The sequence below is a fragment of the Plectropomus leopardus genome, chromosome 1 (assembly GCF_026936395.1).
Source record: "Plectropomus leopardus strain MGB_pleo_1.0 chromosome 1, ASM2693639v1, whole genome shotgun sequence".
Classification (NCBI taxonomy): domain Eukaryota; kingdom Metazoa; phylum Chordata; class Actinopteri; order Perciformes; family Serranidae; genus Plectropomus; species Plectropomus leopardus.
Genome location: NC_142176.1, coordinates 21,733,576 through 22,644,628, shown reverse-complemented (window position 1 = coordinate 22,644,628; position 911,053 = coordinate 21,733,576). Strand labels below are relative to the sequence as shown.

General features: G+C 39.9%; 14 protein-coding genes, 2 long non-coding RNA genes and 1 pseudogene across 35 annotated transcripts; 10 read left to right on the top strand and 7 right to left on the bottom strand.

Moving 5' to 3' along the window:
- Positions 1-1,185: 1,185 nt before the first annotated feature.
- Positions 1,186-23,059, top strand: mtmr10 (myotubularin related protein 10). 2 transcript variants are annotated; one of them, XM_042491433.2, is made up of 16 exons: positions 1,186-1,733; positions 3,857-3,917; positions 6,361-6,497; positions 7,283-7,355; positions 8,641-8,783; positions 12,213-12,306; positions 12,968-13,115; positions 13,802-13,889; positions 15,213-15,301; positions 15,592-15,722; positions 15,877-15,946; positions 16,461-16,531; positions 16,854-17,026; positions 17,115-17,285; positions 17,867-18,049; positions 19,368-23,059. In XM_042491433.2, exons 1-16 carry the CDS (start codon positions 1,677-1,679, stop codon positions 19,977-19,979), a joined length of 2,301 nt encoding a protein of 766 aa, XP_042347367.1. In that variant the 5' UTR covers positions 1,186-1,676; the 3' UTR covers positions 19,980-23,059. The 2 variants fall into 2 exon arrangements, with proteins under 2 accessions (XP_042347367.1, XP_042347280.1); XM_042491346.2 differs by having other exon boundaries at positions 1,187-1,733; positions 19,365-23,059.
- Positions 23,060-26,685: 3,626 nt separating this feature from the next.
- Positions 26,686-40,579, top strand: atxn1l (ataxin 1 like). The gene is made up of 3 exons (XM_042491225.2): positions 26,686-26,814; positions 29,446-30,654; positions 32,983-40,579. Exons 2-3 carry the CDS (start codon positions 29,569-29,571, stop codon positions 34,453-34,455), a joined length of 2,559 nt encoding a protein of 852 aa, XP_042347159.2. The 5' UTR covers positions 26,686-26,814; positions 29,446-29,568; the 3' UTR covers positions 34,456-40,579.
- A 1,301-nt stretch (positions 40,580-41,880) lies between these two features.
- Positions 41,881-65,815, bottom strand: znf821 (zinc finger protein 821). Of its 5 annotated transcripts, XR_015776634.1 has the most exons (7): positions 61,318-61,735; positions 53,984-54,115; positions 53,722-53,840; positions 51,699-51,794; positions 49,477-49,643; positions 45,428-47,216; positions 41,881-45,369 (listed from the first exon to the last, which is right to left on the bottom strand). XR_015776634.1 is itself a non-coding variant. In XM_042491023.2 (6 exons), the coding sequence occupies exons 1-6, from the start codon at positions 65,677-65,679 to the stop codon at positions 46,262-46,264; spliced, it is 1,473 nt and encodes a 490-aa protein (XP_042346957.1). In that variant the 5' UTR covers positions 65,680-65,815; the 3' UTR covers positions 41,881-46,261. The 5 variants fall into 5 exon arrangements, 4 of the variants coding, with proteins under 4 accessions (XP_042346957.1, XP_042346887.1, XP_042346732.1 ...); XM_042491023.2 differs by lacking the exon at positions 61,318-61,735 and adding an exon at positions 65,676-65,815 and having other exon boundaries at positions 41,881-47,216; XM_042490953.2 differs by having other exon boundaries at positions 41,881-47,216; positions 53,722-53,837; positions 61,318-61,739.
- Positions 45,017-58,664, top strand: LOC148190411 (uncharacterized). Its single transcript, XR_015776639.1, has 3 exons — positions 45,017-45,154; positions 57,137-57,204; positions 57,862-58,664. It is a non-coding gene; the product is annotated as an uncharacterized LOC148190411 (long non-coding RNA).
- Positions 65,816-65,822: 7 nt separating the features above from the next.
- Positions 65,823-90,422, top strand: ap1g1 (adaptor related protein complex 1 subunit gamma 1). The gene is made up of 23 exons (XM_042490684.2): positions 65,823-65,962; positions 72,748-72,951; positions 73,083-73,207; positions 74,191-74,332; positions 74,475-74,571; positions 76,095-76,171; positions 77,805-77,900; positions 78,346-78,426; positions 78,515-78,613; positions 78,697-78,752; positions 78,851-78,964; positions 79,433-79,573; positions 80,705-80,759; positions 80,991-81,113; positions 81,242-81,331; positions 81,454-81,578; positions 81,728-81,832; positions 81,975-82,116; positions 83,266-83,392; positions 83,588-83,692; positions 83,875-84,035; positions 85,355-85,453; positions 85,594-90,422. The coding sequence occupies exons 2-23, from the start codon at positions 72,751-72,753 to the stop codon at positions 85,693-85,695; spliced, it is 2,463 nt and encodes an 820-aa protein (XP_042346618.1). The 5' UTR covers positions 65,823-65,962; positions 72,748-72,750; the 3' UTR covers positions 85,696-90,422.
- Positions 90,423-91,802: 1,380 nt separating this feature from the next.
- On the top strand, positions 91,803-150,831 carry phlpp2 (PH domain and leucine rich repeat protein phosphatase 2). 2 transcript variants are annotated; one of them, XM_088077759.1, is made up of 20 exons: positions 91,803-92,140; positions 93,792-94,013; positions 99,072-99,355; positions 107,745-107,878; positions 122,229-122,419; positions 123,820-123,945; positions 128,859-129,013; positions 131,399-131,545; positions 132,133-132,363; positions 133,722-133,924; positions 134,085-134,145; positions 134,890-134,985; positions 135,688-135,843; positions 138,701-138,901; positions 139,001-139,163; positions 139,276-139,406; positions 139,638-139,751; positions 141,145-141,339; positions 141,488-141,719; positions 143,014-150,831. In XM_088077759.1, the coding sequence occupies exons 1-20, from the start codon at positions 92,093-92,095 to the stop codon at positions 144,304-144,306; spliced, it is 4,383 nt and encodes a 1,460-aa protein (XP_087933885.1). In that variant the 5' UTR covers positions 91,803-92,092; the 3' UTR covers positions 144,307-150,831. The 2 variants fall into 2 exon arrangements, with proteins under 2 accessions (XP_087933885.1, XP_087933890.1); XM_088077764.1 differs by lacking the exon at positions 91,803-92,140 and having other exon boundaries at positions 93,673-94,013.
- LOC148190410 (uncharacterized) lies at positions 113,033-116,617 on the bottom strand. Its single transcript, XR_015777469.1, has 3 exons — positions 116,132-116,617; positions 113,239-113,337; positions 113,033-113,133 (listed from the first exon to the last, which is right to left on the bottom strand). It is a non-coding gene; the product is annotated as an uncharacterized LOC148190410 (long non-coding RNA).
- A 1,600-nt stretch (positions 150,832-152,431) lies between the features above and the next one.
- Positions 152,432-155,990, bottom strand: marveld3 (MARVEL domain containing 3). 2 transcript variants are annotated; one of them, XM_042486897.2, is made up of 4 exons: positions 155,604-155,990; positions 154,231-154,496; positions 154,059-154,156; positions 152,432-153,311 (listed from the first exon to the last, which is right to left on the bottom strand). In XM_042486897.2, the coding sequence occupies exons 2-4, from the start codon at positions 154,488-154,490 to the stop codon at positions 152,701-152,703; spliced, it is 969 nt and encodes a 322-aa protein (XP_042342831.1). In that variant the 5' UTR covers positions 154,491-154,496; positions 155,604-155,990; the 3' UTR covers positions 152,432-152,700. The 2 variants fall into 2 exon arrangements, with proteins under 2 accessions (XP_042342831.1, XP_042342823.1); XM_042486889.2 differs by having other exon boundaries at positions 155,506-155,609.
- A 1,293-nt stretch (positions 155,991-157,283) lies between these two features.
- usp10 (ubiquitin specific peptidase 10) lies at positions 157,284-185,486 on the top strand. Of its 4 annotated transcripts, none has more exons than XM_042490405.2 (15): positions 157,284-157,573; positions 166,282-166,350; positions 167,360-167,405; positions 167,826-167,885; positions 170,119-171,339; positions 174,411-174,502; positions 175,035-175,144; positions 175,231-175,289; positions 176,850-176,953; positions 177,395-177,494; positions 178,518-178,698; positions 180,319-180,484; positions 181,193-181,337; positions 182,798-182,863; positions 183,477-185,486. In XM_042490405.2, exons 1-15 carry the CDS (start codon positions 157,553-157,555, stop codon positions 183,662-183,664), a joined length of 2,628 nt encoding a protein of 875 aa, XP_042346339.1. In that variant the 5' UTR covers positions 157,284-157,552; the 3' UTR covers positions 183,665-185,486. The 4 variants fall into 4 exon arrangements, with proteins under 4 accessions (XP_042346339.1, XP_042346261.1, XP_087933875.1 ...); XM_042490327.2 differs by having other exon boundaries at positions 170,116-171,339; XM_088077749.1 differs by lacking the exon at positions 167,826-167,885 and having other exon boundaries at positions 157,285-157,573.
- An 8,660-nt stretch (positions 185,487-194,146) lies between these two features.
- On the top strand, positions 194,147-215,104 carry crispld2 (cysteine-rich secretory protein LCCL domain containing 2). Its single transcript, XM_042490209.2, has 15 exons — positions 194,147-194,334; positions 197,413-197,760; positions 199,551-199,669; positions 202,302-202,434; positions 204,748-204,863; positions 205,293-205,393; positions 205,873-206,067; positions 206,153-206,213; positions 206,330-206,396; positions 206,489-206,619; positions 206,750-206,793; positions 206,911-206,983; positions 207,423-207,498; positions 209,282-209,412; positions 213,235-215,104. Exons 2-15 carry the CDS (start codon positions 197,485-197,487, stop codon positions 213,284-213,286), a joined length of 1,575 nt encoding a protein of 524 aa, XP_042346143.2. The 5' UTR covers positions 194,147-194,334; positions 197,413-197,484; the 3' UTR covers positions 213,287-215,104.
- A 24,683-nt stretch (positions 215,105-239,787) lies between these two features.
- Positions 239,788-249,710, bottom strand: hnf4b (hepatic nuclear factor 4, beta). Its single transcript, XM_088082070.1, is given in 9 exon segments — positions 239,788-239,878; positions 239,880-240,036; positions 241,392-241,580; positions 242,495-242,595; positions 242,722-242,837; positions 243,509-243,615; positions 245,067-245,163; positions 248,812-248,979; positions 249,693-249,710. Coding segments are annotated over 9 exon segments (1,044 nt in total).
- Positions 249,711-304,016: 54,306 nt separating this feature from the next.
- zfhx3b (zinc finger homeobox 3b) lies at positions 304,017-626,001 on the top strand. Of its 4 annotated transcripts, XM_042489953.2 has the most exons (15): positions 304,017-304,200; positions 368,509-368,613; positions 412,704-412,738; positions 434,518-434,590; positions 462,757-463,124; positions 526,003-528,519; positions 528,888-529,467; positions 533,719-534,215; positions 560,574-560,805; positions 594,207-594,314; positions 607,279-607,415; positions 607,953-608,153; positions 612,017-612,140; positions 612,668-618,259; positions 619,216-626,001. In XM_042489953.2, the coding sequence occupies exons 6-15, from the start codon at positions 526,039-526,041 to the stop codon at positions 620,964-620,966; spliced, it is 11,703 nt and encodes a 3,900-aa protein (XP_042345887.2). In that variant the 5' UTR covers positions 304,017-304,200; positions 368,509-368,613; positions 412,704-412,738; positions 434,518-434,590; positions 462,757-463,124; positions 526,003-526,038; the 3' UTR covers positions 620,967-626,001. The 4 variants fall into 4 exon arrangements, with proteins under 4 accessions (XP_042345887.2, XP_042345952.2, XP_042346035.2 ...); XM_042490018.2 differs by lacking the exons at positions 304,017-304,200; positions 368,509-368,613; positions 412,704-412,738; positions 434,518-434,590; positions 462,757-463,124 and adding an exon at positions 476,091-476,772 and having other exon boundaries at positions 533,722-534,215; XM_042489873.2 differs by lacking the exons at positions 304,017-304,200; positions 368,509-368,613; positions 412,704-412,738; positions 434,518-434,590; positions 462,757-463,124 and adding an exon at positions 476,092-476,772.
- Positions 626,002-629,897: 3,896 nt separating this feature from the next.
- On the top strand, positions 629,898-818,886 carry LOC121942405 (uncharacterized). Of its 6 annotated transcripts, none has more exons than XR_015776608.1 (13): positions 750,375-751,470; positions 752,385-752,529; positions 754,657-754,732; positions 757,255-757,348; positions 778,412-778,523; positions 781,744-781,904; positions 797,729-797,899; positions 798,008-798,229; positions 809,962-810,053; positions 810,349-810,429; positions 810,718-810,827; positions 816,938-816,999; positions 818,042-818,886. XR_015776608.1 is itself a non-coding variant. In XM_088077715.1 (5 exons), the coding sequence occupies exons 1-5, from the start codon at positions 629,972-629,974 to the stop codon at positions 708,966-708,968; spliced, it is 324 nt and encodes a 107-aa protein (XP_087933841.1). In that variant the 5' UTR covers positions 629,898-629,971; the 3' UTR covers positions 708,969-709,074. The 6 variants fall into 6 exon arrangements, 2 of the variants coding, with proteins under 2 accessions (XP_087933841.1, XP_087933836.1); XR_015776607.1 differs by having other exon boundaries at positions 752,180-752,529; XR_015776602.1 differs by having other exon boundaries at positions 752,177-752,529.
- LOC148190409 (uncharacterized) lies at positions 720,411-721,258 on the bottom strand (annotated as a pseudogene).
- A 9,001-nt stretch (positions 818,887-827,887) lies between the features above and the next one.
- Positions 827,888-893,354, bottom strand: dhx38 (DEAH (Asp-Glu-Ala-His) box polypeptide 38). Its single transcript, XM_088077688.1, has 27 exons — positions 893,075-893,354; positions 890,969-891,297; positions 890,525-890,730; positions 890,021-890,179; positions 889,462-889,624; positions 888,795-888,913; positions 888,634-888,710; positions 888,374-888,529; positions 888,096-888,257; positions 887,808-887,915; positions 886,481-886,605; positions 886,208-886,345; positions 885,866-886,052; positions 884,362-884,547; positions 884,019-884,159; positions 883,135-883,245; positions 882,449-882,565; positions 882,223-882,330; positions 881,995-882,107; positions 876,422-876,630; positions 874,103-874,257; positions 872,548-872,703; positions 872,071-872,205; positions 871,445-871,570; positions 871,252-871,347; positions 869,866-869,987; positions 827,888-828,994 (listed from the first exon to the last, which is right to left on the bottom strand). Exons 2-27 carry the CDS (start codon positions 891,292-891,294, stop codon positions 828,913-828,915), a joined length of 3,783 nt encoding a protein of 1,260 aa, XP_087933814.1. The 5' UTR covers positions 891,295-891,297; positions 893,075-893,354; the 3' UTR covers positions 827,888-828,912.
- Positions 893,355-895,741: 2,387 nt separating this feature from the next.
- cyb5b (cytochrome b5 type B) lies at positions 895,742-900,673 on the top strand. Of its 2 annotated transcripts, none has more exons than XM_042485966.2 (5): positions 895,742-896,191; positions 897,824-897,952; positions 898,585-898,611; positions 898,738-898,766; positions 899,122-900,673. In XM_042485966.2, the coding sequence occupies exons 1-5, from the start codon at positions 895,991-895,993 to the stop codon at positions 899,210-899,212; spliced, it is 477 nt and encodes a 158-aa protein (XP_042341900.1). In that variant the 5' UTR covers positions 895,742-895,990; the 3' UTR covers positions 899,213-900,673. The 2 variants fall into 2 exon arrangements, with proteins under 2 accessions (XP_042341900.1, XP_042341893.1); XM_042485959.2 differs by having other exon boundaries at positions 899,119-900,673.
- A 5,220-nt stretch (positions 900,674-905,893) lies between these two features.
- LOC121945105 (adenosine receptor A2b) lies at positions 905,894-910,404 on the bottom strand. Its single transcript, XM_042489133.2, has 2 exons — positions 909,396-910,404; positions 905,894-907,496 (listed from the first exon to the last, which is right to left on the bottom strand). The coding sequence occupies exons 1-2, from the start codon at positions 910,195-910,197 to the stop codon at positions 907,201-907,203; spliced, it is 1,098 nt and encodes a 365-aa protein (XP_042345067.1). The 5' UTR covers positions 910,198-910,404; the 3' UTR covers positions 905,894-907,200.
- Between the last annotated feature and the right edge of the window lie 649 nt (positions 910,405-911,053).

The window sequence follows — 911,053 nt, the reverse complement described above, 5'->3', positions numbered from 1 at the left end:
CTTGATAATTTAATGTAACCTTCGTTTGAAATCGCTTTATTATGCCTGTAACCTACGTGTGGCCTATATTTTCTTGTTTGACTCAAAGATGTTTTCCTTAGTTTGCCACGTATAAAATTGTAGTTTTATGTCGGCAATCAAAATGATAGTGTTGTTACTGTAATTTTTTTAGTCCCAATACGTTTCTATACCTGTATTTTGTTAAAGTTAAAAAATGACTGAATCATTCATCGACGGTTATCGAAGCACACGCCTACTAATATTCAAAAATCCAAATTTCTCCAAGAATGACCAGTATTAATTTAATTTACTCATTATTCCGGCTAAATTTTTTTCTTTTTAAACTGCCCTCATATACCATTTTTTAATAATCAGATCAAGATAAAAATCTTAAAACAATATCAAACTGAAAAAAATTCAATATGTAATGAAAGTCTAAACAAAACTATCACTTTATGAAAATCGTATAGCTTCATTACATAACTAATTAGGCAGACCCCTGTGCATGTTCATGTTTGTGCCTATTTTATTTTATTTTGTTATGGTATTTTTTTTTATCTGTCTGTCTGGTTCGTACCCACTTGTCACATCCTTTTAATTTGTAAAATTTCGTATTGACCACTTAATGTACGGTTTTCAAAACTGTTAACAAATGAGTTAATAGAAAAAAAACCTTTTTAATGTGACATTAGTTTGAAATTGCTCTTTTGTGCCTGTACTGATGTGAGGCCTGCATTTAAGATAGTTTCCTTGGTTTCATACATATAAAACTGTAGGTTTTAGTCGGCATCAGTCCAATTAAATACATGATTACGGCGTTGTTATTGTAATTTTGTTGTTTCGACTAGTTTCTGCACCAGTAATATGTTAAATAAAGTTACTCATAAAAAAAAATCACTAACAGACCCTGACCGCTCACGCCCGTGGCCTCTAATCCGGTCATCTCATGGGAGTTGTAGTCCATGGGTGGTGTACTTTATGAACGCTAACAAAACAATCACTGTTTTATATTTCAAATAACAAGGTTATCGATATGTTCGATAACGTACAGCAGTATGTGTCAATTCGGCGTATAATATGTGCAGAGTACTCCGGTGTCATGCGTGAACTTGTTAGCAGGGTTGATGAAAGAAAGTCTCGGTGCAAAAATATAGCTGAGCAGCTGAGCCCGGAAGTAGGGCTGGACCTCAGCTCTTTATAAACATGGCCGTTGAGCCCTTTTCAGCATCAGGTACTGCGTTGGCTGAATTAGTTAGACAATCAGGAAGTCACTGAGGGTAACTAACACAGTAACAGGTGGAAAGAAAATGTAGGCACACAACGGGCGACTCTTAATTTTTTAGTTGTTTTATGTCTACGTGGAGACGGCGTTTATAAACTTCATGTAGTAGTTTATGCTAGCAAGCTAACCGAGCTAACGCCGACGTCTCAGCGTTAACTTGTGTCAACTTTTTTCAACCAGCTAGCTTAATCTGCTACTCGACTGCTTATCGACATGGAGGAGTGCCGTCGCTCGCCCAGACTGTCTTGATGAATATTTTACACACGGACGTGTCGGGTCTACTCAGCTAAGGGCTGTCCTAAACTTTATTGAAGGCTCCTTTTGGGTTGTTTTTTTCCACTGGCAACAGCCAAGCGCCCGTTTATGAACATCGAAGAGAGGGCGGACATAAACAATGTTTTCTGTCAAACCCATGAAACCCACCTTCAAGTGTTATCTTCCTCCTGTGCAGGTATGTGTTTGCTTATGGCTGATAACAGCAAAGTCAACTTTTCACGGTGTATAGTCATGATACAGTGTTAAATAATTTGAATTAATTTAGACTGAAGTTGTCTTGACTGTTGTGTGGCGGAAGGAAAGTTGATATTTGATGTTTGGTCGAGATTAACCCTTTGAAATCTGGATCGACATCCGGTCATTCAGATGCCTTTCACAAGCATTTAAAAAGCTGAAATGTCAGCAAATTGGTCTGATTTCTTACAAAAACACGAGGGAAAAGACATTCAGCAGTTTGGCAAGAAATGTGTCGCAAAATGCAAGACATTTGTAAAAGGTTAAAAAAAAAAAGGGGGGAGAGGGAATAATTAGATAATATGTTTTAAAAAATACGGGAAATTTTCAGAAAATTGTTAGTACAGTAAGAATATCTGTTTTATTTTATCATTTTGCACCTTTTTCCGGTTAATTTTCTTGTCATTTTTTTACTTATTTCTTGCTAATTTTTGGGTTAGTTTTTGGTTATTTCTTATTTCCTTTATCCATGTTTTGAACAAAATCAAGCGATTTTTTTTAAGGTTTCAAAGGGCTAAGAGAGGAGATTGCCCGAAATCGAGGTCAGTCTGTATGTGGCCTCATGACTTGCCACCAAATAAATAGAATAAAATGAAATAAAAATTCAGAAATGTTTTGCCAGATTTCTTATGGTCTGTGTCTGTAAAGTTACATCAAGTGAAATACCAGTGGTCAGAAGTAGCAAAAGTTTTCTCCCTACTCATATTTAATATGGAGAATTGAAACCTGTATGTAGAATCTAATTCTGTTTTGAAAAGGAGTGCAAGAGCCCAACTATAATTTGGCATCCAATGGGCTCCTATTTGCCTTGTCTTGCCTACAGGTGTGTGCACTTCTCTAGACAGCTGTTTGCTGACAGACGCAGGTGCACCAACCTAAACAAAATCAGTATTTATACTGGCAAGGTCAAGACTGGTGTTGAAAAGTGAATTGTGCAACATGTTTATATTTCCATTTGGTTTTTAAAAAGTAATACATCAATTCATGTATCCTAGTTTAGAGTGATCATCATATTGGCATACTAATTACTTAAAAATAGCAAAATGTAAATTAACATTACACTGATGACCCATATTTGTGTCCAGGTACATGCTTCCAAGATAGGATTAAATGCACAGCAAACACTGCATATTTATGAGGCATACCAATGATGCACTTAACCCGGATTTTGTTGTAATATATGGCCTTTACACTCTCTGAGGGTGGTGTACTTAATTTTGGGGTAGTTCCAATGCTTAACAAGATATGCTCTAACCATTTCATTTCATGCTTCATGTCCTTGTCTCTGGGTATGGTTTATTTTTACTGTGTACTCCAGCACAATGGATTTTGAATAAAACAATAACTTTTGAGGTTAATGTGTTTTTCGTTTTAATTTATGGATATTCAAACTTATACAGCTACATAGGTAGGAATGAGCTGTGTAGAAACTGTAGACCTTTTTACAAATCACCACAAGTGTAAAAGAACTTCTTGGCTTTTACCTCAAAGACTCTTTAAGTCAGCACTTTAACCCTGTAGTCATTCATTCACTGGATATCTGTGTACTGGAGTAGAGCCAACAATGAAAAACGTATAACTGTGTGATACAGTGACAGCCTGTAAGTGTTTGCACTCATGGGTTGTCACTGTATATGCAAGTGTGAGCAGTATTTGGGGATACATTATTAATAGCATTAGTTGACTGCTGTGTGTCTTTAGCTCCTTCTCGCTCTGTAAACAGCTTGCACCGGGCCTGTCATTGACTCACTGCATATTGCAACAGTTATGCAGCATTTATTCAACAAAACAAATCATAACAGCAGACAGGATGTTCAGTGTGGTCATATGACCGTGAATCTCTGCTTGTTGGGAATTTGCAAGTCCTATTATACAAGTTTCTTCTTTTTTAAAAATCAGTTTTACACTTAGAAGCATTTTATATTTCATGCTTTGTTTACAACACAGGGGCGCATTTGAGTAGTAAATTTCTAATCCCTCCACCTTACACATTATTGTCAGTATTCATTAACCATCTGATGAGTTAGTGGTTAACTAACCTTGGTGTTTATGTTTTTTCTATAGACTGATGTGAAGAAAACTATTGAACCACCTATTAAAAAGTTGGAGCCTAAGTTACTTCAAGGTAAGTTTATTTTATGCATTATCCAAAGAATAGATCACATAAAAGGTTAGCTAATGCTTGATACATAATTAGATTCAGTGTCAGACAGCATCACTGTAAGGGCTACAACTCAGTTACTATTATTATGTTTGACACAGCCCAAAGTAAGTTGCAGTACGAGGTAGAAAAGAGTGCAGATATATAGAATGCAAAGTGTAATTGTTTCTCAAAAATCAATACATTTGTCAATTGGCACCACCCTAATGTAAACCATTAGAGTGCAGGCACTATAACAGGCTGTTGTTGAATTGTTTTCTTTGCTTTTTTTTTTTCTCACAATGCAAGTGTATTCTCTCACAGGGATTTAGAAACATCACCCTGCCAGTGATATTTGCACAATCAACAGTTTAGTGCCCTTTGCAGCAAACTTCCTCTCCGTGTCTGTGGTGTCTCAACTTCTCAGTTGTAAAAAATCACCACTTTGCAGGAAATACCTGCTTTAAAACGTTTAAATATGGAGTTCTTAATTATCCCAAGCTGTGCCAATCAATGCACATTTACCATTCATGGCACTTAAGTCTGAAGTGTAGTTAAATTAACTGGAGATTTATTCTGGTTCAGGTTGGAGCAGTTGATCTGGGAGCCTCACGGGAGTGGCTCGACACACCCTTTGAAATGTGACGTTGTGTTTTTTGACGTAAATATATGGTTATGTCCTCTATAAAAGAGAGAGAACTCTTACAGTAGTTGTTTGTCAGTTTTACATCTTTTAAGGTTTAGCAGAGCCAAAAAAAGCTTCATCTGCAAACCTGCTGTGCTTCAGTGCCGTGTGTTTTGTTGAGGTTGAATTTTACATGAGAATTTTAATTGACTATAAATGCCTGGAAAAACAAACTTTCCATCCATTCCCAGGCAGCATTTACCACTTAAGGGTTGTCACTCCTTCAGCACGGTGATTTTGTAGCCCGACAGACGAACAAGTTTCATGACCAGCCTACTTGTTTTTAACTTACTGTGCATCTGCTCCATGCTGCTTTTAGGCAGTCCTTTGATGTTAGTGGGTCTGTAGGACTCCACCCTACTGCCCCAGCTCTCATCTTTTAAAAATCCCTGGGGCAACTTTTTATAGCGACATTAATCGTTTTCTGTACATGTTAAAAGATAAGGGTCATGTTGCTCATAAAAGAAATGAAATGAAGCCTTGTTTTTCTGAAGCTTAAGTAAAATCTATAATGTGGCTTGCATGTAGAAGAACTGAAGAACTGACTTTGTTTGTGTGGGATTTTTTGCCTGACAGAGACTCCCGAATAACGTAACTTCAGCTTTTTGACATAATTTTGCTTTTGGTTTTTGCGACGAAGCCTTTCTCAACCATCCTACTCTTACAGAAAAGCGTTACAAATGAGATGTGAATAAGTTACCACAGCTTCCAGCTTGGTTGCACACCTATAGAGATGGAAAGAAAATTCAGTGATGTGCCATACAGTGTCTGCTTTGCTTTTGGAGAATCACAAAATGTATCACTGGAGTTGTGACAGGATTATAATCCTTTGATTTGCACTGGGTAGACGGGCTCAAAAGTGATGTGTACAATTTTCTGTTAGCCGTAAGCATTTTAGGATTATCCAGTATTATTTAGGAAGCTTTTGAAGCGTTTCCATCATTCACTTTCCTGCCCACTGATATCTCTGTCAGACGAGTTGAACTTGTTTTTACCAATAACTGGTTTTGATGTTAATGTAAGCACATTGAGAAATGTCAACCTGGTGACATAACAGTTTTTTCGTTACAGTATTTATTGTTGTTCCTGGCAGATTGTCAGTATTCATTTTCAACAATATTGTCAAGACTAAACCCTTTTACATTTATCATGATTTTGGTTTATGAAACTCCTCAACTGTGGGGTCTACATGAAGGAACAACAGAAAAGACTCGGGAGCAAAACGCAGAGCAACTACTACAAAAAAAAGCATCAAAACTATGATTGAAACTTTAGATCACAACTGTTACAGCAAGTAAATGTAAAGTTCATGAAACAAAAACCTGGATATTCTGCTGGCTTTATTGCACAACAGTACATATGTAAATTAGAAGTTCCATCAAAGTTTCTTTTTGAAAACTTAAGATATTTTAACATATGTGTACATGTTAGTGATAATTTGATACCAGTAGGATTTGATTTCATTATTTAGATAACAGACGTAATAATGAAAGGCTTAAGTAGTGATGAAAGCCTTAGCTTTTGTTTGAGCTTGAGGAATTGAATAAAGGACTGCACATGCCACTTTCTAACATTGTTTCAGGTTGACGTTAAAGTCATGGCAGAAAGTTAAGTGCTTGTGTGTTGAGAAAGTGAAAGCCAAGAAAATTGATCTTAATCTTCATTTTATTTATTCTTCCTTGAACTGGTAGACTGCAGGTCTTTTGCTTACATCTTTTTTTTCTGTCATTTGTTTTTCACCAGGGGAGATCGTAGTAAATGAGGTGAACTTTGTGAGAAAATGCATCAGCGCTGAAAGCAGTCAGGATGACCTTTGGGGGAAGTTGATATGTACCAACTTTAAGGTCTCCTTCATCCCTCAGGATGCTCCCTCTAAGCAGGTATTTGTGTAGTCTGACTGTAAAGCAATCAAACTGTGCTCTCTTTGTATTTAGTCATTCTTAGAAGCTGTAGTCAAAAGATTCAGTGTAATGCTTTTGGTTTGGTATTCTGTCAACACAATACCATAGCTGTAAAAAACAAACACATTTTTAACTTCCTCAAACTGCATGAAAGTGTCAGAGTTTTATCAGGCATTAAATAAAGAATGACCTCTAATAGCAACAGTTTCAGCTTTATATTTGTAATGCAGGATGATCAGCACCTCGCCAGGCTGAAGCTTTGCTAAGGTGCTGGAAGCATCAATGAATCCAAACTGATGCAAGAGATTTCTGCACTTACATCTGCAGTGTTTCACTTTATAGAGACTGAAAGTTCAAAAAAGAGAAACAGATCTACAGCAAGTGTGCAGAAATCTCTTCTTTCAGCTTTATATTTGTGAATTTTTTTGGTTCCACCAGCATACTGCTGAATAGCTCAAATACTTGTATTTTCACAGCCATGTTTGTATGTGCAGTGCAGCTGGCAAGGAGGAAGGAAAACTTGTGTACTTTCCTGCGGTACATTGTCAGTGATATCGCACAAGAAGTGAAAGAACAGACGTCATTTCCAGCTATGTGGCAGATTGTTGCCATAATAACAAAATGGAACTTGATCATTACTCAGTCTGAGGGAGTCAGCTAGATCTACTCTACAGTATTTGAGAAGATAATATTTCAGTGTTATGGGTGTCCTATAATGCCTACAGTATGTCACACACATTTTTGGTTCTTTGCCTTTCCCACAGAAGTCTCAGTTGTCCCACCTACTGCTCGGAGAACACGACATCCCCCTCACCTGTCTGGAGCAAGTAGTAACAGGTATATCTGGAGCAACATAAAACTTGTGGCAAACCCTAATTTTTACTATAAATTCTGCTGTTTTGCTATTCATCGGTGGCAGACATTCACTGACTGACTTCCATATGTGGAATTCTTGTTATCAGAGCCCAAATATTTATCTCTAACTTAATGCTTTTGTCTCATCAGTAGTCAGAAAATCCCAAATTATTAATTTCCTAACAGTATTAAAACAGAAAAAATGCAAGCTAATGTCAGCATTTTTAAAGGTGTATTCAGCAGATGTTTCTGAATCTCCTAATTAAGATCTTAATTAATCAACAGTTTCAGAACAAACATCCTGACCCAGTCATTTTACATGAGTGATCCACAATCAGGATTAAAGTTAGATGAGTCCGTCATTAATCTTTGACAGCTTGGTTGACTCGTGTCGTTTGTTCCTGGTCAGCAATCTGATAACAAGTGATGTCACAGCTAAGGCAGTGTTTAGTGGCAGTGCGGCCTGGCTGGGATTAGCCTGTTTATATATCTCATTGCTGTCGATTGCTGACAGTGCGAGGGCAACAGCCCAGAGCAAGGTTTGTTGTATTACAGTGATGAAGCATGAGGCTTTGTTTTACCCAGCTTGTTTTTGACCTGTCTGAACTTGACCACTGAAGACAACATTATTATTATGGGATGTGCACCAGTGTAGGAGCATGAAAAAGCCCTTGTGCCGATTGATATCAGTGAAATCAAATACCAGTATGTTTTGATTACACTGATAAGTAATATTTTGGGCAAGACAGCTTGTGCTTTCACACAACATATAATCTTCACAAGGGTCATGTAGTCAAAATCTGAAATGATATTTAGTCTTATGTTGATACGAATAAAGCATTATAATACACTATACTGAATCCCCCTAATTTGCAATACCCCATTTACTACTTGGCTTAAAACTTGATACTTGATGGCATATGTTTTAGGACAAGGTCATCGGCTAATGCATGATGTTTTGATGGATAAAGACAGAATGGTAATTATTTGGTTGAGCCCCCCTCTAAAAAGCCCCCCTCTAAAAATAAAAAAATTAGTTTTGTTTATTATCATACAGTTTTTCTGTAATTAATTGCAAAGTGTTTTGCAAAGTCTTGTTTCCGTGATCTATCTGACCTAAACTGACACAACTCAGAAACACATTGTGAAATTCTGAAAATTGCACAGATGTTCAGAGGGGATGCTTTAACATTCAGTGTTACATCACAAAACATTGCCATCTTAATTAGAGGAAGTTCTAGTCATATTTTGTGTTTGTTCCTCTCAGTAAACGATACAAAGGGGAAGAAGAAAGTTTTGGGTTCGAACCAGAAGCTGAAGTTCAACCCGACAGAGCTCATCCTCTATTGCAAAGACTTACGCATCATAAGGTTCTGCTTTGATGAGGCTGGGCCAGAGAGTGCCAAAAAGGTGAGTGATGTTTGGTTTTATATCACATCCAGTCATTTGATGGTGGTCTCTTTAGAGCGGCTTTTAAAAACGTCAGATTAATGCTTGTCAGATTCACATCAACTTTAGGTCCAGGTGAATCATGAGCTGACTGAATGGAAATGGTAAAATTAATATATAAAATGACAAAAACAAAATTCTGACTTTGGCAACGTCAGTGGTTGCATAAAAAAAACATATTCTGGTGCCCTAATTCTCTCATGTGTACGACCCAGGGACAGTAGCCCTCTCTCATTTTCAGGTCATAACATACCAATGCTTTGTCATGCTCCTTTGCGTGTGATGCCAACGCCGAAGGTCGCCTTTAGCATTTTTGAGACGCACCAGACTTTCAACAAACTCCAATATGAGCCAATCCATGGCAATATTTGATGCTAGGAGCAAGTGAAGTAGTATAAAGACAGGGAATGTCCACGTAGGCTTGAAGGGAGGGGTAGTGAATGGGTCAAACAAACGTAGGACTTTTTACCCAGATGACCATGTTAAAACAAAAGTCAGTGCTCCTTAAATGTAATGTTACTTAACTTACATATGGATGTCTTGTGTGAAACCAAAAGCAAGTGTTGTTGTAATGTAACATTACATGTGGGTGTCACATAGTTATTTAGCTTACGTGAATACTTATTTATGTAATGTTGACATCTTACCGTAACCCCTTTAAAAAAACATCCTTCAACTGAAAACATGTTGGAGTTTTTTCTTTAAACCTGATCATATGGTTCTGGTGCCTACACCAATCCATGATGGTTTCAAATGTTAACCACATGGCATGTGTTTCACTGAGGTGACAGACAGCTTTGTGCACATTCAGATGCTAAAGGTTGCTCTTAGCGTCAATATGAGATGCAGAGGGGGTGCAACAAATCATGGTTGTTTGATAAGCTGGAAATTAGAACAGGTTAGGGACACTGAGATAAATGGGCTGAACATAATGCACCAGTTTTTACCACAATCAGGTCATTTTTGTGCAAAAATAACTTGCCATCACAATAATTTAAAAGAAACACACTAAGATTCTTCACATAGTGGCTTTCACTCTTAAGGTCACACCTACAAATGACTAATTTCTCAGTAACCATTTATTCCCCTTTTCTCAGTTTCCCCTGCCCATTTCACCGTTAGCTGTTGCTGACCAAACTTTTCCTTTCCTGACTGTGTGAACTCACTACACGCATGCGTGCACACACACACACACACACACACACACACACACACACACACACACACACACAGTTTCAGCACTATGACCACTTCCTCACTTCCTCAGCGACAAGGATATTTATATCATACAAACATTGATGTGCCACTCTCTCACCCTTCATCTGAACAGAAACGACTAGCTTCTCCAAAGGCATTTTCAGTGTGGCCATTAGCCAAACAATGAATAAGAGACATTGAGAACAATGCTCATTCAAGGCGAAGGAAACTGAGAATGATCCTTATTGTAGGAACAACTGGCAGCATGACTGTGACTCATCTCCTGCACAGAGAGATTAGATGGACAGATGTTTCATCCTTCAGATTAGAGCTCAGTGGAGGGACTAGTAAATCAATACAATTTTTTTATAGTAGCCATAGATTGAAAGTGATGTGTTTTCAATTAACAATGCAAATACCTCTATATCAGTAATGTCTCCATATATCTTTGGATGACTGCTGGTGTTCTCAAAAGATAGTTGGACACAGGGGATATTAAAAGAAGTCCTTGCATGTAGAGGCTTTCCCTTTAAATCCTGCTAAAATTATTTAAAAAGCACATTAAGTATGGCCACCTATCTGTAATGCAGCCTTTAAGTCCAGGAAAACAGTCACTTCCTTGGTTACATTAGTCAGTTGTGTAGTGAGTTGAGCTGTTATGGTGACTAGCAGTCCTTTAGGCTTTGACTGATTTTGCCAAGACTTTTAAATCATGTTTAAGGGCAAATAAAACAAACCAGGAACATATTAGACAGAACTGGTAGTGGCTAGATGATAACTTTAGATTTACTAAATGCTTTAAAAAATCTTAAAAGGCATTGAATTAGTAAGGCTGTAATTGGTCTTAAAATGTCTTAAATTAATTTTTCAACAGTCTTAAAAGTGCAAAGACATAAAAGGCACAATTTCATAATGTTTTTTCTGACTTTGCATTGTTAAGTCTCAAAATAATAAGTAACTTTAAAAAAAAAAGATGAAAAAAGTCACAGACTAGTGTTGCATGTTTTATATTAAAGTGAATATTTGGGCAAATATTCGCTATAATCCTAAGTAATTGGTGTCAGGTTTTTCTTCCTCCTCTTTTTCTCCTTCTTGACACGACTGACAGATCCTGCCAGGCCGTGGGAACATGTGATTGCTTGATAGGTGTATTTAATCAACTCAAATACAGCCAACAGTAACTAAACAAACATTTAGCACTCTCACGCTCTGTAAGCACAGATGCTGCATTGTGGTATCTGGAAATAAAATCCTGGAAATAAATATTTGTGAATTATGTGCACAAAGGTCTTCAGGAGCTGTTGGCTCCTTGTAGTCTCACTACTGGAGTTAGACAGCTGTATATCTCTTTACAGTGTGCCAATGAAATGTACATGAATGTGAATGTACAAGTCTGATCTCCTCTCATGTCATCTGGGAGCAATTTTTGTGTAGGTTTTGGAGGACTTGGAGCAGCACAGCACATACCTGCAGCACATTTGGCTCACAAATGGCACTGCATTGAACAGTATTATGACCACAAGTCTCCATTTAATTTATTTTAAAACACAGATTTCACCTTATTGTATGTACTCTGCCGCGTAGAAACAGAGTAGGGAAGGATGATACGTATGGGGCCCTGAAATAGAAATGAGTCTGCCCTCCCTCACTCCTCGTACGTTTATTTATGGACACCATGTATGTAATTACAGTGTGAACCTAAAACGGATCTCAGTTCTTTTTCCTTTTTTCTCTTTGTGACATATGGAATTAACCCAACCTATAATAGCTTATTTTGCCATAGGAAATTACAGAGTTGGGAGCAGCCTTGTCTGCACACACACACACACACACACACACACACACACACACACACACACACACACACACACACACACACACACACTTTTTTCTGTGTCCTCTCATGTTATTCACAGCTTTACTACTGAATGGACTGCTTTGTGTGACTCCAGTGGAGCCACCGAGAGATTCAGTCCAGTAAACCCAGAGCACTGTAGGCTGTCAGTTAAACATTTGCTTTCCCTGGTTTCACTTGTTCTTGTTTGTGTGGTCAAAGAATCGGCCTCATTTTAGCACTCGGAGTAAACCTGGAGACTGAATAGTTAGATAATGTTTAACTGATTCTTTTATTCAGCTGTACTTGTATTGTACTGTACTGTATGTCTTATGAGTGTACTTCTCTTTTTATTCTAGGTTTGCCTTGCTATTGCCCACTATTCACATCCAGCTGATCTTCAGCTGCTGTTTGGCTTTGAGTACCAAGGGCGGCGATACCATGAATTTAAAAGTATGCATACAACACACCATATTTCTTCTGTTGCATCTTAAAGACACAACATGTTTTTAGAAACTATTATCGTTCCTATATATCTATTTATAAGGAAAACACAAGTTAATCAGCATTTCTGTAAATGTGGCAGTGTTTGTCATCAGGCTACTTTTCAACTAATTCTTCTGGCATTAAACCACATTTAAAGGCACACTATGCACGAGTTGTTAGTTGCAGTTTGCAGGCAGTATTGTAAGGTTAAGTGAAAGCCAGCACCAGATTTACAGTTGCTCGCTGCGTTTGCATTTTTTGGCACAGTGTCCATGAATTTTGTAGCTTCCTTTTGAATGTGTGCACCTTATGGTCTGGCACCTGGTCGCTACCTTTTTATAACCTCCTTCCTCACTTGTGTGAATGTCCATAACACTGCAGAAGAAAATTGATAAAATACAGACAAAGGACAGAGTCTTTGCAAATAAATACACCATCATACACTTCAAGTGGGTCATAAGTGATGATTGAGAGAGATTATTTTTGTATGAATGTATGCATTGTTTTTTTGTTTTAAATCCTGCACAGTATACTTTTTAAGAATTCTAACTTCCAGATTTGACAAACCATGTTTAATATAGCTGCATTACACTCCAGAAATAATCTCAAAGTGTGTCTGTATTTCCAGGGGAGCGAGTCAATGGTTCCACCCCTCGGGGAGGATTACGGCCCCCCATTTTTGACCGTCCATCAGACTGGGATCGGGAGATCAAGAGAACGGGGGCATCGGAGTGGAGGGTGTGCTCCATCAACGAGAGTTATGCCATCTCACCAAGGTTCTCAGCTCATGTTGTTTGTTATTGGCAATTTGTGATGGGCGTCAGAGGCAGAGTACGTCTGTCGCTCCTCCAGTTGGCCTTAGTTGTTACAGACACTCTAAATTTCACCCTTTACTCATACCTTGTAGATTTTGGCAAGGCAGTATATTTACACTGTTAGTTTTTTCTTCTCTTCATGAGGAAAAATCTCTCTGAATGTCTCAGTGTAACATGCAAGGATATTTTGGACAATACATGCCATTCATCTGAGTTCAGTGGTGACATCATGGTGGGTTTCAAAGTAAGGATTGTACAGTTGTTTTATGTGGAATTTGAGAAAAGACTGAAAATTGCATAATGGTAGCTTGCACCAAACTGTACACCTCACATGGGGCTAAAACAATACTTACAGTACGCTCTGATTCAGTTTTCCCTCAATCACAAAAAACCTCAGTGCTAAAGATACTCACCAGCTTAGATAATTGGGACAGACACAGCAAAACAAGTGCAATTCGTATGAATTAGATGGGCATGAGTGATCCAGTGTTTAGTCAATGGTTATTTTCTGCTTTAGGATGTTACTTTCTGACTTTAGAAGTTGTGGGTTTTCTTATGTTTTACTGTTTTTTTTTGTGTGTGTTTTTAGTAGTGTGTTGTGTTTTAGCTCTGTGTAACACCAGTCTTTCCCCAACTCTTATTTTTAGTCTTCCAGAGTACATTGTGGTCCCAGTTTCTCTGGCAGATCAGGACCTAAAGCAATACTCCATATTCTTCACTGATCAGCGCATCCCTGTGAGTTTTCTGATTTCTCCACTAACAGTATACTTTAGGTATGCACAGATTGTGAAATTCTGGACTGATACTGAAACCAATGTTTAAGTCGACAATTTGGCTAACAACCAATCCAGGTACAGATGTTTTTGTTGTTCAAGTTTTTTCTTGTTATTTTGTGCCAGGGAAAAAAGGAAATCTTCATTATAAAAAACATAACTGAACTGTTTCAAAGGCATTCAGCTTTCCAGGGTCCCCACAGTCATGGAAAACCTGGAAAAGTCATGGAATTTCACAATCACATTTTTCCAGGCCTGGAAAAAAAAGTGGAATTAATTAAAATCATTGAAAGTTTTGGAAAAGTCATGAAATGTTGATGTATATAATGAAATTGAAGCAGTAATCTTCCACTGGCAGCCTTCCACATAATGAAACATAACAGCAAATTAATTTTATGCGGCTGTTGTTGTAATGTAGCTCTAATCAATGTGTGATAACATTTTGTTTACCATGACATATGTTTCATCATTTTCTGCCTCGGTTCGTCTCTCCCCTCCTGCATGCCTGCTAGCTGAAATTATTTTGCATAGAGTTTGAATCTGAAATGTTTGAAAAACACCAGGCAAGTAGGGTAAGAAAAAAAACATCCTTGAAAAGTCATTTAAAAGTTTGGAAATGTTGTCCATGAAAATGTGTGTGAACCCTGGCTTTCAATGAGCATAAATTTAACTACAAAATTATGAAACAACCTTGAATATAACCTTTTTCCACATGATAAACATAAGATATAAAAGCAATTATACTATATAAAATATCTGTTTCCTATTGTTGTAAAAACCTCAACAAATTTCTCATTCAAACAACTGCATTTATTCAGGTGTCTCACCAAAAAACAAATTTTACAATATTACATTGAACGCACTGTGGTAACAATAAATCATTTAGTGAGTTTACAGCGTCCCTTTGTCCTGACAGTGTCCTGGAGAAGATCTGTTTGTCCTAAACAGGCTTTCTGTTGTCCTCAGGATGACGGGATACCATAGTTCTCAAGCCCTGCTTTTTAACCTGCGAATAATTGATGCGACAGAACGGAAGCACATCGGCCACTCCCACCTGTGAATGTCATCTTATTTGCTGATAGGCCAATGGCAATCAACAGCCGATCCCAATGTTCAGACAATAAGTTTGTGCATCCCTAGTGTGTTGGTTGTCAAGCTTTGCTTAGAGATACTTTATTTATTCCTTTTAGTTATTAATTAACTGTCATTTCCAAGTACCGTCCAGTTTGATTGATCAGAGTATCCCTTTATTCACCCACTGATTTATTTCTGTCCTTTTTCGTAGCTCTGGTGCTGGAATCACCCAAATGGAAGTGCTCTTGTCCGCATGGCCACCATAATTGATCCGGTGCAGCAGAAGAAGATTGAACAGAGGTATGCCAAAGTCCTCTACTGCACTCAGATTCAAATCATGCGCTAAATGTGCAGTTTCTTCTCTCTCTCCTTCACACTGAATTTCAGTAGCAGCCTACAGATGTTTAACTGCAGCAGTAAAACAAGAAAATGTTGAAATTTGTCGTAATATGTTTCTAAACATTTCTCCCTTTTAGTTTTTGTTAATTAAGCCTGTTATGGTAATGTGCTAATAGATGATGTTTCAGTGTGATGATGCTGCAGCTGTCCTCTCTGACCCAGTAGTCGATGTCTGTCTTGTGTTGCGGTAGGGTCTTCACTGCCATTACAAAAAGCCACCCACAGCGCAGTGAGGTCGTCAGGTCAGATCTGGACAAGTGTCTGCCTAACATCCAGGACATCCAGAGTGCCTTTGTTAAAGTCAGGCAGATCTGCGTCATAGGTGAGCCTGTTCAACAGTAACAGTAGGTAACCACTGCAAGTGTTTCCCTCTGTGTGAAATATTTCCCATTGCAAATTTCTCTTGAATGGAAAATAAAAAGATTCCTTGACATTTTGTAGGTGTGCAAGTGTTTGACTGTTTTGATTGTGTGCAGATCCTTTTGAGGAGTCCGAGGAGAGGTGGCTCTCATCTGTTGAAAACTCACGATGGCTGGAGTACGTCAGGTTTGTAAACAACCTGACACTGCATTATAGCTCTTTATAAACTTTATAAACATCTTAGTTTACAAAGAACCAAAATTAAAATGTTGTGGTGGCTTTCACAGAATTTGTGTTCCCCTCATAGTTCCTTCTGAAACAAAACATATCTGCATAAATATTTCGGATTGTTTTTTAAAAGTCTTATTGCATGTACTCTTTGTAATTTGTTGAATATATTTGTTGATGTTGTATCTGCGGAAGCACACTGTATATCTGAATTATTTTTATGTTGTTTTTGTCTAAATATACATCATGATTATTCAGCCTTGAAATCAAGAATCAAGGATCTGGTGGTAGCACTACTGTCACGTGCTTGCCTGGGCCACAAGCTCAAAAAACTTTAAAAATGCCATGATTTGAAAATTATGAAATTTAACTCTTGCCAAGACGCTGATGTTTTTCTTTAGTACACAGCATAAAGTTATGTTTGCTAAGCTGGTTAATAGAAAAAAAGTTATTTTGTTCTGTTTGACTGAAGGGCTTTCCTGAAACACTCAGCTGAGATCGTGTACCACCTGGATGGAAAGAATGCTTCAGTCGTTCTTCAAGGTAAAACTCTCTCTCTTTGTAAGTTATCGCTCATTTGTCCATGCGTTGTTATCAAATCAAGCCTCACAGTTCAAGCCAGGGAGTTGCAGAGTAACAGCGTTTTCCTGCGTGACGAACTTAACTTTTGAAATTCGTAGTCCATCATTTGTGATATTGTACATACGCTTACCTTTAAACGCACATTGCAGCCAAAGTGCATTTCAAATGTTATGGTCAAATTGGAGTCATTACCATATTACAGCCAAAGTGTCCTTGAAATGACTTTCCTTGCAGACACCTTGTTGAAGCTTTTGGTTTCTCTGTTTTTTTTCTCCCTGTACAGAGGAGGAGGACAGAGACCTGAACTGTGTGGTGTCCTCCTTGGTGCAGCTCATGTTGGACCCACATTATCGCAGCCTCATTGGCTTTCAGAGTTTGGTGCAGAAGGAGTGGGTGATGGCTGGCCATCGCTTCTTGGACAGATGCAACCACTTAAAGAAGAATGACAAAGAGGAGGTATTTGTCTGACAGTGAATAACCGACACCACAGATCTAATCGAAATGCCAAGGCACTTATGCTTCTTATTTATTTTTCCCGGTCAAGTCCCCGCTGTTCATGCTGTTCCTGGACTGCGTGTGGCAGATGATGAACCAATACCCAGCAGCATTTGAGTTCACAGAGGCCTATCTGACGGTACTGAGTGACAGCATGTGGATTCCACTCTTCAGTACTTTCCTCTTCAATTCCCCCAAACAGCGTGCTCAGCACTTGATGGTGAGAGATGCACACGTATGATTGTATATTCATTCATGGTGTTGGAGCTTGATAAATATATTTATACCATGAACAATATTGTGCATCAAATGCACCAGATTCCACCAAAATCCTGAACATATAGATATATTTGAATCAATTAAATTATAACATTTTGCATATACTGAAGTTGATAAAGTAAAAACAAACACAAATGTGTACACACACAAAATTTATTTGTGCTTGTTTAAAAGTTAAATATGAGATCTATCAGAATGTGTTTATGTTAAAAAAAAATCCAAACGTGTCTGTCAGTGTTCCAAGAAGAACGCTACATGTTATAATTTTAGGTGATAATGTGCAACAAAGCAACGTGTTTCTGTGGTCTCGTCACATGTCGGAATCTATAATTTTCTTCCATCTGTATCAGATAATTGACGGGAAAGAGCGCAACATAATACACACAGATAACAAAACATTTAGCTTGTGGTCAGGAAAGTAACCATTGAATTTGACAAAAGCAAATTTTGGCAGTTGAGTTGTGTTACTGTACACAATGAAAAAACTTCCAGAGTATAAATAACCTTGTGTTTACTCTGCAGGACTTTGCCAAGAATAAAGCAATCCCTCAAGGTGAAGACCAGGTTGTGTATTTCCCTCCTGTGTGGGACTGGTCACAGCAGTTCTCTACCAAAGACCAAACCCTGTTTAACAACCCCATGTATGTAGGCAAAGGAGCGGCCTGCGTCCAGAATGGAGAAGTGAAAACCTTCAGACGCACAAAGGTATACAACACTCTGAGCTTTTTATATGAGCGGTAGCAGCATGTTGTTTAAATGTGCATGCATGTCAAACACCCAAATTTCAGTAAAGACTTTCAACCTTAGTTTAAGAGTTTTCAGCCATGTTTAATGAGGGCGCAGGGTCTGTAGCCCTTCCTAGTTTTTAGTGCGCAGTGACTTCTTAAATGTCTGCACCCAAAGCCATCAGAAGAAAAAGTATCACACTCTGGTTTTGTCTTTTGGTAATAGAAAAGGAACTTACAGGGTGTCTACAGGTCCTTACAAAGTCTTAAAATGCCTTGAATTTAATTTTATAAAAATCAGACTGTTAACGTCATTAGTCTTAAATTTGTCTCAGTGAGGTTTTAAGTGCCACAAATGTTTTATCAAATTTTTATAAATTATTTGTAATCTAAAATAATTATTTTCAGAAGAAGTTGAACTCTTCTGCATGAATGCCTACTTTTCTGATGCCACAAATCATTAAACCTACCACTGAACCTAATACTTTCTTTTACTTTATACTTGCTCTTGTCTGTTGGCAAAATTTAGATTATCCTGACTCACTCGAATAACCACATTCCTACATAAAACCTTCTTCTGCACGACACCACGTATACATTACTTACCTTTATACTTTCTTGCTATGCTTGAGTAAGAAAAGGGGATTTGTCCAAAAACCAGGCTTAAGTTATATTTAAAAAAATGATCTGGAAAAGGTTTTAAAAAGCATTAAAGCAAAGTGTCGGGATACCTGAGGACACCCTTATTTACTAATTTTACTAGTTTGTTAGCATAGTTTGTGCTTTCCTTGTCTTACAGTGTAGCTGTAAGACAAGCTGTCACTGTGATTTCTAATCAATTTAAGGCTCTCACCACACCAAAGCCTTTGAATTTACAAGGTCAAATTAAGATCACAAATGTGTAGGTATTTTTTAAATGGTTCACCTCAACCATATGCCCTTTTACAAGCTGGCAGATATGACTATTTTCATCTCTATTTTGCTGAAATCTACACAATTTTTGATAGAGTTAATGTTTAACATGACAATTTCATCCTTTCAGCAGTTCTGACTACTGCTGCTAAGATTTAATGGGCAGCTTTTTTGTTTTTGTGTCATCAGCATCTTCAGCAAATGCACAGAAGGTGAATTATTACACAGAAAATAAATGCTTTTTTCTTCAGTCACAGGTTTTAGGATATTGACTTGTAACGCAGGTGGTGATGCACTAATTTAAAAACCTGAACCGAGTGAGCTTCGGTCAGCTTGTGTTAGATTATTCTCACTAAACATGATAAATTGTGTCCTTCCTCCAGCAGAAAACCTACAGCTCCACGTTGCGAGGAACACCTGCATCTCTGCGCAATGGACTGAAGGGTGCAGAGGATACACTGCCCCGACGGGGCTCTCTGGTGTCGGAGCTAAAGCCTTATTTGTCACCAGTGAAAGATGAAAGTCCGTCCGAGCGCTTCTTCAGGGACTGGTTCTCTCGACCAGCTGACCAGCAGGGCCTCCTGATCCCTCTGATCACGCCCTCACACATGGCTCTCTGGAAGCTCTACTTTCTGCGCTGGGTTCCTGAAGCCTGCATTCCCAGAGGAGGCCCCATCACGACCTACCACAAGCTCTCCCAACTGGTCGATGAAATTGAGATACTACAGCGCCAGCTCAGGCAGTACAAGGGACCCAGTCCAGGCAACACGCCACTCCCCAGTCCCAGTGGGCCCCTCTCAGACCAAAGGAGGATGTATTTTAAGGCCAGTTCCCCACATGACCCCCTTACACCTCCAGACTTCCTTACCTCCTCCTTTCCTTTCACCCCAATGGGAAACCTGTGTCGCCGCAGTATCCATGGGACCCCCATTAGCAAATTTCTGAATGGAGCGAGGATCTGGCTCTCCACAGAAACTCTTGCTAATGACACTCTCTGAAAATGTAGGGCTGTAGGGCTCACTTTTCAGAGCTCAGCGCAGGTGTGTGTAACAATTAATCAACTTATTTTCTATTACCTCTTTCTTAAATACCAAGGAGGAAAATGAGAAATAGAAAAGAAATTAACTTCTGATTTTGAATTATTTATAAGCTAGAATTTGCACCGTTGATGCTGCATCGAAATCTGAGGTAATTTCTAAAGTGAAGCGTCCTCTACAGGACCAAATCATTATTGTCCATTACAGCTGAGGAATTCAGATTAACCAAAGCGCATCCTCCTTATTGGCTCGTAAGTTGTTACTGTGAGGTCTCCTGTGACTGTGAAAGATCATCATACTTAATGCATTTTTATATGGATGTATTTCTTGTCTTTCTCAAGATTAAGTTCAGATATCTGCTCTTTTTTGCTGAGCATGACCCACACAAAGAGAGCTTTTGCAGATTTTAATACTGAGTTGAGGGCACATTTTAAAGCTATAATTGAAATTGAACTATCTAAGTGTGTTTATCAGTGCTGTCAGTTTAGTTGTCCTTTTGATGAATTCTCGTTGGTCAGTAAGTTGGTCCCCCGCTGTAATGGAAGTGAAAAATAGGAAAACTTGAAATTAGAAAATGCCCATTTTACTGCAGCAGCAATGATGCCTTTCACTGAACACTGATTTTCAAGTACTCAATTTGTTTGTACTTTCCAGGAAAAGTAATTGACAATGTTAACTAGTTTTTATTTCAGAAAGAGGAACAGAAAATAACACTGCTAACAAATATTTTACTATTTGGTAAAAAACAAAGAGGATCTGGTCTGGTTGAATGTAAAGAGGCTTTTTTTTTTCTTTGCACAAACTTAATGCTTTTTGCTCCAAGTGCCCATATTTTAATGGCTGTGCTGGGGTTTCACTGTAAGCAACAAATAGTGTGATTTCAGGGTCTTTGTAGATTTACTCTATTTTTGAAGCAGAGAAAAGGGCCTTTATTTTTAGTATCATGAAGCGGGTGACACTGAGAGGGCAAAGTGGAGCTGTGAGGACTTCAATCTGTGGTAGATATTTCCTCTTCTCTTTTTGAAGGGGTTTTGTTAAACGTTTATAGCCTTCTGGTAAGGCACTGAGGAGATGCTATTAACAGTGGCTGAATGATAAATATTTGAAAGAAAAGGGACAGACAAGGGCTTTGAGTCAAACCAGTCTCTAGTTTAGTACATAGTGAATTTCAGGCACTGAAGTTGCTGATTCAGTGAATCAGACAGTGATGGGTGGATGACAAGTGACACAGTTTCAGGGCAGCTCATGAGAAAATATCAGCAATCAATCATCTGGATAGCAAGTGTCAAAAATACACCATGTGTGCAATTTTGACAGTAAAATGACAATAAAGGTCAGTTGTCAACTATAACTAGAGGCTATTTAAGGAAAAGCCGGATGTTTGTACAAAGGGAACGGGCAAACATACTGTATGTAGCTATAGCAATATTTGCGTTTGCAGTAGCAGTTTATTCTTTTATCCAGACGATGCCACTCTGCAGAGAGGAATGAAATAACACAGTGAAGTTAACGTACTTCCAGTCAGGATAGTGATGGTGAGATTTGTGCATCAACAGGTTTTTATTGTGCAATCCATTGATTGTATATTAAGATGGACGATGCATCTCCGCTGTTCAAAATGAAGCCAAAATATCCTCAAATCAACTGTCGCCATTTTGTGCTGGTGATGTCATTTGGAGCCAGAATCTGCACAGCAGCAGCAATCATGATATCAAGTTCCCGCACATACACCTGTCTGACCACTGTGAGCAGTGCCAAGTGAATGAGATCACACGATTGGTGCACACGGCAGTCAACCATGACGCCAAAATCCCTTTTTTATATCATTAAATAAAAAGTTAAAACCAAACTTCATAAAAATGAACACTTGAACAAGCATCAGCATGATAAGAACTACCTAAAATGACAGAAACCATCTTTGGAAAGAATGTATTTGATGCATTTTTTGAGTTTTTCTTTGATGTCCCATATGCTAACCTGGAGGGGGCGGGGTTTATGGCCTATACTGCAGCCCCTCACCACAGGGCTATCAAGATGTTTTGGCTTCATTTTGGGGAGCTGTCATTTTGTCCATCTTTATTTACAGTCTTTGGTGCTTTCAGAGAATTTTCTAGCGAGCTAAACGCTGCAAAGACTTTGTCATTTGGACGCCTTTTAAAATATCTGCCTGGGACGTTTACTACCTGCTAAACAAGAGACTGGTTTGAGACACATCCAGGGGAATGGATCAGTCATCCAGTACCCATTTAAAACTGGTGAGAAACTAGCACTGTGTAATATCCTTATGTCTTAAAATAACAGTACAGCATTTAATATCTTTGTAGTTTTAAATGTAAGACCACTGGACAGACTTAACATCTGTCCAATCACAGGGGAGCATCGACCCTTTTGACCCGTTTCCTGTAATATCCTGATAAACTCGTGATTCTTTGGCAATAACTAGTTCAGGTGTTTTTTGATAATAGATGTGTTTAGTGTGAGTGCAGATCTGCTCTCCCAAATGCTATTAATTGCACATTTTACTCAATATATAGGATAGTTTTAAGGTGGTTGTTGGATATAATTTTGGCAAATATTATAAATACTGTATATGCTTGAAATCTTACAATTAATATTTTTGAATAATGGTACTAAATAACTTTTATCCTTGATTTAGTCTATTTTCTGGAGAGATATTTATATGACGTGTTCTTCCACTAATTCAGAGTGTTGCACTCTGCTGTAATTGCATGATGACCGTGCTTCCTCTGCGGCACAGTTTGATAATGATGAGCAGCAGATGTATTTATTCAGTTATGCAAATGTTCTCAACGAGGGATGCAAGTGCTACTGTACATCCCCTGTGCCTTTTTGGGAAGATTGACGATTTTTGTAACTATAATCTAAATCTGTTGACTTACTTTAGATTTCTAAGACTGTTGACTTATCAGTTCTGTAAATCTATTTAAATTCAGTGGTACTGCACTGAAGCTATTTTTCCTAACAGAAAATAAGGCTCAACTGTGTACCAGTAACAATCATTACATTATTTTTCAAATGAATGTGCGTTCTGGTTTTTATTTCACTGGGTTCTGGCTCAAGAAGCCACTGACTTCATCTGTTTATCTCTGATGGTACAATATTAACAAAATGTTATTTTAAGGTGGCTTAGTTTTATCATCATACGGTGTTCTTGCAACACGAGTTAACCCTCATTGATGGCTGATTGAAGATCCAGGCTGTGCCCCCTTCCACAAAAGCCCCCTCAAACGCTTTCTTAAAACTGTGATGTCAGCCTCACCCAAGGACATCACATATGGAGTCTCAACTTAGTCCTACAGAGCCTCGTCTCCACCCTGGAGACCAACTCCCTAACACCAGCAGCATCCAACTCCTGACAAACCACAGCCTTTCTCCGTGAGGGGGCTAAGTTAACCAGGAGTGGCTCCAGATCTCTGCAGCGAGGCCGACTGTGCTTTGCATGCGACTGAAAGGTGCCGGTTAACATTGGTCAAAAACATGATTTTATTTCTAGTGACTGATTGCTGCTACCACCCTGAGAACCCAAATCAGTGCTCTGGTCCCCTTTTCCAAAAAGTCTTCATTAGACCTGTCAAAATAAATACCTTTGTTTGTCGAAATATTGTCCTAAAAAATAGCAATAAAAAATATTATAGTCATTTTAAAAACATTTTATGCCACTGATATTATATAATGGTATAATAATGTAAGTATGACTTTCAAAGAGCAATGAATGGTTAATTTGATCAGAAATGATAGTGAAATTTGTTTGAGCTTTTTTTTTTTCTTATTTGGAATAGGAGCTGTGAAAAGTAAAAATGTAGTCCCTGCGTCCAAGTCTTGTAGTGGTTGGGAAAATCCTGCTGTTTTTTATGGCATCATATTGGCTAAAACATTGGTGCTATTCTTATGTAAACAAACACATGTAAATACAAGGGAAATTATCATTGGACTTGGATATGACCTCAGTCATGTCTTGTTCTGCTGGAGCACAACATCGTAGCTGGAGCACTGATGTCCGCCCTGGAGAGGTGGGATGCAGGTTTCATCTACCACCAGACTGCTCAGAGGCCAGTCTGAGCTTAGCCATCAAAGATGCATCGCAGGCAGCAGAAAGAAGCAGCTAGTAGCTTAAGACGAAGAGGCACAACCCCTGCAGGTCCTCAATGTGGCAGAACAGGACGAGACAGAGAAAGGTGTTTCCGGGACACCGCAATTCAGTCCTCCAGAGGCATGGTGGGCTCCCCAGGGAGGATGCTCCCTTAAAAACTCACTTCATTTTTGTGTTCACCATCAACACAAAGGCTCTCGTGTAAGTGCTTGCACAGAGGATGTTGACATTGTATCCTGTTTTTGAAATCTGCCAAGTGAAGAAAACACAGCTGTTGGTTCCTCAGCCCAGCACACCTGCTGAACAACATCAGACAGGGAGAAGGAAAAAATGACAATAAGAAGAAATGATCTCCAAAGGCAAATTGACACAAGAATCATACACAGTTAATGTTTGTGGTTAATTTCCTCATGCTCCCTAACACTACATTAATTTACACAGAACCTTTAGACAAGAAACATTTATAGTTGCCGTCTTTGCAGAGGTGTGGACTGATGTCAGACTCGACTCACAAATTTAAATGACGTAAGACTTGAGAAAATCAAAAAAGACCTGCAACTCAGCTTAGCCCTAAACACCAATGTCTTGTGACTTCACTTAGACTTCAGCCTTTTGACTTCAAAATACTTGATATTGTCCCCAAAGCCAGTTCCAATATGAGATGAGTTAAAAAAAGAAGGGACAGAAACATGCAAAATTAATTTTGTTTTGGTTGTTAACTTGTTAAACACTAAATGTTTACAACTTGGATAAAAGTTTAAGATTACAATATGAAGTGGAAGAACCATGCCACTGAAAATAACATATTTTAATCTGCACATCCTGTTTAGAGTTCACATCATGGTCTATTGCATACAGCACACTGTACATGAAAGCAGTAAAAGTATTGGTGTAATAAAAACATTTTTTATTGTAGCATCTCATTAACCCTCTGAAACCTGAGAAAATTACTCTGATTTCTTTCAAGAACATAAGAAAAAGGCAATTAGCAACTTTATAAGAAATTACCCCAGAAATAGCATTAAATGAGTAAAAGTTACAATAACTTTTTTTCAATGTCTTCAGTTTTTTCTTGTCACATTTTACTATAAGTTTTGCAGTTTGCATGACATTTCTTGCCACGTTGCTTTTTTTTTAATGTTTTCAAAAGAAATCACACTAGTTTGCTCGGGTGTCCAAGGTCTTAAAAGCATGTGAAAGGCATCTGAATACAGCACATGAAAACCTGTTATCAATCCATGTTCAGAAGGGTTAAACCCCACCAGTGAGCCATGTGCAATACCAGGGCTCTGGAATAGGAAAAACCTAAGTGAGATGAAAAAGTTATCAATGTCAGTAATCAAACTTGTGCTCTTCCTGCTGTGACATGTACAAACTGTTGCTGTGAATAAAACCTTTCACTGCTCCGCTTAGGGCCCCTAATGGCTTTGACCGACCATGACCTTTTCCAGGTGTTCAGGTGTTTTCACTTACTGTATCTGCTAACCAGATAGTCAGAAGCTTTTTGATTGTGTTAAAGCTAGACAGACCTTTCTCAAAGTAGAAACTTCTTATGGAAGGAAAAACACAGGTGTTACTAATATCACTAAAGATGGCTCTGCTCTACTCAGTGAGTGTGGCAGTGAGCAAGCATGCAGCATACAAGGATACTGAAACCAAAGCAGCTAAATGAAGTTTAGCAGTCATTGATTAAATTATTTGCACCTGTATTGTTCTGACTGACATGTCCTCTGTGAAAAAGGCCTATTACCAGCCAGCCAGGCAAACTTCCTTGTGCTTTGCTGCATGCCAATTGTTTTTTTTTTTTTTTAATCTACTAACTGAATTTGCACCACTTAGGTACAAGCTGAATCACATTTAAGACATCCTTATTTTAGCTTATGTTAGCTTATGTACTCACATATTGCACATACATAAATTTGAATAAATAAAGTGTGACAATGGATTTGTCTGTGGTCTACTATTTTCTGTGCCAAATAATTCAAGATGTCAACTAAATGGTTATGGACATGTAGGCACAGCAATGAAAGTGGATACGTTTCTGTCATGATTATATTATATTATAGCCTATTATAGCCTATTTTTTTTGTTTTGTATGCAAATTCAGAAAAGAAGGCTGAAGATAAGCAGCTTTGTGAAAAGTCACAAAATGAAATCCCTTTAGTGCACAAGGCTCCAGCTCCCCCTACTGTATACAATCTTCAATGTACTTTTAATGCATTTAAACGAAATAAATTATAATTATTATTTTTATTTAGTTTTATTTATGTACAATGGCATTTTGTGTAATTGAATAAGAGCTGTTCATGGATTTGCAGTATTTTTCACTATCTTTCACTATCTTTCTCCCAAAAAGCACGTGACCTGTGAGTTTGCTATGAAATGGCATCAAGAATATTAATTTATATTTCTATAATAATTAGACATAGGACAAAAAACGAAGCATATGTTACCAAGTTACTCTTAGTGTACGTGCAAAGCGGTGCAAAGGTGCAAACTCGCGTGCTTGACATTTGTACATGAAAAAAAAAACAGGAAATTGGATAAACTTAGTGACGTCATTGGTGAGCGCCTCTGCTGGCCTTCGAAATGGGCTCGACTCCTTAGCCTTGATTTCTTCAATTGTCCCTTTCGCATATCAACTTTTTTTTATGAAGAAAAGCCTGTTCGCGATGACATTTGGAGGTACGTCCACACAATGAGACAAAGCAGAGACAGCTTTGATAAGCGCTGCCATGTTAGCTGTGTGCAGATGTGAGTGGAGTCAGTTCATGCAGCTAGTTGTAGCTGTGTTAGCCGTGTGGCTAACTAGCCGGAACCTTTGGGCTGGTGCCCAGTTATACTGATAACCAAACTGACTCATACAACACTATCTACCGAGTGAACTTAACGTCTACGTTTAGTGATAGTGTACTAAGTGTCATGTTGTTACTTTTCTGTGTTTACGGGGAAATGATGACTCCAAGTCGCTAGCTAACTTTAGCCAACTCAGCCACTAAGCTAGCTAACGGTACACATAGTTACTGTGGAGTGAAGTGCTAACTAGAAGAAAACTCTCATCTGTTGATAAAAAACATAAAGCAGACGTTTGCTGTCTAGTGCTATTATGGGTTTGTGTCAGAAAGCAGTTTGACTGGGTTTACAGGACAACTGGTAAGTGAAACCAGAAACCCACTCGAGTATGAATCATGGAGTGGTGTAAGAAAAAGAAGCTGCTTCAAGCTAAATTTATGATGAAGTAGGGACTGTTCGCTATTTATGAGAGGGCAGGGGGTGGTGCAAAACGGAGGGCCACTTTTATTAAGCATTGGGGAGGGAGTTATGTTTTCGGTTTGCCTTTAAAGAGGGACATTCAACTTTAAATGGTCGTATATTTTGTATTTAGTTCAAACACCCCATAACCCCAAACATTCATTAGTGGGTTTGAAATAGGGGTCAACCTGTGGGTTTATCAGGGCCTGATAATTAGTAATTAATGAGACCAAAAACCAATATGCATGTACATTAAATATGAAGATGTTCCTGTTGAAATTGTTTCATATAACAAACTCCAACACATCACTTTGCTGCAAATGTTTAATCAAAACTGAAACTTTCAACATCATTTACTGCAAGTTCAGTCAAATTTTAAACAGAAAAATGAATCAGTAAATGTTCCTCCCATGCTGACATTTTCTTTGCATGTATTGCAAACTGCCCTCCCTGGTGTTGGTTGAGTGTAATTGGCACACTTTTTCGAATAATTTTTTATTATCGGCGATCATTAAAATAAATTGCTGGTATAGATAATCAGCTAAATGCCAAATAGTGGCCCTGGCCAGGCCTATAATCTGTTGACCCCGAGTGCTTAAATCTCTAAAATCTGACCATTTATCATAGCCGGAAGCTGCAAAATGTATAATGTAATAAATTAATGCAATAAATGTGTGTATATATAATTACTATTGTTATTACATTTTAACAAGAAAATTTGAAATAGCAAGTTGTCATTAGCACATAGGGCTGGTAATACTTCTTTAGATGGAACTGAAAACAAATGAATGTGATGTTTGTCGTTGTTGGTCATTAAGTTAAGATAAATGAGTAACGACTATGTGCATAGATATACTGGCCCTGTTTGTCACTTTAAGATAATATAGGAGTGCTGATTATATTTTCCATTTATCATATTATCAAGATGGTGTGGAGTGACAGCATAGTGTTTGTTTTTTTTTTTGTTTTGTTCTCATGTTTTGTCTCTTGTATTTTTTTCTCTTCTACTTGTTTGCTCCAGACACATATCTGCGAAAACTGTCCCATCGTTCCTTATCCATGACATCTGTTTGCATGCAGTAGTTTCCATCATTTAACTCTCCACATTTTTAGTGGAGGAGTTTGAGGCTCCTTCCAACACCTCAGAATCATTTGGGCAGAGGTTATTAGGCCAGTTTTTAATATTCTCTGTGATTTTCTTAACTTATCAGACTATTCTAGCTGTTCTGTTATTTGCCTTCAACCAATTTGTCATTAAATCCTCATTATTGATGATTATTTGTCAAAAATCTTCCCAAAGCCAGAGATGATGTCCTTAAATGTCTTGTCTTGTCCACGACCCAAAGATATTTAGTTTACTGTCATAGAGGAGTAAAGAAACCAGAAAATATTTACATTTAAGAGGCTGGAATCAGATAATTTTTGATTGTTTGTAAAATTAGTTGGCGATTTGGTTAAAAATTGACAGCTAATGGATTAATTCAATAGTTGCTGCATATACATTTAGAAAAAGCAGCAGTATATCACATATTGTTATAAATCAGTTTTAGACATAGTTTGTACAAAAGTGCATGCAGACAGACTTGTCATACTCAGCAACATGAACGTGTTGGCTATCTAGATGTCAAACAGCCAAATAGCACAACAGTTCAGAGTTCAACTATGATCTGGAAAAGGACACACACTTTCTCAACAGAGGGAATGTCCTTGGTGAGAAAATCATCAGTCCTATATCTCTGGCAGGTGAAGGCTGTTTTGAGCCAGTGTAATGGTTTAATTTTCAAATATTCTGTCAAAGAGACAGCCAACAACATTCCCCAACAATATCTGTCTCTACACGTACAGATGAATGTGGCAGCACCATTGATGCTTTCCATTTGTGGTTTAGCATAACCGAACACTATCTGTCAAAGACCGTAAATAGTTGTATTACAAATCTGAAACTAAAGATTTTATAATTTAATTGTTTTCATCTAATTTGACATGTAAATTAATCATTTTAGCACCAGAGTGATGAGGCAGACTAACATTGTGCTTACAGATGTGTCCTTGTCCTTGTTCCAGGTGAATCGGCAGACGAGGTCAGCCAGGTGATTTCAGAACTGGTTCCTGTGCGGGCTGACTGGCTTGCAAGTTTCTGTTCCTGTGCAGTACAGTAAAAGCTATTTGCTTGGTCAGAGGATTGCAATGAAACCAGCTCAGGAGCGAAACCAGGAGTGCCTGCCTCCTAAGAAGAGAGACCTCCTAGTTAGCAACAGCAGTGGAGCTGGAGGGACAGGAGCAGGTGGGGCTGCAGGAGGAGGAGGAGGAGGAGGTGGCGGCGGCGGCGGCAGTGGAGGTGGCAGTAGTGCTGGTGGTGTTGGAGAAGATGAAGTGGTTTCCATCCAGAACTCTGCAGCCAACAGTGACACTCAGGGAGGGACCCCATCTGGAGAGTGGCTGCGAGCTCAGCCAGGGCTTCATTATGGAGTGGATAATTCGGATGGCATACCAGCAGTGCCAGTTGACCAGTACAGTATGCTCTACAAAGTGGCTCTTCCATCTGTTACCTACTCGCCTACCAGTCTTCACCCAGTGTTAAGCCACATCTCTCCAGCCTACACTGTACACTCTCCTCTCCTGCAGCATCCAGGCCTTCCCTATCCTCCTCTCGGTTACGCCCAGATCCCTCATTCCTCTCTCCAGTTTGTTAGTTCCCCTTATGCAGCGGTACCTTACGCTCTACCCCCTGGCTTTGTCCCGGGATCGTTGATCTCTCCCTCAGGCACCATCCCTCAGCCCCATGCTGTGTCCCACCTTGTTCCTTACCCATCTGTCATACAGGAAGGTGTTGTTTCTCCACCTCCCCAGGCCCAGGTAGCTGCTCATACCTTTGCCAAAGTTGCCGCATCCAGCGCTGTCCCGCTGATGCTGCCTTCTGAGCAAGCTGCCCAGCAGCACCTTGGTACTGTCGGAGTCCTGCCCGCAGCAGAGCTCAGCTCTCGAGGATTGCCAGTCTTCTATCACCCTCAGGGCGCCAGGGCTGCCGCCGCCTCCAGAGACCCCCACGGTGCCCAGCAGGAGAACGAACCAGAGATGAATGGAGGCGATAAAGAGCAGGGAGCGAGGGAGGTTGTACTCGACTTGGCCTACACTGCCAGAAATGCAAGTCTGCTGCAGGTAGCGCCTAACGCTGCAGCCCAGGAGTACAGCCAAGACAGAGGCGCGCTGCACCGAAGGCTGGAGGAGAGGAGCTCACCTGGCCAGCGCAGCACTCCAGACAGCGACCTGGAGGTAAGACACAATGACAGGGTTCCTGTGGATCCTTAAAAAGCCTTAAAATGCATTAGATTCATTAATCTAAAAATAAGACCTTAATTAGTATTAAAATCTCTTAAATCAATTGGGAGAAGGAAATTGCATCATTAAATCTCAAAATAATAATATCTGGGTTTTTTTTTATTTCCAAATTTAATGTCAGGCTTTTCAGGATAAAGGAACCCACAACACTCATATACATTTACCACAGCCAATGAAATGAAAAATGATCTAAACTCTTTCAAGGCAAAGGAAACTGATATTTTAATAACGTAATATGCATGTTCATTATTTTCCATGTGTTCCACTGTAGAAAGTTTTATTTTAATTTTTTTTTTTTTTTAACCGTTTTAAGTAGATCATCTAACTTTTGAACTTGACCTAAGAAAATGTTGGGTGTTTGAGTCAACGTTTGGGCAAAATTGTCCCTAATAAATAATTAGGGACAATAAATAAAAGATCCTAAAAAGTAAAAAAGTATAGAAAAAAGATGAATTGTTCATTTATACCCTTAAATTTACTTCCTTAAAAGTTTTTCCAGTGTACACATGGGAATGAAAATACCCTTGTTAAGTAAAAAAAATGATACAAAGAAAATCATCTTCCAGCATGGCAAGTAGCAAGTAGGCATAGAAATAAGGAATAGAATATCTTTATAACCTGAAAAAGACAGATATATGTCAACATGATAACTCTAAAATTGAACTGTTACAACACAAGGTTGTAGTGTGTTAATTTATCTGATCAATCACTTTAATAGACATTTCAGTGGCCTTTACTATTATTAAATACGAGTTTGTCTGTGTATTAACTGTACACCTTTTTACCTCATGAAAGTCTCAATCCCAGGTGTTAATATTAGACTCAACTTCCTTCCTTTATTATGTGTATTGTGGGTCTGTGGGAAATTGAGCAATCACTCTCACACACAATTGCCACTTTGTGCCAAAGCTATGTTATTAGTGGTAACCCGGACATGCTCAGTGAAGCTCTCAGTACCTCTTTGGTGACGGTGTGCGGGGGAAGGAAGAACGTTGGTTCCAATAAGTAAAATAGTTTCAGTCACCTCATAAGCGCTGTATGCTACAGTGGAGAAAGACAGTCGATTGGCCAGTCATAGCACAGCACTGGCCAGCTCCAACAACAGTGTGATAGTTACACAGTAGTACCTCATAGACTCTCAAGCATTTCTTTCAGATTTTCTTTGTTTTTAGACAGATTTTGTAGATTGGGAGCTGAGTGTTGAGTCTGGGGCATGAGTAATAGTGATACTCGTGGAGATATACATTTCTTGAGAAAGTGAGAAGTGTAGGGTTAGGTAGTGCAATGATGCCCAGCTGGCTGGAAATCAGCGAAGTTCCCCTTTAGTTTTATTGTCTTCTGTCTTCGTTAGCCAGCTGATGTGAGGGTATACTTTTACACTTTGATCTGTATGTTAGGCAATAGCTTCTAACTATCTTTGTCTTTTCAACCTGTTTTTCCTGCTGAGTCAGTCTCTCTGCTTCTCTTTGAAATTCTTTGTTTAATTTTCCAAAAATGAGGTAATATTTCCTCAGGGAGTGCAGTTAAGTTGACAATGTTGGCTCCTTGCGAGCTCCAACAGCTTGACAGACCATCACAAAGGGGCAGGGCTTAGCGAAAGGGTCAATTAGGAAGTCACGAAAGGTTTTTGTTGTCTCGCTTTTCTTAAAAAATCTTCTGTATCTTTATCTGTTGGATAAGTTGATGAGAACAGTGATGCTGGGTCACACATAATGAGAAATTTTGTATTGGAGGGTGTTTGAGGCTTGAGTGATGAGATGTTTAACCTTGTGAAACCTCAGCAAATTAGTTTTGATTACTTTAAAGAGCATGAGGAGAATGCAGTGAACAACAAGACATGGCCCAAAAATGAACATGAAATTAGTAAAAAGTAACAAGCAAACTGCCTGAAAATTAGAAATTGAAAGAAATGTAAAAAAAACCCCCCAAAAACAAACAAGAAAATGACACGTATTTATCCCTATTTTTTATTATCTTATTCCCTTTTTCTAAAAATTCCTTTTCAGGTAATTTTTTGTCACATTTTACCAATATCTGGTAATTTGCAGGACATTTCTAACCCCCCCATGTTTTCAGAAAAAAATCAAACCAATTTGCTCAGGTTTTAAAGGTTTAAAATGTATTTTTTTTCTCAGCCACACAGACATTTCATACTCATATTCTGTAATTCAGGCTGCTGTGTCAAAAGCCATTTTTTAATTACGTATAATTGTGTTTCAGCAAAAGCAGGACTAACATTTAATTTCTTTAATCATCTTCCAGGTGCAGCAGGTGGTTGGTCGTTTGGCTTCTTCTAGCCACGGTGGAGTGCGGAAAGAAGTCTCCTTTGCTCCCTTGAACCTCTCTCAGGGTGCTCAGAGAGCCAGAGATGTCCATGGAGAGAGCACAGGCGTGGTTTCCGGCCGGACTGCGTTCCCGACCCAGACTGTGAGTTACACTGATCCCAGAGTGACCGGTCTCCAGCAGCAAACAGGACAACCAGGACACGCTGTCATGCTTGCCAACGGGCAACCAGTTCTTATTCCCCTGGAGTATCACCTGCAGCATCAGTCCCAACCACTGCAGCAACACTACCCAGGACAGGCGAATGATGCCTCAGCCAGCCATGCCTCAACCACCATGGCCTCTCCTAACCCAAGCTTTAAAGCCTCTGATTCTTCAGCCAGAGTGTGCCTCGTTGAAAGGGCGGAGCCAGCCACAGCTCAGCAGCAGCTCCCCCAGCAGCCTCCTGTCCAGCCTACAGCAGATGTGACTCAGGCCGTAGCTTCAAGCCTCGCTCCCGCCTCGGCTCCCTGCAACCCGTCACACTTCATGAAGGGAGCCATTATCCAGCTGGCTACTGGGGAACTGAAGCGTGTCGAAGACCTGCAGACTCAGGACTTTGTGCGGAGCGCCGAGGTGAGTGGGGGTCTTAAGATTGACTCCAGCATGGTGGTGGACATCCGTGCCAGCCAGCAGAGACCGGGTCTGGTGTCACTTCACTTTACTGTGGGGGAGCAGCAGAGTAAAGTGACCATCGATGTGCCTCCGGAGCACCCCTTTTTCGTGTTCGGGCAGGGCTGGTCGTCCTGCAGCCCTGAGCGCACAGCCCAGCTCTACGGTTTGGCCTGCCATCATCTGCAAGTAGGAGACGTGTGTGTGTCCATCACCCTACAGCAGCAGCTTCAGCCACAGCAGCAGAAACAGGCGCAGCACCATCCATCACAGCAGCAGCAGCAGCAGCAGCAGCAGCAGCAGCAGCAGCAGCAGCAGCAGAATCTGTCCAGGACTTTGAGCAAAACCACATCAGGACCTGGTCATCAGCTCATGGGGCCTCCTGCCCCTCAGCAGTCACGGCCTCCGTCTCATTTCAGGCTAGACCGCATCCACAGAGAAAGACAGAGGGATGGGGAAAAAGATGCGCCTGATAAGGACGAAGCTACGCATTTCGGGGTTGCTGGGCACTCAGAGTCGCCCATCAGACCAAGTAGGACCTTAGCAGAGCATCCGAGGAGCCAGAGCAGTTACCACTTGCACACAGAAGGCTCTGCTTTTGCAGGGGCAGGGATGGGAGCCATGCAGGCTGCGCTAGGTGCTTCTCAGAGGCGCTGGTCCTCACCTGGCCTCCAAAGATACAGTATGAAGGGAGACGAAGGGCAACGCCCTCAAATAAGCACCTCCGGCCACATTAGGCCATCTTTCATCCCCCAGGAGGTCAAACTGTCCATCGAGGGGCGCTCTAATGCAGGGAAGTAGCATCACATTTGGTAGCATCTATAGAATAGACTGCCACGAGTAGGAACGAGTCTGACAAGGAGAGAAAGAGGGAAAAAAAGAGTGCGAATGTAGCCTCAGAATGTTTGAGATTTTGCACACCTAAAATATACAAAAAAACAAGATCTTTGTCTATCTGGTGAGAAGTTCTGGTTTGGTTCAGTTGTCACTCAGCCAAAGGATACGAGCCTGTGGTTTCCCAGCCAGCTGAGGTCTGACGGGGACATTACAAGCTGAGTAGAAAGTATGTAGCGGATGAAATGCCTACCATAGTCCTTGCACACTGCATTACTCTTCCTCCCTCGCTCCTCTGTCGCCACTTCCTCATACCCACACTTGGAGGTTATTATCGCATTCAGAACACCCTTTTGACCAAACCGTCTCTTTGGGAGACCAAGGACTACGAAGAATGTGTTTGTAGCACAGTGAAGCTACCAACTCTGCAGGTTCTGATGTATTTAAAGGATCACAGCCAGTGATCTTTAATCTCCTCCATTTGTAAGATCCTGTTTCCTTCAAAAGCATTTACCCAAAAAAAAGAGAGGAGTTGCTGACAGCAGCAGCTCCTGCAGTGATGTTGGCACTGTTGACGCTAACTGTCAGTGTATGTTACATTATGCTTCTACGGCAGGAGTCTGAAACCTCTGCTGTCGGCTGAGATACTCTCTCCCCTCCTTCCTTTTCAGGAAGCCGCTCTGCAAAGATCCTCTCTCAGGCCAAATGATCCACGTCCCACTTGTCTTACAATCGAAATAGTGATAAACCAATCAGTGTGTATGTTCAGCAATCAGTTACCACTCTGAAAAAAAAAAAAAAGAAGTGCTCATGCCCTCTGGTTTGGGCTCTAACGTGTGAGTGTGTTTGCGTAAATGCGGTAAATTGGAATAATCCTTTGTTCTCTATGATGACTCGAGATATCTTGCATTCCAGTATCATCAGTGAGAATATCCATCACTTCGCGTTTAACGTTTCCTTCCTAGAGAATCACTTCCCATCCTGAGCTACTCCCTCCCTCCTTCTTGCTATACCTCAAAGCTTTCCCGACCAGTCTGGTGACTTTAATGCAATTTTAGACGGCGTAATTAATGGAGGAGGCACTGGCTGGTCATCACCAAAGCCACCTGTGGGAATGAGACGTTATGGTGTCACATCACCGGCTGCGGGCCACTTAAAACCTCAGAAGAGTGGAAGGGCCTCGTAGTTTGCCTTGTCGAGAGAAACCCCTGCGTGTGAGTGAATCAGTGACGAGGGGTTCTCTTTTGTCCTAGTTACTCTTTGCTCGGTTCCCAAATTAAAGCAATAGTTCTTTTTACATTACGCAGCTGTACCACTCTCCCCCAGGAGTCTCTCCTCTTGGGCTGTTTTATATCTGAGGTGTGAGATGTGACCCCCGACCTTTAAAGGCAATGCACTATTTTGCATTTTCAGTGATTCTTCAGTATTTCTACACAAGCAATGCATGACAAATTTCTCAAGAAATCATTGTAGATGAAACTCTTTGATTCTCTATCTCACTGATGATATTTTATCTTTTACTCAAGTGCATCTCCAAGAAAGGCTTGACTCTAATTAAGTTCTGTTTTGTCTAACGTACACAGTCCTTCGCTTTTGTACTAGGTTATACTTTATCCAGTGGATCTTATGATTGTCTCGTGTTGCACATGGAAAATGTCACTCATTGATTTCACACTGACCTTGTTAATAGGAATCACAGTACAGTAGATGTTTTTTTTGTAATGAAGGGAATATGTTGAAGTATTGTTGTTGGTGTTTTTGTGGCGAGAGAGAGAAAAACAACTGACTTGCATTTTTAACTCTGTTTACAAATTAGCCAAGATGAATGCTGCAGTTTCCTCCTTCTGACAGATTTTTATCTTTTGTCACTGAAAAAAAAAAAAAAATCCTAAAGGATGAAGTTGAAATTAAGTGCAATTAGACCACATGTCAAATCATTCAGAGGTTTATAATCAGACGGCATTCCTCAAGCAGACATTCCCATGAAGATGTGTAAATCACACACTTTCTTTTTTTGTCTGTCGCAGAGCTTTGGACTTACCTCTCGCAAAACATTTAATCACTTTTGAATATTTCATGCATTACCCTATATCTCCAGTCATTGGATCAGTTTGTTACATGGTTGTCAATTTTCTGTCGGACTCGTGTGTTGGTGCAGTCCATTAGTCCCTCTTCAACTCTCCTCACTCTCGTAACCTCTCAGGGGTCACTGAGAATACAGTGAGGGAAACACAGCGACCTGAGCTGAGGAGACTCTCATCTTCTGTTATTGTCATTACAAGAGTTTTAAAGGACAGGTTCACATTTTTCCAAGTCTGTCTTAAAGACCCCCTCCAGTGAAAATCTTAAAGCTTTAATGTTGTTAACATGTTCATATTGTGTTTTTTATATGCTGAAAGCCACACCATGAGTGACATTAGTCCGTCAACACCTCGGCTGAGCATTTTGGCCTTGAAACTGCAGTATAGTCATTACAGTCGCGTAAACACAGATTCAGACTTCCAGGGTTTGAACCAATCCCGTCAACTTGTGGGGTATCAGAGGGAGAAGCCAGGTGTAGCTAAGAATCAGTATTTTGCCACTCAAGTTTCACTTAAACTTGTCAAAGCTGGGATACAAGGTTTATTTAACATTAGCAACACATTATTTGCCATTTGATCATGCAGTCGAGCTGAAGGCTCATGCTATCTACTACTGTTGCCAGGCAGAGGTCTGAGTATATTATGTACAGAGTCAGTGTTGAGCAGGTACGCTCGAGCTGCAGGCAGTTGGCTGAGGGGCGGACTAATGTGCATGTTCATAGCTCCGCACGCACTAAATGAGGCAAAGGTGTAGAGTATCTGAGCTATTTTAAGCCATTAAGGTGTGACATATATAATTTTGTTGAACAGAGATGAGAGTTTAATGCTCAGGGAGAAACTTTAAAACAATTTTCCCATGCCCGTAAAGGTTTATTGGTCTCAGTAATCACTCCTCCTGTTCATACTGACTGAATAAAGATTCTCTCTCCATGCTATCGCTATGTAAGACACTTTGTCCCCCATCTCATTACTTAAATTTCAATCACATAAGGAAAGGATCTTTTAATCAGTCCCTGTCAGACTGTCTAAAATGACTGATTTCAGGGCAACTTTTGTAAATAATTGCAACGCATGTTGTGATCTTGTAAACTTTTTTTATACCGAAATTTCAAAGCAAGTGAAAATTGCAAAAACAGATTCGTTTTTTTTTTTGTGTGTGTAATTAAGTTTGAGTTTGTAATTGATACTAGACCAAAATTACCACTAACCCTGCATGTTTGTATTAGGACTCACTTGACTCTTTCAGCACTCATGGAGATCTGAATGCAACAGCCTCTGTCATGGTTATGTGTCTTTATCTGTTGTCAGTGCATTTCAGCCATTCTCCGGGTGTCTTTTGCAGTAGTGTTTGTCAATCATAACTTTTGTGTATCACCATAACTTTGCACGGCATGCAAAAAAGTTTACCCACACTTTTGTGCAGAACATCAGGGAATTGCCTTGCACGGCCTCTTTACTCTTAAGCATTAATTTTTGCTTGTAAATGTGAAATGTTAATGTTGCTCATGTCTGCATCTAAACATCCATAAACAAGGAAGCGAGTTTGGTGACTGTTTTGATTGGTGAAACTCATGGGAAACTGCTATGGTTGGTCAAATATGCAGAAAAGTTGCTATGTTTGGAGAAAATTGCAAGAATTTAAAGGGATTGGTTGGATGAGTTAATTATTGCGATTGCAACATCCTGGAGGGGCTGCATAATGACCAGAAAGGTAAAGAGGAATGATACACTGATTATTAACCCTTTAGGTGCACATATGGAGTGAGAAGTGGAAAAATGTGAACCTGTCCATTAAAATGCTTTGCGATGAGAGTTTCAAAAACTAATTTTACTACAGTTAAGAACACATCTTACCATCAAAAGCTCACCAAATTGAGTCTTTTTCATGCTGTAAGCAATATACATATTATACCTGAAAACATTTCATGTAGTCTTGGCATTTTCTATGCAGTAAACTCAGTATTGTACCCTTCATTGTCTTAAGCATGGCTCTCTGAAGCAGTACGGCAGGTTGGGCTGATGCAGTCATTTTGCGCTGATGTCTGGTTGTTTGATTTTTGGATTTTTGCTTTAAATTAACTTTTTTACAGGAATACAGTACAAACCAGTATTTTGCTTTTCTACTTTCTAGTTTTTGCTCAGTGCTCCCCATCTTCCTGTGTATAGCACATTGCTGACTCACAGATTAGTAAACTTAAATTGTCTTCTCACAATGCCACATGGTCGGAGCCAAATCACTCGAGACGAGTGTCACTCAAATTTTCATGTGTTTGTCGGGTAATTTTTTTGGCAAGCCACATCAACATTGCATTAAAGGTCAAGATGCATTTGATGGGATTTTAGCGGTGCAAGCAGTGCCACCTGTGGTTTTACCTACTGTTGATTCTCACAGCAAACCATCCTGTGCTGCCATGAGCTTTATTCTTTGTGCCCTCTGCTCTGAGCAGTGCGTGCCACGTTACGCAGGAAAGCTCTTCTACAAAGATGTCCAATGAATCTTATTCACATCACTGATAGTCTGTTGCTGTAAGTACTTGCACTAAATGCCCTCCTTTTACAGTGTTTTGAACTTAAAACTGTTGGTAAATTGAAGAGTTTCAAAATGTAAAGCACACAGAATCATGGAGAAATTGCAGGTTGTGTGTTTCTGTAGATATTTGTATTTTTTTTTGTATAGATAGCTTTGATGATGCTTGTCGATAATGCCTTAAATTCTGCTTTGTACAATGTGTGAAATTGAAACAGTGGAATAATGCTTCTGGTCGACTCGGTGTTCCCTTTTCAGGCTGAACAAAAGCAAATTAGAAATGTCACGCTTCAGAGCAGAAATTCATATTCTTAAAGGGTGACGGTGAATTCTCTTTGGGCCCTAAATGGTTCAAATCTGCAACTTTGTGTTTGTTTGGTTTTGTTTTTACTTTTTATCTTTTCAGTTACATTTTTAATACACTCTCTATGCTCACACTTATCTTTTAAATCCTGTTTTTGTTTTCCAGTGTGTGGAAGTGAAGTAAATGGAATCTCTTCTCTGCACTTTTTCACAAGACGATGCCAAGAGTGTCAGCAACGGAGGGCAATCCATTAATTCCACACATCCGTTGTTTTTGTTGTTGTTGCACAAGCTCAGTAGTTTATTTTATCCGTAAATTTAATGGGTTGTGTTTGGTGTCTTGTGCTTTGTCCCAGTCTCTGATCGACAGATTTGAATAAACGGAGACAGACAAACGAGCTACATTAATCTGATAGCTTTCCATTGGTGAAAACGTAATGGTTTATTGTTTTGTGATGTTGGCGGTTGGGATTTTAACTCCCCGTGTGAACTACTTCCTGTTGTTTGATCCCGTATTGAACTGCAAAGGTGAATTTAGGATGATTTTTGGCCTCGCTGATATCCAGTTAAATCAGGAGAAACAAACGGTTAAAAGTTTTAAAGAAGTCTGTGTATTTTCAGATTTAACATTGTACTTTTTTTGGCACAAGGTGACACTGCTTTTTATGTGACGTGCAACTATTGAAAAATTAAACAAAAAACAGCAATTTTTTTTGAACATGCCTAAATCTGCAAAATATATGCAATGATGTAAATGTAACATTCAATCCTCAAGTATAATCCAGGTTGTATGAACTTTGTATAGTGAGTTTTAATATCGTATGGCCGTACCAATATGTATTGATCTTTATCAGAAGCCTTAGAGTTGTCGACCGAAAGTGCTCCCTTAGAATACCCTACACCTACCTGACTTTAACAAAGCATTAATATCTCTATTTTGTTGCATTTTTATTTGTACCGTTTTTGAATAAAATAGATTTGTACTGTATATTTGTACCTCTCTGTGAACTACTTAGGGCGGTTTTTGTTTTTTTGTTTTGCTGTTTTAATTCTATGTACTTTAAGGACACAAAGATATTGTATTTTTATTGTTACAGCTAACTTGGAGACATTGCATTTATCATGTTTGTTAAGTAAACACAATATAATATATATATACAAATATAAATATAAACTATTATCCAACTCGTGTGCTGTGTTTCTTTAGTTGCATCTATGTATTCAGTTTTTTCTCTGTAGTTGTATATAGATAGCTGTGGAAGACGTGCTGAGATCTTTAAAGTGAGAGTACTAATACCTCAGAGTAACAGTACACTTTTACAAGTTAAAAGTGGAGGAGCGAATTTAAATACTTTATGAACTGTTTATGTAATGTAATAATCTTTACAAGTAAAACATGTTTTGGAAGTCATATCTTAATCTTTACAGGAAGCTCAGGTACAGCTGCCAATGCAGTGGGAAACTGTTGAAGCCAATAATAGTCCCAGTAACCCAAGTCTTATAGGAAACTAAATATCTAATGATGAAATTTAATCACTACTAAAATTGAATTACCACTCAATATATAGAAATATGAAAGATTTTATGTAGATGAATTTGTGTTTTTCTTTTTTTTTTTTTTTTCTTTCTCTGGTTTTTGAAGTGATGGGTTTAGGGTGTTTCTCTATTTTAGATAAACTACATCACTCAAAATGATCAAGTTACTCAAAATCAAATTCTAATCTAAAAATTCAAGTAAGTCAAAGTAAAAAAATAAAATAAAAAAACAAGTCACTTGAACTGTATGAGACAGCATAATTCGAAAGAATTTTTTGTGTTTCTTTTATGTCAAAATTTGAGCAAAATTGTGGAGCTCCTAAAGTCCAGAAAGGTGATATTTCAATAAGCGCACCATCATTAACTGGTTCGACCCATTTATTTTCTTATGAATAATTATCTTGTGGGAGCAGTTATAATTTTGTGTGCACAAATTTAAAAAAAACTAAACTAAAGGGGCTCCACAAAATTTAAATATACTGAAAAAATATTGGAGATTTTAAAGTTTGAACCTTGAATTTTTGAAATCCATACTCTTACAATGAACTTCTCAAATTGTCAGAGTGAAATTCAACCCACAATAAATTCAGAGGGATGGTTCTGAAAGTGAAATATTTAAATGCTATACATTTTTGTGCTATTTAATTTTAAACAAAACCAAGTGTTTGGTATTGACTTCATTTCACAATTAGGTATTTCATCACTTATTTGTTTTATATTTGTACAAGTACAGAGGATAACACACCACACTGCCTCTGCAAGACCTGCAGCATACAAGGACGCCATAATTCTTCTTCAATATTTTCTGTTAAAACTCCACCTCCTCATGTCTTTTTAAAAGAAGACCCCTCACTGTTAAAGAAATGTGTGTGACACTGTATCCACTGAAGACACAAATGTATTTGCGTGTATAAAACAAAGGAGGAGAGAGGTGACACTGGACACTACCATTATAGTAAAGTCAATGTTTATTTCCACATTCTTTACCAGGTTTCATCGTGGTCTGTACATCTGTTAATCCAGTAACAGAGGATGGCATTCCTAAAGTGCCATCCAGTCAGAATGCATTGATATCGCAGCAAGCATGAATGTTCTCAATAGCAGTTTAGCTCATTCATTTGGCCTTTATCAGAGAGATTTGTTTTGTAAACATGGACATTGAGAGGAAATCCTGATAGAATTAATATAGAAAGGCCAACATTTTTTAACAACATTTTTCTTTTGATTAAACTGTAGAAAACAGGCAGGCATAAACTTACAGTAGAACACAAGCTCATATTGAACCATTCTAGGACAAGTGCAGTTTCACGACATGCAGTGCTTACCTAATCCGCACTGAGAGCGCTGCTTGTAAAACACCAGCAACACCCCAGAGCTCAGAGTACGTCCTTTGCAATAATATGTCAGACCACAGACGCCGCAGTTTCCTGTCGCATTGGTCCACTGTAGGACAAAGGGGATCACAGCAATTTCAAAGAGCAACCTCTGAGAATACCCAGTATTCATATTCTGAGAGAAGAGAGAAATAAATGACACCTGAAGCCTCTGTTGAGAACACCGATCTGCCCTTGGTACAGTATGTCATGAATAGGATGGCAGTGAGACCCTGTTGCTTTCATGTGCTGAACTAGGAAGAGAAAACACATCTCTGGAGACAAAGCGTCTCTAGAAAAGTCACACAACTGCCCAAAACGGTTGCTATCAAATCACATGATAGATCACTAAATGATTCTTATGGACCAGGGTGTTGTCTCCAGGCTCTGAGCCCTCTCACTGAGTTAAATTGCCTGAGAAGCTAAACTCTTTACATTGAAGTCCGTTTAAATTAAAGTCGCATTCTGCATAGTTTCAGTGGAAAGTGAATTAATTTCCCATGGAATAAATAACACATCTGTTGCATAGAGGTTTGATGCACTCCTAGAAAAGCATCTGAGGATGAAACACAAAAATAATCCCTTTTTTTTTCTCCCCTTTTTTTTTAAAAATCTGCTGGAACAAACAGCCAGGTAGATTGACTCTCGTCTAGGAGTGACTCAAACAGAACCAGTACTTGTCCTTGTCTCTGATTTTCTGTGAAGAATATTTCAGAAACTGCTTATTGACACTGTAAATGTTTGCATCTGGAGAAGTGAAGTCAAGAAAAATTGGAGGTAACCTTGCAGGCAGGAAATTAAATGAGGGATATCCAGACATGGCCTCTAATTTAAACATTAAAACAACTTTATACCACCGACTGTAACAAAATAACCCAAAACATTTTCACAAGAAAAATATATTCACATCATATTGCATAAATATGTGCTGGAATGAGGTTAATGAATATAGATAAAATCTCTCTCCCAGTTTGGGCTGCATGTGTCATAAGATTAGCCCCAGTGCTCAGTAACGGATGGGAATTAAAAACAAACAGTTTAAAATGAGTTCCTCTGTCATATAAATCAATAAATATCTTTATCAATTCTGCTGACAGAGGATAAAATCAACCCCAATTGAAGTGGTTCAGGTCACATACACTGAAGGTACTGCAGCTTTACAAAGCATGTGAATGCTACACAAATTGCATGCAGAGGATGCATCATCTGTGTATGATCCTCTAAATAATAATAATACTAACCCACGTTCATGTTGTGATTTACTCCTCGCGAGGAAAACAAATGTGTCTTTGCGGGCAGAATTCAAGTAAAGTATCATATCATGAACTGTTTCATTGTGACCACTTAACGAAACATTTTAGCACAATATTCCTTAATGTGATGAGCCCAAAATATATACGAGGTAACTAATGTATTGTACAGTACAATAACAGCAGCACAGACTGAAATTTTTATGAGCCAAAGAAAAGCTCTGTAACAGAAAGTAAAAAAGAAACGACATTGGCAATATATTCGGAGTGTAACGATGTAGGGAAAAGAATTCAAATATTGGCAAAGAGAATGTAAAGAGGCGAATGCATCGAGTTGTACAACTCAAGAGGTGAGAGGAGGAATGTTGATCAGCACTGGGCGTGTTCAACAGGACAAAACATTCATTCATCTGTTAAAGGTCCAGCAGGTAGGATTCAGAGGCATCTATTGGCAGAAATGGTGTATGAGATTTCTGTATTGTCACCGTGCTGAATTTTTATACAAACCATGATCATCTGGCCACATTTCTAGCTGCATCCAGGCACTGTCTAGCTTCCTCATCTTCTTCTTACAGTTCTTGTACTCGCACAACTGACATTACATCCAGTTACTACTATTAGGCTACTACTGGCAGAACGCTACTAGCACAAACACAAGGTGTTTTTGCAACTACAGTATCAGAGATTGTGATGTCTATTATGATTTAAATCGTAACTGCTGCCTTATGTTAGACACAGCGCCACACACTGACTTCAGTGTTGATATGCTATTATGAAACGGCACAAGGCTACACAGAGGTGACTGACTAGTTAAAGCAGCACATTTTTAACTTAAAATATTTTTTGGGGTTCTGACTGTATATATATATATCTATACCATATATATATAACTGCTGCCTTATGTTATATATATGTGTGTGTGTGTGTGTGTATATATACACAGTCACAACATATATATATTCAAGAGTTAGTTCCGACCGAGCAATTTGATTGATCAGAGTCACTTCATGAGTGCTCATATGCAGTACAACACTAAGACTTTTAACTCTGCATGTATCACTCCGCTGCACGGCTGTTCTGAACCGTTAATTAGGCCTACATTAACGGTCGGTAGTTTTCTAACGTTACTGTAGGTTGTAGTGTTACAGACAGGCCGACTGTGTGTCCCTCTGGAGTTGCCCTGTAGTGGAGGGGGGGGTTTTAGGTTAAAGAAAATAAAAGGGAAGCAGTTACTGTTCCGTCCCGTTTATTGTTTTATTAGTTATCCAGTTAGGCGAGCCCAGGACTCTCGGTTAAATTGGTGGCGGCGGTGTCCTTCAACAAGCTGCTGTGAGGACTTTTCTGTGCAGCTGTTGTTTTTAGCTTAGCTGCCTCTGCATAGCTAGCTGCTAACCCCGGCGTGGTGCTTCAAGACTGCGCTCAACAACGTTACGAAGATGTGGCGCGGAGACGAGGAGCCTTTTAAACCCGGCACGGGATGTTTGACAGACTCTAAACCTGGTCTAAACCTCATGGTTGACCCGCCCTCTCCCTTCACCGGCGACGGGAGCCAGAGTTTCCTCAGCTGGAGGCGGCGGAGACTGCAGTTATGAGCCGGTAAGGACTCTTCCTACTCCTCCGCCTCGACAAGTCCAGAGACACACACAACATACAACCTTCTGCTCCAAGTTAAAAGAGAAAGTTTTGTGTTGCTAGGCAACAGCTGTCACTTCCAGCGATTAACTAAAAAAGTATTGCTGGACTGACTTGTTTTTATCTATATTTGGAGCGGGTCCTCTTAAACAAAGTCAGTCATGTTGTTCTACAGTAGCCTAGAACAGACAAGTTCAATGCTGGCTCTAGATAGAGCCTTTGGCGTTTTTTTATCGCCCACCGCAGTGGCCAACAAGAGTTTAATTTCTGCAACCTCAACGCTAGATCCCACTTAATCCTACACACTGGACCTTTAGAAACATAATAATCAAACCTGGGAAACACATGTGGAACTGGTGTGTTTTTGTGAATGTTTGTGCCTCACTGAAGGGCCTCAGTAATAAATGCAAACGCAAATTGTGGAAAACAACCCGCATCCTCTGTAGTAGTGTACAGTACATGTAGAGCTTTGGAAGCTTGGAGTTGGAACGCAGTAAGCCACAAGACAGAGGGCGCGACCACGGCGCCAGCTGAGGTAGTAGAGTTTGACTGAATATGAACTTCCCAGGGACCCACAGCGGCAGCTTGAAGAAAGAGGTGTAGCTACCGGTAAACTCGAGTCACTGGGCTGGCGGAGTGGACCAGAAGGGAGGGGGGCTGTGGCTACAAAGTCCCCACTCCTGTCACTGAAGGTCCATGTGCAAAAACTTTTTTTTTCCCCCGAAAAGGAAGTATAACTGCTCCTACTAGAATGAATTGTGTTAAATCTGCTAGCCCACTGACGAACAGATAAATCTCTTTACAACATGCTTTTATGTCATCATCCATACAATATGAAACATTCTCAACCCTGTTCCCAAGGTTTTCTAGACTGTAATAAATTAGAAATTGGAGTAGTTTTTGCTGTATTTAACAAAGCAGTTTGTCTGTGAGGCTGTTCGACACAGAAGAAGCTGGAAGTAAAACCAGCGAGGAATGGTTCACTGTGACCATGGCAGTCTGATGGCAGAGCGCAGAGGTTACTGGTGCTGCTGGAGGCCAGTTGCCCCCCCCCGTAGTGGCCTGGTCCCATCAGGGCAGCTTCATGAACAGACCATTATCAATGGAGGGGACAGGCATGGGGCAGGGGAACTGAAAGAGACTCATGTCTGCTGTGAGGGCAGCCATGGCAGCAGGATCATGCTCTATCTGTGTCCTCAGAGCAGGGTCGATCTTCTCCAGCCGTCGCTTGATCCTCTTCGCCTCCCTCTCACGGATAAGCCTAGCTTGCCTCTTCTCTGGTGTCTCGTTGGCCCTCTTCATACGCATGGCCTCCCTGTCTCTCTGCAGCCTGCGTGCCCGCTGTTCCTCTGATTCCTGCATCCTCTGCATGCGCTTGGCCTCGCGGTCCCGCAGCCTCCTCAGCTCCCTCTCCTCTTCTGTCTCACATGCCCGTTTGTTCTTCTTTGCTGTGCGCTCACGCTCTAGACGTTGCAGACGGGCCTCCAAGGGTTCGTTCTTCCTGCGCAGAGCCCATTTTCGCATTGGAGACTGGGCCTCTACTAGCTGCTGATAGGCCACGCAGCTGTTGCACACCAGCAGCACTCCGGCAGGATACACCGGCATAGGGCTGAGGATGTCGGGGATGGGAGGAAAGCCTGAGGAAGAGGAGTTAAGAGCATCAGGGATAGATGCCAGTGATGGCCCTTCAGAGAGGAGACTGTCGGGCAGTGAAGGAAAGGAGGGCCCTTGGTCAGAGCCTGTGCATGGTCCCGGGCCATGACACGGTCTGGGGCCTTGACAATGGCTCTGCATGTGGCCTGGTCCCTGGCAGGTACGATGGGCCTGACAAAGGCTGGGGTTGGGGTCAGGTGGTTGACAGGGGCGAGGACCCTGACATGAACTGGGACTGGGGCCCGGTCCGTGACAAGAGCAAGAGCCCTGGTCTGAGCTGGTCATGGGGCTGCTGGAGAGGGACATGGAACAGGTGTCCCTCCCATCGGTGACATCCATCCTGGTTGTGTCGAGGACATCTTTAAGCTTCTCCCTGAGAATAGACACAGTATTGATTAGCTGGATAAATTAATATGTCCCCTTAGACCTCTGATGCATTTTCTCCCTTGTTAATCTGACCTCCTGATCTCCACATCCTCTCGTGTAGATGTCTTTTTCTTCCAGGCTGTAATTTCTCATTACTGCCTACTGCCCCCATTCTTGAATCATGTCAGGTTCTTACCAATTTTGCAGTTTTTTTTTCTTCTCATGTATAAAGGACAGTAGTTTTAAATGACTGAATCAAGAGAGAAAGAGACAGGGGCTGTGAGGGTTTTTTGGGGGGCTGTGACTGAGAAAGGGAAGTGACAGCGCAACGGTGTAATATAGCGGAGAACCTGGGGGGTAGAGAGAAAGTGCAAGCCAGAGAGGAACTGGAAATGAGAAAGAGATAGAGGAGGGCTGCAAAGCAACTTTGGTTGGAAGAGTTTCCTTCTGCCTCCCCAGCAGTGAGAGAGATGCGTGTAACATAAAGTGAAAAGCAGTGATCATCATCCGCGCGCCACATTTCCATGAATGGCATGACAGTGCCCACTAGACACACTGAAGGGTGAAGCGTGCTCAGATGAACCTGACATGTATGCAGTGACAGACTATTAAAATAAGGAGGAGATTAAGAAGGAGAAGTGGTGTGAGGAAACCCAACAGCCCTTGGCCTGTAGTAAATGTTTTAATATTAGAAGATATACTATGTATTTCTTTTACAGTAGGAATCCAGGATTTTGTTCAGGTTCGGGCCCAAAACGGCTGCCATGGCTCGGGCTCAGGCTAGGCTTGGACAGAAACTGTATGGGTTCATGTATGGTGGGACTTGATTTTTTGGGCCTGACTTTAACTTAGTGATTAATTCATGATCCAATCTTACTGTCCATACTTAATGTAAAAGTTGAACATTGTGTCTTAGCTACAATCACCAGTCTTTTAATACTTTTAATTGTATTCTTGTATGCAAATAGCCAACAGCTTGTAACCACAACCTGGTCTGTATGGTCACATATTCTTAGACAACAGTTAATTCTGGTTTCATGTGTCAAGCTGCTTTGATTGACATGATTTGAAACTACGTGTCAAGTGGGGGAAAGGATGACTCATTTCATCTTATTTCTCTGGCCCACACCTTTAAATCCACCCACTCCACCGAGTTGAACGAGTGTAATGAGTTGACAATTTTGTCTGATATCAGACAATTCATCTTACTCATTTCCGTAACTATTTGTTTCAGAGATGAGCATATCACTGCGTCACATCACCAGCGGTTAACTAAGACAGGAGAAATACACCATGGGAACCAAAAACATGCCAAATGCTCTGAAAGTTAATTTATTCACAGTTAAACAGGTTTTCACACACAACTAAGCTGTAGCTTTTGTACATCTGTGCTCAATTTCTACACACTTATGGTGTTTTACTCACGGTAACACCTGATTCTACCAACGATAACAGCTCATGCATTTTTTTCTTTTTCGTTGCTTTTACATTAAGGCTTCTCACTATGTTTCTCCTTCTACTGTCTCCTGACCTTGCCAGTGTTGTTTAAATGTGAAACGTAATGGTCGTTGCTAAGCAACATGCTAGTTTATTTCCATTAAATCTGTCATTGCAGTACTAATTTTATTCATCCCTCATGTTTTGCATCCTGCCTTATCTCACACTTGAAGAACCACAGCTCCATTGTGTTTCAGTGTGCTGTATGTAAGACATATTTTCATTTTTAGACTGCACAGTGCTCACCCTCTGATGGGTTTGATCACCTGGTTGGATGTACAGTCAGCCTAAATGTTTGTATTTTGATGGATCACATCCTACAGTTTCTGATTAATTTCTTAGTCATTCACCACACTCTTGCCAAATTCATTGATGTCTTAGGAAGAATTAGACTCGAATACTAAAAATTGTTTCTCCAGCTGAATCAGTGATGTCAGCTGACTTTGTTGAATAAAAGGATCTGTTGCAGGATACCGAACAACCCTTGGATTTTCTTTTAAATGTTTAATGATTAATCAAAACAACCGGAATATGATCAGTAACAAAACATGTAAACAGTGTATCTTATACTATCCATTTATTATGATCATTTTTTAAATTGCCCTTTATCTACTTAAAAACTGTGGATTCAGCTGACTTAAACTTTTTTACTTAATGGTGCTGTGAGTATATATATTTATATAAACATTGCATTATACTTCTTTCTTTAAACATTAAAGCAATGTGCATTGAAGACTTAGGACAAAAGATACAGTAGAGATGAGCCGAACCTGTTAAAGTTGTTGGTGTCTGTAAAGCGTGCACCACAGACAGCGCAGTTGGAGAGGCGGTCCTCAGAGTGGATGAGAAGATGCCGTCCAAGCGAGCCAGGCGAACTCAGGGCTCGCCCACACACTGGGCACACATAGCTCTTGCTATTGCTCATCATAGTCGTGTGCTGTTAAAGACAGATAAAAAAAAACAGGCTAAAGACAAAAAAACTGGACAAAAGGACACATTTAAAAGCACAGTTTTAACATGAATGAACTCAAAGACCATATCTTCTTAATTATAAAATACTGATACTGAATAAGCATGTTATTATTATTAGCAACAGTATCATATCAAATTTAATGACTGCTAAAAAATAATAATCATTGCTGATGTTGTGGATGTAATGTGTAGTTCTGAGCTTGTTATAAGCCTGTTGATTTAGTATTTTTTTTTTTTTAAATAGAAGGAATGTTTTAGAAAAAGCAGGTAGCATACATAACATTATTTTGTTATCTAATGCATTAAATTGAATACTAATGCCATGCGAGGAAATCAGCACCAGGATGAGAAATACTTTATTGATCCCCAGGAGGGAAATTGTGATTTGTTACAGTCACCCTGATAAAAAGCATATAAAATAATGAAAAAGTAGAAACAAGAGATATGAAGATAAGGAGTATGTAAAATATGAAACTAAAATATGTGCATTATGTAAAATCTTTAACACCACTATGTAAAATATTATATAAAATATGTATACATGGCAAGTATATAGAGTGTGTAAAAAAAAAAGTGTTCCTTCCAAGCAATTTGATTGGTCAAGAATCATTACATAAGTGTTAATATACAGTACAGCGTCACTGGGACTTCTTACGCTTGATGTATCACTCTGCTTCATAGCTGTTCTAAACCATTAATTAGGTCTACATTAATGGCCGGTAGTTATCTAATGTTACTCTAGATTGTAGTGTAACAGACTGTTCTGGAGGCCTACTGTGTGTCCCTCTGGAGTTGCCATACAGCAGTAAATGAAAGTAATGGCGGGCACTTCCAATATTTTGGGGGCTCATACATGTGTGGGAGTTTTGGTTAAGGAAAATAAGAGGGCAGCAGTTGCTGTTGAAGCTGTCACACCATCTTCAGTCCTATTTATTTTTTTATTAGTTATCCAGTTAGGCGAACAAAAGACACTTAGTTACATTGGCGACAGTGGTGTTCTTCAGCTAGCTGCTGTGAGGGCTGTTATGTTATCTTCAGCACGTGACCTGTGGCCTGTGGCCTTGTGCCTACAACCGAATCAAAGTTGTGATGACATACAATATAACAGCATGACCTCGAGTGTGATATTGCTTGAGTATAAAACTAATATATACACTTCAAGAAATATAAAAGTATGTACATTGTCCTACAATCTACAACACAATAAGAATACAAAATATGTACAATATGTGCATCATATGTGAAACATAAATTCATGTTTTGACAATATATTATATGAATTGATATTAAACGACAGGACATTTCAAATATTACAAACAAGTTGAGAAGCATTCAAATGTGGTCCCTAGTGCAAAGAACTAGCTATGCCATTAATTACCACTGTAACAGTGAAAACTGACAATGTTGTGTTTCGTGCCTCTCTCCATACATTCCACACCAATTAACAAGGCAGACAGAGTTGTAATAGCTCAACATTACAGTGACAGATTGCACACTTGTATTTCAGCAACTATAAGTGCAAGAACCACAAACTGCCTGACATTTGCAAAAAAATACATGCAGTGTTGATTGTGTGAATTCTGCAAATGCTGAAGTAAGGTATAAATCAGCTGCTGAATGTTAAGTGAGACCTCACAGCCATTGGTGAACACACATACAGTGAGAGTGGAAGGTGTGGATTACTGTAATATGAAACATAAACAGCCATTTTTAAGACAGCATAAGTGGTCATTTAGCTTCAGCAAATCTATAATCATCTTAAAGATATCTGGCACTGAATATGATTTTTTGACTGTAAGACTCCTATAAATGACAAAAGTAAGCAGTCAATCAGACAAGTCAGTACCTTTTCCCTCAACCTGCATTTCACTGAAGCACTGAGTCTGAAAGCTACTTAGTGGGTTTAAGAGGTGATGACCTTCCTCTAGCTTATAAGAAACAGACTGCAATAAAGGATCTAAAGCTGCTTTGTTTTTACGGTTCTGTACTGGATTAGGGCAGGTGAGACAATGTCACTCACCTGGTAGACATGGGAGATGAGCTTCTCAGGGCTGCTGAAATCCAGCGTGCAGAGAGGACAAACAAAGTTGTTGCTGTCTGCCCCTTCCTCGCTCTCCTGAGGAAAACAAAGCATTGTTAAAACACATTTCAGGAGCCAAACCTACATCGCGACATCAAGTGTAATCAAACAAACTGAGACAAGGCAAAACTGATTATTAACATCACATGATAGGTGCTTTCAGAATAATACTCAACACTAATTTTTTCCTGGGTCTTAGTCACTACTCACTCACGTTTCCAGCTGGAGCATTTCTGCGAGTGGTATATGGTGATGTGTCAAGTGTGAATGAGCAAAATTCTCACAAGCCCCAGTGACTCACAAACAGTGCCATGATGCTGTGTGCTGTCACAGATGTGAGTCACACACAAGCTGAAATACAGAACATTTTCAAACAGAAGGTCCTGGCACAGAGCATATTGGCTGATACCAGGGGTGTTCTGTTCAATCCCAATAAACTGAAGTACTTGCTGTTTTCTTAATTGCGTAGGGCTTTATGTATTTTGGTTGACAAAAGTGACAAGTTGTAAAACCCCACAGATGTGCTCAATCATTACACGACAGTGTTTTGCTGCGGAACAAAAATACCTTGTTTATCTACCAAATTTTACTCACTTGACAAAAATCTCAAGGTAGTGACATTTTCAAAATAGATGTTTAACAAGCTTAATAAACACACATTTAAACCTGGGCAGACAAAAACGATGATCATATGAATGTTAAATATGCTGTATATCTCTGCACTGGAGTACAACTAGTTGACACCCACTTTGTGTTTGACAGTTTTAACAGATGAGCTGATGAAAAGGAAACAAGATACAAGAGATATCCGTACTTCCTCTTACTGTTGACCCACACAGTAATTCAGTCAAATCATCTGCAATTTTTCCCAGATGTAACATATTTCCTGTGAATTTCCAGTTAGTACAACATAGTCTTGTCAGAAATATCAATGTATCGATACATATTGATTCTGAATATTTAAAATGGTTTCAAAATGCATTTTTCATATTGATACTATCGATACAACTTTTCAGCTCTCTCTTCTCTCCTGCACCCCCAAAAGCTCCACCTACTCTCACTCACTCACAGCGCTGACTTCTCGTCACTTGTCTTATTTTTTCTAGTTGTGCGCACACTTTTGTGGCACAGGTTTGTTTCGTTTTTACTTGTACTTTATTGCTTTTTGAACGAGGCTGTCTACTCCCGCTTACAATGAAAAGAAAAGTCATTGTTATGTTGTTATAGTCTTATTATATTTATCTTTTAATAAAATGTTTACATTTTGTGCCCTCAATGTCAAATTTTCTGCAGTATCAAAAAATATTGAATAATGATACTTTTCAAGATATTGTATCAATCAATCGATCAATCCTTTTTTCCAGACTCAGGGTCCATATAAAAAATTAAAAGACAAAACATCACATGCAATAAATAAAATAAAATCATGTCATAAAAATAACTCAATCAATGCCAACAAATATATATTTCTCTTGTATTTCCCCTGTAAAAGCACTTTAAATTGTATTGTCTACTGGTGCTACATAAACAAACTTGCCTTGCCTTGATTAAATCCATTAAAACTGCAGCAAATACTACAGTGGCATAGGCTTCTAGGCTGAGTGGACATCTGTAGCCACATAAATATTCACACCGACTGCTGCTGCCTGTTTCACACACAACTAGTGGTTGAGAGTTGGAGAAAAACCCTCTGGTTATTAAGTTTATCATTTTCACAGCCCACACAAGTCGTGCAACATGTTCCAAAATGAAACTGGGCACCTACACAGTGACGCAGGGCAGATCCATGTCAATAATTTATCTCTGTGGAGTCTTGTTTGTATGTTAACAACAAACCACCAACTTCACAGTACTTTGGCTTGTAGTGTAACATTTAGGCAGAGGTTGAAACTATTTAAAGATGAGGTAAAGTATTGGGAAATAAATAAACAATGTCACTACGAAAAAGAAAAGCGGCACTCACCTCTTTGACTCCCGCTCCTTGTAGGCGGCACTGCGATCTCTTGGTGGTCATGTGGTCGTCAGCGGAGGTGTTGGAGGATGAGTCTTCACCGTGGTTGTCAAGGTCACTATCGCTGTCTTCTATGGAGGCAAACACAGCCCTATCAATACAGACAGACAACAGAACACAGAGCAGGGCTTACTCTCACTAACACCCCTCAGTCCGAGGACGTCCCATAGAGTCCATCAAGCCCGCCCGCCGGTCCCATCCCGACATCCTGTACCTGAGATGCTATCCTGCTCTTGTACTTCCTGGGAGTTGTTGCTGCAGCATTCACTGTCTTCGGTGAATTCGTCCCTGCCATCCATGTTAGTAGCGTGCTGAAGTCCTGTGATGCCTGAAGTGTGGAATGGCCCTGGAAACAGAAGGACAGAGGAGCAGTCAGTAAGACAAGTGTTTCCACTGAGTGGGTGACAATTAGGGGTGGCAAATATTGCAGGGTTTTTTTCTTATTTTTTTTGATAATGATATTCTTGATGATATAAAAAAATACAGAAAAAACATTTCATTTTTAATTTCAAGAATATACAATTGCAACTAAATAAGTGTTAAAGTTTTAAATGTTAGCATAAATTAAACAGTTTGCATTTAATTTTTTAGTACAGAGCTGGTGGCATTTTTGGTTTCAGCCATGCTTGTTGCCTTGCATAACAGTGCCTCATTATCTCAACAAGTCGGAATATTGCCATTATAGTGATATTATTAATTTTTAATCATAATAAAAATTATACTGATTTATTGTCAACGACAGAATGGCAGACCCCTAGTGGCAATTAAGACGATATATGAGATATGATTTTATCATACTGTGGAATCTATCCTCTGAGTGTATTGGAATAATTTTGGCAATGTTGCATTATTTTTTTGTTTTGCATCACACCTTCATATGTCAGGTATTTATATTGAACAAAATTTAAACAACACTTTTTCAGTCTTATTTTACACAGGTTTAAGTCAAAGATCTAAGACTTTTTTTTAAAGTACTCAACAGATATATTTCCCTTGGATTTTAGTCACAAATTTGTTAAAATCTTTGTTAGCGAGCACTTTTCTTTCTCAAAGATAATCCACCCATTTGACAGGTGTGGTACATCAAGATGCTGATTAAACAGCATCATTACAGCACAGGTGCCTTGGGATGGGCACAACGACAGGACTCTCTGAAGTGTGAGTTTTTAAGGGAGCGTGTCTGTGATCTTAATGTTCATTTCACCATCATAACACATCCCCATGTCGTTTTCCTAAATTTGGCAGTACATTCAGTCATTTACAATGACAAACTGCTGCCAAGAGCCTAATGAGGACCACAAGCACACAGGCGACTGTGGCTTAGAGGTAGAGCGGGTAGTCCTCTAATTGTAAAGTCAGCGGTTCGATCCCTGGCTCCTCCGGACAACATGTCGAAGTATCCTTGGGCAAGGAACTGAACCCTAAATTACTCCCGATGCTGCGTCATTGGAGTGTGAGTGCGTGTGAATGATTACTGAGTAGCAGGTGGCACCTTGTACGGTAGCCTCGGCCACCAGTGTGTGAATGTGTGTGTGAATGGGTGAATGTGACAATGTAGTGTGGATGCGCTTTGAGTGGTCAAAAAGACTAGAAAAACACTATACAAGTACGGTACAGTCCATTTACAGATGAGCTTCCCTGAATTCCCTGATTTCTGAAGATTTGTGCAGAAATTCTTTGGTTATACAAACCAGTTGTTTCATCAGCTGTTCCTGTTTGCTGTGGCCAAATATTTGAGAGAAATATATCAGTTGAGTTCATTAAAAAAGTCTTAGCTCAAAACTTAAACCTATGAAAATGGGCGCAAAATCAAAAGCATTGCATTCAAATTTCTGTTCAGTATAATTTGCTGGATAGACCAAATCCAGATATTTCTCTGTTTTCTATCCATTAACAATCCAACAGGTTGTCCAGAACATGTATTACGTGACGATATACATATGATGATGATAAATCAGAGTTGGATGGTGTAAAACCGTACAATCGTTGTTTTCAAAAGTCCTGATATTAGTTGCTGATATTCCTACAAACAAATGAATCAATAACAAAATGCCTGCAAGTCAAGTTTGCAGATGAAACTGGTGCAACAGGCTGACGAACTGGAAAAACCCCCAATGATTTTTATGTTTGCAGACCGTGAGAAAGGAAGACGAAACATATCTATCAGGTTTTACAATTTGGAAGACAGTTTTTGTAGAACATCGTATTGTAATTTCCTGCATACCGTGAACTACACAGGGAGAACATACATGTCAACAGTCAACAGACGCTACTGTGACTGTCCACCATGGTGGCACGGCCGCCTCTTGAGGAACTGATGTCACAAATAATTTGCTTTTTAAAATGTTGATTCATGATATCTTATATAGAGCTACACATGCCTATAAACGAAGTCTGTTTAAATACAAAAATCTCCTTTTCCCCCATACATTGTATCAAGCATATGAGTGGTTTATCTCCATAGAAACAGCATCTACTGTCATCAGAGTGCACCAAAAGATGATATGAATTTTTCAACACTGGTGCATTCGCCTATAGCTCAGAGTTCAGGTTTTGTTCACAGTAACACACATGAAATGTTTCCAGGCCTCTGATTTAGAACATTTTGTTGTTTCATTAGCACATATATGATTAGCACAATGGCGATAAAAGTGAAACCTGTGATACAACACCACAACAACTCCAAAATGATAAATTAATAACAATTCTACATTTCTCTAGAGACTTTTGGGCTCCACTCAAGACGTGGATGATAACCACTTCTCCACTATCACACACTGGAACATAATGAATGCTAAGTCGGCGAGGCGAGCCCACTGACGTATACATGCATGCACATTAACTTCATTTGCATCCCAACCCCCACTTTTTCACATACATATACACTCACTGATACATGCTAGCTCTGTTCGACAGCCATGCTGCAGTCCCATGGGGGAAGCAGCCTGCACTCTTTTCCTCTAGCTAACTGCCTTGCTACCCAGTAGTGTGTTTCTCTCTCTCTCTCAGTACCACCCACACACTGAACAGCCTGGCTCGCCCTCTGTCCTCCCTGCTTGTATGAAGCTCTGACTACTTCCATATCTATAGCATCGGCTCTGAGGGGGAGGATGAAGCTTCATACCATGACAGCCCATATGTGGCTCACTTAACTCCTTGTGATGCCACTCTTTGTTTCATAGCTTTGCTGGTTCTGCAAAATCCCTTCACTTTTCTTAACACTTGACCCTGTATTTAACTGCCAACACTGGAAAATTTGTTTAAAGCTCCTCTGGCATTCATACACAAGAGCATCCCACTTCTAAAAATTAATAATAGCTTAAAACCTAATTTTCTTTTCTTATGTGTGCTCTCTTCATCAACACAGATCAGAGATCCTGACTTTGGTTACTTGAGACTGACAGAAGTAATTACAGCCCTCGTCACAATCCTGAGGTACTGCACACATGCGCGCGCGCGCGCACACACACACACACACACACACACACTCTCTCTCTCTCTCTCTCTCTCTCTCTCTCTCTCTCTCTCTGAGGAAAACAGAGGTATTATCTTGAGGAGGTTTGTCATTCTACTGTTCAGCTGCTGGCGAGAAGTTAGTATGTGAATACAGTTTGGGCACTTTTCCCATTGAAATCAAAGCATTCATTAGCACTGGTAGAGTGGGTCAGAGTATTGAACTATGAACTACTACAACAAGCTGGCTTCACGGCACATAGCCAATGATTGATGTGTGAGAGATACCCATCCCCCCACTGTGAGGGCTCTGTCTGTACATCTGTCTCTCCTCGCTCCCTCGCTCGCTCCCTCCCTCCCTCCCTCCCCATCCTCCCTCCCTCAGTCTCTGCCACTGTGATGTTATCTCTGAGTCTGTGTGTCTGTAGGCAGGAGGTGACGCAGTGTCTGACTGAATCCAGACAAAGAGACAAACTCATCAGCCAACAGACACACAGAAGAGGGAGAGAGGAGGGGTGGGGTGGTGGAGGGGAGAGCGCGCAAAACAAAACAGACAAAAGATAGAATGCCAAAACTCTACTCAAACACCAAGCAATGGGGGTCCTGTTGAATTCAAAACCCCCTCCTTCTCCTTTTCAGCCGCCGTCCCCTCCAAAAACACACACAACACCGTCTGAATCTGCAGGAAGTGCTGGGGCCCCTGTCTTCCATCCACACACAGGAGAACGTGGACGGTGGGCCTAACGTCTGATCAATTCTCACTCTGATTAACTGGTTACCTAATATTACAAAGAAGAAGGTGAAGTGATTAACCAGTTTCTCTTTGTGGAAGACTTCCTTTAGTTAGTTTGACACTTGATTGGATTGAACTTATCCCAATAATCAATAATCTCAAAAGAAAAGTAATATTTACATACTTTAGACTTTCGATCCGGCCACAACACTACACTGTCCCTGTTAAAGCAAGCGGCAATCGCAGATAATCAAGAAACATTTGTGCTGAGTTAATTTGGGAGAACGTTTGGGAGAAAACATCTTATTTTTAGCTCTTTCCAAAGCAAGTTCTGCTACTTGACAAGAACAGATGTATGAAAAACTGTACTTTTTATATTAGATGCAAGTTCAATTAACAATAATTGTCACCTCTGTACCACCCAAACATAGTACATGTACACTTAATTATCTGAAAAGTTCAGAAATAACCTGCACAGTTCTTAAAGTCAACTCTTCAACAGTTATTTCTACCACTAAGATTTTCTTTTTCACAGTAAAATATGCCCTCATACTGATGTCTATTTACTGTCATTCTGAAGGACATATCCACTTTTCTTCATAAAGCATGCGCCAGCTCCAATTCTAATTAACTTTTACATAATGCTGTTTTTCTTGCTGTTGTTGTACATCAAACTCAAGGAGGAACACAGATAGCTAGACAGACAGCACTGTTGTATTATTGTCTGGAATTCCCTGTGTGTGTGTGTGTGTGTGTGTGTGTGTGTGTGTGTGTGTGTGTGTGTGTGTGTGTGTGTGTGTGTGTGTGTGTGTGTGTGTGCGCGTGCGTGTGTGTGTCAGCCTGCCTGCCTGTCAGACTGTCTCCCTGCCTGTCTGGTCTGTCAGTCTGTCTTTCTGGTCTGACCCTCTCAGGGGGGACAGCTCTGTGCATGCAATTCATACCTCACAAGAAAAGGCAGGTAAAACTACCAAGGCAAAGCTGAGGCAAAGTCGTTGTACAAAACACTGTGCCTGAACTCACACTCCAGTGACACGGCAGGAGGTATGGCTTGTCAAGTATAAAAAATGTTTCGGCATTTATCACAGCACGAAGTGTGCTAACGTATGCCAACACTACATTGTATCAGGCCCTCCTGAGGGTTTTCAGCTCCGTCTCTGGACTCTTGAAGAAGTGTTACAGAGCAGCAAATGAGCTCATTAGCTCACAGGGATTATTGCAGTCGCAGGATGCATTTCAACGCCAGTTTAGACAAACTATGTTTAGAAAGGAGGGCTGCAGCATACATAACTTCAGCAGATTACACTGGGCAATCCCCTTCTGTGGACTAACGCGTACTGTTTCAGAGGTTAGCGTGCTGTCCACCAAAAAAATGGATCTGGGGTAAGAAGGCCAATGTTAACCTGGCGCGCCAGATGGTTGGATTTTCATGTGATCTCATGCCCCACGCTTCTCGCGTGATCTCGTGATATTACGATGAATCTAGCGGCTGTGCACGGTTAAGACAATGTGCCACTCAGAAACACTCAATATGGGGAAATGTGTATGAATAGGCTTATTGTACCAAGATATACTGTAGATATCTCATTCTAAAAAGGGAGAAAACAGAAGACAGAAGCATCGATTTTAGCGACAACTGTTATTGTAACGTACAAGGCAACTGCACATATTTTGAGTAGCTGAGGCTTTTCTTCGTTTTTGCTGATAATGTGCCTTAATGTGCTGATAATGGTTGTTGTCATCATCAACTTATCTGTTGAAATATTTTAAATTGCTTATTTTATACAACAAACAGTCCAAGAAATGTAAAAAAAAAATAAATAAAGAAAAAAAATGTCACTAATTGATTAATCAACTAATTGTTTCAACACTACTGCTCTGCTTTGTTGTCATCTTGTTCTGAAGCTGAGATGTCAGAGCAAACTGAATTGACATCATGCAGTGTGTAATAGAAACGCCTGTCCCCTATGATCATCATTACGCTAGTACTGATGAGACTTCTGAGACGTATTTTTGCTCAATTAATCTGCAGAAATGACATCGTAAAACAAAAGCCAGAAGCCAGAAACGTGGTTAGCTGCAAGCCATGACACACAGACTGACTCCAGGAAGATACTACCATGGGGCTTCTTGTGAATCAGTCTACTGGGAAAACACGCAAAAAGTGAGAGAAATTACAAGTTGACAAACATGCCACCAAAAGTTTGCACGCATTATCAGTTTCAAAGGAAAGATGTCTACATAAGTATGTCACAAGACTGTCTGCGGCCTTGGGCACTAGATCAAGGTGATGAGCAACACTATAAATATACTGATCTATCTGAGTTTGTCAAAAGTAATGACAGCTGTGTTTAAAACCTAGATCGACATCGGTTTTGCTGACGCCTTTCACAAGCCTTTAAACAATTGGGACCTGAGAAAATTGGCTTGATTTTTTTTATAAACATAGGAAAAAGGTAATGAACAACCGGGCTAGAAATGTGTGGCAAATTTCAGAAAAATAAAAAAATACAAGTAGTAAAGGGTGAGAAGAAATTGTCTTGAACATTAGCTGCAGAGACATTATTAGATTTTCAAAAGTTGGGAAAATGTCCAAAAAACTATATTAATAATTCGTATATATTTAAATTATGCTACAGAGAAAAAAATAGGATTTTTAATTGAATTTTAGCACTTTTTCTTTCTTGATTTTCTCACTTCTTTATTTCTTTCCCTTTTTTTTGGCCTATTTTTGGGTAATTTTCTTGTAATGTTTTAATAATTTCTTATTCATTTTTTAGCCATTTCTCGTTAAGCTGCTCCTGTATTTTGGGAAAGAAAGCTAATTTTCTCAGGTTTCCAGGAGTCAAGTAACGGCATTAAGTGTTGCTGTCCACTTCAGTCTCCACTGTTCTCATGCATGTGTAAGTAAATCAATACAATAACTAAATGGGCCATTGTGATATAAAGACACATAATTTTAAAAAATCATCGATCTGTCAATAAAGCCTTGTGCTATATTCTCACATAAACTACAAACCAGAATGAAAGCGAGATATTCATCCCTAAACTGACAAGAAAATTGCTTTTATGAAAACTCAATCCTTAAAAATGATGACACTTGCCTGCAGCTGCTAATATGAATATGAGTATGTGATGGCATGTAATGAGCAATCCTGTCTTTGGTTTAATACATCTTCATGCATCTGCTATAAGCTACAGCGGACATCAAGGAAAGCAAAGGAAACGCTGTTAATACATGTGGCCACAGAAACGACAATAATTCAGCACATTTTTGTCAAACGGCCAAAGTATACATGGATTATAGACGTGACATGGATAAATAACGCGTGAAATAGCATTAGGACAATACCTGGAATACCTACAGTCAACTTTGAAGGGGTTGGTCTGTTTTCGCCTGGACATATTATTGCCCACTCCCGGTAAAAAACCTGGAATCTCCTCCAAACCCCGCACGGTTACCCTGAGATCAGTCCAGGTGTTTTCCGCGCTGAGGGGACAGATGATGAACGAAATAATAATAATGTTTTTTTTTTAAAAAAAGCGTGATCAAATCGTCTGCTCGATCAGCAGAATCGGGGTAAGAAAATAAAAAAAAAACGTGATGCATAGGGTCACATTCTTGCAGCCGTTAAAAAAAATCCGTCTCCGGTCGATCAGGGGGGTTAAAATAATGTCCAAGCCCGAGCACAGAGACACCGAGCGGCCCCGAGCTGCTCCGATCCCGAGCCGCTGGCACCCGTGCACTCACTGCAGCGCTGCACGAGCTCAGCTGATCTCTAACGTAAAAGCAGAGAAGCTACACCGAACAGGATTGTGGGATATGCAGGGACGATGTGGAGTTCAGTTGGTGTGGGAGAAAACACGACTGTGTAGAGATCCCTCACATTTTCCACATATAGGCTATCTAAATCTAAATGTTTTTTTATTTTATTTTTATAGATAAGTGATATATATGAGTAGTCGAAATATAAATTCTTCATATATCTGAGTGTTACTTTGCTGTTACCCAATATTTAAATTTGAACTTGATCTCGTTTTTATTTCATTTTTATTCTGTAAATATTTTAATCTCAAAAGCACTTACTGCTTAAACTTGAAAAGTGCTATATAAATAAAGATGATTGTTTACGTAATAATAATAATAATAATAATAATAATAATAATAATATGCCTGAGCTGATAATTCTGTGTAAATATCATGCATTCTTTGCTATTCTTTGTCTAAAATAATCAAAAATAATGCAAATTAAAATAAGTCTATTATGATGGTATTAAGATGGATAACAGTAAGTACATCATTTCATCATTCTTATTTTTAATAATTATTTTCATTGACTAAAATAAACATTTTTCTCCTTTACGGAGAAAGGAGTAAAGTCGTTGAAGTATGTTACTTATTTATGTTAAATAAATTGTCAAACATAAAGTAAAGCAGGCCAATATATACCAACACCATATCTATTAAAAAAAAAAGCCAATATCCGTTCAACAGTTATTTTTGGACTGAAATCCAGTTATGTGCAGGACATTTTACACTTGAAAAAAACGTAACAGTGCTCTCTGGTGGACAAACTACGCAATGGCGACACTGTTTCTAAATAAATGACCACATACCCATCTTTGGCATTTCTGTGCTGCAATATTTTGTCACTTATCAACTGTAAATATACAAATATGGATGTACTGTCGCTGGGATGCGCTTATATCATCAGAAGATAAGGCTCTAGTGTTAATAAATATGATTCTATGAAGCAGGATGGATTTTTAATGATCAATTCAGCCAAATCACAAAGACCGTGTCTGCAGATCCAATGAAAACTGTTGATAGCATGGATTATCCATAACGAAACATTGTTTCTGGAAAGTCACATTGCTGTTTTTGCTTGAAGCAACAAAAAATAAATTCCTCTCCTCTCCAGTAAAATATTGTTTTGGGATGGCGACAGAAATCTCAGAGCTGGATGAGGCAAACCTGGGCACATAACAACAAAACCATCAACATGGCTGTACCACCGGGGATATCTAAGTAGAAATGCTTTTGAATTTTAGTGAACAAACCCTTTAGGTTGATGTTCCAGATCTGACACAACAGTTATTTGAGTAACTTTGCATTCTTGCTGTGTGATGCAGGCCTCTAAAGCAGATAAATGTTGATGGGAGTGTTGTTTGCTCACCCAGATGATAAGCCTCTGGGCTGGCAGCTCAAAAATGTGAAAAAGTGACGTTGATGGGTGTGCACTTGTATAAACACTGGTGTAATGTTGATTCATGAACTTTGAAGTCTACCGTAAGACTGAGAATAGTGCTGCGTATGGTTCAAAAAATTGTCTTGAGGAGAGACAAAAGAATAACATTGTCCAAAAGGAAAGGCCACATTAAACTAATACGCTGATCTTGAGAATTAGCATCAAATTATCTGCTTTCAACGCTATGCAATATGTTTTCCTATGGTATTTAAATAACCCTCTTTATTTTTCAGCCACAGTCCACAGATTATTTTTGACACTCTTTATAATTATGAGTACCCATTTGTTTTGAAGCCCTGTGATGATTTAGTAGATTTAGATGGGATAACCTCCTACCTCCCTTGAGCCTGAACAGGAATACCAAATATCAATGTATGAATTCATTTCTTAAATAAAGGCTGATTTATAAGAAATATTTACCTTAAAGGTAAGGTTAATGACATCCAATATCTTTCACTACAAACTATGTTTTAACATGTCCTTTAACCCTTATTTCAAAGCAATACTTCGTGCTGTAAAATTGCCCATCACCACAGAAGCTCCCTCTTTTTTAAAAATTCTAATCCTAAATTGAAACATGATAGGAACGGCAGATCAAAACAACAGAAATGTCACTGATGATTAAAAATGTTACGGCAAGTTAATGTTAGAATACATAACTAGATACTTCCAGGATAACTTCAGTGTTTCCATATGACATGGAAACAGCTGGAAGTGTGTAATGAGGTAATTTCCACCTCTGATCCAGTAGAGTCCCTGTTCAGTCATTTTATCACAGTGAGGGTGTGAATACATGAACAACAAGCTCAATCAAAATCTTTTCATCATATTAACGTCACTTCACTTAATCCTGGAAACATAAAAGTGGCCTTCTTTAAGACACATCTAGATATTTTGGGCCATACTATTTAATGATATACAGTGGGAGAGAGCATGGAAATTTTAGATTAAATACTGTATAAATAGCAAGTTTGAGAAATTATCTTTCAAGATATTACATAGAATTGATCCGAGTAAAGATTTAAGCTGATTACTGATGATTAATAGAATTTTTGTGGGTTGGAAAAATAAAGTAGTTGTCACTTATTTTTCAATGCACTTACACCAGATTTTTTTGTATTAATGTCGCCAACTTTCTAAAAAAAAAAACCCCAAAACATTTAAGATAAATATTGAAATAAATATATATAATGTAATTTTGTACTGTAGAAATTCATAAGACAAAAATGGTCAGACACTAAACCAACTGTCCTGCACTTTACTATCGACTTTCAGCAATATAGCACCCTGTTAGCTAAGATTAAGAATTAAAAAAGCTTTTAAGACATTTATTAAATAGCAATAATATGATGTAACATGACATTGTGTAATGTGAATGTAATTTTATAATTTAGTTTTAGATAGACAGACCCATATTTGGCATTTTGCTGTTTATCTGTGTCAGTATTTTATTTTAATGATTACCAATAAAATGAATTAATAAATAAGTGCAAAAAGGTGTCAACATGAGAGGAACTTTTACTTTGTAAAACCTCAGGGAGTTATTTTTATTTATTTATTTTGTTTTTAAAAATTTCACTTGACTTGATACAAAGACTTGATGGGAACTTGCTGTATATGTCAAATGTTTCAGTTCTGACTAAACACTTGCTTACGGCGTTTAAAGTTTTGTGTTGGAGTTTGTTATATCCCAAACTCTAAATATTGACAGAAAGATTGTCATTTTTATTTTAAATGCATATTGGTTCTAAATATCAGTTATTGTTCTCATTAACTACTAATAATCTGTATCGGCATCTGCCCTGAAAAACAAATATTGGCCGAAACCTAGTTTGTTTTGTCCATCTGTATCTTTATGATCATTATTTTTGTAATGATCTTGTAAAAAAAAATGTAAGTTAAACATTCAAACTACGAAGAAATCTGACTTTTGAAAAATGACCTCACGTTTTATAAAAGACTCAATAAGACTTAAGACCAAAGCTGACGTTATCTAATGTTTAATAAACTGATAGTAAACCCAGCCTACAGTATAATTTGTTGGACAGGACAGTAACAACGCTAGGTGGCGCGCCGCACCGCTGAACTGCTAATGTCATAACATTTCATGTAGTCGTCATCACTGACTGCCACGAGTAAACGGACCGCAGCACGACATTGACAGGGTAAAAATGTATTCTTCCGCAGGGTTAAGAGAAAATATGCCATCTCAACAAAATAATCTCGTCGTGTCATGAAATTTACGCCGTTTATATATCAAGTGACAGATGACATAGCGTGATGCTCAGATAGCCAGCATGGTTGAATACAATTATTTAGAGTCGATCACATTATGAGATCAACGAGATACCGTTAGTTAGCTAGCTGGCTAAAGATAACAAGCCTCACGTTAGCCCTTTATAGTCAATGCAAGAGCGATTGACAAGATCACTAGCTAGACAGCAGCTATAAAGAAGGCATAAATGAGCTATTACCCATGGTGTCCAGTGAGCACTGGCATATCAGGTGGGAGTCTCGGGCAGTGGCACAGACTGAAGAAGTCCTCTACAACAGGCTAACGTTTCTGTACTGTACGGTGATGATAAACTTCAGCTCTCCAGTCCGCGCTTCTTTCACCAGCCTCTGGGATATGTCAGTGTAACCCTCCGCCTGCGGTAGATGTGCTGAGGCTGGAGTAGCCACCATTTTGCATGTCTAGTGTGTTCCTCCCTCCATTGCTAATAGATAAGATTCCAGGTATTTTCTGGCGTCATTACGGCTAGTAAGTATATTCCAACAATAATATGTCGGCAGAAATGCGTGAAAATGTCTTTACGTGTGACTAATCGTCAGTGGTTTGTGTGTATCTACGTTGACAACTCTCACTGTGGCGCTGAATAGGAAGTCGCAGCCCTCAGTGCACCGGGGTTGTGCCTGTCAGCGGCTAAGTTAGCTAGCACGGTTGGTCTTGTAGTGTAGCCTTGCTAACTACCTGCTGAGCTAGGGATGTTAAGCTCAATAGCCATTTAAGTGCCGTGGCCATAATCGTCGTGACAACACGCAATGCCAACTTTATGTTTTATATCTTTCAAGCTAACTACCCAAACGAGCTGCTTACAGATTGCCATTTAGTTCAGGCGGTACTCGGACCAGGTAATAGAGAAGTGGTCAGGTAGCTAGCTAACTCGCTAGCTTGGTAATCCAAATGCTTCAAGAAGGCCTAAACTGCACCATGTCCTGATCAGTCGGCGATCAGATTCAGGTGTCATGCCAAGCCCGTGATGGCCTATCGTTTCAGCTCGACTACATTGCCTAATGCTGTTACTGTAAACCTTCATTTCATTAAATGATGTCAGCCAAGGTGAAGCTACTGCTGTAGTGTCAACCCAAAATGTTGCCCTTTCACTGAAAATACCATCAGTGTTAGCTTGTTGTTAGCTGACTCTTGCTAAGAGTAATTTGCGTAAGCTTTAACATCACGCATTTGACGTTTACCTCAAAGCTTTGTAATGGCATCAGACTTTGCTAACATTTGATAAACATCCTCCAACGCGTCAACGTTGCATTTACATATCCAGGAAGCTAACGACGCTTAGCTTAGCGTATTAAGGACGTGGACTCGTTTTTGCTACAGTTTCTTAAGTTTGTTACTTTGTGTTGACATCGTTTTTAAGAAGAAGATTGGAAAGATAACGTTAAGGTACACGCCTTTTTCATAATGCATATACACAGTGTTAGAAAGACCAGTCTTCATAGAAACAGTTTATGGGTTAACGTTAAGGAAGTCAGCCATTAGTAGGAAGTGATCAAATGACGCACAGTTTGGGTGATTCCTGTACATTTTTGGCACATCCCAAGTGTTGTGGAAGATTCAAGGCGTGCCAGTCCCCAAATAGACAACTATCTCTTGGGTAATACTGACTGTTTGACGGATTGTCTAATGTTAAGCTATGGTGAGGAAATATCCCGGAGTCAACAGAATCCAAAGTTGCCCTTTGATGTTAAATAATTCACTATGATTTAATCAGGAACATTATGCTTGAAACAAGACAGCTATGACCTTAATTAAAACCACCTAACCTTTAGATCTGCCAACAGTGAATTTGTGACTTTGTGGCATAATACTTACTTTAGCAGGTGCATTAAGTAGAACTTTGTTTAGCAGTGAGTTCAGCAGTTATTAATCACACAATATTAAAATATTATAGCAACAAATTTAAACTAGGTATTGCCACTGTGTTTACAAATCAGTCTTTCGTACACTGAATTAAATTAGCTCTGGGGGGTTTCTGAACACTCTCAAAAAGGGTGAAGTGAAAAGAGTTATTTGCATTATTTGATGTTTGTACTTATCATCTCTTTGATTTCCAATAATGACAGTTTTCTTGATAGCCAATCAAAGTATATATTTAGCTTCACCTCTCTATTGATCACGTTTGACTAGCACAGTCGCTGATTGTTATTCTCTCAGATTTTTCCTTTATTGTTCACTTCTCACAGTAACAGCAACTCCACAAAGTGAGTTAATGTTTGTTGCTTTGCTTTGCCTGCTGGCTAGTTTGCAACCCAACAGTTTAAACACAACTGTTTGTGTAGGTTAACTGAGACTACATTTTAGAACCTTTTTATTTTGGAGTGGAGAAATGATAGCTTGGGCTCATGACATGAACTGTTTCCACACCGCTAGTTCCTAATTTGAACTCAATGATGCTGCATTTGATTGTTGGTTTGAGATCTGTTGAGCAACTGCAGAGTCTCCCACTGGTTCAGCCATTAAGCCACTGTTTTTTTTTCACATATACCTACAAGTAATTTCACAAACCTTTAACAGTGTCTTGAACGGACTGAGAATTTATATACATTAGCAGACTGTGGCAGGAGGAGGAAAGTGCGTGGCAGCAAATAGTTTTATTCACATACAAACTAAGATTAATCAGTTGTTCTGTACTGAAAGAAGAAATGATAAATTCATAAATTTGAAAAAAAAATTAAGTTGTGTTCAACTCTATTTGGGTGGGCTACCCAAAAAATGTTTACATGTGAAACACTTATTATAATGTTTTGACTATTGAATACATCTCATATGTTCTGCAAAAGGTACAGGACTAAACATTTGAATGTAGGAAGCAGCATACAAGTGTAACATTTGTTCAAACTGATACAATACAGGTTTGATGTCATTTTCACTCTTGCATGTTTGCTCCTCCTTGTGTATGTATGTAGAATTATCAATTATTTATGGCTGCAGAGTTAATTACTTAGAGTTGGTGGTATAAGAAGGATTAGAGTGGTCTGCTTAGATAGTGTTTCATTTCTTACATTTGAGTGCATAGCTGAGCACAGAGAAAGAATAAACAGACAAAGTGCAGGTTAAAACAGCTTGGCAAATTGAGCAGGGAAAACGTTTCTCCCCAGTGGTGCTTTTGTATATCTTGCATCTGTCTGATGATCTTTCTGTCTAGTTTCACTGTGCAACTTTCCCAACAAAGACAGTAGACGTGGTTATTGAATCTTTGCTTTCACTTTCTTACAAAATCCTCATGGGGTTCAATAATCTAATGTATAATTGTGTTTTTTGTCTTAATTCTTCTAGTTTGATGTCTCAGCCTTCAGGTTGTCTGCTCCCTGTGGTACAAGGGAGGTGTGGCATGCTTTTTGCTTGTTGCTGGTTGTCAGGCTTTGAAAGATAATCTGTGCGGACTCTCCAACTCTCGTGAGAGTGAATGCTTGTTATGAACATTTCACAGTACATGTAAATTATGCCGACATAGGAAAGATGTTAATGATATTGCACAGTCTGACACCAAGTTGAGTTGAGTTGAACCATGCAGTGAAAATGAGGAATAAATGACCCATAGTGTTCGTCAGGTTGTTAATGGCTTAAAGAAATTTAGAGATCTTTGGGGTATCACTCTGAGATACCTTGGTATGGGGCTCCTGTAATGTCTAGTGACACAGTGTTTTCTGTTGGTGGTGTCTTTTTGTTTTTTTATTCAACTTTTTGGCGCAGGGTGTGGACCAGCACCTTTTGTCATTGTCACACTTTGGCCAGATATCCCCAGGTGCACTGAGCAGTTTCATCTGACAAAATCTGTATGGGCTGTGGTCGCTCATCTGTTTGATCACAACCTTGATCTGTAGTATGGCTGCACAGCAGAACAGTTCCCTTTTTGTCTTTGCTGTAAGGTTGAGTAAAGCTGACCTTGGTGAGTGAACCTGAGGCTGTTGCTGCCCAACTATTGAAAAAAGCTCTAGACTCTCCATCCTGCAGTCTTTCTAATCCACCTACCAATACCTTCCTTTAAGTTTTGTCCTTTAAATTAAGTACACAGCTCCCTGAAATAGGAACAGCATAAAAAACTAATGCTAATTATGGATTTTATGTGTAAGATAATGTGTCTGGATAGTAGAAGAATTTGTCGTTGTACTGCAACTGCAAAAACAAGGAATATAATTTAATCGGCTCTCAGCAGAGGTTGGCGTTACTTTCTTTAATGTGTTCACATTTGATTAGAAGCACAGCAAGAGAGGAGAGTCATGATTTATAGAGCCCAACACTAGGACCATTCAGCCAAGGTAATTTAAATGGTGTTAAAGACGGACAGTAGTTCTCCAGCTTTATTAAAGTGTGGCCTTGCCCGACCACCCTCCCCGTTTCCCTTTGATCACAGTGAATTCTCTACAAACCACTACCTTATGCAACAAAGGATGCCCTCATTCCCTCTATGTCTGGATGCTTATTTCTCTCAATAGCGTGGCATAGTTTCAAAGAATTTCATTTGATCTCAGCAGCGATAGTTAATGATTATAAAAGGTATGGTTATTTTCCTCTTTTCCATTCAGATAATTAAAACCTCCACAGTATACAGGTCTAAAAAGCGTCAGGGCAAGCAAAGTGTTTCTAAGACAAATTTAAAGTTCACATTAGGTTAATTTAAAGCTCATTCCTCATGGTCACCTAATCTATAAGTGCTGGCATTGGTGTCATGTGGGAACAGGAGCTGGAGTTGACTTTCTATGTAAGGCTCTCTGGCAATTAGCCAGCTCAGGACCTAGCAAGATTTCCACAAGTCTTATGGCTGGGCTCTAGGGAGAACAATAGCAGCAACACTTCTGGATGAGATAAATGGTTACGACACAGCTTTATGTTTAACAATCTCGCAGAGCCACAACACAAAGATGTCTTTGGTGTTACACTGCGATTGAAAATCGTAGGGGAAAAATCTGCAGGCTAATAGAAAGCATCTAATCTCTCCTTTGAATTTTTTTCTCTGATGCTTAACATGATAGCAATCCAGCTGGAGGAAATACTTGCTCAACTATAAAATAGATATAAATATGCATTATTAAAGCAGCATGTGTCAGAATTCACAAAATCTTTCAGTGGTTTAGTAATTTATATTGGAAAAGCGTAAACTATTTGGTTGTGACATATTTTGCGATTACTAAAATCCTCTACCTTGGATAATAAAGCCAATGGTTTATAAATACTTTTCAATGCAGTCTCTCATTTAAAAGAGATTCATTGTGTGTGAGAAAAAGTTGTGCATCAGAGCAATGCAGTTCACTAGTTCATCACATCACACAACTTTTAAGGGTAATTTAAGGCTATATTTACAATGTCCAAATACTTTTGTTTCTGTCTATCAAAGGTCCGCTTCAGCACTAGTTAGATGGAGAAAATGGATTTGCTCGACGAGTAATTACCATCGCTTCTGTAGCTGTAGCAGCTTAATTATGTACCGCATGCTACCAGATAAAAGGCTCCATGAGGTGGGAGACAAAATTGTACCTCTTTCTAAGAAGAGGGGCGCCACTAATAATGTTCCAGTAGGATTAGAGCTGAAATTCAGATGTTGAGAACCTGCATGTCAACATTCACTTTCAAAGGTAACAATTGACAGTGCTGCGGAGGTTGTACAGAAAATCCAAAGAGAACCAAATTGAAACTTCTTACTGTTTTTCCACTGGCAATTTAAAGACGTAATTTTCATCAGATAAACCACAGATTTAAAAAGTTCTGTCTCTTTGTTCTCCATGTGTTACGTGTTCTGCCCCCTAGTTTTCCTGAGATATTCAGAATGGCTTTAGTTTGTTAAAATGTAAGCTACTTAAGAATCGCTGACACACTTCCTTTTATAGAAAAAAATGTTTCTCTCAGCTCCGTCCAATAGTTTGTTCATGCTATAAATTCTGTGTAAAAGGTCTCAGATATTATGCTGAAAACACACCGAGTAGCCATAATAATTACATTTTCCTGAGCCCGGGATACATCTTCATGTGTGTCAGGTGGGAAAAAATTCTTTGTAACATGGTCAACCTGTCACACGAGTTACAAGACTCTGTCGGCAGGTATACTGGCTAAAAGTGAATCTATCCCCAAGCTGCAGCTTGAAGCGGCCACCGCAGCTTTCCTTAGATGTTGCATGGCAGCTCCCTGCAACCCGCACTTCACCACTGCTTGTTGTGTTTTAAATGTTACGTCAAGGATCAAGGATTTTTTATTGTCATTACATCCATGCAATACATGAAAAGAACCAAATTAAGTACTCAGGTCTCGATGATCATGAAATAATAACGTTATAATAACCAAAACACAAGGTGAGCAAATTAGCATTCAATAAATAGTTAGTAGTGCTGCATGCAAACAGTAACATTTTTTAAAACAAAAATCTTAAAAACCAAGAAATATTTATCAAAGTGACCCGAGGAATATAAAATATAGAATGTAATATAAAATATAAATAAAATGTTGATATTTACAATACAACAGAATCAGGAATGCTTTGATTCATGCCATCACCTTCCCTATGTACCTCTTTTGAAGAAGTGAGCATAGTGTCTGTTGGCGCTATTATTATTATTATTATTTATTTATTTATTGTAAATGGGAGTTAATTTGGGTGTTAATAGTACATATGTGCATGAGAGAATTTATTCACACAACTAAGTATGTGCTTATAAATATTTAAACCTCTTCCTGTGGCTTAAAGCTTGTGTGCTCTCAGAAGCTTCTCCGCAAGGGAATGGAATTTCACCTGCCACTCTCTTCTGCTGGCTGCTGCACTTTTAATACTGTTTAAAATACGCATCTCTTAAAGTATTAGTCATCTGTTTGCCTCCTTATGCCAAATATTCATCATATCATATTTGTTTATAGTGCTTTAAGAGTTGATTTGTCTCCTAAAAAAAGACAGGCTTTTAGCCGTTATTTGACTCTTTTAGTCTAAGTTAATAGGCTTTTTCAGGCATAAGAAATCAGGTCATTTGGAGAAATCTTGAAAACCATGAAATGGGTTACCATGCACTGCAATAACTTCCTAACTGTAAAATTTACATTTAAGTGCAGCTGGTCAGCAATCAAATCTCCTCTACATCCACTGCGTAATTATGAACCAAGGCTGACACATTTTAAGTGTAGCTTATAAGTGATGTAAGATGCTACCGTGCGACACACTTTGTTTTTCTCAAATTTTCTTTGTCAGAGGTGTAACTTTCCTGTTTTTGTCTAGTCTAGTTTCAACCCCAAGGCAATTTGTTAAAATTTATTTTCTAAATGTTTTTCAGAGAATGCCTGCTCCGATCAGACTGCGGGAGCTGATCCGGACTATCCGGACGGCACGGACCCAGGCAGAGGAGCGTGAGATGATCCAGAAAGAGTGTGCTGCTATCCGCTCGTCCTTTAGAGAGGAAGACAATACATACCGTTGCAGAAATGTGGCAAAGCTACTTTATATGCACATGTTGGGCTACCCAGCACACTTCGGGCAGGTATGTTTGGTGATCGTGGAAGATGATGGGATTGGCAGAACTAATTGGAAAAGCTTTTTGGATTTCCAGTGACTATTGTTACAAAGCTTACATATTTGGACAGTTTTGTGACATGACCACTTGTTTTCCAGCTGGAGTGCCTGAAGCTGATTGCGTCCCAGAAGTTCACTGACAAACGAATAGGTTATTTGGGGGCTATGCTGCTGTTGGATGAGAGGCAGGACGTCCACCTACTAATGACAAATTGCATTAAGAAGTAAGTGGAGGCAAGATCCTCAGTGAATATATATATATATATATATATATATATATATATATATATATATATATATATATATATATATATATATTTTTTTTTTTTTTTGCTGTTTTGTTTGCAGTGCGCTGTTATTTGATTTTGGTAAACGATTAAATTAATGACCTGTGCTTTAAAATTTCTCTCCAGCCATTGATTAAATCTCATGTCTGCTTATCAATATTTCACATTTAGAAGTTTTTTCCATGGTGAAATAAATCCCATCATGACATAAAATGACTGGTATAACTCTACAACTCTGTCACATTTAGTGTGTTTGGATTGATGAATATACAAATTTATCCAGCCCCTGAGTCCCTTATCTGTCGCTCCATTTTTCCTGTTCAAATTCACTCCGCACATCAAACACACAAATCTCTGATGGTAAACAATATAAGCAATAGATAACGTGACCCAATGTTATCAAATAATGATAATGTGTTTTCACTCTTAGATGAACCTTGTTTTTGATCGCCATCTCTGACAAGTTGAAGTGAAAGTGAAACTTATCTTGGAAAATATCTATTTGTAGCTCTGCCTGGCATCTCCTCTGATACTTAGTTTTGCCCTAATGTTATGGAAAGCGTCATGCTGCAAGTCAGCAGGATTGGTTCCTTAGGTTTGTGACTTAGCATACCCTGTAAGTCAGAAACCACAATACTGAGACTGTCATTGATGCCCTGCAGTGCCAAGGCGAAAATGGTTAGCCATGACATTGACTGCTTATTTGGCTCGTGATGTCTTTTAACATATCAAAAACACCATATGGACATTTTAAAAACATGTTAAAAACTTGATTTTCACTGGAGGGGGTCTTTAAAATATGAACAGATGGCAATTTGGAGCCCCAAAATCTGGCTTACCTGCAGCCGTCGTCCGAAAATGTTCTTGTATCTATTTGTCTGTTTTTCCATGGCTCATTCAACGCTCTTCTCCCAACGCAGTGACTTGAATCACAGCACACAATACGTCCAGGGTCTGGCCTTGTGCACTTTGGGCTGCATGGGCTCCTCAGAAATGTGTCGTGACTTGGCTGGGGAGGTGGAGAAGCTGCTCAAAACATCCAACTCCTACTTGAGGAAAAAAGTAAGCCTCTTGGTTGTCATGTTTGAATGGATACTTTAAGGGTTTTAAATCTGTGGTTGATTATTCTTGAAAGAATGCTCATGAACAGTTCCACTTTGGTTGGACCGATCGTTTCCTCATATGTCTAAATATTTGTTGACAGGCGGCGTTGTGTGCAGTTCATGTCATCAGGAAGGTTCCAGAACTTATGGAAATGTTCCTTCCAGCCACAAAAAACCTGCTGAGCGAGAAAAACCATGGTAAGTGTAAACGGTTTTTCAGGATGCAGTTGCTGGCTTGCGGGGGAAGTGTGCCTGTCCTACACAAATGCAGACTTCGTCCTATTTCCTGCCACTCACAGTGCTTTCCTCTGAACAGCTGGGCAGCTCTTGTCCTTTTTGCCATGTCCTTTGCAGAGGAGAGTGGAATTAATGAGTCTGTCATAAACTCTGGGGCTTGTGTGTACCCCACTTAGAGGAGATGCAGTGTGTCACAGGAAAAAAAATTGTAACAGCTCTGAAATAACTTGATCTTCTGACATCGTGTGCCAGTGCAGTAGTGATGATTCAGATAAGGTCATTTACAGAAAGCACAGTGTCTCCATGCTATTTTATTGGACATTATTGTCTGTCCTGCAATGTACACCATTGTCACACCATTACACAAGATGGTGTGACAAGACACAAAAATATCAATCAAGCTTTGTTAGGAATTGCTAGCATATATGTAAATAAATGATCAAACATCGAAGTAAATGTTGGATTCGTAATCATCACACATAACCTGCGTATGTATAATGTGCTATTCACTGTAATATTAACACCCGACCTACATTTGTTCTCTGAAATGTAAGAATTATGAAAAGAATTTACAGACTTAGATAATGCAAAGTGAAAAACCTACTACAAACTTTAAACATCATATCAGGGCATAACACATTTCTGACCCCAGCACTGCTTTCCACTGCTGTCATTCATATGATGAGTTTTCAGCCTTGTAACATTCAGAGAAGTTCACTAGGAAATGATTAGCCTGCATGATAAACTTATAGTAGATTTAGTAGAGTTAGTTATTATTTTAGACAACTGACTTTGGCCCCTGTGCGATTGGCCAGCCTGGATAATGACACAAACAAATACAAGAGCAAGGACGGCTTATTGGTTCATGTTTTGTAATGAGCATAAATCACATTTATAGCAGCATGGCAGTCAGATTACCTCTTGTCTGTCACTTGGCACATCCAGTACATAGATGTTGTGAAAGCTGAATGATTGAGTATGTTTGTTATTAAGTCAGTGTTCAGACTAACAAAAGCACTGCATGGCAATAACACATGTTCATATATTTCAAAGAGATCAGTGCACTGGCACAGCAGGATTGCCAAGTTGAGCTTGTATCAAAAGTATAAGGCCTGCCTCTATAAGAACCTGCACAGTTTCTGTCCAGACCTGACCTGATGTGTGTATGTACAGTCTCTTTCTCACACACGCAATCTATCTCTCTCCTCATTGTCCCATCACTCTCCCTGTCTCTCTATTGCCCCCCACCTGCAGTGGCTTTGGCCATAGTAAGCCTTCAAACTCATGCATTTGTTACTAAAACTGGCCCTCCTGAATTGTTTTTTATTGTACTGTCTGTTCCCACAGTGCACCCACCAACATAGTCCCTTGAGTTTTTAGGTCTGAATGCCCAATAACAAATGGGTCATGTAGAGAACAAAACTAAACAAACTCTTGTCAGAAAAAAAATATTTATATAACTTTTACTTTGTCTACTCCCTCAGGTGTTCTTCATACATCAGTTGTCCTCCTCACTGAGATGTGTGAAAGAAGTCCCGACATGCTGGCCCACTTCAGAAAGGTACAAACAGATTATTTTGCCTAAAAGACCTTAAAGTAGTTACTAAAGCATTTGTCTTAAGCCCACATCACATTTCATTCTCCTTTTGCGTACACATTTCCTTTTTGGTATAGCTAAGCTTAGACAGACATGTTAAACTTTTGAGGCTTGGATTGTGCTACAGGTTTGCTCTACATTCAAAGTATGTCTCAATCTTTTATCTCCTACCACTGTCTTTTCCTCTGTATTTCAACTGCTGCTGTACCTCTCCTTCTCTAGTTGTAAAACTGTGCCAGAAGCACCATCCCTCATGCTCATGATCTTAACATTATTTTAAGCTCTCTGAAAGTGAATGATTTCCAGTTTCCCCTCCCTAACATCTACCTCATATTTTTTCTGTCATTTGTCTTTGTTACAATTCCTGCATTGTGTTAGAATGAGAAGGTAAGAGTACATTCTGATCTCATAGCTGGTGCATGCTGTAAATAGTAATCACTCCTCACACTCACCTCAGACGTAACCAAATTTGTGTTGAGTAATTTCATGTTGTGTTTTTGTTTCTAATTTTAATTTCCTTAACTTGTACAGTGATCATTACTATGTAAGTGTTTTGAATATTATAAAATAATATTTTGGTCCATTTGTCAGATACATTTCTCACTGTTGTTTTCAGTGTCATTTTGCCTAATTATGCTACTCATTTGATCACTATTTATTTAAAAGCAGTTGGGTCGGTGTGTTTTCACGTAATTGCCACAGGTGTTTCCACCAGGAATAGACGACTTTCAATTTATCTGTGTCACTGTTAGAGGGTAGCTTCTTTACGTCAGTAACTTTCTTAGGTCCCCACTCTGGCATTTTGGGTTGCTTATTTGTCATAATATCTATAGCAGAGGAGAAAATGTAGATTATTTCATCTCTGAGCTCCTGGGGTCTGAAACGTGTGTACTCTGGTGCAACAGAAAGACAGGAAACAGGCCAAAATAAAACTAAAAGTGAAAAAAGTAGGCCCTCTAACAAATACAAACCTGTTTTATTTACATGCTGTATCTGTATGCTAGTCACCGTTACATCCAAGAGTGCGAAGAGATGACAATTTTATATAATCCTTAAATTTAATGATGGATAAGACATAAAACGGTTTCCCAAAGTGTTGGAGTGTTTCTTAAAGGTTACATTTTCATAAATTGTTTTAGAAAGCATTGAGAGATCAAGAGTACGTAGATTAGAAAATTGATCACTGTGACGTTTCCTTTCAGAATACAGTTGCATTTTGTTGGCATTGAATTAAACTCTAGTTAAATGTATATTAGTTTAATTAGCATCATTCAGGAGGGAAAGAAGTGTGAATGTACATTTTGTTTTTCTTTCAAAGCCAAATGTTCTAACCCAATGTTTTTGTGTGATCAAGGTTTTGATTTTCACAACTTCAACAATTTGGCTATTCAATCACCTAACTTCCAACTATAATACCTCAATGAACAAAAATGCTCTTCATAAGAGTTTGGCTGGCTGGCTATTAACTTGAAAAGTTAATTAAGGATTAAGGACAATATTATTTAAATGTTAAAGAAGAAAAGTAGAAAATGTGAGAGATCTACACAAAATGCTATGACGCCTCTCCTTTTCTGTTGTGTTGTTGGTCTTTTTATAGCTGGTTCCACAGTTGGTGAGAATCCTGAAGAACCTAATCATGTCTGGATACTCTCCTGAGCATGATGTGTCAGGCATAAGCGACCCTTTTCTGCAGGTAAACCACTTTTTTTCTGTATGCAAGTACCCTCTACTCGAAGTGCATATTTTGATTTGGGTGGACATGCTGTACCATACTATGGGCAACCATGATCAGAACTCGTGATGTTGGCATGACATCAACTGTGTTTCATTACAACAGAAACATCAGAGAAAATAAAAGGAATATTATAGCTCTTACATCAGTGCTAAAATGTCCCAATCTTGGTTTAGATATTTTTTTAAATCGGAGGGTTAACAGTCAGAATTACAAAAACAAAGTATTTAAAGTACACCTACAGCCAAAGCAGGCGAAGTTGTGCCAGTTAAAAAGAACCAAAATAACAACAGACCAGCAGCAAGCACTGAGTGGGGCAAAAGAAACCAGCATTTACCCGTGAGCGTCAATACGTTAAATTACACTTGTCAAGTGAACTGACGGCACTGCTGCTTTCTGTCCCCAGGTGCGGATATTGAGACTACTGCGAATTTTAGGCAAGAGTGATGACGACTCCAGTGAAGCAATGAATGACATCCTTGCACAGGTTTGAATTACATGTAATCACAGTTCTTGGCTAAAATCTTCTCAGAGTGAGTGTTATTTTGACATATGCATGGTATTTGTACTCACAGGTTGCAACAAACACAGAGACAAGTAAAAATGTAGGCAATGCAATCCTCTACGAGACTGTATTGACCATAATGGACATCAAGTCTGAAAGTGGACTGAGGGTGAGTTAGTTGGATATAAAAGAAAACTTAATATGAGCGTTGTCATTTTTATTTTCTTGCCTAAAATCCCTTTTATTTTACAGGTCTTGGCCATTAACATACTAGGTCGCTTCCTGCTAAACAATGACAAAAATATAAGGTAATTCATTGCTCATATCACTTGATCTTACATGCATTGAGTCATCAAAATGTTATTGTCAATTCTTGATAATATCTTTGAATTAAACGCCATTCCAGATACGTGGCATTGACATCTCTACTAAAGACGGTACAGACAGACCACAACGCAGTGCAGAGGCATCGGAGCACCATCGTGGATTGTTTAAAAGACCTGGATGTGTCCATCAAGAGGTGATTCACACTGTCCAAATTACTTTAAGTGGAAACTGACAACTTTTCAACATTTCCCCCTGTAGCGTTTCCAAGTGATATTATTGTTAGAGACACTGTTGCAAAAACAACCAGAATGCTCTCTGTTTTCTTCAGAGCTGTCTGCTGTTTCTGTTATTGGGTATGGTAACTGTAAAGAACTTACATCGATACTCTTTGATAACTGGTGATAGCTACTGATAGCTACTTTTAGATGCTCAGTTGTTATCGCACTTTCGTTGAAGCTTAAAATGAAGATGATGATGAAAGCAAGGCGTGTAGGGAACCAATCTGAACACAAATGGTGTCATTATTCTACAGCCATTTTATTGTGCAATTAGCATGTACTTCAAAGCAAAACAATGTCTATTTCTGTTCTTAACAGTTTTACGTTTCTCACTATTTAGCCTTGTTTTTTCTGACCTTTGTCTACTTTTCCTTGTTGTGCAGACGTGCAATGGAACTGAGCTTCGCCCTGGTTAACGGCAACAACATTAGAGGCATGATGAAAGAGCTGCTCTACTTCCTGGACTCCTGTGACCCAGAGTTCAAAGCAGACTGTGCATCAGGAGTCTTTCTAGCTGCAGAGAAGTAAGGCACTGAAACACAGACCACACTGGACAGTACACATGTGCTTGGCTGTTTTGAAATATTTTCATGCACATTCTCTATGACTTTTGTAATCTGTTAAAGCTCAGACACATCAAACTGACGTCAGAAAGCTAGTGGCAATGAAAGCCGATTGTCACACCACCTTAAGTTGCCTGTGACTCAGCTAAAAAGTTGCACATGAGCATGCTGCAAAGACTACTACCCATGGCCAACCAGCACCTACAATCTTAGCCTGCGTGAGAGGAAATAACTCTCCAGGAAGTCTTGAACCATCATTCAAAAAGGGAAACCGTCATGATGCTGGTTAGCCAGTTAGCACATTAACAACACAATCCGATGTTGAAAGAACAAAGCATATTTACCGTGCTCTAGCCAAAAATAACACAAACCATCAGGAAATGTTTCTGGTAAAGAGCTCAATGGCTAAAGAAAAATAATCTTACCTTACATACCAAGTTTTTTTCAGTCTCACTCCCTCTTGACTCTAGCTGTTTGTTTACTTTCCTTGATTCTGTTTTGCCTCTTATGCACTGAGCTGAACTGTCAATTCAACTGGTTTTGTCGTCTCAAATCGATCGAATCAAAATGCTGACTTGGCTGAAAAAAAGCGTCGAGGGCCAATGGTGCAGGACATGCTGCAAAGATGATATCAACCGATGCTCTCTGATGGCGCAAAATTAACTGACAGCTAATCATTGGCTTGGTGTGTCAGGGCCTTAAAGCTGTAAAAAAGATTTGTCTTTCTTTGCAATTTAAAGGCAGAGGTCCTAGTTGCTTGAACCTGTTATTAGTAATTGTATATGCATGAACTCGAATTCATGTAGATTCAATGTCAGTTATGTTTGTTAAAAGGAGTTACAGAGTACAGTATATAACATAATCTGACACTAAAAGTTTGTTTGTGGTACCACAGTGGGTGGGGCGTGGCTAACATTGAAATGCTGTATGATGATAAAATGAGTGATCCATCGTCTGACAGACCATGCTGATACCATTTATTTTCTGACAGCATTTATCTCCTGGCTGTATAGAGTCTAAATAAATAATGTATGTTTGTTATTCATCTGAAGTCCTTTGCTGGGACTAATCAGTGTGCAATTTGTGTTACAGGTATGCACCGTCGAAAAGATGGCACATAGACACCATTATGAGAGTCCTGACAACAGTACGTGTATTACAGAACCACTCCAGTGCTTCTAATGCTTTTGATTGTTTCTTGGAATTAATCCTCAGTGTGCATAATAATACAATTATTACCCAGAGTACCTCTAACGATCTAATCAAATCTGGTAATAAACCTCCTCAGCCAACTCCTCTTTAGTTTTACTGGAAACACACAACTAACTATTTGAGATTCATTTCCATTTCTCATCGACATCTCGGCTCACCCTCACAGGCAGGGAGCTATGTGCGAGACGATTCGGTTCCCAATCTCATCCAGCTCATCACCAACAGTGTGGAGATGCACGCTTACACAGTACAGAGACTTTACAAGGCGTTGCTGGATGACATCTCACAGGTCAGCACTTCTGGTTTGGGTCATAATTACATTTTGGACATCTCCATCTTTGAAGAATACACTTGTAGATTTTATTAATCAATTCTCTGTTTGTACTGTATTTCATTGTGTTTCTCTGTTTTCTGTAGCAACCTTTAGTGCAGGTGGCGTCCTGGTGCATAGGAGAGTACGGGGACCTGCTAGTTTCTGGACAGTGCGAGGAGGAGGAGCCCATCCAGGTATTTCAAATACCACACACACATAGACACAAGCACAGACCAAAGAGCACACTATGCACAAACTTCAGACCTCAGAGAAACTCTACATCAAGTGTTTTTTTTCCCCTTCCTTTTGATCTCAGGTGACAGAGGATGAGGTTCTGGACGTACTGGAAGGCCTCCTGGTGTCCAACCTATCCACACCTGTGACCCGGGGATATTCCCTTACTGCTATCATGAAGCTGTCGACTCGCTTCAGCAGTGTCAAGTGAGTAATAATCCTTCACTCTGAAGCTTTGAAAACATTTGGGTTCTTGAGTTAAATGAGTTGGGTTCTTTGAGTTATAAAGCTTACCAGTCATTGCCAATGTTACTTTTCCCCCTTTCTAACCTGCAAAATTTCAAATTTTGTTTTAGCCGAATCAAGAAGGTGGTTTCGATATATGGCAGCAGCATCGATGTGGAGCTTCAGCAGAGAGCTGTGGAGTACAATGCGCTTTTCAAGAAATACGACCACATGAGGTGAAACTGCATTAAACGCTACAAAAAATCACATCACCATGACCACATTTTACCAATTAGTAGATAATGGATATCCTCCAGTGGTTAAGTTTGGTGCATCTTTTGTCTCCCTCCTAATTCCCTGCTTGTTCCCTGACTTTAGGCCAGCTCTCCTAGAGCGAATGCCAATTATGGAGAAAACTGCTACAAATGGCCCCACAGAGATTGTACAGACAAATGGGGAGGCAGAGCCCTCTGTGGTGGAACCAAAACATCCACCACCTGTCACCCAGCCAGCCAACCAGGTGAGGGCAGTTTTTTTTACTTTATTGAGAAGGAAGTAGCCACTTGGTTTAAGTCACTAGATTTACAGTTAACAATATACTTATTCACACTATTTTTTTTATTTCTGTGATGAACTAGATAAAATTAACTTTTTTTTTCTTTTTTTTTCAAATAACAATGATTAATTATGATTTTTATTGCTATTATTAATTGATATTGTGTATAAATAGATATTGCAGGTAATTTATTTCCTGATTCCAGACCTTGGATTCTACCCACTTCACAAAGGCAGTGGCAATGGCAATTTTATTTATATAGCACTTTTCATTACACATCAAAGTGCTTTGCACTGAAAGGCAACAGGAGAAAATGCGAGAACACAAGAAGCATAAAAATTAAAATAAGAGTACAGTATGAGCATGAGTCATCAACATAAAAATATTAGGTGAATACAAAAACAAATGTTAGGTGAATACAAAAAGCGACCATGTGATTGTCAGCTGACAAAACAAACAACGATGTTGGTCTACATGACAAAAGTCACGGTAGATTTCCTAGTTGACAAATAATTGCCCACATCGGCAAAAATATTCACAATATGATTTTATTTAGGCCTGAATGTCATTCAGCAGTTCGCTGTTAAATCAATCTCCCTTTATTTGTGTTTGTATTGTATTACAAGTTGGTGGTGATGTGTATGCTGCTCAAATTCAGTGGCGGCTACAGTACACGTCAAATGGTGTGCAGACTCTGCCTGCTTGGTGCATCGCAGGAACATGCCAGCGTGGAAATTTTGTGGACCCACAGCTGACAAGTGATGTGCCAGAACCAGTGTAGACTAATGACCACAATGGCAAGCGCTATATAACAAGATAGACACTGCTATCGAAGCTATTCTAGATCAGTTTGTCTTCTCAATATCACCCAACATTGTGGTTCACTTTGCTCCACTCCACTCTGAAAACCACAGTAAAACAGGCCTGTTGTCATGGCTACACATCACTGTGGACTTACAATGATGCTAAATTGGTTAGGTCGAATTAAATCCACCACCGAATGGAAATCTGTTAAAACGGATGCAGTGTTGGACTGATGGAAACAGGGTGTAACAAGTTGAGTATTGTTATATCAGGCATTTTCTCATGTTCAAATGTTGTCTTATTCCCCAGGCTAATGATTTATTAGACCTGTTGGGTGGTAATGATGTGGTGCCAGTAATCCAGACCACGGTGCCCACCAAGCCTGCCTCAGCTGGAGGAGAGCTGCTTGATCTGCTGGGTGACCTCTCGCTAAGTGGTAAGATGCTCTCTTTAAAGCTGTCTGTTACCCCTTTTAGAGCAAAGCAAGGACCTTGTGTTTGTCACCAGTGTGAATGTGATGTCCGCAGTGGGCCTGCTCCTGTTCAGCAGTAACGTAGTGCTGGCACTGTCTGGTTTTGATACAAAAAAAAGTGAACAGAAACCCTTGTGTGTTGTTATCCCCTATTACCAGGTGGCCCAACCCCTGCTCCTGCTCCCTCTGTGCCCCCTTCCCAACCTTCTTTCCTCCTGGATGGCCTCTCCTCACAGCCCCTGTTTAATGACATTGCAGCTGCAGGTGAGTCTTGTTGTTCCCCTCGACCTTCGGTTCCCAGATATACAGTAATTTGTGGTCTTGTCCTTATGTATTAAAGCACTTGTGTTTTCTTTTATTGGATTACCATGACACATCCAATGAAATGTAAGTTGATCATATTTCTAAATCGTTTGATGGTCTGCTCCTCTGAAATCTCTGTACAGCTATTCCTCCTATGACGGCGTACAACAAAAATGGTCTGAAAATAGACTTCACATTTGAGAGAGCTAATCCCAACCCAAACATTGCCGTCATCACCATCCATGCTTCCAACTCAACAGAGGCAGATATGACAGACTTCGTTTTTCAGGCTGCAGTACCAAAGGTAAGCGGGCACAATCTGACTGTGATGTTAAATTGCTGAATTAAATATAATATTATAATATTAAAATATGTTCTTCAGCATAACTGTTTTCATTAATGATGAGTTTTCTGTGTAGTATTACAATGTAAATGTCTTACAGCTTTGCACGGGTTTTGCACTTCAGATTTAATAACAGACAGTGTCATTAATGTGTACCTCGTGTGTGCAGAACCTGCATTAATGTACATTTAGGATCTGTAAGCTGAAAGCACAGTTAACTTTTAAAAGAATACCAGGGGAGATTAATAATTTATTGAATAGCAATCTCTTTGGCGTGTTAAGTTTTACTGTCTACAAAAGCATTAAGCTGTACTCTGTAATTTTTATGAAATATTTTTTGTCATATTTGCTGAACTGTCACTGTATTCACACAATACCGGAGACAGCTAATCTGTAATAATAGCATGTTCCTCTGCCTCCACCTATTGCTTATAATGGCCTCACCTTATGTGAATGAAAACAACCAATCAGGGCAGAGGAGTCTCTAACGCAGCTTTCAGTTATGTCAGTCACTGTTTGTGAACTGTGTTATACTGACAAAGTACAGCTGATTAAATATGAATCAAGATTTTTATGCTGCATTGCCTATTTCTCACCTCAGATGTTTTAAGAAATATATTTAGGTGTACTGTTTAGCTGTAAAATGAGAACGTTTGTGGCCGAAGAAAACTTTCTTACACAGCTAAAGTATTATGCTGTTTTCCTGAAAAGTGCTGCTATTTGCATTTTTGCTCTGCCGTGTCAGAGTAGCACCTGTGTCTGTAGTCTAGAATTTGCATCAGATTTTTTGGCCTAAATAGTTTTCAGAATTCTAAAACATTAAACCGCAAAAAACAACAAAAAACCTCTGGAAGCATAGCTTTGAATAAGCTATTGCAGGCATCAGTACCCAGCAGGCAGCCATGAGATACTGCTGCCTCACTGCATTACTGTCTGAGTCCCACCATCAGTAATGGCGCCTTCCTGAGCCGGAGTTTGGCTAGACAGTAAAATAAAATAAGTAAAATACTGTCATGGAGATCTGGCAGCGATGATGGATAAGGCAACAAAACACACTTTAAGTGACATTTATTTTTCTGCAAAACCTATTTTACAACCACCATTATCTTAGCGACAAATTAAAAAATTACAAGTGAGGCATTTAAATTTGAAGGTCCATCAATTGTGGTCAGTGTACGATCAATGTGAGCATCCCTGTTTTACACTGCAGTGATGACCCCATTTCTTCTTGGGTATCATCAAATTTTCATGTAACATACTGTCCCCTCTCTGTTTGTCAGACATTCCAGCTGCAGCTCCTCTCCCCTAGCAGTAATGTTGTCCCAGCACTCAACCAGGGAACTGTCACACAGGTCATCAGAGTCCTCAACCCACAGAAGGTGAGTTTGTCCTGCACAAATTGTGTTTCATTTCATTCTTTTATCCTTTGGCGCACTCTTGGCACACATTACAAACCTGCGCAGTCTCAAATGCAAGAATTTCCTCCTTTATAAACACGATCATCCTCACAAAATTTCAGCAACAGCTACGAATGAGGATCAAGCTGACGTACACCCTCAAAGGCTCACCTGTGCAAGACCTGGCTGAGGTTAATAACTTCCCCCCTCAGTCCTGGCAGTGATGAGCTGCTTCTGTTGCTCTTAAAAGCCCCGACCAAGGGAACTATGAAAACGATTTTCCTTTCACCTCCCTCCTTTCTTCCAACGGATCCCCCTGTGACGTCACTGCAGTCCGCTGCCCTCGAGTTGCATGGGAAGCAGCAGAGCATCTAACACAGGAGAAAAATACAGATGTTACGAAGACCCTATTGACTATTGACATCACCAGAATAATTGGGAAAACATATCAATCAGTGAACTTTCTCTTTTCTTTCTTAATTGGTTTTCATGATGTCTTTTGTGTAGTAGTACTACTTTCCACATACACCCTCCGCCCAGCACCATTACCACCCACAAAAGCACATATGCACACCATTTACTGTGGCACACTTAACCTCTCATGTCACTGTAGAGAAGAAGTGTCGCCTACACTGAGCACTGCAGTAACCATAGTTTTATTTTAATTTATAATTAAGCTAAAATGCTGTTGAAACACTTTGCTCCATTGATATTTATAATTGGCTTCGCATTCAGATTTTTTTATATGAACCTTTAGTCCGAATGATGGCAGCAGAAAAAGCTTTGGAAGGTCTATTTAGTGCAGTCATAAACTTCCTGGTAAACCCCTCTTTTTTTTGACTCTCCACATTTTAAGTGATATAACTTGTCAGAGAGTTGTATTCATTTTGAATTACATTAATTTGCTTAAAGCATGTTTGAGCATTGATAGGATCACAGTCACACCTTGCCTCAAGCTCAGAGGGGAATTTCTGGCTCTGGTAGTAGGCCTCTTTATCCTATGTTTCTATAGGAAGTAGTCTACATTTGTTTTTTTCACAATAAGAGCATGAACTCATCCAACACGCCCAGTTTGATCATCTGTGGCTGTTTTTCAGAGAATGTGCTCAGATTTTCCCGCACAGCTCTCCTGAAATCATCTCATCTGTAGCTTTAGTTTTAGATCTGTACAGTAAATTCAACGGTTAATTGCTTTGCATAGTTTGAGGAGGTTCATTCATTAGGATGGATAAAATCCAGGCCTGAACTTTATCTGAAGACAAGCTGATTGCATTGGTGTTGGAGATCTACATTAACACTTTTTCTGCATCTGTGTCCTCACAGTCTAGCTTGCAAATTTAGACACATTTCAGAATTGTTTAACCTGGTTGAACTTAGTCACCATGCACATACATGTAAATGAAGCTTGTTATGAATGTAGTTACATGCACTGAATGCTTTTTTCCCCTCAAGTCTGCTTTCTCATGGCTGTCTTCTTTGATGGGGACGCTCATCTTATTGGCACTATTTTTGTGAAAGTATGTTTTATTTCTGCAGTAATTTGACTTAATTATTTATGCCTGATATCAAAGTGATGTGCCTTTCTGACTTGGCTAGATAAAAGCCCCTGAACTATTGAGTTCTGTATGAGCTTCGTTTGTAAGTCTGCTTGTGTGCTGATCGTGTTTTCAATCTGAGGGAAATGGTCTTGATGGATTTAAATTGGTATCACCTCATTTAATAAGTTTTTCACTTCTATATCTTATAAAATGTTAATAATCAGTCACCCACTAATACTGGCCGACCTGCATGTCCACAGCGATGTCTTTTTGTCTTTGTTTTGAAAAAAACATAAATTATAGCCACATGATCCTGATTGTTTCTTTTCCTGTACCATTTGGCAGTCTTACCATTAAAATGCATATTGGATGTTATCAATAACAAATCCTAAAAACAAAGCAAATCTCAAAGATTATGGCAGCTAATCGATGTAAACTTTTCATAGGCTGGCATCAAGTGTTTTTAAACAGTATAAATGCTGTTTTGAAGTGAAATCTCAGAAAGATTCCCCCCCCTGTCAACAAATGAAGTGTGAGTTTGGATCAGTTGGTGAGGTACTGGGACGGGTCGTTCTGTGGTGACTGTTAGTATGATTTCTTGGCTCTCGTCTTCTCCAAATCAGAATTCTGACCATGCTGTCGGGGACAGTAACCTTAATACCTCACAATGATCTCTCTTTCTGTTAACTTTTAGTTGCAGTAGATCGACAGCTTTGTTTAGTCACGAATTGCAATCAAGGGGAGCATCTCCATGAGAGAAACTAATGGTAGTTTGTACATCTCATTACTTAACAAGCTTAGCAGCCCTGCGACGCTGTGTTGAGATCCTCAGATGTTCAATCAGGCTGTATACTTCTTTTCACTATGCTTCACTATCTTCTTACTTCTGTGACCAAATCAGAGAGACTATTAGCTTTGGAAATATTTTTGAGCTATGATATGTGTATATGGAGAAAATTATTTCAGTTTAACTTTTTTCTGTTGTTGACAAATGCTATATTGGCTTTTTTCTGTACATATTGAGGGCTTTTACAATTTTGTCTCTTGTACTATCTTTCATCCTTTTTTTAGATACCATTTTCTAAAAATTCCAATTATTCACAATGTATATTGTCTAAATGGATCTAGTCAACATCAGTCTATAAAGACTCCCCTGTATCATCACTCATTCATTGTAAAAGATATATGATCTGCTGCCTGTACATTGTATATAGTTGTAAAACAAACAAAAGCTGATCAAATTAAATAAAACCCACATGAAGACTTAAAAAGATTAGCTAGGAAGTATAATTGTATGCATATATGTACAAAAAAAAGAACCTTAATAGGATGCAATTGAGCTGCATTTGATTTACTATTCTTCATACTTCATTCATGATCGGATGTGTCATCTTTACTTCTTTTACAAAGATGGTAGGCTACTTGTTGGGTTCCTTTGGATGCTGAAATGAGGTTTGGATCTATCAACAGATGTTGTCTGAATGATGTACTACTGAGTAACCTAAGCACAGTGCTGCACAGCAGCAGAAGTGGCACCTTGCTTCATCTGCTTCCCCGCCCTCAAACGCCTCATGTATCCACGCCCTCTTTCGGAGAGGAGCAGGTTCCTCGCCACTGATGTAACTTCCCTCTGGCCTGGGGTGGTTAGTGTTCTGCACTCTTGACAATTTGATCTATTAAACTCCCTTCAACCCACAAATTGATTCTTGAAATGATGCCTTGTGTTCTCGGTGTGTAAGCGCTCACAGTTGCTGGGTTAACCGCGTTCTCCCTAAAAGCATCATGTCTCAATCAAGCAAGGCCACTACTTGTGCTACACTAGGAGATTTTTTTAACCTCACTGTGATTTGTTTTTCCCTGTATGGTCAGTAGGTTTAAATTTGATTAGAGTTTTGTCTGGACAAGACCTGCTAGAAGTTTTATTAAGTGGATCCAGAGATGTTGGTGCAGCAGTGTCCCTCCCTGGGTTTGAACAGTGCAGGGCTTTCTTTTTGCTTCCTCACTTTGTGTCTCTTATTGCTGATGTAATTTGCCTCTGCATGGCGCACCTTTTAGTTTCACATTGTAGTCACCGCTACAAAAGGCAGGGCTGTTAACACATCATGTCAAATTGATCTGAGCCCTCATGGTTTTAAATTCAACTTCATGGGAATCTTGGCAGGTAATGAGGAAGGAAGGCAATGGTTTGTTTTTTTCTGTTAGGACCTATTTCATTTTGTATTTATGGAGTGCTGCTTTTTTTGGCTCTAAGACAAGCCTGTGCTACAAACTAATAACCACAGGGGGGAGCTGTGCAAAATGGAAGGCTGACGGGGATGGGAAAGGAAGTTTCATACATCTGTTCCTGAATGTTTTTGTTGGTGTTGTTTGTAATGTCTTATTCAACCAGTATGTACCCTTGTTAATCACATCTGATCAGTTCTTTCAATGAAAAACGTAAATTCATGCAGTTTAAAATGTACAGATGGAAATGAACCCAAAATAAGTGCTTTGGACTCTGTAACTTAAAAGGAAGAAAAGAAATGGAAGAAAATACCCATCAGCGATGTGATCAGCGTTTGAGGTGATATTAGTGTGAGTGAGGATGTGTGTGTGTATGTGTGTGTGTGTGTGTGCGTGTGTGAGCGAGAGAGTGGGACAGAGAGAGAAAATAGTCATGCTTGAGAGAGTGTGATGGTGTGCGACATGTCTTTTATCTAGATAGGACATGACTTTTGGCTGCAATTTCAACTTTCAGCTTCTGAGCTGCATGTGAAAACCAGTGTAAATAATGTCATTTCTACTCTTGACCTGAGACTCTTTTTGAAATGCAAGAAAAGTTCAAATTATAAAAATCTGTCACACCACGTTCATGGGTCAGTACTAACATGTACAATAGGAAACTGTTCAGATAGTACTCACACAATACTGTTAATGTTTTTAAGAGTGATGAAAGTGCACACACGTCATTTGGATTAATTGGATAATTGATTTTGTTTTTTTGTTTTTTTTATTTGTTGGGGTGAATTCAGTGTGTAAAGGGCTTGGAAGAGCATCTGAATTTGTCACCCATGTTCACTTTCCCTGTTGAATCAAGAAAAAAAAAATGCATATATTGTATTTTGAAAACAAATCTGTTTGTAACCCCCCCAGGCCTGTCCTGACCGTAAAACATTATGGTGTCTGATTTGTTAGGGGAGGGTGGAGGCATGAGGTTCACTTTTTTCCAGTCAAGTTTGACATGTCGAACTGAATCCCAGTTCCATGACTTCAAGGTGAGTGTGAATGTCAGACTGAAAGTATGAAATGATGATTAAAGATGAGAAGCTGTAAACTATTAAATGGGATATTTTCAATTTATGCTGTGTATTCTTGTCTTTGGGTTGGAGAAAATGATCAAGCGAATAAAAAGTCAAATAAAAATCTAGCTCAACTATGGTAGTTTGTTTTCTTGGTTTGGGGGTGTGGTGGAACAGTCTGGTCCAATAAATATGAGTGCTGGGCTCTTTTTTTAGGGATGCGAGTAATGTGAATATGAGATTATACAAATTTGTCAAAATCTATTTTTACATCAGTGTGTACTTTGATTTCCTCTGCATTCAGATTGTTTTTAATTAGCCAGAAACAAATATTTTTTGATTATTAATGAATATATATGTGTGTGTGTGTGTTTATGTTGATTTTTCTATTTTAGGATTGCTATTAATTGATCAGAAAAATTATTTATGAGGGACTAAAATTCAAAAATGTTAAAAGCACAATTAGTAGCCCTGCAGCTGCTATTTTAGTTTCACTTCCTAAGAACGAAACAAGGATCCATCTGAACTTCACCATCACCTTCTTAGCACAAGTCTTCTCTTGCAAATGTGTTATCACTTTTTCGTTGGTTTCACACATTTTTAACACCCTTTTTCAAAACAGTTAACACAAAGATCTCACAGAAAGACCCCGAACTCTAATGGATTCACTGTGTTGGACAGAAGAAACCTTTTTATTCTCAGCTGATAGAAATTACTTGCATAATTGTGAATGTCTAATGTGTCAAACTCCTTTGCATAACTCTTCAATCAGCAATCAACCTTTATCTATCCATAAAACATGCCACCTCTGTGTTATTTGCAAGCATCAATCAAAAAGGCCAAAGGCATGTCAAAATTAACAATGAATGTAATAAAGTAAGTGATGTAAATGTGTCTCTTTTTCAATAGTATTTCATCAGGTCTTTTTCGAAAATAGGGCAAAGTGCATTTGCAGAGTGCAGCGGGGTTTGTTATCTCTAGTAAAATAATCTTTGGAGAGAAAAATACAATTCATGCTATGCAACACTTGCTTGCCATTTTGGCATACCTATGCACAATATTAACATATGGCACAGGTGAATAACACAACTTAAGATTGGTATTGATTTTGTATTTTCTTGTCTACTGTGTAATGTTTGATTGCAAGAATGTGTTAAATTGTGTTGATTAATGGAATATTTGCAACAACAAAAAAGTCATTGTGGCCAGCCTCTTTTAATTCAGGCCAGTGTGTGAACTGTTCTGAAAATATAACCTGTGATATAACCTGGGAAGAGCTTTGTAAGGTTGAGTCTCTAACAGTCTTTCTTCCATTGAAAACATCTTGACACAGCAAGAAAAGCACACTTGAACAGAGCCATGATTAATGTTATCATTGTCACCTGTGCTTCAACATACCTGCTGAACTGAGCTGAGAATCCAGAATTAAAGGTAATTATGAGCAGGCGTGTCAGTGGACGTTCCTGACTCTTGATTAGGCTAATACCACCTGGATTTTGCAGCACTTAGTTTAAAATACATAAATTGTAAAAGTAAAAGGGAAATTGCAGGAGCCACCTTTAACTTTATTTTGTGTGAGTGGTACAGTTCACACAACACATATGCAATTAATCCTATTTTCACAAACTAATTGCAACTTAGTGAATCATTTGGGCACCTGAGGGGTTGGCAGTCCACCCTTGACAGTCGTCTGTTGTGCTTTCTGCAGATCTGCCCTTTTATTGATTTCTGCCTGGATATCATGAGCAGTTGTTTTTCCCAAATTATTTACCAATCAAACAAAAAAAAAATGAACATCCTCCAACATGATTTTGGCTGGATTGTTGGTCCCACTGGTGCCAGTTGTACCGAAGGTAAGCTCAAAGGAAATTCAGTAAAGTGATTTAGAAGTTTTCTAATTATGTTAGCGGTGTGTTTGAGCTAAATTAAAGTTACTGAAATTACCCTGTGCTTTGTTAATGTTGTTAAGTGTTCAATGAAACATAGCTGTATGATAGGGATGAAAAAGGAAGGCTAAGCTAGTGAAAAAAGCTAATTCAGCTAGCAGGGTATGTAAATTAGCTTAAAGTTAGCTAACATTTAGCCATAAGCAGCTAACTAGCTAACAACTAAAGGATATCCCAAAATATTCCAGTCTTGGATAAGATTTATCATCATGCTAGTAGTGTAACAAGTAAATTAAAGCTACAGAAATTAGTCTGTATTGTGTCAATGTCCCTTGCATAATGTGTCCATAAAGGAATGCTAAAAAAAAAGGCTAAACTAATGAGTTTGAACCTGTGCTAATGCTAGTTCATGTTAGCTAACATTTAGCCATAGACAACTAAATTCAAGGAAAGCCTGCTGTTTAAATTTACAACACTCTTATGGGTATTTTAAAATAAGACACTCTTTGTTAAGGTTTTGGGAGGTACTATATATTTCTTTACAGTGGTGGAATACAATTTAGTATATTTACCGGAGCACTGCACTTAACTGCACATTTCTGGTACTTGTACTTTTTATACCATGTTATACTTTTGACCCCACCACAACTCAGAGGGAAAATATTGTACTTTTTACTTTACTACATTTATGTACACCTTGGTTACTTACAAACTAAGATTTTTGCTTTAAAAAAGATGCTGTGTTGAGATCAATTACATTATCAAACCGTTTATACAAGTACAGCTGCAAGGATTAGTTGATTAATTACCTGAATGACAGAAAATTATTTGTCAACTGTTTTGATAAACATTTTTTTCTTTCTTTTTTGTTTGGGATGAGTGTTTTTTTTCTGTGCGTTTCACTTGTAACAGATTATTTTCACCAAGTGGTATCAGTACCTTAACTTAAGTAAAGGATCTGAGCGCTTCCTTCACCACTGTTGCTTTATTCATAGTTATTAAATAATTTACCAGCTTAACAAAACGTTCACCAACGTTAGCCAACGTTTCTTTTGGGTCGCCAGGTCACAGGGAAATATAAAGGTCCAGTTATTTCACTTCTAATAAGCTTTTAAGTAATCCTCAAAACAACAGTAAATTATTTAAGCATATTAAAGCCAAGTTAAAACGTATTAATAAGAAAATAGCATTTAATATTGATGTTAATGTTACATCTATTGGTACCATAGAATATTAAAAAAACAAACATTACACACTTATATACAGATACAATCCACACATTTTAAAAGTTAACGCTGTGAGGACCAAAAACACGCCCTCAAAAGGCATATCGTGATTTTTCGTTATAAATTGCATCAAGTGGTAAAAGCCTTGCCTTATGATTAATGTAATACGCCTCTCCCCTCAGAAAGGGGCCGTGGCTGATGAATAATAAATACCCTGAACCCGCCCCTTTAATGTTTATTGATCAGCTCTCCAGCAGGCCTATCTGACAGCAGTCAGATTCAGTCTGGATATGGCGTCGCTGCACCGACACGGGATGAATTTCCACCTCTCCGTGGGAATTTGCCAGTCGCGTACCGGGACGGCACTACTTGTTTTTTGTCGCTGTTAATAGGGATCATACATGGCGATGGAGGACGAGGATAATAACGCAGCGGTCGTGGCGACTAACACCCAAACGGGCATCAAGAAAGGAGGTGATGTCGGAGATAACGGGGCTTGCATAGACAGGCAGCCGGACACGGTGGTACACCAAGCGGGGCTGAATCAGACTGCAGGTCGCGGCAGCCGCAGTGTTCCGGGAGCTCATGCTGCAACGGGGATCCGAGTGCTAAAGGCAAGTCATAACGAGAGGATTTATTTGCTTGTGATGCAGTAGGTGATTCAAACAAAAATATCTCTATATTGTGTTTCATGTCAAGGTTTTTCTTACATTGCAGTTGGTGATTCAAACAGGGCAAAGTGCACAAGAATGAAAACGCATCCTTGTAATATTATGTAATGGCTGTGATATCCAGTGATTTATAATCTCTGGTTGATGATTGATCTGTGGATGATTGCCACTCAGTGAGGAATGTACCAGAGCCAATTAACATCCACAATACACACACACACACACACACACACACACACACACACACTGTAGGCTGTTTGAGCTTTTATAGGAAGGCCCACTGCCGAACAGCTCTTGACATTTTAGGGCAAGACACATCATTTGTAATAACATATAAGTCCCTGAGGTAGCTGCTCACAAGGCAACGACAAACACATACACACACACACAGAATTTCAGCTGTGCCATTCAATTAACTTGCATGCATTACTCAGTTATTGTATTTAAAGGACTTGCACACATCAAAATGATAAAATAAGATATGTCACCCTGTTACAAAATGCATCATACTGGAAGTAACATGTTAGTTTTTCTTCAGATTCGATTTAGTCCTATGATGTTTCCACTAACGAATACTTGATGTAAAACCATTCACCCATAATCCAGTCACTTTGAATGAGCAATGCTTAAAAGTCTTTTTAATGCCTGTTAACATACAATAGATAATGAAGTTGCATTTTTGAGTACCAGTGAAGAAAAGCACCCAATTGTGTTGCTTTAATTGGGCCACAACCAAACCCTACTTTTCTGCCTGCCTTTGCTAAAATATGACCATGTTTGTTGATTTTCTGAAGCACAAGATGCAGTTTGTGTTACAATTACATCGTCATGATATCTACAAGGGACTAACTGTAAAACTGAGCCACGGCAGCCATCATTCATTGACAAATCTGGTGTTATTTCATATACAGTATATTTATTTATTCTTTTCTGACTCAGAGCAGTTTGACTGAATATGTGTGCTCTTATTCAGCGCTGCTTCACATTCACACAGCAACACGTATCCTCATCTGGGAGCTGCCCAGCGTGTCTGTAGTTGACTGGAATGACCACTTAGTGATTTCACAGCAGCAAGCAGCGGTTCAGTGCTTCACCCAGACATGACTTGATATTAGCTGATGAGGAAAGGGTATGTCAGCTCACTTTCACTGTGGCCACAGTTTTTTCAACAGGTGTGGAATTTAAACTAACTCCTCAACAATTACGTCCCTCCTCTCTAACCTCTGGAGTAATGCTACTCCAGTTACGACCTTTTTAAGGAATTAAAATAAGCAAACGCCATTTCTTGATGACAACTGTAAGATGCAGTTATAGGAAATTGAGAAGTTAAAATAAGATGTTACAGAAGTATTTTACTCATAGAAAGATGGTCTTTTGATAAAACTGTGCGGATAGTGCGCATGAGCACTTCCAGTGGCTGACCAACGCGGCTAAGCTTGGCATCGTGTTTACAGGAATCACGTGCACTCTTGTTAAAGACTGCAGCGTGAAAGACATGGTCTGAGGAAATGTCACAAAAGGTCCTGGCCTCATTTAGGATCCAGGCTCATATTTTTGTTTTTGGCCCTGATGGTCGCCTGTGGGACTGGGCATCTTTGTGAAGGCAAGTCTCGGCGAGAAGAACCGGGCGAAGGTCAGACCATGGAGAGTAAGCCCATGAGATTACGCAGGGTGACCGACTCCTTCTGCTGACGCTCAAACTCGTGGGTTGTTGAATCCACAACTGGACCAAATAGTCCTGTGGTTTTAACCGGCACATTGAGCAGCCTGCTCTTTTCTTTCTTCAACATTTGTGTCAGAGTGATGACTGAAAACCTCATCACAGATCCTGCCTTTTGGGCAGCTCCTTTCGCCATAGTAAGGCAGAAATCTGTCAGTTTAAGGAGCTCCAGATGCGTCTCCACAGTGGCGTTTCCCTCTTGCTCCCGGAGCAGATGAGCTTGGTAGGCTTGCAGCAGGCATATAGTATCTAGCAGTGCACCAGCCAGGCCCACAGCCTTGTATGATTTCTTGGCTAAGCTAGCAGTTACCTACATGGCTTCAGTGGAGGCTGGGGCTTCTGAGTTGTTAGGTAGGGGCACAGGTGGGCGGCCACTGACGCAGGGGCATGGACAGATAACCTACTCCAGCTCCAGATCGAGAGTGGCCCATGCACTACACGCCTGGGCAGGGGAGCGGGTCTTCTGCAGATCGCCCCAGGAAAGCCGTAGATCCTTTGTCAGGTCATCCAGCACCAGGAGAGGTGGAGTCGGAGTGGGTACCATCACTGTGAAATCAGCCCCAGCTAGCATGGAGGGAGTTAGGGTCCCGCCTACCTGATGGTAATGACCTTTTGTAGAGGCAGGCTTGGTTGGCACGAGAGGCTCATCTGGGACATCCTGCCTATTGTCTTCCTCATCTGAGCTCCACTGAGCTGCATGAAAATTCCTCAGCTCTTTGTGGTTAGCACATGCAAAGTCTCCCTGCTCTCCCTGGCCTGAAAGCTGAGAGCGAGCTGCAGGGAATGGGCGTGGGGCGGGCGTTGCCAGAGGCAAAATGGCAGCTCCCTCCTTACCTGCAGTATCACCTGCTTGTACGCTTCTCAGCTGTATAAGGACCGTGGAAAAGGCTATCACTTTATTCAGTGGATTCTGTCTGAGACAGCATAAGGCATTAGTACGAACTTGAGTTTGAAATGAAGCAAAACTACAACTACCAGAATGCACTGCACCTCACCAGACTAATATGAGCTCTTGCTGGTGGGTGACATAATGTAAGCTATTTTGTTTTGACTCAGTAAACAATGTGGCCAACATTTTTAGGGGGGATAGCAAATGATCTCAAATTATGTAAAGCTAACATAAGTTTCTGAAAACATTTTAGACAAGATAAGACAACACAGTAAGAGAAGCTTATCAGCACTGCTTAGTTTTACCGTTTGATCAGTTTTAATAGTTATAGACTGTGTTTTTACATGTTACAGAAAACAGTATGACACTCACTTCCTGTTCACAAATTCTTTTATTACAGCCAAAAAGTGTGCTTATATATGTTTCTGAAGATATTTTAGTTAAGAAATAGACAATACAGCAACAGAGTCGTTAAGGTTCGATCAGCACTGCGTAGTTTTACAGATTGATTAGAGTTTGGTCTGACTATACTCTTTGTGTCCGTAATAGCAGCCATACGAAAATGAAGAAGTACAATCTGTGGTTTAAGCCCTAAAGCCAGTGTCTGCTGGATAACGTGTTTCATGTAAATGAAAAACTGTCGGTCTGTTGTTTAGCTATTCCAGCATCAAGCCCACACAACTACAGCAACTGAAACTGGTGGTCATACAGTTTCCCTTTACTCACTGAACTACTCTTTCAATGGCATTTTCCAGAAAGACCCTAGGATTTATTTTGAGTTAATCTTCCTTCACAGTCAGAGGCAAATTGGTCAAAGGCTTACTGAATGTCACAACTGAATGAGGTGAGGATGACAAAATTTTCAAACAATGTTGGTGAAGTCACAAAGCTGGATGTTCTTCAGACTTGTGCTGTCATATCCTATCTATACATTTTCTAAATAGCTGGGGTCAGTGTGCATCCTTGACAAACTCCATTAACTATAAATGTACTGCCGAGCCTACAAACAGAGTAAAATAGTGATTTGATATCTTGATATCTAAAATAGTGATTTGATACCACCAGCTGTCTTTCAAAGGCAGCTGGTGTTACTGTCATTGCATTATTTTAGCACAACATCAGTCCTAATAAATGTCAAATTTAGATTTAATAGCATGATAGCATAACTTTCAGGAAAGACATTAGGCTACTTTACATCTGGTTAACATCACCACAAGTGATTAGGACAAGAGAAAACAACGACAGCATGATATTCTGGTTCCTGTTAGTAATGCAGTCACAGAGTCCATCCTCGGGAAGGAAGGGAAAAGAATAAAAAAAAAACATTTAAGATTGTTCTTAACATTAAGGTCAGTGCTGCTGCAACACAGAGAGACAGGCTTCTCAGATAATGTGGAGTCCACAAAGAAAAACAGTTTCAAGTGTCTTCACTGGAATTACTCGCTACATGCTTGCTGATAACTTTATATTGATTACAGAACATTGATTACAATGTAGACGAAGGGGTGCTCCTTCACGACTACAAATACAACTGCACCAGTTTCCAGCAGTGTCACCTTCACTGAAACTCCACTGCGTAGTTCTCATTTCAGTTGTGTACTGGTAGGAAAGTATGCAGCAACAGCACTGTTAAAGCAAAGTGTGAAAGCATCCTGCTGGATATCAGGAAATGTGGTTGCAGTCAACTGAACGCTGTTAATAAGGAATAAACACATTTTGATGGCAAAGAGATATACTATGCAGGATTGTAGGTGACGCTAGCGAAAGCGAAAGTAAAAGCCAACCTAGGATTCACTCGTTTGCTGTTTTGCCTCACTATAATTAGGTTGTGTCTCTTGGATGCCTGCAGCTTATAGTCTGGCACCTGGTCGCTACCTCAGCTGAGCACTTTGGGATACACGCCCATATAGGAAGAAAATACAGACAGAGGACAGAGTCTCTGTAGAAAAAAAACACAGCATCAAACTTCTAGTGGGTCAGGATGAAATCTGTATTGTCGAAGGCTGTAGTTGAGCAGTTGGGTGTTTTCGTGTTGAAATCCCTCAATTCCTTTTGTAGCACCACCAATCTGCTGTAAATTCTGTAATGGCCCCGTGGACACTTATACTGTTTCAGCATGTTTCATGTTTGTCCCAGTTTTAGTTTAATAATATTTTATGTTGCAGTGCTGATCTAAAAGTCTCTAAAAGCAGGCTTGATGAGAGATAGTACACCATTGAAATTAACCTGTAACTACCAGTGCAGATGTTGTGTTGAAGCCTATAGCACTTCTGGGAGCGTCATCAGTACATTTTGGACCACCCTCAAGCTATTTAGGCTGCCTGAGGCAGTTAAAAGTGCTGATATGTATCTGATGTTAATTTGTGTGTTAAAATGAATCTTTCTGTGTCAGCAGCGCAACATGAAGCGGAATGGGAGTCGCGGCTGCGTGACGAGAAAGACCAGATTTGGATCAAGAGAGCGGGACTGGCTAAAGGGAGACACCCAGCGGGGCTGTGTGTGTCTGTATGGGGGGACAGTGGACCCCCAGCCTCCTGCCTCAGGCCCACAGGCCTCCTCCACCCCTCAGACAGACCTGCAGTTGGTGCTCTGCTCCACCAGTACCACCGTGGAGGAACTATGTGCTCAGAGGGATGGACAGGGACTCTATGTTCAGCTGCATGGAGACCTAGTCAGGTAAATAGACACTAAGATAAGTTATCAAAGTTAAGCTATTCTTTATCATATACTTTAGGCTAATGTGTGTTTTGCATTAGATAGCATGCCCAAATATTGGAAGCAAGAGAGGCGTGGCCTTTTTATACATCCACTGGTGTAACCACAGTGACAGCGTCTAATGTGACATATAGCATACTTGTCTGCAGCACTTTCTAATCAATAACAATGGCTTAACATTTACCCTTCCTGTTATATGGGGTCTGATCTTGTCTGCTGCTGGCAGGGTAAAGAGCTCCCTGAACTCATTGTTTTCCCAATTTGCGAATGTTTTTGACCGTTGTTCTTCTGCTTTGAGGTAGACGCTATCTGCTGCTAGCTGCTTGTTAAATCTCAAGCCTTGAGTTGTTGAGCCGTGCATAACATGTCAAAACATCCCACCCCTGCAAAGGTCCCGTTCTGCTGGCTATCCCTTTTACACAGACACAATTTCAGTGCTGTTACTACCCCAACTGCCAGCTGAAAGGGTAGACAACTCTGTCTCCCTATGCCGGGATCGTACCTTTTATACAGAAAAGTGAAAAAACTGTGTGGTTTTCCCACCTTAAACAGACAGTGTAAAGGGGACTACAGGGATGTGGTTTGAACCCGCTTCAGTTACTCTGAATGGGTCCACACATGCATCCAACACTGCAGTGCTTCATCAGTGTCTTCATTGGATATATTCAGTACTGAACTGCTGTGCACACCAAAGCATCATATCTCACAGCATAATGTGTAATCATGTACAAACATGGTAATGCAGAAAAATGAAAGAAATTAATGACTGGAAGCTTAAAAAGATGCTTTGGGTTGCAGTTACATGAGTATAGTGCAAGTGAAACATGTTGTACAGCTGGTTTACAACGCTGCATTTGTTAAAAATGGAAGCACATCTCTTCAATCAGTCGTGCAAAAACACAGCTGAAATGGGTGTGATGATGTACAGAGAAAAAAGCAATTTAGAAGCAATGCAAATTTGAATAAATGTCCACTTCTCTTCCCTACATATATAATATAAAATACTACACTCGATATCCTGTCCGTGAAAACCATAAACAGAATGTCACCTTAATTAAGCTTGACTCAAAGCAAAGAAGGCAAACACAGCATTAGGACCTGCTGCAATTTCTCCAACATCCCAGACTCCCACAGCGCCTCAGTCGGGATATGCTCAGGGCACATGACTGCATGCTTCTCTCAGCTCTATGAGACACACGTATGTAGACAGAAATAGCAAATGACCCCTTGATTATCTGTGAAAGGATAAATAGCTGCTTCACTGATCCGTGACCAGGAACACATCTGGGCTGTTCCTCCTTTGCTCTCCTGGAAAAACTTATGTGTAGATGTTAGACAGCAGAATCTAAAATAAACAACAAAAAAAAACAGCTATAGCTGAAGTCATGGCGGCGTATAGCATATTCTATTTGAGCCTTCCTGTCTGTTCAGTTTTAATTTTGTGGGACATTGAGATCAGATCTCACAAGGCATGTAGGGTATCAGCTAAAATGCTAGAAGGTGCGTCCATAGTGGAGAATCATAAATGACTGTGCTTGTACTATTAATGGCTGGAAGATCATGCCATGGATGTGCTGCAGATTGTGCTGTGAACATGACTGGGGGTTATTGGTAACTTTATAGGCTGGTAGCCAATGGTGCGATCAACTAACAGCATGTGAACCAACTTTATTATATCTATGCTGATTAAAAGCTGTAGACACTGCAGAGTCATGCAGGCTGGTAATAAATGAAAGGCTTTTTGGTAAGCCAGTGGCTAGGCAATGTTGGTTAAGTTTACATTCCAGTTGTACAGCCAGGAAGTGCAACCTACAACTAGGTGGCTTTAAATGAAATATTAAAGCCCTCATCATCCCAAAACAGGGTATTGGCGACTTAAGAAAACCAGGATTTTTGTTTATGTAAAGGAAAATTCCATTCCTACAGAGAAGCAGCACATACAGTAAAGTGAAGTGTGAACCAACCCTTGGAAACCTGGATCGACATACCTTTTCTTGTGCTGCTTTCAGATACCTTTCACAAGTATTTAAATCCTAATTAAAACCTAATTAAAGGTTTAATTTCATTCAGAAACATAGCAAAATAGGCACTGAGCATCTTGGTAAGAAATGTTGCACAAAGTGCAAGAAATAAGTCGATTTAGAACAATATTTCAAAAACGCTAGGGAACATTTTCTAGAAAACTATATTCATAATTATCATAATTACATATTTAAAATTACATAACAGAATAATTATGATTTTTCAAGCACCCCTTTTCAGGTAATTTTTTACTTTCTTTTCCTTCTTTTTATTTGTTGGTTTTTTTTGCTGATTTTCAGGTCATTTTTATGTACTTTTTACTAATTTCTTGCTATTTTTTTTTTGGCTAATTTCTCTCTAAGTTGATTTTTGCATCCTTCCAATGTTTTTGAAAGACATGAAGCCAATCTGCTCAGGTTTCAAATGGTTAAATGCACTGAATAAAAAAAAAAATGTGTAAGTGCATGGAATCTACATGAGCTAGGACTCCATTTATGTTTGAGCTTAAAGAGGCTTCAAATTCTATAGTTTCTCTCCTTTGTGTAATCATGTTTTAGAAACTATACATAAATGTTGTATGTGTAATCGGTTTTGTTACTGTGATTGATAACAGCTGCTTGTACTGTACAAAAGACCATCTAAAACATATAAAGCTGTAGACAGCACTGAGCCAAGCACTAAAGAAGGGTTTATAAGTAAGGACATGATGGAAGCTTTTTTTGTGATTTTCTTATTATAGCTTGTAGTAATGTGCTGCGTACAGGAAGATGTGGTCTGAGTTTTTTCCTGCTTAGGAACAGCGTTTTTTTTTTTTTTTCAGTCAGACAAACTCCCTGTTATGATAAATTCACTGAGCTGATGGAGTTGATGGGAGACATCCATTCTTCCATTCATCCTCTTTTGAGCTACTTATCCTGGTCAGGGTCACAGTGCCAGCAGGGCAAGCAGAGCAGTCCGGTGTTCTTTTTCCCAGCAACAGGCTCTTCCTTTGGGGATCCCTAAGTGCTCCCATGACAGATGAGATATGTAATCCCTCCGACATGTTCTGGGTATGCCCGGGGTTTCCTCCCACTTTGTCATGCCCAGGCCACTTCCAGAGGAGGCTCCCAGACTTCTTAGCTGACTCCTCTAAGAGGAGTATGCTGCTTGATATCATGGGCTTCCCAAATCACTGAGCTCCTCCCTCTGAGTGGGGCCAGCCGCCCTGCAGAGAAATCTCATCTCATCTGCTTGTATCTACAATCTACATAGTTAAGAGACCAGACCAATTACAAGGGCTGAATATTGTTTAAAAATGTGCAATACCAGTAGCCTTAAAGCGATACCAATATCAGCAGAGTACTTAATTTGATACCCATAATGTGAATGTACCCACTCCATCAAGTACACTAGGGGTCGACTGATATTGTTTTTTCAGTGCCAATACAGATCATAAGTAGTTAATGAGACTGATAACCCATATAAGGAACTGATATGCATTTACAATAAAAATGTCAATATTTAGAATTCGGAATAAAACAAACTCCAACACAAAACTTTGTTTAAATGCCGTAAGCAAATGTTTAATAAAAACTGATACGTTCAACATCATATACAACAAGTTCCCAGCAACTTTTTTTTTAATAAAGTCAAGTGAAAATTTAAATAAAAAAATCTCCCTGAGGTTTTACAAAGTAAAAGTTCCTCACATGCTGTCACTTTATTTGCACTTTTTAATTATTTAATTGTACCGGCGATCATTATAATAAAAGCAGATACAGATAATCGACAAAATGCAAAATATCGTCCCAGGCCGATAATCTGTCGACCCCTAAAGTACAACGCACTCGACCTCACCACACCGCAGATTGAATGCGTTGTAGCTACTGCTGTAAGAGTGTGAGCACCAGGGACAGTTGTGAGAGTCTGCCTCGCAGCACACACACAGTGAAAAGATTAACTGTTAGCATCACATGGCTAATGTTATCTAATGGTTATCAATGGGTTTAACAATAAAGTAGAGTCTTTTTATTGTCACTGTGAGTTTGTTGGGGCCGTTTAACAGTTTGCTTGTGGATGTTAGCAGCTGTGGCTGCTTTAGCTTTTGTTATCTGGGCGGACATTGAACTGACCATTTGCTGTGAGGAGAGCAGCTCTAAGAGAGTAGAAACATGTCTCGAACAAAGTCAATTTTATCCTGATTTGTTTGTCTAAAAAAATGCCATTTCAGTGTCAGAATGTTTAGATGGACCGGGGCCTGTGACAAATGTGTCCAATATTCACTTCAGTGACCATGGGACTAAGGGAACAGTCATAATCTGTACTCTCGTTCACTTTTCCCATTGGAATGAATAGACTGAGGACTGCCACTGGTCTCCCTAAGGGGCGGGGCAGTGGCGAAATCATCGTGACACAGATACAATAAATGAATCTAAAGCGGGCTTCAGTGTTGGAAATTACTTTTTTGTCCACCTGCCACTCAACAGATTACTAATGTGTTTTTTGCTGGTGAGTGAAGCAAATCTAGAACACTTGCTTGTGTTAGCAGTATGTAACTTGTGGCTGGTGCTAATTTCCAACCCTGGTGGGCTGTCTTGGTTTATCAGTGGTCTCTGCCGAAACCCAGCCCTACCAGTTGCAAAGAATACCCCTGTGATTGGTTCTGAAAGATCAGACTGACCCTTGCGAAGAATCAGAACACAGCGCCAGGTGCGGGAGTCAGGTTAGTGGCCCCAATGGCTTCATCAGGCAATATACTAACAAGTGATGGAGGGCCTTTTTCTTGTGAGTGGAGGTTGGGTGAAAGGCCTGTTGGAAAAGGGGAGAGGTTTGAACAAATTAGGCATTATGAACGTGTGCAACGGCAAACGGCTGATTAAGGATGTTTTTGATGATATTTTGTTACATTTGCTTTAAATTCAACCTGTAACCTGCAATAACTGCAAGATTCAGTTTTACAGATTTTAAGCACATCATAACATTAAGCATCAACCAAACACCCACTGTAGCAGCCATTTAAAAAAAAAATATGTATTGTGATTTGGATTGTAAATTGTAAAATTTGATCCATTATGGTCTGATTATTGATTTCACAGGAGGCACCTGCCAGTACGGTACATGGATAGCAGGTAATTGATAAATTTACACAGTTGAGAATGCCTTGCTTCTTTTGCAAACAACAGCCTCCTTAACTCAGCGCTCTGTCTCCATGGTAAGAAACTGAAACCTTGCTAAATGATCTATGATTGCTGAGGCATCATATCTCCTGCCAGCTAATAAAAATGTAAAACACACAATGATTAAATTCAAACACACTTCTCTGATTTTTTTTTTTGTAAACCCAGTCAGTTTTTGTAGACCCTGCACATCCGCACCCATTTTCATTTGTTATTTTGTCTGATTAGAGTTCTACTCAGATTGATGTTGAGTGGAACCATGCCGGGAATTATTAGCACAGACTAATAATAATTGTAAAGGTGTAAAGAAATTGTCAGTCGACCACTGTCTGTACACACAAACACAGTCCAGAGAGGAATAATCAGCCAAATAAGTGAAAACACCTGTGTGGATACACAGCATTGTTTCTGTAAACCCCACCTACCTCTGTTACAGGGGAGACCGGGTATGTCTACAGTAATCCGAGGGATACATTTCCATAGTTTGCTGCATAATTTACCTTCCTCTCTGAGGACAGATGAACCCGCTGGGTGGCATTTGACAGAGATTTAACAGCTTCTTGCTGCATTGCCCAAGGTTGGAGGATTTGTGAATAAATGAGGCATATCTGTGTTAAGTGTAAGCGTCAGTGTGAATGGTCAACAGGGACTGAGTCTCCCTCCTCTTGCTGCCTGCTAGAAGCCGCATAAATCATGTACTGACGTGTTGCGGCCACGGCTTTCTGAAATCAAATCATACAGGCAGTGATTGTCAACCGGCAGCCTGAGTGCCACGTATGCCCCGCAGAATGTTAACAGGGTTCCCATAATCATTGAAAACCTGGAAAAGTCATAGAATTTCACAATCACGCTTTACAGGCCTGGAAAAAGTCATGAAATTAGATAAAATCATTGACAGTTATGGAAAAGTCATGGAATTGTGATGTGTGTAATAAAATTACAGTAATTGAATAACAGTAATCTTCCATGGAAACCACATGGTTTAATGTCCCGCCATGTGATGGCAAATTTATTTTCTCTAGCTGTCAATATAATAATGCATAACAAAACGTCATGAGCTGAGATTAGGTTTGAATAGAGTTTGAATGTGATATGTTTGAAAAACGCTGGGCACATGCAGCAAGATTTTTTTTTTAAATTATTGTTGATCCTTGAAAAGTCATGAAAAAGTTTTGAAATTTTGTCCTGAAAATGAGTGGAAGCCTTGTATTCATTGATTAAAAAATGTGAGGAGGTAAGAAATGTGTTATGGTATTTCTGATATCTAGCTTTTCTTCTTCCTATATTGAAGCAAACCCCAAAACAATAAAGATTTAAATACGATTATTAGGACTGATTTACCATCGCCCTTTTTATGTGGGATCCACCCACGGGTACTAAAGACGTTATAAATCTATTTGTCATCTTATTATTTGCAAGTAGTAGTGATGTGTCAGAAAGTGACAAAGCAGTTTTCTCAGTAAGTTATTAATAGCCTAACTTACAGAAACATTGAGTGTTATTGTCCACCTTCTCTTCCCTTCTCTCTGTCCCTCTCCCTCTCTCTCTCAAAGATACACACACACACACACACACACACACACACACACACACACACACATACATGGGCTCTGGCTTATACACACATGGGCTACGGTGCTCAATCCCAGTCAACTCGGCGGTGTGGACACATTGAATGGTCTGAACCCTGGCAAATATCTTCCTGCAAGAATGGGGACAAACTCATGGCTCTCAGTTAACATTTTGTTATATATATTTGTTCACATGTTCTTATTTAATGTTTAATTTTAATTTTAATTTTTATTTAAATAGTTTTATTATATTACTAAACAATTATAACCTAAATCATTAAACAATAACAGACTCCTTAGATCTAAATACATTTTTGTATTTGAAAGTCCAGCTCCCACAGTGTCTGCCTGGAAAAATTCTGGCCCTCGGACAAATGTGGTTGATGACCCCTAATATAGGCTGACAGAGTGAAATGACTTTTGGTTTGGACATGGCTACTGATATTTGTTTGCTGACTGTGCTGAGGGGATGTCAGTGATGTTTCAAAATTCAAGCATTTGCCTTATTTACTGTAAATGTTACTCTATTAATCAAGTTTTCTCTGTCACTCATCATGTAAACAGATACTGATATATCTGTAAAAAGCTAGTGTCAGCTGTCAAAATTTATGGTCACTGACATTAATTCATCATAAATGTGCATAGTGAAAATGCATTTAAAGTCATAAAAGTGGATGACTCAGACTATCAGTTGAACAGTTAAGTAATGACTAGCTTTTCGGGAAATGACTGAGCATGAGTGAAACTCAGCACTTTGTTTGGACCATTTCCAGCTGATCAGATTGGAAGTGAAAGTGTGAGTTGCATTTACTGTTTGCAGCCAGAGAGTATGTGAGAGGCATCTTTTATCAGGCTGGGTAGCAGATTTCAGGGTTGATGTTCAACCTGTTAGGTGTCAGCGGGAACATCCTTAAAGTGATTATTAGTGGGTCATGATGATTTCCTCAGTTAAAGTTTGATGCACAGTTGGAGGAAAAAAAAATTATCATACATTTCAGAAAATGTATTTGGCTTTTGTTGAGAAAATAAGCAAGTATATATAGTTCATTTTGCTAATCATAGTGAGGAATGCAGGTTTTAACATGAGGAAAAAAACTGCTACTGCCCATGCTCCAGTTATGTGAGGCATCCTGAGGGGAGCAGATGCAATGCGATGATTACTCATTTATGTACTACTCTACAGAACCAAACCACTGAAGCTGCAGACACAGTACCAATCACATTTTTGGATCTTGCAAAAGTTAATTTTTCTTCTTTTATGATTCGGTAGCTTTGTGGCGCTAAATTACCACCTGGTGCTCTGTCAGGACATTTTTTATTTCAACAAAAGACCAAAAACAGCACTCACACCACAGGAACCACACTTCAGTTCGTGGCAGTGGCGCTCTCATCTCCGCCAGGTAATCTACCATCAGAGCTGTTTGAAATTTGTAACGCTGTATATTCATATTTTTAATGCTGCATATTTACACCTCATGACTCTGGAAGAAGAGTTTTTCTCTCAGGACTCTGTCTGGTCTCTTCTGTTATCCCGTACGAACTGGTCTAACTAATTTGTGGCAGGCATTGTTACACCACTTTTCCTTTTCTTTTGTCCTGTAGGAGGCTGGACCCCTCTGAGCGTCCGCTGCAGATGGTGTATGACTACCTGGCAGCAATGGGCTACACAGAGACCGTACGAGTGCAGCAAGAAGCAGCCAACTCAGACCTCAGCTGTTTGATCCGTTTCTACAGTGGTGAGTACTGACCCGCAGGGGCCATCATCCCAAATCTTTACTATCTGCTGCAGCTCAGTGGTGTCTGGCAGGAAGAAAACTGACCTGAAGGCCTAAAAACAGGCTGCAGCAGGTCAAACACTCCAAAATGGTTTTTATCACATCCTCTTCTGATCTTGTGTCTGTGTGTGTGCATAAAAGTATGTGTGCTCTCAGCAAGGACAAAGTGAAGCCAGTTGTTGTTTGAGGTTCCCTGAGAGTGATGCCTTTCTGAAGCTGTGTCTTGTACTCAGTATAGCATGGGATAACACAAACACACGCCCACCACGGCCTCATGATAAGTGACTGACCATCCGTCATCCTGTGGTGATTCTCTGTCCCCGTGTGGGCTGCCTTTCACCTGCTGCTGTCAACATGCTCCCATGAACCCAAGACAGAAGTGACTAAGTGTCCCTGTGTCAATGTGATATATTAATGCAGTAGCAAATGGATGTGACGTTTTGGACAAATGTGTATACCTGCATGTGTCTTAAAACAGCTCACAAAAACCCATAGACATAAGTAGTTCTCCCCGTTTCAGTCTGTGCGTCAGTCTAATGATACTCTTACAGTAGCAGCATTAAGGGATTTACCATTAAGGCTAAATGGTGAATGATCTGTAATGCGTTTACACTTGATCAAGCGACTGATGTTCCTGCTGAGTCAGTGGAACTCCTTCTGTTTGGAGTCTGAACTGCTCAAATGCTGCAGGAACACAGGAACAGGAAGAGTGAGCAAACCACAGCGTCTAAAGGGCTCACATGTAATTCCTCCCACAACCCTCCCTACATTGAAATGCAGCGCTGCCACGCTGAATATGAATATAAGCTAAATACAAATCTCAGCAGCTTTGTATTGAAATTCTCTGGAGAGAATGTGAAGAGAGCATGCAAACTGCACAGAAAGGCTGCATAGCACATTTGATTTAAGTGTGATAGTCACTTTGCGTTCACACCGAATGCGAAGAAAAACTTTGCATTGCGTTTTTCACTCATATTTGGTCGCTTGTTCATTTTTGGAGCATTTTGAAACTCGCGAAAATCCGTCCTCAACAGCTGCGGTTGTGTTTATGTTATGACACAGGTGTATGTTCAGAGCTTACCATGTAACTTAATAGCTTTGCTCGCTGATCTCAAGCCCTTCAGGTCCTTATTTGTTCTGTCTCTGTAAAGCTGAGTGAAGCTTGATGTCTCATTAATGTTGAGAGAATATCAACAGACAGGCTATTGCAACACAACCCCACTCGAAATTTTCAGTCAAGTTGAAAAATTTGAACTTGCACGAAGCGGCGAGATAGGCCTTATCGCCTCCTTCGTGTCCATTGTGCTGCCTGGTCTGAATTTGCGTCAGTCAGCTTCTTTGCGTTGACTTTTAATGTAAACATGGCGTGTGAAACGCTCACACCACATCCGGTCTCCGGATCCTTAATTGAGAAGCATAAAATTTTAATCCTAGACTTATGTGTATCATGTTTTGCTTTATCTTTCATAAACACTACACACACATGCACATCGGACCAACTAGTTGTGCAACCCGACTAGAAGACACAAGATTAGCGGCTCATCCCAAAACTGCCAGTCTTATAATAACCAATGAGCTGTTTAACCCTTTGAGACCTGAGTAAATTGGCTTGATGTCTTTAAAAAACATTGATAAACGGCAACATGCAACTGAAGAAAGAACGACCCAATAATCAGAGAAGAAAAATGTAAAAAGTAAATCAAAATTACCTGAAAATTAGAAAAAAAGAAAAGTAAAGTAAATTAAAAAAAAACAAAACACAAGGCCTCTTGACAAGTTGATCATGACCTTTTCCCCCTTTTTTCTAAAGAAAGCAAACTAATTTGGTCAGATTTTGAAGGTTTAAATGCTTGTGAAGGTATCTGAACGAAGCACAAGAAAGTGATGTCGATCCAGGTTTAAGGGTAACTGTAAAGGTAATTCAGGAAATACAATTTAAATGAATATTTCTTAGCTTATTTTCATAAATTTGAGATGCACATCTCCACAGTTAACATGCTCGTTAGTAACTAGAGGTGTAATAAAACATCAGTCTGAATCAATATATTGATTCAATGATCAACGATCCAGTATCATTGATGCAAAGCGCAAACATCGATACATATTGTCATCTTTAAGGTATTTTGAAATTCCCATACCATGTCTGTGCCACCATTTCCATCCAAGCACACCTTCTTCCTAAACATTCAAACAGTGCCAGAGGCCTAGTGCCAGGCAGATAATGGTAAGCAGCCAAAAAAAAGACAATAAGAATTTTTACTGATATCTCATATCAATTGCAGGCCCCTGAACTGAACAGAATAGAAACTGAAACATAGCAGACTTTGGGATATCAGCAAATATTGTCTCATTGTCCAAAGAATCAATGTAATATCATATAATGATGAAACATGTGACTTGTATTTTTGAAGCACATGATTGAAGCAACTGTCAAATTCCACCTGGTGCAGAAGAGAAAGCTGACGCATATATTTAGTAGTTAAGTTTAAAACATTAAAAGATGAAATGATTATTCTTCTCATTATATTATTATATATATATTTATCATCCAACACCCATGGTCCGACCCACGTTTTTTTTTTTTTGTTCACCTAAAACTGAACTGAAAATAAAATGAAGACAAAATACCACCCACAGAACACCTTTTTTGTGGGTCTCTCACCTGATACAAGACACTGCACAGATAATCATCACTCATCAAAACAGAAGTAGCACTGTTATGGTTTTCTGACTTTTGTGAGCCTCTTTAGAATGAGGTACACAACTTTCTCTTCTTGTCTGCTTGTTACAACTGACATTTGCTTGTTTAGCTGTCGGGTCTTTAGCTCACTGTGCTGCCTCAGTCTTATTCCCCGGCTCTGTGTGTCCAGTGGAAGCTTTATTGTTGTTTCCCTCTCGCCAACATGAGAACTGGTCAGATCTTGGCTACTATCAGTAGTCAGGCCACATTGGTCAGAGTCTAGCCAGGCCCCTTGGAGACTTCCTGCCTCCTTTTGTCAACTCATGGGAAAAGAGGACCAGAGACCAGGCATGACTGGTACTCTGGCGCTCTTGATGGATTGCCAAGGCTGAGAGCACAACTTCATTTGTCCGTTTGCTGCCCTTAAAACTGAGGAGGTAGTGAGCAGTAACTGTTTTGGAGCATAGCTCACAGGTTGTTGTGGTTGTGCTGAATTATCTCAGTGCCCCCCCCCCCCACTCTCCTGCTGGTGTTCAGAAACTCTCCAGTCATACAGCTTCACCAGTACACCTCAATTTTTGGCTGACACAAGGTAACTGGTTTTTCATTCCCACCCACAGTGCTGTTGTAGGTGGGCTGTGATGCATTGTTGAAACACACAACAACAGCCTTGTTCTGAGATCCCTCTCCCAGGTGCTTGCTTGTCTCACAGCTGTTGTCAGGGGTAATGATCTGACTAAGCAGACGAGGGAAACTGTGGTCCATCAGTAAAGACTACAGCCTCTACAAAACCACCTGATGTGGTGCACTGCATGTGTCAGCCCTGCATTTAATAGGCTTTGAGTGTCTACACACTGGTTTTCAACTTGAAAGCGAGATAAACCTGAGGGAAAGCAAGCTGATTAAAAGGGTATCTTGCCATGTAGATAATTCTGGTTTTATGTACTGAGGTCTTAAGGTATCTCTCTAAGATTTCTGCCACCACCACAGTACATCTGAGGTGGATTTATTGTTATTGTTATTATTGTGATTAGTATTTAAAAAATGAATAGAAGCATGTCTTCCTGCATAAACAATGTCTCGATTACTCAAAATAATCTAAATTATCCACAGACCACATTGGTCTTCTAGGAATGTTTTTCTGCCAAAGAAATACTCCCTCTGAAAGTATTTGATAACGGAAATGTGTTTTTTTTTTTGGGGGGGGGGTGGGTTAAGCAATTTGGGTGAACTGACCCGTAACAATATTACAAACATACTTCTGCCACGAAGACTTTATATTTTCTGTTGATTTTCCCATCTTCTTTCCTTGTGAAATATTGAGACCCTTTCCCACTAGGACAAAAAACTTACTAACACCCACTAACTTCTGGCTTTCTCAGTTCTAATCTGCATGCACTCCTGGTACAAACAACTCTGAAGTTATCATGGATATTTACACCTTCAGTCAGCTTCCTATCCGGCAGTGATAGGTGATGATGGTAGGCTTGGGAACTGGAGGGTCGCTGGTTCAAGTCCCTGTACTGAAGCAAGTGTAGAGGCTGGACTGGCAGCTGGAAAGATGCCAGTCTACCTCCTGGGCGCTGCTGAGGTGCCTTTAAGCAAGGCACCAAACTCCTAGACTGCTACAGTGGCACCGTACTGTGGCTGACCTTGCGCTAACCCACATGATTGCATTCGTGTGGTGTGTCGTAGACTGCCAATGTCTGATAATTGTGTGTACTGACAAATACAGAAATGATGCTCTGATTTTACCCCCTCTGCCAGTACGAAGCAATGACGCACCCATCTCTGTCCAAGCAATGCTTTTATGGTTCAAAATTTAGCTGAGAGTGAAACTGAATACGTAAGAGAGACAAAAAGCAAAAAGCGTAACCACTGTAACATCACTGTCACTGATCTTCATGCTGCTTTTTTTCTGTTTACACACTGCTTGAGAAACAGTACCATGCACCTGCTGCCATACAGCTTTCCACTGTTTCCCAGTCGATCCGTGATGTTGAACATTACACACCAGTTAAAAAAAAAGACGGGCTTGCTCGTGCTGTTGCTCTTTACATGGCTCTCTGTTGGCAGTGGGAAAGCAGTCTTTTTCCCATTTTTTACATTTTCATTGCATTTACAAAAACCAGCATAAATGTGTTAACTTTAGTTGAAAACGGATTTTTAAATTTTCAGGCCACCAGAAATCATGCAAATGAATCAGTCTGAGGAGGAAATTTGCTCTTTGGTTAAACCTCCTAATTCATAGGCATTCAACCAGAGGCACAGGGGTGCAAGGAGACATGGGCTTGTTATGAGACAGTGGTCTTCATGCAAATAGAAGAGCATGCTTTGATTTTATGTGTAGGTGTGAACATTTGCTCATTGGCATGTGTGTGCATTTGTCTGTTTTATGGCCTTATTCTCTCTCAAGCCACTGAAGTGTTTCAAAGTACAATGCAGTAGGTAATTTATTAAACTTCATCGTCCTCGTGTTTGTTCAGGAAAGTCATCTTGAATCTTCTCCACCCTCCTGCTTCTCCCACACACCCTCCTGCAGTGGTGCACAGATGAGATGAAAACAAACATGGAGAGGGGTGTAAACATTTCTAAATGCTGACTTAATAAAAACGCTCCTAGTGAAAACAACGGCAGAGACCTGAGGGCCAGTGGTTCTCTGTTTTGGCCCATGCAGCTGCAGCACAGACGAGGCCTGCTTCAAGCTCTCATGAGCCCTGTTCCTCCTCTGCCGGGCCCACTGTCAGAGTAAAAGGAAATAAGTCATCTGCAAGCAGTGTGAACTCACCTAATAAGTTATTGATTTGGGTAGTGCTGATTTACAAGGGGAAATTAAACTTAAATAAAGACTTTGGGTGTCCGAATCTGTGATGACATGGATGGTGAACCGATGTCTGAAACTTTGAGGCCCAGTGGTTTATCACTGAGTCAAAATAATCATGTCCTTGAGGAACACAAAGATTAAAATCACAGTGAATCACCAAGCACAAGGTACCCCCCTTATTTATGGTATAAAGGCAGAAAGAACTGGTTTACAGAGACAGAAAATGGTGAAGCTGTCAGATTTAAGACAAAAATGAACCTCTGTTCAGATTGGGGTTCCCACAGACTTGCCCTGAGCAACAGAGCTCTGCAGAGAGCGAGCACTCGGTGGTTTCCTGACAGCTTCTCGTAACATGCTGTTTCCATGATGGAGCTCCGTTTCTCCCAAGGATTTCCTCTTTCTTATTTCAGACCTGCAGACTGTCTCTCAACCAAGACTCATGGTCAGTTTTCAAGGCTCACTGCTGCTGAAAAATGGCCATTATTTTATTGTTCTGTTTTAATGTCATCTGCACTCAAAAGCAGTATTTAGCTGTGCATCTTCCATCTGTGTTCTGCACAGTGCAGACTTGCTATATTTGTTGTCAGAAATGAATTTCTTGCACAAAGTTTAAATAAGAGATTTTTTTTAAATAGAGGTAAACACGGACCACCAAGAGGAGGCATCTGGGTGGTGGGTTGAATTTGAATTTGCTGCCAAAAAGAGCTTGCTGTTCTGAGTGAAATCAGACTGTGTTTCCGCCTCCACTGACCCCCTACTGCATGCTAACGCAATCTATGCAATCTTGAGCAAGACAAAAAAGCTCTGGGATACAGGGAGTATTGTGTTCTTCCGAGTGCTGGAAAGTTGCCTTGAAATCATGTAAATTAAAGCAGTCTCAAAAATGTATCCAGATCAAGGAGATCAGGAAAAGAGAGACTAAAACTGTTAGACAAAAGAGATGAAAATTGCAAGAATGACTTTTTTCTTTTGACCATAAAATAGAAGGAAGTCACTTTACCTGTTTTGCAGTAATTTTCTTCTTATTCCACCTACAATGATGAATCATTTTAAATGAAGCATTTTGTGTTGCTCTTTTATTCTTAAGAGGTTTACTGGAGAGCAGCTACTTTGAGGCTCTCTTAAGTACAGACATTCTTGGAAAAGTAATGGTGAATTTTCTGACATACATTATGTATGCTGTCACCCAGTTAATCAACAACTGTTCTGAATAATACATCGCTACTCTTGTTTATCATTCTAATTAGGGCTGTACCTAACTATTATTTTATTATTCATTAATTTGCAGATATCTCAGTTAATCAATAATAAAGCATCTAAAAACAGCATGTGTTCATCACAATTTCCTCAAGTTCAAGGTGATGCCCTAAATGTCTTATTTTGTTTGACCAACAGATAGATATTTTTGGAGAATATTATTTTAGATAATTTCTTATTTGAGAGGATGAAAATATCTTTCTTTTTTTTTTACTAATTTGCAAAATAGTTGCAAATTAATTTCTTGTCAATCATCTTATTGAATAATAAACTTACTGCTGCTCTATTTTCACTATTTGATAATGCATGTGATATTATTTATATAACTGTTGACAGGGCGTAGCACCAAATTATGAGCCCTATGCATGAGCAGTCTGTGTGGGCCCCCTGTCCTCTCTCTCTTGATCCATGTCTCTCTCATGCACCTTTAGATTTTTTTTTTTTTTTACAAAGTCAGTTTTCTTTTTTCCCTTCCCTTTCTTTCTTTCCTTCCCTTTTTCTGAGAAAAACATGACAGTGTAATCCATGCTCCAGCAGCATTAGCAGTCACACTTGGCTTTAGCTGTGTTTAGAGATGAGTCTTAGTGCAGGGGTGGACTAAATCATATTGCCTTCAAGGTGTGAGAGGGGCCTCAGAAAGCTTCCACTATTATTTTTTTAATCTTTTCTAATCATTTCAATCTTTCAGCAGATTTTTTTCAGCCAATTAATTAAAAGCCATTAATTTAGTTGTAACAAGGATTCCTCAGGAAAAAAAGTTGCTAATGAAGCAAAACTTTTTATTCCAGGCTTTTGAAGAGCCCCTGATCATTTCCATTTTTTTACCCCCACTATGACGTCCCTGTCCATTCATAGTTATAGTAATGGGCATGAAGACATGAAGTTATCCCCCCCCCCCCTTTTTTTTCTTAATACTCCAATTTTTTATTGATTTTGAATGAGTTGGTACATGACAGGTTGATTGATAATTTTGAAAAAAAAATAGGCTGTGGAAGAGCACACAAAAGTCATATTTCAGGGTTTTCAGACAGTGTAATATAATTCCTAAAATCCCCCCACATTGGTCACTTGACATGGTTTCTGTCATGGACAGCGTGGATTCATATGAGGCAGCTTTTGGCATATAATAGACCCATTCTTTTATACCTGAGTATTGGAAATCAACTTCAACTCAGCTGTAGTGACTGCGGCCATAACAACTGGCAGTGAGTTACCCCAATTCTATTCTTTTATAAGCAGCTACTTTGAACAATAGCCTCTGTTTTAATAAGTCCTTTCTAGCCTTCCACGTTCAGCCTTCATCTCTTATTTTTCGTCTACCAGTCACATCCATCGCACACCTTTCATATTCCTCTTAGTTCCTTTTAGTTCCACCTCTCTCCCCTCCTATCCCTCTTTCCATCTGTTTCTCTGTCCATTTTTATTCTTCACTGATAATGGAGCAGAATCTGACCTGTCGCGACCTCGTTGCTCATCTGGCATGCCGCGTGAAGTGAGATGTCACTGAGTTTGCTGGCAACTGAAGTCTGCAGCCAAACTAAAGATGAACAGAGGAGAGACAAGAAGCCATACAGTCAACTCTCTGATCTGTCACTTGTCACACTGTCCCTGTGGTTTGGCAGTCTCCAAGGAAGCCGCTTGACACGTTGATGATTAGTTTGGTTGAGGCAGCACGGCCTCGCTCTCTGTGGCTCTGCTCCTCCAGACTCCTGTAGCTTGGACAAAAACATCCTGCAACAGAAAATGGTGTTACGCAACATCTACGACCGTGTCACCAAACCCCTCTGGAGCCACTGGGAATGGTCAACATTATTTGTCATCGGTGGGATGAGATTGATTTGTCCAGCTTTCCACAGAGCAGCCAGAGGTTGCTGGAGACAGTGTGGAGGTTTACCAACTCAGATTGGACTTTGATTTTGTGAACAACCTGTTTCCCTAGCAACTAATAGCCTCACAGACCTTGAGGGATAGCATGTGTGTTTGTTTTAAGAGTTGGCTCTTTATGGCTGGGATTTGTATGATATTGCGTAAATAGGCCAATGATTTTCAGATGGGTGGTTCTTTTGATATGGAAGTACTAAAAGCAATGTGTTGTGTATGTATGGATGCTTCTACGCTCACATCCTGTATTGAAGTGTGCATTTTTTGTGTGCATTTATCACCCCTAGCTCCAACAGACAACCTATTTCATTGAGGTATGATGTTACTCATTGACAGTTTTGTTGGCCTTATGGTCTTCTGTCAAAATCCCTACCTTGGACATTTTAGCTTCGGCATCATCTATTGATTATCAAAATAGTTGTTAGTTTTCTGACCGTTTCAGCTCTACTCCTTTGTGAGTCAAAGGTACTTAAACTGTACTCCAGCTTAATCATTCAAGTGAAAAGAATATTTATTTCCACAGAATGACAGTGTATGTGTGGTGATAACTAAATCATATTATGATGAATATAAGGATAATACTGCGAATTGTAATTATTGTGGCCAGGATAATCGTATCATGAAATTTTAATATGCCTGTTGTTAGACGACCAGTGTCATAGAAATCCAGAATAAAAAGAATAAAAATGTAGTGTGATTTTAAAGAAAGGAAGAACATGCAGGATATTATAAGATATGACTTGTGATAAAATACAAGCTGACTTTGGAAAACTTCAACCAAGCAACTTCTAGCTGGTTTTAGGGTTGTTGAGGAATTGTTTCTCGCAATATGGAGGATTGACAAGCTCGGCCAGACGGTGTTACCACCCTGCAGGTAGTGCTCTTAAGACTGTAACCCCCTGACAGCATAACAAAGCTAAGTGTGCTTGTTTCTGGTGATATGTTGTGAAGCCAGTGAGAGCATCTTGTCAACCTGTGTCAGTTTGTAGAGAGTGGGTGCGTGATGACGAGTTTATTGATGTGTGCATTGCAGTGGGCGAGTGTTTTGCTTAATTACTTGTTTTAATGATTGTATTATTTTTGGTTTATTCTGATTTACTCTCTCCACTGTCGGCTGTATTCTGTAAACATTTAATGTTGCTGACAGTAAAAATACTATTATACATATTTGTCTTTTTTTGTATATGGCACATAGAGAAGGGATTTATTTGTGGATTCTTTGCATGGATTTAAGCGTCACTCCATAATAGTTATTCCTTTAGCAGTGATACACAGTCAGCAGTCCAGTACAGCAGGGTATCAGTGGAAATCAGAATAATACTTTTTTTAAAAAAACTTATTTTATTGTGAAATGCGGTGATAACAGAACAAGTCCGGGCAAGTGCAGGGGCATATAAACAGACAAAAGATATATTATATGAAGTGACACAAAGACATGATATAAAAGTACAAACAGAGTGGGACACTGAGAGAGTGGAATTAAACAAAAACAAAGAAAATTAAAAAGGGGATAAAACAAGAATTCAATTTGATGTGTAAGCAGGACAAAAGGCAAAAAAGGAGATCTAGCATAAACTGCATATACAGATGGGTAAATAATATTTTTTGGATTCCTTTCTTAGAGGAATATAAACATGTCTTCCAACAAAACTCAAGTTCAGATATTTAGTCATTTAGTAAACACAAGCAGCCATACAAAAACTTTGCCTCAATACAATACAGTTTAGAATTTTAGTGTCGTCAAAAAGTAAGTAAAGAAAAGTAAAAATCTGAGCAAAATACAGACAGACAACTTTCTGTACTACAAACACATGACAATCCATGCCAAAAATGCATTATGGTTTGATATTCAGGTCATGTTATTCCACTTCCACATATTACCCATCTCTGACCCTGTGAGGGTTTTTGTCTCTAATTTTCTCTTCGAGTGAGGGGACGCCCAAGGATCAGTCACTGCTATTGATCTGCCAGCCAGCCAATTTGTTGTCAGAAGCACTTGACTTGTTCATTATCAGTTTCCCTGGCGAGGAAAAACATGAGCAGCCTTTCATTTCATTTGGATGCCCTTGTGAAGTGAAAGGGAAGGTGGAGAGGAAGAACGAGTCAGACAGGACGAGGAAAAGAGAGAGCAGATTGCCAATGAGAGCCTCTGAGTGGGAGGCAGCATAAGTTGGTTTGAGGAAAATTTAACAACAGAGGACAAGAGGCTGAGGCAACGTCTCCTCTGTGCTTATTTGACCTGCCATTAACCTGAGTGTACTTGAAGCCTGGCAGAGGCAACAGCACTGCTGTCGGATGTGTCCTTCAGCACTGGCCAGCTGAAGCTGCCTGCTGTGCAAGTTGGCATAATTTAATTGAAAAGAGTGAAATTTAATGTGACAAAACCCTGACTCATTCATCAATATGACTGATGCTACTGCTAGGTTAGGACAGCGATGGAGAGAGAGAGAGATTAAGAGAGAAGGAAGGGATAGATACATACATATTCACCAACACTGACGGGACACCTGGACAGTACCTGCAAGTTTGATCTATAAAGAGAGGTAAGAAGTGTTGAAAGAGAAAAAACAGAAGAGCGCTGATCCTTATTTGCAAAGATAAATTGAGCTACTCTGACTTATACCCCTTTCCGCCTAAAATTAGTGCATGCACACAGTATTTTCAAGCATGGGTAAAACCGCTAAATATAGGTACAGTAGAGTATATTCTCACTGCCAGTGAACTGACCGCTTTCTGTCAGCTTTTGGGTGCGTGTGTGGGTTGTTTTGTTGGTGTGTCTGTGCAACATCCAGACAGGCAGGAGAACAGGTGAACAGTTGACAGCAGCAGGGACAGAGGTGTTTGAAAACTTTTTAGTGGTTTCTTCTCTTGATATATCTCTCACTTATTCAGTATCTCTTTCAAACTTGGTGCAGATCGGTGTTTTAGTGCTGCTTAGGAGGAGATGGACTGTAAATTATGACGGTGCGTTATTGTATCCCACTGGTTAAGGGGCTGAAATTACCGTGTTTACCTGGGTGTTGTGTTTCCATCAATGCCGATCAGAGCTGGAGGCCATAAAATCCCATATCTACTGCAGAGTCATTTGACATTAAAAAGCTAGATGTTGGGGTGTCGGTGGATCAGTGGATAGAGCAGGCGCCCCATGTACAGAGGCTGAGTCCTCGCTGCAGCAGTCGTGGGTTTGACTCTGGCCTTGGCCCTTTGCTGCATGTCGTCCCCTCTCTCTCCCTCTTTCATACGTGTACCCTGTCCTATTAGATAAAGGTGAAATAGCCAAAAAATATCTTAAAAAAAAAAAAAGAAAAAGCTAGATGTTAGCAGGTGCTGTTTTTTTGTGCAGTGGGAATGAGGCTTCAGAGTTCTTCACTGGCTCAAATTGAAGCCCAGACCTGGGCCATATGTGCATCTTTCATTGAGACACTATGACTTATACTTCTCTTTAAGCTTAAAACTGAAAACGGTCCATGCCCATGTCTTCAGGGCCCAACTTGACTAAATCTGATTGATACTGTCAGACTTGGGGCCTCATTAGTGATACATATCCTAACTGCTTGTCCTATCTTATGTTTCAAAAACAGGACAAATCCTATTACAGAGGCAATTTGTAAAATCATGGCTGTGTCCTAACCTGTCTCAGACCTCCTATCTTATCTTAAAATAACGGTATACTAGGCAGTGCTTTCCTAAAAACCAATGTATAGACTCATACAAAAGTAATTTCTCTCAGTCATCACTCATGATGACCCACTGGAAATGTGTGGTGGTGTATTAGACTCTGCTCTCTCTGTATTTTCTTTTTTTCTTCTAATTTTGTTCCCGCACACAGCACACACATGAGGTTGAGACTTTATTAAAAAAAAAAGATAGCAACCAGGTGCCAGACTGCATCCAAGAGAATGCTAAAAAAATTGTGGACACGGTGCTGAAAAATGCAAATCAGGTGAGGCAAAACGCCAAGCGGATATAGCCCATCCCGAAACAAGAGTGAATCTGGGGTTGGCTTTTAGAATCACTTGTGACCAACAATTCCTGCATAGTATACATATAAGAAATTATAACAATGCCTATAAATTTGATTATTCAATCAGCACACAACATACTGCAGCACCAGAGTACAGATAGCTAGGGTGACCTCTGTGAGGTTGCGTGAGATGTATGATTTTAAAGACAGATATGCAACTTCAGTCTGGAAGTCACCCTTGACAAAAAAAAGTGCATTTGTCATCTATCTTACCCTCCTAGTAGGCTTCTCCATAGCTGTACATAGCACGTCGATTAAATTAAAAAGTGAGTTGTCACCCATTAACGTGCGGTCCAGGAACCTAAAAGTGTGACCATGCAGTTTGACATGTCTTTCAGTCATTATATTTCTCTGTTCATGTTGCTTGCCATCCTCATTGACATTGCCATTGAAGCTGCAATGATTATTTGATTAGTTGTCAATTATTAAGTTAATCTGCAACTAATATGATAATTAATTATTGGTTTGAGTAATTTCTTAGAGAAAAGAAGGTGGAATTATCTGATTCCAGATAATTAAATTGTGAATATTTTCTGGTTTCTTTTCTCCGTTTTGACAGTAGGCTAAATACTTTCAGGTTGTGGACAAAACATGACATTTGAGGACTTCTTCTTGGGCTGTTTTTTTTTTTTTTTGTTTTTTTACCATTTTCTGACATTTTATAGCAACTAATCAATTAATCAAGAAATATCTGTCAGAATAATTGACAATGGAAATAATCTTTGGTTGCAGAGCTAATTGCCATACAGACATGACAGAATTATTTCAAAATTTAGGAAAAAGTCTCTGTCATTATAATCCAGGTTTCCTAACTTGTGAAATCCCTTTGTTAGAACAGTTATGTGATAGCTAAATTTCTATCCTAAGATAAGATAGGATTTTTTTCCCCAAAATGCAGTTAGAGATTTTGTCACTGTAATACCAAAAATTCTAAATGTAAGCCTAAACTGAGATGAAATAACATTTAAAGCTAAAGAAGTTTCTGTAATTAGGCCCCCAAAGCTATATTTTGGCTTTATTTAGCCTTCTCCTGACTGTTTCCTTACTGCACTCTGTCTTTTTCCCACTGCTCACTTGATATTGAGTATCTGCTTGCAGCACGTGAGAAACATGAACATAGATGATTGGTACAGCCAGAGAGAAAAAAAAATTAAATCCATAATATTTGAATATGACCAAATCCAGAATGTGTCCCACAGTTCCCAACAAAGAATAGGGTTTCGCTTCGGCTCCAGTCATAGCAAAACTATACTGTATTATACTGATAATACATAATTATATATTTTAAACGAGATTAATGGAGAAACTTTCTTCCCCTTACCCTAAGATCAAACTTACTATTGCGCAGTGCGACCTATCCACAGTATATGAGATAATAGGGCAGTGTCCATCTAAAGTGCTGATGTAAGATCATTTCCTGGAATTACTAAGCGAAGGAGCTGACTAAACCGTAGGTGATGTCATAGTGACCTGTGAGTATCTATATGACTTCATTTTCTGGAAGATTGCAGCTTACATGCAACTGCAGAACATTTGCTGTTAATTAGGTGAATTTGTTTATCGCAGGAGGCTTGGGGGTTTCTTGTGCACTAGATCAATGTCTGTAGATCTACACTAACCTCTGTGTGTGGGCTTTTCCCTCCAGAGCGTCCAGTGAATGCAGACCAGCAGGAGCGGACGCTGCTGAAAGGCGTATTCAGCGTCAGGAAGGGCAAGTCGCAGCTGCATAAGTGGGCTGAGCGGCAGGTCATCCTCTGCGGCACCTGTTTAATCGTGGCCTCCGTCAAAGACAGCCTGACTGGGAAGATGCACATCCTGCCCCTGGTGGGGGGAAAGGTGAGAGTTCACTGTCTGGAGATCAGATAACCTGAAGAGGTGCTAACCTTTCACTGTCCTCAGGGTAGAGAACACACTACAGGCTGAGAGCAGATACACTGTAACAACACAGCTGGGTTGGACGGCTGCATAGAGCTCATCAGTTAAAAAGATGACTCACCACTGTACATGCAGACCAAAGTGTCATCTAAAGCAATGCAATCTTGACTCTGTGCTATGTAGGTCACAGAATATATACAACTAAAGACAATACAACGGATGCTTTTAGGAAACCAATTAAATTAGCTTTTTGTTGGCCTTTGATGTAAAATGGCTCTGAACCTCTGATTTCAAAGCTTTGAAGCAATAGACAGTGATGATTCTTTGTGCACATTACCACGCAGACACTAAAAATTAAAAGAACCTGTTCAAACTTTTAAAACTTCTTACGTTTTTTTAAAATATATGTGCAAATAAATAAACTAGAAATAAATTGGGACCCTAACCTTGTTTCTCGGGGACTGCCCATCATTTTGACAACCAACTTACGAAGCCCTGTCAGTCCATAAAATGTCCCACTGGACTGATTTCCCATTTTTGCAACAGCCCATTATCCCAAAAACCAATGCCAGTTGCTCCACAGTCCAGTCCAAAATATACACTCCCTACAGTTCTACAACCCAGTCACAAGAAATAAATGTTCACATTGTATGCTTCTTTAAAACATGGATACATTTCATTTTGTAGTGTTCAAACTTAACGTTTCTCAACAAGGCTGTGGTGAACGTAAAGTTTAGGCAAAAAATACTACTGGGTTATGTTTATGAAAAGAATATGTATTAGCTTAACACACTCATGTTTGGTGAAAAAGCAGAGACAGTTAAAAATACCCAAGATAGGTAGCTTCAACGCCACTGGGAATCTGAACTGAACTGCAAGGAGTTTGTATTTTTGGAGGAACAGGACTTTGCAGCACTGGGACATTTTTTAACTACTGACGCTTGTAACTATGGCATGGCACCATTTCCTCTCACTTTGTATCAACTGAGGGCGATATTTTCCCTTAATAATTAATTTTTTATGGAAAAAAAGATGCAGCTTACATTTCTGTGTATGTATTTTCTAGTGGTAAACCTCAATTGTGCATTCACAATCAATTAGTTAAAATACTTTCACAACTGTCCTCACTCTCTCTGGCTCACACACTTGAAGTGAACAAGTTTGCACATGTAATTTCAAGGGTAATTATTCATGGAAGAATGGTGAGATGGATAATACTGTCTAATGTATAATTGTGTTAAGATGACTGAAAATATATTTCTTTTACCCATATTTTTCAACAATGAATAACGATAATTATTTTGTGATAGCGTTATCTCCTCCAGTGTTCCTCCTCACTGTATCTGTGTCTTTGTATTGAGGTGGAGGAGGTGAAACGGAGGCAGCACTGCCTGATGTTCAGCTCAGCCGGATCACAGGCCCAGACATACTTTGTCAACTTTGACACACTTGCGGACTACCAGCGATGGCATCGGCAGGCATCAAAAGTAAGCAAGAGACAAAGAGTGTGTGTTCCTGTGCGTGCAGAACACAATATGTGTCTCCCATGTTTTCTCTCAGCAGCGTTTTGTTTGTTTCCAGTGAGTCCCTCTGGGCTTGTACTTAAATCAGAGATTAGATGTTGGAACAACAGTTGCCTTCTGCCTGTTGAGTCGTCCAATCAGAAACCGTTGCCTCTTTGAGTGCGTCTGATTGGCTCCACAGAGGCAGACTCAGCACTGTCTGGCATTGATTGAACAGCATACCTCTATTCACATAGTTTATCTTTTTCACTTCTATCCGAGTGCACTTCTGTTGAGTTTTATTTTTTTTCCACAAAGGCCCTCAGCAGTAGAGTCTTTGTTATATAAATCACTGTGGATTAGAGGATGCTAAATGACCCAATCACATTTAAATATTTGTGCTGAATGGTGTGTGTCTTTCAGAGAATCTATCCAGGTATTCACAGCTGTTATTAAAAAAAACAAAACAACAACATTGTTTCTGTTCTGCTCAGCTTGCTTTGTCTCTAATATCCTAATTAATGTCTGTTGTACTGCAGCTCCTTCCTGGAGCTGAACAGCCTCTGTGAGAGCCTCCACTGAGGCAGAGCCAGCATACAATTAGCCATGGAAGGAGAAAGCCAACAGAAAAAAAAAGAAAGAAAATCCAATTAGTTGCAGATTCATGCTAAGTCCAGGATCTCTCTCTACCATGGTGGTATGGATTACTGGGTTAGAGTAGCCTGTTAGTGCACTGTGTTTAGGCTGAGACTTAGACGAGAGGTTTCTATGGAGACGGGGGACGATGACTGATGAAGGTTTTTGGTGGATTTGGGCCAGTGTTTATGCTACATTGCATAAATCATAAGAGTGTGTGTCAGCAAGTACAGTTGTGGTTGAAAAATGCACTTGCAGGTCAGGACTTAGTACTGGAGTACAGGGATACAATATAGAGCAGCATTTCAGAATGTTTGTATATTTTTAATTGTAATGTATAATATAAATATAAAAATATGTTAGTATAAATACATTTATAGGAAATCAGAATATGTGGGATATACTGTAGGTTCGTTACATTTTTTAACTAATTATGCATACATTTTACAGTTAATTTGCAGTTGGTACAGTTTATTTTGCCACAGCACATTGTAATTGAATCAAACTTTAGGCATGTCTAACACAACAGTTTAACATTTACATTTGAAATTAGTTTATCCCCATTTTTGATCCCCATCTGTTGCTGTTTCGCAATCTTTTTTTTTTTTAAATTCTCCCCTTTATGTCCTAGTATGTTTGGGACTTAAAGTGGCCGCTTTTCCGCAATTTGATTTATTGGAATGCTAGATGGTGTGAATCATAATGATTTGTGCAGTGTTGGTGGTCTTTGTTCCCTGCTCTCTGTCTAGACGGCGCACTGGTGTATGAAAATATGCTATTGAGGAAATGTGCATTTTAATACACCACAAAAGAAAAAGTAGCGTTTGCTAGACAACAGTCACTGAAAAAGAAAGTATTTTCTTTAAAACAGGGGAAAAGTGACTGCTGTGTTAATATGTCATTTATGGTCTATGCTATTGTGCAATGAAAAATGCAATATGTGGCCTTTTCTGTTGACACAGGCTATAACTTTGGTGTGGATTCTGTATATAAGAATGTAGATGGTGTCAGCAAAATCCAGCCAATCACAATTTTATGTGATTTATTATGTGTTAAAGGGACAACTAACCCCAAATCAAATTAAAATATAAACAGCACTACAGGTAATGTAATGTAAAAAATGTATACTTTTTGTTTGGGGATTACATGTCTAGTCTTGACACCACATCAGCTAAAACTGTGTGTGCAGTTAATTAATTCAGTGAATAATATTTATTGTGTAACTAATTATTCAGTAATCATCACACCAGAATAAGGACACCCTCTACAGTTTTGAAAAAGTCAGAGGCTGCACAGCAGAGGCTAAAGTACTGCAACATCTCATCTCCTCTGTCAGTGGCATCATGAGGTTTTCAGTGTGACAGCTGACAGGACTGGAGATGTCAGTCAAGTGCTCCCAAAACTGGCTGGACTAGATATTCCTGAGGATTTTTTTTGAGTGCGGTAAACATGTTTTGAGGATATTTAGTATGATGTTAAACTGTGATGATGGCATATACACATCAGTAGGCAAACGAGAAACACTCAGAAATGGGATAAGTTTAGACGTGGTCAGCTGTGCTAGTTGGATAAGTTTGTGCACCTCACAAAAGCAGAGTGTCCTGGTTTCTTAGCTCAGTAAGAAATGATCAGATTGTACAGTATATATCAATGATTAAATTTAAGATATATATTTTTTTGGGGCGTTTTTGCCTTTAAATGATTGGACAGCACAAGTGTGAAGGGGGGAGAGAGAGGGGGGAGATGACATGCAGCAAAGGGCCTAGGCTGGAATTGAACCTGCAGCCTCTGCAGTGAGGACACAGCCTCTATGCATGGAGCGCCTGCTCTATCCACTGAGCCACGAGGCAGCCCATATTAATGATTAAATTTATGTGATGACTTATTGATAAAGGATTGAGAGAAACACAGTCACTGGTAAAATCACTGTACCTGCATTCATCCTATTTCATTCCTTTCCAAAACCACTGTCTTCTTTCAGTGTCCTCTATGCTCATCGTCTTTCTCGATCCCATTGCTTCACAATATTTCACAGTCACGATGTTTAATTACAAAGCAAATCATCTAAAACAGCAAAATTCTTTCGTTTTCTTTCATCCCCACTCAAATTCTTCTCTGTCAATATGTGTCCGTCGTCCCACTTTCACATCATTTAATTACTATTGTTAAAGAGGAGATGTTGTTTTTTAAGGGGCTGGCAGATGAGTAGTTTTGTGGGAGATGAGCAGTTTTGTCTTTGTCATCTCTAAAAGCAGTGACGTAATGTCACGCTCTGCTGAGCAGCCGTCCCATTTTCTGGGTTGCTGCACAGTGTGCAGCCCTGTAGTTAATGGAGGAGACTGTCCTCAGACTGGACTGGACGAGCACTGCTGGGTAGCCTGCAATGATGGCTGGCCTGTAAACAATCATCTCTGGGTTGATAGAGGGTCTGTGCAGCAACATTTTGTACAAGAGAAATGTGACACAAAGCTGTGTAAATGTACATTAACAGCAGTGAGAGTAGACTGAGATTTGAACAATGCTAAAACAAGCACAAAATCACACATGTAGATGCAATCACACACTGCTCCTGTCATACTCGTGAGGACATTGTGTGTCTTGCATTCAGTCCCTGGGGGCTTACTCTATCTTAGCCTACAACAAAACAGTTCAGCAGCATCACAAACTACAGCCTTTAAGCATTTTTAAAAAAAAATAAAATAAGCGCAACTAATAAACCGGCATCTCAGTGTATGTCTACATGATTGGTTGGACTAACTGCCTTATATTAAGTGTATCTGTCGCTCTCAAATTTAATTCATGACGACTGTGTTTCCCTTGAAGATAAACTTCATTGAACTGGAAACTGGGGCATTGTCTGTCTGAGGTAATGTCTTGGCGAGGCAGCTGGCTGCTTGCGTAATGTGAGGCCAATGTAGTCGCTTCCTCTGTCTGTTGTCGCAGCTCACTTAACTCTGCTGTTGGATGTATTTGAACTTGGACTTCACCACAAGGTGTGAGGTGTAAGGTGGTGGCCACCTGATTGTGTTGCTCAAATGCTGGAAGGATTGCAAGCCTGCAAGAAGGAAAGGCGTTTTATTATTTTGATATGATGAGGCAAGGGAGATTGATTGGATTAGGTCGATGCTGATGGAGAAGTCCAGTAGGTGATTTGAGGGGGGACAACATCCTCCTTGTTAACAAAATGACCACAATCTGCCCCCCTCGTTAACCTGCCATTCCTCTCCATCCCCCGGGGTCCGAACCCAGATGCTGTCCTAGCTAGACCCAGAGCTGTAGCAGATAAATTATGGATTATTATATTTTGGTGGAGCTTTTCTATTTTAACGTGCGCAACATTTGTAACACTAGATTAGCGACCAGAAAACTCACAGCATTGTTTAAAGGTACATTTTGTAAGATCTGGACATAATTTTAATTTAAACATTCAAAAAATGAACTAACCCTTTCAACAGAGGGTGAAGAAGTAATACCTTTGATGTTATGTCAAAGATGCCCATGTACTGTTTTGCAGAGATATCCAGTGCTAAGCAGCCAGGGATGGCCAGGTTTACCGAAACATATCTTTGGTGTAACTAATGACATCACAAACTATAGGCTTACAGTTATTTAAAAGCTAAAATACTTACCCCAGTTTGGTTGGACTGGGTGGCTGGATCTTACAAAATACACCTTTAACCCTTTAAAACCTGGAGCAACATCACTTTTTTTCTGCTGCTTTCAGACACCTTTTACAAGGATTTAAAACTTTGAGCAAATTGGTGTAATTTCTTTCAAAAACATCGGGAAAAGGCAATGAGCTACTTGGTTCCACAAAATTACAGATTATCAACAACAAAAAAAGGAAAAAATGTCCACAAACTATATTTATTATTGAAATTATATATTCAAAATATGTTACAGAATATATAGTTTTCTTTTTAAAAGTTTTAGCACTTTTTTCTGTTAATTTCCTTTTTTTTTGTTTTTGTTTCTTTTATTTCTTCTTCTTTTTTGTGCTAATTTTCATATAACTTTTTACTGATTTGTTGCACAATTTTGGGTAATTTCTTGTTAAGTTGCTCGTTACCTTCTTCCCTGTATGAACAATGCGATATGATGTAATGCCTAAGTACGTAAAGTTTCTTTTCTTAACTCTGTGTGTGTCTGTCTGTCTCTCTCTGTGTGTATGTGTATGTGTTTGTGTGTGTGTGTGTGTGTGTGTGTGTGTGTGTGTGTGTGTGTGTGTGTGTGTGTGTGTGTGTCTGTGTGTGTCTGTGTAGGTGGTGTCTCAGACAGTCAGCTTGGTGGACCTGTCCTGCTACAGTCTGGAAGTAGTGCCTGAATATCTGTTTTACAGTCAGGATATCACCCACCTCAACCTGCGACACAACTTCATGAGCCTGCAGGGGCCTGGAGGTCTGCTCAACCTCCCCAGGTAATCACACATCCTTAACATGAAGAGTTTTACACAGGCATTTTCTAACAGGGGGATTCACAGTAGGAGTCCATTAGTTAGCAGGGATCATGGCCATGCGGTGGAGAGTGTCTTCCCTCTGCACAAGAGAGTCTCTGGTGCAGGTTTGGGTGCTATTTTGTAGCTGTGCTCTAGCCTCAGCACACAAACTCTGTTTTATAGTTTATTTTCTATGAGCATGCAAACAGTGATCCACAAGATGTGCATTTAATTTCTCTCTGCGCACCTTGTGCTGCTGCAACCTCTCATTTGTGTATTTAGAAAGAAAATGCATCAATAAAAGTCTGTGCTCTGACCAGTGTTGTGACTCACGGCAGCCACCTCCACTCCTCACAGCACCTTGGGGAACAGGAGAAAGGTGGAGTTAATATGGCAGATCTGACTGTGCATCTGCATGATATCACTTTATTTATCACAGCCCAGTCTCTTTGAGATGAATTGCAAATGCTGTACAAACACATTCATCAGAATTAGGATCTATTTCTATTTAAATTGTAAACAGCCAGCTGATACCTCAGGAGGTGTCGACGTATTTGATGAATGAACAAACACACTCTTTAAACTGTCTTCTTTTAACGTAGTAGATGTATGACTGGCCAATCTAACTCTGGTTACATCATACACTGGTAATACTAATACTACCAGTGGGGTGATTTGAATCTTTTTCTGCATGAACAATGTCTTTTCTTGCCCGCTGAGACACTTACTGATTTTTACAGCTGCTTTCAAAGCCATCTTAATAACACTGTGCAAGCCTGGAGCCCAAATAACATCACAAAACTCCCACAGTGAACTTGTGGGGAATGAATCTACAGTATCTAAATTCCTCAAGGATTGGTGTTCAGGCTCAGCTGATAGTTAGTTTCACGTTTCTTCTTTTCATTCAGATTTGTTGTCCACTGCATTCAGACACAATAAGTAGTTCTGCAGGCAAGACAGTGCACTGAAAATGTGGACCACTGACCAATGTGGTCTTATGTTTCTTTTGTTTTAAACTACTTTTGATGGCTGTTTAGGGATTAAATGAAATGCAAGCACTCTCTTTTTCTGTACGTACCTTTTATCTGGCACTGAAACTCACAGTTTTGCACTGGTCCAGTTTTGCAAAGCCTCCACCACATGCACCCGCAAAGGTCTGGTCCGGACTGAGCTGTTACCCGCAAATATCTCCAGCTCAAATCCCGACCCTGCCCCGGCCCCTTAATATATGTCCCGCAACCTGCAATTAACCCTTTGAAACCTAGGGCAATATCACTTTTCTTGTGCTGCAATCTTTGAACCCTGAGCAAATTGGTACAATTTCCTTCTAAAACATGGGAAAAATAACATAAGCAACTTGTGAAGAAATGTTTTAAAAAATAAATTGATTGAGAAAATTAATTTTAAAAAGCTAGGGAAAAATATCTTGGGGAAAAGAAAGAAAAAAGATTGGGAAAACTATATGATTATCATGATTACATAGTTAATGTTATGTTTTGGGTTTTTTTTTTTTTTTACACTTTTGACAGGCCATTTTTTCTCACTTTTTTCTTCTTTTGTTTTGTTGCTAATTTTCATGTAATGTTCTTGTGGCTTTTGTTTTCCTAATTTCTTACTAATATTTGGGTCCCTTCTTCTTTCGTTTCTCATAGCCTTTCTATATTTTTGATAGAAATCAAGCCAATTTGCCCAGGGTTCAAAGGGTTAAACACACAGGCTACACAGTGACTTACGTTGCAGTGCTTTATGCTTGTGGCTGTGTGTCTAGCCTGCCGCTTACAAAAGTTAATTCTTATACAAGCAGCAAAGCCACTGACAATGTTATTCTCACAGTCTGATTATACCAAACCTCCCCCAAATGTCCGACTTGGCCTTCGACGTGGCTGTCAGATCAATGACGTCCCATTATTTGGCCAAATGTGAATCTAGAGGTTGAAGATTGTTTTTGCAGGTAGTCACCAAAAAAAAAAAAAAAAAAGCTAGAGGCTGATGAAGCTTAATAATAATAATAAGTATATTAGATGTTGAAAATACTGCACAATCATTTACATTTCTTATTACTCTAGAAAAAAAGATTCATCTGCAGCTTGCCAACATTCAGTGTGCTTGTACCTATTAATTTGTTTATATAAATATGTTTTTTTAAATCAAACCATGCTGAAATATGTTAGAACAGTGTTCGATCTTAGCAAAGTGACATCAGACACATCCAGGTATTTCACTCTATGCTGGTGTTTGCTCACTGTTACCACACATCTCCTTTCATGATATACGTGAAAATTAATAAGGCAAATGAATATAGTCACACTGAATATAGTCAGTTTGGTAATTTTTTGAGGTTGTCCATTCTGTCCCTTCTCTCTTTAGGTTTTCTCAGCTGAAGAGCCTGAACTTGTCTCACAACCGTCTGGGTGTGTTCCCTGAATGTGTATGTGAGATCCTTACCCTGACTGAGCTCAACCTCTCCTGTAATAGTCTTCACACCATCCCCGTGCAGATAGGCAACCTTCAAAGGTGTGACACAGTGACACACATACACTACATGCAGTTCAGATCAGATCTTTATTATCCATCAAGGGGAAAATTGATCAGCAGTAAAGTTAAAATAAATAAATAAATAGACATAACATACAATCACAGCAGTAACACAACAACCATGAGGATAAAAGAATAAAAATAATAAAAAGAATAAGATCTTCCTGTTTAAGTCACCGTTCAAGCTAAAACGAGATCCAAATTGAGTGCATTAATTGCACAGGGAATTAAAGCCTGTTGCTTCTAACCCTGGGGAACCTGTATGTCCGCCCAGAAGGGAGAAGAGAAAGAATATACTCTTCTCCCTTCTGGGCGGACATACAGGTTCCCTAGGGGAGGGTGATCAAGGCTGACCAGTTCAACCTTTGGAGTTAATGGCAGTACATAAATACAATAGTTAGGATATGCATGAACAAACAGTTCACAAAAAAATATCTTTGAGTCACATGAGGTAACCACAGTAATTAGTAAGTAAGTTCATCCTGTGGAGCTGCTTAATGAAGGATGCTACTATTTATACCACTCTTGAAGTAAAAAGTGACTGTTTCCTCCTCTCCATCTTGCAGCCTGCAGACGCTTTCTTTGGACGGAAACCACCTTATTTCCCTGCCTGAAGAGCTGGGTGGCCTGTCCCAGCTCAACAGCCTCGGGCTCTCCTTCAACAACTTCCCTCACATCCCTGCTGTGCTGGAGAGGTTGAGTGCGGTGGACAAGCTGGCCATGGCTGGGAACAGAGTGGAGAGTCTGGAGTTGTGTACTCTGGCCAGAATGAGCCACCTGAAAAACATCGACCTCCGGTAAGAGGCCAGGCAGTAAATAAACAGCTTTCTGCCTCAGCACTTCCTTGGCGTCTTCCCTCTCTTCTGTCTTCGTTGAATCAATGTTAAAATATCATTGTAATGTAAAGGGGACCCCTAAACACTCTCAATCATATATATATATATAATTTAATAATTTTATAATAATTATAATATATAATTTTATATATAATATTTTTTTCCTTCTGGCATTGGCAGAAAGATAAATGACACAAACACTAGTCTGGACCTTAGCGATTCTTCCTTTCCTCCCCACTCCTCAAAGCCTCACCTTTTTTATTAAACATTTATTTATAGACGCCAGGTTTGTTGAACACAAATACCTTTTTCTCCTTTGCCCTGCCTCACATCTGGGAGCCACCTCTCACATATTTTCTGACCTGTTAACACCGACCTCAGGAACAGCTGGGGGATAAGTGTCTTGCTCAAGGGGAGCTATTTGGTGGGTAATGAGTGAACGCGCTACTCATTGATTTTTCCTACCAGTCTGAGGATCAAACCAGCAACCACTGCTCCACCCACAGCCAGCTAATAATTCAACCTTGGGAGTTAAGTTGCGGTTTGGCAATGGCAGACTATATTTATAAGGGCAAGGTGCATCTGTGGTGGATTAGCGGGCTGGCAGCTCTCATAAAAGAGGAAGTGTTGTTTATTAACAGAATGGATGGGGTCAGGGAGAGCCTGGATCTCAGCAGAATTCTTTACTTTTTTCTGTCCACCTTGGTTTAAAAGGTAGAAGGCAAAACATGGGTAGACAAGTTTTACAGAAAAGTTAATTAATGTTTTCAATAAACAAAGGGAAAGACAATTGAGTAGCTACAGTTTATCTTGATGTTGATGTTAGATTATGTTAGATTTTCAATGAAACCTGAAGGATTGATATATGTCAACTGTCATTTCCACACTGAATGACCTAAAAGATTGCTGCTATACCTCTTAATATTTCACATGCTCATCAGAATAAAAGACTTAAGGAAAATACCATATTTTTTCTGTATTTTGGCCTAAGACAGAACTGCAGTCACATATTACGCAATCAAAAATTTAGGGGACACATTTGTACTACTATTATTCATTTCTATATTTCACAATAATTGTGACATTTTCTCAGTAACGTCTAGTAGTAGGACATTTCAGAGTTTCTTTACTGTATGGTTATATTACTGTGGGGTTCCCATCTTTGTCACCTTTTTCTTACCCCTGCTTATATATATATGACAGAAAATAAGGAAAAGTGTAATCACTAGCTGGCTATCTAACATTCATTCAAGACCTCCTCCTGTACTTAGCAGAATAACCACTGATATTTCATCTCTTGTGCTCCCTGTTAAATACAGGTTGAATGGGCTGCGCTTGGTGAAAAGCGAGAGTCTGGAGGCAGTGAGCCAGGTGACCCAGCTGGACTTAAGAGACAATTGCTTAGGCTCACTAGACCTGAGCTCCGTCTGCAACCTGGAGACTCTGCACTGCCAGCGCAACCAGCTGGGGACACTCACACTCAGCGGTTTCACACTGCGCATGCTTCATGCCAGCAGCAACCGTGAGTCAAACAGAGCGTCAACTAGCTGATGTTATTGCCTCACTGAATGTTTGTCTGTATGTTCAGGCCCATCTCCCAAGTGATGCACTCATCTTATGAACGCACACGTATAAACGGGCCAGATGTTTAGCTGCTGATTGCTGCTTTTTTCTGCCCGCAGGCCTTACAACAGTCAACATCTATCCCGTCCCTAACCAGCTGACACACATGGACCTATCGCAGTGAGTTCTGGCTGAGAATAAGAAGTTACTGTGGTCTCTGTATTCACAGATTTATTTTTTCAACAGAGGCTCTGATGTTTAAAAATAGTACCTTTATCTTAATACTCATTAATATAGTTGTGCACGGTGCTTCATGGAAGTGTAAATTAATTTGAAGATTGAACTGGATTATCGATACCCAACAAAAGCAAATACTCTGTGGAATCTATTCAGTGAAATGCATGCAGAAGGTAAAGATGCTAAATAAATGCAAAAAGGCCCTAAAAAGTAATCTTTAATGCTAAATTGACCTTTCCTGTTAGATACATGTCTACCTTTCAGGATGCATCAGTAAAAGATTTGAGAATTTAAAAAAAAAACCTCACACAGTGAAATATTTTACTCTACATACTGTATTTTTTGTGATACATGTTCATAACCTGCTGTCTGTAGGCCTGATTTGGTACAGTAAACTTGCAGTAAGTCAGGGGTTAAATAAGTCATCTTCTTTTTTCAAATAACCTGCCAGTTTTCTAGTCAACCTCCAGCACTGATTGTGGACGCTTGCTGAATGTATTTAAATGCAGATAGAGAAGGTTTTTATACTTAAATAACCCTAGAGCATATTATTTTGGCCTCCTGTTTGCCACAGTTACAAAACTGTTAACTCATCTGCAATATTAAAAGCAAAATGCCAACTCCGCTCAGTTTGTGTGTTTGTGTGTGTGTCTTTCTATGTGTGTGACTGTGTGTGTGTTGAGACAGGAACCTTTTGGAGTACCTTCCAGACTGGGTGTGTGACTGCAGAAAAATTGAGATGCTGGACGTCACGCACAACCTCCTGTCTGAGCTTCCTTCCAGGTCACTGACCTTATTCTGTCATTAATCCCGCACCTTTTCTGTTGAAATTTTACTTTTATGTTGCAAAATTTGCATGTGTTCATCCTTGAGTAATAAACAGTTTGTGTCTAGAATTAGAAGATCAGGTGTCACATTATACATGGTCATGCTTTTTTACTGCTCACTCTGTTACCAAACTGTTTTACATAATGTCCATCTTAGGCATTTGTTCTGGTCGTGGAACTGTGGAAAGAACAAGGCACAAATAACAGCTGGTATCATTCTCTTTATAAAAGACAGTATCCGTGTCTTTTGGTGGCAACTGTAAAATATTGCCTTCCTATAGTGCTTGGCTCTGAGTCCCCATCATTCACTGCCAGCCCTCGACTCTCTACACAGGCATTTGCATTTGAATGAGACGTCAGAAAAGCTTTTGCAAATGAGATAATATTCCTCTATCCACTGTACCCACTCATGACTTCTGTGATGTTTCAGGAGAAAATAAAAAGCCGCTGTGCTGGTCTGTTCAGGCAGCCAAGCTGAAAAGGTCATTGGTGGATTACTTAGCATGGGTTGCCATTTCTTCGAATCCCCCCCCCCCCACTCCCCAACCCCCCACCCCACCCAGAGACGATGTTCTTTGGTTTGTTGCCTTTTTGTTGGTGTGTTCTTTTTTTCCTTGTCCTAATCTGGCTCTCTAATGTCTCTTCTGGCCTCCGACAGACTGCTCAACAGCTTGAGTTTGAGAAAGCTGCTGGCGGGGAACAATCGTTTGCAGAGAGTGCCTGACCTACTTGACCACATCCCTCTGGAAGCCCTGGACCTCCAGCACAACAAGCTTGCCGAGCTCCCCGAGAGTCTGTTTTACAAGGCCTTAAAGTGAGTCTCTTCTCTACGGATCTTTATGTTTCCTTTTTCATTCTGTCCTCGAGACTGACTCATGTCTTAAAGCAGCTGGTTACTCTGCTTTGAAGCGCTAACCTGCAGTGTGTTCCCTGTTTGGTCGCAGTTGACAGTTATCACAGCTCATCGTTTTGGGGATGAATTCTCGATTGTATGTAGGGATTGTGGTAAAGATCAGTAGAGCATTCCAAAACGTAACTGGAGCTTAATTTGCCCTCCTATTTCCTGTGTGGTAAATCTCTTAACACCCATTAGCAGTTCAAATGGCCTAATGTACTTTACAGTCTCTAATGCAGAGACATAATGGCAGCGGCTGCTGTGTGCATGATGGGTTTCCTGATATGCTGTCTGAGAGCTCAGGATTGATGGAAATGATATATGGCTATAGAAACTAGGTTAATAATAAAGTGACACTCAGGGTTTCCATGGTCATGGAAAACCTGGAAAAGTATTGTGATTTCACAATCACATTTTCCAGACCTGGAAAAGTCATGGAATTAGTAAAAATTATTGTACGTTTTGGAAAAGTCATGGAATTTTGTTGTGTGTAATGAATTTTTTTGTGGATAACCTTCCACAAAATGAAACATAACAGCAAATTTCATTTCTGTAGCTGTCGCCGCACCTTAGTTCTAAAGTGCATCGATGTGTGACAGTGTTTCGTTTACCTTCACGTACATTTCTTATTTTTTCTACCCACGTTCCATCTCTATCTGTCCTTATGCATGTGAGCTAACTGAAATTATGTCTGAAGAGAGTTTGACTCAGATGTGCAGGGCTAGTGCGAAAAGGAAAAAAAAGATATTATTGGTCCTTGAAAAGTCATGGAACATTTATTCATGAAAATGTGTGGGAACCCTGGACACTTTTCACATATTTCTGGACACACATAATTCCAAAAAGCCTCCAGGCCAGTGAAGTGTCAACCGTCTTGTAATGGGTGTGGGTTGCAGAGATATCATTGCACTTTAATAATGTTGGACTCTGTTTTCAACAGCGTGACCAGGTTTACTCCCTCGTGTATCACAAGGACAGGTTTTAATACTGTTCAGTATGTCATACGCATAGACAGTGACTTACAACATCAATTGCATAAGAACCAGTGGAGCTCAAATGACACTTCCTCCTCTTGGTGCAGGTTCAACAGCATATAGATCAATGTTCCACTTGCAGAGATGAATTACAACAGTCTTTGTTTAAAAGTATCCTCTTCAGTACAATGAAAATAAGAATGGAAATGAGAAGAGAAAAATCAACCTTTAACCCGCAGCTCAACAATCTACATTTATCCTTCCATTTACATTACAGCATGTCCTATATTCTGTACATAATAGCTGGCTTGCACTTTGATACTACACCAATACTGTGGGTGCAACTATTGTTAGAATAGTTTAATACTAGTCATGCTGCTACAAACACCTTTACTGAATTTCATCGTCATTGGAAATTATTTTGTTTACTGATTTTGTGAATTTGAGGTGGTAATTTGTAAGCTTTCCAATAAATATTAAAATTAACCCCCACTGCCTGCTCTTAGTCATTGTCCCAAAGTACTTTTAACAAAATAAAAGCACAAATACAAAATAATCAACTATTTATGTGCATAACTTTACAAACCTTATCTAAAAGCTGGAGTGTTGGACTTTTCTATTTAAATGAGTGCCTGTTGCATTCAAGTCCTTACCAAAAGACTTCACACGGTGCTGATTAAGCATGTGGCCACCAGAAAAAGGTCTCTATATTTTGCAGCATACTGGCGTTGTGGTGTCTGTGGCGACTTTCCTGCACTTGGAACACGGGAAGTGATGCTTTTTACACCAGCCAGAGTTTAAGGGAGCATAGCGTTAGCATTAGCAGGAGGCGGCGAGCCCATAGCGACAGAGGAGCAGCTTGGAGTGAGCGTCTGAGGAGGCGTCTAGGAAAAGTTTCTGGAGTGGCCCCAGATAGAAATAGAAACTCCATGTTCAAAGGAAGTATTAAAGTCAAAATAAGGAGCTCACCGGCAGGCATACCACCATAAATGCATTGACGGTGGTGGTGTAATAACTCTTACTGCCAGAGGGGGGAGACAAAACTTTTGCACCACAGCTTTAGATCAAATTATATGTACGATTTCTTTATAATTCACTTTGTTGCAGTGAAACTAATATTGTTATAAATTATTTTTTCCTCAGTAGAGATATCAATACCACAGAAAAGATGGGAAGAACTGCACTGATCAAAAAAAGTGACTGTAATAATCTGGACCGTCCATTTGCTCACATTTAATTTCTGCCCTAAAATGTTTTCTGTTTGTACAAAGTTACATTTGATAACATTATTTGTTGTGCTTTTTAACTCTTTGAAACCTGAGCAAATTGGTTTGATTTATTTAAAAAAATGAAGAGAAGGCAACAAGCAACTTAACAATACACAGCCCAAAAATTACAAAAAATAAAAAAATAAAAAGAAAAGGGAATACATCACAAAGAAATTACCTAAAAATAAGCAGGAAAAAAAACAAACAAGGGAATGACCTTTAAAAAAATGCTTAAAATGGAAAAATGGAAGTTTTCTTCTTTCTTATATTTTTTCTGCAACACAATTTTAGATATGAAATTATTATGATTTTTTGGATAATTTTCTACTAATCCTCCCCCTTTTTTAAAATTCATTTTTAGGTAATTTTCTTGTCATCTTTTATTCATTTCTTGCAATTTGTTTTTGAAAGAAATCAAACTTATTTGCTGAAGTTTCAAAGGATCTAAACGCAGTACAAGAAAACTGATGATGATCCAGGTTTCAAAGGGTTAAAAGTGATGTATCTATTGTTTTTGTATGTCATCCCTCCCAGCTTAAAATACTTAAATGTGTCAGCCAATGCCCTGGAAAGTATTCCTCCCAGCAGCCCGTCAGAGGAGAGCCTCAGCACACTGCAGGAGCTCTACCTGACGGGGAACAGCCTAAACGAGAACTGCGGCGCTCTGTTGGTTGGACATCAGAACCTGCGGGTGCTTCACATCGCCTACAACCAGTTGCTTTCCTTTCCAGCCAGGTGTGTTGGGCTTTCATGTAAATTTAGCGTTCAGAATATTTTTTGTTCCACTTGTTTAGATAATTGTATTTTTTCCTTGTCATGTCTGTGTGTCTTTAGTAAGCTTAGTAAACTGGAGCTGCTGGAGGAGCTAAATCTAAGTGGCAACAAGCTGAAGACTATCCCCTCCACTGTGTCCAGCTGTAAGAGACTGCACACCCTGATAGCACACTCCAACCAAATTACTGTCTTCCCAGAGATCCTCAACCTGCCTGAGATCAAGGTCAGACTTGTTCTGGTTTTATGTGCCTGACAAGTGTGTGCGTGTGTGTGTGTATATGTGTTCAATTACGTTCAGCCTTTATCAGCTCACAATGTGTTTTGTACATTTGTAGCTTGTCGATCTAAGCTGTAATGAGCTGACTGAGATCCAGCTGCCCGACTCGCTGCCTGCCACTCTGCAAGAGCTGGACCTGACAGGCAATAGCAGCCTGATGCTGGAACACAAAACCCTCAACCTCTTCAGGTGAGTCATAAAACCCAGACCAGTTTAAAATAGTTACTGCTGAAATTTGTCAAGCATGACAAAAAAAAGCACTTACACTTTGGCTTAAGATTCTGTAGTTTTCTGGTCAAATACTGAAAGGAAATCTCATAAGTAAAACATGTAAGAATATAATATATCTGTTTTAGGAAATGGTTTACATATGTGTAGCTTTTTCCACAATTCCTTCTACTTTATCTTATCTGTTTTTAGTCACATTACAACCCTGAAATTAGATCAGAAATCCACCACAACAGCAGGAGACTCACAGAGTGCCTCCACTCCATGGAACCATGGTTACTCTGAAATGAGCGGTCAAAGGAACAAGTGAGTGCTGATTTGTTTTGTTAGTTTTCATTGATTGTTTGTGAAAATAAAAATTTAGTTTTCTTCAACTGCTGATAGTATTCATCTGAATTGCCATTCAAGTAAATGAAATGAATACATGGGTACTTACTGACTGCATTCAAATGCATAAATATTCAATGTTTTGCACTTTTCCTGAAAAACACAATATTCCTTGTAAGCTGTTTACATGGCTAATAAAAATGAATGTTCCACTAACATTTCTGTTTACATACAGCCATGCATATTCTGATTAATGTCCCCTAACATGTTGTTTATTATATCAAAATATAAAAAAGCGTAACAGTTGTCACTTGTGCCATTTTGCTGATATGTATCAAAATGATTTGCACTGGTAGTGTACTTGTGCAACTGTATGAACATCTCCCTCTTTTATCCCTTCAACCACCTTGAAAAGTTTTGCAGTATTCATGTATATCCAAAAACCTATCAATATCCAAGTCTTTCATAATGATAACCAAAAAAAAAATGTGGGATTTTCTTTTGGGCAACATCTCTACTTTAACTGTTGGTCAGTTGATTTGTGTACAGCATATATATGACAACACGCAGAGCTGCCCTTAACAGGAAAGAGGCAGTGTGTCGCAAATTGCAGTACAAACCCCGACTGAGATGCATATTCTGAATGTGCTGTATTCATGTGCAAGGAATGCTTCTAAAACTTGAATAACATCAGCAAAAATCACACCATCATCACCAATCATTTTAGATTAAGGTCTAAAATAGAATATCCAAACAGAATATGCTGTTTACATGAACTGTTGAAAATTTGCGACATTTTTCATATTCTGAATAACTGTTAAATATCTGTATGTATTTAAATATAGTCATTATTTAAACACAGATGTTTTACCTCAGTGAGACATTTAATTATTCAATCAATCTCTTCCCTCTATATGACGTTGTGAGCGTTACCTTTTGTCCTTGGCTGTTACGCACAGAGTCACTCTTTAAATCTTGCTTTGGTGTGTTGGATGTACTGTACCAACTGTCTGTTTGGATGTTGCTCTACAAGCATAGAGCAGGTGTCTACCACTGAGTCAATATCTTAAATACTGGCAGGCACCAAACACTGGCATCAGGGCAGTCAGTGCACCTTTTTAAGAGTAGCTGGTGATGCAGAGCCTCATAATTCTATTGGATTTAATATCTGAAACAATGTTAAGTTAGTCAATTTTGAGTGCCCAGTAAGCCTGGCTGCTCCTCCAGCGTCATGGCCACCACAGGGGACCACATAGTCTTTTATCAGATGTGGCCTCTTAACCAAGAGCATGCTGAAGTATGTATGAGGTTTACTTGTGTATGGAAGGCACTGGGTCATCTGTTTGTAATGTGGATCTGTTATTTTGGACAGGTTGTGTGTGTCTGTGCTGGCTGTAGACCAGTTTGGAGACGGTGTGGAAGCATGTTATGGTATCTTTGATGGAGACCGCAATGAGGAAGTGCCTCGGCTGCTGCAGTGCACCATGGGAGATGTGCTGTGCGAGGAACTGCAGCACTCCAATGTTGATAATGTGTATATGTGCAACACTTTCCTCACCTCGCACAGGTAAGACAGAATTTTTTCTAAATTTTAGCTATTATTAATACCTCTTTTTGCACTTGCAAATTAACAGATAATTGCGCCCTTAAAGCAGATTCATAAACCAGTGAAACCAGTGACTTTAGGCAGATTTGTTTATTTTTGTGTTGGACAGGAAACTAGGAATGGCTGGCCAGAAACTGGGTGCATCTGCCTTGCTGTGTTATATTCACCATGAGCCTTCAGATCCAGGAGGGTACTTCAGCCTCACTGTGGCCAATGTCGGTACCTGCCAGGCAGTGTTGTGCCGGGATGGCCGACCTGTTCCTCTCTCAAAAGTTTACAGTTTGGAGAACTGCACTGAGGAGATGGAGAGAGTTAAATTAAGTAAAGCCATTATAACTGAGGTAACACATAGCATATATGTATGTTTGATTCCTGTTTCAGATAGAGATGTAAATCCCCACTTAATCATGATATGATACTATATCAATTCTTTGGAGAACTATACGATATTTGCCGATATCATTTGCCGAAGTCTACTTTGCTACAATTTCGATTCAAGTTGATTAAGAAGGCTGTGACTGATGCAAAAGGACATTATGTGCCCATTTAACACAATCTGTCACAGAAGAAGCTGCAGTCCCTTTCTTTTTTGCTTTTGGCCATAAATGATAAAAACATTTCATTAATAATCATAAATAACTGTAAGCGGTAAAGTGCAGCTACGTTTACTTTATATTGACTTCATTTACACACATCAAACAGCACATGAAATAAGTTACCTTTCATGGCTTTCTGCCAGAAAGACCTTTCTATAAGAAAAGTTTTCATTTGAATCCAAATTTTGATCTTTTTCCTAAAACTTTCCTAAAGCTATCTGACTGAAAGCCGTAAAGGCAGATTTTCTCAACAGCCATCAAACATTGAGTAACAAGATCATTTAACAAAAGTATAAAATTTGGCTCGATAGTAACTGTCAAGGTGCACAAACAAAACAGATTTTGCTAGTGACACAGTAAACACTTAACACTGCATAAATCAGCCTAGCAGCCAGCGGAGTTTAGCTCAACAATTTATATGCATTATTATTTCCGCTTTTTCCCACTCACCGCTGGTTAAAGTCATTGCATCTCCTTGTAGAACAGCACGGTTGAATTTCAGGCTTCATGCATGTTTTTTCAGCCTTACATTGTTGAAACAGAGCAGCTCATGTTGCTTTGCAATAGCAAGAAGCTATTTGAGTGAGATGCTCAGCCAGGCAGGTATGTTGTCGTTAATCCCATAATGTCATTGTTTACATATGACATGTGCTCTGTCTGTTGACCCTTATTTTCTCCAAAGTCCAAAATATTTCCACACCGTTGACTTATTCCCAAGTCAGTAATGTTGTCCTCATCATCTCTTTCTTAGCAGCTTGCCATCTGCCTGCTGCTGTTTGATGGTGAAACTGAATTTTAAAACAAAGGCACATCCTAAAGATGATGCTATAGGCTGATGTTTATACTTTGCATCAATGTAATTGCATCATTAATCACTGAATCGATAAATTGATCCAGATCGCTGGATCGTTACATCCCTAGTATTAGAGCCATAATGTCGACCTTTTGATTGAGTTAATATGCAGCTTCATATTCAGGAGTATGTATTTCATAAAGCGACACACTCATTTACAATTCTAATGGCACTTCTGTTTTACAGGATAACAAAGTGAGTGGAGTGACATGCTGCTCTCGCCTGCTGGGCTGCTCTTATCTGTCTCCCTGGGTGCTTCCAAAGCCCTGGGTGCACACTGAGCCTCTCTGTTCCCAGGATGAGTTCTTGATCCTGGGGAATCGAGCGCTGTTTGAATGGGTCTCCTACCAGGAGGCTGTGTGCACCGTACAGGCTGTGCGGGATCCTCGCGCTGCTGCCAAGAAGCTGTGTTCACTCGCTCAGAGTTACGGCTGCAAGGACAACATCGAGGCTGCAGTGGTTTCCCTGCATATTGGAGAGGACAGCTGCACCTGCGAGCCACCTGTCTCCACCACTGAACCACGGGGTCCCCCTCCCACCCTTGTGCCTGTGCCTGTGACCGTAACCCCAGGCCCCAGTGACCCAGCCACCTTTTCATCCAGTAGTGGTGTTGTCTCAGAGTTCAACAGTGAGACGTCAGCGTCAGAGGTGGGCAGCGAGGCGGGGTCCACCGCTTCAGACGAGCACCCGTCCTCGGGCCCCGCATCCCGCCCAGAGAGACGCTGCAGCCTCCACCCTGCTACCACACTGTGTGGGATCATGGTGCCGGGCTCAGTTGGGGCAGGAACACATCCTGGCCTATTCCAGCGGCAGCCGTCCTCTGCTACATTCTCCAGTAACCACTCTGACAACGGCTTGGACAGTGATGATGAAGCTCCGCTTGAGGGTGTAATCTCCAATGGCAGCAAGTTAGAGGTGGAGGTAGACATTCACTGCTGCGCTTTCCAGCTACGCTCAGGGGCCCCTGAGAGCCCCAAAGACTTGGACCTTGAAAAACGAGGCTCTGACTATCCCAATGGCAAAATGCGCAGACAGAACAGCGTGGTGGTTTCTGCCACAAACGGCTGCCTGCTGGCTGTATGTGGGAGAGAGATCGCAGACCTCAAAAAGTCTCCTTCCACATCCAGTTTGTTTGGGAAGAAGCTGTCCAACGGCTCTGTCGTAGCCCCTGAGGACAGTCATAATCTCATCGAGGTGGCCCTGGAGGCTCCTAAGAAGAAATCTGGCTACTTCACTGCCCCAGCACAGCAGGACCCAGAGGACCAGCTCATAGTGCCTCCCAGTCTGGAGCAGGAGGTCAGGGAGCAGTTAAGAGGCCAGAGCCCTCTAGTCTCAGGCCCACCATTACAATCCATACCCCCCTCCTTAAAAGACCCCGTGTGGGATCATCCACACCCTCCTGCTTTTGCCTCCAACCTGGTCCCAACTCCAGGCCCGGCCCCCATCCTACAGCAGGAAGTCTACGATACCGCCCTCTAGAGGAGGGGGCAGCACAGCGCCGTGTGGCTGAAATTCTGTGAATGTGCCATTCCAGGGAGGAAGAGGAGATTTTTGTCATACGTGGGGGATATTCCAATTCAAGTTGCCATTCAGATATTTTGTGAGGACAAGACAAACCTATAGGACCTGGATAGTCACAAAGTGACCATCAATATGATGTGAAAAAAGGGTTTCTGTGTACGGTTTGCGTATCCAAGAAACATGGGCAGCCAAAATCCCACTTCATAACATGTTGTTGTGAAAAGCACGGCTGGCTATCACAGACCAAAACAAGTCTGACTTGAGATGGGATACCTCATGTGTTTAAACATGTCAGCAACATTTCCCTTTACTTGGACAGCAAGCAATCTAGAGGGTGTGTATTGTGTTCAGTGAGGTCGAATCTCCTCTCCAGAGGCTCAGTGGTCTCTCAGGTCCTGGAGAGAAGCCCTGTAACTGAAACTTGAAAAAGTGCCTACTGCAGACGACTCAGCCTAGAGCTCCCCCACATCCAGGCTGTGTTTGGGGACGTGAGCTTGTTAGTTTAATTCGGAGGAGGGACAGTGTCTCCAAGAGACCAGCACTGGCACCGCTTCTGCTTTCCTCCTCTTTCTGTGGCTTACAAAGGAAATCAGACAGTATAAATGCCTGCAAGGCACATAGGACTAGAAGATGTGAAGACAAAATAACGGCATTTACATCACCAGAAACGCTATGGTTGGATTTTATTTTTAGCATTCCCACACAGTATGTATAGAATCTTCTATATAGGATAAATTAATTCCATACAGTATAGTACACACGCAAAACTAGCAGCCAGCTGACGTGGTGTGCTTGCGCTGCTGACACCAAGATTGAAAAGTATTGCCATTTAGCGCAATACATTTTGAATAGCTGTCAAAAATATCAAAGTCATTCAACTGTACAGAGCGGATGTGTTGTAGAGTTCAAAAATCCTATAAAAGTATAATCTGTGACAGTGCATGATCAAATGATCTCCTTAAAAACTACATAGGAAATTTTCAAAAGTTTAATTTAAATTTAGTCAGTTTTATGGTGACTGGACCCTGGGATGTTTGGATATCATTTTATTATATGTACGAACCAGTCAAGACACAAAAGTAAATTATTAATTTCATGGTGTACTGTCAAGAGATGAAGGATAGATACAGTATTTGTATGTACTGTAGGTAAGAAAATATGTCCACTGGTACTAAGATTGTACATTTTAGTATATCCAAACTTTGGGCGCTGCTACCCTTTTAAATATATAAACATCCATCCATGTTCCTACAGGCAGATTCAGTTATTGACATTTTTTACATCTTAGCAATTTTTTCAGCTTTGCTCTGTAATGCACTGCCCACACATCCACATGACTTACAGGGTGTGTTATTGTGGCCAATTATAAACAGAACCAAAACCCTATTTTCTTGCGCAATTTGGAATGTGCACAAAAAATGCCAGAGTTTAAACCACAGTGTTACAAGTACACACAGACATTTGGGGCATAAAAAAGTATGTCTTGCTATAATTGAACATGGTTTTAGGATCTTTAAAGTTAGGATCACAGAGTTGATAAAATAATTATCAGTGCAGCAGCATTACAAGCTACTGCAATAAAAAAAAAACACACACACACACACACACACGCAAACACAATAAGTAATGCATTGCATTTTATTTCTCATTAAAGGAATACTTCACTCCTTAGTTAACCTTTTGTGTTCAATTACTCACCGTGTGTTCTGCTGAATTGATGAGGAAAACTTTGTTCTTGGATGCCTCCACGGTGAACGAAGAATCCAGAAATGGAGAAAATTCTTGATTATTTAATGTCATAGGGGTCCGTATTTAACAACAGCAAAACTATACCAAAACATGTTCACAAACTCTCACTCAACTCTTGCAGTATGATCAGTGTCATTTATCCAGTCATACGCTCAGTCCTTTTTAAACAGACAGCTCTTTCAGACCAGGAACGGAAAAGAGAGTGAAACGTATCTATGCTTGCTTTAAAGCCAGACTCTATTTAACCTTAACACACATTTTCAACCTCAGTGAACATGGGAGCTGCTGATCTACTGCTGCCTCAGATTGTTTGTGTTGTTATTATTATCTTTTTTTTTTAAGATGTTTTTTTTTGTTTTTTTTGCCTGTAGTCCGATAGGACAGCTTAAGAGTGAAAGTTGGAGAGAGAGGGGATGACATGGAGCAAAGGGGTGCCTGCTCTATTAACTTAGCTACATGGGGTCCTAGTTTGTCTGTGCTTTGTGTGAAGTTGGTGAATCCCAACTAACACAATAACACTAACTGATCGAGGCAGCGGCAGACCAGCAGCTCCCATCCTCAGCACAGTAACATTCCTGTTCTTGTCAGTGGAGTCTGGCTTTGAGTGAGAGTTTGTAAAGAGATGTTTAAATGTAGTTTTGCTGTTGTTAAATGCGGACCCTTATGACTTTTAAGCATCAACAATTTTCTCAATTTTTTGGAGTGTTTGTTCATCATGGCAAATGAGAAAAACAGCTTTTGTCACAAAATCAACATACCATGTGTTGTGTAATTGATATACAAACGGTCATTTGGGGGATAAAGTATTTCTTTAAGTCATATATAGTGCTATAGAGACAGAGCGCATTTAAGCCCCACCCCCACCGGGAAGAAACAATCCATCGCTCTCCATTGACTTTGTATTGAGTGAAGGTGCCTCTGTGTCTTTTCCGTATGCTAGCAAACAACAGGAAAATACTTAAAAGCTGCTTTGTGATGGGATACACTACCAACAATGTAAAGAAGTATGGAGTATCCGTTTGCCCAATCCTGAACCTCCCCACCTTGTGCCAAAATGGAAAGAAGCTCTCCTGGGGCTGCTGTGCTTATAAGAAGGCCAAAGTTGGGTAATTGCTCATATCAGTGATTATGACATTAGGTGTACATTTTTGGTTGCCACTCCGAGTCGGTAGTGGTGCATTTCTGGCATTCCACAGCTGTTTCATAGCTGGACTTTTCAGTGTTCCCTTTTAGCCTTAAAGTAAACGCTACTCAGTATATTTTTAAAGTGAAGGAGAGGCCCTTTGTTTCTTGCCACTCTTAGGTTCTGTTTGCGACTGAGGTCTTTAGCTCCGGGGTTGTTTATTAAAGCAGCCCCTGTGTCCTTTGCTCCACGGGAATGAGTGAGAAGTCAGTGATGAAGCCTTAAGTGATGTGTGAGTCTGAATCTTTTCTTTGCAACTTTTTGTCTCGCACAGTTAAAAGCACTTTGTACATATAATAAAAAATAATGATGTTCAGAGTTTTGAGTTAAATATATGAGATATTGTTCAACATAGTGTGCTGGGATTATTGTGGCTTCCCCCAGTCCAACATATCACGTCTTGTCTAAGAATACATAGCCAACAGGAAGGATGATAAAGTGACATAATGACAATTCATTTTACAACATTCCCTTTTTTTGGTGTGTCTTTAATATTACAAACATTTCTTATTTAATCAAAGTGGGTTTTGTTTGCTTTCTTTACAGAATTATATTTAAAAGTTCAGTGTGTAGGTTTTAGTAAAATATATTGGCAAAAGTGGAATTTAAGTAATTATAAATAGTTTTACTTTTTTGTGCAGAATCACTTAAAAAACAATTATTGAGTTTTCATTATCATAGAATGAGCTGTTCATATCAACACAGAGAACAGGTCCTCATCCATGGAGGTTGGTAAACCAAACGCTGGTTCTAGATCTGGCCGGTCGCACTTTTGCATTGGCCAATGCAGTTTGCACCCCTCCACAATGAGAGCGTCGGAAAACAATTTTTTTAAACAGATCTGCTTTATTCTGTGTTTTTACCAACATAAATCACATGTTCCTTTTGTTTTGGAGAGGAAGAGACCCCTGCGTATAATTAGGCTCCCAGTAAAACGCCTGAACAATTAACACTGAAGGAATTCTAACCAGGAGAAGTTTCAGCTGGTTGCAATTTGCAATCCGCATTGATAGATGTAACTGAATTTCCCTAAATATTTCATACTAATACTTTAAATTTTCAGCACCATACACACCACAATATATGTTCTTCACTTCTCTATCTGCCAACATTACTCTTAATCTAAATATAAATGAATCATTCAGCTCAAGTTTGGGATTTTCTTTTTCTAAAATTAAAAATGGGAAAACATTATTTATGATGATGAGGCTAAGAAGTCACTTTATTGATCAGACTGTGCAGTGTCTGAGATGCCAAACACCCAGGACTCACACACAGTGTCAGGGGTCTGGGCTGATGGCAGGGAAACATGGAAGGGCACGACAGGTGTAACCTGCCACAGGAGGAGTTAGAAAAGCTATAAGACAGATTATGATTGTGCATTATATTACACATGTGAAACAAGTGCGAAGACTGAACTGTTAAGGATGTTTGGAGAGGAGAGACTGAACTTTCCTTAGAAACAAAAAGGTGGGAATTCGCTCATACAAATATGCAAAGTCTCAACTGTATATATATATTCATGTATATCAGATCATCCATCACTTAAATCTACAAGAATCCTATTGCTCAATATTTCTGAAAATGAATAATGACTGATGTATGTACGTGTGATGTGTGTAATATGGGACTGTGTGTCTAAGTTGCATTGCTCTTATTTTCTGTCCCTCTCCTTGACTCATTGACAGTGTACTTTTTATTAGTTTGGACAATTACTGTATATAAAGATGGACAACATATCTCCACTTCCTCCCACTGTACAAAAATGAGGCCAAAATATCCTGGATGCGGACCATAGACTTTAATAATAACTAGACAGTGGACCAAAAATGGCCCCTACTCAATCCATTCCTATGGAGTCGCTCGCCTGGCTCATACACCAAAAAAAAAGTTCAGCTTCCAGATTAACTCCACGGTATGCGACCCACTGAAAATGCTCAGTAATGTTTCTCCAACTTCACAACATAGCAATTGGCACACACAGCTGTCAGTCATGATGTAAAACCCCATTTTTTATAGCATCAAATAAGTAATTAAATCCAAACTTATCAGAAAAACAAACACTTGAACAAACATCAGTGTGATAAGAACTATATAAAATGACCAAATGAGACCAAATTTGGCCCAAGTCCCATCCCTTAACATGGAGTGGGTGGGGTTTATGACCTATACTGCAGCCAGCCACCAGAGGGCGATGGAGATGTTTTAGCTTCACCTTCAGGGAGCTTTCATGCTGTCCATCTTTATCATACAGTCTGTAGTTTGGACTGCATTACGCTGCTACTTTTAGTGCTCCTCAAAATCACCTCAGTCAGTTTTTTATAAAGTTGCACACTAATTGTACATTCATGCTGTCTGTCTCTTGGCTGATGCCACATACTCACCCACTGTCCTGTCTGATTGATATACATTCCCAACATGATGTATCTTTGAATAACGACTACGATCAGTAGACTAATCAGTGTGCGTGTACATATGCCGACTGTATGCGTAGATGCAGGAGGAGGGAGCACGGGGTACGGTGCATTGGTGTCAGATATTCCCTTTAATTCTTTAGTGGAGGGGGTCCAGTAGTGAAAAACTCATAACACCGTTTGTGCACCAAAATAGAGGATACGTGTTCATGATAAGGCTACAGTGTCAGTGTTTCGTTTTGTTTTTTTAAAAAGTGCTGATTCATTTTTTTTAACTATAAGGGATCATTTCCTCTCTGCACAACTTAAAAAGCCCCTCGTACAACTATGTTTGCAAAATGTCCGTGTTTGTGTGTAAAATGAAGCTTAAGTGCACACGTTCAGTCAGTGTATGCATGCCCGTGTGAGTAATGGATTGACTGTAATTCTGCGTGGGTTTGGTGAATGAAACTGATCCAAGATGCTCCAGTTGTTTAACATGTGACCAAAGTAGCCATTGTTTAATCTCACGGTTCCTTTCTGTACATTATTTTTGAGAAACGCTTGAATATTTTTTTTCTCAATGCCAAGAAGCTGATGTTTATTTTTGTACTTCATTGTTTCATGCAAATTTATATTTCCCTCTCCACTACAGAATTTAAAGTGATTGGGGTTCTACAAAAAACTGTCACTCATCATGGTACTTTATTTTGAAGGTACTAATTAAAGCTGTATTCAGTGTTGAAAGCATGCCCTAAATATAAATCAGAAAAGCTTAGAGTACATACAAAATGTGATTTATTTGTACAAAATGGAGCATATCTAATATTTTGAGTTTTTTATGCTAGCATGCAGATTAATGCTAAAATTGAGTTTTACGTTTATTAATTAAAAGTTTCATTATTTAGGAACAGGACTAACAATGAGCACTTTTGCTGTGTATCAGGCAGAATTGTACTCCCCTTGAACTGTGAGAGTGGAAGATGGTCGTTATTTTCATTTGAAATGCTGCTATCATTAGTTTTGAGCAGACGAGCTGTTTTTAAATTAACTTTAAGCCAAGTAGCAATAAAACTTTTTACTGTGAATTTTTTTTGTCCAGTGTCCATTTTGCTCACCGTTTTTATGTTTTCATGCCAATAAATATTATCAAAATGACTCTTTTCGATCAATATAAGATAGCATGTTTACAGCTTATTTTTCCATTATCTAATAGAAGGTTATCTAGTCGTATCAGTGCGTCCTGGTTTAATTCATTGCATGTTTGCCAAGCCTGGATGAGAAGGTGCGACTATGTCAAGCCAAGTGTAAGTATTTAGGATAAATTCGCATTAATAGTTTTCATGAATAGACTATGTGTCCATCACAGATTTTGCTGATGCAGATATAGAGAAAATGCGTTTTGCGTTTTTAGCAAGCAGCAGCAGCCCTGCACGGGTCAGGTGTACAGGTGGAGGCTTTTCTAGGATTCGGGGGCATTCAGGGCCTAGCCCAGACCTCTGTTAGGGGGTCAAAGGGATCCTCCCCGTGCACTTTTAAAAAATAAATCAATAAACCAGCTCTGTTTTTGTGCTCGCACCTTTTTTACAGTTAAAATTTCCAGTGTGAATCATATTTTCAATGTGAATTAGAAAATGGTCGGCGTGCCACCTGGCATCCTGTCGCCAGGGGCGTTTCTAGGGAGTGGCCTGGGACGGCAGGAACCACCCCTGAAATCTGATTGGCCACCTCAGGTGCCACCCCATTATGACTGGCTCTTTGCCCAGTCACTTTGAACTGTTTGACAGTAAACTGAGTGTTTTTCTGCAAGTGCAATTCAGTCCTGAGAAACAGTAATGTACCTAATTAGTGTCTAGCCTGACTTATTTTACAAACAAATGAACTGATACAACTGTTAAAAAGTATGTTCACATATAAGTCAGTGCCTCACTTGGGCCACCCCAAAAAAGAAAATCTAGATACACCACTGCTTATTGTGGAAGCAGTACTCAGATTAAGAAAACAAGTTAATCATAAGAAACAGAGATCCCAATCTAATGTGGAATTATGGACAATCAAGTTTCATGTGTTACAGTCATGAGTGAATTCCTAAACACAGTAGATCTGCCATCTATTGGTGAAGCTCAGAATGACACCCTGAACTTACGTATGATGATATAAGTAATCTTAAGTGTGACAGAAGTCCTGATGTCTCATGTTTTCCTTGTAAATAATGTAAGACATTTAGGTAGGGGTAGAGTTAGACTCTTTGCTTCTTTCAAGTAGAGTCTGTGGAGGAGCCATCATATCACTTATTGCCCCCATGGAGACAAGCAAAGACAAAATAAAAACAGTTCAAAGCAGAGGACGCTTTGCCGCACTTGTATCCCCTGGTTTGGAAACGACATTTGACACTGATAACTGGATATTTTCCTGTCAAGATTAATAGTCAATTCAGTCTAACTTTCTGTAGCAAAGATTCAACTGACAGGATTAAATATCAATAGATTGAGCTTCACTCGGACAGCACAGCGATCTAAGGAACGCATCATAATTTCAATATGTACCTTAAAAGAAATCTAGGTCTATGAAACCCTAGCGGACTGTACATATATGACAATCTCATTTTTGAAAGACTGTCAACTTGTGGTATTCTTGGTTGCAAGTTGCTGTGTGTGTCTGACACCCAAGTGACTCATCTAGAAAAAGGTGAATAGATATTATCTAGGAATTCCTTCCTGCATTTACTTTGAAAGTATTTTTATGAACAAAAAAAAAGCAATATTAAAGTGGTTTATTATTGCTACACATTTATAGAAATTACAAAAAGGCAGCACAAAGGTATGTAAACTTGTGATTGGAATAAAACAGTATTACACAATATCCCATTAAAAAAAAGTATAAAAAGTGGATTAAAAAAAAAGCTGATTCACAAATCACATTCAACAATTGTGAATGCACAATAACACCAAATATGACAAAAAACCTTCCATGTATTCTGGTCACAGGGATTTCCACTTTTGCTCAAATATATTGAGGAGAAAAGCCTTAAAAATTATTGTCCTCATTTGTTCTTTGCTTCTTCAGCTCCCGCACTGATCTGAAAGCTCTGACAGCTAAAACTGCACCAAAGATGAACACAAACACCCCGAGCACCCCAAACAGACCTCCTGCGATATCTGCACCGTGGAACTGGCACTCAAAGCCCTGGTGCCCTTTGCTCTTGTACATCTGCTCTCTCTCCTTGCAGATGGGATCGTTGTAAGTTCCCTGCAGCTTAATAAAGTAGAAGGCCAGCGCAGGGATGTAGCCCAGGCCGATCAGGAAGTTCAGCAGAGCCTCCGCTAGCAGCACAGGGGGCCAGCGGTAAGGGACCCTGAAAATCCCCAGAGCAAGCATGGCCAAGGCGTACACCATCAAAACCCCACCGCAGGCCATGGTGAAGACATATGGCGGCCGCGAGAGCTGATGGAAAAGTCGGTCCAGCTCTTTCACCCTCTCTGCATCGGCTCCAGTGAAGGCATTGGCTCCTCCAAAGTGATAATAGTAGATCCCACCGAGGCTGGCCAGGTCACGGTAACCCCCGTTGTTGCTGTATGGCACTCCGGCACAGATGACGATAAGCAGATTCACAAACAGCTCCATCAGCTGGCACAGACCTGGGAGACAAGGGATAAACACAATACTGACTTTTTTAAAGCAGCACAGTTTGACTAGAGCTGAAATGATGAGTGAATTTGTTCTTATTGATCAACAAAAAAGCCAAATATTTGCTGGTCTCAGTAAAGGCCCACTTTTAAATGGCAGTTCTCTTTTTATGCTGCTGTCTTTGCCAGGACGTGTTTACAAAGAGTTTTTGAATCTCAATAGGAATATTTCTGGTAAATAAAGGTTATGTAAAAGACATTTAAAATGTATAACACATGTTAAATAGATTATTTTTTTTAAAAAAAAAAGAAAAAAAGGACAAAAATCATTTTAGATTTTGTATTGTCATTCTAACAAATTTTAGAGGTTGTAAAAGCTGACCCAGTGATTGCAGTGTTGGCATTCAGAATCGGACCTGTTTTTTTGGCCCAATCCTACGGCTCAGCTGAGTTGAGCAACCATCTGTGGCCCAACTTATTTCCTGCAGCATCCTGAGTTCGGGCCAGTGCTGGGCTAGATCATTTTTGACAATGACTCTGTGATGACAGTGTCAACAGCCGGAAATAAAACAGTTTATTTGGCTCAATTCTGGAGTGTCTTTAATGCCAGATCTCAGTCGGACGCAGCCCACTTATTTCTTCTGGCTTGCAGAGTTCAGGCTAATGCTGGGTCAGGTCATTTTGGCTACCGGGGGAGGAGCATGCGCTTCGACTGTAACCAACATTTCCTAGAAGAACCCAAAAAATAAATATACTTGCCTCTGCTGGTTAAGATGTATCTGAGATTGTAGAGAGCTTGTCGGTGTTTTCGCTCATAATACTCCCCTTCAGAGTGGTACTCTGAAGTCTCTCTGGACCTACAAGGAATTAATTATATTTTTACAGGAAGTCGTGACAGTGAGACTTGTGGATACAGTGTGCAGTCCCTTACAGTCTCGAGGGTCCTTCATGGTCTCGGTCTCTGTAAGCAGGTGGCACATTGTGGGAGGCAGTTGTCATGTCCCTCTGTCTGTTTTGTCTGGTCCTCCTGTCACCAGCAGAGCCTCTCTCGTCCAGGTCTCTCGGCTTTTGGTTACGACCTCTGTCATCGTACGACGCGTGGTCTCGACTGTGTGAGTAGTCCCTGTCTTTGCTCTTATACTCATCATACGCATCACTCCTCTGGTGCTGGTGTCTCCCCCTCTCTGGCATTTTCCTCTGTGTACAAAAGAAGATTATATGGATATAAATTCTATTACAGACCGTCATAAACAAAGTGGATCATTGGCTTGTGTCTCTGTAACTGCCACTGAGGACAGTAAAGCGGCGTGAAGGATTATTTAATGGAGAATAATGGCTGACTGGGTGGGTGAGGTGAAGGACCAAAGACAGAAGTTTCCTCATTCCAAAAGTGACTAATAAAAAATATGTGATGGTAATTTAGGGGACCACAGGAATTCCAGTAGGATTAATGCATTTGACCATAGGCCACAAAACTAAATTAATATATCAATTAATCAGACTTAACTTGTATAGCACTTTTCATCCAAACAAAACTGTAACACAAGGTGCTTCATACAATAAAACAATACCAAAAAAGGTAGGGACATTTATTATTATGGTAGTTACACATTTGAAATTGTTAAACAGAATTATTATATTTTTTAAGCACTTCCCTCAGGTCATTTCCTTGTTTTTTTTTTGTTTTTTTTTTTTAAACTTTATCTTCTTCTTCTTCTTCTTCTTATTATTATTATTATTATTATTATTATTATTATTATTACTAATTAATTCTCAGGTGCCGGTTTTTGGGGTCATTCTTCTTTTGTTGCTTATTGCCTTCTTTGCATGTTTTTGAAACAAATTAAGCCAATTTGCCCAGGTTTCAAATGGTTAAAAGTCCCCTAATAAAAGATTATTTGGGATCTCTGGATGCTTCATAAAATAAAAGCAAATCTGCCAGATAGCCATGACCAAGACCATTAGGAGATTTAAAAACTAATAAAAGCGTCTTAAAATCAGTTCTGAAGCACGCTGGAAATGAGACTTTTCCATTGTTAGGCTTACATATATCTTTATGTCAAAAATGAGACCGTCTTGTGAGAGGCCAAACATTCACAGCAGCTCTCCTTTCTGTTTGCTAAATTCATTCGTGTTTTGACTTCATGTTTTACTGAAGTAAAATGGCTCATGATTAATAAAAATACACAGCATTATTATTTCCTACCTTTAGACTCGTTACACGGGGTGATCTTGCTTTCGTTTATGCCGAGAAATAAACACACAGCCCACCTTTTCAACTTCCTGTGTTTGAGGTTTCCTTACCTGTGCTGTGCCACGCCCACTGGTGTCGAGCTCATTTGTGTAAAAAATAATAAAATTTCTATTGTTGATATAACATTTTTAGGCTTCTTTTCCGAAGCTTACAGCTATTTGATGTTACAGCGTGCTGGACGTATATATTATGTATATGCAGTTTTATTCTGTATTGAATTGTAGCCTAAGCACTTTATTATTATTAGTTATGACAGAGTAAAACAGACAACTGCAAATATTCGGCTGGTCAGTTAGCCCCAAATACATCAGGACACTTGCAGCTTCACTAGAGTTCAATATGGAGCGCAAAGTGAATGAAAAGTTGTTGTTGCAATCGTGCTCAACTTCCAATAACAAAATTTTGCGATTCATGCCCCAACCCGGACGTGAACGCATAGAGCGCACGCGGCCACGCTTCAAAGGTGAAGCTCGTGGCAATAATCCACGGAATTACTTCCAGCGTTTCCACCAAAACATGGGTAATTTCAAAATAAATGTCTCTTAAAAGTGATAACCGTGTCAATGAGTTCATTCTAAGACCCCACACCCTGACATTTAACGAGACTCAATGACTTGTTTCCGTAGATTCATGTAATTCAAGTAATGCCCGTAACACAATTATGAATTTTCTATTTCAATTAATGAGCTCAGTCTCTAGCTTACTACTGGTTGGGAAAAGGCACAAGCTACAAGAGAAAGAATTTCTGTCTTTCTTTCCCTTTTTTAAATTCATTTTTTAAATTTTTATTTATTTTTAATTTTTTTTACAGCCAATCTGGATTTCCTGCCAATTTCAACTGACGACATAATAGTTCAGTTTATAGACTCAGTTGTTGATCGTGAAGTTTACTTTTCACTCTGCACCATTGCACTCTTGTTGTCTTACTGTATTGCTGAGGAGTAAGTAGTTACATGTAACTAGTTAAAATCAATAAATGTAACTGTAATCAGCTTTATTCTGGCATCGTCTATTTCCAGACATTGTTCAACTGTATTGCACAGTTTAAAAGATTTTCTAGAAAGGTAATAAAAAAGTAATCAAATTATATGTTCCATTACTTTGATGAAGTACATTATTTATTACTTCTTACTTATTATACTTTTCAGCTTTGCTGAGGTTTTTCAATTGTTATGTCTATTAATGTGCAAGTACATTGAGATTCCTTTTATGTGTTCACAATTACCTGGCCGATAAAGCTTTTGGCATATTTCTAAATTAATGTGATTTATAAAACTCCAACACAATGAATCCCACGGCTTCAGAATAATAATAAGAAAATGATTTATTGACAAGAGGGTTCTCGCCATAAAGGAATTTGTTTTGGGTTTTAGTGCATACAATAAACGTAAAATCAGCGTTGGGTAGATTACTTTGAAATGTAATAGGTTACAGATAACTAGTCACCCAGATAAAAATATGTACAATTTAGCTGTTTCATAAAAAGCTGCAGGCAGACGGTTTTGTGCAGGATATGCAAACATATTAAAATTAACAATTACAGTACCCACTATAGTGAGACAATAACTGCAAGGAAGTTCTTTGTGTTTTGCTCCAGATGCATCCAGAGGTCACAAGCCACATCACTGGAGGAGATTGTCTATGGTGAGAGATCTATTTTATTGTGAAGTTTGGGATCAAACCACCACCGGAAGTGTTTATCACTATTCCTCGCGCTCACGCTGCCACTACAACTAAAAAAAAAAAAAAAAACAACCGCGCGCTGGGTTGGCTAGCAAGCGAGGAAGAGGCTAGACAGAAATGGCGGTGACGGCAAGGCGAGCAGCATGAAGTGCTGATGCATTACGTGGATCAAAACTTACGACTGCCAAGACAACGTTGGAAAAATGACAATGACGTCGAAGTAGGACACCTTTTGTGACGGCCATTACGCACCTACAACACCTTCCCGGGAGAGTTTTCATCTTGTCAGCGGAGGAGAGAAAATCTCACCGGGAGCATGGCTTCTTACAGCAACCAGGTAGCTAAGCTAGCTGGCTAACGTTAGCCTGCAAAACAACTCCTGCTGCACGCCGTGTAACGTTATTTATAGACCCGCGACCGCCCCTCATTTGTACAACCTGCTGACCTAAACTAGTGCCACACTGTAGTAGCCATTTGGCCATGTGCGTGTTGTTATTTCAAACATCTGGCTAGTCGTGTCATTGAAAATGTTAGAAGTGAAAAGTGCTTGCTAATGCCCCCCTAAGCCTCATTGAAACACCACACCAGCATGGTAGCTAACAGGCCCTAGGTCCCCCCATTCAAATGAGACAGCGGCACTATCTGCTGCAGTTTGTAACATATGACAGCCACCTTTGGGTACATGACACGAAAGCGTGCTCGATCTGGTGTTAGTGGCACTTTGGTGTGAGATCCCATTTAGTGTCATGTGTTATTTCTCTGGGTAAAAGCGACACAGAAAACTGCTGCGTGTATGCATGGCCCACCTGCTCTGTGCTGCGACAGGCCTTCCCCGAGCGCATATTTTCATAACTGGTAATAAATGCACATTAGTTCTGCTCTGGGCACTTAGGAAGCATACTAACGAGTTTTTCTGGAGACTTTTCGTGGGTGAAACTGCTGTTTTCAAGCAGTTGTAAGTCAAGATATACCAATGTTCACTTAGCTTGTAGCAAGCTAACAGCTTTGCACAGATGGTGTGGTTATACTTTGCAGGCAGTCCGCTAGCTGGTTAGCTAAAATCAAATGCGACAGTGTGGGCCTTAGTTGACAGCGAATATTTATTTGGTATGGAAACAAGTAAAGGAAAGGATTGAGTTTGCACACAGAGAGGGTGTTGTTACACCGCCAGTCTGTGCAGATTGTAGATAACTTGGCAAGTTAGGTGTCATTTCTGAGGAAGTTAGCTCTCATGTGGGAAGGCCCATTTTGCAGTCTAGCTATGCATGCAGAAACATGCCAGATCCGAACTTTCTAGATTTTGCGTGAATTAAAGTTTAACTTGAGACAAAAATACACAGAATAAAAAATCATTTTAAAACTATAGGGGGACTCGCTTCACCGGGTTCGGACTCAGGCTGACAGTTCAAGAACTGAAACATAACTGACGACCATAGGAAGGGAAACCTCGTTCAGGACTTATTTGAGCATGCTTTCACACTTTCTTCCTGGCTTCAAAACTGAGTGTTTCTATTGGTTCACTGTTCAGCAAAGTGAAAGCTTCTGTAGAAAACCCGCCTCAGCTTCTTTTAAACACAACTGTCAGCTCTTTGGCCTGCACATACACGTACCCATTGATATTGACTTATACTTCCATGATGGGAGATTTGTTGTTACAGTCTGTATAAATGTCAAAGAACAAATAGTTTAATATATAAAGGTTTGTTTGACACACATGGCTCTACATTAACGGTTACAGGCCAGATTTCTCAGCAACTGGTTTTGGACCCCTGTCAACTATTTCATTTGGTACAGTTGCCCCATTTGGCAACTGTGTTTCCATTGTTACAAAAACTCCCTTTAATTGCTCACCGTCTGTGTAAACTACTCTTCAGAGGTGATGCTGCCACATTGTTTTACAGTGTAAAAAAATGACAAATATGTAGATGAGTGCAGACAAAAGTAAAAGTCATTGTCAAGATCAATCCACATGGAAGAAAAGTGGATGAACAGGCGGTGCAGCCAAACAGTCAGGGGCAGAGCAAGACACACCAGCAGCAAAAACAGCATTTCTCTTCAGAGTATGAACAAAACAGGTCATTCTGGAAATACTTATCAGTGCTGTTTTGTATCTGCAGATGAAAAAACAACAAAAAAAAAAACCAACAACCCAGATTTAATCTGACAGCTCAGTACACCAGTGGACGTCAATATCCGGCATGTTAGTACGTTGTCTTGCAAATGTGCCACCTACAAGTAGCACTGCCAACATCACTTTTTATTATATTTTCTCCAATTTAGAAAGCTGAGCCACAGTGAGAGATTTACTGGAGAAATTATGTCAGTGATATATATATTTTTCCTTTTTCCTTTTTTTTTTTTTAGCAATGGTTTTTTACACAAATTTAGTAAGACTTATTGCAACACTGACCTACAGAGTTGCAGTAATAACTTTAGGGAACACTAAATTTTCTGACACTCAAAAGGCCATTACAGAATTTTAGTTAGACAATACAAAATAAAACATTTTTTCAAAACTGCCTTGTTAATGTCACATTTAAATAAAAGCATGACAACAGTTATTTGTTTACTTTGGCTGTTTGGTTTTGACAGTTAATTATGAAACAGTTCGCCACTAGTTTGTGCTGACCAGGTTTAGATGTAGGTACGGATTAGGGGTGCTGTGGTATGAGACTTAAACGGTACAATAACCATCTCAGAAAATATTGTGATACCACAGTATTGCAGTATTATTATCAGTATTATTATGAGCCGCTTAAATGAATGAAAACAGAAGTTTCTTTGTTTGTTTTTAATCAAATATTTTCTAACTATTATGGGAACCTGAAACCTATTTTTAAAAATAAAAGTATCTTCAAAAAGTCTCCCTTTTGAAAATAACTAAAATAAAATTGAGATTTTCCATCTAGTTTGTTTTTTTTTTTCCAATACTGTAGATAAGCAAATGTATGTGATATAATAACCGTTAATTTTCATACCATGGTACACCTTGAAACCTGTATATTGCTGCAACCCTAGAAACTTTAGAAAACAAACTACTCAAATGTCCTCAGCAAGTTTTAGACACATTGTTTTATTTCAGGCATCCAGATGCTGTGGCGCTTGTTGCCTGTGGAGTTGAAACATGTTATAGCTCATGCCTCAGAAATATATTGTCTTCCAAGAACTATTAAAAGCACAAAAGAACCATACATTGAAATCAGGTGGCATTTCTCATTACACTGAACATGGCAGCTGTAGTTTATTCCTCTCAACTTATCAAATTAGGAAGTGTATTCCCAGTACATGCACATTGATGTCAGCCTGACTTGGATCTGCTCTCCAGAGACTAAAAATGCAGTCAAGGGGAAGTTTCAGAATAAACCACGTCGACTGTGTTCATTGTAATAAGTTACCCAAGGGGATGGTTTAAGTGCTTTTAAAACTTAAAACTATTATTGGGAAATCCTCTTTCTTTTTGTAACGTTTCTGTTTAGTTCAGCCCAATGTTCAGCCAAAGCATAAATCTGTGAGTGGGATAGTAATCCTCGCCATGTCCCTTTGGGGAAAATTCCACACTGAATGCAAACAAATCAGACGATCATCAAAGTTGCCCAAAGTTTTCAGCTTAGTCATACCAAATGCACACAGAATGTAAATACGCTAAGCAATGCTCTTGAAGTGTAGCTACAAATTCAACAGTATTACTTCACTTTAGTCATGCAATTTAAAACAGGCTACAAACTGTAATATACAGAATATCTTAACAACGATTGCTTGGATTGATATTAAATTTGGTGCAGAGCTTCATGGCCCAAATAGTATGAAAGATTTTTGTGGCTCCCTGATTTCTTTTTTTTTCATCTGGCCTCATTCACAAGTCAGATTTCCCACTTTTCCAATGCGCATTATCAATGCGACCTTTGTAAAATCTGTATGTGGATTCCCAGGAGATTAGCATGTTACCCTGAGTATGTCCCACCAACAAGCTAAATGTTAACATTTTACCTGTCCATATTTAAGAATCCTAAAGTGCGAAATACTATCATGTGTCTTAAAAAAAATCTTGCAGTACACAAAGTTAGGGCTGCAACTAATGATTATTTTCATCATCGATAAGTCTACTGATTATTTTATCAGTTATTTATTCAGTCTGTAAAATGTCACAAAATAGTGACAATTCCCTGAGCTCAAGGTCTTGAAATGTCTTGTTTTGTCTGACCCACTGTCCAAAACCCAAAGATAATAAGAAAAAAACTGAATCCAGAAACAGTGGCTTTTGGGCATTTTTACTTGTAAAAACTGACAAAACAATAGATTATTAAAATAGTAGCTGAATAATGTTCTTTCGGTCAACTAATCTTTGCACCTCTACACAACATTGATTATGCACACATCGCACAGCCTTCAAATTAACTTAAAATTTGAATGAGCGCCTCCAGAACAATTTTAAAGAAAACAAAATATTATTACATATATACAGTAGAACATGTTGCAGCCCCCGCAGTATCATTGTTTTATCGTTTTATGGCTTATAGCTAACATATCAGTAAATGAAGTTGTAACTTGTTGAATTGCTGAGCAGTTGCTTTTGCACCTGTCTTCCAACAGAATAAATTGCAAGGATTCCTTTCTTCCACTGTCATACTACTCTCTATTTCATGCTTTGTAATCTTCACGTCACCCGATTACTACATTACACCAATATGCAGGCACAGGCATGCTCCGGAGATTCATTGAAAACTAGCCTGTCCTTATTTGTAGTGGCACTGCAGCATTTTCATGCTCAGCCAAGTTGTCCATTAATAACTCTGCATACCAGTTTAAGAGAACAACCCAGTAGTGTTGGCTCTGTCTCCTGTTATGGTTGGAGTACACAGGTTGTTTGAGCAGAGTTGCAGAGTTTAGTTGGGGTAGGGGGTTGGTTATTTGTAGGACACAAAGTCTGATAACTGAAAAAAAAATGTCTTGATACTTGAAATTCTAACTTTGATACAATACTTTGAAAAAATACTGATATTCAATAAAATTTGCAAGACAACAGGGAAAATAGGGCATTCTTTTTTTGCAGATCCTTAAAAATCATTAAAATTCATTAATATAAAAATATAGCCTTTTTTGGTATTAAAATGACTTATCTATATATCAAAAGTCGTAAAAATGCGTAGACATGGGAAGTAGTCATTTTTGGTTTTGCATTTGGTTTTTTTTCAGTATTTTGCTGACTGTAAAATTAGTCTTAAGTTGTATTCAGAGTGACATTAAAAAATCATTGAAAGTCTTAAATCTAACTTGAATTAAGCTGTAGTCATCATGTAAATATAAAAAGGTTAAAAATGTAACATCGATGACTTTTATTTTCTTGGTTAAAATCAGAGAAAAGCAGAATGACTGAAGTAAACGGGAGACTGGTGCCGGTGTATTAAAGCTACAGCAAACAACTATTGAAAATTTTTCATATATTATATTTTTTATTATAATTGATCAATATTTTTGACAACACTTTTTGGAAGTCAAATATTTAAACCTGTTCATCTGTTTAACTTACCTTAATATTACCTTGGTGTGTATTGTATGATTGTGATACATAAAGTTCGTTCCTTTGTGCGTCAGGTGTTATGTAGAAGATTGCTGCATTGGGTTAACTGTAAAGATTTACGTTTTAACCCTTTGCTACTTGTTGGTAATGAACAGATGTGACCTTTTCTTGCCCCTAGAATCAGTTTTAGGGGTTTTCTGTGTATTTTGTACTAATCTGTTTGTAGAAAGTTTCTCTTTGATGATTTTCTGTGGCTCATATCTGTTGGTATAATCAGTTAGAGTTAAGAAATATCTCAGAGGAAGTACCAATCATTTATTTACTAAAATCAATCTGTGGTCACTTGTTATGTGTCGTCGTACTTGAAACTTGTGAGACATAGTATCACTTAAGTCAGGACATTTTAGTAGGGCTCATTAAGAACATGCATATCATATGTTAATACCCTTCCAGCTCTGCCCTTTGTTACGCCAGGCCCTTCCTATAGCCCCGTTGTGTGTGTGCGCATGTAGTGTCGTCACTAAACTGTGTTGAAATCATACAGATGGCTAATTTGTTGTAATCCTCAGTCCAAACGAACAGCAAGGGAAGCTTAGTGTGGTACGTGTGGCACGCCTGCGGAAAGAAGCAAAGGGACATTCTTTCTGTTGTGATTGTATTAGCCATCCTGAGGCCGTTGGATTACGGCTGGCTGTTTGTCGCTTGTAGTGCCATTTCAGCAATGTGGGCCCTCGCGTGGGGCCTCGTTTGCAAAGAGTTACATATGCTTTAGCTGCACTTTCTTTTCTCTGTGCCTCCCCTTTCACGTCCCACTGTTTATTGCGCTGAGAGGATTTAACGGCATGGTTAGTGAGTTCATTTCACCTTTTCTCTGTTGCTTTGTGTTTTCCGTGCCCAAGTGGACACTTACGTTCTCCCTGAAGGTTTCATTGTCATTTGTCAGGGGTGTTTGCACAACTCTAGTTAATTATATATATATGAAGTATTTAATAACTATCATATCATTAAGGATTAACAGTAAAAGACAGTACTCTACATAAATATGATTAATGAGAGAGGAGGGCAGCGGGATATTGCATCCTGCTATTCAGTTCTGTCTGGAGCTCACCTTTGTAATTCTCCCTGCATTTACCACTGTTAATGACTGTGCCAATTCCTGTTAATCGGCATATCAATACTCCAGTAATTGAGGTTGTCCACACAACCACAACACAACAGACTAACCTGTGAGCACTTCACTCTGATAAAGTCTGAACTTGACGCCCATACGTATTCAGAGTGCAACATTAATGTTTTTTTTCCACTTACCTGGTTGGGCAAGTAGGTCTTGCAGCTCTCAACAATGATGAGAAGGCAGTGATACAGCTCACTCAGCTGCTTGACAAGCTAAATTTTATTGATAGCCACAGGTAAGTGATCTATCAGGTGTATAGGTCACCTCTTTTTCCCTGTTCCCGAATAATGATCGATTAATAGATTTCTCATGATTTGCATACTCATACACATAGTAAAAGGGAAATGTTGCCATTTTATTGCAGCTCTGTTTTATCAAAGTGTGTGCAGATGGGCAGTTTTTGAGCACATCCATCAGCAGAAGTCCACAGGGTGATGCTCGAGCGCTGCTCATGCACACACTGAGATAACACAGAGCTGGTGGAAATTTAGCACAGTGTTCTTAAAACTTAAGGCCTCAATAAACCCCTTTAAATTGATATCAAAAATACAGCTGCCCCTGATATTAGAAGACTTCAGTCAGAGACCCCCTCAGGCGACTGAGTTTCCTTGAAGTTGAGCAGTTGTTTTTCTGTTGTGTTTTTTTGTCAGTCATTGTGCATTGTACTTCTGGGGATCTTTCCGCAGCCAGATTTAGCAGCAGACTGAGCGCTCTCCGTGTTCACGTTGTTCTCAGGTACAGGGTGAGTCTGGAAGAGAAACGGAGGCAGCTGCCCAGAAGAAGAGAGGCTTTCCAGGTCAGGCTTGTCCGCAGGAAAGCTGCTAAGCCTTGCAGCAAACTTTTCCCAGTGGCCACTCGCAGTATTGCACAGAGAAAAAAAACCTGGCAGCCTAGAAAGCATTTTCCCCATAAGTCACCACTGTAAAAAAGACGTCTGTAAAACTGTAAAACAGGACACCTCAAACTGCAGAGGAGGTCAATTAGAGCTCTTTGTTTTCTGAATTCTTCAGCCACGGTGGTTTCATATTTGTAAAATCCTTCAAGAGTCGAGAAAAGCGATTTAAAATTCTGTGATGTCATCACAATGTAAAGTCTTTGAGGCAAGCGGGAGAAACGCTACTGCGCATAGTCAGCGGGCCACATACCACCGAACTAAACCTGGAAGCTAGAAAACTTCATTGGTGTACGCGCCAGACGAGCAACTCCATTGGAATGATTAGGCGCCATTTTTGTTTTTTCTAAAGATATTTTGGGTGACTTTTATTGCCTTTATTAGAAAGGAGAGATGTAGCGTGAAAGGGGGAGAGCGAGAGGGGATGACATGCAGCAAAGGGCCGGGGCCGGACTCGAATCCGCAGTCGCTGCGGCAACGACACAGCCTCTGTGCATGGAGCAAATATGGCATATGCACTATGTCGGCAAACAATGCAGTTGGCATTTAGCATTGTTGCCTTACCAGTTCGTGTGCAAGCATTAATTTGACATTTCCAGAGAAATATAGTTTTTCTCTCAGCCAGGTACTGAAAGAAACTCAAATAACTACAGTTTTTGTCAATGCAGTATGACTAGACTGAGATTAATTATAGTCAGAAAGCAGGTTATCCCCACATAAGTATAAGTAGTTTACAAAATAACAATCCCAACATAGCACTCCCCCAGTAAGTAATAGTTTTGTTTGTGCTGTAACAGAACATACATGTCAAAGTTGCTCTGAGAAATGCTGCACAGCTCAGTGTGCAAGCAATCAGTCACCAATACTGCTGTCGTAAGTAATTGATTCATTGTTTAATTATTGACAATTTACTGCTGCAATTCACATATTCAGCTGACGTAAGGAGAACTAGTTAACAGAGACACTCTCTGTTTGGATCATGTCATTTTAAAAATCACACGTCAACTCAGAAACCTACTTCACTAAAGGCTAACAGCCCGGTAATCAAATCTGAGCTGTTGGTGTATGTGGTTTATGTATAACACTGCATGACTCATCACTTCATGTTGTGCTTTACCTTTGCACAAGCTAGCATTGCGGTCATGGCAGGGTGATGACTGACTCCAGTAAGAGCCCTTGTACGTAGATATCCGGTGACAGCGCCCTTTGAATCTGGTCCAGTTATGAGGTGGAAGGCCCTGTCCTGTTTATGTTCCACTGCGTGTATCATTTAACCTTTCCCCTGGATCTGAACTCTTTATTTTGATGCAAGATGTTTTGTGACTCCTTTAATGGTTGTTCAAGCAATTCAGTTTCCTCATTATGAAATTGTACAACAGTAGGGAAAAATATATTTATAGAAAACTGGATTTTTAAATATTGCCTTTCTTTTAAACTAATTATATTGATTCCTTCCCACAGTACATCTTCGGGGAATTCAGCCCTGATGAGATCAATCAGTTTTTTGTGACTCCACGATGTTATGTCGAGGTAAGCAGCCGGATTACAGTTTTGTTTTCACATTAATACATTTTCATTGCATTAGCTTCTTTGACATGAAGCCTCAGGTTTCATGGGAAATGTAACTTAATTCTTACACTAATCCTAATATACTACAGAGGCTCCACGTTGGCCAAAACATGCTATTACAAAGGTACCACCATTAAGTGATGATTGTTTTTTTGATGCTCCATGAAGCCCCTTCTGAGATGAATGCTATGTCTAAATGTAATTGATGTAATTGGTAAATAAATGTCATTTTTTTTATCCTTTCTATTTTCAGTGATCTAGATAATTACTTGCATATCACCCACAAAATGACCCATGTAGATCAAGTTAGTCATGCTGTTATCTTGCGTTTGTGAAGAAAAGATTTCCTTGCATGCCTCCACTGAGATCTACTGATTGATTGGGGACCACATTTAACAGCAACAAAACTACATTCAAACACTGTTTACACGTTCTCACCACTACTCATGCAGTATATTTCAGTCTCATAATCCAGTCGCATGCTCAGTACTTCACGAACACATGGATTTTCACTAAAACCTTACTTTTTAAAACTGACCTGAAAGTGAAACTACGTTCTCTTCAAGGACAGACTCCAACACTAACTTTTATTTGTGAAACTGCATGTGTTTGAAGAGAACTGAGCATGTAACTTAAAAAAAGTGAGACTTGGATGACACTGCACAAGTTGTGTGAGAGTTTGTAAATAGATGTTTTGACATAGTTTTGCTTTTGTTAAATACATACCCCAATTAGTAAATCAATATGTTTGGCGTTGTCTGTGCTAGAAAAACATTTTTTTTTTCACAAAATTCAAGGTAACATGACATGACTGATTGATATGCAAACTGTCAATTTGTGGGTGAAGTATTCCCTTAACTGGTAGTCAATGCTTCATGATGCTTGTAAATGTAATTCCTCAATACTGGTGGATTTTTTAAATTTGCTGTTTTCTTTTAAATTCCTAATTTTGCCATTTGCCTCCCCACAGCTTCCTCCGTTCAACGACAAAGTCCCGTGCGTCAGTCAGTCTTCTGGTATGTACATCTCCTATAAAGTCGATCGCTAGATAATTATTTTTTTCTCATGAAATTTTTTAAGCAACAAAATATCCTCCCGTGTATATGGAGCTGACTATTCTCATGCTCTTAGTCAAAGCAGGTCTTAAAAATGTATGACTGAAACCCAGGCTAAACTGACCTGACTTTCTTGGCAGGGAGATGCTTTTCATGTGATTATGTAATATACAGTATTTATACATACAGTATACCTTTATTGTTTAGTATGGATTACATATATATATGCACATCTTGACATTTTCATTATTTTAAGAATACGTTTTAATTTTTTACATCTCGGGCCACCAAATTAAAAATGTAATAGCAGCCACCTGTCTTTGAAATGGTACCAGTTTGCACATGACATTTGCCTTACCTTGATTTGTATTGATTATTTAGGAAGTTACTGCACTCCTGCTGTACCTTATATTATGGAGTCTATGGGACTGCAGGTTTGCGGTGAGTTGAGGAGTCTGACACCCTGTGGCTTGACTAGCTGTTGTACGTTTGCTGTAAAACTCAAAATCCAGGTTTCAAAAACTGGTGGCTTTCTTAAACCTTGCGCCTGTATTCTTTCTCTTGCCTGTTGGTAAAATCTGTAGAGCTTTGCATGCTCAAGATACTGTGAAGTATCTTATCTTCTCTTGCATATAATGCATTTTCACCACTGCAGGGCTCCCAGTTGAATACCTATTGGATTGAATTCTCGTATGATTTAACAAATCACGGCTTATTTACTAAGGGCATAGTGGTGGTTGTATGTGATTGCTAACATGTGTGTACATATTTGAGCCTTGCTTTGTCAAGGTTTTACTGCTGAATGCATTTTACAGCCATTTTAGTGAGATTTCAGTAACACTAACAGAAGATCTTCTAATCCCAGTAGAGGAAGTAACTGCTGTTTTTATACACTTTAACCCCTGCAGAACGTCAGGGTTTACAGTTTGGGTGAACAGCCGGTTGTGTCATGACAAAAGCCACTTGGATGATTTTTCTTATTTGCACTTACTAATGTTTCCTGTTTGTTCACCTTTTTTCACTTTGCGCCTCTGCATAATAATTTACTATTAAGCTGCCTTGCAACACATTTTAACTGAACAATGAAGTTTTGAAATGATGACCTAATTTGTTTGTGCACACTTCTGTTCTACATTTAAGGGAGTAAGAGACACTTGAAAATGGTAATATAAAAATGTACTCCGTTTTTAAGAAGTTATGTTTTTTGATGTACAAACTTGATGTTCAGTCCATGATAAAAGTATTCAGACCATTTGACTTCTGACATATCTCAAAAATATATATTTGAAATTCATTCCAACTTCCTGAGCATTTCTCAGTAACATATTAGCTTCCTTTGTGATAATATTGGTACACCGACAAACAGACAAACATTTTTCTTAAAATCATATGTTCAGATCAGATGTCTTCATCATAGCAGGTCATCAGACTGCATGAAGTATTTGGGACATTCGCATTTATGGTAAATTTACGGATGACATTTGAATGTCATTTTAGGTCTCATAAGAGAAAAATAGTAATAACAATATATATAATAACAACATAATAACAATATATATAATTTTGCACCCTTATAGTTTTAAACCCTGCCAACACAGTTAAAAAAGTTGTAAACAGTCTAGAACTAAACTTGGCCATCTGTTAAAGAATATTGTTAGAATATTTAAAAAAAAAAACTTTGTTAATGTTTGAAGGTAGGTAAAGCCATAAATGAATGAATAAGGTAGGTCTGTTATGTCTTGTAGTGTGTCATCATTTGTCTTGTTCTGCTTTGTTTGTACACTATTTTGCAATTAAATGTGCGCAAGCCTACCTTTTGTTAAATGATTTTAGATGAAATGTTAATTAGTAAAAAGTTACAATAAGCCGGTGAGCCTTGTTACTGCCATTAGCCCACATTAGTAATAAGTACTGAACAAAACAGATAATAAATGTAGAATATTTTGCTTTTGTGGTAGTTTAGCTCAAAATAAATGTGTTAAATTTAATAATTCAATACATTTAAATTGATTTCTATACATTTCACCTTTTATTGAGTAAAACATGCATTATTAGTACATTTTGGGCTCATAAAATGTGCCAGTCATTTTAGAAAGAAACTTTGAATTGTCCATAAAATCAGTTTTCATCAATACTTTCCACCAGTCTCGTGGTTTTTTTCCCCATCAGAACCATCATTGAAACGGTTTTAACAGAAACTGCTAATAAAATCAGGGCAGTTAACAGATTATCTTTCACCACATAAATTTATGTCACTGCTTTCCAAGTCTGCCCATTCGATGGTTTTCTGCCACTCAGGAAATGAGACAAACCCTAAAACTAAATTGTCTTTTTCTGCCTAACTGTAGTTACCCTGATTCTGGATATGTAAGCAACATTCCTGTGATCCACATAAGTCCAGAAGGAATGTGGTTCAGTTGAGCACAGACACAACAGTAGTTGTTGGAGCTAAAAATAGGTCCGTCAGGATTTGTTTCTTTTTAGTTGGATGTCTGATCCTGCCAGACAGCTCCCATGACCCCTTTTGGGTGATGTCTTAGTTGTTAAAAAATAAGGACTTTGTAACAAACTCATCAGCAGAGAGTAAAATACAACAGTGTGTGTTTTTATATTTAGGCTGTATTTGAAGGCAAAATTGTGTGTTTCTAATTGATTGAAATGTCATCTGCAGCAGAAGACTATCAGCGCATTGAGTTTGGTGTTGACGAGGTGATGGACTCCAAGCCTGTCGGGGTGAACGATCCTTTATTCAAGGTGTCGAGCACCCTCAACCCCCAGGCTCCAGAGTTCATCCTGGGCTGCCAGCCGGCCCAGAAGGCCCAACAGACGGCTCCTCCAGCAGCTGATGTCCCTGATGGAGCCGACTTCAACTCGCTGGACGGCCCTGACTCAGAGGCCTCAGCCATGGACAATCACCAGGCCTGCCAGGACATGGACGGACTCCCTGGCAGCCTGGGACAGCGAGAGAGGAAGAAAAAGAAAAAGCGGCCGCCGGGGTATTACAACTACCTGGAGGGCAGCAACAGCAGCGGTGCAGCAGATGGGACGCCTTTGACAGCACTTGTGAACGGACATGCAATGGGCGGCCCACACCACAGTGCTGAAGATGTGGACGGTAAGGCGTTGTCGGGGGCTGAACTTTCCACCCCCGCACCTGTCTCAACGGTAACATCTACAGCTGCTGTGGCAGCAGCCAAGTTTGCCCCCTCACCCACTGCCAATCAGAGGACTTGTGATAGCCCTGATGACTCTTCTTTGGACTTAACAAGTGGAGCTGCCTCTTTATCAGATGGCAACAATGCAACTTCCTCCTCTTCATCCTCCTCTCAAAGCAGAGGGATGACAGAGGGACCGAGGACTGCAGATCAGCAGCCAGATCATTTGGCTCCACAGAGCCCTGAACTTTCAGATACTCCACACAGCCCCCGCTCCAAATCCCCTCTTTCTCCTTCAGCTGCTGTGGCCACCCCCTCTGTCGCCACTTCCATTACGACTACTGAACTGGAGGGAAGGGAGCTAGCAGACAACGGGGTGGCCAATGGGTTAGAGGAGACTGATACTCCCGTCAGTGCAGACGAACACAAAGAAGACTGTGAGAGTGGGGAGCAGGCTCAGCAGGTCTCCCCAGACTCTGCTGCCCAGTCGGTAGTGACAGAGCAGGCCCACTCACCTGTGATTCCAGCTGCACCTACTGCCAACCTCCCCAAATCTTGGGCTAGCCTCTTCCACAACTCCAAGCCTCTGCCTGGGAGCCCTCAGGCCTTTGTGGAGGTAAAGAATGTTGTGGAAGTTGTGTCTCCTTCCCTCGCTACGCCAGAGCAGCCTGAGAAAGTTGGGGAGGTCAAAGAAGGCCCTGTCCATGTTTCAGAGGATCCTATGGCCCCTAAACTTGCAGGTATTATGTGAAGATGCTCATTGTGTATCTTTAAAACAAGCCCGTCATACCTGTTTTCTGCTGCTTTTAGCCTAAAGAGTTTTGCTGCAGAAGTACATTGCTGTGAAATTCTCTTCCCCTCCACTTGGTGGCAGTGTTGAGACAATTGTACTGCATCTGCTGTTTGTGTTCCTGTGTGAGTGTGAGGTTTTAAACACATGGTGTTTTGGAAGAGGAAAAGTGACTAGTGACCAAACTTCATATTCTGCTGCTCATTATCCTGCATATCATATATATTAAGCTTGAGCTGCTCATCTCAATAACTCGTTGCCACAGGTTCATGTTATTAACATGTTGCTCTCATGTTCAAGAAATTCAAAAAACGAACACTAGATGGTGGTAAAACATTGACAATAGCTGTCTGAGATCAAGCCATTAGTCACATTTGTGTCACTCAAGTTACCACACTAACCAACACTATTATAAGTCAGCCTTTAAAGGCGCAGGTGGGTGATTTTCTTTTACTCTCGAGGCATCTTTCTTTGGACAGTAATCCTATGTGTAAGAGTGATATTTAACCCCTTTTTAACTGGATTGACATCACTTTTCTTTTGCTGCTCTCAGATGCCTTTTGCAAGGATTTAAACATTTGAACCCTGCAAAAATGGGTTTGATTTCTTTCGGCAATGTGGGAAAAGGCAAGAAGAACCTTATTAAAAAATGTACTGTGAAATAGATTTAGAAATTTATTGAAAATGAGCAGAGGAAAATTGTCCAGAAAACTATATTCTCAATTATCACAGTGGTAATTGAAAGTTATGTAGATAATTATTGTTATTTTTACGCACTATTTCCCTGTCATTTTTAAAAAAATTTTACTGTCCTCCTGTTCTTTCCTTTTTTTGTGCTAATTTTCTTGTAACTTTTACTAATTTCTTGCTTTTTTTTGTCATTTCTTCACAAATGCTCTTTGCCTTCTACCATTGTTTTCGAAAGAAATCAAGCCACTTTGCTCAGATTTCAAAGGGTTAAAGAGGGACATGTGGCATCTTCTGTGCAAATGTATATTTCATATTTAATGTCATGAGGTGGTTAAAAGTGCTCGTTGGACCATTACTTCAGGGTGCAGTTTAGATACTATAATGTGTGATAGTTCACTTAGCATTACCGAATTGCCAAACTTCGCTTTTAGCTGTAATTTAGATGAAATTTGACATGTTGAATAATTTTAGTAATCCTAGGGACATAATAGCCCGTCACAAACAACACAAACTGGCACACATGCCGTAAAGTCTGCAGAGTTGCAGCGTCAACATTCATTCAAATGAAACAGTAGACTTTTTGCCAAAAAAGAAGAGTATTTCTTGAAACATCTCATTGATCAAGTCAGGCTAGAAAATAAACTGAGGCCCAACAATTATGGTTTGGCTTCATGTGAAGAAGGATCAGTTGCAGCGAACACACAAACGAGCACAGTTTAGTGTGATTTGAGATCTCTTCAGGGTTCATTTAAGAACTTGCAAACAGTTACAGGAGTATTTTGCCCCACCGTGTAAAGTCATTCTGAACTATTTGTTTTTGGCTATCTATCTTTTAAAAGCAGTGTGCAATATTTGAGTTCCGTATGTACTAGATCACCTGGATTGTGATGCACGTATGCATACATATGGGTTGCTACACAGTTGAAGGACATTTACCACAGACCTCTTTTGTGTCTGTCTACCCAAAACACGTTTTCAGCACATTGTCTTGTTTTTAAGGTGCGTAGCCTCTAGGGTGATATGCACATTATTATTTTTACTGTCACTATGTGTTCCTATTAGAGATGTAAATGTTACCTATGCATGCAAATGAACCAGAATACCTTGTGGCTGTATCTTTATCTGAAGATCAAGATTTTCTTAGCTTGACGGCCATTAGTCAATTCTAGATATGTTAAAGCACTAGAAAGGCTGAAATTACATATATTGAAAAGAACCAGTGGGTCGTATTGACCCTCAAGACTCTTAATCAGCAATGAGATTACAAGCAGATGAAAATTTTCTCCGCTATTCTGAAAATGCGCCTTACCAGTATTTATGCCTCCGCACTGGGAACTGCCAAGGTCGGAGCCATTGTGTTTTTGGGTTGTCAATCCATCTGTCTGTAGGTCCGGCCCAATATATATTTTTTTTAATTTAGCAAAAAACATCCACTTAGACTGAAGGATGGACCGATGCGGTTTTGGTGGTGATTGGTCAAAGTTCAAGGTAACGGTGACCATGTCTGTCTCATTCTTGTGAATGCAATATGTGAAGAACAGCACATTTAATGGAATTTATTCAAATTTGGCACAAACGTTCAAGTGGACTCAAGAATGAACCTCTTAGAGTCTGGTGGTCTGGAGCGTCCAGTAGCTCAGTTGGTAGAGCGGGCGCCCCATGTACAGAGACTGTGTCCTCGCCGCAGCGGTCGTGTGCTCGACTCCAGCCTCGACCCTTTGCTGCATGTAATCCCCTCGCTCTCCCCCTTGCACACTTACTCTTTCCTATCCATCAAAGGCCAAAAAGCCTCCCAAAAATATCTTAAAAGAATCTGGTGGTCAAAGGTAAAAGTCACAATGACCTCTTACTTTGTGCTGATGATGCAATGTGTTTTGGGAAAACTGTAGTTAGATTGTTACCATATAAGTACTTTATGTACAGTCGGAAAGATGCATAAGATTGCACATCTTGATGATCTATTTTTGTTGCCTAATGTGTGTATGTCACTGGATTAATAGTCACAGCTGCAGAGATAAAATGAATGATTTTCTTTCCATGACTCGGTTGCATAAAACTAAGTCCACGTTACCATGGGAGCTGTGTTACTGAATGACAGTCTCCCTTCCTAGGCGTGGTACAGTAAGCTCCTGCTCTTATTCCGACAGTTTCTTGTGTTGTTGTCACAAGAGGTTGAAAGAGAAGAAGGAACATTTGTTGTTTGTTTGGTATCTGCTGTAGTATTCACTGCTGTATCAGAGTGCTAAACGCTAGAAATGATGTGTTTTCATTGTTTGTTTGTGATGTCGAAGCTACCATGTTTAAGAACATTGTGTCTGTTTGAATCCCCAGAACTTATTGAGAATGTGAAGTTGATACATAAACCAGTGTCTTTGCAGCCGAGAGGACTGATCAACAAGGGAAACTGGTGTTATATCAACGCTGTATCCTTTCACTCTGCTTTTTGCTGCACCTACCCCTTCAATAATGTGTCTACACATGTGTATGTTTTGCTGCGGGTAACGTAGCTAGATCTGATATTGGTGCAAAGCCAAGTCGCACAAAAGATAAATGGTGTCACGTCCACGGCAAGCTGGTATGTCTTTAAAAAATACCGTGCCATTGTGAAATGTAGTTGTTTGTCCGTGGCAGACACTTCTGAATGAGTTTCAGCTCTGCCAGGAAATTTCCTCTGAAGCCAGGAAAATACAATTTTTCTTTCGAGGAAAGCTCAAAACACGCTACTTAAGACCAATTATGTAAGAGGTTTATGGAGACTGCTGAAAATTTTGATTCAATTCGATTGGAAAAAACAACTTAAAATCTGAAATAGAAAAAAATCGTAGTATTCAAACTCTACAAAATGACACCAGGGGTTCTTCAAATTAGATCGAGTGGTATCAATTTAGGAATATTACAGCAGCATGTCAAAATTTCTCCTACATGCCGTTTTCCTCCCTGACTCTGAACACTCAGACCCTACAGGCCCTGATTGCGTGCCCTCCCATGTATCACCTGATGAAGTCCATTCCTCTGCATAATGAAACGCAGAGACCGTGTACCTCCACACCCATGATGGACAACTTGTAAGTAGCATTTCTTCAAGCTGAATTCATTGTGCCAAAGTATGTTTTCCTCAGAGACATCATAATTGTTTCTTTGTTTCTGACAGTGTAAGGCTGGTGAACGAGTTCAACAACATGCCTGTGCCATCTAAAGCCAAACAGCAAGGTAAGACGTTACACCAGGGGTGTCAAACATATGGTCCACGGGCCAAAACCGGCCACTTAAAGAGTCAGGTCCAGCCCAGGTGACGACTTTGCACACTTAAAAACGATGCACAGGGTTCCCACAGTCACGGAAATCCACAGGAAAAGTCACATAATTCACAATTGCATTCTCCAGAAACGGAAACGTCATGGAATTAGTAAAAGTCATTGAAGATTTTGGAGAAGTCAGGCAATTATATAGTGTGTAATGAAACTGCTACAGTTACCTTCCATAAATAACCTTCCACTTATTATAACTTAACTGCAAATTTATTTTTGGAGCTGTTGACGTAATGTAGCTCTAATATGCGTAGATTTGTGTTTACAAGTCAATGTTTGGCATCACTTACAATTATTCTTATTCCTCCCTCACTCTGTCTCTCCCTGTATGCCAACAAGCTGATATTATGTGCGAAGTAAGTTTGAATCTGATAAGTTTGAAACATGTTGTGCAGTTGGGGCAAGAAAAAATAAGTTATGGGTCCCCGAAAAGCCATGAAAACATTTTGAAATTTTGAAAATGTGTGGGAACCCTGGATGCACATAGTGAAGGTTGGGGAACAGTAAGTAGCCTGCGTCATGTAAAATGCTGCTTTCGAGGCTTTTCCACTGTGACCAGAAAAAACATAAACATTAAAAAAAACATTAAATACTTGTGGTTATATTTAAAGGTTCAACATTGTGCAAAATGTTGTTGTTCAGCAGTTTCAGTACAAAAGACTCAATCAGACATGTGTCTTGAAATGATACTGGTATAATCCTGTTGCTATGGCATTGCCAAAATTTAAGATTTATAATTTGTAGGGCTGGCTGATTCATCATCATAGATTACGGAAATACGTTGATTTCCAAAATGTGTGTCATAATATAGTAAGCTGCACCTGGTCTAAGCATGGATTCCTCTGTTGAGCAAGCTCCAGCCCATGACAAGTGAGAAAACAACATAAGAAAATAACTTTTTAGATCGTAAAGATTGATTGAATAAAGATTATTTAAATATTAAGACAAGTTTTTGTTTTTTTATTGTGGTAAATTAATCGTCATATTAACTAAGTAATAAAAATATATTTAGTCATGGATAACGTAGTTGTTAGAAATTAGTCGTGAGATTTATCAGCGAATAGAAAAAGTAACTGTCAGATAAATAGAGAAACAAAAAATTGTTTGGTGGACCACTAATAAATGGTTTCTATGGCAGCGGATAACTTAACCTGCTGCCTGAATAACTCTAGTTTGATGCGGTGATGTCAGCATTACTTCACTACAGTGGAAATGTATGGAAAAATGAACATGCAATGACAGTGAGTTGAAGACTGACCAAGACATTTTGATGAAGTCACGCTCATTTTTTCCTAAGACATCTCAGGCTGTTCATTATCAGTTTTGTATACGCAGTGGTTTTACTGGTCCAGCCCACTTGAATCCAAAATGGGCTCTACGTGTAGCCCGTGAACTAACCAAACACATTTGGTTTTATTTTCTGTCCTCATCACTGATGTGTGATTTGAATCTGTGTCCACAGCTGTTGGTGATAAGGTTATGAAAGACATTCGGCCCGGTGTACCTTTTGAACCGACCTACATTTACAGACTCCTCACTCTCATCAAGTCAAGTCTCTCTGAGAAGGTAAACTATGCTGCCTTTTGAATCAATTCACATTAACTGCATAGGTGTTGCAGGTTTTTTTAATGATCACACTCTTTTAATACATTTCCTCTGGAACATAGCGTGCTGGAAGGGAATGTCCTTTTCTTTTTTACACATTTTTCAGTTCAGAATTTGACAGCTCACCTCAATAAAGGCTGCTGATGCGTTATGCATGCTTAGTCAGTTCTGATACAATTTTTAAGGAATGAAATTACATAAACACACTGAGATTGTTATCTTTGTTAAATTTAATGAAGCTGACGCTCATCCTGTCTGGCTTGTTAAACATGCGTCCCAGTCTGTTTACCTCAGTGAATGACTGTGCATGCACATTCATAATAAACCTGCATTTTATTCGACAGTAAGCATTCTTGGATGAGTGTTTTAATTCGTGCTGATGTCCTTGTGCTTTACTCGCAGGGTCGACAAGAGGATGCGGAGGAGTATCTTGGCTTCACTCTCAACGGACTGCACGAGGAGATGCTGGCTTTGAAAAAACTAATCTCGCCTCAGGAAGAGAGTAAGCATCTTTTACCTCTTCCGTATCCAAACCATTTAAGATAAGATCATTGCAGATGTCGTTTAATTGGATCAGTCTTCTTTGTGTATAAGGTACAGAGCCAGTTTGTAGTATTCAGGGGAATATACTGGCAGAAATGGAATAGAATATAACAAGTGTGTTTTCTTTAGTGTATAATTACCTGAAAATAATAGATTTTGTTACTTTTGAATGAGCTCTTCATATCAACACAGGAAATCACCATGTTGCACCCCCATGCTCCAAGAATGGCCCAGAACAGACAAATCAAATACTGACTCTAGATATGGCCGTTTGTGTTTTCGCATCAGCCGCTGTCTGTGACGAGCCGAACAGCGTCAGAGAAACACTGATTTGTAACATGAAACTGCTTTATTCAGTGTTTTCACCAGTTTTAATCACATGGTCCGTTTGTTTTGGAGAGGAAGAGACCTCTGTGGATAATTTGGTTCCTGGTAAAAACCTCCTGAAAAAACAGAAATCTATCCAGGAGAAGTTTCAGCTTGTTGCACTGTAGTCCTCACCACTAGATGCCACTAAAATCCTACGCACTGTGCCTCTAAAGATGATTTCTTGTGTGAATTACTTTGTGCATTATCAAACTGCAACAAAGATCAAGTATCTTGTTGAGCTTGTGAAGTTTTTGTGCTGTTTGTTGGTTTATCCTGACCAATTTTTGTATTATTTACAGAAGGGAGAAATATGTCTTTGCAACAGAGCAGATGTGACCTGACACACCTAATGTTTCTCAACAGTCTCAGACTATGATAAATATTCACTCCGCCCCACAAATACCAATGTCACCTTTAATAACTTGTTTACACTTATAAAATTAAACCTCTGTTATAATGCAGTGATTGTAGTGTCAGTTAAAGTGCTTTTGTGTTTTCTGCAGCTTTAAAACCAACATAAATTCAGGAGAAGAGTAATTTTTACGTACTTAAAGGCTGTTTGACGTGATCATTTGACCTCTAACATATTTTTTCTTTGTTTTTTTTTGGACAGAACCTCCCACACCCAACGGCCCAGAGTCCCAGCCAGGTGTGGAGGAAGATGTTGCTGATAAGGAGGAAGAAGGTAGTGAAGACGAGTGGGAGCAAGTTGGACCCAGAAACAAGACCTCCATCACTCGCCAAGCTGACTTTGTCCGCACACCCATCACTGACATATTTGGTGGGCACATCAGGTACGTTGACAGATCGTTGTGAAGATTTGTTTCAGAAACACATTTTTATGTGAATTGAAATAGAAAGAGTTTCTAATGGCCGGTGAACGTGTGGACTGATTTCTGCATGTTTTTTTTCTCCATAACATTCTCTCCAGGATGGTGCTATAACTAACACAAATTCAGCTGGTCCTTGTGAATTTTACAAGACCTTGCAATTTTGTCCAAACACTATTTAAAACTGTTTAAAACTGGCAAAAACTTAATTGTAGAGCAACGTGCAGTATGTTGATTTGCTCAGCCCATCCTTGTCCCTCCTTCTCTTTCGTAAAGTGAGATTGGTAATCAGCAATTAGCTTGCTCTGATAATGCAGTGTGCTTTTGTGAATAGTTGAATCTGAGTATATACAGAGAAAGATGCACATTTTTGTGCACGATCTCTCGTCTAATATGTATACATCATAGATGCATTATTTTTAAATCACTTGTATAAAACTAAGTCCACGTTACCATGGGATCTGTGTTCCTGAATGACAGTCTCCCTTCCTAGGCGTGGTACAGTAATTTCTTGCTCTTATTCAGACAGTTTCTTGTGCTGCAGTCACAAGAGGCAGGAATAGCAGAAGGAACATTTGTTTTGTGATTCGGGACTGATCTGTAATAATATTACTCTGATAATATCAGTATGCCACAGTGTTAATATAACTGAAAGAATGCTCTCAGAACAGAAAAATACTGAAAGGTTTTCATTGTTTGCTTGGGTTGTTTATTATTGGTGCATAGTTTCTTAGAAATTTCATAACAGAGCTTTATGCTCCTTTTGGATATGGCTTCTGTTTCCAGTTAATACGTCAGCCTTGAGAGATAATTGTCATCTTCATGCCCCCTGCGCTGCTGACGCAGATTCCGATTGAAAGTTTCTGACTTCTGTTCACGGTGGCATCACAAATCAGTCCGCCACCAGCCATTTCAAGCTTTTGTCCAACTTGCACCACAGTCCTTCAGCATAACAGCTACCGTGGGCCGCTTGTGGTCAGAAGTCTGGACAGCAAGACGTGGGGCACACATTCACAAACAAAGGTCTTAACTTTCAGACAAATTGGAAAGAACCTGTGCGGGTGTAGCCTGCCTAAATAATATGTTCTGTGAGGTTCTGGTCTGGCACAGTCCTGGTCTACACAGTGTCTTAAAGGATTATTTTCTCAGAAATGGTTGCAACCAGAGAGACATGGAATACAGGAGTGTATGTTTACAGAGTGTGGTGTGTACGCCCACTGAGGCTGGCTCTAACCCATGAGCTGTTCAGGCACGAGTTACAGTATTTGGTTTGTGATTCACTGTTAGTGTTTGAAAATAATGTTTCCCAATTAAAGTCTTTACAACATCAACATTCGCCCATCAGAAGTAGTAAGAATATTAGATGTTTTTTTTTTTTTAACTTTCAGATCTTCCCAGTCATGTGTTGCAATCAGGACATGTTGCTTGAAACAATAAATGGTTCGCTTGTAAAAACCAACTTTTTAAGCAAATGAGTAATTATTTTTGTATGAAATTATTTAAACGATAACCTAATGGTTATTCCTATTAACCCAATGTCTTGTATCTTTTAATATCTAACCTTCTATTTTGTTTTTTTCTCAGATCGGTGGTTTATCAACAAAACTCTAAAGAGTCGGCCACTTTGCAGCCTTTCTTCACGCTGCAGCTGGACATCCAGTCAGAGAAGATCCGCACGGTCCAGGAGGCCCTAGAAACCTTGGTGGCACGTGAATCTGTCCAGGGCTACACCTCTAAAACCAAGCAGGAGGTATGAATAAAGTACACTATCAGCAGCTATGTTTTAGTTAATTAGTGAGCATCACATGTTAACAAATTACAAAAAAATCAGAGAATTAAAATGCTCCTAATAGTTATTTTTGTGGTCTTGATTTTCGGGGTGTTTGTCTGTTATATTGAGATAGATTTCCTATTTGATTTACTGTCATTGAAATGTGTCTGTTGACAGCATGTGCATTAATGGTTTAACATGCAGAGTAACAGGCAAAAATACATATTGAAACAATGGATTTTCTGTGACTATCTTTTATTATTTCCTTGGGTCTGAGAACACAAGCCCTCACACCTAGAGAAGAAAACACTTCACAACTGGTTCAGGGAGCATCTGCTCTACAGCTGTATTGTGGGCATCTTTTTATTTTTTACATTTGTTTTTGTAACAAATCATTCTGGTCTTTCTCATTTCTGAGACAGTCAGTTTTGGTCTGCAGCGTAGCTCTAGTCTTCTGTATTTTTAAAAGCCCCAAAACTAAATGATTTTAACAGCCCTACAAGCTGTTTTATTTATAAACAGTTTGTCTTGTGCTTGTTTTGTTCTCTTACCTGTTTTGTTTAGCAGAAGATTTAATGGCTATTTTTATTAAGTCTGCACAATACGCAAATATTTTAAATATTTTATCATTATCAGCGACACTTTTCTGATTGCTGGTCTTTCTCGTCTTTTTGTCCTCGTTTTCAGATCGAGATCAGTCGGAGGGTGACTCTGGAAGAGCTGCCCCCGGTGCTGGTGCTCCACCTCAAGAGATTTGTTTTTGAGAAGACTGGAGGCTGCCAGAAACTGACCAAGAACATTGAATACCCCGTTGACCTGGAAATCAGCAAAGGTATGGACCCAAACTCTACCGAGCACACCAGGCCTTTAACTTGACCCATGAGCTCCGAGTGATTACAAAAGTGTAACGCTCACACCAAGTTCATCAACAGTAAACATATAACTTGGTGCAAGTTTACCAGCAGAGGAAATTCTGTTATCATACTGTAACTTCACTATCAAAATGTGGCCTTTTTTAAGTTATGCACCTAATCATGACAGCCTTTTTGCATGTAAGCAAGATTCCTTGATGAGGGACGAAATTATGAAACGCAATTAAACATGTTTCTCATTTTATCTGAGGATGAATAATTCCATGAGATGGCCAGAAAAACCTCAACTGTTGGTACGATTTACAATCTAAAAGATGGTTCTCCAGAGAAGAACATAGTAAAAGAAGACAGAGTGGTGTGTCTTTTCTCCAGGGCAATGAGCTCTCTGCTCAGCTTGTGGGAGTAAGTCATGAAAATGACACAACATTATGCTCTGATTGAATCAGGTTGCAAAATCATTATCTTGCGTAGCTTAAGTAAGAGATTTGTAGACATCTTTGGTGGCTCAGAATGAATCAGGGTGAAAATGTTGCAGTGAAGTTTTGAAACTGTTTTACCGTTTTGTATTATGACATCTGAGCCCTATTATGATGTACATTGCACTTTACCAACATGTTGCAACACATGCTATATTTTATCAGAATTTAAAGGTATACTACACAGGAGTACGCAGGTGCATAGACTCATACGAAATGAATCCTCCTCAATCATCTCATATTAACCATTCAAAGTGTGTGTATTTATATGCAGAGACTCTTCCTCTGCCTTTTCCTTCTTGTTTTTTGTGGGGTTTTTTTGTAGAGAGGTCAGTGGTTAATTGTTAATCGGATAACCCCTGAGAAAAAATTTGACTAGTTATGCATGTCAGTGTTTAGGTTAACTGTGCTCCTCTTCGCTTTACTGCACTGCACACCAACCAGGTCTGATGGGAGCCAGCTAGCAGCATCACTAATTTGGTGATTACCAAAACCCTCCTGGCCTGAAAGCTTTGCTTGGGTTATTCATCCTGGTGAATAAGCAGCGGTCGGAGTGACGCAGTAACAGGAGGGAAACACCATTTGATGGGGGAACACATTTCAATGCAACGCAATGTTTTGGGTTATGAAGGCAAAATTAACAGAAGCTGGCATCCATAGTTCGGGACACAGTGCGCAGGTAAAGTCTGGATTTCATAAAAAAGTAGCAACCAGGCACCAGACTGTAGCAGCATGTGTCTGAGGGGAAGCTATGAAAATGGCTGACACAGCACCCAAAAACACCAAAACAAACACTAATACAGCGAGTTTAGGGTTGGCTTTCACTGTTTTTGGCAACACTGTGCAGTAAAGTTACCCAACAATTCCTGCAGAGTATGCCTTTGAAATGCCTTTAAACTTGTTGGTCTCATCAGTGGATTTTCCTAATCTTGATTTCCTTTCAGATCTCTTGTCCTCTGGAGTGCGGGGCAAAGTTGTGAAAGGCCAAAGAACTTACAGGCTCTTTGCAGGTGTGTTTGTGTTTTGTTGTTCATATACTTCAGTCACATTGTTAAATCTGCTGCGAGGGACGTTGTAATCTTGTCAGTTTCATAACATATTGTCATTGTGGGGGTTGTTAATTTACCATGATGTGGCCCAAAATTACAGTGCTGTGTTGAACCTGAATACATCTGGTTGACAGTCGTCCTTTCATTTCACATCAGGAAATACTTTGGGATCATAATCAATGATTAAAATGTTTTTGGAGAAAGTCTTTGTTTTTCGTAGTTTTCCAAGAAATGGTTCATCCACAGCTGCAGTAAAAGCTCTTTGTAATTAATCATGAAATCATCTGTTGAGCTCTCTTCCTTTTTTTAGTCCCACAATTTTGATTAATGAGTTTTTTCAGAGCCAAAGCATCGAGAGCAGCCAATTTTATTTTGGTGTATAGAATCATTAAAACAGTCACAGTATCCATTATTTAAGCTGCATTGCACAGCATTGTGGGTAAACCTTCAGGGTAAAGTGTTCATAGTAAAAGCTGCTGACATTGCACAGTCTGACTTTGGTGTAAAAGATGAGTAATGCCTTTTAAATATAATATTTCTCAAATGTGTTTTCCTTGTCTCTCATCCAAACCAGTTGTCTATCACCATGGGAACAGCGCGACAGGCGGTCATTACACCACGGATGTCTTCCACATCGGTCTTAACGGCTGGCTGCGCATTGACGACCAGACAGTGAAGGTCATCAACCAGTACCAGGTGGTGAAGCAAACTGCAGAGCGCACCGCCTACCTGCTGTACTACCGCCGCGTCGACCTGCTGTAGACACACGCATACACATCCCAACACACGTGCAAGAATACCCGAATATATCCACCAACGCACACAAGACATACATGCTCCAAATGCACTCGTTGACAGGACAGTACATCTCCACACGACACAAACACACATATAAAACTAATGAACAGGAACACTGCCCAACTTGTTCTCTTGCAAGATTTTCCTCTTCTTCCCTCCTGTACCCGCTTTCCTGAGAACCAGCTTTTCCAACACCTTTTTCCTTGTCTCTTTTTTCTTTTTGGAGGAAGAGAAACAAGCTGCATTCACAAAGATTTCCCTGTGACTGCTCTCTCTTCTCTGTGCACCACTGCTGTTTTTTTTTTTTGTTTGGTTTTGTCCTTTTTTTGTTTTTACTTTTAAAGCAGCGAGGAAAGGACTGTTGAATAGTCAGAGGTGAGGTTGAGGTTTACAGGTTCGGACCTGAGACTCACCTCAGACTGAGCCCACAGCGCGGCTCAGATAGCAAACAGTGGACTCACACACAGGAAGAACTATCTACCACAGGCTGCAAGTGGACCGCTGGGGTAATTTGAATAACCTTTTTAAGGAAATGATAGAGTTATATCAGTGTTTGCCTTTTGTCGAGGGGGAACTGTTGGCCTAATGTATTTGCAGCAGTTTAAAAGCCTGTCTGAATTTGCCCTCGTGCATTGAAAAGACCCAGCACCAGCATTTATCATGAGTCTCTCCTCCCAAGACCAGATTGTCTTCTTTGCCACCAACACAAACTCACCCATTTCCTCACTTTTACGATGCTTTTAAATCTCGGTACAACTTGAGCCATCAAAAACGGGGGGGAAAAAACGCTGAGGTGGTACATTGAGAAATGAACAGCTTCCTTGTTTGAGAGATCCTTGTTATGGTATCTGGGTTTAGATTTAGAAAGACTATCTAAAAATAAAAAAAAAAAATATTAATGCGCTTTAGAATTTAATAACAAATATGCTTCTGTGCACAAAGTATAAACTGATTGATGATTACGATATGACAGGCAAATGCATATTTTGCAAATATTTAGATGAAAATGTAAAAAAAAAAGGGAAAAAAGAAAAAAAAAAAACCTAGCTGACTGAAAACTCGTTTGGGTCCCAAAGGGCTGTGCTAGTTTTTAGACTCAGTTATTGCACTGGAGAGATGGCAACCAATCAAGACAGATTCCACTGCAAAACCTGCCCTTGTTTACTTTGTACATTTCCTTCTCTGTCCATTCTTTTTTTGTCTTTTCTTGTCTAAAGGTTCCACCTGTGTATAGGTGGCTTATCAGTGTAGTTTTTGAGCCACACCACCCCTCTTACCCCCCAACTCAGCAGAAAGCGGGGGCTGCCTTAGGTTCAATGTGTGATGTTTTTCCACTCAGTGTACAAATCTAACCCTAATCAGGCGCCAACAGCAAGTCTAATGTCTGTGAGGAGTTAGGGGAATGTACCTGACACCTATGTATTTACTCTTTTGTGGTTCAGCATTTCCTCCTAGTCGAGGGAAACTGAGCATTGAGGGGAAGTGGGACTACATCTGTGCTAAGCTCTGCATAAAAAAAACAAACCTGGACATGTGCACAAAAGGAGATGGTGTTTGCTTTTGTTGAAGATATTGATTTTTTTTGATCATTCATTGATTGTGATTTAGTTTTGAGTTACTAAAAGTTGTTTTTTTTTCTTCTTTTTGTCATTGATCATTTATTAGATGTCCCCATGCTCTCGCTCCCTTAAGAAAAAAGTATGCTTGCATTTGAATTGGTGTTTGAAAAGAAATTACACAGGCTAAAGCACAACAATGAATAAAATTGAACTAGTTCTTTGCTTGATATTTATTTCCATTTTTCTCATTTTCTCTTTTTCATTATTTTTTTTTTTCCTGTTCAGGACCCAGTTCATTCCAACCACCAGTGTCAGAATCTCAGTATTAACACTTTCAAAATGTAATCAGCTCAAGTATTCCTACACAATTTCGGCTTGTGTACTTTCTTCATGAAAGGCCTCTTTTTTGTTTCCTGCATAGTTAATAGAAACAAGGTACACAGGTGAGAGGGTGGTTTTCCCACATTTTACAGCTTCAGATTAAAGAGATGGTGCAGTGTAAAAACATTAAGTATTTAACTTAATTTAACACGTCCCTCACGGTGCTTGGCTGTAAATTCACAACGACTGATTTGTTACAATTTGAAGTGAATATTTTTCATACTTTCACATTAAATTATTTTTAGCTTCTATGTAATTTAACATCATTATGTGGTGCAATTGAGAAATTGAATTTTTCATGCAGCTTTCAAAGTGAGAAACCTTCCCCAGGTAAACCAAAGGACAACATTAATATAGGCCCCTGCTGCCTTTCCTCCACTATCTGTTCAAACTTTATTTTGCCTTCTCCATCTGAGGTCTCGTTGCCATGTCTGCGACTCATTCCACACAGAAAACGGAGGCATGCCGTTTAGACAGCAAACACATCTTCTAACTTAAACCATAGTTCAGTTGTGCTGCTGGCTTTGTAGTCATTTCTGCACAAATTGTGACATTGTTGATTTGCATATTTTTCTTTTCCCCTTTTTGAAGAATGTTTGGGAGTTGGGACTTTGAACGGACACCTTGAGCTTTCTGTTGTACAGTTTTATCTCAGTCTCTCATGGCTGGTCAGGAAATGTGCTGGTGAAATGCTTCAATAATGTCTCTCTTTTCAGTATGTGCTCCTAACACTATTGTCTGCTGGGAATTGTTGGGATATTGACCTAAAAAACAAAAGAAAAAAAAAACAAAATCTATACTGTCTTTTAATTTTAAGCCTCCAGCATTCTATTTTGTTAATTGTTCAATAAAGGATTGTGCAAAAAGCAGTTTGCTAATGAAGTGTAGTCAGAAGACTACTTGGCTTTCTTATAATACTGAAAACATCTGCAGTCTCTACACCCTGGACTGGCCTACAGAACAATGTGCACAATAAACCAAAACAACAAAACGATCCACCGAGTCTTGGTGTACCACACGCTGCTAATTGCTCTCTTGTTCCTGCATGTCAACATATAATATGTGTAGTATTTGTAGTATGTTGTATCTCCCCCTCCTGTGGTCTCGCTGGCGGCCTCGGTGCCCACACTGCTCTCTTTAGGGCCGTGGCTGAGCTCGCCTCTGTTTGCTTTAATGGGAAGCAGAACCCATCATTGAAAAATTCGCTGTGTAAGGTTGTTCTGCCCTTTAGTATTCCTTACTATTTATTCCTCCCTTTCTATAGCTCGGCCGTCCGCCGAAATGTGGCTTTGCACTCAAAGTTACAATCAAGAGAAGTATTTTCCTTGTTAAACTCAGAAGGCAACTACAAGCGATCTTTTTTTTTTTTTTTTTTTTTCACAGGCCCACAGCCTGAAGGGCAAATTACATGTTTGGACATCCACTGATAGACCACCTGCACTCCTTCAGCCATACGTTAGGCATGCGTGTGTGTTAGCCTGTTCCTTGTGGGCCTTTTTGAGGCCTCTGAGCATGTAGGACATATGTATTTTTCAGCATAAGCCAGTAATTTTAATGTTCATAGTATTGCAGCATAAAACATGTAGCAACAGAATGGGACTGCGTGCTAGTTTTCTGTAATATGAGCAGGTAATTGTGTCTTTTAGATAATTAAAGTGCAGAGGATCAAAATAATTAGAGTGGAGATGACCAACCCAACAGAGTGAAAGCTGGTGCAGCAGCAGATGAAAACAATGGGGCCTTGTCGCATCTGTATGCTTCTCTGCTCCACAACCAATGTATGAGTCATGTCTTTCAATGGACAGGAGACGGCCATTAACCGCCGTGCTCAACCGAGCAGCAACCATACAGTTCAGTATCAGGACAGCCGAGTGGTGGAGCATTGAGATCTACTTCACCTAAAGGCAGATGGACACAGACTTCAAAAACACTCATAATGAAGTTACTCGGATTTGGAAGGGATTCAGAGAAAGACTCAAATTTCAGTCACAAATTAGTTGAGATCCGTCTTTGTTGGCACGTCTCCTTTTCCACGGTAACACATGCATCTGACAGGCATGACATATCGAGATCCTGAATAACCCTTTGAAACCTGAGAAAATTTGCTCGATTTCTTTCAAAAACACAGGGAGAAGGCCATGAGCAACAAAAGACAAATTTGTAAAAAAAAAAGTACAAGAAAATTACCTGAAAAATATTTTTTTTAAAGAAACAAAAATTATATGTAATCATGATACATTTTTCCCAAGCTTTTTTCTTTTTTCTCCATTCTTCCTAGCATTTAAAAAATATTTTTTTTAATCTACCTTTTTCTTGCAACAGTCTTATGAAGTTGCTGATTGCATTTTTTCCCATGTTTTTGATAGAAATTGCACCAATTTTCTAAAAGTTCCATGTTGTGAAAGGCACCTGAAAGCAAGAAAAGTGATATCGCTCTAGGTTTTAACGGTTTAAACAGCATCTTTACGACACGGATTTGCCTTTGGATGGACACGATAAAAGGCCACTCTAAAATGTGCAGTTTGATCACACAACACAATGCCTCAGATGTCACAGTTTTAAGGAAATGTACCATTGACATGCTGACTGCAGGGATGTTATGCAGAGCTGTAGCCCATGAGTTGAATGTTGAACAACGACAAGACATCTCCACTGTTATTTAAGTTAATTTGGCAGTACATCCAAATGAACTCACAACTGCAGCTCAGGACCATCTCAGGACCTCCACATCCAGCATCCTCACCTGCCAGATCGTCTGAGACCAGCCTCTCGAACAGCTGATGCGACAGCTGGTTTGCACAACTAAATCATTTCTACACATACTGTCAGAAACTGTCTCAAGGAAGCTTATCTGAATGCTCATAGCCTTCGCCACGGCACAGTAGCTTGTCATTGTAACTGACTTGTCCAGTTTTGGGGGTGTACCTTGAAATAAATAGAAACGACACTGGCGATGTCTGATCATAGTGAACATTGAGTTCAGGGACAAAGGCTCTGGCAAACATTCCTGCAGTCAGCATGCTAATGGTACATTGCCTTAAAAATTGTGAAACTTGTGGCATTGAGTGATCAAACTGCACATTTTAGAGAGTCCTTTTACTGTGACCATCCCAAGGCACACCTGTGTAGTAATGATGCTGCTTAATGAACAGCTTGATATGCCACACCTGCCAGGTGGATGTTTGTCTTGGAAAAGGAGAAATGCTCACAGTTTTTCAACAAATTTGTGACTGAAATTTGAGAGAAATACACGTATTGAGTGCATGAAAAAGGTCTTAGATATTTCACTTAAACCTGTGAAAAATTAGACCAAAAAAAAGATGTTTTATTCAAACTTTTTTAAGTGTGTTTTTTCCCAGCTCAGTGCAAACCCTTGGAACCTGGCAAGAAAGTCACATAATGGAACACGCTGATGCCAAAGAGGTAAAATACAGCATAGCACTCAACAATAAAAACCTGTAACTGAAAAACACTAAAATACTACATTTCAAAAGTTAAGAGTCCACCACTAAATTCATGGTAAACCCATATTTTTTTGTCATTATGCAATAACATTAAAACAGCAGTTGAATTACCTCTTTTTGATATGTTACACTTGCAATTTCTTGCAAAGGTAATGGGATTTTACAGTGACATTTTCTTGGTTTGGAAAAGTCATGGAATTAGTGACAATTATTAAACGTTTTGGAAAAGTTGTTACATTCTGTTGTGTACAGTAAAATGATTACAGTAATCTCCTGTGGGTAACTTTCCATGTAATGTCACATAATGGCAATTTTGATTTCTGTAGCTGTTGATGTAACGTAGCTTGAATATGTGTTGATGTGTGTCATCTTGTTTACCATCACTTGCGTTTCTTATTTAATCCCCATCTTCTGTTTGAATCTGATATTCTTGTTTACAATTTATTTTTTTAAATTAAATTTTTAACAATTAAAAAAATTGACAAGAAAAAATGATTTAAAAAAAAAAAAAATTTTAATTACATTTTTATCAAGAAAATCAGAAACTGAATCTGATATATTTGAAATGCACCAGGCATGTGGGAAATGAAATAGAAAATTAATTCAGGTTCCTTGAAAAGTCATGGAAAAGTTTTTAAATTTTATCCATTAAAATGTCTGGGAACCCTGAATTTAGTGATATAATTATTTCAACAATTATCCATGACTGATATATTTTAAAATTAATATTTTAAAAACATCATGTGCCCCCTGCAGTACTACAAAGTACCCCAAGGGATATGTGAGGAGGCCTGAAAAAAATCTTTAAATTAAACATTTTAGGAGGCAAAAAAAAATCACTCCTTAGTGGGACTGCTTGTGTCCAAACAGAGGGTTCACATGAAGATATATCTTAATTTTAAGGGTTTGAAAGCCAAAATACACAATAGTGGCACTTTCCTCCTGCGCACTGTAAATAGCAGTTACTTCTGCCATGACTGTTGGCGCTGAAGTTTCTTGGTGAAACTGCTGGCCTTGAAGCTGGAATGTGCGGCATGTTTGCCGTCTTTGCCAGTCCTCCATTCAAGATGTTACAAACCGCTAAAGCTCCACTATGTAGGCGTCTTTATCCAGCATGCTCATCTTGTGTTCCTGTATTTGACTAATCTGGCCTTCCACCGCCTCTTTATCCTCGGAGGAGTGATCTTTGTGCACTTCCTGTTCCGTTTTGATCTGCCTCGTTCACCATATGGTCTTTTCATTCAGTCTCCCCCAGTTCTTCCTCCTCTGAATCTCATTTTTGTGCGTCTTGTTTAGAGGTCCACCAGTGCTCTACAGTTTCTGAGAAAAGTAAACATTATGGCAACGGGAGTTTCAAGGACCTCCACAAGCCCCTGTCCAAATAAACCACCTCTCGGATTTGGGTGTGGAGAACAGACCTGCAATGTGTGTCTGTGTGTCTGTGTGTGTGTGTGTGTGTGTGTGTGTGTGTGTGTGTATGTGTGTGTGTGTGCAAATGGTGATTCCCCTTAAGTTTCACAAAAAAAAGAAAAAACTCCAGTCCCACCTGCTCAAGATTATATAATGCCAAGAAGTAAACAGAAAGGGGATGTTTGAGTTTTGTAATCCTTGTGTTGTCCTCAGCTGAGACCGATAAAGAGCTGCTGGTTTCCAGTTTCCATTTGGCCCTCCATGAATTATGTATCCGTATTGATGCCACCGAGAAGTGAGTAACACTTCTGAGAAGAAAACCCTCTGTTCCTTGGACTCTGGAATACAGTCATCAACTGTGAGTAACATGATTACGAATGTTTGTCACACGGGGATGCTTAGGATCGGGAAATGCAGATTGAAGTTTTGTCATTTGAGTATTTACCAAAACCCAAAAATTATTATCCTGAAAATCTATTTAGTCATAACCTGGTCCGTTGTCTGAAAATAGTATTTCCCAAAGTACAAGACAGGTAAGGATGTACCTCTGATTTCCCACCCATTCCTTTATTTATTCATCTGCCCCCTCTCCCCTTCATCCCCTCCTTCTGTCTTTTGTTGCAAGTAACAAAGATGCTTAGGGAAAATGTAGTGGAGTAAAAGTGAAAGCTCAGAAATACAAAAACTCAAGTAAATATACTCCCCAAAAATACTTATGTACTATTAAGAAGTAGTAATACTTTGTTACATTACACTGCTGACTACAGCTGCCATAATTTCACAGGAACTTTAGTTACAGTGCATTTATAGAATCTCTGTCATGGTACATTACCAATCCCATAAAGAAAATGATAGTGCTGAAATAAAGACTTGTCCAATATCCAAAAAACTATACAACGCAAAGTATGAGTTATCCAATAAAGAGGACTGATGGCTGTTTTTTTGTTGATGGAAACCAAGGCAGAATATAAAGTATTTCCAGACAGTGTGCTGCTAATATAGATTGACCCCATGAGGTCATCCTTTGAGCTCCATCTTGAGTTTTTCATGTCTTGTCTCTCAGAAATGTAATTGCTAGTCATCTACTCTGCAGGACGTTAAAGACAGACAGCTGATGCATGACGGGCCAGACTTCCTGTCGAACATGTATTTTGACTGAGTGCAGAGCCCAAACTGGCATTCCTCCTGAGTGGCTGTGCTCTTGTAAATATCTGAGATGTTTCAGTCTGAAATCAAGCTCAATATGGAATAAAATGTTAACTATTTTAGCACATAGCGCAGGAGAGGAGATAGGAAAGTGACACGTGATGATCCCTGTTTTCAATGCAGGAAATCTTTGTTCTCCTTTTAATCCTCCTATAATTATATGAAGCACTTTAATACTGATAATACATGTTCATGTGATGAAGGTGATGTTTGGCTATCCGCATTTGGGGCTCTCAAATACTTTTATACCGTGTTCCCTGAAACAGATTAAGTTTGACCCCAACTAAGAAAATTGTAAAACTTTGTTTTAAATGTGGGCTGTACGCGTGTGCTACAGACTGATGACCTGATGACATCACTTACAGTCAATGGTATTAAAAATAAAGGTGGAGTCCACAATTCAGGAGAAAGGTTATGGGTATTTGAACTCAACACCCAAACAGTCAGTGCTTCTTCAGAAGCTCTGTTTTATTGCTCCTTTCTGCTCCCACTGCCTTTCTCTTCATAAATTCATGGCTTTCCCCCTCTCCTGCACGATGCTGAACGCCCCCTGTTGTTGATTGACTAGAATGTTGTTATAGCTCAATGCTAGCAACTTTGTTTGTTTCCCATTTACAGAGCAACAGGGGTGTTTGAACGCTGGATTTATTTTTCAGATAACACAAAGAAACAAACAGCTAGCGTACCATGAGGAGATATTTACTAAATTTGACAACTGTATCGAATTCAAATCGCTGATTGCACCTTTAAATGTGCAGAATAGTAAAATTATATGTAATATGGTGTTATTTTTCCACTTCCCCCCCTTTCATCTGGATAGATTTATGTTTAGATAATTTGTCTGTAACGGCAGCTGCAACCAACTCGAAAAACATCAGGATCTGATTACTTTGTTGTGCAACTTGTGTTTGGTTGGAATGAAACTCTGGATCTGGTAAACAAATATGCTGAAACAACAAAAAAAAAACAAAACAACAAAATCTGCTCTCATTTTCACAGAGATGGTTTTGTAACTGCTTCATGGATCTTTTTAATGTGTCACAAGTAGTAACACATTTTTCCTCTAAATTATCATGTTTATCAATGTTCATACCACTGTTAAAATAAGGCAATCAACAGTGTGTTGTAACAAATAGCTTTATTAACACTCAATGAATCATTCACTTATAAGCCATTCATAAGAGCAACCTCTGGGCTGTCAGATTGTGGAAACACTTCATAACTTTTTAGACATGTTGAATGCGTATTTTTAGAGAAAGAGCTGCAGATGATCTGTAAGAAAACCAAGACAAATATCAGCAAAGGTAATGATTACAACCCTTAATTCATGACTTTGTAATTTTACTAAGTGGCTTATTTGAAATGATAATGGTTAATGGAATATCTACAAGGCACAGGTTTTGTTTCAAAATTTGGAGGGGATCATTTGGGGGGACCTTTGACAGATTTTGTGCATACTGGTGATTTGTGATACAGCTACTTACACATTTTTTAATGGGGGAGACAATTACACATGTTCTAAATATTGAGAGGGAGGACGTGTAACACCCCCCCCTTACAAAAATAAATAAATAAAACTAAATAAAAATAAAATCTACAGGTATGAGTATTTTCGATACATTTTAACTGGCCTGGCCAGAACCTGAAAATATGCACAAAAAGGAGTAAAAACAAAAGTAAAACGACCTGGAAAAGTGATGAAATTGATTTACATATGCATGATGAAGTTTTCAGGACATTTTCCCTCGTTTATTTTTTTCGAAAGTGCTTATTGCCTTTTCCCCATGTTTTTGAGAAAAAACAAACCAATTTGCTCAGGTTTCATAGGGTTAAATAGCTTGTGAAAGTCGTCTGAAGGCAGCAGGAGAATACTGATCTAACTCCAGGATTTTAAAGGGTTAAACATTAATAAAGCCATTAGTTTCAACTTATTGAACACTTTATGAAAGGCGCCTTATTAAAAATAGTAAATCAACCCAAACGATAATAACAACAACAGATTTTTAAATTTTAGTTTTAGTGATTTTCGTGATTTTTCGTTTAGTTTTAGTGGTTTTCGTGATTTTTTAAAAATATAGTTTTAGCGATTTTCGTGATTTTTCGTTTAGTTTTAGTGGTTTTCGTTGGGAATCCCCCCTGCTGCTCCTGTTGAGTCTGTTGTAATGTTTGTCTGTCGCTGGTTGTGAATATACATATCTGGGTAATAACTGTCACCGGTCGTGATCCAGAGATGGTGATCTAACTGCTTGCCGCTGACTGGGCTGACAGCATCGAGATTTGTAGTTTTCTTTCTGACATTAGGCTGCGCGTCAGCGTGCGCTCACTGCGCGCGCTCTGCCAAGAACACAGCCTACTTCAGGGAGGCTGGCGCGAGGGTGGGGGGACGGGGGGAGTGAGGAGAGACAGTAATTTTTTCCTCTGGTCCTGAGGGGTCTCCTTCTCTATATAAGGCACTGTGAGCTGCTCAGGAGTTACACAGCTCCTGTGTGCTTCAGGATCACCGCCAACAAGCTGTAGTCCGCTCCACTCACAAGGGAATAATAGCTCTGCAGTCCAGCGCGCGGAGGAAACTGCTCCCAAATACTCAACTGGATACTGAGAGAGAGAGATAGAGGTGAGCAACATGAGACAACACACACATTTATTTGCAACATGTTGTGGCAGCAGTTTAACTTTAGAAAGGCCATGTCTATTGTCATATTTCACCTCCTTTATAATGCACCTTGCAAAAATAAGTTGATAAACAGTGAAAAAGATACACCTTAGGACTTTGTGAATTAAGCTAAACCCGTTTTACTAAGCCTATTTAGTTTTTTCATATTTATTGATTCACTCAGTATGACAACATGAACTTATGACAGGAGCAACTCTTGTCTACCTTCAGTGGAGTTACAAACCATACCACAAAAGAGGCTACTGGCAGGACACTGCCATTCATTGTGAACCAGCTGATTCACTGAGCAAATGTCAATGGGAGAGAAACATTATGGAAAATAGCCTTCTGTAAATATACAGGCAGTACGCTTATGAGCAACACCATAAAGTATTTTAAAATGTAATACACTGTATAAATAAATGACTTGTTTTGACTTAAAAAAGTTAGTGTCCCGGCTGCCTTAAATTTTTAAGTTGACTGAATCTGAGAGGACAAGTTGACATGATTTTGCAATAATTCAACTTGTTTTTTCAAATAAAGTCAAAAACAGATTTTTACAGTGTAGATTTTAAGTTATCAGTACAATAATAACCCATATTTCAACCCCCTTAGAGTTCTGGGTTCAGGTTCAGGTTACTTTGTTTGTACCCATAGGTAGATTTGGTTTGCAGTATAAAGTGCAAGGCATCCATTTAACACAGTTGTCAGACACCACAGACAACAAACAGGATAAAAAGGTGCAAACTGTTGTTAAAAAAACAACAGAAATTACAGGTGGAAACCTTCAAAAGGGCATGAAACAGTGAGCAAGCACCTGTGAAAATGTTAGAATTTAGGCAGTTTACATTGTGACATGAGTTTATTTACATTCAACCTCGTGGTGAGGTGGAGAGGAGTTCAGCCCCTCTTCACATCACACACGAGCCCACCAGTGGCAGGGAGGACTTAGTTCCCATAGACAAGTTGTGGATATGTACGTGTGTCCGAGCCTTCAGCTCTGTCTGTCACTCTGGTATAAAATTCATGAGAGCCATGAGAAGGGCCCTGACAGAGAAGCTGGTAGAGGTTCAGTGTGAAAAGGGTCGGCACAGGGAGAGGGTGAAGCAGGGTGTGGTGCCTTAGCTGCCCGCTGGCTCGCAGTGCCCAGAGCTGGCACAGCATGTTGACACAGAGCCGGTGCCAGACCTCAAGCCGCCTTTTCAGCCAGAGGGAGAGAGGTGAAAGCATTCAAGGATGAGAGCAGCCGGTGCGAGCTAGAGCTTGGTTTATTTTGTCTTTCGTCTCTGATCACACTAACTGACTGCTCCTCTCTCTCTCTTTGTAAAACGTTGTTACTTTGTGATGTTTGGTTTACCTCTGATCTTCATGCTCGTTGGCCTCCCAGAGGGAGGAGGTCAGATGCACGGTCAGTTACAGAGCTTTGGCTCTGGATGTGTCAGGAATGTAGTGTTTTGCGGTTCAACAGGGTGAAAGCTTGTCAACCTGAGCTCAGGTCTCCCTCCTCAGTGTCCCGCCCTGCTGCTCAGTCCGGTTAGAAAATAATCAGAGAGACTAGGAGAGGCAGATTGTATTTCTCATGAGGTGCAACAAGTCAGTGTTATATTTACTGTTTCAACTTAATATGCTCTTTATAAAATCTATGTTTAAAATTATACTATTACTGGTTAAAGGCTCTCGAGGGTGATTTAACTGAAATAATGCTGATCAGGAAACAAAGGCTAAATATACCTGACTAAGTCCTGACTGTTCAAATTCATTTTATCTTTTGGATATAGAGGTTAACTGGTTAGTCCATTGAAACCTGGATCAACATCAGTTTCTTGTGTCGAATTCAGATGCATTTTAAGCTGTTTAACCCTTTGAAACCTAAATAAACTGGTTTGAAACAAGGGGAGAAAGGCAGTGAACAACTTGGTAAGAAATGTCGCAAAAATCTCAAAGAAGGTGATAAGAAAAAGACTTGAAAATTATTGTCTTTTTAAAAGGCTGAAATAAAAAAATAAGTAGAATGTCCAGAAAAATGTATTCATAATTATTGTTACTATATATTTAAAGTAATTTTACAGAAAACCGCATTTTTTCCCCAGTTTGTAGTACCTTTATTGTTTTGTTTTTTACCTTAATTTAACTTTTTTTTTTATTTTCAGGTAATTTTCTTTCTCTAAACTTTTTTTACCCCTAATTTCTTAGGGGTAAAAAAGTTTCTGCAAGACCATGTTTCTGCAAGACATCAAACCAGGTTTCAAAGTATTATTTGTGGTGCAGTTCATGTTATTTTTGTTTCCATGTGGAAGTGTTTGATGCTGTGAAAACAAGATATTAAATGTTGCACAGTCGGAAACTTGGTTGGCAATTAAAACATTACTCACAGAATGATAATGCCACAAAATAAAATAATGCCACATTATGTTGCATGAGATATTGACAGCATCATGATGTGGTCAGTTCTGGGATGGACAGTTTATTTCAAGACAATCACTATTACACATTACAGTATGAGTGGAGTGAAAGAGGACACACCTCTTAGATTTAGATTAAAAAAAAAAGATAATTAATTAGATAATTAACTCCGATACTCCATCACCCACACAGCCTCAAAAATCACCAGCTTATTGTTAACAGATCATCTAAAGCCTCTAAAGGGAAGGACTGATTGCAGAGCAGTTGTATTGGATTGCATCAGATTTTATTAGCCTGATAAACCAGCAACCGTTTTTTTTTTTTGCAACAGCCAAAAACTTGCAAAAGGCTGAACTGACAGCAAGCAGAACAGCTGAGGGAAAAAAGTCCAGAGTTGAGGGAGGACATTGCCTCAGCACCACAAAAGCCTGTGTGCCAGATACAACATAACACAATACAAGGGAGAGAACGAAGAATTATAGATTTCCATATCAATATTTTATCCAGGCCCCATCAAGTTGTGAACTCTAAGTAACTCCCACAATAGTTCGGTAATCCGTATGCCCTTACTTTGTAATCTCTGCTTTGTTGACTCACACAGTGGGGAAAGACTCATTAAAAGTTTCCTCCCTGCAGGTTGTGTCTGGGACTTCACACACAATCCACCGTCTCCTGCAGTCTTAAAGTCGAACCAGCTGAAGTGTCAGAATGACCTGCGCTGCCATGACCTGGCTCCCCGTCCTCTCCATCTCCCTCCTGCTGTTGTGCGTCAGGGACTCGGCGTCCCTCTTCCTGCCCGACTCCAAGGAGCTCAGGCAGCTGCTGAGCCGCTACGAGGAGGAAGCCAACCAGAACAGCACCGGCAACACAGCTGGCAGTAGGACCCGCCGGGCCATCCGCTGGTCTGACCGCGAGGAGATTGTCCAGCTGCACAACAAGCTGAGGGGTGGCGTCTACCCCACTGCCTCCAACATGGAGTTCATGGTGAGACATGTCCCATTAACCCAGTTACCTATTTCACTTTCATCCTTAAAGATTAAATTTAATATCTGGCTTTACCTCACAAAGAACTTCATTTTGCTGTGACAGCAGCCTCTGAGATGTAGCTGGTGATCAGACTTTAAGGTTGTATTCTGTCCAGAAAAGCACTGTTGCTCTAATAAAAACAACCTTTTCTCTCTGCTGGAAACATGCAGTCATGATGGTGAGATTTTGCCAGCCTGCGGTGCTGCTCTTTATAAGGAGGATAATAATCCTCACTCTGTTCTACCTGCTCAGACAGCTAAGAGAGGACAGGAGAGCGAGGGAACACTGGGTCAAGGGAGGACAGTGAGAATAAGGCTAGAAAGGTAAAGTCATGGGCAGTGGACGGTTGTGACTCAGTAAATTTTAGTATTGTACGTCAGTACAAATTTTAGGTATTCGTTCTATTACTTCACTACATTTATCTGAGTACTTAAGTTAAGTCTGCTAATTAAAATTTTAGCATAAAAAAGCTTCAGAAGAGTTTATGTATATGTATAATATATGATGTATAATATATCATGTTTTGATAGAAATTAGGTTATCAAACAGTTCACACAAGTACAGCTGCAATGATTAGTTGATTAATCAGCCAGCTGACAGAAAATTAATTGCCAATTATTTTAATGGTCTTTTAAAAAAAAAAAAAAATATATATATATATATATATATATATATATATATATATATATATATATATATATATATATATTTTGTTTTGTTTTGTTTTTAATTTTTTTTCTTTTTTTGGGGGGTCCTTTTAAGTTGTAGGATGTTCTTCCCCATTTTGTCATATATAATTTTGAGGGTTTTGGAGGGGGTGTTTTTTTCCCCTCTTTTTTTAATTTTAATTTTAATTTTTTTTTTTTAGGATTTCTTTATTTTTTTTCTGCATTTTACTTTTAATACTTTAAGTACATTTTCCTGAATATACTTACTTACTTTGACTAAAGTAACATATTAATGCAGGGCTTAAACTTGTAAAAGAGTATTTTTACCATGTGGTATTAGTACTTTTACTTAAGTAAACGATCTGAACACTTCTTCCACCAGTGGTCATGGGACGACGTGGCACATCAATGGGTAAAGTAGAAGAGGGATTATTGTTGAGACACACAGAAAGTTATAGAAAACCACAAGGTCCATGAAGTTGAGAGAAGCAGCGGTGGCCTGGGTGTCTCTGGAGTGCGGTTACAGCCGGGAAGGAAAGTGTCTGAAGATTTACTCAGCCCCAGTGCTCTCTCAAATTCCAGTGAACAGGCAGTGTGTGTGTTTGTGTTAGTGTATGGGTGTTTGGGGTTACAGTGGTGTCTGTGTGTGCATGTTTTAGCGACCACCAAAAGGCTGGAAATTTACTGAGGAAATGTGCTTTGAGCGGCCGTGCTGTATGCAGTCCTCCCACACCCCACAGTGGGAGTCAGGTGTCTTCTCCACTTTCCACCCTTCTTCTCCACCACTGTAAAGAAACCCACTCAGGAAATGTGGATAATTCAGCTGTGATTGCAGGAGATTTGTAGTGGACCAGGGCCAGGCGCCAGCTGCCCCGCTCAAATGTCACCGTCAAAGGTCAATGTTGTACTTGTATCCAGCTCAGTTTCAGCTCACTGGGAAGGAAGGAAGTGCAGGAGTGGAGGTCTTGAACAAGTTGCGGTTAGGTATCTACTGAGTCAGAACAAGATGTGGATTATAATGCTTTAAATTGTAGCTGATGCAGCAGGTGAATGAAACTTGATTTTTCTTTATGCGTACAGGTTTGGGATGATGACTTGGAGCGCTCTGCTGTTAACTGGGCCGAGCAGTGTCAGTGGGACCATGGACCTCAGGACCTGCTCATGTCTATTGGACAAAACCTGGCTGTTCACTGGGGAAGGTGAGATACAGTACCACATACAGTCAGTCAGCAACTGAGACTTTATCTTGCTTTAAATTAAATCAGATTTTATAAATACCATTACCATTGCTAAGGCTGAGTATCACATATTTTCTTTGGTACTGATATAAAAACAACATTTTTTGGAGGTACATTTTTTGAAGAATATGAACATGTTTTTCTAAAAACACTTTTTAAAAAAATTTTTATTTGTTGCACTTTATGATAAGACACCATTTATAAGACATTGGGGTTGCAGTGATATACCGTTTTAAAGGTATAACATGATATTAAAGTTGACAATGGGGTGCCTGGTGGATCAGTGGATAGAGCGGGCGCCCCATATATAGAGATTGTGTCCTCGCAGCAGCAGCCGCGGGTTCAATTCCTTGGCCCTTTGCTGCATGTCATCCCCTCTCTCTCTCCCCCTTTCACACTTGTGCTGTCATTTCAATTAAGGGCAAAACTGCCCCCCAAAAAATCTGGACAGAGAATCTCGCCTTTCTTCTTGTTGTTTACAAAAAGGAGACTTTCTACCCATACTTCAATGAAAAAAAAGGTTTCAAGTCTTAATCATAATGATAAAACAGCTCAACTTAAACTTCTTCTGTTTTTCATTCTTTTACGGGTCTCTCTGATGATAATCCTATAATACTGTAAAACTGCAATTTACACAAGAAGGTTATCATACTGTGAAAATCTCACACCCCTGCAACCCTACAAGACATGTATAAGATGACAGTCCCTTTGACTCGTTTGTGCTTTTTAATTGATATTTATGCAATTATAAATGCTTAAAATTGATTAGTAAATGCTTCATAAACTGTTAATTTGAAGAAGTCCTTCAGCAGAGGGTGATACAGGGATGGAAAACATGGTAAACATTATACCTGTGAGCATCTTCATGTTAGCATGTGCACTATAACGCATGTTGATGTCATGACATTGTTACGACGGCCCAAAATTCCGAACCCCAATTAGTCTGAAAAATGTCCCATTGGACATAATTCCCAGCTCATTATCCCAAAAACAAACACTGATTGCTTTTGAAGTCTTGTACAAAATCCAAAACGCTCCCTGCTGTTAGTTTCAGTACCCCCAGAGCAGTCTAAGCCACTGAACCCCAGTGTTTTTAACAGCCCTGCTTTTTCAGCGACTTTTGTACCACCAAACAAGTGTGTTGTTAGCCAAAACATGATCCTTTCCTTGTCATAACCAAGAGGTTTTGCTGCCTAAACCCAATCACACTCACCACAGTGTTGGTGAGAAAGGCTAAAGTTTCAACATATCCTTTTCAATGTAATGCTTTGTACAGAAATGTACAATGCAAACCTTTTTTTCTGGGAAGTGGGTTGTCTGACTGCAGGGAGTTTGTATTTTCAGGGAAAGGGGACTGCAGAGCAATGGGCGTTTGTTTTTGGAATAACAAGGCTGTCAGAGAAATGAGCTTTCGGTCCAATGGGACATTTTTCCAACTAACGGGGCTTCGGAATTTTGGTCTGTTGGAACAATGGGCCGACCCCCCAATGACCTTAACATTTAGCTCAAAGCACCGCCGTGCCCGTGGACAGAGCTGATGGCATGGCTGTGGACACTAAGTCTTGCTCACAACCTGGCAACCCAAAAGCAGTTAAGCTTATAATGGCTGATTACTGATAATTAGTAAATGTAAACACCTAATTGCAGAATAAGTGAACAAGACAACAAACCTGACTTTGCACTAAATGCTCATTTTTGATACTTGGCAGATACTCGGTGCTATGACATATTTTATCACCCAAAAAACTATTGAGCTTTGATGGCAGGCCTAAGCAGTACAAACAGTAGTTCAGAGTTATTCTGGTACAAATCCAGTCGGTCATACATATTTCTTATGTATTTCTTATTGATTAACGTATTTTCTGAATAGTCAATGTCATAAGAGGACATCCTGTAAACTACAGAAATGAGTGCTGCTCCTTTTTTAAAAATAAAAATAAAAACATGGATAGTGCCAGTCAGTGCCAGCGTATTAAGGTTGATGTTTATGTGAACAAGTGTGTGTGTGTGTGTGTGTGTGTGTGTGTGTGTGTGTGTGTCTGCGCACCAGACACAGCAGGTCTCTGTGAATGACAGTGTATGGCTATCGCAGCAGGTGCCCTTCCAGGAATCTGCACTCATTCTCACAGCCCTCTTCCTCCCTCCCTGTTCCCCTCTTTTCTTCTTGTGCCAACAAACCCTGATGTGGAGTCCTTTTTTTCCACTCGCCCTCTACTCTCCATTTATACGCTCAGCACTTTTCAATACCGTAAAAAGAGATGTTTATAACAAGAGCTTGAACAGATTTGTTGGGCCGTGGAGCCATGTTTAGGTTTGCTCTGATTCTCTTCTTTTTTTTTTCCAACCTGATTTGATTTCCCCTGTTATGGAGGGGAACCAGACTGCCGGTCTGTGTGCCAGCTCAAATTCAGACTCATCATTTGAGGCCTGAGGAGGAGGAGGGGCAGGGCGGTTCATGCAGTGTTTCTCAAGTCTGGCCAAAGCACCTGGCAGCTCCCTCAGATATTTCCCTTTTGCCCTTGGTACCTGGACAGCCTGTGACTGAGCCTACTGTGTGTCTCTGTGTGTGTGTTTGTGTGTATGGGCCCTACAGATACCGCTCTCCAGCCTTCCATGTCCAGGCCTGGTACGATGAGGTGAAAGACTACACCTATCCCTACCCCCAGGAGTGCAATCCTTGGTGTCCAGAACGCTGCTCCGGGCCCATGTGCACCCATTACACCCAGGTGAAACTAATTTAAAAAATAAAAAACAGGGCAGGGGAAGTTTAGGTGAAAGCAGCATGGTCTCACAGAAATACGTGGAATGACCACAACCTCTCAACACCGCTTTTGTGGTGGTGGCACAGAATGTGTTAAAATTCTAGGTAGTTTAAAGAGCATCAAAGTCTGCGTGTAGAGGAAAGTTGGGGTGGTGGATGGGTCAAACAAACACAGGACTTTCATCCAGGAGACTGCTGTTCATGTCACATGCGAAACCAAAAGTCATCGTTGACGTATTTTAATTTGACTTTATATACTTGCATCACATTAGTACTTATTACTTGTTTTAACTGAAGCCACAGTCTTTTTTGATATGTAACCAAATAGTTGTGTTGCTTAAACCTAACAAAATTAAACCTAACTAACTAACACAACATTAACCATGTGTTCAACATTACAACCATTCCTGCACAGAATTTTAAATATTTACAAGCCATGGCCATGTAATATGGCATTAAGAGATGGTGTTTCTGTGAGATAAGGTTGGGTGAAAGAGAAAATTTTAAGACAGACAAAACATAAGGTTAAAGAGGAAGTCCACTTATTTTACACAGACAATTCTACACAAGTCTGATAAACTGCCTCAAAGACGTCGCCTGAGTCAGTGTCAGTGGATGCTGAGGACCACAAGTTTAAAAATAACCTCTGTCGCTGCTCATCTCTGCTTAAGGGCTAGCAGCCTAAGGCTACATTAGCCACTACTAGAATAGCACACCTGCATCTCCAGCCAAACTGTCAGTGATGGGGTTTTATTGTGGGTAATGTAGGCACCATATTTTAACAAAGAGGAACTCTTGGAATAAAAAAGACGATATCTCCTGTTCTGCACCATCATCTGCCGTACTATCCATTGTGAATGACAATTTTATCGAAGTGCAATGCACAATCGCAGAAGTATGCCATTAATGATGCACTTAGTTTGCAGTTAGTTTACATTCATACAGATAGGATATTGCAAGAAGCTAAAAAATGTGGTATATGACTTTTTAGGGTGAATTATATTTTTGAACCTCCTTTTGAAGATTATATTGTGATGTCTGCTATATTTATGATAGAATCTGTATAGTATCAGCCTGTGTGCATTTTTAAAATCTGTAATATGAACCATATGTGACCTAACAGGTGTTGCTGGGTTGCAGCATGTGGTTTGTGCACCGTTTATGATATTTCCCGGTATTTATGGGCAGAGTTGTGGGGGGACTGAGGGCTTAAATGACAGCCATGGGTGTAGGAACTGGACAGTGTGGACAGTGATGATTAAATAGAAAATCAGATGCAAATAATGTTTAGAAAGAAGCGTTGAAGAGTGGATGAAAAAATGAATCATTCAAAAGGAAACAGGACAGAACTCCTAGACTTTACTTTGTGGCTGCTGGGATGAGTTTGCAGAAACATCCAGGCTCCTCCCTTTGCCTTCACCCTGAAACCCGATCACTGCCATCTGGTAGTCATTTCCAGACACACCAGACACCCCTCACTGCTTGACCTGGATTCCTCAGAAGATGCTGCAGAGACGAGACAGTGCCAAATCTGAGCATCATCACCTTGTCTCTGTCCTTCGTTTGCTGGAAGTGCTGATGTAGCCGCAGTCCAGGTAGTCATACTCCATAACTACCTCTGCGGAGAAATGATAGACCCTCGTTAGAGAGTACACTGAGCTGAGCTACCAGCACTCAGCACACATCAGTCTGTGTGCTGACTCACTGCTTCCAACGGCTTCTAACTGGACCAGGAAAAAGACGAACATTCCTGAGGAGGGAGAGCGCACATGTTTCAGAGTTTGGAAGGAAAGTGAGGAGGAGTTATGGAACATGCTGTGTTGTATTTGCCGTCAAATGGCACATCATTCATCTGGAACACCACTGTAGCAGGTTTCCATTTAATAAGCCGTTTTATTTTACCGTAGACAGTTTTGGGCCTACGCTGACTTCTGGTTAAGATATGCAGTTAAGATATTAAAAGCTGCTGTTTGTTTCCACTTTATTTGGATGATGGAAATGGTCATGATTGTGTCACAGAGGGCAAACTGGGTTCACACAAGACGTGCATTTAACTGTGGTAGACTAACAGACTGGGCACTCATGGAAGTCCCAGTGGCCCCATTAATCATAACGGCCAATCTATTTGCTTCCTCTGGAATGACTGATTGAGCGATGGGCTGAAAGAAAAGTGAGGCAGGAAATCTGCAGGCTCAATAGTTCACTCTGCTGTTTGTCTGTTCATTCAGCAATTCTTTGTGCTAACCTGGCCATTCTTTTTTTTCTCCCCTCTTCACAGCTGGTCTGGGCAACCACTAGCCGTGTGGGCTGTGCCGTGCACGTGTGTCCGAGGATGAACGTGTGGGGAGAAATATGGGAGAATGCTATTTACCTTGTGTGCAACTACTCCCCAAAGTAAGATCAGTATTCCTCCACTCTTCATTAACACCTCCTCTCTTTTCTTGTTTACATTCTTCCTCCTTACAGCGCTGACAAATGCCACAGTGTGTCCCTATTATAGCCGTGCTGCAGATATGTAGTGCTAGTTGTTTGATACATTTGTATGACATATTGGAGCCATTAAAATTCCTCCAGAAGTCAGAATAGAAAAATAATAATGCAGCACAGGGAAAGAAAAATAAGAGCAGAGCAGGCGCTTTTTTTCCAGACAGGATGTAATTGCCTGAGAGACAACGAGGAGTGTTTTTATTAGTTTGCAGGATTAATGACTATTAAGAGTGTTGAGAAAGAGTGCTGAAGTAATTACAAGGCCATGAGCCCAGTGGCGCTTGACTGATGATTCATTTCCACCTTAGTCAAGCTGACCACTGTTCACTTCTGCAGGGGCAACTGGATCGGCGAAGCGCCATACCAGAACGGCCGCCCGTGTTCACAGTGCCCTCCCAGCTATGGAGGAGGATGTAGGAATAACCTGTGCTACAAAGGTGAGCAAACTCACATGGCTCTTATTTTGCAATATTACCATACCATACCATACATATGTTACCTACCTGAACTCACATTGTTGCACCTCTTTAAAATGTTGTATTTTCCTTAATTTTATGCATTTTATATATTTTTAGCTTTATTTTTTATTAATATTATCTCAGTGGGTTATGGTTCTCTATCTTATGTTATACATTCTATTTTTATCCTCATTTTATCTTACTTTTACTAGTATTATTAAGTGGGTTTTATCCATGTGAAGATGCATTCTATCTATTCTATCCTGATCTTATCTTATTATATGCAGGTTTTATTGTGTCTATGTCTTCTAAGTCTTTTCATGTGAAGCACTTGGTGCATGTAATTTCTTTGTTGTTAAGCACATTGGGCTGCATTTCTTTTATGAAAAGTGCTATACAAATAAAGTTTATTATTATTATTACTTTTATTATTATTATATTTGTGCATCTGTCCATAGACTCCCAGCGCTCAGAGACTGAGGACATGAATGAGGTGGAGAAGCCTCAGGTTCCTTTGCCACCACGTACCACCGCCAAACCCGCCCCCAAACCTAAACCATCTGCTCCAAAGAAACCAGTGTCCAAACCGTCCACTCCTAAGCCCACCACACCCAGGACGCCACCTTCAAAGACTCCCAGCAACACCTTTCTCGGTAGCTACAGGAATTATTTTTGAATCCTTAAACATCCATGTTTTTTTTCCACAATTCTTCAGTCATTTTTTGTCTTGTTTTTCAGCTCAAAACATTAAGTGTGAGACTAGACTGCGGGACAAGTGTAGAGGCGCAACCTGCAACAGGTTAGCTTGTTTTTCCTTTGGATGTGCATAAAATGTTATATATTATTATTTATTCTGAGTGATTTCCCTCTAATATCAACCCACTCTTGTGTCCATCTCATTTTCTGATGCTGCAGATATAACTGTCCTGCTAATTGTCTGAATAAAAAAGGAAAAGTTTGGGGAACTCTCTTTTACGATGTGGTGAGTCTATCCGACATGAAACAAACATCTTGCATATGCAACAATTTAACTGTGAATGCAGATTTATGATTGTTCATCATTTACTGTTTCAGCAATCGAGCATTTGCCGAGCTGCTATTCATTTTGGTGTCATTGACAACAATGGTGGAGTGGTCGACGTCACAAGGATGGACAAGTTTCCATTCTTTGTTAGAGCCACTAAGAATGGCATTGAATCCTCCAGGTAGGTGTTTGTGGAAATGTGTTTCATAAGTGTTGCTGAAGCAGCACTTATGAAACACATTTTGCGCAACTCTGGATTTCTGAGAACCATTTGCCTTCCTGATTTCTAAACACTACGATGTCGTTTACAGTAAATATAAAGCCAGTAATGCCTTTGTGGTGGCCAAAGTGGAAGGTAAGTGAGGCTCAATTTTTAAGAAGAACTTTAAGTCATCATTGCGTGTAGACTCACACAGTCAGCCAACATGCATTAAGTATATTAAGTGTTTTTTTCCTTCACTTTCTGTGGCAGAAATGAGTGCTGACTGCTACACCACAGTGGCTGAAATCTGCCCGTTCAAAACGCCCACCTCAAAGTGTCCAAGGTGCCTCTTCATATCATCTTATCATTCTCTAAAGCATGATATAATCAGCAAATTAAAGGTTTAGCTTTACAGTAACTCCTCCTGTGGGCAATCATAACCATTATCTGTATGAAATGATAATGGATGATAATAAAGTAAAATAGAGTTATAATATAGTGACATATGTCTTTATAGGAGAAATTGTAACTGTTACAAATGTTCTTAACAAATATTCTCATATCTTCTTACAATCCTATTATATACTTTGTTATAAACCATTTAAAAATTATATTTCAGTTTTATATTACTAGATACCATTTAAAAAATATATAGTGCTTATGAATGCTAAAAAGAAGATACCGAAGTCATGCTTTACCCATTTTTTAAAATAAGTTATTTCGCTTAATGTGACCTTCATCTGTTGCTACAAGTTCATACTAATGCCCGATGTGTTCCTCAGGATCTTCTGTCCGACTGACTGCAAGTCTCAGCCCTCTTATTGGTCACCTGTGATTGGAAACAACATCTATGCAGATGTAAGTAAGAGGCACATTCTGAGTGATTTTTTACAAATAGATCATGAATCACCCCAGAGATCCAGGCTCCTCCAGTTCTGTGCTATTTTCATTTATTTATGTGATAACAGCTCAGACAGTATGAAGATGATGTCTGCATATGCAGCGTGGTTAAGATAGAGTAACTTTGCAGGCGTTGTGGTGCATGGTAGCTATACAGACAGAGTACAATTCTTCCGTCCACACTGGAGGGGAAAACATTTATTTCTCTCCACTGACACTGCGTTGAAACGAGGTACCTCGTTGGCACTTCCGTCTTCTAGCAAACAACAGAAAAAAGCCTAAAAGCTGCTGTGTGGCCGGATGCACACCTACAGTGTACTGAACACAAAACTACGTTTTTATAAGCTATCAAACGAAACGAAAAATTAGATACAGGATTAAGTGAACAGCGGGAAGAATGGGAAAACTGGGCGATCATGACTCTTAGAAATATGAAACAGGTACTAATTTGGCAGGACAAACTGTAGAGGTTGAAGCTAACTATACTCTGCAAGGCCTGGTTTTGAAAATTATCCTTTGACGCACTGATATCTAATGTTTTTAAGTAGCTACATGCATTTTGTTAGCTTTTCCATATTGCGGCGCTAACTGTTTTCCCCTCCAGTGGACGTGGTTTTCAGATTATGATGTGTGGTGCTCTGTTTCTGTGGAAAACGGTTGAATCACAGTATGAACATGGCTAATGGAGAATGGGAGTCATGGTGAGCTAAGCCCAAGACTGCCAGGGATGTATTACCCAGCATGGGGCCCGACCACTCAGAGGCTTATTCAAGTGTTATCTCAGACTAAGTGCTCAGAGAGAGGAGATAGAAATGGTTTCATAAAAAGGTGGTTTATGTCATCGCTCAGAAGTCACTTAAAACATCTTCAGAGCAGATTACTCACTGTAAAGGATCCTCCAGACTGAATTTATAAGATGTACAGTGGGCACAGTCAAATAAGTCCCTGTGTTTAAGTCTTTGAAACCTGGAATGACATTTTCTGGAGCTGTGTTCAGATTCCCTTTACATACATTTAAATCTTTGAAACCTGAGCAAATTCCTTTGATTTATTTTGAAAACATGGCTAAAAAGGCTGTGAACAACTTGGCAAAAGAGGTCCCACAAATTACAAGAAAATGGGAAAAGGTGGCAAGAAAATGACCTTAAGATTCATTTTGAGAGGAGAGAGGAGAGAGAGAGGAGAGAGGAGAGAGAGAGAGAAAGAAATGGGTAATTTTCTTGTAACTCATACCTTGTAACTTCTTCCTGTGTTTTTAAATGACATCAAGCCAATTTACTCTGGTTTTTAAGGGTACATGTTTTACCTTGGAAGCTGACCTTAGATGACGGTTGACACAGATCACAGCTGAGTAGAAATCTTGAACGTCTTACAGGATTAGGCAATAGTGTGTCTCCTGGCAAATTTGCACAGGAATGTTTTGCAATCTCAGGCGCCCGAATGTGTTTCTCCAGTGGTGTAGAAGCTGGATGCTGGGACATAAACCATCTGGTGAGAAATGTTGTAGGGGTGTATGAACGGTATGAGCAGTGTTTACACTAGAAATGAGTGATTCTGCTCCAGACTGTTGATAAAAGCTTACGGTCTGTTGTGCTGGCTCAGACTGCGAAACAAATTCTTGCGTTTGACTGTAAATTATTGCAATATATTTTGACTGTATTTAAAAAGAAAGGAATAGGAAAGACATACAAAACCTTCTTACACCAGTGTTTCTCTTCTTTGCCACACTTTCTCTTCACAGAGCTCCAGCATTTGTAAAGCGGCCATCCACGCAGGGGTACTGAGAGCAGACGGCGGTTATGTGGATGTTCTGCCACTGGACAAGAGAAAGAGCTATCTTGGAATCTTGAAAAACGGCATCCAGTCTGAGAGGTACTACACTTGACTTTTTTGTACATTTTTTACTGTAATTATCTTTTCCAGATAAGGACTGTTGCACTATAACAAAAAGACACAAAGATGGATGGATCAAGCGCCATGTCAAATAGTTGTAGTTTACAATAATGACATTAGAGATAATCTCAGTTCCAGAAATCTATATTTTAAGATTTTGCTCCGAGCAGTCTGGCTGTAGAGTATTTAAGAGAAGCCTTTCTTGTCTTCATGTTCAAACATAGCATGTGACAGCCACCATTAACAAACAAGTAACCATTTGGCAGCTGTGAAATTGCAAAGTCGTGTTAGTTGTAATGAAAGCTATCAGTTAAGCATTAAAGCCTGGAGAAGTGTGGGAATGTGTTATCAATAATAACACGACTGAGCACTTTAAAAATCTGCCACCGCAGCAGGTTGAGGAGTGCAACATGTAATCTGCTAAACTCTCATAGGAGTCAGGTAGTACATGTTCAATTTAGTGATTAGGATCCCCCAACAATGTCACAAATCTCCATCCTCGAGGCATTTGCAGTAAATGGAGCAAAGCCTCTCAACCAGAGGAACTTTAAAGGCCCTGCAAATCCTCAGGTGCTTTCATTCATTCTGGTTTGGTAGAATTATGCTGGGATTCATGCAAAGTCAGCAAAATGACTGCACTTACAAGCACGATAAAAATATAAGGTGCAACAAAACTTACAGGAGAATAAAGTCTGCACAAAATCACACAGTTACAAAAAGAGGTCTAATTAGGCAAGACAGAGAACACCTGTGATGGTGGGCAGTCAGCGTGTAGAAGAGAAAAATCAGACTGAAAGGTCATTTAGTTTCATGAGGCACATTCAGCCTGATTATGTTATCCTACCAGCCGATTTCCTATTTTGTTTTCCTTTGGCCTAACCAGTCATAGCGAGTGACACATCTGCCATGCTAAAGTCATTTGTAGATAAAACTGGAGCTAATGTAGCCGGTATTAGGAGCAGATAACTCTGGGTTAGCCTGGATTATGTTCAGAGACAACGTTTCTTCGAGGAAAAAAAAGACATTTAATGACAAAAAAATCTTGTCTTAGGTTTATGCACAACAAAAGCACTTATTGTATAAAAAGATGCCTAATTTAGCTGAAAACAACTGAAATACACTGTCAGTGAACTTTTCACTAATTACTGAAATACCTAGTTGGTGAACATTTTGCAGATAACTGAACCTTTTGTTAATTTCTACAGTATCAACATTTTTGCGACTTGCCCGATACATTAGTTATCAAAATTTTCTTACTGATTTAGATGACAGAATTTGTTTAGCATTACAGTTCCTTCAAAATGCTCAAAGTCCTCTTTGAAATTTCAAATAAACATAATTTCAAAGGGATTGTTTGGATAACTTCCTGCACAGCTGAGTCAGTCTCATCCACTCTTGTTGCAATTTGTCACAATTCTTAATTAATGTAGCTAAGTAGCAAACAAGCTATGTAGAAAGATGACATGCCCATTTTTGAGCCTGATTGGTCAGCGTTTCTCAAACTTGGGTTAACAGCCTTCCATGGACACAACACCAAACCTATTTAAATTGCTGAACAAAGTTGAGATATTGGCGGTAAACAATAAATTCAAGTCAATTTAAAACTGAATTTTATGTTGGAGTTAATAAACTGTGATGTTTAGATACAGAATAATTATCTTCAATACTTCGTTCAGCTTGCTTAAATATTTGACCAAATCGGAGTGTGGTAAAGAAAACCTTGAGACACAAATGAAATGAAAAAAATGGGGTTTGTAGTAAAATCAGACAAGTAAATTTGACAAGAAAATCTGAAATATGCCCTAGAAAGGTGCTTTTATTCACTCCACCCTACCTTGATTTATGTCTCCTGTAATGCTGTGTGTAGTGCTCCCTGCATGCACACCATGTTTCTCACATCACTCTCATGGCTGTGGCCAGCCTCAGCGGACCACGCTTAGGCAAGGCAGCCCTTGTGGGCAGTTTGCTGGCATGTACGGTTGTAAGAGTAATGGTGTGGTTTGGTGTGTGGATGGGCCACACATGGGATCTTTGCTTACTTTACTCAGGCATTTCAATTGAGTGTGCAAAGTGCTGAATGGCCAAAATAATCCAAGTCTGACTACTATGAAATCTGATGCAGAGCTGCAAAGGCCCCACTCAGGGCACTGGGATAGCAGGTCAATAAACGGCTGAGAGAGTCCGAGCCATGTGCCAACATCATGGCAGGGTGGGCAGCTTGGACCGGACTCTGTTTCTGGGGAAGTAATCACAGCCTATCTGATTACTCGAGGATGGAAATGCTGTCAGCCACTTAGTCAGTGCTTTCCTATGCTGACAATTATCCGTGATCTGATACCAATCACACAGACCTATCATGATTATTGATCATGGCAGAGCTTCAAGGTCTCTCCACCAATGAGCTAATTACAAAGTCATCAAGTTTAACACGTGTGGTAGCTGGAAAAGGTCAGACTCAAAAATATGGCAACGATGAGTCATGCTGCCAATGTGCCAGTTCCAAACATGTTGTGAACACCGTGATTGTGTGCTTTCTAATGGACTTGGCTGCTGGGAGGACTTGGACGATACTGAAAAGCAGATTTTTGCAAGAATCACAAAAACAAACATCACGCAAAAAGAATGACTTCAAGGGTGATTTTTACACTTCAGTTCACTTGTCACATGAAGTACTCTCCCTGTGAACACAGCTGTATGATGACCACTGTGGCTCTAGGGAGAGCTTTCTTTAGATAACCCTGATGATGTCACCAAGGTCTAATAAAAGATGCTAATGGATGCATCAAAGGAAGCTTAAAGGAATGCTTCTCCCACAAAAATTTGTAAATCAGTAAGTCATGCCATGTTACCTTAAATTTGTGAGGAAAACTTTTTCCTGCATGTCTCTACAGAAAACTGCAAACGTATTGCTTTATTTCATTGATTTGGGACCATTTTGAACAACATCAAAACTATATCAAAACATAAGTTTACAAACTCTCACAGAACTTGTGTAGCATAATCCATGTCTCATTTATTCTGTCGCATACTCAGTGCTTCCATTTTTGCTAAAGCTTAAAGTGAAAATTATCCTAATTCTCTTCAAAGCCAAATTCCAAATACTAAGGGATTTTTAAGGAAAAATGCATGATTGTAGTGCTGGGCTTAGCACATCCAACGTCCTAGGTAAGCTCCTCTGGCCCTATTTATTACCAGCAAGACCAAGAGCTAATTAGAAATCACCACAAATAATCCATTAAGCTAAAAACAATAAGAAAATACACTATGTGCAAATCTGCTATTTTTTCTTCTTTTTTTCTAGTTTTATTTTTTTACTGCATCCTATTCCCTTTATATTATATTTGTGTCGCCTATAGGAAGATCCTACACTATGTGTTTGGGAAACACTGAGCATTAGACTGAATAAAAGAATACTGTATGAGTTGTGTGAGAGTTTATAAACAGATCATTTGATATATTAAGTGTTGTTATGTGCGGACCCCAATCAATCAATAAATCATGTTCTCCATTTTCCATGGAGGTATGCAAGAAAATCTTTACAAATTCAAGATAACCAGGTGTGACAGATTAATTTACAAATGGTCATTTTGTGGGTGAATTATTCCTCTGATCTACTCCAGGGATTCAAATGTCAGAAATCAGGATAACTCTGCTACTTCAATTTTGACCATTCTTCTCCAATTTATTTCTCACAAATCCCCATCTTACAGAAGTTACACACTAAATCACTGGATTGCCTTGTGTTGCATCTGTTTTAGTGGTCGCCAATTGTAATATGTTTTCTGCTCTGTCTGTTTGCAGCAAGAGCAACACTGAGGGAGGCTCTTTCCGAGTCTTTGCAGTGAGGGAGTGAGACGTCAGATCATAAATCCAGAGACCAACAGAGTCACCTCAGCTGCTCAAGAAGAGCAGGAAGTGCCCACAGGTTGGATACCATGGCTGTTCATCTGTCTCTTTAGTGGAAACAGAACGTCCCAGCAGACTGATGGACACTTTACCCTCGTAGTTCATAAACAATAGCTGCCCAGTAAAAGTTGTTGTCCAATATTTTATTGGACCTTCATTTTTAACTCCAAAAATAGATATTTCGACATACTTACTTAATCTGTGAATACAGAATGTTTTTTTTATTATATATATATATATATATATTATTGAACAGCTGGTGCTGGAAGTTTTGAGTTAGACATGTTTTACAGAAAGTATTATGTTTACATTGTTTCTCTTATTACAAATTCAAATTGGTTTTCATACAGAATGTATACTGATCACACTGTATTTAATCATTGTGTACAGACTATATGAGCTATGGTTTGTTAAACAGTTTAATGTCTGTTCTGATTTATTTTATTTTATTGTATTGCCTTCTGCTCACGTGGATAATCTTTGCTTTTTGCTCTTATGGAATTTAGCCTGTGAAACCAAAGTCTAAATTGTATTTATACAGTAGGTTAAGTGGTGTGCTCATTGTGAATGAGGATGTTTTGTTGGCTGGGTAAACCAGAACTCATCAGGCAGATACAAAATGAGAGGAAACAGTGTGGTAAATGAAAGTGTATACAGGCAGCAGGCACTGCTGTAGAAAGATTATGTTTCCCTTCAGAGGGCTGGTGTCAATTTATTGCCAGACATGTGGAGGTGATTTACTGAAGGTGTTACATTGCTAGGTTCACTTTGTAGTATATGAGAGCTGGTGCAGATGGATCCTTAGAATGGTAGCAATAGTGCACGTATCATATAACAATCGCAGACAGAAGATATGTTTAAAATATCAAGCGGTCATTTGCCATGTTATATTTATTTTTGCTTAGTGCTTTCCTCATTTCCTCATCTCTCTTGTTTCTGTCAGAAATATGAAAATGCTAAATTTATCCCCTCCCCACCTAAGACAGATGAATGTGTCACTTGTTTCAGGTACAGAGAGACTTTTATGTGTGGAGGCTAGACTGTTTTTAGGTGTCTGATTGCATTTAAGATTCTCATCATTAAACTGCAGTCTGTGTAACCTGCAATTTACACTATACAGTATATGCAGGATACACACACCTGTAATGTCTGTCATCATACTGGATTGAGGCACGGTTGCCTTATTACAGCCCTGATTTGAATATGCTTCTTAAAGCAATCCTTCATTTTTATTTTTATCTTTTCTTACTTGTTTTGATTTAGGTCTTCAAAGTGTTTCAGTTGTGTCTCTTCAATGCACAGAACATGTTTTAACATAGTTTGCATCCGTCATGTTACAAATGCAAATTTCAATTTGTGCTTCAGGACTGGGGTTTCCAGTTGTACCATTAAGCCTTGTCTGTTCTTGAAATATGCTCTTGCCAATCTGTTTGTTTCATTGAGGATAACAGAGAAAGAAATATCACAAAAACCTGGCCAAGACAAAAATGAATCTTTTATCTCTTTATTCTACCTCAGTCCTATCGCTATGCTAGGCATTTGAATCTTTTCTATATGGTAATTTTTATGAGAAATGCTATTGGTTTTGTAAAGTTATGGGAACTGTAAATACTATGATTTGTTTGTTTTTGAATAATCCTTAATGCCGTAAGATTGATTCAAATGTGTGAATATATTTTAATTATCTTGTTTTTATACAGATGTAGGATCGGTTCTGTATTTTTTGCACAATTGGAAAATAAAATATGACTTGCAAATGCTGCAACACCTGTTTTTGTCTTAGTAAAGGATGTGTCCAGCAAGCAATGATTATTTTGTGTATTTATCCGTCTGTGTCTGCTCGTGTTTGATGGTTCTTGTATACTTAAAAGTCTAGCGTGCAGGATTCAGTGGCAGTGGATTTAGTGGCCGAGGTTGCAACAGAAACGGTTACTTACAGAAAATTCTCAGTTTCAATCAGAACTATTGCAGTCAAGGATGTGTCATCAACAGAGGCTGTTGCAGAAGTAAACAGTAGCAAGATGGTGGATTGCATTAATTACCTGTAAACTTTTGTTCTGTTATTACAGATATTTGTTTCATCCTAAAAGAAGCCTGGACCAACTTTTAATGAACCAGCTACACACTCTTTATTTTCCCAATGATTTCTCTCAATTACTGTTGCTTTCTCAATCCTCTCTTTCTATGCTGTTATATGACATGTACCCATTGTTTGGAAGGTTCGCACTTAGTGCAATGAAATGGACAGAATGGTTAAAAATTAGGTGTGGGAACTGTTAAATAACCCATTCAATATTATTGGAAACAACGAATAAGAGAACAATGGTGGCTTGCACAAACACGCAAATGGCCATATCTGCAGCTAATGTTTGGATGGTCCGCACTGTAGAAACATGACAGTGCAACATGGCGGACTCAGTAGAAAATGACCTTCTCCCTATGTTGATATGAACGGCTCATTCTAAGGTGAGGAAAACATGACATTTTTTTAGGTGATTATGCACCAAAAACAACATACTTCTAATAAATTTCTACCAATATATCCCCCGAAAGAGTACACAATGACTGTTATTTGATCTCACAACTTTATTAAATTTATTTTGACCAGCACATCAGGTTCAAATCTGTGCGTCATGCATTATGAATGAAGTTTAGACCCAGGCCACCCAGGATCTGACCATAATCTTTGGAAGAGTATCACTGGCCATGTTCATAACTTGACTCTGCTTCTTGTCGACACACACATGCAGAATGAAATGGAACAATAAATTGAAGCAATCGCTTTTACTTAAGGACCACATACAGTACATAATCTGCCAATAGGGCTTAGGCTTATTGTGGAGTGATTTCAGAAGAAAGGCGGGAACTCTGTGGACTCGGCTACATTTTCACAACCTTGTAATTTCCCATTTTACACTCTGGGCTGAAGTTCTCAGTTGTTACTTAACAGCTGTGACTGAGATGACAAAATCGCTGTATATACGCCATTCATAATGCCTCATTTACTTAAACCCTGAGAAAAGAGGGGAGTCACTGGAAAAGGAGAGGAAAGTCGACCCGAGCAACCTTGTAAGCACCAGTAATTCTTCAAACCTCTGGGGCTTTTATTAGAGGCAGATGTTCAGTTTCAGTTAAGCCCTGGTTGGACAGGTCTCTGGCCACCTTACTGATAAACAGCTGCAACTGGCTTGTCTGATGACTGTTTTACTCCCATTGTCAATAGAGATAAAGATTTGTACTCACCCTGTAAATCCCCAGACTCCTCAGAGAAAAAGCTTAGGATTTCAGTCCAACTTTCTTGTCCTTAAATGTGCTTTGCACAACATATTGTATTAGTTGTACAACAACTGCATCACTCAGAGGCTAGTAGCAATAAAGTTTTATTTGTTTTTTGTTATTGTAATTTAAATCTATAAGGTGTCAAAACTCTTTGGGCTGCATCGGTGAACTTGATCCATCACCATCCATGTTACATTTTTTGCTTGTAAGTACACAGTCATGCAGATCTGTCACAATATACTAAGAGAATGTAAATAGGTCACCACATGTTTTAATTTCTATAACAAAATGTAAAGGGTGTGGAAATAACTGTTTCCAGTGATCTGGTCACTGAAGCTCCCCCACATGGCTTTAAGAGAGGAAAATGCCCCTTCAGCGTCTTTGGTGTACCAGAAAGACTGCAACACTACAGCTTTATTGACCAGCTGCCACGTGTAAACAGTCTCATGTTCAAAGGGAAGGATCTTAAAGAGGTTTGGCATTTTTAGTAATAATATTAGTTTAGAGTCTTAGAAACTTACCCTTACATGAATTGTTGACACTTGCTGAGCTGCAAGGCAACAGAGAAATGACACAGCCACTAAATAATTCAGTCTTTCACGATAGCTTTGCATATATTGGCTGAACAATGGATTCTCATACAACAGTTTGTATGATAACTTACGAATGAGTGCCCCTCATATTACATTATGTACATAACAAGGTTACTCAGTTAGATTTAGGCAAGTTAATTTACATAGGTAAGGTTTACGAAAAGAAACATGATGAAAATGTATTGTAAAATAACTCCAAGTTCACACTGTTCTGATCACCGGTGTCTGGAAAAGTGCTGTGTTTTATGATTCATCCACCACTCAAACCTCCGTTCTTATTGGGCCACTCGACACTGCCTCCTTCTTGACTCCCATCAGTGCATTGGTCCCGTGATTGCAGTTTCTTAACACAAAGCTAGTGCACAAATGATTAGCCCATCATTACATGGGATATGTATGAAGTTTTAAAGAAAAACAGCTTATTTCTACAATAGCCCAGAGTGCACAAACCTAGCAGTAAGAGACCGCTGAGGATCATGTGGCTCTCTGTAAAAGTTCTTGGTTTCACACGATTCCTACTACCAGTCTTCTGGGTGAAAGTCCTATGTTTTGTGACTCATCCACCCCTCCAATCTGCATCCGTCCCTCTTCACTTGTGTACACATTACATTGGTCTGATTGCAGCCTCTCCCAGGTAGATTGGTTACACAAATTGTGGTGCAATACTTTTCCTAGGTATATGTACAAGTAGTGCATGACAATAGTCTGGGCTGAAACCAGAGTAATATATTAGCACTCAAAGGAAGAGACAGGGAAGTAAATGTATTGACATTTAAATGTTGCAAAGACAGTCATGGCCCCCAGATGATAAATCCTACTGACCTTGGAAAGTTTTTTCTCTCCAGCATTGGTGGGTGATTGTACATCATTGATATTCAGACCTTAAATGAACCTTTGAATGGGGCCTGAATTGACAAAATAGTATGATCTGGAACTTAATACTCTACCTCAGTGATGATGCTGAACAAGTGAGCATATTTTTTGGTCTTGTTTCATCTTCATCTTCATCTTTCTAGGAACCGCAGTGTCGGTCAATTCACCACTTTGGCACCGTGAGGCTGACATTTTTGTTTTTTTAGTGAATTATCTTGACAACTATGCATAGATTGCCCTGACAGGCGGTACAGCTGTTCATGGTGCCTGTGAGATGAATTCTAATGACAATGGCAGGTTGACATTTGTGGTTTTGGGACAATTTTGACTAAACCTTGCAGAAATTGCTGACTCTGGCTGATCAGCAGGGCAACACAACAATGAGACGACAGTCACTGAACCACGCTCACATTAAATGGATTCTCAATCAGGAATTTAATTTTGTTCAGTGCAAAGTGGGTTCCCAGTAACACAGGACAGGACAGCCATGTGTGTGGCATTATTACCAGAATTTAATATTGGCGATTTTATTAATGGGTCTTTGGAAGGTTGGACGAAAGCTTATTGCAGTATAGTCCATACACTTCAAACAGGACCTCCAGGCAGGCCCTCAATCACTGGCCAGAAATACGTCATAGAGGAGACCAAATTATATAATTATGATTGTGATGATATTTCTCTTGCCAGGGAGGCCTTATAGTACAGCACATAATTTCAAGACAGCCAGTTGGAACAGGCCAGCCTGTGTTGAGGATTTTTGGATTTAGAGACACTGGAATTAGATGCATCATCCTCCAAAAGAGGCGAAGCAGAGATGTGGCTGATGCTGTTATGACAGGACTTTGTCTCGACTGCTTGTTCATCATAAGGATGTGGTAAGATTTGTGGATATCAAAGAAGGATGGAGTCTTAACCAAAGGCATCAATCCAAAAAGAACATTTGGACTGTATTTGGAATTGATAGGTTTCAATATTACGTAATTTTACTGAATATTTTGTGTGATCTAAAGGTTACAGCGCAGCCATGAGTTAAGTTCCTAAATACTAATTTTTCACTGTTATGTCAAGTAATGGCAGCATTTCAGGTAATGTTTTGCATGGCCTCTGTCCACACTAAATATTGATGGTGGGTACTAAGTATGAGTGACCTGCAGTTGATAATGTACCTGTATATTGTCTGTGAGGCGGTAAAACGAGATAATGCAGAGTGAAGAAGTGTTGGACCCTTCCTCCATGACATTTGTGTGTGTGTGTATGTGTTTGGATAGTTATTTTTTTACCTTTGTTTGTATGAGGTGTGGTGTGTTTTGGTTTTGTCTGTCTGCCCATTTTTCCCCACCTTGCTCCCTCTCACTCTCCTGTTTTCAGCATGCCTGATCAGCATCTGCAATCAGCACACCTGTCCGCCAATCAAGCCACCTCCTCTCCTCTACAAATACACTATGCCAGCTTCCAGTTCCTTCTGAACTTTTGAGCCATACCGTGTTTGTTATGAGTCAAACATCTATCTCCTGCACAGTTTTGCTTGCCTGTGCCTGAGAATTTAAATATATAAATTAAATATAGAAATATATAAATTTAGTTTGTTTGCCTGCCTACCTGAAGGCCTGAGGCCTGTACTATGAAGCTACTATGAAGGATTTGGAGTTAGAGAGGATTAATTTGATGTAGGTCAACTTTAGGATGGGATCACAACCTGTCAAACCCCCAACATCTGACTAATCACATCACTGGAAAAAAGAGGCCCAACATGGACAAAAGTCTGGTGTGACTGGAGAGACAGGTAAAAAGTGTTTATATTATTTCTGCGGGGTTAGTAGAAACAATTTATTTTTCCAGGCTTTCTTTTTCCACTGGCTTTAAAGGGATTGTCAATGTTGTACGCAGAGATTCATGGTCTACGGATTCTAATGATTTTGGCGATCCCCTGACTTTTCTCGGGCAACAGGGTGATATTTGTGTTTTTTATTCAGCATTGGTTGGAATGGTGTGATAACTGTGCATTCATCTTGCCCACAGGTAAAGGTCTAGTATGTAGAATTTAGCAGCATCTATTGGCAGAAATGGTTTAATATATTCACAAATTATTTTTAATAATATAATAATCTCATGAAAATAAGAATTGTTGCATTTTCATTACCTTGAAAAGAGCTTTTAATATCTACATACAACGTGAGAACTTGCAGACATACCTTTACGACAATGACTTTCCTATCAGCCTCAGCTCCATTAGGTATAGTGCTAATGAGCAAATGTTAGCATGCTAAAACACTAAAGTACCATTATACCCTCTAAATGTCAACATTGTCATTATGAACATGTTAGCATGCTGATGTTAGCATTTAGCGCTGCTGTTCAGTACAGCCTCAAAGAGCTGTTTGCATGACTGTAAATTTGAGCCTTGTTCATTATCTTGTTTCCTTTCTCTGTCATAACCCATACACTTGTGCATTTTTTTTCTTGCACAAAGTGGGTGAGGCCATTCAGTCCATTCAGAGCCCTGTATACAGTGGAAATACAAAATGTTCCTCTGTCAGGTAATACTGAATGTTTTACTTCTTTATTGCTTTTGCAAAGCCATAAAACACAGAATTATACGTGACAACATCCTGCACTGGTGCCGCCAAACCACTCAGGGAATTTCGTACGATGATGCTGTAATGTATCCCCATCACTGTTTTATTTGGTTTAGTCTTCTGTGTTTTTTCTTGGCATGAGAGCCACCGCAGTGAATCCCTGGCTGCGTTCCCTTGGGACTCGGTGTGATTTCTGGCCCACAGGGAGGCAACCCCAAGTGAGAGAACAAAGGCTGTTTGTCAGAGAGATGATGAGGAATCTGTGGTGATGGTGTGTAGTCAACCAATGTGGACTGGAGCAGTTAAACAAAGCCTTGCTGCCCAGTACATCTATAGGCTCCACGTATTTTTCCGAAACGATAAGACCTCAGTGATCTCATTGTTCACAGTCACACAGACAGTTTTTCTTTCCCCCCTCGTGACGCACGTCCATTCTGGGAAGAGTGTGCTGAAGATTCACAACCCAATAATTAAACACAAGAGTCTGTGCACTTACGGCTCACTCAACAGTCAGCCTTTTGTGGTGCAAACCATAATCCATGGCGTTTGAAGACATACTTTTGTTTTTATTCAAGGATGAATACATTTATATGGATGATGATTAAGACAAAGTCATCTTTAAGTGTTTCTGTCAGTAAGTGGCGAGATACATTTTGTCTCGCTTCAACGGTCTTGAAAAATCAACCTCCCTTCCAACAGAAGGTCTTCATCGAAAATCTTTGGGCACACATGGTGTTTACTGCAAGTTTTTGTGGTAAGATCACTGGTGCTGGAACAATTATTGATTTGAGGGATTATTCAGATTGTCTTTTGCATTTGACATGGTGCATGAACTTATTCTAAAGGCCTAGACACAGCAGCGTAACATCAGAGAGCCAGTGATGTTGCAACAGCAGTCTGTTGTGTCGCCTCATATTGCCCGTGCTGATCAGCCAAAGAAATAAGACTGCAGCCAACATGCAACCAGCATGTACATCTTGCACCTGCATTAGAAGAAATACTTCTATACCAGCAGATGGCTTTAGTCTTATTTGTTATTCAAAAAGGGAAGGCGGAAGACTGACGTGAAGGACTCAAGAAGCTAGTTAGCCAGTTAGCACATTAACAGCACAACCTGATGTTGACAAAGAAATTATGTTGTGCGCCAGTGAACAATACCACTTGTGGTAAACGGTTATTAATTGTTTCTGCTAAAGAGCTTGATGGCTAGCAAAAAAAAATGCTTTCGCTGTTTGTTTGCTTTATTCACTTGCACAAAACTAACCTGCGAATCATAGCAATTTCTCTTACAGACACCATCTCTGGTGCAATTCAACATGCTGAATCGGCCAATTAAAAGCCGACAAAGGCTGACTGGAGCCAACAGTGTGGGGAACTCCACAAAAGCTAGGACAACACAGACACTCACCAATGACCCAAGACTGAAGATCAGCTGACCGTAAGCTTGATGTGTCAAGGCCCTTAAGGTCAAGTTTAGATGTTAAACTTTAATCATCAGTCCTGTGGTAGTTATTGAAAGTGATGTAGTTTTTGCGACACATATGAAACTGGAAGTTTTAGGGTCCTCTGCCTAAAAAAAATGTGATAATCAAAGACTTAATTTTCTGCATTGTAGCGAATATTTATGAACCAATTTGTGCTTTTTCTGCATCAATTTATGATGTCAAATGCTGTCAAAATAAAAGCCCTCAGCTACTTTAATGTTTTTATCGGTGGTACAAATGTGTTCTAAATATTGAAGAGGTCACCTATTTATTTCACAGTATCTTTTTAGATTCATTTTTCAGGGACTTTTGAGGACCATGAATTTCATGGCAACCACTAGGCAAGGCAAGGCGACTTTATTTGTATAGCACATTTCATACAACAGGGCAATTCAAATATCTTTAGATAGAAATCATTAATTGTTGTTATTGCAGTCTGGACCAATTTGGTCGACTGACCAACAGACCAACAATGCCATTCTGCCAGCATAGCTAAAAAATAATGTTTTGATTGCACATTTGTTTAAAACACAAATTGCACAGTATATACATTTACATTAGCCTACATGCAGTCGTGAGCAGTAACAACATTTAGTGATTACTTTTTGGCTTGTATCTATGACTTGCACTTTTATGTACACTGGAAAAAATAGTGTATATTATGCAAAAAACACATTTATTAAAAACTGAAAGCTTTGGAAACTTTCACAGTATTTACCAGGGACAAAAAGGCCCTGGAAGCTAACATTTGTTTTCCATAGTTGCTTTCACAAGTCCTAAATGATGAGTTTTCATTCTCTCCTCCCCGTGACTTTCCTCTAGGGATTTTCATTAGTCCAATATTTGGCTAATGATGGGTGCATGAAAATCTGTTTCATGAACCTGCTTTCAGTAAACCAGTCTAAATATAGATAGACGTGATAACAAAGAGCACACTCAGAGCCCAGTTTTGTTTACCAGCATCACACACTGGAGCCAACACATAATCAAATGCTGATAATGGTCGGCTGCTTCTTTTGTACCTCCTCTGCCAGTTATTGCCCTGCTGGGTAAACATATGAATCCAATGAGCTGCAGAAGAGTTTGTCGCCACTTTGTTCTGAGTGGAGCAAGTGGAAAGTTAAGCTGAAGTAAACAAGGCTTGAGGGCCAGTGCTATTGTCTGTCTAAATAGCTCTATCCTCTGAGGGTTCAAGCTTGTACACAACCACAGGGAACCACAGAGAAGAAGAAGGAATAAGACACTTCTGTAAAGTTTGTTGAAGTTTTCTTTCTGTAAGAGGCTCTGAGAGTTTGGATAAAAGTGACCCCAGCCTTCTATGGGCCCTTAGTTTGTCCAATCAGTCTGATGTCCTGACAGCAACGATCAAAACAATGCATAAACATTTACAAAAATAGAAGCTAAGCAGGGTGCAACAGAGGTGCAGAATCTGAATGTGATATAAAGGCAATTACTTCACTGGAGAAAAGGAATTTCAGAAGAACTGCAGATGCACTGAACTTTGGATTTTAAGATGTATCCTCAGCAGTTGTGTTGTACTGTTGAGGTATTTATGTCAGACAGATGACAGCGCTGATCTTTTTGGTATCCAGCAAATGCAAGAAAAATTTGCAGTTTGAGATGAATGTCCTGGCACACTTAGTCTCAGAAAACATATTATTCTTTTGTAATGTGCATCTTTCTTATTTCCAAGCATGGCTGCAATTTGGAGCAGTAGAATAATAAACGTATACTCTTTTAGCAAGACTATATATTACTGGTGTTAAAGAAAACAAGTAAATACCGTAGTGCTGTGACAATATTTGTGTTAATATAAAAAAATAACAATTTAGAACTAAAGAAAAATAATTTAAGGAAAGAGACTGACATGACATAAGGTCATATTTTTCCTCTGACACCAATGTCTTTGGTCAAAGCGCTTTAAGAGTTTTTTGCTCTCATCTTGGTGTCAGCTACAGAGCTATCTTAAACTTTATTCTATTATAAGCCTGAAAGGCTTTGAAAAAAGTATTAAGGACATTTTGAGGACTGAGTGCACTGTTTCTTAACGCTTCTAATTGGCTGTTTGTCCTAAGTTTGTTGCTTGTTGCTTGTGTGTAAATTTTTATGCTGTTTGTTTCAACTTTTGCTGTCGTGTTTTTAGTCTGTTTGTCCTTTTATGTGAAATTCTTCATAATGCTGTCTTGGCCAGGACTTCCACGAAAAAGAGACTTTAAGTCTCAATGGTTAAATAAAAATAAAATAAATAAAAATGGAAAGTACAATGTAAAATATTGTAAAATATGTTTTAAACATGGTGACCTATTTACCACATTTTAAACTTGATTGTTTTCAGGTCCTTTTACAGCATGTTTTAAGCTTAGTTTTGCTTTCCTTTATATTGCATAACCCCACCACTTTCCAGTCTGCATGTCACATACTGCAGAAAACAATATGTGTTGGATCTTGCAAGAGGTCATAAACCACCCCACCAGCCACCCCTTGTCTCTGTCAAGCTCTTTTCAAGAATGAAAACACTTTGAAAAAGAAGAGCTACAGTGGCCTTGCTTCCTCGAGGTATGGAAAACTAACCTAAGATTCATTTGGCCCTCCCAAATTCTGAGAAAAATGGATTCCCTACCTGTAAATGCTAAACCTCAGCTTAATGCAATGGCCATAAATTTACAGATAGTCAACAGAACATGAAGCCCAGATGTGATGCATCCATCACACTTGCAGAAGAAAACTCTAAATGATGAGGTCTGAACAGCTTATATAACTGTGCTTAGATGTGTTGTGCGTACAGTACAATGATCTAGTGATGCTGTGATCTCTCTTGCAGTCGGCACTTGGAGGTCCAAAATGTTATATGAAATCTGGCCATAAATTCAGATCAAGTTTCCACTCCAGATATGGATTATGCAGGGGTGGAGTGAATGAACTAGTTGCAGTGTTTTTGCAGAGGGTCAGAACGCTTGGATCTATAGATCTGTGGATATGTTGTCTGCAGAGTTTAATTAGAAAATTATGCTCATGATACAGCTGCCACTTTGATCCAAAATAGAAATTGTAGGAATTCCTAATATCCTAAGTCCTTTATAAAACCCTTTGAAATCTGAGGATTTGGCTTGATTTTGTTTTTCAGAAACATGGGAAAAAGGATATGAGCATGACATGAAGTGTCTTGAAAGTTAGCAAGAAATTAGTAAAAAGTTACAAGAAAATCACCTAAAAAAAGAAAAGGAAGAACAGAAAGAAAATTAAAAAACTAAACTAAACAAGCAGACCTTAGGAAAGATGTGGTATATATACTGTATATATAATTTACATAATTCTAAATATATAATTACAAAAATTATAGCCTTCTAGACATTTTTCCCTAGTGTTTTGATCATAACTTGGTGATAATAAGCATTGGGCACTGACTTTATTGTTTTAATTTTGGCTCATATTTGCTTCAGCACCTGCTTTAAGTATCTTTAGGATGTGTTCTGTATTCCATGTAGTAAAATGAGTAGATGCAACATTTGCTAATGGAATCCGTCACTTAAGACAGCGCTGAAAAGGGCTTTCACTTTATACAAATCCTCTGCAGCTGCAACATTGTAAATAAGGTTCATTGCCAGTCCGATGTTATTAATACGGGTTCTCATAGAGGCAAATGGAATCAGCATCTCAATGAATGCCCTGAGGCCACTTTTCCCATGTCACTGATGTCAGTGGGCTATCTGCACTAACGTTGGCACTGACTGCTCATGCCAAGACAAATGTCAGCCTGGGCCTCTCTGCCCAAATCCCAGCTTGTGGTCGTGAGTTTACTGTAATGTAGCAGACTTTGAAAATCCCTTGCAAGTTGTCTTTTGCGCAGCAGTACCGTAGGGGCTCTGGGAAAGGTTTGGTTCCCAGACAGAAAAAGCAATGTTGAGTGTGAGACAGGTTCTCTAGACATCTTGGTGGCCTTTTTTCCTGGAAGTTTGAACAGCTGACAGGAGGGTGCTGCAAAGAAATGACTCTAATTTTTTATTAATAATTTATTAAACATTCCCCGCAATTTTATCTCCTCTTAAACAAACTGAGACAGTCTCCAGAACTTATCAGTATGTAGGCCATTGTTGAATAATTTGACTGCCAGTTTTCCTATTTAAGACCAATAGTGACTCACGTTTAGGTTTGTACATGAGATTCAGACAGCTGTGATGAATGTATGTTGCGTTTGCTTTTGTCTGTGTAATTATGCATGACTTTGTGTGAACAGCTTTTAGCTCTAAAGGAATGTTTCTTTGGCTGTATCTGGACTTCATTTGACATGTACTGTTTCTTGTTACAAGAGCCATCCAGTATGTTATCATGGTATAAAACATAAACCAGAAGTGTTTCTTTTTTTTCCATTCTGCAATTTATAGTCACTAATTATGATAGTGGGTGGATAGCTGTATTTACAAGTGCAGTTATATTTGAAATCTGGTCCAGACGACCAGTCTGAGGGGGGAAAATAAAGAAAAAAAATCTTGTTTCTGTTTCTCCAAAAACCATAAATTATGTTTTTGGGAGTGGTGGTTGGACGTTGACGTCTGAGCTAACCAACTTACTCACTTGATGTTGCGTTGTCAGTGAGTGGTAAGCAGTGACAGGAGATGAGACTGCTGAAACAAGCGTGAAGCCACCCCAACAGTTATGCTGACGCACGTCAACTTCAAGGGACCTATGGATGCATCAGCCAAGATGTTACTGGAACTCATTAGTTGGTGTCTGACTGATAAATAGACTTCAAAATACTGCCATCACAGTGTAGGGGTCCATCCAGAGTATGTTGTTTTCCTCAGCAGGTTCTGTCTTTGTGAGTGATTGATTCAGCCAAGGAGAAAAAACGTATCTCAGACAAGTTTCTGGGAATTGTTTTCAGGCAAAATGTTGATTTTCATGCACATCCTCACATGGCCTGTTAAGTTGTGCCAAGGATGTTGTTTCCTTCAGTCAGTAACCTTCATGGCCTGTACTTTGCGAGATGTGACGTTGTAGTTTCTGTAGTTTTTCAGTGTGGTTGAGATGGAAAGAGTCAAAGACACAGAAGCGGAGCTCCTGTTCACGGAGGTTGTTAAGACAGAACTGCTTCATGTGAGCTAGGTCTGGGTGAACTAATATGAGTTCAATGAAAAAGAGCCGGAGGAGTTCAGATGAGCTGTGACAGAGCTGAAATAGTGGAAGAACTATTGATAGGATTTAGCAAAGCTCAGAAAAGCCCAGAAACCATCTGAGCTCTATCTGTACAATGCTTTGTGGGCACTTGGATGCTCTTGTCTAACATACTATACAGCACCTGTCATACCTGTCTGTTTGGATATTTAAATCTTCTGTAACGCCTTTTTGTTGAAATGATGATGTCCCTGTATTTTACCAAGCAACATCTGTGCTTTAATTTATTTGCGCCTACATGAACCTGACACAAGACAGTCTCTTAAAATTACGTGCATTGTAGCCCAGTTTTTCATTTGTAGAAACCTCTGACACTAAATATAGTGGAAGAAAAGCCTCAAAAGCTGTAAAACAAAAATTATGAAAAGGCAGGCGGTTAGTTGCCACGCATGCTAGTTTGATGCACACATGATGAACACATTTTTCTGTTCATGTCAACCCACCATGTCTCTGTTTTTCAACGTCTGTCATCGTCTTCCTGCATTTGTCTTTCCATGGCTCCGCAGCTGTAAGTCCTTCCCAGGAAAAAGAACATAACTTTTATTTTGTTCTGGCAGCGTCGGTACTTTTGTGGATTTTGCTGTTTTGAATGTGATCTATCACAGCACCACGTATCATCGTCCCCCTCTTTAGGATAAATGAGTCTCTGAAGTGATTATGTAACACGGGACTAAAGGCAGTAAACAATTTAGTGGGACTTTGCTCTATCCTGAAAACATGTTTATTTTTTTTCCGGTAAATTTGTTTTTAACTCTATGCCAAGAATTTATTAAGTAATACTGCACGTTTGTGTGCTGCTGTACCGCACAAACAATCACTACCACCCTTACTGCTGTTTCTGTTACAACTACTATTAAAGACACTTCTTCTGCTGCTACCGCCACCTCCGAGACATTTATAATGAGTTAAAACAATAAAAAAAGTGTTAGTAGGATCAGAAACACAGTAAAAAAGCTGACATGAATTCAAAAAAGAATTAAAAAGTTATAGTATATCCAATCCAAATACAGTAGTCATAAAACTAAAATGGTTTTACCACATAAACATGGCTATAAAATCTGTTTGAAGATGAGACCGAGAAAATGATTCATTCTGACAGACTAAGCTTCTGGATGGTCCCGAGATTTGAGGCCCACGTGGAAAAAACGCCTGATTGACAATTAATATTCAGCTTCATGGAAAATTTTGTTCCACACTAGAGGCAAGTTCAAGTCAAGTCCTGTGTGAGACAGTTCAAAAAAGACAGATGATGTACAGAAAGCATTTTCTTCTTATGCAACGTAGTCTGTACCAAAAAAATTGAGTTAAATCTCATAAATGTACACATTAACTGAAGTCATATGCTTTATACTGACAGAAAAAATACCTTTGAATATGAATTATAACACTTATTTGGTATTATTTGTCATTATATAACAAAAATTCTTGCAAAAAGGTCAGGGTTTTACAGAGTTTGGCCAAATGTTGCTCCAAGATCAAAAAAGTGCCAGATAGGATTAAGATGAAGTGTGCTGTAGCTAATAAATACTTGCTTTTCTTCTGTTTTTCTTGTGAAGTGTCCAAGAATCATGGGTGACCATCTAACGCTGGCACTGGTTAAGTGTTGAAAGGAGGCGGGTTGTCAAATCAGATTGTACACTGTGTGTGTTTGCTTAGAGACAGAGTTATCAGAGGTGAGCCAGATCCAGGCACTGGAGGTCATGATATTTGCTGAGGCAGAGAAAAGTTTACAGAGACTTTGACACTGCCAATTTGGAAATCACTTTAATTGAATTACTACACAACTGTTAGTTAACATTGATTGCAAAAGTTGTTTTTGTTTTCAATTATCCACACTAGGATTTTTTGTGTTATGCAACAACCTTAAAAGGACAATTCAACATACATCATCAAGCATACGTATCTTTTACTCTTACCTGTTGTGCTATTAATCAATCTAGATATTTCTGGTGTGAGTCGCTGAGTGTAGGAGATATCAGCTGTAGAGATGTGGCACTCGATTTGTAGTACTCAAAGCACCAAAAAACACATTTGAAAAACTCAACAGCAATGTGACTTTCCAGAAATAATGACCTGGTCACTCAAGATAATCCACAGACCTTGTAGTGGGCAGTTTCATGTAGTTTCATGTCTCTACCAAACTACGCCCACCAACTGTATCACCGTTCAGAAGAAAACGCACGTCTACTGCTAGCTCACCTAGCACCACTGAGCTAACGTTACAGCTCAGTCGAGGAGGATGCCATTAATGTTAACGTCTTGCGTTGTTCCTTCTATACGGTGATACAATTGATGGGGTTGGTTTGGTAGAAAGAAAATAGTTCCTGCATGAAACTTATCTTGAGTAACTGGGTCATGATTTCTGGAAAGAGATATTGCTGTTGAGTCTTTTTAATGTATTTTTAGGCACTTTGAGAACCGCAAGCTGAGTGCCATCTAGTTCCATTATACTGGAGAGACAGCAGACATCTCTATGACTGATATCTCCAACATTCGTCAACTCACACCAAAACAATCTAGATTGATAAATAGCACTACAGGTAAGAGGAAAAATATGTATTTTTGGTTTTTGACGTGAACTGTCTCTTTAAAAGTTCTCAGGAAGAACAACTATTGAGGAAGCCATTCATATCTTGTTTATCTCTTTATGAACTTTATTATTCTCATCAGTGCGATGAAAAGACCAACAAGTTCTCTCCTTGTTCTCTCCTCCACGTCTGTTCTCCAGCTGTATTCTCGATGAGCCCATACCACAACATTTTAATACTCGCTCTGTCATATGTGACAGTCAAGAACTCCACTGCCAGTGACCAGATTGGAGCTTTCTGAAACCATGATATAAATTTACATGACGTGTTGATTAGGGGGAAACTAATGCACATACTGGAAGACTTTGCACACCAAAAGGGTACATCTCGCAGAGAAAAAAATGATCTGTACCTTCTTGAACTGCTCAATTTATTGTGCAAAAACAACTTTTTGCAGTCCATGTCTCTGCAGTGGAAAAACCCAAACTGCAAGGGGTTGTGTTGCGGTTTGGTCCCACTGGAGTGTCTCTGCATCTTTATGTAAGCAGGTGCTCTCAGGCCTCCTCCATGTCATGGTGGCCAAAAAACCCTAAAAGTCTCCACTTGTTAAACTGGGCCACACAACTCCGGAGCTTTCTCCATGTGTGTTCAACTCATTCACAAATAGGGCAACAAGTTGGGCTGAAATTCAGCATTGTGGTGTTCTTGGAGGGAAGAAACTGAACACATGTCTCTGCCTTGTCCTAGCAAACACAGCTGCCCCTGTGTCCCCACGTCACCCCTCCTCAGTCTGAACTCTTTTGCCCAGAATTCCCTCGGCCAAACAAACCATGCAGCTCAGCACAGCAGCAGTGGCCAGTTTATACTCAAGTGTGCTGAACCATTATTAGTTTAAAGCTCAAAGGCTACTCTGGTGAGCGCTGCGTTCTGTGAGCACTGGGCCTGATATGCTTCTGTCAGGGATATGAAGTTCACTGCCTGTAAACACACTTATATGAGGATGCAATAGTTGTGACTCATGAATCAGCCTCAAATTAAAACATCATTACATCAATTTTATCAGCTTTCGCCTTGTGTGTTTGTAGTTTACAATGCAGTGAGGTCAGACTGAATGACTTCCTCCTGCCTTGACTATAATTGTTTACATATGTGGTTGTTTATAACTGTGTTTATTGAAGCTTTTTACGATGACATAACATGTAAGTTCCGATGATTAATGCAGCTACAAAAGGGAAACTTCTGAGTTTTATTTCATCATTATTGGGCTGGAAAGAAAGGTGAGAACATCCTGTTAAAAATTTTGCCTTCCATTCAACTCTTTGAAACCTGACAAAATTGGCTTGATTTCTTTAAAAAAAAATGGAGAGACAGCAATGAGCAACAAAAGAAGAAATAACCCCAAAAATGGCAAGGGATTAGTAAAACATATAAGAAGATTACCTGGAAATTAGTTTAAAAGAAAAAATTAAAAAAAGAAAAAAGGCAATGACCTAGAAAAGTGCTCAAAATTTTTAGTTATTCTGTAACATAATTTAAAAAATGTAATTATGATAATAAGCCTTTAATATGTGTGAGTCTTTCAGCAGTGTAGTTATGCAAGTTTTACCCTGAGGAGACAATTTAGAAGGTCAAAGGTCAGAAACATCACGGTCACATCAGGACCATTGTTGTCAGTGTTTATCAAAAATGACCTCTATTAACCTGTTAGGTCATCACAGCAACATAAATCACAGCACTACACTACTCATAGTAATAATAACACAAACTTATAGGTTTTCTTCTCTCTTTGAACCAGAAGTATTTTGGTGTCACTGGAGCATAAAGATCCTCTCTCCTCAGTTTGCTTTGTTGTAAATGCAGCCTGGAAACCTTTTTACATTTATAAGAGCCTTGTGAAACTTTATACATACTGCAGAGACCTGGACATCTCATAAAAGGGTGCTTAAAAGTTTGCTTGTATGTTTAAGATAAGAGGGCTTCGAGACCATCTTGTAAATTGGATTTGAACCACAGAGCTTGCTTAGCTTTAGTAAGGATTACTTTATAGTTGAACTTTATGGTTCAATGATCTAGTACTGTTTGAAGTCTGAATTTGCACTTCCTGGTTTTTGTCTGTCTCCATTGCTTAAGTGGTGCAAAATTTATTGGACAGTACAGTACACTTCGGAGAGTGTCGGAGACTACTCCAAGCAGCCACTCCTTTTGTTCTCATTCTGGTCAAGTCTACAACTTGGCAATACAGATTCATTCCAGGGTCGAACGCACGTTTTCTTGTTTAGCTGAACTTTACAATACGAATGGTAAAACGTGACCACGAACTATTTAAGAGGGTGTGTGTGGAGGGTTGACTGCAGATCTTATCTTCCCCAATTTTCCTGCAACAGCAAATACTTCAAAAAGCGACTTCTTCTTTAAAGAAGTTTTTTTCTTCTTTCTGGAATAATTAAACTAATTTGCCCATAGCTGAACATTCAGGTTAAAACTTGAAGTGCTACCTCTCCACAAGTCCCTGATTGAAATTCAGACCACGGTGAAAGCAGCTCTCTGCACGGCTATATTTAGGTGGAGCAGTTTCCAGTCATAAATCCATAACACAAAGAAGACTGCTGTCTGTCTCTGCTACCTGAGAGGGCAGGGAAAACATCAGGATGGTGGACTTCACTGACCTGACTGGGCAGAAAGACACATTTTGTCTTTCCTTACACGCTAACAGAAGTATTTATTATAGGATAAATGTTTATGAGCAGTAGCATTTGCTGTCTTGATATGAGCTCTGCAGCCGAAAGGGGAAGAGTTCATATGGAAAAATTCCTGATTATACTGAACTGCACTTTTGTGTCAGGAGCATCAGGTCTCATCCCACTGCTGGAGGTCTTGTAGCTCATGTTTCTTGCCTTTCTGGGCACAGAACAAGAGACTTCACAGCAGTGTACTTATCTGATTCACTCCTTACCAACCAGGAGTTCAGTCTTTTTGCAGCAAATGTTGATCTACTGGTTCTGTTGTCTCTCTCCTTTTCCCCTCACTCCCTGGTCTACTCCCTCATTTTAGAGGTCCAATGTGTAGGATTTAGAAGGATGCATTGGCAAAAATGGAATATAATATAATAGGTATCAGTAAGCTGATCTACATAGGGAGTGGGACCTCATCCAAGGAGTCCACCATGTCCATGTGTCTGCAGTATCTCAAAGCAGAAAAACCAAACACTGGCTCTAGATAAATTTGGTTTTCACATTAGTAGCCCATATGTGGCAAGCAGTGTTAGTAAAACACAGATTTTTTGAATCTGAAACTGCCGTGCTCAGTGTTTTTACCGGTTAAAATGACCGAGTCTGCTTCTTTTGGAGAGGAGGAGACCTCTGTAGATAACTCAGTTCCCAGTTAAAACCTCCTGAAATCTAATTGTCCACCCCAGGTCCCGTCCCTTTATGATTGGCTGTCTGCCCAGTCAGTTTTAGCTGTTTGACGAATAAACTGAATTTTCAGTTATTGGTGCAATTCAGTTTTAAACCTTAGAGGCAGTGATGTGCCAGAGTAGTGTCTGTCCTGCCAAAAAGCCTCAGAGGAGGAAGAAGATCTGTTTTGACTTGGAGCCATGGTGCAGAGCACTATTTTACATTTGTGTGGTGTTACTTTGTTGTGTTGTGATCGGTAAGTCTATTTTTTTAAACTAAACTATAAGACACTGCAATATTAGTAATTAAAGAAGATATGAGAAGTGGAGACAAAAATTGTAAATTTAAACTATGCCGACGCGTCTGCAGCAGCAAAAAAGTCTGGACATGCCACTGCTAACTCGGCTGGTTGCAATTTGCAGCTAGATACCACTAATTCTCACACACTGCTCCTTTAAGGTAGCATGATAGTAGGTTAGCCTCCTCTTTAATATCTGTCACTTTAAGTTGCTCAATCTTATTTTGATATTCATCACAATCATTGAAATTGGTCAATCTACGCTATATCATTATAGTAAATCCTGATGCATGAGATTGTATCATCTGAAAAACCACTTAGTTAATAGAAACTAGATTTTTCTGCCATGTCAGTCAATAAACCAAAAGTATGTTACACTTGAGAAAATATTGAAATTGTACCTTTTTCTAAAGTTGGTATGATTTCAGTTTGTGTTCGTATTCTCAAAAAAGAGCAAAATTATCCATGAAGTTCAGTAAGTTTTCCAGTCTCAGCAAAATCTTAGCAAAAATAACAAGTTGTACTCACTGCTGTGTGTGAAATATTTAATGTTGTTATTGTGAGCTGTGGGAACGAGTCTGTATAACACTGGTTTGAAAATGCGAGTGACGACAGTATCCTTTTGTTCATTTCTCGGAATATTTAGAAAGATGGTTTTCCGGCCATCTATACTGTATACACCATTCACTTGTTTCATGTGGTGCACATCATCATAGTTCAAAAGTTCCTTTTTGCTGAAATGATGGCAGATTTAAATTTGATTTTAATGACCTCTTACTTGATGATGTCAGTGTTTTACCGCACTAGCATAATCCAATAATACTGTGGTAAAGCTTAGCACTTTGTGCCCATCAGTAGAAGAGAGAATCAAGCAGATCTGTGGCCAGCACTTTGAGATTGTGTAATATTTATACTTGCACAGATTTCCAAGGAACTCCAAAATATTTGGCAGTGTCCTGGTTCAAACAGTCACAACAGAGTGCTGGTCTGTGAAGAATAAAGAAGAATTATTAATTTGAAGAGTTTGTGTTTTGTTGTGTAAAAGAACATTGTCAGTACAGACAGAACCCCCCTGCCCTTGGACTCGTTCCTCTTAGGATGCAGAGGATGACATTGACAGCTGAGAGCTGAGTGTTCAGCTTTTAACACCGATCACGGTGCTATCTGCTGAGCCTGACAGATCAATAAGACATCCAGCACAGCGGGCCTCTGGGAAGTAAACTGACATCACAGCAGAATCGTTGTTGAACCTCTTAACAGCAACAAACCATGAAACATAAGCATGACAAGGTGCCCATTTGCAACTTTCTCATGTTCCTGTTTGAAAAGCCTAATTAACTGTTTGGGTGGTGGGTGACTGGGCACTTTCTGTGATCTGAAGAACGTTTAGTAAGCTAGAAAGAAATGACATCTTTGATACAATGAGTTCATTTACAGTAGCGTCTGTACAAAATCAAACTTTGAGCCAACAATAAACAATTCTGAGGCCAAATTACTGGACTATTTAGATTGATCTGATTAAATAAGTACAGTCCCTCACCTCACCCCTTTGCTAATGATTACATTAACAGCACCAATCTTCAACACGGAGGGTTTGATCTGTGTAAACATTGAGATATTAGTTATCTAATATATACTTTTTTTTCCCCCAACCATTTTTATTCATGGAGGCAGGACAAGTACGTGTTCTTATATTTACATATCACAGTATTTTCCCTTTGCAATTACTAGCCTAACTAACATTGTTTTTCCTTTTTTTCCCTACATTCTCCCTCTCCCCTCCTGATCTCCCAGGCCACAACACTTCATAGCTGCATAAGGGAGAAAAGAACGAAAGAAGACAGAAGGGAGAATAAATAAATACATAAACAAATAAGACTTGTCAGGGAGTTACATATTGTTATGTCGTGGGATTACAGACTGATTACAGAGGCGGTTAAGGATGCCCGATAATATTGGCACGGCATGAGGCCAGCCTTTGTTTGATCTTTCATTTGGTAACCTCCATTTAAAAAAAAAAAAAATGTTTAAAAGCATGATTGTATGAATACAATTTTTGACCCATATAATATTTCATTTAGCTCATAGTATTAAGATTTACTTAATAATTGTTAAAAATGTTGAGACTTTGAGCTCACACCCTTCAGACGCATATTTAGACTTCCAAAGGCCAAGCTTAAAAATTCCTTCATTTCTGAGGCCAGCAAACTATTTAATGTTCATGATGACTGTACAAAGTAGAGTTTATGATTAGATTCCCATACTGGGGGCTGATGATGATGATTTTAGCTGCAGCATACTGTAATTTTCCTGTTGTCACTTGATTCATGTATTTTATCATGAGTTTTGTTCCAGAGTCCATGTGCTGTGTGTCGTCTTTTTACCTGGCTGCAGGACAAATTTTCCCTCAGGCAACATAATGTTTAAGTTAAAGTTAGTTTATTTACTTATTTTATATTGTACTTTTTTTTAAAGGACCATTGCCAGGTTTGTGCCTTTTGGTTATGTAAAAGAGAAAACGATTTCATGAAGCATTAATTTGTTTACAAAAGGAATGTTTCCAGTCATGTTTTTGTTTCCAAGTTTTCCTCCTACAGAAGGAAATAGTGAAAAGATTTTGGGCTACCTCTTTATCCCCCTCTCCTGCTAATGGTGATTACAGGTCAATACAGATCTCTTGACCTAAATCTCAGACAGAGCTGTGATGAGCAAGCTAAAACCATTAGTTTTCAACTTTTTAATTTTCAGCCAGGAAAATGACATCAAAATTTGGTTGTAGCACATGGAACGGAAAGGATAAGGGCAAAAAATAGAGGAAGTTACAGCTCTGCTAGCTTTTCAAATATGATGAGAAATATGGCCTTTTGCAAATACCTGTAAGGCATGGGCAGATTATGAGACAATAGACCCCCGGGCACAGATATGCCAACGGCCCTGACCCCTCTCCTACATATGATAAGACACACGGACTTGTCTATTTGCATTCTTTTTAGGGGTTTGGGATCTATTTGCAGTCATTATGCATCTTTTTGTGGCTTGGTGTCTCTTTCTGGTCATTTTGCATCTCTTTTGGTTGTTCCGTGTCTTTCTTGGTAGTTATTTTTTGTCTCTTTGCAGTTATTTGACTCTCTTTGTGTTCATTTTGAGTCTCTTCCTGGTCAGTAGGTATTACAGTTATTTGTGTGACATTTTGCAGATATAAGGCCAGGGGGGCTTCTGTGACTCTGGGCCCCTGAGCCTGTGCGCATGGTACACCCGTTCAGTAATCCATCCATGCTATCAGCATGCATCGTGTAGGTAGCAGGGAAGCACCTTCCATATGACAGGTCAAAGGTCAATCATAAAGGCGAACAAGATAGATGGACATTCTCACACATGGTTGGATTATAAGACAATGAGTCCCTGGGCATATTGTCCTCCTGCGCTCGTGGTCTTTTTAGCAACATTTTTAAGGTTAACTGAACACTACTGTTAGTAAGTTTAATATTTCATTCATTTTGGAGATGAATGATACTCAATATATACAGCACACGACAAGGAGCCAGTTGGCCCACTGACCATTTACAAAGACAACGAATCCATTCAAACTGGGATTGTTTTTAATGCTTTGAATGTATATAAGGTACCAGAGTGCTTTAAAAAGGTGTCAAAGTAGCGCTTCTTTCTTTAAAAAAAAAACCCCAAACTTATTCACTACTGGCCCCCTGTCATTTTACTGAATATCCCTGCTGTAGATGAAAAAAGGCTGTTTAACTTCTTTGCAAAGTTTACTGCCACAATAAATCCACCCTGACCCTCCTCTCCACTAGTATTTTACAAACACTATAATGTACTGTACAAAATATTCTATCCTGTGGTGCGAGTCATATTATATTTTAGCTGTACAACTCATCCTGACCTGATTTGCTGTCCATATTGTTCTCCACAGTGTCCCACTACCACAGCAGTATGTCTTTCTTCTGTTGAGTGGAATTTGGAATTTCTATATGAGCTAATGCTCTGTATGCGGCTGGTAGGAGTGCAAGCCAAGCACATATTGTATATGCCAGTCAGTGAAATGTAAACCTTGAGAAGACTTCCACCATCTGTAGAGAAGCTTTTTTCCCTTTCATTACATTGAACCACTTAGCTTTATGGGATTATATAGTGTTATATAACTTCTTTAAACATCAGAGATTCCTCCACTGATAGAGTTCAAGATAGATGTCACAGACCTGAAACTGTCTTAAATGGAAAGAGAAGACGTCACTATTTAGCTGATTTATGCATTTTTTTTTTTTTTTTTAAGAAAGCCTGAATGTCTATTCTTCACAAGAAAGGAATTAGCAACCAATAGGTTCTTTAGATTATATCCACTGTTGTAGATATGGTTGCCATTGGCTTCGGGGGCGAATAAAGACTGGATTTCTATCTCTATCATTTTAGGGATTCAGTAATTACATATAAAAACAAACAGAGTAGCTAGAAAGAGAAATGGTTTCATTATGCACACTTTTGTCATCAGGTCATACGCCATCATTGTGGCCCCTCTAGGCTACTGTGCAATTGAGCACCATCATCCCTCATTGCTGTGACTTCATGCTTGACAACTTTCTTGTCATCAAAGTGGACTCTCCATCCACATCCAGTGCCCTTGTATGAAGGTTGCACTGTTAAGAAGGCTTGAGCTCGAGGTCCAGTGAGGATAACTTCTCTTTTATTATGATTGATGCCACTTATGAGATTATTTTTTAATTTAAATCCTCACTGTAGTGAACTGACCCTTGCAATAAAAGCCCAGTTTGGCCACATGGCCATTAAATATAAACATTTCTACATTCAAACATAACAAACCTTTGACCTTTTGAGTCAAGATTTTTAGTAACAAAGAAAGGTTTGCCTTCCAGGGCCCTGCAAATGTCTTTCTGAGCAGGCTTTGTGTGCCCTCTGCTGGCAGTTTGTGGGGCATTCACTTCAGTGCTATGTCAAACACATAGGAGGGAGTGTTTTATGCTTAGTTATAGCTCAGTGCATGGTTAACCTATGAGCATATGTCAGTAGTTTTATTGTACTCACTTTCCGGATGTAGCTTTTAGTTTTTTATGTATCTTTATGACATGTTGAATGTTGTTAATTCTTTGTTTCATGTGTCCCTGAATAAGATGAAAACTTAAATGTTCTAAATGTTTTGTTTCAAACAAAGAAAAGTTTTTCCCTGGTAGTGGGTGACATGTATGTATGTGACTGGGTGTGTTTATATATTAATCTGCGTTCTGCCTCAAACTCATAACACCCCTCCACTCCTTGGTTAAGTTGTTTTTGTTTTGAGGTGTATGTTTGTGTGGACAAGTGCCTCTGGTATGCTGTGGGCAAACTGGCAGCATTGCAATGTCTGTACACCTCAGTGCCAGTCTGTGGGGGCAGCAGGGAAAACACTTGAAAGAGCTGTGCGAGACAGACTGACATCAGCGATGGCATTTAGCACATGAGGGTTCAATGTTTTTCAGTAAGTTTCAATTTCAAGTAAACAAATGTCACATGAGATGAATGATACTTAATTTCCCGTAAACACAGTAAAAACACAGTTGGACTGGATAACACTTCTGTATGAAATAAAACATCTACATTGTTACTCATTTAAAGGAGCAGTGTGTAAGATTCAGGAGGATCTAGTGGCATCTAGAGGCGAGGATAGCAGATTGCGACCAGCTGAAACTTCTCCCACCTAAAATTCCTTCAATGTTCATCATTCACTGGAAGCCGAATTATCCACGGATGTCTCTTCTTCTCCAAAACAAATGGACCCAGTGATTTAAACCAATAAAAAAATTGAAAAAAATAGTTTCAGATTAAAAAATCTGAAAGTGCTACACACTGGACCTTTGCAAATGAATGCTGCTTAAATGTAGACTGTTCTTTATAGCGAGGCACGTGTTCAAATCTGTTGAAATAGATTGATTTGTGAGTGCTCAAATGTTGAAAGGTGAGAGATGACGGGAGTGAAGTTTTTAGGTGAATCGCTTTGCTCATTTTCCTAGTCTTGAGTCAGGCCATTGCATGACATAAGGCGAGAAGCTTGGGGAGATAATTTTGAGAGGGAGAGCAGATGAATGAACTGAATGTACTGCCAATGGTAGAGCTCAGTGTAAATGTACACTTACATAATGGAAATGTCTTGATTATGATGTTAGCATAAACTCACTGCAGTTCAAAGTTAACATATTCTGCAATATCAGTCCATTTTAATACTTTAGCAATGTCTCCTATGTGTTCACAGTCCCTGTCCTGTTTTTGCTCCCTCTCCCAGCAGCATCTCCTGCAGCAGCAGGATGGCCATTCTGCTTTCGCCCAGCAGCTGTGCAGTGGAGAGTCTCCACCATCTGCCAGGCCGTACTCTGCAGGGGAGGCAGGATCAGCAGGAGCTCCCCAAACCTCCCTTGCTGCTCACAGGTTGTTTCTTGTTGCAGCAGATGGGCCTTGAAATGCAGCTGTCGAACCACCTGAGGACTCTCCAAACCGTCTGACAGTCTGTAAGACAAAGGTAAGGGGACATACACACACACAATGTAAAGAAAAGGCTATGAATGCACTAAAGGAAAGTTTGATCAGGGAAATGTTAACATTAGCAATGAGCGAAATCAGGGCAAAACTTTTTCATGTAGATAAGTAAAAAATGAATATAATTGTTTAAAGAGTGACAAAGATGTGCAAAAATTCAAAGAAGTGTCTTTTACTGCACCTTTTTGGTTTTGCAGTGATTAATCAGAGTATCAGGGTCATCCATTATGTTGAGATAGTCATTTTGTAGTTGCCAGTCAGATTGCAAGGTATCCTTTTTCTCCATTTAAGATAACAAGTGAAATGACAGATAATGAAATCCTGTTATATTTCTCTGCACTACCCTCACTTCCAGCATCCAGTCTTTCCATGGGCGAGATTGTTTCCCTAAGACTTTAAGTTGTTATTTTTAAATGAAAAAAGAATTTATTTCCAAGCCAAACCAAGCATTTTCATTAAGATGGGGAGAAGAAATAAGGCAGCAAGAAGCTCCTCTCTGGCAGACTGTAGGAAAACAGAACAGGGTAATTTTAGCTTCAGTTCATAAAATGGGATTTAGCTCCTTAGTTACAGGAGAAGAATAATTACTAATGTTTAGAGAGGACATCTTTGTTTTGCTCTGTCAGCCAAAAGGAGATCTGTTGAAATCGAATTTATAATCAACCAGCCAAAGTACAATCAAATTAAAATGAAAATATTTACAAGAACTCATAAACTTTATTTCTCTGAATTAACTTATATTGGATTTGTTTAAAAGACATCAGTGAATTTGCAGAGTATAGTCCTATTTGTGTGCAGACATTAAATACACTTTTATTTAATGGAAAAGCCTTGTTACCCGTTGTGGTAGTCAGACATGAGTTTTGTTTGCAGTGAGAGACAATTAAAAACTTTTTAAAATTTATGATTGAAAAGATGTTTAAATAAAAGCTCTGCAATGATCCCAAGCTTAGTTTTATGGTGTCTATCTTTGTGAGGCTTTGGGGCAGGGTTGAAGTAGTCCAGTCCTGAGGTCCTTTGGTCCTCCCACCTGCCTTTACTGCTCCTGCCTCAAGTAAATGAGCCATTAAGTTCAGCAGGCAGCCACCTGACTGCCAAGGAGCTCACCACATCCTGATATTATGAGAGAATCCTCCCTGAAACCTGCATGAGGCCAGACCACTCAGACTAAACTACAGATGCAAAAGGCCAAGAAAATAAACACAGCCACGAGAAAATCAAAGAAAGTTATTCTACACCTGGTGCAATGGATAAGTTCAAGTGGCAGAAAATAAATTAGAATCCTTATTGATCCTCTCATATAGCGACTGGGGTGACCCGGGGCAAAGAAGACAATAGTTTTGACACAACCAGACTTGTTGTCCAGCTCTCTAAAAGGTTTGACCAGCTCCTCCTGGATTGTTAACGCCAATCTGGACACCTCTACCTCTGCACCTCTCAGGGGGATCACAGAGTCGTTACCTGCTCATTCACCATAAACACATCCATTCATTGGCAAGATGTTTCAGCATCTTCATTCGGCAAGCTTACCATAAATACACACAATACTTAAGGCACAATTAACCCAAAAAACAAACCACATATTTTTCCTCTTACCTGTAGCGTTATTTACCAGCCTTTTTTTGGTGTGAGTTGCCAAGTGTTGGAGACATTGGCTGTAGAGATGTCTGCCTTCTTTTTAATATAATGGAACTAGATGGCACTTGGTTTGTGGTGCTCAAAGCACCAACATAAATAAATAAATAAATGAAATAAAATAATAAAGAAATTGAAAAACTCAACAGCAATGTTGCTTTCCAGAGATCATGACCTGGTCACTCAAGATAATCCACAGACCTTACTGTGAGCAGTTTTGAGAAGGAAGTATTTCTTCTGAACTACACGCACCTTCTTCACTGCGCAGAAGAAGCATGCTTCTACTCATGAATGAGAGGTTCGTGCACGTGACAGCGCGAGATGTAATTATTAACAGCCTTCTCCTCGGCTGAGCTGTAACATTAGCTAGCAGTAGATGCAGTCTTCTGTCTGCGTGATGATACAGCTGGTGGGTGTAGTTTGGTAGAAGGAAAATGGTTCCGACATAAAACTGCTCACAACAAGATCTGTGGATTATCTTCAGTAACTGGGTCATGATTTTTTTTCCACTGCTTTGAACACTGTAACCAGAATGCCATTAAAATCCATTTGTTCAGGAGAAGTCAGACATCTCCATGTCAAATACCTCCAACTCTTGACAAAACAACCTGGATTGACAAGTAGTGCTACAGCTGAGAGAAAAAAAAATATTTTTTTATTTTTGGGTGAATTTCCCTTTAAAACAAATTGTCTCCCTCTGGTGAACTACAAAAAGAGATAATCAGTTGAAAACTTTATCTATCCTACCTAGATGGATGAGATTGCAGCTACATGTAAGAAGCATCTTGCTGCTCACAGGATAAGATGTTTTGCAGAGTGGGTTTGTAACAGAGTTACCTCCACACAGATATGCACAGGCTTTATGCCACATCCAGCTGTAACATGCATGTGGTGAGTAAACCAAAGGATCATTCTGAGCTAACAAATGCAAACACTCTGTGAAGCATAGCTAGATAGCTAAGATTACCTTATTCTAAAAAAAATCTTAAGGTATTCAGATCAGGATGTGTTTTTTGTGTGGTCCACCAGCAGGAGGAGTTGCTGCTTCATGGACTTGAACACATCTCCCATGCAGGCTGTCTTCTTGGTGTTGATGTCATGACTCCTAGGTGAGACCAGAGCTGGGAACTGAGAGCAGCAAAGCATAATGTGAGTTCACAGTGGGCTCAGGTGATACTGCAATGTGGGAATGAACCTTTGAGAAGGTGTGTGAGTGTGTATGTGTGGAGGGAGATAAATAGGGGGATGAGGAAGGTGATGATGCCTCTAGGTGTAAGAGTACTTTGGTACTATAAGAGCTGTGAAGGTTAATGCGAGACAAGGCATGTAGAGGAGGTTTTTCATGGACCTGTGGTGAACATGGCTGGATGGAGATCATGTGATGATCAATTTAAAAAAACATCTCAGCAGCATATGCTGTAGTGGCTCATTTGCCAATCATCTAATTTATTTCTATGCGTCCCTTTTACATGGAAAAGCATATCTGGTTGTTATTATGCATTTGAAGCTGATTGAACATCGGCACACAATCCCAGACCAAGTGGTGCAATTAAATGGGCTATGATTAGATGAGGTCCCTCGGCTATTTTGTCATTTCTAAGAAATAACTGAATCCAACCTACAGCGAAAGCCTCCACAGAATTTAATAACTGCCTGTCTAAACTGTATCTCATATCTCCATCTCTCGTCCTCAGGTACACGATTTCCAGAAACAGGGAAGGGATTCTTGTGTGAGAAATATAAGCGTCAGTTTCTGTCGCAGAACTTTGTATCTGAGATCTTAAGCAACTGCATGTAACCTGTTGCACACCGGCCTCTGCCCGCAGAAGCAAGCTGATGGACAGAGTGCCCACTTCCTGTCCTTTGGCTGTGTGACTGCTGGTGTTGCCTCTCTCAGTCTGAACAGCTGGAGATTAAAGGAAAGGAAAACCATCAGGTAACTTCTTGGCTTCTCCAGACTTCATCTCTGCTCTTCACTTTTCTACTTACATGCCAGTGTTAGCCGGGTCAATTGTTGCAGAAATTACAGAGAAAATCCTCTTTTTTTTCTAGGAGTCTCCTTCTATTTGGAGATTCGAATGTATCTTCAGTATATTCAGAGAATTTACTGAAGTGCAACTCAGTTTTATACAAAGCATGTAGTAAGGCGTCCACGCTCCGTCTCGCTCAACAACGCTCAACAAAGGGTCAACAACATTGATGACCCCTGTTAGGCATCTTGTTTTGTTTAGCACTTTGGGCTGCACATTTCATGGAAAGATGCAGCCCAAAGTGTTAAACAAAATAAAACAAGTTATTATCATTATGACAAATGCTGTAATCAAAAAGTACAATATATTTACTAGATATTTTATAATACTGATGGAAAGAATCTTTATTTGATATATCCTGATTTGATATTCTGACGTTGACAGCAGTTTCTTACATCTGCCCCTAACAATAAAAAGTGGGCGTGGGTGCCTGGATGCTTGATGGTGTGGATTATGTTTAGTGGAGGATATGTCATCACTTGTTGATGACCCAACTGCGAGTACCATTAGAAACAGAGCAATGTGGATGACTAATTCCAATATGGCTCTACAAAGTCAGACAACAGGGCCGAGTGTCAGAGTAATCAGTCATCAGAGCTGTCCTCTCAGCAACCAATCAGGAGCGTATTAATCAAACTAGAGGAGGAGAAAGGAGCGGGACGCACCCTCTGTGCTTCACTGACATGGTCCTGCATCACAATGTCCCAAATGAATCTTCTGTGGAACATCAGGAGTAAACAGTTTCAGCAAGTGTGCTCAGAGGCAAAGTACAAAACGACTGGCTGCCCGAGGAGTCTTGTTTAATGCTTTACTTGTGTGTTTCTACTGCAGCTGTACCCCTGGCTTCATTTGAAAGTGATATTACAGCATGTTGTGCAAACCAGGCAAATTAGTGAAGTAAACATTTAAATAAGTACCCCTGGCCTTCCCTTCAGGGGGTTATGAGCAACATCTTTCCAGAAATCTGCACTGCAAATATTTGCCTATGCTCATCCGTGTTAATTATTTATGTAGAGACTATTCATGGGTCCTCTGATCGCATCTCATTCTCCTTGCTTATCTGTGTGAATAAATGGACAATGAGGTGTTAACGCTGCACATAAACACAGTCATTATTGCTCAAGAAAGACACAACAATATTTTCCCTCTATTAAACCACTCCTGATCCCCTTGTTAGTTTTCCCAGAAGTCATGACATGTTTTAAATACGAATGGCGAAATTAAACCATTGGAGGTTCTTGTGGTTTTATTTAATTTTAAAAATGTAAGTACCAAAGGTGCATTATACTGAATATGATAAGGAAGCTGCTTAAGAATTTCCTCAGACCTTCCTTTCTCATTCCAGCCTTGAAACAATGATGTAATCTGCAGTAACGACATTGGTTCCTTCTGTCTTTGTCAACAATACACAATACACACTTAACCTGAAAAAAGGTGCAGTGTTTGTACTCTAATGCACACACTGTAGATCCTCTTACTCAGCATTGCACTTATTGTCTTACTAACTATGTAAAGTTTTTAAAACATGAGCTTTGCGTGACATCTAGCTCACCTGGTGGATTCTGTGACCCATATAAGCTGAGTCCTTGGCTGTGCGTCATAGCCTCTTTGTCATCCTCTTCGAGTCACTCTCCAGCTGTCTATATGCTGATAAAAATATTGGGCTTGATTTACTTAAAAAAATGAAGGCAACTTATGCATATTATTATGTAGATCAAGCAGGACTGGTCTTTGTATGATCTACTTAATCTTTTGTATAGAAGAAAAACATTTTTCAAGAAAAGTCAACTTAATTTTTAGGAGTAAATACAACTTAAATTTACTCAAAACTGTAAATGTAAATTTAATTAAAGAAAACTAAAGCCCTCAAAATGATCTTTAAAAAGAAGATCAAAAGCTATGCAGCAAAGCCAAATCTATTGTCATATTTCCCTACACATTTTTCTATGTTCTGTCCCAAAACACAGTGCCTACATTACCCATGATGCAACTTGACCTTTGGCCACTAGCAGCAGCTGATGTAGCCTCAAACCACTCAGCTCAAGCAAAAATGAAGAGCAGGCTACAGAGGACTGGTAAGCTCACCTTTTTCCAACCAATCAATCGGTTTTGTTTTAACTTGTAGTCTTTAGACCAAACAAAGTGACAAAACTTGAAGCAATTTATCAGACTTCACACAGCTCCCTCTGGAGCCACAAAAGACTATATAACTGTTTTCACATATATAGTACTCCCCAATGCCTGTAAACAGACTTTGATGTGTGACATTGGTGGAGTTCTCCTTTAATTTTTGAATGAATGAATAAATCTCTTTTATTCTCATTACGCAAATGTACAATGAAACTCCGTTTGGCCTCTCTCAATACCAATAAAAAGACATTAAAAAACACACATCAAAAGTAAAAAGTAAGAAATACATAAATAGTAAGAAATAAATAAATGAATAAATAGAAGGCAGTAACGGTAGTGCATGTATGACTGTCTGTTATGGTGGGAGTGGGACAATGGAGGCCACAGCTCTGGGATAAAAGCTTTCTCTTAGTCTGTTTGTCTTGGCTTTGATTGACAAACAGACTGAGAAACAGAGGAGGAAGAAAATTACACACTTTAATTATTCTGAGGTTGAGGCATTAATCTATTAATATTGTATAGGAACATTTACAAGTAGTGATCTCTCACCTCACTGTGCACTCAGGCACACTTTGAATGCAAGTTTGGACATGATAGAATCTGATGGCTCAGTCACCTGTGGACAGTAAGGCCCACAGCTATATCTCACCATGGATTTAGAGTCCTCTGTCATTATATCTATGTTATTGTTTCCATGCCTGGACTGGTCACAGTGACAAGGACCTTCAAGTTGTGGTTCTTTCGCTAGGTGAAATTTGTGATCAGTCTCACAATGGGTGATAAGTTTAACACCACAGAATAACTGTTTAATAACTGTGTTTTTATTTGTTTGAAAACAACCAAAACTAAGAATTGTTGTGTTTTCGTTAATCTAGAATGAGCTGTTTATATCTACATAGGGACCAGGTCCTTGTCCATGGAGATTGCCACATTGCATTGCCATATTTGTACTGTAGCCCAGAAAGGACAAACCAAACACTGGCTGTAGACAGAGCCATTCTTGTTTTTGCCTTGGCCACCATAGTTACCATCCCTTCCGCAATGAGGAGTATCAGAAAAACATAGATTTATTTTCATTTTATTCCATCTAATTTAATTAATTAATTAATTTATTGGTGAGACTGCTTTATTCTGTGTTTTTATTAACAGGTCAGTGTTTTTTTTGGAGAGGACATCTGCTGACAATTTGGCTCTTGGTAAAAATCTCCTGAACATCTCGATCTTGATTTATCAGAGAAAACTGGCAAGCACACATTAGCAGGTGCTGTGTTACTGACCTGTCTCTGATGAACCAAGCAGTGTCAGAGAAACACTGATTTTTAATGTGAAGCTACTCTATTCTGTGCTTTTTTAAGTCCACATGTCTGTTTGTTTTGGGGATCAGGAGACCTCTGCTGATAATTTGACTTCAGCTAAAAAAAACCCTGAATGTTTGGATGAGAAAAAAGCCCACATTAAGTTATCAGAGAAAAAGTTAAGCAAACATTAGCAGGCTCTGGGCCATGGGCCCATCTGCAACATGCCAAACAACATCAGAAAAACACAGATCTTAATGTGAAACTGTTCTATTTCTTAATGTATTTAACTGTTCCGGTCTACATGTGTCTTGTGGATTTGGAGTTAAGGCTTATGACTGTGTCTCTCTGGGAGTCCTGTGGGGGTACTGCAAGATTATGGAGTACCAGGGTCACTGCTGCGAGCCATCTGGTCCCTGTATAACCAACATGAGAGCTGTGTCTGCGTACTTGCCGTGAAGTCGAACAAGTTAGCCTCCACCAGGGTTGTCCCTTGTCCTTGATCCTGTTTGTGATTTTCATGGACAGATTGTCAAGGTGCAGCTGGAGGGAGGAAGGGGTCCGGTTTGGGGATCTCACGATTCCATCTCTGCTTTTCGCAGATGGTGTGGTTCTGTTGGCTTCATCACACCGTGACCTTCAGCATGCACTGGGGCAGTTTGCAGTCGAGTGTGAAGCGATGAGATTCAGCACCTCCAAATCTGAGGCCATGGGTCTCTGCCGGAAAGCGGTGGTTTGTCCCCTCTGGATGGGGGGAGAGTTGCTGCCCCAAGCGAAGAAGTTCAAGTATCTGGCTGTCTTGTTCATGAGTGAGGGTAAACCAGAGTGTGAGATGGACAGGCAGTTTGGCACGGCATCTGCAGTGATGCTGGTCCTCCACCAGACTGTTGTGGTGAAGAAGGAGCTGAGCTGGAAGGCAAAGCTCTCGATTTACCAGTCCATCTATGTTCCAACCCTCACCTAACGTCATGAGCTCTGGGTAGTTACCAAACGAATGAGATCCCGGATAGAAGCGGCAGAGTTTCCTCCGTAGGGTGGCTGGGCTCAGCCTTAGAGATAGGGTGAGGAGCTTGGACATCCGGGAGGAGCTCGGAGTAGAGCCACTTTACCCTTGCGTCGAAAGGGGCCAGTTGAGGTGGTTGGGGCATCTGATCAGGATGCCTACTGGGCGCCTCCTATGTGAGGTGTTCCAGGCACCGGTAGGAGGCCCTGAGGCAGACCCAGAACACACTGGAGGGATTACATGTCTCATCTGGCCTGGGAACGCCTCGGGGTCCCCCAGGAGGAGCTGGAAAGCGTTGCTAGGGAGAAGGACTTCTGGAATGTTCTGCTCTGCCTGTTGCCCTCTCGACCCAGCCCCGGATAAGCGGAAGAAAATTTATGAATGGATGGATGTTGTTAATCAGTTTTAATCACCTGGTGCATTTGTTTTGGAGAGAGACCTTTGCAGATAATTTGGCTCCCAGCAAAACTGACTTGAACAATGAATGCTGAAGAAATTTTTAACTGGTTGCAACCTGCCTACCTCCCCACCACTAGATGCCACTAAATGACACGAAATCTGACAACCTGGACCTTTAAGATATAAAATTAATACAGTGTAGTTGAATTCTGATCTGTTGTACTGTGGAGGTTCGGTGCAAAAACTCTACAGTTGTAAGTGTGGTTGTTGTGAATCCTTCTCCTAAAGAATCTCTTGAAGCCAATACAGCTGGATGCACCATAATGTTTACCTGCGGCCCTATCTGCTTAAATGTAACACAGAGTCCAACTTCCATTGGGTTGTGACAGTGATGAGGTGGGTGCTGACACTGTCTGTCAATGAAAAAAAATGAATAAAAAATACAGTACACAGTGAAAATGGAAAAAAGTTTGAAAAGGAAACAAGTGATAGACATTAGCATTGTAAGGCAGTGCGGTTCTCTATGACCTTTAAGACATGGACCTCTTTTATTTGGTTGCTAATGAATAAGTAAATACCTCTGAGTCTAATCTAATAAGCCCCACAAGCATGTGAGACCGATCACATAGCTGAGAGAACATCAGCTTTGTTAAGAGCAGACAGGCACCTTGACAGAAACGATCATTCATGATCCCTTTCATCAACCAAGGTACATAATGAATCTTATCCCACTAGCAGAAATAACCTTGTACATGGACAGAACTTTGCAGCAAGGTGTTGACTGAGAAGTTACAGCCCCTTAGGAATCAGCACTGTTTCATAGGTCTGGCAGGAGCTGTGGTGATCATAATAAAAGCAGGGTTATAGGCAGAGATATCACTGCTCTATGTGGCTGCCAGTGCCATAGGCCTCAGAGGAGCACTGCTACTTATTACTCAAGAGGAACAGGAAACTCCCCATTTAATTAAAGCAGTCAGAGGTCAGCAGCAAGCCAAAGTCCACTACTCTCCTCTGGCTAATTTTACATTCAGTGCTCTTTAAATTTATTCTCCCCCTCTATGTTACTCTAAATTGCATCCTGCCAGTGTTTGATTGCTGCAGGATTGTCTCTCTTAAAAGCACTGACCGTCAAATACACATTCATGGCACAGTGTTCCTGCGCTGATGCTCGTACTGTACAGACCGCAGGCTATAATGTATGTAAATTGCATATTTAGTTTAGGGAGATGAAGCAGCTAGGGATTACAATTTAACAAGGAAAATGCTTTCTGTGGTCAAAGATCAGTTAGATTGAATTAAGAGATTAGAATACATTTGCCTTGCAGTTATCTGGATTTGAAGAGCGGTCTGTTGGTAAAGCTTCTTCATTTAAAGTGGCAAGGAAAAGGGCCTGATTCAACTCAGCTGAGCCCTAATTATAACGATGACAGAGGATAAGATTATGGATGAAATAAGATCAGAATGTAAACTAATGCAGACTGCTAAAATGATGAGTCGAAGGACAGAAAATTAATCTGCAACTACTTTGATTATTGATTTAAATTTGATTTAAATTAGTTCTTGAGCAAGAATGCCAAATATTACCTATTTCCAGCCTCTCAGCTGTTATTTTATTAAAACAAATAATAAGTTTAGAAAAAATCATTAGATAAATCAATTATCAATTACAGCTCTAAAGTAATGTATTTCCAACATAGTTCTCTTGTCCCTCTAAATATTAAGAACATGCATTTGTCCATTCCAACCCAGTCTCACTCCTAATTAGTCAAATACTGATGCTTAGTAAGTGGCCCTCACATCTAACAGTGATGCACCAAGGCAGTGTGTGACACACCAGGTGGCGGCATTTTGTGACACTCCCGGCAGCTACCGTAGTGTAAAGTGCAATAAAGTCTGCATAGGGCAGGTGAGACAGGCGGTGGATCAGTCAAACAAACTCAGGACTTTCACCCATGAGCCTGCTGTTCATGTCCTGTGTGAAACCAAAAGACAGTTATTTTAATGTGTATGCGTAGTATACTTGCTGCTGACATATGTCGCATGACGTTACATTACGTTTATCAAACATACTTATCCAAGGATGTTAACCTAAAAACAAAGTAAAGTAAATTTTGACTTGAAGCCGAAATTTTGACTTGACAGTCTGCCATAAATTTGTCCTTTGTCCTTCATTGTTTTGTTGTCAAACTTTTCTTGTGGGAGGGCCCAAAATCAAAACCTACACAATTGATTGCATTTCTCCAATATCTGCATTGTGTGGAGTGACAGTGTTGACACGCAGGAGGCTAGAGTGATCTAGATGAAGTAGTTTTCATCATACCTCTCTCACTGGTCCATAGTATCACCATCATGTTGTGTAAATGTTCAATTTCTGTGCTGCAATGGGTGTTCCTCTACAGATATAGCTGTGAAAAACATGCGACTTACATGCAATATATTCATGAGTAGTTCATTTCATCAGAGAGATAAATGTCATCAAAAAACTGAAAGACAAGTCCAAAGGTGGCATGCTGGGATGTCTAATCGAATTTTAGCTTCAAATTTACACAGTATTCTCTTACCTTGGACAATCAATATGGCACAGTTGAGTGATATAGCACAAACAAACACAGTGGGAGACTCTTTATAATACTACAGACAATGCCTGATTAACCTTACCTTTAGTTTTAAGGTAAGGGATACTGTACAATACCATCGCAGGGGGTGTAGGTGACATTTACTTACACTGTATCACTGTTTTTAGTTTCCATAGTGTTGATAAAGAGTATTTTACTTTCATGATGGAGAGGAACTTCATTCCATTTTACACCTTTGCCCATGAAGCATACCATCATGTCTTTGGTGTTATCGATCAGCACTGGAGTTCAACTAAATGTTTCCAATAAAGGTAATCCATACCTCTTTAAATGAGTTAAAACTGGTATTTAGGATAGTTTGGCTGTCTGTTCAAGTCATTACGGCTTTGCAAAACTATTTACTGTTATAAATGCCATGTTGCATTTGAGTAATGCAAATTTAATCTATAAAAAACAGTTTAAATAGTATTCATTGTTTTTGTGGTAAAGAGAGTAAAATCCATGGCATAAACATTATGGTCAAATTTAAGAAGAAACATTAGATACATTGTGCTGTAGATGTGTGTATTATGGACAGAGTTTTGAAAAGTGAAAGACAGGCATAAAGGTGAATGTAGTGGTCATACCTTTTTTTTTTTTTTTTTTTTACAAATTATTACAAATTATATGTCAGACCACATATGAGCTTTCCCAGTACTGATATCCATCATACTTTGGTGTAATGGGATTTCCTGGGTGAGTAGCACTCCTTCCTTGAATGTCACGCTAGGCCGCAGGTCAGACCTCCCCTGGCAGTGGCTCGCACACTCAGGCTTTGTTTAGGTGATTGATAGATCACCAAAACCTCAAAGAGGTATGAGGGCTGCAGAATAGGCATCTGTGCTCCATCAGATTCTATCAGGAAAGGGTTAAAAATGACTTTTGAATATTGAGTGTCTGAATCTAAAAACCTCCAACCACCTTCAAAATAAAATATATATGTTATAGGCTTACATGAATGTATAACTATAAACTACAACTGTTTTTAACTCTTAAACTTTTGTTTCCCCCTTTTAAACTCTGAACAATTTGTTTTGATTGAATATTATTTTAATCAGTTGCTAATCAAGCTGGTAGCCTACATTTAATTCTGTCTATCTGTTTTAATTGGTTCCCTCTGTGGATGAGGAAATCAGTCACAGTTAAACATCAGTCAGGATAAATGGTAAAACAAGATTTTCTGTGTCCACTAGGGGGAGATAGAGTCCAACATATCTGGCCAAATCTGCCTCACTTTGAAGCTGTGCAAAAGCCAAAGCACACTAAAGCACGGCAATGCCAAGGTATGTATGAAACACTTTCATTGCTAAAATGTATTTGATATTTACTTGAGTGTTCCCAAACAACAGTGGCTTTTTGCCTTTCTATGCTGCAAAACCAAAAAATGTCATAACCCATATAACTTTTTATTTTTGTTAGTTATTTTGTTTGTTTTGTTTATGTTAGCATTCATTTTATAATACCAATTGATGTGCTGTGGAGTTATTTAAAACATATGATGAAGATGTGCTGGCATGATCATAATACTTTGTCCTAATTTTAACATTTTAATTTATAAAGTCACCTCACAGCAAGCTCTGCATTTTGGTAAAAATTCTCCAGAAACCTTATGTGTTTAACCCAAGTTACAAAATGTAGATCTTTTCTGTACATAACAGAAAGAAATGCTAATGATGATGAAGATTATACTACACAACTACACAACAAGCTACACTGCAACAACTACCAGCTACAAACAACTACAAAATAACAATGCAATTTCATTTTGTTTTATTGGGTAAAAATTACACTTTCAAAACCTGCAATTTGAGTAAAAAGCAAAGCTACATGTTTTGTATTCCCCATGAAATGCAGTTTAAAAATACAGAAGCGGACACTCATAAAGACTAGTATATTTATACACAGAGCAAAGTCCTTTGTCTAGTAATTTATCACACCTCAGGAAAAAAATTTCAGTCTCTTCTAAGGCCGTCTCTCCTGCCCTGACATACTGTCTGCTCGGCAATCTCTGGGCTCTGACCAGCTCCAAGTGTGACCCTCAGTCACATAAATAATTTATACTTTCCAGAATTACAATAGAAACAAAAGACAGGAGAGGTGCCTAAGAGATACAGGTTAGAAAACAGTAAATGAATGAAATGAAATATTCTGCAAATGTCTGCTCTTTAGATAAGAGCATTTTCTGTGGAGCATTTCCCCAGTCCAAACAAGGTCTGACACATTTGTCTCAGTGAATTTGATTAATAAAGTTAGATCTCAAATCTCCACCTGAATACCAATGTAATGATAAACCCTCAAAGATTAATATGATGTAGAGTGGAAAAAAATTAAGCCTTTGGAGTTTCATTCAAAAATGGGGGGAGAGTAAAACAAAGCAGCAAGAATTGGTCATAAAAGCATGGTAAGCGCATGATTTAGTGGGGCGATAAAGAGTGGAAAGGTGGCCATTCATCATGGAGGCTAGCTCACCAGGAGAGGGCCTGTCACCAACACCAGCAGGTCTGGGAGGCATTTGGGTGGAGAGAGAGAGAGAGAGAGAGAGAGACTCCAGTTGCTCCTACAACCTGTTTGCCCTGATGTCTTTTCCAGATGGACACATACAGACCTCAGATGGGTGACCAGCGCTTTGTCTTTGCCGCTCCGCAACTCCATTGTCACAGCAATGTTGAAGGATGGATGTTGTTAACTGCAAAGTAGAGGACCAGACATAAGAAGGCTTGAGCCAGATGATGGGAACCCAAGAAGCTTTACTGTGGTAAATCCAGATTACACTGTAACAAAACAGGGGAATAATGAAAACACTGACCCTCATCAATGAACTGCAAATGTCTCTGGGAAAAGATCCAGATTTGGCTTGCACCAAATTGCAATCTATGAGCCCCCAACGACAAAACAACTAAGGACAAAACATTAAAAATACATAGCCTTTAACAGAATCATTTGTTATAAATAAACCAAACTGAATTTTTATTGTCTTTTTATCTATTCTATTTATTTTTATTTATGGTTTAATTGTTTTATTTTGTGGTTTTATTGCTTTTGTTGTTTTTTTGGTCTTTTGGTCTCTTTGCTTTGCCTGTCAAAGCACTTTGTAAACTCTGTTTTTAAAGATGCTATATAAATAAAGTTATTATTATTATGATTATTATTATTGGTATTATCATTATTATTATTATTATTATTGAAAGAGATACCTTGGGTGACTTGAGGCCCCATGAAGCATTAATACTTCCTCTCAACACATGCTGTTGCCTTAGTGTTTCTGGGTATATTGTGCTGAAGTAACTAGGTTAATGAGAACCACACAAGCAAATCTGTGTGTTCGGCTATTTATGTATCTCCCATGAATGTCATATTTCTATCTTTTCACTCAGATACACATCAAGCCAGTTTGGCAAGTTCCAGATAGAAGTGACTGTGTTTTTTATGCTCTGTGTTATTTTTGAGGTTAAGGTAAGGTAAGGTATGGTTTACTTTATTGTCTCACAGGGAAAGCCGCTGCATCATACAACATAGACATGCACATATAGTCATACACATAGTGATACATAGGCTACAAACACTCACCATGATGTACCTAAATTCCTTAATTCCGTAAATAATAAAAGTTATAAAAACAATAGTTCCATTTAAAACCAGATAAAATTAAGCTAATTAAAAATAGTGAAGCACAACAACATAAAATTAGCTAATTTCAAACAGTAAATAAATAATCAGGTTGAATTACAAACAAACACAATTTCTTGTTTGTTGAGCCTAGTTTTTGGACTTTCTATTCCTGTTGAATATTATATTTCTGTTTACAGTTTCCGTGTTTTTCCAAAGAAATGACCAAATTGTTCTGTATGAGAGCATGAAACAAAATAAATGTTATGCATTTATTTTATCAGAATATTTAGGCTATACACATATATTTCAATTATTATTATTATTATTATTTTAAAATCTTTTTTTACATCCGAAACCTATTTATAGAGCTTCATTTTCAGCAAGCAAAGAGGGACGTCACTTCCGGCTGCTATCTGCCTTAATTGAAACAACCGCAACTTTTCAAAGACGCCAAAAGTCTGTGATGTGCAGCAGAAGGAGCAGCTTTTGTTTCAGCAGCAAAGCGGGAGAGGCCTCCGCAACCCTAAAAAATGACCTCAACGCAGCGGTAAGTGTTGTCAAACGAGCCGCGAGGTTTTTCAAAGTTTAGTTTGGGACACCTGCCCAACACTGAAGGCCATGACGCTACTAAACGTTAGCAGGTGAAGCGCGAGGTAAACCCTGAGCAGACACTTAGCAAGCTAACACATACAACGCTTAAGTTTTAAAGACCAATACATTTGCTTGAAGAGTGAAAAACCTGCCAAGACTTCCATTAATTATCAGATAATACTGTGGGATAATTGTTAATGTTGCATTTTGTGATGGATGTGTTGGATAGTTTGGCAATTTCTAGCTAGCTCGTTGTCAGTCGCATGGCCTTGATAAAAATCAAGTGGAGTCAAAATCGGCTTTATTGGTAAACCAAGTCTGTAGATGCACATACAGGGAGTTTGACTGTTTTTGTTACTCACTGTAGCCTATACAGAAGTAAACATACAAATCAATGACAGTGAAGCATAACAAAGGTAAACACAGACCTTGGATTACTATAAACATTTGACTAGAATGTGCAGATATAAATATATAAAAACCCCATCTATCTATCTTTCTGTTTGCACAATGGGATTTTAAACAGAAGGGCCTAGTACAGTAGTACAGTGGTGCAGAGTGAGTAAACATGTGGTAGGTGACAGTATGTAGAGTATATGCTGCAATGCTTATATTTATTTTTTATGTTTTTGTTGTCAAGTGGTCAAACTTGGGTTATACAGCTTTTATCACTTAAAACAAAAGAAAAAAAGAGATTAGCTGTGTCCTAAAGGGATAAATAAAGGAACATTTAAGTGAGTTCTCTGTATCTTCAAAGTGCTGTGGGGGGAAAAAGGTCCATGCTGTCTGTTGTTCAGTAGACTTAATTTTTTTCCAAAACTTTTTGAGGGCAACAAAAGATCAGCTCAGACTTCAGGAAGGCACTGTATTTGGCCAAGAAATGGTCTGGCACATAACCACATGAACAACAACAAAATGTAGCTTTTACACTTTGATATTAATGCTCTTTCATATCAGGAACCTGCACCTGGATTTGAAAAACACTTGATCTCAGAGTACATTTAGTTTGGTTACTGTGAAGTCTTTATGCTGTATGCCCTTCTGGGTCCGAGTCAACTGAAAAAGGTGGTCTCACGTATGGTTCATGTGTTCTCTAGTACAATAGTAACAGCTATTTAATGTGACTACAAGGGGTTTTGACTCTTATGAAACGGTCTCAGTATGATACTGATGCCTTTGGTTTATGTTCATAAACTATTTTGCAGGTTTAAATTTCTTTTTCTCTTTGATATGATAAAACAAGTTAGTGAAATCAAAGTGCTTTAGTGTGGTGGCTCCTAAAGTCAGAGCTGTGATAATGATTATACCCTTACATATCATTTTAGAGTCTCAAGGTCATGGTGTCACTATGACCTTGAGCGCTGTAGATTCAGTGAGTAGAGTTATGTGGGTTGAAAAAAAACTGCTAACAGAAGTTAAAGAATGGCTCAAGTGGAGAACCCCTTCTGCCTGTTTCCTTGTCAGAACTGATAAAGCAAATCTGTGCTTGGCCTTCTCAAGATACTTTCATATGCCACCCATCTGTTATAGGAACTTTTTTTTGGTTATGTAAACAGGAAATCCAACAACCTAAAAAGTGTTGGGGCTTTGTATGTCAGGGTTAATAATAGTTTAAAGCTGTATCTTAGTGTATTTGCTGTTTCTAAAGTGTCAGTGGGGAAAGTATGATTTGAGTACCGAATTTTTATTTTATTTTTTGACGTCCGAGTGTGTCCATAAAAATAAAAGAAAAACATACAGGGTACTGTTAAGAATGATTTAGAAAATAAAAAATCCTTTTTCCCAAGTTCGTCTGTGAACCAGCGTTTTAATTAAAACCACTTGTTCCCAAACCTGTACTTAATGTTTCCCATTAGTCATGTTTGGGGGATTACAGACAGCACCAATGAAAGTCAAAGATTAAATGGAAAATGCAGATGTGCGAACAGTGCGGCCTGTTTTATAGCAATCACAGCTTTTTAGTAATTTTAAAAAATTAACTGGCAGTGACAAGGTTCCTTAAGTCCACTTACAAATAAACATGACGTTCTTCGGAAAGAGAAAAATCTGGAAGAGGTTTCTTGGTTGCAGGTCAGCAGGGGAGCTCCTCAAGGAAGTTTAAAGATTTCTCAGAAAACATTTGATCCTTTTCTGTCACATTATCATCACTGCTCAGTAAAACCTGAAGTGGTCAGGTTACTAACTAATCCGTGCATTTCACTTATGAATTTATTATAATGGAAGCTTGGCTTATGTGACTGTTTATTTTAAAATATTCTAAGGCGAAACAGTACGAGTCGAGTTTTCAGAGAAAAACTTTCATATGGGATGCAAATGCACTAAAAATGCTCCTCTTATCAGGTTTAATATCTTGTCTGCATGCATTGTGAATTGTTGGTGCCCCCTTGATCCAAAGATAGTGCCCCTGTCATTCAAGCCCTGTAGATTCTTCCTCAAATGTCTCAGTACAGAAAAAAGGGCAGACTGAATAGCCTCTGGCCCTTACTCATTTCCTACTGCCCTCTGCTCAAATACCATATCCTCACTGGTAGAGGGTCACCTTTTTTAAAAAGCATGCCATAATTAGGTCGCCCATGCACCTTAGCAATATGTCTTTAAATATGCACTCCTTATTTGATCTTTCAGAGATGCTTCTTTTTTAAACTTAACACTCACAGTGTGGTTTAGCATTTAAAATGCAGTGAAGAGTATAATTCAACTAAAGCAGAAGATAAAAACACTTTCGTAGCCTGTGTTTTGATGAGAGACTGTGAAAGAAGTGAGGGATAGAAGAGTTGTTAATTTTTATACTCCATCCAGCTCCAAAGTAAGGGAAGGCAATGATCAGTAATGAGTTTGGCTGTTGGCCCAGTATGATTATTAAGAATGGCTACTGATAACAACACACACAGCATGAATTATATCATGGCACTGGCATTTGTAATCACATCTTTGCTTTTCCCTGCTCTCTTTCCATTTGTGAATTAGCACCATGTCAGCTGTCCTGCAGACCTTCAGAGAGAGAAGAGAGGGGAGAGAGAAAAAAGAAAAGAAACGACTGTGACTGTTTCAAAACCAGGTATGAAAGTAACTTTTTTTTTTTTGCTTTTCAAGATTTTGGCATATTTATGGGGCATTGCCGTCTGAGCAGGCCATGTAATGTTATTTGCAAAAAGCACACATTGTTCACATCAAGCTTACAAAAGCTGAGGGCACAGCCATGTGATCATGACCATGCAGCTGAGGGGCCAAGCTTACGTGAAGCAAATGGGATCTAGCATTTGTGAGAGCTCCACACAATTAATAATGGAACCAGGTTATGAAATTTTTTTTAGGAACATTACTTGTCCTAAAGCTTTGTGTTAAGCAGCCTAAGGCACCCACACAATGCTGAACTAGAGAGGCATGATATGATGCAATTGCTCAGTCTATCAAAACACTTGCTCAGTGAGAGGAGAGAGGGAACAAACCTCAGTGAGTTGTGTGAAGTAATGATAAAAAATGTACCTCTGATGCCTTCTGGGCCCCCAAAAGATGTTATACACGTGACTGTAAATGTGCCTGCGTCATCACATTATTTTCCGTACTCAGTCAGTAGTGATGCAGTGTTTTTCTTCAGGTTTAAAACCAACCTGGTTTCACGCTCAACTCGTCAAATGCCAGCGTGTGGCCAGCAGAGCCTTGTGTGAGACACTGATCAGGCACAGAGGCACACTTTAGTGGTGGTATGAGATGCATCAGCCAGGGGCAGTTTTGACTCTCCGGGTGTCACTGTAGCATAAAGAGCAAGAAAATCTGAATAGGTGTTCTTGCTGTACATTCAAATCCCTTCAGTGATGAAAATTAAACACATAAAATAAATAATAAATAGAGTAGCAGTGGAGGTGGATTGGTCAAACGAACTCCAGACTGTAATCTGGGATTCTGCTGTTTGTGCCCCATGTAAAACCAAAAGTCTAGCAAGGTATTTCATTAATAACGTACTGTGCTAGTGTGTGAAGCATAGTATGCTAATGATGTATGTTGCATGATATGGGACATTATACTACCTTACAAACACATGTACTTTTTCTAAGCTAAACTATGTTTTTTCCTAAATGTAACATTTTTTTGTTGCCTAAATCTATCCATGTTCTTTTGTCGGATAACCTAACCACTTACCTTTGATGCCTAAACCTAAGAAAATATACCCAAAAACATGTTTTTTAACCTAAAGTTCTCAGTTTATTTTGAAAAATACTGCATGTATTTGATGGGCAGAAACGTTTTATATTGAAAAGACAATGCATGTAATAACCGTACATTGGCACGCCGTCCCTGAATGAAGGAGGGCCACACAGCGTGTCATATTTTGATGTGTATGGCCACGGACCAAGTGTGGTATTTGACCAGTTGGGAGTGAAAATGTGTTGTTGGAATTTTTTTTTTTTAATATCTAAAACTTGATTGATAAATTAATATATTTTTTAACATTTATTAAAACAGGTTTCTTGACAGTAAGTCTCACACAATTTTATGTACACATATTGCACTGGTATAGGAGTAAATAAATAACAGCAAAGGATGTAGACTGCTCCAAGCATGACACTATCACTACAGTCTAAATGGGGGATGCCAAGCCACATTTGTAAGTGACATCAGGTGACAGAGAGCAAACATGGGCCCCAATTGATACCCAGTAACGCAGTTCTAGTGAAACAGTCCATAAGGCAGGTTAAACATATCTTTAGCATCAGCCCAGGTTATCCGTTCAAGTGCTTACAAGATGTTTACTCTTCTAAGTACAATGTAACAAAAGGCCATCTTTCTAAATAGCTGTCTGTCTTGAGTTGTAGTCTCTTGGTTGTGTTTTCCATACAGTTCACAGCCTCAAGTCTGTAAGTCCATTGACGTTGAGGGTGGGGCTTGAGCCAATTTATAGTAATAATTTTATCAACTATTAACACAAGAGTTTTGCTCCTATATAATTTGTTTTTCTCCAAACAGCTTATAGATATATTGCCTAAAATCAACTGATGTGGTTCAAATAGCCTTCAAATGATTTTTAAAAAAACAAAAATTGCTCCATGCAAAAATAACGTAACATTTAGAGATCCCGGATAAGCACCAAACATTGTAATTCTAACATCATGTTAGAGTATTTCAATCTGTTAAAGTGATGCCATGTTATACAATATCTGTGAATGCTCAGATGGAAAGCTAGAGGCCTGTATTGTCCCGACTATAGAAGGGTAACCACTGACTCTTGAGGCTGAGTCAGACAAAAATGTGGTGTGCTTTTACTCTGCTCGGCCAAATGTGAAATAAATAAAAAGAAAGGAAAATGGCTGCTCTCTTGGCTGTACCCTTGGTCCCTTGCTCTTTGTTAAAACCATATCTCTGCTGCTCCATTGCCCCCAGCTACATTAAATCCCATTAAATTCACCTTCATTAAAGCAGTCCTCTCTACTCCTTGCAGCAGCCCTGGTGCGGGCCTCTCAAGGACAGAGCAGTAATGAGGGTGGACTGGATTTAACCTTGAAGAGTACAGGTTTTCATTTCCAAATCAATAACTTATGGTTCAAAACTGCCACTAGATCCAGGCTATAATTTTCAAGCATTAATTGTGTGGATTATGTTTCTCTAGCAGTGAGAAGGTATTTAATTTTAAGCTGCTGTGTAGATATTGCATTTATCATTTAATTTATTTTCTTTTTTTTATAATAGGAATTGACAGCGTGCACATTTTCTGTATTAGTGACTTTGGGTGCCTGTGTACACTTTGCTGCACAGATGGGATAACTTAGGGAGATTGTATTTCAAAGACTTTGTGTAAGTATAAGTAATTAGGCTGTACAGTGAAACCAAGCAGAGGGCAGTAGGCTGGAATTTCTCCTTTTCCTCAATCTAGTATTGCAGCACAGTGTCATCATTTACTCTAAAGAGGTGGAAATATAAGAAATATCCTCCACAGCTGTTTCAGGCAAGTTTTGGCAGTCACCTGCTGTCAGAGGAAGTGGGAAAATATGAATTATGAATGAAAAAATTAACACGTTGATGATAGGTAGACAGCCAGGACAAGGGGAGAAGAAAAAGAATTGCCTGACTACAGTAAAGGACTGAAATTGTTTAAACTCCTGTAATTCTCCACGTTTTAGTGGGACATTCCCCGTAGTGGGGTTTGCTGTCATTGTCATATGATTGTATGGAAAGCATTAACTTGTCCTGCGGTGATAATTTCTGCCCGACATGTTCATAATATGAAATATTGGATCTTTTTATAAAATGGGGAGGGCTGAGGCTGTGGTGATCACTGGAGCTTAATTTTTTAATCAACTTCTCTCTTAAATGAAGCTTTTATTAAATTACAAAGCTCACACAGTGGGAGTAGGACACAGGCAGAGATGGCCCAGTGTAAAGAAGAGCTTTGTGGGATAATTAAATAAAATTAATAAAAAACCCTCCGCCAGCGTAGACTGAGGAGAATGGGAAGGAGAGGAGACCCGGTAGCCATTTTCATGCTCTGCTTTTCTTTCATTCTTTCTCATTAGAGTCTCAGGAAATTTACCATGTGGAATTATGAAAAGAAGAAAGGGATACAATGTCTACAAGATATTGATGGATAGTAAAAGGAGACGCAATTACATTCAGGGTTTTTTCACACTCATATTCACAGAAATGAAATGTGCCTATTGTTGCGGCTCTGCCAGAGAAAGGAGATCTGATCAAGTTTGGTTAAGCTTTGACTGATTTGGTTAAGGTCTGAGAATGCAGTGATGTTATTGCTGTCCTTCACAGCAGCCTCAAACCATCAGTACAATAATACATTTTGTGTAAACTTGTTTGACAAAGTTGGTCTGTGAAGAGGGACAGTAAGGGAGCCTGGGAGCAGAGAGCAGGTTATTATGACTATTGGACTACTGGTTATATTGACTTTTGGTGCTTCTACAAAACATTTACACAATGAGATTTTTGATAAATAATGATCAGTAATGTGGAATGACTAAGCCGGTAAAGGAAAAAGAATGATTAAAACTACATCACTTTACTTGCCAGTCCATCTTTACTTGCCAAGTGCCAAATGCAGGTAGATTCTTCATATGGCGAGAAAATCTCGGTAGGCTATCTGCCACAGTGGCAGTTAAATGTGTGCACCAAAGTGGTCATGTATTAAACTAGGAGTGTGACTACTAAATGTTTAAATGGGAATTGTTAAGAAAATCACTAAACATTTAGAAAAAATGCCATCAATTAAATTTTTGGGGTATTTTTGCATCATAATGTGTGCATGTCTCTGCACAAAGTACACTGGGAAATAGCCTAACTTACACTAGCTGACAGTGGCAGTGACACAGGCTGTGTGGACAAGTTAAAAAAAGGAAGACTAGCAAGGTGTCCTCTGTGTGCTCCTAGTCACCACGCTGATCTCCCTTGGTGGTCAGGGATAGGGACTGTTCGTTATTTATGAGGGGGGGGAAGGGGTGCTGCAAAACGGGTAAGGCATTTTTGAAACACTAAGCACTGTGGAGGGACTTGTGTTTGTAATTTTTGGCTTAGATGGGGGACATACAACTTTAAATGGTAGTATTGTTAAATTGATTTTAAATAAAGTCACACCCCAGCCACACTGTCCCTCTGCTAAATAAAGTGCAATCCCAAAACACCAGCATGGAAGCTAAGAAATGTACTGGACGGGGCCACACCAAAACATATTTTAGCCAACTAAAAAAATGTATAGGCCTGTCAGTTTAAGTGTACACTATATCTGAATATTTGATCCCCTTTACCTTATACAATAGCTGATGGAGACAGCGATGGACCAGCAACTCCACGGTTCAGTAAAATGACTGCTTTTCTTAATGGAGTCTGCTATTTTTGATATAATGGCTTCAGATCTCCATGGATAAGGGCTGTCTTACAGCATGACGAAGGTGTGAAAAAATTCTAAATACAGCATAAAATTAAATGATTATTTACCTTTTTTGGGTGGCATAAAACGAATCAATGAAGGCAGAGTTTGCCCAGCGTTGTTTGATTATACGTATGTGACGTGGCGGTTTTCTACCCCAAAGTTATTTTAAATAAACAGTTTCGGCCTATATTATAGACTGTATAAATAATATATGTCTATAGCAACTAGCTGAAAGCTGGCATATCGCCACCTACTGTGTTGGACATACCCCTTAGATCGATACTTCTAATAACGATACTTACTAATCAAATGGCCTAATTGAGCTATAATGGCAGCTCCGTTTGTCTGTGACTATGAACATAGTGAGTGTGAAACAAAAAACTCATGAATCCGTTATTCCAAATGGACTTCCTGGATGTTGTTTCATTGTCTCATAAGACCTTAAATCACATGGCCCCACAAACCCCCACCTGCTGATTTTGGTCTGAATCCTTCCTGTAAAGTCCTGAAAATGATGGACTGTAATTATCTGTCTTGATTGTCTGACTTGAAAGGCAGGCGACAAAGGTTAAGGGCTTCAGGAAATACGGACTCCAAATAGAAGGAATCTTTTCCACAATATTTTTCTGTGAAAAAGTTGGACCCTGGTGGGTAAGACATATTCAGTGAGCAAAAATGGCTGAGATTTTAAGAAACCCAAACTCAGCACTACAGTTGTTTATTCATCCTGCATATTTACCAGTATTGCACTGGCAGTGTACCACAAAGGACACAGTTTTACATTCTTATCTCACTTTTGCTCCACTCTGAGTGGCGTACTCTGCATTGGCTCAAGGAATTATCATACCAACAAAGTAGACTGCTTGAATAGTTCTTGTTTTGAGCAAGGTCTGGTCTGGAAACAGACATCTATATGATTTCTCAAGTAAACTCCTGGGAAGCGATGCCTCAACCTGACTCTCCTGACCTGAGCAGTCAGTCCACATGAAATCCCAGGTAACCAAATGTCCAATCCATAAATTCTAGAAACTGCCCATTGAGAACATGCTTTTAGCTTATTTATTAAGTTAGCACTATTAATATAGTCTGAAAACATTGATTTAATGTGGTGTTGTTCTTTGCATTCTTGCCTTGAGAGGCATGTATTCAGTTAGAAATGCATCACCCAATAGTAATATGTTTCAGAACTGTGAAGTTAGCTGCATACGTGCTTCCTCTTTTTGGTCATGCATGGCACCTCAACATCCATCACAATCCTCAAGGTTAAAGGAGTAGTGTGTAGATTAGTAAATATAAGTCAAGGCTGATTATCCTGCAGGATTAGCATTAAAATGAAATGGCTCATCCTTCAGCCTGTATGAAGCTAATGGGAGCACTGGTTGTATTGGCATTGTTTGCACAATCTCAGGGGTCGCATTTGTCTCCTACAGCAAAATATGAGATAGGTATTTCCTTTTTATGTTGACAGCTTTTGTCTCATGCTTCCTGACAAGTAGGATTTACTATATCCTGCTCTGTGAAGCATCTCCCTTACTACACTGTTTGGAGTTTTATTCACAATAGAAAATGTCTTTGGCCTACTTGCCTTGTTTTACTGTTGCCTTTAACATTTCACACAGCTGTCCTTGACATTTTGGAGAGCCTTATAATTATTTATAGTCCCTTAAGAAGAGCCGCATGGTGCTTTGAGCTATTGCTATATAATACATTGTGTATGTTGAGTTTGAGGGGGAAAATGTATTTAGTCTCTTTTTTTTTTTAAAGGTAGCTGTACCTTATGACTGTCCTTAAAGTGGTTTATACTATGTAAAACTGTTCTTTCGAATAGTCCCCCTTTGAGATGCATCTGCCTTTGGGGTACTTTTAATGTGTTGCAGTGATGTAACTGCAAGAGGAAATTATTTTGAAAGTTTGGTAGCTTTAATGGTACTTGAAATTAGCCTTCCCCATCCTTAACACCAGATATCAATCTCTCCGTTGATCAGGAACATGATGTCAGATGGTTAAACATTTTTTACTCAACGTGAGCCAAAGTGAGGAGTGCCAGGATAAATTTTGAATATGGCCAGTGCATGCTGTATTTTCTGCCGGCTGAGTTTATACCATAGAATAGTTGAAACACTACAAACATGCTTTATTAGAATTTTTAACTGCTGTATTGGTATATAGCAGTCTTTCCTGTAGGTCAGCAATTAATATTGCAATGATATCTTCCATGGCCAGTGACAAGAAAGCAAGTGCTGAAGGAAGTATTCAGACCCTGTACTTAGGAAAAAGCACCAGAACCACACTGTTAAAATACTCAGTCAGAAGTACAAGCCCTGCATAAAAGTGTTACTTAAGTAAAAGTATGTATCAAGTATCAAAAGTGAAAGAAATCAATTAATGTACTGAAAAGACCTCATATTTGAGAAGCTGGAACTATAAAAAATTGCATGAAAAATGACAAACAATGATGATTAAAATGATATCCAGTTAACATTTGTATTAATCAAATAATAATTTAAGCTACACTTGTATATTTTCATATGATTTGTGTGCAAAAATCCACATTTTTCAAATAACTAGTAACTAAAGTTATCAGTTAATTCATGTGATGTAAAAAAAAAAAAAAGTACAATATTTCCCCCTGTATTCTAAGTAGAGTACAAGTAGAAAGCGGCATGAAATTAAAATACCTAGGTAAAAGTACCTCAAATTTGCACTTAAGTACTGTACTTGAGTGAATGTACTCAGTTACATCCATCACTGCTCTTTGTTCTATTAAGGAGACAATATTGACTGGGGCCAATCTATCCATCCTGTTTTTTTCCCTGTTTTACTACACCATTTAAAGATTATTCTCATCAGAACTGAATATGCATGGAATAACTCATACAGTGCACATCATGTTGTGGCTGATACCATAATTCCACCAGCTCCAACTTTATCGGTGTAGTTTGACCATGTTTCTGTGTTTGAATTGGTGAAATGATTTCCTTCCAAACTCTAATGTCATCTTTAGAGCTGGAGAGTCACTAGTAAAAGTTTTCCAAATGTTTTGAGTGATTATCTGTTTTTGTCAGATCCATCAGATAGTGTATCTGTCTCCTGCAGAATGCATCCTCAGCTAGACTCTAGACCCTCTGACCCCGTGAACAGAAGTACGGAGGCAAAAACACTAAAAGAATGTGTTTTGGCAAGAATGGATCTGAAATGGATGTAAATTGTTTGAAAATGGATTGTAGTATGCCTGGATGCCGTCCTGTAAGTTTTTATAGCTTTTTGCTTCAGTATAAAGTTGTCATGTTGTTCATTTCTCTATTGGTTTTCAACTGTGCGTCTACTCTAAAATGTCAAAACTGGAATATGGCCAGGAAACCCTATACTTAGCCATGCTTTTAAAGAAAATAAAAACGCATTTGGTGTGCACAGTGCACCCAGTTCACTCATCCTTCCATAACATGATATCTGATGTCAGTCACAAAATCTTTGGCCGGACTTCAAAGCTGAAAATACGGTAAAATAATATTTCAGCACCTAATATTGTGCTCATACTCGCCACAGAGCGTGTAGTTGGGCTAATTTAGTTTGCCCAAACCTCTTCCAGCCAAGGCTCTGAAGTTTTACACTCGTGCACAGTATGTTGTGAAATTGCTAACACTTTTATGTGCGTCTGTCTATCAAACTTTATAATGCTCTGATTTCTACCCCACTGGCTGTGTCTTTTAATTAGATTATACTGGAGGAATAACCAGAGTTCAGAATGCCAATTTGTGTCCCAGACGGTGTAAAATTTGCTGTTACACTGCCGCCAAACAGAGCAGGTGAGAGCAGACAAGGTCCTCAGGCAAAGAGCAGCTGACTGCTCCTCAAGAGTCTCTCCCTCTCTCCCTCTCTTCAACCTCTCTCTTCCCTCTTTGCTGTCAGACATTACAGGCATGAGAGGATAAATAAACATGTTATTCAAGAGTCCGACAATCAAAGTAAAATGCCAACGTCTTTTTTTTTTTTAACAGATGGTGTCTCCAGGGTAGGACTTGCTATACTGTAGAGAACTGTGATGTTGGCAAGCAATGAAAGCATGTGTAGTGTGTACGCTGTATATTGAAACTGACAGTGTTAGTTCACTCAGTCATTATGCTGATTTATGGCTGAGCAAGAGGTCAACCAAGTGTCTACAGCTGGGTGCAAAACTAAATGATAGCAATATTTATTTCAGCCAATAATTTGCCATTTGTGGATGCATGCCAATTGTGAAAATTGTCATAATATAATATAAAATACTAGGATTATGCTTGTAACAGCCAGACTTTTTTTATTCTGTGCTTTAGAAATGTATAATTTACATTGAAATAACTAACCCTGTGTTTAAAGAATATAGCCAATGCAAGCAGCAAAGTGAACAGCTGCAGGTAATTAGAGCTGGCCCAGGAATGGCCAGGGATTCAAAGTAAACATGGATGGTTTCCACAATCAACAACATTTACAAATGCTGAAGAAGGAAGCTACTGAATTTGTGAAGAATGTGCAGTGGGAATGGAAAGCATAGAAGCATGAAGCCAGCAGATGTTGAAAATTAAATACATGCGGCATGTGGCTAACAGGACTGTGGGCCTATTCTTCTGATGATGGACCCTGGAGTTCTCGCAGGCTAGAGGACAGCTGTTCCGGGTTAATACTTACAGGTTTACATTCAGCCAACCATAGCTAAGATTTTTTAAATGGATTTCCTTCAGGGGAAACTATAGTTCTGCTGCATATCTATGGCCCAGGACTGTTGTTTGCAACAGTACACATATCAAGTCTGATTCCTTAAAATTGGTCAGGAGTTTGCAACACTGCACAATTGGCTGTTGAATTGAGTGACTTTAAATGGTTGGATGAAACCAATATCTTAAAGACTCTTGGCCCCAGAGAGCTCAGATTGTTTCAGGCAAAGCCCTGAAACGTTTTAGTCTATGAGTGCCAACTGGTTCTACTTTAAATTGCTGAAAAACTTGTAGATGATTGGCAGAAGGAACTTGATGCTCACTTGTGGTTTTTGTGTGCCCTCAGTTGGTGTTTGTGAAGCTTTCATTTGATTATTTATTTTTGTTCTGTGAAGTAAAAAAGTAACATGTGAAAGTCCTTAAATGTATACTATGTAGGATTTTCATAAAAACAGTGTATAGACTCATGTAGGAGTCATCCATCTCAACTATCAATTACAATCCACTAAAAGTGTGGCAGCGCATTTATCTGCAGAAATCATGTCCTCTGCCTGTATTCTCTTACTTTTGACTTATTTTGCTGTGTTGGGGATGTTCTTGGTACCGAGTGCAAATTATTGCAGGACTTTGTAGTGACAGACCATAACCAGCACATATTCAAGAGTAAGCTATGAAAAATGCAGACACAGTGCCAATAGATGCGTAAATATACCAAGACCAAATGGCAAGGTGTCAAAACTAGGGTTGGTTTTCACTTTCACTGGCGATACTGTTCAAACCGTAGCCAACTATTCCTGCGCAGTAAACCTTTAGGAGTTCAGTGCTGAGAAAAGTCGAGCTCCATAAGTAACTTGTAATATTTCATCACAGCCTGGTCTTTTTATGGGCTGGAAACATTTGGTGGAGTCATATTTGTAAAATGAAAGAACTTCAAGTTGAAGAATTTTTTTCTTTACTTTGTCAAAGTATAAGGAATTCAGTGTATTTTTTCTTTTAAATTACAGCCCTAATTATCTTGAAATTAGACATATTCTGTTTTATTTATATTTCTGGCCTGTGGAAGCAGTACAGCAATGGAATTGTTAACAAACAATATGGCTGGGAGTTACCTCATTGTGTTAAGTGTGTGTCTCTGTGTGGCATCCTAGCTCACTGGCTGGGCAGCAAGAGTGTGGTTCTTCTTCACCAGCTTCCTTTAAATCAACAATACTCTTTTTATTCGAAATAGCTGCTTGAAATGTTACTGTCAAGCCCTCTGCCTCTCTCTCGACTCCTTGGCTGTTGCAACAAAAACATGTCAGTAGTGTTTAAAACAGTTGTGTCTCAAATTATTTGCTCTAATCCATGTAGATATTCGTTCTGACTCATGAAACAGTGGGTGATTCTAGACTGGCGAGTATAGGTCTTGTTTTCAAAGCCAGGCACAACTTCACAGAAGAAGTTTACCATTTGCTTTTTGCTCAGCCTTACAGCTTGTAGAAAAAAAATATGGGGCTTCAATGGGGAAGAAAGCATTTCATATGAAAAAAAACACTCAGCAAAACATATGGTGCCCATTCATTTCACCATCAAAATTTTAAAATGTCACTAATGTGCATAGCTTAGTCTGTGCGGCAGAGCTTTAGTTTTGTGAACTGAACGTTTGTCCAAGTGCTTCATGACATGTTCATGGAGTCCATCAAAGAAAATGGTCTTCATGTGTTTGCAGAGTTCGATGTTTTATATTTTGAAGTTAGAAAAATGTGAAAATAAATGTAGGGGAACATTGCTTGCCTTAAACCATTTACTAATTACAATATGTTTTGTATCTAAAATCTCATTAGATTTTTGAAATTAAGTAGCATAGGTTGTTTCTGATTTTATAATGGAATGTAAAACCCTGATTACTTGTCTTGTTTGTGCGATGTTAAGTGCTTTAACACAAAAATGGATTGATACTGACAAATCAGTTTTGATTATCACCCCTGTGGTGCTGTGTGTAGGCCAGTATCCAGTTTAATAACTTTCAGTGCAGGATTAAAGCACTGATTCAGGAAAATAATACAACTAGGGATGCAGGATATGCCAAAAAGTATTGCTATTATTTTGACAGATATTGCAATTGCAATATGAGTCATAATTTTAGTGGTATTGGTAATTTTCTGCATTTCATTTTCACTGGAAAAAAAAACTAAAAACAATGAAGTGACTTTTGCTGGGATCTATACCAAACAAGTGTGTTTGTTTATGTCTGAAATATGATTTGTAGGCAGGGGCGTCTGTGTAACACCTCAGTGCTTCATTTGTAATGGTATGTTTTGGCACATTTTACCTTTATCAAACAGTTGCAGCTCCTGCAATTTTGATATTGCACTTTACCATGTTGTGATTTCGCTAATAATTTGATTATTGTGTAGCCCTTACATTTAGGATTTAGGCTTCTGTTCTTCACTCATTAGTGCAAATATTTACATGTGCATGCGGGAATCATGGCAGCGTGTCAGCCCTCACTGCTTCCAACCATGTTCACTTCTCTAACCCGTCACACCTCTGTCCCGTCTGACCAGGTGTATCTGTTCAGTCACACAACTTATGACTGGAGGTCGATTAATTTATTATTACTTAATCGCTGCTGTAGCTTCCCAGCAGGGTTTAAGATGTATGTTGCCAGCTGTTTTTCTGCACTCATTATTTTTCTCCTTTACTGATTGTGTCTTTTTCTCTCTCTCCTTGTCAGATTTGCACATGCAGTGGCCTCATGGTGGTGGTCAAGCTCCTTCAGTGGTGAGTAATTTACCCAGACTCAACAAACAAGTTCTTCAAATTCTCTGAGGATGTGGCCGAAAAAGCCAGCTCAGAACAGTACAGATAAAAGGGAGGAAATTGTGTAGTGTCTCATTTTGTAGGGTATATTGTGGATTTTATTTTGCAAAGACAGGGCTTGATGTGTCAGATAAGATGGTGCATATTCACCCCAACCAACTGCTCCCCTGTGGATTCCCTGATAGGGAGATATACATTATGTATCTCATGTTAAATCAGTTTTAAATGCAGTAGGGTTGAGGGGAATGGTCAAATCTCCATTTTAAAGGAGTGATGTTTTTTTGTGGCCAGGGGGATGTTGGACAAAGTTGAAGCCCTCCTTCTCCCCAGAGGTGGGCCAGGATCATTAGTTTTAGTTTTTGAAGTGTTTGGCCTTTTGATGTTCCTATGTTCTCTTTAGGCAGCCTGGCCTGAAGGATATTTAATATCACCCCTACAAATTTCCAGTTAGGAATAATTTGAACTGAGCATCTGTCAAAGAAACAGCCATTTAAATACATTGGTCATGGTTAAAGAGGCATAAAATGAGGCCAGATTAGACAGAGCACCTTTTTCTGAAGACTGGGCCCGGTCGAGTCGGGGCCAACCTGGGGCACAGGGACCCAGCAAAACAGCTCCTGCTTTCAATTCATTAAGTATAACTATCTAATACAGCTTGGATTCAAACTCTCCCTTGGCTGCCCTCCTCATGGCCAGCCATGCTTCTTCCCCTGCCACTATGGCATGGCAGGGATTGTCTTAGGGTCTCAGTTACGTGATATTTTATTTATGAATGTTCAGAGGAGTTGGGACTATATTGTATTTCTCTCCGTCTCTGATGCCCTGAGTAACAGGGGACTGCTGTATCCCCAATGTCTTCACTTCAGACATTCCCCTTGTGTTTCCACTAGGGTGTGCAGGAGGACCTTTATCACTGTATGCAATCTTAGATTATGTCTTATCACCAAGAGACTCATGAAAGAGCATGTATTACGTCCTATGAAAGAGGATGTCTGTGCCTAAAGCAACTGACTGAGCCTGTCTCAAAAAATGTTCAGATTTTCCTCTTTCCATCAACTAAAACAAAGGCAAACTCTCTGAACTGAACAACTGAAGATTATTTAATTAATGTTCATGTTGGGCTTTTTATGACAATGTTTGTAGAACTTTTAGGGATACTATTTCATAACCAGTAAAACTCCTGCCCAACTGCACAAAAATCCCACTGACACTCACTCACATCTGGCTTTTGTATTTAATGCGAAAGGTTACAATCAACATTCACTCTAAGGTCAGATTAATGTTTAGCAGTCATGGGTACTTATCTGCTCCAGCTTCAATTGGCTTCAGTTAGCAGGGATGAAAATACACACTAGTAACAACAAATAACACACTAATTTCATCCCCTTTGCCAGTGCATTGCAATGACGAGTCACTACAAAATACTGTCTGTATTGTAGTGCTCAGACTTTGTTCCAAATTTAGTCTGCTTCGAGTTTAAGAGAGACTGAATAAGTAACATATAAAAAAGAAGTAACCTCCATAACATTTTCACTGGTCTCCATGCTGCTTTCTACTGCTTACTAACCGGTTTTCTGGCCTGTCTGTGACATTGAATATGACAAACCAGTAAAGGAAAACAGAAAGACACACCACTCTCTGCAGAGCCGTGTACATAGCTCTGCTATTCTGGTAGTAGGAAAGCAGGCTGACATCAGCTATTTTTAAGTTAAGCTAAGTTTTTCTGTTACCCTGCATATATGTGCCTATTTGGTGGAATAGGGATACAACAAAAAAAAAACATACTAGGTTAGGCATTGCAATTTTCTACCAGTTGCTTTAAACTTTTGGAAGTATAACTTTGGTTTTCTGGCTTTTGAGATAAGAGTGAAGAACATCTAATAATATTGAAAACAGTGTAAAACATTGTGTAACATTTTCTCATAGCCACTTTCCCACATAACCCATCTTCTATAACTCTTGGGTCTGGGTGTCTATAAATGAAGATGGGTTGCGTGAGCAGAACATCTCAGACATTATCTTTTGGGGGAAATAATCAACACATTAGTTCCACTTTGACTTTGAACAGAAACAGAAGAATGAAGAGGAGAGGTTAGAGGAAGTCCACAGCAGGAGGGAAGCTGGGGAGTATTAGTGGGCAGGGACTTAAAGAGCATGAGTGTGCTCAAGCATCTCTGTCTCTCGCTCTCCCACTTTTTCTGACCTGCAAAGTTTTTTGCGCTGTTCTGTAATATGATCTAGCTTATGTTTTAAGGGAAGGCAAGCATATCTGGCCCCCGATAGGAGGTACCCCCCCCAAACATTTTTTCTAACTCAAAAAAAATAAAGTGATTCACACTAGGACTTGGTTTTGTACTTTTAGTATACATAAGGTACCAAAGTGCCAAAAAATCTGCAAAATAGAGCTTATTTATATATAAAAAGGGCTAGTTAAGGATCCCCTGCAACCCCTGACAGCCTATAATGACTAAAATTCCCATAAATGTTCAAAAATCCTAGAAATGTGTTAAAATCCTACAAAAGTCCTAAATTCTAAAAATGTTCTAAAAATCCAAGAAATGTCTTAAAATTCTAGAGACATTCTATAATCCTGCTAAAGTCCTAGAAACATCCTGAAATCCTACAAATGTTCTAAAATCCTATCATTGCCCTGAAATCCTAGAAACGTGCTAAAATCCTAGAAACGTACTAAAATCCTAGAAATTGATCGTGTGTATGGGGCTGCTGTGACTGGCTCCTGGCCTCCTGTCATTGTGCAAAAGTGCCCCCCAAAGCAAAGTAAGTTGAGTATCCCTGCCTATGTTATCCATCCAGTTTTGTAAAAAATGGATATACTGCTGTAGATATGGCTCTACCTTGACCTAAACCTATAGCATTACAATGAAACTAATAAAGTGATCTAACTTGGCAAAGAAAAATATATTTTGATAATATCTTTTTTTCATTATAAAACAGGTTTCTTTTTCCAGCAGTGATGTGTAAAATGTGATCCTGCCACTATGGGCGTTAGACCAGAAAATGCTTGTTTACGTTGGAGAAGGCATAAATAAATATGTAAAAATGTATAGTTTGTCTAATTTAGAAGACTTTTAAGGATAATTCATAATCCCATTCCAATACCACAACCTACAAAAGCACTGCACAATTTGAGATTCCTTGACATTGAAGCCCTTATTCTATCACACAACAGCACCAATGCAATTAACCCTCAGAATGTAAGCCTTAAGTGTTAATTGTCTAAAAATAGTTATCTCAGTAAATAGATCACCAAAGGTCGGAACTAAACACTAATGAGCTGTAAGAAGAAATTCTAATCTAGTGCAAAAATGACTGTCTTTATCGGTGATAATATATACATTGTGCAAGATGATTTTTTTTTTAAATCACTTTTACTCTCCTGATACTAATTTTGATACCTAAACTCAGGGTAACATCTGATACAGAGTACAGATGTGGTACCATGGATCAATCTGTAGACCTTATGGTGACAGAAGTAGAGTATTTTTTTAATATTTTTTTTTTTTTTTAACAATTTTATAACATTTGGACTGAGATGCTGTATTTTATGTGAATCAGTGAAGTCTGGCTGATATTCATTTAAGGAGGACTGATAGAAAACACAAGCAATCAGCTATATCAACCATCAAAAAGAGAACATACAAATCAGTATTTTGTTAAAGTTGAGCCTTGTTTACATTGAGCTGCAAAACAAAAAAACAACAACAACAGAGTGGGTAGTCATTTAAGAACAACAGTTCCACTGGTTTGGTGACATGTGCCTTATTTGAGTCTTTCAGTTTGTATAGTTGCCTGTTGGTTGATGGTGTCTTGGCACAGCCAAAATGACTAAACCTTGTTAGTCCCTTCAGAAATTCACAGTATTTTTTTGAGATTGTTGTGGCGTGAAATGCCTGATTTCATGGCAGCTTTTTTTTTTTTTTTAAATAAATTGCAATCCATGTTGCAATGTTTTAGGTGTTTTCGCTCAATGAAATTGTGGGAGCATTTGAAAAAAATTATGACAATAGTTGCAATCTTGTATGAATCATAAGAAATCAAAAGTAAGTTTTTCTATTAAGAAAAAAAACCCACACTGTACTGAATTTGTAAATAAAAGCCTGCTACACTTAAGTTACCAAACAGCCTCTGTCATGGTGAATTGTCTTATATGTTGTCTACGCATTTCAGTCATTCACATGTTTTTGGCTGTAGACGTGTTCGTCTGTTGACATTGTTTGTGTTCAACCACAATGTTATATTAGGTGCAAAACAGTTAACCCTTGCTTTCATGCAAAACATTAGGGATTTGCCTTGCGTGGTCTTTGGCAGTAATTTTTATTTTTTGTAAATCTGAGCTATTTTTGCTGTACATATAAAGAAGTGAGTTTGGTGATGTTAAGTGAGCTGCTACGATTAATGAAACTAATGGGAAACTGAAATGATAGGTCAAAATAGTGGAAAAGTCATGATTTGACAAATTTCAAGGTTGGGCAGAATTCCCTGAAAGTGGTTAAATTTGCTGTAATTGTTGCAATCCCAATATTGCGACAACCTGGAGGGGATTCCTTGTAGTATTGTATTTAATGTTAAGTAAAAGGTGTCAGTTGAGTCGAGCAAAACTTAGTTAATTGTATAGAATGAGGTGATTGTCAGTGTGTGATGTTAGAGTGACCACACAGCCACTGCGCACTCAAGTCCGATTGGATGTTAAATAACAAGGTAACAGGGAGTAGTTAATCGGTGTGAAGTTGTAACTTTATCCTCTCTACCTTGGCTTGTCCTGGCGGTGGGAGGAGACGGTGTTGGAGGTGAATGTGCTGTAAGTGTGGAACTGCTGTGGAATAGGCTGTCAGGCTTCATTAGCCCAAGCCATCTCTATCTCAGGAGGAATGTGGCCAGTGGTTTAAAACCAATTTCCATTACCTGCCTTCATTTTATTAACTTCCGTACCATTACCAGGGAGCTTCCCTTTGACACTTGTTCGTCCTCACTGTCTTGTACGTCTAAGAGATCCTTGGGGGAGCAAGTTTGTGAAACCTCACTTGTTCTCTGTGTTCTCCTTGATCGCCAAGCACTTGTGCCTCGTGCCGAAAGTGTGCACTGTGTGTCACTCTCAGATTTCAGATGTGAGGGCTCGTGCATGAACCTCTGTGACATCCACATTTAGGATACAAGCTGACACATGCATCTGGCCAAAAAACTATAGTTTACCCCTTGTGGATTTTAGATCAGCTTTACAGGGAGACTCAGTAATGTGAGTAGGTTCCTCTTAAAAGTTCATAACAGGTCTCTTAGCCTAGTTTGAGTTGTCACCAGCAGCTGACTTTTAAATCCAGCATATTGTATTGGGATAATCCTGAGGGAGCCAGAGATGTGTGGTAAATAGTACCTTTGATATCTATCTACTCCATGACCTCAGCCTACCACTGCTGATTAGATCTGTTGGGAGCGTTTGTCCATGAATAAGATGAGCTTTTCTAGGAGCATGAGTGAGGAAGAGGAGTATGAAGCTTGTGAGACGCCCCTCGTCGTGACTGCCACTTGGGAGCACGGTGGAATGGAGGAGGAGGTGAAAGGCCAGGTGTCTGCCACAGAATTTAATTAGAAAGACTGGATGCTTTGTCCTCTGTAAAGTTGCTCCAGGCATTCTTTAATTGCCCCATTCCCAATTTCTTCTAGCAGTCCCTTCTCTAAAGTTCATTAGTATTCATCTTGCACAAGCATTTGAATGTTGATTTCAAGGATATTTTACTTAACTGTACCGCAGACTCTTTCTTTTAACTCTTAGCCAAATCTTATTGCTGCTTTAATGTACACTAAATACATTTCTAATAGCTTCCTTGCAGAATGTACCCTCCCATTTCAAATGTTGCAGTTGAAGCCACTTTAAGGTACCTGATGAGATCAGTAATTGACTGTGCTGATTAACTGACTAGCTATTAAAAAGCTCCCAGCTGATGTTAGAGAAAGTAACAAGACGTATTAAGATATGGAGAGTTGCAGGATTAATAGGGACTCAGGAGACTGAGAGACCTCGACCTGATAGAACACGATGATATGGTTGTGCACACTATGAAATCTTTTTAGGGTTTTTTTTTTTTATTTCTTTGATATCATGGAAAAATTAAAGAAAAGGATGCATCAAGCCAGATGAAACACTGAGGCACTAGTTTTGCACTGATTGTTTATTAAAGGAATACTTCACCCACAAAATCACCATTTGTAAATCAATTAGTCATGCCTTGTTACCTTGAATTTGTGAAGAAAACTTGGTTTTTCTGCATGCCTCCACGGAAAATGGCAAACATTGATTTATTCATTGATTGGGGACCACATTTAACAGCAGCAAAACTATATCAAAACATCTGTTTAAAAACTCTCACAGAACTTGTGCAGTATGATACAAAATGTCATTTATCCAGTTGTAGGCTCAGTCCTTTCCAAACACATGCACTTTTTGCTAAAATCCTTCTTTTTAAAACTGAACTAAAAGTTATCTATGCTCTCTTTAAAGTCAGACTCCCATACAAAAAGGTTTTTGTTAGCAAAGTCCCCAATCAATCAATACACCAATTCTGCCATTTTCCATTAAGGCATGTGAGAAAAATTTTGTTTTTTTGTTACAAATTCATAGTAACATGGCATAAGTAATTGATTTACAAAATGTCACTTTGTAGGATAAGTATTTCTTTAACTGACAGTTTTCAGCAAGTGACTCAATAAGGACAATTTTGAGACCAATCATGTATTGATTTAACATTTAGCAAAATCTATCAGGGGGATTTGATCAGATAAATTTAAAGCATTTAATTTTCACGATTCATATGATGGTCTTAACAAGTAGGGTAATAATGTAAGAATGCTTTTGAAAGAAAGTAAATTGCTTTTTTGATGTCTTTTCTCAGCCATCAGTCCTAAGCATTAGCAGGAGTGTTTAGCCCAGTTACCAGCATTTAAGAAGAGAAAGCAGAGATTAACCCCAGCAATAACACTGACCATCATTCATTAAAACTGTAATCATGCGTAAAATGAGATTGATAGAAATTTTTCCAAAAGGTTGCGAAAAGGGAATAGAAAAGGAATTATATATCCTGATACAGGATTTAATGGACAGAAAGTTAATTCAGCGGCTTTCAAAAATATGGTAAGGCGTAAAATCCTCCTGGGCAAATTATAGACCTCTCCACCATCATCACTGCATTTCCAACAGGAGACAGAGGTTATGCCCCCTCCAGCACACACACGTACACACACCCTTTACCTGTACTGCAAACTGCATACACACACACACACCAACACGAATTCTGCTCTGCAATATAATATCTGGTTTATCTAGTCGCTGGGAATAGTTAAATCCTTCATGGGGGAAGCACTCTGTTGGTAGGATTACTTTAGTATACGCCCGCCATTTCTCTCCTTATTATCACATTTTTTTCTCAACAGGCGAGTTTAAGGCCAGTGTTTTAATGTTCAGCTCTATTCAATCCCTAGCTTTTACACTGGATAAAATATTTATTTTAGTTAATCACTTAAGTATCGCGCTGAGCTCAATATCTTCAGTAGTCGGTAACAGGATTATGTGTATGATGGGTGAAAGTCAGGGCATAAACATACATTTTATATATACTGTATTAAGAAGTTTCTGAAGTTTTTTTTTTTTTTTTTTAACTTTCAAACACCCTTTGGCAGACAGTTGTAGACTCTCCGTTTCAACCACTTTGTCTAGCATGAATTTTGAATACACCTTTGCACTTGGACCCATAAATGAAATAAAAATTTGCTTGCCTCTTTTCTCCATTTACAGTTTTAAGAGTACCTTACTGAATATGAATAGAGTGTGTCAAAAAAGACACAAAGATAAAGTAATATAACATCTTTGCCAAGCCTGTTTTTCTGTGCTCGTATTATATTTTTATTCACTTTTTCCACAGCTTGCCCCCCCCCGCATAGTTCACTAAAGAGTGGACACTGTACCTGCTGTTTTAAAGGTTCATTTGAACTTCCAACCAAGGCTGACACCTGTGGTACCCTGCCTTTGATTGATTGTTGAGACCATTGATCTAATTTTGAAACCTTTGAATTTCTCCTCTGCATCCTTCCTTTTCTTGTATGGCGTGGAGTAAACCTAATTTCCGTGAGCCTCACGCAGGGCTTCGCTCTCCAAGGTGGGAAAACAGAGTGAATAAATAAATAAAGAAACCCAAGAAACAGGTCTTTCACAGCAGCACAGAGATTTTTATAGACTGGATCAATTAAATTTGTCTTATTTGGAACGATGGGGCTCCGTAACTCAATAAGAGGTAATGTGGTTGAAAAGGCCTCTCACTGTGTGGCCATTAGGTGAGAGAATGTTACCATGGGAGTATTAACATGCAGGGATTACAGCGGCATAAGACTGGTCTGAGCCAATTAGAATCAAGAGCAGCCTAGAAAGCGAAGATGTGGGTGGGCATCCGGGGCTACTGAGTCCTGCTGCGAGGGTGAGAGCAAGAGAGAGAGACGACATCACAGTCGGTGCCTGATGGAAACCAGTAGTGCTTCAGAGTGGAAAGACAGTGGCTTTTAGTTCTGGCATGGCAGAGAAACAACCCATGAGAAAGCTCATGTACTGTATTCAGTCATTCCTATAATGAGCCCAGCTATGAAGGATTTTCCCTTACTGCATTAATACTAATGTTAGAATAAGTGAAATGGTTCTAATATGATTAAAATAATAACCATGCATGATTTATTTGAGACATTATATGCAGTCGTATTCAACAATGAAAGTGTTTTTACTTGAGTTGCAAATTGTAAGCACTTTCCTTAATCAATTATTGGTCAAATTCACAGTCTATTTATCATTATTGAAAAAAAAAACAATAACTTTGCTTAAATTACCAAATGCATTTTTTCCTCATTAAAAGCTCACAGCAACATATTGCAAAGACTTTTGACAGCGTTGCAAAGCCTGTTGATTGATCAACTAAGTTTCACGTTTGATTACATTTTTAATGACTGATTAATTGATCATCGATTAATTGCCATCATCTCTGGTTTTTTACTAAAGTAGTAACAGTGTCAAAGAAAATTTCACACGAAGGATGAAGAATTCATGAAAAAATAATCTTGCATTCGTACATAACTTGTTGAGAACTTGGTTAGTTGAATTGCCTGCATGCCAGGAGGGTTTTGAGACTTTGCATTAGTTTGTCCATATACTCTGTGTCAAACATTGTAAAGGTAGCTGTAAACATTCTGTCCTTCACAGTGCCGTGGCTGTGGTCAGCATGGTTTCACAGTGGTAACGATAAATTCAAATACTGACAAGATTGCCAAAAATGGCTTCTGAAAGAACTTCATCAGCTTTAAGCCATCTCTCTGCCCTCCATCCGTTTGCTCTTTATGGTCTTAACTGTTACAATTTTACCAAAATGTGCTTACATTAACACTTCATTACCTTCACAGCTTACACTTCTTTCCCTCACAAACATACAAATTGAGACATAGTAGGGGTTCAGTGTCTTGGTTATTGACACTTTAGCACTTTTGTTGACAGAAGGAGCGAGCAGTTGAACTGCTAACCTGTAATGGTAGTTAGAGGGGTCACTCCCTCAAAATACACTGCTTCCAATTCAGTCATCAGTCATCAGCCCTGTTGACTTTGTGAGCTGGGCCCATGCATAAAACTCTGTGTAGAAATATGACAGAAACTCTCAGTACAAAGACAGAAATATGCATCTACATTCTTTTTGTCAGATTTATAAAGCCATCATGAAACTGGGCACATGCGCACATGCCTCATTTCCACTCCCACAGTTCACCATACATGGATGTAGAGACGCCCTCACACCCATTTGTGTGTTGTACACAAACCAACTCATGCATTGACTTAAACCCTGATGTTGTGCATGAGGACTGACATAGATGTTGTGCATTTAGCCTTATTCTGCTGAAACTGCGTGTTTGGTAGATAGCTAACATATGGATGAATAGGGCTGAAGTGAATTATGCTTCAGAAGAGTTTTGGGAAGTTTTATTGTTTTAAAACTTCTTGACCATCATGAAAACTGGTTTAATTTTTTAGAATCCATTGTTGTATTTTTTTTCAAATTGCACACCTGCTTTGTGATGCTCAAAAGAAAGATTTTGGTTAGAGTACCACTTTAAATGTTTCTTCTTATTATTGGACAAAGAATGTCTGTAGTGCATCATGAAGTATGATTTATTTAGTGGTATTGTCACTCTGTGTGGTGTTCACTTTAGTACATAGATATAAAAAATCATTTTACAAAAACACTTAAAAATGCAGGCTTATTTCCTGCATGTCTGCTGAATTTCCTTTTTCAAAACAGCTAAACAGTTCATCCTTTTGCGTGTGTGTGTGTGTGTGTCTGTGACAGAGAGAGAGGGGCACTTCCCTATCTGTGAACTCGAATGTGTCACTTGGTATGTCGGAGAAGGGTGGAAACGCAGAGTGCCTCAGGACATTGTAACAAAGTCCCTTGTGCCACCAGCCCCCCCGACACAATTACCCACTCATGTCTAATTGGTGTTTGAGGCTTCTCTGCTTGATCAACCATGGCCACATCAGCATGAAGTGGCAGGGCAGCGTTTGCCAAGCTGTGACTTAACTGGTATCACGCTTTGTTACTCTTCTAGCTGCTTACATAATTTGCTGATGTAAATTTACTCTGCCTAATTAACATCGTCAGCCTCTCATTTAATCTGAACAGACACGGGATGCATCCGGTCCCTGGTGCTACTGTCCATTTTGCTGACTTCTGAGCGGCAGCGCACAGGCCTGTCTGTTGGCTGCGGTGCTGGAGTTTATGCGGCTTGGTTGAATAAATCCATTACTCAGTATAAACACAACTCAGTCTTGGCATGTTGAGTTGAGAGGAGGGGTTGGAGTTGAAACTAACTTTCTCAGAACTGTCCTGAATTAAAAAATTAAGTTCATCTCAGTCGTCAGTTGATTGAAACTGAGCGCTTAACTTTAGAGGGGTTTAGATAATGGTGCATGGACACAAATCTGACTGACAAGCCTCTCTGTGGAGAAGAGCTTTGTGATATTTGAGGTGACTGCACTACAGACAAATAATCATACTCCCAATTAGAGTCCCTTTCTCTACTTTATGGTCTTTGCAATGCTTAATGGCCTGTTCGCACTGAACTGTCTGTGGATGCCTGCGCAGTCATCATTATCCTACCAGATCTCCTGTGTTAATAAATGACAAGCGTCTGGAATATTGATTTGTTAACCTTCAAAGAGGCGCCATCCAAAGCAGACGGCAGAATTATTTGAATTTAACAAATGTAGGGGCATATGCTCTGAGAGTGGGATGTGTGTATCGAGTATGTGTGTGTGGCTGTGTTTGTCCACATGTAAAAATTGATTGTGAGTTGAGATTCTGGACTGCTTTTACTATTTTAAACCTTGCCAAGGCAGAGACATAAACCTGTACTAGCTGCAGTGTCGTAAGTCTGTGCTGGGCACCCGGTGATTGGGTTCTACAAACAGTGGTTGATGCTGAAGCTGCAGCTGTAGAGAGCTGGCCTGATGTGTACCAAGCCACCCACTCATTCAGCCAGTCAGGATATTAGATCAGACTGGTGGTTTGTGATGGTGGCAGGGTCAGTGAGCATCTCATTCGCATACCCCCCCACCCCGCTCCCTCCCATTGCTGCTCACCCATTTGCTTCTCTGCCGCAGTGCAGGGTAATCAGGACAGTGACACTTTATGAGAGAGGGGACGACAAAAGGATTTACAGACAAAGCCCTGGCAGAGGAATATATCTCATTTGCCTCCAGAGTTTCAACCTGAGTGCATAAGCACAAAAGTTTAGTTTAGTGTAATTGTTTTCATTCATTTGCATCAGATGATTCAGACGCTGACTCACTCATAATTAATTTAAATTTAAATTCTCTTTTCATTTGCTGTGAGTATTGCAAAGAAATGTCACAGCTTTAAATTTTATCTTTCCGAATAATGCCCATTTTCTTGGCTACTTGCTTTTTACTATTTCAAATAATTTTAAATAATAATAATAATGACAAGTACTTTTTTTTAAAGATTGTCCTTTTGTGCTAACTCATGGTAACCCATAGCAATGACTGACCTATAAAGATACCTGTCCTGTATTACCCCACACAACCGCAACGAGATAAAATAAGTCAAACTGTATAGTGTGACACAGCAGAGGGATTCTGTGTCCCATTTCTGTCTAAACATGGCGATTTTGGTTTTGTGTGTGTGTGCAGTCTGCTTATCGCTAAGTAGAAAAGGTTAAGAATATGTATTGGGACATTGGTGGCAATCTGGCAGTGAGTCTGAAATTAGAGGTGAAAGTATTAAATATTGATAACTCCTCTCTGTGTCCATTGCTAGCCCATTTATTATTCATTCTACCTTGAAGGTAGCATGCAAGATGACCCCTTTTCATTGAGGCCTCTGCCTGATAAGTCCTGCTCTCCTAAGTTGTGATTCTATGTGGCTCCACTGACATTTTACTCCAGTTTAGCCACTGAGGAGGCACCGTTTAGATTTGTTTACATTTTTTTGTTTTTTCTTTTGACTTTGAAATACGCTTTTATGCAGTACCTAGGTGTGTGTTTATTAGGGGTGTGGAAAAAAATTGTTGCATGTTATCGCAACTTTTTGAGTGGCAATATTGTACCGATACACACATGCCAGGTATCAATTTCTGTAATTATATGAATAAGTAATATTTCAAATACGAATTAGGCTTTTTATTAGTGAGACCAACGGACTGAAAACTTATTAGAGAAAATTTGATGTGTTCAAAGTTTTCCTTTGAGCACATAACTTGCAGTTGAAAAAAAAAGAAGTTGCAATATATTGCAATATCACCATTCTCAGCATATCACAAGGCATATAAAACTGCAAATATATTGTATCATGACTTAAATATTGTTATAATGTATGTATAATGTATCTTGGGGCGGCCGGTGATTCCCATCCCTGGTCTACGTCTCTTTGCTACTATTCAGATGTATGTAGATAATGAGAGCCTGCCTAATATTTCCTCTATATTCTTTTGTAACTGAGTGTCAGAGAGGCCAATATAATTATATCTATAAATACATTTATCTGTCAGTAGGTGCATAAGAACAGGATCGATTCAACTGAAAAAAAATAGCTTCAATACGTTTGTTAGACTAATTTATATTGGCAAAGATGGTTTCTTTTAAAATTATAATCCACAGCAGTAGATCAAGGTTACATGTTGACTTATCCATACTTACAGAATTATTTCTGATTTCCAGCAACTCTCCCAAATGATTCATATTTCATAGGGGGCATATTTGCCGGTGCTTCTTTGAAGATCTGTGCAGAGCTTCTGCTCAGACTTTGGTCAGTAATAAATAGGAATTCCCCCGAGGGTAAGGCTCATAGGTGCTGTTTATGTTGACCAATGGAGCCACAGCCTGCAAACCGGAGGAGTAGCGCTGTCGGGATTGAAGCAGGTGGGTTCTGGGCTTCAAAGACCAAAAGATAATCTGCTGAAAAAATCTAAAGCCAGGCTCTGAAATGTGCTGAACATCTACGAGCTTCTGCTCACAAAGACACAAGGCTCATCATATGGTTTGAGCCAGCCCAGGAATGCTTTGATGCTGCTGATCCCCTAACTTTTGTTAGTTTATTTGACTGAGTTTTTATGTATAATATGTATTCCAAATGCTAGCTCTTCTTTAAAGAACTTAAGGGAAATCCTGAAAAAATAACCTTGGAGTTGAGGGCTTGTGGTAAAGCATCAGCTGATTCAAAGGCTCAACTGCAAAGTCTTCCATAACACAGAGGGAAAAGTGCCAGGTCAATCGCTGGATAAATTGTAGCAAAAAATGGTACCACATAAGCACGGGAGATTTTTTTTTTTATCAGGCTTATATCTTCTTAATTTTCTGAGTGGAATGATAATGTGGAAATATTGATCAGATTATTTTGTTACCTTTTTGGAATGATTTGATATCATGCCGTGAAGTTTTTGGGGAAGTTTTACACTTTGACACTGATGTGTAGTTGGATAATAAATAGCTAGTGTTATTAAGATGTGATAAATGATTTTGGTTTAGATGTGGTTAAATAAAGCACATTGTTTTTTTTCTGGCTGAAGGATTTTTTAACACAGCTATTGAAAATACAAAGTATTTCATATTTGTCTCAGGCTTCAACTTTTCAAATGTTCATCATTGTGTTTTAGGAGCAAACCATTTTATGTGCTGTACCAGTGACTATTCTTCCACAGCAAGTTGAAATAAACCAATACATTTAACTTAACAGGCTTTCAGTATAGAGATGAAAAGCAGCAGGTTCTTCTGTGAATGATATTCATCCTGAGACACTCCAAAAAAAAAAAAAAAAAAGAGCAGAGACTCACATGGTCATCCATCCAGACCCAGTCTTCTTCACTCACCGTTTCTAACCTTCTCCCCCTTTTTGCAGCACTAAGATGAACATGTGCTGCATTTCTCAAGCTTATTTGAATCGACGCTGCCGACATCCAATTTTTATCACCTACAAGGTGAAGATTCAGAGAGGGCCTCAAAATGTGGAAGTACATTTACGCTTAGTTCCAGCACATTCACATCTATCTGGAGTGCCAGTAATATCAAAAAGCACAGCAAATTTAGTCTTCTGACTGAGTATTTTGAATTTGCTCCATCTGTGACCCAATGAATTATATGAAATCCCCAGTTTTTACATATGTATTCTGGTTTGAAACTGCTAATAAATCTTTGCTGGGGCAATATAAGGAAGAAAGAGAGTGCTGGTTGTATACTGAAGATGATTTCAACTGGAAAATGCTCTGATTATTAGGGGAGCATGGACAGCACTAAGGCTGAGCCAGATAGTGGATGAAATACGTGGATTTTATTTACCCTTTGCTGTTAAGCAACATTTTAGACGTAGGCCTACCTCTTTTGTAACCATGGTTTGTTGCATGTGTACACTTGTGCTGTACAGTCATCTACACCCCTTGACAGTATGAATTATTGGCTTTCTTTTTTCTTGTCCAGGCAACATCTTTTTTTTTTTTAAAGTGGACTATCTTAAGTGGTCTTCAGATGGAAACAGAATAACTTGAAATAGATGAAAAGTAATGAAGGAAATGGCCTCCAAGGCTCCATCTTAGTTTATAAAAGACGGTTTTGTGGAGAGTGATTGTGTTCTCTTTGCCTGCAGAGGGGGATGTTGCCCTGGACATGAGCTCATGTCCTGTGTTTAAGGAAGCGATGCACTCACTACCTGCACTGACTTTTCCCCTCACATCTGCTTCATGTGTTTGCGTGCAGGTCTAAAAGCATGTCGCTACACTGTGAAAACCTGCTGATTTTGATGCTGTTTCCTCTTTAAATTGCTCTTTTTCTTTAGGTAACGCATTCAGCTCATTCAGCTCTTCACTCTCTGTCTTTGTTCATGTCATTGTATTGTTCTTGATGCAGTATGTTTAAGATCTGCACATATTGCTCTGCACTCGCATAGAAAAAAATGTAGTCTAAAGTTGAATGTAATTTAGTAATTTACCAGAACATTAAACAGAGCTTTTCTAAGACTAAGACTGATTTAACAGATTTCATTTGGTCTAAAAATGTGCAGGTAAAAAGCCACTCAGTGGAGTGTTGTATGAAACCAGACCATAAATATGAGAAATAGTTGAGGTTGAAGAATAGGCTACGGAGGTAGGAGATGAGATAGCAGCGGTTCAGATGGCCCCCCTCCTGGTGCCGGCCGTCAGAAGGAACGAAGTAGCCATTTTGTGGCGAGTGCGGTGGTGCGGTAGAGATGAGATGGTTAACACCCTTCTGCAGTATAGCCACCCTCCTCTCTCTCCCTCTAATTTTCTCTCTCTCCCTCTTTCTTTCCCTCGCTCGTTCGCTCAGTCGACTATGAAGACACTTCATCTTCCCTGACAGTATGACCACTGCTGCATGTTCTGATGCGTTCAGCATACCTTCATTGCATCATAAATAAATCAGAGAAATGACTTTTTCTTTCTCTTTCTCTCACATGTTCCTTTATCTCTCCCTCTTCTGCGCCCGTTATCTCGAGGAGTCGCTGGAAAACGGGAAATGGTGTGCTGGTGGATTTCCTGTGCGCTCCCCCTCTTCCACTGTTCTTACTGCGTGTGCGTGATCATCACCCTCCAATCCCCTTTTACATTATCTCAGAGGAAAGAAATTATTTTTGCTCCATAATGATATTCAGTTTTTGTTATGACGTTATCTGCTTTAATTTTAATTTAAATGTCATGGATGTGAGGGATTTTCTTAATTAATGTGCACTGGGGATGCAAAATACAAACTTGTATAATAGAAACAAAGTAGTGTCATTTTTCCCGTTCCGAAAGGGGGTTTGGGGGTTGCATTGTGACATAGGGGCTATACAAATAAACTTGACATGCTTTGTTATTCGTGCTGGAACCAAAAAACACACACCAACACACAAGCACATTTGTGGGGCTGTAGATTACATGAGCAGGCGGGGTAGGGATGGGTGGATGGAGGAGAAGGGGGATGCAGAAAAAGATTGTCAAGAACCACTACCCCCTACTGACTCCCAGTTACCCAGTCCCTCCACCCCTTCCTGTAATCTCCACTCCTCCACGGGTAGTCTCAAACCTTGTGTTCGTCCACCACCAACCAATTACCTGGCAACCCTGCCCTTATCCCCAGCACAGGCGTGATGCTGCTGCATGATGGGGTTTTTGTATATTGAATTCCATCTCCTGGTGAGATAAAGGGTGTAGGAACAGGGCTCTGCCGCTGTGCTAGATAAGTGTTTCTCACAAACCGTTCCTCGCCGCTTCTTCTGACACTGATTGTGGAGAAAAGAGACATTGGGGATGGCAGGGGGGAGCAGGCGTGGGGGTGGAGGGTTGTTGCAGTGAGATGGGACCCAATTTCAGTATTATTTTCCTCTTGTTTTTAATTTGTTATAAAGCAGCTCACAGAGAGGAGTTGGATCCAGCTCTTAAACGCTTTCCTCTTTCATGTTTGTAAAGTCGTGTCACTATTGAGATCAATATTCAAATAGCAAGAGAATATTTTCCGAGGCATCTCTTCTTCTCATTGTAGACTTACCAAACACCAGATATTACTCTGTGGATCGATAGTTTATCTTCATTTAGGGTGGCTGTTCAATCTGCAGAGGTGACAGTTATGGGTTGAGCAGCTCTGTGGAGTATCAGCTTTTATTCAGCTTCATCCCTTCCCTCTCAGTCCTATTTGTAAGCTGTCCTGAGAAGTGTCCCTTGGTACCTGTGGCCTGAGCCAGGCCCATCTATCTGTCTTTGTCTGGCCCACTGCAGGGAACCACACACTCATTGGTTGTCCTGGGGAACAATGTAAGTGATGGACCACCGTTCATACATCAAACCCGCAAGGCATTTGACAGCGCAGGACAGAAACATTGAAAATAATGACCACAGCAATATGTATCAGAGGTTAAAAATAGAGTGCCGCAGAGAAGTGCTGGCAAAGTTGAAGCTGAGAGCTCTTCTGTGTGACCCACCCAACCCAGGCCCTCCCACTGTTTTAGAGGTTAATGGAAGCTGCCTTGAGCGCAGAAGAAAAGATGTTTCCAGTTAGCCAGAATGAGTGATATTCAACTACTTGGACACTAATATGCTCCAATTGAATTTCTCCCTTTGTCAGAAGGGAGTCTGTCCTGCTGTGGACCCTCCCTCACAGCTGTGCCCTTGCCTCTCTTCGCTCAACCAGCACTGAGCCAAGCCCCAAAGGTCAAGTGTGAGGGGTCAAGTTTAACCTGAAACCAGACAGAGGAAGAGAGAGGGGGGAGGAGGCTGGGGTCACTTCTGTGCAGCATATTGCTAAGCACCAGTGTGCACGTTTATATTTATGAGTGTGCGGCTTTATCTGTTGTTTGTTGTTCTATGTGTACGTGTCCAGTTGTCCACTGAGGACATGCTGGGACCTGATTGCTCAAGCCACATTATAAGGGGGCATAAATGTGCACAAGACCAACTGCATGTAGTGCATTGTAAATGTATCTGCATTGACGGTCTACAAAGTCAACTCTGTGTTGTTGTTCCTGACAATGTTTGCAACATTGTGTAGTCCTCTTGTCTGGCAATATGGCAATGTTCTTGTATACTTTTCGCAAATGAAATCGAATAGTAGGCCTGCAGGAAACAAAATCTGATCATAAGCGGTCAACAGAGATGTATCCTAATGCTCTGTGTGAACTAAAATCGGTCTCAGTTGTATGTAGACACACACTCACTGTTTATATCTGGACACATGATACTAGAGCAGGGCCTGTGTACAAGGCTATCCTATTGCTCTCACATGTTAGGACCTTTACAGAGCAGTGAGTTTGTGTTGCTCTCTTGTTTAATTTGGTAAATTGCTTGTGGATCTTGAATCGGTTCATGTACAGAAACATCTGTCTCTCTCTCACTCACTTTCTCTCCAACACACACACTCACAGCATGAGTCAGCCCACACCTGGAACAGATAAAGGGTCTTTCATGTTTGCGGGGCTATCCTGAGGTCAGTGAGGGCTGGTGTTGAGAGCTAGTTTTACTAGGAGAGAGTGGAGCTGGAGAAGAAATGAAAAGAAACCATATATATCCAGGTGTTGCAGAGTTAAGGAAGTTTTATTACTCTACAATTCCTCAATTCCTTCCTTGATTTCTTCCCCCACCACTGTAGAGATACCCCCTTGGCATCATACCTTGCCCATCTATTGCTCAGTTGTCTTTCAAGTAAGAAGATGGATTATAGTCTGCTTGGTGCCTTTTGAATTATCAACAGTACAGCACATAGATAAAAGTCTATGTTTTTGTCAAGCTGCTGTTTCAATCTTGTTTCGGGCATTTATGGGAGTGCTTTTTGTTGATTCCCCCACCGAGTATTAACTTCTACTATATTAACCTTTATCCTCAAGGCTTTTGTCTGTCAGTAACTTTGATATGATACACAGCCCATCATAAGTGATGTTTCTAAACTACAAACTCTCTAACACCAATAAACATACACAGAAAAACAATGGAAAAAAAATATGTATAACAAACAGTAGCACACACAGATTAAACTTTGCACATTTGGAAGTATTACTACTATTACCTGTATCCCTTTACATGTGAATTTTAAATAAATAAATTGATAAAGAGGATTTCTGTGAACTCCACATATGTTTGAATTTGATCCTTAATGTGTAACTTAATGTGTAAGCCCATTTTGGTGATATTGCTAAAAAAAACATTGTGAGGTCTGCTCTCCAAACCAAATTGGCCTGGTGATGCTAACTACAATGGCCGATGCCATAATGCAAAAGGCACTATCTTGAGTCAGTTTTAGGTTTTTCTTTTCTAAACTGTCGTAGAAACATGGCAGTGTTAAGCTCATTCTAAAGTATTAAAAAAAAAATCTTTTTTTCAGGTGATTATATAGCAAAGAAAACATATATGTTTTATTATATTACATTTCTGCCAATATATTCCCCTACATGCTACACACTGGACCTTTTAATATGAAACCATTCTGGATAAGCAGCAGTCTTAAGCACTGTTACTGAAATGTCCTTGTTTCAAATCCAGCCAGGGACACACAGCATGTTACAGGTCAAGCACCTCTTTATTTTACAGTTCCAGTGTTTCCTGTCACTCCATTGCCAACAGTCCAGTAAAAGTAAAATGCCTTATAAATTATCTTTTGAAATGTCTCTTATAGAGCTGTTTTGCCTTGAATGCCACAGCGGGAGGTATATACATTTCTTTTGTGCTGGAGGAAACGTCTGTTTATGTGCTCATGTAAGTGCACGCTATAATACGTGCGAATGAAAGGACTGAATAGAGCTCCCCTTGCCCAGTTTCTTACAGTAGTCTGTGGGAGAGTGCTGGAGTGGTCCGTGACACCCGTATCCCTGTAAAGTTTCCGGTGCAGGTGTAATTCCCTGTAAAACGCCCTATAATTTACTGCCCTTTGGGAGCACACTGTCTCAGGGTGTGAAAATCAATAGGATGGCGGAGAGGGATTGGGCACAGTGTCTATGCTCAGCCACACTATGGCAGCAGTTAGGGTAATTCTGTAATGGCAGGGGATGAGGTTCAACCTATCTAATGCTCTATCTGAAGCAGATAAATGTTTTACAACACCATCGTTTAACCCTTCCTAACCAATCCACCCTGCCCCCAACCTCTCTGAAGGCTCTACCCAGGGAACGCCCCCCAGAGCGGAGGTCCAGACTGTTGTGATGGTAGTGTGTCAGTGTATGTATTTGTGTGTGGGGGGTTCACCCCCTCGCCTCCCTGGGTGAGCATTCCGACTCTTAATGCTCTATAACCTTGTAAAGATAGCCTGAGGCATTTTAGCATATAGCCGCTCTTCAAACCCCCCCAGTTGTTTCAGAGGGAAGCCATGCGGAAAACATGCATTGAATCTAACAAGATGCTGCATGTATAATGTAGCATATAGCAGATCATATAGACCACTGGATATTATAACCCTAATTCGGTGCACCTCTTAGCATGCAGAGTGGGTTATTTTTTTTGTATTTTAAACCAATGAGATTGATAAGGGTGATTGTAAAGGATGTGGGCTAACGAGGACATAGTGGAGGATAACTCCCAGAATCAATCAGAATATTGTGACTTTGTTTCTAATAAAAGGACGAATGAAACCTTTGTGTGACTGAGAGCCGGAGTAAGTGTGATGGTGAGGAAATGGCTGGAGAGGGAGATCCCACGCAGAGTTACAGCCCAGTCCACGTGACGTGTCGCAGTTTCAGCAGGGACACGCAATTCATTCTGTCAGAACGGAGCGGAGAGATCTCATTGTGCTTGCCTGGATTGGCACCAACAGCATTCACTTGTTTCTGATTTATTAGATAGCCAAGGAAATTAATTTTGTTCCAAAATGCATGGTCGGAAATTAGATGGTGAAATTGTGTGAAAGAATCAGTGATTGTTTTCCCCCCCGCTATCCCTCCGGAGGTACTGATAACTGCTGATCTCTGTGACACCATTAATGAAAAACTTATTCAGATTGAGGAAAAAAACTGTCTTCAGCGATGTTGTAATTAACTTGGCTATCTCTCCAGCCCTTAATGTGATTTGAACCGCCCATTAACATTCCCCCAAAAAAGCTGGCCACTAGCACTCAGGTCATGGCTGGCTATGGACCTTAGGAAGTTCTGCCCTCCATTCTACTTCCTATTCACATGTCTGGAGATCCGGTCCTCCAGAGAGGCAGAAGTGATTTGCACAGTTGGAGTAGTGTAACCACTCATGCTATCATATTCACTGTAGCCAAAATACTTTAAAAAAAAAAAAAAAAAAAAAGTAAAAAGAATAACCCTTTCTTTGCACATTTTGGTTGATGTTATTAATATGCAGTAGTAGGGCTGGGCAACATGGAGAAAATCAAGTATCATACTATTTTTGACCAAATACCTTCACATGAATATTGTGACAATATTGTAGGGCTTGAGTATTTTTGCTTTTGCAAAATATTTACGATAAATAATCAGTAATATAATGGATATAATGACTAAATGGGTAGAGGCAACTAATGGATCTGCTAGAACAGTCTGATGAGTTCAGAAAAATTCATCACTTTCCTGTGATGCAGCCTTTGAAAGCAGGAAAAAAAGCAACACTTATGTTATTACAATGTCAAAAATCTAAAATCTATTCTAATATCATGACATTGATTTTTAATGTTGATATATGTCTCAGTCCTAATATGCTATAGTATCTAAAATGCCTTAGATGATGTTACTATAATTAATACAATACTACATGGGATAGCCTGTATGATTTTGACTAGAGAAACAGAATGAATTGAAAGGACATTGAACTGTTTGTCGTGGTCATTTGACTGTTTCAAAAGAAAATGGCGTCCGTAGTAAGTTGTTATGGGGACAGCACACGTCAGTGGGGCTGTAAAGTTTGTCACGCTGACTAATTCGAGAACTCGAGAAAAAATGCAACCGTACACAAATCAAAGCCACCAACCCAAGACATTAACTTGATTGCCTCGTTAATTCATTTATAAAAACGCTTCATTCAAACTTGACAAAAACAGAATAAAACTCACTGAAATGGTTTCGGTTAACGTTAGTCTTTCCATGCATTGTGCCGACAATCACCAAATCAGGTTTGGTGGAAAAATAAACCCTGACATTAAAACTGCTGCCTCTCTCTGCAGCAGCTACCATACATCATCTTTCCACAAACATGCAATTAATGGCAAGAAAAAAAAATGTACAGAAAGATTTTAACAGATTGCTAATTCGAAAATGTATTACTCCATTGTACTTTAGATCATCACTGCAAAACCTGACCTCAGCAATGTGTGGAAGGTCACTTTTGAAATGTAATAGGTTAAAGATTAGTAGTTACCCTGTAAAAAAAATGTAGTAACAAAGTAACATAACCATTTGACTAACTTTATCAAACTAATTAAACTGATTACATTAGTTTTGATTATTTTTCTAACAGACGTTATAAACAGCGCATTAAAGCTGAAAAGACCTAAAAACATAAAAGCATAAATGTTGCGCTCAAACTTGCCTCAGTGGCTTTGCTGAGACAAAAATATGTCGAATGAAGGCATTCCTGCACGACAAAAAGATGTGAAGCAACAGTATGAATGTTTTATTCAACATAAACTCTTTTCTGAAAGTATTCTTTTTCATATGTAACCCCTATGTACTCATTTATATTTTGATTAGTAACTGCAATTTAATTGTATCGTTTTTCTCAGTAACTGATTACAGTTGCATTTTTTTTTGTAATTTAATAACTGTATCGTATTTATATATAAGTGGTTACTCCTCAGCACTGCCCCTCAGTGAGTTTGCAACTTGCTGCAAGGTTTTTTTTATTTGTAAGTTTATATGGAGGTTACCCCGCTACAGTGGTTGCAACGGCAGTGGTGCACATAAAAATGGCCACCGCTCAACCGTCCTACTACTCTGACTTTAATGGTAATGTCTGTCCTACTCTCCCTCTATTTCTGTGAACTCTGCATTGTGTTTTAGTAATAGTTTCACATTATTTGTCGTAGTGGTCACACTTAATCATTAACCATGCCCATGGACGATCACATTCATTATCTGCCAAAGTGTGTCTCAGCAGCTAATAGCAAATACAATCTGAGTGTGATATGATTGACTGTGGAGAATACCTGTCTCATATTTTCAACCCATCAGCTGTTTTATTTGTTTATTTATTTTTTACCATAAATGGTTATCTTTGCCCAGGATGTGCAAAGTGAGCCATGTTTATGTGAAAGTTAGACGTGAAAGGAACTGGTTAATTATGATTATCTGTTAGTCTTTCAGGCGAACTTGTTCCTTTTGCATTAGTATATTTTTGCTAAGTTAAATTTCAGGTTATATATTCAAAGCAATGGCCCTCTTAGCACTTTAAATGTTTTAATAATTGTGAATTTGAGAGTGCATTCTTTCAGTGCATCTCTTTCTTCATTTGGCATACTGTGTTTATTTGCCCCGTCCTAAGGGTTAAAGGTTGTCAGAAGTGTGTTTTCTCTTTTCATTATCTTATAGTTTGTGAAAGCTAAATTCAAAGAGTTATCTATCCACCTTAGCTCTCAGCTAACTGAGCATACGGGAATATTTACAGTGACCAGTCTACTTTAGTGCTTACAAAGGTTTTGTGTCTACATATAAATAAGAAGAGCAGAAAAGTCAAGTCAAGTTTTTTTTTATTTTGACCATTTATCCATGAAAACTGACAGATTGCCATAAACATCTAACATATGTAGCCATACAAAACTTACATCACACTGCTATAAATTCACACTAATCCCCGCCGGATATTTTATAATTCACTCCTATTCCCCCGTACTTCTTTTCTGCTACTCTACCCCCAGCATTTTGTCCTCCACCATAGCTGTTCCACCATTTTCTTAGAATTGAATGCAAATTGGTTAAAACACTGATCAGAACTTATTACAAAATGGAGCCTTGCTTAGAGAAAGAAATGGTGCATCACTATGAGAGCGAGGATAGAAGGGGCTGGGGGAGCGTGAATGTGGGCTAGGAGCGGTGGTGGGTGGGGCTACTGTGTGTGTGTGTGTATGTGTGTGTTTGAGGGAGGCGCTCTGTGGCGGGGATGGGAAAATTAGATTTATTTTTTTCATGGGGTGAAGAGAGGGAGGATGGAGGAGGGTTGTGGGGTTCAGTAATGGCACCTCACTGTATTTTATATATGTACAGATGGAAGAAAATGAAAATGTTTTCTGAATAGGTTTTCTCCATTCATTTTTCTTTCTGTTCTTATATGTGTGTGTGTGTGTGTGTGTGTGTGTGTGTGTGTGTGTGTGTGTGTGTGTGTTTCTGTCTGCACCTTTCTGTCTGTCTGCATTTAACCCACCCAGATCCACCCCCTCCTCCTGCTCCCCTTTTTTCGCTGGCAGATCCCCAAGGTTATGGCATGTCTGGACATCTAATCAGGCCAAGTCTTAGTGCTGAATATGTTGTGCCCCTCATCCCCACACCCTATACTGTTTATCCTACACCTGCCATTATATATTCAAGCCTTTGTCCAGTCACTCCTGCACACCCTGCTGTGATAAATGAACACGACCTTGGAACATAGAAAGGTTGAAGAACAATGATTCCACTTTTTATGAATTCATTTTTTCCTATGTAGCCTGTGTTTAGCAAGTATAGAGGTAATGCGTATCTTGCTCTTGTCTAAAAAAAGGTATGCATTTGAACATTTCAAATATATTGAAGCAAAATTGAGGCACAGGATACATATTGGAGCCATTATGGGTAGTTAGGTAGTTATGTCTCTTGTCCCTTTGACCTAAAAGAATCATTTTTTGCGCCTTGTCGGTAGTAATAAAAAAGGAACAGCTCCCTTCTGAATGTCACCTCCTCATTTCTCTGAATTGTTAGATTTTAAGTCATGCATGCATGCATCTATATATGTTTCTTCATGGCTTTCATGGCAAACATTGTAGGATTTTCTGGCAAATTTGGCAAAAGACATGACAAGGGCGGCCTTTTGAATCTGTCAGAGTTTCAGTATTGTAATATGTCAGAAGATGTGGACAGTTTCTCACTGAAAGCAGTTTTAACAGTTGACATAGACTCTGTTGTTGACCTTTTTAGTAAGGGGGGAGACAGTGCTCCCTCCTTAACCTTCCCTCAGCAGACAGCAGTACTCGTTCTTTGCCAGTAGATGGTGTGCCTGGTTCAGGTTTCCTCGGTTTCCACTCACCGAGCCTTGCTTGCTCACCCGTGACTTGTGAAAGCGCTCTGGGGTAGGCCTCCCTAACCTATCATCCCGCACCCCCCTCAACACCCCTCTGAGCACCCCTTCCATCTCTGCCATCTCCCCCATCGCCCCCCCTCGCTCTGCATCCAGGGGGCAGAGTCACCGAGGTGGCAGTTCTAACAAGCTGCCGGGGACTGCACTGCTCAAATGAGCCAAATCAAAGAGAAAAGGGGGAGTTGGATAGGTAGCGCCATGAACCCCCTGCAGAGAACAACCATTCTGATGAATATGAAATGAATTTGTATTGCTTGACATGATAAGCCCAAGGATAACCCTGTGCTCAGTCGACATCTTTACCCTGACATCCTTCAGACATTAAAAGATGCGCCAGAAAAAAAACATCAACAAAAAATGACTATAGCAACGACTGGCCAACTAGCCGTGAATTGTTTGTGGGCTGACGTTTGATCAGGAACATAAGAGAGTCACTGAATTGCAAATTAACAGGATTTCTGTTTTGTTGTGGACAAGGTGAAGTGTTCATCTAGCCTTCCAGTGTGTTCCTGTCCTTCTCTCGGAAAGGACACGGGACAGGTGGATGACTTAGGCACTACAACACCAGTTTTTTTTTTTAGATTCATTGACTGGTGGACTGGCATCAATAAGAGAGCACTCCTGTACCAGCCCCCACCCCCACCCCCCACCCCCTGTCTCCATCCTTCATTCTCTCTGCACCTCTCTGATTCCTCATTTCATTTTGTGGTGCAGTTGCTATCCCTCTGCATCTTGCATCTCTCATGGGCTGTCTTCTCAGGGTCCGTGATGAAATGGCGTCAGGTCACTCAAACAAAAAACACTGTACACAAGATCGTGGAAAAACCCTCCATATTGCGTCCTACGCCTTCATGCAGCTTTAGTCTGTCACTTCCTCAGCACACATTCAAACATGTGTGAGTGAGCATGCACATGCTTGCATGCAGACACAAATGCACAAAAAGTCCACGTGCACATACACTCATGTGGTAGCTGCACACTTCATTTAACACATACAGATGCAGGGCTTTATGGTTTTCCTAAAGCCAGAAAACAAGGAAGTGCACATTGATTGTAAAAGCCTGTGTTATCATTTATGTTCACAAATGCTCCTGGCATGGAAGAAGAGCCATTGAAATTGCTCATCCAAGAGAAGGGAATAGGAAACGTTGTGTAAAATAACATGAATGGTAATGTTTCAGTTTTATGCTCCTATTTCATCTATGTATGTGCAGTCTCAGAGCCCTGAACCTAGATTTCACAATGATTTCACAATTTACAAAATGTAATGCATACAGAAATTACAATATCTGTAGTGTTTTCTCTCCTTCCTTTTCTCCCTCTTGGTGTTTTTTTTTTTTCACAGTGAATATGGCTTCACCTGCAGTAGTCAGCCTTTTATTTTGTGCAAGATGTTCTTTTGGTACATTCCCATCTGAGAGAACCCGGCATAGTTATCTAAAAGTAATGGAACGTGCTTGTATACGCAAGTCAGTAGAGCCCATGGTACTGCTTGGGCATGAATGTCTCTTGGTGCTTTTATTGCTATTCAGTCGTGTTAATGTCCTTTTAGGGTTAGAAGATGTAAAGTGACTGGAAATATATCAGAATCCTTGTATAGAAAAATATATGGGTAAATAGCAGTTGAATGCAGTGGTTAAAAGCTGAAAATGTTTTTTTCAGACAGACATATTATGAGTTGTTCCCTAATTATTTTTGTCTTAAATTGATAATTTGTGAAATGCATGGAAAAAGCAAGAAAATGTCCTCTTGCTGAAATAAAAATGAGACATACACGAGGCAAAACTGACCGCAACACCCCTCATGATGTCATATTTTAAAATGCCAAACTGTTACGTAAAAGTGTTTTCCTTCTCTTGTTGTCAGAGCAATTTGTTTTAGACACAAGTATCTCTCTGGTACTTGCACCTTGCCTTGTTGACCTTGAGAAGGAACCACTGGGCCTGTGTGTTTTAGTAAGGTGCTACTGACTTCACCTGTGACCCCTCTCCAAACAGCAGGTCAGAAAGGCACTGAGGGATACTGCCACTGTGTAGTTTACTGTGGTGCACCGTCACTATATTACCTCTGGCCTGGGCTGTGCATCTATCAGCCTCCAGATGAGAGCAGAGAGCCTGTGTTTTCCTCTGTGCCCTCTTTCGAATACCTTTCCAGACACAGATGTTTAGTTTGTCTTCATCTCTGTGCTGTCAGATTTACCTCCGTGGTCTTCCATCCAGAAATTGTTAGGGGAGTTGCATCACACATTGAGAAACTTTTTCTTTGAAGGAGCAACATGTGGTGAGGTATTCATTAACAGTAAGATGTCATTTAGAACAGCTGAGGAAAAACTATAACACATTGTTGATGCGTTGATCCTGGTTGGTAACTCATTTCCTCGTTGCTTTTGTGAGCATTGTCTTCAGACTGAATGCTGGAGGTGTTTTTTGCGTTTGGTTTTCCTGAGTGGACACAATAAAAGCAATTTCTCTATAAAGCCACTCAAACATGGAGTGAACAGACAAAAGGGATTGGAGAAAATCTGGGCCACAGCAGAATCCGGCGTGCCCCTCTGCTAACCTCCTCTCAAACAAACACAGCAGCCATTTCCTCCCTCTGTCCCTTGAGCCCCTCGCCCCTCGCTGAAGCACCAATTCAGCCGGCTGCAGCACAGGTGTTGTGACGTGTGCCATTTCTTTCCTATTTCACATTGTAGTAAAACAGCGTGTTATCTCAAGTTTTTCACAGCATTCATATGGTGCTGTGCATATAAAACAATTTTTTTCAAACTGGTCTTTCATAAAAGTGCATGCGGCAAGGATTTCTGATTTGATGTAGTGTGTATTGTCAGTCTCTTTTGTAACGGTGTGTTTTACACCTAAAAATTAAAAGCATGTCAAAAAATATTTTTTAAACAATCAAAGCAATAAGGTATAATTGTATTTGTATATCCTACATTTTCTAAAATTTCCTATGAAAATAAGATCTCAGCTGCAATCAATTTACTGATTGTTTTGTTTGACAAAACACTTTACCTGCTGTGTATGTAACAAATCAGAATTATGTTAAATTATTACATCTTAGTTTTCTGCTGTTTTTATTTTGACATGCTTTACTGTTTATTTAAACCTAACTGAGGGACTTCCCCCTCGCTGAGTCTAATGGTGTATTTTATGTACAGATGCATCTGGTAGGAATCAGTTGACCCCGCCGAGGGAGCTGAAAGTGAAAGAGGCTGTTATGCTTTAGCACTGGCCGAACTGCCAGAGTCACAGCCCGATCGGACTAAATCCCTGGCGTCTCCGCAAAGTCAAGCGTGATGGAAACATGCTTGACTTTGCTGTACAGTGAAAACACCACCAATGTAATCCAGCAAATAGGAGAAAATATTCCTTGTTGTCCTTCCGTGGACAATTTATGTAATTTCAAAAAATTAATCAAATAATAAATTCTTTATATTTTACATGTAATTTAACATATATTTCTTTAATTATTTTTTCTGCAGCAATTAGATGGGGAGTATTTTTAATTATTGTGTTATTGTTATCTTAATTACTTAGTTTATCTTATCTCTTTATTTTTATTTTCTTTTTTTACAAAAACAAAACAAAAAAGTAAATTATGAATATTAAACTTAACAAAATATTTGTTGTATAATATACATTTTATGTGATGTTTTATCCTTTCCAAATTCTGAATATTTAAATGTAACGTGATTTATTTGAATGTTTTAGTTTTTGCGATGGTCTTAGTGTCCAAGACAAAAGGTAAATTCTTTTTGTTCTTGTCTCGCCCCTGACATGGGTGGGGTATTGAGGGTTTAGGGACAGAAGGAGGGGGCGGTGTGTTTATTTATTTTTTATTCTCTCTCTGTCTCCTGACATATCTGTATTTCTCATCTTCGGTTTCCTCTTTGAATAGAAATAAAAAAAAGAGAGAAGGATTCATTTTTTTGAATCCTCCTCTCGCCTTACCATTTTCATCAGCTGCTCTGATAGCCATGAATCTTGTCACTCATGTTTTTCATCAACTCATGTCCATGGAGCGTGCGGTGAGTCCTGGAGATTCCCGCTGAAGCGAAAGCAATGGTCAGAAAGAGAGTCACACAACCGAGCCGGAGAATAACACAAACACACACGCAGGCGATATCACTGTCTCTGTAAGATCAAGCCAAGACATGTACGAACATACAAAAGCAACAGCAACAGCGTCATAAAATACAACATGGTAGTAAAATGTCTTCTCCTTCTGTGAATTACATGCACATGAATTGACTGAAACAGACAAAAACCGGTACAGTGTGTACACTTGACAAATACACATCCTTGCATGGACTTTGGTTTCTTTTTTTTTTACTGGCAAAATGTTTTTGTGAGATGTGCAGGAATTTTGTAGGAGGAAAACCATGTTTTCTTGTGAATGCTGGAAAAGAGTGTAAAAAAACAAGAGAGTGGCGTGTGTACTGTAATGTTTCCTCCTGGTTCGATTCTCAGATGGCAGGAGCCAGTTACTATCACTGGTGTTCCTCTCTGCAGCTGGGTTCTGCTGCTTGTCAGCTCAGCTGTAGTTGTTTTCATATGTGAGCCATGTTCCTTTTGGTGCAATTTTTTCTGCCTTTCTGGATACTTTGTTCTTTCAACCTGAACTTGACATTGTTTTCCCTGCTTATGTTCAAGGCTGTAATGATTGGCTGTGACAAAAGGAGTATCTCCCTCCATCTTCAAAAAAGAGTGATGGCCTCCAGACAGCTGTCATTTACCATTAGTCATGCCCCATTCTCCTCCACTAATTTTATTTCTTATAGCCTTTTCTTCTTTCCATGATGCTTTTTTCCCCTCTTTTTTTTATAGGTGATGTAAAGCTCATTTTATGCTCTTTCCATTAAACCCACAACTGTCTCTGTGAATGAAATAATCACTTAATCTTTCGCTGTTAATTGTGATTTAATTGCCCTAATTACTTCATTATCTCCTACATGATTAAGATAATTAGCTATGTGTTAAATACTGTGACTTTTTTTTCCATGAGACAGGAAGAATTCCCTTTGATTAGTTAATGAGATTAATTATACTTAGTGATACACCAGGTATAATTGTGAAAGTTCCCACCTGTAATTCCACTTTCACACCATTAATGAAAAATCACTGTAAATGAAGACATGTGTGTGTCTTTATCAGGTCATTAATTAGAAACGATGGCTCACAGTTTAAATGTGAAATGTGGATAATTTCTGCATGTTACATGTTCTTCAGTAACTGTAAAAAAGGTGTTGTGTGGGGTTTTCTCTTTCAGAAAGTTTTTTTTTTTTTTTCGAATGAGGTCAATTGGTGTTCACATTTCTCCTGCTCAGGATTTTATATGATGACAGATTTTTTTAAACAAATATATTTTTTTAGGTTCAGAAGTTTTTCTGATATTTTTGCTTGAATTGAACTTTGAGTCACTTAAATTGTAATTACTTGTTAAGCATGGGACAAAGTTTGAAAAGTGACCTAATATCTGCCTCTCCCTGATGAGTTTGAAACAGACATTAGGCCCATTTCACAGAAATCGTATCTTAAATAAGGTCAGCATGCGTTGAATCAAGCTGAATCAATCAGCGTGGTTAGACTTTAGTGGAATCTAACCAGTGAGAACATGATAGCCTAAGTTTAATATGCGATGCAGCTGGAAAATCTAGCAGTGTGCTGAAAATCAGAAGATGGCTGGCAGCCTCGTCTGTCTATGTCTGTGTTTCTGTATCTTTCCCTTCTCCACACTCCGTCTTTTCCTCTCCGTGTGTCTGCAGTCAGAGGGTAGAGTCAGTTTTACTGTCACTACCTGTGAAATTGTATTCCACAAAGATGGATGCTTTCTCTTATATTCATGACATCCAGGGAAGCACAGTCACCTCCAAAACTGTTTAATATGGATGCCGTGGAGGCGGACACATATACACACGTTCATACACGCAAACACAGTACACGCGCGCGCACAAACACAGGGACATAAATGTACTCCTGCATGCCTGCACACTCACAAACACACAATTTTTTTTTTTTTTTTGCCCCAAAGACAATGCATGGCTGGTGTTTTGCTCCTGCTGATGATGAAAAGTGGTAGTGACAGTGCTGCTCTCAGTAGGGTTGATGCATTACAACACAGTGCTGCCATGTTGCGTAAATTCTCTGTCTCTCCTCATTGAGAACATGGAGGCTTCTCATCTAGCATGGTACACCAGTGCACTTTAGCTTCTCTACTCCTCTATTGTTTCATCTCTGGAGTTTCGTAATGACATTCACTCCAGTTGTCCATTTTGATGGTAATGTGGAGTTGTTGCATGTGTGTGTGTGTGTGTGTGTGTGTGTGTGTGTGTGTGTGTGTGTGTGTTCTCTTTTTCGGGCTGGCAGCCTAGCGTCGTGTTTTACTCAGAGGTGTTCGCCGTGGATTCCCTGTGCAGCCACTGAAGAGTGCAGGTGTGCAGGTGTAGCACACTTTCCTCCCCAAACCATGCAGTGTAATCTCAGGTTGGGCTGAAAGAGAAGGAGTACTTTGGTGAATTGGTGTGTTAATTTGCTGTTTATTTACACTGACAGAGAGGACGAAGGTGAAGCGGTGTGTTCTGTGTGGGTCAAGGCGGCAGAGGAGACTAACAGTTTAGGGGTTTGTGGGCTGCAGTCGCGGCAATACACAAGATTAATAAAACAACAGCGCACACAGGATAAGACTCTGAGGGTACCAACGGACGCTCTCTCCCCTCCCTTTTTACTCCAACCTTCCCCTCGCTTTTCTACCACTACCTTAATATAAGTAAGAGATGGATCCCCACGATTCCTTGGGGGGGTATCGTTATGCTTCATTTGGGCTGTGTTTTCCCTCTTGGCACAATGCTACAGTACTTAGCCAGCACCTTGCTCCTGTCTGCATGAGGCCAGTAGGGCCTTCTCAGTGTATAGAGTTCATCTTGTTTTCTGTGCTGTTTGCACCTTCAAGTATCTCCTCTTGACAGCCTGATACAACAGGACAGTCAGACAGAGCTCTTTGCATGTACAGCGATACAAAAATACAGAGCGCATGTGTACCCTTGTAGGAATATCTCCACAGAGAGAATCCTTGAACAGTTGCAATGTTGCTCCATTTCATTCTCTGCGTGCCTGTTTGGTTGAGCTCTATTGTAGAACTAAACTTAGGCACCATGCCCTAGCTGCAGGTTGTATGGAGTTTCTACATCTCGCTCTTTGGTGAGGGGGAGGAGAGGAATCACAGAGTCTGTAGAAATGGGGGTTCTGTTCAGAGGTTCAGAAGAGAGGTTTTGTGTAATCCTATGCTAAATTCAGCATCAGATCTTTTGGGGAGCTGTGTAAAACCAGTATGTTTTTCTTGTCTTTACTTTTCCTGCACACCTCAAAAATGATGATAGCACATGGCTTTTCAGCTATCTCACCCTCAAGGCAAAATGTACAAGGCTGCTAGGCGGCGTTACCTCTTCCTCTTCCTAGAGACAGCTAACCCCCTCAAAGGATGCTGATGTCTGGAGAGGGAATGCCTATGGGAAGAAAGGGGGAAAAAGGGGGGAGGTTTGGGATGGGGTGGGGGTAAGATTGAGTTTGGGGGGTGGGAGAGAAGGGGGGCTTGAATAGAAGGGAAAGAGGGAGGGAGGGAATATGTGTTTGATTCAAAGAAAAAAAAAGTCAATTCGGTCCCCGTGTTCTTTGTAGAACATTTAGCTTTGACCCTCCCTTGCTTTCTCTACTCCCTCCCACCCCCCCAACTCATACACACACAGGCACACGGGGTCCAGCAGATCTGCAGGATATCACACCAGAGAGCCCTTTCTATCTTCTGCACAGAGATGCATGCTTCTTAATATATATCTTCACTGTATGGTGTGTATATGTCCACACTGTTGCAACAGGCAGACACTGAGGGAGGAGAGAGGGAAATAGGGAGAGAGAGTGACAGGAAGGGAGAGAGGGAGGAAGAGAGAGAGGTAGAGTCAGACTGAAATAGGAAAAGGGAGGGGGGAGAGCTTTATATGTTGGTTACATGTTTATGATGCAGTGAAAAATATCAATTTAGATTTAAAAAAAAAAAAAAAAAAAACAAGGCTTAAGGATAGAATCTTGAGTATTTCTCATATTTCTGGTGAACTAGTCCACATAGCTGCAGCCAAAGCCCTGACCAGACCTCTACTTGTGCTGAGCAGACTGGAGGCGACCCAGGGTAAGTTATGGGCTTTTTTCTTTCTCTCCCTCTCTACGCCGCTGATTACGATGCTGCTGATTGATTGGTTAGAGGCTGTGGATTATCACGGGCCGCTCGTCACCAGGTACCTGATGATGAGAGGAGAGAGAGACGAGAGGAGGAGGAGAGGAGGGGAGGGAGGGAAAGGAGGGGTGGAAATTAGATGAGCATGGCCAGTGCTCACATCACCAGATCTCACTAACTCTCTTTCTGATTTCTCTGTTTACTCTGCCATTGCACATTTGTATACCGCGTGTGCAAAAATTGATTTTGTGCATTTGTGTGTGTGTTTGTGTATCATGTCGATGTGCGTGCGTGTGGTCCCAGCCGGCACACGTTGCCAGCCCGCCTGCCTTTTCCGTAGTCAAACCGGCGTGTGCTGATGAGGCTGTGGGGAGGGGTTTGCTGATGAGGGGAAAGCCAGAGGGGCCTTTTTGTGAATATGCAGATGAGGGGCATGTGTAAATGGGAGGGGGCTCGACGTGAGTGTGTGCCACACGCTTTATTGTTTATATGTTCTCCATAGGGAACCTGATCCTCAACAGATTGCTGGCGTTTGGTGTGATCTTGCCGCTGCTTTGTTTGGGGCATTCGCTGACAAAGATGGAGAAAGAGGAGAGGAGAGCTGGGAAGGGGGGGAAAGTGGAGGAGGGGGGGGAACGGATAGAAAAATACAGTTAAAGAGAAGGGTAAAAAAATGGAAGAGCAGCTTCAGGGCATATTTTCACCCCATTGACAAGACGTGATGATTGCTGTTTTGCCCCCTCCCTCCTCCCCTTTACCTCCCCAGACGTTTTTCTAATCCATTTGCATGTCAAAGCAGTGGAGGCCACTGCGCAGATTAGTATGAGATGACATAATGATGTAATGAATTAAATGCTCCTGTTTAAGCGCTGCACTTTGCTTTAGTGGGAGGCAAGGACAGGGGGATGAGGGGCAAATAAGAGAGGAACAAGTTAAGATGAGACGGTGGCATGCATTTCTTTTGAATTTTCTTTTGAACTCTTCTAAGGAACGCTGATTGAAATAACCTTTTCTGCTTGATTTGATTACAACACTCAATCTGAGTTTGCAATGAGCTTAATCATATTTACATATTTTAGCTACATGTATATTTTTGACTGTAACCATCATCACTGATGGTTGCAGCTTATTAAACCTGGACTGTTATCAGCTGAACTGTGGAAATCTAATTTAACATGGCAAATGATATATTTAGCTTTATCGAGAAAATGTTGACGTAGGTTTTCAAATTGTTTTGTTTGGGATTTAGTATTCTAATACATGAAACTTTTTATATCAAAGAAAACTTTTTTTTTCATCTTGTAGTTTTCAATAGAAGTAAAAAAAGTATTTTCTTTTTTTTAGCTGACCGTTCTGGCAGCAGCTCAGTATTTTTGTAGGTTTCTGTTTGAAGAGTTGTGTGAAAACCGTAAAAAAAAAAAAAAAAAAATCTGTTCACATTTTGGCTCACTCAAGAAAGGGGTTAGAGGATCACACAAGGATGATTACTGTACCTTCACCTCCTTTCTTTTTCATTTCTCCCTTCTCCCCACTTCCCTTTTTATCATGGCCTGGCAACACTTTGTCTATTTACATTTTCGTGTCTCCTGCCGGGTGTTGAGGATATTTCTTTTGCTCAGAATACAAACTATATAAATATGGTATGGCTTTACTTACCTTTGATGTGAATTGTCATGGCCTTTAACACAGAGCACTAAAGTGACTCTGTGTGGCGGCAGTAAAAGCGTACGGAGTATATCATCGATTGATGCACTGGCTAAAGCAGTGTTTTTATGAAGCCGAAAAGATCTGAGACACGACACCTGGGTCTCTATGGAGAAACACCTACTGTGTTACAGGAGCTGGAGTGTGTCACTCTTGTCATCTCCCACCCAGCAATGATACACACGCTAACACATAGACATGCACACACACCTCAGTCACCTGTAACAATTGGGATAGCTGCCTCATGGAAGACAAGGGCAGGATGGGGGCTTGTTGAAGAGAGAGATACGTCCCTCATCTCTCTAAACTTTGCGTTACTCACACTGCCTTACTTTTCTCCGCTCTTATCGATTAGAGATGTAATACACAGATTCAGTTTTGCACGCCTGATGGTTGTCTCTAGTCATGATTTGGTTCTTCCCGGCGTGGAGGAATTGATTTGATTGACACTAAAATCAATAGTTAACAAAGACATCATGATGGGTGAGAGGAACATTTATGGTATTTATAGATTTATCTACAGAAAGCCTAATTGAAGTAATTATTTAAATGATACAATCTTGATATAGATTGTTTGTTAAACTAAAATATTTCCTTGATAGAAAATGTATTTAGAGGTTGTTCTTAGAATCAAATTTGCATTGATATAAGCACAGACATTGTAACACTTACTGGTGAATAAGGAAAGAGAGGAGAAAATTTGTAAATGTATTTTTCTAGTTTATGATTTCTTGCCGTCCCCAGTGTGGCCCCGGAGCCGCGTCCATGCGGGTGTGGCCGTGTGGAGTCAGCTGGCTGGTGCAGGGGGTAATGAGTATGCACTGTGACAGCTGGGATAAAGTGTATGGATGTGTTTGGTGGGAGTAATCAGCTGCCGACCACGGGGTGCACGAGGTTGATGTGAGGCTTTATGACTGCAGAGCTTAAACACACACACACACACATATGCGTGCACACACACACACACACACACACACACACACATGCATGCACGCACACACACGGGTCCGTTGGGACTGCATGCCTCACCTCACCCTTGCACTGCTGAACATATCCTGAGCTTCACAGCTAGCTTTTTTGCCTTCAGTTAAAATACATTTTCAGCAGTTTCTTCCACAGCTCTGTGAAAATTAGGAATTTTTTTTCTGTTTAATCAGACGTAATTGAATTATCAGGAAAACTCATCAGACGCACATCAGAAAATGTTAAATTGTACTCAGTTGTAATGTCCATAAAGCTGTGTTTTGTGAATTAGGATTGAGTATTTGGTTGTTAAACAGCACACCCAGCAAAATATTGAATATGTTGTGTAATTGCATTACTGAACAGATTTGCTTTGTTACAAACCACATCTCAATTGAAGTTTTTGGAGCCTGTGGCTAGAGTGCTTTACAAATAATTGATATAAAGTAGGCCCCACTGGCCAGTGAAATTGAACGCACTAATAAATGCATAAAGGGAAAATAAATATTGATCACCCAGTACATTAGAATAGTGTTGCTTTGATTTGATTGTTACAGTTTGTGCGTTATGCTGTTGTTTGTGAGTATTGGTGGTGGTGATATGAGGGGGGGGGGCATGCATGTCGGTTTATTTGACCGTCTGGGTGTTTGTGTTTGTCTGTCTGCAAATGTGCAGCTGTAATTCTCAGCGTGGATGTTCTGTGGTCTTTAAATATTATGTTACTGTCTGAGAGAGGTGATAAAATGCCAATATTGGCCTCTGTTTTTCACTTTTGATTGTACTTCTTAGTGTATGTGTGTGTGTGTGTGTGTGTGTAAAGTGAAAGTTTGTGCGCGTGTGTTTGAGTTGGAGCCCTTGCCTTGAACTCCTGGCCCTGTCACTCTGGGCTGCAGTTTTCCCCAGCTCTTCCAGGTTCTCTATAGTCAATGAGGAGGATAGGCTGGAAAGAGGATTATTGGTATTGATCTACCCAGGGGGATCATTAGGCATCACTATCAATTCACAGCTCCTAGCACACAGCACCGGCCCGCACAGACATTGCCAATTTGTCCCTATTAGAGAACCCAGTTTCTGGGTGTCTGTTGTGAGAGGCTGCTCAGGCCCCACTGGAGAGCAGCCAGCCAGGCCTGGCTTAGGCCTGACCACAGTGGGCTTGGCTGCACTCGGCTGGGGTGATGAAACACTTGCTGACTGTGCTCACAAGGCAAACACCATTGAATATGCAAAAATAAAATAAAAACTTTTTTTTTTCACTGATATGAAATAAATAACTCATTCTGTGTTTTGACTTAAATTACTGGGACTTTATATGTTATTTAAGGAAACAAGACAAAATAAGATTTTTTTAGACTTGCTGCACACATTCCACTTCCTATCAGTAGCTTCCTCTACATCCCCATATTATTTACCAAGGGGTAATTGGCACTGTAATAGAATACTTTAGTGAGGCTTATCCAGCCTGGCCCACTTATCTGTGTAAGCTGGCTGTTCTGGGGACTAAAGCTGCTAGATCCGTTGTCACTGACTTTAACCCTCTCTGCCAGAGTCAGGTGTGCAGGGAGCTGCACTGCTGACTGCCACTGCATACCATGATGGGTGACGGATGCCAGTAGGTACCCCTTGCTTAGTTTTAAGAAGCCTTGAGTTCTCTGATGTCACTCAAAATTATTTAAAGATAGAAAAAAATATGTATGTGCATGTGTACATGCAGCTCTTTCATACCTCATTTTTATTGTTAAAATATTTTTTTGCAGTATTTTTGAAACTTGTTTTACATATCTAAATGTTGTTAATATTTTATCAAGATAACCTTAGAAAAAATACCAGTAAAAGCTCCTTTAAAGCAACAGTAAATGCAACTTGAAAACATTTGCTGTTTTTTTCTTTTCTTAAACATGACTGTATTACCCTGCAAAAATGAAAAAGAAAAACTAACAACAAAAAACAAACAAGATAAATCTATAGATTGCTTGCATTATATCCATTGCTTAGCCATGCTTTAGCAACTGATTATTGTCCTTAAAGGAGAGATTTATGTAAACCAAGTTTATTGTAAATATGTAAAAGAAGAACATTATATGAATAGACAATGCCGCTAAACAAGATAATACACTTACATAAGCTTTATCTGCCTAAAGTGCTTGGCAGCACTCGTACAGAAAGTGGAGGATTTACTGTAAAACTGAAGGTCAGAGAGAGAGATCCTTGTTGGGATGTAAAGTTTAGTTGAACTGATTTATATGCGTTTTTCATTTGTGTTGAGGATAGTTTCGCTGTCTGAGTCTGGAAAAATAGTAACTGATATGTTTGCCACTCACACACATGCACGGACACTCACACACACACACAAAAGAATGAGCCAGACAAACCCTGCAGTTGACTGAGCGGGTCAGTGAACAGCAGGTGATTTTTTTCTCACGCCCCTTGACCCTTCTCCCGGCCTCTCGCTGCAGCCCAACAAAATCTTAATCATGCAGACAGCATGATACCCCCAACACTGATTGAGCCCTCACTCCATTCAAATACAGTAAAGACACACTCAAATGATATTTAGGAATATACTGTAAGAATGTAGAAAAAAAAATCTCTCTGACTTTGTAAACAGCGCCATGGTTAGTGGAGACAGTGTCATTTCACACTGGGGTATATTAGAGGGTGAGTCGGGTGTGAAGGACATCCTACAGATCTTTTAAGTGCTCTAATAAATCATCTTCAGCACATTCAAAATTCATCAGTGCTAGCACTTTGCCCTCTTTCTCTCTGAGTCGGTCAGACAGCCGTACCACATGAACACAGCAGTAGAAACCGTATACTCCAGGCGAGCGACATATTGGTCTTCAACCTGAGGTTTTTGCATGTGGAAATCAAAGGCCTGCTGGTAATGACTTCAGTCTGGGCAATGTGTGGGGGTCTTTTTGAGCTGCTATTCCCCAGTCACAGCGCTGCTTTCACACATCCTCATTCACTGGCTGTTATAGGACGCTGTGTAGCTCTCCCGTGCTAGGTCAACGACCACACATATGACATATGGAGCCAGCTCTGTTTTAACCAGGCGGTCACACTTCATCAAATATGAAAGCAAAGGAAATATTTGTGAGAGTAAATCATGAGGAATCAGCATGCACTGGTGTGTATAACACATATTTTTTTTGAGTGTTAAATTGCATTAAAGAAAGAAGAAAAGAGTCAAATTGATGATCTAATTGTTGTTATGTTTAGTCTCGGGCAGCATTGTGGTGGAGCCACCAAGAGAGGGCAGTGTGGCCTGCCCAAGAGCAAGGCTAGCAGCTGCAATTCATGGTTGGAACATTGTGATCACCTGACATAAGCAGACAGGCGCGCGCACACACACACACACACACACACACACACACACACACACACACACACACACACACACACACACACACACACACACACACACACACACACACACACACACACACATCCTGTCCCTCGCTTGGTTGTTATATACATAGATGATATACAGACATGGCTGTCTTTTTTCTTTCTTCATGGTGGTGTGGAGAAACTCTCTGATCTTCTCTCCGGCATGCATGCCTTTCTTATAGGTTCTGGTTAATTTCCACTCCGTTCATCTTTAATTGATGTTTGTCCAAACAGAATGGATATATTCTAGTTGAAAAGCCAGCCCATTTACTACACCCTATAAATAATAATATCCTTCATCCAGATTTATTTATTTGTATAAACTGTGCCAGTATTAATGCAGGAATGGATGTAATATGGAAAGAATGAAATATAAGCAAAAGCAGAAGGACATTTGTTAAATTAAAAGGACTACATGGTTGTGTGCCATTTTGTTGCTATCCTTTGTGTTTTTATGAGGCAGTGGAGGCAGACTGTCTGGGAGTAATCAGATAAAAACAGGAATCATTCATGATCCTCAAAAATGTACAAATGAAAAATAAACAGATCGCACAGAGCCAGTGGGAGCGATGTGTGCTTCCGCTTCTGTAGATTTTACCCAGAGGACCAGTCATCGGCGGATCTCACTGGTAGAAATCCAACATCATCTCAAAATGCATTTGTGTCGTCTTGTATGTTTTGTTATCTGAGAATGTAAGAATGTGTGTGTGTGTGTGTGTGCGCGTGTTTTCTGGGGAGGAGGGAGAGGCTAAGTCTGTGAGCGAAGGAAGAAAAGGAGAGAAAAAGAAGGGAGAGATGGATGAGGGCAGTTCGGGGGCCCTGGGTGTTTTAATTATCCACTGCTCTGTCGTTGGGTCAGAGCTCGCTATCTCTCTCTGGCTTTATCCCTGTCTCATGATTTGAGCAGTACCTTTATCCCTAAGCCTTCAGCTCCTCTGGCCAAACAAAGAAAAAAGGGAGGGCAAAGAAGGGGTTTTATAGCAGTAACTATGCCACATTTACCATTAATATCCCTCAATCTCCTCTTTTTTATGTAGTGCAGAGCAGAGTAACCTCAATAAAGTGACCCCAGTGAGGCCGGGTAGTGTATGAATATGGCTGTTGGGATGGAGGATCCTCTTGCACTAGGGCAGAGCCGGTCTCGCTCTGCTCAAAAGCTGAAGCTGAAGTGCTGGCAGCCTCCTAAACAAGAAGGGTGAAGGAGCACATTTTTTTATCTTCTCCTTCTCCCTTCACTCTTTCTTTCGGTCTGCTTTTTTTTGTGAGAAGAGATCATCGAAATGCCAAGCGTTCCAGGAACGCTGTTTGTCTGATAACACTATCGGCTGAGGAAAGGCTACTGTGAGGATGGGCACAGTGGTCACATGACCTCACTGTAGAATTTCCCTGAAGCGGAAGCATTTACACATCCATGCTAAGCATCAGAGTTGATTTCGCTGTTATATTCTGATACAATGCCGCTCATTAAATTCAGGATTTACTTTAATTTAAAACATTGGGTAAATGGGGAAATTTAAAAAAAATAATAATTGCCATAATTGTTAAAAACAGAAATTCAATTAAAGTTGCTTATTGTAAAATAAAAGAGATGTATTAATTAAATTATCTGTCAATTATTGCATTTTTTAGAAATGTAAAGCGCTTTTCTTGTAAATTGTAAACATGGCAGATTTTTTTCAAATTTAAATTAAGTTTGAACACAAACCTGTTTTTGACAGGAATTAAATCTGAACACGTGCTAATAAAAATTCTGTGCTAAAAAATAAGAAAATAATCAGTGGTTTTTAGGCCAAAACATATTTTTAAAAAAGCATCACAGTTATATATATTATATATATTTCTGTTTAAATATATTATCGTAAAATATTCAATTTAGGAAGTGGAATTTAGTGTAGAAAAAAAATCATTGCAAGGAGACAAAAGCCTTTTCTTTTTTTTGCTGCATACTGTTTGCCTAAAAAAATCCACAAAGCAAATGTATTTATCAGGGTGTGCATAAAAGCATGTGTGTGTGTGTGTGTATATTGTATATCCTGAGTGCCTATGTGTTAGTCTGTAATTTCTGGACCATACTGTATCGCCATGACAACATGGTTTTGATGTGGGTTCCCTTCCTGACATTTCCCCATTTGGGGAGGCTTGTGAATTGCCTTGCCTCTCCTTCAGTCAGCATGTCACATGAAAAAAGGTGTTGGGGGTAAAGGGGGGGTGTGCATAGGGGGGCAGTATGAGGAATCTAATGGGCGTCTGGTCTGATTGTCCTCAGCCGTGGCAGTAGAGACAAAGCAGATGAATTGTGCAATGGATTCGAAGAGATTGGAGACAAGTGCATGTCAGCAGCCCCTCCATCTCTCCTCTTCTACCCCCCACCCCACCCTCCCATCCTCCAGGATCCCTCCCTCTCCATCTCTCCTCTCTTTTTGTCTGACATCCTGAAAAAAGCAGGCATGACAGCAGTGCTCTGCTTGAGCAAAACATTAAAAACAAAATGCAATCCTCACCCGTTTTTCTTTTATAATAGATATTCAGGCAGACATTCAGTGTGTTGCACTCATATTAATTGTGAAACACTGCATGACAAATCTTCACAATATTAATCACTAAGCAAACATCAAGGGCATTTTGATTCCTGCTGTCTGAAATGCGAGAAATAAACGACAGCATTTATAGAAAACACATTTAAAGATAAAGGGACTTATCTAATCAGCTTAAAAGAGGCACACTCGGCTAAAATCTGATAGACTTTTCCCCTGAATGTTTTTGTCTCTCCCTCTCACGAATTGTACCTTTTTTGGGTGGTATGATACTGTATAATAGTTTATTCAACACTCCATATTGAGTAAATGTCTAGCCAGTGTGTCTGGCCGGTATTTATCTTTTCCACTGGACGCTAACCTGCAGGTAACCGTTGATAGTCAGCATTGGCAGCTTGAAACACCCCACTGCTTCTGTCCTGAAGCTGGAGGAAGAACAGCGATTCTTTGTGCTTCTACATGTTCATCTTTGAACCCTGAAAGAGAAATCTCATAAAGCCTTATTTTTTTGCTGCATTTGTTTTGTCATATAAGGCTCTGTCCAGCTTCCTAGCTTAGGTGAATGATTGTGATTTGTATTAGCATTGTAGCCCAGGACTGTAAGTGCGAGGATCTCCTACAGTAAGTGTGCTAATGTGTTTCAGACAGCTACTTTGGCTTTGAAGTTTCAGAGGAAATACTCTCAGGGCTCCGAGAGGTATCACGTTTCTTCCACAAAACACAAGTTATTTAGCAGTATGTGGAATGGAACATTATTGTTCTTTCTTTTTAGTTTTTTCAAAATTCTAATCCTAATTTACAACACCAACTATTAAAATGAAATTGCTTGATCAATTAAGTTTCAACATAATTAAAAAAAAAAGTTTTAATATAAGCAAAGCAGTGCAAAGAATATTCAGAATAAAAGCTGGCATTTTAATTTGTTTATTTCTTAAATATACCCCCTTTTTATTAAGATGAATAGACACAATGCATTTTCATCTCTATCAAGTGACCACCTTGACAGCACTGGTCTGCCAGCTTTTGTTTTGTGTTGACTGCATTTATTATTCATCTTTATATCAGTCTGTATTTTAATATGAATAATGGAAGAGGTATCAGAGGAGGAAGAGGGATGTGAGAGAGGGGTGCCACACAGCATGTGTCCTTGGCTGTTCTCTGCTCCTGCACTCCTCAGAGTGGAGCAGGTGGGGGGTGGGCTGAAGGAAGAGGAGGGCTGTCGGACTCGGGAGTCTAGCTGTGCCTGGTGCAGGGCCAGGATTCTGGGTCCTGCTCTCTCTCCTCTCCACCTCCTCCTGCCTGCCTGCCTGCCTGCTTACCTGGCTGGCTTTCTTGTCGGATTTAATAACAGTATATAAATCAAAAGCCTCCTGTCAGCCACACAGCCTTCATTAAATTCAAATGGGGAACGGGTCTCTTTGGATCCAATTTTAATAAAACCAGGTAATCAAATATGGGTTTAAAAATGGGTCATCATTTCACAGCCCCACAGATGTCTGGTCGCCATCAGTTTCTTGTGTACACATTTAACATTTCAGCAAAGAGGACCCCACTTATACACATACTGTATACATTCTCTGCAACTGTACCAATACATTGTTTCTTTGTATGCAGGCACAATGAAGGTTCGCTAACACAATACGTTCTATTCAGTCCAAGAACTTCAATAGCTACGCATTTTCCATCTCCTTGTACAGTTTACAATTGCAATGTGTTTATTTCTTACATGAGCAGAATATGCATTCTTAAGTCATTTACATTCACTGAAGAGTGGGATATCTAATAAAGGTTATATAAGATATATTAAAAATGGGGTTGTTATTGAAGTCCTTTTTAGTTAATTAAAAAATCTATTTACCTTTTTCAGTGTTTCTAGTTTGTTAATCAGTGAAGTCTGAGCTGTTGGGCCTTTAGGTGTAAACATGTAAGCAATATTAGTTTCATGATGCACAGTATATTTTGCACAAATACAGCCTAGATAAAAGCTTAATACAGACAAGTAGCTACTCTCCAGTCATATTTAGCAGCTCTAAAAATGTTGTCATTGCTACACTGTGTAAATTTGGAAGTCATATAAAGTGGTAAACCATTTTAGTGACTCCTGTCATTTATACAGAGACACAAAAAGATTTTTAAACAGAGAGACTCAGATGTTCAATCATATATGCCAGCAGGTTTTGACTGTTGCTGCTCAGCTGGGGTTGGTGTTGCATCTGGACTGAGCCAAAGCTCAGGGTTACCAGGATTTTAGAGATCATTGTGGTGCCACCTTTCTTTTTTATTGTTGCTGATTTTGAAGGCAGATACCATGATTTTCTGACTGAAATATATACCAAATGTGCGGGCGATCTTTTTTTTTTCTGTGCAGTTGTTTTTGCATGTCATATGACCATCAGTGCTGGTGCAAGGATGCCAGTTTTGTTACAATAGTAAAAGTCACACAGTTTACAGAGTACCTGTTTTCTATGACTTTAAATCATTATTTCTGTGTGTCATAATGGAGAAGATGATTGTGCATCACATAGACAGTCAAATGCATGGCATACTGCTGTTTAATTATGCATAGAAATAAGGATAAAAATTGTCATGTATTATACAGAACTGTACTGAAAATAGCAGGGCTTTTGTACAGTATTAGTTACTTTACACTTTTGTTTTTGATGATCAAAAGGAGGAAAAACTATCTGTATCATACAGCTTGCGAGCAGAAGAGGGCACTATGAGTCGCTGATGTGCATTCTCCCTCTCTGTCCCTCTCTTTCTTTCACTGTCTGTCTCTATCTCATTTCTCTTTCTGTCCTCTCTCATTGCACTCACTTGCTTCACTTCACTTTTTTTTTGGTAACAATTTGTATTTCAAAGCCATAATCAAAATGAATTTATGTCATTATTTCTAGGAGACCATATCTAAGATCATATTGGGAACACATGCTGTAAAACAGACAGAAATTTAAAATGATGAGCAGTAGATTCAATTAGGTTACTAATATGGTGTCAACTTGTAGCTTCACTGAGTAGCTCACATTATACATTAAATGGACACCAACCTCTTCTCAGTTTCTTTTTGTTATTTCCATCCAAAAGTAGTAAATATCTTATTTGAATACAATTAATATAGTTTTATTTATTTGCGATTTTGTGGTGAAACATTTTGTAGTCTCCAGACATGTCCTATATGCAAGATGATTTTCAAGACACACTCTGTCATCTGGCCTGTTCAACCTGTCATCCAAATGCTACAACATCATTCTTTAACACTCATCATCAATTTTATTTTGCCCTGGACTGATTATTGTTGCTGGTTTGCAAACCAAAATGTAGACTTATGATTTTGCAGCTGTGTCAGAAAAATAAATATTTAGTGTAGTATATCGGGATTTAGCATTTTATGTAAAAACTGACTGCAGTCGATCCACACGGTCTTTCTTACCAAGAGTATTATAAGTAGCTTTACTTTCTGTGATTTTCAAGATGCCCCTCTTGCTAAACTTGCTCGTACTTTGTTAGTGAGGAAGTACAGAGGAAGACATGCCGCGAGAGCCGTCCCACGATTATTTGTCCCTCTCAAACAGCCAGATAATCACGGTTAGCTCTACCTGAGCATTGTGTCCTCCACAGGCAGGTCAGAGGAGTTCCCATCACCCCCTGGTGTGTCTCCCTCCTGCCTCTGTTCTTCCTGCCTCCTTTCCTGTTGCCATCGTGGCCTGCCATGTTAGTGCAGGCTCCCGCTGCTCAGCCCTCTCCTTCAATAAATCTTCATATGTGTTGGAGGGGAAGGTGGAGGGTACAGACAACAATAACCACCGGTACTCTCCATCAAAGGGTTATCTGGCTTTCACAGGCGCACTGACAGACTGCTCTCTGACATGGAGCAGAGGCCGAGTGCTGTGTCTCTGACAGGGAAGAGGCCTGGCTGCAAAGACAGGAAAAGGATTCATTTATAGGAGCTAAAAAAATCCTCAGAAAGTTTAAACATTGAGAAGAGAGAACTAAACAAACACATGAAGTGATGTGAAGTTCAAAAAATGTAAGTTTGAATAACTGAGACTGTGATTATTAATTGCAAATTTTATAAACAGCTTGTACAATAACACACAATATATTTGCAGGTTGACTGTCAATATGATAATGCTTATGTCCTCAATATTCAACAAATAACCTTTATGTTTTTATGGTCAGGATTGCTGAGTTTTAGAGGAAACAGATTTAGTTATGAGGAAGATATTTTTCCCTGTGTTGAGTTGCAGGGGCCTATTCTTCAGTGCCGTATTAGTGTGTCAGCGAGGACTGCTGTTATGAATTACCAGCCCCAAATTTTGCAACTTAAAAAGTGGGAATGAGAGTAAACCTTTTGTTTATGTCACCTATCATCTTGAAATATTTACCATTCTGCGCCTCTCAGCTTCCCTGTCTCCCTCCAGTGTGATAAAAGGTTGCTGGCTCCCAGTCTTAACCCCTTCCTGCTTCGTCCCATCTCCTGTTCCATCTCTGCGAGGAACAGACATCATATAAACCTCCTCTCGCCGCTCAAATCCTGCTGCCTCCATTTCTTTTTCTCTCCCGCAGGAAGTAGTTTATTCAAGGTGGTTCCTTTGGGAATCATATGAGCATTTGACCAGGTGTCTGTGACACTTTTCAATATTTTATTCCGGAGCATGTTTGTGTGTTTAGTGTGTGTATTTGAGTTGTTATATGTTTGACTTCTCAGTTCAGAGGGAAACAATACATGCGTGCACTTTTGCACTTTGTGTGGTACGCAGTGAGGGTGTGTGCAGTGTGTGTGTTTTATAAAAAAAATAATAAATAAGAGGAAAGGAAATCAAATTCAGTGCTGAATGAATTATGGAGTATGTATCGTTATCTACTGCGTGTTGCTCAGAGTGCGTGAGTGAATGGAATTCATGTGCGAAAGCTGCCGAAATAAAAAACAGAAAAACTGCAGTGTGTTTTAGGCATTGTGTCAGGTACTGTATGAATTGCCTGCGGTTGCCTTGCAGGACTGATACCTCTGAAATCAACCATTTCTCTCCGTTCGCTTTCAACAAAAACATGTCCCCCAGCTAAGGTGCACCTTCACCATTTTTACCATCACTTTTTCAAGAGAAAACAAAACTGTGAGAAGTAGCAGCCAGATACTGGGTTTTGTTAAGGTGTATAGTGGTGCTGTCTAAGGTAAACTGGCATTGTGCTAGAGTCCCGATCCATACATCTCTTCCTCACTGCGAGGGGCTATCTGCTGAGATCAGAATTACTGCAAATTGCTGCTTTTGCACTGCTTTGTCAAGTAAAATGATAACGTCTCATCAGATTTGCTAGTTGTGTGTTCTTGTAGGAAATTCTCATCAAAAGATGAATGAGCTTGCATTTTCTTGTAGGAAAAAAAATAAGCATGCTGTATTTTTGACAGAATTTGTCTCATAAAATGTGTCTTCTAATAGGCAAGTCTGTTACACAGGCTAGTGCTTACTTTGTTTGATCTTTTTATTTTTAAATTCTTTCTTGCCTTTTTTGCTTTCGGATAAATGGAAGTGCTAACAGGAATGTGTTAAACAAAAAAAAATCCTGAACACCTTTATTTTGAATAAAAGGAAATAACTTCATGTTCAGGATAAGACAATCTTTTGTTTTATATTTGTCCCCCCCCCGTGATTCATCCTGAATGGTTCTTTTCCTATTCTACACATTGTCTTCGTCTCTGTCCTTGTCTTCTTCTTTGTCTTCTACCTCTTCCGCTTGCTCTATCTCTTTGACCTCCTCCTACTCCCCCTTTCTGTTTGGATGTTTCTTGGATATTCTTGATGTTGCATTGAGCATAGAAACCTCAGGGTCTGACTCTGGCTCACCACTCTGCTAGCCTTGTTTTTATGTCCCGTCCCGTCCCGTTTTTTTTTTTCTTTCTGTCGGGGTGGTGGTAAGCCTGATGTTGGGGTTATGTCAGGAGGGGTGATCATAAATATTAGGAGCTGCAGGGAGACAAAGGGGCTAAAATGGAAAGGCTTGGCTGGATGAGGGGACCTGGCCATGTCATGTACCTCAGTCATTTTTCTTGTGCGCTTAGAACTCAGTCAGGGGTTTAATTGGAATCCAGACTTCAAAGAAACCCTCGGCCCATCCAGCAGCCCCCCATCCCAACTCCACCCCTGCACTAACTCCCCTGGCTGGATCCACTCACGTCCACAGCACACACACACAGACCGTGACCACTACAATATCAGAGAGAGCATCACCATGCACGACCTCGGCTGAAATTGACTTTGCTCATATTTGCACAAGATATTTAGGTGTGGTGTGTGTTCATATAGGTGGATCTGTGTGGTCCTTGTTTGTGTGTGAACTTGCACAGTCTAATTTTTCTTACACTTTATAAAAGTCACATTCATTTGAAGTGTTTGCATATTCATGAAAAAATCTGCCAATTTGTTATTTGTTTGGGCTTGATGACACCCAGGAGAAATCTATAAATGGAGAAAATATTAAATAGTAAATAAATAAAAGTAATAGTAAATAGTAAATATTAATATGGAAAAAAACATTTCTTTATCGTTGCTTTATCAAAGAATGTTTTATTGTGTGGACTTTAAAGAAGTGCATGGTCATGACTGTATTTCAACACATTCAAGATAACAAAAACAATGCTAGTCTGAATCTGTTATTGTTAATACAAATGTAAAACAGACTTCCATCAGCCTCATAAAGTGCTTTTGGTTTGTTATCAGGTTGATATTACCAGACAAATCTGTGGACTAATGTTTATTTGCTCTAGCGGATGCGTCTGGTTCGCCTTTTCAGCTGACCCGGGCGGGCCGATCAAAACTGTTCTAATATGAGATATTTTTAGATGATGACTGACAACTTTGGAAAACTATGTGATGACGTCATTTTTGGTTTGTGCACCGTCGCACTGCGAGCACTGTGGCGTAGGGATGCACAATATTGGATTTTTTGCTAATATCTGATATGCTGATATTTAATAACTCATTTGGCCGATAACCAACACCAGTATCGATATATCCACTGTTTCCCCGCCTAATTTTAGTCTTTTCTTGAACATCATGTTATGCATACTCTGATTAAGATGGCCCAAAAATGGTCATTTTCACTGTGTATATAATATTTATTAATTGTTCAGTATAAGAAAAACACTTTTCAGGGTCTATGTTTTGCACATGTTCACTTTCTAAATAAAACAAAATATATCGGTTTGTGATATTGGCAGAAATCAGCCTGCTGATGCAGATTATGTGGCAATTATTATTATTTTCTTTTATATATATTTTTAAATTTTGCATCCCTACTGTGGCAGAAATGATGGTGTTATGGAAAAGCAGCAGGATCCATAAATATTTGTCAGTTATACTCAAAGGTGTTAACTTTCTTGTTGGTGAGTTGAGTTAGAAGCAGGTCAGGGTTAAGGCAAAGAAATTGTGGTTGGGACTAATACTAGCCAATTACAGCACAGCAGGGTGGGACTTGCCAAGGAATGCGATTGGATTCATACTTACATGCTGTTTTGGCTTTTTCCAAAAACAACCAAAATGGCTGCAGCTGGAGTGAAACTTTCTGTTGAAATGTCTATTTCAAATTCTAATGGCAAAAATAGCAGCACTCGTTCACAGACATACTGATGCTACACCGTCACAGCACGTCTCTGCATACTTTAAAGTGTTTACATTGGCTGTCGCTCAGCGCCACACCACGATTGGTTGCAGGTTATAGACTCTAGAAATAATGGACATAGCTACCATGACGTCACCTATTGGTTTGTGCACTGTTGTTTTGAATCCTCGAGTTCAGCATTTTGGCTGTCACCATCTTGGGTTTTGGAGTCCATATTTGGACAGGAGATTGGAGCTGAGGAGGAGTGAGGAATGGATTTGACTGTAGTGACGACAAAACGCCTGTCCCTCAAATGGCTCCCCCTTAAACATGCTTAACTTTGGGCCATAATGAAATGGAAACGTGTGAGTTATAAAAAAAATGCACCCCTTGTACAGTTGCCATGGATGCTAAAACTAGCTATAGAGACCAAAACAGTTTTTTTGTACCAGGCTGTAACGGTTTTTACTTTTGCTGTAAAGTTGGACATTTTGACATGGAGGTCTATAGAGATTTGCTGTGTTTTGGAGCCGGCCTCGAGTGGCCATTTGATAAACTGCAGTTTTTGGCACTTAAGCATTGTTTTATTCTTCAGCCTCGGGGGTTGCCGCTTGTTGTCGATCCATCCAATCGCGTTCAAAGCCTTTTGGTCTGCGGTCGTTTCCAACGTGCTTTGGAAATGGAAAATGAACTTAAAGGTTTCAGACTAACTTGCATTTATGATTTGCTCTGTTATGCTTGGTAGACACATTAGGAATCCTCACATCCTGAATAAGGTATTTTTTCTTGTGACACTACTGTCAGTGTCATATTTTATCTTCAGTGGGGACTGGTGACACAGATATATGGGGCACAATGAGTTCTATATTTGTACATTACCTTTTACGTTATCATATAACACATATAAAAGTTAAACAAATAATCATGTTATGTAAAGATGTGATGCTTTCTTTGTTACACATCTTTCCCCACTTATCAGGCCAACACGTTCTTATTTTGTCATTATTTTTTATCCAGTTAAGCATTCACACTTTAGTTTGTTGTTTGACACTTATAATTGCAATCTTTTGTTGGAAATAATTGCATGTGCTGAATTATTCCTAGTCTGCATTATCTGGTATTTATGTCATAATTGGAGAAATTAAAAATATGCTATACATGACTCAGAATTTAAGTGAGAGAAAGTTAACTTTGTAACAGGCCGAGGCCAAAGGAAATGGGTGGAAGAAAATGTCTGTTGTACAGTATAATTAATATTGGAGCAGCAGGGGTTGATATGTAGTAATATATGCACCTATGTAATTAAGGCTTCTGCCTGCCTCTTTGGAGTTTCTGTGGGCCTTGTTAGCACTGTGCCGAAGACACTTTTGAAGCCATACCTGTAAGATAATATGTTTCAAAGCTATAATTATAGGTAGGGAAAGAGGACTATTTTCAGACCTCTAACAAATCACTTTTTCCATTACACCTGGTAAAGGTGTTAATGACTCCTTGTCTTTTTGATTTTTCCATTTGAATTAGAAACAGCTGTATCATTTGAAGTACAGTTAATAGGAGAATTTCAAGTAGCCATACAAAAAAAGTGTATCCAATTTAAATAGTTTTCACCAAGAAAGACCATCTAAGCTTCAATCAGCATGAAAAAAAAGTGTGTTCATCGTTAAGACTGGGTATGAGGGGAAACACAGAAAATTTAAAATTATGCCGTAACTTCAACAGAAATGAGGTTAAGGAGGTCAGCTGATCATTAGCAAAGCAGAGTTTAATTGCATGAAGAAACAGGTGAATCCAGGAGCTACTTGGGCTAAAGCATTTACTTTGTACTACATTAAGTACTTCGAGAAGCCGCCATGTTTCCACTTTATGGAAATAAGAACAGTCAGATGTAAGTGGGTACTGAATATTTTTATTTATTCACTAACTCACTTGAAGATGCTACCATATTAATAATAATGGGGACAGATGCTTTGATAAAGGTATATATTTTTTTCCTTAACTGCAACATTTTGACAACTACAGAGGAAGGACATTGTCTCAGTCATGTGTAATGTATTACATGTCCAGCAGTGGAGACTGTTACTGCGTGTAAGGAATTCATTCGTCTTTTCAGGATACCTGCTCAGCGTTGACCCGCCGTATCATAGCAGCTTCACAGCCTGCTCTGTGAATGTATTCAGGCAGATCAGTTTAATGCAGAAACCTTACAAACAGCTGGTGGTGGCGATGATGATGACAGATTGTTGTTTAAAAAAAACAAAAAAAACAAAGAGGTCTTTTCTACTATCCCTGCTGTCTTGTTCGAGAAAAAAAAAAAAAAAGTATGGTTGTCTTGACGAGAAGCGTGGGCTCTGAATGACTAATAGGGCTGCTCATACAGAATGGTTTGTAATGGAGGTGTTAATGACCATGTTGCTTAAAGGTTACTTCTGAGTGGTGTTTTCTTTCTCCCTCACGTCAACACCTTTATGCTCCCACCAACGTGTTCACTTTGTTTCCTATTATCTTCCCCTTTTCCCGCACAACCTTGAGTGCAACTGCAGCGTCCAGCAGATCAAGGGATGACAGAATCAGACGAGAATGAAAAAGATAATGAAGGAGAAAGAGAGATAGAGGGCTACAAGGGGAGAAAAAGGGTGCTTTATCAGAGAGGTCTCAGCCCAGCAGCATTTTGACTTAAAGGGACTCGGGCGTCTCGGCTCGGCTGGCTTCAACCGTGTCTCACACGGGCCTCTGCAGGATGAAGGGAAAAGCATGCTGCTCATTACACCTAACAAACACACACATAGACACACACACACCCACGCTCATTCTCATTCAGTTTCATCAAATATATTTAAATTTGCGGATCCCAGCTCCCTACAGAGCTCCGAAAGTGCAGGACACAATGGAACTATTCGAAGCAAATGGTAGAGAAAAAAACGAGGTGAGGATTTTTTTGGAGAGGTAGATGGAGGTCAGGGGTGCTGTGGGGTGTACATAGAGAGGTGACGGTGGTGAAGGGGGGTGCTAGCTTTTATGGTAATTGCAATCTCAGCATCCTATTGTCAGCGGGCTCAGTGGTAGGTCTAATTTGAGAGCAGAGGTTGTTACGTTTTGCACCCTGGCAGACCAGACTATTGTCATATCCAGTGGAGCAGGGGGCTCTGCTACACTTTCATGCCTGGTCTTTATTGAGTTCTGGAAACAGGTGAATGTTTGGTTAAACGGATGGCCTTGTCAAGAAAATGGTGAACATTTGGATAAATCGATGTCCTTGCCTGGAAGCAGGTGAATGTTTGGTCAAATGGATATCCTTGTTTTGGGGGCCACACGTTCAGAAAGCATTCAGGGAAATTGTTTTCCCTCACATACTTAGGATGATAGGAAACATAAAGGCTTTTAGCTCACACAGCTGCTCTACATTAACAAAAAATTATGCATGACATCCTAATGACGTTTATAGATAACTTCCTTTTCATTCCAAGATTCTTATGAAAGATTTTGAAATTGTTATCCAAACTGACCTCCTGGTCCTGCCTTGACTCACCAAAAATAAGGTATTGAAGAGAATATTTCCTCAATTTCACTTCTTTTACAATGTCTGCAGCTCAAAAATCAGTGATGCAACCACCACAACCTCCAACTCAATCAGTTGCGACAAAACCCACAAAAAAATGTAGCCTGATGAATGTGTCTTTTTAGCTTAATTATAAGCCTGTTGGCTTGTCACATTTTCACCGGATCATCAGAATTTCACACAACTTGATTTTTGAACTTGCTTGACTTATAGCAGGGACTTGATTTAACGCTCTTGATTCTCACCACAGTATCTATGCACTTGCTTGAGACTTGGAGGTTAATACTTGAGACTTGCTTGTACATGTGTGTCTTACTCCCACTTCTGCTTCATAGCAGCAGCCGGAAAAACTAAAAAAGGTTAAAGGAAGTCTCTGTCGCCGCTTTAGCTAAACAATTGTTTTAAATGGGGTACTGTAATATTGTTACAGAACAGAAACACATCATTAGTATGTATCTTATTTTTAAAATGAAACCCTCAATAGCAGTTGAGAGATGATAGGCGAGTCTTGCCAGCCAGTGCTCTTAGCTACAAGGGCCTGCCAATAATGTTCTGTACATCAGTCAGATGTAGAACGGGTAGCCAGCTTTAATTGGGCATAGAAATTGAAGTGGTAGAGACAAGCGTAACATATAGACAAATTTGAATAGAAAAGAAAATGATAAAAAAAAGAAAATCAAGTACCAAACAGCAGTGACCTTGAAGCTGAAGTGATTCAGTGTGAATTTGTCAGGAACTGAGAAACAGGTTTAATAGTTTTTACCATTAGATTTCTTAAAAGATACAAATCCTTGCTAGTTAGATTTTTATCTTTCTCTCGTGTTGTAGAGAGATTTTAATAGGAGAATTGTTTTGGACAGCTGGCTGTGGACAGAGGAGGTGTGATAGGTCAGAGTCTGAGACACTGTTCGGGTTCTGTGATCTGTTACATGAATACCTCAGGTCTCCTGAAAACACAGATCCAGACTGGAGTTAAACCCAAAGCAACACACACACAGGCACACACAGACACACACTGGTGTATCTCCCAACATCATCTGGGCTGATAACAGACCATCGTGCAGCGAGAGGAGATGGAACACAACCACACTTCTCACCTTGCGAGCGCAGACACAGAGAAAGAGACCAGCTCGGCTAAATAGCAGACACTGTCTTCACCTGCCTCTTGCCCCTGGCGCAAACACCATGCCCTCCTGCTTTATCATTGTGGGACACACACACACACACACACACACACACACACACACACACACACATTTATTTATAGTCCTCTAAGCCTCAAGTTTGGTCTGAGCTCGTATAAATGCTGTCGTTTATAAATGTCAGGAAGAATATTCCACAGCACTGAATCTTTAAAACCATAAATCTTTTTCCCGATCACACCTTTATGGTATTTAAACAAAATGACAACACTGGCTACCAGCATCACAGTGGAATTATATTTGTTTGGCCTTTTCTTAGTGTGTTTTAAAGGGTATGGCATTACAGCCAGTGCAGAGAATTATGCAGTAGATATCTTTTAAATGACACACTGTTTTAAATATAGCTTCAACTGATATATCACATCAAACAGCTGCCTTGTAAATATGAAGAAAAACCACAAATCGTCCCATAATAGATTGTTGTTAAAACTGTTACTGCAAACTATGGAATTGTAAGTAAAAAAGCAACCCGATACATGATGTACAAAGTAAAGGGCTTTGACACAGATGACCACAGTTGGAGCGTCCAACTTTTTTAGGTTTAGGTTACAAAAGCATGTTGGTTTACAGTTTAAGAAAGATTGTGGGTGCAGTTTTGTGTTAATAAAATTAACATCCTCTTTGCTTTGAGCCACTTACAACTTTTTTGGTGTTTAGACAATACCGAAATTTTTCCCTCAACTTTGAGAATGAGTAAAAAAAATTTCAAGTCCATCTTGAAACAGTAGTCAGGGACCCATTTGGACATTGAAACAGGTTTTACATGTCTTTTTTTCCATTAAGAGACCCCTTCCAAATTTGTTTTTAATTTAAGTGATGGGGGAAAAATCTACTGTCGCTGTTTTGCACAAAACTGTATTTCAACCTTTATCTGAAGCTAAAACAGACTTGAAAAATTACAAACCTATCCTTTAACCAAGTGCTGTTAGTGCATTAACATATTTATAAAAAATGTAATGATGCTTTAGCTGCTGTGAGTGGATATTGTATTGTTAGAGCAAATAATGAAGGAAAAACAAATGAAATGCGTTGTCAGCCAATATGGACATATAGCAACTTGACAGCTACAATTACTAAAAATATTTCCTCATCATGTTGATAAAAATTGTAATTCAGATGGCGTCAACTTTCTCTGAAAACATATTTGCTGCTTATTTGTAGTCTATGAAAATAATTTATAGAGGGCACATTTTTGAAAGAAATAGACAAAAACAATTACACTCTTGCTGTCATGTGCACCATGTATGTTCAAGCTGACTCTTGTGCATAATCAAATTAGATTAAAAATGAATATGACAAGCTGAAGTGCAAAAATACTTTGAATATTAAAAAGTTATTATGATTCTTTAGTAATAACATGATGTGAAACCAGTCGAGGCAGCTTTCATGTAGTCTGCTGCAACCCCAGGCTGAGCCAGCTTGCCGGTGTGGCTGTGACAGAGAAAGGGCCACCCTGCTCTTCCTGTGGTTCTGTGTGGTAACAGCCCCCATGTTGCAGGCCTTTACCAAGGGGATTAAACCTACCAGTGGGGAGAAGCAGACTGGAGGCCTGTGTTCTTGACATAGGAGGGATCCTCTCTGCTGGTGGCTGTTGAGGTTGGGCTTTCCCACCTTCTGAAACACATTGTAGCCTAAACTACGTATGCCTTCCAAGGAAATGTCTTACGCTTTCTAAGGACTTAAGAAGACTTTACACTCACTTTTATAGTGCAACAAAAAGTGTATCTTAAGTCCACCAATCCTACAACTGTAAATGGTTCTCTGCAGTACACTTAAATCTCCTTGCAGTGTCCTTCGATGGTTGTGTTTTGTTCTATAGATCTACCTCAGTTTCTCTGACCCCTATCAGCGAGCGATGCTATGATGGCACAAGTGAGTTAGAATGAAAGTGTTTAAGTGCCAAACCACAACACACACTCAGACTAGAGGAGTGTGGTGCCAGCCCTCCTGCAGCAAAGGCCCCAAGTTCCATAAAAACCTTAATTGGTCTGTTAAACATCAGACTATAATCGCATGTGGTGAGCCTGGAGAGATCTGTAAACACCCTGTATGTGGTGTTTCTCTTTGCCCTCTCTGTTGCGTTTTTTGTACATACATCACACCAAAACAAAACCACGTGCTGATTTCAACGCCGGGAGTCAATTTTGTTTTTTCTTTTCTTTTTTTTCTCTACTGTCGGAAAAAACTCAGAATGAATTGTGTAAATTTAGGAGCCTAAATTTGCTCATGGGGGCACTGTTAGTGTTTGAACACTAAACATAGTGGATGAAATATTAAATATGTATACATGTGTGACAGTGGCTGTCTGTTCTTTTTTTTGTAGCCAATTTAAGGCTCACGTACATTTGGTTAGACTTGTCACATTGTCTGTGCTTGCATCCAGTCCAGTGTATTGTTGTGAAAATAGAAAGTTAATTTTAGTGTGCGGCTGCATGGACGGCTGGGTCATTTGAAGGGCAAAATGGATAGGCAGGGAAAAAAAATCTGTCGCAGAAGGTGAAAGCTGTCTTGGTTCAGGTCAGTCAGTTTTCTTCTTCTCACCCCCATCCCCCTACTAACTCACTAACTCCATCTTTCTTTCTCTCTGGAGCACCGGAGCCAGTCGCCAAGGAGCTGAGGTTGGAGTTCAAAGTGGTGCTGAGGACAGGCTAAACTTGTGACAATTATACTTCTGCTGGAAGCAGTCAGAATATATGCTATTTTCACAATTTCCTGCATAAGTGCTTTAGACATTCTGGCAAACAGAGGCCTATATATGTATTGGAGACTTGTAATTTTGCATTACTATGGTTGGCAACATCTGTGTGTAAAGACATAGCTGGATCATCAGCCTTTAATTCACAGACACAGGTGCAGTGGGAAAAAAGATCTTTTAGTCTTTCAAAAACAAGAGTACAGCAACAAACATGTAAAGAATGAAGAAAACAGTGTTTTTGTCTGCTCAACAATGGCTGCAAGGGTTAACATATCTGTAGCTTATGCCAATACCCATAGTACAAGGAGAATTTAAATTGCTATGAGTTTTCAACTACCTCATTGATAGTGCTGCAATGATAAATTTGATCAGTTCTCAACTATTTATGTAATTTCAGATTTATTTAATAATCAGTCATTCATTTTGATTAATAGAGAAGATAATAGACATATTAATTGACAATGAAAAGAATCATTAGTTACAGCCCTACCCAAAATAGCTAAAGCCACTTCAAAACCATTTCAAAACAATTATAGTCACTGGTTAAAGGGTTAACCATGAGAAGCAGCTTTGGTCATAAAATCAAGGACCAATTGTTTCAAAAATTATAATGATTTTTTTGAAGTAGATCTGCCATCATTATCACTGTGAAATCCATATTTGCTGGCAATAATGGAAAGCTTTACAGATGTAGAGACAGTTACCAAGACAGCCAGATCTTAGTGAATGGTCATTCAGTGAGTCCTTGGAGAAGCCGTAGACTGTTTGAAATTCTGGAAGTAGCTATTGTGACGTCACCTGTTGCTTAATGGGCTCCTATTTTGGGCGTCAAGTTTGGCATTCCTGCCTTTAAAAAATCACTTTTGATTATTTTTAACTTTGAGCCTTGATAAATTGTAGGGGTGAGTAAAATAAAAATTCACCCCCTGCCGAGTTGTCATGAATGTTGAATTAGCTGGGGGTAATGGGGGTATATGGGTACTGGCTCACTTTTTTAACCAGCCTCAAGTGACCATTAGATGAACTGCAATTTCTGGCACTTCCATGTTGGCTTTGTTTTTTCAACCCTGAAGATTGCTGCTTGGGTGCAGCCCACTGACAGCTTTTGTTTTTTTTTTAAGAGTTACTCCTTACAATTTTGTGTCATCACAGTTGTCACATTACGATGATCATCTGAAAGAGATGAGTTTTTTTTAACTAAGGAGGCACGCTATTGGATTTTTGTTAATAACCGATATGATGATATTTTCTAACTCATTTTGGCCAATTACCGTTGTCAATTACAATATATGCACATAATGTTTATCCACCTAATTGCAGAGAACATCAGGTTTCTCCTGTAGCGGAATTAACACATTGCGCCTTTTCTTATTGTGATGGCCTGCTGGTGACAGATGCAGACAAAAAATACAATGCTTTCAAAATTTAAAAATTCACTGAGCAAAACAATAAAACTACTTTAACTGAGGTTACATGTAAAACACACCATATTTGTTCTTATGTAACAATTTTTTTACAAAACCATGAAATTCCTTTTCACTGTAACAGATGTGGATGATGCCTCCAAGACAAACCTTAAAGTCACATAAGTAAAGTGTCATCTTGTTATCCCATTATATTGGCAAGTTCATTTTGGGCCGATGGCAATATTTCGTTTTAAAACTGTTATCTGCCGATACTGATGGCATGCTGATATATTGTGCGTCCCTGTCTTTAACTCGCCTCTTTTACAGACAAATCAGATATGAGAGGCTGCTTCAGAACAGCACCACTTAAGCCAATAGGGATCCAGTATGCTGATCAAACAAAAATCAGTAGCTCATATGCTGCCTGACACTGGGTACTGAATTAAGACCTTTCAGTTAAAGGGTGATCTCCCATCTCACTGCTCGTCCCTGCAGCCCTGCGCCCCTACCTACTTAGGAGTGCACTTGGGAATGTGAGATCTGCGTGTCCTCTGATGTGTGTAGTATATCTTCATGTGTCTTTGGTGAGGTGTAATCTCCCTTATGTCTTTACCACTGTATTAAATGTGATTGCTGTGACATTTTCATGAAAAGATTGCCATAATATGGATTGTATGTAATTACGAAGCTGGAACGCTGATATGTTTTTTTTTTTTTTTTTTTTATTATTGCTCTTGAGGGTTTTCTTCTGATGCAGGTGAGGTGGTGTCCTATTCTGTTATTACACCCAGAGAGCTAATAGCCAGTGTAGATACACGCTGATAGAAGAGGTTTATCACAACACAGCGCAGCTGCATTGATGGCTGCTCTCTCCCAGAGGGTAGAGGTGCTTATTATGCATCCCATATGAAGGCACAGTGTTTGCTCATAAAAGCCCAGTCTGGATAACGATGCTTGAACACTCGCTCTCATCTGATTTCATTTGAAGACTAATGATGAGTTTGCCTTCTAACTTCATTTCCTCTCAACATTACAGTGCAACTGTGTTTTTCTCAATGATGAAGTGTTTTAAAACTGTGGACGAAGTGTCTGAGGTACATTTGTGAAATGAGGCATCACAAGTCCAGCTTTTCCAGGAGATGGAATGAATTCTTTAAAGTAAGCTGTTGAGTGTAATGCAGAGTGGCTGTTTCTTTTTGTGTTCCTGCTTTTGTTTATCCACTTCCTGTATTTAGTAAACCCACGCAGACATGGTGCTGCTAGAGACAGCAGGAGTCCTCAGTTACCACCTGGGCCATGATGTTATTCTGCCATTCAGGCTCCATTGTCCACTAAATGGTAACTTTAGCCTGGAACAAAAATACTTGAAATACATGAAACAGACTGTGTTTTTCTGCATGTTGAATTTATGTGGAAATTCACTTGTTTAGAAGTTTTTCCCTTGCATCTACCTTAATGAAGCTTCATTTCAAATGTTTTAATTAAATAATCTTTCAAGTCTCTGCTATTTAAACCTTTTGTAGCATTCATTACACACAAAATTAATGCTGAAAACAACAAACATGCACTTCCTTGACAGAAAAAATGTCTGAAAAAAAAGTCAAATGCAAGAAATTAACTTAAGAATGCTTCAGAGTCATACAGATACTAATCACTCATATTTAGGCATCTTTAAGTGTAATTATTTTTTAAGTGAGGAGGATATTATTTTTCTGTTATTTAGATTTAGATGTCCGAAAAACAAACAGAACACCAGCACTCACAGATACATTTTATTTTTAAATGTGGGCAAAATGAGCAGAAACAGACACGTGGCAGCTACTAAGCCAACATCAGCGTCCTTGTCACCACACTAAGTAAGAAAATGTATCTGTGAGCACTGGTGTTATGTATTTGGATCCTCGTCGCAATCGTGCATCTCTATATAGTATTTAAGATTTTTGGAGTTTTGCATGCTGTTTTTTTTTCATTATATTTAGATGTCAGGGAAATTAAAGAAAAAAAGAGGATATATATATATATATATATATATATATATGTATATGTATGTATATATATATATATATATATATATGTATATGTATATATATGTATATATATGTATATGTATATGTATATATAAACAAAGTGCTTCAACTATGTATATCACTTACACTTCCAAACAGAGGTATCATCATAAATATTTAAATCCTGACACTAACAACTTCATGGATTTTGACTTCTTGGCTTCCTTTAAAACACATGTGTACTGTATAATGTGTGCTTGTGCAAGTGTGTGCCACAGGAAAGGCCTGCTATGCATTAGATACGGCCAAGTGGAGGCAGCATTCTCCTCTCAGGCATAAAAGTGTTTCGTAAGACAGCCACACTTAAATGCACACATACCTCTCATACACGCTGTACCTTCATGCTTAAAGACATTTAACATAGCTGGCATAGGAATTATGTCTCTTTTGTGTTTTTAATCAGTATGTGAGAGCTATACTCTGACATACCAGATGTAAATAAATAATTACAATATCCTTATTATTATTGAGAGCAAATCTTAATTGTTAAATCTGTATAAAAGAAACAGGTAAACTGCAGTTTTGAGCAACAAACAGTTCTTGCGTCTTTGTCTAAATGCCTCAGTGAGTTTTAGAAGCTGCTCTGTATTGTCTTTCAGCTAAAAGTTGTTCAGATTAATTTGTTGATGCTTGCATGGAAGTGCCATTATCACTCTGCCATGACTGCTAATGACAGCTGCTGCTTCAGTGGATTTTATTATTATAGAATGTTTGCATTTAATTTAAATTGTATTGTAAAAAGACGAAGCAAGTATGTTCAGTTGTAAAGCATAATTTTTGTCTTTATGTGACATTGGAAATATTAAGAATAAGATGACTGTTTTAACTGCATCTGCAGACAGACATACAGTATAAAAAGCCATCCTGCACTATGTAATGTAATGCAGATATGGCAATGTTTAAGCTGAAGAGAGCTGAGAGCACTAACTGAACTGCTACATGTGGAAAAGGGTGAGGCATGTAACACTAAATACTGTTGAAACAAGATAAAAAGCCATTAGCCATGTAATCTGTGTTGATCACATGCTTTTCTGTAGTTTCCTAAAGTGGAACAACTGTTTTCACTGCAGCTTGCAACCACCCTTCCATAAACATTGACCTTATGCCTGAAAAATCAATTGGCTGTCTGAAATCCTCCAGTTGACATTAGTAGCCTGTTGTGGATGAATTGAAAAATACTAAAATTTACTTATTTATTATATCATTACCTTGGGCTTACATGTATTAATGATAAACAGATAATTATGCCATTATAGTCCAATCACTATGACCTCCACTGAAAGTACTGGTTTTAGTTTTTGTAATATTTACAGCAATAGCATTCAAATCAAAGGTGTTGCGATAAAAGGTTATTTTAAAGATGATCAGCTCGCAGTTTAAAACGAAATATCAAAGGATTTGCTTTATTAATTTTTGATGCAATTGCTTTTATGTGCTATCTGTTTTCATGGACACTCCATACAAGGAGAGACGTGACTTCAAGTTTTTATTGGTAACACTGCTTTCTTGAGGTCTTTCAGTTTTCGTAGAGTGAATATTTGAAATAATAGTTATATTTATACATAAAGCAGGACTACACACACACTATGCAAAAGCCGTGCAGTCACATACACATAGATGTCACTAGAAACTGTTTGTTTGCTCCAGCAGCGAAGGGCTGCCGGCCAGTAGGAGCTTGCTGAGGTTTCAGTGAGAGGATATAGTGTCCCTTCCCCCTCGTCTGCACTGTCCTTCCTTTGAGCCACATTTGAATTTAATATTCCATGAAATAAGGCAGCCCATCAGGCTATTGTAATCACGTCAGGTTAATAGAAGAAGTAAAATTACTCTTACTTACTCCTCTCTCCCTCTCTTTGACACTTTCTCAACCGTACCCTTTTTTCCTCAATCATGAGCATATTTGAAGCCAAACTGTGCCATAGTATTTTTTTTCCTCCTTGAAATTCTTTTTTTTTTCTTCTTCCCCAAGTGTTGTGATTATTATTAGGATTCATCCTGAATGGCTGATGCAGATCCTTTTGAGAGTGAAACGACTGATTTTCCAGTCCTAATAGGATGTTCATTTTTGTGGGAAATAAATCCCGACCTTCATTCTTTCTTCTCTTGTTTTTTTTCTTTACACCAGCATATCCTTTTTTCATTTGATACTCTGTTGTTTTTCGCTTGCTAGCTCGCTATCCTGCACTTACACACACACACACACACGCACACACACACACACACGTACAAACATGGCCGCAGTCTGTGGGTGTCAGCCTGTCAGGGTTCGAGATGTCATGTAATTGTATGTATCACCTGCAGCATTCCTTCAGTGTAAAAGCCATCTCCTGCAGCACTGAGGCCTGCTGTTCCATAGTGATACGGCAATGCCATACATGTGACACCCACGCATTGCTCCCTGTGGATCACTCTTTATTACTCCCATCTCACCTCCATCAAGGCCTGGTCTGCTGCCATTATGACACCTGAGGAGAGAAGGAGGGAAGGGAAAAGAAGGAGAACAGTCACACTCAAGGCAATACAAGCCTGACAGACTGTCTTTTGGACAGGCTGGGGACAAAGAGTTTCCAGACAGCCAGCTCCCTAAGTAGGATTTCTCCTCTTTTATAGCCCACCTTTTCACAATAAAGACGGCCTCTATGGCTGCGTTTCAGAGTTTGGTGACTTAAGTCACACATAGTTCTTCAGATAAGTCGAGGAGATGCATGGTGGAGGTAATCATATTCAGATTTAGGCTTTGGATGTGCTTAATTTTGATTTTGTGTGAGGCCTCAAAACTGTTGAAATGAGCTGTCTGCAGCATTTAAATGCTTAACAGAAATGTCTCAGTAAATGTTTTTTTTCTTTCTTTTTTTCCTCCGTGCCTATGTTTTGTAAGACCTCTATGAAAGAGCATTTGCCTTTGGTTACAGAAAACTGATTTTAGCCAGTTTAATTTATTTATTTTTCCCCTAGCTAGTGTCATGTTAAATCAACAAGACCACCTGTGATTATGGCTTTAGGTCATATAATTGGGTTTGATGTGTTTTTGACATTGCTTTTAGTCTATAAAGAATAATTCAGAAACATCAGTCTTGAACTTGTTAAGTTATAACGGCATCAGATAGGGGTGAAATATTTGGCATATTTTAAATACCCCTTGACTGGCATAATGTCATAGTTATAGTATGTATATATATATATATGTGTGTGTGTGTGTATGTATATTTAGATTTGAATTGAAACTATCCTGCAGTATGCCATCATGACCAAAATACCTAACACCTGGAACACACACTCATACAGAAAATCATTAAACCCAGCCTGCAGTGTCTCTCTCTCTCTCTCTCTCTAAATGACTTTTCACATGAGAAGTGACTCTGTCATATTAAGAATAGAAAATTATACAGCAGGAAGATGGGCAAAAAGAAACTGACAGGAGTGCAGGCATCATGCCTCCTCTAAAACCTACGTCTGGATGTCAAAAATGAAACAAAGAGGAAATAGGGAGCCATTATTTACACTCATTTTTTTCCACCAAGAAAGGTGGGTTTGGAATTCGTTTTTGGCTGCACGTGATGCTTTTTATCGACTTTACAGCTATAGCAAATGTTGACATTGTGGGCTCTATTTTTGGCTAAGTGGAACTTGTGTCAGCCGTGTAAAGACTTTTTTTCTTACCCGTGCCCATTTGGTATTGTGGTGATTCGCCATGAACTTCGCTGTGCAGAAGTGTGTCAGAAGCAATCAAGTGACACAGTGCAATTTTGGTGTCAACCATCACCGGGATTAGCGCTTTCATCACACAGCACAGTAGTGTCACTGTTATATTTTAAACTTTAATTCTTTTTGTTAATCTTTGTCGGCACCTAACACAGCACCATAGCTACACAGTTCATTTTGTTATAGGCTCTGATTTCCCTATTTAAATTAATGCTGCAGTCAGGGGATGCTGTAATGCATCTGAATGGTAGTTTCCTTTTTTAAGACATGGACTGATTGCAAATGCTTCATTTAGTTAATTTTTTAGTCTACATTTTAAAAATACATTCATGAGCATATTTGCCTGACTGTTTGAAACCTGGGTCGACATTACTTTTCATGTGCTACATTCAGTTGTCTTTACAAGTATTTAAACCTCTAAACCCAGAGCAAATCATTTGCTTTCTTTTGAAAACATGGGAAAAAAAGGGCAATGAGCATCTTGGCAAGAAATGTTACACAAATTGCAAGAAATTAGTAGATTTGAGAATTATTTTTTAAAAGCATGGAAATAATGTCCAACGAACTATATTTATAATTATCGTAATCATATATTTAATGTTATTTCACAGAATTGCTTTACGCAGGTTATTTACTTGTTTATTGTTGTTTAAATCTTTTTTTTTTGCTTTTTAGTCTAATTTTTAGGCAATTTGTTTTAGTTTTTACATGTTTTTGCTAATTTTTGGGAAATTTCTTCTCAAGTCTCTCCTTGCCCCTTTCCCATGTTTTTGAAAGAAATCAAGCCAATTTGCTCAAGTTCGAAAGGGTTGATAAGATTTAATTTATGAAATAAAAACAGATTTTTAAACCTCCAGTTCTGGTAGATTAAAAAACTGTCAATTTCATGGTATTGTTTTGCCTTGTATTATTTTGCAGGGCTTGACAAAATGACAGGGTTTTAGATTAGGAATTTTAAGATGTAATATTGCACCTTTAGTAAAGGGGGGGGGGGCAGAGAGAAAAGGAGTGAGGGGGTTAGATGGTGTATGCTGATTTATAGCAAGGCCAGAGAGCAAAGCCCTGAAGCAGCAAATGCAGTGCTTCAAATAGAGATTGCCGGTGGCCTTTGGTGTGATCAGTGACCCAAGGTGAGGCACTTAGTGATTTATCTCTCACATATCCCCTCATCTCTCTTGCTCTGTGGTGGGGCAGGGCAGGCTAAAACGCGTAGCACCTCTCTCTGAGCTCTGGCCCTGGCCTTGACTCTCTGGCTGGCCCAGGAACATACCGAGTTTTGGGTTAGAAGGCATAGGACACACAGCCCTAGCGTCTCTGGCAGTCAGGGTTAGAAACATGCACACGATAGGTCAGAGATGCAGGTCAGGCTGGCAGAACTCTCACCGCTGCTGGAGTGCACCCGCTGAAACTCTCTTATACTGTGATTTGATTGTTTTTGTTATGGACTTCTTTTGAGCATCTGTGCGGCCTCTTTCTTCTTTCCTTGCCTCCATTCTTTTACACACACTAACAGATACACTATGATCCTTGCTCTCTCTCACACACACACACACTTGCTGTGCGCACCTTCATATATACAGTCATGAACACACTCTGAGCCCCACAGCTGTCTAAAGCTGAGGTTGGCTAATGAGGAAATGTCTTCTCAGTTGAGTGGACTTGATGCCAAGAGGAAAACCTGCAGAATCAGCCCTACAGCTTCATCTGTCCCCTCTCTCTGCTAAGTGTGTGTGTGTGTGTGTGTGTGTGTGTGTGTGTGTATATCTACTGTATCAACGCACATACACAATGTACACATGTGCTTCTCGCAAGTGTGTGAGAGAGTGTGTAATGTGGGGGAGTATGAGCAGTGTGTGCATGTGAGACCAAAAGAGAGAGAGAGAGAGAGAGAGAGTCAGAGTGTGTGTGTGTGTGTGTGTGTGTGTGTGTGAAGCTTGACTACACTCTTAACATATTTCACTGCATGGGACTGGGGCTGACATCTCCCATGCCCTGGGATCCTTTAGGAGCAGATTTAGAGTGATTTTCAGTGCAATTATACCTGCCAGCTTTGACTGGTAGAGATGCCCTCTTCTCGGCTCATGTCTTCATGCTGGAGAGCAGCTCCAGTAACGCTGAGGAGACTGGTGCCGGGGTCCAGGGCCAACAGCCAAATAAACCAGAGAAAGCGCACTCCCCCTTTGCAACTGGCTGCAGTAGCCCACAGCCAGGGTCCCGCATGGTGCCCAGCACAGGAAGCCATTCACAGTCAGTGGAAGGTGATAATTAGCTCCTGCACTGAGTGTCAGTCACCACCGCACCCTGTCCTTGTAATGTGTGAGGGTGTGTAGAGGGTGGCATAATGGGAGAGGCCACAATGGGTGATTAGAGACCTCTGCACCTCTAAATAGCCTCTGCTCATGTGTTATGAGATGGTAAATGTGATTTTTGAAACTAAATTGTTAAATTAGATCAAATGGATGGTCTTTGACAATCCATATCTCTCTGTAATAGATATTTTTTTTAGAAATGACATTTTTGTGAATATTACAATGATCTGTTCAATAACACTGAATTTGTGGAAATGCTGTATACGCTTCGTGTGCATGTTCATGTGTGCATGCATGGGTACATGTGTGTCATTTCCCTGACCTGGACACCCGTGACCTCTGTCTGTATCCCTGTCTGGGGCCAGACTGCAGCGTCTTCAGCACCATATATCAGATTAGCCATAAAAACCTGCCTTGGCCCCACTCTGCTCCATACACTGGGAGCTAATGAGAGATGCACTATCAGCTGCACAATGAAGCCTCTCACTACCTCCAGTGAAGTAGCCCGGGTAATAAAGAGGGGAGGGGTGTTGAGGACAATTCGATCCCTTACAAGAAGCATATTACCACTTCAGCCGCCTTGTCCATGCGGCGTTCATTTTACCTGTATCAAGGTAGATGGTAAACGCACAGGCTCATTTTCCAGGTGAGAAGAGGTTCTGCACAGAGACTTGAGCACTTCTCGCTAATTTCACAGATATTTCACAGAAGCTCAGGAGAACATTTTTGTGTTGCAGTGGTGTTTCAGGAGATTAGGTGAAAAGAGTCTTTGCCTGGCTGCAGAGGAGGTTTCTTCACTGTCTGTGAGGGGAAAATGAGACAAGGCCAGGGCAAGTTAGGGACAGGCATATTTAACAAAGGTGTTGTATTTGTGAGGGAGCTAATGAGAGCCAGCCTGGTCTGGGGATGGCAAGCACACACACACACACACACACACACACACACACACACACACACACACACTCACACACTCACGCACTCACACACTGACCTTGGTAGATGGAGTTGAACTCTTAAGATGTAGAGTAGGAAGCTGGAGGCTAATGGGTCACACTCAACACTATACACAGAGAGAGTGTAATGTGTGTGTTTATTGCCTATAATGTAGTCTGTTTATTGTCACATAATAAACCTTATTTTTGTTGTAACAGTAGCTCTGCTATCCCTCATCCCTTGTGTTTCCATTAGCATATGTTTGCTATTGCATACAAACTCTGTGTGATGATATCTTTTAGAGTAGGCATAAACAGATCACAAAGTGTTTGTTACCCAGATTTTAGGGAAATGATGGAGGGTCCCAAAGTGTCGAAAGGGCAGAGGGAAGCTAGATTAAATACATGTTTTATATTATGATTTAAAAATCAGTGTAATTAGATTAACACTCTGTTCTTCCACCAGTGGTTTCTGAGGTGGACAGTGTGTCAGTCTCTTCCTCGAAAAGTTACAAATGATCCACTGTGAGTCACAAGAATATCTGTACACTTTGAATAATAATACAATTAGTTGACCAATATGTTTCAATTGTACCTAAATAATAGTTTACTAGTTCAACTCGCTGATATAAATAAGTGCCATAAAGACATTTAACATTAGCTTGCTCATATGATTGCATGGATTCCTGGCTAACACTTAGCATGTCATTTATGTTGTATACTATAAATGAAATGGGTTATTTTAATGAATGGGCCAACAGAGGCACTGATTTATCTTTGCTAATAATACATTAGATATATGTTAATGTGTAGTTTCAGATCTAATTTAAGTGAAAACAAAAACCTTACAATTTAAATAAAATCATCAAACAATTATTTGGCGGCCTCATAAAGTAGAGGTCACAGGGCTCCTGTAGAAGACACAAGCTATGTTTTACTTAAGTAAAGTCCTTTGCTAAATGATACAAAGAGCAGTTTGACATATTTTGACTAGATAAAAAATGTTTATATCCCTTGAACTTAAAGTGTCAAAGAGAGGTATTGGAAACATAGGTTGTATTGGCACAGATATAGAAAGATTTCAGTTTCTAGTCATTAGCGTAGTAGCCTTGTATTTAAGAAATGCCCCAGTGTCTGAGCTGTGTTGGCAGTGTTTGTGTTCTGACATTGTGGTTTGAAATGTTGACAGTGAGCTAGTGACTTACCTTGTCTAAATCCCCCCTACTGCACTCACCTGACACCCATCTCCTTTGCACACAAACACACACACATTGTGTTAGTAATGGGTGCTCCTGTGGTCAGTGCGCTACATGTTGCTGACTCTCAAAAAGCGCCCCCGCCCAGATAAATAATAGAGTCAAAGAGGCTTTCTCCTGTCGCTCCACGCCAGCAACTCCAAACACCAAAGTTGACGACTCAGCTGTAAGGTGTCCATTATCTGCTGTGGACACAGGAGTTGAGCAGACTCGTCCAGTGGGGGCCATGCGTGTTAAAGCGTCCCCCCGGCCCCTCTGACAGCTCACTTCTTCCTGTGCCCTTTACAGTCACAGTCAAAGCAAGGCGAAGGCAGCAGTTATATATTAATATCCTCCTCAGCTCAATGTCACGTTTGTCTGTCAAGGTCATGATTAGGATAAACTGTGATCAGGTTTGCTACTGAACCACTGTGCTACACACACACACACACACACACTCTCTCTCTCTCTCTCTCTCTCTCTCTCTCTCTCTCTCTCTCTCTCTCTCTCTCTCTCTCTGCTACCATCCTGAGTTGTTCATGCAGTCAACTAAACCATTCAACAGCAGAGTGTTTGATTCCCCTGCTCTCTGTCACTATTTATTCAAGTATCTTCTGGCATTATAGCAGTAGCTCATAATGAGTTCTGATAAATTAAAGGCTGTATTGTTCGGCTGCCATGGCTGTCCTTGATCAGGATGCCAATTACCGAGGGTAATTTTCCTACTCTCCCCTTATCTTCCATATGTTCCTAACAAAGGAGGTTTCTGCAGAGTGGATCAAGTTGACACATGGTGACAGATTCTTTTTTAAATCTTTTTTTCCCAATAATACTTCAATGTTATGATGGCACTTTCTGCATTTTTATTCAATCCTACCCCCATGTTGTGTTCTTTCTTTAGGGGCAAGGTACAAAATATGGCTTCTTTGACTCAATTGAAGATGTCACCCAAGATTCTTTAACGTGAATAGAATAGTTTTGACTGTCCTTATGAGAAATGACAGATGAGGACACAGTCTTTCTTTATTTGTATAGATGTAGTCAGACAAGTGTGCCTCTTCCTAACTAGTGCAAGTCGAAAAGTAAGTAAATAAAACTAACATGCTCAGAGGCAGGTGAAGGGAGGGGAACCTCTGCTTTTTTTCATAAACAATATATGAGGTGCTTTTTGCAAGTCAAATCCTTAAAGATTTACTGCCGACTCCGCTCTCAGTGCTGTTTAAAGAGCAAAGATGGCATGCAACGGAAATGGTGAGGAAGCCTAGGGTGGAGTTGGAAAACAGAAAATGAAGCACTAAATAATTGTTGATGGATAATATTTAACCTGAAGGTTGCAGACTGTGTTGTGCACAGTCTCCTTTTGGGATTAGCCAAAAGATGTTCCACAACCTCTTCTCTGGGCATGCCTCAAATCTGTGTTGCCACTGCCTTCAGTGGGTAGCATGAATCTGTGTGATATCTCCTAAGTGAGAGTGACCAGTAATTAAGGTCCTCAGATTCCCACTGCATGTTATCGCTTTAACAATCTCCAGGGTAAGATGCTTTTTGACTGCTGGTTGTGCAGTGACCTGTGCACATCAAGCTTTTCTCTGCTTATTGGGTTGTCTTCTTTCCACACTAATGGCCATAGGGGGCTGAGTCCAGGCTTCACCTGACCACTGCTCACAAAGCTGGGTCTCTGGAACCGACAGGCGGAACAGAAATCACATTAACCCAGGCCGAACCAAACGAAAAGCCTACATACTGTTGCACATACATTCTAAACAAAAATAGGAGAATCTCAGAGTTTGCCCCCTTCATCAGCAGCATGTGTCACTTTGGCTCATTGTTGTTTACTGGTGTTTCATGAAGGCCGTCTGCCACCCACACCTTCTTCCAGAATGCTGTCGACAGGCACCTTGTGAGGACACTACTGGGCTGAAGACATAAAGCACCCTGTGGGTGAAGGCAGGGCCTGGCCTCTTTAGACAGCGAATAACATTTTTTAAAATTTTTTTTATAATTCACAGGATTTGCTGCCAATAAGTGTATCATTTTTCTAATTCAGTTTGCTTTTTTAAACTGGTCAAATGATCTGACGGCTGTTTCCATGTCCATAAAGAAACTAGGCCACTGCAGTCTGGCACATCCTGCCTGTAGGCTTAAAGGGATGGAATGGAAGGTGAATTAAAGCTAAATTAGTTATCATAGCAGTCATCTACCGGCAAGACTTTTTTTTCTTGTAAAGATTGTGGTTGAGTTTTTTTTTAGGTGAGTCTCCATGTCTCTCATCTTTCATCTGCGTTTGCAGCTCTGTGTCCAGAAGGCATCTAGACTCATTTCTTTTCTACCCTTTACATTGCACCTCATCATAAACTCCCCCCACCTCGACAATGCTGTGGAGAATAAATCGACTATATTTCAGCACTGATGCTCCCTGCCCATTCCCAGTCCTTGAGAGGGGAGGGCAGGAGCCCTGGCAGTTTGTTGTTTTTATTTAATGCGCTCCTACTTCCATGTCATATTTTCTGTCTTTAATTGATGCCCATGCCTGTGTTGTTGCCCAGTGCACCATTGAGAGGATGCTTTCTCCAAACAGGCCCTTATCTTGCTCTAATAGGCCTGGCACTCCTCTGAGGCCTTCAGCTGTGTCAAGCCACTGCTGCCTCGCTGCGCCTCCGGTTTGAACTGTTGCCGTGTTGCCTATTAGTTCTCTCTCCAGGCCTCACTATTCCCCGTGCTCATCCCTCTGCCACACCCCCGCCCTCCCCCCCACAGCCCCACAGCCTTCCCAGCCCTATCTTTCACCTCTGCCCGCTCTGCTCCCCACTCCCCAATGTTTCATCAGCTATAATATGAGCATGCTTTCACAGTAAACATTTTTCTTCTCGTTTTTCCTCTGCAGTTCCACTCCGCAGGTCTGGTCCTGTCTAGGTAATTTGTGTGTTTTGGAGGTACTTTAGGCCATGTGCCACCCATCACATCCTGCCCCCTACAGAGGGCCCTCCTGATAAAGCCAGTGTGTAGGGTGCATGATTGCGTTTTGCATTTAGATGGCATGAGATTTTTCTTCATATGATTTTTTTTATGTATACAATATGTGTGTGTGTGTGTGTATGCTTATGTATGAAAGTGATTGCCTCCGCTTGTGCACGCTATGGTGAAACGCAGGTGGTATCTAAAGTGTAAAATATATGGTACTGGGCTTGTAGGCCATCTCTGAATCAGAGCCTCTGCACGCATTGATAGATTGGCAAAGCAGTTTGTTCTACCAAATTTAACAATGATATATCATTATCACAACTTTGGGGGAAATCTATAAAATCAATGGGCCTGCCGGTGGAGCAGGATTAGTATTACTAACACGCTGAGAGAGTGTTAAAGTGCCCGAGTATGGATCCCAGTTGTGGCTTGGATCAATGGCATTTGTGGACACTAAGCTCAATAACAAGCCATCCAAGAACTGGTTAGAAGAAGAAAGAAATAGATGTGAAAAGCAAATTTGCTGGTAGAGAAGCTAATATCCTGTGCGCGCCTGGCTGAACATGAGCTGTGTAGCTGCTGGCGGGTGAAGAGGGAGTAGAGGGCAGGAGAGGAATAGATTCCACCGCTGAAATGATAGATACAAATGTAGCTGTCATTATTGATATTCTTCCATCATTGATATTGACATACAGGGATGAAGAATGTAAAATACATTGATCTCAAAGGGTGGGGAAAATGTATTGTGTATTGAGTGACACAATTTGATTTAGATATTGAGTGTTTTCAAAGACACAACTGAAGCTGAAGATGTTATTGAGAAAACTGTACACCGAATATATGTGAGATTTTCTCTTTTTTTGAGGGAGTGATTCTCCTTCAGATAAGAATAATCATTGACACTCCTGTTTGAACAGGGCAGAGTGAGATGTAAGGCTCTGTTTGCATGGTTTCTGCACGGAAGAACAGCAAGAGGTGAGGTAAAGCCACCGTAATTGGATCTGTAAAAGTCAAATTTCCTGTTTAGTGCTCAAGTCTTGAAAAGATGACAGAGTGTTGTTTTTAAAGGATGGAGATGTCTGGCCACAAGGACAGTGTTATTTCATAAAAGCAATGGCAGGCCCATTGAAAATACACCTTTTTTACTTATTAAAAGACACCTTTTCCAGTGAACAGTGAACAAAAGAGAAACAAAATCTCCAGTTAGTTCTCACCTTACCGAGTAGTGTACCACTACAAAGAACAAAGCAGTGCTTCACATGCCTTAGCTTTTTCATTAAAACTGAACAAACTGCAGTGATTGTAGTAGATTTTTGTTAAATATTCATGTGTTCAGGTAGTATACACTCAGTAGCCACCTGTGCAATGCACTGCCGTAAAACATCCAAAACATCTGTCTTAACAAAGCTCAAATGATCAGTTTTAGGCAGGCTGTTATCATTCGCTGTTCATACTACACCTATAAAAAGTAATGCACTATAATTTACATATAACAAACATGATTGTGAGCCAGGAGGCTGTGATCATGTGACCTACGTACTGCAGGCCATTGTCCCTCATAGGAATGGAGACGGAAGTCAGGTGACGTAATATAAAGAGGTTGATGAATAGCTCAAACAAACACAGGACTTTGACCCATACGACAGCTGTTTGTGTGAAATCAAAATTCAAGATGAAGTTATTTTTAAGTTACGTATGTACTAAGACTGCACTATGTAAAGCAATGATATTGCGATTATTTGGACAGATATCGTGATTTTGGTAAGAGCTGTGATTTTAGTGGAAATGGTCATTTTTGCTTTTTTTCATTTTCACTGAAAAGAAAACTGAAAAATGGTGATGATGCGAGTTTTGCTGGGGTCTGTATCACACAACCATGTCACTATAATGTGACATTTTACTTTTATCCAAAAATTGCAGCTCCTGCAGTTTGGTTGGCCATGTTGCGATTTCAATAATGTTTTAATTAATTGTGCAGCCCTAGTGCATTCATAACATTACCATCACGTCACGTTTTTTTAAGTGACATGGTAATGTCAAAGACAGCAGACACGGCAACTATGACTCTTCTCTAAACCTAACTTAAGGTAGGGGTGCTATTTCTTAAGATATCATAAGATCCATTGTATGTGCGTAACTTTTGGTTTGATATTATTTAAACTTTGTATGACACCTTGTTTTAGGTGACATTGTTGGACCTGTGTAAATTCTTTTATATGTTTATTATTATTAGGTGTAAGGTGTAAGGTGTTGTTGTTCTGGACTACATTATATTGAGAGGTGTTACAAACACGAGGGAGGCAGAATATTAGAAACACCTCTGAATGTAATGCAGTCCAGTACAACACCATAACTAACTTTAACCTAAACGCTTAACTGTTAAATGTAATTAGCACCTCTATAACAGTGTCAACAAAAACTTAACACTATAGGCATCAAAAAGCAGACTTTATGGCAGAACAGTTGTATTGAATTACATTAGAGTGGATAATAAAGTAGTCAATTTGGAGTAATTCCTCAAATTCAGACAACCATATCTGTGAGCAATTGCTTGGGTTGTGAGAATTTTCTGTAATGATTTGGAAGACGTGAATACATCTTTTTTAGGTATCTCGTGTGACATAGGGCTGTGTGACCCTGCCACACAGCCCTATGTGATGCCACGATCCCAAAATTGTGACACCGAAATTATATGTAGGGACTGTTTTTAGATCAAGCTGACAAGAGGCAGAGCAAGCCATAATTACAAAGTTATGAAGCATTTTGAATGTCAGCTCAGTGAAAAATATCTGTGTTCTTTACTCTGATCAACTTAAAAATGCCATCATGTTCCCATCACTGTCCTTCTACATTTATTCCCCTATACACGTGTGCTTGTGAAAACATTACCACACACAAACTATAGTTCTTATTTGCAGGTAGAATCCATTTTCTTCATCTGCCAAGACACTCTGAGAGATAAACAGGACATTTTCTTTCTGTCAGTGAATCTGATTGCTTATGTGCTGTTGCTCTGTGATTGCACATTCAATAGTGGCCGGCTCTGGCTCCAGAAGTAACTGTTGGCAAGCATGGCAAAGGTAGCAAGCGAACTGTGGTCAAACAACATCACTTCCCTAAGAACACAAGTGGGCCATCTATACAAAGGGCTGACGATAACAGCAAGACAACAACCCAACTTATTGGTTTGGAGGAAAATACAAAGGAGAGAATGATAGATTGAGCGGAAGGGGGGAAGAGGAGAAATTGTTCTTCGAGGCACAAAATAACGCCAGGTACAGAAGGGACGGGACAAGGTAAAAGGCAGATGAGCTATTGTGCCATGAGGGGGATGAGTGGGGGGAAAAAGAGCGAAATAGAAAGCCCCGATGAGAGCCAGGACTACTTCTGATGGGGCCAGTTTGTTATTACCTCTGTTTTGACAGAGATGAGACATAGACGGAGAGAGACGCGAACAGGGCGTAATTAAACAGCCTAATGAATTTGTGGCTCTTTTGAAGACTGTTTTTAAATGGAGCCCTGGTTTTGTGGTAGAAAATCTTCTCTTTCAGAGATGTCAAAGAAGTTTCTGACAGAGCAGTTATCACAGCATGTCAAATTGCTCCAGCTCAAGAAATGATTTGGATTTTTTTTTCTTTTTACAGAGTGCTGCGAAACAAAAGCCCCCCCCCTTCTCTAATTTGCCTTGGCAGGGTCCCTCTGGGTGGGGGGTCCGCATGGACAGTGAGGGCTTTGCCAGAGGATTATAGGATGAGAGGGGGTGAGATGAGTGAGTGTATGTGTGTGTGTATGTGTGTTGGAGGTGTGTACATCTGCGTGTGATGGGCATGGGGGTGTGGTGGGGGTGTGGGGTTCGGGGGGGTTGCAAGCAATTTTTCCCAAAACGCTGCAATTGTCCCCAAGATTGAACAGCGCAGAGCGGTAACGCTCATTTTCCAGTCTATTCATTATCTCCTCTGTATTTACTTATCTTTGTCTCACAAGGAAAAAAATCAGTGTTAAAAGGGGCCCTTTCATGTGGAGAGGGTTTTTTAACAGAGCTTTATGCTCTGACATGGTTGAGTCAAACTAAACTGTAGTTATGTTATGAAAGCAGTATGAATAGCAAATTAGTACTTTCTGCTTTTCAGTGGTATTATAAACTGTATTAGATCCCTGATTTCCCCAAATTACATTTCCCTGCAGTCTGGTATAATGCCTGCTTTTGGATGAAATTCCCAATTTTGTGGTGCCAAATTAGCTCTGAGAAAATTACACCATTATTCCAGGACAGAAATAATTATATAGTGTTTTTACAACCTGTGCCATAGGAGTTTATGATTTTATTTCTCTTTGAAAATAAATCCCCTCATAAATGATTCATTCTTGGTGAGAGATCATCTGACAAGGAATAATAAACCGGTACTAGCCGAGTCGTATTTACATTCAAATAAATGCAGACAAAGGAAGTTCATATGAAAAGATATTTCTTCTGTGTTTGCAACACAATAAAACATAGTTGTCATTGTCCCTCTCAATGACTGTCAAAGCTGATTTACAGGTTTGTTTTTCTTGCATCTAAGAGTTTGACACAACATCACCGCCGCAGATTCACACAGCTTTTTTTTACTTTACATGTAGAAAACATGTCTGTCTCTGATACTGGGGTGAGGAAACTGCTCATTTGTGCTGCTACTTCAGTGTAAACTGCAGTGGTTCAGTGATAGTTAAACAGCTTGGGCACATATTGCCAAATTATGTGACAAAAGCAAATTATTAATAACTTACTTGCAAATCAAAAATGGCAAATTATTAATTACCTATTTATACAAATAAAGGCAGTCACGCTTTAGCTAGCCTATCCCTAACAAGACTAAAAGGAAGCCACTTAAGATGAAATCAGGCAAAAAATGTACAACATCTAAAAGACAGGGTGATATATTTTAAAATGCCACACCAAGAAACACAGGAAACATGAAAAAGTTATCTGAATATTAGCTTCTGCAGCACAAACAAGTGTATAAATGAGGACTGTAATTAAAGTTTGCATCATGAAGGCTGTTGTACATCAACTACAAGTACAGCAGTTTCATGATAACATTAACATATCTTGTGAATGAATAAAGTAAATAATCAGCTCAGCAGCGTGAAAACTGTAGACAATGCATTAATTCAAAATAAATTTCACCTCTTTGGCCAACATATGTGCACAAACACATTATATCTGATTGATTACAATTTGCTGCGCTGGCATGTGATGACGCTGCTCTCCGGATATAAGCTCAATGTCAGAGGATGTTACAGAGCTGTTAGAGGGCCTTGATAAAGTAACACTGCTGCACTGCAGATACAGTAAAGTCTGTGATAGAAATAGCTTGAAGAAACACCTCCTTAGGGCACACCTACAGCTCTCACCTAGCTCTTCAAGAGAAAAAGTCCTATAAAGAATTCTCAAACAATAAGGTTTTTTTCTGCCTTCCAACTTAATTACTGATATTCCTCTGTTATAGGTGCCTGATTTGAGGGAGATAATTAGGTGGGATATTGAAGTGAGCCTCCAGGGGGCTCAGGTCTGGTGGATCAGGAGCACGAAGATGAGGGGAGACACCATCTTTTCAAATTATTCTGGGGGGCCAGTGCTCCCAAGCAGCTTATGCAGCTAAGGCTTGGTAATTAAATTATAATTTAACCTGCTGAGGGTGGAGTGGCAGGACTGGACCGGGCTGGGGGTGGTATGGCACTGACAGGATTTACACTTAATGAAATAATAAAGCAACACGAGCAAGGTAGCTGGCAGTAAAGAAACAGACGCACCGCCACTTGGCTCTCTGTTTATCCACTCTTCAGCATTGGGGGAAGGTTCAAAGCTAACGAGTGGCTCTTTTCCTCCTCCATTTCTTTTTCTATGTTCTGCTTTTGAGTGCAAGTGAGTGCAGTGGGTGGCACTGCATGTCAGTCAATAGATCCCTTTTTATAGTTCTGTTTGTATGTATTTGCTGTATATAAGTTTGTAAGTGCCTGGATTGCCAATATTGTTGTCTTCTCAAGGTCAGTGAATGATTGTGGAAAAAAAAAGATGTGTGTCACTAAGATGTTTACAGCTTACCACCGTTTCTATGTTTATCTTAAATCCTATCCATTAATATATAGACACAAATAACAGTCAAAGATTGCATATTTGTTCTTGTGTTCGTGCTGATGGCTGTATTATTTACTCTCCTGCATTTAGCTATGGGGTTTTGTTTCTTGTAGCACATGCTAATTCTCTGTTGATTAATTAAGATCTGTCTGTGGAGAACCTTAAACTGCATGTAATTAAAAACTCTCAAAGTACAGGAAACACAAAAAAAGCTGACTCTCAAACATAAATATTGCAGAAAGCAGTAGCTCATGTTGAGAATAGGAACTTCGGCCCCAGATAAACTGATGTTGGTTGGCTGGATCATGTCAGTTCTCCTAATATCAGGGCGGCACCTTTCTGGTAAAGTGGCTGTTTTGAATACAAAATAGATCATTTGAGAGATTCTTTAACAGATACAGGTGTTTGAAGGAGAAATGTATTGATATTTTCACAGCAATATAAAATAGATATTAGACGGGGAATTCTGATAAGTTGAATTATTATTTTTTAAGATAATGACGTATAGATTTCTCTGTTTTCCTGATTCAAAGGGGAAATAAATAAAACACGCAACAACAATAACAAAAACATTGGTATTGGCTACTGGCCAAGTTGTCACTTAAGACATTGGTATCGGCCCAGAATTTTGTATCTTTGTCACATTTTCATCCCAGTTTGCACCCCTGTAATATGACACATTCTTTTTTATCTTCTGGTACTTGTAAACCAGGACAACTCGGCTATAAAACCATATTTAATAAATAGGCTACAGTATGTCAGTGAAGTGTATTCTTGTAAGATCATATTGAGGTTATATACAGACATATTCTCACCATCAGTCAGTCAGCTTGATGCATTAATGTAAAGTACGACCTAAATCCATAGTATTTTACATGAAACACGAGAAGAAGCCAAAAAGTGATTCAAACGGGGCGAAAGTGAGTGAGAGTGAAAAAGACAGAAAGATTTAAAGGGCGATGAGAGAAATATGGAATCCAGCACATCTGTTTTGTGTCACTGCATCTTTTTCCCTCTCCTTCGCTTCCCTCCTCTTCCTCCGTCTCTGCAGCTGTTAAGATGGATGCCTCACAGTGGAGGGAAGAACCATGCAGTGTTCCTATAGCCCTGCATTGCCGCAAGCTCATTACAACCCTCCCCTTCCAAAATCACTCCCGCCCTCGCCTGCCCCACTCTCACCATTCACCCGAGCCTAAATCTGCCCCCACCCCAGCCTCAGCCCCGGATCCAGCCCCAGCCAGCATGACAGACAGGCCCAGTTAACAGTCCCTGTAAGCGGCGAAAGAAAGCCGAGCAGAGAGGTAAAATGACTGGACCGCAAATGACAGGTGTAGTTAAAATAGTGAGGCGCAGAAAGGCTTGAGGACAGAGAGCCGGGCAGCACTGTAATAAGCAGGATGAAGGAGCTCAAGCATTGCCTGAGTTTTCCTCTCTCTTCCACTAACATCCTTCCTCAGGCAAACAAAGGGAAAATAAGAGAAAGTTAACTTTTTCCTTTAGACACTTCCTCCCTTCATTCAGTTATCTCTCTCATGTCAGTCCTGCATTGCTTCTTTTAATGAAGCATTATTGACATAATGCAGGATATTTCTAAAATGGAAGACTTTTAATAACGTGGTGTGTGACAGGGCTACTTGAATTGTAAATGGGCAAGGGGAGGCCATTTTGTTTGGTCCCTTTTGGACTCATTTAGATGGACACAGGAGGGATTTGCCTCCACTGCTGATCTGCATCTGTTTTCTATGCCTTTCATCCATTTTCTGTGGTGCCTTTTTTTTTTATCACCACCTTTCCATCAAGTCACGCCCAGACTCATGTTTAAAATAATCTGTTTTTTGCAGAATTCCTGCTGAGCAGGGGGAGATGCGTTGGGGGGTTGGGAGGGGGACTAACCATTTGGTGAGGGGACAGTACTGTTGTTGACCAGGGAAGGACAACGCCTTTTTCCCATTTCAACTATCCTGTAACTGAGACTATGTCTTATCAGCTTAGAAGTCTTATAAAAAACTTATCAAAATGCAAAAGTTGAAAATAAAAATCATTAAAACAACTGTTTCTAAGTCTAAGTTTCCAACAGACATAATGTCTCATCCACACAAACCTGCAAAAATACTCATGCCCAGTAAAGGCCAATTGGCTCCCTGAAGACTTGATATTTCACTCAGATGGGTGTGGTTTTGCAGCACACGGCAGGTGCATGCTTTGGCAAACCCTTTGACCATAGCAGCCTGTGAGTGCACATTCATACTTTATGTGACAGCCTGCATGTACCTTTGTAAGAATGCACAACAGAAATCCTGAATTATTTTAGTTTGATCAAAATAACGAGTTGGACTGAGTGGCAATATAAGTTATATTTACAAAGCTTGGAGAATTAGGCAAACTAGACTGTGTAATAGATGTATACAAATGATAAGAGTGTTTTGTTTCATGACAAATATAAAGGCATACAGAATATATTAAACATTTATTCCTATAATTTGTATATTATCCATCCATCCATCCATTTTCTTCCGCTTATCCGGGGTCGGGTCGCGGGGGCAGCAGCCTAAGCAGGGAAACCCAGACTTCCCTCTCCAATATACAATAATTTGTATATTACACGTGGAAAATTAATAGTCCACATTTTAAGCCCAGAACTGATGGAAGATACCGCATTAATATCAGAATACAGGCTGCTCCATCTGAGTAGATTTTTGTTGTTGGACACAATATAGTCCATCTAAAGGTCAGTATGTTTTAGCACCAAATTATATTTATGAGTGATTATCAATTTACAAAGATACCTTTTAGATTTTTGTTCTTCGTGCGGCTAACATAGCTGCAACCACGACTAGATTTCCCTGCAGATTTTTTAAATGACTTATACATGACTGCTGATAAATTCTCTAATTGACCGTCATGACGTTATATTGAAAGATGTGCACAAGTACTGTGCCATCACCGGTCACATCTATTCAACCAGTGTGTTTTTGAATAAATTGTTTGTGGCACACAATTGTTTACGACGGCCTCTTATTTTGCCCTCAAACTGCACCAGGCTGATGCATTGAACTTTAAAATATACAAAATTTCCACCTACCACAGTCTCCCAAAACTCTGCCTGAAACACTGGGATGGTGAAATATAAAACAACCCCAAATTTAAACCTTGTAGTAGAGTTGGAGGGAAATTTAGAGGATCACCAAAATCAGGAGGATTAATTCTTCAGGGGATTTTTATGTTGCTTATGATGTAGACGTAGAGGTTTCCAGTCACATCTCAGCTCGGCTGAATTTGTTTGATATAATGGTCTTTTGTCTATTTTGCATTTTCTATTTTGTGTTAGGGGTGTCTTACCCCCGTCCACTGTGGTTGGACGGGGGTAAGATACTGACTGACTGACTGACTTATTGATTGATGAGAGTCTGTATAATATTTCATGCCAGTCCATCCAATCAGACCGGCGACAAAAAGACTCTACTGTCAATAGAGCTATGCCACTTATGTAGGTTGTACAAAATATACCCAACATAACACACAAAAGATTAAAGCCAGCACATACTCACTTTTAATATCTTATAGGTGTTAACAAAAGCCTACAAGGTATTAACTATGGTCATTACTGTTTCCTGCATTTTAATGATTTGGCACTTAAGGGTATATGTTATTTTCCCTCTAAGTCTGGTCTTTCTCTGATCAAATTCCCATTACTGTTTAAAATGATCATGTTCTCCTCCTCTTTCTCCTCCTCCTTGCCCTCCCTAACTCTGATTCCACTGCCTATCTGATTGGTATTAACAGGATTATCAATGCTGCTGCCATAATTAGAAGCAACGCACCACAATTACTGATATAGATCAGGGAGATTAAACTACATTATGTGGAGCTTGCCTCCAGGCAATAAATCTAATGCGTTTTGATCGCGTGGACTTTGTTGATATCTACATGTCAGTATTTATAAAACACTCTGCCACTGTTTCCACAAGACTTATAGTCACTGATAATTGTTGGCTCTCACCCTGCCTTAAGCCTGGCAGATACTCTACAATGGAGTGAATGAGTCCTCGATCATGGATGGCACGCTGACACCAAGTTGAGGTGATGCCAGAGTCTTTATTACAGTACAATATTTGGAGTGTTTGATAATGCATTTCATCTTTATTGAGCTGTATATTTAGAGGGGAGTGACAGAAGAGATGGGAAAAAGAGTGTTGTTATTGTTTGACATCACCTCCTGATGTTAAGGCATATCGTATGAACCAAAAGTCAACTGAGCTGTAGAATGCTCCCACAGTCAAACACATGATATTATGTGCTTTATTATTGTAGCTTATGTTGCATTAGTCTCCAGACTGTATTAACCTCAATCACTGGGAGGCCTGCTGTTGAAGGAGCTTTCCCATCCATGGACTCTGTATCACTGACATATATGGCGAGTAAAGAGTATGGCCGTCTGGGGGGAGCTAAATTTAGCATGTCCCTGTGCAGAAGAGGAACATCTGTCTTTATCAGTGGTGGTTAACTCGGTACAGGAAACTCAGCACATGTAATTCATGCAATATTTAGATGAGAGGGTCAGAGTGCTCCTGTGGGGATGGAGGCAGTCTCTGTTGCACAGGCAGTGTGATTGACCTGGGCCTGGTCTGCTGAGAGAGGTGCCAGCTCTGATCTCTTTAAAGGACGAGGCAGCACACGGGAATGTCATGCTTTAACTCCCCCATCTGCTGATGTTGTGCCTCTGACTGATAAAGCAATAACACACCAGGACTGCGCATTAGAGTTGAGAGGCTCAATGATAGACAGTTAGTGATGTTGCGATATGGAACAGTTGTACTTTAGATATTGACATGCATTTGGTCCAGAAGATTAAAATAACTAGTTCTGTTTTTAAGTAAACATTTTATGCACTTGTACTTTATTTTAGTGCAGGAAACTGTTTTACAGAAAACACATGACCAATTTCTAAAATGTGACGCAGTTTTATTGATTGGTCCACCCAACAGTATGTAAAGCTGTTAAAATTAGCCTCATATCAACATTAAAATGTTGCATATTTGTTAATGCTTCAAAAATAATAATGAGTGTACTAGTGTTAATGCAGGGGCCATTCTGAGAGGAGAGAACTTTTACTTTTGATACTTTAAGTATCATTTCTCTCTTTCGCTTGTTAATACTTCAGTTTAAGAAACTTTTATTTAAACAAACAAACTTTTCTCACATATTCGTGAAAACTGTCGCTATATCTTGACAGTAGTTCATGAGATGGATTAACTGTGGGGGAAAAAAGTGCTTGCTCCTAATGGCATTTGAATAAAATCAACTGCGCCTAAATGAAAACAGCCAATCAGAGCCAGGGGAGTCTCTTAACGCACTGCTTGTGCACATCAAGTGGCAACCTCTGAGGCTGAAAAATGAAGCCAATGCAGAAGTGCCATAAACTGCAGTTCATCAAAAGGCCTCTTGAGGGTGGCTCCAAAACACAGTAAATCCCAACAGACCCCTGTGTTAGAATGCCCAACTTTACAGCCTGAAACAAAAGAAAATGTTTTTGGCCTCTATAGCTAATTTCAATTTCAACATACATGTCAACTGTACAGGAGGGGATTTTTTTTTTTTTTTTTTAACTCACCCAAGATTATGCATATTTAAGGGCGTGGCCACTAGAGTGACAGTCTGTCTGCCAATAATGTCCTCCACTTCTCAGTTAGATCCACCCCTCACTCCTCAACAGCTCCAGCCTCTCGTCTATATGTGGTCATATTAAAAAACTCAAGATGATGACATCCAAAATGCTGGACTTGAGGCTTCAGAACTGCAGTTCATAAACCAATGGGTGACGCCACGGTGGCTACGTACAACATTCATACAGCACTCGCTGTGGCACCCCGCCTCTTCACTGCCCGTCCCTTCTTTGCTAACAGCACACACTGCATAGACAAAGAAACAGAAGTAGATCAATGATGAAAAGCAAGATAAATAGGAAGAACTAAACTAAACCGGGGTCTGCATCGGTTTTGAATGCTTTCAACACCTGTTGCTCTCTCTGCCTTGGAAAATCCACTCCGATGTTTACTCTTGCTTTATCTCAGGCACAGTTCAACTCTTTCTTTATAGCTTGTTTTTTGTTGTCAGCCTTCTTCCTTTTACATGTCTTTGTCTCGTATGCTTTTATTAGCAGTGCAGCATGCGCATGAAACGGCATTGACTCTGCATAAGAGATGCCCACTGGCTCTGATTGGTTGTCTCCATTAAGGCATGGTGGGTTTTTGCCATCAGGAGCACTAGGATGAGACAGAGGAACCTGATGAATGTACTACTGTCAGGATATAATCACAGTTTCCTTAAATATGACAAAAGTTATAACCTACTGAACCTTCAAGGTAGATTTTGAATACTGAACATTTTTTTGTGTCTTAGAAGAGAGAAAAGCAGAATGTGAATGGTTAACTGAAACACAAATGAATGCTAATAATGGACAAAAAAATACAGGTCAATCTAGGTCTCTTGAATCTATTATGTTTCTATGAGATGTATTGGTGGAACCTTAGGTAGATTTCTATAGCCGTCACAAACTTTGAATTGTGGGTTTGATAAGTGATCATTATTTCAGTGCTGTGGAAACATAGATGCTGTTTTATACTTGATACAAGTCTAGCTGTGTTTGATGTAAAGGTCTAGGTTTTGTTGGAGCAGATTCCTCCTTGCCTGTCTAAGGCTGAATGAATAATATAACTAAAACTAAAACACTGCAGAAACACATGTGAACAACATGTATAAAAAATAGCACATTTCAAAACCTTTCCCAGATATTTGGTGTTATTTTGCTTTTCCTAGTTTCCAGTAGTACGAGCAGCTGTTGTTGGGGAGTACAATGCAGCTCTTATTTCTTTCTTCCTATGGTTGCTCACACGCCACCTCCTCTGCCATATTAAACACTCAGTCAGTGTTCACTCAGTATTTCTTGGCAACGGACCTGTCTTTTCTTAGGGGTGTCACGCTGTAGCGTTGCTCCTACATTGCTCAAATCAAAGCCCAACAGAAGCGGAGAGAGAGAATGAGGAAGGCTGAACAGACCTGAAGTCCTCCCAGTTCCCACCTACACACATTCCCGTGCACAAATACACAATAAAGATGCACAAAAGCTGAGACTCCTATGTAAACCAGTTTGCAGCAATGACCAGTGTAAAGATCAAATAGTCCAAGAATGGAAGGGTGAGGTGGATTGGTCAAACATACACGGGACTTTCGCTGAGTTTTGAAAAAAAAAAAACAACCCAAAAAAAAAATTTATGTAAAAGGCTGAAACCGCCAGGCCATTACTGAGCATCCAAAGCAAGACACTAGAGGGATAACTAAAGTGTCATTTTTTGAAACATAGGGCCACTGACCAAGATGTCTTGCATAGCCATAGAAACATCTGGTTGAACCTGTCATAATTTCACACCACGTGAAACAAAAAAAGAAAACGTTCTTGGATGTTTGTATTTCTTTAAACCAAACACAGTTGACTTGGGCAACGCTAAATTCAGGATGCGGTGATGGTGACCTTACAAAACAGTGTTGGGAGCAACCTTACTTTGTTAGAGTACAGCCCTTGCATTAAAATGGCTAAATCTCCACAAAAGAAAATGCCACATAAAACATCTGGAGTTGTTTTAGTGTGCATACTGTTAGCTCAGAGGTTGTTGTTGTTTCATCCATTCATTCACATTGTAGCCACAGTCTACATCCTTGTGAGTCAGACTTCTCACGAAGCCGTACATGACAAGTTGGGAATGTGAATGTGTTGGGTTGCTACATGTGAGAACTCATTGCATACAGGGCATCTTTCTCCTGACTTTTAGTGCACAGACAGTATAAACATAACATTTTTCCCCAGGAGCTATGGAAGCTATACTCTAACAAGCTGATAAGTAGGCAAAATGGCTGCAGTCATTTAAATAAAACCAAACTGTTCCAATAAGCTCCCACCGGGGGAGAGAATCTCCATCTTATTAAACCAGTCATCCACTCACAGATACACAGTGATGATACTTGCATAATAACTTTAAACAAAAGAAACATTCTTATGCACGAGCTGGGCTGACCTTTTTCTTCTTCTTTCCTGCTAAGTGATCCGCCATTGTGTGACAACAGCTCCATTCAAAATGTAACATTATTTAGAAATAAAGCCAATAACCTGTTAAGATATATGAAACTCATTTGTGAAATGTTTGAGAAATGGCTGCCAGGGGGTTTATGGATTAATGCCGTCTCTGGTGCCAGAGCTGAAGATTCAAAAAGGGGAGGTAAATATTTCAAATAAGAATAATATCACCATGGAGCCATTTGCAAACTTAAAGGGCACACACTAACACACACACACACGGACACACGCGCGCGCGCACACACACACACACACGCAAACACACACAATCTCCAAGGCTTTGAAATGACATGATATAAAAATGCTGTCCTTCATGCTCTCCAACTGATGTCTGATATTTCATCCTTGTTGTTTTATTAAAGATTTAAACAAGTTTACATCTCCAACAAATACAAATTAGCCAATTTCTCTGACACCCACTCTGATTTAATGGGAAAGATATGGAGAGGAGAAAGGGATGGAAGAAGAATCTGAGATTATGATAGTATATTATATTTATGTATGTGAATTTAATACATTAAAAGAAAACACAATTATAAGTTATCATTGTGTAGGGAGGCAGCATTTTGTTTGATGTGGCTTGTCAAAATAAAAGCATACATTAATTCAGTATTAAAATTCACAAAATAACTTCCTGTCATTAGTATTGAGCTGCTAAATATAAGCATCTCCTTAAGCATTGCTTGTCTCAATATATAGTGTCCATGAACAGTCTGAATGAATAGGAGACTTCTAGTAGTTTAACCTACTACCATTATCTTATGTTTTTCCTGTAACTTTGTCGATCGACTTCTTGTGCCTCTGTTTTATCTTCCGCATTCACCACATTTAATTTCTCTGTCTCGTTCTGTCGTCGGCTCTTATGTCTCCGCATCCTCAAAGTCAATCGATTATCTCCGTGGCCGAGGTTCTTGCTCTCGTCTGACGCGTTGGGTATCTATCCTTGGCTCCCTGACCTGGGCCAACCCCCCGCCTCACCCTGTGGCTCCTTCCGAACTTTGATGGCAGCATCCATATCCATGTCACCAGTCTGACACTGTCCGTCCTGCATCAATAAACATTTGGGGAAGGCAGATTTTTTCGAAGCTGAATAATTTATAGTGCATGATTAGAAACTCTATCCTGAGTGGAGGATCTGGTTGCTTGTATGTTTGTCTTGGATCTTTACAATAAAACATGACCCAGTCTGATTAGAAAGTCCGGAGCCACGGAGCTTGTTGGCTGTGTGTGTGAGTGTGTGATTGTATGTGTGTGTGCGAGAGAAAAGACACTCAGATACATGTATGTACTGCCTTAAAAGGCGTTGAATTGATTAATCCAAAAATAAGGCCTTAATTGGTATTAAAAGGTCAATTTTTACAAGTCTTAAAAATGCAAAGACAGGGGAGGTAAGATTTTAGAATCATTTTTCTTCCGATGTTGCATTGTAAACTTTCAAAATAATAATAATAATAATAATAATAATAATAATAATAATAATAATAATAATAATAATAATAATAATAATACTTTTTAAAAATAGTTTTCCAAATGCCATTTGTTTTAATGTCACCACATCAGGGTAGGTGAACTTACAACACTCATGTTTTCTTCCTGGCAAGGATGCTCAGAGCAGAGGATCCAATGTCTGCTAGCCAGCTGTACCCTGGACAACATAGTGCAGATTCAACAAAAATTGAGTATTTAAAAAGAATTTCACAGTAAGGTAAACTAGTAAAGGCAATTCATACAAGGCTCGGCACAGCGGGTATTGAGGCAGAGTAAGAAAAAACAAAACTCACCGACAAAACTTGTCAACAAACAGCAGGTAATTCTGGTCTACCCTTGTCTCTGCCACAAGACAAAAAAGAAAAAAAAAATCAAATTTTATGTCAGAATAAACACTGGGGGCAAAACTGTCCCAAATGTAAAGTAATTACTGTCAGTTCATGTTTTCTTTTTTTGTCTTAAATTTAATTCCAAGTGACATTAATAAAAATCTTAAAAAGTCTTAAATCTAACTTGCCTTCAGCTGTAGAAACCCTGTACAGAATGAGCAGACAGTTAAGAAAAACTCTATTAAGCCTTTGCATTTTCATTAGAGCTTCACTGTGTTCTCAACTCAGAGAAACACACATGCACGTACACACACACACGCACGCACGCACGCACACACACACACACACACACAGACACAGACACAAAAAAAATGGCAGTTTTGGTTTGTTTAATGCAACATTTTTGTTGTCACACTGCTCACTGAGACATCTTAACCTTAATTATAGTTACTGGGAATTGTCAGACTGTAGAAGAGCAGTTCTGTATGATTTAATGAATCACAGACCGTCATACTGAATATTATTTCTTCAGAAAATGTGACAATTGTTCAAAGATTGTGACAGTGATCCCCAAAAAGTACAAGCCTATCAAATTTAATTGATATGTGAACTTCAGATCCGCAGTTAGTAATACATCTTTTAAATCGCTGCTGATGTGTACTCGAGTCTTTTATAGTTCAGCAGTCTTTTTGTTTAGTTTATGTCACAGTTTATTTCAACAGCTCACTAAAGTTGATCTTGCAGTAGCACACTTACTCAACAGGGTGCCGCCAGTGAAAAATAAAAACATTGCACTGACGGGGAAAATAAAAACTTTACGCCATTATCGTTATTTAAAATGTGCCTCTGTACCAGCAATTTGTGGTTATTCTTCTTATGAGTTAGACAAAGTCTGGAGCCTCAATCTTTACTATCAACATCTGAAAGAAAACTTTAAAAGTGATGCATTCTTCCCATCCCAGCATCATTTTTACAAATTGCAGAGGAATATTCTGCATGTTCAAAATCTGAAAGCTTTCAGTTGATAGAGGCAGATATGAGGCGAGCATCTGGCAGGCACTGATGTCCTTCAGTGGGGCCCTGCGTCTCTTTGTGTTTCAGAGGGACAGTAGAGCGAGCGCGCATCATGAACTTCTCATCATACAGTAGCAAGGAGTGTGTGTTTGGGGTGGGGAGGGGGTGTTATGTTCATTAGCACAGTCAAAATGCCTGGAGGCATAAGCAGAGGAGGAGTGAGGGAAAGAGAGCGGGGAGGGAGGGGGTGGCTTGTATGGAAATTGACCAGTGTGCTGTAACTGTTCATCTGGTGTAGGCCTTTGAAGTGAGCTGTTCAACACTGCAGCCGGCCTTGTTCTTGATAATTGCCTAAATGATCTCCGTGGAGCGCGGGGTTGTGTTACAACTGAACTAATCCAGGGGCAACCCGCTGATTTGACAGAGAGCTCTTCGCTATGTCAGTCTCAACCCCCCCCCCTCGCCCAAACAACAGCCTATCTTCCATTCTGTTTCGTCTGTTTATTAGACAAACACAGCAGGGGGTGTCATGGTAGTGATGTGGGTTCTGGAGTTGGGGTGCGGGCAGGGGCGGGCGGGGGGTTTGTTTGTTGTAGGGATGATGGCCTCTGTGCTCCCCAAGCTTAGCCACACGCTTAACCCGCGCTCCTTGACATCATACCCTCCGCTCGCCCCCATTGATATGTAAATGAGCAGCAGCCCCGTTTGCAAATGAGGGAGGAATAATTAGTCAGGAGCACTTAGCAACAACAACAATAACACACGCGTCTGATCCAAGCTGAGCTGCTCTATCTTTGTCATATGAGCTGCTGCTGGCAATCAGACAAGACCCCCCCCCAACTCTCTCTCTCTCTCTCTCTATCTCTCTCTCTCTCCTCTTCCCCTCCATTGCAGCACCAGAGACTCTGGTGGGTGGTGGGGCATCCACAACAAGTACAGTGTTTGGCCTTTTGGAGCCTCACCAGGGTTTAGGGAGCCAGTGGAGCATGGAGGCCAAGCAGAGCCCTAGGCCAAGAGCACCGAGTACAGAGCACAGCCTGGGTTGGAGACCTCTCTAGTATGCAGGGAGGTCAGAGCAGAGAGCGAACCAGAGAGGAAGTAATGTGGATACCCTGAGACCTGAGCTTTACAGGTCCTGGAGGAAGAAAGAGCACCGTCACACACATGTCCATGAAAAAAGGCAAGGCTTAAGTGGAAAAAAATGAAAGTTCAGTTCAATTTCCAGTGAGGAAAGTACCACGTTAATGTGTGTGTGTGTTTGTCAGAATGAGTGAGAGCAAAAGAGCAAGTAACAGAGAGAAAGTTGGTAAAAACAAAATGGCCGACGGGAGAAAAATATAAATGGTGTCCATTTCGGAAATATGACTCAGTACCTTGACTGGGAAAAATAGATCATTATGTCCAATTTACATACAGCGCCAGCGCTTCAAAGAGATGGGTGTCATGTTAGTGCTCCGGTGCCAGGCGTAATGAAGAGCCCCCCTCCCACTGTCCCAGGACAGGCCCAGTGGCAGGGTATCAGGTAGACTAAGGTCCCATATAAAAGCGGCCCCTATGAATTATAAATCATAGGCCACTGGAGCCACAGCCTGTGGGATACAGAGGGGGTAAGAGGGACTATATTCCCGGAACAAAGGACAGCTATGGGAGGGGGGGTAAGGTGGAGAGGTGGTGGGTTGCTATCATACAGGAAAAGTTAAGGATGGGCGGAGAATTTGAGTCGTTTTTTTGTCGTTCAACATCAGTAATATCAGTTCCACACAGTGTCCATATAGTGTGTTTATACTTTTATTCATTTCTAACTGTAGCAGTATTTTCCACATGTGCATTGCACCTCATGGGGAGGTGAGGAAGAGCACAGATTCTTCATATTTTCTCCACCATTTTGTGCATTGGCACACACACGAGAATCAGCAAGAATGCATGTGTTCTGCTTTACGCTCATGTTCATGTGAAAAGATTTCTGAACCAGCTGGAGTTTTGTGGTCCTCCCTAATGGTCAGTGGGTTGCAGGCCTGGTTCAGTCAGAGGTGATTGAATAGAAATATTGTTTTTTTTTCTTCTTTTTTGTGGGGGGGTGGGGGGGGCATGCTGATGAAAGGTTGATTGATATGGTGTCAGGCGCTCTGTGATGGATTAAATTGTGTGTGCAGACGTGGCCCTGGCCAGTCATGGCTGTTGCTGCCTTTTCCGCCAGCCACTGCTGCGGCAGCTTTAAGAAAATTTGATTTTCGCAGCTCAGAAACACACGGCAGCCCCTTTCTCTCCGCTGCCTGACTTCCATTTAGTTTGAGAGTGCACAAGTGATTCTTTATTGGATGAAATCTGCGCCGGATTGGATAAAGTGTTAGAGCGCTGAGCCATCTATCACTATCACCGCCCCAGCTCCAGTTTCATTTTAAAAGAAAAGAATGAAAGCAGAAAAAACAGAAAAGAAGAAGAAGAAAAACAGACAGCCATAGGATGTTGGAGATTTGAAAATTAACTGTGGCAAGGAAAAAAAAGATCTATCCTCCAACCACTAAGCCTGTTTCCTCTGGTGGAGGATACCAAGCTTTTCACTGTAGAGATGCCTCCAAGACTTACTAGTCTCTCTACTCTCATAATGTCTGCTGACCAGCTCCATTCCACACCTGTTCACATCATGCTCCATAGGTCTAGCTTTTCTTACATAGATGTTGCTTTTTCCTTCTTATATGACCCTTCATATAACTCTGACTACTTGTTACACAAGTACAAGCATGGTTAAATGTTGTGTTGTCTTCAGTCCTTGAGAAAAATGTGCCATATGGCAGGCAGGAAATGTTATGTTACTGATGTCAGTCAGAGCTTAAGGCTGCTTATGGCCACAGCAACATGACGCTGGACATGATGTAGATCAGTGGTGGAAAAAGTAGAGATCTTTTACTTGAGTAAAAGTAGTAATAACACAGTGTAGAGCTACTCTGTTACAAGTAAAAGTCCTGCATTCAAAATGTTACGTAGAGTACAAAATATACTCAACGTACAGATAGTAAAAGTATTTATTACGTACAATGGCCTCATGATATATGTTATTGGATTATAATTGTTAATATCACTTTGATGTTACAGCTGATAAAGGATGGCCTCATTTTTTATTATTGCTTTATATACTGCTGGTTAACTTAATCTATAACAATATATGAAATTTTATCTGTCGATTTTATTTCACATTTGATTAGTTGAACTTTCTTTCCCAAAGCAACAGAAATTCGCCTTTGACAAGGCTTAACATCAAACAACAATGCCAAGGTCAGGGTAAAATTTCTATTTTGTATTAATAATCTAAATCTTGGGTGACCTCCAGATCATCTGGTAAAGTCTGCATCCAAATAGGCTGACACGTTTGCAGCTGCCCAGGTTTAATTCCAACCTGCGGTCCTTTGCTGCTTCATTCCCCCTGTTTCCCACCTTTCCTATCTATCAGCTGTCTTATCAATAAAGGCAAAAATGGCCCACAACAAATCTTGAAAAAATAAAAATAAGATAATATTAATAAATAAATAAATAAAGAGTAATTAAAGCTTTCCAATAAATTTAGTGCAGTAAAAAGAAAAGTATTTCCTCAGAACTGTAGTGGAGTAGAAGCATAAAGTAACAGAAAATTAAAATACTTAAGTCGAGTACAAGTTCCTCAAAACTGTGCTTGGGTACAGTACTTGGGTAAATGCACTCAGGTACTACCACTGAAGTAGACCTTATGTGACAGAGACTATAGCATTGAAGGAGCTGCTTTTCTGAAGTTGCTCTTGCAGCGATAACAGTTTGAGATGCTGACCTGGTCTTGCAGCACTGTGATATTTTCAGATCTTTAAAGCGTTGTTTTTGGTATTTATGACATGGGTATATGTACAGTATAAAGAAAAAATACCAGGCCATATTCGTTAAAAGCACCTGTTGACGATCTAAAGTGAGTGTTTTTCTTCGGAATTTTACCTTTGCACAGCTGTGACAGAAACATATTTATTCTGGAAGTGACCGTCCAGTGAGATCAAATAAGTTGTTGAGCTATTGGTCACTTGCAGCCAAGTCAGCCTGCAGACTTCTGTGCTCGGTGACAGTGAGGAAATAACACGACCCAGACCCCACGAACCAGCACCCCAGTCACCCCAGCCTACATAAGTTTAGTCACACTCATCAGGCCTGTTTTTCTAGTCCAAAGCCCAGCTCGACACAACTCAGGCAAAACCTGTGAATTAGTGCGACTTGTTTGTTTGTGCACATCAGACCATCTCTTTTCCATCCATTTTTAAACACTATCCCTTATGTCCCCCTGTCTGTCCATTAGTGCTGTGCTCTATAAAGCAAATGGCCATGAATTTACCTCAGGGCGATGCAGACGAGAGCATCGGAAGGGAAGGAAGAGAAGAAAAAAGAGCTGGGGGAAAAAAGGCAGCAAAAATTGTGAAACTCCTATGTATTTCATTTCGTCTTACATAATTCATTTTGAAATGCATCTTGGATGATGTAAATCTGTTCAGAGGCACCCTCTATTCCGAGCCTTTACCCTTAAATGTCTCTGCGGTTGGAGTGTCCTGAGGCAGTTTGGACCCACCAGCCTTCCCCACCCCCAGCCTTAATAAATCATTATGGAGCAGAGCCGCACTTATCAAGCTGGTCAGAGACCTCTAATGAGCGCAGGGACCACGACTCCGCACAGCCCCAGAAATATTTTATTAAGAGCACATTTAAACACACACTGCTCAGGATGTATGACCACATTGGTGAGCCTCCCGTATCACATCTGCATCATGAACAGCAGGCGCAAGACCGCAGACTGTCTGTGAGATCTGCACGTTGTTTAAGCTGTGATGGAACTACCTTTGTCTTCTAGTCTGACTTGTCCAATGGCAAGTGCTGAGTGCTCTCTGTGGAGCGCTTGGATTATTTCCTGGATCCCGATGGCTCCTGTGGGGCCTTATGACCTTTGCTCTCATGCTCTGGTTATGATGGCCCTTCAGACAAGAGACCGTACTTGCAAGTCAAACTTAGGTCGTCTCCTCTGAATAATGGTCTTAAGCTTTCTTTATGTCCGTTGTGTGCTTTATGTGTGATATTGAATAGGCAGAATTATGAGAATCGACATGCTTCTTTGACAAAATCCTGAATTGTGTCTTGGCCAAGGTTTGCATCAAAGTATGAATATTTCTTTCCCTCTACATGAAACTCTGATTTCATTATTCTTTTGAACTAAATAGTATGCCAATCAAATAGCTCTCTCCTCTCTATATCTCAGGTTGAATTAATTGATTAAGTCAGACGCTGTTCTGTTTGATTGGAATGAGCCACAAGTTTAAATAGCTTTTACAGCTGTACAAGAAAAATGCTTTGCTTTGTTAACATCACTTAGCAATCCTTTTCTATATGACAGCTTTGTCAAATCAAACAGTTTTGTGATTGACAGAATTGTAGCTTGTATTGTGTGATTTAAGTCACTGTTATTGTACCTTTAAAAAAAAAAGTCTATGTGCTTCTGCTCATGTATTTTTCCTAATGAATTAATGCAATTTAAACCAGCAGGTAAGACATTTGGAGGTAGAATGAGAAATAGAAAGAGATCATGTCACAGGTTAAGGCCAGTCTCTTTGATAGAGGCAGGCTATCATTAAAGGAATGCTCAGGCTCTCAGCCATGAATCCTCCATTCAAAAATACCTGACCTGGGATAATGGCAAGTACATTGTTAATGCATCATTTTTTGAATAAGTTGGAAAATTACTTAGAGCATTGAACAAAGTCGGAATGAGCAAGGACTCACTGACAGTAATAATAAAAGGTAAGAAAGTCTTTCTTTTACATTCCTTTTAAGTTTCCAACATCCAAGACTGCAGAAAACTGGTAAGAAAAAAAATCATTACGCTGTTGTTTCATCTGAGTCTTTTCTTCCCCGGCACAGAAACACCGGGCTGATTAAAGATGACTAAAAACTAAAACCGACCAAGCTTCATACTTCTTCTCCTTCCTCCTCTCTTCAACTTTTATTTTTAATGGAAAATCGGCCCTGAGCTCGTTTACTCAGGAACAGAGGGATATAAATGTTTTAAAATTTAACCAAAAAAGAAAAAGAAAGGGAAGAAAATGGAATGGAAGGAGGAAAGGATAGGTAATATGAGAAAGATTTTAATCTTAATAATTCATAAAGCAGTCCTTCAATCCCCTTTTTTCTCTCTGCTCACTGGTGTTTGATGAAGATACTGACTTTCTCTCTGCTGGGCTCCAGCAAGGTAAATGTTGTGCGGTGCAGATAGGCCTCTGATAAGGCCAATATATGAGACACTTACCGGGGGGGAGTGGGAAAACGGCATTACCCAGGCTGAACATAGGGGAGGAGAACAGAGCTGGATGGGATCAGAAACAAGGTTAGAATGGCAGGAAGGGCCCTGAGGGAAAGCAGGAAAGACAACAAATCTGACTGCACTGTGATTGTAGCACCTGGGGTCGCAGGGTCAGTGAGTGGGTGAGACATGGACACATAAAAAATCTATGTGTGCTTATATAAAAAATCATTTGAAACCAAAATGTCAATAGCTTTGTTGGTAAGACATTACGTTTCACTGGCGTGATGTATTATGATTTGTAGGTATGTCCCAATCATGTTTTTTTGCCCCCGATCCTGATCCATGTCAATTGATATTGAGTATCTGCTGATACCAAGTCCTGATCTGATACTTGTATTTACCTGCATAATACAGCTGCACAATAAACACCACTTTAAAGTTCTTAAAATCAATCCACTGTTTATGCTTGACAGTTTAATAGCTCTGTAGTGCAATACAAGAAAAATGTCTGCATCCAGATAGTTCCTAAGAGTTTTTTTGTTTTAGTTTTTACTAAATAACAAAGTAAACAAATTAAAAATATTCTTATATGGCTTCTTATCACAATTCCACCTCCACTCATTCAAAAATGAGTTGATCAGGCCTGATACTGATCCTTCAGATGCGATGGGGACGTCCGTAATGATTTGTATTATTTTGGTGATTTACAGTTTTCCATATGGAGGTACTCTTTCACTCATATCTTGTATATTTGATGGATTTTGTCCACACATTTTATAATGTCTTTACAGAATTCACAGTAAGGTGGTTTGTAAATGTATGGGAGAAAATGGACAGGATGAGAGTGTTGGGAGAGAGCGAGAGAGATGAGGAGGAAGGAAGAGGGCTTTGCTGCTCTGAGGTACAGCCCTCTGATCTCCTTTTAAGTTGTGGCCCAGCATGCTCAGCAACATAGCCAGTCAAACCTGCAGCCCCCCAGGGTTCAAGCTCTGCTCAAAGGGTTCTCCTCTCTGAGGCTCCTCTGCGTAACCGCCAGGCCACGGCTCCTTTCCACCTCAGTGATCACACACACACTCCCCGACCAGGATTCACATGTTGACACTGTGTTTGAGGAAGCGTTCTGTGATAATGTCCCAGTATTGATCAGCTATCTGTGATGATAGCTGTTGGGAAAGCGACCTGAATTCAATCTGGAATGATTTTTAATGCCGGCGACTGGATAGGTGGCTCAGCCTACGGTCTGCCATAGTGGGGGCGTGGGTGTTGAGGGGGTCCTCGGGTTCACCAAAGGTTAGGGGCCCTCCTACCCATCTGTAGTCCTGGGAGTCAAGTTCAGCCAGAGGGTCTATGGGGGACTTGAGGTCTGGACGCCATGTCCATCTGGATCAATCTGCATACAGAGGCCAGCTGACTGAGACAGCCCCCCCCCCCCTCCTTCCTGGTTGGTGACAGGAGAAGATGGCTGAAGGGGACGGTTGATTTTGGGAAATGTGATTTTTCTAAGCAGTAGAGAGCTGAACTGCTAGCCTTTATATTTGCTTATTGCAATGCAAATTGATTTTTAACATCACCATCACTGCTTATATCTGACTGCTTCATGTTTATTTGAATTACTGTATGTATGTAATGGAAGGACGCGGTCAATAATAACTTTATTAAAAAAAAAAGAAAAAAAAAAGAAAAGAAATGACACTAAAATAAAGTGACAGTGAACTTGTAACTTGGGAGCTTTAACACATAAAAAATTAAAAACATTTTTACAGAGCACATTTTGATATATATTTTACATTTTTTTTCCTCTTAGGGCTGATGCTGACAATTGTTTTATTTGCAAGTAGATGCTATGCATTTGTGAGTGTGTGTGTGTTTAAGGCATTCATGAGATTAGTGTGAACCTTGTCCTCCCTGAAGGTGCAGAGGCCAGGCACACTGCCGCCGCTCATATGCATCTCTTTTATTGTCTATTGTGTGTAATCACAGTCCTCCTGCTTCTCGGTGCCAGACTTTTGACCTTTTTTATTTTGCTGTCCATTTTCAGCTGCCCCGCAACCTAACAGGCATTAGACTACTGAACAGATGTGCAGGGGGGCAGCTACTGAATCTTAATGAGGGCTTCTCAAACACCAAATCCTTTTTATGGTCTGCACAACAGAATAACAAAAAGTAGTTTTAAGCATGCTGAGTCCAGTTTTAGTGAAATGATTGATTTATTTTTAAAAAAGCTTTAATTATAGCTAAAACTCATAAGTCACTGTGTGAGTCACAGGCCTCGTTTGTGTTTGTGTGTGTCCGTCCAAGTTGGTGTGTGCACGCATCTGTGCGCGTGTCTAACATGCAAGTGTGTGCATGTGCGTCGTGGCCATTCGTGCGTCTGTGTATGTGTGTCCCCAGGCTAGACAAAGCATGCTACTCCTTGGCAGTTCCCCCCTGTCACTGCAGAGGCCTCAGTGTGTGAGTGCGAGTGTGTGATCAATCTCACGTGGACCAGTCATGGTGTCAGGGCAGCAGTGGATCTGACTCTCTCCCCCTCTCTCTCTCTCTCTCTCCCTCTCTCTTCTCTCCTCGTCTCCCATTTCTCTTCCTCTTTTCTCTCTTGCTCCTCTCCATCCATCCTTTCCTTTGACTGTGGGACAGTAGGAGTGCCGGGTCAGGAGCGAGCCTATAGAGCGCCCATCTTTCTGGAGGATAATTAATGCATACCAAGCTGGAGGGCTGATCCCGCCATCCGACTGCTCCAGACAGGTACTTGTGTCTTCCTTTTCTGTGGCGCTGCCCTGCTCTGTTTCACTTTGTCAACTGAGCTTTGCTGACTGACTGATTTGCTGACCAGCACTCACTCATGCTTTCACTTTTTCACACTGTGTGTCTCTCCCTCCCCTCTCTCGCTCTCTCTCTCTCTCTCTCTCTCTCTCTCTCTCTCTCTCTGACACACACACTTACACACACACACACACACACACACACACACACACACACACACACACACACTTACTGTACACAAGACAGTACTTGTGTGCATGTACAGCCATTACTGAGTAACTTTTAATAGTGTTTGCTGGAGTGAGAATAGCTCAGTTTCCCTCTTGATCTACATTGTGTGGGTTTACAGGTTTACAGGTGTAGAGTTAGAGAGACATGTTTTATGCTCTGAGGTGGCAAATGTCATGTTTTTCAAGTTGAAGTGGGTTGTCTTTACTGCTCTGGGCTGTACTAGGTGCTTCTACACCTCTGATCGCCTCTGATCGACTTTCTCAAAGGTTACAGCTTTTCTCTTTTCTGTGATTTTGTGTATTTGATGTGTTATTCCTCGCTGAGATGAAAACCAAAATATGTGGCAAACTGTGATGATTCTGAAGCAGTTAAAACTGTTTGACTGCTGTACAACAATGTTACTTTTTACCTGAAGTGGGTACTGAAGTGTTGCATAAAACCATTGCGAATAAGATAGAAATATGAAGATATTAAATTGCTAAGAGGCAGTAAACTCGAATTCAGCAAAATTCTCAAGAAAAATTATTTCCTACTTTTATAATTCCTGTTTAGCCTTTTATATCAATACATGGCAATTATTAACATCATGGAGCATTCTTTGATAGGGAGACACACGAGTTTTCTACATGATTGTTGGTTCATACAATCATATATCAGGCATTCCTCATACTCGCATAACTAATTAAAAGAATATAAAATTCACAGCACATGGAAGCTTTAGTTTTAGTTTCTACGTCACTCCAAAGTGACTTGTCTCTTCGCTTAGTTTCCTCTTCACCCATTAGTTTGGATTGACACACTGGATTAACTTTCAGAGTCCTGTAGGCAAGCAGCTACTTTGCAGATTTAAGGAAAGAGGAAAAGGTGTTTCCTGTAAATGTCACTTTCATTTTTAGGTGAGGAGATATTTTTCTAAGGGGTCAGCACAAGAATTCAGGTGCAGCTCTGGAAGTTTTGTGAGGGGGTTAATTTGGAGAGCACATGACGGTCTTTCAGAAATCTCAACCTTCTTTTTTTTCCCCACCTGTCAAGTGTGTTTAAGCTGCCATCGTGTATGGTGTTGTATTGTAATATAGCTTTAAATACGTTAGCATTCCATTTTTATTAGATGAGGCTATTTAGAAGTTGTTTTAAACTTAATTTACACGTACATACACACCGATCCAAAAGGTTAATGGCTGACAAATTAACCCCTGCAGCATTATCTTACAAATGGCCCGCAGCATATGATAACCTATAATCAATATCACCAATTATGTGTCAGACAGAGGCTATTGGCCGTGACCTGTCTCTCATGAAGAGACTTTCTGAGGAAACAGGATCTCTTCCACTATGCAGATGCAGGATCTCTCCCATCCTGATGTCATTACAGACACCTGGGACCACCTATCATCCACCGACTGTGTCTCTCCATCTGATTCTGTTGCTTCATAACCTTCTCCTCTTCTTCCTCATCTCTGTATCATCTGCACCTTCATCCTCATTTTATCTTCCTTTTTCTCTCTGTCTCCTTTTTAAGTCAGATTTGTCTGTTTAGTTGAAAAAAGAGATAAAAGGTTTTTATGTCCTTTAAGTAAACAGTACAGCAGTTTTTAATCTCACACGTTTCCACAATTTAGCTTTAAATGTTATGATCAGTTAAAAAAAATTTCTCCTTTAAAATATCCAAAACACATTTTTTTAATTAGTTCAAATTAAATTGTTATAACCTTAGATATTATCCTTGATATATTTCCAATAGCTGAAATGATTTGCATCATTATTGTATTCGGAGGAAAATAGATTTCTGATATATTTTTGCTCATAATATACGCATACTTCAGAAAAAAAGTTCAGTGATGAAAGTCAGAGAATCTGCATGTCCATTTCTTCTCTAAAATGACATCAACATCTCATGTACAAATCATCACAGGAATATTTTTTTGCAAAAATCAAGCTTCCAGTTGCTTCATTTGATTGTGCTCATTCCTAAAAACAGAAGCACCTTGCACATAATGACAGTGAACAGGCCATCTCACAACTGCAAGTTTCACAATACAATTACATAATAAATTGGCAAGGAACAAATATTTACACATTATGTATGTATATAGATACACACAAACAAGTATTTACTGATAATTATTTTAAAATAAGGCATCTTTACTGAACATTGTTTATAAGGCTTTGTACATTTTACATGCTGTTAATTAAGTCGAGCTTTACCTGGAAATTGCAATCAGTGTTAATAATCACCACACTGTTATAGCCTGTACAATTTTTATTTGAAACAAAAATGGTGTTATTAACAAAAAAGAGGGGGTGTGGCTGAAGCTTTTCAATGCTTAAAGTAACGACAACATTTATCCAATGAGGGCCCTCAGCACGCAGCCTCCGATTTAACAGTGTAACTTTTCAGCTTTCACAATTAGAAGTTATTGATTTTGATGTTCTGCGAATTTTTAAAATAATTAAATGGCAGATTTGAAAAAAGCAAATTTCAACTGAGGCACATATGAGCCATTCGTACATATTTATGAAATATGTGACTAGGCTTTCTAAACAACATGATTGAAAAGCAAATTAAATTTTAGGTTATTGCTTTACGTTAAAGCTTAAATCGACGCGTTTCATTTTATTTCTGACAGGTGTTTACTGTCGTTAAATTCTCGGTAATGGGGAGTATTAATAGATCCGTTTCAACTAAATTTCAACAATGTCTGCATGGCACCTTAAAAAAACCGCATTACTCATTTTAAATAATAATTTAGATTAATAATAATAATAATAATAACAATAATAATATAAGGGCAGTATAATAATAATGACAAAGGGATTTTTATAATTCTATTAGTTTTTTACTGGATTGCTTTGGACTGACAGAGAGACATCCAGACAGCAGGCTGCGGTCTGTGTCCTCCCGGCTCTGTTAATGGTCACTGGCTGCAGAGACCTTGAACTTCACCGGGGCTGTTGGGGTTTCATGCGCGGGGGCAGCTGAGAGCCATATGCCTCCATGTAAACGCTGTGACACCCAGCGCAGAGTGAGTGACGCTCACCCGGCTCTTATGAGGACAAGCAGCCTACCCACTGACTCTCTGGCTCCTCAATATTTTCTTCTCGGAATTAGTTTTTTCTATTTGTGCACATTTGTTCTTTAACAAAAAAAAAAACAACATAAATATGCCGCAAGTAGGAATTTGCTGTGCTCCTCTGATCCATGGTCTGCATGTCATTGGCTGCATTAATGTAACAGAAAAACAAACAAACAAACTACAGATTCATTAAGAATTTAAAACTAAAATGTGACAAGAAAATAAGAAACAAGGAATTCGGTAAGGCTTTGTTTTTTAAAATTTCGCAAAAAAAAAAAAGGCGGATATTTACATTAGAGTCAGCCTGCAGATGGTTTCAGCTGTTGGGGCCTATAAAGCATTCTGCTTAGAATAAGGTATAAGTGGTGTGTAGTGTGCGAATCAAAAAGGGGGGTTACCTTAGGGTGGGTTTACCCCCCACTAGCCTACATCCACCCTAACCCTCATCCAGACTCTCCTGCTGTCCAGACCTGCTCCACATCCAGGCCCTTGTTTGCCCTTCATGGATAGAATGGCACAGAGAGGAGGAGGGGGGTAATAGCTTACTGTAACCAATATAAATAGAAACATGCAGGCAGTTAATTATTTCTTTTGCTCTTTTCTAAATGTCGTGGTGATGCTTTCACAATCCGTTTTTTTCCCCAAACACGGAACTATTTAGTTTCACAAATGTTAATTGATTAATGATCAAACATTCTCGCGAGTAGATACATTTACATCCTGCATTGATGTTTCAGGTTTCTATTTTAGTTGCACATCAATTTTGGGCTATGTAAGACTACAGGCCCTATCCTCTGCGCGATATGTCAGTTTCTTGCAGTAACTATGATGTCATGTTTGAAATCCCTTTGGTCTCGGAATGACTGAAGGTAACTCTTAATAATGAGGACTAAATAAACACTATTATTTGTTTTTTAAGAGGAGAGAGAGGGAGTTGAGACTAAGGTGAGGGATAAATAAATGATGTTTCGAGATGAGACTTGAAAACAAACTCAGGTGGGTGAAACGTCTGATTGTGGCAGGTTCCAATATGATTTGTTTGGGGAAAAAATTCATGCGTAATAGTCAAATGAAACCAGATTGCTTTATTCATTTTCCTGATTTGCTGTTGCTGTTTCGAGCTTGATAAAATGATAGAAAAAAATATATACTTTTTTTTTTAATTTCATTTTGAGGGTGACAGGACGGTAAGCCCTGCGAGGAATAAACGGAGGGCCTATAGCTTACATTAGTGCTGCATGATGATGTGTTTGACAATGCCTTTTTACGAAAATAAAATCATGCAATTAGTTTCAGATAAAAGTAATAATAAAATGCCGCATTTCCGCTATTTCTGCAGGAAAGCATTATATTTTAAAGATTTAAGATTCAGTTTTTGTCGTTTTATTTTGTATCTGCATACATAAAAAGACAAAATGCTGTTATCGTAGCCCACAGCAGTGCAGCAGAAAATTACAAAATATATGTTAAAACAACTGTGAATCTAAAAATGCAATGTTAAAAACAGCGCTACTAAAACAGATCTAAAAAAAAAAAACTTAAGTTCAAGATTTTTAAAACGTCTTTTTTCCCCAATATTAAATACACTATAATATATAGTTCTGGGGAGCAGGCTGACAATATAACATGCAGGCCTACCATGTTGCTCGCAAGGTTGGGCCTAATTGTTGTATTCATGCAAACAAGTGTCCTATTAGAATATAATGAATATTAAATAGACGGAATAAACTTGTCAGATTCAATTGGATCACTCGCCAAATTCCTTAACAGTTGGCCCGCGAGGCAATTAATACAAGCTATTACCCCGCGATAAAGCCTAATTAGCCCCGATTAGTCGAAAAAAAGGGGAGGGGGTGGTGGCGCTAATTGAAAAATCCTTCAGAAAAGGAGGTTGTGTATTGCAGACGCGGGGTCGTTATAAGCAGCTCTCAGTGGTAAATACCATTCACATTCAAATGAGAGTGACAAAGTTTGGCACAGAAACAAGCACACGTCCGCCTCCCGGCCTCCCAGTCTGCGTTTTTTTTTTAAGCGCTCCGCCTTTTGTTAACCTGACACGTGTTTAGAGGAGCGTTATTTGGTTAATTCTGGAGGATGGCACTGTGCCCGACTGCTTGAAAAAGAAACCCAGCCCCAAACACAAAAAAGGGCCTTAATTAAAACGATATCCTATGATTTTTTCCCCCCTATCTTTGTCTTTTATCTGACATTAAAATATAATCTAACGCCCACAAACGCACATGCACACACCCAAAGCGCGCGCACGAGCCAACAAAAGCACCAAGAATAATCTCACTGAAATAAAGAGGGGGCGCGTGCGTTAAGAATGGACTTTAAATGCATTTAAGCTACAGTATAGAGGGCAGAGCCTTGCACCTGTCTCCCTCTCGCTGGAGATTTGCACCCCTCCTACTGCCGGCATTGAGGAGTCGCTCTTTCTGTGTGTGTGTGTGTGTGTGTGTGTGTGTGTGTGTGTGTGTGTGTGTGTGTGACTGTGTGACTGGCCATGCATGTCATATTTTTCGACCGAGACACACACGCGAACGACGCCTTTCCTGCGGCATTTGTCTCTTTCTTGTGCATTACAGTGAATATGTGACCTAAATAACCATTTTAGTGTCTGTTCCTCCTTTTCGACTTCTCATAAGAATAATCTGTAATTTTGCACGTTTTGTTGTATCTCCCCCCTCCTCCCTCTCCGTGATGTAGTCGTCTTTGATGAGTGTAATATTAACATGATAAGGAGATGTCAATGAAAAGCTCTCTATACCTGACTGAGCAGACGGCTCTGTGATGCTGGGTCTAATGTAATATTAATGCATGCAGGGCTTGTTTCTTATCGGGAAAGATCTCTCCAAAATTGTCCTCCACAGGGACCCACTTAGAGTGAAGCACACATAATAGAAATGATCACTCTTTTTAGCCTGCATCTGAAAGATATCACTCCACTTTATACAGTAACTGACAAGAATTTGGAAAAACCTAATTCCTAACCTAGCGTATATTTTTGGGGCTAATGTGAGCATATTTTATAAATTTACAAATTATTTTGAAGCTTCTAATAAACAACAATTTGTAATTAAAAACCAAAGCCTGTCCAACTTGCACAAATTTAAAAAAAAACCTAAATTAATTAATTAAATCAAATTTTCACATTTAGGCTTTGACTAAACATACTTATAAATTAAATTTTACCATAAAGAATATGGAAAAATTCAAAACCACTCACAGGCAGTGCCCCGGTAATCAGTAATTAAAGTTATTTGGATTTTTAATTAAATACCACAACATTCTTCAAAGAATAATTTTAAGCTTTTACTTTTGTCGCTGTAATTTAGTTTGGAATTAATTCTATATTGTTGTGTTAATTATCGGTTATTTTACATTGCTCGATATTCAAACATATATTTTAATTATGTATAATATCTTAAAGGATAAAGCAAAAGGGGAAAAAAATGCAAATCATAATGAAATTATGAATATCCAGGTAAAATTTGACAACAAATCATTTTCTATTCAGGGCAGTTAAGATGTATTTAAATTAATAATGTTGTCAGTTGGAGGTATTGATTGTAGGATTGCGAAGATGTAAGTAAAATGGAGCGTTGATGCGTCTGCTCAGGGCTGTGCCCTGTGAACAGAGAGGACCTGAGGATAATGAGGCATAATGCTGCCTGAGACAGGGCCTCCTGCCGAATAAATCCCAAATTATACCCCAAACCAAGTGAACATTCTCCTGGGGGCCACAAGGTCAAGTCCACGACCCCTGACCCCAGAGAGTCTGGGTCTGGTGAGGAGGTGATGCAGGAGGCTGAACATGGCCGCTGCCACTGCTGCTGCTGCTGCTGCTGCTGCCGATGATGATGATGATGGTGATGGTGAGGGAAATGCCTGGGACCTGGTTGTTGTCTGTCTCTGCAGCCTGCTGTCCTCAGCCCTGCTCCTCCCTGCGTGATTTTAGCCAACACTCCATCTATTATTTAGCAGACTTATTAAAAGTTATTTCAGAGCCATCGGGTCCTGCCAGATGACCTGAGAATGGGGGCCTCCTGAGTGGCCAGACAGACTGGAAAATCCAAATGGACACAGTGGAACTGCTAAAACACACAGGCTCAAAACAAACAGAAAACACTGCCTGCATTATTAAGAGGTGCATCCACTATAGGAGAAATAAGAGCTCTTCAATATTTCACAAGCACAATCTCAGATGAATGTTTAATTAAAGCCAACTTTTGCACTGTATGTAAAAACAAAATAAAAGCACTGAACAGTAAACATTTTAGCAAGGTAATAAAACAAATAAAAATACTTTAAGTACTTTTACTTATTATATAAGCAAAAGCATTTGTTATAACAAATTATGCAGAAAGCTTTATTTAAAAAAACTTTAAGATTTTATGAAAATAAAGCCGAAATCTGCAATTCCTGCAGAAATTAATAGTATTGCATAAAAATACTGCTCTAAGATGTACAATATTTTAGACTTAAAATAAGAATATTTATATAGTCAAATAAATGTTATTTTAAAAACATCTGTAAATATCTAATTATTTGAGGGTTTTAATAGCCCACTACAAGAATAAACCAGGAGACTAAGAGTATTTTATTTTTATTTTTTTAATACTGTTTTAATTTGACAACCACTAAAAGCAGCATTCAATTCAAATGTATTGACTTATCCTTAGGAGACTGACTTAACCTATGTCTTGACACAGGTTTAACTTGGTCTGCGCCAAGTTTTGAATATTCATATCTCTGTTGAAGAAGCGTGACATAACCTTTTCCCCCTTAATGTGATGTGTGCACATGCACTTCCCAGCTGTGTCCAGAGAGGGCGGGGCTTTTGTGGGCAGTTGAGGGGGGTGAATGGCGCATGGAGCAGTAGCTGGCCGAGGCGGAAAGGTCAGGGGAGGCAGGAGACAGGCGGGCTGGCCGACTGCTAAAGCTTTGAACCTAACAGATGGTGAAGGTTAGGTGACGTCCCCTCGCCTGGCCTTTCCCCAGTAATTGAGGATAATTTGAGCACCAAAGAGAGCAGGCCTGTCCACTGTCAGGCCCAGAGAGGAGAGACGAGGTTAATATGAAAATGATTTTGCATTACGGTTGGCTTTGTGAGGCTGGCTGCAATCCTAATCCTGGCCTGAGGCAGCGGGAATGAAGAAGTGTCACCCTGGGTCCAGGCGCCACGCCACGCACATGAATACATCTCCAACCCATGGCCCTGTGCCCCCCATTAACCAGCACTCTGCCAGGACCGATTACACACTCCCACTCAGGAGCCAGGCAGGCTTTGGGGGCATTTTAGGGAGGCTCTGGAGTGAACTGACATCACCCTTTATCCCATAAGAACAAAAAAGGGTGCAGAAAGGCCATGTGATATCACCGGGGGTTTTTCACCTCTCCTCACAGCTACTGTGTCTGAGCACATCACTCCCTCTTTGCAACTAAACTTGGGTCACTTTTCGGAAGTTGTTAAAATCTTCTTTTTGTATTTATGCTTTAAAAAAAAAAAACTATGCAAATGATGTGAAATTTTACAGCCAGTTGGATCATGTATATCCCCTTGCGCTGGTACATTTTTGGAGAAACACTATATTTGTAACATGACTATATTGACTGGACTTCCCCACAGCACATGCCTGTCAAGTTGCAACTGTGGGACCAATTCTGTCCAGAAAGTTGCCTCTTTGGTGTGATGAAGTCATTTACAACTATTGATCTAATAGTCAAACTGGGCATGTTAACCTGAAGAGCCTTGGAGGGAGTTTCTGGGAAAATGGAGGTACCCCAGGGACCCTCTCATAAGCTCAAGCAAGACACAATAGACAGAGATGTAATTTAAAATGTTAGCAGTGGCCTGGGCCCTCTTATATTGTGCTGCAGTCCTGCCAGAGCTTCCTGCATCTATTCGAATAGTAAAAGTTTCACAGCAAAAACCATGGCAGCTTTTGTTGGCTTGAAATATGTGATTAATTAAAACAAACTTTCTCTGTGCAAGAAGTCCTTGAATGTGCAGGGAAATAAAATGGTAAAAGTAAACAGCACTTTTTATATAGGCAGATAAATTAAGAATAGCATTTTAAGAGAACTGCTGGAAGCATTTGTCTCACAATAAAAAGCCAAAAATTGATGCCGAAAAGGCACAAAATGGTGCATAAACATTTGTCAGAATGCAGGAGATTAAATTGTTTAAGTTCAAAATTATCTGGCAGAGGACTCTCAAGACCCTGTTTCATATGTGCCCCCCCATGTTGAAGGAAAACCTACACACACACACACACACACACACACACACACACACACACACACACGTCCTAGTGAAAGTAGAGACAGCAAAATCTTAGCTACTATTATTAATTGTATAAATAATTGTAGAATATTAATTCTAAACCAGTCATTTGTTGTTCATTCTCAGACTCATGTTTTAATCAGTAAAATATACAAGATGTCGGTATTTCGCGACCAATGAGCGTAGTAAAGATGAAAGTTTTATTTATCATAAATATACGTAGTGTATCAAAAGAAACCACATAAAATGTTATCATATATATTCTTCATGTGTGCAGTTTGTTTATTAAATACTCACCAGCTTTTTCTGCTGTTTCTGCTTGTTTTAATTTACGCTTCAGTTTTATTATGTGAAAAGTGCCGGAAATTCTCTTCACACACTGTTGTAGACACATTTACAACTCCTAGTGCTGTGTGTGTGTGTGTGTGTGTGTGTGTGTGTGTGTGTGTGTGTGTGTGTGTGTGTGTGTGTGTGTGTGTGTGAGAGTGTGAGTGTGTGTGCGTGCGATGAAGCCTCTGTGCTGTGCTGTCGAGCTGGGTGGCCCGTGGGCTCCCCCAGGTGTAGTCCAGATGAAGGGGTCTTTACCGGGGCGTCCCTGCTGCTGTGCCCTCTGCTTGTCCGTCTTGTTCCCCAGGAGCAGCGAGCTTTATACTCGCTCCGCAGCCTGTGACCTCCTCCTGCAGCATGGCCTGTCTGAGCAGGAGAGGAACCCTCCCAGCCCTGGAGGATAGTCTCTGGCTAACTAAAGTCTCCGTCCCTCTCCACCTCTTTCTTGGCCTTCCTTTTGCATGCAGGGAGCCCTTGTTTAAGTTTTAGTAAACTGAAACATTCAAGTTCATGTACAGAATGGAGATTAATGATGATTTATTGGCTCAGCTCATACCACAGATTTTGTTAGAAGAGAATAATTGTCAAAGATGACAGAGTTTGGTTCAGTAGGCCAGGCAGAGGGGTGCTCATCCTCTCATCTCCTCCCATCTTTCTCTCCCCTGCCCCCTCCACCACCACCCCGTGCTTCATGGGGATTGGTCAGCTGTCAGGTCAGTTGTTCTCTCTGAGAAAGAAGGGGTGAATAAAAATTGCTTCCCTAAACAATAAGAGAAACAGCTGTTTTACGCAGCTTATAGGCCATTTTCTTTTGTGGAACGCGGAGATGAACGGACACACGCACATACTCGAGGAATGAGAATGATTGCAGTGCATTTTTAAAATTCAAATCAAAATGTTCAGGCAGTTCAAATTTTATTTGCTTGCTCTCACCAGGGGCGAATTTCTTCTACTTTTTTTGTTATAGTTGGAGATGTTATCTTGCATGTGTTTTCTATTTTACATGTGCAAGTTGGAGACCTGGGAAGAACCAGTGGCGCAACAGGGCTTTCCATATGATTGTCTTCTGATTATTTCACTTTTTTTTCCCCTTCGCTCCAATTGGAAAAATAACATTCATCGTTCCTTTGACCTACAAGATCATGGCAGAAACTATGTCTTTGAAAAGTAAAACAAAAAAATCCACTTTTAAATAAGATCAATTGTAAACAAACCCAGGGCAACCCTTTGAAAGGCCCCGCCAAGAGATTTACCTTGCCCTGTGGCAAATAATATTTCTTGAACTGGGTTTAAATTTCAAGTGTCTTGGGTTTATAAAAACCTGGAACAAAAGAAAGCCAGTCTCTGAACAGCAAATATTATCTGCTGGTTGGGCAAGATGTCAAGATTGCCTTTTTGTTGTCTCAAATACAGGGCCAGATCTAGTGTCTGGCAAATCCCAGAATAAACCTCCGAATATATCCCTATTTACTTGAATTTAGTAGGATCACTATAAAACCACATCTGCATGCACAGTTTGAGACGCACCTTATCTCTATGTTAAATTCTCACAAGCTACACCTTTTCAATATTTCTTTGAATATAGCTTTTAACAATGTAAAGCCCCTGCCCCTGTTTCTTAAAAAGTTTACAACATCTTATACAATATCGGCAACATGTTTCCTGTTTTGCAAGAATTGTTCAAACCTGGGTACTTTTATGTACTGCCTGTTTTTATGCTCAGAATATTATTGTGCATCTTTAGAAACCCATTCTTAACAGTTTCCACTTATGCACCATAATTTGATGACTAATTATAGAAAGAAAAAGAAGAGATTGTGCTAGCTTGCTCTGTAATAGCTATGTTTCAGAATGATAACCATGGCAATAACTATTTACTGTTTCTTGGTAATAACAGTACCAGGAAACCAAGTAATGACTGTTCCCTTGATCAGTCCCATATCGAGCTATGATGAAAGCATATGGGAATTTGTTATAGGGGCCTGGTGTGACATCCATTACTCCTTAATATCCTGCAATCTTTTCCACTCTCCTCTCTCCTTTGCCCCTCCAAAATCCACAACTCTGAGAATATAAAACCCCACCTCAGCACGCATGTTCCCACCTCCTCATTCTGCGTGCTGCGACACATTTTGTCTTTTGTTTGTTGATGTTGTTTAAAAAAGAGAACACATCAGAGAGGGCTAAGTAATCATAAAAGAAAGCTGCTGCTGCACCTATGAGTCACTTTCTTTTAATTGGATGCAGCTTTTAAGTGAACTTCAGTGGCTGGATAGAGGGAGGAACAGTACTGTCTATAATTTGGTTTTCCTTTGTAGTGAGCCCTTGTCAGAGCCAAATAAACCCAGTGTAGCTCACCGACCGGGCAACCTTTCCCTGCAAAACCATTGCACCCCAGCAAGAGAGCCTTCTCTGTCATCTGATGTTCCACTCTACTTAAAACAGAGCAGGGGGGTTGAGTGTGGGGTGTAGCGAAAAAAAGGAGAGAAAAGCCACGGCCCCGCTATCATCATTTTATTTTGATTTTTCCCCCCATCCCATTCTTTAATCCCTCTGATGAAGTCTGGACAGGCAGAGGCATGCTCTCGCAGACAGCAATTTCACTGCACCATATGCGCCTCACACATCGGATGGCAGGGAGGAGAGTGGTCTGTCGGGAGCACAGCCAGGAGAAAGGAGAGAGGAAGAAAATACACGACATGAAATCCAGAATGGGCTGCTGTCGGGGCACACTGATACCCCGTGATGTTTTGTCTGCAGCATCCGCTTATGCTCCTTTAGCAACGCGCCCATCACACATTTACCGCTACCAAAACGCAACTGAATGAAGCCTGTCACAAATAACACTCGACCTGTGCTGAAATATTAACACTTATGCAGGTAAACAAATGAGCCAGGTACTCACACAAAAGGAGCCAGGTACCCCACACAAAATGGTGGTAAGCTGTGCGCTGCTTGGCCCCTCCCTGCGCTGAGGATGTGGTGCCGACACCCTGATCATGTGATTAGAGAGGATGGAAAATAGCTGCGCGTCTACTGTGGTTGCCTTCAGACTTCCCCTGGTTTATCCGTCCGCCCAGAGGAGATGCCTTTAATTTAGTGGAGACGAGCATCGGTGCAAGACAGAAGGACAAATACAGGGACAATTAATGTTTAATCAGACGTAGTTTGTCAAAAATGCAATTACATATTTGATTTTGGGACCAAAAAACAGAATTTGTCCCAAATATATAAATGTATATAATGTCTTTAGCACTATAAACAAACAAAAATCATCAGAATTTGCATAGTAATAGATCTTTGGGAGTGAAGTAGGCATTTGCATGTGCAGATATTTAGAAGTACACTGACAGAAAGACACGCGTGTCACTGTACAGGGGACAGAAAGGGGAAAGTGAATGGGTGGAGGCTAAAATAATTAGATTTGGGTCAATAGACCTTGCCCAGTTAAATGCAAGGGGAGATCCATAACCCTGCTTGTTCCTTGATCTGCTTGCATTTTCAGCATACTCCGTGCTGACCAAGCAGGTTGCTCCTTAAATTTCGCACTTGCTTCCTATATACATAATATATCCATCTCATATCCTCGAGAGCTGTTTACTCCCCCGGTGAAATATGTGTAGACCTCAGGAGGGACGTGCTGCATTCGTTCTTCTCCCTGAGAGGGAGAGAGAGTGGGAAGGGATGGGTGGGTGGGGGGCAGAAGGTTACACTTAAGCTCTGATTGGGTGGTATGTAATTAAGGCTGCATTTGGCAGCTTTCAATTTTAGGTGAGAATTGAAGGGGAATTAGAGTGACTGTGTCTATTACTAAGCTCACCTGAGAGCTCAGGAGCATGTATCAGTTCTCCGAAGCTCAGTCCTGTCTCATAGATTACTCCACAATGGGCTGCGCAGGCTCGCTGACACTGAGATGCTGTTAAGATGGGCTGGCATCGTTCGAGTAAATTCAGCGTTTCTCGGGAACGAAAACAAACTCCAATTCATTTACTTATTTTTGATGAAGATGCTCCGTTTGAAATGACTTTTGCACACTCACAGAAACAAAAAACAAAAAGGAGCACAAAGGTTCCCAGCTGTTTCCAACCACACCACCGCTGTGAAACATCCTTCACAGCAACGCATCAGTATCATTGCATTCATGCCGGGTTGGACAGTGGCTCCAGTGAATCGTTTTAAATGTATTTTAAATGGCAATAATAAGGCCTGCTGAGTGATTGATGCTGTCAGTGTTCGGCGTATACCTATGCAACCCTGGGCCCAGCAGGTGTAGATCAGCAGCACATTAGACAGACCGGGGGAAATGTGGCACGCATGTGGCGATGTCTGGGAGAAGAGACATACATCAGCTGTCCCTCCGTAGCGTCGTTACAGTACATACTGTAGCTCCTGTAAGTGTGGTAAAGGCTCTGCCCAAGAGGATCTGTGTAATGCTCTTCATTTGCTGCAGGGAAAACTGAGACATCCCAGGGTATTGATCCAACTATTGACATCATTTGACGGTTCCTTTCAAGCGTATTGTTAGGCTGCCAAGGAAAGTGAGTGAAAGTGTATAGGGGTGAACTCTCTGTCATCAGGGTGGTGTGTGTGTAATGTAGTACTTGCATATTCAAAGGTTTAGGCTTGTTCAAAAAGAGAACGGCGCCCTGACCCTGAGCAGCTGGCCTCAGCCTCTTTAAACCTCTCTGAACCTGTGAAGCCTGCGGCTCAAACCTCATCACCCCGGTCCTTTTTTTTTCCATCACTGAGGGCCACCATCCTACATTTCTGTTTGTCTTGAATTTTTAACGAGTAATTTTTGGAGACAAATTGCTGTTTGTTTTCAAAATTCTGACTTTAAAATGAAAGTCAGCAGTGGGGCAGGACAAAGAATTTGCACTCTTTTTTGCTCCTGATGAAAATACACACTTCATTGAGCAATCTGTCGGTTTCCCTTGCACTGCGAGAGACTGTTGCTGTGTCCAGTCAGCATTTGGGCTGTGAAGGCTGCCCTTGACTTTGAGCCATTCCCAGGCTCTTGGGGGGCTGCGAGGGGCTCCGGGGGGACAGCTTTGTGTGACGCACGGAGAGCAGATGTTCTTCTGCATTTGTTGTGGCCGGTTTGGGATGCCGTCTCTGTCCAGACTTTGACCTCTAACCCTTTAGGTTGATTAGCATGCTCCTGCAGTAGGAGGTCAAACAACATACTCCACATGCTCAGTGTGGAGTCAAGATGGAGAAAAATCTGTTTTCTGTGAATAATGTCTTTTCAATTTCATGTGCTCGACATAACGTGTCAACTGATAGCATCTTATATGAGTTTTATCTGAAAATTAGTTTAGTGTGATTTTTCTGATGTCATTAAACCTAATTTCATTTTTTATAGTTTGCTAAACTTAGCGATTGATCAAATAAATTCACAAAATAATGCTTTATTTTTTTATCATACATAATATAATTTTTGTTAAGAAATTATATATTTTGTTTCCTGTTTGAAATTATCTTTAAAAAAAAAGATTTGTAATATATTGTATCTTGGCCTGATTCCTCTAAATTTAATATGATGATTTTCTATTAAAAATAGGATATTATTAAAGGATATTATTTTATTAGTTTTTCATCTGTCTATTTATTTATTTCTTTTTCAATAACAGTAAACTAATATACTTGACTATTGATGGAATAAGACTCATTTCACAAGTTCACCTTCAGCTTTCAGTGGTACAACAGATTGTTTTGACATGAGGCTGTGTCTGTGTGCACCGCTCTTACAGCTTGCATGGTTTTTGAGTACTCATAAATGCCATGATGGAGTATAAGCAACGGATCCTGGCTGAACTTGGAATATATTACACCGGTCTTAAATAGTCAGGTCATAAATTTGTAGTGGCACCTCTATCTCTGAAATGGGGGTCCTCTCCTCTGCTGTTCCTTCCTCTCACCGTGTATCGTACAGTAGTGAGATGTTGTGAAGCTGCTCCCCACTGACCACCTTCAGGCCCCGGGGCTTTCTGTGGGGGAATGAGCTACTTGCTGACCACTTCAATAAAATTCAATCACAGGTATCATTTGCAATTCTTGTAACTATGTTCAGACTTTATAATGTGACAAGCTCTGTCAAAATCTAGATTATTGGAATAGAAGTTAAACCAAAAAAATTTCCTCCAATGGATCATTTGTGAGGGGGACTAATACTGTTACTGAGGGGTGTGCTGAAAGGATGGAAAGTCTTTCAGAATATTGATTCCTGTTAAATCAGGAAAGTTAACTTTCCTTCAGTTTATCAAAATAAATGCTGTGTGAAACAATATACAGTCAGTGTGACTGACAGTATGATGTAGGCATTACTTACCTGGAGGATTGATGCTTACAAATGAACAGAGATCGGCAAACTGATCTTTTTGAGTTCTTGCACGTCTTTTACATTTATAAGTTATTTCACATAAAAAACAGTCAGGTATCATGTCTTAAATAATACGAATTCTTTACATTTTAATCTTAAATGATTATTTGTGAACTGAAACTAGGGTGGGGCAATATAGAGAATTTCAAATATCACAGTATTTTTGACTGATATTGCGACAATATTGTGGGGTGCCTTCACAAAAGGTTTGAAAAATTAGATTTTTAAAAAACAATAATTAGTAATGTGGATATAATGAATGAAATAATAGAACAACTCGAACAGTTTGGTAAGTTCAGTAAATTGCATCACTTGCAATGTAGCCTTAAAACCAATAAAAGACAACTATTACAATATTACAATTTCCAATACAATATGTAGTCTCATATCCTGATATTGATAATATATATATATATTGCCCAGCCCTAAGTGAATCATTTAAAAGCATACTCATTGACTGGAATTTTAAGGGGTCTGTCTATTTTATGTTTGTCTGTCTATTTTTTTAAATCATTACTGTGCTGCAAAAGAAATGTCTTCTGTTCGTCTTTATTATACTTACCAATTAAATTCAATAATAAACTCTTTGAAACATCCGAAAACCTCATATGAGTCAGTTCCACTTGCTAAAAGGACTAAATCCTGATTGATTTACTGACTTTTTAAAGTCTTGACTGGGTAAAAATGACAAAAAGCCATGGCAGTTTGGTATTGTCCCTCCCCTCAGAGACATGCTGTACAGACTCTGGTTGATTTGACCTCAGCCACATTGTTGACTCTCTCAAGGTAATGGGAAGCATCTTATTGTGTTGTCTGAGATACGGTGATTACTGCGCTCCCTATGAAAGTTTCTCCAGGATCAAAGACTCTCTCATGCATTAATAAAGGGTGTTTTGTGAGAGTCTTATTAGCTGTAATGTGCCTGTCTGGTAATTCATGTCTGATGGCAGCAAGCGTCAGTTGTAGGCGGAAGAATGAAAGAGCACAGACAGTGTTGTATTTCAATATTGCTGCCTTTTATGGGTACCGGGGGCTAAATTTATATTGATCTGAATTTGATAATGATTCTATTAGCTCTATTAAATTTGTATATATTCAAGGGCTCAGTTACACACCGAAACAGAAAAAGAGCCAAAGAAAACAAATTAGTGTGTAAGGGTGGATTGTGTTGCATGTAATATAAGAGGGGACCATTGGTGGGGATCATCAGGAACTGTCAGTGAAGTTAGAAAGGAGAGCAAGAGGCCTTGTTTTTATGCATGTGTGAATGCATAAATATCTGTATCTAAAGTGCTTCTGACTGATTGTAATTGATGCAGACTTTAATTATTTATATTGTGTGTGTGTGTGTGTGTGTGTGTGTGTGTGTGTGTGTGTGTGTGTGTGTGTGTGTGTGTGTGTGTGCGCGCGTGCATGCACTGGGTCTGTGTATGTATTTTGAAATATCAAAGTCTATTATACAAATCAATTGTTTCTGATTTATCTTCCACTCTGCCTTTGTTTTGATGTCCAGGCCCTGATGAGTGTTAGAAAGTTCGACTGGTAAATGCTTTTTTACCAATTCTGTGTCCACAATTTTTTTGGGCAGGCTTAAAATCCTGATTGCCACAATTATATAAACACAAGCAGCTAATAAGAGTCATTCTAAACTTAGTCTATTCCCCACTTTGCAAAAATGGAGAGCATGCCGCTGTGAAGAGACAGACTCTTGTTAGCAGCTAACCAAGTAGCACAAAGTACACACGTCCCCTGAGCTGAAGAGCGACAGTGATAGACTCTTGTTAGCAGCTTGTGTTTATATAGGTGTGGCATTTAACTGAATTGTTCATTTGTGTATTTATTAGACTGAAAGAGCTAAATGGGCTTGTAGGAGTTAACAAACTCAGTTAGTCCAGTCACACACAGGGGGTGATCAGACGACATTAATACATATTAACGGCCAGTGTTTCCCATTAATTCGGTCATGGCCCAAAAGTGGGTAATGGGTCCATTCTGAATTTCTGGCACAGAGCTTTTATTTTGAAGTGCTGTTTCCTGCTCTAGAGTGAGAGATTTTTTTTTTGTTTTTGTTTTTTTTCAAGTACAGTTACTATTTTATTTGCCTGTTCTTGGTATTATTTGGGCTGTTTAACATGCTGTGCAAGAATGACATGCTGTCATTCTTGCAACATGTTTGATTTCATTGTGTTTAAAATACACACGTTTACATTTTGTGAAATACAATTTATTATGTAGTTTTTCTCCTATGTGGACCTTGAACTTTGACTAAGGAGAAATCTGGACACTGTGGCTGGACCAATTGGGAACCACTGTTATAGGCTAATGCTATGAGCTCTAGCGTTAGTAGTGACAGTTATGTAGTTTCATCTCCTTCAGCGGACATTCACAGGTGTCTCTGAGCAGAGAATACTGCTTTCCTGAATTTAAAATCTACTTTTACATACTTGGTAAATTTTTAATCATTCAAATTTGGCTGGGTGGTTAATAACACATTTTTCTGAGTCATTGCACATATTTATTTTTGCTTTACCTAGACTTTCAAAGGTGAAGACACTCACCTTCACATTGAGCCTCTCACAAAGAGGCTGGTCAGTTTGCGGAGGCCACAGGTTACTTGTTATTAACACATGGACCAATTATTGGCACCTCACTGACACTGGTCAGCAGGCCTGCCAATACCTGTCTCCTACTATCATGGCCAGACAGAGGTCATTATCAGAGATCTGGGCCCCAGTGGGGACCTAAGGGACTCCACTATTCACTGTCTCAACAGGCCTATAGCCGAGACAGGTCAGGTCAATACGAGCCCCCACCCTCCCACCCCAAACTCTCTCTCTCTGTCCTTCCCTTCTGCCTCTCTCTGTTTCTGTATCATCATCTTGTTTTTCTCTTAACGTGCGCTGAAGCTTCTATGAAAGAGTTTACTGGCACACCTCGATATTTTCTTAGTTTCTGGGGATGTTTTCTATCAGCAGATTTACAGCCTTGTAGGTTATCAACACTGAGCACCTCCAAGCTTTGCCTGTGGCCCCTGCAGTTACAGCTGATACGGAGGAATCTCAGTGTTTTCATTTCAGTTGGCAGCATGAGGCTGATAAATCTTTGGGAAAACACTCATTTAGACGCCATGCATATGGATTCGTCCCTCGAAAGTAATGGGTATTGTATACTTAGGGGAATTAACATAAGACATTTTACACAGTTGAAGAAAAATATAATTCATGCATAATTGATTGGTGGCATGATTGCCTGAGTTTACTGTCATTTTTCTGTGGTGAGACAAAGTCTTTCCTCGGGCTGTTTAGCCTAATGGACTTTGGGGATATTTAATTTCGGGCTGTCCAGGAGCAGAAATGGAGCTCCAGAACTCTCACTCTCTTTTATATAACATGTATGGCTCCCACCACTTAAATGACTCCCATTTAGCATGCAAAGCCATGGTCAGAGCCGGTCTAATTGCCTGTCATTTTGATGAACTCTATCAACTTATTTAAATTTGTTGTGCCTCACATCTCAGTTTGAGGTTCAGGTGAGGAGAGGGGTACTATTGGCATCCTTTCATTTTATATTTGATGTGGTAGATGGAATATTTGGTTAGATGTGTGTTTCATCACATGCTTTCAGTTCAAAACGACTAACGTAAGTGCCTTTTGGCGACATGGTTAATGGAACAGAGATGTGACATCAAAAGCTTAATGTACTGCAAGAGTATATTGTATTAGGAAGTATACTGGACATTAGTGAAAAGAACATTTGCGACCAAACCAAACTTCCTCCTTTCTTACTGTTGTTGTCATGACACAGAATCGTAAAATTAGTTTCAAAGCATCAACAGTGAGCTGAGAGCAAACGTTCTTTGGGAAATGTGATATAAAATTTGATAAGCATGTGCAAAAAGCACACATTGTGTTAAATAGTACCACAAAGATGTGTTGTGTTTAGTTTTGTCATTATACTGGAATTTCTAACTTCAATGCAATACTTTTCAAAATATCAATTATGCAATATCATTTGTGATACCACGGGGGAAAATTGAAACTGAGGGTATACACTTTTAAATTTTTATTGAAAAATGAATATACCAATGACAACAACGATTTGTCTTTTCTTGCTAAGTAGTAGAGAACAGCAGAATGACTGCAGTAAACATTAACAATAAGAGAGAGCAAGAAGTGCAGCAGGCACTGGTGTATTGATACTACGTCACATGAGTCCTGAAAGTGTTTTAAATATTTAGAAACGATATGTGTTGATAAATCAGTATTTTCGCCAACACTAGTTGTGATATATTTAGAGCAACGGTGATTCTAAATTATATATACAGCCATGAGAAATCTGAATAACAGAGATTTTATTATAAACGTGTCTTTACTATTGTATTTTTAATAGTTTCTGCTTAAACTGCATATCTAGTATTCTGTGTATGTGTCTATTCTGTCTACAGTAATAAGGCTATTCATTTTTGGCATATTTTGGTTCTTTACAGCATGGGTTGTTTGAATCTCTTCGCCATAATAAATACTTGCAGTTTGGCAGAGGCAGGTGATAGAAACTGTCTTTGGTTGATGATGTTGCTGCATGCTTTGAACTAACTAGTTTGTATGTGCTGTGGTTTAAATACGTTGGACAGGTTGTTTTAGTGATTCAGACTTTTTCTGTACCGGATAAACTCAGGTTTGGGTTGGCAGAGCCTCTGTCATAAAGAGGAGGTGGTATTAGAATGGTAGAAAGATCTTTTCCTCAGAGGTATTCATAGTGAGCAGTTGAACCGTCCAACATGGTGCTGACTGAAGAATGAAAAGATGAAAGTCATAGAGGACTAGAAACCTCGTCCATTTTCACTCCTAAGCACTTTCCAAGCAGCACTTCAGTCGGAGCATACAGCGGGCCTTATGATGGTTCAGAACGAGGGCGGACAAATAGCCGTGTTCGGCAGCGGGCCCTTTCACAGCGGGGTGGACAGGGTGAACAGAAAGTGGCCAAGCCCCTGGTCGCCGCTTCATTATCCCTCTGTAACCATCCACATCAGCAGACACCTCCGCTCCAGCCTGCTGGGCCCTGCCGGGCCCGCCGCTATACCGGCCACTCGCCCGAGACGAAAGGCAATGAACTCCAAAACATGCCGTTCATCTTCCAGATGGAGTGATTTACTGATTTAGCATGGGCTCTGTCCCCCAAGAGCCACCGCACCCATACACCAGCATTTCCCACTCTGCTGAATAAACATTTATATTCTTTAACTTGATGTTCTGATATTATGAAAATAGAAATCAAGCAGTCAAAATGCATTTGGAACATTCTGTGCATAACCGGCCGATGGAGAAAATAGAGAAAAATTACACTGGGGGAGTAAGAGAGGAAAAATGAATATATCTGACTGGACTGCGGTGCTCAGAGGGAATTTGAAATCGTACTGGGGACTGATGGGAGTGGGGGTTTCTCCTTTTTCCTGCTGAGCTGTACCAAATAGGGGATGGGGCGCCGTTATTTTTATTTCCCTTTTTTTTATTACCTTCCATGAAGGAGAGTTTTTTAGAAGCTGGATTTTACTTTCGTAATTTTCTCATCACTCAGACGCAGCCACCTGTCTCTTCCCAAGATCCCCTTCCTTTGTCTCTTAAATAATAAGCCTACATCCGCATACGGAATGGGGGGGTAAGGAAAATGACCAGGGAGGGGAAGTAGAGGGTAGCGATGGAGGCAAGAGATGAAAAAGAGGGGAGAGAGAAATGATAATAATACAAAAAAAAAAAAAAAGCACCCGCAATAAAAGACAGGGGTGGGGGTACTGAAAGATGAGAGAGGTGACCTTTTTCTCCCTGGCTTGTGTCTGGCCATCAGTAAGCAGCCATGTTTGAGAGGGAAGCCATTTTCTTGCCCCGCTCATTACTGTGTTTTATATTCAGCTGTGTTGGGAGGCGCTGGTCACTGTTCAACCCCGCAGTCATGTCAGGCGTCAGTTGAAGGGTGTGTATTATGTCTGTCGGCTTGTGTGTGTGTGTGAGAGAGAGAGAGAGAGAGAGAGAGAGCGAAGGGGAGCCAGGGGCACTCAGGATTAGACGGAAAGACCCCTGGGTTGGAGGCCAGAGCTCAAGTTCATCACTGCAGACAATGGAAAGCTCTTCAGAAAGCAATTGGGCTCTCAGTGATATTGGCCTCTGTGGCGTGGACAGCGCTACAGACTTCTCCTCTCATCCACCGCCATCACAGCTGCACCTTCGTCTGTCTTCTCCCAATCTAACACAAGTCCCCTCATGCTGCTTTTAATTATAAACCATAAGCTATATGACCAAATGTGTTTTTATTTGTGCTGTTTTTGCATATATGAAAGACAGAGTTGCTGTTTATCTGGGCATGCGCACAGGGCCAGACTGAGCTCTGAGTACAATACACAATGACAGTGCAACAGACACAAAGTCACAGACACACACACACACACACACACACACACACACACACACACACACACACCACCAGTCCTCCTCGCTCCTGTCCTTCTCCCAACCCAGCCTCCTCCCTCTTTACACCCCTTCACTAGGACATCTGCTCCCCCAGCGTAGCTGCCATTGTGATGCTCCACACTAACAGGGGTTTTAGCCACTGGTGGTGTGAAATTAAACAGCCACCTCGTCCCTTGATGATAAGTGGCGTCCTGTCTTCATGCTGCGGCTATCTCCTGTCACACAGCACAAGGTCACGCTTTCAAGGGTGAATTAGAGTTCACTATTGTATAAAAAAAATGAAGAGTGAACATCAGAGAGATAGTTTCATGTTTGGACCTATTTTGATTTTTATTTTGAGCTGGTTTTTTTCTGCTGTTGACTAACCTCCATCTGATACCGTATTGGACATGAATTTTACACTGCATCACCTCTGCCACACTGTACCCATGTCTCCTTTTATGCCCTGAAAGTGAACATCCACAGGGCTGTCTCATAATGGAAAAAAGAATTTTCAATGTATTTAATGCACAGGTGAAAATTCAGTACATGATAATTGCACGTTATTCAAAGACCCACAATCAGAGAGGTACACTTCAAAAAGGAAAGAGAGAAGTAATGAAAAGACTTTTTTTTTATTCCTGGGCAAACGATCTTTTTGAAATTAATAGTTAATATTTTAGTATTGCTATATATTTTTAATTCACCCTTTGCATTTTTGCAAATATAATGTATCCTTCCACATTCATTTCACCGTACAGCCTTGATGAGTACTTCAAATGTGAATTAAAGCACTCCATTTTAAGAGGAAAATGAGTAATAATTTAGAGATATTAATAATACATAATAATGCTATTCGGGAAAATTGCAAGTTTAAAAACAGAGGGTAGGAGAGAGGAAACATTAAATCTTGTATTGTTTGGAGGTGTTTCATGGTTATACACAGAGAGGCTATGAGAACACATGGAGGGCAGGTATACATGTCATTGGTCGGATGGGACGTTGAGGTTAAAGAGGGCACGGGGTAAGACTGGACCACTCATTAATATTAATTGTCCTCCTTGTTTATTCTTTAAACACACATCTCTTGTGAGTTGTAAGATGGTGAAGCTGGCAGGGCACAGAGATGTTGCAGACAGACGGAGGTGTGTGTTATAGTGTAAGGGCTGGTGGTGAGGGAAGTGGAGGAGGGGGTGGGCAGGCGGAAGGGGTTAGAGGTGACTCTTTCACTTTCTTTCCCTGTCTCATAAGATATCACTTTCTCCTCCATTCACTTACTTTCTCTCAATTTAAGATGGTTAAGCAAAGGAAATGAAATTCCCTTTTTTTACCAAGGCTTTTAAAAATAATATTAGAAAGTCTCATGATTATGATAGTATTAAAATGATTGAGGATGACTGTTAATGCCAATGGAGTAATTTTCCAGTTCTGCTTAAGCCCTAATAGCGGTGATAGAATGGCCTGGCTGGGCCCTGGGCCACATCATTTCCTTTTCGCAGGTACAGAAGATGGGCATCCTGTGGCTGAGGACCAGGCTGTTAACAGGCCCTGCTAGGGGCAGATGGCTGGAGACTGAATTAAACTTCTTTATAATAAAGTGTGGCACAGTGGGCGACACGTGGATGCTCACGGATTGTCTAAACAATTAACTTTGAATGTTTTTGTAGATTTTAAATTGAGTGACTGTGTTCATTAGTTGTTGAGGGAGATTTAACGTATGCAGTTTGACTGTGTTATGGAGAAAAACACAATAAGATATTCAGCCGAGGCCGGCTGCCTTCATATGGATGATTTTGCTGGATGGTTGTGTTTCTGTTGTGTTGGTCTGTTTCTCCTGCTGCGGGAGAGAGGCAAGACTGATAGTGCTGACAGAGTCTTGGGGGTCCACTCTGCAGTCATGACTCCTGCCTGGCTGGTTGCCCCCATGGGTGCACATTGCGGCTGCCTGTTGACCAGCGTAGCAACTCCAGTTTACACAGTCACTTCCAGCCTTCCTCCCTTCTCTGAGTCCAGCCATCATCTTACCGACCTTTGGCCATTCCCATTATCTTTCTATAGGGTTTTAAAAGAGTTGTGATCTCACTCATTGTTTAGTGATTTATTATTCAACTTCTTTTATATCATAACAGCCACTACAATTAGAAATAAAGGGAAAGATGAAAAGCCTGTCTTGTATTTTAGTTAGTTTTGTATAATCATTTTTGTCTAGTTAAATGGGGTGACTTGAGTAAAGGACATTTTAAAAGTTGGGTTTTTGACACACAGGTGTGTCACAGACTTGGGCTTAACTTAAGTGTGTAAGGCCCATATGTTTCATTGTTTTAATGAAATCTTACACCACTAGTATATACTGTATGCATTTATCACATCTTTTAATAGTTTTTTCTTCCAATTTAAACAGATTGCCAAAAGCGCCAAGGTTATATCAGGGATTTGTTTTAATCCTCTTAAATATCTGTAAATGTTTGATCAAATATAAAAGCAGGTGTTATTGCTTTAATATTTCAAAATTTCAATATTTCTTTAAGTGAGTGTCAGGATGTTGTTATGAACTGATCAAGTTACTTCATTGTCTGAAGTTTGGCTCCTTCAGATGTTTAATCATACACTAATTAATTATAACAATAACAAAGGTTTAGAAATAATTAATGACACATCATTCTTCCTACTGAATAAAAGTGCCTTGTAATTTACATAAAAAATAATTAAGGGGACTAATTGATTACATGTAAAAGAAATTATGTTTATTTGAAAAAGTCAAATCACACGTTAATTACTTTTTTAATTACTTTAACAGAAATGGATGTAGCATTTTAACTGTAAAATTATAAACAACCATTTACCCACTTTTCAAAAATGTCTGATATAATTAGTAGATAATTAACTTTTCAATTTACTAAGAACAGTGTTTTATAAATTTTGGCCTCATTGAATTTTATGAATGTAATATATACTTAATAGATCAAATTCTCTGGTAATTTATCAATAGTAGAAAATAATGTTTTTAAAAGTAAGCCGCATTTTTGCACCTCAAATCTTAGTTGTGTATTGTTACACTTTTTACAATTGTCTACCTCACTCTCACTTCATCTTCCCTTTTTTTCTGTCACTTTGTCCAACACACACACACACACACACACACACACACACACACACACACACAAGGCAATAAATCTAAGCCATTTCTGATGAAAAAATGAGTGGCAGTGTGATTTGGGACAGCTTGGAGAAGCCAGCAGTGATGTCATTAAGCAGCACCCTGGATGATAAGGCAATCCCAGTCACTGAATAAATAAATAAATTAAAATCATATCTTATGTATTCTTTTCACCTCCCTTCAGACCCCCGCTATCCCAAATCCTGACCCCTCATCTCTGCCCCCCCACCACCACCACCACCCCTGCCTCCCCCAAACACACACATCACAAATAACACCCCTTCGCTGCTGATGTAGCCACCACCGCTGCTCCCTTCCCCCTCGTGTCCACCGGCATATCAGAAGAAAAAAAAATGAATGCAGCTTTGCAATAAATAATGCATTTTACTAATACGCATTCAGGTGGAGTCAGTCTTTGGCCCCCATCTCATGCACATCCAGAGAGAGGAGAAATATAGAATCCAAGAAGGGAAGGCTTTCCTCCTGGACTGAAAGCGGTGACGGCTCGGTAATAGGCTAAAACAACGAGTATGAGAGCGAAAGAGTGAGAGAGAGAGAGTAAGAGAGTGAGAATGAGAGAGAGGGAACAGAGGAAGAGGGGGGGCAAGAGAGAGGTAGAGAGTGGCAAGCATATTATAACTCATCCATGTGGATCACCCTAGTAGATTGGGAGCAATCCCTTGTTGAAATTGTCTTCTAAACACTTAGAGAGAAGGAGACAGAACGGAGCAGCCAGCCCATCTCACAGTGCCTGTGTGTGTATCCTCACACTGCCTGCTATCCCAGCCAAGGTAGAGAGACCTCTGACAGACCGCCTGCATGTGTGTGTATTTCACTTTGCTCGTGTGCATGGGTGTGCGTGCGTGTTTGTGCCGTTGCCTGTCTTGCGAGCCAGCCAGCTAGTGAGTGTGTGCATGTGTGTGTTTGAGCGAGAGGAAGAGAGAGAGAGAGAGAGATGGTGTGTGTGTGTGTGTATGTGTGTGTGTGTGTGTGTGTGTGTGTGTGTGTAAGGAAGAGGGGGTATTATGCACCCTGGATGTTGCCTCGTGCTTTAAACAGCTGCCTACAAGCCCAGGTAGTGCGCGCCGGCTTCTAAATAAGCAGCACATTCACCGTCCCCTTCAGGACAAGAGGCTAGGCTGCAGAGTGTGAAATCAGACTAATACAGTGGCGTAGGGCTGAGCAGGAGCAGGAAGCAGCTCCTGCATGACTTACTTAGACTAGAGGTTTAGAGGACAAGAAGCAGCAGCAGAAAAAAAAAGGGGATTGGACGTGAGAGAGAAAGGGGAGGAAAAAAAGACAGTAAGGTCAGTAAATCCTTTTTTAATTTCTGCTCTGTGGATTCTTTCTTTCAGTCTACAGTACTTTGAGTACAGTTAGAGTGAAGCTGGGACTGAGGCTGAGGCGGTGACTGCTGTGTTTTGCTGGAGAAAGTATTGATTCTTTGTAAGTTTGTGGGAAGTGTGCTCTTTTTGATCCTGCCAGGTGAGAGCAGATGGAAACACTGGATGTGGGGGGGCTGGCTTAGAGCGGCCCAACTCTTTACTTTGTGTGTGTGTGTGTGTGTGTGTGTGTGTGTGTGTGTGTGTGTGTGTGTGTGTGTGTGCGCGAGTGAGAGAGAGGGAGCAAGAGAGAGAGAGTGTGTGTGTGTGTGTAAAGGTGTTTAGTGTTCTTGTGTTTACATAACTTTATGCATAGGTGTATAGATGTTGCATACAGTTCCATGTGTACAGCCTATTTATAAAAGCAAATCTGTTTTATTTTTGGAATTTGGGAATTGTACAGTAACAGTCAAGTCAAGTGTGTGGGCTTTTTCTTGTGTGTGTGTGTGTGTGTGCTGAGATGCTGTGTCTTAAAAAATGGGGTGACAGTGCATTTAGGGCAGAAGCAGAATCGCCACCCAGCAGCACTGGAGTGGGCCAGATAACAGGACTTGGAGTAAAACATGTTGTGAAAAAAAAAAGAGAGGAAAATACTTTGGCTCGGACAGCTTTAAGAGTAGACGTCACTGACTGACAGATAGACAGACAGACAGACAAGGGATGCTCCAAACACACCCAACAGTCATATGGTGACGTATTACCCAACGTGAGGGTCAGTGCATACAGGTGCAAAAAGCACGTGACCAAAGTGCACACACACAAGATGGTGTCCACTGTTTCAGTGCAGAAAGTTGTACTCACATTTGTGTTACACTTTTGGAAAGTCATTCAAAAAAAAAAAATTCTTTGATTTAAATTTGCAAACATTGAATTGGGTGTATGTTTCATTATTAGCAAAATCAAATGTTCAGAATTTTTTTGTACATTTAACTTCTGAATTTATAATATTAAGCTTTTATGTGGGAAAAAACAGGAAAATAATCTGGTAAAAAGAACATTTTGAGCAGGTGAAAAATACTGTGTGTAGGTATGGGTATGTGCCAGCATTTAGATGTGTTTAGCCACACGCAAGCACAGGAAAAGTGGAAAAGCCAGGACTACCAAATTGTCAGCAATACTAAAGACATCAACACAAAAATTTCAGCCATCCATCACAGCTGTCGGCTTGTTTCTGTGGCGACAGTGATTTATTCTAGGGCTGAAATCCATTTGGACTCTCTTTCTCTCTTTCTCTCCCTCTCTCTCTCTGTCTAACTAACTTACTCCCTCACACTCACTAACACACACATAAACCCAAACACCATGCACAGCAACTCTCCCAGTGTGTTAATAACTGGTGATTTTTTTCAGTTGCAATTATTTGGAGTCGACAAGTGTTGATTGGAGAATTATCTGTCTACTCACAGAGCTGACATGGCTGTGGGGCAGGTGTTTAAAATATCAAAAATATTTTCCTCTGGTGAGTGAGGACTTTTAGCACAGTTAAAGTCTGCATTTCCAGACTAATATTAACCCTGATAGTTTGGATTTGTACGATCACAAATAATCAGAAGAATCACTTTGTTTGCTTACAGACATTTAAAGCACCATTTGGGGATTTTATGGAAGCATATTCATAAGAAATACAAATGTAATCTACCCCTATTCATATAAGTGGGATTGTAAAAACATTAGAAACACCTCTCAGTATTATACAATACAATTCAACATCAACACAAACTTTACTTTAATGTCTCTTTAACTAACTCTCAAAAACATTTTCAATAGAAGCTAAAGATTTCAACTTTCTTAATGGAAAGATTTTTTGCAGGACAGGTGTATTAGTGTATTTTATCAAGCTAGGTGTACTTAATAACCTGGCAAGTAAGTGTACAAGCAATTACAGGACTTGTGTATACTGTAACTTTTCACATTAAAAGAAACAAAAGCTTTTTCTTATTTCATGCCCCAAATTAAAGGTGCATCATACTACAGTGTTGTGACACATCATAACAAAAACTAGCCATCGAGCCCTCTGCTTCCAAATTGAGAATAAAAGTCACAAAAATAAAAGACAGCACTCAGTTTTACATTTTTCCTCATCTCAGCAAGACTGCCATTATAATTAAAGTTTAAATCAAAATATCGTGCATTTTTTAATAACTATCAGTAGGTGTCTTTTTATTCTTTGCAATACAGTAAACAATATACATAAATTAAGAGTGTCACACAGTGATGATCCAGTTTCTAAGCTCCATAAATTCCACACAGGAAGTAGCAGGTATTCTTACAAGCGTACAAGCCTATTTTTGACACGTGTATTAGCCACACAGTGTTTTAGCTACTGTTGTGCTCATGACACAAGCAGAATAAATGTAGAAACATGAATGAAATCTGATATGTAGATTGAGCTGGCTGTGTGTGTGTGTTTCTGTGTGTGTGTGTGTGTGTGTGTGTGTTCTTGTGTGTGTGTGTGTTTGCGCGCTTCCACAATACAGTGTGTTTGTGGGTGTGAGGATGAGGAGCACAACAGATGCCTGCTACAATGCTCCTTCATCCCCCCTCTCATTTAATTTCCTCTCGTTTCTCCACAGCTTCTGTGGTATTTTTTCATATGTCAGATGAAAGCTCAGGTTCCTACACTGTGCAGGAAGATTTATCAGTCAACACACTGCCCCTAATATCCCCCATCTGCCAACAAGCACACCCAGACCCCTAAGCCTGTGCTCTAGCCCTAAGCCTTGGCCCAAGCCCTATGACTGCACCCTAAGATTTGTGTGTGTGTGCGTGCGTGTGCGTGTGTGTACGTTTGTTTGTGCACACCACGTGACTGTGTGCTTGCTGCCATCATATTGGCTGTTGGGTATTTGTGCCACTGTTAAAACATGATGATGCTACTTTTGCAGATGCTTGGTCAGGAGCTGTCAGCTTTTAATATGTTTGTCTGTCTGCACAGCTATCTTAGATGTTGATCTGAGCTGGCCTGTGTGTATCTGGAGCAGAGCGGAGCAGAGGAGGCTCTGCTGCGTGCTCTGCTCTGGTCTGGCCTGTGTGTCTGGAGGGGCGAGGCTGACGCTGAAGCTGAGGCTGGCCAGAGAGGTCACTCAGACTCTGTGAGAACTGATATTCTGAGCAAGCTTTGCTAGAATGCTTCATGTAATATTACAGATTGGTGTCAGATTGAGTAAAATGTATATCCTGACTGGTGATTACAATAATCCATTTTAGTGTCTTTTTTTTTTTTTTTTACATCAAGATACACTAAAATGACTTGTAAATCAAGTGGAAAGTGAAACAGATGACTTAAAAACTTGAGGATTTTAAATTATTGTTTTTTGAGCATGCCTTATATTTCCGTCTAATTGCAGTGCTAGTCATGTCTTAGTCCTGTGTGACTGTCAGTGCTTCTGCATAGTGATTGAACTCGGATAAGGTCTGGGCCTTGCCATGATAACATGCCAAACTTAGCTCTGCTCCTAAAATCCTGGATTAATGCCTGCTTTAAGAGCTTAACATGGTCAGCCATTCAAACATGCACTGGATTGAGTGGGCTCCCTCGGTTGCCTGTTATCTCCTTAACAAGCATGGTTTTAGCACCATCGCTGCCTGTGTTTCTCTGTCCTGCACACTAGGCCATAAACACTTTTGACATGGACACAACTTGAGCTTAATGTATATCAGTACTGGTATGGTGTCCTTATGGAAATGCTTTTGTTCTAATTAAATTTTTTTGTAATGAAATTACATTCTTCTAAAAACTTTGATTATACATAATGTACACTGTAATTTAATGTAATACAAAAATATATTTGTCTTTCCCCCCCCAGATTTCATTTCATCTCATTTTCATTTAGATCCATGAATATTTAAAGCTAATAGAGTCAATTACAAGTGGGAGCAAAAACTACAGTAATTTTTTACTCCCAACTTTTTACAGTTGAATTGATTTGTCAAGTTTGCAATAAAATGTTTAATGTGTGAAAGATTTTGAAGTTTACCAGAAATAAGTTAATTTCCTCTCTGCAAAAATACGTACATATACATAAATAAACGTATAATAAAAAAAAATTCTTGAAAACCACCAAGGGCATAGGTTAAAATTGGGAGGGACACAGATATGAAACAGTAGGTTTGGAATTATTTACCATGTAATTTTGAGCATCAAACACTTTATTTTCTGCATTATAGTAAATTCATATTAATTATATCTCTATATCTCTCTATCTCTCTCTCTATGTATATAATATACATAACTCTGTTCTTCTTTCCTCTCTTGCATAGAGGTGCATTATGTAAATACAGGCAGGCACACAGGCACAGACAGCATTTGTTTTTTGACATCCTGGCTCCACAGGGTTTCTCTCTCTTTTGAGACAATATTGCAAACGTCCACTCTTTCCCTTTTTCTTCTGTGTGAAGCATAGTGTGTACTGCAATACCATAGAGCAGTACAAAATTCAGTTTTTCAGATGAGTTATTTATATTCACTGATTTGATTGTGAGGCTTTTGTTAGCATGTGGATGCTGGCATGGTAGTAAGTGTCTGTGCTTTATGCCCTCAAAGATACAAACTCCTCAATTGGCTGTTCGCAGTGAATGGCATCTGCTTTCCTCCTGTAAGATGTCCACCTCAGTGCTGTCAGTGTGTTGTAGAGCAGCTCGGATTGGATGCTACCCTCAAGTGTTTTCTGACACTGGAAAGAGCTTAATACCTGTCACTGCTGCTTTGAACACAATTTGTCTGTCTGACTGAAACAGGTGCATCTGTAAGCCTGATTAACATTAAATCATGTGGACACTTTGATGGTCAGAATTCCTGAAATATGTGCAATGGGAATTATGAAAAATTGCACAGCCTCCAGAAGTTATGAAATCACGTCAAGCAGATACAGAAGCTGATGCCTGCAAGGGATTAGTTTAATTACATTAATGTCCCTGATTTCTGCAATTCTCCATGACATCCTTGTTGCCCCATTTGTCGTTGTTTCCATATTTGTTTGCATGTTAGGCTCGAGGTTCTTTTGCCTCAAATCTCTGTTGCATAAAAATACAATGTAATCATGTTGACCTGCCTTGCACAATGTCTGGAGTAAATATGTATGGTCATTCCATATCTTATTACAGCTTATTACTGCAGTCATGTGCATAATCACTTTATGCTTTTCTCATGTGTGAGTAACTTTTCCACCCTCATCTGCAAGCCCGACCATAGACTGTGCTTTTTCAGCCATGCTGTTATATCCAGTCTGTCACCCATGTCTACAGGAGGATATCTAATTGTTAGTTTTGTTATGATGACTTCTCAAGGATAAAAATAAGAGCATTGACAGTTAACGGAAAAAGCCTAATCATTCTTTGGCCTTCACAAGCAAAACTGCTATCTTTTGTACAGTATTTTATTTTAAACTGCTTATGGCCTTACTTTTTTGCACATGCTGTGATTTTAATGGCACTATTGAATATCATAAATATAATTTTGGTTGCCTAATGAAAAGCAGTTAAAACATAGTATGGTGTTGGGTGGTTTCACTTGTGCAGTTTCACAGTTTCAAAAACTGACCTTCTGAATTTTCCACAGCAGAATTTCTCATTGTGATGTACGGGCGCAGAAGAGACCGGAGCAATGCTATGTTGTTTTGCGGTGCGCTGTGTGCAAGAGTAATGATGTTGGGGTTTGGTGCTATGTTGATTCCATCTTGGTGGTTCTGCAATAATTCAGGAGAGGAGGAGGGGCGGGATGGTGGGGAGGCACCATTTTACTCCTCCAATCCCCCTTCGCCACCACTGGAATATAATCCGCTGTCTCCTGACCTTCAAATCATGCAGCGCTGCAGTCATTTCAATTGGCCCGGCCGCCATTAGCGTGAAATGTCCTCTAGCCACTCTGCTTCTGCACATGGAAGATTTCCTTTCTCCCAGCATGGTTTCCCCCTTCTTCTTTGCTCCTTCCCTCCATCTCGCATTCTCTCCACCATGCCCCCCGAAGCCTGGCTGCGATGGAGGGTAGGAACCTCTTGCACTAAGGAAATGAGCCACCACAGGAGATGCTGTTGGTCAAAAGACAGGATGAAAAACACTCACTCCATTAGACTCTGATATGTTTGTGTTTCACTGTGTTCCTTTTGAAAAAGAAAATATATTACTACATACGTACCTCACATGATAGATATTTGGATTTACAGTAGCTGTCATTTCAAAATGCCTAAGTGCATAGTATGACCTTAACAAATGAACATGTTTTAGTCGGGCAGGATGCTAACATGCTCACGTACTTTAAATATAAGACACTTTGCTACAGTTGCTAATTTGCTAGTGTTATTTTGACACAAAGATAAAGAGAAATTTTAATAACAGTGAATACAAGGACAGAATTTTTAGTCCTAGTCATTTTCTTGCGAGGTGCACGACTGGTGCATCTTTATCTCTGATTTTGAGCCTGGACACAACAAATACAGCTTTACAGAATTATCAGTATCACGGGCCGAGAGGGTGGTCGCAGGGTTCGCCGGAGCATGCCCGGGATAGTTCCCTTGGCCAAGTGCATCACACCTCGGGAGCAAGTGGAGCTCTCCCTATCATACTGAATAGAGGGAAGAAGATATACTGACTGGGGCATAGAAATCACATGCCAAAGCTCAGCATGTGTTATGTTGTGAGTAGATAGATAGATCAATTATTGAAAGAGGACATATTTGATATGATCTGAATATTAAAAATATATCAGAGGGCAAACAACATTCATGGCTGTCTTCAGATCTGTGCTGAGAGATGTGTGTCAAATCTCCAGAGAGATGCTTTATTCAGAAGGGTCAAGGGGTTCTCTGAATGTTTGATAAGATGCAAGAATATTTATTTTACTTCATTTTTGTTCATTTATAAAAAATAGCAAAAAAAAAAAAAATGTCAGCAGCACCTCTCAAAATTATGTTTATTATCAGCATCCCTCATAAATTATTATTCCTCCATATTCATAACTACAGCTAAATATCCTGTGACCTAGAATTCATCTCATGATAAAACATCATTACACTATCACACATATCTCAGTGTATTCGCTTTTTTCTTGTTTCCACAAAGATGTTGTTTTCCTGGTTGTGCACTGAGTGAATCTGGCTCACCCTGTCACTGCTTATTATGTTTCTAGGGCAATCACAATTGGAAATGTGTACCTCTGTATACATATAGGTGATTGTGTGCCAGCTTTGGGAAAGCACTGACCCAGGTGCAGTGGGTGAACTGATGAGATTTGTTTACACAGACAGCCATTGTGTCCCCTGGTCTTACACCAGTCCTCATCTGAAACCTTCCCTGAAGTCTGTTTCTCCCTACCAGTTGTTATTACATACAGTGTACATATTTATGATTAATGACCCCACTGGGGTATATCCATAATGCTATGACCTCAAGGTAAAATTGAAATGCATGCACTGGATGTAGAGCATTCTTATATTATTGCCCAATATACTTAGCAGCCATTACATTTGTTGGCACTGGTGAAAATAAAACAGGGCTATGAGGTTTCAAATCAACACGGCCACTCTAAGAAATGGACTTATTGGAATTGCATTAAGTTGATTAGACTGAGAAATGAATACTATTTACAATGGAGCAGTGTTAAACACTCTTGTTTCTCCCAGCTATAGGAGTGCATTGACAGTCAGTCAGCATCAATTAAATCTCCTGATCTGTATATCCTGAGAGGCCGGACTTGTTGTCTTCTAATAAAGCCGGTCTGTGGCAGCAGAATGTTTCATTTCCTCTTGGAGATTGCCCTCAGTAATGCAGAGTGCTTATCATTGTCCTGGAAAAGGACTGCAACAACACAACGTTCTGATGCTTGATACCCAGATCAACCTGAGGCCAATGCTCATAGCACTTCTAAGCAGCACTTGGACCTATGTTGCACTGAACCACGGCCATTTAGACTTAGAGAACCTCTTGCTTCTTACATTACTGTACATTGTTGAGATAATTGTCATTTTAAAAATACAAGTGGATATGATTGTTTTGTAAGAGAATACATGTTTTTTCGGGGGAATATTATGAGTGGTTATGTGTGTCTGTTTGTACAGATGGAAATGAAAAATGGGGTCTGCGAAGGACAGGGTTGTGAGGGGGCCAAGCTGTCCCTGGCCATTCATTCTCTCTGGCCCCCCTGTCTAATTAATGGGCCACGTTCATACACGTTATTGCACCAGAGGGTCTGTCACTCATTAATCATGTGACCTTCTGTGGCACAGTTAATGACCTTGGAGGAGTAGATCAGCTGGAGATGGCTGAAGCTGTGGAATTAAATTGTTTCTGGAAGTGGTCATGGTCACATCAGGCACTTTAACAGCCACTCTGCTCAGGCCCTCTGCTGTTACACCTCAGTCTGTGTCTCACCCATAGGTCCTTGCAGGCTCTGCCATGGGGATGGGGATGGGGATGGGGGAATTTCAGACACTTGGGCTCAGGATTAGAGTAGGCAGGGGATGGAACCAATGTCGAACTCAAATCACTCAGTTATGACTTTATTGGCTGATTTCCTGCATGACCACTGCCTGTCACTCTTCAAATCAGTTGTGAAAGAACCAACTTGCGCCAACTTATTAAAAAACTTCTCTCTTCCAAGTACTGTGTTACAACTCAATATTCAGTTTTTCTTTGGAGTTGCGTAACTGCATGCTTAAACTTTAACTTTTTTTAATGCTTTAATGAAACTCCTACATGTCATTAGACTTTGATTATTCAATTAATTCAGAGTAGACAAGCACAAAATCAATTTACAGCAAATGGGATAATCTACTTTAAGTCTTTAATTAAACAAGAAAATAGTTCAGTCAACAAGAATCAGAGGGTGAAGTATTTATGACAATTCCAAAACAAAGATACAAATAGGAATAATGCCAAACCTCAACTAAAAGCACATGCGAGTCACATTTTTAATTGAGTTTTAAAGATGCCACTGAAGTGGCTTACTTAATTTCCTCAGACATGAAAGGAGCCATTATGAAGAAAGCACAGTTGTCCTTGGCATCTGGATATTGGAGCCATCAAGACATAAGTAATGCCTTTGTCGCTGTTTGATTCTGGCTTCAGCTTTCTGTGTCAATTTCAGTCTTAATCACAATTTTGGTAAAGGAAAAAGTGCAATGAATGGAAGTAATCAAGCCAACATATTGTGAAAGCATGTATGACTGTGTCCTGGTTCAGTCAAATATTTTAAATTACGTGCCACAGCAAGAAACCATACCGTTTATTTGTTTTTACATGTATCCACTCTTGGTTTATTATCAAAGATAATACTTTTCCTACTGTATTAGAGAGGTCCAATATAATTCTAAAAACAGATTTATCTGAGGTTGATTATGAGACATTTTGTTTAATCCAGTTTTTAATAAAGTATTGATATTAACTGTCTTGTTATAGAATGTTAGTAGGATCAGTGAATAGGTAAGGCCGAGTGTCATCAGCATAATGGTGAATACTGATGTTGTCTCAGTGAATGATACACTTCAGTAAAAAGATTAAATGGAAAACATCAGTGGGCTAAAAACAGCACCCTGGGGTGCGCCGCAGTTCTCCAAGATGACTAAGTATAAGTTAAACAATAATTAAGTACTGACTTATTGTTTCAAACAATAGTTTTAATCTTAGCTGTACATTTATACTGTCACGCTATCTACGCGATCACAGTGTCAATTACTGTATGTTTTCAAAAACGATTTTAATGTTCAGCCTTACAAGTTTCATTTAATTTACTTTTCAGAATTTTTACACTTCTTTTTCTGTAAATTCCAAAAACTGAACCACAGAATTGGACACAGTTTTTTTTTTTTTTAATAATGTAATTATTAATGTCAGAAGAACTCTAAAATTGCTCCACCTGAAGGAAAGGCAAATTTGGAACCAGTGAGAAAGAGAGATTATTTTACTGTCTCATGGCTGAAGCAAACACAGCAATTATATTTCTGTTGCCACCATGTTTATAATTAACTATTTTGAGAAAAATAATATTTCACTGTGTCCAAAGTTTAAACGATGATCACGTTATGGCTGCCACCTTCTTTTCACAATCGCAGCATTAAAATGTTAGCTTTCTTCTCAGTGACATTGAAATGGAGGGATTTTGTTTATCCCCGTCTTTGTTTATTTAACATTTTGCTCAGCAGGGGAGTTTCAGATAGATTGTTTTCAAGACAGTCCCTGCAGACAGCGAGCAAACACTCTACAGCTTCATCAAACAGAACAATCTTCAACTTTCCCCTTCCGCAGTGTGCAGGGAAATGTGACTGAGAGAAACATCATAATGGAATATGATTGAAAACGATCGTCATAATTTTTCAGTCTGTAACAATATGCAAGCACTGGTTTTTAGAGGATTTATTTAGAACCATGTGCAAGTGTACCATTACACAGAAAAAAAAACACATTGATGGATGAAAACATTTCATTTTCATGTGGCAAACATTTGCGAGTTTTGTTATTAATGAATTCACTCTTGTGTGATGGATTCTAGACTTTTTTTCCTCACTAAGAAAGCATCAACAGACATTTGGGCACATGAAATTCAACCTGAAATACAGAGAGGGTGCTAAAACAAATCTTTTTGAGCTGAAAAGTGAGTTCACCCCTGTATGAAATGAGTTCTGAATTGAGCTCATTCCACATTTGTGACTCCTCTTTGTGCAAATGTGAGCCAGATGAGTTTTGATGGGGGCATTTTTTTTTTTTTTTTTACATTTAAAAATATTTTTGACAAAGGAGTCGAAAATCCACTGTCAAAAATTCGATGTTGGATGTCAGCATACAGATGTCCAAAGCTCTGTGTGGATAGTCATGAACGTCCACTAAAACAAACAAAAAATCAAATACACTTACAGAAACACATACAGAGATGGTGCCATTATCCTATTTACCTTTCCTAACACCCCGTCTCTCTCATTGCCTTCCATCTTCATCTTCCTTCTATCTCTCCTTCCACCATCCTTCTCCATGTTGCAAGTGCAGGCTTGATTAATATTTTCCACTGTTCCGTAACCATGGCAATAAGGTCACTGCATATGATACTTAATTGAATCTTCCCAGTGCTTTTGTGTGCATCCCTGTGTCCGGACAATAAAAATCTTCCGCTGATGACTCCAACCCCCTTCCTTTACTCCACTCCCCTCCATCTTTCTTTTCATTTTGTGCCCCATGAATTTATTCATTTGTTTCCTCTGCTACCTCTTTCTTGTACTCCCTTTCTTTTCTAGCTGCTCTCTGACCCAGTCTTCCTTGTCCTGTTATAGCGCTTTACTCTTTTTTTTCCCACAAACATTGTTCTCTTGCATGCCTTGTCCTTCAGGATGAGCAGGAGGGTGTCATTGTTATGGTGTAGAGCCAAATTCACTTTTTTGTCTTTTGTTTACAGCCACCTGCTGGAACACCACTTGATGACTTATTGCTCTTTAATGTCAGAGTAATGCTCAGTACCCAGCTTCTCTTTCCTTGGCCCTTTTTTGCCCCTCTCTCATCTCCTTTCTCTGTATGTTGCTTACTTCTTTTCTCCGTGTGCGGCATTTGCATACTCAAATCAGTCTCAGGCACAATCGTTAAATTGATTTCAAACAACACTGATGACTCAAGTGGTGAAACAAAAAGCCCTGCAGCCAGGAAACCATTGGGACACAAAGTGAGCCACTGACACAGGGTGCTCTCTGAGCAGGTGTTCTGATTAATGCCTAACAAATTGGGGTCCTCTAAGATCCGGACATAAGTGGGAGACACATCCCCTCTTCACTCAACACATGGACCAACACATAAACACACACTGACTGAGTCTTTGTTCGCCCAAGTATGGAGGCTAATCCAGGACAAGAGGGGATACAGGTTCACAGGGAGAAACACTGGAGTGGATAAAGAGTAGAAGGGTGATGAAGAGGTGGTGGTCTGTTTGGGTAGCTGGCTTTTATAAACAGCATGGTGGACATAGAAGCTAAAAATGTTCTTTGGCAATATTTGATTGCTGAGCTTCAATAACTTTTCATTTTTGTATTTAATCACCTTTTTATACGTAGGATGCATCTTTTCTTTACAGCATAATGCCGTGAATATTATGCCTCTATTACCATGAACAATGCAAACAAATAAATCATATCAAAATTAATTTTTGCTATCAATAAAATATCATTCAAAGAAAAAAAACATATTTCTGCCATGGTACGTGGCAGGTCATTTTCCTGAAGGATTAATTTTGTTTAAGTTATTATTACATAGTGAGGGAATCCTGTTTGTTCCAATAAAGTGTGACCATAATCCTGAAGCAATCATTAGACACAAATGAAAAAGGTAGGGTGAGGAAAAATGTACACATCAGATTTGACATACGCATCATAAAATAACCATTAGCAGTTACCTACAATCTGAAGTGACAGTCTATCAATAATGTCACTCTGAAAATGGGACAGGTTTGTTGCAGTGTTTAAATCACCGGAGACTCCATGTAGCAGAAAAGCATGCAGATATAGAAAATGCATTAAGGCGCGGTGTTAATGGGAGTGGTGGGAGCAGTGGGACACCCAGGGGCGCAGGACGACATCGCTTGCCTCTCACTGGGTCACTGGCTTGAGACACCCGCCTCATCTGAGGCTCAGTGCTGGTTAAACTCAGCTGTTGACGTTATTCAGTAGGTCTGTTACTTACATTCTATTTTGATAAAGACTTGCAGCTCAAATGTGATTTCATCTCCAAATTTAGAAATGTATTATATAACACATTTTTCATAGTCATAGTCCTTTCTGTTTTCTTCTGATTGTTATATAATATATTATGATTAAATATGTGAAATTCTTGCATCCTGTATAATCTTAAAAAGATTGATATGTATGTATATATATATGTATATGTATGTATATGCAATTTATGTATGTATGTGTATTCATATACACTAACCAGCAGTGAAGTAATCTCTGTTAAATTCTATAAAATAGTATTAAAATGTCTCTACCATTCAGTCTAAAGTATACAACCTCTGGCCCAAACTGAAGTCAACCCTATACAATCCCTTTCAGCATACACAAAGCAAACTCTGTCACTTTCAAAGATATGCAAACATGCATGCAAACAAGCACAAGCAACTGCAGTTTCAGAAACAGACACACACAATGACTTGCATTCACTAACTCCTTCCGCCCTAATGGGGCATTTGTGTACAATCAAACTTCATGTTGCATATGAATGGACCTATTAATGAATGGGACATGCACGCAGTGTCTGTCAGCTTTGACAGCCGAGAGCCAAGCACACTTCTTTTCTATTACCATGTTTAATTTGGAAGCACGTGGAGGCTATAGTGTGCCCATCTGTTCCCCACACACGCCCCACAGTCGCCCCATTTCTACCATGTGCTGGCGTAACAGGCAGGCATTGTAGCAACAAGTGTCTGCACATTACCACGCTTGCCAGCTCCCCTCACTTGGCAGCGAGCCTGCTAAGCTGCCCGCCCCCTTATGAGAAAAAGACTTGATTGTGCCAGGGGAGAGAGCTTAGGGGGTAGGCTGGGAAGAGGGGCGAGGAGGGGGATTTGATTTACATACTGCAGTTTAGGCAACACTCATCTGATTTTAAACGGCTCCAAAGCAATTAAGGGTCATTAGTCCTTTTGTTTTCTTGTGGCACAATGTAGCAGTGGCGGCATCTGAGGCGCAGTGCCCCCTGTGGGGGCTGCCTGTGGGAATGTCAGCACTAACAGGGTCTCTCTCCCACCCTTCCTCCCCATTCATGTCGCCTACTCTGCCATTGACACAGCTTTCCTCTGTGTGTAAACAAACACTCAGCACCAGCCTGGCACTGCAAGGGAAGCCACTTTGGCAAAGACCCAGCTCTGGAGTATGCAGCTGGTGATGGTACGGGCTAAGGAGGCGCAGGCTGCTTATCCTAATTGTACTGATCATGGCAGCAATTTCTCTCATATGATGTAATTTTGCAAATTTACAGCAGTCAATTAAATTTGTTTCTGGCAACTGAAGATATTTTCAGTGGCACAGTGTGAATGACAATGTCTCCTTTTGAATTTTAGCTCTTAGTTGTGCTTGCTACAGCGTGATGGTTGTACCTTCAATCCAGTTGATGTAAATGTAACTTCTAAAAGCAAATACACAACAGCAGGGTTCCCACGGATCCTTGAAAAAATCTTAAAAGGCAAAATATCTTTAATTAATCTAGCAAAAGTCTTATAAGTGCTCAGGCATGGGAAGTGGGAATTTAGGATTTTTTTTGTTTGATATAAAATGTGAAAATAATTGAGAACTTCTATTTTTGATAAGCAATTTACTGAATGCCTTTTGATCATCATGCAGATTAGGATAGTTAAACAACACAGGGAAGTGCAAATTCAATTATCTGTCTAGTCTAAATTTTGCGGCATGCCTGAAAGATATACGTGGCTTGGCTTGGTGTAATTTATGCAAAATGTTTTGCAAACTCAGCATAATGGGAAACAAAGCAGTGGAATCTCATATGCAGAATGAGAAAAACTTACGCTAACAAATGCCATATATTTCCCACTTTTTTTCTGCTGTTGTCTTCTGCACATTATAAAAAAGTTAACTTATAAGACCAACTGTCCTTAGCCTTTAGAAATTGGCATCAGTTCATGTTTTTGTTTTCTTCAAAAAGTTGGTCTTAAATTTAATTTTGAGTGGCATTAAAAAAAAGTCTTAAAAACTCTTCAATCTAACTCGCCTTCAGCTGTAGGAACCCTGCTACACTATTTAATACAAATTATGATTTTGTTTCTCCACACAGGTGCAGCAGTCATCTCTATTTTGATTGCTTTCAATATGCTGACTCCAACCAGCAAGTGGGAATGAAATAAATTAAAAACACCTCCTTGAATATAATAGCGTTTTAAAGAGCGGATGTGATCAAGCAGGTATTTTAAATAAGATATAATACAGAAGAATAACATTGCCTCAAGGTCAACCGCGCAACTGTAATGAAGGCTGGGATGTATCCTTCAGTATGTTTATGTCTGTATCTTCCATTACTCACCTAGCAGGCAGCGGTGTGTTAAGCACCCCTGCTACTGTGAAAAGGCATCAAAGGCAGCAAAAAGACAGGTATGGTATCGCATGTGAATGCTCACATGTCCATTTGTGTGGCTGTAAGACCCTCCTCAGTTGGTATAGAAAAACACTTACTGCTAATGTAAATAGCAAGGCAGCATAAATCAGCAGCCACGCACAGCCCGGGAGAATATCGTGTAATAGTTATTGCGAAATGAAGTGGCATTGGGATCAATATCCCACTATATCTCACTCTGGCGTAATGGCGCAGAGGGAAGCTGGAGGCCAAGGGAGTCCGGTCCCTCCACCCCACCATGGGCCTATAAATCTGCCTGACCTGCAGCCCGCTTATTAAAGTGCATACACAATCAGCAGCAGCCATCCAAAAATACAAGCTTACTTACTGACCTGGAGTCGGGGGAATGGATGCCTTTACCTTGTCTGAGGGCAGGGGTTAAAGGCTGATTGAGGCTGTAGCATCTTCATACCTTTCTGTACAGAGAAACAGGGAAGTGTTGGATTTAGCTCAGCATTAATAATACTAACAATTCCAGATGTAGCCTGAATGTCCGAACTGCAGGGAATACTGTAGGTTAATTTCTGTTCCTGTTATGGTAAACCCAGTATGTTATGTGAAGATCTTCATATTCTTTTTGTTACTTACTTAATTAATTAATTAATTTGTTTATTCATAGCAGCTTGAGTAAAACTTCATCTTCTTCTTCAGTGTGAAGCTAGCAATTATGCTAAGCTGTGGTTTATTCACCAAAATTAATCTGCATTTTTTTCTTCACTGAGAAATCTGCAAAGCTGTCAGAAATTATTTCATAAGAATACAAGGTGAAAGGAAATTATTTTCAGTGTTGTGATTTCAAGGTCGAGATTTTGCCACTTGAAAATGGATTTTTATTTTTACTTTAAGTTTGAATTTTATGACCACACGGCCCCAACTAGTTTGCTTTTGCTATATGGTGATTAGTTTTGTATTGTATGTATTATATGTTTTGACACCGGGGCATGCAACATAGTCACACTTTTACACATGATAGGAAAAACAGAATAAGAAAAGCATATCGACGCATTTTACAAATACAATGTCCATCGTAGCAGAGGGGAAAGGCAGTTTTTGAAACAGTTTGAGTGGGCAGTATTTTGTAGCACTTTATAGTAGGCAGTATACACTATATAATCATGGTGACAAGAGTCAGTCATTGCTTGAGGTGCATTGACTGGAGTAGACCGAACATTTTGGATGACTGTAGAACAATGCGCTGGACTCTGTTTGTGTTTTTGTCTGAGCTGCTTCACAAAAGTGTGTTGAATGACATTAGAATGCAATAGATGTATGAAAGAGGAGTAGTTTTTGATTTACATATACAAAATGCAATGCTTTTATGTATTTTATGCATAATAAGTCTGTGCAGTGTCCTTTTCTTATCCTCAGGTTGTAATATAACTTCATAACAAACAGCACAAAGCCTGCAGACAGAAATGAGTACAAAATAACAATATGATGATAATGGCTGTCTGTGATTTGCCAGATTATTCAGGTTTTATCCATTCATACATAAGATCTTGTTGCAAGCTTAGTACAGCCTTGGGGCAGGTATTATTGGTCAGTAAGATGAATGTTGGTGAAAGGTTATGAATTGTAATTGTAATAAAGCAACATGAACAGTGAGACCTGTGGTTTACTTTTGTTTTCTTGGAGACAGTTTTTTGAAGGATGTACAGTATGACTGAATCCTGTGGACAATGATGCATTTCTCTCATGTTTTGCAGGACTGTGAGGGAAGCTTTCCTCTGCTTCACAGTTGGTAAGTGTTTCCTTGAAACTTTTTTTTCTCCCTTTGTTGTTTCACCACATGTATGAGACTATAGGGGGAAGACTTTCTTTGAGTAAAGTTTGTATTTTATGGATTTAATCTCCAAACAAACTCCTTTAGAACTTTACTAGAGAGAAAAAGAATCAACTAAAGGGTTAGAGTTTAAATATAAGACAATGTGCAGAAAGTCTTCACTGATATATTATTACATGCACATAAACCATTATTTTTATACCCTATTGTCAAAACAAGACCTTGTCGGGGTTCTTATGGGCAACAGTATTGGAATGAGCCCTGTCCTTAGTCTGAATAAGTCACAGCTTGAAACACATCATGTCTGTGTATAATTTTATTTTAATGTCTCTAACTAATTTTATTATGTAATGGGGTTGAATAGATAAGCATGATGATGACTGAAAGAAAAGAGAGGTGCGATTCCTTTATTTTTCCCCTCTTAATTACGTTGTTTCCCTTAAATTGCCAGTGGTAGCGGAGTGTTTTATAATCCATTAAATCTTATAATCCATTAAAATGTGATTAATGTTTTAGAATTATTCCTGAAAACAAACAAATAAATAATTTTATTATTATTCCCAAAGTGGATTAGGTGAAAGAGATAGTCAAAAAGTCTTTAGTTTTTGACATAATCACAGTTATTAGTAGCATATTCATCCTTTCTGTTTCTCTTTTTAGAAACAACATAACACATAAAAAAAGACATGAAATGAGTCAGTAGAAGCAGTGCTTTTTACAGCATTTGTATCCCCAATATTTTATTTTTAATATTTTAAATATTTCACAAGCACTATTCAAATCTCAGTCACTTGAGGAATATAATATAATTAAATAATAAAATAGGAATTTATCAGGAATTAAACATCAGAGGAGGATGTATTATCAGTGAAGTGTGCAATGATCTAAATCTTAAGAAAATAAGAAATCAAATTAAGCCAGCAGCTTGCCCTCACAGGCTATCTCATGTGCACTGATGGTTGATTAAATTGTTATATCTTACTGAAGACTCGTTTATTGACATCTTAGATACACATTCAGCATTTTAAGTTTCTTATGTCAGAGCCGGACTGGATTTAAGGCGAGCCGATAATTATATAAATACGAGTCGTTCTTAGGAGATAATTTTATGATGTTTTAACGTAACTGACAATTCGAGCAATCCTTTCTAATTAGCTGTCTGCATTGAGCAGATGCACTAATCAGCACCAGTGAAATGGTGTTTTATTTTGCTTAATTCAATAAACCACTCAAGTGTAGTTTTATGGCTGTGAAGTACACTTATTGCACGTACATGATCATTTGTTTGATTGCACACGGGCCCAGTGCTTCTTTATGGAAGTCATAGAGTCATTTTGTAGTCAACATACTGGCATACTGTACTTTGTACTTGAACTAACTTGACCTAACAAAAGCTTTCTCACACACAATCACCTCTTCTTCAACCTGTCACTGCCCTGACCTTGAACCCAAAAGGATAAGCAGTTCATAAGGCCAAAGATGAGGACAGTCTGGTATTGTAGATTATAACAGCAGCTGATTTTTAAATGGGATGTGAAGAGAAAGCATGCAGGGTTGCAATGGGCTCGGGTGAGACCAGAATGCATTACAAAGCTGTAGGTGATACTCTTAACAAGATCTGATGTGTGGAAATCACATGTAAATGTGCACGGCAGACTGACCTTTGCCCTCCTTGTGTGAGGATCTGTGACCAGTGGCTGACCTGTAATCCTCTCCTAAATGGTTTGACAATAGAGAGACGTATTGATCTGGTCAGTCTCCTGGCAAAAGGGTCAAGGGCCTGACACACAGTCCGAGTCTGCTCTATGTCTGCAGGTAGAGTGGCGTTGCCATTTCACCCTCCCTAAACCCCCCCACCACCTGTAGTCCCATGCTAGGGTATGTGTGAACAGACAGACAGACAGACAGTCTTCGTACGTCTGTTTCCACGTCACTGGCTACATTATTGAGAATTACAATGAGGCTATCTGTAAAAAAAAAAAAAAAGAAAAAATAACACATTAGAGGTTGTATGACAGGCTCAGGAAATAGCTTCCTTTTCTATTTAAGACAGCACAAATTGCTTAAAGTAAAGCTTATGTCTGAAAGCTTTGGTAACCTACACCATCTAAACTCCCCCACCCCACCACCACCAAAAAATAACACATGTCTGCAAGCTCCCTCTCAGAGCCCCCAGCTTTCCCCACTGCGCCTGGGCGGCTGCTCTCCTCTGGGCTCACCCAGAGAGGGCTGGCCAGCTCCCACATCTGGCCAGACAGAAGAACAGAGAAAACACTAGGAAATTCTCCTGCCGACCACTAGTTCTCCCTCTTGCATACATAAACCGTCTCCCTTTCTCTCTCTCTCTCTCTCTCTCGGATTCTTTTGGAGTGACCGGTGATAGAGCAACATCTGGAAGGAGCAGCAGTTTTCTTTCCTTGTGTTTTTTTGGGGAGATCTAGGCCCCCGATAATCCGTCTCCCTACTCATTAAAGGAGCTGAATAAACACAGGCCTCTTCCAGTTGTTCCTATGAATTTCCTCACCAGGCGTCAGGAGACCCAAGCAGGGGCTACCGGATCAAAGCTGCCGGCAGCCCCATGTGTGCCGAGAGTGAGAGTGCGTTCCGGGGTTGGGCCCATTACCTTTCTCCCTGGGAGCCTCGGAGGCCCCTAGGTCACTGGCTGTCAGCTCTTTGGCCCGAACTCAGCAGAGGAAGAGGAGGAGGAAAAGGGAAAGGAAGGAAAAGATAGGAAAGGAAAAGATAGGAAGGGAAAGCTGACCAGAGGAGGTGCACATACTGTACTGAGAGAAGATGTCAAGACAGAACATGAGAGGACAAGAAAAAAGTGGATGGAAACAGGCATGAAAGAACGCTGTGAAGTTTTAGAGGGTACTCTTTAGGTACACGTTTGACTTGAATGACCTTACATTCGACTCCTTTTTTAAAGTTTTAGGGAAAAGCTTCTGGTTCTGTTTTACACAGATATTTGTGTAGCGACCACTTGTAACTATCTGTGCTAGGCAGTTGGACTAATATGATGTGAGTTAGTTATAATGCAGAACATTGTGCAAAAAACAAAATGTTATTTATGTGTTAACACCTAGTCACAGGTAGCACATTGTACTAGTTTGTGTGTGCGCCACTCTAATGCACTGACCCTGGTGTGACATTAATTTTCTAATTCCCTGCACTTCCTGGCAATCAACTTAGAGGGGCAGTGGTTCGCTGGAAAAGTTTGCAGCGGAGGCAATTAAAGGCAGAAATCTGAGCAGTAGCAGCAACAACAGCAGCGGCAAAATAAACGCAGGCAGAAGAGGATGATGCCTTGCGCTCTAATTGTTACTCGCTTACTCAGAAAGATGATAAAATGAGTCAAATCGCGTCACTTGTACACAGAGGGAGGAAAAAAATCACCACCAATATTAAATGGTCAGTGTACTTAACTTACCTGGCTGCCAGCTGCATGATGCAGCGTGCAGATGTGGCTGGAAATGACCATAGTATTTGTCTTTTTGTGTGTGTGTGTGTGTGTGTGTGTGTGTGTGTGTGTGTGTGTGTGTGTCTCTGTGTGTGTGTGTTTGTGTGCAAGCCTGCCTGCCTGCCTCTGTGTGTGTGTGTGTGTGTGTGTGTGTGTGTGTGTGTGTGTGTGTGTGTGTGTGTGTGTGTGTGTGTGTGTGTGTGTGTGTGTGTACAAATGGCCCTGTGGTCGTCATCAGGCTCCCATCAGCCCCTCCATTAGTTACTGAGCTGTGGGTCCGTGCTGGAGCCTACCTGCCCTGAATACAGATTAGGAGAGGAGAGTATGGGCAGCAAGCACAATGAAGACAAGCACACATGCGCGCACACAGTCACAAAAGGTAGCATTAACATATTATCTACTTTGACGTACAGTGACATATTTTGACACACACTCATAATCAAAGTAATTGCATTTTACACACCTAAAAGAGTGAGATGTTGCATCATATGCACAGAATAATATTCCAATCATTAAAAACCTTTCTGTATATTTCCCCCGGCTGATAAAAGCACACATGTCTGATTACTGCCTATCACTGGACTCTGACACACCGACGCCTGTGGAGAGCACTTCATCTGGCGCAGGCAGATCATAGCTTACACATTCTGAAATAACGTCACACACGGCAGAGTACACACACTGGCAGCCCAGCACAAAGGCAAATATGGTTGCATACTTCTCTTCTCCTTCTGGAGCCGCAGACTCACGTGCTCGTGACAGGAAATCTGCAGGCAGTCATTACACTGAGCCGAGCAAACACGCAGCCGCCGTGCTCACTGATAATGTTTTCACATGTGCCGCTGCTATGTTGGAGGCATAGGCACACGCGTGTATGTGTGCACAGATACACAAACACAGCTTGAAAATGTAGTGATAAAATTTATGTTGCAGACTGTCCATGTAAAGGGATAGTTTGGAATAAAGCCATGTCAGCATTGGGGTTTTTTTTTTACCCATTTTATTTAGTGAGAAACACTGTAATTTAGATGCATTTTAGTTTGTCTTGCTGAAAGAAATTTTTATAACAATTAATTCTGGTTTTGCATGACTCACTCAGTATTTTAAAACTGCAAAGAAAATGTCTTAAGATAGTAACAAACCTAAGTGAGATAAAATATTAAAACAGAGTTTGAACACAGTTTTTCAGACGTTCTCACCTGTGAAGTTAGGACACAGGAAGACGCTTCAGAAACCTCATCAGCATTGACACTAATGTTTAAAGCCATGTCAGGAAAAAGAAGTGGGTGTCCAGGTTGAGTTCAAGGCTGAAGACCAGACCACTGCCTTGGAGTTCAAGCAGGAGCTGTGGGGCACGAGGGCTGGGGGAAGGGGAGAGGGTGTGTGATGGCTTCTGTGTGTCCCTCCGGCAGTGCAATGGGACCCTTGGGAGACCTGGGTCAGGAGGCCTCCCTCCAGCCCCCCCGCATTACTGTGCCATTTAAAGCCACCCAGCATCTATTTCCTCCAATAAAAACTAATAACCTTTTCTGTCGGAAATCACGGCAGCTCTTGACTGCTGGAGCAGAGGCCTGGCTGGATGGCCTGTAATTGCGGTCCAGAAGTCCCCCTTAAGTTTATTTTTTGCAGTGTTTTGGATTTGATTTTTTTCCCCCAGTCCTCTTGGTCCTCTGCGCTTTGCGGCTGATTGCCTGCGCAGCTCGCCCCACACTCAGTAATCAGACAGGAGCTGGAGAGGGGGCAAAACAGCAACTCAAGGACCTTTTATAATTGGGAGGGATTTGGAGGGCAGTTGGACTTTACATTTGGTGTCAGAATAGGTTGTGATGGTGACTGTGCTGGCTGAATAACAGAGGTGGCAAAGCCCCCACTGCAGTCAAGTAGTTCATTGTAAGGCAGCTATGAATAGTCGACATGTACTGTATGTCTGCTCTGTTACTGTCCACTTGCCGTTGGGAGTGTTGTGGTATGATTTTTTAAACCGGCTAAAAAAAGTAATCCACCACGCTTCAAAAAAACAAGAGATTCCTTGAAGTCTTTACACACATTGTGGCCTGGGCTTGAATACTATTTCAGCAAAGTCCCAGATCTTGCTTAATCATATTGAGAGACTACCATTTCAGAGAAGAAGAAACCCGCTTATTTTGACTTTTATAATTATTTCTAGCAGTTATTTATGGTTGTTTGGAGTTTACATAGCAAATTGTAATGAACATAGGTTAAGATACAGCTCTGTATCTCACAGAATATATACTCCATTTCTAAATTTGTATCACAGTGTTGCAGATGTTTCTTTTTCTATAACATTATGTCCTTTTGTGTGGTTTTTAAAATATATATATAATGGCTTTGAACGTTATAGCAAAATCCTCAAACCAGCAAATAATCTGTACTGTGACACTCTGTAGAGGGTAAACACACATATTATTGTCACGAAACCTTTTACACAAACAAAATTTGCTTTCACAACAATTAACTCTGGACCTTAATAAATTTAATTCTTTCTTGGCATGGTCTCAGCACGAGATTGTCAACCACTCGTGTGTTTAAGTGACTCTGCTATTTTGTGTCTAAATTCTAGTATAATTTGGCACACCCGGCCAGTGTTGGCTACCTCTGGGCTACCAGTAGGATTGAGGTGAATTCAGATTCAGCTCTTTTCAGGATGCCCCGGGGCTTAGAGCCCAGCTCGTCCAGGACTACAAAAGATCTTGAGTGTAGCCCTGAGCAAACTGCAGAGTGAAAAGAATTGTAGTTGTATGCTTCTCCATCTGTCTCTGGATAATTATAGTCTGGTTTATCCAAATGAAGCGCTAAAGGTTTGCATTTATGTTTATAAAAACACAAATACAGCTGCTTAATTGTTATTCATTACATCATATATTTTATTGATAAATACAGCATATACTGTCCAAGATGAAGTTCTCTTTCTCCGCTTCTCTGTATATCTCACATGAAGGAAATAGAAAGTCACTATCAATCAACAACCTAGCAGTATTAACTATTTGCTGAAAACACAAAATAGTTTTCTCTTAAATATTTTGGAGGGAAAGGACAGCACAACTAGGGGGTTGTACAAGTGGAATAAAAACCTCTGGGGGGCTGTAAAATTGGTCAGTTTTTAATTGCGTGAGGAGGAGTGTGTGTTTGGGGAGGCACTGCTGTATACTAATTGAAGAGAGCCGTGAGCACCCTTAGGGTCACAGCTTCTGCTTTTGTGTCTTCCCATGTAGTGCACAGACATACAGACAGCATGCCCCCTCCACCGCAGAGAGCCACTGCCCTACAGGGCATACAGGACGCAGCCTGGCCTTGCTCTATGACAGTACAAACAAATATCTGTAGTCCAACAGAACGGACCTTCTTGTTTCCACAATGCACAGAGCTGGGTGGGCATATCTTCTCAGTGTAGGAGGGCAGCACTGCTCTTTTTTGTCTTCCTCTGTCCTTTTGGTGTTTTAATGTCGAAGTAAAGTTTTTTTTTTTTCCATTAAGACACAGGACACTGCCACAGACATGGCTAAACTTTTGCTATGTTTTGGTCCATCAGGTTAAACAGTATAAGTGGGGCCTTCTAAAGCAAAAATAAATTCATAAACTCAATTTAATGCAAGAGCTAACAACCACAAGTTTAGGTTTACTTCTGTTTGGATTAGTTTTAGTATATGCAGAGTCGGAGGCATGGCAAGACCTTACTTTCAGCATGTAAGAAAAGTTTCCCATCTTTAAAGGGGTTGCTTATATAGATTTTATAGAACTCCTTTAAAGGCTCAATCCTTGAAACCTTTTTTCTGTAGAACAAGATAATGAAATTATGCTGCATGAAAAATATTTGATTAAATCCCCAAAAGGTAAAAATATCATAATTGGCTTCACAGCATCAAAATGCCACTGAAATACTTTTACTCTATGAGTACTCGCTGCTCACAGTTTGTGTGTGTGTGTGTGTGTGTGTGTGTGTGTGTGTGTGTGTGTGTGTGTGTGTGTGTGTGTGTGTGTGTGTGTGTGTGTGTGTGAACTTTACAAACATGTGGACAAAAAACATATTTTTGGTAACAAAGGACAAAATAGAAAAGGTAAAAAAAAAAAAAAAGATAAAAAATAAACCTTTGATGACTGTGAAGAAAAAAAAACATTTAAAATAATTTCCATCAGTTACACTATGACTGTGTGAGTGTTAGAAAATAAATGCGAGTGCTTTCATTGTCATTTATGTACTATATCTAATAGTGACTCATAGGCAGATTAGGTCAGATGAGATAAATGTGTTGCTAGACATCTCAGTTTAGGTCCTGTCACTTGCATGGCAATGAACTTAACTTGAGGCTTCAATTGGGGAATAATACAGCATAATGAGTAGATCAATATGGGGCCTTCATGTCTGACTAAAGATAGCACTGTGTGTGTACCATACTATCGCTTAATGCTTTAAGCACAGTTATTTCCATAATTGTGCTGATGCATTCATGTAAGTGTGTATGTGAGAGAGTGAGTAATGCAGTTGTGCGTGCTGAGAGCATGAAGTCTAACCATAGACTGTATATAGAAATAGAACACACGACAGCTCCCCAAAAATGAAGCCAAAACATCCCAAGTCATAAACTCCACCCCCTCCATGTTAGCAGATGGGACGTGGAACGAAATGATTAACATACGTGTCAAATAAATTCTCTCCAAAGATGGTTTATGCCATTTTAGGTAGTTCTTATCACAATACTAATGAGTTTGGTTTTAATTAGTTATTTGCTGCTATAAAAAGGGGGTTTGATGACATAATTGACAGCTGTGTGTGCCAATCAGTGTGTTTGGGTTTGGCGTATGTAATTACGTCACTAGTGCAACATTGTGGCCTCCATATCTGGGATATTTTTGTTTCATTTTTTGTAGAGTGGAAATAAGTGGTGATGCGTTTTCTTTATATATGGTCATTGAGTCTAAACTTCAGTGTTGTCTTATGAAAAAAAAAGTAGCTCCTATAGTATTAGACTGTTTAACTGCCATGGAGTGGGCAGCATCTAGTCTTCTCACACTGCTCGGCTGTGGCCGAGTTCAGCTGTAGTTGTCCCACAAAATATTGAAAGTATTGAGGAGCTGAGGCTACCACACAAAGTAAGAGAAACAAGTGGCGAAATTTCCCAAGCAGTTCCCCAGCCTGTCTAAATAGGCACTATAAAAAGTACTTTGCCATGAAGACTCAAATTAAATTTCTCTACAACCAGAATAAGAAGGGATGGGTGAAAGTTACCCACAAATAACAAGGCATCGGCACATGCAAAATTACCCTACAACTAGCAGCTATTCACTTCTCAAATTGGTTTAAGTGTGCAGTGTTGTAATAAAGCCTTGCTTGGTTTTAGCTGTTCATTTAGTGCTTGTAATCTTGTACTGTATGTCAGAGGCTTTAAGTGTTGGAGCATGACTGTAACAGTGAAAATAACCTGCGTGTGTGTGACCAAAGAGCTGTCACTGCATCTTTAGAGTTAGAGGCGAGCTGTGTCTGTTTGCATGTCTGCTTCACAGTGAGTGCTGTCTATTACATCAAACTATTTTTCAGCACAGCAAAATTAATTACAGCTTTATGACGTGATTCTGCTCCCAACTACAGTACATACTTGTTCTACTGTTATTCTTTATTAAGTTAATTGGGAAGCATTTCTCAAAAGTGGCAAGGTGGCATGGTCAGTGATTCACCTGTCATGTTTTCCAGAATAATAACTTAAGTTTGGAAACTTTGCAGCTATTCTAGAACTGTTAGAACTTGGTCTTAGTGTGTCCACTTAAACCAGACAGCTATCACGTTATAAATTAATTCTTGGCAATAAATAGAAAATAAAAAAACTCAATGTTGATATTGCCACAGTATTGTAGGGGGTGACTTATAGAGTGGGTATAATTAAGGATGTATCTCCTGTGACATTACACATTGGTTTGTGTACTCCCATTTTGAAACCTTGAGTTCTGCATTTCAGCCTTCGCCATCGTGGGTTTTTTTTTTTTTTTTGAGCCAGAATTGACAAAATTTTTGTAAGAGGGTGGATCTGATCAGCAGACTGAGATGATGCATGGGGAAAGCCTGTCAGTCAAATTGTATTTATTTATTTATTCACTACCATTTTCTAACCTTTCCACATAAATTATAATAAAAACTAAAAATAATAAAAATCTAACAGTGTAAAACAGCAGTGAATTTACAGTTACGACCATGTTATGATGGGGGAAATGATTAAAATTGGGCTAACATGAGTATCTGGGTGATATAAGTGGCCATTCAAGGAACTGCAGTTTTTGGCACTTTTTCAATCATGGAGGTTGCTGCTTGGGTTGGACAATTTGTGCTTTCACAAAATATTAACACAATGACATTTATTTTTAATAAGAAATTATTTGCATTGTGGATGTAATGAGTGGATTAAGGTGAATAAAAAAAGAAAACAGTTAGAGCAGTCTAAGTTCAGAAACGAATATAACTTAACTATAATGCAGCCTATAAAACCAGGTCAAAACAACACATCCGATACTACGATATGCAGAATCTGAGGTGATGTTTGCACTCATATCACATAATATAGATAAACATATTGCCCAGCCCTAGTGTAAATGTAAAAAACACTGATCATAGCGCATGACTGACATCATGAAAGTCAAAGCAAGTATAAGTATTCATATTCAAGCTTAATTTAGCTAATTTAGGGTTATACACTCAGAAATTAATTGTGTTTTTATCTGTATACAAAACATTGTGCAGTATTATAATTAAATTAATTTAATTTATAAGATAGAAAGCGGTTTGTTAGCCTTTTAAAATCCTTAACACAGTCTAGTGTGGCAATGAAACCTGTGCTATAGATACTATCACATATGATGAAGGCAAGCTAAAAGCTTCCATTCTTTGATAAAATATCATTTTCTGCTTGCCTTTTTATCTGTGTCCTTTCTATGTGTTCCTGTTTTTGTGTTTCAGAGTATTACTGCATGTTTGTGTGCACGCTTCCTTAATTGCATTAAGAGGATGACGCACTTTCTTACTCTGTTTAAGCTCACTTTAATTGCCTCTGAATGGTGCGCTAGGGAAGCAGGGACTGACGGCACAATGTGGACATGCAATTAGCTATCTTTCATAAGACGCTCCGGGGAAAAAGAGAGGGCTCCAATTCATAAAGGAATTTCACACACAAGGCAACAAATGCTATTTTGTGTCACTGCTGTGGTGGCATCTTGATGGAATGGCATTTCATTCATTAAAGAATCAGACGTTCGGGAGAAGGCAAGACAGAGAGATTCAGTCAAAGAGAAAGAAGAGGGACTGTGATGAAAAGGGGGGAAAATGCACCATGAGACACCAAGATATAGGTGAGGTGCAAATAAAAAATGAGAGGAGAGATAGGAGAAGGGGTGAGGAGAGAGTGATCGAGGTAGATGGCAGTGGAGACATGTGTGCCCTGGTGAATTCTCACTTCAGTTTGGATAGAGTGCACCAGTGATGGCGCAATGACAGGATGACTCCAGAAACTGCCGGGCCTTTGCTGTAGTTTGAAATTACACACACATTTTACATATTTTCATCCAATCTGACATATTAAATGGAATGAGAGGGAGGTGCCAAACATTTTTAAAGCATAGGAGGAGGAAGAACTTCAGGATGCTGACAAAATGTAACAATATTTTTTAGGGGAAGTCTGCAGCTGCTTCCATGTTTTGCTCCATAGGTAATCAAATCAAAGGAGTAATAATGTGACCCCTTTGTTTTATTCTAACATAAACATGTCACATGTCTTCACTGATCATTATTATGGGTCTGGGCTCTGTAAAACCCTTCTACTTTATAAATATTAATTTCTTCATATAATTTTGTAGGTATGTCTGATGTGGATTGACAATAATATTGTAAGTAGCTCTTAAAACGTGGTATTAGTTTAGGATCCTTTATCTAGATTGGGACAGGCTGCACATGCATTTTTCATGTGTATAAATTTATAAGTGTAAGGCATCAAGTTAATGACGTCATGCATTAGGTTAATGGTATTGTTGCGACACGTATCGAAAGCTTTTAATGCCGTACAATGCAATAGGTAGCTCAAACAGCACTACCGATGCTCTCTATCTCCTCCCGCTGCCCCTCCCTTTTCTTCTCCCTCTCCCCGTACTCATTTTTTTATGCTTTTTCCCCCCTTTTTCATTTTTCTGTGCCCCCACCCACCCTCGCCACCCCACCCCAGCTACCCCTTCCCCCATCTTGGACAATCTCTCTCTGTCTCTTGCTGTCTCTCCCCTTCTTCCCCTCTCTCTCTCATCCCAACTCCATTCTCCCAATCCCTCCCTCCACTCTTCTTCATTTAATAGTGGACCTCAGAGTGGTTGCCATGTCGACCAGCCGGCATATTACTATGGCAACCAGCCTGAGCGAGACGTGGCTGCTGATTAGGGAGAGATGTCTAGTGTAGCCTGGCCAGCGGAGGGTGGAGAGGAAAAAGGGGAAATGGTGTTGGGGTGCTAGAGGGGGGTTGTATATTATAGGTCTGAACATTTTGTGTGTGTGTGTGTGTGTGTGTGTGTGTGTGTGTGTGTGTGTGTGTGTGTGTGTGTGTGTGTGTGTGTGTGTGTGTGTGTGTAGTACATGTGCATCTCAACAAAGAATTTGTAGAGGCTGGTCAGTTCTCTAATAGTAAGCCAAAGGACATTTTACTTAAGATTTCAGATCACTCTGCTACCTGCAGCAATGCACTGTCTAGATGTGTCTGATTCTTTAAAAGAAATATGATTCTCTCAGTCTCTCACTGTGCTCACCATCATTACTTTGGCTTTTTATGTACTGCATCACATTTTCGTAGCTGGAGCGCACCTATGGAACATTTCTCCTAAATAGATAACTGATGAAAAAGAGTGCATTTCCATTGGTGTTACACAGGAACTGCGTTAACGTGTCCCTCAAGGCCCACACTGTTGAGCTACTTTGTTTCTGTGGTATATAGGCAAACCTGATCCATTCTGGAAGTGCTGCTCTTATTGTATTTGGGCAGAATCATATCTAGTGTTATGACATGTGAGGGACGGAGCAGGCAGAGCTTTTAAAAAGCTGCACCCTCCTCCAAGAACACTAATGAACGCTGTAGAGGATGCCTCAGACCTCCCAGATCCATCAGAGAAACTAATTACAAGATCCAATTAAAGAGAGAGAGGGAGAAGAAGGGGAGGAAGAGAGAGAGTATATGGGGGGGTAGGTCTCCCTTTACCATTGACCCAGCCAAGCCGTTGGCTCATTCAAGACAGTAATTATAGCTTATTTATTATTCATCCTTGAGCTAAATAAGAGCGTGACATTTCAATAACAATAATAAGGGCAGAAAAAAGGCAGCACAAACTACAGACTTACTAATTGCAGTGCTCAGAGATTAAACGACTGGAAAAATGTTGTTATTTACTTATTCATAACATCGAGAGCAGCCATAAGAGCATAGCAATGCACTTTGCTGAAAATGAGTCTAAGGGGCTCTCTCATGAGATCTCCTTGGTGGACATAATCCTCGACAAAACCAGGATGCCATGCTTCCCTTAACAAGTGTTTTGGGGGTCTGTATCTCTGAGCAAGGACTTAATGACTTTCTCTCGCTGTTTTATTGTGACCATGTCTCATTAGGATGAGCGGTGCAATCTGCTGTGTGGTCTTAAATTTTCAACAGATTTTAAAGGGGACCTATTATGCTCATTTTCAGATTCATACTTGTATTTTGGCTTTCCACCATGCTTACATGCTTTAATGTAAAAAAAAAACACAACTTTATTTTTCTCATACTGTCTGTGTTGGAACACCTGTGTTCACCAACTGGCAACCTCCAAGGCCAAAAATTGCAGTTCCTCTGATGGCCACTTGAGGCCAGAGTAAATCCCCATAGACCTCCATGTTAAAATGCTTAACATTACAGTAGAAATACAACCGTTTATAGCCTGGCACAAAAAAAAGTTTTTTTGTATCTGTAGCTACTTTCAACATTCATGAAATGGGAGGGGATGAATTTTCATAATGGCAGTCCACAAACTAATAAGTGATGTCACAGTAGATACTCCTATTAGTTATAAAATCTATTGTATTCAGAGAGAATGACTGTAGCGGAGTGTTGCGGTACTTTCTACTTCAGAATTGAACAAGTTCCAGCAGAAATATTGTCCAAAATTTGGGAGAAATTAACATCAGCAACCAAAATTACATGTTTCCCTGATGTTAGAATGAAGCTACGTAATAAAAATTCTTGCAGTAACACGCCCGGAGCAGATGACCATATAAAGAAATCTTTCTCAAGCTGACGTCAGTTTGTCTTAAATGTAGAAAAAACATTGGAAATGAAGTATTCGGAACAGTCTGAAGCCTGAGGGTTTACTCATAGTGCTTTCATATACGTTGATGTCGTTATTTGAAACTTTGGCCATGTTTAATATGACATTTTAACACTATCTAAATGACAGAAAATAAGAAAAAGCATTATTAGTCCCCTTTAAAAAACTTGAAGCACACTATACTCAGTCTTTGTTTATTGAGGTTATACTCAACAAAAACAAAACATAATCAAGATTAAATGTGTTTTCTCAATATTGTCATTATCACTTTATCCAGCTTACATGAGGCCTACACCCCTTGTCCTCTCATCCTCCTTTTCTTTTCATGCACCCATCTTCCCATCTCTCCTTCCCCTAAGCTGAACTCTGAGGCGCCTCATTAAGACTTGCCAGCTCTTGGCCTCATTGGCTATGGCAGAGGTGAAGAATATCACATAATCATGAAGTGGAGATGGCATTACACTCATCACAAATTATAGATGAGTTTTACTGTGTGGCGGCCGGCCTAGCAGACTAGTGTTTAACTTAAGTGACTGTTACAGGGGTCTGCAGCTGCCCTCATCCCCTCTGAAACAGTCCACATCCCTCCAATTGGAAGAAACATTTATTGAGACTATTTCAACTAACACTGGATATTTGTGTATTATATCACACATTGCTGTTTTGTTTTTGTTTTTTTCTGGAAGCCGACCCTTCCTGCCGAACCATACAGGGGCTCAGTTAGATCTGAAGACAGCAGGGGAGCAGTGCATAACTACGAAGACTTTGTTTTTATCAAAATCAGATCATAAGTCGGGCACTTTCTGCTTATTAAACATTGATATTGATATGTTAAAATGCAGTCGGATGGTCAGGCTCAAGCCAGTGGAAGTCCACAAACAAAAACTCATGACAGGTGTAATTGATTGGTACCTATATCTGCCTTTGACTGTATTTGATCAAACAGAGACGCCTTTGTTGTCTTCTGTCATTTACCTGCCAGACACTAAGAATAACTGTTTTTGATCATGAGATACTTATGTTAGGCCTCATGAGCCTTCCATTATGGCGCTAAGATGAGAAACAAAAAATAGGGGAAAAAAAGTTGAAGACAAACAGCAATCTGTGATTTTCCTTTGATTTAATCTATCTGCATTTAAATGTTCCTCCAAGCCACTCAACATACGCCTCACCATATGTCTCATTGCTATTGGGCAACAATACACTGTTCTGTACCTTGCTTCCTTTTCCTCTTAATGCCTTTGCCCTTGAATCTCAAAGGAGCCTTGTTAATATACTTCTATTAGGCGAATCAAGCAGCAACAGACTGCAGACAGCGTAAATGAATAGTCAATATTTGGAGATATGGTAAAGGCATGTTAAGAGACAAGTTTATTTGTGTAAATTGGTGTTTTTCTCCCCAGGATATTTCATCTCATGAAATACATGTGTGCATCTAGGCTGTGTTCCTTTTCCTTTTTTTTACACAGATGCAGTCGCACACATGCTCACACTAACAGGCCGAAACCTTGACCTTGCAGAACTGAAAGAAGGGAAAAGCAACCCAGTGACCAATGGAGGGTGGGAGGGTTTCATCAGAGGGCTGAAAAGCTTCTCCCTCTTCTCCTGATTTGCCTCCTCTTCCATTTCTTACCGTGCAGACTCTCCCTGTGTCTGACTAGAACAAGAGGGGGGAGGTTATACCACTTATCAGCTGATGCGGGACATGTCCTCAGACAGACCCATTGATTTTATTGATTGATTCATTTGTGGTTTTCCCATACGGTTGCCTGCTTGTAGTTTTTTCAGGGGGGCTGAGCTTATACACAGAGTTGTGGAATTTGGTTAAGGTGCTTGGTAGGACCGGGTAGGGCTTTTGTTGTGATTATGGTTCAGAATTTTTTTTTTCTGAAAACCTGGTATCACATTTATGATATTTTCAATTCCTAAAGTCTATTAAAAAGAAAATATATAAAACAGGAGTTGTGCACAGACACGAAAAAGACATCCTTCTACACCATCAGCTTCCCTTTTACCGCTTTCTCATGCAAATGGTGTGGAAACCGTCCACATGATTGCACACACTATACCATACTTACAGGCTCACAAGTGATACACAGACAAACACATCGCCCCATTGCTCTCTCGCCACACTCTTACAAACACACACACACTGACCAGATCACACCCCCTCGGGGCTGTGGGGCAGTGCTTGAGCGATGTCTCCCCAGGGGGCTGATATTTTATAGTTTGTGTCCATCAGTGGCGTAGCCCGGGGCGCCAGGGTTGACAGTAAGTGCTCTCAACACCGATGACACTGATTCATCTGAGCTATGACACAGATGAGAGAGAAGGGGGAGGAGGGACGGCCAGAAAAGAAGGATAAAACACCTAGAGACCAGGTTATGCTTGTGTGTTTTGTTTCTGTCACCAGGCCCTTATGCTCTGTGTTTAAAATGAGCACAAAGTATATATTGTATACCCTCCAGCACATTATAATGTTAGTGAACGCCAACCTGTGTTCTCTTCACAAATGTTCACCACAGCGCACACGGCTGTACTATGATATGGTGGTCTAATATGGGTTAGACTGGGCTAGACCAGAGAGATTGGCTTGAGGAAGGGACTCCAATCTAACATGGCATTTCAATTTCTCATTCCCCCTCATGGCTGTGCTGTGCACTGCTGCACCTCTTCTACATATATATAGGGAGGACGCCGCTGAACCCCAGCCCTCTGGATGCGCATACTAAGCAATCAATGTGTCACCTCTTCCTGACAATCCTATTTTTTTCATATGGGGGCCACGCTCATTTTTTTCTTGTCAGCAGAAGGTAATTTGCTGTATTGTGATTCAGTCCTAAAACTTGGTGACGAGGTGTCTCATAAGTCGCTACCTCCCCTTCTGTCTCCCCCGCTCCCTCCCTCGCAGCGCCCCCCCACATCACCCACAGTATGGAAAAACCGAAAGAAGCACCCCAACCCCCATCCTATCTACACCCAACGGCACCCCCACACCCCTGTCCCTTCTTTCCACACCAAGCCCAACATAGTTGTATCTGAGGCGGGCTGCTAAATTAGATAAGCGGGGCTGTGGCGCAGCGCCCCTGATTAATAAAAGATGCAGTGCTCCCTGGGGATGGCCCCTCTGAGGGCCGAGCAGAACCTACCCACAGACAATGGAGTTTGCTGGCACACAATGAACAGGAAATGGAGAGAAAGAAGCAATCATGGAAATATAACATTTAAAGCAGAACTGTCCTGTGACCCTCTGTAGCATTATGCATGCATCATAATAGATAATAACTAATGTTGGAAGTGGAAAAAGAACAAAAAATATTAATATATTCATTTATTTAGGAAGCATATCCTGCTATTGACATATGTTGGATAGAATGGCTGATTTCCTGCTGTTTTATGACATTTGCAAGTCCTTCAGCAGAACTACTGCAAATTCATGGTCCATTTTATTCTCGCCCCAAACAGTGCGCATTTAACATATTGTTTAATATTCATTCTGCCATCGTTAGGGCAGCTAAAACTACCAAAATATTTTTACTGGTATTGGTGTACTGATAATATTGCCCTGAGAAAAAAATAGTGAAAGACTTCATCTCATGATTTTATAGTCAAACCTGAAACAAAATATTTATTTTCTGTATCTGTATCTGTATAGGTGGAGTTTAAGGCGGAAGTTAGTGAGACTTGACAGTTGTTATTTTAAGCCTGACAAATGATATAGTTTGATCAGAAGCTGTTGTGTTTATTATTTATGAGAAAATGATTAACAGAACAATCTCAGAATTGAGTTTCCGATCATTTTGATCACAAGAGTAAGACATTGTTCACAGCTGCCCAAATGAAGGTTTTCCTTCATCACGAGTACGGGTCTTAGAAAATTTTACTTACGTACGGTACGTGTACTTTTAAAAAGTACATTATCTGTACTGGATACTTGTTTTATGAGTATTCATCTCAGTCTTATGAGTTACCACCTCTAAGAGAGACCAAGAGCAATATATTCTGTAGTTGTTGTCATACTTACTAATCAGATTCACTGGAACTGTCAACATGGACAGTTTGCCTGCCACAGAATTTACAGGATTGCCAGCTAAGCTTGTGTTAAAATTAATTTAATTTGATTATTTCATGCTCATATTTAACCAGTAGGTGAATAATTGTAATAATGAAAAGGGATATGCCAAAGGACAAAAATGTCAACTACTGAAAGCCTGTTTTTGACAAAGCTGCGATGAGTATTGCTGATTCTGTGGTAGTAAAAAACATCTGTTAAACTGCTTCGAGAAAGATTCATTGTGAATGTTCTGACTAAAATCTGACCATATAATAACCCATCAAAGCCTCTTGAGTTTCACGTTTGAATATATTGTTGATCCTGAAAAGTATTACTTAGACTGGCATGTGAAAGAGAAAAAATGATTTCCGAAACCAAGAGGTGATCTCAAGTATATTTTTCATATGCGCGTGTGGCTCGTATGAGTGCTGTGAGCCCACCTCTGTGGGAGACTGTGCAAAAAGGCTAACAGATGCTCAGCTGGTTTTCACACCCACAGCATCACAGTGTCGTGTCATTTCAGTCCTACATCAACTCTATTCACATTTGTCACCTAATGACTTTGTTAGCAGGAGGATATTATGCCTCTCACTACTCATGTTTATAAAATCCCAGCAGTGATCCAGTTGCCTAAGGAGACCTCTAAAATCAAGTCTGCATAATCATCTTGCTTCCCTTTCAAAATTTGTGCTGTAAATAGTGCATTAAAGCTGTTCATTTTACTACTCACATAATAACACTAAAGCATTCACAGAAACCTGCTTGCCCAACACTGACAGATAGGTTTACTAGGCAAACGCAGAACTACATCACCTCCAAACAATCAGCATAAATCCATTTACACTCGGCCTTACATGTGCGCATGTGCGCTCATGCAGCTACACGGCGTTAGCAGACATGTTTCCCCTCTGCTCTGTGTTGGTGGTGTGTGATTGCCGCATGTATCATGAAGACTAGAGCATTTATCTTTAAATAACCTCCACCCCCTGTCGCTACTGAACAATAGCGAGACGCTTCTAATTTTCTGCAAGATAATGGTAGTCATATTGAGATGAAAAAGGTCAAGGGTTGGCTTGCAGGGTTTTGATTGGTTCGGAGCACCACGCTGCCCTCAGAGATAAAATGGAAAGTGATATTTCATTTATAGCACCACCCTTCCAGACTACATAGCAATTTTAGGTGATAGTTCCATGAGGAGGCCCAGTTCTGAAATGATTAGACTGCATCCACCAGTCAAACACTAAACTATACACAAAAATGGCTACTCTGATGTCTTGCATCAGCAGTTTTTTTTTTTGCTGTTTTTTTATGATCAAAGCTGATCATGTGCTGTATAGTTTCCCACATGCTGTTTTTAATATGTACTTTTTCAAATGTTCCCCCACCCCCTCCAACCAGCCAAGATTGATGGCTTTTGTTTATGAATATGTATAAGATGTGCATATGCAGTTGAACCTGCCTTTGACCTTCATCTGCTCACATGGATTCAGCGAGCTACTGCCGCAACACCCTGCATTGTGTTTTAAAAAGGAAAAATATTTCTTGTTGAAGTAGATACTGTAAGTTATAACACTTCACGCATTGACACTCCTCAGTTCTCAAGCCTCCGTATATTTTTATTCAAAAAGTTCTTTCTTTTGTACGTGCTTCAATGGAGATGTGGGGGGATGTCGCGAAGGTGGAGTGGATGATTGTTTTCCAGCAGCCCTCTGTACAGCCTGCTGTTGTTTATTGAATTAAATATTTAATTCATGCTTTGACCACAGTGGTTAGAAAATCACCACTAGCAGGTATGTGAATATATTGAGGACGTAACTGTAGTTGACACGTTAGATCGACCATAGAACCTGGTGTTTGAGTGCACACCAGAGGATGCATATAAACAAATAACCAAAGCGCTCCACGTTGCTGAAACCATTAAACCAACAAATAATAAATCTCTAATCCCACAACTTCTGTCTATTATTAGAGATGTTTCTGATCTACAACAAAATTATGATGTAACTTGAACATTCTCATCATGTGTTTTATGTCAGTTCCCAAAAGCGTTATGAAACAACAACAGTATAAACTAGCATTTGGCTGACATTTTTTTTTGTTTCACCCTTCTTGGCAGCTTTTGCATAATCTCTTTGGCCTGGTTTCTATGTTGTGTTTTTTCTATATTTTCCTTTTTTTATTCCAGCCTTAGGGTGCATCACTCATTATGCAGTGACCCAAACTGCATTTCCCAAAGAGCAATCCAGCCAGTGGGAGTGGCCTGAGCTTGTTGAGGAAGCTGCCCTTTAAGGTCATTACAATGGTCATGTGATAGGCCAGCAGAGCCCCCTGGGCCATATGACAAACCGAGCTGCCAGACCGAGGTGTGTGTCAGGGGTGTTTTTCCACAAAGCATTCTATAAAAGTGTAACTGGGCTGTATTTGCCCTTTCCTCCTGCTATGCGTTCAGCCAACAGGCCCCTGAAGATCTCTTAAAAAGTGCTGATCCACAGAGCTGGACTGGTGCTCTTGTAATCCTTCTAGCTGCGCTCCACCTCCCTCCCCACCCACGATCCCCACCCTCTGCACCTCCTGCTTCCTCTCTCACATTCCCTCACTGTCTCCTGCTGATGCATTGCGCTGATGTGAGCGACAAGGTGATGGGATGAAGGGGCTTGTTTGGGCCCCAAGCTAATTACCACACATTAGAGCATGACTAAATAAATCTTAAGTGCCGCTAATTGCTTGGCAGTGAAAACAATAACTGTGGTACTTGCCCAGAGGCTCTGGGGTAGTGAGGGGCTGGGGCACTGGGGACCAGGGGCCCTGGCACCAGGCCAGCAGAAGACACCAGCACCATCAGTCAACTCCCTCACCCCCTCTGCCTTCATGTTAAAGTCACACACCACTTGGCACTGTCACTACATGCACCATATGCCCCACACCCACCACATCACCCACCAGCCCTCACCGGCAAAGAATAAGCCATACATGACAGGCACAGACAAGCTCAGTCTGTGTGTGGAGCCTTCATACATCACTGCATTAATAAACATGAATTAGTAATGGCACAATTAGATGGGGTTGTTCTGACATTTACTGGTACAATAATGGTGTTCTCCTCTTTACAACCCCCTTTGGCCTGTACTGGAGCGCCATCAGATCCCAGACCTCAAGATGTGAGGGCGGGTAGGGGGAGAGATGTTTTGCTCAGTGTGTATTTTTGTCACAATAAGAAAAACTACATCTAAGTGATTCATATGAAGATTGTTTGTTTCTCTGTTACATTTATTTGAAAAAAAAAATAGGACTGTAAAACAATTGATATTTTTAAAAATCACAACTGCAGAATTTCAATAGTTAATTGTGATTCATCACATTTTTAATCACGTTTTCAATTCTATTATTTTGTATTTCAAACTGAAGCAATTCTTACCAGATTGTCCTGATTAGGAATCAAATGACAACCAAAAAAATGCATGGGACTAGCATAAAGTGGGCACGTCTTTAAAGGGGATACTCATGAGTACCACAGTACCCATTTTAATTCAGATATCTTGAGGTCAGAGGTCAAGGGACCCCTATGAAATGGCCATGTCATTTCTACATCACCAAAAATTAGCTTAACTTGGGAGCATTATTTTGCCCCCTTCTCTTTGGTAGCAAGACATGACTGGTACCTCTGAATTCCTTAAGTCTTCTAGTTTAATATGATGCCAGTGTCATCAGTTTCAAAACATAGCCCGCTATGTCTCTTAAAGACAGGATTATGTATGGACCCTAACACATAAACGCTGACAGTCCTAGAAAAAAACCCCATATTTTTCAGGTCCTAACTATCAGTGATAGGCTAAAAAAGCACTCTGTATCTAGGTAAGTGTGTGTCTGTAATGTGTGTGTTTATTTCCCTCTTAGGTTGCATTCTGTTATGTGTGAAGAAGACGTTTGATCAGCCTGTGCTGCCTACCAGATCTCCTGTGGCCCAAAGGTATGTTCAGCACAGACGTCCCAGCAGCCCTGCCTTACTGAATGGGGCATCACAAAGCCTTTTACTCTGCCGCAGCACTCTCCAAAGATGAGTGCCATAAACTGCAGATGACATTATGTGACAGCATTTTCAACGAGTCCTCATTCAGAGTTGGTAAATGTGAATTTCTATCCTACACAAAGAGAATCAGGCAGTACAGTCACTGAAAACCATCATATTCTGTCTGATATGCAGAAACATAATATATAGGAATATAAAATTTAAATTTTATTCCATATTGTAATAATCAGGTTGTTTTCTTTCTGCAGTATCTGGTTTGATACCGCTCCATCAGATAAGCTAAACAATCAGTTTAGGGTTTATGAGTGATGTGCCCAGTGTTTATTTAGTTTGCAACAGTCCCAGCAGATGCTTTAACAAAATATGAGCTATCATCAGAGGAATAATGCACCTTTCAATCAAAGCTTATTAGCATAAAAAGATTGGTCACAAACATTAACCTGAAAACAGTAAACCCATTTAAAATGCAAATTGATCAAAGCTCTTATCATTTCTTTTGTTTTGCCCTTTTCTTTTTTTTTCATCTTCTAATTATTTCTTGTAACATGAAGTTTCATTTCCCAAAAACTGACAGGGGTGAATAGTGATGTGATCTTGGAGTCACGTTTCTCCTCTTCCACTCTCTGATCCTCCCTTTTCTCTCCTGAACCAGTGGCTTCTCATTTGCACTGTCACTCTTCTGCAGTATTTTACTGCTTTCCCAAGGGACTCGTGCGCTTTTGTTAGCTTTTCTGTGAACACACACGGCCTAATTGGTTGATTAGTTCAGGTTGACTGGCCTGTTAATTGAATAGTAATTTAGATTTGATGTGTCTAATGAAGATCCTAATTTATGGCTTGGCACTCATCCAAGGGTTTGTTTTTGAGAGTAGGAATCAAACAAAAACGATGAAAGGAAACAAGGAAATGATTCAGTGTCTCAGTGCTGCTTTGATAGCACATGAATTAAATCTTTGTGTAAGGTGATAGCACTTAAAAGTGATTATCTCCTTGAAATTAAACCGATAGAGACAATAATAAGGCACCAATACCCGTAAAAACCATTGAGAGTTTAGTGTCTAAAACTATGCAGCCTTTTGGTTATTTGTCCTATTAACAAAAACTGGTCTTTTTCGCCATACCTTTGAATATGACCACATATACTGGCTGAAAATAATACACAAAAACATCAGATATTACACTCAATTCAAGATATCAATATACCAGCTGAAGACAAATATGAGTTGGCTTACACTGTGAGCCATTGGCTTGAATTTCTCAAGACTTCATATGGGTTCACTAATGGCACAAAATAGTTCAGGGTGTTACAGGTTGTGCACAGTTCATGAGCATTGTTTATTCTGCGACTAGAATAAATTAACAGATTAAGTCCGTCCTTTCTCAGTAGAGACACATTTTCAGCCAAGTAGGTCGTTCACTAAGAAGCATGCACATTTGTTAATTGTAACCTACATCTGATGAGGTGTTTTATGAATATGGATCTGATATCAGACCTGTGGCCATTGGCTCTATCATATTTTTCTCTTGTCTATGCAACTCTGTTTATCCTTGATGTGAAAAAAGAGCCTCTGCAACTGATAAACTCAACATAGTTCACCAGTCAACAATAAAAACAGTCCAGTAGCCAGAATAAAATGTTGGCATGTTATGCTTCTTCAAACCATGGATATGTAACATTTGTACATTTCAAACACATCATGTCAACATTTCTTAGGCGATGTAGTCGTAGGCAAGATGGCTGCCAAGTAGCAGACCACTGTTCAAGACAAACAAACAACAACGGTGGAAATTTCTATCAAGCTGGGACATTTCTAGCCATGTTTGCTGTGACAAATTTAAATTTAGAATTTTTATTTATCACACATTTCCAACTGGTTATTCTGAGCCAACTTGTATGTTTTTTTTAGCCCTGACCAAAGGGTTTTTTGTGCTTAAACCTAACCACAACTTGTCCAAATATAGAATTTTAAAAAAATGAAATGTAGAGTGTTACACATCCGCTACATATGATTTATACAAATGTTACATATCCCTGGTTTTCAGAAATGTACAATGCCAACACTTAATCTGCTGTTGGGAAAATAACTGTTTACTGTTGCTGCTCTAAAGTCAGAATCAGTTTGTTATCTGCATTGATCAACTTTAATGGAGGAAAGCTTGAACTGAGATGATTGTCTTCAACTCTTCACTTTAACACCAATTGAGTCTCCCTGGTTACCATTATTTGTACTGAACTACATGTGTTTTATGAGTTAAGCTCAGGTAAAGTACAAAAACATATCTTTCAGTTCAGACTTGTGTCCCAATTCCACAATATAGTAATATCAAGTTTAGGATGTTTACATTGAAAAAGTGATGAACTATGCTAAAAGAGCATACATTCATGCATTAAACATTCTAAATTTGCCAGATTTTTTTTTTGAGTGTGGTCTGTGGACTGTGGTGACAAAGAAAAAAAAGAGAGAGAATAAATCAATAGTTATTTAATCTTTGGAAAACATTTGTGCTTTCTTGTTGTTTTTCTTCTAATTTGAAAATGGCAGTTAGGTTCCAAAATCAGTTCAACTGAAGTCTGTTGGCGATCATCTTGTATCATTTCCTGTCATTAATTTCTTGTACACCGACTGTCACAACAGTATACTGCTAAACATACACAGTGCATTCTTATAAGATTAGTATGCCGTGTGGAACTGGGACAAAGCCAATGATACTGTATGTACTGCCACAGACACTTAGAGCCAGTCGCATTATGTAACACACAATAGTATTTAATTTGTTTGACAGTTTATTTTACAAAACTGTATGTAGTTGCTTCTGGTCCTTGGTACAGGATGTTCATTGTTTTAATTCAGCTGCATGTTCACAGGCGATTGAACCTGCAGACTGTAGGCCTTTTTCTCTGAGTGTTCCCACAACAGAGCTCCAGTGCATTAAGGGTTCGCCTTTATAATATGGAGGAATATATCTTCCCTCAGATCCACAATTATGCACAAAGAAGTCACATTTAAAATCAATCAATAGAAACTTGATTTCCCTTTAGCATTGGGGGGACGATCCCAGACGCCTTTTGACTCCTCCTCCTCCAGTGCAACACAGCTTGGGGCCTTGAACCGAACATTCACTGCTGTTGTTGAGCGGTCCAGTCAGTCGTCTGCATGGTAAAATTCCAGCAAAAATTAAAAATATAAAGTTAAATCCAATCCAATGTATTGTCAAAAATCATCCCAAAGCTAGCTTTATCCACACCAGTTCAAACATCTGTTATTTGTCAAAGTTTACATCACCATGTTGCAGCCGTTTTCATCTTTAAGCTTGAAATCAGTGTTGGATTGTACATCCAACTTTTTCTTGATCAGAAACGTTCCTGTTACTTCTTCCATGGATCTTTGTATCCCGGATGCAGGCTATTTTCGCAGGAATTTCCAGTTATAAGCGCAGTATGTGCTGGGCCTTCTCTGTCCCATGTTGTCACCAAGGCAAACTGCAGGTCTTTGACACTCCAGCTGCTTCTGTCTGGAGAGGGTTGTTTTTCTAGACAAAACAAAAAAATATATCAAAATATGATCAGTGATACATAAAGCAGGATAATTGCTTTTTTTTTCCTCTGCAGAGCATCGAAATTGCCCACCATCTGCATCCCCCACCGTCCCTTTGAACCTCATGCAATCATGCACAGTTATGCACATGCAACAATGTACCTGACAGTGCTACATAGTAGGCCAAACTAGTGCAGGCATTAGCAACCTTAGGTGTGGGGAATCAGCCCCTTTCTTGCACACATACACAGTTCTTCGCACTGTTTCTCAGTCTGTCACTTACCCGCATACTTAAAGCAGTAGTCATTAGTCGCCCTCACCCTCCCTCCCTTAATGAGAAAGCAATTACCATAGGGTTCTCCCCAATCCCAGTGGCCTGGCAGCGTTGTCCGAAACCTGCCTCCCCACCTGCCTTCAGCTCTGCGTCTGCTTCTCTTTCAGATTCGCTTCTCTTCCCTTGTACCTCTTCTCCCTTTCACTGTGGCTGCAGACTCTCTCTCTTTCTCCATCCTCTCTGCAGCCTCTCTCTTTCGCTCCTCCCATCTCTGAGCTCTAGGCTGCTCTGGGTTTTAGACGGATCACTCTCACAATGGTTGATCAATACAAGTATTGATCCACTGGCAAAATGTTTATAAAATCATTCTGGGCAGCTGCAGTGCAGTGGGGAGGGGAGGCGGGGCGACGAGAGGGCCAGCATACCATGCCATTCGCCTACGAGAGAGCCAGCGTGAACCTGATTGGCTGCCTGTCTGCCCGCCTTGCCAGGAAGAGGGCTGGCATAGTGTGCGTTTCTTTGTCATTGTTGCTCGGTATACCACAGCCCTCCCTGGCTTACGCCGCTAAACTTTCTAGACCACCAAAGCAGAGTGCGGCAGTTTAACCTTCTTGTTGTTCAGTGTTGACTGCTCGCCAAGCAGTATCACCTGCTCCCTCTCCTCTCACATCAGCCAAGAAATTAATTTGCATAAATTAGCAAGCTGCAGGAAATCCCAGTCTAATGATCTACTGTCATTTCATTTCCTCTTTCTCGCTTATCTTAGTGGGAAAACACTCTCTCTCTTTAATGCCGCCGTGCTGCTTCCCTACCACATGTCCACAATGTGGGAAACGATCATGTCAGAAACCTTGCCCCTGTTTCACAGACCCAAACACGTACACACACCATAGATCCCAGCATGAGCAAATATAGGGAAGCTCATACTCTTGCAGTGTGCAGAGGAACCCCTATCCACAGCACGTACCTGTTGTGCTGTCACGAGGGAACAGAGAGCAGTCTGGGGACAGGCCTCCCCCCCCCTGGCTCTCATCTTCGCCTCCCTCTTGACTCTCACACTTTGAAGCTTACTGTAAATGAAATGACTTAGCTCCAGTCTTTGTTTCTCCATTGTGGGGATCATTAGCAACATTAGCAGCAGCACACCAACCACAGCAGGCACACTGTTGCTCCGCTTGGGAACACTGCTGACAGGCCAGCTAGCTCAAACACTGCAGCACAGCTAGATTCAAGCAGATTCAAGTGACATGGTATATCAAAGGCTTTGTAATCCAGGGAGGGGCTGCTGCTTATGTCTTGCTGAGTGATGATGTATGAGATGTTTCTTTACACAGAGAAGATAATTGCAGCATGGAGCACAGTGTGGTGTAACTTTTTCCAGAATCACAACTCTTGTTGAACCAAACTAACATCTGTCAGCCATAAGGCCAGGCAGCCTTTGTGACCCAGAGTCAACCTCACCCCTCTGGGGTGCGTGGCTTCGTCTGTCCCCCTCCCTTTCTGGCACCCACTGTAGACCCAGATGCCCAGACACTGGCCCAAACCGCAAAGTCTGGGCCTTCTCCAGCCCATCTTCCATTAAAGAACAGTGTTGAGCTAATTACAGGAGATGATCCATTTGACAGTAGCTGTCAAAGTGTTGCATTCTTTTAATTAGCTGCAGCAGTTGCTTCTGCTTGGCGCCTGGTGAAGAGGACCTCCTGGATCTTCACTAAACCTGGAGAATATGATCAGCACACATGTACACACACAGACAGACATGTGTAGGAAGTGTCACTCACACACGCGCCGGAGTGTGGTAATTACTCTAACACATCCAGAACTGGCCACAGCCCATTCATTACCATAACATGTTGTAATGAAGTTTAATCCCTCATCATGGTGTCTGTGGTTGGGGAGTGGTGTGTGGCTGTTATCCTCGACTACTCCAGATGTCTTCCAGGCTGTCTCTCTATTCGTGCTGCACTAGACTGAAGATATGACAGTCAGTATCCCACCTTTAGCCATTTCCATCCTTTTCCTTTTCATCTCTGCTTTTTTTTCCCTTTTGTAAATACATTTTGACCTCATCCATCTTTGTTTCCTCCCTCCTCCCCTATCCCATTTTTCACCTTGTGTTCCTTCGTTCACATACCCTCCCATCTCTAAGAGAGTGTGTTATTTATTTCATCTGAATGCAGGGGCTCTTTGGTGCATGCTTCTCACAGTAATCAATTTCAGCTCAGACAGCATAACCAAACAAAGCGCTGCACTCATTTCAGCACGGGCATAGATGTAACCCATCTCTCTCATTTTCTCCCTCCCGCTCCTTCATTGGAAGACATTTTGTTCTCACTCCGATGCCATTATGTCAATCACCGCAGACATGTGGTGATGTGTGAAAGCAGCTGCTAAATGAGTCATGGCAAGCAATGATCATTAGAGTTTTTTTGGTCAGTTTTGTTGCATATGATTGTAGCCTTCAGTCTGTGTGCATATATGGAAAGTTTTCTGTTTTTAATCCTTTTTTTTTGTTTGTTTTAGGATGCACAAAAGTTCTTGCAGCCTGTTGTATCTGTTTATGACTGGATTTTTTCATTCAGCATTTTCAGAAGCTCCTTGTCCTTATTGGGTGACAACATACAGTGTAGGCAAGAAGCAGGTTTCCTCGACTGCTGTATGAATGAGAAAGACTCGAGCTGCCAGCTCTCCTGTATCCTTTTCTCTGCCAGCCATCCTCTTTGTACAGCAGTTGAGACCACCAGTAAATGCAGCCGCTGGATTGGCCTCTTTCCTTGCTCTGCTTTTATTGATTTCAGCCAGACACAGAGACAGACAGAAAGAAAGGGCCTTTTCAGGAAGAAGTTAAACGGTCAAGTAGCGGGTGGAGGGTGGCTTTCACCACTTTATTGACGAGGTGGAAAAATGTCACTATTATGGAGGCCCTTGCAGCAGATAGTGAGCTGATTGGATGAGTGCCCCCAGGTCAGAGTGGAGCACGTTCCCCCTGCAGCCAAACGAGAGCAAATAAAAGGGCAGAGGAATCCGCTTGAACCGTAGGTGAGGTTTCTCTCCACCAGGCCTCTCTGTAGGCAACATTTCTGCGGGTGTATGAGGCAAAGTGCTTGGAATTTGGACCGAGTTCTGATCTCTGGTGGACTCCTTCCCTCTGATCTCGCTTCTAAAGGCATTCTGGGTTTGCAACATTTTATAGCTCTAGGGACTTCCACGGTTTATATGTTACACAAACCCATGATACGTACAGATGTTGGACTGGCGCTAGATTGCTATTGCAAAGGGTGAGAGATGAAGAAAATAATGAGGAATACAGAGACTGAAGATGGTGATCACACAGATCACACAGTTGCTGATGCAGCCATTTCAAAGACAACAAGGCAGGCACAATTTGGCAAAATGGCTGACTGACAGGCTGGAGTATGACATGTATGAGTGGTATCTCCACACTTTGATCCAAAAATTGTGAATACTTAATGTTTGAAAATACAAGGATAGGGCTGCACCGGAATTATGCCAGTCGAATCGGATTTGGCTGGTCAATAAAAATATTGAACGATTTCTTTTGTTTTCCATACAAAGGTTTAAAGATTCCGTGTGACAGAGGCATTCATTTGCATTCATAAATGAGCAACAGCATTTTTTTGCTGACACTACATATCAGCAAAAGCCAGAAACTGTATGGTATTAACTTGCTATGAGCTGTAAATTCACAGCTTCTACACCTGAGAGTGTGGTCTCTCTCTGTGTCGCTGCCTGCACGTCCCCAGCTGCAAAGAGTAGAGTGAAAGTCAAGAGCACTCGCTCTGCAGCAGAATCTGGGAAACAAAACGTGCCCAGGAGTACGCTGCACAGAAACAAAAACAATTGCTTGACTTGAAGCAATCTCACATGACTGATCTCTGACTGATTATTTGAGTCGCTGACTTGAAAGGGGCAGCCCTGCACAAGGATAACATGAAGCAGAGGACACAGGATTCACTGTATCACAAGATATTGGACAGGCGTCACATTTTTGATTGGCCTTGAAGTCAGAGGAAAAAGTTAATTAAAAGCATGATGGGATAATTGTAAAAAGAGACATTGAATCTGACTTGGGAGACTGTAAAGGCCTCTGACAGAGATAGGGTTGTGAGTCCTCACAAATGGCTGAGGGTTCAAACACAAGCCACTCTCGGGCCCTGCCTTCTGACGTCAATCAGTCTAATTAGCCCAGCATATCATCTGGCTGGCCCTTCCTAGCAGCACAAGACAGACCTCTGGAAAGGTCAGCATGCCATGGCAGAGACAGAGCAGTGCTTAATCAGAGGTGAAATGGTTTCTTTTCCAAATTGATTCCAGTTTGGATCAGACAAGAATGTCTTGTGCTTGAGCCACTTAAGGACTTAAGGGAAAGGTGGCAGGCCGCTTTTAAGAGGACTTTTAAAACAAGACATTAACAAATAAAAACTGCTCTAGTGACATCTGGACCAGGGCCCAAAGAGCAGTGGGCCATATTAAAGATCTGTCTGTCTGCCTCTATCTTCATCTCTTTCTGGTCTCTTTTCTCCGTTCTGCTATCTCTGTGTATCTTTTTATCTCCAGTTTTACATGAGACACAGCGCAGATTCACATGTGGATGCACATATTCAAATGGACTGAGAAAATTCATGCAAACTCTGTAGGAAACATCCCTCTACATAGTAAAAAATTGCAAAATCACTTTTATAATGTCGATAATGTTGAACTACGAAATAAATATTTTGTCTTCTCGTTCACAAAGTAAACTAAGTACCATTAACACTGGACCCCTGAGGCGTTATATCTTTCCACGCCCCCTTTAAAACTCTTTTTACAACAGGCTTGTCACAGACATGTATACATAGAAGGAAACATCTGAGCTCGCCCACACACACATCTGCACACTGCACATTCACCAACTCCCTTATGCTGAATGCATAATATATGTAATGAAATAATGTTTCCAGTGGGGATGGTTGTGGCTGGGGGATGGAGATGTGTAGTGAATATCAATGTGGCTCTCCCAGACTCTCTGGTTCAATTGGTGTGGTGGGGGGTAAATGAATATGTGGGAGTGAGGGAAGCTTTATCCCTTTGCCCAAAGCTATGGTGAGGAGTCCACACAGACAGAGGAGGGGGTTCTTCACTGGCCCCTCAGTCATTATGAACTCGAGATTTATACATGCCAACTGATGGTGTGGTCTCTTTTGTCCCCTACATCCCATGTCCAAGCAGGTGCTGATATTAGAATTCAAGTCTTTGGTCTAAAGGCCCTGACACACAGTCGATGGTCGGCTGTTTGTCAGTGTCGGGTGACGTCTGTTGCCCCAGTTTTTTCAGGGTGCCCCACACCGTTAGCGCTAGTCGGCTCTTCTTATCAGCTTTTCTTTGGCTGATTCGGCATGTTTACTCTGTGTTGGTGTCAGTGGATCCCGTTGGTGAATGAGATCAATCCAAACAGCAGTTCAGCTCTGTGCTCGAGAAAACGAAATGGAAGTGAGGAAAGTAAACAAATGATTGAAGTCAAGAGGGTGTTACGTCAAAACAAACTTGTTATATTAGGTAGGATTTTTTTTAAACTATTGAGGTTTTTTTTTGCAGAAACGGTCTTTGTTCAACTTGTGCACAGTAAATATCTTTCATTTTTTGCAGGGATATTTTGTCAGTGTGCTAACTGGCTAACTAGCATCTTAAATTAGTCCTGTCAGTCTTTCGGTTCCCTTTTTGAATGACAAATACAGACTACTGCTGTCTGAGGAGAGTTTTTTCCCCCCACACAGGCACAGAATGTGCTAGTTGGTCACTGGCTGCATTCTATGTAGTGTGTTCAAGTGCCACTTTTTGGCTGAAACAACGATGTTGTTAGGCTACGCAACAGCCATCCTTCATCGCCACTAGCTCTTTCCCCGCTGGCACCAGTCATCAAAATAACATCAGAAAGATGTTTGGCTGTTTTGTTGGAATGAAAGTTGGGTTGACAGTATTTTTAATATCTCACAAATTTCACATTGTTACATTTCAAAGATGTTGGATTTTGTTCTAAATAACATATGACTAAATGTCATTATTCTACATCAAGATAAAATTAACATGAGACAATTGGAAGATGTTGTTTTTTTTTTTTTTAACAACGCAACTTAAAACTTGGTTACACGACATCACAACCTAAATTTAACCAAATGTCAACATCAAAAGACATTGCGGCCAGCTGTTGGTTTGGTTTTGTGTGTCTAGAGAGCCGTATATACTATATATAGTTTAATATAAAAAGAATCCAAAACATAATGCATTTCTGGCATGTAGACAGATACACAAGCCAGTGACAGAGAGCAGACTCTACCTTTCATAGAGTGGCCCGTTCTACTATACAGCAGACACGACGAACACAACTTTAACCTGCACTGAACCACAGCTTCTAAAGGAAATCTCAATGAAAATCAACTGAGAGACAAATTACATTTTCCCCTGCGCTTCACCTTGACTGACTCAACTGAGCTCATCTGTTCCATCTTGTCAGAGTGGAGATGCTGTGTCTCTGTCAGCTGGGCCTTTGATGTTTTAAGCATTACCATTAATAATGTTTTCAGCATCAAAATTAATTGCTTTGCTACTGTGTCCTGCTCTCTTCATCCTAAGCTGAAGCATGCATAAATCAAGACTAACTACCTTTGTCTTGAAATTTTGAGGTCAGGGATTTGGGATGAGACCAAACTCCAGTGTGGCCAAGTAGATTAAGCTCAGTTTGTATATCCATGTCTCTGTGTGTGTGTGATGTATATGAATTTAGCGGATGTAGTGCTTGAAATACTTGTGTTGTTGAAGAATAATGGAGTATGTGAACATATGTTGCACAAATTGTGCAGTGCAAAACTGTATGTGTGAGTGTGTGTAAGGACTATAGGGGTTTGGGGGACTTTTCCATGACGTCTGTTTTAGTCTAATGATGAAATTTGAGCAAAAGATGCTGCCTAATCTAGAATGCATGAACTTTTGCCCACATAGCTGGAATGCCATTAAGACACAGCTACACTTTTTTTTACTACAAAAGTTGAAATATTGGAGCTGTCACTGAGTTAGCTTTGGGATGTCGTTCATTGCAGGATGTGGTGACTTTTGAATTAGTTTGGATTAGACGCTAGAGAAGTATTTTTGTGACTTCCAGATGTTCTGTTATCTATAATTCCCAGCTGTGTTCTGAGAAGTTAAATGAGCTGGAAAGTTTCTGTCCAAGTTCTGCTATACTCATCAAACTCAGGGAAATGTAATTAGTGCCTTTTTGAGATCGCATCGCTTAGCAACTCACTTCTAAATAAACAATAAAAAATTGCCTTCCCCCTTTTCATTTAGCCACACCTCTAATCTGCCAAGCACCTCCTCTTGGGTGGCTTTGGCCCTACCCAGTCTCTGGGGCCCTGCGATGTGAAGACAGGGTGAGGAATGTGTGAAGCATCCAAGGAAACATGAACTGCTATTTTCCCACAAGTATGAAAAAACAGAGGCCATGGCTGTGGAATCTTTCTGACGCAATCAGCGAGTGGGATGGCTGCTGTTCAGTTGGGATTTGGACAGGGGCTCAGGTCAGGGTGTTGTTAAAGCTGTAGTCTTAGGACTTAAAGATCTAAGCTGGACCTGGGTGGGTTAGGGATCTGCTGACGAGGGTAAAACCTGATGAGCAAAACTGGATGGAAAGATAGCAAAAGCTGCTGGATGGCCCCATTTGGGAGCACTCAGTAGTTCCTGCTATTTCATTTTTAACAGGCATCTGTGGGGCAGCCTATTAATTGTTTGTTGGCCAAACCATCATTAAAAAAGCAGACAGCAGGGTGGCTTTTACAGAGATGTAAGAGGGAGCAGAGAGCTGAAACAGGAGAGAGGATCACTGAAGAGGCCCCAAGAGGCCCTCCTAGAGACCCAGATGATTACCAACGCTACCGTTGCCTCTGTAATTCTTCTTAGAATTAAGACACACGGTTGAAAGGAATTCCCAAACACAAAAACAGAGCAAACTTCAATGCGTTTCTCTTTCTTTCCTGATCTAATTATCGCTGCCCCCATAATCGCTGTTATATTCATCATAGTGCTCAGTATTTATAGGGTCTGTTTTCATCATAGTAATAATGTCACTCTGGAATTCCCATGCAGAGAGAGAGAGAAAGAGAGGGAGACATACATCACAGAGTATATAGAGGAAGCAGCTGGAGATAGGGAGGGCTGCTTCTTGGATCCAGATATCATTTGATGTTAAGGAGGCCACAACAACAGGATTGCTCCACTACCTCCCATGCAAATGCCCCCTTGTTTTGTCTGGACTTTCCCCTGCCTCTCCACTGTGGAGTCTCCAGATGAACTGGGTTCAGCTCGGCGCTAACCTCTGATCCTTGTCTCAACTGAGTCCTGGAGCTGGCACAGAGCCCGCCTCACTTTCTTAGGCCCTTTGGAGCCTGGCCTACACAAATTCATTAATCTGTCTTTCTCTCTTTCACGTTTGGCTTGTGACTGTATTAACAGTTTTTCTTCTTTCTTCCTTGCCTTCTTTCTTTCTCTCTCTCTATTTCTCCTTCTCTCTCTGTTTTGTCTCATTTTAGGCCCTTTTAAACCACCTATTTAAGGTGGGAATATCAAACTGTTCTGCCACCTCGCCGTTCTGTAGAGAAGAAGGTACAGTCGTGGAATTGGGGGACAGTGTCTTGCCTTAATGCCTCCATAGAAGTTAGTAATAGCACCAAAACAGTGTCTGTATAAAAAGGACAGCCAGCAGGACATGTCCATGGGCAGGACAGTTGTGACGCGTTGATAATATGTTTGGCACGTAACCCACCACGGGAGATTGAGAAAGAAGCTAGTAACGGTTAGTGAAGAACAGCTGCCATAAATGGTTGCAAATTGGAAAAACAAAGAGATTCTGAAGCTCCTTACACCCAGGTCACACTGCATGCGTGAGCAGCGCTTGACGACAACCTTGCTGAACTACTGCGTCTTGCACACTTGTGTTCACACTGGCAGCATTGTTGCTGCGACATTGCTGCAGAGCTGCCTACTGCTGTGAGCACTGCATTTCTGCAACCATAAGCACATATTTCACTCCTTTATGAAGCTGCACATGCTGCTGCATGGCCCTGCAAATATTTCACAATAAAATGCTAGGAGTCAACAACTGACGGAATTCTGTTGACAGAAACGTTATCAGAAGGCTTTTATTTTGATACTGAAATGGTAAAAGGTGAGGGTTCCTCGTGTCTGCGACAGATAGAGAAATAGAAACTGCAGTAAAGGTGGTATGACGTCAATATAACTATATAACGCTCATGCGCTGCTCACACAAGCAGTGTGTTACGGGCGTTACCCTCCAAGCAGAGGACGAGGGCAGCTGCCATGTAACTGAGAAGGTAAATGATTGTTATTGCCATGTTATGCCATTATTGTTATTGTTCATAAATCACTTTGGAGGCATATGTTGTATGTCACAGAGGCATATGCTGTTTTATTAAATGTAACACTGGTCACATCTTTTTTGATTCGGTGATTCCAGCATGCAGTCTGAAGTTACACAATTGAGTGAATGATGCACTGTTGATTGGTCTTATGTAAAAATGCAAAGTCTGCTCAAAGAAGGGACTTCATACCAGCTCTATAGAACGATCTCTGTGTAAAAAAGGCTTTTATTTCTCTTTCTTTCCACCGCTTAACCACATAGCTCTTCAACTTCGTATTAAGCTTCCTTCTCTCCCCTGTTCCCTCTCTCAAACCTCCATCTCTCCCCCCCTCCACTACCAGCCCACCCCTATTCCAAGGGAGCCCACTGCCTCCTATTCTCTGCCCCCACAATGTTGCTCCCAGTATTTGGGTATATATTTAACACCCACATGTGAGGCCTGGTGAAAGTGCCTGGGGAATGGAAAGGAAAACAAGCATGCCCTCTCTCCCGGCCCTTTAGTGCTGGTCTGCTATAAATACCTCCGGGTGGCGCGCCAGTTCCAGCACCAGTGGCATGGGAACCTCTCTCCCTCCTCTGGTCCATTGCTCGGCCACTCAAGTCCAGTCTGGGCAGGCTTTAGCCGGCAGGCTGGCCTGAAGGGTGGGTGCGTGGGTAGGTGTGTGCAATGTGGGCGGTGTAGGGGGAAAAATATGGAGGGCTGTGTTTGGCGGTTGTGGTCTTCCTGTGTGTTTTGTGTACTTCTCTGAGGAGCATCCCTGTGTCTTCTCCCTTTCTCCCTCCCTGTCATCTCCCTTTTCAAAAGACTTCATGTATACTGCATTTATGCTGTTTTGCCTTATGAAGATTGTATGAATATGTGCTTTTCAAACTGTTAAAAAAGAGATCCCCTTTTCTTCACTGCGGTGAAGCGTTTGTTATGTTACTCCCCCAAAAATTGATTTAGACTTTTCAAAGGTTTGTTCTTCACAGTGCTGTCTCCCTGTGTCGATGCACGACAGGCTCAGCTCATATTTTCAGAGTTTGAGGTAATAGTTTTAAACTGACAGACTAAACATCTCTCTCCCCGGCTGTTCCACTTCTACAGAGTAAATAGTTTTATGTGCATAAACACACACACACACACACACACTGGGTGACTGACTTAGTCTAATGATTATTTCTTTTTGGTTTGTGGGGGTTCATGAGAATTGGCTGGGTTGTAAGTTGAAAGATATGGGCGTAGGGCCTCTTAGGACACTTTTTTTTTTTTACCCTTTCCACCTTTCTCTATTTGAAAATGTAGGTTAGCCATCATACTTTTGTACAGTAGATGTAAGGCAGACAGTTCCCCTGTGCTGTGTGTCTAAGCTACTAGACATTTTTTGTGTGTTTTTAGGCCATAAATCTATATACAAATATCAATAAATATCAGCATTGATTTTCACGATAAGATTGTACCAGGCTTAGCTAAAAAAAAGGGAGATACTCTACATCAAAGCTTTTTGTTTTGTCATTTAACATACTGAGTCTACAGATTAAATGTCTCTGTTGTTCCTTCCCCCCCTCACACCTCTTAGCATTCTCCCTATGTCTCCTTTTCTCTCCCTCTCTTAATACTCTCCTTTCCTCTCTCCCACCCCTACAAGGCTCACTTGTTATTTTTTCGTACAAGGTCTTGTAATTAAGTTTGACATAAGCACAGGGATTAAATATGTGGTTGAGGAGGGAGAGAAAGGAGCTCTGTTACAATCTCAAGGCCAGCTGTAAAATGGAACCAGATTGCGACACTTGGAGTTGGAAAGTTTGGGAAAGGTGCCGAGACTGGAGCTGTGTTCAACCAACAACGGGATCTGAGTCTTTCTCCCGCTTCAGAGCAGCCAAAAGACTAGGGAGTCTCCAGCCAAAAAAGCTAATATTAAAAAATCCTTAGGCAGAAGACTAACACTCAGTCCGGTCCAATGATAATTTCTTTTTCAGCTAAAAGACTGCCATCTCCTCCAGCTAAACATTAACCATTGTCTGTCCAAGATGACTGATAACCTTACCCTAGCCAAAATCTCTGCTGCCAAAATAATACCAAAAAGCAACGTAGTTAACAGCACATTTGCAGTCGATGAGAATCAGTGTTTCCTTTAACAAAAGACAACTAATTTGTCTGCCAGATTACACTCAGTTACCAAACCATATAATTATTTTGATGAGAACCAGCTGGTAACTTCACAACATAAAAGAAAAGCATTGTTTTAAATATGTTTACGGGTCAACAAAGTAATCTTATGAGTGAAGACAAAAAGAGCAATCACACCCATAACCTCTCACTGATGGTAAGAATGGAAAAGTGATTGTAACTCTAAACCAAAACGCAGCAGGAAAAACCCTTTCACATGCTATCACTCAATCACTGACACCAAATATAGAAATATAGGCTAAGATCAGCCCCCAGTGCACCGAGCGTGTCGATAGGATTTTCTTCTGTTCTGAACTCAGAGAGGTCTCACATGGAACTTTGCATTCTTAAATAACTCTGGCAAAACGCTTTAATCTTAATGAGTCTGAACAGCAAATCTCTCATCTGCAGCAAAAAGGATTAGGAATGCAGAAAAAAAAAAGACTGCCGTTCCACTTTGATGAATTGTGTTTAGAAAATCCCTGGGCATGAAGTTCCCCCAATGAACAAAGCGTTAGGCGAGAACGGATGCTTTTAAACAACACAACTTATCTGAGAAAAACAGAACATGCATTTAAGTGAAAATACAAAAGCAGAGCTGATTCGACTCCTCTGCAAATGATAAAAGTGACTAACTCTTTTCCTCAATCCACTTAGCTACTTTTGGAATCAAACCTGGAGTAGCTTTGCACAAATTACGTGCATTGTGTTTGCAGTGCTTCATCAGTGGCATGTTTATTTATTCCGCATGATGCATCCTGCCATTGTTAAGCGTAAATAAATGAATTCATAATTTTCTTTTGCTCTTGGTAGAAGCACTTGAAATGGGTGATGCAGTGATGAAGAAGGGAGTTGATGAACAGAGACAGTTCAGTGCCGAGAGGTGTTGCTTCCAAAACCGCAGAAACTCTGCTGCTTCCAGTGTAGTTTTCCCATCGCTTAAAGGAGACCAACTTTTTCACCAAGTGTGAAAGTGTAGGTAGTTAAGTATGCTATTATGCAGAGGTGTTTATTTGTATTTGATTAATACATTATTGATAATATGTTAATGTAATCCAAATCAAAGCAGTTCAGCATTTACTTGATTAATTATTACTCTGAGGTGTAATTTCCCCAAACAGTCTCTCTGAGTGGTAGGGGTTAGAGCAGTAAGCCTCTGGCTAGTTCAGACTGCTCAGACTACAAAGAGCCTTACTGCACTGGGACCTGCACTTGGTTCCCCCTTTCCAACCCCCCACCCACCTCCCCAAATACCCTCAGGCCTTTAGAAAACTACTCTGGTGGATTTTTCGCTGTATTTATTTTACCTTTCTTACCAAATCAGCGCTCCCCTTTGTTTCCTGTAATGGACGTAAGGAGATATTGCTGATGCGGGCCAGACATACGATCCATATTAATGAGAAAACACCGTCATGCCAGATATATATCCTCCTGAAATAAATGAGGAACTCACCAGGGTGTGATTTTTTAACACATATACATAATTTTCTTCTTGCTCAGCACAAGTCTGCATGTTGCAAAGACATCAATGTCCTGTGTGTGTAGAGCAGTGATAAATATTACCATGCACTTGACCTATATTGATCCCCCAATAGGGTGTATACCCACTCCACCACATTGAGCCTAAACATCTGGTCACCAGAGTGCTCCTTTGAATGACAGATAACATCTGGGAAGTCTGCTGCTATCACAGGAAACAATGTTCCTATCTCCCCCTCCCCGCCCCTCTATCTCTCTTCACTCTCTCCCCCTTGTCCCTCTTTCCCCATGTCCTGCTCATAAGCACATCCCTCCCATTGATTTCCCATTAACCCCTTCCAGACTGTGAGTATCTGCCCACCCAGACACGCAGACACCAATGGATTGATTACCAACATAATGGCATCACTATGGCTGCCCGTTCTCATGAGTTTGACCGGGTCTGCAGACCAGTCCAGTCCATCCCCAACTGTCTGCTGCTTTCCACCATCTTTCTCTCCACTTGCTCTTTGGCTCTTCACTGTATTTTCAGTACTTCCTTCCTTCCTTCCTTCCTTCCTTCCCTCCTCCCTGACTTCCTTTCCTTTTTCCTCTCCCACCCTTCCTCTCTTGAATTGAATATACTTTATTTCGAACATTTATATATATATATATATATATATATATATATATAAAGAATAAATATACCACAGCATACATTTTAAATTTCATGTCTGAAATGGAGTAGGACGAAGCAAAGTGCTTGAGTAGTCCCACCCGAGTTATACTCTAACCTCTTAATCCAAAATCATAAACCAACTCTCCACCCCAGCGTCCATGCGCACCGCTAAACCACTCTGTTCATGCTCTGGATATATATAATCAACAACACCATTCCAATATAGAAAAAGAAACCCATTAACAACAATATCACCATTAGCGTGCTCTACATTCCCAGCCCTCATCTCTGTACCTTGCAAAGATACACACTTCTCTTTTTAAATTTATTTCTAAACTGTCTGATATTTTTACTTTGTTTGATTTCTTCCACTCCATTCCACAAAAGCACACAAATAGATATACACATACTTTTAAGATCTGTGCATGCATAACATTGTTTCAGATTGAATTTCCCTCGTCAGTTATAACCCCCTTCTCTGTCCAAGAACTTTCTTCGTATATTGCCAGGTAGTAGATTATTTCTTGCTTTGTACATTATTTGCACAATCTTAAAACCCTCCAGATCCATGAGTTTCGGTGCATGTGATTTTAAAAACAAATTGTTCATATGTTCCCTATATCCTGCATTGTTTACAATCCTTATGGCTCTACAGCTCTTCTTCCTTGTTTCCTCACTCTTTCCCTCCTTTATTTCCCTCTCTAACATTCTCATCATTCTCTGTCCTCTGCATCTTCTTCCTCCTCTCAGGTCCCTGTTAATATTCACCTGGCATTCAGCCTCAGGTCACACATGTAGAACCACAATCCGAAGCACAGTACTCAATGTTCCCGTTTGCTTTCACAATACCATGATGAAACATGAGTGTGTGTGTATGTGTCCATGTGTGTGTGTGCAGATATCTCACAATATGAGCTTGCAGGTATGTGCTGATTAGTGTCGTTGAGGACAGCAGTTTGCAATTCATTTCATGAACCGTGCTCTACACATTTAGTTGCATCCAAACAGCAGTGCAACTTTAGCTTCAATTATAAATACAGACTAACTTTTGAAAATTCTTGCCGGTGCTATTACAGCGGATGAGAAAATTAAACTTGTGTCTGTGTGTGGGTGGCTGTATTGATGTGTGCATATGTTTAGATTTTTTCCCCTTTCTTGTTGAACAGACTGTGTGTTAAAATATATACTTACATGAAAGGCTGCCATCATATCTGTTTCACTATGTATTTCCTCCCTCACTTTGGCAACTGCTTTGGCGGCAGAGATAAAGTAAATGTGTGTTTGTTAGGTTGTGTTTGTGAGCCACAACGGAGGCAAGTTAGAAAAAGCCCTTCATTTAAGCATGGCGTGCCTCCATCAGTCCTAGTCTCTGATGTACAAAGAGCCCAGAGGAAGGAGCTTCACAGCTGTTTGTAAACTATGAGAACAGGAAAGGTCAACAAAGTAATGCAGTGCGTTTTTTGTAATGCATTTTCATCTCTCTCTGTTCCATAGTGAGACAGCAGGGCTGCGCCCTGCCTCAGTAGTACTGGTGCATTTAAATTACTGTTCTTGCCTGGAGAATAATGGTGAAAGCATAACCCCATTGTATTCTTTGATAAACTCTGGAAAATGCATGGTATAAGCTGAGGAAGAGGCGCGGTTTAAGGGCACAATTGCCTTGCAAATCTACCATGGCAAAGTTTTTCTGAGAGAGAGAGAGGGAGGGAGGAAGAGAGTGGTGAGAAGAAGGGGAAATGTGGAATCGAGGGTTGAGGGAGAAAGACAAGGGAGAGGGAGATGGAGAATCCAGCATGTGGGTAGAGTAGGGGGGTCTGTGTTGCAGGGACATGTGTTATCTCTGGGTGCAGAGGTCTTTGTTTGCAGGGCAGAGAGGTATAGATTTCCTCTTCATGTCAGCGCCTTTATTTAGGGCTCAGCACAGAGGGGACAATAGCAAACTAATCCACTACTGAATCAGGATTAATATTCAAGCTGCAAATATTAATTCACAGCCAAAAGGAGGAAATGCGGAATATGTCAAAAATGCTCAAACAAATAAAGAACAAAAAAGCCCAAGATCCTTGACCAAAAATTCCATCCCGAGTCTTTCACATGAGTGCATTATTTTTACTGGGTCCTACAGTCTCGTCTCAGCATTCTGTTTGATTTCTGTATTAATCTTCATAATGATTTTCTATAGAGCAGCGAGAGCTGGGAGAAAGCTGAAGAGCTGCATGTTGTTTTTGGCTATTCTCCTCACTAAGCTCTGGATTTAAGATCTGGATTTGAATATTTATGATAGAAAATAATAGAGGTTATAAAAATAAGTCCCTGCAGAGCCGGGCTGTAAGTTATAGGGGTAAGCAATGCCTCCCACATCAAAGAAGCCTGGAGATGTTGGCCACTAGTTTGATGCCTGTAAAAAGCCTATGGCTCTTGAGCCCAGCCCAGCAGAGAGTGCGGCTCTGCTGAACACATATGATCCAAAAGTGTCACTCACTATCAGAGTGGTCATGAGTTCTAAAAAAATTTAGCAAAATTTTAAGTAACTAAGTTCAATTTAGTTTTCTGTGCCTCAAAACAAGAGAAAACAAACCTGCCACCGGGGTGAGATCGCTTGACTTGTTTCAAATATAGTTTCACTTGTTTTGAGATTGAAACAAGTGACAGTATTTGTAACTGACAGGTGGATTACTCCTCTAGTTTCAACATAATGTCACTTGATCCCAGAAAGTGTTTTAAGTATGCTGGTTTGCATTTGAAACAAGCGACACTTTGCCTCCCATTTGACAGCTTTTTCATTTTTCATTGAATACTTAGATGTTAAGACTTACGACAATATTTTGGAGAACTGTGGAAATGAAACGCTCTCTCTGCTGTTCTCCTCCTGGGTGTCTCGCTAGCAGGGCAGAACGACCTGTCCCAACAACATGAGGAGTTAACATGGGCTTTCAGGGGCAGAGCCTGACAGTGTTGTGTGAGAGAGAAAATGTTTGATATGCACTGATTTTACACTAGAACACTGTACTAATACCCAATTCCTGTCAGATCTGTTTTATAATAACAGGCCACATCATTAAAATTTAGACGTTAAATATTCCACCTAACAGTTTCAAGTTTGTTTGTTTTTTTTAAAAATATCTTTTGTCCCACATGACCATGAAAAAAGAACGGAGATAAAATTAAAGTTTTTACACTGTATTAGTGTTTTACTATTGCCTAAACAAGCAAGCATGCACGTCCACAACACACCCCTTTCAGCACACACACACATACACACACCGGCACAGTAATCCCACACTAGGGGGTAGAGGCCTGTTGTATACTGAAAGCCATTGTGATGTTCAAAGGGGCTTCACAGAGGCTCTACCCATTGATAAGGTCTAATGTGATGAGGGACTGTAAACTTCATCTTTTATACATGGCAACATAATGTGAAAGGTCAGCTTATCTTAATCCTCAAATCTGCAGCATCCAGGCCCGTGGCCCCATTTCATGAAGTTAAAGAAATAATCTCGGAGTCCATTCTGAAGACGGCCCTTATTATCTTCTCCGCAAGGTCCAATCAGAAGATATCATTAGAGTGTACTATGAATGCACTGTAAGGAATGATTATTTCTCTTTTCTAATCGGCCCCAATCATATCATAGAATCAGCTGGACTGTGTGCTCATGGTGAGAAGCTTTATTATGTCCAGTGATTAATCATCAAGCACTGCCTTATCCCTCTTAGACACACAGCACACTGCTGGCCTGGTTCACAGAGGGAGAATGGGAAACATCACCTTCATCAGCACGGTACTTACCTGATTTTCCATACTCTTTAGTTCACCCCAAACAGCAGCCTCTGATACCGAAAAATGAGGCCAGTGCAGAAGTGCCAAAAACTGCAGTTCATTTAAATGGCCACTTGAGGCTGGCTCTAAAACGGAGTATATAGAGAACCACAGGAATGAGTCCTAAAACCTGTAAATTAGCATTTCAGCACCTCCAGCTCACTCGTCTCAAAGTCAGTGAGTTTTTTTAATGAGTTTTTTGGTTAGATGCCAGAAATAAGGTCTGTGGTTAACACACACAAGACTTTCAAGTTTTATTCTGAGACATAAAATACGTCAGTAAATATCCCACTTTTATGTGTCTTTAAAAAGGAGGTTGCTAACAAGTAGTTCAATGAGACTATAGGGCATCATCACGCTGAGCCCCGCCAAATTAAGTTTTACAGCCTTAATGTGGTGGCGATGTTGATTGATGCGACTGTGGTGTAGTTATTTTATAGCCTAACAAGTGGTCTTTATTTGTGAGGATTATCTTGCTGAACAAAACATGTAAGTATCATAAACATTTGTTTGCCAAAGATCTTTCTACAGTAATCCATATCCAATGGAAAAATCCCATCGCTGTTTTGACAAGGGAACCAGAGTGATGCTAACGTCGGCCTACAGAAAAAAGTCATCCCTGGGGCACTCTGTAGACCACTCTGTAGATGTTAAAATGCCCAACTGAAAAAGACATGTTTACATCCTGGTGCAAAATCAGTTTCAGTCTCTATGACTAATGTATAACAGTTGTCAATATTCATGACAGCTGTATGCAGGGTGTTTTTTTAAATTTTATAAAACTTATAACCCAAATTTGTGCATGTTTAAGGGTGGGGCTGTTTGATTGACAGGCTGTCTGTGCCACGCTGTTCTCGACAGCTGTACCCTTTTGTCCAAATATGTTCACTTCTGGCTCCAAAAAACCAAGATGGCGATGGCCAAAATGAAATTGAGGACACAAGCCAATTTGCAACATCACGGTAGCTACGTCCATTATTTTTACAGTATATGATACAACTTCAGCATTGGCCTTATGCAGTAAAATGCTGTGGTGTATCATCATCTGAAAATAACGAACATGATTTTAAGGCCAGTTATTCACTCAGGCTGCATGTGTAGGCTAATCAGTCCTGGGCGTCAATAGTTATAAACTAGCATGCCATTATAAGCATCTTCATCTTACTCTGGATTTTTGTTTCTTGATCTTTTTTTAATCTGTTCCCCTCCATGGCTGCTGACAGAAATTTCTCGTTGACTTAAAAAAAAAAAGTAACACTGTGTCCTTAAATTCCAAACAAATTGAGGACAGATAACATACCCAGTTGTGAAGTGGGAGTTTCTACCATACTTTGTGAATTAACGCAGGTCAAAAAGGTTATTGTCTCAAGACCAAGTTTGGGCAATTTGTTGTTTAGGAATCCTTTGTTCTCAATTGAAAGTGTGTCAAATGTAGACAGATTGTGAAATATTTATTCCTTGACTGCAGATCATATTAGAGTGTTATTGTTTGTTTCGTTTTGTATTCCACCCCTAATTTGCCAGTGCTACAGTTTTCTCAGGAAGTCTAACAAACACACATCAACTTTAACAAAGGTAGACCCCATCCTGTAGCCTTAATTAGAAGGAAATTGTAAACAGACGCATGGCTTTCTTTTACGGATTATCCATACTTTATGACTGAATGTTTGAAGTTATGAGAGATTCTGAATCAGCACTGCTCGAGTGGTGCTCTTATAGGACATTGTTGTCTTCAATTATTTTCAGTTATACTCCCGTCTGTAAGAGGCAGGGGATCATTTATTATTTAAAGATGCAATCGTTGCTGTTTATCTGGGATTTTAAAAAACCGGGTTATCTTTTCGCGTTGTTTTTTTTTTTTTTGATTAAAGGAACAAAGTGTAATAAAGTGCAGTTTCAAACAGATGCTTGTCTCTCTTGTGCGAGAGCTCATCTGCCATTATTGTGATTTAATATGAACGGTGCCAAGCAGCTGCCGAGAGACAAGATCTAACGAGCGTCAGGGATGCTTTAGTATGTACATAAAGGGTCTCGCGCAGACACAAGCTAGTGCAGACATACACACAAATACACATTTAGTTGCAGACTAACAATCACACATGTCTTTATCCATATGTTATAGCTGAAGATGGTTGACAGAAAACTTGTGGCTAATTGTTTTTGCAGCTGGATTTTGGAATTTTTGGGGGAATAATTAGTGGCGATTTAAACATATTACGCATATTACCTTGTTCATTAAACTTAACCATCTTGGGAGCAAACAACAGGAAACCAAACAAGCAACATGAATAAATAGTGCGTGTTGAATTCATACACACAGATGATTGGCATCCTGTCTACAAGACAGAAAGAGGAAACAGACTCAGACTGCAGACCCTCATTTAGGACATTTTGAATATGGTAAAAATCATCATGATTATTTTGGATAATATGGAGATCACAGTTTTTTACCATGATACTCATTGATTTTGGAAACATCATACATTCAGCATTCCCATGGTCATGAAATTACAGGAAAAGTAATGAAATTAGAAAAACTGTTTTCCAGGGCCTTTAAATTATTTGGAATTAATAATGGTTTGGAAAAGTTTTGAATAGAAATTGTTTTGGCTGTTATTTATTTAGAATCTGTTCATAAAAACCCTTAAACACATCTAACATTATGTGAAATACATTGCACTAAAATCTAGTGCTGGGTTGCGTAGCTGTTAAAATGTCACTGCTATCACCCAATACACATTGGTGTATGCAGCTAGTTAGCGGCGAGAATGTCTAACATACAAGTAAAGTTAGCGAGCGCTAGCACTTTCCTTATCCACAAATGCCAGGGAAGTGCGCATTTAATAATAAATGGCTGTCAAATGACAAATATAATACCTGGCTCAAGATAAATGCAGACTCTAGCTGCACAGATAGACAGACTACACATGTACATCGCATATGATAAAGTAATAAAAAATAAAATAAATAACATAGGAAATGTATAAAGATAAAAAGCACAACGTTTAACATGCAATCTGGCTTCTCTGCCATTATAAAAAGTGTATACATATATAAATGAATAAAGGATGCACAATAGCATCCCTAAAAGTATAAAAAATAGAAACATAAAAAGTACCCGTATATGTATATCTATATACTGTATATATGTGGATGGAGGCTCTGCACCAAAACTGTCTAAATTTAATTGTTGGTAGTGTGCAGACCCATAATTCAGAATGCTTGTTGTCAGAGAGGTGACCATACAGGGTATTTTAAAGAACTTAAGGTCATGGAAATTGGGTAAATATTATGGAATAATTATGGAAAAGTGCTTTTTTTTTTTTTTAAATTAATTCATAAAAATGTGTGGGGACCCTATACATTTAGTCAACTTTCTTATTTTTTAAAAAGTATTTTGAAGAGTGTATTTTCTGAAACTTTTAATATAATTCAACTGGAAAACAGGCTCGGGGTGATCTAAACATGCCACAGCCAGACTGAGAGTGAGTGAGACAACTGCAGTACTGTACTTCGACTGAATGAGGGCCTCATTCAGTCAAAGTACAGTACTGCAGTTGTTCAATATATGTTGCTACAACATCCTTTATTTCATTACTCAATAAAATTGTCATGCACAGAACTTCATCCCCCAAGTGCACCCTAAGAATAGAAACCTTTTTCCAGGTTTGAACATTACTCGTAGCTCAAGTCCTGCTACTACATGTCCCTGTTCTTACACATATTGTTTTTTAAACCCCAAAGCCCCACAACTCTTGTTGCGTCCCTCTTATGGCCACTAGTATCCACTCCCCCTAGCATCACTCTTGTTACTTCCAATACTTAACTTTACACTGAAGCCTTTGCCCCTGAGACCCTAGTGTTGGGAGATTAGTCCAGCCTCAACTGAAGCAGACAAACTGCAATCAATACCTGATATAAGCAGTCCGCTAGGGTCAGGCGACCTTGCTGTATGGCACCCACGGCAACTCTAGTAAAGTCCTTATAAATTCTGGGTGACTGACCCCTGACGACCTGGGCAGATAAGGTCAGTCTGGCCGGAGTGACCTAGAGCCAAGAGGCCAGTGTCCAGTCAGTCTGGCTGTCCTATAATGAAGTGGTCAGTATTGCCTTTCTGTCACTCAGCAATTACTGGGAGAGATATGGAGCCATAGATAGGTGCTGAATGCACAAGGAGGCAGTGGCCACAGAATTACATTCACGAGGCTAAGACCCAGTAAAGTGACATGTAAACTACTCTAATATGGACTGGTAATGACTGGGAGCAAGATGGATCGAAAGGAGTCTGACAACTTTAGTGGGGCTGCATTACATCTGTGCATGCAGGCACGGGGAACACACTACTGTAAAGCTTACATTTAATCGCTACTTTTGAGAATCTGATGATTTGCTGCAAAAATAAATATTCACGCAGTATAAAGACTTTTATATTTGCTTTTTTAGAAGCAGCATTCTTTGCATTGCGCTCAAAATCATAATTCTGATATCTTTAAAATGAGTTGATTATTCCATAGGTGTAGATTTTGGGGGATGCGGGGGAGAACATCCCTCCTAAGTTTTAGAACATATTTTTATATGGGTACTTTTTTTGTATTTATACATTACGTATAGCTTTTATTTGTAAGATGTAAATGTGTATGTTCTTTGTTTTAAATGTCATTTGTGTCATTGTGTTTAGGAATGTAGCTGCCAAATAAAGTAATTTCTGTAAACATCAACAAAGTATCTATCTATCCAATAAAAACATGTAAGTAGCAGAGAACTTTTATTCAGACAAAATTCTTGACGTTTATACCACTAATGGATGCAGAAAAAGCACAAATTGGTGCGTAAAAATTCACCAGAATGCAGGAAATTAAGTATTTGTTTTTAAGTGAAGGACCCCAAAACCCACCATTTCATATGAGTCCCCCCCAATGTTGAAACGAAACCTACGCCCTTGGATTGTTCTATTTTTAGATTAACTGTAAAACAAAATGAAGCAAACATCAATCATTACTCCAGACCTGATAATGATTTTGGGATGATTCCAGATAATCAGTCTAAAGGGAGCCATTGATATAAGGTGTCCCTAATGTATTAATGACACCAGTGGAACTTGCAGAGTGAGAAGTGACCAGATTAAAAGACAAACAGACTGACGTGCAGGCAGAGGTCATGCTGCCTGCGCAAATAGAGCCCTGAGTATGTCACAGTGTTTCTCCCATGGCCTGTTGTGCTCCCCGACACAGGTCAGGGGGCTAGGAAATCCCCAAAGCCATCCAGCTGCTGCCATCAGAGACTCTCGGCATTCTTCTGTCTGCTAACTATTTAGTTGTCAGTGATTTGGTTAAGTGGAATTGACTTTTATCTGCGGTGTGCTGTGGGGCTGCCACTGGCAATTCAGAATCCCCCTTCCTCAGCTCCTGTCTTAGCCTGGTGTCACATCCAGCACATTGCTATTGGCAGCTGAGCCAGGCCTAATCAATAGCCCAGGTCAGGGATGGCCCGCGGCTCTGCTGTGGGTGGGCTATTGATCCGACACACACACTCCCACAGGTCGCCCTGACAATCCGGGAAGTCGTGGCCTCGGACGGAGTGAAAGATAGAGGAAGAGAGATCACAATTAACAGCGCTGCGTTCTGTCTGCTGTAACACTTTCGTGGAAATACTACATTTATTGATTAACAGGTGATATACCGTATACTCTTTATTTAACATTTAAAAAATCACTATTGAAATTGATATCTGAACAGAAGTGATGAGATTCTAAAATACTGAAATCAAGACCAAGAGGAACTGATAAAACCATTCAGATGCAATCCACCGTATCCATACAACACCTCTGTCCCTGAACATCTGTCTGTCTTTTTTTTTTTTAACGTGTCTTTCCCTCTCTTTGCTGTTGTCACTCTTTCAGACCTGTGGCCAATGAGCAAGAGTCTAGTTATTTTTGTTGCAGTTTTAAATGTTGCTCCCCGAGCCCCTTATCAGCACCACAATAAGAACTCTTGGGAACAATTAAACATGGGCTTTAACTCAAGTCTAACCACAGAGGTAAAAATAATCGCACAATGTTTCCAAATGGAAGTGGCTTCAAAAGAGCTATTCAGTTATCACAAACTGTCTGCCTCTCCCGCCTGTATTCCCTAACTAAATCTCTGTCGCTGAGGAACTATTGGAACATATGACAAGCATATTTACCCAGCTTCACAAACCAGGCCCATGTGGAATTCAAAGTCTTTTTTTAACATGTTATTTTTTTTTCATCGCTGGAATTGACAGTTGAATAAATATGTATTGTCTATGAGACTTTGTTGTCGTATACGGGAGATCCTCTGCAGAACAGGCAATTATATATGCCATTACAGGAATATGTCTTGTTCTGGTTACAGGGAAATTAAGTTCCTCCGGAAATCTTTCTCATTCTACAGAAGTCTTCAGTGGCATGAGAAGAGAAATTACTCACAGCAGTTCATTTGCTGTTAAATGTAATCTTGAAATCATAAGAGGCTTTGCTGCAGTACAAGCATACAAATAATTAGAGATTAATTTTGTTGGCTCTAAAAACAGCTGATTAATTTTGAAGTCTTGATGGTATCATACTGCTCTGGTTTGCTTCTCCTGAAAGACATTTATTATGTGCTCAGATTTCAGGGATGAGGTAGAGAAGATGCAGACGCTCTGACAGGACTGCAGTGGAACTCTTTCTTTGCTGCCATGATTTCCAACCGTGTTCAAATCATGTTTCTGACTCTGATTTCTTTCTCTTTGTTTCTTGTTCCAGGTGATGGTGACGTCCTGACATGTTCTTTTTGTGACCCGGGAGTCCCTAAATCCCAAACCATATAGCTTTGGAAAACCCTGGAAATACCTGGAATTCTAGGAGTATATCACCAAAACTTCTTAAGGTGCCCAGGCGCCGGATCAATAGCTTTACATTCTCCTTTATTTTTTTTTTCCCTGTATACAAAGAAAGAGACGAAAGTCTGAACGTTAGCAATAGCCACTGGCCATCCACCGTTGCTCCAACGAACCTGCTGTGACCGAGAGGGCGTGACCTTTCTGCCTGCTGACTTCAAACAGACACTTGAAAAGAAAACACAGTGAGAGAGGCTTCCGCGTGGTGGCAACTCAGACCAAAAACCCCATCAGGTAAGGCTGTGAAGTTCCCCTTGCTCCTGCTGTCCAAGCCCTAAGCCCTTTAACTTCCTCAGCGCTTTGAAGCTAACTTGTCCCCAGTCTGTGTCCCCCACACAGTTAGCTTCCCGTCAGAGTTTGTGTAAAGGCTGATAAATGTCCCACTTTCATGCTCTGCTCATCTGTTTGTTCCTCTCAGATTAGTGGCTCTGAATATGTTGAGGTTGTTCGGTTGACAAGCGCTTGCACTAGGTTCTTCACTGGCCTCTTGCAGATTTGTCCAGTGACCAGCTAGAGCTAGAGCTAATGTGCTACACTGTAAAATCTGACAAGTCGACTTTACTTTTAAAAAAATCTAAGAAAGCGATTGCCTTGAAAAATGTAAGTAAATGTAATTATTGATCTAAATTTATGTTAACTCTATATCTAATTGTTAAGTTTTCTTAAAATGTTGTTACTTAATTTTGGGAAGTTCTTACAGCTTAAATATGACAAGTTTGATTAAATCAATCTTTCCAAGTTTTAGCGACGAAAACAAATCAACTGCACTGTGCTATATACGTATCCGTATTCTGCCGGCTGCAAACTAATCAGCTATATTTGTGTATTTTTAAACATGTTAAGAAATCAGAAATCACAAATCTTCTAACTGCATCACTGGCAAAATCCTTTTTGTTAAGATCAAATTAAGTCAGATTAACTGGATTTACTGAAGTTTCTAACACTCAGAAAGAGCAAGGTAATTTTACTTATCATTTTTAAGTTGCAACATCTTTACAAAATTATGTAAATAGAGCTAAATTTCAAGTAGAATGAACACTTAGATATAAAAAAAAAAAACATAAATTAAGATTTATAGTGATATTTGCTTTTTCAAATCATTTGGTTTCCAAGATAATTTAAAGTAACATCAACGTGTCACATTTTACAGTGTAGAAATGTCACATGATTTGACGTGGATGACCAGGTGGATTATACATACGTGTGCTTGTTCTCCTTAGCTGCTGTGAGGGCATTTTAACACATGCTGACATACACAGTAAACCTGCAGACCAACATTTGAATGTGTAACAAATAATATGAAACAGATTTTATTCATGGTTTCACACGATTACATGACTACTATTTCTATAACAGTTATCGTTAATACTGTCAGTGATGGGATGTGTGAATGTTCCAAGACGTGGGTGTTTTTTAGTTTACTAAGGGGACAAGAGTGATTTTGTAGCTGATAAAATGTCACCGCTGTTTGTGTGTGTGTTTACAGATGGGTGTATGTTATGTTTTGTGCATGTGTGTGTGTGTGGTGTGTATAAGAATAGATAAACAGTATGTGTTTGAGTCTTGTATTAGAAATGTGCAAAAATGGCACTTTTCTGATGCATGTGTGCACTTTTCGGCTTCATAGCACCTGGTTGTGAGATGAGTATTTCCATTCAGAGTGACTTTGAAATTGATTTCACTCAGTGTCACTCTCCTAGTTTTATTAGGGTCTGGTTTCCCAGTTGTTTTGTAGAAGACTGACAACACATTTTCAGTCAGTGATTAAGACTTAATCCCAGGTTATCTGGACTATATTAAATTATTCTGCTTGATAAGGGACTCTGTGTATTTTACTTTTTTCTCAGGCGATGACTTGGAATCAAATAGCGCCTGATATAAGGATATTGAGATAAAGCTTTGTACCTGTGTGCCAAAGCACCCCCACCACCACTATCATACAAAAAATAGCTAACTTTAGCTCCTCAGCTACAGAGGAATGCAATATTTTCCCCTTAAAATAGGCCTAATTAAAAATAAAAAAGCATTTAAACAATAATATAAATATATACTGTAAAAAAAAAAAAAAGACAGTGAAACCAGCAGGACATAAGGAATGAGATGAGTTATATCGTCAAGAATCTAAAGAGCTTTCTTTGTAAAGTTCAAAGTAATTTTACAAAATTTAGGTCACTGAAATTTAGTACCCAGTAGCAAGTCATTGTTTTGAAAATGAGAATGAAAGAAGAGAAAACAAATAAACAGCTTTTTTTCTTTTTTTTTACTCCTGCATGTTTAAAGATTATTTTTAGTGTGGGGAAAAATAAAACACTTGAAAGCGCAAGAAACAATATTTATCGTTGCTGAGCTAATTAAGGACGTGATCTGAAATGTATTTTCTTTACAGTCTGATTTAGGACCCAAAGGGTCAGCTGCCTCACAATAGGACGATGATAATACAGCAGGAGTCAGGAGGGGAGAGGGCTTCAGTCTGGAGGAAAGCAGCTCCCCTCCCTGGCCTGTGTGCTGATGGAGCTGCACTCCTTGCCCAGGGCTCCAGGGCTCCGACACTAGACCTTATTTTTCATGTGGGCTGCACACTGTTCTGCTGCAGTCGGGGTAGCTCCCTTTGTGCCAGCCCTCCCCCTTTTAGAGCCAAAGACATGCATGATTTCATACATGAAAGATATATGTAATTGGACAGCAGGGCCTATGCAATACATTTACAATTCTAAACAGAATACGTTAAAACCGGTTTCCTCTGTCTCGCCCCCTTTTCTTCCTGAGGAAACGTATTCAAAAACATATGATAAAAAAAAAGACAAAACACAGGTTATCGTTCTTGTTACATGCTTTATATCATGTGAATATTCAAAATGCACAAACACTGACACAAACACACCAATATATCTCAAAATTCTTCGTCAGCGTGCAGCTCAGGCAGAGAAATCCAGCAGATTCTGGCATGTAATGCACCACACAGTTAACTGGGGTCAGGAGTAAATCAAGTTCCCTGTATTACTCATCTCCACATATGATGGGTTAGTTTACAATTAAAAGTGTAGTCATTTTCTTGGCATGTGCTTCCTCAGATTCAAGATGTCCTGTTAAAACAAATACAGCTAAAGTGAATATAAAAACAGCTGAGTAACATAAAACACAGAATAGGTTTCAATGTATACAGAACACAAAATACCATACAACCATGAAATACAAAACAAAATCGGCAGAATAAACACGTTAGATCTACAGTGGATTATGCTGGTTGTATGTTTAGTTTGCATTCTCAAATGAAACCACAATCTTCAGACACTACAAACAAAAGAAAAAATCTAAAATTGCATTACATTGTATTAAACATTTCATAGTGGGAAAACAATCCATTGCTTTCAGGCCGAGAAGTTATTTTTGGAAATCACAATGTGCAGAAATCTGTTGTGTGTTAGTGGCTGGATGTGAGGAAGCCTCACTCTACAAAGATCTGCTTCTGTTGTCTGAAAACTGGACACTGTGAGGTGCTTAAAAAGCTTCTGTTATGGCAAAATATACCCTCAAATTAGTTAGTTTTTATTTATGTAATCACAGCAAATTGTAATTTTAATTGATGTCCAAAAAGACCAAATTGATGATTCCAGATTAATTCCCAAACTGCCATGAAGTGAATTAATGTGTCTGTTATCCAGCGTGCACATTTTATCCTCTGAAGGAGAATATCACATCTCTGTCTGTCATTTGACCCCAGGGAGGGTATGACCTTTTCAGGATCCAAAGACATTTTTTTTTCATGTTGATATCTTTCTGCCTTTATAAGCAGCACAACAGCTTGTTTAGCTGGATTTGAATCAGTTGGTAAAGATTTATAACATCCCAAATTATTCAGTAATCACATATCTGACAGAATTAGTATTAAACTGTCACTAATTTCTTCTAACAAGATGTCAGTCACTCTCGTGTGAATGCTTATGTGTAGGCTCACTGTTAAGAAGGAACCACAGCTCTTTGCTGCTATTATTCCCTCTCTGTATTATCTGACTCTCACACACACTGTAAAATCTGAGGAGTTGATTTTACGTACAAAAAAACTAGGAAACCAACTGACTTGAAAAATGTAAGTAAGTATTTTAGTCTTAATTTATGTTTACATAACATCTAATTAGGTTTTCTTAAAATTAAGTATATTTACTTAATTTTGTAAAGTTGTTGCGAATTAGATGTGACAAGTTTCATTAAATCAATCTTTCCAAGTTTAAGCAACCTCAGTAAACCAAATATACTGTGCAATATATCTGTATTCTGCTGGTTGCAAATGTTTCTATCATATTTGTATATTCTTAAACATGGTAACAAAACAGAACTTGCAGCTCTCCTAACTTCATCATTGGTCATGATCACGGTTGGTCAGACTAAATTGAGTTACTGAAGTTGCTAACATTTAGAGAGGGCAAGGTAATTTTAATTGTCATTTTTAAGTTACAACTTCACAAAATTAAGTAAATGCAGCAAACTTTCATGTAAACTTAACAATCAGATACAAAGTAAACATAAATTAAGAAAAAAAAAAAAATGAGATTTCCTTTCTCAAGGCAATCAGTTTCCAAGATTATTTTAAATAAACCTGTCAGATTTTATAGTCCAATAGCCAGACTAGCAATTGAGCTAATCAAAACGTACAGTATTTGCTTGAATTAGGTGAAGGTTAGTATTTTTGCCACATGGAAGGAGGTCAGCCGACTGCTACGCACGTACAGAAATTCATAACACAAAAGTGATCTTGGCAGGGGAGCAGGCCATGCTGGCTGGGAGTGCAGGTACCAAAGATAGGTGTTGTTTTTGAGTGACTTCCTTGTCTTTTGTATGCAAAGCTTTTGACTGCCAGTGTCAAAGTGCTCAAACCTACACTCAACTGATGTGTTTTTTGACTGCGGTATTGCATATGTGTATATATGGCATAGGTGAAGAGAGCATCGGTAGATGAACTGGTGCAGGGCTCCTGATTTAAGGTCTTGGCTCACCCCTCCTGTAGTGTGCCTGTCATGCAAAAGTAAACACCTTCACTATTAACTCCCTTAACAAGCTAACACCTAAAAAGGGAACAGCTCCACTAATGGCTTGGTTTTATTGGCTCCAGGAACACTTGGGGCTATAAGCAAGGGGTGGGGGGCTCACCTCCACAGAGGTATTTAGAGCACAGGGGCCAAACCAATTGATGGACAGGCAATGCTTCATGACCCCTAACCCTCAAAACTCACCACCCACAGCAAATATGGGTGGGATCACCTGCCACACAGGCAAAGTTAAGGAGAGCCGCAAAGGGTTAAACATCTATAATTCTGCCTCAGTTGCTTTGACCATCTAAAATTACTTCCACACAACCCAGGGTGGCTTTTGGTCCTGGGGTTGGGGGGGGGGCTCCGAAGCTCCTGGAGATTTTTGTGGCTTCAGATGAGCTTGCTGGGTCTGTTTCTTAACTAGATACTGCCCACATACACTGTCAGTGCATCAGCAGGGCGTTGTGTGGAAGAGTGTGATGTGAGTTGTTGATTTCCAAGCATGTAAAATTGTACATGGTCCCACCCATGTCTGCAGCTCTCACTTGTTTGAATTGCAGCCCACTGAGAGGTGCGGTTGTTAGCGCGTGAATGTGTGTAGTGGCTGCTGGGTCCATGTCACTGTCAGACAAGAATGTATGAAAAAGAAAAACGTGTCCTTTTCTTTATCAGACTGAGGCCACTCTTGTCCATTGTCGTCATTATAAAGATTATTCATCATTATTCGCTAAACGGCATCATTGTTGTCCTCATATTAACGTCATTGCTTTGAACTGTAAAACTCCATTCATTCTCCAATAATCAACTGTTTGGTGTGACATTTTGGCGTAGTAACAGCTTTACAATCGATATTTAAAATTCTGCGTGTAGGCTTGCGTGTTTTCTTCGTGAATTATCAGAGGACAAACTAAGAATTATTGCTGTCTTGTGTGACCCAGGCCATACTGTAGATAACTGATGTTGAGGCATCCAGAGGCTGCATGTGTGTGACGCAGGATTTGGTTTTGACCCACTGGCGATAATCCTAGATCTGTATTTGCCTTCTGTGTCGCTTCCACCTGTCATCTTTCATCTCGTCGTGTTGTTCGGGGGCTCCTCTGCACATCAAGGAAAATTACTCTCTTTAACTTTGTTATATTCAAGTGCGAGATGCAGCAAGCACACGGTGGTATTTGAATGGGTTCGGCGGTGTGGGGATCCGCGATTCTTCCCCCCTCCGTTCCATTTTGGGTCGGTTTACCACCAGCTAGTGTTGCTGTAGCCTGGAGTGGTCATATGGCTCTGATTTGGGATCCCTCTGTTTCAGTGAGTCTCTCCAAAACGCGTAAAACCCCACGAGTCCCGCCTGTCTCTCACCCAGAGTCTGTGACAGCAGCTCTCAGGATTTCTCCATTATTCACTGTATCCCCGACCTGAAATATGCATTATCACAAGGCCTGGTCTGTGCTCATTTCTTTCTTTTTCTGTCTTTCTTTTTTTTTTGCCTCAGAATAATTAAGAAATGACATATTTCTTAAGACAATTAAGCGATAAATTGTAATGCGGTGGTTAAATTTCAGATATTTTAACCCTTGTCTTTATGTTTTGTTTTTATTACTTTTTATTTTGTGTTTTTGCGCATTTGGTTTGCAGAGTGTTTTTGCTATTCGTGAGCTTGGAATCTATATCTGGGTGCACTTGTAAGATATTGAGATCTGACGGCTACCAGCAGGCATCTTCTTTTGAAACATACAAAAAGAAAAAAAATGCATTGACAAACAGAACCTTTTAATTACATTCTTTAATATGTCATAATAGAAATAAATTTAGACAAAAAAAATCTCTTTGAAACTGATTTTCTTACAAAAATGTATGAACTTGAGGGTGGTGAGGTGTGATGGCTCTGCAGGCTCACATCCAGATTTGTTTTGTTGTTGTTGTTGGTGGTGGTGTGTTTACGCGTGCGTGCGTTTCATTGGTTTTAGGCAGACATTTGCACCTGTGCACTTCTGTAATTATAGTAAATAATAATGTCAACATAATTGATAATATGTCAAAATTAATATTTCTTCATTTTTAACTCATTTGATGCGACACAGTGATCAACCCCTTCACACACACACACACACACGCACGCGCGCGCCACACATACACACTGAAAGAGAGAAAGGAGGGAGAGACAGACACAGAGAAAGCCACGCTCGTTGCTTTTTTTGGGAGGGGGGTCTGTGCGCGTGGTGTGTACATGGTGTGTGTCTGGTGTGCGTGTTCTTTTATTCGATTTTATCGCACCGGTCAGGGTGAAATAATCTGGACACTCCAGTAAAGTCAGCAAACATCGGACAATTTGGTTGTTCCACGACATTTTTCAAATATTGACAGACAGACATCAGATTTAGATTGATTGTGTTAACACGACTATTTTTTTCCTAAAATCCAAACGTCCAAACTGTTTTTGAATAATGCATAGGATCATTAATAAGGTAGTACTGGCAGGACGAGTAAATGGATGAGAGAGAGAGGAATTGATATGCCTTCTTGTTTCTCATGTAAATGAGGCAGACTGACCAGACGGCCGCTCGTCATTTTTTTTTTCTACTCCAAACTCTAAAATCACAACAGCAGCAGCAGAAAACAGGACCTGTTTTTCCACTTCAAACTGCATTCAGAAATGTGATGTCAGGTTTGCTCCTGTGTGTGCTGGTTTGCATACGATCTAACATTAACATGTATAAAACAATTTCACATTTTCGTTAGAAATATTTGAATCTCAGGATGCAATGTTAAAATATGTAAAAACAAACAAACGGGCAGATGATACATCGAAATTTTGTCCAGGAGCATTTTAATATTAATATTTTCATTTCAAGAGGATTTACTTAGAATAAAATATCAACCAAAAATAAACTGAAACATATTTCTATAAACAGGCAGTCACTGAGTCAACAAATGAGAAAACATTCCCATAATAAGACATACAGAACATCTCGAGCAAAAAACAACAACAAACAAACAAGCAAATAAATAAATAAATAAAAACAAACAAGCAAAAAACTCTCACACACATGCGTTTAACATGACAATGTTTTAAAACGTTTAAACAAAATATCCACCAATATGTACAGTGCAGGATTTAGTCATGTAAAACACTGATTTCCTTTGAAAATACATTTCTGCATCTCTAATAAAGTTAAAAACAGTTTAATGCTGGACAAAATTATCTGATATAATACATACTTTACAATACAGGCAAGACTGCAAGTAAAACAGCAGCAATTACAATTATACACGTTGCATTTTAGTTTAATACAGAAGGATACACACAAAAATTCACCACACTCAGTTGAATCCACCTCAAGAACATTCTCCGTGTGCCTGTGAACATGACACAAGGATAAAAAAGGAAACTACGAGGCCACAGTCGAATGCAGTGTTGGGATATTTGCAAATACTGCTATAAAGACAAAGAAATAAAAATGCATTTAAATAAGAGTTTACAAAAAAAGTCCACCTGGGACATAGACTATGCTATAAGCATGATGGTGGAAAATCATCCAGAGTGTAAAACATGCTGCATCAATCAAAGACAAATTATAATCGATCTAGAAAGTTCATTTTAATTAATCATACATATTCTTATTTAAATAACGTTTTAGATTTGTGCATATGCTGATTTTGTACAGGATGCTCCGCTAATTAGGCCAAGTTCAAGTTTGATCTGTGTTGCACTTTTGATTCTTTTCTCTCTCTCTAACAGTAAGGGCGATATATTTTTAAATGATGGCAGTTTTTGACAGTGTGCAGTGTCAATTAATAGACCACCTATTTTCGTAAAATGTTTGTGTGACATGTTTGTAATTTCCGCCTTCTTCAGTCCAGCTACATCCCTTCTGACCACGCAATAACCCGACCGTGCTGATTTACATCAGTCACACGCGAGGCGGTCTAATATATGATGTTAGACTGAAAGGCAAAAGGTGCGCTTCTGCAAAGACCAGCTGGTCCGCAGGCGCTTGTCTCCTGTGAAGGAGTTGATGCGCTGCTTGATCCCAGTGGTCAGGCTGAACATAAGAGGGCGCTCCCATTGCACCTGGTTGCGCTGCCCTATCCACCCTAGACACATTGAGAGCCGGACACAAGCCTCTCATATGTGCACTGATGTAATGGTAAACAGCGCAGCCTCAACTGTTTCATTCAGTCGAGGATCATGAAAAGACAAAAACAAAAACAAAAAAAAAAAAACGACTGAAATAATTTTCTTAAAATTCAAATTAAATGTTTTTCCTTAACAAGTTACAGGGAACATTTTTTTACATTACACAATACAGTGGTGCGGAAATACGATTAATTAAAGTCATTTCATAAAGTTTTTTCATTGTGGATGATTTAAATTTTGAAAGACAATAAAATAAATAAAAATAAGCTAAAGTGAGTTCAGAAAGGGTTTGCCCTCCATAGGAAACTTGTGCTACAACCCTAAAACCAGCTGAGGATCCAACTTAAAGGCGCTGCTGCATACTATGTTTAAGATGTCTTTCCATTAACCTCACCACTACAGTAAAATACCCTTTTTTCATTTAAAAAATAAGCCCATCAATTCTTCATTTTTGTCCCACATTTAGCCCCCAGTCCACCTCCACTATATTTTTATTTTGAAATATTTTCATAACAAAATCTCACCTAGATTGTTTCCTAAAGAATGCCTGCTGCCCTTTTCATCTCTGTTTACCACAGCCTAAACATATGACTGACACCCTCCTTGTTAATATTGCAGCCTATAAGCATCTTAAATCCCCAAATCCTTCGGAATATAATGGTTGTTATCTCTTTATAAAGTTATGGGACTTTTCTCGATTGCAGCTTTTATCTTTAAATACTTTCACCCCTGCTCATTTCCTCTGTTTCCCTTTGTGCTTTGTCTGGGATTGCGCATGCATGCGTATACACGCGTGCGCGTGCGCGTGCACACAGTAGCTGATACTCAAATAAAATAACGTAAAGTTAAAATTGATTTAATTTGAAGACTTATTGAAATAAATATTTTTTAAAAGTTGACATGTGGTGCACGTGGGTCTGCGAAATCCCCAACGTTAGAGGCGATTATGGGGCTTTGGCCTCTGTGTGAATGCTCTGTTTTGTTCCTTGCAGTTCTGGTGATGGTCAAGCGCTTTCATGTGCCCCACATCTACGCAGCGTTTTGCATTTTAAGCTACTCTGCCTTTCTTTGTCATATCCACGGGCTGTCATAGCCACAGGTTGTGTTGAATTTGCAATGCCACTCATCGATGTATGCCTATTGAGGCTGGCACGTGGACAGTTATCCTTCCCACAGAGAGGCGCAATTGAACGCTGGTAACACAAAAGCTTCAGACCCTGTCAGTTCCCCCCTTTTTCCCTTTTCAGTGATGCATAGGCCCTAAAAGCATCAAGGCCTCCGTCTGCCTGCTCCTCTTTTGATTTAGCCTACACCATACTCAATATGGTCACTGATGGAGTAATGTCAATCAGGCCTTTGCATAAATTTGTAAACTGAAGTTTGCATTGTTAGGCTTTAGGCGACTGACTGGCTCAAAGCTGCTTCCTACAAGCCTCAAATTACACCAGACTCTTTTATTATCTCGTAGCCCCTTTAACTCCTCTCGCACGCTATTTTCAACCTATTCATTTTTACAATCTCTTCTTCCCGAGAGAGCAGACACGCACAAATCCTCGAGATTCCTGCAGTCTGCCTCTCACACTGCAAAAATGTGAGCGGTTCGACGGGGCGATGCAGTTTCTTGTTTTTTGTCTGAGAGAGGCATGCCACACAGGAGATGCTACATCGCTTAAAAACAGGTATCAGTGGCTGCCTCGGCTTATGGATGGCAAGTGCTGAGGAAATGCCGTGTTACAGCACAGCATATATTCTAGCAGCAGGGAGAGAGAGGGGGAGAGAGAAAGAAGGGGGAGAGAGAGAGATGGAGAGGGGGAGTTGGGTCTTGGTCATATAGGCTACAATATAAGAAGTTTGATTTTCATAGGCTCTTCTAAGGGATATATGCTATTGGATCTGTGGAAACGCCGCGTCCCACGGGGTTTTCATAACCTTTCTAACCTTTAAGTCAGAGGCCTTTGGAAAATATAAAATATAGCCTGTATTTTTCATCAGCCATCTTCACCACTACAACATCACGAGCTGCTTAACATAGTGTGCAATCTTAGAAAATAAAAACAGCCATTAGATTTATATGTGCCATGCATTTCTATCCAACACACGTCTGAAAAAAATAAATATCTCAGGCCGTTTTATTAACCCAGTTATGGCTTATCTCTTACACACTCTTGTATTATGGCCACTTAAAGCTCTCTAGCATGTTTGGACAATGTTTGGATTCGACTATATGTGCCGTTTAACTATTAAGTCTGTATCGGAATTCACTATATAGGCGCAGACTATCAAATCCGTATTGTTTCAATAAACACAGCACGTTATGTGATCAGTGAGAGCTGCTACTTGCATTCAGTGGACCAGGACTCTATATGGAGCTGTTTGCACAGAAAGTGTGCGTACTGAGAGTGAGGGATTGTCCATTTCCTCAGAGAATCAACAATAAAATTATCATAACAAAGAGCACTGAGAGACTCAAAGGTTGATTTTTTTGCAATACATGCAGTCTTTTCATTCGGAGGAAACGAGAGGACATCCGTTACAGAGGCGACGTGCTTTTTGCGGAAAGTATTATGAAAAACAAACGAGAGAACACATTTTATGTTGGCATTGATCATGAAAGCGTTTAGAAATTCCCAATCACGAAATATCAAAATGGGATGACACCCTGGTCATCTGGGCTTCTCATCATATTATCAGAATAAGTATCATATTTGGCAAAGTTAATGTAAACAGGCCGGAGCTGACCAGACGGCTTCTGTCACTTTGTCACAAATCTCTGTAAAACACTGTTGTGTTGTTGTTATTATTATTTAAAAGAACCTACACGTATTGACATCGTGTTCCCAGCAGTTTCATAATAGATGTCACGATAACCTGTTTCCCCATCATCCCTCTGTGTCACAGCTATACCCTCTCACTGGTGTGCTGGCTAACAACTTTATATTTTCTAAACACCCTCGACGCACATTGCAAAATTTAAATAAATTGTCACACCCATGTAGGACACAATGAGGCTTCAACAAGTATTTCTAAAAAAAAAGAGCTCGACCTGTTTTGCATACTGTACCAATACAAAGCAGCTCTCAGGTGTTTCACAATTTCACTAGAAAATTATTTTATACTACAAATGCCCTCACATCACTGAAACAAATAGTTTCTTTTATGTTACAATAGTGTTATAAAATCCTACATTTGAACTTCAATTCATATTTTGAGCTGACAGTTAAAACAACACGCCTTTCCTATATCATCTCCGTCATACTTTCCTCTAAGCTGAATTTCACTTTTTTTAAGAAAATAACTCTGGGTATTTATTTTATTTTTTTATTCAAATTAATCCATGCATACACACTAATGTGTGAGTTTAGGAAACATATATTGCTTTAACTTCTAACAATCTTCTCTTATCAATAAGAATTTCAACATTTTTTTGTAGGCTAATGTAAACATGAAAAATACACACAGGTTTCAATATCGGCTGTGCATAGGCTGAACACAACAAGTTCATCAAAGTTAAAATTTTTAAAGTTACGCATCAGGATTATGAAATGTCAACTTCTGTCTCTGAGCAAATGGTATTTCTCTTAATGCTTAAAATATATATTTGCAGACACAAATCTATTGTTAGCTCTGATAATATCTAGGTGCCACTGTGTTTACGATAAACTCTTCATTGCAGATTACAACACCGAGGCAGCTGCTGTTACACTTCTGCATACATGTAGAAATCGCTTTAAACATGCTTCATTTTTTGAGCAAGTATTTCTTTTTAGTTGTTTACAAGCACGATAGTTGTTAACGTAGCCTATGTACAAGTTGAATAGCATGTTTCTGTTCGAGTCACTACAGCCGCTGTAACTCACTTATGTATTTCAATAAGTAGTTCAAACTGTAAACTAACTGTAGAAAGAGCCCGATGTGCAGCTTTGACACGACCAAAATGACAAACTTGGCTCGAAAGAGACAGAATAAAATAAAGCATGATCGCTTGTGTACTTCTGGTGTCCGCGCCTTATGCATATCTTTTATTTAAAAAAGCAAAAACCGGGACGAAAACGTTTGAAAAAGTGTAAAAAAAAAAAAAAGCGGAGGAAAAAGCTGTGCGTCGGGCTTTTGCCCGCTGCGGCTGCCTGCTCCAGTATTAACTTTCACTGTCTTCCGTCTAATCAAACTCTTACTTTCCGCTGTTCTTAATTCCATATTTTCAATTCCTGATCATTACTTTCCTCTTTTTTCTACTTGTATCTATCCATCCCTCCCTCCCTCCTCTTTCTCCCTCCCTCCCTCCCTCTCTCTCCCGAGCTCTCTCCTTTGCTGAATCTTATTGATCCAGAAGGCGGCTAATTAGCCCTTCCCTTCGTGCCTGTGTAATGAAGCACATGCGCACTGAATTAATCACAGCCATTTTTTGCAGGAAACTAATTAGCAGGAATAAAGATCCAAAGAGTTTTTTCTTTTCAATCATCAGATCTCACTTTCACCTCTTCCTCGCTCCCTCTAACACAAGACTCATCGCCTGCTTTGCATCCAAATTATTTTTATATTGCCTTTAACAACTAATAGTAGCTACCTACTTCGGTTTTTTACACTCCGCAACAACAATGATCTTTCTTTTGCCACCCTAAGCGCAAACTGACCAAAAGGGGACTGCCTTGATGGGATCTTTAGCTAAATCATCTCAATACTGGATTAAAAAGCGAGGATCACAAAGCGGCAGCGAGAAATTGTAAGTTTCAACTTTGCGTTTGTCTCTTTTCCTCTCTGTGTTTCCACGATCCTATTCTTTTCGCTGTGCACTTATCTGAATCTCTCTCCCTATCTGTTCGTAGTTTACGTGTAGCGGAGCTGGCTAATTCTCACATTGTGAGAAATGACTGGCGATCACAAGTTCATTTTCATGCAAGTAGTTTGGTTTTATTCTCGATTTTTTTCTTATTCGTATCGTTACCTGTGTTTACATCAGCGTTCGTCCTCTCCTCCTCATGAATGGAAGATAAGAAATGGGCAAGACAGCGATCCTCTCCAAGCAGTTGACCGTAGAAAAACACGGTTTTGAAACAAATATATGCATTTCGGTGGGTTCGGGAAAAGGTATAGTGGGCTTATGGGTGTCGAGAAGCGTGTTTTGAGGCACAGATGCAGTAAGAAAAGGGGCTGTGTTGAGCGGACGGAGGGCAGCGGCAGCTCCACATGAGCGCAGCCCAGAAAAGGAGCTCCAAGTCCAGCCTGTGGGTCCGTGTGCGTCCGGCGAAAGGGAAACATCTCTCGCTTTCTAAATTTTGACAGATTTGACACTTGCCACATCCATGGGGGTGTTCGGCACCGTCGTATGCTTATAAAATCCTCTTCTGGTTAAACAAATTTTTGCTCTTCTCCGACACGTCTCTGTTTGAAATGTACAATCCCTCCGCCCTGTCTTAGTTCCTCTAGCTACACTTTTCCCCTTTCCCCCACTTTGTCCATCTTTTCTTTTTTATTTTTCACCGCTTGTTTGCCTCTTTTGAAGCGTTGTTTTTAAGTCGATTCTCGCTCATTCCCTGACGAAGTCACATGCAAATCGATCGACATGTGTGCGCGTGGATGTGGATGTGTGCGTGCGTGCGCGAAAGGGGGGTTTGCGAAGCGTGTGTGTGTTGTGTGAATGTGGTTTGTTGAGATAAACGAAGCCCCGGGTCTCCTTCATGACAAGAGCGGATCAGCAGGACCTTGTACACGGACAGCCTGAGAGACTGAGCTGCGTTTCAGAGAACAGACATGTGGTTTAGGGAAGACATAGGCAGGCTGGAGCTGCTGCCTCCAACTACTTGGCTACCGTATCTGACTTTCAAGAGAACATTTTTTTTCCCCGAGAAACGCTGACCGGAATGAAAACAAAACATTGCCCTATTAGTCTGACCTTAAGCAGACATAATCTTTCCAAAGTTACTGCCGGAAACTTAAACTGTGATTCAGGCTAAACCTATAGGTCACTGCATGCATTTAGTAGCCGCTTAGCCAGTTAACATTTGCAGGATTTTTTAAAGTTAACAACATATCTTCCACATAGCCAAAACAGAACAGGCTGCACACTCCGAGGAAAATACGAGGCTTGCAAAAAGAGACAGCCTGTCCAAGCTGAGTGGGCCTTTTTCAAAAAAAAAAAAAAAAAAAGTAGAATCAATAGTTTATTATAGCCTTACCTATAACTAGTTACCAATCTTGCCAAAAATGGATTTCATCGCAAAAAATTATACTGTTATCTTGACGTTTAGGTGTTATTGCAAGCCGAAAATCTCCATAAATAAGGTGAAAAATAGCGAGTGCTTTTCGGATGGGATGGAGCTAAAAGCTGCGAGAATTAGAAGTAAGCCTCGGATATTTTTCGCGACATAGAGACGGGAAAAGAAAGAGGGGAAAAGGGAGGTTTTGCGAGCGAAGAGAGGCAAGGATAGGATATGTGTACCGTTGGGGGGAAACAGAAAGGGGGGTGAGAAGCTCTCTCTCTGTGTGTGTGTATGTGTGTGTGTGTGTGTGTGTGTGTGTGTGTGTGTGAGTGTGTGTGTGTGTGTGTGGGTGAGTGGGTGGGGGGGTAGGTCAGACAGCAAGAAACAGGGGGAACAGGGGTCATGGAGTGAGTGCAGAGATAAAAAGGAAAGAGAGGAAACCCCCGCGCAAACAGCCGAGGGATGCTGGGAGAGAGTGCTGGGAGAAAAAGGGGTGATGGTAGTTGTTGGTATGTTTTGGGAGCCAGCCACACAAAGCTCTTGTGGTTGTCAGCATCTGCAGGATTAAGATTTAGGCTTTTAGTTTACGATGGGAGAAACAAAACTGACTGGGAACAGGTTTATTAAAACAAAACGTTAAGACTGTCAGGGAGGGAGAGAGGCAAAAAATAAGGGGGCTGAGGAGTGTTAGGGGGTTGGGTGGAGGGGTCAGATAGCCATGGGCTATAGAGGAGGAATCAGGGGAAGAGGTCAGATAAACAGATTCCTACCCTTCAGATTGGAGAGGAGCAGACGGAAAGACATTTGGGAAAAAAAGGGGAAACTGGTTGATTAATTTAAATCGGTGATAATATTCACATTAAGCTTTCTCTTTTATTGTGTCCCTATATAGTTCTTTATGCTGGTATTTTTGTGTGTCTGCAACAGTAAATTGCGTGTGTTTCAATCCCAGTGATTAGAAACTCAAAGGTGCTGTGTTATAGGGCAGGTAGGCTGCTGTGCCAAAACTCGAGTGATCTCCCTTCCTCCCCTGTCTGACAGTAACACTCCTCTCCTCTTCCTCCTCCTCCCTCTCTCTCCGTCTTCTGTTACAAAACAAAGACAGCAGAAATGTTTACTGTCATCTCACCTGTCTGATTTCCCCGTCTTGTCTCATCGTCATATTTATGTTTAATTATAACAGTTCTTGGCAAAGGTATAGGAATGTCATTGGCTTTATTTCTATGTATTCTATTTTTTCAAAAAGTGTTTGTCAGACGTTGTGTTCGGTGGAGCTAACTATATTATTTCATGCTCATCCCTGACTGTGATATTGGAAGTATTGCGTTCATGAGAGCTGTGAGCTGTTGAGGTGCCACCAGAGTGATGGTTTTTACCACAGGCAGTGTTTTTGCAAAATAATTGAAAATAGGCCATTTTTATTTTGAACTCATTACTTGTGGTCAGAGTTATTTCTTCCTTTTTTGTTAATATTTTTTATCAGGGTTAGATTTTTATTTTTAACTTTTTTTATTTATTAAAAAGAACATTTAATAATTGTATGAATAAAAACATTTAGGTGCAGTAAAGTTAGTTACAATAACTGAAGGCAAAAATGGAAAAGAATAAATGAAAAACACTCTCATGCAAATATTTCACTCATCTGATTATTTTAATTAATTTAATCAGATTTTATTTTAATTAATTTTAAATTGCTTCCTAAACCTTTGTGGTATTAGCCATTACACAGCCCACATATTGTTTTTTTAATTATTAAATTATAAATATGTAATTTATACGTGTTACAAATATAACAAAATCCTTTGTCTGTTAACATCGAATGATTCAAAAGTGCAGCTTTGTTTATTTGTGACGGTGCTGTTGTGCTTTTAGTGATAGGACTAGATTCTATTTATCTGATTAATTGTGTTTGTGCAGATGGTAGAATTGCTTTGTGTGTGTCGCTGCTGTTGTGACTGTTATTTCTCTCATAAAGAAAATGTTGTGATGCTGTGATGTGATACTGTAGTTACCACTGATCCTGCACAGCTGTAAAACGGTTGTCCACTGTTTGCACCCGGTCCCCCTCTATTACCATTTTGGATGACCGGTATATTCAGATGTCATTTGACTGTATGAACAGGAATAGCACTTCCAGTCAGCGGGAATGAGATAAAGGGAGCAGCAGTCGTCATGGATGGGCTTGTTTCATGGTTTGGGGGTAACACAGAGAAAGGGGAGACAGCGCCTCTGGCTGTCATAACCCCTTCTCCTCCTCTCACTGTGCCTCTCCCCTCTCCTTCTCATTCTCAATGTGCCTCTGCATATCTCCCTCCTTAACTCCCACCTTTTGGTGCTCGGGCACTGGCTCCGTGGGGGAGCTCACTGCCATGTTATCGGTCGGAGAGAGCCCTCTTTGGGTTACCAGTAGGCTCAGGCCATACATGAGAGATTCAACACACTTTAGGTTTGTTTTTGTCAGGGGAAATCTGTGCACACAGAGCACAAAAAACCCACCTGATTATGTTCTGAATAGTAAATTATAAAATGATTTTATATCTTGTGTGAATGGATTTTTTAAAAAGAAATAATTTTTTATTAATATTATTATTATTGCTATTTATTTTGTATTTTAATACAAAAGTCAGTTTAAATTAATTCCTTTGACTGCCATTTGTTTTGTGAAAGGCAGAGAGAATTATGAATACGAAGGTCTACCTTTGTGTGGATGCATCTTCACTGAAATGAATGTAAGAAGAATGTAAAGTGTCAGCCATTAGCTTTATGGACATATGTAAATGAGAGCAGCCGACACAGATGATCGCTTTGAATTTGATGTGTGCTTTTCAGTATGCAAGGTCGTGCAGCGACGACCAGTTGTTCCAGTTGTCCTGCAGCCGAGGCCAGTGTACATGTCATGCTATCATAAAGGAGCAGGCGGGGGGCGGGATCTCGGCTCAGCACAGGGGTGAGCGAGAAAGTGGGAAGGGAGAGTGGAACAGATGACTGTCATGCAGGTGTGTGTGTGTATGTGTGTATGGTGTGCATGAATGCTGTACTTAATCCTTAATCCCAGCAGCCCCGAGTGTCCAAAAGGGCTCCTCTTTATCCACAGAAAGCACCCCTTTTCTCTAAAATTCCCCTCCTTGTCTTCTTTTGAGCTCTTTTTCTTCTTCTTCTTCTTCTTCTTCTTCTTCTTCTTCTTCTTCAGTGTCATCCTTTTATCTTCTTCAAGTGAACTTGGCGGGGATTTTTTTTGTGGTTTGTTCTTTCACAATATGTTATCATGTTAACAATCTTGGTTAAATCATTGTGGTAGACTTGATTTATGACTGAGAAGATGCGCTTGTGTCTGTGTGTGTGTGTGTGTGTGTGTGTGTGTGTGTGTGTGTGTGTGTGTGTGTGTGTGTGTGTGTGTGTGTGCGTGCGTGTGTGCACGCAGACACATTCTGATATGTGTGTATATTGGCATTATGAATATCTTGTTTCTTCTGAATTTGCCATGTCAAGGCCCTGTTATGATATACTTTTGTTTTGCATTCATTTTTTTAAATGAATTTTGAACTATTATTAAAAATCTGAGCCAGTGTTCAAATTCAGACAAATCACATCAGACTTATATGTTGTGAAAACACACCACTGCTCTGATTATCTAGCACTCATGCAGGGAATGGAGATTCGTGGAAAGAAAAAAATCCTTTCCATTCAGTAATATGTTTAAAAGCATAGTGTGACTTCTATTTTGACTTTCTCTCTTTTAGTGAAGGAAATTCACAGGCTGTCATAGAACAGAGCACAATAATATGTGATACAAAATTTATACTAATTTGTATTCCATTACTAACAATAAGTGAATGCAGTTGTAGTCATGGAAGTGGGGTTGTAATGTGTGTGGATCGCCGTCCTTGACTTGAATCTCAATATTGCCACTGTAATAAATGTACAATATCAGTTTTGTAGAGAACAAGGCTGTTTGTTAGATAGCTGTGTTGTAACAATAATTTAGACTGTTGTATTTCTGGGTTGCTGTATCGACTGTGAGCAAAAGACCTGTGTGATGCATGCCTGTCCAGGGTTGGCAGTATCGTAAAAGCTGTGTGTGAGTGTGTGTGTGAGTGAGAGTGTGTGTGTGTGTGTGTGTGTGTGTGTGTGTGTGTGTGTGTGTGTGTGTGTGTGTGTGTGTGTGTGTGTGTGTGTGTGTGTGTAATAGCGGCTACGACTGGCTGTGAATATATCCTATTTGGGGCAGCAGCAGCTAGCTCTAGTGTTCAGGGATGGGAGGAACAAACAACGGTTTCGCGTCTGCATAGGCCACCTATGCCTACGTGCGGGTCAGGCAGGGATGACAGGGACCACTCCAAGGGCTGCAAAAATTGAACTGAGCTGCACACCAGCCCCCCCCCCCACCCCAACCCCACCCCATAAGCCCACCCCTCTCTTGGACCCTGGAGGCCAGCATTCCACCCTCCGCACTGGCGCTTATCATCACAAAGGACAGAATGCATAAAACATGGAGGACGCTTAGACAGAGGCGGCCCAGGTCGCCTTTCTCTCCCCACACTGAGCCCTGGAACAATACATGGGCCCCTCTGGCCTGTGACTCTGACGACACACACGCCGTCTTTTTATCCTCCCCTATTTCTTTGTCATCCTCTTCCTCTTCCTCTATGTTACTGTGCTCCGTGGAGTGATAACTGCCCTCGCATTGTTTATCTGTGTCTGTGAAATCTGCATTGTGTGACCGAAATGTAAGTGTGTGTGTGTGTGTGTGTGTGTGTGTGTGTGTGTGTGTGTGTGTGACAGAGAGAGACAGGTTTAAAATATTGACAGTGCATGCGTTTCATAGCTTCTACCTTCATGCACCATATTATTTACTGTATTACATATTTTTAAAATAGAATATAATACAATACAAAAAACACTGTGCACTCACCAATTGACACAGAGGTTAAATGTAAACAAGTCTAATAATTTTATTCAAATAAGAAATTACATTTTCTATAAAAGGTTTGCAGTCAGGTAAGCCGTGTCATTTTTCGTCGTCACTAATTTACAGCCAGGTCACACGGTGATGCAACATCACGGCTTGTGTTAGTACCAAATACAGTGTGTGTGTTTGAATAATCAGGCTATCAGCTTCTCAGCTTTTCTGTTGGTCAGTGGGCTGGGGCTTGTTTGAAAGGCCAGATAAAGAGCTATGTGAACGTGATATGAACATTATACTGCTATAGACTCCAGAACTCCTTTTCTACATGCTACTCATTCTCCTCTGCTACTCCAAAGACATACTCTGTACCAGCAATGGGGCAGATAATGTTTGACAGTACATTTTCTTATTAAAACAATTGAATGTCTGCAGTATTAGTTGCAATGTTAGTTTTTTTCAAATTATGATGATATTTTTTTATTTTAAAAATATAGGTGTAAGCACAGTTTTTGTTTCAGATTTAAGTCATACTGTTTTTCTATTTCTATTTTCCTTTTTTTGCATGCTCTGCATTGCCTCCACTCTGACATCAGTAGTTATGTGCATCTGAGAGGGTTTTCCCATTAGCATCTGTCTATACGTTGTGTCTGATAGCCCGGCTGTAGGAATGCACTGCTAGGATGTGCAAGACCCCAGCAGGTCTATGGCACTTCCTCTCTGTGTACCTCACAGCTTATCCTCCTCAGGATTATAGAGAGAAGAAAAGAAAAGCACGATGGCAGGAGCACCCTTTTCCCTCTCACACCCTCTGCCCCGTTTTTACAATTCACACACACACACACACACACACACAAAAAAATCTCAACAAAAAGTGTAATTCACTTGCAAATGTGTAGTAGCCTGTCCGTGTTCCCAGCGGAGGAGAGAGTGAGCGAGAAGGAGAGAGAGAAGGCGAGGGAGGGGCAGAGATGGAAAGACATAGAGAGCATGCTGCAGTGTATTTCAGTGTGAGACAGGGCTGAGGTGAAGCTACCGGCTGCTGCTTCCTGGTCAGCAAAAGCAGCCGACTCCATCTGCCCATAGATAGATTCTTTTGTGGTTTGTGTGCGTGTATTGTTTTTACCGTGTTAGTAACTAAATGTGTGTGTGAGCTGTTGTCATAGGTGTACAAGTTTTAACCCACTATTTGTCATAGCTTCTCCTGAGGTGGCCTGCTGCTGTTTGGCTCAGTACTCCAGGCGACTGATCCGCCAGGAGCGAAGGGGTTAAGAAGCAGGGATAGCCCTCTTTTGTCTCTGCGGCCCTCTTTGCCATTGTTGTGGTGGAATTGAGCTCGGTGCACCTCACTTGACCACAGCAAAGCAATAAAATGGCCTCTAAGTGCTGTAGCCTCCGTAGTCCTCTGATGTCAGCTCTCTTCCAGCTTCTGCCGTTATATTTTCCTTTTTTCTACAAACACATGGGCATGCCTCTGCGTGCAATGTACAGTATGTGCACACACATACTGTGCATTATTTTCTTTCAGTATTTATTATTAATGCATAGCTACCTTTTTTTTTTTATTAATTACTTATGTGTGATTGAGCTCACATGTCTTTTTTCTCCTTTGTTGTTGGAAAGTGTAGACCACTGCTTAGAATGGAAACACAAAATACATATGCTATCTAATATTAGAATATACATTGTGGAGGACATAATAGCACCTGCAGGGTTATTAGAAGTGAGAATGTGCTGCTCTCGAAAAACACTTTGAAAGATGCACACATTTTATATTTTTAATGAGCTATGAGGCTGATTTTAAGTATTTATTAAAGCTTTACATTCAGCATAATAGTAATGGTATTCTGTTTTTTATACTCTTGAGTGTGTGTGTATGTGTGTGTGTGCGTGCCTTTGTGAATGCCAGTAAATATCTAGGCCGGTCTGACCACTGCCACCACCTGATAGTCATTATCAAATCGAACGATGAGGTCCCGCTGTTATAGCTGCTGCATGCATGCTAGAGTATTAGATGCTTTGGTTCTTTAACTGTATTATTTTCCATTTTCTTGAATAATGATGCAAATACTGTGCATGATCATGTATTTGTTCAGTTTGAGAATGTATTATTATAATGCATAGTGTTGCTGGTATTGTGTTTGATTGCACAGATGATTGTTTATAGCGGAGTCCCACCTCTGCAGACATTGTAATTAAAAAGAAGATATACCGCATGTGCGTCTGTCGCCATCCCATCTCATCTCGTCAAATAAGCATCTAGCTGTTGCAGAGAGCATGTCAGTGGATTTATAAAAGATTTCTGATTGGCTGGATTATAATTGGCACTGTCCCGAGTGTAAACCATTTATGCCAGGTGTCATACAGACGGCATTAAATGTTGCACCAAACTGCAATTAAACCAACATTTCCTCAAAGCCACAATATTACACCTCGACATTATTCTGCAGGGTGATTCTGTCTTGTGTGCCTTCCCCTCACCCTTTCTTTCTGCTCCTCTAGAAACACGTGTGGTTTCCTCTCTGGGTCTCACTGTTCCTAAAACAAATGCTCTTTCTCATTTTCCCTGTGTTAAATGAACAAACATAAGGACCCCGGTGCCTCATAATAAATTGATTAGAGAGAAGCAGACTCCCACACAGCAAAACCAAAAACTAGAGATGTACAGTGTGTGTGTGTGTGTGTGTGTGTGTGTGTGTGTGTGTGTGTGTGTGTGTGTGTGTGTGTGTGTGTGTGTGTGTGTGTGTGTGTGTGTGTGTGTGTGTGTGTGTGTTTCGCCTGAGGAGGAGGACATATACTCCCTTCTTCTCCCTAACATACATACACCAACACAGCGAACAAAAATGTATATTTATCCAGTTTGATGGCAGTTCTCGTCTGCTGGTCCTGATGCTCCCACCTCTGTGGCAGGCTACACTCTAACTGCTGTTGCCACCGTAGCACCCAGTTGCTGATGTCTCATGACAGCGACAGTGCCGTGGCGTTTACATGGAACCCTCTGCGACTGTTTGGTTTCCATTCTGATGTTCAGTGCCACAGAGCAGAGATTTGGTCTAGGCGGGGGGGGGGGTCCCATGGGGCGGACACAGGGCTAGACGGCCGTGACAGACTGTTGACCTCGGCTTTGTGACGTCATTTGCCTCGTCTGGTCACCATGGAATTAATTTTCCCTGCTGTTTAATAAATGAAGATAGGGGGCCAGGCTAGTTTTTGCAGCTATTTGTGATGTTCTGATGAAATCCAGAGAGCCAGTAATAACAGAAGAAAGTATTTTGCTTATTTATTTTAAAGGCTTCATTTTAAAACATCCCCGATCATATGCTGTATGTCTGCAAGTCTGTCACACTGCAGATTAACTTAAATTAAAATATATTTTATTCCTTTTTTCTAGCAGGGTGGAACATTTGACTTTTCTGTTTTACTCAGGTGGTAACAAATAGCAAGTAAGCATTGTTGTGTGAAGCAGTAAAACAAAGCACACCCTGACCACATATAGGAAGTCAGCCTGAGGTAAGAGCTAGGCTCAAAACGGATACAGACTGTTAGAACAGTTTTTCTACTCCTTACATGCCATGTGCCAATTCTTTGACAAGTAATGCTCTGCCTTTTCTCTCTTCTGCTACTCTTTCCTCTCCCTCAGAGCAAATTTTAAGAACAGACTCCCCAGAGCCGTTCTAAATCATGAGCATTTGATAGAAATAAAAAAATTGCCTCATAAATTAGGTTGAATTTGGGCAGCATCTCCTCTGTTGATCCAGTGTTGCCCCTGCAACTCAGCCAAGGTGCATATCAGGAGGAGGATGGCTATAAAATAGGCTCCTGCTTTTTTGTTGGAGCCAGGTGTTTCCTCGTGTTGGATCATGCCCCGATGGGGAACAACAGGCCACATGGCAGGTGAGAACCAGGTTTTTAATGCTAGAGGATAGCTTTTCATTCTGTGGTCTTCCTTTGCTGTGAGTATAGCTCAGAAAACCTGCAAGCAGAGTAGACTAATAGTAGTAGATTTGCACTTTGCTTGGATTAACACAGGAAGTAGCCCTTGCATGGTGCAGGAGCTCTGTGGATGTACTCGTTCCTTCCTAGCAGCACCAGGAACAGGACAAGTGTGTAGATGACACAGCCTTTGTTTACACTGGAGAGAATATGGGTTTGGAGGAAGGAGAGAAAAGAGCGAGGCGGTGGTCAGGACAGGGGGAGGGAGAAGGGCACAGACACTAGCCTCATCACTTCCTTCCTGTAGTTTTTTTCTTTTTTGCTTGAATTGTCATTGTCAAAACAACAGTAGGCAGAAGAGGAAGTGTAGAACTAAGGCATAGGTCCATTACAAACATTCAGAATAATAATAATGTCTGAAAACTCAAAGCTGCAGAAAATCTAAAAGTGGTAGCATGTTTGCTATTGTTGCGTGAGTGTAGTCTACCTCTGTCTCTACCAACCTGTAATCTGGCAGCTTGGGTGACCCTGGTACAACTATAACACTTCCCTTTTTTGCCAGACAGGATACAATAAACAAGTCTGTATGTTTTGACCCTGATCGAGATAGAACACTTATTTCTCACACTCTCAGACATTCACCTCGAGACATCGCTGTGCGTGTTCATGCATGGATGTGTGATCATACATGAATATGTCTGTATGAAATGGGATGGGTGTGGAGTGCTACTTCACATATGTTTCAAAAACAGCTGTTCTTTGGATCCAAGGACACAAATGAACAAAGAAGGAGGGAGACTTTAGAGTTTCAATTTAATTTGTCAATACGTCATAACCAAAAAATAGCAAGGCAAAAGTTAAAAGCCTTTAATAAATGGGCTTTACATGCCCTGATGAAGACTGTAAGTTGAAACATGTAGCCGCTAAACCCATTTATTAAAGGCTTTTTAAGTTTTGCAAAACACTGTGCCTTGGAATTTTTTTTTTGGTTGTGATTTATTGACAAAGCGAATAACAACTCTAACCTTTCCCTCTTTTTTTATGATCATACATCTGTATGAGTTCTTTGCTGTCTTGCTCTATGGAATTTCTGTATAACAAAACAACAGACTGACACCTGCACCCTCTGCCTTGTTGAGCCTGTGGTCAGGGCACAAACTGCACTTTCACATGACAGACGGCTGTGTGGGTCTTCAACAGGAAGCCTGGCTACACTGTTTCACAATATCTCAAGAAACAAGAACCGAGTACCCTTGCTATGATGTGCCGTGCACATTTTGTGTAATGGATGCCAGCTTGCCTGTAGTGGGTACAAGCACAAGGCGAAGGGAAGGGAGGGGGTACCCCGGCATAAGTGGACCCCTGAGACCTCCTGGAGGGGTAGAGGTGTGGCGAACGTCTGTTTTGGGCATGGCTTGTGTCAGCGTGTTTAGCGTTTGCCTCTGAGGGCATTTATATGCAAATGCTAAACAACCTATTGGGGTGGCTAATTACAGCAGGGCCTTTGTGTGTGCCAGGCAGTGAGAAGCAGGGAGTTACTAGCACACCAGGCTTGGACTTCCCCTGCTTGTTTACTCATTGTCTTTCCTTATTACCCCCTCATTGACACTCCCCTTTTGTGTGGCTGTGCTGTTTGCCTGCATGCTGGCTCCTCCCCCTTGTGGTGCTGGAGTTAATGTAGTAGATTAAAGAGGCAGCACTCTAGCCCTGTTTACTTCCTCTTTCATCTGGTGGCCCAGCTCTGCTTTACTTTTTAGCCATCCCTCCTGTAGCTTTTCGTCTAGCCACCACCCATTCAGGAAGGATCCAGCTACATAGTACTCTCTCTCTCTTTCTCTCTCTCTCTCTCTCTCTCTCTCTCTCTCTCTCCTACAACTAATGCTCAGCTAATTACTTTGGGTGATAAAAATGCATTTAGGTCAGGTTCTAATGCAATGCAAATTTATGAGCAGGCAGAAGCAAATATTAACTTGTAGAGTCACTGATAGTCATTGGCTGGGGACAAAGGTACACCTCCCTTAACTGTCAAATATGAAGGTTTTTATCTGCTTTCGGTGTCGCTGCCTGTTTTTTTTTTCTTTATTGTCAGAGATCTAAGGACACTGACAGCAGGATGCAACAAAAATGTTCCAGCTGCGTAGGCTCCTACTAAAAACCTGTATAAAGATATGCCTGCTGTAAGACAAAATCAAAGTGCAGTAAAGCCCACATACTAAGGCAGCCCCATTTTTATTTCATTTTTTTAATAATTGCGTAAAATATTATAATAATTTATTTTCAAAAGTACGAATCTACAAACTTTGCCATCTTGTTTTTTTAAGTACCGCAACAATTTTATTGCCCTCTTCTTAGTATTATTTGGTCTATTAATATGCTGTACCTTTACAGTGTCACTGGTCTTGAAGCAATAATATGCACTTTTTTGGTTGCAGTACTATTTAATTATATATTTTTAAGTAATTGCACTTTTTCTTGCATTATGTTCTTATCCTACATGTTGTTTACATTTTTTAAAAATAAAATAGGATACAGTATGTGGTAATTTATCTTACGTTTGGACCTTGAACTAAAGACAAAGGAGAAATCTGGATCCCCGGGCTGGACAAATATGGAACCACTGGTCTAAAAGATGAATTAAATAGTTTCTTTTCCTCTGACTAAATGACTATTATCATTTGTAGTAATGACACCACAACTTAGTCATTGTAGTAAAAGGTGTGTACAGTGTTTCATAATTAAACCTGGATTAGTTGCATTTTTTTCTTGCATCTGCATATAGGTTAATCAAAAATCAGCTGCAGCATTACCTCCATTATTAAACAGTAAAAACAACATTTGGAAAAAAGTGATTCTCAACATGTGCATGCATTAGTATGTCTCGCTACTCACTTGTTTCCTCTATATTCTAAAATCTCTGCTGAATACACAGCCATATCGAACTGGTCCTGCTGCATTCCTGTGAAATTATTTGTCTTGTGCTTTGACAAAGAGAAAGGAAGAGAGCCAAAGCGGTGGTTTACTGTCGCCTCTCACTTCATTTCACTACTGAAGTTTCACCGTCTGCTCCATGCTTTTGCCACCACTTGTGCCCCTCACTATGCCAATTACACCCACACTTTCATGTGTTCTCCCTGACATACACATACCCTGACACACACTCACACATGCATACGCGGGGGGGAGAGAGTTGGCTGGCCAAGGAAGCCAAGCTGGATCAAAGGCCGTGTGTGAGGGAGCCAGGGTACCTCGTAGAAAACAGCTGCCCCTTGCTGTCTCTGCCTCTCACCCCGGCCTGACAGCAGCCAGAAATATGAGGCCTCTCCAGACCTCTGTCCTGGGAAAAAAAAGGACAGGACGGCACACATACACTCAGAAAAGCTTTTGTCTCTGCTCTCTCTCTCCCTCTTGCTCTCCCTCGCTCGCTCAGACATACAAAGAAGAAAGAAAGCCGTTTGTCTATGCTCATTCACTCATTCAGCCACAAATAGAAATCTTCGTTTCACATATACACTCCCTCTGCCAACCTCACAAAACCATTAAATTATCACATGCTTGATTTCTCTTTATTGTCTGTTTGTTAAACTCTTTCATTAGCTGTTTTAGTCAATTTGGCGCAATTTGTCTGTCAATCTTACTCTGCATTTGTCTTTCTTTCACTTCCCTCAACATTGTGCCTGCTCTTTCTGTGAGCTCGGCCGTCCCCAACACCGTCTGAGGGTGCTTTTCTTCTCCCATACTCTTGTCTCCACCTTTCCTCGCCACATGTCTGGGATTTCTCTCCCTCTGCCCTGCTTCTCTGGCGTGTTCAAACCCTGACAGAGCTGAGAAAGGCATTCAGCTCCCTAATCCGGGCTCCCTCTATCAGGAATGCTAATACGTGTGATTGTGTGACCCGCCGAAGCCCAGCAACATCTGCAGGAGCCTATGGCAAGCCCCCACCCTCCCACACCCACCCTGCCCCCTGCCTTTGAGCGTTCACTCGCTGCCATTATTTCATTGTTTCACTTCACGCCTGTGACTGGGCAGTGCAGTTAACCCTCTGCTGCTCAGGCCAGGCGAGCTGCAGTCCTGCGCACAGGGCTAGAGGGGTACTGAGGAGGGGGGTATGGGTTTGGGACAGCCCTTTCCCAGGACAGGCCTCCCTGCCTGCCCATCTGGACCCCTACACACAGCTCTACCCCTCACACTGTTTACTTATGCATTCCACTACCAGTCAATGTGCATGTGTGTGTTCATGTAGTCTGTTTAAAAATGTGGTCACTTGTGAGTTAAGGCGTAATAGCCAGATCTCATTGTTGGACTTGCTATATGAGTGGCGTTTGCCCTCTCAGGAACATCAGGAAAAGGAAACTTACTCTTGATAGGATGATATCTGAAGGGATTGTGGTGTTAGCCAATGAAAACCTGTTATTAAATTGTCACCCACACCCTTTGCCAGGTATTGAAGTAGAGAGAAATTATTTTTGGGATAGTGTCTGTTTTCAAAAAGATGAATTACTGGTAAAGCACAACTGTCAGAGTGAATCTGTGTCAGGCTGGAGCGCTGCTGATTGAATTACCCTTCCCCTCAGTCCTCCTGGCTGTACTCCTGCATATGTATTCAAAACTAAACCATACTATACACAAGCAAGAGGGAAGATTGTATTTCTATGTTCTTCATTCACATCCTATCATTAAAGTATTATCGCTATAGGATTGTTAGAACTGGCAGAATTCAGCTTTTGTAATCTGTTTTTGCTGGACTCCAATAAAAAGTGTACTTATCCAACACACATTGTACTTTAAGGCCATCATAGGGAGGAAAATACAGGCAAAGCTAATGTTTTTTAGTGGTAATGAAAAATGTAAATCAAGTTGTTTACATGTTCAGGTGTCTCAGTAGACATGTCATGGATGAAAGAAGACACTAACTTTAGCAGTTTATGAATATGAAACTATTTAGTTTTTGGTGGCAGTGTTTGCAGTTGTTTGACCTAAAAATGACCCCACAGCCACAGTAGGAGTAAATGAATTTTAACTTTGCAACCCGCACAAAATAAGAAGTTCTAATTGTCTAAGTGTCTGCTAATTGAGTTTGTTTTCCACCTCAGAGGTAGATGTGTCCTTACAAATTTCTTTTGATGTGTTAAAGAAATGCAACACAACTAATCAGAGAAATAAACAGCTACAAAAAACAGGGAGTCAGCTTTGAACACAGCTGCAATGTCTGTAGTAACCACTAGGGATCCACATTCAGTGATCATCATGTGTTCATCCCTGGCTCTGAAACACACACACACACACACACACACACACACACACACACACACACACACACACACACACACGTGCATTCCGCTAATGTCGGAACAATGATTTTGTCCATTGTTATCAAAACTATGATTAATCATTACATTTTTGCAAAGCAGGAGCAGGGTTACCATGGGGACATAAAATGATCCATGCTGCTTTGCATATCAACAGAAAAGTTTACAATTGCAGTACAACTCTGTGTGGGAGCTGCTACAGGCCCGAGTAGCTTTAAAGAGAAATGCAGTCTTTAGGGATCCTCTGTCTCTTCCTCTGACCTCTGTTGTTCAGGGCTGTTTGTAGTGCAGTGAAACAGATTATTGGGGTAGTTGGCATGAATGAAAGTTTGATGATTTCCTGCATTCCCTTGCTGTTGAATGCTATTGTAATTTTTTTTCATGCTAGTTTAAACATTGTGAAAAGTTTCTCCCTCCATCTTTTTTTAGAAATTAAATTAATTTCGGACCCCGCAGTGTAAAAATACGAAAAGATATAGTAAATAAAAAAAAAAGAGTGTGACCTTAACTTTGAAAAAAAAAAAAATTTTTTTCTTAATCTTACTTGATATTCTGTCTAACTTGCTTCGCAAGGCCCAACATAACAGAAAGAACATTATTTGCTGGTCAGAAAAAAAGTGCAAATTATAAAAGTAGAAAATAGAATTCATGTGTTCGCTCTCAGTTTTTACTGAATGTGCACGTGAATATGAAATGTGAAACAGAACTTCTGTCAAAATGTAAAAATAGTTTTATCGCTCTGCAATAACTATTCTCTATGTTGTTTGCAAATGAATTGGAATCAATAAGAGGGATGTTAGGACTGATTTGAAAATATTTTGGCGCACCATGAAAAACTGCCACAATTACTAAATGGAGACAGATTATGTAAAAAAAAAAAAAAAAAAGAAAAGATAAATAAATAAAAAGAACAGAAACAAATACATCCTTGAGCAACATTCAAGCAAAGTTCAACACTATGAATCAAACTTTTAACGCTTGCAGTTTAGCAGATGATATTAAAAAAAAGTTCTTAGTGGGCTTTTTGTTCTCTTTAAATATCAGATATATTATGATTGTGATGTTCAGGTCAACGTTACAGAATGCTGAGACTCATGGTTTAAAAAAAGTTTCAAAATATCTGTGCTTGTGCACTTAAGTCTAATGTCCTCCACCACTCTGTGTGATAGCAATTTTGCTTGTTCTCTGCAAAAACGATTTAAACTGAATACGAGCCACAGGGGAATATAAGTTGGCCCTCCATGCCAGTTCCCATGACGGCTCATTGAAACCAGGGATGGAAGCATGTCCTCCATTTTTAAGATCAAGCTTCATGCCTTAACAGGCCTTACTGGGCTTCATTTACATCTACAACAACACAGTGCTCTGGAATGATCATCTGTTGTGTTATGTACACACTCTGACACTGTTATTAATCTGTACGTTCTAGATACATTGTGTCTTACCAATATAAGATATAATTGTTTGATTGAAAAAACTGCAGATTACAGCTCTCCCATCCCTTTGTTTACAGACATGTTTCAGGGTTTCAAGACGGTTTAAAAGGAATGAGCTCTACAGAGCCAAATTGGATCTGGGTATGTAAATACTGCTCTGATGTTTAATGAGAAACAAAGTTAGCTAATTATAGCAGCTCTGAGAAACATGAGGAGGACAGTGGGAAATGTTTCCATCACTCCCTAGCTCTATAGATTACTGCCTAATTGCCTCAATCGAATCAGGCGGAGACATTAGCCAGAGAGGCAGAGAGTGAGAGAGAGAAACATGGGGATGGGGCTGATTACACATATCCGTCGGTGGCTCTTTAGATAATCCAGCCGAGGACCAGCAAGTCGGGCTCTCTGACATGGCATGAGCCTGTCTGTCTTCTTAAGTCTGCACGTCCCCCCGTGTTTCTGCTCCCTTCCCCCAATGCAGTTATGAAGGTGAGGATAGCAGTGTGCTGTATTCTCTCCTGCCACGCCAGCCAGCTGCAGAGGTGATTCATACTCCCATGCGGAAGTTTTTCAGCTATAATTACATGTAATTCTGACACATGTTTATGCCTGATTTTACCAGACAGCTTCTCCACTAATGACAAAGTAGTGCACAACATCCTCCCAAACATTTGTTACAACAATATTTTTCTACCTTATTATTGTATGTTGTAATTTTAAGTGCTAGGTGAGCATGCAGCGCCAGTTTAGCTGACCTGTTGAGAAGTTGGGAGGGTACCTTCTTCCTTTCTTATACAACAAGTGCTTTATTATCTGCTTTGACAAAATGTGAGGAATGAAAGCGAGTGAAACTTAAGACAAATGAAATGCGAGTGTTTTAAGAATGTCCTGACGCCATGAAGCCCAGCTTGTCTTTCCTCCTGTTTATTTATGTCTCACTGGAAATGGTGAGAAGGGAGGAAACTGACCTGTTTATTCTATTTCTGTTAATTCCTCTAACTCCTGTTAATGTCGGCGCAGGAGACTTTTTGCATGTGGCTGTTAGATGTGTTCCCTGCTTGGGTTTGGTAGGCAGGGTGAGGGGAATGAGAAGCTCCATTGGATCTGTTTCGTCCTCAGAGCGCAGTGATATTGAGGTCAGCTGTCCAAAATGATCTCATGTTAAGGAATCGGCGAGTCAGCAGGGTCAGAGCAGAACCGCCATGACGACACTTTCTCCACGGTGATAACGCTGCCCTCCTTTCCCTCCCCTTCACTTCCTCTGCATGGGAAGACTCTGAACTGTGTCTGTGCCCTTTTTACTCTGGAGCAAAAAATGGTACCGCCTTTGTTCTCTCACAGGACCCGGCTCAGGAATCAGGTGAAGATGGTTTCAGTTTAGAGATTAATTGGATCTTTACAGTTGTGATGATCCAGAGCTGCATGGCTAATCCGCCCATCTTCTTTATCCCTGAACAAACATCTGAACGGCTGAAAATAGCCAACAGAAAATAGCTGTTTCCTGGATGTCATAGCAGTGTAAACGGGTGCCTGAACAATCCTTCCCTCAGTTTCCCAGGCAGGATGCCACGGAGCATGGCGTTGGAACAGCACGTAGGAGTTCTGTGTGGGGACCCCAGCGGAGTCCTTTTTAACAGTTCCGTTGGGAAAGTAGGCACTGTAAACAGATAATGCCGCTCATGCAGAAAGGGCCGGAAGTGGGAGGTCTCACTTGTCCAGACATTTAGAATGGGCACTCTGGGTGTGAATCTTTGGAAAGTTATATGGGAGCGTGTGAGCTCGCCATTTTGCATCAGTGGCTGCGTTTACATGCACACTAATATTCCACTATTTTACAGAATATGACATTATTCTAATTTGATGCCGGCCATGTAAACAGCATATTTCATGTAGATACTCTGAATCATTACTTATTCTTAATTTAGCATATCTGATTAAGGCATGTGGGATATGCCAATATTATTCTGATTTTAATAGCATTCTTCAGACATGTATTTAGTGCATTCTGTCTGTTTGCATTTGACACTGTGCGTTGTCATAGATCTGTTGTACACAAACCAACTCGCCAACAGTTTGCGAGGCTGGTGTAGCGATGCAGCCCTAAAAGCCCACATTTCACACCTAATTCTAAACATTATGACAGACTTGGATATCAACAGGATTTTTCAATTTCACAAATATTATAGCACTGAACTTTTCAAGAAGCTGGTTGATGGAATGAAAGAGGGAGAGGGAGACTGTGTTCACGCTGCCCCACGAGTCCATAATTTGTGAAAAACAGTGAAAAAATCATGTTTTGATGCAAAGAAGCAAAATGGCTCCAGCCATTCTACTTTTCCATATTTGGACATGAAAAACAACATGTTAGGACATGTTAATATGCGTATGCACAGCTGCATGTTAACAGGAGTATTATTGGAATATTCTTTTTCATTGGGTAAACATCTTACTGGGAATATTGTCTTTTTTTGGAACAAGGGCAAAAACTGGACTATTTTATTCATGTAAATGTACTTAGTGGTGCTGCCCATTGACGTTCCACTTCTCCCTGCCACATTGGGTTCAGTGTTCCTAGACTTGGCTGTATGGATGACCAAAAGTAGACTTATGAGCTGTTGTGCTGAATATTTTTGAAATGTATTTAGCAGAGCTTCAAAAGCGTGTTTGTGTCACTCACAGGTCATGTGCACCAGTCTCGAGTGACTGTAAGCAGGCTATCTCTTTTCTATCCTAAAATCAGTCACACGACCTGGCTCTTTCACTTTCTAATCCTCACACCACCTTCTCACCCTTCTCTCTGTCTCCCTCTCTCTCTCGCACACACATGTGTTCCCATAATTTATGGCTGCCGGGTCCTTGATCAATTGATAGCAGGGAATCCTTTGGTAAATAGAGTTTTAGACACATTGCCAATAGACCTGGGCTATTGATTGGAGTGTAAATTAAAAACTTAATCAGGTCTCTGAGATAAGATTTATCTCCGCCCCAAGCAAATTACAGGGCTGACTTGGAGACATAAAGGCAGGCCGGCGGGCAGATGAGCACTGCCCCTTCGCGGGTGCCAAGTCTGGCCACGATTCTCCGTCCTGTTCCTGTTTCGCTGTCGGTGCCAGTCTCCACCACTTCTGGGCTCACTTCTGTCTTACGGAATTGACCATGAAGACTTTTAGTGTTGACATAATGGATGAAGGATTTTCCTGTAGTCTTTAGTTAGAACAAGACTGGCTTAGACGAACACAGTTTAAAGCATCTGGCGGACATATTTATCCAATATGTCTTATTGTTCCATGATGCACTTTCAGTATGGCTGACCCAAGTGGGAAGTAGTTTTATTTCTTTATCATTTTGTTCTGTTTAGCAGTTTGTCTTGTTCAGTCTTGTCAATATTCCCCTATCCACCCCACCCCCCACCCCCCTCACTGTGTGTTTAATCACTTACTTTCATTGCTGCCTGCGATGAAATATGTAAATCATTACACCCAGCTTTATTTCTTCAATAATATTCTCATCTTGTTGAGGTCATTTTACGCCACAATAAATTCATGCACATTCATACGCACATGCGGTGTTGTCTATATTTTATATGTATTAAGACAATCCTTGGGATTGCACATTGATCAGTATATGGATTTCCACAGTAATTGCTGAGGGAAATTTTCTCTGTCTCTACTCTTCTTCATTATTAATATTGGGAAATGGGTATACATTCAAAATGTCTCTGAGTATAATTTCATCTTAAAATAACGAGAGCAGTTTTAATTCATGCCAGCTGATACAGAGTAGCATGCTTCCTGAGGACTGGGGTTTCCTCAGGTTTCACAGATAAGAAAGAAAACGCTCACTAAGGATCCTGGGATCGGTACCTCACAGGTATCTGTCTGGATCTTTTAGTAGGTAATTAAAACATACATTTTTTTTCCTTGTGATTAAGGCTGGTATTAGGCTCTGCTCAGGGATTATAGCACTTCCCATTATCTCTGGTTATAGTTCTCATATATAGAAGCCATAGAAATGACATTGACCCAAAGAGAGAGAGAGAGAGACAGCAAGAGAGGACGCTGGAGAGCAGACAGTTGAGGAGGTCACAAGTCCATTAGCAGATAGCCGTCAATGTACATAAATATAATAAAATGTGCAACACCCCTGAGGACAATTATATTGTTGAGTATATGGACATCATTTTGGGTTTGTGAAGTGCTGGATAAGTGTTAGAGGTCCCCAAAAGAGCCATGCAACCTAACCTATCCAGTGGCTACATAATGGTGGCCAAGCTTTCTTTTTGTCTAGTTGTGGGGGAGGCTGAGACCATCAGTAATAGGCTTTTTGCCTGATAAGCCCGGAAAATACTCGTTTAGTTAGTGAAAGTGCAGAGGGATCCTGGCCTGATAAACCCGCTGTTTCCGTCTGTAATACCCAACAGCTAAAATCAATAGTTGGGATAATTCTCCCGCTAGTCGTCCAGTCTCCTTTATCTGCAGCCTTCCTCAACCCATGTACATGGGGGTGGTGGTTAGCTGGAGTATGCCTCTGTGCATATTAGAGGTTATATAGTTAGACTTCCATATAACTTTGCTATTTGTGAGTGTTGCTTGCATTTGTCTTAAATGCTGTTTTCATTGCCACCACAGATCGGATTGGACCGCTACTGTCAAATTGCTCACCTTAAAACTTTGATATTGTCCAACGGTTCACAGGGGTGGCAGTTTTGAAGCAGTTCAGTGGAGAGTAGATTCATGGTCATTTTGTGTGTGTGTGTTATAGGTCCAACTCCCAGCAATCAGCTCAGGTGTTGTCTCTGATTGAGTGCATGTATAAATCTGGTGGGAGGAAGTGTCTGTCAGCACCGATTCAGCCCCGCTAAGAGCTCGGCGCTCTGTCAACACAGGCTCTATGTTCTGAAGCAGGTGCTTGATTAGGCTTAAAAATACAGCACAGGTAGTGCCTCCGACACAGCCGCAGGATTGAAAGGTACTGAGAAAAGACAAAAGAGGCCTCTTTTAGATTTAGGATGGGAGGTGCAAGAGTTTGATGACCCTGATGAGGGCTTTAGTCCAAAACATGCACATCTTCACTCCCTTCTCTATGCACCTTGCTAGGAGGTGAAGTTGTGCCAGAGCGCTTCCCTCCTCCATATCACAACTCCACTGTCCCACTTTAGCCAGTGTTATCATTTTGCTGGCAGGCTCTCCCAGAGTTAGTTTCTGTGTAATCTCTCTGGCCATCACAGTGCTGTTGTAAAATACGGCCTCAGGTGTTAGTAGGCAGGGTGGTTAGCCTGCGACACCGTTACCTAAAGTGCAGTGTATTAAAAAGCAGTCAGGGCCCTGGATCACAGTATATCACAAGGGAGAGGCAGCGATAAGGCCTGCCTGCCCGCCCGCAGATCAATGAAGGTTACTGACATCATATCACAAAGTGAAAGCGAGTGCTGCACCCCTAGCTATTTATCAGCAGTGGATCGGACATGAAAGGGGTGGAGGGGAGAGAGGACGAGACAGGACAGCACTTTTCCCCTCGTGTTGGGGGCTTGAGCCCTGACTCCTTCTCTCCTGTCCTGTCACCGACTCCTCCCCCTACACTGTGGTGGCTCCCTTATGACACCAGCAATGAGGCCAGGAGGATGTATGGAGGCAGTGGACTGCTAAGACTGAATGAGCTGAAGTGGGGAAGTGACAACTTTCTGTGATATTTCAGCACGGGCAACAGCACAAGATTTTTCTCTCTTGTGTTCTGCATAGCTCTTTCACTTCCTTCCTCACTATATCTGTACGCTTGATTGTGAAAAAGTACATCTAAGGTCCTAAATTATCATTTGAATTCAAACATTTTATTTTTTTGAGATTTGTGATCACAGTTGTAAGAAAAGAGGAAAAAAAACTACTTCCTACTCTAGTTTTCATCCTGCTCTCTGCAGCCACCTGAGGTGACACAGGCCTGTAGATGTTAGCTGTTACATGTTGGCTTAGAAAGACACAGTGTCAGCACTGAGACAAAACCACAAGATAGCTCCAACCACTGCACACAAACTCCCTTTTCTTCTACCTTTCCACAGCTTTATTGGTTTATTGCATTGTATATCATAAAGCCCCTATTTTCCTCACTTATGACTGCATTAGTATGGTAGTATTGAGCGGCGTGTACGAGCAAAGGCACTTTTGCGTGTCCATGCGTAGGAGATCATGCTTACAGGTACGGTATGAGTTCCATTTATCAGCTGCCTGGGGCACAATGTGGAGGATTTCCCCCATTGGGTTAGTGTGTAACTGCTCTGTCAATACATGCTTGTCAAGGCTGGGAGAGTGTGGGGGAAAAAAGGCCCCTCACTCCAACGCACTGAAGCCACTTATTGAGCAGCCAATAGCTATTTACCTCTTGACGGTGGCAGGCAGAGAGGGGGCCCAGCCCAGCGAGAGGAACTCTGTGGCTCAATCTGCCACGCTCCCAGGACTTCACAGCTACTAGCTCGCTCTGAACCAAGCCCATCCTGAGCCAGGAAGCAGAACCAGTGGCTCAGACAGGAGACAGGGAGGTCTGTGTTTATGTGGAGCAGGTTGTCCTCTCCTGGCTCCTGGTCTTTGCCGGGCCTGGCTGTGTGTGCAGCTTGCTGCTGTAAAGCCCTGCTTCCTCTCTGGAATCTCAGTGTTGACAGAGAGCATCTGGGCCCTGGGAGAGCTTCCAGCCTGCTGGGTCCTCACATGTACACACAGGGAGGGAGGGATGGAGGGGCTAAAGTAAGAGAGGCAGGTTTCAGTTAATACACTGTATACCATCTCTGTATATCCTTTCCAAATTTGCTGTGCCCGTTGACCTGCCCATGATCCTATCTCTCAGTCAGTTCCCCTCCTCGTTTCACCACAAGCACCTAAAGGTGGTATGTTTTATGAATGGGTGTTTCTTTTATTCTCGCCTACTTTGATTCAACAAAGAGAAGAATGTTGTCAAGGAGGTGTTCATCTTTCCTCGTCTGCTTTTGTTTTCTTAGACCTTCTTGCTCTGGTGAAAATCCCCCTTTTTTGTGGGCTGTGCAGATCCCTGTGCTGTGTGTTGAAGTTGCGGGTCGCCTGTCAGGACATGTCCCATATACCTGAGTCACAGAGGGATTAGTTAACCCTCACAGTACTATTGAGGAAGTGTGCAAAACCACGCGCAGCTGCGGACAGATGGAAGAAACAGAAGGAAAAGGGGGTTAGAAATGTGCCACTCATGCCAGACAATCCAATGCAACAGGCTTTATAATCTAAAGAATTCCCTCTCCCAGTCAAATTTTATAATTCATGTATTTTAAACTCAAATGAGACGTCAATTTTGCACAGAGTAAGCCGTACAAGAGCAGCACAGCGAGATGTCCTGCTGTTAAAGAACAGCTGTGCAAACAAAGAGAGGGGAAAAAAAGAACAAGAAAAACACATTATATCAACATTTAACAACAGTTGCTCTGTAATCTGGTATTACTTCCACAAGCAAAGGAGGGGCCTGTGTCAGGCCAAAGTGAACTTGGATACTGTTGTGGCAGGAGGAAGCCAAGTGCTTTCGAGAGGTTAGCCCAAGATGTGAAGGTCCACAGACTCATCTTAATCCAGGAGGCTTGGACTTAATCGCTTTTGATGTGCATGTGAACATGACCTGCTTCAACATTCCAGCCCTGACCATACGAAGTTCAGAAGACCAGGGCGAGGCTGAGCACAGGGGAGGGGGGTGAGGGGTTGTGGGGGTGGTTTCGGCTCGCACTAATTGGCTGCCAGGCTTGTCTATACCGCCCGGGGCAAAAGGAATACCCTGCCCTCAACCCAACACCCCCAGTGTCTTCCAACTGTCCTCTTCCAAACTCCCTTTCTTTTCTCTAGACCCTCCTGCGTCCCCCGCAATCTAGTGTGTGTCTGCGTGCGTGCATGTGCATGTACGTGCTACACTGTGTAAGCTGGCACATTATTAAGGGGAATTCCAGTGAAAGAGAGCAGTTGAACAGAGAAGGGTCTGTCCCCTGAATCTGCAGTGGGTGGCATCTTAGCATTCTTCTTTGTGTGTGATTTCTGCCCACAGTGGCCCTGTGTGTTTCTGCGGTTGTGTCAGTGTTATATTACTGTCTGATGGTCCATAAGACTCCTATATGGACCATGAGAACTCCCATCTGCCTTGAGTTCACTGAACTTATTGTGGAAGTTTGAGAAGACTTGTTGTCAAATCAGGCTTGGGGAGACTGAGTTGGAGAGATTTGGCTGAGGCGGGTTAGGGCTTTGCTGCCAGGCAGTCATCCAGAGTGACAGAGCACAAAGATGGAAAGGGAAAGACGAGGGTAATAGTAGCAACGGGGTATTAACAAATGAGAAGTCATGACTTGGCATCTGCGAGTGTAGTTCACACACAAACATATGCACACACACTTATAGCGGAGAGAAAAGGCTGGCACGCTGGTACGTCTTGCCAAAGCATTGGAGAGTAGTGCAGGCTGTGCGTGTGCCTCTTCCTGTTTTGTCCCTGTGTGTGTGTGTGTGTGTGTGCACTGTGGAGTGGAGTGGTTCAGGTGCGGTTAATGTTGGCACCAGATCTTCAGGCCCGCGGCAATAAACAACAGAGCAGGCAGGAGGCCAGATGCAACTCCACAAACTTTTAACCTCTCCCTCAGCTAATCCCTCGCCACACTAGTAACTCTTTCTTTTTTTAACTCGTTCTTTCACCTCTCAATCTCTCTCTGTTCTGTATTTCTCCTCCCACTGCCTTCTCTTCTTTCTTTCTTTTTCCCTCTCTTTCTCCTTTAGTCCCACTCTCCTTTTAAGTGAAGTCAGTGTGCTGACCTCTAAATAAAGGCTGGAACACTACAGCTGTTACCAACTTCAAACAGCCAATGGCTCAGAGTGGAGCCTGTGCAAGTGTTAGGGGCAGAAATAATGTGCCTATTAAAACTAACTTAGAGCCCTCTTTACTCTCAAGGCTCCCCGGGTCTAAGTTGACCACACCAAACCAGGCTTGATACTTACTGCAGCTCAGCCGAGACAATCACAGTGCAGCCAGCCCTAACCCAGCCCAGTGTGAGATAAAGAACGAGCTAAGACAAAGGCACTGTTCATTTGGAGTCCACAGTATCTGTCTGCTTTCCACTCTTTGATATGATCTTTCCATGGTTGAGGGCAGTAACAAAGGGTCACCTACGCTTCCTCGCATTAGGTGCCAGTTACATCATTTGACTGGACGTCACCTGATGGAGCCTCATGCAAAACCGTTGAGGCCCCCAAATCGTACACCGGTGGTTAGTTCTCTCTTCATCACAGTGCTTTTATATTTCTTTTTTCCTGGCACACACAACAAGTAAAATGCAAAAAGGATTAAAGATCAGCAAGTTCACCAGGGCACAATAAAGTTTTTAAACAAATGAATGTGTGTTGGTCAGAGTTGTTATTAGTTTGATCTAGATCAGTGGAAAAAGTTAACCTCTGTATTCATGGAACAAGTTAGGCTGACAAAACCCAGGTCTGGTTCACAATGAATCATCCACCTCAAGCTCATATTAATAGAACTTGTAAAAATGGAAGCTGTCTTTTATCCAAACACACACTGAATGTCTTTGTGATTGGAAGACTGAGCCAGAACCAAAATGGAAAGCATCAGGATTAGTCACCCTACTCCCATGTTTGTTGTTTCTAGTTAGAAACGATTTCACGATTTATCTGTACAGATGGTTTTTATATCTTAACACATCCCCGTAACCTGAGTAACTTTTAAATTTAGAGACTTAGCCATTGTCCTATTTCTTCAGAGTTGCTAATTTAGTAAAGCCCCTTTAACAGTGCCTGTTCAAGGCAGGAATATCGCACCTCGGCTTTCTGTATGAAAGGTACGATTGGGGAATGGGGGGCCAGATTTGTCTTGCCTTTGAGTCTGCAGCGGAGGGAGTAACAGCGCTTAATAGAACTCTATGTATTTGGATGTGGATGTTTTGATGACATGTTATCCGTGGCACCCACCAACAGGATATTTAAAAAGCAGCTAGTAGCAGTTAGCGGCTAACTCAAAGAGGAACAGCCACCATAATGTCAGCAAATTGGGGAAACAAAAAGATTCAGGGATGGTAAATGATTTTTATGCCATGTTATGTGATTTTTATTGTTAAAAAATGGCTGCTGATGCATATGTAATATGTCACATGAGAGGAAGATATGGACTTTTTATTGTTGTTTTTTTTTTTTTTTTTTGCTTTAAACATATAGTAGCAAAACACAAAAATCATTACAGGATAAAAACAAAACAAGACTGAAAGCAAAAACCTAATTTTGCCACTCCCCCACCCATATCACACCTCTTTTGAATCATACAATGCTGGTACATTATGTAAAATCACACATAGAGCAGCATGCCACCATTGTTTGGCTCTGTGTAAAACAAATCAAAAAAAATTGAAAAAAGCGCTAAAAAGAAAGAAGGGACTTCGTAGTGGCCCCATAGTGTGTAAAAGTGGATTGAGTTAACATTTCAGTGGATGCCTACCAAAGCCCTTCATTTACTTATTTAAAAAAAACAGCAATAAAACATCACAAGGCAGTTAAGTAAATTTGTGTAAAGCACAGTTATACAATTTGTCTAAAACCTTGCTTGAAGTGTAATTCAATAAGGAAATGTACTTATTGTAGTAAGCATTAATCTATGTTCAGAACACCAACATACTGTACAGCACTTGATTTAATTATGCTCCAATGTTTCTCTGTAGTAAACATTGCCTTTAAACCCTAAATAAGATGTCATAAGCTGATTCTGATGACGATTGTTTGTCACCCTTGTTGCATATTAGTGACTACACATCTTCTCTTTAATGCTGATACTTGCGTTCATAGGTGTCATTTTCTGCAGGCCCTCCTTTTCGTGTGTGTGTTTTTAGTGCACATGTCTGCGTTTGTGTTTGTCCCTTGAGGAAAATAATTACAAGTTGTATGGGTTGTCATTATGAGCCTGGCTGTCCGGCCTTCCCCCTGACTGCATGGCTGCAAAAGGTTAATTACATGTCTGTATGTTGATGATGTCACTGTGTTGGCAAACTTTCCAAGATGTGTGGACACAGACTGATTTGAGCTGAGCTGGACTGGGTCTACGTTGTGATAGCTGCTGTAGGTTTTCCCCTTTTTTGTGTGTCATTCTTTTTTCAAAAGTTTCAAAGAGAGACCATTATTTTTGGACTGTCCTAGTCATCTTCCCCAGAGAATCATCTCTGCTCATGGCCCTCTTCCCACTGATGTTTAGTGTATGTCTCAGATTTCATTATTAGTGCTGTGCATGTGGTTATTTAACTTGCATGTTGAAAAATAGACAAGGAGCTCTGCACCCCTAACAAGAATGGACTTGTGCCAAAAATACATTATTTTCAAAATATCCCACTTGCCCTTTTTTTTTTTACTGATTACAGGTGATATGGGACAGTGATCAAAAGTACAAGGGAGTTTAGAAAAGGTACACGTTGCCCTTGTTTGGAAAGCAGTAGGGTGGTATTATGGAGGCAGAAGTACACGTAGAATGCATTCCAGGCTGAAGTTGGTGAATGAGCAAGTCTAGGAATGGACATAACATTCCTCCTGGAACACCTGAGAGGTTAGGCGGATGGTGACTGCAAGCTAAGAGAATGCTGAGTGCAAATCTCTGTCGACAAGCTGTGCCTCCTGCTCTGCTCCACCTGGGGAATGTGTTACCTAATGGGCCACAAAACTGCCTGGAGACCGCAGCTCTCTTATCGCTGATATTAGATGACCCTGCAAAAAAACAGAAATCCATCATGAAGAATAAGACTCTTGCAGAAAAGTAGGATTGAAGGCTTTTCTCTTTTTCTGTGGACAGAAGGAAAGAATGGTAGGTAATGTTATCTTGTTCACAGTTACAAGAATCCTGCTTGCAGAGGCTATGGGTTTCGAGTTTCTAATATGTATATAAAGTTTCACTGCACAATGGATCTTTTGTCTAGAGCAAACTGAACACTCCCCCTCCTTCTTTTCCTCCCTTCTCTTGTAAAAAAAATGCATTCATGTGCTTGTGGGGCTGTGAGGACTCAGGTTTCTGCTATCTTTGTGTGCCATGTCGTCACTCGCCCCCGCGAGCTGAAATGTGCATCTTGCACAGGCAGGCGCACTGCCAGGGCTGCTTCCAGCCATGGATTAGGGAGAATCCAGGAAACAACGGACTCCTGACAAAACAGCAGCATGACAGGTAACTGAAGTCGCACTGGGGAGAGAGGAGGCAGACGATAATTACAGAGCTTTTTGTTTTCTGGGCACTCTTAGCTGGCTACTTAAGTGCCTGATCTGAAATCTGTGCCTTGTAATTACAGTAGTGGGCCCCATTAGGGCAGAGGTCTTGGTGGGGATTATTCTCCTTCTCTTCTTTCCTCTGTATGTGTATGTGAGACCTCCCCACCTCCTCCTGCGTCACGTAGAAACCACAGCAGTCAGGGCAGAGGGAGGAGCAGGAATTAGCCTTCCTCGTGTCTGACTGTCCTGTGTGCACAGTCACATTCACACTTTGCTGCCTGATCCTAGAGCCACTGAGATGACAGCACCATGACCTGTACTTAGTGTGTCTGCCTTCCCTTCTCCCTCCTCTCCCTCCCCCCTTTTCCAGCTCCATAATACCTTTGCGCCTTGTGCTGACGCTGAGAGATTTGTGTTGATTATGACAGGGTTGTCACAGTGATGAGTGTGCGGCGTGGCGTGTGTCATGTCGAGTTGACAGAGACTTTTGGCATGGTATCTGTGGAGATGGGTTGTGGCTCTAGGTGAAGCTGGCCTAAACACCACCAGAACTGTGTCACCAGGTTGATGGAAGGATGCCAAGAGATTTGCTGGTGGAGTTCAGAGGATCAACCCTAGCAAAGAATGTATCACTGTGCCACCACACGTAGAAGTACAGAAACAGAGTAAAAGACTAAAAGTAACAGAGAAAGAACTTAGAGCAGAGAAGGCCATGTGATGGGGCTTAAAGTGGGTCAGCGTAGAAGAGGTCATCAAACACGTCCAACCTCTAGGCACTGAACACAGATCTAGAAGACAACATTAGATAGATCCTGCCTCTTTAAGCTTCAAGCCCTCCTAATAGATTCTTAAGCACTGGTTTTAGTGCATGTTAAACCAGGATTACCCAATCAATTGCGGTCAGTACAAACAAGGATTACTTACAACAGTACATTTTTCTTGTTGAGAGGCTAAAAGCAGGGTAAATGGAAGAAGCAGCGCTGCTGTTGATGCGAAGAGCAGTCATGATGGGGTCATGATGACCCCAGACATGGGCACCACAGAGAGGAGATAAATCCTCATTTGGAGTTTATGTATTCAGGGAGCTTTGTAAAGGATCCCCTGAAATTAGTGCAATGTTTCTGCTAGGAGTGGTAGAAGCTATGTTTTGATTTTTACTGAAAAAAATGACCCCAGACTAAATTTCCAGTCTAGTCTGGAAGATGATTCATCGACTTTATTTCCCAATATATATGCTGTGCATATACAGTATGTATTTCTGAGGTTGCCCAGTCATGTAGACTGTGTGAAGGGTATGAGTTTTTCAGTGGGTGTGGAGGACTGTGAGAGTTGATCAGCCTTCAAACTCACATACTCGCCCTCTCTCTGAACTCAGCTTTTGTTTACATTTTAATCACAATCAACAGCTGTAACCTCCTTCACAATACCCTGCAAGTAAGGGCATATATACTTGCCAAACCAGATCCCTGCGCTCATGTGTGTCTGTGTTTACACATTTGCTCTCTCCTGCGTGAACCACCACACACTCCTTAGATACCGAAAATACATAAGCCGGTGTTTTATAATACTAGGTTGCATATGATTGGTTGACTAGCTGCCTGTTGTCTGTGAACCAGAGCTATTGTCTTGGAGTCCTGAGACGGCAGTAAGTATGTGTCATTAGATAGGATATGCAATGGCTTTGAATGGGCTTATGTGTCATCTTAACCTCTGCACATGTGTCAGTCCGTCTTAAGAGAGCAGCCAAGGATGTGAAGAATTCTGCAGGATCTTACACAGTCAGAACTCTCTGACTTCTCTCTCTTTCTCTCAGCCACACACACGTACACGCATACACACACACACACACAAGCACATGCATTCCCTCTCTCATTCAGTTTTCCCCATGTTGTCAGTCAGTGCTGAGTGACTGGTGACTAACAGCCCTCTCCTGTGTAAAAGGTCAGCGTGCTCCTTGGAAAGAAAGAGTCAGCTGTCTTTTTGGAAAGCAACTGTTCACAGAGCATTCAGTTTGTCTGTCTGTCAGTCAGTAAGTCAGTCGGCCATTTCTAATCAGAATACGCTGCTAATAGTGGAGAAGGACGGTGAGACGGTGGGGTCTAGATAGTGTTTGTGACAGGAGAAACTCAAAGCTGGTAGTGACTGAGGCTTTGCAGACTGAACCTTATGACCACAGCCAGACAGAGAAGGCGAAGTGTTTCTGTTTCCCAATAGCAGCTTTTAGCATTGCTGTCATTATCAAAAGCTGCTGTTTAATAGTTTATACTGGGTTTAACTATTATAGGTCTCATGATTAGCTGTGTGACAGACAAAAGGCTTGAAACATCACCTGTTTTTCTATGACTATAGAGCAAATGTTGGCTAACTGCAGTGCAGCTTAGAGATATTTTTCATTCTATGAAAACAACTCACCAAATTAGTAATTCAAACACTATTCAAAAGCAAAACAACCTCCCTCCCCTTCCAAAAAAGTAACTGTTTGTCCCTATTTTGAAATGAATCTTACTTAATTAAGAAGCAATGAGAGTCCACAGATAGCATTCCTTAATTAGCTTAAGCTGGCTGTTGTAACCAGATCCACTGCATTAATGACAACACAGCCCCTGTGAAAAGCATCATTGTTCTCAAGATAATTGTCCTTTTAGTTAACGCGGCCCGGGAAGGGCTCTCCTTGTTAGAGGAGCTGGCTGGGACCAAGGACAGCCGGAGGCAGGGAGGGGACCAAGACTGATACTGGCCCAGTGCCCGTTGTGACAAGCCCACTTGTGCCCTCTGCTGAAATCCCCTTAGTATGCAGTGGAATTAGCTGTCCCCAGGGTGTGGCACCAGGGGGTTGGTCATTAATTATATACCCTGAATCTTAACGAATGAGGAGCAATCAATAAAATAAAGCAGATGTATGCAAATAGCATGCTGATTATACTGCCTAATGACATGTCATGTTGTTGGCAGCAGAGAGCTGAGGGGGAAGAAGGAAAGGAAGAGGATGGAGATACAAAATGAGTCAAAAAGATGGTCTTGTCTCATGTTGAAAACATGTGTTCAGACAGAAACATTGTAAATGATTTTACTGCATTCTTTCCAGCATTAGATGGGAGCAAAGTTTTTGGATATGAACCTGCACTGTTTCATTAGCTCGTTAGATTCTGTTTCAGATCTTATCATCACAGTTTTATGTTTCTCTGCGAGACGGGGTGCAGTGACTGTCAGCCAGGAAATGGTGTGAGACTTAAGGGCTGGGTCGGCTGGAATTTGAGCAAGATAGGGTAAACTCTGGTGGAGTCTGAGCTGTTGGGGTGTTAGTGGCACTGCTGTTGGGAGGCTGATAAGGGCTATAAGGGAAAAAAGGAGAGGTTAGTTCACCTGCTTGGAACTCTGCCCCTGCACTGAGATCTCCATTGTATCCAGCCAGCTGGAGCTGTTGGAAACTCTATACCTGCCTTTAAGCAGAGAGGGAGGGCAGCCAAGAATTAACTGCTGCCTCATCCTGGCAGCCGCCAAGGATGCTGTCTGCCTCCATTCATGGCGAGCGTGAGAGGGCAAAGAGGAAAGAACAGAAAGGGGAGGGTAAAGAAACTATGCTGGTAATGTGTGTCACAAAAACCTGAAAGAAGAAAGGAGGAAGCAAGAATTAGCAATATTAAGCAAGATCTTTTCTGTGGCTTTAAGTTTATGTGAAGATTTTGTCTGTACAATGGCGGTATAACAGAAAAATGCATGACTGCACTCCCTTAAAGGAAAAAAAAAAAAAAAAACAGCTCATTTTGGGGAGTAGTGTCAATTTCATGGCCCAGCTTAATCTGTTCGTCTAGACTATACTCTGATAAAGGATATTTTATGAAAAGTCACACATTTGCCTCCAAAGAAAATATGAGATATTTGTTCATGTATACTGACATGTCATCTACAGAGAAAAAGGTCTACATTTATACCAAAAGAAATATTACCTGGCATCAAAGTTGACTAAATTTGGCCACATTGCAGTCATAAAAGTCTATCTCTTCTCATTGTGGCATAACTTGTACAGAATGTCTGTCATGGTTAATTGCCATACAGCGCCTGATTAGACCCAAGGTTTGATTACAGTCCCCCATGGTCTTCCAGTTTCCCTTCAGGACAGTGAAATGTAAGACCTAAGCACTTCAGGAGGCCAGGACAGTCCAAGGAGAGGCCAGGGAACAGGTGGTGACCCTGTGCAGCCTGGGAGTATATTATTGACCAGGTCCAGCGGCCAGATTGATTACTTTATTGTATTGCCATGAACCTCAGTGGCCAGAGACATCTGGTTGACCCTGGCCGGACAGAGCATCGCAGTGACCCTCACCTTAGCTAAAGAGTTATGTGGCTTTGACCTGCTCCCTAATGGGGGGGTCTTGACCTGCTCAGCCACTGGCCTGAGTACAGAGCTAAAGTGCGCCGATGCTTCTCCCTCCCTGGTGTCAGCTGAGGTAATTTAGAGGCTGGGGGGAGGCCAGGGTCTTGTGGGGGCCACCTTGTTTTGGGCTGACTGTGTCCTGACTTAAGACCTTCCACTGACCCACTGGTGTTCATTGTGTCAGTAAGATGGGCCAGGAAAAATGTTAATTAATCTTCACCAAATTACACCGAAATGGTGGAAAATCAATACATCTCTATCAGATGTCCTCACTTCCACCTAATGGTTGAAATAAATGGCTCATGGTGAGGAGGATTAATTAAGCATTTTGCAATGCTTAAAAGGTTATACACTCATCAGTAATAATTTCCAAAAAGGTATAAAGAAAACTTTTTTCTGTTTGTGATTGCCTGCATGCAGGACTTTTACATAGCAAGTAGAACCTCACGGTGCCGTGTGCGTTTTCTGGGCTGGATGCCACGTTGACTAACCTTGTGCCCTGTATAAACAGGGCGATACAACAGGCAACACAAGGGAAACAGCCTTTACTCTGGTAGAGGCTGTTTCCCCTACCATCACTTCCTACTTCCACTTAGCTGACAGACAGAATATCTGTCAGGCAGGTTTTTCCTGTGCTCTACATAACTTTTGTACTTGTCAGCTGCAGCTTCTCATCAGAAAAAACAACCATGCACTAAGCAAGCTGGGTAAATAGTTGATTCTGTAATGCCTCTCCTTCTACCCCTCTCCCTTTCTCCCTTCATTCATCGCCTTGGTTTAATTTGTTCATTTCTTCAGTGGAAGTTTCCCAAACATTTTCATCAAAAGATGCATGGTGCGAAAAGGACGCTTAAATGTTTTTAACAATTTATGATACATCACATCTCAGCTACTCCACCAATGAACAGCAAAAACATCTTCTCACTTTGCAATGTAGATTTATTTTGCTTCGCCATCTTTAGCACTTGTTTCTCCTCAGTAAATGGGAGGCATGGCTGTTGAGTGGAGAGGAGTTGATTTGCTTTCTGTTTGAAGAGGATACTGTAGTCCTGTTCAAAGCAGGATGTGAAGGCCACTTTTCTTTCGAGTATCTCCTTACCACTGAGCTCAGTTTGTAGGGAAAAACCCTCTTGTTGCATTTCTTAGCTACATTACTTTTTGCAAAGGAAACATCCATACAAATGAACAGTCAACACTGGCCATAGTCAACTTTTGTGCATTTCATTCCCATCCCCAATTCATGCTTGGTGCTGTGTTGTATCATTCTTACCTTTTCAAACATAATTCAGCGTAAAGTGCAGCCTTGCAGGTGATTCTTAGGTTGTGTGAGTTTCTAAAATTGTACATGTTAGACATGCCTAGTTGCAGAACAGTGTGTGACTCATGAGGAAGGTAGAGGGGCTGGTAGCAGAGGAGAAGAGATGTTTTATGGGTCCTCCCTACATACCTGCCCAAAGAGGGGAATGCATGACTGCACCCACGCAACTGCAGGCGTCGCGGTTAATTACCGATAATCATATGGTGATGGGCAGGACAAACAGATGTTCCCCCTCTCTGTACACCTCAACACACACCATCCGCTTCTTTTTGTCTTACAAAAACATTTCTTAACAGGGCGATTAAATGGGCATGCTGTCAACATTAAGCAGCTTTCATTAAGACCCTGCATAACATTTCTGATGCTTCTGCAAAAAGCACATTGCACTTCATCACCCACCCTCCCCTTACTCCGTCCCAATTAACACTCAGCCCCCATTACATTGATTGGGAGAGGTGTAGTATCGGCTAGGTGGGCCATGAGCACATTGATCACATTGACCCACCATGTGAACCATGAGAAAATGTTGAGCTGCAGTTTTCTTACTCCCAACAGCAGTTTGAAAAAAAATTGCCTATGGACATGAAGCTGTTGTACAGTATACTGCGGGTGTGTATATTGTTTGAGTGTGTGTGTATTTATATATGTATGCCTGTTCTCTTTGGGCGCGGCTGTGCTGTGTTGTGGCAGGTTTCAATACATGCATTTTCATGTGGTTTTAGGCACTTAATAGGCACACACCACACCAATGCTATATTCTTTGGGGGCCTTCGCTATAGAAGTGTTGTTTACCCCCAACATGTAATCCTGCCAAGCCTTGCATGCACAAACACACACAAAAACACACACACACACACACACTCCCTTATAGCCAGTCAAAGGGCAAACCGCTGCCCCACCTCCTGAAGGTGCACCTGGCATCTGCGAGTCCACTCCAATTACATCTCCCTAATTACAGGTTATGAACCAATTAGTCACCCTCTCATTTTACACTGTCCCTATCACTCTCCCTCCTCAGAGCTCAAATATGGGGGCATCTGTTAGAGATGGGGCAGAGGGTCCTATCATTGACAACATGAGGGAGGTTGCTGGTCTAGGGCATGTGCTGGTCAGTGTATCTCAAAGGAGATTATATACTGTTGTTCTTTTTTGGGGGGGTGGGAGATAATGGTTGACATGTAAATACCTCATCCAGAGCAGCTGTCTGGAGGCAGTTGCCTTAGCAAACTCCAACATGCACATACATTGTAAGAAAAGCATACAGGGGATAATTTAAGCTGTCAACTTGTAATTTGTAGTGGCACTCAACTTGAACTTTCAGGGTGAGCCAGTTGGCCCTGCTCTAATTCTCACCTCCTCACTAACATGTTTTTTCAGCGTGGATGTGCAAGGGGGAGAGCACAAACGTGGATAAACAAGTTTGCTCATGCTTACATGAATGAGTGGGTATTTTTCTATTGTTGTCTTATGGTTTTTTATGCTATCTGTGGTATGTGGTGGGTTTTGTTTGTGTGTGTGTGTGTGTGTGTTTTGCAGTGTATATATCTATCCTCCCAGCCTTATGGCTTCATTCCCAGTTCTAGTTGGCATGTGTAAAGACTCTTAGCCATGCCCAGGACACTGGCAGAGCAGCCTGAGTGGAGACTCACTGCTCCATAGCGAGAATTCATTCACAATATGGCACTGTATCTGGCTGCTCTTTAGTCTCACATGCATATATATGACCTTACACATGGGTGTGTGTTCACACACACAGCTTGGTGCAGATCTAGTAGCTCAGTGCTGTGAGTAAAATATTCCCTCATCATATGGGGGGGATTGAATGGAGCTGTCTAAGGGGCCGGGGTTAAGATTCAAAGTGCTTTTTCTGTGATCTCCCAGCTTTCTTTTTCCTTTAGTATTCTGATAGCACTCTTCCCAGAGCTAGATCTTGTTTATCTTGTTTGCTGGCGTGCTCTTTCAATGTCAAAACAATGACATCATTAATTAAATGTGTATTAAATCTGCAGCTCTGGAGGACCACTAGGCAGTGCTACTGCCACTGAGTCAGGTTTATATCCCTGTGAGAATGGGTTTTTTGGGGTTTTGTTTGGCAGTGCATTAGTGTTATGTGAATTTCATGCAAATGTGTTTTGCCAATATTTGCATGTGGCCAGATGTTTTCTGCCCCTTTCCTTATATTATTCCTGTGGTCTCCTGTCACCTGCTGTCTAAATTATGACATAATGATGTAATGCGCGGAGGAAGGCTAAACAATGTAGACACTGTTATCCAATTCCAAACACAGACTTCACTTAACACAAGCATCCAGCAGATGTCAGTTGTAGGGTCTCATCCTTTTCCCACATTTAGAATCAGGTCTTCTGTTGCTTAACTCACCTTTGCCAAAGATAACCTTAAATCCATGAATGTTTTTTTCTGTATTCTGTACAGTGCACATAGTAGTTTTTATGTCCTTGACACATAGCTCCCTCTGACACACTGAATCAATGAATGTTATGTATCATAAGAGCAATGCTGTGGTCCTCTTTACATGCCTTTTCCTGTCACAAGGCAGCTGTCATTGGCTTGAGCCCCTGATCCTGGGGCTAATTACACAGCAATGTAAATTACAGTAGGGTTGAGTTGAACTTGAGCTTTTTGCACTGTCTCCTCATTTCCTCCTCTGTACTTTTTTGTCTTGCACTCAAGCCTCTGCTCCACCTTAGCTCTCCTTCGCGGCTTTTACCGAAGAAAAGCAAGACATCATAACATCCCCATCTGTGAAAGCCCACGACCAAATCCCAACCAGATTATAAATCATTATCCTCACCCTTTACCTCCCTTTGTCGCTCTTCACATTGTTTTTCACAGTGCTTTTTTCTTTGAGGGCTCTGTCTTCCTGCCTCTGAGTCTTGTCTATCTATCTGAGGACTCATCCCTTACATGTAAAGCTCAGAGTGAGAATATGTTTAATATTCAAGTATAAAGCTCTGGGGTAGGCTGGTGGAGTGGCAGAAAACTGGAGCTTTGGCTAGTTTAATATGCACACATGCGTGCATCCAAGTCAATGCAGACCTTCACATGCACTAAAGATGTGTGCCTGTCCTCTGAGGAATGTGTGGGTTCTCTTGCAGTGCTTGACCTTCAGACCCCCGGCTCACGTGACTGAAATTCCACTCACACACATATAGCCTACCGCATACAGTATGCTTGCACAACAAACATGCACTCAGCTACTTTTATCTCCTCGCTCAGAAATAGAACATACACTTAAAATCTGTAATAATACCCACAAGCCCCAACAGATAAAAACAGCTCATTGATAAATGGCATCAAGCAATACCCATTAAAAACTTGACTGTTCATAGGCTGTTGATCCCATGAATCCATGTAGTGTGGGTGCTCCAGTGCTCCCCTACTGTAGCCTCAGTGGTGCTACGCTGTGCTCAGCGGGCTGCCCAGCTGGGGCCCAGATGTGGCAGCCATGTCATGCGGAGCTGGGAGGCAGAAGATAAGAGGCCGATGGTAGGCCCGCTCCTTGGTCTCGGGTCTGCTCCGCAGCGGTTCAACTAGATGTTGCGGTCGGTGCGATCTGAACTTTGACAGCCCATGTCATGCTTAATGCCTCACTTCCCAAATACAGCTCAGTAGGGCTGATTTATATCTACCAGGTGCTACAGTGTGCAAGCAGCTCTGAGATGAGAAGAGGCATGTGGCCATTTCATTAAGGCAGATGAACAAGGGCTGCAGTGTGTGTGTGGAGATGAGGGGCAGGAGGCTGGTCTTTCTCAAATATAGCTCCACAGCACTGAAGCTGTCACAACACTAAGACCAGGCCAGGAGAGGAAGAAGAGGAACTTACTAACACACTCCGCATTTCTTAAAATATCACACCGCTTTTTGCTCCTCCCTGCCTCTCATTTGTCTGTTTTCCCCTGCACATACAGGCAAGATTTTCAGCTCATGGGCATCTGCCTCCCCAGATCAAAGTGCTTGGACACTTGTACACACCAGCGTGCCAAGTTTTGGTGCAAGCACCGAGCTGCCAACAGCTTTAATGGTCATATATTTGTTGATTTTCTTTCAGCTGCTGTGCAGTAAATATGCTTTGACTCTGCCCCTTGCTCGCCTTCTGTTGGCCATGCTTGCCATCCAAGCCTCATCTCTTTCTCTGTGCCACACACACACACACACCCTCTAGCTATTCAACTCAGGGGTAGACGTTATCTAATCGGAACTGCTTGTTTGCAATAGCGTTTTGGAATGGGGTTATTCTGTTTCTGTTTTTGTAGGTTGATGGCAGCAGCTTTCCCTCATGTTAGACAGGTCTCCCCAGAGGTCTGCGGCTCAGAACAGAACTCCGATTTAGTGCATATGAACACTTATGATTACTACTGCATGAGGAACTGTTGTCTTTTAGTCGCACTTTACCTCTTTATTTCCTGCCAAACTGTAGCGTTTTTCCTCACACAAGGGTCTCTGAACGCCGTGGTCGACTCTGTCAGTGCTCAACGCAGCTACAGAAATGCTGTTTGATGTTCCTCGCACACTTCAGAGTCAAGTGCTGAGGTGTCTTTCAGCATTGCCCTCCAGGCCACCTTGTTATACACTTAACAAGTTGTTTTCTTTTTTGTTTTTCTTCCCTTTTCCTCTGTTGACAGTTCCTCATCACTGCGCTACTCAGAAGGAATGCACATCACCTTCCAAGGTTTGCCTTGGAGTCTGTCCTTGTAAACTGTAGGGCAAGCTCCGCTCTCCTTTTAAGATGACGATTGCATCAAGATCTGATTTATGTGTGCTTTGTTTATGAAGTGCCAGTGTAAAGAGTAGGCATCCCATTGGCATGTAAACTAGTGCTCGGTGGGCTTGTCTTCCTGAAGACACATTATTGCTGCTTTTTTATGTCTCAGTGAAACTCTAAGATGTATGCAGCACAATCTAAAATACAGTTTGGTCAGTCTATTTTCCTTTGTTGTGAATGAGTGTAATCTAAATGTGATAAATGTAATTCCAGCTGTTAGATCCCCTCCTGTTCATTCCCAGTGAATGATCCTGGTTAGCCGCATAGCTCAGTGTAAAATTGGCACATGCTGTGACTAAGTGTGAGCGCTCACTAGAGATGTATGCCACTGTGGCACAAGAATAGCCATGTGTAAGGAGTCAGTGATGTTCATTAGGGATCCTTTTAATATTCATAGCAGGCTTGCTATCATACCCCTTTGTCATTCTCAAATATAAAACAGTCTTTGTTTTTAGAGTTTAAGACTATTGTCTCTCTTTGCTGTGATTTTACTGTTGTCTTTTGACATCTAGTGTTCCAGCATTTTTTGTTCACTTCCTCTTTTAAAACACAGGGCACATTATTCTTTTAACTTTATTAACTCTCATAATTCAGCTGGGGAAGGGGGCAATAGAAAACACTTTCCCCATGAGGTTTATTGTTTAAAACGGGTGCAGTTCTTTCCCAGGATAAGGGCTTCAGCTAAGCAGAGAGGAATTTGGGCCAGGCCTCATAAAAAAAGTATTTGTGTACCAGAAAGATTTTCGCTTTTCCTTTCTAAATCTTTGTCATTAATGACTTTAACAAATGTGAAGTGGGGAGTGAATGGCTCGGCTGTGCAGGGTCTTCAAAGGAACCCTCTAATTATTTATCCAGGATATCCTACTCTAGAATTAGAGGCCAGGTCACGATTGGCTTTCATGCCTTTTTTTCTGCAAAGAAATAATTTCCACAGAATGGTTTCGCTAGGACACCCTCTAATCCCTGGTGTGTGTGTGTGTGTGTGTGTGTGTGTGTGTGTGTGTGTGTGTGGTGGGGTATGTGAACACACAAGCATATGTGCATGAGACTGCACCACTCCTCAGTTTGAGGTGCGTAAAGGAGATAGTAAGTTTCCATTTTCCACACATAACACTGCATGACTTTCCACATCTCTGCTCTCAGACAGCTTTCACCCACATTACTCAGGTTTCCTGGTCATTTGGCCTTCACATGCCTTCTAAAAGGGATCTTATCACCCTACTCCGGTTTAGACACTTAACCGAACACTGAGTCTAACCCTCAGACTTCTGGCACTGCCTTGCTGCTGCACCACTGAGCCTCTGTGTGACTTAACTCATCTCAAAGGGTAGCCAAGCTTATCCACTTAACCACACAATAGATTTACTATTTTCTGTTTGCTGTACAGTCCAGGCCAGTAGACACCAAAATACACCATTAATTCACATGTTTTTTTAAAAACTCCCTTAAGCATTTTGCTAAAGGAGTGTGTCCCTTTAAGAATGCTCTGCAGTGGATATTTGTCTAATTCCAGGTGCTAGTGAACCCTGTGTTTTACCAGGTGCAGAACTGGGTCATTACTAAGGTATTTGTTTTCCAGATTACACAGAAAGGCCCAGGATTATAGACATGTCATCCATGTCCCCTATCTGTCTGTCAGGGCATGGAGCCTGGATCTTTGTCCACTATATGCTCCTGTTTGCTGTCATGCCTGCTGGAGATCCCTGAGACCACGTCCCAGAGCTACCATGTTGTTCTGGGGGGCCAGATCCCCCTTCTCTGGTCTCTCTGTCAACACTGGCCTGGTATGCTGATTAGTGTCAGCTATCCTTAATGGAAGTAGAAGCAATGGTAATGACATCCCCCTGTTCACCAATTCCTCAGGGTTTGGATGGCAGGGTAAGGGAGCTGCGGTGTGGTGACTGGGTCGTGGGGCATGTGTTTGTGGTTGAGGGGGTCAAATTTAGCATCATAGCCACTTTACCGCATAGACATTGGTTGCTGGACAGCTGATGTTCTCTCCAAAACATTTACATAAAGCCCCACAATCGTGATAATAAACCGTTTTATCATTGGGCTCCCAATCAATAATGCGGCTTCTTAAGGTTTAATATTTCAATGGTATTGATCATTTTAACAACTGTGTTTGTGGTTGGCTTGCCTTAACTGCAGCGCTGAAGGAAGGTGTGTGTGCATGTGTGTGTGTGGCACCATGCAATCTTGCCTTTTAGGCAATCATTTCTTAGAACAACATAAATGAGTTCCCCGCCTACGAAAAGTAGAGTGATTCTATATTTCATGTTTTGCTCAGCTTTGCAGTCTTTTGTACATGGTGTTCTGTCCTTTACTTTCATAACAACAACATTCCCAAATAAGTTGTGGTCATTGGTTCTCTTAACCCCCCTCCACCACCCTCATCCTGTTACTATAGGACAAATGTAATGGAGTGAGTGCAAACAGAAGCTCCGAAAGCACTGTAGTTAGCAGATTTCACTTCCATCCTCTCTTGAGAGAACGTCTGCTTCCCGCAGATATAAATAGGGGCAGATTTGATAATTAGTAGAAATGAAGGTCCTGGGGCTCAAAGACTTTGATCAGCACATTTCCCCCTTGTCCCTGACCTTTCATTGGACATGTGTCTTTAGCTCTCTCTCCCTCTCTCTCTGCCTCTATATCTCAATCTCACTTTCTCTATCTCTCTATCTTCACTCTCTCTTTCCTGCTAATCTGCAAATGCAACAGAAGCGCAGTTATACATACTGACTCATACATACTGTATATCTACATGTATCTTTATGGGATTTGTTGTGTTTTACCTTGAGAAATCTTCCCAAGGATCATAATCAAGTGTGCTGTTTTCTGATTGATTGGTGCCAGACAGACCAGTGTACAAAGTATCAAGTGTTTTCTCGGCCTGTCTGCATTCCACTCTATGGGAAAGTCAGCACTGCACGCTTAAGGATGTGATCTTCCCTATTAGACTGTTGCAAATCATTCAGTATCCATGTCTGTCGGTCTAAAATTGAACAGAAATGGGGGATGTGTATCTAAATAATCTGATAAGAATTTGAAAGCTTTAAGTTATCTCTCTCTCTCTCTATCCGTCTGTCTCGCAATTACAGACGCCCCACTGTGTACGAGAGTGTACTGTGTGGGCTCTGTGCACTGGGTTGCCTGGGGGCGAATGTTAGCTTGTGCCCGATAGCCCCTCTCTGATTATACATCAATACCTTAATTCCAAGGATAATTAATGCTCTTATAAATTACAAAGCTTTCCAAACAAACCACACGGGACATAACAGGAAAATAATACAGTGCAGTCTTTCAGCATGGTTTGTAAATGAAGAAAGATAGCTTGTGGCTGCCATAATAAGAAGTAACTTTTGTGTTAATTAAAATAGCAGCTGCTTTGTTTTAGTCTTAATGTGGCATTCTTCAGAAACCTGGTTGTCATTTTCTTTTTAGTATGACTCCTCACTGCAACTTTTTCAATGCTTGATTCTTTACAAAAACAGGAATAAAAACAGTCTCTAACAGTACGCTAGAATGTATTTTGTCTGCTCTCCCTTTATCTCTTCCCCTGCACTGAGGTTTGAGTGAAATGATATGAGCCTTCTCACATTTGTACTCCTAGTATACCACACAAGCCCCCCCATGCTGCTTGCTAATTGGCGGGAGACTGGGAGCTTCCTGCTGTGTGTTCGCTGCTTCCCTTTGCTTTGCCACCCCACCAGGTCTTTCACCAACACTCTGCAGAACCCAGTAATTAACCCACAGCTAATTAACTACTTCTAATTACACCAGCACGCTGTTTCTATCACATCCTCCAAAACTGAGGAAACACTCTAGTGCCATGTGTAAATCCCCTCTAGAGGGTTTTGGAAGTTAGCTGAGCCCCAATCGGATCATTTAATCAGACTGCCCCTGTGTACGAGCTCCATACAGTTCTGCACTGTGATTTTTCTATTCTGTCTTAAATCACTTCGCTTCTGTTCTGCAATATGGAATGGATTAGCAGAATTTGATGGCGTTGCGTAAAGGGTAAAATCATTTTCAAGGTTCTATTTCAGGTCTATTAACAAAGGAGGCAATTGATACTACAAACAAATCAATTTTGCCTTTTCTGGCCAGTGTTACTAGTGCAAAATGGTTACTAAAATTGAGTGCTGTGAAACTAAAACAATCAGCACATTGCCTCCTGGGTATTTGAGTTGCTCATTGTAATCAGCAAAGATAATTTTAGCTGTAAGTGATATATTTGCTTCAACACCAGTTTAATGCATAAAATACACATACAGAACGATATTAATGAAATCCACGAGCTGCTGTCTTTTATCTCTAGCATCTAATGCTTGTAGGTTTTCACTAGCTGTAACATGACAAAAGCTGCATGCCTCAGTTCTGCTATCTCTGAGAAATACTCCCAGACATGCCAGTGACCGGCCCCCTCCACTCACACACACTCATGTAAACACACAGTACTGTTCTTCCCCGCCTCAGACTCAACACAGCCACGGCTATTTCTGTTCCACAGACTGATAGCTCCTACTGAAGATCATTGATTTTACGGGAAGCCCTGTTTACAGGCTGAGTGCCATCGACCTGAGGTGACTTTTTGCCTCCTGCAGTTGGAGCAATACTGGAGCACCCTTATGTCTGCATTAGCAGAATAGCAGACAGAATATTTACAGCACACAATAAACAACAATGCAGCACATGGTTAATTGTCTGATTAACCGTGTTGTGGATCAAAAAGAACAAGAACTCAGTGTACCTAATATAATTATAATGGTGTATTGTTTATAGCAGTTGCTGACAAACTTTTTTGGCTCACAACTCCATGAGAAAGTGACCCTGGGATAGCACTGAAAGATGATATGCATTTTTGCCTTTCAGACTCCTTGAATCAGTAAGTACGTTTAAATGCACAAAATATTCAGCTTTTTGCCCTTATTCCTAAAAAAGGCAATATTCCCACTAGGTTGTTTACATGGCTGATGAAAATGAATATTCCACAAATATTCCTGTTCACATGCAGCCATGCATACTCTGATAAACATGCCCAACTTGTCAGTTATCATGTCAAAAAATGAAAAAGTGAACAGTTGGAGATGCTTTTGCCATATTGCTCCTTTGCATTAAAATAGTTCTTTTTTTCATGTGGTGGTGGACACAGCCTTCCTCTTTCCTTTCTTCAACCATCTTCTTGAAACCATCAATGCTGTGTTATTTGCGCATATCCAAAAATCTGATGATCTTTCATAATGTTTAAAATTAGGTGTGTTTTCTCTACTAGAAATGTAGGCTTTTCTTTTGGACATGCATCTCTACTACAACCTTTCAAATTTTTGATGAGTTGATTTGTATACAATGTGTCAATAACAGCGCTCAGAGCTGACCATAAACAGGCAAGAGGACAAGTGTCACTAATTGCCGAAAAACAAGCTAAACTCTCTCGTGAAAGCAGTCTGCACACTGAAATGTAGCTTAATTACTCATTAAGTGAGTATCAGGTTATTGTATTTGAAATAGGCTAGGTTACAGTGAGATGTGGCAGAGAATAGAGTAGGTAGTAGTTGTAGTAGTAGTTGAGTGGAGAAAATGCAGAAATAGACACTTGCAGTGTAGTGTTAGAAATATTAATTCCCTCACTGTAAGAGCACAGAATAAAACCAGAATTTACCAAGCCATGTAGGGCATTAAAATTGACTTATGCTTAAGAGTGCAATGCATGCATGCCTTTATTGGTGATTAATTGGAACAAACCTGGGAGATAAACCCGGGCCTCACTCTGCCTGAGGACTACAATGGTTCCCCCATCAATGAGCATGTCCCTAGTGCAACATCAAAGGCCTTCCCCTGCTTTATCAATAAGAACCCTTCCTTCCCACATCTTCCTGTAACTTGCTTAGTGTTCACGCCATTGATTTTCCAATAAGCGCCCCTTACCCTGCGGTGGCTGGCCAGGCTCTGTGATGGCTCAGAGACCAGACACAGACAGGCAACATCACTGAGGGACAATTGAAAATCAGATCTGGTGTATTGTTAGGGGCTCCTTTAGGCGTGTTAAGAAAGGCTGTTTTTCCATTTTTAAAGAGGTGTTCCCTCACTGCTGACGTGTATGTGGATATGAGTAAGGGTCAGAGCTGCATCACACCCACAGCCCGGCAGCACTCACAGCTCGAGCTGAGTCAGAGCTAATTCCCTCAGGAAACCCTGGAGAGCAGGGTCCTCTGGAGGCAAGGCCAGGCCTTCGGGCAGGTGATCAGGCATGCTTATAATCAGATGGTTCCTTAGCCTTTAATTCCTCCCTCAGTTGGCCGGTAAATCCCACCTAATGAAAGGACCCATAACTTATAACTTATCTCATTTTCCATCCCTACCAAATGACATCCAGACCCACTCTCTGACAGTGTTCATTAGGACTGAGGCCTTTTCACAAGCTTCAACCTTATCTGCTTTGTTAGGGTGCTGGGAGGAGGTGGAGTATGACTTTTTATTGTGTTGTCGGAGGAGAGAAAGAAAGAGAGCAGGGGACCCCGCATAAAGCCTTTGAAAACAGGTGGCAGCAGGAGTGTGAGTCCTGCAGTCAGGATCTGTGCGTCGACATGCTCTCCCTCAGATCAGCTCAGGAATCCAGCCTTTTCTTCCCTCTGATTATCTCTTATTGTAAGCTAAGGCTTGTTTTGGCTGCATACAGCCTGCTTATTGTCAACTCAGTGGGCCCACATTTGAAATTACGATACAACACAAGGGCAGAGGCCATGGCAGGATCACTTGTTTTGTGAAACCAGCTCTATTGCCAGCATCTAGAAGTAAATTACAACTTTTCTGTGTATTACAGTATACAACTTTGCATAATACCACTTAGCAGTAGTCACCTTTAGTGGGCTGCTCCATCATTTTGATTTGTGGTTATTAACACAGTCAGCACACAGAGACACTGGCCTCCTCCACTTCCCCTCTTCTTCGACCGCGTCTCTTTGTCTGTCTCCCCGACTTGTTTAGTGCCTCCCAGAGATTAAAGCTTTTCCTGCTTTAAACAGGTGTCACTGAGCCAGGCAGACCTCCGAGAGACAAACAGCGTTATATCAGTTGGCCCATCTGCGACTTGCCGACTCCAGACAATCCCATTGCTCATCAGTAACCACTGCAGGTTATTGAATTACACCATCTTGATTTTAAAGGGCAATCCTGTTTTCTGTAAGCAGTGGACACACCAAGCTGGCTCAGAGCTCCAGCACTGATCAAGAGTCATCGTGTTATCCTGTCTACTGCTAATTGCTTCAGGTATCTTACAGCAGTAATAGGAACGGATGGGTACATACACTCACTACAGTGCACTGTAGCTGCTGTGTTCTAACTCAGGACCATGCAAAGATGAGAGGGGCAAACTTTAGAGGTCATTGTGAACTAACAATCTTAACTACTAGTTGTGCATGTGGGCCCAGTGTTCCCAGGCCTGGTCGAGACAGGCAGTGGAATCTGGAGGAGGGGCCGATGGAGCAGATTACAGGAACAAGGTGTGAAACACTCCATGCTCAGACAGGACACATGGAGACTTTTTCCAATGAGACAGTCCTTTTAGACAAGTCACTTTTTCTGCTCTTTTTTTTTCATTTCATTTTGTACAGTTTATCCACATGCTTTTAGTTTGAAGAATCACTGTCTGTTTGACATGTGGCATTTTTTTTTCTTCTTGCATTACTCTCACTGCCCTCAGTCCATTTGTGTGAAATGGCTGTTGAGCTCATAGCCTCTTATTAATGGAGCAGATAATAAATACAGACCAGTAGGGCTAGTATCCCCTCACTCAATATGGCAGCCTTCTCTAAATCATGTCTGGCTGTATAAAGCAATCTTGTTAATAAGCCAGCCGGTCTAATATCTTTCATTTTATATGCAAAGCGAGGTAAGGGGTCATTGGGTTAGCTTCTGTGGTGTGTAGGGAAAACAATCAGTTTGACCATACTGACAGAAAATGTGTGTCCCCGGGTATTTATGACAATAACGTCTAAATAATTTTTTCAGTCATATTGTAAATTTAACCGGAGTCATTTTTTTTTTTTTAGTATTTTGCACACAATGTGCTCTTCTGTTTATTCTGAAGTCCAAATACAGCGCAAAATGGAAGTCCATTATTTTTGGTGTTTGAGTGCATATAGACTGTAGAGGTCTCAGGTATGTTGTGTGGGAGGCGAGCTTCATCAGACATTCATGAAGAGGCAGACAGACATTATCAATCTCTCCTCTCCCTCAGTGGTTAATATGTTAGGGTGTGGGGGTAGACTCCATTCTGATCACAGCTGAAATTTGCATCCCTAAGTAAATAAGTAAATAAATCAAGTGCAAGCAGTGAATGTGCTAATCAACCGGGACATGTCGGTGAGCTTGGTGCCGGGAAACTTTGCTCATGTAATATTCAGCACTGGTGGGTTAAAGGGCAGCCCAGAGTTATTGGTTTCAGCCCGATTGCCCCCTTTAATCAATGTTGGCTGCATCCCTTTAATAAAATTATTAGCTCAGCAGTATCTTGAGCTATCATTTTATCTCTTCTGCGCTCTAAATTGCAGCCTGTGTTGGGCCTCTCAGATGCTCGGGGCATGGCCAGCTCCCGAAAGCTCAGCTCCCATTTATTATTTTAGAGGCGGAGGATGGCTGGAGTGTTTGAAACCAGGCTGAGCGTAGAGGTTATTGGATGCAAGATCTAAACACAGCTGCAGCAAAGTCCCAGCCCAGCTTATGTATTTTGGGCTCATAGAAAATACAGCCTTTTATTGCTCTTGTTAAAGTTCATACACATCTATATCAATAGTGCACATGTATTCTTCTTATATGTACACAACTTGGAGATGGAGCGATAATGGTGATACTGTTCAGAATGTCTTTTTTTAGATGCAGCTTTCCCTTTTTCTTCCCAGTTATGTAAATGTACAATGTGCTGATGGGTGGCTTCTCAGTGTCTAATTATCTCACAGGGAATCTATTTGATCCATTAAGTTAGCCTGTTTCTCCTTTTTTCTGACTGCAAGTTAATTAAAAACGGATGTAGGATTTGCAGAATATAAGATTAGGGGTGTTGTTTGGAAGGTGAAGATAAAAGATGGTACCTTCCTGATATGGCAGGAAGATGAATCATGGACGGCTTATTAGTGCTTGTCTCAGGTATTGTGTTTAAGTACCTAATCTAGCGTAATGAGCATGGTGTCATTTTTCCAATTATATCGCAGACTTTTGTCTCTCACCCAATGCGCTATACATTTGATTTTCTTCTTCTGAGGTTCTTCTTGAGGATCTTATGCATAGCGTCTCTTTCATATTTTCTGTATTAGATCTTTTCCTAATAGGCATAGTAATATTTTGAAAAATATAAACATTTGTGCAACATTGGTTTGGGAAGTTATGAGCTGTGTGGGCTTCTGTATGTGTGTCAGTGTTTACATTTAAAATGCCAAATACAACAATAACCTCTCATCTCACTCAATTTGTGTCTCTGCAGGCCTGGATGCGATGAACGCCTCATGTAGGCATCAGCATGGACAGCTGTGAGTCTCCTGTGGTTTCTGGGACAGACGATGGGCTCGGCTCCTCCCAGCAGCAGCAACCACCACAGCCCTGGAACGATCACTCTAGCTCACAGGTCCCTTGCACCAACCAGGCCCCTTCCCTGGACCCCCTGTCTCTCTCTGCTCCTTACCCTTCTCAACCCCAAAACCCCAGTGCGCCTCATGACGGGGTGAGAGAACTACAGTCCCAGCAGCAGCAGCCAAAACAGACATCACCCCAGGCCCATCGTGACAGCTCTGCCACAGGGCAGCTGCATCCCAGAAGAGACGGTCTTGAGGAAGAAGAGCAAGAGGGAGTGAGCTGTGGTGAAGAGGAAGAATCCGAGGACTTAGATGAAATGGAGATTGACAGCTGTTTCCCAAGTCTTCAGCCCTTTCCTGGGGTGCCGATGGCTTCAGGGGGAGGGGGCATGCCCGCTCTTTTGCGACATCAGCCCACACGACAGCAGGGAGCACCAGAGAGTGGGAGTGAGGAAGGAGAGGAGGAAGAGGAAGAGGAGAGTAGTGATGTGGAGAACCTGGCTGGAGAGATAGTCTACCAGCCAGACGGCTCAGCCTACATCGTAGAGAGCCTCAGTCAGTTGATCCAAAGTGGTGGGGGCATGGTACCAGGCCTGCTTCCCACAAACTCTCTCAGCAGTGGGGGAAAACCGGGGGAACCTGCTGGGACTTCATCCTCGGTCTACCCTCAGATCATCAACACGTTCCACATAGCCTCGTCCTTCGGGAAGTGGTTTGGCAATTCAGACCAAGGTTTCCCCAATACCTCAACCATGGCAGGCCTCAGCCCTGTCCTGCACAGTTTCCGTGTCTTCGATGTGCGGCACAAAAGCAACAAGGATTACCTGAACAGCGATGGGTCTGCCAAGAAGTCCTGTGTATCCAAAGATGTTCCCAACAACGTGGATTTCTCCAAATTTGATGGGCTAGCCCTGTATGGCAAGGGTAAGCCCATTCTCATGTGTTTTCTCTGCAAGTTGTCCTTTGGCTATGCGCGTTCCTTTGCCACTCATGCCGTCCATGACCACCGCATGACACTGTGTGAGGACGAGCGGCAGCTGCTAGGGGACAAGCAGGCATCTGCCATCATCCAGGGCATTGGGAAGGACAAAGAGCCCCTCATCAGTTTCCTGGAACCAAAAAATAAGAGCACTCCTCTGCCACCTACCCTGCTCCCCATTAACTCTGGTCAGAGCTTCTATGGCACATTCAGTGGTGTCCATCTGGAGCCTGGAAGCAGCAGCAGGGACAGCGAGATCCTCCTCAACAAAGACTCTGACTCTGGCCTCCAGCAACAGCAGCAGCAACAAACCCCGCTAAGCTCGGTCCTCTCTCTTGGAGGGCTGAGCATTCCCAAAGCGCCCACTCTTACCTCATCCCCAGGCTCTGCCAAAGACTCCAGTGCCCTGCCCAAACAGGGAGGGAGAACAGAGGAGCCTGCTGGGAAAGAGTTGGCATGCAAGGGAGAGGATGGGGACACTAAGGGACATGAAAACAAGGCACACCTATCGGGCCAGATGGGGGGCTCGGAAGAAGAAGAGGAACTGTTATTAGGGGAGGAGGAAGACGAGGTGGAGGCAGAAAGCACTGCAGTGGCCTGTGGTGGTAACAGTAGCAGCGGCGGGGGTGAAGCGGGGGAACCAGCTGTCTCAAACCAAAGCATTTCCAAATCTCCTTTATTAATGCCTAGTAGCGCTCTCCAGCCTTCTGCCTGCACCTCTGCGGTCAGTTCCACACTCAACAGCAAAGCCCCTGCTTCCACTTCCTCCTCTGTCAAGAAAGAGGGTTCAGCTGCAGACGGTGGGGGGAGGACCTCAGAACTCCCTCTGAGCTTTAACTGCCAGGGGCCCACTGTTCCCATGGCAATGGCGGCAGCTGCCGTCAGAAGGAGCGAGGATGACACCGCTGGCACTTCCTCCTCACCTCTGTCCTCCAATGCTGCTGCTGATGAAAGTGCCAATCGAGATAGTGCCACAGCTCCAGAACCAAATGATTGCCCGGCAGAGGGAGAGGAGGAAAACGGAGCCCTTCTGCACCATCACCACATGCACCACCATCATCATCACCTCCACCCTTCATCTCATGGCCACTCCCACCTCCCCCCAGGAGGCTCCTGTGACATGACAGGGATGGGTGAGTGTTCACAGAACCATGGGCCTGGTGGCAATGGAGGAAGTGGGGTAGAATGCCCTAAATGTGACACCGTTCTGGGTTCCTCACGATCCTTGGGTGGGCACATGACCATGATGCATTCACGCAACTCATGCAAGACACTCAAGTGTCCGAAATGCAACTGGCATTACAAGTACCAGCAGACGTTGGAGGCCCACATGAAAGAGAAGCACCCAGATTCTGGAGGTTCCTGTGCATACTGCAGCAGTGGTCAGAGCCACCCTCGTCTGGCTCGTGGAGAAAGTTATACCTGTGGATACAAGCCCTTCCGGTGTGAGGTATGCAGCAAAAAAATGTTGCTGTCTAAGAATTATAAGGTTCTATCTGCATTTTGAGCAGTCTTAAGATATTGTGCTTCAAAGTTTTACATTCCAAATACCAAAAATGATGTGAACCTTTTTGTTTTCTGAATAAAAAATTCAACAAAGCATATAAGTTAAAAAAGAAAAAAAACATACATAATGTTAATAAGTTGTCACAGATAAGAATATATGGATAACTCAATATGACAAAAATATCAGATAGAACTTGATGATGTGGCAATGCTCAACTTTTATGGGGAGGTTGCAATTAAAGATGTTTTGTGTCGTTGAGCCATTTAGGCTTGGATGCAAGATGTTAACTAATATAATCTTGTATTTTCTAGGTGTGTAACTACTCGACCACAACAAAGGGCAACCTGAGCATCCACATGCAGTCTGACAAGCACCTGAACAACATGCAGACCCTGCAGAATGGAGGCACCATTGGCTCTGCGCAGGAGCAGGTCTTTGGACATAACCCTGGAGGAGTGGTGGCTGTCCCCTCAGTGACCCAGGCCAGTAGCCATCACCCTCCGCACCACCACCCTACACAGTCCTCCACCCATATGGCTGGACCGTGTGGGGCCCCCTCCCCGACCAAGCCGAAGAGCAAACCTACTTGGCGGTGTGAGGTTTGTGACTATGAAACCAACGTGGCACGGAACCTGCGTATCCACATGACCAGTGAGAAGCACATGCACAACATGATGCTACTCCAGCAGAACGTGACTCAGATGCAGCATGGCCGACTTGGCTTGGGAGCCATGCCTTCGCCCTCTGAAGCTGAGCTCTACCAGTATTACCTGACCCAGAACATGAGCCTTCCACCAGGCCTCAAGATAGACCCAGCTGGAGCTGAGGCTCAGTTCCTGATGGGGAGCTTTCACCTGGATCCCAGCATGGCTGCCCTGGCCCCTGCACTTGGTGAGCCCTATTTTGCCTCTCTTGCTCTCAGAAATGTCCCAGTTGCCTCAAAAACAAAATGAACAGTTCAGGGGTATTACTTTAGAAAAACTAAGTCCCTTCTTTATAAATGCTTTGCTTCTCTACGTCTATGTCACACCAGTGTGTGATTTTAGATAGCATGCCATCATCACAGAATTGAAAGAGGGATGACGGGTGTGAAGTTTAACACAACAGTGTCAGCCTTGATCAGCCTCTAGTGTGACATATAACTTAAACATTGGCAGTGGTTTATAAACAACAATGGCGTTAACATGGCAATCATGTACCTTCTCTTTTATATGGCGGCTGCTCTTGTCCTCTGCTCGGAGGGCAAGGAGCTCCCGAATCAAATTGTTTTCCCAATTTTGTGGACATTTACGACCACTGCGCTTCTTCTTTGAGTTTACTGCTAACTGCTAACAGCTAACAGCTACTTTTAAAATCTCCAATGGCGAGTTGCACACATAACATGTCATCAAAATGTCACACCCGTCTTGCCCTTGGTCCCGTCCTGCCGGCTGTTTTGTCTATAAAGACATTGTTTTGGCCCTGTTCCTACCTCCTGTGGTGGATTAAAGGCAAGACAACTCTGTCCCCCATTTCTGCGATAATACCTTACATACAGAGCAGCGAGGTGTTGTGGGCTGGGTTTGAGTCCAGCCCACAACTCCTTGCTGCTTGTCATCCCCTCTCTCTCCCCCTTTAACACTATACTTGTCAAATAAAGGAAAAAGGGCCCAAAAAATCTTTAAAAACAAATCAAAAAGAGACACAGTGAAGAAGAAAAGACAAATATTGCGGGGCAAAACACCAAACGAGGGTAAATTTGGGGTTGGCTTTTTCTTTCTCTTTTGTTGGCAAGTGGTTATACAAACAGCAACTGACAATCCTGCATAAAATAAATTTATTTTGGAATCTGTTTCAGTGCCAATTGATCTTGATTCCTAATTTACACACTCTCAACAACACATAAAATGATGAGCAGAATTACCCACATACTGCCTCTCTCCACTGCTATGTGTACTAGGTATATCCCCCCTTTTTTTGTTTTGGCAGCTGCCTTTCTTTATCATACCCGCAGGTAAGGTATGTCTGCCCTACTGAACTTGACAGTAGGTGGTTTTACAAGCAGGGGGGGGTAATTCCCAGACCCTCTCTTTACATAATAATCATCTCCATGACATTAGGCCTATGCTCAATACCTTAATCTAATGTCCATAGTAATATCTACACAAGACCAGTTTGCCAATTAATTTTATCTACAAATATGCCAAAAATGTGCCCGAGTAGCATGCAAAAGCCCAGAAGTAATTCATTTTTCCTTAACAGGACATGTAAGTGACACAGTATTGACGTGATTTTGACTGAATTTTGAAGTTCAGTTTGTGATATCCACTTTTGCTCACAAAAGGTGAGTTAGAGATCCAGGCCTCTACTTTCTCTTCTCCCTGCACTCCCCCTCAGGCAGCCAGCCACAGCCTTTTTTTTATGTCATTATTCCCAAACTGCTGCTGAACTTCACCACTGGAGTTCTCCATTTTTTTCCAACTTTGTAATTGCAGCTATAAATTTTATCTTGGTCAAAGAAGGGAGGTTAGAGGGCTCAGCATGGGTAATTCAGCAGCATAGCAGAGCGTTCGGCGGGCCAGTTACAACCCCACAGTTTGTACAGACTTGTCTCCAACTGTCGCCAGTTCAAAGACACAAACAAGAATTGATTGCTGTGACTAATTCTTTTCCCCCTCTTCTGCCATCTGGTTCATTTTCCTGTGAGGTGAGTTGTAATAAGCATGTTACAAGGGAGGCAATGATGACAGTTGGGGCCCATAAAATACAGTTGTGTCATCCTCTGTCACACTTTAAGGAACTCTTAAAGCCATCGTAGGCAAACACTCTGATATTAACTCTACAGTAACTTACACAGGGCTCAGTAAATCTCTGGGAGAGAATCTGCCATCACAGGGAGACCTCAGACCAGGCAGCTGAAGTGAGAGGTGCTTTTTCATGCTCTCACTGTGGATTTTTGACTTCTGAGTGTATTGCAGAAGAGATAGATAACAAATGTTGACCTCACATGATCTCAGCCTCTTAGTAATCCTCGTTCCCTAAGACTCAGCTACTGTAGTGAAAGGAAGATATGAGCGAAGTTGCAAGAGAGTAAAAGAGAAGGGAGGAGGATGTTACTTAGCTATTAGTGCTGGAATTTGTTGTATAACGTACACTGTCAGACAGCTATTCACTTTCAGAAATAAGTTTTGGAAAATGGATAAGCAACAAAGGTAATGAGTAAAAGATGCCCTTCTGAAAACATGCAAAGCCACAAATCCGAATCTTGGTCCAATGGTGTACAACCAGAATTTAGTGAGGAACATGATCCAGACCTGTGGTAAATCATTGAATCTGTAAAGCAATGTGGCATGAGAGCCAGGTAGAAATGAGAGATGCAAGGTGCAGGAAAAGACAGGACTGGGATAGCAATTGGGCCTGTATGTGTGTGCATCTGTGTGTTTGTAAAAAGAAAAAAAAAAGAAAAAAAAGACAGAGCGTAAGAAGCCATGACTGGAGAGCTGGGTCTGTGAGTGATTTCAGAGGGCTTCTCAAAGGTCTCCCTCTCCTGGCTATAAAAACTCAGGTAATGGAGAAAAGTCCAAGAGCAGGCTGCATACTGCAGCAATAAATAAAAAAGGAGCTGCTGGAATTAATTTAGTGTAAAGCCAGGCAGGGTCAAGCCTGCATGCTCAGTCTGGGCAGTGAAAGATTAAAGATCAGCAAGCAAAGGCAAAAACTCCGGCTGCTCTTACCTCATATTTTTAGTATTAATTTTTAAAGTCAGCCTTCCCAGACATAGACATCAGTTCTGTGGTTGGTGTCATAGGATATGTGGTTGCTGTGTTTTTTTTCCCCCCTCTTCATCGTTTAGACACAGCACCAAGCAGAATTAATCTGTTGATGTAGGTGTCCATATTGATTTAGAGGCAATCTGGAGTGAAAGAAGCAGAAGAATCCAAGCAAAGTATCCAAGCTTGGATTTTTTGTTGTTTTTTTTTACATCATTATTCAGTGAATAAGGGCAATGGATTTGATTTACAGTGATGTGTGCCTGGGAACTCTTAAGTTCTTTAGTAATGATAGAATAACTTGATTTTTTTTGTAGAGCTCATGGCCTCTGGAGTTGATTTACAAGACAGGCCATGAACGTGCACCAGTCCAAACAGGGCAATGTGTGCATTCGTTCTCTGGCAGTGTTAAGTTTTGGTCCATATTGAAGAGTCCATTCTTTGTTCTTTCCCAGCTCAAAGTAAGGATAGCTATAGGCCCCTTGTATTTTATTTAATTAAAGAGGAACTACAGCCATTTTCTAAATGAAAATATGTTATTTCTATGGTCTAAGACAATCCAAAAATATTACTTAACAAGTATATGGGAACATTTTTGTTTTAGAGCTGAAAACACTACGACAGAAAGGCTCATTTTGGGTACATATATATATATAAAACTTGTGAGCAAGTTCCAGACTTTCTACCTGACGACATCACAAGTTGAAGACTTAATTCTCTGGTTTCTGTCATTGACAGAGAGTAGCTTATTTTCACAAATATAGATTTAACTTTCCTCGGCCATGGATATATCATTCTAATTCCTAATTTGGGCGGTGTTCCCCTTCAACCCATTTTTAACCAGATATGTCCTGTTGAGATCAACAATCTCTTCTTTAAGGGTAACCTGGCCAAGACAAAAGCATAATAAAAGGTTACAAACAACAATAACTATATATAGATGATATACAGTAACATCTAGAAATATTAAAATACTTACACATAATGACAACTGATGCATTCACTCTTGTACTTACAAGAGCTTTCATATCACGCAGAGAGACCAATTATTCTAGTTTCAAATCATTTTGAAGGCCGTTCAAAGTGCATAAATACATACATGCACACTATTCTCCATACAACATCATATCAGCAGACAAAGTGTGTTTTTTTCACATTAAACAGCTTTACTTTACCCGAGATATTATTCATGATGAGACTGGCCCAAACTATGGCTTCCTTTGCAAAACTTGTTGTACACATCCTAAAGGTAATTTACTGAGATTAAGTGATCTGAACACTGATTCAGAGTGAAAGCTTTGAATATGTCCAACATAAATGTGTATTCGCAACCATCTAAATACTTTTCTTTCCTCTTTTTGTCCTCTTTCCTTGTGTTTCCCACACATTCTAGTAGGTGGGGAAATCCCTATGGATGTGCGGCTGGGCGGCGGACAGTTGGTGTCCGAAGAACTGATGACCCTGGGAGAAAGTCTATCACAAACCAGCGACCCTTCCCTCAAGCTCTTTCAGTGTGCTGTATGCAACCGCTTCACCACTGACAACCTGGATGTGCTCGGCATGCATATGGGAGCTGAACGCAGCCTACCGGAGGAGGAGTGGCGCGCTGTGGTGGGCGACTCTCACCAGTGCAAGTTGTGCCACTACACCACTCAACTCAAGGCCAACTTTCAGCTGCACTGCAAGACGGACAAGCACGTGCAAAAGTACCAGCTTGTGGCTCATATCAAAGAAGGGGGCAAGGGCAATGAATGGCGCCTGAAGTGTGTGGCCATAGGCAACCCAGTGCACCTGAAATGCAATGCCTGCGACTACTACACTAACAGCCTGGAGAAGCTGAGGATGCACACTGTCAATACTCGCCATGAAGCTAGCCTCAAACTCTACAAGGTTAGTGGTCCACAAGCTTCTTTATCACACTCAACACTCACCCTTGTCATAACAGTGCATCACAGTTTTCATTTTATCACGTATTCAAATAACTGGGGGCAAAAGAGCCTACACAGGTAGAATATCTTTATTTTTTTCACTATTTGAGTTGTTATACTACAAGCAGGAGAGGTAATTGGGTTGTGTCATGTTTGGGAGTATTTATTATCCGCAGTAGATGTTCTAGTGCAGCCCACAACACTTAACTAGTCGCTTTCCTAAGGCACGAATGATAGCTTTCTTATGTCACTATCCCAGTAGTCAAAGAGAAGCAGGGCCACAGTGCTGCCATGAGAAGAACATGGCAGGTGAAGCTGGTTTGGAGGCTCAGGGGTGAATCGAGAGGAGACGAATGAAGAAGTGTGAGGAGACAGAGCTTTGGTGCTAATACTCCTCGGAGCGGGAAAGGCTGAATCGTTCTCGACAGCCGTATTGATTTTTGCTGGACTTGGAGCTTCACCTTCTCCTCTAATCATTCCATAATAGCCAATGGATGAACACTCTCCGAACAAATGGCCATAAATCTAACAGGCCTGATTCCACTTAGGTACCTATCCTGTGTGTCTGTGGCTTTGGCCACTCTGCGCTTAACCCAAACTGGCATAGCTGCGCACGCACGTACAACACACACAATGAAGCATGTACAAACAGTGACAAGATGCACTCCCAGTAACCCTATGCTGCACACTCACACACCAACATAATCTAACATATAACGCTGTAATATGCACTCCTCCTTGTAGATTTTGCCTTTATTTATAATAAGTCCACTCCATTGTCAAGTGTTTGACTCTTAAAAAGTAAACAGGAAGAACTATTTAAACAGCGCTATTGCTTGACACTTTTGTACTTGTATCTTAGTATATTATTGCATGACTTCTTTTGGAGAGGAGGCACTAAAAGGCATGTGAAAAATGTGCTGCTTCAAGCATGGTGTTTTTAATCACATTAAAAACTAAGGTGAAGTGGTCCATCCATTTAAACCCCCTCAAAAAGGCTGTCTATTTGAAAATCATCCAACATTTTGAGTGGTTCCTCAGAACCACTGGCATGACAGACATGTTTCCTGTCTACGATGCCTTTGTGCTGAAATCGCAGTTAAAGAGAGAAATCAATTTTCAGCGTTTTGTTAAAGGGGATGGTGTGATGCAGGGCTCCTAGTACAGACGTTGAAGTGGTCAGAGGACACAGGAGATGTTGAGGGGAGAATATGCGGTTTGCACCAGGACAGGCGAGAGTATTTATAGATGCATACAAATGCAAATATGCAACATAATCTGCGAATGTGTTGAGTCAGTTGTGAGACAGCAGAAAAGTGTAGCCAGTTATCCTTGTGTTTTTTTATCCAGCCCATGGTCATCCTCTCCTGGCCTTAGCTGCTGGACTTACTGGCCCACATTCCAATGACGGCCTCACATGAGACCAAAATAGACAGGCTCTGGCATACCCTCTTCCTCACACCTTTTGAAGGGGGAGACTTGTTTTGTCTCACAGGATAGAGTGCAATTTATATTACATTATCTTTGTGCTTTCCACTTTGCTATGAGCCCAAAGGCAAAAAGGAGATATATTTTTTTCTCCTCTGTCTCTTTTTCTGCACAAGTTTTTAAGAGAGAAGAGACATATGTCATCATACTGCAGCTCAGGCTGTGGGGGGATTAAATATGTACAACACATCCAGGCATGATCATTTTTTATGACTTAAGCCTCTTAAGATGGCTCCATATTTCTTAAAACCAATTGATCTTCCGAGTAAGAGTGTGTGCATTTGTCCAGAAATTACCTGCTCTCCCAACCCGAGAACACTGCGGCCCTTATAAGCTCTCCTCATCCCAGACACTGCTCAAAAACAGAGATGTTTGGCAGTTGACAAGTATTATTACAATATTTTATGACTCACAAATGTGATTAGCGGACAACAAATACATGGTTGTGAGGCCTCTTTGGCAGCGCAGGCTCCCCACTTGACAATGTCACAGTCTTCGTGCTGCATTCGATTTACTGTCCTGGTAGAGATACTGACAGGCAGAAACCCACAGCGGCTAGCAAGCCTGTAAACCCAACTTGGTGTACTATGCAAAGACGAAAAAAGGAAAATCACCATTCATTTATTCTTCCCCAAAGAAATCCGATGCAAATAGCACCATTTTTAACCTTTTTGGGGAGAAAATAAATCATCAAGTCAGCATAAACAGGCTGTATGATGTGGGAGATGCTTGGGACACTTCACCCAAATCAAACTGGTTTGCATTAAACAGGCCCTTTGTGTGCACAGCTCCATATAAATTGGAGCCTGTAATTACTGGAATTAAAAAGGAAGGTTTAAACTGAGGGCTAAGCTGGACGGGATAATTTGAGAGTTTGTGGTATGCGGCCCATATTAGGGCTTTCTAAAAATATCACCCCCACCACCCCAACTATTGGAATGTTCCAAAAAACCACAGAAAGATCCTGCAAGTCATCCTGACCACATGGACCACCACACAGTGGGGGGTGATGCCGTCTTCCCCTGTGTACTGTGTTCTCAGCTGAGACATACCCATACGGAGCACTGTGTGTTCTGAACACACACCCCTGTGCTCTGAAACTAACTTTCACCTTCTCTTTTTCCCATGGACCATAGGGTTGTTTAGTGGCTCTGATGATAGCATGATGGTCACCCATCTGCTCCGAGAATGGTCACTCCTAAACACAAACACATGGGTTCTGTTGCAGTATCCAGATAACCCAAACGTTAGCTTGTGTACTGTATCTTTTGAGAATATGTAGCTCTCCCCTGAGACTCTCTCTTCATCTTGAACAAACCCAGCTTCCATCTCATTTTACAGTTAGCCACGTACATACTATGTGAATATAATAGCCCGTACACCACCAGCAGTAGGCCTTGGGGCTCGACTACGTGTTAGTGTGGAGGTGAGATGAGTGGAACTAATCCAGCTCCCAGGCCCCGGCTGCTCTGGCCAGACAAAAAGGGTGGGGCCTAACCAGGCCCAGCCACAGGCCTCAGCTTCCAGTCAAGGGTTGGGGGAAAGGGGAGGAGCATGGGGAGTTAGCTGGCTACCTTCCTTGTCTCGGGGGCCGGTGCAATCGGCGGTAATTGAGATTGATTGGATGTTATTTTTCCTCTTGCAAATGTAGTCCATTAGCTTGGCACATGCATAATCAGTTTAGAGCGCAGTTAGCCGAATGTAATCATGTTCCTCGGTGTCTGCTAGCACAAAATCCACTCCAGATGCCGCTTGGCCAGGGAAAGAAAGGGAGAAAGTGCCGTCACTATCAGATGGGGAATCTTTAACCAAGAAAGTCCTGACACCCCTCCCTCTGTCCTGGTCCTGCTCTATTGAGCACACACATAACTATACAAACTTCTTCTCACCTATCTGTCTCTCTGCCTTACACGCACAGTCACATCCACTGTCTGCTCCTCACCTACGTGAACAGAGCATTTGATCCTATGATTTTCACTTTTAACTGCACTAACGCAGTGTTAAGTGGAGCCCAACAGCTGGCCCATTAACGAACACAATACATCTGTATCTTGGATGGAGTCACTGCTCTTATTTTACCCTTCGATGCAATCCAAAAGAATCAGTGAGCACTGAGGAAAGAACAAGTCTGCACTCTGCAGAGAGCAAATAATCACAATGAAACATAATAGAGGCAAAGAGGTAGTAATGTAAATGAAGGGATTAGTGGTTACATGAAAAGGCATTAAGGTGGTTCACTGATGATCCTGAAGCACTGGCTGCTCAGACTCAGGAATGCAAACTGTGTTGACCTCTCCCCATTAATGATCATAACTACCAGGATTGACTCCAGTTCTCTTGGCTGATACAATAGTTTGTCGTTGGGTTACAACCACAAATAGCTGATAGTTACATTCCAGCTTAGAAAAATATCAATCAAAAAGAGCTGTACAGAGGATCAGTCCTGCTGACTTATGTCCTTTTTTTTCACAGAGATCATGCTATAGGGTCACTTCGAGGTCCCTTCTTTATGCTGCCTTTGCACTTTTACACAGAAGCACCAACAGCGGCATCATGCTGCTCCAGTGTGTGATTTTAGCCAGCATACCAGCATCCCAGAAGTAAAAGATGCATGATGTCAGCCTCTTTCTTATGTTACTGTAGTTTTAGTAGACATTCTAGTAGACATGACATGACATCTACTACACGTCTGTCCGTCCTGGAAAAGGATCTCTTCTCAGTTGCTTTTCCTGAGTTAGGGTTGCGTAGCCACTAACTGCTACTAGCTGCTTTTTAAAACTCCTGTGGTGGGTCACACACATTACACACCGTCAAAACATCGCACCAGCCACGCCCATGGTCCCATCCTGGCAGCTGTCCCATTCACATAGACCTCGATTCAGAGTTTTCACTACCTCTTTTGCCAGCTCAAAGGTGAGACAACTCATTCCACGATTGTTCCTTATTTACAAAGCAAAGAGGTGGTAGCTCCTAAACCTTTCCGGGATATCCTAATAGTTTTTTAAATTTACGTCGTATAGTGTCAAATGAGCCCAAAGTGTCACTCTGACCAACATCAAGACAGAAATTACAGCAGGTATTGTGAGATGTTCTCTGGCGAAATTATGTACATCGGGCGCCTGGCCTTACCCGCTCACCCACCAGACATTTCTAAGAAGAGGAGGGGTAGGAGGAGGATGGAGAGACAGACAGGGAGAGAGGATGGGGAGGGGGGGGCACAGGAGGGTTGGAAGGATAGATACTCTGCTAATTATCATGGCTAGCCTATGATTGTTCAGTAATAGTGCTCAGTGGGAAAGGTTGCAGCAGTTCCAGGAAGAGCTGAGCTCTGATTTACTGGTACTACCGCTCTAATAAAGCGCTCGCTGCACATCCTGGGAGACAGCCCATTCTCTCCTTTCACATGCACAAGCGTGTGAATGCACACAAAAATACACACACACACACACACACACACACAGACACAGAGCAATCTTGTAATCTAAAGTGCCAGCAGATGACAACATAGGGCTCGTGAAATGTATCATTTTAATTGCTCATAGAGAAGTTCTTATAATATGATTCAAATGATTTACATGTGATAAAAGGCATCACACTAGAGTATTAAAATTCTGTGCAGGCTCCTGTAACACCTCCTCGTTTCATACAGTCGTGATCCTGAACCCCAGTTACCCCCTGTGTGTCACCTGCAGGATGTGGAGCTCTAGTGTCCCACCTCAGCACTCTGAGTGTGGGTAGAAAAAGGAAGGAGTGGACAACAAAAATCAGAGTGGATTGTAGAGAGAAGCTGTCAGGCAAGTAAGGGGGGCTGCTAGGGCTTAGTGTTTGGCAATGTGCAAGAATTTCACAACTCCTCTTGCTCCCACTCCTTGAGAAGGCCGGGGAGAGGGACGGGCTTTGACCCGTGGCACAGCTGGTGCTGCTGCTGATTGTATGGGTGTTGCTGGGACTTTAAAAGTGACGGTGAAAGAAAGCAAAAGACAGGGAGCAGAAAGCTGCTTAGACGGGGGAGCCTGGTCTTTTCCCAGCTTTTTTTTCTTTCAGTGTTTGTTTACCACAATTGCCAGAGTTAAAAGGGCCCAGTGCATTACCAGACAAGGTTCTCTGTCCCGGGTCTGTGGTGGCGATAGAGATGCTTTCTCCGTGTTTTCCCTCACACAGAGCCAAAGGAGGATTAGAGAAGGGATAGAGATGATGTGTTACATTGTCAGCTGGGAGTTGGAGATCCTTGGTCATTGTGTTAATGGCTGTTTGTTTTGATTAAATTTTTTTTTTTTTTTGTCTTTGGACGAGAGCAGCAGGGCATGCTCCAGCTAAAGTGCAAGGAAGCTGCTGATCCTGTTATCTCCATCCTGATCAGCAGAAAAGGCAGATTGGTGTTTGGGGAAGGAAAGCAAATAAGGAGGCAAGTTTATATCAGTTCAAGGCATAGATAAATTCCACTTTGTGTACATGAGGCGGTTTTTTCACAATCTGCAGTGATGTATGGTGTACATATACAGTTTATACATCCCACCAGAGTCCTCCTTTTCACAGACGAGAAACAGTTTTGTAAACATAACTGTCAACCATCCTTGACTCTATACTCCTCAGTCCACTCTTGTTTTATCTTCTCTTTTCTTCTCCCATTTATTACCTTTTTTTTCTTTGTCTCCACAAATTTATTAAACATCGCAAATAGGTGATGAAGGGACCCACAAAAGAGACCAGTATGGGTAGTGAACCGGTGGGTGGTCAAGGTTGGGAATCTGCTTAAGGTTAAATATCTTTAATCCAACCATGCTTAAAAACAACTGCACATTCTCCTCAGTTAAAATTCTCTGTCTGCTTCCCCATCACACTCTCTCTACTTTAGCTTGTTACAAGAGAGCAAAGTACTGCTAACGTTATTGTCAACACACTGATTCTCTTATTAAATCAACAGCTCTGGCTTCCATATAAAAAGAAGAAAAATAAGGTTTTCAGGCTAAAGTTTGTCTTTAATTTTTATGATTATGACAAATGAAAAAATAAAGTTCCCCCCTTTAAAGTGATTATTGGGGATGGGGGTATTATTGAGAGGACAATTACATCTTAGAGAAAGTTTTTCCTGCACCAATTTGATGGTCTCTAAATCTAATCTGCGTTATAACCCAGCTCTGCCTGCCTCCATCTTGTCAAGTTGATATTACAGACATCAGTCACTTGTCTGATTTTTGACCAGCTCAACTACAAAGTTACCACAAAGATAGTATCCATTTTGCCTTTAGGTGTACAATTCCATGTAATTAGTGGCCTCTGCAATGTCCTATGAACTCATTATGTACATAATAAAATAATTAATATTTAATAAATAAAATAAAGTACTGTTAAAATAAAGTTAATTAAAGTATTCTTATTAGTAAAAGCAGATACCAAAACACATGCCTGGCTGGCTTGCTCTGTCTGAGAAAGTTGTCGGAATAGACGGAGAAATGTGTGTGTGACATTTCATGTTTGTAAGACTTTTTCTTATGTGTGTGAATATGAGTGGGAGAAAGTGAGAGAACTAAAAAGCTGAAGTGAGTCTCATGCTGGAGGTTTTTTTTTTTTAAAAAAAGTCAATTTTTACTTGATGTTTGTGATATAGTCATTTTTGTACATCCCACATGGAACAAGCTAAGATACATCAAGTGTATGTTTATCACCTACCTCTATTCCCACCATAACCAACGGCCAACCGTCAGCTTGGTGTGCCCTTAGTTTTAAAAAAAAATGGTTGCTTGTGGGTCAAAACACTGAGAAAATCCAGACTTAGCTGCTGATGTATATTAAGTTCATGCAAACGCATGTGGCTATCATGGCTTGAATGAAGCGTCTCACTGTTTTTTTCCCAGCTGGTCAATACATCTGGCAACCTATAGCCGCTGCACCTGAAAGACTAACAGTGGCAACTGGCAGGTAAACACTGCTTTGATGAGGCCAGATGGAGGCTTCTGTGAATCTGTGTAGCTCCTAAGCTGAAGGGATGGAGAGAGTGAGGCAGGCAGGCTTACCGGCTCTGTGCCATCAATACATCAGTGGCTAAGCCACCAGATTAATGGCCTCCGAGTGGTCAGGGCCACAAAACTACTCAGCTCTGAGGTCTGTGTTCAGTGGAGCTGTACATGAAAGCAAGGTAGGGTGAAGAGACAGATGAGGAGAGGGGAGGAGGTCTTAGGTACCAGGATGAGCACACAGGGACCTCTATTCTGTTTGGGTTTGGCCTGCAGAGTAGAGTCATGGGACAGATAAATTTTACAGAATGATGGATATATGCCCCTGGCCGTTGTTTCATTCCCCCAGCCTTGTAATGTTCCATTTTTAAGGCCGATATGATGTTTTGAGTGGTTAAACAAAATATTTTAAGCAGTATTAAGTAATTTTAAATACATGTAATTTTTAAGCACAACTTGTTGGCTTTGTAGTTTTTTGGAATGCAGCCCGATTCAAACCCATGCTTGATTTTTAGTACGGCAGCGCTTTAAATAGCTCTTGAGTGTGCGGGGCATGTACTGCCTTTGTTTTACCTAAGTTTTTCTTTGTTTTAACAAATCTGCCCTTAAGGTCTTTCCATTTTGTGGTGCATCGATTGCTGTTGGATTGCAGAACTTCAGCAATTTCTCGCCTGGATTTCATCGTTGTTAGTGATGGGTCAGAGAGGCATTGATGCCTGCATGCATGCTCCACACAAAGAGGTCCATTTTGGAAGGGTTATGTAGCGCAAATTGTGACGTGAAAAGTCTGCCTCACCTCTCTAACCACGATCAAGGCTTGAGTAATGATTAACCTTCCACCAGCTTCCTGAGAACCACTCTCTGAGTATATTTTTTATTTGAAACAGTGGGGCGTCAGAGGCCTCTTCTAGCCATCTCTTTCTGAATTTCATGGCGCTGGTCGTCCATCCATGTTTTGCCTAATTGCTGTGTGCTGGAGTCCGGGGTTAGAACTGGGAGCTGTAAATCTATCAGTGTTATGCAGACAATGTTTTCTCCAGATGTAGAAGAAAAGATTTCATCCTTTTGTAATTAAGCGGTGCAGCCCAGGGTGTCATGCAGTTTTTATTGGGGGCCCTGGAAGAGATCATTTTGCACCTTGTTTTCTCATCATGCCTGTTATTCTTCAATACAAAAGATGGATAAAATGGAAAGATGAAGATGAAAAAAGTAGCAGAGAATAGAATCTCTTGTCTAAATTGTAATATGGAAATTACTCTTTAGTGATGTAAGAGGTAGCGATGGGGAGCGCGGGGTGGAGGCACAAAGGGGACAAAGGCATAGTCATGGAACTAAGGCAATTACATAGTTCCCCAGATGAGGAATATCAGAAAAAAGCACGTCTTTTTTAACCCCAGGAATGTTCCCAAATGTTATCTTTCCCACGGGTGCCGTCTTCTACACCTGTGTTCTACTTTAAACTGAGAGAGGGGGAGTGAGTCGGGGAAAGTGATAGTGAGTGAAAGAGAGAGAGACAGCTTTAAGAGTTGGGGACGAGAATGCTCTTCAGTTTCTCAAGGGCACCGATACTTTATGGCCTTCACATTCCTGCATGACAAACTGATGCCCAGAATAGACAGAGTGGCACTGAGGGGGAAAAGAGAGTTTAACTACCATGCCTTTAAGCCTCACCCCAACACATCATCTCTGTTTCTTGCTCACCTTCACCTCACCCTGCCTCGTTTATGTGGCAAACCTCAGGGTCACGCCGTCTGATGCTTTTCTTTTTTACAAGCCAAAGCTGGTGAAACTGACGGACTAAAGTGCAGGCTTTTTGTTCAGTGTAAGCAGCTCCACACATTTGTGTTTTATGAAGTCCTTTTCAATCTCATGTTGATTTACAGAGGCCTCTTTCCTCTGAGATCTCTTCAGAGAAGCAGACAGCAGAGGAAGTCTCCATAGCCACTGAACTCCTCGGTTCACTCCCAGATCATATACAGTCATCCCTCACTGCCTTCCTCGCCAGCCCCACAAACTTTTTTTTTCATAATGTCACCACATTCAATCAACACTAGCCCTAAAATTAAGGACTGCTGAATAATTCAAACTTGGATCCTTCCTTCAGATGGCCTTTCTCTGTCACTAGATAGGAATTTCCTTAATTTATGCTTGTTAGGTTGGAATAGTCATGTTGAAATAATTTGAACCATAAGGGCTGTCTGTGCAGCTACTGTTTAAATGAGAACTCTGGGAGCTGTTAAAGTTTGAACATGAAATTGTGAGATCTGGAATGCAAATTATTATTCAAATGATCAATGTATTAATTTGCATGCTGAGAGGCATGAGGGAGAGAAAGAGCATCTTAATAAGTTCTGTAAAGCAAAGTATTTTATTATTTGTTGATGTTTCAGGAGTGAGGGCGTATTAATTTTGCAGTTATGAGTCCCAGTGTGACCTAAATCTCTCTCTCTCTCTCACACACACACACACACACACTCACACACACGGCTGTCACATACACAGCATCATCATAATCACACAGTTAAGAAAAAAAAGCTTTTTTGCTCCCCAATGTTCAGATACACCTTCCTGTTTCTCAGCTGGTATCATTTCACAGACGACTTACAGATGATGTGAGGAGACAACAGCAGCTTTGGAGAGCCATACTGCCACATCAGTCTTTTTTTTTTTTTAACAAAACTGGCATGGCCTTCTAATACAGATAGTTTCATCTCCTAGTTTTTTCTTTGCAATCAGCTTCTTTTGAGTTTCCAGGGAGATGAAATGTCAAAATGTCTGGATTTACGGGATATTAAATAGACTTAAACCATAGACTTAAGCCTTAAGCAGTTGAAACTGGTTGAGTGAGGTGCCAAATAAAGGCAAACCCTTCAGAACATGACATTACTCGAAGAAAAATCGGAGATTTCAGGACCTGCTGTTTGTACTCCGATCTTCTCTTACACATCACATGGAGCTTATCATTCAATTTTGTTCAATGTACAACTTTCTCTCCTTTTTCCTAAGCTCAGTCACTAGTCTGTGCTGTCTTTACAGACTAGTTGGGTGATAAGTATGGCAAAATTGGGTGATAGTTTTTTAGGTGTTCGGGATTATCTGTTATTTTAAGGGATTTTTGATTGTTTGAGTGGTCGCATTGGATCAGGAGCAAGTTTGTAACTAAGCAGCCTCTAAAATAAGACCAACATAAAGTAGAGAAAAAAAACACATGTGTTTTGAATTTCATTCTCATAACTTATCATTGAAGGATTGGGTGTCTTATAGCAGAAAACTAACCGTGAGTGGCGCATGTAGTTAAGAGAGATCAGTCCTTACATCTGGAATGGAGGTTAGGGCTTTTTAGATGAGAGATCCAGCATCAGAGTATTCCCAGTATTCAACTTAACTTTTAAATCATTAAAAATGATGAAGCCATCTCCACAAAGTCAGGGGTTTATATACGAAAATCAAACACCATCTGCCATCTCTGATCAGAAGCAACAGCCATCAGGCCAGGGTTACCAAGGCAGAACAGGAAAAGCCATTAACTGCCAATCACTGCATCGATCGACAAGCCAGTCCACCACTACCACCCCCTCTCTACCCCCGCCCGCCCCTGCCCACAGAAACACACATACAGTTCATCAGCTTTTACTGTACTGTTTACACACATGCACAGACACACACACGTGCACATAGCCTTGCATAAACCACTATCTTTTTGTGCACCCGCACTGCGTGATGGGTAACATTTGGTCGAGTTTGTCTCTTTCCCGCTTGAACCGTGTTATCTTTTAAATTATCTCGAGTCTAGATTGCAGGATCAACATTCTGCTCGGTTTAGATAAAGGTTGTCTGACTTTTTTTTTTTTTTTTTTATTGGCTCAGTAAACCCAATGTGTTACTTGAAGGACAGTCGAGATGCCGTTAAAAAGATATTTCCTTGTGAGCATAGGTTTGTAATCTCCTCATTACCGAAATGCATCTCAGTAAAGTCCATTGCCCTGTCAAAACGAGAGTAGACACTCCATTCCGCCCGCTCCCTCTCCACATTTTTGGAGTCAACCCTCAGATAAAAAGGGAACTAATAGAGTCAGTGAAGGGCAAAAAGGGAAAAAAAAAGCAAGATTGATTTTTTTTTTCTCCTCCATTTTCAATGGTGTCGCTAGAACTGAGGGTCATTAGAAGAATATTTACCTACTTCCCAATTTAATAGAGATGCTGTATATCAGAGTGATCTGGATCAGAGGTCAGGGCAGGGGGGAGCAATTAAAGCGTATGGATCCAGAAGCTCCGGGCCTGTCCCATTGTGTGTGCTGCAGGCAGAAACAGATAGGTGAGCTAAAAGGGAGGCAGAGCCAATATGTATTGAACATGGCTGTATTAATTAATCGAGTGTTGTTACTGATGAACTAGTGATGCATTAGTCAGGGTCATGAATGCATATACCAAACACAGGCTTGTATTGACAGTTTTGTTCTTGATTGTGTACATACAATACGCTCAACTATTATACATCATTCCACACAAGTTAAACCAGTGACCAGTAATACATACATTTTTACTAATTGTGCTGTCTTTTCTGTGACTTGCTTTGGTTAGGTCAGCCTTCTCTGGGGCCACACAATAGCCAGAGACAGAGCAGATATGATGGATGTGGCCTGGGGCCTATGCGCTCGCTCTGCATCTGCGGTGGCCTCATCCACACATCAGCCACGGGGAGAGGGAGGGAACACAGTGGGGAGGGAGGAGAAGGAGGGCAGAGATACAAACCAGACCAGCCATTTTCCTCGTTCCGCTCATAAATATTTGTGTGGCTGATTTATAAACAGTGGAGCAAGAGGAGAGATCAAAGTGAACTGTAACGCTTATATAAAACTGAGGCTTTTTCACGACACTGCCCTACACACCATGCCCGTGCCTATTAAAGACAAAGCTATATATCAGGAGGCATATTGGCAAGAGTACTGAATGGCCACTCACACTTTAGAGCTCGGTCTTCCCCCAGTTGTGAGTCAAGTTCTCATAGTACAACCTTCCAAGGCTCTCAAACACCAGTTAAAGGCCATCAATACGTGTTACAGCCAAAACTCAGCCTACTCTCAGCCTGTGTAAACTCCCCTCGAGGTCAGCGGCTTCTTAGGTGGATTTTAAATGGCTCCAGTAATGCCAGGCGGCCATATTAAAACACAGCAATGCAGCGAAGAGTCACCGTGTCCTGGTGGTGGTAGAGCCGTGTTCGTCACAGTGGTAGACAGCTGCACATGCTGATTCAGGCGACCAGCTGGTCAGACGCAACACAAAGGCCAAGCCTCCTGTACGGCAGATAGGAGGGATTAGGGTGGGGTGAAACCGTGTGTGTGTACTGTATCTGTGCGTGTGCAGGAGTAGAGCGCTGGCCTCATGTGTCCAAACACCGACAGAGAGAGACATTCACAGCTATAGCACTCAGCTAGGATCAGAGCAGACATTCCACACCTCCACGCCATGTTTACCTCGTGCCCCCCCCCCAGTCATACACATACACACATATATCTCCCGTCCTACCCCAGTCCACCACCCCTACCACTCGTTCTCAGCCTGTGGGGGAGCAAGAGGTACTCGCCTCTGTTTCTGGCCTTCTCCCTGATTGAGAACGTTTATAGCTGGCAGATGCAGAGGAGCGCCATGAAGATTCTCTGACCTCCGTGGGAGGGAGAATAGAACGGGTAATGGGAGAGAAGAGAAGGCCTGTTTCAGTGAAGACCCCCCCCCCCCCTTTGTCCACCAGCGGGACAGGCTGTGCTCAGCATGGTGAGGCCTGGGAGAGCTGCTGCTAAACAGCCCGTCTCTCTGTCAGTCTGTCTACGCGCGAGTGCCTGGAGACATCTGGTTCTCTCGCTGTGGGAACACAGTGGCATTATTTTTTCAGGGCCGTCACCTAGCGCTTACATAACACACAAGTGCAGGTTTTTGTACACCTGGATGGTCATTTTTTATAATTGGCTTCTGAATTATGTGGCAATAACTAAAGGCAGATTATTTTACTGCATGTGTGGCACATCTGTACAATCCAGGTCTGTTTCCATAGTCATATGAGGACATTATGCTATCCTCAAGCACCTCTTGTCTTTTATGTTGCCACCCTCTCAAAATTCTGTTGCATATATTGTATACGGCTTGTGAGTTTGATCAGGTAGGCAGGCATTGTAGGAGGGTTTGAGAGAGAGAGTAGACTGCAGATTGTCTTACCCCTGGTGTGTCTGAGTTTCTGTGCGGGGAGTTCAAAGTCCTGCTGAACATCAGAGAGCTGATGCTGAGTGAGGCTGACTAGCTGCAGCCTGTGGTCTGGGAGGGGTTACTGAATTATTACTGATGGTTTCAGGGGTAACTGTCCGACCACAGGACTGGGGAATATTAATCATTTATTTGATTGTCCGCATGTGCTGATTAATCAATTTGAGTAGGATCTGCAGGATTAACTACCCTATTATTCCCCTGTAAGAACAGATAAGAGATAAGACTTTAAAATATCATATTCCATTTATCATTTATTTTTAGGTCCCTGCTGATGAGGGTGAAATAAAAACTGAGGTGAGATTAGGCAGAACAGCAACATGGGGAAAGCGTTGGGGGAGGAGGATAAGAGAAAGGAGGGATGAGGAGAGAGAAAAAAATCTCTTAACTGCAGATTTTAGTACTTCAGAAGATGGGGGAAAAGATACAGCTTTGTATTTCTTCAAACATGGCACAGAAACCAAGTTGTGCAGCAGGGAGTGAGAGAGCAGAGAGACAAGGGGGGCGGAGAGAGAAGAGTAAGGGGAAGTTGATGGGAAAGTGATAGCTGTCTCCACCTGGAGTATAGCCTGAGCTGTGCGTTAGGAGGGAAAGGCAAAGCAAGGGAAAGGAGGGAGCTTCTACTGCTGACTCCTTTACTCTACTCTTTTATAGGTAAGTTTGTCTCTCATACCAAGTACAGCTAGCTAAACTGATCCAACAATGGCACAATTCCTGTTTACCCCACTCACTATCTATTCAGTCTATAAATTCTCAATCTGCCAGCTGTTTAATGTGCTATGTCATGTGGTAATGCCTTTGATTCCAACATGCCTCCGTTTGTAAATACAAGAGGCACTCAAAAGGCTGTGGTTTCTTTACAAGCATGGCGCCCCCGGCGCTTTGGTTGGGAATGCACTGAGAGAGAGAAGGATTGAAAGAGTAAGGGAGGGAGCGAGAGGTGGTTAGAAACTGTATACACTTCCCGTTGCTCTTCTGCCAACCCCTTTCCCTGCTGCCTCTGGTTGCGCAGGCAGCCAGTGAGTGAGAAATGTGAGAGGGAGGAGTATATCCTCTCTCCTGACTGAACACAGCACCGTAATTATGCACTTTTCAGCAGGTTTTACCTTTAACACTTTCCTCCCGGGTTTGAGATTAGTGCTCACCATGCTTGATTTACTGCACAATTACTGAACAAGAGCTCTATCTAATCAATAAACAGGAAGGGGAAAAGTGGTAGGCTTTGAAGTATAGTTTGAGATTTTTTGCACGATTGAGCAGTGTATATGGTGTAGCCAGTAAGGGCAGCTTGGCTGTGATGCCAGCCTGTGAAATATCTATTATATCAGGCACGCCTCTTTGCTTTACCAGCTCTCTAAGCCTCTTTACTGTGCTGAACTACTGGAGTGGAAAATGACATCTTTTTTTCTGACCACTGCTTAACACAGAGGTCAGCAACAAATTGTCTAATAAGGACATTCCCCCAAAACATTAGATTAAAATCACAAGTTGTCCAATAAAAGTGGGGCTTAATGTGATCTTATAACTTGCGTGCACAAGTTACATGAGAAGGGATATAAAGCACTCTTGTGTGGTAGCTTGCTATGCCCTGTATTAAATGTCCCCAAATGGGCAGCCAGCACAATGACCTCCACGATGACACTTGCTAATGGCATGAGCAGTTATTTTAGGAAGCTCCAGTGACCGGCCATCACAAGTCTTTCTGGGGCTTTGTAAAGCTTTTTGCCAGCATGAGCAAAGCAATAAGCCTCTCCCAATTAGTCTGGTCTGTGTTTGATTTTTAGTGATGACAACTATATCTCAGCTGCAATTATGCTGCACTGGGAATGATGAGGGTTTATGTTATTGATCCTCAATTGATCACCCTGATCAATGAGCACTTTTGTTTCCTTTTTTTTATGGAAAGCGGAGTTATGTCTTTTTCTTTGGCTAATGAGCGGGCCTGACTAAATGATCCTGTGAAGAAATCTGTGTTAGCGAGGCACATGTGTGTTAGTGATAGAGTTGGTTATGCTCTTGGGAAGGAGGGGGCACTGCATGGAGCAATGTCCTTCAAAAGCATCTCCCTGTGGGCATAGGTCAAAGGCTACAGGTCTTATATAGAAAAAAGAAACAAAAAAAGTCCTTATGAGGGAAGGCAACAACTGGGTCTTTCTGCCTTGTAATAATAGGCTCTAATTCAAAATGGTAATGGCTAAAAGACTTCTTAGACTAGACTTCTTCTCTACTAAAGAATGAACAGGAGAGATATGTATAGTAGTTTTTATTATTGTGCAAAGACCTTGACATTTTACATTATGGAAGCAATAGTATTTTTCATCACACTTTAAATGTTAACTTTTTATCTCCAGTTTATAACACCAAAAGTGCAATGTCAGGGTTATGGAAGAGTCGACAGGTGAAGCTGGTGGGTGTTTGGTGTGTGAATCGCTTGGAGAACCCTCAGCCGCAGTTTCACTCCAACAAGGCACTTCATGTTCCATGCAAATAAGCCCACATATAGACCCACTCTGTATATTCACCTCCACTCAACCCCACTCATTAATTTTCATTTTAAGAAGAGGACCTCTCAAAGGCCATGTTGCTCCTTTTGTCGGCACAGTGCTTCTAATAAAGATAGCAGTGTAAGACTGGGTTAAATATTGACACTGGCTGAGCACATCATCACTGTTCTTAATTAGCTTGGTGTCTCTGGAAAGCTTCTGCGAGGGCAGTGCATGAACAACTAAACATTTCCCCTTGCGAGATCTCAAACCCCCTCTCCCCAAAACACATTGCTATGAATTTTACATAAAAAGGATACAGGATATTCAGAAAACATACAGTGTTACAGCTATGACAGCCTTATTGCGTAGCCTGAAGCAGCAACCAATTATGTGGTAATGAAATATTTACACTACCAAACTGAGAACGCCAGGGGTGAAAGCTAGATAATACAAGCCAGAGGAGACTGTATTCTGTGTCTCCTCTCTGCCGTTACGTCAGCGAAAAGGTGGAACAGGAGATCAGCTAATGACAATAGGCTTAGAAGCCATAGCGTGGGCAGACCTGCAGTTCAGTAAGCATGGCTTTTGGTCATACCTACTGCTGTGGGCACTTTTAAGGACTTTTTTAGGGTCACAGTCAATAATGGAAGAAGTATTCAGATCCTTTGCTTCAGTAAAAGTACTAATAACACACATTGAAAATGCTCTGTTAGAAGTAGAAGTCCTTTATTGAAAATGGTATTTAAGTAAAAGAAAGTCTAATCAGAAAATTTACTAAAAAAAAAAAAAAAAAACCTAACTAACTACAAAAAACTCACACCCAAAAAACTCAAAATTATTTAAATAAAAGAAAAGAAAACACCCAAAAGAACTCAAAATTAGAAAAAGGGAAGAAAAAAAACACCCCCAAAAATATTAAAAAATAAATTAATAAAAGATAAAGAGCATTAAAAAAAAAACGAAAGAAAAAAGAAAAAAAAAACAGCCCCCAAACTCAAGCAAGAACAATAGAAAACAGAATTGGCAATTAATTTTCTGTGAATCAACTGGATTGATCAATCAACTTATAGTGTCAGCTGTACTTGTATTAACTGTTTGGTAATATAATTTATAACAAAACATCATAATTTATAAACCCTTCTTATGTTTTTTATACAGAAATCTTAATTTGTAATGTATTTTAAGGTGTCAGATAAATGTTGTGAAGTGAAACGTACAGTATTTCCCTCTGTAAAGTAGCATGAAGAGAAAATACTCAAGTAAAGTACCTCAAATTCATACTTAAGTACAGTGATGGTACTTGGTAACATTCCACCACTGGCCGCAGGAGCCCACCAGGGGGGACGAGGACACATAATCATAACACTGACTCTCTAAAAAGCTGTGTTATACATGAGAAGTTTTACTTCCGGAGTCCTTTTGACTTCTGATGGCTACTCCCTCTCAATAATATAGCAATGAATCTGCATTCACGGCAGAGTGTGATGTTTGTTCTTGAGGACTAATTGTGTTTGGGTAATGTTCCTGCTCTGAATTTAATTCTCACTGAGTGCATTAATCATTACAAGTGGTGTTTGCCTGTATCTTAATCCAGCACCCTGCTATCCCTCGACCCCCCCTCTTACGGGGCTCTTTCACCATCGTCCTCTTCAAACTTTTTTTCATCCTTTGCCTCCTTCTAGCAAGCTCATTGCTGCCTTCGTTTGTGGCAGCTCCACAAGGCCACGCTGCCATTGTCAGGCTTGCAAGTGACAAATGAGCGGCAGTGAGGTGTTGGAGACTTTTGTCAGCTGTGTGGGTGCAGAGCTGCCTCTGCCTTTAACCTACTAACACATCAGTAACCTACAGTGCAGATCTAGGTAGTCAGTCATCTTGTTCTTATCCTGTATGCACACTTCCATTAGCAGCCCTATATAGCTCCTTTTAGACAACCAGTTTGGTGCCTTTTATACATTCCTGAGATTTTCCTCTAAATCACATGCAAGTCATGGATGTACAAGATGTTTCTATGTGATTGATAGCTTAACAGGTGTTGCTGTGGTTTGCATTGCAAACACTAAGCCCTAACACAAAGCATCTGAAAAGAGCTGCAAAAACGTGGGCCATAGTGCAAAGAACAGGAATAGGGGTGTTGCGCTTGCACTTTGCTTAAAAAAGTATAGTGGAAGCTCTCTGAGGTCCCTTTCACTTCTTAAAGGTGCAAAATGGTTTAATCCACCTCTGCAATAGAATTCTTCTCTAAACAAAGCAAGAGCAGAGTGATGCTGGTTGTGCTGCTGGAGCACCATCGTACACTGCCATGTCTTTCCACAAAATAGTTGAAATCGGGGTTCCAAAAACAGAAAATAAAGAAATGGAAAAAGTGACTTTGTAAAACAAAATTTCTAAATGTGCGTGAGAGAGACATGGATCATGAAACGGAAGGCAGGGGGGCCACAGAGACAGCTCATGCATAGGGCTCAAAATCTGGTGCTACACCCTGCACAGGAGTACAGGACTTGTTAAACTGGCTGTGATTCAGATTTAAATCTAGCATTGTGGCCCAATTTCTGAGCCAGAGGGCAGGGAGTGGTTTTCAAAGTTATATTAGTTTCCTCTGGATGCAGTCATCTTGTCTGAATGTGAAGAATACTCAGATACTGGGTTGGACTTTTTTAGTTGCTGCTGTAGGTTATGGATAATGTAGTTTCATAGATTTTCGCGGATCTTTTTTTTTTTTTTGGCACCATCACAGCTAAAAGCCCTGTTATACACACAACCTGTTATTTTTCTCCTTAATATCGTGAGTTATTATTGTGATAGGAGTGTTAGTAAAACACTGCTGCAATGAACTATAATGCAAACTCAAATTCTGAACCTCTCAGCCTGCTTTGCACCTCTGGTTTTGTTCATATGAAAATAAAAAATGTTCTTCCCCTGCTCTGTACAAGTAATTATTGTCACCACTGTCCAAAATGGAGGGTTGTGATGTTGACACAGTGCTCTGGGTAATGGAGAGAAGGGCCAGGGCAGGTCCTGATTTGCCCCATTCAGCTTCCAGATGGTACCTTGCCAGTACACATGTCATCAAGTGTCTGTAACAGTTGTTTGGGTACCCCCATGGCTCCACCCTGCTCTCGCCTCCTGCAGGCAGACTTATTGTACTGCAATTTTGGCAAGCTCCTCCCAGCATGGCTTTCATAAAAGCACCAGGAGGTTAAGCTGTTAATTAGCTACTGAAAGAGGAGGCCAACAGCTTGCTGTTAATTTGCTTTACTCTTTTTTTCTTATTTGTGGATTGACATCATTTCCTCCCTGTTTTTGAGTCATCGCTGTGTGTCACAAAAGCAGGACCGAGCTCATTAAGAAGGGGGGAAATGTGTTTATCTAGCTACGATTACAAGTGCACATTATGTATGTATAGCCATGCTTATCCAAATGTTCTTAATGAGAGAGACCCTGGACGCCAGTGTGGGGCTCCTGTGGGCATAGGCCCAGGCTCGTTATCACCACACAGGGCATTGATCTCTCTACCGCCCGCTTGCTTATCCTCCTCCTCTCCCCCTTTCAAAGACAGTGACTCGCACATGAATTATGTGGACACATTGATCAACTGATTGAGAGCTATTGTTTAGAGCCCAGGGTCATTATTGAAGGAAGGATTACCCAACTCTTGTTTTGTGCGTGTGTATGGCAGAGTGTATTACTCAGCTCCTTGTCACCACACATACTCCCCCTAGCTCACCTTAGATTTGCAACAGCTACACAAATGTGCACACGCGTACACACACACACACACACACATCGAGCACATACAGCAGCCTACACAATCAACATGGCCCAAATGACTGCCTGCATTGATTGCCTTCCCTCCGCAATTATGTTCCCATTGTTTACTTTCTAGCATCTTACTCATTCAAACGGAATTCAATAATTATTGCTTTATTTAATGTTAAAGTAAGTGAGAGTGGTGGGTGTGGAGCACCAGTAGCTGTATTGTCTTTAAGTGTCTCTATGACCCCTCCCCGGCTACTTTGTTTCATAGGCCTGTGTTAAGTCATCCTCTCCAAGGACACCTACAGCGATCCATCTTTACCTCACCGGCCTCCCTTACGACACTGAGGTCCGTTTTGTTTCTCTCTTCCCTCCCAGAGACAAATATGCGGCCTGTTTTTACTCACCGGTAGTGATGGATCATTTCTACAGCGAGGCAGTAGAGGAAGCAACTTAGCACATTATGGGGTTTGAGACAGAGGGACAGGATGTGGCGGAGGGGTGGCAGAGATTAGGATGAGTAAAAGAGAAGAAAGGACACGGTTGGGGATGAGGTTCAGGAAGCAGTAGGTAGGATGTTCGAGCCTGGAATACACAGTCCCCTTAAGCCACAACCTAACTTTTAGGCATGTTGCAGCTTGCAGTGGCTAATTCAAAGCAGCCACCGCACTTGGCACACAGTGGGGCCTCTGTGGTTGGAGCTGTTGTTCGTGCTGCTGGCAGACAGGGAAACACAGGCCAAACTGCGAGCACTCGCTGACTCCAGTCACTCCGCTTTGCTTTACTAAATAACCTGCTTACGTTCCAGGGGAATCCCAGAGTGCAGATTTATGAGAATCAAGTCCCCAGCAAACCTCGGCACATGTACAAATACGCTGCAGCTGGGAAGAAAGGGGTCATTAAAATAAAATATTTTCATTTTCTAGACCCTAACCCCAAACTTAATTCTTATCATAAGAATATATATATTTCAAATTTAACTTAATCCTGATTTATAACATTCATAATTAGGCAGCAACTACTTTTCAGTTCTCTTTTGGATGCAACAGGGCTATAAGAAATACACATATACTCTACAGTACATGCATACTGTGGTTGTCAAACAGCGATTAAGCCACACAGGGGTGTTTTCTTTCCCTTTGGCCATGGTGTGTTTTTCAACCCAGCAGCAGCATTACATTGTCTCCCTTCAAAGTGAAATACAGTGACCTCACAGGTTATGATCGCTGCTATGACATCACTGCTTTTGAAAAACAAAGGTGCTGCTTGTCTTATTCTAACACGTCTCAAGCCGAGAACTAGTTTGTGCATTTTCTCCTCTGCTGATACAGAAAACTCTTACCTCTGTGATTTTAGAAGATAAAATCCTCACATTCATGTAAGGAGACAGGTCTGCTCTATTGCAGTGCATTGCGTGGCATCAGGTGTGAATTGCAGTTTTCTATCCCGTGTAAGCCTCCCCATGGCACACATGCATACACACACACTCAGACACCAGCTTTTAGTGCTGAGAATAGAGGAGGAGGGAGGCAGTTACAAAGCAATATCCAGGCAGATACTCACTGGCTCTCTCATAGAGGGAATTTGGCAGCTCTCTTAGAATTGATAGCTATTTAGCTCACAGATAGTCATCTGTTTTAATGCATTAATTTTGTATTAACAGCACTGCCAAATTTAATGGTGGAAATTAGGGTATGATCGTAATGGTATGTGGCTGTGTGTGTGTGTGAGTCTGTGCGTGCATGCATGCTTGTTTGTGTGTGTACACTTCTGATGTCTTTTTTTGTCTATATTATTGTACGTGTTTGCTGCGTGTACATGTTGTATTATACGGCTCCATTGGGAGCCATTCTTTGGAATTACCGGCTCTCTGTCTCCCTTCCACCCTTCCAGTAATACCCACCTCTATCTTGTGTTAGTTGGACTCTCTCAGCAACCACACTGTTTTGTGTTAAAGGTGCACTTTTACTTTGCATTTAAGTGGTTGGAAATGCAGATGTATGCAGTGCTCTGGGTGGGTGGTGAAACTGATACAGGCGTGCATTGCCCACTCATAGGGCAAGGTGCACTGTAGAGTTGTGTGAGAGAGGATGGGGTGGTGCCCACACCGCCCCTGTCCCTCTTTACCTGAAAAAGCACAGAGCACTGCTTCAGCCTCCACAGAAAGAGATAAGGTGCTCCATGGAAGAGAGAGGCTTGAAAAACCATGGTTGCATTTTTAAACTGTGAATATAACCACCGTGTAAAATGGAGCTTAAAACTGGGACTTTGGAAATCCAGATTGAAGGGGATTTCTCGAGTTAAATGTTATTTGGAACATCTTTTTACTGTTTTGTCTTTCTTTTAAAACACTGCACTATAAGTAAAGCATGACTGAAGCATTCATACCTGCAATCAATGTATCTTTGTGATCTTATCTGTTCAATCAGACCACACATACAGTCCATTCACATGCACACAGCATGCCTCCCATGCCCAATTGCAGTTGAGTACATCACTGCGTTCTAGGCGGTCACACATTTGTTCTTGCTCAGCTGAATCTCCTATATGACTGCTGTAAATTCCCAGACAGTTCAGTGGTATTGAATTCATGCCACTGACCCCACCAGCACCCCCCACCCCCCCATCATGCTCCACAGCTCCCCTCCTGTTGGGGCCTTGATAGGGCGCTTACAAACCCCACAGCCGGGCCGACCAACTCCTCCCTGCTCAACATGACTTTTTCATTAAGCCGCCAAATTCCTGCACTCCAGTTGGAGGTGATTTATCAACCAGGGGCTTCATTGCAGGTTCATAGGAAACAGACGTAGGCCCTGTCTCCTGCATTATTATGTTTTACATTCAAAGTGTGTATGCATGCGTGTGTTTGTGAATCCAAGAGGGTGACGGACTGCGAGTGTACTGTGTCCATACTGTGTTTGTGCTCTTAGCTATAATCCTATGGATAATTCCTGTGGAATCCAGTGAGAATCCGTGTTAGATGGAGTCAGTGCGTGTGATGATCAGAGGGGGTTTGCACTCACGGACCAAGCTGTGCTTTTCTCCAAGGCACTATGGTATCATTTTGCCTCGGTCCTCCCTGGAATACTGAATGAACAGGGGGCCACCTCACTGATCACTCATTGGTTTGATCTCTTACCTCGTTCACTGACTCTAAAATGCCCCAGACTGCGTCAGGTCATGGCCAGTGCAGAGATGGTGAAAGTGGAGGTTTACAGGTGTAACCGTTTGACATTGTAGACAGAGCTATGGGGCAGGCAAAGTTTGGCTCTGTTGAGGCCATCTTCCTGGCCCGTCAGGTTTATAGTGAATTACGGCCGATTCAGGGGCAGGCGGTCTCAGGTTCACTCCTATATAAACCCTGTGCTTTTTATGGGAAACTATAAAACTCCCAGGATTTTTTCTCTACCTCTTGAGACTAGCTTTGAAGTTTCGGTCAGGTGCTGTCTTTTTTTTTTCTTAAACTTGTCTTCTTGTAGATTTTTTGAGCCTTGAGTCATTTGCAGCAAGAACTCTCTTTTTTTAATTCAAGACATCTGCTGTGAGTAAAAGCAGTTTGCATGATGGATTTGGTGTTATCTATAACTGAATCTGTCTCTCAGGTTTCTCTCTACCTTCGTTCTGATGCAATATTTGTGCATAGAGGAAAAAGGAGGAGGGCTCCCACAATATCCAGCAACACCTATTCATGACATCATGGATGGCTTAAAACGAGGCGAGAAAGGAGAGCACACAGAGACACAGAGCCTTTTACAATCACCTAATAACTCTATTACACTGAGCTGTGGGGCTCACAAAAAGGAGGGAAAAAAAAAACTCCTGTTCCTTTTCCTGGAAGCGGTGTCTTAATGCACATTTTAGGTGTAGAAGTGAGAAATATGAAACCAAAGAGAATGAAACACAATAGCTCAGAAAACCCCATAGCAATATTATAATATTGCCAGAAAATTAAACATTAGGAGAAAAGGACAAGAGCATTTTAGGGAAGCATAATATTGTTATGACTTTTTTTTCACCAGCCTGTCAACACCTGATTTAGATGTAATGTGGTTAAATGTCTAATGTTTCCATTGCTTTTACATTTTCCAGCCAGCAAAACAGGCCATCCACTGCAGAAGAGGGTTGTTCAGTTTGTTCTTGATAAATGTGCAGTTTTTTAACCTTTATCAAAGGGTAAGCCTGATGTATAAACAGGGAGTTTTGTAGTCTTTAAATGCATATTTGGCAATAAAAGCTGACTGAAAATACTGACTGGACCCAACTTAGAAGGGATAGTTCAAATTTTTGGTGGTGGGGTTGCATTAGGTACTTATTCATGGTCAGTATATTACAGACAGTAGATATCAGTCAGCACATTGCCAGTTTAGAGAAGCAGCTGCTGTCAGAGATGGAAGCTTAGTAATCTCCACCTAAAAAACGGTTCCACCTTAAATAATCAATATCAGTTTAAGTGTACGCTACTTTAGGATATTTTAACTGCTTCACCTTGCTGTCAGACTGATTTCAAACAGAAAAATGAAGCCAGACCCCATTGAGAAAAACAGTGATTTAAAATTGCTCAAACACAGGAGCAGCTGGTCTACCGCTGCCTTGAACAATTTTTTTATTTTTGCTGTTGTGTGATATTTGCATTGAAATGGCTTGATTTTGGATTTACCAAAGTCCCACAATAATACAATCAAACTAACACATCAAAGCAGTGTTTGACCAGCAGCTCCCGTGTTCAGCAAACTAATATTTCTGTTTTAGTCAATGGAGTCTGGTAACTTTGACAAGAGCATAAATGGGGAACTGAAGCTGTTAACACTTTTTCATCAGTTTGGGATGTTTGACAGTAAGGTAAATGGGTGAAAAAACTCTCAATATAACGTACATTTACACTGATATTGATTTTTTTAGGTGGGATTTTTTGGGGGGCTAAAATACATTTTGATCCCCATCCACAGTAGTACATTGCTTAGCTTCCATGTGGGACTCCGGCCTGCTTCTCCAAACTGGGGGCCTGACGTTTACTGTAGGTAATACACTGACTTTTGATAAGTACAACCCACTTCAAAAAATCAGAGCTGTCCCTTTAATCACTAGGTTTCAGCACTGTTAATGATTTGAGTGACTGGCTTTTTCTTTCTGCAGGTTAATATTAATCAGTGCATGTGCATCCAGAAGGGATAGATGGTATTATTTAATTCAACATTAACTGTTTAAGTGGTGTTTTATTTAAGCATTAAAAGCTTTTACAGCATCTATGTTCATTCAAAATATTTTGCTGGGCATAGATATCATAACATATTCCAGTATACAATACATTTTTGTTCTCTCAGCACGCCTCGCAGGAGACATGGGTGCCAAGAAGATTAGAGGAAAACTTTTGGTGATTGACATTGATTACAGCCGCAGAAATCCACAGTGATACTCTGGAGTTTGATATTCGGAGCAGCACATGACACAAGTGGCCATACTGAGTCTGGGGCTTTTATTGTAAACATGCAGAAACAATCAGTGTGACGCTTTAGGATAGTGGTCAATAACTCTGTTGCTCACACCAGGCCCAGCCATATTGTGTTGGCCTTGCATCATTGATTGAGCCATGCAGGAGGTAATTAGATTGGAGCTTTGTGGTGTGACAAGAGGTTGTGGTGGTATGGTGTCACTACGGGGCGTTAGGCATGTTGTGACGCTGCAGAGGGTGGGCTGAAGGCTGGACCAGGCCTGCTGTTGTCTTGGAGGAAGTGCTGGGGTTGACAGGTCAATACTAGTGCTGATTTGCCGTCCTCTGAAGGTTGTCCTCCTGTTGTGGAATGTTCCAGTTTCTCTCCGAGTGTACTAAATCCCCCTCCTGCCTCAGCACCGGCTGACTTTGCCTCTCTTTCTCTATGAGAGAGCGCGGATTTAACTCACCATGATCAATATTTAGTATCCCATGCGTGAAACAAGCAGATGTTTGGAGTTTCCTTTTCAGAGACGGGAGGCTTCTGTTGAGTGAAGGGGATCAATGCTCCCTTCCGTCTGTGAGGCTGTAGACCCACGGCTTCTGAAGGGTGGCTGATGTGATTCCTGCCCACCCTTGGGCCCCTGAGATTTGCGTGCCTCCCAGGCCTCTCCTGTCCTGTTAGCCCACTGATACAGACACTCACGCAGACAAAGTGCGCAGTCCAAACAGTTGTCCTGAAGTGGAAGAGGTCTGGATGTTAAACAACAGGGCTGTGATTGGGAATTGATTTGTTCATTTGCCAACTGTTTGAGTGAAAGTGAGTCGGTGGTGCCTAGCCAGCTATCTGCCATCTACAATAACCTCTCTCTCGCTCTTTCTCTCTCTCTCTCTCTCTCTTTCCCCGTGTTCCTTTCTGTCTCTCGCTCTCTCTTGCTCTCCATTCCCTCCCACAGCACCTGCAGCAGCACGAAAACGCGGTGGAGGGTGATGCCTGCTACTACCATTGTGTGCTGTGTAACTACTCGACCAAGGCCAAGCTCAACCTGATCCAGCATGTGCGCTCCATGAAGCACCAGCGCAGCGAGAGCCTCAGGAAGCTTCAGCGCTTGCAGAAGGGCCTGCCAGAGGAGGAGGAGGACCTCAGCTCCATCTTCACCATCCGCAAATGCCCTTCTTCAGATACAGGTCAGAACCTGCCTCTGTGGCCCTTTTCTTAGTTTCTCTTTATGTGTCTGTCTTCCTTTTAGTCTCTTGATCTCTCTACCTCTGCTGCTCTGTCTCTTGTACACATAAACACACAATCATCCGCTCCACTGATATGCCTGAGTTGTCAAAATGTGTGTTTTCAGTTTGTCACTGTCTTCATTTTACATTTATCTTTCAATAGAAGTGTTTTTTGTGATACAGCCGTAAATGAAATGCAAAAGTATTAAGCTCAAATGGACATTACTAGTTTCAAATAGGATGAATACTACTAAATAGGGCTGTGCCCGACTCAGAATTTTGTCAGTCGAATCAGATTTATTCATTAAATCTAAATATTCAGCGTTTCTTTTTCTTTTTCGTAATAAGTTTTAGAGTTTGAACGGGGCTCAGTGGGACGTTCAGTGTGACAGTGACAATCATGTAATATAGTTAACAAGCTAACAGAAGATCACAAATGCGCAACATTTTTTTCTGACACTAGATATTTAAAACAAGCCAAGAGACTGTGTTGTATTAAGTTGCTGTGAGCTGTAATAAATTCACCACTTCTAAGCAGAAGAGACAAGATAATGTTATCTTAGAGCCTTATGGTGCAGAGTGTCTCTTCCTCTGTGCCGCTGCATTGTGTCCGCTGCAGCCTTTACCAAATGGAAGCATAGAAGTTAAGACCATGTACTATGCAGCAAAGTCTAGGGACCAAAACGTCCCCAGAAGTTCACTGACTAGAATAAACGACTGCTCTATCTCAGTCGACTGATTAGTCTCCGACTGATGATTCAGATCTCCAACTTTCTTGGGTCAGCCTTACCACTAAGTATTACTTTTATCCTTACAGAGCTGAGTAAAACTGTAAAATAAAAAAGACAAGGTGTCTCCCCTCAAAGATTAAATTAAAAGCAACATACCTGGGAGTTATGTCTTTTAATCTGATTTGAACGACTTTATTTTTCGAATGTATTTTGGATATTGATATGATTTTAGCAACATATCATTTACACAAAAATATCCCTGCCTTCAGCAGTGAAAGCAGAGATCCCTGCTAATGGGAGCTGTCCCTTTTTTAGCTATCAAAGACATATTGAGACAGAGCATTACGGCCAGAGAAGGAGGAGCTGAACAACAGCAGCAGCTGCAACAACAACAAGAACACCACAAAACAGACACAGCTCCAACAACAGTAGCACGACTGAAACAAAGTGCCTCGGCTGCTCATTTATTACGGACTGATTAGGAAGAGTGAGCTGTGGTCAATTAACACTCTTTCTTAGCAGAGATTTGGTTTTCCAATCACTTTAACTCCTGTGCCCTGACAAAGGGGCTCTATTGTGTGTCCCTCCAAGAGGGAGCCATTACTTCCCTCGCACACATACTCGCTGTCTGTGTTATGCAGGGGGAAAAAAAGGCCAGCCTGTGAAGATGCTTTGTTCCAAGGAGGCAGGGATAATGAAGCCAGCGGCCGGGAAATTGCGCAAAAGGCAGTCACAGATCTGAAGCAAATCATTAGAGAACATATTTAGCTGAGCAATTAGGGACAATTAAGCTTTCTGCTCGCTGCACTCCAAATATGTTAATGACTACAGTACAGTGGACAGCGAACATGCAAAGGCAAGAGGAAGGGCCATTTAGGTTAAAAGGGTTGGGGGGTAGGGAATTTACTTTTGTGTGTTCAGGCAGGAGGAGTTGTTGTGCTGTTTGCAAATAGATGTGCTTTTCTCCCTTTTTCTTTATAGCGGATGTTGTGTTTATCAATCCCCTTTTTTATCTCGTTTAACCTTTGATGTGCTAGATGCCCGTGTTTATGCCAGGGTGAGAGATCCGAGCTTTAGGTTAGGTAATGGGCCCCTGCAGTGGGGCTGTGTGTGGGTAGTATCATTACACAGAGAGACACACACATAGACGGCAGTTACTCCCCTGCAGAGCTTCATCAAATTACAATAACCCGCACTTACTTGAGCAGACCACTAGTATCTAACAAAATGGAAAAGGGTGCTTTTTGTTTTACTAATTATAAGCCCTCATAGGGAGAATTCATTCTGCTCTTTAACAATGAGCTGCAGACAGATAAGCATATAAACACAAGATTATGACCCATTGTTATTTCGATCATTGTTTTCTATCCAACACTACCTCCTTTTGTATCTTTCTAGTGCGCAAGAAAAAGCATCTTGATCAAGTTACTTCAGTAATCATCATACCTCTTTGTCTGTAATCATAAACCTTAAAATTGCTGACTCCACACCTCTCATTTATACTATTTCACACCCCAGATGCGTTGTCCCAACAGCCTCAGCTGTACCGGTCCACCTCGCAGCCTCACCCCTGCACTAGGGCTGAACCATTCCCTCCCAGTGTAATATTTAATTTCCTCTTCGCTAGCTCTTCTGTGGCACAGGACTCTTTTTTGTGGTTGAGGCAGAGTTGCTAAAGTGCTGGAACGTTCCCTGGCTTGTTAAAACAAAGTTGCCCCTGGATTTCTGGGTCACCTAGACAGTAATTCCCTTGCCTGCTGCTGTTCTGTGATCCTGCGAGTGGTTCTCTGCCGGCGTTAGGTGCTAGGTTTGTAGCCTGCCCAGGATTTTTTTTTTGCAAAACATATGAAGCCTTCTTCCCCCCTCCAAAAAATGTAACGCTTTACAATGTTACATATTAATGCATCTTATGTTGATGCATGTGGGATTCATTGCCACATATCTCCTCTGGGCTGGATGTCCAGGGAGAGCAAGGGCAGCAGATTTGAGGTTTCTTTCCAATTAGACTAACACAGGGATAAAAGGCTTGCATTGTTTTAATTCTTGCTCATACTGAAAATGTGCTGCTTAGGCATGTTGCTCTGTGGCCCCGCCTCCATTTGTCTTTTTTAACCCTTTATCTGTGGGGAAACAAAGGGGGCCACAGAGGGACCCTGGCCCTACACAGCTGCCCTGTAAGCAGAGCTCACTGAATGAAGCTCAGCACTGACTTGAACCAATGTCTTCACCAGTGCTAGCCCTCTACTTTTAAAGGATAGCGACTCATTACCAGGTGGCAGGTAGACACAAAATATAGAAAAGAGAGACATGTATGTGACAGAGAAGGCGAGAGGGTGAATGTTAAAACTTCCGCGAAGCATTCACTTGTGAGGACAGCTGGTTTGACAGCAGGAGGACAAAATATATTTTAGGTTTAGTGGTTACAGAGAAAAGGTAAAACCGAATGTCATGTTGATGTCAAGTGTAGGGGTTAATGGTGACTGCTGACAGCGTAAAGCTCGAGATGTATGAGAGAGACCGATATATGGAGAATAAGAGGAAATTGTGAAAAATGGATGCAAAAGAAGTAGGGGAGACAATTTTGGGGGGCTTGCGTGTGAGAGCTAGTGTGACACTTGAGTGTATGATGACCCTATTTCGTATGAATGATGTTCACCAGGGCATATAACTCAATGACACATTGAGGTTTCTCATTTCTTAACATTTAATCGACTAAAGTTATTTTTTGAGCGTAGAACAGAATGAGATCATGCCTTTAAAAAGGGCAAAGTTAAATTGCACTGAAGGGTGGATGCCCTTCTGTGAGGAATGTTTGCTTTGTTGTGTGTGTGTGTGTGTGTGTGTGTGTGTGTGTGTGAGAGAGAGAGAGAGAGAGAGAGAGAGAAATGTAGGAAAACATTTATAATGGTGAAATATTTGTATTTTTCTGTGGTGGCGTACGTGTGTGTGAGTTTATGTGTATGGAGGAGGCAGAGATGGAGAAGAAACGTGGCTGACAGTGTGGATTAGCTCCTGCTGTAAATCTGCCTCAGTCACAGATGGCAGGCCCTTGATCGCTGGGCTGTGACGGCTTGGCTCTCATCGCAGGAGGAAATCCCTGTCTGTGAGTCTCGGAGGCTGGGAAGGAGAAGGCTGGGGCCAGGGCCGCTTGGGCAGCCACCAGTCATTGTCTCCCGTCTGTGTAGATATACAGGCCTGGGTATTCAAGGGCGAAAACCAGTTTGGGGAGGGGGTCATCTGACTTTGACTCGGCAGTTGTTTCACCCAGCCCACAGTGAGAGCTTGTAAGTGGAACTTAAGCCTCCAGTTTAGATCATCGTTACTTTTAATGACCAGTTTGAGAAACTGGGCAGGGGAGCTGTGTGCATTATTAAATGGAAATGAGACGAAAGGATGCATACAAATTACTGCATAATAGTGGTATCCAAAATGAGATCCATTGCTTGTTTCACTAAAAGGGGTGCGCTTTCAGGGTCACACACCTAATAGTAAGGCCTGTCCTGACAACAGAGGCATTTCTCTTCCCTCCCCACCTGCCTCCCTCTCCACCTCATGCATAATTCTTGAGATGCTCCGGAAAAAGCTGGAAAATGGGCTGTGACGTGAAAAAATGCTCTAATAAAGCAAATAGGGAAGAGTCACTTATATTTTAGGATTTGCACAACACATTGCAGCTCACACTGAGATTTGTTGATGGCAGAGAGGATGTGTCCACATGCCATCTGCTAAAATCACTGTTACAAATATCTAATATGCATTATATTGAACCATGCCTTCATCCATTTGTCTTATCCTCTGCTTCCAACAACATATTAGCATGGCTTTATTCTCTCCTCTTATCATACCCGGCTATCTGCATGTCCAGTGGCCAAGCTCAAGCTGCTAAAGCCAGGTAAAATCAGAGGTGAGCCAGGCCACGCTCTGATGGCATGCAAGGGCCATAGTCTGAGCTTTTGCTCCCTGAGGGCACGAGCAAAACAGACGGTAGCCATTTCTGGAATGTCCTCCTTTATTCATGCTTGTTAAAATGCAAAGTAAACCTTTCCAGAAACAGGATATTGTAGCCCCTAACCACCAGACCCTTTCTACATGCCACATTATGGCCAATCTGAAAGTAAGTTGTATAGACAGACACTGCTGCAATGCGCTTTTAATAAAGGCTGTTATTGCCCTGGTGATGCAGAGTGGATATGAGGATGAGGACTATGCAGGCCTGGATGAGTAGGGCCCCAGAGGGCCCGCAGCTCAGTCAGGCCTCCGTCAGTCGCCTGCCTTCTAATCCCTGTCCGAAGGGCATCGAGGCAGCATAGGAAATTGTTTGCTGTCCGCAGAACGTGCCAGGAAATTCATAAATACATTACTTTTCATTTTGAAAATATTACAAAAGACTAGACGTTTATTAAAAAGCCAAAATGATGGCTTTATAGATTTTCCAGTAGTGTATCAGCATTCATATGACCCTGCTGCTCTAACTAACACAAGCAAGTCTTTTCTTTCCCCGTGCCCCCTTCTTTATAGACAGGCTTGGTATGAATTCCTCTGCTGGCTCATCCTGTAATAGCAAATTGACCAGAAAGCCACCACGCTATTCTGGGATGGGCTGTGAATAAGAATGTCTTCTGTCCAGATTTTTACTACCTCTCCTGACCGAAGCCTCGTTCTGTAAATACTGGCCAGCTTTGCCCCCAGGCTGCGAGGTGGGTAAAGTCTAGGTCCTGGTTGTGCCAGTCTGTCCAATAGATCTGGCTTAGATGAGAACTGGGGCAGCATAAATGTCAAAGTGTTTATGTACAGAAAGAAAGAGTCGATAAGAAAAGTGATAAATTAAATGAGGACAAGTTGAGTCATGCTAAAACAACAAGCGCAACAACCTCTCAAAATCAGGACATGAACCTTTTTTAATGCAGTATTTTGGGATGTTTACTCATGCTGAGTTCACCTTGTGTGCGCCCTGCATGTTTTATGCCCAGCGTGTGATTTCACTGTCAGTTATGTCATGTGGGTGTAAATATGCGCCCGATTTTATTTTGCAAACTCGCATAGCCATAAATGAGCACGCACATAGGTGTCCACTTTGAGAATCAGGCCATGTGTGGGTGCAAGAGGCTCTCCCTGTCATCAAGCCCATTTTCAGAGGAGACTGGCAGCACATTATAATATTGGTTTCCCTCTCTCTTGTCATTACCAGACACTCTCCTTGAAAGCTGATCCAAAAGATAGACAGTCCATCAGGAGACAGTCATCTCATTTGTACTTACTAAACGTGTTAATGAGTTCTATTTTCAGGCCTAGAGGCTTTGCTGCTGGATATTGGAGCAGAGGTGGCGATCGCTGGTGTGAGGTGCTGCATCGCAGGATCAGGAGTTAGCTCGGAGGAAGAGGGGGGTGGTAATGCAGTAGCCCTGCCGCCCCTCATGTCACTCATACGGAGTGACCACAGCCTCCACAGGGGCTGTCAGTCAGGGCCAAGGGCGGGAAGTCTGTGGTTACAGACAGACACAGCCAGTGGAGGAGAGAATAGATTAGGTGCCAAAGACATAATGGTTGTGATGGGTTTAATTATAGCAGCAGTCATGTCACTGCCATACAGGTACATGAGATGAAGGAGAAACAAGTCAATTTAGGACGGAGGAGCATGACAGTTTCTACTCATTCATGACTGATTTATGTGATATATATCACAAATGATATGTGATATATGATAGAGCTTAGGACTAATAAATAGTTTGGTTTTAATGTCCAAAATATTTTCAGTACAGTGAGAGGGAGGTGTAAAATGCATAAATGGATGACATTTCTTATTAGAGAATATGATGCAGGATTCTGTCAACACATACTTGGACAAATACATCTCCACAAGTCTAACTAACACGACTCCACTGACTCATTTAATGTGATTACAGTTACAAAGAGCCACTTGTGTCTGCCCCTCATTATCAGACCCACTTTGGTTGATTGTTTTTGTCAAAGAATGCAAACCCAGCACATTTTCTTCAACACACTTGTCAGTAAAATAACTTGCATGCAGTTGCAATATAGCGTAGATACATTTTTTCTTTTTTTTTAATTGGTGATATGTGGTAGTTGTAATATTTTATTGTTTAAATAAGTTTTCTGCACGCTCCTTACTTGAACTCCCCCTGCAGGCACACACTATCTTCTTATATCCAGCATGTTCTCATCTATGATATTGATTGTAGTGCAAGTGTATGCCAGGTAGTCTAGGAACTAGAACCAATAAATTGTTAAAACACTTAGATTGCTTCATTTGTTACTGTGTTTTGGTATTGGGTGAACAGTGCTGCTCGCTGTCAGAATTAGGCAGCTCAATTTGACCATAGGCAGCATCGGAAAGGAAACAGGGGTAAAGTTTGGCAACTATCGAGTCAAGGCTCGGAAAGTTTTATTTAGCCATTTTTAATAAGGCTGTTTGTGCCCCCCAGAGAGAGCTGGTGGATCAAAGGGCATGATCTGTGATATGGATGAGTTCACCCTGGGTCCAGCAGAGACGATAGGCCTCGCTGACAGCAAAACAAAACCAGAGAGTGAAGGATGCCCTATCCGGCAGCATGCTGCCCTCACACTCCGAAGGCTCCATTAGAATAAAGGCAGATGAAACAAAGAATGGCTGAAAGCACAGATGTTGTGATTCATTATCCACTCTCTGATAGATACTGTAGGCAAGAGCAGTGAACACAGTGTGCGTAAGTGTAGGTGTGTAATGTGTATGTTGCTTAATGCTTGAATGCACGTTATGTTGGTTTCATTTGAAGAAAACATCCTCACAGACAAAAAAAACCCCATACAGATACGTATGAGGTACACACGAAACACACACGCATCCATGTTTTGAGTGCATTAGCAAAAAGAGTCCCCTCCAGTGCCTCAACCACATCAACTAAAAGCAGCCGGGCAGATGGCAGCAATGAGAGAAGTGCAGAAATAATTCAATAGTGAACCTTTCTAACCTTTACCTGTGGGCGTGAGCACCAGTCATTGATTCACGCTGTGCTTGACAGTACACTACACACCACCTGAGGAGGGTGAGAGGAGGGCGGATGAAGAGAAATGGATGAGTTTGGTGAAAAACACGAAAGGATAATATGAGTGGGAGGGAGGCTCTACTGTATGTCGGTGATGGTGCTGTGTGACATTAGAGGGAACTTTCCACAGATGGATATTGGGAATTATTCTGCATTTGTTGAGTTTCCACAAATGTTGTCCCCCTTTGCCCCCATGTAGCTGCAGTAGACAGACAGAAATTCTCACACCACGTCGAGTGTGATAGTGTAGTCTACAGTAGGCTGCCATTGATTACAAAGCACCTCCAGGTCTGGGGTCTGTTTCTGCTTACTTCCAGAGAGTTATCCTGTAAACTTGATGCACAGTAAGACGGTGGTTATCTCGGGATGAGTGGTGTGAAGAACACCGTGGGGGATGAGCAGAGCACATAGTTGTGTGGTGGTTACTGACTGAGCAGTTATCCTGTGAAGGCACTATTTGTTAAAGAAAGAAAGTCAGGAGTTAAGATGCTGTTTAGCCAGATGTGATTGCCTGCCCAGTGACACTCTGAGGCAAAATAATATTTGTTTTGTGACAATCTTAGACATTTTTTCTGTTTGACTCAGTTAGATTTATGTTGTCCCTCCTGGTCCAGCTGATGGCCTGTCTCTGTCTCTCTTTGTCTGGCTGCTCTGTTGCTGCTGTTTAATAAGTTTGGCTGTGGATATGTTCTTTCTACTGTCCATTTGAAGCAAAGGCGCTTGGATGAGCACAGTGATGGATGATATTTACGTAAGGGAAAATGAATGAGGAGCCAGGCATTTGCACTGTTAATGCACACCAAAGAGATAAAGTTCCACTTCGACCACAGAGAGGAAAAAAGAGTTACAGCAACAATATGAAGTCAACCAATTACCAAAAAAACATTTTTGTTGTGTATCTGAGGTTTGGACCCATAGTAAACTCCTTTCAAATACAAACAGGAAATATTTATGTACTAGCAGTGTTATTTAATTACTTACACCCTGTAGAGCTGCCAGTGTTTGGCAAGACATGCATCCTCTGACACAGACATGAATAGCAAAGAAATAAAAGTTTGCACGTGTATCCCTGGTTGATAGACTTCACAGTGCTTATTTTACAGTGACAACAGCAAACTGTCTTTTTGTTTACATAATGAGAAAAGCCATTTATGGCTTTCATAGTTCTTTGCAAGTCCGTTTGTGAATCCCGTAATACTCTTTTAAATATTTCTCTTCACACAAAACCACAGTTGCAAACACACTGTATACAGTACTAAGAGAAAGAAGGCAAACAAGTTTGAAACAGCAGAAAAAAAAACACCCTGACCAATTTGAAGCATTAAGATGAATAATCCACTGTTTAGAAAGCAAGCAAAGGTCAATTTTCATGCTACTTGCTCAGTAAGCATACAGGAGAGCATATCGAGTCAATTCAGCTGCGCTGCACAGTCAAGGGGGAAGGACATGCAATTTCGGGTCCTTTCTTCTGCATTAGTCAACTATGTTGGACCAAGTGCTGCTATAAAAGGGTTTTCCAGTTTCCACTCAGGAGACAGATGGTTTTGTTTTTTTCTAAGTAGTAATATTTTAATGATATATTTGCTCTTGAATAGCCAGTTTGAAAGACGTTTATTGATGTTTGTCCAGAAATAGTCAGTGGTGTGATCTGACCGCATGAGATAGAGTAATAGCCATTTTAAAATAATGTGATAATATAAATATTCATTGTATTTTATTGTAGTACAACTTTAGGTAGAACTTTAGGTTATAAGGGGACATAAAATCTGGTTGAAAATCTGTTCCGTAAAGAAATTCACTAAAAAATTTTAATGATTAACCCTCAGTGGTGCCCGATGCCTGGTGGTGCTCTGGAAATGAGCTCCTCTCATGTATATGGTGAATATTTCAAGCACTTGGGAAAGCTGAGATGGGGCACATATTTGTGTGTGAGATGTAGAACGGAGAACACAGTGGATGTGTTTGAATCCATGTCACAGGTCGTTGTCAGTCTAACAGACAGAAGAGCGCTCTGGAGCTTACTCGATTTAAGGTGGCGCAGGGGCCAGTACAGCAGCCAGAATTAGGAAAAATGGGCTGTGTTTTTGTCATGTTAAACCGGACAAAAAAAATGTAATTGGATGGGGAGAGCCAATGGCAATACCGTCTTTGTTTAAGGGCCCTCTGCAGTCACTTTGCGGGACCCATTGTTGTACTGACCACAATAGCATTAGTTTGTGCTCTTGTTCTGGGCGCTTCTTTTCTCTGGCTCTGTGCAGTCAGCTCCTGTCCGTTCCACTCTGTCTCCACGCTTCACCTCCACACTCCACCAGTGCCCAGGAAGGGGACTCAGAAACATGCGCCCCATCATGATTACCTCAACCTCACTCTGTCCTGTTATCCCGAAATCACCATCACCATCCTCAATCCTTCCTGTCCTGCTTTCTTATCCACGCCATTAAAAAGATTCAGATAGAGAAGGAGAGGCACAATTTTTTCTGCTTTGTCTGTAGTTCACTTTTGCCCCAAGAAGAGAATCTTTATATTCTTATATTCTTGTTATCAGTTTTAAAGAATCCAATCATTTAATGAGAAATTATTAAAATTGGTTGCTCCATGAGTTCACAGTCAGTCTCGCCAAGAGGTCTTGCAAATGTGCAATGAATGATTTCATGAAAATAGCATCATAAAATAATAATGGAATGATTAAAGTTATTTTTTTGTCATGTGTCAGTATCAGACAATAACAAAACAGCAGCAAATCTGACTGACTGATCATCAAAAAGACCTTAACAGCAGTGCAACACTGGAAATGACTTTCAGTCATATATCATTTTATGTATAGATAGGGACCATCTTTAAATTAGTGTTTGAGTCATACAACAAAGAAGAGCACTTACCTTTCATGATGTCTCCTTAAAGCAAGCCAGAGCAATTCTTATGTTGCTTGGTGACCACACTTGCTACTTACAGAGAATAGTAGTGCACTAGAGGCATTTATGGCTTTGGTATGATGTTGAAAATGGATGGAAACCTATTTAAAGTATTTCTAAACTTGTGTGTACTGAAGAATGTTACAATCAACAGCAGGCTACACAATTAACAGAATTAATGTTGGCACTATACCTTTCTGCAAAAAGTGAATATGGAAGATTTGTATATTGTTATGTATCTTATATGTTGAAACAGAAACAAGTAGTACAGTATAGACTGTATAAATAATGAACGTAGCTACCGTGACATCACCCATTGGTTTGTGTACTGCAGTTTTGCTGCCTTGAGTTTGGGCATTTCAGCCGTTGCATTGTTGGCTTTTTTGGAGCCAGGAGTGACCATATTTGTATGAGAGGGTGGTTGAGGGAAGGGTGGATCTGATTTACTTTTTGACTTATTTTTTCAGCCTCAGAGATTGCTGCTTGGTTGAAACTTTATGTTTCATTATTTTTTAACAATGCCGTGGTTAACATGTTGTTATATTAAGGCACAAAAACCAGTTGGTCATGTTTTGGCTGAAAACTCTTGGTTTTGCTGTCACTATGACAGCTGAATATGCCAACGATGTCTCTCTAAAAACAACCCTTTTTTTGTTTACTGGTCTTGAGCGGTGATCTGCAGCTTGACAGCTGTCTCGCCTCAGTGTCACACAATCTACCTCCCAATGACAAAGTCAGCTCATACACATGTAAGCTCATCAACATCATTTTAGAAACAATACGATATGTATGAATTGTACAAATGTAATATATCAGTGGTTTGCAGAAATGTACAATGCCAACATTTTCGTTTAGCGACTTGGCTGAAGCAGGTTAAAAAATGATGCCGCTCTGCGTTAGGACCTAGCTTATCCTCCACTACATCCCAGCAAATCCATGTGCAAATTGTATAACAACTAACCTCAGTATATTTAGTGCACTGTTAATGGCCCACTGCCTTGTGAAGGTGTAATCATGCGTGATAAAAACCGGCCCCAAGTTACTAACCTAGGAGCAATCTTGTGTGCATTAAAGTGTCCTTTTTTTGTTACAAAGGTCATTCATAACTTGGTCGCGTTGTTGATGTACAGTGAGAGATATTGATTGATTAATGCATTAAGTGCTCACAATCCATTAGGTTCTGTGAAAGGGACTGGAGCGAAGACTTGCTTTCTCTCACTATGTATTTTCACCTCTCCCCGTTGTTCAAAGGGCATCATTTTTTGCTGGCAAAGTTTAAGGGACAAAAGCCAGAATATCTGCCAAGTAATGCATTCAAAAGAACATTGCTTCTCATAAGTGTCACTTCAATTACTCTGAAAAGCTTGACAAGGAACTGCTCTTACATTAGCCTGCTGCTCATCCTGACCCAAAAAGAATACATTGTTCACAGTCACTTACCGTAAAACAAGCATACTACAGCATCTGAACGTATGAAAAAGATTTACCGTCCTCTGTGTGAAACAAAGAAAGTGAGATGTTTATTTTGAACATACAGTTACAAAATTATGCCATCTGTCACTTGTCATTGCTATCACAGTGACTACTGCTCATTCAAGGAGCAGCAATAGACCACAAGTCAAATTCAGTGATGACAAGGAGCATTATTTTTAACCTTGCAAGTGTTTTGAGCAGATTTTGTCAATTCGTTGACTAAATCAGAGTAGACACATATATCCTTTTTCCCCAGACTTTGTGTGCCTTCTCAGGATGGTTTCCAGAGCCAGTGGGAGCAAGGGCCATGGGGTTACTGCCTTACTACTTAGTGACAAGAAATAGGAGACCTTTATCGCCAGGGCCCTATGCAGGGAAGCCTGTGAAAGGGGCCTGAGAGTCAGTCATTACCTTAGAAACATGGGCTGCATTAGAGATTCATAACAGTGTGCCATCTCTGCACCTTTCATCTCCACCAGGGCCAGCTCCATTAGGATCTTTTATCTTTGTGCTGATGGCTGCTCTTGATAATGGGGCTGCCGAGAAATCCCAAAAAGTAAAGACTCAACTCTGACACTATTGGCCCTCCCTTTCCTCCAGTAGAGAAGTACATCAGAGTACAGTAGAGCATATATATGCTCTTATTTGCAGTCTTAAAACCAGATTTGCTCTTTCTTTCCTCAAGAAGTTGGTATCCGTTACTAAGGATTAGTTAATGGTAGCTGTCCCTCTCATGTCCCACCACCTTTGACACAGTACTCTGATCATAGTGTTGACAATGCAGCCAAAAATGCAAGAAAAATGAATCATTTCTATATTTTGCATTTCTTTTTTTTAACCCATGCTATAAATCACTGTGCCCTGCTACCCACATGACTGGTGAAGTTTTGTAAGGTTAAGGATTAGTAAAAAAATATTGGCATTCTTCCTGCTGATGCCCCCATGAAAATGCATTAATGACATTCCGTGCAAAGCCTCATTGAAAACTTTGCTTTTGGGCAGACAAACACAACCGCATAATGGTATAGTAATTCATGCAAGCCAATGTTTTTCAAATGTTACAGTAATTATGAAAAATATTCTTACTTTTCCCCTACATAGCCGCGGCAGAGCAAATCTCATTTCCAAGGCAAAGCGGAGAAGGAACACACTGAATAATCATTGTGTTTAATGCTCTGGTCATAATCCCAGGTTTTATGATGGTTTTCTAATGATTTTCTAATGATGTTAAATATTAGTAGAGAGTACAGCCATAATTTGAACACAGCGGTCGTTTTTTCAATGCTCTATCAGCACACCCGATTGCAACTACAATGAATATTGCACTGGGAATGAGATTTAAGAGCCATCCCTTTTGGTGTTTTATTTTGCCGTCTCCCCATCTGCCATAAATCCTCATTGCTGTGTGCTTGAAGCCTCCGCCCTTGCCTGCTTTCCCCAGGTGGGAATACAATTAGGTGCAGGGGCCATTTCATTCAGTGCCACTGTCTGTCCACCGCAGTCATTCGTAAAAAAACGGTCGAGCTGTCCCAGTGGAGAAAACAGTGGACTCCTGGGAAATATAAAAAACAAGGAAAGAAGAGGGAGAGACACAGAGAAGAAAATAGTAGAGAAATGAGCTCAAAGATGGGAAAAATCTCCAGAATTGCTGTCAGAGGAGATACAAGCTTGGCCTCTGATGAGTGACAATTTTGAGCAAAATATGTATTGGAGACAAAGGCTTTGTCTCCTTCCTGTGCCTTTTCAATGAATTACACCTCTCCACCCCCTACCCCCAGCTTTTTAATTAAATGGCTGCAGCTCCATCTCTCTATCCGTAGCTCCCCATTACAGAGGCTAGATAAGGGATTGCTATCTGTAGCATGTTAAGAAAGGCTGCTGGGCAGCCAAGCCTCATGAAATTTGTCACAAGATCTCATTTTCCTCATTGCCAGACGTGATGCTTATAATTGATGTGGAGGCAGCAGTAATTTATTGGCCGTCTGCAATTATCATCCCCTTCTAGCAGGGGGATGTGACTGCAATTTATAAGTGTGTGCGTGTGTGTGTTGTTGGTGTGTCTGGGGTTGGGGGTGTGACATTGTATCGTATAAATTAACGCAAAAACATGTTTCTCCTTATCGCATGGTAAGTGTGTATGTGTGTGTGTTTGCCACTTTAGAATGCAAATTAATGACAGGCTCCATATCATAAACAATATGGGGCCTGTAATGCAGCCACGTTCAGCTGAGGTGTCGGGCTGTCAGTGCGCCAGCTGGACTTTCACACACAGCCGGGGTGGAGGAGCAACCAGAAGCCTGGGAGGTGGGGGGGTCACAGAGGGCGGGCCAGAGGGGCAGAGGGGGCTGGTGGCGCAACCCTTTGTCCATAGCTCCTCCTCATGTCTATAGGGTTTGTTTTCACATAGTAAAAACAATGAAAAAGGGGGTAGATTGTTTATAATGTGGCTGTCTGAATAGTGAGACTGTCACACTTAATGCAGTCAGTCATTTACTAGTGGTCTTTAATGAAATTATAAACTTTTCATTGGCATATTCAGAAAAGAAAATGCACATTGTATCCACAGGCCATTTGACACAAGTGACAAAGTGAACTGAAGTAAAAGCGGGTAATAGCTTCCCTCTTAATATTACACACCTGAAATGATGTCAAGACACCCCCCTAAATTATAGTATGGAGTATCTATATTCCTCTGCTCTGTTCATACCATGAATCAAAAATAATAAATTTCCACATTGCCAATATGATCTGCAAAGACACTGCATTAATGAAATCTGCATTCATTAACATAGGAACATCATTAGTGGTATCAAGCCAGCACTTTAGCTCAAAAATGGTTTAATTCATGGCTTCTCTGTACCATAATATGAATTTACCAGGCTAGGGACAGTGTGCTACAGTCCCCAAATTAACAATGGTGGCTGTGGGTCTATCCATTTGTCCTCATGCACAGTGTATTTAATCGTGGAGTCACAATAGAAAATTCTCTGAAAATACACTCACCTGTTTTTTTTTCTATTTGCTAGACAAATAGATCATAACAATTGTGAAATAAAGATAATTCAGATCCTATTTTCTGTTCACAGACAACATCACCACTTTAGTTTCACACACACACACACACGCAGCTTCTAATGTAATTGAGGGGAAAAGTCTCATGTTCTGAGCCACGTTCTTGCAGTGTTTTGCTTTTTTCTGCTCTGCTCTGCATAGCAGGTTTAGTGGTGCACAGATTTTCCTGTTGCACAGCGGTGAGCTCCATGGTCAGAGTGGATTGCTGTCATGCCATGGTGGGGAAGAGAATGAGGAAGATGAGGGCTGTCACCATCCGCCACTCTGAGCATGCTCCCTTTGTCTGGGGAAATGGAACCTGTTTGTTTTGTCTACCTGCACGCCTGTTGTGTGCAGTTGCCAAATTAGACTTTCAAATCAAGAAGCCAGTGGGAGACCAAGACTCTAGTTTTCTCCTTCCCTTTAATAATCATCCCTGTTTACTCTTCAGGGAGTCATCTTTATATATTTTTTTTTCTTAAATGCGCCCTCTAAGCAGGGAGAGTGTCTTTAATAAAGCAAGCAGGCAGAGCGCCATTCCAACATGTGAATTGCACAGGAGAGAATTGAGAGATGGAAGCAATAGAGGAACACCGGAGGAGGGGGGTGGGGTCTGCTGCCGCTACACCCTTCATGCTATTATCTTTATGGCATAGCAAAACATGCTTCAGGCAATCAGCATGAAATTGTTAATTGCTCAGCCCACTTGTGCGTTGCTCAGGGGACAGGGGCCTTCAGGAGGTCCCGCATCAAGCGAGTGAGGGTTGTCCGACTAACTGCCTGCACGTCTGACACATAACACTGTCCAAAAAACATATTGTCTCCTCTCACTCTCACTCTCACTGTGACCTTCACAGAATTGCAGTGGCAATCACCAGAGGCGTGTTCCACATAGTGTATTTAAGAATTAATTGTAGCTACAATGAAATATGTGCTTGTTAAACAAGTTTTGATCATAGTGGAGTGGGCAAAGACTTTGCTTAAACCCCTTTTCCAAAATTAGCACATGTGCACAGTTTTTTTAAACATGGGTAAATCTACTAAAAATAAAAGGCTCCTTCAGCATGGCCAGTAGACCAGAGCAGTATACACAGCTCTGTGGCAGATAAGTATGCCTTTCTGTGTTTTTGTTGGGTTTTTTTTTTCATTTGTCACATTTGATGTCAAACTGGTTAATAAACAGAAGAAAGCAGCATGGAGGCCTGTGAAAAGTTTGCATATATTTTACCTATTCAGTCTCTCTTTCAGATTTGCTTCAGACTAATTTGAATCCATGTTTGAGAGCTTCTTGGGATGAGATGGACAAAATATGTGTCAGGGCATCAATGCATCTCGCCAGTAAAGTGGCTAAAATTAGCACATTTACCTATTGTGTTTCCACCAATGGCGATCAGAGCCTCTGGTGATAAATACCCATGACTACTGCAGAGTCATTTGACACAGGTGTGAATATTGCTGGTTACCTTTCCCATTACAGTAAAAATCAGATTTTAGCAGGTGTTAGAGGTTTTTTTTTGTGCAGTGGGAAATGGGGCTACAGTTTATCTGATCTTGTCACAATAATGTTAGATTAAAGGGAAGGCAATAATCTAGTCTTTAATATGTGAACCAAGGGTTCTGTGTGTGCAGTAGTGATCTGAAAATGCATTTTAAAAAATGCATTTTCACTCAGGTGTACTCTTCTTGTATGTGGGCCTATGTCAGATTATTGTCTATTTTCTCTAGATGTTAGGTGTAATGCCTTTTGGTCAGGGAGCCACAAATGTAATGAAGTCTGAAACCAAACCCAACACAAAAAACTTGATTTTTTGAAAGACTCAAGAGGCCCTCTCTTTTCTTAGGGATGTTCATCACAGAGGGCAGTATTTTCTCCAACATGATTCCAAGAAAACAAACAAAGCTCCCACCTCTGTTCCATGTACTTCTCTCACCTCCTAAGAAGTGGCTCCAGGTGGCTCAGAGGAGGATATGTAAGACATCTTTTCAAAACGAACACCACCCCTCCCGTTACATGCTCAGTCAGAACATAATGCCCCTCCTCCTTGGCTATCAGTTTTGTTCCTGTTGGAAGCGAGGGAGAAAGAGCAAGGTTACACGGGGCGTCATATTAATGGGGCCTGTCATGCGCGTAGATCGTCTTAGGCGTGGAGGAGGATGAGCGCTCAAAAGGTGTTGTCTTCAAATAGGATTTCTGCAAGTGAGACATCCTCGTTGGGTGATATCCCCCTCAGAGCAGCCACTTTCTTATAGAATGATCTGTTATTAAGCAAATGAAGTGCTGCGGGCCCAACGGTAAATCCCTCCACTTTGTCATGGTGTGCTCTCAGTTATCACACCCTGCTCCCTCATTCATTGCTGGTGTTCTACCGATTTCACCATGTTTTACGAAGCCTTGTGTTTGAAGTCAGTCAGCCCTTTGGAGCACGTGTGACTTGAGGAGGATTCCAAGTTGTAATCAATGACTCCTTAAAATATTATATAAAAATAAAGTTTGAAACCCAGCAGAATTTTTCTCCTGAGTAAGGGTAAGGGCACAATTCGTGATAAAATTTAAATGAAAGGGTAGCCCCCCTACTTAATAACAAATGTAGGTATTAGATACCTCTATCACTTTGACATTGTCTTTTGATATGATGTTGTACACTACAAGATGCTACTACAAGATTAATTAGTATTACTTGAGAATCAATAAGTTATGTTTGTTGATATAGCTCACATTTCTTCAAACTGCTGAACTTTTTTTTAAAAAAAAAACAAGCTCAGTGAGAATATCAAGTTGTTACAGCATGTCAGATCGTTTGAATTTTCTTTTTTTCCAATAGTGTATATGCAACACATTCACTTGTGACATAATTAGCTTAGTATGATACACATCCCAACACACTATAGCCTCATTCCCACTGCACAAAAAAAACACCCGCTAACATTGGGCTTTTTAATGCAATGGGAATGCGTACAATCAAAAGTCCATGTTTAAAAAACTAGTGTGTACCAACTAATTGTGGTGGGAATGAGGTACAAGTTATCATTTAAATAATGCGTTTGACTTTTGGTTGTACACGGGACATGAACAGTGGTCTCCAGAGTGAAAGTCCTGAGTTTGTTTGATCCATCCATCTCCCCTCCACCCATCCCATGCAGCCTTACTCTCTCTTTATACTATGGCAATTGCTTCGAGTGTCAAAACATGCCACGTGTGTCTCTGCATCAGAGCACCGGTATGTGATGCCAAGACTCACTGACCAAGCGTTGGTACTTGACAAGTTGTAAACGAGACTGGGTCTGTATACCTTGTATATTGCACGGCCTGTGTGTAGTTTCAGGTTTTATAGTCTTGGACTCCCTGTGGCCAATCAGAGAAATGTTTTGCCCTGACACCTTACATCAGCTCATCAGTCTACTGCGCAACGATCTCAGCTTAAGGAACAATTAGGAAATCTCTTAATGAACTTTGCTTTGACGTGGGCCTTTTGTCCTGTCCATCCAGATACATGATAGAGGAGAAAGAAGGGGTGATTGTAAGGGGGTGGGGTAGACAGGGGGAATGGCAACTGCTAGACAGGAATTGATTGCATTAATTGATATGCCAATATGTAAGCTTGTTACATCCACCATTGCTTAGGATGATGGCTAACAGGTCCTGCTGATCAATGGAACCAATAAAGGCTTCATCCATTAATGAGCAATGTGGTAATTAATGTTATCCCTAAACCAATTACCTCAGGCAGTGCATCTACAGGAAAGTGCAGCAAATAGTCCAACCAGGTTATCTCTGTTATACTCTTAGCAATTTTCTCATGCTGCCTCTTTACTGCTTTGTGAGTTAACATGGCTGTAAGGCTGCACTCTCACCCAGTCTATTCACAGCCCATAGGGAGAAGGAATATCCTGAAGTGATTGCATGTTATCAAATGAATTGAAAATATATTTTGAAAAGAGCCATATTTAATATTGTATTTAAATGAAACTACATTATTTGTTGCCTCGGCCTTGAAGTTATAGAACCAGCTAAAGTTGTCAAAGCTTCCCACTCTAACCTAATCCTATTCATCTTGTTCCTTTATATGGGATTCATGCTTGTGGAGCTGAAACTTTATTGTTTTTGTAAGCATCCTTCCTCTTTCTTTCAGTCTCCTAAACCTTCATCCTTTTCTTTTATAACTGTATCTGTACTGCAGACTCAGAGGTACAGAGTCAGAGTGAGATTGGCCCCCCACTATTCACCCAACAGAAATTAACCGATACTACAGATAACTGTATAACAACCATGTTTGTTGGCCAATAACTTGAGAACCATATAATTATTACACCTCTAATTATACATGTAATGTGCAGTGTAGCTTGTGGTGAAGACTATGCCTATAGTGCGTGTCCATAGCCACAAAAGCCCGATTGTCTTGACAGTTGCAACAAAGAGCGAGCTGGAGACACAGAGCCAAGCAACAAACCACAGCTCCCTCTGATAGACGCACTGTCTGTACATGAATAATAGCAGGCTTATAAATCAATACTATTGTTTTTATGTTTTACAGTAAGAATTGTCTTACCTGGAATTCATTACCTCTTTCATTGCTCAATATTTCCATCCATCTCATCTTCATATGATGTAAATAAAACAGGGTTTTCTGCATTTTAGAGCACACTTAATGTGAAGACACAAAAGCAAAAGTGTAGTGTGACAGTTGGTGCTTTGTTGTTAGTCTGACTTTGGAAACAATAGAGTGTTAAGTAAGTGACAGTCGTGCTGCTTGTCAGGCCCTACCCGCCATGCCTTCCTTTGCCCATTTACAGTAAATGCCTTTCACTCACTGAGCATTACATGGCGGCTGCAGATGGTTTCTATTAATTATGGGAGCTTGTCTGAAAAAATGTGTTTGTTTAGCCATGTAAGTCACACACATCACTTAAAATGTGTTAATTGTCTTGTACATTGAATAAGAAACACCTAAAATGCAGTGATATATTTATCACTTATCTCTGATCTTGTAGGAGAGACCTGTAATGAATTGGTAAAAACAAGTTGATTTTTATACTTTAGGTATTCCTTAAGAAAAATACGAAAGAGAACCAAGTGGAGGATGATGACTTATTAGTTGGTACAAGCCCTTTAGACCAAAATCCAGTTTATGTAATGGGTGTTGCAGAAGTGCAGAAAGGCCCATCTGTCTCTCACCCTATTATCCGAAGTCTTAATCGGGACTTACAGCAGGGCAGGCTAAATAAACAGTAAGTAAGTTGTCTTGGGTAGAGGAACGTCAATGCCTGCAACTTGCTCAAGCCTTTGCTCTGAATAGTTCTGTATTGACCCCTCAAGACCCCCCGAGAATTCCCTAATTGAAAATTAATATTGAATCAATGCCGCGGGCCATTTGCATATTGATTATAAACATCCAGGAAGGCACCAAGTATGTCTTGGATCAATAGGGCCCTTCTGCAGCAGGCCGAGTGCACTACATCACATGGCAGCTGCCTGCTCCTGAGGTTAATGACTGCTGCTTGTTAAGGAGCTCTTGTCAGGTAGAATCCAGCCACAGGGTCTTTCTGCCAAAACTGGCAGCAGGTGAGCTGTGGGGGATGGAAAGAAGGAAAAGATGAAGAGAAAATATGGAAAATGGGCAAACCTCTCTGTTTTAAGAAACATCGTTTCCAAGTTTATCTCTGCAGAAGGTGTGTTAGCGACTAGCATCAAGCAGAGTTTATACTCTTTTTGTACTCTGTTATTTTGTGCCTTGGCACCCTAGCCCTGAACTCTGACCACTCTGTAGCACAGACCATAGAATACTACAACCATGTGTGTTTGTACTGTATATGTGTGTGTGTGTGTTGTGTGTGTGTGTGTGTGTGTGTGTGTGTGTGTGTGTGTGAGAGGATAAAGAAGGGAGGCTGATCAAAGATAACACCAGCCATTTCCAGCCCCTGAAGGGAGAGAAAACAATATTAGGTAGATCAAAAAGGCCCTTTTTAATTTGAAATGAAACTTTCACAGCATTACAAGACAAAGGAGACCAGGAATCCTCTACTTTAAGGCACCGATTAAGATTCAACACATACATTCCTCTCCCAAACTCCCTGTAATAGTTTCCACATGTTGAAGAGGTGGAGGCAGGAGGGATGGGATGGCAGTAGAGACAATGGAGTGAAAAGGTTAGGTGCAGATAGAGAGAGATGAAGAAAGAGAGCTCCATCAAACCACCTTCACTTGTAACCTGAGCGTGGAATATAGGAGAAACCTGTCCGGCTGGTTTAGTGGCAGTGCTGACGCCTGGTTAAACTAATGGGGCTCTCTAAAACTGGATGATTCTCTGAATCCACAGGAGACGGCAGACCTGGTGTGAAGCACATGTGAGAGCAGCTTATCCTCCAGTCTATGAAAGGCAAGGTCTTGAATTAATGCCTCTGTGCAGTCTGTGTCCATTCTCCCCCTCGCCACCCCACCGCAACACACACCCTGCACTGGGAGCTAGGGTCTGGGAGCGGAGAATGGAGTGCCGGGCCCAGAGAACCAGGCTGCATCTGATTGCTTCATTACAGGCCCTTTCATTGACTTGGTTGCACTGAACTGATGAACTGAGGCAGTGGACAAGAGCACATAATAGGAAGAAATGAATTCTTATCACAGCCTTCTCAGGAGGCCACTGGTCCTGGCTGGAGCCAACAGAAGCCATCTCTGAATGTAGAGGAGGGGGCTGTATCTGGGCCCATTCATGAGCCACGAGCAGGATCTCTAGACTGAGGACATGATGGAGCTTTAGGATGCTGGATCAGTACACAGGGGAGGAACCATGAATCCACAGAGAGCCATATTATTGTTGGGAGCTTGTTTTAATGATTAGTTTGGTGATTAGTGTTTGCTTTCTCCTGGTAACTGACACCCATGGCATAACATTTTTTCAATTATTTATTCCTGCAGTCCTCCAGAGGCAGACTTCTTGCTAGTTAGAGTCCCTGCTTTTGGCCCCATAGCAGCACCCAAGCACCAACCACTGAGATGAATAATTAATGTTGTACCTTACTGGGCTCTCACCCCTAACTCGCCAACCTCTGGCTAATGAGTGAGAAGAGTCTTCTGCAGCAAGGACAATAACGGCACCCATTATAAAAACAACAGCATCACTAACAACCACAGCCATGCATACAATAGAAATGCGAGCTGTGGTATAGCGCAACACCAATTTAGCAGCGAGCTTGGTCTCCGTAGGGCAGGGGTTGTTAATCCCTGACCATGCCATAGTGAGGCTAGGGACTCCACAGCTCTTACCAACCTGCTCATTTCCATCCCTGCATGCACAGTCAGCACTGAGCACAGGAGGAGCTGCGCAGAGTAAACCCTGCGTTTTACAATTGCTGCAGATGTGATGCTTTGACCATTAACATAACAGTTTTCTGTAAAAGTTACCTTAAATTATGTGATGTTGTGTCATCATTATGATACACAAATGTGCATAAATTAAAATTAGCGGAGTCTGCTGATAGGCCGATCAGGTACCACACCTACCTGCCAGCGCGCTCTCTCTCCCCTCTGCCTCCCTGCTGCCATCAACCCCCCCCCCCCCCTGCTCATACCTGTTCACTTGGCACAAAATGGATGCTGCAAAGCCATTTAATTGGCCTCTACTTCAGAATCCAAGGGCATTTGAAATGTCTCTAATAATATCTCTTCCCCTACAGAGCTGTTCTTGACAGTGTTTGGGAAGAATGTACTTTGTTGTAAACGGTTGTCTCGCAGTGAGTGGACATCAGACAGTCTTGGTGCTCATCCTGTGATCTTTCGGCCTCAGTGATTGCTGCTGGGGTGCCGTGGGTTTCCTTTTTAGCATGGGGTAAATGTTGCAAGAACAGTATCAGACATACTAGTCATTTAGGTCATTTTAGAATAGCCGGCCCATGTTTTAGCCACATCATCAGTTCCATTTTTTTCCCCTTTGCCTGTCTCTTCCTCTTTCTCTCCTGTGGCTGAGCCAAAGATAACTGAGTAGCAGTGTTTGACTGTAATCACTCCAAGTCTCTTTCTCTGGAGAGCAGCACAGCGGGCAGCGCGGTTCCACCCCTCTAGGAGCTTTCAGCCCTCTTTCATAGTATTATGACATGTTCATGAAGAATCAGACAAAACCAAGTTTGCTTACATACGTGTAGTGCAAATGCATGCGCCTTTTAACTTTATGTTATTAAGACACATCTGTGGTTCAGAGGAGATACATTTTGACCCACTCTGAGAGGATAGGCTCGACTGAATCAGTCATTTGAATAAACTTTATGCAGGGTGCTCTGTCAAGTGTCAATCTGAGGTTATTTTTGAATCTCAGGTAAAATTGAAAGCCTAAAGCAATTTGGTGTACTGATTAGGCTCAGATTAATACAGGTGGGATATACCACTGAGATTAGAAGGATAACTAGTTTAAATGATGGTTGAGTTGGTCCATTGCATCCCATCATCTGGCTCTGAGTCTATTTTGTAATTAAGGCTGTAAGGTGTGCGCATAATCAAATAAATAAATAATGCCGCCAGAATTATGTGATAATAAATTAATACATTACAAGAAGTGAATAAAGGAGCAGCTAATTGCATGAGATGAGTCTTTTTCATTAGCCTTTTGAGAGGAAATTTCATTATATGCATCACAAGCCATGGTGCCAGATGAAATCCGGTTTTAAAGTAGGCAAATAAGAATAAAGTATTATGGTAGGAAAACCATACAAGTCATAACATTGCATTTGAATAGACATCTAGATGGGATTTTGTTATCCAGCTTTAATATAGTTTAAACCTCTCTGCACAAAAAAAAGAGGAAAACACTAATGCCTCATAACTCAGAGAAAGGTGCTGACCTGTTCTGGGAGTCTCTGAGTCTTTGAGGGTTTGCAGCTTTTCAGTGGCATTTAGTGTCAGCCTTTTTGGGAAATATAAAAATATATGACTCTCTGAGTAAATGTTTGATTTTAGTTTGGATAGAGGCAGAACCTTACATAAATATTAATATATCTGCCTAGATAATCACTAATTACATTAGAGGTTTATAAACTAGCAAAAAGGTGATCCATTCTACCGAACTAAAATAATATTAAGGATTCTCTGACATACTCACAATACAACTCGCAGTATTGATATTCAGTTTTGTTCGCTTTCTCCATACCTATTGTTGGGAGCAAAACATAAACTTGGTTAAATGCATCTCCAATAATTGCACTGAAAAGTTGGTTGATTATTTTGTACATAATTACAGTGGAAAACAACCTGCCTATTAAGCCTTTAATGGCAGTAATACAGAAAGCAATTACCATTACTTTGCTGCTCACACTGAAAATAAAGATTTCTCTAAATTAAAAGGATCCTCTGACTACTGCTATGGCTAATTGTGTGGGGTCTTGTACAGACATCTGGTTGTACATCATTTGTAAAGGGCTAAATGCTGATCAGTTAGGAAGGCCTTTACAAGCTGTGTCCTAAGTGTGTGTTTTTGGGACTGCTCTGCTGCCAGGGAGTCTGATAGCTCTTGAATTATTTATCTATCAGGCTGCTGGACGGTAGTCACGGCGACCTAGGCCCCGTAGTGGTTGTCTGGCGACATCTCCCTCCAACAGTAGCCATTAGCAGAAAGGGGTAGGGGTGCTAATGAGCAGGGTGCAATGTGCACAAGACCAGAGTTTTCTAACCCTTCCTCACATACAGACCCCTCCACGCTGAATAAAGATGCACAGAAGATTTACAAAGATCTGAGTGCAGAACTTTTTAATTACGGAAAAAAACCTGAGGTTAGAAAAAGAAAAAGATTGAAAAAGAAAGATAGAAACAACCACCCGTTTTCCTATTAAGGAGAAATGTCAAGCGCGGTGGTGAAGCAATAGTCTGTGTGCATCCCTTTGTTGTCCTCCCTGACATTGAAGGCTAATTTTTCATGGTTATTTGAACTGGAAAATGAAAGAGAGGTTTGCGATTATTTCCTATAAATGACAACACAATCGCATTACGCTTCAGTACAAACACAGAGAGGATATTGCCTTTTCATATTTCATGTGAAAGTAATGGATGGGCTATGCAAAGAGGAACAGAAAGAAAGACAAATGGTGAAAGAAAGCTCCCTGTGTTTGATTTGTATTAGAAACTGAATGGATAGAGGTAGCAAGAGGCGTTTTTTTTTCCGTTTTTTTTCTCAATAAGTGGTAGCACTCTCATGGATGTTTTAAAGTGCCTGGGCAGTGTAATCATTGGATTTCTTTAGCAATTAGCTATGAGCAACCAGCCAAGGTGGTTGTTAGAGGAAAAGTTGCCCAGTTTATTCATTGAAGGCTTTACCAGAAAAACATATATCCATAGTAAGGTCCCTATCCATTTACTATCTGTACAGTTGAATGATGCAATAAATAAAAATAACTGGATAAATAAATAAGAGAAAACAGTAGCCCACCATCCTCCACCTCTTCTCTCAACTATCCTGAAACATCTGAACTTAACAGGCCATACAACTTTTGAGAGCAAACACATCAATGATACCCTATTATATTTTAAATAAAATTGATTAGCAAAATTGGTATTCATAACCTTGTCAGATTCTGTTTTATCTGGGCATACGCTTTCATAAACAAACAGCCGGTTAGGCCCAGGGCTGTGGATGGAGACTGGGAGGCTGGATGACCATCGCGGAGAATGGAAAACCAGCCCACTCCGTTGGGGCGTGCTGAGAAATGTGTTTGTGTACTTTAAGTTTACAAAGATTGAAGGACCGGCAGGAAAGCCTCTGCCGGCAGGACTCATTTAAATAGGACCCATGTGGGAGCTGCGAGCCGGACTCCTAACACGCGCCGAGGTAGGCGCTACATACATCCAACCATGGCAACATTGATTTTCTGAGCTAATACCTCCACAGAACAGTCCACAGGCAGATGGATGCACTACAAAGATATGCAAATGGCGCATTCGATAAATCGACAGGCAGAGATCTTTTTCAGACAGTCCACTGTACTGGTCTGCAGTGCCTAAAAGGAGAGATAAACAGATAAGTACCTGTTAATGGACACACACATACGCAAGTGTGCTCACTCAGACAAACATACAAGCACCTGCCTGTACCTTGGAAAACTAAGATCGATAATAGAATTTCATGTTAAGCAGAACTGCTTCAGAAAAGCACATCAAATAAATCCTGGGTCCATCCAGCATTAGTTTTTAATATGAAAGTGCAGTTTCTAATGTGGCAGACTATATTTTTAATTTTTCTTCAAGACAGCTTTTTGCACCATATCTTGTGTATAATAACAAAACAAACTGTGGGTATAGTCATATTCAGTGCGCTTATTAGTCAGATATGAAACAAAAGCTGCTGGGTGTATGTCATATATAATAGATGTGTGCTGTCTTGTTAAGCCCAGCAGGCTGTATGTGGCTGTGTCTCTGCGGAGATAGGCTCTGAAGCTCGCTGTACCTGGTAATTAAAGAGAGTTTGTGGCAAAAGCCAAACATCAGGAGAGATGAGCTATGAACAAAAGAGCTGTGACAGTTTCAGGTTATGTGATTTTTGTGTCCCTTTTTTGCCAAATGAAAAATCAATACATTTTCCGGGTTATACATATTCAGAGTGTCCACCATGTTTCCGCCCTGATGGAGAGAGGGGCGGGGGACTGTGGGCTAGAGAGTGTGTGTGTGTGTGTGTGTGGGGGGGGGGGGTCGCCTGTTCGCCTGTCATAACTGTACCATTGCATTTTCCAACCCACTGGTGAATATTTCAGAGTTGATGTGATTGCCCTTCATGACAGCGGTGATGCTTTTTTTTTCTCCCTCTTTTTTTTTTTTTCAGACACCTTCAGCCACCCCCACACTCCGTCAACCCACCCCAACTCTGTTTGGTCCCTTTGAATAGCTGCAAATAGGTGAAGGCATTGTAGTGTGAGCTGGAGGAAAAAGAAAAAGATGCATTAATAAAAGGAGGTTGATTTAAGAGGAGGCAGCAGTGGAAGACGACAAGCATAAATGCATGGCGGGGGGTGGCAGAGAGGCAGAGTGACTCTTTGTGCAGGACAATGCCCCTCAGGCAGAGTAGATGGAAGAGCGCTGCCCAGTGATGTTTTTGCCCCCTATCCAGGCTTTTAGCCCACCATCCTAGCAGGGAAAAGTACAGCCTGCATCTTCCATTGTGGACATAATATGTGTTAGCAAGCGGTCATCATCTTGGACATTCAAGGAAGTCACTGTGTGTTGTGTGTGTGTGTGTGAGTGAGTGTGTGTGTGTGTCAGCTGGGACAGAGGAGTGAGCAGTCCCTGAATGCTCACTCCCTGTGCAGCCACATTAACCTAGATCCTCTTCTCCTTCATCACTCAAGTAAAACACAAAGAGAAAATAACTAGAGCGGCACTCACTTTATCCACTTTATTTGCAATGTATCTAAACATGCCATTATCACGAGAAGTATTTCTAATTAGTATCATTTCCCTTGAGATGTCACTTTAGGGAACATATTTAATACATTACATCGCACTCAATAACAGTTTCAAACTTACAAAAAAAGCAACCAAATTAGCCACGTTTGGTGTGTTTAAATGTTTTTTTTTCCTTCTATGTGTGACTTTTTGTGACCTGAATCCACTGACTGTCCTTTAAAATGTCCAGTGACTTTGAAACGCAAGGGGGATCAAATTAAGTGTTGTGTGGAGGACCTATGGGGCTGGTTTGATGAGCAGGCACCACCGGGAGCGCGGTGGAGCGGTGGAGGAGGGGTAGCAGCCAAGATATTGTTCTAAGGCAGTGTGAGCTATCACTGCTGTTTGTGATTAACTTGCCTTTTAAAGTTTTTTTAGTTATTAGCTGCCCTAACCCCGTACCCCTCCTCCATCTCTTGCACCTCTTCCTCCTCCTCCTCCTCTTCTCCCCCCATCCTGCCCTCAGCCCCATGGAGACACAAAGTATTCATTCACATTTAGATCCTGAGGTCACAGCAGGGCCAGCAGGGAGAGGCCAGCAAGTCCCCCCATAGACAGGTCAGGAATCTAACACGTAACTCCGACCAGCAGCGCTGAGGTAGCTTACTCTTCTTTCCTTTCAAAATGTGAGAGTGTGTGGGAGAGAGGGAGTGAGAGCACGAGTGAGGGGGAAAAAAAGTACAGAGACAGATACACTTTTATTTTGTGTGTGTGTGGCAAGCTTAGTGTTTGTATGACATTTTACATTGATTCTGATGTGCAATTATGTGTACTTTACTACACTTTAAGTCATTTTGAATATTATTGTTTGCATTTTTAATGAAGTTTAAGTTTATAAAAAATGATACAACTGGATTACATAAGGTTGATAAACATACATATCAATATCTTACCGAAAAAACATTTTTTGCAAAGAATTGCATGTCAAATGTTTTACTCATCTTTATGCATTTAACGCAGTGGCATTTTTAATGATAACACCGTGTTGTGGTTTATGTGTTCATAAGAAAAAGCTCTTTGCTCTGGCTAGGTTGTGGGCATGTTTTGGTCTGTTGTGGTTTTATGAGAGGTAGCATGTGAGGGCGAAGTGTGTTCATGTATGTGTGTGTGTATGTTAGTGTTTTCGTGTGTGTTGTGCTTTTAAAGGGGGGGGGTCTCGCGTATGGGGCGCAGAGGTGCTGATATGAGGAGCGGACAATGCATGAAAGCCCTCAGCATGGGTCCTGTGTCTCATTGTCCCATGGTACCCTCCTGTCACTTTCATTTTGCACCCTCTAGTCCAGAGTCAGGACAACTTTGATATAAGGAAGGGGTGCAAGGGATGATGGGGGGAGCAAGAGGGGGATTTTTAAAAAGAAAAAGTAGGGGAGAAAGATAGAGTCTGTGAAGTGTGAAATAAGATTGCTTTTTATCCGACAGTGCAGCGTTAAAGAAAAGGAAGCTGTCCGGCCCTGGATAAAGCGGGAGGGGGAAGCACACCTCTCTGATTTACAGTGCGGTCCTGTGACACCTGGTTAAAATGATAACAACAGCCTCAATAATCATAATGAGAGTAATGAGAGCTTAGACACACAGCTCCACACAAGAGCCCAGAGAGAAGCAGAGCTCAGCCCTACTCGAGAGCCGGAGAGAGGGAGAAGCTCCGCTTAGTCCCCGAGCTGGTTCTCCAGGACTTACGAAAGCCAGGACAGACAGACAAGACAGTGTTGTTGACTGAGATACTGTACGTGCAACAAAAAAGAGCAGGCTGTCACTGGTGTTTGAGGAAGACTGGAGCCATTCTCAGGTAGGACTGGAATTCTGTACTTTTAGAAAGGCAGTTATCATCATAGCAGTGTATTCTGCTGAGGCCGAGGATGGAGGAGGAGCCTGACCTAGTGAAAGATATCTAGAGTGACTATTATTACTTGCTGCTGCTCTTCTCTACAGTCTGGGAAGGAATACTGGAAAGTGCAGTGGTTACCATCAATTATTTATTAGGCCGTTTGTGCTTGTCAGTCTGATTAGCATTAGTGTAATCACTGCTCTTCAGGGGAAAGGAAGGCAGCTCTCTCTCATCTGAAGGTAATCTTGCCGTTTTCAGTGTCTCATCTTCACCGGACGCCTCTTGCATAGCATCTGCTTTTGTCATCTCCACATATTTCTTCCCTTTTCCCCCTTCCCCGTGTGTTTCTGTCTGTTGCTGCTCGGCCCCTTCCCCCTGCACCTCATTAATGTGTGTGAGCAAGTTGCTCTCTCCCAGCTTGTATAGAGTGACACCTATGGGCCAGATTAAGCCTCTGCACTCGCTGGCAAAGCACGAGGGGAAGGCTGCTGAGTGTCTGTCTGTATGGTGTGTATATGTGTGTGCGTGTGTCTGTGAGACGTTGGAACAGAGAGCCCATGGACTGTCCCCACTGAATGACTGGCAGAGCAAAGCTGATATTTATATGCTCAGAACAGATGAGTGTAATCTCTGTGTCGGCAATGGGTTTATTCAGCTTGCATGATTAGATTAATGGAACTGTTTCATATCATTGTATTAGGATGGTTAATGAAGACAATTAATTAGAAGACAACCTTCAGGCTATTGTCCTTAACATCTCTCAGATTTGGGTTAGAAATGGCCTGCTGCCATAGCTTTGAGTGTTTCTCCTCATCTATTTTCAGAGTTAATCTATGGCTACAGTTTTAGTGTCTCTTCCATTTGCATCCTACTCTTAGGCCACTCATGACCTTTCATTAATTATGGTCGGCCTGGCTTTAATCATTCTGTAATACCGTTGGAGATGAGATGAGAAATAGGCAAAGCCATTTGCCACTTAAAGATGTAACGCTGCTCCTGGAATTAAATGTCTGCATTTCTGCATAAATTATGGACGGGGCTCTGTGTTGCATGTGCTAAAAGTGTCATATACGTTGATTAAACATCTAAATAAAGAAGAATTGAAAACATGAGGAGGAAAAAATATCAGCGTGAGCGTGTACAGTATGTGTGCAGGAAGTTGGGGGTGGGTACAGGGAAGCTGAATAGCATTATAATGTTGGCTGCCTATCACAGTAATGTTTAAGCACAAAGTGTGTATTAATGTGTAGGTGGGGAATTAGTCTCACTACAAGTGTCACATAGCTAAGAAATGACACCTTGCCCCATTTTTAAAGGTGAAAAAATTTACCTGGGGATTATTTTGTAATCTGAGCACCTATGCAGCTGCACAGTATCCTAATTCTCGCCGAGTTGTGGGTATTTATGCAGGCAGGAGTTAGATGGGATTTCAGGACTCGGTAGGAGATCTGGGAATGTTTAAGATCCGCCTCACCAGCATGGGATGGGTTGTGCTGGATGGAATTCATGGGTTGCCTTGGAAACATAATAGAAACATGGTTAAAAATAAAAAGAATAAAATGTATTCATGTGTGTGGGATCAGGGGAACACTTAAATATGCTTTTTACAAGGAGTCAGTCATCCCTTTTAAATATGTTTATTTAAACACAGGATCATTGGATCACAGGATCGGCTTTTAGCAGTAATGTGTAACAACACAATCCAGACACCAATCACCGCTCAGAGAGCCGTCTTACAGCATGTGTACAAGCGGGCATGAAATGGAAGCTCCTGTCCTGCTATAATACCAAGGTGTTTTCTATTGACTTCTGTAATTTTTTTTTACTCAATAACTTCATACGTGTAAACATGCATAATGAAATTATATGTTTTTGTAGTGTGTAATCAGTCAACCCTTATCAAGTAAGACAGCACTGTAACAATTTTTCTCGTAAAATTTCACTCGTAGTTGTCACCATAATACTGTTATTTAACAGTGGCACTACTGTGTTTACTTCAGTAGTACATTACTGTTACATCTATTGCAGTATTGTACAGTAGAGGGTTAGGTTTAAAGTGTAATACTGTAGCTAACCTGCATGTGGCTTCTGTCCCTCTGTTCGGCCTACTTTTGGTAAAATGAAAAATACTGCGTAATGCTGTGAAATCATGTAGCAGCCCATTGTTTATGTAAACTGTTGTTTTGACTTCAAAAAGCATTAACATTTACGATGTTTTACTGTATTATGGAAAAAATAGTATTTTACCGTTTGAATTTGGCTGTATTTTTACAGTAGTTTGTTACAGTCATTTCATGTGTCTTTAAATAGCCGAACACGTCGTTGGTACTTTTTAAATATCTAACCCTTTTTGTAGTCTACTGAGAAAAAGGCAGTTGATTTTCTTCACATACACAGAAGAATAAATAGTAAGAAAGAAAACTATAATTTCATTTAATGTATTTTTGCATTTATGACTTATTTGCATAAAGCATCTCCATTTACCCTTTTGGGAGAAAAATAGTTTCTGAATATTCTATCTATGAATAAGACTCGTTATCAGAAAAGGGGACAGGGAGAATAGCCATGTGTTCAAGAGACGCACGAGTGTTCAGAGTTTATCTGTGATAATGACCCTTACCAGAGTTTGAGAATACGATGTCAACTCTATATACAGTGTATGCAATGTTTCACAACAGACGGGATAAACAGTGAGTGTTGGGATAATGTAACGTCATAAAAGTGGTTTTGGCTGTGGGTAGTCATGTGGTGAGCTAAGATTGGATGTGTGATGACTGCAGGGCTGAATACTTGAACAGGATATTTCAGTAGCTGTTGTAGCATTGTCAATATATCAATAGCTCATAGAGTAGAGACCTGAGCATGAAAGCATTTTCAAAAGAGCATTTAAGTACATTTGCTGTGAATTAGCTGACGTGTGTAATAACTGATAGGGCCTATTGACTGCGGCCTAGTTTACTGTTGTCAAATCAATGCTATTGCATGCAAGTCCCACTACTTTTAAACAAACTTAACAGGCAGAGGGGATGTTCAGGGGGCACTGGAGGGAAATAAACAAGATTGATGCCCTTTTTATTATCTGTTTTTGCTATCTTTTCCTCTGTGTGTTACTTACAAATGGCGTTATCGGATATCCATTGTTTGGACTTCGATGCGCCTAAATGGCCTAATATATCGAGCTGAGGCTTTTAAGGTGGTTACAGGGGATTTCTGCCTTTGACTTGACATAAAAATAAAATGATTTGTGGCTCTGAAAGTTTTAAATATTTATGATTTTTTTTTTGCATTAGTAGGATAGAAGATGTGAAATGAGGCTTGTATTGGTAAGTAACATAGCAGATTGCAGCAGGCAATGTATGTATGTGTGTGTTGTGGTCATGTGTGAGAAAGAGAATGGGGGCTTGTCCTCTATAAGGTCTTCCTTTTGAAGAATACTGCTCACACAATTATTTTTCCGTCTGCCCACTTCAGGCCACATGTGTGCTTTTCTTCCGCAGTTTTATGTCCACATTTAACAGAGGAAACCAAATTTGTGTCACGGTTTTGAATCCATGGAGAAATGCAATAAATTAGCTCTCAAAACAATAAACTATACAGATATAATAGTAACATGACAACAACAACAACAATAATAATTATAACAACAATAATAAGAAGAATAAATATTTTCCTCTAATCTTCCCCTATAATTACACCCCGATTTTATAATTCTTGTCAAAACAAATTTCACAGTGATAATCAGACAGCACAGGACAGAAAGCAGATTCTGCCCTCTTTGTCTGCTAGCCTTGCAACTGTGTGTCAGCATATGTAATTGTTGCAAGCTCCTATAGAAAAAAACGCTACCGTCCCTTTAAGTGCTTCCACCAATTCTGATGGCGTGGTAATTTACATATCCCGTCCTCCCTCCCCCTTCAGGAGAGCTGAGTGAGGATGTGGAGGCTGCTAGTGAGACCACCACAGACCAGGAGGACCAAACCAAAGACAGAGAAAGTGGGGGGGAGAAGGAGCTCACCAAAGGGACAGGTAAGGCCAATATTTTCACCACACACATTTAGGAAAGATGTGGGCCTGCACCTGAATGGGACTGGACAACAGGCCTTTTGTCTAATTAAAGTACATATTTTTTTAAACAAAATACTAAGAGCCTTTTTAAGCATTTTAAAAACTCTCTAAAAAACTCCCTAAATTCAATTCTAGTTTTCAAACACTGCACTTTGATGTTGCAGGTTTCCAGGCATTAAATCCTTTCAGATACAGTGAGGATAAACTATCAATTTAGGTAATATGTTCAGGTGACATGTGACCCATGTTTTGCCTTAGCTCAATAGGTGATGTGAAGAGAGGGGCCTGCATGCGTAATTCCAGCTGAGCCATGTGTGTACACACATGTGATAGCAATGCCCCCTTCTAAACTTTGCTGCACACACACACAGGAGCACAGACAACACGTACCTGTGTTTAATGTTATCAGATCAGGATGGTTTTATCTGTGGGCGTCTTTATTGACAGGTGGAGGTGGTGAATCCTGAGCAGTGGGTTGGGCTTGGGGTGAAGGGAGGAGCTTAACAATCTCTGGTCAAGAGTCTCAAAAAGCGTTTTGAGGATTTTTGGAAGCATTTTAGGTTGAAATATTACTTTTTAAAAAAAAATTCAAATTAGGTGATGTGTCCAGTTTGAAAAGATCATTATGCATGTGTGGATTTTTTTTGTATTCAGTTTGCTGGGCCAGTTGTGACAAAAAAAAGTTTTAAAGCTTAAGTAATAATTGACTTTTTGAATGATTAGAAACGTCCTGTATTGTTCTGACAGGATTGTTGACAATGGAAGAAGACAGCACTGATGATAGTACAAGGACACGTTGGAAAAAATTTAATCAAGAACAGTTTTAAGAATAATGTTATTAGTAGAACCAGCATAGACGCTAACACACGAATACACTGATAGTCTGTGTGGAGTTGGTGGTATAGTTTTTCCATATATTGTCAGATGTGTGAAAGATGTTTAAATTTGCAGTACTTTTGATTAGGGCTGTGCTATATGGACAAAGTCAAATATCACAATATTTTTGATCAAATACCTTGATATCTATACTGCGGCACTATTGTAGGGTTGACTACTAGTGCTTTCACAAAACATTTCCACAATAATATTTTTTGCTAAATAATCAGCAGAAATGTGGATATAATGTCTAAATGTGTACAAGCAAAAAATAGAAAACTAGTACAGTCTGCTAAGTTCAGAAAATTACATCACTTTATTGTAATGCAGCCTTTTAAACCAGAAAAAGAAAACATTTAATATATTATGATACCCAAAATCCAAGATGATATTTAGTCTCATATCACAACAGTGGTGTCATTAGGCCTTGGTGTCCATGGCTTCAGACCCAAATGTTGTAGAAATAGCCCTGATTCTAAATATGTAAGCTATATATGTTTCAAAAATAAGAATAGGCCTAATAATGAATATCTAAAAATGTTCTGTTCATACTTGTACTCGTATTTCACCACATACATTTATACATTTAACTATTTTTCCAACTGTACTTAGTCAAATTATAATGATAATATTTCTAAGGCATTCTGTGCTCAGTTCTAACATGTACTAACATTTTTCTCATCACAATACATAATTAATAACATAATTAAAACATAATTTAAGTGGAAAGTTAAAAAAAAAAAAAAAAAAAAAAGGTTTTAAGGATAGATAAGGTGCAAGTGTGCATGAAAAGCATTAAATGAATTTTGCCCCCCCCCCACTGAAGCCCCCAAGGTCCTCAAATCCTAGAAACGATATCGATATAATATTGATATATCAACCAGCCTTACTTTTAATGCAGTATTTATGCAGCTACCTTTCAAACTGTGCTGCCCAACTTAATTTCCTTGACATGAATAAAGCATAGTCTCAAAGTTTAATGAGAAATTTAAAGCAAGAATCTAAAACTTTTGCTTTTGTCCCACATAGCATAAAGTGTCTGTGCATCACTGCGTCTAATTATATATAAGCTTTTGTTTACCTATTTCTGAAACGTCAGTGTAAATGAAATATAGTTTCATTTTTCTTTTTTATGCACAATTTACTTTGTGCGCCAGTGTAAGAAAAACAATGATGGCAGTTAAGACATCTCTTATTCAATAGAAGAGATTTCTGATAATGATGACACTGAACAGTAACAGGCCTGGATAGATGCTTCTCACTTGTCTAACTTCTTGTGTTACTGCAGGATGTTTTGATTTACACTAGTCAGGTTAAAAGCTGGAAAACAATTCAGACCTTTTGCATACCTAAGTTTTTTATAAAGTGTAGGGAAAAAAAACTTCATCACAGTGTTTGAAGCCCAGCCTTTGTAAAATGTCTTTGATATTCGAACTTCTATTTTAAATGAGGCTGAGTTGTTTGTGCTCTTTGAAAGGGCGACACTCTTCTTTGATGGAAGAAATAATGATATGCATGCCTGACTGAATATGGCTAAAAGTATGTTTTAGCACATCAAAATAAAGCACTTTAAAAAGCATTAAAATGAGCTGGCCGATTAATAATTCACTCATACCTGTGGTGCACAGGAAGACGACTCCTCGCATTAGGATTCCTCCTTTTTGAAAGGCATGCAATTTGATACAAGCATATTCAGTTCCTTTCCTCCCCTCTGTCAGTCGCTAATCACCAAATAAGTGTGTTTCTGTGTTTTCACAAAGGAAATATGTGCTTGCATATGAAAAATTTACAGCTTCCCAGCAGCTTATTAGAAACGCTTAGTTAAAAATAGCATGTGCATTAGGGAACCAGGTCTGAGGTTCTGTTTGATGTCAGTGAAAAGGTGGGTGGGTAGGTTGGGGTGGTGGGTTCAAGGCTGTGTTGTCAGCAAAAGGTAGACAGCTGTAGTTTAATGGAAGGGTCCCTTTTTGTACTTCAAACTTTTTGTGATTGATGAATACAATGCCAATTCAAGGCAGGTGCAGAAAACCTATCTTGCAGGGGAAAAAAGCGAGGACGACCTCACAATGCATTTGGTAAACAGAGGAGCACTTGTTTGGGCTCGTGATTGTCTGAAGATGTTTCTACAGTAGGCGTACAAAAGGTGTGTGTATGTTAGAATATGGTGTACGAGCGTCTTGGCCAACCTGTTATTTATCTGAAAGGTGCTCGCTCTCCCACTGTCTGAGGCTGGGCTGTTTCTAAGGTCCATCATTAGAACTACTGAAGTATTTCTTCTCATCGTTGTCATGTAGCTGTTGGAACAGAGCACAACATTGTTCCTTTACAAATGACAGTCACTGTCAGACAGACGGCATTAGCGAACACAGAAAAAAGGCTTCCTCCTTTTTAAAGCCACTGTCAATCTTATTTTCTCTTTCTTGTTCCGCAGCTCCTCAGTATTCATTAAAATCATTTAGAGGTACATCAGAAGCCTTTGTAAAATGCATATGTATTCAGCATGTCATCTCTTGAAAGATGCCTTCATTATCCTGTTGTTTTTTATTTATCTCAAAGATAATACACATATGTACATGAACAGGCACTCAGACATATGTAAATGTCATATGCTCCTAACACCGCAGGCAATATGTGTTGCAACTTTTTTGTAATGATACAGTATATTATCATAAGAACATATTCTGAGAAAAGAAAATACAAATTATGAGTAGAAGTAAATATAAGTGGAATACTAAAATCTTAATGTATTTGGACAAAGATTTTCACATTGGTCGTAGACGCGATTTAATCATCCTGCATGATTAGTAATTCACAGGGTCATTTTTTTCATGGAAGGTATGAAATATGTATAAACGGATAGCCATGAGGCTGTCTCCTCTCTCCTCACACCTTCTTCACCTAGCTGAGAGACAGCACCGGGAAGAAGGGAAGAGCTTCTGCATATAGGGACGGGATCCTCTCCTTCATTAAAGCGGGTGGTGTATTTATGCAGCAGCTGAATGTATGGGGGTGCAACAAGGAGAAAGGCAGGGTGGCAAGTATAGGAGAGATAGGGAGGTGAAGGGAGCAGAAACAGGAGGAAGGAGGGGAATTGTTAATATACCTGCAGACTCGGACAATTTGATTTGACATATTTAACATAAATGTGTGGGGAAAGGTACTGAAAGTTGTCGGGGGGTGCAGGGAAAGAGGGAAGGAGAAGTAGAAGATTCTCATCCTCAGAAATTGAGCTTGATAAATAATTCTTTCATACCTTTTTTTCCCTTACATTCAATTTATTGGAGCAAAAGGCGAGGTGGGGGGAAATATGATTTTCCAACCTGGGTCATCCAGATTCCAAGACCAGTAAAAAAAAAATTCACTTCTTACTGAAAACATGTATAGACTGTATACAGTGAATGTTTGTAACTTGCAGTTTGAAGTATCTACTCTAGGTTGATGATTATTTAAACACACCAACAGTTATTTAATATTTAATATGTTTAATATTGCACTCAAACATGTCCCATTTGCTTGGTTAACCATGTGCACAGTCCTCAAAGTCATTTATCATTTAGCAAGATGCAAGATATGTGAAGTTAGTCAGAATAACAGAGAATAAGGGTTTGTTCAGGTCAAATAACCTGAGCAAAAAAGAACTTCATCACGCTGTAAATCCTGCATATTCTCAGAAATTGCGAAGTTTGTTTCTAATATTTATGTTAATTATTGCATTTTCTTAAATCATGAACCATCATCACAGACTTTTCACAGTTCTTTATTCACACATGCACAGAGCACATGTTTGTCTGCAGTGAATCACAGGGCACATATGAAAGATATCCTGCATTTTGGTGTATTTTTATGCATTCATTTGTGCCTTCTATGTATCAGTTGAAGATGGAAATTTCTTTAGTTTCATAAGAATAAACCCCCCTTGCTGCTTTCATGTTTAAATTCGGGGGACAAATGTTCATGTTCTAAATATTTAAGATGGACGTGTCCCTCGTAGAATCTATGTCCATTACTATTCCGTCTTCCTATTTACCAAAGCCATGCTGGACTTTGTCTGTGTTAGCTCAGGCTTAAATGTTAGCATTGTTAAAGTGTGTAGGAGTATTTTGACATAGTTTTGTGGAGCACCAATTAAAGGTGACAAGCAGCATTCGATTTGCTGCTGCACATTGTTTTTACACATCCTGTGTACAAATAGTGCATATTATGGTATTTTCCTACTTCATTATGCTAGAAAACATAATTTTTACCTCTTACATGTCGAGCATGATAAATTAAATCAGAATAGGTGGAAGCTATATTTATACATAATTAAACCTTTACACATTTCACACAGTACACCCACTGCAGAGGTGTTTTGTTGTTAAGTTTGAAGAATGAACTGTAGACTTGTAAAAGATGATAACAGAGAAAGTGTCATGACATAGTAACAAATAATGGTATGTTAAAGCTAGACATTTTCTTGCAGATGTTTTAAAATATTGATCTGATTATTTGTTAGCACACACAGAGGGTTTCCACACAGGCCAGCCAAAAACAAAAAGCTCAAAATTGCATTCAGTTAAATGTTGACACTATTCCTATGAAACTGTTTAGATAGAGACTATGGCAGCTGTGTGTGCTTGTATAACTCTGTGTGTTTTCGGTTCCACATCCACCTATGTGTCTGTATAAATGTGCTTCAGCATGCACATGTGCACATGTAGGTGTGCAGGAGAAGCAGATGTTATGCTGCACACTAGATGCTGCATTTAGTCTGTATAATGAACATGATGATTAGCATCCCCTAGACCTAGCACCGTGGCATTGCAGTCTTCTCATTTTTTATTGTGCTCTGTATTGTGCTGTTAGTCTTCCAGTGCTGCTCATTCAGAAACAGACATACAAACTGTTATGGATTGTTATCCATATAACAGTGCAGATATGTAGATTTAATATTAGCTGTGGTTGATGCTTATGGTTAGTTACAATCAAATTATTCAGGTTTTATGTTATTGTTACTATAAACTGGGAAACATTCAGCAAGTGATTTGTTATTGCTTTTAAACCCTAAGTAGTTTGAGAAATCAGGAGACAGAGCAGTGAAAATGTTTACATATTCATATCACGTCCTTTGAGTGCTTGTCATCCCTCAAATTGTAATTCCTTTTGTCTTTGAAGATAATAGGCCATAAATTGTCCTTGTTTGTGAGCCAACTCCCTGAAAGCTCAGTGTTTATGAGTTTTACCACGGGGTGTCTAATGGGCAAGCACCAGTGCTGTGTCTCGGAGCGTCCTATAAAGGTGAACGCTATGTCATCCTGTTGTTCAGTGGCCTGAAGATTAATAACGCCCCTGCTAATTAATATCTCCTCTCAATTTCTTCATGTCGGATTTGCCTTTCTTGCAATAATGTCATTAGGATGCATAACTCTCTCATACTGCACAGTTTAGTGTTTTGTTCTTGGAGTTTGTAAATAAAAGGAAATTATTTCATATGTAGCTTCAATATTAGTTCAAGGTTTCAGTTTTCTTGTATTTCTTTTTAATGGATGCAGAATAATTACCTGAGGAATATAAGATGAAATGGAACACTGGCCTTTATTGCTCTGGGCGCTGACACAGGCTATAGATTAAAAACCTGGATAGAAATGGAAAAAGGAAAAGACAATATTCAGGTATTGTTAGCATAGCATTAAAAAAGAATGAATTGTAGCACTGGGGGAGTTGAATCATCTCCATATTAATGGCCAGCTTGCAGAGGGAATAGAGGTTAGGATTTTCAACATTGCGAGAAGCAGAGGTCCCTCAGAAGCCCTCTGCAGTGTGAAGGTGAAAGGTTTTGGGGATCAGAGGACAGACTTTTCAGAAAGTGTACCACTGAGGTTCAGTATGCAGAGGAATTGTGTACTGAGCTTGAAATGATTGGCAGACTGTGGCTGTTCTGGGCAAAGTTACAGTAAAGTTATGCAGTCTCGCTGGCGTGGACGGACTGGATGATAGGTTGCGCTTTTTTACAACCGGAGGCCTGAAACTGCCACGGCAAGACAGGAACTGTGGAAATGAGGGGGCAGAGGCTCCGGAGATGATGAGGACCCCATGTCAGTCAGTAGGAGGGGAATTCCCCTCCAAAACTCCAGGAATCTTTTTCCCATCTTCCACTTCTTTACATATTATTTACTGTAACTGAGAATATGGATAACCTCTGCAAAGGACAAGCAGATTAATGGCAGCTGTGATTGCACTCCTGGAAGATTTCAATGGCAGATGACCTGTTGTGGTTAATTCAGTCTGTGCTGTGTCAGTCACTCTGCCCAATAGGCATCTTTTTTCCCCTTTAAAAGCACAACGAGGCTGTGATTGCTCCAGAGACCGCTGCAGTGTGCTGACAGCCCCTTTGCTGCCTGAATAATACTGTCCAGCTATGGGAGGTGAGACAAGGTGCCAAAGTCCAATTCACTTACGGGACTCGACAGCACAAAAGCCTCTGGTTTACGGAAAAGGGGCATGAATTAATAATCACCTAATTGACTCTTAGGTTTTTTTTTCTCCACTTGTGCCCAGCCTTTTGTGCTTTCAAACAAAAGCCCACCCTGTGTATCTGTCAGAAGAGGTTTGGTGTGGATGGGGGATCTGTGTCTAATGACCAGGCAGAAGAGGTCAGGGGAACAGACAGACCCCTGACAGACATTAAGGTCACTGACGGAGGGGCAGCCTGTGGTGGTCTCTGTGGATGACTACTTATGAATGGGACAAGAAGTTATTAATCTAACCAACTGCAAGGTTTAAATACAAAAGTCTTCTATTTTATGCCAAACATTATCACCAAGGAAGCTCTTAAAATGTCCATAACAGTCACACAGGGCCCAGAGATGAGACTATCTTCAAGAGTAACTTCCAGAGTGACAGCAATATATATACATTTATATGGCAGTTACACTCAACAGTATAACATCAGAAAACCGTTTCTCATCAAATGGTCTACAACCAAGCAGAAGTTAATTGACACATATCTTATATGCTCGACATTTTTCTTTCCTTTTTTTAAACATTGCCTTTGTTTTTATGCCATAACGAACCCAGGGCTGAATCAACAAATGTACCAGTATTTGATAATATAAATGCCCCCCCAACAAAAAAGAAAAGAAAAGACAAGAAAAGAAAATAATAAGCTTTAATTTTCCTCTCCTTTTTTCTTTCCTGAATACTGATAAACCACTGTTGTTTGAATATTTTGTTTTATTCATTATTTCTGTTATTCTTTTTCATATCGATTATTAATTTCTTTTTCTCTGTGTTGTTTGTCAAAACTGGATATTACTTTTCTTATCTTGTCTCTATGTTGGATACAAAGCACTGTCATGTCAATGTAAACATTAGCCACCCTTATACAGCTATAGCTTACTTTTCTAGTTGTTGTCAGCTATATTGTCAAGGTATCCATGGCATATCTCACCAGAGTCCTTTTCTGTTCTTTCTTGACAGTGCGTTGCTCCTGTAATAGGCCATCAGGACTCAATGTTTTGGTCATTGGTTCTGATCTCTGGTTCATACCGTAGAGCCATGTGTCTAACATGTACATATCTACGCTCGGACACCAGTGTCCAATCTGCCACGTTAGGCTGTGTCGTATGACCACAAAAAAAAAAAAAATCTCTATTTCATTCCCAGCTATTCAATGTCTCAGCCACTTTTTCATCACCCTTGACACAGAAAAACAGGATACAGTAGTTGGATGTTAGTCATGGTGCCGGTGATGGTGTCGGGGTGTAGGGTTCTTAAGAGAGGGCGATTGATCAGATTTATGGAGTCCTAATTGGCCATGACGAGAAAGACTGTGTGTAAGTAAGCCTCCCCAGCCCTCCATCTGTCCCTCTCTCTCACACACACACCAACATAAAACACCCTGAGCTAGAGAGCAGGTTTGGGCCCCTTCTACAGCAGCTCTCCAGTGCTGTAGCATAAACAGCCACTTGTTTCACCTCTCTGGTGCTTATTGAGTAATTGTGGAAGTGGAATATACTTATAATCAATTATGTTTATCCTCTTAATCACCAGGCTGAGAGGATACTTGTGTCTACTTAATCCACACTTACTTTCTGTATTGTATGTATGTACTTAACAGCTGCAGCACAAGCCCTATGTCACCTGCTCTTTGAGGCTTAGAATTTCTTTTTATGGCACCTCGCTCTGTTACAAAAGTTAAAGGGAAACTACACCAATTATCAAAATTCATGCATGGTATTCCTATGGTTTAAGACAATCAAAAAAAAGCAGTGAAAGGCAACAACTCTCTCCCAAATCCATAATCTAGAGTAATAAAACTCTGTGATGTCATGGGGTATATAGCCTGGAGCTGTTTCACAGACAATAGATTGGGAAAGATGTCATAGATGACACAGAGAGTCCACAGGGGAATGTTCTGAGAATAAGCCGAATTACAGTGTTTATTTACAATAACTTCCAGATAGAAAACCACCGTGTCACGTACATACACAACTCTGCCTTAACTGATTAATTTTAAGCCACCTAACCCTCAACCCCCTCCTTGAAAAACAGTTTAAGTTTAAGCTATAATTACAATATTTTCAGTGCCTTACCTTGCCATAAGTCAGCCGACCGACAGGAATTTGAGGCTGTTATATCAAAAACACCAGACTCCAGTGAGAAAATTGTCATTTTACTTCACCAAACAGCAAAGTTGCTGCTCTTCGCTGTGTTCATCAGCTGTTATGTAAGGTAAAGCAGAGCAAATGTTGAAATATAGTGTAAACTTAAATTGATATTGATGTTTTTAGGTGGCTAAAATATTTTTTACTGCAGCCCCATCCACAGCAGGACATTGCTTAGCCTCTGTGCTAGTAGATTTGGTTTATCGAAGACGTTAGCAAAGAAACACAGTTCATAGCAGCTTAAGACTTTATAGTCTATGACATCACGCGTTTTGACACTTGAGACTCTGGACTCTGACTTTGAGGGAGTAACTGATGTTCACAAATGTTGATTAAACCTTATGAGGTTATGGAAATAACATTCATGTGCTTAATTTAGATGGTGTTCCCTTTTAAGTCATTTCCATTGAATGACAATTATGCATTTTGAGGTTGTAGCGCCTGCTTTGCTTGTTTCTGTCTGGCCATGCACAAATGCAATGCAGCATTTTGTACAATTAAGAGCAGGTGCCTAAAAATGAAATCTGATATTAATAGTTCTGGCAGATTCTGTTGGATTTAGGCTACTGTTTGGCTCTTTTGACTTTGAGAGCAGTTAGTTTTCTTTTCCTGACTTGTATCTGTGAGGCTTCTGGTGAAAGTCAAAAGTTGCTTATTGAGCTGCTGAATGGGAGACAAAATAACAAGATGCAAAGATCAGTGTTTCCTAACTAACTCAATAAGCCATCTGAAAGAAAAATAAGTTTGTTAAAGAAAATATATTATCATTAGTAAATGGAGCTAGTACCCTTGAGCATATGAAAGATCAAGCAGGCTGTTGAGATGTGAGGATGACCACAGATGACCGTTGTTTTCCTCAAGAGATGAGTTCAGGGGAAGTAGGAGTGGACTGAAGTGGAGTTGAGGAGGAGGAGTGAGGACAGTGCCATGACTGAGAGGTTAATGTCAGGGAATGGGAGGTTCCTTTTGTTTAACATTCCCTTTGTTTATTGGCGGATGTGTTTAATAGGATTGACTGTGACTGGACCCTAATAGGGCCTCCCTGGCTGATCCCAGTGTCTCTGGGAGATCTCGCAGGCTGCTCTGTCCAAAGCCAGGTCCCCCACTGGGTAATCAGCTCAGCTGCCCCTGTCCTGATTGGAGCTGACATTTTAATGTCTGGAGCAGGAGCGTGGTCAGCCCTGCTTAACCTGACCCCCCGCCAAACCACCCCCTCCCCTACCGATGCCCTCTGTTCTCAATTTGCCCTTCCAGGACTGTACAAATCAGGCCAAATTTAACTCTTTATGGGCTTGTTAGGGGGTTGGCAAGACACCTCCTTAAGTTTCACAGTGAATTCTTTCCACTGGTGACAAAGTGTGATGCTATTGCAGCTCCCCCATGCTGGCTCCATGAGGATTTAGCGCCTCTGCAACCCTGAGTGCTCAACTGTGATGTATCTCTGTCTGCCACCTCTAGTTCCTCTTTCTATTTATAAAGTAGTAGTTTTAAATTGGTTAACAGGGGCTCTTGTGTAAGGCTTTGCTCTAAGACTTGCTATTTTTATTAATATCTTTGCATTAAAATAATTAGCCGTATGTTTCCGTTTGTGAGCTCGTGAAACACTTGAGGTAGCTGTACAGGTGACTATAATGGAATAGTTTCAGAAATTGGCAGCCAACCGACAATGGCTGCAGCCCGTTTGTTACATTTCCACAGAGTGAGCACCGAGGCATGGCTGTATCCTGTGAATATGCTTGGGTATGACTAATCATCAGTCTGATGCCATCTTTGAGCTCAGCGTCGTGTTTTTGGTCTTGAAAATCTTCAAGTCAAATGAAAGCTTGTTGTCTTGTGCGACCCAGCTTTTTTGAGGAAATATCGAGATTTGCTCAGAGGCTGGAAAAGAGGTTTTCTAATCTTGCTGTCCTCTTTTTCTCTTTGTCACAGTCCACTTGCACAGAACTACAACACAGTGGAGAAGGCTTAGCTGGTTACAGAAATAACAGTGAAACAGAATTTCACTGGCATTCCCCTGCTTATAGAAACAAAGAGCCACTGATTTTTCCAAACTGTAGTCTCTGCTAGAAATATATTAAAAATAAAAAAAAAAGATTTATTTCTCTATCCCTTAAAAATGGCACGATCAATTTGAAAATTAATGCAAATTTTATTGAGACAGAACTGTGAATATTTGTCAAAGAATCAAAAATCTGAATTAGAAGTGTTGTTAGTTTTCTTCTTACACATGCTTGTATTATAATATCAGGATCACACAAAACATTGTCATTGGAGGTACTACTTTAAGATTACACCTTGAAAATACTTTGATGAGATTTTAATATCACATCTATGTGAAACATAAAGGCCAAGTAATATAAGAGTTTATGTTTTAAGGTCCCATATTGTGAATATCTGATATATATGTGTGTGTGTGTGTGTGTGTGTGTGTGTGTGTGTGTGTGTACTGTATATATATACACATATACATATACATATATATGTGTGTGTAATTTTTAAGCAGGTATAGTTACAATTTAAATACTATGAAAGTATCAAAATGCTCAATCCACAGAGAAATGCACACAGAAACTGTGCCTTTAAACGAGCCGTCGGGACATTCATGAAGTTGTAATGTAAAAAGTGCAGTATATAAAGTTTAAAAGAGCTGCTGCAGTGCTGTTAAAATCATTTCCTGGTTGCAAAGACACCAAGAGCACAGCGGTGAAAGACCTGGAAACACTGACCAATCAGAGCACACTGGGCTTTTTCGGGAGGGGTATCACAGAGACGGACGCTAAAATAGAGCGTTTTAGACAGAGGCTAAATATAGGTATAGTCAGGCAGACAGTATGAGAAAAATAATGGCTTTTTTTACATTAAAACATATAAACATGTTCTAGAAGAAACCTAAAATACAAGTATGAACATGAAAATGAGTATATTATAAGACTTTTAAAGTTGAGTCTGATGTGGTTCTCTTTACCCCTCTTACTGTATGATGAGGTCACATGACATTTGTGTACCTTGTCTCAAGTTTAGAGACTCATGTGGACTGAAAATATGTGATGAAACCTAAAGTTGCACCCTGTGGTATATTAATATTTTCATTAGTGCTTTATGGTGTTGTATGATATCCTGACAAGGCAACATTGTCAGAGACAGCTCCCCTGTAAGCAGCATGGGAAGCAAGTAAAAAAAAAGTGTGTGTTATTTTTCATGGGGAGGCATGAGTTTGATAACAACACTTCCTCTGCCCAGTTCCCATTAAATGCAGTTATATCACATTTAAGAAAGACGTTCCAAAGCCCTTTATCCACAGTGTTATTGATTGACCTGCTCCTAGGCTGCCAAGTTCTCACCTTGTCTTGACATGTCTGCTCTCTTCTCTTTCTTTGTGTGTATCTTTGTGTGTGAATATGCAGCAGTGTCTGGCCACTCGGATCGGCACCAGTCAGATTCCCCAATCCCCTCCAAAAGGCCCTCTTCACGGTCAGAGACATCCGAGAGCCCGCTTTCCTCGAAGCGTCCCAGGACAGCTGAGAAGAGCTCTGCGGAGCAGGTGAGAGTTACAAACCATGCAATTTTGATAACATCGATGTCTTCAGATGTTCATGAAACTCTGTTTTTAAACCTCTTTGAATTATGGGACTCTTGCTAAAGGTTATCTCATTATAAGCTTGGGACTTGCACATCAATTAAAAGAAGAAATATACTTCTAATAATTTGTAGTTAGTTATCGCACTGACACTTTTTATATTATGCAGGATTCTTTTTCTCCAAATCTACTCAAAATTATTTTAGCCTTTCTGCTGCAGTTGCACTGCTAATTGTGTATAAGGTGGAAAATCAATATAGTATTTGACAGATGAGAGCACTTTGAAGTAGGTGCCAAGACTCAGTGGTGCTCAGTATTACACAGTTGTCTATGATCAGAGGGATCTGCCTGCTTGAGGGAAGGGGGCCCCCAATCTTCCGCCTGATCTACAGCTCCTCTCCTCAAGCAGGCCCACCATCCTCACAGCACCCATATCACCCCATTAACCCTCTGTGGATCTGTTTTTAACACCCCCCCTCTCTCTGTCTCTCTATCACCCAGATGTACCAGTGCCCCTACTGCAAGTTCACCAACACGGACCTGAATCGTCTCAGAATGCACGTGATGACGCAGCACTCTGTCCAGCCGATGTTACGCTGCCCGTTATGCCAGGACATGCTCAACAACAAGATCCACCTGCAGTTCCACCTTACACACCTCCACAGTGTGGCTCCTGACTGTGTGGATAAGCTTATTGCCACAGTGAGTTGTGTTTATTTTGCGTATGATTGGATCCTGGGTGGTTGGAAAGGTCCATTTTCATTCTTATGTTTCTCAGCCAGAGATGCTTTTGAATTCTTTTCTTTACCAACCTGCATATTTTGAGGTAACCTGAAGTTGGCCTGTGTTTTGTTAGATTGGCATGTATTAAGTTGGAATGGCAAGCAGACATAGCCGCAGCAAATAGAATGCATAAGTACTTTAGGAAACGCATTTTCCATAATTTCTATAAGTCAGAGAATGCAGAGGAGGAAAAGCACAATAGATGAATAAATGTATGGCCATCTGGGTAAGCTGTATTGCATACATAGCAGCAGTCTAAGTTTTGATTACAATTTCTCCATCCACTCTGTTCCATATTGTGTCTGTCATTATCTTCACAGTCATTTATCGGAAACCGCAGCCAGTTGAAGCTGTGCTGTATAGGCCCAACATATTGCTACTTATGCACATTATGGCCCATCAGATTGCAGTGGGTCAGGTCAAGGACCTGTGTAAGGATCCAGCAATGCCAAGAAGATGAGTCACTCGCTCTTAATCAATCCCTCGCCCTGGAGTGGCTGCCTAGCTGTGAGAACAATTGTCATTCCCATCTTCCGTCCTCTAAATTGCCAACATTCAGTCCTTTTATCAAACACAAAGAATGCTGTTAATTGTGAAATGGCTGCAGGCAATCCCATTGGCTCATTGGAAATGATTGGGCCTTTTTAAGATGCATATTTTCCCCGTCTTTTTCATTGTCTTAATGTGCCTATCATCAGAGAGCCTTTCTCCAGCTTGCTTCTAATCACAGTCATTTGGGGAGGGGAACTCATGATCTGTTTTTGTATTTTTTTAATGTTTTCAAAAGGAGCCGGTCTCTTAGCTCCCTGTTCATTTATGACTACGCTGACATTCTAGCCATGTCTGTGATCACCTGTGTGCTAGTCAAAACAAAGCTTTTCATGATGAATATGTTTAAATAATTGTGACACAGATTAGTCAGGATTTAATGAACCATTTCCCCACTTCATGAAATTCAAGTACAAGCAACGGAAATGCTTTTACTCACAGAAAATCAGGCCAAAATCAGGTCTCATATAAAAATGTGTGTAGAAAATAAAATGTGTCAGTGTTCAGGTCCATTCCTCAGATGCAAAATTTGTATTGTTTGTAGCTTGAGTCATGTGATCTTTGACTCTCAAGTCCTGAAGTTAGATTTATATCTGCTGCAATGCACTGGGGGACCATTTCCTACCTAGAGAGAATACTTTCTTTGCTTCCTATAATGCTAATCAAGGGAAAATAAAATTTTATTTGCCCTGTTTTCTTGTAAATCACTGAGCAAATCTTTGCTCTGTTCTATCCTGTGAAGCTAAATAGCCTGCCGGACAATCACCGAGTAAAACATTACTCTGTCTGCTGCCTAGCCATCTTCATCCCCCATCTAGAAAGTAAATGGCAAGCACATTAGTATGGTAGATGGCAATATTTATTTCTTTTATAGAGGTAGTAATGTACTGAGCCACTACAAGAGGACCGTGATAAAACAGAGGTAATATAACACACATTAAAGCTAGCACCTTTTTATAACTGGTGAATGCAGATGGAAAGGTACTTTATCCTTTTCACATGTCTAAGGAGAGGAGCCTAATTAATTCTGAAATAGGTGACTTTTATTTCTTGCCAAGCATGCATAATGATGCATTCACTCTCAACCCTTCATCCCTTCATCTACCTATCCTTTTTGCACTCCCTACTTCCTCCTTTCCTCTCTACCTCCTGTCTCTCATGCCTCTCTGTCTCATATACAGTGTACAGTACAGTGTATATGTAATATATACACACTCTCCCCCAGTCTTCCCTCTCTCGCTCTATGTCTCATTTTCTGTCTGTGTAAGATAGGGGTAATGAAAATAATTGTGCTTCATTAATTCTGAGTCTGGCTGGATGATAGCCATTTTGAACTATGTTTGCCAATTAGGCGGTCCAAATTAAAAGTGACCTTGGGATACTCTGCTCTTTCCACTAATCACCTAATGAAACAGTTGTCTAGAAACAGTCCACTTTGTAATGTAAATCATTGCTTTTTTTGTTTTGTGACTTTCATTGGTGGTTGCATTAATGTCCTGCTTTTTATTTTGAAGAGATAGAGAGGTAACAAAAACAACGAAGGAATCAGCTGGTTGTTTTCTGGTAAATTTGTGACCACACTAACCAAATCTAGTCTGCACTCTGTGATGGAAATTGTAAACTGTTCTACTTAACCTTGAAACTCCTGTTGCTTGAGGATGCTTCTGCTCCATTTGGATCTGGCCTGCAGGCTATATGATATGCCACAGTACGTTCAGCTGTGATCTCACTGTGCCCATTAGAGGAGTAATTAGAAAGCATATGGCACATATGGTAAATTAACCAGAGCATCTACCGTAAAGATTTGACGCACATACTTTTCAACATATTCCACCAGGAAACAAAAAGGAAACAAAAACCTGCAAAACAGGTGGTAAAAACAAAGGGTTACGGTGGATTGGTGTGAATTGAAATGCAGCATGTAGAGTGAAGCTGATTACTCAGTTTGTGAAGTTAATTGAAGGAAGGTGAAAAAAAAGAGAACCTCATCTTCCAACCTCACCCAGTTTCAGCTGATGATTATTGTTAAATAGGGAACTTTTAATTAGTGATTTTAATGAATTATCAGGTTTTAGGGGTGAAAAAATGGTTATCGGGGGACAAACAGGAATTTAGTTGGGGCAGAGCCGCAGGAATAAACAGAGGTTGCTGTCATTCACACATGATTGACTCCAACCTTTCGAGAACAGGGAGAACCTGGGTTCCTCTCTATTCTTTTTCAGTCAGTGGTTATTTGTCCTTGAAATACTTCAATTAGAAAAGTAAAAGAAGAAAGAAGAACAGAAAATGCAAGCCATCTTATCAGTAATGGCTTTGTTTTCTTTTGAGTTTACAGTTTTATTTAGGAGCACAGTCTAATTTAGCATTTTTTCTTAACTCATTTTTTTAATTTAATTGACACTTACAACTGTATTACTGAGAATTGTGGACTTCGTTTACCCTCTTTTTCTCCTCTATTACAATAGTTTTGATTTTTCAAAAGTTTTTTTTCCACTGTTCCCCTCATAAAGCTATTAGCTGGCTGAGATACTGTGTGGCATGATGTCTGTTGATGGCAGCAGAATTTACATATGCCAAAGCACAGGCTGTTAAACTCTATATTCTGTGAAAGTATACATTATGTTTATCAAAAATGTGTTAATAATTGTGTGTATGTATGTGTACAAACTGTATGTGCTTGTCAAGTGATTCATATGTTAATAGTAACATACAAATGTGTGAGGATCTCAACACTGACTCCCTTGATTTCTATGTTTAGTATCAATGATCTCCAGTGCAATCTAAAAACACAGTATACATAACAGCATACATTATTGATCTGTCTAAGGGACTATCCGTTATTTATGAGAACAGAGGGGGTGGTGCAAAATGGGGAAGGCACTTTAGGTAATTTTTTTATGCACTGGGGAGGGATTTTTTATTTTTATTTTGGTTTTGGAGGGGAAATTCACCTTTGAATGGTTGTATTTATTGGTAGTACCCTTGGAACTCCAAACCCTCAAGTGGGTTATAAAGGCATGTTTTCTTTAGAGTTCTCCAAAAGCACACCATCAGCCATAGCCAGAAACTGACAAAATAAAGTACATTCCCTAACCTCTTCTTAGTAACTGTTTTGTGTATCCTTTTTTGTTTGTGTCAGTTTGTGTCTTAAATCATTCCAACAAAATATCAAATTACATCATCACTCAGCAAGATTATTCACACTAGAATTCCTTTGTGCTTTGTTATTCCAGGTAACAGCATCTGAAGTACTGCCAGCCAGCATGTTCATACCTGTACCAAGTCCAGACAGAGAGTCACAGAGCACCCCTCATGCTACAACCAACTCGAATTCTGAAGATACAAAGAAGCAAGCTGGTTAGTATCAGACTCTGTTAGAAAGTTCTTCTGAACAGGTCACTTTTTTCCTCGAAATGCAAATTCCTGCTATAAGTGTATTTCTAAAAACATACATCAATTACAGCAGTTTAACCTATGTGTTCTGTAATGATCATACTATCACACTGACCTAAATGCTGTCACTTAATAACTGTGTGCACACATACGTGCAATATTAAGTCAGTAGTTGTTTTTTTGCTGCAAATAAAGAATCTTTACTCATAATGTATTTATATTTGTGTTGCTAATAGTTTAATTAACATTTTGACAGACAATGTAATGAAAAACAATACACTTTTTCATACTAAAGCCTTCATTCACAACAAGACATTGTGATTGATGGTTGGTATTTACAATTAGTCATTGCCTTTTAATGTTTTCCGCCTTTCCAAGAGTGCTAACACAATGAGTGGTTTAATGTCCTTCATTAGCATTACTGTGAAAAAAATAAACTTTGAAAATGTGAGTTTCTAATGAATTGCTCTTATCTTTTTATTTATTTACAGATGTATCAGAAGCTGATCCAGAGAAGGGGGTGTCACTCCCTACAGAAGTAGCTGAAGCTCGCAAGTCACCTCTGGAGGATCAGCAGTCGGAGAGGGATGATGCAACAGGATTCCTGTGCTGGAAGAAAGGCTGTAATCAAGTGTTCAAGTCCTCCAACTCCCTCCAGATGCATTTCAATGAAGTTCACAACAAAAGGCCCCAGTTGCCTGTTTCTGATCGCCATGTCTACAAGTACCGATGTAACCAGTGCAGCCTGGCCTTCAAGACTGTGGAGAAACTACAGCTCCATTCACAGTACCATGTCATCAGGGCGGCTACCATGTGCTGCCTCTGCCAGCGAAGCTTCAGAACACTACAGGCCTTGAAGAAACATTTAGAAACCAGCCACCTGGAACTGAGTGAAGCTGATATTCAGCAGCTTTATGGGGGCTTATTGATGAATGGTGACATGATGGTAATGGGTGACCCATCCCTTGGTGAGGAGCATGGAAGTCTGGGTGAAGACGACAAGGAGGGAGATGAAAGTGACCCAGAGGAAAAACAAAGTCCAACAGGCAGTGACTCTGGCTCTCTGCAGGAAGATTCTGGATCTGAACCTAAACGTGCTTTGCCATTCAGAAAAGGCCCCAACTTTACCATGGAGAAGTTCTTGGATCCATCTCGTCCTTTTAAGTGCACTGTATGCAAAGAGTCTTTCACACAGAAGAACATACTTCTGGTTCACTATAACTCTGTCTCTCACCTACACAAGGTGAAGAGGGCTCTTCAGGAGTCCACAACTGGCCAACCTGAGCCTACCAGCAGCCCTGACAACAAGCCATTCAAGTGCAGCACTTGTAATGTGGCATATAGCCAGAGTTCGACTCTTGAAATCCACATGCGCTCTGTTCTACACCAGACCAAAGCCAGGGCAGCCAAACTTGAAGCAGCAGGAGGGATCCCTAGCTCTGCAACTGCAACTGGTTTGAGTGGCGGGGGGTCAAGCATCAACACTTCAACATCTAGTCCAAGCCCAGCCAGCAACTCAACTTCTAGCTCCACAAACCACAGTTCTGGTTCACAAACAGCTCAGAATATTCTCGGAGGAAACCATATGAGCCAGACTCATAGTATCGAAAGCCTGGGGAATTCTTCAGTCAGCTGCCATTCCTCACCATCTGAGAACCATGATGTCAAAAAGGCTAAATTTTCTGACATGCTGTCTGCAAGGGGGCAGCAGCAGCAGCAACAACAACAACAACAACAACAACAACAGCAACAGCAACAGCAACAGCTTCAGCAACAACAGCAATTAGCTCAAGCCCAAGCCCAAGCTCAAGCCCAGCTCCAGCAAGAGATCCAACAGCAGGCTGCTCTTTTACAATCACAGCTATTTAACCCAGCACTTCTGCAGCACTTCCCAATGACAACTGATGCACTTCTCCCCCTGCAACAGCAGCAGTTACTTTTCCCTTTCTACATCCCTGGAGCAGAATTTCAGCTGAATCCAGAGATCAACATCAGTAACTCAGCACTTGGCCTTGCAGGTTCCTCCACCTCCTCACTGCTAGAAGATCTAAAAAACTCAGCGCAGCAGGCCCAGCAGAGTTGCTTGCAGCAGCAATTGATGCACCACCACCTTCAGCAGCAACATCAGCAGCAACAGCAGCAGCAGCAGCAACAACAACAGCAACAACAACAGCAGGCTCACTCACAGGCTCAGGGGCAGATGGCAATGCTGCAACAGAGTGCATCTCTTCTTCAGCAGGTTGAAAAAAAGCAGAGACCTCCCTCATCTCAGAACGACAAAGACAGAGAACTACAAAGAGAGAAGGGCACAAGTGAAAAAAATGAGGAATACCCTAACAAAGATTCTACAGATGGCAAGCCAAGAGAAAAGAAGGACATTCAGCATATTTCAATAAACATAAACCATGATACTGGCTTGCCTCCGCCAAGGATTGCTTCAGATGCTCGAGGAAATGCAACTAAAGCCCTGTTGGAAAATTTTGGGTTTGAGTTAGTAATTCAGTACAATGAAAATAAACAGAAAGCTCAGAAAAAGACAGCTGGACCTACAGGATCAAGCGGTCCAGGTGGGATAACAAGAGTGGTGGACCCCATTGAGGGATTAGAGAAACTGGAATGTGAAGCCTGTGGCAAGCTGTTTTCAAACATACTGATTCTAAAGAGTCACCAGGAGCATATCCACCAGGCTTTCTTTCCATTTAGATCCCTCGAGAGATTTGCCAAGGAATACAGAGAACAATATGATAAACTCTATCCACTGAGACCCCCTACACCAGAGGCTGCTCCTGCTCCTCCACAGCCTCCTCCTCCACCTCCACCACCACCTCCTCCACCCCAAAGAGCTCCCACACCAAATATTCCTGTCTCTGCTGCCTCACTCACACCTCCAACTGTACCTACCCCACAGCCACAAGTTCAAATGGCTCAAATTCCCATGCCAATGGATTTGCCCCTTTTCTCACCGCTCATGATGCAGCCCATGTCTCTGCAGTCCTTGCCCACTCAGTTGACTCCTCAGCTGCCATCTGTCGAACCAAGCCTGGCCTCAGACTTGGCCCAGCTCTATCAACAGCAGCTAACACCAGCCATGCTACAGCAGCAGCAAAACAAGAGGCCACGGACACGCATCACAGATGACCAGCTTAGGGTCCTGCGACAGTACTTTGATATCAACAATTCGCCAAATGAGGAGCAAATTAAAGAGATGGCAGACAAGTCAGGGTTGCCACAAAAAGTCATAAAGCACTGGTTCAGAAACACTCTTTTTAAAGAGCGACAGCGCAACAAGGACTCGCCATACAATTTTAATAATCCACCAACAACAACTTTAGAAGACACAAAAATTGACTCTAAACCTCCCTCACCTGAACCCATGAAACAAGAACTATATGGAAGCAAGAGATCATCCAGGACGAGATTTACAGACTACCAGCTACGAGTACTACAAGACTTCTTTGACGCCAATGCTTATCCTAAAGATGATGAATTCGAACAGCTCTCCAACCTTCTGAGCCTCCCCACTCGTGTCATTGTTGTGTGGTTTCAAAATGCTCGTCAAAAGGCAAGGAAGAATTATGAAAACCAGGGTGATGGGGCAAAAGAAGGTGAAAGGCGAGAACTGTCAAATGACCGCTATATCCGCACCTCGAATCTGAACTACCAGTGCAAGAAATGCAGTCTGGTTTTCCAGCGTATATTTGATCTAATAAAACACCAAAAGAAGCTGTGTTACAAAGATGAAGATGAGGATGGACAATATGACAGCCAAAATGAGGATTCGCTGGATTATTCCAATGAATGTTTTACTCCCTCTGGGTCTTCCTGTCACACCCCAATGCCCTCCTCTTCAAGTCTCTGCCCGCTTCCACCCTCCACTTCTGCATTCTCACACCTCCCATCCTCTGAGAAAGAGGAGGCATCACCAGCATCCAGCTCAAACCTCTACGATGATGAGAAGCCCAAGCAGTTACCAGGAATTTCCGCTGATCCACGAGAAAACCAAACCTCTATTAAGCAAGAAGTTGTACATCAATCCCAGTCTGAGGTGCAACACCATAGACCCCAGAGAGAGGAAAAGATTCAAACTATGTCCAAGGCCATCAAACATTCATCTCCTTCCTTCTCTCAGCAACAACAGCAGTGTGGTCCCTCTGCCTCTCAGACAAGCCAGGCCTCATCGCAAAGCTCTCACATGGGCCTCAATGCACACCTGTCCTCTGCCACACAACAGCTGGCCCAACAAATGATCCCGTATCAGTGTGAGCAGTGCAAGATTGGCTTCCCTTCCTTTGAGCACTGGCAGGAACACCAGCAATTACACTTCCTCTCTGTGCAAAATCAATTCATCCACCCTCAATTCCTAGACCGTCCAATTGATATGTCTTTCATGCTATTTGATCCCAGCAATCCTCTCCTGGCAAGTCAGCTACTCTCTGGGGCCATGCCACAGATTCCCAGCAGCTCTGCCACCTCTCCGTCCACCCCCACCTCCACCATGAACTCCCTGAAGAGGAAGTTAGAGGAGAAAGCTGGCACTAGCCCAGGAGAGAATGACAGCACAAACAGCGGAGAAGAGCCACAGAGGGACAAGCGGCTCAGAACCACCATCACACCCGAGCAGCTAGAGATCCTCTACCAGAAGTATTTATTAGATTCAAATCCAACACGCAAAATGCTCGACCACATTGCTCATGAGGTGGGGTTAAAAAAGAGAGTGGTGCAAGTCTGGTTCCAAAATACCAGAGCTAGGGAGAGAAAAGGACAGTTTCGAGCAGTGGGGCCAGCTCAAGCTCATCGTAGGTGCCCTTTTTGTCGAGCTCTTTTTAAAGCAAAAACTGCCCTGGAGGCACACATTCGCTCTCGCCACTGGCACGAAGCCAAACGTGCTGGATATAATTTAGCTCTTGCTGGTATGTTACCTGAACAGGAGGGTATGCAAATAAAAATAGATCCTCTAGAGACATCAAGTTATTCCCAAATGGCCCCAGCAAACAGTGATGGACAAAGCTCCTCTATGTCACCAATGAACAAAGGCATGGATTTGTCCCCCAGGGCTTTACTGAGCCCTTCATCCATTAAAGTTGAGGGGATGGAAGATTTCGAGAGCGCAACCATGTCCTCTGTGAACCTCAGCTTTGATCACAGTAAACTGGATAATGATGACTGCTCTTCTGTGAATACAGCTATCACTGACACAACCACAGGTGATGAGGCCAATGCTGATAATGACAGTGCTGATGCCAAGCACAGCCAAAATAGCGGTGATTACCTGTCTAAGTCTGGGGGCACAGTCCCCATCCTTGAAGCTGATGACCAGATGTCCTCAGGGTTAGTGAGCCCTGCAACAAGCTATTATGCTAAGGACTATGACAATGAACACATGATTGATCACAGTGAGACGTCCAGCCTGGCTGACCCATGCTCACCAAGTCCTGGAGCCTCAGGTACCAGGAGCATCGACAGCGGAGATCGCCCTGGCCAAAAGCGCTTCCGAACCCAGATGACAAACCTCCAGCTCAAAGTGTTGAAATCCTGTTTTAACGACTACAGGACTCCCACCATGCTGGAATGTGAGGTACTTGGCAATGACATTGGACTTCCAAAGAGAGTGGTTCAGGTGTGGTTTCAAAATGCCCGTGCCAAGGAGAAAAAGGCAAAGCTTAACATGGCCAAGCACTTCGGAATAAATCAGACATCCTACGAGGGGCCGAAGACTGAATGCACTTTGTGTGGTGTCAAGTACAGTGCTCGCCTCTCTGTTCGTGATCACATTTTCTCCCAGCAACACATCTCTAAGGTGAAGGATACCATTGGCAGCCAGATCGATAAGGAAAAAGAATACTTTGACCCCGCCACTGTCCGCCAACTTATGGCCCAGCAAGAGATGGACCGCATTAAGAAGGCCAATGAAGTTTTAGGACTGGCGCAGCAGCAGGCCATGCAGCAGCAGGGGATGTTTGATAACCCTGCAATGCAGGCTCTGAATCTCCAGTCAGCTTATCCAAATCTGCAGGGCATCCCACCTGTCCTTTTGCCAGGGGTTGGCAGCCCCTCTCTTTCCAGCTTTAACTCATCTAATTCAGGTATGCCATCATTTACATTCATTTCACTTATAACAGCTAAAATTTGAGTTTCAGAGTTACAGATGGGTTACTTAAGAACACAATATTTCTACTCTTCATTGAGCACTTTCCCCCTTTAATCAGACTTTCACATGTGCTCATTTACACTGGTCCACACACTGTAGAATGGGTGTTAATATGTAAAGGTCTTTTGCCTTGGTTGACATCTCAACAAGTGTAGAATCTCTTTAAATGCCAACACTTAACCCACAAATGCCACAACATAGTGAACAAATTTCTCACTCTGACTGAATCTGGCTTTGTGAAGATTTCGAGCTTATTTTAATTACATATTTATTTACTCCTTTATGTATAATAGGGCTGTACTGAACTAAGAATTATGTAGGTCAAATCAGATTCTACAGTTCAATACGAGTATTCAATGACAATTTTATGTTTCATATAAAGTTTTTAACTTTGAACGGGTTCAGCAGAACAACTAAATATTAAACAAAAGCCAGAGACACTGTTTTTTTAAGTTGCTGTGAGCTGTAAATTAACCACTTCTAAGCAGAAAAGAGAAGATAATGTTATCAGAGAGCCTTACAGTGCAGTGTTGTTTCCTCTGTGCAGCTGCAACATGCAGCTCTGTGTATCAAAGAGTATCGTGAAAGTCAAGAGCATTCACTCCGCAGCAAAATCTGAGGACCAAAACATCCTCAGAAGTACACTGCACAGCACACTGATTATAAAAAAAAAAAAAAATAAAAAATAAACATCTGCTTGACTTGAAACTATCTCAGTCAACTGAGGGTTCTCCAACTGATAATTCGAATCTCTGGCTGTAAAGGGGAAGCCTTAATGTATATATTATATAATGACAAAACGAATCATATATATTGATGTTGTATTGTTGACTGTTTTTCTCATATATTATAACATTCTTAAATGTTTGTCTGTACTTGAAACATTTCCAGCTTTAACTCCTCCAAAACCTTCAAACCTCCTGAACATGCCTGGTGCCAGTGTTCCCTCACCCAGCCTCCCCACATCTGGATTACCCAACAAGCCTCCCTCCTCATCGTCTCTTGCTGCATCCAGCCCAGCTCAGACCAACACATCTGCTTCCCACTCAAGCCCCACCTCCACATCCAATTCCACGTCCTCAACTACCCCGTCTGGCTCCCGGCCTGAACCCCCCAAAGAACGTGACTCTGAGAGGGCAAGAGAAAAGGAGAAGTCCAAGGAAAAGACAGAGAAGCCCTCGACCCCATCGTCAACTGGAAGCACCCCTGCCCCTTCCACTTCTGCTGCCAGTGCCAAGAAGGAGAAACCAGACACAGCTGTTCCTGCCACCTCCATGCCTACTCCTGGCATGGAGTATGTGGTAGATCCTGCCCAGCTTCAGGCCCTGCAGGCTGCTTTGGCATCGGACCCCACAGCTCTCCTCACAAATCAATTCCTGCCCTACTTCATGCCTGGCTTTTCCCCGTATTACACCCCGCAGATCCCTGGCGCTCTCCAAGGGGGCTACCTGCAACCGATGTATGGTATGGAAAGTCTCTTCCCTTACAACCCAGCATTGTCACAAGCACTGATGGGCCTGTCTCCAGGGTCCCTGCTGCAGCATTACCAGCAATATCAGCAGAGTTTGCAGGAGGCACTACAGCAGCAGCAGCGGCAGCTTCAGCAGATCCAGCAACCCAAGGCGAGCCAAACTCCTGTTCCCCCTCAACCCTTGGGGGATCGCAAAGAATCTGCCAAAGATCCAGTGAAAACAGAGGAGCAAAAGGGCAAACCCCATAGTGAACCCCCCACTTCCTCCCCCTCGTCTTCGTCCTCCTCCTCCTCCTCTCATAATAAAGTACCCTCTGAGCAGAAAGAGATGGATGGCAAAGCTGTGGACTCCCTTCTAGACCAGTACATCGTCCCCAAGGTGCAGTGTAAACTGGCATGCCGCAAGTGTCAAGCAGTTTTCACCAAGGAAGAAGCGGCTATTACCCACCTTAAATCTAACTGTTTTTTCGGTCAGTCTGTGGCAAACCTGCAAGAGATGTTGCTGCGTGTCCCTGGTGGCGTAGGTGCAGGGGCTGGAAGTCTCTATGACTGCCTGGCTTGTGACACTACGTTGGATGGGGAGAAAGCACTCAGTCAACACCTGGAATCGGCATTGCACAAACACAGAACAATCAAGCGATCAGCCAGAAATGCCAAAGAGCACGCTACTAGTTTATTACCTCACTCTTCAGCCTGCTTCCCCAATCCTAACACCGCATCTACCTCGCAGTCTGCCACTCATCCCATCAGCAGCCCCCCTCCCCCGCCAACAACATCAGCCGCCATGCCATCCTCTGCTGTCTCCTCTTCCCTGTGCTCCTCCTCGACTACCCCACTCAACACCACAGCTGCCGGCAAACCATGGCCCCAGGCCCCTTTCTCCAGAGCTTTAGCTGGGAAGCCCAATGCCAGTCCCTCCTCTTCTTCCTCCTCTTTTCCTCCAATGTCCTCACCTTCAACGGTTACCTCAAGTTCATTGAGCACCTCAGGAGTTCAGACCTCGATACCAACAGACGTCTTTACCGACGAGTCTGACTCTGACAGCAGTCAGAAGTCAGCAGACAGGCTTGGCAGGACGGCGGAGGAGCCGCAGCAGCCTGGCTTTGTCAAAGACAGTAGTAGTTGTAGTAGTAATCTTGCTAGTGTAGGAACAGACTCCATCAGATTGTAAAAGAGCTTTCAGTGATGGACAATATTTAAAAAACACTAAAGAAAAAGACAAAAAAAATCACAAATGGAAAAAATCATAAAAAGCAGCAATGTTAAAAATACATTAAAAGTATACAAACCAATTTCAGAAAAAGATGTGTAAAGACTAACTGCAATTCCAAAGCTTGTAACCAAAAATTTAAATGTTAGTGGATTGTTTTCCCATATCAACATGCTGGTTTTCGTTTTGTTTTTGGTTTTTTTGTTTTTTTAGTTTTGTTTTTATTTTTTGTTTTTTTTTTGTTTTATTCAACTGAAATACATGCATACTAATATATGAGAATAGAAACGATCGCTGCAGTTATGTTTTGGGTAATAGTAGAGGAATGCTGTACTGTATGGCAATGGACTGCCTCAAAGTTGACAAATGGCCCAAGAACCCTTTTGAAGAAATATGAGTCAACAAGCTGTCCCTTTGTTTTCTAATAATTTCTACTTAATAGCACAGTCACAAAAAGCCAGTATGTACTGTATGGGAGAATAGTCTATCAGTTTTCTTGCTATTTAAGCATTCAGATACCAATGGCTTGCAAAAGTTAAAGAATAATGTAATGTCTATTTTATTCTCAGGTCAACAGCTCACAGATGTTTTTTTCTGTTACAGAAATTCATGTTTTACACCTTTTGTTTTTAACAGAAGATAAACATTTTTTTCTTTCAGAACTTGTTTTAATAACAGAAAGTTTTAAGTAGAATGAAATTTCAATAAGGCATTGTTTCTGGGCATTCAAAAAGGGTAAATGATTTGCTGATTTTAACATTGGAAATCCTTTCAAAGGGGGGAAATCGCAATCCCATTATACCCAGACAAGGAGAGCATTGCAGACATAACGGGCGATAAAAAGAGTTTTGATTAAAAAAAAAAAAAAACAACCTTCTGTATTTATGATAGATATGAACATTTTTGGTGTTAAGTAGATTGTTGCATTGGAAATGAATTTAAACAGTATGGTAGGTTGAAAAAACTTTGTGTACATTTAGCTTTTGTATTGTCCAACTTTAAGACGCTTCATTTGATGTTGTCTTGGTCATTCCGATAGACTAGATTATGGACAGGTAATTTATCTCAACTTTGTTTCTGTCTTATTCTCAAACTTCTTGGGAAACGTTCACCCAAAATGCCCCTCCTGACAAGGCAGGATCCTCTTTTAGAATTATTTAAATCTTATGGTTTGGTTGGTATGACACTAACCAACACAAAACGATCCTGGGTGAAATATTGAAAGTTTTATTTTATTTAATTTTTGTGTTACCTTTGTGCACTTATCACTGTCTGACTCCTATTTCTCACTCTACTTGTTCCTCTCTTCGCACTTATTTTTCTCTGCTCTCCTGTGTTTGTAGATATGTACACTACAAAGCAGGTCTTTTGTTCTTCATGTAGTGTGGCTACAGTCTTTATTTTCATTTTGACATTTTTGTTGTCATAAATGAAAATGAAAAAAGAATACTAATAATAATTCTCACGCTTTAAGACAAAAAGAAAATCCAAAGACTAAACACTTTTCACCATTGGTGCATAAATATGAGAAAAGAGGCTTCTTTATACTTGAGAATTTGTTGCTGTTTTTAGAGGAAAGAAAACAAAGTTTTAAAAGATAAAGGAGTACGCATCAGAGTTGCCGTTTTTGCTTCTTTGCAAGCAAACAGGTGGCTTTTTTACGTAAATACCAAAAACCAAAAAGGGCCCTTGTCCTTGCATTGTGGAGTAGCACCGTTACAGAGCCATTGCAGTTTGTAAGATAGAGGTTATTAATCTTTGTTTGACTTTTTGTCACATTCAAATGTCCATTTTTTTAAGAAAATGTATAAGGTCTGGTCTTCAAGGACATACGTTTTGCTGCTAATGTAGAATTTTGAAAGAAAAAAAAGTACCTAGATGCATGCTCATTTTGCTTTTGGCTAAGCTTTAACTAAAACAAACAATAAACCAATTTCTTGCCTCTGCAACATCTTTTTTTTTTCTTGTTGCAAAAACGGAACTTTGAAGACTGTGAATATATGTTCCAAAGGACATTTTGCCGATTTTCTTTTTGAACAGACCAATGTTTAAAGCCAATGATCTATAACGTTTGTAAAGAACAGTGCATTCCAAATATCACAATGGATTTTTCTTAAGCAAGGACTGATCCTATTTCATTTAATTGCTTTTAATTGTCTCAATCTATTTTTTTCTCATTTTTAAAGTGACTGTAAACTGTTGTGTAAATTTTTGCATCATTGGTTGCTGAACAACGTGACCTCCATATGTCATTTTGTGCTGGCATGGAACATTGCTGAAAATCCCTCCATCCAGTCAAGGTTGTTGCTCACTTGTTAAGCAAGTAATAGTGGTTACCAAAAAATGTATATAATACATCTGGTACTGATGCGTCTCATAGGTTTAGTGACATTTATGCCAGTCAACATACAACTAGTCTCAGAGGGAAATGGTGGCTGTTTTGCCGAGGTGTCGCTGCCCCATTCCTGGGAAATTTGCCAGTGACTTGTCCCACGTGTCTGCAGGGTGCCACTTCCACGCTTAGATTACAGGTTTTTGAGGGACATCTTCATTCCAAAGCATTATTTCTGGAAAAGTAGGAGGTTTTTTGAAGATGTCCCTTGATTTCAACATAGCAAGGATGCTTTCATGTCCAAAGAAGTCACCCACTTCATTTTGTTGCAATGGAAATGGATGTGCATAGGTACCCCCACCCTCTCACTGATGATCCAATGACTTAAAACTTTTATTTTTAAAACCAAGACACATTTAAATTTGTGAAACTACTTTTTGGCCACTATTGTATAGTCAATATATTCGCCCTAATGAACACAAGCCACAATCTCAGAAGTGTGTTTAAAGTGCTTCGTCTTGCAGAGCAATGCGATTTGGTGTTTATACTACAGCATGCTGTTGAAAGTAAGGAGATTTGGTCTGCAAGCTTGCTTGCTACTTCTCTAAAGTCCAGTTCCCTGAAATACTGTTCACATGTACTTATTTTTTAAAAACAAATCTTAAGTTGTACAGTTTTCACAAATATGTTTGCTTTATTTTAAGTTTCAGACAATGTCAGACATGTATTATTATTATTTTCTTATAAGTATTTTTATTTTATTTTAGTTTCTGTATATTACTTTTATCATAAATTAACACTAGCTTTAATTTGAATTGCTGAAATTGAGAAACTAAAACAAAAAATATGACCTGGCCACTTTATGGTGTGATAATGTTCTTATATTCATTGTCTTGATGATACTGTTTGCTCTCTTATTTCCAAAGTGTAATCTTTTTGGCTCTTTTGTGGAAGACAAAGTTGAGATTTCCACATCAGATTCAGCCAGCATGGACTGTGTGTGAGTTTGTATGCTTGTATATGTGTGTGTGTGTGTGTGTGTGTGTGTGTGTGTGTGTGTGTGTGTGTGTGCGTGCGTTTTATAAGAGCCAGCATACATTTTTTCTTGTTTGCCTTTTTATTTTTTTATATGTTACACACCAAAACAAACTGAACCACAAAGCTGGATTATGAATAAGTGAAATTTAGAAAATCCAATTTTAATGATAATGATCAGAAACGATACCGAAGCACTGAGCAGTTTTTACTTTGATTGAATTTATGAATGTGGCCAAAGCTTTATGCAGTCGAAACAAAAAGAAAAAAACATTACAAGTTGTGCCCGAGATAAGTGTATATTTTATTGTGGCACAAAACGCTATTGTGGATGATTGCATCCACCGACTTACATTGGGATACTTGATTTTAATGGACATTTACAAAGAGAGATAAAGACAAGGTTTTGCTGTAGAGGTCATCTTTTGCCCACTGTGAAAACGAACGTGTACCTGTATACAGATAAAGATATATTTAAAGCAAGACATCAACTTTTTTATTTTTTATTTTTTTGTTTGTTTTTGAGATGAAGAAGGAATGAAAAGAGAAAAAAAAAGGACTCTGGGAAGCTTTTGGAGATCACGTTAGGAGGACGTGAGAGGCTGTGGGCACACCAAAACTGGGCATGGGAGCCAAAGGCAGGCTCAAAACAGCTTTAAAACCACCTCCTTATTTGATTACTGACAACTCTGTAATGGGAATGGACTCTGGAACCAATGGACATGTGTGACAGAGAGGAAAGTCCTTAGATGAAACTGAACTTAAGTGGCTCCAGCTGCCTCTTTCTCCTTTCTGTCTGTCTCTTTCTTTCTCCAGCTCTGCCTCTGCTTCTGCTCTTTGATGGACATTTTCCAAATTTCAGGACAGGATGGACAGACATGCTTGCTTCATTTCTCCCAGTTCATGTTGCTACCCGTTTCATTTCCTTGTGCTTGTCTCTGGTTGACAAGTTAAGCTCTCCAGTCAAATGGCGGCTCACCCCTCTCTCTGTTGATTACATAATCTAAAAGGAGAAATTAATAACAGAGAGAGGGGACGGGTTCTCGAAGCTGTCATTCTTAAAGAGGCAGTTACACTAAAAAAGCGTATTAACCAAAATTAACAACCAAACTAACAACCAAACAACCATTTGCTCCAACTTCAAAGATGAACTGTTACTTGGAGCTCTCTGTTCCTTTTGTGACTTCTGGTGCCACAATGTTTTTTTTATGCTTTTAGTTTTTCTTTTTGTTTCCTTGAATTACTCCTCCTTCGAGCCTCATAAGCATGGCTCTGTGGCTCCAGGCAGCCCATCCGAGGGTAGAAAAAAACAGCCTTGCAATGTACAAAAAAGAGCAAGTTAAACCAAAAATGTTGTTCTTGATGTCTTTTCTATACTGTAGTCTTGTTAGCTTTTTTGTTACTGTAATTATATGATGAAGATTTCCAAACTGTACCAAATTACATGGAAACTAACATACATACAACCACATGGAACTTCAGACTTTTAAAGAAACTTTTGTCACAAAACCTTGTTGTCCTAGTTAAGTTGATTGTAGATGGTAATTGAATATACTCCTTTGAAAATATTTCATCAAGTATGTTTCTTGCTCATTGTGATACATTAAAAAAGTATGAGCATAAACTGCACTGGTGTGGACTCATCTTTGAGTGCTCAACTGACTCCTGCTTGGCGGACTCGGAATTATTTATTTTCTGCTGTTTCCTGAAAAACTCAGATGTGATCCTTTTAAATTATTTTGACCTGTTAGTTTTTAAAATGAATTACCGTTTTTGATAATTAATCATAACAGTGAACAAGTTAAAATTTCAGTTGTGTACATAATTCCACAAAAGTTTAAGTTTGTCAGTAAGAATGAAAAATTCCAACCATGTTTTAGGATGACCGAATTTTGCATTTTTAAGCGAATTAGAGGAACTCTAAAATTCAACAAAAAATACTGTGTAGATACCATATATATATATTACAACATACATTTCTACGATTCAGTCGGAGCTGTAATTGTCTGCACACTGTTCTTAATATGGAAGTGGCCGAGCTGGCGGTTAGTAGTTAATAGCGTAAACTGTGCTGATCGAGTTAACTGTGTTAACCAGAGGGTGGGCGCTATGCTTCCGCAACAATGCCGTTCTGCGACTGTGCATGGGGACCATAGACTATATAAATAATGGAAGTGGCTACTGTGATGTTAGCCTTTTTTCGAGCCAGTGGTGACCATATTTGGAGTAGAGGATGGAGCTGTGGAGGAGTGTAGGGTTGAGTGACTTGAATTAGCTGATGCATGGCTGACAGCCTGTCACTCAAAGCGGCAATGGCTTTAATTATGTGTAACTTTAAGCCATAATAGAATTTAAACGGGTGAGTTATATAAAGATTCAACCCTGTGCAGTTGTCATGAATGCTGAAAGTAGCTATAGAGACCAAAGCTTTTTTTTGCACCATGCTTTTAACATGTTTATTTCTGGTGGAAAGTTGGGCATTTTGATATGTGGGTCTTTGGTAGATTAACTTGCTTGAGGAACTGCAGTTTTTGGTGCTTCTGTGTTGGCTTCATTTTTCAGCCCCAGAGCCTACTGCTTGGTTGGGACACCATTATCAGTGGTAACCTCCATATGAGTGCATTGTGGCGATTAGCCAGCGGGATTCACACAAAGAGAATTCTATGCATATGCAATATTTGGCTACTGCTACAAAAAAAAAAAAAAAAAATAGCATGATTTCATTTTTCGCCTTTACTGCACCATGTCTTATAGTAAATAGTTGTTTGTTGCTATATGAATGCTCTGAATTTCAGATTTTGCTTTTTAATCCTGGAAAAATGACCCAACATGCACAGTTCACAGTGGGTAGCTCAGGGGGCCTGGGAGTTTGAACCATTCCCAAAGAAAACAGAGCGGGTCCAGTTCTGCCTGTTATGCAAAATGTAGCAGACATTGAGATACAATAACAGAGGGACTGGCATTGATCAGCAACACTACTTGTGAGCCCCCACTGATATGTTATGGTTAATTTGTACAAAGAACCAGTGATGTATCAGAGAGAGCGCCTTTAAATCATCAGTGTTGTTAAAATTAGAATGCCTTGACGCTGTTTAAATTGATATGTAGAGTGATCTTGTCAGTGCCCTCGCCTAATTAATACATATTAAGCAACAACTGTGAACTTCTTCTTAATTAGAGGTGTCTGTGTGCAACTAATATAATCAAAAGGAACTGACAATGACACTTGGAAAAAAATTAACTTAAAATGGGATTTATTGCAATAATTAATAGAAGAAAGACTTCTTTAATCATTTCTGTTAAAAGTGCATCAAAACTGTCTTGCTCTTAAAATAACCACATCTGTGCATATTTCAATTCTTTCTATAGTGCTTGAAAGACAATTCATTTTGGCAAACTGAAGTACACTGTAGAGACCTAAGAATTTCTGCATGTATAGCCAATACAAACAAGCCTTGAAATGCAGTTAAACTTCATTATTTACACAATTATGCATGATCAAATTATGAGACAAAGGGCCCCTGGACACAGATATGCAAAGGGCCCAACAATGTTTCCTACGCATAAGCAAGACACACAGACTTTGTGGCAGTTTTGTGTCTCTTTGTGGCCATTTTTATTTCCTTGTGATTGTTTTATGTCTTTTTATAGTTATTTGTGTCTCTTTGAGGTAATTGTCGTTTTTGGTTGTTTTGCCCATTTTTTAAAGGTTTTTTTTTTTGGTGTTTCTTTGCAGTTCCTTTGCATCCATTTGTGGTCTTTTTTTGGTGATTTTAAGTCTCTTCCTGTTAAATTGAGTGACATTTCGCAAGGGCCCCTGACATGTTTAGCCCCTGGGCCTGTGCCCAGTATGCCTGTTTAGTAATCCATTCGTGCAATTATGGCATTATTTATTGCCACACTTGCTTTTGTCCCTTGTTGTGTTGTGCCACATATCTATCATATCAGAGAATGAAGGCAAAAAAGAAGTATAGCAATAATGCTGTTATTTATCAGATGGTAAATTCTCAAAGAAATGTGTCACTGCTGAAATGCTATTTTATTGAAAATATCACCTGTTTTGTAAGAACGGACAAGTTTTATTTAGGTATTCTGACATGAACATCCGTTTTTGTTTCTTAAAAGGAGTGAGTCGTTGTCATCTTTGAACTGCTCTGTTGCTCAAAGATTATGTCTGAATCACTTTGTCTTGTAAAAAATTTAACGCATTCTCAGAGACTTTGTTAAAATCATGCTGCGTTATAAGGAAAATATGAAAACAGCTAAATTCTGAGCAGCATCAAACCTCTAAAGCAAGTTTAAAGAAGAGGCCATCCTGTGTCGAGCAACAGGCGAGATTCATTGGCCATGTTGAGCCAATTAACACGCAAGGGCACATCCCGAATGAATTAAAAACACCCTAATCCGATCAGTGTGAAAAGCAAGGCCATTTCCTTCATAGGCCTGGACCAGATGGCACTCACACTCAGAGGCTACACTGAAACAGGCCAGGCCCAGTCACACAGTGTGAAATTGGGTTAGTGCCTGAGTCTAACATAGGCCCTGGGCAATGTGAGCTCCCAAACCCATTCTCCCCTGGCCTAGAGGTACAGGGCCCACCATGCCAATCTTTGGCCCCATATTTAATTATCATTCTCAATGCACCCCACTAACTCAGTCATTTCAGTCAGAGGTGGAGCTGACAGCTTCCTACAGTCATTTGTCTCTTTTGACCAGTCAACCTTTTACATATCCCAAATAGCCTCTGACATACCACAGAACGCTTTTTGTCGTAGCACGGAGGACAAGCGTAGCTCTGTTGGATAGAATATCACAGACTCTGTTTGTGTCTCTCTGACCCGAGCTGGGTGGTGTTACCATGCTGAAGTCTTAGTTCTTGCTTTGTTGGGATAATAGCTTGTTGGGGTTTCCAAAGCTCTTTAGTATCAGCTTTCAACCTTTGCAGGGAAATAATAGTGCAAATGTTGGATGATTCTTGTCAAAATGACTACAAAAGCCATGGTTGTGCTGTGTCATCTTGGGCCTTGTCTTAAATAAAAAACATAGCTCTCTAATAGTTGTTTGGCTTAAGGTTGGTATTATCCCTTGACACCAAAAAGGCAGCAAATGAGGAGCAGAAGCTTTAAGGGAAACCGCAGCACCACACATCCCAGCATCCAATTCCACACAGCTATACTTGTAGTTAGGGCACCCTGCCTTCATCTTAGCCAAGACAGGGGTCACTCCTGCCTGTGTTTCATGTTCCACAGTGTTGACAAACACCCAAAAATGTGACACAGCTGCCCCTTTTGCACTTCCTGTTCAGAGGCTGGAACAGGCACGTAGCAGAAGCAGGGTACGCGTGGGACATGTACCCCACACTTCCCGTATCTGTGCCCTCTGACCCCCACACTTTTTAAAAAAAATTATTATTATTTTTTTTTTTTACAACCGTTCAATTTATTAGTAACATGTCGTGCCTCGTTTTTCCGAGCGGTCTTGAAACGCACCGTGAATGTGCGTGGCATTCGCGTGCTGTCTTGTTGTGATCACATGACACAGTTGAGAGAAGCTCTGGCAGCACTGCTCTGAACTGCCGGTTTTAACCAAAGTACCACACATGATGTACATCAAACCAACCAGCAAGAGGCCAAAAACCCTGCACTCCTGCTTCAAACAAACCGTGTAAGTTGAGTACCGCTGCTGCCTGTCGATAATGTTCGCTAACAAGGATACTAACGTTATTGTTACCTATGGCTAGCTAGCTAGCTTCATGCTAGGAATAGACCCACTCCTCCTTCAATTCTGCGCAGAATTTGCGCTCACTATTGTTTTGCACTTATTTTTTAAATCTTTAATGCTACAATAGAAAGAGCACGGAGGAGAAGGTGAACCAGAAGGCAACACTGGTGGTCATGCAGGGGCTTCACAGGTGAGAAAATATATCTATAGCATAAAAGTTGAGATTAATTTCCACAGCTGTTTCACAACTACTATTCTTATTTTTTCTTAAATCTGTATTATTGCAATAGGCAGAACAGGGAGAAGGCAGCACGCCGTGATCAGGACAGAGACCAGGCTGCAGCACTGAGGCTTCACAGGTGAGGACAGATTATCACTGGCTAAGGACATGTCTGTAGGATAAGAATGACTCTGAAATTAATTTCGACAGCTGTTACTGAACTTTTCATGTTTAGTGTTGTTACTTGGCACTTAACTATCTGGCTATTTACACTGTAGATGCTTGAGGGTCATTCTGTGTCAACCCAACCAGAGTTTGGCAGCTCAAACTTTTGAATTTTGATAGTATATGATTTTGATCATTTTAAAGAACTTGAGTCGGTCCCCGGGTGCCATACTGTGGCTGTTTGTGGTTATTTGGTTGTTTAGCCGCTAAGGAGGAGGAGGTGCATGGAATGTGAGAGGATGATAAATCACTCAGTAGAGGTTGGCTTATTCCTGAACAGTCTGTCCCCCTCACTTCTGAAATGATGGCTGCGCCCCTGGGCGGGTATATTGCCACCTGACAGTTCTTTTTGTCGCATAATGTTCAGGCAGAGTTGTCTCCCCTTTTAGCGCTTGTTTATACTCATTTTTAGAAACAGAGATGGAGATGGGCTAAGCTTTCTGTCCATGCTCTGTATTCATTTTGTCCATAATTGTGCGATTTTTTTGAAAGCTTACAGATACGGACAAAACAGAGCAGTACCAATGAAGGTCATGTAGGCAGTGTAGTGTAGGAATATATAGTGAAAATAGTTAATGTAATTTCCGTCAACATGTCGGGATATGTATAATGGTCGCGCAGACCTTTACAACACACCCTCTGTTTAAAGATACAGTATAACAACCTCCTCCACTGTGGCCTTGTTTGATGTTGTTGTGTGAAACTTTTGACCTCGCCCTCTAGTGTCAGCTATTGGCTGTATCTGTGCCATCATAAAGGATGCATGGAAGTATAAGGATAGTGACATTTGCAATGTTTGAAATGCATACATCTATTTTTTGTAAGTAAAGAAAGTAAAGAAAGAGCCTGAAGCTAGAATCAGCAGTAACAGCGCTGAATCAAGAGGAAACAGCAGTCGAAAATGTCTGCATATTAGGAAAACAATGACATCTAGGCACTCCTTACCCTCTGCTATATGCCATACTAAAGACAAAGGCTGTTGTGTTACAAGTCATGCCTTTTTTGCTTCTGCAATGCCAGCATGCTATCTAAAATCAGATGCTGGAGAGGCATGAGGCTGCCATGCTCTCTCTGCCAGGCCCTCTGGGCCTAATCTCTGTGTAAAAAGGGCTAGTGACACTATTCTAAATTTACTAATAGCATCATATGGTATGAGGAAGAATTTGATGAGAAATCGCAAAAGTATGCAGACTTTTAGCCAAGCATTGTCCCTAATGCTGAACATGTTAAAGGCTTTAGACACTGTTGAATTTCATGTAAACTGTTCTAAACTACACTGAAGTAACAAATTGTGGTGTGTCACCAGCAGAAACTGTGGACATACTGGATACATTTGCGACTAAGCCAATGAAAGACTGAGCTAAGCTGGTCTGCTTCGCACATGAGCAGCTTGCACTGTCACTGTCAAGGGTTAACCCCTGACAGACAGTCTGGTGAAATAACATCTGTGAAATAACATAGGTGAAGAACAGGAATTTCACCACCAAGCCTGAAAGCCACACAGTCCTTTTTTTCCACATCTCATATACCTACTGCTCCCCCCTGTTTCCACCCCCGCATAGACCTCGTTGCCTGGACACATTGTCTTCTTCCCCTATCAATGTCAAAGGCAAATTACGCTGCAGCCTTGAGGACAGGTCAAACTAATTCAATCTAATCTGTCAGATAAAATGATGAGTGAGTCAGGATCAAAGGGATAAAAAAATTAAAAGGGAAAAGTCGGTTTCTTTTGAATTATAGCCTTAAGTTTCTTGATTCTAAGTGGGTTGACACATCTTCACATCATTTTATATTTTGTGCTTAGGATAAAAAAAAAGCAATGCAAAATGTTAGCCCCCACCTGTGCTGGTTAGGTGAGCGACCTATAAACCCCTCTGCCCAGACTCACCTCGCTGGCTTCCCACCCACGTGGGATTCATGCTGGGGTAGGTGTGGAGGGTGTCTTGGCAGGCTCTGGGCCTTGCCAAAGCATTTCCCGTCTCCTGAACACAGGATCAGGTGTCGCCATTTTCACAGCACCTTCTGGTTCTGTTTAACAGGAAATGAGGTCCATCAGAAGAACTCTGACCAAAACTGAGCCAGAATTGGCCCTGACAGGCAGGAATATTAGCCTGTGACGGCAGTCAGTAATTGAATGATCGGCTTCCCCCCCTTCACTCGTAATGAAGAGAATATGTGCTGGGAATGTGTTTGTCCTTCTCTATCCTTCATCTGCCCTTTTCCTCTCCTCTTTTCCCCCCTGTTTTTCCCCCTTAATAAATCATTTGTGGGGGTAGAAATAAGGGATAATTTTACTTCACTTCAAAGTGCTTCTCGTGGTGTCATTTCTGTAACCTCAAAGTGATGATGCATTAAAAAGGCTTCGGGTGAGCTCTGCATGAGAGTGTTTTCAGCCTTTAAACGAAGCTGTGCTGATAGTGTCGTGAGAGAGCAAGCCGAAGTACATGAGAGATCAATTATCACACCTCATTTTGTTCTCATATGCAAAATGATAATGGGTGGACCATGTCAGACCTGAACCATCAGGTGGTGTATCCTTTCTCCATAAATGTGTTTCACAGACTGTCTGAAGGGGTCTGTTAAATCCCTTTAACAGTTAAAAAAAAAAAGGGAGGGAAAGAATTTGGCCTCTCCTTGATCTGTCTTCAAATGTCCCTCTGCGTACGAGATTTAAGAGTGATAAAGCAACAGAATAAACCTAGCACTCAGCATGAGATCACTACACACTTGTGAACACTACTTTCATATTGTAAGGTTTGCAAAAACTAACATTATTCTGTAGTTTTTTATGTGTGTTTGTCAGCAAATAGAACGACTGTGAGATGAATTACATGTGCCATAAAGAAGCTTGGGTTTAAGACATGGATGAGGGAAGGTGATGCTGTTGAGGAGGCACAGCTTTGAGGTGCAGCCTCATATTTCACATAGCTTTGGGGAGAATGTCAACTCTGAAAAGAATTCTTAATACAATAATTGCTCTGAGACTTGTTCTTATTAATATTTCTCTGACTCGGGTTTTGTATTTTTTAAACCTTAACCAAAATCAGTTGTAGTGTATTGCTGCTGGAATGCCTGTCAGAGTGGGCCCTGACCCTGGGCTGGCTGCTATAATGATGGGAAGATGAAAGAGCCAGGCCCATTCCCAGGCTGCCCTGTTAGGGGGTGCAAGCCTGTGAAATGGAGAGATAATGGAGACCAGGTGTGCTGTGGATGCCTGAGACACTCCTCACTCAGTCTGAGAGCTCCTCTCAGTGAGAGGGAGGGCATACTACCGCTGTTGAAAAGGGACTGGGCCGCAGTCCAATTTCTCTCTCCGTATCATGCACTGACATATACACCATATAATATATATGTAAAAATATATTACTTAAGTATATATGCTTAAGTTGTTGGAGTTGGACGCCTACCAAGCAGTGCACCTGTATGTAAACTGTCTGCTCTTTTTTCTCTCATAAAAGCTACTTTCATATATGTGAGAACGTTAGCTGGAAATCTTTTGAATACTGTGCATGTGGCTGTCTCCATGGTCTTCATAAACATGATCATTTGACCATTCAGAACAACTATTTTTGAGCATTTACCCCTTTGTATCTGTCATTAATTTAAAGTAGAGAAGTTTTCAAAGAAAGGTCAGGCAGACTGGCCGCAAAAGTGTTTCTAATTGGAACAGACAGGCTTGCAAAGCTCTGCTGTAATTACAATCTAATTAGCAGGCAGCTCGCAGAATCCAACATTCCATTTAACATCAACAATTTAACCCTTTATGGGAACCCTTTGAGAACATATTTCAAAGATTCATGCAGATCCTGTGGGAGAAACAGTCTGCCCCACTTCTGTCTCCTACAGGAGGTCAGTTAATGTCAATTGGAGAGAGGGTTGAAAATGTTGAAGGGGGACTCAAGTGAAGATAAGTCCTCATTAAAGCCTTCTCCATAAGAGCTTGTTGAATGATAAATATTAAACATTGATTACATACAAATAGGAATGACTCTCTTATCATCACTGGCCATTGTCTTCCTGAGATTATTGCGTAATTAAATCTAACAGGGTCCTGCTGAGGCCTTTTTGTCAAGTGAGTGAATTACTAATTATTCCCACAAGTGGCAATCACTGTGGCTGCCACATGAACACGCATGCAAAGGTAGTCAATCTATGAGAATATGAGAATATCGCAGGGAGGCCGATTCTTATTTGATTTACTCTGTCTGGCTATTAAAAGGGCTGTCACTCAGGATGGTTTATCTTGTGAGCTAAACTGCGGCTCCACATCTTAGAATATAACTTTTCATATTGTGTAAATCAGTCAGTCATTATGTTTACTAGATCATTTGAGGGGAACGCACAAAGGCCCGAGCGGAGTGATTGAAAACTTCATTCGCAAATTCAAAAGGCAAATGAGTGTGTGTGAATACGTTGCAATCATATATTGCGTGTGTGAAAGACAACAAGAACGCTTTTTTTTTTTTTTGCTGCAGATCAAAGCTCTTCTGTCAGGTTGGGATCACAGAGACTGACCCCTTTTAAGATGTAAATTCAGCCATTCAGGTTAAGTTGCTGATATTTCATGTGAGCTCATTCCTCCAGAGCTGCCACTGTACCTGACCTGTCTGGACAGAATTTATTTTAAAAGTCTGTGGGTTAAAATGCATGAGTATGGCTGTGGTTCAGTGGCACCCCTAAGGAGGGGCCAGGGGGGCCACTGCCCCACAGATACAATGGATGACCCTGCCACTGACCCCCTCTTGTCAAAAGTAATTGGAGGTTGATATTACTGTCTTTAAGAGGCTGTATCGTGCTCCTGTTTGTTAAACTATACAAACTAACGCATCCATTGGTATCAACTATTCTAGAATAGCTTGTTGGGAACATAAACTGTAAAAACAATGGATGTAGCTAACTGCATCACCCATTGATTTTTGGACTGCCATTATCAAGCCCCGAGTTCAGCATTTTGGTTGTCGCCATATTGTTTTTTTTTGTTGTTGTTGTTTTGGTGCCAGAAGTGACCATATTTAGAGTAGTGGTTGGAGCTGTGACTGAGTGAGGCTGATTGAGTCTCTAAAGCGAGTGAGTGAGTCTCTAATGTGTCCCCACCCTTAAATATGCATAACTTTTGGCCTTAATAAAATACAAATTGATGAGTTGTAAAAACAATTCACCCTCGTACATCTGTTCTAAATGTTGAAATTAGATATAGAGACCATAACCTTGTTTGTACCAGGCTGTAAACATGTTTATTTCTGTTGGCATTTTAACATGAGGGTCAACGGGGCTTTGGTGCTCTGAAGCCTGCCTCAAGTGCCCATTTGATGAACTGCCATTTTTGTCATTTTTCAGCCTCAGAGGTTGCCGTTTGCTTGGGTAGCAGGCTAAATAAGGCTTCATTCACTCTCCTGTTTCTCTTTTCTTCATTCTCCAAAGTATACTGTTAACCAACACAGTAACAGGAGTTAGTCAAACACTGTCTGAGCGGTTTGACTAAGTATTTGTTGTGCTGCAATTCCTACAATTGTGAATCATACGCAATTAATCTGCAGCATGCTGCCTCGAGCCCAACCCTACCCCCAACACACACACACACACACATCCACCCTTTGGTCTGCCTCTTTATCCCTCTCACTGTCTTCCTCATATAGACATGATACTCTGAACGTATCAAGCCAAGGTCACTGAACATTCATTTCACATTGTTGCCTACTGCCGTAGCTTGAAATTAATAAGGCCACCATTTAAATGCTACAGTTACCAAACTCATATAACAAATGCTGGGCAATCTTCCCACAATGCACTCTTTCCCTCTCCCCCTTCCCTTGATATATTAATTTTTGACCAAACGTCCCCGCTTGACTACTGTAACAAGGTATGATGTATTGAGCCTTGGCCGTTGCCATGGAGACAGCAGTCCCCTCTTACTTGTCATAAGAGCACAAACAAGCACTGGCATCTAATGTCATTCCAGTCAACATGAGGGAGAGCGATGAGAAAGGGAGAGACTGTGTTGGATCCCTTACTCCCTTTCCTCAGTTTGAATCGGTTTTGTGTGTGTGTGTGGATTATTTGGATTGTACTGGATGTTACTGGCAACATACTCTGTGCAGGGGCCATTGTTAGGTCATATACCTTGGGAGAGGCACATTACTGTTGTCTTTGTATGTTTCTCGCATCCCAGTGCTTTGATGTTGGCCTGCAAATGGAAATAGGTGGCTGGATGTCACAGAATAATTGCCTGTCTAAGCCATTCCTCCTGCCTGTTTTGTCCTGTCCCATGCCTCAGCTCTCAAACAATGCTTTTTCTATAAGTTTGGATTCATTTTATGCTTTACAATACAAAAGAACAATTCTTAGTACAGTGTTTATCCCTTTAAGGTCCTCACTAAGAAAAAAGTAATGGAAAAACTTTTCTTTTTGAATTTCCTTGGGGCTAAAAGAACAACAGGTAGTGTTGTTGTTGTTGTTGTTGTTATTGTTGTTGTTGTTGTTGTTGTTGTTGTTGTTGTTGTTTTAACAAGCCCAAGAGTTTTTTTATTATAGGCCTCTACCACACAGTCGAGATTTCCCTTAATGGTATTTGTAAAACAGAAAAAAAAAAATCAAAACCTGTACTGTTATAATGCTGTAATTTCACTTTCACTTTTTCATCAAATATAAAATGGAATAACATTAAACAGATAGTATTAACAACAGTAAATATCCATCCTTTTTTTTTTTTTTATCATAAAAAATATGAATTTACTGTCTTAGCATCACTAACTCAACCATGAAAGGCTGATTCAGCAGTTCCAGCATGGCACTAAAACAAAATTACTCTTTCAAAAATATTTCACCATATATATAAATGGATAACATTAAATTTGTTATATAACAACAATTAAGGATCAGAAGTTGTTTTATGCATTGACAATTAGTCCAGTTTAATTACATTAACTTAGTTTCACTACCTTTACCATAAAAGCACAAATGAACAGTCTGATCAGCATGTTTTAAAAAAATAGACCTTTTTTGTATATTGTTACAGAAATCTGTTCAGTAAGACCTTATATTGAGTAAACAGTCCTACCTTTATAAAATCCCACCACACAGGGTGCACATTTCTGAAGTGACATTTTTTTGTTTAGGTGGTGAACTGAAAGGCAGACTTTTTAAAGACACAGTGACATCTAGTGGAACTTTTTCAGTATAACAAACCTAAATCAAATGGTAGAGATAGCTCACCCAGGTGGAGTTTAGTTCAACACATTTTTCACAAAGATAAAGTGGCTCAGAAATGCGCTCTACCAAACTAGCAGGACATTAAAGGGTTTTAGTAAATATCCATCTCGAAGCAAGTTAATTAAGATAGTTTTGATGGAAAGATTGGATAGCACCCTGTGCTTCTCATTTTGTTCACAACTCTGATTAAATTACAAGCTGATTGGGTTTGAGAAAAAGAAAGCAGACAAATGCACATCTTCAATACAGAGCAGAGAAAAAAGAAAATGCAACAAATGAGTCTCATCAAAATTGGGAAAATGCTTTGCAGTTTTCTCTCAGCTAGTATCATTTTAAGCCGGGGTAAGATAATGACGTAACTGAGTAATAGTACTGCTGAAGCGCTGGAATATTCCCGTCTATTTTATTTCCATTTAAGATAAAGCTTTCTACTTGTTGTCTCGGCATGAAAGTGCACCTCATTTTCAGATGTTCTTTCTCCCCTCATTTCAGTTTTAATCAGCGGCTGCTTTCTAGTCCCGTTGTTTGAGGTGAAAGTGTAGCCGTATGCCTCACTGTCTTTTCTCTGAACATAATCTCTTCCTCACACAGAACAATAATCCTACCTTATTTTCTCTCTCAGTGTTGGTCTTTTATTACTTCCAGGTGTTAAGGCCCTGTCTCCCTCGCAAGCAGATGTGCTGGGGGAAAAAATGCCCTTTGTTTGGAGTTGTGCTATTTCAAACTGAATATTAAGTTGGCAATGCTCTCTGAAGACAGACAACGGTAAAAAAAGACCAAAATAAAAACTAGGTGAATAAGTATTTGCATTAAAGGAAAATAGTGAAAGATGTGGGAGATTGAAAAAACAAATGGGATACGAATCAAACCTGTATGCTGTGTGCACAGAAAATAGTCACGAAAGAAACTATTCAGAGAAAAAAAAAAACAAACAAAAAAAAACAGAGTCAGACAGTAAAAAAAAAAAAAAAAAAGTAAAACATTTCTTTTGTTACAGCTACAGTAAGTTTAGTGATTTATGGGGAGTGCTGGGCAACACATCTGTTTGTGAGCTGTTTGTTGACTGGTCAGTTTTTGTATGGAGATATACGAGTTTCATCTGGTATGATCTTCTGTGAGAAGTTGTCAGTATGTTTTCACTTTTATTGCATTCATTTTCCTATAGGGAACATTTTGCTGGTTACACAATAACAGTTATACACTCGTTGTTTTAGAAATCCTTTGTCTACTAAATAATAATAACTTGTTGCCAAATGCCTATTTTTCTTGATATACACCTACCGAGAGTAATATTAGATTTTGCAGACAGGAAACACAGAGCCTGTAGCAGCAGTTGTTATAGACTCTCTAAAATATCCATTTTGGACTTTCTCCTTTTTCCTGCAAGCGGCTAAACTGAGATCACATGTACTTGCAATGAAAAGTGGCAGGAAATTGACTAAAGCATTGGAAATCAATGGAGAGTAAATGTGCTCCCTAAGTACAAGTGAACAGCTGATAGCTGCCTTCTGTCTACCTCTCTCACTCCGCCTTTCTTTCTTTCTTTCTTTTCTCTCTACTTTTTTCTATCTTTTTTCACCTTCTGTTGCTTTTTTAACTTACCGTCACACAAATATCTCCATCTGCTGAGCCAATACATAGACACTCAACAAGGAATACGTGACTTAATGTGTTTGCGTACAAGTGTGTCTGTGTGCATAAAATGAAGTACATGCAATGTATTACTTTGGTCTGCTCTTAGTGTAGATGTCAGGTCAGTGTAAAAAGTGCAAATGAAGTGGTAAGTGAACATCTGAAAAGGTGTTGCACTTTTCTTCGTGTGACAAACCCTTGACAAGGTTGTGTAGGTACAAAGGTTAGTTCCGTGCAAAAAGGCTAATTATCTATACACTCCTTTTAATCAAGTATGTTACTCTTAAGAACAGGTAATTACTAATAAATCGACAACAACTCTATAGCTCACCACAGCCAGTTATTTCAGTCTTTAATTGTAGTATCACCCTTTGACCAGTTGGTACAAAACAAAATGTTGGAGTAACAATGGTACAATGCATCCTTTGCCACAGTTACATCAAATGTTAATGAGATCCCGTTGTTTGGAACTCATGGACAAACAGTTGATGTAGTGAGCTAGTGTTGTCATTATACTAATTTTTTACTTCAATTAAATACCTTGGAAAACATCCATTACAATATTATTTTTTGTGCGACAGGAAAAATTGAAAATTGAACATTTTTATTATATATCATGACAACAATGACTTTCCATTTCCTGTATAATGGCAGAGAACAACAGAATAACTGTAATAAATATTGACAAGCAATAGCATAGATACACAGCTGGTGACTAGGGTTGGTTATCATTTTGGGAGTTTTTCCAATACCAATGCCAAAATAGTACCGGTGCCTAAACTGCCTGAACCAATACTAGTTTTGTTTTTTTTTTGTGCAAATTTAGTTTCAGGTATTCTTAAATATATAAATATTTATTTAGAATTGATCTGTATTGATAAATTGAGATTTTTGACAACATAATAGTGAGCCGATGTTAAAATGTTGAGATCATGCATCATTGTCTACACATTTCAACAAAATCTCATCAAATATAATGCACAATAAACAGACAAATGGATACATTCATGCACCCATACATACATACAAGCACTACACAGTATTTATATAACTGTCAGTGATCGTATACAGTAAGAACCAGATAGAAATAGGGCTTAAAAGATATCCTGTGGGTGCGCTTGGTGGCTCAGTTGATAGAGCAGGTGCCCCATGTTCAGAGGCTATGTCCTTGCTGCAGTGGCCTTGGGTTCGATTTCTACCTTGCCCCTTTGCTGCATGTCATCCCCTCTCTCTCTCACCCCCTTTTACAATTAAGCTCTCCTGGCTGAATAAAGGCAAAAAAGCCCCCAAAAATAATCCTAAAAAAAAAAAAAAAATCCTGTGGAAATGTTTTTACGTGTTTCTTGCCTTACGCAGTTGGCTGCATTAATACATTGAATGTTTATCTCCACAGGATACATTTAATGCAGAGAGAAAAAATAGGACCAGAAAAGCACAGAGGGTATCATGACACGACTGGCTAAAAACTACAAGGTGTCCAGCTGCTTAATTATATCTGTTATCAACATGGTGGATTGGCTACTTATGAATCACCATGACTACAATAAAAAACCATGTGCTTCTTCATTGAAAGGAAGTTCTAATGCTCTTTCTATTCAACAAGCACATAAGCCATATAAAGCTCCTCTGTAAGCGACACAGGCCTCAGCAATTTAAATTGTATAACCCGGCAGGTATTGAATTTTTGAAGCCAGAACCAATACTGATATTTTAGATTAACAAAAACATCCTACATTGTATTGTGATTTTTTTTTAATACCTCTCTCAGAATACCTGTGCTTTTGGTTAACACAATATACAAATATACAAATGAATTTGTCAGTGCCCTCCAGTAGACAAACTATGCGCTGGCAAGACTTGAGCTGCCACTGTACATCAGTATGACGTCAGAAAGACACCTGACTTTTCGTAGACAGACAATGCTGTTTACATAAATACATTTCGAATGGAATGAAAATTTGGATTGACATTAGAATTTCACATTGTGTGAACGTTTTGCAAATGTTGGGTTGTGTTCTCCATACCTGAGTAAATGTCGTTATTCTACGTCAAGAGAACGCTGGCATGAGATGTTTGGAGGACGGTGTTTTTTTACAACACTACTTAAAATCAACACATTTTCCACGTTATTGGTAATCAGTTTCTCTGTCAGATTGATGCTGGCATGGACATTGTCATGACATTGAAATTTGGGTACCCAACATCACAAGCTTAATTTAGCCCAATATATGCACCTAACGACATTGGTGACCAGCTGGGACTGTTATAAAATGACCTTGAACATATTTTTTGGCATTTATGACAACTGGCTCTGTGAAGGTTAGTTTCCTTGCTGACTTATTTATTTTATGGTTGAAGTTATTTGGATAGATGGCCAACTATTAAACCCATTAAAATTAAAATTAGGTGTACCCTTTATATTTTGCCTGTAAGCCATATCGCATCATAATAACTAAAATTTTGTCAGCAAAGGGGAAAATATGTTTTGAGCAGCCCAAATATATATAAAAGGAGCTATTTCAGTTGCTGTTTTCTATAAGAATCTTTTATATCAAAAGCTTGTTTGACATAAACTCTCTGGGTTCTTATTTTGAACTGAAACTATTTTGAACTTATAGTTTTCACTGAAAACTCTGATGCTGATGTTTAGTTTCACAATTATGTTTCTATCATGAATCAGTTCTCTTTGTGTCAATTCACCAACTTTGACAAAAGAGAAAAAGGCTTAGGCAACCCTTTTACTATGTCAGGTTTCAAGCAGGTTTAGAGGAAGTGAATCCTAATTCCAGCCTCTTGTCCCACAACAGATCAGTGAAGGAAGTGCCAGATCTATAGACCTTCATATTAGTCTCCATCAGTTTAACACTTTTTAACCAAACTCTGTTGGCCCATGATCTGTCTCCCTCTGTCCAACATTCACCCTGATCATGTTGCCAAGTGACTCAATTGAAAACTATTAAACTTGACCCTGACATACTGAGCCTGTGGGTTTTTAAAGAGGGGAAGGTCTTGCTAAGTCATAGTTTACATGAACAAGAACATTTTAAAAATAGTCTTTTAAAATATATATTCTTTTCTTTTTTTAAAGAGCAGCTCATATGCTAATACTAGCTATTATGCATGAGAGCATTTACTGTGCTGTATATATTATGAATGAAGAGGAGTTACTTGTCCAAATATGTGAATTGCATAAAGGGAGCAAGGGGATTATGGGTAAAAGAGCCCTGTGGAATAGTTTTTTTATGGTTTTGTTGGTGAAGCCTCTGGCTGTGTTACTTGTATTTTCCCTAAGTAATGTTTTTTTTTCGTAGTAAGATTGAGTCACCACCTGGGGAAATCAAGATTTGGGCTAAAGTTGAATTTATTAAAACCAACAGAAAGGAGAAATGTAAACAAAGAAATATAAAAACAAAATGGTTTTTATATATTTCTCTCTCCGCCCACACCGCCCGCCCACCCAGCCTCTTTTTTCCTGCACAGACTGGTGTGAGTGTGACCAGGCAGGGGTTAAATCCATTGCACCATAAAAAGGAGCTGTTCATAAAATGGAGGAATAAGAAGCAGAAATAATATTTCAAGTATGATTAGTTCATCCGCAGGGCACCTTGTGCGATTGAGAAAGGGGGTGAGAGTGGGAGGGGGTATTGTGCACGGCAAGCAGTAAATTATATCTAGCCTTTGAATGATTCCTGCAGATCCTATTACGACAGTGAGGGGGACTGGGGAATGGTGGGGGGAATGGGGCAGTTGGGAGAGAGAAAAGCAGCAGAACGAATCGGATGAATTCTGTTTCCAGCTGTCCGAATGATGGGGAGATGAGGGGTTTGGGGGGGAGGAGAGGGGGGTGCACAGAAAGGACAATAAGACAATAATTTGTTCTCCGCTTTAAACATTGTCATGTACACATGCAAACATACAGACTTTTTTTCACTTTTACTCCAGCAGTCCCTCTCCCCAAATTTTATACCAAGTCCTCCTGCCAAATGGAGAAAAACACTATCACCCATTACCACCACTGCACTACTCCACCTTCCCTGAATATTTGAGAGGCGCTTGTCTGCCATTTGTCACTTTGACTGGTGATATAGTAGCTGATAGTGGCATTAATGTGCTGCTGCTGCAGATAGTCCTCACAGAGAAACAGAGATGCTGAATTTATGCACCCACTGCCTCAATTTTCACAATGGTTACCAAATATTCTACATTAGTCCTTTTTCTTTTCTTTGCAGTGGTTCATGCCTTGTTGATAACATGAGAAAAATCTGTTCCTGCATACATTTTTTTCCATCATTTCTTTATTGTAAATAATATTTTTTAAAATGATTTTTCAAACTTAGAGATATGCAGTGCAGAATTTTCCTGAAAACAATGCATTTGTACATAAATAATTCCTCTTAATCATCACTTATGACCCACTAGAAGTGTGTGTTGGTGTATTTATCTGCAGAGACTCTGCCCTCTTCGATTCTTATTGTTTTCTGTGTTAGGGATGTTTCTGGTCTTGCACCCCCCAGGCTGCATCCTCCATTGCTGAAAAATTAAGCCAACACAGAAGTGCCAAAAATTGCAGTTCCACTAATGGTCACTTGAGGCTGACTCCAAAACCCAGTTAATCCCTACAGACTCACATATTAAAATGCCCAAACTTTACAGCAGAAATGTTTAAAACTTGTTTACAGCTTCATACAAATCTGTTTACATTTTATTAAGGCTTGAAATTAAGCATATTTGGGGGGGCTTTTTAGATTGACAGGCTGTCTGCCCATAGTGTCCTCGGTTTTTCAGTGAAATCCACCCCTCGTTCCTCCACAGCTCCAATCTCCCATACAAATATGGTCACTTCTGGCTCCAAAAAACCCAAATGGTTATGGTCGTAATACCAAACTTGAGGCTTCAAAACAGGAGTCCACTAACCGATAGGTGATGTAACAGTCACTATGTCCACTACTTTTGTCCAGTCTTTGCTTATGACCCACTAAAAGTGTGTAGCAGTGTATTTTCTTTTCTTCTTATTTTCTGTGTGCGGGACAGTTAGGGGCATGTACCCCCACAGTGCTCAGGTGAGGTCAGGGTTTTATAAAAAGGTATCAACCATGTGCCAGATCGTAAGTAGCAGGCATCCAAGGACACAGAGAAATGCAAATATAGCAAGGTGAAATGCCAAACCAGTGAATCTTCTACGTTAATGTTTGCTTTTACGTTCACTTTTACAAACAGTAATCAACAATCCCGCTAACTTATGCTGTAATTCATGTTCTTTAAATCATCATATTTTTGTTCAATATATACTTTCTTCTTATGTTTCAAGTTTTAATGCTTATAGTTTATTCTAATCTAATCTAATGTTATCCAAATATGGTATAGTTTGAGTTGATAATTAGATGACAGTAAAAGACAATTTAGACAAAGGAAGAAGCGTCATCTGCAGTACTATTAATAAAGTTAACTTTTTAAAAATGTCTTTATGAAGATGTTTTAAAAAAGGTCTTGCTCTAGTTTCTCTGCGGCATAAAATAGGATGCTATGTATAACAAATAACACCTTGAAGTGTACATTGAATCATTTGAATTGGAAATGCAATTTGTAAATACGAATCAGATGCATAACAGGACACGTACACATAATTTAGTCTGTGGCAGGTGGGAGTGTTTGACATTTAAAATGTATTGACACAAGTGTTGACATAAACCACCTAAAGCTTCAGCTTCCTTGAATATGAGTTATTTAAACAGGTGAAGTGTTGCAGAAATGTCATCATCGGAAGTTAACTGCTTATCTGCACCACATTACATTCTCTGTCCTTTAACAGTAAAATCTGTCTTGTGAGAGTGAAATCACGCAGCCAAGATTACAAGGTTTGATTAGTCTAAGATTTAATACATTTCAAAAAAGTTCTTAACACACGAAATAAAAATATTGAGTTAAGTTGTAATCACAAATCTGAGGCTGCTTATGTTGAAGCTTGAGTGCTTTTCAGTTCTTTTTCTTTTTCTTCAATTACCTCATGAAATGCCCCTCCAGTCCAGCATCCCCTGTTCTGAAAAAAAAAAAAGAAAACAACAGTTTGATTTACTGTATGTATGAGTTCATTAATTAAGCCTCATTTTGGCAAACTGTGTGGATGGTGGGCGAGTGCCAAAGCAGAGAACAGAGGGGCCTGGACGTTTAATGCAGAACATTAATAATAACAGGGGAGGAAGCAAGGGGGAATTAAAATGAAAGAATTCTGCACCCAACCTCCCACTTTAATTGCAAATTTAAATTTCCTATAATGGATTCTGACATCTCAAGTCACCAAAATCCATCATTCTGAAGGGTATTATTCCTCAATTAACCTGTCACCCCCACCACCACCACCCTGCGTCTTTCTGCAGGCTTAAAAGAGAAATGAGGAATTCTAATTACACTCAAATATAAAGCAGATTGATAATCCACCCTGTTTTCACACACAATCCTACAATCAGCAAAATCCAACTCTGAGTAGACGGAGATTATGGCCTACAAAAGTCAACAAAAAGGTTTGCCTTATCCTAATCTGATTTCGCCTCTGTTTAACGTTGCTATTATCAAAATAACTGAAATATTGTGAATTTCGAAAGTAGAAGCCAGAGTTGACCTTTTGGGGCAGAAAAAGTGCCCATGGATACATTATCGTGTGTACATCCCAATCATAAAAACTCAGATCCATGACAGTTGCAGCCACATTCACACTTGTAACAGCTGAAGCCATATCCGCCACAGCTGCGTCTAATGTCACACTTTTCACAGCTGTGACGAATGTCATGCCCTCCTCTGCTCACCACAGTCAGATCTTTTCTAAGAGCAGCCAGAGTCCTGCTGGTTACAGCAGCAGCCACCGCGGTGTAGATGCAGTTCCTCTGATGGCAGCTAGATGCTTTCTCCAAAAACAGCGACTATGATAAGGTAAAGGACGTTTCTGTTTAAAAATGAAATCAGTATTTTTTCCTCAAACAGTCGGCATCCCTAAAACTTGGTTTCACTCTTTCAGTGTGGCATATTTGAAAGTCATGTGTCTGAAAGCCACGCTTGTGTAAAAGTACAGATTTTTTGGCAGAAATTTACTTTGATAGAAGTTTAAGTCACGAATATTACTTATGTTAAAGTCTTAAAGTATCTGTTTACTGTAATTAAGTATCAAAAGTAATTTTATGGTGTTAAATGTATTTAAGTATTGAAAGTAAAAGTACAAGTTAAAACTGTTAATTAAAAAAAAAGGCAAGTGGTCAGAATTGATTACGTTTATTTCTTTGCACACATACACTACCTTAAAAATGAAGTGTACATTACATTTGAAGAAAAACAAGATGTTTTAATAACTTAGGAAATGTGGTGGAGTAAAGATGAAAGATGGCCTAAATATAAAAACTCAAGTAAAATACAGATACTTCTAAAAAATACTTGACTACTGCACAATTGAGCATTACTGAACAATTGTTTCTTTAAAACACAAATTTAAGTCTCAGACTCCTTTTTTTTCTTCTTTGCCCTGTGTTGCGTATAGTATATATATGTAGTTCTTCAAAGTTACAATGCAGCAAACACATATTAAACATGCACTACTGCGTTCACAACAAGAGAGCTGGCACACATATATTTGTGTGTGCTGTCTTTTCGTTTCACTCGACACTTAAGACCTCGTCTGAGACCAGCGAGGAGGATGGAATGGGAGACAACTGTATTTTAAAAGTATTGCAGGCTGAAGAAAGATGTTCAAACCAATCTTCAAACCAATAAATCACCATGTAAACAAAGCAAGTGGTGGAAAAACAGAGGGCGGTTACAGACTGTGGCTGTAACAACAAATTAGATCCAAACGAGAGCTTCGGTTTCGCACATCTTGTAATCAAGCATGACTCACAAAGTCACCTGCCTTATCCTTCCATCTTATTTGTTGTTGACCAGCCACAGACAAAAACCATTTGCCTTCTCATCACCACCATCGATGACACAGACCCTTGATGTTTTATCTCCTGCTGATCCCTGAAACATCAATGATGACTTAGCGGTCCACACTTTCATCACTAAATAGAAATCTGAATCAGAATGAAGTTTAATAGCCAAGTATGTTCACACATACAAGCAATTTAATGCTACTTCTCAGGTGCTCTGTTTACTCTTTGCAGTGTCAAAACAAATATATAGGGAGATTAACAGACATACAGCCTAAATTGTATGTGACAGAGATTTTACATTTTAACAGTAAATACGTACTATGTAACCACAGGCTATTGTACAAAAACAACAAAGCGGTAATATCACAGCTATAGCAGGGTTTTTGAAGACAGCATTCTAGTTAAAACCTTGGCGAGTTAAAGAAGTATATCACTGCAGGAAAGATAGTCTTTTCATAAAAATAGGCTGTCTATGAGTAAAAAGACAAAAATACCTTTGAAATCGGTTCTAAATGACCAGAGAAAACAAAGGAAAAGGGCTGTGGGCATTTCCTTTTGCTCAGGAGGCAGAAAATCTACAACTACCAGAATGAACTGCGCCGCACCAAACCAATAAATGCTCCCGTTGGTGGGTGATGTCATGTGAGCTTGGCCATTTTTCTACAAGAAACAATATGGCGGCTTACTAGTAACAAATGGCGTTGAATTATAGTTAAGCAGTTAAGTTAAAATATGTTTAAGAAAACATTTTAGCCAAGATATAGGCGACATTGTGACAGAATCTTGATTCATATTTTATCGGCTCTGCTTAACTTTACTATTCGATTTCATTTTTCTCAGCGTCAGGTGGTAGAGCAGGTCATCCCCTAATCGGAAGGCTGGTGGTTTGATCCCCAGCAAGTCGACATGTTGAAGTATCCTTGAGCAAGATTTTTTACTTAATTTTGCAGTTTGATCTGAATTTGGTCTGAGTTTGATTGAGAGAGAAAGAAAGAGAGAGAGAGAGACTTACTCTTGCATGCTTTCTCGAGATGTGCTTCTAAACTCTTTGTGTCCCACTGTGGAAGTACAATCTGTAGTGCTGAAGAGCCCAAGGGCCAGTGAAAATCTGCCAAATGACTTGAATTGCATCATCCATCATCATGAGCTTGGAGATGAGCAGGGAGATATGGGCGCTTGTAAAGTGGAGGGAAGTTTAATAGTTAATTTCTTCCCCACATTGTGATGATGCAGAGCTGGGTGAAAATAAAATATCCCTTTAAATGTTCGTGCTTTTTATGGCCTGTGACTGCAAACTGCTTGCTTTGTTATACAGTTGTCCATACAGCAGTGACCACAGGGATAGGTTTAGTCAATTTGTAGCATGGATATAAGGGGCCTGCTTTAATTTTATCTAATTTCATCATTCAGGAGGTATTTGAATTAAATATTGCTTCTGTTCCTATGACATTTTATGATTGTATTTTATGGCACATGCTGCACACCGTTATGTCCTGCTGCTTTAATTTCTAGTTCTCAAAAGTACAAGAGGATTAAACAAAAAATAATAAAATTATACTTTGACACTGCTTGCTTTCAGCATGCCTATCCACCCAACTAAAGCCACAGTTCCCACATTATTCAGAGTTTGGATCTATTAAGGCCAAGTTGGTGGCAGGTACAAAGCAGAATAATGTCCACATCTGTGCTTTATGACATTCCCCACCTTGCTGGTGCAGCGGAGTTGATAAACAGACTTCTGTTTTTAATAAGATTCAGAGGTAACATTTATATGATAATGCATAAAAATATTTTTTATGGTGAACAAAGTGGGATAAAAGCAGACCTGGCTCAGTTCTTATCCCAAGAATGAACCATATATATCAGTCTAGACTAGGCCTCCCAAACCGTCATGATTTGCACTCTTTTGATTTTCAGACTTCTACTCTGAAAAATGTAGAATAAAAACACTAAACTGTAGAAATAAAGGATGAAGCAACCATGAGGCCACCCATTGGTTAATGGACCACTGTTTTGATGCCTCAACTTTGGTATCTTGACTGTCACCATATTGTGTTTTTTGGAGTTCAAATGACCATATTTGGGCTTGAGGAGGAGTGAGGAGTCGATCTGACTGAGACGCCGAGGACACGATTGGCAGACAGCCTGTCACTGGAATTGCCCCACCCTAATTATACGTAACTTTAAGCCTTAATAAACTGCAGTTGACATGAAAGGGGAAATTAGAAACCAAAGCTGTTTTGTACCATGCTGTAAACATGTTAATCTCTGCAGTAAAGCTGAGCACTTTTACATGGGGGTCTACATGGATTGATTTGTTTCCAGCACCAGCCTCAAGTGGCCATTGGAGAAACTGCAGTTTTTGGCAGTGTTGGCTTCACTTGCATTGGAGGCTGCCGCTTGAATAAAACCTGAATACAGTATTTGACATGATCTGACTTAAAAACCCAATCCAAAAAAAATGTTTTGACCGTGGTCCTTGTTGAATTGTTAATTACAGTGCTGTCTCTTAAGAGGAAATTATGTGATTGTCTTGTATGTCACATATATCGCACAATATTCTGGTATGCTCTTTGCACCCTGCTCCCATCACTTCCAGCTCCTATGAGTACAAAATAATAAAGAACAACCATTCAGAAGTTACCTTGACATTACTTGCTTTTAGCATATCACTTAACTAATACCACAATCACTGAATTTTTCAGCATAAAGATCCATTAAAAGCAAGTCAGTGGGAAGAACAAAGAAGAACAATGTCTAACTGACATCCCTTTCTGATTGGGGCAGTGGAGTTCACACATTGATTTCTCTTCTAATTAGACTCATAGTTAAGTTTTTCATAATCAGTGTAACTGTATACAATGAACATGTTGAGATGAGTGCGGGCCTGGTTTTATTGTATCCCAAGAATGGCCTGGATCTATTAATCTACACTGTTTGCCAAACCATTAAATTTTTCGAATGACTTCTACCCTCCTAAATGTCACCAGAAAAAAAGTATTTTGAGTGATCTGACTTATAAACTCCCTTAAAAGATATGGAAAATGGAAGAGTACAGAGACAATAAGAGGATACAGACAGTAATAAATGTCAATGTTGTGAGGACCAACATCATGCCAGAGAGCTGTGAGCATGTAGAAAAAAAGGAATAAAAAAAAATAATAACAAGTCATCTGCCTGCTGGCATAATGCAGCTCTAGCTGGCAGCCATGTAGCTGTTGACTGTTCTGTACTTTTGTAATCATTCAAATTTAATTAAAGGCTTAAGGAGAAAATGGCCCGAGCTGATGGTATAATGAGTTGCCAAGGGACATATTTTTAATAATCTTAGTTTGTAACAAAGATGTTGCCAAGTCATAGACGCATTATGAGCCCTGCATGGCCACTTTTACAGCCCAGATAATTCACACCGGCCCCAAGGAATGCACTCCTTTCCACAGAATCTTCTGACTAAACTGATGATTTCATTTTACCCATCAGTATTAATTAACATCAAGAAACACACGAAATTTAAAAATAGACTGTCATTATCATTATTTCATACTTAAAGTCCCCTTTCATCTAGAACTAGATATATCTTTTGTTTTCAAACTTGCACTTAATAATGATAGCATCCTCATTTCCTATCCTAAAAAAACCCCAACTTCTCTTCCCCCTTAAATGGTGTTAATAATACAAATAGGTAGTAATAAAACAAATAGCCTTACCAGATGTAAAATTTATGAAACTATTATTTAAATCAGAAAATATCAGATAAACAAATAAAGACTACAAATCTGCAAAAGTATTAGGTGTCCACCTCTGGTACTTTACAGTTTTGATACTCAAAAAAGAACTGAAGTTCGATACTCCATTAAAGTGCCATCTACTTCGTCTCTGCTTCCTCCTCTCTCAGCTATAAATAGCGTGTTGTCCATGCTACTAAACCCACTCACCACCTTACCCAGCATCCAATAATATAACTGCCACTGAAACAACTTTGTGACGATCTGTTCCGTTGTGTATATTTATGGATTCTACATGTACATCAAATCATATATGTGCATTAGCGTGTCAACATACCAGATCTACTGGGCGAAAATATGAAATTTGTGTCAGTCTTTGTATAATTTACTGCATGACATAACAAACTGACCAAAGTCTCCAAAATTCAGTTGAGCAGATGATGTCAAGGCAAAGAAAAGACCAAAAACTACCAAACCTACAAAAAACCCATCTGTTCCAGAATTTGCACTCTGAGTGACAATTGCAGCCCATCCTGACCAAGACTATCAGCCTTACAACTCCCCCATATTTTATTTCTCACCTTCTGCTACAAAAAATAACTTCTATGTGTATTACTATTCATTGCAAATAAATTAAATGTTTTAAAGAAGCGAAATAATTATTGAGTATTGATAATCAGAATTGCCATGAATGATCTAATAAAAACATGTTATAGAGTTGCATTCAAATAATTGATTTGGTGAAACAGTGTATTATCAAAGCAGACCGCAAAGCAATGCAGTATGTTTAAAATAATAACTAGTTTCCCTTCAAAAGCAGATCGCATGAAGGTTTCTCATGTTGTGCAGGTCAGAGTAAAAATAAGTGGTGAGTATGTTAATTGTTAGCATGATTCAATTGAAATTGGGTCCTTGGGTGGTTTATGTAATCTCAAAGACAGTTAATTATATTTTTCTACATCTGAAATCCATCTCTAGAAGATTCATTTATTATTTAAATAATGGAATTGAGGCATTAAGTTTCATTTTTTTCAGCTAAGTTTTAACAAGTAAGATTTTATTGAATTTGCATGTGTTAGGGGAGTACTGAGCATATGACTGGATCAATGAGAAGTGTCATATATTGCAGAGTTTTGTAAGAGTTTGTAAACTCGTGTGTGTCATGTGTCAATCTATCAGCAAATTAATATGTTTGCTGTTTTCTGTGGAGGCTTCTGTGAAGCAATTCAAGGTAACTCTGCATGTTTAACCATTGAAAACAAAATGCATACAAGTGATATAAATCAATCACAGTAAATGCATAGACTGTATGGTAACAAGAACTGAAAGAGAGATGCCAGGGGACAGTATACATATACAAAGCTGGAGAATGATACTCATGTTTTAGATTTAAAAAGGATGCTCAAATTCATTGTCTTAATAGCCTTTGTGTTTCCTAGGATATGTTGTTGTTTTTTTTTAAATGTATTGTTTAGTTTCATAATCAAATGCAATGAATGCTGGTTTAGAGTTATTGTACTTTTATGTGTATATGATATTTTGCCAAAATGAATTTTAGGTTAATAATAATAATATTAATAATAATAATAATATTATTTGATTTAACTGCCATTATATTTATTGAAACCAAACAAAACATTCTCAAAGCATGAAGTGAATTAATTCAGTATTATCAATAACAAATCTACTCAAGTCCTGAAAAGAAAAAACACATTTTTTAACCACTTCTAACAATTCCTCATAATTTTGTCATCGTAAACTGAAAACAATTTGTATCTACCTTAACTAAGTACATTATTTTGAAACACCACCGAGCATGCGCAGTTTTTATTCAAATTGGACACACCCACCAGGTAACGCGGGGTCAACAGAGTCATGCTAGGTCGGGTGGAAATGTTTGGCTGACGTTAGCTTTGACAACACGGACAGAAAAGCGGTCACAGACAGCTAATGTTACATTTGCAAACATTATAGTGGGAAATCGTGGATCGGAGTGGAATGAGCAAGCAGTGGATATCAGTATAAACCGCGGCCCAAAGATTGGCCGTACCGCAGCGTGGATTAGGTGAGTGAAGTAGCTGAAAGAGTAGCATTAACTTTACAGCGTGAAACGGGCCTGGGCTGTGTAAAAGCATCCGAGCAACAATACGAGAGACAGAAAAGGTTTATTAAACTATGATTGACGAATGCTGCTCTTGCGTTTATTGCAGTATACATGCTAGACTTAACATGAACAGTAAACGGTAGCGAGCTACTTGTCTGCCCGCTGCATTAACGCAGGCCTGCACATTGCTCCGTTTTACACGAAATTGATCTTGTAATGCATAAAATAGGTCTGTTTTTATAATTTATTGAAACTATTTGAGAGATGTTATCATTGCAACACGCATGTATGTTTTTGCAAGCGAAGTTATTTTTGATTGTTTTTACGTGCACACTGTTTTGCTGTTTTAGGTTAGCTTGCATGTGTAAACATGGTCATAAGCAAGTGTGCTCAATTACAGTAGAGTACTTAAAATTCCATGCCTGATCATTCATTATAAGGGACTGTTCGTTATTTATTAGGGGGTGGTGGTAATATTGGAAGCACTGGGAGGGAGTTATGCTTTTTATTTTGCTTAGGAATGGCAGATTGAAGTTTAATTGGTTGTGTTTTGTATTTATGTTAAAGACCCTCAGAACCTCTGACCCCGGAAATGGGGATTAAAGGCATGTTTTCTTTTAAATTTCCAAAATCACAATATTTATCCCAGACACAAACTGAATTATAAGTTATGGTGAGGGGAGGGTAATGCATTTCCTCCCAGTCATTCAGAGAGGCTAAAGGAAAAAATATTTGTAGCTCCAGAGAGGGGCATGATAAAAAACAACAACCTGCTAGTCAAATCCCAGCCACCCCCTGCACTTCTAAGTACAGTCCCTAGTTGAAATATTATTCAAGCTTCAACATTTTATCATAGCGTAATCATATGCACCAAGATCTAATTCACAGCAGTCATTTTGACTCATAAAGCACAAGTGTTACTAACAATGCTAATGATCGCTCAGTTCTACAGCAAGGCCATTCATTCAGGTGTCCCAGTCAGCCCTGACAGCCAACCTGCACAATAGACCTTTCTCAATGACATTTTTGCATGTGAATACAGGAAAGCACAGATTTGATTAATGATAAAAGTAATGACTACATTCAATTTAGTGTTAGGTGATCTGGTTGCATGGCTTTAATGTTTTGTGTGCTGGTTCAGTAACATTTGACAAAATTAGTTTCACTGCAGCTTTTTCCTGCTAATGTCTGCTGTGGAAAAGGTAAATACTAAGACAGTGAAGCCAAAACTTCTAAATGGATTTTAACCATAGTTAATATTATTATTTCCATCTGTGCTTTTATAACTATGACATGATAATATGTCCTCTGTGGAAAAGGCCTGTTTAGGTTAGGCATGCATAATAATATCAGGAAATCATCGATATTGGCAGATATCAGCCTTAAAATGAAACATCGGCATTGGCCCGAAATAAACATTTGTGCCAATATGATAGTTGGTAAGATGACACTTTAATTATGCAACTGTAATTAGTTGAAAAGGGTCAGATTTTCACTGTTTTTGTCTTTTGTCAGGGTTGTCTTAGGGACAGGGTCATCCAAGACTGTTAAAGTGGGATGAATTTCACAGTTTTGTTTTTGTTGCATAAAACTAAATATCGCATGGATTACATGTAACCAAGGTCCCAGTAAATATGAACAGTTTGAAAAGCATTGTATTTTATGTCTGCATCTGCCATTAGTGGGCCATCATGATAAAAGAAGGCGTATTATATTAATACCACTATAGGAGAGACTTGATGTTCTCTGCAATTAGGTGGAAAACATATGTGCATATATTGGGATCTGCAATGGCATTTGGCCAAAATGAGTTAATAAATATAGGCATATTGGCAAAAATCCAAAATCTAATCCCTTATATAGAATATCAAGGACGATTACATTCATGTCTGTAGGCATATTTGTGCCTTTAAGTGCTACACCCACTTTCCTCTCACAGCTTTGTTTTAAATTTCATTGATTTATTCGTATCACAAAGTTATAAATATACAAAGTTAGTTTGATAAACTTATTGGTTTCTCAACAACAGTTCTACAGTTTTCAAGGTTAAAAGCTGATATGCTGTTGGTAGCACTAATTCTGCTGGTCTGCGCACCTTCCTGTCTATCTGTCAGTGCTGTCCTCTCTCTCTCAGTGGGATCACTCTAATCCAATCCCAAATATATTACTTGGTCCTCACTGAGATAAGGCATACTGGGGGATGTTAGTGTATCCATATGAATTAAATGGACGACAGCTCTATCAAGATCATCCAGCAGGTCAAGGCTACTCTGCAAGAGGATATGATGCAGCCAAACTGATTTTTTTCCATACAGCCTCCCCTTTACCCCATCCTACGTTATCACCAGCCACCCCCACTGAAGGAAATAAACACAGCCACCTTTGACGTATACATGTTCATCTGCAGCGTGTTTTTTTTTTTCAAGTTTACACTGATTTTTACACATTACCTTATACTAAAAGTTCAGGTTGTTAAAATATAAACCAATTAAGTCTGAACAAGTTGATCGCTGACCTCTTAAAGCATCCACATAAAGCTACCCGAGATGCATAAACATGGACAACATATACCATTGAGCTGATATAATTTTAGGGTAATTTTAATAATAATTATGGATTCTTTTGCTTTACTTTGGTATGATTTAAACAGCTCTTATTTATAAGTTGTATAATAATATATCACTGCTGAGATTAGCTCACGGCCATGACTCTCTGTCTAACCCATGGGCCAGTGTGGATCAAACTGCTTATCATGTGTAGACAGCCTAATACCCACACAGTCAGAAATGCCCATAAGCAGACCTAAGTTCACTGTCTGAATATCACTTTTTAGGTTTGGGGTATGGTTTATGGTCTTTTGCTAGTCAAGGGGACACGCCATGACTTGCATCTTAGAGAAAGCACTGTTTGGTTGGTCCCAGCACCTAATTAAAAACAATGGCATGTAAAGAACAAAGGCTGAGGAGAATTCAGGTGTAATATTAAAGCCATTTATTGCAGTGTTTTCAGTTTCTCTAGACAGTAAATTGTCCCGCAGAGAGTTTGACGATATTGTTGCTATTGGCATTTGAATAGAATACAAGGGTTTTAAAAAAAAAAATGTTTTCACGCTGTGTTTTCTTAGTTTTTCCTCTGGGATATTGTTTTGTCTTATGTGCAGATGTGTGGAATGTTAATGGAAACCTTTCTTTGTATTGATCAGCACATCAGTGATACCCTGAGAACCACTCAGTGACCAGAAAAGATGTGAAACATCTTTGAGGAGTTCCAGATGGTCTGCCAAGAAGGTCTTTTGATCCATCACGTGGACGCTTCACAGGTGATCTTACACAGGCCTACTGCACCACCTAACCTGTTGTTGTTGACAAAAATGGATTAGAAATCAGACAAAGTTCAGGAACAAACAAACTCTGACATTTCAAAACACAGCGTTAAAACACAGCGTCTTTGTTATACATGCATACACGAAGGCAGATTGCAGAGTACTGTGTAAAATTTGGGCTGTGCATGAAATTCTCAGCTCTGCATTCATCAGTGCACATAACTTGCTGCAGAAAATATGTTGTACCGAGCGTCTAACAGTCTTTTTGCCGTGTGCTGTGTTTTTAGGCCGATTTAGCATGTTGAATTGGCGTTGGAGATGGCAGAGCCCATCGGTTAGGGAAATCTTTCTGATTGGCAGTTCAGCTCTGTGCACAAGAAGAGAAACAGAAGTGAGGAAAGCAAACAAATGACTTAAGTCAAGAGATTGCAAAATCCAAACAAAGTTGTTATATTTGGTAAGATTTTTTTTTTGCCATTGAGCTCTTTAGCATAAACAGTTCATAGTTGTTTGTGTTATTATTTATTAGCGCACGGTAAATATCATTGACTCCTCCAACATCAGATTGTGTTGTTAATGTGCTTACTGGTTAACTAGCATCTTCAGTCCTTCCTGTCGGTCTTCTGTTTTCCTTTTTTGAGTGACAAATACAGACTACCGCCACCTGCTTTGGAGAGTTATTTCCTCTTTCGCAGGCACAGAACAGAGGCGCAAGCTGACTGTTGGTTTTGGTCTTTGCAATGTGTTTAGGAACAACTTTTTAGCCAAGACACAGGCGATGTGAAGTGATGCAACAGCCGGCCAGAATTGCCACTAGTTCTTTGATGTCAGTTTGGTACGTCTGGGCCTTAAAATGTGAGTCCAAACCTCCCATAGGCGTTCCATTATGTTGTGACGTGGTGACTGTGAAGGTCATAGCATATGATTCACATCATTTTCATACTCATCAAACCAATCTGTGACCCCTTGTGCCCTATGGATGGGGACATTGTCATCCTGGAAGAAACCACTCCCATTAGGACAGAAATTTTTCATCAAAGGATAAAGGTGATCTCTCAGAACAATTTTGTATTAATTTGCACAATGACCCCTCCCTCTAAGGGGACAAGTGCACTCAAACCATGGCAGCAAATATGCCCCTCACAACATAACCGAGCCACCGGATCCCCTCACATTAGGGAACAAGCGTTTAGGCCTGTACCTCAGTATTGGTGTATGCCATGCAGGCATTCGCCTGCATGTGCAGAATATGGTGAATGATGACTCATCTGACCATTTTTACAGATCTCTGTAGATCAGTGTGGTTTTTGCACCACTGAACTCTCAAATGTATATTCATCTTCGTAATATGGGGTTTGTGCACTTCAACTCTATTAAAATGTCCCGTTTTAGTAATTGTTGACAAACTGTTTTTGCTGACACAGTCTGATCATGTTCAGGTTTTCCTTGCCTCCATTTCCTACGCTATTTACTGTTGTCTTTTCTATAGATTCAAATGTAGATGTTTTTGTGACTGAAGCTCCTGTCATCCGTGCCCCAACAATTTTCAAAGTCACTCCCATTTTTTTTGGCATCTCGATACAAAATCAGAATCATCAGGACCTGCTCAGCATTGACATGCCACCGAATAACATTGGATGTTGTTTGCTCAATTTTACAGTCTTAACTGCCACTTCTTGTATCGTTAAGCATAGAAGGTGGTGGTATGTAAGCTGAAAAAACTGGTTGTGGTAAAGGAAGCTACTTTTGTTTGTGAGGCTGTGTCTTGCCACAGTGCTGTTCAAATAAGAGAGTTTTCAATTTTTGTTGCAGAGTTGTTATTTTGGTAGTGTAACTGTACCAGCTTTGATTTTTTTTCTGGGGTATTGCGGCCTAACTTCATGGGGGTATGAGCATGGAAGAAAATGTTGCCTTTCAGATATGAGACTTTATTAACCTAGCACATGGTGGCTAAAAGGTAGTGTGTCTTGAAAGCATGACAGTTTCATCAGTGTTGTTTCAAGAATTAGCATTTCTACATCAAAAAGCTTTTTGCCATTAAGGAGAAATTATTAAATATTTTAGCTGCAAGGAAAATGTCCCTTTTACCAAGTGCTTATCTGAAAAAAAGGAAAAAACTAGAAATATTAAATATTAGTGATGGCATAAAAAGTAATTTCATTTCTCTGTGTGTGCTCTTAGTCTCTCTATGTTTATTACTAATTCATTTTTTTCTCCTCAACATTTCACAATATGATGTTTTATCATAATCAGCTCCACTAGAGAATAACAAAAATGATAAGGATGTGCAGATCTGTAGACTTTCTCAGTCTGTGCGTGATATCAGGGGCTTTAGGATTTGTTGTTGTATTTATTGTGACCTGAACCTCTTATTTTAGTATACCTTTCACTGGATTAGTAATTTTCAGTAAATTTGTCATAGAGTTGCTTGAATGTTTCTTCATCCTCGTGGTGCGTTTTGTGGCAAAAAATGATCCACGTACAATGTCACCTTCTAAATATTTAACCTAAAATCGCTTGACACATCTTGAATACTGACACATCCTCTTCATTCACTTTATGACTAATCTAAAAACAGTTGGTTGCAGTTGATGTGGCATGGTAATTTAATGATTAATATCAAGATAACTTTAGTTTATTTGCTAGAAAACTCAACAAGGTACCTAAAACTGGTAAAAAAAACTGTAATTTTCAAACTAAGCAGTGTAGGATGTCATCTACACTGCTGTGTAACAGAGATATTATGTGCTTTATTACTATTTCTTGCCAGTTTCTTACAGACCAAGGAGTGGGAAGTGGTACCATTTCTTTTTCGTATGGAAACAAGTGGGTTGCTCGGGGTGCTAGCAGCATAGGAGGAAGCCAAACACGGTTAATCTGCACACACTGCCTACAGTGCGTTGACACAGAGCTGGTTGAAAATTGGAAAAGGTTCCCTTTGAGATACATGTTTTGATCTCAAAGGGACATTTCACTTAAAAATCAAGAGTGCATCTATGTCACGTAGCACAACTGTGCTGGCTAACCGCACTGATCAGCCAAGTAGGACATCATTAATGTTAAATCATGCTTTTTCACAAGTATGAGCCTCTTGTCCATGAGTAGAGACACATTTAGGTGAAAAAAATAAAGTTTGTACATGCAACTGCTTACAACAAGGTCTGTGGGTTATCTTGTAAAACCGGGTCAGGATTTTTGGAAAGAGACAGTGCTGTTTAATTTTTAAATTTATTTTTTTTGGCTCTTTGAGCACCACAAGACGAGTGCCATCTAGTTCCATTATCTCCACCACTCTGCAATTCAAACTATAACAGTCTAGGCCAATAAATAGCATTACAGGTAAGAGGATAAATATGTGTTTTTGATTTTAGGGCGAACTGTTCCCTGAAGGCACAATGCCTGAAACCTTTGCATCCGTACAGAGGTTTGATAGTTATTCTGTCTGTTTTTTGTGTGTGTGTGTATTTGTGTATTTGTGAGCGCAGCCAGTTGGAGGAGATTGGATGGATGAGTGAGAGATGGCTAAGATGAGAAGCTGTCTGTTTGTGGTCAGAGGATGTGGCAGACTGTGTTGGGTGATACTTGATCTGATGTTAATGTGCTGCTGTGTGTGTGGGAGGGAGTGAGTTGAAAGAGGCAGAGGGGAAGATGGGCAGATAATCCCGTCTGCTTGATGAGATTGAATGCTGGGATTGATTGATCGCCTAATCATAGGAGGAAATGGGCCTGAAAATGAATGGGACTCTGCCCTTGGCTTGCTGTGGAGCTGGGTAGTTGGGTTGGAGGGGATGTTAGCTGCAGAAAGACATGGCCTTAATGTGCATGGGACCTGATTTCATTTGTGTCTGATATACAGTTATATGATCCTGGCTAAATGATCAAATAAAAAAGGAAGAGGGGGGAACAGCGGAGGGGATGTAAATCAAGCTTTATTGCTGGAATATTACTTTTTCATCTCATCTGAAATGGATGCTTTGAGAAAAGAGCAAGAATAAAAATTTATCATGAATTTAGAACTGATGGAGCTGTGTGTAGTCACCCACTGTCCTGGATATAGTTGATTGGCTAGTAATAGGCGTTGGATTATGATAATTATTTGTATCAGTGGGCCTCATGCAACAAAAATCCTCCTAAATTTTTCTTATTTTCTGTCAAGAGAAAAAAATACGAGAAGGCAACTCCAGATGCACCAAACATTTTTTAACATTTGCTCATCAATTTGCTCTTACCTAAATGTGATGAATGATGAATCCCACTTGATCATAAGTAAACCATCAGCATGGGTAGGACCCACTAAACACTGTGTAAGGGCATGTGTTGTGTTGTGTTGTGTTGTGTTGTGTTGTGTTGTGTTGTGTTGTGTTGTGTTGTGTTGTGTTGTGTTGTGTTGTGTGCACATACTCTGGCACATTGCCAAAAAGTGATGCCTCCCAAAGAGCCTGTATGAAGAACTTCTTCAGTAGTGAAATCAAGATACAGTTAAATAACCATACAAAAACAACAACAACATGAATTTCCTGAATGTCACTTCTGGCCTTATAGGAAAATGGAAAATCCAACAAAGGCAAAACATTTTTGATGCTGTGTCAGCAGCAGCAGTGGTGGAGGAAGTATTTAGATCCTTTACTTAAGTAAAAGTACTAATGCTATATGGTTAAAAAAACCTCTCTTACTAGTAAAAGTCCTGCTTTGAAATGTTACTCTAAAACAAGTATCTGAGGATAATCAGGAAAATGCATTTAAGTAATTTAAGTATAAGTACTTAATGCAGGAAATTTTAAATTAATTTAATAGACCCAAAATAATTCAATAATTTAAAGTAAAAGCAGCAAATCCTCAAATTAGAGGAATAAGAGCCATTGAAAGGTCTTAAGCAAAAGATTGTTGATAATTAATTCTCTAATCAACCTACTACTCATTTTAGCTGCATTTGTATATTTTCATTTAGTCCGTGTGCAATTTTTTTTAAAGTAACTAGTAACTAGAAATATCAAATCATTTTAGTGGGATAAAAGTACAATATTTTCTTCTGAAGTGTGGTGAAGTATAAGAATAACGATGCATGAGATGAAAATACTAAACTAAAATACACGTACTTCAACTTTGTATTTAAGTACAGTACTTGACTGAATGCACTTAGTTACATTTGCAGAGTAAATGAAATAAAAAGACTTGTTTTTTTTTAAAAACAGTGCTTTTTGAAACACCTGATCAGCCATTCTTCCGTCTCATCAATTAGATCTGATCTCTGACTGTGTTTTCTGCATAAGGCCTGGATGGGAGAGTCTTCTAAGAGCAGTATGTAAGCCGTTCAGAAACTGAACACACTCAATATCATCCAAGACTTTTTATTTTACTTTTAATTGGGATCAGTGAACCAATAATATTGTTTCAGCTCACTTATTTAATTATCAAATTATAATAATAATTTTAAAACCTGTAATAATCTAAACTTGATTACATGATATTCATGTATTTTTTTATTTTCCTCAGATTTAAAACTTGCGTTTCCCTGTGTTCGACTACAATTTTTTGACTGTGAAAATGAGATGCTTTTCTCTTAGCTTTGAAAGAGTGCTCTACACCACTCGAAAAATGTCTCTTACCTAAGAGAGGAGCAAAAATAAGAAAACATAGGTGCATCCCAGAAATCAATTGGTACAAACAAAATAAGAACAAATAGTGGATATCAACAAAAATAAGAGGAAATGTGTTCGTATATTGCTTCTTGCATGAGGCCAAATATTTGTTTTGCAGTATTTTCTTGGCCTTGACCTGGAGATTTGTTTGGTCAAATTGTTCACAGCTGGGTTGGAGGATTTAAAAAGGTCTAACAGATAATATGCTCCTGCTGTCACTTTGTCTCTGTCCTCACTGCCACATACTTTCTCAAGTGATGGCAAGGCTGTTTAAAAAGGAACTGGCCGTGGTGTCACTCTGGAGAGCTCAATACGTGTTTTTACATCTTACACAAAGAGGACTCTCACCAGTACATTAGAATGAGGAAATTAGCTCTGTGTTTGAGAGTCCTTGCTTTTTGTGTAGGGTCCACAGTTCACAGAGTGAAAGCTGCCACAGCACATCAGCCTGTGCAGTGATTGAAGTGGTGGACTCGGCCTGGCATCAAGGCAAAATCAAACCAATCGGTTTGCCTTGTTGTTTAAGTTAGGCGTGCCAACTGTCACTTTGAGTTTGTCTCTATTTCCAGATGCTTTGAAAAGGCAAACACCTCTCAGACTTTGAGCATTTATCACAGTTTTGCGTCTTTTTGTTGACTGAGAAGCAGTAATTTTTATGACATTAAATGTAACTTAACCTGAACATAATATGATGAACATTTCCTGCAGAAAAAATATTCCAGCATAGAAAATAGCATCAGAGCATTGTCAGTGTATCAGTGTCGCCTAGTTACTGGCAGCATTACTTAAAAATACAGCTCTTAAGTTGTGAATGTATTTATTTTTATCCATACCACATTTCTTTTAAGATAATAGAATTCCTGGGTGGGGAGCTTCTGCGTGCAGTTGACCTTGTAGGGATGAATAAAGTTGTTTTTGAATTAAATTAAATTGACTAATCATTCTATTATAATGTAGACTGAATCGCTCACAATAACTCCTTGGTAGAAAACCCCTGGGTCACGTACATAAAATAAAATGGCGTTGAACAAATGCTGTCCTAATTGTTACGTTTTTAGCCTTAAACCTTAAAGAAGTCCTACCTAAAAAAAAACAAAAAAAACAGGCCAAGTGTACGCCATATTAACAATATTTTCACCTTGCCATCAGACAGCCCTTTCTGACAGAACCAAAACCATTATCAGAGCCACCAGACCGCATCGACAAAAACAGTCATTTTATTTTGCAGAACACAATTTTTGCTGCATTACCTCTTCCTCAATCAGTTAGTGTGCCAGGTAAAAGGGAGAAAATGTTAAAAATATAACATACACTTAAACTGATGTTGAAATTTTGACATGTCAAAAATGTTGATCCACCAATCCAAATGTTGTGTGTACATAAAATAAGACCGGTAGGAAAGTTAGATAGGTCAAACCACTGTGTTTAGCTACATATCTTCAGTGACAAAAGGATTAAACAAATTTGCCATTTTTACACATCTTTGCAATTTTGATCAATTGTGAATTGTGTATCTGAAAGGGATATTTGGTAGAGTGACCTCACAGTGTTTGGGACTGCCAGTCTCAGAATCTGAGACTAGCATGAGTGCCTCCTCAACTCTGCCAATTTTAACCAAATAGTCAAGCAATGGGATATTTTTGTAGTCTTGACGGGACAAATTAAGACTACCTAGATTTGAAAAGACAGGAAATGCAGAGGAGGTCCAATAATCCGGGCTGCTGTATGCTTCATGTATCTTAACCATGTGCCCTGTATTGCCCCTGTTAATTAGATTTATTTATTTATTTTGCCACTGGGAGGCAGTAGAACAAACTCAAGTTGATATGGCTCTATTTAGCTCTGTTTTGGTCTTCACCGACTCCTGGGAGAAATATCTGCCTTTTTATTTTATATGAAAATATGAATGAATTCCATACGTGTAAGAGACATCCATCACACATAAGTGCGTGTGTGTGCATGTGTGTGTGCGCTCGTGTGTGTCTGTCCATTTGTGTGCATGTGTTTGTACATACAATGTTTTATTTCAATATATCTTTGCCAGGATCCATTAAACAAATGTAGAGTTTGCTGTAGGCCTCCCTCTCTGTCTCCCTCTAGTGTGCAGGCTACATTTGTTAGTGACTGGGTGGAGGGTTGTTTTGATCCAGAGCTTAAAGCCTGAGAGTGGGATGACTGAGGGGGAAATGAGCAGCCCATGCAAAGAAGAGGAGGCACTGTGGGCTAAGTGATCAATGGCATTGATCAGCCAGTCAATCCTGGAGTCTATATTCTTCTCTGTTTACACTCTCCCATTGCCACTGTGTTAAACTGAGCGTGCTCTAAGCAGCCACCTAAGGGACCCTCTAAAAGCCGCCCTCACACCCGTCATTGATTGACATGTCGATTATCTTGGAAGCTGTTGACAGCACAGTTGTTAGCCATCTTAAACATTAATGATGATGGGGAAATGTTGCCTCAAGTTACACTCCAGACTAAGAAAAAAAGACTTTCATTTTCAGACACAGTACCATTTTGAATGAAGTGAAACATAAAAAACTAAAAAAAACAAAAACAAAAAAAAAAAACAGCCAAAGAGCGATCCATGACACACCAGTACCACAGCTTTTTGTTTGTTGAAAACAGGTTGTGAATGTGCCATCTGTTGTTGACTTTCTGTGTTTTCTTTGAGCAATAAAAAACAAGAACTAGGAGGGATTCACCTTTTTTTTCAGTCTGCTCCTTCCTTAATTCTTTGCTCAAAGGAAAGAACATACATGACATATAGAGGTACAGAATAAAATAAGAAACTGCTAAATGAATGAAACATGCATTAAGCTCGTATTTTTCTTAAACTTCAGATAAGTTGACGCATTACACAGACGATTTGTGATCACACATTTGTCTGTATAAACAAAATGATTTAGATCCCATTGACGTCTTGTTATGTTTGTCTTGTTATTGTGGCCATTATCATTTGTAGAATTTGTGAGGCGTGGATGTCTAGTCATTCCCTTTCTAAGTTTAATCAACACCACATCGTGTGTGTGTGTGTGTGTGTGTGTGTGTGTGTGTGCGTGTGTAAAAATAATTGTGTTAAGTGTGCAGACTCTACCACATGCCTGGAGCTCCCAGCAGCAACCTCAAACCTGTTTCTTCTTTTATGCGTCATTTACTGCCTGTAAACAGTTTGTGTAAAGCAGTTTATAGATAATTTCTACAAGTTCCTTGAGCTCTCCTAAATATGCGCTTAAGTTAAACAAACTCTTAACTTTAATAGACACCCGGAGGGCTGACATTGGCCTGGCTGTGGGGACCAGTGCCTCTGAAAGTTGTTGCTAATAATCGACCTTCTGCATGATGTTTTCCAGGCAGAGAAAGTGGCAGTGAAGTCTTTGTCTGCGTTTCCTCTTTTTTTTTTTTTTTTTTTTTTTTTTTTTTTTTTTGGTCTTCCCTCTTTTTACCTTAAGCTCCTTCTCGCTGCTGCCAGCTTCCACAGGCCTATTTTGGTTGGTCAACGCATTAAAAATTGTGCTGCCTCTTTACAAGATTGTCTTTAATCTTTTGCCTCTTCCATGTCACCTCGAAACGTGTGGAGGCTGATATGATAATGATGTGGACCTGTCCAGGGTATTAGAGTTAAGCTGGCTGATTAGGCTGCACATCGATTAGTCTATCACTCAGCACTGGCCAGGTCTGGGCATTTGGGGAGGAGGTGGGTTGTGTGGTGGGGGTGAGGGAGGACTGAGAGATGACCTCGCTTTAAGTGAATCACAAACATACAGCAAAATGTTTTAACGCTTACAGCAGATACGCAAACATCGTGTCAGTTTTTTCTTTCAGTCACTGATCGAGCTCATTGTCAGATAAACTGTGTTTGCATTTTGGAACTATAAATACTTTTACTATTAGGTAACTTATGTTTTAAGTGCTGCCTTAAACAACTTGCTATCAGTTCCTAAGAACCTCCTTAGGCATTTTTGTGCCCGTGTTAAATTTCCCTGGTGGCAGAATCATACTAAATTATTGAATGAATTACTAGGTTACTCTAATGATTCAAAGATTTTTTTGTGTCATGTTTAACGGCCAAGTTATATTGTAGCCTTCCTGTGATGAAACTCTTTCAGACTGCCTTTTTTAATTAGAAATACATCACATCAAAACAGATGATGTGATGATAAAGGCAATGTGGAAGAGACTGCCAATTTAAGAGACTAGAATAATAATGGAAAACCATAAAAATAATGTCGGGTTCCCAGCATTTTTTTTTTTCTTTTTTTTTTTAGATGAAAATCTCAATAATCCCGGTGTTCCTATGTAATGACCAAACACTAGCAGCAATACTTCTGCAGTACGTTCTAAATCCCAAATCATCAAATACTGATGCTCTCGGTCCCCCTCCTGCATCAGTTTTGGATGCTCAGGGATGGTGTATCCATTTATTATTGTTACATACATCCTACACCAGTTGTGTCTTTTCAGAATAAAAACGTATGCTTTCACATTGCATACAGTCTCTTTTTAATATAAACTCAGAATGTAGGTGAAAAATTCCTGAGGTTTTGCAACAAAAGCACATGGTTAGGTTTAGAAAAAAACATTGTTTGGCTTAAAATAAGTATCACAAATGTAATTTAACGTCACTTGACATGCTACATATGTCATGTGACGTGCATCACTAGCACAGTATGCTGCACATACTAGCTCACCTCATTGATATTAACATAACTCGACTGACTTTTGGTTGAGAGTTTGTTTGACTTCCATGGAGGAGCTGTGTGTCAGAGGAAGGACTTGGCTGTTAAAACCTTTTAAAGGTTAAAAAAAATGGAGTTAGCAGTGACGTGGAATCTGGCACTCTAACGTGAGGGCTAAAAATAGAGGCATATAGACGCAAGACATTTTATAAATAAAGGCATGCAAAAAGATAAAAAATAACTCTTAATGAGTATAACCTTTAATAAATCGTTAAGTGGTTTGACACAGAAGTCTCTAATGTCAGGTGATGGTGGATGGGAGGTTGGCGGACCTGTAACATATACATGCAACCTATATGTAACACATAGTTTGAAAACGATGTTGTAGAAATGGAGAGAGACGGGGGTATAATGCAGAAGGTATAAGAGAGTTACAGAAATGTGGGAAAAGGGAGAAGTGTGGTAGGAGAGACAGAGCAGGCAAGAAAAGGTTAGGACAATTGCCTTGCCTGAACACTGAGGCTTTTAATCCAGGAACAAAGTCATTAAGGTTCACCGCTACAGAGGAGGCCAATTAAAAGAAGAGCGTAGGCATAAGTCTGAAGAAAGGCATCATTTGCCGCAGGAACCCTGGCCTTTTATCGGACCAGTGGGAGCCCTCCCTTATGAACCCGGGGAATCAGAAGGCCTGTCAGACATCTCTCGGAGATGTTTTTACTTCAGATAATTCACTTTCACTCAAAAAAAGGCCAGTGGTGAATAGCAGAGGGATAGCTTAGATTGGGCTAAGCCCAATGAAAATTTTAAGATTTTTTTTTCACCTCTGACAGTGTTTATATCCAAAACAAGTCTGTAAATTGAAAAAGCACATTTAAACAAATATTTAAAACTTAACAACTGCTAAAAGAAACATAACTCAGCCTGTTACAAGATACAAGGTAGATTTATTAGTATGTTTTTAAACATAATTTAAAAGACTGAAATTTAAGATTTGTCCTTGATCCTGCTACATCTTTTGGAGTCGATGTGTTGATGAGTCTCACAGCCTGGGGAATGAAGCTGCTCCGTAGCCTGGTGGTACGGCAGCAGATAATTCTGTATCTTTTGCCAGATGGCAGCAGGGTGAACAGACTGCACAGAGCCCAAAGGATACTGAAAGACAGCAGCCATTCCAGCCACAGACATCTCACTTAATATAATAATAATCAGCAATAATTCATATTAAAAAAATCTAAATAGGTACACTGAAAGAACATAGGTGGACCGAACACTATTATGTACGTTTTAGAATTCCCAATGTCAATATTTAGGGTTCCCGCAGTCATGAAAAACCAGGAAAAGTCATGGAATTTCACAATCACATTTCCAGGCCTGGAAAACTTTTGGAATTAGTAAGAAAATATTGAAAGTTTTGGAAAAGTCATAGTTGTATAATGAAATTGTTGCAGTAATCTTCTTTGGATGACCTTTCACATAATGTAACATTATGTCAGATTTATTTTCGTTGGCTGAAGACGTAACATAGCTCCAATATGCGTTTATGCACGACATCTTTTTAACTATAATGTAGGTTTTTCTTTTTCTCTTCACAGTCAGTTTCTCCCATCATGTATGTGAGCTAGCTGAAATTTTGTTTTTATAGAGTTTGAAACTGATATGCTTGAAAAACACTGGGTAGGTGGGGCAAGGGAAAAAAATATCCTGGGTCCTTGAAAATTCATGGAAAAGTTTTGAAATTATGTCCATGAAAATGTTTGGGAATCTTGAATTTTACTTAACAATTAAACTTAATTTTGTCCCAGGGATTTCGTGAATAGTCATCATCTCTTATTATTAGCTGTTAAACCCATGCCTCATTCCTCTTGTAAATACACTATGTACTTCTACTTACAGACACAACTACACGCTGTATAGAAATCCTCAATTATCTCTTACAAAGCTCCATTTTACTCCAATTAGCAGCTAAATCTATCTTTGTGGTGATTTAACGCAGGGATTGAGTGAGGGGCAAAGGCTTGATCTAGACTTCCTTGTTTACTGAAATAATTGATATTATCACATTCTTGGTGATTAATGGGATTACTAAAGAATACCAGGGCTCAGCAGCTTTGCCCGAATGCGAAGCTCCAGAATCATATTACGCATTTCCCTGGAGTCGACTAATTGCTGTGTTGAGTTAGGCTTGCTGTGGAGAAAGACTACAGAGAGAGAGACATGGGAAAACATAAGAAGTGTTAATCTGCTAGCAAAGTAAAATGTCACTGTTTTTTGATTGTATATAAACTTTGGTCATTGTGAGAGATTGCGCTTTAATCACATCACCAGTGCCTTATGTTAGGCCAAATAGTGGTCGGTGTAGGGCTTGAGAAAATTCGGTAAATTGAACATGAACAAAATTAACATTTACAAAACATCAGCCCTACATAGTAAGTATTTTTCTTATTTTGCACAATGAATGTATATTACGTACACTGAAAAGGATTGTATTTCATGTCTCCATGTGCTGAAGGGCCGTCACAATAAGAGCATGCATAATATGCTGTAAATTCCACTACAGAAGAGACTTGACGTTCACTAAAATTAGACGGGGAAAAACTGGATATATTTATATCAGTACTTGTTATCAGCCAAATAAGTTGTTATATATCTGCATTTTAGATATCTGCAAAAAAATCCAATATTGTGCATCCCTAGTTATTATGATTAAGTCTCTGGCTTTTGTTTGATATCTAGATTTTTTGATCAGCTGTTAGGGCTGGTAGCTTTTTAACTATATTAGCAGAATGCCGCTGTCACACTGAGCCACATTCAAACTTCAAAATTTTATGTGGAAAAAAAAAATGAATCATCGAATCTCATTCGACTGTAATAATTCTGAGTCAGGTACAGCCCTAAAAAAATAATACAATTTTAGAAATCGGGGCTGCCCTAAAGCCTCTTCCCCACTGGAAAAAATCCAGTAACACCCACTAACCTCTGCATTTTAGATTTAATGGAAAAGATTACAGTTGGCATTCACTCCCGGGACAAATGACTTTGCAGTAGTTACAAGTATTTATTCAGCTTTGATCGGCAGTGATGGAAAAAGAACACAATGATGGACGCCCTAATTTAGCCCCTTTGTAGCTCCTTTGCTGTTGCGGTGCAATGATGGACTGCCACAAAATACTGCCTTTTTCCATAAAAGCAATGCTCGCACATATTTTCAGCACCAAATTTGAGAGAGAGGCCAAATAAGTAAGAGATGTAAAAAAAAAAAAGTATCCATAAAATTTTCACTGGCCTCTGTGCTGCTTTCTACTGTTTTCTAAACTTTTGGGCTCTGCACTGATTTTGTTTAATCTGATTTTGTCCGCACACTTTTTTTGTAGATGCCTTATTGTATACAGAGCAAGACAACAGCAAGGTGGGTTATACACTTTTACAAACTAATTCATTTCTAAAAATCACTAACCTACAAAATGGAAATAGAGAAGGGTGATGGAAATGGAGAGCAATGCAAAAAAAAAGCAGGAGCCACAAAACCATGACAAATTAAAATACAGACATCCCCGCTCGCCTGCCCCTGGCTGAATGTTTGGTAAAAAAAACTGTTGACTAAGAGTTGACCTGGAATATTGTGGTTCAGATACAGCGCTAATAGATAGGTAGAGATTTTTATACCAGTAACCCACTACCTTTCAAAGAGACTTCCATTCCTGTGATAGAGTACATACGTCAAATGTCCATCTCCGTATTTACCTTAAGAAAATAAATAAATCAGATCCATTTATTTTATAACCTTTGAATAATTGGTTGAGCACTACAGCAGTCAATTTCTCCAGTGACTGCATGCATCTCTATATACTCATAAGCTGTACAATATATACATACAGACAATTTCTCTGACTGAAAAACTGATGGGAGAACAGGTTACAGAAGTTGAATGAATAGATAAAATCTGTAAATTGCACCGGGTTCAGCGGACCACCATGGGAGATGCCGTATACGGGTGGATGAGATAAGTCAGCCGTCTTTCTCAACTAGCAGAGCCTCCTGAGAAATATTAATAATGAAACAACACGTACGGTTTGTACAGATTCACATATCATGAAAATGGCTTTTTAGGTGCTGTTACAGATCTTTTACCTGTTTGCTCGGCTTACACTAGTGCAGGAGTTTGTGAAAGGCACAGTGGGAGCACTCTTTGCCCTTGTGGAGAGCGTTTTAGTTACTGATGGAAACTGGTGTTTGGTGTGTAGAGTGCAGTGTGTGTAGCACTGAACAGATGATCTGTTAGAAGTTGTACTACGGCGAGAGTGGCACTCCAATGCCACAGCTTGCTTACATGCAGCACTGAGCTGGATGAATCTTTCTCTCAGTGATGAACTGTTGTAGAGTCTTAACATTCAGTATTAGTTTAGGTTTCGGCGTGGCACCCGTCTGCTCTTTTTTGTCATATTGTCAGAATATATGAAATCAACTGTATTGCGAGTTGGAGAAGAAGGAAAGGCTGAAATGGCTAAATAATTTACCTTGGGATTTAGAATGGTCGAGGTGAGAATGTTTTTACTTTATTTCTGAATACAACAGGTACCACTGTGTCCATATCATACCAGCCTTTGGAGGGATCTGAACCATCATCCACGACCTGCCTGTCTGCTGTTATTTGCAATGCTGATTGATAGCTCTTTCTCTAACCCCCTCCATCCCACACTGCAACTGTGGTTTGCTGCCTTTTTATTTCTGTCCTCTTTTGGTTCCTTTTCCTCTTTTGCTCGGCTTCTATCACTTTCTTTGTGTCCCTCTGTAGACTGTGAGCTGATATCATCCTTTGAAAAGGTAATGATCCCACTGTGTTGAGATTATGTATGTGTGCTGCACAGTGTAATGGCCTGGCTTTTTATTGCCTGCCGCATACTAATCCCACAACTGAAGGAATGAGATGACACCTGCAGGGAGCTGTGTGCGAGCTGCAGCCTCACATGAAAGAATGGCCATTAAAAATGATCAAAGAAATTACTGCACTCGGCTGCACAACACTGCTCTCACGCCTGGCTAGGTGTACATCCCTCTGCCCTAACACGCACATACGCAGGCATGCACACAAATACACATACACATTTGTGCACAGACCCGCACTAATTAGTATCTCCTTCTGATGGATATTTTCCAAGTGATCCTCTGTGGAAATGTCCTGCGCATAGTTGCCTTAGGCTCTCTGCAGATGATGCACCCACGCTTGCAGATAGGAAATGGAGGACATGCATGAGCTCAAAATGATAGTCTGTTCTCCATACCCCTACCACAAATTATTCATGGACATATTACCACAAGTGTTTTCCTACTGAATTTTTATCCGACCTTTTCTTCAGGGGTCTTTTGTTATATTAAGAAATTATTTCAAAGTTTATTCATTGCATTTCATTTTACATGTTTGCTGTGTTAATGACAAAGGGAGTTTGCTCTTGAGGAATGCAATCATCAGAGGAATTCAGAATCTCAGTCTGCTTGAAAATGTGTTTTAACAATTAGCGCACATTTGCAGCAGAATAATGGTTGAGTCAGTTTTCTCTTACAAGGCTCTCTGATATCTACTGTTACACTGCAATGCTGATTGTCTGTGAGTCTTGTGCCCCCTCCTTCTTTTCATGTCGCTGCTCACCTGCCCCCCCGGTCCCTGTTTGCACATGTTCTCTCTCCCAGTAGTGCATCTGTCTGTCTCTGCCCTCTTCACCAGGTGCAGCACCTTGGCTGCATGTCCTTTCTGGGAGGTGACACAGCGTGAGCCAGGCGGCTGTTCTTATCAGTGGGCTCTCTGTGCTGGCTAGTAGATGACATTTTTCTGTAGTCAGTCCACTGCCCCTCATAACAAATTCACTCTTTGAGCTGAGACACAGTGAACGCAATTTATTTCCCATAGAGCATGGAATAATAACTCTTTCACTTTGTTAAATGTCTGGTCTGAAATGGCATCCGCTACTTAATGTGCTATTAGAATCAACATGTGCAGAAATTATAGGAGGGGTCTCATTCATGGCAAAGGGAGTGCAGGAATTGAAAAATAGCCCCTGGAGACATGCAAAAAGAACCAAATTCTCATTGTAACTCTAAATGGTTATTGCGGTATATGTTATTTTTTTCCATAGAACATAGGCTCGCCAACACCAGAGAATGTGGTTATCAGAGGGATCCATTTTACTAAGAGATTCCTTTTTTCACTTCTCCTCCTCTCTCCCCCGTAGCCCCTCCCTTTCTCTCCCTCAGCGGTCCATTTTAGAACCACGCGGCTGCATGGTTTGGTGGGTAATTTCACTGCCTTTTCATGTGTCGGAGGGCGAGGAATCCTCCTCCATTAGGTAGTGTCATCTTGTGATGTATGATGTATGCACAGAAAGGCAATCTGATGTTTATTCATGACTTTCAAGGCAATGCCTCAGCTAAGCCCTCTGATTTCCTTTTAAGGAACAAAACTACGTGAGATTGAGACTTCAGTTTAAAGGCACACAGACCGTCCTGCAGCACTTCTCCTATGTTTCTCTTCCTCTCTCTCTCCCTTTCTCTCACCCACAGCTCTTTTTTTTTAATCTCTTTTAAATTCTCCCTCGATATTTTTTCTGTCAGATTTAATTTATTTGACCCTTAGAAAAAAGATCACATGCAGTTATTTCCTTCTGATTTTGCCTGGCCGTCTCCCCATCTCGCCTCTGTACTTAACTAAGGACTTTGATGAAAAGATGAATTTAGATCGTTTTTATAGTAGGCTGGCACGTTAATGAGACACCACCACTGCGAGACTAAAAGGCCCTCTGGTCACACGTGGCACACATGCACACACAATATCCATAGATAAATTATGTGTGTGAAACAGAGCTCCGGCCATATTGACTTCAGCCTGCAGTCTGTCCACCACAGTAGTTTACTTGCTCTATTGACTATGCAAACAATCACGTGTGGAAGGAACACCAGTAGTCGTCACAACTGCAAACGAACAGCTTGTTAGCAATTTTGACTCTCGATCCGTTGTTATAAAGTAACCATAATTCAAAAAGCTTGGCCCTATTTGTCTTGTAAATGACTTTTTAATGGTAATAAAGCCACATCTATCCATCATACCAGCACAAGTCCACACAGGCCTTTGATGGGACTCCTCCTATGAACAAATGGTATCTATTAATATTCTCAATGACCAACCTTCCAACAGCACATGCATCATAAAGTAAGAGGGACCTACTGACGGAGTAACCCTTAACAGGTGCATTTATAGGGGCGGGGAATAGGCACCTCATGAGTCGATTTGATTCTGATTCAGAGGGGATTCGGATTATAAAACAATTATCGATGCATCTTGATGCATCAGATTTTTTTTAGTTCTATATTTCTATATATAGCTTATTTTTTGTCACTGTGTGATGACTTGACACTTTTAAAACATTGCACATTTGTGGTTGTCCATACTTCAGATAAAGAGAGTCATATACTTCCATTATCTTTTAGTAATACAATAGTGGTAACAAATGAGAGAAATGTGTGAACTGGAAGGTTGCCTTTGCCAGCATATTTCTCAGCACTGTAAAGAACCACCGTGAAAAGAAACAAAAGTGTGCCTGTAATCTCTATTAACAGATTTTAGGTATTGGAACTGTTCTGGTTTCCGTTTTTAGTCAGGTTTGGTCAAGTCAACTTTATTAACTTTATTTATAGCACATTTCATACAATGTAAGCTCAGTGTGCTTTGCATAAAACAGCTATGTACAAAACGGAAGAAAATAGGGCACAAATGTATATTTAGATTCATATACAGAGAAGAAGAGAAAAAAAATTGAAATATTAATATTAATTAAAAGAAATACAAATTGTTCAGTCCCTGCCCACCCACCAACATAGAGTACTCACCCATACATACAGAGAGAGGAAGAGACAGAGTGATGGAAGGAACAAGAGACAGAGGGATTAAAGCTAACCATAGGCCTGAGATAACTGATATCATAAGGGAGACCAGGACCAGAATAACTGAATGCACCCTCACCAGATTTACTTGTTATCATGGGTACAGTTAGGAGACCAGTGTCTGATGATCTGAGAGTTCTGGGGGGGTTTGTAAGTAGCGAGCAGGTCAGAGGGAAGCCAGTGAATTTATCTAAGAATAGGAGTAATGTGTTCAGTTCTTCTTGTCCAAGTAAGTATTCTGGCTGTAGAATTTTGGATGAGCTGGAGTTTTTTTTATTTTTATTTTTTATTTGTCATCCAGCAAGAAGGGCATTACAGTAATCTAACCTAGAGGAGATGAACGCATGAACCAGTTTTTCCACATCTGACTGAGACACGATGGATCTGACTTTAGAAATGTTTGTCGGTGGTAAAATGCAGTCGTAGTTAAACTTAATTGTGAAATTGACTTCTGAATCCAAGACAACACCAAAATTTCTAACCTGCTCACTGGGTTTCAGAGACAGCCAGATCAGTTTTGAATGGATCTCGTGTCTCTGATTTCTAGCGTCTACCGCAAGAATCTCAGTCTTGTCTTTGTTGAGTTGTAACAAGTCACTTTGTTTCATATGCAGATATCCATTGATAGAGATTTGCTGAGATTACCGGCACATGGAAGAGTAAATCTTGCATCTGATATCTGCTGGCTGGATCAACCAAAAATATTAAGATGGCATGCCTGTAGTACTGACCAAATCTGGAGTCTTACTTAATTACTTTACTAATGACTTAATCTGAAGTTGCCTAGTTAAATCTCCTTTTAGAGGCCAAATGCTTTCATATACTAGTTTTTAAAGCAGGGAATGGCTGTAAGGAATGTAAACATGACGCAGTGATGCACATGTTTCATTTCTGTTACATTTGACCATCATCCAGTTAGCTCAGCCATAAGGAATGCTAAAGAACTGTAGTGCCACCTGTCAAGTGCATTATGGCAGCTGACGGCATGTTTTTAGTAAATTGAGACCTGAATGTAAAAGTATTTGGAGCTGTCAACTTGGTTTTGCATGAGCAATGGACAGGTCCCTCTTTCATCATCCCATGTTTGATTTGAAAAGCTTAAGTGCAGTGTGATCCAACTATATTTTGGGGGATGCATTGGAGAGCATGAGTGAGGCAAATGACTGCATTTTGTATTTTAACATTTGTAATACTGTGCTAATAACCATATGCTCTTGCCGTGAGTGGTGCACATTCTAACCTTATATGATAAATAATGCAAATGTAGCAACCTCTGCAAATGCCAGAGAAAATGAGGTAGAGGGGAGGGAGAGGGCAACGGAGCCACGAAGTGGAGAGGGGAGAATGAGAGAGCAGCAGCAAGCATAACTAACTGATTGTTGTGCTGTCAAATTGATTTGCATGAAAAAGGCCGGCCTAATTGCAACACTTAGCTGCAACACACTGATAATACAGAGCAGGATTTACAAAAGGACACGGAGGAGCTTTTATTAAGAAGGATTTCCTGGGTGTCTGAGAGATGCACCACCACCTTCTGTTTTTGTGGGGGTAATTCAAAGCAGTTTGTCCCTCACCTTGTCCTGGCTGACATGACATATCCATCATGCAGATGCATACACATTGCTGTCTCAGCAGCCATTATCATAGAAATCATTCCTATTTTTTATGCTAACTTATCATTTGAACCTAATAAGTTTGGACAAAAAATGAAATTAATCCTTCAAAAGATGAGGCATCCTCAGAGAAAAGTACACAAACTCTCACTGAAAGGATGAATGGTCCTTACAAATAGGTGCTGGCTTTTGGCGTCGGGCTATATAAGGTAGTGAAATAAAGAATACAATCAGTCCAAAGGCTATTTTTCCTCAAGGTCTGATTTTACTGGAGATTTCCATACAGAATATAATCAAAACATGGCAAAACTGTTGTTAGATAATACAGCAGAGCATACAGTTCAATATGTAAACGAAGCACTCAAACTGTCAATATGGCAAAAGTATTTTAATTTCAACAAATAGATCTCCATGGCAGTATTGCATTTTTTTATTCCATTGATTTTTTTCTCCTTCATACCTTCCTTTCATCTTTCCCTCCTTTCCTCCTTCCCTCCTTAGAAACTATGATTATAATTTGATTCTGGGGGGACATGACACCAAGATTAATGTTATAAATGCACTAACAATCTTTGAAATGCAATGTCAAGGTAACAGAGGACCTAAATGTGTAACTTCAAACATTTAAAGGCCATAATATGGCATAATAAGACCTGCTGCACTTTGACTTATTCTGAGAGAGCATCAAAAGTTACCTGATTATGGGGGGGTGGGGGTGGGGGAGGAAAAGCACAAAGTTGTGGGTGGCGGTTCAGCGCAGGGCTTCCTGATGCTGCCAAAGGCAGTTCTTCCCTTACTTCCCTTTATTTCCTTTCTTTAATAATAAATGATGGATGTTTCAAATTACGAAACAGTGCTGGGAAAATCCAATTTAGTCCTGGGCATTGTAGGGAGGGTATAAAGAGAGTTCTGTATCAAAGGCCCTTGTTTTGCTTTAATATTTGCAGTGGGGCCACTGTTGAATGATGTAATGTGCCATGTGATAATGGGTTTTATGTGTTTTTAACAAATCATCTACTTCCTACTGGTAAATGCATCTTGCAAGGAGTGGTTGGTTGTCTTGCTTCCCAGACATTGATTTAGACTCTTTTCATAATCAATTGTTTTTTTGTTTATTTGTTGTTGTTTTTTCTGCGTCAGATTGTTTGTTTTGTTTTTGCACGTGTGGATGAAGATAGGTGCAGTAACTGTATTTCAGTTGCCCATTAGGGCCCTAATATTGCCATGATTTGAATATTGCACTGGGCCTCATGAAAGAACATTTTGTATCCTAAAAAAAACATGCAAGTATGCCTAGTTGTATTCACCCTCTTAACAGCACAAACTTTTCCTAAATTGCCATTTCAACTTGATGAATATCACCCTTTAATGAGTAGGTATACATGGGAATATTATCTATTGTAGTAATAGTGTAATCTGTAGAAGATCATTAAAAAGTATGTTGTGGCTTGTTTGCTAGAAAAACCTGTTGGGGCTAGGGCCTTGAAGTGATGTAATGCTGTCGGCCTACATCTGCAGCTGTTGAGATCAACAGATGAGAACAGCCTAATGACTCTGATGACACTATATATACAGCAGGTACAGCATTTAGACAGAACTTTCAAGCATTACACAATAAGGTTGCTGTTCAGGTACTCTGAATCGTGAGAACACATTTGTAAGCTTACTGCCAACAAAAAAGTATGTTTATATATTCCTTTTTTTTCGCAGAAAGCATGAGTTAGATCAATCATTGATTTACTGATTTATTTTTACATTTTAGCATCAAGTTCAGGGACAAGTGAGTGCACACACACACACACACACACACACACACACACACACACACACACACACAATTATAAAATATACTGCAACTCTAATACCAAATATTGTTCACAAAGCCTGCCCTTACCTCCCTTGGGCCCTAAGCAAAATTCTTATATGGGGCCCTCCTGTGTTAATATTCAGTGAGGAGGGCTGTACTAGTTCAGTGTTAGTACCAGATGAAGATGGCTGTACTGGGTCTCTGTTAGTGCTGTCAGAGGTTGGATGTGGATCAACTGGGTCTTTGCTTGTACTGGCTGATGATCCAGCATCTCTGACAAACCTAAACATGGCACCTGTAAATTAAAGATATAATACTGTTATTAATTGTATCAGCTGCATCAGGGCCATTCAAATTGTCTCAACAAGATTTCTGTAATACATTTTCATACAAATACTTTTTATTTGAGGGTTGACTGAATACTTTGTCATTACTAAAGTATTCCTGCGTTGAATATAACTAACTGCATTTATGTCAAGCACTGTAGTTAAGTACAGATTTGAGTAACTTGTACTTTACTTTAGTTTTTTTTATTTTATCCAGCTTTATGCTTCTACTCCACTGCATCCCTGAGACAGATATTGTACCTTTTATTTTACTAAATTATTTGACAGCTTCAGTTGCGTGTTACCTTTCAGATTACATTTTTTTTTAATCTTTTATGGAATGGAAAATTCTATTTTTAAGCCAAATTAATTATTTAAAAATGCTCTTGGATTAGCTGAGAGCTACATGGTCACAAAGCTATAATGTGAAAAGTTTTGTTTTTAGAGATACATCGTTCTCACAGGACAGCTACATTACAAAATATGATGATCTAATGCATCACTTTACATTAAACTACCCAGCAGTATATAAAGTGGGTTAGTTAAAATGAGCTCAACCTTAAACATCTGCAGCAGTAATATGCAGCACATAAATTAGCAATAATATTAACCCCAAAACATCAGACATAACAGTAAAACGCTCACAAGAGCCACTTTACTGCACAGTGACTACTTTTACCTTGGGTAGTGCATTTTGCAGATAATTCATACTTTTACTGGGGAAATGTGAATGCAGTCGTTTTATTTGTAGTGAAAAAGATATTTTCCCAGTGTGGAATTAGTGAGCTACTTTAACTTAAGTAGCTAAAATGATGTTTATATAACCTCAACTGAAGGAGCTAGCTGGCGATTTCATATGACATATTTCTAAATGTAAAATTATGTGGCTGATATTAATCATGGTCAGCTGTAACAAAAGAACAGTTTTGCAGCTGAAGTTACCACAGTTTTTGGCCTCCAGTGACCTCAGTGTTTTCTGTCACTGCCATATATCAGACAGCCCTCTCTCCACAACTAGGAGACAGCTTGTTTATTTCAAGAGTGTTTAGATGAATCTGTTTACTCTGTCTTATCTCAGTTCCTTGTCTTTGTCTTCAGGATGTTTGTCTTGTTAATGTCCCTCATTCTCTCCTCACCACAACTTCAATTACAGTAGATCCTGGCACATATGTCTCTGTGGTGTCCCAGCCTACATCACTCTTATTTGCCACCATGTGTTATGCTCCTCTCTGCTGCCCTTGACAGAGTGTTTTTGTTCTTCATCAAGCTCAAGTCCACCCGAGTCGTTACAACAACAGCACTATATTCTATCAGACGGCGTCATCAAATCATTAACCCAATATGATTTACCTCACCTTTATGACTGTTCTATGCCACAGTAACTTTGACATATACCAAAGACCTTGACCTTATCCATTTTAAACTATGTTTTTAGCTTTTTTTTTTTTTTTTAGCATTTTACTTTTAAATGTAACTATATTAAGATAGCTAACATAAGTATTAAGAATCTGGTAACTGCATAAATTCTCTCCTTATGCCAGGGCCACACCAACTGCACAAGCAGCATGGCTATTGCAGAGCCTCGTTTTACTTTTTGGAGGCCGGTTAGAGGTTAGAGAAGCCACACTGCTTGCATGAGCAGCACTGCTCAGCTGCGAAACATCGCAGTTCTCTCAACAGTTCTTTGGCAGCTCTAAAGTTAGAGATTTTGTCCCTTGTTGTGCGACAGACATTGTATGGCTAAAAGTTGCTTGCATGATCATTAATGTCAAAAACAGAGTGTCATGAATTTACATAAACATTACTCGTGCTAAATGTATTTGCTGGTCTAGAACCCATTTGTACATAATTTTACCTTTAACCGATATTGTGTCTTCCACGTGGCCTATTCTATATTATACCATCTCACCTTCACCATTTTTTAGTTTTACTTTATTCTACTTCACTCATACCCTCGCCAGTCAACCTTCTTTCTTCAGTCCCTTGTTCATATGTCTCCTCCTTTTCTTGTGTTTGTTCATGCATGGTGACAAGTGTGATGGTAGACAGGCAAGAGCACAGTGCTCTAACAAAGCCAACATTATCAAAGAGCTTTGGCCATGGGAAGTCTGGCTTTTTAGTGTCTGCAGAGATTGGCTAATATTCCTGTCCAACACATTGAGAAATATAAGGAGAAATAGGCATTTCTTCTTAATGAACCTTTTTCTCTGAGTCGACGCACAAGAAAAAGGCAAATCTATAAAAAGTTCTAAGAAGTAAAAAGCATAAAAGGCTGTTAGCTCTAAAAGGCACATTTCCTCCTTTTGTTCTGGCCATGATTGAGGTAATTCTCCAGATTTGCACTGAAAACACTGCTTAATGTCTTTGGCTTGTGGGAATAAAAATTAAATTGGGCCTCAAGGTCCTTATTACAAGCCTCTCGTGTCAATCATTTTCAAACAAGGCCTTCATCTACAGTATTTCCGTTCCCTCCATCCTCCCTTTGGAACCTTATATAAGACTGGACATATGTGTAGAGCAGGCATAGAAGCTGAAGTCTAACTCCTCTGAACAGCCATGCAAATTTACAGCCTCTGCACAACGGTCAAAAGTCTTTCAAGTCATTTTGTGACGTTACAGGAGCAGGATGTTTCATTGCACTGTCACAGCTAGCTTAAACATGAGAAGTTTGTATTATTTCCAGTTTTGGTATTTGGCCTCCCTGCGTTGGATTTTTGTGTTTTGTTTTTTTTTCCATTTTTTAAAAAATTTAAACGGCATGTTTTGAATGAGCTGGAATAGTGAGTTCCTTGCAGAAACTGCTTTATTTATATCAAGATTTTGTATCAATGACTTGACTAATGCCTGTAGTACTAAACCGGCTACAGATGCATGTTCTCTCACTTCACAAATGCTTTTGTTTAAGTTGGCTCCTTCCTTTGAGCAGTTCTCATAACCTTAGCAGGAAGATTTGCCAAAAAGTCTTGAAGAAATGTCTTTTTCAGTCCAATTAAGTCCGTCATTGCCCTTTAGCAGTAAAGTGTGGAGGCAGCAGATTTTTTCCACAGCCAGCTGAGGTCATGTTCATGGTTACTTGCCTAGCTCTATTCTTATGAGCACTGCTTGCCTTTTCCTCATCACATTCACAGCCTCAGCTCCTTTTGAGTGGGCGGGATAAGGGAGATTTCAACCAGACAGGTTGTCTCCTGACAGTACTGTAAATTGTGAGTAACATGTAATTTCTAGAGGTTCTCAATGGTACAGGCTCATAGTGTTTCAGCAGGACTTTAGTATTATTAGATCAGTATGGCATACGGGACAGGGAACATCCTGTTCTAGGTAGTACTGTAGCTGTCTATCGAACATGCTGAGCTCTGGGAGATCATCTTGGCAGCTATAGTGCATCAGGACGATGCTATCAAAGTAGAGAGAGTCAGGGGAGTAATGGGAGTGAGCCAAGTAAAATCAGCATATTCTATTACAGGCAGATTAATGGAAAGAAGAAAACTGGGGTTTAAGAGGTAGGAGAGGCAGAGGGAGGGAGAGGCCACTAATGACAAGGTGATGAAAACTATAGAAGTGGACTCCAAGGAGAAGTTAATACAAACTAAATAAACGTTACCTTGCACATTCACAACAGCAGTTTTATGAGCAAACCAAAGTGCTTTGATCGTGGTATACACAAAAAGACACAATGTACATAGGGTGGGCAGCCAAATATGTTATTGTTTCACACATGCAGTCTCATTCACTGTTCCTCCTGCTACTGTTTTTTATATTTAAATAGGTGATTTCGGCTTTGTGAGTCGCTTTTCCTGGTATATCTCCAACGTTTTCATTCCAGCTCATCACGTTATATCTGCATCTATATATTACGTTTTAGGTATCCTTCTGCAGCTGCTGTTTATGTTTTGGGATGACGCTACCGTAATGTCAACAAATACACATAGTGTGATGATGCAGCACCTGGTTATATTTCTAAACACAAGCACATGGCAACCAATGCCAGGACATAAACGAAAGCTCATGCTGGCACGAATGGTTAGGTTTAGGGGAAGGAGCCATGGGGTAAGGTGTAGAAAAAAACCTCACTTTCAGGTGTGAACACTGAACTCCTGCATGAAAGTCCAGGTTTTGTTGATCCCCTGCACCACCCCTCCCGCCATATAGACGCCCTCCTGCTCCGTATATTATGTCCTTACTGGCAGCGTTTCAACCTAATGCAGCCTGCATGTGTTTAAAAACGCTGCGAGGGGTTTGTCTGGCCGGGTTTGTCTTTTCATGTAATGCCATCCAGCGGCATTTCATGTGCAGTTGTGCACGCAAAAGATGCCTTTTGGTGTTGCAGACTTGCGCCAAAAGCACTATCAAAGATGCAGTATTTTATAATTTGGACTGAGAATGGACAGGTATCTCCTACCTCTGCACTTTGCAAACTTCTCCCTCTGGCTTTGGCTGGCTGCACCTTCTGTAACAGCAGTTAAATGAACTTGTTTCTGACTGGATTTTTGACATGTCTGAAATTTTGTTGGCTGTCGTCGGGCTCTTGCCAGTTTAGGCAAAGCCACAAGATGATTCTCCAGGATCAATGCTTCTTTTTTTCACTCAGTCAGCACAATGTGACCAATAACCAGTACACATTAGAAAAGGTTTTTCGTAAAGGCTTTCTCACAGAAAGCCCTTTCTGAGAGAAACCTTTTCAATTTTACCAAAACCGCAACTTTTTTCCTATCTTTACCATGAAGTTCCTTTCTGGTTTCCCCTTAGGAAAACTTATCCAAAATGCATAACCAGTTAGTTTGTTGGAGCTGCTAACAAACATTGTGTGTGTGTGTGTGTGTGTGTGTGTGTGTGTGTGTGTGTGTGTGTGTGTGTGAGAGAGAGAGAGAGAGAGAGAGAGAGAGAGAGAGAGAGGAAATCATAACTTGGATTGACCTGTTTTTGCTGAAATGGACTATTAAGGGCTTTTTGGAAGCCTGTCTCTACATTGTTGTGAACCCTATCTCTGCTAGCAAACAAACTTCAATTGCTGAAATGCAAGGGGCCAACAGTCCGTGTTATATTATATTTTACAAATGAAGTGTGAGCACTCAGGTTGTGGCTAGACGAAGCACAACCTGTGAGCTTTAGTTTTACATTGCATGGGATTTAGTCCTACAGTTGGAGTTGGAATTAAACAACGGCATCTCTAAGAAAAAAGAAAAGAAAGTGCTCAAATCATATGGTGTATGCCCTGCCTAAGTAGAGACCCTAAACTGGATTTGTTTAAAGATGCGGCAGACATTTCTTTGGTAAAAAAAAAAAGAGCATCATAAATGTTGCAATATGCACACATTTTGATCAACAAGATGCATCCTCACTATAGAGATTATTTTATTTCTTACTATGAAGCTCATTTAAAAAAAAATCCTTTAAATCTCTTGTTGGAGCTTTGAGGGGAGCCAGCTTCGAGTTTGTGTATCAAAAGGCGTCATTGCCTGACTTTCCCAAGGCAAAGACATCAGCTGTGGTCCAGGCTTGATGTGCCTCTACAGAGCTCAAATGTAAAGTAGCGTGCTTTCCACGTTGCTCCTTTTAACATGTCGTATATCAAAGCATGCACTAAAACCATTAAAGTGTGTGTGGTGGGTTGTGATATAGTCTGCATTACAAAGCTGGGGTGTAAGAGTGCTGGTGTTAACTGTCTCTTGGCGTAATGAGAGAATGAGCTGTCAGAGACACGCATGTAATGGCTCCCTTGCCAGCCGCCCAGTTCAGGCCCTGTGGGACAACAGCACAGACGCACCATTTCTTTCATACTGTCTCATCCTCTGTGCTCTCTTTCCCTCTCCCTCTCTGTCTTGTCCTCCCTCCCTCCCTTCTCACTTCCTTTCCCTCTCTTCGTTAAACTCTGACCTGGACAGGGACCATGGCAGGCCTCTCATATCTTTTGTCTCTTTCCACTGCACAGATAGTAAATCGTACACATGCCAACAATCACATACACACATACAGAATCTCACTGACCGTGCAGGACTCAGGAGGGGCATTTAGTGACTATATCCCCTAGGATGGCCTACTCTATTCAGTATACAGTGGGTTTCTCTTGGGCAGTCAAGTCTATCTTCAGTGAAATAGGCAAACAGACTGCAGCTTCTCAATAGACCAGGCAAAATAGTCACACTCTGATGGTACATCTTTATCTCTCTGACAGCAATAGTATGCTTTCAGGACTGCTCTGTTAGAGGAGTGAGTTCAGACTCAGCCTCCTACTAGACATGTCCTTCATGTGCAAGGTCATTTCACTCTTGTAGTTTCAGTGAAAAAGAAGGCTTTGCAGCTTTGACATTTAATTCTGATATTGCTAAAGACATAAAAAGCTATTAAATATTCCCTTGCTAGTTTGTAAAGTGTTCTTGGCTAAAAGGTGTTGCTGATGTGCAGTGCCACAGTTGTACCTTTAGTCTCAAAGACAGGATTTCATAAATTGCACATTCACGCTATGGCTGAGCTTCCTCCTTCTCTTCTTTCCCTCTACTCCCAGCCAATCTATAAGCATTCATCCCCGGAGGCTTGCCGTTATGACAGTTCTTTCATCAGCCATTACTGCTGGTGTTAATGGCATCCTCATGCTGACTTTAAAGACTGATTATCATATTGTGCAGGTTGATTGACAGTTGACCTTCACACCAGTTTATGAAGAGCCGACTGGATACAGTGGGTCACCTCGATTACCTCAGTGACAGCGTATTAATACTAATCTGATAGAATTACCAGAAACCAATTAATCTGCAGACCCCAGACAAGACAGTGGTTAAAGAGATAGCACTGCTTCACAGCTTGGCCCATATAGTCACTAAATGCCCTGAGCCCTGTCTGCTGAGTGAAATTCTGTATGTGTGTCTGTGATTTCTGGCAAGTGTATGATTCACTTGGCCGAGGTACATAGGTGCATGGATTTCACAACAGGGAGGGGTTCATTCCCACCAACCATGTCTGTGTGATAAGCCCAAAGGTGAGGCGTCATGGATGTGCCATGCTCAGGTGAGGTTGCACTGACCCAGCGTGGTATACAGCTGACTTATTAGTGCAACTGTGAATCATTCAGCCTCAATGTACAGTCTTTTGAGGAGGCACGTGTTAGGGAAATATTTGCAAATTGATTCTGCGGACTTGTATCAGTGATGTTTTTTATGTAATGCTTTTAACTTAAATGTTTCCCTGACTGGCCTGATATAGGCGTTACAGCAATTAAGTAAACATTTCTCAGAAGATATTGGACTACATATTTGAAGTCAACTTGTGTCATGCAACTCACAGTTTGAAACAAATTTAAAGTAACTCCTTAAACTCTGGCAGACTCAGTAGTGGTTCCATTTTGATTCACTTAAGATGCTAAAGTTTCAGACTTTTTTGGTAAGAGGGTAGATTTCACTTGAAAATATGAAAAAGGGGGAGGTTTGGGGTCACCCCGCAGGTAATATTGAGCCTCAAACACTTAATTTTCTGCATTCTTGTAAATTTTTACACATCAATTTTTGCCTTTTCTGCATCAATTTCAGATGGAAGTGTCTTTAATTTGATCAACATAAGTTCTTTGCTGCTTTCACGTTTTTGGTGTAAGGGAAATTCACATACTAAATATGCGTCCACCTTGAAATCTATTCCTATGTTTCGTGAACAGTAATTGAATATAAGATTATGTTTTATAAAACGTGTAGAATAGACATGTTTATTTTTGGTGCAATAAGAGAAATAGTGTCTTTGGTTCGCATATCTCAGATCATTAATCTCTGGTTAAGTACTTGAACAAACAGATGCAGAATGTTATGAGATACTGTAATGAAGTGCAAAAGTTTTCACTAATTGAATATATGCCTGCTGTTAGATTATATGCATTAATAAAGCTTCGGGTAAAAGTAGCCGTGAAATGACATTGATAACGTATTGACCATGTCATCCTACTGACATATTTTGCGTTTTCAGTTTTTCTCCCTGTCAATGGTAGAACTCGTCACTGGGGATTCTGTGTTTCCTTTTTAAATTGACCTCTGTGGATATGATCGATAATTAAACATTATGACAGGAGGGTGAGGAAATAAAGGCTGTGTTTGTTCAGAGAGAGATAACATTCTCAGACAGTAACCAAAGCGAGGCAGAGCAGGCTGGCAATATTACCTCATGCTGAGCTGCATAATAAAAAGGGCCCGCATGCATATTAATATCAGCACTCTGCATAATGTCTACATCTTATGACAGGCTCAGAAATACACAGACACCTCACTGGTGCTGCTTAACCTTTCGTATATTTCACCATGGTTATTTGCATCCACATTCCCTCATGCAGGGAGGGATCTCCCCTAACCCTGGTCTCACCCACCTCAGCTCCTCTGGCCCTGGCTGCCAGCCTCGTTCCCACACACTCCACCAGTCTCGCACACTAACATTCCTCCTTAGAAACGCATGGTGGAGGTGTGCGATGCCAAACGAGTTCCTCGTTACTTCCCTCCCACTTGGTTGGTAGAAGCTTTTGGAAGAACTACAGCGACATCTGCATGTGCCATGGTTACAAAGCGCCATGCTCATACCCACCCACTTCACTGGGCTTCCCTTACCAGCCTGCGCCCCCGTCTGCACCGCCCCTCCTCCCTGCACCTGCGGCAATCATTTCTCAAATTACTAAACATGGCTAATTGTGTGAGGCGTGAAGCTCACTTCATTTGAATATTCTGGCTTGGGGGGAGATTTTGCTTTGCATATGGGGAGAATTAAGCAAGGATGTCTGGAAAAGGGAGAATCCGCAATTAGATACACAGGTCTCTGTGGGGTGAAATTTTACCACGGGATTGTTGTTTTCTGTGCTGTTTACATCGTACCTCGCCGGGGTATTGTTTTGTATGAGAGCTGATTTCATTAATTTAGGAAATGAATTTTAAATTTGGCTCCGTTGTTTATTTTTTAACTTTTTGGTTGAAAGCTGCAGCAGTCTAAATCACCTTTAAGGAGTGATTTTAAAAGTCTCCTTTAAAGCTGTTTTAGTCTTGCAGTTGAATGAATTTAAAAAAAGGCAGAATGCTCCATTAAAACTTGTAATGCTATAGTGGCTCACAGTGTGTTTATCTTCACTAACTGCATCCTCCTATATTCTGTGTGTTGTTTTCTTTTGCAAGTTCAAAATATGTGTGAAATGTTTAAACTTGCAGTACGCCCTGCATGTGTGTGTGTGTGTGTGTGTGTGTGTGTGTGTGTGTGTGTGTGTGTGTGTGTGTGTGTGTGGGAGGGATTAATTTCTCAATAATAAATCCAAATTTAATGGGCCTTGTTCCATAGCAAGAAATAGGCTTGGGTTTTGTTTGGGGTTTATTGTGGGGCATGTTAATGGGAGGAATAACTTGAAGCAGTTTGTGTTGTCTTGTGTGCGGAGATCATTGGAAAGACATAATATAAGTTATTCCCATCAAGTAATTAGTCCACTGTATCCAGCCTGCTCACACCTGCTGCCAAAAGTCACCTGCAATGTTCTGCCCTCATTCATTTAACATTTTAAACCTCGCACAAAATTAACAGTATAATCTTCATTCAAACAAGAATGCACAATTTAGACGATCACATGCAAATATTTCATGAAGTTCGGAATCGCAATAATAATCTATTTTCTACTCTGTTCACAAATCCACAAACATCCATTCGTTCTACATGAATAGACATTCACTGTATGTGAGATGGCTCCTTGCACAGATTGTAAGGTGCTCAATTAGTCCGTGTCGGAAAGGTTGAGCGCACTGACTTTTTTAATTAATGTTGAATTAAACGAATTGGCAGGTTGCCAGAGACCGGGCACACAGCTTTGAAGATTGTCATCGCATAATGAGTCGCTTTTTTTTTCCTCTTTATATTTTATGCTTTTCTGTTTCCAGCCCCTCGCTCTCTGCTGCCATTTGCCCGTATGCCTTAGCGATTTAATGATATGCAAATGAAATATGCATAAAACCATTCTGCTGTAGGATGATTAAGCACAGAGGACATTAGCCAGTGCCGCCACAGTGTCTGCTGTCTCCTCTGCATTCCGCTTCGACCAGGCGCCAACAACATCACTCTAATAAAGATCAATGCTGCTAATGCGCTAATCATTTGAATAACACAAATAATATCCCATTTGAGAGAAATTAGATTCCAGGAAGGTGTCTTCTCGTTCCAGTTTTGTAAGATCCAGAAGCAGGAAAGGCAGATGTCTTCATAAGTGAGAGAGAGCAGGCAGAGAGCAAAGAGACCAGGTTTTTCCAACAGGGAGCACTTGAACATCACTGGCATTGCAGGAGCTTTTCTCTGCTTGTTTGTGAGTACTGTGGCATTATTTGACTACTGGCATATAACGAAGGAAGAAAAATATCCCCGTTCCTGCTTTCCCTCTCTCTCTCTCACTCACACACACACACACACACACACTCTCCACCCCCCATTCCATTCTGCTCTCTCGTGCAAGCCCCCTTTTTTTTTTTTTTTTTTTTTTTTTTTTGTAATCCATTTGTGTAATGAAGACGCTGCACAATTAACATCCCCCATGGAATTAAATAAAAGGGTGGTTATCCAAAGTTCATTAGCTCCGAAAGATTAGAATATCCATGTGTTTCCCCTTGATGAATACGGAAAAAAAAATCGGCACCAATTACAAATTAGATTAATCGTTGTTCGTATTTGTTGCGATCACGATGATCGCACTTGAAATGCCCAAAAAGATGCCATCTTTCTAGCGGTCCTTCCTCTGTGGTGGTACAACCAGATTCAGACATCTTGGTAGTGCCATGGTTGGGTAGCAAGCACAAAGATGTTATAATCCCTCCCTTTGGATGACTTCCTTAATTATTCATATTGCACAACCATGATTCTTGTCCAAAGAAATCCAGGAAAAAAAAAAACAACAAACAATAATTGTTGATGCCAATGGATTAATTTCCTCGCGTAGCTAATTACTGTTTTAATTCCTACTGCGCATATTAACAATGAAAACGAACTTAATGAAAGCCTTCGTGTCTTTGCAGCGGTGCCCATCCTTGGCTCTGTGCCCGATGCCAGCAGACCTCGCGGGAACCACAAAATCGTTCCTCCGGACCCAAAGAGTGCCCCGAACCGCATCTCAGACCAGTTGGTAAGTCTGCGTTGCATCTGTTTATGATAGTTTAGCGCAGGAGGGGAAAATCCTGAAAGGGTGGAGTTTGTTAATTTTTTTTGGGTGGTTGGCAAGAAAGGGGCAAAAGAGTCCTGGAGATGGGTGTGGAGGATGTAATGAGTTCCCACGGCCTCACTACCCCCAGTTTGGTTGCAGGCAGGCCGGCACCTCCCCCTCCGTGTCTCTTGAACTCAGGTTGCCTCCTTGTTCCTGTGCCTTCTGTACCCATTCCTCTGAGTTCCTGTTGTGTCCGTGCCACCTCTCTCACTTGGCTCTCATGCTGCTGGTTACTACATTGAGCCTATAGGAATTCAAGTCCATAATGATTGCTGTGAATATAGATGAAGCACACAAATGCCTGCATCCCTCTCTGCTGTTGCCTGGCTTGCTGTAGATGTAGAAATGTATGATCGTTTTATGACTTTTTTTGAAAGCGTTCCAAGAAGTTTCCCCTGCCACAGAAGAAATCATTTAGTAGAAAACAGGATGTGTGATTAGTTTCGATCAGCAGAAGTTCAAATAGAGGGAAAGAAAAGTTAATTAATTTTTGTCTGTCCGCTGATTATAATTTGTTTTGGCAGTTCATTAGTATGCATCCTCATGTTTGCATTTTTTGTCTCTCTTTTGTGTCTGTGACATTGTAAACAGCTGCTATTGAGCTTCAGGCAAAGTCCCTCAGGTCCATTCTTCCCCCTCCTCCTCCTGTAGGCAGGCACACAGGCGATTGGCAGATTGGCAGTGTCTGTTGCAGCAGTGCCTATGGTAGACATTCAGTGTGCAATAAGAACTGGCAGTTTACACAGGGGAAAATGTGGGGTAAAGGGGGAAGGGTGTTGGCACAAAAAGAGGCACTTGCTTCACATCCTCTGCTAATAGTTAAGCAGTTCGCCGCTTTTGTCTTCATCTTGTTTTTTGTTGTTTTATCTCCATTATGGATTCTTTTGTTGATAATTTAAGTCGTTCCTCTGACTGAGTGTGTCACCCTAATTAACGAAGCTCTAATTAGTCATATCAGGTGCTGTAATGTCTCTGTTTGTTCTTTTCTCTTTTGTTTTTGGCAACTGGAACGCGAAGGGTATCCGATTGTGTTGGTTGGTCTTAATCGTGGTGTATATTCCCCATCCTTCGCCAGTTTTCGTGCCAGATGCCATCACATTCCAGCTGGCACACCACTTGAGACCGGCAAGTGCCAAATTATTGCTCCTTGGGCATCCTCCAAACCAATGACTTTTTACCCAAGTCCATAAATGCAACTATGAGATAGAAATGGCGTTTGTCATCCCCCGTATCCTCCAAATGTACGTCCTTTACTGCCAACGAGTGAACTGGCATGGCGTCTCCTGCCCAGATGGCTGGCTGGCTGCCTGGCACACAGAGCTGTGCCTCAGATGTTGAGAGAGAGCAAGAAGGAGCGAGTGGGAGGGGCTTCTTTTTGTGCCACCGCCACACCCCCCAGTTATCGATAGAACAACAAAACAGCCCCAAGTTTCTGTTGTTCTGGTTTTAGAATTTCAGTCTTCATCATTAATCCCTTGTGACACTGCCTCCAATTCCCGCTCCTGTGAGTGTGGCACCCATCACTGTAGGTTCACTTCCTGTCTCACGTCTTCAGTCACATGCAGTTTTGCTGTATTTTAGACTGCTGGATATCCTCCATCATGGTGCCATGCAGCCACAGCAAATCCTTCTGAGTGGCAGCTCTCAAAATGTATTCAGGTGTAGTCCACTTCTTGAAGCCGTCATCAGCAGATGTTTACTTATCCTCCAAGGCGGTACTGAAGACTGAATGAACCTGTATCTTCACTGCAACTTCTAGTGTAAGTAAGCCCCCCCCCCCCTTCTCCTCCTCCATTCGCTTTAAAAAACAAAACAACAAAAATCAAGATTAAAAAAAAAAAACAAACTCAAAACGCTGTGACGCTACCAAAATGACGACAGGACCCTTCTGTCTCCCAGGCTTCATCTAAGCACCTACCCTAGAGAGCGAGCAGAAGTCCGCCTTGGTGCTACCACTGAATGGATGGCACTGTGCCAACTTCTCTCTGCCATCAACCGCATTCGCTCCTTGTTTCTCTTATTTGCCCATCCCCTTTCTCTCTCAGTCCCTCTCTTACCCACCCTCCTCCTCTCCCTAGCTTTCCTTCCACATGCCCACTACACCCGCCTTCCATCTCCCTTTTTTTCTTTCTACGGGCTTGACATTAATTAACGTTTGGGTTAATTGATTCTAAAAGCTGATGATTTTGTCTAACAGTCCTCGTAAGCCGACCGGCTAACTGCTCTGCGCCCTGCCGTGTAACCTCGGTGCCGGGCATTAGCTGCTTTGCCCCTTCCTCTTCACTGGTCCTAGATGGAGAAAGACAGAGCCTCGTCCCACAACCAGCAGCCTTAGTATTGTGCAACAAAACCAGGGTGAGCTGTGCCTGTATGCGCCACAGTACCCAGTCTCCTATCCGACTCCAGCTGATTTAAGATGATGTTTTGCAGGCTGATGCCACCGCACAGTGTCTTCCTGCATTTTCTATATAATCAAAGTCCTCCTTCTGCTACCTTCTCTTCTTTTTTCTTTAAATACTTCTCCCATTTCATCCTCCCTACTTCTCTTCCAGCCCTACACACTCCTCCTTCCTCCCTCTCACTGTCTCTGTTTGTAATTGTCTTTAATTGCATCACGATCACTCTTGAAGCTGCATTTTTGACCATCTGCTTTGCTGTTACTATTGTGGGACATTGATAAAGTGCGTTACGAACGGCTTGTAAACAAATGACCGTTTATTTCGACATTTTTGATAAAGCTCTATATGTATGTGTGGTAATTATCTTCTCTCTTGTCATTAGCGGTTTCGTCATTAGTGGTTTCAGCGAATATTTGATTAAATAATTATCTTGGCCACATCTGCTTTTGCTCTTTCGGCGATTTTTATTCCGGTCGTTTGGTACGGAGTTGATGAGGTTAAAAGCGGGAGACAAAATAGTTTAATTATTTAAAAAAAATCCCCCCTCCCTCTCAAGAGTGTGTGCACACTGCTGTTAATTAGCAATCCCGCGGCTTGCTTTAATAGTCAAGGTAAAATAGACTAATTAAGAGAAATGCACAAACGCTCGCAAAAACTGTGCGACATACCTAATGCGATTTCCGTATAAATCCTTGCTTATTCTCTCTCCCCTTTGTCTGTATTATACTGTACACATTTCATGTTTCACAGTTGCATGGCTGTATAATTAAAGATTATGTGGACACAGAAATTGTCCTCTTCAAAGTCTTCCTCAGCCTGCTGTATTAGGAAAGCAGTGGCAAAGGGCTTCATCGTGCTCAATCATGCTCCTCTGTCTTGTTTCACACTCTTTTGTTTTGTTATTTTTTATTAAATAAAAAGCAGCAACTGGGCAATTGAGGCAACAAGAGGAATCCATTATGCAAATTGGCCAGAATTTGCATAATGTCTTATGCCAGGAATATGCAAATGAACCGTATAATTTATGAGCGCCTGCGTCTGTCTCATAGTGTTCCCATAACTTACAAAGAGTTTTTTTTCCCTCCTCCTCCTCTCTCCTCCTATCCAAGCTGGCACGACCACACTCACAGACCAGACCCACACCAAACAAGCACACCCACAAAAAAGCGTTTCTGGCTGGGTAGTGTGACTGGGTGGGAAAAAACTTGTCTGGCAGACTGATGGGGGATAAGGAGGCAGGCAAGGGGCGGGGACGGTTGGTATGGTGGAAATGTGTAGGGGGGCACATAAATCCCTCTACAAAGGCTCAGTAGCAGATGCTAATTCTCTAAAACAACAGCGAAACTAAATAAAATGAGAGACGAAAAACAAAGGCGGAAGATTTCGACTGGGCGGAGCGACAGCGATTTCTGACTTCTTTTTGTCTTGTTGCATATGCGTTGGTTCTGCGCTTTTTCCCTTTTCTTTGATGCCCGCTTTGGAGATTTTTTTTCCTGTCATACGAGCTGGCAGCTTTTTCCTCTTGTAGAGGATTTCCTCATGAGTCAGTTGGATGAAGGCAGCTGAGTGCTGGGTGGGATGGAGAGGAGAGAGAAACACAGAAGGAGAGAGAGGCTGTATCTCAAGGCATGCATGTGTGGGCTCCAGTCAGTCTCCACCAGTACCCTGGGATGCCACCACTCAGCCCGGCCAAGCCCAGCACAGAGCATCCAAGCTGTATCCAGGGAGACTAGAGGACCAGACACATCCTGATGATAGAAATTGCACACCAGTTGTTTGGGCTTCTCATTCCCCAGCAGGATTCTCTTTGCCGCAATTACTCTATTACGATTCGTTTGTGGTGATTGGCCTGCTTTGCATAGTTGATGTGAGGCTAATGGCTAAAGAGACAAATCTACATTGTTCCGGAGAAAAAGAGCCACAGGGGACTGCGTTGGAGAAAAGGCTTCCACCACTGCACTCCAATTCATTGAGGACATGAATGTTGAAAAAAAACCCAAACTTGTTTGTTTTTTCTGAACTCCTCTTCAGGGCCTGTTCTCACAGAAATTCCAACCTCGTGTCGTCATATTTTTGCATCAACCGCCTCTGTGCTGGAAATGCGCTATTTCTATATTTTCTCACACATGGACACAGCCGAGCGTCTGATGGTAGAAAGGTGTTTGTGCCAAGACCGCCCCGTTGCACACAAACACAGTGAGTGTGCCCGCCTCCCCCTCAGCCTGAAGGGGCATCTGTTCCCTCCATGTTGGACAGTGATTGTATAGCAGCAGACGTGAGCATGAATGTGTATGTGTGCAAGGGCACATGCGCTTATGGGAAGTAGAAACAGACAAAGGAGATTGCATTATGTAAGTCAGCATGATGTGTCTATCCTTCATTCTTCAACACATGCACACAGACACACACACACATGCTTCAGTTAGTGGAGTGTGCCAGCTTCTCTTTTGCTGTCTCAGGACTTTGGATCGGAGGAAGAAAAGAGGACCATCCTATGGAAATACCGACCATTCTGCAGTTTTCTGTTATTTCACCTTTTGGCTGTGGTTCTTAATCGCACTTGATTGTTGTCGCTGTCGCTAATTCCAACTCAGACATTCCACAATTAGAATGTCAAGCTCATTATATACAGCTATTTTTTATGTCGTCTAGGTTTCTCAGTTTGCATTTTTAATAACCTGTTTTTTCCGTCTGTATAATGCTGCAGCGAAATTGCCAGGATTAATTTTCTGTATGCATGGTATTCATGCGAGCAATTATTTTCTGGAATTAGCATTCCACTGGCAGCTTATTATACCGCACAGACCTTTCATTATCTTTAATGAATGACTCATTTGAATGTGAAACATTTGGACTCAAATCTTGTCTCTGAATATACATCGGAAGTTTCACATCCAGATTGTGATGCCTGCACAAATTGGTTCTCCTGATTTTTGTATGCGAACTTAAGTTTTATATTTCACCTTATTTCCTTTGGGAAAATGAGTTAAAACATTACTATTACTTCAGCCCGTGTTTAGATAAACTAATAATATGCATTAAGTGCTTTTATAATTACAGGTATTATTAATAATTGAAAACAACAACAATAATAAAAACAAAAGTAAGAGAAAGAAATAATTATAAATATTAGCAATTAAATTAAAACATAGTGAGCACTTACATAAATAAGATGACAATGACAAATTAAAGGATAAATTCATGGTTTATGAGCATTGCAGGATTTGTTTGGACTCTAGCTAAGATATGGGTCTTAGATAAGGAACAAGTGGTAAGGATGCTGACACTTGTAGGAAGCTAGTAGGATTAAGAAAGACTGCATTATGCTGCTGAACATCTTCATAAATTATCAAATAAAATTAAGAGCACTAACTACAAAAGGATACGTCCTTCAAATGTAAACTCAAATTTAACATCAGTTTGAAGTTTTGTAGAAATTGTGAGACACACCAAAAACTGTAAAAATAAATTGTACACTGACAATGCAGTGATACTGTATGTCTTTGACCTTTCTAAATAAAATGTGTTTAAGTTTTCAGTGAAGGTGGAAATAAGCTTTAGATTTGTTTGCGTTTTTGTGTATGCTCTGTGCATATGTGTGCTTTCAGGTAGTGTATGTGTGCATATGTTTGGTTTTGTTGTATGACATCATGCACTGTATGTTTGGTAAAACCAGTAAAGACAGATCTGGCTTAATAGTTGCCCAAAACAGCAAGTTTTCAAAGAAAAAGTAGACCTAAGCAATTCAAACATTTTTTAAGTTTGATATTAATATTTTAATTTCTTAACCAAGAAAAAGTCAGTGCTCCTATGAAAGAGCACTCACAATGTCGACTTTTTGTTAAAGATTATTTTTTGGGGGCATTTTCCCTTTATTTTATAGGACACTGTTAGAGAGACAGGAAGGGTGGGAGAGAGAAGGTGGTTTGACACTCAGCACAGGGCCACAGGCCAGACTCGAACCTGGGCCACTGCAGAAGCCTCAGGCACATGGGGCACACACTCTACTCAGCGAGCTAGAGGTCACCCCACAATATTACCTTTAACTAAAACATTAAACTAGTAATATTTGGTATTATAAGATTACAGTATCATATGACAGCGAAACAGGTTTCTTTGCATATGGTACAGACTGACACTTTTTGTGTCGGTTGAAGACAAAGAAGTCATAGAAATAAATTTGAGGGATAAATGAAACAGTCATTGCCAGTCAAAGCAGCTTTCAGCTTCTATGTCAAACAGAAAAATGGGAAATAATCAAACCTTTGTCGTTATGGTGGTCTCTCTAACTTTTGTGCATAACACAATAGAAAACATTAAAGTTGCTAATGTTGTCTCATGTTGCGGTACATTTGTGTTGGTAGCACTGGTGCTGTTTTGCCACTGTACATTTACAAGGTGGGGAAAACAAGCTGCTAATAAGATACACCTACATCAAGCTGAGGTTCGTTGATTATGTCTCAGGAAGCGGCGGTTATACTGTATGATTGAATGGCATCTATAGCACCAAGTGGCAGTATGGCGGTGGAGTGCTCATGACCTACCTGAACTATTTTATGCTGTATCTTTGGTTTACTGTAGTTAAAAATGTATTTATCATTATGTCATGGGGTAATTTTTAGGCTGTTTCTGATGTTGTCTAATGCCGCTATTCCATTGCATTCCATTAGCAAAACTTGCGTGTAGTGCCTGGTACTTTTCTTGGAGCCACCTTGGTCGAGGTTCCAAGGCAACTGAGCTATTAAAAGTTGGAGTAAAAACACTGCAGATCACTGATTGGTCCGAGAGAATCATCACTAATTGTCACTTGCCCAACATGTGACAATAAGCTCAAACCTGCCGTTTTTAAATATCCAAGCTATCATTTATTATGATTGCAATTCACACAGAGTTTTAAAAAAGCAGCCCGTAAATGTATGCTATGTATTCTATGCTGTACAATTGACAACGTGCAGATGTCTCTCTGTTTGGTTGCTGATTAAAGGTTTAGGCGAGTATTGTGTTTAAGATGATGTCATGGGAGTGTCAAACAGTGTAGCAGTAGCAATCAGCTGAGAATCTTACCTACACTGAGGGGGTGCTATCCAACGTTCAAAAAAAAGGCAAGGGGCAAGGAACTATCCAGGAACTATCCAGGGCAACTTGCAGAAATAGTTTTGGCCTGTTGGGCAGAGCCAAAGAGAAACACTGTGCTTTACAACTTTCTGAAAGATGAACAGGGCCATTGTGCTTTTCTGTCACCTTATGGAAGTAGTTAATTATTTCTTTCTTTTTTTCGTCATCTTACTAACATTTTAGCGTACAATGGGAACAAAAATAACATACTTCTATTTTGGAGTTTTTGGTCTTGCATTGTATGGATGTGATGCCCTTTGAACTGATGGTGTCCTTGGCTTAATAAAATAATTTCATTTTGAATGAACAAAATGAAAATTATTGTTGTATCTATTGAATAAGTTTTATACTTTTTTCTCTCATTTTTAAAATTTTCTGTCAAAAATAAGAATATACCTCATTCAACTTGAAACATCATATTAAATTATAATGGGCAGGAGGAAAGACCTTTAAGGAAAGGACTGTGAATCAAATAAAATGCACACTTCAGAAAAAAAACAGGATTATTTATTCAGGTATGCAGGGCTGAGGGTCCTTTTTCTAAAAAAAAGAAAAAAATAGAATTTTAAAAATTAGAACGTTGAAAACTAAGTTTGCAGCATTCTTACATTAATTCCCATACCGAGAAGCTATTTTTTTTTCTTATATTTACCCATGTCAGTGTTTCCTCTAGGATTTTTTTCAGCAGCGGGGGCAGGCTCTCCGGGGAGCCGTGGCGGCGTAAACAAATGACACTTGACTGCAGATTTTAGTTTTATGCCCAGCATAATGCCCCTTTTTATTGAATGGTTGGCATGAAAATCGCTTTTTAAAGGCTGAATGTAAAAATACATCATGGCGTGTATATCGCTTAATGCTATCAATTAGTTTACTCACGTTAGCGACACTGAGTTGAGTTGGCACCGGGCCCAATCAACTTAAGCTACGTAACCTTAGCTGGCCATCAATATTTTGCGAATGTTTATTTAACTAATAAAATCTATTATAAGTTTTCTTAAGCTAATAAGTCTACCTTTTCTCCGGTAAGTTGCACGCTTTTTTCAAGCCGACACTCCTCTGACTCTCCGACCTGATGCCTGGATGCGAGTAGCTAATTAACGTCGGCACCAGTTAGTTCTGTTGGGGGGTGGGAGGGGGCGGTGGTATCTACCCCAAAGAGTAGATACGGAGCAAGACAGTTATCTGCCTCAGCACTCGCGACACCCAACGCAGTGCAGGACTGTGCTGTGATGCGGCGGTGATGTATTTGCAATTTAAAAAAAAAAAAACAACCAAAAAAAAAACGACATTTGAAGGAGCGGCGGGTAGGATTTGAGTGTAGAAATGAGTGTAGAGGAAACACTGCATGTGAATGAAAGATGTGTATACTTTTGAGATAAAATACTGTTGTATCAGTTGTCGTAGAATAAAAGTTTACGTTGATCATGTTCTTTTTCAGTGAAGGCCATTAGGTATATGATAAGTTTCTTGTAGCTGATATAACTATGATGCAACCTGAGTGGCACTAGTCTAGCGGTTAGAAGAAGTGTGCAATATGTTGTTGACAATACAGAGGAAACACAGGGACTAAGTCACAGACATGCTGGTCATTTCTTTTGGGGTACTGGCCTTATTAGCCACAGCTGCCTCCCTTCACAAAAGGAACGAGCTTGGCCGAGAGCTTCAAAAGGACAGTCTTATAGTCATAGAGGGAGATCTCAGTGACACTAAAAAGTGAGGAAGGTTTTGCTGGTTGATGATTTAAAAAAGCAGCAGAACAATGGGCGTGCCATTGTTTTATAGAGCTGCCACCTGATTTGGCCTCAGGGTGCTGAGGCTGTCAGTAAAAGTGCACCAATAGTGAGCCCATTAGAGGGTGAAATATGCACAAAGTAGAATCTGTCTTTAAATTGTATTTATTACTCTGAATCATCACTCTTATCGCTGAATCTTTCAAATCATAAATGGCATGATGATATTTGATGAAAGTCACCACTGTGGTATTGTTGTTCTTGTTGATCAGGCTTCATAATAACCCTGGATATTCATGAGCTAGCTGAAGTTTGGAGCATAGTAATAACAACATGCGTCTAAAATATGATGATACAAAGTGATTGTGTTTTAAAAGGAAGGCATGAATGAGAGGCGAGGCTAGATTGCTTCTCTCGCTGAAAGCTCCCTTCACATTCAATGCACCCCTTGACCCATCAGCATTCATTAGTAGGTGAGGATTTATTTCAGCACAAGATGTTCCCATAAAAGTGGCAATCTTGTTGTACTAGCATGAAGGTTTTAGCATTCTGGGTAACAGCATCTGAAATCACAGAGACGCAAATGGGTCCAGCCATAAATACAGTCTAACCATGAATAATGGAGCTAGCCTATGTGAAAGCACACAGTGTTAAAAAAGCCTTCGCTTTCTCTGTGTGATGATATAGTTAATATTCTCTCATTGAATATACATGCTATTTTGGTTGTAAGATTTTAGGATCTAATGGAAACTGAAAGGTATTTGAGTGTATAATTCATTGTTATGTCAGGGTGAATTATTGTTATTGTTATTGCGCAACTCTAGGAGAAGTGTATACTCTTGACCCAGCTAAGGGACTTGAGTAAGCCTACAGTTAAAACGAAAAACAAGAGACCCCAATGGATCTGCCAGATCATCCAGTGCTTTTTCCTGACAGAAGAGGCTGTTAGAGTGAGAATACATTACACTGACCCACTGACACTTGCTCTTTTAATTGCACTCCACGATCCTCTTTACTTTTCTTTCACTGTCAGCTCGGCTAAAGCTTTCAAGACTACACTGTACTGAAATTGAAATTCTTTTCGAACACATGTAGCTTTATATGAGTGCACCTTCGGTGTTTTTGCAGACACAAGGGTATCCTACAATTACTATTTGGACTGCAACACTCACAATCAGATCCTAGGATCACACATATTATAGTAATAATAATGATAATAACTAAAAAAAAGTAGTTATGAAACTAGATATTTTTTGGACTACTGGAACAATGAAAAGAAAACAAACCAATACATCGCATTGGCACAGGGCTCTTTATTCCTACCTGAAGATGCCTCTAAACTCAACATTTCAAATTATATTTTGTAATGTATTTTTTATTGTATCTGCAATGGTTACATAATCCTTTTTGAGGGCACCTTTCCTTGGTAGGAGGACATCACTAGTCTTTCTTAGATTATGGGCTCGACTCTTGAAAAGGCCAGTGTGCTTTCAAAGCGCTGCACTGGGCATGCTGCATGATCTCAAGAGGCTGTCGCTCATTTTTTTCTGTTTACTTGTTCTGTTGTGGCATCAAACTCACAGAGGCCATTCCCCTTTCAGAGTCCATCTGTGGTAAGGACTTGTGAAAAACTTCTCAAACCAACCAACAGTTCTTTCCCAGTTGAGGAACTTTGCTTTTTTAATTGTTTTTCGAAGCTGCTGCTTACCATCAACAGAGCTGAGGACCTTCATTGATGGAGCAGACAACACAGAGATCCTGTGCCAGAGGGAGCAGAGTCTTTCTTTGTCTGAAACAGACAAATTGTTCTGTCAGCTGTGGTCAGTGGACTGTTTTTGTCAGTGGAGAGCTGTTGGAGACACCAAGAGACTAGATAAACATCTTGACACTGGATACGGAGCAGAATGGAGATGAGGACTAAACTGAATTCCTTCATAATCCATATCTACCATTCCATTACTATGAGCTGATGTGGCTGTGAAACACCTACAGTCACCTGGTCAGAGCTTAATTAGTTTGACTCACCGGAGGAAGACTGTGACTATAAGCCTGCCGTTGGGCCTCTGATTTCGGCCAACATCCTCCCATCCTTCATCCTTCTGCTATTTGCATGTTACCCATTACAAATCCTCGTTGCTACTGGAAACAACAAAAACAATATCTGAATTACCAACTTACACACTAAAAATGGCAAGTTTTGATGGAGATTTGGAGCGTGGAATAAGGCATGCCTGCTTTGTTGTTTTGGTGAATGCAAAGATCTACAAACAAAAAAAAAAACAATTTTTGAATGCACCTCGGAAAAGCCCAGACTCCGTTTGATAAGAGCTTGATGTTTCTGATACAGCAAGTTGAAGTTAATTTGCTCCATCTTTTTTATCCTGGCAGTGGCATGCGACAGTGACTTCACTAATGTACTGATTCGTTCCACTTCACACAAGCCTTTGTGATATTGTCGTAATAATGTTCTGCAAGAGCCACATACAGCCAGCGAATCTTCTGAGGTTTCAGTGAGTCAAGTGAACTCCTCCAGAGCTGAAGTATAGTCGTGCGTCACCTCAATAGCCCTGATTTACAAAGTATGTTTGTCTTTTTCAACACGAAAAGTTGAACCACAGTGACATAACACTGTTAATAATTTTTGGAACATTTTCTTTTGCCTGGCCTTTTTTATGACAATGCTCTCCTTCCCACGTGCAAATATTCCAAAACGAGTTAACCCCCGACACTATTTTTCCAGAGCCCTGTCTCTGGACCCTGGGCTTAGTGACACTCAAGACAATTTTGATTGGCTTAAAGAAACAAAAACATGCCAGAGTGGTTTTTCCCCTGTAATGGAAAGATGATCTGTGATTCCAGACCTTTCTCTTGTGCTGACACAGCACTGTGGTAGAGTTGTACCTGACTCAGAGTTATGCCAGTCAGATTGGATTCAGCTGGTCAAGAGAATATACGGCGATTCGTGTTGTATTCAGTGTAAAGTTGTAAGTTTCAGTATGTTCCACGGTATGTTCATTGTGACAGCAGCATTTGCGTAATATAGTAAACAAGCTAACGACATTAATGACAGATTGAAAATGTGCAACATCATTCTTTGCTGAAATTAGATATCAAACAAAATCTAGAGACTGTATCATAAAATGCTGTGAGCTGTAAATTCACCATTTCTGAGCAGAAGGCTTCTCTCTTTTCCTCTGTGCCGCTGTCTGCATTTCCGTTTATCGATGAGTAGCATTAAAGTCAAGAGCACTCACTCCACAGCAAAATCGGACGACCAAAAACGTCCCCAGAAGCACGCTGCACAGGAAACTTCTCGACTTGAAGCTATCTCAGTCAACTGAGGGTCTCATACTGATTATTTCGAATCATGCTACGACTAGAGCATGACATATTCTGCATGTTTCCTGCAGAATACTCCTGCCCAGTTGTTACCTCTCAACTGGGAGGAATGCTGTGTCAGGACAAATGAAGAAACAAACTAGACATGAATGTGGGGGTGTTTTAAGTTGAGTAAAGCCAACTTCAACTTTGAAATCGCTGCTTTTTAGAAACCAAACAGTTCATCCGCTTGTGCATGAACCAGCAGCTTAGCAAGACTTTGCTTTGTCAACATGAAGACCAGGCTTTGTGTATCTAACATTGTCTCATGTCTATCATTGTATAGCACATAAATTCACTGTCCTGGCAGCATAATTATATTTTTACATTCTAAGTGGCAGTCCTTGCTGTGCAGGTATGCTCATGAGTCTGTGTATTTGTGTAAGTCTTCTGCCTCACTGCGTTCTGCTTCCAAAGCCCCCTGCCCTCTCACGCCTGATGAACCAGAGACAAGTGCCAGAGGGTAAACATGTCCACTGCAACATGTCTCTTTCCTGAATGGTTGCGTTTAGCAAGCGCCACATGCTGTAGTCAGTGGAAGCACACCCATCGTTGTACGCACACATGCAGACACATGAGTGTGTCACTAATGAGTTTTAATCCTGAAATATACACCAGTCCTCTGGAGCCCAGGGCTGTGTGAAGCACTTATGTTAACTATTGCATGCAATAAGCACTAACATGGTTGTTAGCAGAATCCTGCATTATTCAGACTGGGTGTATGGGGTAATTAAGAGCCTTGTAGTCACTTCATAATTTATCTGCATTAAAAGCCCAGCAATTCTGCAGGGATAAACAGAGCTGGCGCATGATGTGATGTAAGATGAGACAACATGGCACTTGTGCATAGAATTGCTGTCTTTTCCTGTTTCACCTGCAGCTAGTTAGGGGTTGAGAGGAAATAGCAGCAAATAAAAAAGCCATCTTTCTTCTTCTTATTTTCCAAAATATTTTTCAGAATATTTGTTTACGAAAAAGTGTGTGAAGTTACATTATTGAGTTGGATCATTTTTTTTTTCAGTGTGCGATTGAACAACTTCAGGAGTTTGAATCAGATGTCAGCAGATGATGGCTGGGCTTTAGACGGCGTCGATCTTGCATGTTTAATGCTCTCCCCACTGCAGCTGAGGGAAAATCTTACAAGCACACAGCTAATTAGTCACATGTCGATAACTGACACTAAGATGTTTTCCAGGACATCTGGAGTTACAGCTCAAGGATGGTACATCAAGAGAAAAAAGATTGAGGATAGAGATGATATGTGTCCATGTAGCTAGTCGAAGTGTAAGAGTTTTGATGCATCCCCAAAAACAAACTTGATGAACAGAAGAGGAGGCCTCATTTAACAACAGCAAAACTATATCAAAACATCTGTTTACAAATTCTCACATAACTCATCCAGTATAATAGTCTGTTTTATTCTGTTTGCTCATTACTTCCCAAGCAAGCACATTTTCACTCAAACCATTACTATTTAAAACACTTAGGCATGTGAGTATCACTCATACTTTCATTTATTTGTGGTGGCCACAAACATTTTAACGTGGATTTTATATTTGTTGAGCGCTACTGGAATATATGTACCGCTGGTTTATTCGTTGCACCACACTCTCGGAGCGCAGAGTGTACTCTGGGAGCGCAGACTTAGCAGGAAAATGCCAGGCGCTGTGAAAGTGAAGCTTAACTGTTATTTGCGCTTGGTCTAAAAGTCTGCATTAATTGCCTAGCAACTGCTCCTCTCATCTATCAATCAGATCAGGTCAGCACTGAACGGATCGACAGATCAGTTATCCAACATGTGATTGCTGCTAAGGGAAAAAAGAACCCATGAAGAGTTATGCCCTGCACTGCGGTCCGAATGTTGAGAGAGGACACAAAATAATTTTAAAAAATCGAACACACACACAAGATTAAAAAAAGAAAGGGAGGGAAGTTTGGAGAGCCTACTGTCGTCAGCAGCTGCCACACACATATTCTCATTCTTTAGTTTACTTGAGTTCTGGATCATGATCATTGTGTAAAGCTGAGTGATAACTTGCGTAATGTTATTTATAAAATTAGTTGTTTTTAGAAATTGGCTTAGTAACAATATACTGCTACAGTCAGGAAACCAAAATGTGCAAAATAGTTTGGAGTGTCATTCCAGCTAATTTCATGTAGCCCTAATGTTTCTGTTTTGGTCCTTGGTGTGTTAAATGATCAATAACAAACTCAGTTTGTTACAGACAGGAACCCATGTATGACCTGTGAAAAAACTACAAGACTTTGGCAAGAGTTTTTGAGAAACAGCCTCACAGGTTTAGTTGCTAATTTAATAAACAGCAGCACACATTCTAGAACATTAAGATATGTATGACCTTTTCTAGCATAATATGGCAGTACTAGCTATAGGAGGACTGTTCCTATACCGAACTCCTGCTCTGGCATATCTCAGCTCTCAGAAAGACATGAAGTGATCCCAGAGCTCTTTAAAAGGTCAGGACGGCTCTGTTTTTTCCAGCCGTGACATTTGATTTGCAAAGGTAGAAATGTGAGTGTGGTGGGGATGAGCCAAAGCTTCCTCGACATGCTCCAAAAAAGTAATCTGAATGGAAGAGGTGAAGGGTTGCTTCCCTCAGGCAGCCACCCACTTTGGGTCCTCCTCTTTGTAGAGGTCCATTTGCAGTGTTGACTCCTTTTGTGCTTTAGTTGCATATCGGCACAGTTTAAGATTGTTTACAATTGACAGCAGGCTGTTATGAGTGTAACTAAGCCAAATGAAGTTTTTGTTATGTTCATGCAGATATGGTAAACACAAATAAGGCATTGTAAGATTTTAATGGTTTTGGAGATGAAATGCTCTTTAATAATACTTCTGTAATAACTACATTCTGATCTCACCGAGGACACAAAGGTACTTTTGTTGGGTCATTAGCGCCATACATCCAGATTGCCAGTCTCTCCTCCCTTAGCCCTAAGCCCACCTCTTCTGCCTGCAGTCTTGTGTGCAGCGTGCTCTGGTGGCTAAAGGCGCTCGTTAAAGTCCATAACTTATCTCACGTTTGAAGCTAATGGGAAGAATACTGGCTGCAGTGAAAAATAAATTACATTTTTCCCCCCTCTCTCTTCCTGCCCTCCTAACCTGCAGCGTAATATAGCAGAGGTGAGAGTATGCATTACAGATCTTAAGCATTAGAATTTATCTGTGCTGCACGACGCTGACTGATGCATTTGGAAATAATGTACTGGAGCTGGGCATTACAGGAACCCCTGTAACTAATGGACAGCTCTCGCCTGTGGCCGGCGATGTATATCATTCAGCCGGACTACCTCATCAACTCCAGCAGTTCTTTGCAAGGCTTCCTAGCCAGACCAGCCACTCAGGGTTTACATTAAAGACTCCTGCAATAAAAGCCCCTCCCTCCCTACTCTGTCCATCTCCCTCTCCCTCAGCCCATTTATTTTGTCAGTAAATCCTTCAATTAGACACTCACTCACTCACTAACTCACTTACACTATTCTTTAAAGAACATTCCAGCTTAAACCTGGATAGATTTGCAGTCAGGCAAATTTAAATTATTATGTATTTTTTTTATATTTACTGTCAAATCAAATTATTCCTTTAGATCATAAAGGATTACCAGTGCCACCACCAAACACACTAAATGTTAACCTATATGCAGATCATTGTTTTTGGTTTTGCAGCTCCCTCATTTACTGTATTTGAGTCTCACAGATTAGATTAGATTAGATTCAAATTTATTGTCATTGCACAGTACAAGTACAATACAATGCTGGCATCTAACCAGAGTGCTAATAAACACAAAAGTATAGTACAGAAGCTATATGCACAGGGTATGAGTGAAATATAGATATATATATGTCACCGGTATACAGAATTCAGTAAGATGACAGCTGATGGGAAGAAGCTGTTCCTGTTACTGCTTGACCTGGAATGAAGGTTACTGTAGCACCTCCCAGAGGGAAGGAGGACAAACAGTCTGTGGTTGGGGTGGGAGGGGTCCTTGGTGATGCTGCTTGCCTCCCTCAGACACTGTTTGTGATGCAGAGTCTCTATGGAGGGGAGTGATGTACCGGTGATCCGTTGGGCAGTTTTCACCACCCTCTGCAGTGCTTTCTGGTCCGAAGCAGTACAGCTGCCAGACCACACTGTGATGAGGATGCTTTTTATGGCACACCTGTAGAAGTTCACCAGGTTTTGAGGAGACAGGCGGGCTTTCCTCAGTCTCCTCAGGAAAAAGAGACGCTGATGAGCCTTCTTGATCAGTGTCAAGGTGTTGAGGGACCAAGTGAGATCCTCGGAGATGTGAACACCCAGGAATTTGAAGCTGGAGACACACTCAACCTCTGCCCTGTTGATAAGGATGGGAGAGTGTGTCCCATCTCTGGTCTTCCTGAAGTCCACGATGAGTTCCTTGGTTTTTTTGGTGTTGAGGGCCAGGTTGTTGTTGGCGCACCAAGCAGTCAGGTGCCCGACCTTCTCCCTGTAGGCTGACTCATCGTTGTTTTTGATGAAGTCCGCCGCAGTTGTGTCATTTGCAAACTTGATGATGGCGTTGGAGCAGGAGTGCAGTCGTGGATGGAGAGGGAGTAGTTAAGAGGGCTCAGTACGCAGCCTTCTGGGACGCCAGTGTCCTCACTGTAGCAAACCCCAGGCCAATGGTGTACTGATGGTTTCACTGTGTTTTATTTTCCGTTACTGTCACCTTTACCATAGCACCTTTCAACCACCGTAAGAGCTGGAGAAAACATACAAAACAAACAAATAAAATCAACTCTTACACGTGACAGTGTAACAGTACACCATATAAATATTTACAAAAACAAACTATTTAAACTATTTACATGAATGAATGACACATGTCGGCACCAGCTATACAAACAACAGCGATGTACTTATTTTTACACTAGCTTGTCACAAGTTAAAGTGCACACTTAGACGGCCAAGAAAACATGTTATATAATGACATACCTTGTTCCCCTTTCCGCCTGGTGCTTATTTAATAAGAAACTGTCAAAACTTTCAGCAAGCATTTCCGTGTTTCCCTCCATCTCTCATCTGTTGGTGCCGTCATCTTCTGTTTCCTTGCTGAGAGCACTTCAAAAGAAAGGTTCTGCAAGGAAAACCAGGAATTGAAATTTTGAAATCAATGGTGTACAGGAAGTGACTTTGGCTTTTACCTTTCCTCATTTACAAGAAATTAGTCAGCTTATGAGGGTCATTGACGCTGACCTCCCTCACCGCCCTTGCTGTATGAAACCGCAGAAAGGTCTTTCCATCAGACAGACTCAGGCCAGGTGAATAAGCCAAAGTAAATGTGTAGATAGTGAGGAAATTCCAAGTTTTACTTTGTTTTGTAGGTGATGGACCAAACCAGATATAAACAGAAAGTAAATATTAGCTTTTCGGTGAACACTACCCCAGTGTGATGCTGATGTTTGTGTGTGTCTGTGAGATGTGTGAGTCAGAGGTTATATACAGCATTACATACAAAAACTTGATTAGCCAAACAAACTGAATATTTTGGTGAAAATGTTTTTAGTTAAAAGGAGCATGTAACACAGGTTTCAGGTGTTGGCGATGCTGTTTCTGTAGTTTCTGTTGTTTATGTAATTTAGAAAACAAGCCAAGTTGGCCCTCAGAGCTAATGTATGCTAACTTTGTTAACAATGGATTAGAATTGTTTTACCAGCACTAGATCTCAAAACATAAAGAGACTATCATATTAAGTTCATCTGAGATGTAAATTCACCACTTCTAAGCATACACACACACACACACACACACACACACACACACACACACACACATACATATATACATATGATTGTGTGTGTGTGTGTGTGTGTGTGTGTGTGTATGTACGTATGTATGTATGTATGTATGTAAGGTATGTACGTAAAATATGCATTATGCATTACCTACCTTAACACACACTGGTCAAAGACTTTCTTAGCTCCATCTTGTAAATCAGGACCATATTTTCCATTGTAACCAGTGGGACTGAAGTGTATTTAGAGAAGTTGTTGACTGCATTACAGTTTATCACAGATTCACCTCTTTCCTGTGGCAACTTGTTCTGTCGTTGCAATATAAGAATTGGTGGAAGTCGTGACAGCTTTCTTTCTGATATTACAGAATATATTACAGAATTCTATCCAGTTCATTTACACTGGACTATCAGTAGAAAGTCTTTTTTTCTCTCTCCCTTTCTCTTTTCACAGGCATCACAGTTGCACATTTTTATTTAATGGTGTTTATGTTTTAATAGCAGCACCAGACAGTAGCTGCTTGTCTCCAATGTAATGTAAAGAACAAGGGATAGGCCAAATGTATTCCAGAGGTCAGAGAGACACAAAATGAATAACAATGTGGATCCCCCAGCAGGCAGTAGGAGAGACAGACTAATAAGAGCATAACAGAGGAGGAGAAGGGGGCCCTTGGGAACCAGCATAAAGGTTTTCAGTACATTTTTAAAAGAAAATTGTCTGAAAATATAATGATGCCTGCTTTGAAATGCATCAGTAATCAGGAAAGGAATTTGTTCTAGGATATGAAGTAGGATTGAAATTCCCCAGTTGTGTCTAAGAATGGGGAATGTAGGTGTAGGGTGGGGTTAGTAAGGTTGAGAGGGGAGGATATGGTATAAGAAATATGTGAGTTTGCTAGCAGGAGGCCTTTACTTGATTTCTTCTGCTTTTTTTTTGCAGGTACACAGAGCAGGGGATAGAGGGGGAAGCTCTTTTTTTTGCTGGTTTCATGATGTCTTACAGGTTTTTACAATTTGTAAGTATATTTTCTCACAATCAAACTTTAATAAAAACTCCTCATGCTGGGCAAACTCTATCAGACCTCTTTTTTTTCTGCATGCACAAAACGTAATCAGACTCAGAAATGTCCTGAAACGACACAAAAGCAAATACCGTCCTCTGTTGTTTGACAAAGTATTAGGTTAGGTATTACAATTTTGACCCAGTGTAAAATTTCCTTGTATGACTTGCATGCACTGTTACAGTTGCTCTCCAGGCATTGATTAAACCTCTAACATCTGTTCATCAAATTACACATTTAGAAGTTTTTTTCGTGAAGTAATACCCTCACCCCTTAAAATGGCTCGGATGCAACTTTACACCTTTGCCACATTTAGTCTGCCCAGTTTTCTTAATATGCAAACTAGTCCACATTAAAGCTGTTCACTTGTAACTGGAGCACAGCTGCTTACCTTTGGCTCTACTCATTGCTTTCTACAGCGTTGGAAACATAACAGTGATAGCTAACATGGGCCTTCAGCTTGACTATGTTTTCAAATAGCTAATAATGTGTTACTAATTTTGAATAAGCCTTGTTACTGATTGCCAGCTCTGATAAGTTGAAGTGAAAATGAAACTTATACCCTTTTCTCACAAAAAATAGAGTATGTGTGTAGGTTTTTTAAACTAGGAAAAATTATTTTAAAAATTGCTGATGTTTTTCTTATTGGCGTGTCACATTCGACATCATGGATGGGCTGTAAAACAGGTTGATTAACATTCAGTAAATAGCAGCATGGAGACCAGTGAACATGTTATGTTGGTTACTTTAATTTTTAGAATTATTTAGTCGCTTTGTCAAACTCAGTGCTGACTGATTGTGAAGAATGTTCGAGGGCTTGGAATGAAATGGACAGTATTTTGTGGTGGCCTGTCATTGCATCCTGTCAGCAAACGTGCTAGAAATAGCGTGTCTATCCAGGTGCTTAATTTCCATCACTGCTGGTTGAAGGCAATTGAAGCTGGAGCCTTTACATACCCGTTACTACTGCAGAGACATTTGTCCTGGGAGTGAATGCTGATAGTAACCTTTCCCATAAAATACAAAAGTCATATGTTAGCTGGTGTTTGTGGGGTTTTTTGTGCAGCGCAGTTATTTTAGCTTGCGAAAATATCAATACGTAGCTACACTTGGCTTCTCCTCTCATGCCCCTCATTTTGCTGTAGCATTGTGCTTAACATAAAAAGCCCCTCCTTTGGTTTGTGACACATGAAACCACGTATCTGTCCACGTTTTTGAGACTGTCATTGGTGCACGGTAGTGCTTAGCCATGTTGTTGAATGCTTATTTCGCTTTTAGTATGACTTGTAGTATATTAAAAAAACAACATCATAGGGACATGCTTAAAAAGATTTTCATTAGAGAGGGTTTTTAGCAACAACAGAAGCATTTGGAGCCTGGAAACTTACAAACAGTTGAAGTTGCAACAAATGGACTGTTATTCTAAAAACACAACTGCATTTGCATTGTGGCTGACTTTGATCTGGTATAATATTAGAGGCTACAGACTGTTGCAGTGCAAACTACATGAAGAAAGATTTAATGTGAATTCAGTTTTGACAGAGGCTTTAAACCTGTTTTTAAATTTTATAGTACTTTTCACAACAGTTATGGTGATGTGTATAAGCCTTAGCATTGTCCATGTTGTCTGGTCAGTCAAACCTGTCATAAGAATACATTTAAAAAGTCATTACCTAACTCTAAGAAGCATAGCTTCATCTTTTCTCCTGTTTTTAATCAAAAGTTCATGGAAAACCTAATTAAATGAAACTTTAATAAAGTATGCATTTCTTTATTACCCGTCAGAGCAATTTTGATGTTGTGCTGACTTTACAGTATAATGCTGTCAAATCCACGTGTGGATGAAATCTCAGTTGTTAAAGTGTAATATAATTATATCACTCCATAATTGGAAAATGGATGGTTTTGTGTAATGAAAGGAGAGTGTGGGAGTCGTGGTAGCCAAGTGCAGTCTTAAGCAAATTTTATGCCCCTGTGGATGTGAGAAAATCAGTAGTCAGCAGTCCTGCTGCCTAATCCTTTGGTGTACATTGTGTGAGCAATACCAGTGGGATTATACAAAATAATGACTAGTAATGACTATCATGGAAATTACTACCCCTAATCATAATCATTATCATCATCATCAAAAAAAAAGTAATATATTTTCAAGTTTCAACATGTAGATATATCGAGTTATTTGTACTAAAAGATTGGTTCTTATTTATGTATAGGCTTTTAATTAATTCCACTCATCAACACCTTTTCCACTGCTAACAAAAACGAAAACATATGTAATTGCTCATGCAGTTTTACATGCTGATCAGAGCTAGAATGCAACATCACTGTTAAGGCCCAGAAACACCAAACCGATATCAAAGAACCAGTGGTAAAGAAGGCCAACTGCTGCGTTGCCTCGTGTCGCATGTGTCTCAGCCAAAAAGTTGAACACACTGTAAAGACCGACTGCCAACTGCCAGCTACCACATTCGATCTGCACCTGGAGAAGAGGAAATAACTCTTCATACCAGCAGGCGGCGGTAATCTGTATTCATCATTCATAAAGGGAAATTGGAAGATCGATAGGATGGAAACTGGTTAGCCGGTTAACACGTCAACAGCACAATCCAATGTTGAAAGAATCCAGATGTATATAGATATTATCCTGCACTACTAAACAAGAACACAAACAATTACAAACTGATTCTGCTTAAGAGTTCAACGGCTAAAAAAAATATCTTCCCTAATAGAACAAGTTTGTTTATACATCACGCCCTCTTAACTCAAATTGGCCAAAAAAGAGCCAACATTGTATAGTATAGTAAATAGTGCCAATGATGTGGGACACGCTGCAAAAAATAGGCCAACAGATGCTCAATGATGGGCCGGCATTCAGCAACAACCTTTGGCATGGTGTGTCACAGCCCTCAATAGTTGAGGGTCCAGGATGCGGAGAGTTGCTGACACCCTGAGACAGGCTTTGCCATACTGTTGTCTTACTGCATTGCTGCTCCAGTTTTGTGGTCGCAGTCCATACTGGTGGCCAGGTGAGGTTATTGGTCGATGAAGGTGGTCAGAACTATTTTCTGAGTTCTTAGCTCTTTGACTTGTACTGTGAATGGGCCATATACTAGACTGTCTTGTGCCTGAACTACAGTTGTCAGGGGGGCAAAGCTGGACTGAAAGGGAGGCAGAACAGAGGGAAGACAGGTCTGTGCCATTGTCCTCCACCCCTGAGGTACTGACACTGTGATCTCCATCAATCTCTGGATACAGTTAGGGGTTTGTCAGACTCCCAGTAAAACAGGCCGCTCTCAGGTAGCTGTGAGCCAGTGTTGCCACTCTGTAGTAGGTCTGTGTAAAAAGGGTTTGTCGGGAACTCAAACTGGGGGCCAACAGACGTATAGCTTTTACCTAACAGCCTGTCATTAAAAGGTTGACTGTGCCAGTGCCGGAATAGAAATGCTCCATAGCCAGCCCAATTTCATATAATTGACATTGGCTGATTGTTTACTGAAGTGCACATTTCCAGTGTACGTTCATCATGGCTCCACTAGATGTTTTATTTTATTATTTCCTTTATGTCATTTTACCGTGGGGCTATCATTTATAATTTACCAAACTACATCATCCCATCTGCACTGGCTTGCCTTCAACTGGGCTCATCAGCCCCCCAAAAAGTGCCTTTTCCTTTTGGGAATGGTTGCCAATAATACATTTCAATTTCAGAGCAGTGAATTATCCCAATTGTAGATTGAGAATTTCTGTCTGCCTGTATTTATTTTTGCTGCACATGTGTTACAGTCCTAGCTCCCTGATGGATGTCCCCACACCCTCGGCCTCTGCTTTGATGTGGATTATCACTGAGCCTCATCGTTGCCCCCAGCCACCCTGTCAGCACCTTTTGATGTTTCCTGTGTGCACTTCTAGATAGAATTTCTAATAAGGAGTCATTATCATTTTGATTTGTTGCTGAATGAGAAGAGTGACCTCTGGCATTTAGCCTAGACGATCTGGTGGGGAGAAGAAGTAACTGAGATGGTGATGATATAAGCGATGTTGTAGGTTTGGTATAACCTTTCGCATTAAAACCATCAAAAAACTGCTTCAAAACCCTTTTTAATGTAGTGTATATAATATATCATTCTTTCAATCAGTCAATTCTTTTTCTAATATTTATTTCATATTGCCGTTAATACAATAGGGCTTTGCCTGACTCAGTTATGCCAGTCGAATCAGATTTGATGCAGATTCAGATTTTCAATATGAATATTCATAGATTCATTTGTTTTTCCATAGAAAGTTTAGCGTGACTCCACAGGACGTTCAGTGGGACAGCAGCATTCACGTCATATAGTAAACAATCTTAACAGTGCTAACGATGGGTTTTAAATGTCTTAACATTTTTAGAGACTAGTTTTCAACAAAAGCTAGAGACTTTATATCATTAACTTGCTGTGAGCTGTAAATTCACCATTTCATCTTACCATACGGTCTTTCTCCCCCTGTCTGTGCTGTTGTCTGCGTGTCTGCAGCTGCAAAGAGTAGCATGAAAGTCAAAAGCACTCACTCCACAGCAAAATCTCAATCAGCAAAACGTCCCCAAAGTACACCGCACAAAAAGATCTCAGTCAACTGAGAGTCTCTGATGGATGATTCCAGCCTCCAAATTTTGAGGGGCAGCCCAAGAAAACAACTATATTTATTCAAGTTTCTTTCCAAAAGCTGCATTTCACAAGATCACATTTCACACATTATGGGAACGTAATAATTTACTTTTGCCTAATACTCATTTTCACTGACTAAATCTTGAACACATCTCAATGTAACATGATGCAGCATCCATGAACAGTTACTTGCAGCCACTGGCTGCTAACTGCTAATGTCAACAGGCTCTCTGCCTACTTTTATTCAGATTTGTTTTTCACAATGTAGCATTATTTGGGGAAAAAATAGGGTGCTTCTTGTGGTTGGACATGGGCGAATTTAACTGTGTCCTTTCCTCCTCAATGCAAAGATTTCTGTTCATCCAGAACATGTTTTCTGTTGCAACGCTGACTGCTAGTAATCTCAACACACCATAGTGAGATCACATTGTATCCTCTTGTACTTGCTCATTAATGTAAGCTTGTGGTCCTTAGCCTCTAGTCCTGCTATTTAGCCTGTGCAAAACTGATGTAGCACAACAGATAAACATTCACCACAGCCATCGGTGAGTGTCATCTTATTTGCCGATCGGCTGATTACAGTCAAAAAGGCGAATATCGTCTGATACCTATTTTCAGCCAATAAATTGGTGAATCTCTAATTTTTAGCTGCTTTTGGCTTATTTTGTTCAGTGCACATAGACTGCACCGTCCTGTATTCTTTTAATATAAAATATGACTCACTGTTTATAGTAATTTCAATGATTTTCAGATATGTTGTAAACATTATTGTGATGCTTCATAAGGTCTCGGTAAAATTCCACTGAGATTCAATGCAGTTGCCGCTGTTAAAGCCTGTCTTATTAAATTAGATTTTTAATATAGATATGCCACATAAGTGCACACAGGAGAGATTGTAGAGAGAGAATTAATGGGATGTTTGCTTCCTTAGAACCGCAGTGCCTTATACATTCTTTCAAATCAGCCATGTGTTTGTTTAATCAGTTGAGATTTCATTCAAAAGCAGTGTTCCTCAGGACCTTTCAAAACAGTGCCTACACTCTTACAAACATTGTTGAAGTTGAAGAAGTTGAGTCACACGGTTTATTCGCTTTATTGCTTAGAGACAAGAAAGACAAAGGGAATGTTTTGCAGCAAATGTGCCGGCTAAATTCAACTCTGTGTCTGTAATTGGAGGGCTTATTACAAGGTGCCTGTGATGAATTATGGCATCACAAAACAGGCCTGTGGGCTCGCCTCTCCTGTGTGAGTTCAGGGAGCACCTGCACTTCTCCAGGATGCTTTTTGCAGGCCCGATTTGAAGGGGGTATTGTAATTTAGTTCAAAAAGCTTATTTTTCCTCAAATACAATGAGAGATCTTTTAGGAGTCCGGGATGACACCGACTTTCCATGTGCTTCTTCCTTCATTGTAGGTCTGGAAAATCATCTGTGATTAGCATGCTAATGATTGGCGCTGAAACCTGTGAAGATCAAGACAATTGAAGTACTTTCTGGGTGCCTGGAGATAACAAATAACCTTTAACAGATGAAATGTTCTGCTTCTATTGAGTAAACTCCTAATTTTCAGAGCAATTTGTGGAAAATACTGGCAGTAATCTTTTCTTTTATGTTCTGGAGTCACACATCTGCCTCCAGCTCATTGTAGTTAATTATACTGAGGACCCTGTATTCTCATCTTTTCCTTTTTTTAAAATGATGGTGCGTTCCTAGTGGATCTGCATATTTTCTCTGCAGCTCTACTTGATGTTGTTGCCTGCTGCTTGAGTTCTGAGTGGTTCATTTAGGAGGCCTGGTGGTGCTGCTTTGTCACAGTGGTGAGAGATCAAAGAGGCTACTTAATGCTGAGGTTTAGGAAGAACTAGAACACCCAGTTCAAGCAGTGTGCTGGGCCTGCTGTGGCTAGTATCAGGTCAGAAATAATGAGCGTAGTATAATAGCCCCTTTAGAAACACAAAACTCCTCAAATTTGGACATTATACAGTGGCAGCAGGGCTTTACAGGAGCTCTCCTCAGGGAGGCTGGAGATAAAGAGAAGCACAGGTATACATATGGTTAGGTCACAGTGCTGCACAAGTCAACAATGAACAAATAAAAAGGGTGGGTGGGAGGCCTCGGCAGAGGGCAGAGCCAGACCGGCTTCATAGGGGAAAATATTGCCATGTGTTCAAAGAGCCTGTTTGAAGATACTGGGAGGGCTGAAGACATCTGCCCCACAGTTCACAGTGAATGGATCGTTGGAGCACACAGCATTGGCGAAGGTGTGTTTGCAAATTTTTTTATTCAAAACCTTACGTGTGTTTTACTCCTTCCTTCTGACGTCCCTTTGTTTAGTTCCCCTATCTACTGTCTCGCATTTCTACACTATTTTTTGAAATGCATAATTCAAACACACACACAAACACGCCAGACACTTGTAGGTTGTGACCCACTGTGCTACAAACCTAGCCTCAGTAGTTGTTAGAGGAGCCCAGCCATTCTCAGACGATACCCTGCAGTGTGCACACCAGCTCATCTCTCTCCATGCACTGCCCCAGGCCACGGGCTCCAGACAACCCCTGCCTCGTTACACTCCCCTCATCCACCTCACTTTTGCACTCGGTTTATATTTCTCTCTGTCTCTATATTTCTTTTTTTATTTTTTTCTGTTGTCGACATTGATTCAAATCAGTTCATTGTATGAGTGCTCATTCAGGATGTAGCCATTTGTCAAGGCAACCGGTCTCCCAGAGTAAACATGTCTTTCAACAGAGTGGCATAACATAAACTAGATTAAACCAATAAAACATCATATTGTATAACCACGTGAACTAACAATATGTGTTGACAAAAACAACACATACAACAAAAACCTACATATTGAGTATTTCTTATATCTATTCAGGCTTTTATTCATATGTTTACAGAGCTATGATGCCCGGTGTCTTGAGTGTGTATAACATATAATAGATGACAATTCATGATAGAAACTTACAATGTATGTTTACCTTATAAAGAATATAAATATTTTTTAGTGTGTGGGTAACTCAATTGCAGTCATTCCGCTATTCACAAAGTGTTAAAAGACATAGTCTTTGTTTATTTGTCAAGTTCTTGTCTACAGTAAAATGCAGTTTCAGTGTCATGGCATCTCTAAAGTTTTCACTGCTACACTGCGATGCAGTCACAAAGTCAGTGATAAGTTGTGCAAATGTTAAAGATTTGAGCTTTGAATATATACTGGCAACTCTGTATGTAGCTACATGTTTGGAAAATAAAATTGCTTTTTGACTTGAATAACACTGGAACACATTTAACGGCTGTCGTGACATTTGAAACTTTTAGCTCCAATATTCTCTAAGATGGTTAAATGAATTATATATTAATGCCACCTCTTTGACAAAGGAAAAAGGACACTGAAACTGCTGTTTTTATGAAAATATCTATGATATTCATAAAAACTAGTTTACAAACCGTCTAAAACACATCGTCACTTTGGACAACCTTATAATAGAGGCCCACAGTGATAGTATATTGATAAGGGCCTCCTGCGTACTTGTTGCGAGGTAAGATCATACTTTCAGCTGCTCTCTCTTGTTTTTATTCCAGGTCCCAAATGTCCCGTATTTCTTCCAATTTATGACAGATTTTACGCCTTTTTTCCCCCTATTTGTTATCATTGTACAGCCTTTCTAAGTCCTACAATTCTTAAAGCGTACTGTTTCCACCTGGACAACAGTGCAGCTACACCAAATGTTGTTTCCTGATATGCACATGATGCAGAGGAGAGCTGCTGCTAACTCTTCTTCCTCAGTGAGTGAGAGTTGAGAGAAAAATGTACTAATATATAGAAATGCTTAAGCAAATTTCAGACATCTTCAAAATCGAAATTCACAATTTTAAAGGAAAGGGGATTTTGTAAAATCTTGCCATGTCCATTTTTATGTCACAAACTTTTTTACATCATTGTTGTGCAATAAAATCAATGAATTATATTATTATTATGTAGTATTCCTTCCTGAGACTTAAAAGTAAAAGTAGGTGGCATAAAAATGCTGTCGCAGTCTTCTTTAAAAGTCACCAGGATGCTGTGATTTTGAAACCCTCCCTATTTTTAAGGTCTCAAAGTTGGCAATAATTGATCAGAAGAAAAAAATACTTTGCACATCGATTTCAAAACAGGTGCAAAGGAGAGGAACAAGTAGGACACGACATTTACTAAAAAAAAACTAATTTGCAATAATATGTAAACATACGTACAAGAGTAAGTTCTCAGTGCTTAAATGAACAAGTATGAGTTTGCACAATTTTCTTCTTTTTTTTTTTACATGATCACATCTTCTATAATTATGGGCAAAAGTCACAGTTATGTTATTCCTGGCCAGAGATGTAATTGCTCTGGCGCAGCACTGGGCGTTTTGAGATGGCGCCTGTTAAATGGCTTTCTAATGATGGCACGAGTTAAACTCAATGTTGGAGCCAAGGCCAAGCAGAATAGCAGTCTGTCCCTCTACCCCCAGGCCTCATGCTTCACAGAGGACCCACTATCTCTTAACATCTCCACACAAATGGCAGTCAGCCTAAAGACCATGACATTCAGTTAGCTCTAATTAATTATAAAATTGTGCAATTTGAATCAGCTTCTAATTCTGAGTAATTACAGTATAATTTCTGGATGGGCTTGATTGCAATTATGTCTGTAACTGAAAGAAGGGCAAGAGTTCACCCATAGAGGCATCCAGGTCTGCAAATAGAGTAGCTTTCTTTGCCTTTTTAATATGGAAATTGTGCAAAAAATGTGCAAAAATGATGAGACAACTTTTTACTCCATGCTTATTAAATTTGCAAGGTCAGGCACAATGAACAAGGCTGTAATAGCTGCTGAGATAGTAGATTGCCCAATTAGATGGGGTCCTTCCAGTGATAAGCTGCTCTCTGTGTGTGTACTGAAGCACTGTGACCTTGAAATCATTCTAAGGATTAGTTAGAGCTGTCCTGACTAACAGGACTGGCTTTTGCTCGTGCAGGATTTTCCTGGTAGGCCTACAGTCTAAGCAGCATCCTGTCTGGTTGGTACGAGTTGGGCAACTGCACAAATGCGCTCCGATTACAGAAACACCGCTGTCATGTCTTTGTTTATTTGAGAGTTAATGAAATTGAATGCTAACTGTGAAGGATTCGGTCTTTCCCTGTGTAGACCTGTGCTTCCTCCCACATTCTTCACAGTTTAGCTGTCTTCTTGCCATCCCTTTTTTACTCACTATGGTGGTAATGCATTGGAAAGGAGAACCAAAGTCACACTACATTAGTTTGGTGGTGGCTGTTGCTGCAGAGAGCCATTACTCTTCCCTGACAGTATCAAAGAGAGCAGCAGAGTTGGGCTGCGCCGAGCCTCCCGCTCTCTCTCACCATGCACCACTCGCAGGAAATTGCCTCATACTTCAGCAGGCAGGAGGTGAAACGGCAGCGACACCCATGCATGTGTCACTTTCTGGGCTCTTGGCTTGGGTGGGAGTGGGCTTTGGTGTCACACACTAATGCTGCCTGGGGAGCAGTAGAGGATCACTGCCCTGGGGAGGAGAGGCCTGGCAGTGCTACAGGAGCTGAGCTCTGGTTGAATACAGTGATGAGAAATCTTGAGCTGTGGAGGTTGTGCAGATTGGACCGGACTGCACTGCTGTGGAGCCCAAGTCATTGTCACGTGGGTGGTAGTGACTGATCCCTGCATAGGCTGATCATTTTTCTTACTTTCCTGTTATTGCATTGTATTGTAAATCTTTTTACTCAGTCTGCTTAGTTTAGCACTGACTGATGGAAATGTGGAATACTCAGCTTTTTAAAAATTCAGTCTTTTAATTAATGCCTTTTGAAATGATTTAATTGCACCCCATGGAAAATTGTGAGGCTTGAGTCACAGTTAGGATGAGACGATGGATATAGACTGTTATACTGTAAAAAGAAAGCAAATATCTAAAATTAGTATAAAAAATAAGCAATGTATAAGATAAATGCAGAAAAAGAAAGGGATGGAAAGGAGGGAGGGTTTCGTGATTGCTGATAAAATGAGAATCATCATTTTTGAAAGAACTGAGATCATGAATCTCTCACTTTTCTCATTGAAATGATTTTCTTCTGTAACCCAACAAAATTATTGCTATTTGCACTATTGCATTTATTGTGTGTAGAAGTGTCCTACAAAGAAACACAAGCTTATGGACCTATTTTAAACAAAATGTATTAAAATACCAACGTGATCAACAACATACAGCCAACTAAAAAAAACTGCTGTTGTACCTATCTGTAAATTTACATCCCAATCAACCCAAGGTAGTGCAAATGGTTTCTGGGAGTTGGAGGAAATAGGGTCATGAGAGCAGTAGAGTTGAGAAGATACATTGTTTGTATCAAACACAAGTCGGGTAGCGCTTACAATCAAGTTGGGACAATTATAAATAATTTGGGCTAAAGGTGGAATAACAAATAGGATCTTGAATTTGACACTAAACATTACAGAACTGTATGTACGCATTCATGCTACTTTTGCAAATAAAATTTGTCAGATGACTACACAGGAACAAATCTGATATTGTGTCTATTGAAACATAGCCAGACTGTGTTAGATGAGTATAGCTGAAGTCATTTAATGTTGTCATTGTTTTATCAGAATTCATCATCTGTAAATGTCCAGTTCCAGCCTGACACCTTAACGTAATGACCGTCACAGTAGATGATAGGGATGCATGATCTCGGATATTGTTCCTGGTATCTGCTGGAGCCACTGTCCCAGTTTGGGGGTTACAGCCCCGAGTGCTCAGACAACCAATGGTACCACTGCTGCCTTCACCTTTCACACCTTCTCTGGCTCCTCTTTCAGCCCTTGGTATTGATTGAGCTTCTCGTGCTCCTTCTTCCCGATGTTGCAATCGCTTGGGATTGCTGCATCTATCACTACTACCTTTTCTGCTGTTTATCGGCCACTACAATGTCTGGTTGGTTAGCCATCACCAGTTTGTCAGTCTGGATCTGGAAGTCCCACAGGGTCTTGGCCCTGTCATTCTTCATCACTTTTTGGGGAATCTTCCATACGGAGCCAGGGACTACCAGCCCAAACTCAGCACAGATGCTCCTGTACATGATGCCAGCTACTTGGTTATGGTGCTCCATGTACGCTGTGCCTGCCTGCATCTTACATCCTGCAGCCTGCACCTGGGGTCCTGCCTGGTGTGGTAGACCCCGACCTCTGTTGCTCTTCTGCTGAGTGCCTGTTCTTGTGTTGCCACAAACCCTCTGTGCTGTCCTCAGACCAGCCTTTTCCAGCCATTGGTAGGATTTCTCAATATCAGTCACTTCTGTAATCTGTCGGTGGTAGAAGCCGTGCAGGAGCTTGTCCTTCCATGACAGCTCCTCCTCCTGTTCACTTAGCAAGTCATCACTTGGGGCCATCTTACTGATGTACTCCTGGATTTTAGCTCTTTCCTCCTGGACAGTGTCTCTGATGCTCACTAGTCCTCGGCCCCTCTCCTTTCGCTTAGTGTACAGCCTCAGGGATAGATGATTGGGATGCATGATAATTTTAGCACATCATCGGTAATGGCAGATATTGGCCTTAAAATGGAATATTGGCAACAGCATACATATATATATATATATATATATATATATATATATATATATATGGAAGTGACAGCGGTTGCCTTGCCACACATAAACATTTTCCTGCGCACTTCTTGCTAATCTGTGTTATCTTGGTCTGTATATTATGCACAGAGCAGCTGCTTAGTATCATGAACATTTATCTCTGTGTTTTCAGTGAAATAAGAGTCTGTTAACAGACACTTTGGCGACCTGTGTGTTTCAGATGAATCAGTTTGAACAGACAGGTCTGCTTGGCTGCTTGAAAGTAGAGAATTATGTTAGCTCACTAGCTCAGTGACTTACAGTCCTGTACTGTGCATGGCTCGCTCAGATTGGTTGATTATTGATAATTTGGTGTGAGTGCTGAGTTCTAGCAAAGTTCAGGAAGAGGCCATCAGTCTTGAAATGCATTTGTGCATGCCATAGCAGTGACACATTATGAGCACTTATTCTGAATATTCAACTCTAAAAAGCAAATATGGCAGTATTGTCCTTCAGAATCAGATTGCCTATATGTCTGAACTGAAATTGCAATCTTTTAACGTTTAATCGTGCAGCCCTTAAAAGAGAATAAATTGTTTTGGCCTGCTGCAGCAGCCTGAGAACATTTGGGAGCTACGGAGAGATGAAGTATGAAAGAGGTTTAGATGTGGCCTCTATCACATTAAATTCCATGTCATAGGGGTGTTTTTGGACTTCACTCTTCATACACATAGTCATTTTTTAAGACATACTGATGACACATGAAGAGTGCTGTACAAAGCTTTTTTTGGCCTTTGTTCATGTTTGTGAAAGCTAACAAGCTAATGGCAATGTATGATAACCTTCAGTGAATAGCATTTTCAGAGTCTGGGAAGGGGATGTTATGAATTCAACAGAAGCACAGTCAGCGCTTCAGCTTCTTTGACGCATGGGTTAATTAGACTTATGCCTGTAACGTAATGCTGTTCTTTTGAGCATCTTTTGGGGAATATTAGACATTTTATCAAAACCCTGCAAGCTAAGCAACATGCTTCAGTGCACGGTAGAGAAGTGGACCGGTTGTTGTTTGCAGATAAAATGCATGTACCATACTTGTAGAGATAGGAGGTGAACCTTTTTCAGGCTTGGGTGGGGGGTAAAAATGTGTTGATGCCATTCTGGCTTCTCTCGCATCTTGCCACACCGCACCCATCATTCTGTGCAGATGTCTCGAGAGGACAAATGTTTATTGCTATTATAAAGCAGCCTTTGTTGTGATCGTGTGTGCTCTCTGTCCCCTTCTCCTTGTTTCTGCTCTCCTTTCATTTTTTTGCTGTGCTGGGGGGATTGGTGCAGCCCGCCGCCTCTGCGGCTCTGTGATTAGAAAGGGAGGGAGGGAGAGTGCTTCTCAGTAGGACTCTCTGTTTTATATTCATCAAAAGAGCTGCCTTTGATTTGCTCCCTCTTTGACGTGTGACAGCATGGACTGCAGCACCACACTGCTGCTAAGGAAATCGTGCACTTACCACCCCCTCGTCCACACTACCCTAACCACCCCCCCCACCCTTTCTCCCCTCTCTCCTTCCTGCCATCCTCCAGCCATGCCCCCCCAACCTGGAGATTACAGCCTGCCACTGTTCCCCCACCACCTCCACCTTCTGTAGTCTAACCCTCAGGCCAATGCACCAGCTTATTAATTTCTCCATTATTATTGATATAGCTGCTCGCCTCCAATCATCAGACTTTTGCCAAGGTCATCCTTGCTGAGAGTATGCCCTGCCTCTTCCTTGCACCTCCCATCTTGAGAAACAGACAGATAGACAGGCTGGAAAAATGGTGAGCTCACAGGCAGACAGGCTGGCCGACTGTAACAAAGTAACAAAGAGAATAAGGGCGGATACAATACAGGAAAACCAAAAAACAGAGTTGAGCTGGACAGTGATGTTGCTGTTGACAGTAGTATTGGTCATAAGGATTTATTTCTGACATTTTAGTTATGCTTGATTTTGCATCATAAATATTAATTGTGTTTTCTCTCCTTGACTGCTGTATTTGAATGTTGCATTTTGCTGATGGATGGGATGTTTTTGTGTGAATATTCATTGTCTGGGGTTGTGTATATGTTTGTAATCATGCCTATACCCATACAGTTTAGTTTTTAGTAGGGATGTCCCGGTCAGTTTTTTGCCCCCGATCCCGATCCATGTAATTTGATATTAACTATCTGCCAATACCGAGTCTGGATCTGATACTTGTATTTGAATAATGGATAATATTGCAAATATGTTAAAATGTTTTGAAATAAATCCAGTGTATATGCTTGGCAGTATAATAACTCTGCAATGCAACACAAAAAACATGTCTGCATCCAAACAGTTCCTTCAGGTTTTTTATTTTATTTTATTTTTACAAAATAACAAAGTAAACAATATTAAAATATTTTTGTATGGCTCTTATCACAATTCCAAGTAGAGCAGCATTTGTTATTTTCAACCGAAATAACAAAGTAAACAAACTAAAATGCCTTCAGAAATTGCTCTCAAATCCACTTAATGTACTAGCGTTGTAAAAAAACTACAGAACTCTATAAATGATAAATATGATCACAGTTCCACTTCAAAGTAGTGTCATAGCTGACCTTTAACATTTCCAGTTACAACAATAGTAAAACTAGTTCACTAAAAATGAACAACAAAAGTTTCAGTTCCACTTTAAGTGGTGTGGAAGCTTAAGTTGAACATGACAAAAAAAATCAGTTTCTACTTATCTGAGTAGCAGCTTTACAATAAAACATGAATATCTGCTGCAAATTGTGCTCTGCATTAACGACACCTTTGTGATGGCAGACGTTAACAAAGGATAGAGCAGGGTGCATGCACAAAATAATTGATTCTGATCAGTTAAAAAATGTGTTGATTGTGCCCGATGCCGATCACTCTGGTTCAGTGAGAACATCCCTAATTGTCATGTTGTAGTGCATCAGAACAAAGCTTTGACAATATGCTTCAGTGCTCCGTCTACAGTCTTTTTTCTGGGATAGGTCAGTGCGTGACCTTCAGCTCTTGGTAGAAATCTGTGGTTGCTCCTGTGTTGACACAGCAGCCCACCCTATAACCACCCTCAACTATCACATCAGTCAATTCTGCCTAGTCTGTGATAACTCAAACTGCAATCACATACACATTCATACATACACCTTCACCTTGCTGTTCAAACACTGTCCCAGTCTCACTTTGCTGTGCAGACACACACACACACACACACACACACACACACACAGAGACATAGATGCATAGCTATGTTTGAACAGGGCTCCTCTGTACCACAGAGACTGAGCTGCTTATTAACAGCATACATTATTTAAGAAATTTCCAGCTCTGCAAACACTGGGAGGAAAAGACAAGATGCAGGAAAGAGAGAATGTGTGTATGTGTTAGATCCATGAGGGACAAACTGAGGCCATTTGCTGCCTGATTATTTATCCCTGCACTGGTGCAGCTAACAAGGTTGCACATGACCAAGGTTAGCTTCCTGGGAAGGGAACATGTGTGTGCAATAATTTACCGCATTCAGGTTTAATCCAGAAACTAAAGACAAACACGTACACATGCATTGCACCTGACTTTAAAGTTACACACAGTACATGTTGCACGGTAGCAGTGGAGTACAGAGGCAGAGTGAAGCAGCTTTTCGATCCAACTGTGTTTGTTAATGTTTGCTACTGCTCACATTTTAACTGTTACTAATACCGATTCTGGCACCTGGAATTCAGTGCCAGAAATCGTGGTGGTACAATGGTACCTTGTCTGATGCTTTCTCTGATAACTATAATTTCATTTTAGAGCAAACTGACGCCGAAACTATTGCATGTGGTCATGGAGATCCATTGTCTCCCTCCTGTCTGAAGTTGAACCCACTGGCTCCCCAGAGATCTGTTGCTGGTCTTGGAGCTTGGGAGCTTGTTTTCAGACTACAGGGCACTTTGTGGCACTTCAGTCTCTTGTCTTTATACGATGTTCTCATTCTGATGCGCTCTGAGGTGATGATATTTGGCTCCGATGGATTTAACGTGAACTAATGCACAGTAGTACTGACATAATTCGGTTGCTACCCGTAAAAGTACCAACTTTGGTACCCAATCAAATGTTCAAACAGTTCTCACTGTATTTTCTAATTCAGTTGTACATACACTTACCGTATATACTGTATACATACCTTACATTAGTGCTATTTTTGAGGAAAATGTGTCTTTAGATAGTCCAGGCTTTGGCATACTCGACAACAACAATACTAATAATCATATATATGTATGTGCGTACATACCACTTAAATTTGCTGATTTTACTGTTAAACTTGCACATTGTATCACGTTAAAGGAACAGTAAAGTTTTTTTTCTTTCCATTATATGAAAAGTAACTATCAAGCTGTGAGCCTGGGTTGTGAAGCTATGATGTTTATATTATCTCATCCCTATATGCCTCCACTCTCACGCCTTGTCTTTACCTAAAGTGTCTCTTTTGACAAGAAGCCTTCAGTTCATCAGTGTTACTGTAGCTCTTGAAAGCTTTTTGCTTAGTTGACCAATACAAGAATGCCAACCGAAGTGAGAAGGCATCAAAGTAATAGCTAGTCACTGTGCATGAATAATAACGGGGTGTGGAGGTCACAGCACCTCTTGGCGTGTGTGTAGGCATCGGCTTGATTTTGCTGTCAGCTGCGATGGAGTTTGATTGGAGTTTGATGCTGTGCTCTCACTGTGTGATAGCCCTCCTCAGCAGATGACACCAGACTGTTCAAGGTGAACACTCTGCAGCCCTGTCTACATGCATGCATCTTATCACTGTCTCCCTAATGGTCCTTCACTTAGCTCTGAGGCATCTTCTCTGGCACTCAAGCCAACGTCACCCTCTGTCATTTCAAATGTTCACTTGCCCCAGTAAGCAGACACAGGCGTCGGGCTCTTTTCTCCTCCATGCCACTTGACAGAAAGGGACTGCAAAGGAGACAAGAGTAGATGAGAGGAAAAGAAATGAAGAGTGAGAGGGGTGTTAAAGTCGGCAACACTGCACTTTGTGTCAGAAATGGCACATCTAGCCCCTGTAATCTCTGAAGCCATGGTGTGGTGCGTCAGTGTTAAGTTGATACCAAGCTTTGGGCCTCTGTCTGTGGACTCACACATCTGCAGCTCCACTGTAGCACCCCATAATCCCACTCAAAAGGACAGCTAAGTGTGTGTGCGCTAAAGATTCACTGTTCTTTTCTTCTGAACAAAGTATTCTTGCTTCTCTCCTCTCATTCCCTTGTGTTGCCAGTCTGCCTCTTGGCCCCACAGGACCCCCTAAAGCCTATGGGTGATTCCAGCATTTATCCTTTTTCTTCAGAGTGACTCTCGCCAGCAAGGAGCTCATTCTCTTACCTTGGCAGACTGCCTGTTCCCGGAGGCCCGATGTCATACTGAAGACCTGTTAGTAGAGTTGAGTAGAAACCTATACTTTTAGTTGACCTTTGTGTGCCTGGCAGACATAGTATTAATGAACGGACCTACGCTTTATACAGTAGCGCTAACCTTGTTGTTAGTGGCAAAGATTTGGTGGGTGAAACATTTCTACTGTTATCTTATGTCTCATTTATATGTTATCCATCTGCAGTAGTGCCAAACTCAAAACACCCTACACAAACCTCCCACAAGATGTCTGTGTTTTTGTAACTGGGTTGACTTTTCCTCACTATCTGACAGATCCACTTATCAGTATAACGCCGGCAATGTAAATCATGTCGAGTAGAAGAGGCAGAGGGCGCATTTGTTTGCTCTTTTTTTAAAGCTATACTGTATTCTGTTTTATTTATGGTGTTTTCTGTATTATAAAGTCAAGTTTGTTGTGCATCACTATCATGTCATCGGTTTATCTTTTGCGTGCTTCTCCATTGTCTGCTCTCCTGCTGCTGAAGTCAAGAGTATTTGATAGGGCTCTTGACACAGCTGAGCCTCGGAAACTCACCTCCTTTGTTCTCTCAGGAAAGGGTGCCAAATTCAATGGACGGTAGTAAATAGGAAAATGCTTCAAAGTCAGTACTTCTTACCCGATGAAGCAACAGACGTATTTGTGCACTTGGCACACGGTGAGATTCTTTGGCTCCTGGATAAGATAGAAAAATAAACATTCAATATTTGTGTTGAAGCTGGAGCATTATCACAAATACTGCACCAACCATACCAGACCTAATCTTATCAGTGACATCTACTCAGGAGAATCTCTTAGTTTAGCAGAACTGAACAAATCACAAGGGGGAAAAATGCTCTTTTTTTACATTCAGACACCTGTTCCCACATTAGAGTGGCTTTGGCAGAGCCAACCGCAAGCAGTTATTTGCTGGTGGTCAGCATTTGGCCTATCTGTGTGGATTAACGGTGAGAATGCTGACCTGGGAGCTGGTCAGCCGTGATGCTGTCACACCTGAGTGAGTGGGCTCGACTAGGGCTGCAGATAGGCCGTCCAGGGGGCCGGGGCATTAGGGAGGTAGGCTATACTCAGTTGGAGAAGCATTTTGGCTGATCCCTATATGCAACTACAGTTCCTGTCTGTCTTCCATACCAATAACCTCCAACAGAGGTGAAGCTTTTGAAATGAACCGCTGCATAATGGAGATAAACTCAAGTCATGGGTCATAGCGAGAGATAAGAGCCTGTATTTAACTGGGCAGTTTATACATCATTTCTCTGCCTTGGAGCAGTGGATAGCTTGAAATAGGCCCAAGTGTGATTGCATGGGACAGAATGTGTTTGCCCATGTGTGACTGCAAGTTAATGTTTTTCTGTGAGTGTGTGCATGATTATGTGTACATTTTGTTTAACCGTGTTTGTGTGGAAAAGAGAGGGAGTGACTCAGAGTTTGCTTGGATGTGAATGGGAGTGGAGAGAATGAGCGTATGGGTGCGGGCCTGTGTGCGTCTGTTCTGGCAGTGAACGTGATTGTGTTTTGATTAGGTCTCAGTGGTGCGCCAAGTTCAGGCCTTGTTGAGATTCTTGCCGCTCTCACATCCCCATCGCTTTCCCAATTTGACAGCTGATGGGATCTCAGATGGAATGTGCGTGTGTGAATTGCCAGCAATATACATAACAACCTAATTTCTCTCCTTCATCCCTCACCCCCTTTCCCTACCTCTCGCTTTCATTCCACTCCTCTACCTCCTCTCTATTTACCTGCAGTCATTGCTCTGTCTCCTTTCTTTCTGTCTCTCCATACACCTCCCATCCAGGGTTCACGAGCAGTGCCAACCTCTGCCTTTTAGGCTGCAGTTTTTCATCCTGATGGCTCCATGCTGTCACAAGTCCCTTGATCCAAAGTAATTCAGGGATAGTAGGTTAGCCAGTGAGCAATGCCAATAGCACAGCGTTCTCTCAGTACACACTAGCTTACCGCCGTGAATGTAAAATGTGTTCTCTGTTTAACACTTTCACCAACTGCTGATTCTTTTTTGTGCACATGATTGTGCGTACTGACTGTCTTCAAATCTATTAGGTATTTTCCAAAAATAAGTTTTTTTTGTGGCTAGACTCAATAATGCTTCCATTGGTATTGTAATAACAAACACTTATTTCAGAGATGTGTTAAAGGTCCAGTGTGTCTGGTCCCCTTGCTCAGAGTCTGCCATGTTGCACCACCAGGTTTCTATAGTAGCCCAGATTGAATTAACCAAACACTGGCTCTGGATAGGGAAATCCCCATTTTTCCATTTTCACGTCAGCCACTGTAGTTGGCAGTCCTTCAGTGAAGAGCAGCGTTGGAAAAACACAGATCTCTTATTAACTTGATACTGCTTTATTTAGTTCTGCAGATAATTCTTATTGTTAATTTGATTTTAATATTATATGTAGCGGGCACAACAGTGGCTCAGTTGCTAGCACTCATCGAGCGCTTCTTCTTGCCCTGATTTCGGTATCAGCATACAGTCCAAAACTATTAACTGAAGCAGAAGTTAAGACTCTAAATTGATATTCATATGTGTTCACAGCTTGTGTGAAGGGGGATTTTGTGATGATGGATCTTTCCAGAAACTTAGTGAAAGTTTCTGAAGGAAGGTTTCCACTATTTTCCACATACTGTTTTCCCACAGAAATGTATGATTTAGATTACATGCTATGTGTTTTAGGGCTACACGATATGCAAAAAAAAATTGAAATCATATTTTGATTTTGTTGACAGATATTGCAATTTCAGAATGAGTCGAAATGTCAGTGTTAATGAAAATGTTTGCATTTCATTTTTACGGACAAAGAATTGAAATGATAATGAAGTGATTTTTGCTGGGGTCTTTAAACAAGCATGTTTCCTTACATCTGGAATATGATTTTATAGGCCGAGGCATCTCTATAGCACCACAATGCTTCATTTATACTTGTATGTTGTGACACATTTTACTTTTTTTTTTTTTTTTAAATGCATGTCCTGTGAAATTGATGCATTTGGCCAAATTGCAGTTTTGATAGTTATTGATTGATTGTGCAGCCCTAATGGGTATCACGCTGCCCACTGTTGTCTGTCTATTTATGACTGTTTAGCAGTATGACCTTGTTGGTAACCATATTTGGGGTAGCTCTTCATTCATTAAATATCTGCAGTGGGCTTTAATTGTGCGCACATACCCTTCATGTCTGTTTGATACAAAAACAGATTCGTTTTGATTCGTTTGGGAGTCATTATTCATTTGTCAAGCAAAAATAAGTTTTCTGGTCAAAATTTAACTCAGGATATGTGTTAAATTTGTATGAAACATGCAAGGGTTTTCTTCTTTCAACTACATTATTACATATTAAAGTGTGCATCAGTAACTTTAATTTGCCTTTGAGCATTATCACCTTTTCAGTATACTGCATTCAGCAAATAAGAAATCAGTGTATTATGCAACTGATTAACATCACAAGGAAAGTAAATGCACCTGGAAGGCATGTTGTTGTTTCAAAGCATGTCTGCATGCTTACCTACCTGTACTTATATGTACTTATGCGTGAGACTCTACAGATCTATTAATGTGAATTGCAGGTAATTTTCCCTACCCTGTAAACATGCTGTATCACTCACAATTTTCCTCCTCCATTTAATGGTTTTCTTCAGGCAGTAGGGATGCAACAGTACACAAAGTCACAGTTCAGTTCATACTCTGGTTTAGGAGTCATGGTTCGGTACAGAAAAAAAGAAACCCTAAATGCACAAGGATACGTTTCTTTTCATTTATTTTGAACAGACAGTAGGTTAGCGTGTCAAAAGACAGACAAAATTCTCCTGCTTGGGAATGAGTTTGCATTTTGCCCTGAGGCAGCTTTGGTAAACTTTTTTCATTCTAAAAATAAAAATAAAAACATTTCAAACACTTCTGTATTACACTGTACTAACACTGAGCAAACACTTTCCCAAAAGTCAACAGGTCACAATAGGCTCTTAAACTGAAAAGTAACTCTTACGCTATGAAACTGAAACTGAAAATGAAAAATCTGAATAATGAAGAATAAAACTTGAAACTTGTGCATAAGGAGGAGTGTTTAAGTTAGTTATATTTAAACATTTAAAGCATCCAAACATTTATCGCCCCGGCGATCGGCACATCAGGTTGATGCCATCAGATGTGCGTTAGCAGGTTGAAAGTGTTTCCATCACTTCCTCTGAAACTGGAGCTGCGCAGACACACTGTCCTTATCTTACATACAGATCTCTTTCCTTTACTGTTGTAGCTGACCTGGAAACTGCAGGCAGGTCTTCCAGCTCGGGGACTTCATTTCATTCACCATAATATGACTGACTCCCACACCAATATGCTTGTTGTGCTAACCTCAGCATATGTTGGCAACAGCTTACTGCTAAAAATTTACATTCAAATTTACAACTCACAATTGTGATCTCTGGTGTTAACATAAATCAGAATACCCCCCCCCCCCAAAAGGTTTTGGTCTTCACCTAAAATTACCATTAATATGCATGACCTAAGAAAGACTCAGAACTGACCTCCTGGCCTTAACAACCCACTGACAACTCCTTGGAAATATGAATCTGCCCACATACTGTAAATGAGAAATTTTAATTTGGAGCATCCTGGGGGACAACATTTTGAGGCTGTCCATGTGATCTTGTTATGGACAGATGCCAGAGAGAAGAAAATTTTCATTATTAATAATAATAATAATACATTTAATAAAAATATGTCATTATCATCTGAGGCTGTGCCTGCAAAGGTCGTTTACATACATATGAATAAATTATTTTATTAATAGGCAGTATTTTTTTCAACATGACTACTTCAAACTTGATAAGGTAACAAGATAAACTGTGGTACAGCCGAAATAACTGGTTATTTAGTTTACTGGTTAAGGTCTTTCAGATCTGATTGTTATGTTAAACTCAAGCATGTTCCTCAGGGTTCTCTTCCTGGGCCTCTTGTTTGACGTCATCTACATGTTTCCCAAGATAAGAACTGACAACCATGGTTATGTTGATAAAAAAAAAATACCCACAAACAAACAATAAGCAGTAATAAAAATTATATTACAGAATACTTAAGAAATTGTAGTTTTGACCTAGGTCTTGTAGGTAGGTGGTTAATGACTGCCATATAACCTATGTAGATCACATCCAAGGGAAATACCAAATATGTCCTGATGTCAGCTTGTCGGTTTGCAACTCGGTGTTAAATATCACTTTATTAAAGTTTATGATAACATGTCCGTTTGCTTGCATTCCTCAAAAACTCAGATAAAAAGAGTTACAGTTACACTAAACCCTCATAAACACGCTCAAATTAAAGCTTAGTCAGCACCCTTAACCTCATTGTTTCATTTCAAACCTGATGTACAGGTGAACTTGTTTTTAAGGCCTCTCTTAAATGAAGGCACAGGTCTTGTTTTATTTTGAACTTTTTTTAATGTTCTTTAAGAATCCTGAAAGTTGAGAATACACGTTATATATTCGTGTGTGTGTGTGTGTGTGTGTGTGTGTGTGTGTGTGTGTGTGTGTGTGTGTGTGTGTGTTGTATCTGTCAGTGCATATAGGGCTCTGTTTCTCTGTGTTTGCATAATCCAGCTTTTATCCAACAAAATAATGACTTTGTGTTATTAATCAATCAAAAAATAAACCTAATGCTCATGTACTAGATAGACATGGAAGGCAGCTATAGCTATTTCATAGATGTTCAGAGCTCGAGAAATGGTTGATCCAGTTTTTAGATGGCTTGATATTACCCAAGTGACATGCAATACATTTTTAAAGAGCTAGAAATGTAGCCTACTGTGTGGTTCTGAGTTAAAGCTTGTGTGAAATGGCTGAATATATACTGAATGAGTGTTTGTGGGATGGTAACATGGGAAGGTAATGTCCATTTGTGCATGTTTATTGATGGGAGTATGAATGTGGTGATGGGTTAGGACAGGGCTATGGTAATGAGCCTTGGCAGCAGCTTGCTTTAGTATTAAATGCACATATCTTTCCCTTTAAAGGTAGTAAAGCATGTTGGCATGCAGTGAAATGTTTACAGTGCTGTGGTTGGCTCCTGCAGCATGTCCGGCTGTGGAGGATATTATAGCAGCTCACAGCTCTAATCGCTCATCCTTGGCCATCAATCAAAGCCTCGCCCCCTCTCCTCCTCCCACCCCCACAGAAATTATGAGGTCCGCATTACAAGGACACTTTTAATGGAATCCCAGAATGCCTACAATCATCAACCCCTGTTAAATAGTTTTCTCATTATTCTTGTTGTGTGTTAGGTGGAATTCTATAAATGTGTACGTTCTGGTGTTTTGTGGCTGTTTGTAACCTCAAGGTTGCTGAGAAGTGTGTAAGGTGAGAGATTTTACTGCAGGCTTTTGAGAGTCAAGCTCTCGGTATGGAAGTGCAGCAATAAAGATCAGCTCAAACAAAGATGGGGGATAACAGCCGAACGATGACGGTATCTGAGAACCGACAGTGTTGTGGGTTTTTTTTTAACTCCTAAAGTTCATCATATAGTGAGTGATTTTTTGTGTCTTCCTGCTTGTAATTCGGGCTTTATATATATTTAAGTATATTTAATATTTAACTCCAGCTTTATGTATATTTAAGTATATTTAATATTGATTTGATTTTAAAATATTTAATTATCAGACGGTTGAAAGTGTAGGGCAACAAGGGTCTTTTGGTAAATTGTAGAACATCACCATTTCATATTATATTCTTGAGCCAACTAAGCCACCAGGATGCCCCCCTGCACTGTGACTTATACCCCTTTCCCATCAAAATTAGTGACTGTATGCAGGTTTTTTTTTTAAATGTGGGAAACCCACAAAAAAACAGCAAAAGACTCCTTGTTTTTTTGTTTTTTTTAATGTTGTGTCATGTTTGGTGTAACGAATGCAATACAAAACATGTTATTAAACAGTAAAAAGCAGCATGGAGGCCAGTGACACAACATTTTCAGGTTGTGTTTGACTACTAGCGGGGTGTGCCTTGGTTGTTTATCAGACAGATTTCTCTTTTAGGCCGAACTGGAGTTAGGAGAGCTCTGATTGAAGCAGCAAAAAACGTTGTTAGTTTGACATGTTTGAGTTAATTTACCTTACTTGGCACTGCATACCTTGCAGTGTGACTACTGCACATATGCACACCATAGTGTTAATGCTGAAATTATATGTTGTGCGGCCCTACAACTTTAAACAAAGACTGTAAATAAAACGTATTAAACACAAGGTTTATAAAATAACATCTTTAACTGAATGTACTCTGTAGCTTTATATCTATTTATCTACCCTATAGGGTCACATTATATGTATCAGTTAAAGCTAGGCATAATTTATTGATTCTGATCACATTTTCTCGGTTTTATTTACATCCCAGTCAGTTCTTTTGTGGCAGAGAGCATACACACTTGAGGACATTGGATACGATAAAACTTTTGTTGTACTGTTTAGCAGGCCTACAGGAGACTTTAACCCCTTAAAGAAAGTTACACTTTGATGAGGGTTTTTTTGTTTACATATGTGCAAGAAAAATTCAAATATGTTTTTAGATAACTATCTTTTGGTCTTTATGACGTGTATGTCTTTTTGACTTATTTGATATCTTGTACTGGATGTATGCTGTAGCTTTATATGAGCTTATTTGCCCCACAGGGATACTTTGTATGATTGAGCTTCATCTACCCTTCATCGTTTTTCTGGTTTTGGTGAATCTACACTGCACCACAGTTATCACAGTTTTTTAAAATATTTTTTATGTGTATGTTTTTATATGTGTATGTCTTTGGTCACTGGATGGTGCCTTTAAGGCTGTAATTTGATATCTTGTACTAAATGCACCCTGTAGCTTCATACTAATTTATTTATTTACCCTATAGGGATACATTTACATTTACATTACAGTTAAGGCAGAGCTTGATTCTTCTACTTCTATTTTTATTATTGGTGGAGTGACATCACAAATCATAAATCTGCACTGACCAAAGACATACACATCAGAGGTTTTTGAATAGGACCTTGCTTTTATATATATTTGAATTGAATGTACGGTCTATCTGGTTGCGACCCCCACCATGCGAGGCATTTTTGAAATGGAGTTGATTTATTTGTTGTTGTTATTTTGTAAGCGCACTTTCTGTATATAAGGGGTCATTTCCCGCTTATTGCTCATGATGCTGATGAAGATTGTTGGTTGAAACACGTTCGTCATGTTGCTGTCATAGGCCCAGAATTACATTATTGTGTGCTGACGTTCAGTTGTGTCGCACATTGCTTTTTGTGCCGTGCACCTGGAAGTTTTTCAGTTGCGGTTTGGAGCGTGCTCTTTTTTCCTTGTGTTATAAAATAACAGAACAATATCGATACAGTCAGTGGGACTTCCTTTTGAATTCACAAATTGGAAAGAGAACTACTATGTCACATCATGGATTTCAACTCTACCTTCTTTAGATATTGGGCAGATTTTTTTTGGTCTTTTAGGCCTAGTCTTGAAATCTGTCACAGATTTAATTTCCGCTTCCCTACAACATTTCTTTTATCTTGCCAGGCAAGACAAGATGCAGGAGATGAGACTAAGCAGAGAAAGAGTAGTTGTTTCTATCAGCACCAGCTATGTGTTTTAGTTCGTGATGAAAAGAAGTCTGGCTTTGTTTATTAGTAAAAAAGAAGTAGGTTGCTATGCTGTTGACTGAGCAACACTAATTAAAATCCCTGTAGAGCTAGGACTTTTCTAGCTGCTACTAAACTTTGCTTTGCTTTTGAAATGCATTTCTATTTTTAGATGATCCAATTTGTGTCATCCCTGGTAAACTGTGTGTGCACGCGTGCGTGTGCATGCGTGCGTGTGTGAGACCATATCTATGAACAAATGTGCAGTGATTGTGCTGAAGACTTTTAGAAGTGGTTGCTGGTGTGGTTTAGCACTTGGAAAGAAAAATGTGATTTGTATGTGATCCATTTACAACATTTACTATGTTATTTTCTCAATTATGCATACATAGGGAAACAGTGATTGTACACATCCATATAAACTGCTTATAATTATATAGACTATTCTTTTTTATTATGATATTTTTGAGTGTGTTTTTTTTTATTTATTCATTAATTCATTCATTTTCCTACCTCGGGGGCAATGAAAGGAAGAGGCCATGTTTCATGTTTGCCGCAGTGCTGTCTCAGTGCAGGCAAATAACCACACACATACACCGCCTAGCCTATATTACATGCGCAGATGTGGAAGGCAAGAAATAATCGGTGGTACTGCACAAGACAGGTGTCAGCGTGTCCTCTTCGCCGGCCATAAAAGTTAATTAAAGAAAAGGAATTTTTATTGTGCTCGGTTGCTCAAGCACAGGCACTGGGCTGCTGCTTAATAACAGGCTCTCCTGGAGCCCTCAGAGCAGCCTCTCCTGCAGCTGCTGTCAGGAGGTGTACAGCTGAATAATAGCTGGCTGCAGATGTGTGTACAGCATGTAGGTGTGTACAGTACAGGGCTCTGGTAATTGTTTGCATGTTTTCTGGAATTCCAGTTTAGATATTCATCCCTATTCAATATCTACTACCAGTTAGGTGTTTCCAGTTTACCATTAGTCCTCCACTGATAACTCTGCCATGTATGGCGTACATTATTAGACATACATTTATTTTTTTCTGACAAAGAAGTAGACCTGAAAAACATGAAACTGCAACAGGGACAATTTGACTATGGCCGATCTGGATCAATGTGGCCAATTGTCTATTTTTTGTGTAAATCCTGTAAGAAAATAAACCTGCAGAATAATTTGCTAAGATGCAGACAATACTTTCTTTCACCTAGCTTTGTACTAAACAACGAACCCTACTATACAGCATGGCTACCCATATGGAAAAGCTTGCAGTGAATGCTGTATGGTCACTAGTGTATATGATTTAAATATGTTTAATGATTTAACTCTGAAAGAAGATCGTTTAACATAAAAACATAAAACATCAGAAAAAAATTTGAATTCTATAAAACAACAACAAAAATACATTGAAAGTGCATGAATAATCTCATATATACCCTTACACAATAATAGACATTTCACCAAAATAAAAACAAATGAGAAAACAATCTATATAAATGCACTATACTTCCCATTGTTAGTGGTCTGACATTCTTGAGCAGGATTAGAATAGCCTACCTGCACACCAGGGATTCCCAGGAAACATTGCATGCATGTAATCTTGCATTACTATTTGTAGTTTTCTTTCATCCATATCCACCTCACTTTTTACTTTCACTCTCTACATCTGTATGAGAACCGTAAGAAGTTACTGCAAATGCAAACCGAACATTTCCCACTGCTGCTGGTTCAGATTGAAAGTATTCAGCTGGCGAAACACTTTTATTGTAAAGCATTCACAGCAAACGCAACGTATTTTTCATTTAGGCTAACGCTGACAGAGATCGTTCATCAAAAATGCCTTAACGAAACGAGTCATTCTTGTCATTTTTTGACAGCAGATCATTTTAAGATATAGCAGGAAGTATTGGAACAAGAGGGAGCAGCTACAGTGGGTGATTCAATAAGGAGCTACAGGAGACAGGCTGCACACTTCCAACTCCTCAGCAAGCTAACTGACTTAACTGATCCCTGCTGTTGTGTGTGAAAACTACTTAGGCTTAGCACAGCATGAAATCAGTTTGTGGTTGCTCATGGCAGTTAAGAAAAAGGCAAGTTATTGACTAACTTCTTTATTAAAACAATGTGCATTTGTTTGGGCGCACTGTAAACATACATACAGGAGTTGTCTTGATTTACCTCAGGCAGAGTAGCTGCTCAGGAAGTGTTGTGTCCAGAATTGTGGGACCTGTAGTATTTAACCGCATTTGCTGTTACAACCAGTAACCATGGGTGTCACCAAATTGACCAGTACTGAAATCAGAAAGGAACTTTTACCTTGATGTTCATATTATTTACGGCTGCTGATTCAAAATTCAGCAAAACTTGGCCCTAGTATTTTAATTCTTATTTCCTTGTGTTTTTAAAAAGGTATAATATGCAGGATTGTCTGTTACTGTTTGTAAACATGCCAGCAACAATGAAAGTAAAAGCCAACCCCAGATTTATACTTGTCTGGCATTTCACCTTGCTCCTTTTGCATTTTTTGCGCTGTGTCTCCTGAATGCCTGCTACTTAAGTTCTGGCACCTGGTTGCCACTGTTTTATAAAACCCAGACCTCACCTGAGCACTGTGGGGGTGCATATATAAAAATACCAAACGTAGAAAATAAGAAAATTTAAGCAGAGTGCAGAATCTCTGCTGAGACGTACATTACCACACGCCTCTAACGGGTCATAAGCGATGATTAGGAGGGACTGCTTTTGTATGAGTCCTTACATTGGTTTTAAGAGACATCCTGCATGTTTCTTTAAAGAAAGGCAGCTGTGCTTGCAGGGTTTGCTAATACCAAGACTTGATAGGCTACACACTCTTTTACTTTACTAATTTAATCAATAATGTTAATAATTGGTTACGTTACATTAAGGGATGTTCCTAATTGTTTAATGGTATTTGTATGCTGTGCCACTTCAAGATGCTTTTGCTTTTTCGTCGGCTCATTTTGTGTTAGTTATGTCCAAAGGTTCTCTGGATAAAGGGAGGCATTTGTTTGCAGCTTGAATGTGGCTGTCACACATGCTAATGTATTACTCAGACTTTCACACTGTAAAGAGAATAGCTACAACACACCAGGGTTGGGCGATATGAATATCAAAATAATATTGCAACATTTTAATTCTGTATCCTGATATACAATATATATCTCAATATTTTTAAATGTTTTTTAAACTGATGTTAACTACTAAAATATAAACTTATTGAATAACCTGCAGGTACTATAAAATTTAATAAAGTAGCTACTGTCATATAATAAAGTTGAATACACTACTGTTATAATAACATTTAATAAAATATAGTTTTAAGGAAGTGAAAGTACTTTCATAATAAAATGTTAGTATTCTTATAATAAAGTAGGTCAAAGCAGGGCTGTGGTGCCTTTATTTTTAAGGACCTGGCTTGTTTCAGGCTGGAAGTGTCGATGTCTTTATTGATGACTTGAAGTTTCCGGTCAACAGTTGGATGTTAGTGTTAGGCAACAAACAAACAGCTCTCCAATTATAATACCAATATTTGAAAGACGCATTAGTGCTCTGTGGTCGCAAAATGTGACGAAATAGTCAGGGTCTGGAGCTCTGCAAAAGCCCTGATTTGTGTGTGTGTGTCTGTGGTGGAGAACTGTAGAGAGTGAGAGAAGTGAAATGCTGGTGGGTCATAAATGACTCAAGAATATACGTATGTAGTACTTGATGTTCGCGATGGTCATTTTATTAATCGCTCTTGAAACAAGCCACAATACCTCAAGGATTTTTAATTTATTGCCCACCCCTACAACACACCCAGATCAGATACACCACACCCATCCAGTCTTACGCAGGTGCTAATGAAGCATCTCATAGGAATTAGCTCCTCTCTGAATCTTAAGGAAAACACTACACTGGGTAGTTATTGGCTGATTGTGCCAATTTGCTACCCTCAGACTAGAGGCCTACATGTAGTTCAACCTTAATTACCAGGAAGAACTTGGTCGTAAATGAGGTGGCAGTGAAGGAGATGAGAAAGGGAGGAGGGGAAGGGAGGAATGATGAGATGGAGGGGGAAACTGAGAGGAGAAGAGTGGTGCAGCAGTAAAGGATGCATTAAGCAATTAAAGTTGGGGAGCAGCAGAATGAAGTGATGTGCTGATTTTTCCTGTAATTGTCATAGCTATCGCCAATGATTACAAGGCGAGCAGAGGAGAGAGGAGCAAATGGCAACAGTATGCTGTACATCTACATGCTGCTTTGACAGTTTCTTATACATAATCACAGCTAATCGAATACACACAAATACTGTCAATATAAAACACACGACACGTTCAGTGCTGTATTATGACAAGCTAATTCTATGTATCCCCTAGGTAATTAGACTAATAAGATCCACCAGAATCAAATTTGCTTTCATAAAGCCAATACTAAGACTGAAATGTATCTACATATTCTCACCATCTGCACACTTATGCTAAAATAATTATGTATGCATCAATATTTGATGAACAACAAAGACGTTAGCGCCCTGCAGTATTTTTGAGCTTGAGCCATGGGATTATGTTAACAGTGTTCACACAACCTCATCTATGATTCATTTATTGCCAGAACCCAAGCCACCACTGTTTTACTCCTCGGAGCTTTGTCGAGCCTGTCTGTGGGAGATAGCCAGTGCAGAGACAGAGGCGAGGCTGCAGAATGGAAACATAGGTATAAAAAAGAAGAGAGTAAGATGACATAGAAATGTAACCTTTTGTGGGTGTTCAGTTTGAAGCTGTTACTGCAGTCCTCTCTCCCCCATTCTCTGTTTTGCTCCCTTCAGTCCTTCCCTCCCTCCTCTACTGCAGGTCTCTCCAGCCCTCATTAATGCTAATATATGCAGCCTGACTGGCACAAAACCAGCAGGGAGGGGTCCTCTCCCTTGATTACCAGCAGTGAGAGCGGGGGGTGTGGGAGGCTGGGGCGAGGGTGACCTGGACAGACACCTCATTTAATTTAATACATTGGAGCATGCAGCAGCGGGGGAGTTGAGGCGAGGGAGGGAGATAATCAAGAGGCTGGGCCCTTATAAATGTGCTCTGAGATGACATGGAAGAGATTGGATTTGGAAACGAAGAGCAAAGAAGAGCAAAGCCAAGCGGAACACAATTGATTGATTCCATTCAAGTGATCGCACCCACTGATGAGGAATGAGTTATTTTAATGTTTTCTGAGGGAGGAGGATCTGATGAGGTTTTTTAAAATTCAACATGAGTATTTTCATTTCCCAGTCCTTATTCAGCAAACTCACCCATTTACAGTCCCAGCTGCAAAAATAAATAGTCACCATAAATCCCGGTTATACAGCAAAATACTCTGAAAACAGCGATCTCACCACAGTTACAAACATGGCTATTTTATGGATTTACAGTGCGACATAGAAAACCTCCAAACTTTCGGTTGCTATACATAAGTAAATAGTATCAGGAACATCCAAAATGATAAAATTTTGAATTTGTGAAAAAAAAGAAAGACACACAGTCTTATTGTGGTGATTGTGGCTATGAAAGATTCTAACACTTTTTTTCCTGCATTCTGGTGAATTTATGTGCAGCAATTTGTGCATCAATTTATGGTGTCAGGGTTTCCTCACACATTCATTGATCTGTGGCAGCCCGCCACGATTAAAACATCTACTGCCATTTATTGATTTTATTTTTTGTGGCTGCATCGTTCATCACGAGTGTTATCAAGATATATATACCATTCGGTTATTCATTCACCACACTCTCAGAGCCCAGAGCGTACTTTGGCTACAGAGGGAGCAACAGAATGGCAGGTTCAGTGACAGTGAAACATGACCACTCACTGAGCTGGTTTTAAAAGTTTTACTTCACTTGCCTCTATAACAGCTGCTCCTCTCATCCGTCATTTTGATCTGATCATCTCCGTATGGATTGACAGCTCAGTTATCCACTCCGTGAGTCAAACTCCTCAAACTGCTGCTGAGGGAAAAATGAACTCCTGAAGAGTACTGCCCAGGCTGCGTTCACAGATCCGCAAAAACGGCAGAGATACAAAATAATCTAAAAATGATGGTCTCTGACACAGTGTCAACAAAAATGCTTTATAGTAATAGTATTTATCGCAGACTTGTTCTGTTGTTTAACATTACTACATATTGCTGAGGCTGTTTCCATCTTTTGGTCAATCGGTGTAGGATTTCACTGTCAGCGGAAGATGGGAAACTGACATGACAGAAGTTAACATTACACAGATGTTCCCTGATCTCTGGCTCTGCCCCAAAACTCTAAGAGGATTATTCTTTTAGCATCCAGGCCCCAGAATTCAGAGCTAATAACCATGTCAGCCAGTGGCCCCAGTTCAGTGCTGCAACTCTTTAAGCTAAGGTGATACCTGAACCCTCTCATCCCCTCACTTCTGAAGATGAGCAGTCCCATCCTGGGGCTAATGGACCCCTCAAGACGTCAGCTGAGGGTTGACGCACCACCCACCCATCCCTCCATCCATACTGTGACGAATGGCAGGAAATCAGATGGTGGCCATGACAGGCAGATTATGAAATCCCTCTGTCTACATGACTTAGCCCCGTCTCTGCTTCTTAATCGTTAAATGTGATTAAAGCAAACAAACGAAGCATTATTAGATTAGTCAGAAGGACATGGAGTCTTTGTTGCTGATTATCTTTTCCTTTTTAATGAAATGCTGCTTGAAATTAACATTGCTTTCACTAATTTGATTTAGCATTGCCCCGAGAAATACCAGACAGCTCTCATTTGTCTGCAGACAGTTTGAGATCCTTGTCAGGGTCTTGAGATCAAATGTTGGAGTAAGGCAAACATTTCTGTTCTTCTGTAAAGTTCACAGGGGCTGATTGAGTTACTGGTGCTGAACTGTATGTGCATTACAGATGATTTTTGGTGAGACCAGAGATGGGCGAGACACAGAGTCTTCGACTGAGACACTGGAAATGTATTAGTTTTGTAAAGGTGCAAATATAAAGAAGCAGATAAACGGGAAACTTAATAACGACTAAAAGCAGATTGTTTAATTTAGTCTCAAAACCAACACACATACAAATCAGGTGCGGGCATGTGACTTCATCAGATGACCACAAGTGGAAACCATCCTTGCGAGGGAGCATTTCTGCTCCCTGTGCACAAATACAGTCCTGCGAGTTCAACCCTCCTTACATGCTCTCAAGTGCTTAACACCCTAGCTCATCAAATTGACATTTGAGAATTTTGGAAGCAGGAAGGGGATGGACAATGGCTGATGTGTTTGCTCCTTGATTGGTCACATTGAATATTGACCATGACCTTTGGCTGTTATATTATATGCTTGAGCTGTATACGTGTCCAAAGAATGCTATTAAAACACAACATATCTCACATATCTTAATTGGAAAATGCAACATTCAGAAAAAGGTCCAATTAGGAATATCCAAAGAGAATATGTTGTGTACATGACCTGTATCGAATTCAGAAAAATGTCATATCACTGACAGAATTTATAGAATAAAATTTGGAATTAATAAAATAAACAACAAGCGTTTGCTGATACTGTCATGCTTACCTTTATTTCACTTAAATTCAACATGGATCCTTTTTTATCAGTTGTTTCACCAGTTAAAACAACTCGTACTTACACTTTCTGCACAATTTTTTTATGTAACTCCGCACTCTGGTAACTGTCTATCTTCCACTGTTTCAGTGATCAAACCAAACAACCAAAGGTCATAGTTAGTATTTAAAATGACCACTTAAGAAGTGGAGACATCAGCCACTGTCTATTCCATCTTGTCGCCAAAGCCTCAAAAGTCAACTTGACGAGCGAGCGGGTAATGAGCTCTTGGGTGGGCATACGAAAGGCTGAACTTGTGCTCATCACAACCCCATGCTCACGTGACCGCGTTTGTGCGTGTTGGGCAGAAATGTGTTACGTGCATGAGCGTGGTTTGGATGCGAGTCTAATTAAATTCCATATAAAAGTCGCTGTCATAGTGAAATGAATATTGCAGTGGTCACATCAATGGACTCTCAACTGTGTTAGCGCTGATAGTGTTTGTTCAAAAGCTGTTGTGTGCTTGAATTGAAGAGGTTTAGCGTTTGCATGAATGGCATGTGTGTGTGCCTGTAATTGGACGCGGGTGCTGCATTGTTGTTGAAAATAATCCTGTCAGCATAATCCTCCTTTGTGAGGTTCATTAATTGCATTTAAAATTGGATGCAATCTAGCTGATTCAGGCCCTGCTTCTGAGCCTTCCTCGGCTTTTTGCCGCACAAAGCCCCTGTCGCTTCAAAGGCTAAAGGGTCGTGAAGGAGGTTTTCAGATTTTCATTCAAATGTACGCTGATTTTTCATCCCTTTAACCTGTAATGGTGTGGCTGTGTTGTGTGTATGGTGGCAAAATGAATTTAACAGCTAGCCATCTTCTGAGTACAGCTGCTACTAACCACTGATACCAGCTGTGTTGCACTGAGGGCAGTGGTGATTACTCTCATTTTTAACAACAGACCTTGAAACAATAAAGTGCAATATATTTTACATAATATATCAAACACTTCTCTGACAGCATATTGTAACTATACCAGGACGTGCATTTCATGTTTGTTGCATATGTACACTGCTTTCATGGTGCAGCATGTAGTGATATTTACAGCTGCACTGAATTGGATTGGAGGCTGTTGTGTACTCATCTATATGGTAATGCATTATTTGCATGTTTACCATGCAGATAATTCAGGATCAGTGACAAATTCATATATTTGTTTGTTAACTGGACAAGCATTTTTGGTAGAAGTGTTGTTTAAATGACTGAATATCTGTTGTTGAAAATGTGACAGTAAGAAAGGTGAAATATAAAGTTAGCATTATGGATACAGTGTGGATACTTAAACACATTCACACTTCCATTTACACATTAAGTCACTCCAGCTATTGTAAATGCACAACATAGCTATTAAATATTTTCTGCAATTGTGTTTCTTTCTTTTCCTAGGCCAGGGTTTGCTTTTGAACCATGGTCACCAGGCAGGTCCTCCATACAAAAAGACCTGGAATTGGGAAGCACTCAAGCAGCCCACTGTTTGATCGAAACACAGCTTTTTCTTGCACAGCCTTGCCTCTGAATTACTTTCCATTTTTATTTTCCTGAATGAAACTTTAGGAAATCCATTTAGGATGGCCTTTGCAGCTTTGGCTGTCAGAGATACAGGCGCTTAAAACCAGAGGTCACCTCCACACTTGTTTAATAGCTACTCAGAGCACCTTAGTGAGTGTGTTTTTGCCCTGACTGGCAATAAATACTCATGGACGGGGCTGGGTTTATCTTTTCTCAGTGTTTTAAAGGGATACCTTCCTCTTAAAGGAATATAACGCACAAAAATACAATCAAGCACTCTACCTCTGTGGACTTGAATAGTGGCTGTAAGGATGACATGTACTGTCACGGTAGTTTAAGTTCACAACCGTTACAACAGACTCTAACGGCTCTATGTCCACACAAATGTCTGGGACATCTCCTGCACCATAATTCAATACCCCACTGTCCACCAGTATCTATGTTACTATCACTAGCATTTTTACCAAAATATGGTGAAATACACAGCTTCTATTTGTTGCAGCATTGTAATGGCTCATTTATACCTCCCTTGTGTACAGAAAATAGATGCGTCCATTTTCAAGAGGGCAGAGTCAAAAGTTTCAGACACCTCAAATAAGGCGAGGGTGGAGGACATCGTAATAATGTACCTTTTAAAGTTTGAGATTTTTGGTGTGGGGCTGTATGAGATGCTTGTGTATAGTCATTGTATTACATACAGTAGCTAGCAGTTGGCGTGGACCTGGTTTGAGAAACAGATGGGCACGAACCCCAAATCCAAGCATTATCCTGCTGTATAGAGGTGCTTATTAAAACATATTTTAGCCACTTTAAAAAAAAGAATCAATAACAGTCTAAGTGGACGTTGAATTCAGAGTGTTTTCACCACTTAACCTCACCGTTACACAGCCCTTTCTTTTGGTGCTACATTTTTCAACCATGTAACTTTCGTATTCCTGTGCAGAGGCCCAGCTGAGCCACCCACGGCACACTGCCGGTCAGCTGTACTTCCAAAGTGCTGTTAACAGCTGCAAGAGTAACTTTGTCAAAAGTTTACTGAAGAATGGAAGAGCAAAAACAACAATTACCACTGCCACGGTTACTTGTTACCGCTTGTCCTGCTAAACAGGCAAAGAAATGAAAAACAGAAGCAGAAAAGGCTGCCACGAAAAAACTTTGTGATAAAGGAAGAGGACAAACTCGTGTAAACGTTGTGATTGCCTTTCAGCTATGGCGACAACTGAGGGAGTTTAAAGGCCTGAAAAGTTTGTTTCATTTTTGTTTCTAAACATTTGTTTTAACAATATCAGCCGTTTTCTTACAGCTGAATGAGACATCGTTAGTTAGACATAAGTAGTTGAATGAAGTTGAGGTCCTCTCTCCCCTCTGATGTGATGTGGCGGAGCTCATGCATGTGAAGGGGGGGCGTGGCTTTGGAACGGCCTCCGAGGGCAGGGGCAGTAATGCTACTGTCAAATTTTGCTAGCTTTCCAGAATTACCAACCGTACCTTTAACAGAGGCAGCGTTGTAGACTGCTTTGTGTGTGCCTCTGTGAGGCCATTAAATACACGATATATGAACTGAGAATTACTTTCTCTGTTTTATTGATTCATGCTATTCTGCCATTTTTTAATTGTCTTGTCATCTCCTAGGGTCATATCTCACTTGAATTATGCTACACTGCCCCCATGAACTGTGGTGGTACTGCTCCATTTCATCTGTATCCATAGGCTTTTACAAAACATGCACAAATACAGACAAAATGAACGAAGAGTACAAACACAGGGCTCTGTCTACATATTGAACGTTAAGCATAAATGAGTCTTTGGCTGTAACTAAATTTGTATATGTTGGTTTGTCACGTTGGTGAAAAACATAAAGTCACCGTGCAAGTGATGGATGGAGAAAGCATTTTAAGGCGTAGTTTATTATTTTATGTTTGACCATACAGCACACAGATATATGTGGATCGTCAGACAACCGTCTCTGGACATTCATACAGGAAATTGTCTTCCCAACAGTCAGCCTAAGCATTTATTAATGAATTTTGTGAAATATTCCATTAAGGCACCATAGATATCAGGGCCAGAGACAGATGCCTTTAAAGAAAAGCATCTCTATCTTTAGGGAAAGCACTGCTCCAGCATGTAAAATGTTGCAGAAATGTAGAAAGATGGGTGGCAGAATTGCAGAGTTGAGACTTTTGCATACTTTTAAAGCACAATATTCTGTCTTATTCCATGCTGATGTCGTGATAGTATGACATTTTTAAGGGTCAATACAATAACTGCATAAGGTTAATTCAAATTTGTTGGTTTGGTTATGGCATTAATCATTGTCAACACCTCAGTAAACACACTCAATATAGTTGTTTTTTTTTTCATTCATGTCAAAATTTTTTTCATTTATTCATTTAGCTATGTAGCGCTTAATTGTGTGATTGTTGACATAAGCCCACATTTATTCATACATTTTCACTTTCCCTGTTGAGATATGCCATCACATCAAAAAGAGGCAGTACGGCAGGAAAATCTGTTACTGCTATGTCTCTATGCCCAATGTAAATGGGATACCCAATAGTCTGCTTCTTTGCCTGCATTTCACATAAGTTGTCTCAGGTGTATGTTTTATGGTTTGTTCTGTGATTCGTTTGGCAAACGTCACACACACAATCGTGTGTGATTACTGATATGAGTATTTCTTAGGTGTGTCATTATGTCTTCTCAGCTCCACTTAATTCTGGTCTCTCAAGCATATCTGTCTCTTTCTTCTGACTCTTTTTCTTTTTTCTCTCTCCCCTTTTTGTTCTGTGGCTGGTGGCGGCAGGGAACTTGCTATGCATTTCACGTTGAACTCAGAGTATGTTGCTATGGTGGTTGCTAGGGATTTAGCCCAGAGTGACGTGGAAAGTCCAAATATTAAAGGTGTCCTTCTGATGCAGAGGCAATAGAAGCTGAGAGGAATGAGCAATCGCCTCAGAGAGAGTATTTTTTCCATGTGCCCTTTCATTATCATGCCTCTCTCTTTTGAAATATCAGAATTGATTTTCAAAACACAAGAAAGGACTGCATATAAAGGCACAAGCCACGGCAAAAGAGAAGAACACTGCCTCTGAACATAATGCTTGTTCATTAATTTTCTGTTTTTGGCATGTATGCACGGAGCATTCTCTGCATCCTCTTAAAACCAAACACTTTAACTGTATCTGCTAAAATGACTAGATAATAGCAAGTAACCTTTATTGTGAACAAGGGCTAGATAATTTGTAAAAGTAATTCTTCATTTTACCTCCAAGTAGGGTCATTCTTATAATGCAGTGTTTGATTTTGAATTGAAATAATGTCCTTGGGATGTACAGCTAGACAAAATAATGGGAACATCTGAAAATATGTGAATATCAAATGCTAGAAAAGGAAGATGGGCCAACCTGTTATTTAAATCCTTTATCTCTGGCTTTAAGAAAGAAACAAGGAAGAATTAAGTCTATTTTTCACTTAGCACCATGAAACCCCCTTTAAAGGTTAACTGATGTTTAGTTCTTTTCATTAGATGGATCTTGGAAGGCATCTGACCAGCATGCCACATCCACATTTGGTATGCTGTGAAAGAACAGATGCGACAAAACTCTTGTGTGCGCAAGCTGCATGTGACTGATCTCTGTTTTTGCACACCTGTTAAACAATTCTTTTCTATACATGATATTGTGCTTCTCTTGAAGAATTTATGTTTTGATGGATTTGGTGACTAAAGTTCAGATCAAGTTCATTCTCACAATACTGAATATATTGTATCTCAGAGTTCTTTTCAAGACAAAACGTGGTATTGACAATGTGTTGCTGCAGTATGTCTTTTGTTGTGTAAAATGCTGGAATTTCATAAGAAAGAAGACCAACTCAACCGAGAAGGTAAACATTCAAATAAGCATAGTTGCGGTTGACTTGTATGTCATGTATCAGATGATCAGATATTTTTAAAATTATTTTGTCATGGAAACAGTTATGCCCGGTCACATGTGCGTAGAAGATACCATAAAATCAAAAACAAGCTAAAGTCCAAGAGTACCAGCGTCCAACATGCATATTTTCAGACATTAAGAAGAAAGAAAAGAAAAATGGAGCAAAGCGACAAACGCTTTCTACATAATCATAATCATTATGGAAGACAGAGTTCATGGATTACTCACTAAGGCATTTACTGTGTAGCACTAAAAAGCCTAAATAAATACTAAATGAGCAATCTATCTTGCCTTCCGTCCCAGGCTTTTTTAACAAAATTGGAAAAGTTAAAACACATCAACATTAAACAGCCATTTTAGCTTTTGGTCATCGGCGCACCAGAAAATGTCAGGGTTTAGACAAGCTGTTTCATGGAACATTAACTCTTTTATGTCATTATATAGATGTTATGCATGTTATGTTATGCATGTTATGCATGTTATGTTATGCATTTGGATGTTTCATATATATCATGTCAGCATTTCTAAAGTGATTTAGTTCACATTACATGAGCTTCTCAATGAGTTCTTTTTCTGATAAGCAAACTTTTTTCAGGAAATTTATGGCCATAATAACTATTTGGATAAAGCCAATAAACCAAAGTGACAAACCTCTTTCTATGCAAAAGCAACATTTAAAGCTATTTGTCATTATTAGCTATTTGCTAGCCAAGACCACTGTTGTTAACAAAGCTCAACTTGACTCTTATTCTCTAACAAACCAAACCTTGAAAATATCTCAATATATGTTTGGTTTTTTTTTTAACCAAATATCTCCATCAATTTAGCGATGATATTGTAGGGTTGACTGATGGTTCACAAACTTTTTTTTACAATGAGATTTTTAATAGGAAGTGGGTAAAGGGAAATCACTTTACTGTAATGCCTTTGAAACCAGGAAAAGACAACATGATTTCTACTCTCATATTACAATGTCGATATAATATTGACATATGTAGCCCAGCCCTAGTTTTCATTGATGAAAACTGAAAGAACTGGCCTTCCGGCAACTCTAAGGCATATTTTTCATCTTTAAAAGCATTTACGTTTGGTGGTGTCACCACAAAGTGGCTGAATTGCAGCATTATAATGTTTTAAATCTATAGAAGGCGGCTTATCATGACCTTCACTGCTAAATTTGTTCACTTAATTGTAAGTTGTTGGCTCTTTAGCTATTACATAACTTTCTTCACATTTTCCCCAGACCTTAATCTCTGTTATTATCTTGTAAATTAGAAACAAAAAATTCATAGTTAGTGCCATTGATGCTTTGCCAAGACTGTTTGCTTTCCATAATCTATTTGATTGGATGTTTGCGTTCTCCTACGTGCTTTTCTGTCTGTGACTGACTGCCCGATATGAAGACTCATTAAGCCCGTGGCAGTCAGTCAGTAGCAGCCTAAATGATAATGTCCAGTGCCCAACTCAAGAGCTCAAGGCCTGAGGAGAGAAAGACCTGCCCTGCCCTTCCTCCCACTGCCTTTTGTAATGCCTTTCCCTGTCTTGCAGTCCACAGCTGTAGCAGCCATCACACAACCTCAGGCAGGCTAGTTAGCCCTGAGAAAAGAGCCTGAACCCCCGATCAATAACTTTAGTCTTGTCTGCCTAATTGCTCATTGGTCGACATTGGAGCCAGACTATATGTAAGTGCATGTTCCCCCGAGTGATCGACTTCGGCTCTATTTCCACCACTTCCCGCCCAGTGTTGGGCTCACGGTCTGCCCCTCTCTCTTCTCTCTTTTCTCCTGTCCTCGCCTCTGTTCACCCATGTTCGGAGTGGAGAAAACCTGACCTAATCGTCTTCTTCTCAGTTACCTCTGCGGGATGAGACCATCCAGAGACTCCAAAGAGATGTGTTGCTCCCTCACCAGGCCCGTGACTCTCAGGCTGCTCAGGTAAATATCCGGGTTTAATGACGAACAGGAAGATTAGCCAGTTACTTTCGCTCGCAATTTCAATGAGCGGCAGGAAATTAGCCGGTGTCGTTTGGGGTTTTCTGAGTGGCTTATTATATGATCTAATGCAGACGCACTTTATGAGCGTGGAGCAGAGTATGGAGAGGGCAGTATTGATTGTGCTCATTGTGAATTATGTGAATAGATAAAAGTGTGAGTGTGCATATATATTAGGCAATTATGCGCTCAGGTGCTAATGTAAAAATTCTGCTGAATAAATATGAAATATGCCTCTATCAGCATCCAACTTGTGTTCCCTCGACACTAGTCATTTGAGATGATAATTGGGATAGCATGTTTGCCTTTTTCTGATGAGACGAGATATTGTGATAGCTCTCCTCAGCCTGGATTTAAATGTGTATTGATCAGTGTGAGGCTCAGGAGCTCAAATCAAAACAGCAGTACAGCCCCCGCACACTTGCATATATTTCTGCCTTTGTTTTTCACATTATGTTTTGGGGAAATCTCACAATACTCGGACATTAAACGTCAGACACTGTGTAACATTAGAAGCTCATTTGTGTTTGTTCTGGCTCTCTTTTTCCAGTAGTAGTGTGCTAATGTCATGATTTAAATGAAGTATTGATCAGTTTAGGAGGGGAGAATAGAGAGAGAGGGAGCGATTGTGAGGGAAAGAAAGCAAGACCAGGGTTATCGGTGTGGATCGCATACAGAAAGAGAGTGCTAACGGATGAGACACGTTTTAAGCGATTCCGTGAAATGGATTTCTGCATAATCTGTATTTTTAATTCAGGAATAACCGCCAGCCTATTTTGTTTGACTTATTCTGAGAAGCAAAAACGGACATGGAGATGAGACAGTGCTTTGAGGAAGGCAGGAATGGAAATAACTGTCTTTTTTACTCTTGTTTTTTGTTGATTTCATGGAGTATTTGCCAGCCTGTATACAGATGGTTTAGGAATGGTTTGTCCTGATTCCTGTCTGGGTCTCCATCTTGTCTGGTTGTAATTCCTTCTGCAACGACGGCTCTGCAGCAGCTTCTGGCACACTGGATTAAAGCCTCCGTCCAAGTGAACCAGGAGCTAGGTCTGTTTGTCTTCCTCTTACTGTCCTCCCTTCCTTTCTCCCAAGCTCCCTCCTCTTCCTCTCTCTCTCATCGTCTTTGGCTCTCTCTCTCCCCCTCCATCCCTTCCCCACTTGTGATTTAGCACAGCGAGGTAGTATTAATTAGTGGCCTGTTTATTATTGTTGGCGCACTTATCGGGAAGGCAACTGTTGCCAGTTTGGAACGGTTTGCCGTTTGCTAGATGTCAAGCTACATTGCTGTGTATAATATAGCTGTCCTGCTTCAATGTTATCTTTTTTTTCCCCCTATGAAACATTGATATTTAACTTAAGTTGAATTGGTTATTTTATCACGTAACACTCATTTGTTGTCTTTAAACAGTAAATTTGTCAGTTTAAGTTTTTCAATTTTCAATTCATATTCATTATGTTCTTGTAGTTATGCTTAGGATTTTGTAAAAGTATGTATTTGGAATAGTTTTTATTAACAAGCACTGTGAAATCCTGTCCGAACTTGAAAGCATTGATTTCTTTAAAATATAAATTAATTTTGTTTTTCCCATGTTGGATGTCATCATCTGCATAGATTTACTATTCACCTGGTATTCATTTTATTGAATAAAGACCTAATCCTAGTCATCACAATAAGTCTATTGTTTGTATTTTGCTTGTGCAAACATTTGTTTTAAATAAGTATTTAATTAGAAAAAATGCACTTTATCTTCAGCAGTTGTCCTGGCACAAAATGAGATGATGGAACAGGACTCTGGCTGGCATTATTTCCGAGAATCTGCTCAGTAGGATGGGGGAACCATGGTGCATCTTAGCCTCAGCTACAGAGTGAGCAGGTTGGCTGCGCAGAGAGGATAGGCTCTGTGTACTGGATTGATTTTTCTCCTCCTCTCGCTGCCCTGCCTCCTTTTGTGGTTCAATAGCTGGACATCCAGGAGCAAGGATCTCTCAGTCGCTGCCTGATCTGCAGGAGAATTGTCTGGATCTCCAGAGGAACAGAGTCGCATGCAGAAACAGCAAAAGCAGCTTCAGAGCCAGACTCCGCAGGCCCAGGAGCTCCACAGTCAGGTATAGTGCTCACTGCTAGGCCCGGGGTTTTCCAGCAGGCCTCAGACTCATCATGCTGCATGTACCCATCCCAGTGCATTTGAGGCTGAACGCATTTTGAGGAGAACATTTAAAATATTTCCATCCCAGCATTGCTTCATATTGATTGAATTTAGGTTTTGCTAGTGCCATCTGATCTAGAATCATGCAGCTTGTGGGGTCACAGTAAAAATGTATATATGTATATTGACAACTAATTGACAGATGACCAGGAATGCAAATATAATGGCATTTACTTCCATTTGTCATGCACGTAAGGACACATATGTTGCACAGGAAAAATAAAGTGCACCTTACAGATGTGTAGGCGCGGATGTATGTCCACTGAGTCAACAGGCCGACACGTTCTGTATGACAAACAGGCACTTAGTCACATTGACAGGTAAGACAAACCCAGGATTCTGATGATTGATGATTCAGGTTTCCGACACATATTCAAAGAAAAAAAATGCTGCTTGCCACCTTCCCAGAGGAAAAAAACACTGACCAATCTGAATCCCTGACTGTGTTGATTGATGGTATCTGTGTCACCTGTTGCTAAGCCTCGGGGCAGACTCTGTTTGTGTTGTTCAGTCAGAACCTAAGGTGTCATCTCAGTCCCGCTCTCTCTGTATTGTTGACTGGAACATTCACAGTGTTGCCTTAGCTACTCTACGAATCTATGCTTATTTTATCCGTCTCCCTGCTGCTCCTCCAAACGTCATTGGCCATAATAATCCCCTACCATATTGCTCGCTTCTTACCCACTCTGATACTTGTTTAAATTCTCTGAGAGCTGCTTAAAGTAAATTATGTCAGGAGCTAATTTCAGTCAATGTCAAATTGTAAATACTCTAGAGCAATGTTATGATGAGCGCTTCTCATTAATCTCTTACTTGTGTCTTTATAGAGATGCATGCACCAAATAAGCATGAGAAGGAAGTGATGAACTTCTACAGACTGCAAATACCTGTAAGAGTTAGTGGAAGTAATGTGTCATTGGTAGGAAATTTGTCAGGACTCAAGAGGAGTGTACCATAAAGTCAACGAAGCCAGGCTTTCTTTGACTTAGCTAGCCTGACAAACCCTGAAGTCTTAGTCAGAGATAACAAGTATCACGAAGATACTTATCAACCTGTTAATCCAGGCTTTCCACACAGGCTCAGTGCGTGTACCCATAAAGCCAAATTACTCCTTCAGTGCGTCATTTGACTCTTAATTTATCGATTGTGTGCCACCTGCTTCCTATAATTAACAGACCTCAGCAAATCACGACCAAGTTTAGAATAATAATTCAAAGTAGGAATGTTTTGGTATGTAAGAGTTATAATGCATTTTATATGCAAGTAAATGTTATCCTGATTAATAATATAGTGCATTATAAATGCATAATGCTACCTGAGATTCTAAGGGAGGCGTCTTTTAGAGGCAGTGAGTGCAAATGGACAAAAGAAGTCTATAAACAGTTTCAGTAGTTTATTAAGAGCAAGAACAACCTAATAAAACAATAATCCTGCTCAGATTTTCTGCATCACTGATATACTGTAGGCTGATATACTGTAGACTCCCTTGGCAAGTGGAAAGATAAAAAAAAACTGGGGGGGAGGCTGGAGCCAATCCCAGCTTCATCGGGCGGAAGGCAGGGTACACCCTGGACAGGTCGCCAGACTATCGCAGGGCCGACACATATAGACAGACGACCATACATGCTCACCACGCAAATCACCTGAAAACTTTAAGCAACAGTTTAGCAGAGTATTCTTATTTTCCTGGCTTTATGTCTAATGTTACTGCGACCTACATGCTAACAAAGGTTTCAGAGAGGTTTAGGTGCATAGACTGAAAACTGATGTTTCAGAACATTTCCTCTTGTCTCTCATTATCCCCCTCAAAGCTTTGATGAATGCAGATATTTCTCACTGAAGCTTCAATACCCAAAACCTAGTATTCAGACCAGTCCTGCAAATACTTTCAATCACATACAGTGGATGATAAACATGTCAGATTTAAAAGACTTGTTCTCAAGTTTTGTATATGTATAATTTGGATTGTAATGTGCCATTGTTGAGTGTCATCTTCATATTTTTCTCTCTGCCATTTTGTCCTCAGCTGCAGTTAAAGGGCATCTGGAGGAAGAGAATGAAATACTGATGAAAAGGAGAATAAGCCCGAGTGGAGAGCTCAGGTCAGCCACATTCTGACCAGCATATTTTCAGGGATGCACACACTGTATTTACATACAAAAAAGCAATCACACCCAAAAGGGGACTCAGATCCAACATAGTGTATCCACTCTTACATGTCAAGGTCCAGGTTTAAGTCATATTTCTTTTAATGCTTAAACTTTGTAAATCTACAGTTGTTACTGTGCACATTGTTTTGTAATTTATGTTACCATGAGTGAAAACAGTACATATACATAGCTGTTTTTTAGTTATGTCGTTTTCCCTTACTACTATACCTACACCTTAGTGATTGTGGGCTGTAGCAGGTCATAAATGAAGTAAAGTATCTGGTACTCGATACCAGTAAGCTATCAACCTTAATAACCCAGTGCCAAGTAGTTTCAAAACTTCTCCAGTCCAACAATACCTGCGTATGATCCTTTTTGTACCCAGATGTAGAAAAAGATACCTAATTGTTTGGTTCTGCTTGCTGCCAATTACTGAAAGCGTTCTTGGATGTGACGTGTTATTGGCCCACTACAGCAGCAGCTACAACCTGTACAGTCTGTGGTGTGAAGTTAAGAGCCGGTAATTTAGCATGCCTAAAGTATAGCTATCCTTAACATGTGGCATCTGGTGGTGTTTTACATAACACATGATTGGTATTGAGAGAAAAAAGATATACAATGTAGCACTCAGTTGGTATCATTATAACATTTAGGATACTGGTATTGTAATATTTTAAAGGATACCCATCCTTACCTTTAATACAGTAAAAAGTTGAACGCATAATTAAACATTTTTTGCAGAACCTTTTATGTTAAAGTTATGATATTATGCACTGCACATTACATTATCATAGGATTTTAAAAAGTTTGCGTAAGTGAAATGTAAACATCAAAATGTATTTTCAGTTGATAAACAATTCTATTGTGTAGACAAGCACAAATACAAAGCAAGACGTGATTTTAGGCTGCAGTGCTAGTTACAGCCACGCCAGTGGACACAACAGGCAGTAAACTGGTGAGGAACAGCATTATTATCGTTAGTGAAAATTAGCACTAACAACAATGGCGCTTAATGCTAATGATAGCCCTTAATAAGCATCATAAATAACTAAAGTGCATTGAAAATTTAGATTAAAATCAGATTAGAATGTACAACTACAAAACTAAAATTGAATTTGTTAAAAAGTTAACTTTACTATTTTGTTATGTAATGCAATATGATAGACTTTCACCCTCAAAATAACTGAACAATAAATGACCAAGGTTTTTTGATAAACACGTCCGCCATACAAGCCTGCCCCGGCAAAATGTTTTGCTTATGTAAAAGTTTGGAGTGGCCGTGGCCTCTGTCCCTGAATGCTTTAAAATGTTGGGGAACCATTGTGAACTGAGATATAATTGGTAATTTTTGGGCCTTTCTTTCCTTTCTATTCCTTTGGTTCTGAATGTGATTGAAGGCCCTTTTCTCACACATTAACAATACAAAACTTTTGATGGGCATCAATTTATTGCAGACCTTCCACACTTTCCTTAATTGTTCAGCCATTACTAATACTCAATGTGCAAAAAATCAAACATATATCCAAACAATCTCTATAGGCAAACAATACAGTTCAATAAAATAGGTCATACTAAAGCACTCAATGCTTGTCTTAAACTTCTTTTTTGAGCTTTGCATTTTTATAAAAAGCCTTTTACAAAAAGTCAGTTTCTCAGGTTTCTGGCCCAATAGATATGTCTCAGTCAATTGTGCTTGCTGTTATTATAAAGAATGGGAGTCCAAAGACCAATTCCAAAATAATGCCCCTGCCTTTGGAATGAGATATTCAACAATCACGAGTGTAATGTTTTTTTCATTTACAGTACTTTGACCATGGTCTGCATGGTTATTGCTTCATGCGTGTTCTGATACTTTATGTCTCATTTCTAGTTGTGAGTTCCCTTTTGAAAATTTTTACCTTAAATTGGACGAAAGTAATTTCTAGTTGGCAATTCTCAGGACAATAGGTGATAGATAGCTAACATAAATATGCTGAGGGAATCATACGGGAATGTATAATGTTAAGAATGAGGAAATATAGTGGGGGGCAGCTGAACTTATTTCTCTGGATTTTCAGAACTGGAGGTGGACCTTCATCGCAGCTGGTCTCACTCTTGGGAGTATTAGAGGAAGAAAACAATATCACCTATCTTTATGTTTGGGGATGACCACGAATATGTTTTGTGTTAATGCGTGTTTCATACTTCGTTTTGTGTATAAAGGAATAGTTAGACATTTTGAGGAAGGAATCTCCAGAAAGTCACCATGTCCGGAAGAAGGAATTGTCCGTTAACCCCATAAAACCACAACTTGTTGTTTTTTAATGCTTTATTTTTTAAATATTGAGAGTGGTCTCAATATTTTATATAATTGTGACCCAAAAAATGAATAAGCATATTTCCCAAAATGAGAAATTATTCCTCAAAGTATGTATATTTGTCTGTGTGTCTGTCCTTCATATGAGGCAGTAATGACAGGAAAATGTTCTTTGCAGAGTCCAGAACAGGGCAGATCAGCTGCAGTGAGGCACAGATGTAAAAACCTGGAGGCTCATCCTGCCAGAAAAGGACACAGGACACCAGGAGTGGGTAAGACAACCTTGGCCTGATACCATACCCACGTAGAGACACAGGTAATCATTTTCTTGAGCATTTAGATTTATTGCATAAGCAAGTCAAAACTCTCAAACTGACATCAGAAATATTGCTGCATATTGTGTTGTATTATAATAAGGAGTAGAACGTAAAAACAGAATCTTGTCAGTTAGAATTCCTTCAGCTGTCAGTTAATTAGAATGAACTAGTATATCTAGGTTACTCAGATGATGAAATATACAATTATAATAATATATTTACTCTTTACTAGCCAGTTTTAGGCTATTTGCATGACAGCTGGATTCATGCAACATCATGAATTAAACAATAATCCATTTTTCATCTGGGTGGTGCCTTACGTCATGTGTAAGAGCGTTGTTTGTATATTCTCATCAGCTCTCATTGGGTCATCTCGTCATAATTTTTTGGATAAGCTAGCAAAACCATAACCTGAGAAGTTATTTATTGACCTAATCTTTGCCTTAACTTCAAGATTAATTCACAGGAGACCTCACACTACCTGTAATTTCAAATCATGATGATTAAAAAAAAAAAAAAAAAAAAAGGTGATCATCAGTTTACGAAGATTTGTTTAGATTTTTGCTCCTTGTACTGCTGGCCCAACTGCAACCACAGCTAGATTTCCCTGCAGATTTTAAAATGACTTTTACCTGACTGCTAATAAATTCTAAAATTGACCATCATGACATCATACTGAAACATATGTACAACTAAATAGTGCTAAAATATACTGACATTAAAATGGATTAAAGTAGCATATTATATACAAAACTGTAGAAAAAAAACAAATAATATATTCTATATACCTTCATACCTGACATGCAGAAAATACACTGATCTCATATTATATGTGTGTATTATTCAGTTTAGTTTGCCTAATTTTCTGCTTTAGAAACTTTAGAAATGATACTAGCCCAAACTTTAGTGACCAGCCATTTTCACTACACCAAAATAATTTGGGATTTTGGATCTGCATTCTTGAAAAGGCGCACGCATGTTATGTGAAATGTAATGTGCACTCAAAGGCAGAGATGGTCACAGATCTCGGCGGAGGATCCACTGCTACATCCTGCAAAACCATGCCCATCTAAGCGTAATACCAAGGTTTTTGGGTTTTGGAACAATCAGCATCTTGTGAGGAGCTACTGGCAGCTATGGGTGTGGTTTAGGTGTCTGACGAGACACAGAGCTGTGACTGTTCAAAACAACAGTGGCTATTTTCCTAAAGAGGTTTGCATAGATGATGCAATACCATTAGTTATATCAGAACTGGAGAGGTTTATTTTCATTGAAAAAAGAGCAAAGAATGGATGGAAAAGGCTTTGGCTTTTGTCCTGACTGGTTTCAGCTTCCGTAATAGACAAGATAGACAGAGGGTACATCCAATCACCTGCTAGTGTTTCTTATGCACTTTACCAAAAAGTTTACAATGGTGGCTTTTGGATGGTTTTGTGTAGCAAACTAGTGTCAGGTTAGGATATGTGTGCAGCATTGTAAACAGGCACCAGAACCCACTTTACAAGTATTCAGAGTTATTACTGTCTGTCTGTCTACATAGTGCACATACATTGTCTTGCATTAAGCCTAAGGTTTAATGCATTGCCTCTTTCTCAGGCACCCATTATAGCAACACCACATTATTCTTATTCACTGGAGGTTTAGGAAATTATATGTGAGAGAAAAGACATTTTGTGTGTGTGTGTTGGCAGAGGCAGATGTATATAGTTTTGCAGGCATACTGTGGAGGATGTTTATTTTTATTTTCTTCATGCACATTTGCATGTATGCGAGTGTGTGTGTGCGTGCCTGCGTGCGTGCGTATGTACGTACATGTGTGGGCACATGTGGATTTCTGGTATTTGTCTCCTCTTTCTCTGTGTCACCTTTGTTGACTTTGTCTCTCTCCTTCTGCAACACTGTGCTCTCCGCTTTAATGACGTATATATCCTATCTCCAGTCGCTGCCTAATCCTAGCAGCGCTGGCTCAGGAACAGATTACTGCTTCCAGACACCAGAGGAGAGAAGAGCAGAGCAGGGTGGGGGTTGCAGGGTAGAAGGGTAGAAAGAGATGCCTCAGTGATACAATACAGAGAGACATGCACACATATGCACATATCGCAATATATTTACAGTAGAAACATCCAAGTAGATGATTTTCAATAGAAAATACAGTCTCTGTTTTTGCCTAAATCTTTTACACCACATGCTCATTTTCATTTATATATTTAAATGTAAATGAGCCCAGATTTTTAAATTTCAAATATATTTGTCTTACCAACACTATGCAATGTGCAGTGATAAACTTTGTCCGAAAAAATTCGTAGAACATTGTAAAAGCAAGACACTGGACATCTTATGATTTCTGTGCTTTCCTGCAGCTTCATGCAGAGTTATCCAACATGGCTGCGTCAATCAGCAGGTACAATGCCCCCGTCTGCTCAGACCTCAGCCAACAGAATCAAAATAGTGATTTTACAAGGTAGGGTGTTCTCCATAGCAGATCAATACGGTCTTGTGTTATTATTGCATTTTGTTCACATTATTATTCCCTTTGTAGGATCACCATGTTTTTTATATTTGCTCAGCCAGTTCCAGACACCCTCTGGCATGCTAGTCTTTCTTTTTTTTTTCTTTTTTACAAACAGGTAAACATGCTCTGTGTTGTCAGCTGCTACTTAGCACTCAGTCATGTGCTTCCATATACATCCAGTTTTGAGGGTTATTCAAGATAGCAGTTCATATAAAAGCTCGGACATGGTGGAAGCAGAAGGTGTAGGTAAGCATGCCCCCTTCCAAACACGGTTATCTTGTGGGTAATTAGAGCTTCTACCAGAGCCGTAGCTCCAGGTGTAAATAATTGGGAGTGGTATGTGCTGAAGTGGTGTTGTCTGTCCAGCGGCTGCTGTCATCATGCCGGCTGCCTCCCAAGAACATGACTTTTAGGACCAAATGATTGCTAATAAAACATTTGATTGAGAGGAGAAGAGAGTGAGCACCATAAACAGGCTGGATTCTGCCCTTTAATTTCGCCATCGTCAGAGAATTGGTTTTGCTGTGCTGCAGAGTAGGTCCCACACACAAGCAGTTTAGTTGTCTGCCCAAGGACTGAAATTTAATTTAGCCTGTGTGTTGTGAGTGTGTGTGTGTTTGTCTGTGTGTGTGCATGCATATGTGTGTGTGTGTGTGTGTGTGTGTGTGTGTGTGTGTGTGTGTATGCATCTGTCAGTCTGACTGTCTTTGTCTGCGCCTGTGTGTTTGTCTGCATGAGTCACTTTGGAGTGCCTCTGTGTGCAAAAACTAGGTTTGCATGAACTGCATATGTAATAGCTTGTGCTGCAGTGTTTGTGCATGCATGCTGTACTTTTTTTTGTTTTTGTTTTTATTCAGTAAATTAATCGTTTTACACTATCTGGTTGTACTGAGGTGGTTATTTGCTCTGTTGTTTCTGGATTTGAATGCTTTTTAGTGTAGTTTTGCAATTGGTGTTTTATCATTGTGCTAACCTGTAAGCCTAAAAATGCCCCCAGTCGCTGTTGGCATTATCAGTTTATTGTAGGGAACTTTTGACAGTAATTTTTAGTTTTGTGTATGCTCATTGTATGTTTGGAAAGTACATCAGCTGAATTGTTTAACAGTGGTTGCATTGGGTTTCAGTGTGGCTAGTTTGTAATGGTTCTTTGTGTGTATGTACGTGTGTGTTTATGGTGCTGGTTCCTGATGAAAGCCTAGAGCAGACGCATATATCAGAGCTCCAGCACTAATAAAAGGCCAGCAAGCTGTGCTCCTCTCCTTCTGGGAACAGCACCGCTTTTTACTGCTTCTCTGACAGCAAGATAAAGTGCCCTTCCAATTAGAAAAATATTTGGCCACATACCTACCAACAGCAATCCTGGGTTTTTATTTTTCATGCCATTTGATCAGGAATCCTCACTATCTTTACAGTGTGCTTTCTTATCATCGTGTCCTGGGTATGCACATGTTAATGTGCACCCCACCACTGCACCATAATGCTGTATAATGAAATAACCATGGTTGTATTTTGGTGTCCCGCCTCTCATTTTGGTCTTTCTTCCAGATGGGTAGGGCTGTGTACAGTTCCGCTTTGGTTTGGGAGTGAGACAGTATGTGTTTTAGCATTTTGCATGAGAGGATTCATGGAGCTGTGTGTGTTTGTGTTGATGTCATTCTTGTTGCCCCTGTCATCTGTCTGCGCCTCATACAGAGATGTGTGCATATATACTTAACCGCTGATGCTAGTCTCCATCTCTGTTTAAGAATACTGTAGATGTTTTTTTTTCCTCCCCGTTTTTTTTTTCCAGAGAGTGCATTAAAATTAAATTCTCTCTTGTTGTTGTGAAAAGAGGCACACGTAAAAAATAATTGGCTGTAGGAGAGAACAAAGGGCTGGCTCCTCTCTCCTCCCTGCACACCCCAGCCAGGCATTAATATCAAGCCTGCTGCATTGTTCTGCTGTCTGCAGCCATCCCCCTAGCCAGACACTCAGCTCTGGAGAAGTCACTTTTAATGTCTGATAATCAAGGTGAATTTTCAAAAAGCTGCCATTTTCAAATGATGGTGTATATATTATGTGTAGATGGGAGTTCAGGAGCAGAGGAGCTCCACTTGGTGAGAGAGGGAGCCTCAGCCATGCAAAGTGAAAGAGAGACACCTAACGGCCACAGAGGGAACTGCAGACTGAGTTTAGCTCTAATCAGAATTCTGTGAAGGACGTAAACCAGCTGGTGTATCAGTGTCATTGCCGAAATTTACCTGATAATTTCTTTTGTATTTTATAAATATGTTTTTGGGTGTTTCATTGCAGCTAACACCTCAGTTTTTACTATAATGGTCATAGCCCAATATTGCAGCATCTCTGTGTGTCTCCTGTGGCAGTGGGGTGTCAGGGGAGTGTATTTCTAGAGTACAGATGCTCCCTGCTGTTGCCCCTTGCTGAAGGGAGCTCTTGTGCAGTGTTATTGGGGAATCAGGCAGCCAGCAGCAGAGCAGTGGAGCTCCATTTCCCTGCTACAGGGCACAGACTCATCTTCCTCTTGCTCCTCCCACCTCCCCTCATCCCCCCTCCACTAGGTATGATTATTTCTCCTCCGCTCCACCGCACCATTATATTCCAGGTCCGCAGTTACCCCTCCCTGCTGTCATTTTTCATGGCATGTTTTTGCCCGTGCAGCGCTGCACATTTGCACTGTGCCTGTGCAATATGTTAAGGAGGTGAATATATGCAGTGTGCAGAATGTAATAAGTATATATTTATTTTCTTTGCTGGTGATTTACTGGTTTTTCCGGTGCTTGAGAAAAAAGGCCTGCTCTAGCCATGTATCTTAACAAACATGACTGCTGCGTATGCACTCGCCTCCAAGGCTTTTTACTCACCTGGGAAACAAAATTATACATCTGAGGCAGGCTGGTTGTTTTTCGTGCTATGACTGTTAAAAACCTGCTCCGTATTTTAGGGTATAAGCCTTGCTAACACCAGCCGGGTAAAGTTTTGGTTGTGTGTGTTGCATTTTGTGCATTACAAATATAACAATGTTAGATTCAGTTTTGCAGCAATAGCTATGTTGGTAGCTGATCAGGTGAAACACAGTGGAACTTTGGACTGTTGTTTGTACTTTAAATGCCTCTAAAATAACTGACAGCAAGCCAGACAAACAGCCATCATCAGCACAGGTTGGTCACCACCTTCTGCCTGCCTCTCCATACTGCCCTTCAGTAGTCCTGTGAAAAGCACAGGCATGATAGGAGACTCCAAAACGCAAATACACACACACACACGGCTGAAATTGACATTACAGTCAGAGGGGAAGTAGCTCTAACCCTGTGAAACAGTAGGAATTAAATGGAGTCTGTACTGTGAGCAGCACGCTGTACAAGTCTCCCTCTGTGAGGCTGTCACAGTAGGACACTTGCAGACTTGCATAACTGACAATAAAAAACAAAACTTAATTCTTAAAGATATACTTCTTGATTTTCTTATTGTGCCCACAACTACCCATAACTGTCAGAATTTCCTCCCAACTCTCTGTATATGAAAAAATCAACAGTCTGCAGGATAAAGGAAACTGGAAATGTGGAGGCTATATCGACAGCTATAGGAAAATCAGAGTCTGCTGCAGAGATGATGTAAAACATGATCCAGTGTGTGTATGGGTGTCATTGATTATTTGAGTCTTGAGCTGTCTTGCTAAAATAAGACTAACTTAATGTGCTAGTTCAGTACTTTGTGAAATGAAACTTGCTAATTTACACCCCGCTGTAGATATGAATTCTTTTAGATGACCGTCTATATTATATTTATGTATTGCAGTATTCTGGATGACAGTGTACAAATATCTTTTATATAGACTACTTAATCATTTTGACATTCTAATTTTAAAATATTTATTGTGGTGGTTTTGTTTGTATTCAGTAGTATAGCGCAGCATCTATATATAGAGTATCTGTCCCTTGGCTGTGAGCTGCAATGCAGATCATATCATACCACATCTTCCATCAAGAACAACGTTGAGTGTGCAAGCAGTCTCATATTGTATTGTCATATCCGTCAGTGTCAAGACTGCCAACAAGGCTCAAATTCCTTCTTTTTGTGTTGATTCATAAAATGTACAAAATTGAATACATCTCAGGGCTTGCAGTGCTTGTTCACGCTCCCGTACGATGCACCTGATACCTGGTACTTTGCCTTGATGTAACATTGTTTATAGATAACTCGGTTTTGCCTTCAGTGTGATTGCATAATAACCAAGCATTCAAATGTGTGAGTGCTTTATTTGTTCCCTGGCAGTAGTCGTGGTAGCATTATTTTTCTCCGGCTGGTTGGAGGGCATACTTTCAAAGTGTGGATCACAGCTGTGGTGCAGAATAAAGACGGAGAAAGGAGGAGGAGAGGGCCACAGGCGTTCTGATGAAAGGATGTGCGGGGAATCTGGAGTGTGGAGAGAGAGGGAGCGTTTTGCCAGTCCAGTGTGGCAGAGCAGGTCTGGCCCTGTGCCAGCCTGGGCACTGTGCCCACGAGGAGGCAGTGTGTGGCCAGTGCTGACTGTAGCACAGAAAGAGAGAGAGACGCACAGACAGAGAGATACACATGTGTCTGTGGGGGGTGTCTGAGGCTGACTGGCAGAAGAGGTTTAGTCTGCATTTGCATGTGAAGTGGCCAGGTTGTGATACAGCGGGAGAGAGGAAAGCGGCAGGGGAGATTTCCTGGGCAGTGTTATGTCACCAGCTCTATTACTGATCACAGGCCTGGTGTATACAAGCAGCGCTGGTTAGAATGGCAGTTAAACTTGTGTCCTGTTCTTACCGTGGAGGAGTCGACGGAACATTTGGCACAGTTCATTTAATCAGGCATTTGTTGTTTCTTTTAATCATGCACTTGATTGTTGCTGTTAATTGCTTTGCCTATTGTTTCTTTATGCACTGCCTGAGTAAATAATTTCTCCATGGGACGCAAATGTTATCTCTCTGCTTTGTATGCATTTACATATTGTTTGCCTTTCTACATATTATCTCTCTCTCCCTCCCTCTCTCCCTCTCTGTTCTCCTCTTTGTATCCTTAAAATATTCTGCACACCCCTCAGCAGTTCCGCATGGCAGACAGCCTTAATATAATCTGTGCGTCTGAATTCTAATTTATACCGTCAGGATAAAATAAATAGTCTGCAGTTAATTATGGGGAGCCAGCTCCTGGCTTTGCCCCGGTGATTTATGAAGTGCACGTAGGCATTCTGCAACGCATTTTTCTTAATTTATTTTTAATCTGTCTTTCAATTAATTTCACTGCAAACGTCTTAATGATGGCAGAGGGCTGCGTTAATGAGGCCGGTGAGGTGAAATGAACAGGCGCTCACCCCTGTTGGGTGGAAGTGAGAGACTTTGAGGATGGGGTCATGCAGAGGGTCGTGTGCAGGCACAGAGGTTCAGTCCCTGACATGTCTTTACTCTACCCCAACATCTTTGTAGCATTTCACACGTGTCAAAGAAAACAGTTCTTCTGAGGACAATTATGAATCTCGGTTCTTTTGAAACAGATTGTTTTAATGATGTGCAGCAGAGGTTTTTTGTGCCTTATTTGACTTCCTCTAGTGAAAACAATACAATACAATGCCAGTTGTTCTCAGTGATTGGCGTCTTCACACCCACCATCACTTCGACTTAAGCTGGTTCATTCAACTGTTTTAGAGGAAGTGTCACTCTATTCTTGATCTACGCCCATTCTTCCAGTGATTTTGACACCGCCTGATTGTCCAATTCACACATCTTGTTGACTACTCTCAAATTCAGCCCATGAATAAAAATCATATTCACAGTGGAATTAAATAAGCCATGTTTTTTGTTCTTTTTTTGTGACTAATGACTTCATCCTTAGTGCAGCTTTTGTAGTCTGGCTGTTTGCTGACTGACTTGAGTAAGTGAATTTCAGGTATTGCTGCTGCTTGTCTTGTTGTCTTGCAGCTTGTGTGGATTCACTTGCTCATACAGTCATTGTCCCTGTGTGTCTTGACTCTTGGCTCTCCAGAGGCGGGAGAGAAAACAGCAGCCTCTGCCTCACAGACAAGAAAATGCCTCATATGATTAGAAGCATTTTATCCATCGTTTCACCCCCTCTCAAATTAGACCAATGTCTCTTCTGTACTTGTTATGCACCATCGTTTTCTGCCAATTAGCATGGAGCGTCTCGGCGCTAGAAGGGCCTGGTGTGGGGTAGGCAGGAAAGCGATGTAACCGTGGTGGTCAGCTACCAGACAGCTCACATCAGCCTACCCCATTAGGGACATCCGCACACAGCTCTCTGCATCAGGATGCTCTCATTTACCGCCTCCACATCCAGCCATTTATCTCTCTTTCCCCCTGCTCTCACTCTCTTCTCTCTCTCTTTTTAATTTTCCTCTCAAAAACAGATCCCACATTAAGCAGCCAAGCATGGCTGGCTGCAGTGCCTCTCCTGAAAGAGCAAAGGAATGATTTAATTTCTTCTCCTCTCTGTCTCTGCGGCCTCCTCTCCCTGCTCATACACAGATCATTACACACAGAGGCCTCATTTTCATCTCCCTGTGAGGGCACATGCAGGGCTTTAACTAGTCAGCCACGCCATGACCATTGCTGACGATCAATACCTGCGGTCAGGACGGAGCACGCAGCGCTTCCTAAATAGGCCCTGCAGGTCCGACCATAAAACACCTTAGAGGCCATACATGCCACCCCATAAATCGTGCTTTTTTTCTTTTTTGGCTTTCATTCCTATGGTGGAGTGAGGGGAGCAGAGCCTGTGTTGGACAGGTTACCCATAGAGCTGAGCTAATGCTCATTATGAGGTCATGACACTATCCAGAAAATACTGCTAAACCAAAGGTTGAGGGCAAGAGTTCACTCCAGTGTCTCTAGCTGGCATAGGGATGAGACAGGGACGGGTTTTGAGCTGTTAGTTGTGTTTCTCTGATGTCTCTCATGTACTTTAAAATTGAATGTGTTTTCACCAACTTTTTATTGGGTTACATTCAAGGCATACATGTTTTACATACATACAGCTTGTAAGATTTAGGGGATTTAGTGGCACTTATTGTTGAGGATTGCAACCACCTGAAACTTCTCCCAGTTTGAATTCCTTCAGTGTTCATTGTTAAGTTTTTTTTTTACCAGGAGCCAAATTATTAGCAGAGGTCTCCTCTAAACCCATAACAAACAAGAATAGCGATTTAAACCACAAAAAAAACAATGAAAAAACTAGTTTCACCTCAAAAATCCATGTTTCTCCAATGCTGTTTGGCCTGCCAGAGATAGGGGGCTAGCCAGCACCTGCTCATGTGTGCTCACTTTCTCTGATAAGTTAAGATCCAGACATTCGGGAGGTTGTTACCAGGAGCTAAATTATCTCTAGAAGTCTCTTCCTCTCCAAATCAATTTGACCCATTGATGACACTTGTAAAACTCAGTTTAAAACAGAGTCATGTAAAAATCGTCTGTATTTTTCAGACACTCATCACAGAGGGGCGGCTAACAATGGAGGCAAAAATGTCTCTATCCACAGCCATTGTTTGGTTTGTCTGTTCTGGGCTACTGCAGAAATATGGCAGTGCAACATAACAATCTCCATAGCTGAGGATTCACTCCCTATGTAGATAAAATCAGCTCATTCTAAGGAAACAGAAACACAATAATTCTTATTTTCCGATGATTATACACTAAAGAAAACGTAATGGTTATATTATATTCTATTTTTGCCAATATATCTCTCCAAATCCTACATGCAGCACCTTTAACTGGTTAACCACAAAAAGTTAAGGAAGGAGTGACACACTTGGCGACAAATTTCTTAAGTGTATGCAACACACAGCATTTAAAGTACATGGTATGTATTCTGCCAAGACATCAGGGCCTGCAGAGATGGTTTAATTTAAACAGTGGGCTACTCACAACTGAGAACTGCTAATGAGATTTTACTCAGTTGGAACCTAAATGAAACTGAGATAAGCTCAGAGGAATAGTCAGTTCGAGTTTTTCTATATGGATAGTTCCCTGTTTAGTTTGTGGATTGCGGGACTGGAATAGGTGATATATGGACCAGATCAGAGTTAGCCTGGGGGCCTGTAGACATAGACAGAAAAATGGATGTGTTTCTCGTCTTGCTTTCGCCTCCAAAGCTCTCAGCTGGCCTGATCCCTACATTAACCAAACAGATAGCCAACAACTTTAATTACCTTTGCATCCAGTCGCTCTCCCCATCCACCTCTCCCCACTTCGCCTGTGCAAATGAAAGAAAGAGAGGGATAGAAGGAAGAGAAGCATAATTACTTATTTTACTGGAGTGCGGCAGAATGCCTTTTGCCAAATGACTCTAATTCCGAATGGTTAACAAGATTTTTCTTTTTAATAGAGCCGAATCCATGTGACGGCAAATTGCTTTCCTATTTGGGGCCTTAATGGCTTTTCATACTTTGCACTTCCAATAAGCAGTAAACTCGGAAATTAATATTGCACACTGTGTTATGATGCAAATGGGAGCGAGATAGGAGAGCTGTACCTTCACGCAGAAACCTCTGATTAGATCCATAATTGCTCTGGTGAGATGATTTTTCCCCGTTTGTTTGAGCTTATTTATTTATTTGTATAATTTTCGTCCACATGCTTCACTCCGGCATCATTATCATTGGCACATCTGCATTGCTGTATGTTGCATTTCACTTTTGAATGACTTTTAATCAGTTGTAATGGAAGATAAACATATTCACGAGTTCTAAACATGATAATGGGGAGTGATTTTTGTAGCCCTTCCACCGAGCTTCACTCTTTTACTTTGTATTAAGTGATTCACTAAGAAAAAAAATAATTGTTGAAGTACCTCCTCGAGTAGACTTTGTCTTCTGATAGAGACAAATACAAAGACTGATAGAGCACTTTCTTGCTCATCTCTAGTTTCAGAGGAGATTTGTCTGAGATCTGCCGTTGGCTGGCTCAGTTGGGCTGGTGTGAAACACTTGATGTCGTATGAGCAGGCACAATCTAAAAAGATATATTTGTGTAAGGTGTTTCTTAATTAACTTTTGATCCAAGTCATTTCATTTCCAATTCCATTTTACACATTCTCAATTATTAATCCTTGTCTGTGCATAAGGTATTGTATTCTTAATAAGGGGGATCACAGAGTGGGACACAGTTCACACTGCACATGCAGGTACAGCATGGCTCTCTTAACAACGTTTTTAGAGCCGTCACTAACAAAATAAACTCTTTGTGCAGGTCAGCCCTTCTTATATGTCATCCAACTGTTACATATACATCTTTTTTTTCCCCTCTGTGTCTGACTCTATATTGTCCTGCTTCGTATCCACTCATTCTGGATGTTGTAACACTGTCAGAAGCCTTGTTTTAATGCAGATTTTGTAAGTACTCTGCACGGGCCTCCCTCAGCACTGTGCTCAGCTCTCCAGGGCTGTCATTAGGAAGAGAGGGGTTGAGAATGCTCTGGGTTTGGCTGTAGCTGCAGCACCAGACACACAGCCAGCCTGACCCGCAGACAGAAATAGCAAATAAATTCAGCTGGATGGGCCTGCGATTGCTGCCAGCGATTGAGGTTAAGTGTCCTTTGGTGTACGGGGCCTGAGCATAGCAGCAGTTCAGCCAGATATTGGTCACATGACCACACATACAGTCTGATTCTTTGGCTATATCACCATGGCAACCCTTCATTTCTTCTCAGCACGATCCCATTTCACCTGTCATTCTGGTAATTGGCTCTGAAATTTTCTGCATATCTAGAGAAAAAAAAAGTCATGATGATCATAATAAGACAATATTTATGAACCCAACAGTGACAGGCAAGTGTAGGGAAATGGGGAAAAAACTAAGCTTTCATTAGGCTGGAATATTAATGCAGCAACAGGGCTTTTTAAGGACTAATAAAGCTTGTTCTCCTTGTTTTCACAGGTTCCCGCTCATTGTGTGCATGAGCTACACTGTAGAGTGAGTCTGAGTTTCGATTTGGTTTTAATTGGGTCACCCTCTCCTCTCCTCTCTCCTCTCATGCAGCCTTTCTGTTGAACTCAGCTTAATTAGACCTACAAGATTGTGACACTACCAGAAACATATTATATCTGCTCTGCCTCTATTTCCATTGATGTTCTGTTTTTAGAAGTATTGATAAGACATGCTATGTAATGACATTTGCTATACTGCTGTAGTCATTAATGGCCCCTCGGCCGGTGTGAGACTGTATGGCAGCACAGAGGAGAAATGGATAAAAGGTTTTATGAAAATAAAAGATGGTTCCTGAAGGTGGACATAGCCAGGCCTAATGACTGTTGTGCCAGCTGCTCCTCATTACCAAGGTCACTGGCATGAGGACCAGCTGAGATCTGCTAAGTGGTCTATAGCCTTTAATATGGCCATGAGGCCTTTCCATCAGTACTGCACCCACTGACACCATAACCTCTGTGATACACATAACAAACTCATATTTTCTTTCATTATCCTCATTTAAACTGTTTTTCCAGCAGGACACAGTGAAAACATGTGTGCAGTCTTGCTGTATAAACATGATCCCTGCATGTTTATTCCAGACCATATCACAGTGTTTATTTACAATAGCTTCCGAGTAGAAAACTGCTGCATAACGTACATAAAAAAATCAAACAGCAAAGAGCAAATGCTGCTTCACTTCATACGTTTTTAGCCAAATAAAAAAAGGCCGACCAAAAAAAAATTTCTATCAGTTTATTTGCATGCTTTAAGTATTTTTACTGCTTTATTTGCTGTCAAACAGCTTTTTCTGACAGAGAATTGAAGCCGTTATATCAAAGTCACCGTACTCCATTGACAAAAATAGTCCACAGCAGTACATTGCTTCGCTTTTGTGCCAATGGATCTGGTTTATCAAAGATGCTAGCAAAGCAGCACGCAGCACATAAAATAGAAAGTAGAAACGTCCGATAAGTTGGAACACCATTTTTATGTATCTTTAAATGTTACCGTTGAAAATAACGTCAGAAATTAACAAGCCTGCCGATTTCACTTTACCACATTTATTATTCATTTAGCTTGATGTCAAGGTTATTTGGTCTATACAGTGGAGCCATAGAATGCATTTTCTTGCTTGATCATTGCCTGAGTGGTAATTATAGTGAAAGATACGTCAAACATGTCCTATTATTTTTTTATCACAAGTACTTATTTTCTTATGCACCAGCAGCGAGGGATATGCAACTTTATTCTTCTAATTTATGAGCTCCCTCCAAACCTCATTAGATTTTCAAATATCAACATCACAGTTATTTTACGGTGTTCTGCAACAATAACAAATCTTTCCTCCACTGTAGAGCTTTTGTTTAGAGTAAGGACATAAAAACTAAACTATTCAGACCTGCTTTAGAGAGCAAAAACAAGAAAGCAAAGCACAATGTTGGATTTATATATGTGCTGTGGGTGGTGGGTGGGGGTCATGGGGTGGGGGTGGCATGTCAGTGGAATTAATTGATTTGCCCATATTTATCAGAAGAGAGTAAGCGCCTAATCCCAGCTTGCATTATTAAAGATAATACCACAGTGGTTTCTGCAAGACCACCACACTGAATCAAAGTCTGACATGGACTCGTGATGTATGGATATATTATTCAGAGCATTGCATGGGCCTCTAAACAGTGCAGCTCCTTTATCTGCCCTCCCAGTTTCCTACCTCGGCATAGATACACATGCATGCACACAACCAGCACTCATCAACCCCTGGAGGGCACCTGTGTTTTCAAAGTAAAGACCACTTAGAGAATAGCCCCAGGCGTCTGAATACTGAAGTGCCCTGTGTTACACATTAGAAGCCTCTGTACAAGCCAGAAACATAAACACTCTCAATAGCCCTTGTCTCCTCCCAAGAATACCCCAAATACCTCAAAACAGGGGGAAAACCGCTTACACAGGCCAGAATGTGGAACAGATAGTCTGTGGGGAGTTGACCACATTAAGGACCACTCACTGAGGTGTGCAGCTCATTGGACAGTAACCTGGCCAAGAAGAAGAAAAGCTTACCATCAGATTAGAATTTTTAACATTTTGGCAACTGGCAGCAAAATTAAATCGCTTTCAAGGCCACTGCGTATACCTTGTTTGTTTTACAGGTTAGTGAAAGTCTTAGTTTTTTCATGATGGGGTGACACAGATGTTCACAACATAGAGCTGCTGAATACTGAGGTACACCAAAAGATAAAATGTGTAAGAGGTAAACAGCCACTCCTCCTCAGACATTTCAGTCAATCCCCCAGTCGAGCAAATGAGGTTTGATCAGATGCCAAGAATGGGAGAACAAGCAGCATTCAGAGTCGGCTTCACAGTCTGTCATAATGAACACTTTAATATTAAAAGAAAAACAATCCTATTAACGAGCAGAGAAAAGACAAGAGTTTTTCGGGGGAAAGCACGGAAGCTGTAATCTAAATTTTTAATGACCATTCCTGCATGATGACTTTGTCTATGTGTTTTGTCTGTTTGGAGAGGGGAAACGAGTCAGCGCTGTCACACTTAATTCAAGCTACCCTTTTGTGCTAGAGCAGCGGGTAAATAGCTGGGGGAGTCATTTGAATGTCTTAATAGACGCTGTAACTGCTCCATCTCTAAATGTGTTGAAATGGAGGCGTGAGGAATGGCATCATTAAGGTAATGTGTTCAGGAAGCCAATGAGTTGTGCTCTAACCTCTGCTGCTCAGCCTGAGATTCGGTAAATGCACAATCTTAGGTCACCTTAATCAGAGCGAGGCGGCACTTGTAAACACACACAAAGCCTCAATTACATTGTGAAATTGTTCTCAAATGAGTCGTACAACATGTCTAGCTGCTCTGTTTATGTATTCTTGGGAAGATTCTGTGTCTGTTATGTGACTGCAATTGTACAGTAGGTCTGAGATCTGTTTGTGCACTTGTGCCGCCAAACTGCAGTTTTACTGGCCTAATGCAAAGAGAAGGCAGTTATACATCACCTCCAGACAAGTGCTGTATGTTTAGGGAGACGAAATGTAAGGCTGGGAGGTTCTTTCAACCGTGAATCTTCCCTAGCAAGAACCAAAACTGAGAGGAAAGGGATTTTAGGCAGATGCATACTTTTTCTCAGCCTCTGACAGTGTTTCCAAGCACAGTAAAGCCTAAGATTTCACTCTTCCTTCTCTATTTTCCTGTCGACCCTGCAGCCAGAGTCAACAGCCATCCTTTTCCCGCATGCATCTGTCCTTATAGTGTCTTCCCTCTGAGTTTGGAGGCATTCGGTAATGACCATAGGATCTTGTGTCATTTTGTGCTCCAATCTGTGTTTTGTTTGGGCTGAACACTTTTTAGTGATGAATTTCGCCCATCACATACACCACTGTGGTTGACCAATGAGTTTTGTAAAAGCATGGCCTCTGGTGTTTTTCTTTAATAAGTCCAGAGGTGAGGCAAAGCAAGCAGACCATCTGTCATCCTGTCAGGATCTTACCCGCTGATTAGCCCAGTATATAGGTGGAGATATTTAACCTGCCTACGTCACAAACCTTCATCTTATCCTTCATGTAGTGATTTATTTAGGCAGCCAAAAAGTTCCAAGAGCGCCCTGGTAACTCACTGGGCAAGCATGTACCAAAAAGCTGAGTCCTTACTGCAGCAGCCCTAGTTTGAATCAGCCCCCAGGTCCGTTCCTTCATGTTAACCCCATTTTAACCTGCCTTTCTTACTATTAAATAGCAAAGAACAACAAGAAATCAACATAAGCAATGTAGCTAACAAACGGTAACAAAAAATGAGAGAATATGGACAGTGCAAATTTGCACATTTTGTTGTCTTCTTGTTTTTTTTTCAATGTGGGACCTTCCCTCTTCATGGCGCTCTAGGCGGCTGTCTGTCACATATAGGAAAACCCACTACTGCATATTTGTATATAATTTAGGAGAACAATGAGAAAATGAATAGGATGCAAAATGGTGTGAGGTTTTTCTTTATCATATTTATTGTCACAACAACCAGTAAACCACCAAACTACAATAAGCCAAATACAGAGACCTCCCAATAATCTAAACACTATCTAATGTGATTAGGAGCTACATGAAAAGTTAGTAAGTAAATCAACATATCTAAACATGCCACTTGGAGTGGCAGAAGCTGGATGTTTCACACTTGATTAAACCTAATTTAAAAAAAATAGAGAGAGAGATCATGATAAAAAAAATCTGCAGGATCGGTGTGTCTTGTATAAAAAAATATTCCAACTATGTCCCCTATTTTAAAAGATTTACAGAGTTAAATATAATATCCAGACAGTCCTCTCTTTCCCCTTCCCCCTGACACTTGTGTGGGCCAGCGCAGCCCATGCAGGGCCAACCTGAACAGTGGCACTCTCGCCTTTGGGCCTTGGTTACACACCTCAAGAATGGATCTTTATTTACAACACAGAACTCGGAAACAGCTGGTCAATCCATTTAGCCTAAGGCCACTGATTTGTTCGTATTTACTACAACAGCCAAAGAAAAGCCAGGGTATTTTTTCCTCTCTCCTTCCTATTGATCCAGCGCTTAGAAAATCTGCCCTGCTGTCTAAACACTATTGATCCCTCCCTCTCAACGACAGGCTCTCGCACCAGTGTATAAAGGGACTGGATGAATTGAAATTTCATTTCCGACAACTTGTTCCTGTTATTTTTACCCTTTTTTCAATAGTAGGGAACATGGGAGCTGGCGGGCCGCCACTCACAGAGAGTCGATCAGTGTTTGGCTCAGAGGGATAGAGGTGAGCCTGTTTAGATTACCCTAAGCAGGTCTTAACACCACTATGCCAAAGACAGGTCTTGCTCCATCACTTTGACCCCAGTGATTGTTAATGGCTTTCAGAGCATGTTTGTAACCAGATTGGAACTTTTATAGTTGGGGGGTGATCACGGGCAGGTGGGATCAGGGGTTAGTTTCTATCAGCCACGTTGAAAGCCAGCCTGGAGTCAGGCAGCAAGCCTGGTTTTGCGTCATTTATCCCATTAATGTAAGGTCAGTGTGTAGGCTACTTAACCTCACTTCTGACCAGTTTGCTTTTCCCTCACACACTGTGCATTTAATTTGATTTTATTTCTCCGTTATTTCCTCTCAACTTTATATTATATAATTGTTTAATCAGTTTGTTTTACAGGGACAGCGCACAATTAGAAGTAATTGTACCAGAGTAAGCAAGCAGCTAATTTGCATCTGTTGTCCCTGATGGACAAAAAAACAACAACAGAAGAGAAAATACTCCACATAAAATGGCAAAATGCATAAAAAATCCATCAGAAATAACCATTCGTATCAGTATTATGATAAATTAAAGGCAATCATTGGTGATGACACTGTTGTGCTTAGTTGAGCCAAAGTTTCATTATGTTTTAAACACTGTTGAGCTCTCTGAGTCACTAATGTTTGTACGTATAAAAAAATTCCACTTCCTCACTACTTTAACCAAGAAAGCAGACTGAGAAAAAGACGTCTTTCTGAACCACAGTTCAGAAAGACGGCACTCCCAGCAGATGCTCTGGTCCTGCTGGCACAACCACTGCTGAGATAGGCAAAGCATTTTCTATGATAATGGGGTGTGAGATCACATATAATATTTAACATCAGGCATGCAGGATGTTTGATAACTGCTGCATGTTGAAACAGTTAAAAACTTTATTAGCTCTTACTTGCATTTACTTTACATCAATACCGACTTATCAAACCTACAAGGCAAACTGACAACAAACGTGAAAATTATGAAAAGCATGATGGGGATTTTTACTTCCTTGCCTTGAAAAGGTTGCTGCTCAGCAACTTACCATCTAGTCTCAGATATCTGTGATTCTCCGAAGCGCCTTGAATGTGCAAACAAGAAAGCTTTAGAACAATCCTTGCAGCTGTATTACAGTATAATGATTAAAAAAACAACAAACCCCACTGATTGTGTGATACAGTAATGTCCGGTATAATAGATTACCTATATCAAGCAAGTTTCAAGTGTTGCAAATTGATTTCTGTAACCATAGTTGCATGAACTGGAATCAATGCGCACCTAGAGCATAAAGAAGGAAATCAATCTAAAATTACTGCGTGCTTTAGAGAAAGGTCAGTAGTAGTTATTTAAAGTTAATGTGATGAAACATGGAAAATCATTGGCATGGTCCTTTAAATCACTAACACCCAAGCTCTTTTTGCAGAAAGAAAGCTGTTGAAAATGTTAAGATGTTTTTAAGTTATCTCTACAAGCTAAATCTGCAGCTTTGTATAAACTTTATGTTAGCATAAAAGTCTTTCATTATTTCCTGATGGTTCAAAAAGGGGAGCTAAACTAAAACATATGCAGTTTAGCGCGATTGGAGAGAAAGATGTTGACTACTTTTTCCTGTTTAACAATGTGACTTATGAGGTCAAGGAAAAGTCTGAAGGAGAAATCATTGTAAGTAAAGAAAAAGCAACCATGGTATTGAGAGAAACCAACTTAACGTTCATGAGGTGATTCAAACAAATTGGTCCCAAATGACTTTTTAAACTTAATATTTAGTTATTAAAAGCTTGAAGGACAAATAGCTTCTTGAAAGTAGTAACTACCTTTGTCTTTTTTATTTTGGCCTCCCAAAGTGTATTTTAGAATCGATTACTAATTAACTGTGTAGTCAATTTGAAATCAGTTCAGTTAATTTAAATTTGAAAGCCCAATGTCACAAATCATAATTAACCTCACAACGTAACACACATCAAAATGAGTAAGACTTATTAGAGCAACCTGACAATAAGTAATTGCAATAATCTAGCCTTAAACGTTTTTCTGCATCTTTTTGAGACAGTACTTGCCCAGATTTTGTTTTGCAGGTAAAGAAAGGCACACCTTGAAGTTTGTTTTACATGGGAGTTAAAGGACAAATCGCGATCAAAGATTATTCTGAGATCATATATGGAAACTACATCTTTAAAAAAAAAAGAGTTTCAGGGATATTTGGAGCAAAGTACAATAACTTACCTGGAAATTGCAGGTCATCCATGTTTTTATGTCCTTAAGACATGCTTGAAGTTAAGTTAACTGATTAGGTTTTTCTGGCTTGATGGATGGATATAATTGGTTATCTGCATGACAATTCAAGTTTTTGGAGTGACTTTTGATTATGTTGCCTGAAGGAAGTAAATAAAAGGTGAATAAGATTGGTCCAAGCACAGAACCTTGAGGAACTCTGTGCCTACTACCTTTATCTTATATGGAGGATTCAGTGTTAGAATTTGAAATAAAATGTTACTTTTATTGTATTAAATCTTCTACAAAAAAAAAGTTTGTACCATGTTTTCCAGGCAGTTTACCATCTGGTAAAGAGAACTCAGTTAACTCTTATCCCAGCTGTCATTTTTGTTATAAACACATGTGGATTAACACACTGGATTAGATGGCCTCTTTAACCTAAAATACTATTTGTTCACAGTCACAGAGTTTGAAATTAAAAAAGCCATCATGTAAGGCTCCTAGCACATGCAAGATGATTTCCACAGTGCCCCACATTGAGCAAGTAATACATTCTGGTCCATCTGGCACACCCCTGTGTCCAACTCTTATACAACCATTACAACAAGATAGAGTGATACATAAAAAGGGAGGTTCTGTTTTAATTAACATCAATATTCATGTAATGGTCATAAAGCCGGCCCACGTTCCATTTCAAGCTCTTAATGTTAATGCATATTTTAATACATTATCATTGCCACCATCATAATTCTTATTATGATAACTGTAATTATTAGATTTTATGCCAGAATTATGGTTTTGTTCCCTGAGGGCACATATTTTGCAGGGAATCCAATTTTTCCCTGGTGTGTAATGCTCCCAGTCTTTCCCCTCCAAAAAACTGAACTGAGCAGACACTGATAAAGATAAACACACAAACACCCTAGTGTGTCTGCTGCTGTGCCTGTAAAACACTCAATCTGAATTGCATATCCGCCTTGCCACCGAGCTTGTCATAAGCTGTATTAAGAAAAATGGTCACACGGTTTGACATAAATTGGAAAATGACATTTGGAAAATGGGCGCTGCTGTGGAAATTAGAGATATTAAAATTATAAATCAGTGTCTGGAAGTGCACGGGGGTGTGGTGGCTTGCCTTTTCTCTTTTTCTGCCTGCCTCCCGCTTTATGTTCATCTCTCGCTCTATTTCTCTCTTTCTTTCTCTCATGCACTTTGTCTTTTGCGCTTGCTCTGGAGGCAGTTTAGGGTCAGAGCCCAGAAGTCAGTCCAGTAAAAGTGGTTTTAAATGCAGCCACACACGAGTCTGCCCCGCAGGGACAATCCCAACCTCTCATCTGGCAGTGAAAGTGGAGAATATTGTGCATTTGTGTTCGGTGTGCTTGTCTTTGTGTGTCTGCTACGGCTGTATATCGCGACTTACTCTCTTGCTGTAACCTGCTAATGGATCATCTGTGAGGTGTGAGATGTATTATGCAAAAGTAAGGTGTGCTGACACCTTCAGAAACAGACAGCTTCAATCCTCTGTGCACCTCACCTCTGCTCCCTCATTCCTGTCTGTGTGTTGAGCAGGAGGAGGTGAAGAAGCAGAACGACCAACACATTTCTGAGCTACAGGTGCAGAAAGACCGGCCAAAGATGCTGCTGCAGGATAAGAGGCAAGAACACAGAAAGGCACAGAAAGGTCAGTGGCCTTCCTATTGACACAGACATATGTATGAATATACACATATATCCACACAACTCTTTTCCTCAGGAAAAAGTGAAGGGTTTTCCACTACATATAACTGCTCGTGTGTACCTTTGGCTTCAGTTCATCCTTTCGATTGAGCTCACAAAAAAGAAAGCAAGAAAAGGCTGGCAGTGCTGTGGGCCTTCATGCTTTGACCTACTGACCTCCTCCTTTTGAGAGAAAATAAAAGTCCCCGCCTTAAGAGGAGCTGCAGCTATGCCACATATGCTACCTTTAAGATGTGGGTCAGCAGCTCTTTTCATTGGTGGTGCAGGAAGAAAACATTCAATCTCTTCATCGTCCTTGAGGGATGAATGTTACATTCATATATCCCTCCTTAGTGTTTAGACAGAGGTCGCATTATACAGGGGACCAATGATGTTTTCCTTCCAGGATGTGAAAGACGGGAGGTCACCAATCACTTTTCTCAGACCTGCTTTACTTTTCCTCCACAACATATCTGCACATGCATTTCTCTCATTCCAGCCTGCAATTAGATTTCAATTGCAGTGGCATTTCAATATTATACGGTGTCAACTGTTAAACTCATTCATGCCTGCAGCCTGCTCAGATTACTTTTCTAAACACAGTGGGCCCTTTAAACATCAGAAAAGACCCGCTGTATCAAATATTCATTAGGCTCATGGATGCTATAGATTATGAAATTGGACAAATCCATATAAGTCTCAACACATCCTGCAGACCCAGCTTAACTCCCTTAACCGTGACTCCACCACTGCCCAGCAGACTGCTGCCCTGCTTCAATATTTCAGCACTTTCATTTACTTCTACTTTAAATTTCACCTGCACTCTCTGTCCTAATATTAAAAGAGGCATTCTTGAGGAGGTCAGGAAACAAGAAGAAGCACTTTGTTTTGTTAAAGTTTTAGATGCCGCTCACTGTAGTCAAGAGGAAAGTGCACATAGGAGGGGCTGGCGTCCCTGGCAGAAAAGCAGGAAAAAAATCCTTGACGAGTTAATTTGGAGGGAAATGGCAACAAATGAGTCTCTGAAAAGCGGCATTCTCCTGTTGATACACATCTGCGATAATAGAAAAAAAAATTAATGGAAGGCTTGCATCTGTGACTTAGTGTGTTTGGGCTATCTTTGCAATGCATACTAAGAAATGGAGAAATTTAAGGAGTGCCAGCTGAAGGACAAGGTCTGGCCCTCTGGGGTTTTCCACAAGCATAACTTGTACACAACAACACATTCAGAAACACACACGTGCACACAGGTACAGTCTAATTTCTGTCACCTTGATACTCTCACAAAAGGCAGTTAAAAAGAAATCTGTTTAAAAATACAGTTTATTGCCGGGTAGGTTTTCACACACAAGGGGTGTGCTTTGGTAGTTTGGTGGATAGACAAGAAACACACCTATATGATACATAATTGACAATAAAAATCAAATCAAATAAATAAATAATATTTTAAAAAAAAAGAAAAAAGAAAACGAGGAGAGTAAGACCCGGTTGACCTTTCCATTATATGGCTTCTCAAAGCCGTTGGTTCCCAACCTTATCCCTCAAGGGATCCCTTTTCTATCAATTAGTAAACTGACAGCATGGCAATAAAAGAACAGAACAAAACATAAATTGTACAATTACCCCGTATAGTGACTGCAATAACGGCATGAAGTTTGTGTTAAACCATTGATTAGGATTAACTATGAGCAGATTATTTTGAGTGAATAGTACATCAGAAATTAGTTTTCCTGATAGTTTTAGGAACTTTTAAAATGATTTACTCTGTATTATTCTTTTTTTAAATTATTTATAACTATCATACATACTTAACAGGCTTCTTTTTGACTAATTCAGTGTTTTCGTCTCTGTGACCTGGCCATTGTTCTATTAGCTTTTTGGCTGTTTTAATTGCATACTTTTCTAACACAGGATGAGTCTGTTTAGCAGAGGGAAGGCTCTGTGAATATAGTTTGTGTTCTGGTCTTCACTGTGCCCTTATCCCCTTTTTTTCAAGCTTACATCATAAATAATCTAAACTCTAAAAATAACAATTAAATTTAGTTTTCCTCACAGACATTAGTTAAATAATGACATATAGCCCTGCTGTATATATGTTTTGGGTTGTTTTTTTTTGTTTGTTTATTATTAAGTTTTCTTAAACTTTTTTAAATCGAGAAGGCCTCATGAAACTTTGGAAACCCAGTGTGGACCCCCTGGTTTGGGGACCGAATAAATATACTTTTGTAATTGATGCTTAAACATTCATGGAGTGAGTTTTAAGGAATTTACAACTTTTGATGTTTGTCAGCTTTACTGTTGTTTGTAACTGTTCATTTGTGTGGGGATGGAGGTGTAAACTGATACTCTTGTCATGACCTAGAATTAGAAAGCGAGACGCTAATTAGGATGGCTTCCCATTTCCATGGACAAAAGCAAGGAAAGCACTTGAACAGAGGCCTAGACTGTGTCTGCTCAAGCCTCTGATAGCTGAGTCTTGGCCAGGAGTTCAGGTCTTCAGGCCTGTGCTAGATCGCCATGCGTGAGGTGTGTAACCGGAGGCGAGTGTTGAGCACTGAGATGATGTGTTTTTACAACGCAGTCTTGCTGTGCTTTGGGATGGCAATAAACCACGGCCTTCAAAGCACAGCCAAGCGCCACTTACTGCTGAGTGCTTCTCTGGTGGTTGGACGAGATTACTCTCAAAACAAAGTGCAGACAGGTTGATTAATAGAAGGGTCTGCAGAGGTGCATGCTGCAGTATATTTTCACACCCCGGGAACACTCGTACATTTCATTCGCATGGACTTTTATGGGATGATCCTGTCACTGTGTGAGTTTGTCACTTCATAAAAACAGGCCCCCTCTTTGAGTGTCTTTTAGTGAAAACTTATCGGAGCCGTTACAGACGTGTTGTTTTAATGTCAAGAGAGCGCACTGTGACTGGAAAGGGTAACACAGTTCACAGACCATATTAGTCCATAGCAGAATTTGGGGTGTTGAGCCCCAGTTGCACCTGTAAAAATCTGCACCACATAATCCAAACGTATTTGTACAAACTATGAATGCGATTGAGATTCCTAAATAATACTATGTTCTACTGACCAAAGGGATTATTGACTGGTGCTGCACTCCTGTAAACAGTTGTTGATAATTACTGTGCTATAGTATCTCTTGTGCTGAGCCAGTGTTCTGTGTGCTGTCAGGTTGCTTCGCCCAGCTCCAGAGCTAGGCTGAGGATGACCTAAACATGGATCTGGGATGTCTGGTGGATATGGAGCTACAGAAAAAGTCAAGAAGCTGTCTGGATCTTGTGTCTGCAGGAGGACAGAAACCTCAGCATGGTGGCCCAGAACTGCAGGACATGGTAAGAGGCAGACATGACAACTTTGAGAGGGACAGACAAAAGGGAGACAGCAGCAACAGGGCAGGACGTTCAATTTAGATGAGATGGCCTATTCTACAGCAGTAATGACAAGGGGGCTCAGGGTGATTGCAGTCATGGAGGGGAGGGGGGGGGCAGGTGGCAGCATGGCGTGCGGTCACCCCCTCATCACATCAGATCACAGGGTTCTAATTAACTTCAGCACCGCATCAGACTGCAATCAGCAGAGCCACAGAGGAAATGAGATTTTTTTTTTCAATGGCGCTCAAAAGCGTGGCGTAAAAATGCATATTAGCCTTGTGTTTTTAATTAACATTTTGTGCTTAGGAAGCATGTTAACAGTATCCCTTAATGAGCTTTGTGGAAAACGAGCTACACAGAGGACAAAGGGCAACTTCCCCCGTGTTTGCTGATATGCTGTTCTTTATTCTAATACAATGAGATTAGTAATCACTGTTTAACCCCTCATTCAATATTGTCTCCGTATAATCCCCAACCTCTCCCACTGTGCCTTTGTAGAATCGGACATTAGTTGAGATAGAATGAGGCCTTTATTTATTAGGATGTTGAGTCGGGGGGAGGAGATCTGTCTAGATTTGGACCTTGTTTACTGTGCACATTTGTTGTTGTTGGACTGAACAACCATTCGCCAGGACAACATGATCCTCACAACACTGTTCTATGGTCTTGAGTTAGTTTGTTAACTGTAATTTTCTATACACACATAACTAACTTTGCAGCTTCCTAATTTTTCAGGGTTTCCGCAGATCCTTTGAAAGTCTCAAAAGGCATTGAACTCTTTGATCTTAAAATATGCATTGGTTGTTATTAAAACGTCTCAAATCAATCTCTCAAAAGTCTAAAAAATGCTTTGGAGGATGCTCAGAGCAGGGGATTCACTGTCTGCTATCTTGCTGTCATTGTCATAGATATAGAAACATAGATACTGTGCTCCTGGTTTGACGTACATCTGTGCGGGCGCCATATTGTGGAAGTCAAGATCTGCTAGTAAACAAATACGTAAGTATCGAGAAATGCAGATTTCAGTACAAAATTGACTGTAATTCACTTAATTCTGAACAGATTTTCATGAGATTTGTTTTATCATAAACATCAGAAAGTGAACATGACAGTTGTTACTTGTTTGAATCAATTTCTGTTGCTGGAGGCAATTTAATCGACTGTATGACAAAACAGTTATCTTCTGAAAAGCCACAACACTGGGACATGCAGGCTCCGACTTATGAATAAGCAACATCCAGTGATGGAGTGTAATAAAGTACAATTATTCAAGAACAGTACTTAAGTACAATTTTGGGGTACTGGCACTTTACTTCAGTATTTGCATTTTCTGCTACTTTGAATTTCATGCAACTTCATTTAATTTAGTATCATACTTTCACTACATGTCAGAAACGTTACACACATGTGTATCATTCTACACACGATGTGTCATGTGCATTAGAGGTCTAATGTGCTGCATCAGCAGCAGATGTCTGTATCACTGATGGTCTTTTTCAAACAGACCAGCTGTCTGTGTGATGCTGTCATTAATTCAGAAGGAGATGATTTTGATACTGCTGCTGTACATTTTTACTGGAGATGTGTTGCTTTACAATTAAAACTGTCCTCTATGTCACTCATTTAAACTGTTGTTACACAAATGCGGAACAATGAAAGTCATTATACTGGATTTACTGGCTAGAGGTCTCAGGGGAAAGACCACAGGTGATCAGTTTCTCTTTACATTTCATGCAACTTCATTTCATTCAACTTCACACTTCCACTATAATACATTTCAGAATTTTTTATACTTTTTTTTTCAATTTTTTCTCTGCTTTATTGGTACCTTTATTTCTGTAAAGAATATGAGTACCTCCACCACCACTTTAACAAGGGTGTGGACTTATAATGGAGATGATTGCCTGACATTTTTCTACCTCTCTAGTGCAATTTTTACAACAGCAGGAAGAATCGATTTGCTACAATTAAACCTGCTAGTGTGTGTAATGTTTATGAAATGTAGTGGAAGTATGAAGTTAAATTAAATGAAGTTGCATGAAATGCAAAGTAGCATAAAATGCAAATACTCAAGTAAAGTGCCAGTACCTCAAAATTGTACTAAAGTACTTTACTTGCAGCACACATCACAGTGAGCTTAGAGCAGCAGCCAATAAGGTGTCTATGTTTCTACGTCTATGGTCATTGTACCCTGGATAACATAAGGAAGTGTAAATTTAATGGAAATTGGCTATTTAACCAAGATTTTCAGCATAGTTAAACTATTACAAATACAGCATTAGAAAATAATTGCAAACACGGCTGTTCTGATCTCCTCTCATTTTGAAAGTCAGATAGTCCAACACGAACATTTTAATTTGGTTTTGTTTTGTCAACAAAAATGAAACATAGTTTTTGTCTGAATTTTTAATATTAAGATCTATTTTTAGCTTGTCAATTTCTCACTTTCTTTATGGAAAAAAAGATCATTGATGAATATTTTTGGCATTGATGATATGCATGCAAAGTTTGGTGTGTTTTATGCAAAAAATCAGACAACCTGGCACAATGGGACTCAGGGCAGTGATATCTCAATGAAAACCACTAAATCACCAAATCGTGCTCTATTTTACAAAAAACATCTGGGCAAAATAGTCCCGAGCCCTAAGTGATTGATGTCAGCTCGTGTTTATTTTTAAAATCAATTTTGATTTCTGTAAAATTGGTCTGAGATTACATTCCAAGTGGCATTCAAAAGTCTTGAGCCTTGAGCTGAAGGAACCTTCTTTGTTTACTCACCCTGATTTTTCTTACACACAGTTATGTGGTATATTTGTAACTTTAACAAAGTTAAGACGAATTTGTTTAGAGCTCTGTAGGTAAAGTCATCATTATCCCTGTATGTGTTTTTTCTTGTGCTGGAAGGTCACAACATGTGTTTGAGAGCTTTCAAAAAACAGTTATGTGGACCTTGCTGCAGCTGCTGCAGCCATCAGTCTTGATTGATTTCTCATTCTATGACCCTAGCCTCCACCTGTTCTTATTATCATACCTGGTTATGACATCTATGCATTTTGTATATCCCTTGACTCAGTTATATGTGTCTGCTCTGTGTAGCACCAAGGGATTTGTAGCGCTCTCCAGTGAGTCCTGTGCTGCTGTTAAGATTCTCTGGGGAATGCCCTTATGAAAACAAAGCAGTATAGAGTTATTTATGCTAGAAACTGTCGTCTTCTGACATCTTCTGAATTGTCAGTCTCTTCTTGAAGTAAAATCTAAACTTGAGGCCGTCCAAGAGAAAACTTTATTGTCAGTATCTGAAAATTGCTATTTTCCTGTAGCGTCCAACTGTTTCAATAACTTTTGAGTATGAGAATTCAACTTCCTGCAGGACTTAGAAAACATTCTTTCCCTCCTAGCATTGGAAGTGTTTTTCCTTTCTAACTGCTTGCTGAAATTTTGGAGATTCTGTCAATGGCTGCCAGCTCCTTGCTGGTTTATTTATTCCCTCTTGCATCTGAGTGGTCAGTTATTTGTTTTCCACAGTGTCCTTGTGTGTTATAAATGGGACAGGCCTGTCACTTCCATGCTGAGAGGATGTTTTGAGTTCCTTGAGAGATTTTTATTTATTTAATTTCTTTTAGAGCAGAGCAGTGAATAATGCATCTCAACCTGCTACATGGACTGTTTTTATCATTAGCATGCAGCCCGAGTTATCTGTAGAATACTTATGAGTACCGGCGAAATGTTTGTGATGTTATTTATTTATGTTGCTCCTTTCAATTATTCATTTGTTTATTTATTCATGGAAGAACTAACTGAAATTGGAAAATTCATTTTTGCTGAAGGGCACTTGGCCCCACTCTATCCTCTCCCTACACAAAGGGAGAGGAGGGGGTGGCACATCAGGCTTGTTAGTAATTGCTTTATGTGGTGTTCCCTTAGACTCACTAGAGAACATCATTTTAATCCAAGCAGATGGGTCAGCAGACAGAAAAGACAGACAGGAAGAGAGACAAGTGAGTGGAAGTTGAGAGGTGGAAAGAGCATCAGAGAGAAAGTAGGGATGAGACTAATTCTGTGTTTTTTCCCCCCAAAGCTTGTTCACTCAGGTAACACGCAGTGATAGGTGAGGAAATCAAATTTTCTGAACACCCAGACGGGACTCCACAGGTTGTACTGCAGGCTGGAGGTTTAGATAGAGAAGGAACATAATAAGCTGTGGTTGCCTTCGGTTGTATCGTTGCCTTCACGCTCTCCTGGCCTCTCTGTGTTATTGTGTGCTCACTGTGTTTTCTTTAATTATATAGAGTGGGATTTTGTTCAATTTCACACTTGCACAAACATGCAGCAATTATTCCTGATAAGTGATAACGATTCACTGAACTTTAAATGTGTGTGTTTGTGCGTGTGGGCAAGTATGCATGCATGTTTGTGTCTGTGGCGACGACTTTAGCCTTGTGTCACAAACCGCTCATGGACGCAGAATTCCAATTAGCATCAAACATAAAGGGAAAAACAGACTTGTGTGTCTGTGCGCATCCATGATAATCACTGATCACTGTTCATTTTGACATTGTGTCATTTTGTTTGTGCGTCTTTGTGTTTGCACGTGTAGCTGACAGTTCTGAAGCTGGAGGTGTTGATCCTGCGGACGGAAGTTGAGAATTGGAAACAAGAGAGGCAGAGAACAGCTTCAGCAGGAAAGGTACAGTGATCTCTCATAGGACTCACATGCATACGTAAACTCATATTTAGAAACTAAATTCACCCACTTGTAGGTCACCACATCATATGGCAAAGAGCTGCCTTTCTCACTTCCTGGGTCCTCAGTGAGACACGTCTCCTAAAGACAAATTGTGAAACAAGTTAAAAGTCATTAGAATAAAATATTTGCTATTATCAAATCTGTCTTCAACTCTTATCTCATGGCCAGTTTTAGCCATTGGCGAGATAACATTCAAACCAAATGAGAAGGGGTTACCAAGATCTTGGATGTTCTCCAGTTCTTACTTCTTATTTCTTGCTGATTCCTTTATCTGATCTCATGTTCATTCACAAAGCCAAAATACCCCAGCAAAACTTTTAGAAACTTTTATTTTTTTACTTTTTAAGCTCTTTTTTTCAAGTAGTAATAGCCATTAATAATCACCACCGGACTTACGTGTTTTTTTGTAATGTCAGAATTTCAGTCTAAGTGTTTTGTGGCGTATAGATGCATGGACACATCTCAGGTCTGGTGAGTCTCTCCTGAGTTAGTGAAACAATCATCGATCCCAATTCAAAATTTATTTTGCTGTTATTGATACAGTAACTGTTCTGTATTGTTAAAATTATATTAGTTGGGTTAGGTTTTATTATTACGGCAATGTGAACAAACTACAGTAATGTGCAAGATGTGTTACAGTCGTGGCTTCACCACAGAGCTTTCATTGTTTTTCATTTCACTTGTATATAAAGTTAAAGGAGTTCTTTCTGGAGCACCAGAGTTAATGTTCAGTGAATGCATGATGTTCTACAGGCAAATTAGTAATCATGTTAAATAATCGTTCAATAATTGTGATTTCAATATCATTCAAAATAATCAGGATTATTATTTTTGCCATAATCAAGCAGCCCTAACAGACACCACTTCTTTTTTTTGCTGTTTCTATTTTTAAACACAGCCATTTGCAGGCTAAAGTTGAAATCATAGACTGTCTTTGGTTGAAACCTGTGATGGAGTCACTACCTGAAAATCATACTTGAGTAGAAGTAGAGATATTTTACCAGAAAATGGCTCGGGTTAAAGTTAAAGTCATGTATCAGAATATTACTTGAGAAAAAGTCTTAAACTATCTGTTATTTACTGTACTTAAGTATCAAAAATATTTTTATGATATTAATTGCATTGAAAGTAAAATTACAAGTAAATACTATAAATAAAAAAGCAAGCAGACAGAATTTTGAGAATTTGGACATTTACTTCTAGGTAACATGCACCACTTAAAAGGGGGCCTATAATATACTTGAAGAAAATCATGGTCTTGTTTTTTTAACAACCTAGAGGATTTAAAGAACAAAATCCAGTTATTCCTTTCCTTTCCTCCCATTCCTTCATTCATCCTCCCTTTTTTCCCTATTTTTCAGTATGTAAATAATGTAAATTATAGGGGAACTGTAGTGGAGTAAAAGTTGACAGAAATATAAAAACTCAAGAAAGTACAGATACCCCAAAAAATTATTAATTTACTGTAAAAACATGTTTTTTCTTTGTTATATCACACCACTGGCTGACACACATGACTGACTTGCCTGGTGCATGTTGGTCATTGGGCACATTAATTAACATTAAGCCAGTGTTAGCTAGATGGCTTATGTTCGCCAACAACATAAATTCATACACTTATCTGATGTATCTGTTAAGGAGGAAGAGGGCCAATTCAGGATTGATTTTAAATCCTTCAAATCCCGCATCTCTCTCCATCGGTTAAAAGAGAGACTAGAGTTGACTTTTGTTTTTTATTATTCTCATATCATTGTTAGGGTTAGGGTTAGCTTTTTTTGTTCTTTGTTCAATTCTTTTATTTTTCTATTTGTTCATTCTGCACCAGTATTAGCCATAACCATAAATTCTATGAGGAAAAGCTTCCTCCCGATTCCCTATATATGGCTAACATGCTACTCACCAGGAAAAATGTGAACATAGACTCGTCTGATCTGTGTGCTGTAAGTTGTGTCATTGATTTCAGGGAATCGGACCCAATGACAAGCTGTTAGAATACTGCATAGAAATAGCAAGTCTTCTCGCTGATAATCTTGTTTGCTTATAGGTCATATAGCGGCATCAGTATGAAAATTCAGATTGTTTCATAACCACTTTAAAACTCCTTGTAGCTACTTTAAAATCATGCATTGTTTACATTTATATTTAAGTTGATATGATGAAACTGTTAGCAAACAATTCCCTGTTTACAGATCCAGCAGATACAGAGGACCATTAGTATTCATGCTGAGTTGTATTACTCGCCACGCAATGAAAGGAATTCCTATATTCATTCTCCTTTTAGCTATGGTTTGGTCTTCACTAACTCCCAAGGGAAATATCTGGCTCTTAACTGGCTAAATGCTTCACAATATTCAACAGGCTCTCAATAACTTTGTCAGTCTGCTGTTTGGTGCTAAGCAGGGAGTGTACAGTGGCCATTTAGAGCTTTTTTTTTCTTTTTTTTTTTCTAAAAATAGCTACCTGCTGCGGCTGAAAACGATGCTGCTGAGAGCAGTGAGAGCGAACAAAAGAGCAAATTTGTGAGCTGTAAAATGAAAACAAAACAAGTTAAAAGGCACTGAAATGCTCAATAGAGCTTAGAGGAGAGGAGCTGTAGAGTCAGGTTTTTATATACATGTAGGCACATGATCAATTGTTATGATAAAGTGTTCAGTGCCATGCAAAAGTCGAAGGCCACCTTCAACTTTATATATATATATATACATATATATGTATATATATATATATATATATATTTAAAGGAGCTTTACAGAGTCTCAAACAACTCACTCCGAAAGACCAAAAGGTGAACAGGTCTGTAGTCTGGCCAGAACAAAATTTACCACGTGCCCTCAGTCTAATGAATTCTGTTATAGATGCAAAAGGAGTGGGCCTCATGAGGGTGGTCAGGCGTGTCACACTCTTCTTCAAGGTGTCAACAAACAGCGCGCAGCCATGGAATGACAATTTGTATCATTTAATTAGAGAATGCTTCTCTCGGCACAGTTCATTTATTGTAATCTTGTTTATGCACCTTGATTGTTTCACAATATAGTTTTTTTTTAATTAGTTCAGATTGATTAAATCGCATTGATTCTGTATCCTTATTAAAATAAACCCCACGCTGTTCTCCTTCCTTATTTTTCATAATTAACGATACAGTAGGCTGCTTTGGGGGAGGAACCACTGACAGTGTTACACATTTTGTAATCAAAGCAATGGTGAAAATTATTTATTGTGGTGCCTGTCAAAGAGAAGGACATTAATAGGCATTTTATGAGTTTGCAGAGTTGTTGTGTGGTGATGGATTCAGGTATGTGAGAGTGCTGCTGACTTAAAGCACCAGAAGATGAGAAATTAAGCTGAGCTTGCATGTTTTGTTTTGCCCCAGTGTTGAGATCGCCAACTCCACCCCTCCACCCAGCGCTGACCTTGGCCGTTAGGTGTGTGGACATGCATGCAGGCGTGCATGCATGTGTGCATATGTGTGCCTGCTGGTACAGAATCTCATTCCAAACCTAGTGCTCATTTTAATTTTGATTGATGACTCCGTTTATCTTTGGAATAACAATCCTCTGATACCCCCCACCACCTCGTAGACAACCTCCGTTTCTCCACATCATAGCCCCCAATTCCTCTCCCCATCACTCCCCCAGTATGAAAATGATATTAGAAACAAAATGAGATTTGAAATTTTGTGTTTGACAAGCAGCTTGATGAAAGGGTTTCATAGCTGGGCTTGATCCATGGAAATTTTATGCTAATAATACTGCTGGCCAAGCAATCTAGTTGGAAATTAATCAGTGGGCTGGATGGATAGAAGGAGAGGAGAGAGGAGAGGAAGGTAGGTTGCTCCATAAACACCCTTCCCCCTCCTCACCCTCATTCCCTCTCTCTGGCTCTGAATCTCATCAGAAATAGCCATGGGGTGTTGTCTGTGTGATGGGGTAGGTAGAGAAATAGGGAGTTAGAAAATTACACTGCAGCTTAGCACTGATTGATGCAGTAATGTATGCAGCCATGCAGCGAGCTGCCGTATTATGGATTAGACCTCTCCCCTTCTTGAGCAGTCCCCTTCCGCATTAGAGAGGACACACACACATTTAGAAACAGATACACACACACCTCTTTAGCCATGTCAGTTCTCCTCTTATTATTCTATTTATCCTGTTCAGCCTTTGGTGGTGTCTTTTCTGCATGTATCATTCTCTTCGTTGTTTTTATGTTGGATGTGTGTGTGTGTGTGTGTGTGTGTGTGTGTGTGTGTGTGTGTGTGTGTGTGTGTGTGTGTGTGTGTGTGTGTGTGTGTGTGTGTGTGTGTGTGTGTGTGTGTGCGCGCGCGCGTGATTAGGTGTGACTCTAAATAGTGATTCAACAGACAGCCTCAGTGTGTGTTCTTTTTGTCTCGTCACACTTTCTCTCTCTGTCTCACACACACAAACACACACACTCTGTCTCTGTATTTATTCTCTTCCTCTCTAAACCCTGGGAGTCATCATTACACCGAGTCACTAATGAAGTCATTATCAGATTTCACTCGTTTAAAACAACACAATTAGTACCGAGGCCCTAATGATGTTTGCAAGTTAAATGCAAACGAATCGCTTTTTCCCCCCATTTCTCTGTCTCATTTCCTCTCTCCCAGCTTTCTGCTCAGTTGGAATAAAGAGAGTAAATGAATCACTGAAGTGTTTCTTGGATGTGGGTGTGTTTGTGGGCGCATATTTCTCAACCATGTTACAAGTCTGTGATTTATTATTTTTACCCCGAGAGACATCTGTTACACCATTCCTTATTTTTGTAATGCATCATCAGCCAGAGGAAAAACAATATTATCCAGTCTCGGATATTGTACTCTGGAGTCTAATAATCTAATGTACACTAGAGCTGGTGTCATTAAAGTGCCAGTGGAGCTGTAGGGAGATGGTAGGTACACATCTGTCTGTCTCTGAATCCCCACCGGTGCTCACGCGCCATCCCACAACCTGCCCCAACACAAATACACACCAGAGCAAAACACAATCTTGCACACTCAATCCCAGAGCTGGTTTAGCTGCTGTTGGAGCCGTTTGGCCAGTAGGAGTCAGAAAAGAGAAAATGACCAGGTGCTTAGCTCCAGGCATCCTAGGACAATTTGCAACCAGTGCTCCGACATGGAGGACACAGAGACTGGCTGAGGACTGATACAGAAACACACATGCCCTGTTAACACAGGGTGTAAACATGCGTTTTGGGTGATCAGATCAGCAGTAGACAGTTATAAGTACAGGTGGAAATGCACCTATGCTTCTTGAGATGTAATTGCTCTGACCACAATAGGAGGTAATCTGGGCCTCATGTGGACAGATTTTTCAAACATTGTGTATACTAACGTGTCCTGGGCCACATTAAAGGACCACTTACTTTACTTAAGTCCTTCTCCACCCTCACAAAAAAAATGTCTTTTGCTTCCGTTACAAAGGTTAGTTGCTGTGCTGAAGGACCATCTAAGGAGCTGCCCTCCTGCTGATGAACAGTCAGTTCAGCGTCTGCCCAGTTAGTAGAATCAAACAGCAGCAGCCGTTAAATGGTCCCAACAAACTCAAACCAACACAAAAATGGCTCGACCTATTGTGAACCGTTACAGTAACATTAGATGTGTGACGCTAACAGTTAGCACTGTCACTGTATGTGGACAACCAACTGTTCCTTGCACAGAGCTCTTACTCCCGCAGCATAACCTCTTATGATGGTGAATGAAATGATATAGGCTAAGCTATATGCACATTCTGGTGGCAGAAAGGGGACACAGTAATCACCCTCCCCGCCCTTGGAGCTCTACAGTTCTGCATGCGCCAGGCTTGCATCAGTAAACTTGCCCAGCAGGGCAGCACTGCTCCAGCTTCACACGATGTGAACGATAGCATGTCACATGTCACTTCCACAGCTGTCATCTCCAAGAGTTACCCAAAGCACTAGGTTTGCTTTTTGTTCTCAAAGTACTAGAGAGTGAGCAGCCACTGATGCACGTGAAAGTCCAGGTAGTGTTTCTGCAAGGTGGAGAGCAATATACAATGCCAGCAATGGAGCTTCTTAGATCTCCAACCATTACCTGTCGATCTCATGAAACAGATAAGCGTTTATTTCTACCAAAGCAAATCTGAAATACATGACCCATCTCGATTTTGGATACTCTTTTCTCCATTTGTTCTGCTGCTAACCTGCATGCTGTGAAATTGTATTTACAATGATCAATCACTGCCTCTAGTTTTGCTTTTAGCTTTACAGTTTCACTCAGGAAATATTAAGTAAGCAAGAGAAATTAAATGGTACAGAACATAAAAATAGTACCATATTCTCCCTGTATACATGGATTTTGCCTAAAAAACATTGAATTTGAAAAATCAAACAAACTGTGGTTTTAAGGAGTTGCACTGTTGAATGGACATGTGGTTGAAAAGAAAGTGACGTTGTGTGTGATTTGAATGTTGCTGAAAGAGTAGGGCAGATTAGCTGGATGGAGGAGAAGGGAACATCAGGTGCTGTAAGAGGCAGAGCAAACAGAGATGAACAGTGTGTGTAAACAGTGTGAAGTGGTCCTCGGCGTTTTGCCGGAGGTATCTGAGATGTTTGCCGTTGTTGTCAACTCTCAGCTATCATTCTTATTTCACCTTACCTTTTTAATCAGTCAGGTTACAGTGTCGGCCATTTAGAGACAAACAGATACTCTGACATGTGACCTGCGTCTTTTACAGATGTTTATCAGAAAGACGACCTCAATAAGTGCTTCTGCTGATTCTCATTGATCGCAGTCATAGCTGCAGTACAGCGGGGGACATAGCAAGAAAATGCTAGATAGTAAAGAGTGCAGAGGCCACTCTACCTGGCAATAAAAAATCCCTCAGAGGCTGGGAGAGGAATTCAGGAAGGCGTTTTGGTGTTATAGAAAGACCTTGGACTACATCCTTCACTTAGAAAAAGGATGAATTGATGTTCTGATAAGTCGCACGCTCTGTTGATGCATGTGCTTGTGTGTAGATGTGTATAAGAGAGAGCATGAGTGTGTGTGTGAGAACATGCTTGAAGGTACACATGCAGGATTCCCTGTGCAGACATATGCATGCATCTGTGGATTTGTCTACTGTGTGCACACACACCAGCCTGTGGCGAGACAAAGAGGAGAGATCATCTCAGAGCACTGATGGACTAAAGTGGAAAGTCATGCTGAGGGAGAGATGTGTGTGTGATAAATAATGGGTGTCGGTGCCCAATGGAGACCAGCAGTGGAGGAGTGGAGGTGGCTAAAGGTCTGATAGGGGAGCTCACCTCCATCTGTGATTGAAGTGTGGAGGTGCTGCTCCCTACACACTTACTTTCACACTCATTTTCTACTCGGCCATAAGCGCAGTAAACAGACACAACAAATCCCCAAGTGCTCAGTCCTGCTCTGACTGTAAGAATCCAAAGCATGGGGATCTCTGGATGTCACCCTCTTATGCCAGACCTCGATTAGCAACACAAAACCTCTTAATCACACACACACACAGAGTCCTCCAGTAGGTTACACAAAACACTGTTACCCACTTGTGTCTTGTGTGAGTTGCACCATATGACCTGTAGGTTTTTTTTTAAGATTATTTTTTTGGCATTTTAGCCTTTATTAGATAGGACAGATCAACAGTGTGAAAGAGGGAGAGAGAGTGGGGATGACATGCAGTAAAGGGCCTTGAGTGGGAATTGAACCTGAGGCCTCTGTGGCAAGGACAATGCCTTTATTCATGGGATGCCTGCTTTATCCACTCAGCCACTGATGCCCCATGGCCTGTAGGTTTTTAATACTTGTTTGTGTTCTTTGCTGGATTGTCTTCAGCTGTGTCTCAAGGAGTGTAGCTGGTCAAGTGTTTGTCCTCATGATGTCTGATGTCTTAGGTCTGCTTTGTTAAAAATACCTGTGCGTGTTGACAGGGAATCAGTGTGCTTATGTGTAACCACAACATCAACATAATCTTATTTGTCAAAAAGGCAACATGTCGTATACAATTCTTTTGCCTCTATGGTGTTTACTATAGAATTTCATTTCAGCAAAGTATTGTAGTATTTCGTGCTTGCTGCTTTTATAAATTATAGAAATTAATAATTAATAATATCGCAAATAAAAGTTAAACTTTTGTTAGCTTACTAGAATAATGAAGTCAATTGATTTTTCATTCCACTAGATACATATTGCTGCAATAAATATGACTAAAGTGCTTTCACCAAAATACAAAGCAAATTCCTTGTAAGTTAAAACCTACTTGGCAATAAATCCTTTTCTGATTCTCATGTGCTCCAAATGAGGATCTATGATATTTACTGAAGATGTAACTGTTTGTACCCGGTAGAAAAGCAGAGGGCATGTGTAGTGAAGATCCAAGGCAATTTATGTGAGGCCGCCTTCATCCATGCATTACTGACTATAAATCCTCATTTTCAAACAGTCAAGATTTACACCTGCCACACTTTACAGCCAGTTAATGAAGCTTTTTTTCCAACTGGACAAAAAGACCCACCAACACCCATTAACATCTGACTTGTGTCTTTAGTAGGAGAGGTTACAATCAGCACTCCCTCCTGGGACAAATGACTCCACAGTGGTCACGGGTATTTATCTGCTCTATCTCCGATCGACAGTAATGGAAGCATGACATCCGGGTGGACATGCTAATTTTCAACCCTTGTTCCAGTACGGTGGTGACTTTTGCAACTCGTTGTCATCTCAACCACATATTCCGTCAGTTTTTGTCCAAGCAGCAGTCAAATATCTTTGCAAATTAATCACTGAGTAGAGCACTGAGTTTTAAAGATTAGCTCAGTAAAATATATATATATATATTTTTTTAAATAAAGAAGTAACCACCGTACCATTATCACTGGCCTCCATGCTGCTTTCTACTGTTACTTAGCCTGTTCTCTGGTGTTGTTGTCAAATGTGACACACCTGAAAAAGTCAATTATATATCTTTTAGCAGGTTTTCCTGTGTTTAAAAAAAACAGCATATGTGCGTTAATTTTAGGTGGAAAAAGAATAAATGTTTATTTTGTTCATATACTAATACAAACAACAAAAACAAATTCTTTTCTCATAAAACAATTTAAAAGCCAAGTTTTTGATTATTTTGAAACCTGCATTGTCTTCTGCCATCTTTACTCCCTCTCTACTGCCTTTGTTGGCACATTGCTGTATTATTTTGGCCATCACTGCCACCCACCAACTAGTGGAATCGTTGGTATTGATAATCTACATCATAGAGCAAACCAGTGTTAACGAAGAGGCTGATCTCAGTGATGTTAGATGCTGGCCATCCCAACAAAACAGAAAAGCCTATTTATTTAGTTGTAGAATTATTCATCATAGTGCTGATCCAAGTTTCCATGTTAGTATTTGTGTTTTTTGATGATCATGAACAATACACAGCAGCTTTTTCCAACAGTATGTAGCCTCTTAATATCACAACGAACCTGGGACCTAATGTTCCTCAGTGCCCAAGAAAGGAGGTGAGTGCCCATCAGCAGGCAGGCCCTCAGCATGTAAAGTCCATACCCACAGCAGTGACTAATTGTTTGTTATGTCAGTGCTTGTCGTGCCCGTTTGCCTTTAATGGAGTGTAGTGTGGTGATCCATCAGGCTGTCGAGCAAGCCCCATGTCAGTTGAAGTGGCTGTGTGTCAGTGGGGCGAGCGTGCCGTGCAGATGTGATTTACTGCCCTGCTTGTTGCGCTGCGTTGTGCCTCGCCTCTTACCCACGCAATGCAGCCCACTCCTCTCCTCTCCTCTACTCTTCTCCCCTTTCCTCTTCTCTCTCTCCGTCAGATTGATTACCAGCGCAACTGGCTCATGACACTCGCCATCTTCTGGCAACCTTTTAGCGCTGTTTTATAGATGGTTAGCGCACCTCATTTGGCTATTTATACATCTGTAAGTGGCCATGAAATATAGATTTGTCTTGATGGGTGTCAACATTGGAGCTATGGAAGCAGAGCTCAGTGACACCTCGTTATTTTAATGGTGTGAGATAGAGGCGGCATGGCAGGAGTCATTTTCAAACATGGCTAAATTATACTGTTTTTATTTTCATTTAATGTTTGCACTCGTATTTTACTCAGAGCTAAAACGCCTTTTTTCTTGTAGTGTTTGGTTGGTGCTGAAGATGGAAATATGGAGGAGTGACTGAGAATGAAAACACCCTGCCCATCTCTCTCACATAAACACACCTACTTTAAACCGCATATTCTCTGTGAATGTTGAGGTGGTTCAGAGTGAGAAGAACCCTGAACGGGAACATGATGTGTGGCCTGTCATCCACACACACACACACACACACACACACACAATGCACATATTTCACTCCATTCACAGGCAAGGTCTCCGAGGTAATTAGGTGCTGGCACCCTCTCAGTGCGATGTGCTGGTTAATTGAATAGTTAACACATCAGAGGCAGGCCTGTGCAGATTGGAGGTGACACCTGTCAGGAAGCTGTTCTCTCCCGACCCAGGACATTTCCTGCTCTGCCTGATACATATGTCATCTTTGTGGAAATACCAAATTAGGGGCAGGCAGCCGAGAGAGTGCAGTGCAGCAGGTGTGGAGATAGCTTGGGGGTGGAGGAACACAGGGGCTTCCCTGCTCTGTCCTTCAAGTGGATATGTAAAGCTCTGGGCACTCATCCTGACTTCACCTCAGGCCATTTTCATGGGTATGTGACAGGAAAGTGACAGTGCTGTGTGTCTGTGTGTGTGGTGTGTGCGTGTTGTGTGTGTGTGCGCGTGCATGCATGTATGCTTCACCAGGCTCTCCCCCAGGCCCCTGCAGCAGAGTGCCCAAGGCGTCCGGAGGGTTGAGAATGCATTGCGCAGAGGTGTGTCAGCTTAGTAGAGGTGTCGAGACTCAACCAGCTCAAAGACGTCTGTCTGACACTTAGACTGGCATTTGCAACAAAAAAAAAACACTTTATCAAATGATACTTTTTTATCTCCACATACCGTAAAAATTGTGTGAGGTTGCATATGTGTCCTCACTGAGTGCTTGCATTCTTGTCTGTAGGTGTTGCACCTTCAGGAGGCAGGGGATTGGCTGCAGGTGGAGGTCCTGTCAGGGGCCGCTGCAGCCAGCAGGAGATAACAGCTCGAGAGCAGAGGGTTACCTCACTGGAGCGAGACCTGAAGGCTGCTCACAGCCAAACTACTGAAAGAAAGCTGGTACCAGCTGGGACAGGTACTCATGTTACAGTTAGAAGCCATTCCCTAGATGTGAATTCAGCAATTAAACCCACATATAAACAATTTCACACACGGTACTCATTATGTTTTCCCACATTCACAGCAGGGCAGAGAAGTGATGGACTGCTGCAGTGGGCAGAGATGGATCTGTGGAAAACACAGGAAGCTCTGTAGAGAGGCGCAGCAGCAAGCAGCTGGAGGCCCACAGCCGGGTGGCAGTACTCCACTGATACGACACAGAGAGACCCAGCATGGCCTCCCCCAGCCAAGCTGCTTCAGTGTACACAGGAGCTCGGGGAAGACTAAGATCACTACAAAGACTCAGGTATGAAAACAGTGCAGCTTATCTCTCTACCTGACTGAAAGAGTATTGTCATACAGTTCTGAGTGGATTGGGTGAAAGTTGCAATAATTCAAGACAGTGTGTCTGTGGGTCCAGCTCATCACTTTTGTCACACATCAAACATCATCCCTTTGTTCTTCTTCTCCTGTCATTATTCACTGTCAGATGGGGCAGAAATGTCTTGAATCTCCCAAAAGTCTTTTAGAAAGAAAGTTGTCAGGTTTTTTTTTTTACTCTACTGTCATCTTTTTATCAGTCTCTGTTTTTTCATGTCTTTAAGAAGAAGCTATTGAAATTACAAAATGAAGAAATGAAAAAAGCATTGAAACAAAGAGAGAATGATTGAAATGGCATAAGTCAGGGAGAGAGGGATAAGGGAGAGGGAGCAACAGTGACAGGCTTTAGTGTCAGGTCAGCTATCCTCCAGTGCTGGCTTTAGGAGCCAAATATATGCAAAAATAATCAAAAGGTTGATGTGTTATTCATTAATTGAACACTTGGTGGCGCTGTGATACCTGACTATTGGCTCACGTATAAAGGTAGAAGAGTTCCTGTTGACTCAGGTGTTTGACCCCGGAAAGGGCAAAGGGTTTTTGACCCGCAATGGCGCTATGGTTGTTTGCTGAGTGTTTGATCGTTAATAGAGCTGAAAATGGAAATTGTTCATGTTGATGCACACTGTAGGATATAAAAAGACTGTCATGCTGCAAACGACAACAGCCTGTGGATTCAATGAGGAATGCAGCACACAGCATATGGTAATCAAACGCAGCGAAGTGCGTGAGCCTCGTCGCACCAGGGTTAGGCATCTTAGTGGCTAACTACTAGCTAGCTTCTTTAATACTGGCTTTAATATATTGCATAATATAGTCACCTGGATACATGACGTGGCAGCAGCCTCAGCCACTCACCTGCAAAGAAACTGCCCATCAATTCGCAGCCCTAGGCCTTTTGTGTGATACACACCACTAATCTACACAACATAATCCACTTGCAAAAACCTACTCTCACAAAACATGAAAACATTCCTACATGCATTTAAAGATAATCTTAATATATGGATGCACATTGAAAAAAGATCTGCAAAAAAGTAAATAAAGATAAAGAAAGTGAAGTGTTTGACAAAATACCGTGCTAATAGTAGCTAACTGGAGATGCTATAAAACTCTGCACGCTTGTTAACAATTTCAGGCAACCACTCTCTAAAGTGTCACACTGGAGAGCAGTGCTTTAGAGACAAATGTGTCGTGTGTGAGGGTGCATACACATTTGTTTTTGTTTATGTTTTAGTTCAGTACTTGTACCCAAGGGGATACTCCTGCTGTTACCAGGGGGTACATGGAAATATAGCAGCGTAGCTCAACTAATTTGATAACATTTAAATTTAAATTTGATTAGAAAAGAGCCATCAAATAACCAGTGGCAAAGAAGGCCAACTGTTGCGTTGCATCACGTCGTCTATTTCTCAACTAAAAAGTTTCATATAACTTAACGCACAGATTACAGTCAACATACAACTACAATGTTCATCCTGTATCTGTGTGAGAGGAAAAAAAACTCCACACAGCAAGTTTTGGTCATCTATATTTTTCATTCCAAAATGGAAACCAAGAGACAGACGGGATATGTACTAAATAACACAACAACAATTATGAACCGTTTCTATTAAAGAGTTTAATGGCTAAAACAAATAATTTCATTTGTTTGCTTTCCCACACATATTCAGTATGCTGAATTGCCTGAAAAACAGGCGACAAGGGCAGATGAGTGCCAACAGTGTGGGATACACCAGCAAAACTAGGGTGACAGCTACTCACTGATGGCCTGACACTGACTGTCGCTCGATCTATCAGGGCTCATATGGAAAAGGTGGGGAACCACTGATCTACAAAGCAGCAATGAGAAAGCTACAAGTATCTCCTATCCGACTCTAAACCGTAAGCTTTGAAAACACTGCTGTGCTAAAATGCACAACTAGTGGCTGGCAGATGTTTTAGCACTGTGACTCTCAGTGTCCTGTATCTTCTATCTCCTCACCCTCCCACTCATCCCACCCCTCCACTCCATTCCACACCATCCATCTGGGCTGCGTGTGGGCCTGGCGCTCAATAGGCGGATCATTTCAGGTCGGGGCCCTCGTGTGAAATCAGATGTTTAACTGGCCGGCTGAAGTGGGACGGGAGCATCTTAACCAGCACCTTGCCAAAGGTCTCATGTTCACTGAGCCACTGGGGCTGCTGTGAGTACACCCGCTACCTGCCAATAGGCATTAGGGAGGATTTAGTAATTAAGTGATAGGCTGAAGACTAAATTGGGTGTTTGTGGGCTGGCGAGCCACCCCAAGGTCCCTACAGCCATGCAGATAGGGGATTCTAATTGCCAGGAATATTGATCAGCCTGGCGAGGGGGGTGCACAGGGAATTCACTAGCCATCGATTAGCTGTTACTGCACCTCAGTTGTCAATGGAAGAGGGAGGTGAGCATTGGAAGGGCTCCTGGCTTTTCCCACAGTATCCCTCACCACCAGCAGCAGACACACAGTCAGAGTCAGTGACACAGCATGTTGTGATGAAAGCGCTCTCTAAACTTCCCTGTACCTTCTTCTCCTTTATCTGTAAACCAACTTCATTCTCTCTTAGGCGGTCCAGAGGTGAGACTGGGAGCAGACAAAGGGCTTTCCAGAGGGCTTTGCAGTGTTTTATGAACTGATAAAATGCAAGCTGCCACCCAGCCCTATTTTTCTACCTACTCTGTGCTTTTTTCTTTTGGATACAACTTGCCTCCCTGAGTTTCTAAGGGCTCTGACCCGTGGCTGTGGTCCCAGTTAATGTTGGAGGGAGAGAGGCGACTGAGCTTTCCTGCCCTCTGATATTTAATTAGTTGCTTCACCTGGCACTAAATAGGCCCTGGTCACTGCTCACAGCTCACACACACGTCTCTGGTTCTAGCTATATCACTTATGCTCCAGTGACACGCCACTGTCACAAAACAGTGTGCCGTACAAAACAACACTGTGCATGTAGAATTACCAAACATCCTCTCATTAAATGTTAAAGCTCTGCCTGGTCAGATTGGATCTGTCACACATTGCCGTCTGTTGATTTAGCTCCATGCATGACATTTTTACAGCAGTTTCATTTCCTGCTATTGGGCTGAATAGAAAAGCAATCGATTAGGAGATGTGTTGGAAAAGGACTAACAATCAGATTAATGTTAATATAGCTACTTGAATCGACACTGTGAGTTTGAGTTTACTTTAGTTAAAGATATACTATGCCGGATTTTCCTAAAAAAGAGGCATCCAAAATACAAACGCCAAACCAGAGTGAATCTTGGGTTGGCGTTTACCTTCACTTTTGCTGGTGAGCCTGTTTACATTCAGTAACTGACAATTCTGCAATACTATAACTTTAATTTTGGTATACTCTCAGAAAAATAGTAGTTTTTCTTACAATGTTCACTCTTGAGGTTGGAGTTTCAGAGGAAAGAGTTTGAGGAGAATTTGACCTGCTGCCTGCAGAGAGTCCACAGCCCAGAACAAGTGTTACAACTGGAGGAAGAACTGAGGGAAAGTAGAGAGATATTTTAAGAATAATCTCAGTTTGTACAGTAATTTAGGAAACCATTTATGTTATTTCAACCCGTTCTCATTCCAAAGTCGTCAAATACCGCCGCTTTGACGGTGCTTTGGGTGTGCAATTCTAATGCCAAAAGCCACCTTTCGGGTCCGCATGATACACCCCTGGGCAGCATCAGCTGAGAACGCATCCGGACAGAACCAGTCGTGGTGTTGTTTTATGCTGCCGATTGGGGGCGTTTGATAACACCACAGCCAATGGAACCTGTCATGTCTGCATGAAACGCCACAGAATGGCATCAGGTTGAAACACTGCCAGTAACAACGAAACTAAGGAGTACAAGGGCGTCTGTAGGGCTGTAAGGCTGTACCAGAATAATAATTGTGTGGGTTTGGAGTTACAGTTACTCTGGGGCCTTACTGACTCTTCCATTCAGGTCTGTGTCTGGGTGTGCAGCCTACCTGTACCAAAGAGCAGCATGCAAAGCAAAGAGTGCTTACTCTGTAGCTAAACATAGCAAACATGCACTGTCAGACAAAAAAAACATAACTTTCCAAATTCACATCAGACCCACATCTGCATTATATTTAGATATTTCACCTCCATCATGCTCCATATTTTGGCTTTATCCAAAATAGCTTCCAACCAGTGAGCAGAAATATGTGTGGCATCTTTCTCGCTTCTGAAGCGGACGTGGAAACAAACGATTAGACCACTTGCTTGTCTGTCATTGAGATTAACTAAAAATGGATTTCTGATTTTTTTTATTATTGTTTTCTGGTTGATTCGGTTTAGTTTTACTCTGTCATCTTGGCTGGTATTTTATATCCCGGCTGAAATGAATTGCAGAAGCAGTAAGATGGTTTGCTGCACAGCAGTCTCTAACCTGAGTCATTTAGAGCCTATTACAAAACATCAATATATTGATTGAAGCAAGTGTCTCAGTGTAGTGCTCTGTAAACACACGCTTGGTTCAGTTGTGCATGTTTTATCTGCTTGAATCTTATCAGGATTTAAATCTTTTCATCTTCAATTCCTGGCACTATTGGCTTTTGAGCCACAGATTCGACTCACTCTACTCTGATTTGTTTGGTTAATTCTTGACATCATGATGAAAAACAACAACATAAAGTACTTAAAATAATAATATATTTTTGTTTTTGTTTTTGTATTTTTTTTATTTGTTTTGAAGGATGTGTGTGCAGAGGTCAGATATGTTTGATTTTCTGCTGGCTCCCAGCCATCCTAAAAATGTAAATGCTCACGGTTCTGTGAGCCACTTTGAATGAGAAATTTCTACAAGTGGTAAAGCCTGTGGCCTGTGTGCCAGCTTCAAGAGCAAACTGAAGCCCGCCTCATGTACCATAAAACAAGTCAGGCAGCAGGAGCAGCAGGTCAGAGAGAGATTTAATCAGAGGCAGACAGAGAGTAACTTCAGACAAGTTTTGATTCAGCTCACAGCCAGGACTTAAGATATATTAGAAAATATTGAACTTGTATCCTCTTTGCTGTCTCCAACTTTGCTGTTCTACTGGAATAAGAAACATACTGCACTATATGCCGGAGGAGTTTGTGAACAGGAAGTGAGCACCATACTGTTAACTGCTTTTTATAAACAGTCAAAACATGAAACTTAGCAGTGCTGATCAAAATGAACCAAAATTCTGTTACTGTGCTGCCTATTTCTTGCCTAAAATGTTTTCAGTCAAATTTTAGCTAATTGTATAACTATAGCTCAAGAGCGTTTGTTACCAGCCACAGCCATCATATTGTTACCGAACAGGCGTGTGTTAAGTCATTCAAAAGTGGGAGCATTTATTGGTCTGGTATGGCTTAGTGCATTCTGGTCGTTGTAGGTGTTTTACCTCTTTAACAAAAGCAAATGCCACAGCCCTTTTCCTCTGTTTATATATATATATATATATATATATATATATATATATATATATATATATATATATATATATATATATATATATATATATATATATTACATTTTATTCCTATAGTAAATGAGACAGATTTTATTTCAAAATTCATTGCAGGATAACAACCATGCTAGATACAGTGTATGGTTTAATACCAGCTACACAAATACTAAGCGAGGAGCAGGTCAATAACATGTTTAAAACATAATTTTAAAACATTTCAATCACAGAAACACATTTTATTACAATATATCTGATCAGGTGATCACATGGAGCATTTGTGTACACATTACTACACATGTAGATATTTGTATTACCAAGAAGAGAGCATTCTGGTCAGTGTTTACCTGTTAATATTTATGACATCCAGCAGCAGCAGACTGTAAGCTGAGCATCATGATTTGAATTCATGTTCCCATATGAGTGTCTGAACTGTGTGATTTCCAAGGTCATTTCGTCATCTCTGAAGGGGGATCGTTCCCCCATGCTTGTCCTCTGATTGAAGCCTTGCTACAACGTTTATACACCACTCACAGTCACCCTCCAGCAATGCTCACAAATTGAATTAGTTTCAGTCTGAATTTGTGTTTCAAAACTAGTAATTATTTTTTAACCCCAGAGGAAGCCAAGAGAAATGAGTCAGATCTTCACAAGTCATGAAATTTGACGATATATGATTTTACACCAACCAAAGGGACACAAGCCTGAAGCACAGCAATTTACCAACCATTCATCTGTTAGCAAATTAAATCACACCACATTTGACATCTTTTAGAAAGTTAGATAAATCTGATGAAAAAGTTTCTCTCTCAATTACCATCTGAAATTAATCTCCTTAATCCCAATTTGATCTCTTTCATGCATATAAGGGGTATCTTTCATCTGCCCACCTATGTGCTTTAAATCTCCGCCACAGAGTTAAGTTGGAACGTGACTATCAAACTTAGTCCTACGTGTAACTCCAACAGCCATGCAGCTCCATGAGATGGGGGAGCTGATTAGGGGAGATGAGGACAGGGGGGCGTAACTGACAGCCGCCCATTATCTCTCTCTGTAGCTGGTGGAGGACTGTAAGCAGTCTCCAGAAGTGTGTGACGGAGTTTTAGAGCTATCCAGGGGCAGGTATGGTTCAGCGGCAGCAGTGCAAAGCTGAGCCATAGTCAAAGAGCCAAAAATAAAGCTTATTTCTGCAAAGGATATTTATTGACTTACTGATTTTTTTCTTTTCTTTTTTAATGCTTTATATGAAATGATACAATCTAAAAAGGGAAATCATACTACCAACTAGCCATTCTGCTTTAGGTATGTCTGTAAAGATGTGCAAGTAGGCATTTGTACTCTCTCCGTGTTTTTTATGACACATAGGTGCGTACGTAGGATACGGTCAGTGGATGAATCTGAAAGTGGTTTGAGCTTTTTCATGTAGACTTTATGTTCATGAACTTCTGTTGGCTAATAAAGGAAATACCTGAATAACTTAGTGGAGGAACATAACAAATACAGATGTGACTATACACGGCAAGGGTCACTGAAAGTTTTAAGATCAAGAAAATGGTGTAAATCATCAACTTCAGCAGTCACCTGATTTCAACCCAACTGAGGACCAACATTATCAAGTAAAAACACCTGAAAAAAACACTTCAACCACAAAATGTGGTTAATCGTTTGAAAAGATTTAGTTCTGCAAACTTGCAGGGTGCCTAGAAGCTCACCTGGTAGAGCAGACACCCCGTGTACAAAGGCGATGTCCTTGCCGCAGGATCTGCCAACTTTATTCCAACTTACAACCCTTTGCTGCATGTGATCCCCTCTCTCCCCTCCTTTGACACTGTAGCTGTCTTATCAAAAAGGGCAAAAGACAAGCCCCAAACCCCCCCAAAAGGAAAAATCCTAAAAAAAGAAGTTCTGCAAACCTGCATTATGTTGCTCTTTTCTTAAATTTGTAACCCATCTGTGTCGGGGACATGGCTATTAGCCTTACTCACCATAGCATTCACAAAAGAGTGTTCAGTAAACAGTTTTATTTCTTTCCCTTTTTTCGTCCGTAGAACAGGTGGGGGAACAAAGGTATGCCAGGGGAATTTATTTTGACTTGTCTTCAAATTTGCACAAAGGTCAACTTGGACTCAACAATGAACTGATTCGATTTGATATGTTTCGACCATAACTCAAGAATTCATATGCTAATTATGACAGAAATTCTCACAAATGTTTAATAGAATAAGATAGTAAAGTGCTGACATTTGTCCAATAGGTCAAAGGTCAACTTGACTGTGACATCATAATGTTTTACAAAAACACATTGCTGGCCATTATTCAACACTATAACAGGAACAAAAGGATAGACTTTTGTTCAGATACTGAATTAGTGAGACTAACCTTGAGTGTCCACCTTGAAACTGTGCTGATTGTGGAGATCTTTAATGCTGCTGGGTATAAGTTGCGTGTGAAGCATCCACTTTTTTAGAATATGTAGTGTCTTTGTAGCAACATCCATATTTGAAGCATTGTCAACTGTCATGGCTACATATGAGTCTGGAGCGACATGGATATAAACTGTAATTGCAACTTGATTGGTTCATGGTGGCATACTACAGCAAGATGGTAATTCTAGTTTTTCACCTGTTCATAAGTCATAAACACAAAGAAAACAATTTAGATCAGATTTTGTTATGGAACTGCAGAATTATTTTTCTCATTTACCTCTCAGTGCTTCCGTAGTTATTTCCCATCTGCAGCAGAGGAGTTTCCCGCTGACAGACGGAAGGTCAGCAGGAGAGAGCGAAGCATCAAAACAAAGACATGATCAGACTAAAGTCCACAAATAGACACTTACACAATGAGTTGCAAATTCAGAATATGCATTTCAGTCGCTCAAGACCGCTCCCAGCACCTGAGCAGCCAGCACCACGGTTGATAGTGATCAGGCCTAGTTACACACCAGCTCTCCCCTCTTTAAGCGGCACTTTGACCAGCCAATGCCCTACAAGCCCCGAGCACCACAATGATGTGAGTGCTCTATAATAGGAAGGAAAAGGAGTCTCATCTCCTTTCTCAACAGTGGGTATTAGTTTAAGATAGCCATAACGAAGAAGGGGCACAATGCTGGCTCCTTCAGACCATTCTGGTCATTAGTGTAGAACACACAGCCCTTTTCCGTCGTAACCTCCAGAGGTCACACTGTTCACTAATTGTACTCTACAGGCAGGATCAGATTCTGTTGTCAAGAAAAGGGGAGATTGTAGCTTTGCCCTCTCTCTGTACTCCTAAAGCTGATTAGATAATGAGGTCTTTTTCTGGACTCAAGGCCTGAATGTTCAGTTGTATTTAATGCTCTCTGATGTTACCAGCTGGATAGTTTTTTATTTAATTTCATTTTAGCCACTATCAGTCTCTGACCTCAATACTTCAAAGCTCATGTATTTAGTATTTTGTTAGTTGTATATTTGTATTGGTGTAGCGTCCAGGTGTACGCAATGTTACTTGCTCTCTGCTCTCCTTTTATTGATGTGTTGAGACTGTTCATGCATGAGTGTATGCATGTGCATTTCTTTGTATGTGCGTGTATATGTACTGACTCCTAAGCTAAGAGCACATCTCTGGTCCATCTCTGCGGCCTGGCGTCAGCCTCCTTAAGTGCTGTCAGTGTCACATGGTAACAGCAGCGCTGCTGCCTCTTAATTGGTTTAGGAAAAGCATCCTTGTCATTTTGCGGTCAGTAAACTCCGCTAGAGAAAATGAAGTCCAAGCTGCTGCCACCTCCTCAACCCCCACACAGCCAGCCTAACAAAAAAATAATGATTATGTGCTGTGTATATTTGTGCGTCCGCTGTCTGTTTTCACTTTTTGCTTTTAGAAATAATTGCTGTTGGTTGTGTGGCTGCATCAGAGGAAGGGCATTAATGATTCTCACTGGCCGCGAGGAAACGCTGCGCTGCAGAGGGCGGGAGGAGAGCAACTCATTTTCTAGAACTAAACATGTGTGTGCATTTGTGCCTGAATGTGTTTGTGTTTGGTAATTTATTTTTAGTAGTTTCCTCATTTTGTGGTGCAGCACATATTGTATGCAGACTATAATAATTACACTAGCAGTGAGCGCAGAAATATGTGTATCTCTGAATGACTTTAATATGTGCGTGTGTGCAGTGTGTGTGCATGGCTGTCCTTTTGCACGGATTAGCTGGTGAATGCTGCGAGAGGATGATCAGACTGGGAGCACACCAGGGTTGCTCTGCGATCACACAGGGATTATGGGGGATGTGGAGCTGTAGTGCATACCAGGGCCGCCTCCAGTTAGGCTCATCTCCGCCACGCTCCCCTCACACACACCACTTTAATTGCCTTTGCTTCTTTCATTACTTTTATTGCCTCTCCTCTGCATTGCGTGCTCCCTGGGCTTGTGGAAAGGTCATTGTGATGGCGGTGGTGTGCTCACAGCCTCTGTCTCCTTGACTAGCAGGAAATGGCTGTGGGGCTGAAGCTGGGGGAGTGAGTGACACAATAAGGTGGCCACTAACAGGCTGTGCACAGATTTTTATCACAAATTCTGTGATTCATTTTTTTACAACAATTTGGTTAAGTCACGCTGCACCCGAGTTCTTTTTTTAAATGCCACCCAGTGTGTCACAAAAATAAGGTGGCAGCCTTAGTGGTAGAGACATAGATCCTGACTAGATCTGTAAGCTATGATATTGAGTGCAATGCTAAGTAAATGCATAAACATTATTAAAAGTGACCTTATCACCTGACAAAGGGAGGAGCTGGGCAGGCAGTGTTAATGGCATTGGCAATATCTTGGTTCAGAAGCAGTGAAGAGGTGATGGCCCTTGGATGAGGGACATGTTTCTGCCTTATTGCATCCCCTGTGCACCATTCTAAGGGAAATAGAGGTCTTAGTGGTGGTAGGATCATCAAATGACTTAGAGTTTGAATTGTGGTACAATAAAGTTTGTCAGCCCCTTGTTAATTATAGTCACTCCTCCTAAAATATCTTCAAGATGTGCACTCTCATAGTAAGCTGGTGTAGGGACCTCAGCATCTTTTTAATACGTGTACTGTATACACAAATGTAGATTTCAGGGGGGACGGATGCAGTGGACATTCCTCTCTCAATATTTAGAACATGTGCATGTGTCCCCCCTAGGACTGGGCTAAGTATTGATATTATATCTATGTTGTGATATGACGCTAGATATCATCTTAGACTCTGGATATGGTAATATGTAAGTGTTGTCTTTTCCTGAATTTAAAGGCTGTATCACAGTGCAGTTATTTAATTTTCTTACCTGTGCTAACCGTTAATTAATTTATATTTGTCTTTAACTACCCAGCAAGTTACTATATCCACATTACTGGTGATTCATTTTTGAAAGAATCAATATGTCAATAATGTCAACTCTTGCAGAAAAATGTTTAATTAGGAAATTAAGTTTTTGATTCTCAAAATTGTCTGGCAGAGGACCCCCCCAAACTTCCCGTTACATGTCCCACCCAAGCGGAAAACTCAAACACTGCAGTTCATCAAATGGCCACTTGAGGCTGGCTCCAAAACACCGTAAATCCTTATAGACCCCCATGTTAAAATGTCCAGCTTTACGGCAGAAATAGTAATGTCAACAGCCTGGTACAAAAAAACAGTTTTGGTCTCTATAACTAATTTTAACATTTATGACAACTGTACAAGAGGTGTTTTTTTTCTTTTATGTTTTGATTTTATTTAGGCCCAAAGTTATGCATATTTAGGGGTCGGGCTGCTTGAGTGACAGGCTGTCTGTGAGTTGTGGCTGCAGTCTGTGAGTCAGAGCCACCCCTCACTCTTCCACAGCTCCACCCTCTCGCCCAAATATGGTCAACTCTGGCTCCAAAAACCCAAGATGGTGATGGCAAAAATGCCGAACTCGAGGCTTCAAAACCCAAGTCTACAAACTTATGAGTGACATCATAGTAGCTAAATCCATTTATACAGTCTGTGGTCCCACCCAATGTTTAAACGTAACCTACACCCTTGACTGTATACATATATGTTTAATTTTTGATTGCATTTGTAGTATTTAATCATATACAGTGATGAGAATTGCACACATTTAAAGGTCTCCAATTTTGTTGTCATAAAGCAAATGTGGTTTTAGTTTTTATTTATTATTGGTGTTATTCCTGTGCAAGAAAGTATTGCTCAAACAATCTTTCATCATGTTTTCTTCTTCGTCAGGTTTGCAGCAGAGCTGAGTGCTCAACTTGCAGTGGCGCAAATATTAGCAGGCTTTGCTGACAGTCTGGGAGGAGCATGTGATTTTAATAAAGGTAGTGATTGTATCTCTCAGGAACTCATATGAGTTTAAGGTAGTCCAGACCAAACAAAAACACACACATAGACTCCATCAGTCTAACACCATAAATGTCCTCTTGCCTCTCAGAGCCCCTGCCTCTCTTCCTTTCAAGCTTTATACTCCCAGCTTGAGTCTATAAAAACAGAAGTACATTAAAGCGGCAGCTGTATGTTGTAGATAGGGGATTTTTATATAAATTTTACTTCCCTCCCACTGCTTCTGTCCTTTACTCCCATCTCTCTCTTCCTCTGTCTCCGTCTCTGTCCAAGGTGGAGGTTTTGTGTTCAGTCAGACGGCTCTCGTGTCCACAAGATGCTCTCCACTGTCAACCAGACGGTCCTGGAACATAAGTAAGGCCTAAGTACACACCACATTACTGCAGAGGTCTCCCTGCACTTGCACAATAATTGGTTTCTATCCCAACAATAGCTAATGCACATTTTATCATATCCCTACATTGCTGCAGGCAAGCAAATGAAACTGGCACTGAAAATAAAAGAGCAAAGCACGAGGATCATCCATCTCTGCCAAGAAAGAGAAAGTGGACAGAGGAGAGTTATATTTATGTGCTTTGCTCTCAAATGCAACAGTGTGTGAAATACAGTGTACTTTTTGTTTTTGTGTATGTGTGTGTACAGGCAGGCGCACATGAATCCACCTGCAGGACGGTGGGGAAGATCAGCAAATTGAGGTCAGGAGACTTAAAGCTGAGCTTGATGAGAGGAGGATTGAAGAGGAGGAGATCCAGGTATATACACCCAGAGAATAACATCACTGGGCAAAATCAACACATTTTTTACAGTTTTTTAAAAGAATTATATATTTGAGGTTATCATATAACAGATGGAATAAGAATGTACTTGAGCATATTGTCAATATTTTAGCATGATTAACTCAGTTTACTTTGGTTCTTGTGTTGTTAAAAAATACATTTAATGGTACATATTGATTATGAATATTTAAAACAATTTTAAAGCTATTTTTTACAGTATTGATTCACTAATACCAGCTGCGCTTACTCTTTCTCTCTTATTGTTAATGTTTACTACAGTCATTTTGTTGTTTTCTGTCACTAACCAAGAAACAGTGCCCTCATTGTCAGTTTTCCTCATTATATTGAATATTGATATTTTTAAGTTATTTTATTAGTTAGAAATTTTAGTATACTTAAAAACAATGTATAAATCCATAAAGAAGTAAACTCTCTAAATCATCACCTATGACCCAATAGAAGTGTGTATAGCACTGCGTTTTTCTGCAGACTCCTCCCTCTGCCTGCATTTTCATATTTTCTATGTTTGTACCCCAACACACTCGGGTGAGGTCGGGCTATATAAAAATTTAGTGGCCTGGTGCCAGACTGTAAGCAGCATGCATCCAAGAAACAAAGTGTCGAACAAACGTAAATATAGGGAGGCTAAACATCAAAAGAGAGTGAGTCTGGGGTAGACTTTTACCTTCACTTTCTCTGGCAGTGTGTTTAAAAACAGTAACTATCAGTCCTGCATAGTGTGCATTTAAGGTCATCCGATTTCTGCAGTCATGTAGAGGTGTACATCACTGTCGACCGTGGCCATCAGTGATATTGGGTTTGGTCTGTGGTGCAGTAGAAGAACTAGAAAAGGTTATCGAAGACAATATTGTCCAGTTTGATGTAAGTCTCTCTTTAATCTAAAGGGGGCATTAGATACAGAATATATTGCAGTAGGGCTGGGTAATTAATCGGATTTTAATTTTGATTATGATTTTGGCTTCCCTCGATTTTCAAAACAAGATAATCCAGATAAAACGATTATATGCAGCATGATTAGTTTACGATGTTGCTTTCATTTTGTCTTTTATTTTGCAAAACAAGCGCACCCTTTGCTCATGCTCCAAAGTGCAAACCGAAGTTTCAGCAGGGGTTGAAAACAGCGAGTCCCAGTCTAGATGTTAACCATCTGGTTCTATAACTTTTGGAAAGTCTAAAAGGGCCACACAATATTTTTTTAGATCGCCATTAATACAATCATGCCTCATTCAAACTAGCGAGGCGCTAATCCAGAAATCACTCTGCTGGCGGAAGTTACCCGCTCAGGCACACTCGGCCGTGTTCGGCTGCCGTTAATCTCTACTGCGCATGCTCTATGGGCCAGTAGATCCGGGTATTTTACATGTTTCTAAACCCGGAAGTTTTTCTGCTTTCTGCCAGCGCGCTGCCTCTCTGGTTGTTTTGAAACTTCGCTGTCAGACAGCCGAGAGAGAGAGCACGAGCGACAGCGAGCATGAGCGGGGAGAGCAAACGTGCATGTGCCGGTGATAGTGACAGTGAGGCTGCAGAGAGGAGCAGAGAGTTTGACGTGAAAAGCGGCTGTGTGATGTGTCAAACAGTTGAGGCTGTTTGTTAAAGAATAAATGCTACAACTCCGGAAGACCCGAGACACGTGCCCATGTCTAGCTCGCCAGCAGCTGATTAAAGTGACAGAAGTTAGCCTCGAAGTTAGCAAGCTAAGTTAGCTTCCCACTGGAAACAGACCAGGCTCCCTTAAGGTGGACTGTTAAGGTGGATCAGCCTTTGTTTCACTAACTCAGGAGAGACTCACCAGACAGACATTTCTCCATTATCTGTTTAGAAGCAGCTGGGAGTGTCACTACAATGACAATCATTGTACCCAATTCAAAATGTATTTCGCTGTGTTACAGTCGTGGCTGCATCACAAAGCTTTCATTGTTTTTCAGTTCACTTGTATTTAAAGTTAAAGGACGTCCAGTGTTAAAAATAAACACCAGAGTTAATGTTCAATAACTGCATGATGCTCTGGAGGACAGTGAGTAATCATGTTAAATAACTATGATTTTATCACAATATCAAACAAAATGATCGTGATTATTATTTTTTATCATAATCAAGCAGCCCTATATTGCTCTGAGTAAAGTACGTGATGTTTTTGTGTTGTCTTTTTAGACAAAAGTTGCTTTTTCTAAGCACATGACATTGTCACATGCCTCTTGTTCGGCCTCTGAGGCCAGTTTGAAAGCCCAGTGCAGAATTCTTGCAAGTCTGTCCGCATGATCAAAAGAAAATTAGTATCTTGTTACTACCACAGACACTGTAAAGTCATCCTTATTGGTGGCGTGGTACGCGGACAGAACACGATTTGATGACTTTAGCTCTGCTCATTCTACTCTGATGACCTGTCATAGTCCTGGCAAAACTTGCTTCTCCTCTAAAGGAGACTGCAAATCTATACAAGCCTCTCTATGTGACTACATGTTCAGTGCTTTTGCTCTGAACGACTCCAGAGACAGTGTCAGTGACAAAGCAGTGAGCTTTCAGACAGCACGAGTGTTTCTAGAGTGGCTCATCTGAAACACGGGTCAATACAAACACTCACCAGCACATCACAGACAGTATCACTGAAAAGCAAAGCTGCAGCATAACTCTCAGGATTTTATCGGCTGTCATGTTGATTTTGCTTGTTCTGGGATTAGCATAGGCCTCAGTGTGTTTGTGTGACTAATGGTCTGTGTTCTCTGGCTGTGAAATCAGCGGCCTGAGAGCCCTGAACAGCCCGTACATCAGTGTTTGAAGTCCGCCGCCCCCCCCGGGTTGTGCCTCTGGGTCCTGCTGCTAATGCAGCCCCAACACATTTTGTCTTTCTATCGCACAGAGCAGAGCCTCTCCTTTACATACAGCCATGTTTAGCACTCCTCTCCCCCACTGTAATCTGCACGACTCTGGTCGGCTTGTGTCATCCCTACCTGTGTGGCACAGCTTCCACTGATGGCTAAAGCTTGTTAACACATTTGTGCATTTAACTGGGAGATGTTGGGAAATGTCGTTGATCAAAGGACACGGTGCAGCAGAAGAGAAAGTCTCAACTCCCTCTCTGGGAAGAGTTTAAGCCTCAAGACTTAGCAGACTTTTCACCCAACTGACCAAAGGATGCTCTCTCCCCTTGTCAGAAGGACAGATACCTGTTAGTTGCTGTTAGTGTTCACCGAGATCACACACAGCACTTCAAAGTAAACACGTCACCCAAGCATCACCATGGAAACTTCTAAAGTTTACTAAATAAAATATGAATTTCATGTGTTGCTTGAGAACGTGTTATTTGTTGGGGGAATGGTGTCCCACAGTGGAAGCCATCTCATTTTTCTCAGCCAATATCACCTTGCCTCAGAGTAAGCCAGATTTGTGTTACCTGGCATTTGCCTGCAACACATTCCTATCTGATATCCTCTCAGATTGAAAGCAGGGAAATTGGGGCTGATTGAAGGGATAAGTTTTGGCAGTGGAAGGACAGAGGCAGAGCGAGAGCGAGGGGGAAAAAGATGTGAACCCAATCTGCCATGTGTTGACTGTACTGATTAGGGGCTTGTGCTAAGAAGAGCCTCTCTATCCCCTCATTCCTTCTGTTTACTTTGAGCCTCTCCACCTTTCTCAACACAGGCATCACTGCAACCGCAGTGCCCTCCTCACCCTTCTCTTCTCAGCTTCAGCCATATCAGCTGCATCACTAGAGGCACAAGAGCTCCTTTGTATTCTGAACTAGTCCAATTGAGAAGATGACATCCTAAATAGGGTTAGGAGGGGTTCTGCGAGTTTTTTAATCCATTACAGAAAGTGGAATGATTGCTAATAAGAGGAGATCTGTGACATGTCTGCATATTTCCTGGATTTACGGTGCTCCGACAGCTCTTAGTGTGTGTATATTTTTGGAGAGCTGATTCAAACTCAGCCATTAAGGGCCGCATGGTGACTGGAGCAAAGTGCGGCTGATGTTTTGGGACATTAAAAAAGCCTGCAGGCAGCCAGGTGTACTGAGGTGTGCTGAAAGCAAACCAGAGATCCAGGGAATAATAATAAATAGATAAATCAGTGGATGGAATGGCATGAGAGAGGCTAGGGAAATAGCACATCTATCCTCACGCAGCATGTTTGTTTATTTATGGCGACTGAAGGCCCGGTCTGGACGCCGGGTGGGGGCTGAGGGAGCACATATACAGGCTTTCCCCCTCAGAGCTCGGCTCCCTAGCTTTCATTAAGTGTCATTACCAGTACTTTCAGAAAGCTGGCCGGGCTGAGACCTGACATCCCCTCTACAGATAGTTGGCCATGCATATGGATGGATTTCTGATCCCTCTTATCCACCACTGAGGAAGGGGAATTAGGCCAGTGAGAAGGAGGGCGGGAGGCTTAAAGGGTGCGTCCATATCTGACTTAAATGCCAAAGATGGAGCTATTACTTCAATTGAGGGACGGCCTTCATGCTCTGGTTGATGTTGTGTATATGTCACTGTATACGTCATTAACATTGTATTTCACTGCGGATTTTCCTTTTTATAAACGGGTTATTACACCGATGTCTATACAATCAAATACATTTTATACTCTTGTGCAGATTTTTTTCCCCATTTTGGCCACAACATTCCCCCAGTGACATTTTTAAAATGTTTGTTTCTAGCAGCATGGCGTTCATTAGCAGTTTGCTCTTCCAGTTCACTTACTTTGAGAACGTCCCCTGATTGACGGGGGGGCTTGTTCTGTTTATTTGTATATCAGGGAATGAAATATTCATATTGTACGCTTTTCTGAGCAGAAGTTATCTAGATTCAGTGTAAATGGTACTTAGGGTTAGATTTTCACAGCAGATTGCTGTTATTAAGGGGAAAAAGCCAACTCCTTTGAGCAGTCATCTTCCTGGGAGGCAATCTATTTCTCTTTCACGTAGCAAGAGTGCTGGACCAGGCTCTTAATGCACTGAAGCAAAAGTGCTTCGGTCCGCAACCTTTCACGCCTTCAGCTCTCCTTTATGTGATTGAATAGTTAATAACTATGAGTCGCCTTTGAAAGCTCTGTGCCGTTGGTCCTTCTGATGCACTTCTTTTCTTTTTGTCTGTTTGGCTGCTGTACCTGCCCATCGCTCTGTCTGCCCGCACGTCTACTTGCCCCAGATGCCAAGTCGACTGATAGCCCATCTCTTCTCTACCAGCCCCTCATACTTTTGTCTTTTTGTTTCTTGCCTGACTTACAGCTTGTGTGTCTGGCTGTCTTAGTCTGTACATCAGAATTTTGAGGGCTTAGGGATCAGCTTTTTCATCTTTTAGTTCCTCTTTCTCTTCCCATGCGCACACACACACACACACACACACACACACGCTCGCTCACTCACACAGCTCATTAGCCCATCCCACGCTCACAACTCTGGCAGAATGTGACCCTGCCTAATTGTGTACCATGCTCATTTGTTCTCCCTGCATGATGTGACGATTGCTTATTTATTCTCCTCAGGGCTCCCATCTCACATTAAAATGATTGACTCATTTCATTCACTGCACATTTTCAAGCTTTATTTGATAAGCTCATTTCCCTTGGCATTCAAATCCCTCCTTTTCCCATGCTTAAAAGTTATAATGTTACTGAGGCACATTATTATTCATACTCTGGATTGTTTCTTCGGCTAATTATCTGTGTTAGAAAATAATTTTGCATGTGTGATTCTGTTTATTCCGGTGGAATCGAGCAGCACAAAAGGGCAGACATTAACAATGCTGTTGGAATTGCTGAGGAGCCAATTGTGTACACAAAGCTGGCAGACGCGGTCAACAACAAGCTTAAGAGGGATTGGGACACAGTGGAAGCTTGGCCAGAATAAGCAGAGCAAATTTGCATTCTGCAAGAATTTACATCTGGTTAAAGACCTCAAATAAAAAAAAAACATCAACCTTTTTGTCCATTCATGCAATTAGGCTGTGTTTTGACTCGGAAAAGGCCATAACAAGCGACTGCTGATTGGGGATTTGGGCAGCATTGTTACTGCAGGATTTTAGCCCTTGTGAATTTGCCAGCTGACAGTGGATGTTTTCTCCCCTCAGCTACTGTATATCGACCAGGCCTCAGTGACACAACAGCCGCTGGAAACCTGCTCAGTGCACTGGTGGGTCAATTCACGCTGAGACATGAAAGTGTCAGGCACAAAAGGATATGGTCTTGTTTAGCCAAAGCTTGTAATGTCACCGGTTGACAGCATCTAACATTTGAGTGTTTTGGACTTTTTTTGATTAATGCCCATCTGTATATCAGTTACTCACCCTGTGTTTTGCTGAATTCATTAAGAAAACTTTATCTTGCATGCCTCCACGGTGAATGAAGAATCCAAAACCGTAAATATTCATGTTTAATTGAAGTCACAGGGTTTTAGGATTAACAACAATCTGTATCTAAACATCCATTTAAAAACTCTCACATTTCTCGTACAGTATAAACTAAGTCTTAGTTATCCAGTCGTATACTTAGTACTTCCCAAACACATGAATACTAGTTCAACTGTTACTATTTCAAACACTTCTGCAGAAACAGTCTCAGTCTCACATATGTAGCACGTCTGTTTGCAGCAAATGAAAATAAATATTTTTGGGAAACGCAGAGCATGCAGCAGGATAAATGAGACTTGGATTTGAATGCAGGGATTGTGTGAGAGTTTGTAAATAGATGTTTTGATATAGTTTCGGTGTTGTTAAACCTGGCCTTCATTTACTACAATTCAAACAACATTAACCAAACAATGGGTGAGTAAATGATAAACAAATGGTCATTCTGTTGAAGTATTTCTGAAATCTGGGATTTCAGAAATGTGGTATAGGACTAATGTTGAATGAAAAAAAAACAGTCAAAATTGAAGCAGCCAGGTCCAAAAGCTCCAAAAACACTTGATTCTGCTTTTGCCATAATGCAACTCAGTTATTAGACACCTTATGACATCTTTAAATTTATTTTGTCAAACTTTGTTAAGCTCCCTCCGGGGAATTTAAACAAAGCCTAGCCCTAGGCATCATCTTGTTTGCTTTATAAAAAAAAGTTATGATTAAGTGCATTGTAAAATCCCTTGTTTTCAGGAGTTTTAATGCTCTTTGATCAACAGTGATTGCATGTATTGTCTGAATGAAGTCTCTTGTGCTTTACACGTGTTCTGACTGCAGAGGAGTTCTGATTATCAGTCAAGCAGAGAGCCAACAGACGAGGAGAAGACCGTCTGCTGATGACCTCCCCGAGCTTGTGTTCCCATCAGCAGCGCGGGCAGAGTTGGAAAGTTCCTGAGCAGATCTGGACATCAGATTCCACCTTTCTGATCCCTGGGACAGACATTTATCTATAACTGATAAGCACTAGAAATACACAAAAAGGTGGATTTGTTCCACCTCACCGAGTTTTCATAAATTACTTTTACGTACTTTATACTCAAGTTCTGGAGTCTAATTGAGTGTATAGTACAGTTTTTGTTATTTTGTGTCTTTGTGAATTTGGTCTCATTTGATGACTGAATGAATGGGTTTTTATTAGAAGTACTTAGATGGCCAGATGTGACTATAATTATACTTTCACAATGTGTACAGTAAAGCTTAAAAAGTCTTGAGCCAGTTGTGATTGAAAAGATTTCTCCATTATTCATAATTAGAGAATTTATCTGTGTGGGTGGAAACTGCTATAGTTTAACTGAAATAATTTAATTTTGTAGCCTGATATTTATCTGTTCAAATGCCCTGAATCACATCAGTGTTTTGATTTCATTAGTTTTAGCACGCGCAAGTTGAATACACGTTGAGCTAAAGGGAATATTAATCTATTTTTTATGATTAAGTTTCTGTACGTTGATTCCTACAAAAGAAAAGTGGAGCGCTTGATGTGTTTTGAGTCACATACAGTAATTTCTCCTGGAGCCACAGACCCCACAAGCCAATGTAGCCAAAATCTTAATGAATATGGGCAGATAGACAAGAAATTGCAGCCAAATAAAAGAATAATAAAGGCATCTCAACCCTAACAAGTCTGCCTTTGTTCTTCCACTCCACCCACCACAAGTTGGCTGTGTGAAAGCAGGCATTGTTGCAGCTTTGAGGGCAGCTCTGAGAGTTCCATGCCCATCGGCCTTCAATCACATGGGATGTCTGAGTTTGACAGTATAAAGTCTTTCTTCTAGAACAAAATAAGACCCCTAAGCAATAGTGGATGAGCTGTTAGTAACCGTATAGTCCACAGGGAGGTAGACCAAGCATGGTAGTACAGTATACACAAAGTGTTGGTTAGGGATAAGACAATGGACCAGTAAAAACATTACTGCATGCTGCAACACTCTTACATTTCTTGCATTTACTGACAGAAGTAAACTGTATCTGCTTTGTTTGGTAAAATTCCAATTTGACTTTTTCAAATGAAAAAACAAAGTTCATGAAAATGTTATAAGTACCGATTTTATACAATCACTATTGAAAGTATTGTCTTGCAGGAGTTGTAGCAATTGATCAATGTTTTATTTTTTTTTCTTTTACTTTCAGAATCCTGTCACTCCATTCTTTTGGTTGTGCCCATCCCTTAAATTGTTTGACTTTTCAGAAGGCATCAGTGAGGATATACAGTGGTTGAGTTGGCTCTCCAGCTGCGGGGTTGTTGTACTGTAGGTAAGTTATTTACTTGCTGCCAACATGTAAGGATTAATTCCACCCTTACAGGAAGAGGACACCATCAGTTTCTGCCTTGGCCAAATCAATAGGCAACATTCTTTCCAGCATAGCAGTCAATACGCCACACTTAAGGTGTCTGAGGAAACTACAGAACACCAATAATTGTTATTAATGCCTTGGATGTCCCCAAGCATAGCATTTAGAGCCAGCCCCTATCTAAAAGACATTCACCCATCACATATTGTACATATCCCACAAAGGCCTCCCAGGCTTCTAGTGAAGTGTCTGTCAACGTTCTGTAAGTATGTTAAAGGTCCAGTGTGTAGGATTCAGGGGCATCTATTTGCACAACTTGTATGCAGTATCCTTAACTATGTTTTTCCTTAAAATAAGAATCCTGATTTTGTTACCTTACTATGAGCCATTTCTATCTACATACAGAGTGAATCCTCTCTTACATGTCTTCCATTTTGCTCTGCAGTATGGACAAACCGAACACTGACTCCTGATAGGACCATTTGTGTTGTCGCGTTTTCATGTTAGGCACTGCAGTTCTGTATGTTTGGCACATGGCAAAACCTTCAGTTCTGCACCCTCACCGCTGGATGCCACACTAAACCTTTAACACAAAAAATAACCAATATAATACTTTTTATTCTATTGTCATACTATGGTGTGACTGTAGTGATGCAATGTTGCTTCAGAGTGAAATATCGTGGACAGATTACTGCGAAAATTTGTGCTGACATTCTTGGTCTCCCTGTTGATGAATCACACTGATTTAAATGATCCCCTGACTTTTCCTCTAGCGCCACTATGAGGTTGGGTTTTACTTAAGTGTCTCACCAAATATTCAATTCATTACCATTAAAAAAAACAAATCCAGACATGCAGAGGATGAACTGCAATAACGTTGATGACGACTAGACATTTGTCTGACCTTTTTGAAGAATAAGAAAAATATTGTTTTAATTAATGTAAAAAAAAAAATTAATTATTGTTTATGTTTACTACCATCCAGTAGTTAAGTCCTAACCAAGAAAAGTATTTTTTTTGTCTTTTTATCTTGACATTATTATTAAGCTTTTGATAAGGATTAAACATTTTAGTCCCTCAATGTTAAGTTTCACCATCATCAAATGATTTTTTCATGATTTTAAGTGATGGCACATGTCCCTGATATACTGAATCCTTAAAGCAAAAAGAAGTTTATGTTTTTGCATTTTAACAGGAAAATGTTAGGAAAAATGTTAATTAATACGTTTGCCTTTTAGGAAAATATATATTATTGATTGACTCAGCATTGTCTACAACAAAGACTTGAATAGATTTTTAAATAATTTCCCGCAGGTATTTATTTAAAAACTCCACAATTAACTTATTCTAATCTCTTTTCACAAGTCCTCACAAGAATATTTATATATATTTATATAACATCTCAGGGACACAATACACAAACATGCTTTAGCCCACCAATTTGCACCACAATTTTCACATTGTATACAAAGCCACTTTTTCAGTAGAATTAGTTATCACGTGAAGGACAGCACACAACAAGCATACATTGCCTTCTGCTTCCATCATAAACCACATGTGGGTTCAGAACTGTTGAAGGTAAGGGACTACAGAGGATGGTGTGTGTGTATATGCGTGCGTGTGTGCGTGCGTGGGGGGTTACATCCAAAATTCAATCAAGTGAAGGCCATCTCCAGCAGGGTAACAGTGAGTGGGGGGGGGCGAGATGAGGGAAAACTCAGCTGAAGTTTCCACTGGGCCTGCTGTGCTCCTAATGCAGCCTTGGATGTAATTGGGTCCCAGAAGGCTGTTCATTATCGGGGGTGAGCGAGGCAACAAAACAGAAAGGGGTGGAAAGAGAAAGAAAATGTCTCAGTCTTTGCTCAGCGCCTCTGTCCCGGCACCATTATGGGACAAGAGTTAATTAAAAGAGCAGTTGATGCCTCTGTTTTTCTCATCAATCTCACTTCTGCTCTTATTAAGTTTGTAATGACAGCAGAGCTTGTCCCTGTCTGCCACCAGACACGCAACAAGGGGGAAGAATGCGAGGAAGGCAAGGGCGGGGCACTTAATGTGAGGGACGGCTCATCTCAACAAATCTCGCAGTGGTCAACAGCGAACATTCACCCTAATCCCTCCATCAAATCTCACGACACAGTCGGTGAAGGAGAGCTGTAATTTGTGTGTATTTGGGGTGTGGCAGAAGAGTCCATTCAAGAGGCGTGGCTTTGCACCCTAATCCTGTGACTCCCATCTCCACCGCCTCGGAGGCCATTTTAAGTCCCTCCATCATTACAGGGACCATCCCTGGAAAGCTTTGGTAAAGGTGACTGCTGACACTGTCATTCACAAGGACTATTTCAAAATGTCAGCCTGTAGCTGAGATTTGTCTCATTAAAGTTGGTGGAGTCCATTATATCCATCCCCTCCTCTGCCTGCCACACTCAATCAAGATGACTTGGAGAATTGAGGGGTCGAGGGAACGCTCATAATCACGCTTGTTTGCATGAGGGTTACAGTGAGACACACCATCACTGACCAACAAGAAAGGAGCGCTGCAAAGGGATCCAGCTAAGAGAAAAAACGCTGTGATTTGATGCACACTACATTTGAAGAAATAACAGGAAGGCCAGCCTCCTTTTTTTTTGTCTTTTCCCTCCAAATGATGCCAGCTAGTGAGAGAGCGGTTTCAGCTGAGAGACATCAAGAAATGTCAACCTAACCGTGATGAAGACGCTGGAACACCATCCAGGCTTTTGTTCAACAGACTTGTGACCTGAAGATTTACATACAGCTTCAATAAAGCCAAACACAAGATCCACCCACATATAGTCTGGCTTTTCATCTAAAGCATATCAACGTCCTTACAGCTGAGGGGTTTCAAAGCCCAGGGATCACTCATGTAGATGTGTGACATCTGTGGGCTGCGAGAGCTTGTGTAGGGGAGGGACGGACCCAGGCATTTGTTTCTCTGATCACTTTCACTCGCCTCAGCTTGCAATTGTTCAGCTGACAGAAAAAAACCAACATTTTGGATATTTCATTAATATAATTTCAGTTATGTAGCTAACAGTCTTCATAACTAAACTATATAAAAAAAGAAATCATAGAATACTATGTCAAAAAGAAAAATTGTAAAAAAAAACCAAAACAAAACAAAACAAAAAAAGTCTTACTACAATGTGTCAAAAACACCTAAAAACATGCTAATATTCCATACAATGTCAAAATAGTCTTTGTATAGTGTGTCAAAAAATAGCAAAAGCAGTCATATTGTATGCCACAAAAATAATAAAAAGTCATAGTATGTCAACTAAAACTGTAAAAAGTCATATAATGTGTTTTTTTCCTCTAAACTGTTTATATGAAGAATGTAACATTCAGTTTGTTTCTTTTTTCTTTTCTTTTTTTACAGCACAGGAATCCCTTCAGTGCAGATCAGCAAAGCCACTGGGACAAATGTGAGTGTTCAAAAAAGTAGTATAGTATGCCATATAAAGTGTTTTTTCATACTGTAATATGCCATTAAAACTGTAAAAAATAAATAAATAAAAAAAAGTTATTGTATAGTATGTCAAAAACAGTAAAACAAAAAAAACCCTCTCATATATATGTATAGTATAGTGTGTGAAATTTTAAAAGTCATAGTATAACCAAGCAAACAACAAACAAATAAATGGATAAATAGATAAATAAATGTTAACTTTTCTTTATAAGCACTTGTTTAGGTCAAGAACAAATATGCAAATATAAGCTGTTTTTAGCTTGTTAAATGTGACTATTTGCTCTATTTCTTTGTCATATGATAGCAAAATGAAAATGTGAACATTTAGGTTGTTAGTTGAACAAAAAGAGCAATTCGAAGTAGAGTTAAAACTAATATTCATTTATTACGCCAACAGAAAACTGGTTGGCAACTATTAGTTAATGTTCAAAATGTTGGTGATTACAAAGGGGTTACATTCAATTTTTTTCAAAGTTTTAATGAAGAATATCACATTCATTTTGTTTCTTTGCATCTTTTCACAGCACAGGAATCTCTTCAACGCAGATCAGCAAAGCTGCTGGGACAAACGTGAGTGTCAAAAATACTGTAAACATAGTCCTGGTATATATATAAGAGTCTACTTGGGCTGGTTCCCTCTTATTTATGTAGATATATGTGTAAAAACCAAAATCAATATGGCCTGCACTCTCACAGTCCTCTTTTGATGTCGGTCCCAAGGTTCACACAGAACATGTTAGAAAGGCTTTTAAATTTGCCACCCCCTCCACTTGGAATAACTTACAGAAGAACTTAAAACTGTCTGAGCTGATCACTGTGGGGGAATTTAAGTCACTTTTAAAAGGTCAAGGAAATAGCACTATTGGTCAGGGTGACTGCTACTCCAGTGGTAACTGAAATTTGATCATTGCACTTTTCTCATTCTAACTGGAGGTTGTGCTCGCTCTTTGTGTTGTGTGATAGTTGTATTTGTCTGTCTGTATTTATAGTTGTAACCTTGTTTTAAGCTGCACTCTTGGCCAGGTCACTCTTGGAAAAGGGATGTTAAATCTCAGTGAGTCTTTTAGCTGGTTAAATAAAGGGTGCTGTACTGTATATATCTGTGGGGAGGGAGGGTCTGCTTTGGAGGCCTCAGAATTGCAACTTTGCTTTTTGTAGATGATCTGGTTCTGTTGGCCTCTTCACACAGCATGGACAATGTCAAAAAAAACCTGTAAAGAAAATCATTGTATAGTTTGTCAAAAAATGTCATAGCATAGTATGTCAATAAAACAATGAAAAGAAGTCATCGAATAGTATGGTAAAAAATGGTAAAGAAATTCATAATGTAGTGTGTCAAAAAATGTGCAAATAGAAATTAAGTGTTGTATGCCAAAGAAATAATAAAACTCATACTATATTATGCCTTAAAGAATTATTCACAGTATAGTATGGCAAAAAAGAAAAAAAAAGTCAGTGTAGTATGTCGAAAAAAGTTAGAAAAAAATCATAGTATAAATGTAAAAAAAAAAAGAAAAAACTCACAGTATAGTATGTTGAAACAAAAACAAAAAACGCAAACGTAAGTACAATGAAAAAAAGTCATAGTACAGTCATTGAGAAAACTGAAAAAAGTCTTCGTCAAAACAATTACTAAAGTCATAGTATATTATGTCAAGTAGAACTGTAATAAAAGTCTTACTAAACAATGTTGAAAAAATGTAAAAAAAAAACCCCAACAACAACAAAAAAGTCATAGGATCGTATATAAAAAAACGTATACACGTATTCTATAGTAAAACATACACTTTTTTAAATCATAGTATACTATATATAAAAAACAGTTTAAAAACTTAATAGTAAAGTATGTCAAGAAATTGAAAAATTAAGTAATCGAATATTGTGCTAAAAAATACAACAGAAACTAGTGTATGTACTATAGAGTTTGTCTTAGTATACTATACCCCCCAAAAAAAACAGTTATGGTTAAGTACATAGTCAAAAGTTGTCAAAAAAAAGTCAGACTATAGTATGTCAAAAGTCAAAAAATAATCAAAAATATTATTTTGTGATGTCAAAAATCATCAAAAAAAACCTCATGATATAGTATAACATCAAAAATTGTCAAAAAAAGGTCATGCTATTGTTTGTTGTGAAAAAAATCTTTGGAAAATAGTCATAGTAGAGTATGATGTCAAAAGTCATGAAAAAAAGATTTTAAAAAATACTCAAAATAACTCCTGTATTGTTTGTTATCAGAAATCATCATGAAAATCATAGTATTATCTGTCATCAAAAAATCATCAGAAATTGTCATAGTTAAGTATGATGTACAAAAATAATTAGAAAAGTACTAATATAGTATGATGTAAATAATAATTACAAAATCTCATACTGTTGCATTTGTCAAAAAATCATCAAAAAAGTAATAGTATTGTTTGTTGTCAAAAATCACCAAAAAAAGTCACAGTATAATGCGTCGTCAAAAGCCATGGAAAATGTCATAGTTCAGATCAGATCTTTATTGTCCCTTAAGGGGAAAACTGATTAACAGTAAAGTTAAAACAAATAAATAAGTAGACATAACATACAATCACAGCAGTAACACAACAACCATGAGGATAAAAGAATAAAACCAATAAAAAGAATAAGATCTTCCTGTTTAAGTCACCGTTCAAGCTAAAACGAGACTCAAATTGAGTGCATTAATTGCACAGGGAACAAAGGAAAATTTAAACCTGATGCTTCTAACCCTGGGGAACCTGTAAACCCGCCCAGAAGGGAGAAGAGTAAATTCTTCTAGGAGAAAGTGATCAAGATTGACTACACTTTGCGCAAAACTTGTCTTTCATAAATAGCTGCCAAGGAAAGCTGCTGTATGCCAGTTATTTTACTGGCTACTTTGACAATGTCGGACAGACATTTTTTGTTCTGCATCATGAGGTTCCCATACCAAGAAATGATACAGAAAGTTAAAATTGACTCAATAAAGGATTTATAAAATAAAACCATCAGAGTCTTGTCCACATTAAAAGTATTTAGTGTGCGCAGAAAGTAAAGTCTTTGCAGGCCCTTTTTGCAGATTGCAGACGTGGTGAAGTCATTAGTCAAATTTTTGTTGATCGCTGTTCTCAGGTATTTGCAGCACTCCACTGTCTCAACAAGTGAGCTCTTAATAATAGTAGGGGAGGTAGAGTGGGAGGTTTTCCTGAAGTCGATGGCCTTGTCTTTAGTTTTTTGGCCATAAAGACATGGCCATCGACTTCAGGCATAGTATGTTGTCAAACATCATAAAAAAAACATTCATTTTATACTTTGTCATCAAAAATCATCAAGAAAAGTCATAGCATAATATGTGGTCAAAAATCATTAAAAAAAAGTCAGTATAGTATGATGTCAGACATCACTTAAAAAAAAGTCAGTGTTGTTTGTTTTCAAATAATCATCCAAAAAAGTCCAATTGTAGTATGATGTCAAACCTAATGATGAAAAGTCATCAAATAAAGTTATGGTATTTTATGATGTCAAACATCATCAAAACGAAGTCATAGTATTGTTTTTGTCAAAAAATCATCAAAAAAGTAATATACAATGTCAAAACTCATCATAAAAGGTAATGTGTAGTAGGATGTGAGACATGATGACATGAAAGTCATTGTTTTTTGTCAAAAATCATCAAAATAGTCATTGTATAGTATGTCATCCAAAATGATATGAAAAAAGTTTAAGTATATAGCATGTCGTCCAAAATTTTGAAAAAAAAGCCATAGTATAGTATATTTGTATAATATGTTGCCAAAAATTGTAGCATAGTATTTCGTTGAAAATCATGAAAAAACATGATAGTATAGTATGTTGTCAACAATAATGAAAAAAGTCATAGTATAGTATGTAGTTGAAAATCATGAGAAAAAAAAGTCAGTATAGTGTGTGTTCGAAAATCATGACAAAAAGTTATATTATAGTATGTTGTTGAAAATCATGAAAAAAAGTCATATTATAGTATGTGGTGAAAAATTGTAAAAAAAACCCATCAATGTAGTATGTTGTCGAAAGGCATTAAAAAACTTCAGTGTAATATGTCGTCTAAAATCATAAAAGCAAATCAGTATAATATGTTGTTGAAATTGTAAAAAAAAAAGTAATTGTATAGTTTGTCATCGAAAATCTTGAAAAAAGCTTCGTTGTATAATATTTTTGTCCAAAATTGTGAAAAAATATCAAAGTAGTATGTTGTCGAAAACTGTTAAAAAAAAAAAAAAAAAGTCATAGTATGTCGTTGAAAATCGGGAAAAAAACGTCACAGTATACTTTCAGTAAAAATCAAGAAAAAAAGTCATAGTATAGTATGTTGTCAAAAATCACCAAAAATTATTCACATCATTTGTTAACTAGTTAATTATCAATTGCAGCCCTAATTTGAGGGTGTCCTCTTGGGCTCTAAGAAATTATAATGGACATTTCACTTGTTGCTGAGATGTTATAGGAAAAATTTGAATCCAGAAGTAATCAGCAGATTAATTGAAAATGAAAATAATCTTTTGTTGCACCCCTGAAGTTTTGTTGCCCTTTAGCGCCTGATTAAATCTCTGGCTGTAGAAAATGATTGTAGACATACTGCGCACAGCTGAGAACTTCTAAATTAACCTTTCGCTATTGTTTTTTGGTTTTTTTTAGGGAGACCCAGGCCAAGTATAAAGAATTACTATAACCTAAAATAATTTGCATCATTTTTACTTATTGAGCTTTCACTCATGTTGCTGTAAAGCTAACTTAAAAAATGTGCATTTAAATGACATAATTATGTTAGGCAATCAGAGCGCACAAACAGTCAGACAATAGTGACTACAACATCAAATGAGATCACCTTGGATTAAAAAAATAGCTACATTTTATTTATTTCATTTACAAAAGATGTTAAGAGAAAAAAATCCATTAGCAGTCCTTCTGCTGTCTCAGATCCATGTTAAAAAAAAAACTAAACAAAACAGAACCACTGTCACTATCCAAACACGGCCCTCGCTAAACTGTTTTGTAACAGATAGACCAGTCCATCTGAAACTGCATGACATTCTGATCAGCTGAGAGGCAAACATCAACAAACAAATTTACCCATTTAAAAGACACATTTGCAAACATTTCTTTAGAGGAAAACCAAAAAGAAAACTGTGTGCTAGTTTAAACACAAGGACCATGAAAATACACACGTTGATATGTTTAATCAAGCGTGATAATGTTTTGCATGAATTGTGGTACATTACATTGTTGCAACAAGGTTCACAGAAAGAAGAAGGTCAATTGCCTAGCCTGCATGAGTGTGTTGTGGGGGGCATTACAATACAAGTCTAGGATCTGAAGACACTCATGCCACAAGTATAGTTTTAATAGCGCTTCAGTCTGTCGAGGAGAGCACTTCATAGTGGCACATGCTGCTCAAGCCACAACAGCACAAGGAGCAGTAAATACAGGGGCACAGAAACAAGTAACATTGAACTCAGATCACTATTAATCAGTTTTCCTCTGATAATACACTCAGGGTGAAGAAAATTCAACATAACGTAGGACATGAAATGTTTCTGTATAGACCTGTATAAAAACACTTCAGCAATGACTTTTTAAATACTGAATATACAAAACAAGTCCTTTATTACTTAAAATGTGTCATGGAAACAGCTATCGGCTGATGAAGGTGGAGGGAGGCATTCTGTTCGGCCTAGCTCATCTTTAAGTCTTGTGCCTTATACAAGTTCTCACTCTAGTGGGCTGTACATGAATTACAGTCGATTTTGGCCATGCTATGAGGGACAAATGGCAGCTGAAATCTACGCTGCATTTGACTGCGTTAGTGTGGGCCAGATCTGGATGACAATGAGTCTAACCTCTAGCAGGTGTTCTACAGTCCAAAGCGGGCAGGGGTACGTCTCGGCGTCATTGGGGCCTCCTCTTTTCTTCCTGGTGTGCAGATTTTCACAGCCCTGAATGAGAGAAAAGTGATTAGGAAGACATGTTTTAGTTGCTGTGACAACATGCGATTCAGCCTCATTGGCTCATTGCTCATTTGAGTATAATGCTAAAATCGAATTAGAAATAGAAATATCAAAAAACATTATAGTAAAGTATTGAAAAAATCAGGAAAATACATTATAGTATAATGTAGTATATACGAGATACTATGCTATGACGTTTTTTTGGGTGATTGTTGAGTATGTTTTAATTCATTACCGGAATGCTATTTTATGTGGTTTTCAGCTGTTTCTCACCGTACTATAGTAAAGCATTTTCGGTAGTTTTTTTCAACATGCTATGTTATGGTGTTTTTAAACCTTTTTGCAACATTCTATGCCATGGTGTGTCTCAGCACGCTATTTTATGTGGTTTTCAGCTGTTTTGGAGACATGTCATTTTTGGTGGGTTTTTTTTTTCTATATTATGCTATTTTGTAACATTCTATGCTCTAACTTGTCTCTGCACTCTATTTCATGCTTTTTATAGCTGTTTTCAGCAGTTTTGGGACATTTTTTTGACATTGACATTTGACATTTTTTGCAACACTTTTGTATTTGGCATTTTTGGTTGTTTTTGCTATATCATGGTGTTTATGGCTGATTTCGCAGCACTCTATGCTTGGACATGTCTCGGCACGCCATTTAAGCAGTTTTCAGCTGTTTTTGGGACGTCATATATATTACATTTTTCGCTACAGTATAGCATGGCATTTTCTGTAATTTTCTAGAAACAATATTACACAAAATAGAATGTGGTGTTTTTGGCCATTTTTGCAACACTCTATGCCATGGCATTTCTTGGCACGCTAGTTTATGCTGTTTTCAACTGTTTTTTGGACATATCATATTTTGACATTTTTTGCCATACTGTAGCATGGCATTTTCGGTTGTTTTTTTGACATGCTATATCAAGGTGTTTAGGCTGTTTTTGCAACATTCTATGCTCCGAAGTTACTCGGCACCCATTTTGAGCATTTTTCAAGTCTTTGTGGGACATGTCATTTTTTGACATTTTTCGGCATACTATAGTATGGCATTTTTGGTCGTTTTCTGACATGTCATATGATGGTGGTGTTGGCTGTTTTTGCAACATTCTATGCTCTGACGTGTCTCTGTATGCCATTTTATACTGTTTTGAGTGGTTTTCAGCTGTTTTTGGGCCATGTCATATTTTTACATTTTTCGCCATACTATAGTATTGGTTTTTGGGCCATTTTTTTCAACGTGCCTTATTATAGTGTTTTTGGCAGTTTTTGCTACATTCTATGCCATGGTGTGTCTGGGCAAGTTATTTTATGCAGTTTTCAGCTGTTTTTGGGGACATGTCACTTTTTGACATTTTTTGCCTTACTATAGTATTGCTTTTTGGGTTATTTATTCAACATGCCATATTATGGTGTTTTGGGCAGTTTTGCATCATTCTATACCATGGCATGTCTCGGCACACTATTTTATACAATTTTCAGCTGTTTTTAGGACGGGAGATTTTGACATTTTCGCCATCCTTGCTTTTTGGGGCTTTTTTTTAACATGCTATTTAATGGGTTCTTGGGCCGTTTTTGGATGTTTCTTCAACACTGTATACTATAACATGCCTCTACATGCTATTCTAAGTGGTTTTCAGCTGTTTTTAGAACATGTCAAATTTTGACATTTTCGCCATACTATAGCCTTGCTTTTTTCATCATTTTTTCAACATGCTATTTTGTGGGTTTTTTGGCCGTTTTTGGATGTTTTTTCAACACTGTATACTATAACATGCCTCTACATGCTATTCTAAGTGGTTTTCAGCTGTTTTTAGGTTATGTCAAATTCTGACAGTTTTTGCCATACTATAGCCTTGCTTTTTTTCGTCATTTTTTCAACATGCTATTTTGTGGGTTTTTTGGCCATTTCTGGATGTTTTTTCAACACTGTATACTATAACATGCCTCTACATGCTATTCTAAGTGGTTTTCAGCTGTTTTTAGAACATGTCAAATTTTGACATTTTTGCCATACTATAGCCTTGCTTTTTTTGGTCATTTTATCAACATGATATTTTATGGGTTTTATGGATGTTTTTGGATGTTTTTTCAACACTGTATACTATAACATGCCTCTACATGCTATTCTAAGTGGTTTTCAGCTGTTTTTAGAACATGTCAAATTTTGACATTTTTGCCATACTATAGCCTTGCTTTTTTCGTCATTTTTTCAACATGCTATTTTAAGGAGTTTTTGGCCGTTTTTGGATGTTTTTCCAACACTGTATACTATAACATGCCTCTACATGCTATTCTAAGTGGTTTTCAGCTGTTTTTAGAACATGTCAAATTTTGACATTTTTGCCATACTATAGCCTTGCTTTTTTCGTCATTTTTTCAACATGCTATTTTGTGGGGTTTTTGGCCATTTCTGGATGTTTTTTCAACACTGTATACTATAACATGCCTCTACATGCTATTCTAAGTGGTTTTCAGCTATTTATAGAACATGTCAAATTTTGACATTTTCACCATACTATAGCCTTGCTTTTTTGGTCATTTTTCAATATGCTATTTTGTGGGGTTTTGGCGCTTTTGGATGTTTTTCCAACACAGTATACTATAACATGCCTCTACATGCTATTCTAAGTGGTTTTCAGCTGTTTTTAGAACATGTCAAATTTTGACATTTTTGCCATACTATAGCCTTGCTTTTTTCTCGTCATTTTTTCAACATGCTATTTTGTGGGGTTTTGGCCGTTTTGGGATGTTTTTTCAACACTGTATACTATAACATGCCTCTACATGCTATTCTAAGTGGTTTTCAGCTGTTTTTAGAACATGTCAAATTTTGATATTTTTGCCATACTATAGCCTTGCTTTTTTCGTCATTTCTTCAACATGCTATTTTAAGGAGTTTTTGGCCGTTTTTGGATGTTTTTCCAACACTGTATACTATAACATGCCTCTACATGCTATTCTAAGTGGTTTTCAGCTGTTTTTAGAACATGTCAAATTTTGACATTTTTGCCATACTATTGCCTTGCTTTTTTCATCATTTTTCAACATGCTATTTTGTGGGTTTTTGGCCATTTCTGGATGTTTTTCCAACACTGTATACTATAACATGCCTCTACATGCTATTCTAAGTGGTTTTCAGCTGTTTTAGAACATGTCAAATTTTGACATTTTGCCATACTATAGCCTTGCTTTTTTGGTCATTTTATCAACATGATATTTTATGGGTTTTATGGATGTTTTGGATGTTTTTTCAACACTGTATGCTATAACATGCCTCTACATGCTATTCTAAGTGGTTTTCAGCTGTTTTTAGAACATGTCAAATTCTGACAGTTTTTGCCATACTATAGCCTTGCTTTTTTCATCATTTTTTCAACATGCTATTTTGTGGGGGTTTTGGCCGCTTTTGGATGTTTTTCCAACACTGTATACTATAACATGCGTCTACATGCTATTCTAAGTGGTTTTCAGCGGTTTTTAGGATATGTCAAATTTTGACATTTTCGCCACACTATAGCCTTGCTTTTTTCGTCATTTTATCAACATGATATTTTATGGGTTTTATGGATGTTTTTGGATGTCATTTCAACACTGTATACTATAACATGCCTCTACATGCTATTCTAAGTGGTTTTCAGCTGTTTTTAGAACACGCCAAATTTTGACATTTTTGCCATACTATAGCCTTGCTTGTTTTTTGGTCATTTTTTCAACATGCTATTTTGTGGGTTTTTGGCCATTTCTGGATGTTTTTCAACACTGTATACTATAACATGCCTCTACATGCTATTCTAAGTGGTTTTCAGCTGTTTTAGAACATGTCAAATTTTGACATTTTGCCATACTATAGCCTTGCTTTTTTTGGTCATTTTATCAACATGATATTTTATGGGTTTTATGGATGTTTTTGGATGTTTTTTCAACACTGTATACTATAACATGCCTCTACATGCTATTCTAAGTGGTTTTCAGCGGTTTTTAGAACATGTCAAATTCTGACAGTTTTTGTCATACTATAGCCTTGCTTTTTTTTTCGTCATTTTTTCAACATGCTATTTTGTGGGGTTTTTGGCCGTTTTTGGATGTTTTTCCAACACTGTATACTATAACATGCCTCTACATGCTATTCTAAGTGGTTTTCAGCTGTTTTTAGAACATGTCAAATTTTGACATTTTTGCCATACTATAGCCTTGCTTTTTTCGTCATTTTTTCAACATGCTATTTTGTGGGGTTTTTGGCCGCTTTTGGATGTTTTTCCAACACTGTATACTATAACATGCCTCTACATGCTATTCTAAGTGGTTTTCAGCTGTTTTTAGGTTATGTCAAATTCTGACAGTTTTTGCCATACTATAGCCTTGCTTTTTTTCGTCATTTTTTCAACATGCTATTTTGTGGGTTTTTTGGCCATTTCTGGATGTTTTTTCAACACTGTATACTATAACATGCCTCTACATGCTATTCTAAGTGGTTTTCAGCTGTTTTTAGAACATGTCAAATTTTGACATTTTTGCCATACTATAGCCTTGCTTTTTTTGGTCATTTTATCAACATGATATTTTATGGGTTTTATGGATGTTTTTGGATGTTTTTTCAACACTGTATACTATAACATGCCTCTACATGCTATTCTAAGTGGTTTTCAGCTGTTTTTAGAACATGTCAAATTTTGACATTTTCGCCATACTATAGCCTTGCTTTTTTTTTCGTCATTTTTTCAACATGCTATTTTGTGGGGTTTTTGGCCGTTTTTGGATGTTTTTCCAACACTGTATACTATAACATGCCTCTACATGCTATTCTAAATGGTTTTCAGCTGTTTTTAGAGCATGTCAAATTTTGACATTTTCGCCATACTATAGCCTTGCTTTTTTTTTCGTCATTTTTTCAACATGCTATTTTGTGGGTTTTTTGGCCATTTCTGGATGTTTTTTCAACACTGTATACTATAACATGCCTCTACATGCTATTCTAAGTGGTTTTCAGCTATTTATAGAACATGTCAAATTTTGACATTTTCACCATACTATAGCCTTGCTTTTTTGGTCATTTTTTCAATATGCTATTTTGTGGGGTTTTTGGCCGCTTTTGGATGTTTTTCCAACACTGTATACTATAACATGCCTCTACATGCTATTCTAAGTGGTTTTCAGCTGTTTTTAGAACATGTCAAATTTTGACATTTTTGCCATACTATAGCCTTGCTTTTTTCTCGTCATTTTTTCAACATGCTATTTTGTGGGGTTTTGGCCGTTTTGGGATGTTTTTTCAACACTGTATACTATAACATGCCTCTACATGCTATTCTAAGTGGTTTTCAGCTGTTTTTAGAACATGTCAAATTTTGACATTTTCGCCATACTATATAGCCTTGCTTTTTTCGTCATTTTTTCAACATGCTATTTTAAGGAGTTTTTGGCCGTTTTTGGATGTTTTTCCAACACTGTATACTATAACATGCCTCTACATGCTATTCTAAGTGGTTTTCAGCTGTTTTTAGAACATGTCAAATTTTGACATTTTTGCCATACTATAGCCTTGCTTTTTTTTCCGTCATTTTTTCAACATGCTATTTTGTGGGTTTTTTGGCCATTTCTGGATGTTTTTTCAACACTGTATACTATAACATGCCTCTACATGCTATTCTAAGTGGTTTTCAGCTGTTTTTAGAACATGTCAAATTTTGACATTTTTGCCATACTATAGCCTTGCTTTTTTTGGTCATTTTATCAACATGATATTTTATGGGTTTTATGGATGTTTTTGGATGTTTTTTCAACACTGTATGCTATAACATGCCTCTACATGCTATTCTAAGTGGTTTTCAGCTGTTTTTAGAACATGTCAAATTCTGACAGTTTTGCCATACTATAGCCTTGCTTTTTCATTTTTTCAACATGCTATTTTGTGGGGGTTTTGGCCGCTTTTGGATGTTTTTCCAACACTGTATACTATAACATGCCTCTACATGCTATTCTAAGTGGTTTTCAGCTGTTTTTAGGTTATGTCAAATTCTGACAGTTTTTGCCATACTATAGCCTTGCTTTTTTTGGTCATTTTATTAACATGATATTTTATGGGTTTTATGGATGTTTTTGGATGTCATTTCAACACTGTATGCTATAACATGCCTCTACATGCTATTCTAAGTGGTTTTCAGCTGTTTTTAGAACATGTCAAATTTTGACATTTTCGCCATACTATAGCCTTGCTTTTTTTTTCGTCATTTTTTCAACATGCTATTTTGTGGGTTTTTTGGCCATTTCTGGATGTTTTTTCAACACTGTATACTATAACATGCCTCTACATGCTATTCTAAGTGGTTTTCAGCTGTTTTTAGAACATGTCAAATTTTGACATTTTTGCCATACTATAGCCTTGCTTTTTTTGGTCATTTTATCAACATGATATTTTATGGGTTTTATGGATGTTTTTGGATGTTTTTTCAACACTGTATACTATAACATGCCTCTACATGCTATTCTAAGTGGTTTTCAGCTGTTTTTAGAACATGTCAAATTCTGACAGTTTTTGCCATACTATAGCCTTGCTTTTTTTGTCATTTTTTCAACATGCTATTTTGTGGGGTTTTTGGCCGTTTTTGGATGTTTTTCCAACACTGTATACTATAACATGCCTCTACATGCTATTCTAAGTGGTTTTCAGCTGTTTTTAGAACATGTCAAATTTTGACATTTTTGCCATACTATAGCCTTGCTTTTTTCTCGTCATTTTTTCAACATGCTATTTTGTGGGGTTTTGGCCATTTTGGGATGTTTTTTCAACACTGTATACTATAACATGCCTCTACATGCTATTCTAAGTGGTTTTCAGCTGTTTTTAGAACATGTCAAATTTTGACATTTTTGCCATACTATAGCCTTGCTTTTTTCGTCATTTTATCAACATGATATTTTATGGGTTTTATGGATGTTTTTGGATGTTTTTTCAACACTGTATATTATAACATGCCTCTACATGCTATTCTAAGTGGTTTTCAGCTGTTTTTAGAACATGTCAAATTTTGACATTTTCACCATACTATAGCCTTGCTTTTTTCGTCATTTTTTCAACATGCTATTTTGTGGGGTTTTTGGCCGCTTTTGGATGTTTTTCCAACACTGTATACTATAACATGCCTCTACATGCTATTCTAAGTGGTTTTCAGCTGTTTTTAGAACATGTCAAATTTTGACATTTTTGCCATACTATAGCCTTGCTTTTTTTTTCGTCATTTTTTCAACATGCTATTTTGTGGGTTTTTTGTCCATTTCTGGATGTTTTTTCAACACTGTATACTATAACATGCCTCTACATGCTATTCTAAGTGGTTTTCAGCTGTTTTTAGAACATGTCAAATTTTGACATTTTTGCCATACTATAGCCTTGCTTTTTTTGGTCATTTTATCAACATGATATTTTATGGGTTTTATGGATGTTTTTGGATGTTTTTTCAACACTGTATGCTATAACATGCCTCTACATGCTATTCTAAGTGGTTTTCAGCTGTTTTTAGAACATGTCAAATTTTGACATTTTTGCCATACTATAGCCTTGCTTTTTTCATCATTTTTTCAACATGATATTTTATGGGTTTTATGGATGTTTTTGGATGTCATTTCAACACTGTATGCTATAACATGCCTCTACATGCTATTCTAAGTGGTTTTCAGCTGTTTTTAGAACATGTCAAATTTTGACATTTTCGCCATACTATAGCCTTGCTTTTTTCGTCATTTTTTCAACATGCTATTTTGTGGGGTTTTTGGCCGCTTTTGGATGTTTTTCCAACACTGTATACTATAACATGCCTCTACATGCTATTCTAAGTGGTTTTCAGCTGTTTTTAGAACATGTCAAATTTTGACATTTTCGCCATACTATAGCCTTGCTTTTTTCGTCATTTTTTCAACATGCTATTTTGTGGGTTTTTTGGCCATTTCTGGATGTTTTTTCAACACTGTATACTATAACATGCCTCTACATGCTATTCTAAGTGGTTTTCAGCTATTTATAGAACATGTCAAATTTTGACATTTTCACCATACTATAGCCTTGCTTTTTTGGTCATTTTTTCAATATGCTATTTTGTGGGGTTTTTGGCCGCTTTTGGATGTTTTTCCAACACTGTATACTATAACATGCCTCTACATGCTATTCTAAGTGGTTTTCAGCTGTTTTTAGAACATGTCAAATTTTGACATTTTTGCCATACTATAGCCTTGCTTTTTTCGTCATTTCTTCAACATGCTATTTTGTGGGGTTTTCGGCCGTTTTTGGATGTTATTTCAACACAGTATACTATAACATGCCTCTACATGCTATTCTAAGTGGTTTTCAGCTGTTTTTAGGATGGTTCAAATTTTGACATTTCCACCATACTATAGCCTTGCTTTTTTTTTTGGTCATTTTTTCAACATGCTATTTTGTGGGGTTTTTGGCCGTTTTTGGATGTTATTTCAACACTGTATACTATAACATGCCTCTACATGCTATTCTAAGTGGTTTTCAGCTGTTTTTAGAACATGTCAAATTTTGACATTTTTGCCATACTATAGCCTTGCTTTTTGTTGGTCATTTTTCAACATGCTATTTTGTGGGGTTTTTGGCCGTTTTGGGATGTTTTTTCAACACTGTATACTATAACATGCCTCTACATGCTATTCTAAGTGGTTTTCAGCTGTTTTTAGAACACGTCAAATTTTGACATTTTCGCCATACTATAGCCTTGCTTTTTTTTTCGTCATTTTTTCAACATGCTATTTTGTGGGGTTTTTGGCCATTTTTGGATGTTATTTCAACACTGTATACTATAACATGCCTCTACATGCTATTCTAAGTGGTTTTCAGCTGTTTTTAGAACATGTCAAATTTTGACATTTTTGCCATGCTATAGCCTTGCTTTTTTCGTCATTTTTTCAACATGCTATTTTGTGGGGTTTTTGGCCGCTTTTGGATGTTTTTTCAACCCTGTACACTATAACATGCCTCTACATGCTATCCTAAGTGGTTTTCAGCTGTTTTTAGGATGGTTCAAATTTTGACATTTCCACCATACTATAGCCTTGCTTTTTTCATCATTTTTTCAACATGCAACTTAACGGGTTCTTAGGTTGTTTTGGGATGTGTCAAATTTGAAAAAATTGAAACTCATTAGCATGTTTAATATGTTGATTAATCAGCAGGAGCAGCTGTTTGAGAAATCATTGATGGGAAATCACATGCAGGGTGTGAAAACTCCCTACCAGAAGGAGGAGGAAGCTTCGATCCAAACATGACATCCCAAAACAGGAGGAAGTTTCTACTCAAACAAACCAGTCCAAGGACAGCCAATGAGGACAAACGGCGAGAAGAGAGAGTGATGACACAACAGACCTCCAGATAAAAGAAGAAATAGATCACTGAGTGTGCTTTTTGGCGGTTTTTGTGTTTTTGCCTTATCTTGCTCAGACTCTGTGTTAGACAGTATATGTAACTATTGTGAAAGGAAGTGAGGTAACTGTTGCTTTTGTTATTTTCATCTTTGAATAAAGCCTGCCTTGAGCAGTTTTAACGGTTTTCTAAAACAACTCAGTGTTCGCCTTTTTATCCATCTGATAAACTGATGAGTTACATTTGGCATTTTAAACACTGTACACTATAACATGCCTCTACATGCTATTCTAAGTGGTTTTCAGCTGTTTTTAGAACACGTCAAATTTTGACATTTTCGCCATACTATAGCCTTGCTTTTTTTTTCGTCATTTTTTCAACATGCTATTTTGTGGGGTTTTTGGCCATTTTTGGATGTTATTTCAACACTGTATACTATAACATGCCTCTACATGCTATTCTAAGTGGTTTTCAGCTGTTTTTAGAACATGTCAAATTTTGACATTTTTGCCATACTATAGCCTTGCTTTTTTCATCATTTCTTCAACATGCTATTTTGTGGGGTTTTCGGCCGTTTTGGGATGTTATTTCAACACAGTATACTATAACATGCCTCTACATGCTATTCTAAGTGGTTTTCAGCTGTTTTTAGGATGGTTCAAATTTTGACATTTCCACCATACTATAGCCTTGCTTTTTTTTTTGGTCATTTTTTCAACATGCTATTTTGTGGGGTTTTTGGCCGTTTTGGGATGTTTTTTCAACACTGTATACTATAACATGCCTCTACATGCTATTCTAAGTGGTTTTCAGCTGTTTTTAGAACATGTCAAATTTTGACATTTTCGCCATACTATAGCCTTGCTTTTTTTTTCGTCATTTTTTCAATATGTTATTTTGTGGGGTTTTTGGCTGTTTTTGGATGTTATTTCAACACTGTATACTATAACATGCCTCTACATGCTATTCTAAGTGGTTTTCAGCTGTTTTTAGAACATGTCAAATTTTGACATTTTTCACATTCTATATCCTTGTTTTTTTTTGGTCATTTTTCAACATGCTATTTTGTGGGGTTTTGGGCCGTTTTTGGATGTTATTTCAACACTGTATACTATAACATGCCTCTACATGCTATTCTAAGTGGTTTTCAGGTGTTTTTAGAACATGTCAAATTTTGACATTTTCGCCATACTATAGCCTTGCTTTTTTTTTCGGAATTTTTTCAACATGCTATTTTGTGGGGTTTTTGGCCATTTTTGGATGTTATTTCAACACTGTATACTATAACATGCCTCTACATGCTATTCTAAGTGGTTTTCAGCTGTTTTTAGAACATGTCAAATTTTGACATTTTTGCCATACTATAGTCTTGCTTTTTTTTCGTCATTTTTCAACATGCTATTTTGTGGGGTTTTTGGCCGTTTTTGGATGTTTTTCCAACACTGTATACTATAACATGCCTCTACATGCTATTCTAAGTGGTTTTCAGCTGTTTTTAGAACATGTCAAATTTTGACATTTTTGCCATACTATAGCCTTGCTTTTTTCGTCATTTTTTCAACATGCTATTTTATGGGGTTTTTGGCTGTTTTGGGTTGTTTTTTCAACACTGTATACTATAACATGCCTCTACATGCTATTCTAAGTGGTTTTCAGCTGTTTTTAGAACATGTCAAATTTTGACATTTTTGCCATACTATAGCCTTGCTTTTTTCCCGTCATTTTTCAACATGCTATTTTGTGGGGTTTTTGGCCGTTTTGGATGTTATTTCAACACTGTATACTATAACATGCCTCTACATGCTATTCTAAGTAGTTTTCAGCTGTTTTTAGAACATGTCAAATTTTGACATTTTTGCCATACTATAGCCTTGCTTTTTTTTGGTCATTTTTCACCATGCTATTTTGTGGGGTTTTTGGCCGTTTTGGGATGTTTTTTCAACACTGTATACTATAACATGCCTCTACATGCTATTCTAAGTGGTTTTCAGCTGTTTTTAGAACATGTCAAATTTTGACATTTTCGCCATACTATTTCCTTGCTTTTTTTTTCTTCATTTTTTCACCTTGCTATTTTGTGGGGTTTTGGCCGTTTTTGGATGTTATTTCAACACTGTATACTATAACATGCCTCTACATGCTATTCTAAGTGGTTTTCAGCTGTTTTTAGAACACATCAAATTTTGACATTTTTGCCATACTATAGCCTTGCTTTTTTTTCGTCATTTTTCAACATGTTATTTTGTGGGGTTTTGGCCGTTTTTGGATGTTATTTCAACACTGTATACTATAACATGCCTCTACATGCTATTCTAAGTGGTTTTCAGCTGTTTTTAGAACATGTCAAATTTTGACATTTTGCCATACTATAGCCTTGCTTTTTTTTCGTCATTTTTCAACATGCTATTTTGTGGGGTTTTTGGCCGTTTTGGGATGTTTTTTCAACACTGTATACTATAACATGCCTCTACATGCTATTCTAAGTGGTTTTCAGCTGTTTTTAGAACATGTCAAATTTTGACATTTTGCCATACTATAGCCTTTGCTTTTTTTCCGTCATTTTTCAACATGCTATTTTGTGGGGTTTTTGGCGTTTTGGATGTTATTTCAACACTGTATACTATAACATGCCTCTTCATGCTATTCTAAGTAGTTTTCAGCTGTTTTTAGAACATGTCAAATTTTGACATTTTGCCATACTATAGCCTTGCTTTTTGGGTCATTTTTCAACATGCTATTTTGTGGGGTTTTTGGCGTTTTGGGATGTTATTTCAACACAGTATACTATAACATGCCTCTACATGCTATTCTAAGTGGTTTTCAGCTGTTTTTAGAACATGTCAAATTTTGACATTTTTGCCATACTATAGCCTTGCTTTTTTCGTCATTTTTTCAACATGCTATTTTGTGGGATTTTTGGCTGTTTTGGGATGTTTTTTCAACACTGTATACTATAACATGCCTCTACATGCTATTCTAAGTGGTTTTCAGCTGTTTTTAGAACATGTCAAATTTTGACATTTTTGCCATACTATAGCCTTGCTTTTTTTTTTCGTCATTTTTTCAACATGCTTTTTTGTGGGGTTTTTGGCCGTTTTGGGATGTTATTTCAACACTGTATACTATAACATGCCTCTACATGCTATTCTAAGTGGTTTTCAGCTGTTTTTAGAACATGTCAAATTTTGACATTTTGCCATACTATAGCCTTGCTTTTTTTGGTCATTTTTCAACATGCTATTTTGTGGGGTTTTGGCCGTTTTGGGATGTTATTTCAACACTGTATACTATAACATGCCTCTACATGCTATTCTAAGTGGTTTTCAGCTGTTTTTAGAAAATGTGGAATTTTGCACGTTTTGCCATACTATAGCCTTGCTTTTTTTTCGTCATTTTTCAACATGCTATTTTGTGGGGTTTTTGGCCGTTTTTGGATGTTATTTCAACACTGTATACTATAACATGCCTCTACATGCTATTCTAAGTGGTTTTCAGCTGTTTTTAGAACATGTCAAATTTTGACATTTTTGCCATACTATAGCCTTGCTTTTTTTTTCGTCATTTTTTCAACATGCTATTTTGTGGGGTTTTTGGCCGTTTTTGGATGTTATTTCAACACTGTATACTATAACATGCCTCTACATGCTATTCTAAGTAGTTTTCAGCTGTTTTTAGAACATGTCAAATTTTGACATTTTTGCCATACTATAGCCTTGCTTTTTTTTTCGTCATTTTTTCAACATGCTATTTTGTGGGGTTTTGGCGTTTTTGGATGTTATTTCAACACTGTATACTATAACATGCCTCTACATGCTATTCTAAGTGGTTTTCAGCTGTTTTTAGAACACGTCAAATTTTGACATTTTCGCCATACTATAGCCTTGCTTTTTTTTTCGTCATTTTTCAACATGCTATTTTGGGGGTTTTTGGCCGTTTTGGGATGTTATTTCAACACTGTATACTATAACATGCCTCTACATGCTATTCTAAGTAGTTTTCAGCTGTTTTTAGAACATGTCAAATTTTGACATTTTGCCATACTATAGCCTTGCTTTTTTTCGTCATTTTTTCAACATGCTATTTTGTGGGGTTTTTGGCCGTTTTTGGATGTTATTTCAACACTGTATACTATAACATGCCTCTACATGCTATTCTAAGTGGTTTTCAGCTGTTTTTAGAACATGTCAAATTTTGACATTTTTGCCATACTATAGCCTTGCTTTTTTTTGGTCATTTTTCAACATGCTATTTTGTGGGGTTTTTGGCCGTTTTGAGATGTTTTTCAACACTGTATACTATAACATGCCTCTTAATGTTATTCTAAGTGGTTTTCAGCTGTTTTAGAACATGTCAAATTTTGACATTTTGCCATACTATAGCCTTGCTTTTTTGGTCATTTTTCAACATGCTATTTTGTGGGGTTTTTGGCCGTTTTGGGATGTTTTTTTCAACACTGTATACTATAACATGCCTCTACATGCTATTCTAAGTGGTTTTCAGCTGTTTTTAGAACATGTCAAATTTTGACATTTTCGCCATACTATAGCCTTGCTTTTTTTTTCGTCATTTTTTCAACATGTTATTTTGTGGGGTTTTTGGCCGTTTTGGATGTTATTTCAACACTGTATACTATAACATGCCTCTACATGCTATTCTAAGTGGTTTTCAGCTGTTTTTAGAACATGTCAAATTTTGACATTTTTGCCATACTATAGCCTTGCTTTTTTTTTTTGTCATTTTTTCAACATGCTATTTTGTGGGGTTTTTGGCCGTTTTGGGATGTTTTTTCAACACTGTATACTATAACATGCCTCTACATGCTATTCTAAGTGGTTTTCAGCTGTTTTTAGAACATGTCAAATTTTGACATTTTCGCCATACTATAGCCTTGCTTTTTTCGTCATTTTTTCACCATGCTATTTTGTGGGGTTTTTGGCCGTTTTGGATGTTATTTCAACACTGTATACTATAACATGCCTCTTAATGTTATTCTAAGTGGTTTTCAGCTGTTTTTAGAACATGTCAAATTTTGACATTTTGCCATACTATAGCCTTGCTTTTTTTTCGTCATTTTTCAACATGCTATTTTGTGGGGTTTTTGGCCGTTTTGGATGTTTTTTCAACACTGTATACTATAACATGCCTCTACATGCTATTCTAAGTGGTTTTCAGCTGTTTTAGAACACGTCAAATTTTGACATTTTGCCATACTATATCCTTGCTTTTTTTTTCGTCATTTTTTCAACATGCTATTTTATGGGGTTTTTGGCCGTTTTGGGATGTTTTTTCAACACTGTATACTATAACATGCCTCTACATGCTATTCTAAGTGGTTTTCAGCTGTTTTTAGAACATGTCAAATTTTGACATTTTTGCCATACTATAGCCTTGCTTTTTTCGTCATTTTTTCAACATGCTATTTTGTGGGGTTTTTGGCCGTTTTTGGATGTTTTTTCAACACTGTATACTATAACATGCCTCTACATGCTATTCTAAGTGGTTTTCAGCTGTTTTTAGAACATGTCAAATTTTGACATTTTGCCATACTATAGCCTTGCTTTTTTTGGTCATTTTTCAACATGCTATTTTGTGGGGTTTTTGGCGTTTTGGGATGTTTTATCAAGACTGTATCCTATAACATGCCTCTACATCCTATACGATGTGGTTTTCAGCTGTTTTTAGAACATGTCAAATTTTGACATTTTCGCCATACTATAGCCTTGCTTTTTTTTTCGTCATTTTTTCAACATGCTATTTTGTGGGGTTTTTGGCCGTTTTTGGATGTTATTTCAACACTGTATACTATAACATGCCTCTACATGCTATTCTAAGTGGTTTTCAGCTGTTTTTAGAACATGTCAAATTTTGACATTTTTGCCATACTATAGCCTTGCTTTTTTTTGGTCATTTTTCAACATGCTATTTTGTGGGATTTTTGGCTGTTTTGGGATGTTTTTTCAACACTGTATACTATAACATGCCTCTACATGCTATTCTAAGTGGTTTTCAGCTGTTTTTAGAACATGTCAAATTTTGACATTTTCGCCATACTATAGCCTTGCTTTTTTTTTTCGTCATTTTTTCAACATGTTATTTTGTGGGGTTTTTGGCCATTTTTGGATGTTATTTCAACACTGTATACTATAACATGCCTCTACATGCTATTCTAAGTGGTTTTCAGCTGTTTTTAGAACATGTCAAATTTTGACATTTTTGCCATACTATAGCCTTGCTTTTTTTCCCGTCATTTTTTCAACATGCTATTTTGTGGGGTTTTTGGCCGTTTGGGATGTTATTTCAACACTGTATACTATAACATGCCTCTACATGCTATTCTAAGTGGTTTTCAGCTGTTTTTAGAACATGTCAAATTTTGACATTTTCGCCATACTATAGCCTTGCTTTTTTTCCCGTCATTTTTTCAACATGCTATTTTGTGGGGTTTTTGGCCGTTTTTGGATGTTATTTCAACACTGTATACTATAACATGCCTCTTCATGCTATTCTAAGTAGTTTTCAGCTGTTTTTAGAACATGTCAAATTTTGACATTTTTGCCATACTATAGCCTTGCTTTTTTTGGTCATTTTCAACATGCTATTTTGTGGGTTTTTGGCCGTTTTGGGATGTTTTTCAACACTGTATGCTATAACATGCCTCTACATGCTATTCTAAGTGGTTTTCAGCTGTTTTTAGAACATGTCAAATTTTGACATTTTCGCCATACTATAGCCTTGCTTTTTTTTCGTCATTTTTTCAACATGCTATTTTGTGGGGTTTTTGGCCGTTTTTGGATGTTATTTCAACACTGTATACTATAACATGCCTCTACATGCTATTCTAAGTGGTTTTCAGCTGTTTTTAGAACATGTCAAATTTTGACATTTTTGCCATACTATAGCCTTGCTTTTTTTTTGTCATTTTTCACCAAGCTATTTTGTGGGGTTTTTGGCTGTTTTGGGTTGTTGTTTCAACACTGTATACTATAACATGCCTCTACATGCTATTCTAAGTGGTTTTCAGCTGTTTTTAGAACATGTCAAATTTTGACATTTTCGCCCATACTATAGCCTTGCTTTTTTCGTCATTTTTTCAACATGCTATTTTGTGGGGTTTTTGGCCGTTTTTGGATGTTATTTCAACACTGTATACTATAACATGCCTCTTCATGCTATTCTAAGTAGTTTTCAGCTGTTTTAGAACATGTCAAATTTTGACATTTTGCCATACTATAGCCTTGCTTTTTTTGGTCATTTTTCAACATGCTATTTTGTGGGGTTTTTGGCCGTTTTGGGATGTTATTTCAACACTGTATACTATAACATGCCTCTACATGCTATTCTAAGTGGTTTTCAGCTGTTTTTAGAACATGTCAAATTTTGACATTTTTGCCATACTATAGCCTTGCTTTTTTTTTCGTCATTTTTTCAACATGCTATTTTGTGGGGTTTTTGGCCGTTTTTGGATGTTATTTCAACACTGTATACTATAACATGCCTCTACATGCTATTCTAAGTGGTTTTCAGCTGTTTTTAGAACATGTGAAATTTTGACATTTTTGCCATACTATAGCCTTGCTTTTTTTTTCTTCATTTTTCAACCTGCTGTTTTGGTGGGGTTTTTGGCCGTTTTTGGATGTTATTTCAACACTGTATACTATAACATGCCTCTACATGCTATTCTAAGTGGTTTTCAGCTGTTTTTAGAACATGTCAAATTTTGACATTTTGCCATACTATAGCCTTGCTTTTTTTGGTCATTTTCAACATGCTATTTTGTGGGGTTTTTTGGCGTTTTGGGATGTTATTTCAACACTGTATACTATAACATGCCTCTACATGCTATTCTAAGTGGTTTTCAGCTGTTTTTAGAACATGTCAAATTTTGACATTTTTGCCATACTATAGCCTTGCTTTTTTTTCGTCATTTTTTCAACATGCTATTTTGTGGGGTTTTTGGCCGTTTTGGGATGTTATTTCAACACTGTATACTATAACATGCCTCTACATGCTATTCTAAGTGGTTTTCAGCTGTTTTTAGAACATGTCAAATTTTGACATTTTTGCCATACTATAGCCTTGCTTTTTTTTTCGTCATTTTTTCAACATGCTATTTTGTGGGGTTTTTCGCCGTTTTTGGATGTTATTTCAACACTGTATACTATAACATGCCTCTACATGCTATTCTAAGTGGTTTTCAGCTGTTTTTAGAACATGTGAAATTTTGACATTTTTGCCATACTATAGCCTTGCTTTTTTTTGGTCATTTTTCAACATGCTATTTTGTGGGGTTTTTGGCCGTTTTGGGATGTTATTTCAACACTGTATACTATAACATGCCTCTACATGCTATTCTAAGTGGTTTTCAGCTGTTTTTAGAACATGTCAAATTTTGACATTTTTGCCATTCTATAGCCTTGCTTTTTTTTTCTTCATTTTTCAACATGCTATTTTGTGGGGTTTTTGGCCGTTTTGGGATGTTATTTCAACACTGTATACTATAACATGCCTCTACATGCTATTCTAAGTGGTTTTCAGCTGTTTTTAGAACATGTCAAATTTTGACATTTTTGCCATACTATAGCCTTGCTTTTTTTTCGTTATTTTTTCAACATGCTATTTTGTGGGGTTTTTCGCCGTTTTTGGATGTTATTTCAACACTGTATACTATAACATGCCTATACATGCTATTCTAAGTGGTTTTCAGCTGTTTTTAGAACATGTCAAATTTTTACATTTTTGCCATACTATAGCCTTGCTTTTTTTCCCGTCATTTTTTCAACATGCTATTTTGTGGGGTTTTTGGCCGTTTTGGGATGTTATTTCAACACTGTATACTATAACATGCCTCTTAATGTTATTCTAAGTGGTTTTCAGCTGTTTTTAGAACATGTCAAATTTTGACATTTTTGCCATACTATAGCCTTGCTTTTTTTTCGTCATTTTTCAACATGCTATTTTGTGGGGTTTTTGGCCGTTTTTGGATGTTATTTCAACACTGTATACTATAACATGCCTCTACATGCTATTCTAAATGGTTTTCAGCTGTTTTAGAACATGTCAAATTTTGACATTTTTGCCATACTATAGCCTTGCTTTTTTTTGGTCATTTTTCAACATGCTATTTTGTGGGGTTTTGGGCCGTTTTTGGATGTTATTTCAACACTGTATACTATAACATGCCTCTACATGCTATTCTAAGTGGTTTTCAGCTGTTTTTAGAACACGTCAAATTTTGACATTTTTGCCATACTATAGCCTTGCTTTTTTTGGGTCATTTTTTCGACATGCTATTTTATGGGGTTTTTGGCCATTTTGAGATGTTTTTTCAACACTGTATATTATAACATGCCTCTACATGCTATTCTAAGTGGTTTTCAGCTGTTTTTAGAACATGTCAAATTTTGACATTTTTGCCATACTATAGCCTTGCTTTTTTTTGGTCATTTTTCAACATGCTATTTTGTGGGGTTTTTGGCCGTTTTGGGATGTTTTTTCAACACTGTATACTATAACATGCCTCTACATGCTATTCTAAGTGGTTTTCAGCTGTTTTTAGAACATGTCAAATTTTGACATTTTTGCCATACTATAGCTTTGCTTTTTTCCGTCATTTTTTCAACATGCTATTTTAAGGAGATTTTGGCCGTTTTTGGATGTTTTTCCAACACTGTATACTATAACATGCCTCCACATGCTATTCTAAGTGGTTTTCAGCTGTTTTTAGAACATGTCAAATTTTGACATTTTTGCCATACTATAGCCTTGCTTTTTTTGGTCATTTTTCAACATGCTATTTTGTGGGGTTTTGGCCGTTTTGGGATGTTTTTCAACACTGTATACTATAACATGCCTCTACATGCTATTCTAAGTGGTTTTCAGCTGTTTTTAGAACATGTCAAATTTTGACATTTTTGCCATACTATAGCCTTGCTTTTTTTTTTCGTCATTTTTTCAACATGCTTTTTTGTGGGGTTTTTGTCCGTTTTTGGATGTTATTTCAACACTGTATACTATAACATGCCTCTACATGCTATTCTAAGTGGTTTTCAGCTGTTTTTAGAACATGTCAAATTTTGACATTTTGCCATACTATAGCCTTGCTTTTTTGGTCATTTTTCAACATGCTATTTTGTGGGTTTTGGCCGTTTTGGGATGTTTTTCAACACTGTATACTATAACATGCCTCTACATGCTATTCTAAGTGGTTTTCAGCTGTTTTTAGAACATGTCAAATTTTGACATTTTGCCATACTATAGCCTTGCTTTTTTTTCGTCATTTTTCAACATGTTATTTTGTGGGGTTTTGGCCGTTTTTGGATGTTATTTCAACACTGTATACTATAACATGCCTCTACATGCTATTCTAAGTGGTTTTCAGCTGTTTTTAGAACATGCCAAATTTTGACATTTTTGCCATACTATAGCCTTGCTTTTTTCGTCATTTTTTCAACATGCTATTTTGTGGGATTTTTGGCTGTTTTGGGATGTTTTTTCAACACTGTATACTATAACATGCCTCTACATGCTATTCTAAGTGGTTTTCAGCTGTTTTTAGAACATGTCAAATTTTGACATTTTGCCATACTATAGCCTTGCTTTTTTTCCGTCATTTTTCAACATGCTATTTTGTGGGGTTTTTGGCCGTTTTGGATGTTATTTCAACACTGTATACTATAACATGCCTCTTCATGCTATTCTAAGTAGTTTTCAGCTGTTTTAGAACACGTCAAATTTTGACATTTTTGCCATACTATAGCCTTGCTTTTTTTGGGTCATTTTTTCGACATGCTATTTTGTGGGGGTTTGGGCCGTTTTGGGATGTTTTTTCAACACTGTATACTATAACATGCCTCTACATGCTATTTTAGGTGGTTTTCAGCTGTTTTTAGAGCATGTCAAATTTTGACATTTTTGCCATACTATAGCCTTGCTTTTTTTTCGTCATTTTTTCAACATGCTATTTTGTGGGGTTTTTGGCGTTTTGGATGTTATTTCAACACTGTATACTATAACATGCCTCTACATGCTATTCTAAGTGGTTTTCAGCTGTTTTTAGAACATGTCAAATTTTGACATTTTTGCCATACTATAGCCTTGCTTTTTTTCGTCATTTTTTTTCAACATGCTATTTTGTGGGGTTTTTGGCGTTTTGGATGTTATTTCAACACTGTATACTATAACATGCCTCTACATGCTATTCTAAATGGTTTTCAGCTGTTTTTAGAACATGTCAAATTTTGACATTTTGCCATACTATAGCCTTGCTTTTTTTGGTCATTTTTCAACATGCTATTTTGTGGGGTTTTTGGCCGTTTTGGGATGTTATTTCAACACTGTATACTATAACATGCCTCTACATGCTATTCTAAGTGGTTTTCAGCTGTTTTTAGAACATGTCAAATTTTGACATTTTTGCCATACTATAGCCTTGCTTTTTTTTTGGTCATTTTTTCAACATGCTATTTTGTGGGGGTTTTGGCCGTTTTGGGATGTTTTTTCAACACTGTATACTATAACATGCCTCTACATGCTATTCTTAGTGGTTTTCAGCTGTTTTAGAACATGTCAAATTTTGACATTTTGCCATACTATAGCCTTGCTTTTTTTTTTTCATTTTTTCAACATGCTATTTTGTGGGGTTTTGGCCATTTTGGATGTTATTTCAACACTGTATACTATAACATGCCTCTACATGCTATTCTAAGTAGTTTTCAGCTGTTTTAGAACATGTCAAATTTTGACATTTTTGCCATACTATAGCCTTGCTTTTTTTTGGTCATTTTTCAACATGCTATTTTGTGGGGTTTTTGGCCGTTTTTGGATGTTATTTCAACACTGTATACTATAACATGCCTCTACATGCTATTCTAAGTGGTTTTCAGCTGTTTTTAGAACATGTCAAATTTTGACATTTTCGCCATACTATAGCCTTGCTTTTTTTTTCGTCATTTTTTCAACATGCTATTTTGTGGGGTTTTTGGCCATTTTTGGATGTTATTTCAACACTGTATACTATAACATGCCTCTACATGCTATTCTAAGTGGTTTTCAGCTGTTTTTAGAACATGTCAAATTTTGACATTTTTGCCATACTATAGCCTTGCTTTTTTTTTGGTCATTTTTTCAACATGCTATTTTGTGGGGGTTTTGGCCGTTTTGGGATGTTTTTCAACACTGTATACTATAACATGCCTCTACATGCTATTCTAAGTGGTTTTCAGCTGTTTTTAGAACATGTCAAATTTTGACATTTTTGCCATACTATAGCCTTGCTTTTTTTTGGTCATTTTTCAACATGCTATTTTGTGGGGTTTTGGCCGTTTTGGATGTTATTTCAACACTGTATACTATAACATGCCTCTACATGCTATTCTAAGTGGTTTTCAGCTGTTTTTAGAACATGTCAAATTTTGACATTTTTGCCATACTATAGCCTTGCTTTTTTTTGGTCATTTTTCAACATGCTATTTTGTGGGGTTTTTGGCCGTTTTGGGATGTTATTTCAACACTGTATACTATAACATGCCTCTACATGCTATTCTAAGTGGTTTTCAGCTGTTTTTAGAACATGTCAAATTTTGACATTTTCGCCATACTATAGCCTTGCTTTTTTTTTCGTCATTTTTTCAACATGCTATTTTGTGGGGTTTTTGGCCGTTTTGGGATGTTATTTCAACACTGTATACTATAACATGCCTCTACATGCTATTCTAAGTGGTTTTCAGCTGTTTTTAGAACATGTCAAATTTTGACATTTTTGCCATACTATAGCCTTGCTTTTTTTTCGTCATTTTTCAACATGCTATTTTGTGGGGTTTTTGGCCGTTTTGGGATGTTATTTCAACACTGTATACTATAACATGCCTCTACATGCTATTCTAAGTGGTTTTCAGCTGTTTTTAGAACATGTCAAATTTTGACATTTTTGCCATACTATAGCCTTGCTTTTTTGGTCATTTTCAACATGCTATTTTGTGGGGTTTTGGCCGTTTTGGGATGTTATTTCAACACTGTATACTATAACATGCCTCTACATGCTATTCTAAGTGGTTTTCAGCTGTTTTTAGAACATGTCAAATTTTGACATTTTTGCCATACTATAGCCTTGCTTTTTTTTCGTCATTTTTCAACATGCTATTTTGTGGGGTTTTTGGCCGTTTTGGGATGTTTTTTCAACACTGTATACTATAACATGCCTCTACATGCTATTCTAAGTGGTTTTCAGCTGTTTTAGAACATGTCAAATTTTGACATTTTGCCATACTATAGCCTTGCTTTTTTTTTCGTCATTTTTCAACATGTTATTTTGTGGGGTTTTGGCCATTTTTGGATGTTATTTCAACACTGTATACTATAACATGCCTCTACATGCTATTCTAAGTGGTTTTCAGCTGTTTTTAGAACATGTGAAATTTTGACATTTTTGCCATACTATAGCCTTGCTTTTTTTTTGTCATTTTTCAACATGCTATTTTGTGGGGTTTTTGGCCGTTTTGGGATGTTTTTTCAACACTGTATACTATAACATGCCTCTTAATGTTATTCTAAGTGGTTTTCAGCTGTTTTTAGAACATGTCAAATTTTGACATTTTTGCCATACTATAGCCTTGCTTTTTTTTGGTCATTTTTCAACATGCTATTTTGTGGGGTTTTTGGCCGTTTTGGGATGTTATTTCAACACTGTATACTATAACATGCCTCTACATGCTATTCTAAGTGGTTTTCAGCTGTTTTTAGAACATGTCAAATTTTGACATTTTCGCCATACTATAGCCTTGCTTTTTTTTTCGTCATTTTTCAACATGCTATTTTGTGGGGTTTTTGGCCGTTTTGGGATGTTATTTCAACACTGTATACTATAACATGCCTCTACATGCTATTCTAAGTGGTTTTCAGCTGTTTTAGAACATGTCAAATTTTGACATTTTGCCATACTATAGCCTTGCTTTTTTCGTCATTTTTTCAACATGCTATTTTGTGGGGTTTTTTGCGTTTTGGATGTTATTTCAACACTGTATACTATAACATGCCTATACATGCTATTCTAAGTGGTTTTCAGCTGTTTTTAGAACATGTCAAATTTTGACATTTTCGCCATACTATAGCCTTGCTTTTTTTCCCGTCATTTTTTCAACATGCTATTTTGTGGGGTTTTTGGCCGTTTTTGGATGTTATTTCAACACTGTATACTATAACATGCCTCTTAATGTTATTCTAAGTGGTTTTCAGCTGTTTTTAGAACATGTCAAATTTTGACATTTTTGCCATACTATAGCCTTGCTTTTTTTTCGTCATTTTTAAAAATGCTATTTTGTGGGTTTTTGGCGTTTTGGATGTTATTTCAACACTGTATACTATAACATGCCTCTACATGCTATTCTAAATGGTTTTCAGCTGTTTTTAGAACATGTCAAATTTTGACATTTTGCCATACTATAGCCTTGCTTTTTTTGGTCATTTTTCAACATGCTATTTTGTGGGGTTTTGGGCCATTTTGGATGTTATTTCAACACTGTATACTATAACATGCCTCTACATGCTATTCTAAGTGGTTTTCAGCTGTTTTTAGAACACGTCAAATTTTGACATTTTTGCCATACTATAGCCTTGCTTTTTTTTTCGTCATTTTTTCAACATGCTATTTTGTGGGGTTTTTGGCCATTTTGAGATGTTTTTTCAACACTGTATACTATAACATGCCTCTACATGCTATTCTAAGTGGTTTTCAGCTGTTTTTAGAACATGTCAAATTTTGACATTTTTGCCATACTATAGCCTTGCTTTTTTTTGGTCATTTTTCAACATGCTATTTTGTGGGGTTTTTGGCCGTTTTGGGATGTTTTTTCAACACTGTATACTATAACATGCCTCTACATGCTATTCTAAGTGGTTTTCAGCTGTTTTTAGAACATGTCAAATTTTGACATTTTGCCATACTATAGCCTTGCTTTTTTTCCGTCATTTTTCAACATGCTATTTTGTGGGGTTTTTGGCCGTTTTTGGATGTTATTTCAACACTGTATACTATAACATGCCTCTACATGCTATTCTAAGTGGTTTTCAGCTGTTTTTAGAACATGTCAAATTTTGACATTTTTGCCATACTATAGCCTTGCTTTTTTTTGGTCATTTTTCAACATGCTATTTTGTGGGGTTTTTGGCCGTTTTGGGATGTTTTTTCAACACTGTATACTATAACATGCCTCTACATGCTATTCTAAGTGGTTTTCAGCTGTTTTTAGAACATGTCAAATTTTGACATTTTTGCCATACTATAGCCTTGCTTTTTTTTTCGTCATTTTTTCAACATGCTATTTTGTGGGGTTTTTGGCCGTTTTTGGATGTTATTTCAACACTGTATACTATAACATGCCTCTACATGCTATTCTAAGTGGTTTTCAGCTGTTTTTAGAACATGTCAAATTTTGACATTTTTGCCATACTATAGCCTTGCTTTTTTTTGGTCATTTTTCAACATGCTATTTTGTGGGGTTTTTGGCCGTTTTGGGATGTTTTTTCAACACTGTATACTATAACATGCCTCTACATGCTATTCTAAGTGGTTTTCAGCTGTTTTTAGAACATGTCAAATTTTGACATTTTGCCATACTATAGCCTTGCTTTTTTTCGTCATTTTTCAACATGCTATTTTGTGGGGTTTTTGGCCGTTTTTGGATGTTATTTCAACACTGTATACTATAACATGCCTCTACATGCTATTCTAAGTGGTTTTCAGCTGTTTTTAGAACATGTCAAATTTTGACATTTTTGCCATACTATAGCCTTGCTTTTTTTTTCGTCATTTTTTCAACATGCTATTTTGTGGGGTTTTTGGCCGTTTTGGGATGTTTTTTCAACACTGTATACTATAACATGCCTCTACATGCTATTCTAAGTGGTTTTCAGCTGTTTTTAGAACATGTCAAATTTTGACATTTTTGCCATACTATAGCCTTGCTTTTTTCGTCATTTTTTCAACATGCTATTTTGTGGGGTTTTCGGCCGTTTTTGGATGTTATTTCAACACAGTATACTATAACATGCCTCTTTATGCTATTCTAAGTAGTTTTCAGCTGTTTTTTAGAACATGTCAAATTTTGACATTTTGCCATACTATAGCCTTGCTTTTTTGGTCATTTTTCAACATGCTATTTTGTGGGGTTTTTGGCCGTTTTTGGATGTTATTTCAACACTGTATACTATAACATGCCTCTACATGCTATTCTAAGTGGTTTTCAGCTGTTTTTAGAACATGTCAAATTTTGACATTTTTGCCATACTATAGCCTTGCTTTTTTTTCGTCATTTTTTCAACATGCTATTTTGTGGGGTTTTTGGCCGTTTTTGGATGTTATTTCAACACTGTATACTATAACATGCCTCTACATGCTATTCTAAGTGGTTTTCAGCTGTTTTTAGAACATGTCAAATTTTGACATTTTTGCCATACTATAGCCTTGCTTTTTTTTTTCGTCATTTTTTCAACATGCTATTTTGTGGGGTTTTTGGCCGTTTTTGGATGTTATTTCAACACTGTATACTATAACATGCCTCTACATGCTATTCTAAGTGGTTTTCAGCTGTTTTAGAACATGTCAAATTTTGACATTTTGCCATACTATAGCCTTGCTTTTTTTGGTCATTTTTCAACATGCTATTTTGTGGGGGTTTGGCCGTTTTTGGATGTTATTTCAACACTGTATACTATAACATGCCTCTACATGCTATTCTAAGTGGTTTTCAGCTGTTTTTAGAACATGTCAAATTTTGACATTTTTGCCATACTATAGCCTTGCTTTTTTGGTCATTTTTCAACATGCTATTTTGTGGGGTTTTTGGCCGTTTTGGGATGTTTTTTCAACACTGTATACTATAACATGCCTCTACATGCTATTCTAAGTGGTTTTCAGCTGTTTTTAGAACATGTCAAATTTTGACATTTTCGCCATACTATAGCCTTGCTTTTTTTGTCATTTTTTCAACATGCTATTTTGTTGGGGTTTTGGCCATTTTGGATGTTATTTCAACACTGTATACTATAACATGCCTCTACATGCTATTCTAAGTGGTTTTCAGCTGTTTTTAGAACATGTCAAATTTTGACATTTTCGCCATACTATAGCCTTGCTTTTTTTTCGTCATTTTTTCAACATGCTATTTTGTGGGGTTTTTGGCCGTTTTTGGATGTTATTTCAACACTGTATACTATAACATGCCTCTACATGCTATTCTAAGTGGTTTTCAGCTGTTTTTAGAACATGTCAAATTTTGACATTTTCGCCATACTATAGCCTTGCTTTTTTTTCGTCATTTTTTCAACATGCTATTTTGTGGGGTTTTTGGCCGTTTTGGGATGTTTTTTCAACACTGTATACTATAACATGCCTCTACATGCTATTCTAAGTGGTTTTCAGCTGTTTTTAGAACATGTCAAATTTTGACATTTTTGCCATACTATAGCCTTGCTTTTTTTTGGCCACTTTTCACCATGCTATATTGTGGGGCTTTTGGCCGTTTTGGATGTTATTTCAACACTGTATACTATAACATGCCTCTACATGCTATTCTAAATGGTTTTCAGCTGTTTTTAGAACATGTCAAATTTTGACATTTTTGCCATACTATAGCCTTGCTTTTTTGGTCATTTTTCAACATGCTATTTTGTGGGGTTTTGGGCCGTTTTTGGATGTTATTTCAACACTGTATACTATAACATGCCTCTACATGCTATTCTAAGTGGTTTTCAGCTGTTTTTAGAACACGTCAAATTTTGACATTTTCGCCATACTATAGCCTTGCTTTTTTTTGTCATTTTATCAACATGATATTTTATGGGTTTTTGGCCATTTTTGGATGTTATTTCAACACTGTATACTATAACATGCCTCTACATGCTATTCTAAGTGGTTTTCAGCTGTTTTTAGAACATGTCAAATTTTGACATTTTTGCCATACTATAGCCTTGCTTTTTTTTGGTCATTTTTCAACATGCTATTTTGTGGGGTTTTTGGCCGTTTTGGGATGTTTTTTCAACACTGTATACTATAACATGCCTCTACATGCTATTCTAAGTGGTTTTCAGCTGTTTTTAGAACATGTCAAATTTTGACATTTTTGCCATACTATAGCCTTGCTTTTTTTTTGTCCTTTTTCAACATGCTATTTTGTGGGGTTTTTGGCCGATTTTGGATGTTATTTCAACACTGTATACTATAACATGCCTCTACATGCTATTCTAAGTGGTTTTCAGCTGTTTTTAGAACATGTCAAATTTTGACATTTTTGCCATTCTATAGCCTTGCTTTTTTTTCGTCATTTTTCAACATGCTATTTTGTGGGGTTTTTGGCCGTTTTGGGATGTTATTTCAACACTGTATACTATAACATGCCTCTACATGCTATTCTAAGTGGTTTTCAGCTGTTTTTAGAACATGTCAAATTTTGACATTTTTGCCATACTATAGCCTTGCTTTTTTTTTCGTCATTTTTCAACATGCTATTTTGTGGGGTTTTTGGCCGTTTTTGGATGTTATTTCAACACTGTATACTATAACATGCCTCTACATGCTATTCTAAGTGGTTTTCAGCTGTTTTTAGAACATGTCAAATTTTGACATTTTGCTTTTTTTTGGTCATTTTTTCAACATGCTATTTTGTGGGGTTTTTGGCCGTTTTGGGATGTTTTTTCAACACTGTATACTATAACATGCCTCTACATGCTATTCTAAGTGGTTTTCAGCTGTTTTTAGAACATGTCAAATTTTGACATTTTTGCCATACTATAGCCTTGCTTTTTTTTGGTCATTTTTCAACATGCTATTTTGTGGGGTTTTTGGCCGTTTTGGGATGTTTTTTCAACACTGTATACTATAACATGCCTCTACATGCTATTCTAAGTGGTTTTCAGCTGTTTTTAGAACATGTCAAATTTTGACATTTTCGCCATACTATAACCTTGCTTTTTTTCGTCATTTTTCACCATGCTATTTTGTGGGGTTTTTGGCCGTTTTGGGATGTTTTTCAACACTGTATACTATAACATGCCTCTACATGCTATTCTAAGTGGTTTTCAGCTGTTTTTAGAACATGTCAAATTTTGACATTTTGCCATACTATAGCCTTGCTTTTTTAGTCATTTTTCAACATGTTATTTTGTGGGGTTTTGGCCATTTTGGATGTTATTTCAACACTGTATACTATAACATGCCTCTACATGCTATTCTAAGTGGTTTTCAGCTGTTTTTAGAACACGTCAAATTTTGACATATTTGCCATACTATAGCCTTGCTTTTTTTTTGGTCATTTTTTCAACATGCTATTTTGTGGGGTTTTTGGCCGTTTTTGGATGTTTTTTCAACACTGTATACTATAACATGCCTCTACATGCTATTCTAAGTGGTTTTCAGCTGTTTTTAGAACATGTCAAATTTTGACATTTTTGCCATACTATAGCCTTGCTTTTTTTTGGTCATTTTTCAACATGCTATTTTGTGGGGTTTTTGGCCGTTTTGGGATGTTATTTCAACACTGTATACTATAACATGCCTCTACATGCTATTCTAAGTGGTTTTCAGCTGTTTTTAGAACATGTCAAATTTTGACATTTTCGCCATACTATAGCCTTGCTTTTTTTTTCGTCATTTTTCAACATGCTTTTTTGTGGGGTTTTTTGCCGTTTTGGATGTTATTTCAACACTGTATACTATAACATGCCTCTACATGCTATTCTAAGTGGTTTTCAGCTGTTTTTAGAACATGTCAAATTTTGACATTTTGCCATACTATAGCCTTGCTTTTTTTTTGGTCATTTTTCAACATGCTATTTTGTGGGGTTTTGGCCGTTTTGGGATGTTATTTCAACACTGTATACTATAACATGCCTCTACATGCTATTCTAAGTGGTTTTCAGCTGTTTTTAGAACATGTCAAATTTTGACATTTTTGCCATACTATAGCCTTGCTTTTTTTTTCGTCATTTTTTCAACATGCTATTTTGTGGGGTTTTTGGCCGTTTTTGGATGTTTTTTCAACACTGTATACTATAACATGCCTCTACATGCTATTCTAAGTGGTTTTCAGCTGTTTTTAGAACATGTCAAATTTTGACATTTTTGCCATACTATAGCCTTGCTTTTTTTTTCGTCATTTTTTCAACATGCTATTTTGTGGGGTTTTTGGCCGTTTTTGGATGTTATTTCAACACTGTATACTATAACATGCCTCTACATGCTATTCTAAGTGGTTTTCAGCTGTTTTTAGAACATGTCAAATTTTGACATTTTTGCCATACTATAGCCTTGCTTTTTTTTGGTCATTTTTCAACATGCTATTTTGTGGGGTTTTTGGCCGTTTTTGGATGTTTTTCAACACTGTATACTATAACATGCCTCTACATGCTATTCTAAGTGGTTTTCAGCTGTTTTTAGAACATGTCAAATTTTGACATTTTTGCCATACTATAGCCTTGCTTTTTTCGTCATTTTTTCAACATGCTATTTTGTGGGGGTTTTGGCCATTTTGAGATGTTTTTTCAACACTGTATACTATAACATGCCTCTACATGCTATTCTAAGTGGTTTTCAGCTGTTTTTAGAACATGTCAAATTTTGACATTTTTGCCATACTATAGCCTTGCTTTTTTTTGGTCATTTTTCAACATGCTATTTTGTGGGGTTTTGGGCCGTTTTTGGATGTTATTTCAACACTGTATACTATAACATGCCTCTACATGCTATTTTAGGTGGTTTTCACCTGTTTTTAGAGCATGTCAAATTTTGACATTTTCGCCATACTATAGCCTTGCTTTTTTCGTCATTTTTTCAACATGCTATTTTGTGGGGGTTTTGGCCATTTTGAGATGTTTTTTCAACACTGTATACTATAACATGCCTCTACATGCTATTCTAAGTGGTTTTCAGCTGTTTTTAGAACATGTCAAATTTTGACATTTTGCCATACTATAGCCTTGCTTTTTTTTGGTCATTTTTCAACATGCTATTTTGTGGGGTTTTTGGCCGTTTTGGGATGTTTTTTCAACACTGTATACTATAACATGCCTCTACATGCTATTCTAAGTGGTTTTCAGCTGTTTTTAGAACATGTCAAATTTTGACATTTTCGCCATACTATAGCCTTGCTTTTTTTTTCGTCATTTTTTCAACATGCTATTTTGTGGGGTTTTTGGCCGTTTTTGGATGTTATTTCAACACTGTATACTATAACATGCCTCTACATGCTATTCTAAGTGGTTTTCAGCTGTTTTTAGAACATGTCAAATTTTGACATTTTTGCCATACTATAGCCTTGCTTTTTTTTGGTCATTTTTCAACATGCTATTTTGTGGGGTTTTTGGCCGTTTTGGGATGTTTTTTCAACACTGTATACTATAACATGCCTCTACATGCTATTCTAAGTGGTTTTCAGCTGTTTTTAGAACATGTCAAATTTTGACATTTTCGCCATACTATAGCCTTGCTTTTTTCGTCATTTTTTCAACATGCTATTTTGTGGGGTTTTTGGCCGTTTTTGGATGTTTTTCCAACACTGTATACGAAAACATGCCTCTACATGCTATTCTAAGTGGTTTTCAGCTGTTTTTAGAACATGTCAAATTTTGACATTTTTGCCATACTATAGCCTTGCTTTTTTAGTCATTTTTTCAACATGCTATTTTGTGGGATTTTTGGCCGTTTTTGGATGTTTTTCCAACACTGTATACTATAACATGCCTCTACATGCTATTCTAAGTGGTTTTCAGCTGTTTTTAGAACATGTCAAATTTTGACATTTTCGCCATACTATAGCCTTGCTTTTTTTTTTCGTCATTTTTTCAACATGCTATTTTGTGGGGTTTTTGGCCATTTCTGGATGTTTTTTCAACACTGTATACTATAACATGCCTCTACATGCTATTCTAAGTGGTTTTCAGCTGTTTTTAGAACATGTCAAATTTTGACATTTTTGCCATACTATAGCCTTGCTTTTTTTTGGTCATTTTTCAACATGCTATTTTGTGGGGTTTTTGGCCGTTTTGGGATGTTTTTTCAACACTGTATACTATAACATGCCTCTACATGCTATTCTAAGTGGTTTTCAGCTGTTTTTAGAACATGTCAAATTTTGACATTTTCGCCATACTATAGCCTTGCTTTTTTCCGTCATTTTTCAACATGCTATTTTGTGGGTTTTTGGCCGTTTTGGATGTTATTTCAACACTGTATACTATAACATGCCTCTACATGCTATTCTAAGTGGTTTTCAGCTGTTTTAGAACATGTCAAATTTTGACATTTTTGCCATACTATAGCCTTGCTTTTTTTTGGTCATTTTTCAACATGCTATTTTGTGGGGTTTTTGGCCGTTTTGGGATGTTTTTTCAACACTGTATACTATAACATGCCTCTACATGCTATTCTAAGTGGTTTTCAGCTGTTTTTAGAACATGTCAAATTTTGACATTTTCGCCATACTATAGCCTTGCTTTTTTCATCATTTTTCAACTTGCTATTTTGTGGGTTTTTGGCCATTTTGAGATGTTTTTTCAACATGCCTCTACATGCTATTCTAAGTGGTTTTCAGCTGTTTTTAGAACACGTCAAATTTTGACATTTTTGCCATACTATAGCCTTGCTTTTTTTTCTGTCATTTTTTCAACATGCTATTTTGTGGGGTTTTTGGCCGTTTTTGGATGTTATTTCAACACTGTATACTATAACATGCCTCTACATGCTATTCTAAGTGGTTTTCAGCTGTTTTTAGAACATGTCAAATTTTGACATTTTGCCATACTATAGCCTTGCTTTTTTTTTGTCATTTTTCAACATGCTATTTTGTGGGGTTTTGGCCGTTTTGGGATGTCATTTCAACACTGTATGCTATAACATGCCTCTACATGCTATTCTAAGTGCTTTTCAGCTGTTTTTAGAACATGTCAAATTTTGACATTTTTGCCATACTATAGCCTTGCTTTTTTGGTCATTTTTTCAACATGCTATTTAATGGGTTTTTGGCCATTTTGGGATGTTTTTCAACACTGTATACTATAACATGCCTTTACATGCTATTCTTAGTGGTTTTCAGCTGTTTTTAGAACATGTCAAATTTTGACATTTTCGCCATACTATAGCCTTGCTTTTTTTTTTTGTCATTTTTTCAAAAATTTATTTTGTGGGGTTTTGGCCATTTTGGGATGTTTTTCAACACTGTATACTATAACATGCCTCTACATGCTATTCTAAGTGGTTTTCAGCTGTTTTTAGAACATGTCAAATTTTGACATTTTTGCCATACTATAGTCTTGCTTTTTTTTTCGTCATTTTTTCAACATGCTATTTTGTGGGGTTTTTGGCCGTTTTGGGATGTTATTTCAACACTGTATACTATAACATGCCTCCACATGCTATTCTAAGTGGTTTTCAGCTGTTTTTAGAACATGTCAAATTTTGACATTTTCGCCATACTATAGCCTTTCTTTTTTTTCGTCATTTTTTCAACATGCTATTTTGTGGGTTTTGGCCATTTTGGATGTTATTTCAACACTGTATACTATAACATGCCTCTACATGCTATTCTAAGTGGTTTTCAGCTGTTTTTAGAACATGTCAAATTTTGACATTTTTGCCATACTATAGCCTTGCTTTTTTTTTTGGTCATTTTTTCAACATGCTATTTTATGGGGTTTTTGGCCGTTTTGGGATGTTATTTCAACACTGTATACTATAACATGCCTCTACATGCTATTCTAAGTGGTTTTCAGCTGTTTTTAGAACATGTCAAATATTGACATTTTTGCCATTCTATAGCCTTGCTTTTTTCCCGTCATTTTTTCAACATGCTATTTTTTGGGTTTTTGTCCGTTTTTGGATGTTTTTTCAACACTGTATACTATAACATGCCTCTACATATACTTATATTATATTATACATAACATTGGTCATCAGACATAAAAATGTCAAGTGCTAATGTCATGTTGCTGATACTATTATGAATATTAGTATTATGGATATTATTACTACTATTATTATTATTATTACTACTATTATTAATACTATCACTACTATTATGTGTGCGATGCCTTCAAACTGATGTTATTACCATCATTAGTATTATATGTACACCTCTAAATATTGCCCCTATTCTGCTGTCATCATTACCATGCTCATGTGTATCCTTGCCATCATCAGATTGCACCTTACCACTGCATTTGCACTACCTCAGTACTCTTTTGCACTACCTCAACATTCTATTTATTCTATTTTTATATATTTATGTTTATTTCTATCTTCTATTATTCTCCTTATTTTTCTGTGTATGTCTCTGTATGTCTTACGTGCCAAGCTGCTGTGACAACTAAATTTCCCTCCGGGATCAATAAAGTCGTCTAAGTCTAAGTCTAAGTCTACATGTTATTCTAAGTGGTTTTCAGCTGTTTTTAGAACATGTCAAATTTTGACATTTTTGCCATACTATAGCCTTGCTTTTTTCGTCATTTTTTCAACATGCTATTTTGTGGGGTTTTTGGCCGTTTTTGGATGTTTTTCCAACACTGTATACTATAACATGCCTCTACATGCTATTCTAAGTGGTTTTCAGCTGTTTTTAGAACATGTCAAATTTTGACATTTTTGCCATACTATAGCCTTGCTTTTTTTTTTGGTCATTTTTTCAACATGCTATTTTATGGGGTTTTTGGCCGTTTTGGGATGTTATTTCAACACTGTATACTATAACATGCCTCTACATGCTATTCTAAGTGGTTTTCAGCTGTTTTTAGAACATGTCAAATATTGACATTTTTGCCATTCTATAGCCTTGCTTTTTTTCCCGTCATTTTTTCAACATGCTATTTTTTGGGTTTTTGTCCGTTTTTGGATGTTTTTTCAACACTGTATACTATAACATGCCTCTACATGCTATTCTAAGTGGTTTTCAGCTGTTTTAGAACATGTTTTCATGGTCATTTTTCAACATGCTATTTTGTTTTTTGGCGTTTTGGATGTTTTTAACACTGTATACTATAACATGCCTCTACATGCTATTATTTTTAGAACATGTCAAATTTTGACATTTTTTTTTGGTCATTTTTCAACATGCTATTTTGTGGGTGTTTTGGCCATTTCTGGATGTTTTTTCAACACTGTATACTATAACATGCCTCTACATGCTATTCTAGTGGTTTTCACTGTTTTTAGAACATGTCAAATTTTGACATTTTGCCATACTATAGCCTTGCGTTTTTCGTCATTTTTCAACATGCTATTTTGTGGGGGTTTTGGCCATTTCTGGATGTTTTTTCAACACTGTATACTATAACATGCCTCTACATGCTATCCTAAGTGGTTTTCAGCTGTTTTTAGAACATGTCAAATTTTGACATTTTGCCATACTATAGCCTTGCTTTTTTTTTCATTTTTTTCAACATGCTATTTTGTGGGGTTTTTGGCCATTTCTGGATGTTTTTTCAACACTGTATACTATAACATGCCTCTACATGCTATCCTGAGTGGTTTTCGGCTGTTTTTAGAACATGTGAAATTTTGACATTTTTGCCATACTATAGCCTTGCTTTTTTTGGTCATTTTTCAACATGCTATTTTGTGGGGTTTTGGCCGTTTTTGGGATGTTTTTCCAACACTGTATACTATAACATGCCTCTACATGTTATTCTAAGTGGTTTTCAGCTGTTTTTAGAACATGTCAAATTTTGACATTTTTGCCATACTATAGCCTTGCTTTTTTAGTCATTTTTTCAACATGCTATTTTGTGGGGTTTTTGGCCGTTTTTGGATGTTTTTCCAACACTGTATATTATAACATGCCTCTACATGCTATTCTAAGTGGTTTTCAGCTGTTTTTAGAACATGTCAAATTTTGACATTTTTGCCATACTATAGCCTTGCTTTTTTTTTGGTAATTTTTTCAACATGCTATTTTGTGGGGTTTTTGGCCGTTTTTGGATGTTTTTCCAACACTGTATATTATAACATGCCTCTACATGCTATTCTAAGTGGTTTTCAGCTGTTTTTAGAACATGTCAAATTTTGACATTTTTGCCATACTATAGCCTTGCTTTTTTTTTGGTAATTTTTTCAACATGCTATTTTGTGGGGTTTTTGGCCGTTTTGAGATGTTTTTTCAACACTGTATACTATAACATGCCTCTACATGCTATTTTAGGTGGTTTTCACCTGTTTTTAGAGCATGTCAAATTTTGACATTTTTGCCATACTATAGCCTTGCTTTTTTAGTCATTTTTTCAACATGCTATTTTGTGGGGTTTTTGGCCGTTTTTGGATGTTTTTCCAACACTGTATATTATAACATGCCTCTACATGCTATTCTAAGTGGTTTTAAGCTGTTTTTAGAACACATCAAATTTTGACATTTTTGCCATACTATAGCCTTGCTTTTTTCGTCATTTCTTCAACATGCTATTTTGTGGGATTTTTGGCTGTTTTGGGATGTTTTTTCAACACTGTATATTATAACATGCCTCTACATGCTATTCTAAGTGGTTTTCAGCTGTTTTTAGAACACATCAAATTTTGACATTTTTGCCATACTATAGCCTTGCTTTTTTCGTCATTTTTTCAACATGCTATTTTGTGGGGTTTTTGGCTGTTTTGGGATGTTTTTTCAACACTGTATACTATAACATGCCTCTACATGCTATTCTAAGTGGTTTTCAGCTGTTTTTAGAACATGTCAAATTTTGACATTTTCGCCATACTATAGCCTTGCTTTTTTTTGGTCATTTTTTCAACATGCTATTTTGTGGGGGTTTTGGCCGTTTTGGGATGTTTTTTCAACACTGTATACTATAACATGCCTCTACATGCTATTTTAGGTGGTTTTCAGCTGTTTTTAGAGCATGTCAAATTTTGACATTTTCGCCATACTATAGCCTTGCTTTTTTCGTCATTTTTTCAACATGCTATTTTGTGGGGTTTTTGGCCATTTCTGGATGTTTTTTCAACACTGTATACTATAACATGCCTCTACATGCTATTCTAAGTGGTTTTCAGCTGTTTTTAGAACATGTCAAAGTTTGACATTTTTGCCATACTATAGCCTTGCTTTTTTCGTCATTTTTTCAACATGCTATTTTGTGGGGTTTTTGGCCGTTTTGGGATGTTTTTTCAACACTGTATACTATAACATGCCTCTACATGCTATTCTAAGTGGTTTTCAGCTGTTTTTAGAACATGTCAAATTTTGACATTTTTGCCATACTATAGCCTTGCTTTTTTTTGTCATTTTATCAACATGATATTTTATGGGTTTTATGGATGTTTTTGGATGTCGTTTCAACACTGTATACTATAACATGCCTCTACATGCTATTCTAAGTGGTTTTCAGCTATTTATAGAACATGTAAAATTTTGACATTTTCACCATACTATAGCCTTGCTTTTTTCATCATTTTTTCAACATGCTATTTTAAGGAGTTTTTGGCCGTTTTTAAATGTTTTTCCAACACTGTATACTATAACATGCCTCTAGATGTTATTGTAAGTGGTTTTCAGCTGTTTTTAGAACATGTCAAATTTTGACATTTTTGCCATACTATAGCCTTGCTTTTTTTTTCGTCATTTTTTCAACATGCTATTTTGTGGGGTTTTTGGCCGTTTTGGGATGTTATTTCAACACTGTATACTATAACATGCCTCTACATGCTATTCTAAGTGGTTTTCAGCTGTTTTTAGAACATGTCAAATTTTGATATTTTTGCCATACTATAGCCTTGCTTTTTTCATCATTTTTTCAACATGCTATTTTGTGGGGTTTTCTGGCCATTTTTGGATGTTTTTTCAACACTGTATACTATAACATGCCTCTACATGCTATTCTAAGTGGTTTTCAGCTGTTTTTAGAACATGTCAAATTTTGACATTTTCGTCATTTTTTCAACATTCTATTTTTCATGGGTTTTTTTGTTCGTTTTTGGATTTTTTTTCAACACTGTATACTATAGCATGCCTGGACATGCTATTCTAAGTGGTTTTAAGCTCTTTTTTGGGCGTGTTAAATTTTGACATTTTTTGCCATACTATAGTCTTTCTTTTTTGGTCATATTTTTCAATATACCAGTCTATTTGTTTTCGGGCCGTTTATGGATGTCTTTTTTAACACTGTATACTGTTTGTTTTTTCTTTACTAGTACTAGTTTTTTGCCATTTTTTTTTAACATTCTTTACCATCTCAGCATTCTATTTTATGCCTTTTTCAGCTTTTTTCAGCTGTTTTAGGGAGATGTCATTTTTTGACATTTGTCATCATTCTATAGTATTGCTTTTCAGGCCATTTTTTCGACATGCCAAATTACGTTTTTTTTGGCCATTTTTTCTACATTCCCTGCTATGGCATGTCTCGGCACACTTTTTTATGCAGCTTTCAGCTGTTTTGGGAACATGTAACTTTTCGACATTTTTAGCCATACTATACTATTGCTTTTTGGGTCATTTTCTCGACATGCCATATTATGAAGTTTTTCTTTCCAACATTCTATGCCATGGCATATCTTGGAATGCTATTTAATGCAGTTATCAGCAGGTTTGAGCTGTTTTTGGGAAATGTCGTATTTTGAAATTTTTTGGAATTCCTTCGTATTGCTTTTTGGATCAATTTTTATACATACCATATTATGGTGTTTTGGGCCATTTTAGCAACTTTCCATGACATGGCGTATCTCGGTACGCTATTTTATGCAGTTTTCAGCAGTTCTGAGCTGCTTTTGGGAAATGTCATTTTTTGATATTTTGTGCCATAGTATCGTATTGCTTTTCGGGTCATTTTTTCGATATGTCATATTATAGGGGTTTTTTTTGCCGTTTTTGCAACATTCCATGCCATTGCGTGTCTTGGCACACTATTTTATGCAGTTTACAACTGTTTTTTTGAAATGTCTTTTTTTGAAAATTTTCACCATACTACAGTATTGCTCTTTGGGTCATTTTTTCGACAGAAAATATTCATTCCGTGCCATGGCATGTTTCGGCATGCTATTTTATGCAGTTTTCAGCTTTTTTAGGGAATGTCATTTTTTGACATTTTTCGCCACAATATAGGGTCATTTATTCGACATGCCACATTATGGTGTTTTTGGCCATTTTTGCAACAGTCCACGCCATGGCGTGTCTTGGCACAGTTTTTTTGCAGTTATTTGCAGTTTTCAGCTGTTTTTGGGACATGTCATTTTTTGACATTTTTTGCCAAACTATAGTATTTCTTTTTGGGTTATTTTTTCGAATTGCCATATTATGGTGTTTTTGGTCGGTTTGTCAACATTCCATTCTATGGCGTGTCTTGCCACACGTAGTATGTAGTATGTAGTTTTCAGTTTTTTCCAGCTGTTTTTGGGATGTCATTTTTCACCATACTGTAGTATTTGTTTTTGGGTAATTTTTTCAACATGCCATATTATGGTGTTTTTATGCACTTTTTGGAACATTCCATGCCATTGTGTGTCTTGGCACACTATTATGCATTTTTGAGCTGATTTAAGGAATGTCATTTTTTGACATTTTTCGCCATAAAATAGTATTGCTTTTTGGGTTATTTTTTCGACATGCCATATTATGGTGTTTTTGGCCATTTTTGCAACACTCTATGCCATGGCTTGTCTTGGCACACTATTTTATGCAGTTTTCTTCAGTTTTCAGCTGTTTTTGGGACATGTCATTTTTAGCCATACTATACTATTGCTTTTTAGGTCATTTTTTTTATATGCTTTATTATGGTGTCTTTGGCTATTTTTTGCAACATTCTTTGCCATGGCGTGTCTCGGCACACTATTTTATGCAGTTTTCAGCTGTTTTTGGGACATGTTATTCTTTGACATTTTTTGCCATTCTATAGTATTGCTTTTTGGGTCATTTTTTCGACATGCCATATTATTGTATGTCGTCAAAAATGGCACCAGTACGTGGTAGTATAGCATGCCCTCAAAAATGGCACCAAATGGCAACAATACATCATATTAGAGTATGTCATAAAAATGGCACAAAAACGTCAAAGTAAAGTATGTCATCAAAAATGGCACAGAAACCCCATATTATAGAATGTCATCAAAATTTGCACCAAATTGCACCAAAACCCCATGGTATGTTTTGTTGTTGAAAATCATGAAAAAAACGTCATAGTATAGTTTGTCGGCAAGACTCCTGAAAAATTGTCAAAGTTTAGTGCCTTCAGAAATCATTAAAAAATGTCTTTGTATGTTATGTTGTCAAAGATAATAAAAAAAGATTTTAGTACACTATGTCGTCAAAAATGAGGAAAAAAAGCCATACTTCAGTATGTCAATCAAACATGAAAAGACATTATAATAAAGTATGTCTACGAAAATCATCATAAAAACGCTATAGTTTACTGTCAAAAATCAAGTAAATACTATAATAATATAGTATATCAGCGAAAATCATGAAAAATGTCATTGTGCACTATGTTATCAATAATCATGAAAAATGTTATATAGTATGTCATCAAAAGTGACAACAAAACGGCATAGTATAGTATGTTGTCAAAAATCATGAAAACAAGTTGATAGCATTTCGATGAAAATCATGAAAAAAATGTCTTACTTTAGCATGTGGTCGAAAATCAATAAAAAAAAGTCAAACTACAGTTTGCCATCGCAAAGCATGACAAAAAAGTCATGGTATTGTATGCTTATATAGTATGTAGTATGTCATCATATACTCACTCACACTTCCACTTTTAAACACAAAACTAATGACTGGGCCATTTACTAGTTCACATCACTGAGCTGGTGAGCAGGGAGAAAGGTGATAAGTAGCCAGCACATGAGGGTGTGGCCAAAGAAATGCTTCATCTTGGTCACATTGAACTCATAGGGAAGACGCTTGCAAGGACAAAGGCAGACAAGAGCCCAGGAGAGTTAGCAACATTCATTATCACACATCCAGCTTCCTCTGCCTAAATCTAATTCTTAATCCTATACCTCAAGTGTGATTATTTTCAACTGATCTGTTATAGACGTGGTCACGCAAACTCAGACAGATAAACCGACTGATTAATTAATAATAAACTTCTTCTTTTTTTTATCTGTCTTTACAACCTTATTTCTCTCTGTAAAGCCTGTGGATGGGTGTGAAATTAATTTTTTGGTCTAATTTGAAATTGAACATTCCCCTCCTTTCTCTGCTCTGCTATGGCACAATTTAAATTGCTGCAGTAATGGGGGTCAGCCAGGAGTCAATATTATTTCTTTTTGTCTCGTCTGGAGGGACCAGAGGTGAGAAAAGCTCATCATGAAGAGTGAGAGAGGTGGAATAGAGAGAGTGAGAGAGGAGAAGAGGGAGAGGGGGAGGGGTTGAAGATATGGATTGGTGGTGAGGTAGGTAAATTAAATGTTTCTATCTTGACTGCGTATGGAAAATGAGGGCCATGGGGAACTATTGTTAGATGAGGACCCATGTGTGATGAGGAGGCAAAAGAAGAAGAGGTGGTTGGCAACTTACTTAAGACTGCCAGTGTTGTTCTTCCTCTCTTGCTCCTCTCGACGGGCCCGCAGCTGCTCCTCAGCCATGGACATCTCCTCCTCCATGTTGCTGATCTCCTCCTTGGCACGTCGACGGTTCTCCTGAAAGAGCAACATACACATATGAGGGATGTACCCTGGAAGATAAACATCACTTTTTAGTTAAATGGCCAATGGACCTGTGCGACCAGTGACAATCTATTTTTCTTTCTAACAGATTACAAGCCAAAATTGTTAGAAACCACTGGTTCAAGGGCCCTGACACGTCATCTGTTGGCCATGTCGGATTGTCTGTGGCCCTAGTTTTGGCAGTGTCCTACACTGTTGGCACTAGTCGGGCATGTCGACTCAGCAGCTAGTTTATTGGTGAGTGGAATCACTCTGATTGGCAGTTCAACGCACAAGGTGTGAAACCTAAGTAAAAGGAAAACAAATGACTGAAGTGAAGAGGGCATGAGACTGAAAAAACTTGGTTCATGCTGGTTTATATCTAGTGAAGTGCAGCCATAAGACACTTGATACTTATAATTCATTATAAATCACATTTATAATGCATTATAATTCACTACAGATGCCCACACAATGCACTATAGATGTGGTCTTCATAGCTGTGTTTCCCAAATGTATTATGTTAGGTAAGATTATGTGTTTTTAGTCATTGAGCTCTTCAGCAGAAATAGTTTGAAATCGTTTATGGTTAATATTGAACATCCGGTTGTGTTAATGTGCTAACTAGCTATCTAACTTCTTTAGTCCAACCTGTGAGTTTTCCAGTTATCATTTTTTGAATAACAAATACAGATTACCAGATAATGCCGGATGCTATGGAGAGTTATTTTTTAATGAAGAATGATTGATGATGTGCACGTATGTAGTGGCTTTGTTCACTCAAAGAACTGAACTCTGTTAAACACTAGGTATGATTATAATATTGGGCAGAGTGCAATTATCAAGACTTAGTGCAATTTATTGATTATTTATTACTGTTGTTCTGTGATAATATTTGCTGTCTTTTTTTTAACTTTTATCTTGTATTTTTTACCCTCTCCCTCTAAGAGAGTATGCACTAAAATTTCACTATACATCTGTACAATGACAATTAAGTACTGTATGGTATTGTATTTCCTCTCATGCAGGCACAAATGTATGTCCCAAAAGCTGTAGTCTCTGCAATATGTTTAGGAAAGAAACAGACAGCCTTTGTCACCAGTAGTTCTTTGATGTCGGTTTGGTGTTTGTGGGTCTTAAAGGACAAAGCCCAAATTATGAAATCAGAATAAAAGCACAGATATATGTGGACATTCCTGGTTCTGTAATGAATTAACCCAAATTGTGTTTCGTAGGTACCAGCCTTGTATTTTCTTACCTGTCTACTCTTTCCTGCATGTTTGATGCTATAAAACATGGGTCCAAGTTCTGCCAGCCACTCTCCATCCACTGCAGTCACACACTGCATGTACTCCTGCAAAACAAAGCACAAGTTTATCATCAGCAATGCATACCATATATCACTGATTGTTTTCATGCTGGCCGACTTCTCTAGCTAACAGACTTTTTACCTTGGTGGTCATGACGAGCTCGTGGTAGATGATGTAGTCAGGAGTGTAGCCCATACCGAACAGTGAGCTGGTAGGATGGAGGTGACATGGCATGCCTGTCCTCACGTTCACATATTCACCAATGCCCTGGGAGCAAACACAGGCATAAATAACAAATTAAAATGTGCAGCTGAGAATTTCTGTCTGTGTTGATCTAAGTGCGTGCGTGTGTGTGTGTGTGTGTGTGTGTGTGTGTGTGTGTGTGTGTGTGTGTGTGTGTGTGTGTGTGTGTTTGCACCTGCCGCCTGCATCTACAGGAGCACCTTAAGGTCAGAGCAAATCAGGTCATATGGGCTAATTTGCTTCTCCACCTGGCTCAGACAGCAGGAAAATAAATTTGAAGTATATCCAACTGTGCTACAATTGCCTGGGTTAGCCACCTACTCATAAGTCAAATGGAGAACCTTGATTATACAGTCATAACTACAAATTCCCTTTCAGATTTTAGCAGTGTATAATGTGAAGCCAGAAGGGATATTTCACCACTCTGTAATTATGCTGCTATAAATCTGCCACAACCAGTTGCCACTAGGCGTAACATATTCACTGAAAAAAAAAGAGAATAAAAAAATGAGTGGAGGAAGTACTTTGAGCTTTGCAGCCTGGTGGAAATATGCAGCACAGATGCACTTTCTGATGATGTCCCAGTCTGATCCACAGGAAATCAGGTTCATCCTCTGTTGCACCATGATGTCCTTTAATTGGGAGCGCACTTCACGCACCTGCACAAAAACAATATTTATTAGAAGTGGAACCACATAGAAAACAAGTCCATCCTGCTGGCTTGCAATCAAGGGGGAAATATAGCACTGATGTCATGTAAAAAAAATGTAATTTTATCATTTTGTCAGTGTAATCAGCTAACCACTACATTAAAAATCAGCAGGACACTAACTAGGTCGCACAGGACGTTAATCACATATGACACATAATCAAACACCAAATTAAAAGCAAGAAAACAGTTTAAACTGAGATTTCCACATTACCATCTTGATGTGCTGGTATTTGTGTGAAACTGGATGGCAGTGTTAAATAAGAGAACAGGCAAAAATTAGGAGTCTGACCTTGCGCATGGCCTTGGTGTGGATGAAGTGCTCATTGCACCAGATGCTGGAGTAATTGTTGTTCTTCCACTGCATGTAAACATTAAGGTAGGTGAGGTGGTCACTCTCTGGGACTGAGAACTTCTCCCTCACCTGGTCACTCTCCTCCTCACGACCCTGCAGAGACACACAGATTGAGCCTTCTTGCATCAATACGATTTTTTGGGGTTGTTTTTCCTCATGCCAAAATATTGTGAACAAGCTTTTTTATGCATTTAATAGTGACAGCTGTTAAAAACAATATTCAAAATCACTAAAACATTACAGGCTGTGAAGCTAAAAAAAGAAGCCATGAACACAACATAAATAAAAAAAAAAAAACCTTGTTAATGTTAAACTGATATAACATTATCGCTTATACATCCAGTAGTTATGGAATGACATTATCATTCATTTGGAGTTGAGTTTCTGGTCACCTGGTGAGTGTAAGTCCATTATTTACTCTCTTTTTATCTCTGTTTTTGGTTTCCACTTATTCTTGAGGGAGACACCTGCCTTTAAGCTGCTACATGCTCCACTGTTTACCAGCTAGTTTAGTCAGCCTGTCTGACTGCCTATCTGTTATTGCGTTTTCACTAAAAACAGCCTGCTACCACCAAAAACTACACTATGACAGTTAAGTAAAACATGAGATCTGCATGCTGAAAAACCATAACAATCAGCTGAAAATACAAAATAGCTCCATAGAGCTTAAGGGAGCTGCAGATTCCTGGGATAATACTCTCTCGGTTCATCACTTCAAGTGACCCCCTTCACATACAAGTAATCATGTGACCCATTGTTAATATAACCTATAGATTATAGCCACTTTAACACACCAAAATTCATTAAAAGTATGTGTGATTTATCACTAAGAAACTACATGTTACATCTCATTGTACAAACCTGTACTGTAAAATGGCAAAGACATGAACTATGACAATAAGCAGTTGTCTATCTTGACTGACTACATCTATAGGCACAAAATATTCTTTTTTTATGCCCTTATTTCAAAAAAGACAATACACCTAAGTTGTATTACATGAGTAATGAAAATGAATATTTCACTGAAATTCCTGTTTACATGCAGCGTGCATACTTCAATAATGTTGCCCTAACATGACTGATTGTGCTATTTTGCTTCTTTGCATCAAAACATTTTTTGATTTTTTTTCACTGATGGTGGACTCATTTAATTGTGCAATTACAGCCTCCCTCTTTTATTCTTTTAAGTCACCCTATTGTGAAGGGCACGTTAAGAGATTTGAGCATATCCAAAAACCTTTCATGACAATATAAAGAGCAGACCATAAACAGACAAGAGGCCATATGAAAAGAATGCTCCTAAAACCCAACTCATATCAACATCCCACGTCTTCATCAGAAAATACTGAAAATACTAATTCAGAGTATCCAAACCTAATATGCTGTCTGCATGACCCGTATAAAATTCAGAATATTGATATATTCAGAATAATAGTGGAGTGTCTGTGTGCATGTGAATGTAGTTAGTGACACTGTATAAAATGTGACGTACTTTTGGTCTGTAGAAGATGGCCGGCACTGACAGCATGGAGACAATGATGAGGATGTCAGCACTGCAGCCCATGTCGCAGGATACAATGAGCATCTTGGAGAGGGCAGGGTCGAGAGGAAACTCTACCATCAGACGCCCCGTCGGTGTCAAAGCACCTGAAATGAAAAAAAGAGAGCACAGTTAACAGGCCAGTAGTGAAGATTATCAAAGTACATGAGTCGTGAAGAATGTAGGAGGAACGAGTAAAAGACCAGTGATAAGCTTCTTTTCCATTAACAGCCTGCTGGCGTGAGAAGGAAGCCAGCAGAACGTGACACTTATTTGTCTATCACCATGAGAGACGAGGATGAACTGTTGACAGTTGAGAATACTTGTTCAGAAAAAAAAAAGAGAGCGAGATCAAAAACTTTGCCAGTGCTGATTTAAATGATTAGACGACAGAGTCTAAGAAGCTTATGAGGAGGAAAAGCAGAGAAGCGGAGCAGCCAGTTTGGGGCAGGTAAGCCTTAATCAGAGATAATCTGCTGTTAACACACCATACACGGAATCATCAAAAGTCCCCCCTCATCCCGAAATCCCTAAATCCCCTGGAATCTGGCTAAGGATGAGACAGAAATGAGACCTGACCAGTCAAATCAAACACAGGATCAGTTACTAGGCAATTACTTCACTGGCTAAACTGCACAACTGCCTCCTCCAGGCCTATTTGCTGTGTCTGCAGCATCACTGTAGCATCCTTTAAACAGTAAGTCTCACGCCTGTGTTTGTGGTGTCAGCTTCACTATGAGGGAGCTCAAACCAGCAATGAGGGGAAAATATGATCTTGAAATACCCACAATTCTCTGTCACAGCTTCATCTTCATCTCAAAAGGGGGATGATTTAATATTGCTTGTGTTCTCTGTATATAAGACTGATCGAGGTATTGAAAGGCCTGTGACTAGAGGCAAGGAAAAGAAAACTGATATAAATATAGTTAGGATACACAGCATTACATCATTAGTACTATTTTTAATCAATTCAGTAAAGTACAGGTGGCATCAGCAAACACCCAACCAAAAACCCCTTTTCTACAGTAAAAAGTATACCCCTGTATTTATGTCTTGTTGTCTCTTTTTTGCTGCTATGCATGTGTGGATTTATCTTGTGTGTCTAGCCCTGTGTTGCAGCATTGTGACTGCAGCAAAACCAACTGCTTTTTGGGGACAAATAAAGGCCTTGAAGTTAATTACAAGTGTTTGAGTTTTTTTTGTTCAGTCATTAATGTTTGATTTAGATCTGCAACAATTATTTGATTAATCAATTTGTCTATACACATACAAAGTATCTGTTCCAGCCTCTCAAATGGGCTGCAACTAACAATTATTTTCATTCCTGATTAATGTAATGATTATTTTCATGATTAATTTATATTTGTTTAGTCTATCATATGTGAGAAAATTGGTGAAAAATGTCAATCAGTATTTCAAAAGCCTGAGACGACATCCTAAAATGTTTACTACCATGAAAGAGAAAAGTAACCAGAATCCACAAGCACATTTCAGAAGTTGAAATTTGATTTTTAAATTTTTTATTAAAATTACTCAAACTGAAATCAAAATTAGTTAGCAAATAATTTGATAACTGACAGCTAAACGATTGATTGTTGCAGCTCTATTCTCTAATGTGAATATTTGCCTTTTCTCTTTTTTTCTCTGTGACAGCAAACTATCTGAATATCTTTGAGTTTTAGACAAAACAAGACATTTGAACACATAACCTTAAGCTCTGGAATTAGTGATGGGAATTTTTCCAAATTTACTGACATTTTATAGAGTAAACAATTAATAGATAAATTGAAAATACAATCAGTAGATTAATCAATAATGAAAACAACTGTTAGATGCAGCCCTAATTTAAATGCACATTGAAGGATTTTGCCAAACATTTAAGTCTGTCAGTTTCCTGAAGATGGACCTTGTATGTTGACGACAAAATAATGTAATCAGTTTAGACTTTGTTCAGATGCATACAAAACTGAATGTAGGTTATTGTAATAAATGTTTTTCACGCTGCCAGCTTGACAATCCCAAAAGACAGAGGTGAACTGATCAAGTTTGCTTTTCTTTTAGACCTAACAACATTTTAATAGATACAGCACATATTGCCAAAATCTTTCATTGGGGACATAATTAGCTCTCACAAACATAAAATACTCAGCATATTAAAAATCTATTGGCAAAGTCAATTTCATGTAAATATTTAGAAAACAAAAAGTACCATATCAGCATGATATGATAATGATATGCCTCCAGTAATTCCAGCCCCTGTACACCACCTACCTGTGTTGTCCAGAGCTCCTAAAATCCAGAGCTGGTACATGGAGTTGAGCATGTTGTCCTCAGGAGGTGGATCCATGAAGTGGAAGAGAAGCAAATCCTGAACACCCAGAGACTTCAACAGCAGGACTACGTTGGCCAGGTTGGTCCTCTGGATCTCTGGTATGGTGGTAGTCAGCATCTCATTCTTATAGGCACTCTGAGTGTAAAGCCTGGACAAAAGCAGGAGGATAAAGAGAGAAACATGGTACAGATTAAAACCAGATTTTCGTAAACAAGAAAAGTGTGCAGGTATTTGTAGATGTCAGCGGGATCCTAAATAAGCAGTAAGATGTGGATCATCTGCAAAGGAAAAAGCAGGAAATTATGACTTTGTAGTGGATTAAGTTGGGGATTCATTACTCAATCAACAATTAATTTAAATTATTAATTAATCAATAAATCAATACCAAACTATATAACTATAACTCAGAATGCAAAATTATGACTCAGAAAAATATGAATTGGTACAAAGATGAAGTGGAGTAATGGGGCTCAACTTTGGCTATCAGGAACAATAAGTTTACATTTAGAAATAGAATTTAAAAACCTCTGAGCACCACCCATTAAAATAGAAAGGCTGATAGCCCTTTTTGCCTCATTGATCAATCTAGTCTCATAATTTGAAGGTTTTTGGAGTTTTTTTTCCAGGTGTACAGGGACACGACATTATACACACACACATCACAAGATCAAGTGTCTTTATAAATGAAAGGTTTATTAAACTACTCACTACACAGCAAAACTACTCCGAAAAGACTACCAATGAATGAGTTTAAGAATAAGTATAGATAAAAAATTGAACATTGAACACAGCAAAGACACAAAGTGAATAAAATGACTAAATAAACAACAAACTAATGCAGCAACAGTAAAAATGAGGGGATGAAAACCAGTGAGGAACTGAATTAGATGTGACACCTGGACTTGATCAGGTGCAATGAAATTGTGCAAGATGATCAAACAGATGAGAAATTAAAATTAAAGAAAAGTCAATGTCAAGCATCGATCAACAGCAGAGAGGCAACCTACTGTATCCCATAAAACATTGAAGGAAAAGATAAAGAAGAGGCCTGATTACAGAATGGCCTATAATTGTATTGATGAGAGAGCCTAACTTAGGTCTAACACTTCCCATGTTTCCCTATCATTTAAGAGCACCAAACCCATAAAGCACAGGAAGGATTGATGCCAGGGAAAAGGTTCCCTCTGGAAAAGTTGCAGTGTGGCCTATGTGAGGTTGCTGGACAGTCAGCTCGGTTACACTTGCAAATCCGGTGACTGGCCTCGGTCGGTTTTTATGTTTGTTTTCTCCTTCTTTCTCTCCCAACGAACAGCTTGATCATCTTCTGACACCTCAGGTGGCTGAGATAAGATCCCGACTGACAGCCTATCAGGCTTTGTTTCACTCAAAGTCTCTTGACTCTCAAAAAGCCCAAAACCCTTCAACTTCACTGGAGTTATAACTCCTGTGACAAAGGGGTGTGGTGCTTGACCATCAAAGCGGGAAAAATACACTCCTCCCTTCCATCACTTCTACTGTTTTAACTCTCTAGTTCTAATTTTTCCTAAAGTGTTGATAAAGTTCACTACAGCCCTTCAAAGCTCCAATATTTGAAACCATGACGCTCTCCTCTGCTGATCGATACCAATCACTTACGGGAAAACCAAATAATTCTTTGGCAGATCATTAACTGAGTAAAACAGCATTTATTTCACAAACATAATGAGTATGTGTAAAAATAATTAAGTGTAACACTACAGTGTCAAAACACTCTGATATAATTAAAGGTTATTTAAAATCCTATTTGAGTAAAGGTATACAAGTACTAGCATCAAAATATAACAAAGTATGAAAGTACTCACTATGACTAAAGGTCTATCAAACAAAACCTATAATTAGAAAATCACAATTCGCATGATTGCAAACAATACAGCATCTGCAAACAACAGTGTATGGAGGAGGGATAATTAAGATACAGATAACGGACATGTATATCAAAATGCAAATCTGTATTAAGAGTCTTTCCATTAATTGTGAAGCACGCTGCTGGCAGAGGGTTACAAAAGGTCACACCCCTCCACACACACACACACACACACACACACACACACACACACACACACACACACACACACACACACACAGGCACAGCTTGTGTTTGTGAGTTTGGCCTCAAAATCGGCAAATAAGCAAAGTATGAGATCACCACACAACATTTCAAAGTACGCTTTACTTTGAATACGAAAATCAGTTAATGTGGTCCTCTCTTCCAGTCTGGAGATGTGCGGGTGTGTGTCACATGTTAATTGCACAACAAAAGCATACATTGTTAGTTTCTATGATGTAGGGATCTCCTGATGTCTCCTTGAGTCTTTGCAGGAGCCCAGTTGATAACAACTTGCCCACAATATGATACAATACACTTTATAGTCCCCGAAGCGGAAATTTGTCTTGGACTCAGTGCCGCAGATAATGTCGCCACACTTAAAACAAAAACAATTTTTGCACCATGACATTAAAACACAACAGCCTAAACAGCAGATAGGCAACTACACATAGTCACAGTTTCACCCAGTACAAATTGCACACATTGCACACGACACCTATTGCACTCACCCAGTGATAAAAACACATATTGCACATGCCCAGTAACAAAAACACGTATTGCACTCACAGTAATAAAAACACCATGAAACTATATAACACAATTCCTCAGGCAGCATTGTTTAAAACTTTTACAGAGGAAGAAACAAAGGACTTTTTTAAACACTTGAGTTTGCAGTGGGGGACTCTATATCGTCTGCCAGACGGCAAGAGCTCGTTCTGTGAGGAGAGGACGTGAGACGGGTCCGTCGTTATCCTCTGGGCCTGCCTGAGAAGAGACTCCTCTGATATGGACTGGAGGGGCTGGTATTCAGTCTTCCCCATCACCTTCATGGATGCATGTACAAGACGAGCAAGCTTACTTTTGCACTGTGCAGTAAGGGTGCCATACCATGCTGACAGCCCGTATCTGATCAAGCTCTCCAGAACGGCCTCCATGACTCTCTGGTCAACACCAAACACTCTGAGTCTGCGCAGAAAGTAAAGTCTCTGCTGTCGACGAGAGCACAGACTTTTGATGTGGACCTTCCAGCTGAAGGTGTCATCCAAGTGAATACCCAAATACTTGTACAAGCAAACCTGGTTAATGTGTTAATGATAGCAGGAGTATGGCCCCCCACTGATCTAAGATCCATTATCATCTCCTTTGTTTTTTTATATTTAAAATTAGACTGTTAGTGTCACAACATTGCACAAAGTTTTCAGGTTCAGAGCTGATGGACTTCTATCCGTGACTGCACTCCCAGACATCAGGAGAACTCTATTGTGATTTATGCAGACGACACCACCATTGGCCGTATTACAAACAACGATGAGAGTTCATACCGGGAGGAAATCAACAATTACTATCACTGAGAACCTATCTTGGACATCACACATCACCACCCAGGTTAAAAGAGCACAGAAAAGGCTGTCTTTCCTACGGAAATGTAGGAAGGCTAAATTCCAGAGCAGGATCCTGGTTAACTTCTGCAGAGGAGCAATAGAAAGCATACTGACTGGAAACATCACAAACTGGCATGGTTCGTGCTCGGCCCAGGACAGGAAGGCTCTACAGCAGGTGATTAAATCTGCCCAGAACATCACTGGTTCCCATTTACGGAGCATCAGTGACCTCGGTGAAGTGAGGTGTCTGCACAGAGCCCAAAGGACACCAAAAGACAGCAGCCACCCTAGCCACAGTCTGTTCACCCTGCTGCCATCTGGAAAAAGATACAGAAGTAGCTGTTGCCGAACCACCAGACTACGAAGCAGCTTCTTTCTCCAGGCTGAGAGACTCCTCAACTCCTCCTTCGACGCCAACAAGATGTAGCAGGATTTACTTCAATTTCATTTCTTCTTTAACAATGTTTAAAAAAATAAATAAATCTAAATTTTACCTTGTACATTTGTGCAGCAGGCTGAGGATAGCGGTGTCCTGCCTATAAGCAAACTGGAACGGGTCAAGTGCCCCGTTGACCTCTGCTTTGAGCACAGACAGCATAAATTTTTCAAAGCATTTCATAACAATTTAGGTCAGAGCCACAGGTCTAAAATAGTGTTTATCGGTTACACATGGTTTCTTAGCTATAGGAACTAAAATAGAAAAAGAAACAGTGTGTGTATCCACTGACTGTTGAAAGATGGGGCACCAAGCTGGGGTGAGCTCTTCTGCACAAGCCTTCGAGAGCAACGCAGAAACACCAGCCAGACCAGTGGATTTTTTGGGCACACACCTGTTTAAAAATGGACTGTATCCTGTGTGGGGTGACCCCAAGGGTTATCTAAAGAATCTCCAAAAGAAGTTTCAGTTTTGGGTAGGCATTTGAATATCTTCTTATCAGGAGTTGTCCTCATGGGAAACATTCAGAGTCTGAGAAGTGAAAGAATGACTTCACAAAGCCCTCAAATGACAATTACAGCTGTCAGAAGTAGGCGCTTATAATTACAGAATAATTCTGATGTAAATGGAGGTTTTGAGCTTGTGAGTGAGTGCCTGCAGGAACAGCTAAAAGGGTCTTTGAGTGGAGAATTCTTCATGCATGCAGAGTAAACCAGCGTGACTCATTCTCTCTGCTCTCAAACACACACACATCCACAACTACTCTACAACCTTTACTGTACTCAGTGTAAAGCTCCTCCAAAACTGATTTCTCAGAGATTTGTGTGAGCTGGTGTGTGAGAGCAGTTGGGCCAGAATAATTCAGAAATTCGTGGATTTTAAAAAGGGCAAATATCCAGACACTGTAGGACACTTGAATGGAGGGAAGTTTACCACAGTTCATCTACACATACTACCCAGATTATTTTGCTACACAGCTGGTTGAGAATCAGCAAAGTATCCCTTTACGTAAATATGGCTAAGGAAGAGGGGGTCAAGAGAAACTTCCAACAGGGTCTTTGGTGTAACATTTCTCTGATTCGTCGATTTATCGAATAAATAATCAACCAATTAAGCGATTATCGAAATAATCATTAGTTGCAGCCCTACATGAAATCCTCCAGACATTAGGATTCTGACCCTTTTTCTGCCTCTGACTGTCTTGAAAGCTCGGCCATCTCACACATCCAGAGCCCTGAGCAAATCATCTGGGGAGGGCACTCATCTCAAACCACTAAGAGAGAAAACACACTTTTAAAATAAGTTATGCAAAAATGATGCTACATTCTCAGGGACACTGGAGAAACGAGAATGGAAAAAATTATCATATTCAGGTGGTTTATTTTTGAATGTGAACTAAGACAGTGGGAAATAACGATGTGATGTTAAAATATCCTCTTTTTTGTAGTGCCAGGAGACTTTTGGTACTATCAGTGGAAAAACACAAGTTTAGGAGCAGCATTACAGGGACCTAATGATGACACAACTTTTAACCATGCACTAATTCCAGCTCAACACTGACTGTGCCTGTGATCACATGCTTGTGCAGAGAGAAGACATGGCCATTACCTGTAACACTGTCCTGGTCCTGTACGTCCTGCTCTGCCAGAACGCTGATTCGCATTAGCCTGGCTGATGGGATAAACCTGTAGAGCATCCATTCCAATGCGAGGGTTGAACACCTGTTGACACAAAAATAGAAGAATGATTTAAACTTGCACATAGGGAGAGAAGCTTTCAAGAACTGCAGTGTGGGAAAAAAAACATATTTGTAATGTAACTAAGGCCTTGGAGTACCTTAAGTTTGCAGTATCCTGCATCCACGACAAACATGATTCCATCAACAGTGAGGGAGGTCTCAGCGATGTTTGTAGCAACAATGCATTTCCTTACACCATCTGGAGCCTAGCAGAGAATAAATGAAAACAGTCAGTTTTGTTTTCTCACTTGTTTTCATTACAAGGACTCAAGGATGTTAAGTGGATAAATATATTAAACATTGGGAACAGTTACATATACAAACCTTCTGGAAGATCTTGGCTTGGAGGTCAGAGGGAAGCTGGGAGTAGATGGGCAGTACGGCCAGAGGAGGAGCATTCTCCAAGTCCTCCAACCGCTCCACAATCTGATCTGACGTCACCTGCAAGGACAACAATGTACTATACTTTAACTAGGAGCTGAAAATGGAACAAACCTCTGTGTAAACTAGAGTTGCAACTAAAGATTCCTTTTATTACCAACAACTCTGCTGATTATTTTCAAAATGAATCGTTTATTCTATAAAATGTCAAAAATGTGTGGAAAAGTACATGTCACAACTTCTAACACCCCAAAGAGTCATCTTCAGTTTGCTTTTCTTGTCCAAACAACAGTCCAAAACCCAAAGACTCTCCATTTACTATCATAAATGACAAAGAAAAGCAATAAATTCACATATTTAAGAAGCTCGAACCAGCAAATGTTTGACATTTTGCTTTAAAAATGACTGACGTGATCAGTTGATTATCAGAATATCTTGGCAATAAATTTTCTTCAGACTAATTGACTAATCATTGCATGTAAAGCATGTATAAATAAACAATGAGTCTTTTTCAGAGCAAAAACTACTACCTTCCTCATACAGCACTTTTTTTGCACAAATCAGATAACAGTCAGCTCAAATGAATATGCAGCAACTATTTGTGAGATAATAGCAGCCATGACCCTCACCTCAATATCCTCCTGGCCGGGCATAAAGATGAGGATGTCTCCGATCAACCCGCTGAGGTGGATCTGTAGGGCCTGCTTCACTGCTGCCTCCACATAGTCCTCCTGTGGTGTCTGCACAGCACAGAACACAACATGTCAGTCCAATGCAAAACAAAACCACTGAAATTACCATAAACCAACTAAAATACAATTCAATTTGACACGGCAGTTTAAAGGGAGGTTATTATCAAATGCCAAAAGATAGTTTGTGACAATGTAAATGTATCAAGATGGCGCTGCGGATGGCTGCCTCAGTGTGTTGGTGCACATTGTTTTGTGTGTTAATGTTAGTTTTTGCCAACAAACACTGAGCTTTTTCACCAGAGAAGAGCTTATGAACATAAGGACTTCAACACCGCCAGGTTTGTTTCCTACGTTTTTCGCGGAACCCGTGGAAATATTGGACATCGTGGTCAAAGGTGCGCTCACCTTTGCCAGAATTATTTTTATTCTTCCTTCATGTTAATTTTTTTGCACCAAAACACCAAGTCGCATTCCTTGTATATGTAAACGTACCTGGCATTAAAACTGGATTCTGATCCTGATTCTGATTCACACTGTTTATCTATTGTTTGTAGGGTATTTGATAAACTGAGCACTGTGCTGGTAGTGAAAATATGACTTAATGTGACACATAATTTTACTGCACTAGTGTCTGTCACATAGGCTTTTTTTTTAGGTAAACCTATTTTGTTTTAATTTGATTACAATCTCAGATGATTGTGCTTTAAAAGAAATATTAGCCTCACTGAAACAGTTTCAGAGATTACAAATGTTCAGTAATTTCTGAAATATGACATGATGATAATGATCTAATTGCCCTTAAGTGGAAGGAGAAAACAAACCTTGCTAAACAAGATGTCTACGGGAAATGTTCTTCCTGGAATGTGGAAAATGGGCACGTTGCCAAAAAATGCAGCAAACTTGTCTGAGTCCATGGTCGCAGAGGTAACGATGAGTTTCAAATCCGTACGTCGAGATACAACCTGATAAACGCAGCGGACAGAAAAAACATGGTTAAGTGAGATGACAGCGAATTTACACTGAAAGCAGAAAAGGAAGCACCAACGTCATTAAAAGGAAATGTATCCTTTAGACACACAGCAGATGCAGTTGTGTGTATGTCTTGAACACAAAAATAAAAAAAAAAATCTATATTTAATGGGTGTCAGGTAGTTGTGTACTGACCTCACGCAGCAGACCGAACAGGACGTCAGTATTCAGGGAGCGTTCGTGAGCCTCATCCATGATAACAGCGCTGTAGTGGTCCAGGTCTGATTCCCTCAGTGACTCCCTGAGCAGGATACCGTCTGTCATGTACTTAATCAATGTTTTCTCCGAAGTGCAGTCCTCAAAACGGATTGCGTAGCCCACCTGCAAGCAACAGTGTCAGTATAATAAATTAAAAATAATATGTGTGATCTCTACAGTACTTGCTGCCAGCAAATACCACTGTATGACATGCAGGGGGAATTACAAAAAAAAAACAAACAAATCATGCATTTTTAAAATAAAAATACAGACTCTCAGTGTTTGCAGTAACAGCAATTTTGAACACCCTTTATCAAAAATTTAAGCATCTCCAGTGCCTTCCTTTTTTGTTGCCCCACAGTTAAAAAAAAACCTCAGGTCTGCAACAAACATGATGTTTTCATTTTGAACACTAGATGGCGGTGTTACACAGGACATGACTTGCAACTGAGGCAGCCCTGACTTCTTCATTACTGCAGCATACAGGCCATTCAAAATAACATCATGGCAGAAATACAACGACACAGTAGCTCTTTGTGTCTCTACTCAAAAGTCACAGGAAACAACATGAGACATCAGGCAGGATTTCAATAAGTTCACAGCTCTACTGTATTAGTTAAAGGGTATACTATGCAGGAAGAAAATTAAATTCATTCTTACAAAACCAATGCCTTTCAGTCATCACTTGTTACCCATGATAAGTGTGTGGCAGTGTACAAAACCACCTTCAATGTCACAGATGAAACCAATGAATTCACTGGCTCCGTGGTGGAATTAATTTGTAAAACAACAAAAGCAGATGTACCTAAAACCACAGTTAAATCTTTTCATAACCAGAAACCACTAATTACCAGAAACATCCAGAAATATGGACAACTATAAAGCAGCAGCCTACAATGTATGCATTGTACAAGTTGCAAATGTTTTTTTTAATATATATTCACAAAAAGGGTAGAGTTCAAGGTCTTGATCAAATTATCTCTAAATGCTATAGCTACCATTTGGTTAAAATTGAAATTATCATTCTTGCTGGAGCCGCATGCAGTTTTATGATGCATTAATGAGTCTAACAGACTTTTGTACAGATTCACAAGCACGTCTCACTTTACCTGACAGAGAGACAAAGTTTTTTTTCTTTGTATGCAGGGGTGATGATGAAATTTTTTTTTAAAAAAGTTGCATTTACGTCAAACTACACTGAAAGAAGCAAGACTGGAAAAATTATCAAGGGGAGGTTTATGTCTAATAGACACAGTGAATGCCTAAAAGCATTTTCTGCATGATCATATCAATACTTACGATATCAAAAGCAAATTAATTTACATTAGATGTCTCAAGGGCTCCACAATCAGCAATACAACTGCACACAGACTGCTGGTTGGCAACAGCAAGGCGTATTCCTAAATGTTGTTATTGGCTGACAGTCACACAGCTGTTTTACCTCCTCTCCAAGGTTGGTGCCAATCTCCTCACTGACTCTCTTGGCCACACTCATGGCTGCCACTCTTCTTGGCTGAGTACAACCCACCATGCCATAGCTAGTGTAGCCATCCTCATGCAGGTACTGAGTCAGCTGGGTGGTCTTCCCACTGCCCGTCTCCCCAACAACAATCACTATGCTGTTATCCCTGGGGATGGAAATTAACGCATTGCAGCAGTTAATATTGAAACTCTATTAAGGAATAACTTTTTGACATCTTTAATGTGATGTTAAACACTTTTTAGGTAAAAACTAGGAATAAAATTGAATTTGAGAAAAACAATGAACTCTGAGTATCAATACCTTATAATGTTAAGAAGTTGCTGTCTGACAGCAAAAATAGGCAGGTATTGTCTTTGCTCCAGAAGGCTTTTCTTCTTAGCAAACTCACTGCTGGCCTCACTCTTTTCTTTCATGTGGTCAGCAAATTTCTGCTCAGTTCTGTAAAGCAGAGGAAGAAAAATTACCCAAAAATTAATACGTATGACAGGTAGGAAATTAAAGTTCTACAATTTCAGCCTGTGAATTATTAAGAAGAAAATGTAAATTGTTTGTTTGCATAGCCAGTGTGGTCACCTGTAGTCTACTTTGCCATCCTCTCCTACAGGTTTCCCCCCAGAGGTGTCTTGTTCCTCCGTCTTTTTGATGCCCATGATATCCCCCAACTTGGTGCCGGCCAATTCCCAGTGTTTGTGCTGTGCCTAGAAACAGAATTATTCCAGTTAAATCATATGATTATGGAAATACACTGTAAAGCACCAGTCAGTAACTTCACACACAGAAAAGATGATGGTTATGTAGCGTTGTAATTGTAAAGCTGTTTCACTTCACTGATGGTGGTTTCAGTTATAATATCATCAACCAACCAGGTAAAATGATCCGGAATAAATTATTTACTGAAGTGATGAAGTTAGACATTGTTGGCATTATGAACCAGACAGGTGCACACCGACAAACCAGTTTGTCATCCGTCAGCGGCAGAGTATGAAGATCATTTCTGATTTGCAGTTAGCGCTTTACCACATTCCTCCAAACAGAGATAAAACAACAAGAGGCCATCTTGTGATGGCATGACACCAGCTGCGACGCCAATAGTATGTTGCAATTGGGCATGTCCTGAGAGACATGACAGAGAGGGTTTTCCATTGTCCTGGATTTCACTGGCTCAGTGGACAGGACTGATTAACTGGAACCATCATATAGTGATCTGTGACTTAAAATGAATGTGGGCCAGGAGCCACTTCCCCACTTCCTACTTCCCTACATCTGACGCCCTTTCTCGGAGTTAGGGGTGTGCAATATCATATCCTTAACAATAATACTGGTATAATTTTTAATATGATAAGAAAAATTCATATTATGATAATGGCAATACATCAAACTGGTGACATAATGGCGTCATATCGTTACACACAGCAAAATGAAATGTAGCTGAAAGTTTTATGGTCAATTTTGGACTTTTCTGTTCTTTCTTTTTGCGACCTGCCGCTCAAAGTATGCAGTCAGTGGCTGAGAGAAGCACAGTGGCAGCAGCACAGCGTCTCTCTCCTCTCTCGCTATGCGCACACAAGAATCAGTGCAGTCAAGTCACTTTGTCACAAGCCTGTCCTAATGTAAACCTTGGTAACGCTTGCGGCATGACAAAAAACCTTTTTGTTCTATTAAATTTGTTGTCAAATACTTTTTTTTTATGTTGACATATATCACTATAACACTTATTTTGTTTAGATTGTATATTCTTGAAATTAATAATAACATTTTCTCAGTATTTTTGTCATATTGGCAAGAATATCATTATCACACAAATACCCTGAAATATTGTGAATTCTCACTGGTTTCAGTTTAGAGGTACAGAAAAACATAAACAGCGACAACATTAGTGTTAGTTTCTAATCTAGCCAACCTTTTTGCGTTCTTTCTGCTCACGGTGTTTCCGGACAAGCTGGCTGCCTTTACGAGCGATAATGGCCATGTCAGAGGTAGCATCTTTCACAGGGATGACGGGCTCTGGCTGCAGGACAACAAAAACATAAATACAAACATTCAGATAAAAAACAAACTCTTCAAAAAGTTGTGACAAAAAAACTGACATCTATGGCACTGAATCATTTTAGTCGAGCTATTTGTCATCCTAAACAGTAAAACTAGTGACTAGAGGCCTTTAATTATGAACTGTTTGGGCCTAGTTTACCTGTTTAGTGAAGACTATTCTTCCATCAAGAAAGGGAGGCACCAGGTTGTGAACCAGCAGGTGAACCTTAGCAGCATTGTCCTCCTCAAAGTCTTCGTCCACCTCCAATCTCTGCACCACACCACTGGTCAGCATACGGTTGGTCTCCCACCGCTCATTATCCTGAGACAAGAAACACAGCCTGTTACACAAAGATGACCAACACAGACAGATGCACTCACAGGACAAGTGTAGAACAAACATATACTGTGTGTGCAGACACAAGGTGAAGCGCTGACCTCGTTGATCTGTCGCTTCTGGGCAGATATTCTTTTTTGAGTCTGCTTCTGAAGGATCTGCTCTCTCTTCTTCACATATTCCTCAGACGTGGTGGTGAAAGGGTTGTGGAACTCATCGTAGCCTTCGTCCATCATATACCAATCTCTGTCAGCTTGCTACAAAACAGTTGGACAATTACAGATGTAAAAAAAAAAAAGTATTAACAGAAAATAGTTTATAGCTTCAACAAGGCATAAATGAGGGAAACTGTACCACTCACCTTCTGGTCCTCCTCCCACTGGTCTTTCTCGTCCTCGTTATCAAACACAATTCCTCCTGCACCGTCTTCTTTCCTACCTGGAGATGGAAAAAAGAAATGTTACCAGACATGTTAAATTTAAAACTTGCATGTGAGCACAAAATTCGTTTTTAAAACAGTACCTTTTCCTTGTGATAAACGAGGTGTAGAGCCTAAATGCTTTCTGTCATTGGCCCACTCGTTGTACTTGTACGATGGGGTAGGCAGAGGTGTGTCATCAGGGTAACGGCCTCTGACCGACCTAAAGCACACACAATTGTTTTCATCAGGTAGCACGACAACAAAGAATTTCATCTCAAATGTGAAGAGATGAACTCAAAGTGAAGACTTATAAATGCCTCTGATATGTCTAATACTATTACTACACAATAGGGATGAAATGTCAATAATCATGGAGTTGAAAAACATGGTAAGATTAAATACAAATAATTATGTTGTAAATTTAGTATAATCCATAGCAGGCAATTTAAGATTTTGTTTATTACTTTTAAATTCTTGCATGATCTGGCTCTGATTTACATTTCAGAACTCTTAACCCCTTATTCTGTTAGTTAGTTAGTTTTTTAATAGTTTGTAGGTAAGAATCTGCGAGCAAAAGCAGGTGATTCACCAGAAACTATTATTTACATTTGCCAAAATCCATAAGAAAACTCACAACAAAACACAATGTAAAAACTGCATTTACAAATATGATGCCTGCTGAGGAATATACGGAATTTTCTATCTAAAACTAAGGCCTTGGGGCCAGGAGGACAAAAAAGTGAGATGAAATGAATGACAGTAGTTTACCTGTCTCTCCTCTCACTCTCTCGGACAGAGCGGTGGCTTCGCTCTGAGCGATCTGTCTCTCTGTGAGACGGAGCAGGGGATGGAGACTCCCACTGTGAATGTCGTGAACTGGCATAACCGCTGTCATCCTCCTCCCAGTTGGACCGTGAGGGTGTGAAAGAATCTACATTTAAAAAATAAGTAAAAGTCTCATATTATGCTCATTTTCAGGTTCATACTCTCTGCACTGTCATTGCAGCTACTTAATGACTTTAACTGCGCTGTAGCTGCAGGTTCTATCTGAAATAGTACAGTCATAACATCACAGCTTTACGGAAGTCCTGACGGCTTGATTCAAGGCAATGGTTTCTAAAAACAGACTGCATGTACTTCTCTGTGGACTGAACATTTTGATACTTTTACAGTATTAATACAGCACCTATACTTGCTTTATGATAAAGACGACGTGGAACTCAAACTTTTTACAATATGGGACATTTAAGTTTGGTCAACCAGTTAAATATAATATCCCTTGTACAAGGACAATTCTAAATAATGCAGATGAATTAAACAAAAGTACCCCTGGGGCGATGCTGTGGCGTAAGAGGTTCTTCTCTCTTGCTACCGCGGCTGATGCGTTCGGACCAGCCATCTCTCTGTGAACGCTCACTCCTCTCACCGCGCTCTGAACGCTCTGACCGACTGCCACTGCCACGGCCATAGCTGCTCTCTCGCTCATCTGACAGACAGAGAAAGACAAAGTCACTCTCTACAACACTGACTGATCTAACACTGTGTTTTTCAAATACCACTTTGTAATTAATAAATGTAAAATAATGAACCACCTGCCCTCATAAGTTGCCTAAGTCCAACATGTAGGTACTTACTGTTCTCACAATAGTCAAACAAAAGACAAATTGCATTAAATCTATTCACAATAATATGACACAGAAAAAACATGCAGGTCCTCCCATTTAAGAAGCTATCAACAGCTTTTTTTTTAACTTGAAAAATGATGTCGCTCTACAACCAAAAGTCTACTCTCATTAGAATAAAAACACTACTTTATGGTCTTTACAATCACCTCTTTCACTCCTTCGGTCTCTGCCTTTATCTCTGCTCCTTTCTCTGTCTCTTTCTCTGTTCCTGTCTTCTTTGGAGGAGGCGTAAACTCCATGCTCACGTCTGTCTTTCTCTCTCTGCTGGTGTCTGCGTCGGAACTCTTCGCTGACGCCTCCGGGGTTTGAAGGTGTCTCTGAGCCAGTCACACGATACTTCCTGCTGGCAAGACTGAGATAAAACATCAGTCATGATATAGATTGTTTTGCACGTATTATGAGTTTAGGGGAACAAAGAAAATGCAAGGAACACATAAAGACTCACAAGCTAAAAAAAAGATCCAGAGGTAAATAAATCTAAAGAACTGAATATGAATTACATAAATAAGAAACATCAATAAACTCCACGAGACATGCGGAAGTGATGATTTTCAATAAAATGCTGATCTGCGTGAAGCACCAACACTTACCTCTCCTTCTTAGCATCGCTGTTCTTATCATCGTCTTCTTCATCAGACCCAGAGTCGCTTTTGTTTTCCTCCCAGTCTTTGTAAGAGGAAACCTTTGACTTCTTTCTGTTTCTCTCATCGGCACCAGCATCTGACTGCTCCTTACTCTCTCGCTCCTTCCTCTTCTGGGCTGCCAGCAGATCCAGGCCCAGCAAGGAGGTGCGCGGAGTGGGTGCCCGAAAAACGTGTGGCTCTGCAGCAGCACTCTTCTTCTTTACAATCAGTCCACCAACTTGAGCGGATGGATCAGACCCTTCCAGCCTGTGCATGGACACATCGTCATCCATTGTCTGTGGGGAAATAATATGTGCAAGGAGTGAAAATGTGTAAAGTTTGTAAAGTGTTTCTCATGACAGGTGTTAGTTTACAAAAAATCATATGATTTATAGGATGTCAGAAAATAGCAATTATTTCCAACAAGATCCATGAGTTCAGGGTGACCTCTAAGGTGCACAGTTACTGTTGTACACTACAAACATCAACAAACATTCACATGTGAGAAGTTGGAACCAGTGAAATTTTAGCATTTTTGCTTACAAATAAAAATTGCTGATTATCAGAATGGCTGAATTTCATGTCAATCAACTTAATGACTTCTAAAATAATTGTTTCAGCTCTAACTGACAATGAAAGAAAAACAGAGAACAGCACTGAATCCTTACAGCGGAGTAGCTGGAACAAGAAAAGTTTGCTATTCTTTCTTAATAAAGTACTCTATCTATCAAATTTGTTGTCAATTTTCTATTAATTCATCACTACACTTAAACAAGATTTGTGTCACTTAAAAACAAGCATGTCCAAAGTCCAGCCCAGGGGCCAATTGTAGCTTTCAGATCACTTTTAAAAAACCTTTGGCTTGTTGTTCAAAATACACCATATGTGCCCTAGACAATACTGGTTAATTGGTTAAGCCAATTTACAATGGCAGGACTATCACACAGTTTCTAGACATTTACCAAGTAGGAACTATGCAGGCAGAACAAATGTGTTTTTCATCAACAGACAACAAACAAGCAAACTAAAAGCAACCTAACAGCAGACATTTGTTGATAGGCAGCAGACATGGTCACAGCAAAGTAGAGTGTAAGAAGAAAATGATACACTGGAGTATCACAGTTTTTTGTTTTGTGATAGCGATTGCTTTTTTAATTCAATATAGTTTACACCCTTGACTGCTTCTGTAATCTGTCTTCAGTCATTTGACTGTGTCATTGCAACCTAACAGCAAAAACTGATCCTGCTGTTCTAATTGTATTAAAAAAAAAGTTATGAAATTTTATGCACATGGTGGAGTTGACTTAATATCAGATTTAAATGACTGAACAGCATATCACCTTGCTTACAGTATTGTAATATATCCTGATATACTGAATCACAACTATGTCGTGTATGTATTCAACAGCAAAGAAGTGTCAAGTCGACAGCAAATTATTTTTCAACGACAAATGAAAAAGTCGTGTTTGTCTCATTTGTATCTGTCTCATTTCTTTCTTTCTCTTTAAATAACCCACATGATGCGGGAGGCGGCTGGGCCCCAGGTATTTTAACATCTAACTCGGCTCTTTGAAAAAAAAGTTTGGACACCCTGAGCCAACCCTGGGCACATGTGGGCTCTACAATCGCAACCTCTTAATTTAGTCTTAATAACAAAACAATTATTTATCTAACTCTTTTCATTTCCAGCCTAAAGATGCAGCGTCTGGTTTTCCTACTTACTCAGAAATAAGACTCAAGTAACTTTAAGTAATCAGTAATTCATATACGATGCCAAGAGTGGCCCCATTTGTAACATCAACAATTAGTATGTTACTCCAGAGTCACGCGTGGAGATAAAATCCTAGCAGCGTTGCTGTCTTTTGTTTTAGATCAACTTTAACGCTGTTTTACAGTTTAGTCTTGAAAATAACAAACACAGCCACGTTAGGTGATATTGGGGCGTTTCAGGAGGACACGTGTTGTAAATACTGACTACGTTAACTGCGACTCATCCACACATTTGTACCTAAACTGTTATATTCCCCCTTTTTTAGACACAGACAGATGACATGCAATTAAACTATTGCCTACCTCAACAGAGCAGCTAGCTGCAGCTAGCCTGCGAGCTACCAGGTTGTGTCCCGACCAGGCCGGGCGGCAAACTGCGGTAAGCTGCTGCGCGCTTATTTTAGCGTAAAATGTAGAAACTCTCACATCAAATTAAAGATTTGAGGTCAAGTAATGGACAGGTAAATAACGGAGGAAATGAGGGGCCTGATGCTTTCACTGGAAAATATTTAAGCCGCGGCTGTCGTAAACACAACGCGTATGTTTACAGACAAGGGAGCGGCCATTGCAACCCCACAATTCCAAGCGGCGAAACTTTACTGAAACGTAGTGCGTTAACAGAGGGACAAATATGAGGACAACATTAACTCTTTGAAGCCTGAGCAAATTGGTTTGATTAATTGCAAAAACATAGGGAGAAGGCAACATAGCAAGAAATTAGTAGAAGTTAAAAGACTACCTGATTTACTTTTTCTTAAAGACAAGGTTAAAACAAATGAAAAAAACAAGTAATATACCCACAAAAAATGTAGAAAATTTAGAAAATATAAATGTGTAATTTCTTATGTAACATTACTTTAAATATGCGATCATAATGATTATAAATATAGTTTTCTGAACATTTTTCCAAGTTTTTGATAAATTTCCTGATAACTGTGCCCCGTTTAAAAAAAAACTAATTTTCAGGTCATTTTCCTTGTCACCTTTTACTAATTCTTGTAATTTGTGGGACATTTCGTGTCAAGTTGGTCATTGCCTTTTTCCCCATGTTTTTGAAAAAAAGAAAAGAAACCAATTTGTTAAAGTTTCAAAGGGTTAAATAGTTTATGAGAGGCATCTGAATGCAGCACAAGAAGACTTACGTCAAACCAGGTTCTGAATGGTTGATACATGGGATTCCTGTGTAATCACACAGAATAAATAAAATAGATGACAGGTAATGAATGACAACATTTTATGTATATATAGATAGATAGATAGATAGATAGATAGATAGATAGATAGATATAGATATATATAAATATGTGTGTGTGTGTGTGTGTGTGTGTGTGTGTGTGTGTGTGTGATATATATGTATATGTTATATATTGTGATTGTTGCATTGAGTTATATCAGGAAAATTCCATTCAGTCTTAAGAATGGCAAATGTACATAGCTTTCGAAGCACTCTGTGGGGTGGAGTTGGCGACAGAGTTTGAACCTCATACAAACAACATATTTTTGCTGCTGATGCATGAGTAGAGATTTTTATCTCGTGGGTTAGTCAGACCTACATTATATGTGCTTATTGACAAAATTACATTTTCTTGAAACTGTCTCCTGAGACAAATCTACTGAAAGGCTTTGCCAAATATATACTTGAATGTGTTTGCAGAGAAGAATATCCAGACTTAATATGTGAAGTACACCGTGCACCACTGGCAGAGTACATATCTGTTTATCAGTAGTATGCATGTTCTTTACAAGCCCCTTATCAGCACAGAAAGAGGCACATTACCAAATGTTATTCCCATTTGCAAAAATGTAAAATCACTTGAGTACAGAATTTTAGCCATATATTAATATTAAAATATACCAGTCCAATTGAAATCTCGGAAAGTACTGAAAGTAAAATTTAAGCCTTCATCTCCAGACCAGACCTGTTTTGTTTTTTTACTGATTACAATTCTGCAAAAGTTAATAATCCACAGCAATTTTTTTCCACTGGCAACAGCTATTCAATTTGGACTTAAAAATTGGGCTGATGTTACCCTGAAATTAAACATTTAACAGTTATTTTTAGGTGTGAATATGTAATTTTTTTTGTAAGATTTCTTGATCTAGCCAAGTTGCTGTTGAACAGTTATAAGGTGTGTAACAGGGATGTTAAGGTAGGTTGTTTGTTTGTTTATTTACTTATTAATTTATTATGTTTTTGTTGAATTTGAAGAAGCTATATCTTCAGTAATTCCACTGTTTGCCAGGACACTGGTCTAAGGATGAGAATAAAATTGCTTTGAGCTAGCAGTTAGTTAAAACAGAAAGACAACAACAACAAAAAAAACCAAACACTGCAGTTAATGTATTTAGAAAATAAGAAAAGAAATGAAATGAAAATTGTCGTCCTTTTGTCAGTTTGTGAGCCATATGTGCATTTCTACAGGTTTTCAGCTAGTTTTTCATTCTACAGGTTAAGCAAGTCAGTGCACTGGGTAGTTTAGGAGTCATTCAGTTCTTTAAATGTATTGTGACAATATATAACAGTGTGTTGAGATTAGAAAAAAAAAAGTACTTTGAAAACTTCAGTATTTTAAAAGCAAACACTCCTGTACTTTAACTCAAGTAATATTTTGACTTAGCAACTTTTTCTTGTACTGGAGTAATATTTGACCAGGAGTATCTATACTTTGACTCAGGTAATAGAGTTGTGCACTTTGTCCACCACTGCTCTTATCTTTATTTTATCTATTCACACAATATGACACGTTATCCCACTGAATACATAATACATAACTCGTATGCGCAAACACAGCGCACAGCTGACAACCTCTGCACATTTCCTCGTCTCATGATCATCAAGTGGTCGCTTGTGATTGGTCAGCGCCCCGAAAGTCGCCATCTCATTGGTCAGTTGTCGTGTTTGCGCTTTATGCTAAAGTAACACGGATGTCATTGGTCTGTTTCACATGTCTGCTGATGTGCCGGGTTAGGGTGTTTTTTTTTTTCTATTTCGTAACCCAGCATTGTTTAGCATTAGTGTGGTATCACCGTTGTGTGTTTCACCTCGTTTCCGCGTTGTCATAAGGAGCTTTTAATGAACACGACTAACCTCAGATTCAAGTCGGGTGCAAACTGACCTGAGACGTTGCTAGCTGGCGCTACCTCCAGACCTGGATCACAGAAGCTAACGTTAGCTTGCTGCTCTGTCGATAACGTTAGGGTATTTGCATTAACGTGAGAATGGGGGAGGAAATCAACGACAACCTCATTAACACATGCAGCGGACCCGCTGATAACGCCAATGCTGAGGAAAATGGTGAAACAGTAGAAAGTGGTGTAAAATATTACACATTAGAGGAGATAAGAGTACATAATATGAGCAGTGACACATGGCTCATCATCCACGATAAAGTGTATGACATCACAGGTTTCCTTGAAGAGGTAAGAAATAGTTTCAGTCAGCTGGTAACAATCACTTTAACACTATTGCGGTCTCATATGAAGTTTTTGCTGCGAGCCTTTGGGTCCGTCTTTGGGCTCAGATTACTTCCTGGAATTATTAAATAACTGGTAGCTTTCATTATGTATTGATATGTCACGTTTGCTAACTGTCTCCGTTTACGCTTTTAACCAACAGCGATGATATATTGTGTTTAAAGTATAAAGTTTCCATTTTTGGGTATCCTCGGGGTTTAATAAGGTGAAGTGAGGCGGTTTTAGGCTAACGTTTTTCTTGAGCAAACAATGACTGTCAACGTTATTTATACGTCACGTTAATGTTTAGCTAACATGAGCTAACATGTTACATTAGCCAAAGTTGTTGCCCACCATTTTCATAACGTCATTGTTGCTTAAAAGTCGGTCGATATAAATGCAAAATATTATTCTTAACAGCAACATTGTTGTCAGGCTGGCAATTATTGTGACCACTTGTAGTAATTTCAGCTATTTGTGAAAAATGCATCCTGATTAAACTGTTTTTATGAGTCTGACACTTGACACATCAAGTTGGCAAACACAGTAAGCATCACTGTAATAGGTGGCAACAGAAAAACCAGTTCCGCAGCTAGTATTGTATAGCAATGCCACAGAGTTAAATTCTCAAGTAAGGAGTAGTGGAAGAAGTATTAAAGTCCTCGACTTGAGAAAAAGTAGCAGTACAATGTTGTAAAAATACACATTTACAAGTAAAAGTCATGCATTATAAAGCAGAATTAGAAAAATATGAGCTTAAAAATGTACTTAAAGTACTAAAAGGAAAAGTAGCCTACGCCTGTATATGCAGAATGGCCTATAATGATTTTTTTTAAAAACAATTTTGTAATAAAAGTTGCAAAGTAACTAAAGTCACAAAATACGTATTATGTAGTAAAAAGTACAACATTTGCCTCCAAAATCTAGTGGAGTAGAACTATAAAGTAGCATTAAATGGATTTTTTTTAAGTACAAGTGCCTCAGAATTTGTACTTAAATACACTAATTGAGTAAGTGTATCTAGTTACATTACACCACTGTAAGTTAGTTAACTTAAAAAATAAGTTTACAGGATCAATTATACATAATGTAATTGATATATTGTGGGCTGTTTAAAAATGTTTGCTGCATTTTGGAGCTGGAGCTTGCAGTGGAGCTAATTTTAACTACTCGCTATATATACTGTTGAGTAGATTCACAAAAATGCACTGTTTTCGAAGCTTAGCTTGTTTTTGTATGTAATATCACAATCTGTAATGTAACTGGCAGCTTTAGCTGTCAATTTTATTAGAGAAAAAAGATATCAAAAAAGAATATTTCCTTCTTAATTGTTATGATGTTAAAGTATTAAGTCCCATAAATTAAAATATTTGAGTGCCTTTAAATATCTCGAAATTGAAACTAGACTACTAAATTAAATGTACTTAGTCAACTGTCTTTCACTGAAAAACCATCTAGGTGCATTTTGACAAGTTTGCCTGTGATTTTAATTTTGTTGTTATTCCTTATCAGTCTCAGAAATTAACTACATTATATTCTACTGTGGGGCAAATAATGAAATTAACAAGCTAAACACTTTAACTCATTCCATGATTTTAGCATCCAGGAGGTGAGGAGGTTTTACTGGAGCAGGCCGGTGCAGACGCCACAGAGAGCTTTGAGGATGTGGGTCATTCCACGGACGCCAGGGAGATGCTCCAGCAGTATTATGTTGGGGAGCTTCACATGGTAAGACCAGGCCTTTTAGTCTAAAGACCTGATTCCGTATTTTGTATTTGCCCCCAATAGTTTAGTGCCCCCCAAATGTCATGTTGCTAAATTACTTGTTTTTGTGTTTGTTTTTGCTTGTTTGTTTTCAATCACTCTGTGTGAACTTCATCAACAAATTTAAATGAGAACATTGATATTTATATCATTATATTCAATTCAAAGGAAGCAATCACATGAATTAATGTTTTTTTTGTGATTAGCAGCCTCTTGATGCTTTAATCAGGCCCCATTTTCTCAAATCTCAATTTGCTGACAGTAAATGGTGACATCCAAATTTGACAGTGATTGGAATATGGCTATGAACAAGATGAATGGTGTGTGTGTGTGTGTGTGTGTGTGTGTGTGTGAGTGTGCGCGCGCACGCCAAATTCTAGAGCTGATATTTTAGGCTAAGTACCTCCTATTTACATTTTGTCAATAGCTATAATTATCATTAAAGTGGTATTTCATATTAATATCTGTGTTTTAATTTTGATCAGCTGTGGACTTTCTAAAAAAACTGAAAAAATATTATTGTCTTGTTTATGAGTGTAATTTGTTTTAGCCATCATATGAAGACAGTAATACTAATTTATTGATTTTCTTTTTAGGATGACAGAAAAAATGAGACAAAAAAGGTAAGCCCTGTTTTTGTATAAACTGCAACAGAAAAGTCAATGAAACAGAATTTAAGATGACAAAAAGTGTTTAGTTTGGGGATAAATAATACAAAATCTGGTTAAATGTGTCCTCTTCTGCTACAGGATGAACATTTCACAAACTCAGAGTCCAGGTGAGTCATCATGATAAACTTACTGGTTTCACTTTTTTCATTAGCACAAAAAGACAATTTTTTTGCCTTTTTGTTAGAAGGAAAACAGGAGGAAAGTGCAAATGATTGCACTGAGTGCATGAATCCCTGTAAATAAAAACAGCCCTTTTTCTGTAAATGGTTCAATATAATTTTCACATTTTTCTGTATTATCGATTTAAATGATCTTTAAACCCATCAATAAAAACACTGAAGTCACAACTTCAAAAAGAGCCATGACCATACATAATTTATATTTTTGTCTTGTTTTTGCCTTTCTTATGTGTTTTGTCTACTTTAATTGCACTGGCTCAAGGATATTTTTTTTTCTCAGCAGCTCCTGGACCACGTGGTTGATACCTGCTATTGTTGCAATTGCTGTTGGTGTCATGTATCGCTACTACATGTTTGAACACAAGTCCTCTTGAAGGTTGGCGTCCTCTTTTCATCTCACTTTTTTCATCTGGAGGCCTTGAAATGTTTGACCAAATCCTCCTCACCCTGAACGCACACAATTAGGAGTGTCTGCCTCCTCTGCAACAAGAAAAGGAGGGGAGCAGTTTGATCAAGTATTTTTGTCCTTGTCTGTCTACACAGAGTGCACCAGGAGACAGTTGGGGCAGAGACTTAATTAAATTGTCTGCCTTCATTTCTTTGTATTTCTTTATCACTATGCGTGTTGTCATTAATGTTGTCTTTAACTTAAACTCTCATATGCATTTGAGCCTTTTGGTCTCTGTTTATTCATTACTCATTTGCCTGCTCAGAGAATGGTCACAGTAACCCCTGACATACATACACCATCACTTCACAGACAAAATGGAAACACTGAAAGCAATGTTAGTATGCAGAGTGGTGATGGAATCTGGGTGATAGTTTACTGTGACCATTCTACTTTTTACACCGAATTATAACTTCTGATGCATTTTATTAGTTTGAATAAAAATGTTACTGCAAACTTTCCATCAACAAGAATTATGTTATTTAATTCACTCTTCACTGCACAGTTCTAGTTAAGCATTGCTAGATTGCACTCATCATTTAGCTGTAAATGCATAGTCTTTCCAGTTATGTAATTGCAGAGTCAATTTTTTTTTTTTTTTTGATGAAATAGTGGTGAGTTATATTGTATCAGTGATTATTTAAGGTAGAATGTGTCTTCTTCTTTTTTTTTTTTTTTTACAGTTCTGTCATCAGGAATTTGCGTTATGTTTAAACTGCCTGGTCCATATATTAATATAAATCTATGTAGTATGTAATAATAGAATATTTTATTACTCAGATATAATAGTTGACAGTGAATGATGAGTGAATACCTTTGAACTAAGAGAAAAATTTGTTATTGATTGTCCAGTTTTAATTTTTGTTGTTCCTCGCTATGCCATTTGTTATTTAACTGATGCTTTTTCATGGCTTTGTATCATTGTAATGCATCTAAATTGTATGTTTTGGGTGAGTGAAACTGGTAACTGCCACAGCAGAGTTTGAATTGTTTTCCCTAAAGTCTGTTGTGTGTTTGTCTGCTGTTGTTAAACTGGGGGTCTTGCCTGTAGTCATATATATATATATATATATATATATGCACTGTTTAATAATTCATTTAAACTTTGCATAGCATTTCTAAAATAGACATTTTAAGTCCTATTACTATTGAAACAAGCATTTCCCAACTACAATATCATAACAATCTGAAGTCAATTTACCACCTTTCAATCCACCAAAGTGAGAAAAAATTCTGAGTGTAACTTGCTGCTATTTTTACATGTGACTACTTGCAGATGTCAAAATCTTGGTTGACTTTAAAACGTAAATATTTGCCATCTCTTTGCATTTCATCTGGCATTTCCTGTCATGAAGTCTCTTTGAATAAAATTAATCTTTCAAACGAAGTTTAAGTGGCTTGTCACTGATACAGTGTTAATAATGAGGTATATAGAGATATATGAATATATACTATACCATTTTATATTCAACAAGATGTTTGTGTAACAAGTGGTGTGTGTGGTCAGTTTTCAATATTTGCTTAGCTAAATGTAAAGTCACTCATTGTGTGTGCCAGTTGACAAATAATTACGACAACACATACAAAGAGACAGTTATAAAAAGAAAACCTGTTTGTGTAGGGCCAATACTATTTACTGGATGTTAACGGCCATCCTGTGAGGCCAAGGGAAGTAGTAAAATGAGAGAAAATACAACCCAAAAAACAGAAATCATCACAGCGAAGGCCCAGAAACGTTCATTTGAGTGCCTGAATGATACAATTTAGAAATATTAGGAAAAACAAATTTAACCCTCCAGTATTTCCTCCACAAATATTTTGTCAGCTAATATTAGAGCCCTGAATTCATATTCTTGCCTATGCTTTATTGTGTTTTTTTGCAGTAGAAACTGTGAAAAATGTTTTGTTCAGATTGAAAGATCAGAACCTATGTTAGTCTGTGGTAACTGAATTTAGCATGCTTTCTGATGCAGGGTTTGAAACTGACAATCTAACCTAGAAACAGTGATAGGTATGTTCACCAGAGAGAACAGACTTAAACTAACTTCTGCACTTGATCTACTCGTAAGTTCAGAAATTACAGGGTGATGCTGTGAACAAAGAATAGGCCAAAACACAAGTAGATGGAGCAACAATTGCAGGTGTTGAGCAATCTGGAGCTCTAATCCAACTAACACCCATAATGGCAGCAGTCGAGGACACAGGTCCACTCACACACTAATCACTTTGCCATTAGATAACGCAGCTACTACTTGTAGTGTGACACAGGCTTGTGTCCTGAGTGGTGACCTCTGACTGGTCCTGTTTAAACATTGTCTCAGATGATTATGATTGAGTATTAAATATTAACCATGATGTAGTTCTCCTATTCCTTTCAACAAGCATAAACTCAATAGTATGTCACAACAGCACTGTGCTAATTTGAAAGGAACACATGAAATGATATGAAAAATTTAACAGCTGGAGTTCAGTTTCAAACATGCTCTTGGCTACAGCAGCTGAGATGAGTGTTCATTTATACTTTGACCAATGGCTATGGGCTTCTCTAAAAATGGCATTAAACCCCCAGCTCTAATACTGTAACACATAATAGTGGCAGGCAACAAATATATAATAGAAAGAAGAAAGTTTGCTTTTCATCCCATTGAGCAAAAATGATTGAAAAATCCCGACACTCCGTGCTAAAAATGGTGACCACTGTGATCTAATGTAAAAACCGCACTGAGGTAGCTGACTTTGGTTATGCACAAATACACTGTTTTTTTTTTTTCATTTCATAGTGCAATACCAGCACAAAGTCAATAACACTTGAGTCCTGCATATGCCTGATCCCCTCAGCTACCTCTCCTGTGGAGAGGAGCAGGAAGCCGTGATTGAAATTAAAGCCTTCCCATCTGCAACATCCACAAGAGCTCTCACAGTGCAGAATGCCCATGAACAGAAAACTGTTGGAACTACAAATCAACACCCATTGATTCATACTAATATAACCAGGCCAGATATATCAAGAACCGGATACCCTCATGTTACATAAATTGATGAACTGTTTGAAAGAATATGGCATTTTTAATTAATCTGAAAAAGACTCCAATACCTTAAATACATGTGTCTTGGGTTTCTTAAATGTACATAATCACCACAATATTAGCAACCAACAAACAACAAGGACACACCTTAAATAATAAGAATAAAACACACTCAAAAGTATAAAATGACAACAATTAATTCCATTTAGCACCACCCAAACCAGTCAGAAATTGTTATACATATTTAAAAAGTCTATTTTCATTTGGCCATGTTGTACCCAGTGTAACCACAAGGTGGCACTACAACCACAAGATGTTATTATATGTCAGTCGTTTCATTAGGCCTTTGTCGGAAACAGAGAAAATAATACATAAAAATAGCTAATATGACTTGTGTGCCCACTCCAATAAATTCATTGCTGAATTCAGCCATGTTTATATCATCAGCGTGGAGCAGCAGCAAACTCAATAAACACAATGGTGTCACATATGGTGGCAAAGACATTATGAGACATTATGCAATGATGAAAAACAGCCTGCAATATTATTACTGAGATAGTTGTCGTACTGATACATACTGCGTGCAGTGAAATAGTTTGAAATAATGTCAAGACAATATACTGACAAAGGAGGCATCTGGACTGTTGCACTACTGCCCGCTTTTTTTGTATGGTGAGCCAAAATAAACAATGTTTTAATTAAATTTGTTAGATCTCAGACAGAGTGATGAGCTGTTTTGAGACAGCATATTGTATCTGTGGGAGTAGATGAAGCCTTCAGATGAACATCATTCCCCATGACTGGATTGCCTGTCATTTCTATCAGCAGTCGTCCTCAAGGAGAGCTGAGGCTGCTAATGCACAACACTCCACTGTCCTGGGAGACCTGCTTGGCAAAAGTCTCAAACTGCTGGAAAAACACTTTACGGATGCTGCAGGAATAAATATGCCTGACAAGCGGTTTGACTTAGCCTAAAAGGTCACCCATTCATGGAATACATTTTTAATATCGCTCTTTTACTTGAAACAATGTTAAAATTCCTTCTTTGTTTTCCAGGCATGCAGTGATACCATGGTAGCAGAAATACGCCCGCATACAGATAACCAATGTCAGTGTCAAATTTTCTGTCTGCAGAAGGAATCCCAAGAGGGTTTTTTCAGCTTTGACAACTGCCTAAAAGGTTCACTAAAACACTCACCTCTCAATAACAACATGCCCAACTTTACTTTTCTTCTGAAGGACTCAGGCCCATGACAGGAATAAGTTAACTCAAGAAATAAAGTCAGATTTTCTTAGTAGCCAAGTCATATTTCCTTGCCTGGGGCTCTGCACCATGTCACGTCAAAATGAGTTAATATTAAATATATATACCTGGGCAAATTAGACTCCATGGCCCATGTGATTACACCCACCTTATATCAATATTCTATTACTAATTTGCAAACCATATAGTCATTGCATTACTTTACAATAGTAAAGCTGTAGCTGGTAACTTTTATGAAAATATCTTGTCATGAAATTAGTCACTACATCCACACAATAGTACACGAGACAGGCAGTCTCATTAAAAAAAATCCCATTCCTCCCCCTTGTAGTGCTTCTAACAGCATTTGCTAGAATCTACCTGAAGGAAAACAGCCAATCAGAGCCAAGGAGTTTCTAACTCCAAGTGTCAAACATGTCAATTACTGTTCGTGAACTTTGGTCAAACTATCAAACTTGGCAGCGCTGATCGAATATGAATCATGATTTTGTAACTGCATTGCTCATTTCTCATCTTAAATGTTTTCAGAAACATATTTTAGTTAACCGTTTAGCTGTAAAATTGGAAAGTTTGCTACAGTTGGTGGGTGGTGCTTGGTTTTTGTTCATCTGTTTTCCACTTGGCCAGCTCGAGCAACCCTAAGCAGTAAACATTAAAATTAGTTTCCCGAAAACATTTGAGGCGAGAAATAGGCGATGTGGTGACAAAATCTTTATTCATATTTGAGTGCTGCTTTGTTTGACTGAAGTTCACCGCAAGCTGCCTCCTCAGCTCTGATTCAGATTTTTTTCTGTCCTGTGCAGCTGATAATTGCAAATGCCATTAGAAGCACTACAAGGGGGCAGAGGAATATTATTTTTTTGTCATATCTCTTATTTATTACTGTGTAGATTTAGCGATAGTTTCATAACAAAACCAAGATTAGTGTCACTTATTTAGTATTAAGTCTTCCCTTTTCTTACTGAAGTATGATGTAATGGTTTCATACTTATTGATCACAGTCACAGTCACAGTAAAATTGTAAATTGACCTTCTGGATAAAAAATGCCATCACTTCATCATAATCTCTATTAGACATTTGTGGGACCTTGACCTTGACTTTTGACCACCAAAATCTAAAAGCTTATTTTTGAGCCCAAGTGAATGTTTGTGCCAAATTTGAGGGAATTCTCTCAGGGTATTTTGAGATATCGCATACATAAGAATGGGAGGGATGGAGCACCTGAATACATAAATAACAACATAACACCTGCAGCCACGGTTGTCGCTGAGGCATTAAAAATACTTTTATATGTTACCAACTACAGCTTTAAGGAAGTGTGTTTGTCATGGTTTGCATCTTTCTAACATCTTTTTTACAAAACTATTTTTGTGAAATTACTTGTAGCAGCTTCAAAGCAAGTTAGAAGCCTTAAAAGTTTATACAAAGAGAGACTGGTTACTCTGTTGTTGTTTAACAGACACAGTCAAATTTATAGCCATCCATTATTCAGATGCTTAAGTATCGTATTCTCATCTTCTGATTAATTTCAATAATGTTCTTTGACTCCATACCACTGGCTTAACCTGTTATCTAACATGGTATTGTAGGTAGTAATTACTAATATAACTAATAGGTCATTGGTAATCTAATCCCAGTAGTGTGAACTGTTTTTAATGTGCTCTTTCACTTATGTATATAATCCTACAATGTAAGACATCAGTAAAGTAGGCATTCAATTCAAATCCTTTTTAGCCCACAAACATACACACGCTGTGGCCTATGATAAAATAGCACTGGTAATGATATGAAACAGACTAATCAATTTCAAAATCTGTGGTAATTACAAATCCCCAAATTAATTTTCTGATCACTACGCATTGAGGAAACATTTCAAGCATGAAGTGCCGGGAATTTTGCTTTCCAATTCCATCTGCAGAAAAAAACAAATCAGCAGCAGCATCTACAAGTGTTGCAGAAGGGTTAGCTGTCCAACTACACACCTGGACCCAGATTTATCCACAGCAAAGTGACGCAGTGATGTCCACTGGAAACAAATCATGGTTTGTCCGACATGGCAGGTCAGCTCGAGCAGTAACAGTAACACGCTGTCATACTGTGAACAACTAAGGCGCTATGATTAAGTTTCACTGCTCTTCACTGTTCCTTTAACAGGTCTGTGTTGTTATTTAATATGGAGAGCAGCAGAGCGAATGGCAGAAAATTATGATACAATCTGATCAGTAAACACTTCTCACTCTTAATGTCAACATAATTCTGTATGCAAAAATGTGGGTTTTTACTAATGATGCATTTGTAGACTAAGTGAAGACACAATTCAAAGGCACAATACTTTATTTCATAGATTATCCAAAAATCAATACATTATCAAACGTTTTTTGTTTGTTCTTCATACAATAAGGAATTTAGAAACAAGATATTTACATACAAAGGTCATGATTAAGTCGTTTTTTGTTCTCACATAATTTAGTGACAGACTCTCTGATGCTCAACCCATTCTAATAATTTCTACAGGTTTGTGGAAAGGGCCAATATTTGCACAAACATGAATGAGGGTGACACCAAGCAGCAACCAAAAGGCCAAAAACAAGTTGCATAAGATGTTTCTGAATTTCTTTTGAACATTACTGGAAAACTAAACTCTTCAATACCTTTAAATCTGCATCAGCCTTTACTGTGATAGTTAATTCTATTTAAACAGAGGTGGCGGGTGGTATTGACAAGTTGAATTTATACTATGGTACAGGATACTACGGAGGAAGATAATGGGCTTAATATCTGAAAATAAACAACCGCAGCCTCAGAAGTTACCAGAGTTATCTCTTATTAGCACAAATGTGGTGACCTTTCTACAGTGTAGCTGTATAATTACTTTTCTCCTTGCATACACTGAAATGCTGTGACTTAAAGGTCAACTTCTCCCAACTGTCATATGCCAAGGTCTTCGACACACAGTTTAAATTGAGGATGAGGTAGATGGCCTCAATCCTTCAAAGTGCTCCTCATCAGATAGTGATGTTAGTTCACAAATGTCTCACATGAATAGACGTCTAAATATCAGTTTCTTGTGAATTGACTCAAATGTTTGAAGTGAAATAAGTTGACCTAAGCAACAAGTCTAAGTTTGCAACAGCAGGCACTATTTAAAAGATTATAGAGCTGTAGGCATCTGTGGGGCACAGGCAAGGTTAACGGCATACTATAAAACAACTAAAAGGTGGTCTAAGAGGCATTCTCTGACAGTAAATTAAATCTTTGCAAGACTGTGCAGGAGTAAAACAAAAAATCAAAATAAGTTACAAACTCAGCCAGTGTTCCACTCAAATGAACACTATTTTTAAACAGCAAATTGATAATTAAAAAAAAAAGAAAAATATACAATAATCAAAATAACTAATTACAATGATGTAGAGTGCACAGTGGTTGTTTCAAGTACTTGCCATTAAAGCCTGTCTTCGTTTCAACATGTTTGCATTGCAACCCATATTTTTCCCTCGATACCTTATGTAGGGATATGTCAGTAACTGAGTTTTAGATGAGCAGCACAGCCAGACAAACCAAAGCACAGAGGTCACTGAGGATGTCGCTTACCATGCCAGTGATGCTCCTCAGATGCAGACGTCTTAAGCCAAACTCAACAGGGTGCAGGTGGAGGATACACTGGAGGAGCGCTCATGGACACTGTTGTTATTATCCAGAATTCCTGACACAAATTGGGTTTTCGAAGTGCTGCAGCATCCGAGGGTGTCAACCAGTTTGGGGCAGAGGGCCAGAGCCAGCCTCTGGAGGACGAGGTGGAATTTCCGGCGGAAGCTCCGGTTTATCCAGAAGTAGAAGATACAGTTGAGGAAACCATTGGAGGTCGGCAGCCATACCACCACAAACTCAATCCACTCTGGTACACTGCAACCTGAGACAGCTAAGGGACAGAAAACATGGGGATTGAAGTGGAATATTCACAGCTAACTCGACAGCAGCTTCTAAATGAGAAAAGTTGTTGACCTTTTGTTGACCTTTGTTTTTATGAAAGCGTCACAAATTAGTCTAGCCACAGCTTGTTTATGATCATGTCAATAAATTAATACATCAATTTTTAAAACCATAGGTCATGTCAAAGATCTAGTGATAATAAAACATGAAAAATCGCCCTCTGAGATGTCTTTCTCCTAACAGCAAAGATATGAAGCCGTCAATTTAACATTTATAGATGGGTATAAAAGCACAAAATTAATTGCTAGATTTGGTGGAGTGGAAGCAACCACTTTACAGCGAGGCTCACTATCATTTGGACAGCAACACACTTTGAAGTTTAAGTTAAGACTGTCAGCCTCATTTTGCAGGGATTTTCATCCATATCAGATGAATTACAGCCCTCTTTGGAAAAAGGTCTTCACTTCTAAAAATATTCATCTGTGACTCCACTTTCAGTCTTGATTACTCCAAGACCGCACGTGGCTGGGGTAAATGAGAAAAAGTTAAAAAAAAGAAAAAAAGAAAGAAAGGGGGCCTGCGTCATAAAACTGGCTTTGGATCAGTATATTCATGCCCAGAATTACATAAATAACTTTGACAGCTACTTGTCTCAAAACAGTTACAGCTGAAATCAATGGAGACATTTGTAAAGGGGGAGTAGCTATTAAACGAACATAAAAGAAAAAGCAAATTTATCTTGCAGTAGATTCAAATACCTATTTTTGAGTTTTTTTGAGACTTCAGCATAATAAATAGGCCCTTCTGGTTTATCAAAAAAGCTTAACATTGGCAGGTTGTCTCTTCGATTAAAAAACAAGTGACCCCCCCCACCGCCTTCAACAAATCATTCACTGTAATGACATGTCATATCCTTTATCCTGGGTAGCCATTGCACAGTTATTTTGTGCTGCTTTAGTCAAGCTCTGATTTTTAAGTGAACACATTATCCAAAAAGTGTTTTCACATGTGTCGATGTGGAAAAGCTATTTGCAAAATAGTGTAGCAATGTAGAGACCAATGTTCTGTTTCAGACTTGTGTTATAAAATTGCAAACTAACAGCAGTAAGTTGTGTTTACAGTTCTGCAAAAGGTGCGTTATAAAATTACTAGTACTGCTAGTTCTAAGCAGAGAATGTGCCTTCAGTTTGGCACACCTTGTAAATGCACTGGCAAGCGTTAATAGTTTCTGAGATAGTGCATCAAGAATCACTGTTAGTGTGTCAGCATTGAGACATTACTTCCTCAGATGATTCTGGACACATTTGTCTTCTTTTTCTTGTTGATTAAATTTAATTAAGTAAATGTGTGAATAGGAGTCAAAATGTGTGCAAACTGGAGCCAAACATGTTCTCACTATGAACTATGCTGGTAAATTTTAACGAATACCAAAATGCAAGGGCAACACTGGGGGGTACACATATGAGAAAAAGTATTGGCGGGGGGGGGGGGGTTCCTCCACCAGAAAATTTTAAGTACCAAACACTTCATTTCACACATTTTGGTGAATTTTTATGCACTGTGAACATTGTGCCTTTTGCGAATCAATTTAGTGTGCAAATATATACTACACTTTCATTATTGGGGAAAAATGGACATTTTCTAAATACTGAGGGGTGCATGTCCCCGGCATACAACCCCAAAATCTACACCTATGAATGCCAAGGAGTTGTTATCCCACCAATATTCACAATGATAAATGGGGTACTGTCTATTGGAAGCATATTTTCATTAGAAGTCTCATGATGTAGGGATGATAAGGGAATCATCTAAACTGTATGCAGGCCCTATCAATTTGAATTTCTACGTTTTCCCCTACTGCACCTACACATGTTATCTCCTTGCTTACCATTGTAGATCATAGCTGCCATGCAGGGTGTCCAACAGGTATAGTAGGCTGCCATCACAGGCAGGAGCACTCTGGATGCCACATTGTGTCTGTTTCGACTGGCACTGGCGTATTTACGCAGTTTCAGTCTCTGTCTCTTTGCAGCGCACCACACTCTCAGGTTTGCGTATGTCATGATGATGGAGCAAGGGAAAAATATAAAGCAGGTCAAACTTAGGGAGTATCCAACGTTTGTCGAGTAGGACGGATTGCAGACCAGGGATGCGGCAGAAAAATGAACCTCGATAATGCCATCTGGAAATGATATTGGCGACAGAAGAAAGGGAGGAAAGCACCAGGCGAAGGCAATCAGGAGCAGTGTCCTTTTTCTTGTCATCAGAGATGAATATTGCAGCGGGTAAAACACAGCGATGTACCTCTCCAGGCTTATCGTGGCCAGTGTATACATGCAGGTGGAGTAGACGGTGGCGTTGCAAAAGGCCACGACATGACAAAAAGCATCTGGCCCTGCAGTGTAGTCCTTTAGCAGACTCACCCACAGATTCAAGGGCATGACCAGCAGTCCAAACGCAGAATCTGCAGCAGTGAGAGAGAGCAGAAAGTACCGAGAGTTTCTTGACCAACCAGCCACGGAGGAAGTAATAACCAGGAGAACTGCAATATTCCCCAAAGTGATCATCAGGCCCAAAACGATAATTATGCTTACTTTGACGGAGCGGTGAGTCAGCTCCTGCAGTCTCTCAGGGTCAACAGCTGACAGATTGGAGTCGTCATACCTTGACAAGTTAAGAGTTGAATACATGTTTCCTCACAGTTGCATAGGTGCGACCAAAACATAAGGCGGCCCAGGAAAAAAAAGATTTGGAGGGCAGTTAAAGTAAGCAAAGGTGTAAGCAAGGATGTGGGGCTGCATGAGAAAGCAGCGCTGCAGCTGCTTGTAGGCTTTTACCTCAACAATCAGAGGCACACCTGGTGCAATTAGTGCTGGCTGCTGACTGCCCACCTCTCCAAACACCCACTGACTGTTGTGATTTCTTTAACTACTATCAACATAGTGTCTTTAAAATCTTAACTGACTATATACTCATAATTTTGTAACTTCTAGCATAATTATTATAACAAGTCTCTTAGTGGTTGTGTGTTGTTTCTATGAGGAGTACTCAGATCTTTATTTAAAGCTGCAGTAGGTAACTCCTGACAGTAGTACATGAGACCACTGTCTGAAAAAAATATTTGTTCTTCTAGCTCCTCCTGGTGCTCCTGTTGGCATAACATGATAACAGAATCCACTGTGGCTCAACAAAAACAGCCAGGGCCAGGAGTTTGTAAGGAATGTAAATCACTGCTTGTGCAACAACAGCATACACAGCAAAGTCAAGTAAAAAGAAGACCAAAATGATGAAAAGCTTGCTTTCACCCTCATTCCTCCTGGCTGTGATTGGTTATTTTCATCCAGGCACTGTGGATTCTTGGAAAGGCTGTTAGGAGCACTTAGAGAAGCTAGAGGAACATGATTTTTTCACAGATTATCTGTTGCATGTTCTGCTGTCAGGAAAGAATGACAGTTTCAGCAAATATGAGAAAATGTTTTTTTGTGGACAAATTACCTACTGAACCTTTAAGTAAAAGTAGTAATACTACACTGTAGAAATACTCTG

Coding starts and splice junctions, on each gene's coding strand:
- mtmr10 (XM_042491346.2), top strand. CDS start 1,677: ATGTTTTCTGTCAAACCCATGAAACCCACCTTCAAGTGTTATCTTCCT. Junction 15,302..15,591: donor CAGAAGAAGATTGAACAGAG/GTATGCCAAAGT, acceptor GTGTTGCGGTAG/GGTCTTCACTGCCATTACAA. Junction 16,532..16,853: donor TGCTTCAGTCGTTCTTCAAG/GTAAAACTCTCT, acceptor CTCCCTGTACAG/AGGAGGAGGACAGAGACCTG.
- atxn1l (XM_042491225.2), top strand. CDS start 29,569: ATGAAACCAGCTCAGGAGCGAAACCAGGAGTGCCTGCCTCCTAAGAAG. Junction 30,655..32,982: donor CTCCAGACAGCGACCTGGAG/GTAAGACACAAT, acceptor ATCATCTTCCAG/GTGCAGCAGGTGGTTGGTCG.
- znf821 (XM_042490798.2), bottom strand. CDS start 61,357: ATGTCCAGGCGAAAACAGACCAACCCCTTCAAAGTTGACT. Junction 54,116..61,317: donor CAACCCCTTCAAAGTTGACT/GTAGGTATTCCA, acceptor TTCTGTTTCCAG/GGCCATTCCACACTTCAGGC. Junction 53,841..53,983: donor AGAGCAGGATAGCATCTCAG/GTACAGGATGTC, acceptor TTGCCTCCATAG/AAGACAGCGATAGTGACCTT.
- ap1g1 (XM_042490684.2), top strand. CDS start 72,751: ATGCCTGCTCCGATCAGACTGCGGGAGCTGATCCGGACTATCCGGACG. Junction 74,333..74,474: donor ACTCCTACTTGAGGAAAAAA/GTAAGCCTCTTG, acceptor ATTTGTTGACAG/GCGGCGTTGTGTGCAGTTCA. Junction 81,332..81,453: donor AGGAGGAGGAGCCCATCCAG/GTATTTCAAATA, acceptor TTTTGATCTCAG/GTGACAGAGGATGAGGTTCT.
- phlpp2 (XM_088077759.1), top strand. CDS start 92,093: ATGATTTTGGCTGGATTGTTGGTCCCACTGGTGCCAGTTGTACCGAAG. Junction 134,146..134,889: donor ACACACATGGACCTATCGCA/GTGAGTTCTGGC, acceptor GTGTTGAGACAG/GAACCTTTTGGAGTACCTTC. Junction 139,752..141,144: donor ATGAGCGGTCAAAGGAACAA/GTGAGTGCTGAT, acceptor TATTTTGGACAG/GTTGTGTGTGTCTGTGCTGG.
- marveld3 (XM_042486897.2), bottom strand. CDS start 154,490: ATGCCAGAGAGGGGGAGACACCAGCACCAGAGGAGTGATGCGTATGAT. Junction 154,157..154,230: donor CATGAAGGACCCTCGAGACT/GTAAGGGACTGC, acceptor AATTCCTTGTAG/GTCCAGAGAGACTTCAGAGT. Junction 153,312..154,058: donor ATACATCTTAACCAGCAGAG/GCAAGTATATTT, acceptor CTTGTCTCCCAG/GTCTGTGCCAGCTGATGGAG.
- usp10 (XM_042490327.2), top strand. CDS start 157,553: ATGGCTTCTTACAGCAACCAG. Junction 167,886..170,115: donor TATGGGACTGCAGGTTTGCG/GTGAGTTGAGGA, acceptor TGTCATCTGCAG/CAGAAGACTATCAGCGCATT. Junction 175,145..175,230: donor ACACCCATGATGGACAACTT/GTAAGTAGCATT, acceptor TGTTTCTGACAG/TGTAAGGCTGGTGAACGAGT.
- crispld2 (XM_042490209.2), top strand. CDS start 197,485: ATGACCTGCGCTGCCATGACCTGGCTCCCCGTCCTCTCCATCTCCCTC. Junction 206,214..206,329: donor AGAGGCGCAACCTGCAACAG/GTTAGCTTGTTT, acceptor CTGATGCTGCAG/ATATAACTGTCCTGCTAATT. Junction 206,984..207,422: donor CCCACCTCAAAGTGTCCAAG/GTGCCTCTTCAT, acceptor TGTGTTCCTCAG/GATCTTCTGTCCGACTGACT.
- zfhx3b (XM_042489953.2), top strand. CDS start 526,039: ATGGACAGCTGTGAGTCTCCTGTGGTTTCTGGGACAGACGATGGGCTC. Junction 529,468..533,718: donor TGCCCTGGCCCCTGCACTTG/GTGAGCCCTATT, acceptor CACACATTCTAG/TAGGTGGGGAAATCCCTATG. Junction 608,154..612,016: donor TGGATAAGCTTATTGCCACA/GTGAGTTGTGTT, acceptor TTGTTATTCCAG/GTAACAGCATCTGAAGTACT.
- LOC121942405 (XM_088077710.1), top strand. CDS start 629,972: ATGATGTACATCAAACCAACCAGCAAGAGGCCAAAAACCCTGCACTCC. Junction 630,037..630,220: donor TCCTGCTTCAAACAAACCGT/GTAAGTTGAGTA, acceptor ATGCTACAATAG/AAAGAGCACGGAGGAGAAGG. Junction 630,453..689,430: donor GCAGCACTGAGGCTTCACAG/GTGAGGACAGAT, acceptor GTGTCTTTGCAG/CGGTGCCCATCCTTGGCTCT.
- dhx38 (XM_088077688.1), bottom strand. CDS start 891,294: ATGGATGACGATGTGTCCATGCACAGGCTGGAAGGGTCTGATCCATCC. Junction 884,548..885,865: donor GCACCAACCTTGGAGAGGAG/GTAAAACAGCTG, acceptor TGTTGCTTGCAG/GTGGGCTACGCAATCCGTTT. Junction 871,571..872,070: donor ACCAGGCTGCAAAGCTCAAA/GTACTTCCTCCA, acceptor GTTTGCTCCCAG/GGCATTGGTGAATATGTGAA.
- cyb5b (XM_042485959.2), top strand. CDS start 895,991: ATGGGGGAGGAAATCAACGACAACCTCATTAACACATGCAGCGGACCC. Junction 896,192..897,823: donor TCACAGGTTTCCTTGAAGAG/GTAAGAAATAGT, acceptor CCATGATTTTAG/CATCCAGGAGGTGAGGAGGT. Junction 898,767..899,118: donor TTCACAAACTCAGAGTCCAG/GTGAGTCATCAT, acceptor TTTTTTTCTCAG/CAGCTCCTGGACCACGTGGT.
- LOC121945105 (XM_042489133.2), bottom strand. CDS start 910,197: ATGTATTCAACTCTTAACTTGTCAAGGTATGACGACTCCAATCTGTCA. Junction 907,497..909,395: donor GGCAGCTATGATCTACAATG/GTAAGCAAGGAG, acceptor TCTGTCCCTTAG/CTGTCTCAGGTTGCAGTGTA.